A 900156-nucleotide genomic window follows, 5' to 3' on the forward strand; every position below is an offset into this window, starting at 1 on the left:
GACAGAACTCTGCTGCATGCCACTAAAGACCTTAATGCTCCTGCCATCCAAAAATTTCTCAGTAGGCTTCGAATACAGATGGACGACACAACCGAACTGTCTTCTTGGCCCATATTCCTCCACAAAGATGCCAGGAGAACTGGCGAAATGCCTAACTGAAATCCAGATAAAGTCTCCAGGATTCCTAGAAACTATTAGCCATACCCCAAAAGGAAAAAAACGGTTAGTGTGTGACTTACTTCCTTTTCTAAGTTCGTTTGTTTTTGTTTTTGTTTGAGAGGGGGTTTCGCTCTTTTGTCCAGGCTGGAGTAAAGTGGCATGATCTTGGATCGCTGCAACCTCTGCTCCCCGGGTTCAAGCGATTCTCCTCCCTCAGCCTGCTCAGTATCTGGGATTACAGGTGCCCGCCACCACGCCCGGCTAATTTTTGTATTGTTAGTAGAGACGGGGTTTCGCCACATTGGCCAAGCTGGTCTTGAATTCCTGACCTCAAGTAATCCACCTTTCTCAGCCTTCCAAAGTGCTAGGATTACAGGCGTGAGCCACTGTGCCCGGCCTCTAAGTTCTTAAATATATAACATAAATAATAATTCAAGAAGCTTCCTCCAGCTCCTCAATGAATTCTTCTTTCTCTAGCTTATAATTTCTCATCTTTGGCACTATTGACATTTGGGCTGGATAATTCTTGTGGGGACTGTCCTGTGCATCATAGGATGTTTAGGACCATCCCCAGCCTCTACCCACTAGGTGCCAATAGCATCACCCTCCCCAATGTGACAATCAAAAACGTCTCCAGACGTTGCCAAAGCTCATGGGGAGAGATGGGCAAAATCATCTTCAGGTAAGAACTGCAGATCTAGCTGTTCAAAGAAAGGACCCCTTTGGAAAGATAGTATATCTTTATCCATAACTTCTAATCTCTTGGCCCCTGGCAGTTTTTCTTTTCTTTTTTTCTTTTCTTTTTTTTTTTTTTTGAGACGGAGTCTCGCTCTGTTGCCCAGGCTGGAGTGCAGCGGCTCAATCTCGGCTCACTGCAAGCTCCGCCTCCTGGGTTTACGCCATTCTCCTGCCTCAGCCTCCCGAGTAGCTGGGACTACAGTCGCCGCCTCCACGCCCGGCCAGTTTTTTGTATTTTTTTAGTAGAGACGCGGTTTCACCGTGTTAGCCGGATGGTCTTGATCTCCTGACCTCGTGATCCGCCCGTCTCGGCCTCCCAAAGTGCTGGGATTACAGGCTTGAGCCACCGCACCCGGCCGGCAGTTTTTCAAAACAACAAAACACGCACAAAAAGCCTCCACCCAAATGAACCCTCCAAGTACCTAGCCTTGCTTCCTCAGCTGCTTAGATTCCGTTACAGGACCCCACCCTGATAAAATGATTATTACTGTGAGTGTGAGATAGCAGACCAGCTGCTTATCTCAAAATATGTGAAATTCCTTTTTAAAGTGCTATAACAATTCAGAAGGGCATTTTTTCAGGAAAAGAAGTGCTATAAAAATGTTAGTTATGGCCTGGCCTGGTGGCTTACACCTGTAATCCCAGCACATTGGGAGGCCAAGGTGTATGAATCCCTTGAGCCCAGGAGTTCAAGACCAGCCTTGGCAATATGGCAAAAACCCATCTCTACAAAAAATACAATATTAGGTAGGCATGATGGTGTGTGCTTATAGTCCCAGCTACCTGGGAGGCCGAGGCAGGAGGATCATCTAGGCCTGGGAGGCTGAAGCTGCAGTGAGCCGAGATCACACAACTGCACTCCAGCCTGGGCAATAGTGTGAGACCCTGTCTCAAAAACAAAAGTTATTTTACCTCCTAAAGATATTTTCATGTTAAAAGAGGGCAGATCCTACAGCAAATAACAAATCTACTCTCTAGTGGGTCAGGTGCAGTAACTCACACCTGTGATCCCAACAGTTTGGGAGGCCAAAGTGGGAGAATTGCTTGAGCCCAAGAATTCAAAACTAGCCTGGGCAACATAGGGAGACCCATCTCTACAAAAAAATTTAAAAATTAGCTGGGTGTGGTGGTACGCTCCTGTAGTCCTAGCTATTTGGGAAGCTGAGGTGAGAGGATCTCTTGAGCCCGGGAGATCTAGGCTGCAGTGAGCTGTGATTGTGCCACTGCACTCTAGCCTGAGCAACAGAGCAAGACCATGTCTCAAAAAAAAAAAAAAAAAAAGAAAAGAAAAGAAAAAAATAAATATATTTTCTGGTGAATTGAGCCAATCCAGAATCTCTAGGTCATACAAATTACTGGTGTATATGCAAAAACTGAAGGGTAGCTGAAAGAGTGAAAGGTATAGAAACTGGAGTAATTAGATTTGGGTTTTAGCTTTGCTGCTAACTAATTCTGTGATTTAGATGTGTGACAAGCTTCCTGGGCCTAAATTTTCTCATCTATAATGTAAAGGGGTTAACTACTCCTTTTTTCCCCCTAGTTTTAGGATTTTAGTAGCCACTGCATATAGAGTGTAACATGGATAGCATAGGAGGTTAAGAGAATATAATATTCCCCCCATAATGGAATGAAATGGATAATCTGTGGTTTAAACCCCCCTGTCAGAAGGGCTGTTCATGCTTGTCAGAAGGCAGTTCACCTGCTGAGTCACTCTAACAAATTTGTAACTAAATATTATGGGTGAGTAGTGAAAGTCTAACTGTAAAACCAGGAGTAAGGTGGACAGTCACCATAGTAAATACCCTCCCTTCTTCTTCTTCTTGTCATCTGCTTAACTTATTATCTGTCAATATCCCTTATTAAATGTTTATGTAATAAAATATCACACTATTTTATTTCATTAAAAATTTCGAGAAGCCAGTCATGGTGGCGTGTGCCTGTAGATCTAGCTAATCAGGGGACTAAGATGGGAGGATTGTTTGAGCCCAGGAATTCAAGTCCAACCTGAGTAACACAGCAAGACCCCCTTCTCTAAAAATTTAAAAAAAAAAAAGTTTTGGGGGAAACATATTCATGTTGCATTTCAGCCACTTTTAAAAAGGTCTGAAATTTTGATTTTCAAGATTTATTATTCCCTATTATATATCGAATTATGTAGCCTTAACTAAGGCTATTATATCTCCTCTTTGTACTAGTGAAAGCCAGGTTTTCACTAGTATAGTTTTCATAACTTGGCTTTCACTAGTACATCAGTGAATTACTACTTAGAATTTTCATAAGTGAATTAGTAGCCTAATCACATAATTGTATAAACCAGATGATCGGAGATAATGTATAATAAAAGCAGAATACTCACTGACTCAGATAAAAGAGAAGTTATGAAACAAAAATTACCTACGAATAGTAGTACTAGTAAATAAGTATTTTTTTTTTTTTTTAAGACGAAGTCTTGCTCAGTCATCCAGGCTGGAGTGTAGTGGTGTGATCTTGGCTCACTGCAACCTCCGCCTCCCGGGTTCAAGCAGTTCTCCTGCCTCAGCCTCCCAGTAGCTGGGATTACAGGCACCTGCCACCACGCCTGGCTAATTTTTTTTTGAATTTTTAGTAGAGACAGGGTTTCACCATGTTGGCCAGGCTGGTCTCGAACCCCTGACCTAAAATGATTTTCCCACCTCGGCCTCCCAAAGTGCTGGGATTACAGGCATAAGCCACCATGCCTGGTCAAATATCTAAAATAAAATAATAAAATAACAAAAAGCAAACCAACAAACAATGAACTTTTCTAATTTAATTGGGTTATTCTTATTTAGATGTTTTATAGCAGAATTTAAACTTTCATAAATCTAGCTAAATATAGTATATCCCTAAGCTAAGAACATTATACAGTTGTCATATGGAATGGAAGATTCCACTATCTGCATCAGTGTAATTCAGTACAGGTCAGTATTATTCAACTTAATTGGCTTTAACAAATATTCACTCATTTAATGGCTGAAGCATTGTGCTGTAGGCACTGAAATCTGTGTGACAGTCCTTATCATAGAGGAATAGGAAAGGTAGGAAAAAGGACATGATAAGACAAACAAAATACAAGGAAAAGCATGGTGAATGAACGTAAGTGCTCTAGACTCAAAGAAAGAAAAGGTCTTATACCAGTAGGAGCTTTACTATCTAGTGAAGGTGCAGGTGGGAACAGTGAATAAACTGCTCTGAAAGTACTCACAATAATAGGAAAATCAAGATCTTATACATGGCTTTAAAAAAAATAGACATGACTTGGGGAAAGGAGTGGGGAGATGTTGATCAAAGGATAGGAAATTTCAGTTAGGAGGAGTAAGTTCAAGAGCTCTGTTTGTACAACATGGTGAATGTACAGTTAATAACAATGTATAGTATACTTTAGTATACTTAAGAGACTAGATTTTAAATGTTCTCACCACAAAACAAATGGTATGTGAGGTAATGTTAATTAGCTTGATGTAGCCATTCCATAATGTAAATGTATTTCAGAATACTATGTTGTATGTCATAAATATATCTAATTTTTATCAATTTAATTTAAAAATGTTAAAAAGATACACATAAAACTTTTTCTAAATGTGAATGACTGAATGAAATAGAGAAAAGAAGCATGAGCTTAATATGGAAACAAGAGTCAACAAAAACCTCAGGGTAGGATATTCAATATTTAGAATGTCAATCATTTATCATTATTTTATTTGTACCCATCTGGGTGGTCCTATGCCACTCTGGAGAAGTGTCAAGAAATAAAACAGGGTCCGTGAGAATTTTTTTTTGTGTGTGAGATGGAGTCTCACTCTGTGACCCAGGCTGGAGTGCAGTGGCAGCCATCTGACTCACTGCAAGCTCTGCCTCCTGGGTTCACTCCATTCTCCTGCCTCAGTCTCCCGAGTAGGTAGGACTACAGGCGCCTGCCACATTTGCCCGCCTCGGCCTACCAAAGTGCTGGGATTACAAGCTTAAGCCACTGCACCCGGCCCTGAGAAATTTTATTTCCAAGAGAGGAGGTAGGTGAATTTAGGACTTGGGAATATTTCTAATGAAGGAAAGATCAAGACCAAATGTTAAGAAAGAGGAACCGAAGTTTTTTCTGCTTGAAAAGGGCTATAAAATTACCTATATCTTTTCCTCACCAAGCTCCCAATCACACTTTCGTTTTGTGTGAAAAATTTCAGTACTACTTTAATTAATATTTACATGTGGGCTAGGCACGGTGGCTCACGCCTGTAATCACAGCACTTTGGGAGGCCAAGGCGGGCGAATCACGAGGTCAGGAGATGGAGACCATCCTGGCTAACATGGTGAAACCCCATCTCTACTAAAAATATTAAAAAATTAGCCGGGCATGGTGGTGGGCTCCTGTAGTCCCAGCTACTCAGGAGGCTGAGACAGGAGAATGGCGTGAACCCAGGAGGCAGAGCTTGCAGTGAGCTGAGATCACGCCACTGCACTCCAGCCTGGGCAGCAGCTGGAGACTCCATCTCAAAAACAAAAACAAAAACAAAAAGAAAAATTTACATGTGAATACCTGTGAGTGGGTCTGGATGGTATCTGGCCTGAACTTTTTTTTTTTTTTGAGACGGAGTTTTGCTCTTGTCACCCAGGCTGAAATGCAGTGGCACCATCTCAGCTCACTGCAGCCTCTGCCTCCTGGGTTCAAGTGATTCTTCTGCTTCAGCCTCTCGAATAGCTGGGATTACAGGTGAGTGCCACCACGCTCAGCAAATGTTTGTATTTTTAGTAGAGGCAGGGTTTCGCCATGTTGGCCAGGCTGGTCTCTAACTCCTGACCTCAGGTGATCTACACATCTCAGCCTCCTAAAGTACTGGGATTACAGGCATGAGCCACTGCACCCCGCCTGAACTTTGAAGAATGGAACTGTAGGCCGGGTGCGGAGGATCCCGCCTGTAATCCCAGCACTTTAGGAGGCTGAGGCAGGTGGATCACCTGAGGTCAGGAGTTTGAGACCAGCCTGGCCAACATGGCAAAACCCCATCTCTATGAAAAATACAAAAATTAGCTGGGCTTGGTAGCGCAAGCCTATAATCCCAGCTACTAGGGAGACTGAGGCAGGAGAATCGCTTGAACCCAGTGGGTGGAGGTTACAATGAGCTGAGATCACGCCACTGCACTCCAGCCTGGTGGACAGAGTGAGACTCTGTTTCAAAACAAACAAGCAAAAAGTGGAACTCTAATGCCTCTTCTATTCTCTCTTGAACTCACTCCACTTGACATGTAAAGTCACTGATTTCAGCCATTTCGTTAAATGCAAAAGTCAGTTTTCAGTCATCTTATGTGACCTGTCTACAGTATCTGATGCTGATAATTTTCTCCATTTTCTTCTCTGGGCTTCTGAAACACCGCTCTTACTTCCCTTCCCATGTCACTGGAACCTCCTCCTCAGAACCCTTTGCTGCCTCTTATTTATCTCTTTGCTAATATTTGGAGTGTCCCAAAGCTCTAAAATGGAATATTTTACTTTTCTCTTTGCTTGGGTTTGAATCCCAGCTCTGTCACTAGCTAGCTGTCTGATTAGAAGAAAGTCAGTTAATTTCTCTGAAATTCAGCTTCGTTATTTATAAAATGAGTATAATAAAAGTAGTTACCTCCTACAGTGCTTGTGAAGACAAAGTTAATTTATATATGACAGTGCTTAGAACAGTGCTGGAATAGTATGTATTAACTGTTTGTCTTTATTTTTATCATGATGTTCTTTGTCACTCACTCGCTTTCATCTGGTCTCATGGCTTCAAATTTCGTCTATATACTGTTCGCTCCAAATTTATCTTTACTCTGAACTTCTGCCCTAAATTCCAGAATCCTGTATTCATCTATCAGCTGGAATCTTCATTTAAATTTCTGATGAGTATTGCAAATTTTACATGGCAGAACTATTGATTTTGACACAGTTTCCAGTTACTCAGGTGTTCTTTCACATGGCACATTCAACCCATCAGGAAATCCTGTTTATCTACCTTCAAAATATATCCAGAATCTAACCACTTCTCCCCATCCCCACTGCTACCACCCTACTCCAGGCCATCATCATCTTTTGCCTGGATTGTTGCACTAGGTTTCTTCCCACCTGTCATGAGACAGACTGGGAGAAGTCAGCCAGAGGAAGGGAGTTTCAGATGGAAACTACAGATCAGATATAGGAGGTAGTGCTAACTAGAAACTTGTAAAACCTGTCAGTAGAAGCAGATATCTGAGGCTTTGCAAATTTCTTTCTCACAGAAAAGCCCTACCTTCTCATGTGATATACTATGGCAGAATTGGAATAGGTATTGGTCTTCCACCAGATCTCATTTATCTCTAATTCTACTATTAAAAGAGCTTGTCCTTCTGTGTATATTTTAGATGAGAACTTATGAAATGTTGATTAAAGTGCCGAACACCCTTTGAAATCGCTCCATTTTCTTCATTAAAGTGAATTCTCACATTTTACCAAGATCCTAGGTGTATTCATGCCTAGTGCGTTGGGAGGCCAAGGCGGGCGGATTGCCTGAACTCATGAGTTCATGACCAGCCTGGGCAACATGGTAAAACCCCGTCTCTACAAAAAGTACAAAATTTAGCCGGGTGTGGTGGCACACGCCTGTGGTCCCAGCTACTTGGGAGGCTGAGAGAGGAGAATCACTTGAACCTGGGAGGTGGAGATTGCAGGGAGCTGAGACTGCACCACTGCACTCCAACCTGGGTGACAGAGTGAGACTCTGTCTCCAAAAAAATAGAATAAAAATGTGTTGGTGGAATGGGAGACACGGAAACAGCACAGTGGATCCCTTTTAGGGCTCTTGGAGACAATAGGTAACTATTTTCTTTTTTTTCCGGAATAATTTTAGGAGAATTTTAAAAGCCATATTTGGAAATATAAATGGTTTTAAATTTGTAGCTGTGTAAATCTGTAGCTGGTGCCGGGACCTGACTAAGTATTTAGACTGAAAGCTTTCAGGGCCTCATGGCCTCTGGGTAACACTTCAAGCAAATGCAGGAAGGCAGAACAGCAAACAAGTCTCCCAAGCCTTGTTATCTCAGCTCAGGGCACTGGAGAGCGAGAACAATTTGGCAACAGGCATAAAAATGCACTGATTTTTTTCCTTTTAAGTTTAGACTGAATATAGGCTATGAATACACCTAGGATCTTGGTAAAATGTGACAATTCACTTTAATGAAGAAAACGGAGCGATTTCAAAGGGTGTTCAGCACTTTAGTCAACATTTCATAAGTTCTCATCTAAAATATACACAGAATAGTAGAATTAGAGATAAATGAGATTTTGTGATACATAATTACATGCAAATGTAATTTCTCCCTTGCTGCAGGTCAGGAAGCCAGAAGCATCTTAGCTAGGTGGCTCTGACACTAGCTTAGCAGAGTGTCTGCTGGGATTGCAGTCACCTGAAGGCATGACTGGTACTAAAGGAGTCTCACATGTCTGTTAGCTAGTGGTCTCTGTTCCTTGTCATTTGGCCTTGTTCCTTGTCATAAGACTTGGCCTCTGTTTCTTGTCATAAGGAACAGCTAGTTTTCCCCCAGGGCAAATGATCTAAGAATGTGACAGCTGGCTTCCCCCAGGGCAAATGACTTAAGAGAGGGAGGAACAAAGACAGAAACCATAGGGCTGTTTTATGACCTAGTCTCCAAAACCACACATCACCACTGCCACCTTATTGTCTAGAAGCAAGTCCCTAAGTCCAATCTGTACCAAAAGGAAGGGGAATAGGCTCCATCCCTTGAAGGGAGGAGAATAAAGCATTTGTAGACATATATATATATATATATATGTATTTTTTGAGACGGAGTCTTGCTCTGTCCCCCAGGCTGGAGTGCAGTGGCACGATCTTGGCTCACTGCAAGCTCCGCCTCCCGGGTTGACGCCATTCTTCTGCCTCAGCCTCCTGAGTAGCTGGGACTACAGGCGCCTGCCACCATGCCTGGCTAATATTTTTGTATTTTTAGTAGAGACGGGGTTTCACCATGTTAGCCAGGATGGTCTCGATCTCCTGACCTCATGATCTGCCCGCCTCGGCCTCCCAAAGTGCTGGGATTACAGGCATGAGCCACCATGCCTGGCTGTAGACATATTTTTAAAACTACCAAATAATCTAATGTGTGATAAGTACTATAGACATAAATTATCATGTTAAGTTTTTTGTTTTTGTTTTTTTAAAGACACAGTCTCACCTTGTCACCCAGGCTGGAGTACAGTGGCATGATCTCAGCTCAGTGCAACCTCTGCCTCCCAGGTTCAAGCAATTCTCCTACCTCAGCCTCCCTAGTAGCTGGGATTACAGCTGCCGGCCACCAGGCCCGGTTAATTTTTTTGTATTTTTAGTAGAAGCGGGGTTTCACCATGTTGGCCAGGCTGGTCTCTAACTCCGACCTCAAGTGATTCACCCGCCTCAGCCTCTCGAAGTACTGGGATTGCAGGTGCAAGCCACTAAGCTTGGCCTATTGACGTACAATTTATATGCAAATAAAAGGCACCTATTTTAAAGTATTTAGTTGGATAAATGTACACACTAATGTAACCACCGCTGCAATCAGGAGATAGAATATTTACATCAGGCTGGACCCAGTGGCTCAGGCCTGTAATCCCTGAACTTTGAGAGGCTAAGGTGAGAAAATCACTAGAGGACAGGGGGTTGAGACCAGCTCTGGGCAACACAGCAAGACCCTGTCTTTACAGAAAAATTTAAAAATTAGCTGCATATGGTGGCGTATGCCTGTAGTTCAAGCTACTTCGGAGACTGGGGTTGGAAGGTCACTTGAGCCCAAGAGGATGAGGTTACAGTGCCACTACTGCACTTCAGAACAAGATCCTGTCTCAAAAAAAAAAAAGAAAGAAAAAGAAAGAAAAAAAAAGAGGACATTTTCATCACCTTAAAAAGTTTCCTCAAACTACTTTGCAGTCAATATCCTCCTGGCTACCCACAACCCCAGGCAACCACCAATCTGATTTGTCTTTATAAATTAGTTTTGTCTCCTAAATCTTCATATAAATTGAATTATATAGCATGTACCCAACCTGTTTCTAAGGTTCATCCATGTATTGTTGCATCTACAGTAGTCCACCCGCCCCCCATCTTCAGGGGATACCTTCCAAGACCCCTCATGGATGCCTGAAACCTTGGATGATACAGAACCCTGTACATACTGTTTTTCAATCTGATCATCGAGAAGGCTACTGACTAAGGGGCAGGTAACATATACAACCTGGATAGCTGCAAGGGAATGATCCCTGTTGCAGGTGGGATGGTGTGAGATTTCATCATGCTACTTAGAATCACATGTAATTTAAAACCTATGAATTATTTATTTCTGGAACTATTTAATATTTTTTGACCACAGGTAACTAAAACTGTGGAAAGCATGACTGTGGATAAGGGAGAACTTTTGTATTTAATAGTTAAGTTTCTTTTTGTTGCTAAGTAGTATCACTGTATGACCATACAACAATTTGTTTAGTCATTCACCTGTTGATGGGCATTTGGGTGTTTCCAGTTTTTTGCTGTTATGAACAAAACTATGACTATTTGTGTATGAGTCTTATTTTGAATATATGTCTTGTGAATGTGTTTTTAGGTTTTTTTGAAATTTCATCATGTATCTTTTTTTTTTTTTTTTTTTTGAGAGAGGGTCTTGCTCTGTTACCCAGGTTGCAGTATAGTGGCATGATCATGGGTCACTGCAGCCTCGACCTCCCGAGCTCAAGCAGTCTTCCATCCTCAGTCGCCTGAGTAACTGGGACTATAAATATGGGCCATCACACCCGGCTAATTTTTTAGAGATAGGGTCTTACTTCGTTACCCAGGCTGGTCTCAAACTCCTGGGCCCAAGCAATCCTCCTGCCTCAGCCTCCCAAAGTGCTGGGATTATAGGCATGAGCGACCACATCCAGCTGATCATATGTCTTAACTTAATTTTCCAAACTCTTTTCCAAGGTGGTTGTACACCACCTACAGTGTATGTTGCCTTTTGAAGGATTATGTTGCTAGATAGAAAGCTATAACTTATAACTTATAGTTATAGCTTTCTACCTGTAAGAATCAATTTATCAGATAATCTTTTTTCCCCCAAGTGAACAAAAGTAAAAGTTACCGACAATCTGTATAAGAAAACAGTTTCTATGATGATATAGCCATCTCCAAATTAGAAACTGTTGGTTTATGTATATACCTAACTTAAAAATGTTAGTCTCCTCTCGGTTTCGTGGAATCTCTGTTTTCATTCCTGACTGTGAAGGTTGGAAACAAATTTCTGTCTTTGGAACAGCAGGGAGAAGAGGAGGAGGAATTCCCTAGACTGTGGGCCAAGAGACTGGGTAGATGGTTTTTCTCTAGAGCAGTGCTATCTGATGGAAATCTATCATGAGCCACATTTTTTTTTCATATATGTAATTTGTGACACATTGCTTAATAGGCACATCAAAAAAGTAAAAAGAAACAGATGAAAGTAATCCTTAAATATTTTTATTTAATCAATATATTCAAATATTATTTAAACATATAATCAATATAACACGTATTAAATATTTTACATTCTTCTTTTCTCAAAGACTTCCAAATCTGGCATATATTTTACACTTACAGTATATCTCAATTTGGACACTAGATTTTCAACAGTTGAAGTGAAAAATGTAGCCCTACCAAAACAATAAAGTTGCGTTTAATGGAAAAATATTCTACACTGTTCTAGTTTTAAAATTAGAATTTACACTTATTTAAAATAATCTAAAATTCAGTTTCTCAGTCACACTAGCTACACTGCAGGTGCTCAATAGCCATATATGCCTACCGGCCACCGTATGGGACTGCACAGTTCTAGAGGGTTGCCTGTGGGACAGGAAGGGAAAGATGGAGATAAGACATATTCTCAGTTCACAGTAGAAAAACCAGTACTATTTGTGTGAAATTTGAGTTAAATATATTTCTATAGCTTTAAAAAAACCTAACTACCCTTATTCTGAATTTAAAAGCATGAGTTCTAATGTGAATCGCAAATTTGCATTTAGCTTGGCTGTTGGGTTTCTTGGGTTCAGAGGCCATCTCCACCATTTTCTAGCTGTGTGACTTGGACAAGTAACTTTAACCTCTAAGCTTCACTTTTACCACCTGTAAAACAAGGAAAAATAATAGTGTCCCTCATATTACTGTGAAGATTAAGTGAGATAATGGATAAAAAACATGTTGTAGCATGACTGGCAGCTTTTAGAAAATTAGCGATGGCTTTTAAAAAGTCAAACCATTCTCTGGATGGGGACTGTCTGTAGTTTCTTTTTTATTTTTAAAAGTACATGGATTTTTTTTTAACCTGTTTGAAAATGACCCACTGATTCAATAAACACTGCCTCTCAGCACCAGGTACTCAGCTAGAACAACAGATGAAATGAACACTGTCCCCACCTTGAATGACCCCACATTCTCCAATGTTAGAAACAAAACAGTGTTGGACTAATGTACAAATGAGAAAAGTGAAACCAAGAGAATAACACGTTTTTCCATAAATCCCAAAGAAAAGAAACCTCATGGATAAAAACTGAGTTTATGAATTGAAAATCTTATAGTTTTGCATAGTCCTCTAGCTTCCTTTAAAATAGATATCCACAATTAAAATAGTTAAGTTTTAGAAATTAGGTTGACATGGATTTGAATTCTTAATGATTAGTAATAGGCTTTATTTCTGCCACATAGAAGACACTGCTTGGTTTTCCTCTTGCACTGATTGTCTTTTCCTGAGCTGTGTTTGCTTTTTAGTTTAGTAGTTTGTATCTGATTTTTAGAAAAGGTGGAGAAGTCCATTTAATTCAAAAGTCTGAAATACAGAATATTTTTAATGTTATTACTGTTAAGTATAAGACAAGAGAAACTAAATACAGGTAAAACAAATGATTGAAACATATAAAAGTATATTTATACTACAACTTTTCTTGATATAAAAAATAAAGATCCTTTGGATGAATAAGATCTCATTTTTTAAAATCTAGCCATTAAAACATTATTAAACTTAATTTCTTTTTTTTTTTTTTTGAGACAAAGTTTCACTGTCACCCAGGCTAGAGTGTAGTGGCACAATCTCGGCTCACTGAAACCCCTGCCTTCCGGGTTCAAATAATTTTCGTGTCTCATCCTCCCGAGTAGCTGGGATTACAGGCGCCTGCCACCATGCCCAGCTGATTTTTGCCTTTTTAGTAGAGATAAGGTTTCACCATGTTGGTCAGGCTGGTCTCAAACTCCTAACCTCAGGTGATCCACCTGCCTTGGCCTTCCAGCGTGGTGGGATTACAGGCGTGAGCCACCGCACTCGGCCAAGAAACTTAATTTCTTAAAATTGTTGTTTTTAAAAGCTGTTTCTACCCAAGGAAAAACCTATCCTTTCAGGATGTTAAGATTAAGATTATGGGCTTTTACTCTTTTAAATTTCTAGCAAAAATTAAAACAAACAAAAAATAAAATTAAAATTCTATACCCGCTATTGAATTATTTGCAAGTTCTTAATCTGTGCTGTACTGAGTCCTAAGATTTGGTCATAAGACCTACAAACATCATAATATGCTATAGTAAATAAGAGTCCAAATAACTTTCACATTACTTCAGTGGTAATAAGATGAAATCTTTCACATTATTTGTAACAATATGAAGTCTGTATTAGTAACTAACTTTTTGTACCATTAAAAAAAAAATCTGCCTTTTCCCATATATCAGCTATTCAAAATATAAGTATTTGGGAGCAACCTTTTCAATTTAATAAGTCAAAATTTAAGTATGGTATATATAATTTTTTTGTCATTCTTTGCATTTGCAGCTCTGTCTTAATGAGACCCTAATTTTTGAAATTTTGTTGCTGAATATATCCATCAAGGGATTGAAATCATTGTAAAATATTGAGTTATCTTGAAAGAAATTTCCCTGTTTAAATTCTATACTATATTGAAAGATGGCAGGACTTTGGACTCTGTCTAGGTGGATGTAGGAGCCAGCACGTGTCACCCTGTATGCCACCCATCACTGTCTCCACACCATACAGCAAGTTAAGGGGAATATTAGGAGCGTGTTTTGTTTGTTTGTTGGTTTGTTTGTTTGTTTGTTTGTTTGAGATGGAGTCTCACTCTGCTGCCAGGCTGGAGTGCAGTGTCATAATCCCAGCTCACTGCAATCTCCACCTCCCGGGTTCAAGCGATTCTCCTGCCTCAGTCTCCCAAGTAGCTGAGATTACAGGCACGCACCACCACGCCCGGCTAATTTTTGCATTTTTAGTAGAGATGGGGTTTCACCATGTTGGCCAGGATGGTCTCGATCTCTTGACTTTGTGATCCACCCGCCTCGGCCTCCCAAAGTGCTGGGATTACAGGTGTGAGCCACTGTGCCTGGCAGGAGCATTCTTAAGGGGGAAAGAAGTCACAAAAGAACAGGTACAGATCAGGAAATGTATGTGGAGGCCAGGGGATTATTGAGTGTGGACATTTGTTGTTTTTCAGCCACATTGTTCTCCTCTGGTCCATTACCTTTCACCTACAGTGTGTATCTTGGTGGGGTCCTGTTAACAAACAAAATGCTCAGCCAGGTACAGTGGCTTACACCTTTAATCCCAGCACTTTGGGAGGCCAAGGCGGGCAGATCACTTGAGGTCAGGAGTTTGAGACCAGCCTGGCCAACATGGTGAAACCCTGTCTCTACTAAAAATACAAAAGTTAGCCGGGCCTGGTGGTATATGCGTGGAGTCCCAGCTACTCGGGAGGCTAAGGCATGAGAATCACTTGAACCCAGGAGGCAAAGGTTGTAGTGAGCCGAGATTGCACCACTGTACTCCAGCCTGGGCAACAGAGCAAGATTCTGTCTCAAAAAAAAAAAAAAACAGAAAAAATAAACAAGTAAATAAACAAAATGCTCAAGTGCTAAGCTGGCAGAGTGACAGAAGGATGGACAGAAGAGTGGGCACCTTGATTCCATCACTAAGGCTCTGCCAGGATGGGGAAGGGGTTACTGCCCAGGACACTGTGGTCCACCAACCTCCCCCCTTCAATTCTGTGAACTCAGCCCTGGTACACACACACACACACACAGCATTAGCTTTATGAAGGAGGCAACAGAAGACACAATGGCCCTAAAATTGCATTTGCTTCAACTCTTTCTGTGCTACCGGGTATTGTTATTATGGCTGAGAGAAGTTTCATTCTTCAGCAACACACTGCAGAGCTGGTGTTTCAAAGAAACTTAGAATACAGTAGGCCAGGGACACTGCATACAGCTGTGCAGATTATGAATTGCACATAAACTACAACGTGGATGGTGTGTACAAGCTACACAACTGTACATGACAGCCCTGCAGGCACTCTATGAATATCCGTATCCTTTTGCTATGGAAAAAAAGAGGTCTTAATTGTATTGGCTGATCTAAAAAGCAGGTTGGGAAATAGCATGATAAGGTTGCAAAGAAGTACAGAAATGAGAGGAATCACTATGGTAGCACAACACATAATTCTCTTCCAGTGCCTCACCTGAAGCCCCCTCTCCTCTTCCCTGTGCTGATGTTATCTTTTGACCCATGATGGATTATAGAGCAGAAACCACAACAAACCCCTAACATTTCATTCCACTTATATTGTTACTACAGTAGAATAAGATTTAATGTTAAAAGACCCCAGTTATTAACTATTTTGTGTGACAGTGTCATAGCTATCATGTATTCCTATAGAGACTTATAATTAAAAAGTTACCTTTCGGTTGTCTTACATGTTTTTCCACCAACTTTGTCTTTTTCTGTTTTACTTTTCTTTCCTCACATTCATTCCCTTGAGAAAAGGGGAGACAGATGAGGCACAAGTTTGAGGAAATTAGAAGGAGATTTGATATGAGGGGAGAGAACCAGAGGGAAAAAAGAAAAAGAGTAGGGAAAGTAGAGAAGAGATCAATAGAGAGGAAGTGAGAAAGAAAAAAAGTCAAAAGCAGGAAAAAAAAAAAAAGGCACAGAAGGAGAAAGAACTTATTTTGAATATTAAATTCAGATTATGTCCTAACCACCTCATCAAAAATCTTTGCAATGGAGCTTATTGTTGAATTTCACAAGCAGATTCCCTTTTAGAGGGCTCCCTCCTTTTTTATTAAGCCTGGGTTTTATAAACAAAGAATAAACCTGGCTGCTTAGGATTCCAAGGAATTTGGTTTGTAATATTTAAGAGGAACATGGAAAAGAAAGATAGATAAGGGTGGGAAGGAAACTCCCAATATTTAATGTGATTCTCCCTTCTGTTCTTTTCTTGAATCTCTATCCTTTGTCTCTTTGAAAAAATATCAAAGAACCAGAGATAAGCCTATAATTGGGCTCACTATAAAAAAAATTTAAAAAGTAAAGGAAAATTAATCCTAGAAAGGCAAAAACTTAAAGTTCAGAAAGTAGAGAAATGGGGCCGGGCGCAGTGGCTCATGCCTATAATCCCAGCAATTTGGGAGGCTGAGGCGGGCGGATCATGAGGTCAGGAGATTGAGACCATCCTGGCTAACACAGTGAAACCCCATCTCTACTAAAAATACAAAAAAAAAAAAAAATTAGCTGGGCATGGTGGCACGCACCTGTAGTCCCAGCTACTCAGGAGACTGAGGCAGGAGAATCGCTTGAACCTGGGAGGCAGAGGTTGCAGTGAGTTGAGATCGTGCCACTGTACTCCAGCCTGGGCAACAGAGTAAGACTCTGTCTCAAAAAAAAAAAAAAAAGAAGAAGAAGAAAGAGAGAGAGAGAGAGAGAAAGAGAAAGAAAGAGAAATTAACCCAGATCCAGAGAGACAAATTTAATGTGGACCCTATTTCATTCTTAAGCTTGTCATACAAACAGTGCATTTGAAGTGCCACTTTATCCCAAAACGTTATGCAGAAAGGAGAAAAAAATGTAATTTTCGCAAACTGCTGAGAGGTTTGAGAGATGAATTTGAGATCATGGTCCCTAACTAGCACTGCCCAGGAGCTGGGTGAATGTGAATCAGATGAGCTTAATAGTGCCAGAAATTTGTTTTACTACTATGCAGAGCAGTTATTATTCTGATTTCCACCTATAATATAAATTAGAATTACAGACTCATTTTTAATTTGCACTCCAATTACATTTAATAAAATGAGGGATTAAGATTCAGCTAGTCTGCTTTTCTTGGGGTACAGGGTGTTGAGAGTAAAAGTGTATGGAAGGGGAACAGGTGATTTAGAGGAGAGTGAAAATGGGGAAAGAAATGCTAATCAGGGGAAAAACTGAAAAACTATTCAAGCCTAAGTAAGAAAAAAGTGGGAAAACATGGGAGAAAAAGGTGGAAAGAAATAAGAAATACATAAGAAAAAACAGAGAAAATAATTAATACTTTGTGGAAAACTGCATGCCCATTTTGTATGTTGTACCACCCTTGTGATTTAACAAGCCCAGAGTGGAATTTTGCTGCTCATTTGCTGGATCTTTGCTTAGCTCCTGATTTCCAAATCCCCATTGCAAGCTGCCTGCTAGATTGTCAAAGATGAGCCCCAGAACTACAAACATGGCAGCTCATAGACTCTTAACTGCCAAAAGGGTCTTAAGACAACTAATCATGCCCTCCTCCTCCCCTCACCCCAGCCACTTGCACACACTTTTCATAGTTGAGGAAATTGAGGACCAGAGAGATTAATGACCATGTAATACAGGAAGTGTAGTTAGAAACAAAACCTAAGGCATTTGATTCTAACTTCAGTGTTTCAGAGTTGATTTCTTAATTTGTCCCCTCAAAATGTTTCCAATTCCTTCTCCCAGCTTGTTTCATAAGGTTACTATCACCTAGTCATCATGTTGTCTCCCAAACTGACATACCCAGTTTTTTTTCCTCTGGTCCCCACAGGCAGTCAGTCAATAACTCTTGTTGACTATGGATTCATGTCCTTGTTTCCACTGTGACTGCTCCTCACCGGGTTCAGACTTTGGCACACTTCATCTGACTGTTAGAGTAGCTCCCTAACTGGTCTCCCTACCTCTAGCCTCCTCCAGCTTCTCTTAGAGACTGCAGTCAGAGTGATTATCCTAAAACATAACACTAATGTTGTCATTTCTCTGTCTTTCAGTGGCTCCTTTTTAGCTACCTAACTTCTTAGCATGATCCGTTATTTCCGTAATTTGGCTCCTGCCTTGCTTTCCAGCCACATGTCTCACTACTCCTAAATTGGAAATGCCCAACACTTTCCCATTTGTTTGATTTTGCTCACCCTGTTCCCTATATTCAGGATATCCTCATTTTCCCCTTTCCTAACTCAAAGACTGCCTTTTTTTTTTTTTTTTTTGAGACGGAGTCTCGCTCTGTCGCCCAGGCTGGAGCACAGTGGTGCCATCTCTGCTTACTACAAGCTCCGCCTCCCCGGTTCACGGCATTCTCCTGCCTCAGCCTCCCGAGTAGCTGGGACTACAGGTGCCCGCCACCACACCTGGCTAATTTTGTTTTGTATTTTTTAGTAGAGACGGGGTTTCACAGTGTTAGCCAGGATGGCCTCGATCTCCTGACCTCGTGATCCGCCCGCCTCGGCCTCCCAAAGTGCTGGGATTACAGGCATGAGCCACTGCACCCGGCCCTGCCTTTTTCATAGAGTCTCATTATTTCCTTTCCTGAGCCAAAAATAAGTTCTGGACTCTTCTCTTAACGTATACTTAATTAACATACATTCTGGTTTATATTATTTGTGCGCATGTCCTAAAGCCAGGTAACATATTCTGTTATTTTACTATGTTTTGTTTTGTTTTGTTTGAGACAGCATCTCACTGTGTTGCTTAGGCTGGAGTGCAGTGGTGCAATCACGGCTCACTGCAGCCTCAAACTCCCAGGCTCAAGCCATCCTTCTGCCTCAGCATCCCAAGTAGCTGAGACTACAGGCACACACCACTGTGCCCAGCTATGTCCAATTCTTTTTTAATCCCTCCCACAGCCTACACAGTGCTTCATATATGATAGGTAGGAATCAAATTGTTCAATTGGACAAAACTGAGTCTGTGCTAGAAAACAGGTAAAATAATTAGTCACATAGAGAATGAAGACAACAATGTCAATGCTTTACATTAATTTGAAACTTCTATGGCTAAATACATGACTGTCTCAGAATGTACATAGAGTGTACTAACTGCATGTAATATTTTTAATAGTAGTAAGGCTGCTAGTAGATTTACCCTTGCTTTTAGAAACTAAGAGGAAAATATTTGCCTATACTAGATCTCTCTGAAATTTCTACAAATTTAGTTTGATTTCTTTATGAAATACAGTTTAGGGTAGAAATTAATAGATTAAAATTCTGTACTGCAAAGGACATTTTGCGCTTTTCTTGTAAGTTATGATAGCATTTCCCTATAATATTCTCAGGTTCAATAGTATAGATTGGAATATAGGCCAAACCACATTACAGTGAAGTTCATCTGGTACTTTTAGACACTAAAGCCCAATGTGGGCAGGGCACAGTGGCTCACGCCTATAATCCCAGCACTTTGGGAGGCCGAGGCGAGTGGATCACCTGAGGTCAGGAGTTTGAGACCAACCTGGCCAACATGGTGAAACCCCATCTCTACTAAAAATGCAAAAATTAGCCAGGCGTGGTGGCGGGCACTTGTAATCCTAGCTACTTGGGAGGCTAGGGCAGGAGAATCACTTGAACCCAGGAGGAGAAGGTTGTAGTGAGCCAAGGTTGTGCCACTGTACTCTGGCCTAGGTGAAAGAGCGAGATTCTATCTCAGAAAAAAAAAAAAAAAAAAAGCCCAATGGGAAGGTCCAAAGACGAGTCCCATTTGTATAAAATTCTATCCTATAATAATTTGCTTTTTTTGTGGGACTGACTCTTGTACGTGTGACTAAAACTGCCTTCAAGTATTCTTGCTTTTTGAAGTAGTATTTTTTTTTTCTCTTCACTTATGCCAAGTTAAATGTTCCTTCCATAGTGTTCTTTTATGTGCATGACTGAAGCTGAGGCTTGGTCTGTCTCCCAGGTTTGAAAGTAACTTAGAGCTGTTTTAGCACTCAGCAAAGAGAGAGATTTGCCTATAAGACAAACTATAAAAGGTTTTTATAAGACAACCTCCACATTAAAAGTTCATTTCAGGCTAAAGATTCTTAGAACATGGCAATATATAAAGAAAAAACATCACTCCCCACCGCCAAATAAGACCCAAACATTAAATAGGCCCAGAGTGGTGGCTCACTCATATAATCCCAGCACTTTGGAAGGCCCAGGCGGGCAGATCACTGGACATCAGGAGTTTGAGACCAGCCTGGCCAACATGGTGAAAAATACAAAATTTAGTCAGGCGTGGTGGCGAATGTCTGTAATCCCAGCTACTCAGGAGGCTGAGGCAGGAGAATCACTTGAACCCGAAAGGCAGAGTCGTTGCAGTGAGCAAAGATCACACCACTGCACTCCAGCCTGGGTGACAGAGCAAGACTACGCCTCACAAAAAAACAACAAACAAACAAAAACATTAAATAGTATCACCTGGGAAAGGCTAAAGACGTAGGAGGAAAAAAGAGGAGCTGGATAATTTTACATTTACCAAAAATTTAGTTGTGGACCGTTCCCGTTACATATCAGCAAGGATGACAGGTCCTATGATTGCTGTAGTTTGCATTCTGTCTGCAGAACTAGGCTTGGTGTGGTTTATGCCTGATGATTTAGATCCAGGGAACTGGGAAACTAAACCAGTGCAGAAAAAGAAAAGTGAAGTAGTAAAGTACCATAATGTTTTCCACTTGGAAGATAGCCTGAGGATCAGCTTTGAGAAAGAGTTTCTTCAGTGTAGGATTCTCAGAATGGAGCATAGTGAAGAAAGGAAAGGCATGAAAAAGTCTAGCTGAATTCCTTTGCTCTTAACCACCCTACTCTTCGAGGAACCAGAGATGACTACTGGATACCAGGGATCACAATAAAACATGTAGTGGAATTTGTTCCATACCTGAAGTGTTTGATTCAGTTCTCAAGCTCCTGTAAAAATAAATAGCACATTTCAAAAATTTGCCAGCATAACCACAAATATTTAGACAAGATTTACTAGATATAAAATAACCAGTCATTCTGTAAATGCTTTGTGGGGGGTAATGAAACATGTTTAGCAAGCCTAGGCCATTGCTGATTATAGAACATATGAGACTAAAATTACCTAAATTTCTGCAACACGTGGGCTATCCAATCTGTAAAAGCCGTAAAAGTTTATTGTACATAATAATATGTAGTCTATTCTTATTATGTCTATTCCAGTCACTCCATAGGCTGCTGGCATCCCCAACACTGCTGCCTCCTTGTCCTTAACAGGCTGAGAGAAGTTAACTGCTGCTGCTGAGCCGCGTAAATAAGGTCAATTATGTTGGGAATATAGGGTTTCAAAGAGACCTGGGGATAAATTCTGAAATGGATGGTTAGGAGAAATCACCAACTAATGGTAACTTCTTTACCACCAAGTCTGTGGCCTTACTGGGGGTGGGCACGCTTGGGAATCTTGCAGGCAAATAATGTACCTTATTTACATTTAATAACATTTCTTATGGTTTGTTGGATAAAAGAGGAGGCTAGCAGTTTTTTAGAAGATTTCACTTTAAGAAATGTCTTTGGATAAACAAGCTTATTTTCTGTGCTCCTAATTTTTGAAATTGATGATAATTAAAATACTTATTTCCTTAACCTCATTGGCATACTAAAACATAAACTTAAGTCACATAATTTTCACCAAATTCTTATTTCTTGACACATTTTCAATAAATATTTTGGAAGTATTGAATAAAACAAATAGTTTAGGAAGAAAAATTATCTTAGCTATTATCCTATAAAATAAACATGCAAAGACGTAATTGTGATCCATTTTAAGGAGTCTGGCAAATACACCCAGTTCAAGCTCTACAATGGATCTTTCAGAAAGTAAATGTTAAAATAGTAATTTTCTATACAGTTCGCAAATAAATATTCATATCGTCTTTATCAAATAGATCTGGTGACTTAAATGAAGGTTAAGCTTAGTGATAAAAATTTTCAAGAGACTGAGAAATATCAAGTAAATGTACTTTGAAGAATAGATGCAAATTAAAATAAAGCCTGCCACTGTCCTCTTTAAAACAAAGGAAAGAGCCATGGTAGGACTACTGTCAAGATGTGAGAAAAATATAAATACTTTATAAAGTAAATTCTTCATTTCTAAAGGACCTACAGTGACAGTATAGATAAGTTTAAGTCTCCAACATTTTTCACTCATCTAGATTTAAGATGCTCAATTTAAATTTTAAAGACTAGTAAATATGAGGGCAGAATATTCAACAAGATCATTGTTTACTTTTTTTTTTTTTTCCCTGAGACAAAGTCTCCCTCTGGTACCCAGGCTAGAGTACAGTGGCTCTACCATGGCTCTTTGCAGCCTTGACCTCCCAGCTCAAGCAATCCCCTTGCCTCAGCCTCCTGAGTAACTGGGACCTCAGGTGTTCACTACCATGCCCAGAAAATTTTTTCTTTTTTGCAGGGACAGGGTCTTGCCATATTGCCCAGGGTGGTCTTGAGCTCCTGAGCCCAAGCGATCCTCCCGCCTGGGCCTCTCAAAGTATTGGGATTATAGGTATGAGCTGTTGCACCCAGCTTAATTTTTTATCAGTGTTCCAAATCACACAGTTATAAAATGTCACTGAAATCCATGGTTTTGGAAAAGAAAAATAATATATATAACTTATTTTTCAACCTCACTAGCATGATTAAATCCTACTGTGTCTGCAATATAGCAGTAGTGAATTCCATTCTGTTCTTAGAATATTACATCTTTCATTCATAATTAACATTCTCAAATTAGACCCTAGCTAGTAATTATGTTCCTGATGCAAATAGGCAATAAAAAGAAATCCATGCTTTATTAAATTGGGCTTAAGAGGATTACTTGTAACCAAAATTTGTTTTGTTTTGTTTTTATTCATCTATTTATTTCTTTCCAGTAGAGTCAGCTGATAAATGGCGTAGGGAGCTGAGAAGGGAGGGGTGAGACCTTGACTAATTTGAGATTTGTTAATTCTCAACATCTTTTATATCTTTAAAATTCCATGATTTTTGCTATTTAGGGATTCATTTTTTCATCATTTCTAATAGTGATCATAACAGTGAGACTAATGAAACAGTACCTGCTGAGCCTTTTTCATCCTAACAATTAAAGTTATTCTTATAATTTTTAATATTTTAAAAAGCAATTAAGGGGTAGTATAGAAAAATTCTCAGAGAGTGATGTCAGCAAGATTACTGACTAGAGACCCCTGGCATTCATCCTTCCCCCACAAGAAAGGACCAGAGCAATGAATAAACTGCTAAGATGTGACTGGAGTGTCAAAGGAAGGTCACTGGAGGGCAGCTGGGGAACAGAGTCATGTCTGTGGTGATGGAAAGTCCAGGAGGACAGTCCAGGAGGACACTATATCACCCATGTGGCCTAGATATGCCCAGAGTCAGGGGAGACTTCCCATTGCAGGGAAAAGGTAAGCAGAAGAGCCCCACCAGCCCCATTGCTACCAAAAACACCTACAGTCCTTACAACAGGAGAATCCCACAGTCCTCACAAGCCCTGAGCCTAGTTTTGGGAGTTGCTAGGAATTCACACAGCTACATTGCCCCAGGTTAAGAGCACAAGGTATGCACTTCCTACTCCCCAGTCACCACCTGTGAGCCAAGCTGCTGCTTGAGATCAGAGCCACCCCTGGAGAGTAACCTGCTCTGTGGGGCCACTAGCCACTGCATCTCTCCAGCCCTAAGGCTCCAACTCCATTCCACCAAGCCCACAGTGGCAGCTGAACACCACAACACCACCTGTGCAGAACCTGGGCCAGGATCTGCTGTGGCTTTGGTCTCACATAGCAGGGAAACCAACCCTCACTGCTGCACTTCTAGTCAGAGGGAGAGTATGACAGTCTTATCCATGGAAAACTCACCCTTGAGCCAGCCAAACTGCTGCATACATACCCTCAAATGAGAGAGACCCCTGAACCTCTAAACAGCTGATATACCCCTGGGCAAGCAGAACGGCTGTGTGCCTGTGCTTAGGACATGAAGAAATAATTCCACAGTGCCTCCATCCACTACAGATATGTTCCTGGCCTGCCCAATGACCCTGCACCCAAAATCAGGGCCCAAGATACAGTCCTGCAGGTTGCTTCTGACAGGCATGCCCTCAGGCCAGCCAAACAGGCAAGAACCCCTATCCTGGACCAGAGAAACAGCCCCATAAGCCACCCAGGTGGACATGCCCCAGGCTGCCAAGCAGCCCTATATCCACATATCAGGCCTCAGAAACAGCCCACAGACTGTCCCCAGTAGGCATGTCCCTGAGTCAGCCAAGCAGACTTGCACTAGTGCTCCAGATTTGAGAAACGGCTCTGTGGGCCACCCCCCGTAAACATGCCCCCAGATCACCCGCACCCAAGCAGCTGTGCACCCACATCCCTGGTGCATAACTCTGAGAAACACCAGGCCTAAGAAACATCTCCGTAGGCTGCTACTCATAGACAACAACTGTGTGATCATGCTCCTGGCCACATTAACAGCCCATAGCCCCAAACCCAGCAAGCCAGACCCCAGGTTGGCCAACCCACTGTGTGTATGTGCCTGTCTGTCCCTGACCTGAGAAACAGCCTGGTGAGCCCACCCCTGGCAAAACTGCACCACTGATGCCACAAACTCTCTAAGCCCAGGCCACTGAGAAACTTGCAAATGCTGAAGAAACTACATGGAGAGTACACTATTGCATCCACTTAGAACCAAAGCCAACGCAACCCACTGAACTGACATCCCAAGACCCATTCACACAAATAAGTCTCTCCCTGTGACACTACTCCATAAAATTGGAAGAGGCACTTTTTCCATTAGATGCATAGAACTCAACATAGGACCACAGGATACATAATACTTCCAAAGGAAAACAATAATTCTCCAGTAACAAACATCAATAATAAGAAAATATATAAAATGTCAGAAAAAGAATTTAAAATAATAATCTTAAGAAAATTCTTAAGATCAAAATCTTTTCCAGATAAACCAAAACTAAGGAAATTCATCACTAGATTGGCCTTACAAAAAATGCTCAAGGGACTTATATATAGAAATGAAAAGATGATAGCCACCATCATGCAAACATGCAAAACTATAAAACTCCCTGGTAGAGCTGATACACAAAGGAGAAAGAGAAAGCAATAAAATCTTATCACTACAGAAAATCACTCAACTGTAAAAATAAACAATAAGAGAAGAAGTAAGGAGCAAATGATATACAAAACAACCAGAAAACATGTAACAAATTGACAGGAGTAAGTCTTCACCTATCACTAATAACCTTAAATGTAAATAGATTAAATTCCCTACTTAAAAGATATAGACTGGCTGAATGAATTTTTCTTTTAAATGATCCAACTATATGCTGCCTACACGAAATTTACTTCACCTGTAAAGATACGTATAGACTGAAGGTGAAGAAATGAAACAAGATATTCAATGCAAATGGAAACCAAAGTCAGGCAAGATTAGCCATATTTATATCAGATAAACAGACTTTAAGTCAGAAACTGTAAAAAAAAGATGAAGAAAGTCATTCTATAGTTATAAAGGGATCAATTTAACATGAGGATATAACAATTGTAAATATACATGTACACTGGAGGACCCAGATTTATAAAGCAACATTAGATCTAAAGGCAAATATAGATTCCAATACAATAACAGCTGGGGACTTCAACACCCGCTCTTAGCCTAGGACAAATCATCTAAACAGAAAATCATCAAAGAAACATAGAATTTAAACTAGATCACAGACCAAATGACTTAACAGACATTTATAGAACATTTTATCCAACAGCTGCACAGTACACATTCTTGTCATCAGCATATGGAATGTTCTCCAGGATTGACTGACTGTATGTTAGGACACAAAACAAATCTCAAAAAGTTTATCCAAAAATTTTTAAAAATTGAAATCAAGTATTTTGTCTGATCACAATGGAATAAAACTAGAAATCAATAATAATAGGAACATTCAAAAGTACACAATACATAAAAGTTAAACAACATGCTCCTAAATGAAAGGAAGAAATGAAATATGCTATCTAAAAATTTACTGACACAAATGGAAATAGAAATACAATACACCAAAACTTACAGGGGCACAGCAAAAGCAGTATTAAGAGTCAAGTTTATAGTAATAAATACCTACATCAAAAAACTAGGAAGATGTCAAATAAATAATCTAATGATGCACCTTGAGGAACTAGAAAAGCATGAATAATCCAAACTCAAAATTAGTAGATGGAAAGAACTAATAAAAGTCAGAGGAGAAATAAATGAAATGGAGGCTGAAAAAAAACCCAAAATATTAACAAAACATGATCAACTCATTCTATGAGGCCAGCATTGCCCTGATACCAAAACCAGACAAGGACATGACAAAAAAAGAAGACTACAGGTTAGTATCCCAGATGAATATAGATGACAAAATCCTCAACAAAATGAAACCCATAGAACTGTCCAACACAAGGAGTAAACATTAATGTAATGTAAACTATGGACTATAGTTAATAACAATGTATTAATATGTGTTCATTGACCGTAACAAATGTACCACATATAAGACGTTAATAGAAGATACCATGGGGGATTGGTAGGAGGGTGCAGTGGGATGTGTGTGTGGAACTCTATGCACTATTTGCTCAGTTATATTGTACATCTAAAACTGCACACAAAAAATAAAGTTTATTATTTTTCATAATTTTTTTTAAAAGGCATTAAAAGCGAATCTAATGGTTTAGGGCATTTGTTTTGGGCAAGGAAAGAAGTAGCTGAAATGATTCAGTTAACTTTGTGAGATTTTGATTTGTGGTATGTTTTTGAAGGGTTAGACAAGGGTTGGGGGCACTGGATTTGAGACATAAGAATGAAACAAAACATAAGGAAAACATCAGAGTGACCAGACCTGATCAATGATTTAGAACAAATTGCTAAGTTGGATGGATTCATTTAATTTCATTTTTTAAAAGAAATCTTATGCTTTTCTAATAAAGTCATACTCATGTATTGTAGTGAAAGGTACGTTTTCCACTGAGAAGCACCTGCATCTGTCCTTCTGCATCTTATATTCCTGTATCCCTTTCCTATTTCTGACTAATGGTTTCTGTTTTTCTCTTCCTACTTTACTCTCACTCTCTCCTGTTGTTGTTGTTTTTTTAATCCTTGTACTTTCTCTTCTAACACGTCAGACTTACAAGTTACCCTTCTGTCATCGTTTACTTATGCTGAAATAGCTTAGTGGTTATCATAAAAAAAAAAAAAAAAGATCAGTGTTCTGGGGAGAAATTTATTTCAGTGACTTCTGTGCCCTCAGTAAAAGTAGGAAAATGTCTGTGGGTGATAACAGCAGTTCCCACATTGAACCATATTTTTTATCTTTTTGAGCTCCTGGTCCTGGAAGAAAGCTCCCTGGAAGATTCCTGGTGAGCCTATAGTTCTTTCCACAGCTATAAAAGCAGAATCCTTAGTTTGACTGCAGGGCTTCGGGAGAAGCCATTGTGAGAGAGGGAATCCTTGCTTGATAGATACGACTGGTTTCTCCTAAGGAAATGGTTCTCAAACCTGAGTGTGCATTAGAATCACTTGGAAGTCTATTAAAACACAGAATTCTATGCCCCATCCCCAAGCTTATGATTCAGTAAGAAGGGGTGAGGCCTAAGCATTTACTTCTTTAACCAGCTCCCAGGTGATGCTGCTGGTCCGGCGTCCTCATTTTGAGAACAACCAGTAAAGAAACCTTAGATAGTTAATGATGCTTTCCTTGAGCGGTCAAGAGCCAACACTTTGAATGTCTTGGCACTTGTATCTAGAGGCTCTGGGATTGTGAAAAATGCAGTGCTCAAGCAGCTAAAGCAAACTACTCTGATTTCAAGGTTTGTGGCTCTCCTAATGATCACCCATATTCCTTTGTTTCCCTTGGCCTATACTTTGTTAGGAAAGAAGACTTTTTAGAAAAACCAGCTTTGAGTAGTTAATCCTCAGTTGAATAAGATATTTTTGTGTATATATTTATTTATATGTATGTGTGTGTGAAAAAAAAAATATATATATATATATTTTTGTTTTGCAACAGGGTCTTGCTCTGTCACCCAGGCTGGAGTGCAGTAGCTCTTTCATGGCTCACTGCAGCCTCAACCTCCCCAGGGTTAGGTGATCCTTCCACTTCAGCTTCCCTAGTAGCTGGGACTACAGGCGCATGCTGCCATGCTCTTCTAAACTTTTGTATTTTTTTGTAGAGATAGGGTTTTGCCATGTTGCCCAGGCTGGTCTCGAACTCCTTGACTTGAGCGATCTGCCCACTTCAGTCTCTCAAAGTGCTGGGATTACAGGTGTGAGCCACTGTGCTTGGCCCTATGATACATTTTTTGTGAGAGGAGCCATTTTAAAAAAGATACATTTTTTTCCTTTAATCTACACTGTTAAAAATGAATTATTAGTGACAATAATGATCACTAGTGACAAAAATGATCATTTGTTGAGCAACTAATGTGTCCCAAGCCCTCTGTGTACTTTCATCACTATGCTTCTCAGAACCTTACAAAGTACCTAGTGTGTTTACGGTTTTCATTTCATTATACTCTTCTAAGAAACTCCCTAGAGCACACTTATATTTGACTTTAGCATGCATTCTATTATTCATTTTAGCAGATCTTCACAGTGGTTAAGATTACATTATAAGAAACATGAAAGGTCTAGACTCCTGGCAGGAGAATGCTTAAAGTCTATCCAGGACAAAAGATTTAATGTTCGTTTTTGAGAAATTTTGCAAGGACAGACTTCACAATGTACAGAACCTACAGAAACTGGTTCTGTTGTTTATCAATACATGATAAATAAGTATTTTTATTTTTTATTTATTTAAGAGTCAGTGTCTTGCTCCATCACCTGGGCTGGAGTGCAATGGCTTGATCATTCTCACCACAGCTTCAAACTCCTGGGCTCAAGTGACCCTCCCACTTTTGTTTTAGTGACAGGGTTTTGTTAAGTTGCCCAGGATGGTACTCCCATTGTAGCTTCCTCAGATGGGATTACAGGCGTGTGTGCCCAGGTTATTTTTTTAATTGGTTGCTATATTACCTAATAATAAAATTTTCCTCTGTGTTAAAATAATTTTTACTTTAAATCTACTTTTTAAATGTAACTTTCTGTGAACTTCCTCATACATTTGAATATGGTCATTGTCACCTATTAACATTCTCCTATCACCTCCATTTTTTTTACTATACTAAAAATATTTAATCAGTTTTGTGCTCTTTTCCCCATTTCTTCTCTAGGTTCAGTTTATTGGGTAGTATAGTGGAAAGATTACTTTAGACATCTTGTGTGGTACACTTATACTGTATTTAATGTGAATCAAATCTACATTAGGTTTTTTGTTCAGTTTGCTTGAACCTATCCTCCTCCCTCTTTCCTTCCTTCCTCCCACCCTATATTTTATCTATATCTACACCTACATGTATTTTGAACAGTTACCATGTGCTTGGTACTGTGAGGGTTTTAATGTCAGCTATTTAATCCTTACAGCAATTCTACATAGTAGATATTATTCCCATTTTACAAATGAGGAAACAGACCTGAAGAAGTAACTTGCCCAAGATCATAGAGCTAATGAGATAGAGAAGCCAGGATTTGAACCCAGAGGTCTGACTGCAAAGCTTATTCTCTGTTTTTGTTTGTTTGGTTGGTTTTTGAGGCAGGGTGTCACTCTGTCACCCATGCTGGAGTGCAGTGGTGCGATCTCAGCCCACTGCAACCTCCACCTCCCAGGTTCAGGCGATCCACCTCAGCCTCCTGAGTACCTGGGACTACAGACACATGCTGCCACACCCAACTAATTTTTGTAGAGACAGGGTTTCACCATGTGGCCCAGGCTGGTCTCGAACTCCTGGATTTAAGCTATCTGCCTCCCTCGGCCTCCCTAAGTGCTGGGATTATAGGTCTGAGCCACCATGACCTGTGGCAAAGTTCTCTCTACTGGCTGTGTTAAACTGTCTCTCAATGAATGCATCCTAGATTCAATTTACTTTTAAAATTATATGTGTAATCAATTATATAATGAAAGTTTAATAGAAACATCTATCAGTAGCTACAACAAATATTTATTCCTTCTATCATCAACTATGCCCAAACTGTGGTTTCTTCCCAGGCTATAGAAATAAAATACCATTGTATTTACATTTTTTGGAATTTTGCTTTTCCAGCTTGTAATTCCTTATTACTAATGTAGCTCTTTTCTTTTTTCTTTCTTCTTCATTTTTTTTTTTTTTAAATAGAGACAAGGTCTCCCTATGTTGCCCAGGTGGGTTTCGAACTCCTGGGCTCAAGCAATCCTCCTGACTCAGCCTCCCAAAATGCTGGGATTATAGGCAGGAGCCACCATGCCAGCCATAGCTCTTTTCATTGAAATTCTGCCTACGGCTTTTTCTAATGGGGCTCTGTTGTTTCACGAAATTGACATACGATTTCCTGGTTAGCCATTTTCTCACTAGTGAGCATTTGGAGGATTACTTACAGGTTTTCAATATGAAATGCTATGTTCAGATAAGTTATTTTCCCCTTTGAATTATTTCTTTGACATGTTACCATAAGTAAAGGAGTACAAACATTTGGGGTGTGAATTGAATTGACAATCATTTATAGTGACACCGAGAGTGTTGTTGACACCTAATGAAAAGCTAACTGGTAATTGCTTAACTAGTATTTCTTTAATTATTCGTGAGGTTGATTCCTTCTCAAGTAATTGTCTTCTGGAGTAAATTTTCTATTTATGTTCTTAAATCGTTGTTAATTGAATCCCTTACAAATTCCTACCAACTACTTATATATAAAGGTAATCTATTATCCTTTTTTCGTTTTTTTTTTTTTTTTCTTTCTTTTCGAGACAGAGTCTTGCTTTGTTACCCAGGCTAGAGTGCAATGGCGCGATCTCGGCTCACTGCAACCTTACTCTCCTGGGTTCAAGCAATTCTCCTGCCTCAGCCTCCCGAGTAGCTGGGATTACAGGCACCAGCCACCACACCCAGCTAATTTTTGTATTTTTAGTAGAGACAGGGTTTCACCATGTTGGCCAGGCTGATCTCAAACTCCTGACACCGTGATCCACCCGCCTTGGCCTCCCAAAGTGCTGGGACTATAGGCATGAGCCACCACACCCAGTCTATTATGCTTTCCCCGCAACTCTGTTGTCATACATTTATGAATGTATTTTTTTAAATGATTTATTTGGCAGAGATTTGTAATTGTTATGCAATCAATCAACTTGGAACTCTATTCCCCAGAGGTTCACACTTGCTCAGGTCTCTGCTCAAATGGCCTTGACCACCTATATAAAATATCTCTCCACCCTCTTCTAATCACTCTCACTCTCTATTCTCTCTCTCTCTTTTTATTTTCATCACAGCACATTCTAGCTGGCATAACATATTGTATTGGTTTATTATCTGTGTCCCCCACTAGAATAAAACACTTTATGAGATAGGGACTTGATCATTTCTGCTGCTGTATCCCCAGTGCCTAGTGCATAGGAAGTCCTCATAAATATTTTTGAGTGAATGATGCAAACTCTGCCATTGAATTACTTTTATTGCATCAGTGGGCAATAAATGATCTTTCATCTGTAAATGAGGCAATGATACCATTCCGTTTTCTTCTGGCTCATTATAGTTTTAAAATAATTTACTCTTTTGCGATCTGAAATTTTTTTATGGTACATCATATATCTTTGACCAACATTTTCCTAGAATTTTGCTTTTTCCATGCTTTTTTTTTTTTTTTTTTTGAGACGGAGTTTCACTGTCACCCAGGCTGGAATGCAGTAGCATGATCTTGGCTCACTGCAACCTCTGCCTTCTGGGCCGAGTAACTGGGATTACAGGTGCCCGCCACCACGCCTAGCTAATTTTTGTAGTTTTTTTTTTTTTTAAGTGTTTTTTTTTTTTTATTATTATACTTTAAGTTCTAGGGTACATGTGCATGACGTTTATATCATGTATAACTCCCCAATGCAATCCCTCCCTCCTCCCCCCTCCCCATGATAGGCCCCAGTGTGTGATGTTCCCCTTCCCGAGTCCAAGTGATCTCATTGTTCAGTTCCCACCTATGAGTGAGAACATGCGGTGTTTGGTTTCTCTTCTTGTGATAGTTTGCTAAGAATGATGGATTCCAGCTGCATCCATGTCCCTACAAAGGACGCAAACTCATCCTTTTTTATGGCTGCATAGTATTCCATGGTGTATATGTGCCACATTTTCTTAATCCAGTCTGTCACAGATGGACATTTGGGTTGATTCCAAGTCTTTGCTATTGTGAATAGTGCCGCAATAAACATACGTGTGCATGTGTCTTTGTAGTAGAGTAATTTATAATCCTTTGGGTATATACCCAGTAGTGGGATGGCTGGGTCATATGGTACATCTAGTTCTAGATCCTTGAGGAATCGCCATACTGTTTTCCATAATGGTTGAACTAGTTTACAATCCCACCAACAGTGTAAAAGTGTTCCTATTTCTCCACATCCTCTCCAACACCTGTTGTTTCCTGACTTCTTAATGATTGCCATTCTAACTGGTGTGAGATGGTATCTCATTGTGGTTTTGATTTGCATTTCTCTGATGGCGAGTGATGATGAGCATTTTTTCATGTGTCTGTTGGCTGTATGGATGTCTTCTTTTGAGAAATGTCTGTTCATATCCTTTGCCCACTTTTTGATGGGGTTGTTTGTTTTTTTCTTGTATATTTGTTTGAGTTCTTTGTAGATTCTAGATATTAGCCCTTTGTCAGATGAGTAGGTTGCAAAAATTTTCTCCCATTCTGTAGGTTGCCTGTTCACTCTGATGGTAGTTTCTTTTGCTGTGCAAAAGCTCTTTAGTTTAATTAGATCCCATGTGTCAATTTTTGCTTTTGCTGCCGTTGCTTTTGGTGTTTTAGACATGAAGACCTTGCCCATGCCTATGTCCTGAATGGTACTACCTAGATTTTCTTCTAGGGTTTTTATGGTATTAGGTCTGACATTTAAGTCTCTGATCCATCTTGAATTAATTTTCGTATAAGGGGTAAGGAAAGGATCCAGTTTCAGCTTTCTACTTATGGCTAGCCAATTTTCCCAGCACCATTTATTAAATAGGGAATCCTTTCCCCATTTCTTGTTTCTCTCAGGTTTGTCAAAGATCAGATGGCTGTAGATGTGTGGTATTATTTCTGAGGACTCTGTTCTGTTCCATTGGTCTATATCTCTGTTGTGGTACCAGTACCATGCTGTTTTGGTTACTGTAGCCTTGTAGTATAGTTTGAAGTCAGGTAGCGTGACGCCTCCAGCTTTGTCCTTTTGACTTAGGATTGTCTTGGCAATGCGGGCTCTTTTTTGGTTCCATATGAACTTTAAAGCCGTTTTTTCCAATTCTGTGAAGAAACTCATTGGTAGCTTGATGGGGATGGCATTGAATCTATAAATAACCTTGGGCAGTATGGCCATTTTCACGATATTGATTCTTCCTATCCATGAGCATGGTATGTTCTTCCATTTGTTTGTGTCCTCTTTGATTTCACTGAGCAATGGTTTGTAGTTCTCCTTGAAGAGGTCCTTTACATCCCTTGTAAGCTGGATTCCTAGGTATTTTATTCTCTTTGAAGCAATTGTGAATGGAAGTTCATTCCTGATTTGCTCTCTGCTTGTCTGTTACTGGTGTATAAGAATGCTTGTGATTTTTGCACATTAATTTTGTATCCTGAGACTTTGCTGAAGTTGCTTATCAGCTTAAGGAGATTTTGGGCTGAGACAATGGGGTTTTCTAAATATACAATCATGTCATCTGCAAACAGGGACAATTTGACTTCTTCTTTTCCTAACTGGATACCCTTGATTTCTTTCTCTTGCCTGATTGCCCTAGCCAGAACTTCCAACACGATGTTGAATAGGAGTGGTGAGAGAGGGCATCCCTGTCTTGTGCCAGTTTTCAAAGGGAATTTTTCCAGTTTTTGCCCATTCAGTATGATATTAGCTGTGGGTTTGTCATAAATAGCTCTTATTATTTTGAGGTACGTTCCATCAATACCGAATTTATTGAGCGTTTTTAGCATAAAGGGCTGTTGAATTTTGTCAAAAGCCTTTTCTGCATCTATTGAGATAATCATGTGGTTCTTGTCTTTGGTTCTGTTTATATGCTGGATTACGTTTATTGATTTGCGAATGTTGAACCAGCCTTGCATCCCAGGGATGAAGCCCACTTGATCATGGTGGATAAGCTTTTTGATGTGCTGCTGAATCCGGTTTGCCAGTATTTTATTGAGAATTTTTGCATCGATGTTCATCAGGGATATTGGTCTAAAATTCTCTTTTTTGTTGTGTCTCTGCCAGGCTTTGGTATCAGGATGATGTTGGCCTCATAAAAAGAGTTGGGGAGGATTCCCTCTTTTTCTATTGATTGAAATAGTTTCAGAAGGAATGGTACCAGCTCCTCCTTGTACCTCTGGTAGAATTCAGCTGTGAATCCATCTGGTCCTGGACTTTTTTGGTGGGTAGGCTATTAATTGTTGCCTCAATTTCAGAGCCTGCTATTGGTCTATTCAGGGATTCAACTTCTTCCTGGTTTAGTCTTGGGAGAGTGTAAGTGTCCAGGAAATTATCCATTTCTTCTAGATTTTCTAGTTGATTTGCGTAGAGGCATTTATAGTATTCTCTGATGGTTGTTTGTATTTCTGTGGGGTCGGTGGTGATATCCCCTTTATCATTTTTTATTGCGACTATTTGATTCCTCTCTCTTTTCTTCTTTATTAGTCTTGCTAGCGGTCTGTCAATTTGTTGATCTTTTCAAAAAACCAACTCCTGGATTCATTGATTTTTTGGAGGGTTTTTTGTGTCTCTATCTCCTTCAGTTCTGCTCTGATCTTAGTTATTTCTTGCCTTCTGCTAGCTTTTGAATGTGTTTGCTCTTGCCTCTCTAGTTCTTTTAATTGTGATGTTAGAGTGTCAATTTTAGATCTCTCCTGCTTTCTCTTGTGGGCATTTAGTGCTATAAATTTCCCTCTACACACTGCTTTAAATGTGTCCCAGAGATTCTGGTATGTTGTATCTTTGTTCTCATTGGTTTCGAAGAACATCTTTATTTCTGCTTTCATTTCGTTATGTACCCAGTAGTCATTCAGGAGCAGGTTGTTCAGTTTCCATGTAGTTGAGCGGTTTTGATTGAGTTTCTTAGTCCTGAGTTCTAGTTTGATTGCACTGTGGTCTGAGAGACAGTTTGTTATAATTTCTGTTCTTGTACATTTGCTGAGGAGTGCTTTACTTCCAATTATGTGGTCAATTTTGGAATAAGTGCGATGTGGTGCTGAGAAGAATGTATATTCTGTTGATTTGGGGTGGAGAGTTCTATAGATGTCTATTAGGTCCGCTTGGTGCAGAGATGAGTTCAATTCCTGGATATCTTGTAACTTTCTGTCTCGTTGATCTGTCTAATATTGACAGTGGAGTGTTGAAGTCTCCCATTATTATTGTATGGGAGTCTAAGTCTCTTTGTAGGTCTCTAAGGACTTGCTTTATGAATCTGGGTGCTCCTGTATTGGGTGCATAGATATTTAGGAGAGTTAGCTCTTCCTGTTGAATTGATCCCTTTACCATGATGTAATGGCCTTCTTTGTCTCTTTTGATCTTTGATGGTTTAAAGTCTGTTTTATCAGAGACTAGGATTGCAACCCCTGCTTTTTTGTGTTCTCCATTTGCTTGGTAGATCTTCCTCCATCCCTTTATTTTGAGCCTATGTATGTCTCTGCATGTGAGATGGGTCTCCTGAATACAGCAGACTGATGGGTCTTGACTCTTGATCCAGTTTGCCAGTCTGTGTCTTTTAATTGGAGCATTTAGTCCATTGACATTTAAGGTTAATATTGTTATGTGTGAACTTGATCCTGTCATTATGATATTAACTGGTTATTTTGCTCGTTAGTTGATGCAATTTCTTCCTAGCCTCGATGTTCTTTACATTTTGGCATGTTTTTGCAATGGCTGGTACCGGTTGTTCCTTTCCATGTTTAGGGCTTCCTTCAGGGTCTCTTGTAAGGCAGGCCTGGTGGTGACAAAATCTCTAAGCATTTGCTTATCTGTAAAGGATTTTATTTCTCCTTCACTGATGAAGCTTAGTTTGGCTGGATATGAAATTCTGGGTTGAAAATTCTTTTCTTTAAGAACGTTGAATATTGGCCCCCACTCTCTTCTGGCTTGTAGAGTTTCTGCCGAGAGGTCTGCTGTTATTCTGATGGGCTTCCCTTTGTGGGTAACCCGACCTTTCTCTCTGGCTGCCCTTAAGATTTTTTCTTCATTTCAACTTTGGTGAATCTGGCAATTATGTGTCTTGGAGTTGCTCTTCTGGAGGAGTATCTTTGTGGAGTTCTCTGTATTTCCTGAATTTGAATGTTGGCCTGCCCTACTAGGTTGGGGAAGTTCTCCTGGATGATCTCCTGAAGAGTGTTTTCCAACTTGGTTCCATTTTCCCCCTCATTTTCAGGCACCCCAATCAGACGTAGATTTGGTCTTTTACATAATCCCATACTTCTTGCAGGCTTTGTTCATTTCTTTTTCTTCTTTTTTCTTTTGGTTTCTCTTCTCGCTTCATTTCATTCATTTGATCCTCAATCGCTGATACTCTTTCTTCCAGTTGATCGAGTCGGTTACTGAAGCTTGTGCATTTGTCACGTATTTCTCGTGTCATGGTTTTCATCTCTGTCATTTCGTTTATGATCTTCTCTGCATTAATTAGTCTAGCTGTCAATTCTTCCACTTTTTTTTCAAGATTTTTAGTTTCTTTGCGCTGGGTACGTAATTCCTCCTTTAGCTCTGAGAGGTTTGATGGACTGAAGCCTTCTTCTCTCATCTCGTCAAAGTCATTCTCTGACCAGCTTTGATCCGTTGCTGGCGATGGGCTGCGCTCCTTTGCAGGAGGAGATGCGCTCTTATTTTTTGAATTTCCAGCTTTTCTGCCCTGCTTTTTCCCCATCTTTGTGGTTTTATCTGTCTCTGGTCTTTGATGATGGTGACGTACTGATGGGGTTTTGGTATAGGTGTCCTTCCTGTTTGATAGTTTTCCTTCTGACAGTCAGAAGGACTGTCTGTTGGTCTGTTGGAGATTGCTTGAGGTCCACTCCAGACCCTGTTTGCCTGGGTGTCAGCAGCAGAGGTTGCCGAAGATAGAATATTGCTGAACAGCGAGTGTACCTGTCTGATTCTTTCTTTGGAAGTTTCCTCTCAGGGGTGACTCCACCCTGTGAGGTGTGGGGTGTCAGACTGCCCCTAGTGGGGGATGTCTCCCAGCTAGGCTACTCAGGGGTCAGCGACCCACCTGAGCAGGCAGTCTGTCCGTTCTCAGATCTCAACCTCCGCGTTAGGAGATCCACGGCTCTCCCCAAAGCTGTCAGACAGAGTCGTTCGCGTCTGCCACGGCCCCGCTCTTTCCCCTAATGGACTGCAGCTGTGCGCTGTCCGCAGAGGTAGAGTCTACAGAAACAGGCAGGCTTCCTTGAGCTGCTGTGAGCTCCACCCAGTTCGAGCTTCCCAGCGTCTTTGTTTACCTACTTAAGCCTCAGCAATGGCGGGCGCCCCTCCCCCAGCCTCGCTGCTGCCTTGGGGATAGATCGCCGCAGACGGCTGTGTTAGCAGTGAGGGAGGCTCCGTGGGCGTGGGACCCTCCTGGCCAGGTATGGGATATATTCTCCAGGTGTGCCTGTTTCCTTGAAGCGCAGTATTGGGGTGGGAGTTACCCGATTTTCCAGGTGTTGTGTGTCTCAGTTCCCCTCGCTAGGAAAAGGGATTTCCTTCCCCCTTGCGCTTCCAGGTGAGGCGATGCCTCGCCCTGCTTCAGCTCACGCTGGTCAGGCTGCAGCAGCTGACCAGCACCGATTGTCCGGCACTCCCTAGAGAGATGACCCCAGTACCTCAGTTGAAAATGCAGAAATCACCGGTCTTCTGTGTCGCTCGCGCTGGGAGTTGAAGACTGGAGCTGTTCCTATTCGGCCATCTTGCTCCGCCCCCCAATTTTTGTAGTTTTTAGTAGAGACAGGGTTTCACCATCTTGGCTAGGCTGGTCTTGAACTCCTGACCTCGTGATCTACCCGCCTCAGCCTCCCAAATGCTGGGATTACAGGTGTGAGCCACTGCACCCGGCCTCTTTACATGCTTCTTTTGAATTCATATCAGTTTGGATCTATTTTTGTATCTTTTTTTTTTTTGAGACAGGCTAGAGTGCAGTGACGTGTTCATAGCTTACTGTAACCTTGAACTCCTGGGCTCAAGAGATCCTCCTGCCTCAGCCTCCCCCATAGCTAAGACTATAGTCATGTGCCATCACACCTGGCTACTTCTAAATATTTTTTGTAGAGACATGGTCTCGGTAAGTTGCCCAGGATCGTCCTCCCACCTCAGGCTCCCAAAGTGCTAGCATTACAAGCATGAGCCACTGTGCCTGGTTATGTTTTTATTTCTATATTCGAAACTTTGCACTGGTAGTTCTGATGGCCATTTAATTATAACATGGCTTAAGATTTTATAGGACTGAGTAGCCCTTAGACATTTTTCATCCCATTGTTTCCTTGAGATTTTTTTCTTTTCTTTTCTTTTTTTTTTTTTTTTTTTTTTTGAGACGGAGTCTCGCTCTTTCGCCCAGGCTGGAGTGCAGTGGCTGGATCTCAGCTCACTGCAAGCTCCGCCTCCCGGGTTCACGCTATTCTCCTGCCTCAGCCTCCGGAGTAGCTGGGACTACAGGCGCCCACCACCTCGCCCGGCTAGTTTTTTTGTATTTTTTTACTAGAGACGGGGTTTCACCGTGTTAGCCAGGATGGTCTCGATCTCCTGACCTAGTGATCCGCCCGTCTCGGCCTTCCAAAGTGCTGGGATTACAGGCTTGAGCCACCGCGCCCGGCCGAGATTTTTTTCTTTAACTTTTTACTATGGAAAATCAAATATGCTAAATTAGAGAGAATAAATAGTATAGGAACTGGAAAACTTTTTTTTGAATGCATAATAGAATATTTTTTAACAATGCAAACAATGATCCTAGCATTTCTGCTTTCCTTTATATTAGGCAGTCTTTGGAAGTCTCAAGTTTATAATGAAAATATTTTCACCATGTACAAAATAGTTCCTAAAATTATAGTAACATATTACCACTGTTCTTTTAATTCACCAAGCCAGTTTTGAGCCCTTCTCTGTGTCCAGCATGTGTTCTAAGAGGTGTGAAGGATACCATACCAAGAAGAGGCTCCCTGCCTGCAAGGTGCTTATTGTCCAGTTGGGTAGATAGAAACTTTAAGTGAAAGAACTGGAGACTATCCTGCTATCATCTTAGCTTTATCCTCTGTACAAGCCAATGATAGACAGCTTATAAGATTAAATACATAACAAATGAAACAGAGAAAGCAGCTAAGAGCCTGCAATAGGTGAGCCAGAAACAACAGTCTCCAAATGCATGATTAAGTATCTGTCAGCACTGGCACAGAACAGGGAGACTGACATTTATCCTCAACCAAGCCAGGGAGGTGGTCATACCTAGTGCAATGCTAAGCACTCAACTGGTCAGTGAATTTTTAAAAACAGTTTTAAATGTGAACCTAACGGTCCAGTTTCTGATTTTTGTTGTTGTTGTTACATTAATAAGTTCTTTAGTGGTGATTTTTGAGATTTTGGTGCACCCATCACCCAAGCACTGTACGCTGTAGTCAATGTGTAGTGTTTCACCCCTTACTCCCCTCCTACCCTGTTTCCTTGAGATGTTTACCCCTATCTTTTCCACATCCTTTTTTTTTGTACAATTTTATGATTTCTATGAGATATCCTATTGAGATGTTAATTGGTATTGTATTTATATCTACTTACGCAGAAGAAGAATCTAGTTTTCCTTATTCAAATTGTCTTTTATTTCTGCCATTAAAGTTTTGTAATTCCGTTTATATAGATAAGAGTATCAGCCTCACTAAATATTTGGTTTTGTTGTTGATGTTGAAAAATACACCCTTTTTTCAGTATATTTTTGGCATGTAAATTAAAAACTATTTTTTTGTGTTTATCTTATAATCTGTAGCCTTCCAAAAGAAACTAAATTTTTGTTGATTCTCAAATTTTCTAAATATGAATTGCCATTTGCAAAGAGTGATTTTAAAAATTCATAATTTTCTTTGTATTTCTGAGTCCTATCAGATTGCTAGAAACTTTTATATCACATAGAAATGTTAATGGGAACACTCCTAATTTGTTCTAAGTTTTGTTTTTGTTTGAGACAGGGTCTCACTCTGTCACCCAGGCTGGAGTGCAGTGGCACAATCGTGGCTCACTGCAGCCTTGAGCTCTTGGGTTCAAGCCATCCTCCCACCTCAGCCTCCCGAGAAGCTGGGACTACAGGAATGCACCACCACTCCTGACTAATTTTTGTAGTTTTTGTAGAGATGGGCTTTTCAGCATGTTGTGTTCTAAGTTCTAAATAGAACAATTATAAATTTCTTCATTAAAAATACTAGAGGCGGCCGGGCACGGTGGCTCATACCTGTAATCCCAGCACTTTGGGAGGCCGAGGCAGGCAGATCACGAGGTCAGGAGATTGAGACCATCCTGGCTAACACAGTGAAACCCCATCTCTACTAAAAATACAAAAAAATTAGCCGGGCGTGGTGGCGGGCGCCTGTAGTCCTAGCTACTCAGGAGACTGAGGCAGGAGAACGGCGTGAACCTGGGAGGCGGAACTTGCAGTGAGCCGAGATTGTGCCACTGCACTCCAGCCTGGGTGACAGAGCAAGACTCCGTCTCAAAAAAAAAAATAGTATAGGCTGTGGTTTGTGGTAAATATTCTTTATTGTGCTAAAGGAAAACTCGCTACTATGTGGATCTTTTCTGTGATCAAGAATATCAAACTTTATCAATGTATTTATAGTATCATGGCTTTTCTACTCTTCTATATTTTAATAATGATTAATATTAACCGTTCCCTTAATTTTATAGTAAGCTTGCTGTATTTTCCCTGCTAAGATTGTAAGATTTTAGCATTTATTGTCACAAGTAGAATTAACTTTTTCCTTTTCTCATTACTGCACTTGACTAGTCTTTAAAAAAGAAAAAAGCAAAAAAGTTATTAGTTGGAAGTGTAGAGAAGGATAAGGGATACATAGAGAATATGTATAGAGGAAAATATAGAGAAGTATAGAGACGTACCTTTAATAAAATTAAAAGTACCCGTAATCACTATCGAAGTCAATATGACTCCAACTCCTAAATATGTGAACACTGTGATTCTATTTTCTTTCCTTTTTTTCTTTGAGACAGAGTGTTGCTCTGTCGCCCAGGCTGGAGTGCAGTGGCACGATCTCAGCTCACTGCAACCTCCACCTCCAGGGTTCAAGCAATTCTCGTGCCTCAGCCTCCCTAGTAGCTGGGATTACAGATGCCCGCTACCACGCCGGGCTAATTTTTTTAGTAGAGACGGGGTTTTGCCATGTTGGCCAGGCTGGTCTTGAACTCCTGACCTCAGGTGATCCACCTGCCTCGGCCTCCCAAAGTGCTGGGATTACAGGTGTGAGCCACCGCACCCGGCCTCTGTTATATTTCCTGAAGCACATACAACAATTGACATCAGGTAGACAGCCCAGAATGCCAATTGAGAAACATGAGAAGGTGGAAAATAAAAATTAGCCAAGGTTGAACCAAATGTGGGTCATTCAGAGCTGACTATATCATCATTCAGTTACACTACATCTGTCTCTGAGAATCTTCGGTGGCAGATGCCTGAGTTAAGAGACTAAAGCACACACTTCTTTATTAATATTTCATGTCTTAGAATTCCTTTGGCATGTTCCTGCCTCTCATACCTGGATTCTTCAGCCTGGAGAGCCGTGCTCTGAAAATCAGGTGTCTTTTCTTCAGAGGTCTTATTCTCCATCTCCTTGGATGTATTTGCCTCACTTTCTACTGGAGTCAAGGTAGTTTGAAAATATCTTTTACCTTCAAAAGTCAGTGTTATGTTTGAGATGGTGACATGTTTTGAGGATTCTTTCAACTCACTCTTACTTTTTGTATCTTGTAGACACCCAGGCTTCAGTATGTTTTTCAATTTTTCCTTTAAAAATAAAAAGCAGCAGCAAATCAGGTAACAGAAGAGCATCAGGTAATAGGTGTTTGTGGAGCAGTATCTAATACAGGCGGCATTTCATTCATCGTCACTTAACACCTGTGAGTAGTAGTAAGGAGGGAGAGAGGTTTAGAGTGGCACGACCATGGGGAGAGCCCCAGGTGTGCTGGCGGCAGGCTGTGTGGGAGCCAGGGCCTGCCCCGCTGCAGCCTGACACAACATGTTCCCAAGCTCGTGTTGTCACCTCACAGAAGACGCTTGGCATCTCATTACAGCACAAGAAAGGTTTCCCAGAAATGCCACTGATTCCCCAGTCTGAGTTTGGTCTTAATTAGAGCATCTGATAGGTTACAGGGGCCAGGGACTCATAATATAAAAGAGATTTTTTTTTTTTGTCAGAAGACTTAGAACCTGTATCTAAAACTTAATACCCTAAAATCCCCCCCTCCTCCTAATTTCCCAGTTTCTGCTAATGTATCACCTCTCCTAGCCGCTCTCTGATTTGCTCAGAATCACTCAGGACTCAAGGCAGTTGGTCAGCAGGCCCTAAAGCTGGCTTTTTAATGTCCTTCCTGTCCGCACCTTCTTCTTTCCACTGCCACTGCCTAGTCCATTACTTCTTGATATGGTTTGGATGTTTTGTCACTTGAAAATCTCATGTTGAAATGTGACCTCCAATGTTGGAAGTGAGCCTAGTGGGTGGTGTTTAGGTCTTGGGGGCAGATCCCTTGTGAATGGCTTGGTGCTGTCCTCACCGTAATGAGTGAGTTCTCACTCTGAGTTGATGCGAGATTTGGTTGTTTAAAAGAGCCTGGCACCTCCTTCCTCTCTCTTTTGCTCTCTCTCTGGCCATGTGATGTGCTGGCTCTCCTTCTCTTCTGCACAACTGTAAGTTCCCTGAGGCCCTCACCTGAAGCAGATGCCAGCATTGTGCTTCCTTTACCACCTACAGACCCATGAGCCAATTAACTCTCTTTTCTTTATTAATTGCCCAGTCTCAGATATTTCTTTATAGCGATGCAAGAATGGCCTAATATACCTCTACTGCATTTCCTTTAAAATGATGTAATAATTTTCTTCCTTAAAGATAAAACTTTTCCCTGACAATGAAAAACTTTCCCTGTCATACATATTTATTATAGCATATTTGGAAAATCCTATAATGAATAAAGCTAAAGGTAGAATATTATTGCTTGCCAAGGCGGGCAGATCACTTGAGGCCAGGAGTTTGAGACCAGCTTGGGCAACATGGAGAAACCCCATCTCTACTAAAAATACAAAAATTAACTGGGCATGTGGTGGGCACCTGTAATCCCAGCTACTTGGAAGGCTGAGGCATAAGAATCGCTTGAACCTAAGAGGTGGAGGTTGCAGTGAGCTGAGATCATGCCACTGCACTCCAGCCTGGGCAATGGAGTGAGACTGTCTCAAAATAATAATAATAATAGTAATAAATTAATTGGCCGGGTGCGGTGGCTCAAGCCTGTAATCCCAGCACTTTGGGAGGCCGAGACGGGCAGATCACGAGGTCAGGAGTTTGAGACCATCCTGGCTAACACGGTGAAACCCCATCTCTACTAAAAAATACAAAAAGCTAGCTGGGCGAGGTGGCGGGCGCCTGTAGTCCCAGCTACTTGGGAGGCTGAGGCAGGAGAATGGCATAAACTCGGGAGGTGGAGCTTGCAGTGAGCTGAGATCCGGCCACTGCACTCCAGCCCAGGTGACAGAGCGAGACTCCGTCTAAAAAAATAATAATAATAATAATAAATTATTGCTTGTATGATGCCACTGCCCAGAAACAACTACTCCTGTGCACATTTCACTCTGATCTTTCTATTTATTTTGTTTATGTCTACTTAGATCATCTTGAAGTTCTGTCTCCTACCTTTTTCACTTAACATTTTATTATAAGCATTTTCCTCCTGTCATTAAAAATTGTGTAGAATTATTTGAATTTTTCCTAATTAAAAATTAGGTTTTTTTTTTGTTTGTTTGTTTTTTGAGACAGGGTCTTACTCTGTCGCCCAGGCTGGAGTGCAATGGCGTGATCTCAGCTCACTGCAACCTCCACCTCCCAGGTTCAAGCAATTCTCCTGCCTCAGCCTCTCAGGTAGCTGGGATTACAGGTGCCCACTACCACACTAATTTTTTATTTTCTAGTAGAGATAGGGTTTTGCCATGTTGGCCAGACTGGTCTCAAACTCCTGATCTCAGGTGATCCACCCGCCTTGGTCTCCCAAAGTGCTGGGATTATAGACATGAGCCACTGTGCCCAGCCCTACCATTTTTCTTTTCTTTTGTGTGTGTGTGTGTGTGTGTGTGTGTGTTTTGAGACAGGGTGTGACTCTGTCACCCAGGCTGGAGAGCAGTGGCACAATCTTGGCTTATTGCACCCTCTACCTCCAAGGGTCAAGTAATCCTCCCACCTCAGCCTCCCTAGTAGCTGGGACTACAGGCATACACCACCATGCCCAGCTAATTTTTGTATTTTTAGTAGAGATGGGGTTTCGCCATGTTTCCTAGGCTGGTCTCGAACTCCCAAGCTCAAGCAATCCACCTGTCTTGGCCTCCCAAAGTGCCGAGGTTACAGGTGTGAGCCACTGCACCGGCCTTTTTTCTATTGTGGACCTAGAGGAAGTTTTTCAACAGTAGTCTTCAAACAGATCTCTTTACCTATAATCCATCCTGCCATTAGATTAATCTTTTAAAAACACAGCTCCTTCATTCCCTTACACAGAAGACTGTGGTCACTAAGGTTTGCCCAAAGAGTGAAGTTCTCACTTTAAATTTGGCTCTCAAGGTTGTTAAGCAACTTTCCAGTCCTATTTTCTACTATTCTCCATATATATTATCCTCTAGCCCAACTGAACGGAACATTTTTGGACATGACTCTGTTTTTCCACTCTCTGGCCTTTTCTAAAGCCACTCATTTTGTTTTGTTTTTTATTATCCTATTTCCATCCTCATGTTTACCCATAGAAATTCCATCCCATCCTTTAAGGTAGTGGCTACTGCTATATATTTTTAAACCAGAAAATAACCCTTACATTATATTAATATCCTTATTTTAGAAGTGAGGAAACTGAGGCTCATGCGGATTATGTGATTTGGGCGAAGTCACACAAGTAATATGCCGCAGGTTGAGAGTCTAACTTGGTTCTGATTCTGATTCCGAGGTTCTTTCCATTTCTGATGCTGGGCTAAGATTTATGTTAACGGTTGTCACTGCCTATTTCAGGAGACATCTTACAACTCCTTTACACCAGGGTTCAGAGATCGAATCTCACTATTAAAATTAGGTTACTCAGAGTAGGTAGGTTCCATAGCATTTTGACAATCAATGTCAGCTAACCAAGAAGTGTGATCTTGGTAATCACTCTAGTTCTCAATTATTAAAACATGATAGCCTTCAGTGACACGTACCTTCTCCTCTTGCTTGGCCCTGATTAAATCATTGTTTTCAAACACCACTGTGACTCCCGAGCAGTTTGTAATATCAGAGCTGTCTGTGACTTCTGTGGCTTCTCTGACTTCTATGACTTCTGTAACAATTCTTATATCTGGGACCTCTGGGACCTCATTTTCTGGAAGGTCTGTGACATCTGTGATGTCGGTGATGTCTGTGAATTCTGAGAAATCTATGCTGTCCCTGACATGTTCAGGGCCTGTACGTGTGTACATGTACGGGGTCAGGATGGCTGTGAACGCTGTGATATCCATCACATCCGTGGAGCCTGTGACGTCTGTGCTATTCGTAATTCCTGAGAGACTTGAAACCTCTGACACTTTGGAAACTTTGGCTTTTTCCTGATTCAAGAGGGAGATGAGGGCCACCCATTGAGAAAACAAGGTGTCCTGTTTACATGCAGAAGTGCAGAGCTGTAAGTAGTAGGCTCGACCACTCACCAGCTTTACTTTTAGGCGCATGTTTTCCGCGTCATGCACAGAAAGAGTCACAAACTGCAGAGGGAGAAACCTGCAAACAAGCACACAGTAACATCATCTGGAAACCTGATTGGAGGCTTATAAAAAGGCCTTTCTTATATATATAGTTGTTTGTTTGTTTGCTTGTTGGTTTGTTTTGAGATAAGGTCTCACTCTGTTGCCCAGGCTGGAGTGCAGTTGTGGTGTGATCATGGCTCACTGCAGCCTTAACATCCTATGCCTAAGTGATACTCCCACCTCATCTTCCCAAGTAGCTGGCACAACAGGTATGTACCACCAACGCCTGGCTAATTTTTGTATTTTTTTGTAGAGACAAGGTTTCACTATGTTGCCCAGGCTGGTCTTGAATGCCTGGGCTCAAGCAATTCACCTGCCTTGGCCTCCAAAAGTACTGGGATTACAGGTGTGAGCTACCATGCCCAGCCTCTTTCTTATATTTTATAGTAGTTTGAAGAGTGAGACTCAAGACACCAGACTTGTCTCCCAGATAGATCTGGGTAAGGGCTCCTGAGGACCATCTCATCTTAATCATATACCTAAGGCTCTGATGTATAAAAACGTCAGAATAGGCTGGGTGCAGTGGCTCACACCTGCAATCCCAGCACTTTGGGACGCCAAGGTGGGTGGATCACCTGAGGTCAGCAGTTCAATACCAGCCTGACCAATATGGTGAAACCCTGTCTCTACTAAAAATACAAAAATTAGCTGAGCGTGGTGGTGTATGCCTGTAGTCCCAGCCACTCGGGAGGCTGAGACAGGAGAATCGCTTGAACTGGGAGGTTGTAGTGAGCCAAGATCGTGCCACTGCACTCCAGCCTGGGTGACAGTGCAAGACTCCGTCTCAAAAACAAAACACATCAGAATGTCAACTATTTATCATGAGAAAGTCTCCTTTAAATTAATCCTTCAAAGTTAACTTAAAGTCAAGCAATTTGCTCACGATCATAGACCAAGTTAGAGGCTGAGACAAGACCAGAGCTAATTCTGTTGGAAGCTGGGATGCTGTGGAAGAGGAGGCATGTTCTAGAAAGGCAGTTTATTATGAGTCTTCAGTTCCTGTTAATTAGGTTTAGTTTTTTAAAAATTAACTGCCTGCTTGATATCCACTGTCATACATTATTTCACCCATCTTTAAGGATGCTCCTCTTCGTCATTTGCAGCAGGGAATGCCAGCGAGATGCTCCTTTGGTGCAATTGTCATCAGTGTTTCCAATTTCAGATCCACAGGGGTAATGCACATATTCTGAGAGATCTTTAACCTCTTCTCTTTGTAACTCACCTGGTGAGCACCAGTTTCTCTGCAGGAGGAGATGTCAGGAGACTTTTAAACAGGGGTTCTGTATCTTTCCGGGCACCAGGTGTCAGATGTGCCAGTAGCATCACATTGGGGATCTTGTGGGTGGAACTGGAAGAACAGATGCCTACGGTCACCCAGTTGGCTCGGTTATGAAGGTAAATGGATTCACCTCTCCTGTTAACCTGAGTGCAGAAAACAGGAAAAGGCATTATATGATGAAATGTGTGGCTTTGACAACCTTGCTTGCCTGAGAAGTGGAAGATGGCAGGAAATAAGGGAGAAATGAACCATAATGTATTTGTTCCTTCACTTGCTCATGCTAATTCTTGGAGACACCACAGGGAACAGACACAGTCTCTGACCCGTGGGGGTCTACCAGGAAAGGCAAACATTAAACAATTTAAGTATGTGACTAATTATTACTGTAAGAAGTATTGGCCGGGCGCGGTGGCTCAAGCCTGTAATCCCAGCACTTTGGGAGGCCGAGACGGGCGGATCACGAGGTCAGGAGATGGAGACCATCCTGGCTAACACGGTGAAACCCCGTCTCTACTAAAAATACAAAAACTAGCCGGGCGAGGTGGCGAGCGCCTGTAGTCCCAGCTACTCGGGAGGCTGAGGCAGGAGAATGGTGTAAACCCGGGAGGCAGAGCTTGCAGTGAGCTGAGATCCGGCCACTGCACTCCAGTCCGGGCGACAGAGCGAGACTCCGCCTCAAAAAAAAAAAAAAAAAAAAAAAGTGTTACCAAGTACAAGTTCAGGATGTTACAGGAGCACATAACAGAGGACTTGACTTAGCTTAGAGTGGGGAGATAGGCAGTGATATTCTGGCAACAGCTAGGTCTTGGAAGGTACACACATTTACACATAAGTTTAAAATGTTACTGACATAAAAGACAAGTAGCACACACATTTACAAATAATATGCAATATTCTTTAGTCTTTAGTTTAAATTACATAGAGCCAATTGATAAATTCCACAAACTCTTGCCAAACTCTTATATTTATAACCTTAGAAGTATAGACAATAGTAAAATGTAGTAAAAGAATAGGAATGATGAGTCTTGAATATTTGTTGCCTTTATTTTAGATATGTTTATAAAATTTAATTTTTAAGAATTTAATTTTTTTTTTAGATGGAGTCTTGTGCTGCCCAGGCTGGAGTGCCGTGGCGTGATCTCAGCTCACTGCAACCTCTGCCTCACGGGTTCAAGTGATTCTCCTGTCTCAGCCTCCTGAGTAGCTGGGATTACAGGCACGTGCCACCAAGCCTGGCTAATTTTTGTATTTTTAGGAGAGATGGGGTGTCATCATGTTGATGGGGCTGATCTCAAACTCCTGACCTCAGGTGATCCACCCACCTCGGCCTACCAAAGTGCTGGGATTACAGGCGTAAGCCACCGCACTTGGTCTATAATTTATTTTTTAAAAAGGCTGTGTTTAACAACTGACTTGCAAATTTCCTGAACACTTACCAATCGACCAATGCCAGCACACCCCTGGATATGGGGTCATGAAAGTCTCCCCAGAGGAAGAGACGTCTAGCTGATACCTGAACCATGTGGGAGATAAACTGGCTGGGTGGAGAGGAGAGGTTTCCAGGCAGAGGAAGAGCATGCATAAAAACCCCAGAGTCCAAGAAACTTGGCCAATAAAATCTCTGCCACTTGGTAGAAGAAGAGACTGGAGGATGGGCAGACAGGGAAATGAAGGAAGGCAGAGAGGAGCTACACTGTGGTTTCTCAGCTGTATAATAATTGGTTCAATTAAAAAATACATCATTGAAAGAAAGAGGATGTAGCTCACACTATTGATAACCTACCCAAACTGTGCCCCTCTTCTTCCGGATTAACAGAATCCTGGTTTTGTCCAATATCATGGCTCAGGGATAATGACCCGGCTCAGGGATTAAATCCTGACTAACTTAAATGGGTAGTGGTGGTTCCACTCCACCCCTTGCCAGTGACTGGTTTCAGCAGTGGCATGTGACCAGCAAGACATAGAGAGGTCTCCTCCAATCCTGGAAAACCTTTCTCAGAGCCACCAGGAGACAGAGCCACCAGGATGAGATGAATATCTTCTACTGCTGGCAGCTGTCATTGTCCTGTTTGGATGTGATGCCCTGAGGGGAACTGGCTTGAAGGTGACAGAACGAAAAAAGAGAACCTGAGTCTTCTACCAGGAGTGAGCTGATGCCCTGGGGCTCTTTCACTCTATTTGAGATAATTGCTTTCTTTTTAATTAAAAAAAAAAAATTTGTTTGTTTTTAGAGACAAAGTCTTGTCTTGTCATCCAGGCTGGAGTGCAGTAGTGCCATCCTAGCTCACTGCAGCCTGGAGCTCCTGGGCTTAAGCAATCCTCCCTCCTTAGCCTCCCGAGTAGCTAGGAATATAGGTGTGCAGCATTGCACCCTGCTAATTTTTAAAAATGTTTTTAGAGGTGGGATCTCCCTTGTTGCCCAGGCCAATCTTGAACTCCTGGCCTCAAGCGATCCTCCCGCCTTGTCCTTCCAAAGGGCTGGGATTACAGCATGAGCCACTGTACCCAGCCTAATTGTTTTTCTTTTTTCATTTAAACCTGTTCAGTCAGGAATCTTGGTAACTTACTGCCAAAGACATGCTAACCAGGTGGGGTTGTGCAACTTGAAGGATACGACTTATCAAATTATGATGGGGGCTACGTCTGACCTATAGACTGCTAACTACCCCCAGTGTTGGACAAGTACTATGTAATTTTGTTAGAGTGTGCAAAAGTTAACTAACTTGGAAAGGGCACAGGATGAAAGGTGGAAAAATAAAAGCATGATTAGTAGGAAAGAAGTATGTAGAAGGTAAAGTACATCAAATCACAACTTGTCACACGTGTTCTAGGGACATCACTAAAACATTTGGTATTTTGGGAGGCTTCACCTCCTGCCTGTGGCATACTGGAGGTGGGTAGCTCACATTAGTACTCAAGTATGAGTGCAGAGAATGTGTTTATGGAAGATGAAGTCTCCTTACCTTTTTTTTTTTTTTTAGAATAAGGAGTTTAGCTTTATTTTCTCTGTGCATTTGCAAAATACTCAGGACCAACATAAAAAAGAAATACCTCCTGTGGAAAAAGTTACATTAAAAAGGGGAATGGGGTGGGGGTGCTGAAAGGGATTAGTGCCTTAGCCCCAAGGAGCTACAGCATCTCTGATTGTTCCAAGGAATCGAAAAGATATTGGGAAGATGTAACAGGAGGAAGGAAAATTCGAATTTACTGAGGGAGAGGGCTCCAAAGTAAAGGAGCCAGTTCAAGGGGCAACTGGTGGCTGGGGAGTGGGTCTGGGTGGAGGGAGAGGCTGGTAGCCATAGGGTGTGGGTCATGGAGGGCCAGTGTACACATGGAGGGGGGCATCAGTGGAGGAGGTCCACGCACACCATGTGAAGGCATAGGACCTGGGTGACCCATGGGAGATCCGAATGGAGACCCTTGGGGGGCATGCCCATCGGAGGAGGTCCAGGATGAGGTATTCCAGGTGGTGGTCGGGGTGGTGGCTGTTCCCCAGAGCCTGGGGGTCCAGAATGGGGATGTCCTAAGCCATGAGGTCCATGGTGTGCCAGCTGCATCTGAGACATCCCTGGATAGGGCACCCCTCCTGGTGGGAATGGGTGAGCTTGTGAGTGTCCATAATCAGGATGTCCTGCCTCTGGGGTTCCTGCTGATGGGGGACCATGTCCTGCAGCCCCAGGAGGCATAGGTGGTGGGGCATGGTGGTGGGTATCCCAGGTGGGAGGGCTCCAGGAGGCAGCACTGGGAGTGGGAAGGAGCCAGGAGGAGGCATGCCTGGTGGAGGAAGTCCAGACCCCAATGATGATACCATAGGATTGGGGGCAGAGGGTGGAGGAGGTGCATCTGCAAATAGCTGATGAGGGCGGTCAGGCTGGGAGAGCGGGTTCTGAGCTGCCAGAAGTCGTCCAGCTGCTAAGCCATGGAGCTCACCCTTGGAGTCCTTCTTGAAGGCATAAGATATGGTGATAGGGCAGTTACAGGTACTGCCCATTCATGGCTTCAATTGCTGCATCCGAAACATCAAATGAAGTAAAATTAATGAACGCATAAACTTTGGAGTTGCCTGTGTCAGGGTCCCACTTAATCTTGGGGATTTGTAAGATGACCCCAAAGGTGCTGAAAGTATCATAAAGCAACTCTCATCAATCTCAGGGTCCAGGTTCCGAATGAAAATGTTGGTCCCTACACCCATGTTTTTGTGGTGAACTGATGTCTTGTTCACCTGTATCGGCTTCCCATAGAGTTTGATCATGTTCATGATCTTAATGGCATAGTCAGCATCATCCTCACTCAAGAATTCACAAAGTCATAGCCTTGGTGCTGGCCAGACTCTATCCTTTGGCATGTGGTGTTGACTGCTGGTCCAGCCTGGAGAAACAGTTCCCACAGCAGAGGTTCACTAACCTTCTCATCCAGGCCCCCCACGTACACAGTGGCATCCTGGTTCTACTCGGAGATTGGCCTGGCAGCCATGGCAAAAGAGGTCCTGCCATCCTCTCCTTACCTTTTGAAGTGTCTGTTGTCTTCCCTTGTCACCCCTCTGTGAAATCAGCTAAGCAGCTGCTCGAATGTGTTAAGAGTTAGAGGTAATAGCTCAGTGTTTAGTGTTAAGACTTTATTAAGGAATTTCTAGGAACTTTAGAGGTATGACCCCTATCATTGAACTCATTTCACCATTTCTTTGTCAGAACATTTTAATGTTGAATGTTTAGAAAAAAGTTAGCGTTGCTCCCACATGCACAGAAATGCAGTTTCATTCATAATGTAGGGACATTCTTATGAGAAGGAAGTTTTTCTCCCTGATACTATCTGACAATTATATTTTACCTTCAGAACTAAGAGTTAAGATTCATTGTAATCCCTAGTTGTGTCATAGATGTTCTTTAGAATGTCTTCGACGCCTAAGAAAGAAGTTATCTGTATGTTTCCCTGTGGTGGGAAATGCCAAAAACGGCTTCATGTAATTTTGGGAAGATTATGATGGAATGGCAATTACGGTAGAGTTAAGACAGAAGTCCTTCACAAGAGTTTTGGGGACATTTGAAGTAAATGTCCTTTAACGCCGTAATTATTTCAGGTTTTTTAAAGTTCCCAAACTGTTCTCTTTAGTAATATCACATATTCCCTTGGCACATTTAAAACAATTCTCCTACCATCCTTTTCAGTTTTCTTTGAGAAAATTACTGAAGTTTTTGGAGCTTAACTCAGGCCTTGAATATGATTTACCTGGATAAAATTGCTCTCTAACATGGGAGGAGATACAAAAGGGGCATACTCTCCTCCATCCAACATACTTTGAAGATCTCTCGGATCATGGGAATGTGGTGTGCAGAGAGCATCTTGCTCATTGATCCTCGTGGTAGACTTGCTGGTCTTCTTCATCATTGCACTTGCATATAAACATAAAAAACTGAGGGAATGGAAACACAATTAATGGGTACAGAGAGAATTTAATATCATAATTAAATTGCTTCATTTATTTATTAATTCAGCAAATTTTATCAATATCTGTGATATGCTTGGCATTGCACCAAGCACTTGTATTAATACATACATCTAAACAGGACTAATAAGATCCCTGCCCTCATTCAGCTTACACTCTATGGGGAGACAGGTAGTAAGCAAGCCAAAAGAAACTCAAACAAGATGTTGGATGATAGGGACTATCAGGACTTGAAAATAGATACATATAATAAACAATGACTGGGGTATAGGGCTTTAAGACACTTATTAGGGTATTAGGAAAGGCTTCTCTAGGAGGTCTCTCAATATATTCCCCCACAGACCATTATTTTCTATCTTCCAAAGTAATGGTACCCTCTTCATCATGCAGGGTTCTCCAATCCCTTTTTTGTAAGTAGGGTATCAAAGCTATACTAAACTGAGAACACTTTTTCCAGACTATTCACCCATAACTGAGGCATAGCTCTTGGTTGCATGCTCCTTATGAGACTCTAAGTCAGTGGAAAAATTGTCTTCCACAAAACTGGTCCCTGCTTCCAAGGGGACCACTGCTATAGGCAGCATCTTCAGTACATCGAGTCTCCAGGAGACAGAAAGAAGAAAATAATCTTGGAAAGTAAAGTAAGTAGAAGAGGAAGGAAGAGGGAAAGGAAGGAAGAGAGAAAAGGGCAGGAGAGGATGTGGCCATGCAGCCCACATGGTTTATCTGTAAGAACTGTCAAATCTCACCTCAACTCAGGCTGAGCCACAATCTTCTCTAGGAGATGAAGTTTTTAACTCACTTCAGTTTGAGCTTCCTCCTTTTCATGATGAAATCTTTTGTAAAAGAAACAACAAAAAGAAAATCAAATGTATACAGGCCAGGCACAATGGCTCACACCTATAATCCCAGCACTTTGGGAAGTCAAGGCAGGCCAATCACTCGAGCCTAGGAGTTTGAGAACAGCCTGGGCAACATAGCAAGATCTTGTCTCTACAAAAAATACAGACATTAGCCGGGTGTGGTGGTGCATGCCTATAGTTCCAGCTACTTGGGAGGTTGAGGTGGGAGGATCACCTGAGCCTGGGAGGTTGAGGCTACAATGAGCTATGATCTTGTCACTGCACTCCAGCCTGGGCAACAGAGCGAGACCCTGTCTCAAAAAAAAAAAAAAAAAAAAAAGGCACTAATTTGTATACAAAAGAAACTAATTTCAATTCTAACCTTACTGTTATTTCAAGTGTGAGGTCAAGGCCTTAGAAAGAGTTAGAGTTCTTCTAAGTATACTGGGTAGGTGAAGCAGAGTCCAAGGCTGCTGTTTATGTCGGAGCTAAGCTGTTGTTGATGATCCTCACCATGGTCTTTTGGTGAGTGCAACCAGAGTCATGAATCCATAGCTCATAATTGGCTTGAAACTGCCAAACAGTGGAATCCTGAGCTCTTATGACCAATGAGGATATTTGATAATGTGGCAAAGGAAGCAGTACAGATTGTATTACCTGGGTTGCATTTAATTGCTCTTTAAAATGTGCTCCTTACGATTACCTGAAAACCTTTTGTTGACATCTTCTAGTAAGATTAGGAAAGCTCCTGGCCAGGCGCGGTGGCTCACGCCTATAATCCCAGCACTTTAAGAGGCCAAGGCAGGCAGATCACTTTAGTTCAGGAGTTCAAAACCAGCCTGGCCAATGTCATGAAACCCTGTCTCTACTGAAAATATAAAAATTAGCCTGGTGTGGTGACAGGTGCCTGTAATCCCAGCTACTCAGGAGACTGAGGCAGGAGAATCACTTTAACATGGGAGGTGGAGGTTGCAGTGAGCCAAGACTGTGCCATTGTGCTCCAGTCTGGGTGACAAGAGCAAAACTCCACCAAAAAAAAAAAAAAAAAAAAAAAAAAAAAAAAAAAAAAAAAAAGAAAAGAAAGAAAGGAAGGAAAAGAAAAGAAATTAAAAAAGAAAAAAAGAAAAGAAGAAAGCTCCAGCATGAAACTTGTCAGAGGCTTAGAAGAAGGTCCTAAAGACTAGAGTGGAGCCCTTTAAGAAATGCACAGAGGATGATGGCACAGGAGCAAGAGCTAGATATTGTGTGGGAAAATTCCCATAAGAAAGCATTATTTAGGAGGCCAAGGTGGGTGGATCACCTGAGGTCAGGAGTTTGAGAACAGCCTGGCCAACATGGCAAAACCCCATCTCTACTAAAAAATACAAAAATTACCCAGGCGTGGTGGCATGCACCTGTAGTCCTAGCTACTCCTAAAGGCCTCTCTAGGAGGTCTCTCAGTATATGCCTACTTGGGAGGCTGAGGCAGGAGAATTGCTTGAACCCAGAAGGCGGAGATTGCAGTGAGCTGGGATCGTGCCACTGCACTCCAACCTGGGTGACAGAGCAAGACTCTGTCTCAAAACACACAGACACACATACACACACACAAAACCAAAAACAAAGCATTAAGTTCTATAATTAGCAGCATGTTTTCCTTCTTAGTGGCACATAAAATAATGATATATGTTATAATTTCTGGATCTTAGATTTGAGGAGATGCAGCAGTCAACTCTTGTTTATACAGAGTTAAGTGAAAGAGTGCACATTTTGGAAAAACAGTGTACTCTGAGAAAATGAAAACTGCACACTGGAGGGTGTGTCTACTGTTGACAGACACTTGCTAATCAGGAGATGCCACATGGCTGCTGGGATAGGGAAAGGCCCTTTCCACTGCTGTCATTTATGAGATCTCCAGAATCCCTTGCATCTGAGAATTCCCCTTCCAGAGAGCAAACAGTGGATGATCTCCCAGGCGAATAGGTGTAGCTGTGGATTCAGGACACAGAGAGGGAGGAGGAAGTGAGAGGAAAGGAAGGAATTCAGGGATATTTGCAACCACGACTGGGTCTCACCCCTTTTGTCCTTTTTGAACAAAGTTGAGTTTAGCTAAGGAGTGGAAAGTGTTAACAGGCTCTTTTATCAACTTTGCTGTGATGTTCTAAATATTTGTTCTGGAATTATTTTTACACTTTTGGATTATGTGTATAGCTGATAAGTGTGTGCTAAATTTTGACTGGTTTTGTTGTAATTGTGATTTGAGATATCTGTACACTACACCCTTCACCTCACCAACATCTCCAATTATCCTAGTTAATTAGTCCAGGCTTGGGCGTGGTGGCTCACGCCTGTAATCCTAGCACTTTGAGGCTGAGGGGGGCGGATTACCAGGTCAGGAGATCGAGACCAGCCTGACCAACGTGGTGAAACCCCATCTCTACTAAAAATACAATTAACTGGGTGTGGTGGCATGTGCCTATAATCCCAGCTACTTGGGAGGCTGAGGCAGGAGAATTGCTTGAACCTGGGAGGCGGAGGTTGCGGTGAGCCAAGATTATGCCACTGTACTCTAGCCTGTGTGACAGAGCAAGACTCTGTCTTGGGGGAAAAAATAGTTTAGGCTCTTAAAACAGAGAGATGGTTCTGTGAAGTCATCATTTTGGCTCGACACACACACACACACACACACACACGCACACACATACCTCGTCATCATATATTTTACCAATGGTAAAGTAAATTAACTATTTACTAGGTTCACTCTTTTTTTTTTTTCTACAGGGTCTTGCTCTGTCACCCAAGCTGGAGTGCAGTGGAGTAATCTTGGCTCACTGCAGCCTTGCCTTCCTGGGCTCAAGTGATCCTCCCACCTCAGCCTCCCGAGTAGTTGGGACCACAGGCCTGCGCCATCCTGCCTGGGTAATTTTTGTATTTTTTGTAGAGACGGGATTTCACCATGTTACACAGGCTGGTCTCAAACTCCTGAGCTCAAGCAGTCTGCCCACCTTGGCCTCCCAAAGTGCTAGGATTACAGGTGTGAGTCACTGTGCCTGGCCTTAGGTTCACTCGGAATATCTGGAGATAGTATTCAAGTTTTGGTATATGTCTTTCCAGTTTTACAAATAGATTTTTCACTTAATTTCTTTCTCTCTGTTTTTCATTTGCTTGTTTTGTTTCAGTTTTTTTGGTTTGTTTGTTTGTTTTTTTGAGACAGGGTCTTGCTCTGTCACACAGGCTGGAGTGCAGTGATGTGATCATGGCTCACTGCAGCCTCAACCTCCCTAGCACAAGTGATCCTCCCACCTCAGCCTCCTGAGGTATTTGGTATTACAGGTACATGTAACCGTCCAGTTAATTTTTAAAATTTTTTGTAGAAATTGGGTCTTCCTGTGTTGCTCAGGCTGGTCTCAAACTCCTGGGCTCAAGTGATCCACCCACTTTGGCCTCCCAAAGTGCTGGGATTATAGGCATGAGCCACTGTGCTTGGCCTACTTAATTTCTTTATATATATATACACATATATGTAAGTAATATATGTTAAAATATATGTAATATATATTAATGTATCCCCGTAACATTAACTATTTTTTTTTAAAACAGCAGTTATCAATCATGGTGTCAAGCTATTTGGAACATGACAATCTCTTGTAAAGAGTTGCAAAAGTAATTGTGGCCAGTGGTTAAACTGATGCTTAAGAAATGATTTTCTTTTACAAAGAAACAGATGGTTTCTGGGTTCTCTCCTGATAAGCTCCTTGCACTCTGCTTTGCCTTCTTGGTGTGCGGGCACAGTAGAGACAGGCAATCAAGCCTGACAATCAGTTCAGACTCCACCCTCTGATCCAATCACCTTACTAAGATATCATTATTAACTTTGGTGACTCAAAAATACATGTTGATTATTCAAGGTGTTAGCTAGGGAAAAAAAAGAAAGAAAGAAACAAAACTGCCTGTTGAATGAGTCAGAATTAAAGCAGGGTTGTTATGGGCTATCATGGAAACACAGAGCTAGCTCCATGGCACAGACACATGGAATGTTTTGTCATAATTTATTCTATCAGGATTGTGTATCAGTTTTCACAGTCATAGCTTATATTTTTCCAATAATATTTGCCTTTTGCTGGGCCCATTCAATGTCCTATTCATCTAACTAAGCAGGCAGGATGCAGAGCCATGTTGCAGGGAAGGGCTTTTGCTGCACCGCAGAGCAAGGATGGCACAAAGAATGGAGTTTTATTTGAGATGGATGAGCTCGTCCTATCACTAGCTGATCCCTTATGGTCTTTGTTACTTCTTTTAATCAGTACTTTTTCTCCCTCTCAATCCTTTCTCTGTTTTTCAAGTTCCAATTGAATGGTGATTCATTCAGCAGATAGCTACATTAGGTTGTACTTTTCTGCAGAATTACAGTATAATTTTCATTTGACAAAGTGTAGTTGGCTACTTTTAGCAAAAGAAAAGTTAGAGAGATTCCTTATTAAATCAGATTATAGATCAGAAACCAATGCTAGTTGTTCTATAGGAAAACCAAGCACAGAGAGGCAATGTGCTGTATGTGTTTCAAGAGGGAGTCACTTCAGCTGCTCTTCAGACATTCCATGGTGTCGTCAGGGCTTCCCTATCTGTGTATACTGTTTCAAGGATGATCAAGGCTCCATTTGGGCTGAGAACTACTATTCTTAGATATAAATATGGGATGCATTCACCCTGTGGTAGAGGTGGGGTGCCTTTATTTTCCTGGGGATAAATGCAGTCATCTGGAACTTTTTGGAAGTGTGACAGCTTGAGTGTTCACGGTCATTGGGAAGGGGAGAGAGTGGGAATCTGAAGAGCCAGTGTTGCACTGTCTTGATTGGCTTTTCTGACTGCCTAATTCAGAGAGATGTCTGTACATGCCCCTAAAATGTCCTCTACAAATGTTTCCTGTTTACCATTACCATGTGGTATTTTCCCTCCAATATTTTATTATAAAAAGTTTCAAACCTCTGGCAAAGTTGAAAGATTTCTATAGTGAACACTCATAAACCCACTACCTGGATTCTCATGTGGTCTTTTTACTGTGTTATTTGTCTGTAATTACACGATGGCTCTTTTTTTTTTTTTTGAGATGGAGTCTCGCTCTGTCACCCAGGCTGGAGGGCAGTGGTGCGATCTTGGCTCACTGCAACCTCTACCTCCTGGTAGTGATTCTCATTCTCCAGCCTCCTGAGTAGCTGGGATTACAGGTGCCTACCACCATGCCTGGCAAATTGTTGTACTTTTAGTAGAGACAAAGTTTTGCCATGTTGACCATGCTGGTCTCAAACTCCTGACCTCAGGTAATCCACCTGCCTCAGCCTCCCCAAGTGCTGGGATTACAGGTGTGAGTCACCACACCTGGCTACATGATAGCTCTTAAATGACAGCATTTACCTGTCACTCGTTAAAGTTGTTCTCTGTGGTCCTTGGAGCTTTGAGGTTAATTATTCCCAGCACTTTGAAGTGTGGCATTTACCTATGTGATTTTTCCCAACATTCTTACTATACTAATAAACATATTTTTAGGCTAGGTCCAGCACAATTCTAGGTTGCAGTTCTGGTTGCACCTTTGCAGGAGGCTAGCTGTTGTGACCCCTATCTCTTGAAAATGATATCCCCATGCCCAACCTTTCAGCTTTGAAGAGAAAGCCTTGTGTTCTGAATCTTGAAACATCTGAGTAATTAAAAAGGGCTGTTTCCCCCCAAATTTATTCAATTCTCAGTCTTTGAGAATTTTTTCTTATGGACGAAAAAATTGGGATAACAGTCTGAAAAATCAAAATTTAAAAACAGGCCGGGCACAGTGGCTCACGCCTGTAATCCCAGAACTTTGGGAGGCCAAGGCAGGCGGATCTCTTGAGTTCAGGAGTTCGAGACCAGCCTGGCCAACATGACGAAACCCCATCTCTACTAATATCACAAAAATTATCCAGGCATGGTGGTGTGTGCCTGTAGTCCCAGCTACTTGGGAGGCTGAGGCACGAGTATGGCTTGAACCCGGGAGGTGGAGGTTGCAGTGAGTCGAGATCACACCACTACACTCCAGCCTAGGCAGCAGAGTGAAGCTATGTCTCAAAAAAAAAAAAAAAAAAAAAAGGCTGGGCACAGTGGCTCACGCCTATAATCCCGGCATTTTGGGAGGTTGAGGCAGGTAGATCACCTGAGGTCAGGAGTTCAAGACCAGCCTGGCCAACATGACGAAACCCCATCTCTACTAATATCACAAAAATTATCCAGGCATGGTGGTGTGTGCCTGTAGTCCCAGCTACTTGGGAGGCTGAGGCACGAGTATGGCTTGAACCCGGGAGGTGGAGGTTGCAGTGAGTCGAGATCACACCACTACACTCCAGCCTAGGCAGCAGAGTGAAGCTATGTCTCAAAAAAAAAAAAAAAAAAAAAGGCTGGGCACAGTGGCTCACGCCTATAATCCCGGCATTTTGGGAGGTTGAGGCAGGTAGATCACCTGAGGTCAGGAGTTCAAGACCAGCCTGGCCAACATGGTAAAACCCCGCCTCTACAAAAATACAAAAAAAAAAAAAAAAATTAGCTGGGCATGATGGCCAGTGCCTGTAACCCTGTCTCTACTTCAAAAAACAAAACAAAACAAAAAACAAAATTAGCTGGGCATGATGGCACACCTGTAATCCCAGCTACTTGGGAGGCTGAGATAGGAGAATCGCTTAAACCTGGGAGGTTGCGGTGAGCCGAGATCGTGCCATTGCACTCCAGCCTGGGTGGCAAAGCGAGACTGTCTCAAGAAAACATGCTTTCATTTCAAACTCAAACTCTCAATGAAATTATTTCTAAGAAAAAGAAAAGCGGTCACCAGGTGTTCAGTCTCTCAGCTTTTCTGCTTGTTCTGGTTGAGGTAGAAGAAATAAAACTAAAAGAAGAGGAAGATGGAAAAAAAAAATAGACATTCTGCCCTCGAATTACCAGAATTAATTGAACTATTCATTTCCTTCTCCGTCAGTTTCAAACCCAAGTTGCAGTAATGAGACAGTCACTTACCAACAGGTGGGGCTGAAATAGATCTCTGGAGATCTCCTGGATGTCGACTAGGAAAATAATCTCCAAACAGCACGTTTCCACTCTTTCCACATTTCTTTAGCAGGTGTTTATGTCTACCCAGCAGGCAAATAACCACTTAGTAAAAGAAGCGCAGTCCAGGCTGCTCTGGGCATTGTTATATTGCTGCTGCATCATAATCATAATGTGCTGACATAGTCTCACAGTAAGAGAAGAAGGGCACTGGGGAGGAGCAGCCCTGCAGGTCTGCCCCTGAGAGGAAGTGTGGTCAGCATTCCCGTGGAGTGGTGGTGTGAAGTTTTCAGAAGATTTCTTGGAGAGAAAAGTCAATTTAGCAATAGTATAACCACGGAAAAAATATCATATTTTACATCATTGATCATTCAATTGATAATTTATTATTCAATTTCCCTGTATCTTAAGTTCCAGAGACTTAAACATATTTAAGGCACTTTGAGCCTCTGTGAAGAAAAGCATCAAAAGAATATAGCATTTTTAGAGGGAAACTGCTTAGAAACAGAGCTGAGGCCGGGCACAGTGACTCACGCCTGCAATCCCAGCACTTTGGGAGGTCAAGGCAGGAGGATTGCTTGAGCCCAGGATTTTGAGACCAACCTGGGCAACACAGTGAGACCCCATCTCTATTGAAAGAAAGAAATGCTTTTAAAGATGCATAAAATATAAAACTGTATGTATAACTTCATTTGGAGATTGTAAGTCTGAATTTGTGGCACTTTGTCAAATTGAGGTCTGTGAGCAATTAGCCCTCTTTGTCCCTCAGGAGATGGGCCTGCCTGTTCACACTGCATGGGATCTTCTTAGCTGCATGTCCTAAGCTTGGGATATGAAGGTTTCCTGCCACATTCAGTCCCTGGTGAGTGCAATGCAAGGTACATTCTTTCAGTAGGCTCAGTAATGAGTACTTACTATTTCCTGGGCATCATGCCATGCTGGACCACAAAGATGAACAGTCTCTGCACTCAAGAAGTTTACCATCAAGTGGAGAAGGGGTCATGTAAACAGAATATTTCAGTGTTATGTAGCGATAAGATGGAGGGGTGACAGGGGATTCTGGGAGCACAGATGAAGGGCACTTAGTCCAATTGGGGGATTTAGGGACAGTTTCACGGAGGAGCTAATATCCAAGCTAAATCCTGAAAGGTTGGTCAGCCTGAGCAAAGGCACAGAGGCATGAAATGACAGGGTTTGAGGGCTAACTACAAATGGTCTGGTGTTACATAAAGTTGAAGAGGAGAAAAAAAATGAAGTTCATGGAAGAAGGGCCTAGATTGTGGAGGGCTTTGAAAGCCATAACTAGGTGCTGAGACTTCATCTGCTCCAGTAGTTCTAATAAATAGTGTTACATGGAGAGATTTATGTTCTGAATTGATTATTCTGAGAGCAGAGTGGAGGATAGATTTGGGAAGGGCAATTCTGGAGATACTGAAGCCATGGTAGTGGCAGTGGCAGTGTCAATGGAAAGGAAGGGGTTAACTTGGGAACTATTAGTAGAGTCCATAGAATTTGGTGACTCACTGATGTGGGGAGGGAAAAGGTGACTCAGAGTTTTGGGAAGCTGGGTGAATGACGGTGCCATCAACTAGGAAACAAACTACAGGCAGAGGAACAGGTGTAGGAGGCAGAAAGAATGAGGTGCTTGTTTGCAGGAACCCTTAGTTAGCATGGTGCCTCGTATTAAACTGTTTAGTAAATGATTTATTTCTCCTTTAAATGTTCAGTACCTTCCTAATGTTTTTAGAATATGTGACATGGATCATAAGGTATGTGTATATATTTAGCATTAAACTCAAGAGCCTATATATTTGTGAGCATGATCTGGCTCCATCCTGGCTTCAGTTCTTTCCAACTATATTTCAGACAACTTACACCACTCCCTCATCATACTTCTGTCTCTTTCCTGATGTTACATTCTTTGAGCCATTTCCTGTCTGAAAAGCTCATCTCCCAGCTCTTCACATATGGGCTTATTTTCGTTTTTCAGAACCCAGCTCAGATGTCACCTGTTTAGAGAGCTGTTTCTCAATCACTTGGTCATTGACTATCTCTCAGCTGCAAATGCACCACAGCATACTCTGCATTGAATTGCTGGAGCTCTGCAAACTACATTTCTCTCTCCAGCTGGCTTTCTGTTAGGTTCAATAATAGGTTGCATTAGACCAGAGGAGGCTAGAAAATAGGAGGGAAGAAGAGACTTGTGTTCCCTCTAGTTGACCTGCTGTTTCTCTCAGTGTCACCTGGGCAACAGCAACTGGTTCTAGCCTGCATTTTGGTTGTTTTGTTTTTGTTTTTGACATTCTCAGAATCAGCAATTGGGCAGCGCCCTCTCCTTAGAGGGCTGAGTCCTGGCTCCAATGGGTCCGGCCTCTGAGCTTCCAGGCTGTGATTCCCCTAACCTATCCCTCCCAACTCCCCAGCCCTAGTTGTGGGAGTTGCTTCTTCTAGTTGTCTCTGATATCTGTGTTTCCTTTGTGCTTTTTTTCTAGGCCTCCAACACCTATTTAGCATATTCCTGCATTGAAGTCTCTCTGTTGAAACACTTAGTGTGATTTCTACTTCTTCTAAAATGGCTGGATCTTGACACAACCACTGAATGTGATTGAGGCCTCCATCCAGTCACTGTCTAACATGTCATTGAATGTTCTTCATATACTTTTCCTAACCTGCATTTAAATTGTTTTCCTTTCTCATAATCTCTCTTCTTCACTTAGATATCTGAGACTGTCTCATTCATCATTGTATTCTCAGTGCCTAACATGGAGCCTGGCATACTGTAGGAGCTTAAGAAATGCTTGTTAATTAAAATGAATTATTTCAAAAGACTGCAGGAGAAATACTGGTAGCTGACCATACAAAATGGACAGGATTGAGCAAGTCTTTAACTTTTTGGTTCTAGGCCAATTCTTGATGAATTCTGTAGCAACATAACACAGAGAGTCAAGCATAATGCTTCTTATAAACACGTCAGAATGCAATGCATTATTTAATATAGACCCATCCTCATTGGAATAACAAGACATACAGTTTATTTACTTTGAATTCTGTACTTACATAACCCCCTACCCCACTTTCTATAATTGGGAAAGATAATGACTTACCTTGTTAGGGTTTCATGAAGATCAAGAATTGCTAACAGGTTAGATCTACAACATTTTTTAATTAGCAAATAATTTTAAATATGAAAGCCATCCAAAAGAATCCACCTGCTGTAACATGCAACATCACCAAGCATTTACTTGATAAACATTGCCGGCTTATGTTCTTTTTTTCATTCTGGTATGATTTGAAACAACCAAAACACAGAACCAAAAAATCTGGTTAAAAAGGAACTGCTTAACTTTTACACAGCTATAATCAAAACCTGAAAACATCTTCTATAGCCTTTTATGTAAGTATCAACTACTAAGACAAAAAAGACTTATAATATGCTTCTTATATAATTTTAGTCAAATAAATGCAAATAGATTAGATAAAATTGATGTCCACGGTGCCAAGTAGAAATATTTTGTTCAACTTTAACAATTAAATGACATTTCCCCTGTTTCCACTTCAAGTGTGTTCATATCTTCTCCTTTTTCTAACTCAGAAGGAAAAAATGTTCCTTTTATTTTCCAGCCGAATTGGGGCACCAGGGTCCTTAAATCCAGCCCTTCTTTCCTCTTCTTTCTCCTTTTAGGATACTACTCTTGCATTGTTAACATGCCCACCACTGTTGTTTCTTTTTCAAAACCCACAAACCCCAAATCTTCCCTCCACTTTCTTACCAGTTCATGCTACTATTTTGTCTTTCTTTTTTCACACACAAATTCAGAAGAATTCATGTTCACAGTTTCTAGATTGTAATCTGACTTTTGCTCTTAACCCACTACTAAAATTGCACTATTAAGAGTTCACAAATAATTGCCTAATCAATAAGGCTTTTTGGGCCTTCATTCTTCTTGGTATTTCTTTTGCATTCACAGTTGATCCTTCTTGAGACTCTCCTCCTTGGTTTGTGGGACCCTGCACTCCTTCTCGTCTCTTCTACAAACTGTTTTACCCCTGATGCCATTCATGGCTTTTTCCTCCAACACCCCAAGGCCTGTCCTCTTCTCTTGGCAAGGCTTTTCTTGATAATCGTTTCCATCCACCCTTGCATTTCAGATGCCACCTTATGTGAATGATTCCCAAGGTTGTATCCAGTCAGTAACTCTTCTGTGAACCCCAACCTGTACTTTCAAATGCCAATGGGACATGTCTATCTTAGCACTCCTGGCATCTCAAACATATGCCCAAACTCAATTCCTCCATAAAACTCATTTTTTCTTTCTTTTTGTTAACGTTTAACATTTTCTCAGCCAAGAGGGGAGACTTTGAATCATCTCTCCCTTCTTTAACTTCCTTTCCAAAACTTGAAATCAGCCATAAAATTCTTTCCATTCTTTTCTCTCCAGAGATGTATCCATCTGTCCGGACCTTCCCATCACCATCACCATCACCTCTACCCCCTCACCTGCACAATTGCTATAACTTAACTGGTGCCTTTCACTTATTTCTCTCCATTCTAGTCTATCTGCCTGAAGCCTGCCAAAACATTTTCCCTAAAAGGATATCTCTGATCATGATACATCCCTGATCAAGAATCCCTAATGGTTTTATTTTCTCTAGAATAAATCTAGACTCTTAATTTGGTACTTAAGAACTTTAATACCAAATAACTTTAATAACTTTTGGGCCTTAAATCAGTACTTTTTCAGTCTCACAAACATCTTATACCTATTTTGTTTCTGTAACTTAAGAGTTTAAGAAGATAGACTGTAGGCTGAGTGTGGTGACTCATACCTGTAACTCCAGCACTGTGGGAGGCTGAGATGGGCGATCACTTGAGCCTAGGAGTTCAAGACCAGCCTGTCTCTGCAAAATACAGAAAAAATTAGCCAGGTGTGATGGGTAGTCCTAGCTACTCAGGAGGCTGAGATGGAAGGATCACTTGAGCCCATGGAGGTCAAGCCTGCAGTGAGTTGAGATCATGCCACTGCACTCCAGGCTGGGCGACAGAGTGAAACCCTATTTCAAAACAAAAAACAAAACAAAACAAAACAAAACAACAAAAGAAAAACAGAATATAGGTGGGGCACGGTGGCTCTTGCCTGTAATCCCAGCGGATCACCTGAGGTCAGGAGTTTGACACCAGCCTGGCCAACATGGTGAAACTCCGTCTCTACTAAAAATAGAAAAATTAGCTGGGCATGGCAGTGCATGTCTGTAATCCTATCTGCTTGGGAGGCTGAGGCAGGAGAATCGCTTGAACCCAGGAGGTGGAGGTTGTAGTGAGCTGAGATCGCGCCACTGCACTCCGGCCTGGGTGACAAGAACAAGACTCCATCTCAAAAAAAAAAAAAAAAAAAAAGAGTACAGACTGTAGAGTCAGATTGCTAAATTTGAATCCTTGCTCTCTCTCCTATCTATGTGACCATGGACAAGTTTCTTTTTTTTTTTTGAGACGGAGTCTCACTCTGTCGCCCAGGCTGGAGTGCAGTGGCCGGATCTCAGCTCACTGCAAGCTCCACCTCCCGGGTTTACGGCATTCTCCTGCCTCAGCCTCCCGAGTAGCTGGGACTACAGGTGCCCACCACCTCGCCCGGCTAATTTTTTGTATTTTTTAGTAGAGACGGGGTTTCACCGTGTTAGCCAGGATGGTCTCGATCTTCTGACCTTGTGATCCGCCCGTCTCGGCCTCCCAAAGTGCTGGGATTACAGGCTTGAGCCACCGCGCCCAGCCAAGTTTCTTAGTCTCTGTTCCTCAGTATCCTCATCTGTAATACAGGAAAACCAATGCTTATAGGGTTGTGAAAATTAAACATATGGAAAGTATTTAGGATAATGCCTGGCCTACAGTAAGTTCTACATAATGTGTTTTATTGAGAAAATATTTACTGATGCTTGCATATATGCACATATGCCAGAGACTCTTCTAGGAATTTGGGGATAACAGGAATGAACAAAATAAACAAAAATCTCTACCTTTGTGGAGCTTAATATATGACAAGCACTGCTCTCAGCACATTTCATATGTTTAATTTCCACGACAACCCTATAATTGTTGTTCTTCCTATATTACAGGTATAGAAATTATTCTATAATAATTATCATTAATTACCTGTCATTCTCTGTTTTTGGATACCCTTTTTCCTGTGCTACCATCTTCAGAATTCTACCATCCTTCAAGACCCAATAACATCAGCTGGGCATGGTGGCTCACAACTGTAATTCCAGCACTTTGGGAGTCTGATGCAGGAGGATCACTTGAGGCCAGGAGTTCGAGGCTGTAGTGCACTATGACCATGCTACTGCACTCCAGCCTGAGCAGTAGAGCAAGACTGTGCCTCTAAAAAAAAAAAAAAGACCCACTAACATGCCATCTTACTCCTTGAAATCTCATCTGAATTCTTCCAGCCCTTAGAATCTGTATTATGGCATTTATCACATTCTATACACTCTACTATATATTATCAAATATATTAAATATTGTGGTTATTTGCATGCATTTTTGTTATCTCCCTAATGAAGTACAATGTCAGGTGCTCTGCCCTATTCATGTTTGTAAATAGTAGCATGATGTACTTTGTACTTAAAAACATAGTAGCTGCTTAACAAATACTTCTTGAATGAATGTACATAAAAGGATTCTTTGCATACTCTTTCATTTGACCTCTATTAACTAACCTTATCTTCTTCAACTGTAAATATGAAATGAAAATATCACATATCAGTATCAAATATTTGTTTACTATTTGGCCTTTACTTACCATCCCTTGACATTTTGTTTACTAGTAGGCCAATTTTTGTAGTTTGCTTTCCTGAGCACATTTTACAGTATATTTAACATCTTTCTGTTACCACCATTTGAAAAGTGCCCCTAAGTTTTTATTAAAGGAGTCATTACGGATAGAATATATTTTACCTATTGTGTTTTCAATGGTCAGCACATATATTTTTTCCCATTTCCTTACTAACACACTTAAAACATTTCAAGGTGCTCATCTGTAATTTTTTGGTTCATTGCTTATTTTTTTCTCCATTTCCAAGAACTGTAGATGTTTGAAATTGACTTTTGTGGCATCTAAAATACGAAATTTTTTTTCCAAGTCATTAATACCCTTCCTCTAAATTTGCTTGCTATTCTCCAGCTATGACTGGAAAGACCAGACCAACTACAGGTTCTCCTACTTCTCATCTGTATTTTCACATGCTACAGATCATAATGCTATGATCACATTTTTTCCCAAACATTGTAGTAAGATACAGAGTTACAATATACCATATTTTAAATCTTCTTGGTAGGCCATCTTAACTATTCCTTTTATTAGGCAGAACCCTATCAGAATGGCATGACATTCTTCTCTTTTTTAATGACGAGGCCAACACATTACATTTTTAAATAATGATCAAGGAATTTTTTTTATTCATTAAGTTTCAGTATCATTACAGAAAATGTTATGGTACAGAGTTGTTTAACATTATTTTGTCTTTGCTCTTGATTTCCACATGAATGCTGGTAACACTAATATCTGTACAAGATCAGTCTTTGATTTTATTGTTTTGTTCTGTACAATTTTAAATGTATTGGTTAAAAAGGCTGTCAGCACTTAAGGAAGCATTTTTTCTTCAGTTTGTTTGTTCAAATAAAAGGTGTCCAGTTACTGCCCAAGAGTACTGTGCCATGAGGCTATTGGGGAGAGAAACCTCCCTGGATGCTCTGCAGGGGATGGTTCTTGAGGCAAGGCAGAGCCTCCCTCCACCCAGTTAGTCTTCTTTTGGCACTGTGCACATAAACACGAGATACATGAGAAAGAACAAGCAAAAGCTCTCTGTAAAGCAGTTATGAAGCATACTAAGAAGGGAAATCCAAGTATTGCCTACGCTAGTATAAATAAGCAGACAGCCTTGATTTAAGAGCATAAGTAGTTGTATTTTAAAGATGAGAAAAACACAAGTTCTGCAGGCACCTACAGCTGTCTACTAAAAGCTATCGCTATCAGACCTAGCATTGAACACACAAAGCAATTTGCAAGAAAGGAAAAATTTGCCTTGATATAATCAGAATAGAATTGTCTGTTAAGATTTATTTTTAGGTGTTTTTTTCTTTAAAAGATATTTAAATTCATTTGAAATATAGTTCAAGATGTTGACTATACAGATCAACTTTTATCCAAATCGGGAAAACTAGCTGTGCCGTTGCATATTACAGGATACAGTCAATGATATGTGGACATGCATCAAAGCTTTCTCCTGCTGGTGACCATCATAGCCGTCCAATGACCATGACATCCACCACCTCGCCTTTGTGGAGCTCCACATACTGTTCTGTCTTTGGAGGTAGCATCAACAATCCATTGGCACTGCGCATGCTCATCAGACGGCTGCTCATTTGATTACCTAGAAAGAAATACTCTTATTACAGCAGCACAAGCATCATGGCATACACATTTGGGCCCTTGTAGACCTTTTCAAAATGTAAACAGACAGAAACGCAGGTCTTCAAGAGGAGAAGGGATGATCAAACTTTCCAGTACCTTTTTCAGGTGGCCATGATACTATATCCTACCACCAGCTCATTCAAACTTTAAAAATAAACATTAGAAATTCTTGCTTGAAAGAGTAAAACCAGGATTTTATAGCATTATGCAAAACGCCACAGAATTTCTCAATTCAGGCTGAAATGTTATGCGTGTCTGAAAAGGGTGGCTTCATAAAAACCTATTAAAATAATAATGACAATAATGGTAGCAGCTACCATTTCTTTACTAAGTGCCAAAGTACTAGGCACTTTACTTAAACACCTTATTTGATTCTCACAAGACTCAAAAAATTCTTAGGTAACTTGCCTAGGATCCTGCTAACTAGGTTAGTGGCCAATTTGAATGCAGCTTTCTCTGATGGCAAAGCTCATAAACTTGGTCACTGTTAGCTGATGTTTTCACTTAGTCCTACAATTTTTCTGGAGTCACATCAAAAGTTAGGCAAAATATGGCTAGGGAAGTTGGAAATAACAGTTTAAAGTCCAGTGGAGGTCACTATAGAACTCTGAATTATCAATTTTGATTTCTCTGCCCTTCAAATTTACCAATAAGCAGGGTATGGTAGAGGCAACAGAGAACCACATTATAAATTGGGCTTTCATCTCACATTTCAAGATGGTATAGCTAGAATCTCCTCCTTTTCCTACAAAGTTATACTCAGAACTTATTGGTTGAACAAACATATCAAATCTGTAATTCCAGATTTATTACAGGATATTAGTCAGTGATATGTGGACATTCTAAATGTTTATCTAGAAAATATGGCTCAATAAAATAAGTAAACTTCTAATAGTTATTTTTTAACTTTTGCTATACTGTTTAGGAATAATTTGACTCATCTAACTTTTCAAAAAGGAAAATGTATAATAATTATAAAATCAGTTATAACCAAGGAAGATTATATATAAATTTGTGTTTTAACAGGATAGGTGCCTAGGCATATCTGTAGATGTGAATGACTAACCTGTACTCTGTGCCCAAGGTAGTGGTTCTTGGTGATGCCAAGTTAGTATACACCGATGGTATTCTGGACGAGGATCGAGTTTTACATCACATGATAACTACAGAATAAAGAAGAAAAGAAAACAAACTTGGTCACCTGATCATGTGACAAAACTGCAAGATGGTAGGGGTTGTGCAAAGAATATAGTGGACATGGAGACTATCCTTGGTATTCTGTTGTTGCTATCACTACCACCTTATGTTCTTTTTCTTTTTAAATAACATTCAATTAAAATGTATTTTTTCTTTTGACACAAGGTCTCACTCTGTTACCTAGGCTGGAGTGCAGTGGCACAATTATGGCTCACTGCAGCATTGACCTCCTGGGCTCAAGTGATCTTCCTGCCTTGGCCTCCTGAGTAGCTGGGACCACATGCATGTGCCACCACACTTGACTAATTTTTATTTTTTTTGTAGAGATGGCATGTTGCTATGTTGATCAGGCTGGTCTTGAACTCCTGAGCTCAAGCAATCCTCCCATCTGGGCCTCCCAGAGTACTGGATTCATAGGCATTAGCCACCATGCCTGGCCACCTTATATTCTTAATACACGAAGTCCAGGGGTTGGGTTGCTGGTGAAACGAGAAAAGAAGGTTAAGAAGATGGTGTTCAGCTTTGGTTTGTCTGGGAAAGGCTTTATTTCTCCCTTGTTCCTGAAGGATAGCTTTGCTGCATGTAGTATTTCTGGCTGGCATTTTTTTTTATCAGCACTTTAAATATATCATTCCCTTCCCTTCTGGCCTGTAAGATTTCTGCAGATACATCTACTGTTAGTCTAATATGGACTTCCTTGTATGTATGTAATTCTTTGTCTTCAACTTTTGACAAATTGGGAAGGATCTTTTGGGTTGAATATATTTGGAGACCATTGAACTTCCTGGATCTGGATGTCTATATCTCTCAACACATTTGGGATGTTTTTCAGCTATTATTTCATTAAATAAGTTTCCTATCCTCTTTCCCTTCTCTTCTTCTTCTGGACTCTGATGATAAAAATATTTGTTGATTTAAATTCAGGAAGTACAGAGAACACTACAAGGAAATATCCTCGAGAAGAGTAACCCCAAGGCACATAATCGTTCACCAAGATTCACCAAGGTTGAAATAAAGGAAAAAATGTTAAGGGCAGCCAGAGAGAAAGGTCTGGTTACCCACAAAGGGAAGCACATCAAAATAACAGCAGATCTCTCAGCAGAAACCCTACAAGCCAGAAGAGGGTGGGGACCAATACTCAACATTCTTAAAGAAAAGAATTTTCAACCCAGAATTTCATATCCAGCCAAACTAAGCTTCTTAAGTGAAGAATAAAATCCTTTACAGACAAGCAAATGCTGGGAGATTTGTCACCACCAGGCCTGCCTTACAAGAGCTCCTAAAGGAAGCACTGAACATGGAAAGGAATAACTGGTACCTGTCACTGCAAAAATACGCCAAATTGTAAAGACCATCGATGCTATAAAGAAACTGCATCAACTAATGGGCAAAATAACCAGCTAGCATCATAATGACAGGATCAAATTCACACATAACAATATTAACCTTAAATATAAATGGGCTAAATGCCCCAGTTAAAAGACATAGACTGGCAAATTGGATAAAGAGTCAAGACCCATCAGTATGCTGTATTCAGGAGACCCACCTCACGTGCAAAAACACAAATAGGCTCAAAATAAAGGGATGGAGGAAGATCTACCAAGCAAATGGAAAGCAAAAACAGCAGGGGTCGCAATCTTATCCTAGTCTCTGATAAAATTGACTTTAAATCAACAAAGATCAAAAGAGACAAAGACAGCCATTACTTAATGGTAAAGGGATCAATTCAACAAGAAGAGCTAACTATCCTAAATATATATGCACCCATACAGGAGCACCCAGATTCATCAAGCAAGATCTTAGAGACCTACAAAGAGACCTAGACTCCCACACAATAATAATGGGAGACTTCAACACCCCACTGTCAATATTAGACAGATCAACAAGACAGAATATTAACAAGGATATCCAGGACTTGAATTCAGCTTTGGATCAAATGGACCTAATAGATATCTACACAACTCTCCACCCCAAATCAACAGAATACACATTCTTCTCAGCACCACATTGCACTGATTCTAAAATTGACCACATAATTGGAAGTAAAACACTCCTCAGCAAATGTAAAAGAACAGAAATCACAACAAACTGTCTTTCAGATCACAGTGCAATCAAATTAGAACTCAGGATTAAGAAACTCACTCAAAACCGCACAACTATATGGAAACTGAACAACCTGCTCCTGAATGACTACTGGGTAAATAATGAAATGAAGGCAGAAATAAAGACGTTCTTTGAAACCAATGAGAACAAAGACACAACCCGAATCTCTGGAACATGTTTAAAGCAGTGTGTAGAGGGAAATTTATAGCACTAAATGTCCACAAGAGAAAGCAGGAAAGATGTAAAATAGACACCCTGACATCACAGTTAAAAGAACTAGAGAAGCAAGAGGAAACAAATTCAAAAGCTAGCAGAAGACAAGAAATAACTAAGATCAGAACAGAACTGAAGGAGACAGAGACACAAAAAAACCCTTCAAAAAAATCAATGAATCCAGGAGCTGGTTTTTTGAAAACATCAACAAAATAGATAGACTGTTAGCAAGACTAATAAAGAGGAAAAGAGAGAAGAGTCAAATAGACGCAAAAAAAAAAAAAGGATAAAGGGGATATCACCACTAATCCCACAGAAATACAACCACCATCACAGAATACTATAAATACCTCTATGCAAATACACTATAAAATCTAGAAGAAATGGATAAATTCCTGTACACATACACCCTCCCAAGACTAAACTAGGAAGAAGTAGAATCTCTGAATAGACAAGTAACAGGCTCTGAAATTGAGGCAATAATAAATAGCCTACCAACCAAAAAAGGTCCAGGACCAGATGGATTCACAGCCAAATTCTACCAGAAGTACAAAGAGGAGCTGGTACCATTCCTTTTGAAACTATTCCAAGCAATAGAAAAAGAGGGAATCCTCCCTAACTCATTTCATGAGGAGAGCATCATCCTGATACCAAAGCCTGGCAGAGACACAACAAAAAAAGAGAATTTTAGGCCAATATGCCGGATGAACATCAATGCGAAAATCCTCAGTAAAATACTGGCAAACCGAATCCAGCAGCACATTGAAAAGCTTATCCATCATGATCAAGTTAGCGTCATCCTTGGGATGCAAGGCTGGTTCAACACATGCAAATCAATGAACATAATCCATCACATAAACAGAACCAACGACAAAAGCCACCTGATTATCTCAACAGATACAGAAAAGGTCTTTGACAGAACTTAACAGCCCTTCATGCTAAAAAATCTCAATAAACTAGGTATTGATGGAACATATCTCAAAATAATAAGAGCTATTTATTATAAACCCATAGCCAATATCATACTGAATGGGCAAAAACTGGAAGCATTCCCTTTGAAAACTGGTGCAAGACAAGGATGCCCTCTCTCACCTCTCCTATTCATCATAGTATTGGAAGTTTTGGTCAGGGCAATCAGGCAAAAGAAAGCAATAAAGGTATTCAAATAGGAAGAGAGGAAGTCAAATTGTCTCTGTTTGCAGATGACATGATAGTATGTTTAGAAAACCCCATCGTCTCAGCCCAACATCTCCTTAAGCTGAGAAGCAACTTCAGCAAAGTCTCAGCATACAAAATCAATGTGCAAAAATCACAAGCATTCCCATACACCAATAACACACAACCAGAGAGCCAAATCATGAATGAACTCCCATTCACAATTGATACAAATAGAATAAAATACCTAGGAATCCAACTTACAAAGGATGTGAAGGACCTCTGCAAGGAGAACTACAAACCACTGCTCAACAAAATAAAAGAGGACACAAACAAATGGAAGAACATTCCATGCTCATGGATAGGAAGAATCAATATCATGAAAAAGTAATTTATAGACTCAATGCTATCCCCATAAAGCTACCACTGATTTTCTTCACAGAATTGGAAAAAACTGTTTTAAAGTTCATATGGAACCAAAAAAGAGCCCACATTGCCAAGAAGATCCTAAGCCAAAAGAACAAAGCTGGAGGCATCACACTACCTGACTTCAAACTATATTACAAGGCTACAGTAACCAAAACAGCATGGTACTGGTACCAAAACAGACATACAGACCAATGGAACAGAACGGAGGCCTCAGAAATAACACCACACATCTACAACCATCTGATCTTTCACAAACCTGACAAAAACAAGCAATGGGGAAAGGATTCCCTGTTTATTAAATGGTGCTGGGAAAACTGGCTAGCCATATGTAGAAAGCTGAAACTAGATCCCTTCCTTTTTTTTTTTCTTTTTTTGAGACGGAGTCTTGCTCTGTCGCCCAAGCTGGAGTGCAGTGGCCAGATCTCTGCTCACTGCAAGCTCCGCCTCCCGGGTTCACGCCATTCTCCTGCCTCAGCCTCCCGAGTAGCTGGGACTACAGGCGCCCGCCACTTCGCCCGGCTAGTTTTTTGTACTTTTTAGTAGAGACGGGGTTTCACTGTGTTAGCCAGGATGGTCTCGATCTCCTGACCTTGTGATCCGCCCGCCTCGGCCTCCCAAAGTGCTGGGATTACAGGCTTGAGCCACCGCACCCGGCCTGGATCCCTTCCTTACACCTTATACAAAAATTAACTCAAGAGTGATTAATTACTTACATGTCAGACCTAAAACCATAAAAACCCTAGAAGAAAACCTAGGCAATACCATTCAGGACATAGGCATGGACAAAGACTTCATGACTAAAACACAAAAAGCAATGGCAACAAAAGCCAAAATTGATAAATGGGATCTAATTAAACTGAAGAGCTTCTGCACAGCAAAAGAAACTATCAGCAGTGTGAACAGGCAACCTACAGAATGGGAGAAAATTTTTGCAATCTATCATTCTGATGAAAGGTTAATATCCAGAATCTACAAAGAATTCAAACAAATTTACAAGAAAAAAAACAACCCCATCAAAAAGTGGGCAAAGGATATGAACAGACACTTCTCAAAAGAAGACATTTATTACGGCCAACAGACATATGAAGAAATGCTCATCATCACTGGTCATTAGAGAAATGTAAATCAAAACCACAATGAGACACCATCCCATGGCAGTTAGAATGGCGATCATTAAAAAGTCAGAAAACGACAGATGCTGGAGAGAATGTGGAGAAATAGGAACGCTTTTACACTGTTGGTGGGAGTGTAAATTAGTTCAACCATTGTGGAAGACCGTGTGGCGATTCTTCAAGGATCTAGAACTAGAAATACCATTTGACCCAGCAATTCCATTACTGGGTATATACCCAAAGGATCATAAATTATTTTACTATAAAGACACATGCACATGTATATTTATTGCGGCATCATTCACAATAGCAAAGACTTGGAACCAACCCAAATATCCATCAATAATAGACTGGATAAAGAAAATGTGGCATATATACACCATGGAATACTATGCAGCCTTAAAAAAGATGAGTTCATGTCCTTTGCAGGGACATGGATGAAGCTGGAAACCATCATTCTCAGCAAACCATCACAAGGACAGAAAACCAAACACCACATGTTCTCACTCATAGGTGGGAATTGAACAATGAGAACACATTGACACAAGGAGGGGAACATCACACACTAGGGCCTGTTGGGGGTTGGGGCGGTGGGGTTCTGGGGGAGAAATAGCATTAGGAGAAGTACATAATGCAAATGACAAGTTGATGGGTGCAGGAAACCAACATGGCACATGTATACATATGTAACAAACCCACATGTTGTGCACATGTACCCCAGAACCTAAAGTATAATAAAAAAAAATTTGTTGACTTAATGATGGCCCATAAGTCTTATAGGCTTTCTTCATTCTTTTTCATTGTTATTTCTTTTTTTCCCCTTTAGAGTGAGTAATTTCAAATGACCTGTCTTCAAGTTCAGAAAGTCTTTGGCTTGATAAAGTCTGTTGTTGAAGCTCTCTATTGTATTTTTTATTTCATGTATTGAATTCTTCAGCTGCAGGATTTTTTTTTATGATTCCTATCTCTGTTGAATTTCTCATTTATATCATAAATTGTTTTCCTGATTCTGTTGATTTGTCTCTCTATATTTTTTCTTATATCTATTGAGTTTCCTTCAGATAATTATTTTGCATTTATTTTCTAGCAGGTCATTGATTTTCTTTTCATTTGGGTCTGTTACTAGAGACCCATTATGTTCCTTTGGTGTTATCATATCTGCTTGCTTTTTTGTGTTTCTTGTGAGCCTGCATTAATCTGTGCACCTGGTGGAACTATTCTTTCTTCCAGTCTTTCTTGTTTCCATAGAAAAAGACTTTCATTTGCAGTTGGGTTTTAGTGTGCCAGTTGGGGTGTGGTGACTTTTTCAATAGGTATAGTGGTATAGTTTCCATGCAGCATCTTCAGGTGCATTCACGGCGAGCAGTAACTGTGGGTGCCTCAGTTACCTAGTCCATGGAAGTTTGTGGAAGTGGTGGTGGTGGTGGCATAGGTTGCTAATATTCAGTGTTAAGGGCTTTTAGTATCTTCCTTATTCTTATTTTCTCCACAATGGGAAGATATAGCCTAGGGAGATCCCTCTTTGTGTCAAATCTGACATGGCCTACAGGAAGGCCTACTGGAGCACTGGGTTCCTGGTACCGGTGCTTAGAGTGGATGTGGGGCCAGGGTCCTAGGTTCAGGGTCTTGTGAACCTATTGTGGCACCTGGGTCTGGGGGTGCTTGCTTTCTTTCTCTGGTAGGCTTGGGTGTAGGTTGTCCACAGAGCCAGGGTCTGTGACTTTGGGTACCCCTTAGCAGTTTGGGTTCAGGTGGCTGAGTTGTAGCTATGATTCTGTCCCTGGGGGGCAGGGCCCAGTTGCCCCTGGACGTTTTGGCCTAGGGAGCAGGCTATCGTTGCTATCTAGGAACCTGAGTCAAGAGGGCTTAGTGGTAACCTAGGTCCCAGGGGATAAGGCGGTGTGTAGTAGTGACCCTAGACCCTGTGCTGGTGGGGCTTGGTAGAATCCCAGACTTTGTGCAGCCAGGTGCAGCAGCAGTAAGTAATCCAGACTAGTGGGGCACAGCTGTCATTTGGGCCCTGGGGTGGGGGCAGTAAACAGCATAGCAATGACTGTACTTGCTAGGAAGAGGTGTTTCTCAGCTGCTCAGACACTAGGGGGCTAGTCTAGCTTCAGGAAAGGAGAGTAGGAAGTTGTTTGACCTGTAGGATGAGGTGTCTCAGCTCAGCCACTGCTCCGTTTCCCTGGGTTGTGGGTACTACCTTGGCATAGTTCCAGATGCCCAGCTGCTCAGTTCAGCCAGGGCACCAGTTTCCTGGGGGTGATGTGCTGCTTCAGCTCAGGCCTTGGGGACATGACTGTACTGGGTGGCTCTGGCACCTTTTCTCTGGGATAGACGGTGCTGCTTTAGCTTAGGTACTAGACTGCATGATTACTTTGGACAGCAAAAGCACCATTTCCTGGGATGCTGGGTGCTGCTTCAACTTAGGCTAGTATACGACTGAACTTAGGGAGGCATGATTGCTCTGAGCAGCCAAGATACTGTTTTCCTAGGAGGCAGTATATGGCTTTAGCTCTGGCTGAGGGGGATGTGAGGGGTGCTAGGTGGAGTAGCTCCACCTCTATTTGCCTCCACTGGGAAAGTTGTAACAGCTGCTTGCATCTCAGCCTGTGGATGTCAGGCCGCAGTGTTGGGGTAGCACTGGGAATGAAGGGGTGCTGTGACTACTTGCTCCCAGAGCAAGAAAACTCTAGCCACAGTTCCAATTCCAACATGGTGTAAGTGCAGTAGTTGCATAGGCCACATAGGTTGGAGCACAGCATTGGCTCCTTTACTGGGGGGAACATAGCTCTGTGGACTCCAGGAAGTTCCTTCAGCTGGGCTTCATGCTTGTGAGGACCGCAGGGTATCCCCCTGTCAGGTCTGTAGGTGTCCAAAGTGTTGATGGGGGTTGCTGGGATCCTCTGCTTAACTCCTTGCCAAGGGAGTTCTTCGTGGTTCCCAGCTGATCCAGCTGGCGGATGTGATGGTGGAGGCCTGGTGTTTCCTTCTGTTCTCTATGTGACCATCCTGAGTTTCTGTGCTCACCAGGGTTTCTGTTACTCCACTGATACACTCTGTTGCTCTTCTTCAGTTTTTTCCATTAAAATGCAGTTATTTATTCATTGTTCTGGCTGTGTTTGTGAGGGGGATGGGCATGAGGGACTTATAGTTGGCTATCTTCTAGAACATGCTTTCCCCCTTTCCTGTCTCTTAATCACTGCCTGTTAATATTAATGGAAGTTACTCCAGGTATGTTTCTAGCAAAGAAAGTTGATAACAAGGGCGGTATAGAGTGCTTTAATGGGATATTAAGGAAACACATGATAGAATGTCCTTGCATGGAAACACGGGGTCAGTAATCCTATTTGATGAATTGCTAGGATTGTGCTCCTTCCTTTTTTTGTTTTTTACCAGATGCTTTGGAAGTGTTTCTTATTGTGTACTGAAAATGAGAAGATTTTCACCTCCAACCTAAGTGACCAAGGAAATAAGGGAAATGTTTGTTCTAAACCGATGCTCTTCTGAATGCTTTGATATAAAAGGATGACATTTTATTTTCGTTAATTTTTTTACATTTTATTTTTGTTACTTGTTTTAGAGGCAGGGTGTTGCTATGTTGCCCAGGCTGGTCTCAAACACTTGGCCTCATGCAATCCTCCTGCCTGAGCCTCCTGAGTAGCAGGGATTACAGGCGAGTGCCACTGTGCCTAGCAAGGATGACATAATCTGCACTGACACATAGAATGGCCACATCAGAGTCCAACAGTATGATTTACCAACAGCAGCCTTTAACACTGACTCCCACTTCCTGAAAGCAGCAAGCAATGGTAAAGGCAATGGCTGTGGCATCTATTCTGAAGAACAGTAATAAGTGGTATGGGTAAGCTGCATCTTTTATGGTCTGAAAAGAGAGATAAGACCACGTTTCAAGGAAGTATATGTTTATGTTTTAAAGTGTCTGTTGTGTCAGTACTGATGTGGGGGTGATCTGGAAAGCTAAGAAACAAAAGAAACAAATAGCCGAGCATACTGATGACCCATACTGGCAGTCCCAATGACACTGCTATGAGAGAAAGGCAGTTGACTGATTTTTTGACCACTTCTCAATATCCTTTGCTGACAGGAAATGGGCAACATTAGGAACAACATATCAAGTATCAGTCTGATTATAGAGTACCATCTCATCTTTGTTGTCAGAACAGATGGTTGCCACAATGTCTGTTTTAAAGAAGAGATAGTGGATGTTACAATAAGAAATAAATGAAAGGATTCATAAGAGATCTGCAAAGTCAAAGGGAAGCCTTCTTTCTCTCTCTAATAATGTGAATTTTTATTTCCTTAATTAAATAAATATGAAGATAGTAAATTCAGTATTACTGGTTTGACTGTCTAAATCTAAGCTTTATGACTCTGACTTCTGACTTGATCAGAATACTTTTTGTTCATGGATGGTTTTTCTTTCTTTTTCCACTTAATTTCAAATTTGATTACCACTGCGATTATTGAAAAAAAATCTAGTTAAATTTTTCATGAAATTTTAAGGAGACTGTTTCATATCCTAGTCCACAAAGTTCTTAGCATTTAAACAGTCAATGTTCAGAATATTGAAAGCCTAGATTTTCTTAATGTTTTTATCCTATGTATTCTCAGAGTAATATTTTTTTAACATTTTATGTTTTTATTTTTATTTTGAGATGAAGTTTTGCTCGTTTTCCAGGCTGGAGTGCTATGGCACGATCTTGGCTCACTGCAACCTCCACCTCCCGGGTTCAAGCGATTCTCCTGCCTCAGCCTCCTGAATAGCCGGGATTACAGGCACCCACTACCACGCCAAGCTAATTTTTTCTACTTTTAGTAGAGACGGGGTTTCACCATGTTGGCCAGGCTGGTCTCAAATTCCTGACTTCAGGTGATCCACCAGCTTTGGCCTCCCAAAGTGCTGGGATTACAGGCGGGAGCCATTGAGATTGGCCTAATATTTTATCTGTTATGTTTTTTGTTCTTTCTGTCCACTAATCATGGCATTCTGCCATATTTGAATTTACGTTGGAACTCTTGGAAAGTAATGGTTTGGTACTGTAGTTTATATTGCTAAGAACATTATTCATCAGTCACACAGAAAGTGTATAACATAATTAGTTGAGTAGTAGTAAATCACATTGAAGTTAGTGTTGGTGGAGAAGGAGACCGAATTTCCAAGTGACTTTTACCATGGCATATTTCTCAGCCTTAGCAGTTCTCTTCCAAACAATATGGTTATCCTTTCCCTGCTGAATTACCAGGATCTCTTTCCAGTCCTTTGTCTTCTTCTGAATTGTTTAAAATTTATTGTTGAAGTCACCGAAAAAGTGAGCAGGTTAATTGCTGTCCCTGTGAGTTTGCGTGGGGAAAAGAAAATTCTCCCTTGTTCCAGACAGGTCTAGTGTTAGGGTGGAGCCAGATATATCCTATTAACCGTGTTGTCCTTAAGCATCACTCAAGTTTTTAAGCCGTGCTCTCTGGACTCGTATATGGACTTCTATCTGGAGAAAATGATTCACTTTAGAAGTCATGAAGGAAGAGAATAAAAGGGATCCTTTTCCCTACACTTTCTAGTACACAGGGGAGAATATAATCACATTTTCCATCAAAACAAATAGAAAACTCTAGATGTTTATTTTGGACAGTTAGGAAATCATATTGCTGTTACCAGGCTTCCATTTTGGTTTCTGGTCATTAGAAAGCATTACCCTTGCTTTGATGATGGTTGGCCGAGGATCCAAGATGCCCTGCATTTTCCTCAGTGCAGGCACAACAAAGAGATTGCAGGTGACGACAGCCGATACAGGATTCCCTGAAAGTCAACCAAGGAGTTATTAATAATACACTGTGTAACAATTTGCCAAATAGTTATGTCTGTCTATATCTTCGGGTATCAGAATGTGACAGAAGTGACTAGGCACGATTTTTCCTCTTCTGAATCACCTTGAATCCAACCAGAACAGAGGTATAGTCAACTAAATGCCACAGGGGGTATAAACATTTGCATCTTTCAGTAAAATGGAGAATTCTGCTGCCCAGAAGCTGTTTAACACCATTTGTTTCTGCTTTCCTGAGCCAGTTGAAAGCCATTACTAATCTTATTATCAAGATTACTCATTACTAATCTTGTTTTAAAGCCATTTACAAGTTTTATATATCTATTTGCTATTTTTTAAGCATTTAAAAATTACTATAGTATTACAAACTTGGTACCCAAACTGAGAAAATATAAACATAAGGAAACTTATTTATAACCTTCACTACCTAGATATTCCTTTAATTACAAAAAACAAACAAACAAACAAACAAACAAATGATTTAAGATGTGTCTTAAGGACCTGAAGATGAATACTGTTATGGATTGAATTCATATGATAAAGCTATAACTCCAATATGATTGACTGTATTTGGAGATAGGGCCTTTAAGGAGGTAATTAAGGTAAATGAGGTCATAAAGGTGTGGTTGTAATCCAATAGGACTGATGTCCTTATAGAAAGAGGAAGAGACACCAGGAGTCTATACACATACAGGAAAGATCATGTGAAGACACAGTGAAAAGGTTGCTGTCTACAAGCCAGGAAGAGAAGCCTCACCAGAAGCCAACCTTGCTGGCACCTTGATTTTGGACTTCCAGCCTCCAGAACTGTAATAAAATACATTTCTGTTGTTTAAGCTACCCAGTCTGGGCCAGGCGCAGTGGCTCATGCCTGTAATCTCAGCACTTTGGGAGGCCACGGCGGTTGGATCACAAGGTCAGGAGACCGAGACCATCCTGGCTAACACTGTGAAACCCCGTTTCCAATAAAAATACAAAAAATTAGCCGGGCGTGGTGGCGGGCACCTATAGTTCCAGCTACTCGGGAGGCTGAGGCAGGAGAATGGCGTGAACCTGGGAGGTGGAGCTTGCAGTGAGCTGAGATCGCGCCACTGCACTCCAGCCTGGGCGACAGAGCGAGACCCTGTCTCAAAAAAATAAGCTACCCAGTCTGTGGTATTCTGTCATGGCAGCCTGAGCAGACTAATAGAAATACCAAATTCTTTTAAAGTTATGAGAGGAATTTGAGGAACTCCACTATATCTCTCCAAGAAGAAATCTAGGTGTGTCATACACTTCAAAGGAGGAAGGGTGGGCTGTGAAGAAGCAAACAACCACCTGGGCTGTAAATAACAGATTTGATTTCTTGTGTGGCATTATTATCTAACCAAGCTGTGAGATCTTGGCAAGTTTCAAAGTTTTTTGAGTCTGACTTTACTCATCTATGAAATGAAAGGTTTGCACTACACGATTCTCAACATCTCTTCTGGTTCTAAAATTCCAATTGTTTTAATACTTTTATACAGTTCTATGTAAGTATGAATGTATCACCTGGAGTGGGGAATGTGCTACTAGATTTTTAGGTTCCGTTGGCCTGGCTAAACACTGCTTATTGCATCATCAAGTCAAAAGGCAATAGTCAGTTTAGCCTATTATTAGCTATAATCATACCTCCAATTCTCTTCTACCTACAAAAGTGCTTAAGAATAAATTTTTTAAGGTGCAAAAAGTGACAAGTGACACTAATAATTTCAATGGAAAAATGACTTGTCCACAGAACAGCAGACTCTTAAAAAGATTCAATTACTTTCCCTTGCCTCAAAATATAAGCAGATAGAATATTTTTTCTGGAAAAGCAAAACAAAAACTCAAACAAATAAAAAAGCCATTGTTCATCAAGGATTATAAAATCCTTATAATACTACTACTTTATAACATTACTGTATAAAAAATGAAGTGCTCCAATTATTTTAGAGGCGGGGTCTTGCTATGTATGAAAAAGGATTGGAAGGACTGATATAAAAAACTTGTAATAGTGGTTTATCTATATGTGTGTGTTGGAGGATTATGGTTAACACTTTTTTATGCTTATCTGTATTTTCTGATTTTTACAACAGTGAGCATCACTCTAGCAACGTTAAAAATGTCAAATAAAGCAAGTAAATACACAAAACTTTGATTTAAAACTTGTCAAGATTAGGGATGGCTTTAATGCACGGCCTGCAAGAAAGCAGAGATACAGTTTTGAAATGGAAAATCCTTGTAAAGCTGCGCATGGTGGCTCATGCCTGTAATCCCAAAACGTTGGGAGGCTGAGGCAGGTGGATGGCTTGAGCTCAGAAGTTGAGACCAGCCTGGGTGACATGGCGAAACCCCGTCTCTACAAAAAATACAAAAATTAGCCAGGGGTGATAGCAAGCACCTATAGTCCCAGCTACCTGGGAGGCTGAGGTGGGAGAATGGCTTGAGCCTAGGAGGCAGAGGTTGTAGTGAGCTGAGATCACGCTGCTGCACTCTAGCCTGGGCGACAGAGCCAGACCTCGTCTCAAAAAATCCCGCAAAAAACAAACAAACAACAACAACAACAAAAACATCAAGAGAGGCAAGAAAATCCTTGTAAATGGAACCACTTTGCACATTCTACAATCTGAACATGTGAGTTTCCACTGCCCTCTGTTGGTTCACTCAGGCTGAACAGATAAGGTTTCAAATTAAAAGTAGGAATTTGAAAATAGGTTTTAATTTTATAACATCTTTGGCATAATGGTGAAATAGGCTCCCACAGTAACATTCTTTGTTAAATATCACTGATGGTCTGTAGGTTAAGTCATATCTTCTGTAGACAAAAGAGGCTCTTCCAGGCCAAATGAAGCTAGGAAAAGGAGCACATTTCTTTATACAATGGCTATCAGAACATCCAAGGAATTATGAAAGGTCCTAAGGAGTTTCATGTTACAGATACATTCTGAAGACTATTTTACTTAAATGTCCTCTCTCTGAAAATTTTCTATATGATAGAAATCTAATCTCTTTAATGCTTATAGATAGGGGCTTAAAATGTTTTTAAAGTTTAACATTTTTCTGCCTGCTTCCATTTCTTTACATTTCCATTTTGAGATTTACTTGACATAAAAAACAAATAAATATCCCACAGTCATGAGATTTGTAAATCTCAAAGAAATAAGTTATTTTCTAAAAAAGTCTGTGCCAAAAAATAGAGAACTGAACAGAATGATCAGAGGATAATTTTAAAGTTAAAAAAAAAACAAATAGATGCATAAAACTTTTAGACTGTTTTAAAATTTATCAAGATTCATCATGACTTTAAATATATAACCCCAAATCACTAAAAATTTGAATTTGAAAATCCTTGTGAACTGAATCCACTTTGCTCTTTCTATAATCTGAACACGTAAGTTTCTGCTCACATTGGGGCAAGCATGGGAATGGAGAAGTTGTAGACTGATGATGAGTGGGATTTGGCTGAGAAGCACTAGTACCAGTAGTAGCCTGACCTTTCCTCTTCCCCCTCCCCTCAACCAGCCCAAATCTGGTAGGGACCAGAGGCAGCTTTGTATTTTCTGATTTGGTATTTGCATGGGTGACTCAAGGCACTTTGGCCTCTAGAGCACAATACTTCTGGTTATGAGAGGTATTAGGCTGCTAACTTCGACCAGTTTCCTACAACAAAAAAGCAGGTGCCCCAGAAAGATCCAGTGACAGCTAACACTTGATTATCATCTCAGGATTTGGAATGTGCTTTGATATATATTATCTAATCTGATTTTACACCAACCCTATGAAGTAGATATTAGTCTTCTTTTACAGGTGAAGAAACTTCCTAGAGAGGTTAAGTGATTGGTCATTTAGAAAAGCTGAGACTTGAGCCCAAGTCTTTCAGATTTCAAACTAGGTGGTCTAATAGGGTACTGGTCACAAGAGAAGTCCAAAAATTTTTGGATATTTTTCCAGAAAAAGCAAACGAAACAATTTTTTATTCTTACCAGGTAGTGCAAAGATTATTTTTCTTACACCATCAATATCCAAAGTTGCAAATGTTGTTGGCAAGCTAGAAGAAAAAGTCACTTGTTAGTGATTGCTAAGCAATATGATGAATACATTAAGTACTCCAGTGTTTTTGTAATCCATACACTTATCATATAGAAAACACTTTTCTGTTGACTCGCCTTTACATCTTTATACTCTGAAGTATTCCATACACACTTAAATAAGTTTGTTTTCAGTATTTCCTGTTTTCAAGTAACCACACTTTCTGGTTTACAAAAAATTACTTACTTTTTTTTTTTGTTTCTTGCCAGTGCCATAGAAATGGACTCCAAATCTTGGAGTTTCCAAGTTTTCACACCCCTCTAGTTAATAATGTTTATACTACTTTTGCTGGCAATTAACAATAATCATTCCTAAAAGCAGAAGACTGGTCGGGCGTGGTGGCTCACACCTGTAATCCCAACACTTTGGGAGGCTGAGGCGGGTGGATCACTTGAGGTCAGGAGTTTGAGACGAGTTTGGCCAACATGGTGAAACCCCATCTCCACTAAAAATACAAAAATTAGCCAGGCCTAGTGGTGTGTACCTGTAATCCCAGCTACTTGGGAGGCTGAGGCAGGAGAATCGCTTGAACCTGGGAGGCAGAGGTTGCAGAGAGCTGAGATGGCCACTGCATGCCAGCCTGGGCAACAGAGCAAGACTCCATCTCAAAAAAAAAAAAAACAAAGCAGAAGACCAGAAGACTACCTGATAATATGTCTATCAGATAGTTGCCTATTGTTCAAAATGAGTATTTTTTAACCTTTTTCTTTCAATCGTGCTTCTTCTGTATTAGCCTTTTAAAACTATCCTTAGCATAGACATAAACACTTCCCTATTATCAAGACATTATTTTTGAAATATCAAAATAAAATATCATGACTAGAACAAAATTAATAGTAATTTTTTTTTGGAGATAGAGTTTCACTGGAGTGAAATGGCACGATCTCGGCTCACTGCAACCTCCGCCTCCCGGGTTCAAGTGATTCTCCCGCCTCAGCCTCCTGAGCAGCTGGGATCATAGGCATGTGCCACCACCTCGCCCAGCTAATTTTATATTTTTAATGGAGACGAGGTTTCTCCATGTTGGTCAGGCTGGTCTTGAACCCATGACCTCAGGTGATCCAACCGCCTCGGCCTCCCAAAGTGCTGGGATTACAGGTGTGAGCCACTGCGCCCGGCCAAAATTATTAGTAATTTAAAAATATTCTCAAATTATACTTCCTCAAGATTTTGACATGAACTCTTATCATGGGAGGTTGGGTGGAAGGAGTGAGTGGCATATGGGAATAGTGTTTTTTTCCTATTAATTACCTTTTATATAGAATTTTAGCTAAAAATCTTATTATATTAATTAAATCTCATTATATTAAATAAGCAATGCAGAATTCTGATGAAATATTACCCTTTTCAGCACTCAAATTGTTTTATTTTTACTATTTTTGGAGGTTGATCTTTTAAAAATAGATCCCTCACTCATTACCTTTGGCAATAATACAGTAACACTGATTTTTTTTTGATGATTTATAGTCATCATTATTAATGTGTTCTACTCTGCTGTAATACAGTGATGTTAGGTCACCAGAGAACTATGGGTTGTTTTCACCCCAACCATAACCCCACATTGCTATGTTTCTATAGTTCTTGTTTCTTGTTTTTTTTTTTTTATTTTTATTTTTATTTTTTGAGGCGGAGTCTCGCTCTGTCGCCCGGACTGGAGTGCAGTGGCCAGATCTCAGCTCACTGCAAGCTCCGCCTCCCGGGTTTACGCCATTCTCCTGCCTCAGCCTCCCCAGTAGCTGGGACTACAGGCGCCCGCCACCTCGCCCGGCTAGTTTTTGTATTTTTAGTAGAGACGGGGTTTCACTGTGTTAGCCAGGATGGTCTCGATCTCCTGACCACGTGATCCGCCCGTCTCGGCCTCCCAAAGTGCTGGGATTACAGGCTTGAGCCACCGCGCCCGGCCGTTTCTTGTTTTTTTATTCCTTCCCAATTTTGTTTTTTTTCCCTGTGGCACCTTGTAACGTGACACTGTTATCATCTTGACCATTAAGCTGGTTTTAGGTTTGAGAACCAGAGAAATATAGCAATAGTTATATTGTTAGAATGAAAATAATAACAGTAATAATAAAAATAACCATTTTTATTTATTTATTTTTTGAGACAAGGTCTTGATCTGTCACCCATGCTGGAGTGCAGTGGCTCAATCATGGCTCACTGCAGTCTCCATATCCTGGGCTGAAGCAATCCTCCAGCCTCAGTCTTCCAAGTAGGTAGGACTACAGGCATGCACCACCACGTCCAGCTAATTTTTAAATTTTTAATACTGATGAGGTCTCGCTATGTGCCCAGGCTGGTCTTGAACTCCTGAGCTCAAGCGATCCACAGGTGTGGGCCACTGGGCCTGGCTAAAATATCTGTTTTTTAAGTAACATCTATGCATCACATTCATTATTTCATTTAAGTCTTACAACAAGCTTATGAGGTAACAATTATTATCCCATTTTATATGGAAACTGAGATTCAGAGAGATTAGGCAATGTGGTCCAAGTCACTCAGCTACTAAGTGGGGGAATACAGATTTGAACCAAGGTTTTTCTAACTTTAGCTTATATGTGGATAAAGATCTCACAGGATGGTTATGTAGTGTTAGTACATGATCTCTGGACATCTATTTTGGGAGGCTTTTTTTTTTTAGACGGAGTCTTGCTCTGTTGCCCAGGCTGGAATGCAGTGGTGTGATCTGGCTCACTGCAAGCTCTACCTCCCGGGTTCACACCATTCTCCTGGCCCAGCCTCCTGGGTAGCTGGGACTACAGGCGCCCACCACCACACCCGGCTAGTTTTTTGTATTTTTAGTAGAGACGGGGTTTCACTGTATTAGCCGGGATGGTCTTGATCTCCTGACCTCGTGATCTGCCTGCCTCCGCCTCCCAAAGCACTGGGATTACAGGCATGAGCCACTGCGCCCGGCCCACTCTGAGGCTTTTCTTTTGCATACTTTCTGATTCTTTGCTGTGTTTTAGAAAACTGAGATTAGATTTTGATACTGATTTATGGATAGGTTATTTGGCAATGATTATTGTGTGATGCAAATAATTTCAAAGATTTGTTCTTAATAACAGCTATGCTCATTGTAGATGACCCAATAAAAACAGTGGTAGATCTGGTTGCTAATACTCCGAATGCTTTTCTGAGTATCTTTGTCTTTAAAATGAAAGAGCTTAATTGCATTCTGAAAGCACTGTTAGGTGGAAATAGCAAAGCCAAATTGTATTTGTATGTTTTACATTTCTTCTGTTCTAATATTAAGTAGCAATTACCTTTAAGTTCTTATTACCTTTAGAAAAGCATAAAATTCTGGTGAACTAAAAGAAGCCCATTTAAACTTCGAAACTCCTTTATTTTAGCAAACCCACAGATAATAAGAATGAGGAGAGAATGTATTAACACCTTCTTTCTTCCACTGTATTTAAAGCCCATTTACATTACAGGGCCAATTTAAGCAATCTTTTGCATCTTGCAGGTAGGTAATGTAATTTCTATAAAGGTACTCATTAAAAAAGGATTCCATTACAAAAATATTTTGTTATTATGCATTGCTATCATAAATGTCCTACTGCTAAACTGTGAATTTTTTTTAAGCTCTGGAAGCCATTTCCTTGGAACTCAAAACCTATTACTCAGTTCTCCTCTTGAGATCAGACTATAAGAGCATTTACGCGATGGTTGAGGTCACAGAGTGTTATGATTTTAAGGGAGGAAATTAAACATTAGGAATTGATGAACTGCTAAAGTTGAAGTGAGTGGTAAATAACAGATTAAAAAAAGAGTACAAAAGTTATCACAGGCACTGAGAATATTTTAAACAATAGATATTATACAAACAACTCTTCTCTGGGACAAGAGAGGTGAGGGCAAGTAGTGTTTGCTTCTTTCCCTCTGCAAATGGAACAATCAATTAATTAAATCTTTTTTTTTTTTTTTTTTTGAGGCAGGGTCTTACTCTGCTGCCCAGGTCAGAGTGCAGTGGCACTATCATGGCTCATTGCCACCTCTGCCTCCTGGGCTCAAGTGATCCTCTCACCTTAGCCTCCCAAGTACCTGGGACTACAGGCATGTGCCACCACACCCGACTAATTTTTGTGTTTTTTGTAGAGACAGGGTTTTGCCATGTTGCCCAGGTTGGTCTCCAACTTCTGGGCTCAAGCGAGCCACCCCCACGGCCTCCCAAAATGCTAGGGTCATAGGCGTGAGCCACTGCACTCGGCCCAATTCAGTTTTTGAGATTTTGAGAAGCACAGTGATATGCTTTTGGGATATTCTCTGTATTCTAATCAGATTAGTACTGCCCATGGGCTCAGAAAAAAACAAAAAAAAAAGAAAGGAAGTATACCCAATAGCATAACAGTATTTGCGTAAGACAAAATGATCCAAATCCAATAGTTTCTTTCTTTTTTTTTTGAGACAAGGTCTCACTCTGTTACACAGGCTGGACTGCAGTGGCATGATCTTGGCTCACTGCAACCTCTGCTTCCCAGCTCAAGTGATTCTCCAGCCTCAGCCTCCCGTGTAGATGGGACTATAGGTACAAGCAACTGACGCCCGACTAATTTTTGTATTTTTTATAGAGACTGGGTTTCTCAATGTTGCCAAGGCTGGTCTGGAACTCCTGAGTTCAAAGCAATCCGCACGCCTCAGCATCCCAAAGTGCTGGGGATTACAGGTGTGAGCCACCATGCCCAGCCCCAATTCAACAGTTTCAATGATAAAAAGGCCCTATCAGCAGCAGCCATATTGGGGCACGCTCAACAGGCAACTACAGAAATATAAAGCCAAGAATTCTATCTAATTGTGGACAAAGCTTTAGGGATAATCTTAATTCTATACTAAAAATGGCCAAATTGTGTAGGTAAAGCCAGATCTCTATCCTAGAACTGACATGAGACACTTATTAGGAGGGCTAGCTTGATACTTTAAAGGCTTTTGAAATTTGTTGATGGTACCCATAGCTCACTCATAACAACTGAGAAGCCTATCGGCTTCCCTCCTAGGGTTCATTAACAGTAAAGAATCATTACTGTTGTCCCTAAGAGCATGGAGATGTGCTGGAACTCTCAGCCATACAGTTGAGGTCTTTGAACAGGAAATCGTAGGTTCATAGAGTAGCAAAGGTCTAAACAGATAGGCTATTTCTTAAAGATATGGCCATATCTTTCACTAACACCAACGTTTGGCAACCTTTGAGGATTTATAACTGACTTCAGGACCTCCATCAGCCCTTCTTTAGGTGTTATTAATTTTTAAGAGATGTGCAAATTCATGGTTATTTTTCTTAGTTATTTTTCTTTCCTCCTGGGGACCAGAAGGAAGCAGTGTGACAGTCAACTTAACAAAACATTCTTGCAAAGGAAAAAAAGAATTAAACCTGAATTTAATCAAGCCTTTGTATCTTTTAGTCTATAGCATACATCAGAGACAGAGGAACATAACCTAAGGAAGTAATCAGCCAAATCCATTCATCAGGACACATGATCCATTTTCTCTAGCAAGTCAATGGCACAACAACAACAAAAAGGGTGGGGGCAGAAAATGTTCTCATTTATTAGAGATGTAAACAAATACATTGAGTGGACCTTAACGCAATCCTTATCAAACAAAACAATTATAAAAAGGCATTCTTTTTCTTGATATATGGGAGAAATTTGAATATGATCAGGGCATTAGATGACATTAAAGTATGATTTATTTTGTTAGATGAGATAATACCATTGTGATTAGGTAAGAGAATACTGTTGTTAGTATTATTATTTCAAATAATCCAGCCCTCTCTCCCCACTAAAAGGCAGAGTGGGGTGGGGGTATTGACAAAACAATTACAGAAAACTGTTGATAGTTACTGAAGCTGGGTGATGGGTACATGGGGTGGGGGTTCCTTCCCTACTTTTGGGTATATTTGAGAGTTCTCATATTAATTCTTTTTAAAAAGAGAGAAAGAAGCAGTTTGGGGAAAAAGAGAAAAAGAGGAAGAAGGAACTAGGGATGAGAATTAAAAAGGAGAAAAAGTTTGGAAAGTTGCTGTGTTTTGTTCATACCAAACTCATTGACTCATAAGGAAGATGAATTCCTATTTCATTAGGACCTGCACTTGTGCAAAGGATCCTAATACTGTATTTCTTTTTTTTTTTGGAATAGTTAATTCATAATAGGAAATGTAAAAATAAGGCATTTAAAAGTTTGTTAGTTAAAGCAAGCCAAACCAACCCCATATATGAGATAACAAGATTATTTTCATACCCTGGTTTCATAAAAACCCTGCCAAAATGGATCTGAGCATGAAGATCAATGTCCAGCACCTGCTTGAGATAGTCCTGCAAACATTAAAAATAATCACTTTACTTTCAAACATTTTAATATTAGACTTTCAACACTTTAAATGAACATTAACTTAATTTATCAGATTGAAATGAAAAGAAACATCTTTCTTATTTTAATGAAGTTGATTTGCATAACACAATATTCCTTCATTCCTCATTTATCCATTTATTCATTCAATAAATAGTCGCTTAACACTTGGTGTATGATGAGTACCAATCTATGTGCAGAGGGATACAGCCTTGAACAAAAGAGACAATGTCCCTGTCCTCATAGAAAGTACATTCTAGTAGGAAAAGTTAGATAAAAACAAAACAACTACATTAATGTATAACATCACTAGCTGGTGGGTTATTGTTTCTCTTCTAAGATAGAATTTTATGTCTGAGGAAGGATGTTAACAAATACGTCTTCAGTTGTGCCTGGGCAAGCAACCTACATGTATGTATCCTACACCATTCTGCTTAATGATCTTAAAGCCATATATATTCCTTGAAGAGAGACTTGAAGATATGCCCACAGACTTGAACATATGCCCATAGATTATTTACATTTGTTAAATCTAAATGACTCAACTAAAATGAAAAACAGGAAGGGAACTCTAAAACAGAAAGTCAACGGAGTTTAACTACTCCAACTTTATATTCTAGTGTTAAAAACAAAACTAACCTGTGGCTATGACCAACCCACGGATTCCAAAATCTGATCTTTGGAAATTATATATAACACCGCTCTGCAGCTGGTGTTGTAGACAGAAAGAAAAAAAATTGCAGTCCTTAACATTTCTCTTAAATAATACAAACCTAGCTAGGTCTATTACTAAATTTTTTGGTTTACTAATCTAAAAGTGAGTCCAGTAACCTGCCTACATTTTAAATATTTCACAAGCTATGAGGTACTTTTATTTGTAAACATGTGTTCCCTTCTATCTCCACAGCCTCAACCAACATCATCTCACTCCTTGCCAATAGTGCCACTCTCCTCCTGTGGGGAGAATGAATTACAGGCATGCACCACCAAGCCCAACTAATTTTTGTATTTTTAGGTTTCACCAAGTTGGCCAGGCCTGTGTCAAACTCCTGACCTCAGGTGATCCACCTGTCTCGGCCTCCCAAAGTGCTGGGATTATAGGCATGAACCACTGTACCCCGCCATATCATCTTTTAAATATCAAAGATTCCTATATTTTCTAGTCCCCCAGTCATTGTTCTCATCCATCTCACCCAGCCACATTCCTCTTTATCAATCTTTCTCTGTGTCTACATTCTAGCAAGACTCCTTCCTTCCTTCCTTCTCCCCTGCCCCGTCCCCCCGCCGCCACTCTCTCTCTCTTTTTCTCTCTTCTTCTTGAGACAGGGTCTCACTCTGTCACCCAGGCTGGAGTGCAGTGGCATGATCTCGGCTCACTGCGACCTTCGCCTCCCGGGTTCAGGCAATTCTTGTCCCTCAGCCTCCCAAGTAGCTGCGTGGGATTATAGGTACATGCCACCATGCCTGGCTAATTTTTGTATTTTTAGGAGAGACAGCATTTCACCATGTTGGCTAGCCTGGTGTTGAACTCCTGGCCTCAAGAGATCCACCCGCCTTGGCCTCCCAAAGTGTTGGAATTACAGACATGAACAAACACATCTGGCCGGTTTTTCAAGCTCTTGCCTCCAGTCTTTGAAAATGTTCTTCTTTCTGCCTTGAATATTCTTTCTACCCCACTGTCTATCCCACCTTCATCTTAGTCTCAGTCATCTTTTCAGCTTCCTCTGAACTCCAAAGACTGGGGGACTAGATGAAATATTGATTATTAATTAATTAACTAACAAATTTTTCATTTTGAGGTTATATTATTAGATATAATAAATTTGTAAATGTTACTTACATATTCTTGATGAATTAACTCATTTAAAATAATAAAATGTCCCTCCTAATATCTAGTAATCCTTTTTACCTTAATTTTCTCTATTTGCTCTACATAAAAATGTATTTTAAGAAAAGAAAAAGAATTCTCTCTGTTATCAATATAACTACACTATAACTTTTTCAAATCTTTTACTTTCAGTTTTCTGTGTCTTTATATTTCAGATGTGTCTCTTATAAGCAGCATATGATTAGCTATTTTTTAAAAAATCCAGAATGACCATTTTTAACTGAAGGATTCAGTCTATTTACATTTAGTATAATTTTTCTTTTCTTTTTTCTTTTCTTTGTTTTCTTTTTTTGAGACAGAGTCTTGCTCTGTCACCCAGGCTGGAGTGCAGTGGCGCCATCTCGGTTCACTGCAACCTCCATCTCCTGGGTTCAAACGATTGCATGCCTCAGCCTCCTGAGTAGCTGGGACTACAGGCACATTCTACCACATCCAACTAATTTTTGTATAGAGACGAGGTTTCATCACATTGGTCAGGCTGGTCTCAAACTCCTGGCCTCACATGATCAGTCTAACTCAGCCTCCTGAAGTGCTGGGATTACAGGCATGAGCCACCACACCTGGCCTACATGTAGTATGATTACTGCTATATTTGGGTATAAAACTATCACTGTACCATTTGTCACTTCTGCTTTTGTTTCCTTTTTTCTTCTATACATCCCTTAGGATTCATACAATTTTTTTTTTTTTTAGACGGAGTCTCGCTCTGTCTCCCGGGCTGGAATGCAGTGGCCGAATCTCAGCTCACTGCAAGCTCCGCCTCCTGGGTTTACGCCATTCTCCTGCCTCAGCCTCCCGAGTAGCTGGGACTACAGGCGCCCGCCACCTCGCCCGGCTAGTTTTTTGTATTTTTTAGTAGAGACGGGGTTTCACCAGGTTAGCCAGGATGGTCTCGATCTCCTGACCTCGTGATCCGCCCGTCTTGGCCTCCCAAAGTGCTGAGATTACAGGCTTGAGCCACCGCGCCCGGCCTCATACAATATATTTTATTTAATTTCTTTCCCCTCTATTAGCTTGTTAGTTACATATATTATTATTTTAGTAGTTGTTTTAGAGATTATAATATGCATCCTTGACTTATTACAGTCTACTCATAATTGGGTTTTTATTTTTATTTTTTTGTTTTGAGACGGAGTCTCGCACTGCTACCCAGGCTGGAGTGCTGTGGCCGGATTTCAGCTCACTGCAAGCTCCGCCTCCCGGGTTCACGCCATTCTCCTGCCTCCGCCTCCCGAGTAGCTGGGACTACAGGCGACCGCCACCTCACCCGGCTAATTTTTTTTTTTTTTTTGGTACTTTTTAGTAGAGACGGGGTTTCACCATGTTAGCCAGGATGGTCTCAATCTCCTGACCTCGTGATCCGCCCGTCTCGGCCTCCCAAAGTGCTGGGATTACAGGCTTGAGCCACCGTGCCCGACCATAATTGGGTTTTTAAAAATCACTTCCCAGACAATACAAGAACCTTAAAACATATCAACTCAATTTATGCCTTTCTACCTTTTATGCTATTGTGTGTATATATTTTACATGCATTTTAAGCATATACATATGTGCATGTATATGTTTATATTTTCAGTATATGTATTTTATTTACTGTATATATTTTCTACATATACTATGTTGTATCTTTTCTACATATACTATGTTGACAATATATACTTGATATTTATATATTCACTATATAGTATTTATTTATATTTTAAGCCTCACAAGGCATTATTATTTTACACGATCAACACTTATTTACATTTGCTGACATGTTAACCCTCTTTAGTCCTTTCTGCATTTCCATGCTTCCATAATCCTTCTACCTTAAAAACTCTATTTAGTCTAGGTCCGTACCGTTTCTGTTTGGCTGAAACTGTCTTTATTCCACCTTCATTTTTGAAATAAATTTTTGATGACTACAGAGTTCCCTATTGGCAGTATTTTTTTCCTGCACTTTACAAATTCCAGTCTATTGTTTTCTGGGTTGCATCATTTCCATTTCAATCATTTGTTAGTTTTATTGTTGCTCCGTTGAAGGCAATGCGTTCTTCTGGTAAACTTTTCTCTGTCTTTGGTTTTCAGTAGTTTTGCTGATTACCTAGGTATGGTTTCTTTCATTTATCTGGCTCGAGATTAGTAGAGCTCCTAGAATTTCTGGCTTGATGTATTTTATTGATTTTGGAAAACTCTCTGCCAATATTTTAAATATTGTTTTTGCTCACTGTCTCCCCTCTCCTTCTTAGACTTCATCTACATATATGTTTGACCTTTCACCATATCCCATGTGTCTTTTATGCTCATTTCTAAATTTTCTATCCCTTTTTTAAAATTTCTATTTGATTCTTATGAATAGATTCCAGTTTTCTAGTGAAATTTCCCATTTTGTCATCACGTTTTCTTAAACATATAATGGTTATTTAAAGTCCATGTGAGACAATATAAATATCAGCATCATTTTTAGGTCTACTTTATCAGTTGTTTCCTATCTTAATTTTTAGTCATTTTGCTCTATCTCTGGCATGTCTGGTAACTTTTCAAATGGAAGCCCAAATACTAGGTATGAAAAAGATGAAAAGGCTTTGGACAATGATATATTCCTCCAAAAAGAATTTCAGGTCTTCTGGCAGTTAAGGAAAACTTGAATTGTCTTCATCTAATCAGGGATTGAGATAGTTTGATGCTGGATTTCAGTCCCTGTGATGGCTAGTTTATCTCCAGTTTGTCTTTATTCCTAAAACATAGCCCTTCAAGGGTTTAAACTGAAAGCCTGAGATGAGATATTTACCAGGGCTCCTTCTCTATAACAGGTCCTGAACTCATAAGACTGATTAAAATCCTGCTTATTTCTTTTTTTTTTTTTTTTTTTGTTGAGACGGAGTCTCACTCTGTCGCCCAGGCTGGAGTGCAGTGGCCGGATCTCAGCTCACTGCAAGCTCCGCCTCCTGGGTTTACGCCATTCTCCTGCCTCAGCCTCCCGAGTAGCTGGGACTACAGGCGACCGCCACCTCGCCCGGCTAGTTTTTTGTATTTTTAGTAGAGACGGGGTTTCACCGTGTTAGCCAGGATGGTCTCGATCTCCTGACCTCGTGATCCGCCCATCTCGGCTTATTTCATTAGTTTCCTTGCTATTTTTTTTAATGCTTGGCTTCTTTGCCTCCTGTACTATTAGAGCTCTCATCCCACCCCACTCCTGGCTTAGGAATTACTAAATGCTTTGAGAAAAATATGGTGAAGAATTCCAGTTTTACTTCTCTGTGGTTCACTTTTCTCTGGGATCTTAGTGCCCGGAATCCTGGCTGTCTTGGTTATTCTCTTCAGACATCTGCTTTTTCTTTTCTTTAAAAAAATTTATATAGTTTTTATAGATGTTCTTGGTGGGAGGATTGGTCCAAATATGCTATTCTATCATAACAGAAGCAGAAATCTTCAGATCTTTCTTATATGCTCTTATAGCACTAAATGCTTCTAACATTATGCACTTAGGTTATAGAGCAACTGCTTTGATAGCTGATACATATCCTTTGTTAAACTATAAAGTTCTTGAGAACAGGAACCTTGTCTTTTATATCTATATCTATATCACGAATCCTTAATGAATAGCATACACCTTTCACTCATTCATTTGTTAGTGCACCAGACATTTCTGAGTGCCTATTATGTATTATGAATTCCATATGTGCTAGGCATTTAATGGTAAAGAAGAAAGACATAGTCCCTGACATGAAGATATCCTGTTATATTTTAATGGAGAGAAATAGCCAAGAACAAGTAAACCAACAAATAAAATAATTACAATTTGTGGTACATGCTATGAAGGAAATAAGCAGGTGCTGGGATAGAAAATAATGAGGGTGTGGAGAACAGGAAAGTTCATTTTAGAAGAGGTAGTGATATATTAGCTAAGCCTTGAAGGATAAGAAGGATTCAAGCATGTGAATTGTGGAGGGAAGAGAATTCCAGAGAAAGGGACATACAAATGAAAGCTTCCAAAGTGGCAAAGCGTGCACAGAACTGAAAAGGCAATGGATGGTAGTGAATGAGTAGGAGAGAGGTATAAGCTGAGTTTGAAGAGATAGGCAGAAGCCAGAGTTGCAGGGCCTTGAAGGTTATGATGCAGAGTTTGGAAAGCTAATGCTTATATGTTTGCTAAATGAATGAAAGTATTTTATTTTTCTTGCAAAAATTGCTTTTAAAAATAGCCCTTTTCATTCTTTTTGAACATGAAGGAGGGCTTCATGCTCCTGTGACAGACAGAAAACTTGTACCAGACATAGTGATAAAGGCTGAGAATAATCATTTTTTTGTTTATATTTTTGTTTACCTATTGAAGCAGCAAGGATCTTTGTCTGATATTCTGAACCCCAGAGTCAGATGAGAAGAAGAAAAATGAATGGATGAAGGAATAAGTCTCTTCCTCAACTGAGGTAAGGAGAAACACTGGTGATCAGAAAAATTGTGCAAGACTTTGAAATGGGCAGAAAAGAATACTGGGTGTCCAGTGCAACACACACTTTCTGGTTGTGTTTTTCAGCTATTTTACAGCAGTGAAATGGAGTAAAACTGATAGTAAATGCAATGGACTGAATATGTCTCTCCCCACCCTCAAATTTGATGTTGAAACTCCAATCCCAATGTGATGGTGGGGGCTCTGGGAAGTAATTAGGTAATGAGGGTGGAGTTCTCATGAGTAGAATTAATACCATTATAAGAAGAGGCCAAAGAGTTGCTAGCTTTCTTTCTGCCATGTGAAGGTAAAAGGAGAAGTCAGCTATCTGCAGCCTGGAAGAGGGCCCTCACCAGAACCCATCCATGCTGTCACCCTGATCTTGGATTTCCCGACCTTCAGAGCTATGATAAATAAATGTTTAAGCCACCCATTTTATGGTATTTTTCTGTTATTTTGAGACAGGGTCTCATTTTGTTGCCTAGGCTGGAGTGCAGTGGTGTGAACACAGCTCACTGCAGCCTTGACCTCCCACCTCAGATTCCTGACTAGCTGGGACTATAGGCAAGCATCACTATGCCTGGCTAATTTTTATAGTTTTTGTAGAGAGGGGGTTTTGCCATGTTGCTTGGGCTGGTCTAGAACTCCTGAGCTTAAGTGATCTGCCCACCTTGGTCTCTCAAAGTACTGGGATTACAGGCATGAGCCACTACACCTGGCCTTTGGTATTTTCTAAATAGCAGCCTAAGCTAAGACAGTGAACACTTTTTTTTTTTTTTTTTTTGACACGGAGTCTCGCTCTGTCACCGGGCTGGAGTGCAGTGGCACAATCTAGGCTCAGTGCAACCTCTGACTCCCTGATTCTCCTGCCTCAGCCTCTTGAGTAGCTGGGATGACACGCACACACCACCACACCCAGCTAATTTTTGTATTTTTAGTAGAGATGGGGTTTCCCCATGTTGGCCAGGCTGGTCTTGATCTCCTGACCTCGTGATCCACCCACCTCGGCCTACCAAAGTGCTGGGATTATAGGTGTGAGCCACTGTGCCCTGTCAGTGAACATAATTTTTACCCAAAGAAATGTAAATGAATTCTGCCCAGTGGAGATGTAATTGATTATTCTGTGGTGGGTATAGATCAGTTTTGCATCTATTAGCAAATTATTTCAGCATTCTTGATGACCTGATTATCTGGGTAATCAAGAATGCTGAAATGGGTGTGTTCTTTGAATTCTCCTTTGAATAGGTCATAACATCTTACTTATTTGCTCGTTGTTGAGTTAAAGAAAATCTTGGAAACATGTTCATTTTATATATTTATGAGATTCATAATTTTTTTACATAGGCAAACATGTAAGATTTTAAAATATCATATAACATTTGCTAAAAGCAATTGATCATTTAAAGAAAAATCATAATGATATAGTGAAGGTTCAATAATATATGTAAATATGACATTTATGGCAAGTGTAGCACAGATGTTGAGAGGGGAAAAATGAAGTACATCATTGTAAGATTCTTATACTATATCTGAAGTGGTAATAATATCACTTCTAGGTAGAATATAAAAGTTGTACATACTATGAACACTTATGAAACAACTGAATTTATTTACAAAAAGGAGGTACGGTGAGTAAGCCAAGAAAGGAGACAAAATCAAGATTAATGATTTTATCTATAAAAAGTTAAACTTTAACAATTCCAGAGGCTCCACTGAGATGCTCCATTGATTCATTGGACACAGCCAGTTAAACTTCATTGGCAGAGAAGTACACTTTATGAGTGGCTTAAACCTGGGTACAGGCCAGGCGTGGTGGCTCAAGTCTGAAATCCCAGCACTCTGGGAGGCTGAGGCGGGCAGATCACTTGAGGTCAGGAGTTCAAGACCAGTTTGGCCCACATGGTGAAACAGCATCTCTACTAAAAATACAAAAATTAGCCAGGCGTGATGGCGTGCGCCTGTAATCCCAGTTACTTGGGAGGCTGAGGCATAAGAATTGCTTGAACCCGGGAGGCGGAGGTTGCAGTGAACCAAAATCATGCCACTGTGCTCCAGCCTGGGAGACAGCGCGAGACAATGTCTCAAAAAACCAAAAACAAAACCAAAAACAAATGAAGGGTACATCTTTCCTTGGTCCCTGGAGTGAATTCCAAGCACCAATAAAACTGTAACATTGGTAACTTTTGGTTTCTCTATTTTGGTCTCCATATTCATTTCAGTTCTGTTTTTGTTTCTGCACACAGCCAATAAGGTATTGCCCCTTGTGGCAGGAATGATTAGGGATTTGGTTTTACGGTCTAATCATTTGGTGATCTCTGTAAAAGGATGATACACCTCTGTTTTTTTTTTTTGGGTAAGAGAAGACAGAGAATCTGACTTATTAGTCTTTCTTGTTTATTTCTCTTATTGTCAATTCTGAGACCCAATCAATTAAGATTTTTGTGCCCTCCAGGAAAGAAAATAGTTCTTTATTACTGGACTGATGAATTTTTATGGTTCTGTGTTCACTCTTATAGCTCAAATTATAAGTAGAACTTGTAAGTAGAATTGAAGCTATTGTGTTTCTTATCTGTCTGTGTGTTCATGTGTCTGTAATACAGAAAAGCATTTATCTCATTTTGTGAGTATGAAGTGTCTTCCTTCCTATTTCTGTAAGGTATTCATAAATTATATTATCTCTCAAAGGTGCCCTGTTCTAATTAGCTTAGAGAGACAATAAGTGCTTATATAAAATATTTCTAAAATTCCTAGATAATAAATAATTTTAACTTATAATATTTTAAATATGCTACACTGAAAATATTCTACTTATAATTTTGAGAATGTGAGTTCATATAATTAGGATAAATCTTTAGCAAATGAGACTAACTCAATAATTCCAGTTATTAAGAAAACCCAAAAGCCAGGTATGATGATGTGTACCTATAATGCTAGCTACTTGGGAGGCTGAGGCAGGAGGATTATCGCTTAAGCCCAGAAGTTAGAGACCAGCTTGAGCAAAATATTGAGACCCTGTCTCAAAACATACATATAAACAAAGAAAAAATAAACAAACCCCAAACTTAAATAACAATAATAAAAAAACCCCAGCCATGTTCTTTCTCTTATTTACATCAATCTTAAGTATAACACAAGTATACATTTTATTTCACTTGGGTTTTTCCTAAACTTCTATAGGCTTATTTATCAAATAAGCTCACATTCTTCCTTTATAATATTTAAGATTATAAAAAAGTATAAAACTGTGATCAACAAAATCAAATAATTATTCTGAAAACCTTACAATGTTAATAGTTATTATGTTTTATAGTATGTCAGTTTCAAAATAATTTAAGATTTTTATTTACTTAAAATCTTGAGCTGATATTAAATTTAATAATAAATCATCATCAGATACCTAATTTCCAAGATAGGATATTAGAGCATTTATTATTAAGCATCATTTTAAGTTATTAACTTTTTAAAAAGAATATAGTTATTAACCATATAGAAATTAAAACTATATAGTTAATAACTATGTACTTTTTAAGGTGAACATACTTTGCTGGAGAGGTTGTATCTTTGGGTCATGTTAATGAATGTGTTGATTCATCTTTGCTACGCTAAGGTGTAAAAGGGATGTGTCTGGCAGTAGAAAGTTGTGTTCTTTGTGTTTATGAGCTTTGCTAGTCTGCTAAAATGGTTACATATTATTTCTCAACTATCCAAGCTCCTTAGTTTTCTCTATGACATAGATATTATTTTCCTAAACATCATAATCAATATGGGTAGATGCAATTATATAAGAAGCAATAATGACGGAGAAGTATATGTGTTCTTTTGTTTTTCAAGGAAAAATAATATTTTTTTCTTAAAGCTCAGTTCTCAGAATTTTTGGTCTCAAGACCCCTTTACATATTCTTAAATGAAAATTCATTAAGGATCCCTAAGAGTTTTTGTTTATGCGAGCTACAGCTATGGATATTTACTATATTAGAAATTAAAACTAAGAAATAAAAAAAAATTGGTTCATTTGAAAATAGCAACAATAATGCCATTTCATGTTAACATAAGTAACTTCTTTTCGTTTTTTTTTTTTTGAGATGGAGTCTCGCTCTCTCTCGCCCAGGCTGGAGTGCAGTGACGCGATCTCGGCTCACTGCAAGCTCCGCCTCCCAGGTTCACGCCATTCTCCTGCCTCAGCCTCCCAAGTAGCTGGGACTACAGGCACTGCCACCGCGCCTGGCTAATTTTTTTGTATTTTTAGTAGAGACGGGGTTTCACTGTGTTAGCCAGGATGGTCTCGATTTCCTGACCTCGTGATCCACCCGCCTCGGCCTCCCATAGTGCTTGGATTACAGGCGTGAGCCACCGCGCCCGGCCCTTTTCGTTTTTTTTTAAGACAGAGGCTCGCTCTTGTTGCCCAGGCTGGAGCGCAATGGCATGATCTCAGGTCACCACAACCTGTCTCCTGGATTCAAGTGGTTCTCCTGCCTCAGCCTCCCGGGTAGTTGGGATTAGAGGCGCCTGCCACCACGCCCAGCTAATTTTTGTACTTTTAGTAGAGACGCGGTTTCACCATGTTGGCCAGGCTGATCTTGAACTCCTAACTTCAGGTGATCCGGCCGCCTCAGCCTCCCAAAGTGCTGGGATTACAGGCGTGAGCCACACGCCCAACCTAGTAACTTATTTTCAATGCATTGTTTCATAATTTTGAAAATCTCTTTAACCTCTGGGTTACCAGAAGTCAGATTCTCACATCTGGTTCATTCAATCTGATGAGATATCTATCACACATAATTTAGCTGCTGGAAGAACTCAAGCATACACTCATGAGAAAAGGAAAGAGAATGAGAGAGGTGGAATAAAACACGCAAACTGGGCGGGCGCGGTGGCCCACGCCTGTAATCCCAGCACTTTGGGAGGCCGAGGTAGGCGGGTCATAAGGTCAGGAGATCGAGACCATCCTGGCTAACATGGTAAAACCCTGTCTTTACTAAAAATACAAAAACAAAAAATCAGCCGGGCGTGGTGGTGGGCGCCTGTAGTCCCAGCTACTCGGGAGGCTGAGGCAGGAGAATGGCGGGAACCCGGGAGGCGGAGTTTGCAGTGAGCCGAGATCGCACCACTGCACTCCAGCCTGGGTGACAGAGAGAGACTCTGTCTCAAAAAAAAAAAAAAAAAAAAAAAAGCAAATACAGTCTTAATATTATTATGAAAATAGTGTTGACCTTGCACGTCTTCTTAAAAGGTCTCAAGGACCCTTACGGGTTTGAAGACTACTCTTTGTTCTAAAGTGTCAGTTTGTTCCAGAATATAAAAGAGCGTAATAAAGGACAAACTTTCATTAGATTGTATTTGCCTTGGTTTCTAGTAATTGTGTTTGAAATGAAGCTGAGAAACATATTAAAATTTTAGTGAGTTTGCTAAGTTTTGATGTGCTTATTTCTTTGGTACTGATTAATGCCTGTCCTATGATAAGAAAGGTTATTCTTTTTGTGTAATTTGCCTTTTTGTGCTTTCTGTTTATCTTTATTTAAAGAAATAAAAAAGTGAAGAACAAAGTTTCCTCATTTATAAACTGAGCCAAGGTTATTTGCAATCATGTTACCTTCTATGTTCATTTTCAAATCTTTTATTGTTGTTTTGAAACATTAGGTAACCAAGTATGGTTTCTCAGGTCTTCATCAAGTGCCCCATCCGTTTTTAATAACTCTTTTGATTTTGCCTTTTAAAGATCAGACAAAAATTTAGGAAAAAATGTTCTTTTCTTACCAAAACTCATCTTAAAAATTTCCTAGAGGGCCTCTAGAAAATCCCAGATTTGTTTTCATCTTATACAAAGAAATGCTGGGAATAATTAGATTTGTTTGAAGTTTCATGAGAGGAGCTGCCATATCTGAGAAGAGATACTCAGTCTGTCCTAGGTTAGATTCTTATAGGTAAACTGTTATTAATATAAATATTTCAGAAATTGTTTGCTTTACGGGAAGTTCCTGGTAATTTGACAATGCCCTTGCTGTTTTACCCTCAGAGGAAACACTGATCAAAAACTTCTAGGCTGGCGTGGTGGTTCACGCCTATCATCCCAGCATTTTGGGAGGCCGAGGCAAGAGGACTGCTTGAGCCCAGGAATTAAAGGCTGCAGTGAACTATGATGGCACTACTGCACTGTCCCGTGGGTGACAGAGTGAGACTCTGTCTCAAAAAACAAAACAAAAACCTCAAAACAGAAAAAAACCATACTATGAAATACTTACATATGTACCTCAAAAGAGAATGTTACTTATCCTCTATTCTGATATTATTGGTTATAGAAGTAAATTAAGCATAGCTCTCAAGTATTTGCCATCCACAGAGAATTTCTGTTTCACTCTGATGCTTGCCTGAAGGCTCTGCTACAAGCTATAGTCAATAGTTTATGCCCGAAACAGAGACAGATTCAGAACATTAGGGAAAAGGAGTGTAACAGGCACTTTAACATTGATATTGAGATATCAAACAATAACCTCTTGAGTACAGGCTTTTGAGGTGATATAGCTTAGGTAACTTTTATATAGTACTGAAGCAGATGGCTTCAGGAAAGCAGACTGCAAACTCAACATTTAGCAGGACAAGAATGATGTAGGACTAAGTGAAATATTAACAGAAATTTTTTTTGTTTGTTTGTTTGGAATATTGTTGATTAGTTTTTTTGTTTGTTTGTTTGGTTTGGTTTTTTGAGATAGAGTCTTTCTCTGTCACCCATGCTGGAGTGCAGTGGTGCGATCTTGGCTCACTGCAACCTCCACCTCCCAGGTTCAAGCAGCTCTTGTCCCTCAGCCTCCCACGAAGCTGGGATTACAGGCATGTGTTACTATGCCCAGCTAATTTTTGTATTTTTAGTAGAGATGGGGTTTTGCCATGTTGGCCAGGCTGGTCTTGAACTCCTGGCCTCAAGCAATCTGCCCACCTTGGGCTCCCAAAGTGCTGGGATTACAGGCATGAGCCAATGTCCCCAGCCAATTACTTTTAACTATTCTAAGGCTGCATGGCTCTAGACTTACAAAACAAATCAAGGAGCCTACATGGTTAATTAACACTTTTATTGCTAAATAATTGGGCAAATCTCGTGAAACCGGCCTTTTTTGTGATCAGTTATCATCTCTGTGATTACTTTGACCATAGGCGGTGGTGGAGACACTACTAGCAAAAATTAAGAGACTCAGAAACGAACGAAAAAGGTCACTGGTGTCCAGTTTAGTGCATCCTTCTGGGTTATTGCCACCTTTCATTATCTTTGAGTTATTTCATAATTCTGTAGGTCAAGGAAAACTTATAGTAATGCATATGATTCTTGAGTTTTCATGGCAAAGGCAGATACTGTTTATTGAACAAACTTTCAGTGTTTTGTAAAATTGAAACTCTTTGAAAAAGGTATGTAGGGCAGGGTGAGGTGAAGGAGGGGAGAGATATTTAGGGAAGTAACTGCAGAAAAATCATTTCTCCTTGGTTGGGAAGAAGGTACTGGTCTATGAGTCCAATAAGCAGCAGGGTCCCCCCCTCACTGTTCAGCAGGCAGTATGGTGGGGAAGTGGTCAGACTTTAGAAGGGATGGCTGTGAAATACACCCAAGGAGGCTAGCTGCCCTGAGGTTTCCAGCCTCTACTTGACCTTAGTGCTCCTAGCATGGCCCAAAGGAGCAAAGACTTGAGACCCAATGGTACTACAAGAATACTCTAGATGTATTCAGTGCAGACCAGTGACCAGGTGTGTCTCCCTGATGCTTTGGTGCTGCTTAAGTACCTTCAGGTTCCTTGGCATAATTCTTGGAGATAGTAAGCTCCAGTTGTGGCTTAATAAAATTTCCCACCAGTCCTGTAACACAGGCACTTAAAGTACAATTTAAATGGAAGTAAATACTTTTCTTGCATTCCTGAGGTTTTGCACTTAATATTCATGCCTGCTACATAATGCTTCTGAATTTTTCCTTGATTTCCCTGTCTTTTTAGTAACTGGTTTTCAGGCTTAGCTCTTGGGCTGAAGCAGATGTTCTATCTTTTATTATTTTCTTTCTGCTATGGAGGTACCCTAAATTCTTTTTGGAATTACAACTTGTTGGCTGGCAGGAATTTGCTGCATTTATGTTTTATCTCTTTCTTCCTGGTTCCTCTATCATCTCATTCCCACTCAAGGAGGTAGGAAGGGACAATTAGCAGCTCCTAAGGAACACTGGGGGATGCCCAGTTCCTAAAATTTCTTTCCTAGTAAATTAAAGGTTTAGTGTAAGTATCTTATTACACAGAGAGTAAAATAAATAAAACCAATATGCTTAACTATATTGGCTTTGTTTACTGGTGAGCAGACCCCTGGCATAACTGACATCTTTGTTAGCACTAACAAAGAAGGTTAGGTTGAGAAGTGTTCTGTCCTTACCACAACTGAGCCACAGTTGCCAAGCCTATATATGCTATAAGCTTGTTACTTCTCCAGAAGTACTAGAAAAGATAAACGTTAGTTCTGCCAAATAGGTATTATCGCACAATTAGGTTAATCAGAAACTAAGAGAAATTATACAAGACACAAGCCCTGGAAATAACAAATTTAACATTTAAATAGACCTGACTTCATGGTTTGCTCTTGTAATATTGAAAGTACCACAGGCAGTTTGACGGTAATGAAAACGGACATGCTGAAAATTATTTCTTTCAGCTGTGCTACAGTGCAGATCTCAGCCCCTAGCCTTTGTCAGGAGAGCTCTGCGGCAATTTGCTCTACCTGGGGCTAAAGACTCTGGGAGACTTTGAGGGAACACTAATCCAGCAATTTGTCTGCTATAAGAACACCTACCCACACTTCAACACTTTCACTCCTGGATGTAATGTCAGATTTTTTTCTTCCAAACTTTTTAGCATCTGCAGTGCTATTCTGAAAGGCTCTAATACTAAAGTTTGTGAATGGAAGGCAGGCATTCTTCTGTTCAGGTTGCTAAGTTCTGACATTTGTTCTCTGAGCCAACAGAGTTCACTGTCCAAAGAGTCAGTTTATAAATTTAGGCAGTTTTATAGCTACAAGAGGACAGAGATCAAGAACAATCATATATATAAGATCTAATTTAAAATAAATCAAACTCTTAGGAAATAGGAATTTTAGTAAAAATTGCTATGACGGTATTTTTGTAATTTTCCAGTTCAGTCATTAATGTGAGAGAAAACATGGAAAAGGATTACCAGCTGGCAAAACATTTTATGCTGAAATATCTTTGAGCCAAAAATTAAGGTTGGTTATTTCGTAAAGAATATTTTACTTTTCTAACATTATTCAGTGGACCCAATAGTCATTGTAAACTAACACATTTCATTAAGAAATGTAAACTTAGTGTTACTGAAATATTCAAATTGTAGTTTTTACAGGAACAAGTATATACCATCTACAAATAAACTTAGTGCTATAAAATAATATATATGTGTGTGTGTGTGTGTATATATATATATATATATAAAATTTTATTTATTATTATTTTTTAAGACAGGGTCTCGCTGTGTTGCCCAGGCTGGAGTGCAGTGGTGTGATCTCGGCTCACTGCAGCCCTGACCACCCAGGCTCAAGTGATCCTCCCACTTCAGCACCCAAGTAGCTGGAACTGCAGGCGCGTGCCACCATGCCCAGTTAATTTTTGTATTTTTTTTGTAGAGATGGGGTTTCACCATGTTGCCCAGGTGGTCCTGAACTCCTGGGCTCAAGCAACCTACCCACCTCAGCCTCCCAAAGTATTGGAATTACAGGCTTGAGCCACTGTGCCTTGCCATATTTTCATTATTATTATTATTATTATTATTATTTTGTAAAGAGGAGCCAAAGGAATGCCTAATCCTCCCTTTCTTCCTTGTGGGGAAGGGGAACTAAGCATTCTTGGTAGATTTGGAATATATGGTGGGTGAATTGGTTGGCTCCTGGGCAGTCATGTTTAAATTTGAGTAGAAAGAATGATCTTAGAGCTTTACCCTAGTGGTAAATATGTATAAAGGATGTCCTAATGTAGTATAATAGAGTGAGAAACAAGTCAGAAGTTTCCAGGGGAATAGCAAAACCATTCTGCAAGTTGTGGGATTCTCCAGGTTGCTTCTGAGGGTAAGCTCCCTAACCTACCCACATTGTATCCCTTTTAGAGAGACCAGTAATTTCTGAAGCCCCATGGATTTTCAGCTTTGTGGGAGCCTAGTTATGAATATCAGATGCCTACCAGACCACAGTTAGTCGACCATATGCAAGAACATTACAGCAGATACATTTTTACAGGCCCTATCTTTCATACCTTTTCCCCCATGGATACACCCCCTGATGTGATGATGACATCAGCACGACTGATACCCTCATTCAAGGCATTGAGTAAGTCATCTGGGCTGGAAAAAAATAAAGACAAAGAAATTAACACACGAGGAAAAGATTTTAGATATAGTGCCAACTTAAAACTATACCGCCTTATTCACTAATAGGCATTAACATGAGTACAGCACTATATTCTGTACGAAGTGGGAATCAAAAGGGTCTCTGCCTAACAGGAGCATTAAGTCTTATTATGGAGAAAGGACCTTGTACATGCTGAAGTAGTGGCTACTGGCGATTTCACAGGGCTTTTTGTTCTAACAAGACACTATAATGAAAGGAGACAATGAGATGTTGGAGGATGTCTAACTATCCTGGTTTGCCTAGGAATATTCCTGTTTTAGTACTAAAGTCAGATGTCCTAGGAATCCAAGGCAAGCCAGGACAATTGGTTACCCGAGGTATTGGAAAGATCCCACAGGACTCTTTAGAGGGAATGTCTTAAGTGAGACCCTGAGAAATGAGTTGGATTCTGAGAAGTGGAAAGGAAAGGAATGAGAAAGAGCTTCGTAAGCAAGAGGATCTGTACTAGCAAAGGCTTGGAATAATGGTTAAACCTGTGCTGTTTCTAGGACACTGTGGAAAATAGCCTGCTTAGAGTGAAGGACTTGAGTGGGAATGACTGGGATAGGTAGGATGGGACATGATTTTGAAGAACCCTCAAGCTGATGAATTTAGAGTTTATCTAATAGGATATGGAGGAGGGATGATCCCTAGAAATAGGAAAAGCCAGTAGGTACTCATAACGTTGGGAAGAGAAAAGGTAGGGGAAAAAGGACAAGGAAAGCAGAGATGGGATGAACTACTTATATGGGGTATGAATACAGATGAATATTAGGAATGGAAGCGAGGCAGGTTCCTGACTGTCACTTGAAAAGGCAAGTACAACAGCCTCTTTGATGGTGCAGGTCGAAGGTCTGGGGAGAAGAGATGAAAACAGGGGTCTTATCTTTGGATATCAGAACAGTTGAAAAGTCCTAACTGGAGATTGATTAAGTGAGAATAAACAAAATGCCAAGAATCAAGACTTATGGAGGGACAGGATAATTGGGAGTAGTTGAAAGGGATTGTTTAGTTACTACTTTAAATCCATACAAATCTACAGGGCAATGTGATCTGTGATTGGCATTTCCCTTCAATTGATGCAGTACAGAAAAGATACTTTTTGAGGAGTATATCTCTAGCCATATCCTTGTTTTCTGAAAAATTCTTACCTATTTATACCGCCTGACTCTTCCTTTCCCTTTCTTCCCAATGGACATCTAATGAGAACAACTAAAAAGGGAGTGACTCTGGCTTCTGATTTTCTGCTTCCTGCCTTTCGTCCTCCTTGAGGCCCAGCTGTATTCTTGCTCTTGGGTTCTATGAGACAACCTTGTATCCTTACATAAATATCTCCTTTGCTTGAGCTGGCTTCAGCAGGTTTTTGTTAACTTCAAACCAAATTATTTCTCAACGAGACAGCATATGTTCTCACAAATATCTCATGATAGTGAAGTTTATTCATGCCCCCTTACCTTAATTTGATGAGAGAGGAAGAAGGAAAGTTAGTGGCTCAAGAGAGCATGATTTGTAACTAGGATATAATTTCTATTTTTATCCAGGTGTAACAGAGGTAGGGAGAACCTGAGATCTACCAGAGACACAACCTTCACAGACTATATAAGAGATAAGCTAGTCAGGAGGTGGCATAGCACAGAGATTAAGAATGTGAACTCTGGAGTCAGATTGCCTGAGTGGAAATCCTAGCACCACTACTTGCTAGATGTTTAACCATGTACAAGTTGCTTAACTTCTCTTTGCCTTAGTTTTTCATCTGTAAAGTAACCATAATAGGGTTGTTACGAGGATTAAAAGATATCCTATTAAAACATATAAAACACTTGGAATAGTACCTGGAACAAACTAGGTTTTCAAGGAAGTCATCTGTCATTCTACTGCTGCTATGCTAACAAGTTAGTCACACAAACATACCTAACAAACTAGCAAAGTTCAACTACAGTATGCTTGGGATTTTTATTCTGGAAAATACTCATGAGTAACACACGAGAAAATCATAGACTGGGACTTAAATACATTTACAGAACTAAACATGAAAGGTCCAAATGGCAAGGTAGGCCTGGTTCCAACCTGAATAGCTTCATTTACTATGAGGTTCTCTTACAGGGTCTGGGTAAAATTCTCCTTTTCCTCTAGCACTGGCCTGTCCACAAGCTCTGGCTCTGGGAAGCAAGCTCCCAAGGAGAAGGGCCAAAAGTAAAAGTTTGAAAAATGGCTCATATAAGGTTCAGCCTACCAATATAGAGACCCTTTAAAGTCATCGGTCAGTCATTGCATATGCAGCCAAAAAAGTGCCCAGGTACTAACTGAAGGTAGAATCTATGTGTAAAACATGAAAGACTTGGCCGGGCGCGGTGGCTCAAGCCTGTAATCCCAGCACTTTGGGAGGCCGAGACGGGCGGATCACGAGGTCAGGAGATCGAGACCATCCTGGCTAATACGGCGAAACCCCGTCTCTACTAAAAAATACAAAAAACTAGCCGGGCGACGAGGCGGGCGCCTGTAGTCCCAGCTACTCGGGAGGCTGAGACAGGAGAATGGCGTGAATCCGGGAGGCGGAGCTTGCAGTGAGCTGAGAGCCGGCCACTGCACTCCAGCCTGGGCGGCAGAGCAAGACTCCGTCTCAAAAAAAAAAAAAAAACATGAAAGACTTAAAAAAAAAATCCCCGACATAAATTTTAAACTTAACTAGTTGGGCAAACATCTCAGAATTATTTTGAATAATGCATGTACTTAAAGTATTCTTGACCTATGTATTTTGAACACATTTCTCATCAGTCCTTTTCATTTTGATTTAGGAAAAAAGACAGCAAATTATTCTGTTGTATTGAAATACTATACAATATGCATGTGATGGGTTCCTGATGCCCAGAGTTCTGGGCTCCTTGCCTTGCTGGATCATATTATCACTATGCTAAGCCAATGGTTTCTCATTTACTATGGAATAAATGGAAAAAACATCCCAAACACAGCATCACATGGAATGTGGTTCAACATACTGACTGGGTAATGAATACTATCAACAAATACAATTTTATGTTAGTAGAAAAAAATATTTGCTAATTTTACAAAACTTGTAATATATAACTTACAACATGTGGATTCTATAGAATTATTGTAAAGCACTGTAAACAAAGCAGCAGTGAGATGTACATTGTCATGGTATTAATCTTTGTAGGGGATAAAAGTTCTGGGACAGCCTAGCTGATTATTACAAAAAAGCACTTTTCAATGCTTTTTCGTACCTTATTTTTTATTTTTATTTTTTGAGATGGAGTCTTGCTCTTGTCGCCCAGACTGGAGTACGATGGCATGATCTCGGCTCACTGCAACCTCCGCCTCCTGGGTTCAAGCAATTCTCCTGCCTCAGCCTCCCAAGGAGCTGGGAATACAGGCGCCTGCCACTATGCCTGGCTAATTTTTGTATTTTTAGTAGAGACAGGGTTTCACCATATTGGCCAGGCTGGTCTTGAACTCCTGACCTCAGGTGATCGGCTTGCCTTGGCCTCCCAAAGTGCTGGGATTACAGGTGTGAGCCACCGTGCCAGCCTTACTCATTATTTTTGTATTATCTGGGAAACATGTTTTTTTCCTATTTTGTAAAACCTCAGAGACATCAACTCTCCACATGAAATTTTCTAATTTGCAGAAATCAACTAAAAGGGATTTTGTTCCAAATCCTAACTGAAATTTATCATGTTTCAAAGAATATGCTCAATGATACTTTGTACTCTGTGGGTAGTACATTCACAAAATCATTGACTCTCAAAGTTGTAAATGTCACCTTGTCCATTATCACTGCTGGGCCAGTTATTTGGGTCCTGCCATACTCTATCCCCCTCTGTCACTCTCTCTTACTCTCCTTTCTGTTGTACGCTTCTGGTGTCTGGAGATTTGGTCAGATACCCTGCCTTACTAGAGAGACAGGTACCAATGTGTGACAACAGCCAGGGGATCTATAACTTCATTTATGTGGCATGCTATAATCTCTCAACAAATCTGTATGCTAGACTGAATAGGTATTACTATGCTCATTTTAAGAAAAGGCAAGTGATATTCAGAGAGGCAAAGTGTAGATAGAGTGGTTAAGTGGCAGAGCCAGGACTACAAACTCTGGCTTATTAAATGCTTGTTCCACTCCCTGCCCAATCAGAAGTGATTGTGTAGTTTTTTAAAGGCATGTAATATACCATAAAAGGAAGAGTCTAATGAGAATGGACTCTTGTCCAAAAGCATCAGAAAGAGAGGATGCTGATTAAGTGCAGTGGCACACCTGTAGTCTCAGCTACCTGGGAGGCTGAGGTGAGAGGACTGCTTGAGCCCTGCAGTTCAAGACTGCAGTGAGCTATTATCATGTCTGTGAATAGCCACTGCGTTCTAGCCTGGGTGATGTAGTGAGACCTAGTCTCTCTCTCTCTCTCTCTTTTTTTTTTTTTTTTTGAGATGGAGGAGTCTTGCTTTGTTGACCAGGCTGGAGTGGAGTGGCACGATCTTGGCTCACTGCAACCTCTGCCTCCTGAGTTCAAGCAATTCTCCTGTCTCAGCTTCTCAAGCAGCTGGGATTACAGATGCCTGCCACCATGCCTGGCTAATGTTTTGTAGTTTTAGTAGAGATGGGTTTCACCATGCTCGCCAGGCTAGTCTTGAACTCCTGACCTCAAGTGATTCGCCCACCTTGGCCTCCCAAAGTGCTGGGATTACAGGTGTGAGCCACCGTGCCCGGCCCTAGACCTAGTCTCCTAAAAAACAAAAAACAAACAAACAGAAAAGGGACAGGATGCTATGGCATGAGGTATGGATTTGTCTGGGGTAACCAGCAGAAAACTGCATGTGTGAACATTTTACTATCGCTCTGTGGAATGAAATGAACATGATTCAGAATCCCATGTTCAGATGTTTATTTTGGTTAACCATAGCTTAAGGGCCTATTAACATCATAAATTTGCTTTCTTTTTTGTGATTCATGCTATATTTTAAATTATAAAACATTTCCAACGTAATAGTATAACCAATACCCATGTCTCCATCGCTCAGATTTGACAAATGCTAATATTTTCCAATATTTACTTCATATTCCTTCCCCCAGACTCTATTTTTAACAAATAAAAACTGAGTTTGCTTTCTAAAACTCAAAGATTACTCTGAAGAGTGATAAGAGGAAATAGGTAACAAGGGTTATAATCATGAATAATATAATAGAGAGAAAACAGTTCATGATTTTCTCAGTTTTCTTACATAAAGCAAGCAGGATGTCTTAATTTTCTCAAGGATAGGAGGCTAAAACTACAAAACATTATAATCTGACCTTATATTTTAAGACAGAACTTCCTACATTTAATATCAATTAATATCCAAGAAATAAAATTAATGACAATACTAATGTTTTTAAAAAATAATACATTTTCACACCTACGTGTTAATCTCACAACTCTGTGAGGAAGGCAGGACAAAAGAGGGCACTGAGGTTCACATAGGCAGTGTTAGGTTCAAAGTCATCCTGTGTTTTTTCTACTCTTCTTCTAAATATAGTAATATTTGCATTATGAAAGACACTTTGTTACACATAAAACACCTTCAGATAAAAGCTATTTATCAGCATTTATCTAAATATATAAATCTTATTTGTTTATACCAAATACTGATAGAAACAAAATTTGTACTTCTAAAATCTGGCTTATTCTCACCACTGCCACTAGAGGGGCTATTGGATTAAGCAGATTAAGTTTTCTAGGTATATATCAGTAGTTTCCCTTTTCTCAAAGAATGGCATACCTTGAAGGGATATCATGATATCACTTAAATCTGTCTTCATTAACAACTGCAGTTTTAACTTAATTTGGATGGTGCTTAGCCATTCCTTTAAAGATAAATCTTTTTTTTTTTTTTTTTCTTTTTTTGAGACAGGGTCTCACTCTATCACCCAGGCTGGAGTGCAGTGGTGTGATCATGGCTCACTGCAGCCTCCACATACCAGGCTCAAGTGATCCTCCCACCTCAGCCTCCTGAGTAGCTGGGACCACAAGAGTGCGCCACCACACCTGGATAATATTTTTTGTGTATTTTGTAGACAGGGTTTCACCATGTTGCCCAGGCTGGTCTTGAACTCCTGGGCTTAAGAGATCTGCCTGCCTCAGTCTCCAAAAGTGCTGGGATTACAGCCACTGCACCTGGCCTAAAAAAAATTATTATTATTATTATTTTTTAAGACAGAGTCAGCCAGGTGCAGTGGCTCACGCCTGTAATCCTAGCACTTTGGGAGGCCGAGGCAAGTGGATCACGAGGTCAGGAGATTGGGACCATCCTGGCTAACACAGTAAAACCCTGTCTCTACTAAAAATACAAAAAATTAGTTGGGCATGGTGGTGGGCACCTGTCGTCCCAGCTACTTGGGAGGCTGAGACAGGAGAATGGCGTGAACCCGGGAGGTGGAGCTTGTAGTGAGCAGAGATGGTGCTACTGCACTCTAGCTTGGGCAACAGTATGGGACTCCTAATAACAACAACACCACCACCACCACCACCACCACAACAACAACAAAAAGACAGAGTCTCGCTCTGTCACTCAGGCTGGAGTGCATGGCGCTATCTCTGCTCACTGCAACCTCCGCCTCCCAGCTTTAAGTGATTCCTGTGCCTCAGTCACCCAAGTAGCTGGGATTACAAGTGTGTGCCACCATGCTTGGCAAATTTTTGTATTTTTACTAGAGTTTCGCCATGTTGGCCAGGCTAGTCTTGAATTCCTGGCCTCCCAAAGTGCTGGGATTACAGGCATGAGCCACTGCGCCTAGCCAAAAATAATTCTAATACTAACATGAATGTTGATTTACTAACACTTCCCATTCATTTTCATTTGAATTATTAAGTACCTAACCATTGTTCTCTTACAGTACCAGTATGACATGAAAGCATTCTACAAGACAATTGTTTTAATGCTAAGAATGTATGTACTAGGCAACAGAAGATAAAGCCATTAATTGAAGGCCTGAGTGTCACAAAGTCTAGAATCCTGTTTTAGCTCTACTGCTAACTCCTTAGATGATCCTGAAAAACTAGTATCATTTTCTGGGGGAAGGGGGTATTATTCTCCTTATCTATAAAATAAGGACATTTGGAGTATGTCTTTTTCATCTTTAACATTCACTGATTCTAAGAATTTGTGGTTGGTTGGGATCCAGATCAAGGGCAAACCTATAACTTTTTTTTATGTTGACCCAGAAGTCTGGATTCTACTTTAAAACATATTAAGACTGCCCTATCCTTTAAAGGCTGGGAAAGTCCAGCCTTCACAACAAAATTGTCCAGGAAGCACAGAGGCTTGGACTGTTTATTTATTGTACTTTAATAGAACACTAGCAGCTTGCCATTTAGTACTTTGTTAATTCAGGAATTGACACCTTTCTTCCTTTTGCCACTCATGATCCTCTTTTCCAATGTAACTCCATTCTCACCAGGCCCAAAGTACCGTAGCAGCTTCCAGAACCCTTAGGGTGAATAGCACTTTCAGTAGGGAGAAGAAAATACCAGCAACATAAGTAACGACCAGCTGGAAAGTGGAAGAATGAGCATAATATTTAGGATATCCCCTCGAGAAATAAAACTTCTGGGGCAAGAGATAATTTTAATAACAATAATAAGTAAGTAAAACACTAATACAGATTCAATTATGACATTAAAACTGTGTTCTGGAACAAAATATGTGATTTTCAAATTTTAAGATTTAGTAGATGAAGGTAAGTACAGTCCTTGTCAAAAATTCAGTTAGTTGCTTGGAAGATCAAGTGGTAGAAATATCTCCAAGGACTGTGCAAAAGTACAAAAGATAGAAATCATGCAGAAAATAAGAAGACAGAGCAAGAGACTGACATATTACCAATAGGAATTCCATAAGGAAATAAAAGAAGAGATGGGGGGAAAAGAGGAAAGTTTCATTTATTTGAGAAGAGTTTGACTTGGAAATTGAAAAGGTTCACTAAGTTCCAGGCAAGATTGATTAAAAAAAAAAAAAAAAAAAAAAAAGCAAAACAAAAACATAAACCTAAATATGTCCTGGTACAATTTTGGAATTTCAAAGGTAAACAGAAAAGCTTACAAGTTGCCAAATATTTAATAGGAAGATTGGGTTACTAACAAAGGAAAAAGTAATACTGGCTTTGGACTTCTTACCTACAATACCCAAAACTAGCAAATAGTAAATTAACACCAACATACCTCTTCAAGGCATACAACCCTCAAATCCTACATCCAGTCATTCACCAATCAAAATGGAAGAATGACACTTGTTAAAATGCAAAGATTCAGATGACAAATCACCAAGTAATGTTCTGGAAAAATGACTGCAAATGAAAAAATGATTCAGAACATAGGCTTCAAGGCAGGGGAAGTTGGAGGAGAGGAAACAGTAGTGAAACACACAAACATACACACTCTTTTATATAAAATAGAGCCGGGCGTGGTGTCTCACATCTGAAATTCCAGCACTTTGGGAGGCTCAGGCAGGTGGATCGCTTGAAGTCAGGAGTTCGAGACCAGCCTGCCCAACATGGTGAAACCCTGTCTCTACTAAAAATATAAAAATTAGCTGAGCATAGTGGCAGGTGCCTGTAATCCTAGTTACTCAGGACGCTGATGCAGGAGGATCACTTGAATCCAGGAGGTGGAGGTTGCAGGGAGCTGAGATTACACCATTGCAGTCCAGCCTGGGTGACAGAGTAAGACTCTGTCAAAAAAAAAAAAAAAAAAAAAAAAGAAAGAGAAAGGAAAGATAAAGAGGAAAAAAGAAAGAGAAAGAAAAGAAGAAGAAAGAAAGAGAAGGAAAGAGAAAAAAGGAAAAAGAAAGAAAGAAAAAGAAAGAAAAGAAAAAGAAAGAAAAGAAAATAACAGCTAGGGCAAAAAGTCACCAGGCAAATGTAAATAAGCAAAAAAGCAGGAGTAGTAATATTAATGTCAAAACGGGATTTGATGTTAAAAAAACTTAAAAGGATAAAGAGAGGCAACAAATTGTGATAAAAGAAACTTTGTAAACATGACATAGCGGTATACAACTCTCTCACAAAACAGGGTCTCATTTCATCCAGGCTTCCTGATTGCCCCACCAAATAGGAATTTGTAGGCACTCAGTAAATGAGCTGAACCTGATTTCAAGTCAGTCTATCTACAGTAGCTTTGGGAGTAAATATTGTTTAGTTACTCAATTATAATGATATCATAGGCTAATAATATTGTCTGGGGATGAAAGAAAAGATACTGCTAAACATATAATCATAAATAGTACTTTGAGAAGGGATTAAGGTGAAACAATTGTGTATTCAAATATCACGTAAAAAAAGAAGCCAACTTATTTGGCATTGCTTGGAGGGCAGAATTAGGGCTAACAGATGAAAGAAACAGGAAGAAAGACTGGCTCAGTGTAATGGGAAAACATCCTTATTTTAACATAACCGCCATCGAACAATAGAACGTGCTCTCATGAGGCAGTAGAGATCTTTCTCACTAAAAGAATTCAAACAAAAATCTAATGGCTAAGTTGTTGCAGATTTTCCTCAACACCTCCACTGGGTGAAAGTTTGGACTAGCTAACATCAGAATAAGATATTATGATTCTATGGAAATATTGAAAGTTACATAAACACAATGACTATTTTCTTTTCACATATAAACTGAAAGCATAGAGGGAAACACCGACCTGAGTGTTGCAATTTGATACTCGTCTTGTAGATAATACTCTTCTCCCTTTCATTTTTGAACATAAGAAACATTTGCCTATTTGACTTGAGTGAAATGAATAACAGTGTGTTTTCTTCCTAAAGCCATGACATTCATCTTCTACTTGGAAGATGGCTACCAATGTTAATAGCACTCTCTGTAGAGTTCTAACTTGATCACATGTCAAAGAACCACATACTTAATAGAAAGGTAGAAAAAGAGAAAGGAGAAGCATGTTTCAAAATAAATCTGTCAGAGAATGAATGTAGCTTTCTCAAAACTGGAGGTACTCATCAGTTTCTGTGAAGAAAGAACATATTCAGAGGGTATGACATCTTTTGAACACTTTATCTTTTCAGATTTCAATCTGATTGCTTTGGGAGCTCAATTCCAAAGCAACTTAAAAAGGTTAAGACTTTTTTGCTTTTTAAAATTTATATCTGCCTCAAATTACTATAATCCTGATTCTGACATAAAATTATTTTTCCTTTATCATGAAGATACATGGTAAAGGCTCTGTCTTGGTTTAGAATTTTATAGCATTTACCCAAGTTCAGGATTTATGAATTTCAGAAAGAGTATTCAGAATGCAAATACATTTCTATTTAAAAATATTTAATATAAACACACAGATGGACAACAGCTGCTAATTAGTTTCCTGTTTCATCTGTTACACCAACTGCAAGCTGCATGATTTTAAGATGAGTGAAGATGACACAGAGAAAAAGTTCTAGGATGTATAGATTAAAGAATGTTGGCAGTTAATCATACCAAGGTAACAAAAAATAGCTGAGGACATCTATTAATCATATCATAGTTTCTTCAGAGGTTGAAGATAAATTCATTAACTACAAATCTTTTCTGGGTGTCTACTTCACGTATGGAATCAAACTACATACTACACATATAGCCATCATTTCATTCTTTTCCAGTCTCACTGGGTGTTCTGGGACCATGGAGTCATGTAAAGAAAGAAGAAAGCATGGTTCTTGCCTTTAAATTTATAAGCTAGTGCAGAAAACTCATCAGTGAAAGAAGTTAGAAAAATGAGTGAAATAAGCAATGACATTAATGTCATCTGTTGAATTCAAATACATGAATTAAAATGAAAAATATATATCATATATTTATATGTAATATAAAGAAATGATAAAAAGGGTGAATGGGATAGAATGATCAGAACTGGATTGAGATAATTAGGATGGGCTTTCTGGAAGACATTACTTTTTATGAGTTTGGGGTAGGAAAACAATGCCTAAAGCTACAGTAATACCTAGAGGTTATTCATACAAGAAACAGAAATGTCAATAGCAATAGCAATGCTTAAAGATAAAGGAGGGCAACTCTAACAGCTACATAAAAAGTCTGTCACTGAGATCGGAAAGAATCTCTCGTCATTAAACACGTTTGTTAGGGTAGAATGTTCTTTGTTAACCAACAGAAAATGAGAAACCTCTGCTGAAAAATGATCAGAAAATAAATATATCCCAGCTTGCCAGGAGTAAAAGAAAAAAAAAAAAGAAAATAAATCTATTATGTTGACTCAAAAATGAAAACTTTGCATTTTAAGCAGAAAAGGAAATTCATGCCATAAGGAAAGCAGTTTATAAAAATGACAAGAACCAATTACATTCAGATCTAAATTATCATTGATGATTAGAAAACTCCTACTTTAAGAACATTAGGTAAGCAATGAAAAATTAGGATATGTTTGGTTCACAAATTGGAAGTTGTAAGGCACTGGGCTTTGCCCAAATAATCACTGTGCTGTTAAGTCTATCTTGATAATTTCTGCTAAATGTGCCAGTTTTATAAGAACCCAGTTTTCTATCTCAGTACCTGTCCTTCTTCTGCTTCTTGCTTTAATATAAAGAGGTAGCTTCACAAATTTGCAGCAGCAAGAGGAGGCAGTTCTTATACAAAACAGCAATCCATGATATAGTCAAGTAAGCCCAGGATTGGAGTGGGGCAGGCTTCTGTGATGGCAGTTTTCCAGAAGGGGGAACTCTTTTTAATGATGGGAATTTCCCAGCCCTTCCTTAGGCCTTGAAAGGCCAGAAAGTCCAAGTTGGCAGTTCAGAAGCTATATTGCTGAGCTGTCATAAAGTTGAATACTTATTCAATAGTTAAAATCAGTTTGAGGAATTAAACTCAATTAATGCTGAAATTTATTTAAAAAAATTTCCCCAAGTGGATTCTACCTATTTGGATAATGATTACCACTTGTTATATTCAAGAAGTAAATTTGTAAGACCTTTTCAAGCCTGAGAGAGCTGCTCCTCAATTTTTTAAATTAAAAGCCTGCTAAATCTATTTGGAATTTCTCCTGAGATGCTTTTCTTCAGAAATAAAAAATGAACCACCCAGCCACAAAGCTTTACACTGTACATTTTTGGGGGATGTGTCTTAGGAATGCAACTCTACTGTCAGTACCATACTTTCTGGCCTGCTCCTATGGCCAAGGCTTTTGGACTTACTTTGAAGGGGCCCTGTTAGATTCTTTTGGACTGCTGTATAATTGAAAGTTTCTAGGTTTCATGGAAAGAGAGAATGGTATAGGAAAAGATGGCAGGGCTATTTAATGTATCCCTACTAAGTGCCGTGGATATAGTGTTTACCAACATACACTTTATCCTAGTATTCATGGAGCTTATCTGGTGGGAAAGAAAACAACTCTGGCCCAATCCTCACAAATCCTTTTGCCGCCCTGTTTAAGCCATACAAGATATCAACTTCTCAAAGCAAATTTATCAGGAAACTGAGAAAAAAAGAAAAAAAAAAAAGGAGTAACAGAGAAGAATATATGTGCTCAAATGACCAATATCTTAGTAACTAAGTTCTGGCCACAGCTGCTTGGCTAGCACATACAGCATTCAGTACTTGTTTACCTATCTACATTTCTCTGTCTTCAACTCTTCCCCTACAGTAGCTCACGCTGTCTAGGAGGACTAAAGGAGGCTAATAGGTTATTGAACCAGCCTTGGGGAAAAGAAAACTAGGACATCTGCTGTCCCATATTTAAGGCAGATCCAGTAAAAAATAGGCAAAAAACCTGAACAGACACTTCTCAAAAGGACATACAAACAGCCAACAAACATATGAACATATGATTAGGGATATGATCATTTAACATATTCCTAATCACAAAGAAATAAAAATCAAAACCACAATGACACCAGCTCACACCAGTCCAAATGGCTATTATTAAAAAGTAAATAAATAATAGATCTTGGTGAGGCTGCACAGAAAAGAGCACACTTACACACTGTTGGTGGGAGTGTAGATTGGTTCAGCCACTGTGGAAAGAGGTTTGGAGATTTCTCAAAGAACTGAGAACTACCATTCAACCCTGCAATCTCATCACTGGGTATATATCCAGAAGAAAACAAATCATCCTACTAAAAAGACACATGCACTCTTATGTTCACTGCAGCATTATTCACAACACCAGAGACAAAGAATGCTCTTCAGTGGTGGACTGGATAAAGAAAATGTGGTGCATATACACCATGGAATAGTACACAGCCATGGAAAAGAATGAAATCATGTCCTTTGCAGCAACACGGATACAGCTGGAGGCCATTATCCTGAGTGAATTAATGCAGGAACAGAAAACCAAATACCACATGTTCTTACTTATAAGTGGGAGCTAAACACTGGGTACTCTTGAACATAATGATGGCAACAATAGACACTGGGAACTACTAGAGGGAAGGAGGGAGAGGGATAAGGGGCCTAAAACCTAACTATTGGGTACTATGCTCACTACCTGGGTGATGTGATCATTGGTTCTCAAAACCTCAGCATCACCCAATATACCCATGTAACAAACCTGCACATTAGCCCCTGCATCTAAAATTTACAAAGTTGAAAATATATAAATAGATAAAGAATGCAATTGAGTGAAAAGAATGCAAAGAATAGAAAGGCACTGTGACATCAAGAGAAGAAGGAAAAACATGAAAATGAGGAAAAAGAGTTTATAATGAGAGGTTGAAAATTCAAAGCCAATATATTACATTATTATTTTGTAGAAGTCTAGATGAGGTAAAGTTGATATTTTGTCAAGGGTAACATTAAAGACTTCCTCCCTCTCTCCCTCCCTTCCTTCTTTCTTTCTTTTTATTCGATGATGCTGCCAACACTCCCTCCCTCCCTCCCTCATTCCCTCCCTCCCTTCCTTGCTTCCCTCCTTCCTTCTTTCTTTTTATTCAATGATGCTGCCAACCTATCATCTATTGGGGAAAATATCTACTATGAACAGTTTATCACCATGGGTTCTGGAAAACAAAACATAGCTATGAAATACTTTTTATGCTTGTAGAAAACAAAATGTAGGTAGGCCAAGGTTTCTATTATATTAGTTATCTGTCACGTTCTACAAATATATACTATGGCTAAATTTTCAAGTCTTATTATTTGAGCAATTGCAAAATAGTATGAGTAACACAATTCGAAGTCAATATAGACATTAAGATTTTGCATTTAAGTATGTTTTGATTAAAAAGTTTTGATTTAAACTTTTGTTGTATTACAAAATATGATTTTACTTAAAACGCAGCAAGACTTTGGCTTCTGTTTTAATTTGCCTACTTATCACTATGTTTATGACATTATACACTTAATAGTATTAATAGCTCTTACTTAGATTCAGATTACTTAGATAAGCTGCTTGCCTCTTTTGTCTGTTTTGTAAAGTTTGATTAAACTTGTCAATACTGGTCCACCAAATTTTTAATGATGCATAAGTGGAATTTTTAGGAGTTTCTTTTATTATAAAAGAAATGCACTACATCCTCAAGGTAAAAATATTCAAGTATTTCAGAAATACTAAAAAAAAAAGTAGAAGTGGCTGGGCATGGTGGCTCACACCTGTAATCTCAGTACTTTGGGAGGCCGAGGCAGGTGGATCACCTGAGGTCGGAAGTTTGAGACCAGCCTGTCCAACATGGAGAAACCCCGTCTTTTTTTTTTTTTTTTTTTTTTTGAGACGGAGTCTCGCTCTGTGGCCCAGGCTGGAGTGCAGTGGCCGGATCTCAGCTCACTGCAAGCTCCGCCTCCCGGGTTTACGCCATTCTCCTGCCTCAGCCTCCCGAGTAGCTGGGACTACAGGCGCCCGCCACCTCGCCCAGCTAGTTTTTTGTATTTTTAGTAGAGACGGGGTTTCACCATGTTAGCCAGGATGGTCTCGATCTTCTGACCTCGTGATCCGCCCGTCTCGGCCTCCCAAAGTGCTGGGATTACAGGCTTGAGCCACCGCGCCCGGCCGAGAAACCCCGTCTTTACCAAAAATACGAAATTAGCTGGGTGTGGTGGTGCATGCCTGTAATCCCAGCTACTCAGGAGGCTGAGTCAGGGGAATTGCTTGAACCCGCGAGGTGCAAGTTTCGGTGAGCTGAGATCGTGCCATTGCACTCCAGCTTGGGCAACAACAGCGAAACTCTGTCTCTAAAAATAAATTAGAAGCGCCCACCACCATGCATGGCTAATTTTTGTATTTTTAGTAGAGACGGGGTTTCACCATATTGGCCAGGCTAATCTCAAACTCCTGAACTTGTGATCCGCCCGCCTTGGCCTCCCAAAGTGCTGGGATTAGAGGCGTAAGCCACTGTGCCTGGCCCTCACCATCACTTTTAATTCTCTAACTTCTACCCCATATGTAAACTCTTACTACTAGAAATAACAGTTGGGTGTATAGGGTATTTCTACATATAAATATCTTCCAATGCATATACCATGTTTATAAATACATGTTTGTTCAGTTGCTATTCAATGTGAGATAAAATTAAACTCATTCTGCAACTTGCTTTTTTCAAATAAAATATATCTTGGGAAAAAAGTAGAAACAGGGGCCAGACGCGGTGGTGGGTGCCTGTAGTCTCAACTACTCAGGAGGCTGAGACAGGAGAATCACTTGAACCCGGGAGGTGGATGTTGCAGTGAGCCCAGATTGCGCCACTGTACTCCAGCCTGGGCGGCAGAGTGAGACTCCATCTCAAAAAAAAAAAAAAAAAAAAAAAAAATAGAAATAGGGTTGGGTTTAAAAGTATATAAACTCACATAAATTTGTGCCAATTCAGAATATCTAGGCTTTACTAGTTTCATATTTGGGCTGGGGATATTAGATTTGGTAGTCAGTCATTAGCATACAGAATGAAAAGGACAGAAAGCCAAGGGTAAGCCACAGGGAGACCTAAGTTTAGGGGAATGAGCATAGTAAAAAGAGCTATAAAAGCCAAGAAATAATAGATTTTGAGCGGAGAATGAAGATATGAAATAATATGTTGCTACACAGGAATATAAAATTGTGGTAAAGAGGCCTAACAGCTTGCTTTTCCAGGCATTTTGTGTTTACCTACACATACCATTTTGAGGCTTTGTAATCCAGACAAAGATAATTCAACTGTGATACTGCTCTCTTCTAAATAATCTTCACTATTTCTCTTTATTTAATCTCTTTCTTCTTAGTTATAGTTCCAAATTTGAGTTTAAGTTCTGGAACCTTCTAAAATATTTTTACTGCTAGGAATTTGTACTTCTTCAAAAGCAAGATCAATATCTGTTTCAATTTTGTATCTTCAATAGCCTTTGGCTTAAAATTCATAGCAGACGCATGACTGATCTTACTATATTCTTGATACTTCCTGTGATCCACAGACTTGCAGTTTGGCATAATTTCCGAGCTTGTTAGAGATGCAAAATCTCAGCCCACCCCAGATTTGTTAAAGTATAATTAAATTTTCAATAAGATCTCCAGATGATTCACCGGTACACAATCAATACTTCCTGGTGACTGAATAAACAATGAGTAAACAAACTGTATTGTTCTCCTTATTTCCAGTCTCCATCATTAGCTTATATGATAAATCTAGGTCAACTGATCTTTTTAAAATAATAGTTTTTTATGTCTATTCTGCAAAAAACAAAACAAAACAAAACAAAAACAAAAACCCCAATAAAAAAATACCCAAACTTCAAATTTAACTGAATTGGGTAGTTCTGCCTAAATTGCAAAGCCTTTCAAAATCTGGCTCAAATTTCTACTCAATTTACCTGTCTTATCCTTCTACCTGAACCTCTTGTTCATTTCTAATTCTCTAGACCGTATTTGTTTCTACTTCTCTACTTTTGTGCATTCTGTTTCCTACTTGGATTAACACTCTCTCTTTTCCTATCTAAATCCTACTCATTCTTTAAGTTCTAGCTTGAAACTAGAGATTTATAAAACTCTGACCAATCCAGCCCACAGTAGTACACAGGTATATAATATCTTGTCTTTATAATGATAGTAGAGAAGTATGGATTGTCAATCTCAGGAAATTTAGATTCCATTTTTATCTCTGTCACTAACTAGTAGTATAATGCTGGGCAAGTTACTTAACATCTCTTGGTTTCAAAATGTGTCTCTTTAAAGAAAAAGACTGTAGGAACTCCAACAGTACTGTGTGCCAAACAGTGTGAGAAAACAAGAAATGTATTTTAATATATACATAATATTTATAAATGAACGATTTTCAAATATAGTTGTTAATTCTCAGGTATTTGAAGCATCCCTCCAGTAATCTTCATAGTACTATTAAATCAACCTCTTTTTTTTCTTTTTTTTTTTTTTTGAGGCGGAGTCTTGCTCTGTCGCCCAGGCTGGAGTGCGGTGGTGCGAGCTCGGCTCACTGCAAGCTCCGCCACCCCCGCCCCCCACCACCACCGGGTTCACGCCATTCTCCTGCCTCAGCCTCCCGAGTAGCTGGGACTACCAGCGCCCACCACCATGCCCAGCTAATTTTTTGCATTTTTAGTAGAGACGGGGTTTCACCGTGTTAGCCAGGATGGCTTCGATCTCCTGACCTCGTGATCCGCCTGCCTCGGCCTCCCAAAGTGCTGGGATTACAGGCGTCAGCCACCGTGCCCAGCTGCAAATTAACCTCTTTTTAAATAAAAGGTATAGTAAGCAAAGGCCATTTAGTCCAACTCACTTCAAAGAGTTACAAAGTCTTACCTTCTATTTTACATTGATTGTCAAAATTATGACGGGGATAAGAATAAGAGCTGAGAAATAGAATCATATAGAATTTAAAAACCAGACTCAAACCTTTTTTAATGACACAAATAGAGCTGTCACTCTCTATCCTTATCTGTCAGAGCTGAATAAGGTTCTGTGCTTATTGACTTTTTTTTTTTTTTTTTTTTTTTTTTTTTGAGACGGAGTCTCGCTCTGCCGCCCAGGCTGGAGTGCAGTGGCCAGGTCTCAGCTCACTGCACGCTCCGCCTCCTGGGCTTACGCCATTCTCCTGCCTCAGCCTCCCAAGCAGCTGGGACTACAGGCGCCCGCCATGTCGCCCGGCTAGTTTTTTGTATTTTTTAGTAGAGACGGGGTTTCACCATGTTAGCCAGGATGGTCTCGATCTCCTGACCTCGTGATCCGCCCGTCTCGGCCTCCCAAAGTGCTGGGATTACAGGCTTGAGCCACCGCGCCCGGCTTTTTTTTTTTTTTTGGAGACAGAGTCTCGTTCTGTCACCCAGGCTGGAGTGCAGTGGCGCGATCTTGGCTCACTGCAATCTCTGCCTCCCAGGTTCAAGCAATTCCCCTGCCTCAGCCTCCCAAGTAGCTGGGATTCTAGGCATGCACCACCACGCCTAGATAATTTTTATATTTTTAGTAGAGATGGGTGTTCACCATGCTGGCCAGGCTGGTCTCCAACTCTTGATCTCAGGTGATCCGCCTGCCTTGGGCTCCCAAAGTGCTGGGATTATAAGCGTGAGCCACTGCACCTGGCCCTTATTGACATTCTTGAGCTATTTCTCTCCCTGCTTTAAACCTAAGGTACAGTTTCTCCCATGACTCTGCTTGTTTCCCTGGAGAGCTTTACTCAGATGCTTCTGTGTAACAATATTTGCTTTCCTTAGCAAATGGCTAAATAGGAAGAAGAAGAATGAAGGAGGGCAGGCTTCACAGAATATCAATAGGCTGCAGATTAAATATCTTGTTTTTTTTGCTAAACTCCCACCACAGATTTCCATTAGAACAATTATAAATTATTTCCTCCCACATCCCACCTCTGCATTCTACACCATTCACTCTGGACCCCTTCAATATAGCACTCTAAGACTAAGAAAGCCTAGATTTGCAACAGGTTTTTTTTTTTTTTTTTTTTAATTGTTCTCAGTTTGATATAAGGTATTACTATTCAAGAAAAGGGTATACACTAGAGATTTGTACATTCACTGAATTGCCTTAACCTGTTTATAGTTTTGTTGTTCTTTATTCTGTTTTCAAAGTATATTTTGGAGTTAAATACAATGTCACCATTATTAGGAAATGACCACCACAAATTAACAGCGTGGATCCCAGAAAAATATCAGCATACCAACATGTTGACCTTTCAATGATGTTTCGGCCTTTAGAGTACTTCAAGATAATGGCAGTATATATAGTATATTAAGTAACCTCTTTTTAAAAAAGTATAAAAGTATAACAGTAAGAGGGAGAATGGACAGAATTACAGTCCAGAACAAATTAGGGTAAAAACAATTTAAAAGCTCCCTTTCCCCTTATAATATTTCTTAGAGCTCATTAATGTACTTAGAGGTAGGGCCAGAGCCATTGGTAGGAGGGTAATAACCCTAAGAATCTGGTGTTTGTTCCATGAAGTTTCAAGCCTGCTTGCCTTATCTTTGTGTTTTCAAACTCTTGGATTTATTCCTTCTCTTCTCAGAAGTTGGTTTTGGTCTTGGAAAAAGGTGTATCTGGATAGGATAGTTTTTAGGTACCTGTACCTGAAAGGACAGGTTACTGCTAAGGCCCAAATTCAAATAACTGGCTTTCCCCCCCCTTTCCTTCCTGTACACTGCCTTTACTTTCCCTTCCTAGGACGAGGGGTCCTGGGCAGGGTGATGCTAGGTAACCTGTACACTGGCTTTATTTGCATGGGCTCTAACTTGGCTGGTTACTTAATGATAAACTTCTTCTTTCTTTCTTTCTCTTTCTTTCCTTCCCTTCCTTCTTTTCTTTTCTTTCTTTCTTTCTTTTTTTTTTTTGAAATGGAGTCTCACTTTGTTGCCCAGGCTGGAGTGCAATGGTGCGATCTCAGCTCACTGCAACCTCCACCTCCCGGGTTTAAGTGATTCTCCTGTGTTAGCCTTCCTAGTAGCTGGGATTACAGGTGCGCACCACTATACCCACTTAATTTTTGTATTTTTAGTAGAGATGGGGTTTCACCATGTTGGCCAGGCTGGTCTCAAACTCCTGATCTCAGGTGATTCACCTGCCTTAGCCTCTCTAAGTGCTGGGATTATAGGCATTAACCACCACTCCCAGCCAAACTTCTTTAGAACTAAACATCCATGTAAATACAAATGGTGAAGATTTTAAAAAGAATGACATTTGAAAACACACCAGCTTCTACTCCAGTCTTCTCAGAGAAAGAAAAAAAAATTGGGCCGGGCGCGGTGGCTCAAGCCTGTAATCCCAGCACTTTGGAAGGCCGAGATGGGCGGATCACGAGGTCAGGAGATCGAGACCATCCTGGCGAACATGGTGAAACCCCGTCTCTACTAAAAAATACAAAAACTAGCTGGACGAGGTGGCAGGCGCCTGTAGTCCCAGCTACTTGGGAGGCTGAGGCAGGAGAATGGCGTAAACCCGGGAGGTAGAGCTTGCAGTGAGCTGAGATCCGGCCACTGCACTCCAGCCTGGGCGACAGAGCGAGACTCCGTCTCAAAAAAAAAAAAAAAAAGAAAAAAAAATCAGGAGGAAAGAAGAGAACTTCAAAAGGTTAGATCACATAAAAGCTACTACCTTTCAGGTTACTGGCAAGGTGCTTGTGTCCAAGGTTTACACCAGGGGTGTTCAATCTTTTGGCTTCCCTGGGCCACATCAGAAGAAGAAGAATTGTCTTGGGCCACATATAAAATACACTAATGATAGCTAAGGAGCTAAGAAAAAAAAATCTCAAAAGAAACTCATAATGTTTTAAGAAAGTTTACAAATTTGTGTTGGGCTACATTCAAAGCTGTCCTGGGTTGTACGTGGTTCATGGGCCAAGGGTTGGAGAAGCTTAGTTTGTTTGTTTATTTATTTTTTGAGACAGAGTCTCGCTCTGTTTCACAGCCTGGGGTGCAGTGTTGTGATCTCAGCTCACTTCAACCTCCGCCCCCCAGGCTCAAATGATTCTCATGCCTCAGCTTCCCGAGTAGCTGGGATTACAGGTGTGCACCACCACACCCAGGCAATTTTTGTATTTTTTTAGTAGAGATGGGGTTTCTCCATGTTAGGCTGGTCTCGAACTCTTGGCCTCAAGTGATCCACCCACCTTGGCCTTCCAAAGTGCTGGGATTACAGGCGTGAACCACTGCGCCTGGCCTGGACAAGCTTAGGTTAGACTGTGTCCAGTTTGAGCCTAAGATAAAGTTCATAGCATGCCTTGTCAGAGCCTACCTTGTGAATGGTAGGTCAGAACCTCTTCAAAAGCACCTTTGAGTTTTGGGAAGGTACTCAACATAAGGGAAGAAGGATCCATGCTTAATGAGGTCTACTCAGTGATGAGGTAGTGATAAAAGAGAAAGGGGATTATGCGTGATACATACATCATGGGTATTTATCACTCAGATCTGTCTCTGAGCCTTGTCTCCATTGGGTTGATATTTGAGTATTACTAAAAGCAGGTGTAGCTCTAGTGAACTGGAAAGAGTGCCTTTTGAAAGACAGCGAGGCAGCAGTGTTGCATGATGCTGGGATGTTTAGAAAGTGTAGACTTGCTTTTGATCACACATGAGACAGAACTGGAGATTCATAGAAATACTTAGAAAACTTAGCAGAGGGCTGAGTTAATTCAGTAGATGGGAGTAATAGGCTCTTAAAAATTGAGTAATTATAGTCAATGTGCTTCCCTTTGTACTTTCAGGTAGGTAAAGCCTGGAGAAATGGGTTACATAAAGATATAAAAATCAATACAGAAGTTCTAGAAAAAAATTGTACTTAAACTTCAAAGAATTAGGTAGTGCTAATTTTGACAATCTCTCTTTTCTTACCTATGTTTTTCTTGTCTTTCTTGAAGGACGTAAAAATGTGAATCAGAATAATGCCATCACTGTTGGTTCCATTGGGATAAAACCAAATCTATCACAAAAATATCCTTTGAAACCTAACACACCTACAGGAAAGTAAAGTATTTCTCTTGTTTTCAGAGACATTCTAAGAAATCTTTATCTCTAAAGGACATAGATACCTCTATAATTTTTTGGCTTCTGAAGAATGAGATAAGTGAAAATTACGACATTAAATTACTGTCTCTTTAGGAGCAACTCCACCTACTGAGTACTCCAAAAACTCACATTTGTACAAATACAAACTTTTCAGAATAACATCAAATACTTACTTGTCTCCTACAATACCCAAGTTGATTGTGGGGTAACCATGTTCCTGAATTGTTGCTAGAAGAGTTGAACGATTGCTATCTCGAATCTTCCCTGGTAAGAGGTCATCTTCAGGATTTAGCAGCTACAAAGCCAAAAAACCACCACAAATTATTCTATTAAGATAATGTTGTATATTTCTAATGAAAAAAAGAATCTACTAAACTGAGTTTAACATATCTAGCACCTACAACGGTATCTGGCATTTTGAAGGTGAATGCCCAAAAGATCTTTAAATAAATATTGAAAGTATAGGAGGATGAGAAAATGTTCCTATGGAAGTCAGAAAACACTCAGACATTTACCAGGTTGGGCTCCAATTTGATAATAATGCTCTGGAGATACTGGCCAAACTAAATAAAACAATTACCTTTTTTTCTCCCAATATTATTTTCCAATTTATCTTTCATTGGGAATATTTGAGGTACAGATTGTGTGACACGATATCCTTAAGTCTGAACAGAATAATAGTTTATCTTTCAAACTTTTTGGTCTCTTTTCTGAAGTGGGGTCAACAGTATCAAAGAAGTTAAGCTTATGTGAAGGAGAGAAGACATGTTTTGTCTCTGATACTAGCAAACTTAAGTAATACTTAGCTACATGTATGCACCATTCCATTATTCTGAACTGAATTAACCTTCAGAGATTTAATATCTACTATGTCTATGAAGAAAATTAAAGAAGCTTATTATATCTTAGGATGTTCCAATGAGGTAGTCAGATTGTATAGTAGGAAGAGCTTTGGATTCCTATAGGGGTCAAATTCAAGTTGACAAAATTCTTTGTCTTAATTTCCTCATTTATAAAATATAATAATAATAACTACCTTGCAAGGTAATTGTTAGGAGTGAGATAATGAACATTCAGTTTCTGCAGATAAATGTACAATAAATGTGATTCTCTTTCCTTTCTTGATGACATATGACATCAAAAGATCACCTACTTTCCTCCCAATTTTTCTTATATTGTTACCCCTAGATGCTAGTACAGATGAAATCAGTTTATAATGTGAACACAGACTATTAGATTATAAAATACCTAAGAGTAGTGGGTTCTTAACACACACAGATACATTCTTACAACAATTTATGTACAAGTTTTAAGATATGCTTTGATTTCAGAAATTATAAAGTAAAAAAAGTACTTATTTGAAGTGAGAAAACCTGGACTATTATTTTAGGAGATTAAAGGCAAGCCTGCAGATTTAAGATGTTATAGCTACTAATATGGCCAACACCAGAGCTTAATATATGAATTCTCCCAGACAATAACCGCAAGCCCCAATCTTCCTTCAGACTCATTAGTGATACTATGTGGCCAGATTTTTGACTTTATATTGGAACAGTAGTAGCTTTGCAACCAACTGTCCCCTTACAATAGGCTAGAGGAAAACTCTGACCATCTTATTCAGTGTCACCAGGGAGTCTTTCCTTTGAATACTGTACTAATTTTACTTAATCAGATGCCATGTGATATTGTAACTCACTTTCATTCATACTCACTGGCAGTGCTTGGAAAATTGCTATTGCAATGCTAACATAGATTAATTTTCTGATCTTAATTAACATACAGTTATTAAAGTGATTATAATTTTATAAGGGGCAAGACTTGCAGCTCTTTAACTCCGTTAATCAAACCAGTTGCTTTAGAAAGAAAATTGTGTGATTATGTCATTTTTTTTCAAAGCAGCATGCTGACCACCAAGTAAATAAGATTCCTCTGTTATCAGGGTGTTTTCTTTGCTATTTATGTTCCTCTCTGTTATTTTGCTGCAAACAGTTCCAGAAATAATGGAAAATTAGAGGTCACTGGAGAACCAGTTATTTGTCTGTAAAACTGACATAATGAAAAAATAGCTAGTTACATGAGGGTGTGGGATTTACAGTGCATTTTAAATAATTTCAAAGACAACAATACAGAATTAAATGTCAGAGTATAAGGCTAAATATACTAGAATAAACTCACAATTTTTCCTTTTAAAACTGAATCTTATTTTCTGTTATACTTGGTCATCTTGGGAATGATGTCTGAAATTTATTATAGTTTCAATAGAAAAAAAATACAAGGTAAAACAAAACATAACCCATCATCTCCATATCAAGTCACCAATTTCAATTTCTCAGTTTTGGCATTATCAATGGTGCTACTATCTTCCCACATTTTTTTTTTTCAGATGGAGTCTTATTCTGTTGCACAGGCTGGAGTGCAGTGGTACAATCTCAGCTCATTGCAACGTTCGCCCCCTGGGTTCAAGCAATCCTCCTACCACAGCTTCCTGCGTATCTGGGACTACATGCACACACTACCATGCCTGGCTAATTTTTGCATTTTTAGTAGAGATGGGGGTTTGCCATGTTGGCCAGACTGGTCTTGAACTCCTGACCTCGGGTGATCTGCCTGCTTCGGCCTCCCAAAGTGCTGGGATTACAGGTGTGAGCCACCGCGCCTGGCCTAAACATTTAACTTTGTTTTCCCCTTTGTAGCCCACTCTTCCCAAAAACCTCAATCATTAAGAATATTTGAATCCATCTCTTCCTTGACTCTACATTTTCATTCACTCTTTTACTACTTCCCAAAACATTTCTAAGCATTCAGTGTATTATGTCAGAATTTCTGTGAAAGCTTTATACTTGGCTGCCTTGCCTACAAACGATTTTCTTCTGAGAAATAAAACAGAAACATCAACTTGCAAAACTATACCATTATTTGCATAACAGCTAAACTGTACCAAACCAGGACATGTAACTTGAACTAAATTGTTTTTAACACAAGCTTGTTCACATCCATATACTTTAAGATAAGATCATGGACAACTTGTTTTAACAGTAATTCCACATGGATTCATATGCTCTGAAGATAAGACTGTGATCCATCAATTCAGCTATTTTACAAATTCCGACCAATCTTTGTTCGGACCTTGCTTAATAACTTCTACCTTAAAACTACCCCATGGCCAACCCTAGTCCTCAAAATCCTATAAATACCCTCATAAAAATCTTATGACTTCCCAGTTGTGAAACACTACTGAGACTCTGTTGAGGGGTAGCAGAATATACCACCCCAAAATATGCCAGCATAACAAATATTTTTGAGCTGAAGACACTTGAGAAGAAAAATGTAAGAAACGCTCTCTGCCTTTCTGCTGTTTGCCTAAAAGTAGGACATAAATTAACAAAAGTAACTCCCCCAACCCCCAGAGGGATACATTTTTTTTTTTTTTTTGAGACGGAGTCTCGCTCTGTAGCCCAGGCTGGAGTGCAGTGACAGGATCTCCGCTCACTGCAAGCTCCGCCTCCTGGGCTCACGCCACTCTCCTGCCTCAGCCTCCCGAGTAGCGGAGACTACAGGCGCCCACCACCACACCCGGCTACTTTTTTTGTATTTTCAGCAGAGACGGGGTTTCACCGTGTGTTAGCCAAGATGGTCTTGACTTCCTGAACTCGTGATCCACCCGCCTCGGCCTCCCAAAGTGCTGGGATTACAGGCGTGAGCCACCGCGCTCGGCTCGAGGGATAAATCTTTGGACACTTATCAGCCTGCAGATGGCGCCAGAGGAATTTATAGATCAAACTTTATTAACTAGCCTTTAATCTATTATTAGTTTCCCATATATTTGCCTTCCCACAAATTGCCGGCCCTAGAGACTCAAGGTCCTTTTATTTTGTCTCATCACTTCTCTAAGAATGTATCGTTCTTTGCTGAAGATGCTATTTAAGCCAGACTTCTCAGCCAACACTTCAGGAGTTACTAATTTTCCCTTGGGTATCTCCCATATATACATGAGGTATACATGTTAACTAACTTCTGTTTTTTTCTTGTTAATCTATCTTTTATAGAGGTCCCAGGTAAGAACTCATAAGGGTTGAGGAAAAATTATTTTTCCCTCCCCAGCATTGTCAAGGTGATGTTTTCTTTTGCTCAGAAACTTTAATATAACCATTTTGTATGATCAACAAGTTTCCCTGGTGGTCTTTGTATTAGGATTTTGGTATTATGAAAATCCTACCAAGACTTAGGCGGGAGCCCTTGCCACCACTTATATTATTGGTTATACTGTATTTCAGTGAGGTCTCTTCTGCCTTTTTGTTGGGGGGATTCCTTGTCTATGATGCTTAGATTAACTCCAGCCCTTGTTTTGAGGTCTGATCCTCTTTTTTGTTGAACTCCCAAAGATAGCTGATATTGATTTTGTTATAAGGTTTCCAGAATTGTTTGGTTATGATTGGATTTATATTAATTTTTGTTTTTCTTAGTAAAGATTTGAAACTGGCCATCCTGTCTGTCAATTGGCCACACTGTTGTGTGCCTATAAGAACTTTTCTTAGTTTTGTTTTGTCTATGAGAAACTGGCTTTGGGAAAGATTTCCTCTCTACCCATTCTAGCTTGTTGGGTTTTAGGGTTAGCTGTCAGGGGTTCAACCTTTACTGTTGAGGACTTTAGATACAATATTTAAGTGCTGTTTTTCCCTTCTGAATGACCAGTAGCTAATGAATTCATGGGTTCATTTAATAACAAACTTGCACTATCTCCAGGCACAACTCTGGCTTCTGTTTTCTCTTTCACACATTTATCTTTCTAAAAAGCATAATTTCATCAAAGACAACTTGGAATTGCAGTGGTCATTTTGAAGTACTTTTGATATGACTACGATTATTCACTATGAAGTATTTTTAGAGACTTAATTAATGCTATAGTCTTGATGGAATCATCAAGGGCCTAAGACACTATTTGAACTGGTTGTAATGACTTCCTTTCTTTCTCACGTATTGAAATGGGTTTGCTTGCTTTTAAGGCTCTCCCACTGTTTGTAAAGAGAAGATGATTAGACTTTTATAGTGGTCAGTAATTCTTTACATATTTGTGGTAATCATCTCACTTTCTTTCTCTGTCTTCTAGAAAACTTAATTTATCAATCGATCAAAACGCCATTCTGGTTATTATGGACACACCCAGATAGTTCAGATAAATAGGTCTAACAGAAAAAGAGGGAGAAAAGTCAATGAGCTCTCATGAAGCATGTTCCTGTTCCAAATAGCTTTTAACAAAACTCTGGGGAAAAAAAGGTTTAACTGATAGTTAAGCTAATTGCCTGGCTTACTAGGTTGCAAGATAAGAAGGGAAGAGAAACATTTAGAGCTTTTAAACATAATTTAAGGAGTCTTTAAGAATTTGGTTTAGAAATACAGAGTTTTACAAATTGTATTAGAAAATAATTAATATAATATTTCCATTAAGCTGACTCTGGACAGATTTGATTGGTTTAATAATTTTGGCTTAAAAACTGTCCTGTGAAGTGGCTATGGTAGCATAAGCCTGTAGTCTCAGCTACTTGGGAAGCTGAGGTGGGAGGATCACTTGAGCTTAGGAGTTTAAGGCCAGCCTGGGCAAAATGGCAAGACTCTTTTTCCTTATTTCTTTCTTTTTTGGATTCTGAATGATTTTTCTTTTTCTGTCTTTTTAAAATTTTTAATTCAATAGGTTTTTGGGGAATAGGTGGTATCTGGTTACATGAATAATTTCTTCAGCGGTGATAGTGAGATTTTGGTGCACCCTTCTCCTAAGCAGCTCTGCTCTGCCCTCCCCTCCCCTCCCTTCCTTTCCTTGTTTCTTTTCTTTTCTCTCCCTTCCCTTCCCTTCCCTCCCCTCCCCTCCTTCCCTCCCTTCTTTCTTCCTTCCTCCCTCCCTCCTTCCCTCCCTTCCTTCCCTCTCTCTGTTTTTTTTTTTAATTTTTTTTTTTCAAGGTATCACTCTGTTTCCCAGGTGTAGTGCAGTGGAATGGTCATTGCTCACTGTAACCTTTGCCTCAGCCTCCTGAGTAGCAGAGACTACAGGGGCATAGCATCATGCCTGGCTAATTTTTGTATTTTTGTGTAGAGTTAGGGTTTTGCCATGTTGCTCAGGCTGGTCTCAAACTCCTAGCCTCAAGTGATCTACCCATCTCAGCCTCCCAAATTGCTGGGATTACAGGCATGAGCCACCACAGGTTGCATATCTAAATTTTAATACGCACAGTTTGTTGAAATCAACAAATATCGAAATCAGCTATTCCATGTTAGCTATAGTTGATAACTCTATATCCCCAATTTTGAAATAATTTGCTGGTCCTTAACAAGCTCATACACAGTAACAAAATACTGGGTAGGTTTTAAAGAGTATACATAGACATCTTGTATGACATTCTTTGGGTTGTCAAGGCAACTGTCCTGCTTACCAATATGTCACATGAAATTCAAGAAGTGGACATATGTGAAACCATATATATCTTTTATTTATTTATTTATTTTGAGATGGAGTCTCTCTCTGTCACCTAGACTAGAGTGCAGTGGTGTGATCTCAGCTCACTGCAACCTCCGCCTCCCGGGTTCAAGCAATTCTCCTGCCTCAGCCTCCCAAGTAGTTGTCACTACAGGCATGTGCCATCACACCCAGCTAATTTTTTTGTATTTTTTTTTTTTTTTTTTTTTTTTTTGAGGCGGAGTCTCGCTCTGTCACCCGGACTGGAGTGCAGTGGCCAGATCTCAGCTCACTGCAAGCTCCGCCTCCCGGGTTTACGCCATTCTCCTGCCTCAGCCTCCCGAGTAGCTGGGACTACAGGCGCCCGCCACCTCGCCCGGCTAGTTTTTGTATTTTTAGTAGAGACGGGGTTTCACCGTGTTAGCCAGGATGGTCTTGTTCTCCTGACCTCGTGATCCGCCCATCTCGGCCTCCCAAAGTGCTGGGATTACAGGCTTGAGCCACCGCGCCCGGCCTTTTTTGTATTTTTAATACAGACAGGGTTTTGCCATGTTGGTCAGTCTGGTCTCGAACTCCTGACCTCAAGTGATCCTCCTGCCTCAGCCTCCCAAAATGCTGGGATTACAGGCGTGAGCAACCATGCCCAGTATTGGTTTTGGAAACTAAAACCCATACTTAAGGAAGTTTGTACTGTGACTGGGTAAATTATGGCCTTGCCACATTACGTGCAATTTCTTTTGCCCTTTCTGAAAATAGGTAATTTTTTTTTGCTATTGTTTTCTGGGTATCTGAGAATTTCAAGCCTTCAGGAGAGATAATATGCTTTATCTCTTTTATCACCAATTTCCAGTAAAGTGCCTGGCACAGAGGTACCCAATTATCTGCTGAACAAAACTAAACTATATGATCACAGAGTCATAATAAAAACTAACTTGAATAAGAGAAAGGGAGGAATGTTGAGCTATATGGAACCCAAGATTATATAATTTAGAAGCATTATTCTCTTGGAAAACTGTGGTATAGTTTAGTATAGCAGGCCTATTAAAGTAGGGGAATGAGTCATGTAGAATTAGTCAAAGCTTCTTCAAGAATAATACGCTCTATGGGGGCAGGGAACTAAGACTACAAATTCTTCCCTAGATTTCATGATATAATACCATCTCTATTTTCACCCCATTACCTTAGCCTACTTCCAGTAATTAGTTTTAACTGAGTGTAAAAGGTAGCTTAAACAAAACACTAACAATATACTCTGGATAATTGAGAGGCTGAGTCCAGACCTACAAAAGCATGAGAGAGAAATATAAGCAATATCGCTTAAACAGAGTTTCCTATTAACTAAATAGTTATTTATGAGTGTGTTAATTCTTATTTTACTTTATTTTGTGATAGGGTCTCACTCTGTCACCCAGGCTAAAGTGCAGTGGTGCTATCGTAGCTCACTGCAGCCTTGAATTCCTGGGCTCAAGTGATCCTCCCATCTCAGCCTCCCCAGTAGCTAGGACTATAGGCATGTGCTACCAAGCATAGCTATTTTTAATTTTTTAGTAGAGGCAGGGTCCCACTATGTTGCCCAGGCTGGTTTTGAACTCCTAGCCTCAACTGATCCCCCTGCTTCAGCCTCCCTAAATGCTGGGATTACAGGTATAAGCTATCATGCCTGGTCCATGAGTGTGCTACTGTGTAGCTTTCTCAAACTCCGTGAACTTACTTGATGCACAAAGCATGTTAAGTAAATCATAAAAAAGAATAGTTCATTGAGTCAACCAGTTTAACAAAAATTTATTTCTGATGCTATATATAGTGTTATTTGGTCCTAAGGATATTAAAATCATTACTGTGTAGATCAAATTGAAAAGAATGTTTGTTTTCTGTCAAGCAATGGTTTTTGGAAATGACTAGTGCATATATACTGGGAAGTAAGTACATCTGGAATGTTGATTTAGCTATCCATTCACAAAATAAAACAGTCTATTCTTTTGCTTTAACCAAAAGGACTATAAGGTCATAAAAAGACCTTTGAAAATTTTCATTTCCAAGACTTCAAGAAATTAAAAATAATGATGAGTTTATTTTCAGAACAAAGAGATTAAAAAAAAATCCCGTTAATCTTTTCTTTAATAGGAATGTCAAAGGAATTATTAATACTTTTAAAAATCTCAATAGTTTCTGATTCTTTTAAAAGGTTTTGAGTTTCCAGCAGATTCACATTTTAGTATTCTCTATTTGACCTTAGAGATTCTGACTGAAGTTTTGCACAACCTAAGCAAAACAGGCAATGGGAAGTTTTTTAATAGTTATCAGAAAGAGATGAACTAAATTCTCTTTTCTAAATCAGGAATGAAATGATGTTTTGACCCATTCTAAATATCATGCCACTAGAGATGCTATCTTTAAGGAGAGAGAGAAAAAAAACCCAGATTATCAAATCCCTCTTGGTGATTAAAGATCAAATGGAACTTTTCGTAAGAAATACTAGCCATGATGTCCTGATTCATTGATACTTTCCACACAGAAGTGGCCCATCATTTCAGCAGCAGGCTGGGCACAATTTATTGTCTAAACAGAAAAAGTACTGAGTTTGCATCGTTTAATGTCTATAGCTAGCAGCTAAAATTCTTTGCTTATGTGTACTGACTTTGTGGAAACGCCATTGGTTATAATATTTCCTTCTAATAGAAGAGAACATTTCATAATACATAATTTTTACTAGTTCTTCCTTGTTCTCATATTCTGAACTTGAAACTATCCTTAGGCCAATTTATTGTTTCCCTGTTATAAGAATGTAGACACACTGGTATGATCTATAATCTACAACATTCTATTTACAACACAGAAAAGATGTCAGAAATATCTTTATCTTACAGGCCTGCTCCCCACTCCCTCCATTTTTATTTTTAATACCTCATTCCCTGTTGACATGACTGCAACCACTGGAAACTTATTAACTTCAACCTCTGTGACACCTACAGTTGCCAGAAGACCAATCTCTGAGGGGCCCATGTGGGTTCCTTTGGCCAAAACACATTCCCCTCTTTTAATGTCATGGCCGATGGGTCTGAAAGTCAAAGCAGAACCATAAGCAGTGTGATTAAGAACAACATTTTCTCAACTCAGAGGGAAACTTTAGTGTCCAAAAAAAGGACATTCAAGAGGATAAAAAAGTTAAGAAATAAAGTAGTAGGAAAATAATGAAATGAAGGGGTTCTAAAAATCCTATGCTTTTTTAATTTTAAAAGTTAAATCACACAACAGAAAACAGAAATAGGATTTGAATATATTACTGCTAAAGAAAAATATGTTACTTCATATTTGAAAATTTTTTCTCCTGAGTACCTGTGAAGAAAATTACTTTACAAATTGTTTTGTGTTACATTATAGTAAAAATACCAATTGTAAACTTTCTTTGATAAGGCAAGAATTCGTATGAAAATATCTAGCGGCATTAATGATAAGAGGTCCACAGCCGGCTAGCTTTGTGGCAAGGAGATTAATGCTAATGAGGTTACAGTTATAGAGATAATTTCCATTTGGACCACTTAGGTTGGTCCTGATCTGTGGCTACCGAGGTATATTCACCTTGGTGTGCTGCCATAGGGATGGGAGAAGTGTAGCTTCGTTACAAAGGGATGTTCAGCAAATTAGTATTAATGGAATCAGGGTAAACATATTCCATTGTAAGAAAAATAATTTAAGGTATATGCACTATTTATTATAGCAAATAGCTTCATCTTTGCATATAAGGAGGAGCAGATTATTCCATTATTATTGGTAGTCACTAGAGCATATGGTATCAGTTAACTGTGTAAATACCCAATTCTGGTATTATCTGAGTTAATACCAAATTCCAGATTTAGGAATGGGATTGGGTAATTCTGGATTATCTAGGAGTAGAATTAACTGTAGAATATGTAGGCTCATGACTTTACCTCTTTCTCATCTTGCTTTTCACTAACTTGCCTTTACTATCTTCATTAAAAAGTAGGCAGGGCAGATATATGATACAGAATTCATAAAATTCATTTTGCTTTTTGTTAAAGCCCTGAAAATTAATGGCTAATTGACATGGCTGCAGATTTATAGCAGCCAGGGTTTCCTGAGTAAATGATCATGTAGAAACAAAAGTAGGTTATATATTCTATGTGTTTCGAAGTTACCTGATATCTTGGCCTGGCCGAGCTTGCACCAAAATTCGCACTTCAAGTTCTTCAGTGCCCTATAATAAGAGCAGGTCATGTAATTTCAAACAGAATTTCTGAGCAGTAGAATTCAGCTACTCTGATACTTTTACCATCAGATAGGCCCAGGATATATACAAATATAGAGAAAAAGACAATTATTTGCTACACCGTTTGAAAACACTGAATTTCTAACACAGATTCCTGAAAAATTAGGTTTGGTGGCAATAAATAAAAAAATTAAAATGTACCAATTCAAATATTAAATCTTGTTTATAATACAGTATAAATTTTTATATATATATACATATATATATAGCTACCCTAAAGTGAATGTGCATGGAGGTAATAGCTTTCTTCTTTTCCCATGAATCATGGGATCAATACCATGCCAAGGTTACCAAATACTTACAGAAATTTCAGTAAAGGACTTATAGTTTGCCTGGTAGATTTCTATACATTAATTGCAATAATCAATTTTACATTTATGGGCTGTGACTAATATTGTGACATTGGAACTGTGTCTTGTCATCCGGCAGAGTCTGTGGATGCATGTGTTCTGGAATTCAGTGCTCTGCTGGCTTCCCTGATGCCAATAAATCTGCTTAGGCAGTTTTAACAGCAAGCCACGTGACCTGTTTGCCAAGAGTTGAATTTTATAAACCTTACATATGGAAAGGTGATTAGAAAGAAAATCTTCAGATCAAGGAAAGTGTCTGTCTCTTGGCATGGCCAATTTTACTACCTACTCAGCTTGGGAGAATATGTTTATTTTCAACCTCAGCTTTACAATATATCTTTACTTTCTTCACAAAACAAGAAACATAGCTGATTATTAAAATCTCAGTTGAATCTATTCTACTTTTATTACTGGCTTATACTCTGGTTTCAATAACCTGCCACTATTTTCAGTGAGATAAAGGCTTGCTTAGATTCCAACATCTTTTACTTGAGGCAATGGAGGGAGAACTGACATACACTTAATACTTGCAGGTTGTCATTTGATGGCACAACTTTTTCCGGACTTACAGAAAACCAGAGGTGAAAGGGTCATTTGGTTCAAGTGCTTGGCTTAGTGTAATATTCAATAACTTGCCCAAGTGGTCTTTGTTAAATGCTTCTCTAGTGAATTCTGATTTCATGAACTCCTTGACATTTTATCAGAAGCTAGTCTGAGTGGCAAATTTTTCAGTTGGAAGGTATGTCAACCATTAATATCTCTGCTCTGGAAGGTATCTCAACGATTAATATCTCTGCTTTTCTTTCTTGAGGTACTTTCTTTCCTTGTTTGCATGTGAAACTGCTTGGGTCAAATATGGTTCAAATTCTGCTATAACAGAAATGATCACAGAAACCCCTCCTATAACAACAGATTTTCAAGCTTAAGGAAATTTCTTATTTACTGGAGACTCATATACGACAATATAAGATACCACCATAAGCAAAAACAAAACAAAACAACCCAAAAAACTGGGTTAATCTCACAAACATTGCAGAAAATGGTTGTGACATAATACTGCCATAGGAACAACAGCGCAGTAAGAGTTGGTGATGACGTACATCATCTGATTCCCTGATAAGTTCAGTATCTTCCACTTGTACTACTGCATCAGCACCGCAGGGTATTGGAGCACCTGTTGTAACCCGCATGACTTGTCCTGGCATTACTGTCTGAGTTGGCTGGAAATAAACATGAAAAAGACAGTTGATGTACTTTGCTGCTGCAAAGGAAAAGTCTGCAGAGGATGTTAATTTTTTTAATATTAAAAAAATTAAAAAAGTCTTACAGTCTTATTCATTTTGGGCTATGTAATAAAAGTTACCCACAAACAGGTGCACTCACACTAAAGAGGCTTTAGGTTCATTTAAGCTGATTTTATATGTACTTTAAGGTAATAACTATTAGGTGTCTTTCTTGGTGCTCTGCTTTACTTTTGAAGAACTGCCATTTACATTTGCCACTTTTGCCTCTCAAATAATGTACATTTTCCTAATATATGTAAAGTGATTTGAGAGTCTGCAAGTAAAAAAATTGCTAGGACATACATTATGAATAACAATTACAAAAAATCACCTTCGTAAATTACTGAAGTTCTGATGTTTGAGAAATGTAGTACTTTATTAACTAAACTTTATGGTTAAATAAAGGCAAGCCAGAAATATTTAAAGTACTGCCTTTGAAAATATTCTAAAACATATTCTCACCTATCAATTAATAATAGAAGTTAAGCAAATATAACCAAATCTTTAAAAATGATTCCAGTGTCTGTAATGACCTAGGTTAAACATTACTTTTGAAAATGAAAAACAAGATTTTCATTGTCTGTGCTCTCATATTGATGGTATAAGAGATAGAACCTTCCCTGCTAACTTCTTACAACATGGGGAAAAGCATTTTTCTGTAAGATTCATCTGATAGATTTGATCAGATAGACAAATGATCTGAAAGTCACTTGTCAGGGGCAATTATTTAGACTGAAGTTTGGAAAAGGAATGCTTCAAATTGTCCCTAAGAAAAAATTCTGAGACAATATTAATCCCCCCCTGCCAAAAGATTACTTTCTAAAGATGTCTGCCTCATAAGTATAGTCATGTGCTGCATAAGGATAGTTTGGTTAATGTTGGACTGCATATATGATGGTGGTCCCATAAGATTACCATATTTTTTACTGTACTTTTTGTTTTGATAAACAAATACTTACCATTATAATTGCATACAGTATTCAGTACAGTAATACGCTGTGCAGGTATGTAGCCTAGGAGCAACAGGTTATACCATGTAGACTAGGTGTGTAGTGGGCTAAACCACCCAGGTTTGTGTAAGTACACTCTATGATGGTTGAACAAGAAAATTGCCCAACAACATATTTCTCAGAACATATCTTCGTTAAGTGACTCATGACTCTATTTAAAATCTTAAGTCCCTACATTGTGAATATATTTACCACTACTGAACTATAAGCTTAAAAACTGTCAAGATGGTATATTTAATGTTATGTGTGTGTGTATGTTTTGTCATTGTTGTTATTTTAACAACCAAAATAAGATAAAGTAACATAAACCACACATATACACACACACCCCTTAGGGAATGGTTAAGAAAAAAAAATACCCTACTACTGAAAGTATAATCAAAGTAAAACAGGAAATTATTAGAAAAGTCTTAAAATTCTTCTCTCCATAATATTATTACTGCAAGCAATACTACCAATAACTAATATTTATTGAACCCACAATCTATGCTAGGTACAATGTTAAGTACATTATATATTCTAGAATATAAGCCTTACAAAGACAAAGATTTGTTTCATTTTCTGTTTGCCTCTCCAGATCACATCATCATTCTCTACTCTGTGCTGTGGTCCAGAAGCTGACCTCTATGGACTATTTTAAACAGGTTCCCATCACTTTGGCATCTGGTGAGACTCAGCCAAAGGGAGGGGTCAGTAAGAGATTAGAGGGTAGGAGGGAGACAGAAAAGTAGAGTTTTCATTCCCCTTGCTCTTTTCCTCCTGGGTTGCAGTTTGGTGATAGTTAGGGCATCTCTACTACTGAGGGCAACAGCTGCTGTTGGGCAATCCTCTCCCATAGCTATGAATCTTCCCAGGTTCAGGTACCGTCATCTTTCTTTGCTCCTTCAGACTAAGAGGTGGTAAGGAAATCTCACGGTTGCTAGCTCCTGGGTGCTGCAGATTCCTTTATTGGTTTCCCTTAACTCCATCCAGACATTGGAGGTAGTTTCCAATCTTTAATCATCCTTTTTCCAGACATATTGCTCTGTTACAGCAAGGCTTAGAAAGTATGTGGCACACACTTTGCCAAGCTGAGCACCTATGCATCCCAGGCTGAGCTGATGTAGTCGCTCATATCCTAGGGAAACAGTGCTGATTGAGCCAAGATACCCTGACCTACAGGTCAAATAACTCTAGTACTCTGCTTCTCTGGAGCTAGACAATAGCCCCTTAGAGTCTGAGCTGCTGAGATACCTCTCTCTCTGGGGAGTTGAGTCATTTCTGTGTTGATCCTTGTCCCCCTGGTGATCAAACCATAGCTGTGCTCTGCCATTCTAAGGTATCTGCTGCTGCTGCACCTGGCCTCAGAGTCTGAGGCAAGGATCTGTGTAGCCCCGCCATCCAGGGGTCTAGAGTCACTACTACACAGTACCTTATCCACTGTGACCTGAGCTGCTGCTGAGCCCTACTGGCTCTGGTTCCTGAGCTGCGGCCATACCCTGCTCCCCTGGCCAAAACCTTTTTCTTTGGAGTTTGGTCAGTACTACACCCTACCCATTAGGTATAAAATCACAGGTACAACCAGGGCACCTGGGTCCAAGCTGCTAGGGGGTGCCTCAGAGTCATAAATCTTGGTTCTTTGGATAACCTACACCCAACTCTGCCACAGAGAATGAACCTGAACCCCGAGAACCAGGTGCCACCATGGATTCACAAGACCCTGAGCCTTGGATCCTGGCTCCACAGTCACTCCAAGCACCATTTTTGAGCCTAGTGCTACTGTAGCTGCTTGGAGGGCATGTCAGACCTAATGCCAAGAGGGATCCCTTTAGCTGATTCTCCCTATTGCGTGGAAAACAAGAAGAGGAGGACTCCAAAAACCCACACCAAGGGTATTAACAGCCTATGACACTACTATCACTGACACAAACTTCTATGGATTAGGCCACTGAAGTACTCACAGTTATTGCTGACATTGAATGCAACTGAAAAAGCTGCATGGAGACTACACCATTGCACCTGTCCAGAAAGTCACCATGCCCTTTGCAACCAACACACTAAAGGCCAACTATAGGCTTCTCTACAAAACCACCTTAGAAAGTCCGAAAGAAGCAATAGTTCCACCAGGCACACAGATCAACATGGGGCCACGAGAAACACAAAAAAGCAAGGAAATATGACACCACTAAAGGAATACATCCCTAGTAACAGACTCCAATGAAAAGGGAATCAGTGAACTCCTGGAAAAGAAATTGCAAAATAATGATCTTAAGGAAACTCAATTAGATACCAAAAAAACACCTAGTTATAATTCAACAAAATCAGCAAAACAATTCATAAGAACAAGAAATTCAACGAAGATATAGAAATCATAAAAAAGAACCAAACAGAAATCCTGCAGCTGAATAATTCAAATAATGAAATAAAAAATTACAATAGAGTGCTTCAATAGCAGTTTTAACAAAGCAGAAGAAAGAATCTTTGAACTTGAAGGTAGGTCATTTGAAATACCCAGCGAGAGAGAGAGAGAGAGAGAGAGAGAGAGAGAGAGAAAGAGAAGAATGAAAAAGAGTAAAGAAAGCTTGTAAGACTTATGGAACGTCATACAAGAACAAATATTCATATTATTGGAGTTTCAGAAAAAAAGAAAGGAAAAGGCATAAGAAACTTATTTAATAAAATAATCGCTGAAAACTTCCCAAGTCTGGGGAAAGGTATGGATATCCAGGTCCAGGAAGTCCAAAGGTCTCCAAATCAAGTCATATATAATGAAATCCACATTAGACTAACAGTAGATTTCTCTGCAGAAAACTTACAGGCCAGGAAGAAAGGAGATAATATCTTCAAAGTGCTGAAATAAAAAAATTTCTAACTCTGAATACTATATGCAGCAAAGCTATCCTTTGGAAATGAGGGAGAAATAAAGTCTTTCCCAGACAAGCAAAAATGGAGAGAATTCATTACTACTACACTGGTCTTACAATAAATTCTCAAGGGAGTAATATATCTGGAAGCAAAAAGACAATAATCACTATCATAAAAACACACACAAGCATAAAACTCACTGGTACAGCAGATTAACAAAGGAGAAAGAGAAAAGAATAAAAGAGTATCAATATAGAAAACAACCCAACTGCAATGATAAACAATAAGAGAAGGAAGAAGCAAGGGGTAAGCAAACCCAGAAAACAATAAAATGACAGGAGTCCTCATCTATCAGTAATAACCTTAAATGTACATAGATTAAATTCCCTAGTTGAAAGATACAGACAAGCTGAACGGATTAAAAAAAAACCACAACTATTTGCTGCCTACATGAGACTCACTTCATCTATACAGATACATATAGACTGAAAGTGAAGAAATCAGTCAAGATATTGGATGCAAATGGAAACCAAAATCAGGTAAGAGTAGTTACATTTATACCAGATAAAACACACTTTAAGTCAGAAACTGTAAAAAGAAATACAAGAGAAGTCATTCTATAATTATAAAGGGATCAATTTACCATAAGGATACAACAATTGTAAACATATAGGCATTGAACATGCGATCACCCACTATAAAGCAGGTATTATTTGTCTAAAAGGAGAGACAGATTCCAATACAATAATATTTGGGGAGTTTGACACCCTACTCGCAGCATTGGACAAGTCATACAGATAGAAAATCAACATAGAAATGCTGGATTTAAACTGCATTTTAGACCAAATAGACGTAACAGATATTTATAGTACATTTCATCCAAGAGCTGTATAATACACATTTTTTTTTCACTAGCACATGGAACATTCTCCAGATAGACCATATTAGGCTACAAAACAAGTCTCAACAAGTTTAAAGGAACTAAAATTATATCAAATTTTTTTCCAACCACAATGGACTGAAAGTATAAATCAACACAAAAGGAACATCCAAACTTGCACAAACATGTAGAAATTACACAACATGCTCATGAGCAACCAATGGATCAATAAATATATTAAGAGATACATAGATTTCCCAAAACAAACAAAAATAGAAACACAGCAGACAAAAACCTACGGGATACAGCAAAAACAGCATTAAGAGGGAAGTTTATAGCAATAAACACCTACACCAACATGGTAGAAAGATTTCAATGAAACAACATAGTAATATATCTCAAGGAATTAGAAAAGCAAGAACAAACCAGATCCAAAATCAGAAGAAGGAAAGAAATAATAAAGATCGGAGAAACAAATGAAATTGAGACTAAAAAACCACAAAAGATAAAGAAATTAAAGTTGACTTTATGAAAATATAAACAAAATTGACAAAGCATTAGGTAGACTAATAAAAAAAGACACAAACAAAATCAGAAATGAAAAAGGAGGCATTACAACTGATACTACAGAAATACAAAGGGTCATTAGAGACAACTAGGAAGAACTACATGCCAAAAAATTAGAAAACCTAGTAGAAATGGGTAAATTCCTCAGTACATACAATCTACCGAGCTTGAGCCAAGAAGAAATAGAAAACCTGAACAGATCAATCATGAGTAATGAGACTGAATCTGTAATAAAGTTTCCCATTGAAGAAAAGCCCAAGATCTGATGACTTCACTGCTTAATCCTACCAAACATTTAAAGAAGAACTCATACTAATTCTTCTCAAACTCTTCTGGAAAACTGAAGAGGAAGGAATTCTTCCAAACTCAATCTATGAGGTCAGCATTATTCTGATACTCAAACCAGAAAAGGACACAACACAAAAAAGGAAAACGATAGGCCAATATCCTTGATGCAAAAATGCTTAATAAAACACTTGCAACTGAATCCAGTAGCACATTAAAAAGATCATTTACCATGATCAAGTGGGATTTACCCTGGGGATGCAAGGGTGGCTCAACATATGCCAGTCAATAAACGTGATACATCACACCAACAGGATGAAGGACAAAAACCATATGATCATCTCAACAGACTTAGGAAAACATTTGATAAAATTCAACAAACTTTCATGATTAAAACTCTCAACAACTTAGGTATAGAAAGAATGAGTGTACACAGTTAAGGCCCTAGATGACAAACCCACAGCCAACAACATACTGAATGGGGAAGATTTGAAAGCTTTTCCTCTGAGATTTACACCAAGACAAGGATGCCCACTTTCAACACTTTTATTCAACACAGTCCTGGAAGTCCCAGACAGAACATTTTAGGCAAGAGAAAGAAATAAAGGGTATCCAAAGGGAAAAAGAGGAAGTCAGATTGTACCTGTTTGCAGATAACATGATCTTATATATAGAAAATCCTAAAAGCTCCACCAAAAACTCTTAAAACTGATAAATATAGTACAGCTGCAGGATACAAAATCAACATACAAAAATGAGTAGCATTTCTATACACCAAGAACAAACTAGCAGAGAAAGAAAATGAGAGAGCAATCCCATGTATAATAACTACAAAAAAATCTAGGAATAGATTTAGCCAAGGAGGTAAAAAATCTCTATAAGGAAAACTATAAAATACTGATGAAGGCCGGGCGCGGTGGCTCAAGCCTGTAATCCCAGCACTTTGGGAGGCCGAGACGGGCGGATCACGAGGTCAGGAGATCGAGACCATCCTGGCTAACACGGTGAAACCCCGTCTCTACTAAAAATACAAAAAACTAGCCGGGCGAGGTGGCGGGCGCCTGTAGTCCCAGCTACTCGGGAGGCTGAGGCAGGAGAATGCCGGAAACCCGGGAGGCGGAGCTTGCAGTGAGCTGAAATCTGGCCACTGCACTCCAGTCCGGGCGACAGAGCGAGACTCCGCCTCAAAAAAAAAAAAAAAAAAAAAAAAAAAAAAAAAAAAAAAAAAAAAAATACTGATGAAAAAGATTGAAGAAGCCACAAAAAAAGAGAGAAAGAAACAACATCCCATGTCGTTGGGTTGGAAGAAATAATATTGTGAAAATGACCATACTACCAAAAAAGCAATCTACAGATTCACTGCAATTCCTATATAAATACCAGGTGACATTCTTCACAGAAATAGAAAATCCTACAATTTGTATGAAACCACAAGAGATCCCAGATAGCCAAAGCTATCCTGAATAAAAAGAAGAAAACTGGAGGCTTCACACTGTCAGAAATCAAAATATACTACAAAGCTATAGTAACTGAAATAGCAAGGTTTGGACAGCAAAACAGACACATTGACCAATGGATCAGAAGAGAGAACCCAGTGAGGTTGGAGCCCCCACACAGAGTCCATACTGGGGTGAAGGTTGCAGTGAGCTGAGATCATGCTGGGCAACAGAGCAAGACTCTGTCTCAAGAAAAAACCCAGAAACCAAAAACCAAGAACAATCTCCCTCCCCCCCAAAAAACCCAAACAAACAAACAAAATAAGACAAGTCATTTATAAAAAAGAATCAAACCTAGCTGTTCTTTTTGTCAGAAAAATGGTCATGGTAATGATCCAGCTTGGTGCAGCATGGACAAGAATATATATCACTATAGTGCCAACTTAGCTTCAGAGAGCTGTACGTGAATCTCCTCAATTTTTGGATGCTAAAATGAGGAAGCTAGGGTTAACACCATTGGTACCATCCTTCTCCTATATATCTCAACTCATTTCTACTGTTAGTCCATGCTAAGCCAAAGAAGAAAGGCATGGAACATAGTGTTTGCCAAACTGCTGCCTTTATTTCAAAAATTATTATTTATTTATTTCTTGCCATTTTTATTTATTTTTATTTTTATTTTTTTGAGACGGAGTTTTGCTCTTGTTGCCCAGGCTGGAGTGCAGTGGTGAGATTTCGGCTCACCGCAACCTCTGCCTCCCGGGTTCAAGCGATTCTCCTGCCTCAGCCTCCAGAGTAGCCGGGATTACAGCTATGTGCCACCATGTCTGGCTCATTTTGTATTTTCAGTAGAGACAGGCTTTCTCCATGTTGGTCAGGCTGGTCTTAAACTCGCAAACTCAGGTGATCTGCCCGCCCTGGCCTCCCAAAGTGCTGGGATTATAGGCGTGAGCCACCGCGCCTGCTGACACTTTTATTTTTATATATTGCGTGGTAGTAGCAGTTGAGTATTCCATCTCAGGAAGAGGAAACTTTAAAGGGGAGCAGAAGGGAAAGGAAAAAAGTTCTTTGGTTTTCTTCTAGTTCCATTCAATAAGGTAGGAGCTCTGTCGATCAACCTTCGCAACTCACCAGATTGACAGATGCTATTTCCTCTTAAACAAAACAATGGCCCCAGCACACTTCAAGTTTGAAGCTGTTAAACTCTTCTCTTGTATACCTGTAAGCTGCCACTCCAAGAATCAATTGAGTTTGTTCCCAAACTTGTTTGTGCCAGTGTGTGGCAATAGTTTTAACTGAAATATGTTGTTTAAATAAATATGGCTGGGTGCGGTGGCTCACGCCTGTAATCCCAGCACTTTGGGAGGCTGAGGCAGGTGGATCACAAGGTCAGGAAATCAAGACCATCTTGGCTAACATGGTGAAACCCCAACTCTACTAAAAACACAAAAACAAAAAAATAGCCCTGCATGGTGGTGGGCACCTGTAGTCCCAGCTACTTGGGAGGCCGAGGTGGGAGAATGGCGTGAACCCAGGAGGCGGAGCTTGCAATGAGCCAAGATCGTGCCACTGCACTCCAGCCTGGGCGACAGAGCAAGACTATGCCTCAAAAAGAAAGAAAAGAAAAGAAAAAAGAAAAGAAGAGAAGAGAAGAGAAGAGAAATAGAAGAGAGAAAGAGAAAGAGAGAAGGAAGGAGAGAAGGAAGGAAAGAAGGAAGGAAAGAAGGAAGGAAAGCAGGAAGGAAAGAAAGAAGGAAAGAAAAGAAAGAAAGAGAGAAAGAAAGAAAGAAAGTAAGATTACATAAACCAATAATATATGAGTGTGAAAGAGTTATTTTTTTTCTATAAAAATTAAGTAAAACCTTTTGGAAACCTCCATTAAAAATGCTGCTAAAAAGAAATGCTATAAAATTAGGTGTGAGTGAGGAAACTAAAAGAATGTAAAATATAATAAAACCCTAAAAGGATTCTGCTCTTCTATGTATTGCAAGTATTGCTCAGTTTTTTCCACTTTAAATAAATCAAAATGGAAATCAGAGACATTGCCTTTTGTGTGCTTTACGTAAGAAAGACCTGATAGAAATTAAAACAGCATACTTATTTAAAAGGAAGACCTTGGCTCTTCATCAAGTTATTGACTAATAAATATTTGTTTAACTTAAATTTATATTTATTTTAAATGTATAAAATAACTTCCCACTTTAACTGATTTTTCAATTAAGTGGCCAATTACTGGGCTCCAAGTGTCAAATGGACTTGTATTTTCATTATGGCCCATTATTGTTTCATTTCTTAATATAAATATATGTATACCTGTTCCCTGGCTAGATCCCAAGTGAGAAAAATTAAATAATTAGATAAAGAGTTTAAATAATCTACTTCTTCTAAGTTTCCCTATTTGTAACACAAGTTGGGGAGAAGTCTGAGAAGACTACCTAGAAATTGTTCTATTCAGAACCTTTTTTTTTTTTTTTTTTCAGGAAAAAAAGAATCACCCAATCACAGGTCTGGAAAATGCTTGTAATGCATGTCTGTGAGACATACTAATAATACTATACCATATATTAACAGATGTAGACTTTTCAATTAAGAAATAATTCTTTTGGTTCTCCTGGGAACTATACTTTCATCCCTTTGATAACTTTCTGACTAATCTCTCTAATTCCCACTACACTGATAGGAGAAATTTAGAATTAGATACCCAAAGTCCATGAAGCTGAAATATTCAGTGCCTTTCAGGCCTACCAATCTCACCTGTTCACCAGCTTGGGATTCCCCAATGATGAAACGATCTCCTGGGCCATCAGCAGCTGTGAGATGGAACAGAGCCAAGAACAAACATCAGTATGGACCTATAGCATGGAACAAGAACCTAAAATTGGAATTCTAAAATTTGACTCAAATTATTTGATAAGACTTAGAGAAGTGGAATATTTTTCTGATCTCCTAGACTTGACAATGACTTTGTTACTCCTGGTTTAATGTTTGGTATCCGCAACTCACATGCACTGATAGAAGTGGTCCTAATTGTACCACTGGTGACTAATTGTGCCACGGTGTCACTGGAGATGGTCTTCCTGTCACTTCGTAATTTCCACACTTGTGCTTTTCTAATGTTATTCTAGCCGATCTTCCTAATACCACCTTATCCATGTGTACGTATGTGTCGTGTGTGTGTACACTCATAAATATATATACACATATATATGTGTGTGTGTATATATATGTGTATATATATCCGTATGTCTCCATTTTTCAATAACAATTTAACTACTTCATACTGTTTTCTTATTTATCTCCCAGTCTGGGCTTCCTGATGTGAAATAGGAAGAACATTCCTTTCTTCATCTGACGGCTGAAGGAAATGAATTATAGAATGAAAGAATTCAGGTAGAAAGAAAAGGTAAAGTACTCTGAACAACTTCTGGTTAATGGTAGAGCTAGGACTAAAATCCAGTCTCATAACTGTAGCACAGTATTTTTAAATAATGTATCAAAATTCTATTTATGAGTTAGAATACATAGGCAGTACTGTATCACATTTTCCACTGGCTATTTATTTTTAAATTGAAAAAAGAAATTCCAGAATTGGGATGAAAAAAGTTTATTAAAAAATATATACAGTATAACAATGGCTAGGCCGGGTGCGGTGGCTCAAGCCTGTAATCCCAGCACTTTGGGAGGCCGAGACGGGCGGATCACGAGGTCAGGAGATGGAGGCCATCCTGGCGAACACGGTGAAACCCCGTTTCTACTAAAAAAAAAAAAAAAAAAAAAAAAAAAAAAAAACAATGGCTAGATGAAGGAACATTCTTGGCGATTTAAAGAGTTTTCTTGACATATGATGTGGCTTTCAGACCAATATGACTGGGCAAAAATGTCTATCTAGTACGTTTTAAAATCATGACCATTACCTTCACGTTATCTGCAAACAGCAGAGTTTTGGGGGCATATCTACAAAAAATATATACATTATATATGAATATTTAACATTTATAATCACAGTGATAAATAATGATATTTTCTCTTTTTAAAAGGACATTAGATTAATTGCTCATTTATGTAGCTATAAAGTGATATTTTTTCTAAAGGCTTATATAAAACACTTTATAATGAAGTCATCCCTTTTTTGCATAAATGGTTTTGGTTAGCATGATATGAAGAGGGACAAAAATTAACACTGGGTCCCTTCTGTCACAAGATGTTGTATTTTATGCTTTATAGATATTATCCAAGTTAATAAACTCTTGTTTTTCTGTTTTTTTTTTCAATCCTGTTATATTGTTCCATTTTTATTTGTAAAAACTATCATAGAACAGTTTTATGGTAATGTTATTTTATTAAGCCATTTTCATGGTTTTTTTTTTTTAAAGTTTAAGAAGTTTTTACAACAGTCTGGGTGTGGTGGCTCACACCTATAATCCCAGCACTTTGGGAGGCTGGGGCAGGCAGATCACCTGAGGTCAGGAGTTTGAGACCAGCCTGACCAACGTGGAGAAACCCTGTCTCTACTAAAAATATAAAATTAGCTGGGTGTGGTGGCACATGCCTGTAATACCAGCTACTCGGGAGGCTGAGGCAGAAGAATCGCTTGAACCTGTGAGGCGGAGGTTGTGGTGAGCTGAAGATTGTGCCACTGCACTCCAGCCTGGGCAACAAGAGTGAAACTCCGTCTCAAAAAAAAAAAAGTTTTTACAACAGACATAGAAGTCATTGCTTCAACAATTATCAACATTTTACCAATCTTGTTTCATCTATTCCCCCAATTATTTTTGCCATCTTTCAGAGCAAATGATAATTTTCTTACTGTAGAAAATTAAAACATCAATTATCTTTCAAAGTTCCACACTAACTGCATCTCAAACGTGAATAAACTTACTTAAAATTGTTTCTCTACTAGATAATTATCAGCTTGCTACCTCCTATGGCAACCTAGATATTTTCTCTCTCTCTTTTTTTTTTTTGAGACGGAGTTTCGTTCTTGCTGCCCAGGCTGGGGTGCAATGGCGCAATCTCGGCTCACTGCAACCTCTGCCTCCCGCGTTCAAGCCAATCTCCTGTCTCAGCCTCCCGAGTAGCTGGGATTACAGGCATACGCCACCACGCCCGGCTAATTTTTGTATTTTATTTTATTTTGTTTTTTTTAGTAGAGATGGGATTTCATCATATTGGTCAGGCTGGTGTCAAACTCCTGACCTCAGGTGATCCACCTGCCTCGGCCTCCCAAAATGCTGGGGTTATAGGCATGAGCCACCGTGCCTGACCCGTTTTCTCTTTTTTTACTTCCTGCACAAGGGGGAAATTAGCATTGTTTTAGAGTAAAAAAACCTGAATCTGAATCCTGGTTCTGTTTATTGTTAGCTTCAGGGACTCTCAACAAAATTACTAAACTTCTCTAACCTTCAGTTTTCTTGTTGGTAAAAATGGGGATAATCACACTTTTAAAACAATATCTTTGAAGCTCTTTATTCCTTTTATTCATTCAGTAAATATCTGCTGAGTGTCTTTTATGCCCCAAGTGTTAAATTAGGGGCTGGAGAGAGAGTAGGGGGTAAACCTAGACACTGCTTCTATTTTAGTGCAGTGCCAACCTGTTACAAGGTTTTTCAAACTCTGGATGACAAATGGAGGTAGGCTGTAAAATCTACTTGTGAAGAATTTTTTAATGGAAAGGATAGAAATATATTTCAACACACATGGTAAGGATGACTCTTGTTTCATAAAACTTATTTTTGTTTATATATGTGTATGTATATATATTTATATGTACTGTATATGTTATATATGTGTGTGTATATCATGGGCTTGTGATGTATAATATATTTAATGTATTTCTTCCCATGGGAGTGGTTAAAATAAAACTCTTAAAGTCACTGATGCATCAGGAGAGGCAGATATTAATCAAATAATCACATTAATGAATACATACATACAAATTAAGAAAACTACTCCAAAGCAAAGAAACATGATTTTATGACAGTATACAATTAAAGTACCTGAGCTACACTAGAGGGTCATGAAAAGCATGATAAAAGGATTTCTGATTTGAATATGAAGAATGAGTAAGAGCTAAGTAGGGGTGTGTGTGTGTGTGTGTGTGTGTGTGTGTGTGTGTATGTAGGTGGGGAGAGAGAAAGGGAGGGAGATAGGGAGGGAAGGGAGGAGAGGGGGAGAGAGGAAAAGATAGACATGAAGTGGAAGTGCTCCATCATTGTATGCAAAGAAAACATATGTGCAGAGGCCTTGGTTCATGTCTTCCTTATACCTTATACTCTAGCTATTATCAACTGCTAGTACTATAGCAGTTGATATACTGAGAGTACCAAGACAATTCATATTTTGGCTCCATGACATATGCTACTTCCACTACTTAAAGTATCCTTTTCTTATTCTTGCCTTCTGATTAAAGATTTTCTAGCTGTTAAGACTCAGCTCAAGTGTCATCTTCTCTATGAAGTCATATCTGACTCCTCTCCCCTCAAGAGTTGTCAGCATCCTCTTTTGTTTCCCCAGTGTAGCCTGAAATCAATTATGGCTTCTAAATGTATTTATAGTATTTGCAAATCCCTGGCACTTGCTGTACAATGGTTGTTAAATAAATGTTCAATATGTTAAGTATTCAAAATGGTTGGTAGATGAATGAATGTGGTTCCAAAAAATGTTCTTAGAAGATTCATGCACAAATGAACAAATAAGTAATATTTTCTAACACAAAGTTCTATATTTGTTATATATACTTTTTGCTGATCCATATATATTGTTTCCTTCAAAATTTGAGTCAGCATCTTAAGAATGTTTAGAAAGATTGCTTTGGCTGGGCAAATCACTTCAGCTCAGGAGTTTGAGACCAACCTGGGCAACATGGCAAAACCTCATCTCTACAAAAGATACAAAAATTAGCCAGGTGTGGTGGTGTGTGCCTGTAGTCCTAGCTACTTGGGAGGCTGAGGCACAAAGATGGCTTGAGAACTGGGTGGTAGGTGGGGAGTGGAGGTTTTAGTGAGCTGAGATTGTACCACTGCACTTCAGCTGGAGCAACATAGTGAGATCCTGTCTCAAAAAAAAAAAGAGACTGCTTTGATTAATTCTGTATAACTTAGATTATGTCATTATTCTGTCTAGCATAGTGCCTAGCTCATTGTTGATAATAAATATTTGTTAAAAGACTAAAGAAATGAAGTTAGCATTCTCATAAAGTTTTAGGTGGGAAGTATTTCTCTTTTCTCCTGTTCCCCCACACATGCACATAAACTCAAAATGCTCATATCAATGTTCTGTATAATCCTCTAAATAAACTGAATAATGAGTAGCTGGAGGTCATCTGGGAGGTCATCTGGGGCAAGCCTAGTATGGAGTTTCAGGGAAGTCCACATGTGAAAGCGCTCTGAAGTGATTCTAAGGAGCAAGGTCTTTGTTATTGGGGAAAGTATACCAATTGTGGAGAGAATATGTGCTTACTTGCACTAAGTTCTCCACCTTACCCTGAACCTTTCCAGTTGGTAAATGTGTCTCTATATTGCTAGCTAAGGAAGAATCAGTCAACCAACTACACAGAAGTTTCTTGGTACCAAGAGAGGAGTCATTTTGATTATTTCTCTTATTTCTCAACATTTAATGTGCATGCAAATCATCTGGAGATCTTGTGAATATACAGATTCTAATTTAGTAGGGCTGGGACAGGGCCTGAGATTCTAAATTCTAACAAGCTGATGCTGAGGCTGGTGGTCCATGGATTACCTTTTTTGAGGAGCAGAGCACTATAAGATCTAACTGAATACAGACAAATTCAGACTAAGAGAACATTTAAGGAATAAAAAATTAGTGAACTACAGGAGTCCAAATTTTACATTAACACTAAGGTTTGTCTTATAAAGACAGAAAAATAATTATCAATCTATCTAACTTCCTGATACAGTCATGAGTCACTTAACAATGGGGATATATTCTAAGAAATGCATTGTTAGGCAATTTTGTTGTGTGAACATCATCACAGAGTGTACTAACACAAACCTAGATGATATAGTCTATTATACAAATAGGCTACGTGGTATTGCTCTTGGGCTACAAACTTGTACAGCATATTACAATACTGAATACTATAGGCAACTGTAACACAGTGCTAAGTATCTGTGTATCTAAACATATCTAACTATAGGAAAGGTAATGTGTTGTACTATGTGACCTTACAATGGCTACAATGTCACTAGGCAATAGGAATTTTTCAGCTCCATTGTAATCTTATGGGACCACCATCATGTAAGGGTCTGTTTTTGACCCAAATGTTAATGTGGTGCATGACTATATTTATTTAAAAATATCTATGAAAGAAATAGGTTAAAAAAAGTTGTAGTTTTTCAAGATGAATTCTACAAGTTTAGGTAGGAGAGGGCAGAAGTGGAGGTATGATAGCACATGAACCTAGAGCTTGGAAAGAAAAAAAGAAAGTAAGCCACAGTACATCATTAGAAAAGATGAATGGATTTGAAGGACTTCAACAGACTTAGAATTGTTTCCCTTGTAATTCTGACATATCTGCTAATGTGTTTTCTTTTCTGCTTTGCAACTGTAGAATTTAATTTGAAAGAAGTGATAAAAGCAATATAAACCCTAATGGCATATGCGTTATGTAAACAATGTTTAATGCAAGACCCTGAAGCTATTCCCTCTTATTCCTTCTTTTTCTAATGTCCAGAAAACACTTTTAGTTCTGTTTACCCATTTGTTTGAAGATTTCTGGTTATATTATTTGATATGAAATTGATACCACTAGATAACTACTCATTGTGTACATAGAAAACAATAATCTTCGAATCATCTGCCATAGAATTATCCTTCATTTTCCTTTTCCAGCCATAGTGATCTTTCAAGTCTCTTGAAATACTGTATAGCTATTCATTTATTTTCAATACTAAAGAGTCTCATCATTTCCACTTTAAGGCTGAACAAATTAGAGCACATAGAGATGGCATAACTTTCAGAGGTCCTAGAAAATAGTTGATAGAGGAATAAGGCAGAAGGAATAGTAATTTGTCTACTCTGCTTATAGAACTACACTGTCTGAGACTGCAAGAAGGGCACAGGGTAATAGTCTTTATATGGATACTAAAGATTATAGGAGGGGTTGGCAGGAAAAGGTAACAAGAGAAGGTGACAAATCTGGAATAACAGGATTCATACTTACTGCAATTACACTCAAGTATTACATTAGGTAAATTGTTTGGAATTTTAAACTGGCTACCTTTTCTTATGGAAAGCAGGGAGGTGGGCACAGGATACATGAGTAAGAAGGCATTGTGTATTCTTTACCATTAACTTCCAGGGAAAATGCTTATTAATTGTTAGTATTTGGAAAGGAGGCATTATTTTCCTAAGTATTTTCTTTTTGGAATTAACTAAACTAAATTATTCCAAATTATCTATCTGTTCACATGAGTATTACTCCCATATCATAAGGCCCTCTTTTTCACTGAAAGTGTCCTATAGTAAAGGGCAAAAATAGGCTGTCAAATGAATTGCAGAACCAGTGGTAGCCAAAGAGGATTCAAATGGATACAACAAAAGCCCTGAAATACGATTACTGTTGAAAGAATAAGAACTAGCTCTAAGTCACAATGGCTGTGGATTGTCTATATTGAATTTTGGTGTATTCTAACCCACTGTATGTGGGGTAAATGCACAAAATGTTAATAATGGCCAGGGGGTAAGTTAATGGGTAATTTTAAAATGTTCTTTTGATTATTTTTGCATTTTCCATAAGTAATTTCAATCAGAATGTAAACAAGAAAAATAAAACTTTTAAAATTCTCTCTACCCAAATGGCAAAGCTTTCTCTTAATATACTTTTTCAGAACGGTATGTTACCCATGGCTCTGAAAATAATTCCTGATTTGTTCAAAATATTCCTTTTTTCCAAATGATCCCAAAATAAGTTCTAAAGGGATAAACCTTTCAAATTGAACTTTTTCAAGAAAGCTGAACTTGGAGTTCTGAGATATTTTTGCCCTTATTAATATCCACAAAGAAAGTGTGAGACAATAAGCAGCCACATCTATATAGGAGGATGTGAATGCATCAAGAGGACAATTAGCTTCATCAGTGTGAAGGGAGAAACAAAATCCAAAAATGTGAAAAATAAAAATACTGTATTGATTCAAATTGTAAATATGCCACTTTCATTTTTATTTTATCTACTTTTATCTTTCAAATTCATTCCCACATGAATGCAGTTTTAGGTTTACAGGTCTTCCTATTATTTTATATTATCATCACTTGATTCCTGCCTTCTTTACATTCTATTTTTTCTTAATGTTTTATTTTGAGCTGTTTCTACTTATTTCCTTAGTCATTTTATTACTGTCTTGATTTTTGAACTCACATACCTTAAAGCAAGTGATCCTCCAACTGGTTTGGAGTTTTATCCCACATGTTTCTGAAGGATACTGGCTAATGCTTAGTGATCCAGAGCAAGTTAGCAACATCTTTACACCTAGAGGGTTAGCAATGCCCACGAGTGCCACTGGTTATTACTGGAAGGCCTAAGGTAAAGGCAGAGGAGAAGAAAATAGGGAGAATCAAGGGAGCAGGGAGAAAGGAACCAGAGTAAAGGAAGACAGGGGTAGAGAGAAGGAGGTACTCAAAGGAGGGTCGTAGAGAGCCACAACAATTGGCCTCAAGGATATTCTTTACCAAAACACTGCCTGGGGTGGTATTTATAATAGAAAAGAGGCTAATGAATATTTACCTTTAAAGAAATGAAAATCATCTTAATTACTAAATATGATAAAAATAACTTTTAGGATTCATAGAGTTTATCTTCCTGAATTACAGACAAAAGTGAGGAGGTAGAAACTGGAAAATTCAGCATAGTTGTAAGACCATGCCACTTTCTACAGAAGACTTTTGCTTCCTTAATTATGATGTTCATATTGTACACACAGACACACTAACCATTCCTACTTTGAGATTTAACCATCTACAGAATGGTTATCACTTATGTCTCTCTTATATGTTACATATCTTGGAGAACTAGCAACTCTTTGCAAGAAAGAAACAATGTGAATCAGCTTCATGGTAGATAATCTCTCTGACTCTTTATAATGTGGGATGCCATTTTAGATTTTTTTTGGTGAAATAATGTAAAAACCCCTCCCAAACAAAAGCATAAATAGGATACTAAACGGTAATTTTACATAAAATTTTTTTGATGAGTTGTACAGTGTCTGAAAAGCTCATAGGGGCTAATTGCTCCCTTGGCAACAAGAAAAGCTAACAGCAACTGTTTTTTTTTTTTTTTTTTTTTAAAAATTGAGGTGCTGCTAGCTCATGTAAAAATCACAGAACAATATTCTGTTTGGGAATAATTCTGCCTCAAATAATTTATTTTCTCACTCTCTCCCACTTTATTTATAAAAAACAGACTTCTTTGTCTCTGGTGTTTCATCTGCTCTAGCTGTTTGCTTTACTCTGGAAGGAAGAATTCTTTGTCATTTTATAGTAATCTTGTATGGCTACAAATTGTAACATCAAAACAGAATTTACTTTTTAGATGGGCAATAAGAAACTATTTCAAGCCAACAATGACGTTGGGAAAAAAAAGAAACTAGAAGAGCCAGTGAAGCTATCACAAGATAAAATAATTTTCTATCTGGACAATATTTATTCTGATCAACACTGTAGAAGGAAGCAATTTGAAAGAAAAAAACATAGGAGCCATTGGGAATTTGGTATTTATGTTTTGGCTTTGCCAATTTCAGAAGTATTCTGATATAGTGAGATCAAGCTGAATGAAGTGAATCCAAGATAATCTTCCTGAGAAAGAATACACTAGTGGAAATGAAAAAACATAAGCTCAATCTCTCTACCATTTTATTTACACAGAAAATGAGAGTAGCAATTCAAATGTTAGCCCTTTTTCAGAGATAGTTTAAGAAAATGTGTTTAAAATAATAATAGTGATAATAATGGTTACTATCATTAAACATTTTAAAATACAATTATCAAGTGCTCTTTTTTTTTTTTTTTTTAATGTGTGTCAGGTAGTTTATTAAGGTTTTCTACAACCTCATCTAATCCTTACAACAACCTGCTGGGGTAAGTATTGTTGTAATTATTGTAATTTTAGAGATGAGAAAACTGAAACTAAAAAAATTTAAGTGATTTGCTCAAAATTACACAGATGGAACTGGTACTAAAACCCATATCACTCGAGCTTTGCTCAACGCTTGTAGCCTTAACCATTTGCTATGTTATCTCCAACATAAAAAGATAACTACTAAGAGATGATGGAACACAGAGGAGATTAATGAAGTATTTAATTACAAGAAAAAGGAAATTATAGGTTGATCATCTTTTATATGAAATGCTTGGGACCAGAAGTATTTTGGATTTTGATATTTTTCAGATTTTGGAATATCTGCATATACATAATGAGATATCTTGCGGATGGGACCGAAGTCTAAACACAAAATTAATTTATGTTTCATATATATCCTATACACATAGCCACAAGGTAGGTAATTTTAAACAATGTTTCAAATAATTTTTCTTTTTTTTTTTTTTTTTTTTTTTTTTTTGAGACGGAGTCTTGCTCTGCCGCCCAGGCTGGAGTGCAGTGGCCGGGTCTCAGCTCACTGCAAGCTCCGCCTCCTGGGTTTACGCCATTCTCCTGCCTCAGCCTCCCAAGCAGCTGGGACTACAGGCGCCTGCCATGTCGCCCGGCTAGTTTTTTTGTATTTTTTAGTAGAGACGGGGTTTCACCATGTTAGCCAGGATGGTCTCGATCTCCTGACCTCGTGATCCGCCCGTCTCGGCCTCCCAAAGTGCTGGGATTACAGGCTTGAGCCACCGCGCCCGGCCTCAAATAATTTTTCTAAACAAAGTTTTGAGTGTGTTTTTACTGTGACCCTTCACATGAGGTCAGGTATAAAATTTTCTACTTGTGGTGCCATGTCAACACGCAAAAAATTTCAGATTTTGGAGTACTTCAAATCCTAGATTTTTGAATTAGGGATGCCCAACCTGTATTTTCATGGCTAAATGTAGCTAAAAAAACCAAAACCAAAACCAAGTAAGAGACTCCATAACTCCATATCTCATGTACCCCATTAAAAAGGGATTGGCATGCTTAACAGCTCTGATAAACTCAAAAATTTTTTTAACATGTTTCTTCAATGATATCAAGCTTGTATTAATAACCAATAACATAATAACAATGTATCATAGTTTGAAAATCACTAAGAGAGCAGATTTTAAGTCTCACCACAAAAATGATAAGGATGTGAGGTAATGCATGTGTTAATTAGCTCAGCTAAGCCATTCTACAATGTATACTACATATTTTAAAATATCATGTTGTATATGGAAAAACAAAAACAAAACCAAAAAAATCAACAACAGTTTCTAAGCAATTCAGAATTTACATTTGGGGTTCTTAGATTGGAATTTAGGCAGAAAAATGCTATTTAGTATTTGCTTTTAAGCTTTATGCAATCTCAGGCAACTTTGCGTTAGCTGTTGGGGCTCCAGAATTTTGAAATATGGCATCTTCTACAGAATTAGAGGTTTCCCTCATGTCTGCTTTTTATGAAGCCCTTTACTGATGTTTGAGTTGAAAGCGTAACAGACCACCTCAACTTTACCCTTGTGTTGGGAGTCTGCTCTTTTTTCTTAGACCATATAGATGTTTTCAACTAGAAAACATTTGGAAAACTTCCACACCAAGAATGTATGCTGTCTGGCATGTGTAGGAACAGAAAGAATAAATTGAAGTACAGTGTTTTAATTTTATTGCTATATATTTATTTGTAAGCAAGAATTTTAGTAACATAAAGGATAAACACTTGATGTGACAGATTCCACATTTACCCTGATGTGATTTTTATGCATTGCATGCCTGTATTTAAACATCTCATGTACCCCATAAATATATATACCTACCATGTATCCACAAATATTAAAAATAAAAAATTTAAAAAAGAGAATTTTCATATAACTTTTCTTTATCTGAAAAGTTTTAATCAAGATTGTGCCAGAAAATATACAGGTGCAGATTAACATGGTTATCTGTGAATTTTGACAATCATGGGGAAACAAACCTAACAGCTACTGGGTGCTTGGGCTAAGCCAACAATCTGAAAAAAAAAAAATACAGTGTAAGTCTGATTATGTTTAAGAGAACCAAAATATTCACCTCGGACAGCATAGCCATCTTTTACTGATGCTGGGAAGGGCGGTAAATTGTCTTTTGCATATACATCTTGAGCAAGGACTCGCCCCATTCCATCTGAAGGAAGAGAAAAGAAGGAAAATGTAAATATCGAGAGCAACGGGTAAGCAGGCAATCATAAACAAGATGGGCACGTGTGCTTGTCTGTCACAGCTTGTAAATGGGTTCAGTCATACCTCCTGATTTCTGTCCCAAGAAATAGGGGGCAGAAAGAAGAGATGCATTCTGGTGCCTGAAATAACAGATTATTTTCAGTCAATTCATGGCAATGTTTGTAGAGATTATCTGAATATGAGGTGCTATACAGTAATCAAAGATGTGTTCAGTTGATGTGTCAGTAATCCTTTAAAAACCCAAATATGATTTTCTTTAAAAGGAAAGCCATCTTTACACATTTTCATACCCATTGACCTAGTAGTTTGACTTCTAGAAATCTATCCTAGGAAAAATGGATAAATGTTTCTGTATATGTTTATTTCAGAGTTGCTTACAATAGAAAAAATGGAAAGAAACCAAACTATCAACAATATAGGTATTTAAATAAGAAATGATATATTCTTAAGATAAAATATTATGGAGGCTAAAGTAATATTATGAAGAATATTCATTGACATAGGAAAATTCCTATGATATATATTTTTACCACATGCAAAGTCAAATCTGCAGCATATAGTCTTTTTTTTTTTTTTTTTTTTTTTTTTATTATACTTTAAGTTCTAGGGTACATGTGCATGACTTTTATATCATGTATAACTCCCCAATGCAATCCCTCCCTCCTCCCCCCTCCCCATGATAGGCCCCAGTGTGTGATGTTCCCCTTCCCGAGTCCAAGTGATCTCATTGTTCAGTTCCCACCTATGAGTGAGAACATGCGGTGTTTGGTTTTCTCTTCTTGTGATAGTTTGCTAAGAATGATGGTTTCCAGCTGCATCCATGTCCCTACAAAGGATGCAAACTCATCCTTTTTGATGGCTGCATAGTATTCCATGGTGTATATGTGCCACATTTTCTTAATCCAGTCTGTCACAGATGGACATTTGGGTTGATTCCAAGTCTTTGCTATTGTGAATAGTGCCGCAATAAACATACGTGTGCATGTGTCTTTGTAGTAGAGTAATTTATAATCCTTTGGGTATATACCCAGTAGTGGGATGGCTGGGTCATATGGTACATCTAGTTCTAGATCCTTGAGGAATCGCCATACTGTTTTCCATTGCAGCATATAGTCTTAACTGTATTAAGATATAAGTGTACATATCAATAGAAAAAGAAGGAAAAACCATACATGACAATATAAAGCATTTACTACTTCAGAATGTTAGATTTATGGTTTTTATTCCCTTTGCTCTACTTTTCCAAAAATTTCCACATTTTCTACAATGAATGCATCATTTTTTAATCCTAAAGTTGTTTTTTTCTTAAGAAGATGAAGTTTTTTAAAAAAAGGAATGTCCCAGTCATTCCATTTGAGTTTTAGCCTTTGATTTGGGCTTCATTAATTGAAATAATTTAGTGCCTATAAGAAGAGCACCAGTAACCTTTTGTGTGAAGTAAGTATTCAGACTACTCTCGATGAAAATCACTTTTGGCTCAGAAATTCGAATTAGTGCCAACAAGAATAAAAGTTTCAGGAGTCATAACCAATTCCTTAAATCCTCTAGTCAGAAACTGTCTTTATTGCTAATTTCAAAAAAGGAAAGCAAAAATAAATAAGGTTAAAAAAAGAGGAAGAGGAAGGAAGAAAAGAAACCAAGACAAGTAATACAGGACTTGATTTACATGAAGTATTTGTATAATTTATAAAATTTCATTGATCCAGAGCTGGATAAGTGAGTCTGTATTTTTTATCTTTGACCTTAGCCACCTAGGGTCTCTGATTTCCAGATCCTAGGACTTACAAGTAAGTGCAGAGAGATTTTTAAATTTATATTCTGACCATCTGATTTTCAAATTTCTATTCTGAATATCATCACTATATTCTATAGTGATATTGACTCTTCCCTTTTGGCACTTGAATTGGAAGGAAGAACTTAGCAGATTCTAGCTTCAGATACTCCTAGGATGTTGAAGCTATTCTGGAGCTATACTGGAGGTCTGGGCCATACTATGTAAGACACGGGAAGTGGTGGGACCATAGGGTCTAGTTTGTATTCACATATATAACATTAACTCCCAAATGAACCTGAAGCTATATAGTCCCTAGTAGCGGGCCCAGTGGTGCTTGTCCAGGATCACAATAAACCTCACGGGATGCTTCCTTATTTGGAAGTAGTTTGTCCTGGCACTGGGGGGTGTAGGTCAAAATGTAAGCTCTACACCAGCTCAGAACCTACACGAATGACTTTGCTGGAATTTTGAATAGTGCACTAATAGTGGTTATTAATCAGAGATAGCACTAGGGCTGAGTTTTTCTGGTGGCTAGCCCCATTGACATAGTAAATGTCTATTAACCTTGTATGATTACATATATAATCTCCCTTAATCCCATGAAAATCTAGTAGAGCACTGTTAGGTTCATTTTACAGATGAAGGAAGAGAGTGTTTTTTGTTTTTGTTTTTTTTTTGAGACGGAGTCTCGCTCTGTCGCCCAGGCTGGAGTGCAGTGGCACGATCTCGGCTCACTGCAAGCTCCGCCTCCTGGGTTCACGCCATTCTCCTGCCTCAGCCTCCCAAGTAGCGGGAGCTACAGGCACCTGCCACCAGGCCCGGCTAATTTTTTTTTGTATTTTTAGTAGAGACGGGGTTTCACCGTGTTAGCCAGGATGATCTCGATCTCCTGACCTCGTGATCCACCCGCCTCGGTCTCCCAAAGTGCTGGGATTACAGGCGTGAGCCACTGCACCCGGCCATAAGAGAGGTTTAAATAGAGTAAGTCCTTACCTACAGCAATATATTTCATAGGTGGCTAAGGTAAGATGGAAAAACTAGATTTTAGAACTTTTCATCCATACTATCACCATAGTAATAACTACTACAACTCATGTTCCCCTACCCACTGCTCTTCCTTTATGTCCCTCACATTTAAAAAGTTGCAAGTTAAAAAATTAAACATAATTACTATATAAACCAGCAATTCCATTTCTAGGTATACATCCAAAACATTAAAGCTGGGACTTGAACACATATTTGTATACCCATATTCACAACATTATCCACAACAGTCAATGGTGGAAGCAACTCAAGTATCTATTGACAGATGAATGGATAAGCAAAGTATGGTATATACATACAGAAATATTATTTAGCCTTAAAAAGGAAGGAAATTCTGACTATGTTACAACATGGATGAATCTTGAGGACATTCTGCTAAGTGAAATAAGCTGACCACAAAAAGACAAATATTTTATGATTCCACTTACATGAGGTACATAGAGTAGTCAAATCACAGAGATAGAAAGTAGAATGGTGGTGGCAGGTGCTGGGATGAGGAGGGAAAGGAGAGTTAGTGTTTAATGGGTATAGAGTTTCAGTTTGGGAAGACCAAAAAGTTTTAGACATGGCTGGTGGTGATGGTTACAGAACAATGTGAATGTACTTAATGCTATTGAACCATGTGCTTAAAAATGGTTAAAATAGTAAGTTTTATGTTACATATATGTTATCACTATAGACACCATCACCAACAACAAAAAACTACAAATTTGTTGGCCATAAGAATCAACAGTTAGTATAGTCACTTTTCCACCCTAAGTTCTTGCCAGTAGCCCCAAAGAAACAGGCTCAGCATGGCTCTCTTTCTTCCGATATTCTAAGACAGGGGCTTTATATTTAATATGCTAAGTTTGAAAGACAACTGATACTGACAGCTTTATTATAGATCTCACAGTGTCTTGAAATGCACATGAATGAATTATTTTAATACTCTGAGGAAAGGAATAATGATTATCCTCTGCTTTTGCAAGATTTAGATACATGGAAGTGGAAGAAAGTTGAGTAAGGTATCACTGACAATTTGGATAAAAGAATATCAGCACACTTGATTTCTGTCTTGAATGCCTGAGTTGTTCATACATCTTATTGTGTAATTCCATTCTGGAAGGCTCCTATGGTATAGAATCTACTCAATCATAATTTGATAACATTTGATTCTGGAATCTAAAAACTTTGTTCTGGTAGTTTGCAATAATATTTACTCCCCATTCTAACATACATACAAATCCTAAAAAATATCCCTTGAATTTCTGAGGAGGCTCAAATGAGAAAAACGTATGTATGACAAGGAATTATGTAGTTATTTAAATGCTGCAACCCACCCAAACTTTAGTAGGTTAAAAATTAATAAACATATCCATTATAATAATTCTGCAGTGCTAGTTTAAGAATCGCTTAGCACAATGTGGGAAATATTTATACTGTGATTGACCTTTATTTCTAACAAATGTCCAGTTTCTGATACAAAGTATGATTTGTCACATCTTTTTTTTTCTTTTTTTTTTTTTTTTTTTATTATACTTTAAGTTCTAGGGTACATGTGCATGACGTTTATATCATGTATAACTCCCCAATGCAATCCCTCCTCCTCCCCCCTCCCCATGATAGGCCCCAGTGTGTGATGTTCCCCTTCCCCAGTCCAAGTGATCTCATTGTTCAGTTCCCACCTATGAGTGAGAACATGCGGTGTTTGGTTTCTCTTCTTGTGATAGTTTGCTAAGAATGATGGTTTCCAGCTGCATCCATGTCCCTACGAAGGATGCAAACTCATCCTTTTTGATGGCTGCATAGTATTCCATGGTGTATATGTGCCACATTTTCTTAATCCAGTCTGTCACAGATGGACATTTGGGTTGATTCCAAGTCTTTGCTATTGTGAATAGTGCCGCAATAAACATACGTGTGCATGTGTCTTTGTAGTAGAGTAATTTATAATCCTTTGGGTATATACCCAGTAGTGGGATGGCTGGGTCATATGGTACATCTAGTTCTAGATCCTTGAGGAATCGCCATACTGTTTTCCATAATGGTTGAACTAGTTTACAATCCCACCAACAGTGTAAAAGTGTTCCTATTTCTCCACATCCTCTCCAACACCTGTTGTTTCCTGACTTCTTAATGATTGCCATTCTAACTGGTGTGAGATGGTATCTCATTGTGGTTTTGATTTGCATTTCTCTGATGGCGAGTGATGATGAGCATTTTTTCATGTGTCTGTTGGCTGTATGGATGTCTTCTTTTGAGAAATGTCTGTTCATATCCTTTGCCCACTTTTTGATGGGGTTGTTTGTTTTTTTCTTGTATATTTGTTTGAGTTCTTTGTAGATTCTGGATATTAGCCCTTTGTCAGATGAGTAGGTTGCAAAAATTTTTTCCCATTCTGTAGGTTGCCTGTTCACTCTGATGGTAGTTTCTTTAGCTGTGCAAAAGCTCTTTAGTTTAATTAGATCCCATGTGTCAATTTTTGCTTTTGCTGCCATTGCTTTTGGTGTTTTAGACATGAAGTCCTTGCCCATGCCTATGTCCTGAATGGTACTACCTAGATTTTCTTCTAGGGTTTTTATGGTATTAGGTCTAACATTTAAGTCTCTAATCCATCTTGAATTAATTTTCGTATAAGGGGTAAGGAAAGGATCCAGTTTCAGCTTTCTACTTGTGGCTAGCCAATTTTCCCAGCACCATTTATTAAATAGGGAATCCTTTCCCCATTTCTTGTTTCTCTCAGGTTTGTCAAAGATCAGATGGCTGTAGATGTGTGGTATTATTTCTGAGGACTCTGTTCTGTTCCATTGGTCTATATCTCTGTTGTGGTACCAGTACCATGCTGTTTTGGTTACTGTAGCCTTGTAGTATAGTTTGAAGTCAGGTAGCGTGACGCCTCCAGCTTTGTCCTTTTGACTTAGGATTGTCTTGGCAATGCGGGCTCTTTTTTGGTTCCATATGAACTTTAAAGCAGTTTTTTCCAATTCTGTGAAGAAAGTCATTGGTAGCTTGATGGGGATGGCATTGAATCTATAAATCACCTTGGGCAGTATGGCCATTTTCATGATATTGATTCTTCCTATCCATGAGCATGGTATGTTCTTCCATTTGTTTGTGTCCTCTTTGATTTCACTGAGCAGTGGTTTGTAGTTCTCCTTGAAGAGGTCCTTTACATCCCTTGTAAGCTGGATTCCTAGGTATTTTATTCTCTTTGAAGCAATTGTGAATGGAAGTTCATTCCTGATTTGGCTCTCTGCTTCTCTGTTACTGGTGTATAAGAATGCTTGTGATTTTTGCACATTAATTTTGTATCCTGAGACTTTGCTGAAGTTGCTTATCAGCTTAAGGAGATTTTGGGCTGAGATGATGGGGTTTTCTAAATATACAATCATGTCATCTGCAAACAGGGACAATTTGACCTCTTCTTTTCCTAACTGGATACCCTTGATTTCTTTCTCTTGCCTGATTGCCCTAGCCAGAACTTCCAACACTATGTTGAATAGGAGTGGTGAGAGAGGGCATCCCTGTCTTGTGCCAGTTTTCAAAGGGAATTTTTCCAGTTTTTGCCCATTCAGTATGATATTAGCTGTGGGTTTGTCATAAATAGCTCTTATTATTTTGAGGTACGTTCCATCAATACCAAATTTATTGAGCGTTTTTAGCATAAAGGGCTGTTGAATTTTGTCAAAAGCCTTTTCTGCATCTATTGAGATAATTATGTGGTTCTTGTCTTTGGTTCTGTTATATGCTGGATTACGTTTATTGATTTGCGAATGTTGAACCAGCCTTGCATCCCAGGGATGAAGCCCACTTGATCATGGTGGATAAGCTTTTTGATGTGCTGCTGAATCCGGTTTGCCAGTATTTTATTGAGGATCTTTGCATCGATGTTCATCAGGGATATTGGTCTAAAATTCTCTTTTTTTGTTGTGTCTCTGCCAGGCTTTGGTATCAGGATGATGTTGGCCTCATAAAAAGAGTTAGGGAGGATTCCCTCTTTTTCTATTGATTGAAATAGTTTCAGAAGGAATGGTACCAGCTCCTCCTTGTACCTCTGGTAGAATTCAGCTGTGAATCCATCTGGTCCTGGACTTTTTTTGGTGGGTAGGCTATTAATTGTTGCCTCAATTTCAGAGCCTGCTATTGGTCTATTCAGGGATTCAACTTCTTCCTGGTTTAGTCTTGGGAGAGTGTAAGTGTCCAGGAATTATCCATTTCTTCTAGATTTTCTAGTTGATTTGCGTAGAGGCATTTATAGTATTCTCTGATGGTTGTTTGTATTTCTGTGGGGTCGGTGGTGATATCCCCTTTATCATTTTTTATTGCGTCTATTTGATTCTTCTCTCTTTTCTTCTTTATTAGTCTAGCTAGCGGTCTGTCAATTTTGTTGATCTTTTCAAAAAACCAACTCCTGGATTCATTGATTTTTTGGAGGGTTTTTTGTGTCTCTATCTCCTTCAGTTCTGCTCTGATCTTAGTTATTTCTTGCCTTCTGCTAGCTTTTGAATGTGTTTGCTCTTGCCTCTCTAGTTCTTTTAATTGTGATGTTAGAGTGTCAATTTTAGATCTCTCCTGCTTTCTCTTGTGGGCATTTAGTGCTATAAATTTCCCTCTACACACTGCTTTAAATGTGTCCCAGAGATTCTGGTATGTTGTATCTTTGTTCTCATTGGTTTCAAAGAACATCTTTATTTCTGCTTTCATTTCGTTATGTACCCAGTAGTCATTCAGGAGCAGGTTGTTCAGTTTCCATGTAGTTGAGCGGTTTTGATTGAGTTTCTTAGTCCTGAGTTCTAGTTTGATTGCACTGTGGTCTGAGAGACAGTTTGTTATAATTTCAGTTCTTGTACATTTGCTGAGGAGTGCTTTACTTCCAATTATGTGGTCAATTTTGGAATAAGTGCGATGTGGTGCTGAGAAGAATGTATATTCTGTTGATTTGGGGTGGAGAGTTCTATAGATGTCTATTAGGTCCGCTTGGTGCAGAGATGAGTTCAATTCCTGGATATCCTTGTTAACTTTCTGTCTCGTTGATCTGTCTAATGTTGACAGTGGAGTGTTGAAGTCTCCCATTATTATTGTATGGGAGTCTAAGTCTCTTTGTAGGTCTCTAAGGACTTGCTTTATGAATCTGGGTGCTCCTGTATTGGGTGCATAGATATTTAGGAGAGTTAGCTCTTCCTGTTGAATTGATCCCTTTACCATTATGTAATGGCCTTCTTTGTCTCTTTTGATCTTTGATGGTTTAAAGTCTGTTTTATCAGAGACTAGGATTGCAACCCCTGCTTTTTTTTGTTCTCCATTTGCTTGGTAGATCTTCCTCCATCCCTTTATTTTGAGCCTATGTATGTCTCTGCATGTGAGATGGGTCTCCTGAATACAGCAGACTGATGGGTCTTGACTCTTGATCCAGTTTGCCAGTCTGTGTCTTTTAATTGGAGCATTTAGTCCATTGACATTTAAGGTTAATATTGTTATGTGTGAACTTGATCCTGTCATTATGATATTAACTGGTTATTTTGCTCGTTAGTTGATGCAGTTTCTTCCTAGCTTCGATGGTCTTTACATTTTGGCATGTTTTTGCAATGGCTGGTACCGGTTGTTCCTTTCCATGTTTAGGGCTTCCTTCAGGGTCTCTTGTAAGGCAGGCCTGGTGGTGACAAAATCTCTAAGCATTTGCTTATCTGTAAAGAATTTTATTTCTCCTTCACTGATGAAGCTTAGTTTGGCTGGATATGAAATTCTGGGTTGAAAATTCTTTTCTTTAAGAACGTTGAATATTGGCCCCCACTCTCTTCTGGCTTGTAGAGTTTCTGCCGAGAGGTCTGCTGTTATTCTGATGGGCTTCCCTTTGTGGGTAACCGACCTTTCTCTCTGGCTGCCCTTAAGATTTTTTCTTTCATTTCAACTTTGGTGAATCTGGCAATTATGTGTCTTGGAGTTGCTCTTCTGGAGGAGTATCTTCGTGGCGTTCTCTGTATTTCCTGAATTTGAATGTTGGCCTGCCCTACTAGGTTGGGGAAGTTCTCCTGGATGATATCCTGAAGAGTGTTTTCCAACTTGGTTCCATTTTCCCCCTCACTTTCAGGCACCCCAATCAGACGTAGATTTGGTCTTTTTACATAATCCCATACTTCTTGCAGGCTTTGTTCATTTCTTTTTCTTCTTTTTTCTTTTGGTTTCTCTTCTCGCTTCATTTCATTCATTTGATCCTCAATCGCTGATACTCTTTCTTCCAGTTGATCGAGTCGGTTACCGAAGCTTGTGCATTTGTCACGTATTTCTCGTGTCATGGTTTTCATCTCTGTCATTTCGTTTATGATCTTCTCTGCATTAATTAGTCTAGCTGTCAATTCTTCCACTTTTTTTTCAAGATTTTTAGTTTCTTTGCGCTGGGTACGTAATTCCTCCTTTAGCTCTGAGAGGTTTGATGGACTGAAGCCTTCTCTCTCATCTCGTGAAAGTCATTCTCTGACCAGCTTTGATCCGTTGCTGGCGATGGGCTGCGCTCCTTTGCAGGGGGAGATGCGCTCTTATTTTTTGAATTTCCAGCTTTTCTGCCCTGCTTCTTCCCCATCTTTGTGGTTTTATCTGTCTCTGGACTTTGATGATGGTGACGTACTGATGGGGTTTTGGTATAGGTGTCCTTCCTGTTTGATAGTTTTCCGTCTGACAGTCAGAAGGAGTGTCTGTTGGTCTGTTAGAGATTGCTTGAGGTCCACTCCAGACCCTGTTTGCCTGGGTATCAGCAGCAGAGGTTGCCGAAGATAGAATATTGCTGAACAGCGAGTGTACCTGTCTGATTCTTTCTTTGGAAGTTTCCTCTCAGGGGTGATGCCACCCTGTGAGGTGTGGGGTATCAGACTGCCCCTAGTGGGGGATGTCTCCCAGCTAGGCTACTCAGGGGTCAGGGACCCACCTGAGCAGGCAGTCTGTCCGTTCTCAGATCTCAACCTCTGCGTTAGGAGATCCACGGCTCTCCCCAAAGCTGTCAGACAGAGTCGTTCGGGTCTGCAGCGGCCCCGCTCTTTCCCCTAATGGACTGCAGCTGTGCGCTGTCCGCAGAGGTAGAGTCTACAGAGACAGGCAGGCTTCCTTGAGCTGCTGTGAGCTCCACCCAGTTCGAGCTTCCCAGCGGCTTTGTTTACCTACTTAAGCCTCAGCAATGGCGGGCGCCCATCCCCCAGCCTCGCTGCTGCCTTGCGGATAGATCGCCGCAGACGGCTGTGTTAGCAGTGAGGGAGGCTCCGTGGGCGTGGGACCCTCCCGGCCAGGTGTGGGATATATTCTCCTGGTGTGCCTGTTTCCTTAAAGCGCAGTATTGGGGTGGGAGTTACCCGATTTTCCAGGTGTTGTGTGTCTCAGTTCCCCTGGCTAGGAAAAGGGATTTCCTTCTCCCTTGCGCTTCCAGGTGAGGCGATGCCTCGCCCTGCTTCAGCTCACGCTGGTCAGGCTGCAGCAGCTGACCAGCACCGATTGTCCGGCACTCCCTAGAGAGATGACCCCAGTACCTCAGTTGAAAATGCAGAAATCACCGGTCTTCTGTGTCGCTCGCGCTGGGAGTTGGAGACTGGAGCTGTTCCTATTCGGCCATCTTGCTCCGCCCCCCGCTAAAGCCAATTTGTCACATCTTAAACATTCTGGGCTTTTTCTAGTCTGTGCTTTTGCAGATCATCTTGCATTGGACAGGAATGCTTTTTTTCTTTCCTTTTTTCTCCTCCTAGTAAATATCATGCATTCTTCAAGGTTCAGCTCAGATGTTACCTCTTTGGTCTTCTGTCTCTTACCAAGGCCAACAAGTTCACTGACTGATTTATTCATCCATTCATCAAACACTGGGAACCTAATATATGCTAGACACTGGAGACAAAAATACCCGTAAGGCCTGGTTGATGTCCTCAAGGAATTCACAAGTACAGTGCATGAGAGAAAGAGAAAGATAGAGAAATAGAGATGATTACAAGGTAGTATGACATAGACAGCAGCAGGAAAATGTACAGGGTGATATGGGAGACATACAGAAAATCACCTAACCAAAAACTTGTGGAACATCTAAAAAATCTTCCTAGAAGAGGTAAACACCTGAGCTGAGTTTTAAAGGGTAACTCAAAACCAGCGTAGGAGACGGGGGGCATTTTAGACAAATGAAACAGGATCAAGGGAGTTTAAACCTAATTTTGTAAAAATGGGAATCCAATGAGGGATTTTTAAGCAGACTAATGACTTCAAATTAATTCACTAGCATAATTTAAGTCTCTTGAAAGGTAATGAGATTTGTCTTTTAGGAACTTCTTTGGTGATTTAAGAGAGAATCGGTTGGAGGGACTACCTTTACTCTTAATATTTGCATAAGATTTGTAACCATCTATTTTTGCATGGTTTTCACATTGTATTATGGCTGTTTCTGAAACTGTCTTGACTTCTGCATCAGGCTTTGAATTCTTTGTTGTCACAGTATATATCATTCATCTTTGTAATCCTAGTATCAAGCACAGTGTTTGGTATGTAAGGCACTCAGTAACTATTTGAATGACTGAGTCAATGAATGAGTGCATTAATTATTATGACTATGAGAAAATATCAGATAAGTAGAGAAAAATGTCATATCAATCAAATACAACCAGCTTCGATCAAAGAGGATATAAAATAGAGAAGGATATTTTGATAACCTCTAATCTCATTTCCTTGAAGCTGTACCCCTCTCTCTAGCCAAGTCATGTTTCTGTATATACGTGATCACCTCCATGCATGTGGTCAAGGCTTCCCTAAGCCCAGACTGTTATTTACCTTTTTGCTGCCAGTCTATGTCCATTATCTATTTCAAGACTTCATTCAAGATAGTAAGTTCTCCTTGATCATTGCCACTCTGAATACTACTCATGTATATATTTTTTGTCAACTATATATTCAATTTGTAATATATCATTGTATTAGTCTGTTCTTGCACTGCTATAAAGAAATACTGAGACTGGGTAATTTATAAAGATAAGAGGTTTAATTGGCTCACAGTTCTATAGGCTGTATAGGAAGCGTAGTGGCTTCTTCTGGGGAAGCCTCAGGAAACTTACAATCATGGCAGAAGACAAAGGGAGAGTGGCACCTCACATGGCCAGAGAAGGAGCAAGAGAGAGAGGGGGCGGGTGACACACACTTTTAAACAACCAGATCTCAAGAGAACCCACTCTCATGATGACAGCACACATTGAGGATGGTGTTAAACCTTGAGAAATCACCCCCATGCTCCAGTAACCTCCCACCAGGCCTCACCTCCAGCACTGGGAGCTACATATCAATGTGAGATTTGGAGGGGGTGTGGCATAGATCCAAATACTATCAGTCAGTTAGCAACTATTTGCAAAATTGACATGTAAGAGGTCTCATGTTGGTGTGTGTGGTTCCTCAAGCTTTTGAAAAGAACTGCAATTTTTATTTCCTTTGTGTCTACTCAAAGCAGCAAATATAGGTCTTACTCAAAATGTCTTTTTCTATCTTGGACTTCCAGAGCAGTCTTTACCTTTATTTAAGTTCAATTCTTCTTAAAAACCAAGGGCAAACTGAAAAGAAGTGAAAACAAATGCCACACAAAAACTTGAGCATAATTATTTTTAACAGCATTTTTCATAATAGCCAAAAGATGGAAACCTAAATATCCATCAACTGATGAATGAACAAACTGTGGTATATCTATACAATGAAACATTACATAGCCATAAAAATAAATGATGTATTACTGAAAATTACTAAACATTGCTGAAAGAAATAACAGAGACAAGTAAATGGAAAGACAGCCTGTGTTCATGTTGGTAATGTTCATACTACCCATAGCAATCTACAAATTAAGTGCAATACTATCAAAATCCCAAGGACATTTTTAATAAAAATAGAAAAGCTCATCCTAAAATTTATCTGGAATCTCAAGGGACTCCAAATAGCCAAAACAATTGTGAAAAAGAACAAAGTTGGAGGAATCATATTTCCTGATTTCAAAACATTATGAAGCCACAGTAATCAAAATGGTATGGTACTGGCATAAACAGACATATAGATAAATGGAACAGAATAGAGAACTTAGAAATAAACCCTCATGTGTATAGTCAAATAGTCTGATAAGAGTGCCAAGACCACTCAATGGGGAAAGGACAGTCTCTTCAACAAATGGTGCTAGGAAAATCAGATACCCAAATGCAAAAGAATAAAATTGGAGTCTTACAATTACACTATATACCTCTACAAGGAAAACTACAAAACACTGCTGAAAGAAATAATAGATGACACAAACAAATGGAAACACATCCCATGCTCATGGATGGGTAGAATCAATATTGTGAAAATGACCACACTGCCAAAAGCAACGTACAGATTTAATGTAATCTGCATCAAAATACCACTATCATTCTTAACAGAACTAGAAAAGACAATCCTTAAATTCATATAAAACCAAAAAAGAAGCCCACACAGCCAAAGCAAGACTAAGCAAAAAGAACAAATCTGGAGACATTACACTACCTGACTTCAAACTATACTGTAAGGCCATAGTCACTAAAACAGCATGGTACTGGTATAAAAATAGGCACACAGACCAATGAAAGAGAATAGAGAACCCAGAAATAAACCCAATACTTATAGCCAACTGATCTTTGACAAGGCAAACAAAAACATGAAGTGGGGAAAGGACATCCTATTCAATAAATGGTGCTGGGATAATTGACAAGTCACATGTAGAAGAATGAAACTGGATCCTCCTCTCTCACCTTATACGAAAATCAACTCAAGCTGGATCAAGAACTTAAGCCTAAGAGTTGAAACTATAAAAATTCTAGAAGATAACATCAGAAAAACCATTCTAGACATTGGCTTAGGCAAAGACTTCATGACCAAGAATCCAAAAGCAAACACAAGAAAAACAATGATAAATATGTGGTACTTAATTAATCTAAAAAGTTTCTGCACAGCAAAAGAAACAATCAGTAAAGTAAACAGACAACCTACAGAGTGGGAGAAAATCTTCAGAATTTACACATCTGACAAAGGACTAATATCTAGAATCTACAAGGAACTTAAGCAAATTAGCATGAGAAAACAATTCCGTCAAAAAATGGGCTAAGGACACGAATACATAATTCTCAAAAGAAGATATACAAATGGCCAAAAAACATATAAAAAAAAGCTCAACATTGCCAATGATCAGGAAAATGCAAATCAAAACCACAATGTGATACCACCTTACTCTTGCAAGAATGGCCATAATGAAAAAAAAATAATAAAAAAAAAGATGTTGACAGGGATGTGGTGAAAAGGGGACACTTTTACACTGCTGGTAGAAATGTAAACTTGTACAACCACTATGGAAAACAGTGTGGAGATTCCGTAAAGAACTAAAAGTAGAACTACCATTTGATCCAGCAATCCCACTACTGGGTATCTACCCAGAGGAAAAGAAGTAATTATCCATAAAAGATACTTGCACATGCATGTTTATAGCAGCACAATTTGCGATTGCAAAAATATGGAACCAGCCCAAATGCCCAGCAATCCATGAGTGGACAAAGAAATTGTGGTATATGTATACCATGGAATACTATTTATCCATAAAAGGAATGAAATAATGGCATTCACAGCAACCTGGATGGAACTGGAGACCATTATTCCAAGTGAACTACCTCAGTAAAGAAAAACCAACATTGTACATTCTCACTTATAAGTGGGAGCTAAACCATGAAGATGCAGAGGCATAAGAATGATACAGTGGACTTTGGGGACTTGGGGGAAAGGGTCAGATGCAGGTGAGGGATACAAGAATACAAATTGGGTACAGTGTATACTGTTTGGATGATGGGTGCACCAGAATCTCACAAATCACCACTAAAGAACTTACCCATGTAAACAAACACTACCTGTTCCCTAATAACCTATAGAAATTAATAATAAGACAGTGAAAATAAACAACAACAAAGAAAATTAACTCAACCTGAATGAAAGACCTAAATGTAAGACCTAAAACTATAAAACTAGAAGAAAACAGGAAGTAGTTCATGACATTCAACGTGACAATGATTTTTTTTTTTGGATATGATACCAAAAACATAGGCAACTAAAGTAAAATAGACAAATGGGACTACATTTAACAGAAATATTTTGTGCATCAAAGAATGTAATCAACAGAGTAAAAAGGCAACCTATGAAATGAGAGAAAATAATTGCAAATCATATATCTAGTACGAGTTAATATCCAGAATACATAAAGAGCTCTTACAACTCAACAACAAAAAACAAATCACATGAATTTAAAATGAAAAAAAGACTTGAATAGACATTTTCCCAAAGATGCTATACAAATAGCCAATGAGAATATAAAAAGATGCTCAACATCAATAATTGTCAGAAAAATGAAAGTCAAAATCACAATGAGAACATCACCTTATACTTATTAGGATAGCTACCATCAAAACACCCAGAAAAGTTTTGGTATGAATAAGGGAAACTGAAACCCTTGTGCACTGCTGGTGGGGTTATAAAGTGGTGCAACCATTTGTAAAATAGCATGGAAGTTCCTTAAAATTTAAAAAGAGAACTATCAGATGATCCAGCAACCCCACTTCTGGGTATGTATTCAAAAGAATTAAAAGCAGGGTCCTGAAGAGATATTTGCACACCCATGTTCATAGAAACCATATGCACAATAGCCAAGAGGTGGAAGCAACTCAAATGTTCATTAATAGGTGAATGAATAAACAATGAAATAGTCAAATTAACAGAAAAAAAGTAGAATGATAGTTATCAGATGCTAGAGAGAGATGTAAGAGAAGAGTTATTTAATGGATATAGAGTTTTGAATTTGTGAGTTGAAAAAATTCTGAAGATCTGTTTCACAAAAATATGAATATACTTAACATTACTGAACTTCAAAATGGTTAAGATGATAAATTTTGTGTTGTGTTTTTACCACCACAACAAAAAAGGAATGAATTACTGATACATGCTATAACATGGATAAATCTTGAAAATATTAAAGCTAAGTGCAAGAAGCCAGTTACAAAAGAACATGTATTATATGATCCTACTTATATGAAATGTCCCAGATAGGCAAATTTATAGAAACAGAAAGTAGACTAGTGGTTTATTAAGGGCTGGATGTGAAGATGAGGGGATAGGAGGATGATTGCTAAAAGGGACAGGCATTCTTTTTGAAATAATGAAAATGTTCTAAAATTGTGGTGATGGCTACACGTCTGAGTATACTAAAAACACTGAATACTTCGAATTGTATAGTATATGAATTGTATCTTCTAAAATTGTGGTGATGGCTACAGATGCCTGAATATACTAAAAACACTGAATACTTTGAATTAAATCTTGATAAGTTTTTTTTTTTAAAGGCAAGTACAAGAGTTGCTTTAAAGAAGAATATTTCATTTCTATATGTGATATTTAGAAAAGTCATATTTATAGCATACATATACCATCTGGTCTTTTGTTAATATTATTAATATAAAATATACTATATATATAACCAACCAGCTTTTTATTTTGCACTCACGCTATATATAGTGGTTGCTATATTTAAGGTAAATTAGATCCCTAGTGGATTAGTCCTGATTTTGGAGTTGGTATAAAGTCAACTTGTCAGCAAAGATTTAAGTCTCCTCAAAGAGAAAAGCATGTATGACCTCAAGCTTCGGTCTGAGAGCTTAAGGGAAGGGAAAAAATCTGGAGAGAAATAGGCAATCAAGTGGAAAATGGTAAGGGCTCCCAGTAGGCAGCAGATAGAAAAGGAATCTTGAAGGAATAAATGCCAGATATACCTCTCTGCAAGCAGCTATATCCACATCTCTCATTAAAGTTTAGGACTAAACAATTTTCTAGCTTTTCCAACCAGTCAATATTAGACTTCATTCAATGTCAGACCAGATGATGCATTCGGAATGTAAAGAGAACATAATAGTGCTGCAAATTACTTCACCACATGGGACTGCCTCTCTTGCATATGAATACTTACATAGATGTGAAGCCATCCCTTCCCTTTGCCCATAGGTAGAACCTAAGCAGTAGTGCTGGATAAAGCTTGTGCTTGTGATTTTAGAAAGGTATCCTAAGCCTTCAAACGTAAATGGGAACCAGGGAGCAGTAACTTCTCACCTGGATATTATGTTTTAAGTTTAGCATTTGGTAGAGAAACAGCAGTGAGCAGCTGAAGCAGTGGGAGCCTTACTGAAAAATGTAATTTCAGAAAAACATAAGCAAAATTTCCTTTTACCAGTTGCCCCATTCCAGGAAGAGCCCGGTTTATGATAAGCAAAAGTTGGCTTTCCCAATAGGTGATTAATATAACTAATACGCTTGCTTAGGAACATCTGATGTTGGGAGTTTGCAGCTTTTCACAGACTGCTGTGAGCATTTCATTTTGCTGAAGGTTAGGCTATGTTCCAGGAAGCTATGGTCCTGCTTTCATGGTCTGAGTAGATAATGTTCATTCTGTTCTACTTTCTTCCACACACTGTACTGCATAAATTCTGTAAAATAATGTCTTCAATTTGATGAAGTTGAAGACCATAAACACATATGCATATTTCTGGATTCTACAGAGTGTCAGAAATCTTTTTTTTTTTTTTTTTGAGACGGAGTCTCGCTCTGTCGCCCGGGCTGGAGTGCAGTGGCTGGATCTCAGCTCACTGCAAGCTCCGCCTCCTGGGTTTACGCCATTCTCCTGCCTCAGCCTCCCGAGTAGCTGGGACTACAGGCGCCCACCACCTCCCCCGGCTAGTTTTTTGTATTTTTTAGTAGAGACGGGGTTTCACCGGGTTAGCCAGGATGGTCTCGATCTCCTGACCTCGTGATCCGCCCATCTCGGCCTCCCAAAGTGCTGGGATTACAGGCTTGAGCCACCGCGTCCGGCCCAGAGTGTCAGAAATCTTAAAGGAAAGGCTATGTAACACTGGGCACCCTGGGCCATATAATTAAGTGATCTCAGGCGGTAGACAAGAAGAAGGAGTGGAAAAAGACTGGTTGATACATTGTTTTGTGTGCCATGCTTACTTGTGCTGCAAGAAAACAGTGGCAGTCTGGTTGGATCAGAAAGGGTAGTCTTTTTATGTTGTTAGTAGTATACATATAAAATTCAGTTTCCCATACGGTAACAGTGATTAATGAATTCTCCACTAGCTGGAGTACTGCTTTTTAAAACAAGATGACTGACCTAAGGTATCTTTACCAATTCAAATGGCTGACAATGGACATACACACAAGAAAAATAAAGACACAGAACTATGTCTAAAGTTAAGGATGATTTGTAAGCATTGAGCTCAAACATATTCTCTAAAGGGGAAAAGTTAATAGTTAATCTGTTTGGTTGGGTATTTATTCTGACACAGATAATACAGATGTTTCTTGATTTACAATGAGGTTACATCCTGATAAACCCAGTATTGCAGTACAGTGATTCACACAATTTTTTTGGTTACCCAGTGCATATTTACACTATTCTGTAGTTTATTAAGTGTGAAATAGTATTATGTGAAGTAATAATGCACATACCTTAATTTAAAAAACACTTTATCGCTAAAAAATGCTAACAATTATCTGCATCTTCAGTGAGTTGTAACGTTTTTGCTGGTGGAGAGTCTTGCCTCCATGTTGATGGCTGCTGACTGATCTGGGTGGTGGTTGCTTGTGGCTGGGGTGGCTGTGGCAATTTCTCAAAATAAGACAATAATGAAGTTTGCTATACTGATTGACTCTTTCCTTCATGAAAAATATCTCTGTAGCATACAATGCTGTTTGAGAGCATTTAATCCACAGTAGAACTTCTTGCAAATTGGAGTCAATCCTCTTAAATCCTGCTGCTACTTTACCAACTAAGATTATGTAATATTCTAAATCCTTGGTTGTCATTCCAACAGTGTCCACAGCACTTTTATCAGTAGATTCCATCTTAAGAAACCCCCTTCTTTACTCATCCATAGGAAGTAACTCCTTATCTGTTCAAGTTTCATAATGAGATTGCAGCAAGTCAGTCACATCTTCAGGCTTCATCTCTAATTCTAGTCCTCTTGCTATTTTGATGACATCTGTAGTTACCTCCTCCACTGAAGCGTTGAACTACTTAAAGTCATCCATGAAAGTTGGAATCAACTTCTATTCAACTCCTGTCAATGTTGATATTTTGACCTCCTCCCGTGAGTCATAAATGCTCTTAATGACATCTAGAATGGTGAATCATTTCCAGAAAGTTTTCAATTTACTTTGCCCAGATCCATTATAGGAATCACTATCTACGGCAAGTATAGCCTTATTAAATGTATGTCTTAAATAATAACACTTGAATGTTGAAATTACTCCTTGATCTATGGACTACAGGGTGGATGTTGTATTAGCAGGCATGAAAACACCATTAATCTTGCACATCCCCATCAGTTCTCGGATGACTAGGTGCAATATCAATAATAGTTATATTCTGAAAGAAATCTTTTTGTCTGAATAATAGGCCTCAAGAAAAGACTCAACATATTCAGTAAACCATGCTGCAAAAAGATGTGCTATCATCCAAGCTTTGTCATTTATAGAGCACAGGCAGGGAAGATTTAGCATAGTTCTTAAAGCTACTAGGATTTTTAGAATGGCCAATGCGTATTGGCTTCAACTTAAAGTCACCGGCTACATTAGCCCCTATCAAGAGAATCAGCCTGTCCTATAAAGCTTTCAAGATAGGAATTAATTTTTCCTCTCTAGCAATGAAAGTCCTAGAAGGTATCTTCTTCCAATATATAAGACTGTTTCATCTACATTGAAAACCTGTTGCTTAGCATAGTCACCTTCATCAATGATCTTAGATAGATCTTCTGACTAACTTGCTGTTGCTTCCACATCAGCATTTGCTGCTTCACCTTGCATTTTTATATTATGGAGATATATTCTTTCCTTAAACCTCATAAGCCAATCTCTGCTGGCTTCAAACTTTTCTTCTATACCTTTTTCACCTCTCAACCTTCATAGAATTAAAGTGAGTTAGGGCCTTGCTCTGGATTAGGCTTTGGCTTAAGGGAATGTTGGTCTACTGCACTTTTAATTTCCTTAAAGAACTTTTCCTTTGCATTCACAACTTGGCTGTAGCACCAGTGGCCTAGGTTTCTGGCTCTTTTGGCTTTTGATATGCCTTCCTCACTAAGCTTAATCACTTCCAGCTTTTGATTTAAAGTGAGAGACATGCAATTTTTCCTTTCACCTGAATACTTAGAAGCCATTGTAGAGTTATTAAATGGCCTACTTTCAATATTGTTGTGTCTCAGAGAATAGGGAGGCCCAAGGAGAGGGAAAAAGGGGAACAGCCAATTGACGGAACAGTCAGAATTCACAGGTTTATCGATAAAGTCTGCCATCTTATATGGGTGCAATTTGTGGTGCCCCCGAATGATGACAGTAGTAAAAACAAAGATCACTGACTACAGATCACCGTAAGAGATACAAAAATAACAAACCGTGAAATATTGTAAGAATTACCAAAATGTGACACAGAGACATAAAGGAACACATGCTGTTGGAAAATGGTGCCAAGAGACTTGCTCAATGTAGGATTGCCACAAACCTTCAATTTGTTTAAAAAAAAAAAAAAGGAATATCTGCAAAGTCAATAAAGTGAGGTATGCATGTATAACATTCATAAAGAAAGTTTCATGGCTATTTATGAGATACTAAAATAAACATTTAACATAGTGGATGCCCTCAAATCTATTCCAGTATAATTTATTCCTCACATCTTTATCTGAAAGACCAACCAGACAAAACTTTGGTGTACTGCAATTCTTGCTTATGTATTACAGGCTTTATATATATACCTGTAGAGTGAAAAAGAATGAATCATTTAGGAGTTAGAATCTCCTTTGTTGAAGACCAGTACATTCATTGATCTAGTTACTCCAGAAGTTGTGTTAATGGAATAATAAAATTCCTATGCTTATAAAATACATAGCTTTCTCAAAGCGCTATAGTGTTGTGCACTTTGAAAAGTGTTGTGCACTTTTTCCCATCTAAGGATGCTCATTATCTGGCAATGTGATGAGTAAGGGAAACCATTACAGTTCTTATGTCATAAAATAAGCTTTATGTAAGGTTACAGAGTTTGGAATAAATACAAATGTTATGATTACCAGAAATGATTAAGCCATGATTTAGTGGTACAAAAAGATGCAATGGAATTGGTAATGAATTAGTTATTAAGTTGGGTTGGTGTTTCATGTTTATTTTATCACTACAACTTCCATCTGTGTTACATATATTCATTTCTATGTATAAAACATTAAGCTTTTAAAATAACTGTATAAATATAAAAAGCATTTAATCTAATTAACATGAAAGGGATACTTTCTTAGTAAAAATAATTTTAAATAATATCTAAAATGTACTTGAGGTCACAGAAAATGCTTCAATTGAGAGCAAATGCCTACACTTTTCAGTACTTAATGATGAAAACCTTGCCACATCCTGGTCAAACGAGTAGGATATCACTGATAAATGGGTAGCTCCTCTTATGTTCAATGGGTGAATTTGTTGGTCAGGATTTTGTGCAAACAAACAAAGAAAATGTTCACTCTGTAGTCTGAATAATTTAAATTCTTCTTTAATGGTAATTTCTCAGTCACTGCCCTATTAGCCACAGGCTCCACAGGAAAAAAAAAATTATTGCTATAGTTTCTATAATTTTGAACCATGTACCTCTCTTTTGGAACCCTGAATCTTAGTATTGTAAAAATAATTGCTAAGTTTTCCAACAATGACTTGTCCTGTGTTAGGATATTACTGTGGCCATTAATTAAAAAAACAAAGTTTATATGCAGGAAATATTTTATAAAATAAAAAATAAAATAAAATGTATGATGAAACAAAGCTCCTAGATGGGATGTAAGAAGATATACATACCAATATGCCAACTATGATACTGACTTGGAAGAAATACTGGTGGCTTATTTCCATATTGCTAAAATCAAAGGAAGGAAATTAGTAAGGCTTTATAGTCACAGGGTTGCAACAGTATTACCAAATCATTCACCGCTATATCCAAATGATAAGATATTAATGGTTCGTATTTTTTTTTTTTTTTAGGAAGTTAACCAACGAGACTGAGATTCTGCAGAAGAGGAGTTTATAGAAACTGAAAACGAGATTTTAGACACTAGGCAATAAATTCCATTTTTGGAAACCTGAGTTAAAGTATTAAAGATTATTGCAAATAAGTTACATTCTTATACACATTCAGACACATAAGAAACAGTATTGTTGATTAGAATCTTTGTGTCTCTGATTTTCTTCTTCTGCTTTTGCTTCACAATTAAATAAAAGGAAGAACTGGGTTTCCCTGATACTTTCCCCCTGCAGCTCGGGATGAGCTAATGGCCTGCTAGGAGTTGCAAAGTCTTTACTTGAGAAAACAGTCAAAAAGGTAATTGTTGCAGCACTAGGTGCTCTAATGGGAAAGTGAATCACTCAAACTTGAAAAAATAACCCCGGGGGGCGGAGCAAGATGGCCGAATAGGAACAGCTCCAGTCTCCAACTCCCAGCGCGAGCGACACAGAAGACGGGTGATTTCTGCATTTTCAACTGAGGTACTTGGGTTCATCTCACTAGGGAGTGCTGGACAATCGGTGCTGGTCAGCCGCTGCAGCCTGACCAATGAGAGCTGAAGCAGGGCGAGGCATTGCCTCACCTGGGAAGCACAAGGGGGAAGGGAATCCCTTTTCCTAGCCAGGGGAACTGAGACACACAACACCTGGAAAATCGGGTAACTCCCATCCCAATACTGCGCTTTTAGTAAACGGGCACACCAGGAGATTATATCCCACACCTGGCCAGGAGGGTCCCACGTCCACGGAGCCTCCCTCATTGCTAGCACAGCAGTCTGTGATCTAACTGAAAGGCAGCAGCGAGGCTGGGGGAGGGGCGCCCGCCATTGCTGAGGCTTAAGTAGGTAAACAAAGCCGATGGGAAGCTCGAACTGGATGGAGCTCACAGCAGCTCAAGGAAGCCTGCCTGTCTCGGTAGACTCCACCTCTGGGAACAGGGCACAGCTAAACAACAACAACAACAACAAAAGCAGCAGAAACCTCTGCAGACGCAAATGACTCTGTCTGACAGCTTTGAAGAGAGCAGTGGTTCTCCCAGCATGAAGGTTGAGATCTGAGAACAGACAGACTGCCTGCTCAAGTGGGTCCCTGACCCCTGAGTAGCCTAACTGGGAGACATCCCCCACTAGGGGCAGACTGACACCCCACACCTCACACGGTGGAGTACACCCCTGAGAGGAAGCTTACAAAGTAAGAATCAGACAGGTACACTCGCTGTTCAGCAATATTCTATCTTCTGCAGCCTCTGCTGCTGATACCCAAGCAAACAGGGTCTGGAGGGGACCTCAAGCAATCTCCAACAGCCCTACAGCTGAGGGTCTTGACTGTTAGAAGGAAAACTATCAAACAGGAAGGACACCTACACCAAAACCCCATCAGTACATCACCATCATCAAAGACCAGAGGCAGATGAAACCACAAAGATGGGGAAAAAGCAGGGCAGAAAAGCTGGAAATTCAAAAAATAAGAGCGCATCTCCCCCTCCAAAGGAGCGCAGCTCATCGCCAGCAACGGATCAAAGCTGGACGGAGAATGACTTTGACGAGATGAGAGAAGAAGGCTTCAGTCCATCAAACTTCTCAGAGCTAAAGGAGAATTACGTACCCAGCGCAAAGAAACTAAAATCTTGAAAAAAGAGTGGAAGAATTGATAGCTAGAATAATTAATGCAGAGAAGGTCATAACGAAATGACAGAGATGAAAACCATGACACGAGAAATACATGACAAATCCACAAGCTTCAGTAACTGACTCGATCAACTGGAAGAAAGAGTATCAGCGATTGAGGATCAAATGAATGAAATGAAGCGAGAAGAAACCAAAAGAAAAAAGAAGAAAAAGAAATGAACAAAGCCTGCAAGAAGTATGGGATTATGTAAAAAGACCAAATCTACGTCTGATTGGGGTGCCTGAAAGTGAGGGGGAAAATGGAACCAAGTTGGAAAACACTCTTCAGGATATCATCCAGGAGAACTTCCCCAACCTAGTAGGGCAGGCCAACATTCAAATTCAGGAAATACAGAGAATGCCACAAAGATACTCCTTGAGAAGAGCAACTCCAAGACACATAATTGCCAGATTCACCAAAGTTGAAATGAAGGAAAAAATCTTAAGGGCAGCCAGAGAGAAAGGTCGGGTTACCCACAAAGGGAAGCCCATCAGACTAACAGCAGATCTCTCGGCAGAAACTCTATAAGCCAGAAGAGAGTGGGGGCCAATATTCAACATTCTTAAAGAAAAGAATTTTCAACCCAGAATTTCATATCCAGCCAAACTAAGTTTCATAAGTGAAGGAGAAATAAAATCCTTTACAGATAAGCAAATGCTTAGAGATTTTGTCACCACCAGGCCTGCCTTACAAGAGACCCTGAAGGAAGCACTAACCATGGAAAGGAACAACCAGTACCAGCCACTGCAAAAACATGCCAAAATGTAAAGACCATCGAGGCTAGGAAGAAACTGCAGCAACTAATGAGCAAAATAACCAGTTAATATAATAATGGCAGGATCAAGTTCACACATGACAGTATTAACCTTAAATGTAAAGGGACTAAATGCTCCAATTAAAAGACACAGACTGGCAAACTGGATAAAGAGTCAAGACCCATCAGTCTGCTGTATTCAGGAGACCCATCTCACATGCAGAGACATACACAGGCTCAAAATAAAGGGATGGAGAAAGATCTACCAAGCAAATGGAGAACAAAAAAAAGCAGGGGTTGCAATCCTAGTCTCTGATAAAACAGACATTAAACCATCAAAGATCAAAAGAGACAAAGAAGGCCATTACATAATGGTAAAGGGATCAATTCAACAGAAAGAGCTAACTATCCTAAATATATATGCACACAATACAAGAGCACCCAGATTCATAAAGCAAGTCCTTAGAGACTTACAAATAAACTTAGACTCCCATACAATAATAATGGGAGACTTCAACACCCCACTGTCAACATTAGACAGATCAACGAGACAGAAAGTTAACAAGGATATCCAGGAATTGAACTCATCTCTGCAGCAAGCAGACCTAATAGACATCTATAGAACTCTCCACCCCAAATCAACAGGATATACATTCTTCTCAGCACCACATCACACTTATTCGAAAATTGACCACATAATTGGAAGTAAAGCACTCCTCAGCAAATGTACAAGAACAGAAATTATAATAAACTGTCTCTCAGAACACAGTACAATCAAACTAGAACTCAGGACTAAGAAACTCAATCAAAACTGCTCAACTACATGGAAACAGAACAATCTGCTCCTGAATGACTACTGGGTACATAAAGAAATGAAGGCAGAAATAAAGATGTTCTTTGAAACCAATGAGAACAAAGATACAACATACCAGAAATCTCTGGGACACATTTAAAGCAGTGTGTAGAGGGAAATTTATAGCACTAAATGCCCACAAGAGAAAGCAGGAGAGATCTAAAATTGACATCCTAACATCACAATTAAAAGAACTAGAGAAGCAAGAGCAAATACATTCAAAAGCTACCAGAAGGCAAGAAATAACTAAGATCAGAGCAGAACTGAAGGAGATAGAGACACAAAAAAACCTCCAAAAAATCAATGAATCCAGGAGTTGGTTTTTTGAAAAGATCAACAAAATTGACAGACCGCTAGCAAGACTAATAAAGAAGAGAAGAGAGAAGAATCAAATAGACGCAATAAAAAATGATAAAGGGGATATCACCACCGACCCCACAGAAATACAAACTACCATCAGAGAATACTATAAACACCTCTACACAAATAAACTAGAAAATCTAGAAGAAATGGATAATTTTCTGGACACTTACACTCTTCCAAGACTAAACCAGGAAGAAATGGAATCCCTGAATAGACCAATAGCAGGCTCTGAAATTGAGGCAATAATTAATAGCCTACCAACCAAAAAAAGTCCAGGACCAGATGGATTCACAGCCGAATTCTACCAGAGGTACAAGGAGGAGCTGGTACCATTCCTTCTGAAACTATTCCAATCAATAGAAAAAGAGGGAATCCCCCCTACCTCATTTTATGAGGCCAACATCATCCTGATACCAAAGCTTGGCAGAGACACAACAAAAAAAGAGAATTTTAGACCAATATCCCTGATGAACATCGATGCAAAAATCCTCAGTAAAATACTGGCAAACTGGATTCAGCAGCACATCAAAAAGCTTATCCACCATGATCAAGTGGGCTTCATCCCTGGGATGGAAGGCTGGTTCAACATTCGCAAATCAATAAACGTAATCTAGCATATAAACAACCAAAGACAAGAACCACATGATTATCTCAATAGATGCAGAAAAGGCTCTGACAAAATTCAACAGCCCTTCATGCTAAAAACGCTCAATAAATTCGGTATTGATGGAACGTACTTCAAAATAATAAGAGCTATTTATGACAAACCCACAGCCAATATCATACTGAATGGGCAAAAACTGGAAGCATTCCCTTTGAAAACTGGCACAAGACAGGGATGCCCTCTCTCACCACTCCTATTCAACATAGTGTTGGAAGTTCTGGCTAGGGCAATCAGGCAACAGAAAGAAATCAAGGGTATTCCGTTAGGAAAAGAAGAAGTCAAATTGTCCCTGTTTGCAGATGACATGATTGTATATTTAGAAAACCCCATTGTCTCAGCCCAAAATCTCCTTAAGCTGATAAGCAACTTCAGCAAAGTCTCAGGATACAAAATTAATGTGCAAAAATCACAAGCATTCTTATACACCAGTTAACAAACAGAGAGCCAAATCAGGAATGAACTTCCATTCACAATTGCTTCAAAGAGAATAAAATACCTAGGAATCCAACTTACAAGGGATGTAAAGGACCTCTTCAAGGAGAACTACAAACCACTGCTCAGTGAAATCAAAGAGGACACAAACAAATGGAAGAACATACCATGCTCATGGATAGGAAGAATCAATATCGTGAAAATGGCCATACTGCCCAAGGTTATTTATAGATTCAATGCCATCCCCATCAAGCTACCAATGACTTTCTTCACAGAATTGGAAAAAACTGCTTTAAAGTTCATATGGAACCAAAAAAGAGCCCGCATTGCCAAGACAATCCTAAGCCAAAAGAACAAAGCTGGAGGCATCACGCTACCTGACTTCAAACTATACTACAAGGCTACAGTAACCAAAACAGCATGGTACTGGTACCAAACAGAGATATAGACCAATGGAACAGAACAGAGCCCTCCGAAATAATACCACACATCTACAGCCATCTGATCTTTGACAAACCTGAGAGAAACAAGAAATGGGGAAAGGATTCCCTATTTAATAAATGGTGCTGGGAAAATTGGCTAGCCATAAGTAGAAAGCTGAAACTAGATTCTTTCCTTACTCCTTATACAAAAATTAATTCAAGATGGATTAGAGACTTAAATGTTAGACCTAATACCATAAAAACCCTAGAAGAAAACCTAGGTAGTACCATTCAGAACATAGGCATGGTCAAGGACTTCATGTCTAAAACACCAAAAGCAATGGCAACAAAAGCCAAAATTGACAAATGGGATCTAATTAAACTAAAGAGCTTCTGCACAGCAAAAGAAACTACCATCAGAGTGAACAGGCAACCTACAGAATGGGAGAAAATTTTTGCAATCTACTCATCTGACAAAGGGCTAATATCCAGAACCTATAAAGAACTCAAACAAATTTACAAGAAAAAAAAACAAACCCTTCAAAAAGTGGGCAAAGGATATGAACAGACATTTCTCAAAAGAAGACATTCATACAGCCAACAGACACATGAAAAAATGCTCATCATCACTGGCCATCAGAGAAATGCAAATCAAAACCACAATGAGATACCATCTCACACCAGTTAGAATGGTAATCATTAAAAAGTCAGGAAACAATAGGTGATGGAGAGAATGTGGAGAAATAGGAACACTTTTACACTGTTGGTGGGATTGTAAACTAGTTCAACCATTATGGAAAACAGTATGGCGATTCCTCAAGGATCTAGAACTAGATGTACCATATGACCCAGCCATCCCATTACTGGGTATATATCCAAAGGATCATAAATCATGCTGCTATAAAGACACATGCACACGTATGTTTGTTGCGGCACTATTCACAATAGCAAAGACTTGGAATCAACCCAAATGTCCATCAGTGACAGACTGGATTAAGAAAATGTGGCACATATACACCATGGAATACTATGCAGCCATAAAAAAGGATGAGTTTGTGTCCTTTGTAGGGACATGGATGCAGCTGGAAACCATCATTCTCAGCAAACTATCACAAGAACAGAAAACCAAACACCGCATGTTCTCACTCATAGGTGGGAACTGAACAATGAGATCACTTGGACTCGGGAAGGGGAACATCACACACTGGGGCCTATCATGGGGAGGGGGGAGGGGGGAGGGATTGCATTGGGAGTTATACCTGATGTAAATGATGAGTTGATGGGTGGTGATGAGTTGATGGGTGCAGCACACCAACATGGCACAGGTATACATATGTAACAAACCTGCACGTTATGCACATGTACCCTAGAACTTAAAGTATAATAATAATAAAATAAAATAAAAAAAGAAAAAAAAAGAAAAAATAACCCTGCTGGTACTGGCAAATCCTTTACTGTCACCTAAGGTTTTCTCTTTTCATTTTCACTAATTTTCATAATTCCACCAATAAAACATTAGGAATAGACAGGGATGAGTTGTAATTTCTAAAAATATTGGAGACCCTTCTTTACTGGAATAAGGTATTTTTATGCTATTACTTCTGAGAAAATTTCTATCTTTTTTCCATTTTAACTAAAACATTTTTTTCCACTGCATACCTTCTGAATCCTCATGTAATTCTATAGACTAAGGAACTTCAAAATAAATATAGAATTTAAAAATTGCAAGATAAACTACAGCAAATAAGACGTGTATACAGAAAATGTGAAAATATAATGAGGTACGTATAAATAATGGAAATACTAAGAATCATATCTAAAGACTGTACCTTATTTTAACCACAAGCATAGTCAATAAAACCTGTGTAAATTAACTTTAAAAATCCTATTGAAAAATTAACCCCCCCTTACTTTTTGGATTAAGTATTATTTTCTACTAAAGTTGCTTGAAGAGATACATTTGTAATATGCTTTTTTCTATTTTCTGTTTTATTTTCCTACTTTACTTTTTTTTTATAATATACTTTATTTTTTTAAAAGAGAGAATATGTATAGGAACATATAGAATGGTATGCATAGAAGGAAGTGTGAAAAAGGAAGATTAGTCTACCTGATTGGGAGTATTAGGTCAAGGTTATAGGCCTAAATTAGGCCTATATAAATAGGGAAATTAGGCCAAGGTTATAGGCCTGATTCTTTTTCTTTTTATTTTTTATTATTATAATTTAAGTTCTAGGGTACATGTGCTCAACGTGCAGGTTTGGTACATATGTATACATGTGCCATGTTGGTTTGCTGCACCCGTTAACTCTCATTTACATTAGGTATATTTCCTAATGCTATCACTCCCCACTCCCCCTTCCCCACAACAGGCCCCGGTGTGTGATGTTCCCCTTCCTGTGTCCAAGTGTTCTCATTGTTCACTTCCCACCTATGAGTGAGAATATGCAGTGTTGGGTTTTCAGTCCTTGCGATAATTTGCTGAGAATGATGTTTTCCAGCTTCATCCATGTGCCTACAAAGGACATGAACTCATCCATTTTTATGGCTGCATAGTATTCCATGGTGTATATGTGCCACATTTTCTTAATCCAGTCTATCATTGATGGACATTTGGGTTGGTTCCAAGTCTTTGCTATTGTGAATAGTGCCACAAAAAACATACATGTGCATGTGTCTTTATAGCAGCATGATTTATAATCCTTTGGGTATATACCCAGTAATGGGATGGCTGGGTCAAAAGGTATTTCTAGTTCTAGATCCTTGAGCAATTGCCACACTGTCTTCTACAATAGTGGAACTAGTTTACAGTTCCAACAGTGTAAAAGTGTTCCTATTCCTTCACATCCTCTACAGCACCTGTTGTTTCCTGACTTTTTAATGATCACCATTCTAACTGGTGTGAGATGGTATCTCACGGTGGTTTTGATTTGCATTTCTCTGATGGTATAGGCCTGATTTCTGTGTGAATAAGTAATTTTATTCAATTACATAGCTATAAAAATAACCCCCCTAAACAAGAAGACTTAATAAGTACTGTGGTAAAAGCAAACAAGTGGGACCAACAATACTGGGGAAAAAAGCACCTGAAAGCACATATACAGAATGCTGAGTGGCTATATATATACATATGTATATAGCCAAAAATATATATATTATATATATAAATATACATGTATATATGTATGTATATATGTGTAGATACACATGTATATATATATGTGTATATATATGTGTGTGTGTGTATATATATATATATTTTTTGTTGTTGAGATGGAATCTCACTGTTGCCAGGCTGGAGTACAATGGCACGATCTCAGCTAACTGCAACCTCCACCTCCCGGGTTCAAGCAATTCTTCTGCCCCAGCCACCCAAGTACCTGGGATTACAGGCATGCATCACCATGCCCGGCTAATTTTTGTATTTTTAGTAGAGATAGGGTTTCATCACATTGGTCAGGCTGGCCTCGAACTCCTGACCTCACGACCCACCTGCCTCGGCCTCCGAAAGTGATGGGATCGCAGGCGTGAGCCACTGCGCCCGGCTGTAACATAATTTTTGAATATGAGGATACCATGATTAGTTACAAGTTGTGATTTTATATATATATATATATACACACACACACATATATACACACATATATGTCACAAAGATACATTGAGGGATAAGATATACATTTTGAAGAATGCAGGGAGTACAAAGGTAATGATATAATAAGATGCAGAAGTAGAAGGATATAATGAGATGTGCATATTTTAGTGGTGTAATGAAGTTCATGGAATGACGAGTCTAAAGAGATATGAATACCTGAAGGGAAATATGAATGAGTTTAAGAGGCCACATTCATGGAAAAAATTAAAAAATAGACAGCAAATGCCAGCACAGACCAACATCTCTTTGCAAGTAGAATCATTCTAAGTGAAGACCTTACTAGACTGAAGGTAGAAACTGAAGGCAGTAATTTGGATAATAAAAATATATGCTTTCTCACTGGAAATATTTGAATAGCTATCTCAATTCTTTGTTTCAATTTTGTGCAGCTCAATCAGAGAAGAGCAAAACTTAAAAAAAAATAACATAAAAACTGCTGCTTAATTAAATTTTCGAATGAGACAGAGATATAATCGTGAATGACCTGGGTGGAATTAAAATCTGATTACATCAAAATGCATACAGGATCCAAACGTAGGCCAACAAATGGAGCTGAGCCAATTTTAGCTTTGACTCTGTAATTTACAAGCGTTTATCTCAGGGTTATGACCTTAGAATTCCCATGTTAGGAGAGTAGAGGAAAGGGAAGCAGTTGCTAAATTCCAAATAGAGCAAGTTAGTGAAAATAAAATTATTTATACAATATTATCTCCTTTAATAGTATCCTACAATAACCCTATATTGGGTAGACATTATTTCCATTTTGCGTAGGAGGGAGATAAGACCCAGAAAGGTTAAGTAGCTTGTCCGGGGTCACTTGGCTAGTAAAAGGTAGAGCAAGTAAAAGATAGAGCCAAAGAGTGTCTGATGAAAACTATTTCTGAGTGTACCTTATATCCCTTTTCCTTATTCTCTGACAGCCCCTCAACCATCCGGAACAGTTAATGCACCCCCAGTGACCCTGGTGAGGACTTCCTACTACTTAGAATCAAGAGCTTCAGAATTTCTTCTAAAGGGAAGCCAATCTCAGCTTAAGGTAACTACCTATGCTCAAACAGCTACCTAGCTAGAAGTCAGAGATGGGAACATGGGCCTTTGTGCTGTGGTCAGTATTCTAAAAGAGATACTTCACTGCTCCAAACTTAGTTCCAACAGCAAAACTTAAAGGTTCCTTGACTAGAACTGCTAAAGCAGAAAAACAAAGAACCTAGGTCAGAGACACTGAAGTCTTTAATCATGTAATCTTAAAAAAGCTTAGAGCTTATAATCTAAAATAAAATTCCCAAGACAGCAAAATCCTTTCTATTAAAAACAAGCTCATAGTTTTTTCCCCTGTATATAGAAAAAGATCGGGAATTTCAGGGAATGGTGCCAGAATATTTTAATCTGCCTTACAGAAGTTGGTACTGTACCAAGTGTGAAGTTGTAATTTATTCATGTCATGCATTTTACAAATAAAGAAAATGAATCATAAATGGTAGTCTTACAAATGTTATCATCCATGGTTATGCCAGGAATGTCTACCAGTGGAATACTTGTTGCTTAAAATCCCTGCTTTCAGATAGGAGCTGAAAATAGTAATATGCTAAAAGACAGACCAGAGACAATAGAAAATTCATTGGTAGTCAAAATAGAAAAACAGAAAACACCTTATACATGGAAACACATCTAGGCACTTGCTGTATAAGAATAATTTTTTTTTTTTTTTTTTTTTTTTGAGACGGAGTCTCGCTCTGTCGCCCAGGCTGGGGTGCAGTGGCCGGATCTCAGCTCACTGCAAGCTCCGCCTCCCGGGTTTACACCATTCTCCTGCCTCAGCCTCCCGAGTAGCTGGGACCATAGGCGCCCGCCACCTCGCCCGGCTAGTTTTTTGTATTTTTTAGTAGAGACGGGGTTTCACCGCGTTAGCCAGGATGGTCTCGATCTCCTGACCTCGTTATCCGCCTGTCTCAGCCTCTCAAAGTGCTGGGATTACAGGCTTGAGCCACCGCGCCCGGCCAAGAATAATTTTTATATTGATTTGAGATGCAGTATGCTATAGTGAAATGAACACCAGACTGGGATTCTGGGTTCTAGTTGTAACCATAACTATCTGTCTAACTTTAAGAATATTACTGTGACTCTGTTCCAAAATGGCCAAATAGGAACAGCTCTGTTCTGCAGCTCCCAGCATGATCGATGCAGAAGATGGGTGATGTCTACATTTCCAAATGAGGTACTTGGTTCATCTCATTGAGACAGGTTGGACAGTGGGTGTGGCGCATGGAGGGTGAGTTGAAGCAGGGCAGGGCGTCGCCTCACCCGGGAAGTGCAAGGGGTCGGGGGATTTCCCTTTCCTAGCCAAGGGAAGCCGTGACAGACTGTACCTCGAAAAATGGGACATTTCCGCCCAAATACTTTGCTTTGCCCATGGTCTTAGCAACTGGCAGACCAGGATATTCTCTCCCGTGTCTGGCTTGGCAGGTCCCAAACCCACGGAGCCTTGCTCACTGCTACAGCAGCAGTCTGAGATCGACCTGTCAGGCTGCAGCCTTGTCGGGGGAGGGGCGTCCACCATTGCTGAGGCTTGAGTAGGTAAACAAAGTGGCCAGGAAGCTTGAACTGGGTGGAGCTCAACACAGCTCAGCAAGGCCTACTGCCTCTATAGACTCCACCTCTGTGGGCAGGGCATAGCTGAACAAAAGGCAGGATAAACTTCCGCAGACTTAAACGTCCCTGTCTGACAGCTCTGAGAGAGCAGTGGTTCTCCCAGCATGGCGTTTGAGCTCTGAGAACAGACAGACTGCCTCATCAAGTGGGTCCCTGAACACTGTGTAGCCTAACTGAAAGACACGTCCTAGTAGGGGCCAACAGACACCTCATACAGGCAGGTGCCCCTCTGGGATGAAGCTTCCAGAGAAAGGATCAGGCAGCAATATTTGCTGTTCTGCAACATTTGCTGTTCTGCATCCTCTGCTGGTGATACCCAGGGAAACAGGGTCTGGAGTGGACCTCCAGTAAACTCCAACAGATCTGCAGCTGAGAGACCTGACTGCTGGAAGGAAAACTAACAAACAGAAAAGAACAGCATCAACATCAACAAAAAGGACAGCCACACCAAAACCCCATCTGTAGGTCAGCAACGTCAAAGACCAAAGGTAGATAAAACCACAAAGATGGTGAGAAACCAGAGCAGAAAAGCTGAAAATTCTAAAAACCAGAGCGCCTCTTCTCCTCCAAAGTATCGCAGCTCCTCACCAGCAATAGAACAAAGCTGGATGGAGAATGCCTTTGATGAGTTGACAGAAGTAGGCTTCAGGGGCCGGGCACGGTGGCTCAAGCCTGTAATCCCAGCACTTTGGGAGGCCAAGACGGGCGGATCATGAGGTCAGGAGATCGAGACCATCCTGGCTAACACAGTGAAACCCCGTCTCTACTAAAAAATACAAAAAACTAGCTGGGCGAGGTGGCGGGCGCCTGTAGTCCCAGCTACTCGGGAGGCTGAGGCAGGAGAATGGCGCAAACCCAGGAGGCGGAGCTTGCAGTGAGCCGAGATCCAGCCACTGCACTCCAGCCTGGGTGACACAGCGAGACTCTGTCTCAAAAAAAAAAGAAAATAATTTTCAACCCAGAATTTCATATCCAGCCAAACTAAGCTTCATAAGTGAAGCAGAAATAAAATCCTTTACAGACAAGCAAATGCTTAGAGATTTTGTCACCACCAGGCCTGTGTTACAAGAGTTCCTGAAGGAAGCACTAAACATGGAAAGAAACGACTGGTACCAGCCACTGCAAAAACACGCCAAATTGTAAAGACCATCAATGCTATGAAGAAACTGCATCAATTAATGGGCAAAATAACCAGGTAACATCATAATGACAGGATCAAATCCACACATAACAATATTAACCTTAAATGTAAATGGACTAAATGGTCCAATTAAAAGACACAGACTGGCAAGTTGGATAAAGAGTCAAGACCTATCAGTGTGCTATATTCAAGAGACCCATCTCATGTGCAGAGACACACATAGGTTCAAAATAAAAGGATGGAGGAAGATCTAACAAGCAAATGGAAAGCAAAGAAAAAAAAAAAAAAAGCAGGGGTTGCAATCCTAATCTCTGATAAAACAGACTTTAAACCAACAAAGATCAAAAGAGACAAAGAAGGCCATTACATAATGGTAAAGGATCCATGCAGCAAGAAGAGCTAACTATCCTATATGCACCCAATATAAGAGCACCCAGACTGATAAAGCAAGCCCTTAGAAACCTACAAAGAGACTTAGACTCCCACACAATAATAATGGGAGATGTTAACACCCCACTCAAGACAGAAGGTTAACAAGGATATCCAGGACTCGAACTCAGCTCTGGACCAAGCAGAACTAATAGATATCTACAGAACCAAGAGCAAACAAATTCAAAAGTGAGCAGAAGGCAAGAAATAACTAAGATGAGAGGAGAACTGAAGGAGATAGAGACATGAAAAACCCTTCAAAAAAAATCAATGAATCCAGGAGCTGGTTTTTTTGAAAGGATCAACAAAATTCGACCGCTAGCAAAAAAGAAGAAAAGAGAGAAGAATCAATAATAAAGAGGAAAAGAGACAAGAATCAAATAGATGCGATAAAAAATGATAAAGTGGATATCACCACCAATCCCACAGAAATACAAACTACCATCAGAGAACACTATAAACACCTCTGTGCAAATAAACTAAAAAACCTAGAAGAAATGGATACATTCCTGGACACATACACCCTCCCAAGACTAAAGCAGGAAGAAGGTGAATCCCTGAATAGATCAATAGCAGGCTCTGAAATTGAGGCAATAATAGCCTATCAACCAAAAAAATTCCAGGCACAGACAGGCCTTCAGTCGATCAAACTTCTCAGAGCTAAAGGAGGAACTATGTAACCAGTGCAAAGAAACTAAAAACCTTGAAAAAAGAAAGAATGAATGGATAACTAGAATAATAAATGCAGAGAAGACCTTAAAAGAACTGACAGAGATGAAAACCATGACACGAGAAATACATGACAAATGCACAAGCTTCAGTAACTGACTCGATCAACTGGAAGAAAGAGTATTAGTGACTGAAGTACAAATGAATGAAATGAAGCCAGAAGACAAGTGTAGAGAAAAAACAATAACAAGAAATGAACAAAGCCTCCAAGAAGTATGGGATTATGTGAAAAGACCACATCTACGTCTGATTGGTGTGCCTGAAAGTGACGGGGAAAATGGAACCAAGTTGGAAAACACTCTGGAGGATATCCAGGAGAACTTCCCCAACCTAGTAAGGCAGGCCAACATTCAAATTCAGGAAATACAGAGATGCCACAAAGATACTTCTCGAGAAGAGCAACTCCAAGACACAGAACTGTCAGATTCACCAAAGTTGAAACGAAGGAAAAAATGTTAAGGGCAGCCAGAGAGAAAGGTCGGGTTACCCACAAAGGGAAGCCAATCAGACTAACGGTAGCTCTCTTGGCACAAACTCTACAAGCCAGAAGAGAGTGGGGGCCAATATTCAACATTCTTAAAGGAAAGAATTTTCAACCCAGAATTTCATATCCAGTGAAACTAAGTTTCACAAGTGAAGGAGAAATAAAATCCTTTACAGATAAGCAAATGCTTAGAGATTTTGTCACCACCAGGCCTGCCCTACAAGAGATCCTGAAGGAAGCACTAAACATGGAAAGGAACAACTGGTACCAATCATTGCAAAAACATGCCAAAATGTAAAGTCCATCGATGCTAGGAAGAAACTGCATCAACTAACGAGCAAAATAACCAGCTAATATAATAATGACAGGATCAAGTTCACATATAACAATAATAAAATTAAATGTAAAGGGACTAAATGGTCCAATTAAAAGACACAGACTGGCAAACTGGATAAAGAGTCAAGACCCATCAGTTTGCTGTATTCAGGAGACCCATCACACATGCAGAGACACACATAAGCTCAAAATAAAGAGGTGGAGGAAGATCTAACAAGCAAACGGAAAACAACAAAAAAAGCAGGGGTTGCAATCCTAGTCTCTGATAAAACAGATTTTAAACTATCAAAGATCAAAAGAGACAAAGAAGGCCATTACATAATGGTAAAGGGATCAATTAAACAAGAAAAGCTAACTATCTTAAATATATATGCCCCCAATACAGGAGCACCCAGATTCATAAAGCAAGTCCTTAGAGACTTACAAAGAGACTTAGACTCTCACACAATAATAATGGGAGACTTTAACACCCCACTGTCAACATTAGACAGATCAATGAGACAGAAAGTTAACAAGGATATCCAGGAATTGAATTCAGCTCTGCACCATGCAGATCTAATAGACATCTACATAACTCTCCACCCCAAATCAACAGAATATACATTCGTCACAGCACCACAGTGCACTTATTCCAAAACTGACCACATAGTTCGAAGTAAAGCACTCCTCAGCAAATATAAAAGAACAGAAATTATAACAAGCTGTCTCTCAGACCACAGTGCAATCAAATTAGAACTCAGGACTAAGAAACTCAATCAAAACCACTCAACTACATGGAAACTGAACAACCTGCTCCTGAATGACTACTAGGTAAATAATGAAATGAAGGCAAAAATAAAGATGTTCTTTGAAACCAATGAGAACAAAGATACAACATATCAGAATCTCTGGGACACATTTAAAGCAGTGTGTAGAGGGAAATTTATAGCACTAAATGCCCACAAGAGAAAGCAGGAAAGATCTAAAATTGACACCCCAACATCACCATTAAAAGAACTAGAGAAGCCAGAGCAAACACATTCAAAAGCTAGCAGAAGGCAAGAAATAACTGAGATCAGAGCAGAACTAAAGGAGATACAGACACAAAAAACCCTCCAAAAAAAAAATCAATGAATCCAGGAGCTCGTTTTTTAAAAAGATCAACAAAATTGATAGACTGCTAACAAGACTAATGAAGAAAAGAGAGAAGAATCAAATAGACACAATAAAAAATGATAAAGGAGATATCACCACCGACCCCACAGAAATACAAACTACCATCAGAGAATACTATAAACACCTCTACACAAATAAACTAGAAAACCTAGAAGAAATGGATAATTTTCTGGACACTTACACTCTCCCAAGACTAAACCAGGAAGAAGTTGAATCCCTGAATAGACCAATAACAGGCTCTGAAATGGAGGCAATAATTAATAGCCTACCAACCAAAAAAAGTCCAGAACCAGAGGGATTCACAACAGAATTCTACCAGAGGTACAAGGAGGAGCTGGTACCATTCCTTCTGAAACTATTCCAATCAATAGAAAAAGAGGGAAACCTCCCTAACTCATTTTATGAGGCCAACATCATCCTGATACCAAAGCCTGGCAGAGACACAACAAAAAAAGAGAATTTTAGACCAATATCCCTGATGAACATCGATGCAAAAATCCTCAATAAAATACTGGCAAACTGAATCCAGCAGCACATCAAAAAGTTTATCCAGCACGATCCAATGGGCTTCATCCCTGGGATGCAAGGCTGGTTCAACATACGCAAATCATTAAATGTAATCCAGCATATAAACAGATCCAATGACAAAAACCACATGATTATCTCAATAGATGCAGAAAAGGCCTCTGACAAAATTCAACAGCCCTTCATGCTAAAAACGCTCAATAAATTCGGTATTGATGGAACGTACTTCAAAATAATAAGAGCTATTTATGACAAACCCACAGCCAATATCATACTGAATGGGCAAAAACTGGAAGCATTCCCTTTGAAAACTGGCACAAGACAGGGATGCCCTCTCTCACCACTCCTATTCAACATAGTGTTGGAAGTTCTGGCTAGGGCAATCAGGCAACAGAAAGAAATCAAGGGTATTCCGTTAGGAAAAGAAGAAGTCAAATTGTCCCTGTTTGCAGATGACATGATTGTATATTTAGAAAACCCCATTGTCTCAGCCCAAAATCTCCTTAAGCTGATAAGCAACTTCAGCAAAGTCTCAGGATACAAAATTAATGTGCAAAAATCACAAGCATTCTTATACACCAGTAACAGACAGAGAGCCGAATCAGGAATGAACTCCCATTCACAATAGCTTCAAACAGAATAAAATACCTAGGAATCCAACTTACAAGGGATGTAAAGGACCTCTTCAAGGAGAACTACAAACCACTGCTCAGTGAAATAAAAGAGGACACAAATGGAAGTACACACCATGTTCATGGATAGGAAGAATCAATATCGTGAAAATGGCATACTGCCCAAGGTTATTTATAGGTTCAATGCCATCCCCATCAAGCTACCAATGACTTTCTTCACAGAATTGGAAAAAACTGCTTTAAAGTTCATATGGAACCAAAAAAGAGCCCGCATTGCCAAGATAATCCTAAGCCAAAAGAACAAAGCTGGAGGCATCACGCTACCTGACTTCAAACTATACTACAAGGATACAGTAACCAAAACAGCATGGTACTGGTGCCAAAACAGAGATATAGACCAATGGAACAGAACAGAGCCCTCCGAAATAATACCACACATCTACAGCCATCTAATCTTTGACAAACCTGACAAAAACAAGAAATGGGGAAAAGATTCCCTATTTGATAAATGGTGCTGGGAAAATTGGCTAGCCATAAGTAGAAAGCTGAAACTGGATCCTTTTCTTACTCCTTATGCGAAAATTAATTCAAGATGGATTACAGACTTAAACGTTAGACCTAAAACCATAAAAACCCTAGAAGAAAACCTAGGTAATACCACTCAGGACATAGGCATGTTGGGCAAGGACTTCATGTCTAAAACACCAAAAGCAATGGCAACAAAAGCCAAAATTGACAAATGGGATCTAATTAAACTAAAGAGCTTCTGCACAGCAAAAGAAACTACCATCAGAGTGAACAGGCAACCTACAGAATGGGAGAAAATTTTTGCAATCTACTCATCTGACAAAGGGCTAATATCCAGAACCTACAAAGAACTCAAACAAATCTACAAGAAAAAAAAAAAAAACCCCATCAAAAAGTGGGCACAGGATATAAACAGACACTTCTCAAAAGAAGACATTCATACAGCCAACAGACACATGAAAATGGGCCCATCATCACTCGCCATCAGAGAAATGCAAATCAAAACCACAATGAGATACCATCTCACACCAACTAGTTCAGCCATTGCGGAAAACAATGTGGCGATTCCTCAAGGATCTAGAACTAGAAATACCATTTGATCTAGCCATCCTGTTACTGGGTATATACCCAAAGGATTATAAAACATGCTGCTATAAAGACACATGCACACATATGTTTACTGCAGCACTATTCACAATAGCAAAGACTTGGAGTCAACCCAAATGTCTATCAGTGACAGACTGGATTAAGAAAATGTGGCACATACATACCATGGAATACTATGCAGCCATAAAAAAGGATGAGTTCGTGTCCTTTGTAGGGACACGGATGCAGCTGGAAGCCATCATTCTCAGCAAACTCTCGCAAGAACAGAAAACCAAACACCGCATGTTCTCACTCATAGGTGGGAATTGAACCAAGAGATCACTTGGACACAGGAAGGGGAGCATCACACACCAGGGCCTATTGTGGGGAAGGGGGAGGGAGGAGGGATAGCATTAGGAGATATACCTAATGTAAATGACGAGTTAATGGGTGCAGCACACCAATATGGCACATGTATACATATGCAACAAACCTGCACGTTGTGCACATGTACCCTAGAATGTAAAGTATAAAAAAAAAAAAAAAAGATATGTGGTAGTTACACAGTAGTTAATATGTAGAGAAGTAAGATAAAGTTTTTCCAAGAGAAAACTATATAAGCAAAGGGGCCAGGCTTGGTGGCTTATGCCTGTAATACTAGTACTTTGGGAGGCTGAGGCGAGAGGATTGCTTGAGGCCAAGAGTTCAAGGCCAGCCTGGGAAACATAGTAAGACCTAGTCTCTTAAAAAAAAAAAGATATATAAATAAAGGCTTAGACGTAAGAGAGAATAAGAAGTAAGAATTATCACGTCAGGTTTAGGGAGAAGCAAGGTCTCTTGATAAGGAGGTAAGAGAAGAAACAAAAAAAAAAATTAGAAGAAATCAGGTTATAAAAGGCCTTTCATGACATGTCAAGGAGTTTGAATTTTATCTTGAGGTTATAGAAAAACAGCTGAAGAGCTGCGTGTAGGGAGTGTGAATAACAAATTAGCAAATTTGAACAGATTACTTTGGCATCAAATTGGAGAATGGATTGGGACAAACTTAATTTGGGGGAGGGGAGTCTGTTACAATTGTCTAGAAAGTTAATAATAAAGACCTAAACTGGGCCAGGCGCAGTGGCTCACTCCTGTAATCCCAGCATTCTGGGAGGCCGAGGTGGGCGGATCACCTGAGATCGGGAGTTTGAGACCAGCCTGACCAACATGGAGAAACCCTGTCTCTACTAAAAATACAAAATTAGCTGGGCATGGTGGTGCACGCCTGTAATCCCAGGTACTCAGGAGGCTGAGGCAGGAGAATCACTTGAACCCAGGAGGTGGAGTTTGCCATGAAACGAGATTGTGCCATTGCACTCCACTCTGGGCAACAAGAATGAAACTCCATTTCAGAAAAAAAAAAAAAAAAAAAAAAAAAAAACCTAAAATAAAACAATAACAGAGGGAATGTAGAACAAGGGACAGTTTTAAGAGGACGCAGAAACACAAGTATTTCTACACAAGTAGAAGTAGAGAAAATAAATTTAGTATTTGTCATGTTATATTTACTAGCAGCAGATATGTAATACATTTAGAATATGAGTTTGAAGCTTGGACAAGCTCTGGGCAATGGTATTGATTTAAAATTCACCTTATAAATGGTATCTGAAACTACTAGCCTGCATGAGGCCATCTGAAGTCAACGGACAAGATGTGAAAAGGGCCAAAGAAAAAAAACTGTAAAGAAACCTTTTCAAGGAATTGACAAAGGAAGGCAAGCCTGTAAAGGAGCCAATTAGAGGAGACAAGTACTACATTAATTTACCAATCTCTTCTGCACTAGCCTATGAAATCCACGGGGCAGGAGTTTTATTTCTATTATCTTTGCAAATACAGGACTTAACATAGTATCTGACATTTACTTGATGTTTATTAAATATTTGTTGAATAAAGTAAATTATGTTTCTATATATAATGTTTTCTAAACACCTAATCAAAGTGCCTAGGGGGTCTAATTACAATACCCTTTTACACAAAAAAATGAGTTTGATCCAACTCAAAGGTTCAATGCAAACCTCATTATTATTTTTCATCATCATAGGTGGAAACACTTGACAAAAAGTTATCCATCTGTGAAGAGTCTGCTCACGTATAAGTGACAACCGATTTGACGAATAAATGAATGGGAAAGAAGCACATGAAGGGAAAAGAGAATACATCTGACAGCATTTTTCTCTAGAGGAAAAATGAAATGGCAATTTCCAACCTTTTTAAAACAAACAAACAAACAAACCAGAATGTCTCTTTAAATGTGACCTGGAATACATGGTGAGATTTTTCTAAGGACTGATGTTAAGGGAAACTCCTCTGAAATTATAAAAAAAAACAAAAAAAAACAAAAAAAACAGGGATGGTTTATTTATTTTTATAACAGGTAAAGTAGTATTAATTTTTTTATAACTTAAGTTTACATTCACATTTTCTGAAAATGTCTTGGTTTCTACTGATATCAATAAATATCTCAACATTCCACATTTGATAATAAAGAAAACTATTCCATTAAAATTGTTTTGAAATCACACAGTTAATTCCTGACTAATCCCTACTCTAGTCAGTTTTCTAATCTTTCCTTTATTGGGGAGTAAAAGAAAAACAAATGGTTTAAGCCTAATGATATGCATATCTAAAAGAATGTGAACCAAAGATGTAGGATAAGGGCAAACTATAATAACGATTCTTGTCTAAGTAGGGACACAGAGAAAAGAGCTAAAATCTGGCACCATTATGTTAGCTGCATTATTTTTTATAATTTAATGGTGGAAGAAGAGAGCACAATTATGTAGTAAAAGGAAGAATGTAAATCTTGAGACCTTAATCCTATTCCTTTTCTGCTATTCTGAGTTTGAGTTTCCTTGCAAAAAAAATTAGGGTGTTGGCCGGGCGCGGTGGCTCAAGCCTGTAATCCCAGCACTTTGGGAGGCCGAGACGGGCGGATCACGAGGTCAGGAGATCGAGACCATCCTGGCTAACACGGTGAAACCCCATCTCTACTAAAAAAATACAAAAAAAAAAAAAAAAAAAATCTTAGACAACTTAAAAAAAAATTAGGGTGTTTGTGCTCCCTACTGTTCATTGTAGTTTGAATATTTTATGATTCTATAAAGTTTTTTATTTATAAAATTAATTCTGTTGTGTTCTTTCTGCATAACAAATTAAGAAACTATATTTTATTCAGATTGCACTAAACACAACTCCTCTTTTTGGTGTTGGGAAGAAACCACAAGCTTCATTGGCTGGAAGTTCTCCTCAGGAGTCTGGTCTTCTGGAACTGGATGCCTGAATACAACTCCTATGCTGAATTTTTAGAAATGGAAGTTGTTAATTAAAAACAAAATACTGGGGAATGCTACCTTTCCATTGTCTTAGTTATCCATGGATATATTAACATTTTTTAATATTTATTTACAATGTATGTAAATACATTGTATTTACATTTAAATACAGGTTTTCCAAACAGAAAAAGATGATTACAAGACATATTAGTTGTCTCCCATTTCTGACAGAAAAGACATCACATAGACTCAGAGTTTACTTTCCTCATTCAGTGCTGACAGCCCTTTCTTTAGTTTGCAGTATTGGTATTTTGATGGACAGCAGAAACACAGCTGATTTTCTTCCTTTTTTTTTTTTTTTTTTAATGAAAAGGCAGTTTCATGGATTTTACTCTGTATACTGTTAAGGCTGAACCCTTAGCCTTTTTCTTATTGAGTAGAAATAAGAAAAAAAAAAAAAGAATGATGATAATTGTAATAATAGTTAATAATCTTTCTTTTTCAGGAAAACTGTGCATTAATGTTACATGAATCTTATTTGGTAAAAAATGAAGAAAAGTAAGGGAAATGGTCAAATATAACAGTACCTCGGTAATTGATGATTTCTGTCCCAAGCACCGGAGTCATCTCCAGGACTGTGATAAAGGCTTTGTCCATAGATGTCAGAGGAAAAGGAGACATACGGTGTCTTCTGGCCACCTTGGTGATATCGACAGCACTGTGACCTGAACAGTAAGATAATTAAGAATATGATACTGTAACACTGATTAAAAAGTGGCAATGACTTATAATATCACAACTCCCAATTTCAAATGTCCCCAAATGAAGATTAGCAGGTGAGAAACTGTTTCTCCTGCCTGCAAAATATAGGGAACATTAAATCAAGTTAGCAGTGTTACATCATGTGTCAAAACTTAGCGAAATTCAATGATGACATTGACTAATCCTTTTTGAGCTCTTTCTATGTGTCAAGGCAGTGTACTAAATTAACTCATTAATCCTCCCAACAACTTTATGGTGAGGCACCACAATTATCCTTATTTATAGGTGAGGAAAGAGAAGCTTAGAGAAATTATGTATCATTTCCTAAATCACAGAGCTAGTAACAGAAGAGCTAAGATTCAAAACTAGGTAATTTTGGCTTCAGAGTTCATGTACTCAACTACTACACAAAATTTTGAATACTTAATGCACTAGTTAGTAAAATGAAGTCCCCAAACTTCAATTTATTTAGGATATCATAGGAAATTTTCTCTCCTCTGAAAAAAGTTATGAAGAAATATTATTATTTAGCTATCGACTCCACAGGTAACCATATTTAGTCCCAAAGCATTCGTATCATCCATACATTAAAACTACTAATTTTATATCTCCAATCTCAACCTCTACCCTGAATTCTACATTTTTACATCGTCCAACATGCATTTGGATGTGCAACCAGCAACTCAAACCTAAAATGTCCCAAAACAAACTCTTAATTCCCCATCCTCCTATTCCACCCATACAATGACTTATTCTCTTGCAGTTCCCATTTCAGTAAATAGCAACTCCATTCTTCCAGTTATTAAGCCAGAACCTTGCAAGGTACTTGATTCTTATATATTTAAACTATCTTTAAAATATATCTGGAATCTGATAATTACTCACCACTTCGATGACTACTATAATAGTTGAGACCATCACTGATTTCCTGGGAAATTGAAGAGCATCCTAACTGGTCTCTCTGCTTCTATCCTTGTCATACTACAATTTATTCTCCACACAGCAGTTAGTGATTCTTTGAATCACTGGATTGTGCTAATCTCTGCTCATAGTTCTCTAATGACTTTCCATGTCCCTTACAATAAAATCTCTGCTATGGCCTATAAGCTCAAAGTATTATGGCTCCCATTGTCCTCCTAACATTCCCTCTTTGTTTACTGTGCTCTAGTCATACTGATTCCTTTTTTTTACTTGATCATGCCAAATTCATCTCTCCTCAGGGTCTTTTTACTTTCTGTTTCCTCTGCTTGAACCATTCTTCCCCAGATAGTCTCTCATTTCCCCATCTATCCATCACTTCTTTCAGGTCTCTGTTCAAATATCACTTCATCAGAGAGAAATTTATTGAACACTCTCTATGGAATACCCACCATCACTCTTTATTTCCCTTACCCTACTTTTCTTTTCTTCATAGCTATATATATACCCATGTACATACATAATATGGATATTCATAACCAATATATAAAATATGTAAATATAAATGTATATTGATATTTGTTTATAGTCTTCCTCTTCTCAACAGAACATAAAGTTCCATGAGAGCAGCAACTTTGTCTTGTTTACTGTTTTTGTCCGCAGTACTTAGAACAGCATCTGGCATATATTAGCAAACAAAAAATAGTATTTGTTGAATTAATAAATGCATAATTTAATGACAAGAAGGAACTTCTTGGAGTATTATATCTTCATATATAAATAACTTGACCTTTTCCTTGGAGCCATATAAGCCTACATGACAAAGAGTTAACAAAAAGTAGCAACTGCAAATACTGCTGCTTAGCTCTCCTACCTGCTATCCACAATCCCCTTCGTAAGCAGCTAGGAGTGGCCGTATGATATAATTCTGGCCAATCAGGGGTAGGAATAAGTCCCCGGGGCAGGCTTCCTCTTAACAAATAAAAAGATGAAGATATGAAGCTTTAAGAGGAGAAAGCTTTTGCCCATCTACCGTTTTTTCTACCTGGAACATGGCTGGAACTGGGAGCTGGGCTGACATTGGGGACTGGAAGGTGCTGTAGCCACTTCTGAACTACGAAGATGCAAGCCCATGCAGTAAGTATAGAAAGGTGAAAAGAAAAAAGAATCCAAGTCCCTCATTACAATGTAGAGCTGCTGTAAAAACCCTAGACTGGGCCAGGCGCAGTGGCTCAAGCTTGTAATCCCAACACTTTGGGAGGCTGAGACGGGCGGATCACGAGGTCAGGAGATCGAGACCATTCTGGCTAACGCGGTGAAACCCCGTCTCTACTAAAAAATACAAAAAAACTAGCTGGGCGAGGTGGCGGGCGCCTGTAGTCCCAGCTACTCGGGAGGCTGAGGCAGGAGAATGGCGTAAACTCGGGAGGCGGAGCTTGCAGTGAGCTGAGATCCGGCACTGCACTCCAGCCTGGGTGACAGAGCGAGACTCCATCTCAAACAACAACAACAACAACAACAACAAAAAACCCTAGACTGCGTGGCTCCAGACTTAGATATGTGAAATACATAAGCTCCCATCTCTTTAAACCACTTTATAATGATTATATGTATCCTTCATAAGATTATGAGTTTCTTGTCATTGCAATTTATTAAATTTAGCACTCCTACTCCAATCCCAGTGGCTGTTCCAGACATGTTCAATGAATTGACTTAAAGGCACTACCCCAAAGGGTTTTCATTCTAAGACTAATGACATTGTCATAGGCACCTAAGAAAAATATATACAAAGTTGCTTATACTATTAATATGTGATTTCTTCTCATATTAATTCAAAATCGCAAAATTTTCAAAGTTTGAAAAACCTTAGAGATTATTTAGTGCTACATAGAATCTTCTATTCAAATTGTGGGTGAACACTTCAAAAAGGATTATATGTGATTCACCAATCACTTACAACTGAAATATAAATTTATTTGTAACTCATTTTCATTGAGGTCTTGACCTACTCATTCAAATATAAAAAAATCATTGTCACAACCAGTGTAACTAGGCAGAATGATAGAGATTGCTGCTTCTGCTTTTTATTCAGCTTTATAGGTCTCAGATTAGATCTTTTTTTTGTGATAGGCTGCACTGTATGGTGCAAATTGGATATAATCTTACAAAAGTTGTCTTTTAAAAATATGTTTAGTTTCTGGGAAGAAAATTCTACTTCTTAGTTATATAGGTTTTATCTGTTGAATATGCTTTGTAATAGGCATTTTCTTATTAAACAGCAAGTCTGATGATACACATATCCATTCAACAAATATTGACTGAGTGCACTTTATGAACCAGGAACAGTTAGGGACTTGGGATACTGAGAGTAAAATATACCCTATATATCCTGCCATGAAGAATATATAACAGCCCAGCAGAAAGGAAAGAAAAACAAAGAGAAAGAGACCAAGAAAGAGAAAGAGAAAGAGGAAGGAAGGAAGCAAGAAAGGAAGGAAGGAAGAAAGAGAGAGTAGTAAACCACCTGATGGTTCTGTAAGTTTTATTTTTTTACTTTATTTTATTTATGTTCCAGGATACATGTGCAGGATGTGCAGGTTTGTTACACAGGTAAACTTGTGCCATGGTGGTTTGCTGCACAGATCAACCCATCACCTAGGTATTAGGCCCAGCTATTCTTTCTGATGCTCTCCTTCCCTGCAACCCCCTGACAGGACCCAGTGTGTGTTGTTGCCCCGCCATGTGCCCATGTGTCCTCATTATTCAACTCCCACTTTAAGTGAGAACATGCAGTGTTTGGTTTTCTGTTCCTGTGTTAGTTTACTGAGGATAATGGCTTCCAGCTCCCTCCCTGTCCCTGCAAAGCACATGATCTCATTCCTTTTTTTTTTTGATCTCATTCCTTTTTATGGCTGCATAGCATTGCATGGTGTATAGGTACCACATTTTCTTTATCCAGTCTATCATTGATAGGTGTTTGGGTTGATTCCACGTCTTTGCTATTGTGAATAAGTGCTGCAATGAGCATACACATGCATGTATCTTTATAAGGAAATGATTTATATTCCTTTGGGTATATACCCAGTGATGGGATTGCTGGATCAAATGGTATCTCTGGTTCTAGGTCTTTGAGGAATCACCATACTGTCTTCCACAATGATTGAACTACCAACAGTGTAAAAGAGTTCCCATTTCTCCACACCTTGCCAGCATCTGTTCTTTCTTGACTTTTTAATAACTGCCATTCTGACTGGCATGAGATGGTATCTCACTGTGTTTTTGATTTGCTTTTCTCTAATGATCAGTGATGTTGAGCTTTTTTCCACGTTTGTTGGCTGCATGTATATCTTCTTTTGAGAAGTGTCTTCATATTCTTTGCCCACTTTTAAATGGGATTATTTTTTTCTTGTAGTTTCTGGATATTACACCTTTGTCTGATGGATAGACTGCAATAATTTCCTCCCATTCTGTAGTTTGTCCCTTCACTCTGATGACAGTTTCTTTTGCTGCACAGAAGCTCTTTAATTAGATCCCATTTGAAAATTTTTGCTTTTGTTGCAATTGCTTTTGATGTTTTTGTCATGAAATCTTTGTCCGTGTCTATGTCCTGAATGGTATTGCCTAGATTTTCTTCTAGGGTTTTCATAGTTTTGGGTTTTACATTTAAATGTTTAATCCATCTCGAGAACTTTTGTACAAGGTGTAAGGAAAGGGTCTAGTTTCAATTTTCTGCATATACCTAGCCAGTTCTCCCAGCACCATTTATTAAAAAGCAAATCCTTTCCCCATTGCTTTTGTCAGGTTTGTTGAAGATCACATGGCTGTAGATGTGCAGTCTTAGTTTTGAGTTCTATATTCTGTTTCACTATGTGTTTGTTTTTGTACTAATACCATGCTATTTTGTTTACTATAGCCTTGTAGTTGAGTTTGAAGTCAGATACACGATGCCTTCAGTTTTGTTCTTTTTGCTTAGGATTGTCTTCGTTATACAGGCTCTTTTTTGGTTCCATATGAACTTTAAAGTAGTTTTTTCTAATTCTGTGAAGAATGTCAAGGGTAGTTTAATGGGAATATCATTGAATCTATAAATTACTCTGGGCAGTATGGCCATTTTCATGATATTGATTCTTCCCATCCATGAGTGTGGAATGTTTTTCCATTTGTTTGTGTGCTTTCTGATTTCCTTGAGCAGCAGTTTGTAGTTCTCCTTAAAGAGGTCCTTCACCTCCCTTGTTAGCTGTGTTCCTAGGTATTTTATTCTCTTTGTAGCAATTGCAAAAGGGAATTCATTCATGATTTGGCTTTCTGCTTGTCTACTGCTGGTGTATAGAAATGCTTGTGATTTTTGCACATTGATTTTGTACTTTGCTGAAGGTGCTTATCAGCTTAAGAAGCTTTCGGGCTGAGATGATGGGGTTTTCAGATATAGCAGTATATCATCTGCAAACAGAGATAGCTTGACTTCCTCTCTTCCTATCTGAATACGCTTTCTTTCTTTCTCTTGCCTGATTGCCCTGGCCAAAACTTCCAATTCTACGTTGAATAGGAGTGGTGAGAGAAGGCATCCTTGTCTTGAGCTGATTTTCAAGGGGAATACTTTGAGCTTTTTCCCATTCAGTATGATATTGCCGGTGGGTTTGTCATAAATGGCTCTTATATTTTGAGGTATGTTCCATCAAAACCTAGTTTATTGAAAGTTTTTAACATTAAGGGAATTTTAATTTTATCGAAGGCCTTTTCTGCATCTATTGAGATAATCATGTGGTTTTTGTCTTTAGTTTTGTTTATGTGATAAATCACGTTTATTGATTTGCATATGTTGAACCAGTCTTGCCTCTTGGGGATGAAGCTGTCTTGATCATGGTGGATAAGTTTTTTGATGTGCTGCTGGATTCGGGTTGTCAGTATTTTATTGAGGATTTTTGCATCGATGTTCATCAGGGACATTGGCTTTAAGTTTTCTTTTTTCATTGTATCTCTGCCAGGTTTGGACATCAGGATGATGCTGGCCTCATAAAATGAGTCAGGGAGGAGTCCCTCCTTTTCAGTTGTTTGGAATAGTTTCAGAAGAAATGGTACCAGCTCCTCTTTGTACCTCTGGTAGAATTCGGCTGTGAATCCATCTGGTCCTGGGCTTTTTTTGGTTGGTAGGCTATTAATTATTGCCTCAATTTCAGAACTTGTTATTGTCTATTCAGAGATTCAACTTCTTCCTGGTTCAGTCTTGGGAGGGTATGTGCATCCAGGAATTTATCCATTTCTTCTAGATTTTCTAGTTGATTTGCATAGATATTCTCTGATGGTTGTTCATATTTCTGTGGGGTCAGTGGTGATATCCCCTTTATAATTTTTTATTGTGTCTATTTGATTCTCCCCTCTTTCCTTCTTTATTAATCTAGCTAGTGGTCTACTTTATTATTATTTTTTTCATAAAAACAGCTCCTAGATTCACTGATTTTTTTAAAAGGTTTTTCTCATTTCTATCTCTTTCAGTTCTGCTCTGATCTTGGTTAGTTCTTGTCTTCTGCTAGCTTTGGCCTTTTTTTTGCTCTTGATTCTCTAGTTCTTTTAGTTTTGATATTAGGATGTCAATTTGAGATCTTTTAACTTTCTGATGTGGGCATTTAGTGCTATAACTTTCCCTCTTTAACACTGCTTTGGCTGTGTCCCAGAGATTCTGGCACGATGTCTCTTTATTCTCATTGGTTTCAAAGAACTTCTTGATTTCTGCCTTGGTTTTGTTATTTACCCAGGAGTCATTCAGGGGCAAGTTGTTTAATTTCCATGTAGTTGTGTGGTTTTGAGTGAGTTTCTTAACCTTCAGTTCTAATTTTATTGCACTGTGCTCTGAGAAACTGTTTCTTATGATTTCAGTTGTTTGGCATTTGCTAGGAGTGTTTTACTTCCAATCATGCAATCTTTTTAGGAGTAAATGCCATGTGGCACAAAGAAGAATATATATTCTGTTGTTTTTGGGTGGAGAGTTCTGTAGGTATCTGTCAGGTCCACTTGATCCAGAGTTGAGTTTGGGTCCTGAATATCTTTGTTAATTTTCCGTCTCAGTGATCTAATATCGACAGTGCAGTGCTAAACCCTCCCACTATTATTGTATGGGAGTCTAAGTCTCTTTGTAGGTCTCTTAAGAACTTGTTTTATGAATCTGCATCCTCCTGTATATTTAGGATAGTTAGCACTTCTTGTTGAATTGAGTCCTTTACCATTATGTAATGCCCTTGTCTTTTTTGATCTTTCTTTTTGGTTTAATGTCTGTTTTGTAAGACTTTAACACTAGGATTGTTAGAAAAACAAACACTAGGATTGTTAGAGAAAACCTCTGGTTTTCTCTGCTTTCTATTTGCCTGGTAAATTTTCCTCCATCCCTTTATTTTGAGCCTATGTGTGTCTTTGCACATGAGATGGGTCTCTTGAATACAGCACACTGATGGGTCTTGACTCTTTATCCAGCTTGCCATTCTGTGTCTTTCAATTGGGGGCATTTAGCTCATTTACATTTAAGGTTAATATATGTATGAATTTGATCCTGTCATCATGATGCTAGCTGGTTATTTTGCAGACTGGCTGATGTAGTTGCTTCGAAATGTCATTGGTCTGTGTACTTTAATGTGTGTAGTGGCTGGTATTGGTTTTTTCTTTCCATATTTAGTGCTTCTCTCAGGAGCTCTTGCAAGGCAGGCCTGGTGGTGACGAATTCTCTCAGCATTTGCTTTTCTGAAAAGGATTTTATTTCTCTTTCACTTTAAGAAGTTTAGTTTGGCTGGTTATGAAATTTTGAGTTGGAAATTCTTTTCTTTAAGAATACTGAATCCTGGCCCCCAATCTCTTCTGGCTTGTAGGGTTTCTGCTGAGAGGTCCACTGTTAGTCTGATGGGCTTCCCTTTATAGGTGACCTGGCCTTTTTCTCTGGCTTTTCTTTTCTTTCATTTCTGACTTTAATTTTTTAATTTAATTTAATTTAATTTTTAATTTAATTTCATCTCTGGCTTTAATACTTTTCTTTCATTTGCTTTGGAGAATCTGATGATTACGTGTCTTGGGATGATCTTTCTTCTCATGGAGTATCTTAATGTGGTTCTCTGGATTTCCTGAATTTGAATGTTGGCCTATCTTGCTGGGTTGGAGAAGTTCTGGATGATATCCTGATGCATGTTTTCCAACTTTGTTCCATTCTTCCATCTTTCAGGTACCCCAATCAGTTGTAGGTTTGGTCTTTTTACATAATCCCATAGTTCTTAGAGGTTTTGTTCATTCCTTTTCATTCTTTATTCTCTAATCTTGTCTGCCTGTCTTATTTCAGCAAGATAGTCTTCAAGCTCTGAAATTCTTTCCTTTCCTTGGTCTATCCAGCTATTGATACTGATAGTTGTATTATGAAGTTCTTGTGTTGTGTTTCTCAGCTCCATCAGGCCATTTATTTTCCTGTCTAAAATGGCAGACTGGAGCTGCAGTGATGGCAGCCATCTCTTCCTGCAGGGACTCAGTTGTCTTAGGCAGCAGGCAGTTGCAGTGATGGCAGCTGCTCCTCCCACTGGGAGCTCAGTCATCTTTGGCAGCAGGCAGCTGCAGTGATGGCAGCCGCCCCTTCCCCTAGGAACTTGGTAGTCTGAGGCAGTCTCCCGTTGAGCAGCTGCCAAGAATCTGCATAGTTCTGTGCTTGGGAACCAAGGCCCGGGTGGTGTGGGCTTATGAGGGGATCTCCTGATCTGTGGGTTGCACAGATCCATGGAAAAAGCATGGTTCCCCAGGCAGGGTAGCACACTCACTACCTCCCTTGGCTGGGAGTGGCAGTTCCCCTTCCCCTGTGTGGATCCTGGGTTGGCTGTCACTCCACTCTACTTTTCCTCACTCACCATTGGTTGCACCAACTGCCTAGTCAGTCCCAGTGAGAGAACCTGGATACCTCAGTTGCTAGTGTAGGATTTACTCGCTGTTTTCATTCTTCTATGTGGGAGCCTCCAACCGTAGCTGTTTTTAGTTGGCCATCTTGGCCCCTTCTTGTTTTCTTTTTTTTTTCTTCTTGTTTGGAAATTGCAGCATGGTTATCTACTGGCAGGAATAATCTCTTCCATCTCTAAAGTAATGTTATACCTTGTTTATATTTGTCTTCTGGTATCTATCACTCTCTATCTTATGCTATAGATATTTAAATATTTGCTTACCTCTGCTAGTAGATGGCAATAATCTCTTCTATCTCTAAAGTAATGTTCTACCTTGTTTATACTTGTCTTTTGGTATCTATCACTCTCCATCTTATGCTATAGATATTTAAATATTTGCCTTACCTCTGCTAGTAGATGGTAAACTCATTGAAGGCAGAGCCTACGTCTTATTAATCTTTGTATTCTCTGCCACTTTTAGAACAGTGCCTTCCTTACACTTATAGTAGATATTCAGTAAATACTTGGAGTATTTAATGAATGGCAAATCTTTTTTTTTTTTTTTTGAGACGGAGTCTCCCTCTGTCACCCAAGCTGGAGTGCACTGGCCAGATCTCAGCTCACTGCAAGCTCCACCTCCCGGGTTCACACCATTCTCCTGCCTCAGCCTCCCGAGTAGCTGGGACTACAGGCGCCCGCCACCTCGCCCGGCTAGTTTTTGTATTTTTTAGTAGAGACGGGGTTTCACCGTGTTAGCCAGGATGGTCTCGATCTCCTGACCTTGTGATCCGCCTGCCTCGGCCTCCCAAAGTGCTGGGATTACAGGCTTGAGCCACCGCGCCCGGCTGAATGGCAAATCTTTTAAACACAGTCCAAAGTTGGGAAGCAAAAAGTAAAGCAGTGCTTTCTGCTGTTGTTTTACTTCTCTAAGCCACTGAATATTTATAAAGTCTTTGTCACAAAGTGATTACCTCACTGGAAAAATAATTTGTACTTTTTTTATAGACCTATAGTATAAACATTTTATTTAAAGTTTATTTTTAATTGGCAGCAATTTTATATATGCATGGTGTATACCATGATGTTTTGAGATATGTATGCATTGTGGAATAACTTAATTGAAGAAATTAACATACTTTGGTGCTATTGGATTAATACTGGTCCTTAGTTAAACTACTTGCAAGTTAACACAGGGGCCTTTGGAGATATAACAAATTAACTAAAAGGAATGTCTCAAAGGAGGAGTGTTGTAATTCTCTGGCACATCAGCAGGTAGGGTTGTGTGTGCATGCATGTTTGTGCGTGCGTGCATGTGTTTCCCACAAATATTAATCGAGCACCATTTTATGTGCCATGAGGCTTTTCCCACTCAAGACTCACCCCAAATTATACAGTACCTAGCTACTCTACCAATAAAAAGCCTACTTCAGCCGGGTGTGGTGGCTCACACCTGTAATCCCAGCACTTTGGGAGGCTGCGGAGGGTGGATCATGAGGTCAAGAGATCGAGACCATCCTGGCCAACATGGTAAAACCCTGCTTCTACCAAAAATACAAAAATTAGCTGGGCATGGTGGCGCATGCCTGTAGTCCCAGCTACTCGGGAGGCTGAGGCAGGAGAATCGCTTGAACCCAGGAGGTGGAGGTTGCAGTGAGCTGAGATCATGCCACTGCACTCCAGCCTGGCAACAGAGCAAGACTCTGTCTAAAAAAAAAAAAAAAAAGTTGTCACGGACTTGTCTTATTTTGTAAATTACAAACCCAAAGCACTTCTTACTGTCTTGGACCATTAGAAAACATCCTGGCTAACACAGTGAAACCCCGTCTCTACTAAAAATACAAAAAAATTAGCCAGGTGTGGTGGCGGGCGCCTGTAGGTCCCAGCTACTCGGGAGGCTGAGGCAGGAGAATGGTGTGAACCCAGGAGGTGGAGCTTGCAATGAGCCAAGATGGTGCCACTGTACTCCAGCCTGAGTGACAGAGGGAGACTCCGTCTCAAAAAAACAAAAAGAAAGAAAACTTAATCAGTAGGAAAAAGGACCAAAAAATGTTGTTTCTCTTGTTGATTGTGACTGTAGAACAGAAGTTTGATAGAAGAGAAAAAAAAATTGAGAAAAAAATATGCACCTTTTCCTCTTGAAGGACCCTGTGAGTTATCACCTAGCAGCCAGTAGCCCATAAAATCCATTTAGACAGAAATAGGAAAGGAAGGAATGAAACATTTTTAAAAAGGTAAGAAGGTTATAATGAAAAAAAAAGATTTTATTTTTGAATAGAAAAAATAGTTTCCTATACAGCAAAACTATTTCATGGCCACAAATATATTCTGATAGCTACCTTACAAATGATTACTAATGGTCACAAAGAATCTGCAAGGACATTAGCTTTATTAAACTCTTATGTGTTACAATGCATGTGAAAATACATGTCCCACCGAGAAGATCATAGCATTCGAGGGAATACTCACTTTAATTTACAATAGTAAAATTACCTGGTGATATCACTGTTACTGTTAATTTGCAGGTAGACTAGCTTGTTTGATAAAAATAAACTACAAGGTACTTTAGGATATAGGATTTTTATTTGAGAGTTGGGGCAGAGGTAGGGGAGGGAGTCTAGACATTTTCCCTACTATAGCTGTCTGAACTGAGCTACGTGGCTAAGAGTGACAGACTGAATTATTATAACATCTAAACTGACAGCATTCCTCTGCAATGGGTTTACTTTTCTTTTTTTTTTTTTTTTTTTGTTGAGACGGAGTTTCACTCTGTCGCCCAGGCTGGAGTGCAGTGGCCGGATCTCAGCTCACTGCAAGCTCCGCCTCCCGGTTTACGCCATTCTCCTGCCTCAGCCTCCCGAGTAGCTGGGACTACAGGCGCCCGCCACCTCGCCCGGCTAGTTTTCTGTATTTTTTTTTAGTAGAGACGGGGTTTCACCGTGTTAGCCAGGGTGGTCTTGATCTCCTGACCTCGTGATCCGCCCGTCTCGGCCTCCCAAAGTGCTGGGATTACAGGCTTGAGCCACCGCGCCCGGCCTACTTTTCTTAAGTAGATTTGTAGGATTAAAGCTATTCTAAAGTGGGCACAAATTGATGCTACAGGTTTCTCTAATGAACCTACAGTTCCCTCTAATGAGCCTACAGTTCCATAAGTACAACTTAACTTGTCTCTTATATTTTCTAGTTTAGTCCAGAGATGAGGTTGACTACGTTTTAGTTCAGAATTTTTGCAGGGAAAGTAATAAAAATGTTACTGAGATTTCCTATCTTCCATGATGCAGTTATAATCACTGAAAAGACTATATAAGAACTCAGCACAAAATGAATAGGGGTTCACTCAGGATTGTCATCATCAAAGACACGGTTAAATACTAATGACACTATCTATGATGCAGAAAGCCTCCAAAGGGTCACACAAAGTACAGATGCATTCCTTTCTACTGAGCAGAGTAACAATATGGATCTTTGTTATATAGCAGTAACCTTTTTTTGTGGCGTGGCCATCTTGAAATGGAGCTATTTATACCAATGAAATTATTTTTTCTCAGTTAAAATGCATCCTCTTAAACCAGTCAGTTCTTAATATACAATGTTTCATCTTGGTTTTGAGACAGAGTCTGGCTTTGTTGCTCAGACTGGAGTGCAGTTGCGTGATCATGGCTCACTGCAACTTTGACCTGCTGGCTCAAATGATCCTCCTGTCTCACCCTATCGAGTAGCTGGGACCACAGGTGCATACCACCATACCTGGCTAATTTTTTGATGTTTTTGCACAGATCGGGTTTCCCTATGTTGCTCAGGCTGGTCTCAAACCCCCGGCCTCCCAAAGTGTTAGGATTACAGGCGTGAGCTACCATGCCCGGCCTTCCCTGAAAATCCATTTTTAAAACGAAAAGTAAATGGGCTGGGTGCAATGGCTCATGCCTGTAATCCTAACACTGGGAGGCTGAGACAGGTGGACTGCATGAACTCAGGCGTTCGAGACCACTCTGGGCAACATGGTGAAACTGCATCACTATTGTATTAAAATACAAAAAATTGGCCATGCATGGTGTCAGGAGCCTGTAGTCCCAGCTACTCGAAAGGCCGAGGCACGAGAATTCCTTGGATCCGGGATGCAGAGGTTGCAGTGAGCTGAGATTGCACCACTGCACTCCAGCCTGGGCAACAGAGTGAAACTCTGTCTCAAAAAAACAGAAAAAAAAGTAAATGAGGAAAAGATGCCTTTGATCATAGGAGAGAACATAGCAGAAACAAAATGTTCTAATATTCATGCAGTTCTTCTTGATTAAATTGAGAACCTCAAGAAACTTCATTTTTCAAAACAAGCAGTAGAAAAGCTCCCTAAACTACCTAAAGTGGAAATCATTATTCATTCTTTGGATATACTGCAAATATCAGGAGACTTGTTCTGTTCCTATTAATATTACTGCCTCTATTTCACATAGCATTTGCAGCATGAATTCCTTGTATTTCTATTTCCTGGATCTTTCTGAAGAGCAAACCACCTAAGATAATGAATAGCTTTCCTAGGAAACTTAAAGAGCAAAGATAGATGACAGTAATATGGTCAACTTAAATAGTTAGGTCCCTTGGTAATTCAAAGAATGTGTGGTTCAGATATACCAAGCATTTAGACTTTCATATAAATCTCTCCAATTAGGAGAAAGTGATTCCAAAGCTCTAGGGAAACACTGGCAATGGTAGAGTTTGTAGACTCAGGACTACATGGCACTTTGTACATCTGAAAATAATTTTCATATTGTCTTCAATCTAATAGTTTTATACCTTTTTCTACTTGCTTATTCAAGACAATGAGCCTCACAGCATTTCTGACAAAACCAAAAAGGCATAGCTGAAAGAAGTATTATTTACTAGGGCTGAATAAAAAACATGGAAGTTCTCTTGGGATTTCTGTACATAAAGATGATAAAATAGGCATTGCTGTCACAAAATGTTAGCTTTATAATTTATATCAATAGTTGATTATCACTCACAGGATAAAATTTCAGTTCCTTAGAATAGTATATAAAACCCTTCTTTGCTTTATTTTTAGCCCCATCTCCTCATTATTCCATTACTCAGAAACTTGATAATATTGTAGATATCAGAATACACTATACTATTTCATAGTTTTCTGCTATAGCATATGATACTCTTTCTGCCTAGAATACTTTTTCCCTCATCCTTTTATTGTCCTGGGAAATTACAACTCTTCCTTCACAACTTTTTTCAGTAAAAAAGTGCTCAAATAATGACAGGAACACATCAAAAGATTTTGGAACAAGGCTGAGGAGCTCCCTTTGGCTAATCTGATATAAATTTATCATCAAAATAAATCATAATAGTAGCAGATTTTTAATGTATTTAATAAAATAAAATAAGAATTTATGAATATATACCAAATATAAAAATGATTTAAATAAATTCTTCCTTTAAAAAAAAAAAATCGAGACAGTAAGTCTCGGTCACAGCCGAGTCAAGGGAGAAGGAAACTCAGATTTCAGGGTTGGGTCTCTATTAATATGTAATATCTATGAGGTATCCAAGTCCAGAAACCAACTTGCCAGTTCTGTACAGGACTCCATATGTATTTCAAATCTGGGGTTTCTAAAGTTAAGAATTCAGGCCTTGAAAATGAATTAGATCTACCTGAGCTTATTTTAAAAAGAAAGAGAGGAAGGGAGAGAGAGACACAGACACAGACACAGACACACACACACACACACACACACAGACACACAGATGCACAGAGAGAGAGATAGAGAGACAGAGAGACAGAGAGACAGAGAGAGATGGACAGAGACAGAGACACTGAGATAGAGGGAGAGACAGAGAGAGAGACACACAGAGAGGGAGAGACAAAGACAGAGAGAGACAGACACACAGAGAGAGACACAGAAACAGAGACAGAGAGAGACAGAGACAGAAAGACAGAGACAGAGACAAAGAGAGACAGAGAGAGAAGGAGATGGAGAGAGAGAGACAGACAGAGTGGGGCTTAGGCCTCAGGCTTAGGCCTCATAGCGAAAAGCTGAAACAACTTCTGGGATGTTTTTCAAAGAGCCAGTTGTTCCACAAGGGGCTGTGGGTAGTTGTGGAAATTGAGAGGTGTTTAAAGATACATATTTGAGACAGAACGGACAGGGCTTGGTCATGGGTCCTTTAGGACATGGGGAAATACAGATTGGGAAAACCCTCCCAGAATCCTAGGTGAACAGTGGTACGATTTATTGAGACAGTAAGTCTGGGTCACAGGCAAGTCAAGGGAGAAGCAAACCCAGATTTTAGGGTTGGGTCTTTATTAATATGTAATATCTATTGAGCATCCAAGTCCAGAAATCAACTCACCAGTTCTATACAGGATTCTGTATGGAGTGAAATCTGGGGTTTCTAAAGTTAAGAATTAAGGCCTTGGAAATGGATTAGATCTACCTGAGTTTATTTTAAAAAGAAAGAGAGGGAGAGAGAGAGAGACAGGCAGAGAAAAAGACAGAGGGAGAGACACACAGAGAGAGAGACACACTGACAGAGAGACAGAGACAAGAGAAAGACAGAGAGAGAGAGAGAGAGAGAGAGACAGACACAGAGAGACAGAGAGAGGAGGAGGAAGGGCGTGCTGAAGAAATAATTAGACATATTTTATAATGCTTTTGATCCCCTAAACGGTGGCCGGGGTATGCTTTGAAAACAACAACAGCAACAAAAACAGCAACAAGAGCAGCAGCAGCAGGAGCAGCAGGAGCATCCGCTTAGGGATTTCTAGAAAATAAGATGTTATGAAGTATAGTACACATCAACCGGCTCTCACGACACGTTGAGAGAGTCACAAAAGCACTGGTTAACAACAGGAGAAAACAGCAGATAACACGTCTTGGGGAAAACACACGTCTTCCTGAAAATTGGGGATTGCTACTGCACCTGAAAAGAAATAAGAAAAAGAAAAATTACAAACAAAACAAAACAAACACGGGCCAAGGCATCGTTTCTGGAAATATTAAGTAAGCAAATTATTATTACTGTTGTTTTTTTTTTTTCTTTTTTTTTTTTGAGACGGAGTCTTGTCTCTGTCACCCAGGCTCAAGTGCAGTGGTGCGATCTTGGCTCACTGCAACCTCCACCTCCCAGGTTCAAGCAATTCTCCTGTCTCAGCCTCCTAAGTAGCTGGGATTACAAGTATGTGCCACCATGCCTGGCTAATTTTTGTATTTTTAGTAGAGACAGGGTTTCACAATGTTGGCCAGGCTGGTTTTCAACTCCCGACCTCAGGTTATCCACCCGCCTTGGCCTCCCAAAGTGCTAGGATTACAGGCATGAGCCACTGCCTCCGGCCAAATTACCATTTTTTAGAAAGTGTTTCTATTGGGGGAGGATTCATGATGGCCGAAGAGGAACAGCACTGGTCTGCAGTTCCCAGTGAAATTGACACAGAAGGCGAGTGATTTCTGCATTTCCAATTGAGGTACCCGGTTCATCTCATTGGGACTGGTTTGACAGTGGGTGCAGCCCACGGAGGGCGAGCTGAAGCAGTGCAGGGCATCGCCTCACCCGGGAAGCACAAGGGGTCGGGTAATTTTCTCCCCTACCCAAGGGAAGCTGTGAGAGTCTGAGCCTGAGGATCTCCGGCACAGATACTGTGCTTGTCCCATGGTCTTTGCAACCTGCAAACCAGGAGAGCCCCTCCTGTGCCTACCCCACCAGAGCCCTGGGTTTCAAGCACAAAACTGGGCAGCCAAGGGGGCAGACACTGAACTAGCTGCAGGAGCTCTTTTTTTCCCATACCTTAGTTGCACCTGGAACTCCAGCAAGACAGAACTGTTCACTCCTGTAGAAAGGGGTGCTGAAGCAAGGGAAGCAAGTGGCCTGGCTCTGCGGGTCTCACCCCCACAGGGCCCAGGAAACTGAGATCCACTGGCTTGAAATTCTCGCTGCCAGCACAGCAGCAATCTGAGATCCACCTGGGAGGTTCGAGCTTGGTGGGGGAGGGATGTATGCCATTGCTGAGGCTTGAGTAGGTAGTTTTACGGTCACAGTGTAAACAAAGCCGCTGGGAAGTCTGAATGGGGCAGAGCCCACTGCAGATCAGCAAGGCAGCTGTGGCCAGACTGCCAGATTTCTCCTCTCTGGACAGGGCGTCTCTGTAAAAAAGGCAGCAGCCCCAGTCAGGGGCTTATAGCAGACTTAAACATCCCTGCCTGATGGCTCTGAAGAGAGCAGTGGACCTACCAGCACAGCATTCGAGCTCGGCTAAGGGTCAGACTGCCTCCTCAAGTTGATCTCTGACCCCAATGTATACTGACTGGGAGACATTTCCCAATGAGGGCCGACAGACACTTCATACAGGAGACCTCTGGCTGGCATCTGGCAGGTGCCCCTCTGGGTCAAAGCTTCCAGAGGAAAGAGCAGGCAGCAATCTTTGCTGCTTTGCAGCCTCCACTGGTAATACCCAGGCAAATAGGGTTGGGAGTGGACCTTCGGCAAACTCCAGCAGACTGGCAGCAGTGGGGCCTGACTGTTAGAAGGAAAAGAAACAAACAGAAAGGATTAGCACGTCCACTCAAAGACCCCATCCGAAGGTCACCAACATCAAAGACCAAAGGTAGAGAAATCCACAAAGATGGGGAAAAACCAGCGCAAAAAGGCTGAAAATCCCAAAAACCAAAACGTCTCTCTTTCTCCAAAGGATCACGACTCCTTCGTCAGCAAGGGAACAAAACTAGACGGAGAATGAGTTTGATGAACTGACAGAAGTAGGCTTCAGAAGGTGGGTAATAACAAACTCCTCTGAGTTAAAGGAGCATGTTCCAACCCAATGAATGGAAGTTAAGAACCTTGAAAAAAGGATAGTCGAATTGCTAACTAGAATAACCAATGTAAAGAACATAAATGACTGGACGGAGCTACAAAACACAGCACAAGAACTTTGTGAAGAATACACAGGTATCAAAAACCAAATCAATCAAGCGGAAGAAAGCATAGCAGTGATTGAAGATCAACTTAATAAAATAAAGATAGAAGACAAGATTAGAGTAAAAAGAATAAAAAGGAATGAACAAAACCTCCAAGAAATACGGGACTATGTGAAAAGACAAAATCTGTTTGATTTGTGTATCTGGAAGTGATGGGAGAATGGAACCAAGTTGGAAAACACCCTTCAGGATATTATCCGGAAGAACTTCCCCAACCTAGCAAGACAGGCCAACATTCAAATTCAGTAAATACAGAGAATACAACAAAGATACTCCTCGAGAAGAGCAACCCCAAGATACATAATCGTCAGATTCACCAAGGTTGAAATAAAGGAAAAAATGTTAAGGGCAGCCAGAGAGAAAGGTCGGGTTACCCACAAAGGGAAGCCCATCAGACTAACAGCGGATCTCTCTACAAGCCAGAAGAGAGTGGGGGCCAATATTTGACATTCTCAAAGAAAATAATTTTCAACCCAGAATTTCATATCCAGCCAAACTAAGCTTCATAAGAAAAGGGGAAATAAAATCATTTACAGACAAGCAAATGCTGCGGGATTTTGTCACCACCAGATCTGCCTTACAAGAGGTCCTGAAGGAAGCACTAAACATGGAAAGGAACAACCAGTATCAGCCATTGCAAAAACATACCAAATTGTATAGAACATCGACACTATGAAGAAACTTCATCAACTAATGGGCAAAATAACCAGCTAGCATCATAATGACAAGATCAAATTCACATATAACAATATGGACCTTAAATGTAAATGGGTTAAATACCCCAATTAAAAGACACAGACTGGCAAATTGGATAAAGAGTCAAGATCCATCAGTGTGTTGTATTCAGGAGACCCATCTTATGTGCAAAGACATACATAGGCTCAAAATAAAGGGATGGAGGAAGATCTAACAAGCAAATGGAAAGAAAAAAAAAAAAAAGAAGGAGCTGCAAGGAGTTGGTCTTCATCTCTGATAAAACAGTCTTTAAACCAACAAAGATCAAAAGAGACAAAGAAGGCCATTACATAATGGTAAAGGGATCAATGCAGCAAGAAGAGCTAACTATCCTAAATATATATGCACCCAATACAGGAGCACCCAGATTCATAAAGCGTGTTCTTAGAGACCTACAAAGAGACTTAGACTCCCACACAGTAATAGTGGGAGACTTTAACACATCATTGTCAATATTAGACAGATCAACAAGACAGAAAATTAACAAGAATATTCAGGACTTGAATTCAGCTCTGGACCAAGCAGACCTACAGAAATCTACGGAACTCTCCACCCCTAATCAACAGAATATACATTCTTCTCAGCAACTCATTGCACTTATTCTAAAACTGACCACATAATTGGAAGTAAAACACTCCTCAGCAAATGCAAAAGAACGGAAATTATAACAAACAGTCTCTCAGACCACAGTGCAATCAAATTAGAACTCAGAGTTGAGAAACTCACTCAAAACCACACAACTACATGGAGACTGAACAACCTGCTCCTGAATGACTACAAGGTCAATAACGAAATGAAGGCAGAAATAAAGATATTCTCTGAAACCAATGAGAATGAAGACACAATGTACCAGAATCCCTGGGACACATTTTAAGCAGTGTTTAGAGAGAAATTTATAGCACTAAATGCCTACAAGAGAAAGCAGGAAAGATCTAAAATTGACACCCTAACATCAAAATTAAAAGAACTAGAGAAGCAAGAGCAAACAAATTCAAAAGCTAGCAGAAGGCAAGAAATAACTAATAGCAGAACTGGAGGAGATAGAGACACAAAAAACCCTTCAAAAAAAATCAGTGAATCCATGAGCTGTTTTTTGGGGAAAAAAAAAAAAAAATCAATAAAATAGACAGACCTCTAGCCAGACTAATAAAGAAGAAAAGAGAGAAGAATCAAATAGATGCAAAAAGAAATGATATAGGGGATATCACCACTAATCTCACAGAAACATAAACTACCATCAGAGAATACTATAAACACCTCTGTGCAAATAAACGAGAAAATCTAGAAGAAATGAATAAATTCCTGGACACATAAACCCTCCCAAGCTAAGCCAGGAAGAAGTTGAATCCCTGATTAAAACAATAATAAACTCTGAAATTGAGGCAGTAATTAATAGCCTACCACCCAAAAAAAGTCCAGGACCAGATGGATTAATAGCCGAATTCTACCAGAGATACAAAGAGTAGCTGTACGGTACCATTCCTTCTGAAACTATTCTAAACAACAGAAAAAGAGGGAATCCTCCTTAACTCATTTTATGAGGCCAGCATCATCCTGATACCAAAACCTGGCAGAGACACAACAAAAAAGTAAAATTTCAAGCCAATATCCCTGATGAACATCTATGCAAAAATCCTCAATAAAATACTGGCAAATCAAATCCAGCAGCATATCAAAAAGCTTATCCACCATGATGAAGTCGGCTTCATCCCTGAGATGAAAGGCTGGTTCAACATATGCAAATCAATATATGTAATCCATCACATAAACCAAACCAATGACAAGAAACACATGATTATCTCAATCGATGAAGAAAAGGCCTTCGACAAAGTTCAACACCCCCTCCTGCTAAAAACTCTCAATAAACTAGGTATTGATGGAATGCATCTCAAAATAATAAGAGCTATTTATGACAAACCCACAGCCAATATCATACTGAATGGGCAAAAACTGGAAGCATTCCCTTTGAAAACCAGCATAAGAGGATGCCCTCTCTCACCACTCCTATTCAACATAATATTGGAAGTTCTGGCCAGGGCAATCAGGCAAGAGAAAGCAATAAAGGGTATTCAAATAATAAGAGAGAAATCAAATTGTCTCTGTTTGCAGATGACATGATTGTATATTTAGAAAACCCCATCATCTCAGCCCAAAATATACTTAAGCTGATAAGCAACTTCAGCAAAGTCTCAGGATACAAAATCAATGTGGAAAAATCATAAGCATTCTATACCCTGACAACAGACAAACAGAGAGTCAAATCATGAGAGAACTCCCATTCACAATTGCTACAAAGAGAATAAAATACCTAGGAATATGACTTACAAGGGATGTGAAGGACCTCTTCAAGGAGAACTACAAACCACTGCTCAAGCAAATAAAAGAGGACACAAAAAATGGAAAAAACATTCCATGCTCATGGATAGGAAGAACCAATATCGTGAAAATGGCCATACTGCCCAAAGTAATTTACAGATTAAATGCTATCCCCATCAAGCTATCACTGACTTTCTTCACAGAATTGGAAAAAAATAATTTAAACTTCATATGGAACCAAAAAAGAGCTCATATAGCCAACACAATTCTGGGCAAGAAGAACAAAGCTGGAGGCATCATGCTACCTGACGTCAAACTATATTACAAGTCTACAGTAACCAAAACAGCATGGTACTGGTCCAAAACAGACATATAGACCAATGGGACAGAACGAAGGGCTGAGAAATAACACCACACATCTACAACCATCTGATCTTTGACAAACCTGACACACAAAAGCAATGGGGAAAATATTCCCTATTTAATAAACACTGTTGGGAAAACTGGCTAGCCCTATGCAAAAAACTGAAACTGGACCCCTTCCTTACACCTTATATAAAATCAACTGAAGATGGATCAAAGACTTAAACATAAGACCTAGGACCATAAAAACCCTACAAGAAAACCTGGGCAATTCCATTCAGGACATAGGCATGGCCAAAGACTTCATATCTAAAACAGTAAAATAAGTGGCAACAAAAGCCAAAATTGACGAATGGGATCCAATTAAACTAAAGAGCTTCTACACAGCAAAAGAAATTATCATCAGAGTGAACAGGCAACTTACAGAATGGGAGAAAATTTTTGTAATCTATCCATCTGACAAAGGGGTAATATCCAGAATCTATAAAGAAGTTAAACAAATTCAAAACAAAAAAAACAAATAATCCTATCAAAAAATGGGCAAAGTATATGAACAGACATTTCTCAAAAGAAGACATTTATGCAGCCAACAGACATATGAAAATAGGTTCATCATCACTGGTCATTAGAGAAATGCAAATCAAAACCACAATGAGATACTATCTCATGTGAGTTAGAATGGAGATCATTATAAAGTCAGAAAACAGCAGATGCTGGAGAGGTTGTGGAAAAATAGGAACATATTCACACTGCTGGTGGGAGTGTAAATTAGTTCAACCATTGTGGATGACAGTGTGGCGATTCATCAAAGATCTAGAACTAGAAATACCATTTGACCCAGCAATCCCATTTCTGGGCATATACCCAAAGATTGTAAATCATTCTATGATAAAGATACATGCACACGTATGTTTATTGTGGTGCTATTCACACTAGCAAAGACTTGGAACCAACCCATCAATGATAGACTGGATTAAGAAAATGTGGTGCATAGACACCATGGAATACTATACAGCCATAAAAAAGGATGACTTCATGTCCTTTGCAGGGACACGGATGAAGCTGGAGACCATCATTCTCAGCAAAGTATCACAATATCTGAAAACTAAACAGCACATGTTCTCACTCATGAGTAGGAGTTGAACAACCAGAACACATGGACACAGGGACAGGAACATCACACACTGGGGCCTGTTGCTGGGTGGGGGGCTAGTGGAGGGATAACGTTAGGAGAAATACTTAATGTAGGTGACGGGTCGATGGGTGCAACAAACAACCATGGCACGTGTATACCTATGTAACAAAACTGCAGCTTCTACACACGTACCCCAGAACTTAAAGTATAATAAAAAAAAAAAAAAAAGAAAGTGTTTGTATTTTGGGCAAATACCAATAAGGCCCAAAGTAGAGCTATGATGCCTTTCTCATTTTGAAAATATGCTGGTCTGAGAATAAATTCTTCCTTATAACAGGAGGTCAACTGTTACATGAAGAAATATGGGAATTAGAAAATCGCCACTTGGCAACCTTCTAGTCATAATTGGTTTAGGGAAAAATCGTCAGTTAATGCTAAGACTAGAAGGTAAAAGCCTCAAGAAAAACAAAATATATTTGTTTGGTCTCAAACTATATCCCTACAAGATATTTATTAACTGTATTCATTAACTACAGTGGAGAAATCTGGCAGACACCCTTTTAGCCAAGTGATCAAAGTTAGTATCACCAGTAATGGGATAAACTGACATCATGAGCCCCCTGATGAGATGCACTGAGAAAGATAAAACATCACATTTGAGATTTCCTGATCAAATGTATAATCAGAATTACACCATTAGGAAACCTGAGAAAAATATAAATTTGAGAGACATTGTACAAAATAACTGACTTGTATGCTTCAAAAATATAAAGGCAATGAAATACAAAGACAAACTTGAAGACTTGTTCCATATTAAAAGAGTCTAAAGAGACAGGATAACTAAATGTAATGCATGATTCTGGATTGAATCCTAGATCAGAAGAAAAGAATGTTGTCTCCTTTGTTATAAAGAACATTATTAGAAAAACTGTCAAAACGTAACTTGAATAAGATTACAAAATAGTATTGTGGCAATGTTCATTTCCTAATTTTCATAATTGTACTGTGGTTATGTAAGAGAAAGTCTTTTTTATTCGCCACCCTACCAGATTTTTTTGGAAGGAAATACACATTAAATTATTTAGGGTTAAAGAGGCATCATGTCTGCAATTTACTCACAAGTAGTTTAGGATAATATGTAGATTAATATATATAGAGAAATGATAAAGGAAATGTGACAAAATGTTAACATTTGGGGGAGTCTGGATAAAAGATATACAGGAATTCTCTATACTATTCTTGTAACATTTCTGAAGTTTGAAATTATTTCAAAATTTCAAAAATCACTTTCATTAATAGTCTCTCCTTTCTGAAACAATGTATGTATGACTATTTTTGCACTGAGGTACTACAAAATACTCAATTTTTAGGATTTTAATTGCATATTATATTAACCACATATTTCACTGTAATTATACTTATTTATATACATGTCTGTTTTCTTAACTAGATTATCACCTCTTTGACGAAGAAAAAAAGGCCTTAACATTAAGGTCCAAAGATGTTATGTACACAGTACAGTCTAGATTATACAGACTGACAAAGCAGAAGGGTTGTATAGATAAGCAAACACTACTTACAACTTCAAACTTTATTCTAGTCAATATAGGGCACTTTATTAAGCACAGTGAGTGAGGTTTTGTTTTGTTTTGAGACAGGGTCTTGCTCTGTTGCCCAGGCTGGAGTGCAGTGGATTGATCTCAGCTCACTGTAACCTCCACCTCCCGGGCTCAAGGAATCTTCCCACCACAGCCTCCTGAGTAGCTGAGACTACAGCATGTGCCACTACATCCAACTAATTTTTAAATTTTTGGTAGATAAGATCTCACTATATTGCCCAGACTGGTCTTGAACTCCTGGGCTCAAGTGATCCTCCTTCCTTGGCCTCCCAAAGTGCTGGGATTACAGGCATGAGCCACTGCACCTGGCCTGGGAGTACGTTGAAATAAACAAGATGAGATTCCTATCTTACACAGTCTTTCAAGGAACACATAAATCAGGCTGTGTTTTAAGGAAAAAAATAACAGACTATGTGTATGCTTATGTTTTAAAGTACAAACAAAATACTCTGCAAGATAACAAAGAAAAAGGAACAACTAATTCTGATGGGACAAACTGCAAGGCTTTACAGAGGGGGAGACAATTAAGAGGGGCTTTAAACAATGAGAAAAAGGGGAAGAACATATGAAACTGGAGAAAATATGAACAAAATTACAGAGATCTGAAAGTACTTTTAGAGAATGCAAAATTGCCCAATGAGGCTGGAGGTTGGAGGTGAAGAGGATGAAATATAAGGTATAAGTCTGGTCAATTCAGTTCAGTACAAATTTTGGAGGCTTAGTACCATGGAAAATGGAGAACCATTCAAGATTTTCAGTAGAAAAGGAGTATGTACTTTATAATGTAATACTTGACTGATGGAAGACTGTCAGGGAGCAAGACACTGAAGATAGGAAGAGCAATTATTATGCTACTGCAATCCTAAAGGAGAATGATGAAGAAGGCCTGAACTATTACAACAGGAATGGGAAAAAGGATATTTAGAAGAGCTGCAGCAGAGGGTTCTATGACTGACTATGTTTTGAGAAGGAGATGGTAAATATCATGAGGAGACTTCAAATTTAGTTATTAGAGTAAGTGGGAGTGTAACTGTATAAAAGAAAAATACAGGAATAATTTGGAGGAAAGGATTCTAAATCTGGTTTCTGATGAAAGAAATGTGAGATGCCAGCAGGACATCAAAGGGTGATTCCAGTAGGCAACAGCAAGGAGAGTCTAGAGCTTGGAAGAGAAGTCAGGCTTAAAATAGAAAGCCATTGGTATGTAGGTGGTGAATCTAATAATGAGAATCAGTAATTCATTTGTTACACATAGAATGGTAACATATACATATCATAAAAAAGAGACACTGAAGGACAATATATGTCCATTCCAGGATAATTCTTTTTTTTTTTTTTTTTTTTTGAGGCGGAGTCTTGCTCTGTCGCCCGGACTGGAGTGCAGTGGCCAGATCTCAGCTCACTGCAAGCTCCGCCTCCCGGGTTTACGCCATTCTCCTGCCTCAGCCTCCCGAGTAGCTGGGACTACAGGCGCCCGCCACCTCGCCCAGCTCGTTTTTGTATTTTTAGTAGAGACGGGGTTTCACCGTGTTAGCCAGGATGGTCTCGATCTCCTGACCTCGTGATCCGCCCGTCTCGGCCTCCCAAAGTGCTGGGATTACAGGCATGAGCCACTGCACCTGGCCTGGGAGTACGTTGAAATAAACAAGATGAGATTCCTATCTTACACAGTCTTTCAAGGAACACATAAATCAGGCTGTGTTTTAAGGAAAAAAATAACAGACTATGTGTATGCTTATGTTTTAAAGTACAAACAAAATACTCTGCAAGATAACAAAGAAAAAGGAACAACTAATTCTGATGGGACAAACTGCAAGGCTTTACAGAGGGGGAGACAATTAAGAGGGGCTTTAAACAATGAGAAAAAGGGGAAGAACATATGAAACTGGAGAAAATATGAACAAAATTACAGAGATCTGAAAGTACTTTTAGAGAATGCAAAATTGCCCAATGAGGCTGGAGGTTGGAGGTGAAGAGGATGAAATATAAGGTATAAGTCTGGTCAATTCAGTTCAGTACAAATTTTGGAGGCTTAGTACCATGGAAAATGGAGAACCATTCAAGATTTTCAGTAGAAAAGGAGTATGTACTTTATAATGTAATACTTGACTGATGGAAGACTGTCAGGGAGCAAGACACTGAAGATAGGAAGAGCAATTATTATGCTACTGCAATCCTAAAGGAGAATGATGAAGAAGGCCTGAACTATTACAACAGGAATGGGAAAAAGGATATTTAGAAGAGCTGCAGCAGAGGGTTCTATGACTGACTATGTTTTGAGAAGGAGATGGTAAATATCATGAGGAGACTTCAAATTTAGTTATTAGAGTAAGTGGGAGTGTAACTGTATAAAAGAAAAATACAGGAATAATTTGGAGGAAAGGATTCTAAATCTGGTTTCTGATGAAAGAAATGTGAGATGCCAGCAGGACATCAAAGGGTGATTCCAGTAGGCAACAGCAAGGAGAGTCTAGAGCTTGGAAGAGAAGTCAGGCTTAAAATAGAAAGCCATTGGTATGTAGGTGGTGAATCTAATAATGAGAATCAGTAATTCATTTGTTACACATAGAATGGTAACATATACATATCATAAAAAAGAGACACTGAAGGACAATATATGTCCATTCCAGGATAATTCTTTTTTTTTTTTTTTTTTTTTTGAGGCGGAGTCTTGCTCTGTCGCCCGGACTGGAGTGCAGTGGCCAGATCTCAGCTCACTGCAAGCTCCGCCTCCCGGGTTTACGCCATTCTCCTGCCTCAGCCTCCCGAGTAGCTGGGACTACAGGCGCCCGCCACCTCGCCCAGCTCGTTTTTGTATTTTTAGTAGAGACGGGGTTTCACCGTGTTAGCCAGGATGGTCTCGATCTCCTGACCTCGTGATCCGCCCGTCTCGGCCTCCCAAAGTGCTGGGATTACAGCATTCCAGGATAATTCTATGATCAATGATTAACTTAACTTTTTAATACATTTTCCAGATGCTTAATCTATATACATTTTGTAACCCTGTTAAACAATTTTTAAGTATTTATATTATGTTAAAAAGTTTAACAGAATTAACAATATGTGCCTATTGTTGTACAACAGATCGCTGTACAACAATGAGAGGTTTCTCATTTTGTGTGAATGAAGCTCTGTATCCATTGGACAATTTCCTATTTCCCTCTCCTCCCAGCCCCTGGCAACCACCATTCTACTTTCTATGAGTTCAATTACTTTAGATGTCTCATATAAGTAGAACCATGAAGTATTAGTTTTGTTTTGGTGATTGGCTTATTTCACTTAGCATTATGTCCTGAAGGTTCATCCATGTTGTAGCATATGACAGGATTTCCTTATTTTTTTTGAAGGCTCAATAACATTCCATCGTATAAATAGGCCATATTTTGCCTATCCACTCATCTGTTAATGAACATTTAGATTACTTTCATATCTTTGCTATTGTAGATAATGCTATAATGAACACAGGTGTGTAAGTATCTTTTTGAGATTCTATTTTCAATTCTTTTTGATATATACCCAGAAGTGGCATTGACAGATCATATGAAAGTTCTATTTTTTAATTTTTTGAAGAAATGCCATACTATTTTCTGTAGCAGTTGCAACATTTCACAAACCTACCAATAGGGCACAAGTGTTTCAATAGCTCCCTATTATCACCAATACTTGTTATTTTCTTTTCTTTTTTTTTTTGTAGTCATCCTAATGGGTGTTAGGTGGTATCTCATTGTGATTTTAATTTGTATTTCCCTGATGATTAGTGATATCGAGCAGCTTTTCATATGTGTATTGGCCATTTGTGTATCTTCTTTGAGAAATGTCTATGCAAGTCCTTTCCCCATTTTTAAATTGGAATATTTGATTTTTTTGTTGCTGAGTTGTAGGGATTCTTTATATATTCTGGATATTAACCCCTTATCAGATATATGATTTGCAATTATTTTTTCCCATTCTGTTGTTGCCATTTCATTCTGTGGATCGTGACCTTTGATGCACAAAATATTTAAATGTGAGGTAGTCTCATTTGTTTACATTTGTATAAGTTGTCTGTACTTTTTGGTATCATATCCAAGAGATCATTTCCCATTCCAATGTCATAAAGATTTTCTGCATATTTCCTTCTGTGAGTTTCATAGTTTCAGACTTATAAGACTTAACTATTAGATATTTAATCCATTTTGAGGTAGTTTTTGTGCATGGTATAAGATAAGGGTTATCTTCGTTCTTTTGTAAAGAGAACAGCTGTTTTCCCAACAACATTTATTGAAGAGACTGTCCTTTCCCCATTGAATGGTCTTGGCACCATCTTCAAAGATCATTTGACCATATACATGAACATGTATTTCTGGGCTCTATATTCTGTTACATTAGCTTATATGTCTGTCTTTATGCCAGTACCAAACTTTTTGATTACTGTAACTTTATAATATGTTTTGAAATCAAGAGATGTAAGACTTCCAGCTTTGTTCTTCTTTTTCAAGATTGTTTTGGTTGTTCCAAGACCTCTGAAATTCCATATGAATTTTAGGGTGGTACTTTCTATTTCTATAAAAAATGTCAGTGGGATTTTGATAGGGATTGCATTGAATTTGTAGATTCCTTTGGGTAGTATGGATATCTTAACAATATTGTGTCTTTCCATCCATGAATCCAGATATCTTTCCATTTACTGTGACTTTAACTTTATTCAGCAAAGATTTGTGGTTTTCACTGCAGAAGTCTTTCATTTTCTTAGTTAAGTTTATTCCTAAGTATTTTATTCTTTCTGATGCTATTGTAAATGGGATTTTCTTAATTTCTTTTTCAGATTGCTAATTGTTCACTGTTAGTGTATAAAATTCAACTGATTTTTTATTGTTGACTTCGTACTTTGCAATTTTACTGGCTTCTTGTATTAGCTTTAACAGTTAGTGTTTCTCTCTCTCTTTGTGTGTGTGTGTGTGTGTGTGTGTGTGTATGTATGTATATGAGTGGAATCTTCAGAGTTTTCTACATAAGATCATGTCATCTGGAAACAGAATCTTACTTCTTTCTTTCCATTTGGGATGCATTTTCTTTCTTTTTATTGCATAACTGCTTTGGTTAGAACTTCCAGGATTATACTGAAGAGAAGTGGCAAAAATGAGCATCTTTGCTTTTTACTTGATCTTAAAAAAAAAAAGTTTCCAGTTTTTTACCATTTAGTATGTTAGTTATGAGATTTTCAGAAATGACCTTTATTATATTGAGGTAATTTCCTTCCATTTCTAGTTTGCTGATTGTTATATCATGAAAGGTTGCTGAATTTTCTAAAATGCATTTTCTGCATCATTTGAGATGATCATGTGATTTTCATTCCATGTTCTGTTAATGTGGTATATTACATTTATTGATTTTCATGCATTGAACGATCCTTGCATTCCAGGGATAAATCCCACATGGTTGAAGTATATAATCCAATCTGGTTTGCTAGTATTTTGTTGAGGATTTTTGCATCAATTTTTTTATCAGCTATCTTTTTTATGGTTGTATCTTTTTCTATTTGTATCAGGGTAATGTTACCTAATAAAATTATTTTGGAAGCATTCCTTCTTCTTCAAGGTTTTGGAAGATTTTGAGAAGAACTGGTACCAATTCTTTAAATGCTTGGTAGAATTCTCTAGTGAAGCCATCTGGTCACGGGTTTTACTTTATTAGGAAGTTTTCTTTATTGGGAGGATTTTGATTACTGATTCAATATCCTTAATGATTATAGATATGTTTAGATTTTCTATTTCTCCATAATTCAGTCACCAAGACTGTGACTGAACACCAAGGTTGTGTTTCTAGGAATTTATCCACTTCTTCTAGGTGATTCAATTTGTCGGCATATAATTGTATAGAGTAGTCTCTTACCATCTGTATTTCCGAAGCATCAGTTGCAATGTCTCCTCTTTTATTTTATTTTTGATTTTAGTTATTTTGAGTCTTCTCTTTTTTTTGTCTAGCTAAGAGTTTGTCAATTTTGTTGGCATTTTAGAAAACCCAACTCTTACTTTCATTTTTTTTTCCTAGTATTTTTATTCTCTATTTTGTTTATTTCTGCTCTGATCTTTATTATTTCCTTCTTTCTGCTACCTTTGGATTTAGTTTATTCTTTTTTTCATTCCTTGAGGTAAAAAGTTAGGTTGCTGATTTGAGGTCTTTCCTCCTCATTAAAGTACATGCCACTAATATAAACTTCTCTCTTAGCATTGCTTTCACTGCAATTCATAAGTTTTGGTGTGTTATGTTTTTGCCTCAAGATATTTCTAATTTCTCCCATGATTTTTTTCTTTGATCTACTGGTTGTTCAAGAGTGTCTCATTCAATTTTCAAATATTTGTGTATTTTCCAGTTTTCCTACTGCTATTGATGTCTAGTTTCAGTCCACTAAGACTGTAAAAGATATCTCACAGATTTCAATCTTCTTAACTTTGTTAAGACTTGTTTTTTAGCCTAATATGTGGTCTATCCTACAGAACACTCCATGTATGTTGGGTGGAATATTCTGTTAGATCTAATTGGTCGACAGCATTCAAATTCTCTGTTTCCTTATTAATCCTTCTGGTTGTTCTATCCATTATCCAAAGTAGAATATTGAAATCTCCTACCATTATTGTGTTATTGTCTGTTCTCCCTCCAATCCTGTCAATGTTTACTTCTTATATTTGGGTGCTGTAATGTTAGCTGGATTTTAATTTATAATTGTCATATATTTCTGTTCTATCATTGTAATATTCTTCTTTGTCTCTTGTGACAGTGTTTAACCTTTGTCTAATATAAGTATGGGCCACCCCTGCTTTCTTTTGGTTATAATTTGCATGAAGTAATATCTTTTTCTGTCCTTTCATTTTCAGCCTATATGTGTCTTTACATCAAGGATGAGTCTCTTGTAGGCATAATATAATTGCATGCTGTTTCTTTAATCCATTCATTCACTTTGTCTTTTTAATGGGGAGTTTAATCCAATTACATTTAAAGGCCTTATTATTGGCACATGTTTTCTGTCTGTCTTGTAGCTATTTAGTCCCTCTTTTTCTCTCTTGCTGTCTTCCTTTGCATTATTAATATGCTTTCATTACTTTCTCATTTTCTTTTCTGTATCTTCTATAAGTATTTTCTTTGTAATTACCATGAGACTTACAGGAAACATAGTTAGAACAATCTATCAATCATACATGAAAGTCTACTCTTTTACATTCCTATCCCCACTGTGTTTTTGACATCACAAATTACATCTTTAGATATAATTTATCCATTAACAGTCATTTTTAGTTATACTTTAGGTTTCTGTCTATTAAATTCTATCCAGAATTACATGTGCTTTACATGTAATTCTACTTTGGATAACCATTATAGTAATATAGTATTATGAATTCATATATATATATTTTTTCCTTTACCAGTGAGCTTTGTATTTTTCATAAACTTTCATGTTGCTGTCTAGGGTCCTTTCATGTCAACTTGCAGGACTCTCCTTAGCATTTCTTGTAAGCCAGGTGTAGTTGTGATGAACTCCCTTAGGTTTTGTTTGCCTGAGAAAGTCTTTATTTTCTCATTTTTGAAAGGACAGTTTTGCTGGGTGCAGTATTCCTCACTGGCAGATTTTGTTCCTTTAGCACTATGAATATAACATACTGCTCCCTTCTGACCGGTAAAATTTATCCAATGACATTCTTATGGGAACTTCATTGTACATGATGAGTCACTTTTCTCTTGCTCCTTTCAGATTTTCTCTTTGCCCTTGATTTTTGACAGTTTGATTATAACATGTCTTAGTGTGGGTATCTTTAGATTCACCTTAGTTATATCCTTTGAACTTCAAGTGTCTGGATGTACATTTCTTTCATCAAATTTGGGAAGTTTTTGACCATTATTTCTTCAAATAAGTTCTGTGTTCCTTTTCTCCTGGAACTCTCATAATGTATACACTGGTCCACATAATGGCATTCTATAAATCTCTTTGGCATTCTCTTTTTTTTTTTTTTTTGAGTTGGGGTCTCCCTCTGTTGCCCACGATGGAGTGCAGTGGTGTGATCTTGGCTCACTGAAACTTCCACCTCCTGGGTTCAAGCAATTCTTTTGGCTCAGCCTCCTGAGTAGCTGGGATTACAGGTGTGCACCACCAGGCCTGGCTAATTTTTGTATTTTTAGTAGAGATAGGGTTTCACCATGATGGCCAGGCTAGTCTTGAACCCCTGGACTCAAGTGATCCGCCCACCTTGGCCTCCCAAAGTGCTGGGATTACAGGTGTGAACCACCACTCCTGGCCTCTTTGGCTTTCTTTACTTTACTTTTCTGTTCTGTTTTTTTCTCTTTGCTCCTCTGACAATAATTTCAAATGACCTGTCTTCCAATTTTGCTGTTTTTGTCTTCTGATTGCTCCAGTAATTGTTGAACCCCTCTAGTGAATTTTTCAATTCCGTTATTGTATCCTTTGGCTCTAGAATCTCTCTTTGGTTCTTTTTTAATAGTTTCTTTTTGTTGAAATCTTCATTTTGTACATTCATTGGTTTCCTGATTTTGTTTAGTTGTCCATTTGTGTTCTCTTTTAGATCAGTGACCTTTTTAAAGGTAATCATTTTGAATTATTTGCCAGGTAATCATAAATCTCTGTTTCTTTCAAGTTGGTTTCTAGATAATTACTTTGATCTTTTGATATTTTGCTGAGTTTTAGTCATTTGAAAAACAACCATGTCTCCCAGTCTTTACAGACGGGCCTCATATAGGGGACATTCTCACCAATCAACCTGGCTAGAAATTCTGAGGGGGCCTCTGAAACCTCCCGCTTTTTGAAAGCGGGGGAGTGTGACTTCTCTGGGTCTGTGTATGTAATTTCCCAATTAGAGAGGTTTGCAGGTTTCTCTGTCAGGAGCTTGCAATCTCTTGCTCTCAATAGTGTTTGTCTGCAGCATTGTAGGCTCCGTGGTGCTGCTGTAGCCAGCCATCACTGCTCCTTATTCTCAGTGGTGCGCAGACATCCAAAGTATGCCAGCTCTCTGTTACCACCCCAGTGAGGCAAGAGAGAAACCATTCCCTTGGTAGTCCTCCAAAAATTCAGAACACCTAATGCATGATCCACTCCAATCTCCCTCCTGGGTGAAAACTCAAGAATTGGGCACTTTCTCCAGATTGCACTGATTGGTGCTGGTACCTGTGTTGGCACTGTAGGCCCTGTGGTACTACAGCAAGCTGCCTCCACTCTCCCTGGCTTTCAGCAGCCCTCAGGCATTCAAACTGTGGTAGTTCCGTCAATGCAGTGAGACAGAAAGCAGTTCTTTGGGCAGCTTTCTGAAAAGCTAGAATATTGCATGTATGTTTCACTCTTCCCCCACCGAAAGAAGCCATGAGTAGGGTGTTTTCTCTTGATTATGCTAAGCTATGCTGACTTGGAGGAGGGACTATCACAGGTAAAGTAAAACAGTTCTTACCCAATTCACTGTGGCTATTCCTGACTTTGTGCCAGCTTGGGGGTATTGCAACTACCTGTTTTCTGGAGTTCTCATGAAGCTATTATGACCATATATTGATGTTAAGTTGGTGTCTCTGTGAGGATATGATGGTTGGGGTGTCCTATCTATTAACTTAATGTTTCTTAGCAGTACCAGCTACAATGCTGACAATGAGGAAGGTAAAAAGCCTAACTCAAAGTAATGAATGATGCAACTTTTCATATAAAATAAAAAGGTGATAACCGAGAAAAATGAGAGAAATAAGACAAAATTTAAACTGAATAGCGAATACTACTTTGGGAATTTAGGTTTCACAAGTAAAAAAATTATATTTGAGAGCCAGGCATGATGGCTACTCAGGAGATTGAGGCAGGAGGATTGTTTGAGCCCAGGAGTTCAAATCCAGTCTGGGCAACATAGATCCAATCCCTAAAAAATTTTTTCTTTTTAAATTTTGAGAACCGAGTAAATAAACTACATGAGGATATAGTAAAGAAAACTGAATAAAGTTGGTTTACTTAGATTAGATAAAAAAGTTGAGATAGTGCTTATAAACAGTACCTCAATTAATATTATGGAAGTCAATTGCTAATTATCCTTAGTTATAAAAAGAAAGATAATCTAAATGATGGTAAGCAGCTATTATCAGATCCCGTGAATGCCAATCAAGATGACAAGGGATTAGGTTGTAGCAAGAGATAAGAATTTTTTTTTCTAAAAATAGGAGGCACAAGAAATTAACGTACTTCTCCAAGGATTATTTCAAAATCCTCTTTCCTGGGAATAATAAAAAACATAAAAATTAATGTTTCTTAATAGTAAGATGCAAGAAAATTAACCAGAAGACCTATCCATCTATGACAAATTAAGGGGTATAAGACTGAAAAGTTTGATTTATACTCCAGGCAAGAGGTAGTAATAAGTCCAGAACCTGGGTGGCAGTAGTGAGAATGAATGAAGGGATAGGGGCCAGAGTGAATACATGAGATAATTTGAAGAGAAGGAGCAGTTAAAAAAACAAACAAACAAAAAAAACCCCAGTATTTTCAATAAATTAACATTAGAGTTTTTGCTAATGTTCATTGTTTTCCTTCTCTGTTCCCATACGGGTTTCTTATTTAGCATATTCTGCTGTCTTTTGCTTGCTCTGTCTGCTCAAGGTCTTTCTCTCATTTATTTATGCAGTCATCCAATCAACTTTTATTGAGAGAGTCATGGTGATAGATTCTGGTAATAGTATCAGGGAACAAGATAGACGAGGTCTTGCAAGATGCTTAGGGTAGAGTAGAGGGGACAGTGGAGAAGACAGAAAAGCACTACACTGTAAATAGGCTTGCAATAAAGTAGGGAAACTATAGTATACTAGAAAAGAACTTGGGAGGGGCACTTTGCTCAGATTTGGGAGGTGACAGAAGGCTTCCTGAAAGAACTGTAGGATAGGTAGGAGTCCAGGTTTCGGAAGAAATGAGAAATCAACATTTTGGGAAAGAGGGAACTATCTGCAAATTGAAATGTCCATATGGCTGGTGCACTGCATTCCAGGTAAACCTAGAGATAAGCAGAAGCCATTGGTAAGCAATTTTAAGGAGTTGGGCCTTTAAGCAAGAACAACAAGGAGCCATTAAAGGGTTAAAGTTATTAAAGGAGTATGACAGGTTTAGATTTGTATTTTAGAATGATAAAAATGCTTGTAGGATGAGGAATAAAAAACACTAAAGATTTCTGCTTTGGACAAATCAGTGGCTAGTGATGTTAGTCCTTGAAATATGGAAGGAGAATAGATTAAGATTATAAATTTAGTTTTAGTCATGTGGAGTATGAGATAATTGTGTAATATTCAAGAAAAGATCTACAACAGACAATTGGAAAAAAAATCTGAAGTTTAGGAAGAAGATATGGATTGGAGTTACAGATTTGGTTTATTTGAAAGCCTTGTTAATAGATGGCTTTGTTCATGCATAATATAGAGTGTGAATGGAAGATCTATGGGAGAAGTCTGAATAATACTGATATTTAATGACTGGGCAAAAAAACACAAAAAAAAACAAAAAAAAAAACACGAAAGCTACCAAAGAAGCTGGAGAAAATGTAAACAGATAGTTTAAAAGCAACACTAGAGGACAGAAGTGCCAAGAAAGATAATTACTTCATTAAGGAGGGAGGGATTTATAAAGGTACCCAAGCTTTACCTGCCTTCTTTTTAGGCTTTCCCTTTCTCTTATACCCTAATCGTAGTCCTAAATGCACCCATTTGCTTAAAACTCTGCTCTCAGAGGTGGCAGTCAAATTATCTGATAAATTTATGTAAGACTAGTGTATTTTAAAGCATAATTTCTTACTCCAACCTGTTAATGTATCTTCATTAAAAGAGTAGATATTTTAAGACAATGTCTTTACTCTAAAGAATAATGATAAGGCTGGGTGCAGTGGCTCATGTCTGTAATCCCAGCATTTTGGGAGGCTGAGGCGGGTGGATCACCTGAGGTCAGGAGTTCAAGACCAGCCTGGCCAACATGGTGAAATCCCATCTCTACTAAAAATATAAAATTAGCAGGGTGTGGTGGCACATGCCTGTAATCCCAGCTACTTGGGAGGCTGAGGCAGGAGAATCACTTGAATCCGGGAAGTGGAGGTTGCAGTGAGCCAAGATCGTGTGATTGCACCCCAGCCTGGACAACAAGAGCAAAACTCCGTCTCAAAAACAAAGAACAATGATAATACCAGAAGTAACAATAGTATACTAATAATAGTAATACTAGTAGTACTAGTAGTAACCATAACAATAGCAGCTACAAAGCTGTAGTACACAAAAAAGCATGGTATTTGTATAAAGCCAGACATATAGATCAATGAAACAGAATAGGGAACCAACTAACTTTTGACAAAGGCATCAGGAACATGCACCAGAGAAAAGGTATCTTCCTCAGTAAACGGTGCTGGGAAAACTGGATAGCCATATGCAGAAAAATGAAACTAGATGCCTGTCTTTTATTATATACAAAAATCACCTGAAAATGGATTAAAGACTTAAACATAAGAACAAAAACTATAAAACTGCTAGAAGAAAACACAGAAGAAACACACTTTGGGACATTGGTATAGGCAAATATTTTTTGGCTAAGACTTCAAAAGTACAGACAACAAAACAAAAACAGACAAATGAGACTATATCAAATTAAAAAGCTTCCACACAGCAAAAGAAACAATCAACAGAGTAGAGTTAACCTGCAACATGGGAGAAAATACTTGCAAACTGTTCATCTGACAAGGGACTAATATCCACAACATACAAGGAATTCAAACAACTCAGCAGAAAAAACCCAAATAATTCCATTAAAAAGGAATCAAATTAGCTGAATAGACATCTCTCAAAAGAGGACATACCTATGGCCAATAGATATATGAAAAAATGCCCAACATCACTAATCATCAGAGAAATGCAAATCAAAACTATAATGAAATATAATCCAGCTCCAGTTAGAATGGCTAACTATAAAAACCAAAAAACAAAAAACAAAAAGTAACGAATACTGGTGAGGATGTGGAGAATAGGGAACTCTTACACACTGTTGGTGGGAATGTAAATTAGTAAGACATTATAAAAAATACTATGGACTCCCTCAAAAAAGTACAACTAGAACTACTATATAACTCAGCAATTCTACAATTGGGTATATATCCAAAGGAAAGGAAATCAGCATCTCAAAGAGATTCCTGTACCCCCATGTTTACTGAAGCACTGTCCACCATAGCCAAGATATAGAATTAAACTGTGTCCATCAATAAATAACTGGATAAAGAAAATGTGGTATATATACACAATGGACTACTATTTAAAATAGTAGAAATTCTGTCATTTGCAGCAACACAGATGGAACTGGAAGGCATGTTAAGTGAAGGTAAGATAGGCACAGAATGACAGATACTGTAACCTTTCATTAAACTGTGGGAGCTACAAAAGTTGACCTCATTGGCCGGGCGCGGTGGCTCAAGCCTGTAATCCCAGCACTTTGGGAGGCCGAGATGGGCGGATCACGAGGTCAGGAGATCAAGACCATCCTGGCTAACATGGTGAAACCCCGTCTCTACTAAAAAATACAAAAACTAGCCGGGCGAGGTGGCGGGCGCCTGTAGTCCCAGCTACTCGGGAGGCTGAGGCAGGAGAATGGCGTAAACCCGGGAGGCGGAGCTTGCAGTGAGCTGAGATCCGGCCACTGCACTCCAGTCCGGGCGACAGAGCGAGACTCCGCCTCAAAAAAAAAAAAAAAAAAAAAAAAAAAAAAAAAGTTGACCTCATTGAGGCAATGAGTGGAGTGATATTATCAGAGGCTGGGAAGGATGGGGTGGGGGATAAAGAGAAGTTGGCTAAAAGGTACAAACATATAGTTATATAGAATGAATAAGTTCTAATGTTTTATAGTACAGTAGGGTGACTATAGCTAACATCAATGTATTGTATATTTCAAAATAACTAGAATATAGGATTTGAAATGTTCCCAACAGGAAGAAATGGTAAATGCTCAAGAGGTGATGGATATCCCAAATACCCTGAATTGATCATTACAAATTCTATGCATGTATCAAGATATCATATGTACTCCATAAATAGGTACAAATATATATCAATAAAAATTCTAAATTCCATTAAAATAGACTAAAAAAATCTATAAAAGTCAATCCCAGGAAAATGTACCACTTGTCCTATAAAACACAGGCTGAACAAAGTACCTTAAGAAAACAATTAAGGCTGGGCACAGTGGCTCACGCCTGTAATCTTAGCACTTTGGGAGGCTGAGGCAGGCTGATCACGAGGTCAGGAGTTCAAGACCAGTCTGGGCAACATAGTGAAACCCTGTCTGTATTAAAAATACAAAAATTAGCTGGGCATGGTGGCACACGCCTGTAGTCCCAGCTACTCGGGAGGCTGAGGCAGAAGAATCACTTGAACCTGGGAGGTGGAGGTTGCAGTGAACTGAGCTCATGCCTCTGCATTCCAGCCTGGGTGACAGAGCAAGACTCTGTCTTGGGGTGGGGGAGAAAGAAAGCAATTAAAACACTGTACTGAAGTGCTGAAATATAAGTTCACATATGGCATTCCTCACTGTAACATTTTTTAGTTTACTTGATTTCTTGCATAAAACCAGTTATTCATAAAAATAACAAAATTTTGCTTTATTAAAAATAAAGTGGTTGACAGAAGGAAATGAATTACAGGTGGAAAGATGACATAAGACAATAACTAGTATCATATCATCTTTATAGCATATGTGGTAATAAAATGATTTTGGCACCGATAATCAGATATTTGTTTATAAGTACCCATGGATATACCAGATATCAATTTCTATTCTTATCTATTGCTTATTTTGCATAACATTGAATTGGGTTTTGAAGGCCTTATTGAAATTAAGTAAGTAACACAGCATGTTCATTAAAAATGTGGGCTATAGGCTGGGCGCGGTGGCTCAAGCCTGTAATCCCAGCACTTTGGGAGGCCGAGACGGGCGGATCATGAGGTCAGGAGATCGAGACCATCCTGGCTAACACGGTGAAACCCCGTCTCTACTAAAAAATGCAAAAAAATTAGCCGGGCATGGTGGCGGGCGCCTGTAGTCCCAGCTGCTCGGGAGGCTGAGGCAGGAGAATGGCGTGAACCTGGGAGGCGGAGCTTGCAGTGAGCTGAGATCCGGCCATTGCACTCCAGCCTGGGCAACAGAGCAAGACTCCGTCTCAAAAAAAAAAAAAAAAAAAATGTGGGCTATAAAATCAAGGTCTGAAATACTGGCTTCAACTCATATACCATTTACTTACACAAGCAACCTATTTAACTCTGGAATCTTTAATTTCCTTATTTATTTAATGTAGAAATTAATAGAATTTTACTCACAGGATTTGTTGTTGTATGTGAGGATTAAGTAGGATGAAACATGTAGACAAGTATTTGATACACAGTAACATTCAATAAAAAGTAACCTTGTTATTACCATCATTATCAAGAAAATAATGGTAATTGGTAGCATCAGTAGTAATAGTAACAATAATATCAGTTAACATTTACTGAGTGATTATGTACCTAGCAAAAATATACTAATTAATCCTTGTAACAATCTATAAGGTAGATCATCTTATTACCACATTTTAAAAGTTATTTATTTTATTCTTTACCATTTCTGCCCTTTGTGAACAAGTTATTACCACATTTTACAGATCAGGAAAGTGAGGCATAGAGATACTAAGCACTTGTTCAAGTTCACACAGCTAATAAGTAGAGAAATCAAGATTTTAACATAGGGAGTTTGACTCTAGAAAGGAAAAATGCCACTTCAACAAAGACTTAGTCTTAGAGTCAGAGTCACAGAAAGGAAAGTCAGGATATTTATAAGATTTTGAAGTTTGGTCCAAAGTAGATCTTTTAATATAGGTGCTTCATTAAGAATGGATAAAGATCATGATACAATCATTTAGGATTGATGGATATAACAAGGCAAGGGGTTGTAAGAGCTTGTTCACATTTGGTGCCCACGAAAGAGGTTCAGTTTCTAAGGACTTGGTTAAGTCATATAATGACACGGCAATTTCAGAAAAGCTGGGAACTCATTGTCTGCAATAGCCAGTGAGACCCAGGTATCTTCTTAATTAGGGCCAAGATTTGGTTTTCAGGGATGTAAAAGAGGCATTAAGTTTATTACATTTTATTTTGCCTTGGCTAAGGAATTTTTTATGGAAGTACTTTTGCAATCTGATTTTATTTGGGATATTTCTTCAAACCAATACAAAACTCTAGCTCATTAATTGTTTGCAATTTTGTTTCCTTTTTATTCTCAGGCTCCTTTTAAATAAACAATTTTGTTCATAGCAAAAATTCCTTAGGGTGCTTATTATAATTCTTCCATAGCAAGACTCTCACTAACAAAACAGAAAGAGAACAAGGAAGGTTCTCATAGGTTGATCAATGACCCAGGGCAAAGTTTATCTAAAGGACACCAGTCTTACAAGAAATCTGAAACTTGGTTTTCAGGGCCAGCTTGCAAAATACTTACTGAGGCCTATGTCTATGTTTTTCCTTATGAACTTACCCCTTACAGAGATATAACAGAAAATGACAAGGATAGACAGAGATAAATAGTAGTATTATTGGTAATAAGACAGATTTTCACCAAGAATAAATGCATTTCCAAATTTAGATTATCAAAGGTGTCCTAAAAAGGATTCCTTACTCCTAGGAGACAAAATACAGTTGGCAACTGGAGAGCTCAAAGAAAATAAATCAAAGTTCTATCTAATGTGAGACTTATCTCACTGCAACAACTGGAAACACTCTCCATGCCCTAAATTGGAGGTTCAAAGGGACTCAGAGGAATTTATTTCTTTGAGGTGTGAGCCACTGTGCCTGGCCAATATAATGATCTTGGGAGAGCAATAATTGTGCTTGCCCAAGGGTTTGGAGCTAAGATAACAGATTTACAAAACAAAAATGGAAAAATTTACACAAAAAAACCCCAAGAATTTTTACCTTTGTGAAGGTCTCTATTTTTTTTACTGTGAAATAAAGATCAGTCACATGAGCACTCCATGGCCATGTGACCCAACCCCAATAAAAACCCTGAACATTAAGGCTCAGTGAGCTTCCTTGCTTGGCAATATTTGATGCATTCTGTCATACATTGTTGCTGGGAGAAATAAGCAATGTCCATATGGCTCCACTGGGAGAGGGCAACTGGGAAGCTTGCACCTGGTTTCTCCTGGACTCTGCCCTATGTATCTTTTTGCCTTTGCTGATGTTAATCTGTATCCTTTCAGTGTAATAAACCATAACCAGGAGTATAACACAAAAATAATGTGATATCCTGCTAGAAATAGAAATCATTCAATTTGCTAAAACTCCCAGTGGCATGAGTATCAGTAGACCTATTTCAGTATGACTCCCCTGTACTTCTCTTGATAAAGATCAGGAAGAAGATGGGGTGATGTAATTAAGCTATTAAGTTATAAAGAACAATAATAAAACAATTAGAATTTATACAGCACTTTTTTCTTAGGATCCTAAATCTTTTAAGACACAATTTTCAATGACATCATTTCAAGGATACAGATAAGGAAAACCTATTATAGTTCCTTTTTATAAGATAGAAAAATGAATGATATACAAAGTTAAATGACTTCTGAGTTAATGCTATTAGTGATCAAACCAATAATAAAATAGAGGATAGAGGATTCTTTACTCTTGGTTTAGGGTTCTATGTTCTAAAACATGCAGCCTGTGAAGTTATGATATGTCAGGAATTCATATTCACAAAGTGATTATGATCTACTCTTTTGGGAGCCACATATTCTTTTTTTAGAATTAGCTTCTCTTCAGGAATTTACATTATTATTATTATTATTATTTTCAGTTAACTTTTGTTAACTTTGTTTTCAAATAACTTTTGGCAGTGAAACAATTAAAGAGATTCAGCATCACAGAGGAGCTCATTCCTACCCTCCTAGGAGTGTATCAAAGTTCTGGTGTCAGCTTGCAAAAACAATTAGATTAAGGAAATATTTATTAATATATTGATACTGGTAATATTTTTAGAAGGTAAAAGCCCTAATATTCATATTAGTCACATAAATGTTCCCCATTGCTTTTCTTCTTTTTTTCACCAAAATATCATTTTTAGCTTTATAAGCTCTAGTTCAGCAGCCCACCAGAAATGGTAAAATACTTACTGGCTCTGAGAATGTTCTCCTTGCTGCTGCACCTGGACTGGACCTGTAGAAAGAGCATAAACTCAGTAATTTAGGGCGTATAGCATGAATAGGCAGATATACATATTTAAAGGGCAAGCTCCTGAGGTCTAGGAGCAAAGGCTTTACATATTAGTATTTCAGATGTCATAACATGTTAGTAAAAATTTTATACTTGTTTCATCTTTTTTATTTATCTTTTCCTTATTTTAAAGAAAGAACTGACTTCTAGAAAAAAATTTGGGGTATAATATTGCAAATTACACAGAGATAAACCAAAGGTGATTTTTTATTCATTTGTATTTAAAATCGGTATATGGAAATTTGTTACTGTATATTTAGTTGTAAATATTGGCCCTTAATATTAAGGCATTTAGTATATCTCTTGACTAGAATAATAATAAAATTCAAGTAATAAAGTTGTAACTAAGTATTCCATTACAGTAATTTTTTAGTATGTATACATATTAATGGGAAGAAAATAGAGAAATCCTTATATAACATTTACATTTGTTTCTGATAACCTTTGTTAATTATTGATTATCATAATTTATCATAGTTGTAATATTATGAAATATGCTTCTGTTGAAAATCAATGAAATTGAACAAAATTTATTTACCAGTTCTTAGGTGATATATAATTTATCAATCAGAAACCCTTATGCTTTTACTCCAATGTTTAGGTCAATGTGAAACATTCTTGTCTTTTCTTTTTTTTTTGAGACGGAGTTTCGCTCTTTTTGCCCAGGCTGGAGTGCAATGGTGCGATCTCAGCTCACCGTAATCTCCACCTCCTGGGTTCAAGTGATTCTCCTGCCTCAGCCTCTGGAGTAGCTGGGATTACAGGCATGCACCACCATGTCTGGCTAATTTTGTTTCTGTATTTTTAGTAGAAACGGGGTTTCTCCATGTTGGTCAGGCTGGTCTTGAACTCCCGACCTCAGGTGATCCACCCGCCTCGGCCTCCCAAAGTGCTGGGATTACAGGCGTGAACCACCGCACCCGGCCTGAAACATTCTTTTAAATGTGACAAAACTTATATTCAAGGAGCATGGTACATGTCATTAACATGTTAATTTCAAAGGAAACTGTATTTAAGCTCCACACCTCTGCTTCCCATTCCACAGCAGCTTGCCCCAGATGGATATATACACAACAAAGTAATTTCTATAGTTCAACACAATCTACTATCATAATGAAACAACTTATGAAAGGAATGTTGCAACTTAGGGTGGGTTATGGTTGTCCTTCCCTGAAAAAAACAAGTGTTAATGTTAAAAAAAAAAAAAAAGTCACAAACATACATACAAGAAAAAAAATACACACACACACACACACACACACACACACACACAGACACACCAAAAAAAAAAAAAAAAAAAGGAAAAAATATTCCAAATGTTACTTGTTCTCTTTTGGCCCAGATTGTTCAACTAGTTTTAAACATACTAGAAGGAAAAAGCTAATCTGAAGATAATATTCTTATATTCTTTTACGCAGAGGTCTTATTTAAGAACAATTCTGGACCAAATGGGAAAGAAGTCAATGACTGCTTAAAGAAAATAACACAGGGAAGAAGACGCAAGAATGAGGAAAAGAAAAGTAAGAGTGGTTTGAGGGTGTAAATATAGACAATGGAAAATAAAGTATGGATTTACAGAAGGAGACAATATGTAAACGCAGAATGTTCTGCTATTACTCATTAAAAATTCATACCAAGAGGGTAAGAATGACAAATGAACTTACTGCAAAATAAATAAGCAAATTGCTATACTATGGAATGAACGTAAGTGTAACTATACCACTACAGCCTTAAAGAAGAAAAGAAACACACACTAACAGACAATAGACAAGCTTAATAAAGAGAGAAACTACATTTTAAAAAGTGACTCAAAGAACACAAGAGAAAGCTAGAAGAGTGAGAGAAAAATCTGGTAGAGAGAAGGAAAAGAAAGGGGGAAATGTTAAAAGACAAAAACAGAGTTCAAAGAAGTCAAATGGAAGTCAAGAAAGTCTTCAACAAGATGTAGAAACAGAAGGAGCCCAAATCCATAGCGCAAAGCAATGTTTGCGAATGGAAAGTGGCTCCTTTGATCAAGTAATAGTTACTCTTAAGTCGTAGCCTCTATTCCTCCAGAGTTCATCTTTAAGCCCTTCCAATCTAGAGTGGAGCTAGTGTATGGATAGAAACAAGAGATTTACAATGAACAGAGCAGTTCAGATGAGTAGTTCAAATTGTCTCATAAAATGTTCCAACAGATTTATATAATGCCTCTTATATACATTTTCTAATGTATATAATGAAAATGGTGAAGAACTAGTTGGTTTTACCAAAAAAACCCAAACCAAACCAAAACAACAACAAAATACCCTCTCCCATTCCCTAGGTAACTTAAAAAATTAATAACAAAAATCATTCATAACATGAATTGAATAAAGAAACCCAAGTGTTGCTTTGTGGCACCTCAGTTTAGAACTATATATTTCAAACAGCTTTGGTGGAAAAATTTGGATGACGAAAACAATTCAATTCCCTGACTCTGAGCGTTTATCAAGGTTCATAAATTGCCAACATCAGTATAATAAATACTTTCCCATTTATATTACATTGGCTATTTGAACCAGATTTGGGGAGAATCACTTTAATATCAATGATAATAAGAATTTCTTTAGTGATCTTGAGTATGTGTGTGTGTATAAATCAATCAGTCAATCAACCTATACACCACTGAAGAAAACAAAAATTTAAAAATGTTGTTTATTACTTATGCATGGAGCAAATAACTTTTTCTCTTGCACCATGAAACTAGTCCTCTTTATAATATGTACTTAATTTTATACAATTTCAAAAATGAAAATTTTACTTAACTCACAATGTAATGGCATACACTTGAAACGATAAACTTGAGAAACAACTATTGTTCTTATACATATGGACTATAAAGAAGGTAACACAGATCTGTCTCAAGTTTTATGGCTTCTTGTTTTTTTCTTCATGTTACTCTGGCTTTATTCAATGGGAAAAAAAGGAAAGCCTGGAAAGCAAAATAAAACAGATCTTGGCCTAACATTAAATTTGTCAGGGATTAGAAATAAAAGGTAAGGCATCTGATTACCTTCTACTTTATTCTATTGGATCATGTTATTTTACTTTAGTTAACATCTGACTTTACAGTATTGACAATTCCCCTTTCAACTGGAATCAAAACTAAAATAACATGTAGAAACAGCATATTATATTAAAATCAATGGAGAAAATGAAAAACATGAGGGACTGAATGAAAACATACGGTATTCATTTACTAATCAAGATTGTTTGAGACATCAAATAACTCATTTCAACATGTGTTTACATGTGTAATATAATTTTTGCTGAAGATCACATCATTCATTAGGAAATCTTAAAATATGAAACAGAAAAACAGAAGGGAGAGCACATAATAAATGTAAGGAACAAAAGTGAAAATGCCTTAAAAAAAGCTGAGGAAATTTTAACAAACAACAAGAATCTTTAGATACAGTTAGAGAAATCACTTACCTTATGCTTAGGTCATAACAAGAATAGCACAGTGTTTAAAGTCAGCTCTTCATTATGGGAGGTACAATTGAAAGCCATAGGTTATAATAACATGAATTGCTACACAGAAATGAAGACTTTTTCAGCCCAACATGAAAAGCTAACTCTTATGGGAGAACATTTCAACTTACGTTAAATGCAACATGAAGAACAATTGAGGGTGTAAACATCAAAACACACCCAAACACATGAATCTCACGCCAAAAAGAGAGAGATGGCCCAATCTCTCAGGACACAGAAGATTTAATCTGTGACCATAATTTGTGACATATAAGGGAAGGCACATTGCTTTAACAGTGAAAGATGCATGCATAATATATAACCATCCATTTACCTCCCCACCCTCCACCCAACTTGTACACACACAGGCCCACTAAGATACAGGGGAAAGAATGTAGTGCCAAGCTGTTATGAAGAAAGCAGGACACACGAAAGCATAGCAGTGGTCATATGATTTGAGAGGTGTTCTTCCCTTAGACCATCCCATCACCATGCTTATTTTAAAGAAGCCAGGAAAAGATTCCCTTTCAATGCTGCGGTAGCTACGAGCCCCCAGCTTGAAGCTAGTGTGTGGAATTTTGATCACCGTTCCCTGCGATGTCAGGGGCTCTCCAGTGGAAGCCAGATGTACTGTAACACTAGTTAGTAGGGGTACAAATGTGTGAATAACAAATATCCTTTCCCTTCTGCATTTCACAGAAGTGAGGGAGGAGAGAAACAAAGAAAATAAAACCCGTGTTAAGAATAGGTTCGTAACAATATAAGAATGTATAAGTATTAAAATGGAAATTACATTTGATTGCAGGTTAACACAAATCAGATTTCAAAAAGATTGCCTATTTTGCTGCTCACCAGGCTAATTTGTATTCCTTTTTCTTGTAAATGGTATACAGTATGGCTCATATTGAAAAATTCTGAGCACTTGGTCAGATGGGGTCAAAGTGAAGAACAAAATAAGTCATCTTCTTTGACGGACATTAGGAAAACTACCTTTCCATTTTAAACATGACTTTACTGGCCACTAACCACATTTTAAATTAGAAATTAAGTTTCTGTTTAGCTGCTTACTTACATAATCTGAGAAGTCCTCTGTTTTGGAAAGACACAATTTAAATTTTAATCTTTTTACATTGTTAAAAAAGCAAACAACAAAAAAGCTATTTAGAAACTGTTTCCTAAGCACTCTTCTCTATTATCAATACAAGGTATTTAACAAGGGCTATTCCTGTCAATAATAGGGTTATTTCAGCTCTTCAGAAAAAAATTCAATTTTGCTTTCATATTATTATCCATTTTATTCTTTTTGTGTGAGATGAACTTTGATTTATGTGTACATCCCAATTTAGTTACCAGATGTCTAAACTGTTCAATGATCACGTACTCATTTTCTCTCCCTCCTTTTATTCTTAGCAGGCCAGAATATCTTGACTTTCCCTTTAATGTGGCTTTGGTATTTTAGGCTCTGGGCCCTCCCATAATCTCAGTTTCCTCACATGAAAAATAAAGACTGTGGCTCAAAGGAGATAATGCATTTATCAGTGATTTTAAGCTATAAAAATGAAAATAAATATCAGTAGTTGTTATGATCAGTGGTGCCACTGACAGCTATAAAATAAATCTGTGATTACACACCCTCCTCATTATAATGTAGGCAAGCTCTTGTTTCTAACCCAAAGAGAGGGAGAAAATTCTATGTACAGTTATATGTTTCTCAGTAGGGATAGGCCAGAAAATTTTGGAAATGTCATAGCCATATGTCCATATGCACGGTAGGCATGCAAGTCATATAATCTACGGCATGGAGCAAAGTCTCAACCAGCTCCTCTAGAAACTACCTTGTATTCTTTAGCTTTTAGATTTGAGACAAGCTGTTGCCTTTCTCTGGAATACACTGTTGCTTATTTTCTGATGCAGATACTACTTGTCCTTTAAGATCCAGCTTAGATTACACCAGCCATTAAGAAAAAATTCCCAAGTTCCTCAATCAGAAATAATTTCTTCTTTCTCTAAACTCTTTTAGCAGTGTTGAGATATAATTTACCTACCATAAAACTCATTCATATTAAGTATAAAAGTATTAAAAGTTTGATGACTTTTAATAAAGTTATATGGCTGTGCAACCAACACTACAATCTAGGTTGAGATTTGCCTAGATTCTCAAGGCATCTTATATGAACTTCTAATATAGGACTTATAGAAGTTTATAATATAGAATATGGGTTAATAGTTACTCATATTCCAATTACTGATATGAGTCCCCAAGTAGACTGTAGGTTCTTAGATGAAAAGGATCATGACTTTATCTTCTTTCTATTTCCCACTACATTAAATACACGGCTTTGTACAGAGGAAACATTTGCTAAATCTGAATGTTTATTTTGTAGTAATTATTTTTCTTTTCAATCTTAGCAGACTAAAATTTATTTTTAATAGTGTAAGTATGATCACAGCCATTCCTGTACCTGTTTTATCAGCTTACAAAGAATTTTTACTTATTTGGGCCTGATAGTATTGACAGATAATATGAGAAGTATGTGGATTATAGTTAAGAGATATCCAGGTATCCTACAGAATGATCTCAAGAATTTAGAAATTAATATTATTTAAGGTTAATAACATAGTGACATTTGGAGTCCAGTAAAAGTTTTCTATACCAAGGGTTTCAGGTTAGGTTAAGAAGATTTCTTATTTCCTAAGAGAGCAGGATGTTTAATATCTTACATGGTCTGGTCACTATAATGACAGAGATTATAGAAATTTTTGATGCATCATGGCTTATTCTGACTTTAGTTTTTCTACCATATTAAATTTATTTAAGAGTAATGAGTCTCTGAAATAATGAACTTCTTTGAGTATCATCTACTCATAAGATTAAGAGGAGGGAGAAAAAGGGACCCATTTACTCAGATTACTTGCCTCTTTAGCCTACCCTGAAACAGAAGCAAAAGTTTGATTTAAATAACATTAAGCCAATAACTCTACAATCTTAGACTCTTATATTCTATTTCTTTCTCTTATTCTTAAACACAAGTGGATAATTGTTCTAGAAAAGTTTTCTTCCATGGTTCCATTCATGCATCACTTTATTGGAATAAATTAGGATACAAGTATTTGGCTCACTTGAGTTTAATAATAGCTCTTATGTGTTTAATTAGATTTATAATATCGCAGCACATATTCAACTGAAGAACTCAAAGAGTTCTGGCTTATTTATGGCACGAAAGGCAGCATGATAAAGAGGATGTCCTTTGGAGTCCCATGGTATGATTTCCAGTACTGGATTTTCCTCTTCCTAGCTGTGTAACCTTGGATGTGACATTTAACATTTAGAGCTTTAATTTCCTTATCCATAATACGGGGAAAATTAAGTAGGATAGTGTAAGTGAAAGTGAAAACTACTGTAAGTAAAAATAAAATAGAAATTGAAGCTGTTACTGTCTTTATGAATATTTCAAGTCACATATATTTTATATAGGTAGAATCTGAGGCACGATAAGAAAAAAGAATTTGCTACAAATCATGCTAGGAATCAGTGACAAATAATAGACGAATTGCCAACTTCCAGACTAAAGCTACAGAAAAAGTCTGAGTAAAGGTATGAGATTAGCTCTGCTAGGATTAATCTAATTCTGTGTTGTATGATTTTAGTAAAGTTGTCTCCTCTCTATGGGTCTTAGTTTTCTGATCTGCAAAATATGGATGTTTCCAGGGGTTTTAACTCAGGTCAATGGGTCCCTTGAGAGAATCTTGTGGGTAAAAGGTCCATTCACTGGGACAGAGAAATGAAATTACAATCTTTATATTTAAAAATCTAATTAATATTTATTATCTTCTTTCATTATGAGCACAGGCAACAAATCACAGTAATATTAACAGAACCTCTTACTTCAATGGTTGTAAATATCTTTTTACGTTTATCATGATTTCAAATTATAGTAGTCATTAGACCTGCTCCTAGTTTGTTAATACATTTAAAAACAGGCATTTATTATTATATCACAGTTTGTTTTAAGAGTTATTTTGACCATGATTTGAATTCGTTTTCTAATGTTATATATTTTATTTTATACACTTAAAAACATTTTTATGAAAAAAGTATCTGTAGCCTTTGACCAACTACCACATGGATCCATGGCAGAAAAAAGGTTAAAAGCCTCTGAGCCAGATAATTTCCAACCCTCCTTTTATCTGCAGAATATTATAGCTATATGAAATCTTTCCCACCTCTATTTGCTGTCTTTTATCAAATCATATATAAAAGGTATCCTTTTTTTTAAGAAAATTATATAAAATTGGTCACTGAATTAAACAAATGCCCATTTAATAGACCAAAACAAGAAACAAAAAAGGAACACTGTTGCTTAAAAAAGTTATTAAATCCTCAGGGTTAAAAAAAATTCTGCTTCAGCTGCGCCTTTCCCATTAGTTCAGATGAACTAATCATTTAACAGTAATCACATTTAAAAACCTCTAATCAAAGGTAAACTTCCATACACGCACACATACACACATAAAAACAGACACACGTGTGTATGTAACCATAACCATTTATTCTTTGAATTTTCAGTCATTTATTGCTCACTGATAGAGAGTAGCAATGTTATTTTTTATTTTTATTTTTTTCCCAGAGATGGAGTCTTGCTCTGTCACCCAGGCTCGAGTGGAGTGGCATGATCTTGGCTCACTGCAACCTCCACTTCCTGGGTTCAAGCAACTCTCCTACCTCAGCCTCCCGAGTAGCTGGGACTACAGGCGTGCACCACCACACCCGGCTAATTTTTGTATTTTCAGTAGAGATGGTGTATCACCATGTTAGCTAGGCTGGTCTTGAACTCCTGACCTCATGATCTGCCTGCCTCAGCCTCCCAAAGTGCTGGGATTACAGGCTTGAGCCACAGGGTCCAGCCTGCTATTTTTAAAAATCTACATATAACATAAGAGTATGCCGGCAAACAGACAATATTTATAAGCAAAACAATTTTATAAATCTTTTCCAGGGGAACATTCTTAAATGTTTTCCCACTGTTATATAAATTTTCATTGTTAAATTCCACTGAACTTTCCTAAGTTCCAGGTTAATGTGAAAAATACTTCCTTTCCAGTATTGATCCATTCTTAAGTTGGAAGTGTGTCAGGTTATATAGCTGGTGATGTTAATTATAATTACCACTGAAAATCAAAGCTTGTTTACACTTCTTTATAGGTAACTTGGTGAGTTCCTTATTTGTTCTTAAAGAAAATATTAAAATATGTAGAACACACTTTCTATTCTTTAGAACTGGTTATCACCATGACTCAAGAAAATATGAATTTAATCATCAATGTTAAATGTTCTTAATGTATATCCTATATAAAGCTTTAATTCCAAGTTGAACCATGCTCAGTGACCTCTGGAAACTTTGCAAATCCCAGGCTGGTCTCCTCTTGGTACCAACAATAATTTTGGTTTGGTGCTTGTTCTGAAAATTTTAATGTTGATCATAAATATGAAGAAAAATTACTACCCAAATTATATAATGTATTACAAAGCTAAATGAAGTATTTTTGGCTAAGAGGAATTTCAGATTATTCATTATTTCCCAATCTTAAGATGAATAACTGAATATTTTACAGAGTAATTACTCTTCATTCTAAAGGTTAGAAGGCCGGAATTATTGCTGGTTTTAGGTCATACAGCAAAGTAGTAATAGAACTTGGTTCTCTTGACGTCCAAACTTAAATATTTGTACACTATCAATCACTCTACCTTTCTAAGCTAACAATCACAATCATTGCATTCCTAATCACACCTTGCATTTTCATGGCCTCTTTGCTCTTGACTATTTCTCTTAGCGATGAGAACCACTGAGAATAGGGATTTGAACGTAGGAGTGACGGAGAATGGTATCACAAAAGAAACTTTGGGGAGTAGCATTCTGGAAACAAACTGTCTAGATTTGAATTTTGGCTCTATCATTATTAGCTGTATAACACTGTATAAGTCATAACCTCACATATAAAATGAAGATAATAATAACATCTATCTCATAGAATATTTGTAAAGAAAATAAGAATACATGTAAAGTCCTTGCTTAGAGATATATGTAAAGTGCTTGCATAGAGAGTGTTTAGCTCAGAGTTAACAGTATATATTGTTAGCTATTACTAGATCGTTGTTCCTACTATCATCCTTTTGTTTGGATGATATACTAGACCTGTAATAAGAAATGTTGATTTTTTTTTGTTTTGCACTTGTGTGATTTTGACAGTTCTCAAAAGTAAGATCAAGTAAGATTAATTCAGGTAAGTATGTGAACAGGAAGTTTTCAGAAAATATTAATGATAAAAAATAGAGGCCAAGGAATAGATACAGTCAATAATATAAAAACTTGAATTATTGAGCATGTGTAATTATTACGCACTTTCTGGCACTTCTGGAAGAAAGTTACATTTGTTTTCATTAAGCATGAAGTTTGAAATGCTGAATTTTTAATTAGATTTAATATTCTTAGTTTTCATTCTTAAATGCTGTGTCCTATCACCTATTTGTTCATTAAAAAAAACCCTAATGTTTTACTCATTTCAGTGTGGCTGTATTGTTTTCCTTTCTAAATCATATTTTAGTATTGATTGAAAAAGTTGTGACTTTATTTTTCTAAATGCTTAACTAGCATGCATAAGGCACACGAAAGATGTACAAATATATGTCTATACTGCATTAGTAAAGTGGCAACAGCTTAGAAAGTGTGTAGAAAAGTTTCTTCAAGAAATAGATAAGAACTAGGCATTCTGATGCCTAGTATTACAGCTATGTATGGCATGCATTATATTGCTTATCAAGCTTCTCATGATCTAACCAAGTAATAGTTAACAAATACAGTTTAATAATATATAACTCATTTTCAGGATGAGCAATATAGGTAGGATTATTTCAGATGTATATAAAGTTTTTTCTTAACATAAGCCCTACACCTGCAGGTCCAGAGACATGCACTAATTAGATCGGCTAAAGCTAGAGACTTGTGTATGTAGCGAATCCTCTTTTCCACAGACAAAACATAGGAAGTTAGGCTAGCTAAATAACCTTGACTAAATTATTTCAAGTCTTAGTTTACACATCTACAAAAATCAAGATAATACTATTCATTTATTGAACAAATATGTGGAAAAAAGAAATGAACAACAACAATAATAATAAAGAATATGTGTTGAGCTAAGCTCAGTTGCCCAGAGCCAATGCCAGGCTCTTGTCTAGGTGCTGGAGGTAAAACATGAACAAAATTGACAAAGACCTTGCTATCTTGGAATTTACATTCTAATAGTAGTAGACAGATGATAAGCACCTAAACTAATAAGTACATAAATAAGATAGTTTCAGAAAGCAGTTACTGCTATAAAGAAAATAAAATATAGTAATGGAATAAAAAAATAAGTAGTGATAAGGTATAGCTATTTTAGACAGAGTAAGCAAGGAAGACTTCTCCAAGTAAGTATCATTTTAGTTAAGATTTGAGACAGCCAGATGAAGATCATGGGGAAGAACTTTCCAGGCTGAGGAAACAGCTAGAGGTGTGCAAAAGCTCAAATGTTTTGTTGAGTTTCCACCTCATAGGATTATTGTGAGACTAAAATAAGCTAATGCATGTAGAGCATTTGTTACTATACCCAACATTGTATAAAGGACAAATATATGTTATTCTGATAATAATGAAAGTGACAATAATAATGGCTATAATGACTATGATACAGACTGAAATTACTCTCCTCAATCCCTCCTAGCCTGGAACTATTTGTAACCTCTTCCATATCAAAGAAGACTGTTGTAATTGGTCAGAAGGGCCAAAGATGAGTAATAAAAAGACACACAGGTGTTCAGACTTAGGGTTCCAGCAACGTGGGATACAAAAGTGCCTTTTGGGAAAAAAATCTGCTATTTCATAAAAGTCAATGAAGGCACCTCTTAAAAGACAGAATACAATTTTTGTTGTTTATTGACGTTTTAGCATAAATAAACTTATGCATTAAAGCTATGATATCATTATGTTATTGATCCACGATAGCTACTACACTTGTTAGCATTCTCTTCACAGTTAGATTTGTATCTATAAGTGTTGAGGCATTCTCAAAATTTATGGAAAGATGCATCACATGGAATATAATAACCATCAAACTAGAGAAAACTTAACTATAAAGTTTTTTTTTTTTAAGCAATCATTAACCTCCATGTCCAAAGCACATGAAGTTTCATTTGGGACAGAACAATGTTATTGATAATGCCAGGAGGTGCTTTCGTTCAGTGTTAGTGATTTTTGTTTCATTTGCATTCCAGTTTGGTTCCTTTTGATTTCCTATATATTTCTAGTATAGATGTACACAGCGGTTTAGTTAGGATTAGCCAGAGTAGTTCTGAGACATCTTGCCTGTTTCTGACCAGTTTATTTTATTGTAATCTGAGCACAACAAACAGAAATGATCAAATATATATTATATAATCTGTGTATTTATATACACTACACACACATACACACTTATTTAGTGGGTCCATGTATTCTATCTTTGCAGCACGTACTGAAAATCATTAAAGTTATACTACAAACCAGTAGGTTACTTAAAAATAAATATAAGCAGAAAGAGAGAAATAGGAGTACAAAGGATCCTGGGAAATACAGCATTATTCAAATGCCAGGCCAACATATGCCACATATGTGGAAAGAATGCAATCCTAATTTCCCCCCCCCTTTTTTTTTTTTTCTGAGACAGGGTTTCACTCTATTGTCCAGGCTATGGTGCAGTGGTGCCATCATAGCTCACTGCAGCCTCAACCGCCTGGACTCAAGTGATCCTCCCACCTCAGCCTCCCAAGTAGCTTGGTACCACAGGCGTGTGACATCACCCCAAGATAATTTTTTTTTTTTTTTTTTTGTAGAGGAGGGGTCTCCCTATGTTGTCCAGGCTGGTCTCAAACTCTTGGGCTCAAGTGATCCTTCTGCCTTGGCCCACCAAAGTGTTGCGATTACAGGCATAAGCCACTGTGCCAGGCCCTTAATATTCTATCTATTTTGTTCTTATATGAGAATTCTATGCAAAGGAAATTTGAACTTTGTCACAGTTGTTCAGTGTCCTAAAAATATATCAAAAGATCTGAATACATCATAGTAAAACATTAAAATTCGCTAAATCTAAATGGTTACCAGATGGGTGTTTGTTATATTATCTGTTGTTTACTATATACAATATTTGAAACATTTCATTAAATAATGGGAACTATAAAAAAAAAACCAACTAATTTTCCAAAGGACATTTACATTAGGCTTTCAATACCCCAAAATGCTTTAGCTTGGATTTCTCAAATTTAGAATTTGACATCATCTAAATACCCGTTTTCACTCTTTATCCTAAGAACAAACAATGCCAATGTTTTCAACCCATATATATTTTTCATTATTTTTTTCCTTCATAAGTATTTATTGAACTGAGAATGCTATTAAATTCTAACCACCGTCCTAGACAGTTTCACCATTGACGAATTTGCTTCCTTCCTGGGGTTGCTTCAGGTGGCTTTGTTGTGCCTTGCATTGCTCAGTTATCACATGGGCAATATAATTGTATCAAACTCTGCAGAAACTCATCCATCAGAGCTTTCCAACTCTTACATTCCACATGTTTTAAAAAATTCCTACTTGGAAAAATTTAAAAAACTTTTCCATGTAGGAAATTTTTATATGGTATTTCTTTGTTTTACATATGTTTCTTTATTCTCTCTTTCTCTCTCTCTCTCTTTTTTTTTTTTTGTTGAGACGGAGTCTTGCTCTGTCGCCCAGGCTGGAGTGCAGTGGCCGGATCTCAGCTCACTGCAAGCTCCGCCTCCCGGGTTCCCACCATTCTCCAGCCTCAGCCTCCCGAGTAGCTGGAACCACAGGCGCCCGCCACCTCGCCCGGCTAGTTTTTTGTATATTTTTGTAGAGACAGGGTTTCACCGTGTTAGCCAGGATGGTCTGGATCTCGTGACCTCGTGATCCACCCGTCTCGGCCTCCCAAAGTGCTGGGATTACAGGCTTGAGCCACCGCGCTGGCCTTTCTTTCTTTTTTGAGGCAGTCTTGCTCTGTTGCCCAGGCTGGAGTGCGGTGGCGCCTTCTCGGCTCGCTGCAAGCTCCACCTCCCGGGTTCACGCCATTCTTCTGCCTCACCCTCCCGCGTAGCTGGGACTACAGGAGCCAGCCACCACGCCCGGCTAATTTTTTGTATTTTTTTTTAGTAGAGATTGGGTTTCACCGTCTTAGCCAGGATGGTCTCTATCTCCTGACCTCGTAATCTGCCCGCCTCGGCCTCCCAAAGTGCTGGGATTACAGTAGTGAGCCAGCGCGCCCGGCCTATTCTTAACTTACTCTATATTATCTGTAGAACTCCCTACTTTCTCTTCTCTTCTCTCTTCTTCAATTCACCATTCCTATTATTTCTTTCTGATAAAAGTTAATAGCAGTTAACATGGGAGGAGCTCAAGGGTAATTTTAATTTTATCTTTGCTTATCTATATTCTTTACTGAATGTATGAAAAACAATACAAAAGTTATCTAAAAGAAAAACACGGCTGGGTGTGGTGGCTCATGCCTGTAATCCCAGCACTTTGGGAGGCCGAGGCAGGCAAGTCACCCGAGGTCAGGAGTTCGAGACCAGGCTGGCCAACATGGTGAAACCCCATCTCTATCAAAAATACAAAAATCAGCAAGGCGCAGTTGTGTGCGCCTATAATCTCAGCTACTTGGGAGGCTGAGGCAGGAGAACTGCTTGAACCTGGGAGGTGGAGGTTGCAGTGAGCTGAGATCATACCACTGCACTCCAACCTGGGCGTCTAAAAAAACAAAAACAAAAATGAAACAAACAAAACCCCCCTGAAACTCTAATTGAAAATGCCATTTGATTAAAAAATTGTAGAATTCAAACCTTTTAGTATAATATAGACAGACCATTTTGCTATTTGTTCAAACCAGTTTTATTCAATTGTTTATAGATTTATTTTGAGCCATCAATGCATTGTTCCTCAGTCCTTCCCCATGCATACACATCTACAATAAGACATTTGGGATCAGTTTACAGTCTATCATAGAACAGCTGTGAAGCTAACTAGATTCACAAGTCTGTAACCCTAGACCCATTAACGTTATGTTTTAACTCAAGCTGAAAAAGGCATATTCTGTTTATAAATAGTCTTTTGACAGGGTCATTATAGGATGCATAGAATTTTTACAGTTAGAAATATTGTATCTAATTTATTTATGTTAGTTTCACCCAGGTTACCTTTCCTATATTCCTGTGAGCTACTTCCCTAGAATTTAGGCTCAGTGTACCAGAACATAAAAGCAGCTATGCCACGCCCATTTTGTTCCTTTGAAGCACACTGAAACACAGTAATTAATAACAATTATTAAGGTTCATACTCTTTCTCAGTGGCTAAAATGGGTTATTATTCATTGAAAAAGGAAAGGAAAAGAAATAGCTAGAAATGAAGAGACAGGTGATTTCTAACAAAAAAGACAAACACACAAGGAAAGAAAAAAGAAGCACAAGAAAAAATAAAGTGTAAGAAACTGCAGTGAGAAAGTGCATTAATGTAAATGAGGTAATAAGTAATGGGACAGGGATTCTTAGATTATTCTTCTCTTCACATTTTTTTCTCTTCATATTTTTTACTTCAACCTTCAAAACATAAAGCAGACTGTAAAAGCACAAACATAACCCCTGATCTGGAATTGTCTTTTAAGTTAATAGGCAGTAATCAAAAGGCATAGCTTATAAAATTTAAAAAGGGCTGGGTGCAGTAGCTAACACCTGTAATCCCAGCACTTTGGGAGGCTGAGGTGAGAGGATTGCTTAAGCCCAAAAACCCTGTCTCTACTAAAAACACAAAAATTAGCTGGGCATAGGGGCATGCACTTGTAGTCCCAGCTACCTGGGAAGCTGAGGTGGGAGGATCGCTTGAACCCAGAAGGCGGAGGTTGCAGTGAGCCAAGACTGCGTCACTGTACTCCAGGCTGGGTGACAGAAAGAAATCCTGTCTTAAATAAATAAATAAATAAATAAATAAAGATGTGTAAGAGAAAAGACAGGTATTTTGACCCACATCATGACTAATCTTCTTTTTTTTTAAGACGGTGTCTCACTCTTTTGCCCAGGCTGGAGTGCAGTGGAGTGATCCTGGCTCACTGCAACCTCCGCCTCCCGCGTTCAAGCAATTCTCTTGCCTCAGCCTCCTGAGTAGCTGGGATTACAGGCATGCACCACCACACCCAGCTAATTTTTTTGTGTATATTTTTAGTAGAGGTGGGGTTTCACCATGTTGGTCAGGCTGGTCTTCAACTCCTGACCTCGTGATCCACCCACCTCGGCCTCCCAAAGTGCTGGTATTACATGAGCCACCATGCCTGGTAGACTAATCTTAAGAGCAGTTGCAAATATTTCCTCCTTGCAGGTGGGATGTTTAAAAGGAAGCCAAAGTGATTTCAGACACAGCTTTTAAAGCAAATGACATAGTATGACTCCCTCTAGCACATACATAGTATGACTGCCTTTACTACCTCACCTTTGTTCTATAAACTGCTGCTTATGCTCTGCAACTACTTAAAATGGGAAAGTTAGAACAAGTGACCTATCCTTTAAATGCTGAAGTAAAAAAGGAATGAAAAATGATGTCTAGTTTCCCTCCTCCCTTTTTTATTTTCTCCATCCCTCCCTTCTCTCTCTTCCATCACCCCTCCCTCTTTTCCATTCATCATTAATTTGCAGCTACCAGGACATACGACTCTATAAAGCAAAAGCCAGGTAGATAACTCTAGCTGGGGAACATTTCAGATCAGAAATAGAGATCAGTTATGTCCGAAAGTTAGGTAATTGCAAGTGAAAGCAGTGCATGACATAGGTTGACTGAAAGAGTGTTACTTAACATGCACAAGAGCGCTTTAGAAATGCTACTGTCACTGATCTGTAATAGTAAGAATGGCTAATGACAGAGACCTTTGCCATATGGTAGCAGTTGAAGTTGAATGAATAACATTTTGATTTTCCCTTTGAACTCTTGAATTGTGCTGCATGGCTCTAAAACTAATACATTGGTGAAGTTATAGATAAACTTGGTATGTGGAAAGGGAAATGAACTAAAGGATGTCATTTAGATGATCCAGAGCTGCTGGTCACACAACATTTTTTGTTTATTTATATTTCATCAGCCCACATATCAAAGGTTGGAGGAACTGACAGTTGTCTGGTTCAATTAGTGTATTTACATTAATAAATTAAGCAAAACTTAGTAACTCATAGCCCAGAAACATGATTTAGAAAAATAAATGCCAAATTTTGGGATCATTTATTTACTTCCTATATTTTCAAGGTGAAACTGTAATGTAAAAGGAAAAAAAGATTTGTTTCCACTTGGAAAAATAACATCTGGTTTATTTTCTACCAAGTAAAAATTGTATACATTAAAGTAAGATGAATGCTTAATGGAATTAATGAAGGATGCTGATTATTTAAACATCAAACCAGTGTTCCTAATAAACATAAAATTTTGGAGGCAATTATAAAGTTTATTAAAAACAGTTTGGAATTGTCATGGATACGAGGGAGTTAAGTCATTTTTGATATATTTTATGCTGGATGATTAGGCTGTGAAATTGTATAGTAAGACAATTAAAATCAGTCTTAATTTGACCCAAAATATTTCAGACTCTGAGCCAAATATTTGAGACAGCACACACATGAAGACTGACTCAACATTTCCTCATATAATCTCTTTCAGGTCTCAATGGCAACCTTTTTTCTCTTTCCTACTCTTCCACCCAAGTGCATTCTTTGAAGGGACTCCTAACCTCCACAATTGATGATTACTAGTGATTAATTTAGCAGCATCTGACTGAAGACCATTTTTACCTCAGTTCACCCTTTCATTTCTAGGGACTTCCCTTCTTTGTCAAGCATTACACAGAAGTTCACCATTAATCTAAAGCTTCAATATTAAATCCAAAGGGGCTAGATTGCTATGGAATTTTTTCTTCAGTGCAGACGGACACAGCAGCCTTTTCAGAGTCATGCATTAGTTCATGCCACGCTTCTCAACAAGAACATTTAAGCATGGTAGCCCAAACAGAATTAGATTTAATTGCTGTGTGCTGGTATAGCAGCAAGTTGACAAAGAGAAAAAATAGCAGCAAGCTGGGTTTTCATGACTCCAGGCAATACTAGGTGCAGAATGGTATGAACAAAATTTCGAAAATAGATCCTTTTTTTCGTATCCTGAGGCAGACAGAAATAGGACAAGGAAAATTGCTAATATAATTGAAAACTATGGCTACAAAAAGACCACATGAATCTGAATTCCATTCACGGTTTCATGAAACATTAATCCAAAAATATGTTTAAAGTCTTTCTGAATTCACCTTTGTTCTGTAAGTTGCTGCTTATGCTCTGCAACTATGTAAAATGGGAAAGTTAGAACAAGTGACCTATTGTTTAAATACTGATGTCAAAAAAGAAATGAAAAACTACGGTAGTTTTCTTTCTTCCTTTTTTATTTTCTCCTTCCTTCCCTTCTCTTTTTTCCACTGCCTCTTTTTTACTCTTCTTTTCCTCTTAAAATACAAAACACTTGAGTACCAATATACCTACTTTTTCTCCCTTGTCAATTCCAAGGGAGAAATATAATACACATATTATATATATAATATTAGTCTTTCTAGGTAAAATCCATATCCAACTGTTTTGTTGTAAAATAAAATTATTTTAGAGAATAACCCTTACTGTGTTTCATAATTATTTGCTTTCTCTAGTAATAAAAGTCACATGGAAATTAAGTCAAATTCACTTTAAAAGGTAGATTTGAAAGTGATGCAAGCACATATATTCAAAGGGTATAGGTGACTTCAACTTATCAACCAATGCATTGACATTTATTCATGGACATAAAATAAGTCATCGAAAAATGAAACACGAGTCTGTGTTCCCAAGATATTTAAGTTAAAAAGAAGCAAGTCAGTATGATAAATCAGGCATACTTATAAAACACTCTGACATCATATACATGTGACTAGACAAGTTGAATTTTTCAAAGCTAATGGAAAGGATATCACCATATATTCTCCATTTCTATTTCTAATTTAGCCTATTTCTGATTATGGAATACATTGTAGAAAAAGCGCTCAAGTTCTCTATAAATCTTAGCTGTATAATTCTTGTTAAAAATGAGAATGAAAATGTAAATCCTTTCACAGGGAGGTGCTGCCTGAAGGTGAAAGAATACTATTAAAAAATCTTAAATAAATATAATAGATTTAGGAGTTAAGACTGTAAATATTGTGGATGAATCTACTTTGGAGAATGACAGCTGCAACTGTAAAGGGTAGCAAGCACTTATTCATATGATTAAGTGGCTAAAAGTGCAAGGGAAATGCTATCACGATGTTTAAAATGGATTCCATAAGACTCAAAATATGCCCTTAAATTCAACTTAGTGAATGAAAAAAAAAAAAAAGACCAAATTCCCTTTCACAAACTACTTTTGCTGTGCATATGCTAATCATTCTGTCCTATAATGCATCCTGAGCTCCTCTTTCTTTCAGTCTCCTATATCACCCAAATATATCAGATAACTCAATAAAGCTGATTAAAGGATTTAAAGGATGAAAATTTGCATTCTCTTCCAGTAAGTCATGTTTATAAAGAGTAATGTCATGCCTTGCCTTTATCTCTCCTTTCCAAGATGTCTGAACTTAGCAAATTAATTAAATAAGCCTTACTACCAACCTGACACCATCTCTGATAGATAAAAATGTGGCCTAAAGAAATAGATACTATGGCATTTTAAAGTTATGTAATAAGACTCCAAAAACTCAAGTCTATTCTAGGAAAATCTGCCTTTACCAAATTCTTTCTTTGTGACTTAACAATAATTTGGTGAAATTTAAAATAACTCCCTCATGACTATTCTGTGAACACAGGACTCAAGAATGTTGATTTTCCTACAGACTTTTTTGAACCAATTAGTAAAGACGTTTAGTTTTCAAAGCCAAAGACATTTCCTCTAGTCATATTTTAGAACAACATAGCCTGAATTCATAGATTATGATTTTTAAAAAATGGACAATATTTCAATTTGTAAAATCATTAAGGCCCCATATTTAATTTCTGCAACATTCTCTATAGGCATAATATGGCAATATCTACTCTGTAGCATGTATAGATGTTAAATAAATGCTTGCTGACTTATTATGACCTACTGGTAGTTTCAGCAAAACTGAAAGTATAAACAACCAAGGAAAAAATAACAAAACAAGATCAATTACAAGTTTTACATTCACACAGCACATTCCAACCATTATGGTCTTTTAAGCTCAGAGTATGTTTTCTATACATATTTGGCTCTCTGACTGAATTTTCATGTAAAAAATAAAATGCACACAGGATAACAAGATATAATCCCTTTCATATTGTACCTGAAAAATTCTGTTTTTACATTCATTATGAATTAGCTTTGTCATGACTCCCTTCCAGTTTCTGAAATTTCATCAGAATATCCCTTCCGAGGAACATAGAGGTATAGTTTATTCAAATTTTAGAGATGGGTAAACTGTGGCAAAGAGAAATGCAATTATAGCTCACCACGTCTGATTAAATCAGACACAGACCTGGCAGTAGAAATCATTACTTCTTTTAACTCACAGTCAGTCATATATCTGTTTAACTTTGCTCTGCTGACTCAAAGATCTATATCTTGTTTATAAGATATGAAGGATACAGGGGGTATTTAATAAGTAGCACTTAATAAATGATTAAAGAATCATTCAGAAAAATCATCATTTACTAGGAAGAGGCAGCAAGAAGTAGTCTAGGACTAATAATATCACACTTTAGAAAATTTACTGAAATTTAATGATACTGGCATAAATCTTTAATATAAACATTCAATTCATATACTCCTTCAACAAACATTGACTGATGATGCTGTGGGGAAGTCCTTGTCCCAATTTCTATAGTTTCCTCTTCCCTTTACCTTCCACTATAATGAGTACTGTAAGGAAGATTGAGCTGTCAAAGGAAGAAAACAGGATGTAGATCCCATTGCCACTCAGAATTGGTCAGGTAAAATGCCTTGAAGTAGGCTGGATTCTGTTAGAAGTTAGAGTTCATTTTCCTAAGAAATAATGTTATAATTAGTAGACAGATTCCTACATTAATCCATATATGTCAATTTAAATCTCAATTCAGTTACTAATAGTATACCAGCTAATTAAGAGTTATATGAACACTAGTCTAGAAATCTAGTCACTACTTATAAAGTTACTTTTTGTGAGGAAGTGCTTTGACGACTTACAAACTGGTGATTGCTTGTAGCATATGACATATAATAGAATAGAAGGACAATATAATACTGATAATAAAAAACCACTATTCCTACTAGTCATCTTCGGGGTGTGTTTATGTGCATAACTAATCCAGACACTAAATGGGAAAGTTATTTTGGAGAAAAAGACAATTGAAAAACTGGAGAAGATAGTCACCTGGCAGAACGAAAAGAAAGACATTAAATGTTCACGTATTTCATATTCTATATGCTTTACAATGACTAGGAAACAGAAATAAGGCAGGAATGGTACAAGTGCTGATGTCAGGTTAAGTTGATAGTGGAGCTAATACTTGTTTCAATCAGGCTGTGGCTAATCACTAGATGTAAAACATATTCTACTCTGTGACAAATATAGCAGATAATATATCTGAAAGAGTTAGTTGAAACAAAAAATAACTTTACCTTTAATATAACGATAAATATTGATAATAATATAGTCAATATTTATTGAGTACTTACACATATCAGGCACTGCACCAAGTACTATTAAGCTGTTAAATCCTTAAGATACCCCAAAAGGTGGTATCATTCCTATTTTACGGAATATGAGGTGTAGAGAAGTTAACTTGCTTAAGGTCACAAAGTTAATAAGGGACAGGGTTGGGTTTCAAATCCAGGGTTAGGATTCAAATCTAGCCCCAGACTTTCAACAGTATGTTAAATTGATCTTCAGTAAGTCTACTTCAACAGTACAAGAAAGCCAACAAAATATTAATAACTGCCAAGCATGAACATTTTTAGAATATGGTGAGAAGCTGATTAAACCTGATTCTTTCAGAAAAATAAAGAGGTTATTTAAAAAAAAGTATGTCTCATGATCTCAAGCCCTAAAACCATATGGTAAGCACAGGCTATTTAGGACTCTAGGTATCCAAAAAAAAAAAAAAAAAAAAAAAAGAGAAAAGAAAGAAAAGAAAAGGCAACATGAAGAATTTCCAAACATTAAATTTCAAGTGGGTCTTTAATTAACAAATGACTTCAGAAAGTACTGAGCTACTTAAAAGACAGGATTACTATATCTTTCTCAATTCTGGGAGAGAATTAAGCCTTAATGCATTTATATTCATTGTGTGTAATGAATAAACTTCTGTTTTTTGAATATAGAATGGCAAACTCTTTACAGGATCTTAAGAAAACAGCTACACATATTACTTCCTGTGTTCTATAGCTTAGCTGAAGAACACTGGTTGAGAAGGAAATGCTTTGAAAGAGAAAAATGGTGACTGGGGAAAATTGATAATTCTACTTGCTGAATTCAAGGCTATACATTTCACCTTGTATAGCCTTGTTTGGGAGTAAAACCCAAAGGAGCAAAAGAAAATTTACCTTGTTGCTGGTCTAAAAGATACTTATCTGAGTCTTTAAAAATTACACTAGGATTGGTGGTAAACCAAATCTGTGTAAATCCATGGAGATGAACCACAGCAATATATGACCATGAGCTGCTTCACATTTCTTAAACCTCTGTAATGTATGGAAAGCTGCCACTTTCATTTTTTTTTTTTGGCCAAATCCAGGATTTTAAAGTAGATGTGGCTACAAAGCTCATTTATGTATCAGAAGTAAGGATTAGGAGACAATTCAAAAGCTGAAATAACAAAAATGACAACATTTAATGACACACTAAATGTCAAAGATGAAAAACAAGAACGAGTAAAAGACAACTAGAAGATTTCTACGCAGGGACACTTTAAGAACATTACCATTGACAGAAGTATTAAGAAAGCAGAGCTGGACATATTGAGTTTGAGATCACAAAAAGACATTCAAACAGCAGCTGGAACTGTAAGTATAAATGCAGGTGAGCTATGTCATTTTCATGCTATCACATTATAATATGACATTATAACATATAATGTGCCATCATTTGGGCTCTAGCTATATCTCTAATTAATCTATTTCATTTGTAAATTCTCTAGAACATAGGAAAGAAAATTTAGAACATCATGATGGTAAGCTAATCTGTATATATATAAAGCTGGACTTCACTTAAGTACTTTATGGACTCTCTTCATTCCTACTTTCATGAAGGAGAGGATATACATATTTCCTTTCTCTCTCAAAGATACATATAGTTTATATATTAGTTTTAAGGCAGCTCAAGAACTTTCTAAACTTGTTACACATCCATTAATATTCCCTCATCTTAAACTTTAAATTTTTCTTGCCCTGTTTTCACTGATGGCCTCTTTTATATTGTAAATGATAATTATACGAGGCAATATACAAGGATAAGCAGAAATTCGCTAGTGCCAACTACAATAGTGTGTTTTGAAAATATTTTTATTATGGAAATTTAAAAACATATGCCCAAGTAGACAGAATTCTTCTCAATTCTTTTTAAAGAATGCTTTAATTAGATGGATTTATCAAATATCCCTGTTAAAGAGAAAGTCATGTGTTTTCCCATTATCTCTATGGCTTGGCTACTAATTTGTATGTCAGAGAGACAGATATATACTAATTTTATTTTTAACAACACAATTTATATACTCTAGTTCATTTCTACAAATTTGAAAGTGAGGTAGGAATCAATACATTTTAATAGCAGCAGCTGTAGTGTTTTCAAAAGACACAATTCTAAGATTTCTTCACGCTATCTCCAGTTTTCTAACTATAGTATACAAATGGCATAAAAATAATACATGTGAATAAAAGGGTGGAACATTGTAGATAAACATATTGAAATAAGTAATAAACCATTATTAAAGATTTTCTAATTGAGATTTTATATAGTAGAACATCTTAGGTGGTTATCTCACAGTATAGAATCTTTACTTTTTGGCTACTGTTTCTTCCTTTGTAAACAGTATGTGGTTCTGGGGTGTTTAAAAAATGTTCCCATTTTTTCTTTTGAAGTAGAAAATGGTATGGTGTTTAAAGTCCATTTACCTTTCTTCCCTTCCTTTTTTTCTCTCTGCCTTCCTTTCTTGAATATGTAGACCTACTCACTGCAATTCAACTGAAACTTCTGTTTGCAAAAGCTCCAAAACTGTTAGGCAGTCCAAGTTTGTTTAGATCAGAATTGGTATCCTAAGAGTGTCTAAGAGTTCAAAGGACAACTATTTTGCATGTTACAACTTTAAAACCATCTTTCCTTTAGGTAGCTGGAAGTTCTTAAGCATTAAATAAAAACACAATTTTCAGTCCCTGTCTACTCAACAGGAAATAAACTATTTAGCTTCTAAATGTCAAATTATTTAAATCAACCTTGCTACTGGGAAATCTAAGACATTAAAGATAAGGCTCTAAAGGGTTCAATTTGGACCAGTAAAAGCATGACAACTTGGATGTTTATTAATTTTCTTTGGTTTAGATACTGTTACAAATTAATAAATTCATATCTAGTATATATTTCAGCTTCTCAAATAAGCAGAAGGAATTCAATTTCTATCAGAAGAAAGTATTAATTCTGACTTTGGTTTATACTAAGGGAATTCTGAAGCAGTCTTTTCAAAGGATTTGAAAAAGGAGCTCTGCTAGAACACTGCTGGAACAAAGTTGAAAATCAGTTAGAAACGTGAAAGATGAGTTCTTTTTTTTCCATTTTGCTTGAAGGGATGAAAGACTGTACAATATGAGACACTATCTCACTCCATTAATAATATTTTATGTATTCTAAATGTAAAGCCAATTCCAAAGGCCAAGAAATAGCTGGCAGATTATGATTATATTTAAATAAGGCATAGTAGGTAGCTCAGTATTTATCAAATGACTAAATAAGAGAAAAATAACAATAAATTACATAACAATAAATTATATTACCATAAATGTTAGATGTCTTTCTAACATTTCCTTGAATTAAAGTTTTGTGTCTTATAGGTGCATCTTCTCATAGTATATACCCCAAACTATATAAACAACCTGAACAAAGTAAATGGATGAAGTGAAAATACAAGACTACTACATGCTAGTCACAGAGCTAATGCCTTTTAACAACTTCTTAACAGGAGAAAGCATGGTATTTAAGAAAAGACAATTTTCTATCACTCACTTGCTAGCTTTATGATCGGCCTCTTTGTGTCTCAATTTCCTCATCTTTAAAATGAGGATGACATTAATATCTACCCAAAATAAGGCTGTTACAAAGATTAATTGAAAATGAGATATCAAAAACAAAGCTTATCACAAGTAAAATAATATATATATATATATATGTACACACACATTTTTTTTTTTTTTTTTTTTACAAAGGGACCATAACTACATGGAGAAACGTTTGCTAAATAGTATCAGCCAGCTGAGGTTATAAATCTTGTTCCTATACAACTCATGGATAGGTTCATTTTTGAGCAAGGCTTATTTTTTTCATTTAATGAATGACACAGAAAATAGTGATATGCAATTGGTAAACCAACGTGCTACATTAGGGATTGAAGACTTTATTTCTTCAATAGTGAAGGTAAATGAAGATGATGATGTAAATGTAAGGGAAAGAAGAGATAGAGCCATGGAAGGTTTGGCTACCTCCATAGTGATGCTATAAAATAAATACTGTACTTTGTACCAATGATCTTGTCAAGAGGTTTCCAAATGAAAAATCTAAAACTAAGAAGAATATTCCTTGAAATTTTAATTATTAGGGTTTACAGTCTAAAATTCTGTGAAATATTTACCAATTTAAGACTAAAAAGAAATAATTATTTCTAGAAAGAAGATTATCATGAATATTAGATTCCTTAAGGAGTTCTTCATTTTATTGGCCTTTATAGCATCATAAATTAACCATAAACAGCACCTATGGAGACTACAGAGATGTGGCATTGAGTGAAAGAGAGAAACCCTACCACAAATGACAGAAAGAGAAACATACTTCATGACAAATAAAGAAAGCCCATATGTCACAATGAAAAAAACAAACCTAGATGAAGCCAGAGTTAAGAGCTGAGTGCCATGGTGCGAATGCCACAGCATACATAATCCCCCCAAGAAGCCAGTTCCACATTCCAACGTTAGAGCCCTCCTGCACACATGCTGTCATAGAGAAAGTAATACCCTGATGGATGCTGTAGGCTGTGATTGGAGATGATGCCAATGGTAGACTTCTTACACACTCTCATGGGAAATGGAGAATTGCCTGGATGAAGTGGCAAAAAGAAATGTGTTATATATTTTTTACACTAGCACTCATAATCTTTGGGAATTAAGAAAAGACCTATAGAAAATGTAGTGATGAGATGATACCAACCTTCTCTTTCAAATGTCTTTGTTGGTACTACAAATAGCTCATTTGGCTTTTGTTTGCTTCTCCTTTGTGATATGTTTCAAGAAGTTAACTCCCCAGGAAATCAGTTTTAAGAGAAAAAAATCTCACAGTTATAACTTGCAAAGTTAATTGAAGAAGATAGCTGCAATTCTATTGTTGAATTCTAAATTCAACTTTGTGAGGCTATGGGTTTGTCATGCCATTTCTTTCAAAGTTTTTTCTTAAAATTTGAGATCTGCAGATGGTATTCTGCCTCTGGTTCTGCATATACTACCTGGTATTTTAAATAGTCCTATCTTTCAAGGGTTTTATTTGGGATGACATTCTGAGATAATATTTTTGTAATCAGAATTAAGCTGATAATACTGGTCTTAATATGGTAGCTATAGTGGCCTGTACAAAGTAAATACATGTAGAAATTATATTGTAAAGAAAAGAACAAAGGTCTTAAAATTCATAAAGTCCTTTTTTTTTTTTTTTCCAGATGAAGTCTCACTCTATCACCCAGGCTGCAGTACAATTGCATGATCTTCGCTCACTGCAACCTCCACCTCCCGGGTTCAAGTGATTCTCCTGCCTTAGCCTCCCGAGTAGCTGGGATTACAGGTGTGTGTCACCACGCCTGGCTAATTTTTTTGTATTTTTAGTAGAGGTAGGGTTTCACCATGTTGGCCAGGCTGGTCTCAAACTCCTGACCTCAAGCTATCCACCCATCTCGGCCTCACAAAGTGCTGGGATTACAGGTGTGAGCCACTGCACCTGGCCTGAAGTTCTTTTATTTACCTGTCATATTTTGAGGTACATATACTCTTTCTTCTTAGCTACTCAAACAGTGCCCCTGCTTTGAAAGGAGACTTAATGGATATTCAAAGTCTATTAATAATATTTCAATAAATCTGCTTTTTGAAAACAAGAAAACCCATTTATTCTATAGTTTAACACAATACGAATACAAAATTAAACCTCCTAAAAGACAAGGAACATAGGACAAATTTCATGTAAAATATTTTACTAAAAGAACATGAATCTCTTTACTGTTAATCTCTTCCAGATTACAAGAATCTTAGGAAAATATAAGTAGCAAAAAATTATTAAAGCAACCTGATGAGATTTAAAAAAAGGAATAAATCTTTTATTTTATATAAAACAGATGCATATTTATTTTCTATTTAATAAACAATTTTGGATGTTTTCCTATGTCTGTGGTTAATGAGACACAATAATCAGTAATTGAATACAAATCTTCAGCTATCAGACACAGACATATATAGATATACAAACTGGAATCTCGCCTTTAGCCAATATGAGTAATAATAAGTTACCTAATTCAAAAGAGTCATTATGGAATTAAGGTAGTCAGAGCAATCAAGTTGGCTATCTGGGCTTTAGCTATTTCAATATGATGTAGTGACTGCCAAAAAAAGTTATTCAGACAAGAGTGCATCATTCATAAAAATACAGAAATTTCCCCCTAAAACAGGTGAATTTTCCCCCTTTGGTATCCTCATCCCTTTCAGGCAAGTGCAAAGTGCAAGGCAAAATAAATTAAGGCAAAAGGAAAATAAAATGAGAAAAATGGTGAGGGCGAGCATGTTGTTGACCATGTAAGAAAACACGTGCAAAATATACCTCAGATACACTATAGGTAGATGAGCACGAGGGAAGCCGAGCCTGGTTTTGCAGTGGGGAAAAGAAAACACTGTTAAAGAGGAAAGGATAGCATAGTAAGGGTCACAGAGGGTTTAGATGGCTCCATCACCAACACACTTGGCCAGATAATAAAACAGCTATATAAGCAGACACTTGAGTTTGAAAACATGTCAAGACTCAAGTTATTTGAAAGAAAACTTTGTGACAAAAAAATACCTTGCTAAAAAAAATCCATGATGGAGATGACGCCCTCTGCTCAGAATCTGGTATGATCTTTTTGAGAAGATCCTCATTTAAAAGAGAAAGCAGAACGCTGGACAATTTTTCTTATGATACTGCACTGATCTTCACTGGCTTAACACTAGTGAACTACATGGGAGGTTGTTTATAGAATAACTCTACCATACATGTTCACAGTATTCATTAAAGAGGGCACCAAAGCCAGTATTCTGATTCTGATTTCCTGTTTCGACTATTCCACTTTTGATATTACTGAACCTCTCTTTCTCCACTGAAGAAAGATGACAATAGAAGAATCAGAAATGCGCTTACTATCAGATTTGTTCTTTAATTGTATTTCCAGTGTCAAGCACAGCAGAATGTAGTAGGTGCTCAATAAATGCTTATTTGAATGAATGAAAATACAAATCCCTTTTCTTCTATTCGTAGAAAACTGAACTTATGAAATAACATTCAGGAATTTTAAAGCTTACAATCACAAAGAGTTGTGCAAAAAAGTATCATTGCCACTTACTGCTTTGAGGCACTTTCTAAAATATAATGGCAATAGCAACGCTATAAAAATATAAAACCTTAAACACACAACTCTTCAACAGACTTAACCTTTATCAGAATGATTCACAGAATTTTTTGAACAGCTATTTCATCACTGATTTTTAAAAATACCTATTTTGTACTCACAGTCATGTTTAACCTTTATGATGTTAAATTGATAATGTTCTTCCCTGTTCTTATTTTCTACGTTGTCACACTGCCATGTTCAATTCCGTGTACTCTTTCCTTGTTAGGTTGTCTCACAATGCCATGTAAGATGAAGTTGTTAAGTATGTATTCTCTATTTACAAATACTGCAGGAAGTATCAAAAGGTAGGATGGGGAAATGAAGGTACTGGAGAAGGTGACAGTAGAAGAATCAGAAATGCACTTATTATCTAAGATTTGTTCTTTAACTGTATGTCCAGCATCAAGCACAGCAGAATGTAGTAGGTGCTCAATATATGTTCATTTAATAAATGAATATACAGACCCTTTTTCTTCTATCTTAAAAAACTGAACTGGTGAAATAATGCTCAGAATTTTTAAAGCTTACTATTACAAAGACTTGTGCTAAAAAGTATCATAGCCACTTATCGCTTTGAGGTACTTTTGAAAATATGGTAAATTCTATGCATATTCAGAAATTACACATTTTCAACCATATACATATCAGAATTTCTTTAGCAAAATGCTAGTTCTAAGAAAATCTTGCTGTGTATGTGTTCTGTGTCTATATCTATGCCCATAAAACTGAAATACTTCATATTTCAAAACAGTTTGAAAGTCTTGTCATTGTTAAAATTTACTCAGTTCTCTATTTTCTACTGCTGGGAAAACTTACTTGAGATATTTTATTAGTACTTTATCTTTGAACTAAAGTCAGTTCCGAGGAGGGCAATTCTATGGTGCACATTAAACATCTCAGAAACGTGTCACTTTCATGCTAAATGATGTCTTAGGCCACTGCAGGTGATTTTATTAACATCATGAGATTTTTTTTTGTTGTTGTTCAAAGTACAGGATAAGATAGATTTTTCTTTTTCTTTTTTTTGAGACAGTGTTTCACTCAGTTGCCCAGGCTAGAGTGCAATGGCGTGATCTCTGCTAACTGCAACTTCCACCTCCCAAGTTCAAGCGATTCTCCCGCCTCAGCCTCCCGGGTAAGTGGGAATACCGGCACCTGCCATCATGCCTGGCTAATTTTTGTATTTTTAGTAGAGGCGGGGTTTCACCATCTTGGCCAGGCTGGTCTTGAACTCCTGACCTCAGGTGATCCACCCGCCTTGGCCTCCCAAAGTGCTGGAATTACAGGTGTGAGCCACTGTGCCTGCCCGTTTTTTCTTATTTTTATAATTGAAACCTTAGAATTGAATTAACTACATTAAGAGAATAATAATAAAGTGAAAAGTAGCAAAATTACTCAAAATTAGTCCAAAGACATAATCCTACAATTGAATTACTGTTATCTTCATCATTATTGTAGTCTGGTCATATTTATAATACATCATCTACCAAGACACTCAGGATGTTACCTAATTATTATAAATGAAATAGTAAATCAATGAATATTATTAATATAAATAAATGCCAAAATGTCAAACAAGGAAGGCTCAAATAATGTTCTACATAAAAGAACCAAAAGACACTCAAATTTGCTTAAAGTAAGTAGAGTTTACAAAGTGTTTGCTCACCTAAGTACTATTAAATACTTACTTATCTAGGGACTAAAGTTCCAGCTTTTCTTCCCCACTCAAAGTCAGCTGATTCAATGCGAATACCATTTAGATTTTTAAGGTATGAGACTTGATCACATCAGTGTATCTTTTCCAGTTGTATAAAATTTCCCATAGAAGGTATATGATTTTAGGTGAGGCCAAACAGGGCATTTAGCAAAAATCAAAAGTTCATCATGTTCTTCAGGGGAAATATCTTTAAGATGTAATGAAGTAATAAATAGAAAATTGCAATGTGTGAAATGAAAGTACTCTAAAAACATATTTTATATAACGTTTAAGACAGCAATAATGAGATTTATCTTTGTACTCTGAAAACTCAGAAAGGAGCCTCCAATAAAAGAGCAATTTATAATCTATATTCTATCCACATTAGAGTTCCATATTTGAAGACTTTGTGTGTATGTGTGTGTGCAGAGGGGGAAATCTATGTGAAGAGAGAGAGTAGCTAGAGAAGACAATAGAAAAGAAGAGAATAAAAATGTAAAGGTAGACAATTTGAGGAGATCAGTCCTTCCAAACATATGCTTCCTTGTAGAATAATCTGAAACCATCCTCAGAAAAATGAGCAGGCTTCTTTTCTTAAGCTCTAAAATGAAGATAATTTCACAAACTCCATTATAACGCTTCCTATGTCGACGTTATTTTGACACACTAACCAGTTACAGCAGGACTCAGCAAACATTTCTGTTTAAATAGAGAGTAAATATTTTAGACTGCATGAGACATATAATCTGTGTTTCAACTATTCAACTCTGCTGTTGTGTAAGTAACTATAGGTTATGTGCAAATGAGCATGGCTATAATTCAATAAACCATTATTTTTAAACACTGAAATTTGAATCTCGTATAATTTTCACATGCCATAAAATGTTCTTCTTTTGATGTTTTCCCACAATTTATAAATGCAGAACTCATTCTTAGCTTGTGGGCCTATAAAAAAACAGGATTTGCTGATCTCTGAGTTATCACATTAACTTGATAAAAATAAGAGTGCAAAACCCCCCTAAAGACAATGGGTAGATCTATTTATCAAAAATAATTTATATTAGCCCTATTTCGTACTACGCCATTTTGGCATTCAGGAAATTAATTGTTAAACATTTAAAAATCATGATTCCAAACATACTTTCTGACTTGATTCAGGTATTTTTCTTAACACTTAATAAAAATGTAGTCTTATTTTGGGTGATAACTCCTCCCTTGACTAACTTTTTTCACTTTAAATACCATCCTTTAATTTGTGTTAGTATAGTTACATACTTATAGATAATTGTCATATTCCTTCCATTTCATTCCTTTCTATCTTAGTTTCACTTACATACCAATAATCTGTCTTCATGAACCATATTTCTTTTTGTTTATCAAAGCCCTTAAAAAAATCACACTTGGTCAGCCAAAACCTATCTACACATATTTGTAGCTGAATAGAAATTTAATATAATAATACATAAACTGAGTATTTAGATGAAAATACAACATTGTAGCATATGAGCATTTTCATTCCTTTCCTTTCTTTTCTTCTACCTATCTTTATTTCATGAACATTTATCTACTTTTTTCCTGAATATCTTAATATTTACGCTCTCCTTGGCCCCACTGCTCCTCAACTAATCAAATTCTTTGTAGATTTACCTTGATTTATATTCTGTAAAGAAAGTATTCGTTTGGATTATCTTATTCTATGTTTTTATTTTCTCTCTCTCTTCTTTTTTTTTTTTGAGACAGGGTCTCACTCTGTTGCCCAGGCTGGAGTGCAGTAGAGCGATCTTGGCTCATTGCAACCTCCACTTCCTGGGTTCAAATCATTCTTGTGCCTCAGCCTCCTAAGTAGCTGGGATTATAGGCATATGCCACCATGCCTGACTAATTTTTTATATTTTTAGTACAGAGGAGGTTTTTTCCCTTGGACTCAAGTGATCAGCCTGCAAGTAGGGAGGATACTACTTGCCTTTTAAATTTTTTTTGCTATACTGGACAGTTAATAGGATCCTTAGACTGATATACTTATATTTAATATTTTTAGAAACAAGGTAATCAGAACAAAGTGTTTCTCAGTGAGGCTTCCCAAAGTGCTGGGATTACAGGCATGAGCCACCATGTCCTGCCTTATCCTGTGTTTTTCAATTCTCAACACTGTCTTCACTGGCCTTTAATCCTGTGCATTACTTTTAATATTCTTCTTATTAGATTCATCCATTTGATTAAATGGAAAATTAATTTTTCCTCTATGTGGTTTTATTCTTCAGTCATTATTATCAGCACATCACCAATCTAAGGATTTGTAGTAATTTTTGTAGTCATTAAGGCAGAAAAATTCTGCTTAGGTACAAGACGATGATTTTATTATTACTAAAATTACTAAAAACCCACTTAAAGTTCAGAATACTTCTGCTTTGAATGGCATAGAGAAAAAGATGATGTATTTTAAGTTAGAAATCAATAATCTAATACATCCTGTTTTATACTATGAGTCAATGTTGAATAAATAATGCATTTTAATATGAGAAATAAATAATATTATTCAAAACATTGTATCTTAGAATATTCTATTTTATACTGTTGATTACATTATCCTTAATGAATAATGGTACCAGGCTCTTCCTTTTCTAAAAAATAACATATTGTCTACATCATCCAATTCAAGCATTAATGATTTAATTAAATCCTTATCTCACACTTCTGAATGATGTCATACCTTCTATATTAAATATTTAATTTTAAAATATTTTAATTTTTATTTATTAGCAAATTAAACTATTAGCAAACTAAATCTTCATCCTGCACTTCTGAATGATATCTAACATTCTCCATTAAATAAAATATTTAATTGAATTTTTTAAATTTTAATTTTTATTTAACTATTAAATAAAATAATAGACTTTATGGGCCACATAATCTGTGTTTCATCTATTCAACTCTCCTGTTATGTAAAAAGTAACTGTAGGTTATGTATATAAGAGTCTGAGTTAAGTCTGTTAACTCAGAACAAGTTGCCAGATTACCTATGATGATACTCTAATAGTAATTATTTTCCTTGAAAATTGAAATTGAATAATCAAGGCTATAACCCTCACATCTAGCTCATAATTTGTAATCATGCTGATATAACTAACAAATGGTAGAAGACACGATCAATAAAAAAATCTCCAAATGAAGTCTCATGAGAAGATCCTCAGAAAATTATACAATTGTATAAGGCACATGGTTCTGACCCTATCATCTAATTGAAATCTTCATCAGCATTTCAATAAAGTAAAAGACACTTCATATATTTGTTGATATGGTTTGACTCTGTGTCTCCACCCAAATCTCATCTCGAATTGTAATTTCCACATGTCAAGGGAGGAACCTGGTGGAAGGTAATAGGATCATGGGGGTGGTTTTCTCCATGCTGCTCTTGTAAATAGCGAGGGCGTTCTCAATATATGTGATGGTTTTAAAAGTGGCAGTTTTCCCTGTGCTCTCTCCCCTCCTGCCGCCATATACAACATACCTTGCTTTCCCCTTCCCCTTCCGCCATGATTGTTAAGTTTTCTGAGGCCTCTCAAACCATGTGGAACTGTGGTTTGGACCTTTTATCTTTATAAATTACCCAGTCTCAGGTAGCATCTTTATGGCAATGTAGAAATAGACTAATACACTTATTCTTGTGTGTGTACACCTACAATAAATTTTCATGAAACAAAATCATTACCAAATGCCAATTTACTTCATTTTATAAACAAAACCTATCTAATATAGTCTATGGTTCTGAGAATAACTTTCTTTTTAGCATCACTTTTTAATATTCAAGGCATTTTAAGGTATACTTGGGTAGCAGGAATTAAAGGGTAAGGAGAGAAACTGAAAATTCAGCTAAGCAATTGATTTGCATGTTTCCTTAGCTGAACTCTCTAGAGAGGATACTACTTGCCTTTTGATAGTTTTTTTTTCTATATCAGACAGTTAACAGGATCCTTACATTAATATACCTTATATTTAATATTTTTAGAAACAAGGTAATCAGAACAAAGTGTTTCTCAGTGAAATAAAACAAAAGATGAAGATGTTGAGATTAATCATTATATAGTAGCACAGGTGTTGAAAAAAGAAAGAATGGCATGAGATAACCTAATTTTTAAGGCATCAAATTTTTAATTTGATGTTGGTCTCTTACTAACTCATTGCCATATAGACATCAGCAAGTCTCAACTTTTTGGTCTCAGTTTCATTGAAAAAAAAATTACTTCTCATGATTGGTTAGGAAAGAGCACAAGTCTAAAATACATATATTAAAATATTTTTATGGGTTTCTAGAATAATTAGGTATGTTCAGACTGATTTAATAATAAAATCCATACTAATCTTTTTTTAAAAACAATAAAATAGATTTTGGGGAGTGATTATGGATAGTTTTAAAAATTCCGTAAGAATATGTGCAGAAAACAAAGAATAGCTCAAAGGGAGAAGTAGAGATATGAGATACGTGTATTAATTCCTTCTCTATTTAATTATTAGAATTTAATAACTTATTAATACAAATCACTTTATATTTCAATAATCAGAAATTTAATGTAGAGATATACATGACTATATGTAGTATACAATTAAAAACAAGCTAAGAAATAAGATAATTATCATATCCCTAACTTTTATTCTAGTTTATACAACAAAATTATTATAGCTGTATGAATTAAATGAATGGTAATAACCTTGGGAGAAGTAAATCAGACGCCAGGATTCACAGGAAGTTTTTTAGAAACCCCAGGAATGAAAGGATACAGCCATAAATTACAGTAGTAATTTAGTTTTTCTTCTGCTACATTTCTACTATACATCAATTTAGAGATTTTTCTTGAAAATCTTGACAGTCTGAACAATCTGTCACAAAAAATATTACCATGAATTCTGACTATATGACGTACGTACAGGATTGAGTGGATACAAGGTACTGTCCTCTTTCAGTAGTTGTCTTGGGTATATTAGTCTTTAGCTCCAGTATTTGTAAGATGCTATGTGAAGATGTTCCTGGTGAAGGTACTTACTGCTAATTTTCTTATTTTTAAACAAAATGACATACATTTTTCCTAAGAGTCTGAGTTAAGTCTATTAACTCAGAACAAATGTGTCTACTTGCCAGATTATCTATGATACTCTAACACTGATTATTTTCCTTGAAAATTGAAATTGTACCATCAAGGATATACCCCTCACATCCAGCTCATAATTTATTACTCTGCTGACATAACTAACAAGGGGTAGAAGACATGACCAATGGAAAAATCTCCAAATGAAGTTTCACAGCAAGATCCTCAAAAAATTATACAATTGTATAAGAAATAGTGATTTTTGAAAAGAAAGATTTTATTTTGCACTGGGGCCAAAATATTATTCGGTCAACAGCAATGTTAGGCAGTGAGGCTTTAGGGTCTTCTTCCCTGCTAATTTAATCTTTATTTCATAAATGTGAGCATGAAGCCGCGGCTAGAAAAGAAAGGGGGAAAAGAGACAGAAAGGAAAAAGATGGAGATGAGAGGACAAACCAATCAAATTTGGAGTTACCAGTCAGCAGAAGTTTAGGGAAAAAAAAAATCACCAAGTGAAATCGTACATTTACTCTGAGAGAGTATCCTTTCACATTGCCTTCTAGGTGATCTCTGAGCTCCTCCAGCTTTCGATGGAGCTACATGTAAACATCAGAAAATGAATTGAAAAAGCAACTTGTTCTCTTTTCAGTTTTCCTTTTAAAAATAAGATCATAGCATTACACATTTCTCACTGCCTTTGGCAAACATTTCAAAAACATTAAAGGTCTTTCTACAACGTAAGACTGCATGCTCAACAAACCCGTGACTAGGAAGTCAACATTTTATTTTGATTAATTACAGCATCTTTTCTCCCCAAAGCATTGGAGAAAATAAATATTATAACCATCTTTATAAATCCCCTGGAGATTCACTTTGACATTTTCTATCTTGTAGAAACATAAAGATATTTAAATATTATGAAATTTGACTTTCTTTCCCAAACACACTTTTTGATTTAAGACTGCATCCATATTAATATAAACTGATTTAATTATAAAATGTATCTTTTGTTCTTGAATATATATATGCGTATAAACATACTCATATTGTATATACACTTAAAAACAATAAACACACATATATAACTTGAAGTTTTATACATCCAGAAGCTGAACTTGGAGATAACTGCACGCACACGCACTCGCACATACAATCCAGTTTACAGAACATGGTGCTGCAGTTATGGATGCTATTTTTATCTTTATTTCACCTTCAGTAATTTTCAAAAAGTCATGTCGTTCTGTACATTCTCACCTGAATGAGTCATAATCCACAGTTTAAACCAGTAATGGATTTATTTTCCTTTAAAGATAAAGGTAAAATATGATACCTCACAGATAGACAGTGAGGAATGCTACTGATATATCATCAGGATACATAAACTCATTTTTCTGATTGAATAATCTTAAATTGCCTAGTTTTTGAAATAGGCATACTGTTAACACTTCCCATCCCCTCTGCTTATCCTTGGTGAAATAACATTCTAATAAAATAGCTATCCACTATAAAGCAGTGTTAGAGAACAGAGAGGATGGCTTTTCTGGAATAAAGGACACAAACGTACAAATACACCTTCATCCATGTGCACTCATATGCATGCACACACACAAATAAATAAACAATAACAAAAAAGTAAAGCTAAGAAGGCAGAAGAGGCAAGGAGAGGAAAGAGTGCAGAAATTAGTCTTTCATAAATTGTTAAATGGAAATAAATTGGAGGTGTGCAAAATTTTGAAATGATTCAATATTAGGCCTCAAGATAGTCATTAAATTTTAGGACATCCCAGTGCACTGAATTTTCTAGAATCTTGATTAATTTAACAGTTACTATTGCTGTAAGGGCAAATGGGATTGAGATATAAGAAAATAATTAATTTTGTGAGGTAATTCTTCTGCATATTTTTAGAATTCAGCAATTTTTGTAACTTGCATTTAAGGTGGCAGCATTAAAAGTGATCAGTCTGTGTTTCTTAAGAGTGATAACTTATTTACCTTTCATCATTATGATTAAATGTTTAAGTACTGAGTGCCCAAGGCATATTGAGCAAATAAATATTTAGCAACTAGCAGACAAGATGATCAAATTAGAAATCTTTCAATTGTATATTAACAGATTATATACACAAATGGACAAACATTTAGGTATCTATCTGGTTCTGTTGATTGTTGTATTGGTTTTTTGGACTTTAAAAAAATAAAACAAAGGGGATTAAGAGGGCGTAACTACTATCAGCTATATGTGGGCCCATTATACTACATGACATAAAATTTCTTTCTAATTCTTAAGATTATGTGTATTGAATACATATTGTTAATTCATAATAACTTTTCTCTGAAATGAACTATAAATGGTGATGATACCAAAGTAACATTTAAATTATTTTTTATAAAAAAAAGTTAAAAGGGGAGATAATATTCTGAAAATAAATGTTAGTTCTCTGTGTAACAGGAACTTAACACACAGTGACATCAATCAGAGGAACGGTTTATTCTAGAACCCCAAATTATAGGCACCTGTAATGAGGCAGTTGCCCTTTCTGTTGTTTGTGGTGCCATTCAAAGCTAGTTATTTGGCAGCTTGCCTTCAGCTGGTTGCTCTATGTGTAGCTGAAACAAAAAAAAAAAAAATGACCCAACAGCCAATAAAAATATTAAAATAAAAAAATGGGATGGTGAAAAATGGAAAAAGCCCCCTTCCTCCCACCACCCTCCAAAAAGGAAGAAGTGTAGGCTACAGACGAAATCTTGCCAAAAAATGTTAGAAACATATTTACTTTGAGGGATCCAACTCTACTAGCAACTCCTTTGCTTTCATCCGGCCGTCTAATTTGCTACAATGAGGGAAGATGGGTAAAAAAGACAGAATAAAGAAAAAGTGAACTTAAAAATTTTTCTATACATTAGTAAGTAATACATGCAAAAACATCAATTGACTCTCTGTGGTAGCTCTTAGGAGGCCAAGGAGTTAACTAACCCAGAGGCTGTATGACATGCTCTGCAAATAGGCTGGTCCCTAGAATTCAGTCTTTATTATGGCACTATCCCTGAGATGAGGAAATTGGCACTTACTTTTGGTTATCTTGGGGACTTCTGATGAAGCAGTATCTGGAGTAGTGTTACATTTGCATTTGGCTTACAAAAAACAAAGAATTACAAATATACCTATGTACTTTTCTCTCTCAGTGTTTTAGTGTCTATTCCGTTGTAATATTAGAAAACATAAATGGCATGACTAGAAACATTAATGTTCTGTAGGTGGAAAGATCAGTCCTGACAAGCATCATTCTTGATAGGTGACAGAGTGAAGCTCCTCTGCTTGCTGACCCAAGCATTGAGGGTGTTCAGCTGTCACTGAGATTCCCAATTTAACAATTGTGCTGCCCAACCAGAAAATTTTAATGCCAGACCAATGTTAGATATATTTACTACCTCAAAGCTTTCTGCTATTTTATTTGAATTTTCCACTTGGAAAATTTGCTATCTTGGGTAAGACAGGGGAAATGAAAAGTAAAACTGTTTTTTAAAATAACTCATTTCACATTACTGCTTAAATGAGCAAGGGAAGTTTCTCAACACAAAGTGTTTTATTAGAGGAGGTACTTTTAAAATAGAGCTCTAATGAGAACTAATGTTTTGGATAAAGAGGGAGGCAATAAAAAAAAGGGCAGAGTGAAGAGCAAAGGGGACAGGAAGCTTCAGACTAAGTGGTTTTACACTATGGATTCCAGAATGAGGTCTCAATTCAGACCAGCATAGGTCAAGTTAGGAGTGATGTTCCTGCTTTTATTAGTAGATAGTAGAAATATCAGTGTGATGCCAAAAGTTCCCAGTTAGAGTCTTCAAGAAATAATAGAAACCTGAACATCCTATAAAACTTTATTTCCTGGAAGCAGGATATATATTGTCTTACCCTTTTAGAAGATTTCTGATAGTATATGGAAATTGCTGAGGAATAATCATATTGAATTTCACTGAATAATCAAAATTGAATTTTCATTTTGAATAAAAGCATATTGGTATATAAGAGTTGCATCAACTTTTGGCTCTACTTGATATAAACAGGTTTTACCAATTCTTCAGCATTAACTAAATGTTATGGCCAAAAGATAATCACCAATTCTAACTCTTCTTAGTGGAACAGAATTGTCAAATTTAGAAAAAATGGATACTAATTAGAACATCAGCACCTATAAGAGAGGGGCTCCCTATGCAATGAATTCAGAGTGAGTTCATAATATCTGCTCATCCTCTTGTGCTGTTTTCTTTGATTTCTGATGTCTTTATATCAAAAGCTGTTTTCCAACTTAAATGCAGATTCACAATATCTAGATTATAAAGGTAGAGTTGGTAGATTCCTATAAAAATATAGAAGTCTGATGCCTCATGATGCTTCTGAAAATTTTCAGAAAATGTGAAGATGTTCTGAACTTACACAGTAACAAGTGAACACCATTTTCTACATTGTCTTTTATTTCTAGAAGGCTTAAAATTACATTAAGCCCAGCAACATTAGGTATCTTTTTCAAGGTTACATTGGAAGTTGATGACAAATCTAGGAACAAAATCAACAGTCCCTAATTTCTAGTTTAAAGTAGCATTCCCTCAGCAGGCCTGAAAATATACGGGATGGAAAAAAATTGATGCTTATAAGAGAACGTATATGTATATGTAACTATGTCTGTCTCCATCTGTGGAAGAAATTTTACATTACTATATATATGGAAGACATTTTTCCTGTACCATTTCAGTTCCAAATGCAAGTATAGAAACTTAAAGAATGAATTATAAGAAGAAAAAAAGACAGTTACCACTAAACTGAAAAATAGATTAAAAGACTGATTTAAATACAGACTTTGGGAGCAAACAGCTCATCAATGCTTGATTTCAAATTTCTAGAAACAAGCCTGTCTTTGAAACCATCATAAGAGGAAAACCTTAGAAAGCCAAGGTGTTTTTCAAAGGCAGAAATGGCTACAATTCCAGTTTCACGTGATTTTTTTGCAGCTTCTGAAACAGGTAACAATAATACCTAATACTGAAAAACTTCAGAAAGCATTTGAAAAGGATGTCTATATAAACTAGAATTTGAGAAATAAAGAAAAGTGAAATCAGTAGATTTAAAATGTAATGTCCTTATTTATTTTAGTCCTCCAGTAATCATCAGTTATAGTGGGGCAGCATACATGAAAGAAATTCACAGCTAATCCAAATGCTTGATTATTATTATTATTTTTTTGAGACTGAGTCTGGCTCTGTCATCCAGGCTGGAGTGCAGTGGCACGATCTCGGCTCACCACAACCTCTGCCTTCCAGGTTCAAGCAATTCTCCTGCCTCAGCCTCCTGAGTAGCTGAGATTACAGGCGCACACCACTGCGCCTGGCTAATTTTTATAATTTTAGTAGAGATGGGGTTTCACCATGTTGGCCAGCCTGGTCTTGAACTCCTGACCTTAGGTGATCTGCCTGCCTCAGCCTCCCAAAGTGCCAGGATTACAGGCGTGAGCCACCGCACCCGGCCAAATGCTTATTATATTTTAGATAAGAATTTAAAATAAATCACAAAAGATTAGCATTCAGATAAGATTAATGACTTTACTCTTCTTGATAATAAGAGCCTCACATCATTAGCTATTTTTATTTATGCTTTTCTAAAGTCGAAACACTATTGGTAGCTAAGAGAGGTTACACTGTAAATGTTTACATTGTACTATCATGGCATTATAAACAAAGTCTGACAATTGAATGTAAATAATTGTGAGGATTATGGAGTAAATTGAGATTATTAGTTTACTTACATATGTTGATAATTAAAATTTAGTAGCAAAAGAAAAATTTCATCATTAATCTTGAGGAAATCTTTTGACAAGTATTTTATCAAGATTTTAAAAGATATTATCCATGGGATCCAAAACACTTCAATCTTCTATTCAGTCTCTCAACTAGAATATATTTAACAAAGTATTCCTTAGAAATAGTCTGAAAATGTTGCACTGTTATTACCTCTTTTGCAACATTCTGGGAATCTTTCCTCAGGGATTAATTACTAGGGAAACTATCCTCAGGGATTAATTACCAGGATTTGGCCTGTAGTAAAATGACTTTGACATTTGTATTTACTTTTTTTCCAAGAATTTGGATTCTAGTAACATTATGCAACAGAAGAAATTGCCTGGATCCTAAACTAAGATGTGCACATGTTGATTCCCTTTGATTTAGCTCAGTTTTCCAAAACTGAGCTCACTATAAAACGATTTCTACCATTAACAAGGTAGAAAACTCTCTAGCCCCACCCTTACTTCTCTTGCCTAAAATAGGTAATTGTAAATGTAGTATTTGAATTAAACCAAATATATATTTCATAGTTTAAAAACCAACTTGGTATTAATTTTTAAAATAAAATACAGAAATTTCAGGCTTATGATAACTTGCATTAAGGTAGACTCACATATCACTGGGTGTATATATTCATATTTCTCTTTAGTTACAAAATGTTTGGTGAAAATGTTTTAGAAAATGTTATATATTTTGTGTGTTTCCTTTACTGATAAGGGAAACAAGGTCTGGAGAAGTTCAGTGGCCTTCTGAATGCATCAATAAATAATATGAAAAGTACAGCTGATATTATGTTCTGACTCTCAGGTTGTTTAATTAAATTTAGTCTCTTACCTATGGAATAAAGAATGTAGACATTCTCCCCTTGTCTCCATAATATATTTTGTATCAGTTTAGAATAAAATTACATAGATTAAACCAACATTTCTGTTTGTGCTAAGGAGTTGGCCATTTTATTTTTAGATCTAGTTTACCTTAAGAACTATTCTGAGACTAATATTTTTAACCTTATTATACCATATCATGGCTTTTAAAAAAAATTATGATTATCAAAGAAAAGAAATATAACTTTTTTCTTAGAAATTATTTTCTAACCAGTATCACTCAGCATATATTGGTGCAGCTATAGATTGTTTTTGGTAGCTATGATTTGGAGAAAGGGATTTTTTAAAAAAGTTTTGCTTAAGAGCTCAACATTTAAATTCCTATAAATAACAAAGTAGTTTTGTAATTAAGTTAATATTTCACCTCGCTATAATATTATATTATTCAGCCCTTTCAATAAAGCTGGTGCGGCCGGGCGCGGTGGCTCAAGCCTGTAATCCCAGCACTTTGGGAGGCCGAGACGGGCGGATCACGAGGTCAGCAGATCGAGACCATCCTGGCCTACATGGTGAAACCCCGTCTCTACTAAAAAACACAAAAAACTAGCCGGGCGAGATGGCGGGCGCCTGTAGTCCCAGCTACTCGGGAGGCTGAGACAGGAGAATGGCGTAAATCCGGGAGGCGGAGCTTGCAGTGAGCTGAGATCCAGCCACTGCACTCCAGCCTGGGCGACAAAGAAAGACTCTGTCTCAAAAAAAAAAAAAAAAAAAAAAAAAAAAAAAATATATATATATATATATATTATATATATATATATATATATAAAGCTGGTGCCTCATCATAGAACATTTTGTTTAATTTGTGATTTATTAAGATAAGTACAAAGGAAGGAATAAAGCAATGAAAGAGAGTGGATTAACATACAAATGTGTCAAGGAAAAATAATTACTGATGTGTTTCTGGAGGAAAGGAAATACAATTATAAAACTAAACTAATAAAAGGATAAAAAAGGTCAAGGAAAGTTGCAAAGAGTAAGAAGTGAGAAGTCAAAAATTAGAATCATGGTGGCAAGTAACAGATCCTCTAAATCCCTCTGCCGTATTTTTATCCTTAGGAAATCATCTTTTTTTTTTTTTTTGAGATGGAGTTTCACTCTTGTTGCCCAGGCTGGAATGTAATGGCGTGATCCCGGCTCATCGCAACCTCTGCCTCCTGGGTTCAAGTGATTCTCCTGCCTCAGCCTCCTGAGTAGCTGGGATCACAGGCATGTGCCACACGCCCAGCTAATTTTGTGATTTTAGTAGAGACGAGGTTTCTCCATGTTGGTCAAGCTGATCTCGAACTCCTGACCTTAGATGATACTCCTGCCTCGGCCTCCCCAAGTGCTGAGATCACCGGCGTGAGCCACCGTACCCGGCCAGGAAATCATCTTTTTTAAAGGTTCTGATTTCTAATGATATATTAACATTTGCATTTATTTATTTATATTTTATTATACATTTATAATTTTGATCTTAGAGTTCTATATAGTTTTGATTCCAAGACAGTATAATCTATACTAAATTAGACCTTTATATAAATCTAATCTATATAAAATTGACCTTTATATAAATTATTTCCTGTTCACTAACTAAAGAATAATTCAACTGAAATTATTTTTTCCAAATTTCTTATCTGTCTAAAAAGAAATTATAAAACCCATCTTTAATAAAAGAGTTATTATGTGGGTTAAAATAAATAATATTTAAGCAGCACATTATATGTTCTTAATTTTTTTTATTATTTGTAAATGAGACCAAAAAAAAAGTTTATCTTTGAACTTCCATTGAAATATGATATAATTTTCTATCCAGCAGGATTAAGAAGAGACTGGCTTAGCCTGGATGTAAAAATGCTGTGGCATATAGGCATACCTCGTATTACTGTGCTTCATGGATAATTGCTTTTTTTTTTTTACAAGTTCAAGGTTTGTTTGTGGCTACCCTGTGTCAAGCAAGTCGATCCTCACCAATTTTCCAACAGCAAGTGCTCACTTCCTGTCTCTGTGTCACATTTTGATAATTCTTACAATATTTCAAACTTTTTACTATGATTATATCTGTTATAGTTGTCTATGATCAGTCATCTTTGATGCTACTTTTGCAATTGTTTTGAGGTACCACAAATGGTGCCCACGTAAGATAGTGAACTGAACTGATAAATGCTGTGTGTGTCCTGACTGCTACACAGACTGACCATTCCTTGTCTTTCTTTCTTTCTGTGGCTGGCCTCTCTGTTCCCTTAGACAGAACAATATTGATATTAGGCCAATTAATAAACCTACAGTGGCTTCTAAGTGTTCAAGTAGAAGGAATAGTTGCACGTCTCCCACTTTAAATCAAAAGCTAGAAATGACTAAGCATAGTGAGGAAGGCATGCTGAATGCTGACACAGCCAGAAAGCTAGGCTACTTGTGTCAAACAGCTGAGTTGTAAATGCAAAGGAAAAGTTCTGGAAGGAAATTTAAAGTGGTATGCCAGTGAACATATGAATGAGGAGAAAGTGAAACGGCCTTATTGCTAGTATGGAGAAAGCCTGAGTGGTCTGGATAGAAGAATAAGCCAGCCACAACAGTCCTTAAAGCCAAAGCCAAATCCAGACCAAGGCTGTAACTTTCTTCAATTCTATGACGGCTGAGTGAGGTCAGGAAACTGCAGAAGAAAAGCTGAAAACTAGCTGAGGTTGGCTCATGAGGTCTAAGGAAAGGGGATGTCTCTATAACATAAGAGCAACGTGAAGCAGCAAGTGCTGATGTAGAAGCTGCAGCGAGTTACCCAGAAAATCTAGCTAAAATCCTTGATGATGGCAGCTACACTAAACAACAGATTTTCAGTGTAGATAAAACAGCCTTATATAATGGAAGCAGATGCCATCTAGGACTTTCATTGCTAGAGAGGTGAAGTTAACGCCTGGCTTTAAAGCTTCAAAGGACTGGCTGACTATCTTGGTAGGGAATAATGCAGCTACTGACTTTAAGTGGAAGCTGATGGTTATTGACCATTCTGGAAGTCCTATGGCCTTTAAGAATTATGCAAAATCTACCCTGCCTGTGCTCTACAAATGGAACAAGAAAGCCTAGATGACAGCACATCTTTTTGCAGCATGGTTTACTAAATATGTTAAATCCAGTGCTTAGACAAAAAGATTCCTTTCAAAACGTAAGTATTCACTGCTATTGTACCTAGTCATCCAAGAGCTCTGATTGGGATATACAAGGGCATAATGTTTTCATGCTTGCTAATACAACATCCACTCTGCAGCCTATAGATCAAGGAGTAATTTCAACATTCAAATTGAAATTTAATTATTTGTTATTATAGTTATTATTTAAAAAATAGATTTCATGAGGCTATACAGTTGCCATATAGTAATTCCTATAATTGATCTGGGCAAAGTAAATTGAAAACTGTCCAGAAATAATTCATCATTCTAGATGCTATTCAGAACATTTTTGATTCATGGGAGCCCAGAATATCAATATTAATAGGAGTTGGAAGAAGTTGATTCCAACCATATGGATGTTTAGGAGTTGAAGACTTTGGTGGAGGAGAAAGAACTGCAGATGCGGTAGGAATAGCAAAAGAACTAGAATTAGAAAGGGAACCTGAAGTTGCGACTGAATTATTGTGATATTCATGATAAAACTTCCACAGATGGTAAGTTGCTTCTTATGAATGAGCAAAGAAAGGAGTTCCCTGAGATGAAATCTACTCCTGATAAAGATGCTATGAACACTGTTGGAATTACAACAAACGATTTAGAATATTGCATAAATAAACTTGATTAAGCAGCAGCAGGGTTTGAGAGGATTGACTCCAATGTTGAAGGAAGTTCCACTGTAGAAAAAAATGCATTCAAACAGCATTGCATTCTACAGCAAAATCTTTTGTGAAAGGAAGGGTCAATCAATGTGGCAAACTTGTCTGATTTTAAGAAATTGCTACAGCCACACCAGCCTTCAGCAGCCACTACCCTGATCAGTCAGCAGCCATCAGCATTGAGGCAAGACCCTCTACCAGCAAAAAGATTACGACCTGCTGACGGCTCAGATGATTGTAATAACTGTTTAGGACTAATGTATTTTTAAATTAAGGTTTGTACAGTGTTTTTTTTTTAGACATAATCCTTTTCACGCTTAATAGACTACAGGAGAGTATAAACATAATTTTTACACGTACTGGGATACCGAAAAATTTGTGTGACTCACTTTATTGCAATTTTTCTTTTATTGCAGTGGTCTGGATCTGAACCTACAATATCTCCAAGGTATGCCTGTAAATATAGGTATAAATAACTCCAGTTGGCTTTATTAAGTTTGGCTACGAATCTGAAAAATAGGCCAAAGGACATCTGTGTAATTACCAGATCCTATCTAAAAAAATACACAAACAAAATCCAAACAGATATGTGTATTTTCCTGGTTTAAAAAATAATGTATATTGTGAAATAACTTGCAATTCTATTCCTACACAGTTTTGTTTACTAATTTTTTAAACTATACATTGTAGTTTTAGCATTTTCTCATGTCATTAAATATTCTTAATGAGATGATTTTTAAGGTTATAGTATAACTTCTATATGTATGTACTATTAATACAAGTTATTTTCCATAATGCTGTGATAAAAATTCCTATACATAGTTTGAGATGGCCTCTTTAATAATTTACTTTGGATACATTTCTAGAGACAAAATGATTGATTAAAACGTAACTTTTTTTTTTTTTTTGAGACAGAGTCTTGCTCTGTCACCCAGGCTGGAGTGCAATGGCATGATCTTGGCTCACTGCAACCTTCGCCTCCCAGGTTGAAGTGATTCTCCTGCCTCAGTCTCCCAAGTAGCTGGGATTACAGGCACCTGCCACCACGTCCAGCTAATTTTTGTATTTTTAGTAGAGACAGGGTTTTACCAGGTTGGTTGGGCTGGTCTCAGACTCCTGACCTCAGGTGAGCCACCTGCCTTGGCCTCCCAAAATGCTGGGATTATAGGAATGAGCCGCCATGCCCGGCCAACACATAACATTTTAAGATCCTGCCTCTCTCTCTCTATATGTATGCTATACAGTACATACGTTTCTGTATATACTTTTTAAGCAAACAACACATGTATACAACACATGTGTATGAAAGGTTATACAAATTTATTGCTTGAAAGGTTATATTCCTATTAGTGTTAATAGAAATACTCATGTCATTGCTCATTATAGTACGGATGATTATAGTTTTAAAATAAGTATCAATTTGATTGCAAAATTTGTGTTGTTTTAAATTTTTAGTAGATTTCTAATGAGAGTGTACTCCCCCCCACATATATCTGGGCTGCATGTATTTATTTTATTAAATAACTATGCTTACCTTTTACTCATCCTTTTTTTTCTTTCCTACTGGATTAGAAGAGCTCTTTGAGGTTGTCAACCCTGTATCTGGTAGATTTCTTATAAATATTTTATTTTCACATAATCCACTGTAAGTTCCTTAAGAACAGGGTTAAAAAGTCTATTAATTGCTGTATCCCCAATAGCTAATACAGTATTTGACATATAATATGCATTAAAAATATTCACTGACATATTCAATGAATTTCTGAATTACTCTGTGTTTTCTCTTTAACAAAAGTAGAATAAGTAGGGAGATACTCCTGAAATTTTGGGTCAGAAAATACCTAATTTTAGAATACGTATCAGTTTAAGATATGAAGATCCAGAGGATAGTTTAATATGGGATGTACTCTATATTAAAGTCAAAATGGGATATTAAATAGATCGAAATCATGCCTGTATCTAATAAATTCTGTTGCTGAAATAATGATGGGACCGCTTATATTTGTTGGGCTGTTTTACACAAAATATGTCCCAAACAATTAAAAACAGTTGAAATGGATCAAAGCTATTTATACTGAAAGCTAGTATTCTTAATTTCACAGTGTCTTGTATTTCAACAGTTCACTTCCTTGTCTTCCTATAACTTGAACAAAACTAGAGTGGATCTCAAGAGAAATCAGTATTCCATTTAACAGAGACAAGCTTTACCTAAATGTAAAAGATCTTAAGTGAAGTTAGAACATTTTCAGGCCGGGCGCGGTGGCTCAAGCCTGTAATCCCAGCACTTTGGGAGGCCGAGACGGGCGGATCACGAGGTCAGGAGATCGAGACCATCCTGGCTAACACGGTGAAACCCCATCTCCACTAAAAAAAATTAAAAAAAACTAGCCGGGCGAGGTGGCGGGCGCCTGTAGTCCCAGCTACTCGGGAGGCTGAGGCAGGAGAATGGCGTCAACCCGGGAGGCGGAGCTTGCAGTGAGCTAAGATCTGGCCACTGCACTCCAGCCTGGGCGGCAGAGCAAGACTCCGTCTAAAAAAAAAAAAAAAAAAATTTCAGTTAATAATCTCACTTTATGTACTAGAACAGAATGCAAAATATAAAATAAGTAAATGTAAATTATTCTGCATTAACTGGAGATTAATAAAATATCAGAGAGAGAAGGGCTTTAAGAATATTTTCTAGTTGATACTGGAACTATTTCAAAAGAACAGAATTATAAGCCTACAAGAGACTTTATAGTTTGTTTAGTATCTTGATGTTACAAATAACAGAAACTGAGGTCAACTAGTCCTCATAGTTTTATTTATTTATTATTTTTTGAGACAGAGCCTTGTTTTGTCACCCAGGCTGGGAGTGAAGTGGCATCATCACAGCTCACTGCAGCCTTAACTGCCTGGGTTCAAGTGATTCTCCTGAGTAGCTGGCACTATAGGCACATACCACCATGCTCAGCTAATTAATTTTTTTTTTTTGTAGAGACAGGGTCTCACTATGTTGCCCAGGCTAGTCCTGAACTTCTGGGCTTAAGTGATCCTCCCTCCTTGGTCTCCCAAAGTACTGGGATTATAGGCATGAGCCACTGTGCCTGGCCCTCATAAAGTTGTAATATGGCAGACTAGGGCTGGTACTCAATACGTTGTGCCTCACAGTGTAATACTTTTACACACTCAAGCTTGTTAGCTTTTCAAATGACTTTGGGTTTATAGTTTTTAAATGTCTACCAGTAAATCAGTCAAATGCAAATGCTAAAAACTGCTTCTTCCAATATATCATTAAATTCATGAAGACACAAAAATGATCAATTCCTGCTATCTATGTAAAATACAGAAAACATAGACCTAAAAGTTCTGCATATCCTTTCAATAATAGTAGAAATAACAGAAGTTACTGGGTTTGATTAAGAGATGACTCCAAAACCTTTAACTTCTGAAAGATTATCTACAGCGTTGCTTTTAAAACTAGAAAATAAGAAACAACAAAAATATCCAAAATACGGGTTGGTGAACAAACTATGTCACATCTGTCAGTCAGAATATCAAACAATCCAAATAATGTTGTAGAAGATAATTTACAACATAAAAGATGTTCATGACATAGAAAGATGCTCATATTACTAAGTAAACAAGATAGGTTAAAAGCTATAGACAATTTAATAATAATAGCTAATGTCAAATGAGTACTTATATGTCAATCATTGTGCTAAGTGATTTATATACATTTTTTAACTTAAATTCTTAAGACAACCCTATGAAACAAATAGTATCATGCTTTTTCATCTTGCAGATGAGATAATTAAAGTTACAGAGGTGAAGTAACTTTTTGAAAGCAACACATCTAGTAAGTGATTCATCACAGGCCTGTCAGACTCCAGAAACTGAGCCCTTAATCACTGCCTTCTTGTTATATGATATTTAAATGCATAGAAAAACATAAGAGAATGATATATAGCAAAATTTTAACAGTGGTTATTTATGAAGGGTATTTTATAAGAACTTTTTTATGTGAGTTTTAAAATGTTTTTCCAAATGAGTATGTACATTTTTTTAAACAATAAAAAAACTATACTGAAACTATACCACTTACAGTCTATCTTAGCTATAAAATGTTAATTCTACAGCTAGCAACTTTTGGTTTGCATATCTTCTCAGATACCAAATTTCATTTGCAACTTTAGACTTCAGAGTGGCAATTATACATTTCATAGTTGTTACATTTAGCTTCAGTAGTAAACATAGTTCTGTGACCACTAAATAATTAGAAAGAGATGGGGAAATTTAGTTTCAATTATCATTATAATGATAATGATAATGAAAAACAAAGGGAACACTTGCATGAATGAAAAAAGAAAAATCAATGTAAAATTCTATATACCCAGCAGAACATCATAAGAAAACTACTGAAAATAAGTTATAGACTAAAAATAGTTAAAATGCTTTATTATTTAATTTTAGTTTCACCAAAATATTAAATCTTTCCCATACTGGGTGGTGCCTTTCTCATTAGAAGAGGGTTAAAGGGAATCATCTTTTATTTTAAGTCTCAAAATTCTGCTTTGCTAACAAATGAGAATAAATCCCCAAACAAACATGTTATAAAGGAGGAGAAATTAGATAACAGTGAATTAGGGCAGAAATCAGTTACTCAAATGTCCATAGGAGTCAGGCATTTAATGTAAGTGAGTAAAATAGTCTGGAGGGTCTAAAGAATATTAGCTGAGTATTGATACAGTGTATTATATCAGTGGTGGGCCAGCAATGTCGATTTGACTTTTTTAAATGTTCTAAACTGATTTTGAAAATGAGCTATCCCCAATTGTATACTCAACAGAATTATCTGCCAACAACTAGGTTATTTCTTTTCTTCTTTCTTTCTTTTTTTTTTTTGAGACAGAGTCTTGCTCTGTCGCCAGGCTAGAGTGCAGTGGCGTGATCTCTGCTCACTGCAACCTCTACCTCTCAGGTTCAAGCGATTCTCCTGCCTCAGCCTCCTGAGTAGCTGGGATTACAGGCGCCCGCCACCATGCCCAGCTAACTTTTTGTATTTTTAGTAGAGACAGGGTTTCACCATGTTGACCAGGCTGGTCTTGAAATCCTCACCTCAGCTGATTCGCCCACCTTGGCCTTCCAAAGTGCTGGAATTACAGGTGTGAGCCACTGTACCCGGACTATTTCTTAAAAGAGGGCTTTGTATGTTATCTATTAGTAGACAGAATATCCTGGGGAAAATTAGTTGTTATCCAAGTGCAGAAGTAATACCACACTGAAAATGAATGGAGTTAGCTGGGAATTATAACTTCTGGTCTCAAACCTTCAAAAGGTTTCATGAAGTCTCTTATTTGGAATCAGAGAGGTGTAGGTGTTCCCTGCCCTAGGATTAATCTGGATGACAGGGGACGGGTGAACTATTTATAATGCTTAACCATGGTACCGGTAGTCATTTACATAAAGGATCAGATCTCTTGGACTGAGTATACCATTGTAATACTGCTTTTATGGAAAATATATATATATAAAGGATGCAATAGCCATCATTTTGACCAGAATATTTTCAAGAAACATAGGCCAGTTTGCTCATTTGATTTTATCAATGGTTCTTTAAGTTGATCCACAAACCCATGAGGGTCCTGGAGACCCTTTCAGGGCTTGACAAAGTCAGAATTATTTTAGTAATAGCACGAAGACATTATTTGCCTTTTTTGCTGCATTGACATTTGCACTGATGGGGTACAAAATCAATGGTGGACTGACATCCTAGTATAAATCAAGGAGTAGATCCAAGTAGTAGGAACAATCACTGTTCTATTCATTGCCATCTTCTGTTTTTCTTTTTTAAAAAACTAGTTTCATATACTGTCCTCAATGACATAGTAAATTTAATATTTACTATATCCTCAATGTAATATTTACATTTACATGATTAATTACAATATTATATGACAATATTAATACATATTAAATTTACTATTTAATATTAATTAAATTTAATTAATTAAAATTAATTAAAACTTGGGCCTTGAATGTGACAAAATGGGAAAATTAAATTAATTAAAACTTGGGCCTTGAATGTGACAAAATGGGAAGTATGAATAAAATACTTCTGCATACCAAAGGATGGTGCTTGTCTGAAGTAAAATCACTTATTTATGCAGTTGAGTTGCAAGCTGAATAGCTAGTTTTAAACAAAGAAAACCATTTTTACTTGAAAGAATGAAATAACTAATAAATTATTATTATTCAGACTTAGATGTTTGGTATACATTTTCTCAAAAATAAACAAAGTCTGTCAATTCAAGAAAAAACTATTTGTTGCTTTTTTTTGCCAGTGATACTATTTCTAGCTTTTTTCTTTTTGAGACAGACTTGCTCTGTTGCCCAGGCTGGAGTGCAATGGTGCAATCTCGGCTCAGTGCAGCCTCCACCTCTCGGGTTCAAGTGATTCTCCTGCCTCAGCCTCCCAAGTAGCTGGGACTACAGGCATGTACCACCACACCTGGCTAATTTTTGTGTTTTTAGTATAGACGGGGTTTTACCATGTTGGCCAGGCTGGTCTCAAACTTCTGACCTCAAATAACCCGCCTGCCTCAGCCTCCCAAAGTGCTACAATTATAGGTGTGAGCCACCATGCCCGACCAAATTTCTAGCTTCAAAGCATAAATTAGAACTTAGAAAATGTCTATGTGCCACTATGAGCTTAAGAACTTCCAATATATCCCAGACTTTTTAGATGAGCTTGGTCATTATATCAATGAAGGTGATTTTTTGATATAATATAACAAAATATGTCAACTTTTGGAAGAATTTATACTTTCCAAATGACCAATATATCTGTTCCAAAATCATGCCTGGGTAAAAGATCCATTCAAAGTGCAAGACAGACCAATGGATTTTAAGGTATGAGCATGGAATGGTCCCAGCCAGGGTTTTAGATTCAACATTTCAACTAACCTTTACTTAACTAACAATTGTAAATTTTTGGTATGGTATCAAAGAATATCTGCAACTATAAAAAAATGTGAATTCTTTTTTTTTTTGAGATGGAGTCTTGCTCTGTCGCCCAGGCTGGAGTGCAGTGGCACGATCTCGGCTCACTGCAAGTCCTTCCTTTTCTAACTATATCTGTATGAGGTTCAATTTGTTTATTCATATTCTTCAACCAAAACAACGTATTACAACAGACTTAATACAGAAACAAATGTGAGAATCCAGTTATTTTCTATTAAGCGAGATATTAACATATATTTGAAAAAATGTAAAACAATGCTGTTATTTTAAGATTTTTTTTGGTTTGGAAAATATACTTATTTTTTCATAAATAATATGTTGTTTATGTTAACATGTAAAGGCTTTACTATTTTTATTTTAAACAAATAAGTACATATTTAAAAACTTCTCAGTCTTTTTTTTTGAGACGGAGTTTCGCTCTCGTTGCCCAGGCTGGAGCTTAATGGCGCGATCTCGGCTCACTGCAACCTCTGCCTCCCGGGTTCAAGCGATTCTCCTGCCTCAGCCTCCCGAGTAGCTGGGATTACAGGCATGTGCCACCACGCCCGGTTAATTCTGTATTTTTAGTAGAGACAGGGTTTTTCCACCTTGGTCAGGCTGGTCTTGAACTCCCTACCTCAGGTGATCCACCCACCTCAGCCTCCCAAAGTGCTGGGATTACAGCCACCACGCCCAGCCTTCAGTTTTAATTCCTAGTACAACAAACATTGTTAGATATAACCCACATAAACAGATGTAATTTGGGGTCCTTAATAATTGTTAAAAGGATGAATGGGTCCGGAGACCAGTATGTTTGAGAACTGCTGGATCTAACCAATAATGCAGAGAATATCATTGCTCAACACCCCCCAGATGAGGTAAACGTTCACAAAAGAAAACATATATTTTGTTCAGAGAATGTATTTTTGATCTCACTAATTCACTGGTTTCCAACCTTTTTGTTGTGTGTTGATGGTATGTGTAGAATCTATTTCTATAATGTCGTTAACAGCTGAACATATTGTTGTACCAATGTTGATACAATTTCAGCAAAAGCAAAGAAACTTGATGTCTAGTATAGTCTTACTGATTTTGGTTAGGCTCTTTAAAATAGGAGAAAAATAATTTGCTGTCACCAGTTAGTGACATGATTTAGGCTGGAAGTATGGCCATTTTATGAGCTTCTCCAGAGACTTGGGAACCCAGGTTTAGTCAATGACCTAGCCACATCACATAATCACCCTGGTGTTCACAAAGGAAAATAGTGACAATATGTAATAGTTTGTAAAAACTAACATTACTAGGAAAACATCCCAGAGAAAATATATGCTGATATAGAATCAACAGTGTCATTTTTATAGGTAAAGGAACTCACACTGCCTTTCAGACTCACACATTAAAAACTTTGAGTTAAGAATATAGCTTAACCAGAGCAATCTAAATTCTTTCGCTCAAAGGACAGTAAGAGAAACCTACAAAGAAGTAATAATTACATATTTTGTTTGAATATAGTATTAGACATTAGTGGATTAAAGGTATATACCCCTCATATAAAGATATTTCAATAAATATACATTTTAATTGTTGTATAATCTTTAGTTCAATTAGATATTGATAGTATTTATGTTTTCTTCCTAAGAGCAAAAAAAAAAAAAAAAAAAAAAACACATAACTTGCTGGTTAGTCTAAGAACAAAATTCTTCGCTAATTTTTAAGGTACAGGAAAATATGTGACTATAAACTCTATTTACTTACTCAAAATCAAACCTCAGATGTTTAGGGAATAAAAGGATAATAAAATTAGTCTCTAAAAATATTCTCTATTTTAATAAAATCTAAAAGGAATGGTAAATTGAAAGTTTGAAACATTTTTATTTTTTGCTCTAATCATTATTTTCTACCTTAAGCTTCTTGATTTCTTTCTTTCTTTCTTTCTTTCTTTCTTTTTTTTTTTTTTTTTTTTCCTAGAGACAGAGTTTTTTGTTCTGTTGCCCAGGCTGGACTGCAGTGGCTTGATCTCAGTTCACTGCAACCTCTGCCTCCCAGGTTCAAGCAATTCTCGCACCTCAGCCTCCCAAGAAGGTGGGATTACAGGCATGAGTCACCACGCCTGGCTAATTTTTTGTATTTTTAATAGAGATGGGGTTTTGCCATGATGGCCAGGCAGGTCTCGAACTCCTGTCCTCAAGCAATCCACTGGCCTTAGCCTCCCAAAGTGCTGGGATTACAGGTGTGAGCCACTGCACCCGGTCTTGATTTTATTTCTAAATAGAGATGCTGCTGTCCTTCATAACTGAAAATTGGCACTCATCTAAGCTATGAATCATGCTTACTTTAAAAGAGAATTTATCAATTACAGAATTATTCTTTCAGTGAATTGTTTTTAGAAGACTATCCTTATTTTAGAACTTGAGTCTAGATATTGTCTATACTTCTTTAAATAGAATTTACATACTATTTGACTTAGGCACTATTTTACTTAGGACAATGAAAGTCAAATATCCCAACTTTGTTCTTGAAAGATACTTCACTGTCATAAAGCAAGAGGAGTGAAAATCATTCCTCATTTCAGTCAGATTTCATTAAAAGAAAATATATGATATAAAAGAGAAATGACTTTTCCCTATATACAATATCATTTCAGCAAACAAATTTGCTGGAGAAAATGTAATCTATGAAGTATTGTTTAGAAAAGATAATACACAGTTATCTTCATTAGGTTGTAATGAGGGTACCAAAAAAACAAAAAGAAATCAAGACCTGGTATATTTTTATAGATTTTATTCTCACTATAGCTAGAGAATCTGAAACGATCAATGCATAATTTAGGATGTTATATTGCAATATAACTATACTGAAATATTTATTATAATATCATACTATTATAGTTGTTGACCTAAATAAATAGATTAATACATGCGGATGGACAGGAAGTGTTTCAGCTTACAAATGGCCCAGTGATAAACAGCTACAGAGGGAGACGTTGGAACTGTTAGTTTTGAATCATAACTTGGTTATTTAGCCCTTTGCATTTTCACAAAGACTTGGTTAAGTGCTTCTGATAGCTATTTCCATAATATTATGTATTCTTGATAATCAATCCTAGCATTTATTATACTTTAATTTTTAGTTGTCTGATCTATCTATTTGTAGAAGTTGGAACAATGTCTACTTGCTCACTGTTGCTATTCCACTACCAGGCAAAAACTTATTTAATGATTAATAAACACTGTTGTAGAGATAAGGATGGTGAGTCAAATAACAGACACAAAACTCAGTAAAGTTAAGTAACTTGCTAAATTTAGTGTGGTTATGAGTAGAGAAGAAAGCATTTCCATCCAGATTTTCTATTATCAAGTCAAGTGCTCTTTCTAGTACTGATCATTCAAAACTATATTGTATTTCTGATGTAGACAAAATACGTTTGCACATACATTTCTGTGCATGCCTAATCTGAAATGTAGAAAGGATTTCTACAGGATTTGGCTAACACTAATATGTACTAAGCTATCAATATCATAACCAAGATGCAGTAAAAATAAGAATTTCAAACTCAAATTGTATTTCCAATTTTGTGCTGGATATCACTCTTTGGATATCATTGTTTCACATATGCCTCAGATTAAACACATTCCCAATCAAGATGCATTACATTCTTTTCTTTTACCCTCAAGACTTGGTACTTATCTTTTATTCCTTAGTATAGTTAATAACAGTATCGTCTACCTGGTACCTCAGATTTGAAACCCCAAAACTGCTTTTGGACTTCTCGGCCTCAAATTTTTATGCTAAAAAATTAAAATAAAGAATTCACCTAGAACAGAGCTCAGTGCTAAAATCTATGGTCTTGATATTTGACTCAGTGGGAAAAGGCAAAAAGATTCATTAATTTAAATAAAAAAGAATAGATATTTGAAATTGGCTGTTGACATCACTGAATTAGACTATTCACATACTAATAAAGTTTTAGTGTAAGAGTTCTTGATTGGTGACACCTGCCTTTAAAGTGGTCATTATTGATCAATATAATTCCTAAAACCTTCACACAGCACAAAAACTCATATTTGGTTTTCAATCATTCTTCATGCCCCTGGTGAAATGTTAGGTCTTCTCTACTCACCCTATCTAAATGAAGTTCCCCTGCTATTATTTTCTAACACCATAACATTTTCATTACTTCTTAGCATGTATTGTATTTCAATTATAATTATTAAATTAATGTGAAATTGTAATTATTAAAGTGATTATCTACCTGTTTATTTTACATGTTGGGCATCCCTGTCTGAAAATATGAAATCTGAGATTTTTTGAGCACAAAGGAAACGCTCATTGGAGTATTCTGGATTTCTGATTAGGGATGTTCAACCGGTTTAAGTATCTGCAAATATTCCAAAATCCGAAAAAATCTGAAATCTGAAATCTGGTCCCAAGCATTTGGATTAGGGATACTCAACCTGTAATATACGACTAAATTGTAAACTCCATGAAGACAAGTAGTATATCTGTCACTGATATTAAAGCACTTATAAGAGCACCTAGTTTAGATTCTCTTAAGCAGTCTCATGACTTATGAGACTTTTCTTATTAGAAAGATAAATTTCACTTCCTTCTGTCCTTTAGTTTATTTTTTAAACATTATTCCCAGATGCCTAATTAGAATAGATTAATTCCTTTTAAAATATCATATTCAAATTAGTTTCTTTTATTATATTAATATTCTAATTCAGCATTTAAAGTTTATATTAAAAATTATACCGAAGTGATAATTTTATCTTTGAGGTATACATTCTAGTGCTGATAAAAATTATCCAAAAGAAGGCCGGGCGTGGTGGCTCACGCCTGTAATCCCAGTACTTAAGAGAGGCCGAGGTGGGCGGATCAGGAGGTCAGGAGATTGAGACCATCCTGGCTAACATGGTGAAACCCTGTCTCTACTAAAAATACAAAAAAATTAGCCCCACGTGGTGGCGGGCGCCTGTAGTCCCAGCTACTCAGGAGGCTGAGGCAAGAGAATGGTGTGAACCCAGGAGGCGGAGCTTGCAGTGAGCTGAGATCATGCCACTGGACTCCAGCCTCGGCAACAGAACGAGGCTCTGTCTCAAAAAAAAAAAAAAATTATCCAAAAGAAATATAATCTTATTCCTAGACAAAGATATAATGCTTTCTTGAATTCACTGTCAATTTGAACACCTAAGTGTTAACTAAGGAAAAAATATCAAGACAAGCCACTTGCTCTCCTAAAGTTCTGCAATAAGCAAATTAATTTAATGAATATTAATATTATTATTTTTCAGAATTTTACTTTGGTGAATTTGGAAGTACCAAGTGATTTTTCAAATTTTATTTACTATCCTCTTTGTAACTAAAATATAATTGCAAAGTTTTAAAAATACTCAAGAACTATGTATAATTAAATTTAGCATAAAATATTTTCAAAAAATATTTATGATTTCAGCATATTATTAAGGAAAAAAGAGACTATACCTTGAACACTTCTGTATTCCCAGCTTTTAGGTCTTAGTATTCAGTGAACAAAACATCTTAAAGTGAACTTAACTTTTAGTTTTAAATATTTTCCAGACTTTACAAGTGAGTTTAGCTGGTACAACTGGATTTTAATGCAGTCAAGCTGTAAGTTACTTTGTTTTAATAATATAAAAGACATAGATGAGATTTTTTCCATCTAATTCAGGTTTTAAGAATTCATTTGAAAATGTAGCTTACTAGCACCCAAATGGCATTGGCATACATTTAATGTCTACAGTGTTCTTACAGTTTAATCTTTATTGAAGATTTAGGACCTCAGTTTTTTAAATGATAAAATTAGTATCAGTTATTTTTGACATATATCTAAAAATAATGATATACAATGGTAACACTGGAAACATTGCTGAGAAGATTGTAACATGTAATGTAAAACAAATTGCACTATTCACATCAGAAACTGAGATCCCTTCTAGTCAAATTAAATTAGAACATTCACAAAACTGATAGAAAGGATGGAATTGAGGAAGACAGCTATACGGTCCTTAAATTTGATGACAGAGAAAAAAACTATAATTTGAAAAATTAACTGTCAGAATCCTAGAACAAATTTAGTGTCTAACATCATGTCTTATTAAATAATAAGGAATGTTACTGTTAATCTTTGGTACCAATATTGCATCCATCACATAGAGAACTTGAAAGCACAAATGACTAACTTAATCAGGAAAGGAGCATTCCAGGAGAAAGTAGTCACAGCAGTAATAATGTCTGCTAGTTAATTTATCATATACACAAAGATGTGAGCAGCATAGAAGTGTCTCATCCTTTCCCCACCCTATACAACTCAGTGACAGATTACATAAAAAAAAAGACTAAGAAACTTCTTCCCTCTCCCAAAGGTTGGCATTAAAACTTTCTTTCTAATAAATTTAGATTTGTTTGCAAATATTAGGCAGCAACATTCCAAGATGAATATGTTTGAAAAAATCTGGAATGATACTAGAGCAGGGAGCTATCCCAGCCTGGACAAGTTTAAAGAAATCCCTTTGGTGACACAATTTTGTTAATCTTGCTGTTTATTGGCCAAAAGTACATTCATCCTCAGCATAAACAAATAAATTTACATCTATAATGATAAGTATACTAAAAAATAACAAATCTACAACAAAGAAACAGGAGCTACAGAAAGCAATACCCTTAGCTATGATGTAGGAGTAAGACATTTTGAATGAAATCTGTATTGTCCTACTATTGGCCTAATACGACAATTTGTGACACAATGGGTGGGAACTATCTCACACTTTTTCATTTTTCATAGTGTAAACTTGCATGCAATCCAACCTTGACAAGCAGAAGGAAATACTGGTTAGTTTTCCCAGATTACTATGGAAGAGTAAGTGTAAGGTGTGAAGCAACTGTACTTACTTTTGGTGTTGGGCACGAAGCTGTAGAGAGGCGAGATGTAGCCTGAGCACGAGGCGATTCTGAAGGAGTAGTGCTGAGGGAGGCTGTGTCTCGTGGGAGCACCTGAACACCACGAGAAATGATGGAGTCTGGAATCTGAACAAGGGAACAACTATGGTTTAATATTCTGAAAATGCCAATAGCATATAGAATCAAGATCCCCCCCACTTTTTTTTTTTTTAGCATTCTTTGCTGCTCAGCTCTGACATATTTGGTGTCACTTACTGTTAGGTATAAATGCATCCAACAACTTGAGATAGAATAGAAACTTTCAGATTTAAAGTATTTTCCCTGGCAAGTACCATTTCCTAAAATATTTTAATATGAGAGGCAGTATAGTATTGTGGTTAGGAATAAAGGATTTGTCATTCATATACTTGCTATGCCATTTAATAGTTTGAAATCTTGAGCAAGCTATTTAATTCCTAGATATTTTCCATTTCCTTTTCAGATCAGTCTCCAACCATTTTCACTCTCTCTGCTCTAAGCTGACCTGTATGGACACCATCAACAAATTATTTTCTGCCCTGGCTTCCAGCTGAGTTCAGTCAGTGGAAGGTACTGGCAGAAGACTGTGACTTGGGATAGGGTAAGGTCTGGCATTTATTCTCCTAGCTCCCTCTCCACCAGGTCATCATAGGTTGGCTGTGTCACTCAACTCAAGATCACAGCTTGTGTCAGACTGCCCTTCTTGCTTACAGCTCTTTTTCTAGATTCTAATAGCACTCCTTCCCTTTGCCCCACTAGGTAGGGGCATTAATGGTTCCCACTGTTACTAGTCCCAGGCATTCCATGATGTCTTGTACTTTTCCCTAAATTCTTTTCAAACCTTTGTACATTCTATAGGTTCTTATTGAACTCTCCTCAGTTACCTATTTAAGCATGCTATCTGACTTCTGCTAGGAGCCTGATGGATATACCTTTTGAATTGCCACTTCCTTTATCTGAAAATTGAGGATAACAATAGAATCTGCCTCACTGGAATCCTGCAGGGGTTAAGTAAAATAATGTGTGTAAATTATTTAGCACTTTCAAGTGGTAAATATTTAATCAGTGTTGGTTATTATTACTGTTATTATTATACCTATCATCATAGTAAAGACTGATGTAATTGTCACTATTCTAAAAATATACAAACATAAAGACTAATACTGTAGATTATTATTATTATTATTATTTTTTGAGACGGAGTCTGGCGCTCTGTCGCCCAGGCTGGAGTGCAGTGGCCGGATCTCAGCTCACTGCAAGCTCCGCCTCCCGGGTTTATGCCACTCTCCTGCCTCAGCCTCCCGAGTAGCTGGGACTACAGGCGCCCACCACCTCGCCCGGCTAGTTTTTTGTATTTTTTAGTAGAGACGGGGTTTCACCGTGTTAGCCAGGATGGTCTCGATCTCCTGACCTCGTGATCCACCCGTCTCGGCTTCCCAAAGTGCTGGGATTACAGGCTTGAGCCACCGCACCCGGCCTACTGTAGATTATTTTTAACATTATTAATATATGTTGATTATAAATTTATTACTTTAGGATTTGCATAATTTAGTTCATGTTCTGGGCTACCAGTAATGGGCATAAGTGTTCTAAGAATGGGAACATGAGGACTTTCAGATTTTGTGCACAAGACTTGAAACATATGATAAAAAACAAGCAATTAACATTTAATCAACAAATATCACTTACTATGTGAAAAGAAGAGAGAAACAGCCAGACTTCGTGACTAAAAGGTATTCCTAATATTATGCATAATTTCTGTCTCACAAAACTAATGCTATTTCTATAGAATCTCCTTTATTTAGTTTCTATACCAACATCCTTAATTCCAAAGATACTGCTACCATTTCAGTGTTTGAAATTTTATGTGGTTTATAAACAATATAGCCATAAGTAGTAGGAATTTTGAGAAGCAAGACGACTCCATTTGCTAACGTATTTGAGCACTGAATTGTGACAAATATTTCCAAAAAATAAAGAAAGTCTAATTTTGAAGAGCTATTTGTTGCCACTTATCTAATTAAAAAGGCCATGTATTTAAAAGAAGGTAAAATATCCATATTATACCTTACATGACATCACATCCCTCTCCTTCACAGCAATGACCATACTTACAGAAAGTATCACAACATTTATGTGTGTCATACTTTGATCAATGTCTGTCTCCCAAATTACAAAGCACTGTCATGATGGAACTGTGTTTTGCTACTATTGTATGTCTAGTATCTAATGAAGCAACTGCAAAAATAATGTCTCTCTGTGTGTGATACATATCTCCAGACTTATACACATAACTGCATATATACACTACATATCTCTGTGTGTATATATGCCTCAATGTAAATTTAAAATCAGGATATTTGAGGGAGAAGATAAGTTTAGATTTTGTAGCTAGGTACTTTTGGGCTACTAGTCTGGAGCTATTTGATGAGGTATATGGGTCTGGAAGTCAGGAAAAAGGACATGTAATTTGGGAATTATCAATGGAGGTAGTAATTTGAGTCATTCAAATGTGTCAGATCACCTGCAGAGAATATGTGAAAGAACAAAAGACAATGGTTGAAAATTTGAGGTAACATTCATATTAAGAGTTAAGAAAACAAACTGCAGGAAGGTAAGATCTCTAAGATAAGGATGTATAGGGTAACCATACATCTGATTTTTCCTTGAACAATCTGGGTTTATACCTATTATGCTGGCTTAATTATTAAACAGCATTCATTTTCAAAAGCATTCTAGTTCGGAAGATAAATTATTTGGTGTTCCTATCATAAGAAACTATTAGAGAAAAAAGAGGCAAGTCGAGATGGGTGAGTATCAAGGGAATGAAAAAAAGAAGAAAGTTGCAAGATTAAAAAAAAAAACAAATATGGGAGAAAATAGGAATAGAGAGAGAGAGCTGAAAAGAAGCCATTACATCCAGTTATTAAAGAAATTACCAGTAAAGTTAAAAAGAATAGATACAAATTGAGGAATTGAGTAGGCATGATAAAGCAAAGTAAATTGTGGGTAAAAGAGACAGACATTTATTACTACTATTTTTTTTGGTACTTGCAGGAGAGGCCTTATTGATGAGAATAAGGGGAAGTAAAAGTGGTAAAGATAACTTTAGGAGAGCAGTAAAATTCTCAAAAAATGCACTGATGAATGAAAATGAAGGACAAAGCAAAATTTTCAATTACCATTGTGGATCCAGTTAATATCAGTAAACATAAATTTACAATTTCATTACATAGTCTGGAACAAATCTTCACCCCAATGTTAAAAAAAAAAACTGCCTATGCTGGAGATACTGACTTAGAAATTATTGCAGATATACAGTTGTTGAAGTTACAGAAATAAATAAGATCCTAAAGATCAAGAACATATAAGAAGAATATGTCAAGACAGATACTAGAAAAACGGGCAAGAATTAGACAATGAAGAACACGATGGTAGTAATTAGTTATCTGAGAGAAAATTTCATTATTTGATGAAGATAGAACCTGATTACAAGGGGTCAAGAAAAAAACTGGAGGTAAGGAGAAGGAGTCAGTGAACATAGATTACTCTGTTGATAGACAATTGTATTGTTTTCATTTTGAGGACATTACGAAAAATGCCACTATGAACCCATGGGTGTTATGATACCCATGTGAGTAAATTTCTGGGAGATATGTATATACACATGCACATTCAGGGATAGAATGGTTGGTTATAGGGTATGAATACCTGCTTTAAGAAATTTGTAAGTTGGTTAAGCCAATCCATACATCTGTCCACAAAGAACAGTTTCTCTTATTCTACGACTCAGTTCTTCTACCCAGCATTGTTGGTATTATTCATTTTAAAAAATTTGGTGGGAGTGTAACAATATTGCATTATGGTTTTATCTTCCCTTTCTCTGATTCTTAGTGAGAGTGAGCACCTTTTCATACATTTATCAGTCATTCAGGTTTTCTCTCTTGTGAAGTCCCCATTCAAATCTTTGCCCATTTTTTCCCCTTATTTGGTTGTTCCTTTCTTACTAAATTGTTAGATTTTAGTATTTATTCTGGATAACTAGTCTTTTATCAGTTGTATATAGTGTGAATATCTATTCCTACTCTGTAGCTTGTCTTTTACCTTACTTTATCATGTCTATTGATGAATGAAATCTTTTAATTTTAATGTTGCTAAATATATCAATATTTTTCTTTATGTTTAGTGGTTTTTGTGTCTTAAAAGGAATCCTTCCTGAGTGACATCAGTGAAAATAGCAGAATAGAGAAATCCAAAATTCCATCACTCTACTAAAGCAGAAAATAAATTGGCAAAAACAGCCAGAATGAACTTTAGCAGAACTCTGAAAATGAATAAAATGTTTACAACCAGGTGAAAGGTTAATCAAGAAAAATAGACAAAAAAGATGGCCCTGAAGACAACAGTCCACATTTCCAATACAGGTCTGTAGTACCAGAGGGAAAACAAACCTTATTCTGAAAGAACTGTGGTTTTTTTGTTTTGAAATATCTTATGGCTTATTGAAGGACACACTCAAAGGGCTTGCCTTTATTTCACTTAACTCAGAATACTCCCAGGGTTGAGGCAGCTATTCCTTGGGGAGTGTCTGTTCAAATATTTAAAGGCAAATGTATTAGCCACTGTCATCTGGGCATGGAAAAACAGGACAAAAAATAGATAAAGTGAAAAACCTGGGAGTGAGGGCTATGGAATGAGGTACTTTAAGGCATAAGGACTCTGAAAAGCTCCCACGTATCCTTTGGACTCTAAAAGGTCAGGTTTATGTCCCGGGCTGGACACATCCTCAGAAAAGACCTGAGAAGGTTCTATTCTCTCACTTGCGCATAAACTTGAGGCTCTATACAAGCAGGAAGTGAAAGCTAATGAAAAGTTGTAAATTGCGTGGCTGAGTGTTGAAGTGTGACCTAATATATACAAAGAGCTCATCTGCAAAAACTGGGGGATTTTCTCTGATTTTTTTGTTTTGTTTTTATTATTATTATTCATATTTTGGTTCCAGGCATTTAAGGAAATACCTGTCAAATAGCAAGCTGACCACTAAGCAAACAATAGAAACTTCAGAGGTTATGCACAACAAAGAAACAAAAGCTAGAAAAAAGTATTTCAAAAAACAAACTAAACAAACAAATAACTACTACTGCTGAACAAGCAGCAACAAAAAGCCCCAGGGAGAGGGGAGAATCTAATTTCCAGAGTTGCTATTTATAATATTTAAATGTCAAGTTTTCAACAAAAAATTATGAAGTATGCAAAGAGATAAGAAAGTGTAACCTGTACAAAGGAGAAAAAAAGAAAAGAAAAAAGAAAGAAACAGAAACTGTCTCTGAGAAAGTTCAGACACTGAGCTGACTAGACAAAGATTTTAAATTAATTATTTTAATAAAGTTTAGCTCAAAGAGCTAAAGGAAACTATAAACAAAGAACTAAAGGCAAGCACAAGAATGATGTCTCACCAACAGGGAATCTCAATAAAAAGACGAATATCATAAAAAGAAACCAAATACAAATTTTAACACTGAAAATTACAACAGAAATGAAAAATTCACTAGTGGGACTCAACAGCAGATTTGAGCTGAAAATAAGGTGATTAACATGATCTAGTCTGAGGATCAGAAAGAAAAAAAATAAAGGAAAATAACAACATGGATTAAATAAAGAAAAATAACAACATGGCTTAAGCAACCTGTGGAATACCATCAAGCGTACTGAGATATGATTAATGATGGTCCCAGAAGGAAAGGGAGAAAGAAGCAAAGAGATTATTTGAGGAAACAATGCCTAAAACTTTCCAAATTTGATGAAAGACAAGAATGCACACAAGAAATTCAACAATCCCAATCTGGATAAACTAAAAAAGACTGACACCAAGATACATTATAATCAAACTGTTGAAAGTGACAAAGACGAAGAGAGAATTCTGATCCTCAGTAAGATTTACAGCTGATTTCTCAAGAGAAACCATGACAGTCAGAAAGCAGTGGAATGATATGATCAAAATGTTGAAAGATGAAAAAATCTGTCAACCAAGAATTCTATATCTGATAAAACTAAATTTCAAAAACAAAGAAAAATTATAATATTCCCACATAAACAAAAACTGAGTGAGTTCATTGCTCATAAATCTGCCTTACAAAAAATTTCTAAAGGGAGGCCTTCAGGCTGAAATAAAAAGAAACTAGACAGTAATTGTAATTGACATGAAGAAGTACAGAACTCTACATAGGTAAACACAAAGGTCAGTATCTTATGTATATTTTTGTTTGTGAATCCTCTTTTCTGCCCCATATAATTTTGAAAAACTACATTAAGCAATAACTATAGATCTATGTGATGGGCATACAATATATTAATTGATAATTTATGATAATAACGTAAGTAGGGGACAAGGTATGAAGCTGTTGTATAATATTGAAACTAAGTTGGTATTAATTCAAACTAGATTGTTATGAGCTAAGATGATAATTGTAATTCCCTGGGAAAACACTAGCACAATAACTAAATAATAGTTAATATCTCAAGGAGAGTCAAAATGGTACACCAGAAAATATCTATACAGAAAAAAAGGAAGTAACAGAGAAGATAAAAAACAAAAATGATATAATATATATAAAAATAGCAAAATGGAAGAAATCCTTCTTTATAGTAATTGCATTAAATATACATAAACTATCCAAATCAAAGATGGAAACTGGCAGAATGAATTAAAAAATACTATAATCCAACTAGAATCATGCATTGCATAATGATAATTTGATAGACAACAGATGACATATACAACAGTGGTCCTATAATATTATAATACTATATTTTTCCTGTACCTTTTCTATGTTTAGATATGTTTCAAAACACAAATACTTACCATTATGCTACATTGTTTATGGTATTCATTACAGTAACATGCTATACAGTTTTGCAGCCTAGGACTAGGAACAACAGGTTATACCATTTGGCCTAGGTATGTAGTAGGTTATACCATCTAGGTTTGTGTAATTATATTCACTATTTGCATAAAAACAAAATCACTGAACAATACATTTCTCAGAACATATCTCTGTTGTTAAGTGGAGTATGATTGTCTATGCTGTCTATAAGAGATTCAAATTAGATCCAAAGACACAAATAAGTTGAAGGTGAAGGAATGGAAAAAGATATTCTATGGGAGCTGTAGCCAAAAGAGAGCTAGAGAAGCTACAGTAGTATCAGACAAAATCAACTTTAAAACCAAAACTGTTAGACAAAAAAGACGTTACATAATGATAAAAAGGTCAGTTCATCAAGAAGACATAACAATTATTTAAAAAATACATAAAGCAAAAACTGATAATAATGAAGAGAGAAAAACTTCAAAAATAAGAGTTGGATACTGCAATATTCCACTTTTAATAACAGTTAGAATAACTAGTTAGATCAACAAGTACAAGAGAACAGCAGTCCTCAATGTTTTGGGCACCAAGTACTGTTTTCATGAAAGACAATTTTTCCACAGACGGGGTCGGTGGGGATGGTTTGGATAAAACTGTTTCACCTCAGATCATCAGGGATTAGTTCCTAGATCCCTTGCATTCACACTCCTATGAGAATCTAATGTTGTCGCTGATCTGAGAGGAGGTAGAGCTCAGCAGTAATGCTTGCTTGCCCACTGTGCTCACCTCCCACTGTGCAGATCAGTTCCTAACAGGTCATGGACTGGTATCGGTCCTTGGCCTGTGGCTTGGGGACCCCTTCAATAGAAGACCTGAACAACACTATAAACCAACTAGACCTAACAGCCATATAGGAACACTGTCTGATACCAGCAGAATACATATTTTTTTCAAGTGAACATGAGGATATACCATATACATTAGGCCACAAAATAGGTCTCACAAAATTTAAAAAGATTGAAACCTTACACTGTATTTTTTCTGACCATAATGGAAGGAAATTAAAAATCAATAACAGAAAGAAATTTGGGACCAGGTGCGGTGGCTCATGCCTGTAATCCCAACAATTTGGGAGGCCTAGGTGGGTGGATCACCTGAGGTCAGCAGTTCGAGACCAGCCTGGCCAACATGGCAAAACCCCACCTCTACTAAAAATACAAAAATTAGCTGGGTGTGGTGACACATGCCTGTAATCCCAGCTACCTGTGAGGCTGAGGTAGGAGAATCGCTTGAACCCAGGAGGTGGAGGTTTCAGTGAGCCGAGATTGCGCCACTGCACTCCAGCCTAGGAGACAGAGCAAGACTCCATTAAAAAAAAAAAAAAAAAAAAAAAAAAAAAAAGAAAGAAGAAAGAAAGAAAAATTTGGGAAATTTACAAGTATGTAGAAATTAAACACATTTTAAAATAACCAGTGAGTCAAAGAGGAAATCACAAGGGAAATAAGAGAATAATTTGCGACAAAAATGAAAACATAACATATGAAAATTCAAGGGATGCAGAGAAACAGTGTTCAGAGGGAAACTTGTAGCTGTACACATCTACTTTTAAAAAGAAAGATTTCATATCAATACACTAATCTTCCACCCTATGAAACTATAAAATAAAGTGTAAACTAAACCCAAAGAAAACAAGAGAAAATAATAAGAATTATAGTGGAGAGAAATGAAATAGAGAACACAAAAACATTGAAAGAATCAACAAAACCACAGTTGGTCCTTTAAAAGTATCAGCAAAATTAACAAATCTTTAAGTAGGCTGACAAAAAGAGGAAAAGATTCAAATTACTAAAATCAAGAATGAAAGTAGGAACATTGCAATTGAACTTACCAAAGTGAAATGACTACCAGATGATTATTTCATAATCATTAAATACTAGGAACAACTGTATGCCAACAAATTGCATGACCGAGATAAAACAGACAAATATTTAGAAACACAGACACTACCAAAACCAACTCAAGAAGAAATAGAAAATCTGAATAGAAATACTAAAAAGGTTGAATCAGTACATAAAAATACTTTCAACAAGGAAAAGCCCAGGACCAGATGGCCTCATTAATGAATTCTATTAAATGTTTAAAGAAGAATTAACAAAACTGATGTACCAACTCTTGTACAAAATATGAGGAGGGAACATTTCCTGGCTTATTTTAAGTGGCCAGTATTACCCTGACACTAAAGACAATGACATCATAAGAACAAAAAAACTACAGGCTAATATCCTTTATGAATACAGATGCAAGTATCCTTAACAACATACTAGGAAACAAAAACAAATAGTATACTAAAATGATTATACATCAAGATCAAGTGAGATTTATTATAAAAATGTAAGAATGGCTCAACATAAGATAATAAGTCAATGGAATACATCATGTTAACAGAATGAAGGGGAAAAAAACTTCACAAATGATCATCTCTGTTAATGTAGAACAAGCATTTGATGCAATACCCTTTCAGGATAAAACACTCAGAAAACTAGGAATATAAGGCAACTTCCTGAATTTGATAGAGGCATCTATACAAAACCCACAGCCAACATCTTCCTTAATAATGAGACTGAAAACTTCCCCTAAGTTCAGGAAAAAGGATGTCTGCTCAGGCCAATTCTACTTAACATTGTACTCAAAGTTCTAGCCAGGGAAATTAGGCAAGAAACAGAAATAAAAGCCTTCAAATTGGAAAGGAAGTAGAACTATAGTCACAGATGACATGGTTTTATATATATTTATATATATACACACACACACATACATATATATACACACACACACACATATATTCCTAAAACATCCATAAAAAGAACAAGTAGAGCTAATAATCAAATTTAGCAAAGTTGTAGAATACATGAAGAACACACAAAAATCAGTTGTATTTTTATATACCAATACTGAAACATTCAAAAATAAAATTAAGAAAACAATTCCATTTACAATAGCATCAAAGAGAATAAAATATGCAGAGTAAATTTAACCAAAAAATTATAAAACCTGTATATCAAAAATTACAAAACATTGCTGAAAGAAATTAAAGGCAAATAAATGGAAAGACATATGTGTTAATGGAATGCAATACTTAATATTGTTAAGATGGCAATACTGCCCAAAGCTGTCTACAGATTCAATGCAATCACTGTCAAATCCCGCTGGTGTGTTTTGTAGAAATAGAAAAACCTATCCTGAAATTCATATGGAATATCTCAAGGGAACCTAATAGCTAAAACAATCTTGAAAAAGACAAAGAAAGTTGGAGGATTCATAATTCCTGCTTTCTTTCTTTCTTTTCTTTTTTTATTTTTAAGACGAAGTTTTGCTCTTGTTGCCCAGGCTTGTGTGCAATGGCACCGTCTTGGCTCATTGCAACCTCCGCCTCCTGGGTTCAAGCAATTCTCCTGTCTCAGCCTCCCAAGTAGCTGAGATTACAGGCACCCGCCACCATTCCCAGCTAATTTTTTTTTGTATTTTTAGTAGACACGGGGTTTCACCATTTTGGCCAGAGTGGTCTCAAACGCCTGACCTCAAGTGATCTGCCTACCTCAGCCCTCCCAAAATGCTGGGATTACAGGTGTGTGCCACCGTGCCAGGCTAATTCCTGCTTTTTAAACTTACTTAAAAGCTATGTAATCAAAACAGCATGGTACTGGGATAAGGCAAACATAGGTTAATGGAATAGAATTGAGGGTCCAGAAATAAGCACTCTTAACTTCATACTTAATTGATTTGAGACAAGAGTGCCAAGGCAATTAATTGGGAAGAACAGTCTTTCAATAAATTATGCTAGAACAACTGCATATCCATATGCAAAAGAACGAAGTTGAAGCCTTGCCTTACACCATACACAAAAATTAAGTCAAAATGGATTAAATACCTAATTGTATTATAAGAGCTCAACTACAAAATTCTAAGAAGAAAACATAAAGGTAAATCTTCATGACTTTGGTGATGGATTTTTAGATATGACACCAAAAGTACAAGCAACAACAGAAAAATTAGATTAACTGGACTTCATCAAACTTAAAAACTTTTGTGCAAAGAACATTATCAAGACAGTGAAAAGACAAAATACAGAAAGGAAGGAAATATTTGCAAATCCTATCTCTGATAGAGTCCAGTATCCAGCACATATATAAAGAACTCTTACAACTCAATAATGAAAAGACCAACAACCTGCTTGAAAATGGGCAAAAGGCGTGAATAAACATTTTTCCAAAGAAGCTACACAAATCATCAACAAGTATATGAAAAGATGTTCAGCATCCTTAGTTATTAGGGAAATGCAAATCAAAACCACAATGAGATGCCATTTCACACCCATTCAGATGATAAGAATTAAGAAAAAAAGAAGGTCCGGTACAGTGGCTCACACCTGTAATCCCAGCACTTTGGGGGGCCGAGGCTGGAAGATTACGAGGTCACAGGAGTTCGAGACCGGCCTGGTCAACATAGTGAAACTCCTTCTCTGCTACAAATACAAAATTAGTCAGGCGTGGTGCCGGGCACCTGTAATCCTAGCTACTTGAGAGGCTGAGGCAGGAGAATTACTTGAACCTGGGAAACTGAGGTTGCAGTGAGCCAAGATTGGGCCACTGCACACCAGCCAGGGCGACAGTGAGAGATTCCATCTCAAAAAAAAAAAAAAAAAAAGAAAGAAAAAAGCAAATGCTGGCAGGGATATACAGAAACTGTAACCCTCATACATTGCTGTTGGGTATATAAAATGATGCAGCTCTATGGATAATAGTTTGGCACCTCCTTTAAAGTTAACATAGAATTATCATGACAACGAATTCCACTCCTAGGTGTATATTCAAGAGAACTGAAAACAAGTGTTCAAATAAAAACATACATGAAAGTGCCTAACACTGTTATTTTAATAATCACAAAGTACACACAACCCAAATGACCATCAGCTAATAAATGGATAAACTAAATGTGGTATATCTTACAATGGAATATTGTACAGCCACAAAAAGGAGTACTGATACATGCTACCACCTGGATAACCTTGAAAACATTGTTTATTCAGTGATAGAAACTAGACATAAAGAGTTACATATTGTATGATTACATTTATATGTTATGTCCAAAATAAGTAAACCTACAGAGACAGCCAATTAATGGTTGTCAGGGGCTGGGGGCAGAGGGAATGGAGAACAGACTGCTTAATGAGCAAGGTGTTTTTTTTGGGGGGGTAGTGATAAAATGTCCTGGAATTGGATAAAAGTAATAGTTGTGCAACACTGTGAATATAGTAAAAGTCACTGAATCACACACTTTAAAATTAGAATGGTGAATTTTATGTTATGTGAATTTTACTTCAATTCAATTAAAAAAGAAATTATTTCTTAATCAAGCATAATAAAAACATTGTTCTATAAAAATCTATAAAAGCTTTATAGTTTCCTCTTCCCTGTTTGGGTCTCTAATACACCTGGAGTTGATTTTTGTATACTGTGAGATAGGGGGACCAATTTCATTTATTTTCATATAAATAGCCTGTTGTCCCAGCATCATTTATTGAAAAAATAACTTCTCTATAATTCCGCACTATAAATTATCGTACACTAAGTGACCATATGTGTGTCGATGTGTTTTGGGCTTTAAATTCTGTTCCATTGGTCTAAATATTAATTCTGGCACGATTAAGAAGTTACTTTAACCATATCATTATACTAAATCTTGATATTTGGTAGAGCAGGTCTTTCCACTTTGCTCTTATTCTTGTTCAATACTGTCTTTGTTGTTGTTTTTTTTTTGCCCTGTGCAGTTCTATCTATATAAATTTTAGAAGTAGCTTGCAAGTTTCTTTACCCCTTCCTTTTTTTTTTTTTTTTGAGACGGAGTTTTGCTCTGTTACCAGGCTCGAGTGCAGTGGCGTGATCTTCGCTTACTGCAACTTACGCCTCCCAGGTTCAAGCGATTCCCCTGCTTCAGCCTCCTGAGTAGCTGGGACTATAGGCATGAGCCATCATGCCTGGCTAATTTTTGTATTTTAGTAGAGACAGGGTTTCCCCATGTTGGCCAGGATGGTCTGGATGTCCTGACCTTGTAATCCACCTGCCTTTGCCCCCAAAGTGCTGGGTTTCCAGGTGTGAGCCACTGTGCCTGGCCCTTTGTCCCTTTCTTAATTAAACACATGTACACCAGTCAAAAACTGTACTTTGGGAGGCCAAGGTGGGTGGATCACCTGAGGTCAGGAATTCGAGACCAGCCTGACCAACATGATGAAATCCCGTTTCTACTAAAAATACAAAAAATTAGCTGGGCGTGGTGGCGGGCACCTGTGATCCCGGGAGGGGGAGGTTTCAGTTAGCCGAGACTGTGCCATTGCACTCTAGCAACAAGAGTAAAACTCCATCTCAAAACAAACAAACAAAAAACAAACAAAAACCTTCGGATTTTATTTCCTATGTTTGTACAGAAAAGTACAGAAAACTTTTGAAGGATACCCTTCAAAATGATAAAAATGTTTACTTTGGGGGGGAGTGTGAGGGTAAATAAAAATGAATGAGAGGGTGGTTCAAAAAGGGTATTAATCTTATCTATGTTTCGTTTTCTTTTTTTACTGAGTGTGTGCTCATGTGTTACTTGCCTGATTAAAACATTTCAGTAATGAAAACCATAGTGGGGGACTGTTTCAGAAAATAAGTGGCCAACATACTCAACAACTAGGGAGAAATAAGGAATGAATAGGGTCTCGTACATAGATGATATCTAATAATAAGGAAGTAGAAGCAGCCACTAACTGAGAATTACAAGCAGTTTTTGAGATAGAAGGAATGGAGCAAAGTATTAATTCAGGAAAATTGTTTTAAATAGAAAGAACAAATAATTTAGCCCTGATGACCTTTATTTTAGTATAACAAGAAGAGGAGAATATAGGGGAAACTGAGTCAAGGGCAAAGGTCTGAAAATTGCAATTTGGCAATGTATATAAGGTTGTCAATAAGAGAGATGAACCAAAGGCTTGCCATGGAGTAGTGAGGATCTACCTAGAGTAAGTAGAATTTGTAGTGAGTTAAATCAGAACAAATGAGAAGGAAAAATGCCAAATCACTCACAAAAGAAATAACATTCCTACTTTTAGAGAAGTAATCTGTATTTCTACTATCTTATGCAACTCATAGCATGGAGGAAACAATTTGTCCCAGATGATCTCAAACTTTCTTTAGATATGCAATGTTATTTTGACTGTGAATTATTAAGCAATAGAATTTTCCTCATTAAGGAAAACTGTAATGGGAACAAATAATTTTCCTAGGAACTGTGCTGATTCTTTATCTATATTTTTTTGTTTTGTTTTGTTTTGTTTTTTTCTGTCTTAAAGCTAATTTCACTGGTTGGGCAGACACTTTTAAAAGAAGAAATGGAGAGTTATATTATAAAAATCAGAATACATAGTCAAAATATCTTTTCCCCTTTTGAATGTTGTAGTCCTTTGAAATGGCAGTATGAATGCCAATAAAGTAAACATACAAATTTATATTTGATGCCAAGAAAATTCATAAATGAGCACGTATTTTCTCTTCTAATAATTATTTTTGCCACTTAAAGTTTTAAAGAAAAGTTTAAACTTAAAGTCGCAAGGCTGTACAATAGAAATTCTCTGTTATTTGAATTAAATGTTGGGTAGCTAGTGAGCAAATTTACAATAATCAGAGTGAGTTTCCCAAAGCAACCATGTACAAAGAAGTACAGCTTCAACAGCTACAACTTGTCAGTCTCTATGATGGAGGTTTTTGGATCCCTTGAGCAGCTTGGTGGTCAGCTCCAAAATGTGTACCCTTTCCTTCCAACTTCTCTTTTTAGAGATCATTAAGGTAGGCTGCATTTTCTATAAATCCTATTTGACATCCCGGTGTGTGATACAGCACCTGAACTAACAATAATGATTGATTACAGGCTGGGCGTGGTGACTCACACCTGTAATCCCAGTACTTTTGGGAGGCCAAGGCAGGTGGATCATGAGGTCAGGAGTTTGAGATCAGCCAGTTCGAGACCAGCCTGGCTAACATGGTGAAGTCCTATCTCTACTAAAAATACAAAAATTAGCTGGGTGTGGTTGCACATGACTGTAATCCCAGCTACTCGGGAGGCTGAGGCAAGAGAATCGCTTGAACCCAGGAGGTGAAGGTCGCATGAGCTGAGATTGTGCCGCTTCACTCCAGCCTGAGCCAGAGAAAAACTCTGTCTTAGAAAGAAAAACAAAAACAAAACAGATTGATTACATGTGAATACCTAAATGGGTTATTTCAGAAAATATACAATCATGTGTCTTCTCAGAGCTTCTAATACTAATCTTTCAGAGGTTATAATTAAATGTTACAAAGTTTTATTAAAGAAAAAACTGTCCCTGTGGTCCCAGCTACTTGGGACGCTGAGGTGGGAGGATTGCTCGAGCCCAGGAGGTGGAGGATACAGTGAGTGTGCCGTTGCACTCCTGCCTGAGCAATAGAGTGCGACCCTATCTAAACAAACAACCTCCCAAAACTTGTCAATCCAATGTATCTTGAGTTCATGTAGGTATTTGAAAAATAGCTCATAAATACCTTGTCAATAGAGAAAGGTCTGTAGGTTTTGATGCGCTGAAATAGAAATATGTTAGTTAGTTAAGCAATTACAACCAGCAGGGCTTCTGGTAGTATGTGAAATGGCCTAGCCTAAAAAACAGTTTTATCAGTGACTTGAATGAAAGCATGCTTAACATATTTGCTGGTGACAGAAGCTACAAAAGACAAGTAATATACTAGATAGCTGATATAAATTTTAAAAAGACCTCTTAGTAGACTGACGGGCTGAATCCAACAAAATGAAATTTAACAAAAAATGTGAATACCTAAATTTAGATAAAAATTCATAATACAAAAATCTACAAAAATTCATGATTCATATTTACAATGAAAAACCTCTTAGATGGCAAACATACGAAGTATGACTATAAAGAGATCTTTTTTATAAACTTAAAAATTTAAATATTCATATAAGCTTGTTTTTTTACAAGGAAAATTTACACTTACTAAAATTATTCTCTCATTGCTTTAAAAATTTCAGAATTTTTGTTGCTCTCAATGGTAGTAATCCATCCTTATTATTATTTGGTTTCCCGTGTAATTGCCTTTTGGGAAAATAAAAAGGTATAATCTTGCTGAAACCTGCATTCCAGGATTAATTTCTTATGGCGCTTATAGAATGCATAGAAGAATGTTTGTTTTATGGTTAGCATTCAAAAATGATTCTCTATTATCATTACTATAGTCACTTAATATATTTACTTACTATAGGAACAGAATATGGTGACTACTTGTCTATTTCATGAAAGTTTCTTTTTTCCTTTCTGAGAGATGAGCCTTGCTCTGTCATCCAGGTTGGAGTGCAGTGGTGTGCTCACAGCTCACTGCAGTCTCAAACTCCTGGGCTCACAGAATTCTCCCACCTCAGCCTCCCAAATAGCTAGGACAACAGGTGCACACCACCACACTCAGCTAAATTTACTTTTTGTAGAGACAGGGGTTTCACTATGTTGCCCAGGCTGGTCTTGAACTCTTGGCCTCAAGCAATCCCCCCACCTCAGCCATCCAGGTGGCTGAGATTACACGTGTAAGCCACTGTTTACATGGAATGATTCTTATACATCATAGGCATGGCAAAATATATCTCTCTTTAAAATCTCAGTCTTAATAACTTAGTTAACAGACATCAATTCCATCAAGATGAATGATGCATCGTATCTTTTCATGGGATATATTTACCAAAATTTATACAGTCTACACTATGTGCCAACTTGTGCTGGGTGCTGGATAGACCATATAAATAAAAGAGATGTGACTTGTATCCTCCTGGATCTTCCCACCTACAGTTCTACAGATAAATTAAGTAAACACATGAACAAGTATATAATTGTAACTATAAGTGCTATAAAGAAAAATAACAAGGTGCAATGATAGAGAATAGTTGCAGGCATAATTTAGGTGGGCAGTGTGGATTAGAGAATTCCTTCTGTGAGAAAGAGATAAACCAGAACAGAAAGAATGCGTAGGAGTTAGCCAGGCAAAAAGTGGGTTTAAGAACATTTTAAGTAGTGGGGACAGCATATTCCCTGAAGAAAGAAAAAGTTATATGGAGCTTAGTAATCAATAAAGCACAAGAGAGAAATAGTAAGAGAAGAACCTAGAAAGCAGGGAGGAGTCAGATTATACAGAATTTAGCAGAACATTTCAAGGAGTTTTGGTAACGATAAATGTGATGAGAATCCATTGAAGGGTTCAAGTAGAGAAGTGACATGATTTACTTTATTTTAAAAAGTTGACTAAGGCTGTGAGTTGAAGACTGAATTGAAGGGAGCCAGGGTGGAACTGATGAGACCAGTCACTGAAATAATTAAGGTGAAAGATGAAAGATGATAGCTGATTAGACCAAGTTGTCCTTGGGAATTTATAATGCCAAGTGAATCTAGAAGAGTCACCAGTAAGTCTCACAGAATTTCCTAAAATGGCATTCAGAGTAGCAGACTAGTTTTTTAATCTATGAAAATACTAACAGTCATAATATACTTATAAAACTGGTTCATTTGAGAATGTATTTTCTCAGCCAGGCACAGTAGCTCACGTCTGTAATCCCAGCATTCTGGGAGGCTGAGGCGGTCAGATCATGAGGTCAGGAGTTCGAGACCAGCCTGGTCAACATAGTGAAACCCTGTCTCTACTAAAAATACAAAAAATTGCTGGGTGTGGTGGCAGGTACCTGTAATCCCAGTTACTTGGGAGGCTGAGGCAGGAGAATTGCTTGAACCCAGGAGGCAGAGGTTGCCGTGAGCCAAGGTCACGCCATTGCACTCTAGCCTGGGCGATAGTGTAAGACTCTGTCTCAAAAAAAAAAAAAAAAAGAATATATTTTCTCTTATATTACATTGTGACTTCCTTAAAGGCAGGGCCTAGGTCATATCTAATCACTTAAAAACACACAGCATCTAGCAGAATGGTATATACATATTAGTGCCAGAAAAAAAATATTTGGTGAGTCAATGTAAAACATACATTACGTCATAATATTATCATAAAGATAGTTTCATCTCATGGACTGCTTGAGAAAAAACTGCAGTCCTAAAATTATGTGTCAGTTTGTTCCAGAATATTTGAAAGAACATTGTGAGGAATAAAACTTGGAAAGTGAAGTTTATTTCTATTGACTTACAATACTAGATTCTGAAGATAAGTTACTGAATTAGTCCATTTTCACAAGGCTATAAAGAAATACCCCAGACTGGGTAATTTATTAAGAAAAGACGTTTGATTGACTCACAGTTCAGCATGGCTGGGGAGGCCTCAGAAAACACAGAATCATGGCAGAAGGCAAAAGGGTAGTAAGGGACCTTTTTCACAAGGTGGTGGTAGGAAGGTGAAATGCCAAGCGAAGAGGGAAGAGCCCGTTATAAAATCATCAGATCTCGTGAAAGTTCACTCACTATCACGAAACAGCATGGGGGAAACTGCCCCTGTGAGTTCAATTATCTCCACCTGGAGTCTCCCTTGACGAGTGGTGATTATGGGAATTATGGAGATTACAATTCAAGATGAGATTTGGGTGGAGACACAAAGCCTAACCATACCAGTTATAACATGTGTTAAGAGGCCAGGCATGGTGGCTCATGCCTGTAATCCCAGCACTTGGGGAGGCCGAGTTGAGCAGATCACTTGACGTCAGAAGTTTGAGACCATCCTGGCCAACATGATGAAACCCCGTCTCTACTAATAACACAAAAATTTGCCAGGTGTGTTAGTGCGTGCTTGTAATCCCAGCTACTCAGGAGGCTGAGGCAGGAGAATCGCTTGAACCCCAGAGGTGGAGGTTGCATTGAGCCGAGATTGTGTACCGCACTACAGACTGGGCAAAAAGAGTGAGACTCTGTGTCAAAAAAAGAAAAAAACAAATGCGTTAACATATCAACAAAGTTAACTTAATTTTGATGGCTTTCTTGGCTGCTTTGGTGATTAATGCCTTTACCTATGATCTACATCATCTGCCTAGATAGCAGAGATTCTGTGTCTTACCAGAATAATTTTCTCTCCTATATGTTAACTTTATTATGTATTTGGTATTTAAGGAAAAAACCCCAAAGAACAAAAGTTCCACACTTCTTAACAACTGTATTACCTTTCATGCTTTTAAAAAAAAATTTCATTATCATTTTGATTAGACAATCAAAAATTGTTTCTCAAGTATCCATGGTCCTATTTAAATCACATGTCTAAGTTTCCTCTGATAACTCAAAATTTGATCCCAAACATACAATAAATTAAAAAAAATTTCAGGGAATGTAAAACTGTTTTGTACTTATCTACAAAGTCCACAGGCCCAGAAAAAAAGAAAAAGAAATAAAACTATCTTTGACATTTCCCAGAAAGCCACTAGAAATCACAAAAGTTTGCTCTTTAAGCACAGATAAAGAGTGGTGATATCAAAAAAGAAGCCCAGTCTTCCCTAGGTTATATTTCCATAGGGAAAATTTTATTAATGTAAACATATTAAAAATTGTATGCTTTGTGTAAAGTCCCTGGAGAACTGTTAATGCTCTCCCTGTTTACATTGCTTTCTTTTTCCTTTTTAAAATTGTGGTATTCAAGATTTGCCATTTGCAAATCTTCCTTGAGAAATGTCTGAGTATTTTGCTCACTTTTGTTTTTATTTATTTATTTTTAATTTCAATAGGATTTTTGGGGGAAACAGGTGGTGTTTGATTACATGAATACGTTATTTGGTAGTGATTTCTGAGATTCTGGTGCACCCATCACCTGAGCAGTGTACACCGTACACGGTGTGTAGTCTTTTATCACTCAACCCCCTCTGATACTTTCCCCCGGAGGCCCCAAATTCTTATGCCTTTGCATCCTCATACTGATAGATGCAGGAGGTAGATAAGGTGGAGGATCCCTGGAGAATCTCCAACCCCCTGTGCACTGGAAGGATGGGGTGGAGCCATGGAAAGCTTGGAAGTCGCATGTGTGGTGGCCTGCAATTCAATCTGTGAGGCAGGAAACCTGCTAGCAGGACTCTCTCACTTTGCTGAGGGTTCCTGTTTCTCCCCCGCTTTTTTTTTCACACAATAAACCCTGTTCTACTCATCCTATAATGCGTCCATGCAACTAAATTATCCTGGTTGTGTAACAAGAACCCGTTTTTTATTTCTACAACATTTTTGGTGCCCAACATGGGGCTTGAGAAAAGATAAGTACCAAGCAGATCTAAAAATCTTTTTTCCTTTCGCTTCTCTCTTTCTCCTCAGACCTCTTCAGAGGGTAGAGGAAACTGTGCACCACCCCATCCCAACAGCTGCAGGCATGTGCAAGATGGATCAGAGAATGGCAGCTCCTCCACTCCTCTCCCTGCCAGGGCTGGGAAGCATGCCCAAGGGTGCCCAATGGCAGGCTGGCCAATGTACTCTGCCTTGCATTCATAGAGCCTTCCCCTCCCCAGGAAAAGGGTTTCCACTCTGTAGGAAAACAATTAAGTTTTTCTCACTGGTGGAAGAACCTATTTGCATAAGAATAAGAAGTTCTTCCCCAGGCATCTTTTTCTTTTCTCCACCCTATTAGCATTTAACACAGCTCTGCAGTTAAGCTGTCTTTCCCTTTTCTCCACTGAGTCAGGAGTTCATTTTTAAGTTAGGGTTTTTTTTTTTTTTTCCTTTTGGAAGACATTTTGCTGGACCAGGAATAACGGGGATCACTGTTTATATTCTCTGTAGAGTTTTAATTGTGAAAAAGGATTTGTTAGTTTGGTCTTAAGCTGTAACCAATCTGATGTGATTTGCATGACTTTCCTATGGTCAGTAGCAAACTTTGTTGCAGGCCTCCATCTTGCTTTATGTCCTTGGGAGCAAAGCCTGTAACCATGTGGCAATGTTTTGTTCTAGCATCTACCATTTTACAACGGTGGCCTGGGGTTCAATGAGTCCTTTCCAGTTTAACATCTCTGTGATCTTTGCTATTTATTGATTCTCTTCCCCTCCATGAACTGCCTTGGATTTTCCTTTCTCTGAGCCTTTAGTAAAGTTTGAAAGCCAGAAATATTGGCCACTTTGCATGACTAAAGTCAGGTAGTAAGGGAGTTAAAAAGTACCTTCTTAAAGAGTGCTCAGCTTAATTAAAAGTGGGTATTCAAATTATAGGTATATTTAAAAGGTCTTTATGTTTTTCTTTTCTTGGATCTTGTTTTGCTGGAAAAAGGTTTTTTTCTCAGTTGACCGAATTATTTTTCTCCATTTGTCTTGCTACCCTTAATGCACGCATGAGCGGGAGAGACCTCTATTTTCTTCAAGGAACTCTAGGAATTAAAAGTGGATAGATCTCTCTCAGAATCTGTTTTTGCCCCATCTATGCCTGTTTATTAGGCTTTAGAAGCTGCATGTTTTCCTAGCCCTATCTCTTAAAGGGCTATATCCAATAATTCAATTAGGAGATTGGTAAGCAAAAGATCTTACGGTGACTGGGTTTTGTTTTGCCTGTCTGTGTAGTTATAAATGTGTTGTATGTGGGATGCGTGTAAAAAGAGCTCTAATTAATTGGCCTCAAGGAAGGTAAGTGCTTGGATCAAAAATTTTTTTAAAGGGAGGATAAAAGGTATGGTACCTTTCAGTTCATGTGACTTTAATCTTTGAGAAATAAAAACAACCCTTAAAGAATATTGGTAAAAAGCAAATGTTATCAAAATATAAACAGGCAGACTAAATTATGCAGGTCAGGTGCTAGGTTTGCTAAATGTTTTAAGTTTATAACTGCTTTTTGGGTTTTAATAACTATTTGACTTGTCTGCTCCATAATTGGTAAGGCTGGGGACATGTAGAAGTAACCACATCTTTAATTATGCTGGAAGGCGTTAAACCTTGGCAGCACCTAGCACATAATGAAAACAACTTACCAGGTTTTACATTAAAGTAAAAAATTGCAATGAATTTACCATTATAACATATAACTCAAACTACTGGAAATAAATTTACATGTGAGGTATGTAAAACTAATAAAATGCGTTTTTAGTAAAAGATTATAAAAAGGCATAAAAATGTAAATTCTTGTCTAGGGTTAAAGGGTTGTTTTGAATTAGATAAACTAAAGCTCAAAGTTCAAACAAGTGGTAGAAGGACTGTAAAAATCAATCTTGAAAAAAATTCCATGTGTAAACATATTGACTTAATTCAAAAAGGCATTATATGGTTTTTCAGTGAATTGATCATTGAAATAAAAGCACAACAAGATACACTGAAGGCACTAATCTGCTCTTTTGCAAAATTTATAAAGGGTCATAATAGGGTTTTGCTTTTTTAAAGTATCTGAGTCATCATTTTGGCAAAATAAATAATTCATGGTAATCTGGAATTTTATTTCATACAGTTGTTTTAATCCTCTGATATATTCAATAGGCTTCCCAAAATCAAACTTCAGTTTCAAAATTGTTTTTCCTGATACCTGGCTTTTTGAACGCTACGGAGGTCCCCTGGGGCATCCAGAAAAGAAGTAAGCAGGATTATTTGGCATATTTAGTTACATGGGATTGCCAAATGGTGTTTCATCTTCTTTAAGGTTATATTTTGGGGAATAATACTAATATATGCCCCAAAATTGTATGAAATTTCCAAAATTCTAATGTCTAAAGTATATGCTATCAATCATAATTAAGGTTGTTATGTCAAGTTATTATAAACCACAGGGATAACCAAACTCCTTTGTCAATGGTGATTCTAACTGTAACTACCCTGGACATTTTGTTATTCAGAAAATTTTTGTCTTGTTTTGATCCCTTTCAAAAGATGGTTTATAATCACCTATAGGACTTTAACAGGTGCTCTCAAATGCAGGTTTCTAATAACTTTGGAGATTGTGACATTGGAACAAAGGAAAAATGTACAGGACTCATAAAGAAATAAAATATTCATGAATATTAAGCAACACAAGAGTTAAGTAAATGGGGCCAGGTGCAGTGGCTCATGCCTGTAATCCCAGCACTTTGGGAGGCTGGGGCGTGTGGATCACCTGAGGTAAGGAGTTTGAGACCAGCCTGACCAACCTGGTGAAACGCTGTCTCTACTAAAAATACAAAAATTAGCCGGGTGTGGTGGCAGGCGCCTGTAATCTCAGGTACTTGGGAGGCTGAGGCAGGACAATCGCTTGAACTTGGGAGGTGGAGGTTGCAGTGAGTTGAGATCATGTCATTGCACTCCAGCATGGGTGACAAGAGCAAAACTGTCTCAGAACAAACAACAACACAAAGAATTAACTAAATGGACTAAATGTAGAAAACTGAAGCAATCTTTTTGAGTTTTTTGGAATATTGCTGATCCTTGTTTTATTTTTCAGATTCATGGAAACTGATTTTGAACTATTTACAGTTCTTAGTCAAGTAAGGAATACTGTGAACAAAATTTGGAGAATGTTTGTTTCTCTCTGCCTTGTTCCTCTAGAATTTAGAAAGTATCTGTGAGTATTCCTAACTTATGGCAATACAGTTGTTTGGATCAGTGCACTAAAAGTCCATTTTCTTTTGCAATTGGATAAACTAGTTGTTTTACCAAGGCTTTGACTAGAAGGGTGTGTTTCCCTTTCAGGAATCAAGCTTGACTTGCAGAGCTGATAAAAGCCAAGTGAGAAAACTGGCCTCATACCCTTGTCTACCCAGTCTCTGTACAGGGTTCCTGACCCCAAGTTTATCCTCGGACCTTAAGAGGAGAGGATCACCTTAACTCACAGGTATTTGAGGATACAAACCCATGGGCTTTGCTTTAAAAGGTCATATCTGAGATTCCTTGTGGAACAGAGTTCCATCAAAGCCAGTCTAAAAGGCCTATTAAGAAATAGTTATTCTTGCTATACTTTACACAAATAATCAGGCCATATATAAGACTATTTTGCAAATAACTCAGTCCTATCATGATTTTTTTTTTTTTTAACAAAAATATGAACTGGAGAGAGAGAAATTATGTTTCACAATTTATACATTTGTCACTGCATTCTAAACTCCTAGTTGTTTTTAAGTTTTAACATACATTTTAGACTAATCCTGCGTGTTCCAGCATTCTCCAGCTGTAGCTCAGAAGGAACAAAGGGATGGGTAATATAGAAATCTGGATCGATATTCTAGTTCTGAGCAACTAGGCTGCAAATCCTGCCAGGTGATGGGAATAAATAGGATGCCCATCACCTGGAGGTTTCCTTTTTGGGAAAGTAAGACCAAGGGAGCTAACCAATGCCAAGCACCATGCACCCAAATCCTAGCAAGCATAAATATAGTCACCAGTTATTTGGGCGTGTCATGAGACATCCTTTTCTCTCCCTTGTTGGAGGACTGAATTCCACAGCTTCACCTTAGCTTTCAGCTTATGATAAGGAGTCCATGCAACCCCTCCCCACCCTGAGACACATTTTTGTCTCAAACTCAACTCCAAGCTATGGGTCAAAGCCCTTGGAAAGAACACTAGATCCGAGGGATCCAGAGGTCGACGGTAATGGAAGTTAAAAGGCACAATGCAGGTAAGCATGACTGATTTCTGCTGGTTAAGCCAAGCTTCTTGTTTCATGGATAAAGGTCATGCTAGTATCTGTCACATAAATGAGGTCTAGGGAATTCAAGGCTACTGACAGCAGGGGAGATAGTGTGTACGTAGTTAACAGCAGATACTCCCACCCTTGAGGCCCCCCTGTTAACATGGGTGAAAGCCAGTTTAAAACCTATGGGTGACACCCTGTTGCAGTCACTGGGATACAAGGATGGTGGAAAGAAAGAGGAACACCTCGCTTTCCCTCCCTCACACACCCTGGGTATATGCTAGGAAGAAAAAGGAACTAGGGACACCTGCTCCCCTCTTTCTAGATGAGTAGTCATTCATCTTCAGTCTGTATCCCTTTCACTTGCATCCTGAACCACTGGGACTCCTCTGAAAAAACAAAACAAAACACCTTTTTTTTTTCTTTTCCTTTTTCCTCCTCTGTCCTCTCTTCGCAGATAGGTAACTGTGTCTCCATACTATGGGACACTCCCACTGGATACATCTTCCAAACTGAGAAGAGTTAATTTCCCAAACCTTAAACTGATTGGCTTAGGATTGAGCTCAGGGGACAGGAACCCAGCAGCCTGACATGGTAGCAAAAGGGTAAAAGTTTTTCTTACCAGTCAAGCTTTTGGTCCCTCTCTCCCTGTACAGACTGGTCAAAGGACACGAGATTTTTGAGCTCTCCTCACCTGCTCCTTGTTTCATTTTGATACAAGTTTTCCAATAACCTGGTTTGTCTCTTGTCACCTTCAGGCCATCAACCTCCAAACAGTCATGCAACTGGAGGCTTGGCCGATGGTCCCTTTTACTGGGGACCCTTAGATATGCCTCTGAGGGAGATCTGACTGCTGTTTACCAAAACATTGCCCCTTACCAGCAGGGCGCACTTCAGACTGGTCTTCATCCCTATCCTTATTTTAACGGCAGTTAAATGTACGTCTTCAGTGGGCGAATGACAGATGCAGGAGGCAGATAAGGTGGGGGATCCCTGGAGAATCTCTGATTGGCCTGCGCACTGGGAGGATGGGGTGGAGCTACGGGAAGATGGGAAGCTCGCACCATTTGTGGAGGGGAGGAGCCTGGGGTCTTCAACTTGCCTGTGGGGTGGCCTGCAATTAAATCTGTGGGGCAGGAAACCTGCTAGCAGGACACTCTCTGGCTTTGCCAAGTGTTTCCATTTCCCTTTTTCCTTTTCACCCAATAAATCCTGCCCTACTCACCCTACAATGTGTCCACGTGCCTAAATTATTCTGGTCTTGTGACAAGAACCTGTTTGTTTTTTCTACAATAATACCCTTGCTCATTTTTGAATCAGGTTGGTTTTCTGTTGAGTTTTAGGAGTTCTCTATATATTCTGGATATTAATCCCTTACCAGGTATATAATTTGCAAATATTTTCTCCCATTCTGTGGGCTGCCTTTTTCTCTGTTCATAGAATCTTTGGATGTGCAAAGATTTTAAATTTCCATGCAGTCTAATTTGCGTACTTTTTGCTGTTGTTGCCAGTGCCTTTGGTGTCATGTCCAAGAAAATCATTGCCAAGTCCAATGTCATAAAGTTTTGACTCATGTTTTCTTCCAAGAGTTGTATTGTGGGTCTTAGCTTTAGGTCTCTGATCCATTTTGAATTAATTTTTGTATATGGTGTTAGATACAAGTCCAAGTTAATTCTTTTGCAAGTGAATATCCAGTTTTCCCAGGACCATTTTTTGAAAAGACTGTCTTCCCCACTGAATGGCCTTGGTACCCTGGTCAAAAATCATTTGACCATATTTGCAAGAATTTTGTCTATAATGTTTTTACTTTAAGGGGATACTGATCAAAACTCTTTAGAAATAGTTATTCCCCAGTGGAGAGAATTTTAACCTCTTGCATTTTGATATTATTGGTTACAATTAACATAGTCTGTCACCTATGAACAAATTTTGATGCTTACCTGAAGATGATGCTTATTAAGCTACAGGCCAGAGTTTGTGTATTCAACAGAGATAGTTTCAAAAGCCTCATGGAAAGAATTGTACCCAATATTTCAAAGTACTAATACTTGAAAGAATAGACTCATGAGTAGACTTCTGCTTAGACAACTTTTAGACCTAAACATTGGACTGAATTAGAATTTCTAAAAGTCTTTCAGGCCAGAAACAGAAAGTTTCATGAAAGCAGACTGCTAAGTCAAAGCTTATTTGAACAATAATTAGTTATCATAGGACTGAATCAACACAGAATGGAAAAAGGAATACAGAAGGAAATTTCTTTTCCTATTTGTTTGGAATATTATTGACATTGGTTTTTTTTAAATGTTCTGTTTTCTGAATATATGAGGAAGCTCTTTTTCTTTCTTTTTAAGCTATATGTAACCCACACAATTTAGTAGACTCTCATTTCTTAAACTAATATGAAACATTTCAAAATAATATTTGATTCTGACTTCCTCAGAATTCAGAAACTCTTAGTAATTTCCTAAATTTTCTTGACAGTATAGTTATTTGTATTCCAAATAAGAATGTATTCCTTTTAAACAGGATATAATCGTACAAACTGATTGTGCAACCAAGGCCTTACCTGGAGGTATATTTGAAAATGATGTTCATCTAATAAAATATCACTACCACTTTGAAGAAAAAAATATCGGCTGTACTCCTGAAGCCAATGCTTACAAAGCCCTCCCAGAAAAACTAACCTAGTACCTAAAGCAGAAGGTTTCAGCCTTTTATGTGGTAAGATAACTTATATGTCGGAATACAATTTTGGTGACCTGGAGAAGGAGGAACTTACCAAAATGATGATGATGGTGAAGTTTCTTGGGCATCGCTTAGTAATCTTGGGTTGGCAAAAATAGAGACCTTTAAAAGTATTAAGTAATGGCAAAACCTGCAATTACTTTTGAAACAATCTAATAGAATCTGAGATTCCCTAAGAAAATTTCCAGACAAAAAATAATTTTGTGGTCTTCGTAAAACAAACTTAAGGAGGATATCTGGTTAATTAATAATGTTGCGGCCGGGCGTGGTGGCTCACGCCTGTAATCCAGCACTTCGGGAGGCCAAAGCAGCCGGATCACGAGGTCAAGAGATAGAGACCATCCTGGCCAACATGGTGAAACCCTGTCTGTACTAAAAATACAAAAATTAGCTGGGTGTGGTGGCACACACCTGTAATCCCACTACTTGGAGGCTGAGGCAGGGGAATCGCTTGAATCCAGGAGGCGGAGGTTGCAGTGAGCTGAGATCGTGCCACTGCACTCCAGCCTGGCGACAGAGTGAGACTCAGTCTCAAAAAAAAAAAAAAAATTGCTCCAGTTATGTAATGAATCATTCCAAACCTAATGAGATCAAAGACATTTTTTGTGGTAAATAAAAATTATCTTTGAGGCCAGACTCTGGCTCATGCCTGGAATGCTAACACTTTGGGAGGTGGACGAGGGCAGACTTGCTTGAACCCAGGAGTTTGAGACTAGCCTGGGCAACATGATGAAACCCTGTCTTTACAAAAAATACAAAAATTAGGTGGGCATGGTGCTGTGTGCCTGTAGTTCCCAGCTACTTGGGCAGCTGAACCAGCATAATTGCTTGAGCCTGGTAGGTAGAGGCTGCAGTAAGCTGTGATTGTGCCATTGCACTCCAACATAAGTGACAGCAAGATCCTGTCTTGAAAAAAAAATTATCTTCAAGATTACGAAGATTACTAGAATGCCCTGACTTGTATATCCTTCTGAGTTATCTGCACTTTTCATTGTTTTACACGATTTTACAACTTTGCAAGTTGAAGAAAACTAATAATAATGTAAGTAATGATTCCTGCCCATAGAAATGCAAATAAGTTTAGTCCTGATCAAGAGCAACTAATCATTGACCTGTATATCTCACACAACTTTTCTATTTATAAATTCATTCCAGCCTTCATGACTGTTGACATATGTCTGTGTCCCTTCCATTCTTGTTTGAATTGTTATAACAGCTTATTAGTTCTCTCATTAATTAAAAAGTTGAATAAAATCTTTGGCACATATTTATTTTATATTTCTAAATGTTATAACCCAACCTTTATAAAACTATCTTTTAACATGTATCACACTGTTTTCTCCAAAGAATTTCATTACATTAATTTATCTTTCTTACTCCACAGATGCTTATAGCTTAAGGCTCTTTTGCTTCAATCAGTAAACTTCCAGAGTAAACACATTCTATTGTTTACAATTCTTAGATTGGGCAGTGCACCTTATCACTTAAGTATTTCAAACCATGGTACGAAAATCCCATTCCTTCCTTCCTTCCTTCCTTCCTTCCTTCCTTCCTTCCTTCCTTCCTTCCTTCCTTCCCTCCCTCCCTCCCTCCCTCCCTTCCCTGCCTTCCCTGCCTTCCCTTCCTCTTTTTTTTGAGATGGAGTTTCTCGTCACCCAGGCTAGAGTGCAATGGTACAATCTCTGCTCACGATAACCTCTGCCTCCGGGGTTTAAGTGATTCTCCTGCCTCAGCCTCCCGAGTATCTGGGATTACAGGTGCCCACCACCACGCCCGGTTAATTTTGGTACTTTTAGTAGAGACGAGATTTCACTATGTTGGCTAGGCTGGTCTAAAACTCCTGACCTCAGGTGATCCAACCCCTCAGCCTTCCGAAGTGCTGGGATTACAGGCGTGAGCCACCACACCTGGACCCCAATTCTCATTTTTGAGGAGAGTTTGTAATTTGTTTGTCACCTCCCAAAACGTCTTCTTTTACTTTTTCTTTTGTGAAAGGTGCTATAGCAGAGTAGTCAAGAATTCCCATCTTAGAATCAGACTGCCTAGACTTGAATACCAGTTCAGCCACTAAGTAGTTCCACGTTCTTAACTACTATGAGCTTCAGATTTCTTACAAGCAAAATACGGATTTATGTAAAGAGTTGATATATATAAAATGCTTAGAAGAATGATTGCTATTCAATTAATAATTATTTTAATATATCAAAATCCTCATGGATAAAAAGAAACAATAAAACTGTATATATACAGTTTTAATATACATGTATATGTATACATAAACACATGTATACACATGTATACATATACACATTATGCGATTCTCCTGCCTCAGCTTCCCAAGTAGCTGGGATTACAGGTGCCTGCCACCATGCGGTGGTATACACATGTATATGTATATGTTTAATAAACATAACATATAGCATGTTTGTTTTATATATATAAAACACACGTATACATATATATACATATACACATATATATTCACACACACATACATATATATATATATATATATACATATGTGATATGGATAAAAATATTGTTTTTTCCATATCATTTACCAAGAGGAAATCACCAACTCTTCTTCTTCCCAGGGCAATCAGTAGAAATTCTTTCATACAATACAGCTTAGGGAGCATCATTATTGTTTTGGTTTTCTCTAGAAGATTTAATTTCTGTCAGTGACATGAGATTCCCTATTACAAACCTCCAAGGGTATCTTCCCTCTTTGTCTTAAATTCTTTGCCTATTGTTAATATTATTACTTTGAGTTTTGAACCTATCAGTTGCCTTGAGGCTGCAAAGCATAAGTTGTCACCTTCAGATTTGGATACAGTCTTTCTGAAAATATCTTCATTTATTTTATAAATACAGAAGAGCAGGATTTATTTTCATTCTCTTCCAACTTTAAGTCACATTTTCCAACCCTCTATCCTCTTGAATCAGGTTTTTTACCCAAATATGAAACTTCAGGATTCCTATTTGATACATTTTAGTCTTTATTAGGAAGATGTCTTATTTCTTTGATGATACAGTACATATTGAGGTATATTATAATAGTTAAGATGCTTTTTAGTTATAGACAACAGTAATCTCTATTAGTTTATTGGCTCATGTAACCAAAAAGTGAAGCAGTCTGTATAGTTCAAGAAAGGCTTGAATGAGTGGTTCACAAAACATTACTGGGACCCAGTATCTCTTTTAAACTTCCAGTTCTCAGGATTGTTTCTTATTGCCAGTTCCATCATGGGAGGCATTCCATTCACGGTCCCAAGATATAATTCTTGGGGTTGTATATTTCCTCATTCATGTTCAGCAGGAAACAGAGAATCTGTGTCCCCTAGTAGTTCAATGAAAATCTAAGAGATGAAATCCACTGGCTCTGACTGCTTTGAATTACATGATCCTTGAACTAATGACTGCGGCTAGGTGAAATGGATATGCTGATTATACAGTATTAAGCCAACCTACCTTGGAGGTTTAGTCAATTCCACTCAAACTACATGACTGGGAAATGTGGTATAGTGCTAGGAAGAGGGAATGGAAAATGACTGCTGGAGAGACAACGAACAAATGTCAATTACAAGAGGCATTTCTCAAGTCTCCATCTCCTGAAATAGCATGCTGATTAATTTTGCAATAAGTAGCAATGAGCTCATTAGTAATTACTGAACAGTCAGTACCTTGACCAGGTTTCACTTTTTGATTACTAGAAGTAGATAACTGAGTTAGGAAGGTAAAGACGTAATTTTAAAAAAGCAACTCTTCAGTTAGGCTGTGAACTCTTTTATTTTTTTTTTGAGACAGAGTCTCGATCTGTCACCTAGGCTGAAGTGCAGTAGTACAATCACCGCTCACTGCAACCTCGACCTCCTGGACTTAAGTGATTCTTCCACCTCAGCCTCCCAAGTAGCTGGGACTACAGGCATGTGCCACAACATCTGGCTAATTTTTGTATTTTTCAGTAGAGATGGGGTTTTGTCATGTTGCCCGGGCTGGTCTCAAACTCCTGGGTTCAAGACATCTGCCCACCTCAGCCTCCCAAAGTGCTGGTATTACAGGCATGAGCCACTGCACCCAAGCCCTAGACTGTGAACTTTTTATGGGGGAACAACCTGTTCGTATGCGTATTCTGAGCACTGAGCATACTGTTTGGTACCTTGGAAGAATTCTACAAATATTTAATTCGTGGCCGGGCGCGGTGGCTCAAGCCTGTAATCCCAGCACTTTGTGAGGCCGAGATGGGCGGATCACGAGGTCAGGAGATCGAGACCATCCTGGCTAACACGGTGAAACCCCGTCTCTACTAACAATACAAAAAACTAGCCGGGCGAGGTGGTGGGCGCCTGTAGTCCCAGCTACTCGGGAGGCTGAGGCAGGAGAATGGCGAGAACCCGGGAGGCGGAGCTTGCAGTGAGCTGAGATCCGGCCAATGCACTCCAGCCTGGGCGACAGAGCGAGACTCCGTCTCAAAAAAAAAAAAAAAAATATATATATATATATATATATTTAATTCGTAATTTATAAAGTTTATAAAAATTTCCTCATATATGTCATCTGCTGTACTAAAAATAATACTCTGTTGTGAGATACAGGATAATTATTATTTCCATTTTATAGCTGAGAACTGAAGCTTAAATTTTAAGTAACTTGTCCAAATTATTAAGTGGTAAGGTAAGGGCTTATATCCCGGTTTTCTGTCTTTAAGTTACAAGATTTTAACATTATCCCACATTGCTTCACATGCCTCAGATTGTGACCAGCTGAGGGAAACTAATTTTTCTTTTTAATAGGTAATAAGGTGCTCCCTTTTGATATTAATTTTACATAGGTAAAACTTGCAAAAGTAAGCCAAATAATATATACAGATATTCCAAATGACTGTTATTACATAGAGGTCTTCTGACACACTGACAACACACCAGGTCATTCAGAACCAGTGGGACTCATTAATAAAGTTAGTGTTAGAGAAGTATTCAAAGTTAACATAACTTCTTTAGAAGCAACAAGGCCTTTCTTTTCATGACTTTCTGTTACCTATTTCTTCCTTTTCATTCTACTGTATAGATACATGCACAGTCTGAAGAACAACATTATACTCTTTGATATATTGCTAATTGTCATTTGTCACAGGAAACATAAACATGTGAGCCTACTTACAAAACTGAACATCTGTCAAAAAACCAATTACTATTTACAAAGGACTGTTAAATACCAGCTAATAGTTAATCAGTGGGAAAGTCTTCACTGATGCTATATGAGAACATCCAGTTAGAACAGTTTTACAATCATTCTCAACTAGTTCCTCCAAAGAATTAAGCCCTAATAATTAATAACGTATCTCCTATGCATCTAGAATGGTATTAGTTATGTACAATCCTTGGGAGAACTGAAAAATGGGTCACTCAAATAATTTTTGATGTACTAATATTAACCTTAGCTCCTGGAGGCATGTCTAGACTTGCCTTGTGCCAGAAAGGCATTCATTGTCCTGAAGGGAGAGATCCAGGCCTGGCAGGACTAACCAGTGCTGACTAAAAAGCCCTTGGGCCTTGAATAAACATCAGTGGCAGCCAAGCAGTAGCTGCCATGAGCCTAGAGTGATAATGGCCATAGGGAGAGACTTCTTCTGCTTGAGGAAAAGAGAAGGAAAAGTAAAGAGGACTTTGTCTTGCAACCTGGTACTATAAACACCAAGAAGACTCCTAAAGCCTCCCATCCCAGGCTCTAGCTCTTGGACAGCATTTCTAAACCCACCTTGGGCCAGAAGGGGACCTGCTACACTGAAAAAAAAAAAAAGACCTGGTCTCGGCAGGATTCCTTACCTGCTGACTAAAGATCCCTTGGTCTTTCAGTAAACAGCAGCAACAGCCAGAAAATAGCTGCCACAGGCCTTGGGCAAGTACTGTACTGGTTTTAGGAGTGACCCAACACAGTACCAGTGGTCGTGGTCACAAATCTGCTTACATTAACCCTTCCCCAACTCCAGGCAGTTCAGTGCGAAGAGGGAGACTCAGCTTGTTTGGGGGAAAATAAGGGAAAAGAATAAGACTCTGCCTGGTAATCTAGGGAATTCTCCTGGATATTATTTAAGACCACCACGGCAGTACCTCTATAAGAGTCAGAGCACCTCTGCAAGAGTCACAACATTACTAGGCTTGGGGTGCCCCCTAATGCACATATGGCCTCAGTGACCAGATTTAGATCACAGCATTTAATTCCCTTTGAGTATCTGGAAAGCCTTCCCAAGAAGAATGGGTACAAATAAGCCCAGACTTCAAAGATTAGAATAAATATTCAGATATTGATGAATAGCCACTAGCATGAAAACCATCCACAAAAGCATGGCTTTGCTAAATGAACTAAATAAGTAAGGCACCAGTGACCAAGTCTGTAGTGACAGAGATATGTGACCTTTTAGACAGAGATTAGAAATAGCTGTTTTGAGGAAGCTCAACAAAATGAAAGATAACAGAGAATGAATTCTGAATCATATCAGATAAATTTAACAAAAAGACTGAAATAATTAAAAATAATCAAGCAGAAATTCTGGAGCTGAAAATTGAACTGACAAACTGAAGAATACACCAGAGTCTTTCAACAGCATAACTGATTAAGCAGAAAAAAATTAGTAAGCTTGAAGATAGGTTATTTGAAAATACAGTCAGAATAGTCAAAAGAAAAAAGAATAAAAAATAATGAAGCACGCCTATAGGATCTAGAAAATAGCCTCAAAGGGCAATAAGAGTTATTGGTCTTAAAGAAAAGGTAGAGAGAGAGAGAGAGAGAGGTGAGAGAGAGAGAGAGAGAGAGAGAGAGAGAGAGAGAGATATCAGGGTAAAAAGGTTATTCAAAGAGATATTAACAAAGATCTTTCAAAACACAGAGAAAGACATCAATATTCAAGTACACGAAGGCTATAGAACACTAAGCAGATTTAACCCAAAGAAGACCACCTCAAGACATTTAATAATCAAGCTCCCAAAGACCAAGGATAAAGAAAGGATCCTAAAAGCATCAAGAGAAAAATAACAGATAACATATAAAGGAGCTCCAATATGTCTGGCAGCAGATTTCTCAGTGGAAACCTTACAGGCTAGGAGAGAGTGGCATGGTAAATTTTAAACTGCTGAAGGAAAAAACCTTTTATCCTACAAAATTATATCCCGTGAAAATATCCTTCAAACATGAAGGAGAAATAAAGACTTTCCCAGATAAACAAAAGCTGAGGGGTTTCATCAACAGCAGACCTATTTTACATGAAATGCTAAAGGGAGTTCTTCAATCTGAAAGAAAAGAATATTAAAGAGAAATAAGAAATCATCTGAAGGTCCCAAACTCTCTGGTAACAGTAAATACACAGACCAAATACAGAATATTATAACACTGTTAAGTGTGATGTATAAATTACTCATTTCATATCTTGAGTAGGATGACTAAGAGATGATCTAAAAAATAGTAACTACAGGCATGGTGGCTCATGACTGTGATCTAGCACCTAGACAGGGCAAGGTGGGTGGATTGCTTGAGCCCAGCAGTTTGAGACAAGCCTGGGCAAAATAGTGAAACCCTGTCTTTACAAAAAATACAAAAATTAGTTGGTCATGGTGTTGTGTGCCTGTAGTCCCAGCTACTTGGGAGACTGGGATGTGAGGATTGATTTAGCCCAAGAGGCCGAGGCTGCACTTAGCCGTGATTATACCATCACTCTCCAGCCTGGGCAATACAGTGAGATCCTGTCTCAACAACAACAACAAAAAACCTACAACTTTTTGAGACACAGTATTATAAAATATAGATAGAAAAAATAAAAAGTTTAAAAGTGGGGGGATGAATTTAAAGTGTAGAGTTTTTATCAGTTGTCTCTTTGCTCTTAACTCCTAGCAATCAGAGTTAAGTTGTCATTGGTTTAAAATAATGGGTTATAAGATAGTATTTGCAAGGCTCATGGTAACCTCAAGCCAAAAAATCGACAATAGTTCCACAAAAAATAAAAAGCAAGAAATTAAAACATCCCACCAGAGAAAATCACTTTCACAAAAACAAAGACAGGAAGGAAGGAAGAAAGAGAAGAGCACAAAGAACCAGAAAAAAACAAAACAAAACAAATAATAAAATGGCAGTAGTAAGTCCCTACTTACCAATAATAACACTGAATGTAAATGAACTTAACTTTCCAATCAAAAGACACAGAATGGCTGAATGGATTGGAAAACAAGACCTAACAATCTGTTGTTTACAAGAAATACACTTCACTTATAAAAATACACACAGACTAAATAAAGGGATGGAAAAAGATACTCCATGCAAGTGGAAACCCAAAAAGAGTAGCAGTAGCTATACGTATATCAGAAAAAATAGATTTTAAGACAAACACTATAAAAAGGGACAAGGAAGGTCATTTTATAATGACAAAGGGATCAATTCAGCAAGAGCATATGACAATTGTAAACATATATGCAACCAACACTAGAGCATCCAGACATATAAAACAAATATTAGAACTAAAGAGAGAGACAGACCCTAATATACCAATAGCTGGAGATTTCAACACCCCACTTTAAACATTGAACAGATTCTCCAGACAGAAAATTAATAAAGAAACATTGAGGCTGGGTGTGGTGGCTCAGGCCTATAATTCCAGCACTTTGGGAGGCCGAGACAGGTGGATTGCTTGAGGTCCAGAAGTTTGAGACTAGCCTGGCCAACATGGTGAAACCCCGTCTCTACTAAATATACAAAAATTAGCTGGGCATGGTGGTGTGTGCCTGTAATCCCAGCTACTCGGGAGGCTGAGGCAGGAGAATCGCTTGAACCTTGGAGGTAGAGGTTGCAGTGAGCCAAGAATGCCCTACTGCACTCTAGCTTGGGCAACAAAGCAAGACTCTGTCTTTAAAAAAAAAAAAAAAAAAAGAAAAAAAGAAACACTGGACTTAATCTCTATTACAGATCAAATAAATCTAATAGATACTTATAGAATATTTCATCCAAAGGCTGTAGAATACGCATTCTTCTCCTCAGAACATGAATTATTCTCAAGGACAGACGATATGTTAGGCCACAAAACAAGTCTTTACAATTTCAAAAAACTGAAATAATATATATCTTATCTAACCCACAACAGAATAAAACCAGAAATCAATAAAAAAAAAACTTTGGAAATGATATAAACATATGGAAAATAAACAATATGCTCTTGAATGACCAGTGGGTTACTGAAGACATTAAGAAGCAAATTAAAAATTTCTTGAAGCAAATGAATATGGAAAGACAAAACACCAAAACCTATGGGATAGGCAAAACAGTACTAAGTGGAAAGTTTATACTAATAAGCACCTACATCAAAAAAGTAGAAAAACTACAAATAAACAACCTAATGACACATGATAAAGAACTAGAAAAGCTAGAGAAAATCAAGCCTAAAATTAGTACAAGAAAAGAAATAAAGATCAGAGTAGCAATAAATGAAATTAAAACAAACAAAAAACAGTACGAAAGATCAACAAAATGAAGTTTTTTTTTTAAAGAAAGATAAACAAAATTGCCAAACCTTTAGCCAGACAAAGAAAAGAGAGAATACCCAAATAAATGAAATCAGAGATGAAAAAGGAGGCATCACAATTATACCACAAAAATTCAAAGAATCATTACAGACTACTATGAGCAACTATATGCCAATAAGTTGGAAAACCTAGAAGTAATGGATAAATTCCTAGATGCATACAACCTACCAAGATTGAACCATGAAGAAATCCAAAACCTGAATACAGCAATAAGTAATGAGATTGAAGCCATAATAAGTCTCCCAGCAAAGAAAAGAACCAATAGTTTCACTGCTGAAGTCTACAAAATGTTTAAAGAAGAACCGATACCAATCCTACTCAAACTATTCTGAAAAACAGAGAAGGAAGGAATACTTCTATACTGATTCTACAAGGTCGGTATTACCCTGCTACTAAAATCAGACAAAGACACATCAAAAAAAGAAAACTATAGGCCAATATCTGATTAACATTGATGTAAAAATCCTCAACAAAATGCTAGTACACCAAATTCAGCAACATATTAAAAACATCATACATCATGACCAAGTGGGATTCATCCCAGGGATGGCAGGATGGTTCAACATATGCAAATCAATCAATGTGATACATCATATCTGCAGAATGAATGACAAAAGCCATATGATCATTTCACTTGATGCTGAAAAAGCATTTGATGAAATTCAATTGCTTCATGATAAAAACCCTAAAAAAACTGGGTATGGAAGGAACATTCCTCAACATGATAAAAGCTATATGCAACAGACCCACATCTAGTATCATACTGAATGCGGAAAAACTGAAAGCCTTTTCTCTAAGATCTGGAACATGACAAAGATGCTCACTTTTACCACTGTTATTCAACATAGCATTGGAAGTGCTAGCTAGAGCAGTCAGACAAGAGAAAGATATAAAAAGCACCCAAATTGGAAAGGAAGAGATCAAATTATCCTCCCTTGCAGATGATACAATATTTGGAAAAACCTAAAGACTCCAACAAAAAACCATTAGAATTGATAAGCAAATTCAGTAAAGTGGCAGGATATAAAATCAACATACAAAAATTAGTAGCATATCTTTTTTTATTTTTTAGATGGAGTCTTGCTCCACCACTCAGGCTGAAGTGCAGTGGCAAGATCTTAGCTCACTGCAACCTCCGCCTCCCAGGTTCAAGCAATTGTCCTGTCTCAGCCTCCTGAGTAGATGGGACTATAGGGGTCTGCCACCACACCAGGCTAATTTTTATATTTTTAGTAGAGATGGGGTTTCATCTTGTTGGTTGGGCTGGTCTCGAACTCTTGACCTTAGGTGATCCAACCTCCTAGGCCTCCCAAAGTGCTGGGATTACATGCGTGATGCACCACGCCTGGCCAATTAGTAGCATTTCTATATGCCAACAGTGAACAATATGAAAAAGAAATTAAGAAGGTAATCCCATTTATAATAGCTACAAAGAAAACACATAGGAATAAATTTAACCAAAGAAGTAAAAGATTTCTATGATGAAGTATAAAACATTTTTGCAAGAAATTGAAGTGGACACACAAAAAGGAAAGACATTCCTTGTTCATGGATTGGAAGAATCAATATTGTTAAAATGACCATATTTCCCAAAGCAATCTATGAACTCAATGCAATCCCTATCAAAATACCTTCATAGAAACAGAAAAAATAATCATAACATTTATACAGAACCACAAAAGACCCAGAATAACCAAAGCTATCCTGAACAAAAATAAAAACAAAACTAGAGGAACCATGCTACCTGACTTAAAATTATACTACAGAGCTATAGTAGCTAATACATCATGGAACTAAAAACAGACACATAGACCAATGGAATAGAATAGAGAACCTAGAAACAAATCCATATATGGACAGTGAGCTCCTTTTGACAAAGGGGTCAAGAACATACACTGGGGAAAGGACAGTCTCTTCAATAAACAGTGCTGGGAAAACTGGATATCCTTATGCAGATGATTAAAACTAGACACCTATCTCTTGCCATATATAAGAATCAAATCAAAATGGATTAAAGACTTACATACTTAAATCTATGACTTGAAACTATGAAACTACTAAAAGAAAACATTGGGAAACTCACCAGGACATTGGACTAGGCAAAGGTTTCTTCAGTAATACCCCATAAACACAGGCAACCAATGAAAAAATAAACAAATGGGATCATATCAAGTTAAAAAGTTTCTGCATAGCAAAGGAAACAATCAAGAAAGTGAAAAGAACGCAAGGAATGGGAGAAAATATTTGCAAACTACGCATCTGAGAAGGAATTAGTAACCAGACTGTATAAACAACTCTATAGGGGAAAACATACAACAATCCAATTTAAAAATGGGTAAAAGATCTGAATAGATGTTTCTCGAAGGAAGACATACAAATGGTAAAAAAGTATATGAAAAGGTGCTCATTATTATTGATCATCAGATAAATGCAAATCAAAACTATAATGAGATATAATCTCTTCCCAGTTAATATGGCTTTTATCCAAAAGACAGGCAATAATGAATGCTGGTGAGGATGTGGAGAAAGGGGAACACTTGTACGCTATTGGTGGGAATGTAAATTGGTACAGCCACTAAGCAGACTAGTATGGAGGTTCTTCAAAAAACTAAAGACAGAACTACATATGATCCAGCAATGCCTCTAGTAGGTATATATCCAAAAGAAAGGAAATCGGTATATTGAAGAGATATCTGCACTTCTATGTGTACTGCAGCGTTATCAACCTGAGTGTCCATCACCAGATGAATAAACAAAATGTGGTACATACATACAATGGAGTACTGATTAGCTATAAAAAAGAATGAGATCCTGTCATTTGCAACAACATGGATGGAACTGTAGGACACTGTTAAATGAAATAAGCCAGGCACAGAAAGACAAACTTTGCATGTTCTCACTTATTTGAGGGAGCTAAAAACTAAAACAATTGAACTCACGGAGATAAAGATGGTAGAATGATGGTTACCAGAGGGTGGAGAGGGTGGGGAGGGGGAGTGGGAAATGGGGATGATTAATGGGTACCTCAAAATATAGTTAGATACAATGGATAAGTTCTGATATCACAACAGGGTGATTACAATCAGCAATAATTTGTTGTACATTTTAGAATAAATTAGGGAATACAATTGGAATGTTTGTAACAGAAAGAAATGATGAATGCTTGAAGTGATGGATACCCATTTACCCTGATGTGATTATTATGCATTGTATGCCTGTATCAAAATGTCTCACATGCCCCATAAATATATTCACTACTATGTACCCCACAAAATTAAAATTTTTAAAATGTCTTCATTTGGTAGTATTTTCTAAGAGACTATGGATGCTAAGTTGTTGGTTTTTTTCTCTCCAAATTTTGGGTGTTTTGCTTCCTAAGTATTTAAAAGCCTTTATTATTTCTTTTTCTTCTCTGTCCCTCTCATTTTATATCCATATTAGGGACTTAGATCAGTTTTTTTTTTTTTACATCCAATGTCTAAATTATCAGTGTTTGATGATTTTTATGTATCAGTTTAATCTTTTACAACCTGGCATTTTTTGCAAGTTATCATTGAGCCAGTGACTGAATAAACAAATATGCACCTAAAAAGTTTACTTATGATGAGGAATCACAGAATTTATATCAAAATTCAACTCTGCAAATGGTTGTAATGAGAGCTCAGTGAATGAAGAAAAAAAAAGAGATGCAAAATCATGAGAAAAAATAGGAAGGTTAATACAAATCAACTATTTGCTTGACCAATCTGTGTAGATTGTAAGACTCAAAGTGATTCTCTTAAGAGGCAATTTTAAGCCAGGCAATTTATTTAAAGCTATCTGATGAAATTGGTAAGACAAAAATAACTTCTGAGCAATGAATTTCTTGCAAGTCATTTGAGAAAAGTGCATTGTCACAAATGATAGAATCTTAATGATAGCAGAATACTTTAGTCACAGGAGAAACTCTATTAAATTCCTTGATGGATATACTCAATGGCACTTACACTTTCACAAGAAAGCAATGCTGAAAATCCATCAGAATAAAACAACACATCTTCCATATGTTACAGCCTATCTCCAAGGAGAGGAAGTAGAATACATATTTGGAAAATCATTAATGCAAAAGCCTCTTGTCTTACCCGTTCATCTGTTGAATGATGGGAATAATTGATGAGACCAGGGATGGGCTGTTCACCGTGTGCCATGACAACAGCAGGACTGGTGTAGAATGGATGCTTCTAATGCACAACACATAACAACTATGAATATAGTGACAGGAAAACATGAAACTATACAAACAAAATGACTAAAAAGGAAAAAAGGTAAAAACAAATGGAAAAATGAAATGCTAACATTTTCCAAATGTAGAATGACAGAATCAGCTTAGATTTTAAATGCCATAAGCTTCTCTCCTAAGATTGAAACTTATGGCACTTCTTACTCTTTTAATTCAGAGTAAAGGAAAAAGAATATATAATGATTTAAAAATGCACCTATTTCACCAATTAGTTTCATTAAAAAAACACACAAAACTTAAATACTTACTAGCCTTAATTACTGGGTCACTGAATGGATACTTCAAAAGGATTTCTCGATGATTCTAATCTATATGTTGTTAAAAAAATACCTCACTATGCTCATAGCCAAAATAACTGGATAATCCATAAAACTCTGAGAATTACTTCATATAGCAATTAAATTTTCAATCTTTATGCTCTTAATGAAAAATCATAATCTCCAGAATTGATATGTTACTTTCTGAAGATATTAAGGCATACTAGCTGGATTTTAGTAGGTATGAAGAATAAACTATGTTCTATAACTTTAAGACAGTTAAATTTACTCAAGTAACTCAAGGTAGTATATTTACCCATGGAGTTGCCCAAAGAGAATTTGTAATACTTTGGTATTGTCCTAATAATATTTATTACTTTATTAAATTAAACATGCAAATATATCCATTTCCTATCTTTGCCACTAGGGTCATTTGTGTCAAGCAATATTTGAATAAGTTATTAGTTAAGAAAAATTCAACAATTGCTGAAAAGCTTTGTCCCTTTAAAAATCTTTATTAATCTTTCCCAACTCATTTCTTGAATCATCTAAGGTCTTTTACCTTCAGTTTGCTGTTCCTTCAAGAATATGTGAAATTTTGATATTTTGAATATATAATTATATATTTAATATGTCCACAAAAACGACATCTCCAAAGAGTTCTAAAATGTCACATTGTATATCATTGTAGCTATTACTTCAATAGGCAACAGCTCATCAGTAATGCCTCAGAACTCAGAATAAACTTCAGTGCCTTCAAGGAATCTCTATCAAGAAGGAAACATAGTAGTGAAGTGTCATGGACATCCCAGTTATTTTTTTTAGGGTTGTCTGAAGAAGTATTAAATGTAGGGAGGGATGTGATGGAAAACAGATGAAACCAGTACATTTACCTGTGGGTCCTTTAGGCCTCTTGAGTATCTCTCATCAGGCTTACCTTGGCAGCAATGGCTGCTGCAGTTATATGTGATGAGGAACTATCTTCTGTTGAAGCAACACCACTGTCTTTCTTCTCTTCTTCCTCTTCCTCACATTGAACCCCTTTGTCTTCTGTCTGTTTATGGGGGCTGGTAGTAGGAGGAGGGGAAAGAGGGGGTGGTGGGGAAGGCAAATCTTCAAGTTCATCATGCACCTCCTTTACTTTTACAATAGCATCACGTAAAAGGTCAATGGCATGAGGTAGAGCTGGCAGTATGAATTGAAAGCATTCCTGTATGCAAGAGAAAGAAAAAAAATTAAGATGAAGCACTTTTGTAATTATATAAGATGGTGGCAATCAAATTGTTTTGTGATTTTGGATCTGCATTTCCCTCCATCAATCTCAAGAATGAATCATATGTAAAACATTGTCTTAGCAATATGCCATGAAGTAAGCATAACATATATTACAGTATTCTCTATAAGCTAAGGAACTACAGTGCTACAGAAACATACACTCTGCTGACTGTTCCTTTTGCCATGCAAAAGCTCCTTAGTTTAATTAGGTCCTAGCTATTTATCTTTGTTTTTATTGCGATTGCTTTTGGGTTTTTGATCATGAACCCTTGTTTTTTTTTTTTTTTTTTTTTTTTGAGGCGGAGTCTCGCTCTGTTGCCCGGACTGGAGTGCAGTGGCCGGATCTCAGCTCACTGCAAGCTCTGCCTCCCGGGTTTGCGCCATTCTCCCGCCTCAGCCTCCCGAGTAGCTGGGACTACAGACGCCCGCCACCTCGCCCGGCTAGTTTTTGTATTTTTAGTAGAGACGGGGTTTCACCGTGTTAGCCAGGATGGTCTCGATCTCCTGACCTCGTGATCCGCCCGTCTCGGCCTCCCAAAGTGCTGGGATTACAGGCTTGAGCCACCGCGCCCGGCATGAACCCTTGTTTAAGCCAATGTCTAGAAGTGTTTTTCCAATGTTATCTTCTACAGTTCTTATAGTTTCAGGTCTTAGGTTTAAGTCCTTAATCCATCTTGAGTTGATTTTTGCATAAGGTGAGAGTTGAGGATCAAGTTCATTCTCCTACATAGGGCCAGCCAATTATCCCAGCACCACTTGTTGAAAAGGGTGTCCTTTCCCTACTTTATGTTTTTGTTTGCTTTGTTGAAGATCAGTTGGCTGTAAGTTTTTGATTTTGCTTCTGGGTTCTCTATTCTGTTCCACTCATCTATGTGCCTATTTTTACACCAGTACCATGCTGTTTTGGTGACTGTGGCCTTATAGTGTAGTTTGAAATCAGGTAACGTGATGCCTCCAGATTTGTTCTTTTTGCTTAGTCTTGCTTTGGCTATGTGGGCTCTTTCTTGGTGCCACATGAATTTTAGAATTGTTTTTCCTAACTCTGTGAAGGATGATGGTGGTATTTTGATGGGAAGTGCATTGAATTTGAAAATTGCATTTGGCAGTACGGTCATTTTCACAATCTTGATCTTGCTAATCCATGAGCATGGCATCTGTTTACATTTGTTTGTGTCGTCTATGATTTCTTTCAGCAGTGTTTTGTAATCTTCACAATCTACACATCTGACAAAGGACTAAATTCCAGAATCTACAACGAACTCAAACAAATCAGCAAGAAAAAACAAACAAACAGTCCCATCAAAAAGTGGGCTAATGACATGAACAGACAATTCTCAAAAGAAGATATACAAATGGCCAACAAACATATGAAAAAATGTTCAACATCACTAATGATCAGGGAAATGCAAATCAAAACTGCAATGCAATACCACCTTACTCCTGCAAGAATGGCCATAATCAAATAATCAAAAAACAGTAGATGTTGGCATGGATGTGGTAAACAGGGAACACTTCTACACTGTTGGTGGGAATGTAAACTAGTGAAACAGCTATGGAAAACTGCAGAGATTCCTCAAAGAACTAAAAGTAGAACTACCATTTGATCCAGCAATCCCACTACTGGGTATCTACCCAGAGGAAAAGAAGTCATTATTCAAAAAACACACTTGCACACACGTTTATAGCAGCGTAATTCACAATCGCAAAATCGTGATCAAATGCCCATCAATCAATGAGTGGATAAACTATGATACATCATAGTATACTACTCAGTCATAAAAAGGAATGAATTAACAGCATTTGCAATGACCTGGATGAGATTACAGACTATTATTCTAAGTGAAGTAACTCAGAAATGGAAAACCAAACATCATATGTTTTCACTGACATGTAGGAGCTAAGCTATGAGGATGCAAAGGCATAGGAATGACACAATGAACTTTGGGGACTTATGGGAAAGAGTGTGGGGGGCGAGGGATAAGACAACAAATACGGTGCAATGTACACTTCTCGGGTGATGGGTGCACCAGGATCTCACAAATCACCACTAAGGAACTTACTTATGTAACCAAATACTACCTGTACCCCAATAACTTATGGAAAAATAATAAAAAAAAGATTGAGGACAGGCATGGATGGTCAGATTCAGATTCTCTTAAAAAAAGAGAAAAGCATGCACTGCATTTTTTAAAAAGTAAAATTTCAATATACAACTTGGTAGTTTAAAGATGCATTATGAGAAAGACAGAAAAGGTAGGAAAGAAGCCCAAGAGTTTGAGACTGCAGTGAGCTATGATTGTATAACTGCATTTCAGCCAGGGTGACACAGTGAGACTCTGTCTCTAAAAATAAATAAATAAATATATTCTAAAAACTTGTATACTACCCTCTTTTCCATCCCTTCCTCCCCAAGAGAAAACCTACATACTCACACACATACACATTTACTTCTTGGGTTATTTCTACAACTCTTAAATGATTTATGCAAAAATCCTGAGGAAACTAGGAGCCCTCCATTCCTTGTTCCCAACCTCCTGAGTCAAGACCATTTCTTGATGTGATTCATGCCAAACACTGAAGACAATGTTGTATTTTGGATGGGTCAAATCTACTTAATCTTTTTTTTTTTGAGACGGAGTCTCACTCTGTCGCCCAGGCTGGAGTGCAATGGCGCCATCTCGGCTCACTGCAACCTCCATCTCCCAGGTTCAAGCAATTCTCTGCCTCAGCACCCTGAGTAGCTGGGATTTCAGGTGCCCACCACCACGCCCGGCTAAATTTTTTGTATTTTGAATAGAGATGGGGTTTCAACATCTTGGCCAGGCTGGTCTTGAACTTCTGACCTTGTGATTGGCCCGTCTCGGCCTCCCAAAGTGCTGGGATTACAGACGTGAGCCCCAACGCCTGGCCAAATCTACTTAATCTTTAATCCAAAAGTAGAGAGAAGCAACTGGAGCCTTCAATGCAGAAAGTGGGCTCAGGAGGCTAAGTAAAGGAATATGAATGTTGATATCCAAGGCATTCAGGAACTTTTACACAGGTGCAAGAAACTTACATCAAAGTGGCCACAAGGTTGTTTAATAGGAGACAGACAAATGAAACTCTATGTTTACTGCTAGATACCAAATCTTTGTGCGAAATCTTGAATTTATGGGGAGGGAGGGTAGCCTGTACCTGTCTGTCATTTTTCCTAATCCCGACCCCTCATTCTTGAACTGCAGGAGACTGAGCCCCTTTGGGCTTCAGTGACCCCACCACTGGGGAATGTTTATTTGAAGGTTGATGTTGTATACTGTCTACTTCTTTTCCCATCTTCTAATCATTTTTTTTTTTAAACACACATGCTGACTCTTTTCCTATCCCTTCTCCTTTTCTGGGGAAAATACAATGAATAAATAAAGATTTATTGGTACTGAAGTTGTTTAAAAAAAGGCAGGAAATCATATTTTTAGTTAGAGCAGGGCAGTAGAACTAACAACCCATGTGAGAACCAGATTATTTTGTCCAGAGAGCTAAAGTTCTAACTACCATCATAAAGTGTAGCTAGGTAACATCGTACAGCATGCAAAATATAAAATAAGCTTGTAAAGAGTACTACATAAAGTTAATATAATCTGCTGCTGAGGTGCTCACTATTATCTATAATATATCACCAAAAGAGAATAGGTGAGAACCTAAAAACCAGAACATAAGGCCAGATATATTTGCAGAATAGGTGGAGGTCTTTCTCTTTCACATTTGAAGTAACAGCTTAAAATCTAAGATGTAAAAAAAAAAATCTTAAAAATTTTTGGAGGGTCACATAATATCGGGAAAGATGCCTAATCTTTTGGCCTATCTTTGTATGGCTCAATCAGTTTACTCGTTAAAGATTGTATAGTAAAGAATTTAACCTTGACCGAGGAGAGGTCTGGTCTTTACACTCAGCTTCTGGGAGTGACCTCTAGGTCCTTGGAATTTCATGCCTAATAGGAATGTCTTTGTTGCCTATGGACTTTGGGCACCAGAGACAGTCTAACAATGTTAGACTGCAGTTCAGGAATGAGGGGAAGGGATCAGGAAAAGAATAGACAGGTATAGGATACCCTTCCTCTTTCCCCATTAATTCAAGATTTCACACAAAGCTTTGGTGTTCAGCAGTAAACATGGAGTTTCATTCATCTGTCTATTAAACAATCTTGTGACTACTTTGACATAAGTTTTTGCCCCTGCATAAAAGTTCTTAAGTGAATTGGATATATATTCATATTCCCTTTCTTGGCCTTCTGACCCTACTTTCTTTTTTTTTTTGCGGGGTAGGGGGCAGGGGATGGAGTCTCGCTCTGTCGCCCAGGCTGGAGTGCAGTGGCATGATCTCGGCTTGCCCGAGTAGTTGGGACTACATGCGCCCACCACCATGCCCGGCTAATTTTTTGTATTTTTAGTAGAGACGGGGTTTCACCGTGTTAGCCAGGGTGGTCTCGATCTCCTGACCTCGTGATCCGCCCGCCTCGGCCTCCCAAAGTGCTGGGATTACAGGCATGAGCCACTGCGCTCAGCCTTCTGACCCTACTTTCTACATGGAAGACCCCCAAGTGCTTCTCTCTACTTTAGGATTAAAGATTCCAGGTCAGCCACACTGGCAGTAAGTGTTTGAGTCCCAGTAAAAGCTCTGGATACCAAAGACTCAGGTAAGCATCCCCAGCTGGCATTACTCCATGTGTGGTATCACAAACTGATGCCAGAAGGGTGATATGTCCATTTCTCCAAAGAGAGAACAACAGAAGTTCCTCATTTGTTACTTCTGTTAGACTCTGCCCTATGCACTTCCTCCCTTGGCTGACTTTAATCCGTATTCTTTCCTTGCGTGAACAATCATGAGTATAACAGCCTTCAGTGAGTTCCACGAATGCTAGTAAATTACTAAACCTGAAGGTCATTTTAGGATCTCCTGAATTTGCAATTAGGGTTAGAAGTGAGGGCAATTTTGTAGAGTACTTGACATTTGTAGGTTGCTATTTTTTGCAGTTGGCTAAAACTCCTTACAGTTGGTGTCAAAAATAAGATTTTCTAGGAAGACCCTAACTCACTGAAATAAATGGCTTAGGAAGTGAAGAGAGGGTGTGGGATGACGAACCTTTGATCACTAAGTGAAGACAGTGTCAACCACAGTATGAAATTGCTTCTGTACTGTGATTAGTTAATGGAGATAATTCCCAAAAAGTTGTCTCATTGGATGCATAAGGAGATGAAAAATATAAAGAAAGAAGCTAAACACACAATCTCTTGGTTATTGTTATCTGTGCTAGCTAAAATGAAAGTAAAGGATACAATCCTACTCTATATGAATGGGAATAGACTGTGCAGGAGGAACTTGCTAAACTAGTATCACCAATGGCAATCTGAATTAGCACAGTGGCCAAACCTTACAACTCTTTAAAAGGTGGAAAAGTTTGGGCATAAATAGAGAGAAGGAGGAATGGTAGCTGAGGGTAAAGGAATGAATGGATAGGTTATGCAGCAAGGGAAATAATACTGCATTGGTATTTCCAACGAGGTTCAGAACAAGAGATGATATTGTTTCTTAGCTCAACTGTAACAGATGCTTGAAAGAGTGGTCATATGTTGCTGAGACTACTCCTATTTTTGGAATCCAACAAGCCTGCAAACCTGATTAGCATCATTCTGGGAGACATTCTGGTCTGTTAATGTCTGAGAAGGACTCTAAGAATGTGCCAGTATCTTTTGACTTTTATTTTTTAGGTTATGGCTAAGTGTATTGGGAAATTCAATTTAAGCCTCCTCAGGATATAATGTCAATAGAAAATGACTGGCCTGAGGAAGAACTGCACTTAGGTAACCATCAGCTAATTTCTATGATATACAGTTCTGTACAAACATATCAATAGTATTTTTGGTAGTAGATTAAGGTGAGAAATTATTAAATTTATACAAAATTATGAAAATGTATGTAATGGCTTTAGTGGATGGATTAGCTATTTCTCTAAATCTATCCATACCCTACACTGCCTCAGCCAAATCTTAGGCATATTCACACTGATACTACTGCTGTGTCTGTCACATAAATGCCATAGTAAATATAGATACCCAGACAAACATGACTGTGTTGCTGTACAATAAAAAAAGCCTTGGCCAAAGGCCAGGGGGTAGCTTGTAGAGTGAAGAATTAACAGTACCCTAAGAGAGTCTGAGGGTAAAAGTAGTTGCCCTTAACTAGTTGGAGGAGATCTCTAGGTCCTCAGAATGTCATGTGTGACAGCAGTGTCTTTGTTTACCTGATGGCTTTGGTCATCATACAATCTAACAGTATGACTTATGATGGGGACTTTGGGCCACACGGTGTCAGTTCTGGAACATACTGGAGACTAATGCTATCAATCCAATCTCTGGGAAGCGCTAAAGACTAAAGGTCATTCACATGGGCAAAATATGATTAACTGCAACAACAACAACAACAACAACAACAAACCCAAACAACAACAACAACAACAACAAAAACCTCTGGACATCAAAAACTCAGGTGAGCTTCTCTGATTGGCAATATTAAAAGTATATTATCATACACGAATGCCAGGAAAGTAAAGCATTCATGACTCTACAGGGAGTGGACAAGGGAAGCTCTGTGTTTGGTAGTATTCCTGGACATTGTCTTATGCACTTCTTCTCTTGGCTGATTTTAATCTGTATCCTTTCCCCATAATAAACCATAACTGTAAGTGTAACAGTTTTTAGTGAGTTCTATGTCTTTCCATGGAATTACTGAACCCAAGAGTGACTTTGGAAATCCTGCAACTGGTATCAGAAGTGAGGGCAGTCTTGTGGAGTGCTCCAACTTTTTGGCTGGCTAACTTTCACAGCTGGTCAAAATCTCTTACACTAAAACATTAACATGTCCAGGTGATTTACCTGAGATCCTTTCTTGCTACCTGGCAGGTTAATTATGAGCGTTTTCCCTCTGATTCCACATACAGGCCTGAAACAAAAGAGAAAGTAGATGAATACTAAATTGCAATGAATGCCCAGTTTAAATACATTAACAACAAAGAACAATCATTTTACTTTACATATGAACAACTGTTTTAGGAATAAAATTGTTATCTTAAGACATTCACTGCTTGCTATACAAATTAGGCATTCTGGTTGAAGTTTTTACATTATGGTCAGTATGGCAAATTGGAAAAACTGTACTGAATGTGGAATCAGAATAATTTACCTACTTTTAAGTAATCTGACCAAGTCTAATTGCCTATTTTGTCTAACTTCAGCTTCTTCATATTTTATACAATTGTTTAAGAGTTTGAGATAGTGCATTAAAAATGCTTAGTGCTATTTATGTTCAAAAGTCTAACACAAAAAGCACTTAAGATTTAGATTCGAGCTCTTGCTTCTCAGGAAGTCTATAAGTTTTAAAGTAAAACAAGGTTTTTCACAAGTGAATGGCAGAAGGGAAGAGGTTGGAGAGCTCATTCATTAATAGACCCATTGATAATCGCAGGCATTTTAAGTTAGAAAGGTCTTTCAGAGATAATTGTCAATTTCCAGGCCACATTTAAACTAACTGGTTAAGAAACATAAAAAATGGAAAAGCAGTGGAAGACTGGAGTCAAGGATCAAAGGCCTAGATTTCATATGAGAGCTGGAATTATGCTGTCATTGACTGGCTGTGTTACTTTGATCTGGTAACATTATCTCATTTTCATAATTTGAAAACAAAGAGATTATGCTATTTTTAAAATGTTACAGTATTTTTAAAGTAATGTAAGAATACTCTTCCCCAAGCATCTTGAGTTTTTCTTTAACCACTCTTCTTCTCCGAAATAACCTAAAACTGTCTGTCCTATATTTTGTTACTTTTTCTTCTTGTCCTATTTATGATCTGAAAGAGAAGATTGCCATTTATTTACAACTTGCCATATATACAAAACTGTTTACTGCTGGCCTTCTTCTTACTAGAAAAACTATTCATTGTTTCATTAAAAACTTTAAGGCTATTTTCTGACCTTTAATCTTAATGATATTTCTTCAAAATCTGTTTTAGTTCTGGCAGTCAGAATTGGATAAAGTACTTTAGTGACAAAATGGCACTGGGTAATTATATAGTTCTTAATATGTTCCTGTTTACTTGGGAATTTTGTTTTTCTTTCCAAACTAAAATGCTACATTGTACTTTTTTGTCAATATGATAGCTAATTGATTATATCACCAGTAATATGATTGGAATGTCATCAATATTAAGTTCTCTATTTTCATGTAAGCAAAACTAGCAATTTATTGAATAAATCTAGAATTTTAACTAAGAGCACAATAATCCCTTGTAGAATACAGTATTAGCTACATCCAGAAGTTTGTAGCACCTTTCCTTCTAAAAACTAGAAATATTATCATAACAATTACTGCATATTATTCTCCCAGCATTTCTATGAAGGAAAGACAAATATAGTTACCTACAAAATATGGAAAAATAATTTGGGGTACAAAGAATTTGATTAATACATGGCTCTGGGATCTTTGTAATTTTATACAGTAAGTTCATCCCATCCTGTGTTTACTAATGTCCATGAACTCATCCTTACTGACATCACTGTGACAATTTTATCACATATTATGAAATGTGTTGGATTTTATTTTCCAAGAAAGTTGTAACTCCCTCCATTAGAAGGCTAGGGGCAAGTGAAAACTTAGTTCATTCTTTTTATTCCAATTTTTGGTAATCAAATCCAGGCTTTTTATGTCTCCAATAATCCTTCACTTGCTCTAGGTTGACATGCTAGTAGCAGTGCTAATATAACCAAAAGTTACATCCAAACCACTATGTTTCTGTGTGTTTATGTATGCATATGTGATATAATTAAAGGTTTTGCTATATAGCCAGGAGATTACATTTGTTACTTCCCATCCATTTTTTTTGCCTTTTATTTTGGCAAAACATGAGATCAGAGATTTATTTATTCTTTCTCATTTCCCTGAGCTCTTTGAAGTGTTTAAAAATTAATTTAGAGATATACTTTTTCACCTACAGAATGTCCAGAGTCACTGCAAGGAGAAAGTACTTCTCTTCTATATAATGCTTTAGGATTAATAAAGTATTTTCACAAACATTATATCATTCAATAATTTAAAACCTATAAGCTCCAAAGTTTTAGCATATTCCAATATTCATCAAATAGCTAAAGATCTGTACTAAGTATTATGGAATACATGCAACCCAAATGCTTAAGAAGTTTATAATTGTAAAATGTAGAACATTAAAGCATATAAACAACTACAACACAAGATAGTAAGTAGTAATACAAATTGGTATAAAGTACCATGGGTTAAAAAAAAAAAGTAGGCCAGTGTGGTGGCTCACACCTGTAATCCCAGCACTTTGGGAGGCCGAGGCAGGAGGATCACAAGGTCAGGAGTTTGAGACCAGCCTGGACAATATGGTGAAACCCTGTCTCTTCTGAAAATACAAAAAATTAGCTGGGTGTGGTAGCTGGTGCCTGTAATTCTAGCTACTCTGGAAGCTGAGGCAGGAGAATTGCTTGAATCTGGGAGGTGGAGGTTGCAATGAGCCAAGATTATGCCATTGAACTGCAGCCTGGGTGACAAGAGTGTGACTTCGTCTCAAAAAAACAAAACAAAACAAAAACCAAAAAGAAGGGCAGTTTAGGAGGAGGGAAACAATAATGCAAAAGCACAGAGTTAAAAAAAGTACCAAGTGCATTTTGAGTGTATTGTCTCTCATCAGCAAGCATCCATTTGCTTACTTATAGAGGAGTAATGTGAGGTAAGAAGGACTAGCGGAAAGATGTTGCTGTCTGATAGATTAGTATTTTTCAATTTGTGGTCTCTGGACCAGAAACATATAAATCATACAGGAATTTGTTGGAAAGGCAAAATTTCCCATACTACCCCTACCCCCTCCTCTCCGTTGCTGATATATTGGATAAAAAACTGTGAGGGTGGGGTCCAGTAATCTGTATTTTAACAAGTTCTCTAGTTGACTCTAATCCATGGAAAAGTTTGAGAACTGCTGTGATAAACTGTGCTTGAATTTTGGTACTACTATTTACTATTAGTGTAATCCTGTCTTCATCACTAAAATTCTTTAATCCTTAGTTTCCAGAATCTGAGTTGTTAAAAGGATTAACATAATCTTTGAAATACAATGTACAGTATACTCTAGTACATAATAGGCATTAAATAAATACTTGGTCCATCTTTCCTTAAAAAGTACATTAGAATTAGACAGTAGAAGTCATGAATTCACTGTAAAGAGCTAGAATGTATTCTTAAGGCATTGGGGATGATTAATGGATTCTATTACTAACATTACAAAGCACTATTTCAGGAATAATAGTCTAAGATGAACTGAAAAGGGATGACAGAAGATATAAAGAAAAGAAAGTCTGATAATAACAAACACTAAATACAAGTTGACTGATTCTTCGTTTATTTTCTCTCATGTATCTGATTCAGCATGTTACATAGCGCCTTGTTTTTGTTTATGTATATAAAATATAAAACATATTTTAAATAAATGTAAATGTATATGAAGCAAAAGTCCTTCAGGAACAATAGGAAGGGCATTTTAGTCTTAGGTAAGGGAGGACAGGAGTAGTTAAGAGAAGGCTTCTGTAAGGAAGGAAAAATCTAAGCTTCTGTCTGAATAACTGGTAGGTGTTACAGAGGTAAAGAGGGAAGGAAGAACATTCAAGGCAGAGAAAACGGCATGTACAAAGTACTTAGAATCTAACAATAGAACCTGATATGTGTGGTAACAACAACGAGTGTGTGTGGAAGCTGATGCAAAAAGCAGCAGTGACAAATTATACAGGCCCTGGAAAGTAATCTTAAGGAATTCAGTCTTTATCCATAGACTTTTTCTACAGTGGAGAGAGAGATTTTGCTAAAAAATTTTGAGCAGAGAAATAACATACTAATATGTGTACTTGCAACAGATATTTCTGGCTGCAAAGTAGAAAATTGTTTGGAGAGGTGCAAGACAAGAAGCAAGGAATACAGTTAAGATAATGTCAAAAAATGTAACAGGTGAATTAGGGTGGTTGCAAAGGTGATGAAGAAAAGCGTACAGGTTATAGCTAAGTGTATCCTGACCCACAGACTATATAATGGGATAGTTACCTTTTTATTCTATTTTTTTTTGGAAATTTTAATACAAAAAGAGTAAGTTTTAAAAACAGGACATATTTGGATGAAAACTGGTCCTAATTTAGATTTACACTAGAAGTTCAATATTCTATGTTAAACTTGATCACAATAGGCATGAGAATAGAAGAATATGAAAAATAGTGCTTCTCTTAAAATTTCTGTTAAATATTAAATATACAACAAGGTAGTATGACGTGTATAAAACAGACAATAACAATAAAAATCCCACTGATGTGCCTACTACCTAGGTGAAGAAATACACTATCACTGATACCTTCAAAGAGTACTGTGTGCCTTGCCCTGATCTCAAGTCCCTTCTTCTCCAAATAACTATCATCCTGAATTTTCAAACATTCTCTTACTTTTTTTTGCAAAACAGCTCTATCAATATAAAATTCAAATACCATACAATTTATCCATTTAAAAGATACAGTTAAATAGTTTTAAAAGTATACTCTCAGAGTTGTACAATCATCCCAGCAATCCATTTTATAACATTTTCATCACCCTCCAAAAAAAAAATCCCATACCCATTAGCAGTCACTCCACATTTTCTTGCAACTCCCAGCCCTAGGCATTCACTAAGCTGTTTTCTGTCCATACAGATTTGCCTTTTCTAGACATTTCATATAAAGGGAAACATATAATATGTCGCCTTTTGTGACTTGCTTCTTTTACTTAACATAATGTTTTCAAGGTTCATCCATGTGGTGCTTATATAAGTCATTTACTTAAAAAAAAAAAAACTTTTCCACATATGTTTAAGTAGATTTTCATTTTAGCATGCTTTTGAAATTTATATACAAATGAAATCACACTGTGTATATTCTTATACAACTTGGTTTTCTCACTCAACATTGTGTTTGTGAGATTCCTCCAGGCTGATATGCATAGCTATAGTTCATTTTCAATGTTGTACAATATTACATATGTGCAAAGCTTTCTCTAGTACAGTGTTCTTCAAATTGTAGGTCACGACCAATTAATAGGGCAGTAAAAACTGACTTCAGTTGCCACATTTTTTAAAAAAGAACAGAACAGAAAATATCAGAATGCTTTCCTGGTAGTTAGGATAAATACTGACACAGAAAAGTTTGTGCCTTTTGTGTATGTGTGTGCATATTGTTTATGTACAAATATATGCATATATACATACCCACATACATAGAGACATATACATATATATATACACATACATGTGTGGGTATTGAATTACAATGTTAAGTACATTTCTTACTGTGGCTTATGGTCAAAAACATTTGAAAGCTAATGTTCTAGGGTATATAGCTAGAAGCAGATTTTATGAGTCACAGGAATAAGCAGATGTGCAGTTTTACTGTATAAAAGTAATTTTCCATAGTGTTTGTACCAATTTACATTCCCATCAACACACTGTTGCTGCTTCTCCTGACAATGCTAGATGTTGGCAGTGTTTTTCTTTTTTAACTTCTTTTGGCCAAATAGATGACAGATAAGTGATAAAGCAACTACAATAAAATGTTAACAGTAGAATCTTAAAGTATTCACTGTAAAATTCTTTCAATTTGGCATATGTTTTAAAGTTTTCATAATAAAAAGGTTGAGATAAAGTTGTCTCTTTCTTTGTAATTTTAAACTTAAATCTAAACACTTTACTGTTCATATATGTATTGGCTTATTATTTCTGTTCCGCAGTTAGCGTATTTCCATCTGCTAGTGTAGGGTGCCCCAAAATTATAAACATCTAGAGGGTCGATTCTGTATAGAACCTATTGTATAGCACCTAATACAGTATCTTCACCATTTGGACATTTATTACATCCATTTTGATGAAATGAGGAATGCTCAGAAACTATGCTACAGTTACAATCTCTACATCATGAAATAAACAGTAAACATGAAATTTGGTCCCTTTAAAAAATACGCCTTGGATTTATAGGACAGCAACTGATGTATCCTGATCTTCTATCCAACAAAGCTGATGAACTCTTCCATTACTTCTAAAAGACTACTGATTTTTAAATAATTTCCATGTAGTAATCAAGGGAGATTACTTGTCCTTTTCAATGCTTGTATCATTTATTTCTTTAACTTTGTACAATATTAGACAGAAATACACTTGGACTCTGTCTTATTCCTAACTTTAAAGAGAATACTAACAATATCTAATTATTAACTATATTTGCTTTGTCAAATTAAGGAAGTTCCCTTCTAATTATTGCTTGCTAAGAGTCATTATTCATAAACAGGTGTGGAATTTTAACAAATGCTTTTTCTGCATCAATTGAGGTCATATGACTTTTCTCCCTTAATCTGTTAATGTGGTGATTCATGTTGATCAGTTAACCATCTTTGTGTCCTTGAAATAAATCCATGTTTATCCTGATGTATCTTTTAAAAATATACTTATAGATTTGATATGTTAGTATCTTATTTTTGAAGTTTTCACATCCATGTTCATAATGAATATTAACCTACATCTTCCCTTTTTTCTACTACCATTTTCTAGTTTTGTAATAAGATTATCCCAGACTCATGAATTGAGAAATGTTTACGTTTTACTGCTCTCAGGAACAATTTAAATAATATTGAAATCATTTGTTCCTTGGTAGTTGTATAGAATATCTCATTATTATTTGATTAAATAGACTTCATTTTTAAGAACAATTTTGGATTTACAGAAAAATGCAGAAGATAGTATAGGGAGTTCCCATATTCTCTGTACCATGTTTCCCCTACATTTAACATCTTGTATTATTATGGAACCTTTGTGGCAATTAGTGAGCCAATATTGACATATTATTATTAACTAAAGCTCACAGTTTATTCATGCTTCTTACTTTGTACTTAACACCCTCTTTCTGTTTCAGGATCTCATTCAGATTACCAAGTTACATTTAGCTGTCATGTCTCCTTATGCTTTTCTTGGCAGTGATAGATGCTCAGGCTTTCCTTGTTTTTGATGACCTTGATAGCTTTGGTAAGCGCTGGTCATTTTTTTTTTTTTTTTGCAGAATGTCCACTTATGGTGTCTGTCTGATATTTTCTGAAGATAAGACTAGGGTTATGGGATTTTTGGAAGAAGACTATAGAGGTATAGAGTCATTTTTATTATATCATATCACCAGTATATGCTATCAATCTAACTAATGAATGTTGATATTGTTTTTGATCTCTTAGTTGAGGTATTTGTCAGGTGCCCCCCACAGCAAAGTTACTTTTCCCCAACTGCCCCCAATTCTGTACTCTTTGGAAGGAAGTCACTGTGTGTCGCCCATGCCTAAGCAGTAAGGAGTCATGTGCCCCTTCCTTGAGGGTGGAGCATCTATATAAATTATTTGGAAATCTTATGCACAGGACATTTGTCTCTTCTCCCTCATGAATTAATTTATGCAAAAAGTTATTTGTATAAGCATGGACTCATGGATATTTATGTTATACTTTGGATTATAATAAAATACTGCTTATTTTGTTGCTCACGTTTTTACGTCTTTGGTCACTGGGAGATGTCAACTGACTCCTATGCCCCTTTAATATATACCCGCCAATGTGTGTTTTTGTTGTAGTTTGTTTTCTTGAGCTCTTCCTTACTCTGGATTTACAGGCTCATCTTGTATATTTCCTGCCTTGGTCTCAGAATCAGCCATTTCTCCAAGGAATCCAGGCTCCTTTTATTGCCAAAAGGTAATACAAACTAAGATTTCAGCATTAATTATGTCATTTCATACTGGTATATCATTTCTTTTGGACCCTCTCTGCTGACAGAGCAAAGGAATATGTGTGTAAACTAACCTGTGTACATATATATTACACATATTTCTGTACGTAACCATTTGTATCTATGTTAAAGCTAGATATGAATTCATACTGATGTCTCTAACTCTAATACATTACCTAGGATCACCTGGATCATTCTAGCCTCTTCCCCTTGCTTGTACATATGTAATTTCCCACTTCAACAGTGAGAAACTTGTCTCTCACTACCTGCCATCCATTTATTAACTATTCAATTCTAGTATACATATATATTAAAATTAGAATTGTTAGCCCATACCTCCATGGGATACAACTTTATCAACTAAAGTGCTTATGTGCAGTTGCTTTTACCTTTAGTCTTACAGACTCCACTCATATCCAGAGTTATTTAGGTCAGTACCTTTCCCCTCCACCCCCTTCCATGAGGTTGTTTCATTTATTTTGTAATGCACATAAATTATCTTGGCAGAGTCCTCATTGCTTTCTGGGATCCATCAAATGCAATTTACATATATTAAGCCTTCTTTGTGATAAAGTTCTATGAGTTTTGACAAATGTATGATGTCGTGTTTCCGTATTTCTACTTCATACCAAATAGTGTTACTGCTATCATATCAAATAGTGTTACTGCCCTAAAAAATCTGTTGGGCTTTATCCATTCACCTATATCTTTCTTTTCAAAAACTCTGGGCAACCACTGATCATTTTACTGTTCTTATAATTTTACTTTTACTACAATATCATAAAGTTAGAAACACATAATATGTATTCTTTTCACACTGGCTTGTTTTATTTAGCAATATGCATGTAAGGATGTCTTTTTTAGTGGCTTGATGGCTCATTTTCATTTTATTACTGAATAAGAGTCCATTGTATGGATGCAGCACAATTTGCTTATCCATTTACCTATTGAAGTAAATCTTGGTTGATTCCAACTTTTGGCAATTATGAATAAGGCTGTTATAAACATTTGCATGTAGATTTTTGTGTGAATGTAAGTTTTCACATAAATTGGGTAAATATCTGGAAGTTCTCTGTATATGTTGGATATGAGTCACTTTTATGGTATATGATAGAATGACTAGACAGAAAACCAGCAAGCATATAGAAGAACTCAGCAACACAAATCAACAGGATTGAATTGATAGAACACTCCACCTGACAGAATAATACACATTTTGTTTACCAATATATGGTCACAATATATATCTGTGACCATAAAAATAAACCTAAACAAATTTAAAATAACTGAAATTACAGAGTATCTTCTCTGACCACAATGGAATCAAAGTTGAAATCAATAACAGAAAGATAATAGGAAAATTCCCATACACTTGGAAACTAAATCATAAACTTCTGAAAAATCTATGGATCAAGGAGGAAATCTCAAGAAACCAGAGACTTCTGGTTTCAAAATGGCAATGTACAAGCAGGCTGGTTTCACTCCTCTCAACAGGAAACCAAAAGCAAACGAACAGCACAGAGATTATCACTAGAAATATCCCAGAACTCAAATATGAGGATGAGATGTGGTCCTGGGGCCAGAAAGAAGTAAAAAAACTCCGAACAGATAGTAAGACTATCAGACTTCCACATCCATGATGTTCCTCCTCCCCATCCTGCCTTGCACCAAACAGGAAGAAAATTTTCCTCCAACTTACTGTTTTAACATTGGAAAAGTGAGATCAAGGTGAACAGCCAGCTTCCCATCATTTTGCATTCTCTGGCAGGAGACCTGTCCCTTAACCCATGGGAAGCATCACAAGTGTCTGAAGAAACAAATGTATCTGAGGATAGGCAGAGACAAAGGGAGGAGGTGGGATTATAGTCTCTGACCCTGGAAACTGCTCATAAACTCAGCCAAAGGAGATGCTAAATTGTGATGGCTGTTCAGCAGCACCATTCTGTAGAAGGTGCATCCCACAGGCTCCCTGGGCATGAAACACTGGCCCAGCTTTCCTTCACTGGAAGGATATACCATATTTCACCTTCCTTATCCAAGAAGGGTAACATTCTAATCATTTACTAGAGCTTAGGTGAACCTGGAGATAATGTGTCACCTAGGACTGAAAATAGGGAAGTGGTAAAAAAAAAAAAAAAAAAAAAGCCTCGAATCAAATATATCCTGAATTGAATAAAGAAAATATGATACATACACACTGTGGAATACTATACAGCCATAAACAAGAATTAAATCACGTCCTCTGCAGCAACATGGATGTACCTGGAGGCCATTATCATAAGCAAATTAGTGCAGGGACAGAAAACCACATACTGCATGTTCTCACTTATAAGTGGGAGCTAAACATTTGGTACACATGGACATAAAGATGGGAACAATAGACACTGCAGACTACCAAGGTACAAGAGAGAGGGAGGGGGTCAAGGGCTGAAAAACAACCTTTTGTGTACTATGCTCATTACCTGGGTGATGGGATCATTTGTACCACAAACCTCAGCATTATGTGATATACCCATGTAACAAACCTGTACATGTACCCCTGAATCTAAAAGTTAAGATGATAAAAAACAAACACAAAAAAAGCAAAACAAGCCAGACAGAACACTGGAGTAAATATAACTAATCCTCCAGTGCAAAGACATGTACATATATCCAAAAGAAACAATAGTAAACAGGAAACTATGATCTTCCCAAGTGGACAAAGCAATGAAACAGTAACTGGCTCTAATGAAACAGCAATATGTGAGCTCCCTAACCAAGAACTCAAAATAGTAGTTTTAAGAAAACTCAGTGATCTCCAAGATAACACAGAAAAGCAATTCAAAAATTTATCACAGAAATTTAAGGAACAGATTGAAATAATTAAAAACCAAACATTAACCTTGGAACTGAGATATATATTTGCTCAACTGAAAAGTTCATTAGAAGCTCTCAACAGTAGAATGGATCAAGCAGAGAAAAGAGTCAGTGAGCTCAAAGATAGGCTATCTGAAAAGACACAGAGAAGAAAAAAGCAAAAATCATAAAGAGCAATGAAGATCACCTGTAAGATACAGAAAATTACCTCAAAACAACAAATCTAGAAATTATTTTATGGATGTTCAAGAGGGAGTTGAGGAAGAGCAAGGGGTAGAAAGCTTATTCAAAGAAATAATAATAAAACTTTCCAAATCTTGAGAAGGATATAAATATCCAGGTATAGGAAGGTCAGAGAACACCAAACGGATAGGACCCACATAAGACTACTCCTAGGCATATAATAATCAATCAAAGGTCATGAATAAAGAGAGAATCCTAAAAGCAGTAGGAGAAAAGAAGCAAGCAACATATAAAGGAGCTCCGACTTGTTTGGCAACAGACTTCTCCACGGAAATCATATAGACCAGGAGGGAGTAAAACAATGTTTTCAAAGTGCTCAAAACAAAACAACAACAAAATGACCATGCAAGAATACTGTATTCAGCAAAGTTATCTTTCAAATATAAAAGAGAGATAAAATGTTTCCCAGATGAACATAAGCTAAGAGAACTGATCACAACCAGACCCATCTTGAAATGCTCAACAGAGTTCTTCAATCTGAATGAACAACATTTACAAGCAAAAAAAAAAAAAAAAAAAAAAAAAAAAAAAGGAAGGTATAAAACCCACATCCAAATTAAGTACATGGACAGACAAACCCAGAATACTCTAATACTATAATGTGGTGTGGTGCTCTCTAATTGAAAGGTGAAGCCAGCTGGACTTCCTGGGTTGACTGGGGACTTGGAGAATTTTTCAGTCTTACAAGAGGATTGTAAAATGGACCAATCAGCATTCTGTAAAATGGACCAATCAGTGCTCTGTAAAACGGACCAATCAGCGCTCTGTAAAATGGACAATCAGCAGGAGATGGGAGTGACAAATAAGGGACTAAAAGCTGGTCACCTCCGGCCAGCAGCAGCAACTCGCTTGGGTCCCCTTCCACACTGTGGAAGATTTGTTCTTTTGCTCTTCACAACAAATCTTGCTGCTGCTCACTCTTTGGGTCTGTGCCACCTTTAAGAGCTATAACACTCACTGCAAAGATCCGTGGCTTCATTCTTGAAGTCAGCGAGACCACGAACCCACCTGAAGGAACCAACTCTGGACACATCTTGGCGACCATAAAGGGACTATCGCCAAGCAGTGAGTAGCATTGGACCCCTTTTGCTTGCTATTCTGTCCTATTTTTCCTTAGAATTCAGGCGCTAAATACTGGGCACCTGTCGGCCAGATAAAAGCGACCAGTAAGGCCGCCAGACTAAAGACACGGGTGTCAGGCTTTCTGGGAAAGGACTAACAACCCCCGACTCTTCGGAGTTGAGAGTGTTGGTTTGCCTGGAACCAGCTTCCGCTTTTCCTGGACTTCCGGGCTGGGCTGAAGATCAACGGAGAGGAAAGCCATTCAGCTCTGGGGTCCCGACAAAAAGTTGGTTGACCCTACAGCTATGAGTGAACTCTCAAAGTCATGCCACCGAAGCAAGACTCGCCCATCTATCCTATCTATCCTGACCCTTGCCTACTGGATCGTACAAACTTCCTCCCACCTCTCTTCTCCAAGGCTAGTCCCTCTTCTAAAAACCACTCCCTGTTTCTGGTGCTTTTCTAGTTTCTCCTATAAGAATGATTTCTAGTATAAATTTTGGGACTCTGTTTCTTTCTTTAGGCAGTCAGTCTCACCAATCAGAAAGATATAATTTTTGCTCAAAGCCTCGTCATGGGGGGGACTATCTGGAATTTTAGGATCCCTCCTCAGATTAGCAGGCCTAACAAAGGCTATTCCCGAAGCTAGGATATGGGGAGCCTCAGAAATGATATCCTTCCTATCCATATGATGAGAAGTGAGGACAAAAGGCATCACTCTTCCAACCCTGGAAATCCCTTTCTCCCTCAGGGTATGGCCCTCCACTCCATTTTTGGGGCATATCATCATTATAGGACAAGGGTAAGGTCCCAGTACGAACAGGAGAATGCTTAGGACTCTAACAGGTTTTCGAGAATGCATCAGTAAGGGCCACTAAATCTGATTTTTCTTGGTCCTCTTTGTGGTCTAAGAGGAAAGGCACGGGTGCAGGTTTTCAAGAATGTGTCAGTAAGGGCCACTAAATCTGACCTTCCTTAGTCCTCTTTTTGGTCTAGGAGGAAAATGAGTGTTTCTGCTGCTGCTTTGGTGAGTGCAACTATTCCAGTTAGCAGGGTCCAGGGACCATTGCGGGTTCTTGGGCAAGAGGGGGATCTGCTGTTGCGCTGGTGAGCACAACTATTCTGATCAACAGGGTCCAGGGACCATTGTGGGTTCTTGGGCGGGCAGGGCGGGGGGGGGGGGGGCGCAAACAAACTGAAACCGTGGGCGGTTTTTTCTTTGACACAAAAAACACTCAGGCATCAACAGGCTCATGCTTGAAATACATCCTAAGCCACTGGGACCAATTTGACATGCAAACTCTGAAAAAGAAGTGGCTTATTTTTTTCTGGACTATGGCCTGGCCCTAATATTCTCTCTCGGATGGGGAAAATGGCTACCTGAGGGAAGTATAAATTACAGTAGTATCCTGCAGCTTGACCTTTTCTGTAAGAGGGAAGGCAAATGGTGTGAAATACCTTATGTCCAAGCTTTCTTTTCAATGAAGGAGAATCCACAACTACGCAAAGCTTGCAATTTACATCCCACAGGAGGACTTCTCAGCTTATCTCCATATCCTAGACTCCCTACAGCTCCCCTTCCTATTAATGATAAGCATCTTCTAATCTCCCCCACCCAGAAGGAAACAAGCAAAGAAATCTCCAAAGGACCACAAAACCCCCCCCACCCGGCTATTGGTTATGTCCCTCCAAGTTGTAGAGGGAAGGGAATTTGGCCCAACCCGGGTACATGTTTGCGTTTCCCTCTCTGATTCAAAGTAGATCAAGGTAAATGTGGGAAAGTTTTCAGATGATCCTGATAGGTATATAGATGTCCTACAGGGTCTAGGGCAAACCTTCAATCTCACTTGGAGAGATGCCACGCTATTGTTAAATCAAATCCTGGCCTTTAATGAAATGAATGCGGCTTTAGCTGCAGCCTGAGAGTTTGGAGATACCTGGAAAGGGCCAAATTCCCTACTGGTCAGCAAGCCGTCCCCAGTATGGATCCCCACTGGGACTTTGACTCAGACCATGGGGACTGGAGCCACAAACATCTGCTGACCTGTGTTCTAGAAGGACTAAGGAGAATTAGGAAAAAGTTCATGAATTATTCAATGATGTCCACCATAACGCAGGGAAAGGAAGAAAATCCTTTCGCCTTCCTCTAGCGGCTACAGAAGGCCTTAATAAAATATACTCCCCTGTCACCCGAATCCCTTAAAGGTCAATTGATCCTAAAAGATAAGTTTATTACCCAATCAGCTGCAGATATCAGGAGAAAGCTCCAAAAATAAGCCCTGGGCCCTGAACAAAATCTGGAGGCATTATTAAACCTGGCAACCTCAGTGTTCTATAATAGGGACCAAGAGGAATAGGTTGAAAAGGAAAAGTGAGATCAGAGAAAGGCTGCAGCCTTAGTCATGACCCTCAGACAAACAAATCTTAGTGGTTCAGAAAGGACAGAAAATGGAGCAGGCCAATCACCCAGTAGGGCTTGTTATCAGTGTGGTTTGCAAGGACACTTTAAAAGATTGTCCAATGAGAAACAAGCCGCCCCCTTGCCCATGTCCACTATGCCAAGGCAATCACTGGAAGTCGTACTGCCCCAGAGGGAAAAGGTTCTCTGGGCCAGAAGCCTCAAGCCAGATGACCCAACAACAGGACTGAGAGTGTCTGGGGCAAGCGCCAGCTCATGTCATCACCCTCACTGAGTACCAGGTATGTACAACCATTGAGGGCCAGGAAATTGACTTCCTCCTGGACACTGGTGTGGCCTTCTCAGTGTTAATCTCCTGTCCCGGACAGCTGTCCTCAAGGTCCGTTATCATCCAAGGAATCCTGACACAGACTGTAACCAGGTATTTCTCCAACTTCCTCAGTTGTAATTGGGAGACATTGTTTTTTTCACATGCCTTTCTTGTTATGCCTGAAAGTTCCACACCCTTATTAGGGAGGGACATATTAGCACAAAGGTACCAAAAACACAAAATGGGGAAAGGCCTGTCTCTTCAATTAATGATGCGGGGAAAACTGGATATCCACTTGCACAGGAATGAAATTAGACCCCTATCTTTTACCATACACAAAAATCAAATCAAAATAAAGACAAAATAAATCCAAGACCTGAAACATGAAACTACTAAAAGAAAACACTGAGGAAATGCTCCAGGACATCTGTCCAGGCAAAGATTTTTGTCTAAGACTTCAAAACCACAAGCAACAAAAGCAAAAATAGACAAATGGGGTTATATAAAACTAAAAAGCTTCTGCACAGCAAAGGACACAATCAGGAAAGCAAAGAGACAACCCACAGAATGGAAGAAAATATATTCAAACTACCTATCTGACAAAGGATTAATAACCAGAATATCTAAGGAGCTCAGATAGCTTGACAGAAAAAAAACAACAACAAAGCAACAAATAATGCTATTAAAAATGAGTAAAATATATGAATAGACATTTCTCAAAAAAAGACATTCAAGTGGCCAACACCACTAATCATCAGATAGATGCAAACCAAAACTACAATTAGATATCATTTTACTCCAGTTAAAATGGCTTTTTATCAAAAAGACAGGCAGTAACACATGCTGGCAAGGATTTGGAAAGCAGGAAACGTTTGTACGTTGTTGGTGGAAATGTAAATTAGTAGAGCCACTATGGAGAGCAGTATGGAATTTCCTCATAAAACTAGAAATAGAATTACCATATGATCCAGCAATTGCACTGCTGGATATATATCCAAAAGGAAGGAAATCAATATATTGAAAAGACATCTGCACTCCCACATTTACTGCAGCACTATTCATAATGGCCAAAATATGGATTCAACCTAAGGACCAGTGAACATTCAAATGGATAAAGAAAATGCAGTATCCATATACAATGGAACATTATTCAGTGATTAAAAAATGAAATCCTATCATTTGCAGGAACATGAATGGAACAAAAAGTCATGTTAAATGAAATAAGGCAAGCACAGAAGGAAGAATGTCGCACGTTTTCCCTCATAGTGTGGGGACTAAAAAAGTGAATCTCATGAGGATAGGTAGTAGATTGGTTGTTACCAGGGGCCAGGAAGGGTAGTGGGGAGGAGGGAAAGATAAGAAGTTGATTAATGGGCACATATGAAGTTTGATAAAAGAAATAAGACCTAGTGTTAGATAGATTTAAAAAAAAAAAGAAAGAAAGAAATCTCAAAAAATAAAAAGATACATTAAGATGAATAAAAGTGCAAATACAACATATCAAATTCATGGAATGCACCTAAATCAGTGCTCCTAAAGTTGACATTAGAAGTCTCAAATCAATAACAAGCTCCCAACTCAAGAACTAGATAAAGAGCAAAATGAACCCCAAACAAGCAGAAGGAATGAAATAACAAAGAGCAGATAACAGTGAAATTTCAAACAGAAAAATAGAGAAATTCAATGAAACAAAAAGCTCGTTCTTTGAAAAGCTAAATAAAATGGAAATATCTTAAGCAAGACTGGAAAAAGATGGAAATTACCAATATCAGGAATGAACCAGACATATTACTACAGACTCTCAAGACAAGAAAATAACAGTAAGAGAATACTACGAGCAACTCTCTCTATATAAATTAGACAACTCAGATGAGATGGACAAATTTCTCAAAAAGCATAAAATACCACATTAAACATACATAAAATAGCCCTGTAACTTTTAAGAAAATTCAATTTATAGTAAAAAAAAAAAAAAAAAACTCTAGAAAAATAAAGCTCTAGGACACATGGTTCCACTAGTAAATTCTCTGAAATATTCAAAGAAAAATTAATATATATTTTACATAAACTCTTTCAGAGAGTAAAAGTGGAGGGAATATCATAACTCATTTTATGAAGCCAGTATTAACTTGATATCAAAATCAGGTGAAGATAGTATAAAAAAGAAAAATATAGACCAGTATCTCTTATGAATATAGATATAAAAATCCTTACCAAAATATTAGCAAATCGAAGTTAGGAATAAGTAAAAAGAACTATATACTAGGACCAAGTGGGTTTACTCCAAGAATTCAAGACTGGTGCAATATTTGAAAATAAATCGACATATCCATCATATTAACAATCTAAGAAGAAAAAGTAGATCATGCAATCATATCAATTAACATAGAAAATTTATTGGACAAAAGTAAACACTGATCCATGATAAAAACTCTCAAAAAAGGTAGAAATTAGAGAATGGACTTCTTTAGTTTGAAAAGAGCTTTTATAAAAAATGTACAACTAACATACTTAATAGTGAAACACTGAGTGCTTTCTCCCCAAGATCAGGAAAAAAGCAAGGATATCCATTTTCATCATAGCTATTCAAAATAGCACTGGAAGTTTTAGCTAGGGCAACAGGCAGAAAAAGAATAAAAGGCATATAAATCACAAAGAAAGAAGTAAAACTACCCCTATTTGCAGATTATGTGATTGTCTATACAGAAAATCCCAAAGAATAAAACAAAACCAACAAACAAACAAAAAGCAAAAAATAGAAAAAGCCTTCCTAGAATTAATAGTACTAGTAATTAAGCAAGGTTGTAGAATGTAAAATCAACATCCAAGAATTAATTGTATTTCTATATATATTAGCAATGAACATGAGGTGGACACCTAAATTAATAATGAAATACCATTTACAATAACTGAAAACACAATAAATACTTAAGTGTAAATCTAACAAAACATTCAGAGTTTATATACTGAAAACTGCAATAAAAGAAATCAAAGGCAATCTAAAGGAAGAGATATAATGTGTTCATGGAGGCTCAACATGGAAAAATGTCAATTCTACCCACATTTACATCCAGATTTAATGTAATTCCTATAAAAATCCAAGCAATTTTTTGTAGATATAGACAAACTTATTCTAAAATTTACATGGAAAACAAAAGGGACCAAAATAGCTAAAAATTTTGAAAACGACAACTGAAGTGGGAGGAATCTGTGTATGCAATTTCAAGACTTATTGTTTAGCTACAATAATAAAGATTATGTGGTACTGACGGAGGGACAGACATATAGAACAGAACAGAGAAACCAGAAATAGAACTAAACAAATAGACCAGATTAATTTTCAAAAAAGGTGCAAAAACCACTCAACGGAGGAAAGGTAGCTTTTTTTTTTTTTTTTTTAAGTAGCACTGGAGCAAGAGGTCATTCATATGCAAAAACCAACCAACCAAACAAACAAAAAAAACACCTCAACCTAAACTCACACCTTAAAAAAAATCTAATCAAATGGATTTAAAGGCAAAATGTAAAACTATAAAAGTTTTAGAAAAAAAACACAGGAGAAAGTCTTTGCACCTTTGCCTAGGTGAAGGGTGCTTAGCCTTTACATCAAAAAAAAAAAACACAACTGCTAAAAGAAAAAGACGATAAATTGGACTTCATGGAAATTAAGCAGTTTTGCTCTGTGAATGACACTGTGAAGAGGAAAAAAGACAATGTATTGACGAGGAGAAAACAATTGCAATCAACATATCTGATGAAGGACAAGTTTTCTAGAACACATAAAAACTCAAAAATCAGTGATAAAAAAATCTAAAAAACACAGTCAGACAACAGGCAAAAGACCTGAACAGATGCTCAAAATTATTAGTCATTAGGGAAATACAAATTAAAACTATTTACAAAACTATCAAAATGGCTAAAATAAAAATAGTGACAACTCCAAATACTGGCAAGGTGTGGAGACACACTCATATATTGTTGGTGTGATTGTAAAATGATACAGTTGCTCTGGATAATAATTTGACAGTTTATTTAAACAGAAAACCTGCAACTGCCATAGAACCTAGATACCGCATCCTTTGGTGTAATGCTCATCATAATTACAAACTGTAAACAACCCAACAGAAAATGGTTGAACAAACTGTAGTGCATATATAGTATGGAATACTACTCAACAATAAAATGTAATGAATTATTGATCCATGTAACAATTTAGTTTAATCTCCAGGAAATTATGCTTAATGGAAAAAACCAATCCCAAAAGGCTACATATTGTATGGTTCTAATTATACTCATTCTTGAAATGGCAAAATATCGAAATAGAAAATAAATTAGTGGTTGCCAGAGTTTAGGAAAGGGGCTGGGTCACAGAGAGGTGGTGTGGCAATAAAAGGCAATGACAATAAATAAGCAATAGTACAGCCACTATGGAGAGCAGTATAAAATTTCCTCATAAAACTAGAAATAGAATTACCATATGATCCAGCTATTGCACTACTGGGTATATATCTAAAAGAAGGGAAATCAATATATAAAAAACACATCTGCACTCCCACATTTAGTGCAGCACTATTCACAACAGGCAAAATATGGAGTCAACCTAAGTACCCATGAACAAATCAAAGAATGAACAAATTGTTGTGTCATGATAGTATCAATGTCAACATCTGATTGCAATTTTGTACTATAATTTTGTAAGATGTTACCACTGGAAAAAACTGGTAAAGGGTACATAGGACTTCTCTGTTTCATTTCTTATAACTACATGGCAACCTACAATTAAATTACAATCTTAAAAGTTTAATAAAATTTTCTGAAAATGTATTGAATTTTTCAGATATAAATATAAAAATTTTATATGTATCAGCTGAAGCTGTTTTTGAGATAAACATGAAGGTATATATGTTTATCAAGTTTGAATATGAGAAACTAAGGAGTGTTCTATGGGAAAATTTTAAGTGGAAGATGTTCTGGGAACTTGTAGTATAACTTTTTTAAACCAATATATATATGCCTTCTACTTGTCTTTTTTTGTTGTTGTTTCTTATTTTCTCCCTTTCTTGCCTTACTTTAAGTATTTTCCTCATTAATTTCTTCCCTCTATTTCTAGAAGTTGTATACTCTGTCCATCCTTTTAGTGATTACCCTATAAGTTTAATATGCACACTTAATTTTAAAAAACTATAATCAATATTTAATATCTTCGTAGAAAACAGGACTTTTAGAATTTTTTTTTTTAGAGAGGGTCTCATGCTATCCCCCAGGCGAGTGCAGTGGCACAATCATGGCTCACTGCAGCTGTGACCTCCTAGGCTCAGGTGATTCTTTCACTTCAGTTTCCTGAGTAGCTACAGGCACGTGCCACCATGCTGGTCTAACTTTTGCATCTTTTTGTAGAGAGAAAGTTTTGCCATATTGCTCAGGCTTGTCTCGAACTTCTGGACTCAAGTGATCAGCCCAACTTAGCCTCCCAAAGTGCTGGGATTACAGGGGTGAGCCACAGTGCCTGGTCCGTTATAATACTTAACTATAATCACAATATCTCAAATTACATGCTGTTGTTTTCAGGAATTCTAGCATATTTTTTTTCCCCCATAATTGAGACATTATTTTTATTGTTTTATATAGTTACCATTGTCTAAATGTTTTTGTTTACCACAAATTCATATGCTGATATCTAATCCCCAGTGCAACAGTATAAAGTGTTGAGCCCTTTGGGAAGTGATTAACTCTGTCCTCATGAATGGTATTAGTGCCCTTATAAAAGAGGCCTTCAGGAGCTAGTTTGCTCCTACTACCACATGAAGATGCAGCAAGAAAGGGCCATCTTTGAAGCAGAAAGCAAGCATTCACCAGACACTGAATCTGTAGGCACCTTGACTGTGAACTTCCCAGCCTCCAGAACTGTAAGCAATAAATTTCTGTTGTTTATAAATTACCAGTCTAATGTATTTTGTTATAGCAGCAGAATGGACCAGGACAATAGTCAATTTTCTTAAAAAGATTTGTTCAGATGTTTACCATTATCTTTGCTTTTTCCTCTTGTATTCTCAAACCTCCATCTGAGATAATTTTTCTTCTGCCAGAGTATATCTTTAAAATTCCTTACGTGAGGTTCTTTTAGTGATAAAATGTTCCCATGTTTGTTTGTAGGAAAATGACATTTCATCCTCCCCCATTCTTGAATGGTAACTTTGCTGAGTGTAAAATTCTTGATTAAATGTTATTTTCTTTCAGCACATTGAAAGTATTATTTCAGTGTCTTCTGTTTCAAGTATTTTTACTGAGAGTTTACTAATCAGTCAAATTGTTGTTTAACTAGGTATTCTGTGATTTCTCTCCCTCCAATATTTTAAGATTTATCTTCATAAAATTGTAAAATTTACATTTGTCAAATACTGTAAATAAAATAAAAGGCATATAACTAATTATAACACCACAAGTTTAAAATCTTAAAATCAATAAGCATGCCAATTTAAATATTCATAAAGATATGAATATTCAACTTACAAAAGAAAAAAGCAGAAACAGCCAAAAACATTTAAAAGGTTAGTCTTGTTATTAAGCAAAGAACACATGTAAATAATAATATAAAATCTATTTCTTATAAACTAGGAAAAATATCAAAATTATAACATCAAGATATAAGGAATCATCTTTGTCTTCAAAGTTTATTGAAGTATACTTAACATAATCATATAATTTATTTTCTGGTAGTTTGTAAGACTATTTTTCTCTATTTTATACTGTTACTACTGTATCATGTGACTAGGTATACATTTCTTTTTATTTATCTTCCTAGGGATTTGTTTGGATTCATGAATCTGAAGATTGATGTCTTTGGAGAATTGAGAGATTTTTTTTGGTCATTCTATCTTCAAACATTTCTTTTTCCTCATTCTGTATTAATTCCTTCTAAACTCCAATTTGAATATATTTTATATTTTCTCACTCTATACTCCCTGCTTTTTTTTTTTTTATTATACTTTAAGTTCTAGGATACATATGCACAACGTACAGGTTTGTTACATAAGTATACATGTGCCATGTTGGTGTGCTGCACCCATCAACTCGTCAGCACCCATCAACTTGTCATTTACATCAGGTATAATTCCCAAAGCCATCCCTTCCCCCTGCCCACAATAGGCCCTGATGTGTGATGTTCCCCTTCCTTTGCCCAAGTGATCTCGTTGTTCAATTCCCACCTATGAGTGAGAACATGCGGTGTTTGGTTTTCTGTTTTTGCGATAGTTTGCTGAGAATGATGGTTTCCAGCTGCATCCATGTCCCTAAAAAGGACACGAACTCATCCTTTTTTATGGCTGCATAGTATTCCATGGTGTATATGTGCCACGTTTTCTTAATCCAGTCTGTCACTGATGGACACTTGGGTTGATTCCAAGTCTTTGCTATTGTGAATAGTGCCGCAATAAACATACGTGTGCATGTGTCTTTATAGCAGCATGATTTATAATCCTTTGGGTATATACCCAGTAATGGGATGGCTGGGTCATATGGTATTTCTAGTTTTAGATCCTTGAGGAATTGCCATACTGTTTTCTACAATGGTTGAACTAGTTTACAATCCCACCAACAGTGTAAAAGTGTTCTGATTTCTCCACATCCTCTCCAGCACCTGTTGTTTCCTGACTTCTTAATGATTGCCATTCTAACTGGTGTGAGATGGTATCTCATTGTGGTTTTGATTTGCATTTCTCTGATGGCCAGTGATGATGAGCATTTTTTCATGTGTCTGTTGGCTGTATGAATGTCTTCTTTTGAGAAATGTCTGTTCATATCCTTTGAGCACTTTTTGATGGGGCTGTTTGTTTTTTTCTTGTAAATTTGTTTGAGTTCTTTGTAGGTTCTGGATATCAGCCCTTTGTCAGATGAGTAGATTGCAAAATTTTTCTCTCATTCTGTAGGTTGCCTGTTCACTCTGATGGTAGTTTCTTTTGCTGTGCAGAAGCTCTTTAGTTTAATTAGGTCCAATTTGTCAATTTTGGCTTTTGTTGCCGTTGCTTTTGGTGTTTTAGACATGAAGTCCTTGCTCATGCCTATGTCCTGAATGGCATTACCTAGGTTTTCTACTAGGGTTTTTATGATTTTAGGTCTAACATTTAAGACTCTAATCCATCTTGAATTAATTTTCGTATAAGGAGTAAGGAAGGGATCCAGTGTCAGCATTCTACTTATGGCTAGCCAATTTTCCGAGTACCATTTATTAAATAGGGAATCCTTTCCCCATTTCTTGTTTTTGTCAAGTTTATCAAAGATCAGATGGCTGTAGATATTGTGGTATTTTTTCTGAGGGTTCTGTTCTGTTCCACTGGTCTATACCTCTGTTTTGGTACCAGTACCATGCAGTTTTGGTTACTGTAGCCTTGTAGTATAGTTTGAAGTCAGGTAGCGTGATGCCTCCAGTTTTGTTATTTTGAATTAGGATTGTCTTGGCAATGTGAGCTCTTTTTTTCTTCCATATGAACCTGAAAGTGGTTTTTTTCCAATTCTGTGAAGAAAGTCATTGGTAGCTTGATGGGGATGGCATTCAATCTATAAATTACCTTGGGCAGTATGGCCATTTTCACAGTATTGATTATTCCTATCCATGAGCATGGTATGTTCTTCCATTTGTTTGTGTCCTCTTTTATTTCACTGAGCAATGGTTTGTAGTTCTCCTTGAACAGGTCCTTTACATCCCTTGTAAGTTGGATTCCTAGGTATTTTATTGTCTTTGAAGCTATTGTGAATGGGAGATCATTCATGATTTGGCTCTCTGTCTATTACTGGTGTATAAGAATGCTTGTGATTTTTGCACATTGATTTTGTATCCTGAGACTTTGCTGAAGTTGCTTATCAGCTTAAGGAGATTTTGGGCTGAGATGATGGGGTTTTCTAAATATACAAGCATGTCATCCGCAAACAGGGACAATTTGACTTCTTTTCTTACCTGAATACCTTGATTTCTTTCTCTTGCCTGATTGCCCTAGCCAGAACTTCCAACACTATGTTGAATAGGAGTGGTGAGAGAGGGCATCCCTGTCTTGTGCCAGTTTTCAAAGGGGATTTTTCCAGTTTTTGCCCGTTCAGTATGATATTGGCTGTGGGTTTGTCATAAATAGCTCTTATTATTTTGAGGTACGTTCCATCAATACCGAATTTATTGAGCGTTTTTAGCATAAAGGGCTGTTGAATTTTGTCAAAAGCCTTTTCTGCATCTATTGAGATAATCATGTGGTTCTTGTCTTTGGTTCTGTTTATATGCTGGATTACGTTTATCGATTTGTGAATGTTGAACCAGCCTTGCGTCCCAGGGATGAAGCCCACTTGATCATGGTGGATAAGCTTTTTGATGTGCTGCTGAATCCGGTTTGCCAGTATTTTATTGAGGATTTTTGCATCGATGTTCATCAGGGATATTGGTCTAAAATTTTCTTTTTTTGTTGTGTCTCTGCCAGGCTTTGGTATCAGGATGATGTTGGCCTCATAAAATGAGTTAGGGAGGATTCCCTCTTTTTCTATTGATTGGAATCATTTCAGAAGGAATGGTACCAGCTCCTCCTTGTACCTCTGGTAGAATTCAGCTGTGAATCCATCTGGTCCTGGACTTTTTTTGGTTGGTAGGCTATTAATTATTGCCTCAATTTCAGAGCCTGCCATTGGTCTATTTAGGGATTCAACTTCTTCCTGCTTTAGTCTTGGAAGAGTGTAAGTGTACAGAAAATTATCCATTTCTTCTAGATTTTCTAGTTTATTTGCATTGAAGTGTTTATAGTATTCTCTGATGGTAGTTTGTATTTCTGTGGGGTCGGTGGTGATATCACCTTTATCATTTTTTATTGCGTCTATTTGATTCTTCTCTCTTTTCTTCTTTATTAATCTTGCTAGCAGTCTGTCAATTTTGTTGATGTTTTCAAAAAACCAATTCCCGGATTCATTGATTTTTTGGAGGGTTTTTTGTGTCTCTATCTCCTTCAGTTCTGCTGATCTTAGTTATTTCTTGCCTTCTGCTAGCTTTGCAATGTGTTTGCTCTTGCTTCTCCAGTTCTTTTAATTGTGATGTTAGAGTGTCCATTTTAGATCTTTCCAGCTTTCTCTTGTGGGCATTTAGTGCTATAAATTTCCCTCTACACACTGCTTTAAATGTGTCCCAGAGATTGTGGTATGTTGTATCTTTGCTCTCATTGGTTTCAAAGAACATCTTTATTTCTGCTTTCATTTCGTTATGTACCCAGTAGTCATTCAGGAGCAGGTTGTTCAGTTTCCATGTAGTTGAGCGGTTTTGGTTGAGTTTCTTAGTCCTGAGTTCTAGTTTGATTGCACTGTGGTCTGAGAGACAGTTTGTTATAATTTCTGTTCTTGTACATTTGCTGAGGAGTGCTTTACTTCCAGTTATGTGGTCAATTTTGGAATAAGTGTGATGTGGTGCTGAGAAGAATATATTCTGTTGATTTGGGGTGGAGAGTTCTATAGATGTCTATTAGGTCCGCTTGGTGCAGAGATGAGTTCAATTCCTGGATATCCTTGTTTACTTTCTGTCTCGTTGATCTGTCTAATATTGACAGTGGAGTGTTGAAGTCTCCCATTATTATTGTATGGGAGTCTAAGTCTCTTTGTAAGTCTCTAAGGACTTGCTTTATGAATCTGGGTGCTTCTGTATTGGGTGCATATATATTTAGGAGAGTTAGCTCTTCCTGTTGAATTGATCCCTTTACCATTATGTAATGGCCTTCTTTGTCTCTTTTGATCTTTGATGGTTTAAAGTCTGTTTTATCAGAGACTACGATTGCAACCCCTGCTTTTTTTTGTTCTCCATTTGCTTGGTAGATCTTCCTCCATCCCTTTATTTTGAGCCTATGTATGTCTCTGCATGTGAGATGGGTCTCCTGAATACAGCAGACTGATGGGTCTTGACTCTTTATCCAGTTTGCCAGTCTGTGTCTTTTAATTGGAGCATTTAGTCCATTTACATTTAAGGTTAATATTGTTATGTGTGAACTTGATCCTGCCATTATGATATTAACTGGTTATTTTGCTCATTAGTTGATGCAGTTTCTTCCTAGCCTCGATGGTCTTTACATTTTGGCATGTTTTTGCAATGGCTGGTACCAGTTGTTCCTTTCCATGTTTAGGGCTTCCTTCAGGGTCTCTTGTAAGGTAGGCCTGGTGGTGACAAAATCTCTAAGCATTTGCTTATCTGTAAAGGATTTTATTTCTCCTTCACTGATGAAACTTAGTTTGGCTGGATATGAAATTCTGGGTTGAAAATTCTTTTCTTTAAGAACGTTGAATATTGGCCCCCACTCTCTTCTGGCTTGTAGAGTTTCTGCCGAGAGGTCTGCTGTTATGCTGATTGGCTTCCCTTTGTGGGTAACCCGACCTTTCTCTCTGGCTGCCCTTAAGATTTTTTCCTTCATTTCAACTTTGGTGAATCTGGCAATTATGTGTCTTGGAGTTGCTCTTCTGGAGGAGTATCTTTGTGGAGTTCTCTGTATTTCCTGAATTTGAATGTTGGCCTGCCCTACTAGGTTGGGGAAGTTCTCCTGGATGATATCCTGAAGAGTGTTTTCCAACTTGCTTCCATTTTCCCCCTCACTTTCAGGCACCCCAATCAGACGTAGATTTGGTCTTTTTACATAATCCCATACTTCTTGCAGGCTTTGTTCATTTCTTTTTCTTCTTTTTTCTTTTGGTTTCTCTTCTCGCTTCATTTCATTCATTTGATCCTCAATCGCTGATACTCTTTCTTCCAGTTGATTGAGTCAGTTAATGAAGCTTGTGGATTTGTCACGTATTTCTCATGTCATGGTTTTCATCTCTGTCATTTCGTTTATGACCTTCTCTGCATTAATTAATCTAGTTGTCAATTCTTCCATTCTTTTTTCAAGATTTTTAGTTTCTTTGCGCTGGGTATGTAATTCCTCCTTTAGCTCTGCGAAGTTTGATGGACTGAAGCCTTCTTCTCTCATCTCGTCAAAGTCATTCTCTGACCAGCTTCGATCTGTTGCTGGCGATGGGCTGCGCTCCTTTGCAGGGGGAGATGCGCTCTTATTTTTTGAATTTCCAGTTTTTCTGCCCTGCTTTTTCCCCATCTTTGTGGTTTTATCTGCCTCTGGTCTTTGATGATGGTGACGTACTGATGGGGTTTTGGTATAGGTGTCCTTCCTGTTTGATAGTTTTCCTTCTGACAGTCAGGACCCTCAGCTATAGGTCTGCTGGAGATTGCTTGAGGTCCACTCCTGACCCTGTTTGCCTGGGTATCAGCAGCAGAGGTTGCAGAAGATAGAATATTGCTGAACAGCGAGTGTACCTGTCTGATTCTTCCTTTGGAAGCTTCCACTCAGGGGTGTACTCCACCCTGTGAGGTGTGGGGTGTCAGACTGCCCCTAGTGGAGGATGTCTCCCAGGTAGGCTACTCAGGGGTCAGGGACCCACTTGAGCAGGCAGTCTGTCCGTTCTCAGATTTCAATCTCCGTGTTGGGAGATCCACTGCTCTCTTCAAACCTGTCAGACAGAGTTGTTTGTGTCTGGGCAGGTTTGTGCTGCTTTTTTTGTTGTTGTTGTTTAGCTGTGCCCTGTCCCCAGAGGTGGAGTCTACAGAGACAGGCGGGTTTCCCTGAGCTGCTGTGAGATCCACCCAGTTCGAGCTTCCCAGCAGCTTTGTTTACCTACTTAAGCCTCAGCAATGGCGGGCGCCCCTCCCCCAGCCTCGCTGCTGCCTTGTGGTTAGATCGCAGACTGCTGTGCCAGTAATGAGGGAGGCTCAGTGGCCGTGGGACCCTCCCAGCCAGGGGTGGGTATAATCTCCTGGTGTGCCCATTTGCTTAAAGCACAGTATTGGGGTCGGAGTTACCCGATTTTCCAGGTGTTGTGTGTCTCAGTTCCCCTGGCTTGGAAAAGGGATTCCCTTCCCCCTTGCGCTTCCCAGGTGAGGCGATGCCTCGCCCTGCTTCAGCTCTCGCTGGTCGGGCTGCAGCGGCTGACCAGCACTGATTGTTCGGCACTCCCTAGTGAGATGACCCCAGTACCTCAGTTGAAAATGCAGAAATCACCGGCCTTCTGTGTCGCTCGCGCTGAGAGTTGGAGACTGGAGCTGTTCCTATTTGGCCATCTTGCTCCGCCCCAGGCCCCGAAGTTTTTAACTCTCATAGTAGTCTGCACTGAACCTCTAGCAATTTGTCAATTATAGTTTAGGTCTGCCTATCTGACAGTTTCCCACGCTTATTAGTGTTCATGAGTCTGTTCTGTTAAGCCCCTTTCTCCCTCACTCATCCATCTTGAATTCCCATGTGTATGCTGGTCTGCTTAATGGTGTTCCATAGGTCTATTAGGCTCTGTTCAGTTTTCTTCCATCTTTTTTGTTTCTGTTCCTCAGATTTGTTAATTTCAAGTGTTATGTCTTTAAGTTTGCTGATTCTTTTTTCTGCCTGCTGAAAACTGCTTTTGAATCCCTCTAATGATTTTTTGTCAGCAATTGTACTTGTCAACTCATTTCTTCATTATTCTTTTTTATCTTCTTTATTTTGTCTCTGTTGCAGGATGCTCATCATGACTTAGAACTCCTGAGTACATTGTCATGAAGAACACGTGCAGAGAGATTTACTAGCATACCATATGAATCTTCACACTCATGGGGAAAAAGTATTTTCTAGCCTGGACTGAATATATATATAAGTGTTTTTATAGCTGTCCTCTGTAAATAATCTCAGGGTGGCCTGTTGCTGTCTAACGCTACAAAAGGGAGGGCTGTTAATAGTGGCCACTTCCTCCTGCATACAGTGGAGAGAAGCCTCATTATAGATGGTGCCATCATCGCCTTAAAAGATGATATTAAACTGAGAAGTCATTTTAGCTGCCTGATTGACTATTTTTTTTTTTTTTTTTTTTTTTTTTGAGACGGAGTCTCGCTCTGTCACCCAAGCTGGAGTGCACTGGCCAGATCTCAGCTCACTGCAAGCTCCGCCTCCTGGGTTCACGCCATTCTCCTGCCTCAGCCTCCCGAGTAGCTGGGACTACAGGCGCCCGCCACCTCACCCGGCTAGTTTTTTGTATTTTTTAGTAGAGACGGGGTTTCACCGTGTTAGCCAGGATGGTCTCGATCTCCTGACCTTGTGATCCGCCCGCCTCGGCCTCCCAAAGTGCTGGGATTACAGGCTTGAGCCACCGCGCCCGGCCCTGATTGACTATTTTTTATGTTTAAATACATTTATTGATATTTACTTTTGCTCACACATCATTATCTTGGCATTGTCAATATCTTCCTTTCGTTCTGTGAGAATCTTTAAGACAGTTGTTTTAAAGCCTTTGTCTAGTAAGTTCACCATTTCATCTTCCTCATGGATTTTTGTCAATTTATGTTTTCATTTGAATCGATCATACTTTTTCTTTGCTTTGTCAATTTTTTTTGAACTCTGAATATTTCAATCTTGTAATACAGTATTCTGGAAAGCAGTTTATCTCCCTTCCCTACGGTTTGCTTTTTTTTTTTTTAATTGTTATAAGGTGTTCTGTGTAAGAGAGAAGCCTGAGGTATAAACTTAAGGCCTTTCTCTTTTTCTCAGCCTGCCTTTTCCTCTGGGCATGCATAGTGACTTTCCAAATTCCCCTATATATGTAGCTGCTTTTGAATGTTTAAATCCTATAATTTCTGGGTCCCAAAAGAGAAGAAGAAAAATGTAGGGGAAAATGTAGGTCCTGTCCTTATAAATCCCTTGAAGATACTTCAGCCAGTGTGGGTTGCAACAATGGCATCCTGTCTTTGCCTCTGCACTTCTACAACCCAAAGCAGTAATCCACAAACAGAAGCTGGATCCCCAATATTTGGAGGATAAGGTCCTTAATTGCCCATTCTGTCTTCCACAAGCTGTCCTATGAACTCTAGTACGTGCTAGCTGGAGCACTGGAAAATGGTTGGGTAGTAGCACACTAGGTTAAAACTGACCCAGATTAACCACAATCTACTAGTCAAGCCTTTTCCAGTAAGCTGTAAGCCTTTGAATAGATTATAAAGTTCCAAAATAGTTATATCAGAGAGATCCTGCCAGTTCAATGGTTGTCCAGATGGAGAAACAGATTCCTGATATATACTACTCTGCCATCTTCTGCTCCCCTATAGACTTTTATAAGCTAAGTATATTTGGTGTGGGTTAAAAAAATAGAAACTCTTCAAGATGATTGTACTGTTACTTTAAATGACCCATGTTACTTTCATATTATCTAAATAATACTAAGAATAATTTGATTCATGTCTATAAAAAATAAGTGCTGTGTTTTTATTTCCTGAAATTTTTCTTTTAACCAATATTAGTTATAGAACCATTTTTGGCAGCAAATGGAAAATGTTATCTCCTCCCTAAAATCTGTGCATGTGTTTATTACAGTTACAGAATTGAAAGATGAGTCATTGAAGATTACAATGGTAAATCTCTTTATACTAAAATGGAAAACTGGTAATCAATTTCTCTTTCTATGAATTAGATATTTCTTATTTTACACACACACACACGTGTGAGTAAATCTTTAAAGGACCTCATAACATTTCTATGAGCTATGTATTATCCCTATAAAACTAAGTAGAGATCATAAATCAAATTAATGACAAAACTGAGAATGAAATTCATGACAAATCATTCTTCAGTGTGTAACCACAGTGGTTGATCTGTTATTTTTAATGAAATTTAGGGGGAAAAAAGAGTATTTGATCTTTTAAAAAAAAACAAGTAGGGAATAAATTATAAATTTAGGGAGATTAAATGCTACTATTTTGTGGGTACTTAACTACTGGAACAAGATGTGCTAAACCTTGTAAAGTAACAAGGTAACACTACTAGTAAATGCTAGTAAATATGAAGTCAGAGATCTGATATTAAAGTTACAACACTTGTTCTTTGGTGTCAGCCAAGATGGAGAAAGTAACCATAGCTTCTCTCTCCTACTGATTGTTTACAGAGTACACAGTGATTACCTGATGACACTGAATGTAAAATAATAGCAGGCACATTTGGGACTGAAGTCAGAGCTTGAATAACAGCTCTTAATGGGGCTAGGCCTAATTGTGGAGCTGCAATACTATAATGATGACAGTGTTAGCACCCGAAGCCCAGAGAGAAGACCTACCTACCTCTTTGGTTAATGGAAACAAAAAAAAAAAAGAGCCGATATTGTCTAAAGAACTGAGGTAAGAGGAATCTCTTTCTCTCTTTTTTTCTTTTCTTTTGTTCTTTGTCCCAAAGGTCAGTTGTGTACAACTATATAATTGCAAAGGGAGTTAATACTCTATAAGAAACCTCTTCTGGTCAGAGTAACTGGAAATGGGGTCCCCTGGAAGCTGGAGAGTGGGTGGGGGGGAATTCTTGGAAAGAAGAGAGCTAAAGAAGGTGGATTCTCTAATTTTGTATGTGAACTGACCCAAGTTCCAGGGTCACCCCTGAGCTGTGAATACTTGGGACAGTATAAAAGAAGTACAAGAAAAGCTTTTAAAACATAAACATAGTATATACTGCTGCCCAAGTCTCAAACTAACTCGTAAATGGTTCATGTACTGGGCAGACACTAACAGTATAGCAAAGGCTGAGCCACTACCCACAGAAAGTGAGACAGAATTTACAATCTGAATCCAATCAGATAAATTGCTAAAACTAACTAATTAAAATTCCCCAGAGGATTTTAACAGGAGTTAAATAATTTACTTACAATGTAGTGTTCAGAATGTCCAGGATACAATCCAAAATTTCTCAACATAGAACAAGGAAAATTTGACCAGTTCTCATTGGAAAAGATATCAACCAATGTCAACTCCAAGGTAAGCCAGATATTGAAATTGTCAGAAGAATAGTTTTAAGCAGTTATTATAACTATTCTCCATGACATAAAGGGCAATAATTTTGAAATAAATGTAAAAATACAAGTTCTTAGCAGAGAAATTGGAAACCATTAACAAAAAAACCAAATGGAGAATTTAGAACTGAAAATATATCTGAAATGAAAGCCACTAGATATGTTCAAAGGCAGAATGAAGATGAAAGAGGGCAAAAGTCAGCGAATTTGAAGATAGATCATAGAAATAACCTAAAATTAATACAGAGTAAAAAAGATTTTAGGCCGGGCGCGGTGGCTCAAGCCTGTAATCCCAGCACTTTGGGAGGCCGAGACGGGCGGATCACGAGGTCAGGAGATCGAGACCATCCTGGCGAACACGGTGAAACCCCGTCTCTACTAAAAAATACAAAAAAACTAGCCAGGCGAGGTGGCGGGCGCCTGTAGTCCCAGCTACTCGGGAGGCTGAGGCAGGAGAATGGCGTAAACCCGGGAGGTGGAGCTTGCAGTGAGCTGAGATCTGGCCACTGCACTCCAGCCTGGGCAACAAAGCGAGACTCCGTCTCAAAAAAAAAAAAAAAAAAAAAAAAAAAAGATTTTAAAAATTAACAGAGTCTCAGGGATTTGTGAGACATTACCAAAAATTCTAAAATTCATGTTATAGAAGCAGCAAAAAAAAAAGAAAAAAAAAAGTAAATATCCCAAATTTGGTAAAAGACATAAATTTACAGAATCATAAAGTTCACTGGACCCAGAAGGATAATCTAAAAGAAAACTACACCCAGATACATCATAATCAAATTGCTGAAACTAAAGCTGAAGAAAAAATATTTTCCAAGCAGCCAGAGAATTTTGCCATTACACATAAGGAAATAGCAATTTGAATTGATTGCTCATTTCTTTTCAGGAACCATGGAGCAAAAGATAGTGGAATAATATTTTATTTTATTTTTTTTTAAATGCTGAAATAAAAGAACATTCAACCCAGATTTCTGTATCTAGTGAAAATATCCTTCAGGAGTAATATGGAGATAAAGACATTTCCTAATGAAGAAAAGCTAAGAAAAGGTTTCACCAACAGACCTACTCTAAAAACAAAAACTCAAACAACAACAACCATGATCATCACTTAACAGTTACTATGAGTCAGTTTTCTAAGTGCTTTACATAGATTAATTCACTTTATCCGAGAAATATGGTACTATTAACATCCTTATTATATAGATGAGAAAACGAAAACAAAAAAGGCATTAACATAGTAGAACACAAGCAATCTGTCTTCAGAGATGATGCTCTTAACCATTACTTCGTAATATCTCCCAACTTACTTATATAAAAAATTTGGAGGATATTAAGATGTCCAAATAGTAGGAAACCATTTCAAACATATGCAATGATTTAAACATTTATTTTTATTTAATGCTGCTCTCTAGACATAAAAATAGGAAAGTAAGGCACCAACTTGATGCGTTAATTTACCTGAAAAAAACATGCTATAGAACTATGGTAAAACACTGATTTATCCATAGTAACCACAACAATAAACATTTTCCCAGTACTTACTATGTGTCAGAATTTGTTTTAGGTAAAAAAGAATAAGATAAAGCTCCTGTCTTTAAGAAGTTTCTACTAACTAGGTGATACAGACAAGCAAATAATTAATTACAATATACTATGACATGTTCCATAGCAGAAACATGTACAAAGCCAAAAGTGCATACAGAATAGAAAGGCTGTAGAAAGGAAGCACCAATCTAATCATGGCTATTATAAAAATAATGATTTTAAAAATGGCTTTGAGAAGCACAAAAAATGAACATTCAGGGAAATATCCTCTTTTCTATAACTAATGTAAACTACTATGTCTGTTTCAAAGTTTGTAAATATATTCTCAGTTAAATCAGCAATGCACAGACAGAAAAGTCAGAAGGTGCGCCCATGCTGTTTATATGTATTAATTTTCAAAGCTTTCAGGATAAAGATGAACAACTTATTCCAAAGTAATTAGAATCAGCTCCTGCTAATTAATTTTCCACTCACTCAGCAGTCCAGTGCTTGGTAATTATGAGGATACAAAAGGGAGAAAAAAAATTAATCAGAAAAACCTTTCAATATAACAAAAAGTGGTATTTCTATACTGGATCAAGAAAGCTATATTTAATTTGAAGAATTATCTTAACAGTTGCAAAGAATAATTTCTCCATTTAAACAGTGGGATCCTTAAGGGGAAGACCATTTCTTATTTTTCTTTCTAATCTTAGAATCCCTAATGCTTAATATGGGACTTGGCAAATAAGCATATTACTATGTTTACCGAATTAAAATTTTATTACAAAAGAATTAGCAAGAGAATGAAGTTTAATTCTTTCTTGATGTTATTGCTTGTATAAAGAAAGAGTTCTTTTATGTTTGAAAACCACTTAATTCCACAGGAAAAACAGGATCCCCTGAACTCATTGGTGTAGGTAATATAAGTAATGGTTAAAAAAGGAACACTATGAAAGAATCAACTGGTGTTCCTTAAAGGCCAGCACAAACTTTAGCTTTAGTCTCTATCATGGTACCTTAATTCTTTATTTGCTTTTACTAAAATTAAATGTTATAGTACACGTGACAGCAAAGAGAATATAGTAACTAATGACCCATTCATAATCTCCTGTATCTGTGCTTCAAGTGGCTGCCACTGATGGGATATAAACTGTCGATGTAACAGAAAGAACATTACAACTCATATTCCATACTAGTCAATGGACACATTTAATTTTATATTCATACTGCACACAGGATACATAAATGGCTATCAATTATGAAACCCTGAAACTATACAGTTGCTATATATTTTTAGGTTGCTCTGAGATCAACTATTAATTAATGCTCATTAAATCAACAGATTCTAAGTTGACACTTCTAACTTAAGTGATGTAATTGTCCTCATTTAGGGGATTTAAACCTAAGAGTTGCTAAAATAGTGGCAAATAATTACCATTAAATTGAGGATGGATATCAACATCTGTGTCAACAAAGGCATAGTTTTAGGTAGACTAATTTAATATAATAATAGTATATCATTAATGTAATATAATAATTTAAATATACCCAGTTGCCAAGTGTTAAAAGATTAACAATATGAATTGAGCTTTTTTTTCACAACAACACATCAACATTCCTATTTAATAAATTGGAATATAAGCTCCTAACTTGTGAAAACAAGTTACTTTAATAAACTTGGCAGTTTAGTTTTATTAAATTAGTATTTACCTACAATTAATGGATATCAACTGATGATTATAAACAATCACAGAAAACAGTAACTTTACATAGTAATAAACTGGATTCTCTGGGTTAGGAATTGATAACTTCTACCAGTAGTAATATAACAGTCTCTGAAAGTTTAACTTAACAGGCAGAAAAAAAACAAAACAAAACCAAAAAACAAAACAACAACAACAACAAAAAGAAGTGAAGTGGGAAAATTGTGGCTACAGAATACTAAAGCTCTTAACCCTGGAAAAAAAAAGGGGCAAACTTAAGTGTTAAGACTAAAGTTTCTTAGGTTTATCAATATAGTGTATTGATTAGTGGTATGGAATTAACTTTCTCTGCAACATGTTGGTGACTTTCTTACCTAGAGAGCATGCCCAGAGGTGTAACATTAAGTGATCCCATCAGCATTGCCAGGGCCATCCCTGGTGCTTCCCGTTCTATTACTTCTTTTGTGGCCTGTAATTAAAGATTAAATAGCAGACTGAGTGAAATAAGCCAAAAAAGAATGAAGTCAGACTAGTAAAACCCACTTAAAAATGAGTATAAACCAGGCTTTCAATAACCATACTTTTAGTTTCTGAAACATTTATCTTTCTGAGGCATCCAGACTCAATTCGCAAGGACCACTGAATAAAAGCTGAGGATCAAGAAAATAAAGAAGATTTTTATATTAGCAGTCTTTTCATATTGCTTATAGCTCAGAAGTATTTGATAGAAATCTCATCTCACTAATAACTTAAATTCTAAAAATGAAGCTTCAGATGGCTATAACAAATTAGTAGGTTTTTCACTGGGTAAGTAATCTGGGTATTTTCCTTTGTCTATTACTCTTGAAATACTTAGTCCCTGAAAACCTGAGATAATCCATATCTCTCCTAGCTCTATGCTTTTATAATATGATTAAAAAGATCTCAAGAAGTCATCATGTCAACCTTCCCCATGTACTGGCTAGAGGAAAAATTCTACATTTACATCTTCCAAATCTTTAATATAAATTAACTGTCTTTTTTTTTTTTTTTCAGGTTTCTCCACTTTTTAAAAAAAATTATACTTTAAGCTCTGGGGTACATGTGCAGAATGTGCAGGTTTGTTAACCTAGGTATACACGTGGCATGGTGGTTTGCTGCACCCATCAATTCGTCTGTATTAGGTATTTCTCCTAATGCCATCTCTCCCTTAACCCTCCACCCCCTGATGTGTGATGTTCCCCTCCGTGTGTCCATGTGTTCTCATTATTCAAATCCCACTTATGAGTGAGAACACGTGGTGTTTTGCTTTCTGTTCCTGTGTTCGTTTGCTGAGAATCATGGTTTCCAGCTTCATCTATGTCCCCGCGAAAGACATAAACTCATCCTTTTTTATGACTGCATAGCATTCCATGGCATATATGTGCCAAATTTTCTTTAGTCTATAATGATGGGCATTTGGGTTGGTTCCAAGTCTTCACTATTGTGAATATTGCTGCAATAAACATACGTGTGCATGTGTCTTTAGAGTAGAATGACATATAATCTTTTGGGTACATACCCAGTAATGGTTCAAGTGGTATTTCTGGTTCTAGATCATTGAGAAATTGCCACACTATCTTCCACAAAAGTTTCCATAAAAGTATAAAAACAGTATAAAAGCATTCCTATTTTTCCACATCCTATCCAGCATCTATTGTTCCCTGACATTTTAATGATCGTCATTCGAACTGGCATGAGATGGTATCTCATTGTGGTTTTTGACTTGCATTTTTCTAACGACCAGTGACCATTAGCTTTTTTATATACGTTTGTTGGCTGCACAAATATCTTTGTTTTGAGAAGTGTCTGTTCATATCCTTTGCCCACTTTTTGATGGTGTTGTTTTTTTCTTGTAAATTTGTTTAAGTTCTTTGTAGATTCTGGATATTAGCCCTTTGTCAGATAGACAGATTGCAAAATTTTTCTCCCATTCTGTAGGTTGTCTGTTGACTCTGATGATGGTTTCTTTTGCTGTGCAGAAGCTCTTTAGTTTAATTAGATCCCGTTTGTCAATTTTGGCTTTTGTTGTGATTGTTTTTTGTGTTCTAGTCATGAAATTTTTGCCCATGCCTATGTCTTGAATGATATTGCCTATGTTTTCTTCTAGGGTTTTTATGGTTTTAGGTCTTATATGTAAGTCTTTAATCCATCTTGAGTTAAATTTTGTATAATGTGTAAGGAAGGGATCCAGTTTCAGTTTTCTGCATGTGGCTAGCCAGTATTCCCAACACCATTTATTAAATAGAAAATTCTTTCCCCATTGCTTGTTTTTATCAGGTTTATCAAAGATAAAATGGTTGTAAATGTGTGGCGTTATTTCTGAGGCCTCTGTTCTGTTCCTTGGTCTATGTATCTGTTTTGGTACAAGTACCATGCTGTTTTGGTTACTGTAGTCTTGTAGTCTTGGTACTAGTACCATGCTGTGTTGGTTACTGTAGTCTTGTAGTATAGTTTGAAGTCAGGTAGCGTGATGCCTCCAGCTTTGTTCTTTTTGCTTCGGATTGTCTTGGGTATACGAGCTCTTTTTGGTTCCATAGTAAAGTAGTTTTTTCTAATTCTGGGAAGAAAATCAGTGGTAACTTGATGGGGATAGCATTGAATCTATAAATTCCTTTGGGCAGTATGGACATTTTCACAATATTGATTCTTCCTATCCATGAGCATGGAATGTTTTTCCATTTGTTTGTGTCCTTTCTTATTTCCTTGAGCAGTCGTTTGTACTTCTCCTTGAAGAGGTCCTTCACATCCCTTGTTAGTTGTCTTCCTAGGTATTTTACTCTCTTTGTAGTAATTGTGAATGGGAGTTCACTCATGATTTGGCTCTCTGTTGCTCTGTTATTGGTGTATAAGATTTCTTGTGATTTTTGTGCACTGATTTTGTAGCCTGAGACTGGTGAAATTTCTTATCAGCTTAAGGAGATTTTGGGCTGAGACAATGGGGTTTTCTAAATATACAATCATGTCATCTGCAAACAGAGACAATTTGACGTCCTCTCTTCTTATTTGATTGCCCTTTATTTCTTTCACTTGCCTGACTGCCCTGGCCAGAACTTCCAATACTATGTTGAATAGGAGTGGTGAGAGAGGGCATCCTTGTCTAGTGCCAGTTTTCAAAGAGAATACTTCCAGCTTTTGCCCATTCAGTATGATATTGGCTGTGGGCTTGTCATAAATGGCTCTTATTATTTTGAGATACATTCCATCAATACCTAGTTTATTGAGAGTTTTAGCATGAAGGGCTGTTGAATTTTATCGAGGACTTTCCTATATCTGTGGAGATAATTATGTGGTTTTTGTCATTGGTTCAGTTTATGTGATGGATTACATGTACTGATTTGCATATGTAAACCAGCTTTGCATCTCAGGGATGAAGCCAACTTGATTGTGGTGGATAAGCTTTTTGATGTGCTGCTGGATTCGGTTTGCCAGTATTTTATTGAGGATTTATGCATCAATGTTCATTGGGGATATTGGCCTGAAATTTTCTTTTTTTGTTGTGTCTCTGTCAGGTTTTGATATCAGGATGATGCTGGCCTCACAGAATAAGTTAAGGAGGATTCCCTCTTTTTCTATTGTTTGGAATAGTTTCAGAAGGAATGGCATCAGCTTCTCTTTGTACTTCTGGTAGAATTCAGCTGTGAATCTGTCTGGTTCTGGGCTTTTTTGGTGGGTACCCTATTAATTACTGCCTCAATTTCAGAACTTATTTTTGGTCTATTCAGGGATTTATTTCTTCCTGGTTTAGTCTTGGGAGGGTGTATGTGTCCAGGAATTTATCAATTTCTTCTAGATTTTCTAGTTTATTTGCATAGAGGTATTTATAGTATTCACTGATGGTAGTTTATATTTTGGTGTGATCAGTGTGATATCCTGTTCATCATTTTATATTGTGTCTATTCAATTCTTTTCTCTTTTCTTCTTTGTTATTCTGTCTCGTGTTCTATCTCTTTTGATAATTTTTCAAAAAACCAGCTCCTGGATTCATTGATTTTTTGAAGGTTTTTTGTGTCTCCATCTCCTTCATTTCTACTCTGATTTTAGATATTTCTTGTCTTCTGCTACCTTTTGAATTTGTATGCTCTTGCTTCTCTAGTTCTTTTAATTGTGATATTAGGGTGTTGTTTTTAGATCTTTCCCGCCTTCCCCTGTGGGCATTTAGTACTATAAATATTCCTCTAAACAGTGCTTTAGCGGTGTCCCAGAGATTCTGGTATGTTGTGTCTTTGTTCTCATTGGTTTCAAAGAACATCTTTATTTCTGTTTTCATTTTGTTATCTACCCAGTAGTCATTCAGGAGCAGGTTTTTCAGTTTCCATGTAATTGTGCGGTTTTGAGTGAGTTTCTTAATCTTGAGTTCTAATTTGATTGCACTGTGGTCTGAGAGACTGTTTTGATTTCAGTTCTTTTGCATTTGCTTAAGAATGTTTTACTTCCAACTATGTTGTCAATTTTAGAATAAGTGCAACGTGGTGCTGAGAAGAATGTATATTCTGTTGATTTGGGTGGAGAGTTCTGTAGATGTCTATTAGGTCTGCTTGGTCCAGAGCTGAGTTTAAGTCCTAAATATCCTTGTTAATTTTCTGTCTCAATGATCTGTCTAATATTGACAGTGGGGTGTTAAAGTCTCCCACTATTATTGTGTGGGAGTCTAAGTCTCTTTGTAGGTCTCTAAGAACTTGATTTATGAATCTGGGTGCTCCTGTATTAGGTGCATATATATTTAGGTTAGCTCTTCTTGTTGCGTTGATCCCTTTACCATTATGTAATGCCCTTCTTCGTCTTTTCTGATCTTTGTTAGTTTATAGTCTGTTTTATCAGAGACTAGGATTGCAACCCATGCTTTTTTTTGCTTTCCATTTGCTTGCTAAATATTCCTCCATCCCTTTATTTTGAGCCTATGTGTGTCTTTGCATGTGAGATTGGTCTCCTGAATACAGCACACCCATGGGTCTTGACTCTTTATCCAATTTGCCAGTCTGTCTTTCAATTGGGGGCATTTAGCCCATTTACATTTAAGGTTAACATTGTTATGTGTAAATTTGATCCTGTCATTATGATGCTAGCTGGTTATTCTGTCCCTTAGTTGACGCAGTTTCTTCATAGTTTCATAGTCTTTACAATTTGGTATGTTTTTGCAGTGGCTGGTACCAGTTGTTCCTTCCCATATTTAGTGCTTCCTTCAGGAGCTCTTGTAAGGCAGGCCTGGTGGTGACAAACTGTCTCAACATTTGCTTGTCTGTAAAGGATTTTATTTCTCCTTTGCTTATGAAGCTTAGTTTGGCCAGATATGAAATTCTCAGTTGAAAATTCTTTTCCTTAAGAATGCTGAACATTGGCCCCCACTCTCTTTTGGCTTGTAGGGTTTCTGCCAAGAGATCCACTGTTAGTTTGATGGGCTTCCCTTTGTGGGTAACCCAACCTTTCTCTCTGGCTGCCCTTACCATATTTTCCTTCATTTCAACCTTGGTGAATCTGATGATTATGTGTCTTGGGGTTGCTCTCCTCAAAGAGTATCTTTGTGGTGTTCTTTGTATTTCCTGAATTTGAACGATGGCCTGTCTTGCTAGGTTGGGGAAGTTCTCTTTGATAATATCCTGAAGAGTGTTTTCCAACTTGGTTCCATTCTCCCTGTCACTTTCAAGTACACCAATCAAAAGTAGGTTTGGTCTTTTCACACAGTCCCAAACTTCTTGGAGGCTTTGTTTATTCCTTTTCATGTTTTTTCTCTCATCTTGTCTTCACGCTTTATTTCATTAAGCTGATCTTCAATCTCTGAAATTCTTTCTTCAGCTTGATCGATTTGGCTATTGATACTTGTGTATGCTTCATGAAGTTTTCGTGTTGTGTTTCTCAGCTACATCAGGTCATTTATGTTCTCCTCTAAACTGGTTATTGTAGTTACCAATTACTCTAACCTTTTTTTCAAGGTTCTTAGCTTCCTTTCATTGGGTTAGAACATGCTTCTTTAGCTCGGAGGAGTTTTTTATTACCCACCTTCTGAAGTCTACTTCTGTCAATTTGTCAAACTCATTCTCCCTCCAGTTTTGTTCCCTTGCTGGCAAGGAGTTGTGATCCTTTGGAAGAGAAGGCGTGTTCTGGTTTTTGGAATTTTCAGCCTTCTTGTGCTGGTTTTTTGTCATCTTCATGGATTTATCTACCTTTGGTCTTTGATGTTGGTGACCTTCAGATGGGGTTTTTGTGTGTATGTCCTTTTTGTTCATGATGTTGATGCTATTCCTTTCTGTTCATTAAGTTTTCCTTCTAACAGGCCCCTCTGCTGCAGGTCTGCTGGAGTTTGCTGGAGGTTCACTCTAGACCCTGTTTGCGTGGGTATCACCAGCAAAGGCTGCAGAATAGCAAAAATTGCTGCCATTTCTTCCTCTAGAAGCTTCATCCCAGAGTGGCACCCGCCAGATGCCAGCCAGAGCTCTCCTGTATGACATGTCTGTCAACCCCTGCTGGGAGGTGTCTCCTAGTCAGGAGGCATGGGGGTCAGGGACCCACTTGGGGAGGCAATCTGTCCCTTAGCAGAGCTCGAGCCTGTGCTGGGAGATCTGCTGCTCTCTTAGGAGCTGGCAGGAAGGAACTAAGTTTAAGTCTGTTGAAGCTGCACCCACATTCGCCCCTTCCCGCAGGTGCCTTGTCCCAGGGAGATGGGAGTTTTATCTATAAGCTCCTGCCTGGGGCTCTTTGTCTTTCAGAGATGTCCTGCCCAGAGAGGAGGAATCTAGAGAGGCAGTCTGGCTACAGCAGCTTTGCTATGCTGTGGTGGGCTCTGTCCAGTCCGAATTTCCAGTGGCTTTGTTTACACTGTGAGGGGAAAACTGCCCACTCAAACCTCAGTAATGGTAGACGCCCGTCCCTGCACCAAGCTGGAGTGTCCCAGTTCGACTTCAGACTGCTGTACTGGCAGTGAGAATTTCAAACCAGTGAATCTTAGCTTGCTGGGTTCTGTGGGGGTGGAATCTGCTGTGTTAGACCACTTGGCTCCCTGGCTTCAGCCCCCTTTCCAGAGGAGTTAACAATTTGTCTCACTGGCATTCCAGGCGCCACTGGGGTATGAAAAAACACTCTTGCAGCTAGCTTGGTGTCTGCCCAAACGGCCACCCAGTTTTGTGCTTGAAACCCAGGGTTCTGGTGGTATAGGCACCCGAGGGAATCTCCTGGTCTGTGATTTGTGAAGACTGGGAAAAGCATAGTATCTGGGCCGGAATGCACAGTTCCTCATGGCTTCCCTTGGCAAGGGGAGGGAGTTCCCTGATCCCTAGTACTTCCTGTGTGAGGCAACGCCCCACCCTGCTTCAGCTCGTCCTCCATGGGCTGCACCCACTGTCTAACCAGCCCTAACGGTATGAGCCGGATACCTAGTTGGAAATGCAGAAATCACCTGCCTTCTGCATTGATCTTGCTGGGCGTTGCAGACCAGAGCTGTTCCTATCTGGCCATCTTGTCCAACTATCTTTTTTAAATAAAAATGTAACAAAGTGAAGGGGTTTGCCTATATACTAGGAGTTTTAGGATAGGGCATTCTTTTTTTTTTTTTTTTTTTTGAGGCAAAGTTTTGCTCTTTTTGCCTGGACTGCAGTGACACGATCTTGGCTTACTGCAAACTCTGCCTCCTGGGTTCAAGTGATTCTCCTACCTCAGCCTCCCGAGTAGCTGGGATTACAGGCATGCACCACCATGCCAGGCTAATTTTGTACTTTTAGTAGAGATGGGATTTCACCATGTTGGCCAAGCTGGTCTCAAACTCCTGACTTCAGGTGATCCACCCACCTCATCTTCCCAAAGTACTGGGATTACAGGCATGAGCCACCGTGCCTGGAGGATAGGGCATTCTTAAGATAAGTATAATTAAATCTGGAATATGCTTCAGAAAGGAAAATTTCATTTTCCTACTGACAGGAAAATTTCCTAAAGTTTCCTAAATTTTCCTAAAGACAGGAAAATTTCATTTTTGAAGGGTCAATCAAAATAGGTATATATTTTATTGTATAATGGTAAAGATACATTTTAGGCTAAAAGTTGGGAGTGAAATATATGACTTAATCCATTTTCAGTTCTCTGTTTCCAAAAATTAAGCAAGTTACAGTATTTGAAAGCAATACAAAAATAAAGTTTGGAAAACGAAGTATTACAGTAAATAAGTAGAAAGGCAAACAAAAAGTAAATTATGAAGGTATACAGGGAAAGGTTTATATTTCAATATTCCTTTGAAAGTAGAATGATATTCTTCAATAAGATTGTAGCTCTGGGCAAAAGCAGTTAAAATGCATCAGGCATGTATTAGATGCTAATTGATGTTATAAATAAAGTTTAGAATGCATATAAATTAGTTAATCCCTTCCAATTATATAGAATACAGGATTACCATAATTGATGCAATATACTGGTACAGTGAATTCTAGCATAATGTGATATTTAACAATGGGAGACATTTTAAAGAAAAACTAACAAAAATATAAGGATTTTTCTAGCATTATCCAGTCTTTTTGTACACATTTAAATTTTTTCTTAATTTTACTTTAAGCTCTGGTATACATGTGCAGAATGTGCAGATTTGTTACATAGTATGTGCAATGGTGGTTTGCTGCACCTGTCAACCCATCATCTAGGTTTGAAGCTCTGCATGCATTAGGAATTTGTCCTAATACTCTCCCTCCCCTTCCGCCTCACTGCACGACAGGCCTCAGTGTGTGTTGTTTTCCTCCCTGTGTCCATGTGTTCTTATTGTTCAACTCCCACTTACGAGTGAGAACATGCAATATTTGATTTTCTGTTCCTGTGTTAGTTTGCTGAGAACGATGGCTTCCAGCTTCATCCATGTCATTATCCAATCTTTATTACTTATTTTCTAAATCCAATCTATCTGTTATGATTTTGACACTTACCAAGATGAAACACTAGTTCTATGTTATAAATTGCTTTATGGAGGTTTACAACTTCTCAGGGATGTTAAAATTAGAGCCCTCAACATCAAGCAAGGGGATTTTCTTGATAACAATATTAAAGAAACTTCTTGGATAGCATTAATATTTATTTCATTACTTGCTTGAAAAAGTTATATAAGCAATGGTTGACATTTAATGAAATTCGGGGCTTCACATAAAGAAGATATATTCCAAAGTATAGTAGCACACTTTATTTAGGGACATGAAGGGAAATATCAACAGATAGCTGAGAGGGAGTATTTCACTTAAAATTGATACTTCAAAGCACAACATTTATCCATTTAAATAATAAATATTGGCCGGGCGCGGTGGCTCAAGCCTGTAATCCCAGCACTTTGGGAGGCCGAGACGGGCGGATCACGAGGTCAGGAGATCGAGACCATCCTGGCTAACATGGTGAAACCCCGTCTCTACTAAAAAATACAAAAAACTAGCCGGGCGACATGGCGGGCGCCTGTAGTCCCAGCTGCTTGGGAGGCTGAGGCAGGAGAATGGCGTGAACCCAGGAGGCGGAGCTTGCAGTGAGCTGAGACCGGCCACTGCACTCCAGCCTGGGCGGCAGAGCGAGACTCCGTCTCAAAAAAAAAAAAAAAAAAAAAAAAAAAATTTATTAAGCATCTACTATGTACTAGGTAGTATCTGAGGTAATGCTGTTATAGTAGTGAATAAAACAAACCTCAGAAAGTGTGTAAGCTCACTGTCACCCAGCACATGAAAAACTCAATTGACAAATGATACGTGAGAATTGCCTAAAAGAGATGCGGTTCATTAATTTTTCTAAATCCTCTAAAACATACCACCGGATTTCGCCAGACCACTGGAGAGTGATCTACTCTGAATGCCTTATTTCACTTTTTATAGAATTGTTTTATTGGGCTTTGCTTTTGTGGTATGATATCAGAATCAATAAAATGGCTCAAACTTTTATTTACATTAGGAAGCATCTGAATTGTTCATCACATTACATTCTGGTCTTTAGGAGAACCTACAGCAGAAATTTCCTCTCAAGTATCATAACTAGGAATGGGTACTCTTTATGTTACCAGTTTGTTTTTAAATTACAATGCTTGTGAATCAAGTTATCCTTGAGAACAGAGACAAATTTGTGGACACCTTTCAGTAGGCTTACTGAACACAACTTTAGTTTCATCTGATTTTTCTCTGTCCTACTCTTCACATTTATATTTTTAAAAATTCTGTTGTATTTAGTATTTGGGTAAGCCATAATATTTTTCAGAGTATAAAAATATATAGATGGATGGATCAGTGTAGGTACTCCATATTGCTGGTTCAACATCTGTGGATTCAATCAACTGAGGATCGAAAATACAGTATTTAGGGGTTCTGCAGGGCTGACTGTATTCTTTACAAAGTTCTTCATCTTTCTCTAAATATGATTCAGGCAGGAGAGTTAATTCTTTCTGAAGATCTTCTAAAGAATTTGGGCATATAGACAGACACAAACCTTATATGTTTTAGAACATAAAAGAAAAAATATATCATGGTGATACAGGCATGAAAGGCATTGATGCTGATAGTGGTGAGTTGGTTGGGGTAGGTGGATGGATGTCAGACTCTACTAGATACAAACTGATCTTTTCAATAGATCAGTTTGTATACAATAATATACAAACTGATATTATACTCCTAATATTATACTCCTAAATAATATACAAATACACTCTTGCTCACATTTGTATCAAACATTTTACATAAAACATTAGAACCCTTCTATTTTCATTTTCTCTTCTTCTTAAGCTGTTTGGTGTAGTAAAAGATCATCAACTATGACGTCAGACAACGACACTACACAGTTAAGGTCAATAACAATAGGAGCTGGATCTATTTCAGCATCTAGTTAAGAGCCCAACATATAGTATGTGCTCAACAAATATTTGTTGAATAAAGAAGTGAAGGAATAAATGAACCAATCTATATGTGAAACTTGGCTTTACTACGTAGTTGCTATGTGAATTAGAAGAAAATATTTAACCTATTTCCAGAGTACTTATGAATATAATGGAGGCAATAATAAAACATACCTACATCTTATATGAGGGCTCTGACAACTAAATGATAAATCACTTAGCATAGAGTAGGTATTCAATACATGTTAGTTCTTCCTATGCTTCTACTTTCCAATTCTTCTTACATCCTTGCAGTTCTGCACATATCAGTTAGAGAATAGAAATAATACAAAAATCCAGAAACTACCTGCAAACAGTAGTAGAGGACCAAAGACCAGGAAAAAGAGAATGGAGAGCAAGAACCCAGATGCAAGAGCATTGGCAAATGCCAGGTAGGAAGTAGAATACTGAAATTAGGGATCTAAACTAGGGAGCAGGCAGCTGAATGAGATGGGGACTGGAAGATAGACAAGAGAGCAAGAGCTGAGTACAAAGACCTGTAAACCATAAATGGGGAGATGCAACTAGAAAACAAAGAATAAGAGAATAAAACTTAATTACAAATATAACAAGAGAAAGATACCTGTTTATTAGAAAATCTGAACAGAAGAATGGTTTGAAGAATGTAGCTTTATCACTTTCAATCACATATGCTAGTACAATATAGACAAATAAAGGTTATCTGTATCTGTTAATGAATAGATAACACAAGTATTCATTATCAACAGACTGTTCATTATCAATGGCAAAAAAGATGCCATTAAAAGCCTGAAACCATTTTTTCCTTAACTAGCTTAAAGTTCTCTTTCCCTCTTATACATTATTAACTTGGTTACCAAATTCTTTTATTCCTTGAAAGATGGTAGAAATTTATAGTCTTACTTCAGGTATCAGTATTTCTGAACTAGTAGGTCTAAAATATAAAAGTTTAATTGGATTTAGTTATTCTTTTTAAACAAAATATTTATCTTTGACGTCTAAATATTTCTCCAATATGAAAGTTGCAACCTTCTGTGAAAAATCACATAATTGTGATCTTTTTTTTTCTTGCTACTTTGAGGATAACATTAAAGTCAGAAAGATGCTTAAAAGACTGCTAAGTTGTAAAAACAGTGTCAAAAACAATGATTCAGTAATTCAGGTACCTTGTTGATGAAATTGTTCATATTTTAACTTCATAGGAAAAATGACCTTAAAAAAGACATTGCTAACAAACAATGATGTTTAAAAATGTACAGAACATATGGTTCGGCATGGTGGCTCATGCCTGTAATTCCAACACCTTGGGCAGCCAAGGTGGGTGGATCACTTGAGGTCAGGAGTTTGAGACCAGCCTGGCCAACATGGTGAAACGTCATCTCTACTAAAAAATACAAAAATTAGCCAGCCGTGGTGGCACGCGCCTGCAGTTCTAGCTACTCGAGAGCCTGAGGTAGGAGAAATGCTTGAACCCAGGAGGCAGAGGCTGCAGTGAGCCGAAATTGTGCCATTGCACTCCAGTCTGGGCAACAGAGCGAGACTCTGTTTTAAAAAAAACCGTAAAGAATATATAATAGATAAATCTAAATGTGAAGAAATACTTTACGTGCATAGTGACTCTGTGAAAAATCACTTAGTATAGTGCTTTCACTTATTTTTATAGACAATATTTTACTAACAGAGCAGACAAATTTATGCACTAGTACTCACGTGCTTGTAACCTGAGTAGGTAGATTTCCTAAAATTTCCTCCTCACAATTACTGCAGTGCCCTCTGCTGATTAAATAATCTTAAATAACAAAGACTATCTTTGAAATACCAGCTAATGACTACTGTTAATAACTTTGTTAAGTTATCAAGGTGAGATGTAGTTAGAGCAGGGTTTCTCAAACTTTAGTGTGCATCAGAATCTTCTAGAGGCCTTGTTAAAATACAGATTGCTGGGCCCCACTTCCAGAGATTCTGATTCAGAATTTCTAGGTGCCTCAAAATTTACATTTCTAACAAGTTTTCAGGTGACGTTTCTGATGCCGGTCAGAAGACCACACTCTGAAAAACTTACTGCTGATGGAAGGAATGATGTAGATTAATGACAATATGTACCATTTGGTCTTATCTTTATAATCACTTTATGTTCAACTTTGTAGATTGATGTAAATGTGACAATCCTTCATCAGAACAGAATATAGATTTAGTGAGGAGATAAATTAGGTAAAAATAGGCAGTTTAATGCCAGCCACTTACATTTTCCTGACTTCTGCTTATTAAAGGACACATTAATTTCAGTTTACATTTTTAAAAAGAGTTATAATAAACTAACAATTCTGACACTGCTCCTATGAGAACAGAATTTAGTGAGGAGATAAATTAGGTAAAAATAGCCAGTTTAATGCCAGCCAGTTACATTTTCCTGACTTTTGCTTATTAAAGGACAAACACATTAATTTCATTTTACATTTTTAAAAAGGGTTATAATAAACTAACAATTCTGAGGCTGCTCCTATAAGTATTCTATGGTACAGAGTAGGTATCCTTAAAATATTTTTCTTGGGACATCATGTAGTAGATAAAAGTTACATCCATGACAAACTCCCAAAGATGTTCAAGGAATACTTGTTATAAATCTACTTTTTTCTCATTCAAGAAACAGAGCAGAATGGAAGAGTCACATTATTGTAAGAGCAGTCTCGAATTTAGTCTAATTAATTAAAATCATTCATTTACAGATTTTATTTTTATTTTAGTTACAAACAATTTTCAACCAATCATAACCACATCAACTTATAATAATATGACCAAATGGTCAAAGACTACTGCTACAAAGACAGAGAAGATGCAATCTGGAAATCAAGGTAATTGTAAAAGGCATCTCACTTTTACTTGGGAGATATTATCTTATTGCTAATGAACATCTTTTCTTGGGGTTTTAATCTTCTTAAATGTTTACATCTTCTTCAATTCCTGGAAGAAGCAGATAACTTTTCATGTGAAGAGAATAAGACCTATTTTTTTTTCCGTTCAAATTGTACAATATTTAAATAAGATCTGGTTGTGATGAAAGGTCAAAGGAGACAGTACCATGGTAGGAAGCACACAGGAAGAAAAGAGTAAAAATTTACATACTGCAGGTATTTTGTTTTCCATTCCATTCAATGAACATATACTTTGCAGTGAGCATGAAATGGTGTCTGAGTTGGTAGTTTTCAGTTTAATTCAGTTCCAATGGTTAATGAATTGCTGTGCCAGGTAAGGTTCTAATGTTTAAAGGTAATTATTTCTCTTTATAAAGCATGCCAACCAATTTACCTAATTCAACCAAAGAATTTATTTCAACGCTGGGGTAAAAAGTGGTTGTTGGGCTTACTGAGATTAATATGTCTTTGAAAGATTTTCAAGTTTTTCTCACTTTAACTATGAAAAATCTCACTGTATTTGCTAACATTCAGATCCCAACCCTTGTTCAAGAACCAACTCAAGTACATAGCAGTGAACACTCCTTAGCATCACAACTTTTCTCTTTACACGTTATTTTCCAATAATTTTTATCTAAACCTTAATTTGATAAATTATCAAACCATAAAACTTGGGAACGCATGTGAACAAATCACTTTTTATAAGAGATTTTCATGGGAATACTTATCTTCATATTCCACTTATATAAACAGTACTACTTTGTATCTCATTCCAGGAAAAGATGAGAGAATATTGATATTCCTATGGATTGTCGGCATTTTTATATATGGAATATGTATGTATTCATTAATGGTAGAATGTTGGCTACATATGTCTTTCAACCTACGTTAAAAAAAAAAGTTACTCATTCCCGTTCTTCAAAAGTTGATATGTAGATATGGGGGGAAAAAGTTCAGGAAATCTAATACACAACATGGTGACTATAGTTAATAATACTATACACCCTAGGATTGGGATTGTTTTTCAGGTTTGGACAACAGGCAACTGAAAAGTGACTTTATTAGGGCAGCTGGTGGGAGTGGGGTAGAAGAAACTGGTTGTATCTACTGGCACCAACCACATTTAATTACCTGGTCAGAATCGGTGGAAATAAATACCCCCACTAACACACACACATATGTAAAAACACTACTGAGACTGCACATTTATAGCATTTCCTCCTTTGATGTTACCTTGATGTTCATTTTAACCCAATGTTATGCTTTCAAAGTTATACACTTAAGAGTGTCTCAGGTTATAAAAGAGCCAAACCAAACTTAAGAATTAATCAACAAAAAATATTTAAAAATTTAGGCTTACAAAATAAACTTGAAAGATTTTGTAAGCAGGCAATACTATTTTATATTGAGATGATTATGAATAGCCTAAACTCAGATCCTCTCTTCCATTTCTTTTCACATAATAAAAATTAAGTATACAAGAGAAGAGGGTATCCAAAGGAGGAACAATAAGTGGGACAGATGGAAACTGACATTTTACTCAACACTGTAATAAGAAGGACATATATAGGCTTCTTCTATACCTAATCAGGTTTGTTTCTAAGAAAGCACAGAAAACAAAGAAATGCTTCATATCCCTATGAAGAGTATGTTATGTCCTGATCTCTCAGGGTTTTCTTTCCTGGTTTTTATTTTTTTGTATTAACACAAATTGCCCAGAGACTATCAGACTTTTTGTAATCTTCTTGAATAATTTAGCTTGAAAATTTAGAAAAAGTTTCAATTTTCCTGGGTATGCAGTAGGTACATACATTTGGGGGGTACATGAGACACTCTGATAAAGAAAGGCATGCAGTGCATAATAATCACTTCATGGTATATGGAGTATCCATCCCCTCAAGCATTTATCCTTTGTGTTACAAGCAAGCCAATTATATTTTTTATTTAAAATACACAATTAAATTATTATTGACTACAGTCACCCTGTTGTGCTATCTAACTCCAGGTTTTTTCATTTTTTTCTAACTACTTTTTATATTTAGTCCCCTTGCTTCTTCACTACCATCCTCAGCTGGAAATCATCTTTCTACTATGTATCTCCATTAGCTCAGTTGTTTTCATTTTTAGCTCACACAAATGAGTAAGAAAATGTAAAGTTTGTCTTTCTGTGCGTGGCTTCACAAACATAATGACCTCCAGTTTCATCTATGTTGGAAATAACAGGTTCTCATTCTTTTTTATGGCCAAATAGAACTCCATTGTGTAGATGTATGACATTTTCTTTATTCATTCATCTGCTGATGGACACTTCGGTTGATTTTACATCTTGGCTATTGAGAACAGGGATGCCAGAAACATGAGCGTGCAGATATTCCTTGGAAATATGATTTCCACTTTTTTTTGTTTTTTTGAGACAGAGTCTCACTCTGTTGCCCAGAATGGAGTGCAGTGGCACAATCTCGGCTCACTGCAATCTCTACCTCCTGGGTTCCAGCGATTCTCCTGTCTCAGCCTCCCGAGTGGCTGGGATTCCAAGCATGTGCCACCATGCCTGGTTAATTTTTATATTCTTAGTAGAGACAGGGTTTCACCATGTTGATCAGGATGGTCTCGAATTCCTGAACTCAGGTGATCTGCCCGTCTTGGCTTCCCAAAGTGCTGGGATGACGGGCGTGAGCCACCACACCCGGCCCTGATTTTCATTCTTTTGGGTACATACCCAGCAGGGTAATTGCTGGAACATATGGTAGCTCCATTTTTAGTTTTCTGAGAAACCTCCAAACTGTTCTCCATGGTGGTTGTACTAACTTAACATTCCTACCAACAGTGTACGAGGGTTCCCTTTTCTCGAATCCTCACCAATATTTGTTATGCCCTGTCTTTTGGATAAAAGCCATTTAAATGGGGTGAAATCATATCTCATTGTGGTTTTGATTTGCAGTTCTCTGATAATCAATGATGCTGAGTATCTTTTCATAGTCCTGTTTGCCATTTGTACATCTTCTTTTGAGAAACATCTATGCAGACCTTTTGCCCATTTTTAATTGGATTATTAGATCTTTTTCGTATAGAGTTGTTTGAGTCTCTTATATATTCTGGTTATTAATCCCTCATCAGGTGGCTAGTTTGCAAATATTTTCTCCTATTCTGTGGGTTCTCTCTTCACTTTGTTGATTGTTCCTTTGCTGTGCAGAAGCTTTTAAATTTGTAATCCCATTTTTCCATTTTTGCTTTGTTTACTTGTGCTTATGAGATATTACTCAAGAATTTTTTGCATAGACCAATGTCCGGGAGAGTTTCCTCAATGTTTTCATGTAACGGTTTCACAGTTTTGAGGTCTTAGATTTAAGTTTTTAATCCATTGTGATTTGTATGGCAAGAGATAGGGGTCTAGTTTCATTCTTCTGCATATACATACTCAGTTTTCCCAGCACCATTCATTGAAGAGACTGTCTTTTCCTGGGTGCATGTTGTTGACATCTTTGTCAAAAACAAGTTCACTGTAGGTGTACAGATTTATTTCTAGATTCTCTCTTCTGTTCCATTGGTTTATGTGTCTGTTTTTATGTCAGTACCATGCTGTATTAGCTACTATAGCTCTATAATATACTTTGAAGTCAGGTAATATGATTCCTCCAGTTTTGTTATTTTTGCTTAGGATAGCTTTGGTTATTCTGGGTCTTTCGTGGTTCCAGATAAATTTTATGATTATTTTTTCTATTTCTGTGAAGAATATCATTGGTGTTTTGATAGGGATTGCATTGAATCTATAGATTGCTTTGGGTAGTATGAACATTTTAACAATATTGATTTTTCCAACCCATGGACATGGAATAACTTTCCAGTTTTTGGTGTCCTCTGCAATTTCTTTCATCAGTTTTACAGTTTTCATTACAGAGATCTTTTACTTAAGTTAATTCCTAGGTATTTAATTTTCTCTCTGGCTATTGTAAATTGGACTACTTGTTTTTTTCTTTTTCAGATTGTTCACTGTTGGCATATAGAAATGCTACTGATTTTTGTATGTTGATTTTGTATCCTGCCACTTCACTGAATTTGCTTCTCAGTTCTAATAGTTGTTTGGTGGAGTCTTTAGTTTTTTTCCAGATGTAATATCATATCATGTGAAAACAAGGATAATTTGACTTCTTCCTTTCCAATGTGGATGTCCTTTATATCTTTGTCTTGTCTGACTGCTCTAGCTGGAACTTCCAGTAGTATGTTGAATAATCGTGGTGACAGTAGGCATCTTTGTCATGTTGCAGATCTTAGAGGAAATGCTTTCAGTTTTTCACCTTTCACTATGATACTAGATGTGGGTCTGTTGCATATAGCTTTTATTATATTGAGGGATGTTCCTTCTATATCTAGTTTTTTTGAGGATTTTTATCATGCAGCGAGTCTGAATTTTAGCAAATGATTTTTCAGCATCAAGTAAAATGACCATATAGTTTTTGTCCTTCATTCTGTTGGTATGATGTATCATGTAGGTTGAACCAGCCTTGCATGCTTGCCATAAATCCTTTTTGGTTATGAGAATGATCTTAACATATTGTTGAATTTGGTTTGCTAGTATTTTGTTGAGGATTTTTGCATCAATATTCAATATTCATCAGAGATATTGGCCTGTAATTTTCTTTTCTTTTCTCTCTCTCTCTCTCCCTCCCTCCCTCCCTCCCTCTCTCTCTCTCTCTCTTTTTTTTTCCATGTCTTGGCCTGGTTTTGGTATCAGGGTAACACTGGTCTCATATAATGAGTTTGGAAGTATTCCCTCCTCCTTGATATTTTGGAATAGTTTGAGTAAGATTGGAATTAGGTCTTTCTTAAATGTTTTGTAGAATTCAGCAGGGAATTGGATCTCAGTGGGATACCTTTTTTACAGCTTTAATCTTGATACCTGTTATTGCTCTATTCAGGTTTTGGATTTCTTCATGGTTAAGCCTTGATAGGTTGTGTCTAGAAACTTGTCCATTTCTTACAGATTTTCTAACTTTTTGATATATAGTTGCTCATAGTAGCCACTAATGATTCTTTGACTTTATGCAGTATCAATTGTAATGACTCCTTTTTCATTTTTGATTTTGTTTATTTGTATCTTCTCTCCTTTTTTCTGAGTTATTCTGGTTAAAGGTTTGTCAGTCTTGCTTAACTATCCAAAAAACAAGCTTTCCAGTTTGTTGTTCTTTTTGTATTTTCTTCGTTTCAAATTCATTTATCTCTGTTCTGATCTTTATTCTTTCTTCTCCTCTACTACTTTTTTGGGTTTTGTTTGCTCTTACTTTTCTAGTTCTCTGAGATGCATCATTAGGTTATTTATTTGAATTTCTTCATCTTTTTTGATATAGGCACTTATAGCTATAAAATTCCCTCAATACTGCTTTTGCTGTGTCCCATATGTTTTGGTATGTTGTGTTTCCATTGTAATTTGTTTCAAGAAAATTTTTAGTTTCCTTCTTAATTCCTTCATTGACTCATTGATCATTCAGGAGCATCTTGTTTAATTTCCATGTGTTTGTATAGTTTCCAACATTCCTCATTATTGATTTCCAGTTTTAATCCATTGTGGTCAGAAAAGATTCTTGATATCATTTCAGTTTTTTGAATGTTTTGAGGCCTGTTTTGTGACCCAACATATGGTCTATCCTTTAGAATTATCTCTGTTCTGAGGAGAATAATGTGTATTCTGCCACCATTGGATAAAATGTTCTGTAAATATCTATTAGGTCCATTTGTTCTATAGAGCAGATTAGTCTGATGTTTCCTTGTTGATTTTCTGTCTGCATGATCTGCCTAATGCTGAAAGTAGGGTGTTGAAGTCTCCAGCTATTATTGTATTGGAATCTCTCTCTCTCTTTAGCACTGATAATATTTTCTTTATATATCTGTACGCTCCAGCATTGGGTCCATTGATGAATTCACCCTTTTATCATTATATAATGACTTTGTCTCTTCTTACAGTTATTGTTTAGAAAACTATTTTGTCTAAGTATAGCTACTCCTGCTCTTTTTTGGTTTCCACTGGAATGGAATATCTCTTTCCATCTCTTTGTTTTCAGTCTATGTTTGTCTTTACAGGTGAACTGTGTTTCTCACAGGCAACAGATCATTGAGTCTTGTTTTTTTCATTCATTCAGCCACTCTATCTTTTGAGAGTTTAGTCCATTTATAATTCAATGTTATTATTAAGTAAGGGCTTACACCTGCCATTTTGTTTCTTGTTTTCTGGTTGTTTTGAGGTCTTCTCTTTCTTCTTTTCTTCCTTCCTGTATTCCTTTTTGTGGAAGTGATTTTCTCTGGTGGTATGTTTTAATTTCTTGCTTTATGTATTTTTTGTAGCTATTGTAGGTTTTTTTGATTGGAAGTTACCACAAGGCTTGCAAATACTATCTTATAACACATTATTTTAAACTGATGACAACATCGATTGCATATAGAAACAAATAAGCAAAAAGAAAACTCATAAAAACGCTACACTTTAATTGTGTCCCTCTGCTTTTTAACTTTTTGTTGTGTCTCTTTACGTCTTATTATGTCTTGAATAGTTGTTGCATTTATTATCTTTGATTGGTTTATTGTTTAGTCTTCCTGCTTGAGATAAGAGTAGTTTACATACCACAATTGCAGTCTTAAAATATTCTGTGTTTTTCTGGGTGCTTACTACTACCACTGAGTTTTGCACCGTCAGATGCTTTTTTTTTTTATTGCTCATTAGCATCCTTTTCTTTAAGACTGAAGAACTCCCTTTAGTATTTCTTGAAGGATAGGTCTGGTATTGATGAAATCTCTTAGCTTCTGTTTGTCTGAGAGTCTTTATTTCTCCTTCATGCCTGAAGGATATTTTCACCAGATATACTATTCTAGAGCAAAAGTTTTTTTCCTTCAGCACTTTAAATATGTCATGCCACTCTCTTCTGGCCTGTAAGTTTTCCACTGAAACCTCTTTTGCCAGATGTAGTAGAGCTCCGTTGTATGTCATTTGCTTCTTTTCTCTTGGTGCTATTAGGATTCTTTCTTTATCCTTGACTTTTGGGAGTTTATTTACATGCCTTGAGGTAGTCTTCGAGTTAACTCTGCTTAGTGTTATCTATAACCTTCTTGCACAGTGTTGATACTTTTCTTGAGGTTTGGGAAGTTCTCTCATATTATCCCTTTGAATAAAGTTTCTACTCCTATCTCTTTCTTTACCTCCTCTTTAAGGCCAATAACTCAGGTTTACCCTTTTGAGGCTATTTTCTAGATCTTGTAGGCGTACCTCATCCTTTTTTATTTTCTTGTCTCCTCTAACTGTGTATTTTCAATTAGTCTTTCTTAAAGCTCACTAATTCTTTCTTCTGACTGACCGATTCTGCTATTAAGAGACTGATGCATTCTTGGGTGTGTCAGTTGCATTTTCCATGTCTAGAATTTCTGCTTGTTTCTTTTAAAATATTATTTCAATCTCTTTGCTAAGTTTATCTGACAGAATTCTGAATTCTTTCTCTGTGTTATCTTGAATTTCTTTGAGTTTCCTCAAAATATCTATTATGAATTCTCTGTCTAAAAGATCACATATCTCTGTTTCTTCAGGCTTATTCCCTAGTGGCTTATTTAGTTTGTTGCATGAGGTCATGTTTTCCTGGGTGATCTTGATACTTGTAGATGTTTGTCAGTGTTTCTGGCACTGAAGAGTTAGGTATTTATTAGCCTTTGCAATCTGAGCTTGTTGGTGCCTGTCTCTCTCAGAAAGGCTTTCCAGGTATTTGAAGGGACTTGGGCCCCAAGCCCAGTAATGCTATAGTTCTTGTAGATTTGCAGAGATACCACTTTGGTGGTCTTGGTTATGGTCCAGAAAAATTCTCTGTATTATCAGACAGAGACTCTTGTTCTCTTCTCTTTTTTTGTCCCAAACAAATGGAGTTTCTCTCTGTGCTGTGCTTCTGGAGCTGGGGATGGTGGGTTGATACAAACACCCCAGTGGCCATCACCAATAGGACAGTGCTGGATTAGACCTGAAGCCAGCACAGCACTAGGTCTTACTCAAGGCCCACTATAACCACTATCTGGCTGCTGTCTATGTTCAATTAAGGCATTAGGGCTGTATGATCAACAGGTGTGAAATCAGACAGGCTCTTTTGTCCTTCCCTTTAGGGTGTTGAGTTATCACGGCCCAGGGTAGGTCCAGAGATGCTATCTGGGAGCGAGGGACTGGAACTAAAAAAAACCTTAGAAATTTACCTCGTGTTCTATTTTACTGAAGCCGAGTTGGCACTCAAATCATGAGACACAGTCCTTCCCACTCTTTCTTCTATTTTCCACAGGCAGAGGAGCCTCACCTTATGGCCACCACCACAACAGACCCAAGGGGAGTATTGTCAGGCTACCACTGATGTTCCCTTTAGGCCCAAGGGCTCTGCAGTCAGTCTGTGGTGAATGCTGCCAGGCATGGGACTCACTCTTCAGGACAGTGGACTACCCTGTGGCCCAGGGCGGGTTCAGAAATGCTCTCCAAGGTTCAAGGCCTAGAATCAGGTCCCCAAGAGCCCACTTGGTGCTTTACTCCCCTAAGGTGCAAGACAAAGTCTCCTTTACTTTTTCGCTGCTTTTCTCAAGCAGAAAGAGTCTCTCATTGTAGCTATCACAGCTAGGAATGTGCTGGACCTCACCTGAAGCCAGCATGTCTCAGAGGCTCACCTAAGGCACATGGTATACTATATGGATATCACTGCTGGACCTTGGAGGGTTCAAGGTCTCTTCAGTCAAAAGTTGATGCATCTTGCCAGGACTGAGTCCTTCCCTTCAAGGCAACAGGTTCCCTTCTGGCCCAGGGTGTGTTTAGAAATGTTGTCCAGGAGCTAAGGCCTGGAAAGGGGGCCTCAGGACTCTGCTTGGTGTCCTATCCTTCTGTGGCTGAGCTGGTTTCCAAATGCAAGACAAAGTCCCTTTCACTGTTCCCTCTCCTCAAGCAGAAGCATGGGATCTCTTTTGGAGCTGTGAGCTATGTGGCATGGGGCTGGGGAAGGGATGGTGCAAGCACTCCTTTAGCTGCCCTGGCTGGTGTCTCAGTAGGTCATGTGCCCCCATCTCCCACTGGATCTGAGCCCACATCAGCACTAGGACTTGCCCAAGAATTGTAGTTCTTGTGGCCCAGACTGCCTTTCAAATTTATTTTGGGCTGCAAAGGACTTCAGCCAAGCCAAAACTCATGTTCAATTCAATTGCAGGGATGAGTGGTTCCCCTCTGTGTAGGGCTGGTCCAAATGGTCCCTCTATGGGCAGCATTCAGTTGAATTAAGCCTGGTGTTGCTTTCTGCTGCGACAGGGCAGCACTGTGTTCAATGCTATGTCTCACAATCACTGTGCTCTTCCTCTCCCAAATGCACAGATTCTCTCTCCATGCCACACAGCCAGTTGCTGCCGTGGTATGATTGGGGAGGGGTGGCGCTAGTAATTCTAGACTGTGTTTCCTATCCCTTTCAGTGTCTCTTTCAGCAACATGAAGTTAAAACCAGGTACTATAACTGCTCATCTGTTTTTTGGTTTTGATAAAGATGCTTTTCTTCTGTGGATAGTTGTGTTCCTATTTAGGGTATAACTGGGGGAGCCTTTTATTTGGCCAACTTGCTTTACTCCCTCTTTATCTCTATTCTTGAAAGATATTTTGCTTAATATACAATTCTCATTATTTTCTTCAATGCTTTATATATTCTATTGTCTGTTTTATTCCAATGTTGTTGAAAAGTCTGCTGTCATTTCTATGTAAGTGATCTGCTGTTTCTCTCTGGTTACTTTCAATAGTTCCCCTACTTTAGTTCTGACATTTCATTCCCATGTGTTCAGAAATAGATTTATTTCTCCTTCTTGAGATACACTGTACTGTTAGGATTTCTGGATTTGTGTTTTTTTCATTAGTTCTGTAAACTTTATAGTTATTATCTCTTTGATCATTGCCTTTTCTCTATTCTTTCTATTTCCTCCTTTTGGGGCTCTGATATAATGTACTTTGGACCTTCTCATTTCATTCTTCATATCTTTTCTCGTATTTCCGTCATATAATCTCTCTGTATCTAACTGTATCATTACATTCAACTTTTTGACACATATTACTGACTGCCCAAACTGTTTGTGCTGGTTGGACTTTCTCAAACATGATTTCTCAAACAAATAATGGTGACTGTGACTATCTTTCTCTTTTTTCTGACTTTAGTAAGAATTTCTCCAGTGTTTCAGCTTTATTGTATTTGTTGGCTTTTGTGATAAACACATTTTATCACGTTTAAAATTTTTCTTTAATTCTAGTTTACTATGTAACCTTAACAGGAAAAAAATACACTGAATTTTACATCTTTTTGACCTACATCAAGATGACCATATAATCTTTTGTGATTTACCTAATAATGATAAAAATGAAATTAAAGGATGTCTAAAATTTACTGTTCTTGAATTCTTAAAATCAATTTCGCCTAGGAAGAAGTGTACATTTAGAAAAAACTTGATGCTGTATCAAGTTTGTGCATATTAATATTTCTACATATATTTTCACATATGATTAGGTCTATAGTCTCCTTATTTTTATTTCACTTTGGTATGAAGGTTCTGTTATCTTTATAGATTGAGTTCAGATGTTTTCTTCATCCTGCGTTTAGATACAATTTAAATAATGAGGAAAAAAGACAGGAAATATCTGTTCTTTAAAGTTTTAATTGAACCCATAAACCCTACTCTTCTTTCTACTATCTCACTCTTCCTTCTCTCTTTTATAGAATTCTGCAATGGCTACTTTATCAACTGACAGATATGGGGAATCAAGGTGTTTCTCTACTGAATTACTTTTCACTTTAATTTGGAGACAAACAATAATTTCAGGATGCAACACTGGCATATGCATTTTCTACAAATTCTAAAGTCTATTTTTAGCTGGAAATATAAATTGCTTGAATTAGCACAGAGTTGAGATCACCTCCAATATACATGAATAGCACAAAATCAAACCCATGTTCCCGTATCTTAACTTCCATAAGGCAAGTTATTTTTTTAAACCAAAGTTACTCATCAGCAAAGAAAAGTTAGTTACCTTATATTTGAATTCTTATAAGGCCTTGCATATTATACTGAGTTCACTTTTTTTAGTCAAAAAGTACTGTTTGATGAAGGCCCACAAGCCTAACAGATCTCCTCATCAATACTAGTGTTGTCTGGACATAAAAGATGCCTGTCAGAAATAATTAATAAAAAGCAATATTGTATGTGGTTATATTGTGAATGTTAGGATATCTTTACAGGATAAAAGAAAATGGTAAGTGTACTAATGTTAGGCAAATGGGTACTTGAGGCTTGGAATAACATTTCCAGTAATATCTTTAAATAGAAAAATTTTAAATTCCACATATTCATCATTAAGCAGTAAGAATGAACTTGTACCTCATACCACATACAAAAATTAACTCAAAATAGATCTACAGTATAAAGAACTATAGTTCTTTATCTATAGTATAAGAACTAAAACTATAAAACTCTTAAACAGTTTAATTTCTTAAGATGTGAAACACAGAATTACCATATGATCCCACACTTCCATTCCCAAGTTCTTAACCAATGGAAATGAAAGCAAGAACTTGAAAATATACTTGGTTGCCAATGTTCACAACAACACTCTCCCCATAGCCAAAAGATGAAAACAACCCAGGTGTCCATCAAAAGATGAATGGATAAATGAATTGTGGTATTACATACAATGGAATATTATTCAGGCATAAAAAGGAATAAAGTCCTAATATATACTACAACATGCATGAACTAAGAAGACATTAGGCAAAATTTAAAAAGCCATGCACAAAAGGAGAATTATTGTGTGGTTGTACTTACATGAAATATTTATAATAGGAAAATTTGTAAAGATAGAAAGTAGATTAAAGGTTACCAGGGATTATGGGAAGGAAGAAATGGGGAGTTATTGCTTAAAGGTTACAGAGTTTCTGGGGTGATGAAAAAGTTTTAAAAATAGGTAGTGGTGATAATTGTACAACATTGTGAATATAATTAATACCAATAAACTGTACACTTAAAAATGGCTAAAGTAGGGCCAGGCACAGTGGCTCAAGCCTGTAATCTCAGCACTTTGGGAGGCTGAGGCGGGCGGATCACCTAAGGTCAGGAGTTTGAGGCCAGCTTGGCTAACATGGTGAAACCCCATCTCTATTATAATACAAAAATTAGCTGGGCATGGTGGCATGCACTTGTAATCCCAGCTACTCAGGAGGCTGAGGCAGGAGGGTGAATCTGGGGGGTGGAGGTTGCAGTGAGCTGAGAACCTGCCACTGTGCTCCAGTCTGGGCAACAAAGTGAGACTATGTCTCACACACACACACACACACACACACACACACACAAAGCTAAAATAGCAAGTTTTGTGCTATATATATTTTGCCAAAATTAAAAAATAAATGTAATATACCAAAAACCATTGAATTACATACTTTCAATGAATGAATTGTATGATATGCAAATTATGTCTCAATAAAGCTGTTAAACAAAGGATGATATGGCATGGAAAACTTTTAAATTACTTAGACTCTGGCAATGGTAATAAGGACATTGATGTTAATGGCGTATGTTGAGACTTTGCATAAAATCTTTCAAAAACTTGCCATGAAAAAGAATCAGTTGTCCTAAATAATATACTATTTTCAATGTGACTTTAAATTTATATTTGTGTTTTAAATTAGTGAACCTAAGTGTTTCACTATTTTATCTAAATTGCTAAAAGTATGTACATTTAAGATGGATAATCCTCCCATTTATGGATCTTCTCACTGGGAAAATAGGTGTCTCATATTATAGTTGCTGTCATCTTCCATTCAGGCATATGCAGTTAATAGCTTAGACAGAAAAGAAAGGGTACTATTCTTCCCATTTTTCCATTATTTGGGAAAAAAGGGATGTGAACTTGAAATAAGGTTCAAGTTACTGGACTCATGACTGAAGTGTATTGAGACTGAAGATTACACTAATAATATCTGGCTATTCCTGTGATGGCAACATTTAGATAAGAATGATTTGCAATGATTAGACAGGTTATATTGTTCTTTGATTTTAACAAATATTTGGATTAAGGGACTCAATCTTTGCTGCAACTAATACATTTTAATTCTTTCTCACTTAAAACTAGTAAAGTGTCGATATTTTCTTGATTGAATACAAGATGATATCAAAGTACTTTTAGAAGTTTCTCAGTTGTTGATTTTAGGACTTCATTTGGTGATAAAATGATATGATAAGGAACATGACAGATAAACTAATGGCAAAATCGTAAAAGAACTCTTGCTTCTAGCTAATTGCCATGCTTTTAATACTCTCAAGGATCCTTGAGTAAAAACTCAAATTACGGAGGTAAAAATATAGTGCCAAAATCTGTTTTTGATAAAACTGATGAAAAAAAGTAGAAGCAAATACAAAGCAAGGTAGCTCCTTGATTCTTTAAATTTTTGATGCCCTGGGCGGGACCAGGTGGAGATAACTGAATCATGGGGGTGCTTCCCTCATTGGTTCTTGTGGTATTGAATAAGTCTCACGAGATCTGATGGGTTTTATAAATTGGAGTTCCCCTGCACAAGCTCTCTTGCCTGCTGCCACGTATGACGTGGCTCCTCATTCGCCTTCAGCCACGATTGTGAGGTCTCCCCAGTCATGTGGAACTGTGTGTTAAACATCTTTCCTTTATAAGTTACCTAGTCTCAGTTATGTCTCTTTTTAGCAGCATAACAGACCAATACATAGTATTCTCATCTTTGAATCTGTGTTGAAGATTAACAGGCATACTTTTATTTTTTTTTAAGTAATAAATGCTACAAGAAAAGGAATCCATATTTCTTCCTAAAAATTAAAAATGCAGATGTGCTTTACTCGGTGTTACATTGGTCTGTTGTTTTCAAAATCTGACATTTTCAAAGTAAATTAGCATAAAGATTACCCTTTACTTAATTTTTAAAAATCTACAATAAATTCATTAATTAAAAGCATAAAATTTAGAATTTTTTGAAATTTGGACCTAATACAGTTGCTCCCCAAATGCAACAGAAACAAACAAAAAAAAATCAAGTGCCTGTGGTTCTTCATTTGTGGAGGACAGACCCTGAGGTATATCAGAGCAATTAGAAGCCTTTCTCCAATTAATGCAAAAAGCACTGATTATACAATGAATAAATTACTCTCATTTATGTGTATTAGAGCTTTTGATGAATATAGATGTTATAATAAGATACAAATTCATCTAAAAGTCTTTCAGAATTGATCATAATTTTAAAAAGCATTATATATTTGATTTAGTGAATAGACAATAGGTATAATTACTATCTAATGAGAGTTCACTAATTTTTTTTATGTCAGAATTCTTCATCTTTGAAAACATTGATAGGCACTATTCTTTTTATCAGAAGCTAATTGCTGTCATTCTGTAGGTCATAAAGAGACAACTAGCTTGACTACTGTCTCAGACAGAAAACGATACATCTTTGAAATGAAGCTATCACCTAGTGACTATGGGGGAACTTTCTGACTTACTGCCTTTATTCTCCTTAGGATGCATGCACAAACAAAATAAAAAGAGAGAGCAATTTCCTCACCCAGAAATAATAACAGGGAACTAAGTTCATTCTACTTAAAAATTTTTCTTCCTTTTCATCCATATGTAATATTTTAACTCCCCTTTTCCTTTCTTCTCTCAACTTCTGCATTTAGTGTGTCAATGTGTGCGCAGGCGAACATGCATGCGTGCGCGCGCACACACACACACAATTTTTTCCCCTCCTTAACTGAAAACTACCTTAATAGTGCCAAAATGTGCCAAGAGTGAAATCCTGAAACAACAAAAAAGAAAGCCATACTTTAAAAATTGAAATGAAAACAAACAAGTGGCCAGTATTATTAATCTTTAGTCTAGACCATTATCAAGTTTCCTTCAGATTCTCTGTAAAGATTTTTATTAGTTTACGTATTCTCAGCAAATGATAGATGTTTTTCTGTAAGTTCAAACACTAAAGATGCATTTGAAAATTATTTTGAATTAAACTTGAAATTCTAACATTAAATTCTATTATTTTTCTTTATTGCACACATTTTGCATTTTAGTAACACCCACAGGCTTTGAAGGTTGGCTCAGAAAACTAGTCTTTGCAACCCTTATTCTCAGTTATTCCAAAAGTGCTATTAATTCTATCCAGAGAAAATCGTATGTCCCTTTCTATCCTCACCTGCACTGTCTACATTTAGGTTCTCAGCATCTTTTATCTGAACTATTCCAATGACTTCCTGATTGATATTATAGCTAAGCTTGCTTCCACTCAAGCCATTCTATTTTGCTGTCAAAATGATCTTTCTAAAATGCAAGTCTCATTATATTTTACTCTTGATTAATATCTTTTGAAAAATCTCATTTCCTACTAGAAAAAAAATCCAAATGCCTTTAATATGACAAAGGTATCTTCCATCATCTGACCCTACCTATTTTCCCCAGCTGTCTCTTGTCACTCCCTCAAAACTACCTATTGGTAATTTAGAACTAAATTAGTTTAATTTAGTTCTAAATTAAATTAGTTTAATTAGGTAATTTAGTTCTAAATTACTGCAGCCAAACTGACCTATTGGTCAACTTATGGTTTCAGCCATTGTGCCTTTACAGTAGAATGAGTTAATAAATATAACTGTATTATACAATATAGTTATGAGAATGAACAACATGAAATATTATGAATCAATTTTACATAAATGACACTAAACAAAAGAATCTAGACACAAAAGATTACATATTATATGATTCCACTTATACAAAGTTCGGTAAAACACAAAAGTAATTCTAACTTCAGCCTGGGTGACAGAGGGAGATCCTGTCTTTGAAAAAAAAAAAGTAATCTGGCCCGGCGCGGTGGCTCTAGCCTGAAATCCCAGCACTTTGGGAGGCCGAGACGGGCGGATCACGAGGTCAGGAGATCGAGACCATCCTGGCTAACACGGTGAAACCCCGTCTCTACTAAAAATACAAAAACTAGCCGGCGAGGTGGCGGGCGCCTGTAGTCCCAGCTACTTGGGAGGCTGAGGCAGGAGAATGGCGTAAACCCGGGAGGCGGAACTTGCAGTGAGCTGAGATCCGGCCACTGCACTCCAGCCCCGGCGACAGAGTGAGACTCTGCCTCAAAAAAAAAAAAAAAAAAGAAGTAATCTATAGTGCTAAAAGTCAAAATTGTAGTTACACTTGAGGATTGAGCTGTGACTATAAAGGGGAACAAGGACCGTTTGCTGGGACACTGATAATATTCTGGTTTATTGATCTGGATGGTTATATGGATATGTTCAGCTTTTGAAAATCCATTATGCTGTAACTATACTATTTGTGGTTTTTTTTTTTTTTTGAGACGGAGTCTCGCTCTGTCGCCTGGGCTGGAGTGCAGTGGCCGGATCTCAGCTCACTGCAAGCTCCGCCTCCCAGGTTTAAGCCATTCTCCTGCCTCAGCCTCCCGAGTAGCTGGGACTACAGGTGCCTGCCACCTCGCCCCGCTAGTTTTTTGTATTTTTTAGTAGATATGGGGTTTCACCGCGTTAGCCAGGATGGTCTCGATCTCCTGACCTCATGATCCGCCCGTCTCGGCCTCCCAAAGTGCTGGGATTACAGGCTTGAGCCACCGCGCCTGGTTTTTTTTTTTTTTTTGTAAATTAAATAAAAGGTAAGGAATAACAACAACAACAGCAAAAACAATGCCAATATCACTTGCCACTTCTTTGAAAGTTTCCCAAAACTAAGTAAGTCCCTCAGGTAGAATTTTTGTTCCTAAATATGTCATATACTTATCACACATAAAATTACCACAGCACAATAATTATATATTCTTATAACAATATGTTATTATATTAACATAACAATTATATAACATTATTATATGTTAATATAATAACATTTTTAAAATCTCATTATCATTTAAATTATCATTTAAAAAATCTAGATCTTTCTGTTTCACAATGAAATGTAACTTTCCTAACCGGTAAGATCATAATTTTCTACCCATGTACCCGCAGCCTCCAGCACAACCTGGCAGTTAGTGCGTACTCAATGATACTATGTCATGAGGGTTTTTCCAATCTCTGCATTAACATTTTGGGACAGATAATTCTTTGTTGTAGGGACTGTCCCATGCACTACAGGATGTTTAGCAGTATCCCTGGGCTCTACCCACCCGATATCACTAGGTAACCTCCAACTGTAACAACCAAAAATGTCACCAGGCATTGCAAATGTCCCCTGGGGAACCAAAATTTACCCTGGTTGAAAACCATTTATACATACAGTTTCCATGTACAAATACAAACCACATGTTAATTCACTTACCAAAAATCTCTGGGTTCTGAAATGGTTTGCATATTATAGGCAACTAAAAAAAAAATAGTTTGTCTTGAACACTTAAGAGGAAGTTGAGCTCTACATGTCAGAGAAGTTTATAAAATGGTTTCAATATCTAGATAATCAGAAATAATTCATATTAATTGCACGCTAGAATAAGGTCTCCTTTGGAATTCCTATATAGAAAAATGAGTTTGCCAAGCAAAATAATTGTGTAAAAGTTTATATTTGGTATTTTTTAAAATGACTGCTAATAGTAGCTCAGTGTATTAAATGTCCTAATTATACATTATTTTCCAGGGCTTATATCTATGAATAGACCCTTAGTTCTAAATTACTGAAGTTCAGTAAGTTTCTATCTGTAAATTGTTTAACAGTGAACATTACATAAGAAAAGGATAGCTAGAACATAAACTATCATGCATCAGCTATGAAAAAAATCTCACAAAGGGAAAAACTAACTTATTAGAAAGAAACGTGTTTGTATTTTATTAACTTCATGCCTTTGATTCAGGATATAGTTTTTGGCTTGATCTGTGTTGTTAAGAGCATGAGTGATAAAATAATTGAGTACTAGTATGTCACTGGAATTTGAGAAATGAGAAAATGAATGGTTTATGTGTCAAAATGATACAGCCAAAACATAAATTTGACCTTACCAAAATTATTTCTTGACAACCAATTCTTTACACTCCTCTTTGTGGTTAGAATCAGTATTTAAGAACAGCTACTGAGCCAAAAACAAAACAAAACAAAAAACCCAGGCAGTTTATAAAAGGAGAAACAAAACTGAATAAATTCAAGAACAGCGTTTAATCTAACTATTCTATAAATGCCAATAAAAATACAATTTTTCATCTACCAGATTGGTAAGATTAAAAATTAATATTCTACAGCATGCCAATAAAAATACAATTTTTCACCTACCAGATTCATAAGATTAATAATGATTAATGGAAATACAATCTCATAAACTGATAGTACAAATATATAAATTTGTACATATTCTAAGAGGGTAATTTAGTGATATGTAATACGAGACTTCACAATTTTGAGTGAGTTATTCTATTTTATGGAAATATTTCTAAAGTGATCATCAGAAGTATACATAATAATTTATACAAAGGAGAATGTGATAGAAAATAGGAAATAACCTAAATGTTTAATGATAGGGAAATTAAATTACTCATAGGTTTTTAATATTTTTCAGTGATTGACAAATCCCAATTTTTTGTAGAACAGTTATTAAATGAAGAAAAAGCTTACATTATCTGAAAAGGAGAGTGGCTAAGACCAAGGGATCTGGAGTAAAGACTACCTAGTTCAAATTCTAGTTCTATCATCTTTTGCTACATCTAGGTCAATTTATTCAATCATTTAATCTTTCTAAATGTAATTTTCTTATCAATAAGTGGTACCTACCTATTCTGTAGGCTTGTTGTGTAGATTAAATATACAAATAAATATTGTAGATATAATATACAAAGTACTTATAAAAATACATGGCATACAGTAAGTGTACTATACATTTTAGTAATTATTATAATAATTGGGATGATATTACTAAGAAAACCAAGATATAAACCAGTATATATGATGTGCTCCCAGTTGGACAAATTAATGAATTAGTCTTAGGTAATAATTGTGGATTCAGATTATTAGTGTTTTTATTAGCTTCATTTTACTTTGCTATATTTTCCCCAAATTCTTTTTTTTTTTTTTGCAAAAAACACGTATTATTTCCATGTTCAGTAAAAAAGGAGTTATTTTAAAACTCTATTATTAAAAAGATGAACGTCATCTTTTCCTTTTCCTAAATGACCATATATTTTTCTATTAAAATATGGTTTGAATACCCATTTCACAATAAAAAGGTCATTTTATGCTATGGTTGAACACATATAATATGCAAAATGGTGTGCTCCTAATACTTTAACACTAACTGGAAAGTATGGAAATTTGAAAACCAGTTTTCTTGTTGGTAAAAGAGAAGCTTTTTACAGATGGTCTTTAGCCTTACCATGTAGTTACTAACCTTCATGAGAAGCGGGATATCTAAACAGACTTCATATTTTATCCCTCTCACAGAGTCTATCTTAATTTTGATAAGAAAGCATTGGATGAGAAATAATTTAACTTATAAGAGATATAGTATTTTCTTTGAGGACCTCTGCTTAAGATCTCTGTAAGGCAATTACTGCCTTTGATTGCAAAGTAAATATACATGTACTACTATGGCTATGAATAAACCAAAGAAAAATTGATTCCTGAACATGTAAGGAATCAAATTTGAGCAGTTTTTATGTTGCTGATATAAGTAAAAAACACTAAATTTCTTCATAATTACTAAATATTATAAGAAATCTAAAAAGCATTCTAAGTCAAATACAAAAAATCTGGTGGTGGCTTGTATTTTAAAAACTTCCAAATATCTAACTAGTGAACTTTTCAGGTATTGATTTTGATGTTCATAAAATTAAAGACTGTTACATGTGAATAAAGGATCTTTGTACCAAAAAGTCTGTCTTTCTGGGGCAATTTACTTTCCCCCAGTGATCTCTTTCTCACCTACCTGACTTCTTGTGCCAGGAGTTAGTTTCTGCAGCAACATTGAAGTATTTGATGGTAGGAGGGCAAATGGGGGGAAAAGAAATTAAGAAACTAGGAGACTGATTATTAGTGCCTTAGTTATTATCCATATTATCCATATTCAAAATCAAAAAAGTGAAACTTCACAAAAGTTTCACTTCATTTTATGGACACCTTCACAAAATGTTTATATAAGGAAGCTACATCTTCAACCATATCCTTTGCAAGGTCTTGAATACATTCTGCTGTCATTCAGTGGAGAAAATAAAAAAGTAAAAGAAAAAATAGATGATTTGTTAGACAGTAGTTGCCTAATTCAGATAATTTTCTTGTTATTAGATATAAAGGACTTGAAGCCTAGTAAGAATGAGATAGACGTATTGTCTTCTCAGATTAACTTTCACACAAAGGAAACACATTATAGCACTCCATTTTAAATTCAGTTTCCTCAAAATAAAATAGGAGTTCAGAGATCATAAGACAAGAAAAAGTATATTTATTATTAATAAAATGAGTTTAATAAAATTATGTTACTCATATTTTCCTTTATTCCACATTATTAAAATATCTGCATAATCTGCTTTTTCTGCTTTGAAATGTTTTTCAGAATGAATGCAGGCAAAGCAAAACCTTTTAAAATTGTTCATTATTGCTAAGAAAACAAGCTAATCTGGTCGTAATTTCTATTGTAGTGCTTTTCTGTTGACATGACAACCTTGACCTTCCCATAGCTGTGCTGTTAAAATAAAGTTTGGTAAGAAATTGGAAGGAAGAAGGAAAAATGTGTTAGTAAAGTTTATCGTAAAGGAATCAGTGTGAAGTACTCAGTAATAGGAATGAAAGCTAACTGCTCTCAAGTTTAAATACATACATCAGTATAGGGAGGACAAATAAATTTATAGTTCAGAAATAATCAAATCCAAAAGAAAAACTAATGAATATGACTGAACCTTCTGACACCAGGAATTTTAGTGAGTTTTAATTGATAGTGAGAATTAATTAAATTCCTGAACATTTTCATTATTGGTATAAGAGTTGTACTTCGGGGGCAAAAATCTCTCACTGTGCTTTCAATTACATTCAAGAACAGCCTATTGGACATTAGTTATCTACTTACCTATAGCCATTTTCTACTCTTTACTATGAAACTAATAAACCTGGTTTTAGTTACTGTTGTTTATTAATAGCTACCAATGAAATCACTAACCTGCCACTGAATGCTTTAGGCTTTAAAATTAAAGAGATTCCTATTGACATTTAAGTTACTGCCAGCATCCTTCAGCTGTGAAAAGTTGTAATACAGAATTTATCATTCTTATTACATTCTTCTTCCTGAATCAATAATGCTTAGAAGAGGTGAAAGGATTTCCTTATATACAGCCACTCTGACTTTGAACATTTCCCTCAGACCATTAGATGAAAAGAACAAAATTGTGCGGTTGATATTAGAAATGCATTTTTTGTTAAATGTCTTTTCCCCTCTCCTGGAATGTGAGCCCCTTAAGAGCAAGATTTTACGTCTTTGTGTCACATATTCCTAGCAGACTACAGATTACCCAACCTTTCTTAAAAGGTTCTGAGAGAATTTTTGTATCTAGTGAATTAACTTCTCTTTCACACATATAGAATGGTACTAGCTGGTGTGCCACCCTTAGGATAACTGAGAAGATAGTCAAACAATATTCTGTGTTTGATAGTTTAGATGAGGAACCTCAGTTGATAGAGTGTATAAAAATCACCACCCTAAAATTGTTGAATTAACAAATGAGAACTTATCACCTAACAGATTGAAAGCCTTCTTTCCTAAGTCCATCATTATTTTAACTACTGCAGTTTTAAACTGCTTGAAGACAAGGGCCAATTCTCTTTAACTTATTTAATTCTTATAAGGTCTAGGACGCTATGGTACAGAGTACAGTTTAACTCACATTGTGTTTCATCAGTGGATTAAAACACACACAGAGATACATATGCATACACACACACACACACACACACACACACAGGCATGTATTTGCACATTACCTAAACCAAATTCCAAACCTACTGAATTGGAATCTCGGGTTTGAGCCCAGGAATCTTTTTAGAAAAATGTCTATGAGTGGTAGAAGGCTGAGTATACAGGATGAAGGATCTCTGGATTGAAATGAATTCCTGTTCCCATTTCTGGTTCCTCTAAACATGACCTGGTTCCCTCATCTTAGTCATCTTCATTTAAATTCTGCCTTTCAAATGCCTACCTCTCTCCTCTATAAAAGCCCACATTATTCCATTTCAAAGATGTGCCATCATACTGTCCTTAAGTTGTTTTTTTTTTTAAATTTAACTTTCTTCAGAATCATTTTTGTTATCTTACAATCATCCAAGATCTGTGTTATTTTAACTTCATTCTCCCTTTTATTCATAGAATACAGTCTTCTAAATTTTATCATTTGGCCTTCTGTAGCCTTTCTAAAAGTTTATAATTTCTTCTGTTCCTAATATAATATCTTGGATTTATTAATCTTTTATATTAATTATGTAGTTTCTCCCTGCTCTCTTTGCTATTAATTTAATTTCTTCGTGGACAAAAGTATTAAATGCTATTGAATTCATTTCTAGTTATATAACCAAAAGAAAAACAGATACTTGCACACCAATGTTTGTAGGAGCATTATTTATAAAAGTTAAAAGCTGAAAACAACCCAGTGTCCACCAACAGGTGAACTGATAAGCAAGTTGTGGTATATACATACAATGGAATATTAATCAGAGTTAAAAAAGGATGAAATTCTAATACATAAGCTCGACACTGAAAGACAAAACTTGTATGATTCCACTTATATGAGGTATCTAGAATAGGCAAATTTATAAAGACAGAAAATAGAATAGAATTTACCAGAGGTTGGGGGAGAGAGGAATGGGGAATTTTTGTTTAATGGGTACAGAGTTTCTATGTGGAATGATAAAAAAAAGTTCTAGAAACAGTGGTGATGGTTGCACAAAACTGTGAATGTGCTAATATCACTGAATTGTACACTTAAAATTGGTTAAAATGGTAAATTTTACGTTTATATTTTACCAAAATTTTAAAAAACTACTGAAATGATTTTCTTAACTTTCCTAGAGCATCCTTTTCTTCACACTGACAAATTTTATCTATATTATTAAAAGAAAATAAAAACCCATCCATACTTTTTCCATATCCCTAAATCTATCACCTCTTTAGATTTTTTGTAAAAATAAAATGTAATATGGATACTCAGCATTTTCCACACTTCGAGCACAATGATGTTGTAGATACACACATAAAACACTTCAAATTTCTATATATACATGTGCAGGCACACATACACACTCCACTTTATATCTTCTCCTTAGATGCTTGCAAATTTCACCAAAATTATTCTTTGGTTCTTGTATTTGAGCTTTCATTTAGATAAAAGCTATTAAGACTATAAGGTTTACAGTGCAGATAATGTTATGTTGCAAGTTATTTTTAGATGCCAAGTACTTTGCAAATACAATAATGAGAAAATATCAATTTCAAAGGTTTACCCAACATACAAGAAAAGAGTTTAAAAGGAAGGAAGATAAATACATCTACAGGATCTCTAAAGAACTGGTATTACGTAAACTATGAGGAAGCTGAGAAATGATATTCTCAAAGGAAAAAATAGGGCAGAGCAGAAAGCTACTTTAATCTGAACTACAAAGAATTATAAGATAATTAAATTTATTATTTTTAGAGATGATACTTTTAAAGTTGCAAAAAAATCTTCTGGTCTTATTAAAAAGAATAAAATTAATAGGAGTAACTTGTCCTTATAAAACCCTGGAAAATTTAGGAAAAATAAATTAAGAAATAATTTTAGGATATGGAAAATCATTGAAAGATCCCATACATGAGAAATAAATGTACATAATATATGATGTGAAAAGAAAACTTAAGCAAAGATGATGATTTTTAAAAATATATATTCTTATGTAAAGAGAAGAATGTGGAGTTGTACAAAAAAGCAGAAAAGACAGGTGGTAGTGAGTTTAAAAAGTCAGTTTAGGAGCAAACTGGACTGGGCTGTTAAATAGCAAAGCATTTTCCTATTTCTAAGATGTTTGGACAATATGTAAGTAAAACTTTTATTGGAAATAAAGTATGATCAGGGTTAGAAGACAACAGAGGAGCAATGCCAGTGATTTTTTAAATGCAGCAAACTATAAAGGAGGCAACACAGGCCAATCAGCAAGTTGCAAGTACATAGGAGATGATTGCAATGTCTCAAATAAATTAATGGGGCAGCCACAGGCAGCAAATAGGAAGAGGAGGCAACAGTCGAGCAAACTCAGTCAGCAGTCTAACTCAGTGGCACAAGGCAAGTGTAGATGATAGCAGAAATGCTAAACAATCTCACCTACTTACAGTGTTACAGGTATAGATTGGGCAGGGCAAGATCAGGCAGGCAGATGGCGTAGCACTTGTTAGGCCATAGTATAGGGGAATTGTAGGGCAGCAGACAGATAATGCTGGGCAGTCTAAAATGCTAAAATGGCAGATGGATACGGCAGTACCAGGCCATTTGCTGATGGACAAAATACCAGTGAGTGAAGAATGCAAATCATTCAGCAGATGAGTGAAGTGAGGCAAAAAGGAGAGACAAAAACCAAAGGCAATCAAGCAGGAAGACAGAATGGTAGAGAAACAATGACAGATCATCAGAAGCAGTTGTATAGGGTAATAACAAGCTTTCAGCAGAGGAATAAAACACCATTCAGGAAAAGATGAGATTGAGAGTGAGGCAGTCCCCTGAATTGGGTGTCTTCCATCTAGGATACAGTAATCAATAAACTGCAAATGAGAATCCACAAGAGAACAGCACACAAATGGAAATAGCAGATGGATCTGAACTCTATTGCCCAGGGATACAGAATGACCCTAGAACACAGATACATAGCAATCCACAAAGAAATTAAACAGATGTGAAAAATGGGTCCAAGCATTTTTTATGATAAAAGAAACCAAAACACTAAAAATTATTAATCTGAAAATGATTGGCTGGGATTGAAGTCTTCGCTTACCCCTTTCTGGAGCCCACAAAATGGGAATGTTGGGAATTTCTGCAGCAGAAAAACAGAAGAGAAAAGGGATTTCTGACTCCCAGTTTGAGGAAAGCAGGTCAAATTTAGGGCTGTATGAACTGGTTCAGGGAAGTAAGAACCAGCCTGAACCTTCTCCCTTCCTCAGAATGAAACCATTTCTGAGTTATGGGAAAGGTTTAGGAAGCCCTCACCCCATCATTCCCCACAACCTCCCCTTTCACACTTACCTCCAGTGCAAACAGTTTCCAGCAAGGAGGTACTTGGAAAAATTCACTCTTATGTTTACACCATGGCAAAATGGGAAGATGGTCAACTAATGGTACTTCCTGTGTAGATCGGGTTTCTAATTCAGTGGGATCCCTTCCACTCTTTGTGAATGAGCAGAGGGGACAGATTACTAGAAACTACCTACCTCTTTGAAAGTGGATGAGAAAGAATCAGGGGCAGTAATGTCAATCAACAAATAGTAATACCAGTAAATATCTTTGTGATCTCATCAATTGTCATGGATTTTAATTCCATTTATATGTTGATGACTCCAAAAATAATATTTCTAGCCCAGATTTTCCTACTGAAGTCTAGATACATATACCTAATATCTACTTTTTTGGGGGGCAGGGGGAAGAAGTCTCACTCTGTCGCCCAGGCTGGAGTGCAGTGGTGCAATCTCAGCTCACTGCAAACCTCTGCCTCCTGGGTTCAAGCAATTCTCCTGCCTCAGCCTCCTGAGTAGCTGGGATTACAGGCGTGCACCACCACGTCTGGCTTTTTTCTTTTCTTTTCTTTTTTTTTAGTAGAGACAGGGTTTCACCTGGTTGTCTAGGCTGGTCTTGAACTCCTTACCTCATGTGATCCACCCACCTAAACCTCCCAAAGTGCTAGGATTACTGGTGTGAGCCACTGTGTTCAGCCTCATATACCTAATATCTAATTGCAATTCAATATCTCCACTTGAATACCTAAAGGAAGTTCACGTTTCCATAACCAAAGTAAAATTCTTGATCTTCCCCCTCAAACCTACTTTTCCCATAGTCTTCTCCATTTCATTAAATGGAAACTACATCCTTCTAATTCCCAAGTCAGGTCTTATACCTGACTTCTCTCTTTATCTTATTCCATCTGTTTACCTCTCCCTTCAAAATATATCAATAATCTACTTCTCACTACCTCCATCTCTATCATTGGTCTAAGCCACTGTCATTTTCCACCTGGATTATTTTAATAGTCTCCTAACTTGTTTCTACATTAAAATATGTCAGTTCATGCCTTGCCTCTACTCTATTACACTAAGGGTGGCATTCAGGTTCCAGATGATCCATGGCTTCCTCTTTCTCCTCCTTTAGGTCTTTGTTCAAATGTCATCTTATCAATGAGGCCCTCCTTAATGGATGACCCTATTTAAAATTATAACCCTCTTTCCTGCCTGGGCTACTATCCTCCCTCCCTGGTTAATTTTTACACATAGCACTTACCATCTCCAGTACTATAGTTTACTTGTTTTTTAATACTTTGTCTTCTCTCACTAAAATGTAAATTCCATAAAGGTAAGAACTTTTGACTTATTAGCTCATTGCTCTAACTCAACATCTGAAACAGTGCCTGGCATGTATATATCTATATCTATATCTATACCTGTATCTTGTAGGCTTTAAGTACATATTTGAGTCCATGAAGCATTAACTTCTTATGGGGCTTCCTCTCTCAGTCTCAAATTTTCAGAGTATTCTTCTGAAAGCTCACATACTATGAGCTTTTAGATTAACAGAGCAGATGCTAGTGCACTATAGAACAGGAATGTTCTAAAACAGGGTTGGTAAACTATAGCCTCAGGGCCAAATCCTGCCCATTTCCTGTTTTTTTTTTTTTTTTTTTTTTTTGTATGGCCTGCAATCTACAAGTGATCTTTGTATTTTTAATGATTCAAGAGATAATCAAAAGAAGAACAGTATTTCATGACACATGGAAATATATGAAATCCAAATTCAGTGCCCATAATAAAGTTTTATTAGAGCACAGCCAGGCTCATTTATTTATATCATCTGTGGCTGCCTTTGTTCTACAGGTCTGGAAGAGTTGGGTAATTTTGACAGAGACCATGTGCCTACAAAATCTAAAAAATTTACCATCTGGCCCTTTTAAATAAGTTTGCTGACCCCTGTCCTATAGTATTTTATATTTAGAAGGCAAAGAGTAATAACTAAACTTTGAGCAATGATACACTAGAATTTACTGTTAATATTGTTGCGACTATTGCCCATGGTAAATGTTTGGGGGAATGTATACTTATACTAGGATTTGCTTTCAATATTATGATTATTATTAATTTTATTTTTTATTTTATTTTTGAGATGGTGTCTTGCTCTGTTACCCAGGCTGGAGTACAGTGGTGCGATCTTGGCTCACTGCAATCTCCATCTCCTGGGTACAAATGATTCCCCTCCCTCAGCCTCCTGAGTAGACGGGATTACAGGGGCATATAATCATGCCTGGCTAATTTTTCTATTTTTAGTGAAGATGGGGTTTCACCATGTTGGCCAGGCTGGTCTCAAACTCCTGACCTCAGGTGATCTGCCCACCTCGACCTCCCAAGGTGCTGGGATTACAGGTATGAGCCATCGCACCTGGCCTGCTTTCAATATTATATACAAATAGCCACTCATTCCTCTAAATATTATTTATTAAAGAGGGTGATATTCATTCATCTATCTGCCCCAGAGAGCAGCCCCATCTTGAAGGACAAAGTACAATACCAGTAAGTCTTGAAAATGGCAAAATGGGAGAGAATGAAAGAGGAAGTAAATAGGGCCCATAAAGGGAACTTATATCAAAGTATCACACAATACTTCTAAATACATACCCTAACAATAGTTGGAAATTAGCATGATATGAATTTCTTTTGAATCTCATCAATGGGGTTATTAAAGTGACCTATTCATTATAATGGGTTTGCCTATACAATGTAATCTTGAATCATAGCAGACAATTGACACATTATAATAAGACTCCATTATAGTTATACAATAGTCAAAACTAACAATTATATTCTCTCTGGTTTAAATACCTCCATTTTGTAAAAAAGAGTATTTAAAAAATTTTGTGAAACTGCATTCAGAAGCACCTCCTAATCAAAACTGACCTAGCTTTTCTTTCCATAAATGTTTAGCCTGAGGATTATTCCACGCAAGGACATTATGTTATTTGCTGCAATACAACTTATAGAAAGGAGTGAAGAAGCTGAGGGGGAAGATACTTAAATCATCCCAGTGGCACTCATGGCTATAATGTTATCTTCATTCTTCACAGAGAGGTATACTTTATTTCTTTGTATATCAATTAGTCCTTCCAGCATGATGGACTGCTTCTTCCACACTGTTGCCTTTGGCTTTTGGTCTTGCTCATTCAGTGACACTGACAACCATCATGTTCAAACTGTACACACAAGAGAGGTTTACTGCTTCTTTCTTTTCAGCATCTTTTGAAGGAACTTGGATCCTTTCTGCTATTTCTCATCTGTGTTCCATTAATAATTATCTAAAATGGTTACTACCTCCAGTGGACATTTGTCCTTCATATTTTAGTGGCAGTTCCAAGTTCCAATACTGGTAATATTATTAGAATAATTCAAATTGTTTACTTTGTTGCCTGAATCTACTTTCTGAGTCCCTATCAGATGCCTTTTATGGCAGGCAGTAACAACAAAGTTACGAATATTCTTCCCTTCTAATTCAGTGATATTATTCTGAGAAGTTCATAGCACTTGACAGATATAAAGTATTCAAAAGCAACAGTAAGTCCATTTCATAGATGGGCACCTAATATACAGAGATAGAAATCCATATTCCTGATTCCAGAGAGCAGTAAAGAAAGGAATATCCTGAAATCTTCCATCCGTAGACTATGTCTCTAGATAAATATACTTTTAGCATTTTACTAATATATCTGCAAAATATTTATTTATATTTTAATTGTTAATTTCTTAGCACATATTTTGCAAAACCAAGGTATTCTGGTATGCTAGCCTCTTTTTATTTCACAAGAGTAGATTTGGAAGGGTGAACTAGAAAGGTGATTTCAAGATATTATCACCGATAAATTCAAGCTAAAATAAGGATTTAACAAGTCCTCTTTGGTATTTCTTTTCCCTTTTCCACAACTATACTATTGTGTACTTTAGGTCCTACCCTGTTTGATTTTTTCTTACAGAGAATAATTCTTACAGTATTTATTCAACCATAATTTACTTATTTTTAAAGCTAAAGCTCTTTCTAAATATATTGTAGATAACAATAGCAAAGATTTATGTCGCAAGGAAATATTGTTTTTAGTGCCTTGCTTCTATTATTTACATAATATAACTACTCTATGAGGCAAGTACTCTTACTATCTTCATCTTACACATAAGAAAACAGGTTTTTAAAGTTAAGTAAATTATATGGGGTTGCACACTAATAACAGGTGGATCTAAGATTCAAACCCAAATAGTCTGTGCTCTTAACCACCATATTATTTTTATTATTTTAATGCCCATTACAGAGCAGAATTAACCAGTCTGTTATGCTACTCCATAAAAGGTTATATGGGCAACAATATTTTTCTAGTTAGAACGGTAATTAGAAACAGAACTTACCATCACTTGCATGTACACTTGCTTATATGTTTATTTAACATATGATCTCTCTTATCCATAGGGTCCCATAAAAGCTGAGTGCATACTCTGAGATAGAGTAGGTATACAATTAGGACATATATTTAAAGGCAACTGAATATATAATTTTTATTTGTGGGTTCTTCACATAGGAAATTTTTGTTTTTGCCTTATTCTCAAAATTGCAAAAATTCTGACCTCAAGGAACAATGTACTCTTCCCTCTTTAGTGCTACTATGTGGAATAGGACCCTTTCAACTTAAGTCTTAAATGCAAAGTCAATTATTGCTCTAATTATTTATCTAGATGGTCTAATTTTGTACCTATAATTTTTATACTGGTACCATTTTACTATGGAGCTTTTCTTTTTTCATGCATAAAAAATAGAGAATGTATGTTTTGGGTAAGTCTGTGCCTGGTGGAAAAATTAAATGCAAAAATAATCCAAAAGTAAGTAGACTTAAGGAGAAATGTAACATTTCTTTTCAAATACCAGAAATGTCATGTAAAGGAGGAATTAACCTTCTTTTGAGCATAGCCAAGAGCAGAATTAGGACAAGTGGGTAGAAATTATAAGGTGACAGATTTCAGTTTGATATATTTAGACTTTCAAACAACTACAGTTGTCTAAACAATGAACTCTTCGATAGAAGAAGTGATGATTGAAATGTTCAGGCTGGAATGATGAAAAGGGCATGCTAGGGCTTTGAACATGATGGTCTTTGTTCTCTTCAAATTCTGAGATACTATGATTTCTCTACTATTATAAAGTTTGTAATTTTATACAAATGCTAAGCTAACTAGAGATATAGCACTGACAAAATCTATGATAACATATTCCTTGATTGTCTTGATTCTTGATTCTAAGGGAAATATTGATTGAAAAGGTTTCCAAACAGCAAATCAACAAAATTGGAATTTGGTGCCTTTCAGTAATTTAAATTCAATAAATAAATAAATAGATAGATAGTTACTATGTTCGCAGATTAAGTCAAAACTTTTTTTTTTTTTTTAACCAGGGCATAAAAACAAACTCCAAAAAGAATAAAGTTAGTCCTACTGAGGAATGTATTCATATGCATTTGAATAAATGCTGATTCAAAAAAGAGTCTAAGAAAGTCCTGAAAGCATGATTTTACTGTCTATACTGATAGTAGACTTATGAGTTCTGGTTTCCAAGGAATCTTTGAATAAGGACAGTGATATGGTTTGGCTGTGTCCCCACCCAAATCTGGTCTTGAATTGTAATTCCCATAATCCCTATGTATGAGAGGGACTCAGCGGGAGGTATTAATAATTTAATCATGGGGCAATTACCCTCATACTTTTTTCATGGTTCTCATGATAGTGAGTTCTCTTGAGATCTGATGGTTTTATAAGGGGCCTTTCCCACTGTGGCTCTGCACTTCTACTTGCTGCCGCCATGTGAAGAAGGACGTGTTTGCTTCAACTTCCACCATGACTGTAAGCTTCCTAAGGCCTACCATACCCTGCTGAATTGTGAGTCAATTAAGCCTTTCTTTTACAAATTATCCAGTCTTGGGTATGTCTTTATTAGTGATGTGAGAACAGACTAATACAGTAAATCTCTCATTTCTATATTTGGTCCCTCCCTAGCCAGTCTGAAAGAAATAAAATAATGTAGGTCTAGTGTATCCATCCTCCTATGTAAAGTGAATTCTCTGTTTTAGCCAGAAAGATTTTATGTTTATATTTCTCTGTGCCTTGCTCAATATTTTCCTTCTTCTTTACTCCTAATATAATGTCTTCCTCTTTCAAAACCTGAATCCCACTCAAGTTTAGCTTAAATTTTATAAAAATTTCACTGATTACTCAAACTCGCTTTTAATCTTTCTCTTTGAATAAATCTTTTTGCCTGAATTGGCTGAATATTTCTGGTACCAGGTTTATACTGTCTTGAATTGTCATGTGACTATTTTAGGAGTATATGTACTTCAGCTTTAAGTTGGATAAAGTCCAAGGTGCTTCATAAATATTTGTTACATTGAACAAAGACAATGAATGCTGTTCTTACCAAACAGGAAGGTACTAAGTGTGACTATGATCTGAAAAAAAATTTCTGCTTTCAGTGGACAATATAAAAATAATTACAAACCCCAGATATACAGTGGGCTATTATTAAAAAGCTATTTTTTCACATATCTGGCTGTTTCAAGACAAGTCCTTATTTTTAAGACATATCTACCAGTTAGGTTTGTAGTTAACAATAGCTCTCAGAAACACAATGGTTAGTAGCAAAAGTATTTGGGGCCACCATATCTAACTAGAGATAATAGGTAGTACTGTTAATTAAATGAGGAAGAAAAAGAACGAATACTGAGCATCTACAAAGATGTTAGATCCTTTTACACGCATTTATTGCCATTTACTACTTGAAAAATCTTGGGCAAGTCAATGAATCAATCTGTGTCACAGTTTCTGCATCTTTAAGGCAGAGCTAACAATAAATAGTACCTGCCTTATACATATTTTATTATTTATTTATTTTTTAAGACAGGGTATCACTCTGTCACCCAGGTAGCCCCATCTTTGCTCACTGCAACTTCCACCTCCTGGGTTCAAGTAATTCTCGTGATTCGGCCTCCTGTGTAGCTGGGACCACAGGCACGCAACAACATGCCTGGCTAATTTTTTTGTATTTTAGTAGACACGAGTTTCACCATGTTGGCCAGGCTGGTCTCAAAATCCTGACCTCAAGTGATCCACTGCCTCGGCCTCCCAAAGGGCTGGGATTATAGGCATGAGCCACCACACCCGGCCTTGTATGGTTGCTTTGAAGACTAAATGAGTTAACATATGCTTAAAAGAGTTCCTTGCACATAGTAATTGCTATATGTGTTAGTTTTTATTATTGACTGTTTATTATTAGAATCAACAATTTTGAGAGGTAGGTAGGCATCAGCTAATTTAGCAGATGAGAAAACAGATTTGAACAGGTCAACTTGCCTTAAGTTTCATAGTTAGTAAGTAGTAGCACTAATATTTAAATTTAGGAATCTGACTCTGTAGTGTAAGCCTTTTCCACTATACCATATTGCATGCCAACATGTTTATACGAAGATATGACATGGGACCTATTTCATAAAATTAGGATGAGCTCCTTAAAATGGGATCAAATATAACCATCAAAGCTGACCATAGAGGAATGGAACATTTAAATAAATTCAGTTTTAAATACTTCAAGTATAAGGGTTTCTAGTATTCTGCTTTGTAAGCGGCACAGAACAATTTTAAGATAGTCAAAATCCTAGTTCAATATGATTAATTTTAGCCTTACCATGTATAACAGATATTTTATTTTACTCAAAACAAAATCAAATTTTCTATCAAAAACAAATGATTAAATATGGTGTTTTTCGCTATGCTTCTGTAGGAGAGTGTTTTCTGACTGTTAAAATGGCCAATATTAACTTTTAGGTGAGTTATTAAATGTAAAATCTCACTATCTTTCACAGGAGTAACAAACTGAAAATCATTAACATGTTGTTAGTAACTTAGCTCAATTTTTTCTTCTTCCCAGTGCTTATACAGTGTTCTTATTTTTGAAGCATTACAATATAAGAAAAATGACTAATGACTGCATAAAATAATACCTGTCTTATAGTAAGCAAACACTCAAAATTATGACACACATACGTTTCAACAAATTGATTATAAAACAATTTTTATAACTTTCTTTAATTTGTATTAGAAAACTGACATTTTCATGAAAAAAATCTAATAACCTAAGTGAAAAAAATTTGTAGAAAAGCTTAGTTATTTATCTGCCCCAAAGAAACCTAAAAGTAGTCTATAAACAGAATATGCCTTCTAAAATTCAGAGTCTTTTCCTAGGTCAGGTTTATTTGGTACCATTTTGTAGTATTTTCCCTCTTTCAGCATTGGTCACTTTGTCTGATGCCTCTTCACTTCCATAATGAAACAGTTATAAGAACCCTTTTAAATAAATATTCCTTATGTCAAATTTATAGTTTCCTGGTATTTTTGCTATTTCTTCTTTTGTTTGATTATTTCATAATCATCAATTATATCAGCATACTTTTTTATGAGGCATTTCTAAGAATGTCAGTTTAAAACTATTTTTTGTCAGTTTAAAATTATTTTTAAGAGTGAGATTTTACTTAATGTATAACAAATTCATTTTATTAATTTTTAAAGTACAGAATTCTATATATTACTTAGAATAAGGGATATTTTATTTTTGTTATACTATATTGTCTGTTGAGACAATGGGGCAATACACTTCAATATGGCAGAAAAGCATTTTTTCTTTGCTCCACCTAAAATTAAAAATATAAGGAAGGAAACCTAACATTATTCGGATTACTAAAGAACCAAAGGTAAAAGTCAGAAAATTAAAAAATGTGAGTAAAGATGACTTATTGTCATCCAACAGGCCAGGGGTGGACAGGCTTTTCTGCAAAGCATCAGATGATAAATATGTCAGGCTTTACAGGCTATATGATCTTGTTTACAACTTCTCAACTCTGCTATTTTAGCCATAGACAATACATAAATAAGTATAGCTTTGTTCCAATAAATCTTCATTTATAGACCCTAAAATTCAAATTCCAAATAATTTTTCACCTCACAAATATTACTCTCCTTTTGATTTTTTCACCCATTGAAAAATGTAAAATCTATTCTTAGCTTCCTGGACATGCAAAAAAGCAGGTGACAGGCTGGATTTGGCTTGTGGGCCACATTGCTTACTCCTGTGAAAGTCTCACCCATTTATTAACTTCAGTACCAAGCATGGCACTGAACACATATTGAGGATTAAAAACAAAAGCTTCACGAATGAGCAAGTGGACGAGACTTTCATGTATGCTAGGCTTTTATTTAACTCTTTTACCTATGATCAAAATCATATATTAGCATACAACTCTTAATTCAATACAGCTTAGTGCTCTAAAAGTACTGAAAGTTATTTTGTGCCTTTTAAATATTTAACAGTTTAACATTTTCTAATTTACTATATTATCAAACACTTTTAAAATAAGTATAGAGATATTCTTCTGTTAATATTTCTTAATCTTTTAGCTCTTCTAGAATTTATGCATTTATGTCTAAAGGGCCCTCACTTCACCTTGCTTATATGTCTATAACTAAACTTTTATTTTTTAAGAATGATAAAAGATCCTTTATGTAATAATACCTTTTTTGGACATACATTGCTTTGAAGTAATAATGGGACATAAAGGGATAATACTTTGTATAGAAATGAGTTTTACGATCTGTGGAACTTTATAATTACTAATATTTCACTAGTCACAATGAATTATCCAACCTTTATCAGATCAGAAAAAAATGCAATCTGGCCAGGCACGGTGGTTCATGCCTGTAATCTCAGCAATTGGGGAGGCTCAAGTGGGCAGACCACTTGAGGTCAGCAGTTTGAGACCATCCTGGCCAATGTGGTGAAACCCTGTCTCTACTAAAAATATAAAAATTAGCTGGGCTTGGTGGTGCATGTCTGTAATTCCAGCTACTCAGGAGGCGGAGACACGAGAATTGCTTGAACCTGGAAGGTGGAGGTTGCAGTGAGCTGAGATCATGCCACTGCACTCCAGCCTGGGTGACAGAGTGAGACTCTGTCTCAGAAAAAAAAAAAAGAAAAGAAAAAAAGCAAGCAATCTATTATTAAAAACCATTTTTTATTATCAAAACACAATTCTAAAAAGTTGATGAGTGAGAACTGTCATGATTTTTATATGTAAGTTTTGATAGCATCTCATATTTAGAGGCAGGCAGAAGGCTAGAAGGCATGCAAGTATCAGATGAACCATATTCTATGACGCAGGGCCTAAAAATATTAACAAATTCATAATTTAGGAAAATCAATTCTGATAGCCCTATTCCTATAAAATATATAATAAAGAAGATAAATTTTAGTATACTTGATATTCTACTCTCATTTTTAATAGACCTAGAGGGAAATCTGTTGATTAAATTTTTCATTTTGTCTAGAGTTCATACCCATTGACAAAATCTTTGGATTTCTTTTTTCATTCATCGTATTCATCATTTTCATCCTTCATTTTTTTTTCTTACAACACACACATCCCACAAACAATTTTCCTTTGTGCTTTACAGATTAAGCTAATTACTGACAATTATCGACTATAAAACATTAGGATTTTAAGGGAGAAGTTTTACATTGTTTTACTTTTATCAAATTAGTATTTGTGCTTTCTACCAATAACTTCTGACCTCATTAAAAAATATTTGCAATCCTGATGTATATAATATAGGTAAATGTGTCTAGAAACAGCTTCTTCTTTTTAGATACAACTATCAAAACAGACAAACTACTATATAATTCAGGTACAGAATTATACTTCTAAATTCCTATCTGATACGTCAATATTGTATGTTAGATATTATAAGAACTGCAACTACTCTAGGGTGTAAAGTAAAAGGGAAATTAGTAGAATTACTTTTTAGTAGGCCTATATTGATTTTATGTTTGCTTATTTATTATTTATTTTATTGGTATTATTTAATAGCTTATGAGTGCTACAAACTTTTGCCATATTCATATGTATTTATATATACATATAAAATACGAAGTGAACCTATTAAAGATCAAGTTATTCACAATCAGGTAAATTGGTTCTTTTCAAAAATAGATATTAGAGACGACATATTTATGTATATTTTAAATCCATTTAAGAAACCCCTAATATAATTTTATCTATGTAGCTGCTATAGGTATATATGAATATAAGAGCACCTCAATAGTTTTCAAATAACTGAAAAACTTTAAGAATAAAATACTGCTCAATTTCTGAATAATGAAATATACAATACCATGGAAACCGACACTTGTCAACTAGTAGTACCAAAAAAGAAAAGAGAGAAAACCCAGATACTAGAACAGCAGAAATTCAAGATTTGTGATTTATATAATATAGAGATGGAAGAGATCAAATATGAAGCTTACCCTATCAAAATTAAGACATAAGTTAATAAGATTCTAAAGATTTCATGGACATACCTTAAATCAAGTAAAAGGCTATAGTTGCCTATTTGGTATTACATACAAAAAAGAAAAACTATCAAATGTGTCCATTTGGTAGTTACATAAGTTACATAGCAACGAATAAAAAAATTTAACTCTTATAAATTAACTCTTACATAAAATACCAGGAATAGTTCTCACTGAACAGTCACAGCCACCTTGATAAATAGGTGCTTTTATTTCCCTTGCTTTATAAAAAACTAAGGCAAAGAGTGGTTAAATGACTAGTCTCAATAGAGGTATAGGAGAAAAATACATTTGGTCTTTGTTCTTGATTCCTGACTTATTATAGAACTCATAAAACCCTTGGGAATTTCCTGAGTGATAGGAGTAGAGAGCGCCTTTTGTTATTCCTAACAAACCCTCTGCACCCCCCTCCCGCCCCCCCTCCCTTTTTTGAGACAGGATCTCCCTCTGTCACCCAGGCTGGAGTGCAATAGTGTGACCTCTGCTCGCCACAACCTCTACTCTCAGGTTCAAGTGATTCTCATGCCTCAGCTACCGGAGTAGCTGGGATTACAGGCATGTGCCACCACACCCGGCTAATTCTTTGTGTTTTTAGTAAAGACGTGGTCTCCACTTTGTTGGCCAGGCTTGTCTTGAACTCCTGGCCTGAACTGATCCACCCGCCTGGGCCTCTCAAAGTGCTGGGATTACAGGCGTGAGCCCCTGTGCCAGGACCAAACCTCTTCAGATCACACCTGAGTTTATGCTAATGAGATTACTTAGGGTGCCTGCCTAGATAGCCTCAGGATGGGGCTGGTCTGGTCATTGGACAGTCTAAGTTGTTAGAGCATTGGAATTTTCAGTTCCACCCACTGAGGATGGGGTTAGAGATTGAGCTCCATAAAATCACTTGAACAATGGGATTCAGAGAGCTTCCAGAGTGATGAACTCATCAAGGTGCTGGAGGGGTGCTAAATACTGAGAGGGGGTGGAACCTCCTTGCCCCTATACATTGCCCTGTGCATCTCTTGCATTTGGCTATTCGTAAATTGTATCCTTTATAGTAAACTGGTAAGCATAAGTAAAGTGTTTCCAGGAGTTTTTGGACCTATTCTAGCAAATTAGTGAATCTGAAAATGGGGGGTTATGGGAACCAGCTGACTTTGTAGTCAAGTAGGACAGAATTTTGAGTAGCCTGGGGATCTGGTACTTGCCACTGGCATGTGACGTGAAGGCAATCTTGTGGACTGAGCCCTTAAATCTGCGGAGTCTAGTACTAATTCCTGGTAGGTAGTGTCAGAACATAATTGAAATAAAAAGAAGGACATCTGATATCTATTGAAGTTGAAGAATTGGCTGGTTCAAGTAAAAAAAACCCACATGGCATCAGAAGTGTGAGTAAAAACACTCCATCTATGGTCACCTTGTTGATAAGTAGCAGAGCCAGAATTCAAAGGTTTGAATTTTCAGCCTAGCATTTTGTATTAACTGGAAGCCCCATAGGATACAAAACATTTTGTGATGTAAATTATTTCCCCACAATGAATTATCCAAGGAATTAAAAATAATACTGTTATTTGGTTATGAATGAATTTTCTGGTGAAATTTTTTCTATTTTTCTGTTATGAAAAAATATGAAAATATCAAACCATCACACAAAAAATAGGCATATGTAAATCCAAAGTGATTTACTAAAACACTTAAGACAGCACCCAAACTCCAAAAATCCATATCTTAACGTAAGTAGTCAATGTTCTTACAAAGAAACAAAACATAAGCACACCTCTGCAGGAGATGGCTTCCTTCCCAATTGTACTTTTTCAGTTAGTCATAGCATAAAAGAAATGTAAAACTTGGCCAAAGAACCATTAACTATAGAAGCCAGAAGCTAAATAAATTGTGTAAGGATGACTTCATTTATGCAGTTGAAGTTAACCTCTCAATACAACTTGATTTTGATTGTTTTGAAAGCCAAAACTATTTTATTTAAAACCCTAATTATAATAATATCAAAAGTTTATGTACCATGGTTTTTATATAGAGGAATAGAAAAAAAATACTTCTTAAAATTGCATTTTCATATAGTAGAGCAGCAGTTCTCAAAGTCTGAAAGTATGGTCTATGGTCCAACAACAACAACATCTACATCACCTGGGGCCTTGTTAGAAATACAGATTCTCAAGACCCATTGCAGCTTTACTGAATCAGAAACTCTAGGGGTGGGGGGTCAAGCAATTTGTGTTTTAATAAGTCCTCTAGTTGATTTTGATGCAGGCTAAAGTTTGAAAACCACTGTACTATTATAAGAAGGCCAGTAATTATTTAATAGACACAGAGCAAAAGTATTTTGTGGTATGTTAATAAGGTAATAGATACAATAGTGTACTGATTTGAAATAGAAAGACATAGTAAATATTAAGTTGAAATTGATCCAAGAAACACATTTGGTTGGGGGTTTGAGGACGTAAAGGAAACTGTCACAAGTGGTAATGTAATTTTATGCATGGCTCTGAGGTGACAACTGTGGTTTATGGTTTCCTTAAAGAAAAAATACACCCCCCTCCCATATTAGTTAATAGTGCTTATCTTCATTCTTTCCCTAATTTTTATTTCCATATATAAACAAGTTGAAGATGATTCTTGTGTTCTTAAGCCTAGATATTAATTCTACTTTTGGGCTCATTAAATTCTGCATTTAAATGCTGTTCACATTTAGAACTGTGGAAAATATATCCCTTTTCAACAAAAGTATTGTAAAATCAGTATATTCTATTGCAGTCATCTTAGTGTAATTTTAGACAAATGACAAGGGTACCTAAAGAAAAGAATTATATTGACAAAGCACATCAGACCAGATGCCATGCTAACCATCAGAATTCTGCTATCACTTCCTTTGAAAATGTGCCTAAAATTAGGCTGACATCAAGCAAATGACAGATTACCTCTGGATCACTTTAATCTTCCTCATATTGTATCATTTCTAGTTTAAGCCCAAAGAAAAAAAGTCAAGAAACATTTTTCACAATTCATCCACAGCAAAATTTTCACATTATTAGAACTACAAGTTATTTGTTATGCCTAGCAAAGTTATAAAAATAATATAAATATAGTAAAAAGGATTAAAAAAAACATGATTAGTTTAATCCTTGAACATGAAAAGGCATGTACATCTCACCTCTGGAGTGACATCTCGTGGTGCAAACCCTGTTCCTCCAGTTGTTAATATCAAATTAAGTTCCTTTTCATCACACCAATCTATCAGGGTTTCCTGAAAGAAAACAATAGTATAGTCATGTGCAGAAGAACTTGCCCGCTTGCTCAAAACATCCCAGTCCTCGGACACTTTATATTCAGTGAGGAAACACAGATTCTTTTCAACAGTCAGTAAGAAAATTTTTAAGCACAATTCATGGAACAGTTTCACTCTTGATCAAAAGGCACTGAAATTTTGAGTACTTATTTTATTAATTATAGAAAATGAGGATGCAAGTATCACATTCTTGAAAGTAAATAAAACATAAGAAAAACCATAAATAAAGAGCTTATAATTAATGGCATCTGAAGTTCTTTTTAGCCATTCAAAAGACACTACTATGACAGTTATAGAGATTAGAATTACATGTCATAAAATTCTGGAGCTGGCAGGCTCTTTAGCAGATGTGCCTCTTTATTTTCTAATGAGCAACTGAAGTACAATGTGCTTAAATAATTTACAAAGTTACACACCTAGTTTGTAACAAAGTGAACTAGGATCTCTATCTGCTGACTTCTCCTATTCTTGCTAATTCTATCAACCCATCCTACATTTTAGCCATTTGCTAAAAAGGGCAATTAAGTGCTCATTAAATTATAATCATATACTTGCATTGGTATTATATTGTTTCATCACGTTTTTACAATTCAGAGTCAAAATTTAAAAATATAATTCATCATTTAATTGCCAATAACTCGTGTGAAATACAAATAGCAGGCTGATACTGAGATGTACAATACAGTGCCCTCAGTTCTCAAATTCATCAGTGACACTAAATGTAGGATGATTATTTAGAATAAATCCAAGACCTAAAAAATGATTTTTTTCCCTTTCTTTGCAGATTTGTGTTTTATTCTGGTATCATAGAAATGCAGAGCTCAGAGCTCCAAATAAAGGAAACTTTTCTGTGCAATGATTAATGAATGGCAACAAACTATTTTTTAAAAACATAAATTGTAGATAACTGAGAGCCCATCTAAAGAATTTTGATCCCTGATATAGTTATAATTTTGTTCTGAGAAAGCCCCTCAAAAATCAATGATTATTGTAATAAAGGTGCTTATAAAGTGGTTTCATAAACCAAAGTTAAAACTTCAATTGTCTGTGCTTCATTTTAAAAAGTAGAAAAGCTTAAATACTCACTCTTGTAAATAGCTCTCTATTCTTTCCGGTATATTAAAAAAAAAAAAAAAAAAAAAAAAAACAGCTGGGAGCAGTGACTCATGCCTGTAATCCCAGCACTTTGGGAGGCCGAGGCGGCTGGATCACGTAAGGTCAGGAGTTCGAGATCAGCCTGGCCAACATGGCGAAAACCCGTCTCTACTAAAAACACAAAAATTGGCCAGGCATGGTGGAGCACGCCTGTACTTCCAGCTACTCAGGAGATTGAGGCAAGAGAATCACTTGAATCTGGGAGGCAGAGGTTGCAGTAAGCTGAGATCGCGTCACTGAACTCCAGCCTGAGTGACAGAGTGAGACTCTCTCTCAGGAAAACAATAAACAAAAAACAAAACCACGGTTGATACCACAACTCAGCAATGTGTAGATTAACCGTCTTTGTTTTCCAACTGATGTACCCTAGAACACCTTAGATCTCTTTGTAACATTCCTAAGTACTTCCATTATGGAAGTGAAATGCCTGTGCCACAGTTTTCTCACCTCTGATCGCAATCCATTTATATCAGATCTTGATAAAAAGTGATATGAAATCCAAGTTGCATCAACAAAATATCTAAACACCAAAATGTTTATATCAAATACCAACTTTCAGTATTAATATTAAGAGGGTATTCAAACTTTCAAATTTTAAGATGCTAATAAAGATAGTAAAAATGGTCCCTTTATACTGAAGAATGCTCCTGTTTTGCCTCAGATAATACTTCCTTATAAGATAATTCATCTGTTGACTAAGTAAAAATTTATGAAGTATCTACCATGTATTAAGTGTTAAAAGTTAAAAATAAGAGGAACACTGACTCAGATTTCAAAGAGCCAATAGTCAAGTAATGGTTCTCAACCTTGAGTGCACAACGGAATTAACTGCGGAAATTAAAAAATACTTGAGTCTCACCTCTTTGGTATAGCTTAGGCACTGGGATATTTAAAAGCTTCCCAGGTAATTCTAAAATGTAGCCAGCAACTGAAAACTACTAGTCTAAGAAGACAATCTGTTCAATTACTCAAGGGTAAATTTCACAGATAGTTGGGTAGGCCCACAAAGAATTCACACAGTTTGGCCGGGCACGGTGGCTCAAGCCTGTAATCCCAGCACTTTGGGAGGCCGAGACGGGCGGATCCCGAGGTCAGGAGATCGAGACCATCCTGGCGAACACTGTGAAACCCCGTCTCTACTAAAAAATACAAAAAACTAGCCGGGCGAGGTGGCGGGCGTCTGTAGTCCCAGCTACTCGGGAGGCTGAGGCAGGAGAATGGCGTGAACCCGGGAGGCGGAGCTTGCAGTGAGCTGAGATCCGGCCACTGCACTCCAGCCCCGGCGACAGAGCAAGACTCCGTCTCAAAAAAAAAAAAAAAAAAAGAATTCACACAGTTTAAAATCAGTTTTTGGCCGGGCGCGGTGGCTCACGCCTGTAATCCCAGCACTTTGGGAGGCCGAGGTGGGTGGATCACAAGGTCAGGAGGTGGAGGCTAGCCAGGCCAAGATGGTGAAACCCTGTCTCTACTAAAAATACAAAAATTAGCCAGGCACGGTGGCAGGTGCCTGTAATCCCAGCTACTTGGGAGGCTGAGGCAAGAGAATCGCTTGAACAAGGGAGGCAAAGGTTGTAGTGAGCTGAGAATGTGCCACTGTACTCTAGCCTGGGTGACAAAGCAAGACTCCATCTCAAAACAAACAAACAAAAATCAGTTTTACCACAGTAATATTACTAAAGTTTTTCTATTTCCAGGATGGATAACCGGTAACACTTAATGTATAGATTTGTTTCACTTGAATAACATTTGTTATCTTGAGAGCAGTTAAGAATCTATTCAAGCATTTGGGAGGTAATATTTTGTTGGCCAAAGTAGCTAATGTTATGTATGGCAGATTTCATGTGAGCAAAAGTTTTAGTAAGGCTTTTAGATTTTAAGACAAAATAGAAATCCTATCATTCAGTCACTTGTTTTTCAAAACAAAAGAATTCTTCCTCACCCACCAGTATAGAATTCCAGTTTTCCAGGGCCGTAGCTGTCATGCATCTGATTCATTAATTCATTTAACAAGAAAATATTTCAGGGCAAACTTTTATTCAGGTACTTCCTTAGAGAACAGCAATGCAAAGATAAATAAGGCAGTGTTTCTAGTCTCAAGGATTCAGTCAAGTAGAGGAGCTCTTTGTCTATAGTTTTCTAGAATCTTGTTACTAAAAGTATGATCTGAGAACTGACACCAGTGGTGTTATGGAATTAGAAATACACAATTTGAAGTTCCATCCAAGATCTACTGAATCAGAAGCTGCATTTTAAGAAAGATACCTCAAGGTGATGTATGTATACATATTAAACTGAACTATGTGCCACATTAGATACTGAGTGTTTTTTCTATCATGTTAAAAAAGCAGTTTATCTTAGCTATTTACTGTACCAATTTATTAAATTTATCTCAGTAATTTATCTTAGCTTACTTAGAAAGCAATTTATCTTGCCATATTTGTTTCTGTACCTGTTAGATCCACTGTATTCTGAGAAAACTTTAATATTCAGCTGCCTATATCAAATGAGGGGTCATTGAAGATTTTTTTCATGAAAGCAACTTATGAAAAATCCCTCTGCATCTGTTGCAAAAGTGAGGCTGAGGACATTGTTTATTTTAGTGATTAACTTTTCCTTATGTGGAGAATATTTCTTTAAAAAATTATTGCCTTGCATTTCTAGTATTCCATTCCATTCATCTTCAGTAGAACAAAGGTGTATCACAAAAATCCCCCTCTTAATATCTCACAAAATCAACATAAAAGAGGAAAAACCTCCACAAGCAACAATCAAATAAGCAAATGACAGAGCTTCATAAGTCTCAAAAGTTGGATGGTTAAGGACAGAAACAAAAGATCTTTGAGACTCATAATTCATCATTGTGAGGCTCCTAATGCTACTCTGGACTCCACAGAGGTCATAATGGTGAATTCTCGAAATCTTACAAATTCTCATGAATACCTCTAAATTTACAGAGATACAAACTAAAAGAGACTCCATATCTTTTTCTTATTTAAGCAGCTTCTATAAGAAACATGCAATGGAGGGCTGATCACATTCAAGATGAAGGTTCTAGAAACGAATGCACACTGAATTGAAAAACTAATCTTAAACTTGATGACACTCCCCACATAATCATGAGCTAAACCCTTATCTAGGAAGAAAAATTCTAGCACTGGACATTAATAAAATTTCAGAAGAGCAGAGTATTCCAACAAAGACTATATGTTGTCTCTGGTCTTGCTTCACCTATTTTTTTTTCTGTACAAGTTCCAGATCTGATACAGTCTGGGCTTTTTGTTTTTCTTCCTACATCTCTGCAATAAGTTTGAAATAAGCACTAATTTGAGGACGGGATATTGTTTTATCAGTTTTTTTTTTTCTGAAAAATCATATAATAAACAGAAATTTGAAGGAGAGGGTAGGTGGGAAGAAAGGTAATAGTGCAAATATCCTTATCTTTCATAGCAAGATTCAACCAATCGTGTCTAAGGTTTAAAATACAGTTAACATTTGACTGTAACCTATTAATGATTTTCCTATTTTTTAAAATTTAGAGGGATTTCAGCATATATCTCATAATAAAAAAGTTATTTCAAAGTCAATAGGCTCTTTTACTCAGTTCCCTTTTCTTCTGTTTAAGTGCAAATAAATGCTACTATATATTAGCTTCAGAAAATTATCCTAATTGTTTATATAGCTATGTCTTTCACTCATTTAAACATCCATACATTCTTCTAGCTACATAATAGTCATTGAAGGATGATGGAATGTTTTATAAACAATGTTAATATTGACTACTCTTGGGTAGTTAAATTTGAAGTATATTTTATTTTTTTACTCCTTTTTTACATTTTTGCCTTGTTTGAATTCTTTGTCATTTGTATGCTCATTCAAAAATAAAGGGATTTCAATAGCCAACGTGGTCCTAAGGAAAAAAACAAAGGTGGAGGTATCCTGCTACTTGACTTCAAACTATACTATAGGGCTACAGTAACCAAAACAGCATGGTATTGGTACAAAAAGACACTGGACCAATGGAACAGAATAGAGAACCCTGAAATAAGACCACATACCTACAACTGTCTGATCTTTGACAAACCTGACAAAAACAAGCAATAGGGACAGAATAGAGAACCCAGAAATAAGACGACACACCTACAACTCTCTGATCTTTGACAAATGTGACAAAAACAAGCAACAACCTATTCAATAAAAGGTTCTGGGAGAACTGGTTAGCCATATGCAGAAAATTGAAACTGGACCCCTTCCTTACATCATATACAAAAATTAACTTAAAATGGATTAAAGACTTAAATATAAAACCCAAAACTATAAACACCCTGGAAGACAACCTAGGCAATACCATTTAGGACATAGGCATGGGCAAAGAATTCATGACAAAGACACTAAAAGCAATTGCAACAAAAGCAAAAATTGTCAAGTGGGATTTAATTAAACTAAAGAACTTCTGTACAGCAAAAGAAACTATCGAAAAAGTAAACAGACAACCTACAAAATGGGAAATAATTTTTTGCCCACTATGCATCTGACAAAGGTCTGATATCCAGCATTTGCAAGGAACTTAAATAAATTTACAAGAAAAAAATCATAAAAAAGTGGGGAAAGGACATGAACAGACACTTCTCAAAAGAAGGTATACATGTGTCCCATAAGAATATGAACAAAAGCTCAACATCATTGATTAGCAAAATGCAAATCAAAACAACAATGAGATATCATCTCATGCAAGTCAGAATGACTATTACTAAAAAGTCAAATAATAACAGATGCTGGTAAGGTTGTGGAGAAAAAGGGACACTTTTACACTGTTGGTGGGAGTGTAAATTAGTTCAACTATTATGGAAGACAGTGTCGCGATTCCTCAAAGACCTACACACAGAAATACCATTCGACTCAGAAATCCCATTACTGAGTATATACCCAAATGATTATAAATCATTATATTATAAAGACTCATGCATATGTACATTCATTTCAGCACTATTCACAATAGCAAAGACATGGAAACAACCAAAATGCCCATCAATGACAGACTGGATAAAGAAAATGTGGTACCCATATACCATGCAATACTATGCAGCCACAGAAAACAATGAGATCATGTTCTTTGCAGGGACACGGATGGAGCTGCATCCCATTATCCTTAGCAAACTAATGCAGGAACAGAAAACCAAATACCACATGTTCTGACTTAGAAGTGAAAGCTAAATGATGAGAACACATGGGGGAACAATACACACTGGGACACGTTGAAGAGTGGAGGGTGAGAGGAGGGAAAGAAGCAGGAAATATAACTAATGGGTACTAGGCTTAATACCTGGTGATGAAATAATCTGTACAACCAACCCTCATGACATATGTTTACCTATGTAACAAACTTACACATTCTACACATGTACCCCTAAACTTCAATTTAAAGTTAAAAAAATAGAGGGATTATAAACATTTATTCATTCTTCATTCTGATACTTAGTGCTCATGGTCAGTAAGTTTAGAGACAAATTTTATACTTAATAATTACACTTATACTACTGTGGTAAATTAAATACGGTTATACAGTCATTGTAGATCCTCCTGTCAGGAGGTGGGGTCTATTTCCACAACCCTTGCCAACTGGGCTGGATTTCTGACTTGATTTGATCAATGGAATGGGGCAATAAGTTATGGTGTGGCAGTTCTGAAGCCTAGGTCTCAAAAGGTTTTCATTCTTCTGTCTTCACTCTTTGGTAAACTTCTACTACCATGTCAGGAAGGCTGGGCTGGAAAATGGAATGATGGGTGACCATTTGGAGAGAAGGGTCTAGTGGAATAGCCAGCACCAAGGTCCCACGCATCTGAGTGAGGCTTAGATTCTTCAGACCCAACTGAGCTGACATTATGTCAGCTACATGAGTGACCTTAGACTCATGTGGCTGAAATAATGAGACCAGAAGAAGATATTCCCACTCAAAAAGCCCAGACTTGTGAAAAATAACAAATCACTATATGTGTTAAAGCCACCAAATTTTGTGATGGTTTTTAATGTAACAATACACTATAAAAACAACTACTTTCACAGTTAACATTTTGGCATCCTCTTCTTTTTCTGACTATTTCCAATTTGTATTTCATTAATGATAACTTTATCTTTTATAAAAAGCTTCAGAATAGTTCTAAAGGTAAGCTTGATGTGTTATATTTAAATAAATTGGCAGAAAGTCTTAAGAATATGATTATATGTTAATTTTCAGTTTAAGAAACATGCAAATACCTAGTATGTGCAATGAATATGCCTAGAATGTGCCATAAATATATATATATACACACATACAAACATACATATGTATTATTTTAAAAACCATGACAAATGTGCTTGATGTTACAGACGTCAGAGATATGAACAAATTAATATAACATAATAGATTAGTGTATTATGGTGTTATTAGAGATGGTATACTTAAGAAAACTGTTTCAGAAATACATGTATTTATAAACAGATAATGTTTTCTTTACATTTATTTAACAATAATAAAAAACATCATTATAGAAATTTTTAGCAAAATTACTTTTGCCAAAGAGTAAACAACTCATCAAAGAGAAAGACAGGGACAGTAATAGAGCTAAGAGAGAGTAAGTTTACTAAGTCATCATTCTTTGTATCTATCTGGAGCCTTATACTCATCCATTATAATAGACATTTTTTTTTTGTCTCAATCTCTTTGAGTTCAGCTTTGATTTTGGTTATTTCTTGTCTTCTGCTAGCTTTGGGATTTGTTTGGTCTTGGTTCTCTAGTTCTTTTAGTTGTGATGTTAGATTGTTAACTGGAGATCTTTCTAACTTTTTGATGTGGGCATTTAGTTCTATAAATTTCCCTCTTTTTTTTTTTTTTTTATTTTGAGACAGAGTCTTGCTCTGTCACCCACACTGGAGTGCAGTGGTGCGATCTTGGCTCACTGCAAGCTCTGCCTCCCAGGTTCACGCCATTCTCCTGCCTCATCCTCCCGAGTAGCTGGGACTACAGGCACCTGCCACCACGTCTGCCTAATTTTTGTTGTATTTTTAGTAGACACAGGGTTTCACCATCTTAGCCAGGATGGTCTCGATCTCCTGACCTGTGATCGCCTGCCTCGGCCTCCCAAAGTGCTGGGATTACAGGCGTGAGCCACCGTGCCTGGCCTAAATTTCCCTCTTAACACTGCCTTATCTGTGTCTCAGAGATTCTGGTATGTTGTATTTTTGTTCTCATTAGTTTCAAAGAACTTAGTGATTTTTGCCTTAATTTCATTATTTACCAAACAGTCATTCAGGAGCAGGTTATTCAGTTTCCACACAATTGTACGGTTGTGAGTAAATTTCTCCGTCTTGATTTCTAATTTGATTGCACTATGGTCCTAGAGATTGTTTGTTATGATTTCAGTTCTTTTGTATTTCCTCAAGAGTGTTTTACTTCTGATGATGTGATCAATGTTAGGGTATATGCCATGTGACAATAACAAGAACACTGCTGTGTGGAGAGTTCTTTAGATATCTATCAGGTCCATTTGACTCAGGGCTGAGTTCAGGACCTGAATATTTGTTAATTTTCTTTCTCTGTGATCTGTCTAATATTGTCAGTGGGGTGTTAAAGACTTCCACTATTAATGTGTGGGAGTCTAAGTGTTTTTGAAGGTCCCTAAGAACCTGCTTTATGAATGTGGGTGCTCCTGTGTTGGTGCATATATATTTAGGAGACTTAGATCTTCTTGTTGATTTGAACCTTTTACCATTACGTAATGCCCTTCTTTGTCTTTTATAACCTTTGTTGGTTTAAAGTCTCTTTTGTCAGAAAGGAGAACTGCAACCCTTATCTTTTTCTGTTTTCCATTTGCTTGGTAGATTTGTTTCCATCCCTTTATTTTGAACCAATGTGTGCCATTGTATGTGAGATGGGTCTCTTGAAGACAGCGTATCAATGGGTCTTGGTTCTTTATCCAGCTTGCCACTCTGTGTTTTTAATTGGGGCATTTAGCCCATTTACATTTAAGGTTAGTATTGATATGTGTGGATTTGATCCTGTCATCATGATGTTAGCTGGTTACTTTGCAGACATATGTGGTTGCTTTGTAGTGTCACTGATCTGTGCACTTCAATGTGTTTTTGGAGTGGCTGTTAATGGTCTTTCCTTTCCACATTTAGTGCTTCCTTCAGGAACTCTTATAAGGTAGGTCTGGTAGTAACAAATTTCCTTAGCATTTGCTTGTCTGAAAAGGATCTTGTTTCTCCTTTGCTTATAAAGTTTAGTTTGGGCAGATATGAAATTCTGGGTTGGAATTCCTTTTAAAAATACTGAATACTGGGCCCCAGTCTTTTCTAGCTTGTAGGGTTTCAGCTGAGACGTCTGCTGTTAGTTGGATGGGCTTCACTTTGGAGGTGACCTGACCTTTCACTCTAGCTGCCTTTAACATGTTTTCTTTCATTTTTACTTGGGAGAATCTGATGGTTACCTGTCTTGGGGATGATCTTCATGTGAAGTATCTTACTGGAGTTCTCTGCATTTCCTGAATTTGAATGTTGGCCTCTCTAGCTAGGCTGGGGAAGTTCTCATGGATGATACCTGAAACATGTTTTCCAAGTTGGTTTCATTATCCCCATCTCTTTCAGAGACACCAATCAGTTGCAGATTCAATCTCTTTACATAATCCTATATTTCTTGGAAGTTTTGTTCATTCCTTTTCATGCCTTTTTTTTCCTTTCTATCCTTGTCTGCCTGTTTTATTTCTGAAAGCCAGCCTTTAAGCTCTGAGATTCTTTTCTCAGCTTGGTCTATTCTGCTATTAATAATTGTGATTGCATTATGAACTTCCTGCAGTGTGTTTTTCAGCTCTATCAGGTTGGTTATGTTCTTTTCCGTACTGGCTATTTTGTCTGTCAACTCCCGCCATGTTTTATCATGATTTTTACCTTCTTTACACTGGGTTTCAACATACTCCTGTAGCTCAATGATCTTCATTTCTACCCATATTCTGAATTGTATTTCTATCATTTCAGCCATCTGAGCCTTGTTCTGAACCCTTGCTGGAGAGATGGTGTGGTCATCTGGAAGAAAGAAGGCACTCTAGCTTTTTGAGTTTTCAGCATTCTTGCACTGATTCTTTCTCACTTTTGTGGGCTTATTTATCTTCAATCTTTGAGGTTGCTGACCTTTGGATATTTTTTCTTTTATCCTATTTGATAACCTTGAGGGTTTGATTATGGTATAAGATGGATTCATCTGACTGGAAGAATCCAATCTTGTTTTTGGAATATTTTTGGAGGCCAATGCTCAGCTCCCAACTCCTGGACTGTGTGCTTTAACTCTGGGATATTTGCATTGGGCCCCAATTTTGACCTCTTTGAGGTAGAGTCCATTGTGCTGGGGGTTCTGAGGTGCAGCATCTGCAGAAGAGTGCTAACAGATGCAGGGGTGCCTGCCTCCCTACAGGTGTTCACCATAGTGGTGGAGGTCACACAGCTGTTGGGGGATAGGGGGCCCCTACTGGAGACTGTGCTGTTGCAATGGAGGTGGTGTTGGCTTGAGGGCGGGGTGCTGGCCAGCACCGATCTGGGTGCCTTCTCTGTGCCCCTCAAATGAGTGACTGTTCAGGGTGTGGGATGATCCACAGTTCTTTGTGCAATGTTAGTACAAGGGCTGGGTGCTGACAGGAGTGAGACTTGCCAGCTCTGTGCTTGCCAAGGGTGTCTGCAATGATGGTCAGTAAGGGAAGGGGGCAGACTGTGCTCCTCTGTGCTGGCTGGGCAGGTAAAGCAAAAGCCACCTGTGCAGACATGCATCAGCAAACTGATGTGGGGAGTACCATGGGTCTGAGAAAGCTGCACAGGCTGGGGAGGGAGTATGCAGGCTGGTGCGTGGCCATAGGCATGCCTCGTTGAAGCTCTCTACCAGTCAGGCATGGTCCATCAGTGCTGAAGTTATGGCGTGGGCACCCAGGGACCTCAACACTACCCTGCCAGCAGGCATGGCCAGGCTAGGGCCCCAGGATATGGCAGCAGACCAAGGGGTGCTCAGGTCAGACCAGCCCTGTCTGCTGTGCAAGACTGCCCTTGACAGATAAGGTCCAACAGTTCCCCTAGGACTAAAGTTACTTAGGGGAGCAAGCCAAGTCTAGGGGGATGGCTGTCCCTGGCCATGCTCCACTACAGTTACTTCTGCACCAAACCCTCTGGGCTCCACATCAGCTGGCTTGCTGCCCTTAAGATTTCTCTAAGTAACTCTCCCTGCCACCTCATGTGTCTGTGGTGGTTGAGGGGTCCCCTCTTGCTGGGGTTCCAGAGGCCCATGGTGAGAGTGGGTTGCTCCTTGCCAGTTCAACTCACCCATGCTTCTGGAGTTGTTGTGGTTCAAAAATGAGTCCTGGTGCACAGAAGCCCATGCAGCATTCCCAGCTTTCTCTTCCTTTAGCCCAGCTTCTGTGTCTTCTCTCAGTCCACTCTTGATGCCTTCCCTGTAAAGATCTGTTAAAAGCATGCCTGTTGTCTCAGTACATCCATGGGAGCTGTTCCACTTGTCTGTGTCTAGTCGGCCATCTTGCCCTTGCCCCTGCAAACCATTCTTTTAGTGTTTTTTGTTGTCATTTGTTTGAATTCAATTATAAAATAATTATAAAAGATATTGAGTTTATAATAGGCACTATTAGCAAAACATACACAAAAAATTAAATGTTGTATAAATACTTGATTAGAAATGGTACTTTTCTCTAACATTATAACTTTGACTTCAGTAAAAAAAATTATATAAAGGAATCAGACTGTCAGTAAGGGTAGTTTATAGAACTCTTAAACTAGCTATACTACTGTCTACTACTAAATTGATACTGTATAGCCTATAAAAAATGCTAAGCTAAAATACTGAATTATCTTTAGTGCAGTTTCTCTCCTGTAGTCAAAAATAATTTTCCAGAGTAAAATCTGGAATATTTTCTAATTTTCCTTTTATTCTACATATAATTTCAACATGCACGGATACATTAATATGTTCCAACAGTAAACAATGGTTGAGGTGTTCCCTCAACACTCCCTCCCCAGCCTGTGCAGTTTTCCCAGACCTGTGGCACTCCCCACATCACTTTGCTGATGCATCTCTGCACAGGTGGCTTTTGCTTTACTTGCCCAGCCAGCACACAGGAGCACAGTAGGTCCCCCTCCCTTGCTGACCACCATACACAAATAAGTAGGAATAAATTTTGTTGGTCTGAAAGCAGTTCAAACTGCTTTATAGAGCTGGATTAGATAGTTTTATTTCATGATGCTATATGTTTACTAAATGATTTCACTGGCTCAGGTGGCGCCTTAGATTTAAAGAAGATACCCTTAAACACTTTTCAGCTACTTTATTTTTCACTTCTTAGATTCCTATTTGGTTCTTTTTCATAGTTTCTATTTTTTTTTTCTGCTAAGATTTCCTATCTCTTAATTCATTACAGGCCTATGTTCCTTTACTACTGGATTATGATTATAGAAGCTGCTTTAGAATTTTTGTCTGTTAATTCCAATAGGTAGGTCATCTTGGGGTTAGTCTCAATTGATTATCTTTTCTCTCAAGAATAGGTCATGTTTACTTGTTTCTTTGTAAAATAATTTCAGACTATATGCTGGACACTGAATGATATGTTAAATAGACACTGGATTTTGTTATATTATTGATTTTTTAAAATTTTAGTAAGCAATGATTTAGGCAGATCTAACTGCAAACTCTGCTAAGCAGGGGATGGCAATTCAAATTTCAGTTCAATCGCTTTAGCCCTAGTTGTGCTGTTTGTAGTCCACCCAGCTCATTCATGGCTCAGAGGTCAGCCAGAAATATAGGGAGTTTATATACAGAATTTCAGGCTCCCCTCTTTGGCTCTCTCCTTTCTAGGATTTCCCTTTTTACTTTAATGCAGCTATAGTTTCCCCAAACTGTTCTTGTAGCCAATAAGTCAGCAGGTTTTAGCTGCCAATTAGACCAGACTGGGGCCTACTCTCAGGCTAAAAGTTATAAGTATGGGATAATCAACCAGTGCCTTCTTCCAAATGGTAGAATCTGCCTACTTTATAGATCACTCTCCAGTGCTTTCAGATAGTTATTGTTTGTTTGTTTGGTTTAGAGTTTATATTAGTTATTTGTGATACAGATAGGAGCTCTAATAGGAGCCATTCAACTATACTGGAATGAAGCTTACTCTCAAAGTAGCTTAAACACCTATTATTTTATTTGTCAATAAAATGTAGTATCAACTCCATGAGTTTGGCATTTCAAGCCATTTTACTCACTGTTCTAGAATATGCAATATGCAAAAAATGGATGACTATGTGTAAGAGATTTAATTAAATGTATCATCTGTTATACAATTGTAAACTAGGTTATAGAAATGACAGTTGGTAAAAAATAGATTTTCTATATTTTAAACTGTTCATATATATATATATATATATAATTTTTTTTTTTTTTTTGCTGAATGTAAGGGTAGTCTTAAGTGATTTTTATGATTCTTAAAATACATGCTTACTAAAAAGACCAAAAATAATTCAATTGACAAAAAAGTATAAGGAAATTTAAAAATCACAAACATTTTCTTAGATAACCAATTTAAAACCTTTGTTGACCATACTTCACAAATATTCTCACACACAAAAAAATACACACACATGAATTTTTTCTGTCCTTCCAAGAATGACAAATCCTTTGTTTTTACATTTTATTTTATTTTTAGATTCAGGAGTGCATGTGCAGATTTGTTACACGGGTATATTGCATGATGCTGAGGTTTGGGCTTCTAATGATCTCACTGCCCAAGTAGTGAACATAGTACCCAATAGGTAGTTTTTCAACCCTTGCCCCCACTCTGCTCCTCCCTGCTTTTGAAATCCCCAGGGTTTATTGTTTCCACACATGGATGTTTTAATTTGCATTTTCAATTTGACAATATGTCATAAATAATCAATTTGTATTAACAAATTTAGTTCACTATAATTATTTTAAGTCTGCACAATATTCTATCTACTTTAAAAACTACTTTTAGTTTTTCACATTGACAAACAACACTTTACCTTTATCAATTTTCTGACTGTGAGGCAGGGAAGTAGAAGCAGAGGTAATAGAAAAGGAATAGGTTTGAGGGTAAGACAGACTTGGGTACCCATTCCAGTTTTAGTCTACTTACTAGCTTTGTGCTCATAGGCAAGTTATTGAAACTTGGACCACCATTAGGAGAATGAAAGGAAATGAGAACAGAAAGCATCTGATATAAATCTGGGTATATAACAGGAACTAAAAAATTAAGTGCCTCTTTGTATGTACACATACACACACAAAGATTATAAAACTATTATGAAAGCAAAAGTACTTGGCCAAATCATATTACTACTGACTTCTGTATATACCAAAATTTGATGTGAGAATACATCTTCATATTATTATATATTAGTAAGAAAAAGAAGAATTTCTGTGATAGTTTCATTACCTTGTCTCAAACATCAATGACATATTTTGGTCAAAGTTTCATACATAATGTCACTTTTCCTTTGAACATTTTATTCCATGATGAATATAGTTAAGACAAACAATTAGGCATGGATAATATATATTATGTAATTAACTAAACTATATTAATATTTTAAAAAATCATTTTTTTGAGACGGAGTCTCGCTCTGTCACCCAGGCTGGAGTGCAGTGGCCGGATCTCAGCTCACTGCAAGCTCCGCCTCCCGGGTTTACGCCATTCTCCTGCGTGAGTCTCCAGAGTAGCCCCGTCTCTACTAAAAAATACAAAAAACTAGCCGGACTTTAAAAAATCTTTAACAAAAGACATCTGGAAACAGTTTTATTATTTAGTTCACTAATATTTAGCCCTATGGAGAATATAGAGGTCTGGCTTTCAAATAATTTTTAGTAATTGGCACTATGGTTTAGTTTTCCAGTAGTAAAGAAACACTGATACTACAGATGTTACTACAGACTTTATATGTCTATATAAATACATGTATTTATATGTAAAGAGTAGTGGAGGAAATTCATTTTAGTAAGGTTAAAGAAGTATAATAATCTGATGGAATTTTAGCCAAGACTTCTGTGTAAAGATATTATATAATAGTAAGAGGAACAATAGAACACTGATCTATCTATAGGCAGCAAAAAATAGCAAAAAGACAGGTAGGTTTAATCTATCTTTTCAAAGAGAGCCAAGAACTATTCTCTTTACCAGATCAGAATGTTCTGATTTGAGAGGAAAATTACCTACTCCACATTATACAATGATAATACTACATTCTGCTTTAAAAAAATAAGGGACTAGGTGATCAAATACAGTAGAGATAAAACCTGACTATTTGATATTTTATACTTGAAAGTGTTGCATTTCTTCTACCAATCCTCTGGGATGCTCTTACTCTGAGAATAACATAGTAAAGCGTACTCTCAGTTAAGTGAATAGTACCAGAAGAGAAAACAAAAGGGGTGAAAATCGTTAACACTGAACAAATAAGAAATAAGGACTACACTATTTAATTGGAGGAGCAAATAGATTTCCACTTGTATGGTGTTACTTGTATACCCTAAAGACTCCTAATAGTCATTATTCCCCCAAACTATGCTGCTTCTTTTGAATTCCTTAACTCAGGGACTGGGACTCTTATGAAATTGTCTAAGTGAAAACACTGAATTAACCTTTAATTGTATTTCTTGTTTCTGAAGTCTATTTGAATCACATCACATAGTTTTCCTTTACTATGTAAGTACTTTGCTAAGTACTTTACAAATATTTAATATTCATAATGACAACAGTAGGTTTTATTATTATTTTTTAGGAAAACTCAGAATGGTTAAGATAAAGACAAGGTCACCATCCTATTAAGGTGCAGAGCTTGCTTTATTAACCACTGTGATATACCCCCAATACTTTCCATTCCTGTTGCCACAGGCATTAGCCTTATTTTTATCATCATTCACCTAGATTGCTATTAAGCACACTAAGTGGTCTGTCTCTGTCTCTTTCCAATCCATTTTCATAAAAACAGCATATCCCCTGAAACAAATCTGAAAATGTCTTTCCTCTGCTTCAAAATCTTTAGAAACTACGCCCCCGACCAAAACATACAGTTCCTTTAAAATGTGACTCCAGCCTAACTTACCTTCTTATTTCCTGCAAATAGAATTAATAATCCCTTGACTTTAGACACACTTGAACTTCCGAAAACCACAGTGCTTATTTACATTTAGTATATTTGTTCGTATTTCTTTTGCTTTAGAAGTCGTTCCCATCATGTTCTCCATGAAGAATTCCTTGACTCTATGGTTGGAATTAGTCACTGTTTCCTCTGTGTTCCAAAATATTTTATACATATCTAAAATATATGCATATTTTTTGAGACGAAGTCTCATCATGTTGCCCAGACTGGAGTGCAGTGGTGCGATCTTGGCTCACTGCAACCTCTGCCTTCCGGTTTCAAGCGATTCTTCTGCCTCAGCCTCCTGAGAAGCTGTGATTACAGGCTCAGGCCACCATGCCCGGCTAATTTTTATATTTTTATTAGAGACGAGGTTTTACCATGTTGGTCAGGCTGGTCTAAAACTCCTGACCTCATGATCTGCCTGCCTCAGCCTCCCAAAGTGCTGGGATTACAGGTGTGAGCCACTGCGCCTGGCCTAAAATATTTTATACATAAATTTGATATAGAATTTGTTTTACAATGACTATCTCTTGCAGCTGCCACTGAATTCCTTCAAGATCACTCACTTAACAAATATTTACTATAACTGAAAGATAGTCAAGCCAATGCATTAGAATTAGGAATTTCTGTTCAGCAAAGACACTTTTAAGTGAGTAAAAAGGCAAACAACCGAGGAGGAGAATAAATTCATATCTAAAATTTATAAGATTCATATCTAAAATTTATAAGAAATACCTACTAATAAGAAAAAGATAAGTAACCTAATTCTTAAAAAGTAGAAAAGACTTAGACACTTCACAAAAGAAGAGATCCCAATGGCCAATAAAGACATGAAAATATGTTTAATAACACCTATCATCAGTGAAAAAAATTAAAAACATATTTTGCTGTCACTATTTACATTCCAAAATGACTAAAATGGAAAAAGACTGATAATACTGTTAGTAAGAATGTGAAGCAAAACAGAGTTCTCATAAAATGTTGAAGAGAATATAAACTGGTATATCTATTTGAGAAAGGTGCAGATTCTAGTATGCAGAATTCATTTGCATACTCCACGACTCGGTAGTTCTAAGTCATGTCTATCCTGTCCATTAGGTGGAAATCTAGGAATGCATACATATGTGCATTAAAAGACATGTACAAGTCTGCTCATTGCAGGATTATTGATAATACCCTGCAAATGGAAACAACTTAAATGTCCTTCAACAAAAGAATGGATAACTCAATTCCTGTATATTTAATAAAACATAAGACACCAAAATGCTTCCGTTGATATAAAGCTCAAAAGAGGTAAAGATAACTCATTTGCTAGAAATCAGGACAGTGATTACCTTTGGGAGAAGGGAAGGTATAGTAATTGAGAAGTTTAGAAACAACATTCTAATGAAGAGAAAAGGAGTATTGGAAAGTAACACATAATGATGTAAATGATTCTGAAGTGAGTTTATAGCATTCATGTGGAACGATCTACTGAATGATGTTTTGTATTTATTCTACTATTAACTCTATTATAGAAGAACCCAGACTGTAGGTTTGAATATGCTACACAACTGCTTGCTGTGTGACCTTTAACAAGTCATTTAACTGTCTGTGTCTCATTTTTCTCACTTATGAAATACAGACAATAATTATACCCACTGCATATGTTTGTTATGAGGATGATATGGTTTGGCTGTGTCCCCACCCAAATCTCATCTTAAATTCCCTCATGTTGTAGGGGGTACCTGGTGGGAGGTAACTGAATCATGGGGGCAGGATTTTCCTGTGCTGTTCTTGTGATAGTGAGTAAGTCCCATGAGATCTGATGGTTTTAAAAAGGGAATCTTCCCTGCACAAACTTTCTCTGCCTGCTGCCTTCTACGTAAGATGTGACTTGCTCTTCCTTGCCTTCCACCATGATTGTGAGGCCTCCCAGCCGTGTGAAACTGTAAGTCCAATAAACATCTTTTTTTTTTAACAAATTGCCCAGTCTTGGGTATGTCTTTATCAATAGTGTGAAAACAGACTAATTCAGTAAATTGGTACCAGTAGAGTGGGGTGCTGCTGTAGATACCCAAAAATGTGAAAGCAACTTTGGAACTGGGTAACAGTTTGAGGTTGGAACAGTTTGGAGGGCTCAGAAGAGGACAGGAAAATGTGGGAAAGTTTGGAACTTCCTACAAACTTGTGGAATGGCTTTGCCCAAAATGCTGATAGCAATATGGACAATAAAGTCCAGGATGAGGCAGTCTCAGATGGAGATGAGGAACTTCTTAGGAACTGGAGCAAAGGTGACTCTTGTTATGTTTTTGCAAAGAGACTGGCATTTTGCCCCTGCCCTAGAGATTTCTAGAACTTTCAACTTGAGAGAGATGATTTAGCATATCTGGTGGAAGAAATGTCTAAGCAATAAAGCATTCAATAGGTGACGTGGGTGCTGATAAAGGCATTCGGTTTTATAAGGGAAGCAGAGTGTAAAAGTGTGGAAAATCTGCAGCCTGACAATGCAATAGAAAAGAAAATCCCATTTTCTGAGGAGAAATTCAAGCTGGCTGCAGAAATTTGCATGAGTAACAAGGAGCCGAATGTTAATCTCCAAGAAAATGGGGAAAATGTCTCCACAGAATGTCAGAGACCTTTGCAGCAGCCCCTCCCATGACAGGTCTGGAGGACTAAGAGGAAAAAGTGGTTTTATGGGCCGGGCCCAGGGTCCTTGTGCTATATGTAGCCTAGGGACTTGATGCCCTGCATCTTAGCTGCTCCAGCACTGGCTGAAAGGGGACAACATAGAGCTCAAGCTGTGGCTTCAGAGGGTGCAAGTCCCAAGCTTTGGCAGCTTCCACGTGGTACTGAGCCTGCAAGTGAATAGAAATCAAGGATTGAGGTTTGGGAACCGCCGTCTAGATTTCAGACATATGAACACGCCTGGATGCCCAGGCAGAAGTTTGCTGTAGGGGTGGGGACCTCATGGAGAACCTCTGCTAGGGCAGTGCAGAAGAGAAATGTGGGGTTGGAGTCCCCACAGGGTCCCTACTGGGGCAGTGCCTAGTGGAGTTGTGAAGAGGGCCACCGTCCTCCAGACCGCAGAAGGACAGATCCACCGAAATCTTGTACCATGTGCCTGAAAAAGCCACAGACACTCAATGCCAGCCCATGAAAGTAGCCGGGGAGGCTATATCCTGCAAAGCCACAGGAGTGGAGCTGCCCAAGACCATGGGAACCCACCTCTTAAATCAGTGTGGCCTGGTTGTGAGATATAGAGTCAAAGGAGTTCATTCTGCAGCTTAAAGATTTGACTGCCTTGCTGGATTTCAGACTTGCATGGAGCCTGTAGTCCCTTTGTTTTGGCCAATTTCCCCCATTTGGAATGTGTATACCTGTACCTCCATTATACCTAGGAAGTAACTAAGTTGCTTCTGATTTTACAGGCTCATAGGCAGAAGGGACTTGCCTTGTCTTGGATGAGACTTTGGACTGTGGATTTTTGACTTAATGCTGAAACATGTTAAGACTTTGGGGGACTGTTGGGAAGGCATGATTGGGTATGAAATGTGAGGGCATGAGATTTGGGAGGGGCCGGGGTGGAATTACATGGTTTGATTGTATCCCCACCCAAATTTCATCTTGAATTCCCCCATGTTGTGGGAGGGAACTGGTGGGAAGTAACTGAATCATGGGGGCAGGTTTTTCCATGCTATTCTAGCAATAATGAATAAGTCTCATGAGATCTGATGGTTTTAAAAAGGGGAATTTCCCTGCATACGCTCTCTCTTTGCCTGCTGCCATCCATGTAGATGTGACTTGCTCCTCCTTGCCTTCAACCATGATTGTGAAGTCTCCCCAGCCATGTGGAACTGTAAGTCCAATAAACTTATTTCTTTTGTAAATTTCCCAGTCTGAAGTATGTCTTTATCAGCAACATGAAACAGACTAATACAGAGAATTAAAATGAGTTAGTATTTTTAAAGCAATTACAACAGTGCCTGACACACACAGCATTATACAAACCAGAATCAAAGAGATTTAAACAGAAGTATCTTTTATTTTAATCCTAGCAATAATCAATTAAAAAATATAATACAGGAGTTTCGTTTCTGGGTAGGATGCAAAATGTCACAGCAGTGGAAAACATCACATAATTATAAAAATGCTGCTTTTAAAGACATCAGAGAATTGCAGAAATAATAATGATTAAGTGAAATAAAATTCCAAACAGGAGGAAACTTTCCAGAGTAAAACTGATAATGTCCAGCTTTTCCTACCAAGCCACCTCACTGTGTGTGTTTGTTGATTTTGGGCATAGGCTGAGTATTAACTTTACTAGGTAGACAACCTCTGCTAAGGAAGAATTAGCCAGAAACCTCTTAAAACATTTAAACTTAAAATTTTGAATAAACTCAAGCTCATGGATGTTTTCCTCCTTGGAGCAATTGTAGGTTCTCGTGGTATAAGAAGCCTGCAAAGCTAGACAAAAAGCTTATGAAAGGCAAAATGAAATCTTTTGCATTCTTCATAGTACTTGAAAAACAAAGATATGCTAGGGAAAGAAGTCTGACCAAAGTACAGTGCCTATTTCCCGTCAAAGTATTTGCTAGTTTTTGAGGCTATATTGGTTAGGCTGGAGACAAGAGAGCTGGGCTGCAGCCTATGAATATTAGAGCTAAACCTCCTAGTGTCTTCCATGACTGAGGGGATGGAAAACCCACCATGTTCTTAGCCCAGCTGTAATCCAGCTCAATTCCTGATAGGACTGTAGTAATTGATTTCTCACACTTTCTGCCTACAGTAGAAAGAGGAATGTTCTATGATGAAGTCATCTGTGGCCAATATGAGTCTTTTACATGTAACATAAAATTATTAAAAATTACTTGATTTGCCAGAAAGTAGAACCCAAAATTGAGAGGAAAAAACAGACCAAAAAGCCCCAAAAGAGATGCATTGAAAGTTGACAGCCAAGAACTTTCAAGTAAACTATGATTAATATGTTCAAGAAAATAGAAAAAAATAAACAAAATGGATGAAATGCTACAGAATATCACCAGAGCACTGGAATCTAAAAAAGTTTAATGGACATAATAGAAGGAAAACTACAAAGTTCATCAGGGTTAAATAATGCAAACATAGGTAAAAGGGAAAAACACTACAGAACACAGGAATACTAAACTCTAAGATAGATCAACAACAATAAAAAAAACCTTCACAAACGGATGCAGAGAAAGTAAACAACAAGAAAAAAGAAAAGAAGAAAAATATAAAAAGCCACCAAACATGTGGGACACACTCAAAAGTATAGTATAATTGGATTCCAGAAAGAGAAGATAGAATAGGAAGAAGCAGTAACCAAAAATAATGTCTAACAATTTCCTCAAATTAATGAAAGATATGAATAAAAAGGCAATTACTGAAGAGAGGGGTGGAGTGAGATGGTGGAACAAAAAGCTCCACCAATTGTTGCCTCCGCCACCCTCTGCAAATACACCAATTTAACATCTACACTAAAAAAACACCTTCGTAAAACCCAAAACGCAGGTGAGCACTTACAGTACCTGGTTTTAACTTCATATTGCTAAAAGAGGCACTGAAGACACAGAAAAAGTTTTGAATAGTCAACAGGACCCTGGTCCTATCCTGTGGCAGTGGAGGTGTGGTGCAGAGTGTTTCTGTGCCCTGAGGAGGAGAGCAGGCAATTATGAGGCATTGAACTCAGGTCTGCCCTTGTTATAGCAGAAAGCAAAACTGGATAAAACTCAGCTGATCATCCCTAGGCGTAGGGGAATTGCTGATCCCAGCAATCAGAACTTGAGTTCCTGCAAGCCTCACCAGCTGGCACTAAAATGCTCTGGGGCAGCAAATAAACTTCAAAAGCAACTGAGGCCACAAGGACTGCAACAATTAGGTGAGTCCTAGGGCTGAACAGGGTCCACTGACAGTGGACTGGGGGTGGGGAGGGATTCGATCTACTGAGACACCATCTAAGGGAGTACTGACATCACCCCTCCCCTAACCCCAGGATGTACAGTTTGTGGCTCCAAAAGAGACCCTTCCTTCCACTTGAGGAGAGGAGACAAAGAGTGAGGAGGACTTTGTCTTGCAGTTGGGATACCAGCTCAGCCACAGCAGGATAGGGCACTGGTCAGAGTCATGAGGTCCCTGTTCTAGGCTCTAGCTCCTGGACATTTCTAGATACACCCTGGGCCAGAAGGGAACCCGCAGCCTTGTAGTGAAGGACCCAGTCCTAGTAGGATTCATCAACTGCAAACTAAAGAGCCCTTGGGCCCTAAATAATAAGCAGCGATACACAGGTATCAAGGGCTTGGGTGAGATGGTGAGACTTGCTGGCCTCAGGTGAGATTCTGCACATTCCCAGCTGTAGTGGCTATGAGGCAAAACTTCTGCTTGAGAAAAGCAGAAGGAAAAGTGAAAGGTACTTTGTCTTGCACCTCGGGTACCAGCTTGGCCACAGGGGATTGAGCATCAAGTGGGCTCGGGATTTTCAGGAACTGCCTCTTGGATGACATTCTGGGACACACCCTGGGCCAGAGTATAATACTCCCCTGAAGGGTGAGTTCAAGACCAGGCAGCATTCACCACAGACTTACAGAAGAGCCTTTGGGCCTTAAGGAAATATCTGAGGTAGAATGGCAGTACTCCCCGTACACCTGAGATGGTGGTGGCCATGGGGTTAGGTTCCTCTGCTTTTGGAAAGTGAAGGGAAGAGTGCAAAGGACTATGTCATGTGGTTTGAGGGCAAGCTCGGCCATACCACAACAGAACACTAGGTGGACATCTAAGGATTTTACTTTGGTCCCTGGCTCCTGGATGGTACCCATGGACTCACCTAGGGCCTAGGGGAACTTGCTGCCCTGACGGGGAAAACAGGCCCTGCTGGCTGTGTAACTGGCTGATTGTAGAGTTGCAGGGCTTTGGGAGAACATAGATGGTAGCCAGAAAGTGGTTACAGCAGGACTTGAGCAAGACCCAATGTGCTGGCTTCAGGCCTGATCCAGTGCAGTCCTAGAGGTGGTAGCCACAAGAGTGCTTGTGTTATACCACCACCAGCTCCAGGTAGCTCAAGGAGAGAGAGGGAGAGGGAGACGGAGAGGGAGAGAACATAGAAGGTAACCAGTAAGTGGTTACAGCAGGACTCGAGCAAGACCCAACGCTGTGCTGGCTTTAGGCCTGATCCAGTGCAGTCCTAGAGGTGGTGGCCTCAAGGGTGCTTGTGCTACACCACCACCAGCTTCAGGTAGCTCAAGGAAAGGGAGGGAGGGAGGGAGGGAGGGAGGGAGAGAGAGAGAGGAGACTCCTTTTGTTTGGGAGAAAGGAAGGGAAGACTACAATAGTCTGCTTGATAATCCAGAGAATTCTTTAGGATCTTGTATAAGATTATCAAGGTGGTACCTTTACAAGTCTGTAAGAACCTCAGTGTTACTGGGCTTGGGATGCCCCCTAAAGCTTATAACATCCATGTCCTTTCACAATACTTGGAAAGCCTTCCCAAGAAGGACGAGTACAAATGAGCACAGACTGCAAAGACTATAGTAAATACCTAACTCTTTAATGCCCTGACACAGATGAACATCTGCAAGTATCAAGACAACCCAGGAAAACATGACCTCACCACATGAACTAAATGAGGCACCAGGGTCCAAACCTGGAAAAACAGAGATTTGTGGCCACTGAGACAGAGAATACAAAATAGCTGTGTTGAAGAAACTCAATGAAATTCAAGACAAGACAGAGAAGAAATTCAGACTTCTATCAGATAAATTTAACAAAGAGAATTAAGCAACTAAAATGAAGCAACAAGAAATTCTAAAGCTTAAAAATGTATTTGGCATACTGAAGAGTACATCAACGTCCTTTAACAGCAGAACTGATTAAGCAGAAGAAAAAATTAGTGAGCTTGAATACAGGCTGTTTGAAACTACACAGAGGAGACAAACGAAAAAAGAATAAGAAACATGCCTATACGATCAAGAGAATAGTCTCAAAAGGGCAAATCCAAGAGTTACAGGCCTTAAAAAGAGGAGATACAGAAAGAGATAGGGGTAGAAAGTTTATTTAAAGGGAAAATAACAGAGACCTTCCCAAACCTAGAGAAAGATATCAATATCCATTGTAGAAGAATGGTATAGAACACCAAGCAGATTTAACCCAAAGATTATTTAATATCTCATGGTATTTAGTATTCAAACTCCCAATAGTCAAGGATAAAGAAAGGATCCTAAAAGCAGCATGAGGAAAAAAAAAAACACACACACAAATAACATACAATATAGCGCCAATACTTTTGGCAGCAGATTTTTCAGTGGAAACCTTATAGACCAAGAAAGAGTGGCATGACATATTTATAGAGCTGAAAGAAGAAATCTTTCATCCTAGAATAGTATATATTTCAAACACGAACAAGAAATAAAGACTTTCCCAACAAAAGCTGAGGGATTTTATCAACACCAGATCTGTCCTACAAGACATGCTAAATAAAGTACTTCGATCAGAAAAAAAGCAGTAAGTAAACACCTGAAGGTACAAAACTCACTGGTAATAGTAAGTACACAGAAAAATACAGAATATTACAACACTGTAACTGTGGTGTGCAGACTATTCTTATCTTAAGTAGAAAGACTAATAAACCAATTAAAAATAATAATTATAAAAATTTTTGAAGACATAGTCTATATAATAAGATATAAATAGAAAAAGCAAAAAGCTAAACAGTGGAGGGACAATGTTAAAGTGTAAACTTTTATTAGTTTGTGGCTTGCTTGCTTGTTTATGCAAAAAGTGTTAAGCTGTTATCAGGTTAAAATAATATGTTATAAGATAGTATTTGCAAGCCTCATGGTAATATCAAACGAAAACACATACAATGGAGAGAAAAAAATAAAAAGCAAGAAACTAAGTCATATCACCAGAGAAAATCATCTTCACTAAAGAAAGACAGGATGAAAAGACCACAAAACCATCAGAGAACAAATAATAAAATGACAGGAGAAAATCCTTACTTATCAATAATAACATTGAATGTAATTACACTAAATGCTTCCATTAAAAAACACAGACTGGCAGAATGGATGAAAAAACAAGACCCATTGATCTGTTGCCTACAAGAAGAAAAAACAAGACCCATTGATCTGTTGCCTACAAGAAGAACACTTCACCTACAAAGACACCATAGACTGAAAATAAAGGAATGGAAAAAGATATTTCATGCCAATAAAAACAAAAAAAGAGCGGGAATTGATATACTTATATCAGATAAAATAGATTTCAAGGCCAAACTATTAGAAGAGACAAAGAAGTTCACTATATAATGATAAACAAGTCAATTCAGCAAGAGGATATAAAAATTTTAAATATGTATGCACCCAATACTGGAGCACTCACATAAATAATGCAAATATTACTACAGCTAAAGAGAGACAGGCCCCAACACAATAGTAGTTGGAGACTTCAACACCCACTTTAAGCATTGGAAAGATATTCCAGAAACAAAATCAACAAAGAAACATCAGATTTAGTCTGCAGTATAGACCAAATGGATCTAACAGATATTTACAAGTCATTTTACACAATTGCTGTAGAGTACACATTCCTCTCCTTAGCACATGGAACAGTCTCTAGATTAGACCATATGTTAGCTCACAAAATATGTCTTAAAATATTTTTAAAAAACTGAAATAATATCAAGCATCTTCTCTGACCACAATGAAATAAAACTAGAAATCAATAACAAGAGGAATTTTGGAAACTATACAAATATATAGAAATCAAACAATATGTTCCTGAATGGCAGTGGGTCAATGAAGAAATTAAGAAGAAAACGGAAAAATTTCTTGAAACAAATGTTAACAGAAACAATACATACCAAAACCTATGGGATACAGCAAAAGCAGCACTGAGAGGGAAGTTTATAGCCATAAGGGCCTACATCAAAAAAGGAGAAAAACTTCAAACAAGCAATCTAATAATGCATCTTAAAGAATCAGAAAAGCAAGGGCAAACCACACCCAAGAGTAGCAGCAGAAAAGAAATAAAGAGCAGAGGAGAAATAAATAAAATTGCAGTGAAGAAAAAAATATCAAAGATCAATGAAACAAATATTTATGGTTTTTTCTTGAAAAATCAAACAAGATTGACAAACCTTTAGCCACATTAACTAGAAAAAAGAGAGAAGATCCAAATAAATACAATAAAAAATAAAAAAGATGACATTACAATTGATACTGCAGAAATTCAAAGGATCATTAGTGGCTACTATTAGCAACTATACCCAGTAAATAGGAAATTCTAGTAGAAATGGACAAATTCCTAGATATGTGCAACCTAATAAGGTTGAAACATGAAGAAATCTAAAACCTGAATAGAGTAATAACAAGTAATGAGATCGAAGCTGTAATAAAATATCTCCCAGTAAAGAGAAGTCCAAGACCTGATGGCTTCCCCGCTTTCTACCAAACGTTTTAAGAAGAATTAATACCAATTCTATTCACACTATTCTGAAAAACAGAGGAGGAGGGAATACTTCCAAATTCATTGTATGAGGCTAATATTACCCTGATACTAAGACCAACCACACATAAAAAAGAAAACTATAGGCCAATATCTCTTATGAATATTGATGCAAAACTCCTCAATGAAATATTAGTAAAATGAATTCAGCAATACATTAGAAAGATCATTCACCGTGACCAAGTGGGATTTATTCCTGGTATTCAAGGAATGTTCAACATATGCAAATCAGTCAATGTAATACATCATATCAACAGGATGATGGGGAAAACCATACGATCATTTCAATTGATGCTAACAAAGCATTTGATAAAATTCAACATCCATTTGTGATAAAAGCCATAAAAAAATTGGGGAGAGAATGAATATAAATGAGCATAATAAAAACCATACATGACAGACCCACAGCTAGTATCATAATGAATAGGGAAAAACTGATAGCCCTTCTTCTAAGATCTGGTAGAAGACCAGTATGCCCACTGTCATCAGTGTTACTCAACATAGTAATGGATGTTCTAGACAGAACAATCAGACAAGAGAAATATATAAAGAAAATCCAAACTGAAAGGGAAGAAGTAAAATTTTCCTCGTTTGCAGATGATATGACATTATATCTGGAAAAACCTAAAGACTCCACAAGAAAACTATTAGAACTGATAAATTCAGTCAAGTTACAGGATACAAAATCAACACACAAAAATCAGTAGTATTTTTATTTGCCAACAGTGAACAATCTGAAAAATAAATAAAAATAATCCCATTTACAATAGCCACACATAAAAATAAATACCTAGGAATTAATTTAACCAAAGAGCAAAAGATCTTAATGAAAGATTAAGGAAAACCATGATACACTGATCAAATAAAGAGATAAAAAAAAAATATTCCATGTTCATGGATTAGAAGAGTAACTATTGTTAAAATGTTCATAGTACCCAAAGCAATCTACAGATTTAAAACAATCCCTATCAAAATACCAATGCTACTCTACACAGAAATGGAAAAAACTATCCTAAAATTTATATGGAACCACGAAAGACCCAGAATAGCCAAAACTATCCTAAGGAAAAAGACCAAAACTGGAAGGAATCATATTACCTGACTTCAAATTATATTACAAAGCTATAATAACCCAAACATCATGGTACTGGCATAAAAACAGACACACAGATTAATGGAACAGAATAGAGAACCCAGAAACAAATCCACATACTTACAGTGAACTTATTTTCAACAAATATGCCAAGAGCATACACTGGGAAAAAGTCTCTCTTCAATGAATGGTGCTGGGAAAACTGAATACACACACACACACACACACACACACACACACACACACACAGAAACTAGATACCTATCTCTCACCATATACAAAAATCAAATAAAAATGCATTAAAGAATTAAATGTAAGACTCTGAACTATGAAACTACAAGAAAACATAAGGAAAACTCTCCAGGACAGTGATCTGCGCAAAGATTTCTTAACACTCCACAAGCATGGGTAACCAAAGCAAAAATGGACAAATGGGAGTATATCACATTAAAAGTCTTTTGCACAGCAAAGGTCAATCAATAGAGTGAAGAGACAACCCACAGAATGGAGAAAATATTTGCAAGCTACCTATCTGACAAGGGATTAATGACCAGAATATATAAGGAGCTCAATAACTCTATAGGAAAAAAAATCTATTCAATTTAAAAATAGGCAAAAGATTTGATATAAATGGCAAATAGGCATATGAAAAGGTGCTCAACATAATTAACCATCAGAGAAATGAAAATCAAAACTACAATATAATCTTACCCCAAGTAAAATGGCTTTTATCCAAAAGACAGGAAATAAGAAATGCTGGTGAGAATGTGAAGAAAAGGGAACCCTTGTACACCACTGGTGGGAATGTAAATTATTACAACCACTATGAAGAATAGTTTGGAGGTTTCTTTAAAAACTAAAAATTAAGCTAGCATATGTTCCAGAAATCCTACTGTAGCATTAGTTGTAGCATTAGTATACTGGTGGGTATATACTGGGGAAAAAAAAAGGAAACAATATATCGAATAGATATTTGCACTCCCGTGTTTGTTGCAGCTGTGTTCACAACAGCTAAGATTTGGAAGCAACTTGTGTCCATCAATAGATTAACAGATAATATGGTTCTTATACACAGTGGACTATAACTCAGCCATAAAGAAGAATAAGATTCAGTCATTTGCAACAACATCAGTGGAACTGGATGTCATTATGTTAAGTGAAATAAGCAAGGCAAACTTAAAACAATGCAACGCATGGAATTAGAGGGTAGAAAGATGGTTACCAGAGGCTAGAAAGGGTAGAGGGGGAGAGGGTAAGGTGGAGGTAGGGATGGTTAGTAGGTACAAAAAACAGAATGAATGACTAAATCCTAGTATTTGATAGTAAAACAAGGTGAGTATATACAATAACTTAATTATCTATTTAAAAACAACTAAAAGAGTACAATTGGATTGTTTATAACAGCAAGGATTAATGCTTGAGGGGATGGATACCCCATTTCCATGATGCGACTATTATTCATTGTATGCCTGTATCAAATATCTCATATACCCTATAAATATATACATTTATTATGTACCCACAAAAATTAAAAATTAAAATTAAAAAAGCAATTATTCATATCATAAATGGTAAAAGTGATTATTATTAGTAGAAACTATAATGGATGGATGACGAAATATACCCTTGGGTAGTCCTTAAAAAAACCCAAACCCCTAAAACACATTCAAAGAATATGTAACAAGTTAATTGAAGAAAAAAACTGAATAATAAAAGCTACTCTACTAATCTAAATTAAGGCAAGGAAGTAAGAGAAAAGGGAAACCAGTGGGCTAAATAGAAAGCAAACATTGAGTTATTAATAATTATAACAAATGAAAACTGTCTAAATATACTGAGTGCAAAACAAGTTTCAGGAAAGAAGTACAAAAATGTCTACAAGAGTCATTTATATTTTAAATTTGATGACAAGGGTGAAATCAGAATGATGAAAATAGATTATTGTGAAAGCACCAAGCAAAATAGACTGGTTGTAGCATTAGTATACCCAAAAAGTAGCTTATAAGGCAACAAATACTATTAGAGATAAAAAACATTTCAGAATGATAAAAGTGTCAATTCAAATACACAGATATAAAAATATTGTCAATACCCAATAAGATAGTGCGCCTCTCTATCTATCTATATTTTTATTTTATTTAATTTTTTGAGATGGGGTGTTTCACTACGATGCCCAGGCTGGACTCAAACTATTCACTCAAGTGATCCTCCTGCCTCAGCCTCCAGAGAAGCTGGGATTATAGCATGTGCTACTGTACCTGGCAAAAAACATACGAAGTAGAAGTTGACTGAATTCAAAGAAAAAATAGACAAATCCACCTAAACAGTGGTTAGATATTTTTGTATACCTCTCTTAGTAACTGATAAATTGATAAAATTAATAAAAATGTAAAATGTCTGAAAACCATAAGAAATAAATTTGTCCTAATGTACATATATGCAACAGTAAACCAACCATTGCCAAATGTCATAGACCTCTTCAAGAGCAAATGTTAACAATTACCAAAGTAGACAATCTACTGGGCCATAAAGGAAGTTTCAGAAATGTTAATGAACTCAAATCACACAAAGAAAAAGTATTAAGCACTTCTTCTGTTTTTTTCTACATTAACTGTATCAATTCATAACTAAATAATAGTTAAAGGGAAGCACCTTTAATAGAAGTATACAAACTGATAAACAATTTCAATTATATATTTTATTTTTCTTTTGTTTGTTGTTTCCATGTGTGTTAGTCCATTCTTATATTGCTGTAAAGAAATACCTGAGACTGGGTCATTTATAGAGAAAACAGGTTTAATTGGCTCACAGTTCTGCAGGCTGTACAGGAAACAAGATGATGGCATCGACTAGGCATCTGGGGAGGCCTCAGGAAACTTAACATCATGGCAGAAGGCACATCTTACATGGCCAGAGCAGTAGTATGAGAGAGCAAGTGGGAAGGGGCTACACACTTTTAGACAACCAGATCTCTCAAGAACTCACTCAATATCACAAGAACAGCACCAAGGGGATGGTACTAAACCATTCATGAGAAGCTGACCTCATGATCCAATCACCTCCCACCAGGCCCCACCTCCAACACTGAACATGAAATTTAGGTGTGGACACAGATCCAGACTATATCAGCATAATATATACTCTTTTTATCCTTTTAATTTCAATCCATATGTATCTTATCCATGTGTATCTTTGAATACACAATATATCCACTGCAGACAGCAGGCAGATGGGTCTTTAAAAATATTTGTTATTCAGTCTGACAACGTATGCCTTATTGAATTGTTAAATCCATTCACATTTAATGATATTAATGATATACCTGGATTTACATTTGCCATTTTTATCTATGTTTTCTATACGTCTCTTACTGGTTCCTTTATTCCCCCTTAATGTTTTCTTTTACATGAAGTGAATATTTTCTAGTGTAATATTTTAATACCCTTTTTTTTTACCATATTTTTGGAGTTATATTCTTAGCTAGAGTTTTACCATGAATACCTTATCGGAATCTACTTCAACTATATATGAACTTAATTCCATGAAATATAGAAATGTTACTACTAAATAGTTCTATTCTCTCTTCTTTTTGTGTCATTACTACACATACAACATATGTACTACACATTACTACACATACAACATATGTACTACACATACTACATACATACTACTTATATATACATACTACTTATGTATATATATTATGTAAAGGTGCTTCCCTTTATTATTTAGTTATGAATTGATACAGTTAATGTAGAAAAAAACAGAAGAAGTGCTTAATACTTTTTCTTTGTGTGATTTGAGTTCATTAACATTTCTGAAACTTCCTTTATGCCCAGTAGATTGTCTACTTTGGTAATTGTTAACATTTGCTCTTGAAGAGGTCTATAACATTTGGCAATGGTTGGTTTACTGTTGCATATATGTACATTAGGACAAATTTATTTCTTATGGTTTTCAGACATTTTACATTTTTATTAATTTTATCAATTTATCAGTTACTAAGAGAGGTATACAAAAATATCTAACCACTGTGTATATATAAGTATACACACACAATCACACACAGATATATACATATATGTATACGCACATATGTGTATATACACAGATATATAATTGAGTATGCACATACTCAAAACCCAAGAAAAAACTGCTACAATTATTACTTTATATAATTTATGTCTATTAAAGAAACTGAAAGGAAAGGACAAGAATATATTTATATAGCTTATTATATTAACTATCTTATTTACCATTTCTAGCTTTATTATTTGTTCCTGTGGATTTGACATACCATCTGGTGTTATGTACTTACTCAAATTCAGCTTTGCTGCTACCCGTCTTCTTTGTGCTGTCCCTGTCAAATACATTACATGTCTATATGCTATAGGTTCAACCAATATACATGTATTGTTTAAATTGTTTTTTAAATTAATTGGGAGAAAAAAGACAAGAAATATGCACTTATACTGTCTTCTATAATTGTACAATTAGCTTTACTAGTGTTCCTTGTTTTTGTGTGTATGCATTTGATTCACTATCTCTGGTCAACTTCTTTTAAAGAATTTTTTTAATTTTATTTTTTGTATGGTGAGTCTGCTGACAACAAACTCTGTTTTATTTATTTGGAAATGTCTTTATTTCATCTTCATTTTTTAAAAATAGGATTCCTTGGCTGACTGACAGTTTTTTTTTCTTTTCTTTTTCTGTGCAGTGGTGTGATCATAGCTCACTGAAGCTTCTGCTTCCTGGGCTTAAGTGATCCTCCCACCTCAGCCTCTTGAGTAGCTAGAACTACAGTTGTGCACTAACATACCCAGCTAATTTATATTATTTTGTTTATTTTTTTGTAGAGATGGGGTCTCATTTTGTTACCCAGCCTGGTCTTGAACTCCTGGTCTCAAGTGGTCCTCCTGTCAAAGGTGTTTGAACCTATGTGACTCCATCTTAAACAGGGGCTAGGTAAAACAAGGCTGAGACATATTTGGCTGCATTCCCAGGAGTTACGGCATTCTTACTGATGGAGTTTAGAAATCTCACATTGAATTATAATAATTCCCAAGTGTCATGGGCGGGGCCAGGTGGAGATAATTGAATCAGGGGCAATTTCCCCCATACTGTTCTCATGGTAGTGAATAAATCTCACAAGACATGATGGTTTTATAAATGGGAGTTCCCTTGCACAAGCTCTCTTGCCTGTCACCATGTAAGATGTGACTTTTCTCTTCCTTCTCCTTCTGCCATGATTGTAAGGCCTCCCCAGTCATGTGGAACTGTGAGTCAACTAAACCTCTTTCCTTTACACATTACACAGTCTCTGGTATGTCTTTATTAAGAGCACAAGAATGGACTAATACACTTACTCATAGGATGAGCTAAGGGGTCAGCATAAGGTACAGGTCATAAAGACCTTGCTGGTAAAACAGGCTGTGGTAAAGAAGCCAGCCAAAACCCAGTAAAACCAACATGGCAATGACAGTGACCTCTAGTCGGCCTCACTACTTGTTATACGCGAATTGTAATGCATTAACATGCTAAAAGACCCTCTCACCAATGCCATGACACTTTACAAATGCCATGGCAATGTCAGAAATTACCCTATATGGTCTAAAAAAATGAGGAACTCTCAGTTCCAGGAATTGCCTCCCCCTTTTTTGTAAAACTCATGAATAATGTACCCCTTGTTTAGCACATAATCAACAAATAACCATAAAAGTGGCCAACCAGCAGCTTATGCTGCTGCTCTGCCCATGGGGTAGCGATTCTTTTGTTTATTTACTTCTCTAATAAACTTGCTCTCAATTTATGGATTTTGTCTTAAATTCTTTCTTGTGTGAGATTCAAGAACCCTCTCTTGGGGGCGGGATCGGGACCCTGTTCAGGCAGCATCTCCCTGATAACTCCCAAAGGGACAATACTGAGGAAACCCCTAACCCAAAGGAAACAGACTACAGCACTGATTGACTGACTTTCAGTAAGTGGTGGAGTGCCCGGATAAAGGATGGGATTGGGTTTGAGGCCCAACATGGGAGAGTTAGAGTCTCTTCTAAGACAGAGTGGGTTAAAGGCCCCTCTTGATAAAAGACAAGGATGCTTGACCGAACTTGGGTTCGAGGCCCAACATAGGAAGGTTAGAGTTCCTCCTAAGATTGAGGAGGTTAGAGGCCCCTCTTCGTAAAGTCCATGTGGTTAAAAATGTATTTAGCAATAAAGAATTTTAATTATTATTCTCTTTGGATTAATCTGCCTTACAATCTTTGCTGATGGCTGTTGGTGACAGAATTAGGCATGTACAAAATTATGGGACATGGGGAGGTTTTTTCCTCAACAAAGGGGGAAACTTGAGAGCTGATGAGTCTGGTGAAAAAAAAAAAACCCTTCGCTACTGACAAGTGGCTGCCTGAACTTTTCTTTCAGTATCACTGCAATAGGTGGGCCTTTCTCTGGCTTCCCTCAGCTCCTGAATTCCCTGACCTTCCCTGCCCTGTCACAGGCAGTGCAAACCCTTTCTCTCCTTTCCCTTTCCTATCTTTTCTGTTACACAGGGCAACCATCTTGCCCAGAGACCACATGTTGAAAAGTGTCCTTGGGAGCTTGACCTTGTAATCATGTGGCAGTACCTTCTCTTGGTCTCTACATCCAGGGAATAGGAATTTTGGGGTTCATGTCCTAGTTAGCTCTAAGAATTATCTTGAGCAGTTAAAAGCCATTTGAAACTCAAAATTTACTGCTCTAGGCTTTTTCTGGGAAGGGCAACAGAAACTGCCCAATGCTGTAGCTTAGCAGTTAGAGCTTTGTTTTTTCCCAATAGTGGTCCTGGATTCAGGTTCAATTTTCAGCCTAGGTAATGAGTACTTTCTGGCTAATATTTGGGTGACCTTTGCCATTTGTTGATTCACCTCTCCTCCATGAACCGTCTTAAATTTTCCTTTCTCTGAGCACCTGGAAGGTTACATTTAGTAAAGTTCAAAAGCCAGAAATATTGGCAGTTTGGTGTGGCTAAAGCTGGGTAATAATAGATTTTTAAAAAAACTTTTTAAAAAGAGTGCTATATGGTTAAAAGCTTAATTAAAAGTAAATAATCAAGCTAACAGCCTAGGGAAAAACAGAAGAGGCGCCACAGACCCCATTTGGGGAAAAACCTCTGTTTTCCTCATGAAACCCCAGGAAGTGAAAGTAAACAGATCCCTCTCAAAATCTAAGGTTCTGTTCTGTCTTGAATTACGTTATCTTATGTTTTTGATTTTTCGGGATATCAGAAATTACTTCACATTATGAGAGAACTTTGGTGTGTAATAACTGGGTAGGAAATATACCTTTGGGGATAGCTAATGGCAGTTACGGAAAGATACTCAGCTCTCTGCATGTTTGGATTACAGAAGCATGCTCCTGGCCACTTGGAAGGTATGGTGATGTCCCCACTCCCCACTGAGAGAGAAGATTCTCATGGGGATGGGCTAATCACAGAATGGGCTAATTGGCTTCAGATTGCTTTGCAACGAAATGCACAGTAAAATCATCACACAGTCTTGTTCCATAGCATTTCTCTTTTGGGGATCCAGGATTCAGTATAAAACGAGACCCTTAATTCTGGGGACCTGTTTTTGCCTTCCAGCTGAGCCTGGTTATTAGGCCACAGAAACTGCATGCTTTCCTGGCCCTGTTCCTCCAAGGGATCAGCCCTAAAGCCAGTAACTGAATTAAGAAACTGGCAAGTGAAAAACCTTACAACTACTGGATCTTATGTCTGTGTGTGTATTTATATGTGTTGTGTGTATGATGTTTACATATAAAAGAGCTCTAATTAATTGGCTTAAAAATAAATATTGCCAAGAGTTAACATTGTAACGTGTAATTGAGACTACTGAAGAAATAGTTTTACATGCAAAGTGTGTAAGGAAAGTAAGATGTGTTTTTGGTAACAGATTATAAGAAGGCATGGAAATGTGGAATTTTTTGGCTAGATTAAATATTAAAGGATTGTTTTAAGTTAGGATAAAGATGAAGGTTTGAACAAATTGTGGAAGGTTTGTGAAAAATTAATTGTGAAAGAGATTCTGTGTGCGAACATACTGGATAAAGTTAAAGGGGTATTATTCAGTTTTTCTGTAAATTGAACATTGGAATAAAAGCACAACAGGGTTTCTCTCAGAACACTGATCTGCTCTTTAACAAAAACTGTAAAGGGTTATAAAAGATTTAGAAAAATCTTACCTTATGGTAAAACTGATTAAAACTAGATAGGTTTTATTAAGAAGTAGGTTTATTTGGGACGCCAAGGTGGGTGGATCACCTGAGGTCAGGAGTTTGAGACCAGCCTGGCCAACATGGCGAAACCTCCAAAATACAAAAAATTAGCCAGGCCTGGTGGTGGGTGCCTGTAATTACAGCTACTTGGGAGGCTGCTGTAGCACAGTCACTTGAACCCAGGGGCAGAGGTTACAGTGAGCTGAGATCGCACCATTTCACTCCAGCCTGGGCAAAAGGGCGAAACTACATCTCAAAAAAACATAAACAAAAACAAACAAACAAACAAAAAGGAGTGGGTTTAACATTAATAGCACATCAATGCAAAGATACAATGTGGTTTATTTGGTATAAAAATCATACAGGATGCGCTGTCAAATGTGAAATGGTGTTAACTTTCTTTGAGCTGTATTTGTATAAATATGTTACTGGTATGTGTTTCAAAATAATGAGAAACTCCCATAATTCTGATATGATTTAGTGTATGTTGTTAATAATTATAATTATTACATAAAATCATCATATGTCATTGTGTGTTTTAGGGCAATCACAGTCAAAAACACAATTTGTCAATATTTTGTCATTCATAGATTAACTGTTGTCTTGTTTTGATCCTCTTCAAAAGGTGGCTTGTAATCAGCTATAGGACTCTGACAGGTGTTCTTGAATGTAGGTTTCTGATAAGTTTGGAGATTGTGACATTAGAACAGAGGAAAAAACATTCAGTACTCACTGAGAGCTGAAATGTTTGTGAATGTCAAGCACTGCAGGAGTTGACTGAATTGACTAAACTAACAGAAGATTGAAGTAGTCTTTTTTGACTTTTCTTAAAACATTGCTGATCCTTTGTTTTGTTTTTTAGTCAAGGAAACAGTTCTTTTGAGCTACTGACAGCTGTTAACAATTGAGTAAAGTATACTGCTGTGAACAAAATTTGGAGCATACCTGTTTGTCTCTACCTGATTTCTCCAGAAACTGGAAACCATTTGTGAATATTCGTCATTTATGGCAATATAGTTGTTTGCAAAAGTGCAATAAGAATCCTTTTTACTTGTATCAGGACACAGTTGGAGAAACTGGTTCTTTTACCAAAGCTTTGACTGGAATGGCATGCTTTCTTTTAAGGAATCAAATGACATACAGAGCCAATAAAACCCCCCTGGGAAAACTTGTCTCATACTTTGTTTGCACAGTCCCTGTACAGTGTTCCTGACCTGTGGTAATTAAAGAATGTCACTTTCTGACAGGTCCAGTAATTCTGAGTTATCTTGGGACCTCAAGAGGACAGGAACTTACCCAACTCATTGGTATCTGAGGGTAGAAACACATTGCTGGGCTCAGCTTTAAGAAAGTCTTGTCTGAGATTCTTTATCAAACAGAGTTCCATCAAAGCCAATTTTAAAGCCTACGTGAAAAATAATTATTCTTGCTGCACTTTACACAAATAATTAGGCCAAGTATAATAAAGTAGATCATTTTCACCATGATTTGTCTTTAGTAAAAATAGGAGACTGGAGAGAGAAAAATTATGTTTCAAGAACTATGGGACATCTGTTATTAAATTCTAGTCTCATTAGTTGTTTTTGAGTTTTTTTCCTGCAATTTAGAGTATCGCTGCTTATTCCTGTGAACCAATCAGTTATCTCTGGCTGTAGATCAGAAGAAACAAGAGTAATGGGTAATGCAAAAATCTGAATCAGTATCCTAATTCTGGGCATGTATTGGAATCAACCACTAACTTCAGAATATCAGCTTGGTTCCAACAACTGTCCAATTCATGGAAAGCCTTCTTATTTAGTTTACTTGGGATAATTTTGCTTATTTAGCTTAACTCTTGTGGAATATATTACTGTCGTACACTATGTGTAGGAATGCAGAATAAGCTTACTTAATGTTCTCTTATATTGAACACTTGTGTATTTTCCAGTTATCACCTTTTGTTGGCCCTTGACATACTGATGCTTTCTGACATCACTCCTCTTTACCCTGAATACAAGAGACCCTAATAGTCAGGCAGGAATATCATTGCCGCTCTCCAGCCTGAAGAAGTTTGTGCCTCTACAACCCTTAGGATTAAGGGTTGTCTTATAAAAGGGAGGGGGAAAATATATCACAGGCGTTTGAACCAGAATGACTCCATATTGAATAGGAAAGGTAAAATAAGGCCAAGACCTAGTGGGCTGCACTCCCAGGAGTTGAGGCACTCCTACAGGATGAGCTAGGAGGTTGGCAGAAGATACACTGTATATGTACTACTATTTCATGTACTTACTATTCTCTGCATGTCTCATAATTTTAGTTGAAAACTAGACCTGTTATGTAATATACTATAGCAACTCTGGATGCTGATTCCCCTCCTCCTCACCAGGGCTTTTTGTTGTTGTTTGCTTGTTTATTTGTTTACTGAATTGGTGATGCTATTTTAGTTAAGTCTGTTTGTACCCACTGTGAAGTTTCTGATATCATTTCTCAGAGAGCTCAGTCTAGGCACTCACACAGTTACTTGGGGATGACTGTCTGTTTTAGCAGGGCTCTCTTTATCTTTTTCTTTCCTTGATCTCTCTGTTAAGCAATCTGCCTTTTTTTGTTTTTCTACCACACTGGTTTGCTAGACTCCACTACTTTTTGGCTGACTTTTTGCACTATTGTTTTAAACAATGCCCTGGGACATAAACTGCTCCACAGTTGAATCCAATTTAACTCAAAAGAGATAGTTTTTCCGTTCAAATTTTGAGGTTGTTCTGACCCCAAGAGGACTCTTTTCAGTCAACTCTTTCTCAGACTCTTTCTGGTCAACTAGCTGGTTTAGCCTCATTTATAGACTAGTTATATACTTCCTCAGAATTGCTCATCTACCATCAAAATCTCCATTGTGTTAGAGGGTGTCCTTAGCCTTGAACTCCCCAACATTCTCTTTCAAATAAGGTCAGTTCCTTTGGGAAGATAATTGGAACAAACTGTTCTTACGAACTGCCTCTCTTTCTGAACAAAATCTCTGGGCCACTGTTCAAAGTGCTGTGTAGGTATGATAGACTATAGTCTTCTACACTCAACTCTCCTGTTGTGGATGTTCTGTTCTATGAGAAAACTGAATTAAGGGTGACTGGGGCTCCAGTATTCTAATACGGTTGAATCTGGGCTATAGCTTCCATCCTATGGAGAAGGGGTGCTGAGTAGAGCAAGGAAGTCCTGACCTTTTGGCTCCACCCATCAGAAATATAGCCACTGCAAATCAGAACTGAAGTGATGAGAAATGACAAAGGCCTGTTCACCTTAGCGACATATCATATCCCTTACTCGGGTGCTTAGGGGAGAGAAAGCCTCATACTTTAGGTCACACCGGCCCCATGAAGCTTCCATCAAGCTGAATATGAAGAAGGAATGGATCAGGTTGTGGCTAAAGTGCCACAGACTCCGTTTTACCTGATGTTTAGTGGATTTACTTTAATACACTTTTTTTTTCTCATTTGCTGTTGGCCCTTGAAACAATATACAGATACTTTAAGTAGATGTTTCTTTATAATTTTCGTCAGTAATGCTGTTTCATTGGAGAATGGGTTCCTAGAGTTTCTCATGCACAATTTGTAGAAGTGGATCCAGTGACAACCTAATTTTTTTTTTTTTTTTTTTTTTTTTTTTTTTTTGTTGAGACGGAGTCTCGCTCTGTCGCCCAGGCTGGAGTGCAGTGGCCGGATCTCAGCTCACTGCAAGCTCCGCCTCCCGGGTTTACGCCATTCTCTCGCCTCAGCCTCCCGAGTAGCTGGGACTACAGGCGCCCGCCATCTTGCCCGGCTAATTTTTTGTATTTTTTTAGTAGAGACGGGGTTTCACCGTGTTAGCCAGGATGGTCTCGATCTCCTGACCTCGTGATCCGCCCGTCTCGGCCTCCCAAAGTGCTGGGATTACAGGCTTGAGCCACCGCGCCCGGCCAACCTAATTTTTAAAAGTATCTTATATATCAATTATGTTAAAAATATAGAGAGAATTTAAAAGTAAAAATGTATAGAACAATAGAGAAAATATTTATGGTAAAATAAAAATATATAAAGAAAATGTACCATTTAATAGAACAAAACAAAAATAGGATGACTAAAAATAATTTTAAAAGAAAGCTGGACATGGTGGCTCATGCCTGTAATCCCAGCACTTTTGGAAGGCAAGGCAGAAGTTTGAGTGCAGGAGTTTGAGACCAGCCTGGGCAATACAGTGAGACCCTCTGTCTATAAAAAACAAATAACTTTTTATTTTGATATAATTATGGATTCTCATCTAGATAGAAAAGCCCTTCAACATCTTTTCTCCAAATGTAACAACTGCAGTACAATATCACAAACAAGAAAGAGTATAATGCAATCCACCAATTGTATTTAGATTACACCAATTTACATTTATTCATTTGTGTGTATTTACTTCTATGCAATTTTATTATGTAAATATGTACATATGTGTGACCAACACCACAGTAAGACACAGAACACTTCCATCATACATATCCCTTGTAAAACACTTTTATATGCATAACAACCTCTCTTCCTATTTCTCCTCCCTAAACCTCTGACACTATTTTCCATGTGCAGAATTTTGGCATTTCAAAAACATGAGATATAAATGCAGTAATACAATATACAACTTTTTTTTTTTTTTTGAGACAGAGTCTTACTCTGTCACCCAGGCTGGAGCACAGTGGTGCAGTCCTAGCTCACTGCAACCTCAACCTCTGCCTTCCAGGTTCAAGTGACTCTCCTGCCTCAGCTTCCCAAGTAGCTGGGACTACTGGGGTGCACCACCATGCCCAGCTAATTTTTATATTTTTAGTAGAGACGAAGTTTCACCATGTTGGCCAGGCTGGTCTCAAACTCCTGACATCAAGTGGTCCGCCCACCTTGTCCTCTCAAATTGTTGGGATTTCAGGCATGAGATAGGCTTTTTCATCTAGCATGTCCCTGAGATTCAACAATAGTTCATTCTTTTTCCTTTTGATCACACAATAGTATTCCACAGTATGATATAATGACAGTCTGTTTAATTATTCACCCACAAAAAGACATTTTAGTATTAATAGTTTCTTGGTTTTGCTTACCTACCACCAAAATCTCCAGTGTGTTAGAGGGTGCCCTCAGGCTTGAGCTCCCCCACATTCTCTTTCAAATAAGGCAAATTCCTTTGACAATATCATTGGAACAAACCAATGGCTAATGGTCATTGGAACAAACCAATGCCTAATGATATTGAAGAACTTTTCATGTTCTTATTTGCTATCTGTATATCCTCTTCAATGAAATGTCTCTTCATGTATTTTGCCCATATTCTAATTAAATATATTGGTACTGCTAAGTTTGAGAGTTCTTTATAAATCATAGTTAGAAGCCTTTTGTTGGATATGCAGTTTGCAAATAATTTCTCCCAGTGTGTAGTTTTTTTTTTTTTTTTTTTTTTTTTTGAGAAGGAGTCTCATTCTGTTGCCCAGGCTGGAGTGCAGTGTTGCCATTTTGGCTCACTGCAACCTCTGCCATCCGGGTTCAAGCAATTCTCCTGCTTCAGCCTCCTGCGTAGCTGGGATTACAGGCATCCACCACCATGACTGGGTAGTTTTTGTATTTTTAGTAGAGAAAAGGTTACACCATGTTGGCCAGGCTGGTCTCGAACTCCTGACCTCAGGCAATCCACCTGCCTCGGCCTTCCAAAGTGTTGGGATTACAGGAGTGTGCCACTGCACCCGGCCTGTAGTTTTTGTTTTCATTCTTTCACAGAACAAAATTTTTATATGTTGATGAGCTCCAGTTTGTGAAACTTATATTGTATGAACTGTGCTTTTTGTGTTGAGTCTAAGGCCTCTTCGTCTAGCCCCAGGTCCTAAAGATTTTTGCTTTTTTTTTCTTCTGACAATTTTACAGTTTTATATTAAAGTCTACCATGTATTTTGAATTAATTTTGTAAAAAAGCATGAGGCGTAGACTGAGATTCTTCTTTTTTTCCTTGTCTGTTGATTTCCAATTGTTCCAGCACCATTTGTTGAAGTCTATTCTCCACTGAACTGCTTTTGCATCTTTATTAAAAACAAATTGAATATATTTGTATAAGCCTACTATAGGTTCTCTATTCTGTTTCATTGATTTATGTCTTTATTTCTCTGCCAATACTATACCATCTTGAATATTGTAGATATAGAATGAAACTTTCATTGGCTAGAGTTATTCTTTCCACTTTATTCTTTCTAAAAATTGTCTTGGCTGTGCTAGGTTTTGTGTTTTTCCATATACTTTTAGAATAAATTTATACAATTTTATAGCCACAAAACACTTGCTGGGATTTTGATAGGTATAGCATTAAATTTACAGTTCAATTAGGGGAGAAATGACATCATTACTATGTTGAATTTTTCAATGTGTGAACACAGAACGTGTCTTTACTCAAGTGTCCTTTTATTTCTTTATTGTTTGCCAGTTTTTGCATAAGGATAACATATGTGTGCTTGTAAGTTTGTATCTAGATATTTTCTTTTCTTTTGAACAATTGTAAATGGTGTTATTTTAAATTTCAGTTTCCAAATGTTTGTTTATAATATATAGAAATCTAATTGAGTTATTTTCCTTTTTGTGTTTATCTTATATGCCACAAAGCAACTAAAATTACTTATTCTTATAGTAACATTTTCCTATGCAGATAATTGAGTGGTTTGCAAACAAGGAGTTTTATTTCTCACTTTCTAATCTATGTGCTTTTAGCACATATTCTTGCCTTATTGTGCTACCTAGCATTTCTATACTATGTTGAATAAAAGTAGTGAGAGAAGATATTATTGCTTTGTTTCCAATTTTTGAAGGAAAACATTCTTTCACCATCAAGTATGCTGTTACCTATAGGTTTTCTCTAGATGCTCTTAATCAAGTTAAGGTCCCATCTAGTCCTAGTTTGCTGAGAATTCTTATTATGAATGGGTTTTGAATTTTGTCAAAAGCTACTTTTGCATCAATTAATATGATCATTTGATTTTTCATCTTTAGCTCGTTGACATGGTAGATTAGATTTATTGTTTTTCTACTACTGAAGTAGTTTTCTGTATATTTCAACTAAATCTCAAATGGTCACGGCACTTAATTCTTTTTATACATTGTTGGATTTAATTGATAATACTTTATTGAGGATTTTAGTTTGTAAGAGATATTGGTTTTCCACTTTCTTTGTTTGCACTGTCTTTCTCTGTTTTTGGTAGCGATGTTATACTAGACTAATGAAAAGTATTTCCTCATCTTTTATCTTTTGGAGGAGATTGAGTAAAATTGATGATAATTCTTTCTTAAATATTTGGTAGAATTCTCCAGCGAAACCAAAAAGAAAGTCCTGAGGCTTTCTTTTTCAGGAACTTTTTCATTATGAATTTAAGTTATTTAATGACTTTCATACCATGTAGATTATCTATTTCATTTTGGTTTTAGAAGTTTGTGATTTTCGAAGAATTGGTCCATTTCTGCTAAGTTGTACAATTTATGGTCATGAAGTTTTTAACATTACCTAATTATTCTTTTAATGAATAGAAGATCTGTAGTAATACTCCTTGTTTCATTCATGACATTGGTGATTGGGCCCTTTCTCCTTTATCTTTGCAATTTAGCAAGAGGTTTACCAATTTCTTTGAGCTTTATAAACAAGGAGATTTTATTTCACTGATTATTGTTTTCCTGTTTTCAATTTTATTTATTTCAATACTTAAATACATTTTGCTCTTCTTTTCTCCTAGTTTCTGGAGGAAAAAACTTAGATTACTGATTTGAGAACTTTCCTCTTCTCTTAATGTCTGCATTGCATATAATTTTTCCTCTCAGCCTTGCTTTCACTGCTGTCCAGACTTTTTGATGTGTTATATTTTCATTTTCCATTTGATTGTGCAAATTTTTAAAATTTCATTTGAGACATCTTATTTGATTATTTACTAGAGTATATTTTAATTTCCTCTTGCATATATTAAAGCTTTTCCTGATATTTTTCTGTTTTTTTTTTTTTTTTTTTTTCTGGTTTGGTTCTATTATGGTCAGAGGACATACTCTGCACAATTGCAATTTTTAAATACTGTTTTGGTTTATGACTAAGGATATGGTTTTCCAAGGTAAATGTTTCATGTGTCCTTGAAAAAAATGTGTGTTGTTTAACTTTAGGTGGAGCATTCTGTATATTTCAGTTTTTGGCACACATACTTTTAAGATTGCTGCTTTCCTGGTAGATTGAGCCTTTCACAGTATGGGATATCCTCTCTGTCTCAAGAATTTTTCTTGTTGCGAAGTCTACTTGGTCTGATATTAATATAATCACTAATGCTTTTTAAATTTTATTTATTTACTTATTTTTGAAATGGAGTCTCACTCTGTCACTTAGGCTGGCGTGCAGTGGTACGATCTTGGCTCACCGCAACCTCCACCTCCTGGGTTCAAGCAATTCTCCCGTCTCAGCCTCCCGAGTCGTGGGGACCACAGGCATGCGCCACCATGCCCAGCTAATTTCTGAACTTTTAGTAAGGACAGGTTTCACCATGTTGGCCAGGCTGGTCTAGAACTCCCAACCTCAGGTGGTGATCCACCCGCCTCGACCTCCGCAAAGGCTGGGATTACAGGTGTAAGCCACTGTGCCCAGTCCACTCCTGCTTTTTTTTGTTGTTGTTGTTGTTCCCCAACTCTTTTCTTTTATTTATTTATTTTTTTATTATACTTTAAGTTCTAGGGTACATGTGCATAACGTTTATATCATGTATAACTCCCCAATGCAATCCCTCCCTCCTCCCCCCTCCCCATGATAGGCCCCAGTGTGTGATGTTCCCCTTCCCGAGTCCAAGTGATCTCATTGTTCAGTTCCCACCTATGAGTGAGAACATGCGGTGTTTGGTTTCTCTTCTTGTGATAGTTTGCTAAGAATGATGGTTTCCAGCTGCATCCATGTCCCTACAAAGGACGCAAACTCATCCTTTTTTATGGCTGCATAGTATTCCATGGTGTATATGTGCCACATTTTCTTAATCCAGTCTGTCACAGATGGACATTTGGGTTGATTCCAAGTCTTTGCTATTGTGAATAGTGCCGCAATAAACATACGTGTGCATGTGTCTTTGTAGTAGAGTAATTTATAATCCTTTGGGTATATACCCAGTAGTGGGATGGCTGGGTCATATGGTACATCTAGTTCTAGATCCTTGAGGAATCGCCATACTGTTTTCTACAATGGTTGAACTAGTTTACAATCCCACCAACAGTGTAAAAGTGTTCCTATTTCTCCACATCCTCTCCAACACCTGTTGTTTCCTGACTTCTTAATGATTGCCATTCTAACTGGTGTGAGATGGTATCTCATTGTGGTTTTGATTTGCATTTCTCTGATGGCGAGTGATGATGAGCATTTTTTCATGTGTCTGTTGGCTGTATGGATGTCTTCTTTTGAGAAATGTCTGTTCATATCCTTTCCCCACTTTTTGATGGGGTTGTTTGTTTTTTTCTTGTATATTTGTTTGAGTTCTTTGTAGATTCTGGATATTAGCCCTTTGTCAGATGAGTAGGTTGCAAAAATTTTCTCCCATTCTGTAGGTTGCCTGTTCACTCTGATGGTAGTTTCTTTTGCTGTGCAAAAGCTCTTTAGTTTAATTAGATCCCATGTGTCAATTTTGGCTTTTGCTGCCGTTGCTTTTGGTGTTTTAGACACGAAGTCCTTGCCCATGCCTATGTCCTGAATGGTACTACCTAGATTTTCTTCTAGGGTTTTTATGGTATTAGGTCTAACATTTAAGTCTCTAATCCATCTTGAATTAATTTTTGTATAAGGGGTAAGGAAAGGATCCAGTTTCAGCTTTCTACTTATGGCTAGCCAATTTTCCCAGCACCATTTATTAAATAGGGAATCCTTTCCCCATTTCTTGTTTCTCTCAGGTTTGTCAAAGATCAGATGGCTGTAGATGTGTGGTATTATTTCTGAGGACTCTGTTCTGTTCCATTGGTCTATATCTCTGTTGTGGTACCAGTACCATGCTGTTTTGGTTACTGTAGCCTTGTAGTATAGTTTGAAGTCAGGTAGCGTGACGCCTCCAGCTTTGTCCTTTTGACTTAGGATTGTCTTGGCAATGCGGGCTCTTTTTTGGTTCCATATGAACTTTAAAGCCGTTTTTTCCAATTCTGTGAAGAAAGTCATTGGTAGCTTGATGGGGATGGCATTGAATCTATAAATAACCTTGGGCAGTATGGCCATTTTCACGATATTGATTCTTCCTATCCATGAGCATGGTATGTTCTTCCATTTGTTTGTGTCCTCTTTGATTTCACTGAGCAGTGGTTTGTAGTTCTCCTTGAAGAGGTCCTTTACATCCCTTGTAAGCTGGATTCCTAGGTATTTGATTCTCTTTGAAGCAATTGTGAATGGAAGTTCATTCCTGATTTGGCTCTCTGCTTGTCTGTTACTGGTGTATAAGAATGCTTGTGATTTTTGCACATTAATTTTGTATCCTGAGACTTTGCTGAAGTTGCTTATCAGCTTAAGGAGATTTTGGGCTGAGACGATGGGGTTTTCTAAATATACAATCATGTCATCTGCAAACAGGGACAATTTGACTTCTTCTTTTCCTAACTGGATACCCTTGATTTCTTTCTCTTGCCTGATTGCCCTAGCCAGAACTTCCAACACTATGTTGAATAGGAGTGGTGAGAGAGGGCATCCCTGTCTTGTGCCAGTTTTCAAAGGGAATTTTTCCAGTTTTTGCCCATTCAGTATGATATTAGCTGTGGGTTTGTCATAAATAGCTCTTATTATTTTGAGGTACGTTCCATCAATACCGAATTTATTGAGCGTTTTTAGCATAAAGGGCTGTTGAATTTTGTCAAAAGCCTTTTCTGCATCTATTGAGATAATCATGTGGTTCTTGTCTTTGGTTCTGTTTATATGCTGGATTACGTTTATTGATTTGCGAATGTTGAACCAGCCTTGCATCCCAGGGATGAAGCCCACTTGATCATGGTGGATAAGCTTTTTGATGTGCTGCTGAATCCGGTTTGCCAGTATTTTATTGAGGATTTTTGCATCGATGTTCATCAGGGATATTGGTCTAAAATTCTCTTTTTTTGTTGTGTCTCTGCCAGGCTTTGGTATCAGGATGATGTTGGCCTCATAAAATGAGTTAGGGAGGATTCCCTCTTTTTCTATTGATTGAAATAGTTTCAGAAGGAATGGTACCAGCTCCTCCTTGTACCTCTGGTAGAATTCAGCTGTGAATCCATCTGGTCCTGGACTTTTTTTGGTGGGTAGGCTATTAATTGTTGCCTCAATTTCAGAGCCTGCTATTGGTCTATTCAGGGATTCAACTTCTTCCTGGTTTAGTCTTGGGAGAGTGTAAGTGTCCAGGAAATTATCCATTTCTTCTAGATTTTCTAGTTGATTTGCGTAGAGGCATTTATAGTATTCTCTGATGGTTGTTTGTATTTCTGTGGGGTCGGTGGTGATATCCCCTTTATCATTTTTTATTGCGTCTATTTGATTCCTCTCTCTTTTCTTCTTTATTAGTCTAGCTAGCGGTCTGTCAATTTTGTTGATCTTTTCAAAAAACCAACTCCTGGATTCATTGATTTTTTGGAGGGTTTTTTGTGTCTCTATCTCCTTCAGTTCTGCTCTGATCTTAGTTATTTCTTGCCTTCTGCTAGCTTTTGAATGTGTTTGCTCTTGCCTCTCTAGTTCTTTTAATTGTGATGTTAGAGTGTCAATTTTAGATCTCTCCTGCTTTCTCTTGTGGGCATTTAGTGCTATAAATTTCCCTCTACACACTGCTTTAAATGTGTCCCAGAGATTCTGGTATGTTGTATCTTTGTTCTCATTGGTTTCAAAGAACATCTTTATTTCTGCTTTCATTTCGTTATGTACCCAGTAGTCATTCAGGAGCAGGTTGTTCAGTTTCCATGTAGTTGAGCGTTTTTGATTGAGTTTCTTAGTCCTGAGTTCTAGTTTGATTGCACTGTGGTCTGAGAGACAGTTTGTTATAATTTCTGTTCTTGTACATTTGCTGAGGAGTGCTTTACTTCCAATTATGTGGTCAATTTTGGAATAAGTGCGATGTGGTGCTGAGAAGAATGTATATTCTGTTGATTTGGGGTGGAGAGTTCTATAGATGTCTATTAGGTCCGCTTGGTGCAGAGATGAGTTCAATTCCTGGATATCCTTGTTAACTTTCTGTCTCGTTGATCTGTCTAATGTTGACAGTGGAGTGTTGAAGTCTCCCATTATTATTGTATGGGAGTCTAAGTCTCTTTGTAGGTCTCTAAGGACTTGCTTTATGAATCTGGGTGCTCCTGTATTGGGTGCATATATATTTAGGAGAGTTAGCTCTTCCTGTTGAATTGATCCCTTTACCATGATGTAATGGCCTTCTTTGTCTCTTTTGATCTTTGATGGTTTAAAGTCTGTTTTATCAGAGACTAGGATTGCAACCCCTGCTTTTTTTTGTTCTCCATTTGCTTGGTAGATCTTCCTCCATCCCTTTATTTTGAGCCTATGTATGTCTCTGCATGTGAGATGGGTCTCCTGAATACAGCAGACTGATGGGTCTTGACTCTTGATCCAGTTTGCCAGTCTGTGTCTTTTAATTGGAGCATTTAGTCCATTGACATTTAAGGTTAATATTGTTATGTGTGAACTTGATCCTGTCATTATGATATTAACTGGTTATTTTGCTCGTTAGTTGATGCAGTTTCTTCCTAGCCTCGATGGTCTTTACATTTTGGCATGTTTTTGCAATGGCTGGTACCGCTTGTTCCTTTCCATGTTTAGGGCTTCCTTCAGGGTCTCTTGTAAGGCAGGCCTGGTGGTGACAAAATCTCTAAGCATTTGCTTATCTGTAAAGGATTTTATTTCTCCTTCACTGATGAAGCTTAGTTTGGCTGGATATGAAATTCTGGGTTGAAAATTCTTTTCTTTAAGAACGTTGAATATTGGCCCCCACTCTCTTCTGGCTTGTAGAGTTTCTGCCGAGAGGTCTGCTGTTATTCTGATGGGCTCCCTTTGTGGGTAACCCGACCTTTCTCTCTGGCTGCCCTTAAGATTTTTTCCTTCATTTCAACTTTGGTGAATCTGGCAATTATGTGTCTTGGAGTTGCTCTTCTGGAGGAGTATCTTTGTGGCGTTCTCTGTATTTCCTGAATTTGAATGTTGGCCTGCCCTACTAGGTTGGGGAAGTTCTCCTGGATGATATCCTGAAGAGTGTTTTCCAACTTGGTTCCATTTTCCCCCTCACTTTCAGGCACCCCAATCAGACGTAGATTTGGTCTTTTTACATAATCCCATACTTCTTGCAGGCTTTGTTCATTTCTTTTTCTTCTTTTTCTTTTGGTTTCTCTTCTCGCTTCATTTCATTCATTTGATCCTCAATCGCTGATACTCTTTCTTCCAGTTGATCGAGTCGGTTACTGAAGCTTGTGCATTTGTCACGTATTTCTCGTGTCATGGTTTTCATCTCTGTCATTTCGTTTATGACCTTCTCTGCATTAATTAGTCTAGCTGTCAATTCTTCCACTTTTTTTTCAAGATTTTCAGTTTCTTTGCGCTGGGTACGTAATTCCTCCTTTAGCTCTGAGAGGTTTGATGGACTGAAGCCTTCTTCTCTCATCTCGTCAAAGTCATTCTCTGACCAGCTTTGATCCGTTGCTGGCGATGGGCTGCGCTCCTTTGCAGGGGGAGATGCGCTCTTATTTTTTGAATTTCCAGCTTTTCTGCCCTGCTTCTTCCCCATCTTTGTGGTTTTATCTGTCTCTGGTCTTTGATGATGGTGACGTACTGATGGGGTTTTGGTATAGGTGTCCTTCCTGTTTGATAGTTTTCCGTCTGACAGTCAGAAGGACTGTCTGTTGGTCTGTTGGAGATTGCTTGAGGTCCACTCCAGACCCTGTTTGCCTGGGTATCAGCAGCAGAGGTTGCCGAAGATAGAATATTGCTGAACAGCGAGTGTACCTGTCTGATTCTTTCTTTGGAAGTTTCCTCTCAGGGGTGACTCCACCCTGTGAGGTGTGGGGAGTCAGACTGCCCCTAGTGGGGGATGTCTCCCAGCAGGCTACTCAGGGGTCAGGGACCCACCTGAGCAGGCAGTCTGTCCGTTCTCAGATCTCAACCTCCGCGTTAGGAGATCCACGGCTCTCCCCAAAGCTGTCAGACAGAGTCCTTCGCGTCTGCACCGGCCCCCGCTCTTTCCCCTATTGAACTGCAGCTGTGCGCTGTCCGCAGAGGTAGAGTCTACAGAGACAGGCAGGCTTCCTTGAGCTGCTGTGAGCTCCACCCAGTTCGAGCTTCCCAGCGGCTTTGTTTACCTACTTAAGCCTCAGCAATGGCGGGCGCCCCTCCCCCAGCCTCGCTGCTGCCTTGCGGATAGATCGCCGCAGACGGCTGTGTTAGCAGTGAGGGAGGCTCTGTGGGCGTGGGACCCTCCCGGCCAGGTGTGGGATATATTCTCCTGGTGTGCCTGTTTCCTTAAAGCGCAGTATTGGGGTGGGAGTTACCCGATTTTCCAGGTGTTGTGTGTCTCAGTTCCCCTGGCTAGGAAAAGGGATTCCCTTCCCCCTTGCGCTTCCAGGTGAGGCGATGCCTCGTCCTGCTTCAGCTCACGCTGGTCAGGCTGCAGCAGCTGACCAGCACCGATTGTCCGGCACTCCCTAGAGAGATGACCCCAGTACCTCAGTTGAAAATGCAGAAATCACCGGTCTTCTGTGTCGCTCGCGCTGTGAGTTGGAGACTGGAGCTGTTCCTATTCGGCCATCTTGCTCCGCCCTCCGCTTTTTTTTTTTTTTTAATTTATTTTCACACATACATCTTTTGCCATCCTTCTGTATCCTATTGCTTACTACCTACTTATGTCATTGTTTTTGAAATTAGTTTCTTTAGAATGGCATTTATTGGATCATTTTTTAAAAATCCATTCTGTCAAAATCTGTCTTTTAATTGGCATATTTAGGTTATTTATATTTAAGGTATTGAGACCATAGGCCTTAAGTCTGCATTTTATTATCTATTTTCTGTTTTTGTCCTGTTTCTTTTTCCTGTTTTTATCTGCTTTCTTACTGTGAATCACGTAAATACTTTTTAGAATTCTACCTTTATTTATAGCATTTTGCGTATATTGCTTTGTATACTTAGTGGTTGTTCTGAGTATTACAATATACACATATAACTTACCACAATCTATCAGTATTGATATTTTATCATTCCAAGTAAAATATAGAAATCTTACCTCCATTTAGGCAACTTTACCCTTCCACATTTTAAATATGATTGTGTTAAGTATGTAGATATGTGGAGTACCATATTATACAGTATTATAATTGTGATTTTAAAAATTATAAGAAAATACAATCTATTGTATTGACCCATTCTGCTGTTCTCCCCTTTCTGAAGTTTCAGGCCTTTTTCTATTACTTCCTTACTGTTTAAAGAATTTATTTATCCATTCTTTCAGAGTGGCTTTCTAGTGACAAATTCTTTTAGTTTTCTCGTTTGTGTATGTCCTTACTCATTCTTGAAGAATAACTTCATTGAATATGGCACTTGTAGTTGACAGTTCTTTTTTCCAGCACTTCAAAAATGTTGTGCCACTTCGGTCTGTCGCCCACTGTGAGTTTTCTATATTGGTGAAGGTATTTCTCAGTTCCATAATTTTCATTTGGTTCCTTTTATAATTTTTATTTATTTGGCAAGATTTTCTATTTTTTCATTTTTAAAGAGAATTCATAGTTGCTTGTTGAAGCATTTTTATAATAGGTGCTTTAAAATCTTTGTCAGATAATTTCAACACCTGAATCTTCTTTGTGTCAGTGTCAGTAGACTGTTCTTTTCTCACTCATGCTGTGATTTTCCTTGTTCTTGGTCTGATGACTGATATTTTTATTGTCACCTAGGACATCTGGTGTTTTATATTTGAGATTATGTAATCATTTTTAGCAGATGTCTCCCATCTTGCAATGTAACATGAGGGCCTTATGGACATGTATGTTCAGCTTCTGCAAGGTCTCACTGACACCACTCTGGCAAAAGTGAAGCACTGATTCACACTGTTTAATTGAGGACTGTAAGGTAGAAGTACAGCTCCCCTCTTGGCTCTGCTGAGACCTTTCTGGTGAAAGTTGACATTACCTTGCTCCGCTGTTGATACCAAGTAGGGGCGCATGCTAATACCAAGGGTGGGGGAGAGTAGATGGTTGACTCATATTGTGAGCAGAAGTACCAATAGCCCCACCTTGCTTAGTCTTGTTGATACAGCTGGGGGTAGAGGTTTGCCTGTCTGCCAGGCCTTCCCCTTACATGGGAAAGGAAAGGTGAAACAGTGGTGACTAGCTCTACTCTGTGCTGCCTTGTTAAGTTTCACTGCTATTGAATGGGGATGGCAGCTCAGCTCATCACTGGACTCCATTGATACTACCCTGCTGGGAAAATTGGAGCACAGCTTGTTTCCACTGGGCTGGTGACAGACCAACTTCTGCTTGGTTTCAACTTTAATATCATATCCAGGAAATCAGAGTGACATCTGCTCTGCCAGGTCAAAGATGGAAGAATAGCTCCCTACTCAGCCCTGCTGCCACCACCAGGTGAGGGATTCAGAACTATGCCACTTACTTCTGTGGGATGGCAGGGGGTGATGTGGAGTATCAGCTGCCGGCTTGACTCAACTGAAACTATAAGGGAACTGAATAGTTTTCCCATTGATGCTTAGCTGTAGTAGGGCAAATATTGCTGAAAAGCCATTCTTGCCTCTTAGGTGAGCCTTGTCCTGGTCTGTTGGCTAAACAGATAGGCTTTTGTAGGGGCATTTTTTGTTTATGCCAACCATTGGTGGCTCCATGTTGAAGGCTTTCTTCAGTATCCTCTCCAGAATATACAGGAGATAATAAAGAAACCCAAATAACTCACTGCATGTCATTTCTTAATTCCTGAGGTTCCCAGGTAGTCTGCCTTCTTCTTTCTATCTTTCAGAATCTTTCTTTCTTTCTTTTTTTTTTTTTTTTTGAGACATAGTCTCACTTTGTCACCCAGGCTGGAGTGCAGTGGCCCCATCTTGGCTCACTGCAAGCTCTGCCTCCCAGGTTCATGCCATTCTCCTGCCTCAGCCTCCCAAGTAGCTGGGACTACAGGTGCCCGCCACCATGCCCGGCTAATTTTTTTGTATTTTTAGTAGAGACAGGGTTTCACCGTGTTAGCCAGGGTGGTCTTGATCTCCTGACCTCGTGATCCGCCCGCCTCAGCCTCCCAAAGTGCTGGGATTACAAGCGTGAGCCACTGCGCCTGGCCCAGAATCTTTCTATGTTTATTTTATAATGCCTAGGCATTTTTAGTAGTAACCGGAAGGATCTGGAAGGAATGAAGCTACTCCATCTCGGCTGGAACTGGAAGTCTCTTCAGCAGGAATACTTTTGAAAAATGACAGAGATATTATGATGTTATCTGGAGCAATCAATACATGACCCAATAAAACAAAAAAGAAAAACACAGGACCTTTCCTACTATGCTAAAAAAGCACTATAATCAAAACCATACAGGCTGAGAAAAGAATAAATCGATTAATGGAACAGAAGTTCAGGAAAAGACAGACTTATGTATGTTTGCGTCCTAAATTGGAAAATTTAGTATATGATACATGAGGCAATTCAAACCAGTGGGGAAAAAATGGGATTTTTCATTAACAATTATCCCTCAGGACTTTTCCCATGGGCTGGAAAAACAAAGACACATTTAAAAAATATTATATCAATTTAGTCATCTCACATATAAATCAAATCTATACTAATATATGTTGCAGATAGATTAAAGAATATTTAAATATATCTATTTAAAATAAATGCATTCAAGATGGTAGTGTAAATTGGCATAACTACTTTAAAAAAGTGAGATTTCATTCAGGAAAGTTGAAGATACATGTTTCTAATACCCAGGAATTCCACTCTTCAGTATACACTTCAGAGAAACTTATACATGAGTACCAGGATGCTCTTACAATAATGTTTATAGCATCACTTTTCATAATTGTCACAAATGGAAACAAGCTAAATATTCACCAGTAGGATGTCTCAGTGATCTGTGGTACATGGTGTATTTTACAATTAAACAAAGACGTTAGTTACAGTCAATAACATGAATGAATCCTACAAAAAGGGATAAAAAAGCAAGGCACAAAAAAACTGCATACAATATGATTTCAATTCATATGAAGTTCAAAGACAGCAAACATAAATTGTAATGTTTAGGGATGTGTATATAGGTGGTAAAACGGAACAAAAGCAAGGAATTGATAATGATAAAAATCATAATGTAGGCCAGGCGTGGTGGTTCACGCCTGTAATCCCAGCACTTTGGGAGGCCGAGACGGGTGGATCACTTGAGGTCAGGAGGTTCGAGACCAGCCTGGCCAACATAGTGAAACCCTGTCTCTACTAAAAATACAAAAATTAGCTGGGTGTGGTGGTGCATACCTGTAGTTCCAGTTACTCGGGAAGCTGAGACAGGAGAATTGCTTGAACCTGGGAGGCAGAGGTTGCAGTGCACTGAGATTACGCCACTGCACTCAAGCCCGGTTGACAGAGACTCCGTATCAAAAAAAAAAAAAATCAGAATAGTGGTTACATCTAGGGTGAAAAAGGGACTTCTGATTGGGCCAGGAATTTATTCACTCTTTATATGGCTAAGGGCTAAGAATCCATTCACTGTTTTGAAGTGATTTACTACAATCAATAAATATATGTTTAATTAAAAAAATTTATGAACTAGATAATTTCTGGTGCTAAAAAATTGTGAAAGATTCCCACATCTGCCAAAATGTGATTTATGTTTAATCAGTCATATTATTTTAATAGCAAAAATATATATGCATATTTATTTTATACATGGTATATACATACTATAGATAGTGTATCAAATTCAAACTCAATTGTTCTGTTTAGACAATTTAAGATTACTCAGATACTACACAACTGAATGAACATTACATCCGTATGCTTCACATTCCTTTCCGTCAAAACAAAAATGATTATAACTGATTTTAGCTGAAAATGCTAATGTGCCATCAAATATTGGTGAAATGTTTTAGAACAGTTTTTCTTTGAGTACTCTGAAAGCAAGATGAATTCTTCATTTTTTTTTTTATGCCTCAAGCCTCAAACTCTCTGAAGTTATTTTAGATAAAATACCAGTAATCGATGGAAAAATTATGTTACCTATCATCCATGAATCCTGCTTTTTTTAATAAAGGAATCTCCTGAGGGATAACTCTTATAACTCTAAAATAAAACAAGCATGCACAATGAAAAAAACTGATTCCTTTAGGAAAAAAATCACTATTTAAAAATAGGCAACATTCCTGTTAATTAATTAAACTAATTAAAGAATATATTAATACTCTGCCTTTAGGGTAAGTCTTCCTTAAGGCTGCATTTTCAGTCCAATTTTAATACCTCATATAACTTTTCTGTGAGATTCCATTCACTGACTAGCATGGCCTCAATTAACTCTCTTGTATAGGACAAACCTTAATACCAATTACTAGATTGTATTTCTCTTCTGAGTTCCAGGCTGATTTATCCAATGACTTATTGGATATTTGGTAATCTGAGAGGGACCTCAAACTCAGTAAGTACAAAACATCCTTTTTCCTATTAATAATATTCTGTCTCCAAAACATCCTTTTTAAGTTAACAGCAACACCATCTACTCAATTTCCCAAGCCAGAAATCTGAGTCAATCTTTCCATTTTCCCCTAAACATCCAGTAAATTATCAAGTAGTTGATTCTACTTTCTTAAGTAATATTTTTCAAATCTTATTTTCTTCTCTAGCCTCACTGTCAGTGCTTAAGTTCAGGTTCTAATCATTTTGTGCCTACATTCCTGCAAGCTGGTCTCCTTCCATCTAGGTAAAACCTCTTCTCTGCTGAAATCATTTTTCTCACTCATCATAGTAAGGCTTTAAAAAAGTACCAAAATGATTGTTACTTTCTTCCTTAAAAATCACATAAAGGAATCCCATAATTTTCAGGATCAAAACCAAACTTCTTAACATGGGATAAAGGCCTGCTTCCAGCCCTTTATCTTACCAGTCTTTATTTATACCCTATAATCTGGTATCCTATTATTTCATGTTTATGCTTCTGTATAAAACTCCAATTTCCTGGGGGTTACCTCTTGGAAAGACTTTGCTGATTTACTTTTTCCAATGTCCAGGTGTCCCTCCTATGTATTTCCATAAAACTCTTGGTTTACCTTCATCAGTTAACACATATTTTAATTGTATTATCAGAGAGGGTGCCTTTATAATATGTAATTTCATTTCAATATTCTTTACACAAATGTAGCTTAATTATTTAGATATTTATTAATTGCTTAAAGTTTCTAAAGTTCAATTTTTGAGTCATTATGTAATGTATTTCAAGAAGTAATATCCTCATGCTTTTCCAACCCTTTAACAACACTTGATGATATTTTTAGAAGTCATTACTGAATGTCAAAAAAAATCTTTATTCATTTCAATTTCCTCATATGAAAAATGAGAGACCTGGATTAGACCTAAAGTTCCTCCTAGCTAAAATATTTTATGAGTTCACACAAAGTTGGAATAAATTTCTTGAAAAAATTTTTAAAGCTAGAATATTAATTACCACATTAATTTCTGATGTTGATCATACGTTAGAACACTTGGCATATTGAAGCCAATAGTGTATCATATAATGGATCAATGGGCTTACTCCATTTAAAAATAATGCAAACAAATTACAAGATTTTTTTCTTTTTTTTTTTTTGAGACAGAGTCTCGCTCTGTCACCCAGGCTGGAGTGCTGTGGCCGGATCTCAGCTCACTGCAAGCTCCGCCTCCTGGGTTTATGCCATTCTCCTGTCTCAGCCTCCCAGGTAGCTGGGACTATAGGCGCCGCCACGTCGCCCGGCTAGTTTTTTGTAGTTTTTAGTAGAGACACGGTTTCACCGTGTTAGCCAGGATGGTCTCGATCTCCTGACCTTGTGATCCGCCCGTCTCGGCCTCCCAAAGTGCTGGGATTACAGGCTTGAGCCACCGTGCCCGGCCAAGATTTTTTTCTTTTTAAAAATGTCCCTTGAGGCCAGGTGCAGTGGCTCACGCCTTAATCCCAGCACTTTGGGAGGCCGAGGTGGGTGGATCACCTGAGGTCAGGGGTTCAAGACAATCCTGGCCAACTTGGCGAAAACCTGTCTCTACTAAAATAAAATTTAAAAAAAATATTAGCCAGGTGTGATGGCACGTGCCTATAATCCAAGCTACTTGGGAGGCTGAGGCAGGATAATCACTTTAACCTGGGAGGTTGGAGGTTGCAGTGAGCTGAGATCATGCCACTGCACTGCAGCCTGGATGACAGAGCGAGACTCTTGTCTCAAAAAAAAAAAAAAAAGCCCCTTGAGTCATAGAATAATTATTTTGAATTGAATTTGAATTTACTGAAAGATTTGAATTTATTGAACTTGACATTGAAAAGTTTAATCAAATCAAGCTTAATGATTTGTTGAGATCTTTACATGTCATTGTTAACATTTAACCAGTATTGTTTATCCTTCATTATTACTATCCAATTATTCAATCTTGCTTTTGAAAAAAACAATATATTATGTTAGGAGATTAATATTCCATAAGACTTAGTAAAATGTTACAGACAGAAGAATGTCATAATGCTCTAATTTTTAAAGAGTAAGTTAATTTTTCATTACTGTAATGTAAATTTTCAACTGAAATTGGCATACTGTGTTTTCAAAGGAACCCAGAAAAATATGTACTAAAAGATATTATTTAAAAGTTGTGAAGGCTTATAGGGAAAAGACATTGCAACAAGATAAAAAGATAATCCATTATGCACACCAATGCTTATATACAGTGTTTTCATATGTAGATTTTTAATGAACTGCACAGGAAAGGGTTCCTTTATGATTCTCCTAATATTTTAGTCACAAATTCATTGCAAATAGCAGATAAGTCTGATGGTGATTATCTGATACATAGAAATTTTTAATTCAACTATGATAACTTAGAATTAAATAATATTCTAACATAGCCAAAGATCAATGGCATAAAGAAAAAGCAATTCTTCCCCACCCCTCACCAAGATGCTAAGTCTTTGTAGAGGTGAAAAACGCCATACTATACCTTGATTTCTTCTATTTCGTCTGGTACTATCTTGTATGCTGATATAGTCCCACCCAACCTGAAATTAGGAGAAGAAAATATTCTCAAAACCAGCAATAGTGTTTTAAAAGTATAAAAGATTTCTGCCATTACCATCAGAATGCTACCAATAATTCCCAGTATTCACCCCAACAACCATGGAGGAAAAACAAACATTTTGTGCATACATTTTCCATGTGTTAGTTTAAAAGAGGTAGATAATGAATGACTACTGAAAGAGAAAACATTGTTTATTTTTACCCATAACTGAACACCTCTTATTGATGACTTTAATAATGCTGAAACTGTCACTTTTACTGCTGTATTCTGTCACAGCTAACATGCATCAGGAACTGACAGCAAACATGTTTGACTTTTTAAAGAAAGAAATCATAGCTTTTTACTTTGTATAGTAGCTTTAGGTTTACAGAAAAATAGAGCAGAAGAGCATTTACATATTCCCGCCCTCCCTTCTCCATGACTTTGTTTCCCTTGTTATTAACATCTTGCATTAGTGTGTGTGGTACATGTGCTACAACTGGTGAACGAACATTGATTTTGCTCCTTTTTTCAAGTAATTTGAACCGGGAGTCAGAGAGATGTGTGTGCCCAGCACTGTCCAAGGGGAAGAGATGAGAATTTGGGAGTTACAGATAATTTAATCCTTAAAGACAGTGATGCCATTATATGTCATATTCACCTGTTTGAAATATTTTTTAGAAAGCAACTAAGCTTCATATAAGATCATGTGCTAGGTATGTATCATATATTATCTAATTTAATCCTTGCAATTCTCTCTATTATAAAAATGGGGAAATTGAGAAAGGAACATTCAGTAATTTTTCTTAAGCAACTGAAGGAACTAGCAAATGAATGAGTTGAGATGTACAAAAGTGTAAACTATACACCAGATTTTGAATACTTAGTATGAAAAACAGAATAATTTTAATATATTGATTACATGTTAAAATAACATTTTAGACATATTGGGTTAAATATATTATTAACGTTAATTTCATCTGTTTCTTTTCACTTTTTAAAATGTGGCTACTTAGAAACTTTAAAATTACATACAGGGTTGTGGTCCCCATTACATCTCTATCAGGTACTCTAGGCTAAAACACTCCAAATTACCTAACTGCCTTTGTTTTAATTCAGTGCTTACCAAGGAACCTTCTGATTACTTATCTAAGCTTGTAAGCACCTCAGTAACAAAAAAAGGAGTATCATATGTAAGAGACTTATGTATTCTGGACCCTTTAGGATATCTCCTCTCCCAGATGTAAAATAATAAATACCATTCTGGTTTCCATTAAAAAAAAAAAAATCCAACCAAATGATTTGTATTAAATATGCATTAAAACTCTTTCATATTTATTACCATTTATTCTTACTAAAGAAACCGATGTTCAAATCTTTTTTTTTTTTTTTTGAGACAGAGTCTCACTATGTCACCAGGCTGGAGTGCAGCGGCGTGATCTTGGCTCACTGCAACCCCGCCTCCCAGGTTCAAGCGATTCTCCTGCCTCAGCCTCCCGAGTAGCCGGGATTACAGGCACGCACCACCACGTCAGCTAATTTTTGTATTTTTAGTAGAGACAGGGTTTCACCATGTTGGCCAGGATGGTCTTGATCTCCTGCCCCTGCCTCAGCCTCCCAAAGTGCGTATCCAAATCTTGATTTGAGAATTATTTCTTACACTTAAAATACCATAATTAAATGGTGGAAACACAAATGAATTTTAACTTAATTCACTTCATATGAGGTATAGCAGTAATGTAACAAACAAGATCATAGTAAGATAGTGATATGATCAAGTGGCTAAATAAATGGAGGAAACTTGGAAGAATTCCATATTATGCTGAACATAGAAATGAGAAAGAAGATGAAAACTGAGGTAAAAACCAGAAAAAAATCCCAGAATATAGAAACAATCTAGAAAAAAACTAATAGAAACAAGTGAGACATACACATTATTAAAAACACCTGTTCACTAAACCTACTTCAGCCCATCATTTCTTTCCATTACCTGACTATAACCAAAATAAGGATAACTTTACCAACTAGTAGTTTTTACCTTTGAACTGATTTCTGAAAATGACATTTCTATTTTCATGACTTCATTAAACACAGATAGTTTAATATGCTATCAGTATTGCACAGTTACTGCACTGAGGCCTAGATAATAACTCACTCCAAATTTCATGTTCTTTCTATTACATTACACTGTCCTTCTCATTGTTGAAGAAAGAATTCACTCTGGCGTAAAATATAGTTCTATTTTACTCTAGTCAATATATAAAAATAGTATTACATTGGCAGTGATAGTGGTAGTAATAGTTGAAATACTACACGTAAAAAAAAAAATCTATATATATATTTTTTTGAGACAGAGTCTTGCTCTGTTGCCCAGGGTGGAGTGCAGTGGTGTGATCTCAGCTCACTGCAACCTCCGCCTTCTGGGTTCAAGCGATTCTCCTGCCTCAGTCTCCTGAGTAGCTGGGACTACAGGCACATGCCACCACACCTGACTAATTTTTATATTTTTAGTAGAGACGAGGTTTCACCATGTTGGCCAAGATGGTCTCATCTCCTGACCTCGTGACCCACCTGCCTTGGCCTTCCAAAGTGCTGGGATTACAGGCAGGAGCCATCACATCTGGCTGCATTTTGACCATTTTAAAGTGTGCAATTCAGTGGCATTAAATACATTCACAGTATTGTATATCATTACTATTTCCAAACGTTTGCATCATTCAAAACAGAAACTGTAAACATTAAGCAGTAATTCTTCATTTACCTCTTACCCCAGCTCCTGGTAACCTCTAATCTACTTTCTGTTCCTGCGAATTTGCCTGTTCTAGACACGTCACATAAGTGGAATCATACAACATTTGTCCTATTGTGTCTGGCTTATATCATTAAGCATAATGTTTTCAAAATTATTTCATGTTGTAACATGTAGCAGAACTTTATTCCCTTTTATGGCTGAGTAATACTTCGTTACATATGCATACTACAATTTATTTATCCATTCAGCTGTTAACGGATGCTTGGATTGTTTCCATCTTTTGGCTATTGTGAATGATGTTATGATGAACACGGGCATGTAAGTGTCTGTTTGAGTCCCTCTTTTTAATTTTTTGGGGAATATACCTAGGAGGTAGAGTTGCTTCATCATTCTATGTCTAGCTTTCTGAGAAACCACCAAGTTGTTTTTCACAGTGGCTGTATTATATATTCCTATGAGCAATATATGAGGGTCCAATTTCCACATCCTTGTCAAAGTTGTTATTTTCATTATTTTGTAATGGCCATCCTAGTGGGTGTGAAGTAGCCTCTCATTGTGGCTTGAATTTGCATTTCTCTAATGACTAGTGATGCTGAGGATCTTTTTATCTTTTACTGGCCATTTGTGTTATCTTTGGAGAAATTCAAGTCCTCTACCCATTTAAAATTTTTTTTTTTTGTAGTTGTTGAGTTGTTCGAGTTCTTTATATATTTTGAATTTTAAACCCTTATCAGATACATGGTTTTAAAATATTTCTCCCATTCTATAGGTTGTCTTTTCACTTTCTTGATAATGTTTGATGCACAAAACTTAAATTCTGACGAAGTCTACTTCATCTATTTTTTTCTTTTGTTGCTCATGTTATTGGTGTCATATATACAAATCCACTGCCAAACCCAAGGCAATAAAAATTTATCCGTTTTCTTCAAAGAGTTTTATGGTTTTAGCTCTTGTATTTAGGTCATTAATCCATTTAGAGTTCATTTTTCTATATGGTGTGAGGTATGGTTTCAAGTTATTTATTTTCCATGTTAAAATCTGATTGTCGAGGAAATTTCCTTTCTTAAAGCTATGGTCAAGCTTTGACTTGGCACCCTTGTCAAAATTCAATTGGCCACAGATGCATGGGTTCATTTCTATATCTTCAGTTGTATTCCATTGGTCTATAGGTCTTTATGTCAATACCACGCTGTCTTGATTATTCTAAGCTTTGTAGTAAGTTTTGAAGTTGGGAGGTGTGAGTCTGCCAATATTTTCCTTTTTCAAAACTGTCTTGACTACTTGGGACTCCTTGAAATTTTAGGGACCTCATAGAAATTTTAGGTTTGGCTTTTCCATTTCTGAAAAAGAAATGACTACTAGAATATTGATAGGAACTATATTGAGTCTGTAGATAACTTTGGGTAGTACTGACATTTTAAAAATATTAACTTGGTCAGGCATAGTGGCTCATGCCTGTAATCCCAGCACTTTGGGAGGTCGAGGCGGACAGATCACGAGGTCAGGAGATAGAGACCATCCTGGCTAACACGGTGAAAACTCTGTCTCTACTAAAAATACAAAAAATTAGCTGGGCATGGTGGTGGGTGCCTGTAGTCCCAGCTACTGGGGAGGCTGAGGCAGGAGAATGGCGTGAACCCGGGAGGCGGAGCTTGCAGTGAGCCAAGACGGCGCCACTGCACTCCAGCCTGGGCAACAGAGCGAGACTCCATCTCAAAAAACAAACAAAAAAATTAACTCTTTCATTCCATAAACATGAGATACTTTTCCACTTATTTAGGTCTTCTTTAATTTCCTTCAGCAATATTTTGTAATTTTCAATGTCTTTCATCTCCTTGGTTAAATTTATTTCAAGGGATTTTCAGATGCTATTTTAAATGGAATAGTTTTTATTTCCAGTTTGGATTTATTGCTGGCATATAGAAACACAAATGATTTTTGTGTACTCAGCTTGTATCCTGCAACCTTGCTGAACTCATTTATTGGCTCTAGTAGCTTTCTTGTGATAAAAAACGTTTTATATGTAGCAGCATGTTATCTGTGAACAGACATAGTTTTACTTCCTCCTTTTCAATGCAGATGCCTTTTTTTCTTTGTCTGCCTGTTCTGACTAGAACCTGCAGTACAATGGTGAACAGCAGTAGTGAAAACAGGAATATCTGCCTTGTTCCTGATACAAGAAGAAAACCTATTTCTCATCACTGAGTATAATGATGTTAGCTGTGGGCTTTTCATAGATGCCTACTTACCATGTTAAGGAAATTCCCTTCTTTTCTTGGTGTTCTGCATGTTTTTACCATAGAAATGTGTTGTTGGATTTTTGTTAAGTTTTTTGTCAAATAAGATGATCATGTTTTTTGTTTTCATTCATTCTATTAACATAGTATATTACAGTAATTGATTTTCTTATGTTGAACCACTCTTGCATTCCTGGTATATTCCTAATTGGTCATAGTATATAATCCTTTTAATATGCTGTTGCATTCCGTTTGCTAGTGTTTTCGCATCTATATTCACAAGGGATACTGATATGTAATTTTCCTTTCTTGTGATGTGTTAATCTGGCTTTGGTAGCAAAGTAATGCTGGCCTCACAGAATAAGAAAGCATTCTCTCCTCTTAAATGTTTCAGAAGAGTTTAGGACAGACTGGTGTTAATTCTTTTGGGTAATTAATTGGTTTCTAAGAATTTGTCCATTTCATCTAAATTATCTAATTTGTTGGCATACAGTTGTACACAGTATTCTCTTATAATCCTTTTTATTTCTGTAAGGTCAGTAGTAATGTTCCCACTTTAATTTCTGATTTTAGTGTTTGATCTTCTCAATTTTTCCCTAAGTCAACCTGGCTAACAGTTTGTCAATTTTGACGATCTTTTCTTTTTTTTTTTTCTGAGAGGAGTCTCGCTCTGTTGCCCAGGGTGGAGGGCAGTGGTATGATGTCAGCACTGTAACCACCGCCTCCTAGGTTCAAGAGATTCTCCTACCTCAGCCTCCCGAGTAGCTGGGATTACAGGTGCCTGCCACCGTGCCTGGCTAATTTTTGCAGTTTTAGTGGAGATGGGGTTTCACCATGTGGCCAGGTTGGTCTCGAACTCCTGACCTCAGGTGATCCACCAACCTTGGCCTCCCAAAGTGCTGGGGTTACAGGCATGAGCCACAGTGCCTGGCTGGTGATATTTTCAAAGAAACAAGTTTTGATTTCTGTTACTCCTTGTTTTTTGATTATTTCAACTCTAATCTTTATTGCCTTCTTTTGTTTCATTACGGCCTTCTAATGTGTTTAGCTATTTTCTTTTATGTTTTCTTCTAGTGAATCATTTTGACTCCCTTTTAATTTCCTTTTGTCTATATCTTTTAGATATTTTCTTTGTGATTATCATGGGGAAGAAATATATTTAACACTGTAAATTTATAACAATCTAGTTTGAGTTGATACTAACTTAACTTCAATATCATACAACATCCCTGCTCCTACATAGCTCCATCTGCTAGTTTGGGTTTGTTTTCTCTTCTTTTTCTAGTTCATCAAGGTATAAGGTTAAGGTAATTTAAGATGCTTCTACCTTTTTAATGTAATTTTCCCCTGAGCACTGCTTTCACCACATTCCGTAAGTTCTCACATGTTGTGTTTTTGTTTTCATTTGCCTCAAGGTATTTTTGAATTATACTTGTGGTTTCTTCTTTAAACCACTGGTTATTTAAGAGTTTAATTTCTCCATATTGTAAATTTTCTAATTTCTAATTCCTTTTTTTTGTTTTGGTTGAGTTTTAGATTTATTCTTTTGTGGTCAGAGACTATACTTTGTAAGATTTCAATCTTTTTAAATGTATTGAAAAGTTTTTTTTTTGTGTGTGGGGGGGGGCTAATATTACCATTTATCCTGTAGAATGTTCTATGCCTTCTTTTGTGTATTATCAGCAATTGCAAAATAAAACATGAATACATGTGGCTCTCCTTACTCTATTAAATGTCATAATACATTTATTACCTTAATATAAGTTCCTTTAATATATTTCCAATTTTACTACTTTTCTGAATGACATATCATTATAATTAAAATTAATAAATATGTACATAGTGATTACTGCCATTAAGAAACTATTCCAGAAAAAATGCTTGGTCCATGTTCATTTAAGAATAGTAAATGTTGGTTGGGCATGGTGGCTCACGCCTGTAATCCCAGAATTTTGGGAGGCCAAGGCGGGCAGATCACAAGGTCAGGAGACAGAGACCATCTTGGCCAACATGGTGAAACCCTGTCTCTACTAAAATACAAAAAAATTAGCCAGATGTAGTGACATGTGCCTGTAATCCCAGCTACTTGGGAAGCTGAGGCAGGGGAATCACTTCAAACCAGGCGAGGTTGCAATGAGTTGAGATTGCGCCACTGCCCTCCAGCCTGGTGACAGAGCAAGACTCTGTCTCAAAAAAAAAAAAAAAAACCCAAAAAGTAATATTTAAAGGTAATTCAGGGTAGCTCAGAAATATTGTCATTTTCTGCCCCCATTGAAATCTGCTTTTCTTCTAGTTTACCCCCATTTTTTATGGTAAATAATTAATCATGTCAAAAATATGGAAATATTGGATGCATTCTTTTTTCTCAGTTCCTACAGCAATTAGTGACTAAGTCACTTATCTGGAAACACATTTTAATAATATCCTCATCACAGATGTTCAAGTCTAATCCTTGTAAAATATAATTTTTCAACATACCACACCTTTAAGTAATGTATAATACCTTAACAAGTTAAATTTCCCTTATAAACCTCATTCCTGGTTCCATCTCTTATCTCATTATTTCACAGTCCTTCTATGTTCTAGCAATGATCAATTAGTAGTTTCATAAATGTATCCATTTCTTAAACATATGTCTTCATATTACCTTTGTCCTGAATGTTCTTCTCCAGCCCATAAACTCCTAACCATCTTTGAGGATTCAATAAAACTTTCAGAAGACTTATCTGAGCTCTAGAAGCAGAGATAAGCACTTTCTCTGCTGATTGAGTAGTGCCTCACTCATATCTAAATTACAGTGTTTGTCCCATTATTGTAATATTTCCTTAGAGATCTACATCCTCCATTAGATTATAAAGGTACATATAATATTTTAGTTACCTTTGCATTTCTGGCATATAGTGCGTACTCAAAGCTTCGCAAATTAACAAATGTTTGGTGTATTAATGAATCATGCCAAAGGAGTTAAACATGAGAATTTTCACCAAGATTTCAGCAAATCCTTTGCCTAAAAGCAGTATGTTTAATAATCTTCATCCTAAATTTTTGTCATATACCACATGATATACACTGATTTCTTCTGTAAAATAATTCATAGATGTCTTTTTTTGGGCAGTGTTTTACTCTTAAAGCTTTCACTTTGACTGAAGAAGCAAGCATGTGTTTAGTGATTTCCATAAGAAGCCAAAATATTGATTTACACATTAAAGTTTAATGAATTAGTCTTGCTTAGAACAGAATGTTCTAAAAATATCACTGTATTTGGCTTAATTCCTGCCAGAAATCATTTTAACTAAGAATAACTAACATTATCTTATATTTTTCCCCCAGGAAGATCCTGTTGTCTGAATGATGCCAAGGATTTCTTTTTTTTTTTTTTTTTTTTTTTTTTTTATTATACTTTAAGTTTTAGGGTACATGTGCATGACGTTTATATCATGTATAACTCCCCAATGCAATCCCTCCCTCCTCCCCCCTCCCCATGATAGGCCCCAGTGTGTGATGTTCCCCTTCCCGAGTCCAAGTGATCTCATTGTTCAGTTCCCACCTATGAGTGAGAACATGCGGTGTTTGGTTTCTCTTCTTGTGATAGTTTGCTAAGAATGATGGTTTCCAGCTGCATCCATGTCCCTACAAAGGACGCAAACTCATCCTTTTTGATGGCTGCATAGTATTCCATGGTGTATATGTGCCACATTTTCTTAATCCAGTCTGTCACAGATGGACATTTGGGTTGATTCCAAGTCTTTGCTATTGTGAATAGTGCTGCAATAAACAAACGTGTGCATGTGTCTTTGTAGTAGAGTAATTTATAATCCTTTGGGTATATACCCAGTAGTGGGATGGCTGGGTCATATGGTACATCTAGTTCTAGATCCTTGAGGAATCGCCATACTGTTTTCCATAATGGTTGAACTAGTTTACAATCCCACCAACAGTGTAAAAGTGTTCCTATTTCTCCACATCCTCTCCAACACCTGTTGTTTCCTGACTTCTTAATGATTGCCATTCTAACTGGTGTGAGATGGTATCTCATTGTGGTTTTGATTTGCATTTCTCTGATGGCCAGTGATGATGAGCATTTTTTCATGTGTCTGTTGGCTGTATGGATGTCTTCTTTTGAGAAATGTCTGTTCATATCCTTTCCCCACTTTTTGATGGGGTTGTTTGCTTTTTTCTTGTATATTTGTTTGAGTTCTTGGTAGATTCTGGATATTAGCCCTTTGTCAGATGAGTAGGTTGCAAAAATTTTTTCCCATTCTGTAGGTTGCCTGTTCACTCTGATGGTAGTTTCTTTGGCTGTGCAAAAGCTCTTTAGTTTAATTAGATCCCATGTGTCAATTTTGGCTTTTGCTGCCGTTGCTTTTGGTGTTTTAGACATGAAGTCCTTGCCCATGCCTATGTCCTGAATGGTACTACCTAGATTTTCTTCTAGGGTTTTTATGGTATTAGGTCTAACATTTAAGTCTCTAATCCATCTTGAATTAATTTTCGTATAAGGGGTAAGGAAAGGATCCAGTTTCAGCTTTCTACTTATGGCTAGCCAATTTTCCCAGCACCATTTATTAAATAGGGAATCCTTTCCCCATTTCTTGTTTCTCTCAGGTTTGTCAAAGATCAGATGGCTGTAGATGTGTGGTATTATTTCTGAGGACTCTGTTCTGTTCCATTGGTCTATATCTGTGTTGTGGTACCAGTACCATGCTGTTTTGGTTACTGTAGCCTTGTAGTATAGTTTGAAGTCAGGTAGCGTGACGCCTCCAGCTTTGTCCTTTTGACTTAGGATTGTCTTGGCAATGCGGGCTCTTTTTTGGTTCCATATGAACTTTAAAGCCGTTTTTTCCAATTCTGTGAAGAAAGTCATTGGTAGCTTGATGGGGATGGCATTGAATCTATAAATCACCTTGGGCAGTATGGCCATTTTCACGATATTGATTCTTCCTATCCATGAGCATGGTATGTTCTTCCATTTGTTTGTGTCCTCTTTGATTTCACTGAGCAGTGGTTTGTAGTTCTCCTTGAAGAGGTCCTTTACATCCCTTGTAAGCTGGATTCCTAGGTATTTGATTCTCTTTGAAGCAATTGTGAATGGAAGTTCATGCCTGATTTGGCTCTCTGCTTGTCTGTTACTGGTGTATAAGAATGCTTGTGATTTTTGCACATTAATTTTGTATCCTGAGACTTTGCTGAAGTTGCTTATCAGCTTAAGCAGATTTTGGGCTGAGACAATGGGGTTTTCTAAATATACAATCATGTCATCTGCAAACAGGGACAATTTGACTTCTTCTTTTCCTAACTGGATACCCTTGATTTCTTTCTCTTGCCTGATTGCCCTAGCCAGAACTTCCAACACTATGTTGAATAGGAGTGGTGAGAGAGGGCATCCCTGTCTTGTGCCAGTTTTCAAAGGGAATTTTTCCAGTTTTTGCCCATTCAGTATGATATTAGCTGTGGGTTTGTCATAAATAGCTCTTCTTATTTTGAGGTACGTTCCATCAATACCGAATTTATTGAGCGTTTTTAGCATAAAGGGCTGTTGAATTTTGTCAAAAGCCTTTTCTGCATCTATTGAGATAATCATGTGGTTCTTGTCTTTGGTTCTGTTTATATGCTGGATTACGTTTATTGATTTGCGAATGTTGAACCAGCCTTGCATCCCAGGGATGAAGCCCACTTGATCATGGTGGATAAGCTTTTTGATGTGCTGCTGAATCCGGTTTGCCAGTATTTTATTGAGGATTTTTGCATCGATGTTCATCAGGGATATTGGTCTAAAATTCTCTCTTTTTGTTGTGTCTCTGCCAGGCTTTGGTATCAGGATGATGTTGGCCTCATAAAAAGAGTTAGGGAGGATTCCCTCTTTTTCTATTGATTGAAATAGTTTCAGAAGGAATGGTACCAGCTCCACCTTGTACCTCTGGTAGAATTCAGCTGTGAATCCATCTGGTCCTGGACTTTTTTTGGTGGGTAGGCTATTAATTGTTGCCTCAATTTCAGAGCCTGCTATTGGTCTATTCAGGGATTCAACTTCTTCCTGGTTTAGTCTTGGGAGAGTGTAAGTGTCCAGGAAATTATCCATTTCTTCTAGATTTTCTAGTTGATTTGCGTAGAGGTGTTTATAGTATTCTCTGATGGTAGTTTGTATTTCTGTGGGGTCGGTGGTGATATCCCCTTTATCATTTTTTATTGCGTCTATTTGATTCCTCTCTCTTTTCTTCTTTATTAGTCTAGCTAGTGGTCTGTCAATTTTGTTGATCTTTTCAAAAAACCAACTCCTGGATTCATTGATTTTTTGGAGGGTTTTTTGTGTCTCTATCTCCTTCAGTTCTGCTCTGATCTTAGTTATTTCTTGCCTTCTGCTAGCTTTTGAATGTGTTTGCTCTTGCCTCTCTAGATCTTTTAATTGTGATGTTAGAGTGTCAATTTTAGATCTCTCCTGCTTTCTCTTGTGGGCATTTAGTGCTATAAATTTCCCTCTACACACTGCTTTAAATGTGTCCCAGAGATTCTGGTATGTTGTATCTTTGTTCTCATTGGTTTCAAAGAACATCTTTATTTCTGCTTTCATTTCGTTATGTACCCAGTAGTCATTCAGGAGCAGGTTGTTCAGTTTCCATGTAGTTGAGCGTTTTTGATTGAGTTTCTTAGTCCTGAGTTCTAGTTTGATTGCACTGTGGTCTGAGAGACAGTTTGTTATAATTTCTGTTCTTGTACATTTGCTGAGGAGTGCTTTACTTCCAATTATGTGGTCAATTTTGGAATAAGTGCGATGTGGTGCTGAGAAGAATGTATATTCTGTTGATTTGGGGTGGAGAGTTCTATAGATGTCTATTAGGTCCGCTTGGTGCAGAGATGAGTTCAATTCCTGGATATCCTTGTTAACTTTCTGTCTCGTTGATCTGTCTAATGTTGACAGTGGAGTGTTGAAGTCTCCCATTATTATTGTATGGGAGTCTAAGTCTCTTTGTAGGTCTCTAAGGACTTGCTTTATGAATCTGGGTGCTCCTGTATTGGGTGCATATATATTTAGGAGAGTTAGCTCTTCCTGTTGAATTGATCCCTTTACCATGATGTAATGGCCTTCTTTGTCTCTTTTGATCTTTGATGGTTTAAAGTCTGTTTTATCAGAGACTAGGATTGCAACCCCTGCTTTTTTTTGTTCTCCATTTGCTTGGTAGATCTTCCTCCATCCCTTTATTTTGAGCCTATGTATGTCTCTGCATGTGAGATGGGTCTCCTGAATACAGCAGACTGATGGGTCTTGACTCTTGATCCAGTTTGCCAGTCTGTGTCTTTTAATTGGAGCATTTAGTCCATTTACATTTAAGGTTAATATTGTTATGTGTGAACTTGATCCTGTCATTATGATATTAACTGGTTATTTTGCTCGTTAGTTGATGCAGTTTCTTCCTAGCCTCGATGGTCTTTACATTTTGGCATGTTTTTGCAATGGCTGGTACCGCTTGTTCCTTTCCATGTTTAGGGCTTCCTTCAGGGTCTCTTGTAAGGCAGGCCTGGTGGTGACAAAATCTCTAAGCATTTGCTTGTCTGTAAAGGATTTTATTTCTCCTTCACTGATGAAGCTTAGTTTGGCTGGATATGAAATTCTGGGTTGAAAATTCTTTTCTTTCAGAATGTTGAATATTGGCCCCCACTCTCTTCTGGCTTGTAGAGTTTCTGCCGAGAGGTCTGCTGTTATTCTGATGGGCTTCCCTTTGTGGGTAACCCGCCCTTTCTCTCTGGCTGCCCTTAAGATTTTTTCCTTCATTTCAACTTTGGTGAATCTGGCAATTATGTGTCTTGGAGTTGCTCTTCTGGAGGAGTATCTTTGTGGCGTTCTCTGTATTTCCTGAATTTGAATGTTGGCCTGCCCTACTAGGTTGGGGAAGTTCTCCTGGATGATCTCCTGAAGAGTGTTTTCCAACTTGGTTCCATTTTCCCCCTCACTTTCAGGCACCCCAATCAGACGTAGATTTGGTCTTTTGACATAATCCCATACTTCTTGCAGGCTTTGTTCATTTCTTTTTCTTCTTTTTTCTTTTGGTTTCTCTTCTCGCTTCATTTCATTCATTTGATCCTCAATCGCTGATACTCTTTCTTCCAGTTGATCGAGTCGGTTACTGAAGCTTGTGCATTGTCACGTATTTCTCGTGTCATGGTTTTCATCTCTGTCATTTCGTTTATGATCTTCTCTGCATTAATTAATCTAGCTGTCAATTCTTCCACTTTTTTTTCAAGATTTTTAGTTTCTTTGCGCTGGTACGTAATTCCTCCTTTAGCTCTGAGAGGTTTGATGGACTGAAGCCTTCTTCTCTCATCTCGTCAAAGTCATTCTCTGACCAGCTTTGATCCGTTGCTGGCGATGGGCTGCGCTCCTTTGCAGGGGGAGATGCGCTCTTATTTTTTGAATTTCCAGCTTTTCTGCCCTGCTTCTTCCCCATCTTTGTGGTTTTATCTGTCTCTGGACTTTGATGATGGTGACGTACTGATGGGGTTTTGGTATAGGTGTCCTTCCTGTTTGATAGTTTTCCGTCTGACAGTCAGAAGGACTGTCTGTTGGTCTGTTGGAGATTGCTTGAGGTCCACTCCAGACCCTGTTTGCCTGGGTATCAGCAGCAGAGGTTGCCGAAGATAGAATATTGCTGAACAGCGAGTGTACCTGTCTGATTCTTTCTTTGGAAGTTTCCTCTCAGGGGTGACGCCACCCTGTGAGGTGTGGGGTGTCAGACTGCCCCTAGTGGGGGATGTCTCCCAGCTAGGCTACTCAGGGGTCAGGGACCCACCTGAGCAGGCAGTCTGTCCGTTCTCAGATCTCAACCTCCGCGTTAGGAGATCCACGGCTCTCCCCAAAGCTGTCAGACAGAGTCCTTCGCGTCTGCATCGCCCCCGCTCTTTCCCCTAATGGGCTGCAGCTGTGCGCTGTCCGCAGAGGTAGCGTCTACAGAGACAGGCAGGCTTCCTTGAGCTGCTGTGAGCTCCACCCAGTTCGAGCTTCCCAGCGGCTTTGTTTACCTACTTAAGCCTCAGCAATGGCGGGCGCCCCTCCCCCAGCCTCGCTGCTGCCTTGCGGATAGATCGCGGCAGAAGGCTGTGTTAGCAGTGAAGGAGGCTCCGTGGGCATGGGACCCTCCCGGCCAGGTGTGGGATATATTCTCCTGGTGTGCCTGTTTCCTTAAAGCGCAGTATTGGGGTGGGAGTTACCCGATTTTCCAGGTGTTGTGTGTCTCAGTTCCTCTGGCTAGGAAAAAGGGATTCCTTTCCCCCTTGCGCTTCCAGGTGAGGCGATGCCTCGCCCTGCTTCAGCTCACGCTGTTCAGGCTGCGGCAGCTGACCAGCACCGATTGTCCGGCACTCCCTAGCGAGATGACCCCAGTACCTCAGTTGAAAACGCAGAAATCACCGGTCTTCTGTGTCGCTCGCGCTGGGAGTTGGAGACTGGAGCTGCTCCTATTCGGCCATCTTGCTCCGCCCCCTTTGATGCCAAGGATTTCAACCTCATTAACATGTTTCTATTAAACATAAAGCCAAAACTTCTAGCCTTACTTAACATACACGTACAATCTATTAATTCTATAAATGATTATTTGTAGTGCTTTCTATGCTTAAAGTCCCGTGGTAGAACATAAAGCCCTAGCTTCCAGTTCTAATTTTTAAAATCTAACATTGTTATAAGAAATTATATATCCTAGCAATACGGTTTATCACTGGTTTATTTTAAAATATGCAATATTAACAAACAATAAAGTTATAAAATCAAGAAATGGAGAACATCTAATTCAATGATATGTCTGTTATTATTTTAATAATTCAGCAATTATTTCTTTCTCACAGTACTTTTTGACTGAGTTACTTATTTATTTATTTTAAATTTATTTTTATTTATTTGTTTTTTGAGACGGAGTCTCGCTTTGTCACTCAGTCCTGAGTGCAGTGGTGCGATCTCGGCTCACTGCAAGATCCACCTCCCGGGTTCACGCCATTCTCCTGCCTCAGCATCCTCAGTATCTGGGAATACAGACGCCCACCAGCACGCCCGGGTAATTTTTTTATTTTTTGTAGAGACGAGGTTTCACCATGTTAGCCAGGATGTTCTCGATCAAAAAATAACAGATGCTGGTGAGGTTTCAGAGAAAAAGGAACACTTATACACTGTTGGTGGGAGTATAAACTAATTCAAGCATTGCGGAAAGCAGCGTGGCAATTCCTCGAAGAGTTGAAACAGAACTCTCATTTGATCTAGCAATCCCACTACTGGGTATATACCCAAAGAAATATAAATCGTTATATCATAAAGACACATGCAATGTATATGTTCATCACAGCACTATCCACAATAGCAAAGACATGGAATCAACCTAAATGCTCATCAATGGTAGACTAAAGAAAATGTGCATATACATACACACCATGAAATACTACGCAGCCACAAAAAAAGAACAAGATAATGTCCTTTGCAGGGACTTGGATGGAGCTGGAGGCCACTATCCTAAGTGAACTAATGCAAGAACAGAAAATACCACATGTTCTAATTTATAAGCAGGAGCTAAATGATGAGAACACATGAACACATAGAGGGGAACAACACACACCGGGGTCTATTGGAGGGTGGAGCACGGGAGAAGGGAGAGGATCAGGAAAAATAACTAATGAGTACTAGGCTTAATACCTGGGTAACAACATAATCTGTACAACAAACCCCTAAGACATGAGTTTACCTATACAACAAACATGCACATGTACCCTTGAACATAAAATAAAAGTTAAAAAAGGTAACAAAATTTTTAAAAATGCTACATAGGATCAAATATTTAAAAATATTTTTTAAAACTATACCAGATGAGATCCTGACTAACATACACTTTAAGAAGTGAAAGAATAATTAGAATTAACATTTGCTATATTTCATAGATGATTGGTAATTATTGTAAGTACTCTAGCATTATCTATATGCTTCACTGTCTTGAGACAGAATCACACCTCTTCAGCCTCATGTCCCAGTATTACAATCGTCCCTTATTCCACTTCAGTATACTTACCAAAGTTTCAACAATTCAAAGTCACAAATAGCTGACCAAAGATGCAAACTTTTACACATACTCACATTTTTCTACACAGTCTAAAATGCTCTTCTCTAATGATCCTAGCAGACAAATATATATATATATACACACACACTTGTATATTATATATCTTTTAAAATCTAGATGACTAGTCAATTACCTTGAGGAGTTGTTTCAGACGTTCATCTTCTATTCCCTTAATGAATCCTTCACCCATCAATGCTTAGAAATAAACTCGTATATTCTACCTTTATTGTGTACCTATTTCTATGATTGTAATGTATAACTCTGGACTATAATGTCTTGTTCTTCTGCAAAGTTGTTCTATCCATTATTGAAAGTGGGGTACTGAAGCCCCCAACTATTATTGTTCAATTGTCTGTTTCTCCCTTTAATTCTGCCAGGTTTTGCTTAATATATTTTGAAACTCTATTTTTGGGTACATGTATGTTTGTAATTGTCATGTATCCCTAATGGACTGATCCTTTTATCATTATAAAAAGTCCCGCTTTCAAACTCACTGCTCATGTAGCTCTTTTCCTACAGAATATTGAAAAGTCTGGAATAGTGTCAGCTACTCATATCTGTGTTCCAAAACTTGGCCTAGTATTTAGAATAAAGTAGGTACAAAATAAAATTTTTAAAAATCAGTTTTAGTTTTCAGTAACTTAGAAGAGAGATTATCTTCTCTATAATTTTCTAGTAATCTATTCTAATTTCTCATGCTATATACTTTTTTTCCATTAGGATATAATTTTAAAAATCCTTCATTTTGCAATTTATATTGATGTTATTTTGCTCTGTCTTGCATGTATATACCAAACAGATGCCCACACTCCTCTCCATATATACCAACTCTGTATACTAGTTGGTTAGATCATTACTCAGTTTTACCTTTAGTAACTTAAAAATTCCCAGTTACTGTAATCTTTCTCATAAATTTGATTTTCTAAATCTTTGTATATTTTTGTAGTTTTCCTCTGAGTTAACTCCAAATTCCTCAGATTCATATATTTATGAATAGTTTTCATTTGTGTACTCTTATTTATATTTTTTAAACTTTTATTGGCAATTTGTAAAACACTATTCATTATGACTATTAGATCTTTTCCTGATATGTGCAAGTATTCTCTTCTTTAGTCTGTTTAGTCAGTCCCACACACACTACTGATAACTGCAATTATTTAACAATCCTTTGAGCACCCACTACATACAAACATTGTTATATGTTGCTGAGAATCAGTGATATAATTTATTATAAATGTATGCTATTTAACTGTAGTTTGAATATGATTGATAATTGACAACTCTTCTGATTATCTCTGAAGTTGGCTCACACATCTTCTGGCATGAGTAGCAACTATTCTGTTTATTCTGAAAGCAATTATTCTATGTATTCTGATAGCAATTCCAAATTTCCATATTCCCCCCAAGCTTATAACACATACCTATATCAGATAAATTTGCTCTCTGTCTTACTAAGAAGACAGAAGTTACTGATAAAACACTTTCTACTTCTCTAGGCTCAATCTCAGAATTTTTCACTATTTTCACTTTATTTTCCCTCATTTTCTTTTTTTTTTTTTTCTCTGTTCAAAAAGTGAGTCTGCAATAGAACAAATAGAAAGGATGATACTCTCTTAGAAATTGAAAAAGTATGAGGGAAATATATAAAGGGCTAGTGACTAGCAATTTAAAAATTAAAGAAATTCAGGGGAAGGACAGCCCATTGTCCTTCCTTAGAAGTCCTAGGGAGCCTCTTCCCATTAGAAGTCTGAGGGGACTATCTAAGGGAATTATAGATTCAAGTCTTTAGTCTTATACACTTACTACAGAGAGTGAATAAGATGAGTAGAAATGTGTAATAGGCATCTTGAGAGATTATAAATAAATCTTTCATATTACTTTTCTTTTTGAACACATAGTTTGAAAAATTAAAAGCTTATATGAAGTCACTGTACTTATAAAGACAAAGGTGGAATTTGAGGAGAGGATTAGGACCAAGGAAGTGGAGAAGCTAACTATATTGAAAGCCATCAACAGGGATGCTAAGTTTTTTGTTTGTTTGTTTTTGTTTTTTATTTTTTTATTTTTTAATGGGGGGAAATAATGGACTTAGGAAAGAAAACTAGTTGCTAAAATCTCTGCTCTAAAAAGACTGGAAGCAGTGGCAAGATTAATGAAATGTTTTCTTTGTTTTGTAGCAGCTTGATTATAGTATGCCTTGCTTTGTGTGTGTTTGCACATAAGTGTGTGTATATATACATATACAAACACATGTGCATATAAAATTTATCTTGCTTCCTAAATTTTTGCTTTGATGTCTTCAATTTTACAAAATTCTCAATCAGTATTTTTTCAAATATTGTTTCTATATCATTCTGTCTATCCATACTCCTTTTGGGAATATTGCACAAATGTCAGTCATTTTTACCATGTGCCATAAGTATGTTAGGTTCCTTTGGTTCTACCTTTCATTTTTCTGTGGGCATTTCAATGTGGCTGTTTTCTAATGAACTGTCTGTTCATTTACTCTGTTTTTCTGAGTCTAGTGTTTCATTTGACATGTCTTAATGCAATGAGTAACTAGTAAGTATCTAAAACTATAGTTTTTCTCTTTTATTTCAGTATTTTGCCTTCACTCCTAAAGTGCAGTCCTTCTAGTGTTCCAACTAAGTTTATCAAGGCCCTTCTGCCTTGGCAGGGCTTAAAATTCAGCCTTTTTTCTCAGTTGCATGCAGCTGCTGAAATCTCTGCTAACTTGTTCAGACACTCAAATTCTGTTTATTGATGAACTTCCTGGAATTTCAACTTGTACATATAGATATGCATCTTAAGAGTTGGCTAAACTTGGCTAATGACAGAAAGATTGTCATTTTCCACATGGACTCCAGTCTTCCATACTAGGAACTGAAAAATGCTTTCTGGGAAAAAGATAGGGTAAATGTGGAGTTAACTTCCAGTGCTTCTATTCTGTTCTCTCAAGAACCATTATCCCTTAAGTACTGCTTAAAATGGTTGTTCTCCAATTCCTTCAAACAATTGTTTTATCTATTCTAGCTAGTTTTCATAGAAGCTACTCCACCACAGGTGGAAATGGAGTCTCTATTTAATCAATTCCTGAATGAGAAAGATTGAAATGAAGAACTAGTATGTACCAGCTGAAGTTAATTATCTAGATATATATTTCATTCTAAATAGATGACTGTATGTAGATAATAAATTATACAGCTTTTCCATCATAGTGTACATTCAGTCATTCTTTTCTGTTTCAGGAGTACATGTACAGGTTTGTCATATAGGAAAATTGTGTGTCATGGGAGTTTGGTGTACTGATTAGTTTGTCACCCAGGTAATACACAGAGTACCCAACAGGTAGATTTTCTTTCCACTCCCTCCTCCCACCCTCTACCCTCAAGTAGCCCCACTGTCTGTTGCTCCCGTCTTTGTATCCATGTGTACTCCATGTTTTCCGCTTATAAGTGAGAACATATGGCATATGGTTTTCTGTTCCTGCATTAGCTCACTTAAGATAATACCCTCTGGCTCTAATGGCTGCTGCAAAAGACATGCTCTCATTCCTTTATCCAGTCTACCACTGATGGGCATTTAGGTTGATTCCATGTCTTTGTTATTGTGAAAAGTACTGAAATGAACATACATATACATGTGTGTTTATGGCAGAAGAATTTATATTCCTTTGGTTATATATCCAATAATGGGATTGCTGGGTCAAATGGTAATTCTGTTTTCTTTCAAAAATTGCCACACTGCTTTCCAAACTGGGCAAATTAATTTACACTACCATCAGCAGTGGATAACTGTTCGCTTTTCTGTGCAACCTTGTCAGAACCTGTTCTTTTTTGATTTGACATACCCTCTCACATCAGAAAGAATGGGAGGTGGTCAATCAAGGTTCACCCCTCTGTTCTTTTTTTCTCAAGGATAACCAACAGATTTCTAAAAGATTAACAGTGGTTCTGACATCACATGTTAATTTTCATTTTTCTATTTTTTCACTATCTGGATATATAGTAGTTCAGGTTGATAGTATTTTTTAACTCATTTAAAGCACCTAAGTGCATACATGCTCAACTATTAAACACGATTATCTTATTTTTTTAAATAATAATGACTGTACTCACAGGAGGGCAAAAGAAAAAAGCTTTTAAAAAGTCAAGTAATTCTTTAATTTTCATTATATTTTAAACTTAGGATACCAATGTCCAATAAGTAATTATATTATCTTTATATTTTAAACGTGTACTATTATTTCTATAAAAGTGATGTATTGATTTTTCTTGATGCTATATAGCTACAGAAGTTACTGTCTATATTTTTCCTTCAGCTTTTTAAAGGTCTCAATCTATTCTGTGCTTAACTTTTTAGACCTGTTTCAAGTTTGCACCACTTCTCTGGATTTATCTCAGAATACTGTGTGAAAGTTAAAAGCATAGAATCTGGAGTCAGTTTACCTTTTTCAGAATCTCAGCCCTGACCTGGCACTTATTTTTGTGTAAGTTTAGGCAAGTTTTCATAATTCCTCTTGCATCAGTTTCCTGATCAGTAAAGTGATTAAAAAAAAACCTGGTGGGGGTGGGGTGGGGCGCCCAAGATGGCCAAATAGGAACAGCTCCAGCCTCCAGCTCCCAGCATTTCCAACTGATGTACCAGGTTCATCTCACTGGGGAATGTTGGACAGTGGGTGCAGGACAGTGGTTGCAGCCCAATGAGCCAGAGCCCAAGCAGGGCAAGGCATCACCTCACCCAGGAAGCAAAGGGGGAAGGGAATTCCTTTTCCTAGCCAAGGGAAAGCGTGACACACAACACCTGGAAAACTGGGTCACTCCCACCCTAATACTGCGCTTTACCAAGGGTCTTAGCAAAACGCACACCAGGAGATTATATCCCGTGCCTGGCTCGGAGGGTCCCATGCTCATGGAGCCTCCCTCATTGCTAGCACAGCAGTCTGAGATCTAACTGCAGGGAGTTAGATCTTGCAGCTGGGGGAAGGGCGCCCACCATTGCTGAGGCTTAAGTAGGTAAACAAAGTTGCCTGGAAGCTCGAACTGGGTGGAGCCCACCACAGCTCAAGGAGGCCTGCCTGCCTCTCTAGACTCCACCTCTGGGCACAGGGCATAGCTAAACAAAAAGCAGCAGAAACCTCTGCAGATGTAAATATCCCTGTCTAATACTTTGAAGAGAGCAGTGGTTCTCCGAGCATGGAGGTTGAGATCTGAAAACGGACAGACTGCCTGCTCAAATGGGTCCCTTACCCCTGAGTAGCCTAATTGGGAGACATCCCCCACTAGGTGCAGACTAACACCTGACACCTCCCACAGCTGGCTACACCTCTGAGACAAAGCTTCCAGAGCAAGAATCTGACAGCAACACTTGCTGTTCAGCAATATTCTATCTTGTGCAGGCTTCACTGCTCATACCCTGGCAAACAGCGTCTGGAGTGGACCTCAAGCAAACCTCAACAGACCTGCAGCTGAGGGTCCTAACTGTTACAAGGAAAACTAACAAACAGAAAGGATACCCACACAAAAACCCCATCAGTACATCACCATCATCAAAGACCAAGGTACATAAAACCACAAAGATGGGGGAAAAGCAGTGCAGAAAAGCTCGATATTAAAAAAATCAGAGTGCATCTCCCCCTCCAAAGGAATGCAGCTCATTGCTAGCAACGGAATCAAGCTGGACAGAGAAACAACTTTGACGAGTTGAGAGAAGAAGGCTTCAGTTGATCAAACTTCTCACAGCTAAACGAGGAACTACGTACTCAGCGCAAAGAAATTAAAAACCTTGAAAAAAAGAATGGAAGAATGGATAACTAGAATAACCAATGCAGAGAAGCCCATAAACGAACTGATAGAGATGAAAACCATGACACGAGAACTACGTGACAAATGCACAAGATTCAGCACTGACTCAATCAACTGGAAGAAAGAGTATCAGTGATTGAAGATCAAATGAATGAAAGGAAAAGAGAAGAGAAGTATAGAGAAAAAAGAGTAAAAAGAAATGAACAAAGCCTCCAAGAAATATGGGATTATGTCAAAAGACAAAATCTACGTCTGATCGGTGTGCCTGAAAGTGACAGGGAGAATGGAACCAAGTTGGAAACCACTCTGCAGGGTATTATCCAGGAGCACTTCCCCAACCTAACAAGGCAGGTCAATATTCCAATTCAGGAAATACAGATAATGCCACAAAGATACTCCTCGAGAAGAGCAACTCCAAGACATATAATTGTCAGACTCACCAAAGCTGAAATGAAGGAAAAAATGTTAATTAAGGGCAGCTAGAGAGAAACATCGGGTTACCCACAAAGGGAAGCCCATGAGACTAAGAGCAGATCTCTCAGCAGAAACTCTACAAGCCAGGAAAGTGGGGGCCAATATTCAACATTCTTAAAGATTTTTCGACCCAGAATTTCATATGCAACCAAACTAAGTTTCATTAGTGAAGAAGAAATAAAATCCTTACAGAGAAGCAAATGCTGAGAGATTTTGTCACCACTAGGCCTGCCCTACAAGAGATCCTGAAGGAAGCACTAAACATGAAAAGGAAAAACTGGTACCAGTCATTGCAAAAACATGCCAAAATATAAAGACCATCGAAGCTAGGAAGAAACTGCATCAACTAACGAGCAAAATAATCAGCTAATATCATAATGACAGGATCAAATTCACACATAACAATATTACCCTTAAATGTAAATGGACTAAATGCTCCAATTAAAAGACACAGACTGGCAAATTTGATAAAGAGCCTAGAGCCATCAGTTTGCTGTATTCAGGAGACCCATCTCACATGCAGAGACACACACAGGCTCAAAATAAATGGATGGAGGAAGATCTACCAAAACAATGGAAAACAAAAAAAGGCAGGGGTTGCAATCCTAGTCTCTGAAAAAACAGACTTTAAATCAACAAAGATCAAAAGAGACAAAGAAGGCCATTACATAATGGTAAAGGGATCAATTCAACAAGAAGAGCTAACTATCCTAAATATATATGCACGCAATACAGGAGCACCCAGATTCATAAAGCAAGTCCTTACAGACTTACAAAGAGACTTACACTCCCATACAATAATAATGGGAGACTTCAACACCCCACTCTCAACATTAGACAGATCAATGAGACAGAAAGTTAACAAGGATATGCAGGAATTGAACTCAACTCTACACCAAGCAGACTTAACAGACATCTACAGAACTCTCCACCCCAAATCAACAGAATACACATTCTTCTCAGCACCATATCGCACTTAGTCTAAAATTGACCACATAGTTGGAAGTAAAGCACTCCTCAGCAAATATACAAGAACAGAAATTATAACAAACTGTCTCTCAGACCACAGTGCAATCAAACTAGAACTCAGGACTAAGGAACCCAATCAAAACTGCTCAACTACATGGAAAATGAATTTGTTCCTGAATGACTACTGGGTACATAATGAAATGAAGGCAGAAATAAAGATGTTCTTTGAAACCAATCAGAACAAAGATACAACATACCAGAATCTCTGGGACACATTTAAAGCAGTGTGTAGAGGGAAATTTATAGCACTAAATGCCCACAAGAGAAAGCAGAAAGATCTAAAATTGACATCCTAACATCACCATTAAAAGAACTATTTAGAAGCAAGACCAAATACATTCAAAAGCTAGCAGAAGGCAAGAAATAACTAAGAGCAAAACTGAAGGAGATAAAGACACAAAAAAACCCTTCAAAAACTCAATGAATCCAGGAGCTTGTTTTTTGGGAAGATCAACAAAATTGATAGACTGCTAGCAAGACTAATAAAGAAGAAAAGAGAGAAGAATCAAATAGACACAGTAAAAAATGATAAAGGGGGGCGGAGCAAGATGGCCAAATAGGAACAGCTCCAGTCTCCAACTCCCAGCACGAGCGACACAGAAGACTGGTGATTTCTGCATTTTCAACTGAGGTACTGGGGTCATCTCTCTAGGGAGTGCCGGACAATCGGTGCTGGTCAGCTGCTGCAGCCTGACCAGCGTGAGCTGAAGCAGGGCGAGGCATCCCCTCACCTGGAAGCGCAAGGGGGAAGGGAATCCCTTTTCCTAGTCAGGGGAACTGAGACACACAACACCAGGAAAATCGGGTAACTCCCACCCCAATACTGCGCTTTAAGGAAACAGGCACACCAGGAGAATATATCCCACACCTGGCCGGGAGGGTCCCACGCCCACAGAGCCTCCCTCACTGCTAACACAGCCGTCTGCGGCGATCTATCCTCAAGGCAGCAGCGAGGCTGGGGGAGGGGCGCCCGCCATTGCTGAGGCTTAAGTAGGTAAACAAAGCCGATGGGAAGCTCGAACTGGGTGGAGCTCACAGCAGCTCAAGGAAGCCTGCCTGTCTCTGTAGACTCTACCTCTGCGGACAGCGCACAGCTGCAGTTCAATAGGGGAAAGAGCGGGGGCCGGTGCAGACGCGAAGGACTCTGTCTGACAGCTTTGGGGAGAGCCGTGGATCTCCTAACGCGGAGGTTGAGATCTGAGAACGGACAGACTGCCTGCTCAGGTGGGTCCCTGACCCCTGAGTAGCCTACCTGGGAGACATCCCCCACTAGGGGCAGTCTGACACCCCACACCTCACAGGGTGGAGTCACCCCTGAGAGGAAATTTCCAAAGAAAGAATCAGACAGGTACACTCGCTGTTCAGCAATATTCTATCTTCGGCAACCTCTGCTGCTGATACCCAGGCAAACAGGGTCTGGAGTGGACCTCAAGCAATCTCCAACAGACCAACAGACAGTCCTTCTGACTGTCAGACGGAAAACTATCAAACAGGAAGGACACCTATACCAAAACCCCATCAGTACGTCACCATCATCAAAGACCAGAGACAGATAAAACCACAAAGATGGGGAAGAAGCAAGGCAGAAAAGCTGGAAATTCAAAAAATAAGAGCGCATCTCCCCCTGCAAAGGAGCGCAGCCCATCGCCAGCAACGGATCAAAGCTGGTCAGAGAATGACTTTGACGAGATGAGAGAAGAAGGCTTCAGTCCATCAAACCTCTCAGAGCTAAAGGAGGAATTACGTACCCAGCGCAAAGAAACTGAAAATCTTGAAAAAAAAGTGGAAGAATTGACAGCTAGACTAATTAATGCAGAGAAGGTCATAAACGAAATGACAGAGATGAAAACCATGACACGAGAAATACGTGACAAATCCACAAGCTTCAGTAACCGACTCGATCAACTGGAAGAAAGAGTATCAGCGATTGAGGATCAAATGAATGAAATGAAGCGAGAAGAGAAAACCAAAAGAAAAAAGAAGAAAAAGAAATGAACAAAGCCTGCAAGAAGTATGGGATTATGTAAAAAGACCAAATCTACGTCTGATTGGGGTGCCTGAAAGTGAGGGGGAAAATGGAAGCAAGTTGGAAAACACTCTTCAGGATATCATCCAGGAGAACTTCCCCAACCTAGTAGGGCAGGCCAACATTCAAATTCAGGAAATACAGAGAACGCCACAAAGATACTCCTCCAGAAGAGCAACTCCAAGACACATAATTGCCAGATTCACCAAAGTTGAAATGAAGGAAAAAATCTTAAGGGCAGCCAGAGAGAAAGGTCGGGTTACCCACAAAGGGAGGCCCATCAGAATAACAGCAGACCTCTCGGCAGAAACTCTACAAGCCAGAAGAGAGTGGGGGCCAATATTCAACGTTCTTAAAGAAAAGAATTTTCAACCCAGAATTTCATATCCAGCCAAACTAAGCTTCATCAGTGAAGGAGAAATAAAATCCTTTACAGATAAGCAAATGCTTAGAGATTTTGTCACCACCAGGCCTGCCTTACAAGAGACCCTGAAGGAAGCCCTAAACATGGAAAGGAACAAGCGGTACCAGCCATTGCAAAAACATGCCAAAATGGAAAGACCATCGAGGCTAGGAAGAAACTGCATCAACTAACGAGCAAAATAACCAGTTAATATCATAATGACAGGATCAAGTTCACACATAACAATATTAACCTTAATGTCAATGGACTAAATGCTCTAATTAAAAGACACAGACTGGCAAACTGGATCAAGAGTCAAGACCCATCAGTCTGCTGTATTCAGGAGACCCATCTCACATGCAGAGACATACATAGGCTCAAAATAAAGGGATGGAGGAAGATCTACCAAGCAAATGGAGAACAAAGAAAAGCAGGGGTTGCAATCCTAGTCTCTGATAAAACAGACTTTAAACCATCAAAGATCAAAAGAGACAAAGAAGGCCATTACATCATGGTAAAGGGATCAATTCAACAGGAAGAGCTAACTCTCCTAAATATATATGCACCCAATACAGGAGCACCCAGATTCATAAAGCAAGTCCTTAGAGACCTACAAAGAGACTTAGACTCCCATACAATAATAATGGGAGACTTCAACACTCCACTGTCAACATTAGACAGATCAACGAGACAGAAAGTTAACAAGGATATCCAGGAATTGAACTCATCTCTGCACCAAGCGGACCTAATAGACATCTATAGAACTCTCCACCCCAAATCAACAGAATATACATTCTTCTCAGCACCACATCGCACTTATTCCAAAATTGACCACATAATTGGAAGTAAAGCACTCCTCAGCAAATGTACAAGAACAGAAATTATAACAAACTGTCTCTCAGACCACAGTGCAATCAAACTAGAACTCAGGACTAAGAAACTCAATCAAAAACGCTCAACTACATGGAAACTGAACAACCTGCTCCTGAATGACTACTGGGTACACAACGAAATGAAAGCAGAAATAAAGATGTTCTTTGAAACCAATGAGAACAAAGATACAACATACCAGAATCTCTGGGACACATTTAAAGCAGTGTGTAGAGGGAAATTTATAGCACTAAATGCCCACAAGAGAAAGCAGGAGAGATCTAAAATTGACACTCTAACATCACAATTAAAAGAACTAGAGAGGCAAGAGCAAACACATTCAAAAGCTAGCAGAAGGCAAGAAATAACTAAGATCAGAGCAGAACTGAAGGAGATAGAGACACAAAAAACCCTCCAAAAAATCAATTAATCCAGGAGTTGGTTTTTTGAAAACATCAACAAAATTGACAGACCGCTAGCTAGACTAATAAAGAAGAAAAGAGAGAGGAATCAAATAGACGCAATAAAAAATGATAAAGGGGATATCACCACCGACCCCACAGAAATACAAACAACCATCAGAGAATACTATAAATGCCTCTACGCAAATCAACTAGAAAATCTAGAAGAAATGGATAATTTCCTGGACACTTACACTCTCCCAAGACTAAACCAGGAAGAAGTTGAATCCCTGAATAGACCAATAGCAGGCTCTGAAATTGAGGCAACAATTAATAGCCTACCCACCAAAAAAAGTCCAGGACCAGATGGATTCACAGCTGAATTCTACCAGAGGTACAAGGAGGAGCTGGTACCATTCCTTCTGAAACTATTTCAATCAATAGAAAAAGAGGGAATCCTCCCTAACTCATTTTATGAGGCCAACATCATCCTGATACCAAAGCCTGGCAGAGACACAAGAAAAAAAGAGAATTTTAGACCAATATCCCTGATGAACATCGATGCAAAAATCCTCAATAAAATACTGGCAAACCGGATTCAGCAGCACATCAAAAAGCTTATCCACCATGATCAAGTGGGCTTCATCCCTGGGATGCAAGGCTGGTTCAACATTCGCAAATCAATAAACGTAATCCAGCATATAAACAGAACCAAAGACAAGAACCACATGATTATCTCAATAGATGCAGAAAAGGCTTCTGACAAAATTCAACAGCCCTTTATGCTAAAAACGCTCAATAAATTCGGTATTGATGGAACGTACCTCAAAATAAGAAGAGCTATTTATGACAAACCCACAGCTAATATCATACTGAATGGGCAAAAACTGGAAAAATTCCCTTTGAAAACTGGCACAAGACAGGGATGCCCTCTCTCACCACTCCTATTCAACATAGTGTTGGAAGTTCTGGCTAGGGCAATCAGGCAAGAGAAAGAAATCAAGGGTATCCAGTTAGGAAAAGAAGAAGTCAAATTGTCCTGTTTGCAGATGACATGATTGTATATTAGAAAACCCCATCGTCTCAGCCCAAAATCTCCTTAAGCTGATAAGCAACTTCAGCAAAGTCTCAGGATACAAAATTAATGTGCAAAAATCACGAGCATTCTTATACACCAGTAACAGACAAGCAGAGAGCCAAATCAGGAATGAACTTCCATTCACAATTGCTTCAAAGAGAATCAAATACCTAGGAATCCAGCTTACAAGGGATGTAAAGGACCTCTTCAAGGAGAACTACAAACCACTGCTCAGTGAAATCAAAGAGGACACAAACAAATGGAAGAACATACCATGCTCATGGATAGGAAGAATCAATATCGTGAAAATGGCCATACTGCCCAAGGTTATTTACAGATTCAATGCCATCCCCATCAAGCTACCAATGACTTTCTTCACAGAATTGGAAAAAACGGCTTTAAAGTTCATATGGAACCAAAAAAGAGCCCGCATTGCCAAGACAATCCTAAGTCAAAAGGACAAAGCTGGAGGCGTCACGCTACCTGACTTCAAACTATACTACAAGGCTACAGTAACCAAAACAGCATGGTACTGGTACCACAACAGAGATATAGACCAATGGAACAGAACAGAGTCCTCAGAAATAATACCACACATCTACAGCCATCTGATCTTTGACAAACCTGAGAGAAACAAGAAATGGGGAAAGGATTCCCTATTTAATAAATGGTGCTGGGAAAATTGGCTAGCCATAAGTAGAAAGCTGAAACTGGATCCTTTCCTTACCCCTTATACAAAAATTAATTCAAGATGGATTAGAGACTTAAATGTTAGACCTAATACCATAAAAACCCTAGAAGAAAATCTAGGTAGTACCATTCAGGACATAGGCATGGGCAAGGTCTTCATGTCTAAAACACCAAAAGCAACGGCAGCAAAAGCCAAAATTGACACATGGGATCTAATTAAACTAAAGAGCTTTTGCACAGCAAAAGAAACTACCATCAGAGTGAACAGGCAACCTACAGAATGGGAGAAAATTTTTGCAACCTACTCATCTGACAAAGGGCTAATATCCAGAATCTACAAAGAACTCAAACAAATATACAAGAAAAAAGCAAACAACCCCATCAAAAAGTGGGGAAAGGATATGAACAGACATTTCTCAAAAGAAGACATCCATACAGCCAACAGACACATGAAAAAATGCTCATCATCACTCGCCATCAGAGAAATGCAAATCAAAACCACAATGAGATACCATCTCACACCAGTTAGAATGGCAATCATTAAGAAGTCAGGAAACAACAGGTGTTGGAGAGGATGTGGAGAAATAGGAACACTTTTACACTGTTGGTGGGATTGTAAACTAGTTCAACCATTGTAGAAAACAGTATGGCGATTCCTCAAGGATCTAGAACTAGATGTACCATATGACCCAGCCATCCCACTACTGGGTATATACCCAAAGGATTATAAATTACTCTACTACAAAGACACATGCACACGTATGTTTATTGCGGCACTATTCACAATAGCAAAGACTTGGAATCAACCCAAATGTCCATCTGTGACAGACTGGATTAAGAAAATGTGGCACATATACACCATGGAATACTATGCAGCCATCAAAAAGGATGAGTTTGCGTCCTTTGTAGGGACATGGATGCAGCTGGAAACCATCATTCTTAGCAAACTATCACAAGAAGAGAAAACCAAACACCGCATGTTCTCACTCATAGGTGGGAACTGAACAATGAGATCACTTGGACTCGGGAAGGGGAACATCACACATTGGGGCCTATCATGGGGGGGGGAGGGAGGGAATGCATTGGGGAGTTATACATGATATAAACGTCATGCACAGGTACCCTAGAACTTAAAGTATAATAAAAAAAAAAATGATAAAGGCGGTATCATCACCGACCCCACAGAAATACAAACTACCATCAGAGAATACTATAAACACCTCTACTCAAATAAACTAGAAAACCTAGAAGAAATGGATAAATTCCTGGACACATACACTCTTCCAAGACTAAACCAGGAAGAAGTTAATCCCTGAATAGATCAATAGCAGGCTCTGAAATTGAGGCAATAATAACCTATCAACCAAAAAAATTCCAGGACCAGACAGATTAACAGTTGAATTCTATCAGAGGTACAAGGAGGAGCTGTTACCATTCCTTCTGAAACTATTCCAATCAACAGAAAAAGAAGGAAGCCTCCCTAACTCATTTTATGAGGCCAACATCATCCTGATACCAAAGCCTGACAGAGACATAACATAAAAAGAGAATTTTAGACCAATATCTCTGATGAACATCGATGCAAAAATCCTCAATTAAATACTGGCAAACTGAATCCAGCAGCATATCAAAAAGCTTATCCACCATGATTAAGTGGGCTTCATCCCTGGGATGCAAGGCTGGTTCAACATATGCAAATCAATAAATGTAATCCAGCATATAAGCAGAACCAAAGACAAAAACCACATGATTATCCCAATAGATGCAGAAAAGGCCTTTGACAAATCGACAGCCCTTCATGCTAAAAACTCTCAATAAATTTGGTATTGATGGAATGTATCTCAAATTAATAAGAGCTATTTATGACAAACCCACAGCCAATATCATACTGAATGGGCAAAAACTGGAAGCATTCCCTTTGAAAACTGGCACAAGACAGGGATGCCCTCTCTCACCACTCCTATTTAACATAGTGTAGGAAGTTCTGGGCAGGGCAATCAGCCGAGAAAAAGAAATAAAGGGTATTCAATTAGGAAAAGAAGAAGTCAAATTGTCCCTGTTTGCAGATGACATGACTGTATATTTAGAAAACCCCATCGTCTCAGCCCAAAATCTCCTTAAGCTGATAAGCAACTTCAGCAAAGTCTCAGGATACAAAATTAATGTGCAAAAATCACAAGCATTCTTATATACCAATAACAGACAAACAGAGAGCCAAATCATGAATGAACTCCCATGCACAATTGCTTCAAAGAGAATAAAATATCTAGGAATCCAACTTACAAGGGATGTGAAGGACCTCTTCCAGGAGAACTACAAACCACTGCTCAGTGAAATAAAAGAGGACACAAACAAATGGAAGAACATACCATGCTCATGGATAGGAAGAATCAATATCATGAAAATGGCCATACTGCCCAAGGTAATTTATAGATTCAATGTCATTCCCATTAAGCTACCAATCACTTTCTTCACAGCATTGGAAAAAACTGCTTTAAAGTTCATATGGAACCTAAAAAGCCCACATTCCCAAGACAACCCTAAGTCAAAAGAACAAAGCTGGAGGCATCATGCTACCTGACTTCAAACTATACTACGAGGCTACAGTAACCAAAACAGCATGGTACTGGTACCAAAACAGAGATATAGACCAATGGAACATAACAGAGCCCTTAGAAATAATACCACACATCTACAGCTATCTGATCTTTGACATAGCTGACAAAAACAAGAAATGGGGAAAGGAATCCCTATTTAATAAATCGTGTTGGGAAAACTGGCTAGTCATAAGTAGAAAGCTGAAACTGGATCCTTTCCTTATGCCTTATAGGAAAATTAATTCAAGATGGATTAGAGACTTAAATGTTAGACCTAAAATCATAAAAACCCTAGAAGAAAACCCAGGTAATACCATTCAGGACATAGGCATGGGCAAGGACTTCATGTCTAAAACACCAAAAGCAATGGCAACAAAAGCCAAAATTGACAAATGGGATCCAATTAAACTAAAGAGCTTCTGCACAGCAAAAGAAACTACCATCAGAGTGAACAGGCAACCTACAGAATGGGAGAATATTTTCGCAATCTACTCATCTGACAAAGGGCTAATATTCAGAACCTACAGAGAACTCAAACAAATTTACAAGAAAAAAAACAAACAACTCTATCAAAAAGTGGGCAAAGGATATGAACAGACACTTCTCAAAAGAAGACATTTATGCAGCCAACAGACACATGAAAAAATGCTCATCATCACTCGCCCTCAGAGAAATGCAAATCAAAACCACAATGAGATACCATCTCACACCAGTTAGAACAGCAACCATCAAAAAGTCAGGAAACAACAGGTGCTGGAGAGGATGTGGAGTAATAGGAACACTTTTACACTGTTGGTGGGACTGTAAACTGATTCATCCATTGTGGAAAACAGTGTGGCGATTCCTCAAGGATCTAGAACCAGAAATACCATTTGACCCACCCATCCTATTACTGGGGATATACCCAAAGGATTTTAAATCATGCTGCTATAAAGACACATGCACACGTATGTTTATTGCGGCACTATTCACAATAGCAAAGACTTGGAATCAACCCAAATGTCCATCAGTGACAGACTGGATTAAGAAAATGTGGCACATATACACCATGGAATACTATGCAGCCATAAAAAAGGATGAGTTTGTGTCCTTTGTAGGGACATGGATGCAGCTGGAAACCATTATTCTCAGCAAACTATCGCAAGAACAGAAAACCAAACACCACATGTTCTCACTCATAGGGGGGATCTGAACAAGAGATAGATCTCTTGGACACAGGAAGGGGAACATCACACATTGGGGCCTATTGTGGGGAAGGGGTGGGGGGAGGGATAGCGTTAGGAGATACACCTAATGCAAATGACGAGTTAATGGGTGCAGCACACCAACATGGCACATGTATACATATGTAACAAAGCTGCACGTTGTGCACATGTACCCTAGAACTTAAATTTAAAAAAAAAAAAAAACCCTGCCATATAGGAATAACTACATGAGTTAATCCAGGCCAAGTTTACAGAATAGTACTTGGGTACAGTTCTCCCTGGGCATCCTCGAGGGACTGGTTTCAGAATACCTTCCCTCCCCCTGCAGATGACAAAATACACTGATGCTCATGTTCCTTATATAAAAAGACACAGTATTTGTGGGTGACCCACGAACATCCTCCCATATACTCTAAATCATTGGTTCCCAAACTTTTTGGCACCAGGAACTGGTTTCACAGAAGACAATTTTTCCACGGATTGGAGGGCTGGGGGGATGGTTCTGTGATGATTCAAATGCATTACATTTATTGTGCACTTTATTTCTATTATTATTACATTGTAATATATAATGCAGTAATTATACATGTCATCACAATGTACCCTGAGCTTTTTTTCCTGCAACTAGACAGTCCCATCTGGGGGTGATGGGAGACAGTGGCAGATCACCAGGCATTCGATTCTCATAAGGCGCACACAACGTAGGTCCCTCACATGTGCAGTTAACAATAGGGTTTGTGCTTCTGTGAGAATCTAACGCTTCCACTGATCTCACAAAAGGTGGAGCTCAGGCGGTAATGGGAGTAGCTGTAAATACAGATGAAGCTTTGCTCACATGTCTGCCCCTCACGTCCTGCTGTGTGACCTGGTTCCTAAACGGCCATGGACCACTACCGTTCAATGGCCCAGGAGTTGGGGAACCCTGCTTTAAATCATCTCTAGATTACTTATGATACCTAATACAATATGAATGTTATATAAATAGCTGTTATATGGTATTTATTTGTATTACTTTTATTGTCTTTCTCTAAATATTTTTGATCTGCAGTTGGTTGAATTCATACATTTGGAGCCCACAGATGTGGAAGAACCCACAGATGTGGATGACTGACAGTATACAGTATGCATGTAAATAAGTGTTAGGTACTATTATTTGCCTTTAGCCAAAATTGAAGATAGAAGACATTCTGATTCATGTTATCATATAATCTATGACTTAAAGACCAAAATAATTTTGGAAAATAAATGTAGCTGTTGTTTTAAAATATGGTCAAAATTGATTCCTAAAAGGCTTTGATTAGAAACTCCCCTCCCTAACACTGGTAAATACAGTCATCCTTACTGCAGTTAAATGGGTATCTTTTTACCTCACCATTCTTTTTTCTAGTATTTTGGTAAATGTGGCCATCATACTTTTGAGAAGAGTCTTTGCTTCCACTTTATTCAGGAAGAAAAGAGAATTAGAATCTATTGAGCATTTCTAATAAGCATTGTGTTAGGCATTTTTACATATATTGTTTCAGCACTATACCTGAGGTTCAGAAAAGTTAACTTGCTCCAGGCTATGAACAGTTAATAAACAGAAAACAGTCTGCTACTTAGAACAATGTCATCCCAGAGCCCAGACTTTTTTTTTTTTTTTAACTATGTGACACTTCTCTGCAAATCCATACTTTTCTTAGAATTAAGTTTTCATATATAAATGCTGTTGTAAAGACAAGATTCTTCTTCAGATTTTATACTATGAAAAGCTAATTATCACTAGAGATATTGACCGTAATATATTCCTGATTTTAAAGAACTTTCACATAGGTTGGCTGCTGGAATAGAATCAGTGTGTACTATTATGCCTTACATAATTCTTAAAGAGAAAGGAGTTTACAAAGAAGTAAATTAGGAAAACTTTCAAGAGCTTTAACATTCTGACATGAACCACTGGTAATTAGTATATTAATTAGAAGCCTTTATTTAGAAATATGCCAATTCTCTTATTTGCAGTTTTATTTAGTAGTCATATTTTTAATGAACACTAGTAAAATTCCATTGTAATTCTTTCTTTTTTTTTTTTATCTTTCAAAAGGTTTTATTTTATGTGCAAATAATGAACAGATGTTGTACCATAAATTCTACTTTCCAAAAACAGGAGCTTTTTAAAAGAAAACCACATAATAACTTTTAAAAGGCACTGGGATTCCTCTGCTTCTAGATCATTGCTAGGCTAGAAAAATAAAGTTTGTTCTACCAGTAATCACAAGTTAGAACTGAGTATTCTCCCCAGCACTTTGGGAGGCCAAGACGGGCGGATCACGAGGTCAGGAGATCGAGACCATCCTGGCTAACACGGTGAAACCCAGTCTCTACTAAAAACACAAAAAAATTAGCCAGGTGTGGTGGTGGGCGCCTGTAGTCCCAGCTACTCGGGAGGCTGAGGCAGGAGAATGGTGTGAACCCGGGAGGCGGAGCTTGCAGTGAGCTGAGATCGCACCACTGCACTCCAACCTGGGCAACAGAGCAAGACTCTATCTCAAAAAAAAAAAAAAAAAGAACTGAGTATTCTCCAAAGTGTAAATTCTAGAGTGTAGTGCCACTGCAGGCAAAGATTATTCAGTTCTCATCCCCAACATCCACAACTACCTATCAAAAGGGTTAAACCAGGTCAAAGCAATCCAGCATAATTAAGCTTCATCAAACAATGTCATTATGCTCTTCTAAGATGCAAATAAACCAAAACAGGAACTACTAAAATCAAAATAATATTTGACACTGTCATACAAATTGTTAGTTCCTTGTTGTATCCCCTTCTATAACATTAATAAAGGGAATATTTTCCTGTAAATAATATTTTATTTTATACATCACTAGCCATGAATTTTTGCCATTAGTTATTATACAAATGCTGCCTAGTGCCATTATCTGAATGGCATAACCAATTTACGTCCACAATTCACTTCTATAGTTATAAGTAGAATTTTCCTGATTTACATAAGTACATTTATCAGTGAAAATTTAGCACTGAGATGCAATCTAACATCCGTGATATCTGATGTTTTGTAGATAGCAATGTAGGAAAGATATATTTTAATTACTTTTCATTTAAGTGACCTATGTAAAAAAAAAAACTAATAATGAACAGTTTCAAGTCTCCAAAGGGCATCTTCAAATGTACATAAAAGAAATGGTTACAGAGATTTTTAAGAAGCACCTTCCATGTCCACATCCTCTTGTAACTGCTATACCATTTTCTCTTCCAACTGCTTCCCTTTGCCTGCAAGAGGGGCTTGGATAAGATGGATGTTTTGCTTGACTTCTTTGATATCCTGAACTTTCTGTTGCTCTTTATTTTTCTTCAATCTGTTCATTATAAATTTAGCTTGGCATTTCTGCTTGATCTCTTCAACTCCCTTCATTGCATCAATAGTTTTATTCCATAGCGCTCTCTGTATTTGATAGGTTCATTTCTACATTTTTCAAATTCAAATGAATTATCCACTGTAAGCTCTTTACCAGCTGCTTTATGGAATGCTTTGGTTCACCTAACTTTGCGAGGATTGTGCTTCTTTTTAAAGTTTTTATGACATTTAGATGTACAAAATCTGAACATCTTGCAATCATTGTGGATGAACATCATGCTGTGGCCAGGGTAGATGGGCCCCGAACAGAAATAACACTTTTCGATACGCATGTTGAACCTGCGTGGGCCTCCACCAACCCACTGTAATTATTTCATATAATATGGATACAACAAACATTCATTAACAACTTATAGATTATATGACAATTTGACAAATCTTATATAAATTAACCTCCTACGATACACAAAGAGTGCAAAACATAAATAAATGAGATTACAGAGTAATTTTTAAACTACACAAGAAACATTGTGGCTCTCTAAAGATTTATAAAGACTCTTGATATGCTCTAAAATTTTATCTATTTATTAAAATAATACTTCTAAACACTTTCGTCCTTTCACTGAATATTTACTGAGAACTTATTATGCGCTAGGCAGTATTTCATGTGCTAGATAGAAAGCAGTGAACAAAACAAATATAGTAATTGTATTTGTCGATCTTACATTCTACCGGGGGAAATGGGTAGTAAACGAATAAGTTAGAAAATTTCAAATGTTGTAAGTGCTGTAAAGAAAACATTATAATGAGGATGATGTGATATAATGCATGAAAACTACTTTAGATTGGGTGGTGCTATTTAACCTCTGAGAAAGCAATAATTTAAACAGATTACGTTAGTAATTGTATACATGTAAAATAATAAATCTATTCTAAAATATGCAAAAACTGTAATTCAGAAGTTTCTCTAAATTTCAATTTTCAACATTTGATTTTAATTAGTGATATTACATATTTCACTTACGTATACAGTGCACAGACCCTATAAAGCAGTCACACAACGGAAACTACAAAACAACCAGGTAACAACTTTACCATATGATCAAAGCAGCCTCATATATCAATATTAACCTCGAACATTAACAGTCTAAATGTTGCACTTAAAAGTAACAGAGTCGCAAGTTGGATGATAAAACCAGATTCATCCCTCTGCTATCTTCAAGAGACCCATTTCATGCTACACCAACAGGCTTAAAGTAAAGAGCTGGAGAAATACTACGCAAATGGAAAACAAAAAAGAGCAGGGGTTGCTATTCTTACCTCAGATAAAAAAGACTTTAAACCAACAACAGTAAGTATTTTTAACTTATGGTAATATTGTTATTTGCATCAGTGCAATAAGAATCCATTTTCTTTTGCAACAGGACACAATTGGAGAAACTGGTTGTTTTACCAAGGCTTTGAGTAGAAGGTTATGCTTTCCTTTATGGAATCAAGCTTGACTTGCAGAGCCAGTTAAAGCCCCTTGGGAAAACTGGCCTCATACCTTTACTACACAGTCCCTGTACAGGGTTCCTAACCTGTGGTGAGTAAAGAATGTCATTTTCTAATAGACCCAGGAACCCCAAGTTATCTTGGGATCTCAAGAGTGGAATTTACCCAACTCATAGGCATTTGAGGGTAGAAACCCATGGCTGTATATGTGCCACATTTTCTTTTTTTTTTTTTGAGACAGAGTCTCGCTCTGTCGCCCAGGCTGGAGTGCAGTGGCCAGATCTCAGCTCACTGCAAGCTCCGCCTCCCGGGTTCATGCCATTCTCCTGCCTCAGCCTCCCGAGTAGCTGGGACCACAGGCGCCCGCCACCTCGCCCGGCTAGTTTTTTTGTATTTTTTAGTAGAGACGGGGTTTCACCGTGTTAGCCAGGATGGTCTCGATCTCCTGACCTAGTGATCCGCCCGTCTCGGCCTCCCAAAGTGCTGGGATTAAAGGCTTGAGCCACCGCGCCCGGCCAACCTGTGCCACATTTTCTTAATCCAGTCTGTCACAGATGGACATTTGGGTTGATTCCAAGTCTTTGCTATTGTGAATAGTGCCGCAATAAACATACGTGTGCATGTGTCTTTATAGCAGCATGATTTATAATCCTTTGGGTATATACCCAGTAGTGGGAATATTATGCAGCCATAAAAAAGGATGAGTATGCGTCCTTTGTAGGGACATGGACGCAGCTGGAAACCATCATTCTTAGCAAACTATCACAAGAACAGAAAACCAAACACCGCATGTTCTCACTCATAGGTGGGAACTGAACAATGACATCACTTGGACTCGGGAAGGGGAACATCACACATCGGGGCCTATCATGGGGAGGGGGGAGGGGGGAGGGATTGCATTGGGAGTTATACCTGATATAAATGATGAATTGATGGGTGCTGACAAGTTGATGGGTGCAGCACACCAACATGGCACAAGTATACATATGTAACAAACCTGCACGTTATGCACATGTACCCTAGAACTTAAAGTATAAAAAAAAAAAAAACCCATGGCTGGGCTCGGCTTTAAGAAAGTCTTATATGAGATTCCTTAAGGAACAGGGTTCCATCAAACTCAATTTAAAAAACCTACGTGAAAAATAATTATTCTTGCTGTACTTTATGCAAATATTCAAGCCAAGTATAAGATTAAAGTTTATTTTGCAAACAACTCAATCCTATCATGATTTGTTTTTGACAAAAATGAGGACTGCAGAGAGAAAATTTATGTTTCAAAACTTATCATACACTTGCCATTAAATTCTAATCTCATTATTTGTTTTTAAGTTTTTGCCTACATTTTAGACTAACCCTGTGAACCAACCAGTGGTCTCTGGCTGCAGCTCAGAAGAAACAGGGATGGGTAAAGTAAAAATCTGGATCAATATTCTAGTTCTGGGCAATTATCCTGCAAATCCTGCCACGTGATAGAAATAAACAGGGTGCCCATAACCTGGAGGTTTCTTTGGGAAAATAAGACCAAGGGAGCTAACCAAAGCCAAGCCCCATGCACCCAGACCTTACCAGGTACAACTATAGCCACCAGTTATCCTGGCATGGTGGCAGCCTCAGGATTTCTAAGCTGTCCTTACCCCCCTTTTTCATTTTGATACATATCTTCTAATAACCCAGTTTCTCTCTTCTCGCCTTCAGGACATCAAACTCAAAATGGTCATGCAACTGGAGCTTCAAATGATGGCTCCCTTTTACTAGGGATCCTCAGACAAGACTCTGAGGGAGATCTGACTGCTATTTTCCCAAAGCAGCGCCCTCTGTCAGCAGAAAGCAGTTAAGATCATCTTCATTCCTATTCTAATGGCAATTAGATGTACCTTTTCAGAGGGGGAAAATGAGAGTGACAGCAGGCAGCCAAATGCCTAGGCAGATAGTGGGTGGGTTCCCTGTGAAATCCCACCTTCAAGCCAAAGATAGTTTAAAGCCTGAAAGCCAAGCTACAAGTTAAATCTTTGGACTTGATTGATAACTTGTCTTCCTGTTTGGCAGCCTTTCCTCTGATTGATCCCCACCTTCACCTATTTAACATGTACCTACCCTTTCCTAATTGGTTTTCTACACTGTCGTGCCCACCTTTGAGTGGTGTCCCCTCTTCACTTTAACTTTTTTTGCATAATCACAAACCAATCAGCATATACTTCCCACTCTAAGTTCATAAAAGGCCCAGGACCCAGCCAAATGGGGAGTTTTCCCACCTTTGGGTGGGGAAAACACCCCTCCCCACCACATCCCCTGTTGGCTGAGAATTTTTCCTTTCACTTAATAAATTCTACTCCACTCACTGTCCAGTGTCCACATGCCTGCCTAATTCTTCCTGGTTGTGAGAAAAGAACTCAGACCTAGCTGAGTTAAGGAGCAGAAAGACCACAACACATTCACATGGTAAAAATAACTACAATGTTAGGGAAGGGCATACAGTAAAAAGTTTTCCTCCCTACCCTGCCGTACCAGATTTTTATGTATCCCTCTATGCATATAAAAGCAATTGCAGCCAGGCGTGGTGGCTCACGCCTGTAATCCCAACATTCTGGGAGGCCAAGATGGGAAGATTACCTGAGGCCAGGAGTTCGAGACCAGCCTGGCCAACATGGTGAAACGCTGTCTCTACTAAAAATACAAAAATTAGCTGGGCATGGTGGTACGTGCCTGTTATCCCAGCTACTCGGGAGGCTGAGGCAGGAGAATCGCTTGAACCTGGGAGGTGGAGGCTGCACTGAGCTAAGATCGCACCACAGCACTCCAGCCTGGGTAACAGAGTAAGAATTGGTCTCAATCAATCAATCAATGCAATTGCACTTATATATCCCATTTATATTTGTGTATGTGTGTGTGTGCGTGTATGTATATATATATCCCTTTTTAATGCAAGTATATACACTATTATGCATGTTTTTCTGACAGCAATTAAGGTTTACATATACTTTTGAAAAAGATGCTCTTATGTAATAAATACTTCTAGTTCTTGGAGATTTTATCAATTTTAGTTCAAATAAAATATACCAATGAGTTTTAATTTTTTCATAACTCCACGGTTTTCCTGGATTCCCCACCTCCACCTCATACATGCCCACTCTCAAATAAAATACCTTGCTCTAGACAATTTCCTTCTCCTTTCACTCCCCTATTACTGCTAACTGCATTGGTTTTAATGAAATTATAGAAAATTTAATGAGTTGAACTCAAGTATCTGTAGGATATGTAAGAAAATAACTAATTTAGGTAATTCAAACACCACTATGTGCTACTTCATTAATTGTTGGGGATTTCTTTTTCTGTCTAACAGAATTAGTTTAGAAGTATGCCTGTTCTGTTTTACATGATTCAGATTTAAATAAACATCATAACCTAGATTATACTTCATTCTCATTATCAAAGGTGACTACTATTCTCAGCACATGTAAAATAGCCAAAAGTATTCATTTATTTATTTGAGGATCTTATGACAATTATATATACCTTAATTTTGTAACCATCTCTTAATTAATGAAGAACTAGGTATATGGTACAAAGTTAATGTTGCCATCCAAAAGACAGTAAAAACAAATGATTCAAGTCCAGGACTGATCACTTAAAAACTTATGTGTTCTTGAAGCAAATAATTTCTTTAATCTAAACTCCATATTGCTTGCCTATAAAATGGAAATGCAGATTACTCTCCATATCCATGGAGGATTGGTTCCAGGACCCCCGTGGATACAAAATGCAGAGTATGCTTGAAGTTCTGTTGGCCCTCCGCATCTGTGGATTCCACATCTGTGGATGCAAAGCACAGTTGCACCACTGCCTACACAACCACGAGTTTAGATAAGAAACCTGTGGATATGGAGGAACAATGGTAATATCATCATACGCCTCACAGGATTACTGTGAGCAACAAACATTAAAAAAAATATGTTAGGGCACTTTGTAAAGTTGAAAAAAAGTATTAAATAAATAAATGATAGCTGTTAAATATTGACTGTACACCTGCAATGAATATTCATATTTATTATATGTACATTAAATCAGCAAGTACTTCATAAGTACTTTTAAAGTTAATTTGTAGGGCAAAGCATTCAAATTCATGAACATATTCAACAAATACTTTTTTGAGCAACTTCTACCATGTGCCACACAATATCCTGGGGTTAGAGGTAAAGGAGAGAAAAAGATAGACAATCTTTGTATTTATACAACTTATAATAAATTGAAAGGAAGACATTAAGCAGATAAATGCACAAATATTAATTAATTACAAATGTGATAAGTTGGCAGGGAGAAACTGTTGAAAGTCAGGAAAAGTGGATTATCCCGTACTTCTCTTGCTCATTCATGAGCCCAAATGTTTATTTGGTACCATGCTAGAAAGCTCCCTTATTAACTATTATTTTCTTTTTGTCCACTTTAGAGACTAACAGCACAATGCATTTAAATCAGTACCTTTCCAATTCTGACTCTTGCTTGAAACATATGAAAGAAAAGCATTCTAATTTGGGAAGGGAAGTATTTTATCTCGTAATACTGGTTGATGATGTTCATGGGTCACAGGAATTTTTAAGAAATTTTAAAATTATTTAAAAATATGTGACTAAATAATTCTAGCTACACACTGATGTAAGATTTTACAGAACCATAAATCATAAAGAAAGGTACCTGAAAAAAATCACCAGAAAATAATGGTAGTTAAATACCTCTATAAAGTCTACAACTCAAAGTGCCAAAGAACATATGGAAATTTTGCCGATAAAAGGAGTACACTTTAAATGACTTCTGAGGAACTGTCTATTATTTATGAGTTACTTGCTCATTTTTATAAGGCTTAAAGCACTGAGAGAAACTTGAAAAATTTCCCAGAGCCAGATTTGTGACATAAATTTAGAATAATAGTAAGCTTCATTTAAAACCCATGTTATGCAGTTATGCTCTAATAGATTAATATTAAGCAAACATAGTAAAGTCAACATAATAAATACATTTAATTCCTACTAGAAAATACCATTGAATATTTAAAAATATTTGGCTTGCATGAACTTTATCTGACATCTCTATATAACCAATACTCTCTATACCTCTATAAATCCATGTTCTTAGACAGTGAAGTCACCAGCCAATAGCATTGTTTTGCACAAAATCAGAGACAAAGATTTATTAGAAATTTAATTTCTAAGAAAGTAGGAAGACTACAAAATTAACAATCATATATTTTTATTTAAGTTCTGCTGATGAATGTTTTATTTGAGTGCAGGATTTCATCATACAGCATTGTAAGATAAAATACTGTCTAAATAAGACCAAATAGTTCAATGTTAACATATTTTACAGGTTTCCATAAAAGTGCAGGAAAAACAAATATAAAACACCAACTTAGGCTATATAATTGATTCTTAGTAAAGTTCACATTCCATAGCACTTGAGATATAATGACAACTTCTCTGAAGCCTACAAACGTCAAAGGCTATTTTAATTTTTTTAATGGAGAAAAAAATTAGTGTAATTTCTGTATAGGCACAAAAGTACAAAGTGAGCTTGGTATAACAAGATTACTATAGAAATAAAATTTATTTAATAATTTTACAGAATAGTAGAAAATAAGTAGATCTTATTTCTATTATTGCATTATTTATATTACTCTAGAAAACCTTAATAAGATTTAAGATTGTGTTTTAAAAGGCCTATCTTACACATTCCTTCACCTGTTGCATAACTTACATATATGATTCACTATAGAGAAAAGTACATTTCACAGTTTTATCTTATCATTATCAGATTATCTGATTATCTTTTATATATACTTATTATCATTCTATATTATGATACTAAAGTCCCTAATAGTATAAATTGAATATTCAGTATAATTAAATTACTATCAGTGTTCCCTCCTAAATTTCTGGTGGGAGTGTAAAATGGTACAGTCACTTTGGAAAACTTTAAGTTTCTCAGAATGCTGAAGACAGAGTTACCATATGACCCAGAAATTCTACTACTACTAAGTACTTATCTAAGAGAAATAAAAACATAATATTTGTACAAACACTTGTAAATGAATGTTCATACCATTATTGATAATAGACAAAAAGTAGAGATCTCAAATATCCATTAACTGATGAATAAATAAACAAAATGTGATAAAATCAAATAATGGAACTACTAAAACATGCTTCAATATAGAAACACTTTAAAAAATGTTCAGTGAAAAAACCTAAACACAAAAATCCCTATATGTTGTATAATTCTATTGCTATGAAAAGTCTAGAATAGGCAAATCTATAGTGATAGGAAGTAGATTTGTGGTTACATAGTCTTAAGCTGGAGGTGGGAGAGGAAAAAAAGTAACTGGTAATGGGCACAAAGATTTCTTTTGGGATGATGGAAATGTTTGAAATTACATTGTGATGACAGTGGCAAAAATAAGTATCCTAAAAATCACTGAATTGTGCACTTAAAATAAGTAAATTTTATGGTATATAAGGTATATCTCAATAAAGCTATTTTTATAAATTATATTAGTTTTACCTTTCCCTTTCCAGCTGTGTGATTGCTTCATTAAGGCAGTCTAATAAATAGAACCAATAATGCAAGCAGTTTTCCTGTTGAATCAGTAGATTATCTTTTGTTTTTACATCAACTGATGTGTGAAAAGATAATAGAATATAACTTCTTTAAAAACTTTTTTTTTGGCAGAATAGAAACTTTATATCAGTTAGCTACGGCTGCCACACTAAAACTCAGAGGCTTAAAACAATCATAACTTATTATTTTTCCTAAATCTGTGCACTGCTTAAAAAATGGCTGCTCCAGGCTGGGCTCAACTGGGTTCATTCATGAGTACATGGCTAACTGAAGAATCATCTGATCCAGGCCTGGGGGTAGCTCTTCCCCATGTATCTCTCATCCTTCTCCTGAGACCAAAAAACTGTCACACATATTCTTATTGCATGGTAGATGTACAAGAGACCAAGTATATACTCAGGGGCTCTATCCATTGGTAATAACAAGTTAAGTGGTCAAATACAAATTCATAAGGCAAGGAAGTCCACTCCACCCCCAACAGGAGGTTCCTAAAAAATTATATGGCAAAGGGCTTTGATGGACGTGGTTGAAAATCGGGACCAATAATAGAATCTACCATAAATTTTCATTATTTAAACACGTTTGTATATATTTTCTGTGGGTGTATCAGGATTCAATGTTACTAATTATATCTTACAATTATTTATTTAATTAATCTCTCTCTCTCTCTTTTTTTTTTTTTAAACCACTGCTACTGCTTCACTTTAGGGATTCCTGACTTAGATTAACATGTTGGTTTCCTGTCTCCAGTCCCAGCTCTTTCTTGTCCATTATAGTCTTGTGGTTTAAGAAATACATTTTTTTGTTGTGCTTCGCTTTATTGTGCTTTTCACAACCTGAAGGTTTCTGGCAACCCCACGTCAAGGAAGTCTGCTGGGGCCATTTTTCCAAGTGCATGTGCTCACTTCATGTCTGTGTCACATTTTAGTAATTCTTGCAGTATTTAAAACTTTTCATTAATAGTATGTCTGTTATGGTAAACTGTAATAAATAGTCTTTGATATTACTCTTATAATTGTTTGGGGTCAACATGAATTGAGCCCATATAAGACAGGGAACTTAATCAGTAAATGTTGTGTATGTTCTGACTGCTCCACCAGCTGGTCATTTTCCTGTCTCTCTGCCTCTACTTGGGCCTTCTTATTCCTTGAGACACAACAACATCAACGTTAGGCTAATTAATAATCCTATAGTGGTCTCTAAATATTCAAGTGAAAGGAAGAGTCACATATCTCTAACTTTAAATCAAAAGCTAGAAATGAATAAGCTAGAGAAGAAAGCATGTCAAAAGTTGAGATAACCAGTCCTTATGGCGAAAAGCCAAGTAGTGCATACAAAGGGAAAGTTTTCGAAAAAAATTTAAAGTGCTACTCCAGTGAATACACACATGATAAGAAAGAGAAAGCCTTACTGATGATATGGAGAAAGTCTGAGTGGTCTAGATAGAAGATTAAACCAGCCACAACATTTCCTTAAGCCAAAGCCTAATCCAAGGCCCTAATTCTCTTCAATTCTGTGAAGGCTGAGAGAGGTGAGGAAACTGCAGAAGACAAGTTGGAAGCTAGCAGAAGTTGCTTCATGAGGTTTAAGAAGCTATATCTGTAACAAAAACATACAAGGTAAAGCAGCAAATGCTAGTGTAGAAGCTGCAGTAAGCTATCCAGAACATCTAGCTAAGATCATTGATGCAGGTGGTTATTCTAAATAACAGCGTTTCAATGTAGATAAAACAACCGTAAATACTGGAAGAAGATGCCATCTAGGACTTTCATGTCTAGAGAGGCAAAGTCAATGCCTGGCTTCAAAGCTTCACAGGACAGGTTGACTCTCTTGGTAGGGACTAGTGGAGCTAGTGACTGTAAGTTGAAGCCAATGCTCACTGACCATTCTGAAAATACTAGGGTCTTCAAGAATTATGCTAACTCTATCCTGCAGGGCTTTACAAATGGAGAGTTTCTGCACAGCAAAAGAAACTATCAACAGAGTAAACAGACAACCTACAGAATGGGAGAAAGTTTTTGCAAACTATGCATCTGACAAAAGTGTAGTATCCAGCATCTAGAAGGAACTTAAACACATTTACAAGAAAAATCCAAACAAACCCATTAGTAAGTGGGCAAACGAAATGAACAGACACTTCTCAAAAGAAGACATACATGTGGTCAATAAGCATATAAATAAAAGCTCAACATCACTGATCATTAGAGAAATGCAAATAAAAACCACAATGAAATATCATCTCACAGCCATCAGAATGGCTATTTAAAAGTCCAGAAATAACACATGCTGGTGAGGTTGCAGAGAAAACAGAATGCTTATAGACTGTCGGTGGGAGTATAATTAGTTCAACCATTGTGAAAGACAGTGTGGTGATTCCACAAAGACATAGAGACAGAAATACCATTCAACCCAGCAATCCCATTATTGAGTATATACCCAAAGTAATATAAATCATTCTATTATAAAGACACATGAATGTGTAGGTTCACTGCAGCACTATTCACAAAAGCAATGTTTCTTTTAGGAGGCTTTAGAAGATCATGACCAAAATGTAAGTGCTAAAATTTTTTCAATATCATTTACTATTTTTCTGCTACTTTTTAAAATTCTGTGACGTCTAAAAAAAAAAGAATACTATAAATACAGACTTGATATTGATATGAAAATAACACATAATTAATTCTGATCCAAGCCCTACAAAATTAGAAAATCAGCCAAATGATATCCCAGCAGTACAAAAACTTTATTTTGAGGTCAATTGTCCCAACTTACCTCGTTTGCTGGAATCCAAACGAAAGCAACCTAGTACAATTAGGAGTAATAGTAATATGAGGCAATAAGTCAGAAGTAGCAAAGTAATGAAGTCCTAGAACTGGTTTAATCAAACCTTAATTTCATTTGTTTTTGGATTCAAGCATCACATTTTCGGCATTGATAAAATATAAGAGGGCCAGTGATATATAGAATTTTACAAAACATTGGTAAGCTTTAATTTACCTTTTACCTGATACCAAAAAATTAAAGAAGTACACGTTGACATTATTATGAATCAGCTTTACCTGTGCTTAAAAAGGGTAGGGGGCACCAAGGTCATCCTCCTCCCTCACCTCCACTAAGTTAATGTATTTATAGATTTTCCTCTCTACATCTTTTTGGAGCCTTAAGACCATGGCTGCTACTGGTGTCCTAGTCCTTTCCTTATTTCCTGACTTAGAAAACAGAGCACTACAATTATAAGTCTGATTTTAGTATCAGAGTAGGTAGTGGTATGTCTTTGCAGAGCCAAAATTGGAATCCCAGCCAAGGAATGTCTTCTGAAAGAACTCGGAATCTTAAGAGATGATGTGCAAAAAAATGAATCTAAACACAGACCTGACACCCTTCACAAAAATTAATTCAAAATGAATCAGACCTGAATGTAAAACATAAAAATATAAAACTCCTAGAAGATAATAGAAGAATATTTAGATGACCTTGGGTTGGTAATAACTTTTTAGATATGACAGCAAAGGCAACATCCTTGGAAGAAAGAAACAATAGGTTGGATTTCATTAAAATTAAGAACTCTGTTGACAGCATAACTGGGAGTATAGTAAACAATAATTTATTCCACATATAAAAATAACTGAAAGAGTATAAATGGATTGTTTGTAACACAAAGAAAGGATAAATGCATGAGGTGATGGATACTCCATTTACCCTGATGTGATAATTATGCATTGTATATCTATATCAAAATATCTCATGAATCCTACAAATACACAGACCTACTATATGCCCACAAAAATTAAAAATTAAAACAACCCCTGCTTTGTAAAAGGCACTGCTAAGGGAATGAAAAGACAAGCCACAGACTGGAAGAAAATATTTTCAAAAGGCAAATCTGATAAAGAATTGTTATACAAAATATTCAAAGAGATTTTAAAACTCAACAATAAGAAAATGAACAACCCTATTGAAAAATGAGCCAAGGACCTTAACAAACACATCACCAAAGAAGATACACAGATGGCAAATAATAATATGAGAAGATATTCCACATCATATATCACCAGTAAAATGCAAATTAATAAAACAAGGAGATATGACTATAAGTCTATTAGAATGTTCAATATTCAGAACACTGATAATACCAAAGGCTGGCAAGGATGTGAAGCAACAGGAAGTCTCATTTATTGCTGGTGAGAATGCAAAATGGTATAGCTACTTTGGAAGACAGTCTGGTGGTTTCTTACAAAACTGAACATACTGTACCACATAATGCAGCAATCACAATCCATGGTATTTACTCAAAGGAATTGAAAACTATGTCCACACAAAAGCCTGTATGTGGATATTTATACAGGCTTTATTCATAATGGTCAAAACTTGTAAACAACCGAGATGTCCTTCAGTAGATGAGTGGATAATAACTCATTTATTTTTGCTAACTGGTAAAAAGAAATAAGCTATCAAACCATGAAAAGACATGAAGGAAACTTAAACACATATTACTAAGTAAAAGAAGCCAATCTGAAAAGGATAAACACTATAAGAATCCAACTCTATGACATTTTGGAAAAGGTAAAACTATAGAGACATTAAAAATATCAGTGATTGCCGGTGGCTTCTGGGAAGAAAGGGATGAATAGGTAGAATACAGAGGATTTTTAGGGCAGTGGAACTAGTCTACATTATACTACAGTTTGAGTACTCTGAAGCTGAAAATCTGAAATCTGAAATGCTCCAAATCCTGAAAAACTTTACGCACCAACATGACACTACAAGGGGAAAATTCTACACTGGACATCTTTGCTTTCTTATAGTTCATTTTAGGCAAACTTTGCTTCACGCATAAAATTATTTAAAATATTGGATAAAATTACCTTGAGGCCATGTGTAGATGAAGCATAAATAAATTTAACGCTTACCGGGGCGGAGCAAGATGGCCGAATAGGAACAGCTCCAGTCTCCAACTCCCAGCGCGAGTAACACAGAAGACCGGTGATTTCTGCATTTTCAACTGAGGTACTGGGGTCATCTCTCTAGGGAGTGCCGGACAATTGGTGCTGGTCAGCTGCTGCAGCCTGACCAGCGTGAGCTGAAGCAGGGCGAGGCATCGCCTCACCTGGAAGCGCAAGGGGGAAGGAAATCCGTTTTCCTAGCCAGGGGAACTGAGACACATAACACCTGGAAAATCGCGTAACTCCCACCCCAATACTGCGCTTTAAGGAAACAGGCACACCAGGAGAATATATCCCACACCTGGCCGGGAGGGTCCCACGCCCACGGAGCCTCCCTCACTGCTAACACAGCAGTCTGCGGCGATCTATCCGCAAGGCAGCAGCGAGGCTGGGGGAGGGGCGCCCGCCATTGCTGAGGCTTAAGTAGGTAAACAAAGCGGCTGGGAAGCTCGAACTGGGTGGAGCTCACAGCAGCTCAAGGAAACCTGCCTGTCTCTGTAGACTCCACCTCTGGGGACAGCCCACAGCTGAGGTCCAATAGGGAAAGCAGCGGGGGCGGTGCAGAGGCCAACGACTCTGTCTGACAGCTTTGGGGAGAGCCGTGGATCTCCCAACGCGGAGGTTGAGATCCGAGAACGGACAGACTGCCTGCTCAGGTGGTCCCTGACCCCTGAGTAGCCTAGCTGGGAGACATCCCCCACTAGGGGCAGTCTGACACCCCACACCTCACAGGGTGGAGTCATCCCTGAGAGGAAACATCCAAAGGAAGAATCAGACAGGTACACTCGCTGCTCAGCAATATTCTATCTTTGGCAACCTCTGCTGCTGATACCCAGGCAAACAGGGTCTGGAGTGGACCTCAAGCAATCTCCAACAGACCAACAGACAGTCCTTCTGACTGTCAGACGGAAAACTATCAAACAGGAAGGACACCTATACCAAAACCCCATCAGTACGTCACCATCATCAAAGACCAGAGACAGATAAAACCACAAAGATGGGGAAAAAGCAGGGCAGAAAAGCTGGAAATTCAAAAAATAAGAGCGCATCTCCCCCTGCAAAGGAGCGCAGCCCATCGCCAGCAACGGATCAAAGCTGGTCAGAGAATGACTTTGACGAGATGAGAGAAGAAGGCTTCAGTCCATCAAACTTCTCAGAGCTAAAGGAGGAATTACGTACCCAGCGCAAAGAAACTAAAAATCTTGAAAAAAAAGTGGAAGAATTGACAGCTAGACTAATTAATGCAGAGAAGATCATAAACGAAATGACAGAGATGAAAACCATGACACGAGAAATACGTGACAAATGCACAAGCTTCAGTAACCGACTCGATCAACTGGAAGAAAGAGTATCAGCGATTGAGGATCAAATGAATGAAATGAAGCGAGAAGAGAAACCAAAAGAAAAAAGAAGAAAAAGAAATGAACAAAGCCTGCAAGAAGTATGGGATTATGTCAAAAGACCAAATCTACGTCTGATTGGGGTGCCTGAAAGTGAGGGGGAAAATGGAACCAAGTTGGAAAACACTCTTCAGGATATCATCCAGGAGAACTTCCCCAACCTAGTAGGGCAGGCCAACATTCAAATTCAGGAAATACAGAGAACGCCACAAAGATACTCCTCCAGAAGAGCAACTCCAAGACACATAATTGCCAGATTCACCAAAGTTGAAATGAAGGAAAAAATCTTAAGGGCAGCCAGAGAGAAAGGCGGGTTACCCACAAAGGGAAGCCCATCAGACTAACAGCAGATCTCTCGGCAGAAACTCTACAAGCCAGAAGAGAGTGGGGGCCAATATTCAACGTTCTTAAAGAAAAGAATTTTCAACCCAGAATTTCATATCCAGCCAAACTAAGTTTCATCAGTGAAGGAGAAATAAAATCCTTTACAGATAAGCAAATGCTTAGAGATTTTGTCACCACCAGGCCTGCCTTACAAGAGACCCTGAAGGAAGCCCTAAACATGGAAAGGAACAACCGCTACCAGCCATTGCAAAAACATGCCAAAATGGAAAGACCATCGAGGCTAGGAAGAAACTGCATCAACTAATGAGCAAAATAACCAGTTAATATCATAATGACAGGATCAAGTTCACACATAACAATATTAACCTTAAATGTAAATGGACTAAATGCTCCAATTAAAAGACACAGACTGGCAAACTGGATCAAGAGTCAAGACCCATCAGTCTGCTGTATTCAGGAGACCCATCTCACATGCAGAGACATACATAGGCTCAAAATAAAGGGATGGAGAAAGATCTACCAAGCAAATGGAGAACAAAAAAAAGCAGGGGTTGCAATCCTAGTCTCTGATAAAACAGACTTTAAACCATCAAAGATCAAAAGAGACAAAGAAGGCCATTACATAATGGTAAAGGGATCAATTCAACAGGAAGAGCTAACTCTCCTAAATATATATGCACCCAATACAGGAGCACCCAGATTCATAAAGCAAGTCCTTAGAGACCTACAAAGAGACTTAGACTCCCATACAATAATAATGGGAGATTTCAACACTCCACTGTCAACATTAGACAGATCAACGAGACAGAAAGTTAACAAGGATATCCAGGAATTGAACTCATCTCTGCACCAAGCGGACCTAATAGACATCTATAGAACTCTCCACCCCAAATCAACAGAATATACATTCTTCTCAGCACCACATCGCACTTATTCCAAAATTGACCACATAATTGGAAGTAAAGCACTCCTCAGCAAATGTACAAGAACAGAATTATAACAAACTGTCTCTCAGACCACAGTGCAATCAAACTAGAACTCAGGACTAAGAAACTCAATCAAAACCGCTCATCTACATGGAAACTGAATAACCTGCTCCTGAATGACTACTGGGTACATAACGAAATGAAAGCAGAAATAAAGATGTTCTTTGAAACCAATGAGAACAAAGATACAACATACCAGAATCTCTGGGACACATTTAAAGCAGTGTGTAGAGGGAAATTTATAGCACTAAATGCCCACAAGAGAAAGCAGGAAAGATCTAAAATTGACACTCTAACATCACAATTAAAAGAACTAGAGAGGCAAGAGCAAACACATTCAAAAGCTAGCAGAAGGCAAGAAATAACTAAGATCAGAGCAGAACTGAAGGAGATAGAGTCACAAAAAACCCTCCAAAAAATCAATGAATCCAGGAGTTGGTTTTTTGAAAAGATCAACAAAATTGACAGACCGCTAGCAAGACTAATAAAGAAGAAAAGAGAGAGGAATCAAATAGACGCAATAAAAAATGATAAAGGGGATATCACCACCGACCCCACAGAAATACAAACAACCATCAGAGAATACTATAAATGCCTCTACGCAAATCGACTAGAAAATCTAGAAGAAATGGATAATTTCCTGGACACTTACACTCTCCCAAGACTGAACCAGGAAGAAGTTGAATCCCTGAATAGACCAATAACAGGCTCTGAAATTGAGGCAACAATTAATAGCCTACCCACCAAAAAAAGTCCAGGACCAGATGGATTCACAGCTGAATTCTACCAGAGGTACAAGGAGGAGCTGCTACCATTCCTTCTGAAACTATTCCAATCAATAGAAAAAGAGGGAATCCTCCCTAACTCATTTTATGAGGCCAACATCATCCTGATACCAAAGCCTGGCAGAGACACAACAAAAAAAGAGAATTTTAGACCAATATCCCTGATGAACATCGATGCAAAAATTCTCAATAAAATACTGGCAAACCGGATTCAGCAGCACATCAAAAAGCTTATCCACCATGATCAAGTGGGCTTCATCCCTGGGATGCAAGGCTGGTTCAACATTCGCAAATCAATAAACGTAATCCAGCATATAAACAGAACCAAAGACAAGAACCACATGATTATCTCAATAGATGCAGAAAAGGCTTTTGACAAAATTCAACAGCCCTTTATGCTAAAAACGCTCAATAAATTCGGTATTGATGGAACGTACCTCAAAATAATAAGAGCTATTTACGACAAACCCACAGCTAATATCATACTGAATGGGCAAAAACTGGAAAAATTCCCTTTGAAAACTGGCACAAGACAGGGATGCCCTCTCTCACCACTCCTATTCAACATAGTGTTGGAAGTTCTGGCTAGGGCAATCAGGCAAGAGAAAGAAATCAAGGGCATCCAGTTAGGAAAAGAAGAAGTCAAATTGTCCCTGTTTGCAGATGACATGATTGTATATTTAGAAAAACCCATCGTCTCAGCCCAAAATCTCCTTAAGCTGATAAGCAACTTCAGCAAAGTCTCAGGATACAAAATAATGTGCAAAAATCACAAGCATTCTTATACACCAGTAACAGACAAGCAGAGAGCCAAGTCAGGAATGAACTTCCATTCACAATTGCTTCAAAGAGAATCAAATACCTAGGAATCCAGCTTACAAGGGATGTAAAGGACCTCTTCAAGGAGAACTACAAACCACTGCTCAGTGAAATCAAAGAGGACACAAACAAATGGAAGAACATACCATGCTCATGGATAGGAAGAATCAATATCGTGAAAATGGCCATACTGCCCAAGGTGATTTATAGATTCAATGCCATCCCCATCAAGCTACCAATGAGTTTCTTCACAGAATTGGAAAAAACTGCTTTAAAGTTCATATGGAACCAAAAAAGAGCCCGCATTGCCAAGACAATCCTAGGTCAAAAGGACAAAGCTGGAGGCGTCACGCTACCTGACTTCAAACTATACTACAAGGCTACAGTAACCAAAACAGCATGGTACTGGTACCACAACAGAGAAATAGACCAGTGGAACAGAACAGAGTCCTCAGAAATAATACCACACATCTACAGCCATCTGATCTTTGACAAACCTGACAAAAACAAGAAATGGGGAAAGGATTCCCTATTTAATAAATGGTGCTGGGAAAATTGGCTAGCCACAAGTAGAAAGCTGAAACTGGATCCTTTCCTTACCCCTTATACGAAAATTAATTCAAGATGGATTAGAGACTTAAATGTTAGACCTAATACCATAAAAACCCTAGAAGAAAATCTAGGTAGTACCATTCAGGACATAGGCATGGGCAAGGACTTCATGTCTAAAACACCAAAAGCAACGGCAGCAAAAGCCAAAATTGACAAATGGGATCTCATTAAACTAAAGAGCTTTTGCACAGCAAAAGAAACTACCATCAGAGTGAACAGGCAACCTACAGAATGGGAGAAAATTTTTGCAACCTACTCATCTGACAAAGGGCTAATATCCAGAATCTACAAAGAACTCAAACAAATATACAAGAAAAAAACAAACAACCCCATCAAAAAGTGGGGAAAGGATATGAACAGACATTTCTCAAAAGAAGACATCCATACAGCCAACAGACACATGAAAAAATGCTCGTCATCACTCGCCATCAGAGAAATGCAAATCAAAACCACAATGAGATACCATCTCACACCAGTTAGAATGGCAATCATTAAGAAGTCAGGAAACAATAGATGTTGGAGAGGATGTGGAGAAATAGGAACACTTTTACACTGTTGGTGGGATTGTAAACTAGTTCAACCATTATGGAAAACAGTATGGCGATTCCTCAAGGATCTAGAACTAGATGTACCATATGACCCAGCCATCCCACTACTGGGTATATACCCAAAGGATTATAAATTACTCTACTACGAAGACACATGCACACGTATGTTTATTGCGGCACTATTCACAATAGCAAAGACTTGGAATCAACCCAAATGTCCATCTGTGACAGACTGGATTAAGAAAATGTGGCACATATACACCATGGAATACTATGCAGCCATCAAAAAGGATGAGTTTGCGTCCTTTGTAGGGACATGGATGCAGCTGGAAACCATCATTCTTAGCAAACTATCACAAGAAGAGAAAACCAAACACCGCATGTTCTCACTCATAGGTGGGAACTGAACAATGAGATCACTTGGACTCGGGAAGGGGAACATCACACACTGGGGCCTATCATGGGGAGGGGGGAGGAGGGAGGGATTGCATTGGGGAGTTATACATGATATAACATTATGCACATGTACCCTAGAACTTAAAGTATAATAAAAAAAAAAAAAAATAAAAAAAATAAAAAAAAAAAAAAATAAATAAATAAATTTAACGCTTAGATTTGGGTTCCATCTCTAATATCTCTCACTACATATATACAAATAATCCAAAATCCAAAATCAGAAACAATTTGGTCTCAAAGATTTTGGATAAGGGATATTCAACCTGTATAATGGTGTCATAATACATTTGTCTACACCCATGGAATATAAAACACCAAACATGAATCCTACTATAAAGTATGGACCGGGTGATAATGATACGTCAATGTAGGTTCAATGGCAACAAATATACCACTCTGGTAAGAAATGTTGATAATGGGGCAGGCTATGCATGTAAGGGCATGGGGGTACATGGGAAAATCTCTGAGCTGTCTGCTCAATTTTGCTATCAACCTAAAACTACCAAAAAATAAAGTCTATTTAAAAAGTCTATAAATGTTGTGAATTCCAACAAACATCAATTAAAAGTATGATATTACAATTCCATATACCATAGAAAGCCTGTGAAAGCTTTTGCAATTTAAATTTAAAAATAAGTTTATTATATTAAGTACTATAGTAAAAGTATTTTTTTTTTTTTTGCATTATCAAGTAATGAGGGAATTAACCTATGGTTTGCTTGACTTTAAAATTATTTGTTGCGTAATTAGTGTAAACTATTGTTGAATCAGTATTTCTCAAACATGATAGCTTGAACAGTGATATTAAGTAATTAATATTATTGGCTAAATGAATGACAGAATAAGCTTTAGGATGTACCACATTCCATTATTTCAAGTCCTAATGGTACAAGACCGTACTGATTGATACATCACCACAATTTATTAATACAGAAATAGGAGTAGATGTGGATATCTTTTTATTTAATGTTAACATTATAGTTCACTGCCTAAGTAAATAGTTTGGCGTTTAAAATCTTAAGGAAGGGGGGTGACCAAGATGGCTGAATAGGAACAGCTCCAGCCTCCAGTTCCCAGCATAAGCGACACAGAACGGGTGATTTCTGCATTTCCAACTGAGGTACCAGGATCATCTCACTGGGGTGTGTTGGACAGTGGGTGCAGGACAGGGGGTGCAGACCAACGAGCCAGACCCCAAGCAGGGCAAGACATCACCTCACCCTGGAAGCACAAGAGGGAAGGGAATTCCTTTTCCTAGCCAAGGGAAAGCATGACACACAACACCTGGAAAATCGGGTCACTCATACACACCCTAATACTGCGCTTTACCAAGGGTCTTAGCAAACGGCAAACCAGGAGATTATATTCCGCACCTGGCTCGGAGAGTCACATGCTCACGGAGCTTCCCTCATTGCTAGCACAGCAGTCTGAGATCAAACTGCAAGGCGGCAGGGAGGCTGGGGGAAGGGCAGCCGCTATTGCTGAGGCTTCAGTAGGTAAACAAAGTCACCTGGAAGCTCGAACTGGGTGGAGTCCACCGCAGGTCAAGGACGCCTGCCTGCCTCTGTGGACTCCACCTCTGGGGACGGGGCATAGCTAAATAAAAAACTGCAGAAACCTCTGCAGATGTAAATGTCCCAGTTCAACAGCTTTGAAGACAGTAGCGATTCTCCCAGCACGGAGGCTGAGATCTGAAAACGGACAGACTGCCTGCTCAAGTGGGTACCTGATCCCCGAGTAGCCTAACAGGGAGACATCCCACACTAGGTGCAGGCTGACACCTCACACCTCAAATGACCAGGTACATCTCTGAGTTGAAGCTTTCAGAGCAACAATCAGACAGCAACGCTTGCTGTTCAGCAATATTCTCTCTTCTGCAGCCTCCATTGCTGATACCCAGGCAAGCAGGGTCTGAAGTGGACCTCAACAAACTCCAACAGACCTGCAGCTGAGGGTCCTGACTGTTAGAAGGAAAACTAACAAACAGAAAGGACATCCACACCAAAACCCCATCAGTACGTCACCACCATCAAAGATCAAAGGTACATAAAAACGACGAAGATGGGGAAAAAGCAGTGGAGAAAAGCTCAATATTCAAAAAATCAGAACGCATCTCCCCCTCCAAAGGAACGCAGCTCCTCACCAGCAACAGAACAAAGCTGGACGGAGAATGACTTTGACAAACTGAGAGAAGAAGGCTTCAGTCGATCAAACTTCTCAGAGCTAAAGGAGGAACTTTAAACCCAGTGCAAAGAAACTAAAAACCTTGAAAAAACATTTGACGAATGGATAACTAGAATAACCAATGCAGAGAAGTCCATAAACGAACTGATAGAGATGAAAACCATGACACGAGAACTACGTGACAAATGCACAAGCTTCAGTAACCGACTCGGTCAACTGGAAGAAAATCAGTGATTGAAGATCAAATGAATGAAATGAAGAGAGAAGAGAAGTGTAGAGAAAAAAGAGTAAAAAGAAATGAACAAAGCCTCCAAGAAACATAGGATTATGTGAAAAGACGAAATCTACATCTGACTGGTGTACCTGAAAGAGATGCGGAGAATGGAACCAAGTTGGAAACCACTCTGCAGGATATTAACCAGGATAACTTCCCCAACCTAGCAAGCCAGACGAACATTCAAATTCAGGAAACACAGAGAATGCCACAAAGACACTCCTTGAGAAGAGCAACTCCAAGTCATATAATTATCAGATTCAACAAAGGTGAAATGAAGGAAAAAATGTTAATTAAGGGCAGCCAGAGAGAAAGGTCAGGTTACCAACAAAGGGAAGCCCATCAGACTAACAGCAAATCTCTTGACAGAAACTCTACAAGCCAGAAGAGAGTGGGGACCAAAATTCAAATTTATTCAACAAAAGAATTTTCAACCCAGAATTTCATATCTAGCCAAACTAAGTTTCATATGTGAAGGAGAAATAAAATCCTTTACAGACAAGCAAATGCTGAGAGATTCTGTCACCACCAGGCCTGCCCTACAAGAGATCCTCAAGGAAGCAGTAAACATGGACAGGAACAACCGGTACCAGCCACTGCAAAAACATGACAAAATGTAAAGATCATCGATGCTAGGAAAAAACTGCATCAACAATTGAGCAAAATAACCAGCTAATATAATGACAGGATCAAGTTCACACATAACAATATTAACCTTAAATGTAAATGGGCTAATGGTCCAATGAAAAGACACAGACTGGCAAATTGGATAAAGACTCAAGACCCATCAGTTTGCTGTATTCAGGAGACCCATCTCACATGCAGAGACACACATAGGCTCAAAATAAACAGATGGAGGAAGATCTACCAAGCAAATGGAAAACAAAAAGAGGCAGGGGTTGTAATCCTAGTCTCTGATAAAACAGACTTTAAACCAACAAAGATCAAAAGAGACAAAGAAGGCCATTAAATAATGTTAAAGGGATCAATTCAACAAGAAGAGCTAACTATCCTAAATATATATGCACGCAATACAGGAGAACCCAGATTCATAAAGCAAGTCCTTACAGACTTACAAAGAGACTTAGGTTCCCATACAATAAAAATGGGAAACTTTAACACCCCACTATAAACATTAGATAGATAAACAAAACAGAAAGTTAACAGTGATAATCAGGAATTGAACCCAACTCTGCATGAAGCCGACCTAATAGACGTCTACAGGACTCTCCACTCCAAATCAACAGAATATACATTATTCTCAGCACCACATCGCACTTATTCTAAAATTGACCACATAGTTGGAAATAAAGTACTCCTCAGCAAATGTAAAAGAACAGAAATTATAACAAACTGTCTCTCAGACCACAGTGCAATCAAACTAGAACTCAGGACTAAGAAACTCACTGAAAACCGCTCATCTACATGGAAACCGAACAACCTGCTCCTGAATGACTACTGGGTACCTAACGAAATGAAGGCAGAAATAAAGATGTTCTTTGAAACCAATGAGATCAAAGACACAACATACCAGAATCTCTGGGACACATTTAAAGCAGTGTCCCAGAGTGAAATTCATAGCACTAAATGCCCACAAGAGAAAGCAGGAAAGATCTAAAATTGACACCCCAACATCACCATTAGAAGAACTAGAGAAGTAAGACCAAATACATTCAAAAGCTAGCAGAAGGCAAGAAATAACTAAGATCAGAGCAGAACCGAAGGAGATAAAGACACAAAAAAACCCTTCAAAAAAATCAATGAATCCAGGAGCTGGTTTTTTGAAAAGATCAACAAAATTGATAGACTGCTAGCAAGACTAATAAAGAAGAAAAGAGAGAAGAATCAAACAGATGCAATAAAAAATGATAAAGGGGATATCACCACTGACGCCACAGAAATACAAACTACCATCAGAGAATAATATAAACACCTCTACACAAATAAACTAGAAAACCTAGAAGAAATGGATAAATTCCTGGATATTTACACTCTCCCAAGACTAAACCAGGAAGAAGTTGAATCCCTGAATAGATCAATAGCAGGCTCTGAAATTGAGGTAATAATAACCTATCAACCAAAAAAATTCCAGGACCAGACAGATTAACAGTTGAATTCTATCAGAGGTACAAGGAGGAGCTGGTACCATTCCTTCTGAAACTATTCCAATCAACAGAAAAAGAAGGAAGCCTCCCTAACTCATTTTATGAGGCCAACATCATCCTGATACCAAAGCCTGGCAGAGACACTACAAAAAAAGAGAATTTTAGACTAATATCCCTGATGAACATCGATGAAAAATCCTCAATAAAGTACTGACAAACCGAATCCAGCAGCACATCAAAAAGCTTATCCACCATGATCAAGTGGGCTTCATCCCTGGGATGCAAGGCTGGTTCAACATATGCAAATCAATAAATGTAATCCAGCATATAAACATAATCAAAGACAAAAACCACATGATTATCCCAATAGATGCAGAAAAGGCCTTTGACAAAATTTAACAGCCCTTCATGCTAAAAACGCTCAATAAATTTGGTATTGATGGAACGTATCTCAAAATAAGTGCTATTTATGACAAACCCACAGCCAGTATCATACTGAATGGGCAAAAACTGGAAGCACTCCCTTTGAAAACTGGCACAAGACAGGGATGCCCTCTCTCATCACTCCTATTCAACATAGTGTAGGAAGTTCTGGCCAGGGCAATCAGCCAAGAAAAAGAAATAAAGGGTATTCAATTAGGAAAAGAAGTCAAATTGTCCCTGTTTGCAGATGACATGATTGTATATTTAGAAAACTCCATCGTCTCAGCCCAAAATCTCCGTAAGCTGATAAGCAACTTCAGCAAAGTCTCAGGATACAAAATTAATGTGAAAAAATCACAAGCATTCTTATACACCAATAACAGACAAACAGAGAAACAAATAATGAACGAATTCCCATTCACAATTGCTTCAAAGAGAATAAAATACCTAGGAATCCAACTTACAAGGGATGTAAAGGACCTCTTCAAGGAGAACTACAAACCACCGCTCAATGAAATAAGAGGACACAAATGGAAGAACATACCATGCTCATGGATAGGAAGAATCAATATCGTGAAAATGGCCATAATGCCCAAGGTGATTTATAGATTGAATGCCATCCCCATTAAGCTACCAATCATTTTCTTCACAGAATTGGGAAAAACTGCTTTAAAGTTCATATGGAACCAAAAAAGAGCCCGCATTGCCAAAACAATCCTAAGCCAAAAGAACAAAGCTGGAGGCATCACGCTACCTGACTTCAAACTATACTACAAGGCTACAGTAACCAAAACAGCATGGTACTGGTACCAAAACAGAGCTATAGACCAATGGAACAGAACAGAGCCCTCAGAAATAATACCACATATCTACAGTCATCTGATCTTTGATAAACCTGACAAAAACAAGAAACGGGGAAATGATTCCCTATTTAATAAATCGTGTTGGGAAAACTGGCTAGTCATAAGTAGAAAGCTGAAACTGGATCCTTTCCTTACTCCTTATACAAAAATTAATTCAAAATGGATTAGAGACTTAAATGTTAGACCTAAAAGTATAAAAACCCTGGAAGAAAACCTAGGCAATACCATTCAGAACGTAGGCATGGGCAAGGACTTCATGTCTAAAACACCAAAACAACGGCAACAAAAGCCAAAATTGACAAATGGGATCCAATTAAACTAAAGAGCTTCTGCACAGCAAAAGAAACTACCATCAGAGTGAACAGGCAACCTACAGAATGGGAGAAAATTTTTGCAATCTACTCATCTGACAAAGGGCTAATATTCAGAACCTACAGAGAACTCAAACAAATTTACAAGAAAAAAAACAAACAACTCTATCAAAAAGTGGGCAAAGGATATGAACAGACATTTCTCAAAAGAAGACATTTATGCAGCCAATAGACACATGAAAAAATGCTCATCATCACTCGCCCTCAGAGAAATGCAAATCAAAACCACAATGAGATATCATCTCACACCAGTTAGAACGCAATCACTAAAAAGTGAGGAAATAACAGGTGCTGGAGAGGATGTGGAGTAATAGGAATACTTTTACACTGTTGGTGGTACTGTAAACTGATTCATCCATTGTGGAAAACAGTGTGGCGACTCCTCAAGGATCTAGAATCAGAAATACCATTTGACCCAGCCATCCTATTACTGGGGATATACCCAAAGGATTTTAAATCATGCTGCTATAAAGACACATGCACATGTATGTTTGTTTACACGTATGCACTATTTACAATAGCAAAGACTTGGAATCAACCCAAATGTCCATCAGTGACAGACTGGATTAAGAAAATGTGGCACATATACACCATGGAATACTATGCAGCCATAAAAAAGGATGAGTCCGTGTCCTTTGTAGGGACATGGATGCAGCTGGAAACCATCATTCTCAGCAAACTATTGCAAGAACAGAAAACCAATGTACTATAAATGACTGTCTCAAATCTATTACCCCATCCTGAGAAGGAGCTCTGCCTATCTTGTTCATTGTCATATGCAATCTCAGGCCAAGAGTCAGTACTTGTTAAATTTCTGTGGAGTGAATAAATTAATGAATTATGATCTAATTTATCATCAACTTCTTATGATGTTCTCGTTAAATCTTCCACAAACTTTATCTCATGTCAAACATACAAATAACAAGCATAAAAATACCGGATATTTATTTTATATTCACTTTTTTCACAGTTTAGAAGTTACTTAGTGAAATACTGAAATAAATGGCCTGACAATTATATCACCAATTTAAAAATCAATTAGGGATCCTGATTCCAGTAAGATGAAATAAGACCAGACTCTCTTTATCTCATGCTAATTCAACTATAAAACCTGAATAGAGACTTATTTGAAAACTCTGAAAAGTAAACACTATTAGACAGATGAGGGAAGAATACCAACGGTGAATTTAACATTTATTTTCCTCTACTACCTCTGAAGCCAGAAACCCAGAAGTGAGCACTATGTGGTTTGAGTGAGGTCCAGGAGAAATTTTCTGAACACTTACAGTGCAGAGAGAAAAAGAGTAGGAGAAATCTCCAGGTTATTCTGTTTCCGCCTCTCCTCTTCCTCATTTTTCTATGCCTCAAACCCTGAACAGTCCCATGGCAGCTAAGATAAAAGAAGACAGACATGAGAGACTGCAGGAGTCAAAACTCTTATGGAGGTGAACCTACCTTTCAGAGAAGCAGCAATGCCAAAAGGGCAGGACCAAACTCTGTAGAATTTTTTTCCCTATGTCCCTGTCTTCCCACCATGTAGCCTTGGTGGCATCTTTATCACCAGCGCTAAATGGTGGTAGGATGTAGTAAAACTGCGGTCGACAGAGTGAGACTCCGTCTCAAAAAAAAAAAAAATTTTTTTTTTGAAGAACAACAACAAAAAAACAGCCCCCAGGGAAGTAGAAAGTACTTAGGATATAACTGGGAAGGGAGATCACGAAAGCAACTCCATAAAGTTGTTTTGAACTTTTACTCACCCTGGATCTGCCCATTTATGGATGTGATACTAATTAGCATATCAAAGATGTAAAGGCCTTAGCTAAGAATAGATCTACAGGCTGGTCCCAGAGTGACCACTAGGGGGTACACATTCAGACAGATCCAAATAGCACACCCAAGTCTGGTAAAACAGAGCTAAGGTTAGAACCACACAATCCACAGAAGGCCAAAACAAAAATATCAATCTTTTCCACAGGCTCTAAATAAGACTCAGAGTCTTATAAAGTAATACAGGATACAAATTCACACGAGATAAGGCAATTGACGGAGCCTAATATTGAAATGATGCAAATGTTGGAAAACAGTTTGACGGGTTTGTATAATGTTAAATATACATTTATCATATGAACTAGAAACTGTACATCTGGGTATTCATAGAGAAATGAAAACTTATGTTCATACCAAAATTTATATACAAATATTTAACAGTAGATTTATTTGTGACAGCCAAAGGTGGAAGCAACCCAAATGTCTTTCAATGGGTTAGTAGATAAACAAACAATGGTATATATGTACAATGGACTATTATTTACCAGTAAAAATGAACAAATTATTGACATACACAACTTGGATATATCTCAGAGACTCTACTCTGAGAGAAGCTGATCATACTTTCTGATTCTATTTATTTGACATTCTTAAAAACCCAAAGTATAATGATGGAAAACAGATCTGTGATAGGCAGGGTAGAATGATGATGGGAGGATGTGACTATCAAGAAAGATCACAAAGGGCATGTTTTTACTATATTATTATTATTTTTAAAAATTAAATTTTAAAAAGAAAATTTCAATTAGGGCATCATAAACACTCATTATACATAAGTAAGCTGTCAAGGAATTCAAGTTACTTTAATAAAATCAACTATGTAATAACAGTCTTAGTGGACTATTTCTGAATTATCTAAATTTACATTTTTTTTCTTTTTTTTTTTTTTTTTTTTTTTTTTTTTATTTTTTTATTTTTTATTATACTTTAAGTTCTAGGGTACATGTGCATAACGTTTATATCATGTATAACTCCCCAATGCAATCCCTCCCTCCTCCCCCCTCCCCATGATAGGCCCAGTGTGTGATGTTCCCCTTCCCGAGTCCAAGTGATCTCATTGTTCAGTTCCCACCTATGAGTGAGAACATGCGGTGTTTGGTTTTCTCTTCTTGTGATAGTTTGCTAAGAATGATGGTTTCCAGCTGCATCCATGTCCCTACAAAGGACGCAAACTCATCCTTTTTGATGGCTGCATAGTATTCCATGGTGTATATGTGCCACATTTTCTTAATCCAGTCTGTCACAGATGGACATTTGGGTTGATTCCAAGTCTTTGCTATTGTGAATAGTGCCGCAATAAACATACGTGTGCATGTGTCTTTGTAGTAGAGTAATTTATAATCCTTGGGTATATACCCAGTAGTGGATGGCTGGGTCATATGGTACATCTAGTTCTAGATCCTTGAGGAATCGCCATACTGTTTTCCATAATGGTTGAACTAGTTTACAATCCCACCAACAGTGTAAAAGTGTTCCTATTTCTCCACATCCTCTCCAACATCTATTGTTTCCTGACTTCTTAATGATTGCCATTCTAACTGGTGTGAGATGGTATCTCATTGTGGTTTTGATTTGCATTTCTCTGATGGCGAGTGATGATGAGCATTTTTTCATGTGTCTGTTGGCTGTATGGATGTCTTCTTTTGAGAAATGTCTGTTCATATCCTTTCCCCACTTTTGATGGGGTTGTTTGTTTTTTTCTTGTATATTTGTTTGAGTTCTTTGTAGATTCTGGATATTAGCCCTTTGTCAGATGAGTAGGTTGCAAAAATTTTCTCCCATTCTGTAGGTTGCCTGTTCACTCTGATGGTAGTTTCTTTTGCTGTGCAAAAGCTCTTTAGTTTAATGAGATCCCATTTGTCAATTTTGGCTTTTGCTGCCGTTGCTTTTGGTGTTTTAGACATGAAGTCCTTGCCCATGCCTATGTCCTGAATGGTACTACCTAGATTTTCTTCTAGGGTTTTTATGGTATTAGGTCTAACATTTAAGTCTCTAATCCATCTTGAATTAATTTTCGTATAAGGGGTAAGGAAAGGATCCAGTTTCAGCTTTCTACTTGTGGCTAGCCAATTTTCCCAGCACCATTTATTAAATAGGGAATCCTTTCCCCATTTCTTGTTTTTGTCAGGTTTGTCAAAGATCAGATGGCTGTAGATGTGTGGTATTATTTCTGAGGACTCTGTTCTGTTCCACTGGTCTATTTCTCTGTTGTGGTACCAGTACCATGCTGTTTTGGTTACTGTAGCCTTGTAGTATAGTTTGAAGTCAGGTAGCGTGACGCCTCCAGCTTTGTCCTTTTGACCTAGGATTGTCTTGGCAATGCGGGCTCTTTTTTGGTTCCATATGAACTTTAAAGCAGTTTTTTCCAATTCTGTGAAGAAACTCATTGGTAGCTTGATGGGGATGGCATTGAATCTATAAATAACCTTGGGCAGTATGGCCATTTTCACGATATTGATTCTTCCTATCCATGAGCATGGTATGTTCTTCCATTTGTTTGTGTCCTCTTTGATTTCACTGAGCAGTGGTTGTAGTTCTCCTTGAAGAGGTCCTTTACATCCCTTGTAAGCTGGATTCCTAGGTATTTTATTCTCTTTGAAGCAATTGTGAATGGAAGTTCATTCCTGACTTGGCTCTCTGCTTGTCTGTTACTGGTGTATAAGAATGCTTGTGATTTTTGCACATTAATTTTGTATCCTGAGACTTTGCTGAAGTTGCTTATCAGCTTAAGGAGATTTTGGGCTGAGACGATGGGTTTTTCTAAATATACAATCATGTCATCTGCAAACAGGGACAATTTGACTTCTTCTTTTCCTAACTGGATACCCTTGATTTCTTTCTCTTGCCTGATTGCCCTAGCCAGAACTTCCAACACTATGTTGAATAGGAGTGGTGAGAGAGGGCATCCCTGTCTTGTGCCAGTTTTCAAAGGGAATTTTTCCAGTTTTTGCCCATTCAGTATGATATTAGCTGTGGGTTTGTCGTAAATAGCTCTTATTATTTTGAGGTACGTTCCATCAATACCGAATTTATTGAGCGTTTTTAGCATAAAGGGCTGTTGAATTTTGTCAAAAGCCTTTTCTGCATCTATTGAGATAATCATGTGGTTCTTGTCTTTGGTTCTGTTTATATGCTGGATTACGTTTATTGATTTGCGAATGTTGAACCAGCCTTGCATCCCAGGGATGAAGCCCACTTGATCATGGTGGATAAGCTTTTTGATGTGCTGCTGAATCCGGTTTGCCAGTATTTTATTGAGAATTTTTGCATCGATGTTCATCAGGGATATTGGTCTAAAATTCTCTTTTTTTGTTGGTCTCTGCCAGGCTTTGGTATCAGGATGATGTTGGCCTCATAAAATGAGTTAGGGAGGATTCCCTCTTTTTCTATTGATTGGAATAGTTTCAGAAGGAATGGTACCAGCTCCTCCTTGTACCTCTGGTAGAATTCAGCTGTGAATCCATCTGGTCCTGGACTTTTTTTCGTGGGTAGGCTATTAATGTTGCCTCAATTTCAGAGCCTGTTATTGGTCTATTCAGGGATTCAACTTCTTCCTGGTTCAGTCTTGGGAGAGTGTAAGTGTCCAGGAAATTATCCATTTCTTCTAGATTTTCTAGTCGATTTGCGTAGAGGCATTTATAGTATTCTCTGATGGTTGTTTGTATTTCTGTGGGGTCGGTGGTGATATCCCCTTTATCATTTTTTATTGCGTCTATTTGATTCCTCTCTCTTTTCTTCTTTATTAGTCTTGCTAGCGGTCTGTCAATTTTGTTGATCTTTTCAAAAAACCAACTCCTGGATTCATTGATTTTTTGGAGGGTTTTTTGTGACTCTATCTCCTTCAGTTCTGCTCTGATCTTAGTTATTTCTTGCCTTCTGCTAGCTTTTGAATGTGTTTGCTCTTGCCTCTCTAGTTCTTTTAATTGTGATGTTAAAGTGTCAATTTTAGATCTTTCCTGCTTTCTCTTGTGGGCATTTAGTGCTATAATTTCCCTCTACACACTGCTTTAAATGTGTCCCAGAGATTCTGGTATGTTGTATCTTTGTTCTCATTGGTTTCAAAGAACATCTTTATTTCTGCTTTCATTTCGTTATGTACCCAGTAGTCATTCAGGAGCAGGTTATTCAGTTTCCATGTAGATGAGCGGTTTTGATTGAGTTTCTTAGTCCTGAGTTCTAGTTTGATTGCACTGTGGTCTGAGAGACAGTTTGTTATAATTTCTGTTCTTGTACATTTGCTGAGGAGTGCTTTACTTCCAATTATGTGGTCAATTTTGAATAAGTGCGATGTGGTGCTGAGAAGAATGTATATTCTGTTGATTTGGGGTGGAGAGTTCTATAGATGTCTATTAGGTCCGCTTGGTGCAGAGATGAGTTCAATTCCTGGATATCCTTGTTAACTTTCTGTCTCGTTGATCTGTCTAAGTTGACAGTGGAGTGTTGAAATCTCCCATTATTATTGTATGGGAGTCTAAGTCTCTTTGTAGGTCTCTAAGGACTTGCTTTATGAATCTGGGTGCTCCTGTATTGGGTGCATATATATTTAGGAGAGTTAGCTCTTCCTGTTGAATTGATCCCTTCACCATTATGTAATGGCCTTCTTTGTCTCTTTTGATCTTTGATGGTTTAAAGTCTGTTTTATCAGAGACTAGGATTGCAACCCCTGCTTTTTTTTGTTCTCCATTTGCTTGGTAGATCTTCCTCCATCCCTTTATTTTGAGCCTATGTATGTCTCTGCATGTGAGATGGGTCTCCTGAATACAGCAGACTGATGGGTCTTGACTCTTTATCCAGTTTGCCAGTCTGTGTCTTTTAATTGGAGCATTTAGTCCATTTACATTTAGGTTAATATTGTTATGTGTGAACTTGATCCTGTCATTATGATATTAACTGGTTATTTTGCTCATTAGTTGATGCAGTTTCTTCCTAGCCTCGATGGTCTTTACATTTTGGCATGTTTTTGCAATGGCTGGTACCGGTTGTTCCTTTCCATGTTTAGGGCTTCCTTCAGGGTCTCTTGTAAGGCAGGCCTGGTGGTGACAAAATCTCTAAGCATTTGCTTATCTGTAAAGGATTTTATTTCTCCTTCACTGATGAAACTTAGTTTGGCTGGATATGAAATTCTGGGTTGAAAATTCTTTTCTTTAAGAACGTTGAATATTGGCCCCCACTCTCTTCTGGCTTGTAGAGTTTCTGCCGAGAGATCTGCTGTTAGTCTGATGGGCTTCCCTTTGTGGGTAACCCGACCTTTCTCTCTGGCTGCCCTTAAGATTTTTTCCTTCATTTCAACTTTGGTGAATCTGGCAATTATGTGTCTTGGAGTTGCTCTTCTGGAGGAGTATCTTTGTGGCGTTCTCTGTATTTCCTGAATTTGAATGTTGGCCTGCCCTACTAGGTTGGGGAAGTTCTCCTGGATGATATCCTGAAGAGTGTTTTCCAACTTGCTTCCATTTTCCCCCTCACTTTCAGGCACCCCAATCAGACGTAGATTTGGTCTTTTTACATAATCCCATACTTCTTGCAGGCTTTGTTCATTTCTTTTTCTTCTTTTTTCTTTTGGTTTCTCTTCTCGCTTCATTTCATTCATTTGATCCTCAATCGCTGATACTCTTTCTTCCAGTTGATCGAGTCGGTTACTGAAGCTTGTGCATTTGTCACGTATTTCTCGTGTCATGGTTTTCATCTCTGTCATTTCGTTTATGATCTTCTCTGCATTAATTAGTCTAGCTGTCAATTCTTCCACTTTTTTTTCAAGATTTTTAGTTTCTTTGCGCTGGGTACGTAATTCCTCCTTTAGCTCTGAGAAGTTTGATGGACTGAAGCCTTCTTCTCTCATCTCGTCAAAGTCATTCTCTGACCAGCTTTGATCCGTTGCTGGCGATGGGCTGCGCTCCTTTGCAGGGGGAGATGCGCTCTTATTTTTTGAATTTCCAGCTTTTCTGCCCTGCTTTTTCCCCATCTTTGTGGTTTTATCTGTCTCTGGTCTTTGATGATGGTGACGTACTGATGGGGTTTTGGTATAGGTGTCCTTCCTGTTTGATAGTTTTCCGTCTGACAGTCAGAAGGACTGTCTGTTGGTCTGTTGGAGATTGCTTGAGGTCCACTCCAGACCCTGTTTGCCTGGGTATCAGCAGCAGAGGTTGCCAAAGATAGAATATTGCTGAGCAGCGAGTGTACCTGTCTGATTCTTCCTTTGGAAGTTTCCTCTCAGGGATGACTCCACCCTGTGAGGTGTGGGGTGTCAGACTGCCCCTAGTGGGGGATGTCTCCCAGCTAGGCTACTCAGGGGTCAGGGACCCACCTGAGCAGGCAGTCTGTCCGTTCTCGGATCTCAACCTCCGCGTTGGGAGATCCACGGCTCTCCCCAAAGCTGTCAGACAGAGTCGTTCGCCTCTGCACCGCCCCCGCTGCTTTCCCTATTGGACCTCAGCTGTGGCTGTCCCCAGAGGTGGAGTCTACAGAGACAGGCAGGTTTCCTTGAGCTGCTGTGAGCTCCACCCAGTTCGAGCTTCCCAGAGGCTTTGTTTACCTACTTAAGCCTCAGCAATGGCGGGCGCCCCTCCCCCAGCCTCGTTGCTGCCTTGCGGATAGATCGCCACAGACGGCTGTGTTAGCAGTGAGGGAGGCTCCGTGGGCGTGGGACCCTCCCGGCCAGGTGTGGGATATATTCTCCTGGTGTGCCTGTTTCCTTAAAGCGCAGTATTGGGGTGGGAGTTACGCGATTTTCCAGGTGTTATGTGTCTCAGTTCCCCTGGCTAGGAAAACGGATTTCCTTCCCCCTTGCGCTTCCAGGTGAGGCGATGCCTCGCCCTGCTTCAGCTCACGCTGGTCAGGCTGCAGCAGCTGACCAGCACCGATTGTCCGGCACTCCCTAGAGAGATGACCCCAGTACCTCAGTTGAAAATGCAGAAATCACCGGTCTTCTGTGTTACTCGCGCTGGGAGTGGAGACTGGAGCTGTTCCTATTCGGCCATCTTGCTCCGCCCCCCCATTTTTTTCATAATTGGCAACACTTTTGACAGTTGCTAATATATGGAATTATTCTACACCAAATTTCTGACAATATATAACAAAATGGTGAAGACATATCACTATCAAATTGCCATTCATAATCCCTCACAGAATAGTGAATCAAAAAATCCATAAATAATATTTTGAGATAATTGGAGAAAGCTAAAAATAGATTTATATGTTATATTTCATGATATTATTGTCTCAATGTTACATTTCCAGTATATGATAAGAGTATAACAAGGTCCTTATTTTTAGGGAAACATGCTGAAGTATTCAGGGGTAAAGTGTCATTCTGTCTTTAACTTTATTATTTTTATTTTTTATTATTATACTTTAAGTTCTAGGGTACATGTGCATAACGTGCAGGTTTGTTACATATGTATACTTGTGCCATGTTGGTGTGCTGCACCCATCAACTCGTCAGCACCCATCAATTCGTCATTTATATCAGGTATAACTCCCAATGCAATCCCTCCCACATCCCCCCTCCTCATGATAGACCCCTGTGTGTTGTTCCCCTTCCTGAGTCCAAGTGATCTCATTGTTCAGTTCCCACCTATGAGTGAGAACATGCGGTGTTTGGTTTTCTCTTCTTGTGATAGTTTGCTAAGAATGATGGTTTCCAGCTGCATCCATGTCCCTACAAAGGACACAAACTCATCCTTTTTTACGGCTGCATAGTATTCCATGGTGTATATGTGCCACATTTTCTTAATCCAGTCTGTCACAGATGGAAATTTGGGTTTATTCCAAGTCTTTGCTATTGTGAATAGTGCCGCAATAAACATACATGTGCATGTGTCTTTATAGCAGCATGATTTATAATCCTTTGGGTATATACCCACTAGTGGGATGGCTGAGTCATATGGTACATCTAGTTCTAGATCCTTGAGGAATTGCCATACTGTGTTCCATAACGGTTGAACTAGTTTACAATCCCACCAACAGTGTAAAAGTATTCCAATTTCTCCACATCCTCTCCAGCACCTGTTGTTTCCTGACTTTTTAATGACTGCCATTCTAACTGGTGTGAGATGGTATCTCATTGTGGTTTTGATTTGCATTTCTCTGATGGCCAGTGATGATGAGCATTTTTTCATGTGTCTGTTGGCTGTTTGAATGTCTTCTTTTGAGAAATGTCTGTTCATATCCTTTGCCCACTTTTTGATGGGGTTGTTTGTTTTTTTCTTGTAAATTTGTTTGAGTTCTTTGTAGGTTCTGGATATCAGCCGTTTGTCAAGATGAGTAGATTGCAAAAATTTTCTCCCATTCTGTAGGTTGCCTGTTCACTCTGATGGTAGTTTCTTTTGCTGTGCAGAAGCTCTTTAGTTTAATTGGATCCCATTTGTCAATTTTGGCTTTTGTTGCCATTGCTTTTGGTGTTTTAGACATGAAGTCCTTGCCCATGCCTATGTCCTGAATGGTACTACCTAGGTTTTCTTCTAGGGTTTTTATGGTATTAGGTCTAACATTTAAGTCTCTAATCCATCTTGAATTAATTTTCGTATAAGGACTAAGGAAAGGATCCAGTTTCAGCTTTCTACTTATGGCTAGCCAATTTTCCCAGCACCATTTATTAAATAGGGAATCCTTTCCCCATTTCTTGTTTCTCTCAGGTTTGTCAAAGATCAGATGGCTGTAGATGTGTGGTATTATTTCTGAGGACTCTGTTCTGTTCCATTGGTCTATATCTCTGTTTTGGTACTAGTACCATGCTGTTTTGGTTACTGTAGCCTTGTAGTATAGTTTGAAGTCAGGTAGCGTGACGCCTCCAGCTTTGTCCTTTTGACTTAGGATTGTCTTGGCAATGCGGGCTCTTTTTTGGTTCCATATGAACTTGAAAGCAGTTTTTTCCAATTCTGTGAAGAAACTCATTGGTAGCTTGATAGGGATGGCAATGAATCTATAAATAACCTTGGGCAGTATGGCCATTTTCATGATATTGATTCTTCCTATCCATGAGCATGGTATGTTCTTCCATTTGTTTGTGTCCTCTTTGATTTCACTGAGCAGTGGTTTGTAGTTCTCCTTGAAGAGGTCCTTTACATCCCTTGTAAGTTGGATTCCTAGGTATTTTATTCTCTTTGAAGCAATTGTGAATGTAAGTTCATTCCTGATTTGGCTCTGTTTGTCTGTTAGTGGTGTATAAGAATGCTTGTGATTTTTTCACATTAATTTTGTATCCTGAGACTTTGCTGAAGTTGCTTATCAGCTTACGGAGATTTTGGGCTGAGACAATGGGGTTTTCTAAATATACAATCATGTCATCTGCAAACAGGGACAATTTGACATCTTCTTTTCCTAACTGAATACCCTTGATTTCTTTCTCTTGCCTGATTGCCCTAGCCAGAACTTCCAACACTATGTTGAATAGGAGTGGTGAGAGAGGGCATCCCTGTCTTGTGCCAGTTTTCAAAGGGAATGCTTCCAGTTTTTGCCCATTCAGTATGACATTGGCTGTGGGTTTGTCATAAACAGCTCTTATTATTTTGAGGTATGTTCCATCAATACCGAATTTATTGAGCGTTTTCAGCATGAAGGGCTGTTGAATTTTGTCAAAAGCCTTTTGTGCATCTATTGAGATAATCATGTGGTTCTTGTCTTTGGTTCTGTTTATATGCTGGATTACGTTTATCGATTTGTGAATGTTGAACCAGCCTTGCGTCCCAGGGATGAAGCCCACTTGATCATGGTGGATAAGCTTTTTGATGTGCTGCTGAATCCGGTTTGCCAGTATTTTATTGAGGATTTTTGCATCGATGTTCATCAGGGATATTGGTCTAAAATTGTCTTTTTTTGTAGTGTCTCTGCCAGGCTTTGGTATCAGGATGATGTTGGCCTCATAAAATGAGTTAGGGAGGATTCCCTCTTCTTCTATTGATTGGAATAGTTTCAGAAGGAATAATGTCAGTTCCTCCTTGTACCTCTGGTAGAATTCGGCTCTGAATTTGTCTGGTCCTGGACTCTTTTTGATTGATAGGCTATTAATTATTGCCTCAATTTCAGAGCCTGCTATTGGTCTATTCAGGGATTCAACTTCTTCCTGGTTTAGTCTTGGGAGAGTGTAAGTGTCCAGGAAATTATCCATTTCTTCTAGATTTTCTAGTTGATTTGCATAGAGGTGTTTATAGTATTCTGTGATGGTAGTTTGTATTTCTGTGGGGTTGGTGGTGATATCCCCTTTATCATTTTTTATTGCGTCTAGTTGATTCTTCTCTCTTTTCTTATTAATCTTGCTAGCGGTCTGTCAATTTTGTTGATGTTTTCAAAAAAGCCACTCCTGGATTCATTGATTTTTTTCGAGGGTTTTTGTGTCTCTATCTCCTTCAGTTCTGCTCTGATCTTAGTTATTTCTTGCCTTCTGCTAGCTTTTGAATGTGTTTGCTCTTGCTTCTCCAGTTCTTTTAATTGTGATGTTAGAGTGTCAATTTTAGATCTTTCCAGCTTTCTCTGTGGGCATTTAGTGCTATAAATTTCCCTCTACACACTGCTTTAAATGTGTCCCAGAGATTCTGGTATGTTGTATCTTTGCTCTCATTGGTTTCAAAGAACATCTTTATTTCTGCCTTCAGTCTGTTATGTACCCAGTAGTCATTCAGGAGCAGGTTGTTCAGTTTCCATGTAGTTGAGTGGTTTTGATTGAGTTTCTTAGTCCTGAGATCTAGTTTGATTGCACTGTGGTCTGAGAGACAGTTTGTTATAATTTCTGTTCTTTTACATTTGCTAAGGAGTGCTTTACGTCCAATTATGTGGTCAATTTTGGAATAAGTGTGATGTGGTGCTGAGAAGAATGTATATTCTGTTGATTTGGGGTGGAGAGTTCTATAGATGTCTATTAGGCCCGTTTGGTGCAGAGATGACTTCAATTCCTGGATATCCTTGTTAACTTTCTGTCTCGTTGATCTGTCTAATATCGACAGTGGAGTGTTGAAGTCTCCCATTATTATTGTATGGGAGTCTAAGTCTCTTTGTAAGTCTCTAAGGACTTGCTTTATGAATCTGGGTGCTCCTGTATTGGGTGCCTATATATTTAGGAGAGTTAGCTCTTCCTGTTGAATTGATCCCTTTACCATTATGTAATAGCCTTCTCTGTGTCTTTTGATCTTTGATGGTTTAAAGTCTATTTTATCAGAGACTAGGATTGCAACCCCTGCTTTTCTTTGTTCTCCATTTGCTTGGTAGATCTTCCTCCATCCCTTTATTTTGAGCCTATGTATGTCTCTGCATGTGAGATGGGTCTCCTGAATATAGCAGACTGATGGGTCTTGACTCTTGATCCAGTTTGCCAGTCTGTGTCTTTTAATTGGAGCATTTAGTCCATTTACATTTAAGGTTAATATTGTTATGTGTGAACTTGATCCTGCCATTATGATATTAACTGGTTATTTTGCTCGTTCCTAGCCTCGATGGTCTTTCCATTTTGGCATGTTTTTGCAATGGCTGGTACCGCTTGTTCCTTTCCATGTTTAGGGCTTCCTTCAGGGTCTCTTGTAAGGCAGGCCTGGTGGTGACAAAATCTCTAAGCATTTGCTTATCTGTAAAGGATTTTATTTCTCCTTCACTTATGAAACTTAGTTTGGCTGGATATGAAATTCTGGGTTGAAAATTCTTTTCTTTCAGAATGTTGAATATTGGCCCCCACTCTCTTCTGGCTTGTAGAGTTTCTGCCAAGAGATCTGCTGTTAGATTGATGGGCTTCCCTTTGTGGGTAACCCGACCTTTCTCTCTGGCTGCCCTTAAGATTTTTTCCTTCATTTCAACTTTGGTGAATCTGGAAATTATGTGTCTTGGAGTTGCTCTTCTGGAGGAGTATCTTTGTGGCGTTCTCTGTATTTCCTGAATTTGAATGTTGGCCTGCCCTACTAGGTTGGGGAAGTTCTCCTGGATGATATCCTGAAGAGTGTTTTCCAACTTGGTTCCATTTTCCCCCTCACTTTCAGGCACCCTAATCAGACGTAGATTTGGTCTTTTTACATAATCCCATACTTCTTGCAGGCTTTGTTCATTTCTTTTTCTTCTTTTTTCTTTTGGTTTCTCTTCTCGCTTCATTTCATTCATTTGATCCTCAATCGCTGATACTCTTTCTTCCAGTTGATCGAGTCGGTTACTGAAGCTTATGCATTTGTCACGTATTTTCGTGTCATGGTTTTCATGTCTGTCATTTCATTTATGACCTTCTCTGCATTAATTATTCTTGCTGTCAATTCTTCCACTTTTTTTTCAAGATTTTTAGTTTCTTTGCGCTGGGTACGTAATTCCTCCTTTAGCTCTGAGAAGTTTGATGGACTGAAGCCTTCTTCTCTCATCTCATCAAAGTCATTCTCTGACCAGCTTCAAACCATTGCTGGCGATGAGCTGCGCTCCTTTGCAGGGGGAGATGCGCTCTTATTTTTTGAATTTCCAACTTTTCTGCCCTCCTTTTTCCCCATCTTTGTGGTTTTATCTGCCTCTGGTCTTTCATGATGGTGACGTACTGATGGGGTTTTGGTATCGGTGTTCTTCCTGTTTGATAGTTTTCCTTCTAACAGTCAGGACCCTCAGCTGCAGGTCTGTTGGAGATTGCTTGAGGTCCACTCCAGACCCTGTTTGCCTGGGTATCAGCAGCAGGGGTTGCAGAAGATAGAATATTGCTGAACAGCGAGTGTACCTGTCTGATTCTTACTTTGGAAGCTTTCTCTCAGGGGTGTACTCCACCCTGTGAGGTGTGGGGTGTCAGACTGCCCCTAGTGGGGGATGTCTCCTAGGTAGGCTACTCGGGTCAGGGACCCGCTTGAGCAGGCAGTCTGTCCGTTCTCAGATCTCAACCTCCGTGTGGGGAGATCCACTGCTCTCTTCAAAGCTGTCAGAGAGTTGTTTGTGTCTGCAGAGGTTCCTGCTGTTTTTGTTGTTGTTGTTTAGCTGTGCCCTATCCCCAGAGGTGGAGTCTACCTAGACAGGCAGGTTTCCTTGAGCTGCTGTGAGTTCCACCCAGTTCGAGCTTCCCAGTGGCTTTGTTTACCTACTTAAGCCTCAGCAATGGCGGGCGCCCCTCCCCCAGCCTCGCTGCTGCCTTGAGGTTAGATCGCAGACTGCTGTGCTAGCAATGAGGGAGGCTCCGTGGCCATGGCACCCTCCCGGCCAGGTGTGGGATACAATCTCCTGGTGTGCCCGTTTGCTCAAAGCACAGTATTGGGGTGGGAGTCACCCGATTTTCCGGGTGTTGTGTGTCTCAGTTCCCCTGGCTAGGAAAAGGGACTCCCTTCCCCCTTGGGCTTCCCAGGTGAGGCGATGCCTCGCCCTGCTTCAGCTCTCGCTGGTCGGGCTGCAGCAGCTGACCAGCACTGAATGTCCAGCACTCCCTAGTGAGATGACCCCAGTACCTCAGTTGAAAATACAGAAATCACCGGTGTTCTGTGTCACTCGCGCTGGGAGTTGGAGACTGGAGCTGTTCCTATTCGGCCATCTTGCTCCGCCCCCCACTGTTTTTAAGTTATATAGAAAAAGAGAGAGAGAAGGCAAGCCAGAGATATGAATAGATATAGCATGTATTCTCAATCATAAGAATGTAGGTGTGCAGAGTGCAGCTGTTCATTATACTGTTCTCCCAACATTTTTTTCAAGTTTGAAAGTTTTCAAAATAAAAAGTTGTAAAAATAAGAGAGTTGAAGTATAGCAACAGCAGCAGCAAAAGGTGAAAATAATGAATTCATAACCAAATGAACTTAATGTAGTATTCATAACCTATATTGAGATGTAGAAGTTTTACACTGAAAAACTTGATCTTTTAAGGCACCTTTGCCTTAATTGGCCTTCTAACTAAAGTGTAAGTAGAATTCATTTGACTTAAGGCTTTATAAACTTCTACCACAGGGATGAATCTTCCTTACCCCTCAGGATTTAATCCAAATGTCAAATGCAACTTGGTATCATAAATCCTTATAAGTAAATTTTTAAAAATTTCATTGCAATATTGAATCTCTAACAAGTAATAGTGACTAAAATATCTCCTGTCAAAGATGAGGCACCTTTTATAGATGGAATCAATCTACATAGAGTCCAATCCAGAGAGCCAGAATTTTTTTGTATTTGTCTGTAATAACATCTTAACAAAATGTTCAGTTAACCACATTCCTCATCTTTTAGTATTCTGAAAATGTAGTCAATTAATCAATAAAGCTGAGTATTCACTATTTGTCTAACATCAGACTAGGTTTCTCATATAAGGAAATTTATGAACATTGTTTCAAGGTGTAAGAAATGCAAAATGTGTTTGATAATGCATTGTTTATTCTAAACATCAGACTTACAAGTAGGTAGTCTTTTGTGACTGAATGGGTGCTATAAAGAACTCATTTTCATATACAAACACACATTGTGCCTCAGCAAAGCCAACACAACTTAATTCCTTGTTTAAATTACATGTAATACTGAAGAGGAACCTATTTCCAACCACTAGTCACTTAAAACTTGGAGTGAATTGGCTGATCAGATATTCTTTCCCTGAGAGAAGGTTTAATAAGGGAGATCAAGGAGGCAATGAATTAGAAGAGGATAGGAAGAAAATAATATGGAAAAGAAACTAGAGTAATAAAATTAAATTTTGTGTAATAGAGTAACTCAGAATAGACAATAACTTACTTTAGTTAAAGCAATTTTATAATAGGCAGAAGGCTACAGAACATACACAGTTGGTCTACCTATTATATATAGCTACTCTAATTAAAATTGGAAGTTATGTTTTTATTGAGATACATGAAAGATGAAAAAGGAGAGAGCTGGGAGCCTATTAGAAGAAAGGATGAGTAGTAGTACTGTAAATAACACGTTTAATTCTGAGGGTAATGTTGAAATGTAGTCGTTTGATTTGAAGTAACATAATATGGATATAGTTTATTCTTCACTAGTGGTGGTTTATCCACATGGTGACTTGGCAAACATTAAATAACCAAATTTTTCATTTTGCCAAGATAATATAAGAAAATACAAGAAGATAAAGGAATTAAGTCCTTGTTAGCTGTTTTAAAGTAATTAAAGAGCCTTTTTTTATTATTATTTTTATTTTTTGAGACACAGTCTTGCTCTGTCACCCAGGCTGGAGTGCAGTGGTGCGATCTTGGCTCAGTGCAAGCTCCGCCTCCCAGGTTCACGCCATTCTCCTGCCTCAGCCTCCCAAGTAGCTGGGACTGCAGGCGCAAGCCACCACACCCGGCTAATTTTTTTTTGCATTTTTTTAGTAGAGACGGGGTTTCGCTGTGTTAGCCAGGATGGTCTCGATTTCCTTACCTCGTGATCCACCCACCTCGGCCTTCCAAAATAAGAGGTTTTATATGGAAAGGCAAGTAAGCTTTTCTGGATGTTCTAGTGAAGAAAATTAGAACAGGCAACAAAACCAGTTTGGGCTCAGTTTAAGAGAGTTTGCTGGATATACTGGAGTGATCTAAGAAAAGCAGAAAATAAAATTGAATATGTTACCTTGAAAAGTAATTAATTTTCTTTAAGTTTGTAGACAGAGACTAGAACACAATCAATGCTGTATATGGTTTCACAAGTCATCTCCAAAATCTAGTGCAATGTGTAGCACACAAAAGACATTCAATAAATATTTATCATATGAATAAATTAAAACAAAATTATTTGCATATATTTGTCTCATAAATATTGCTAGATCTTACACATATTGAATAAGCAGATAAAGAACATCTTAAAAGTTGCTTACTGCTCTAGTTTGAATGTGTTCCCCAAAAAGCATGTGTTGGAAACTGAATCCCTAATGTTGGGAGCTGGGACCTGGTGGGATGTGTTTAGGACATGAGGACCCCACCCTCATGAATGGATTAATGTCAATTATAAAAGGGCTTGAAGCTGCAAGTTTAATTTCTTCCTCTCACACACATGCTCTCTTGCCCTTCTTCCTTCTGCCATGAGATGCCACAAGAAGGCCCTCACCAGATGCTGGCACTTTGATACTGAACTTCCCGGCTTTCCAGAACTGTAAGAAATAAATTTTTTCTTTATAAATTACCTAATCTCTGCTATTCTGTTATAGCAGCACAAAAGGAACTAAGACACTTACTAAATTGCACCTAAATGAAGACTCTCAGCTTAAATCCCCCAGTAATCAAGAGTTCAGTGTGCTGCAAATATTCAGGGCCTTACTCTTTATAAATTTTCCACTAACTTTTATTATTCATCCACTTCATTTAAATATACATTAAGAATGTATAAGAGCCAAATATCAGTCATTTAAAAAGTATGATAAGCACCTACCACAGGAAAAGCACAGATATAGCACAGAAAAGTTCTAGAATATATCACAATGTACCACTTTTTAATACTTATTAGCAGCTTTCCGGCTTTATTATTTATTTTTTTAAAAGCACGAAATGTTCAGTTTTAAACAACTGGGAAATACAAAAAGCTTACCAAGAAAATTTTAAAGTACCTGTATCCCTAGTATTCAGAAGTAAGCTCTACTAGTAAATAAGATATTCTCTTTCTTTTTATATATATCATTAAATAAAAAAAAATCTTACTATTCTTTGATTTTGAGATCAATATATAAATGTAATACTCAAGGTAAATATTTCTCTCATGATATTAAGTATTTATAGTAACATAATTTGTAATGGATGAACCATTAACTCTCTGATCCTGCTCCTACTGTTGGACATAATGTTTTTCCCTTTGTTTTTTTCTTATAGAAAGCTCTGGCCGGGCGCAGTGGCTCAAGCCTGTAATCCTAGCACTTTGGGAGGCCGAGACGGGCGGATCATGAGGTCAGGAGATCGAGACCATCCTGGCTAACACGGTGAAACTCCATCTCTACTAAAAAATACAAAAAAACTAGCCGGGTGAGGTGGCAGGCGCCTGTACTCCCAGCTACTCAGGAGGCTGAGGCAGGAGAATGGCATGAACCCAAAAGGCGGAGCTTGCAGTGAGCTGAGATCCGGCCACTGCACTCCAGTTTGGGCGACAGAGCAAGACTCCGTCTCAAAAAAAAAATAAATAAATAAAAAGAAAGCTCTAAAGAAGAATGAGCATATTTGACCATATATTTGATTATATTTTAGACATTTTTTGTAAGATATATCGTAAATACACCAGTGTGCATAAAACATTGTAGTTTCTCAACCTCTGTCTTTTTTTGAATTTTTTCTCTTTGTGATAAATTCTCAATAATTTATTTTAGCCTATTATTCACTTTGCTATTTCTCTCTTCAATTGTATCTGTTCTGCTGTTATACTCCATGCGATTTTAAATTTATATTATTTGTTTTCAATTCTAGAATTTCTAATTGGTTATTTTGCAAATCTGCTAGGACATTTTTATAGTTTGCTGTTCCCTACTGATGTTTTTCAGGCTTTTGCTTTTTAGTTTTATTTTGTTTAATATATTAAGTAAGCATAGTTGTTTTTTACTCTATATCCAGTCATTCCAATATTTAATGTCTATGTAGGGTTGATTCTGCTGTCTAGTGTTTCTGATGATTCTTATTCATAGTACCTTATTTCCTTGTAGCTTTTCATGTTCAGTGGTAAATAATGTATGGTATTTCTTTGAATTTTAGGACAAAGTGAATTCACCAGAGAATTTGCAATTGTTTTAGTCAGTTGTCCAAATGCACTATCCATCATAGACTACTTTAAACTAAATTCATACACTTAAAGTGTTTTTCCTTCCATTGATGATTTTGTTTAAAAGAAAAAGCAGTGGCCAGGAGCGGTGGCTCACGCCTGTAATCCCAGCACTTTGGGAGGCCGAGATGGGCGGATCACGAGGTCAGGAGATCGAGACCATCCTGGCTAACACGGTGAAACCCCATCTATACTAAAAATACAAAAAATTAGCCGGGCGTGGTGGCGGGCGCCTGTAGTCCCAGCTACTCGGGAGGCTGAGGCAGAAGAATGGCGTGAACCCAGGAGGCAGAGCTTGCAGTAAGCAGAGATTGTGCCAGTGCACTCCAGCCTGGGCGACAGAGCAAGACTCGTCTCAAAAAAAAAAAAAAAAAAAAAAAGTATGAAAAAATGTAAATTTTTTGACTATGTGATTTTGAATTGCAAATTCATTATAGGCTCAGTTTTTGGTTACAATTTCTCAGGTACTTTTCTTAAGCCCCTGTCATGTTCAGCCCTGAAGTCTTCTTTCCAGTTTCCAGTCCTCTGGAAATGGGGGTTTATTTGGAGATGGGGGTAAGTAGAGTAGACAAGTTACTAATATTTTCTCACATGTTTCAATAGAATTCCACCCAAAAAGGAAATATGAAATAAGCATTCAATAAAATATATACTTATAATAATAGTTGATTAATGACATTAATCAATTTCCTGGTATTATAAAGACAGTATTAAAATGATTTCACGAGGAGAAAGTGGGCAGCAAACATTCTCAACAGAAACTTTCTTGGTTAACTAAGGTAATATTTACAATAATAAAGTAAATTCATCTAGTAGAACTCTAAATTTATGAAATTAACATATTTATTACGGGAATAAATATATTGAGTAAATAATTTTTATATAAGTTTATTTACTTAGATTCTAAATTGGATATTTTAATGAAATTACTTCATCTAAAGATGCCCCTTTCCATCAGACGGTTTAAAACTATTTTTTTAAATGACAGTAACATCATGTAAAACAAGTAAGCTTTCTGCATCAATCTATTTCTGCTCAAAGCAAGACACATGCTATAAAAAAAATCAAGAATCAACAATGCAAAGGTTTTAAAGTATTTATTTCCATTTTTCAGATCTTAGTCTAAAATACTTATGAGTATTTAGCAGTACAGATGGCTCAAAAGGATAAATATTTGTAGCTTAACATTTTAAATAGAGACTATACCCTTTATAATAAAGTAACTTTATAATAGAATGAATTCTGTGACAACAGACTGTTCTGATGTAACTATTTTGGGGTAGGAAGAAAGTCTGTTTTGGTTTAACATTTTAAACTAAAACAGAAAAGACAGTTTTAAATTAACAGTGTTTTAATTTCTAACTTGAATTTTAGGATACTCTTTTGGGGTAACATTCAAGAATGAATATAGAAAACCTAACAATTGGTTTCCTATCGCCACTACTGCTCCAATGTACCTTTCAAAATTTGCTGTAGTCTTATGAGAGTCAACTCTAATTTTTAGGCAAATTTTATCATTTTACATGTTCCCATGTTCCCTGGAGGATTAAGAGTCACTTGGCTATGGTGAGGGCAGTCAAAGAGTTCTAATTCTACTTTTGGGTAAAGTGACAGCAAATTCAGAGGAGAGTTCTAAAGTGTGTAAATTGATCTAACTTGAGTCAGCACAGAATCCTGGGCTGTCATTCAAAATATTTAATCATTTGCTTTTTTTGTACTATAGCAGACCAACATATTCAGTTAAGGTCACTTCTAGCATACCACATCTAAAAAGTCTGAATATAATATACATTTTTAAAGACATTTAAGCACAGGGTTGGCTGGCTGGAAACTAAAAGAATTTATAAAGGCTGTAAGGAAAAAAAGAATCATAAATCCAGAAAAGGAAAGTTATGGGGCCAGTATTTGCTGGACTCTGGTGGTATCTGCTGATGTATGGCCTACAGCCTTGGTATTAAAGAGCTCAGTGCTTTAAAGCCAGGAATTCAGAGTTCAATCTGGATGTGAAGTCATATCACATAAAATTCAGATACAGTCAATAACACTGAAAAGGATAAACTAAGAAAAACAATCAAAACTCCAAAAAGGGAGTTGAAAGAGATACATGCCTGTCTACCTTGGATTGGGTAGAATATGAAAAGAAAAAAAAAAAAAAAAAAGAAAAAGGGGCTTCCCTGAGAATTAATAACCACAAACCCACACTTGTGCAGGGTTATGGCCTGAATCCACACCACCCCAAAATTCAAAGTGGTTTCACACTGACAGTATCCTATGTGCATGGGAGAATCAAATTTCTCCGTGAAGGAATGAACTCCATTCATTCAAAAGCCCGGAAGAGAGGAAGGGGAAGGGGAAAAAGAGGAAGGGAGAAAGGGAAAAGCAAGGGGAAGGGAAAGGGGATACTACCACAAAAAGTATATATAGAAACGATGAACTACAGAACCAAACCCAAAAATCCTGTATTAGAATTATTAGAAAACATTAATATGTTTAATATGCCTAGAAAAGTACAAAATATAAGAAAACTTACTAGGCAGATTTGAAAATAATCAACCAGGGTTCCCATGAATGAAACATATAATAATTTTAGGACTGGGGAAACAAACTCAGAAGACTATAGGAGATCAGATACAGATGAAAGGGAAATTCATAAACTGGAAGACAGGTCTCAAGAAGTGATACAGAATTCAGCAAAGAGAGATAAAAAGAAAGAAAATAAGAAATAGAGGTTAAGAGATGTGGAGAATGGTTGAGATAATTCAGAACACTGTAGAAGTTTCAGAAGAGGCTAACACAGAAAATGAAATGCAAATAGAAAATACCTTTGTATGGGTTCCAGAAATTTCTGTATAATTAGAAAGTACACAGGCAAGAAAACAGTCAAAATAGGTCAGGCACAGTGGCTCACATATGTAATCTCTGCACTTTAGGAGGCCGAGGTGGGTGGATAACCTGAGGTCAGGAGTTCAAGACCAGCCTGGACAACGTGATGAAACCGTCTCTACTACAAATACAAAAAATTAGCTGGGTGTGGTGGCACGCACCTGTAATCCCAGCTACTCAGGAGGCTGAGGCAGGAGAATCACCTGAACCTAGGAGGTGGAAGCTGCAGTGAGCCGAGATTGCACTACTGCACTCCAGCCCAGGCAACAACAGTAAAACTCTGTCTCAAAAGAAAAAAAGAAAAAGAAAAGAAAAGAAAGAAAATAAAAAATTCACAATGAAAATCTAACTCGGTAGTACTTAACTTCTATAGATTATCAAGTTGTAGGTGACCAAAATACAATTTTAACTATGTGAAACACTAAAACAATCTTCACTGATTCTCTATTATGGAAATAAGGCTACCAAATATACTCAAATTTAATGATCCAGCAAATGACATGAAAAACTTGCATGAACAACAGGGACTAAGAATTTAAAAAAAAAATGTATCTCCAGTGTTTATTTACAGTAATAAAATTCACAATATAGTAGATCTTTGTTCCTTTGATACCCCATCCAACTAACTTTCTTAAGTTGAAAATGATACATTAAACATTGCCATAAAAAGCCTTTAGCTACTTCAGGCACCATCCAGTTAGCTGTGTAACCTAGCAAAATATCTAATTTTTTTGACCTTTGATTCCTTGTCTATAAAATGGGAAGATCATCATCATATATCTTAAGATTGCTATAATTATTAAACAATACATAAAAATAATGTCTATAACATAGTTGGTACCCAGTAAATATTACATCTTTTTCTCTGTGCTTCTATAGTACACTCTCTCCCACTTATCATAAACATAAATTTCTTCTAGAGAGTTTGTTGAAGACCAGATCTCCAGAAAAATGCTATAACAATAAAATCATATTTGAATCATAAAAATAAAATAAAATAAAATAAAATTTGGCTATATCAAAGGTTCTTAAACTTTCTCAGTTCAAGGTGCTCTGAGTGTCTGAATAATTTTTTCATGGCACCCAGTAAAAGAAGTATCTAATAGTTCTGTTTATTAAGTAGTAAGGGCCAAACAACTTAAGTTTTATATCCTAACAAATTAGTAGCTGTTAAATAATAGATACAAATTGAAAGTATAAATGTTTTAATTTTAAATAACTGTTAATAGTAACTACAATTACTTACTAATGGGATGGGTGCAACTATTGGGCCCTGTACATATCCTAAACCTTTGAATCATATTGGATACTGTTGCCCTCCTTTCCTCTTCCACAGTAATTTTCCTGTAGTACTTACTTTTTCTCACAGTTAACTGCACAAAACCCAGCTTCATAAAGATGTGACATCATCAAAGGTATAATCTAACATTGAAACTGTGAACTACCTTGAGATAGTACTTCATATAGTATCTGACAGATGTTGTTGCTTTCCCTCAAAATTTTTAAAAAACCTATGGTATCCCTAAGAGTTTTCTACGACAGTCTGGGGCACCCTGGTGCACAGTTTGGAAAGTATGGGTCTTAATTATGGCTTTTGTAGAGAATAACTACTAAGACTTGTTGGTTTTCATGGATTTTAATAATGCATTTCACTCTTTCTATACCAGATCTCCAATTACTTGCCACATTTAGAATTTATGTTGAACATTAGTGTCCTTTAAGCTAGACAGCTTGCCTAACACAATACTGAACATAATAGTGAATTTCAGTATTAAATATAAATTATCTGTTGAACTGAATTAACCACTTTAGACTTTATAAGTGTATATGAGTCTTTATCTTTTATACCTTGAAAAGTAAGCTATTTTCAGGTATAATATAAAATATTCACTTACTGAGTCAATATGGATTATGGTTTTCAGAAATCATCAACTGTCAATTATTAACTTATATGGAGGCTATGTAAATGTTTGCTATGATTATGATCCTTCATTATAGTTCAGACTTTACTCAGAAGACTGGGGAAATATTTACATAAAAAATATTTTTACTGAGCACCTAAGTGCCAACAAAGATAGCTACAACAAAGATAAATGGAATGAATTCATAGCTTTCACAGAACTTAGGGAGATAAAGTTAAATAAGGGAGAAAATAAGTTAATACAATAACTTGAGGTCAACAAGGTAGTGATAGAGGCCACTTTAGACAAGGTTATTGGAGAAGGTCTATCTGAGGAGGTGATGGGATCTTAACATCGATAGAGAAAAACATTCTAGGTACAGGACAGCAATAACTGAAAGGCACCAAAATAGTATGGAGCTTGGATTATTCTTGCAATGAAAAGGCAGCCAGCATAGCTTGTAGGAACAGAGTGAGGAGAAAAATAAATAAATAAATAAAAAATAAAATGGTGATGAGATGAGACTGGAGAGAAGGCCAGGAACCAGGGTCTAGTAGTCCATCCTGAATAAACTGGATTTCATTCTGAATGTTATACAGAGCCACTAAGGTTTTAAGAAGAAAAATGTCATGGTCTGATTTAAGGTTAATAAAAGGTTTCTCTGGCCTCTATATAGAGAATGGATTAAAGGATGACAGGAATGGAAACAGATATTTAGAAATACTGCAAGTTCAAGTTAGAGATTATGTTGGCTTAAACTAGGGTGATGGTACAATAGATAATATAGTTGAATTTGATGTTATTTTGGAGGAGGAGCTAATGGGATTTGGTAATGGACTAGACTGAAGAGGGATGGTGGCAATGGTGGTGGTGGTGAAGGAAAAAAGACTAAAAAACCAAGAATATTTCCCAGGTTTGGGATTCAGCTACTCTACCTTTGGTAATTTTCATCTAAAATAGCTCCTAAACTATGTCTCTTCTGTGCATGAGACTTAATAGATTATTTCAATCTTTACAAAACTTTACCCTTAATTCTGGTATAGTTACTTCAGCTTTAATTATATACAAATTAGAGTGCTTATTTGATAGATATGTGCCTTCCCCACTTAACTGTAAGCCCCAAGAGATCAGGAATTATGTTAGTCTTTGATAAGTAAAGTAATTGCTCAAAAATTTTAATATATCAGTAAATAAAGGAATATTTAGAAAGACATAAAGTGGATAATCAGTACATCTATAGCAACATAATGAAGAGAAACTAGCATAAGAAATAGAAACTTAAAACTGAGTGAAAATTAGCATTTGTAATCAACATTCACATATTTTATTGGATTTGTATAAATAGACATTAGTTCTCATCTTACCTGAAAATGGCTCTTATGCTCAGGGAAGGAATAAATATTATGAATTCTAATAAGAAATGCCAGGTGTCTGTATTAGCTCATTTTCACAGTGCTATAAGGATATACTCGAGACAGGGTAATTTATAAAAATAAATTTAAAAAAAGATGTTCAATTAACTCACATTTCTGCATGGCTGGGGAAGCCTCTGGAAACTTACAATCTGGTGGAGGGGGAGGCAGGCACGTCTTATGTGGCGACAAGCAAGAGAAACCTAGCACAAGCACGGAAAGCTGCCTTAAACCATCCTATCTCATGAGAACTCACTGATTATCACAGAATAGCATGAGAGAAACTGCCCCCATGATCCAATCATCTCCCTCCCTGGACATGTGGAGATTACAACTCTCTCCCTTGATTCATGGGGATCACAATTCAAGATGTGATTTGGGTGGGGAGACAGAGCCAAACCATATCATTCCGACCCTGGCCTCACCCAAATCTCATCTATTTTCACATTTCAAAACCAATCATACCTTCCCAACAGTCCCCCAAAGTCTTAACTCATTTCAGCATTAATTCAAAAGTATACAGTCTAACGTGTCATCTGAGACAGGCAAGTCTCTTCTGTAAAATAAAACACAAGGCCAGATGCGGTGGCTCATGCCTGTAATCTCAGCACTTTGGGAGGCCGAGGGGGGTGGATCACAAGGTCAGGAGTTCAAGAGCAGCCTGGCCAATATGGTGAATCACCATTTTTACTAAAAATACAAAATTAGCCAGGTGTGGTGGTGCACGCCTGTAGTCCCAGTTACTTGGGAGGCTGAGGCGGAAGAATCACTTGGGAGGCGGAGGTTGCAGTGAGCCGAGATCGTGCCATTGTACTCCAGCCTGGGTGAAAGAGCAACACTCCATCTCAAAAAGGACCCAAGTTAGTTGCTTTTAAGCTACAATGGGGGTAGAGGCGTTGGGTAACTACACCAATTCTAAATGTGAGAAAGTGGCCAAAACAAAGGGGCTACAGGCCCCATGCAAGTTCTAAATCCACTGGGGCATTCATTCAATTTGAAAGCTCCAAAATGATCTCCTTGGACTCCAAGTCTCACATCCAGGGCACACTGACGCAAGGCGTGGGCTCCCACAGCTTTGGACAGCTTTGGTAAATGGGCTGGCATTGAGTACCTGTGGCTTTTCTAGGCTATGGTGCTAGTTGTCAGTGTTCTACCATTCTGGGGTCTGGAGGATGGTGGCCCTCTTCTCACATAGCTCCAGTAGGCAGTACCTCAGTGGGGACTCTGTGTGGGGGCTCCAAAGCTACATTTCCCTCTGCACTGCTCTTGTAGAAGTTCTCTGTGAGGGCTCTGCCCCTAAAGCAGACTTCCGCCTGGACATCCAGGTGTTTCCATACATCCTCTGAAATCTAGGCAGAGGTTCCTAAAACTCAATTCTTTTTTTTTTTTTTTTTTTTGAGACAGAGAAAACTCAATTCTTGACTTCTGTGTACCCGCAGGCCCAACACTACATGGAAGCCACTGAGGCCTGGGGCTTGCACTCTCTGAAGCAATGAACCAAACTGTACTGTGGCCCCTTTTAGCCATGGTTGGAGCTAAAGCAGCTAGAACACTGGGCACCATGTCCCAAGGCTGCATAGAGCAGAGGGACTCAGGGCCCAGCCCGCAAAAACATTTTTGTTTCCTAGGCCACTGGGCCTGTGATGGAAGGGGTCGCCACCAAGATCTCTGACATTCCCTGGTGACATTTTCCCCATTGTCTTGGCTGTTCACATTCAGCTCCCCATTACTTTTGAAAATTTCTGCAATAGGCTTCAATTTCTCCCCATAAAATTGGTTTTTCTTTTCTATCACATTGTCAGGCTGCAAATCTTCCAAACTTTTATGCTCTGCTTCCCTTTTAAACATAAGTTCTAATTTCAGATCGTCTCTCTCAAGTTCAAAGTTCCACAGATTTCTAGGGCAGAGGCAAAATGTCACTAGTCTCTTTGCTAAATCAAGGCAAGAGTGACCTTTGCTCCAGTTATCAAGAAGTTCCTCATCTCCATCTGAGATTACCTCAGCCTGGACTTCACTGTCCACGTCACTGTCAGCATTTTAGTAAAAACCATTAAACAAATCTCCAAGAAGTTCCAAACTTTCCCACATTTTGCTGTCTTCTTTTGAGGCCTACAAATATTCCAATCCCTGTCTGTTGCCCAGTTCCAAAGTCACAACCGCCTTTTTGGGTATCTTTATAGTAGTACTTCACTCTCAACTTTACCAGTTTACTGTATTAGTCCGTTCTCACACTGCTATAAAGAACTACCGGAGACTGGGTAATTTATAAAGAAAAGAGGTTTAATTGACTCACATGTCCATGTGGCTGGGGAGGCCTCAAGAAAATTAAAATCATGGCAGAAGGGGAAGCAGGTATGTCTTACATGGCAGCAGGCAAGAGAGCCAGCAACAACAGGGAAAACTGTCTTATCAAACCATCAGATCTTGTGAGAACTCACTCACTATCATGAGAACAGCATGGGGAAACCACCCCCATTATCCAATCACCTCCATCCCTTGACACATGAAGATTACAGGTCCCTCCCTTGACACATGGGGATTACAATTTGAGGTAAGATTTAGGTAGGGGCACAGAGCCAAACCATATCGGTGTCTGATCCAGAAAACATGTATTCCACATATATTTGCTGAACATTTGATACTTAAAAGAAAATATGTAGTGTGTTCAAAATTAAACCATTAGATATTCCTCTCAAGGAGCTTTCAATTAGCTGATAAGTATCATGATTTGTATATTTGAATCAGTACTATTTAGTACAACTTAGCTAAAATATATCATTCCACAGATCAAGATGCCTTGAAAATAGTTTTTTAAAAACTATTTATAACTATTTTAATATTAGTTTTCTTCATTTAAACTTTGTGGCCTTTCATGTCTTACAAATAAGCACTGGCATATTAACTTTTTTGTCTATCCACATATCACCCTACCCCAACATTTTATTTAAAAAACAATACCAGAACTTTTATTTCTGACCAAGATGAAATAAAGATACTGGATTTTCCCTATTTTCTAAAACACCTAAAAAAGTCAGGAGATATATACATCAACAGTTTGGAATTCAAATGATTAAACTCAAGAGTAAAGATAGTGATTCCAGAGAGACAGAAAACAAATAGGTGAGCCTGATTTTCAAAGGCTTGAGTGAGTTTCCTGGAGGCTGACACAAAAGGAAGAACCCACATGGAACCTAGCAGACTCTAAGGACACTGAGTCCACGGAAACCACATTTAAGCACAACCCTGAATCCTATGATAAATTCCTAGTAATTTCTTGTACCAAAACGTCTTAGCTCCTTGCACAGCCTCCCTATGCATTGCAGCAAGCTAAATGAATCTAACTTTGACAACCACAATACAGTATATTGTCACCATATTATATAAAGTTGTTTGTTGTTGTTTCCATTAATTTAATCAAGAGTAGAGAAAGCATATGGCTATCTTGATTATCACTGCCTTGATAATGAAAGTCCTGGAAGAATATTAAATGAGTTTTCACTGCTTTATACAATCTTGGTGGGAGATCAGACCAGAACTAGTGTATTTGAAAAATATTTTGAAATTTCAAAAAATTTCAAAAAAATTTGAAAAAATTTTCTACCAGGATCCATGGTTCCACACAAAAAATGGGAATTACTACTCTTCTTTCTGACAACCCATTGACTATTAGTGCCCACAAAAGTCATAACCTTTATTTTCAAAGTATTCCACCTTCACTGTTGCTACTGTTGCTAAATTAATCTATTTTAAATTAAATGCAAATTGAATCATATTAAACCACATTCAAATTTTCATATGAAGTTAATATATATACAAAAAATAATGATCTCTGATGTTATGTTTGATGGATTTGGACAATTTATATAATTTTGAAATTGCCACCCAAGCAACATACAGACTATTTCCATTATCCCAGAAAGATCTCACATTCCCCTTTCTAGTAAATTCCCTCTACCGCAGGCAACTACTTGTAGATTGCTATAATCAAAATTTTGATTATATAATCTTTGAATTATATGACTTATCCAGCTTGTTTTGCTTTTTAGGGTGAAACTGCAACTTGCTACACACAAACTAGATCTTCGTTCATGATTTTTGGACAGACAGAGGGTGAGCATCCCTTATCTGAAATACTTTGGACTAGAAGTGTTTCCAAATTCCAACTTTTTTTGGATTCTGGAATATATGCATACACATATAATGAGATATCTTGGGGATATGTTTTAGTCCATTTTTATGCTGCTGATAAAGACATACCAGAGACAGGGAAATTTACAAAATAAAGAGGTTTAATGGACTTACAGTTTGATGTGGCTGGGGAGGCCTCACAATCATGGTGGAAGGCAAGGAGGAGCAAGCCATGTCTTGTATATGGATGGGAGCAGGCCAAGAGAGAGCCTGTGCAGGGAAACTCCTGTTTTTAAAACCATCAGATCAGCTGAGACTTATTCATTATCATGAGAACAGCATTGGAAAGACTTGCCCCCATTATTCCATTACCTCCCACCAGGTTCCTCCCACAATATGTGGGAATTGAGGGAGTTAAAATTCAAGATGAGATTTGGGTGGGGACACAGCCAAACCATATCATTCCACCCCTGGCCCCTCCTAAATCTCATGTCCTCACATTTCAAAACCAATCATTCCTTCCCAAAAGTCCCCCAAAGTCTTAACTCACTTCAGCATTAACTCAAAAGTTCACAGCCCAAAGTCTCCTCTGAGATAAGGCAAGTCCCTGTCACCTATGAGCCAGTAAAATCAAAAGCAATTTAGTTAGTTCCTAGATACAATGAGGGTACAGGCATTGGGTAAATACAGCCATTCCAAATGGGAGAAATTGGCCAAAACAAAGGGGCTAAAGCCCCCATGCAAGTCTGAAAGCCAGCAGGGCATTCAAATCTTAAAGCTCCCAAATGATCTCCTTTGACTCCAGGTCTCACATTCAGGTAATGCTGATGCAAAGGGTGGGTTCCTATGGTCTCAGGCAGCTCCAACCCTGTGGCTTTGCAGGGTACAGACTCCCTCCGGGCTGCTGTCATGGGCCGGCTTTGAGTGTGCACGGCTTTTCCAGGTGCACAGTACAAGCTATCAGTGGATCTACCATTCTGAAGTCTGGAGTACAATGGTCCTCTTCTCACAGCTCCACTAGGCCATGTCCCAGTAGGGACTCTGTGTGCGGCCTCCAACCCTTTATTTCCCTTCTGCACTACCCTAGCAGAGATTCTGCATGAGAGCCTCACCGCTGAAGCAAATTTCTGCCTGGACATCCAGGCATTTCTATCCATCCTCTGAAAGCTAGGCAGAAGTTCTCAAACCCCAATTCTTGATGTGTGTGCACTCACAGGCTCAATATCATGTAGAAGTTGCCAAGGCTTGGGGCTTGCACCCTCTGAAGCCACAGCCCAAGCTTTACCTTGGCCCCTGTTAGCCATGGCTAAAGCGGTTGGAACACAGGGCACCAAGTCCCTTGACTGCACACAGTACGGGAACCATGGGCCCAGCCCGTGAAACCATTTTTCCTCCTGTGCCTCCAGGTCTGTGATGGAAGGGGCTGCATTGAAGACCTCCTACATGCCCTGGTGACATTTTCCCCGTTGTATTGGGGATTAACATTTGGCTCCTTGTTATTTATGCAAATATCTGCAGCCAGTTTGAATTTCTCCTCAGAAAATGGGATTTTCTTTTCTATCGCATTGTCAGGCTACTAATTTTCCAAACTTGTATGTTCTGTTTCCCTTTTAAAACTGAATGCCTTTAACAGCACCCAAGTCACCTCTTGAATGCTTTACTGTTTAGAAATCTCTTCTGCCAGATACCCTAAATCATCTTCTCAAGTTCAAAGTTCCACAAATCTCTAGGGCAGGGGCAAAATGCCAGGAGTCTCTCTGCTAAAACATAACAAGTGTCACCTTTTCTCCAGTTCCCAACAAGTACTTCATCTCCATCTGAGACCAATTCAGTCTGGATTTCATTTTCCATATCATTATCACCATTTTGGTGAAAGCCACTCACCAAGTCTCTAGAGACTCCCACATTTTCCTGTCTTCTTCTGAGCCCTCCAAACTGTTCCAACTTCTGCCTGTTAACCAGTTCCAAAGTTGCTTCCACATTTTTGGGTATCTTTTCAGTAGCACCCCACATTACTGGTACCAATTTACTGCATTAGTCCATTTTCATGCTGTTGATACATACTTGAGACTGGGCAATTTACAAAATAAAGAAGTTTAATGGACTTAAGAGTTCCACGTGGTTGGGGAGGTCTCACAATCATGGTGGAAGGCATGGAGGAGCAAGTCACGTCTTATTAAGATGGCAGCAGACAAAGAGCGAGCTTGTGCAGGGAAATTCCCATTTAAAAAACCATCAGATCTTGTGAGATTTAGAAACTTATTCACTATCACTAGAACAGCATGGGAAAGACCAGCCACCATGATCCAATTATGTCTCACCAGGTTCCTCCCATGACATGTGGGAACTGTGGGGGTTACAATTCAAGATGAGATTTGAGGGGGTACGCAGCCAAACCATATAAGACCCAAGTCTAAACACAAAATTCATTTATGTTTCACATATACCTTATATACATAGCATAAAGATGATTTTTATACAATATTTTAAAATAATTTTGTGCTTGAAATAAAGTTTTGACTGCAATCCACTGCATGAGGTCAGGTGTGGAATTTTTCACCTGTGGCATCATGGCAGCACTCATAAAATTTCAGATTTTAGAGAATTTCAGATTTCAGATTTTCAGATGAGGGATGCTCAACATGTGTATCCTTAAATTGTTTGTAATACTTGTGAGCAAATACAGACTTTCTATTATTCTGATAAATGCTTTTATGAAATATTTGACCACATATGAGGCAATATGCTATATAAATGCAAAATAATAATAGTCTAAAATCATCATATCATCAATCAGCACTCTGATTATCCATTTTCTAGCTAGTAATAGTAAAGGGATCTCATAACATCCCCAGAAGACTGCTCTAGCAAATGCAATTAAATACAGAAAAGTAGTAAAAGGATTCATAAGTGGGTTGATTTTTCTCAAAGCAGTAAAATATACTAGATTTTTATCAGAACACATCTTTATGATGCCACCATATTTTAACTTGAATTTGCTTTAAATTTAATTAAGTTCTGCCTTTTTTAAATTTCAAAATGCTTCTACTTTTGCTATTATGCTACTGCTGACAGCATCCTGAGAGGTGGAAGTGTAAATTATTCCACATTTTTCTGAAATAAAGCTAAAAGGAAAGTACAGTAGTACATGTTTATAAATAGTGTATTTTTATTAATTTAAAAGGGAGTCGATAAGGCATATGATTTGCTTTGCAAAAAAGTGTTTACTTTGTGGCACTATTTGTTAATTTATGCATTCTAATTTTAAAATGTGTTAACAGTAGCTGTTACTTATATTTATTTCAGCCTACAATTAGTCTTTGTTTCATCTTTTTGGATCTCAGAACCCAGAAGAAACTGATTTAAAGATTATGATAGATTGCATTGGGGAGTTATACATGATATAAACGTTATGCACATGTACCCTAGAACTTAAAGTATAATAAAAAATAAAAAATAAAAAAAAATAAATAAAGATTATGATAATAACAATTACTATGCTAACGACCAGATTTATCATCATGGTACATTATAAGTACCAAAGTATAGTAACAATTTGGATAGTCAGTAAGTTGTCAGTTTTTTACTGATTTCTTCAATACCAGGCATGCATACATGACCATCTTGTGATTCTGTTAAACATTAAAAATAGAAATATTTTCTTCATAAAAAAGCTGAAGCATTAGTGGAGTTTTAATTGAATACATAAAAACTGGATTCAGTATTCCGTATTTTCATAGGAAGGGGGCAACTAAAACTATCTGTCCCAGCTTGGCCAAAATGGTGAAACCCTGTCTCTACAAAAAACACAAAAATTAGTCGGGTGTTGTGGCATGCACCTGTAATCATAGCTACTCGGGAGGCTAAGGCAGGAGAATTGTTTGAACCCAGGAGGTGGAGGTTTCAGTGAGCCGAGATCTTGCCACTGCACTCCAGTCTGGGCGACAAAGCAAGACACTGTCAAAAAACAAACAAGCAAACAAAAACATTATCTGTCCTGTCCTCACTTAAAAAACATTATTTACAAGGCTCTTACTGCTACGTAAAGCATACTGTTTTCCAGTGAGGTTAACAAATATGAGGAAAAAAAGATTAGAACTAAATAAAGACTTATTTAAATCAAGACTGAAGAAAGCAATTACATACACCTTAAACCTGACAGGTGTACAAAATTTCAGCTTGGCAGATGTGTTAATCAGGTAGAGCTGCTGTAATAAAATACGTACACTGGGTAGATTAAGTAACAAAAGTCCAATATCAGGGTGCCAGCATGGCCAGGTTTCGATGAGGGCTTTCTTCCTGGCTCAAAGACAGCCATTTTCTTGCAGTGTTGTCATGAGGAAGAGAAGGAGGTGAGTTTGTATTCTTGTTAAAAGGCCACAGTCCTATTACATTAAGACGGTGGCCCTCTAAGAAGAGCCACACCTTTATGATCTCATGTAACCTTAATTAACTCCTAAAGACCAGATACAGTCACATTGGCAATCAGTGCATCAACATATAAATTTGGAGGAGATACAATTCAGTTCAAGGTACCAATATCAGGTACCCTGGTATTATTTTAGTTCTAGGCCCAGCTTTTTCTCTACACTCAGGGGATTCAAATACAATTTTTAATATGGTAGGGTAAGAATTAAATGCTCTCTTCCTTAAACTTTAGCAACTTTTCACTAATGAAGAGTTCAGTACATGCTATCACAAAGTATGGCAGGTTGGTATACTGAATATTCTAAGCTGAAGGCATGTGAGAAATGACATGTGTAAGAAGGACTTAATGATATTCCTCTGAAGCAGATTTTAAAACTCTCATGTAAGAGGTACCCTACCTACACCTGAAGGAAAGGCGCATCCCTTGAATCCTTGATATTCCTCTCTTCGAGCCCCTACTTCCTCCATTCCCCTATCTACCCCGTTAGACATTTTCCCTTCCCACTCCAGCCCCTCAGTAACTTGAACTTTAGGAATCTCTGTTCTCAAGGGCTTCAGGGGGTCTGCTGTAAAATAAAACAGGCTAATTGGAAACAGATTGGGTATTGTATTTTCTCAGAGTTTGGAGAAAACTGAACAGCTGTAAGATGTCTCCTTAGTCACTTGCCTAAAGTTTTGTCCACAGTTGCCATTATATTACTTACGATTGGAAGATCTAAATTGTTGCGGAAAAAGAAAAATAAAGTTAAAAAAAGATTACTTATCAGAAGGGCAATTAAAATCTTAAAAAAAAAAGCCCTCCCCAAATATTGGTGAAAAGCATTGGTCCTCATATTGAGTAGCTAACCTCGATTTGTCCCATAAGCCAGAATCACAAATCAAATAAAAGTATAAGGTGGAGAAAAGACAAGGACTATTCTATATAAACCAATGAGTTCATATTACTATGTTTTATTGACTCATTGCAGAAATTTTCAAATGAAACCTGTAAGATCTTTATTTGAATCTGTTTATGTATATGTGTGTGTGTGTGTGTGTGTGTGTGTGTATACACATGACATAGCTTTGTGATATTTTTCTGTCTCCAGATGGAATTACCAAATTAATATACAAAATCCCTTAAAAGGGTTCCATTTAATTGATGTAAAGAAAAATAAGTGCTTGTATAAACTAGGTATTCCTAAAACTCTCAAAAATATGAAAACTAACCTAATTATTTTAGGTTCATATGATCTGGGATAATCTTTGGTAAAAAAAAAACTGGTTTAAAGGTTGTTGGTAAAATAAAAATGAGAATGTTGTCTGAGTTGTCAGCATTAAATATAATATGACATATAATTGTTTTTCACTTAGGTTAACTCATCAAACAAACTTACGCTATCTCTACTAGATATTTATGAGACTAAAACTATAAATGCAACCTAAGAACCAAATGTACAATAAAAATGAATTCATGTATATACTTTAAAAAGGCAAAAACCAGGTTTTTGTTTATTAGGATTTTTGCTTCTGTGATATTTTAGATACTTGCCTGATTTGTCAACAACAAAATTTAAGAGAGTATCTACCTTTGAGTAGTGTCTCATTAAATTTTCTTGAGCAATCCAAGCACAATTATTAAAAGCAAGTGATTTAAATAGATGAAAGCAGGTTAAAAGTTATAAACTTTTATAAATTATTTCATAAAAAGTTATAAACATGTTATAAATAAACTTTTTAACAATAACTATGTTTTATAATATATCTACTTAAAAGTAGCTTCTCAAATCTCTTTGGTAATATATACCTTTGAAATTATATAAGTTGAATTGAATGATGAACTTTCATTGACTAGATCATTTCCGATTAAAATAAAATACCAAAACATTAATTGCTGAACATAAATTTAAGTTTATCTATTTCTGACTTATTACAGAGGAACTAAAGATATTTGAGTATGTAAGTAAACATGTCTTATGTCACATTAATGAATTGTACTAAGAGAAAACATATGTTCCCCAAAATTATGAAATGGTACATTCATAAATTTGACAATCTACAGAGTGTTGGTATGTGACAGCTTACAATGACTTAATTCCTAGTTTTCACTAAAATTAAGGCTACTAAATGTTAAGAATTCTAATTATTATATTTAAGTAAAACTACTAAAACTAGGGCTAGGCACAATGATTCACACCTGTAATCCCAGCAACTTGGGAGGCTGAGGCTGGAGGATTCTTTGAGGCCAGGAGTTAAAGATCAGTTTGGGCAACATACAGAGAACTCATTTTTACAAAAAAAAAAAAAAAAAAATTCGTTGGTTGTGGAGGTGTGCTTAAGCCCAGGAGCGCAAGGTTACAGTGATCTACGATTGTGCCACTGCAATCAAGCCTCAGCGACAGGACCCTGTCACACAAAAATCTAATCAGGAAAAAACGCTATATGCAAAGTATTCAAGGGAAGTAGAATGTGTTTTCTGATGACGAAAAGAATGAAGGATGTGGGTTTGTTAAGGGAAAAAGAATGTCATTTTGTCCTAAAGAAAGAATGACCGGTTGTTCCAAAGAGACAGAGAAAAAAGAACAGGACAAAAACTGAATATATTTTTTAAAACAACAGGTTTGTGGAAAAGCAATCTTGGAAACAGAATCTTATTTTGTGTGGTAGAGTTAGCTAAGATTGGATAGATTTAGTAAAAAGTATTTTGTTGTTGTTGTTTTTTAACAAGCTTTAGTGGCCAGGGATAGTGACTCACTCCTGTAATCCCAGCAATGTGAGCATCCGAGGTGCGAAGATCACTTGAAGCCAGGAGTTCAAGCCAGGCTGGGCAACACAGTGAGACCCCATCTCCACAAAAAATAGGCAAATTAGCTGTGCATGGCGGCATATCCCTGTAGTCCTAGCTATTTAAAAGAATGAGGTGGGAGGATAACTTGAGCCCAGGAGTTTGAGGCTGCAGTGAGCTATGATAGCTCCGCTGCACTCCAAGCTGGACAAAAGAGTGAGAGTGAGACCTTGTCTCTTAAAAAGAAAAAACAAACAAAAAAAGCTTTAATATAAATAGAACATATGCCATACTAGAATTCTGTGTTCTCTGTTAAAATGACAAACTTTTCTTGGATTACCTGTCTGCTCTTGATATCGTGAAAGGTTTTCCCCCAGTTTTAAGTAATCTGCCTAGAAAATCAAGATTTTATGTGTTAGAACAATTTCATGTTACATTTAACAGTTATTTGGATTACTTAAAAAAGTGGAATCCTCTCAATGTTGAAAGTACTGTTTTATTTACAACTATGTAACTTCTATATGTGGTTATAAAATATTTTATTACTTTGTTTAAATAGATAACTAAGTATTGTTTTATAATGATGTGTTATCCTAGTGTTTAAAACCTTTTGACATTTTTGACAAACTTTCCCAAATCAAATAAAAAAATTTTTTTTTTTTTTTGAGACAGAGTTTCGCTCTTACTGCCCAGGCTGGAGTGCAATGGCATAATCTCAGCTCACTGCAAGATCCGCCTCCTGGGTTCAAGCAATTCTCCTGCCTCAGCCTCCTGAGTAGCTGGGATTACAGGCAGGCACTACCATGCCCAGCTAATTTTTGTATTTTTGATAGAAACGAAGTTTCACCATGTTGGCCAGACTGGTCTCGAACTCCTGATCTCAGGTGATCCACCTGTCTCGGCCTTCCAAAGTGCTGAGATTACAGGCATGAGGCACTGTGCCTGACCCAAACTAAATTCTACGTAAGGTAATTTTGACTTTAAATTAACACTGAGAGTTCCCAGAGGGTTCCTGGAAAATACCAAAGGATTTGTCTCTTGCCTTGTAAAAGAGAGATGTTATATTAATTAGCTTGATTTGTTAAATTACAGAGGAAGTACTGTCAAATAAGAATTGATGCTATATCTTCTTTAGGTTATATGTATATAGATATATGTTATTAATATAAGTATTTCAGGACTTACATAAAATTGATAGAAATTTGTCAATATGTTTGTTATTCATGATACATTTGGCATAATGTTATCAGCCACAATTCCAATTATTATGTTAAAATATCATTAGCCACAGCAATAAATAAATTTCCTTAGCAAATAAACTATCGTTAAATCTTTATGATGATTTTAAGCCTTTTGTCATTCTCAATTTATTGTTTTACTTTGATTCTTCTCTGAAATCATTTACAATCTGATATAGGCCAAAGTGCCTAATGGAAAAGGCTCTGAAAAGTGCTATAGAATAAAGGTTTCTGATAAGTTTAAGATCATACCATCGAACTGGGTAAAAATTTCCAGAACTCTAAGGAAGCAACTGATGAGCTCATAAAATTGCCAGTCAAGATATAGCAGAATAAGACTTAATTACATAAGACTAAATAAACTGAAAAGGGTGATTATAATTATTTAATAACCTTTTCTTTGAAATTTTGCTGGCTCTTTTGTGCTTTGGCTTCCAGATTTAAGAAAAGCATTTTCTCTTAAGCTATTTATAGTTCACAGCAATGTGGTAGGTTATACTTTTTCTTTTCCCTAAAGAGACAGCATCTCTCTCCGTCAATAAGGCAGGAGTGCAGCGGTGTGATCATAGCTCACTGCAGCCTTGAAACTCTTAGGCTCAAGCTATCCACTTGCCTTGGACTCCCAAAATGCTGAGATTACAGGCATGAGCCACCATCCCTGACCTAGACTATACTTTTATAAATAAAACTGAAATAATTACTTTTTCTCTCTACTTGATCCCTCCAGAATCTGGAAACCATCAATGAGTATTTTTATGGAAATGATGTGTAAAATTAGATATGACGGTCAGCTTTAAGAAACCAAGGCTGACTTTAACGAATGAATGCTAATAAGGCCCCCTTGGAAAAACTAGTCTGATACTTGGCTTTGACTCTTGGCTTAGAGTCCAGGAATGACTTCTTTACTCAAGAAGTAGGCCCAGGAACCTCAAGATAACCTGCAGAGCTCAAGATGAAAGAAATCAGTTGGATCTATAGGTACTGAACATAAAAGCTGATGGTGAGTTCTCAGTTTAACTTCCTTAAAGCCTTAAGAGGCTTTTAAAAGTCTAATCTGAGATTCCTTAAGAAAAGTTCCAGCAAAGCAAACTAAAAAACAGCTTACATAGTCAATCACTATTTTTTCTGCACTTATGTAATTTAGAAAATTACTAATTTTCTAAACTAATTAGTCTTATTTTGATTATCATTAAAATACGGGTGATTGTAGAGTAAAAAAATTGTGTTTCAATGGAAAACTACAGCACACCCTGTGTGCATTAAATTGTATTTGTTTTCATTTTCTTTAGCGTTTTGTCATCTGATTGCTTTACCATTTGCCATCATAACTATCATTTAATTAATTGGTTATTCATCTATTAAAAGATATTAGCAAGAGATAAGAGTACCCAATTTACAACTACTGGCTGTTGTTTGCTTTATGGTGCATATATATAAAGTTTCCTATCCTTAAGTAATATCTATCAGTTCTTTTTATATACCAGCAGATGACTAGACAGCCATCATTAACTCTTACTGCAAAGCTCTAGAACTGTGCTGACAATTAATGCAGTTTCTCTATCTTTAAGGGTCAGAAGGGTCCCCGAAGTCAGGGCTGTAATCAATTAATGGAATAGGGAGGACTCAGTTCCTCTGACTTTATAGAAAGTGGTTTGTAAAAAGATGTGCAAAGTTTTGTTCTATTTTGAGAGATACTATATAATACAAAGAAAGCTGAGTCTAAAAGGATGTTTCATTGAATTTAATATTGTGCAAACAGTTTATAGTATTTTCATGTTACATTTTTCCTCCTTTAAGCCTAGATCAACCACTTTATTTTTATTTTTGAGACAAACTGTTACTCTGTCACCCAGCTGGAGTGCAGTGGCACAATCTCAGCTCACTGCAAACTCCGCCTCCCATGTTCAAGTGATTAGCCTCCCAAGTAGCTGAAATGTTAGATGTGCACCACCACCCCCAGCAAATTTTTGTATTTTCAGTAGAGACGGGGTTTCATCGTGTTGGCCAGGCTGGTCTTGAACTCTTGGTCTCATGTGATCTGCCCATCTCAGCCTCCAATAGTGCTGGGATTACAGGAGTGAGCTGCCACACTTGGCCAAAACCAACTACTTTAAATTTGAACATATTCCTTTACTCTTTATTTTTAGGCAGTTTTTAGACAATTGCAAATGTACTGTACAAATAAATATGAATTATGCTTTTTATCTACCTTTGTATTTCCCTGATATTGCAGTATTCATAATTATAAAATTTAATGGTTACATAATGATCCATTGAGCAGATAAACAATAATTTAGATTTGATGTCACTTTTAATAACAAAATTTTGGAAATAATGTATAAATTAAAATAACCTTTTAGATTACTTCCTTACGAAAAACAATGAAAAATAAGATAATTGAATCAAATTATATAACATTTTAATAACTTTAAAAATTGCCAAATTTCTTTCCAAAGTTTTACGATTTACATGGTCACTAGTAGTACCTGAATGTATCAGTTATTACCACCATAGAGCAACTATTACCCTTTTTGAAACCCATAGAAAATTTCTGAAAATATGTTATTGATCAGGTTATCTAGGATGTTTCCTAAAAACATCAATTTCTGGGTCTTGTCCCTATGTTAATGAATCAGAATCTCTTCACCATGACATGGGAATATACATTTTTAACAAATTTGTGCAGCAGGGAGATTGGCCATTATGGTGGATGGGAGGCAGGACTACATGGCAACTCTCACTGGGAGGAACAGAGCAGCATGTGGAGGCTCACGTGGTGAATAGCTACAGAACGACTGCAGGAATTAATCAGGAAACCCAAGAGGACCCATAGACCCTCTGAAGAAAGAGGACTGCTCCTGCAGGACCCAGGAGACACCTGAAATAATGTGAGTGCCCAAACTGAGGAAGTGAGAAAGGGAGATCCTCAGCCCCCGAACACACATCCCTACTTGGGAAACTTAAGGTCTAGTTTACGGGAAAATATTCCGACCTTACCTGGAGCTGAGTCAATTTAGACAGCCAAGTGAAATGTAGGGATAGAGGAATCAGAGGAAAAGGCCCTGTGAGCTTGCTGGGTCCACAAGCAAGCCATTCCTGTCTGGCATAACAGGGATCTTTCCGGAGGGCAGCCAGAGACACGGTGGAAAACGCCACAGGGAGAAGGGTATCTCCAGCTAATCTTTGTAACAATTTGAACTGGTCAAGAAGCCTCCTGCTGTCAACAGAACTCAGGGGAGCGGAGGGAACAAATCCGGTGTGCAGATTCCACAGGAGGGGGAAAACTAAAGCCCTATTTTCTTTCACAGATGGGAGGCAGGTAGCCTGGTGCAAGTTCTCAGCCCTGCTTGTCCACCGCCTGGAAATAGACTTGGTGCTGCTAGTGGGGACATGGTGGGAGAGACCACCCCTGTGGATTGTGTGGGAGCTGGGTGAGGCCTGTGACTGCCAGCTTTCCCCCACTTCCCTGACAACCTGCAGGACACAGGAGAGGCAGCCATAATCCTCCTAGGTACAAAACTCCATTGACCTGGGTGCCTCACCCCCATCCCCCAGAGCAGCTGCAGCAAGACCTGCCCAAAAAGAGTCTGAGCTCAGACATCCTGGGCCCTGCCCCTGCCTGATAGTCCTTCTGAGAGGTGAAGTCAGCTGGACTTCCTGGGTGGAGTAGGGACTTGGAGAACTTTTTTGTCTAGCTAGAGGATTGTAAGTGCACCAATCAGCACTCTGTGTCTAGCTAAAGGATTGCAAATGTACCAGTCGGCACTCTGTAAAAACACACCAATCAGCACTCTGTGTCTAGCTAAAGGATTGTAAACGCACCAATCAGTGCTCTGTAAAATGGACCAATCAGTGCTCTGCAAAATGGACCAATCAGTGCTCTGTAAAATGGACCAATCAGCAGGATGTGGGCGGGGCCAAATAAGGAATAAAAGCTGGCCTCCCAAGCCAGCAGCAGCAACCTGCTGGGGTCCCCTTCTACGCTGTGGAAGCTTTGTTCTTTCACTCTTCACAATAAATCTTGCTGCTGCTCACTCTTTGGGTCTGCACTATCTTTATGAGCTGTAACACTCACTGTGAAGGTCTGCAGCTTCACTCCTGAAGTCAGAGAGACCACAAACCCATTGAAAGGAAGAAACCCCAGACACATCTGAACATCTAAAGGAACAAACACCGGTCACACCATCTTTAAGAACTGTAACACTCACCATGAGGGTCCACGGCTTCATTCCTGAAGTCAGCGAGACCAAGAACCCACCGGAAGGAACCAATTCCAGACATACTTCCCTGCCCACCCTGGTAGCTGAACACAAAGGGTGTACACTTGGGAGTTCTAGGGCCCCATCCACCTCTGCTTCCTCTCCATACTACCACAGCTGATACTCTCTGAAAAGCACCACCGCCTGGCAGGGAGCCAACCAGCACAAAAATAGAGCATTAAACCACCAAAGCTAAGACCCCTCACAGAGTTCATTTTACCCTCTTGTCACCTCCACTGGAACAGGTGCTGGTATCCACGGCTGAGAGACCCATAGACGGTTCACATCACAGGACTCTGTGCAGACAACCCCTAGTACCAGCCCAGAGCTGGGTAGGCTCAGTGGGTGGCTAGACCAAGAAGAGAGATAACAATCACTACAGCTCGGCTCTCAGGAAGCCACATCCATTGGAAAAGGGGAAGAGTACTAGGGAAATGCCTGTGGGCCAAAAGAATCTAAATAACAGCTTTCGGCCCTAGACCTTCCCTCTGACAGAGCCTACCCAAATAAGAAGGAACCAGAAAACCAACCCTGGGACTATGACAAGACAAGCTTATTTAACATCCCCCAAAAATCACACTAGCTCATCACCAATTGATCCAAACCAATAAAAAAAATCCCTGATTTACCTGAAAAAGAATTCTGAAGATTAGTTATTGATTAGTTATTAAGTTAATCAGGGAAGCACCAGAGAAAGGCAAAGCCCAATGCAAGGAAATCAAAAAACTGATATAAGAAGTGAAGGAAGAAATATTCAATGAAATAGCATAAACAAACAAACAAAAAAATCAAAACTTCAGGAAACACTGGACACACTAATAGAAATGCAATGCTCCTGAAAGTCTCAGCATTAGAATGGAATAAGTAGAAGAAAGAAATTCAGGGCTCGAAGACAAGGTCTTCAAATAAACTCAATCCTACAAAGAAAAAATAAGACAATAGGAACAAAGCCTCAAAGAAGTCTGGGATTATGCTAAACGACCAAACCTAAGAATAATCGGTGTTCCTGAGGAAGAAGAAAATTCTAAAAGCTTGGAAAACATATTTTGGGGAATAATCAAGGAAAACTTCCCCAGCTTTGCTAGAGACCTAGGCACAAAGAACACCTGGAAAATTCATCAGAAAAAGATCATTGCCTAGGCATATTGTCACCAGGTTAGCCAAAGTTAAGACAAAGGAAAGACTCTTAAGAGCTGTGAGACAAAAGCACCAGGTAACCTATAAAGGGAAATCTATCATATTAACCACAGATTTCTCAGCAGAAACCTTACAAGTTAGAAGGGATTGGGGTCCTAGCTTCAGCCTCCTCAAACAAAACAATTATCAGCCAAGAATTTTGTATCCGCTGAAACTAAGCATCATATATGAAGGAAAGATACAGTATTTTTCAGACAAACAACTGCTGAGAGAATTCATCACTACCAAGCCACCATTACAATAAGAACTGCTAAAAGAAGTCCTAAATCTTGAAACAATTCCTGGAAAAATATCAAAACAGAACCTATTTAAAACATAAATCTCACAGGACCTATAAAAAATACAATTTAAAAAACAAAAACAAAAAACAAAAAACCAAGGTACACAGGCAACAAATAGAATGATGAATCAAATGGTACCTCACATCTCAGTACTAACACTGAATGTAAATAGCTTAAATGTTCCACCTAAAAGACAGAACTGCAGAATGGATAAGAATTCACCAACCATATGCTGCCTTCCAGAGACTCATCTAACACTTAAGGACTCACATAAAGTAAAAGGGTGGAAAAGGGCATTTCATGCAAATGGACACCAAAAGCCAGCAGGAGTAGCTATTCTTATATCAGACAAAACAAACTTTAAAGCAACAGCAATTTAAAAAGACAAACAGGGACATTATATAATGGGAAAAGGCCTTGTCCAACAGGAAAATATCACAATCCTAAACATATATGCACCTAACACTGGAGGTTCCAAATTTATAAAACAATTACTAATAGACCTAAGAAATGAAATATACAGCAACACAATAATAGTGGGGAACTTCAACACTCCACTGACAGCACTAGACAAGTCATCAAGACAGACAGTCAACAAAGAAACAATGAATTTAAACTATACCTTAGAACAAATAGACTTAACAGATACATCTATATATATATATAGATGTGTGTGTGTGTATATATATATATAGAACATTGCATCCTACAACTGCAGAATACACATTCTATTCAACAGCACATGGAACTTTCTCCAAGATACACCATATGATATGCCACAAAACAACAAGCCTCAATAAATTTAAGAAAAGTGAAATTATTTCAAGCACTCTCTCAGACCACAGTGGAATAAAACTGGAAATCAACTCCAAAAGAAACATTCAAAACCATGCAAATCCATGGAAATTAAATAACCTGCTCCTGAATGATCATTGGGTCAAAAATATAATTAAACTTAATTAAAGTAAAGAGCTTTTGCATGGCAAAAGGAATAGTCAGCAGAGTAAACAGATAACCCACAGAGTGGGAGAAAATCTTCACAATCTATACATCTGACAAAGAACTAATATATATCCAAAATATACAACAAATTCAAACAAATCAGCAAAAAAAAAAAAAATTCCCATCTAAAAATGGGCTAAGGGCATAAATAGACAATTCGCAAAAGAAGATATACCAATGGGCAACAACACATGAAAAAATGCTCAACATCACCAATGATCAGGGAAATGTAAATCAAAACCACAATGTGATACCACCTCATTCCTGAAAGAATGGCCATAATCAAAAAATCAAAAACCAGTAGATGTTGGTGTGGATGCAGTGATCAGAGAACACTTCTACAATGCTGGTGGGAGTGCAAACTAGTAGAACCACTATGGAAAACAGTGTGGAGATTCCTTAAAGAACTAAAAGTAGAACTACCATTTGGCAACAAAAGTCAAAATAGACAAATGGGATCTAATTAAACTAAAGAGCTTCTGCATGGCAAAAGAAACTACCATCAAAGTGAGCAGGCAACCTACAGAATGGGAGAAAATTTTTGCAATCTACCCATCTGACAAAGGGCTAATATCTCCAGAACGGGAGAAAATTTTGGCACTCTACTTATCTGACAAAGGGCTAATATCCAGAATCTACAAAGAGCTTCAACAAATTTACAAGAAAAAAGCAACCCTATCAACAAGTGGGCAAAGGATATGAACAGACACTTCTCAAAAGAAGACATTTATGCAGCCAACAGACATATGAAAAAATGCTCATCATCACTGGTCATCAGAGAAATGCAAATCAAAACCACAATGAGATACCATCTCACGCCAGTTAAAACGGTGATCATTAAAAAGTCAGGCAACAACAGATGCTGGAGAGGATGTGGAGAAATAGGAACGTTTTTACACTGTTGGTGGGAGTGTAAATTAGTTCAATCATTGTGGAAGACAGTGTGGCGATTCCTCAAGGATCTAGAACTAGAAATACCATTTGACCCAGCCATCCCATTACTGGGTATATACCCAAAGGATTATAAATCATGCTACTATAAAGACACATGCACATGTATGTTTATTGTGGCACTATTCACAACAGCAAAGACTTGGAACCAACCCAAATGTCCATCAATGATAGACTGGATTAAGAAAATGTGGCACATATACACCATGGAATACTATGCAGTCTTAAAAAAGATGAGTTCATGTCCTTTGCAGGGACATGGATGAAGCTGGAAACCATCATTCTCAGCAAACCATCACAAGGACAGAAAACCAAACACCACATGTTCTCACTCATAGGTAGGAATTGAACAACAAGTACACATGGACACAGGGTGGGGAACGTCACACACTGGGTGGGGCCTGTCAGGGGGTAGGGGCTGGGGGATGGATAGCATCAGGAGAAATACTTAATGTAAATGACGAGTTGATGTAGCAAACCATCAGGGCACATATATACCTATGTAACAAACCCGCACATTGTGCACATGTACCCTAGAACTTAAAGTATAATTTAAAAAAAACCAAAAAACTACCATTTGATTCAGCAATCCCACTACTGCATATCTACCCAGAGGAAAAGAAGTCATTATATGAAAAAGACACTTGCACACGCATGTTTATAGCACAATTCACAATTGCAAAATCATGGAACCAACCCAAATGCCCATCAACCAATGAGTAGATAAAGAAACTGTAGCATATATATATAATGGAATACTACTCAGCCATAAGAAAGTATGAATTAACACCATTCATAGTGACCTGGATGAGATTAGAGACTATTATTCTAAGTGAAGTAACTCAAGAATGGAAAACCAAACACTGTATATTCTCACTGATATGTGGGGGCTAAGCTATGAGGACACAAAGGCATAAGAATGATACAACAGACTTTAAGGACTTGGGAGGAAGGGTAGAGGGGGAGGGTTAAGACTACAAATAGGGTGCAGTGTATACTGCTCAGGTGATGGGTGCACCAAAATCTCACAAATCAACACTAAAGAACTTACTCATGTAACCAAACACCACCTGTACCTCCAATAACCTATGGAAAAACAAACAAAATACATAAAAAAAATTTGTACAGTAAAATTTGCATAATAAAGTTTGATAACTATTCTAGTAAGGTATATGTGGACCTTTCTTAGGATATGTAACTCAAATTATGAAAATAATGACTTATAGCTAACATCTATTAATCCTTTCCACTTAAACTATGTTCTATGAGCTTTTACATGTATTACCTAATTTAAGCCTCATGATAATCCTAAGAAGTAGGTAGCATCTTGAATTACTCTCCCAAGTTTACTGATGTAGAAAGTGAGGCACATAGGTTTAAAAGCCCTATTTAGTGGAAAATCTAATATTTCATTCCAGATTGTCAACCAAATCTGAAGCTCTTAACTTTTGTACAATACTGCTTCTTTTATCTGAATTATTTCCCTAGATTCTACTCAATCATCAATCATTTATTCCCTTAACAGATGTTCCACCTGAGGGCAAACAAGCAGATCTAACTGAGTTGGCTACAGAAAGAATAAAACAGTATAAAATAAACAAAGGGAGAAATAATATTTGTGAGGTTCCAAAAAAGAAATTTTATACATATAGTTCTATTTTCATATTCACATGTACATGAAAAAAGACATATCACGACCTGGGTAACAGCTTCTGAAATGTGGTGACGCATAGACTAAGATTAGATTCACTTTAACACAGCTCATATAGTATGTACAATGTTTTGGAAAAGACATTTCTCAGATTCCACACTTTGGAACATATTTTGAAATTTATAAACAGAGGAGTAAATTACCAAATGATTGATAACTGGAATCTATTTGGCATATATTTGTATTTGCAAAAGCAATTCTAGTATTTTAGCATCTTAATATAAAGTTGTCAATGAACTTTTAAAATATGAATAACTGAGAACCCAGGGTAATATAGTGAAATAGTATGTAAAGCATTTACAGTTATATTAAGGATCTCTGATTTTTTAAGTCCATTTTATGAGCACTACTGTCAGTTAATAATCCTTATAACTCCATATTTGCAGTACAACTCCAAATATGCTTTTCTGGCTAAAAAATTCCCTTCCCGGCCGGGCGCGGTGGCTCAAGCCTGTAATCCCAGCACTTTGGGAGGCCGAGACGGGCGGATCACGAGGTCAGGAGATCAAGACCATCCTGCCTAACACGGTGAAACCCCGTCTCTACTAAAAATACAAAAACTAGCCGGGTGAGGTGGCGGGCGCCTGTAGTCCCAGCTACTCGGGAGGCTGAGGCAGGAGAATGGCGTAAACCCGGGAGGCGGAGCTTGCAGTGAGCTGAGATCCGGCCACTGCACTCCAGCCCGGGCGACAGAGCGAGACTCCGCCTCAAAAAAAAAAAAAAAAAAAAAATTCCCTTCCCTCCAACATAGCTTTCCATGACCTTCCTTTATATACCTAATGCAGTGGACACTCATTATTTCACAAACAACTTTTTTTTTTTTAATAGCAATAACTTTGTTCCTGCAATCTAGCTTCTCTCATGACATTGATAACTCAAATAATATCTTCTCCTTACTAAGCATTCCCTGACTTGACAAGAAGATACACTTCCCCTTTGCAGTGTTTTGTACTTTTTTTGGATATACATCTTATAAGTGGAAGGGCTAAAACAAAATTAGGTCTGTGACTTCATTAAGGAAAGACATCACTTACTAAGTATGAAGGACTTTGCCAGGCAATGAGAACACAGTTGTCTCCCCTTATCTGCAGTTTTGCTTTCCAAGGTCAACCGTGGTCTGAAATATTAAATAAAGACTTCCAGAAATAAACAATACTTAAGTTTTAAATGATGTGCCATTCTGAGGAGTATAATGAAATTTTACACCTTCCCACTCCATTCCACTGGGACATGAATCATCCCTTTGTCCAGTGAATTCATATTGTATAGGCTACCCGCTTGTTATTCACTTACCAGCCGTCTGGGTTATCAGATCAGCTATTGTGGTATCACAGTACTTGGGTTCAGTAGTATCTGTGGTTTCAGCCATTCACTGGCAGTTTTGGAATTTATCGCCTGTGGATAAAAGGGGACTACAGTACAGGCTTAATGTGATAGATGGGGCTCTTCATTTCAGGGTGCTTTCAATCTAATACGGAGTTCTAATCCTGTTTAATAATGCTATTTTATGTCTAAAAGAATGGTTGTTTAGAAAAGGCTACTAATCTTTTAGTTATTGAAAGCTGTAGGAACACTGTTCATATAAAGGCCCCAACAAAAACATTGTCATTAGAAAGAGGCATTATATTAATATCATTGACAAATTATCTAAGATATAGTTATTTTAACCTGAATATCTCCTGAAACATTATAGTACTGTATTCTCTTCTTTTTAATATCTTTGGATCAATTTTTTAAATTACTCATTTTTGTAAATACCCAGACTGGTCTGAACTCTTACGTTTTAATACCTATGTATAATACTTAAGAGTTCTTCATATGTTGTTTAATAATTTAAAAGCTTAATATTCTACTCAAATTAGGAAGAGTTTTACAATATAAAATATTGATGATAGGGACTTTGTAGCTCCATACTTCCTGCTAAATGCAAGTTCAGTGGAAGAAAACCAGGCTACCATATAATCTACAGTCTAGCGTGTTATGTGAAAACTATGTAATTAGAAATACTTATTTTATATTTAAAAATATAAAATATTCACATTTTGGCATACATCTAAAACAGGATCTGGCAAATCCAAGCAAATCTGGCAATCTCTCAGACTCAGTAAATTACTGCTCTAGATTGAAATCTTTTTATATTCTTTCCTTATCAGATTGTGTTAAATACAGAAATGCTTAAAATATATAAATATTTAATTTCCCTAAAGGGGAGTTATTTATCTTGTAAATTAATGTCCAGAAAATGGTTGGTGGCTGCCTCTAAATTTGGCTCAGTTCTTGTGAAATACAGGAAGAAAGTGTTATACTGATAACAGGATTTCCAGCTACAGCACATAATGAGATAACATTTAACTAATACATAACCGTCTCCAAATATTTCCAAAACATTTGTGGAAGCATGAAGACTGAATACCTTATGAAATTTTCTCTCATTTGTCTCTTTCTAGTCCTATTATTGACAATTGTTGGAAGGCAAAGAAAGATGTAAGAAGACAGGCAGAAAGGGATTTAAAAGTTTGTTAAGCTCACCATTTTTTTCTATGAAGTTTTGAGATGTCTGTAAACTAAAATGAGCAAAATAGCTTGAGCCTTTGAAGAACTATTTTTTAAATCAACGTAAGTACCCTGCAATGATACTGAGCACTTTTATAAACAAATCATCTAAACTTGGGTGCATGTTTTAAAAATTCACTTGGAAATCTTTAATCAAACTGTTCCATCAATTGAGCACCAAAACCTGCAGCTTCTGAAACTTTTTATGGTGACTATAGCTAATAAGATTGCAGTGTATATTTCAAGATAGGCAGAAGAGAGGATTTTGAATATTATCACCACACAGAAATGATAAATGTTTAAACTGTTAGATATAGTAACTGCCTGATTTGACTATTATACAATGTATACCTGCATTGAAACATCACCTTGTATCCATTAAATGTACAGGGTTTTTTTGACCTTTAAAATTACATTAATTAATTAATTATTTTATGTTCTGGGATACATGTACAAAACGTGCAGATTTGTTACATAGGTATACATGTGCCATAGTGGTTTACTGCACCTATTGACCCATCCTCTAAGTTCCCTAACCTCGCCCCTACTGCCCAACAGAACCTGGTGTGTGTTGTTCTCCTCCCTGTGTCCATGTGTTCTCATTGTTCAACTCCCACTTCAGAGTGAGAACATACGGTGTTTGGTTTTCTGTTCCCATGTTAGTTTGCTGAGGATAACTTCCAGTTTCATCCATGTCCCTTCAAAGGACATGATCTCGTTCTCTGTTTTTGACTGTATAGTGTTCCATGGTGCATATGGACCACATTTTCTTTATTCAGTCTATCACGGATGGGCATTTGGGTTGGTTCTCTGTCTTCTCTATTGTCAAGAGTGCTGCAATAAACATACATGTGCACGTGTCTTTATAGTAGAATGATTTATATTCCTCTGGGTATATACCCAGTAATGGAACTGCTGTGTCAAATGGTATTTCTGGTTCTAGATCCTTGAGAAATCTACATACTGTCTTTCATAATGGTTGAACTAATTAACATTCCCACCAACAGTGTAAAACCATTTCTATTTCTCCACAGCCTCACCAGCATCTATTGTTTATTGGCTTTTTAATAATCGCCATTCTGACTGGTGTGAGATGGAATCTCATTGTGGTTTTGATTTGCATTTCTCTCATGATAAGTGATGTTGAGCTTTTTTTTTCATATGTTTGTTGGCTGCATGTATGTCTTCTTTTAAGAAGTGTCTGTTCATATCCTTTGCCCACTTTTTGATGGGATTGTATGTTTCTGGTAAATCTGTTTAAATTCCTTATGAATTCTGGATATTAGACCTTTGTCAGACGTGTAGACTGCAAAATTTTCTCCCATTCTATAGGCTGCCTGCTCACTCTGAGGATAGTTTCTTTTGCTGTGCAGAAGCTCTTTAGTTTAACAAGATCCCATTTGTCAATTTTGGGTTTTGTTGCAATTGCTTTTGGCAATTTTGTCAAGAAGTCTTTGCCCATGCCTGTGTCCTGAATGGTACTACCTAGGTTTTCTTCTAGGGTTTTTATGGTTTTGGGTTTTACATTTAAGTCTTTAATACATCTTGAGTTAATTTTTGAATAAGGTATAAGGAAGGGGTCAAGTTTCAGTTTTCTGCATGTGGCTGCCCAGTTTTCCTAGCACCATTTATTAAATAGGGAGTCCTTTTCCCATTGCTTGTTTTTTTCAGGTTTGTCGAACATCAGATGGTTGTAGATGTGTGGTGTTATTTCTGAGATCTCTGTTCTATTCCAATGGCCTATATGCCTTTTTTGGTACCATGCTGTTTTGATTATTGTAGCCTTATAGTATAGTTTGAAGTCAGGTAGCATGATACCTCCAGCTTTATTCTTTTTGCTTAGGACTGTCTTGGCTATATGGGATCTTCCTTGATTCCATATGAAGTTTAAAGTAGTTTTTTCTAATTCTGTGAAGAATGTCAATGGTAGTTTGATGAGTATAGCACTGAATCTATACATTACTTTGGGCAGTATGACCATTTTCATGACACTGATTCTTTCTATCCATGAGCATGGAATGTTTTTCCATTTCTTTGTGTCCTCTCTTACTTCCTTGAGCAGTAGTTTGTAGTTCTCCTTGAAGAGATCCTTCACATCCCTTGTTAACTGTATTCCTAGGTATTTTATTCTCTTTGTAGCAATTACGAATGGGAGTTTATTCATAATTTGGCTCTTTGCTTATATATTGATGGTGTATAAAAAAGCTTGTGATTTTTGCACATTGATTTGTATCCTGAGACTCTGCTGAAGTTGCTTAATAGTTTGAAGAGTTTTTGGGCTGAGATGATGAGAACTTCTAAACACAAAATCATGTCGTCTGCAAACAGAGACAATTTGACTTTCTCTCTTCCTATGTGATTACCCTTTATTTTTCTCTTGCCTGATTGCCCTGGCCAGAACTTACAATACTATGTTGGATAGAAGTGGTGAGAGAGGGCATCCTTGTCTTGTACCAGTTTTCAAAACGAATGCTTCAAGCTTTTGTCCATTCAGTATGATACTGGCTGTGGGTCTGTCATAAATAGCTCTTATTATTTTAAGATACGTTCCATCAACACATAGTTTATTAAAGAGTTTTTAACATGAAGGGATGTTGACTTTTACCAAAGGCCTTTCCTGCATCCATTCAGATAATCATGTGAATCTTGTCTTTGGTTCTGTTTATGTGATAGGTTACATTTATTGATTTGGGTATGTTGAACCAGCCTTGCGTCCCAGGGATCAAGCCGACTTAATCATGGTGGCTAAGATTTTTGATATGCTGCCGGATTTGGTTTGCCAGTATTTTATCAATGATTTTTGCATCAATGTTCAACAGGGATATTGGCCTGAAGTTTTCTTTTTTTGTTGTGTATCTTCCCAGTTTTTGTATCAGGATGCTGCTGCATTTGTCTCTCCTTTTCAATTGTTTGGAATAGTTTCGGAAGGAATAGTACCATCTCCTCTTGTACTTCTGGTAGAATTCCGCTGTGAATTCGTCTGGTCCTGGGCTTTTTTGGTTGGTACGCTATTAATTGCTGCCTCAATTTCAGAACTTGTTATTGGTCAATTCAGGGATTCAACTTCTTCCTGGTTTAGTCTTGGAAGGGTGTAAGTGTCCAGGAATGTATCCATTTCTTCTAGATTTTCTAGTTTATTTGCCTAGAGGTGTTTATAGTATTCTCTGATGGTAGTTTGTATCTCTGTTGGATCAGTGGTGATACCCCTTTATCATTTTTTATTGTGTCTATTTGATTCTTCTCTCTTTTCTTCTTTATTAGTCTGGCTAGCAGTCTATCTATTTTGTTAATCTTTTCAAATGACCAGCTCCTGGATTAATGGATTTTGGTGGGGGAGGGAGGTGTGTCTCTATCTCCTTCAATTCTGCTCTGATCTTAGTTATTTCTTGTCTTCCACTAGCTTTTGGATTAGTTTGCTCTTGCATCTCTAGCTCTTTTAGTTGTGATGATAGGGTCTTGATCTGAGATTTTTCTAGCTTTCTGATGTGGGCATTTAGTGCTGTAAGTTTCTCTTTCACACGCTGCTTTAGCTGTGTACCAAAGATTCCGGTATGTTGTGTCTTTGTTCTCACTGGATTCAAAGAACATCTTGAATTCTGCTTTAATTTCATTATTTACCCAAGAGTCATTCTGGAGCAGGTTGTTCAACCTCCATGTAATTGTGTGGTTTTGAGTGAGTTTCTTAATCCTGAGTTCTAATTTGATTACCTTGCGGTGTGAGAGACTGTTATGATTTCAGCTCTTTTGCATTTGCTGAGGAGTGTTTTACTTCCAATTATGTGGTTGATTTTAGAGTAAGTGCTACGTGGCACCGAGATGAATGTATATTCTGTTGATTTGGAGTGGAGAGTTCTATAGATGTCTATAAAGTCCATTTGATCCAGAGCTGAGTTCAAGTCCTGAATATCCTTGTTAATTTTCTCTCTTGTTGATCTAATATTGACAGTGGGGTGTTAAAGTCTCCCACTATTATTGTGCGTGAGTCTAAAAGTTTCTTCAGGTTTCTAGCAACTTGTTTAATAAATCTAGGTGCACCTGTATGGGGTACATATATATTTAGAATAGTCAGCTCTTCTTGTTGAATTGGTCCCTTTACCATTATGTAATGGCCTTCTTTGTCTTTTTTTGATCTTTGTTGGTTTAAGCTCTGTTTTGTCAGAGACTAGCATTGCAACCCCTGCTTTTTTTTTTTTTTTTTTCTTTCCATTGGCTTGGTATATTTTCCTCCATCCTTTTATTTTGAGCCTATGTGTGTCTTTGCATGTGAGATGGGCCTCCTGAATACTGCACACCAATAGGTATTGACAATTTATTCCATTTGCCAATCTGTGGTTTTAATTGGGGGCATTTAGCCCATTTACATTTAAGGTCAGTATTATGATGTGTGAATTTGATCCTGTCATCATGATGCTATCTGGTTATTTTGCACACTAGTTGATGCAGTTTCTACATAGTGTCATTGGGCCTTATATTTTGGAGTGTTTGTGCAGTGGCTGGTACCGGTTTTTCCTTTTCATATTTAGTGCTTTTTCCAGGAGTTCTTGCAAGGCAGGCCTGGTGGTAACAAAATCCCTCAGTTTTTGCTTGTCTAGAAAGGATTTTATTTCTCCTTTGCTTATGAAGCCTAGTTTGGCTAGATATGAAATTCTGGGTTTAAAATTATTTTCCTTAAGAATGTTGAATACTGGCCCCCAATCTCTTCTGGCTTGTAGGGTTTCTGCTGAGAGTTACGCTATTATTCCAATGGGCTTCCTTTGTAGGTGACCTGGCCTTTCTCTTTGGCTGCCCTTAATACTTTTTCCTTCATTTTGTCCTTGGAGAATCTGATGATTATGTGTCTTTGGGTTGATCTTGTGGAGTATCTTAGCAGTGTTCTCTGTATTTTCTGAATTTGCATGCTGGCCTGTCTTGCTAAGTTGGGGAGGTTCTCCTGGATATTATCCTTAAGTGTGTTTTCCAACTTCTTTCTGTTCTCCTCATCTCCTTCAGATACTCCCGTTAATCATAGGTTCGGTCTTTTTAAGAAGTCCCATATTTCTTAGAGGTTTTGTTCATTCCTTTTCATCCTTTTTTCTCTAGTCTTGTTTGCATGCCTTATTTCAGCAATGTGGTCTTCAAACTCTGATATCCTTTCTTCCACTTGGTCGATTCGGCTGTTGATTCTTGTGTAGGTTCACGAAGTTCTCATGCTCTGCTTTTTTAGCTCCATCGAGTCATTTATGCTCCTCTCTAAATTGGTTATTCTAGTTGGCAGCTCCTCTAACCTTTTATCAAGGTTCTTAGCTTTGTTGCATTGGGTTACAGCATGCTCCTTTAGCTCCGTGTAGTTTTTTATTACTCATCGTCTGAAGCCTACTCCTGTCAGTTTGTCCATCTCATCCTCAGTGCAGTTCCTTGCTATTGTTATGATCGTTTGGAGGAGAAGATGGACTCTGGCCTTTTGGGTTTTCAGCATTTTTTCATTGATTCTTTCTCATTTTCATGATTTTGTCTAGTTTCAGTCTTTGAGGCTGCTGATCCTTGGACGGGGTTTTCATGAGGGCTTTTTGTTGTTGTTGTTGTTGTTGTTGATGCTGTTGTTGCTTTCTCTTTGATTGTTTTTCAATGGTCAGGTCCCTCTTCTAGATGGCTGCTGTGGTTTGCTGGGGGTTCAATTCAGGCCCTATTCATCTGGTTCGCTCCCACATCTGGAGATGTCACTCAAGGAGGCTGGAAAACAGCAAAGATGGGTGACTGCTCCTTCTTCTGGGATCTCTGATCTCAAGGGACACCAATCTGACGCCAGTAGGATCGCTCCTGTATAGGGTTTTTGACAATCCCTGTTGGAGGGTCTCAACCAGCTGGATGGCATAGGGAACAGGACTTGTTTAACGAAGTACTTTTGATTGTCCCTTGGGGGAAGGGAACAATTTTCGCTGGGGGAAAACCCACTCGTCTGGGCTGCCTGAATTCCCCAAAACTACCAGAAGGAAAGGCAAAGTCTGCTGGTCCACATAGACTGTGGCCACCCCTTCCCCTAGTGGTTCAAGTCCAGGGAGATCTGGGTTCTGCCCCTGAGCCTCTGGCTGGAGTTTTGGAAGTTCCTGCAGGGAAGCCCCACCCAGTGAGGAAGGATGAGTCATGGCTATGCCTGAAGAGGCACTGTGGCCATAGTCTGCCACAGTTGGTGTGTTGGGCTGTGGAGGACACGTCTTGGGACCAAGCTGTCCAGCCTCCCTGGCTCCAAAAGGGGAAAAGTGCAGACTGCAGCTACAGAGATGGATGCCACCCTTCCCCCACCCAGGGAGCTTAGCATGCTAGGCAGTTGTGAGTCCCAGTGCTGACTGCTGCCCCTACCCCAAGGATCTCAAATGGCTTAGACAGTAGGCAGCCATAGCTGTGATGCTGGTCGCCCCTCCCCCCAGGAGCTTAAGTAGATTCCAGCTGAGAGGCTGCTGAGAATCTGCATGGCTCCAGGGTTGAAATGTTAGGCCTTGGTGGTGTGGGTTCACGAGCATGATCTCCTGATCCATGGATGGCACAGTTCCATGGCACAGTTTCCCTGGCTGGTTAGCAGGCTCACTCACTGCCTTCCCTTGGCTAGGAGGTAGGGTCTACCCTGCCCTGTGTGGCTCTCAAGTGGGCTGCTACACCACACTGCTCTTCCTTCCTCTCAGTGGATCACGCCAGCCACCTAGTCATTTCTGATTAGAGAGCCTGGATACCTTGGTTGCTGGTGAAGGTTTCACACACTTATTATGGTTCTTTTCGATGGGAGATGGAAATATCCAATTGCCACTGTTTCTAGTCAGCCATCATGGCCATGCCCAAATGTAGTTATTATGTATCAGTTATAAATAAACAAGATGCTATGCAGCTATTAAAAAGTGATGTCTGTTTAGATATGAAACATACCTGAGATATTGTAAATAAGGAGAAAAATATACACAACAGCATACATTTTTGTAAGATGTATTTTTATTCAAATGTGTAGTATGTATATATTGCACTTACATGCATATGTAATATATGCATATATACATATGTATATATGTATCTGTACATTCACATTTGTGTGTGTGTGCATGCGCGTATGTGTGCACACACAGATAACCTGTGTAACAGAGGTTGCTTTTAGGGAAGGAAAACGATGGCAGGGCAGGGCAAGTATAAGGTTTCCTTTTTGTGCATGTACCCTTTGGTAGCTTCGTGAGCAAATTTCAAATAGTTGTGATATAACTGAAATAAAAATATTTGAGAAATAATAAAGTTTTTTTTTTTGTTTGTTTGTTTTTTGTTTTTTGAGACAGTCTTGCTCTGTTGTCAGGCTGGAGTGCGGTGGTGCAATCTCGGCTCACTGCAACCCCAGCCTCCCGGGTTCAAGCAATTCTTCTGCCTCAGCTTCCCAAGTAGCTGGGACTAGAGGTGCGCGCCACCATGCCCAGCTAATGTTTGTATTTTTAGTGGAGACGGGGTTTCACCATGTTGGCCAGGATGGTCTCGATCTCTTGACCTTGTGATCTACCCGCCTCAGTCCCCAAAGTGCTGGGATTACAGGACTGAGCCACTGCGTCCGGTCATAATAAAGATTTTTAATTGGACATTTGTTCTATTATAGCATGAATAATAAATGCAAAGACAACTGCAGAAGTGCTCATTTAGAAAAATCAAGTAAAATTCTTCATCCACGAGTTGTCCCAAACCAATAATTTACTAAGTAAAAAAAATACAAATTTAAATTAGAATATAAGGGAGAAATAAATTCCAAACAGCAACAGCCAACACGCCTACATGTATTACTGTTAGGTTTTCCCTCTAAATCTAAACCACAAATCTACTTCTTTCATATAATTTTAACTGTAAAATTATTTTACTTCTCTCACACAGTTTAGACATTCCAGTATTTGTGGCAAAAATAAAACATTAAGTAAATTTCTAGTATTTAAGTGCCTTTCTCTTTGAAAATGTAGAGTCCCAACTCAATCTCTCACCTCCTCCCCTAAAATCAAATAGGGTTTTATGCAGTTGTCCATTTTACTGATACCAATTTTTCTTTGAATATACTCTACAGAAATAGAAAATATTTAATACTATAACCTCAGGAATTTTTCTCCAAGTAGATTTTCTACATTTATATCATGCTGAATAGCCCATATAAGACACACAATTTTAATTTTTTCCAAAAGGAAAAGTTCCTATATGTAATCTCTCTCCTTTTATAGTCTCTGAAATTAAGATTAATTTTTTAAAAAGTAGCTATACAGTCATAAAAAAACAGGTTCTTATAAAGTTGTTTTTTCAAATTTTAAACATCCTTCAGCATAGCTTCTTCATTATTTAATTTCATATTTAGTTTTTGTTGCCCTGTTTCTGTAAACAACCAGATTGTAAAAACAAATCATGGCAAACACAGCCATAGTTTACTTCTGTCTGGCATAGATGTTTTTTCCACTCCTATTATCTTAGCTTTTCCCTCTCTAATTCCATCATTTATACAAATAGTATAAAGACAGCAAATAGTGAGAGGTGAGGTTGAAGAGCCAGGAAGTAATCAGATCATTACTGGTCTTGCATGCTCTATTAAAAAGCTTGATTTTGTTCTAAAACAGAATACTTTAAAATACCAGACATTTTCTTCCACGCTGACCTGAAATTATTCAACAACAACTTCTTATAACAATTCTAATGAACTATATACTCACAAAGACATAATGAAAAGCTTGTGGAATTATCAACATTAATAGTCACTATCCTTTTAGCATTCCCTGATTAAATTATTCAGCAATTCTATCACCATATTTAATATATTATCATGACTTACATTTTATTATTTTGAAATTATTTTCTTTTAACACTGTGAAGTGAGTACAACAGTATCAGTATGTTCATTTAACAATTGAGAAAACTAAGATTCTGAAAGGTCAAGTAATTTAGTTATCATGCTACACTGCTGGTAACTGGAATATGCTAGACTTCTCTGCAGAAAGTTTAAATCATAGCTCAGTACTCTTTTAATTACCTTGAAGGAGTTACGTTGACTACCTAATATGCTTACTCCAGGTCACAATGATTTCTTGTCTACACCATGGGTCAGTAAACTTTTTCTGTAAAGAGTCAGAGTCAAAATGCAGTTGACCTTTGAACAATACAAGTTTGAACTCCTTGGTTCCACTTATCTGCAGATTTTTTCTTCAGACCAAATGAACCTAACAAACATTTACAGAAAATATCACCCAAATGGAGCAGAATTCACATACTTTTCATCAGCACATGCAGTAGTCTCCAGAACAGACCACATATTAGGTCACAAAACAAGGCTCAACAAATCTAAAAGAACTGAAGTCCTATTAAGTATCTTTTCCAGCCAAAATGAAATAAAACTAGAAATCAACAAAAGGAACTGTTGAAACTCTGCAAATATAAGGAAGTTGAAGAACATGCTCCACAATGAACATGGGTGAATAAAAAATTAAGAAAAAAATTCAAATTTCTTGAAACAAATGAAAAGAGAAACACAACATACCAAAAAATGAGATACATCACAAACTGTAGTAAGGGAGTTTATAGCAATAAACATCAAGTAAAGAATTTTCAAATAGCCTAACAAGCTAACTTAAGGAACAAGAAAATCAAGAACAAACCATAAAAATTAGTACAAAAAATAAATCAGAGCTGTAAGTAAAATTAAGGAAAAAAACACATCAAAAAAAATCTCAAAAAGTTGGTTTTATGAAAAAAATCAATCAAACTGCCAAACTACTAGCTAGACCAACCAAGACAAAAAGAGAAAAGACCCAAATAAACCGAGATAAAAAGAGAAAAGACCCAAATAAATAAAATCAGAAACAAAAAATAAGACAAAAAACTGATAACACATAAATAAAAATAATTAAAGACTATTATGAACAACTATACGCCAACAAATTAGAAAACATAGCAGAAATGGTCCTGGACACAAAAATCCTACCACAACTGAGCCAAGAAGAAATGAAAATCCCCAACAAACCAATTGAAAAGTAATGTGATTAAATTTGTAATTTTAAAAAAGCCTGGGACCTTATGGTTTCACTGCCGAATTCTATCAAACATTTAAAGCAGAATTAAAATCACTATTTCCAAAACTCTTCCAGAAAATTAAGAAGGAGGCAATTCCTCAAAAATCATTCTAAGAGGCCAGCATTACCCTGATACCAAAACTAGACCAAAGACTCAATAACAACAACAGAGAAACTACAGACCAACATCCCTGATGAACACAGAAGCAAAAATTATCAACAAAATACTAGCAAACAGAATCCAGCAGCATATTAAAAAGATAATCCACAATCATCAAGTAGGATTTATCCCAGGCATAAATGGGTGAGATAAATGAGATGGTTTAGCATATGCAAATCAACAAATATGACACATCACATCAATAGAATGAAGGACAAAAACAATATAATCATTTCAATAAACACAGAAAAAGCATGTAATAAAATTCAGCATCCCTTCCTGATAAAAACTCTCACCAAGTTAGATATAGAAGGAAGGAACTTCAACACAATAAAAGCCATATATAGCAAACCCACAGTCAACATCATACTGACTTGGGAAAAGTTCAAAGCTTCTCCTCCAAGATCTGGAACAAAAAAAAGATGCTCACTTTCATCATTTTCTTTTTCTTTTCTTTAAAACTTATACTTTAAGTTCTAGGGTACATGTGCATAATGTGCAGGTTTGTTACATAGGTATACACGTGCCATGTTGGTTTGCTGCACCCATCAACTTTTCATTTACATTAGGTACTTATCCTAACACTATCCCTCCCCCAATCCCCCACACGCCGACAGGCCCTGGTGTGTGATGTTCCACTTCCTGTGTCCATGTGTTCTCACTGTTAAACTCTCACTTCTGAGTGAGAACATGCAGTGTTTGGTTTTCTGTCCTTGTGATATTTTGCTGATAAAGATGGTTTCCAGCTTCATCCATGTCCCTGCAAAGGACTTTCACAACTTTCATTCAACACAGTACTGGAAGTCCTAGTCACAGCAATTAGGCAAGAGAAAGAATCAAAGGGCATCCAAATTGGAAAGGACTATTAAAATTTGTTCCTGTTCATCTCCCATACTGCAGACGACACATAGAAAACACTAAAGACTCCCCTCAAAAACTCTTAGAACTGATAAACAACTTCAGTACTTCTGCAGGACAGAAAATCAACATAAAAAATAAGTACCATTTCTAAACATCAGCAATAAACTAGTGGGAAAAGAAACTGAAAAAGCAATCCATTTTATGGCAGCTACATATAAAAATAAAATTCAGCTGGACCTTTGAATGATACAGACTTGAACTGCATGGGTCTGCTTACATGCATGCAGACTTTTTTCAATAAATGTTACACTGAGTGTGCCTGCATCTCCTACCTCCCTTACAACTCTTCTGCCTCTGCCACTCCTGAGAGCAAAACCAACCCCTTTTCCTCTTCCTCCTCCTCCTCCTCATCAGCCTATTCAATGTGAAGATGAAAAGCATAAAGACCTATATGTTGATCTACTTTGACTTAGTGAATAGTAAATATTTTTTCTTTTTCTTAATTTTGTTATTAATTTTCTTAATAATACTTTCTTTTCTCTAGCTTACTTTATTTCAAGAATATTGTATGTAATACGTATATAAAATATGTTAGTCAACCGTTTTATGTCATTGTTAAGGCTTCCAGTCAACAGTAGCTTATTAGTTAGTAATTAAGTTTTTGGCAAGTCAAAAGTTACACCTAAATTTTCAACTGCATGCAGAAGCAATACACCAAATACTCATACTGTTCAAGGATCAACTTTACCTAGAAATAAATTTAACCAAGAGGGTGAAAGATCACTATAAAAAACAAAAACAAAAACAAAAACAAAAAAAACTAAAAAACTGATAAAGAAATCGAAAAGGACACAAACAAATGGAAACACATCCTATGTCTATGAATTGAAAGAAATAATATTGGCCAGGCGCAGTGACTCATGCCTGTAATCCCAGCACTTTGGGAGGCTGAGGTGGGTGGAGCACCTGAGGTCAGGAGTTCGAGACCAGCCTGACCAACATGGAGAAACCCCGCCTCTACTAAAAACACAAAATTAGCCGGGCATGGTGGCACATGCCTGTAATCCCAGCTACTCAAGAGGCTGAGGCAGGAGAATCGCTTGAACCTGGGAGGCGGGAGGTTGCGGTGAGCCGAGATTGCGTCATTGCACTTCAGCCTGAGCAACAAGAATGAAATTCTGTCTCAAAAAAATAAATAATTAAAAAGAAAGAAAAAGAACTAATATTGTAAAAATGAACATGCTACTAACAGTGATCTATAGATTCAACGTGATCTCATCAAAATACCAGTGACATTCTTCACAGAAATAGAAAAAATAATCCTAAAATTGGTATGAAACCATAAAAAATCCTGAATAGTCAAAGCAATCCTGAGCAAAAAGAACAAAGCTGGAGGTGTCATACCTTAAAATATACTACAAGGTCATAGTAAACAAAGCAGCATGTTACAGACATAAAAACAGACAAACGGAATAGAATAGAAAATCCATAAATAAACCAATCTATTTACAGCCACTGATTTTTGATAATGGTGCCAAGAACATTCACTGGGGAAGGAACAGTCTCTTCAATAAATGGTGCTGGATATCCATATGCAGAAAATTGATATTAGATCCCTATCACCATATATAAAAATCAACTCAAAATGTATTAAAGACTTAAACATAAGACCAAAACCATTAAACTAGTGAAACAGAACATAGAGGAAATGCTTCAGACATTGGTGTGGAAAAAGATTTTATGAAGAAGACTTCAAAAGCATACGCAACAAAAGCTTGTGCACAGCAAAGGAAATAATCAACAGAGTAAAGAGACAATCTACAAAACGGGAGAAAATATTCTAAATGATTCATCTGACAAGGAATTAATATATGTAATATACAAGGAACTCAACAACTACACAGCAAAAAAGCAAATAATCCAATTAAAAAATGGTAAAATGAGTTGAAGACATCTCTCATAAGAAGACATGAAAATGCAAGTATATGAAAAAATGCTCAACATCACTAATCAGGGAAATGCAAATCAAAACCACAAAGAGATATTATTCTCACCCTAATTAGAATGGCTATTATCAAAAAGACAAAAAATAACAAATGTTGGTGAGGATGTGTAGAAAGGGAACTCTCTTTTTTTTTTTTTTTTGAGATGGAGTCTTGCTCTGTTGCCCAGGCTGGAGTGCAGTGGCACAATCTCGGCTCACTGCAACCTGTCTCCCGGATTCACGCCATTCTCCTGCCTCAGCTTCCCAAGTAGCGGGGACTATAGGTGCCCGCCACCACGCCCGGCTAATTTCTGTATTTTTAGTAGAGATGGGGTTTCACCGTGTTAACCAGGATGGTCTTGATCTCCTGACCTCATGATCCACCCACCTCGTCCTCCCAAGGTGCTGGGATTACAGGCGTGAGCCACCACGCCCAGCCAGAAAGGGAACTCTTAAACACTGTTGATGGGATGTAAATTAGTACAGCCAATATGGAAAACATTACACATATTCCTCAAAAACCTAAAAGTAGACTACCACACGATCCAGAAATCACACTATGCTGTATACATCCAAAGGAAAGGAAATCAATATGTTGAAGTGATATCTGCACTCCCATGTTTATTACAACACTACTCACAATGGCCAAGATATGGAATCAACCTGTGTCCATAAACAATTGAATGCATAAAGAAAATGTGGTATATATAAACAAAGGAATATTAGTCATGAAAAAAAAAAATTCTGCCAATAGCAGCAACAAAAATGACTTTGGAGGACATATGTTATATGAAATAAGCCAGGCACAGAGAGATACTTATTTCACATTCTCACTCATATATGAAAGTGAAAGAAGTTGATCTCATAGAAGGAGAGAACAGAATAGTGGTTAGTAGAGGCAAGGAAGGGTAGGGGGCATAGAGGATTGCCAATTGTTGGTTAACAGATAAAACATTACAGTTACAGAGGAAGAAGAAGTTCTAATGTTCTACAGCACTATACGGTGATTACAATTAAAAACCATGTGTTGTATATTTTCAAATAGCTACAGAAGTGGACTTTCTCAACACAAATAAATGAAAAATGCTTTAGGTAACAGATATGCTAATAACCCTGATTTGATCATTACACATTGTATATATGTATTTAAATATCACCCCATACTTGATAAATGTGCGCAACTATTACGTATTAATTAAAAACAACAACAAATTAAATTAAAAGGAGAAGGGATTAGGACATAGAGATAAATAGACATGTATATTCACAGAGAGATGATCTTGTGAACTCACAGCAAGGAGGAAGTCATCTGCAACCCAATAGTAGAGGCCTGAAAAGAAACCAAACCTGCTGACACTTTGATCTTAGACTTCTAGCCTCCACAACTGTGTTTCTGTTGTGTAAGCTACCCACTCTGTGGTATTTTGTTATGGTAGCCCTACCAAACTAAGGAATCCATAGACTACATAAACACAGGACTGTTTAGACTATAAAATTTGCATTCCCAATTCAAATCAGAGATCTGAATTTTATATATTGATGAGAAAAATGGAATACTAGGAATTTATGGGTTAAACTATTTCTTTTTTATTCTAGAAAACAAATGTTATTTAAAACATCCTAGAATCACTTTTCTTTTCAATTTACAGTTGCTATGATGGACATACTTCAAAATATCTCAATACTGATTATTTGAACACTGATAATATTTTTCTTTTATTAAAAGAGAATTCAGGGGTCTTAGATATGTATTTTATATATTTTCTGGAAAACAATGAAAATAATTTAGAATAATATTTGTAAAACAGGATTGCAAAAAAAAAAAAAATCCTGGATAATAATATTGTGTTTGATAACTGGAAATTTTAAAGCATAGGGTCTTTAATTAAAAGGCCCTCTACGCCTTTCCAGAGACCTCATTCAAAGATTGTAATATCCGTTTTGGAATGAAGAGGTGAGAAAGTAGCTGCTTTATTTCAAAGTAATTTTCTATGAACCTCCATTCCAATGTAAGGAGATAGCTTAAAATTAACTCATCATGGAAATAGGGGAAAGTCTTCCTGAACAAGAGAGAGATGACAGCTGTGAAATTATGTCCTCTTATAAAGAGATAGTATAAAATTCACAAAACAATAAATACCAAGTCAAAGCCAAATATTTTAAAAATTATTTTAAAACCAGTATATTCCACAGACCAAAATATATACTCAAAAACCTCAATTCTAGTAAATATACTATTTGTATGCAAGAACTGCTGTACTAGGCGGAACCACTTGGCCTTCCTCTGTTCACTATCAAACTTATTCCTCTGCCTTACTTCACTGTAATTCACCTAAATACATTTACCAATAAATTTGGTTTATTAAATATACTGAACACTTTTCAGTGTTTATTTCATCTGTCTAAACTGTCTGGGACTAGTTGGTCATTTTCTCATTCCCATGATTATTTTTGTTTTGGTGAAATTATAAAAATAACATTTTATTGGGAAAATATATAATATATAAATAAGATTTTTAAACAAATTTTGACTGGAAAACATCTAGAAAAGAATAAATACTGTTTAAATATATTGCTGAAATTGCAAAAAAATTAAGAGAAATGTTCAAAGGCAAGAACAAATAAAGCCAAAAGCTAGAAACCAGAGTGGTAGGCAAGCTCTGAAGACTGGACTTTCCTAAGGGTATTTATCTCATATACCTAAAGCTTTGGAGTCTATGATGTGAAAACAAGGATGAAAAATCGGGCCTTGAGTGGGACTCCATTCCTCTTACAGAAAGCAACAACTTTGATGGGTTTACAAATTTGGTTAAAAGGAGATAGTACTAATTTCTATGTGGTTCTTCTCCTGAGAAGAGCCCAACTTTCTTCATACAAGTTTAGTGCACACATATAGTCTGGAAGCACTCCAAGATGAATGGCATAAGCAAAAGCAAGTCTTCTCTGAACAAATGTTTTCTTAATCCTGAAACCTCACAATTCCAAGAGTGAAAGACAATGTATATAACATACAATCAAAAATAACAAACACACAATGAACAAACCACACAGGCAGGATTCAACAGAAACACTGTAAAAGCTGACTTCCCCAACAGTAACCATACAGATAAGAAATAAAAACATTCCTTAGGGCTAGACGTGGTAGCTCATGCCTGTAATCCCAGGCTGGGAGGCTAGGCCAGTATCTCTTTTCATATTTTTCTGGCTGCTTATATTTTAGCTGCACTGGCAGCTGATTAGGTTGTGCTATAATTCTCTCCTAAGAACATCTCCTGAGATCATACATAATCTTCAAATAAAGACAAGAATAAGGTCATAATTATGCCTAACATAATACAACTATCCGTCGTACAACTGGAAACTCACCGATCCCCAACCCAAATACTATTACATAAAGTTTACTACTTAAATGCTGATGTGAAGTCAATAAATCTTATGTCACATGATAAAGGAAAAAGGAAAGAAAATGAAGACATTTTCTTAGTACAAGTGTACACACTCACAGACATGTTTTCAACAAAAGAAGTAGGAAATACTTGACAATTACAGTCCTCATTTCTATAGCTGATCACGTGGTCGTAGGTGGTACTGATGACTACCTTCTTATACTACCCATTCTGTACTCCCTTTGCCTTCAGCAAGCACCTCAGCAGGTCGTGGGTTTTTTCCTGGTGGAGTGATCCAAACCTTCATTCCTGAAGGGTCTAGGTCATTTGTAGTCCTGCATGGATTGGGCTGCTGTAGTTTCCCATTGATCTTAATCACAGGGCATGGTAATACTAAGAGACACCCTAATGGATCTCCTGTATTCCATGCATACTCTTCCTTACCTCCGTTGTGTAGTAGTAGACTGATTTCATCTTGATAGGCTGAGTCAATCACCCCACCCAACACTGTAACTCCCTTCTCAGCCTGTTGACTTACAGGCAGGAAGAGGCCAAAGTGTCCAGGTGGCGATCTTAATTTCCAGTTTAATAGAATAGGTGTTGTGTCTCCTGATGGCAGTGTTCCTCCCTCTGGAACTAAGACCTCTAGGCCAGCAGAACGTAATGTCACGGGAACAGGAAGCAAACATTTTTCTAGTGGATCACTGGGGTGATGGTGAGTGATGCCACTTTCATTTCCACCCCTTGATTACTGGACTCGTGAATCCCAGCTATGAGAGAAACAGTACCATATAGTAGACACTGACTCAGAGCATACACAGCCTTCTGGAGAACTTTGCCCCAGCCCTGCAGAGTATTGTAGCTTCGTTGGCATTGTAATTGTGATTTCAAAAGGCCATTCAACAGTTCTACCAATCCAGCTGTTTCAGGATGATGGGGAACATGGTAAGAGCAGTGAGTTGCATAAGCATGAGCCCACTGCTGCGCTTCTTTAGCTGTAAAGTGAGTGCCTTGGCCAGAGGCAAGGCTGTGTGGAATACCATGATAGTGGATAAGGCATTCCATGAGAACACAGATTATAGTTTTGGCAGAAGCACTGTGTGCAGGATAGGCAAACCCGTATCTGGAGAAAGTGTCTATTCCATTGAGGACAAACCTCTGCCCTTTCCATGATGGAGGGGGTCCAATATAATAAACATGCCACCAGGTAGCTGGCTGATCACCCCAAGGAATGGTGCCATATCAAGGGCTCAGTGTTGGTCTCTGGTGCTGGCAAACTGGGCACTCAGCAGTGGCCATAACCAGGTCAGCCTTGGTGAGTGGACGTCCATGTTGCTGAGCCCATGCGTGGCCTCCATCCCTGCCACCATGGCCCCTTTGTTCATGGGCCCACTGGGCAACGACAGGGGGCTGGGGAAAGAGGCTGAGTAGTGTCCACAGAAGGGGTCATCCTATCCACTTGATTATTAAATTCCTCCTCTGCTGAGGTCCCCCGTTGGTGAGCACTTACATGGGATACAAATATCTTCACAGTTTTTGACCACTCAAAGAGGTCCATCCACATACCTCTTCTCCAAATTTTTTTTTGTCACCAGTTTCCCAATCATGCTTCTTTCAAATACCTGACCATCCAGCCAAACCACTGGCTACAGCCCATGAAATGGTATGTAATCACACATCTGGCCATTTCTCCTCCCATGCAAAGTACACAACCAGGTGCACTGCTTAAAGTTCTGCCCACTGGGAAAATTTCCGTTCACTGCTCTCCATCAGGGATGTCCTAGAAAGGGGCTGTAGTGCTGCAGTGGTTCACTTTCAGGTGGTGCCTGCATATTGTGCAGAACCATCTGTGAATCAGGCCCTAGTCTTCTCTTCCTCTGTCAACTGATCATAGGGAACTCCCCATGAGGCCATTGGGGCAGGCTAGGGGAGAGACGGCAGGGTGGCAGGAGTGGAGACTATCGGCTTTTGAGCCACTTCCTCATGTAACTTACTTGTGCCTTCAGTACCTGCTCGAGCCCGATCACATATATACCACTTCCATTTGATGATGGAATGCAGCTGTCCATGACCCACTTTATGGCCAGATGGGTCAGAAAGCACCCAGTTCATGATAGGCAATTCAGGCTGCACGGTAACTTGATGACCCATAGTCAAACGTTCAGTTTCCACCAAAGTCCAGTCTGTCTCTCAAAAGGAGAGCAGTTATCTGCAGAAGATGGCACGGCCTTCCTCTAAAATCCTAGAGGTCTCCACTGTGAGTCACCTATGGGGGCCTGCCAAAGGCTCCAAAAAGCATCTCTATCTGCCACAGACACTTCAGCACCATTGGATCTGATGGATCATATGGCTCAAATGGTAGATCAATTTACACAGCCTTGTCCTGTTCTGGACCCCACTCAAAACCGGCAGCCTTTCAGGTCACCTGATAAATGGGCCAGAGTAACACATTCAAATGAGGAAGGTGTTGCCTCCAAAATCCAAGTAGGCCCACTAGGCATTGTGCCTTTTTCTTGGTTATAAGAGGGGCCAAGTGCAGCAACTTAACCTTCCCCTTAGAAGGAGTATCTCAACAGGCCCCACACCACTGGACCCCTAGAAATTTAGTGAGATAGAAGGTCCCTGAATTTTAATTGGATTTATTTCCCATCCTCTGGCATGCAAATGTCTCACCAATAAGTCGAGTGTTTGCAACTTCTGGCTCATTGGATCCAATTGGCATAATGTCATCAATGTAATGGACCAGTGTGATATCTCACAGAAGTGAAAAGCCATAAGGTCTCTCTGAATAAGATTATGACACAAAGCCAGAGAGTTGAAATACCCCTGAGGTAGGACAGTAAAGGTATATTGCTGGCCTTGCCTGCTGAAGGCAAATTGTTTCTGGTGGACCTTATGGACAGGAATGGAGAAAAAGGCATTTGTCAAGTCAATAGCTGCATACCAGGTACCAGGAGATGTGTTAATTTGCTCAAGCAATGAAACCACATCTGGTACAGCAGCTGCAATTGCAGTAATTACTTGGTTAAGCTTATGATAATCCACTGTCATTCTCCAAGATCCATCTGTCTTCTGCATAGGCTAAATGGGAGAATCAAATGGGGATGTGATGGGAATCACCACCCCTGCATCTTTCAAATCCTTAATGGTGGCACTAATCTCTGGAATCCCTTCAGGGATACAATATTGTTTTTCATGTACTACTTTTCTAGGTAGAGGCAGCTCTAATGGCTTCCATTTGGCCTTTCCCACCATAATAGCCCTCACCCTACCAGTCAGGGAGCCAATGTGGGGGTTCTGCCAGCTGCTAAGTATGTCTATGCCAATTATGCATTCTGGCAATGGGGAAATGACCACAGTGACCCACTGGACCCACTATATGTCAGATCTGAGCTAAAACTCCATTAAATTACCTGACCTTAAGCCCCTACTTTAACTGGAGAATCACAATGATGTTTTGGTTCCCCTGGAATCAATGTCAGCTCAGAGCTAGTGTCCAGTAGTCCCTGAAATGTTTGATCATTTCCGTTTTCCCAATGCACAGTTACCCTAGTAAAAGGCCGGAGGTCTACTTGAAGGATGAGGGAAAGATTCACTGCATAAATTGTTGGTAATGTAGAGTCTTTCCTCAAGGGGATCCAGCCTTCCCTTCATTCAACAGGTTCTGGGTCTGTAAACTAGCTCAAGTCTGGAAATTGTTTGAGGGGCCATGATTCTCTGTTTTATAATTCATATTAGTCTTTTGTCTATTTGACCTATAAGTTTTCTGCTTGTATAAACTAAGTAGGAATGCAGTAGGTTTCCTCTCGATTTCACTTCTAGGAACACCATGATTAATTAGCCGATGCCAGAGCTCCATGGGAGTCAGACTATTCTGATTGCTGCTTTGCCTCTGCTGTCCATTACGGTAGGTACGCCCACTTTGCCTTTGATGGCTGAGTGCCACCATTTGGCCCCTGCCACCTCAGGATCCAATTATCCCCAATGTATTTAAATGTTGTAGTTGAGTGACTGCGGTTTCCACTGTTAGATCTGACATACAAAGAAGAGCAATTACAGGGCTCTTGAAAGATGCAGGTGCTGCCCTCACAAATCTATTTCACAAGGCACTGGTCAAGTGGTATATCTTCTAGACCCTCCCAGCTGGTATGAGTAGGTCTAAAGTGACTAATCAACTCCACCATCCCAATCTCTCTAAGCCTGATCCCTCCCTCTCCATTAAATCAAGAAAGATCAGGCATTTCCAGCTTACTCACAGTGGGCCATCTTTTAATCCATATTTCAGCTAACCAAGCAAATAAACTATTAGAATCCTTTTTAACTCCCTGAGTTGCAACATTAAAAGCAGAGTCTCTACTTAGTGGGCCCAAATTGATAAATTCAGCCTGATCCAAATCTATGTTCCTTCCACCATTATCCCACACCCTTAATATCCATTCCCTGCCTGTTTTCCAGATTTCTCTGTATATAAATTAGAAATCTCAAGCAGTTCTTTTCGAGTGTAGTGCACCTCCTCATGGGTCACACTCTCAACTTCACCTCTACGGGCCTGCCAGGACTTTAGTTACAGGTCTAGAAGCAAAAAGGGATGTTGTGGGTGGCTCCTGAGGAAAAACAAACATTATCTTGCCTGGAAACTGCCTCAGTGGAGGCCATCAGGGTTGCCTCGGGGAGCTCAGGGTTTATCTCCTCAGACAAAGCTAGAAAGGCTGATGGCAGCATGGGTCGAGGAGGGGATGTTGCCACTACTGGGGATGGGGAAGCTGTTTCTTCTGGCAAAAAAAAGGTTCTTCAGAGTTTACAAACTCAGGGTCCTCGGCTTCATTAGGGTCTTCCCACACATCATCCCCATTCCAAGCTGCAGGATCCCATTATTTTCCAATTCATGCCTTTACTTTAATAGTAGACAACTGGCAAGGCTGTGGACACATCTTCCAGTGCACATCAGTCACTTGCATGATAAGAGCTTGTGTCTGTTTTCCACAATTTCAGCCCTTTCTCTACAGGAGATAAGATTCTCACTCAGGGCAATCTTAGCAGATTTGAGGCTCAGTATCTGCTTCTGAAGCTGGGAGATAGAATCCCTGACTTCATCATTTTCTTTCATCACTTTGTTCACTGAATTTAGAAGCAACCCACCAGCTTCATTATGTTCCTTGGTTCTCCACATATGGTCAAAGGTATTATATACAGAGTCACTAAACTCCTTGCCCCTCATGAGCGATGAATCAGGAGTGACAAATGTCTTTATTTTGCACAACGCTCTAAATAGTTCATGTCAAATGCATTTATTTTGCATAACTCTCTAAACAGTTCATGGAAAGGACTATCAGTGTTCTCCATACTATTAGAAGTAGAATCCTTAGCATTTTTTGGATCTAATCATATTAAGCAGCCAACTGCAGAAACCCGAAGGTGATGCAGAGGGAGTGAGGGAGAGGAAGAGTGAGAGAGAGGGAGAGGGAAGGAGGAAAGGTGAAGGAAAAGGAGAGGGGGAGAGGGAGAGACTGACTTCAGGAATGTGGCATGAGAAGCTCCACAAATTCTTTCTCTAACCATAAGTGGTGCAAATTACTTACAAAAAGAAAAAACAGCCATTTAAATTCACTGAAAATTATACTAAGCAAAAACAACAATTAGAAAAGCATTTATTGAAGAAAACCTAAATCTCCACAAGAAGAGTGACAGTTTGTGACACTTGAGCCAAGATCAACTTCTCCAAATTGTCTTCTGCCCCAAACTCAGAGTGATGGAAGCTCTACTCCTGGTGGATACAGCTAAGAATATGGGGCTTTCTTGTCCCCCATATATCCCAGTCTAGGGCTATAGTATAGCCCTGGGAGGGACAGGCCACCATCATTTCTATTTCCCTCAGCTCCGTAGAGAAGTATGAGAACAGACGAGATGTGGGCTCCCTTTTATCATTCATACTCCATTCACAGAAACAAGTCTCTATCCAATGTGGAACAGACCCAAATATCAGGTCCCTATTCCCCTCATCCCTGTTAAATCAAAGGGCGCAGGTTCAAAGCGAGGAGAGGTATGCTGAGAACACAAGGGACTACCACTTTCTCCCAGTGCCCTGTTCATAAAGCAAGGATGTCACTTCCAAAAAAAAAAGTGAGCAACTGTACTTGCTACCAGCTCTAAAGCAGACATTTTGATCAGAGAGAGGGACAAGCCATGAGAAAAAAAGAACTCAGTAGTTCTCCCTAAGAAGACTGACTTGATTTGGAAGAGAGCGTGTGGGAGTTGAAGTCTAACACTGTTGTATGAAACAATGCACACTCTAATAGTACACAATTAAGAGGGGGCTAGGAGCTCCAGAACAGTAACATACTGAACCTTAGGTGACCTAGAAATTGGACAGAAACAACCGGGAAAAATATGGTTAAGAACAGATCTCCTAAGTCAAAAGAGGACTCATAGATCCATATCAAAAACAATTTCTGCAGATAGACTTAAATTTAATTGTCTCAGACTGTGGACCAATTGACATCCCTTGGCATTGCTAAGAATAATAGAGCAATCAGGCAACAACCAATAACTAGTGAGGGCAATCCCAATAAAGGATGACCAAGTATATGTTTAGCAGATTAGGGAAAGAGACAATCAAAGTAAGCTTGATAAAACCACTGTTATCCCAGGGTGACTGTGCATATACCTCTAAGGAACAACAGAAGCCACATACACATTTCTGGGGAAATAGATTCACTGAAATAGCACAGCTGTCACTAAAGAAATATAAAAAAACACTAACTACTACTGCTGCAGGGCAGGGGAGAGAATCTGTATCCAAAACTGTTAAAATTGTAACAACTGTTACAGTCCTAGTTTCAACAAAAAATTTTGAGACACGCAAAGAAACAGGAAAGTGGGAGAGCCATAAATAAGAAAATGAACAAGCAACAGAAATTGCCTATGAAAGGTCCCATAAGTCAGATGTAGCAGACAGATTTCAAATATTTATAAATATATTCAGAGAATTGAAACCATACTTGAAGATGTTAAGTATGATAATTTCTCATGAAAAAGAGAATAACAATAAAAATATAAATTATAATATAGAAACCAAATAAAAATTTTGGTGATAGAAAACATAAAACTAAAACAAAAAATTAACTAGAAGAATGCAACAGTAAATTGAATTGGCAGAAGAAAGAATAAGTGAATTTGAAGATAGAATGATGGACATTACATAAACCACAGAACAAAGGGAAAGAGAATGGAAAAAAATGGACAGAACTTCAGAGAAATGTGGAATACCATAAGTGCACCAACATATGCATTATAGAAACATCAGATAGAAAGGGTGAAAGGTGCAATGAAAAGTACCAAAAAACAAGCCAAAACTTCCTAAAATTTGATTTTAAAAAATTGGCCTACATATCCAAAATTCTCAACCAACTCCAATTAAATAAACATAAAGAGACCCACGCATACACACATCATAGTAAAAATGCTGAAAGACAAAGACAATGAAAAAATCTCAAAAGCAAGAAAAGAAAAACAACTTATCACACACAAATGAAACTCTAAAAAGATTAACATCTGACTCTTCATCAGAAACAATGGAAGCTAGAAGGCAGTAGGTGAAATGACATACTCAAAACGCAGAAAGAAAAAAAAGCCTGTCAAACAAGAATCTTATATCCAGCAAAACAATATTTCAAAATGAAAACAAAGATATTCACAGACACATAAAAACTGGCAGATTTTGTTGCTAGCAGATACACCCTTACAAGATATACTAAGGTTTTCAAGGTTGAGAGAAGTGACATTAGACAGTAATTCAAATTCAAATACATACACACATACAATGAAAAACAAAAGTAATTATTTGAGTAATTATTAAAGATAGTATAATTGCATCTTTCTGTTTCTCTCTTTTCTTTTTGATTTAAAAAGAAAATGTACTCATGTGGGGTGTGTGTGTGTGGGTGTGTGTATAACATTGTTGGGCCTATAACACATAAAAGTGAAATGTATTTGAAAACAGCACAAAGAAGGTGGGAAGAAGAAAGCTGTATTGGATTAGGAAATGACACTAGATGATAACTAGAATCCATAGAAATAAATGAAGAAACCAAAATGTATATATACACTGAAATATATAAAGTAATACTTATTGTATTAATCTTATTTACCATTTCTAAGAATGTGTATACATTGTATATTTATACACAATACATATTTATATACAGTATGTATAAATAAGCATATACATATACTGATGTATACACATACTTTTTTCTTTTAGCTTCTTGAAAAGAAATAAAATCATATAACCTAGTAATTATAACAATGTACGTATTGTTGGATTTGCAACAAACATAGAAGTAATATGTATAATAATAATTGCACAAAAAGAAAGGCAAGGGAATAGCACTAAATAGGAGTTGTATTTCTATATCTCTAGAGCAATCAGTAAGAAAACACTCGAAAATAGAAAGAAAAAATGTCAAAGGAATTAAAATGTTACACTACTGGGAAAACTGAATATCAGCATGTAAAAGAATGATTTAGACCCTTTCCTTACAACTTACACAAAAAATAACTCAAAATGCGTAAAAAAAAAAAAAAAAGATCTAAAACTATAAAACTCTTAGAAGAAAACATAGGTGAAAAGCTTCATGAAATTGGATATGGCAATGATTTCTTGGATATGACAACAAAATTATAAGCAACAAAAGAAAAAAATAATAAATTGGACTGCATCTGAAGTAAAAACATTTGCTGCATCAAAGGACACTATCAACAGAGTAAAAGGTAACTCACAGAATGAGAGTAAATATTTACAAATCATATATCGGATAAGGGGTTGATTTGCACAATATTTATCAAGAATTCCTATAACTCAAAAACAAAAAACAATCTGAATAAAAATAGGTAAAAGATGTGAACGAACTCCAAAGAAGATATACTAATGGTCAACAAGCACATGACAAGATGCTCAACATCACCAGTCATTAGGTAAATGCAAATCAAAAGAGCAATAAGATACCACTTCACTTCAATTTGGATGGCAAAAGGAAGAAAGGATGGAAGAACGGAGGAAAGGAGGGAGGGATGGAAAGAAAATAACAAGTGTTGGTGAGGATGAGGAGAAACTAGAACCCCCATATATTCCTGGTGGAAGTGTAAAATGGTGTAGCTACTATAGGAAATGGTATGGTAATTTCTTTAAAAATTAAAGATGGGGCCGGATGTGGTAGCTCACACCTGTAATCCCAGAACTTTGAGAGGCTGAGGCTAGCGGATCACTTGAGGTCAGGAGTTTGAAACCAGTTTAGCCAAGATGGTGAGAGTTTCAAACCAGTTTAGCCAACATGGTGAGACCCCATCTCTACTAAAAATACAAAAATTAGCTGGGTGTGGTGGCACACAACTATAATCCTAGCTACTCAGGTGACTGAGGCATAAGAATCACTTGAATCTGGGAGGAGAAGGTTGCAGTCAGCCAGGATCACTCCACTGCACTCCAGTCTGGGCAACAGAGTAAGACTCTGTTTCAAAAAAATAAAAATAAATAAATAAATAAGAATGGAATCCTATGATCCAGCAATACTATGTCTCAGTATATAACCAAAACAAGTGAAAGTAGGAAATCTAACAATAGTTGTATACCCATGTTCACAGCAACATTATTCACAATAGCCAAAAGGTGAAACCAACCTAGGTGTCCATTAACGGATGAATGGATAAACAAAAATGTGGTGTATCTACACAATGGAATCTTATGCAGCCTTTAAAAGGAAAAAAAAATGACACATGTGACAACACATATGAATGCTGAACCTTTGAAGATATTATGTTAAGTGAAATAAGTCCATCACAAAAGGAGAGATACTGTATGATTTCACTTATATGAGATTCCTAGAGGAGTCAAATTCATAGAGCTAGAAAGCAGAATGGTAGTTGCCAGGGGCTTGGGGAGGGAGATGGAATTTAACGCACAGAGTTTCAGTTTGTAAAGATGGCAAAATTCTGGAAATAGATGGTGATGATGGTTGCATAACAATATGAATGTACCTAATACTACTGAACTGTACACTTCGAAATGGCTAAGATGGTAAAACTTAAGTATGTATATTTTATCATAGGAGGAAAAAAACACTAGAAAAGAAAGGATCAGCTTCTTTGGAAAACATTAGCACTTTCTCAACATGTTAAACATGAAGTTACCGTATGCCAAGCAATTCCACTAACAGATATTGTGGTCATGATATATATTGGTTTTTGTGTATGATTCCTGGTTCATAACTCCCCTAGCCCTAGTTACTGCCTTTTGTTATAATGTTGAGTGTGTTAGGCCATAGGAAACAGAATCTCTCTCCCAGCTTCCTTTAGGCAGGGCATTAATCTTCCCGACCTTTCTGACTGTGGGTACTACCCTATACCTTGAGGGAAGGAATGCTGGCACCATGAAACTTCCATAAAAACCTAAGAGGACTGGGTTCAAGGAACATTCCTTCAGACAGCTAAACAGGTAAAGGTTCCTGGGGAGTGGCACCCAGGGAGGCATGGAAGCTCCATACCCTTTTGCCACACCTTGCCTGATGTGTAATATTCTTTATAATAAACTGGTAAATGTAAGTTAAGTGTTTCCCTGAGTTCCCTGAGCTTCTCCTGATAATTAATTGAACTTAAAGAGGGGTCTGTGGGAACTCCAACTTGAAGGCAATCTGTCAGAAGTCCAGAGGCTCAGACTTGTGACTGGTGTGTGGGGGCAGTCTTGGGGACTGAACCCCCAACCTGTGGGATCTGACACTATCTCCAAATAGATAATGTCATAATTGAATCAGAGGATACCTAGTTGGTGTCCACTGCTTGGTATGTGGGGGAAAACCCTACCACATAATTGGCCACGGAAGTCTTCTGTATTCATGATGGTTGGGGACGCATGAGAGCAGACGAAAAACATGGTCTGAAGAGTTTTTACCAACATATAGGTATATATACACAATAAAACATACTTCTGCATTAAAAACAGGGACACAAATGTTCATAGCATCATTAGTCATAATAGCCACAAAGTAAAAAAAAAAAAAAAAAAAAAATCCATCAACGGATGAATAAACAAAATGTATTATATCCATACAATGGAATACTATTCAGCAATAAAAATAAATGAAGCACTCCTATGTGCTACAACATGGATGGCTCTTGAAATTATTATGCTAGTGAAAGAAGCCAGCCCCCAGGTACCACATTTCTGTGATTTATGCAAAATGCCCAAAATAAGTGAATATACAGAGATAGAGAGTAATTTAACGGCTGCCTACGGGAAGGAGGTTGGGGAAAAATAGGAAGTGACTACTAATGGCTTAGAGTTTCCTTTTAGAGAGATGAAAATATTTTAAAATTGATAGTGGTGATGGTTGCACAACTCTCTGAATATACTAAAAACCACCTAAGTGTAAACTCTAAATGGAAAGAAAGGTAGTATAGCTGACCAGGCTCTCCATATACGAAAAAAAAAGTGAATTCACAAATAATTAGAAGCAGTACAACAAACATAATTTCAGCAAAAGTCTCCATCCGCTCAGTGACTGCCAGGTCATACCCAAAACACTGTTCAGCTCTTGCTATTGTATTTTAAGAACTGATGAATTACAACTTACTTTGGGAAGCTTTCTTGAATCCAATTATCTTTACCGAGTCATTGATCTGAATAAATCACAGAAATAACTAAATTTAAGGTATAGATAATGTATATAAGAAATTATTTAACCATTTTGAGATGTAATATACTTTACCAGAATGTACAGCTGATTGTTGGATTATATCTTATTATAAATATCTACCACTTTTACAAGCTATTGTTCTTCACAGAGCTATCCTGGAAGCAAAAACAGTATTCGGTATTCCATTTTACTCACCTAGACCTCAAATTACGGCAGGGACAATGCCTACATTATTCACCACTATTTTACAGGCCCTACCATATTAAGTGACACACAGTAAGTACTCAATAAATATTCCGACTTTTTAAAGCACTCCTAAATTCATGACTTAGTGACAGAAGAGATAAAAGAAAACCTTTAAATTAGATATTTTAAAATTGTGTTTCATCCATTTGTGTCAAAAAAATGTTAACTTAATAATGTTACTTCCAGTCTAATTGGACTATAAAAATTTGCACTCCATCCCAGATGAATAAGTGAAACTCTCACCATAATACAAAGGTCAATTCATACCACACTCTGCAATATATTTTCTCAAGTTAATCCACAAAAAATGGAAAGATAAAACTTTAAAGAAAGAAAAGAAAAATACCATATTCAAAACCTACTTTTAAAATTACTGTCATGAACCATACAAAGTTTTGGACAACAATAGGCTGCATTTATAACAGTGGTCTCATAAGATTATAACGGAGCTGAAAAATTCCTATCGTCTAGTGACACCACAGCTGTCCTAACACTGTGCACAATTACTTTATTTTTTTATAAATCTAGTGTAAGCCAAGTGTACAGTGTTTAATGTCTATAGTAGCATACAGTAATATCCTGAGCCTTCACATTCACTGACTACTCACTCACTGCTCACCCAGAGCAACTTACTGTTCTATAAGCTCCATTCATAATAAGTGACCTATAAAGGTGTACCATTTTTTATTTTTGATACTGTATCTTTTCTATATTTAGATATACAAATACTTACCATTGTGTTACAACTACCATATTTAGTACAGTAACATTCTACACAGATTTGTAGCCTAAGAGCAATAGAGAGTTTAAAATTAAAAAAATACTACCCTTTGAGAGATTATAAAGAAGTAAATTACCTCTATTCAACTGGGAAAATTTCCATATTAGATTACTGGGCAGCAGCTTCAAGGGGACCAGCCCCTGCTGTTACCTACACAGTACACTAAATGATAATTACTAATACTTTTTTCTGTGTGACATAAATTAAATATGAATTAAGTTTAGAAGGGAGCCTGATTTTTAAATTTAAGGCAATCCATCAGGAAAGACTGGTTGAGCTGACTGAGCTTGGATTTTTCCCAAGGATCTCCCAAGTGCTCCTCGTATGTGTTTTCTAAGCACACATCATAGCTTTTCACAGTATAATATAATTGTCTATGTACTGTCTGTATTTCTCAATAGATTATAACCACCACAAGGACAAAGACTGTGTTCATGTTTACTGTTCTATCACTACCACTTACCACAGCGTTTAAGCCCATCAAAAATATTCCTTAACTAGATGGAGGAATGAACATACGAATAAATAATTTCATGACTAAATGAAAGAATGGGTAATGGAGAGAGTAAGGGAGTAACAGACTCTATGTATAGGGAATATATATTGGCAAAATCTGCCTTTTCCCTATTCTTCAGGCAATTTTGTTCTACTATTGAGCACTTTGTTGGTGCTCAATACAAAAAGGTATTCCTTGGCAACCTAATGGCTGCATTTAAATTTGATCAACACTGATTCCCTCTGCCTGCTTAAGTATAATATCTTTGTAAGTGCATATGAAATAACGAGAACCCTAACTCCAGTAGTAAAAGAAAATGATAGCCTCATTCATCCCTATTTTTTAAAAATCTATTAACACTTGCTCCTCAGAACACGCAAAAGAGATACAGCCTGTATTTTCTGAAGAGCTGACATTGAGAATAACCTTCGTAAGCATAATTTTGGTAGAGTTAAAATATTTTGGCCAGGCATGCTGTGTCTCATGCCTGTAATCCCAACACTTTGAGAGGCTGAGATGGGAGGATCATTTGAGGTCAGGAGTTCAAGACCAGCCTGGGCAAAAAAGTGAGACCCCCATCTTTACCTACATATAGATACAGATTGTATATTTGAGTAGTATAGGCCTAAATTATCTTGTTTCTTAAAAGGCAATACAGTTACACGTTGCTTAACAACAGTGATACATTCTGAAAAATGCATCCTTGGCAATTTTCTCATTGTGCAAACATCATAGAGTATACTTATGCAAACCTAGGTGGTATAGCCACCATGCATCTTTGGAAGCTCACTGAAGAAGCATACTTATGCAGACTTTTTATCAGCAAACTTCTTTGCCTGCCTGTTTGATTTCTTCCCAACCCACAGTCAATAATCTTCCAATGAAAATTCCATACAGGAGTTCACATCCAGAACTCAACTGCCATTATTCTATTGAGGTTTTTCATTTGCAGCTATTAAATCTCACTTTCAGTCTCACAGTCTCTTTAGTCTCATTCTTCAGATTATCAATAAGAACCAAAACTAAAGGAAACCGAAAAGTTTATTCCTCCTCCTATATACAAAAATTAATAAAATATTTTAAGTATATCATGAGAGAACAATGAATAAAAAATCATACTTATTGGCAATACAGAAAAAATGTTTTCAAACATTTTAATGCCAGTGCCTAGGAGACCAGTGCTTAGATATATTCAGCATATTTTCAATAAAATTAACAACAAAAATTAAAATCAATGTGGTAACAAAAACAATGAAGTCAAAACTAAGACTGGGGTGGAAACAGCACAATGCCTGGTTGTCAGGTGGCCCATTACTATGTGGTTTTATAACTTTGGATAAATCACAACTTAGTGGAGCTTTAATTTTTTACAACTCTAAATTGGAAAGAGTTAAATCAATTGAAATGACTCCTGTATAGAAAAGAAAATTTCAAAAGTGGTGTGGCAGAAAGACCCTAAGGTGACCCTCAATGAGTCCACCTCCTCTTATTCACACTTTTGTGTAATTCCAGCCCCTGAGTATAGATAAAATGTATGACTTGCGTTTAACCAACAGAATGTCCAAAGGTGATGGTATGCATTTCCATGGTTAGGTAACATTATGTAGCAAAGGTGATAGGAGCTGTGGACAGTAACTAGCCAAAGGTCAGTGTTTTAGTGATAATGGCATTAATTCATTCATCAGGGCAGAGCTGTCATGATCCAACTGCCTCTTAAAGGTTACATCTCTTAACACTGTTGCACTGGGGATTAAGTTTCCAATGCATGAACTTTGGGGAACACATTCAAAATAGAGTAGGCAGCAAAAAGTCCTCAGAGTCAAACAACCACAAAGATATGAATTTTATCAACAATATGAATAAGTTTAGATACAATTCTTCCCCAGACAAGCCTACAGATGAAAATGCAACCCAACCAAAACCTTGATTCCATTCTTGGGAGATACTGAGAAGAGCATCCAGTTCAGTTTTGCCCCAAATCCGGACTCATGGAAACTCTGAGATAATAAATGTGTGGTGTTTTCAGCCACTAAGTTTATAATAATTTGTTACACAGCAATATAAAATACAAGTAGACAATGCAATCACAGATATCAAAACTTTGTTTTATACATTCATATTAACCTCCCACACTCTCGTGCACTGGGTTTCAAGCAGCATGACATATTCGTGGAGTACATTCTTTCTTATAATGAGCTTTTCTTTCTACCCCCTGCTCCTTCTTTCTTTCCTTCCTTTCTTCCTCACACTTTCTTTTCTTCTATTTATTTTTTAAACAAAAGCTTCATTTTAAGGACTTCATCCTCTTGGAACACTTCAATAGTGCGCTCATTAAACTTTGGTATGTCTCTAAAATAATACTCCTCAGTTAAGATATAATGAAATGAGGAGAATGTTTGACTTCTTTTTCCTTTTTAGTTTATAGTGGCGAAGTTCCTCTTTTAAAATAGAAAGTATAGAGAAACAGAAATAACCTGTTTTTATTCTATCTGCTGTCTAACAAGTTGTAATTAAAGTAATAAATTCATCTGAGTTACTTCATATGTGTGTGTGTATTATTATATAGTCAATAATATCAGCAAATAGCAAACTATTATCAATTAACTGACATATCTAGTCCTTTAAAACTATTACAGATAATATTACCAACATCTATCTGAGATACCATGTGAAAGCAAACGTAGTAAAAATTCCTGTCAATGCATAAGATCTTCCTTAAATTAACAACAAAGAATCAATACAGTGGACATTTCTTAATTTCTATCACTCTTTCCTTTGAGGATCACCTTCTCCCCCAGTTACTTATAGTATTCCAGCATTTTGACAACAGGCACATCTGTTCCATGACTAGTCAATCAAAATAGCCTATGCTGTGGCCAGAGTGATTGGCTGAGGCGTGGGCACATGAAAAGATTAATGAAATTATTACTTTTCCATGGTAATTTACATTTCATGCAGTCAGAAGGAAGGAAATTAGAGTAAGTTAGCAGCCATCTTCCTGGTTTAATGAAGAAAGCCTGACTACCATAAATGAGACTAAGACCAAAAAGATAAGAATAAGTGATGGTATAGGGTAAGAGAAATAGGACCACTTGTACAAAACTCTTAATTCTATTCCTTGAAGTTCCCACAACTGACCTAAATCTGAAGTTTTTTTCCTTATTCTGTGAGAAGTATTCCTAAATTTCATAAGCCAATCACTACTGATTTGCTTTTTAAGCTAGTTTGAATTAGGTTTCTGTACCCTGAAAATGAAAGAATCAACTAAAATGATACATTATTTCATTAAAAAATTTTTAAATACTAGATTGGTTATTTATATGCTTTAAGCAGAAAACCTGGATATTATCCGTCTTTAATCATAAGTTTGCTGATTATAGGAACTATGTCTGTTAAACCTGATTGCTAAAGAACATAAGAATCGGCCGGGCGCGGTGGCTCAAGCCTGTAATCCCAGCACTTTGGGAGGCTGAGACGGGCGGATCACGAGGTCAGGAGATCGAGACCATCCTGACTAACACAGTGAAACCCCGTCTCTACTAAAAAATACAAAAAAAAAAAACTAGCCGGGCGAGGTGGCGGGCGCCTGTAGTCCCAGCTACTCGGGAGGCTGAGGCAGGAGAATGACGTGAACCCGGGAGGCGGAGCTTGCAGTGAGCTGAGATCCGGCCACTGCACTCCAGCCTGGGCGACACAGCGAGACTCCGTCTCAAAAAAAAAAAAAAAAAAACATAAGAATCTACTAATGCTTTTAAATAAATTATAAAATGAGCAAACTCATTAAATGTTAAACATATATCCCAAGAACAGAGGAAAATGAAGAAATGTCCTCTTAAAAGCAAAGTATATCTTTGGATTTACAGTCCTGATATAGAACAGTACCATAACTCCATAGTACCAGCCCAGACTAAACTGTATTGTCCCAATATATACCTCATAGACCAATAAATACATAACCTAGGTAGCACCAAAAAAAAAACTGATTAAATGTAATAAAAAACTTACAGTTAGAGCTATTATTATTACAAACAAGACAGCTTTGGTAGCTGTCTTAGATTTGGAAGAACTATTGGTAGCAGAGCAAAATGAAAAATCAGTAATGACCTGCCATTAAAAAATGCATTTTTATATCAAATAAAATTTATCTACAGGGAAACGAAGAATAACAATATAAAAACTCTCCTATTTTGTTTAATAAAGGTTAAAATTCTCAAAGATACCTTAATATGGAAACTTTATAAATAGTCCATAAAAAGCAATAACTACATTCATCTATCTGAAAATGCAATATGAAAATGTACATCCCTACAGAAAATAACCACTTCAGAAACCACTGTTTATCATCTGCTGACTGGCATATTAAAGAAACTCAATTCACCATAGCAACCTATCTTAACACCAGAAGATAAATATACGCTAAATTTAGAGATGACTGCTTTCCAGACAGCAATCCCAACTTTCCTTCATATTTAATGGCATGATCCAAGGGCCCAAAATATCATTTAATCAGACTGCAGTGTGAAGATAAGTGCACTCAGAGAGATGAGCCTCTGTTTCAGGACCAACAAAATAGTAAAGATTCTATTACAGGTGGTAAAATAAGTAAAGAAATACATAAAGGTAAATAAAATTTTTGTGTCTACAAAATTTACAATTAGATACAACAACTTTGTCCAATTTTATCTTTGTTCTTAAACATAAAATGCCATAATTAAGTATAAATGATGTATAGTAACAAAATAACGTTTCAGCTACAAGGTGGTGGTGGTTTTTAAATCAGTGAGCTATACTTTCAAGCTGATAATTTCCAAGGACAAAAAATTTCTTTTTCCGAAAAGCAATCCTTTACAATGAGGTATAACAAGAATAACAGAAATACAAGTCAAACAATACAAACAGGAAAGATGAACTAATTAAAATTCTATGGTTACAAAATTACAATGGACTTATTCGTGCTTTATAGTCTTTGTAATCACAGTGAAGATAATTTCTAGTTTACGTAAACACAGTTACTATAAGTAACACAGTTTTATACAGTTTACTGCACAATATACAACATTATCAAAACAGTCAAATATATAAAACACCTTTTTTTCTTTACTCTCTTGATTACTTGCATGAAAGTCTTTTTTTTTTTGGAGATGGAGTTTCAGTCTTGTTGCTCAGGATGGATGGAGTGCAGTGGTGTGATCTCAGCTCACTGCAACCTCTGCCTCTCAGATTCACGCAATTCTCCTGCCTCAGCCTCCCAAGTAGCTGGGATTACAGGCATCTGCCACCACGCCCAGTTAATTTTTTGTAGTTTCAGTAGAGACAGAGTTTCACCATGTTGGCCTTGCTGGCTCAACATTAGGTGATCCACCCACCTTGGCCTCCCAAAGTGCTGGGATTACAGGCATGAGTCACCATGCCTGGCAATGAAAGTCATTATTAAAGACAAGATGTGAAGAAGCAAGTAAAGTTCATTTAAAAACATCAAGAACATATCACTTCATGCCCATTAGGATAATTAGAATTTTAAAAAATAAGTGTTGGTGAGGACGTTGAGAAATTAGAAGCCTGATAGACATTGCCAGTGGAGCTGTATAATGTTGCAGCTGCTACAGAAAATAATATGGCAGTCCTTCCAAAAAAAAAAATGAATATAGAATTACCATATGATCCAGTAATTCCACTTCTGGGTATATATCCAAAAGAATTGAAATCAGGATCCAAAAAGATATTCATACACTCATGTTCATAAGAACACTGCTCACAGCAATAAAAAGGGGAAAGCAACCCAAGTGTTCACTGATGGATGAATGGATATGCGAAATTTCGTATATACCTACAATGGAAAATGTGTCCTATTTGACTCTAAGAAATATCCTTATAGTCAAATAATATCCTGCATTCTGAATGATAACATTCAGAGATGGCCAATTCTTCCATGAAGAATTCATTAAAAAAAATTCTTTCTCTAGCCATCTTACACAGTACACATCTAAAATGGTCCTAAATTTGTAAGAGCCTTTGCAAATTAAATAAAGTGAGACACATTCCACATGTACACAATCAGCATCATCATCATAAATGTACAAACACATTTCTCTAGTTGTCATTCTTATGCTTTCTTTTTCTTTTGATTTCTAACTTTTTTCTTTTTTGTGATTCCTAACTTTTAATAATATTTATAAATGAGTCTGAGTTCAAATAATTATGCTAGCTTATAAATAAGCAATAAGAAATCTAAAGCATAAATATGGTAATATGTTATATCTCTTATCTGCAGCACATAGTAGATGGAGATTTGGAAGTATGATTAAGAATTACTTCTATAGAGAATACAACTGAATACAATTCAAAATAATGTACTTTATATAGAGTATCTCTTTTGCACATAATATTATCTCTCCAGAAGAAACACAAATGATTTAATAACTTCCATAGTATGTATTTCTCCACTTGAAAAATAATCTCCCACTAAGAATAACTTATATGCAAGAAAATTATGTAGCACATTAGATAAGTTTCTAATATAGAGATAACATCAAGTTACACTTGATAACACTTTCAATGCGCTACTGAGACCACAACTATAGCAAGAGTTCTTATAACACAACTCAAATTGATAAATGATACACACAGCAGAGGAAATCAACATCAAAATATTTATAACCATAAATAGAAGATGAGCTACTAAAACAGTCACATTGTTACACTGTTTATTTCGAAATTAAGCATGCATGAAAATTACTAATTCAAACAAATCCTTAGGCACATTGATCAGCAAAAAGTGAATGTCAAGTTCCTCTGCTTGCTCTTACACTCAACACCTACAGGACTGTGATAGAAACAAGTATTCTTAGAGTAACTACCCAAATAAAAGAGTTTGTCAGGTATTCCCTTAACCTCAATCTTGCCACAAATCACATTCTCCTCCTATGATTACAACAGTTGAACAGTTAGTAGCTAGACCAGAAAGTCTTGCTTAGAGATTCATAACTTTCTCATATTTTTTTCTCCCATGGCATCTCTCTGTCATGTTCACACAATAGCTCACTCAGTTCATTCAAGCCCAGTAACAAGTTTTACTACAATGGCAGTAAAATCTTGGAGTTTGTACCATACAGTTTAAGAAAATTACAGAGTACCTATCATTGTTCCATTAGCCTGACACCGATTTAGAGTATGAATTAGTCAGTTTAGGTTCTGCACTTTCAATCTCTGACATAGTAAGCCACTCATCTAGCTCTGACTACTCTTGGTTTAAACACTGTTTTATATCGTATATTCTTAATAAAACTCATTACAGTTTTATTTCTTTACTTTGTCTACAGAAATTCTGTATCAGCTCATTTATCTAATTAAGACATATAATACACTTCTCTGAGTATCAATATTGACTAGATAAGCCTAGGTTTTCCTTAGCCTAATTTTTCTTGCTCTATTATTCTGTCTTCCTTTCTAACAGTATTGGGGCTAAAATTCTTAATTCTTATTTACCATCAACTCCTTTCAGTATCAGCAGCTCAAATGGGTGAATCATAATATGAATCTACCAGGCACATTAACATACAAAGCATTCACTAAACACACATCTTATTCTAATAATTTTTATATGGAACATGTATTAAAACAACATGTATACAATTTTAATAACCATCAGACTAGTCTGGAGTAGTTATCAAATGACAGTGATATTTTGAGGAGGATTTTTTTTTTTTTTTTGAGACGGAGTCTCGCTCTGTCATCTAGGTTGGAGTGCTGCTGGGCGATCTCGGCTCACTGCAAACTCTGTCTCCCAGGTTCATGCCATTCTCCTGCCTCAGCCTCCCAAGTAGCTGGGACTACAGGCACCTGCTACCACACCTGGCTAATTTTTTTTGTAATTTTAGTGGAGACGGGGTTTCACTGTGTTAGCCAGGATGGTCTCGATCTCCTGACCTTATGATCCGCCCACCTTGGCCTCCCAAAGTGCTGGGATTACAGGCGTGAGCCACCGTGCCCGGTCGAATAGGAGATTTTTGTAAAAACAAAACAAAAGTATTTCTGATATACTTCCTATTCAATGTTTCAACATAAACAATCCAACTCCATGTAGCACCATCTAGTATACCTGAATCAATGAAATGTAGTGAACATTTACGTCAAGAGTCTGAGACAGAAAAGAGACATCTAGCTTTAAAAAAAAAAATCCTCACCTACAGTGTACATACTAAATGAATACTGCAATCAGACAGGAACTCAGAATAAAATATTTCCCATCATAACAACACATGAATATTAATATATACATATATATATATATTTCCACATTGGGCATTTTTTTCTCTAGAAGATTTTACCTAATGAGGAATATATCTTTAAAATACGAATTCAAGTCATCAATAGTATATAATGACAGTTCTTAATAAAGAAAAAATTCCTTAGAAAGTCAAGCAGGCAGGAGCAAAAACAAACTCTTTCTCCATGAATGTTGACATTCTTACATACTAGACTAATCCAAGAGGATAATGGCGGGTTAAGAGAATGATGCTATATTAAGATATTTCCGGCTGTTTTAATAAAGGTACACTGAGAATTATTTTGTCCTTCCAATGAAGTGGTCTGAGATGAATTTTTTTTTAGAATACTAAAATTAAATATAGAATTTAGTGGTAGGTTGAATGATGAATGTTATTCTACATTCCAGGAAGAAGCAACAAGTTTTCTCAAAACAAGACAATTGATTATTATAATCCATTATTCAAGTGTAATTCTTCAAATCTTTTATATAATTAGAGTTCATATGAGCAAAGTTTTTTCATCATATTGCTGCATTAAACAGATATACAGTCTTATTTTACTAAAATATATCTTACAAATAATACAATAATAATTTTTTTTTTTTTGAGATGGAGCCTCGCTCTGTCGCCCAGGCTGGAGTGCAGTGGCGCAAACTCGCCTCACTGCAACCTCTGCCTACTGAGTTCAAGAGATTCTCCTGCCTCAGCCTCCCAAGTAGCTGGGACAACAGGCGCACGCCACCACGCCCAGCTAATTTTTGTATTTTTTGTAGAGACGGGATTTCACCATGTTGGCCAGGATGGTCTCAATCTCCTGACGTCGTGATCCACCCACCTCGGCCTCCTAAAGTTCTGGGATTACAGGCATGAGTCACCGTGCCCAGCCAATAATTTATTTTATTCATTCAAATAAGCTAAGTCTTTTGAGGAAACTGTAAAGTTTCCACCCATATCCATAATGAAAGTAGAACTCTTAATGCAATTAAATGTTATTCACTAGGTATATTTACATCCAAACTGAATCATTACATTGTTGGTTAAATTTTCACAGGACTCAAAGGACAACTGTTTATCTTCATAGGGATAAAAATCAATGAGGAGGAATATTCGCAATCCTTTTGAGTTAGAAAAAGAAAGATTGAGAAAAGAAAAAAATGGAGAGAGATAGACTTGGAAATGCATTCTGAACTCATGACATTACATATAAACTTCGATATTCAATACATTTTCAGCACTCTCATTATATTTTTTAACATGACTAGTCAATCATTAAAAAATCAATAATCTTCAAGATATTCTTGTGTTTATTCCTCACAAAATTCTCAATGACTTATTAGTGAATCCTGTGGGAGGGTAGATTACATGTGATCTGGGAGATGGATTTCCTATTAGGACACATTTAATTGTATGCATTATATGTGTCATTAAAGAAGGCACCTGGCAGCATTCAATTTTCTTTACTCTGCTTCACAGGCTTAACTAGTTTTAATAATTTTTTTAATAAACAGTGATATTATTGGGAAGGTATGTTCATAGATAGTACGCATATTTACCAGTAAATATAAAACTGTAAAAAAATTCATGAAATAGAAAGTGACATTATTGTAGAATATATGTATTAGAAAGATATGCTAATAAAGAATGAGACTGACTGATGAGCAAAAAAATTAAAAACTGAAACCTATAAAACTCCTTAAATTCCTGTGCCATATGTAAAACATTAGAAATATATCTAACATATTCAAATGTATATTGTTATTACAAGTAACTACTTTATATTTCTAATTATAATTACAAATAATTGCTATAAATAATATATTCAAAAAACTTCAAATTGTTGTAAACAAATTCAATCTGTCTTTCCCAAGCAAATCAACTACTAATCATCTTCCTTGGCTAGCAGCTACTGCCACATTGGCTAGATATCATCAGCCATCAGCATTCTTCCTTGAAAATCGATCATTAATCATGACATCATTCCTTCTAAAATCTATTTCTAAAAAGAAACTGTTCTGTCAGACTTCAATACGTGTAAAACACAGTATTAGAAAAGAAAAAATTGTTGTACCTTAAATAAGTTTTCAGATAAAACTCTTTTGAGAGAAGGAACACTAATAATTTATACTTAATACTGAAAGCAAAATACTCACAAAGAAGGATCTTGTACGAGATCTTTGAGATTTATCCCACTGCGATCTTCTGCAAGATTCCTGAAGCAACTATCACTCACTAAATAAGAACGGGGAAAAGAAAAAACAATTAATTTTTGTTTACATTTCATTTAAGCTATTGCTGACCAAAAGACATTTTGAAATGAAAAATGGCTTTTTTAAAAAAAAATTTCCCCAAATATTAATATTGGTTTATTTACAGGCCTGGTGCATTTAGCAACAAATGTTAATATTCTAAACCAGCCAACACTTCAATAACAATCCACTACTTTAAGCCCACCAACTCTATATAAATACATTATATAAAATAATAAACATATCGGTCTAAATTTTGTTCTTACTATTACAAGATTAATTTACTAGTACACAGCAGCAAGTCACTGCCCCACAACAACTAGGAAAAAAAGAGACAAACTACAAAATCATATTTTTAAAAATATTGGTGAGCAATGGAAATAAAAAGGATAAACTAAATTTGCAGGATGATTGATGATTAATATCTCTTAAGTCAGTTAATCCTCCTTATTATTTTAATTTCTGGAAGGATTTGCCATTTAGACACAGGCTAGATAAGAAAGAAGGACATTACTAAGGAAAAGAAAAACCAGCACAGCTCTTGATAATTTGTAAGCTGGCATGAAAAACTGGAATCTGATGAAGCCCAAAATTACAGACAGTTTTCTCCCTGAAAAATTTGCTGAGTACCAGAATTACCTAAGAAGATTTGGGACAGCAATTGGGAGGATAGGCCATGGGGCAAATAATAATCCCTGTAATGTTGTGGTGATTAGAAGTCAAAGTCACACTAGAACAGATGGAGCCTAAAATTTTAATAGGTCTTCCCACAAGATATTTGCTCTCAACCAAAAGCATCCCCTTAGTGGGTGGGGAGCAGGAGGAAATGAGTAAAGGGAGCAGGACCAGAAAGGCAGAGTAAAATCTCCAACAATTTTACAGTATATAAATACAAAGTCACCAGACAGAATAGTCGGCAACACAACAGTTCCTGTCATTAGGACATTTAAAATCAAAGGCATTCTAAGTGTATCAAAAGCTGCTACCCAAACTTGATGCAGTAAGATTCATAATTGAGTTGAGGTGACTAGCACTTGATCTTATCTTTCTAATACGGAATTGAAGAAAAATAATATTTCGTTCAATTTCTGCTGCTCTATTTTAATCAATATTTGGTATATGATAAAACTTACAAGGTATGGAAAGGGGCACAAATGTGACTAACAATCAAGGGAAAAGAGAATAAATATAAGCAGACCCACAGATGATACAGAGTATCAGAAGACAAGGACTTTAAGAAAGATCTTCAGAGTAGATGAAAAAAGGAAAACTTCAACCAAGAATGAAAATCTATTTTAAAAATTAAATAATGATTTTATATCTGAAAAACACTATCTGCAATAAAGCAGTTGGTGGGTGGGTTTTATAACTGACTGAATACAGCAAAGCACAGATTAGTGAATTTGAATATTGGTCAGCAGAAAATATCCACACTGAAGCAGAGCATCAAAAAAATGAAATGAACAGAGCATAAGGGATATGTGGGAATTAAACACTTTAACGCAAATACAATTCCAGTTAGAATAAAGTAGACAGAAAATGAGGAGAAACAATACTTTCAGAAAAAGTTAAAAATTGCTGAGACTAGCCTAAAACTGATACAATATAGTAACATTCTGACTTAGGAAGTATGGCAAACACCACACTGGCAAAGGTGAAAAAAACCACAACCAACACTCAAAATGCTGAAAATCAAAGATAACAAGAACACTTTAATAACAGAGGGAGAAAAAAGACATATCACATTCAAAAGAAAAACAAGAAAACCTAAAGCTGAGTTTTTAACAGAAACTATCAAATCCAGAAGACAATGGGACAATATGTTTAAAATACTTAAGAAAAATTATGAATCCAAGTTTGTACCTTGATAAAATATCCATCTAAAAACGAAGACACCCATGTGTGCCACCTGTGAACTCAAAGATTGGCTCAACCAAGGCCTGCTACAACTACAGTCGGTGCGCAAACAGGGAGTCTGAGGGCCTGAGGGCTGGCCCACCCAGTGCGCACCACAAATGATGACCTCATGAACTCCAGTGGTAAGGCCACCATGTACCTCCAATCACCACCCAGAAGCCCAAGAACCAACCCACTGCTAACACTGCCAGCGACTGTGCACAATCCTTAGGAGCCAAAGAACAAGCCCACCAAATATCCCTGTCCCCAGACAAGTCTTGTCACTGACTCCATGAACAACCTCACCTGAACCCTCTTGGGAAACTGCAGACACTGCTAACATTATTTACAGCCAAAGTAATCATACAGAGACTACACTAATGCAACCACCTGAACCAAAGCCAAAACACTTTACCCAAATGACACTATAGATATGTCTACAGAAAAAAGTTTACCTAAAAAAGCGAATCCAGAAAACTGAAAGAAGAAATTGTTAAACATATACACAGTTATCAATGTAGGGATGCAAGACACACAAAAAAGGAAATATGACACTGCCATAGAAACACAATAATTCTCCAATAACAGAGCCCCTAAAAGAAAATCTATGAAATACCTGAAAAAAATTTAAATAATAATCTTTTAAAACTCAGTAGATACAAAAAAAACACAGATAGAAAATATACATAAATCAGAAAAAAAACCTGGTGATCTAAATGAGAAATTAAATAGAATGTCATAAAAAACAACAACTAAACAGAAATCCTGGAACTGAAGAATTCAACAATTAAAATTTAAAAATACAATCGAAAGCTTCAATAATAGAATAGATCAAGCAGAAAATAATTTTAGTACTTGAAGCTGGGTTTTTAAAAATAACCCAGTCAGACAAAAGGAAAAAAAAGATTTTTTAAAAAATAATGAATAAACCTTTATGACATGGGAAACCATCAAGTAAATATTCACATTTTGTGAATTATAGAAGGAAATGAGCGTAGAAAAGGCATAGAAAACTTATTTGGTAAAATAATAGCTGACAACTTCCCAAATCTTGAGAGAAAGACATCAAGATCTAGAAAGGTCAAATATCCCCAAAATACTCAACCTGAAAATGTCATCTCTGAGACACATCTCTCTCAAACTGCCAAGAGTCAAAGACAAAGAAATAATTCTAAAAACAGCAAAAAGCATCAAGTTACATATAAGGGAACCCCCTTCAGACTAACAGCAGATTTCTCAGCAGGACGATTATAAGCCAAGAGAGAAAAAAAATGGTTTAAGCAAAGTACTGGAACAAAAAAACCTACTGATTAATAATACTATACCCAACAAAGTTACCTTTAAAAATGTGCATCCAAATGGATCTAAAGATGGCTTACAGAATATATTTGGTCCAACTGCAGCTGTTGGACCAAATATGGTCTGTAAACCATTTTAGATCCATTTTTTGACATCAGCACAACAGAACATTCTACAAGATAGACCATATGCTAGGCCACAAGACTGGCCTTAAGAAATTTTCAAAAATCAGTAACATATCAAGTGTCTTCTCAAACTATAATAGAGTAAAATCAGAAATCAGTAACAAAAGGAACTTTTGAAATTCTACAAATACATGAAAATCAAACCATTAATAAGAATAATAAAGAAAAAAAGAGAAAAGACCCTGAGAAACTTATGGTTCAATGAAGAAATTTAAAAAGACCAAAAAATTTCTTGAAACAAATTAATATAGAAACAGTATGCCAAAAACTTATAGTGTACTGAAAAATAGTACTAAAAGGGAAGTTTACAGCAATAAACACTTAAACAATTTGAACAATTTCACTTTATCAATCTGACAAAGCATCTCAAGAAACCAGACAAGGAAGAATAAGCCAAACCTAAAGTAAGAAGAAGGAAAGATTAGAGCAGAAGTAAATAGAGACAAAAACCCACAAAGGATCACAAGAAACATTGGTTTCATGAAAAGATAAACTATGTTTACAAACCAGTAGCTAGACAATCAAGAAAAAAGGAAGACCCAAATAAGTAAAATCAGAAATAAAAAATGAGACATTACAACTGATACAACAGAAATACAAAGGATCACTAGAAATTATTATGAACAACTACACACTAAGAAATTAGAAAACATATTAAATGGATACATTCCTGGATACATATAACCTCACAAATTAAATCAAGAAGAAATAGAAAACCTGAGCAGATCAATAATGAGTAACGAGATTAAATCGGCAATAAAAAAGTCCCCCAACAAAAAGCCCAGGACCACAAAGCTTTAAAAGAACACCTATTTTGCTGAAACTCTTCCAAAAAATTAAAAAGGTGGAAACTCTTCCTAATTCATTCTATGAGGTCAGCAGTACCCAGATACCAAAACCAAACAAGGATGCAACAACAATCACAAAGAAAACTAGAGGTCAATATCCATGACTAGCATAGATGCAAAAATCCTCAACAAAATACTAGGAATCTGAATCCAACGGCACATCAGAAAAAAAAAAATACACTATGATTGAGTGGAATTTATCCCAGGTATGCAAGGATGGTTCAATATATGAAAATCAATAGATGTGCTACATCACATCAACAGAATGATAGACGGAAAACAAACCATATGATCATCTCAAATCCAAAGAACGCATCTGATAAAATTCAACTCCCTTGATAATAAACACTCTAAAAAATTAAGTATAGAAAGATTATACCTAAACACAATAAAGGTCAAATATGAAAAAAACCCAGCCAATATCACACTGGAGAAAAGCTAAAAGCCTTTCTTTTAAGAACCAGAACAAGAAAAGAATATATACTTTTACAACTTGTATTTAAGATAGAACTTAATTACTTATAAGTAAAATCAGGCCACAAAAGGAAATAAAGTTCATCTAAATTAGAAAAGAGGAAGGCAAATTTTCCCTTTTTGCAGATGACTTAATCTTACATGTAAAAAATTCTAAAGACTCCTCAAAAAACTCTAGGAAGAAAAATAATAGAAACTGGGGATTCCAAAAGGGGGAGGTTGGGGTTGAAAAACTACCTATTGGGTATAATATTCATTAGTCAGATGATGGGTAAACTAGAAACCCAAATCCCACCACTATACAATATATATATGTAACAAACCTGCACATATCCCTCCTGAATCTAGAAAAGGATAAAATATCTTAGAACTGCTAAACAAATTTGGTAAAGTTGCAGGATACAAAATCAACATACAAAAATCAGTGATGTTTTTATAGAATAATGAACCAGCTGAAAAAAAAAGAGGAAAGCAATCCCATTTGCAATCAATACCTGCTAAAAAGAATAAAATACTTAAATGGTGTTGGAAAATTGGATATTTATATGCAGAAGAATGAAAGTAGATCCTTCTCATCACAAAAAAATCAACTCAAAGTGGATTAAAGATTTAAACCTGAGACCTGAAATTACAAAGTAACTACAAGAAAGCATATTAAGAAATGCTTCAGGACATCTGTCTAGGCAAAGATTTTAAAGATTTCAAAGGCACAGGCAATTTAAAAAATAGAAAAATGGAACTATACCAAATTAAAAAGCTTCTGTAGAGCAAAATAAGATCAACAGAGTAAAGAAATATAGTCTGTTGAATGAAAGAAAATATTTGCAAATTACTTACCTGACAAGGGAATAATGTCCAGAATATATATGGAATTCCCACAACCCAACATCAAAAAATCTGATTAAAAACTGGAAAAAGAGGCCAGGAGCAGTGGTTCACGCCTGCAATCTCAGCACTTTAGGAGGTCAAGGCAGGCAGATCATGAGGTCAAGAGACTGAGATCATCCTGGCCAACGTGGTGAAACCCTGTCTCTACCTAAAATACAAAAATTAGCCGGGCATGGTGGTGCGTGCCTATAGTCCCCAGCTACTCAGGAGGCTGGGGCAGGAGAATCGTTTGAACTCAGGAGGCAGAGGTTGCAGCGAGCTGAGATCGAGCCATTCGACTCCAGCACGGGCAACAAGAGTAAAAATCCGTCGCAAAAACAAAAAAAACAAAAAAAACAAAAAGAAACTGGGAAAAGAATCTGAATAGACATTGCAGAAGAAGACATACAAATAGCCAACAAATATATGAATGAATGCTCAACATCCCTAGTCATCAGGGCAACATAAATCAAAACTGCAATGAGATATCATCTCACCCCAGTCAGAATGGCTATTATAAAAGACCAAAGATAACATATGCTGGTGACGATGAAGAGAAACAAGAACTTATGCATTGTTTGTGGGTATGTAAATTAGTACAGCCATTATGAAAAACAGTATGGAGGTTCCTCAAAAAGTAAAAATTTAATTACCATATGATCCAGCAATCACACTAATAGGCATTTATCAAAAAGCAAGGAAATCACGTATGTCAAAGGGATACTTATACTCCCGTGTTTACTATAGCATGATTCACAATATCCAAGACATAGAATCAAACTAAACATACATCAACAGATGAATGGATAAAGAGAATGATGTGGCATATATACAAAATTGATTGCTATTCAATCATAAAAATAACAGAGAGAGAGAGAGAATTAAATCCAGTCATAGGCAGCAACATGGATCAGCCTAGAGGACATTATGTTATGTCAAATAAGTCAGAAAGATAAATACTGCAATGTTCTCAGGCATATGTAGTATCCATTAAAAAGAAAAAGAGGTTATAGAAGTAGAGAGTAGAATTATGGTTGCGAGGCTTAGAAGGGGAGTGGGTAGGAAAGGATGGGAAGAGGCTGGTTAATGAACATAAACTTAAAGCTAGATAAGAGTAAAGACCGGGCGCAGTGACTCACACCTGTAATCCCAGCACTTTGGGAGGCCGAGGCAGGCGGATCACGACGTCAGGAGATAGAGACCATCCTGGCTAACGTGGTGAAACCCTGTCTCTACTAAAAATACAAAAAATTAGCCGGGCGTGGTGGGCACCTATAGTCTGAGGCAAGAGAATGGCATGAACCTGGGAGGTGGAGCTTGTAGTGAGCCGAGATCGTGCCACTGCACTCCAGCCTGGGCAACAGAGCAAGACACCCTCTCAAAAAAAAAAAAAAAAAAAGAAAAAAAGAAAAAAAAAGGAGTAAGTTCTAGCCTTTATAGCACTGTAGTATAAATATGGTTGACTAGAATTTATTGTATATTTTCAAAAAACCAGAAGAGAAGGTTTTGAATGTTCACAGTAAAAAGAAATGATAAGTGTTTGAGATTATGGATATGCTAAATACCCTGGTTTTATAATTACACACTGTGTAAATGTATTGAAATATCACTCTGTAGACCATAAATATGTACAATTACTATATGTCAGCTAAAATTAAAGGCAAAATGTGAAGGTGAAATAAAGACTTTCTAGGAGAGTAAAAAAATTGGCTAATTTGCTGCCAGGAGCCCTGACATACAAGAAATGTTAAAAGAAGTTCTTCAGAAAGAAGAAAAATGATTATCAGTCAGAAACTAAGATATTCTTAAATAAAAAGAAGTTCTTCAGAAAGAAGAAAAATGATTACCAGTCAGAAACTAAGATATTCTTAAATAAAAAGAAGTTCTTCAGAAAGAAGAAAAATGATTATCAGTCAGAAACTAAGATATTCTTAAAATAAAGTGCATTAGAGAACAAATAAATGAAGGTAAAGTAAAAACTTTTCTTTTTCCTAATTTATCTAACATAATAGTTTGTTTAAAATAGTAATAGCAACAATGTATATGATTATGTAGGCTTATATATACACACATTCTTCTGCATGTTTTATAAAGTTAAATGAATTTCAGTAAGGATACACTGGGTGGAAAAAAGGAATTAGGATTATTTTCTCACACTACTTGTGAATATAGTGTTATCGGACTTGGTTTAGTTGAAATGTATATTAAAAACTCTAGGATGACCATTAAAAAATAAAAACAGGCAGGGCGTGGTGGCTCATGCCTGTATTTCCAGCACTTTGGGAGGCCGAGGTGGGCAGATCATGAGGTCAGGAAATCAAGACCATCCTGGTTAACACAGTGAAACCCCGTTTCTACTAAAAATACAAAAAGTTACCTGGGCGTAGTGGCACGCACCAGTAGTCCCAGCTACTAAGGAAGCTGAGGCAGAAGAATCGCTTGAACCCAGGAGGTGGAGGTTGCAGTGAGCCGAGATCGCGCCACTGTACTCCAGCCTGGGCGACAGAGCCAGACTCCGTCTCAAAAAAATAGTAAAAATAAAAAAATAAAAACAGAGGCATAACTGATATGCTATGACAAAAGAGAAATTCAAATTATATAAAACGTTTAATTAGAAACACAAAAGGTAGAAGAGTGGGAGACAAAACAAGAACAAAGGTCAAAGGCAACAAATAAAAAAGTTTAAAATATGGTAGATATTAATTCACCTACATCAATAATGATGTTGAATGTCAATGGTCCGAATGCAACAATTAAAAAACAGAGACTGTCAGGGTACATTAAAAAAATAAGGTCCAACTATATGTTTGGTACCAAAAAATCCACTTCAAATATAAAAATACTTACAGATAAAAGTGAAAGGATAGAGAAAGAAATGCCATGCTACCACTAATCAAAAGGAAGTGAGAATAGCTGTATTAATTGCAGACAGCAGATTTCAAAGCAAGAAAAGTTTTGAGGCATAAAGAGTGGCAATATATTACAATAAAGGGATGAATTTTCCAAGAATAAATAACAGTCTTTAGCATACATACACCTAACAACAGAACATTAAAATACATGAGGAAAAAACTGATAGAAGTGCAAGGAGTAATAGATGAAACCCCTATTATAGTTGGAGACTAACAATCCTCTATCATAAACGAACAAATCCCACAAGAAAAAAATCAATAAGGATATAGCTGAACTCAACAGCACTAATAATCAATTTGATATACTCTCATCTATTGATGACTTCATCCAATAAGAGCAAAATACACATTATTCTCAAACTAACATGGAGTATTCAACAAAACCGACCACATTCACATCTTCCCACAAAATTATAGTGTTGGCTCTCAGACCATAATGGAATTAAACTAGAAATCAATAACAGGAGAATAAAAGAAGTATCCCTGAATACCTATAGATTAAACAAAACACTTCTAAAGAATTTCAAAAATAAATCTCAAAATATATTTAGAAATATTTTTATTTCAATAATTATACCATAATTTATCAAAATGTAAAGGAGGCAGTAAAAGCAGTGCTTAGAGGGAAATTTATAACATTGAATGCACATATTAGAAAAGAAGAAATATTTAAAATTAATAATCTAAGCCTCCACTTTAGCAAACTAGAAATATGAGAGCAAATTAAATCCAAATTAAGCAGAAGCAAAGAACAAAAATTTGAGCAGAAATCAATGCAACTGAAAATGGGAAATCTAAAGAGAAAAATGAATGAAACCAAAAGGTGATTCTTTGATAAAATCAATACACCTCTCGACAAGTTCACTGAAAGCACAAATCATGAATATCAGAAACAAAGAGGAAATATCACTGCAGATGTCACAGACATTAAAGGGATAATAAAAGAATATTATGAACAAGACATGAATCAAGAATTTGATAATCTTGATGGAATAAACCAATTCTTTAAAGACACAATCTATTAAAGTTCACAAAAGAAGAAACAGTTTGAATCAATAATTAATAAAGTCTTTAAATATATTTAAATTTTCAAAAAGAGAAACTGATGTAAAGAATTCATGTTATTAATGTAATCCATCTAAAATTATAAGCCAAAACAATGATTATATGCAAAACTTATGATAGTCATTTAACAACTGCAAACACTGTTTGAATTCTAAGTACTTTCAAGCTGTTTTATGCTGTTGAAAGTTAACACATTCTAATTCTGACAAAAGGTAAAGAAGCAAAATCTCCTTTCCTGACAAACGGGCAGCAGATAAATTTTCTAGGCTCAAGTTACATTTCCAGCCAAATTTTTTGGACCCAACGCAAACTGAAAGGAAACTTCCATTTAATTTTACAACTGAGAACTTTCTACTTCTTATCTTCATTAAGTGATTAATCTGCAATGTAATGATATGCTCAAAGGCAAGAAAACCTAACAGAATTCTAAAAATGTATCCCAAATGGTTAACATGCCAAGTTAAATCAAGATAATGGATCAAGATTAGTATGTGCCAATAACAATTTCCATGAAAAGACATTTGCAAGGATAAAACACTCCATACAGATTAGCATTAACAGATGAACATGTGCAACTGATTTTGATGATGGAACACAAACTATAAACCCTACTAACTATAAACTCTAAACTGTTATCATCTCCACCATCTTTCATTCTTCATATTAGTAAACACAAATTATAAACATCGTACTCCATTACTACTAGTAAATTTTGATTTCATAAATCAAAAAAATCTGAGAAAATTTGTTTTCTGTCTTGTAAGTACCTAGGTACAATTCTCAATTTTGTCTCTTGGCCCACAAAACCTAAAATATTTAACATATGGCTTTTTTTTTTTTTTTGAGATGGGGTCTTGCTCTGTTGCCCAGGCTACAGTGCAGTGGTGTGATCTCGGGTCACTGCAACCTCCATCTCCTAGGCTCAAGTGATCCTTATGCCTCAGCGTCCCAAGTAGCTGGGACCACAGACGTTGTCACCACCATGCCCAGCTAAATTTTTTTGTATTTTTGTTAAGACCGGGTTTCACTGTTGCTCAGGCTGGTTTGAACTTCTAAGCTCAAGCAATCCACCCACCTCGGCCTCCCAAAGTGCTGGGATTACAGGTGTGAGCCACTGTACCTGGCAGAAAAAGTTTACTAACCACTTTTTGACAAGAACCAGTAAAATTATGAGGCATTTTGAGAGCCAGTTAATACTGTAATTTCTGATACATGCATGAATTTAGCATATGCCTACGACTTTCCAGAGAGGATGCAAATTGATTTATGATCTCCTCCACTGCTTTATGTTTCTGGTGAAAGCATATTAAAACTCAAGCTCTACATGAAATCTTCCAAACATCTTCAACCGACCCCAAAAAGATTATCCTACCAATCCTCGCCAAAAGGGGTTCACTGGAGACCTACTAGGGAGCCAAAACTAAGATGCCTACAAAGCAGTAACAAGGAAAACCTTCCTCCTCACCTACCAAGGAGGCCAAGTAAAAAACCCGACTTCTACCTCGACCTTGGAGCAAAGAAGTAGAGGAACTACTCTCAGATGAAGTGTCAGAATGAGACAGCTACATCAAATAATTTAAATAAAGACTACATTCTCATAAGACCCAAAATGTTCAGGTTTTATTTAAAAAGTAAGTTGTCATACAAAGAATCAGAAAGATCTCAAACTGAATGAAAAAAGGCTAATGGCAGGTGCCAAGACCAAGGCAGCAGAGATGCTAGAGTTGCCTGAAAAAATGTTAGTCTTGTCATGATAAAAATTATTCAAAAAGGAATTATAAAAACACATGAAACAAATTTTATGAGCAAAAAGTCACAGCGAAGAAAAAGACTTTTACTCAAGAAGTAGAAGATACACAGGAAGACCAAACAGAAATTTTATACCTGAAAAAAACAATAACTGAAATACAAAACTTAATGGATGTGCTCAATACTAGAATGGAAGATATATGCGAAAACAATCAGTAAGCTAGGAGATAAAACACTAAAAATCATCCAATCAGGAAAAGAAAAAATTAGTTTGGAAAAATAAATAAAGTCCCCAAGAACTGTGAAACAATAACAGAAGAACTAAAGTTAATATTATCTGAGTGTCAAAGAAGAGGAATAAAAGGATAGGCTACATATTAAAAAAAAAATAACAACTCAACATAGAGATTCAAGAGTTTAACAAACCTGAAAGAGGGTATAGTTTTTTTTTTTTTTTTGAGACGGAGTCTCGCTGTGTCGCCCAGGCTGGAGTGCAGTGGCCGGATCTCAGCTCACTGCAAGCTCTGCCTCCCGGGTTCACGCCATTCTCCTGCCTCAGCCTCCCGAGTAGCTGGGACTACAGGCGCCCGCCACCTCGCCCGGCTAGTTTTTTGTATTTTTTAGTAGAGACGGGGTTTCACTGTGTTAGCCAGGATGGTCTCGATCTCCTGACCTCGTGATCCGCCCGTCTCGGCCTCCCAAAGTGTTGGGATTACAGGCTTGATCCACCACGCCCGGCCGAAAGAGGGTATAGTTAATGAAATCCACACCGAGATTTATGATGGCCAAATATTCAAAAACTAAAGACAAAAGAATTTATTTTCTCTATTCTATTCTATTCTATTTTTGAGACAGAGTTTCACTCGTTGCCCAGGCTGGAGTACAATGGCGCGATCTCTGCTCACCGCAACCTCCGCTTCCTGGGTTCAAGCAATTCTCCCGCCTCAGCCTCCTGAGTAGGTGGGATTACAGGCATGTGCCACTACTCCCAGCTAATTTTTGTGTTTTTAGTAGAGATGGGGTTTCTCCATGTTGGCCAGGCTGGCCTCGAACTCCTGACCTCAGCTGATCCACCCTTCTTGGCCTCCCAAAGTGCTGCAATTACAGGCGTGGGCCATCATACCCGGCCAGAAATACCTTAAAAACAGCAGGAAAGGACCAGCCTGGCTAACATAGTCAAACCCTGTCTGTAATCCCATCTACTCAGGAGGCTGAGTCAGGAGAATCACTTGAACCTGGAGGCAGAGGTTGCAGTGAGCCGAGATAATGCCATTGCACTCCAGCCTGGGTGACAGCGCCAGACTGTCTCAAAAAAAAAAAAAAAAAAAAAAAAAAAACAGCAGGAGAGTGGGAAAGGCAATACAAATGACAATTGATTTCTTACCACAAACCAGAAAGGCTAGAAGGAAGCACTTTTTCTAAGTTCAGAGGTACATGTGCAGGATGTGCAGGTTTGTTACACAGGTAAACATGTGTCATGGGGGTTTGTTGTAACAATTATTTCATTACCCAGGTATTAAGACTAGTTATTTTTCCTGATACTGTCCCTCCTCCCACCTTCTACCTTCAAGTAGGCCCTGTTGTGTTTTCTTCCTCTATATGTGTCCATGTGTTCTCACCATTCAGTTCCATTTCTAAGTAAGAATATGTAGTATTTGGTTTTCTGCTCCTGTATTAGTTTGTTAAGGATAATGACTTCTGGCTTCATCCATGTCCCTGCAAAGGACATATCTTCATTCTCTTTTGTGGCTGCCTTATATTCCATGGTGTATGTGTACCACATTTTCTTTATCCAGTCTATCACTGATGGGCACTTGGGTTGATTTCATATGTTTGCTATTGTCATAAGTACTGCAATGAACATATGGGTGCATGTGTCATTATAACAGAATGACTTGCATTGCTTTGGGTATATACCCAGTAATGGGATTGCTGGGTCGAATGGTATTTCTGATTTTAGGTCTTTGAGGAATTGCCACACTGTCGTCCACAATGACTGAACTAATTTACACTCCCACCAAGAGTGTATAAGCCTTTCTTTTTGTCCACAACCTCACAAGAGTCTTGTTATTTTTCAGCTTTTTAATAATTGCCATTCTGATTAGTAGGATATGATAGCTCATTGTGGTTTTGATTTGCATTTCTCTAATGATCACTGATGTTGAGCTTTTTAAAATATGTTTGTTGGCTGCATGTACATCTTCTTTTGAGAAGTATCCATGTCCTTTGCACATGTCTTAATGGGGTGGTTTTTCTTCTAAATGTATTTAAGTTCCTTATAGATGCTAGATATTAGACCTTTGTCAGATGCATAGTTTGCAAAAATTTTCTGCCATTGTGTAGGTTGTCTATTTACTCTGTTGATAGTTTCTTTTGCTGTGCAGAAGCTCTTCAGTTTACCTAGACCCCATTTGTCAATTTTTGGTTTGGCTGTAATTGCTTTCGACACCTTTGTCATTAAATCTTTGCCAGTACCTATGTTCTAAATGCAGCTGCCTAAGGCTGTCTTCCAGGGTTTTTATAGTTTTGGGTTTTATACTTAATTCCTTAATCCACCTTGAATTAATTTTTGTATATGGTGTCAGGAAGGGTCCAGTTTCAATTTTCGACCTATGGCTAGCCAGTTATCCGAGCACCATTTATTGAATAGGGAATCCTTTCACCATTGCCTGTTTTTGTCAGGTTTCTTGAAGAACAGATAGTTGTACATGTGTGGTCTTCTTTTGGATTCTCTATTCTGTTCCTTTGGTTATGTGTCTATTCTTGTACCATTACCATGCTGTTTTGGTCACTGTAGCCCCATAGTATAGTTTGAAGTTTGGTAGTGTTATACTTCCAGCTTTGTTCTTTTGGCTTAGGATTGCTTAGGCTATTCGGGCTCTGTTTCGGTTCGGTACAAATTTTAAAATAGTTTTCTCCAGTTCTGTGAATGGTAGTTTACAGAACTAGATGTCAACAGTAGTTTAACGAGAACAGCAGTGAATTTATAAATTGCTTTGGGCATTTTGACCATTTTATCAATATTGATTCTTCCTATCCATGAGCATGGAATGTTTTTCCATTCGTTTGTGTAATTTCTGATTTCTTTGAGCAGTGATTTGCAGCTCTCCTTGCAGAGATCTTTCACTTTGTTGTTAGTTATATTCCTAAGTATTTTAATCTTTTTCTGGCAAGTGGAAAGGGGAGTACATTCATGATCTGGCTCTCATCTTCTACTGTTGTTCATGTATAGTAATGCCAGTGATTTTTGCACATTGATTTTGTATCCTGAGACTTTACTAAAGCTGCTTATCACCTTAAGAAGCTTTTGGGCTGAGATGACTGGGGTTTTCTAGATACAGAATCATGTCATCTGGAAACAGGGATAGGTTGACTTCCTCTTTTCCTATTTGAATGCCCTTTATTACTGTCTCTTGCCTGATTGTTCAGGCCAGAAATTCCAATACTATGTTGAAAAGGAGTGGTGAGAGGGGGCATCCTTGTCTTGTGCCGGTTCTCAAGGAGAATGCTGCTAGATTTTACCCATTCAGTATGATGTTGGCTGCGAGTTTGTCATATATGGCTCTTATTAGTTTGAGGTATATTCCTTCAATACCTAGTTTAGTCAGAGTTTTTAAAGTAAAGGGATGTTGAATTTTATCGAAAATCTTTTCTGAATTTACTGAGATAATCAAGTGGTTTTGGTCTTTAGTTCTGTTTATGTGATAAATCACATTTATTGACTTGCAATGATGAACCAAGCTTGCATACCAGGGATAAAGCCTATTTAATTGTGGTGGATAAGCTTTTTGAGATGAAGCTGGATTATCTTTCTGGATAAGCTGGATTCAGTTTGCTAGCATTTTGCAGAGGATTTTTGCATCAATGTTCATCAAGGATATTGGCCTGAAGTTTTCTTTTGTTTCTGTATCTCTGTCAAGTTTTGGTGTCAGGATGATATTGGCTTATAGAATGAGTTAGGGAGGAGTTCCTCCTCCTCAATTTGTTGGAATAGTTTCAGTAGGAATGATACCAGTTCTTCCTTGTACACTGGTAGAATTCAGCTGTGAAGCTGTCTGGTCCTGGGATTTTTTTTCTTTTTTTTTTTACTTGGTAGGCTATTTATTGCTGCCTCAATTTCAGAACTCGTTACTGCTCTGTTGAGGGATTCAATTTCTTCCTGGTTCACTTTTGACAGGGTGTATGTGTCCAGGAATTTATCCATTTATTCTAGATATTCTAGTTGATACAGATAGGGGTGTTTACAATATTCTCTGATGGTTGCTTGTATTTCTCTAGGGACAATGGTAATGTCCACCTTATCATTTCTGATTATGTTTATTTGACTCTTCTCTCTTTTCTTCTTCATTAGTCTATCTAGTGGCCTATTTGATTAATGTTTTCAAACAACCAACTCCTGGATTCACTGGTGATTTTAATGGCTTTTCTTGTCTCCATCTCCTTCAGCTCAGCCCTGATTCTGGTTATTTCTTGTCTTCTTCTCGCTTTGCGATTTGTTTGCTTTTGGTTCTCTAATTCTTTTCATTGTGACATTAGGTTGCTAACTTGAGATCTTGCTAGCTTTCTGATGTGAGCATTGACTGCTATAAATTTCCTTCTTAACACCACTTTAACTGTGTCCCAGAGAATCTGGTACGTTGTATCTTTGTTCTTATTAGTTTGAAAGAACTTGATTTCCATCTTAATTTCATTATTTACCCAAAAGTAATTCAGGGGCAGGTTATTTAATTTCCATGTAATCATATGGTTTTGAGTGAATTTCTTCACACTTTAGTTCTAATTTGATTGTGCTCTGGTCCAAGTGACTATTTGTTAGGATTTCAGTTCTTTTGTCTTTGCTGAGCAGTGCTTTACTTCCGATTATGTGATCTTTTTTATAGTAAGTGCCACGTGGTGATGAGAAGAACATATAGTCTGCTGTTTTTTGAGTGGAGAGTTCTGTAGATATCTATCAGGTCCATTTAATCCAGATCTGAGTTGAGATCTTTATATCTTTGTTAATTTTCAGTCTCAATCTGTCTAATATTGTCAGTAGGGTGTTAAAGTCTCCTACTATTACTGAGTGAGAGTCAAAGTCTCTTACAAGGTCTCTAATAACTTGGTTTATGAATCTGGGTGCTCCAGTGTTGGGTGCCTATATAGTTGAGACAGTTAATTCTTCTTGTTGAATTGAACCCTTTACCATTATGCAATGCCCTTCCTTATCTTTTCTGATCTTTGTTGGTTAAAGTCTGCTTTGTCAGAAACCAGGAATGCAACCCCTGCTTTGTTCTGTTTTCCATTTGCTTTGTAAATTTTCCTCCATCCCTTTTTGAGCCTATGTGTGTCACTACATGTGAGACAGGTCTCTTGAAGACATCAGACAATTGGGTCTTGTTTCTTTATTCAGCTGGCCTCTCTGGGTCTTTTAAGTGGGTTATTTATACCATTTTCATTTAAGGTTAGTATTGCTTTGTACAGATTTGATCCTGTCATTATGATGCTGGCTGGTTATTTTGCAGACTTGTTCAAAATAACTTGTGGTTACTATATTTTTTTTTTATTTTTTCTTATTTTTACTTCTTTATTATTATACTTTAAGTTCTAGGGTACATGTGCACTACATGCAGATTTACATATGTATACATGTGCATGTTGGTTTGCTGTAACCATTAATTCGTCACTTACATTAGGTATATCTCCTAATGCTATCCCTCCCCCCGTCCCCTCCCCACAATAGGCCCTGGTGTGTGATGTTTCCTGTCCTGCGTTCAAGTGATCTCATTGTTCAAATCCCACATGAGTGAGAACATGCAGTGTTTGGTTTTCTGCTCTTGCAAGAGTTTGCTAAGAATGATGGTTTCCAGCTGCATCCATGTCCCTATAAAGGACACAAACTCATCCTTTTTTATGGCTGCATAGTATTCCATGGTGTATATGTGCCACATTATCTTAATCCAGTCTGTCACTGTCAGACATTTGGATTGATTCCAAGTCTTTGCTATTGTGAATAGTGCCGCAATAAACGTACGTGTGCATGTGTCTCTACAGTAGCATGATTTATAATCCTTTGGGTATATACCCAGTAATGGGATGGCTGGGTCAAATGGTATTTCTGGTTCTAGATCCTTCCGAAATTGCCACACAGTTTTCCACAATGATAGAACTAGTTTACAGTCCCACCAACACTGTAAAAGTGTTCCTATTTCTCCACATCCTCTCCAGCATCTGTTGTTGCTTGACTTTTTTTTTTTTTTTGAGGGGGAGTCTCGCTCTGTCGCCCGGGCTGGAGTGCAGTGGCTGGATCTCACCTCACTGCAAGCTCTGCCTCCGGGGTTCATGCCATTCTCCTGCCTCAGCCTCCCGAGTAGCTGGGACTATAGGAGCCCGCCATCTCGCCCGGCTGTTTTTTTTTTTTTTTTTTTTGTATTTTTTTTTTAGTAGAGACGGAGTTTCACTGTGTTAGCCAGGATGGTCTCGATCTGCTGACCTCGTGATCTGCCCGTCTGGGCCTCCCAAAGTGCTGGGATTACAGGCTTCAGCCACCGCACCCAGCCTGTTGCTTGACTTTTTAATGATCACCATTTTAACTGACGTGAGATGGTATCTCATTGTGGTTTTGATTTGCATTTCTCTGATGGCGAGTGATGATGAGCATTTTTCTAAGTGTCTGTTGGCTGTATCAATGTCTTCTTTTGAGAAGTGTCTGTTCATATCCTTTGCCCACTTTTTGATGGGGTTTTTTTTTGTTGTTGTAAATTTGTTTGAGTTCTTTGTAGGTTCTCGATATTAGCCCTTTGTCAGATAAGTAGAATGAAAAATTTTCTTCCATTCTGTAGGTTGCCTGTTCACTCTGATGGTAGTTTCTTTTGCTGTGCAGGAGCTCTTTAGTTTAATTAGATCCCATTTGTCAATTTTGGCCTTTGTTGCCGTAGCTTTTGGTGTTTTAGACATGAAGTCCTTGCCCATGCCTATGTCCTCAATGGTATTATCTAGGTTTTCTTCTAGGGTTTTTATGGTATTAGGTTTAACATTTAAGACTCTAATCCATCTTGAATTAATTTTCGTATAAGGAGTAAGGAAGGATCCAGTTTCAGCTTTCCACTTATGGCAAGCCAATTTTCCCAGCACCATTTATTAAATAGGGAATCCTTTCCCCATTTCCTGTTTTTCTCAGGTTTGTCAAAGACCAGATGGTTGTAGATGTGTGGTATTATTTATGAGGGCTCTGTTCTGTTCCATTGGTCTATATCTCTGTTTTGGTAAGAGTACCATGCTGTTTTGGTTACTGTAGCCTTGAAGCATAGCTTGAAGTTAGGTAGCATGATGCCTCCAGCTTTGTTCTTTTGGCTTAGGATTGTCTTGGCAATGTGGGGTCCTTTTTGGTTCCATATGAACTTTAAAGCAGTTTTTTCCAATTCTGTGAAGAAACTCATTGGTAGCTTCAAGGACATGGCATTAAATCTATAAATGACCTTGGGCAGTATGGACATTTTCACAATATTGATTCTTCCTATCCATGAGCATACTATGTTGTTCCATTTGTTTGTGTCCTCTTTTATTTCACTGAGCAGTAGTTTTCAGTTCTCCTTGAAGAGGTCCTTTACATCCCTTATAAGTTGGATTCCTAGGTATTTTATTCTCTTTGAAGCAATTGTGAATGGGAGTTCATTCATGATTTGGCTCTCTGTTTGTTGTCACTGGTGCATAAGAATGCTTGTGATTTTTGCACATTGATTTTGGATCCTGAGACTTTGCTGAAGTTGCTTATCAGCTTAAGGAGATTTTGGGCTGAGACAATGGGGTTCTCTAAATATACAATCATGTCATCTGCAAACAGGGACAATTTGACTTCTTCTTTTCCTAACTGAATACCCTTGATTTCTTTATCTTGCCTGATTGCCCTAGCCAGAACTTCCAACACTATGTTGAATAGGAGTGGTGAGAGAGGGCATCCCTGTCTTGTGCCAGTTTCAAAGGGAATGCTTCCAGTTTTTGCCCATTCAGTATGATATTGGCTGTGGGTCTGTCATAAATAGCTCTTATTATTTTGAGATACGTTCCATCAATACTGAATACTGAACTTCTTTAGAGTTTTTAGCATGAAGGGCTGTTGAATTTTGTCAACGGCCTTTTCTGCATCTATTGAGATAATCATGTCTTTGGTTCAGTTTATATGCTGGATTACGTTTATCGATCTGCATATGTTGAACCAGCCTTGCATCCCAGGGATGAAGCCCACTTGATCATGGTGGATAAGCTTTTTGATGTGCTGCTGGATTCGGTTTGCCAGTATTTTACTGAGGATTTTTGCATCGATGTTCATCAGGGATATTAGTCTAAAATTCTCTTTTTTTGTTGTGTCTCTGTCAGACTTTGGTATCAGGATCATACTGGCCTCATAAAATGAGTTAGGGAGCATTCCCTCTTTTTCTATTGATTGGAATAGTTTCGGAAGGAATGGTACCAGCTCCTCCTTGTACCTCTGGTAGAATTCGGCTGTGAATCCTTCTGGTCCTGGACTTTTTTTGGTTGGTAGGCTATTAATTCTTGTCTCAATTTCAGAGCCTGCTATTGGTCTATTCAGGGATTCAACTTCTTCCTGGTTTAGTCTTGGGAGAGTGTAAGTGTCCATGAAACTATCCATTTCTTCTAGATTTTCTAGTTCATTTGCATAGAGGTGATTATAGTATTCTCTGATGGTAGTTTGTATTTCTGTGGGGTCGGTGGTGATATCCCCTTTATCATTTTTTATTGCATCTATTTGATTCTTCTCTCTTTTCTTCTTTATTAGTCTTGCTAGTGGTCTATCAATTTTGTTGATCTTTTCAAAAAACAAGCTCCTGGATTCATTGATTTTTTTTGAGGGTTTTTTGTGTCTCTATCTCCTTCAGTTCTGCTCTGATCTTAGTTATTTCTTGCCTTCTGCTAGCTTTGGAATGTGTTTGCTCTTGCTTCTCTAGTTCTTTTAATTGTGATGTTAGAGTGTCCATTTTAGATCTTTCCAGCTTTCTCTTGTGGGCATTTAGTGCTATAAATTTCCCTCTACACACTGCTTTAAATGTGTCCCAGAGATTCTGGTATGTTGTGTCTTTGTTCTCATTGGTTTCAAAGAACATCTTTATTTCTGCCTTCATTTCGTTATGTACCCAGTAGTCATTCAGTAGCAGGTTGTTCAGTTTCCATGTAGTTGAGCGGTTTTGATTGAGTTTCTTAGTCCTGAGATCTAGTTTGATTGCACTGTGGTCTGAGAGACAGTTTGTTATAATTTCTGTTCTTGTACATATGCTGAGGAGTGCTTTACTTCTAACTATGTGGTCAATTTTGGAATAAGTGCGATGTGGTGCTGAGAAGAATGTATATTCTGTTGATTTGGGGTGGAGAGTTCTGTAGATGTCTATTAGGTCTGCTTGGTGCAGAGATGAGTTCAATTCCTGGATATCCTTGTTAACTTTTTTGTCTCGTTGATCTGTCTAATGCTGACGGTGGGGTGTTAAAGTCTCCCATTATTGTTGTGTGGTAGTCTAAATCTCTTTGTAAGTCTCTAAGGACTTGCTTTATGAATCTGGGTGTTCCTGTATGGGATGCATATATATTTAGGATAATTAGCTATTCCTGATTAATTGATCCCTTTACCATTATGTAATGGCCTTCTTTGTCTCTTTTGATTTTTCATGGTTTAAAGTCTGTTTTATCAGAGACTAGGATTGCAACCCCTGCTTTTTTTTTGTTTTCCATTTGCTTGGTAGATCTTCCTCCATCCCTTTATTTTGAGCCTATGTGTTTCTCTGTATGTGAGATGGGTCTCCTGAATACAGCAAACTGATGGGTCTAGACTCTTTATCCAATTTGCCAGTCTGTGTCTTTTTATTGGACCACTTAGTCCATTTACATTTAAGGTTAATATTGTTATATGTGAACTTGATCCTGTCATTTTGATATTAGCTGGTTATTTTGCTCGTTAGTTGATGCAGTTTCTTCCTAGCCTCGATGGTCTTTACATTTTGGCATGTTTTTGCAATGGCTGGTACCAGTTGTTTCTGTCCATGTTTATTGCTTCCTTCAGGAGCTCTTGTAGGGCAGGGCTGGTGGTGACAAAATCTCTAAGCATTTGCTTGTCTGTAAAGGATTTTATTTCTCCTTCACTTATGAAACTTAGTTTTGCTGTATATGAACTTCTGGGTTTAAAATTCTTTTCTTTCAGAATGTTGAATATTGGCCCCCACTCTCTTCTGGCTTGTAGAGTTTCTGCCGAGAGATCTGTTGTTAGTCTGATGGGCTTCCCTTTGTTGGTAAACCAACCTTTCTCTCTGGCTGCCCTTAACATTTTTCTTCATTTCAACTTTGGTGAATCTGACAATTATGTGTCTTGGAGTTGCTCTTCTCAAGGAGTATCTTTGTGGCATTCTCTGTATTTCTTGAATTTGAATATTGACCTGCCTTACTAGGTTGGGGAAATTCTCCTGGATGATATCCTGCAGAGTGTTTTCCAACATGGTTCCATTTTCCCCGTCACTTTCAGGCACACCAATTAGACGTAGATTTGATCTTTTCACATAATCCCATATTTCTTGGAGGCTTTGTTCATTTCTTTTTAGTCTTTTTTCTCTACACTTCTCTTCTCGCTTCCTTTCATTCATTTGATCTTCAATCACTGATACTCTTTCTTCCAGTTGATCGAGTCAGTTACCGAAGCTTGTGAATTTGTCACATAGTTCTCGTGTCATGGTTTTCATCTCTATCAGTTCTTTTAACGTCTTCTCTGCATTGATTATTCTAGTTATCCATTCATTCTTTCTTTTTTCAAGGTTTTTCGTTTCTTTGCGCTGGGTACGTAATTCCTCCTTTAGCTCTGAGAAGGTTGATCGACTGAAACCTTCTTTTCTCAACTCGTCAAAGTCATTCTCCATCCAGCTTTGTTCCGTTGCTGGTGATGAGCTGCGTTCCTTTGGCGGGGGAGATGCACTCTGCTTTTTGAGTTTCCAGCTTTTCTGCCCTGCTTTTTCCCCATCTTTGTGGTTTTATCTGCCTTTGGTCTTTGATCATGGTGACGTACTGATGGGATTTAGGTGTGGGTGTCCTTTCTGTTTGTTAGTTTTCCTTCTAATAGTCAGGACCCTCAGCTGTAGGTCTGTTGGAGTTTGCTTGAGATCCACTCCACAACCTGTTTGCCTAGGTATCAGCAGCGGAGGCTGCAGAAGATAGAATATTGCTGAATAGCGAGTGTTGCTGTTTGATTCTTGCTCTGGAAGCTTCATCTCAGGGTGTACCCAGCCGTGTGAAGTGTGATGTGTCAGTCTGCAACTAGTGGGGGATGTCTCCCAGTTAGGCTACTCAGGGGTCAGGGACCCACTTGAGCAGGCAGTCTGTCTGTTCTCAGATCTCAACCTTCATGCTGGGAGAACCACTGCTCTCTTCAAAGCTGTGAGACAGGCACTTTTACATTTGCAGAGGTTTCTGCTGCTCTTTGTTTAGCTATGCCCCGTCCCCAGAGGTGGAGTCTACAGAGGCAGGCAGGCCTCCTTGAGCTATGGTGGGCTCCACCCAATTCCAGCTTCCTGGCAGCTCTGTTTATCTACTTAAGCCTCAGCAATGGCGGGCACCCCTCCCCCAGCCTCGCTGACACCTTGCAGTTAGATCTCCGACTACTGTGTTAGCTATGAGGGAGGCTTCATGGGCATGGGATCCTCCAGGCCAGGTGTGGGATATAATCTCCTGGTGTGCCGTTTACTAAGACCCTCGGTAAAGCACAGTATTAGGGTGGGAGTTACCCGATTTTCCAGGTGTTGTGTGTCTCAATTTCCCTTGGCTAGGAAGAGGAATTCCCTTCCCCCTTTTGCTTCCCAGGTGAGGCGATGCCTCGCCCAGCTTCAGCTCTCTCTGGTCAGGCTGCACCCACGGACCAGTATCAACTGTCCGACACGCCCCAGTGAGATGAACCCAGTACCTCAGTTGAAAATGCAGAAATTGCCCGTCTTCTGTGTTGCTCATGCTGGGTGCTGGAGACTGAAGCTGCTCCTTTTCGGCCATCTTGGGCGCCACCACTGTAATTACTTAATAGTGTCATTGGTGTGTGTACTCCAGTGTGCTTTTGTAGTACCTGGTAACGATTTTTACTTTTCATATTTAATGCTTCTTTCGGAAGCAGGTATGGTGGTAACAAATTTCCTTCTCATTTCCTTGTCTGGAACGTATCTTATTTCTCCTTTGCTTATGAAGCTTAGATTGGCCAGATATGAAGTTCTGGGTCGGAATTTCTTTTTTCAACATGTTGAATATTGGTCCCCAATCTCTTCTGACATGTAGGGTTTCCACTGAGAGGTCTGCTGTTAGACAGATGGTCTTCCCTTTGTAGGTTGCCTGGCCTTTCTCTCTGGCTGTCCTTAACGTTTTTTCTTTCATTTTCACCTTGGAGAATCTGATGATTACGTGTCTTGGGGATGATCTTCTTGTGGAATATTTACAGGAGTTGTCCCATTTCCTGAAATTGAATGTTGGTCTGTCTAGCTAGGTTGGGGAAGTCCTCATGGAAGATATCCTGAAATATATTTTCCAAGTTGGTTCCATTTTTCTCATCTCTTTCAGGTATACCAATCCGTCACATATTCAGTCTCTTTACATAATCTCATATTTCTCAGAGGTTTTGTCCATTCTTTTTCATTTTTTTCTCTATTCCTGTATGCCTGTCTTATTTCAGAAAGACAGTCTTCAAGCTCTGGGATTCTTTCCTCCACTTGGTCTATTCTGCTATTAATACTTGGAATTACATTATGAACTTCTTCTATTGTTTTTTTCAGATCTATCAGGTTGGTTATGTTATTCTCCATACTGGCTATTTTACCTTGTCAGTTGCTGAAATGTTTTATCATGATTTTTAGCTTCCTGCATTGAGTTAGAAGGTGCACCTGTAGCAAAATGAACATCAATTTTATCTATATTCCAAAGTCTACTTCCGTCATTTCGGCCATCTCAGCCTCTGCCCAGTTCCAAACCATTGCTGGAGAGATGATGTGGTCATTTGGACAGAAGAGGGTACTGTGGCTTTTTAAGTTTTCAGCATTCTTGTGCAGATTCTTTCTTATCTTTGTGGGCTCATCTACCTTCATTCTTTGAGGCTAATCTTTGGATTTTTTTTTTCTTTTTACAGTCTGGCCACTTTTCCATAGGGCTGCTGTGGTTTGCTGGGCATCTGCTCCAGTCCCTAGTTGCCTTAGGTGTTCCAATACCTGAGGGTATCACCAGTGAAGGCTGCAAAACTGAAAAGATGGCAGCCTGCCCCTTCCTCTGGGAGCTCTGTCCCAGAGGGGTACAGACCTGGTTGCTGACCCAAACACACCTGTAGGTGGTGACTGAAGACACTCGTTGGGAGGTCTCACCCAGTCAGGAAGAATGGGATCAGGGATCTGCTTAAATAAGCAGTCTAGTCACACTTTTACAAAGTAGCTGTGCTGTGTGGGTGTACCACTTCTGTCCCTAGTTAGCTTGGGCTCTCCAAAGTCTGTAAGTTAGGGAAGTTGCTGAGATAGCAAAAATGACAGCTCACTCCTCCCTCTAGGAGCTCTGTCCCAGGAAGTTTTCAAACCTCTTAGCCACAGAACATCCATGGGAGTGACTGGAGGCCACAGTTGGGAAGTTCTGCCCTGTAAGGAAGAACAGATCAGGGACTGCTTAAGGAAGCAGGATGGCCACGGTTTCATAGAGCAGCTGTGCTGTGCTGGGGTACTGCTTCTGCCCTGGTGGGCTTGGGCTCTCCAAAGCCCACAGGATAGAATGCTGAGTTGCCCAAACAGCAACAATGGTGGCCCCCACCCGCCCCCTGGGAACTCAGTCCCAGGGTGAAATCAAAACACTGTGAGCCAGAGAATACAAATGAGGGTGGCTGGAGGGTCCAGTCGGGAGGTCCTGCCCAGATATGAAGAACGGATCAGGGTCCTGCTTAAAGAAGTAGTTGGCCATGTTGTGTTAGAGCAGCTGTGTTGTGTTGGGGGATCCCTTCTGCCCTGGTCGGTTTGGACTCTCCAAAGCCCACAGGCTGGAAAGGTTGAGCTGTCCATACAGCAGAGATGGTAGCCTGTTCCTCCCCCTGGTCACTCAGTCCCAAGAAGAAATCGAAACTGTCAGTTGGGAGGTCCCACCGAAGATGAGGATTCGGATTGAGAGTTCCTCTTAAAGCAGCAGTCTGGCCACATTTTAGTAGAGCGGCTTTGCTGTGCTAGGGGATCCCTTCCATGCCCGGTCGGTTTGGACTTGCCTAATCCTACAGGCTGGAATGGCTGAGTTATCCAAGCAGCAAAGACGGCAGTCTGCCCCTCCCCACAGGAACTCTGTTTTGTCCCAGGTAGGTGCGACTCTGTTGCTGGGGGCTGGCTGAAATTCCAAGCCAGTGGGTCTTATCCTGTAAGGAGCTGTGGAAATGGGGCCTACACACCAATGCTGCTTAGCCCCCTGGATTCAGATCCCTGCCTAGGGGTAAATATGGACGTCCAAGCTCCCTCCCTTCCTGAGCTGCAATCACCTTTGTCAGGGATACTAGAGCCAGAGTATGTAAAGTCCTGGGTCTCCATGCATGTGTGAGCAGTTTTTCTGTTGATACTATACACAATTCTGCGTGTCAGACCGAAGGCCCGGGTGGAATGGATTCACAAGAGGATCTCCTGACCAGACTTGCAAAGATCCATGGGAGGGGTATGGTATCCCAGGGTCACGTATTCACTCACGCTTCCCTGGGCAGGGGTAGGTTCTCTTGCATCCATGTTGTTCCCAGGTAAGTTGTTGCCCTACCCTGCCCTTCTCCATTCTCTGTGGGTTGAGTTGTTTACCTGATCAGTCCCAGTACAAGTACCTGGATGTTTCAGTTAAAGGTGCTGCATTTACTAGTCCCTTTCGTTCCTCTCTGTGAGAGTCACACACCATAGCTCCTTTTAGTTGGCCATCTTGGTGCCCCATTGGAAGTAGTTTCTGAAGTGCTTAAATAAAAAAACTGTGAACCCACATCCTATATCCAGTAAAAATACTCTTCAGACATGAAGAAAAAATTAAGACATTCTTTGAAGAAGAAAAAGTAAGAAAACTTTTTGCCAGCATACCTACCCTAATATAATGGTTAATGAAAGATCTCTAAACATAAAGTAAACAAAAAAATAAGAACTCTTGGAACATTAGGAAGAAAAAACTATAATGGTAGGCAAATACATGGGCAAATACAACAGACAAAATTCTCATCTTGGGTTTTTATGTTTGAATGCTGAAGCAAAAATTGTGACACTAATGTGAGTCTATATGTATGTACAAAAATATTTCAGGCAATTGTATTATACACTCTCACAGACTCACTATGTAATGTGAGTCTATATGTACGTACAAGAAATATTTCAGGCAATTGTATTGAGAGGGTAATGAGATACCAATTTTAAGTTTCCTACACTTCACATGAATTGATAAAGTTGATAAAATTTTATATACACACACACACATACACTAGACTAACCATTAAACAACCACTAGAAAAGAGATATCATTAAAAATATTTATAAATAAAAATGAAACTCCTAAAAAGATTCAAATAACTCCCAAGAAGAAAGGAAAAAGGAAAAAGAAAAATAAGTGAGAACAAACAAAATACAAGAAATAAAGTGGGAGACTTAAGCTCCTACAGATAATTAATTATATAAATGTAAATGGTATAAATACACCAACTAAAAGACAGAGATTAGCAGAGTGAATTTAAAGGCAGACCCAAAAATATGCTCTCCATCTGAAACTTACTAAAAATATAAAGATACAAGAATGTTGACTATAAAAAGATGGAAAAAGATCTACCAAGTAGACATAAGAAAGCAGGAGCGGCTGTGTTAATATCAGGTAAAGTAGGCTTCAAAAGAAAAGAAATTACCAGAGACAGAGAGGCACAATACATAATGATAAAAAAATTAATCCATCAAGAAGACAAAACAATCATAAAGGTATATATACCAAACAAGAAAGCTGCAAAATATGTGATGCAAAACTGATATAACTGAAAAAATGAAAGAAAGGCCATAAACATAGTTGGAGACATCAACAAGCCTCACAAAATTAGAAAGAACTAGACATATAATCAACAAAGATACAAAAGAACTCAACAATATCAACCACCAGGACATAGCTGACATTTAAAGAACACTCCAGCCAAAACCAGCAAATACATGCCTGCACAACTTATTCCAAGATAGACCATGTTCTATACCTTAAAAGAAAAATCAATGATTTTAAAATAATTGAAATAATACTCCATATATTATTTGACCAGAATGGAAACAACAGAAACATACCAGACAAGGCAAAGATTTGAAATCTAAACAAGAGACTTCTAAATAATCCATGAAACAAAAAGGACATGCAAACACACACACTCTCTAAACTGAAAAACATATGAAAATAAGACATATCAAAATTTTTGGAATAGAGGAAAAGTAGTGCTATACGGACAATATAGCAAATAAGTGCATTTTCTTGAAAATAGTAAAAGTCTCAAATCAATAATATACGCACAAAACCTAGAAATTGACAAGCATAATAAAACTAAATAAAGCAGAAAGAAGGAAATAATATAGAGTGCAAATCATAACATTAAAAACAGCAAAATAATAAAACAATGAAATAAAGATCTGGATCTTAAAAAAACAAACAAACAAACAAACAAAAAAACCTGCTTCTAACAAGCCTGACAAAGAGAAAAATAGAAAGAAACAAATTACAGGTACACCTTGGAGATACTGCAGGTTCAGTACTAGGCCACCACAATACAGTGAATATTGCAACAAAATAAGTCACACAACTTTCCAGTTTTCCAGTGCATATATAAAGTTATGTTTATGCTATACTACAGCCTATTAAACATGCAATAGAATTATGTTTTTAAAATGTACATACCTTAACTTTAAAAGATCTTATTGTGAAAACTGCTAATGACCATGTAAACCTTCATTGAGATGTACAGTTTTTGTTAGTGGAGGGTCCTACTTTGATGCTTATAGCTGCTGACTCATCATGGTGGTGGTTGCAACAGAAAGACAACAATGAAGTTGCCCCACAGGTTGACTCTTCCTTTGACAAAATATTTCTCTATAGCATGCAGTTCTATTTAATAGCATTTTATTCAGAGTAGAACTTTTTCAAAATTGGAAGAGTCAATCCTCACAGATCCTGCCACTGTTTTATCAAGTAAGTTTGTGTCATATTCTAAATCCTTTGTTGTCATTCTAATAATGTTTACAGCATCTTCACCAGGAGTAGATTCCACCTCAAGAAACCCCTTTCTTTGATTATTCATAAGAAAAACCTCCTCATCTGTGAACACTTACTTTATCATGAGATTGCAGCAGTTCAGTCACATCTTCAGGCTCTCCTTCTAATTCTAGTTCTCTTGCTATTGTTACCACATCTGCCACTACTTTCCACCACTGAAGTCATAAACCCCTCAAACTGATCCATAAAGGGTCAAATCAACTTCTAAAGTTTTATTAATGCTGATATTTTGAACTCCCTCCATGAATCATGAATGTTCTGAATGGCATCTAGAATGGTGAGTCCTTTCCAAATGTTTTTAAATTACTTTGCCCAGGTCTATCACAGCAATCCCTATCTATGGCAGCTACAGCCTGACAAAATGTATTTCTTAAACAGTAAGACTTGAAACTCAAAATTAGTCCTTAATCCATAGGCTGCAGAATGGATGCTGTGTTAGTAGCCATGATAACAACATTATTCTATTTGTACATTTTCATCAGAGCTCTTGGCTGACAAGGGGCACTATCAGTGAGCAGTATTATTTTTTTAATCTATTTTTCTCAGCAGTAGGTCTCAACAGTGGACTTAAAGTATTTAGTAAATCATGTTGTAAACAGATGTACTGTGATTTAGCTTTGCTGTTTCATTTATAGAGCATCGGAAGAGTAAATTGAGCATAATTCTTATGGGACCTGTGATTTACAAAATGGTAAATGAGCAATGGCTTCAATTTAAAGTTACCAGCTGCATTAGCCACTAACTCATGAGTCAGCCTGCCCTTTGAAGCCAGGCATTGACATCTTATCTCTAGCTATGAAAGTCCTAGATGGCATCTTCTTCCAACAGAAGGTTATTTCATCTATACTGATAACCTGTTGTTGAGTGTAGCCACTGAAGATTCATCAGTGATTTTAGCTAGATTATGGATGGCTTGCTGCAACTTTTAAATCACCACTTACAGCTTTACCTTGTACTTTTATGTTATAGAGAGCACTTATGTTCTCAAACCTCAGGAAGCAACCTGTGCTAATTTCCAACTTTTCTTGTGCAACTTCTGCACCTCATTTAGCCTTTGTAGGACTGAAGAGAATTCAGGCCTTGCTCTGGATTAGGTTTTGACTTAAGAAAATTTTGTGGCTAGTCTAATCTAGCCAGACTGCGAAAAATTATCTCTTTATTAGCAATTAAGCTGTTTTTTTTTTTTTTTTTTTTATCATTCATGTGTTATCTGAAACAGTACTTTTACCTGTTTTCAAAAACTTTTAGTTTCCATTCACACCTTGGCTGTTTGGTGCAAGAGGCCTAGCTTTTGACCTATTTTGGCTTGTGACATGCCTTTCTCAGTAAATTTGCTCATTTCTAGCTTTTCACTTAAAGTGAGAGATACGCATCTCTTCCTTTCACTTGAACACTTAGAGGACACTGTAGGGCAATTATTTGGCCTAATTTCAGTATTGATGTGTCTCAGTGAAAAAGAAAACTCATAGAGAGAGAAAGAGATGGGAAATGGTCATTAAGTGGAACAAACAGAACACACACAACATGTATTGATTAAGTTCAACATATTCTATGGATGTGGTTCATGGTAGGCCAAAACAATTGTATGAGTAACATCAAACATCACTGATCAGAGATCACCATCACAGACACAGTAATTATTAAAAAGTTTAAAACATTGTAAGAATTACCAAAATGTGACACAGAGACAAAATGAAAACATGCTGTTAAAAAAAAATAGCACTGACAGACTTGCTTGATGCAGGATTGTCATAAACTTTTGACATGTAAAAAACACAATCTTTGAGTAGAGTCAAAATGTAAAGCCCAATAAAATAAAGTACACCTGTTCCAACATCAGGAAAGAAACAGGAGAGAGATCACTACAGACTCTGTAGGAATCAAAAGCATAATAAGGAAATACTACAAACCACTCTACACACATCAGTTTGTTAACCTAAGAGGCATAGGCAATTCCTAAAAAGAAAAACAGACTACCAAAACTCACCAATGTGAAATTGGTAATTTGAACAGACCTACAACTATTAAGATAATTGAATTTGTAATTTTAAAACTCCTCCAAAAACTGTCTAGGCAAAAATTCTTTCATTGGAAAATCCCAACAAATACTTACAAAATTTACACCAATTCTAAACCATCTCTATCAGAAAATAAAAGGAGAGAATATCCAAATGGATATTATGAAGGGAATGTTACCCAGATGCAAAAAGCAAACAAAGAAAGTATAATAAAACAAAACCCACAGACAAATATTTCTTATGTGAATATATATCCAAAAGATCCTTAACAAAATATTGGTAAAAGAACTCAGAATTACATATAAAAATAACTATATATCATGACTAAATGGTGCTTATTTATGCAAGGATGCAAGTATGCAAGGATGGATACATATTTATGCAAGTATGCAAGGATGGTTCAATGTTCGAAAATCAATCAATGTAAAACACCACTTTAACAGCTTGAAGAAACACAATCACATGATTATAGAATCAAAGCAGGAAAGCATTTCACAAAATTCAACCAACTCATGATAAAAAAAGATGAGAAGAAAAAGGAAATTCCTCTACTTGGTAAAAAAATAGCATTGTTTAAAAATCTACTAACATAATTCTTAATGGTAAAAAGACTGAAAGCTTTCCCCAAAGACCAGGAACAAAAAAAAGATATATGCTCTCACTACTATTATTCAATGAAGTAAATAATATTTAGCAAATGCAGTAAGACAATAAAAGGAAATAGAAAGCATACAGACTGGAAAGAAGGAGATAAACGGTCCCTATTTGCAATGGCACATTTGTCAACATAGAAAATCCCAAGGAACCTAGAAAAAACTCTTTAGAACTAATAAGGGAGTTCTTCAAGGCCACAGGATACAAGATTGATATATGAAAATCAATTGTATTTTTACATATCAGCCATAGACACATGAATCTTTCAATTAAAATATAACGCCACTTATTATTACTCAAAAGAAAATGAAATAGGTAGGTGTACATCTACAAAACATGTGTGGGGCTTGGATGCTGAAAACTACAAAATGTCAGTGAAAGGTATCAAAGATCTAATAAATAAACATACAGAATTAACAGATTGTTAGACTCAACATTGTAAATATATTAATTCTCCCCAAATTAATAACAAACGCTTAGCTGGTTACCCATCAAAATCACAGTAAGTATTTTTAGTATACGTAGACAATATTATTCTACAACTTATGTGGAAAGGCAAAGGAATTACAATATCTAAAATGATTTTGAAAAAGAATTAAGTGTGAGGCATCAGTCTTCTCAATTTCAAGACATATACAGGTATAATTATTAAGACTGTGTGGTATTAGCCAGAAAGATAAATATATAAATCAGTGAAACAGAATAGAGAAGCCAGGAATAGACCCCACACAAATATGCCCAACCGATTTTACACATAAGTAAAAAAGCAACTCAATAAATGATGCTGGAGCAAGTGCATATCCATAGGCAAAAAAAAATTAACTTCGACCTATTTCATGCCTTACATAAAAAATAACTCAAAATGGACACTGGACTTAAATATGAAGTGTACAACTATAAAAGTTTTAGGAAAAATAGGAGAAAATCTTCTGGAGTAGCACTAGACAAGGAATTTTTACACTTGACACAAAAAGCACCATCCATAAAAGGAAGTATAGATAAACTGTATTTTATCAAAATTTAAAACTTTCACTGTGTGAAAAACCCTGGTAAGAAAGTGAAAGAGGCTATGCAACAAGAACATTTTGTAAACAATATATCCAAGAAAATACTGGCATGCAGAAAATATAAAAACCCTGGAACTCAACAACAACAAAAAAAGAAGAAAATGAGAAAAAGGCATAAAGAGAGATTTCATTCAACAGGATTTGCAGATGGAAAATACATTCAACATCTTAGGCATTAGGAAAATGTAAAGTAAAACCATAATAAGAACAGGCGCGGTGGCTCACACCTGTAATTCCAGCACTTTGGGAGGCGGAGGCAGGTGGATCACTTGAGGCCAGGGGTTCGAGACCACAGATGCTGAAACCTCACCTCTACTAAAAACATAAAATGTAGCTGTGCATGGTGGTGCACATCTATAATCCCAGTTACTTGGGAGGCTGAGTCACACGCGTCATTGCACTCCAGCCTGGGTGACAGAGCAAGACTGCCTCAAAAAAACAAAAACAAACAAAAAAATGTAATGAGATATCATCACACATGTGTAACAATAGCTACATTTCTTTTAAATAGTGACTAAAAATGCTGGTGAAGATGGAAAGAATTGGATCACTCATAGTTCGCTGGTTGGAATGCACAATTTTATAGTCATTCTGCATCGTTATTTTAAAAATTAAATAGGCAATTACCATGCCAACTCTGCTATTGCACCCCTGGACATTTATCCCAGAGAAAAGAAAACTGTGTTAATAACCAAAACCTGTATAGGGGTTACAGTAGTTTTGTATTTACCCACAATTGGAAGCAACCTAGATTTCCCTTAATCAGTGAATGTTAAACAGACTGTGGCATAACCATACCATGGAATACTTCTCTGTCATACAATGTGGCCAACACCTGATATACAATATGGATAAATGTCTAGATAATTATGCTAACAGAAAAAAGACAACCCCAAAAGATTACATGTGGTGTGATTCCACTTACATAAGTTTCTTGATATAACAACATAACAGAAATGGAGAACAAATTCGTGTTTACAAGGAGTTCAGGTGGGAGATGGGGAAAGGGAAGTATTTTACAAATAGGCAAAATGAGGGATCCTTGTGTTTATGAAAATGTCCTATATCTTCACTGGGTCAATGTCAAACTCCTGAGTGTGACACTATACTGTTTTGCGAGATATTATCATTTGATGAAACTGGATAGAGGGTACAGAGGATCTCTCTTTAGAAAATCTTTTAACTACATGTAATTCTACAACTATCTAAAAATAAAAAGTTTAATTAAAAAATCAATTATAATTTTATATACCAGGAACAAACATTCAGAAAATAAAATTTAGAAAGATAATTCCAATGACTATGGAACAAGATGGCTGACTAAATGCAGCCAGAAAGTGCCTCTCCCACTTCACTGAACCCAAAATATCCAGTAAACCATCACACTTTCTTTTTAAAGAAAACACTGAAAGTTGATAGAAAAGTACCACTGACACTGAGATAGAAGAGGGAGGATGCTGGGAACCCTGCATAACATTGCCGAGTACCAGGACCAGCTCCCAGCCCTAAACAGTTCCTAAGAAAGGTGTGAGTGAAGGAAATGCAGAGAAACACACTGGCATCCTAGCTACCTCTGGGATCCCATGACCCCCACAGACAGCTGAATTGACAGGGAGAACTGCCCAGAGAATAGGCAGAGGCAGAGGTAAAGCCTGCATGGAATGCAGGAGGTTGTGAGTATAGGGCAGGTGTAGCAAAACATAACCACAGGCATCCATTCCCAAAGGCTCTTCATATAGCTCTGAGTGGCTCTACCTCCTACTGACTGCTGGGATGGGAGAAAGGAGGGCTGCCTTTCCTGCATTACAACAGGAGTCTGTCTGATCTGTATGCTCCTCTGTCTGCTAACTGCTCACAAGGCCCCTGCATGACCACAATTGCCCCACCTAATTGCTTTGCTGGCAGCCTGGGAAATGCAGAGTGTTAGGCCAAGAACATTACACTATGAAGGATTCAATAGCTCTCAGTCAATATGTGGCAAATAATATTAAGGTATAGCTTTAGAATATTAAAACAAAATTCATAATTTGCAGGATAACCAAATCCCTAGTTTAAAAACAGAAAAAAACCCACAAAAAACAAAAGAAACATAAGCATTTAATGTTTCTTTGTTGTGTCACAGAAAAAATCTCTGCAGCAGATTCTGAACATGTGGTAGGTTACATAGAATGATATTTTATACATATATGGCATATCAAATATATATGTAACATACACATTTATTTGTACACATGCATTTGCTTAAATTGCATTAAGTTCTATAATATTACTGAATAATAATTTTCCTCCTTTTCTATATTGACACAGGATACATAAATGCTTATCAATAGAAGAATGAAGTGGATATTTTGCAAATGTCTATATTGTTTATCACTCTCTCTCCCTGGTATCAACCACAATGTCTGGCATATGATAGGTGTTTAATAAATATTTGCTGAGCGAGTTAATGAATACATCCCATTATAGGCCCCCCTCTATATTCTGAAAGATTCATTCTTTTGAAAGAATGCAAAGAAAGATGGGTTTCATTTTTCAGCATTCCCCAACCTTTGGGGCACCAGGGACTAGTTTCATGGAAGACAATGTTTCCATGAACCGGGGTGGGGGAGTGGTTTCAGGATGATTCAAGCACATTGTATTTATTATGTACTTTATTTCTATTATTACATTGTAATATATTATGAGATAATTATACAACTCACCATAATGTTGAATCAGTGAGAGCCCTGAGCTTGTTTTCCTACAACTAGATAGTCACATCTCGGGGTGATGGGAGATAGTGACGCCCAAAGTGTGTTGCTTATATTCAGTCTGCTCCATAATCTCATTTTGGTTGCAGTCACTGCAGGAAACCCTGCTTCACAAAGACAGGATGTTGGAAATGGAAGCAGGCTTTTTAGTGCTTTTGTGGCAATCTCAGGATATTCGACCTTGACTTTAATCTAGAACATACGGAGATTTGAAGTTGTCTCAAACATACTTTTAAGGCCACCATAATTTGTGAAGTCAAGCAGTGGAGCCTCTTCTAGAAAGGACAAAGGCAATTCACCTGACTTATTCAGGAATGGGTCACAAATTCATTCCTTCCAGTTTGGGAGTCTTTTCTGGTTTGGAGGTCATACTCAACTCTTCTGAAAGCCAGGACAGGTGATCATACACTAGCTGGGAGAAAGGCAGCCCTGGCTCAGTCTCTCAAAATCTCCGCTAATGTTTGAAACATGTCAGAAATACCAATGTTCCTTCATCACCCCCACAATTCCAGTTTGGTTTTGAATGGAGCCATTTTATCTGCCGACGTGAACACAGTTGCTGTTCTCCCCTGAAGTGACAGATCGAATTCTCTGAGCAGGGTGAATAGGTCACACAAGTAAGCAAGTTTTGGGACCCATTCTGCGTCACTGAAATGTGCTGTCAGTGATGATTGTTTTTCTAAAAGAAAAGAACTGTTGTCCTAAAAGAAATCTCTGAAATGGCTCTTGTAACTCAAACTCTGGCCAGTGATCTACCTTTAGAAAACCATCTCACTCCTGTGTATAAGAGAAGATGCTCTGTGTCCATCTCCTCACAGAGCTGCGTGAACAGATGTGAGTTAAGGGCATGTATTTTAATGTGGCTGATAATTTTAATCACATCCTGTAAAATGCTGTTAAGTTCAGGTGACATTTTTTGGCTAGCCAGCATTTCTCTATAGATAACAGGATGTGCAGACTCACATTCAGAAGCAACCTCTTTGACCCGAGTAGTGAAACCAAAAAGCTGTCAAGTAATAGTAGCTGCTCCATCTGTGCATATGCTGACAGAAAATGACCAATTCACTTTTCCTGATATGTAATCATTTAAAGATTTGAATAGTTCTGCAGTTGTGGTGTTGGTTGGAAACAAAAGCACACATAACATTTCCTCATGTACATCTTCCTGAAAAATATATCACAGAAAAACAAGTATTGTTCCCTTGTTGTCAACACTGGTAGACCCATCAACCTGGATTGCATACCATCGTGATTCATTAATCCTCTCTAACAGTTGTGCCTCCATGTACTCTCCTATTTCACTGATTCATCTAGTTACGGTGCTAGCTGAAAGGGGAACATACGCCATCTTTTGAATTGCAGCCTCTCCTAAAAGTTCATGAAATATGTCCTTAGCAGCAGGCAGGATCAACTCTTCATGTAAAGGGCTTCTTAGCTTTAGCAATGTGGTTAGCCAGTGGGCATGACAGTCTCAGTGGAAACACATTTGATGAAACAGTAGCCCTTAGTAATTGCTTCTTTTCTTCATGTTCATGTTCTTTTCTTTTGAAAAACTCCAAAGGCTTGTCTTTTAATGCAGGGCATGCAGTCTCCATGTGGTGAAGCAGTCTTGAAGGTTTCATGGCTTTGGACAGCCAGTCACTACATATTACAGAAAGAAGGTTCAGAGAATGTGAATCACGTATTGCAATGAACCCATAACTTACGTAGGACTCTTGGTATTTTCTTTTAAATGCAGCTTTCTGAGGAGGGCAGAGCAAGATGGCCGAATAGGAACAGCTTCAGTCTCCAGCTCCCAGCGTGAGCTACAGAGAAGACGGGTGATTTCTGCATTTTCAACTGAGGTACCAGGTTCATCTCACTAGGGACTGCCGGACAATCGGTGCTGGTCAGCTGCTGCAGCCCGACCAGTGAGAGCTGAAGCAGGGCGAGGCATCGCCTCACCTGGGAAGTGCAAGGGGGAAGGGAATCCCTTTTCCTAACCAGGGGAACTGAGACACACAACACCTGGAAAATCGGGTAACTCACACCCCAGTACTGCACTTTACCAAGGGTCTTAGCAAACGGCACACCAGGAGATTGTATCCTACACCTGGCCTGGAGGGTCCCACACCCACAAAGCCTCCATCATTGCTAGCACAGCAGTCTGTGACCTAACTGCAAGGCAGCAGCAAGGCTGGGGGGGGGGGGGGGGGCGCCCGCCATTGCTGAGGCTTAAGTAGGTAAACAAAACCACTGGGCAGCTCGAACTGGGTGGAGCCCACAGCAGCTCAAGGAGGCCTGCCTGCCTCTGTAGACTCCACCTCTGGTGACAGGGCACAGCTAAATAAAAAGCAGAAGAAACCTCTGCAGATGCCAACGACCCTGTCTGACAGCTTTGAAGAGAGCGGTGGTTCTCCCAGCATGGAGGTTGAGATCTGAGAACAGACAGACTGCCTGCTCAAGTGGGTTCCTGACTGCTGAGTAGCCTAACTGGGAGACATCTCCCACTAGGTGCAGACTGACACCCCACACCTAACACGGCGGGGTACACCCCTGAGACGAAGCTTCCAAAGCAAAAATCAGACAGGTACACTTGCTGTTCACCAATATTCTATCTTCTGCAGCCTCTGCTGCTGATATCCAGGCAAACAGGGTATGGAGTGGACCTCAAGCAATCTCCAACAGACCTACAGCTGAGGGTCCTGACTGTTAGAAGGAAAACTAACAAACAGGAAGGACACCCACACCAAAACCCCATCAATACGTCACCATCATCAAAGACCAAAGGCAGATAAAAACCACAAAGATGGGGAAAAAGCAGGGCAGAAAAGCTGGGAATTCAAAAAATAAGAGCACATCTCCCCTTTCAAAGGAACGCAGCTCATCGCCAGCAACGGATCAAAGCTGGACAGAGAATGACTTTGACAAGTTGAGAGAAGGAGCCTTCAGTCCACTAAACTTCTCAGAGCTAAAGGAGGAATTACGTACCCAGCGCAAAGAAACTAAAAATCTTGAAAAAAGAATGGAAGAATGGATAACTACAATAATCAATGCAGGGAAGGCCATAAACGAAATGACAGAGATAAAAACCATGACACCAGAAATATGTGACAAATGCACAAGCTTTAGTAACCGAATCGATCAACTGGAAGAAAAAGTATCAGCGATTGAGGATCAAATGAATGAAAAGAAGCGAGAAGAGAAGTCTAAAGAAAAAAGAGGAAAAACAAATGAACAAAGCCTTCAAGAAGTATGGGATTATGTGAAAAGACCAAATCTACGTCTGATTGGGGTGCCTGAAAGTGAGGGGGAAAATGGAACCAAGTTGGAAAACACTCTTCAGGATATCATCCAGGAGAACTTCCCCAACCTAGCAAGGCAGGCCAACATTCAAATTCAGTAAATACAGAGAACGCCACAAAGATACTCGTCGAGAAGAGCAACTCCAAGAAATATAATTGTCAGATTCACCAAAGTTGAAATGAAACAAAAAATCTTAAGGGCAGCCAGAGAGAAAGGTCGGGTTACCCAGAAAGGGAAGCCCATCAGACTAACAGCAGATCTCTCGGCAGAAACTCTACAAGCCAGAAGAGAGTGGGGGCCAATATTCAACATTCTGAAAGAAAAGAATTGTCAAACAAGAATTTCATATCCAGCCAAACTAAGTTTCATAAGTGAAGGAGAACAAAAATCCTTTACACACAAGCAAATGCTTAGATTTTGTCACCACCAGGCCTGCCCTACAAGAGCAAATGAAGGAAGCACTCACTAAACATGGAAAGGAACAACCGGTACCAGCCATTGCAAAAACATGCCAAAATGTAAAGACCATCAATGCTACGAAGAAACTGCATCAACTAACGAGCAAAATATCCAGCTAATATCAAAATGACAGGATCAAGTTCACACATAGCAATATTAACCTTAAATGTAAATGGACTAAATGGTCCAATTAAAAGACACAGGCTGGCAAACTGGATAAAGAGTCTAGACCCATCAGTTTGCTGTATTCAGGAGACCCATCTCACATACAAAGACACACATAGGCTCAAAATAAAGGGATGGAGGAAGATCTACCAAGAAAATGAAGAACAAAAAAAAGCAGGGGTTGCAATCCTAGTCTGTGACAAAACAGACTTTAAACTATCAAAGATCAAAAGAGACAAAGAAGGCCATTATATGATGGTAAAGGGATCAATTCAACAGGAAGAGTGAACTATCCTAAATATATATGCAACCAAAACAGGAGCACCCAGATTCATAAAGCAAGTCCTTAGAGACTTACAAAGTCACTTAGACTCCCATACAATAATAACGGGAGACTTCAACATGCCACTGTCAACATTAGACAGATCGAGACAGAAAGTTAACAAGGATATTCAAGAATTGAATTCATCTCTGCATCAAGCGGAACTAATAGACATCTACAGAACTCTCCACCCCAAATCAACAGAATATACATTCTTCTCAGCACCACATCGCACTTATTCCAAAATTGACCACATAGTTAGAAGTAAAGCACTCCTCAGTAAATGTAAAAGAACAGAAATTATAACAAACTGTCTCTCAGACCACAGTGCAATCAAACTAGATCTCAGGACTAAGAAACTCAATCAAAAACGCTCAACTACATGGAAACTGAACAACCTGCTCCTGAATGACTACTGGGTACATAATGAAAGGAAGGCAGAAATAAAGATGTTCTTTGAAACCAATGAGAACAAAGACACAACATACCAGAATCTCTGGGACACATTTAAAGCAGTGTGTAGAGGGAAATTTATAGCACTAAATGCCCACAAGAGAAAGCTGGAAAGATCTAAAATTGACACTCTAACATCACAATTAAAAGAACTAGAGAAGCAAGAGCAAACACATTCCAAAGCTAGCAGAAGGCAAGAAATAACTAAGATCAGAGCAGAACTGAAGGAGATGGAGACACAAAAACCCTAAAAAAAAAAATCAATGAATCCAGGAGCTTGTTTTTTGAAAAGATCAACAAAATTGATAGACCACTAGCAAGACTAATAAAGAAAAGAGAGAAGAATCAAATAGATGCAATAAAAAATGATAAAGGGGATATCACCACCGACCCCACAGAAATACAAACTACCATCAGAGAATACTATAAACACCTCTACGCAAATGAACTAGAAAATCTAGAAGAAATGGATAGTTTCCTGGACACTTACACTCTTCCAAGACTAAACCAGGAAGAAGTTGAATCCCTGAATAGACCAATAGCAGGCTCTGAAATTGAGACTAATTAATAGCCTACCAACCAAAAAAAGTCCAGGACCAGAAGGATTCACAGCCGAATTCTACCAGAGGTACAAGGAGGAGCTGGTACCATTCCTTCTGAAACTATTCCAATCAATAGAAAAAGAGGGAATCCTCCCTAACTCATTTTATGAGGCCAATATCATCCTGTTACCAAAGCCTGGCAGAGACACAACAAAAAAAAGAGAATTTTAGACCAATATTCCTGATGAACATTGAGGCAAAAATCCTCAATAAAATACTGGCAAACCGAATCCCGTGGCACATCAAAAAGCTTATCCACCATGATCAAGTGGGCTTCATCCCTGGGATGCAAGGCTGGTTCAACATATGCAAATCAATAAATGTAATCCAGCATATAAACTGAACCAAAGACAAAAACCACATGATTATCTCAATAGATGCAGAAAGGGCCGTTGACAAAATTCAACAGCCCTTCATGCTAAAAACTCTCAATAAACTAGGTATTGATGGAACGTATCTCAAAATAGTAAGTGCTATTTATGACAAACCCACAGCCAATATCATACTGAGTGGGCAAAAACTGGAAAAATTCCCTTTGAAAACTGGCACAAGACAGGGATGCCCTCTCTCATCACTCCTATTCAACATAGTGTTGGAAGTTCTGGCTAGGGCAATCAAGCAAGAGAAAGAAATCAAGGGTATTCAGTTAGGAAAAGAAGAAGTCAAACTGTCCCTGTTTGCAGATGACATGACTGTATATTTAGAAAACCCCATCGTCTCAGCCCAAAATCTCCGTAAGCTGATAAGCAACTTCAGCAAAGTCTCAGGATACAAAATCAATGTGCAAAAATCACAAGCATTCTTATACACCAATAACAGACAAACAGAGAGACAAATCATGAATGAACTTCCATTCACAATTGCTTCAAAGAGAATAAAATACCTAGGAATCCAACTTACAAGGAATCCAACTCCTCTTCAAGGAGAACTACAAACCACTGCTCAGTGAAATGAAAGAGGACACAAACAAATGGAACAACATACCATGCTCATGGATAGGTAGAATCAATATCAATATCGTGAAAATGGCCATACTGCCCAAGGTAATTTACAGATTCAATGCCATCCCCATCAAGCTACCAGTGACTTTCTTCACAGAATTGGAAAAAACTGCTTTCAAGTTCATATGGAACCAAAAAAGACCCCACATTGCCAAGACAATCCTAAGTCAAAAGAACAAAGCTGGAGGCGTCATGCTACCTGACTTCAAACTATACTACAAGGCTACAGTAACCAAAACAGCATGGTACTGCTACCAAAACAGAGGTATAGACCAATGGAACAGAACAGAGTCCTCAGAAATAATACCACACATCTACAGCCATCTGATCTTTGACAAACCTGAGAGAAACAAGAAATGGGGAAAGGATTCCCTATTTAATAAATGGTGCTGGGAAAATTGGCTAGTCATAAGTAGAAAGCTGAAACTGGATCCTTTTCTTACTCCTTATACGAAAATTAATTCAAGATGGATTAGAGACTTAAATGTTAAACCTAATACCATAAAAACCCTAGGAGAAAACCTAGGTAATAGCACTCAGGACATAGGCATGGGCAAGTACTTGATGTCTAAAACACCAAAAGCAACGGCAACAAAGGCCAAAATTGACAAATGGGATCTAATTAAACTAAAGAGCTTCTGCACAGCAAAAGAAACTACCATCAGAGTGAACAGGCAACCTACAGAATGGGAGAAAAGTTTTTCAATCTACTCATCTCACAAAGGGCTAATATTCAGAACCTACAAAGAACTCAAACAGATTTACAAGAAAAAAACAACTCCATCAGAAAGTGGGCAAAGGATATGAACAGACATTTCTCAAAAGAAGACATTCATACAGCCAACAGACACATGAAAAAATGCTCATCATCACTGGCCATCAGGGAAATGCAAATCAAAACCACAATGAGATACCATCTCACACCAGTTAGAATGGCAATCATTAAGAAGTCAGGAAACAACAGATGTTGGAGAGGATGTGGAGAAATAGGAACACTTTTACACTGTTGTTGCGATTGTAAAATGGTTCAACCATTATGGAAAACAGTATGGCGATTCCTCAAGGATCTAGAACTAGAAGTACCATATGACGCAGCCATCCCATTACTGGGTATATATTCAAAGGATTATAAATCATGCTGCTATAAAGACACACGCACACGTATGTTTACTACGGCACTATTCACAATAGCAAAGACTTGGAATCAACGCAAATGTCCATCAGTGACAGACTAGATTAAGAAAATGTGGCACATATACACCATGGAATACTATGCAGCCATAAAAAAGGATGAGTTTGTGTCCTTTGTAGGGTCATGAATGCAGCTAGAAACCATCATTCTCAACAAAGTATTGCAAGAGCAGAACCCCAAACACCGCACATTCTCACTCATAGGTGGAAACTGAACAATGAGATCACTTGGACTTGGGAAGGGGAACATCACACACTGGGGCCTATTATGAGGAGGGGGGAGGGGGGAGAGATGGCATTGGGAGTTATATCTGATGTAAATGACGAGTTGATGGATGCTGACGAGTTGACGGGTGCAGCACACCAACATGGCACAAGTATACATATGTAACAAACCTGCACGTTGTGCACATGTATGCTAGAACTTAAAGTATAATAAAAAAAAAAAAAGCAAAAAAGAGAATAATAAATAAATAAATAAATAAATAAATGCAGCTTTTTGTTGTTGTTGTTGGCAGTCTTAGAGCCTTCTGCTATCTCATCATTGGGTCTTTCTCCCTTCAAATAAGCTCTCTAGTGATGTTTGGCTTTTACTTGTTTTGGGTAGGGTTAGCTTGTGGGTTTACCAAAACTGTGAGTGAGACAAGTGTGTAATGCAGGAAAGAGGAGCAGATGAAAGTGGTAAATAAAATAACAAGCAGGCCATGCGTGAACTAAAATAAGTGTTGGATTCTGACTTAAAGTGTACCACCAGATGCAGCTGTACAATTGAAATATATCACCTCAGTTGCCACTATAAAGCCTGACGTCAGATGCAGCCTGTCACCTGTTACTCACTGATTGGGTTTTGAAATGAGTCTGCAAGTAATTGATTTATTATGGTCTCTGTGCAGCCAAACCTCTCTGCTAATGTTAATCTTATTTGCAGCTGCTCCCCAGCGCTAGCATCATTGCCTCAGCTCCACTTCAGATCATCAGGCATTATATTCTCAAAAGGAGTGCTCAACCTAGATCTCTCACATGTACAGTTCACGATAGGGTTCATGCCCCAATGAGAATCTAATGCTGCTGCTGATCTAACAGAAGGCAGGGCTCAGGTGCTAATGTGAGCAATGGGGAGCGGCTGTAAATACAGAGGAAGTTTCACTTGCTCATCTGCCACTCACCTCTTGCTGTGCAGCCAGTTCTCAACAGGTCACAGACTGCTACTGGTCCATGGTCTAGGGGTCGGGGATCCCTGCCTTTTTTTTTTTTTTTTTTTTGAGAGACGGAGTCTCACTCTGTTGCCCAGGCTGGGGTACAGTGGCGCAATCTCGGCTCACTGCAACCTCCACCTCCCGGGTTCAAGCGATTCTCCTGCCTCAGCCTCCCGAGTAGCTGGGACTACAGACTCACGCTGCCATGCCCCACTAATTTCTTTTGTATTTTAGTAGAGAAAAGGGTTCACCATGTTGCCCAGGCTGGTCTCGAACTCCTGAGCTCAGGTAATCCACCGGCCTCGGCCTCCCAAAGTAATAGAATTACAGGCGTGAGCCACCACACCCAGCCAACCCTGATTTTTATATTAACTGTATTACCAAATATATTTTCATGGTAAAGTTTAGGGATAAGATCAAACAAAATCCTCCGAATTAGAACAGTTATCCCTCAATCTCTGGGTTTGTCTCAGTATTGGGGATTTCTCCTGGGTCTCCTCAGGTGAACATTAACTTATCTGTTAGGGAACAGGCAACAACTAAAGCATTTGTATGTAATGAGTAACTAAAATTATGATACTTTGTTTTGAAGCTCACTTTAATGGTTTTCATTTATTTTGATATTTAATCACCTTCTACCATGTACTATTTATTGAGTGTTTCTTATACAGTCATGCATTGCTTAACAACAGGAATATGTTCTCAAAAATACAACATTAGGTGATTTCATCATTGTGCAAACATCACAGTCTATTCTTACACAAATCTGAATAGTATAGACTACTACACACCTAGGCTATACAGTAGCCTAGTGATCCAAGGCTACAAACCTATAGAAGATGTTACTGTAGGCAACTGTAACACAGTGCTAAATACCTATCTAAATATAGAAGACACAGTAAATATACTGTATTATAATCTTCTACAACTACCTTTGTATATGTGGTCCATCACTGATTGAAATATGCAGCATCTGACTGTAAATTACCACTGGTGGTATTTTCTTATAGCAGCACAGACATTATATAAATAAAATGTATAATTATATTTTTACTAGTGCAAAGAAATCCATAAGGACTAATACATTTACAATGATTTACAGTAATATTCAGGGCTTTTTTGTCTAACATTATTTCATATTTTCAAGAGCAAATATTGTAAACTTTATAAATAAAATTCGTTCCTGAATATGTGTCTTTTTTAAAAAAATCTACTCCACTGGGCATAGTAGTAAACCAGAGTTAAAGCACTACAGAAAATCTCCGAGCGAATTGAACATAGTTAAAAACTTTGCTCCACAAAATTCGGTCATTTCCAATTCCAATCATAAAACTTACCTCCAAAACACACTTTAGTTATTTGAGTCAAAAATCAACTGATTTATATACATAATATCCAACTGTGATTCCTAGCTTTCTGATACCACATTATGAATAGCTCCACTGTGGTATAACTGAGACAATACAGGTAATAGCAACTTCCTTTGAATTTGCAAGTTGATTGCCTTTGCGAGTGGATCTTTAAACGAGTCCAGCAATCTGTTTTAATATTTGAATATTTTAAAAACATTTATTTTCCGTTTAATATGCACATACATATTTCATAAAATACAGTAGTCTCCCTTATCTGTGGTTTCTCTTTACAGAGTTTCAGTTACTTATGGTCAACTGAGGTCCAAAACTAGGTGAGTACAGTACAATAGAATGTTATGAAAGAGGGTGACAGAGAACACATTCACATAACTTATATTGTTATAATTATTCTATTTTATTATTAGTTATTGTTAATCTCATACTATGCCTAACTTATAAGTTAAACTTTATCATAGGTAGGTATATAAATGAAAAAACAAGATATATACAGGGTTCAGTAACATCTGTGATTTCAGGGATTGACTAGGGTTCTTGGAACGTATCCCTTGCAGAAAAGAGGGACTACTGTATTTTAAGTTGCTATATATTCGATAATAAACATCTCGCTGATATTTAGTCTTATAAAATTTATATGTCCTTAATACAATGAAAGAAGCATACCTAACTGTGAGAATCATGTGGGCATTTAATGTACATTTTTAAATCTTTTTTTTTAAAGGATTTTAAATTTTATCTTAAGCACACTAGATGGCTTTAAAGGGTTGGCATGATCTGATTTATGTATTCTTAATTCTACCTATACAATTTATTTTATTTTTAAAATTAGAAAACATTTGGCTGGGTGTGGTTGGCTTATGCCTGTAATCCCAGAACTTTGGGGGGCCAAGGCAGGAAGATGACTGAGACCAAGAATTCAAGACCAGCCTGGGCAACATACTGAGACCCTGATTTTAAAGAAAATACTAAAAAAAAAAAAAAAAAAAAAAAAAAAAGCCAGGTATGGTGGCATGTGCCTGTGGTCCCAGTTGCTTGGGAGGCTGAGGAAGGAGGATTACTTCAGCCTGGGAGGTCAAGGCTACAGTGAGCCATGATAGAGTCACTGCACTCCAGCCTGGGTGACAGAGTGAGACTGTGTCTCTGTAAAACTAAAATTTAAAAAATAATTGTGGTAAAACACGCACAAAATAAGATTCACCACCTTAATCCCTCTTAAGAATACAGTTTGGTACTGTTAAATACAATTACCCTGTTGTGCGACCAAACACCATGTTGTAAAACTGAAACTCTGTACCCATTAAACAACAACTCCCCATTTCCTCCTCTGCTGAACTCCTGGCAACTACCATTCTACTTCCTGTTTTTATGAACTGATAACAATAAATATTTCATGTAAGTGGAATTATACAATATTTGTCTTCTTCTGGCTGGTTTATTTCATTTAGAATAAGGCCCTCAAGATATATATTATCTATTAATATATATCTTATCTAAGATATATATTATCAAGATATTATATATTATCTATTAATATATTGTTTTATCTATTTTATATATATATTGTTTTATTTATTCATTCTTTCCACCTTTTGGCTATTCTGAATAATGCTGCTATGAACATGGGCCTATCAGTATCTCTTTGAGACCCTACCTTCAATTCTTGGAATTGTACAATCATAAATTCTATTTTTAACTTTTTGAGGAACCATTATACTATTTTTCATAATGGATGTACCATTTTACATCCCCACCAACAATACCCAAAGTTCCAATTTCTGTATATCCTCACAAACATTTGTTATTTCAGGATTCTTCTTGTTTACTTTTTTTACAGCAGCCATTCTCATGTGTGTGAGGTAATATCTCACTGTGGTTTTGATTTGCATTTGCCTAATGATTAGAGATGCTGAGCATCTTTTCAAATACTTGTTGGCCATTGTGTATCTTCTCTGCATAATATAAATGTGTATTCAAGTCCTTGCCCAATTTTAATCTAGTTTTTTTTTGTTGTTGTTGTTGCTGTTGAATTCTTTTTAATCTTTTGTGACTAAATTATAACTCTTTAAATGATGGGGTTCTAATCATAGGTAAAGTTGTTATTGGTTGGTTGGTTTTCAAATCATATGAGAAGTAACCTGGAGCAATGGGAAAAGCATTGTATCAGAGAACAGAAGATATGGTTTCAAATGATAATTATATGACATATTTGTAGAGTGATTGTGTAGACACATTTTAACCTCTGGTCATCAGGCCCCTCGTAAAAACAATGGGACAATTATATCTCCCCTATGAGATCACAGGGTTAGTCTGAGTATCTAATGAGAGATATAATTGTAAAACATTACAAAATTGTTATAAATAAATGATGCATATAAAATCAATTTAAATAACTTTCAAAAAAAAATTTTTTTTTTTTTGAAATGGAGTCTCGCTCTGTCGCCCAGGCTGGAGTGTAATGGCATGATCTTGGCTCATTGCAACCTCTGCCTCTCAGGTTCAAGCAATTCTTGTGCCTCAGCCTCCCAAATAGCTGGGATTACAGGTGCCCACCACCATGGCCAGCTAATTTTTTGTATTTTTAGTAGAGATGGGATTTCGCCTTGTTGGTCAGGCTGGTCTTCCTAAATATTCAGGAATTTCCAATGAGCAATTAAAAATTACGAGTACAATTTAAAAATGCACTTCATTACATACAAATATACTACTGCAAAAAGCTATAGAACAACCTACCACACTCCCTTAGGATGGCCCATGAATTACCTTTTCCTACATATTGAGAAAGAAAAGAAAACATAAACAGACTTCCAAACATGAAATAGTATGGTAAACAACATTTACATGCCTTACTATAAAATTTAAATTAGTATTTTAAATACACAATTATAAAATAATTTACCTAAAAATTATTACTATTTAAATATACTCATTAGCTTATTTAAAACTTTGAAAAACTTGTAAAAAATCCCAGATTTGTTTACTTAGTGACTGAGTTTTAACTTTGAAAATCTCCTTATCAGTCTTTTACTGGCACAGTGGTTAAGGACAAAGACTAGGTAATCTGGATTTAATTCTGGCACATACATTTAATAGATGTGTGACCTTCAGCAAGTTAGTTAACCTCTGGTCTGAGACTTTCTTTCTCATGTTTAAAATTAAGCTAACAATCACACCTCTCTCAGAGTTGTTTCATACATTAAATAAGTCAACAAAGTGCTTAAAATACTGATTGACATGTTGTAACCATTTGCTGTTATTATTTATATAACTATGTTTATTACTATTTTTCCTGCTTTGACGTTGTGATAAATTCCCTTAAAAGGATAGAAGGAAAAGTGAAACATCTTTCGTGGTGGGTGGCACAGTTAAAGGTTTATCTAATTTCATCAAGGCAATCAGAGAAGACACTAATGTGGGTAGAGAATAAAATTAGTCTTACAAAGCATCATCAGTCTCTAAGAAAGTATACTAAACCACTGGTTTACGTTGTAATTTAGACATACTTAAAGAGAAATTTGAGAAGAATGTCTGCAGTATACAGATCATTTACAGTCTTAATATAACTTGTAATTACTTGTTCCCAAACTCAAGTTTAACACAAGGTGTTCTGTGAATTTTACAGAACTAATCCCAAATCTAAATAATTAAATAGAGAAATCCAAATGTTAACAAAGGACAGGCAGCTTTAGAAGTAAACTCCAATTAACAGACAAGAAAGCAAAAAACTGATTAATTGAAAAAAGTAATGTAAAGCCCCCAAAGAATTAAGCTATCACTTGTAAATAAATCTCAGTTGGCTGCCTTTGATTATGTATATACTTTTCCTATCTACCTGGTTGGCACAGGTACAAGACTCAAGTAAAGGTGTACATAATCAATATTATTAAGCTGATCGAAGTAAAACAGAGAATAAACTATAGTTATTATCTACATAAAAAGAAGAAAAAGAATAAAAAGAGTGAAAACACCAATTCCTCAAATACAAATAGAACTTGAAAGCAGTCAGTGTCTAAATCTTTGATTTAAAAAAATAAAATAAAACTCCCCTCATACTTTCTCCCAGTCATTGTTCTACCCACAACAGAAGGAAATACTGACTTCTAACACTATATATTAATTTTGTCTGTTTCTGAACTTCATAAAAATGAATCATACCATAGGCATTCCTTTTGTATATGATGCCTTTGCAGAACATTAAGTTTATGAGATTCATCTATGTTTAAATTTAATTGTATGCTGTTCATTCTCATTGTACAGTATACCATGATATGAATGTACCATGATGTAGCTATCCATTCTACTATAAGTAGACATTTGGATTGTTTCCAACTTAGGCCATTACAAATAGTCCTACTATCAACATTCCTGCACATGTCCTTTGGTAAACTTAAGCAAACTTTCCTGTTAGATATATACCTACAACTAAAATTCCTGGGTAACAGATAACATATATGTTCAGGCTTAGTAAACACTCCCAGCTTCCCAAAGTGGTAGTACCAATTTGTAGATCAGATATCCAACTACACAACTTCCTTACAAACACTTCGAAATGGCATCTTTTTTACTTAGCCACTCTGGTGGGTGTCTAGAAATATTTTGCTGTGGTTTTAGTTTGCATTTCCCTAATGATTTTTTATGTTGAGCACCTTTTCATGTTCATATTGACCATATACTATTTGTGAAGTGCCTTTTCAAGTTTTTTATTCATTTTTAAAATTGGGTTATTGAATATGAGTCCTTTGTTGGATATATGTATTACAAGTATCTTCTTTCATTCTATGATTTACCTTTCAGTTTTTAGATTATTTCTAAAATTCTTATTTTTAATGTGATCCAATGTATCAATTTTTCCTATTATTATTTAAGAAATCCTTGCCTAACCCAAGATCACGAAGATATTCTCCCATGTTTCCATCTAAAAGCTTTATTTTTTAAATCTTTCATATTTGGATCTATGATGTACCTAAAATGGATTTTTATGTATGTCAGTAATCATATTTTCTATAAGGATATTGAATTGAAAAAAAATTCTTTTCTCCATTATACCTAAAAAAATCAGTCATAAACCAGGTAGTAGCATATATGCAGATCTGTTCCTGGAAGTAATAGTTTTCTTTTACTTCTGTAACAAATTAGCACAAACTTTGCAGCTCAAAACAACACACCTTTACTATTCACAATTTATTTACAAGTCAAAAGTCCAGGTTAGCTCAGCTAATTTTTCTATTCCCAGTTTCAAAAAAAAAAAAAAAAATCAAAATGTCTGCCTTCTGAGCTCTTACTCCGAAGGCTCAGTGAAGATTCTACTTCACAGAGTCCAGTTTCTTCATTTCCTTTGGTTATAGGATTGAGGTCCCTATTTCCTTGCTGACTTAAGCTAGAGGCTATGTTCAGCAACCAGAGGCCTCTCTCCAGTCTTTTACATAGGCCCTTAAATCTCACCAATAATAGTGCATAGAATCTTTCTCATGCTTGGAATCAATGATTCCCACTCTGCTGCATCTCTATTCTGCTTTCAGCTAGAAAAACTTCTCTGCTCTTAAGGGTTCATGTGATTAGACTAGGCCCACCCAGATAACCCAAGATAATTTCTCTATCTTAACTGTTTGTAACCTTAACTGTATTTGCAAAGTTCCTTTTGCCTTATAATGTGACATATTCACAGGTACCACGAACTAGGGCTGGATATCTTTGAAGGCCATTATTCTGCCTACCACACTGGATACTCTCTCCTGTTAAACTAGCCTATTCTTGCACCAATGCCATTGTTTTTAGTAACTCTACTATTGTGTTACAGAAAATGATGGCAATTGGTACTCTTACAGTTACTTTGTTACTCCTTAAGATTGCCTTGACTATCCATGATCCTTTGAATTTCTAAACAAATTTCAGAAGATAGTCATTTTTTTTACTTAAAAAAAACCCAAAACCTATTTGACATTTTGATTGCACTGAATCTTTATACCTATAGATCTATATCCCCTATTTGGCCAATTTTGGTTAATCTTCCATCTGAACTTCAAAAGAATGTATACTCTCATATTTTCCAATGAAATGTTATATAGTTGTAAATTAAGTCACTTATTACTCTTGCTGTAAAAACGTGCTCTACCTCTCTTTTTTTTTGTCGTCTACTTGTTCTATCAGCTATTGATGGCTGGTACTACTGACAGCATCATAAATTCTCCCAGTATGTTTGGGGATTTGTCCAGTTCTTTTGCTTCTATCAATTTTTGCTTTATATACACTATCTCACTATGTGCATGCACATTTAGGATTGTGAAAACTTCCTGATACAATTACCCTTTTATTATTATAAAACATCCATCTTTTATACAAATTCTCCTAACTTTACGATGAGGCTATATCCTGAGAAACCCACTGTAAGTGAAAAATGTTGTTAAGTCAAAAATACATTTCATATACTGTAGCATATTGGTTATTTACCCTCATGACTGCTTGGCTGAGTGGAAGATGCAGCTTGCTGCTACTGCCCAACACTGCAAGAGAGTATTCTATTACATTCACTAACCTAGAGACAGATCAAAATTCAAAGCATGGCTTCTACTGAATGTGTGTCATTTTTGCACCACTGTAAGGTTAAACAACTGTAAGTTGAACCATCATATGTTATGGACCACCTATATTTAGTCTTTATCTTATATTCTACTTTATTGGATATAGTAGCTACACCAGTTTGCCTTTCAGTGTTAGCATACAGTGTATCTGTTCATCCTTTTAGCTTCATCCTCCCTTTTAATTTAAGATGTAGCTCTTGAATGCAGTACATAATTGGGTTTTACTTGTTTTATATAGCCTGACAAGCTTAGTGATTCAATTGCAATAATTAGTCCATTTATTTTGAATGTGATTACCAATATAATTAGGACAAAACAGAGGAAAAATAAGCTTTACTACAGATGCAATTGAGACTTGAAATACATCCCCAAGGTCAACTCTGCTACAGAATAGTGACGTGTATATTTTATCTTCATTTTCTCATTGCTCTAAGCAGAAGTACTAATTTGCTCCGAGTTACTCCATTCTACTTGGAAGGAAAATCTCAACCCATAGGTTTTCCTAAAATCAAATATTTACTTGAAAGCCTGTATCAAATCCAAGGTGACGTTCAAGGTCAAACTTACTCTCTGAATAATCTTTGCCTCAAACAAAAGTACAAGTAGCACTTTGGACATTTCACAGTATAATAAGATAGTGGTACATTTAAAAAACCCCAAAGATAAAAACACTGTTAAGTAATTCATATCATTTCATATTCATTTTAATGTGACCTAGGAAATAAACTATTGTAAATGTCTTCCAAAACCATTTCATTTTTGTTGTTGTTGTTGTTTTGTTGAGACAGAGTCTCGTTCTCTTGCCTGGGCTGGAGTGCAATAGCGCAATCTCGGCTCACTGCAACCTTCACCTTCCAGGTTCAAGCGATTCTCCTGCCTCAGCCTCCCGAATAGCAGGGATTACAGGCACGTGCCATCATGCCCAGCTAATTTTTTGTATTTTTAGTAGGAATGGAGTTTCATCATGTTGGCCAGGCTGGTCTCAAACTCCTCTCCTCAAGTGATCCGCCTGTCTCAGCCTCCCGAAGTGCTGGGATTACAGGCATGAGCCACCACGCTCAGCCCAAAACCATTTCTTAGGCCACAAAAAATTATCACACATCAATTCAGGAATGAACAAAAGAATATGATCCATTGTACCTAGGTGTTTCAGCTTCTTTATTACAAATGCCTTACTCCAGTCTATGTCATCTGTGATCCTTCATTAAATCCCTACATTTAATATTTTCTCTAACCTAACCTCCAATGAATACCCAGAGTTACTTTCTAAACACAAATATGATGAGCACTACTTACATTTATATATAAAATCTCCCAATGGCAAGCTTTAGTTTCAGATAAAATTTCATATGTATATATCTGTTAAAATTTGTAAATGTATAAACTTATAAATCAATTTAGATATATAAATTTTATAAACTATAATATATAATTTATATATTATATATGTGGGGGGGGATACACACATACATATTTCCAGCTATTCTCTTACCTCTGCCTTTTATTTGCCAAACTTTAATATACGTTTCAAAGTCTAGCTTAACTTTCCAAACAACAGAAAAAATAGCCATCACCATTCACCAGCTGGGTGAGATGGACTACGTAATTTTATTTTTATGTTCAAGTCATTTTATATTGTAGAAGTAAAAATAAAGGTGCAGTGAAATTTCATCAGAAAGTTTTGGTTTTGAATGTATATGTATTCAATGTCTCCCAAACGCAACTAACGCTTCATCAATTGTCATGTATGAACCAGAGATACATCCATCTTGTAAATATTGATTCCAGATGTCAAATACATCCCTAATTGGATCTAATTTATCATTATTCTGGTTCTTCTTGAACTGACATCATCAAAATACAGCACACCTGATGAATTTTTTAAAACCTTTAGCTTATAGTCTTGATGAAGAGAAATGGCCATCTTCTTTGTTCGATAATTGCAAAACAGTTTCATTTTTACACTTATAACACCACTTATAATTACCAATTAACACTTTTTTCATTTCTACATTATCTGTTTCCTTCTAGTCACCTATGCATATATATATATATTTACCTTCAGTATTTGTCCACTTAGGAACCACATATAATAAACCTAAGCACAAAATCAAAAAAGATTAAAGAATATGTTACCTATTCTTTTAGCAAAATGGGATGGTCCAGGTTCTTGCTGCAAGCTATTGTGTGAGCAGGTCCTTCTCATTCTTCACTAACTGAATGTGAATATTATTATCTGCTTTTTGTTTTGAGAAATACATTATTCACACATTGATAGTTGTCTGAAGAAATGCATCTTGGGTAGTATCATCTGATGACTCACTATGAGAATCTGCTTCTAACCTGATGTCTGATTTGACTAGTAAATATTAAAGTCTTTTGTCAATTTTCATATCTTTGTCATTATGGAAAAGAAGAATTAAAGGGAAAATTTACCCCCCACCAAAAAAAAAGTATAAAAAAAAAAAAGAAAATTAAACATTCTGAATTCTCAACTGTGTTCAATGAAAGGTAAAAGGAGACCACAAAGATGGAGTCTCTCATCTTCTTTTATTTATATACTCATGAAAGAGCATGCAATATTTTGGGCAACTTGATAAAACTAAAGGATAAAACAATAGTGGCCATTTATTCAACTACTGCATTACCGTTCTAGATTATTTCATCATTCTCCCATTTTCCTATTATTTTATTTCATTGTCTGTTGTTGTTGTTGTTCTTGTTTTGAGATGGAGTTTCCCTCTTATCCCCCAGGCTAGATTGCAATGGTGCGATCTCCGCTCACTGCAACATCTGCCTCCCTGGTTCAAGCAATTCTTCTGCCTCAGTCTCCTGAATAGCTAGGATTACAGGCATGTGCCACCATGCCCAGCTAATTTTTGTATTTTTAGTAGAGATAGGGTTCCACTATGTTGGCCTGGCTGGTCTCAAACTCCTGACCTCAAGTGATCCACCTGCCTCAGCCTCCCATTTAAGGACAGTTGAAGATAGCTGATAAGTAATGATGAAATAATTCTAATGATAATAAAACAGCAAAATGTTTCAAGATAGAGGAAATACAGGAACACTATGATACAAAAATATATCACAGATTTATAAAGAGGCCCAATAGATCTAGGTGGTAAATATAAAATTTAAAAATACATATATATATACAGAAATAAACAATTTTTCTATTTGCTCTTTGGAAGAGCCCTAGAAAATAATAAAAGTCATAAAATATCAATCCTTATAAATTCTCAGAATTGCTCAGAAACAGAAACTCAAAAGTAAGTCAGAATCCAATGGACCTTGGTGTTGTACTGAGGGTTGAAGGCCACTAACTTTCTAAGATTTCTGTCAGAGAGCAGCAAACAAAATTAACCTCATACTTACCAGTTTCCCCACTGTATTTTATGCATGCCTCCATTATTCTACCCATTACACTGTATTATACATATTCATAATATACAATATACATTATGATTTTGATTTTTCAGCTAGACTATATTTCTGGAACTTAGGAAAATGCCTTAAACATGGTAGTCCTTTTAAGTGTTTGTTAAATTAGAACTTTCTCACAAACTATAATACTATCTTATGAGATACAGGAACTAATTTAACTTCCTGAAACTCAAAGAATAAAAAAAGTCTCTAGTATGTGTTAGACTTAATAAAGCAGGTAAAGCTTATCTATAGGTTGTCTCATTCCTTATCTATATTTTACTGGCTAGTACCCTAAAATTATATTTTCTGATGAGATAAAATTTTAATCTTATCTTCTTGGTTTTTTTTTAGACAGAGTCTCGCTCTGTTGCCCAGGCTGGAGTGCAGTGGCCCGATCTCAGCTCACTGCAAGCTCTGCCTCCCGGGTTCACGCCATTCTCCTGCCTCAGCCTCCCGAGTAGCTGGGACTACAGGCACCCACCACCATGCCTGGCTAATTTTTGCATTTTTAGTAGAGACGGGGTTTCGCCTTGTTAGCCAGGATGATCTCGATCTCCTGACCTCGTGATCCGCCCGCCTCGGCCTCCCAAAGTGCTGGGATTACAGGCGTGAGCCACCGCGCCCGGTCTTATCTTCTTAAGAGAAAGATTTAATTCCCTGAATCTATTAATGTTTCATGTTTATTATAAGGTGGAAAGATATAAAAATTTGTAAAGATAACTAACTTGAAATTTAAAAATCCGGGTTACATAACTGCAAAGATTTTGTATTTTATCCAAAGTGCAAAGGCATATCATTAGAGATTTAAGTATGTCCATGTATAACCTATTAACTATAAGTCAAACTATAAGTCACACCCTATATTCTAAAGACCAAAATCTTAATATCAATATCCAATGAAATGAAGAACCAAGCTAAATAAAGTGACAAGATTATTAAACTTATTCTTCAATTCCTTGGAAACCATACATACCAAGGACTGTAGCATCAAAGTAACCAAGGCAAATACTTACAATTACAGTTAGATCTGACAAAGGAGTCCAGGCATTAACTGAGGAAATTCCTATATCCTGTTCTAAGAGTAGTGTTGTGAAATTTTAATTTGCCAAAAATTTCATTACAAAGAAATACCTGAATCAAAATAGTTAAAAATCAAGATAATAGAAAATCCAGATTATTTACTATTTGGCAATTTATCAACTGGCCATGTTAAAACCGAATTGTGTTTTTAGAGCCTTATTATATATTCTACAAACCAGCTTGTTTGTTAATTATTTCAGAAACTTTGCTGAAATCGATGTTGCAAGCATCCTGATTTCTACAGGGTCCTTACCAATCTGACTTTTTAATACAATATTGTGTATGTGTGTGTGTCATTTGGGATCCTCTGAAATCCACATTGAACACTTATCACGGAGTCATCTATAGAGCATAATATAAAGATGTACTGATATAAATTGTGTAATTTTTTTAAAGCTTGGCTGAAGTTAAATGTCAGTCAGTAAAATATTATAACTCAACTATAGTTTTTTATTTTACTATTTTATTTTTATCTTGGAGACACAGCCAAATAAAGGAATCTGCTGACTGAGTATAAATTTAGCTATCTTTGTAATCACATTAACTTTTTTAGGTCATACGGTATATTTATGTGATAAATTTAAGAAAATTCAATCTGTTCTATATTGTCAGTATTTTTTACGGCTACCAATAATAGATACTAGAGCTGGCAGGTAAGATAGGGAATCCAAAGATACAAAAAAAAATCATGGCAGGCTTCTTACTGGCAGCTAAAATAAAGAAATCCTATAAACAGCCACCTGTTTATATGATTTATATAAGCCAATAAGGGGTCCCAATATTGTACTTAATATTTATTAAATGAAACTGTAATGGGGTTTTGTACTTTGCAAAATAATGAACAAATATCCAGGGAGCAATTTATATTTTAAGGAAAATTTACCAGTTAGAAATTACATTTAAAAATTAAAATATGAACAAATACACATTAGACAAATCTTTGAAAAGATCTAAAATCACTTTTTCTTTTTTTTTTTTTTTTTTTTTAGTAGAGATGGGGTTTCACCGTGTTAGCCAGGATGGTATCGATCTCCTGACCTCGTGATCTGCCCACTTCGGCCTCCCAAAGTGCTGGGATTACAAGTTTGAGCCACCGCGCCTGGCCTAAAGTCACTTTTTCTTAAGAATGTAAGTAAACAGCCTGAAAACTCACATAAATTTTTTCTTTGAGTGTTTCCCTAAAACACAAAAGCCTTAAAAACTGACATTTTGAGTATCACAATGCTAGGAATACCAGTATGCCTCATTCCTTTCTTTCACTGGTAAGAAATAAGAAGAAATATTTGCTTTTTTGTTGTTGTTTCTGTAATGGCAGATATCAGAATTACACCCACTTAAAACATTTCCTTACCGAGTCTGTCTTCTGCTAGAGAGACAGTAGTGTAGATTATCAATCACGCAGGATCACTCAGAGGGCCAGTTAAACAATGGTATATAAACTCATCACTTAAATCTGGGATTTCCCTTTGTATACTGGCTTCTGTGAAGTTTGAATACGGTTAATAATGAAGTTAAACTATTTGGAAAATTGCTAACAATCTTTCAAAGTTTCAAAGTAAGTTTCAAAATTTCACAGGGAATTTCAAATTAAGTAAATTAATATTTCTTAAAAGGGCCACAATATTATCTCATCCCACGTGTTCTTTTTCAGCATGACTTTCCCACACCTGTTAAATCTGAATTGGCTCTATGACCTCTTTTGACCAATGGAATGTGGCAGTGTAACATCTAAGGATTTGTCTTAAGAAAACTGCAGCTACCAATTGGTCACCCATAATACTTCTGTTTAGAATCTAGGTCCCATGTAATGAGACAGCCCAAACAATCATATAAAGAGCCCATGTTCAAGAGAACATGTGAACATTGTCAACAGCTCCAGCTGAGTTCTAGCTGGCAACAAGCACCAACTGCTAACCATGTGAGTAAGGCCATTTTAGATGCCCCAGCTATCTAGCAGACACCACATGAGAGACAGATACAAATCTATCAGCCTACATCCAGTCCACCTATTTAACTGAAAGAGATAATAAACTATTGCTGTTTTAAGCCACCATTGTTACACAGCAATATACAGTAAAAATGGGTACATATCTAATAGTCGTTAGTGAGCTTGTCACAATCTAATAAACAATGGTGGCAAATCAGCAACAGGAGTGAAGAAGGCCACACCACACAGCTTAAGACAGGCTCTTAATATTTAATAGAAAAAACAGCAATCTTATAGCTGGCTCCTGTACACCTCACCCAGGAGCCTGGGGACCAGCTAGACTGGCCAGTCACCAACACATACCGATGCCTGGGCACCTGAAGACCGACCCACCAGTACCACTACCAGAATCTGTGTAGCCCGGCCCAGGGATGCGAGGGCCAATTAGGAAGGGCCTGTCACTGCTACCAGTGGCTCCCCACCTAGGATCTGAAGACTGGCTCACCCAGGACACACAACCACTAGTGCTGGTGCCCGCATGTGACACCTAGAGGCCTGAGGATCAGTCTGCCTGATGACCCCTTCCCCACCAAAGTCTCACCACAATGTCCACAAACAACTGCAGGCTAAGCCCCTAAGGACATCACAGACACTGCAGTTGTTGATTCCAGTTGAAGTAATCATACAAAAACTACACCACTGCAATCACCTAGAACCAATATGAAAACATTCTACCCAACAAACATTATAGCTACATCTACAGGAAAAAGTCTTTCCTTACAGAAGCTACTCCATAAAATTAGAAGAAGTGACAGTTACACCAGATGTGCAAATATCAATGTAAGGGAACAAGAAATATGAAAAGGCAGGGAAACATGACACCTCCAAAGAACACAGTAAGTATCCAGTAACAGACTCCAAAGAAAAGAAAATATGTCAAATACCTGCAAATGAGTTTATAATAATGATCTATACAAGATACAAAAGAACACATATAAATAATTTTAAAATCAGGAAAACATTTCATGACCTGAATGTGAAATTAAACAGAGATAGATATCATTAAAAAAAAAAAGAAAGAAAACCCAGAAACTAAATATTTTCCCAGACCAATGTATTAAAGCATCCTGCAATGTTTTCTTTTAGTAGTCTGATGGTCTCAAGTCTTACATTTAAATTTTTAAACATCATTAGTAATGACAGAAACCCAAAATAATAAGCAATCTGATGGGATACAATGGGAAGAGTACAGCATCACCTTTGTGACAGTCTGGACAAAGATGTTTAACTTACCATATAATCCAGCAAGTCACACTTAAGTATTTACTCAAAAGAAATGAAAACGTAGCTACCCAAAAATATCTGTACAGGAATATTCACTGCAACCCTATTAATAACAGCAAAAAATCATTAAAAATCCAGCTGCCCCTTCAACTGAGAATGTATAAAATTGCAAAATCCACATACACTGGACTACTATTCAGCAATGAAAAAGAATGCAGTACTTACTATATACAGCACAACATAGATAAATCTCAAAAAAGCTAAAATGAAGCAAAACACAAAGGGTACACAGTAAAATGCAAAATTCCATTTATGTAAGGTTAAAGATTGGTAAAACTAATTTATGGAAATAGGAAAGAAACAGTTTGCCTACCAGTTAAATAAAACACTTTTTGTTGAATCTTTAATAAAGTACTATGTTCATTAATTATAATTTTAAAAGTAAATTTCAAACTCAAATTGTGCTATTTTTCTGATAAGAAATTGAAGTACATATGTAGAATGACAAAATGAATTCAAAGAAGATAAGAAGTATAAGAGAATTTACACCTTAGAAAAGAAAATGGCCTAATTGGGAAGTTAAATTACAATAGAAAATAAAACAAAACTATGATGTGACGGTGTATGATTCAATTTAATATTGACAGAAAACAGTAATGTAAGAACTACACAAGGCAGTACACAATTAAATTGGAAATAAGTACAAGAAACATCATAAATTTTGAATGACGTTGTGATGAAGGCCTGGCCTAAGCAAGGGCCCAGAAAGAAGAATGGTAATAGCCTTTGAGTAAGTAGACCAAACTGGATGGAATGAATGGTTCCATTAAGCGAAATAACACAATAAGGAACAATTCCTTTTTTGTTGTTGTTGTTCTTTCTTAGCAGATACATGGAATAACAAACGTGGAATATTAGAAAAAGTTATGACTGGAATACACAGAATGTATCATAAAGGGCCAGGCACAGTGGCTCACGCCTGTAATCCCAGCACTTTGGGAGGTCCAGGCAGGCGGATCACGAAGTCAGAAGTTCAAGACCAGCCTGGCCAACATGGTGAAACCCCATCTCTACTAAAAACACAAAAATTAGCTGGGTGTGGTGGCGCACACCTGTAGTCCCAGCACTCGGGAGGCTGAGGCAGAAGAATCATTTCAATCCAGGAGGAGGAGGTTGCAGTGAGCCACTGCACTCTGCCTGGGCGACAGGGCAAAACTCCATCTCAAAAAAGAAAATATATATATATTATAAGGAAGGAAAGTACAAAGACAAATCTGTAAGGAAGTCAACTTTTACATTAATGTACTGCAAATATGCGCCTGTCAAGATTTCAGCTAAGAGAATACAATAAAATCAAATATATGTGAATATTATAAAGCTGAGATTATCAAAATTTGATGAAAAATGCAATACAGAGGGTTTAGAGAAGAAAGGTATCAAAAACAACTATGAGCTTTTGATTCCAAATACCTACAGGGCAACTATCGTTTGCTGAGACAGGCACTGTTCCAAGTGCATCACTTACATTATCTCATTTAATCTAATCATTTTGCCAATCTCATGTCATGAAACATTGCTCTCCCCTCTTTATAGACAAGATAATGAAACTTGAAGACATTAACTTAATTTCCCAAAGATCTCAGAGTTAGCAGGATTAAAATCTAACATTTTAATTAATTCAACAAACATTTATTTTAATGATCAGAAAAATAATAATACCAATGATATAAATAGGAAATTAGGTGGGGTAGCTGGATTGGGAACAAGGTAGCAGAAAAGAAAGATAATAAAGAGCTCAAACAACCTGAATTTGAAGCAATAGCAAGATTTAAAATGAAAAAAATGAATGTTTAGAAGTCAATAAGAGATAAGAAACTGTTCAGGGTTAGAAACAGATTCAGAAATCACTTGCAGAAAAATGTTAATGATGATTCTTTAGTGGGAAGTTTCTCTAATATAGAAAATACATAAAGTAGAAATACAAATAAAAATTAATTTATAACAATTCACCAAAAAATAAAAAATATTATACTTAGCACAGTATTAGCCTTAATACAATAAGAAATCCTCCTACACACCTAGTCTAGTTGCTGTCAATTTTTACTTTAAAATTACTTCACTATGGCAATATTGTCTTCTGCAAACACAAGCTAGCTTTGCATCTATGAAATAGAATTATTTATATACTCAAAATAAAGGTGCTATCTTGTTTTAATTATACGTAGAAAGAGCTTTTTAAGACTCATACAAACTTATCTAAAAGTATCATTTGCAAATAAAGACCTAGTGAGGAAAAAACAAAAATTACATGAAGTTATTCAGTAATAATAAAGAAAATCAAGAATAATAAATACATTTGTTTTGAGCTAAAATAAACACTGTTAAAAAAGAACAACTGCAATTAAAGAAAAACCATAGCCAAAATGGGTATGGGACAATAATCCTGACAGTCCACTAAAGTTAAGCAAGAGGGGATCATGTAAACACTCCATAAAATATAAGAAAAAAAAATTAACACATTAAATAGGTTGAAGATAAAAGTATTTGTTAGTGACAGCTATGATCAAGTCAATATAGGAAATACCAGAAACAGACTATGTAATTAACTGGCATGACAAGAAAATCTACAAATATAAGTTAAAATAGTATTCTGATGGCTGGGCGCGGTGGCTCATGTCTGTAATCCCAGCACTTTGGGAGACCAAGGCAGGCGGATCACAAGGTCAGGAGATCGAGATCATCCTGGCTAACAGGATGAAACCTCATCTCCACTAAAAAATACAAAAAAAAAATAGCCAGGCATGGTGACAGGCACCTGTAGTCCCCGCTACTCAGGAGACTGAGGAAGGAGAACAGCGTGAACCAGGGAGGTGGATCACGCCACTGCACTCCAGCCTGGGCAACAAAGCGAGACTCCGTCTCAAAAAATAAATAAATAAAAATAACAACAATAGGATTCTGATGACCAATCGCCAACATTAAACTTGCATTTTTTTATTTTTTCCAATTTCTGCTTCTGACATTTATTTCTATCGCCCTTAGTGTTTTTATATTTTAAGTTACTAAGGAAATGTGTTCAGATTCTTTTTATTTCAGGATAGATCTGACCCTACACATCTCAACAACATTACCTGCCTTTCTTCTACTAAATTCTCTACTTATAAAATTTTCTACTTCTAATGAGCCAGTGAAAATTATAGAAAAGAGTATAACCCAAGTAAAATACTTAAGTCTATTAAGAATAGCTTTCAGCATCTCTTATCTTGTCCCTTTCTTCTCTTCCTCATTCCTTACATCTTCATATTGTCATCTAGCTGTCCAATAAGTTCCAGTAGAACCATCCCTCCTCTGGATGTAATACAGACTACTCCCTTCCCCCATCAATATTTAACTATGTCATTATATTTAATAAACCAATTTAATTAAAATAACATGCTAATGTTACAGTTAATATCCAGGAAAAAGTCCTTACTCTTACTTAATCTTCTTAGGAAGCAATTCAGATAGTAACAGAGAGAGGCAGAAAAAATGATTTCAAATTACCTTAAAAATCAGGACCCAGAAGGGAGATAATAGAGTATAATTGTAGTCATGCACTGCATAATGATGTTTCAGTCAATAATAAAATGCATATATGATGGTGAGTCTATAAAATTATAATGGAGCTGAAAAATTCCTATCAACTAGCGATGTCATAGCCATCATAAAGTAACAGTAAAAGGCATTGCTACAAGACTGTGGTGATGCTGGGATAAAGAAACCTACCGCAGTGGCAATCATATACAAAAAACTATAGCGCAATTATGTACATGACATAATACCTGATAATGGTAATAAATGATTATGTTACTGGTTTTTGCATTTACTATACTATGTTTTCCATCATTATTTTAGGGTGTACCCCTACTTATTAAAAAAAAAAAAAAGTTGACACTAAAACAGCTTCAGGCAGTTCCTTCAGGCAGTATTTCAGAAAAAGGTGGTGTTATTATAGAAAATGACAGCTCCATGTGTGTTATTAAGACAAGGTAAGGAGGTGGAAGACAGTGATACTGATGATCCTGACCCTGTGTAGGCCTAGACTAATGATTGTTTGTGTCTTAATTTTTAACAAGGAAGTTTACAAAGTAAAAAGATAAAATAGAAAAAAAACCTTATAGACTGAAGATATAAAACACACACGTGTGTGTATATACATACACACATATATGTGTATATTGTGTATATATTTATATACGTGTGTATATGTATAGATATACTTTATATATATTATATATAATATATATTTAATTATATATATATATATATATTTTTGTTTGTTTGTTTTTGAGATGGGGTCTTACTCTGTCTCCAAGGCTGGATGGAGTGCAGTGGTGAGATCAGAGTTCACTGCAACCTGAAACTCCTGGGCTCAAGCAATCTTTCCTCCTTAGCCTCCAGAGTGGCTGGGACTATAGGGTTGCACAACACACCTGGCTCATTTTTTAAATTATTATTTTGTATAGCTAAGGTGTCATTATGTTGCCCATGCTGGTTTTAAACTCCTAGGATTAAGCAATCCTCCTACTTCAGCCTCCCAAAGCAATGAGGTTATAGATGTGAGCCACATGCCTACCAGAAGTAAAACATTTTTGTACAGTGTGTTTATGTTTTAAGCTAAGCATTATTACAAAAGAGTCAAGAAGTTTATAAACTAAAATCGTTAAAGTAAGCTAAGGTAAATTTATTACTGAAGAAAGAAAAATATCTTTTAATACATTTAGTGTAGTTAAGTATATACTGTTGAAAAAATCTACAGTGGTGTACAGTCAAGTCCTAGGCCTTCACCATTCACTCACTTACCCAAAGCAACCTCCAGTCCTGCAAGCTCCATTCATGGTTAAGTGTCCTATATCACTTTTTATCTTTCATACCACATATTTACTGCATTTTTCTATGTTTAGATATACAAATGCTTGCCATTGTGTTATAACTGCCTATAATATTCATTCAGTACAGTAACATGCTGTATAGTTTGTAGCCTGACAGCATAGGTGGGTAGTAGGCTATACCACCTAGGTTTGTGTAAGCATATTTTATTATGTTTGCAAATGACAAAATTGCCTAACAAGGCATTTTTCAGAACACATCCCCATCATTAAGCAATGAATGACTGTATTCTATAAGGATAATATAATCAAAGTAGTGGTGTTTTTCATAACTTTGCATTTTCTTTCTTCAGTTAATTGCTGTTACTAACTGAATTTTAACCTACAACTTAGATCCCTTTCACTCCCTCACTGTATTATTCTACTGTTATCACCTAGACACCAAGCTCAATTCTTTCCTCTACCAAGAGCTGACTGACTCTTTTTAGGACACAAAAAGACAACAAAAACATTCCATTTTTTATTTAGTTGCTTAGCACAAAACAAACCTAACCAGATGAACTTTATATAATGGGGTGGTGTATCTAACGGTAGGTAGAAGAGAGATTCTTTAATAAAACTATGAACTAATGGGAAAACAGACTAGGTTATTAGAAGCACACCATTATTAGTGAAAACAGACAAAGAGAGAACAAATAATTTGCTCTTCATTTTTAAAATTTCTTAATACAAAAAATGCAAAATAATTCAATGTCATATAATCTAGACACATCAGATTATCAGTACTTTAAGTCTAACAATATCAAGTCTTTGTGAAACCTCATATATTTCTCACGAGAGAGTAAACTGATGGGACTACTTTAAAGAACAATTCAAAAAAATTGGTAAAATCTTTAAAAGTTTATATACTATATGCTGGCCATTCTATACCTAGATAAATACCTCAAGGAAATTTTCACCTATTCATGATTCTTTGAAGCACTGTTCACAAGAGTAAAAATTATGAAACAAGCAATAGAGAATTAATAATAAATTATGATACATTCATGCAATGAAATACTCGTCAGCAGTTGAAATAAAGAACTAGATCCATCAATGAATGTATCTCAGAAACAATGTTGAGGGGACAAAAACAGCATATTCCAGTTTGATACTATTCAAATATAGTTTCAGATACGCAAAACAAGACTACATTTATTCTGGATGTGAGAAAAAGAATAAAATTGTGAAACAAGCAGGGAATATAAAACAACAAATTCAGAATAAGGGTTACTACTGGGAAGAGAATGATAAAGGTAAATGGTATAGGTAAGAGATTCACAGATGACTTCCATTTTATCTGCAATGTTTTATTTCTTAAGTTCGGTGGTAATTATATGGGTATTAATTAGATTTATACCAATTTTAAGAGTCATACATTGCTATATATCTTCTATTCCCCCAATGAGAATATTTTATATAAAAGATCTATAGTCAATTATAATAATCCTAACAGTGAAATATAGGCATTCCCAATAAAGCAAATGTCTGGCAGTCAAAACCTAAAATCTAAATGATAACTGCACTGTTTTTATAATTTGTGGGATCACAAAGTTCTTCATTTACATTATCAGTTGTTGATTTTCCATGAGAATCTCATCTCCAATAGACATGAATCCAACTCAGTTACAAGTAACTCAAATTGAATTAGCTATCATTCAATTCATATGCTATTCTCTTAACTACAAAAATATCCTGAAAAATCTTATGACATGGCGTTCACAGAAAGACGAATATACTACATCCATCCTCATTACCTAGCTGTGAGGTCCAGTGTTAAGCCAAAAAGACATTAGAAATTATTAAATACATCCGAAAAACAATAACTAGAACCACAGCATTCAATTTAATACATTGGTTCTTGCTGTTTTTATTTAAATGGAAAATATCCTCAAAATATTAAGTTATCTTCTTTCTAACATGTGACCTAAAAATCAACTCAAATATATTACTATTAGCACTTCTGTTAAATCTTCATCCTTCAGTGAAAATCTTGATCAGAATGAGAATGTCTCATAAAATAAAACCAATTACTTAAATGAATCCAAATGCCTTAGAACAAAGTTTATTATGGCTTCAAATAAAACATCAAAATTTGGAAAAACATCATATTTAATATAGAGAAAAGAATTAACAGAATAACTTTTATGCACTTATATCTGCATTTTAGGCTCCATTCACTTTTCCTATCTATAAGATAGAACATAAATTTCAACCCTTGCTAAACAGATTCTGGTTCTCTGTAATTATGTAAGCATAATAGATGGTACAGGAGAGGCACCTTATGAAAAACAGGGGTATTAATTGAAAGTTAACATACTAAATGGTGAGAATCCCAGGCTTTTCCATCACATGGCTAAAAGAACACTGCCAGACAAGTTTATACTATTCAGGTAGAAAGTTAAAAGTTTCTCTCCGAAAGAACTAACAGCCCAAGAGAAAATACCCTATGTTAGTGACATTTATGAGTACCTCTGGATACCTACGTAACAATCCTACAATGAAGTCCACTGGGTTACAAGGCCTGTCTTATTACATAGAAAAGTCCTATTACATACAAGTCATGTTTATTGCCTCCCTATTAAATATAAATCTGCATATAAGAATCACAAGATATGTGAAGAAAGCTTGCATCACAAATAACATAGATTAAACTAAATGCAGTAACAAACAAAAAGGATTTTGGAATAAACAATGAAAAAACAGAAGAGTCTTTTATTTTTTTATTTTTTATTTTTTATTTTTATTTTTTATTATACTTTAAGTTCTAGGGTACATGTGCATGACGTTTATATCATGTATAACTCCCCAATGCAATCCCTCCCTCCTCCCCTCTCCCCATGATAGGCCCCAGTGTGTGATGTTCCCTTTCCCGAGTCCAAGTGATCTCATTGTTCAGTTCCCACCTATGAGTGAGAACATGCGGTGTTTGGTTTTCTGTTCTTGTGATAGTTTGCTAAGAATGATGGTTTCCAGCTGCATCCATGTCCCTACAAAGGACGCAAACTCATCCTTTTTGATGGCTGCATAGTATTCCATGGTGTATATGTGCCACATTTTCTTAATCCGGTCTGTCACAGATGGACATTTGGGTTGATTCCAAGTCTTTGCTATTGTGAATAGTGCCGCAATAAACATACGTGTGCATGTGTCTTTGTAGTAGAGTAATTTATAATCCTTTGGGTATATACCCAGTAGTGGGATGGCTGGGTCATATGGTACATCTAGTTCTAGATCCTTGAGGAATCGCCATACTGTTTTCCATAATGGTTGAACTAGTTTACAATCCCACCAACAGTGTAAAAGTGTTCCTATTTCTCCACATCCTCTCCAACACCTGTTGTTTCCTGACTTCTTGATGATTGCCATTCTAACTGGTGTGAGATGGTATCTCATTGTGGTTTTGATTTGCATTTCTCTGATGGCGAGTGATGATGAGCATTTTTTCATGTGTCTGTTGGCTGTATGGATGTCTTCTTTTGAGAAATGTCTGTTCATATCCTTTCCCCACTTTTTGATGGGGTTGTTTGTTTTTTTCTTGTATATTTGTTTGAGTTCTTTGTAGATTCTGGATATTAGCCCTTTGTCAGATGAGTAGGTTGCAAAAATTTTTTCCCATTCTGTAGGTTGCCTGTTCACTCTGATGGTAGTTTCTTTAGCTGTGCAAAAGCTCTTTAGTTTAATTAGATCCCATGTGTCAATTTTGGCTTTTGCTGCCGTTGCTTTTGGTGTTTTAGACATGAAGTCCTTGCCCATGCCTATGTCCTGAATGATACTACCTAGATTTTCCTCTAGGGTTTTTATGGTATTAGGTCTAACATTTAAGTCTCTAATCCATCTTGAATTAATTTTCGTATAAGGGGTAAGGAAAGGATCCAGTTTCAGCTTTCTACTTATGGCTAGCCAATTTTCCCAGCACCATTTATTAAATAGGGAATCCTTTCCCCATTTCTTGTTTCTCTCAGGTTTGTCAAAGATCAGATGGCTGTAGATGTGTGGTATTATTTCTGAGGACTCTGTTCTGTTCCATTGGTCTATATCTCTGTTGTGGTACCAGTACCATGCTGTTTTGGTTACTGTAGCCTTGTAGTATAGTTTGAAGTCAGGTAGCGTGACGCCTCCAGCTTTGTCCTTTTGACTTAGGATTGTCTTGGCAATGCGGGCTCTTTTTTGGTTCCATATGAACTTTAAAGCCGTTTTTTCCAATTCTGTGAAGAAAGTCATTGGTAGCTTGATGGGGATGGCATTGAATCTATAAATCACCTTGGGCAGTATGGCCATTTTCACGATATTGATTCTTCCTATCCATGAGCATGGTATGTTCTTCCATTTGTTTGTGTCCTCTTTGATTTCACTGAGCAATGGTTTGTAGTTCTCCTTGAAGAGGTCCTTTACATCCCTTGTAAGCTGGATTCCTAGGTATTTGATTCTCTTTGAAGCAATTGTGAATGGAAGTTCATGCCTGATTTGGCTCTCTGCTTGTCTGTTACTGGTGTATAAGAACGCTTGTGATTTTTGCACATTAATTTTGTATCCTGAGACTTTGCTGAAGTTGCTTATCAGCTTAAGGAGATTTTGGGCTGCGACAATGGGGTTTTCTAAATATACAATCATGTCATCTGCAAACAGGGACAATTTGACTTCTTCTTTTCCTAACTGGATACCCTTGATTTCTTTCTCTTGCCTGATTGCCCTAGCCAGAACTTCCAACACTATGTTGAATAGGAGTGGTGAGAGAGGGCATCCCTGTCTTGTGCCAGTTTTCAAAGGGAATTTTTCCAGTTTTTGCCCATTCAGTATGATATTAGCTGTAGGTTTGTCATAAATAGCTCTTATTATTTTGAGGTACGTTCCATCAATACCGAATTTATTGAGCGTTTTTAGCATAAAGGGCTGTTGAATTTTGTCAAAAGCCTTTTCTGCATCTATTGAGATAATTATGTGGTTCTTGTCTTTGGTTCTGTTTATATGCTGGATTACGTTTATTGATTTGCGAATGTTGAACCAGCCTTGCATCCCAGGGATGAAGCCCACTTGATCATGGTGGATAAGCTTTTTGATGTGCTGCTGAATCCGGTTTGCCAGTATTTTATTGAGGATTTTTGCATCGATGTTCATCAGGGATATTGGTCTAAAATTCTCTCTTTTTGTTGTGTCGCTGCCAGGCTTTGGTATCAGGATGATGTTGGCCTCATAAAATGAGTTAGGGAGGATTCCCTCTTTTTCTATTGATTGAAATAGTTTCAGAAGGAATGGTACCAGCTCCTCCTTGTACCTCTGGTAGAATTCAGCTGTGAATCCATCTGGTCCTGGACTTTTTTTGGTGGGTAGGCTATTAATTGTTGCCTCAATTTCAGAGCCTGCTATTGGTCTATTCAGGGATTCAACTTCTTCCTGGTTTAGTCTTGGGAGAGTGTAAGTGTCCAGGAAATTATCCATTTCTTCTAGATTTTCTAGTTGATTTGCGTAGAGGCATTTATAGTATTCTCTGATGGTTGTTTGTATTTCTGTGGGGTCGGTGGTGATATCCCCTTTATCATTTTTTATTGCGTCTATTTGATTCCTCTCTCTTTCTTCTTTATTAGTCTAGCTAGCGGTCTGTCAATTTTGTTGATGTTTTCAAAAAACCAACTCCTGGATTCATTGATTTTTTGGAGGGTTTTTTGTGTCTCTATCTCCTTCAGTTCTGCTCTGATCTTAGTTATTTCTTGCCTTCTGCTAGCTTTGGAATGTGTTTGCTCTTGCCTCTCTAGTTCTTTTAATTGTGATGTTAGAGTGTCCATTTTAGATCTTTCCTGCTTTCTCTTGTGGGCATTTAGTGCTATAAATTTCCCTCTACACACTGCTTTAAATGTGTCCCAGAGATTCTGGTATGTTGTATCTTTGTTCTCATTGGTTTCAAAGAACATCTTTATTTCTGCTTTCATTTCGTTATGTACCCAGTAGTCATTCAGGAGCAGGTTGTTCAGTTTCCATGTAGTTGAGCGTTTTGATTGAGTTTCTTAGTCCTGAGTTCTAGTTTGATTGCACTGTGGTCTGAGAGACAGTTTGTTATAATTTCTGTTCTTGTACATTTGCTGAGGAGTGCTTTACTTCCAATTATGTGGTCAATTTTGGAATAAGTGCGATGTGGTGCTGAGAAGAATGTATATTCTGTTGATTTGGGGTGGAGAGTTCTATAGATGTCTATTAGGTCCGCTTGGTGCAGAGATGAGTTCAATTCCTGGATATCCTTGTTAACTTTCTGTCTCGTTGATCTGTCTAATGTTGACAGTGGAGTGTTGAAGTCTCCCATTATTATTGTAGGGGAGTCTAAGTCTCTTTGTAGGTCTCTAAGGACTTGCTTTATGAATCTGGGTGCTCCTGTATTGGGTGCATATATATTTAGGAGAGTTAGCTCTTCCTGTTGAATTGATCCCTTTACCATTATGTAATGGCCTTCTTTGTCTCTTTTGATCTTTGATGGTTTAAAGTCTGTTTTATCAGAGACTAGGATTGCAACCCCTGCTTTTTTTTGTTCTCCATTTGCTTGGTAGATCTTCCTCCATCCCTTTATTTTGAGCCTATGTATGTCTCTGCATGTGAGATGGGTCTCCTGAATACAGCAGACTGATGGGTCTTGACTCTTGATCCAGTTTGCCAGTCTGTGTCTTTTAATTGGGGCATTTAGTCCATTGACATTTAAGGTTAATATTGTTATGTGTGAACTTGATCCTGTCATTATGATATTAACTGGTTATTTTGCTCGTTAGTTGATGCAGTTTCTTCCTAGCCTCGATGGTCTTTACATTTTGGCATGTTTTTGCAATGGCTGGTACCGGTTGTTCCTTTCCATGTTTAGGGCTTCCTTCAGGGTCTCTTGTAAGGCAGGCCTGGTGGTGACAAAATCTCTAAGCATTTGCTTATCTGTAAAGGATTTTATTTCTCCTTCACTGATGAAGCTTAGTTTGGCTGGATATGAAATTCTGGGTTGAAAATTCTTTTCTTTTTTTTTTTTTGTTTTGAGACGGAGTCTCGCTCTGTCGCCCGGCCTGGAGTGCAGTGGCCGGATCTCAGCTCACTGCAAGCTCCGCCTCCTGGGTTTACCGCCATTCTCCTGCCTCAGCCTCCCGAGTAGCTGGGACTACAGGCGCCCGCCACCTCGCCCGGCTATTTTTTTCTATTTTTTAGTAGAGACGGGGTTTCACAGTGTTAGCCAGGATGGTCTCGATCTCCTGACCTCGTGATCCGCCCGTCTCGGCCTCCCAAAGTGCTGGGATTACAGGCTTGAGCCACCGCGCCCGGCCGAAAATTCTTTTCTTTAAGAACGTTGAATATTGGCCCCCACTCTCTTCTGGCTTGTAGAGTTTCTGCCGAGAGGCCTGCTGTTATTCTGATGGGCTTCCCTTTGTGGGTAACCCGACCTTTCTCTCTGGCTGCCCTTAAGATTTTTTCCTTCATTTCAACTTTGGTGAATCTGGCAATTATGTGTCTTGGAGTTGCTCTTCTGGAGGAGTATCTTTGTGGCGTTCTCTGTATTTCCTGAATTTGAATGTTGGCCTGCCCTACTAGGTTGGGGAAGTTCTCCTGGATGATCTCCTGAAGAGTGTTTTCCAACTTGGTTCCATTTTCCCCCTCACTTTCAGGCACCCCAATCAGACGTAGATTTGGTCTTTTGACATAATCCCATACTTCTTGCAGGCTTTGTTCATTTCTTTTTCTTCTTTTTCTTTTGGTTTCTCTTCTCGCTTCATTTCATTCATTTGATCCTCAATCGCTGATACTCTTTCTTCCAGTTGATCGAGTCGGTTACTGAAGCTTGTGCATTTGTCACGTATTTCTCGTGTCATGGTTTTCATCTCTGTCATTTCGTTTATGATCTTCTCTGCATTAATTAGTCTAACTGTCAATTCTTCCACTTTGTTTTCAAGATTTTTAGTTTCTTTGCGCTGGGTACGTAATTCCTCCTTTAGCTCTGAGAGGTTTGATGGACTGAAGCCTTCTTCTCTCATCTCGTCAAAGTCATTCTCTGACCAGCTTTGATCCGTTGCTGGCGATGGGCTGCGCTCCTTTGCAGGGGGAGATGCGCTCTTATTTTTTGAATTTCCAGCTTTTCTGCCCTGCTTCTTCCCCATCTTTGTGGTTTTATCTGTCTCTGGACTTTGATGATGGTGACGTACTGATGGGGTTTTGGTATAGGTGTCCTTCCTGTTTGATAGTTTTCCGTCTGACAGTCAGAAGGACTGTCTGTTGGTCTGTTGGAGATTGCTTGAGGTCCACTCCAGACCTGTTTGCCTGGGTATCAGCAGCAGAGGTTGCCGAAGATAGAATATTGCTGAACAGCGAGTGTACCTGTCTGATTCTTTCTTTGGAAGTTTCCTCTCAGGGGTGATGCCACCCTGTGAGGTGTGGGGTGTCAGACTGCCCCTAGTGGGGGATGTCTCCCAGCTAGGCTACTCAGGGGTCAGGGACCCACCTGAGCAGGCAGTCTGTCCGTTCTCAGATCTCAACCTCCGCGTTAGGAGATCCACGGCTCTCCCCAAAGCTGTCAGACAGAGTCGTTCGCGTCTGCACCGCCCCGCTCTTTCCCCTAATGGACTGCAGCTGTGCGCTGTCTGAAGAGGTAGAGTCTACAGAGACAGGCAGACTTCCTTGAGCTGCTGTGAGCTCCACCCAGTTCGAGCTTCCCAGCGGCTTTGTTTACCTACTTAAGCCTCACCAATGGCGGGCGCACCTCCCCCAGCCTCGCTGCTGCCTTGCGGATAGATCGCCGCAGACGGCTGTGTTAGCAGTGAGGGAGGCTCCGTGGGCGTGGGACCCTCCCGGCCAGGTGTGGGATATATTCTCCTGGTGTGCCTGTTTCCTTAAAGCGCAGTATTGGGGTGGGAGTTACCCGATTTTCCAGGTGTTGTGTGTCTCAGTTCCCCTGGCTAGGAAAAGGGATTCCCTTCCCCCTTGCGCTTCCAGGTGAGGCGATGCCTCGCCCTGCTTCAGCTCACGCTGGTCAGGCTGCAGCAGCTGACCAGCACCGATTGTCCGGCACTCCCTAGAGAGATGACCCCAGTACCTCAGTTGAAAATGCAGAAATCACCGGTCTTCTGTGTCGTTCGCGCTGGGAGTTGGAGACTGGAGCTGTTCCTATTCGGCCATCTTCAGAAGAGTCTTTTAAAAACCACACTGTAATTTTATTAGATGGAGACTGACACATTGTGTACTTGACATAAGAACAGGGTATTATTAAAAACAGACAATGGAGGAAGAATTCTTGGAATTTAAAAATGTAAACGAAACATAAAACGCATTAGAAGATTTGAAAACAAAGGTAGGGAAAAGAAACTACCAAGAAGTAGCACAAAACGCAGACAATAGGAAAGAAAAGTTAAGAATATTGGAGGTGAAATTGAGAAACTCTAACATCCAAACAGAAAATCCAGAAAAAGAAAACAAGAAAAAAGGAGGGAGGGGCTGATTAAGTAAATAATACATGAAAATTTTCCAAAAATGAAAGACAATGGCTGGGCATGGTGGCCCATGTGTGTAATCCTAGCGCTTTTGGAGATCAAGGCAGAAGGATCACTTGAGCCCAGGAGTTCGAGCCCCTTGGCAACAGAGTGAGACCCCATCTCTACAAAAAAATTATAAAATGAGTGAGGTGTGGTGGTGTGTGTCTGTAGTTCCAGTTACATGGGAGGCTAAGGAGAGAGGATTGCTTGAGCCGGGGAGGTCAAGGTTACAGTGACCAGCTCGTACCACGGCACTCCAACCTGGTGACAGAGCAAGACCCTGCCTCAAAAAGAAGAAAAAAGTAAAAGACAAGTTTCCAGATTGAAAGGCGCCAACAAGTGCAGGCTGGACCAGCAGCTTGATTCCAGTCAGACTAATTATAAAACAGGCACTTACTCTAGGCATCAACATGAGTGACCCAGCCCGTCCAACTGGCAGTTCTTAGCTTATCTCTCCATAGAGGGGTGGGTGTGTCTGTAATATACTATTATTACCCTAGCGAAGTAACTGGCAACAGCCCAACACACAGGAAAAAGATATCATAACTTAATCCTTAGGAATACTGTCTAAGGTAGGAGTTAGAAAACTTTTTTTCTGAAAAGAGTAGATAGTAAATACTTTGGGCTTTGCAAGCCCCACACAATCTCGAGTGTGTTTTCTTTTTTTCCCCCAATGCTTTAAAAAATATAAAAATCCTCCCAAACTAAGAGCAGTACAAAAACAGGCTGTAGCCAAATTTGGCACACAGACTGAAGTCTCTCAACCCCTGGTCCAAGAAAATGGCTTTTAATTCAGCCCATTGTGCTGGATCAGCCCTTACCAGTTAATCTTTTAGACTGTCCTTGGAGCTGGAGGGTGGCTGCCACCCAGTGGACACCATTAGCTTTTCACTTAAGCTATCAGTGAACCAGACCAAATCATTTATTTAATAAACTCTGTACCACAAATCAGTCCAAGGGCTTTACCCACAAGGTCAATTTAACATCATTTCCCACGGTAAACTTTCTTCAAATCTAGCAGTTGAATTCAGATACGTCTTCCCATACTAAACCATGGGCCAAGGTGTCTCATAGGCACATGTCAAGGGCTATGGTAATTTAGCTCTTATTATGGAGGAAATAAAGATATTTGAGTCTGCCAGTAAACATGTCTTATGCCACATTAATGAACTGTACTGAGAGAAAACAAATGTTTCCAGAAATTATGAAATGGTACATTCATAAATTTGACAATCTACAGAGTGTTGGTATGTGACAGCTTACAATGGCCACAAAATGCCTGTAATATCTCCAGGTTGAAAATGTGGGGAGCAGAGAGTACTGGGAATGGAAAAGGATGATAAGGATACGAGGAGCACTGTGTAGGCTTTTTTTCTCCTTTGGCTGCTCGCTCCAGGGTTGGTGTCCAAACCCTGCAGTTGTTTCCTCCCTCATGTAGCTTCTGATATTTGGAAAGCAACCTCACTCAAGGAGGTGAAATATTACTGTAGCTCTTCCCCTTCGTCTTCAGCCCCTTTGGCAAGCCCTGTGTTCAGCTTTCCCTTCCCACATGGGACCAACGATGGTGACCTGGTAACCTGTATCCAACAAAGCCATGAAAGTTTGGGTCCCTCCTCATTTTTTTTTTTTTTAGATGGAGTCTCGCTCTGCCGCCCAGGCTGGAGTGCAGTGGCCGGATCTCAGCTCACTGCAAGCTCCGCCTCCTGGGTTTACGCCATTCTCCTGTCTCAGCCTCCCGAGTAGCTGGGACCACAGGCGCCCGCCACCTCGCCCGGCTAGTTTTTTGTATTTTTTAGTAGAGACGGGGTTTCACCATGTTAGCCAGGATGGTCTCGATCTCCTGACCTCGTGATCCGCCCATCTCGGCCTCCCAAAGTGCTGGGATTACAGGCTTGAGCCACCGCGCCCGGCCCCCTCCTCATTTTTAAAATTTCCCCAGGGCACTTAGTTTTCTCCTTGAGGCAGCTAATGTCAGGGTAAAGGGGGGTATGGCAGGATTAGAGGACACAAACTGAGAAAGTGGCACATATACCAATAAACATGGTTTTGCCTTTTGGTTTTCGTTTTTGTTTTGTTTTGTTTTGTTTTGTTTTTGAGACAGAGTCTCACTCCATCACACAGGCTGGAGTGCAGTGGCACGATTTCAAGTTACTGCAACCTCTGTCTCCCAGGTTCAAGTGATTCTTGTGCCTCAGCCTCCCAAGTAACTGTGACTACAGGCACGCATCACCACACCCAGTCAATTTTTGTATTTTCAGTAGGCTTTGTACTTGCTTTCACCTTTGAGCAACCAGTCACGTGATCAAGCAAACTAACTTACAAGGTTGCTAGTTGATATGGTTTGGCTGTGTTCCCACCCAGATCTCATCCTGAATTGTAACTCCACAATTCCCACATGTCCTGGGAGGAACCTGGTTGGAGGTGATTGAATTATGGGGGCAGGTCTTTCCTGTGCTGTTCTCATGATAGTGAATGAGTCTCATGAAATCTGGTGGTTTTAAAAATGGGAGTTTCCCTAAACAAGTTCTCTCTTTGCTGCCATCCAAGAGGTGACTTGCTCCTCTTTGCCTTCTGCCATGATTGTGACGCCTCCCCAGTCATGAGGAACTGTAAGTCCATTAAACCTTTCTTTTATAAACTGCCCAGTCACGGGTATGTCTTTATCAGCAGCGTGAAAATGGATTAATACAGTAAACTGGTACCAGTAAAATGGGCACTGCTGAAAAGATACCTGAAAATGTGGAAGTGACTTTGGAACTGGGTAACAGGCAGAGACTGGGAAAGTTTGGAGGGCTCAGAAGAAGACAGGAAAATCTGGGAAAATTTGGAACTTTCTAGAGACTTGTTGAATGGCTTTTACAAAAATACTGATAGTGATATGAACAAAAAGGTCCAGGCTGAGGTGGTCTCACATGGAGATGGGGAACTTGTTGGAAACTGGAACAAAGGTGACTCTTGTACGTTTTAACAAAGAGACTGGCAGCATTTTGCCCCTGCCCTAGAGATCTGTGGAACTTTGAACTTGAGAGAGATAATTTAGGGTATCTGGCGGAAGCAATTTCTAAGCAGTAAAGCATTCAAGAAGTGACTTGGGTGCTGTTAAAGGCACCCACTTTTAAAAGGGAAACGGAGCACAAAAGTTTGGAAAACTTGTAGCTTGACAATGCGAAAGAAAAGAAAATCCCATTTTCTGAGGAGAAATTCAAGCCAGATGCAGAAATTTGCAAAAATAATGAGGAGCTGAATGTTAATCCCCAAGACAATGGGGAAAATGTCTCCAGGACATATCACAGGTCTTCACGGCAGCCCCTCCCATCACAGGCTCAAAGGGCTAGGAGGAAAATATGGTTTTGTGGACCAGGTCAAGGGTCCCCAGGCTGCATGCAGTCCAGAAAGGTGGTGCCCTGCATCCCAGCTGCTCCAGCCATGACTGAAAGGGGCCAGCATAAGCTCAGGCCATGCGTTCAGAGGGTTCAAGCCCCAGGTCTTGGCAGCTCTCATGTGGTGCTGAGCCTGCGAGTGCATAGAAGTCAAGAACTGAGGTTTGGGAACCTCCACCTGGATTTCACAGGATGTATGTAAACACCTGCATGTCCAGGCAGAAGTTTGCTGCAGGGGTGGGCTGCTCATGAAGAACCTCTGTTATTGCAGTGCAGTAGAGAAACGTGGGGTTGGAGCACCCACACAGAGTCCCTACTGGGGCTCCAACCTAGTAGAACTGTGAGAAAGGGCCACCATGCTCCAGACCCCATAATGGTAGATCCACCGACAGCACTGTGTGCCTGGAAAAGCCACAGACACTCAATACCAGCCCAAGACACCAGCTGGGATAGAGGCTGTATCCTGCAGAGACACAGGGGTGGAGCTGCCCAAGACCATGAGAACCCACCTCTTGCATCAGCATGATCCGGATATGAGACATGGAGTCAAAGGAGATCATTTTGGAGCTTTAAGATTTGACAGCCCTGGCCGGGTGTGGTGGCTCACGCCTGTAATCCTAGCACTTTGGGAGGCCGAGGTGGTCGTATCACGAGGTCAGGAGATCAAGACCATCCTGGATAACACAATGAAACCCTGTCTCTATTAAAAAACAAAAAACAAAAAAAAAAAGTTGGCTGGGCGTGGTGGTGGGCACCTGTAGTCCCAGCAGCTCAGGAGGCTGAGGTAGCAGAATGGTGTGAACCCGGGAGGCGGAGCTTGCAGTTAGCCGAGATTGTGCCACTGCACGCACTCCAGTCTGGGCAACAGAGCAAGACTCTGTCTCAAAAAAAAAAAAAAAAAAAAGATTTGACAGCCCTGCTGGATTTGGGACTGGCATGGGGACTGTAGCCCCTTTGTTTTGACCAGTTTCTCCCATTTGGAACAGCTGTATTTATCCAATGCCTGTACCTTCATTGCATCTAAGAAGTAACTAATTGCTTTTGATTTTATGGGCTTATAGGCAGAAGGGATTTGCCTTGTCTCAGGTGAGACTTTGGACTGTGGACTTTTGAGTTAAAGCTGAAATAAGTTAAAACTTTGGGGGACTGTTGGGAAGGCATGACTGGTTTTGAAATGTGAGAACATTTGAGATTTGAGAGCGGTCAGAGGCAGAATGATATGGTTTGGCTGTGTCCCCTCCACCAAATCTCATCTTGAATTTTAACTCCTACAATTCCCACAACCCAGTGGGAGACGACTAAATTATTGGGAAGGAGGGTATTTCCCACACTGTTCTCATGATAGTGAATGAGTTCTCATGAGGTCTCATGGTTTTAAAAATGGGAGTTTCCCTGCACAAGTTCGCTCTTTGCCTGCCTCAATCCATGTAAGACATGTGACTTGCTCTTCACCTTCTGCCATCATTGTGAGGCCGCTCCAGCCACATCAAATTGTAAGCCCATTAACCTCTTTCTTTTGTAAATTGCCCAGTCTCAGATATGTCTTTATCAGCAGTGTGAAAATGGACTAATACATTAGTTTACCTAAAGGTCTATATTCTCATTGCTGACATATATTACTTCAGCCTCAGGGATCCTTTATGCAGCCATAGCAATACTGCCTGTTGACTAGAGGCACAGGACTTACTACCACATTGTCAAGATAACCTTTCCTTTTTCTATCACATGGGTGAGTGTGAACAACAACCAAAGAACCATTTAGGCAGCTTGTCTGAACCCTCTGCTTAAACTCTAAACATTCATTAACAGGTAGGGCAGTGGGGTGATTCTCTTCACACCCACTCCTTATATCCAACACTTGGACAAAAACACTGAGTATCAAGTCCTGGGGAATCTCCTTACATCTCCTAACCTGGCCCATAAGGGTCCTTGTACTCCTTCCAAAAAGCCATCTCTCTATTAGGACCCTATTTGCTCCGAAAACTACACAAACGCTGCTAGAGCTATAAGTATGTTTAGCATAGTTGCAGAATACCAGGTGGACATACAAAAATCAATTGTATTTCTACACACTACCAACGAACAAATGGAAATAAATGAAAATTTTAAAAATGCCACTTAAAATAACATGCAAAATATAAAAATGCTTAGGAATAAGTCTCAAGATAGATGTGAAAGACATTGTTATGAGAATGAAAAGATGTCAAAGACTGTGTGTAAATATTTACAAGCATATGTCTTACTTGCATTCTGAATATATAAAGAACTCTCAAATCTCAACAATAAGGAAAAAACTCAATTTTATAAAAGGATAAAAGGTTAGAATAGATGGTTCACCAAAAAAAGATATACATATGGTACCAAAAAAAAAAAAAACCTCACAATATGTTCAACATTATTATTGGTCAACAGGAAAATGCAAATTAAAAATATAATAAGATACAACTAGACACCTTTTACAGTGGCTAAAATTTAAAAGACCAAACATAACAAATTGGGGTGAGGATCTGAAAAAACTGAACCTTCATACACTGTTAATGAGAACAACCACTTTGGAAAACAATTTATCAGTTTCTTAAAAAGTTAAACATACAGCTACCCAATGATCTAGCCACTTCATTCACAGGTAGTGACTGAAATGAATAAAAAAGTAAATGTCTATACAAAGATTTATACATGTACATTTATGGTCATTTTATTTGTAACAGCCAAAAGCTAGAAACAATCAAATGTCTATGATCAAGTGAATATATTCATATAATGGAATATGAATGAACAACAAAAAAGAATAAACTTTGTATGAAAAACCTCCAAATACGCCGAGTGAAAGAAGCCAGAAAAAAATGACTTTCTCTTGTAAGATTCTATTTACATAAAGCTCTAGAAAATGCAAACTGATCATCATGGGAAAAAGAAAATACCAGTTTGGTGATAGATGGAGATAAGGGAGAACAAAAGGGAAAGATTACCCAGAATCACAAAAAAAATTGAGGGGAAACTTGTAGAGTGTGATGGATAGGTTCACCATCTTCCATGTAGTTACAATTTCACAATGAATAATATACAAAACTATAAATTTAAAACGTGCAGTTTATTGCATGTCATGTCTACCCTCCTACCACCAATAGAAACATAAACAAAATCCTACAACCCAGGATTCTAGCCACAGATAATATGACTGGTAAACTCTGTCAGCTATTTAAATTCTCAACTTATTTTATGAAGCCAGTATAATCCTGAAACCAAATGACCAAAGACATTAAATGAAAACAAAAGTATAGACCCTGACCAGTATCTTCCATGAGTAGAGATGCAAAAATCCTTTTAAAAACAGAAAATGAATACAGCAGTATACAGAAAGGATACTATCCCTCAAATGCAATATTGGATTAACATTTTACCATCTTTACACAGATTGATGGATAAAATTATATAACCTTCTCAATAGATAAATTTGCTTCAAAAATTCACCACAAGGCTAGGCACGGTGGCTCACGCCCGTAATCCCAGCACTTTGGGAGGCCGAGACGGGTGGATCACGAGGTCAGGAGATCAAGACCATCCTGGCTAACACGGTGAAACCCTATTTCTACTAAAAATACAAAAAATTAGCCGAGCGTGGTGGCGGGCGCCTGTAGTCCCAGCTACTCGGGAGGCTGAGGCAGGGGAATGGCGTGAACCCGAGAGGCGGACCTTGCAGTGAGCCGAGATCGCACCACTGCACTCCAGCCTGGGTGACAGAGCGAGACTACGTTTCAAAAATAAATAAATAAATAAATAAATAAATAAATTCAACACAAATGTATGATTAAAAAATAAACTCGGCCAGGTACAGTAGCTCACACCAGTAATCCTAGCACTCTGGGAGGTAGACACGGGTGGATCACCAGAAGTCAGGAGTTTGAGACCAGCCTGGACAACATGGTGAAACCCCGTCTCTACTAAAAATACAAAAACATTAGCTGGGCATGGTGGCAGTTGCCTGTAAACCCAGCTTCTCGGGAGGGTGAGGCAGGAGAATTGCTTGAACCCAGGAGGCAGAGGTTGCAGTGAGCCAAGACTGTGCCACTGCACTCCAGCCTGGGCAACAGAGCATGACTCCATCTCCAAAAGAAAAAAAATTAACTCATGTGGAAATTTTATGAATAAAAGTAGCCAATAAATAACACCTAGCACTTAAAATGCTTACAACATTACAGCATTGAAGGCTATCATCCTGATAATTCTCAACTAACCAAGGATATTCACTCAAACCACTTCCATTCAATATTGTACTAGAGATCCTAGCCACTACAATAACACAAGAAAAAAATGTAATAAAGATTGAAAATTTTTAAAAACCACCAGTTATATATACTGAAGAAATAAAACCAAGCTTTTAGAAACTCTACCAGAAAACAGAAAAATGTTAGCTCTCCCAAAATAACCTTGATATCAACACAAGCCAAAAACAAAATTAGAAGATAAGCTCTCTTATAATCACTTATGCAAAAGTCCCAAGCACAGTATTAGCACATTAAAGCCAGTTATTACAAAATGTATCTCAGCTAACTGATTGAAATGAATACATGGAAGGTTTAATATTTCAAAAATGCAATCAATGTAATTCATTACATATGTATTTCTCTTTCAAAGAAGAAAAAAATACTATAATTTCAATAATTAAAAAATAATAAAATTCAATCTCCATTTATGAAAAAAAAAAAAAAACTTTCAGTGACCTAGGAAAAAGGGGAAATTCCTTAATCTGATTAAGACTATCTAGATGGCAGAGTAGAAACAGCCACGTTCGGAGGCTCCCATCAAAAAGAACCATAATAAAACTGAATCCCTCACCAGCCATTAAGGTATCCAGGTCATGTCATCAGAACTGTGACCAGAAAGCTCATGTGATCCATGAAGAGAAAGGAAGAACAGGGTGGTATGGCAGCCCACCTAAGAGCCACAGGGGGGCCGGAGAACAACCTCCCCATAGCCAAGGGAGGCAGTGAGTGGGCATTCCACACAGCTGGGGAAACTGTGGTTTTTCCACAGAACTGCGCAACTCATGGATCAAAAGATCCGACTTGCGAACCCATGCCACCGGGCCCTAGGGGGTCCCAACCCCGGAGCTGTGCAGATTCTCAATAGCCTTTCAGGTGGAATCTGCTGAAGCCTACTGAGCTCCCCAGAGGAGGGGCAAACAGCACCACAGCTGCAGCTGTCTGCTGTCTAAGCCATTTTAGCTCCTTGGGGTAGGGGCAGCAGCCAGCACTGTGACTCACAACTGCCTAACATTCTAAGCTCCCTGGGTGGGGGAAGGGCAGCATCCATCTCTATAGCCAGGTTGTGCTTTTCCCCTGCTGGAAACAGGGAGGCTGCATGGCTTGGTCCCAAGACATGCCCCCCACTGGCTGTGGCAAATTGGGGCCAGAGCGGCCTCTTCAGGCGTGACCCTAATCCATTCTTCCTCAATGGGAGGGGCTTCACTGCAGGAACTCTAATAATTTCAGGCAGAGGTTCAAGGACAGAACCTGGATCTCCTGTACCTGAGCCCCTAGAGAAAAGGGTGGCAGTAGTCTCTGCAGACCAGCAAACTTAGCCTTTCCTCCTCGGGGTTCTGAGGAATCCAGGAAGCCCAGAACGCAGTTCCCCCAAGTAAAGCATAACCCCTCCACCAATGGACAAAGTGCTTTGTTAAATAGGTCCTGTTTGGCAGGGCGCGGATGGTGACTCATGCTTGTAATCCCAGCACTTTTGGAGGGTGAGGCGGGTGGATCAAGGGGTCAGGAGATCGAGACCATCCTGGCCGACATGATGAAACCCCGTCTCTACTAAAAATACAAAAATTAGCTGGGCGTGATGACACACGCTTGTAATTCCAGCTACTTGGGAGGCTGTGGCAGGAGAATCGCTTGAACCTGGGAGGCAGAGGTTGCAGTGAGCTGAGATGGTGCCACTGCACTCCAGCCTGGCAACAACATAGTGAGACTCTCTTTAAAAAAAAAAAAAAGGGGGGGGGGCCGAGCAAGATGAACGAATAGGAACAGCTGCAGTCTCCAACTCCCAGCGCGAGCCACACAGAAGACCGGTGATTTCTGCATTTTCAACTGAGGTACTGGGGTCATCTCTCTAGGGAGTGCCGGACAATCGGTGCTGGTCAGCTGCTGCAGCCTGACCAGCGTGAGCTGAAGCAGGGCGAGGCATCGCCTCACCTGGAAGCGCAAGGGGGAAGGGAATCCCTTTTCCTAGCCAGGGGAACTGAGACACACAACACCTGGAAAATCGGGTAACTCCCACCCCAATACTGCGCTTTAAGGAAACAGGCACACCAGGAGAATATATCCCACACCTGGCCGGGAGGGTCCCACGCCCACGGAGCCTCCCTCACTGCTAACACAGCCGTCTGCGGCGATCTATCCGCAAGGCAGCAGCGAGGCTGGGGGAGGGGCGCCCGCCATTGCTGAGGCTTAAGTAGGTAAACAAAGCCGCTGGGAAGCTCGAACTGGGTGGAGCTCACAGCAGCTCAAGGAAGTCTGCCTGTCTCTGTAGACTCTACCTCTTCAGACAGCGCACAGCTGCAGTCCGTTAGGGGAAAGAGCGGGGGCTGGTGCAGACGCGAACGACTCTGTCTGACAGCTTTGGGAAGAGCCGTGGATCTCCTAACGCGGAGGTTGAGATGGGAGAACGGACAGACTGCCTGCTCAGGTGGGTCCCTGACCCCTGAGTAGCCTAGCTGGGAGACATCCCCCACTAGGGGCAGTCTGACACCCCACACCTCACAGGGTGGCGTCACCCCTGAGAGGAAACTTCCAAAGAAAGAATCAGACAGGTACACTCGCTGTTCAGCAATATTCTATCTTCGGCAACCTCTGCTGCTGATACCCAGGCAAACAGGGTCTGGAGTGGACCTCAAGCAATCTCCAACAGACCAACAGACAGTCCTTCTGACTGTCAGACGGAAAACTATCAAACAGGAAGGACACCTATACCAAAACCCCATCAGTACGTCACCATCATCAAAGTCCAGAGACAGATAAAACACAAAGATGGGGAAGAAGCAGGGCAGAAAAGCTGGAAATTCAAAAATAAGAGCGCATCTCCCCTGCAAAGGAGCGCAGCCCATCGCCAGCAACGGATCAAAGCTGGTCAGAGAATGACTTTGACGAGATGAGAGAAGAAGGCTTCAGTCCATCAAACCTCTCAGAGCTAAAGGAGGAATTACGTACCCAGCGCAAAGAAACTAAAATCTTGAAAACAAAGTGGAAGAATTGACAGTTAGACTAATTAATGCAGAGAAGATCATAAACGAAATGACAGAGATGAAAACATGACACGAGAAATACGTGACAAATGCACAAGCTTCAGTAACCGACTCGATCAACTGGAAGAAAGAGTATCAGCGATTGAGGATCAAATGATGAAATGAAGCGAGAAGAGAAACCAAAAGAAAAAAGAAGAAAAAGAAATGAACAAAGCCTGCAAGAAGTATGGGATATGTAAAAAGACCAAATCTACGTCTGATTGGGGTGCCTGAAAGTGAGGGGGGAAAATGGAACCAAGTTGGAAAACACTCTTCAGGAGATCATCCAGGAGAACTTCCGCAACCTAGTAGGGCAGGCCAACATTCAAATTCAGGAAATACAGAGAACGCCACAAAGATACTCCTCCAGAAGAGCAACTCCAAGACACATAATTGCCAGATTCACCAAAGTTGAAATGAAGGAAAAAATCTTAAGGGCAGCCAGAGAGAAAGGTCGGGTTACCACAAAGGGAAGCCCATCAGAATAACAGCAGCCTCTCGGCAGAACTCTACAAGCAGAAGAGAGTGGGGGCCAATATTCACGTTCTAAAGAAAGAATTTTCGGCCGGCGCGGTGGCTCAAGCCTGTAATCCCAGCATTGGGAGGCCGAGAGATCACGAGGTCAGGAGATCGAGACCTCCGGCAACACTGTGAAACCCGTCTCTACTAAAAAATAGAAAAAAATAGCCGGGCGAGGTGGCGGGGCTGTAGTCCCAGCTACTCGAGGCTGAGGCAGGAGAATGGCGGTAAACCCAGGAGCGGAGCTTGCAGTGAGCTGAGATCCGGCCACTGCACTCCAGGCCGGGCGACAGAGCGAGACTCCGTCTCAAAACAAAAAAAAAAAAAGAAAAGAATTTTCAACCAGAATTTCATATCCAGCCCACTAAGCTTCATCAGTGAAGGAGAAATAAAATCCTTTACAGATAAGCAAATGCTTAGAGATTTTGTCACCACCAGGCCTGCCTTACAAGAGACCCTGAAGGAAGCCCTAAACATGGAAAGGAACAACCGGTACCAGCCATTGCAAAAACATGCCAAAATGTAAAGACCATCGAGGCTAGGAAGAAACTGCATCAACTAACGAGCAAAATAACCAGTTAATATCATAATGACAGGATCAAGTTCACACATAACAATATTAACCTTAAATGTCAATGGACTAAATGCCCCAATTAAAAGACACAGACTGGCAAACTGGATCAAGAGTCAAGACCCATCAGTCTGCTGTATTCAGGAGACCCATCTCACATGCAGAGACATACATAGGCTCAAAATAAAGGGATGGAGGAGATCTACCAAGCAAATGGAGAACAAAAAAAAGCAGGGGTTGCAATCCTAGTCTCTGATAAAACAGACTTTAAACCATCAAAGATCAAAAGAGACAAAGAAGGCCATTACATAATGGTAAAGGGATCAATTCAACAGGAAGAGCTAACTCTCCTAAATATATATGCACCCAATACAGGAGCACCAAGATTCATAAAGCAAGTCCTTAGAGACTACAAAGAGACTTAGACTCCCCTACAATAATAATGGGAGACTTCAACACTCCACTGTCAACATTAGACAGATCAACGAGACAGAAAGTTAACAGGATATCCAGGAATTGAACTCATCTCTGCACCAAGCGGACCTAATAGACATCTATAGAACTCTCCACCCCAAATCAACAGAATATACATTCTTCTCAGCACCACATCGCACTTATTCCAAATTGACCACATAATGGAAGTAAAGCACTCCTCAGCAAATGTACAAGAACAGAATTATAACAAACTGTCTCTCAGACCACAGTGCAATCAAACTAGAACTCAGGACTAAGAAACTCAATCAAAAACGCTCAACTACATGGAAACTGAACAACCTGCTCCTGAATGATTACTGGTACATAACGAAATGAAAGCAGAAATAAAGATGTTCTTTGAAACCAATGAGAACAAAGATACAACATACCAGAATCTCTGGGACACATTTAAAGCAGTGTGTAGAGGGAAATTTATAGCACTAAATGCCCACAAGAGAAAGCAGGAAAGATCTAAAATGGACACTCTAACATCACAATTAAAAGAACTAGAGAGGCAAGAGCAAACACATTCAAAAGCTAGCAGAGGCAAGAAATAACTAAGATCAGAGCAGAACTGAAGGAGATAGAGACACAAAAAACCCTCCAAAAAATCAATGAATCCAGGAGTTGGTTTTTTGAAAACATCAACAAAATTGACAGACCGCTAGCTAGACTAATAAAGAAGAAAGAGAGAGGAATCAAATAGACGCAATAAAAAATGATAAAGGGGATATCACCACCGACCCCACAGAAATACAAACAACCATCAGAGAATACTATAAATGCCTCTACGCAAATCAACTAGAAAATCTAGAAGAAATGGATAATTTCCTGGACACTTACACTCTCCAAGACTAACAACCAGGAAGAAGTTGAATCCCTGAATAGACCAATAGCAGGCTCTGAAATTGAGGCAACAATTAATAGCCTACCCACCAAAAAAGTCCAGGACCAGATGGATTCACAGCTGAATTCTACCAGAGGTACAAGGAGGAGCTGGTACCATTCCTTCTGAAACTATTTCAATCAATAGAAAAAGAGGGAATCCTCCCTAACTCATTTTATGAGGCCAACATCATCCTGATACCAAAGCCTGGCAGCGACACAACAAAAAGAGAGAATTTTAGACCAATATCCCTGATGAACATCGATGCAAAAATCCTCAATAAAATACTGGCAAACCGGATTCAGCAGCACATCAAAAAGCTTATCCACCATGATCAAGTGGGCTTCATCCCTGGGATGCAAGGCTGGTTCAACATTCGCAAATCAATAAACGTAATCCAGCATATAAACAGAACCAAAGACAAGAACCACATAATTATCTCAATAGATGCAGAAAAGGCTTTTGACAAAATTCAACAGCCCTTTATGCTAAAAACGCTCAATAAATTCGGTATTGATGGAACGTACCTCAAAATAATAAGAGCTATTTATGACAACCCTACAGCTAATATCATACTGAATGGGCAAAAACTGGAAAAATTCCCTTTGAAAACTGGCACAAGACAGGGATGCCCTCTCTCACCACTCCTATTCAACATAGTGTTGGAAGTTCTGGCTAGGGCAATCAGGCAAGAGAAAGAAATCAAGGGTATCCAGTTAGGAAAAGAAGAAGTCAAATTGTCCCTGTTTGCAGATGACATGATTGTATATTTAGAAACCCCATTGTCGCAGCCCAAAATCTCCTTAAGCTGATAAGCAACTTCAGCAAAGTCTCAGGATACAAAATTAATGTGCAAAAAATCAAGCATTCTTTACACCAGTAACAGACAAGCAGAGAGCCAAATCAGGATGAACTTCCATTCACAATTGCTTCAAAGAGAATCAAATACCTAGGAATCCAGCTTACAAGGGATGTAAAGGACCTCTTCAAGGAGAACTACAAACCATTGCTCAGTGAAATCAAAGAGGACACAAACAAATGGAAGAACATACCATGCTCATGGATAGGAAGAATCAATATCGTGAAAATGGCCATACTGCCCAAGGTGATTTATAGATTCAATGCCATCCCCATCAAGCTACCAATGACTTTCTTCACAGAATTGGAAAAAACGGCTTTAAAGTTCATATGGAACCAAAAAAGAGCCCGCATTGCCAAGACAATCCTAAGTCAAAAGGACAAAGCTGGAGGCGTCACGCTACCTGACTTCAAACTATACTACAAGGCTACAATAACCAAACAGCATGGTACTGGTACCACAACAGAGATATAGACCAATGGAACAGAACAGAGTCCTCAGAAATAATACCACACATCTACAGCCATCTGATCTTTGACAAACCTGAGAGAAACAAGAAATGGGAAAGGATTCCCTATTTAATAAATGGTGCTGGGAAAATTGGCTAGCCATAAGTAGAAAGCTGAAACTGGATCCTTTCCTTACCCCTTATACGAAAATTAATTCAAGATGGATTAGAGACTTAAATGTTAGACCTAATACCATAAAAACCCTAGAAGAAAATCTAGGTAGTACCATTCAGGACATAGGCATGGGCAAGGACTTCATGTCTAAAACACCAAAAGCAACGGCAGCAAAAGCCAAAATTGACACATGGATCTAATTAAACTAAAGAGCTTTTGCACAGCTAAAGAAACTACCATCAGAGTGAACAGGCAACCTACAGAATGGGAAAAAATTTTTGCAACCTACTCATCTGACAAAGGGCTAATATCCAGAATCTACAAAGAACTCAAACAAATTACAAGAAAAAAACAACTCCATCAAAAGTGGGGAAAGGATATGAACAGACATTTCTCAAAAGAAGACATCCATACAGCCAACAGACACATGAAAAAATGCTCATCATCACTCGCCATCAGAGAAATGCAAATCAAAACCACAATGAGATACCATCTCACACCAGTTAGAATGGCAATCATTAAGAAGTCAGGAAACAACAGGTGTTGGAGAGGATGTGGAGAAATAGGAACACTTTTACACTGTTGGTGGATTGTAAACTAGTTCAACCATTATGGAAAACAGTATGGCGATTCCTCAAGGATCTAGGACTAGATGACCATATGACCCAGCCATCCCACTACTGGGTATATACCCAAAGATTATAAATTACTCTACTACAAAGACACATGCACACGTATGTTTATTGCGGCACTATTCACAATAGCAAAGACTTGGAATCAACCCAAATGTCCATCTGTGACAGACTGGATTAAGAAAAATGTGGCACATATACACCATGGAATACTATGCAGCCATAAAAAAGGATGAGTTTGCGTCCTTTGTAGGGACATGGATGCAGCTGGAAACCATCATTCTTAGCAAACTATCACAAGAACAGAAAACCAAACACCGCATGTTCTCACTCATAGGTGGGAATTGAACAATGAGATCACTTGGACTCGGGAAGGGGAACATCACACACTGGGGCCTATCATGGGGAGGGGGGAGGAGGGAGGGATTGCATTGGGGAGTTATACATGATATAAACATCATGCACATGTACCCTAGAACTTAAAGTATAATAAATTAAAAAAAAAAAAAAAAAAAAAAAACAGGTCCTGTTCCCCATACCCCTAACTGGGTGAGACCCTCCAACAGGGGTTGTCAGACACCCTATACAGGAGCAATCCTACTGGCATAGGCTGCTGCCCCTCAAGGTCAGAGATACCAGAAGAAGGAGCAGGCACCCATCTTTGCAGTTCTGCAGCCTCCTTGAGTGATATCTCCAGGCACAGGAACAAACCACATGTATAGGGCCTGAAGTGAACCCCCAGCAAACTGGAGCAGCCCTACAGAAGAGGGACCTGACAATTGAAAAAACAACAACAAAACACAAAGAAACAGAAAGCAACAACAACACCATCAACAACAGCTGACCCATCCATGGGTCAACAGCCTCAAAGATCAAACTGGACAAACTCACAAAGATGAGAAAAAATGCTGAAAACCTGCAAGGACAAACTGCCACTTCTCCAAATAATCACAATGTCTCTCCAGCAAGGGCGCAGAACAAGACACAGGATGAGACAGATGAAGTGATAGAAATAGGTTTCAGAAAATGGGTAATAAAAAACTATGCTGAGCTAAAGGACTATGTTTTAACTCAAGGCAAAGAGCTAAGAACCTTGATAAAAGGTTAAAGGAGCTGCTAACCAGAATAACCACTTTAAAGAGGAACATAAATGACTTGATGGAGAGAAAAAACACCACTTGAGAACTTCGTGAAGCATACACAACTATCAATAGCCAAATCGACAAAGCAGAAGAAAGGATATCAGAGTTTGAAGCCCACCTTGCAGAAATAAGGCATGCAGACAAGACTACTGAAAAAAGAATGAAAAGGAATGAACAAAGCCTCTAAGAAATATGGGGCTTCATGAAAAGACCGAATCTACAATTGACTGGAGTACCTGAAGGAGATGGGGAGAACAGAAACAAGCTACAAAACACGCTTCAGGATATTATCCAGGAGAACTTCCCCAACATAGCAAAACAGGCCAACATTGAAATTCAGGAAATACAGAAAACACTACTAAGATACTCCATGAGATCAACCCAAAGACACTTGATCATCAGATACTCCAAGGTCAAAATAAAGGAAAAAATGTTAAGAGCAGGCAGAAAGAAAGCCCAGGTCACCTACTAAGGAAGCCAATCAGATGAACAGCATAACTCTCAGCAGAAACGATAAGCCAGAAGAGACTAGGGGCCAATATTCAACATTCTTAAAGAAAAGAATTTTCAACCCAGAATTGCATATCCAGTCAAACTAAGCTTCATAAGCAAAGGAGAAATAAAGTCCTTTCCAGACAAGTAAACGCTGAGGGATTTTGTTACCACTAGGCCTGCCTTGCAAGAGCTGCTGAAAGAAGCACTAAATATGCAAAGGATAAACCAGCACCAGACATTGCAAAAATACACCAAAATATAAAGACCAATGACACTATGAAGAAACTGCATCAACTAGTGTGCAAAATAACCAGATACCATCATGATGACAGGATCAAATTCACACATAACAATATTAACTTTAAATGTAAATGGGGTAAACGTCCCAATTAAGACACAGACTGGCAAACTGGAAAGAGTGAAGCTCCTTCAGTGTGTGGTATTCAGGAGACCGATCTCACGTGCAAAGACACACACAGGCTCAAAATAAAGGGATGGAGGAAAATTTACCAAGTAAATGGAAAGCAAGATAAAGCAGGGGTTGCAATCCTAGTCTCTGACAAAACAGAATTTAAACCAACAAAGATCAGAAAAAACAAAAGAAGAGCATTACATAATGGTAAAGGGAACAATTCAAAAAGAAAACTTCACTATTCGAAATACATATGCACGCAATACAGGACAACCAAATTCACAATACAAGTTCTTAGGGACCTACAAAGACTCTTAGACTTCCACACAATAATAGTGAGAGACTTCACCACCTCACTCTAAATATCGGACAAATCAACGAGAGAGAAAATTAGTAATGATAGAGAGAAATTAGTAACGATAGAGACTTGAACTCAGCTCTGGATCAAGTGGACCCAAGAGACATCTACAGAACTCTCCACCCCAAATCAACAGAATATACATTCATCTCAGTGCCACATGGTACTTATTCTAAAATCGACCACATAATTGAAGTAAAATACTCCTTACCAAATGCAAAAGAACAGAAATCATTAACAGTCTCTCAGACCACAGTGCAATCAAATTAGAACGCGGGATTAAGAAACTCACTCAAAACCATACAATTATATGGAAATTGAACAGCCTGCTCCTGAATGACTACGGGTAAATAATGAAATTAAGGAAGAGACCAAGTTCTTTGAATCCAGTGAGAACAAAGAGACAACATAGCAGAATCTCTGGGACACAGATAAAGCAGTGTTAAGAGTGAACTTCACAGCACTAAATGCTGACATCAGAAAGCTAGAAAGATCTCAAACTGACACCCTAAAATCACAATTTAAAGAGCTAGAGAGGCAAGAGCAAACTAAGAGCAGACCTCTTTGAAGTACAAAGAGGAGCTGGTATCATTCCTTCTGAAAGTATTCCAAACAACTGAAAAGGAGGGACTCCTCCCTAACTCATATTTGGAAGCCAGCATCATCCTGACACCAAAACCGGGAAGAGACACAACAACAACAAAAAAACTTCAGGCCAATATCCTTGATGAACATCGACGTGAAAATCCTCAGTAAAATGCCACCAAACCGAATCCAACAGCACATCAAAAAACCTACCCAACACAATCAAGCAGGCTTCATCCCTGGGATGCAAGGCTGATTCAAAATATGCAAATTAATAAACGTAATCCATCACATAAACAGAACCAAAGACAGAAACCAAGTGATTATCTGAATAGAAACAGAAAAGCTCCTGGATAATATTCAATATCCCTTCAGGTTAAAAACGCTCAATAGGGGTGGTTCCAAGATGGCCAAATAGGAACAGCTGCAGGTTACAGCTCCCAGCATGAGCGACACAGAAGACAGGTGATGTCTGCATTTCCAACTGAGACACCTGGTTCATCTCACTGGGACGTGTTGGACAGTGGGTGCAGGACAGTGGAGGCAGCCCACAGAGCGAGAGTCGAAGCAGGGCGAGGCATCACCTCACCTGGGAAGTGCAAGGTGGAAGGGAATTTCCTTTCCTAGCCAAGGGGAACCATGACACACAGCACCGGGAAAATCGGGTCACTCCCACCCTAATACTGTGCTTTTCCAAGGGTCTTAGCAAACGGCACACCAGGAGATTATATCCTGCGTGTGGCTTGGAGGGTCCCACGCCCACGGGGCCTCCCTCATTGCTAGCACAGCAGTCTGAGATCTAACTGCAAGGTGGCAGTGAGACTGGGGTAGGGGCGACCACCATTGCTGAGGCTGGAGTAGGTAAACAAAGCAGCCAGGAAGCTCCCGAAGCTCGAACTGGGTGGAGCCCACCGCAGTTCAAAGAGGCCTGCCTGCCTCTGTAGACTGTACCTCTGGAGACAGGGCATAGCCAAACAAAAGGCAACAGAAATCACTGCGGATTTAAATATCACTGACAGCTTTGAAGGGAGTAGTGGTTCTCCCAGCATGGAGTTTGAGATCTGAGAACAGACAGACTGCCTCCTCAAGTGGGTCCCTAACCCCCGAGTAGCCTAACCAGGAGGTACTCCCACAGTAGGGGCAGACTGACACCTCACAAGACCAGGTACCCCTCTGAGACAAAGCTTCCAGAGGAACGATCAGGCAGCAACATTTGCTGTTCAGCAATATTCCCTCTTCTGCAGCCTCCACTGCTGATACCCAGGCAAACGGTCTGGAGTGGACCTCTAGCAAACTCCAACAGAGCTGCAGCTGACAGTCCTGACTGTTACAAGGAAAACTAACAAACAAAAAGGACATTCACACCAAAATCCCATCTGTACGTCACCATCATCAAAGACCAACAGTAGATAAAACCACAAAGATGGGGAAAAAACAGAGCAGAAAAGCTGAAAATTCTAAAAATTAGAGCACCTCTCCCCCTCCAAAGGAACATAGCTCCTCACCAGCAATGGAACATAGCTGGATGAAGAATGACTTTGTAGAGTTGAGAGAAGGCTTCAGACGATCAAACTTCTCCGAGCTAAAGGAGGAAGTTCAAACCCAACGCAAAGAAACTAAAAACCTTGAAAGAAGATTAGACGAATGGCTAACCAGAATAAACAATGTAGAGAAGTCCTTAAATGATCTGATGGAGCTGAACATCATAGCACTAGAACTACATGACAAATGCAAAAGCTTCAGTAACCGATTCGATCAACTGGAAGAAAGAGTATCAGTGATTGAAGATCAAATGAATAAAACGAAGGGAGAAGAGAAGTTTAGAGAAAAAAGAGTAAAAAAGAAACGAACAAAGCCTCCAAGAAACATGGGACAATGTGAAAAGACCAAATCTATGTCTGATTGGTGTGCCTGAAAGTGACGGGGAGAATGGAACCAAGTTGGAAAACACTCTTCAGGATATTATCCAGAAGAACTTCCCCAACCTACCAAGGCAGACCAACATTCAAATTCAGGAATTACAGAGAACGCCACAAAGATACTCCTGGAGAAGAGCAACTCCGGACACATAATTGTCAGATTCACCAAAGGTGAAATGAAGGAAAAAATATTAAAGGCAGCCAGAGAGAAAGGTTGGGTTACCCTCAAAGGAAAGTCCACCAGACAAACAGTGGATCTCTCCATAGAAACTCTACAAGCCAGAAGAGAGTGGGGGCCAATATTCAACATTCTGAAAGAAAAAAATTTTCAACCCAGAATTTCATATCCAGTCAAACTAAGTTTCCTAAGTGACGGAGAAATAAAATCCTTCACAGACAAGCAAATGCTGAGATATTCTGTCACCATCAGGCCTGCCCTTCAACAGCTCCTGAAGGAAGCACTAAACATGGAAAGGAGTAACTGGTAACAGCCACTGCAAAAATATGCCAAGATGTAAAGACCATCGATGCTAGGAAGAAACGGCATCAACTAACGAGCAAAATAACGAGCTAACATCATAATGACAGGATCAAACTCACACATAACAATATTAACCTTAAATGTAAATGGGCTAAATGCTCCAAATAAAAGACACAGGCTGGCAAACTGGATATAGACTCAAGACCCATCAGTTTGCTGCATTCAGGAGACCCATCTCACGTGCAAAGACACACACAAGCTCAAAACAAAGGGATGGAGGAAGATCTACCAAGCAAATGGAAAACAAAAAGTGGCAGGGGTTGCAATCCTAGTCTCTGATAAAACAGACTTTAAACTATCAAAGATCAAAAGAGAAAAAGAAGGCCAATACATAATGGTAAAGGGAACAATTCAACAAGAAGAGCTAACTATCCTAAATATATATGCATCCAATACAGGAACACCCAGATTCATAAAGCAAGTCCTTAGAGGCTTACAAAGCAATTTAGACTACCACACAACAATAATGGGAGACTTTAACACCCCACCGTCAGCATTAGACAGATCAACGAGACAAAAAGTTAACAAGGATATCCAGGAATTGAACTCATCTCTGCACCAAGCAGACCTAATAGACATCTACAGAACTCTCCACACCAAATCAACAGAATATACATTCTTTTCAGCACCACATCACACTTATTCCAAAACTGACCACATAGCAGGAAGTAAAGCATTCCTCAGCAAATGTAAAAGAACAGAAATTACAACGATCTCTCAGACCACAATGCAATCAAACTAGTACTCACGATTAACAAACTCACTCAAAACCGCTCAACTACATGGAAACTGAACAACCTGCTCCTGAATAACTACGAGGTACATAACGAAATGAAGGCAGAAATAAAGATGTTCTTTGAAACCAATCAGAACAAAGATACAACATACCAGAATCTCTGGGACACATTTGAAGCAGTGTATAGAGGGAAATTTATAGCACTAAATGCCCACAACAGAAAGCAGGAAAATTGACACCCTAACATCACCATTAAAAGAACTAGAGAAGAAAGAGCAAACATATTCAAAAGCTGGCATAATGCAAGAAATGATGAAGATCAGAGCAGAACTGAAGGAGATAGAGACACAAAAAGCCTTCCAAAAAATCCATGAATGCAGGAGCTGGTTTTCTGAAAAGATCAACAAAATTGACAGACTGCTAGCAAGACTAATAAACAAGACAGAGAGACGAATCAAATAGACGCAATAAAAAATGATAAAGGGGATATCACCACCAATCCTACAGAAATAGAAACTACCATCACAGAATACTATAAACACCCCTATGGAAATAAACTAGAAAACCTAGAAGAAATGGATAAATTCCTGGACACATACACTCTCCCAAGACTAAACCAGGAAAAAGGTGAATCGCTGAACAGATCAATAACAGGCTCTGAAATGAAGGCAATAATTAATATCCTACCAACCAAAAAAAGTCCAGGACCAGACAGATTCACAGCAGAATTCTACCAGAGGTACAAGGAGGAGCTGGTACCATTCCTTCTGAAACTATTCCAATCAATAGAAAAAGAGGGAATCCTCCCTAACTCATTCTGTGAGGTCAACATCAACCTGATACCAAAGCCTGGCAGAGACACAACAAAAAAAGAGAATTTTAGACCAATATCCCTGATGAACATTGATGCAAAAATCCCCAATAAAATACTGGCAAACTGAATCCAGCAGCACATCAAAAAGCTTATCCACTATGGTCAAGTGAGCTTCATCACTGGGATGCAAGGCTGGTTCAACATACGCAAATCAATAAACATAATCCAGCATATAAACGGAACCAAAGACAAAAACCACACGATTATCTCAATAGATGCAGAAAAGGCCTTCCACAAAATTCAACGGCCCTTCACGCCAAAAACTCTCATTAAGTTCGGTATTGATGGATCGTATCTTAAAATAATAAGAGCTATTTATGACAAACCCACAGCCAATATCATACTGAATGGGCAAAAACTGGAAGCAATCCCTTTGAAAAGTGGCACAAGACAGGGATGCCCTCTCTCACCACTCCTATTCAACACAGTGTTGGAAGTTCTGGCCAGGGCAATCAGGCAGGAGAAAGAAATAAAGGGTACTCAATTAGGAAAAGAGGAAGTCAAATTGTCCCCATTTGCAGATAACATGATTGTATATTTAGAAAACCCCATAATCTCAGTCCAAAATCTCCTTAAGCTGATAAGCAACTTCAGCAAAGTCTCAGGATACAAAATCAATGTGCAAAAATCACAAGCATTCTTATACACCAGTAACAGACAAACAGAGAGCCAAACCATGAGTGAACTCCCATTCACAATTGCTTCAAAGAGAATAAAATACCTAGGGATCCAACTTACAAGGGATGTGAAGAACCTCTTCAAGGAGAACTACAAACCACTGCTCAATGAAATAAAAGAGGACACCAACAAATGGAAGAACATTCCATGCTCATGGATAGGAAGAATCAATGTCGTGAAAATGGCCATACTGCCCAAGGTAATTTATAGATTCAATGCCATTCCCATTAAGCTACCAATGACTTTCTTCACAGAATTGGAAAAAACGGCTTTAAAGTTCATATGGAACCAAAAAATAGCCCGCATTGCCAAGATGATCCTAACCCAAAAGAACAAAGCTGGAGGCATCACACTACCTGACTTCAAACTATACTACAAGGTTACAGTATCTAAAACAGCATGGTACTGGTACCAAAACAGATATAGACCAATGGAACAGAACAGAGCCCTTAGAAATAATACCACACATCTACAACCATCTGATCTTTGACAAACCTGAGAAAAACAAGAAATAGGGAAAGGATTCCCTATTTAATAAATGGTCCTGGGAAAACTGGCTAGCCATATGTAGAAAGCTGAAACTGGATCCTGTCCTTACTCCTTATACAAAAATTCATTAGAGACTTACATGTTAGACCTAAAACCATAAAAACCCTAGAAGAAAACCTAGGCAATACCATTCAGGACACAGGCATGGGCAAAAACTTCATGTCTAAAACACCAAAAGCAACGGCAACAAAAGCCAAAATTGACAAATGGGATCCAATTAAACTAAAGAGCTTCTGCACAGCAAGAGAAACTACCATCAGAGTGAACAGACAATCTACAGAATGGGAGAAAATTTTTGCAATCTACTCATCTGAGAAAGGGCTAATATTCAGAACCTACAAAGAACTCAAACAAATTTACAAGAAAAAAAACAAACACCCTATCAAAATGTGGGCAAAGGATATGAACAGACACTTCTCAAAAGAAGACATTTTTTTTTTTTTTTTTTTTTTTTTTTTTGAGACGGAGTCTTGCTCTGTCGCCGGGGCTGGAGTGCAGTGGCCGGATCTCAGCTCACTGCAAGCTCCGACTCCCGGGTTCACGCCATTCTCCTGCCTCAGCCTCCTGAGTAGCTGGGACTACAGACGCCCGCCACCTCGCCCGGCTAGTTTTTTGTATTTTTTAGTAGAGACGGGGTTTCACAGTGTTCGCCAGGATGGTCTCGATCTCCTGACCTCGTGATCCGCCCGTCTCGGCCTCCCAAAGTGCTGGGATTACAGGCTTGAGCCACCGTGCCCGGCCAAAAGAAGACATTTATACAGTCAACAGACACACGAAAAAATGCTCATCATCACTCGCCATCAGAGAAATGCAAATCAAAACCACAATGAGATACCATCTCACATCAGTTAGAATGGTGATCATTAAAAAGTCAGGAAACAATAGGTGCTGGAGAAGATATGGAGAAATAGGAACACTTTTACACTGTTGGTGGGATTGTAAACTAGTTCAACCATTGTGAAAGATAACGTGGTGATTCCTCAAGGAACTATAACTAGAAATACCATTTGACCCAGCCATCCCATTACTGGGTATATACCCAAAGGATTATAAATCATGCTGCTATAAAGACACATGCACACATACGTTGACTGCGGCCCTATTCACAATAGCAAAGACTTGGAACCAACCCAAATGTCCATCAATGATAGACTGGATGAAGAAAATGTAGCACATGTACACCATGGAATACTATGCAGCCATAAAAAAGGATGAGTTCATGTCCTTTGTAGGCACATCGATGAAGCTGGAAATCATCATTCTGAGCAAACTATCACAAGGATAGAAAACCAAACACTGCACGGTCTCACTCATAGGTGGGAATTGAACAATAAGAACACTTGGACACAGGGTGGGGAACATCACACACTGGGGTCTGTCATGGGGTGGAGGAAGAGGGGAGTGGGTAGGGATAGCATTAGGAGATATACCTAATGTAAATGACGAGTTAATGGGTACAGCACATCAACGTGCCACATGTATACATATGTAACCTGCACATTGTGCACATATGCCCTAGCACTTAAAGTATAATAAATAAATAAATACAAAAGAAAAGGAAAAAGGAAAAAAAAACTCTATAAACTAGGTATTGCTTGAACATATCTCAAAATAATAAGAGCTACTTATGACAAACCCACAGCCAATATCATACTAAATGGGCAAAAGCTGGAAGCAGAAAACCAGTACAAGACAAAGATGCCCTCTCTCACCAATCCTAAAAAACATAGTATTGGAAGTTCTGGCCAGGACAATCAGACAAGAGAAAGAAATAAAAGGTATTCAAAAAAGAAAAGAGGAAGTCAAACTGTCTCTGTTCGAAGATAGCATTATATCATATTTAGAAAACTCCATCATCTCAGTGCAAAAACTTCATAAACTGATAAGCCACTTCAGCAAAGTCTCAGGATACAAAATCAATGTGCAAAAACCACAAGCATTCCTCTACACCAACAATATACAAGCAGAGAGCCAAATCATGAAAGAACTCCCATTCACAGTTGCTACAAAGAGAATAAAATACCTAGGAATACAGGTAACAAGGGATGTGAAGGACCTCTTCAAGCAGAACTACAAACCACTGCTCAAGGAAATAAGAGAGGACACAAGCAAATGGAAAAACATTCCATCCTCATGGACAGTAAGAATCAAAATCGTGAAAATGGCCATACTGCCCAAAGTAATTTATAGATTCAATGTTATTCCCATCAAACTATCATTGACATTCTTCATAGAATTAGAAAATCTTTAAATTTCATATGGAATCAAAGAAGAATCCATATAGCCAAGACAATCATGAGCAAAAAGAACAAAGTTGGAGGCATCACACTACTGGACTTCAAGCTATACTACGAGGCTACAATAATCAAAACAGCATGGTACTGATACCAAAACAGGCATATATGGAACAGAACAGAGATCTCAGAAATAACACCACACATCTACAATCATCTGATTTTCAACAAACCTGACAAAAACAAGAAATGGGGAAAGGATTCCCTATTCAATAAATGGTCCTGGGAAAACTGGCTAGCCATATGCAGAAAACTGAAACTGGATCCTTCCTTACACCTTATACAAAAATTAACTCAAGATGGATTAAAGACTTAAATGTAAAACCCAAAACCATAAAAAAAACCTAGAAGAAAACCTAGGCAATATCATTCAGGACATAGGCATGGGCAAAGACTTCATGATGAAAATGCCAAAAACAATTGCAACAAAACCCAAAATTGACAAATGGAATCTAATTAAACTAAAGAGCTTCTGCACAGCAAAAGAAACTATTATCAGAATGAATAGGCAACCTATAGAAAGGGAGAAAATTTTTGCAATCTACACACTGTGCAAAGGTCTAATATCCAGAATCTACAAGGAACTTATACCAATTTACATGAAAAAAATAACCCCATCAAAAAGTAGGCAAAAGATTTGAATGGACACTTCTCAAATGAAGACATTCACATGGCCAACAAACATACAAAAAAAAAAAAAAACTCAACATCACTGACCATCAGAGAAATGCAAATCAAAACCACAATGAGATACCATCTCATGCCAGTCAGAATGGCAATTATTAAAAAGTCAAGAAACAATAGATACTGGCGAGGCTGTGGGGAAACAGGAATGCTTTTACACTGTTGGTGGGAATGTAAATTAGTTCAACAATTGTGGAAGGCAGTATGGCCATTTTTCAAGGATCTAGAACCAGAAATACCATTTGGGTATATACCCAGCAATCCCATCACTGGGTATATACCCAAAGGATTATAAATCATTCTGCTATAAAGACACATGCACATGTATGTTTACTGCAGCACTATCTACAATAGCAAAAACGTGGAACTAACCCAAATGCCAATGACAGACTGGATAAAGAAAATGTGGTACATATATACCATGGAACAGTATGCAGCCATAAAAAAGAATGAGATCATGTCCTTTGCAGGGACATGAATGAAGCTGGAAGCCACAATCATCAGCAAACTAACACAGGAACAGAAACCAAACACTGTACGTTCTCACTCATAAGTGGGAGTTGAACAGTGAGAACACATGGACCCAGAGAGGAGAACAACAAACACCAGGGCCTGTTGGGTGATGCTGGTTTAGGGGAAGGAACTTAGAGGATGGGTCAATAGGTGCAGCAAACCACCATGGCACATGTACACCTATATAACAAATCTGCAGGTTCTGCATATGTATCCCGTTTTTTTTTTTTACAAGAAATAAAGAAAAAAGTCATAAAAAAGAATATATAAAACATCTTGAAGCTTAATCATGAAACATTAAAAACTTTCCCTTTTAAATTGAAACTGAGACAAAAATATGCACTATTATCATTTCTATTCAAATTTGAACTGGTGGTGCTTGACATCACAATAGGCAAAAAATAAAATAAAAGCTAAAGTTTTGGAATGAAAGAATTTAACTACTACTAATATCAAATAACATCACTTTGCATGTAAAAAAGCAGAAAGTATATAAATTATTACAATAAGTGATTAAGTTTTAAATTAATTCAGTATCATTTACATCTTAATAGAGGATGTTGAGCATTAATTTAATGACATATGGTAGGTTTTAAAGTGGGATTTAGGCCGGGAGCGGTGGCTCAAGCCTGTAATCCCAGCACTTTGGGAGGCCGAGACGGGCGGATCACGAGGTCAGGAGATCGAGACCATCCTGACTAACATGGTGAAACCCCGTCTCTACTAAAAAATACAAAAAACTAGCCAGGCGAGGTGGCGGGCGCCTGTAGTCCCAGCTACTCGGGAGGCTGAGGCAGGAGAATGGCATAAACCCGGGAGACAGAGCTTGCAGTGAGCTGAGATCCGGCCACTGCACTCCAGCCTGGGCGACAGAGCAAGACTCCGTCTCAAAAAATAAATAAATAAATAAATAAAGTGGGATTTAGGCGGCAATACTATATTGTGCAGTAGTTAAGAGCACTGGCTTTGGAGTAAGTTAGACCTGAATTTGAAATCTTGTTCTGGTATCTCTTACTCATTTGATCTGGGACAAGCTATCTAACCTCAAAAAGGCTTGATTTCCAAACTATTAATAATAATTGTTTGTTGAGAGACCAAATTAATATAGTTATAAAAAGTTATTTCACTGTTATGTTATTTTCATTGTCTGTGGCCTCAAAATTTGTAAGTGGGAGAGTTGTGCTTTGACCACAGGCATTCTAGCTCCAAAGTTTGCACACGTAATAAAGGCATAGTGTCTCTCCAAAATATTAGTTTGGCAAATACAAATACAAATTATATACTGCCATCAAAAAATTTCCAGCTGGGAAAGATAAAGAGATAAACACATAACTACAGCAAGGAAAAATCAAATGAGTGCTACAATGAGTAAAATGAAAGACTAATAATATCAAACGTTGATGATTATATGAAACTAGAACTCTTATGCATTGATAATAGAATTTAAAATGGTGCAACTACAATTGGAAAAAGACTTGGCAGTATCTTATAAAGTATGGATGCCATTTAAACCATCAATTATACTAATATCCAAGAAAAATAAGAACATATACAATCTTCATTATTCAGATTCCACATTTGTGAATTTACCTTCTAACTAAAATTTGTTGGTAACCCCAAAATCAATACTTGAAGCTCTTTCACAATAATTTGTAGATGTGTACAGAGCAGCAAAAATTGGACTCAGCAGACAGATACATTCTCAGCTGATGTGGAACATATCAATACTCTCTCTTGTTTTGGCAATCATACTGTAAACAAGCGTCCTTTTCATGGTCTATTTTATGCCATGTTTTTCAACTGGTGAAGTTTTTTGTTGGCAATTTTGCTGTGTAGAATGGTATCATGAAGAGTACTGAAGTGCTGTGTAGTATTCCTGGGTGCAAGAAGGCTGTGGAGGGCCTTAAGGAGAAAATATATTTTAGATAAAGTTTATTCAGACATCAGTTCTAGTGCTGTTGTCTGTGAATTCAATGTTAATGAAGCAACAATATACAGTAAATAAGGTGGCTTTGAACAGAAACACGCATAAAACAAAATTATATGTAAAATGTTGTGACCAAAGGATCACAAGAACCTAACCCTGTATTTCCCCTAGAAGCAATGGTTTAGTATTCAATAATTCAGTGTCCATGGTGACTTTACAGAACATAACTAGAGTAAATAATGAGAATCAGTAATATCCACAAAAAGGCTTACATGTACATATTCACAGCAGCTCTACTCACAATAGCCAAAAACTTAAAATAATCAAAAAGTCCATAAACCAAATGGATACATAAATTATAAAACAGCCACAGAATGGAATAGTACTAAGCAATAAAATGGAATGGACTATTGTTCCAAGCAATAATAAGAGAATAAATCTCAGAAACATGTTAAGCAAAAGAAGACTTACACAAAGAGTGTAATTCCATTTACACGGAAAGAACAAGAAAGGTAAAACAAATAAAAGGTGAAAAAAAGCTAAAGCAGTCTTCATAAGGGTGGGAACACTGACTGGAAAGAGGCAATAGAAAGTTTCTGGAGAGACAGAAACATTCTATCTATACTTTGAAAGGGGATTGGGTTTTGTGTGCATACTTAATTGTCAAAATTGTCCAGCTCAGATTTGTGAATTTGAATTATGTAAATTTTATCTTAAAGAATTACCAGTAACTGAGTGGATGGTGAAAAGCGGCGGAAGGCAAAAACTAAACGAGAATGTCATAAGGATAACTTGTATCTGAGTGATGGGTACACGGTGATACATCATACTGTAAACTTCATTGTGTTTATTTTGCATAGTCCCTAAATTTTCCAAAACAAAAAATTAAATAAGAAGAGTAGCAAGTATGAAGAGCAACCATGTGGGAGGGAAGGAGAGATGAGTTTTATGAAAGAAAAATAATTGGAGAGGAGAATGTTTGAGGGCAATAAATAAATAAATACAAAAAAATTTTTTAAAAGTTAGAAGAAAACATTTTTAAAAGTTAAAAAAATAATAAAAGCAAAGAAAAACAAGTGATAACTTGGTTTGAAGGCCTTCATGGAAAAGTCATTACAACTGGGCTTATTTGGTAGAGTCTGGGCATGCAAAACTGAAGAAAGGCCATTTCAGAGAAATAAAACAATGTAAAGAAAATGATAAATACACATATTGGTGTTGGGCTATTTAGAGAACAGTTAGTTTTAAGTATTAGGTGAAGAAAAAAGAACGATGGAATATAAAACTAACAAAGTAGATGGGGGATGAGATCACACAAAAAGAATAGAAATGTTAGGCCACAGAAAACATATTAGTCAATGGGGAATTATTCTACATATTCAAGTTTAGAATGACAGGATAAGAGCTAAACTTTAGAAACTTTCATCTAGCAGTGAAGAATATATGGAAGCAATACAAGTCTCTCTAACTGATAATGATGCCCTAATAGGGCAATGATAGGGAGAATGGAGAGCCAAGGACACAGTCAGTACAGCTAGTATTTGATGGCTAAGATTTTAAAAGAGCAAATATCAAGTTACATAGCTTTGAAAAGGTTTAAAACACAGAGATTCTCCTCCGTAGCACAAAATAATGCTGAGAAAACTAACCTACTGAAAACAGCATATCATCAGGTCTGATGCCAATTTCCTCAAGATTTATGACTGGAAGTGTTGATTTACAACTAGAAGTGTCAATCCAATTAACATTGAAATTTCAGTTTGGGGTGGTGTTTTAAAAATAACCTTGTTATGGAACTACTGTAAAAGCAAAAACACGGATTCCAGATTTACCACAAAGTACTCCAAACAGCAATGAGTATATTTTCTATGCTTTTTTGTCTCTACAGAAATGCTGTTAAAACAAAATGGACCTATATCAGTGTTAAGGGTATCTTATCTAATAAATTTATTTGTTCCAGCTCCTACCACCACTACCAATGGCCTTGGCCATGAAAATAATGCTTTGTATGTATTCAACGGAATTAACCTTAGTGAACATAAGTCATAACTGCCCTCATGTAACTTTTTTTTTTTTTTTTTTTTTTGAGACAGAGTCTCACTCTGTTGCCCAGGCTGGAGTGCAGTGGCCGGATCTCAGCTCACTGCAAGCTCCGCCTCCCGGGTTTACGCCATTCTCCTGCCTCAGCCTCCCGTGTAGCTGGGACTACAGGCGCCCGCCACCTCGCCCGGCTAGTTTTTCTTCGTTTTAGTAGAGACGGGGTTTCACCGCGTTAGCCAGGATGGTCTCGATCTCCTGACCTCATGATCCGCCCGTCTCGGCCTCCCAAAGTGCTGGGATTACAGGCTTGAGCCACCGCGCCCGGCCTCTCATGTAACTTCTAACAAACAAAAAGAGGGAAACATGTAACTAAATTACTAGTAAAAAATATCCCCTGCATATTCTTGAAGTATATTAGTTTCTTATTTGAAAAATTTCTATGCAAGGTTAAATTCACAATTATTAAAGCCGCTTTTATTACGTGAAGGGCTTCATAACTGATCAAGATTTTTTGCTTGACCAAATGTTAATAACGTTCCTAATACTTCTCCTAGGTCCATCTGTGCACTTTCTTGTAAAATTCAGTTTTAGCAAAAAACTCTGCTAAGTCACTATAGCAAAAACATCGATAACTGATCACCCTGGATATTTAATGGAATTCTTCATTCTCCACCATCCCCAGGATATGTCTGATTATCTTGGCCTGTCTTCAGAAAAAAATCCTTCTAGGTGAGTTTAGCCAGAATCACCTTTTAACTCTGATATTTCCTTTTAGTAATTTTCTATCCACTAACTCTTCAACCTCCTCACTGGCTACAAATTCTCACTTGCCCATGCTGTATGCTCTCCCTCACTGTAAAACCCCTTGTTAGTGGTCCTCACATCTATCGCAATGACCCTAAATAAAGTCTTCCTTAATGTACTTTAACAACTATCATTGAATAAATTTTTCCTTAACATTAGGAAAATTATTGTCTATTTCAATGGCAATAACAAAAATAATGGCTTGAAGAAGGATTTGAGAGGGCAAAGAGGACAAGATGGCTGACTAGACACAGCCAGGAAGTGCCTATGCCACCAAGAGAGACCAAAAAGCAAGTAAACAAACTAACTTCGAACAAATCTTCAGAGAGGAAACACCAAGAGTTGAAAGGCAACACAGACATCGAGACTGAAGAGAGGAAACTAGGAACCCTGTGTGGGGTTTCCGAATATGAGAACTAGTTCCCGCCACTGAATGGCTCCTAAGGAAGACAGCAGTGCTCTAAACTTGCTGAAATACAAAAGCGACGTGTCAGAGCCAAAGCCTATCTATCAGCCATTATACTTAAGAACCATCTATTGGTTGGCAGACCAAATTACAACACCAAAAATATTCTGCCAATATACATCACCTGTGAAACCCAGGGCAAGAATCCACTCACAAATAAAAATCCTGTACAGAGCCTTGGCCCTCTGAAAACACTTAGAAAAGAAGCCAATTGAGTATACTCAACTTAAACCACAGTTAAAGGAACACGAGCCCACTCAGATGAAAAAGAATCAGCAAAAGAACTCTGACAATTCAAAAAGTCACTGTCCTCTTATTTCCAAAAGAGTACACAAGCTCCTCAGCAATAGATCTTAACCAGATTGAAATGACTGAAATGACAGACAATTCAGAATCTAGATAACAAGGAAGTTCAATGGCTTTAGGAGAAAGGTGAAACCCAATTCAAGGAATCAAAGGAATCTAGTAAAACTATGCAAGAGCTGAAAGACAAAATAGCCATTTTCAAAAAGAACCAAATTGAACTTCTAAAATTGAAAAATTCACTACAAGAACTTCATAGTACAATCAGAAGCATTTACAGCAGAATAGACTAAGCTGAGAAAAGAAGCTCAGAGCTTGAAGACCAGTTTAGTTTTTTCAATTCAACTTAGACAAAAATAAGGAAAAAAGAATATTTAAAAAATGAAAAAAACTTCTGAAAAATATGGGATTATACGGACAACAAACCTAGGACTCATTGGCATTCCTGAGGCATTCCTGAGAGAGATAACAACTTAGGAAACATATTTGAAGACACAGTTCATGAAAAATACCCCAATCTCACTAGAGATATCAACATGCAAATTCAAGAAATACAGAAAACTCTTGTGAGATATCATACAAGATGACCATCCCCAAGACACACAGACATCAGATTCACCAAGGCCGATGTTAAAGAAAAAATCTTAAAGGCAGCTAGAGAGATGAGTCAGGTCACTTACAAAGAAAACCCCATCAAGATAGTAGCAGGCTACTCAGCAGAAACTTACAAGCCAGAAGAGATTGGAAACCAATTTTCAGCAGTCTTAAAAAGAATAAATTCCAATGAAGAATTTCATATCCCACCAAACTAAGCTTCAAATGCTAAAAAATTGTAACCACTAGACCAGCCTTATAAAAAGTCCATAAGGGAGTGCTAAACATGAAAGCTAAACAACAGTATTTGATACCACAAAAACACAATTAAGCATATAGCCCACAGACACTATAAAGAAGCTACACAAACAACTCTACAAAACAATCAGCTAAAAACACAATTTCAGGATCAAAACTTTACATATCAATGCCAACCTAGAATGTGAATGGAATAAAGACCCACTTAAAAGGCATAGGATGGCAAACTGAACAAAAAGACAAGATCCAACTGTCTGCTGTCTTCAAGAAGATGCATCTTACACGTAACAACACCCACAGCCTCAAATTAAAGGGAAAAAGAACTGCTATACAAATGGAAAATAATAAAGAGCAGGAGTTTTAATTCTAATATCAGATAAACCAGACTTTAAACTGAAAAGAATTAAGAAGGGCAAACAAGGGTATTACTTAGTGGCAAAGGGTTCAATTCAACAAGAAGACTTAACTACTTTAAGTCTATACACACCCAACAATGGAGCACCCAGACTCATAAAACAAGTTCTTCTTGACCTAAACAAAGACCTCAACAGCCACATAATAATACTGGGAGATGTCAACTCCCCAGTGACAGGACTAGGCAGATCATTGAGGGAGAAAACTACAAAGAAATTCCAGACTTAATCTCGACAGTCGACCAATGGGACCTAATAGACATCTATAGAATATTCCACCCAAAATCACAGAATATATATTTTTCTCATCTGCACAAGAAACATATTCTAAGATCAAACAAATGTTTTGGTCATAAAGCAGGTCTCAATAAATTCAAAAAAATCAAAATTATATTGAGCATGTTCTCACATCACAGTGCAATAAAAACAAAAACCAACACCAAGAAGATCTCTCAAAACTACACAAATACATGAAAATGAAGGAACTTGCTCCTGAATAAGTTTTGTGGAAACAATGAAATGAAGGCAGAAACCAAAAAACTATTCGAAATTTGCAAAAATGGAACCATATATTAACAAAATCTTTGGGATGGAACTAAAGCATGTTAAGAGGAAAGTTTACAGTGCCAAATGCATTCATAAAAAAATTAGAAAGATCTCAAATTAACAATCTAACTTTGTACCTAGAGGAACTAGAAAAAAAAAAGAAAAGCTAACAAAAGAAAAGAAATAACTAAGATCAGAACTGAATTAAATTAAGACTCAAAAATCCATACAAAAGATCAATGGAAAGAAGAGTAGGTTTATCAGAAGAATAAAAAAGATTGACAGGCTTTTCATTAGATTAACAAAGGAGAAAAAGGGAAGATCCAAATAAGCACAAATAGAAATGACGAAGATGACATTACAACTGATCCCACAGAAATACAAAAGATCCTCAGAGACTATCATGAACATCTCTATGAACACAAATTAGAAATCTAAAGGAAATAAATTTATGGGAACACACAATCTGAACCAGGAAGAAAGTGAAAACCTGAACAGACCAATAACAACTTCCAAATTTGAGTCAGTAATTAAAACCTACCAACAACAACAAAAAAAGCCATGGACTAGAAGGATTCACAGCTGAATTCTACCACACATACAAATAAGAACTGGCACCAATCCTACCGAAAATATTTCCAAAAAAAATTGAGGAGGAGGGACTCCCCCTGCTCCCTAACTCATTCTACAAGACCAGAATTATCCTGATACCAAAATCTGGCAAAGACACAACAAAAAAGAAAACTTCAGGCCAATATCCCAAATGAACACAAACATAAAACCCGAAAAAAAAAAAAAAAAAAACTAGCGAAATGAATCCAGCAGCACATTAAAAAGTTAATTCACCATGATCGAGTAGGCTTTATTCCTGGATGCAGGGTTGGTTCAACATATGCACATCAATAAATGTGATTCACCACATACATAGAATCAAAAACAAAAAGCATATGATCATCTCAATAGACAGAAAAAGCTTTCTACAAAATCTAACACCTATTTATGATAAAAACCCTCAATAAACAAGGCTTTGAAGGAACATACCTCACAATAATAAGAGCTATCGATGACAAACCCACAGCCAACATCATACTGAATGAGTAAAAGATGGAGTCATTATCCTTGAGAACTAGAATGAGACAAGGCTGCACACTCTCAGCACTCCTATTCAACACAGTACTAAAAGTGCTAGTCAGAATAATCAGACAAAAGAAAGAAATAAAATACATTCAAATAGGAAAGGAAGTCAGTCATATTATCTCTCTTCACTGATGATATGATTCCATACCTAGAAAACACTAAAGATGCTGCCAAAAGGCTCCTGGAACTAATAACTTAAGTTTCAGGATATAAAATCAATGTACAAAAATCAATAGCACTTCTACACACCAAAAACATTCTACCTGAGAGCCAAATCAAGAACACACACCAATTTCCAACAGCAAAAACCTATGCATACATCTAACCAAGGAGGTGAAAGATCTCTACAAGAACTACAAAACACTGCTGAAATAAATGAAAGACAAGACAAATAAATGAAAATAGATTCCATGCCCATGAACTGGAAGAATCAATATTGTTAAAATGGCTATACTGGCCAAAGCAATTTATAAATTCAATGCTATTTCTATAAAACTACCAACATCATTTTTTGCAAAATTAGAAAAACCTATTCTAATATTCACATGGAACAAAGGCAGAACCCAAATCACCAAAGCAATACTAAGCAAAAAGAACATTACCTGATTTCAAACTATACTATAAGGCTATAGTAACCAAAATAGCATGGGACTGGTACAAAAACAGACACGTAGACCAATGGAACAGAATAAAGAACCCAGAAATAAAGCCGTATACCCAGAACCATCTGATTTGCAACAAAGTCAACAAAAGGAAGCAGTGAGGAAAGGACTCCCTGTTCAAAAGAAGAATGAGGCTAGTCTCTACTTTCACCATATACAAAAATTAACTCAAGATGGATTAAAGATGTAAATATAAGACCTCCAACTACAAAAATCCTACAAGAAAACCGAGGAAATGCACTTCTTGACATCAGGTTTGGCAAAGAATTTATGACTAAGTACCCAAAAGCAATTATAACAAAAATGAAAATTGACAAATGGGACCTAATTAAACTAAAGAGCTCTGCACAGCAAAATAAATTATCAACAGTAAACAGCCTAGAGAATGGGAGAAAATATTCACAAACTATGCATCCGACAAAGGTCTAATATCCAGAATCTATAAGAAACTTAAATCAAAAAATTTTTTTAACCAAATTTTTTTTGATTCAAAAAAAACTCCTTTAAAAAATGGGGCCAGGAGCGGTGGCTCACACCTGTAATCCTAGCACTTTGGGAGGCCGAGGCAGGCGGATCACGAGGTCAGCAGATCGAGACCATCCTGGCTAACACGGTGAAACCCCGTCTCCACTAAAAATATAAAAACTTAGCTGGGTGTGGTGGTGGGCATCTGTAGTCCCAGCTACTGGGGAGGCTGAGGCAGGAGAATGGCGTGAACCCGGGAGGTGGAGCTTGCAGTGAGCAGATCATGCCATTGCACTCCAGCCTGGGCGACAGAGCGAGACTCCATCTCAAAAAAAAAAAAAAATCGGCAAAGGATATGAATAGACACTTATCAAAAGAAGACATTACAAGTGGCCAAGAAACAAATGAAAAACTGTTCATCATCACTAATCATCAGAGAAACGCAAATCAAAACTACAACAATATACCATCTTACACCAGTCAGAATGGTGATTATTAAAAAGTCAAAAAATAATAAATGCTGATAAGTCTGGGGAGAAAAGAGAACACATACACACTCTTGGTGGGAATGCAAGTTAGTTCAGCCACTGTGGAAAGCAGTTGAGAGATTTCTCAAAAACTTATAACAGGACTACTGTTTGACCCAGCTATCCCATTACTGGGTATATACCCAAAGGCAAATAAATAATCCTACAAAAAAGACATATGCACTCATATGTTCATTGCATCACTATTCACAATTGCAAAGATATAGAACCAACCTAGGTGCCCATCAGTGGGAGAGTCGATACAGCAAATGTGGCACATATACACCATGGAATACTACGCAGTCATAAAAAGACTGAAATGTGTCCTTTGCAGCAACATGGATGTAGCTGGAGGCCATTATCCTAATTAACACAGGAACAGAAAACCAAATATCATATGTTCTCACTTATAAGCGTGACCTAAATAATGGAATACATATGGACAGAAAGATGAGAACAATAGACACTTAGAGATGTCTAAAGAAGGGAGAGGGAAGGGAAGGGAAAATGGGCTGAAGAACTACCTATCAGGTATTATGCTCAGTACCTGGGTGACAGGATCATCTATATTCCAAACCTCAGCATCATGCAATATACCCATGTAACAAATTTGCTCAGGTACCCCCGAATCTAAAATAAGAAATTATTTTAAAAATATATATATAGGTTTAAAACTAAAGAATAAATCATTTTAAATCAGAGATATGCATGTCTGAGTATATATACAGTTACATATTGGAATATTTTTCTAACGAAAAGAGTAAAATCTGTTTTTCCAAAATATCTTTTTAAAAAGAGGAACTTACAAGTTTATATTTTAATTATACTCAAATTATAGCCAGAAAAAATATTTCAGTCAGTGAATAGTGTTCCATAACCTAGTGTCTGCAAAGCAACTATTTTAATATTTCTAGTATTAAAATTCTAATATTCAGTTAGGTTTGTGGGTATCTATTCACATCTGAATGCATACATATACATATGCATACAAATATCTGTATACATATTCTATATAGTATGTTTTTCAATTTTTGTTAAGAGAATAACTTTGGAAAATAATCTTCAATTAGAGTAGAATAAAAAAAAAGCATTAAATGGCATATACATTCCTGCTGTAGATGTTTACAAATGCAGGTGCCAGTACCAGAGTTCCTACAAACCAATCATGATACTACCACCTATATTACTGCCTATACTTTGTAGCCCTACAAAGGACTCTGACACATGAGGACTCTATGAGTCAGAATTCCTCATGTATAAAATAGGATAAAATGCTACCTATAGTTCATGCAATGTTATGAGAATTAAATGAGCTAATCCAATTAAAGTGCTTACTCTGATAGGTTAATATTAAAAACAAGTGTTCATTCCCCAAGACCTAAATTAAGAGACATATTTTGTCATAGTGGACAATATACATAAAGAAGTGCACATAAAGGACAGTGAAATATGTCTCATATAATATTAACATTAATCATGAGATGTATAATCAAACTGTTAGATGTGAAGAAATAGCAGTTTCCATCTTTATAATTTTTAGATTTGAGGAAATATGATTCCTTCATTACAACTACAACTGACCTATATAGAAATAGAATAAAAATTTAAAAATTTTGTTTGTTACTAAAATGACCTAATTTATCAAGTATTTATTTACCAAGATAAATATTTAAATATATCATTTGATAATATCTAAGACAAAACAGAAATATAGTTACAAGGTACAATCAATATAAGGTTTAAAATTCCATTCCCTTCATCATACAAAAATAGGAATTGTGTATAAAACGCTACATAAAAATACTTAGCATAGCACTGTTCATAATCGAAAACTGGATATATCTATATATCTAATGTCCTACTGCTGAAGATCACTTATGATACAGGCATTCAGTGGAAAATTATATAACCATTTTAAACGACTTTGAATTAAATTTTTGGTGGCAAAGGAAAATGTTCATAAAGTTGAAAAAAGCAAGGAACAAAAGTGTTCCTACAGTATGATTCAAAGTTTATAAAATAGTATAAATGTGTGTGCATACACACACAAAATAAAAACCCTGAAAATGTATATATCAAAATATTACTATTTCTGGATAGAGGGATTACAGGGATTTTATAACTTTCTTCTTGTGTGTATTTCCCATACTCTTTTTTGTAATCTAAAAGTTAAAAGATTTCAAATTCCTGTTTTAGTTTTTACCCATATATAAACTTTGTAGCAGGAGGATTTCATAGACACTAAGAATCCAAATATGATCCCATGTTTAAGAATACAATTTTTTCGACGCTAGCATCCCCGGAACCTGTGGCGGGTGGCTGTGACGACCCCAGCGCTGACGGCGGCTGGGGCATCACTGCAGGCCTCGACCCCGAAATGGCGCTGCTGGCTGAACACTTGCTGAAGCCGCTGCCCGCGGACAATCAGATCGAGACTAGGCACTTCCTCGAGGCGGTGTCCCACCTGCCGCCCTTCTTCGATTGCCTTGGGTCCCCATTGTTTACTCCCATCAAGGCAGACATAAGCGGCAACATCACGAAAATCAAAGCCGTGTACGAAACCAACCCAGCCAAGTTCCGGACCCTGCAGAACATCCTGGAGGTGGAGAAAGAAATGTATGGAGCAGAGTGGCCCAAAGTAGAGGCCACACTGGCGCTGGTGTGGCGGAAAAGAGGCCTCCGCTTCATCCAGGTCTTCCTCCAGAGCACCTGTGACGGGGAGCAGGACGAGAACCACCCCAACCTCATCTGCGTCAATGCCACCAAGGCCTACGAGATGGCCCCCAAGAAGTACCATGGCTGGATCATGCAGATCTTCCAGGCAGCACTGTACGCAGCCCCCTATAAAACGGACTTCCTGAAAGCACTCTCCAAGGGGCAAAATGTGACAGAGGAGGAGTGCCTGCAGAAGCTCCGCCTCTTCCTAGTCAACCGTCGATGACTACACGGCCACCATCGATGTCATCTATGAGATGTACACCCAGATGATGGCCGAGCTTAAGTATAAGGTGTAGGCCTTCTCACCGCTGGACACGCCCCCGACTCGTGGCCACACGGAGAAACAGGCAAACCAGAATCACTGTGAATCAAGTCTGTGAGCTGCCCCTGGCTTGCGTCCCCCAGAGCGGCCCAGAGTCCTGCCAGAGTCTGCAGGGGACAGCCCTTGTTTTTTAAGTCTTTTTTTTTTTCTTTTTTTGGCCTATTCTAAAGGACCAATAAATAATGATCTTACTTCCAAATCTTGGAATTTCACAACAGCACAGACTGAGTTTATAGCTTCATTTCAGGGTGGTAAAAATCGATTAACACTTCTGATGAGTCAAGTCCCAGGGATTTTTGGTTTTGTTTTGTCGCCAACGAGGAACACAGCTCTGGGGGAATGGTGTCATCCACCTCATTTTAAAAATAAGCACATAATGGCCGGACGCCGTGGCTCACGCCTGTAATCCCAGCACTTTGGTGGAAGCCAAGGTGGGCGGATCACCTGAGGTCGGGAGTTTGAGACCAGCCTGGCCAACATGGTGAAACCCCAACTCTACTAAAAATATAAAAAATTAGTCAGGCGTGGTGTGCACGCCTGCAGTTCCAGCTACTCAGGAGGCTGAGGCAGGAGAATCGCTTGAACCCGGGAGGTAGAGGTTGCAGTGAGCTGAGATCGCACCATTGCATTCCAGCCTGGGCAACAAGAGACTGGTCTCAAAAAAGGGTGGGGGGGGGGGTGGACCAATTGAGGTCAGAGTTTGAGACCAGTCTGACCAACATGGTGAAGTCTCTACTAAAAATATAAAATTAGCCAGGCACGGTAGCACAAGCCTGTAATCCCATCTTCTTGGGAGGGTGAGGCAGGAGAATCGCGGGAGGGTGAGGCAGGAGAATCGCTAGAAACCTTAGGTGGAAGTTACAGTAGCCAAGATCGCACCACTGCATTCCAGTCTGGGCAACAAGAGCGAAACTCCGTCTCAAAAAAATAAAAAGCACGTGACCTTATGAGCCTCTTGCTGTATTGCTATTTTGGTTATTTTAAGGACTACAAAGAGTTTGACTTGAAATGATGCAGGGCCTCTATGTGGGATTTTTTTTTTTTTTTAAAGCAAACTGATGTGTATTCTCATGTGGTCTGCATAGTCCCGTCTCACAGCACTATTGTAAACCCTGCTCTTTCTGTCTCGCTAGACAGGTTTGTTTGTTTTCTTTTTTGTGTTTTCATTGTTGTTGTTGTTGTTGTTGTTTTACAGCTGAAACCAACCAGCAAGCCCTTGATGACCAAGAGGAGTTTCTTTCAAAGCTATAGGGCACAAACAAATTGACCACAGATGACTCTGTTTTCATTCTTCTGCAGAATTATTTCCTTCAGGGACAGATATTTCAACCTAAGAAACTACCTACTGTTTGTATTCTCTTGACAGGGAGAGATGAACCCTTCAGCTGCTAAGATTCAAGAAAACGCCTCACTGCCTTAACCTTAACTGTTCTTCCTGGAGCTAAAAAAAGCTGTATTTTTTAAAGTGCTGGGGCAAACAAAGCAACCCCAAAAGAACTGATGTGTGTTTTAAAAGAAAAAACCCAATGAGGAACAACTGATGATTTTTATGCATAAACTAAATAACCCTTAATAAATAAATCTCTATTTTGGAATAAAAAAATATAATTTTTTCAATTTTTTTTAAAAAATACATTCTCAGTGACACCTATCTTAGCCTTGTAAGCTTGATATGTTTAACAGAGAGAACCAAAATTGAACACTGGATCAAAAAACAATTTCTTCTTGGGAGAGGAGGGGAACTAGACCAAGAGCAAATATCGATAATATTGAAATATATGAATTAATCTGTAACTCTTATTTCAAAATGTTCAATAACTCTTGGCACAGAGATGACTTTTTATTGGCTTTTTATTGAACACTATGTGATTCTTAACACTGTCATCTTCCACCCCCCTCCTTAATATATATGAATCCAAGAAGCTTGCAAGTCATATTAAAATATTCTTTCTTTCGTTTGGCAGAAATTTGTACTTTTGACCTTGAATTTTCCCTACTACCTAATCAAACAGTTTTATCATAAATAAACATTTACTACTGCAGGCATTAAAATGGAATAGGACTTAATAACTAGTAAAATTCCTTCCTAACTTCAGGTTTTATGAAGATCTAAGTAACTGATGAAAAATTGAATAACATGAAAAAACAAAATTCATATTCACATTTCAAGTTGTATGTGTCAAAGCACTGGTGCTGAAACAGAATAGATTATCTTCTAATTTCACATCACTGAGTTATTCACTGCAGTAATGAGGAAACATATTATTGAGAAAGTTATACTGGAAAATTACCTAACATTCTCTGACAAGAAAAAAAAACTAACAATAAAAAGAAAAGCAGGCAAATGGGATGAAAAAATTATGAATTAGTATGGTGGTTTTTTATTACAAAGCTAAATATAGGGACAGATGTTTTTCACTTTGATCACTCTCACACTGTTGCACTGAAAATAAAGAAAACAATAATACATAGAACGCAAGAACACTGATCAACACAATCTACAATATTTACATAGAAATTATTAGTCACAAAGGATTTTGGAGTATTCATTTAGTTAAGCAGTAACATTTCCTGAGGGCTTTCTATGTGGTAGGAACTTTGCTGGTTATCAGAAATGGAAAAAATGAAAAGCCACAATTCTTGCCCTCAACAAGATCATACACAGGGAGGTTTACACATCTACCACCTGTGATAAATCAGCCCAATTACATGGGCACCAAATCTAAAATGATAATCACTATGTTGCCTAGTAAAGTTAGATTATTTGGTTTAAAAATTCCCTCTTAATTTTTTGGTTTTACAATGCAGTTAAGATGTATGATTAATGAGATGCATTGAAAAACAAGATGAGAGGCCGGGCGCGGTGGCTCAAGCCTGTAATCCCAGCACTTTGGGAGGCCGAGACGGGCGGATCACGAGGTCAGAAGATCAAGGCCATCCTGGCTAACACGGTGAAACCCCGTCTCTACTAAAAAATACAAAAAAACTAGCCGGGCGAGGTGGTGGGCGCCTGTAGTCCCAGCTACTCGGGAGACTGAGGCAGGAGAATGGCGTGAACCCGGGAGGCGGAGCTTGCAGTGAGCCGAGATCCAGCCACTGCACTCCAGCCTGGGCGACAGCGCGAGACTCCGTCTCAAAAAAAAAAAAAAAAAAAAGAAAAAGAGAAACAAGATGAGTACATTACAAAAGTATTGTATATGGGGAAAATCTTTGTATTTCAGCAATTTTTAATATTTACTTGAATTTTTCACTCTCCCACAAAACACCCACTACTTGGAGTCCTATTGCACAAATGTCAATCTATTGTTGGTTTTTCTTATTCCATAATAAGAAATTCATATATTTACATTAAAACACTACCATGTTCCATCTTTATGACTTCCAATTAATGGTGCTATGCTTTAGTTCCCAGTATTACAAAGGCAGAATAAATTTTTAAATAGTACTGGAAAAAACGGTCATATGAATGAGTGAGTATATGAATCCTGAAAACTAAAGAGGTTGCCCCTTCACCACCACTTTCCTATTCCAAAAAGACTAGAATCACTGAAGGTATTTGATGTAAAAAATGAGTACCTTTGAAATAGTTCATCTCCTACATCCTCATAAGCCAACTTGATGAAATCTTACTGATTCTAAAAGCCTCCATTTAGAAACCATCACCTAACGCCCTTCTGTGGTCTCCAAAATAATCTTCCCTCTGAATATCCATTACATCTGGGTGGCACTACCCTTACGCTACTTATCTCAAACTACTTTAAATTTAGTTATTTGAGCAAAACACCTTTAACCCTTTTAGATGGAAATAGCTCCTAAGGGCAAACGACATGTCTTGATATCAGTTACACTACTTTAGTGTTGTCCTCAAACACTCATTGACTGTGTAACACTGTGCAAGGAACTTAACCTCTTTATCATATAGTATGTGTTATAATACCTACCTCACAGGATTGCTGTGACCAATAAATGAACACATATTAAATACACAGAAATACAATCAATCCTCATCCACAGATTCCACATTTGTGAATTTGCCTACTCAATAAAATTTATGTGTAATCCAACATCAATATTCGTAGCACTCTGGCAATAATTTGTGGAAATGTGCAGAGGGGGAGAATTTTGAGTCACCTGATTTGCATCCTGTCAGCTGAAACTGAACAAAGTAATGCTCTGCTTTGTTTCTGCTCCCATACTATAAAGGAGTATTCTTTTCACAGTCTATTAAGTGCAACAATGTTCTCATTTTTGTGCTTTTTGTTGATGATGTGGCTATTTAGAATGCCCAAGTGCTGTCTAGTGTTCCTAAGCACAAGATGCCTGTGATAGGCCTTAGGGAGGAAATATGTGTGTTACAAAAGCTTCCTTCAGGCATGAGTCATACTGCTGTGGGACATGAGTCCAATATTAATGAATCAACAATATATATATATTAAATAAGGTATCTTTAAATAGAAACACACATTTTAGTGATGTATTGATACATGGACAAAAATATTGTGACCGGAGGCTTATAGGAACCTAACATTGTAATTCCAGTAAGAGCTAATTTATTATTCACTGCTACTTCACAGAACAAATCTACTTCAAGTAGTGAGAAGCAACTGTACTTAGAGTACTGACAAATACATAGCAAGCTAAGGAACTATCAACTACCATCACAATTGTATTGTTAATAGCACATGGTAGGTACTTGAACATCTGTTAAAACAGTGCCTGAATAAAATAAAAATAAGGACTAGATTTTAAAAAGGAAGAAAATTTCCAAATTATTTTTATATGACAGTTATATAACATTGGCCCCAAAACTTCACAAAACTGCACAGTAGACTGCACAAATAAAACACACTAAAGAATAACAATGCAAAAACTTTAAATGAGATAATATGCAAAAGAATCCAAAACACTAAAAAAATTTAAAAGAGGGGTACATTCCAGAAGTTCAAAGGTTTTTCATATTACAAATGCATTAATAAAATCCATTATATTAATGGAAGATTATATGTTTATTTTCATAACTGCTGAAAACTCAAGTGACATAAGTCAACATCATTCATAATTACCAAAATAAAAATTGTTAAGTTTACATAGAAATTAAGAGGTATTTGTTAGCCTGAATATATATAGATACAGATATAAAGATATACACATGTGTCTGTACTTGCCCAATTAGCCAGCAACTTACTTAACTGGAAATATTAGATACTTTCTCATTAAAATAAGGAATAAGACAAGGATGTCCACTATCTCTTCTATTATTTAATATCTTTTGGTGTTATTAAACAACACAATTAGAGAAAACATTAGAGGCCAAAAATGGAAGAAAAAGGAGGAAAGCAATCTTTATTTGCAAACAATATAATTTTTCTATCAGGAAGACAAAAACAAAAACAACCAATGAAAACCCTAAAATAATTCACAAGAGAATTATAAGCAATATGTAAAATAAATAAGCAGACAAATTAATGTTTTCTCCTCCAACCACCCAAAAAAACCTACTTAGTTAAAGTAATTAAGAAGACCCTATGACTATAATGAAAAGTAAAATAAAATACCTAGGCCTGTATCTAGAAAAAAAAAAAGCAAAAAACAAAATGTAAAATCAGAGAACAGAGGTAAAAGGATAATAAAAGAAGAAGATATACAAAAAAGAAGAAGATATACAAAAAAGGGTAAGACCAAAGTGGTGAATAAAATCCATCAAAATCTTTATCTTAAACTGGAAAGAGGATACATTTGGGATTCATGTTTTTCTCTCCAAAAATGTGTATTTCCTACTCTTAACCATGGAAAAAGCTTAAAAACAATAAAACGGTAGTAATGAACACTCCTACCAGATTATGCTCCATTAATACTATTTTTTAATAAAAAGTTTCTTTCAAGTATGAAAAAAATGCATAAAATTTGTCTAGGATATATTATTACTGAAAGTAAAAAAATTCCCAAGGATACGTTACTACTGAAAGTAAAGAAATTATCAAAGATCCATGACTCAAAAGCCTCTTAAGCACAATGTATTAAAAAATTGTACTAAAGGCCTTCCCTCCCAAACTACAGCCTTCCCTCCCAAACTATCCCAGTGTTTAGCTAAAGACTGCATCAACTGCAAGGCTTAATTAAATGGCTACTGAATTTCTTTCCACTTCTTTTTTTTCTTTTCTTTTTTTTTTTTTTTTTGAGACAGAGTCTTGCTCTGTCGCCCAGGCTGGAGTGCAGTGGCACTGATCTCAGCTCACTGCAACCTCCGCCTCCCGGGTTCAAGCAGTTCTCCTGCCTCAGCCTCCTGAGTAGCTGGGATTATATGCATGCACCACCACGCCTGGTTAATTTTTGCATTTTTAGTAGATATGGGGTTTCATCATGTTGGTCAGGGTAGTCTCAAACTCCTGACCTCATGATCAGCTTCGGCCTCCCAAAGTGCTGGGATTGCAGGTGGCAGTCACCGCGCCTGGCCTCTTTCTACTTCTTTATTTTGCTTTTCCGTTTTTAAGGATAAAAGTGGAGGGGAAAGTAAGTGCATCTTTTGGTTAAGAGCACACATCTGAAGTAAGACCACTGGATTCACCAACTATATAACCATGGGCAAATTAACTAATGCCTTCCTCAGAGTCTCAGTACTTTATTTTTAACTGATTAAAATTATAAATATATTTATAATATAAATATATAATATTATATATTAAATATATTTATAATATACAAATATAAAAGATGCTTTGATATCTGTAGAATGGCTAAATCAAGCTATTTAACATATGCATTGCCTCACATACTTATCATTTCTTCTGGTAAGAACACTTAAAATCTACTGTCTTAGCAATTTTCAAATATGCAACATACTGTTATTAACTGCAGTCACCATGATTTTCAATAGTCTTTGAACTTATTCCTCCACTTTAAATAAATTTTTCTGTCTTTTAACCAACATCTCCCTAATTCCGCCCACACCCTAGCCTCTGACAATCAACACTTTACTGTTTCTACGAGGTCAACATTTTTGCACTACACATGTAATAAGTAAGATCATGAGTATTTGTCTTTCTGTGCCTTACTTATTTTCACTTAACATAATGTCCTACAGGTTGATCCATGATGTTGAGAATGACAGGATTTCCTTCTTTTGTTAAGGCTGAATGATATTTCACTGTGTATATATAACATGTTTTCTTCATCCATTCACCCATTAATGGACACTTAGATTGATTCCACATCTTGGCTATTGGAAATAATGCCACAATGAACATGGAAGTGATGGCAGTAGCAGGCCATCTGGAACGGACACTGCCATGATGCCAGCTGCAGTGTGGGAGGTAAGACTGGAGCTTGTGGACTCCACAAAGCTGCAGGAGCCAGGAACAGGTAGAAGCCCTGCCCACTTCCAAGTTGAAGGGGCAGGAGCCCTGCCCTCCTGGGTGCAGTTGCAGCCACCCAGCCACAGCTGAAGACCCAGGCATTTCTGCACTCTCAGGGGCCTGTGAAGACACTCCTGCAGTCTTGGAAGAGTCTGCTCCCGCTGCCTGGCCTCTCTCTCCCCACTCCTGGCACCCGCTCCAATTTTGGAGCAATGGTGTGGCCAAGCCTGTCACGACATAGCTGGGTATGCACAGACTTGGGGCAGTGCTGACAAGCCAGCCCCCAAGCTGCCTCAGCCCCCTCCGGACTGTGTTTTTAACTTTTGGTCTGCATTTTAGACTAACCCTACTTGCTCCTGTGAACCAACCAGTGATTTCTGACTGCAGCTCAGAGAGACAAAAGGGACGGGTAATGTAAACATCTGGATCAATATTCCAATTTTGAGCATGTCAGCAGCCTCACGGTTTTTGAGCTGTCCTTACCCCTTTGTTTCATTTTGATCCATGTCTTCTAATAACCCGGTTTGTCTCTTCTCGCCTTTGGGCCATCAAACTTCAAATGGTCATGCAAATGGAAACTTGGCTGATGGCTCCCTTTTACTAGGGACCCTTAGATAGGGCCTCTAAGAAGATATAACTGCCATTTTCCCCATAAACAACGCTCCCTGTCAGCATGAAGCAGTTAAGAGCAGTCATTGTCCCTATCCTAATGGCAGAGACATACCTCTTCAGAAAAGGGATTGACAGCAGTAGTAGCCTGTCTGGAGCAGTGTCAATCAATCCCTGGCATCATCAATGATGCCAGATGCAGTAGGGCAGGCACAGCTGGGGCTGTGCACTTCACAGAGCTGACAAGAACCAGGAATAGGTGGAAGCCCCCAGCCCATTCCAAGCTAAAGAGGTGGGAGCCCCGCCCCCCAGGCGCAGTTGTAGCCGTGGAACCATGGCTGCAGACCCAGGCATCTCTGTACTCTTGCGGACCCAGGAAGCCCTGCTGACCCACAAGCTTGGAAGTGACTGCTCCCGCTGCCTAGCCTCTCCCCACTCCAAGCACCCACTCCAAGAACCTGCTCCGATTTTGGAGCAAAGTTGTGGCCAAGCTCAGGCACTGTCATGAATCAGCCAAGTGTGAACATACTCAGGGCAGCTATGACACACCAGCCCCTTCATGCCTTGGCACCCTCCAGACTTTGGGTACCAATGAGCATGGGAGACAGGCTGACAGGGGTCTAAGGGTGGCTTGACACGGGCCTGCAGGCAACATTCAGCACAAAAAACCTGGGCACCATGGGCACCGTGGATGGCAGGTTCATGACAGCAGGAGGCAGACACGCCTAGACGGAAAGGGGCAGGTAGCTAGTAAAACCTCATCTTCAGGTCAGACACAGCCTGAGGCCTGGGGGCCGGACTGCTAGTGCTATGGACTGGAGGGAGAACTTCTGGTGATTTTTTTGGGCCTGCCCATGGCTTTCCATGGACCAATCAGCATGTACTTCTTCCCCTCTGAAGCCCATAGAAACCCTGGACTCAGCCAAACTCAAACAGACGACAGGACAACCTGCCTGCAGAAAAGAGCTACCCACTGTGGGTCTCCTCTCTCCTAAGAGCTGAGCAGATGATGGGACAACCTGCCTGTGGAGAGGAGCTACCCACTATGGGTCTCCTCTCTGCTGAGAGCTGAACACTTGTCGGGATGCCCTGCCTGCAGAGAGGAGTTACCCACTGTGGGTCTCCTTTAAGCTGTTCTGTCACTCATTAAAGGATCTCTTCACCTTGTTCACCCTCCACTTGTCCACATAACTCATTCTTTCTGGGCACAGGACAAGAACTCGGGACCTGCTGAATGGCACGACTGAAAGAGCAGTAACACAAACAGGGCTGAAACACGCCCCTTTCTTGCCACGTTGCAGGTGACAAGAAGCAGAGAAGAGCTGTAGCACTTCAGGGAGCCCAAACTTAAGAGCTCCCCAAGCTACAGCTGTGACACCCTCAATGGGGCTCTGCAGTTCCTGAAGTCTCCAAGCTTCCAGGCACCAGTGCTTACCCCAGTGGCAGCCGTGGAAGCTGCTCGTGGTATGCCTCATTGAGCCACAGCCTTGCACGGTGCCAGCACCTGTGCCGGCACCTAGAGGTGTCCACCACACCACTAGTGTGCTTGGCTGTGCACAGTGGCTGGATCACATGCTAACTCACACACCCCTCACCACTCCGTACCTGGCTTGCCCTTGACAGGTATAGGATACAGGCTGTTAGCGCAAGCAGAGTGTATAATGTCAGGCAGAGTGGGCAGAACAAGCCAAGCAGGCCCAAGTAAAATTCGGGCAAAGGCAATACCAGCCACAGAGGTTCCCGGCTAGAAAAGTGACACTCCAAGGATGCTGTGACAGAAGTACAGGTATCTCTTTGACACAGATATGATTTCCTTTGGACATACACCAAATAGTAAGTAAAACTGTTGGATGACATGATAGTTCTACTTTTAATTTTTGAGATACCTCCATACTGTTTTCGATTATGGCTGTAATACTAACTTACAACCCAACCAACAGTCTTCAAGGGTTCTCTTTTCTCCACAACCTTGCAAATATTCGTCTTCGGTCTTTGCTTTTTTTTTTTTTTTTTTTTTTAAGAGACGGAGTCTCGTTCTGTTGCCCAGGCAGGAATGCAGTGGAGCAATCTCGGCTCACTGCAAGCTCCGCCTCCCAGGTTCATGCCATTCTCCTGCCTCAGCCTCCCAAGTTGCTGGGACTACAGGCACCCGCCACCACGCCCAGTTAATTTTTTTGTATTTTTAGTGGAGACAGGGTTTCACCATATTAGCCAGGATGGTCTCAATCTCCTGACCTTGTGATTTGCCCGCCTCAGCCTCCCAAAGTGCTGGGATTACAGGCGTGAGCCACCGCGCCCAGCCAGTCTTTTTTAAAGTAGCCATTCTAACAGCTATAAGATAGTATCTCATTAGAGTTATAATCTCCTTTTTCCTGATGATTAGTAATGTTCATCACTTTTTCATAAACCTGTTGGCCAATTATATGTCTTGTTTTCAAAAATGTTTATATAGGTCCTTTGCACATTTTTATATCAGATTGTTTTCTTACTTTCAAGTTCCTCATATATTCTGGATATTAATCCCTTATCAAATATATGGTCTCACGTATTTCCTCCTATTCCACAGGTTTTCTCTTCATTCTGTTTCCTTTGCTGTGCAGAAGCTTTTTAGATTGATGTCATCCCATTTGTCTATTTGTACTTTGTGGTCTGTGCTTTGGGGGTTATATCCAAAGTATGTGTGATCATACCAATGACAGAGAGCTTTTCTCCTATGATTTATTTACTACTTTTACAGTTTTAGGTCTTACATTTAAGTATTTAATCCATTTTGAGATGATTTTTTTATATGATGTGAGGTGGGAGTCTAATATTCTTCTGCAAGTGAATATCCAGTTTCCCCATGACCGTTTATTGATGAGACCTCCCTTCCCCCATTGTGTGATCTTGGCATTTTCATCAACAATCAATTGACCATAGATATGTGGATTTTTTTTCTGGCTTTTCCATTCTATCCTGTAGAATCTGAGTGTCTGCTTTTATGCCAGCACCATGCTGATTTGATTAACACAGCTTTGTAGTAGATTTTCAAATCAGGTACTATGAGGCCTTCAGCTTTGACCTTTTTACTCAACATTGTTCTAGCTATTTTGAAGTGTTTGTGATTTCATTAGAATTTTAGGATTTTTTTTTTCTTCAATTTCTGGGGAATATGTCACTGGAGTTTTTGATGGGATTTGCATAGAATCTGTAGATAACTTTGGGCAGTAGAGACACTTTAATAATGTTAATCCTTTCAATTCATGAACATGAGATATCTTTCCCTTTATTTTATCTTCCTAAATTTCTTACATACATGGTTTACAGTTTTCTGCTTACAGAGTTTTTACCTCTTTGGGTAAATTTATACCTAATTTATTTTTGTAGCTACTGTAAATAGGGTTGTGTTTTTAATTTCCTTTTGAGGTAATTTGTTGTTATTGTATAGAAATGCTACTAACAATTATATGTTGATTTTGTAATCTACAACTTTATGGAATTTATTAATCAATTCTTACAGGTTTTTGGTGGAGCCTTTAAGCTTTTCTATATATAAGGTTATGTCATCTATATGGAAAAACAATTTAACTTCTTCCTTTCCTATTAGAATCCTTTTTATTTATTTGACTTGCCTAACTGTTCTGGTTAGTACTTTCAGTACTGTGTTGAACAAAAGTGGTAAGCGTGAGTGCCCATGTATTGTTCCTCATCTTAGGAAAAAGGCCTTCAACTTTTCAGTGCTGTGTATAATATTCACTATGGGCTTGTGGTATATTGTCTTTACTATGTTTAGAGGTAAGTCTTTGATATTCCACGGTGTATAAGCGCCAAATTTTCTTTATCCAGTCTATCATTGATGGGCATTTGGGTTGGTTCCAAGTCTTTGCTATTGTGAATACTGCTGCAATAAACATATATGTACATGTGTCTTTATAGTAGAATGATTTTATAATCCTTTGGGTATATACCCAGTAATGAGATTGCTGGGTTAAGTGGTATTTCTGGTTCTAGATCCTTGAGGAATCGCCAGTGTCTTCCATAATGGTTGAACTAATTTACACTCTGACCAACAGTGTAAAAGCGATCCTATTTCTCCACATCCACTAAAGCATCTGTAGTTTTCTAACTGTTTAATGATAGCCATTTTAACTGGCATGAGATGGTATCACATTGTGGTTTTGATTTGCATTTCTCTAGTGATGAATGATGATGAGCTGATGAGCTTCTTTTCATATGTTTGTTGGCCACATAAATGTCTTCTTTTGGGAAATATCTGTTCCTATCCTTTGCTCACTTCTTGATGGGTATTTGTTGTTGTCGTTGTTGTTGTATATTTGTTTAAGTTCCTTCTAGATTCTGGATATTTGCCTTTTGTCAGATGGATGGATTGTAAAAATTTTCTCCCGTTCTGTAGGGTGCCTGTTCACTCTGATGGTAGTTACTTTTGCTGTGCAGAAATTCTTTAGTTTAATTAGATCCCATTTATCAATTTTGGTTTTTGTTGCCATTGCTTTTGGTGTTTTAGGCATGAAGTCTTTGCCCACGCCTATGTCCTCAATGGTATTGCCTAGGTTTTCTTCTAGGGTTTTTATGGTTTCAGGTCTTAGGTTTAAGTCTTTAATCTATCTTGAGTTAATTTTTGTATAAGGTGTAAGGAAGGAGTCTAGTTTCACTTTCATGCATATGGCTAGCCAGTTTTCCCAACACCACTTATTAAATAGGGAATCCTTTCCCCATTGCTTTTGTCATGTTCCCCAAAAATAAGATGGCTGTAGATGTGTGGCGATACTTGTGAGGACTCCATTCTGTCCCACTGGCCTATATATCTGTTTTTGTATCAGTAACATGCCATTTTGGTTACTGTAGCCTTTGTGATACAGTTTGAATTCAGGTAGCGTGATGCCTCCAGCTTTCTTCTTTTTTGCTTAGGATTGTCTTGGCTATACAGCCTCTATTTTGGTTCCATAAGAAATTTAAAGTAGTTTTTTCTAATTCTGTGAAGAAAGTGAATGGTAGCTTGATTGGGATAGCACTGAATCTACAAATTACTTTGGGCAGTATGCTCATTTTCATGGTATTGATTCTTCCTATCCATGAGCATGGAATGTTTTTCCATTTCCTTGTGTCCTCTCTTATTTCCACTTGAGCAGTGGTTTGTAGTTCTACTTGAAGAGTTCCTTCACATCCCTTGTTGTAAGTTGTATTCTTAGTATTTTATTCTCTTTATAGCAATTGTGAATGGGAGTTCACTCAAGATTTCACTCTCTGTTTCTCTATTACTGATGTATAGAAATTTGTGTGATTTTTGCACATAGATTTTGTATCCTGAGAGTTTGCTGACATTGCTTATCAGCTTAAGGAGATTTTGGGCTGAGACGAGGGGGTTTTCAAAATGCACAATCACGTTATCTGCAAAGAGAGACAATCTGACGTCCCCTTTTCCTATTTGAATACCCTTTATTTCCTTCTCTTGCCTGATTGCCCTGGCCAGAACTTCCAATACTATGTTGAATAGGAGTGGTGAGAGAGGGCATCTTTGTCTTGTGACAGTTTTCAAAGGGAATGCTTCCAACTTTTGCCCATGGCGGCATGGGGACCCACTTGAAGAGGCAGTCTGTCCCTTAGCAGAGCTTGAGAGCTGTGCTCGGGGATCTGCTGCTCTCTTCAGAGCTGGCAGGCAGGAACGTTTAAGTCTGCTGAAGCTGCACCCAGAGCCGCCCCTTCCCCCAGGTACTTTGTCCCAAGGAGATGGGAGTTTTGTCTATAAGCCCCTGACTGGGACTGCTGTCGGGCAGTTCTTTATAGTAATGTGAGAATGGACTAATACAATCTTCTATACTTAATATTCTAGATTTTGTCAAATGCCTCTTCTGCATCTATTGAGATAGCCATATTTGTGTCCTTCTTTTTGTTAATGTAGTGCATGACCTCTACTGATGTGTATGAGTTGAACCAACCTTGCATCCCAGAAATAAATCCAACTTGATCATGATAACAGATCCTTATAATGTGCTACTGATTTTAATTTGCTAGTATTTTATTGAGAATGTCTGCATCTATGTTCATCAGGAATACTGGCCTGTAATGTCTTCTTATAATGTACTTGCTTGTCTATGGTATCAGGGTAATACAGGCCTCTTAAAATGAGTTTGAAAGTTTTATCTACTCCTCAATTTTTTTGGAAGAATTTCAGAAGGATTGGTATTACTTCTTCTTTAAATGTTTGTAAAGTTCAGATGTGAAACCATCAAGTCCTGAACTTTTTCAGATAAGAGCTATTTTTTATTATTAACTTAATCTCCTTACTGGTTATTGTTATGTTAAGCTTTTCTATTTTTTCATGATTCAGTCTTGGTAGGTTGTACATTTCAGGATCTTACCCATGTCTTTTAGATTATCTAATTTGTTTGTATATACTTTTTCACAGTAGTCTCTTGTCATCTGTATTTCTGTGGTATCTCCTGTACTGCCTACTCTCATTTTCAATTTTATGTATTTCAGTCTTGTGTCATTTTTCTTAAAGTTTGTCAACTGTTTATCTTTTGAAAAAAATCAATTCTGTTTTGTTCATCCTTTCTACTGTTTTACAGTCTCTATTTCATTTATTTCTGTCCTGACCTTTATTTTTTTCTTTGCTACTGTAAACTAGGGATTTATATTGTTCTTTTTTCTAGTCATTTGAGGTACAGCATTAGACTGTTTTAGTGGATTTTTCTTATTTTTGATCTGTGTGTTTATTGCTATAAACTTCTCCTAGAAATGCTTTTGTTGCATCCCGTAAGTTTTGTTATGTAGTATTTTCATCTGTCTCAAGATATTTTTAATTTCCCTTTAACTTCCCATTTCAGTTTTACTCTTGGTTGTTTAGGGTCATGTAAATTTGTGCAAATTTCTAAATGTTGCAATATTTCTTCTGTTATGAATTCTATTTTCATACCATTGTGACTGGAGATGATATCTGGAATAATTTCAGTCTTCTTAAATTTGTTAAGATCTTCTGGTCTGACATATGCTCTATCCTGCAGAAGTTTCCCAAAGTGCTCGAGAAAAATGTGGATTCTGCTACTGTTGGATAGAAGGCTGAAATGCTCTATGTATATTTGTTACATTTGGTCTAAGATGTAGTTAAAGTTCTATATCATTTTCTGTCTGGATGATCTGTTCATTATTTAAAGAGGAATACTAAAGTCTTTACTACTACTATATTATAGTCCATCTCATTCTTCAGATTTATTAATATTTACTTTACATATGTAGGTACTCTGATGTTGGGTGCAGATATATTTACAATTGTTATACCTTCTTCATAAATTGATACTTTTACATTATATAATGACCTTTTCTTTGTCTCTTTTTATAATTTTTATTTAAATTCTATTTCATCTGATACAAGTACAGCTACTCCTGCTTTCCTTTGGTTTCCATCAGCATGGATTATCTATTTCCATCCTGTCATATTCAATCTGTATGTGCCCTTAAAGGTGAGAGTGATTCTCTTGTAGGCAGAACATACTTGGGTCTTGTTTTCTGATTGATTCAGTCACCCTCTATCTTATTTTTGAAAAATTTAATCTATTAGCATTCAAGGTAATTTTTTATAGGTAATGATTTACTATTGCTATTTTGTTCACTGTTTTCCGGTTGTTTTGTAATTCTTTCTTCCTTTCTTGATGTCTTCCTTTATGGTTAGATGATTTTCTCTAGTGCTATGCTCTGATTCCTACTTTTTATCTTAAGTGTATCTAGCATAGATTTTTTCCTTTATAGTGACCAAGAGGTTTACATGAAACATCTTACAGTTGGACTATTTTAAGCTGATAACAACTTTGGTTTGATTGCATAAAGTAACTCTACACTGTTATTCCATCCTCCAACAATATTTTATGATGTCATGTAGTAATTTACATCCTTTTTTTTTTTTTAATACATCTTCACCTTCCCACTGTTGAGTATGATGTTAATTGTGGGCCTATCATATACAACCTTTATTGTGTTCAGGTACATTCCTCTATACCTAACTTGCTGAGGGTTTTTATCATAAAAAATGTTAAAGTTTCTCTAATGCTTTTTCTGCATTTATTGAGATAATCACATGGTTTTTGTAATTTCTTCTATTAATGTATGACATTTATCAACTTGTAAATGTTGAACCACAGACATAAATGCATCCTAGGAATAAATCCTGCTTGATCATGGTGTATGATGTTTTTCACATACTGGTTTGCTAGTATTTTATTGAGAATTTCTGCATCTGTCTTCATCAACAATATTGGCCTGCTTTTTTTTTTTTTTTTTTTTTTTTCCTTGTAATGTCTTTAACTTTGGTATCATGGTAATAATGGCCTCTTAAAATGAGTTTGGCCATTTTCTCTCATAAATTTTCAATTTTTTGAGACAGCTTGAGAAACACTGGTGTTTATTCTTTAAATATTTGATAGAATTCACTAGTAAAGGCATCAGGTCCTGGGTTGCTTTTTGGGTGGTTTATGATTGTTGATTCAACCTCCTTACTTATTATTAGTTTATACAGATTTTCAACTTCTTCATGACCAGTCTTGGTAAGATGTATGTTTCCAGGAATTTAGGTTCTCTAATTTGTTGGCATATTATTGCTGTAGTTGTCTCTTATGATCCTTCCTATTCCAGTGATATAAGATGTAATGTCTCCTCTTTCATTTCTGATTTTATTTCTTTAACTCTTCACTATTTTTTCAGTCTAGACAAAGGTTTGTCAATTTTATCTTTTAAAAAAAAACAACTCTTAGTTTTGTTGATCTCTTCTATTGGTTTTATAATTTCTATTTCATTTATTTCTGCTCTGATTTTTAATATTTCATCCATTCAACTAACTTTGCGCTTACTCTGTTATTTTTCTAGTTCCTTGAAGTGTAACACTAGATGGTTTGAGATTTTTCTTGTTTTATGTGTAGGCATCTACCGCTATAAACTTCTCTCTTATGGTTTGCTGTATCCGATACAAAATAATATGTTCAGTGTCCACTTTCATTAGTCTCAAGGTATTGTTTTATTGTCCTTTTAATTTCTTCTTTGACCCACTGATTATTGAGAAGCATGTTTAATTTCTATATATTTGTAATTTTTTGAAATTCTTTCTATTAATGATTTCTAATTTCATACCATTGTGGTTAAAAAAGATACTTGATATCATTTAAATACTCTTAAATGTATTACGATTTGTTTTCTAGACCAACATATGGTATATCCTGGAGAAAGTTTAGCATATGCTTAAGAAGGATGTGTGTTCCAGTGTTGCTGGATGAACTATTCTGATATATGCTTGTTAGGTACAGTTGCTTTACTGTGATTGAAGTCCACACATCAAATTATATATCAAGTTCCATATTAATTTTCTAAGTGGATGATCTATATTTTGATAAGTGTGAAATATTGAAGTCCTATACTATTATTGTCTTGTAGTCTTGTCTCTCCCTTCAGATCTATTAATATTTGCTTTATGTATTTAGGTGTTCTGATATTGGGTGCATATCTGTTTACAATTGTTGTATCTTCTTGATTAACTGACACTTTTATCATTATATAATCTTCTGTGCCTCTTTTCACAATTTTTTATTTAATGTCTATTTCATCTAAGTATAGCAACCTCTGTTCTCTTTTGATTTCCATTTTCATAGACTATCTTTTCCCATTTCTTCACTTTCAGTCTATTTGTGTCCTTAAAGATGAAATGAGTCTCTTACTAACAGCATATAGATTGGACTTTTTTTTTTAATCCTTTCAGCCGCTCTGTGTCTTTTGATGGGAGAATTTAATCCACTGACATTTAAACTACTTGTTTGATAGATAAAGACATACTACTGCCATTTTGTTCATTGTTTTCTGGTAGCTTTGCAGATTCTTTGTTCCTTTCTTCTACTCTACCTGTCTTCCTTTGTAATTTAATGATTCTCTGTTGTGGTATGCTTTGATTTCTTACTTATCTCCTATGTATCTATTATAGCTCTTTCATTTGTGGTTACCACGAGGCTTACATAAAACATATTACGGCTGTAACAGGCTATTTTTAGGCTGATAACTTCAATAACATATAAAAACTCTACAATTTTATTACCCACCAATATATTATTATTGAGGTCAAAATTTACATATTTTATATATTGTATATCACTTAATTATTATAAATATACCTATTTTAACAGCTTTATATTTAAACTTCTTACTAAAGATAAATTGATTTACACACCATCATTATAGAATTACATACAGCATTCTGAATCTGACTACATACTTTCACCAGTGAATTTTATACATTTATATGTTTTCATATTACCAAGTACCATCCTTTTCTTTCAGCTTAAAGAATTTCCTTTTGCATTTCTTATACGGCAAGTCTAGTAAATTTCCTCAGTTCTTATTAGTCTGGGAAAGTCTTTATCTCTCCTTCATTTCTGAGGGACAACTTTATGGTTCCTAGTTTGTTTTTTTTCCTTTGAGCAAGACATTTTTGTTTGCTTTTTTTTTTCCACTCTATCCTGACCTGCAAGGTTTCTGCTGAGAAATCTAATGATAGCCATATTGGAAAGAGTTCTCTCTTACGAGATTTGCTTCTTTTCTCTTGCTGCTTTCAGGATCCTCTCTTTGTCTTAACACTTCTGAGAGTTTTACTATGTCTTACTGTAGCATTGTTTCAACTGAGCATAACTGGAGACCTTTGAGCTTCCTATGTGTGGATTATCTATATCTGTACCTAGTTTATGAAAGTTTTCAGTCCTTATAAATACATTCACTACTCCTTTCTCTCTGTGTGTTCCTTCTGGAACTCCTATAATGCAAAGATTGGTTTGCTTCATTGCCCCATAATTCTCATAGACTTTCTCACTCTTTTTCATTCTTTTTTCGTTTTGTTCCTCTGACTGGGTAATTTCTAATAACCAGTCTGTGAGCTTACTGATCCTTTCTTCTGCTTGATCAAATCTTATGTTGAAGCTCTCTATAGAAATCTTCGGTTCAGTCATATCTATAAATTTTTGTTTAAAAATTGAGTTGATTAAAAATGGCTAACATTGGAGAGCTGGTATGCAATTTAAGATCGTCCAAAACTAATCATATATCAAATGCAATGTCCTACCAATATTTACATTTACTACTTTCAGTCCTCTGTCTAAATTAGGATTCTTGTCCAAGTGTCTTGGTTCCAGATATGATACTGGGAAACAGAAGAGTACAGAGAGATTGTATATAACCTTGACTGGGTCAGACATTAAAGGCCATATGGTGAAATATAGCCACAATTCTGTCCATAGTGAAATCTCATTCATCCTCTCCTCATGCAAAATTCCTTTAGTTCTTTCTTTGCTTTATTTATTAATCAAACTGAAAAATCAGTCTCTAAAACACAACTTTAGAAGGGATCTGTCAAAACAGTAAAGATCAGGATTCCTAAAATTCTGACAGCGGATTGCGTATGTATTCATTTTACTTTAATGTATGTGTACAGATATCACAGAGACTTTGGTTGACAAACCTTGCCATAATTTAATAATATCTTCAATTACTTGAAGAAGGAATAACTGTAACATAGCACATTCCAGGGATTTCAGCTTCCCTGTAGAGATTTACCTAGGAACCTACATAATATATGTAAATAACTGAAAATTAAGAAGCACTGGTGTGGTACAAAGCACACAGAAACTATTGAATGAATCGAATTTCTTACGGTTCTGCTAGCTATCGCAACCTGATCCCAAGACCCTCAGATTCTCTAAGTTTTAGTGTCCTCACCCTGAAAGCAGGACTGTATGAGTGTTTTTAAGAATCATCAACTTTGTACAGTTCCTTCCACCTTTAAAATTTTGTGATAATCTACCCTATTTTAAGTCCCATGCCACTTTTAAGTGTGGTCTATAGACTAGTAACAGCAGCATCTGGGAGTTAGTCAGAAATGCAGACTCTCAGGTCCCACCTTTAGACCTACTAAATCAGAATCATCAGTCAACAAGATTCCTAGGCAATTAAACTGAAATGAAAATTAGAGATGCGCTGCTATAGACTATTTTTTTCAGTTATGACGTCAATGTCCAATTGCTTATCAAAAGGAAAGTGTATTAAATGACACAGACACTGATTTAAGAAAAGGAAAACATGGCAATTCAAGACCCTTAAATATCAGAATAACAGAAGAACAAATTGAATAATGTTATTTCAAATTATGAATTATTTAAATGGTTGGAATTCATTCTAAAGAAAAAGAGGATTTTAAAACAGTTCATCTCTTTCAGTAATTAAATATAGAAGACAGTATTCATTAAAAATATACTACTCTTAATTATAATAGTCTTAATTACATAAATACATTATTCTGCTGGCAGCACTAAGGGATTGACGTGAAGGTATTTTCTTCCTATTATTTCCACCAAAATTTCCTATCCCACCAAATTCCCCAAATAAACCTAGATTGTGCATAGAAAATATGCTTGCCATAAATTTTTAAGATAAGTTTTTAGCCTCCTACTCTTCTAAGCAGATTGCAATCCTGAAGCTCCTCTTATTATAGATATTATTGGCATTATTATACACATTTCCAAGATTTAAAAAAAAAAAAAAACGGTGCAGAGAGGGTTAGTAAATAGATGAAGACCTTTCAACTAATAAGTGGCTCAGACATGATTAATATCGGGCTGACTCCGAGTCCCTTTCTCCTTCCATTATGCCATACTGTTTCCCTCTTGAAAAACAAAATCCAGATTTATTTTTAAAGAGCTAAAAGAGCTAAACATTTATGCTATAAAAGAATTACACTTCCTTTAAAAAGTACCACAAGACCAGTACTACGCCAGCCCCTGTGGCCCCAGCCTCCATGCTAGCCAGCACAGATGCAGAATCCACGCCCATGCCCATGGAATGAGACTCCAAACTGGCCCATACAACCCAAGGCACCAGGCCAGCATTCACAGCTCCAGGCTCCAAACTGGCCCCTGCAGCCCCGGGCTCCAGGATAACCCCAGCACCAGGTAGCATCCAGCAGACCCACCACCTAGGCCTGGTAGTAGATCCCAGTGCTGGGACTACTCCAACAAGCCAAGGCTCCAAGACCACGCATGTGGACCCATGCTTCAGTCTGTCTCCCACAGATCAAAATCCCAGACCCACTCCTCCAGATTAAAGTTCCAGGCCTGCCCCAGTGTCCTGCCAGTTCCCATGGATTCAGACTCTAGACCCATCCCAGGGATGCAGCCTGTAGGACCACCCCAGTAGATCCCAGACACCCAGACACCAGGCCTACCCCAGTAGATCCCAGTGACAGGTCAGCCCCCATGGACACAGGTTCCATGCCCCTATAAATTCAGTTAGTAGGCCCATTTGACTGGACTCTGATGCCAAGCCAGCCCCCATGCACCCAGGTTCCAGGCCTGCCCCAAGCAGACATAACCTGGTTAAGTCTGGGCACCCGGCAGGCTCCTATGAGCTCAGGCACCAGGCCTGACAAACTGCTGACATGGGCACTAAGCCAGCCTGCCCAAGAATTCTAGTAGCAAGCCCACCCAGAAACACCAGACAGGCTGATTGGTAAAGAGCTGCTTCTGTCAAAGCTAGTCTGTAAAAACTGGCAAAATAACATACTACTGAATGACTCTAAAGAAATTTATATTTACAAACCACCTGACAATTCAAAATAATTGAGACACATTAAAAATAAATTCTCAAATGGCAAAGACAAAAAGAAAGTTTTTACGCTGCAAGAAAAAAAAATGCCTACCACATACAAGGGGAAACATTTTAAGACGATCAGTGGATTTCTCAGCAGAAACCTCACAGGCTAGGAGAGCATGAGAGAATATTCAAAATGCTGAAAGGGAGAGAAAACAAACAAACAAATCTGTCAACCAAGAATACTATACTCAGCAAGGCTGTCCTTCAGAAATAAAGGAGAGCTAAAGACCTTCTCAGACAAACAAAAGCTTTGAGAGTTTATAATTACCAGACTCACTGTATTAGTCAAGGTTCTCTACAGAGACAGAATCAATAGGATATACATAGATAGATATAAATATAGATATATGAGAGGAGATTTATTAAGGCAATTGGCTCATGTAATTATGGAGCCTGAAAAATCCTACAACAGGTCATCTGCAAGCTACAGACTCTGTATGCCAGTAACACGGCTGACTCCTAAGTCCAACAGCCTGCAAACCTAGGACGGGGAGAGGTGTAACTCTTGAAGTACAAAGGTCAGAGAGCCTGGAGTACTAATGTTCAAGAACAGGAGAGTATATCCCACATCCAGGACAGAGACAGAGACCAACTTGTCTTTCTCTTATTTTTGTTCTCTACCAGCCCATGGCCGATAGGATGATGCCTGCCCACACTGACGGCAGACCTTTCCCACTTAGTCCACTGAGACTCACAAACAAATCTCCTCTAGAACATCCTCAGAACATCCTCATGGATATGCCCCAAAGCAATGCTTTACCAATTCCCTATGTGTTCCTCATCCAGTCGATAAGACACCTAAAATTATCCACCATACCTACCTTACAAGAAATGCTAAAGAGAAATCTAGTTGAAAGTAAAGGATGCTATCTAGCAACATGTAAACATATGAAAGTATAAAACTCACTGTAAGCTAAGAATATACTCAAATAGAGAACACTCTAATACTATAATGGTGGTACATAAATCACTTTTAACTACAGTATGAAAGTTATAAGAAAAGCATTAACCATAGATACAATAATTTGTAAATGGATACACACTATATAAAAGATGTAAATTGTGACATTAATAACAGAAAATGTGGGAGGCAAGAGAAGTTAGCATATAGTTTTAGTAAAAGATTAAAGTTAAATCAATTATCAGCTTAAAATAATCTGTTAGAGTGACAAGATGTTTTATGTAGGCCTCATAGTAACCACAAAGAAAAACGCTGTAGAAGATACCAGAGAATAAAGAGAAAGGAACCGAAGCATACTACTACAGAAAAATAATCAAATCAAAAAGAAAGCCAATCAGAATATAAGAAACAAAGAATCTACAAACTACCAGAAAATGCAAAATTAGTAGTAGCATATCTTTACCTATCAATACATACCTTGATTGTAAATGGACTGATTCCTGAATCAAAAGACAGAGTGGCTGATTGGATATTTTTTAAAAAAAATTAAAAACAAGACTCAACTATATGCTGCCTACAAGGGATTCATTTCATCTGTAAGGACACAAATAGGCTGAATGTGAAAGGATAGAAAAAGGTACCCCAGGGAAATGGAAACCAAAAGAGGGGCAGGAGTAGCTGTATTCATAACAAATTAGACTTTAAGTCACAAGAGATTAAAAAAAAAAAGGCATTATATAGTGCATGGTGGCTCATGCCTGCAATCCCAGCACTTACGGAGAGTGAGGCAGGTGGATGATGAGGTCAAGAGATTGAGACCATCCTGGCCAACATGGTGAAACCCCATCTCTCCTAAAAATACAAAAATTAGCCAGGTGTGGTGGCAGGCGCCTATAATCCCAGCTACTCAGGAGGATGAGGCAGGAGAATCGCTTGAACCCAAGAGGCAGAGGTTGCAGTGAGCTGAGATCGCGCCACTGCAGTCCAGCCTGGGCAACAGAGCAAGACTTCATCTCAGAAAAAAAAAAAAAAGAAAAAAGAAAAAAAGGTCATTATATAACTAGAAAGTGGTCAATTCATCAAGAAAATATAACAATTTTAAGTTTATATGCACCCAACATCAGACCACCTAAATATGTAAACAAATACTACCAGAACTGATGGAGAAATAGACAGCAAAACAATAACGATAGAAAACATCAATATCCCAGCTTCAGCAATAAAGAGAATATCCAGTAAGAAAATGAATAATGAAACAACAGAATCAAACAGCACTATGGACCAAATGGACCTCACAGATATACACAGCATATTCCTTCCAACAGCAGCAGTATCCACATTCAAGTGCATACCAAACATTCCATAATAGATCATATGTTAGCCCACAAAATAAGTTTCAATAAATTTAAGAAGATCCAAACGGTATAACTTATTATTTCCAACCACAATGGTGCGCAATGTGGTAGGAAACCACAACTATGTGGAAATTAAGCAACAGGTTATTCAATAACCAGTGTGTCAAAGAAGGCAAAGGGAAAATAAAACAATGCATTATAAAAGGATGCACCACAACACAATAAAGACCATATATGAAAAGTCCACAGCTAACATCATACACAACAGTAGAAAGTTCAAAATTTTTCTTCTACGATCAGGAACTAGACAAGCATACCCACTCTCATGACTTCTATTCAATGTAGTTAATGGAAGTCTTTGTTAGAGAAATTAGGCAAAAAAAGAAATAAAAACATCAAAATTGGAAAGGAAGAAGTTATACTGTCTTTGCTGATAGCATCATATGTATAGAAAATCCTAGACTCCACAAAAAAAAAAAAAAAAAAACAAGAACTGTTAAAACTAACCAAAGAATTCAGTAAAGTTTTAAGATCCAAAACCACGTACAAATATCAGTAGCATTTCTATATACTAACAAAATATCTGAAAAAAATCAAAAACCAATACCATTTACCATAGCTACAAACACAGACGTATACACACACACACACACACACACACAGAGAGAGAGAGAGAGAGAGAGGAATAAATTTAACCAAGGAATTGAAAAATCTGCACACTGACAAGTATGAAACATGCACACAAAAAAATTTAAGACACAGAAAAACGGAAATATACCCAGAATTGTAAAAATTTTGGTAAAATGCCCATACTACCCAAAGTGATCTACAAATTCATGTAACCACTGTCGAAATTCCAATGCCATTTTTCACAGATTTAGAAAAATCCTAAAATTCAAATGGAACGACAAAAGACCTTAAATAGGAAAACAATCTTGAGCAAAAAGCACAAAGCTAGATGCATCATATTGCCTGATTTGAAAATCTCCTACAAGGCTACAGTAATCAAAACAGCATGGTACTGGCACAAAAACAGGCACACAGACCAACAGAACAGAATAGAGACCAGAAATAAGTCAACCAATTTTTGACAAAGATGTCAAGAATGCACAATGGAGAAAGAACAGTCCCTTCAACAAATGATATTGGGAAAACTGGATATCCACATGCAGTAGAATAAATGTGGACTTTTACCTCACATCATATACAAATCAACTCAAAATGGCTTAAGGACTCAAATATACAACCTGAAACTGTGAAACCACTGGAAGAAATCTTACAGGAAAAGCTTATTGGCATTGGTCCAGGGAATGGTATTTTTGTTTGTTTTTTGTTTTTGTTTTTGAGACGGAGTCTTGCTCTGTCGCCCAGACTAAAATGCAGTAGTGCGATCTTGGCTCACTGTAACCTCCAACTCCCAGGTTCAAGCGATTCTCCTGCCTCAGCCTCCCAAGTAGCTGAAATTAGAGGAGCCTGCCACCACGCCTGGCTAATTTTTATATTTTTAGTAGAGACGGGGTTTCACCATGTTGACCAGGCTGGTCTCAAACTCTTGACTTCAAGTGATCCACCTAACTCGGCCTCCCAAAATAGGGAATGGTATTTTGAATATGACCCCAAAAGCACAGGAAACAAAAGCAAAAATAGACAAATGGGATTCTAGCAAACTAAAAGTTTTTTGCCCAGCAAAGTACACGATCAACAGAGTGAAGAGACAGCCTACATAATGAGAGAAAATATTTGCAAACTATATGATAATGGCTTAGCTCTGTGTCCCCACCCAAATCTCATTTTGAATTGTAATTCCCCATGTGTCAAGGGAGGGATCTGATAGGACGTGACTGGATCATGAGGGCAGTTCCCCTATGTTGTTCTCATGATAGTGAGTGAGTTCTCATAAGGCCTGATAGTTTTCTAAGGGGCTCTTCCCACTTTGCTTTCTCTTCTCTCTCCTGCCACCAAGTGAAGAAGGTCCTTGCTTCCCCTTTACCTTCTGCCATGATTGTAAGTTTCCTGAGGCCTCCCTAGCCATGTGAAACTGTGAGGCAATTAAACCTCTTTCCTTTATAAATTACCTAGTCTTGGGTATTTCTTTATAGCAGTGTGAAAACAGACTAATATACCATACATTTGATAAGAGCTTAATACCCAGAATATATAAGGAACTCAAACTACTAAATAGCAAGAAAACAACCAGGTTAAAAAGCAGGCTAAAGACCTGAAAAAGACATTTCTCAAAAAAGGACATAGAAATGGCCAACAGGTATATGAAAAAATGTTCAACATCACTAATCATCAGGCAAATGCAAATTATAACCACAATAAGATATCACTTCACACCTGTTAGAATGGCTTTTATCAAAAAGATGAAAAATAAGTGTAAATGAGGAGGAGAAGAAAATGAAATCCTTTCACACTGTTGGTGGGAATGTAAATTACTACAGCCATAATGGAAAACAGTAAGGGGGTTCCTCAAAAAATTAAAAATAAAACAACCCTTCGAGTCAATATCCCACTTCAGGGTATATATCAAAAGTATATGAAATAGGGCCAGGCGCGGTGGCTCACGCCTGTAATCTCAGCAATTTGGGATACCGAGGCAGGTGGATCACCTGAGATCAGGAGCTCAAGACCAGCCTGGCCAACATAGTGAAACCCTATCTCTACCAAAAATACAAAAAATTAGCTGGACATGGTGGCAGGCGCCTGTAATCCCAGCTACTTGGGAGGCTGAAGCATGATAATCACTTGAACCGAGGAGGTGGAGGTTGCAGTGAGCGGAGACTGCGCCACTGCACTCCAGCCTGGGCAACAAGAGCAAAGCAAAACTCTATCTCAAAAAAAAAAAGTATATGAAATCAGTATGTCAAACAGATATCTGCATTCCCATGCTTTATTTCAGCATTATTCACAATAGCCAAGATATGGAATCAACCTAATTGTCCATCAATGGGTGAATGGATAAAGAAAATGTGCTATATACATATACACTGGAAGACTATTCAACCTTAAAAAAAAAAAAGACAGACATCTTGTCTTTCACAACATAGTACCCTCAAGGTTCATCCATGTTGCCAAATGAAATAATACAAGCACACAAAAAAAACGAATACCATATGATTTCACTCATGGGGAATCTAAAAAAGTGAAACTCAAATAAGCAGAGAATACAATAGTGGTTCTCAAGGGCTAGGAATGGAGGATGACATTGAGGAGATGTTGGTCATCAGATATAAAATTTCTGCTAAAAGGAAGAATAAACCCAAGAGATCAATTATATATCATGGTGACTATAGTTAATAACAATATATTGTACGCTTCAAATTGCTAACTGATTTTTTAACTGTTTTCACAACAAATAAATAAGTATATGAGGTAATGCATATATTAATTAGCTCCATTTAGACATTCCACTATCTATATGTAACAAAACATGTTATATACCATAAATATACACTATTTTGTCAAACAAAAATTTAATATTTTTTTTTTTTGAGATAGAGTCTTGATCTGTCACCTAGGCTGGTGTGTGATGGCATGATCTTGGCTCACTGCAATCTCCACCTCCTGGGTTCAAGCGATTCTCCTGCCTCAGTCTCCTGAGTAGCTAGGATTACAGGGGCCTACCACCACACCCAGCTGATTTTTATATATTTAGTAGAGATGGGGTTTCACCATGTTGGCCAGGCTGGTCTCGAACTCCTGACCTCAAGTGATTCACCGTCCTCAGCCTCCCAAAGTGCTGGGATTACAGGCGTTAGCCACTGCCCCTGCCCTAATTTTTTAAGAAAGCACAAAAGTATGTGTGTTAAAGAGGAAGGGTATCTGTTAACAAACAGGAAAAGCTGCTGAACTACAAAAAAAAATATTAACTATATTTTCATTCAGTTTCACAATTATAGTGACAGTTTTCCCTTTCAGTTGTATATAGTCCAGTCCCTAGAACACTAACAGATTTATGGTTGCATGGAAAACAGATTTGGTAACTTCTTAAGGGAGAATAGTTCTTTCATCAGTGAAGGTCTGTAACTATAAACGGAGGTATTTAAACACAGGCAATGTCTCAGTAGTAATAAACTAAGAACAACAAATATAAAAATATATACTATTTCATGTGCTGAATATGATTTAAATTTAGTTACAGTATACAATACAATACATTTTACTCAAGTTTACTCATTCTTGGAAATATATCTTTTCTATAACATCTTTTCAGGGGAAAATCTAGTCATACCTTTATAAACATGCTTATGAACTTAAGAAATGATGAAGTGTTAAAATAATTTTCATAATTAATTATCCCACTGAGTTGAAAATATAAAAATTCAATATATTATTTATTATTTAATCTATTTAAAATGCTCTGACCTAGGAAGCAGAAATATGCTTGAGGAATGGAGAATATAAAAAGTAGGAAAACATGGGATTACGATGCATAAAGTGAGATATACTATAAGTAGTTCAAGTAGGCTTTTGATAGAATTCAATCTGTTTAATGTACTAGAAAGAGAATGTATTTAAAGTTCAATTGCTATTTCCAACCAAGGAAATTTTTAGAATCAAGACACCTGCTTACTCATACTTTTTCATTAAAATTTCTTTTGAGACTGAATAAAGCAGCAATCAAATTTAAAAATAAAATAAAAAACAAAAATAAGTGAATAATCATATATTTTCTCCTCTTTTTTCCTCTGGAAATGTAGATGGTATATCATGCTGATGACTCAGTAGATGGCACTGCTACCATTAAATCAAAATATATCTAATAATCTGGCCTAAAATGCCATAACAGGAAACAAGGCACACAGGCCTAACCAAGAACACTAATGTGCTTTTACCAAAAATATAAAACAATATTCTGAACATTTGTATTAATGTTCTAAACCAATCAAATATCAAATATGGTGAACGATTATTTAGAACATTTATCTCTTTCCTACTGTAGCTTCATTAGCATTCTACAAATTTTCTTTTGGAAAATTAATGATCTAATAACACCACTAATGAAAAATAAATGGGTTATTCTTATCTAATTAAAATGTGAAATAACAGTACTTCCTATTTTTTAACAGTGCCTTATTAAAAATTGAATATTTGAGAATGTTTTCAAAATACCAGGCTGACATCAACCAGTTTTGAATGTGCACTTATAAATATTTTCTTCTTAACTATCATTCATCACACTCTTCATTTACTGACTGGAATAGTTACCTACCTTTCTACGAGTTAGGTACACTAACTTAAGCTCCTTAACGGCAGGGAATACATCTTATATATTCATTCTTTATAGATCTTGCAGCACTTGGTACATGAGTATACCCATAATATACTCAAAAAACACATAGTTAATAAAGGTACAAAATAAAGTTAATCACTAAACATAATATTCTACGACAAAATGTGTTAAACAATTATTTACTGAGTGGAGCATATATCGGTAAACAAAAGCAACAAAAGTAATACCAATAAAACCTACAATCCAGACTGGCAATTTAACCTGTAGATTTTATATATGAGTGCTGAAGTTATGAGATTATCATTCCCAAAGGAAATAATTCACAAATAAATCAGGTTGCATTACTGGCCATAAGAGATCCAAGTGGCTATTTTCATTTATTCATTCACTCAAAGGATTTACCGAGAACCCACAATGTACTCTATGGCTTTACAATCCTAGATCCAAACAAATCCCTAGGGAATTTTAAAAAGAATCATGACAATCCTAGATCTATCATTTTCTTGTTCCACATCTGGACAGAATGGTCAGAACCCTGGAAGACTTCAGATGAAAGTAATTCAGTATTAAATAGTCTTATCTACTAGTAGGGCCTAGCATTAGAGCTACGCTGCCAAAACTACGCCACGATCCAAGGTCCTCTATGCTGCTAAAAAGACCTAAGACTGATAATACCTCTAGGTTCTATTGTTGCTCTGGAGTCTCCACTTTCTCCAACCCTATATGCTCAAAATTCTAGGGATGGATTTGGCTCTGGTACCTGCTTCTGTTTTCTTACTCATCCTTTATCTGGGGGCTGGAAGCCATCCATGCCCCAAAAATATGTTAAATGACAGAACTCTGCTCCAAGATGATAATTCCTTCTCTTCATGAATTTCCTGGTACTCCCTGCCTACCTGAGTGGTATTAGTTCCATTTTAAAACGTAGTGCCAACAACACTGTTTTAAAGACAACCTAACCTACCATTTCTTTTGGTTACTCTCTTACATTTTCAGCTTAATTTCCACAGTCAGCATCTACAACCAAATCTGTATTCCAAAGTTCCAAAGAACTCTAAAGAAGCTAACTCTCTGATAAGTCCCAAGCTCCATAATAAATGTCAACAGCCTTGGGTTGGCAAGAGAAACCTAGTCATTTGCCCCAAACTGTGATGTTCTCTGCTCTATTCTGCAAAATATTTAGGTGTATATAAACACTCTTAAGTCACTAAAATGCAAAACAACTCCAGTTCAGAAAACAAACCAACAAACAAAAATTAAGTAATTACCTCCCAGTGGTAGGTATAATTAAAGAACAGATGAAGAAGATAAAATTCTGTCCCTGAAGGAGCCTCAAGTCTAGTGGGGTTAAAACACTTACAGTAAGTCAATATGGTATAGGGAAAGCATACAACTCAGACTACAAAAAATGTAGACAATAAGAAAGTATTTACCAACTGCCTTTGTGTTAGAGACCCTGTCAATACAATTCCTTAGTATTTTACTCCTTCATAAAACAGCACAGCTGCCCCCTCATGTCAGCTACAAAATTAAAAAAAAAAAAAAAAAAACCTCAGAGCCTAGAATTTATGTTTCTTGTAAACCTATTTGATTAAATGGAAACATCTCTTCAATTAGGGCTGTTAAACACCTGAATGGATTACAGCAAAATGGTGGCATTTCTTCCTTTAGGCTTTTTTTAAGTAGGCTATAGATACTCACACATCAAAGATGCTTTAAGTTTAAGGTTCTCCAAGGCAATAAGATGAATTAACTAAATTCCTAGTAATATAAAAGGTAATAGTAGGGGGATGGAAGGAGACTTTTTGAAAAATGACATGAAATGATGAGTTCAGTAAGTGCTAAAATTATTACCACTCTTGATGAAGGTAAGAAGAATCTTTAGGATTGATAAACTGATAGTATAAGAAAGAAACAGAAGATCTTAAAATGAATAGATAGAAAGCAAAAAAAACAAGAAAGAATTTTCTTTTTACTTTTGGTTTTGCTCTTATATTGCTTCTTTTTCCTGAAAGTCTTAAAAGGATTTTTCAAATCTGAAAGTCTGTCTCCAGTACATACTTACCTATTTTAAATTATCAGATTATTTATGTTAAGTGTGGTGAAATGACAAAGATAAAATTAAAATTGCAAAAAGTAAGTTAATATCTGTTAGTGCACACATATATCACGATATCTTTTGCTACTGCTATCTTGATTTTTAAAAATTGGAACCATAATAACTGTGATTAGGAGAATAATAATCATTAACACTTTATAATATAATCCTTTTACACTGATTATTTTAGTCCTAACAATCACATGTGGTCAATAAATTTGTAATCAAATTATATATAAAGGCCAGGCACGGTGGCTCACACCCATAATTCCAGTACTTTAAGAGGCCAAGGCAGGAGGATCACTTGAGCCCAAGAGTTCAAGATCAGCTTGGGCAACAAAGCGAGACCCTGTCTCTACAAAAAAATTATAAAATTAGCTGGGTGTAGTGGTGCATGTCTGTAATCCTGGCTACTCGGGAGGCTGAGATGAGAGAATCACCTGAGCCTAGGAGGTCGAAGCTGCCATAAACTGTGATCCAGCCATACACTGCAGCCTGGGCGACAGAGTCAGACCCTGCCTCAACACACACACACACACACACACACGGAAGATAGGGGAGAATTCTGAGCAAGCTCCTCACTGCTGGCTAAAGGAGACTAGTAGTCACTGTTGAAAAGCCACTCAGAACCATCTAGCCTACCTCTCCTACAAAACAAAATCCTTAACTTGCAAACCTGTATCTGAGGGCACTGGTGAAATCTCATTGAAACTAGGTGAGAAATGCTGCCAAGACCCATCTGGCCTATGTCCTCTAAGCAACAAAATCCTTTATTTTTAAGGGGAAGTGCATCAGTATCATAGCTTGGTGGAAACTCACTGAACCTAAGAGAGAAAAACACGGGGAAAGAGGTAACTCTGCTTCTCAGGGAGGAACACAAATACATGCTAGTCCCAGCATCACAACTGGAAGAAGGACAAGAACACTAGTAAAGACCATATTCCCAAGATCCAGGTTCATAGTGGCTACCTAAAATTGAGGTTTAATGATAATATTATTTGATAGTAGAGTGTGTACAACACACTGAAGTATGCACGCACACATTTTTTTATGCATACCATTAAACACGTGAACACATGCATGCGCACACACACACACAAGCACAAAATCTTACTATCCCTACCTCACAGTGACCTGGAACCACTGATATTTTTGTAGGAAATGGAAAACAAAGGAGGCAGAAATGATAAATCTCTATTTGCTACTGTAAAGGTAAACTGAGGCTGAAGCCGAACCGGGAACGAAGACACAAGGCAAATGGCAGTGAGAATAGCCTTTTATTAGGGCTTGCGGGTGAGGTTCCTCGATCCAAAGGCGTGGGCCGAGGAAGTTGCGCTGAGGGAGGAGGGTAGGGGCTTCTTATAGCCTGAGAGGTGGGAAGCCGGTTGTGCAAACAGGGCCTGGGGGGTCTTGAAACTACTAGGGCAGGAGTTGAGTAAGGGTCACGGGGAAGGGGTCTTTGGAAACTGTTAACTGAAACTGCTGTTTACAAACTTGTGGAATGCAGGTGAGCTGCAGGTCATGGGGGAGTGTGGCTGCCCAGCTGGAACCTCTGATGTATGTAAGTCTGAGGGTGTGTACAAGGGTGAAGGGAGTCTTTAACAAAAGGCCTGCTATGCCGGGTAACAAACACCGCCATGTTGGGTCTAGATTCCTGCCTAACAGCTACATATATCAAAATGTTGGATTTGTGTTCAAAGGGAACCATCCTAAGCAAAAGACTATACTTTAAATACCTTCTACTCCTTGCTTTCAATCACTGGCTAGTTTTAGGATTTAGGAAAGTCTCAGGCCCTACTTAAATACAAGGGATGACTATATTAGCATTACCCAAGACATATTTTTTAAAACAAGTTTTAGTCCTCCTAAGTAAACACAGAAAAGTAAAAGATAATAGATTGAGTTTTTGTATAAAGCTAAATTTATTGTATAAAATTTTTATTCAGTGACTTCGTCTTTCCAACTTTTTTGATATTCAAATGTTCCTTTATAATATCATGATGAGGTGATTACAGTTTAATTTTATTATGCTCTTATTTAGAAAAATAAAAAGTTATACTTCTTTGTACATACTTCAAATGTTTAAATACATTTTACTAGTCCATAAAATCCAAAAATCTAAGAACCACCAGAGTAGGTAAGGACAGTTATTTTTTTGAACCCAATCTCCCTATAATTTAATAAGGAATCACATTTACATAGGGATAGCTATCAATTCCCCAGATGTATGAAGATGAATAGGAACTTCAGAAATCATTAGGAAGTCATATATGTTCATGCCCTCTGGATGTTTCAAATGAAACATGCAAGTATTCACCAAACACTTACTGTGTACTTACCATAATAGTAATGCAAAACACTAAGATAAAACTTGCTATGGTCTATTAAACTCTGCATATCAGAACCAGGTTTTGTCAGTAAGCAAGAAAAGCCAGACTAGAAATTACCATCACTTAAGAGAATGATAAGCACCCAGTGAATGGAAATGCAAGCAATCTGAATTAACAAGAATAAGTCGGCCAAGAAAAAAAAAAAAGGCAAAAACCAGCCATGAGGCCTAAGTTTTAAGAGAAGTTTTTTCTGCACAAAGATATAGTAGTAAATCAGACAGGATACAGAAAATGAACTACTAGGAAAAGGTTTGGTCATAAGAAATAAAGAAAGACATTAGAATTGGAATGTAAAATGAGACTATAACAACCAGCTTAGTTAGTAGTTTAGGATTGCTTACATTTCCTTTAGAGAAAGGATTGGTCCTAAATTAAGCTCTGGCTGAATGTACATGCGAATGCTCAAACAAGCATAAAACCAGCCCCACGAGAAAAATTTAGAGAGCTAAAAGGAAAAGGAGTGAAGTCATTAAGATAAAATCTAGCATTCAAAAATAATACAAAAAGAATTATTCATTCTTGCCTTTGGAACAGTAGACCTATCAAAAAAGAATCAGGTACATATATAGTAAATCCATCATGTAGCAACCCCTACACGTGTGGTATAAAGCTTAAATTACATCTTAATACACTGTGTAAAAACTTAGTTACATTAGATGTTGTACCCCACATTATTCTTGAAAATCATATTTCTAGCATTCAAGAAACTACATTAGTCTAATAATTAAAAGTTATTATTTGAGAGGTCTAGAGCCTTAAAACTTATTTCATAAGTTCTTCATATATTATATATTTATATCAATAACATCTCTTAAAGGAGAAAATGGATTTTAAATGCATAGTTTGTAGGCAGACTATCTCCCCACGAAAGCTGTTGACGTCCTGATCTCTAGAACTTGTGAATATATCTTACACATCAAGGAATGCAGAGTACGCCACCCCAAAATATGCCACTTTGGCATAAGGATTATTTTGAGCTAAGGTCAATTGAGAAAAGGCAAGTGTGCACACACACACACATACACACAATCCTCTGCCCTCCTCCTCTCTACTAGAAAGGGCAGGACTATTCGATTCTTAGTTGATTCTTTATCACCAAAGACAATTCCAGACCCTTATCAGCCAAAAGACAGCACTAGAAGAATCTACTTAGCAAAACACACTATCCCTTATCTTCCATTGAGTTCCCCCATGTATTTATTATCCTATAATTTGCTGTTCTTAGTAGCTCAAAGTCCCTTTCCTTTGTCCTGTCATCCCTCTACAAAATTATTCTTTGGTTAAAATGATATGTAAGCCCAAATTCCAAAGATCCCTTTGAGTTACTAATCATTGAGTACTTTCCTGTATATAAACAATCCACATGTTAATAAACTTGTTTCATTTTCTCTTACCTGTCCCCTCCACCCCAAATTTTATTAAGGTATAATTGACAAATAAAAATTGGATACATTTACAGTGCACAATGTGATGTTTTGATATATGTATATATTGTAAAAATGATTAAATCAAGCTAATGAACATATCCATCACCTCACAAACTTATTTTTTGTGGTAAGCACATTTAAGATCTACTGTCTGAACAATTTTCAAGTATAAAATACTAGAATCATCACGCTGAAATAGATCCGCAGAATTTATTCATCTAACTGAAACTTAATCTGTCTCTTACCAGTCTAATTTACAGGATCCCAGAGACAGAACTTAGGAGGGTAGAGCTGGGGGGAAAAAATGACATTTTTTCCTTCCCTTCATGTAGCAAATACAATTAATATTAAGGATTTTGAAATGGGGAGATTATCCTGGATTATCTATGTGGGCCCAATCTCATCGTATGAGTCCTTAAAAGAGAGATCCTTTCCCAATTGTTTTCAAAGAAAGAGAATAGAGCAAATGGCAGTGTGAGAAGGACTCAACCCATCATTGTTGGCTTTGAAGAAGGAAGAAAGAGGCCATGAGCTAAGGTATGCAGGCAGCCTCTAGAAGGTGGAAATGGCAAGGAAATGGATTCTCCCTGAGAGCCTCCAGAAAGAAATGCAACCCTACTGACACCTTGATTTTAGCCATGAGACCTGTACTGGACCTCTGATCTTCAGAACTACATAATAACAAATTTTTATTGTTTAAGGCACAACATTTATCGTAATTTTGTTATAACAATAGAAAACTGAGAGTATAGTAACTTTTGTTTTTTAAATTAATGTCAATTTACTCAGCCTAATTCTAGAAATAATACATGTATATAGATTAAAACTAGATATAAGATAAACCATATTCTAGTTACAGTCTGATAGCTAAATATTTGTGTAAACTTGCATATCCTATTTCTTTACCATCTGGGCACCAATTTACTATCATGATGCTATAATTCCTCAGGAAGCTATAAACTTACACAGTATCTTACTTATACACTGATGCTTACTAGCCTACTGTGGTAAAGACTACCAACTCTTCAATTGGAGACCCATCCCACTTTGGTTTGGGAGTTTTGTTTTGGGAAAAAAATCATTTTCTCAGGTTTTTAAAGAGAAAATATTTTCATTGAGAAGGTTTTTGTAACCTTTCAAAAGAGTGAACTACTCCTAAAACTGAACTACTCCTAAAATACTAATTATACACTTAAGAATATCAAATGTTGTCTCAAGTGAATAATAATTAGCAACATATTATAAATTGCAGGCAGGTCAAAGAAACATTCTCAAACAAAAATGAGAATCAAGGGCAAGAAGGTTATCACAATTTAGAATTCTACAACTACTAGGTTGTATTAATAACTCACATAATAAGTGATAAATAACTGTTTTAAGAAACTTATTCCATGCATGATTCTGAAGTCAGACACACTTTTAAAAATCAAGGTGATTTCTGATGGCACCCTTTATTTAACCACATTTAAGCAGAATCCAGAGGGGAACATACAGATAATTTGATAGCCCACAATTACCTTTCTTGTAACTTAACACTTTGGTCTTATTCATGAGAAAAGACGAAGACTCTAAGAAAAAAAGTTATATATACCTTTAATAATTATGTAGCATGTTCTAACTTATGATTTAATGCAAAAAAGGTAACTTATTTTCCTTTAAAAGGGAATATTTCTTAAAATCATCAGAATTCTGCCAATATAACTAAAGACAAATTCTTAAAGATATGATTTCTAAAGGCAATTCAAATAAGCATTCTACTTATAAGTACAAAGTATCTCAATGAATTTCACTTAAATTTGTAATGATTGGTCTTTCATTTAAATTATAAGTTCCCCTGCATTAAACCCTCATTTTATTATTATATTCTCAACAAAATTTGGGAAAATACTCTTTCATATCTTAGCACTCATTAAATTAATTTCATCTATCTATCTATTTATCTATCTATCTATCTATCTATCTATCAATCAATCATCTCAGACAGGTCATGTTTTGTTGCCCAGGGTGGAGTACAGTGGCCACATCTTAGCTTACTACCACCTCAAACTCCTGGGCTCCAGGAATCCTCCAGCCTCAGCCTCCTGAGTAACTGGGACTACATGCACATGTCACCACACCCAGCTAATTTTATTTTTTATTTTTTATTTTGTACAGAAATGGTCTTGTCATCTTGGCCAGGCTGGTCTCAAACTCCTGGGCTCAGCAATCCTCCCGTCTTGGCTCCCAAAGTTCAAGAATTACAGGCATGAGCAACCGCACTCAGCCTATCAGTTTTTTTGTTGTTGTTGTTGTTTTAAATTAGTATGTGTAGCAAATGCTTGAAGTAGAAGCCTTTGTGTATTCTAGGACCCCAAGATACTATAACAGTTGCCATGAAGAAACATCAATTTAAAATCATAACGAAATAAGTCAATATAAAGTAATTCTGTAAATCCTCAATTAATTCAATGATATATATTTAATATAAAATTATATAAACATATTTTTAAAACTGGTTCTTAAATGCAAGCATAAATAATTATGAGACCAAAAGTTTTGGCTCTATCACTTACGCTAATTTCTCAAAATTCATTGATATGAATATAAACAATTTCATTTTATAGATCAGAATGTGTACCTAAAACTAAATATCTAGCAGGAATATTTGGATATTCCTAGTTATTTCCATTTCCATTTCCATTTCCCTATTTTTCTGGGCATATCTCTTGGGCAGGAACCAAGAGTACGGAAGTTGTTTCCCTTAGAAAGAGAACTGGAGGGAAAAACCATTAATGACACCTCTTTAGAGTCAAAGCTTAAAGATCAACAGAGTTTCAAGGATAACAGTTGTGTTCTGCAACCACCTTTTAAATCATATGATGTACTGACCATCAACTACATGAATAATACTATGCTATATGGCAAACAATTGTGTAAAAGAGAGTCTTTATACTTAAGAAGTATGCAATCTAGTTGAATAATATTCATACACAGTCATGTACCACAAAATGACATACTGGTCATTGATGGACCACATATATGATGGTGGTCTCATACGATTATAACACCATATTTTTACTGTTCCTTATTTATGTTTAGAAATCTTTAGATACACAAATGCCACTGTGTTGCAACTGCCTACAGTATTCAGTACAGTAACATCTATGCAGGTTTGCAGCCTAAGAGCAATAGGCTATAGCATATAGCCTAGGTGTGTAGTAGGCTATACCATCTAGGTTTGTGTAAGTACATTCTATGATGTTCAAACAATAATGAAATTGCCAAATTATGTATTTCTCAGAATACATCCCCATTGCTAAGCAAAGACTGCACATGAAACAAATAATAAACAACATAAGGTAGAAAGTGATTACCAAAATAAATGAAAACTATTAAAGTGGGGGGGGGGGTTACAAGTCTCATAATTTTAGTTACTGATCACATAAAAATGCTTCAGTTATTACTTGTTCACTAACAGATAAGTTAGTATTCATCTAAGATGACTCAGGAGAAATCCCAAACACTAAGACAAGCCCAAAGGTTAGGGGGTAACAGTTCTATTTCACAGGATTTTTCTTTTGTTGTTTTATCACTAAACATTACAATGATCATGTATTTGGTAGTACAATCAGTATAAAAATAAAATCCATCTTTCTACATATTCTTTCGAAACAATGAGTCAAAAGGCACAGTGGGTGTGTGGGGGGGCTATCAAAGGACACATTCATTAACTCATTCAACAAATATTTATTAAGCACCTACCATATGCCACACATTGTGACAGATGTGAGGGAGATAGAGTGATACACTGTAGACATTTGCAAAATATTCACTTCATTTGCCTACTGATAAGCATTTACAGATTCTGTATCAATACAGAAAAGGAAGAAAATTATTACTCAGTAATATTATAGAACTTAATGCAATTTAGGCAAATATGTGTGCATAAGTAAATGTGTATGTTTTATATATATATATACCATATGCATAATATACCATCTATGTAACCTACCATATGTTCATAATCTGCTACAGACAGATTTCTGTGACACAATGAAGAAACATTAAGTACTTATGCTTCTTTTGTTTTTTTGTGGGGATTTTTTTCTGTTTTTAAACTGGTGATCTGTTTATCCTGCAAATTATGAATCTACTTTAGTTCCAATATTCGAAAGCTATACATTAATATTATCTGCCATACATTGGATGAGAGCTTTATAAGGTTCCTTCATGGCAACTGTAATAGTATCTTTGAGTACTAGAATATATGAAGGCTTCTACTTCAAGGCATTTGCTTCATATCCTAATTTAAAATGTCCTTCATAATGTAACATTCTTGGCCTAACAGTCTGCATTGGAGGTACCTATCACCTACCCATTCAACCCAGCATGTATGAAATCCTAGTACACACATTTTAATAGAATGAAAATGAGCTTGTTCGAGGATAATTTCTAAAGTTTATACAAGTACTAAAAGTCTATGATTCCCTGACTATATAACTGACAGTTGACACGGTTTAGCTTTGTATCCAAGTCTCATCTTGAACTGTAATCCCCAGGTATTAAGGAGGAAACGGTTGGGAAGTGATTGATTGGAATATGAGGGTGGTTCCTCCACGCTGTTCTTGTGATAGTGAATGAATTCTTATGAGATCTGATGGTTTTATAAATGACAGTTTTTCCGGTGCTCTCACTCCACTCTCTCCTGCTGCCATGTGAAGAAGGTCCCTGCTACTCCTTTGCCTTCCACCATGATTATAAGTTTCCTGAGGCCTCCCCAGCCATCTGCAACTGGGAGTCAATTAAATCTCTTTCCTTTATAAATTACTCAGTCTCAGGTAGTATCCTTTATAGCAGTGTGAGAATGGACTAATACAACAATATAAAAGCAAAATGTAGGTGAAATCCAATAATCTACTGCCACTTATACTCAATTTAAGACTTTATTGAAGCCACAGTGCCACTTGTCGCATTGACTGTTGTTCTATAGAATCTAACCTTAATTTTATTTCTAACCCCATGTCTGCCCTTGATCACATATCCATCCTGGCATAAATAAGTCCATGCTATTTTCAAGCATAAAAACTCACAGAAGGTTCAGAAAAGTAAAAAAATTCCAAAACATAAACTTTCAGCAGCCAAATATTGTTAATTTATATTAAATTTTGTCTAGAATAATTTCATAATAAGATGAAATAAGAGGATTTTTGATGAAATTAAACAAAGAGAAGGTAAAGAGCCAAACTATCACATATTAAAAATCAATAATTTAGATTAACTGAGAAATTAACAAAATGGAAACCATAAAGCGGAACTAAATGAACATTCCAGAGCTTAAGAGTACAATAACTGGGGCTGGGTGCAGTGGCTCATGCCTGTAATCCCAGCAGATTGGGAAACCGAGGCAGGAGGACCATGAGGTCAAGAGATTGAGACCATCCTGGCCAACATGGTGAAACCCCGTCTCTACTAAAAATTCAAAAATCAGCCAGGCGTGGTGGCCCATGCCTGTAGTCCCAGCTACTCGGGAGACTGCGGCAGGAGAATTGCTTGTACCCGGGAGGCAGAAGTTGCAGTGAAAAGAGATCGTGCCACTGCACTCCAGCCTGGCGACAGAGCGAGACTCTGTCTCAAAAAAAAAAAAAAAAAGGTACAATAATTGAAATTAAAATCTTATTGGAGAGGATTAACAATATATTGACATTGGCAGGAAAAGTGAAGTTGAAGACCAATCAATCAAAATTCTTTAACCTGACAGACAGATAAAAGGCTGAAGAGAAATAAATGAAGCTTCAGAGGCTGTTGAGACAATTTCAGATTGTCTGAAATATATGTAATTGTGATCCTAGAGGAGAAAAGAGTGAGACTGGGGCAGAATATTTTTAAAACAGTGACCAGAAAGTTCTCAAATACGACGAAAAACACCAACTTTTAAGAAGTTTAGGGCTGGGTGCGGTAGCTCATGCCTATAATCCTAGCACTTTGAGAGGCCAAGGCAGGCAGATCACCTGAGGTCAAGAGTTCGAGACCAGCCTGGCCAATGTGGCAAAACTGTGTCTCTACTAAACATAGAAAAAATTAGCCAGGCATAGTAGCGGGCACCTGTAATCCCAGCTACTTGAAAGGCTGAGACAGGGAATTGCTTGAACCTGGGAGGCGGAGGTTTCAGAGAGCCGAGATCGTGCCACTGTACTCCAGCCTGGGCAACAACAACAAAACTCTGTCTCAAAAAAAAAGAAAAGAAAAGAAAAGAAAAAAAGAAGTTTAGCCAATCCCAAACAGGATAAATATAAAGAGAACCACACTGAGATATATTATAGTCAATACAATTTTAATCAATTGATTAAAAACAAAAGAAAGAAAAACTCGGCCGGGCGCGGTGGCTCAAGCCTGTAATCCCAGCACTTTGGGAGGCCGAGACGGGCGGATCACGAGGTCAGGAGATCGAGACCATCCTGGCTAACACGGTGAAACCCCGTCTCTACTAAAAATACAAAAACTAGCCGGGCGAGGTGGCGGGCGCCTGTAGTCCCAGCTACTCGGGAGGCTGAGGCAGGAGAATGGCGTAAACCTGGGAGGCGGAGCTTGCAGTGAGCTGAGATCCGGCCACTGCACTCCAGTCCGGGCGACAGAGCGAGACTCCGCCTCAAAAAAAAAAAAAAAGAAAGAAAAACTCATGAAAGCAGCCAGAAAAGGAACAAAAAGAAAGGGAGATGGGGAGACATCATGTATGGGAGAAATAAGAATTATTCCCAGCCTTTCATTGGAGGTCAGAAAACAGTAAAATGGTATCTTTAAAGTATTTGGGGGGTGAAGGCTACCGACCTAGAATTTTGTATTCATCAATAATATCCTTCAGAAATGAGGGTGGAGTAAAGACATGTTCAGCTAAACAAAAGCTGAGAGAATGCTTGCCAACCTACACTGTAAGAAATGCTAAAGAGTGCTCTTCAGACCAAAGATAAATTCTATCAAATGGATATGTAGCCTTACAGAAAGGAAAAAAGAGCTTCAGAAATGGTAAATAAATTAGCAAACAAAAAAATTGTTTTCTTTCTCACAATTCACTTAAAAATCAAATAACTGTTTAAAGCAAAATAAGACACTGTAAAATAGGGTTTATAATGTATATAAAAGTTTAAAATATGATGTAAAAATCACACTAGGTGAGTAAACGCAATTATTTAGTTGTAAGGTCTTACACTGGAAATTGGAAGATGGAGGCAGGATGAGATAGAAAATGAGATGGAAACAGTGAAGTAGAAAGTGTCAGGTGTGGGAGGGCGGAGCAAGATGGCCGAATAGGAACAGCTCCAGTCTCCAACTCCCAGCGCGAGCGACACAGAAGACCGGTGATTTCTGCATTTTCAACTGAGGTACTGGGGTCATCTCTCTAGGGAGTGCCGGACAATCGGTGCGGGTCAGCTGCTGCAGCCTGACCAGCGTGAGCTGAAGCAGGGCGAGGCATCGCCTCACCTGGAAGCGCAAGGGGGAAGGAAATCCCTTTTCCTAGCCAGGGGAACTGAGACACACAACACCTGGAAAATCGGGTAACTCCCACCCCAATACTGCGCTTTAAGGAAACAGGCACACCAGGAGAATATATCCCACACCTGGCCGGGAGGGTCCCACGCCCACGGAGCCTCCCTCACTGCTAACACAGCCGTCTGCGGCGATCTATCCGCAAGGCAGCAGCAAGGCTGGGGGAGGGGCGCCCGCCACTGCTGAGGCTTAAGTAGGTAAACAAAGCCGCTGGGAAGCTCAAACTGGGTGGAGTTCACAGCAGCTCAAGGAAGCCTGCCTGTCTCTGCAGACTCTACCGCTGCGGACAGCGCACAGCTGCAGTCCATTAGGGGAAAGAGCGGGGCCGCTGCAGACCCGAACGACTCTGTCTGACAGCTTTGGGGAGAGCCGTGGATCTCCTAACGCGGAGGTTGAGATCTGAGAACGGACAGACTACCTGCTCAGGTGGGTCCCTGACCCCTGAGTAGCCTAGCTGGGAGACATCCCCCACTAGGGGCAGTCTGATACCCAACACCTCACAGGGTGGCGTCACCCCTGAGAGGAAACTTCCAAAGAAAGAATCAGACAGGTACACTCGCTGTTCAGCAATATTCTATCTTCGGCAACCTCTGCTGCTGATACCCAGGCAAACAGGGTCTGGAGTGGACCTCAAGCAATCTCTAACAGACCAACAGACAGTCCTTCTGACTGTCAGACGGAAAACTATCAAACAGGAAGGACACCTATACCAAAACCCCATCAGTACGTCACCATCATCAAAGTCCAGAGACAGATAAAACGACAAAGATGGGGAAGAAGCAGGGCAGAAAAGCTGGAAATTCAAAAAATAAGAGCGCATCTCCCCCTGCAAAGGAGCGCAGCCCATCGCCAGCAACGGATCAAAGCTGGTCAGAGAATGACTTTGACGAGATGAGAGAAGAAGGCTTCAGTCCATCAAACCTCTCAGAGCTAAAGGAGGAATTACGTACCCAGCGCAAAGAAACTAAAAATCTTGAAAAAAAAGTGGAAGAATTGACAGCTAGACTAATTAATGCAGAGAAGATCATAAACGAAATGACAGAGATGAAAACCATGACACGAGAAATACGTGACAAATGCACAAGCTTCAGTAACCGACTCGATCAACTGGAGGAAAGAGTATCAGCGATTGAGGATCAAATGAATGAAATGAAGCGAGAAGAGAAACCAAAAGAAAAAAAGAAAAAGAAATGAACAAAGCCTGCAAGAAGTATGGGATTATGTAAAAAGACCAAATCTACGTCTGATTGGGGTGCCTGAAAGTGAGGGGGAAAATGGAACCAAGTTGGAAAACACTCTTCAGGATATCATCCAGGAGAACTTCCCCAACCTAGTAGGGCAGGCCAACATTCAAATTCAGGAAATACAGAGAACGCCACAAAGATACTCCTCCAGAAGAGCAACTCCAAGACACATAATTGCCAGATTCACCAAAGTTGAAATGAAGGAAAAAATCTTAAGGGCAGCCAGAGAGAAAGGTCGGGTTACCCACAAAGGGAAGCCCAACAGAATAACAGCAGACCTCTCGGCAGAAACTCTACAAGCCAGAAGAGAGTGGGGGCCAATATTCAACGTTCTTAAAGACAAGAATTTTCAACCCAGAATTTCATATCCAGCCAAACTAAGCTTCATCAGTGAAGGAGAAATAAAATCCTTTACAGATAAGCAAATGCTTAGAGATTTTGTCACCACCAGGCCTGCCTTACAAGAGACCCTGAAGGAAGCCCTAAACATGGAAAGGAACAACCGGTACCAGCCATTGCAAAAACATGCCAAAATGTAAAGACCATCGAGGCTAGGAAGAAACTGCATCAACTAACGAGCAAAATAACCAGTTAATATCATAATGACAGGATCAAGTTCACACATAACAATATTAACCTTAAATGTCAATGGACTAAATGCTCCAATTAAAAGACACAGACTGGCAAACTGGATCAAGAGTCAAGACCCATCAGTCTGCTGTATTCAGGAGACCCATCTCACATGCAGAGACATACATAGGCTCAAAATAAAGGGATGGAGGAAGATCTACCAAGCAAATGGAGAACAAAGAAAAGCAGGGGTTGCAATCCTAGTCTCTGATAAAACAGACTTTAAACCATCAAAGATCAAAAGAGACAAAGAAGGCCATTACATAATGGTAAAGGGATCAATTCAACAGGAAGAGCTAACTCTCCTAAATATATATGCACCCAATACAGGAGCACCCAGATTCATAAAGCAAGTCCTTAGAGACCTACAAAGAGACTTAGACTCCCATACAATAATAATGGGAGACTTCAACACTCCACTGTCAACATTAGACAGATCAACCAGACAGAAAGTTAACAAGGATATCCAGGAATTGAACTCATCTCTGCACCAAGCGGACCTAATAGACATCTATAGAACTCTCCACCCCAAATCAACAGAATATACATTCTTCTCAGCACCACATCGCACTTATTCCAAAATTGACCACATAATTGGAAGTAAAGCACTCCTCAGCAAATGTACAAGAACTGAAATTATAACAAACTGTCTCTCAGACCACAGTGCAATCAAACTAGAACTCAGGACTAAGAAACTCAATCAAAACCGCTCAACTACATGGAAACTGAACAACCTGCTCCTGAATGACTACTGGGTACATAACGAAATGAAAGCAGAAATAAAGATGTTCTTTGAAACCAATGAGAACAAAGATACAACATACCAGAATCTCTGGGACACATTTAAAGTAGTGTGTAGAGGGAAATTTATAGCACTAAATGCCCACAAGAGAAAGCAGGAGAGATCTAAAATTGACACTCTAACATCACAATTAAAAGAACTAGAGAGGCAAGAGCAAACACATTCAAAAGCTAGCAGAAGGCAAGAAATAACTAAGATCAGAGCAGAACTGAAGGAGATAGAGACACAAAAAACCCTCCAAAAAATCAATGAATCCAGGAGTTGGTTTTTTGAAAAGATCAACAAAATTGACAGACCGCTAGCTAGACTAATAAAGAAGAAAAGAGAGAAGAATCAAATAGACGCAATAAAAAATGATAAAGGGGATATCACCACCGACCCCACAGAAATACAAACAACCATCAGAGAATACTATAAATGCCTCTACGCAAATCAACTAGAAAATCTAGAAGAAATGGATAATTTCCTGGACACTTACACTCTCCCAAGACTAAACCAGGAAGAAGTTGAATCCCTGAATAGACCAATAGCAGGCTCTGAAATTGAGGCAACAATTAATAGCCTACCCACCAAAAAAAGTCCAGGACCAGATGGATTCACAGCTGAATTCTACCAGAGGTACAAGGAGGAGCTGGTACCATTCCTTCTGAAACTATTTCAATCAATAGAAAAAGAGGGAATCCTCCCTAACTCTTTTTATGAGGCCAACATCATCCTGATACCAAAGCCTGGCAGAGACACAACAAAAAAAGAGAATTTTAGACCAATATCCCTGATGAACATCGATGCAAAAATCCTCAATAAAATACTGGCAAACCGGATTCAGCAGCACATCAAAAAGCTTATCCACCATGATCAAGTGGGCTTCATCCCTGGGATGCAAGGCTGGTTCAACATTCGCAAATCAATAAACGTAATCCAGCATATAAACAGAACCAAAGACAAGAACCACATAATTATCTCAATAGATGCAGAAAAGGCTTTTGACAAAATTCAACAGCCCTTTATGCTAAAAACGCTCAATAAATTTGGTATTGATGGAACGTACCTCAAAATAATAAGAGCTATTTATGACAAACCCACAGCTAATATCATACTGAATGGGCAAAAACTGGAAAAATTCCCTTTGAAAACTGGCACAAGACAGGGATGCCCTCTCTCACCACTCCTATTCAACATAGTGTTGGAAGTTCTGGCTAGGGCAATCAGGCAAGAGAAAGAAATCAAGGGTATCCAGTTAGGAAAAGAAGAAGTCAAATTGTCCCTGTTTGCAGATGACATGATTGTATATTTAGAAAACCCCATCGTCTCAGCCCAAAATCTCCTTAAGCTGATAAGCAACTTCAGCAAAGTCTCAGGATACAAAATTAATGTGCAAAAATCACAAGCATTCTTATACACCAGTAACAGACAAGCAGAGAGCCAAATCAGGCATGAACTTCCATTCACAATTGCTTCAAAGAGAATCAAATACCTAGGAATCCAGCTTACAAGGGATGTAAAGGACCTCTTCAAGGAGAACTACAAACCACTGCTCAGTGAAATCAAAGAGGACACAAACAAATGGAAGAACATACCATGCTCATGGATAGGAAGAATCAATATCGTGAAAATGGCCATACTGCCCAGGTTATTTATAGATTCAATGCCATCCCCATCAAGCTACCAATGAGTTTCTTCACAGAATTGGAAAAAACTGCTTTAAAGTTCATATGGAACCAAAAAAGAGCCCGCATTGCCAAGACAATCCTAAGTCAAAAGGACAAAGCTGGAGGCGTCACGCTACCTGACTTCAAACTATACTACAAGGCTACAGTAACCAAAACAGCATGGTACTGGTACCACAACAGAGATATAGACCAATGGAACAGAACAGAGTCCTCAGAAATAATACCACACATCTACAGCCATCTGATCTTTGACAAACCTGAGAGAAACAAGAAATGGGGAAAGGATTCCCTATTTCATAAATGGTGCTGGGAAAATTGGCTAGCCATAAGTAGAAAGCTGAAACTGGATCCTTTCCTTACCCCTTATACGAAAATTAATTCAAGATGGATTAGAGACTTAAATGTTAGACCTAATACCATAAAAACCCTAGAAGAAAATCTAGGTAGTACCATTCAGGACATAGGCATGGGCAAGGACTTCATGTCTAAAACACCAAAAGCAACGGCAGCAAAAGCAAAAATTGACACATGGGATCTAATTAAACTAAAGAGCTTTTGCACAGCTAAAGAAACTACCATCAGAGTGAACAGGCAACCTACAGAATGGGAAAAAATTTTTGCAACCTACTCATCTGACAAAGGGCTAATATCCAGAATCTACAAAGAACTCAAACAAATATACAAGAAAAAAACAAACAACCCCATCAAAAAGTGGGGAAAGGATATGAACAGACATTTCTCAAAAGAAGACATCCATACAGCCAACAGACACATGAAAAAATGCTCGTCATCACTCGCCATCAGAGAAATGCAAATCAAAACCACAATGAGATACCATCTCACACCAGTTAGAATGGCAATCATCAAGAAGTCAGGAAACAACAGGTGTTGGAGAGGATGTGGAGAAATAGGAACACTTTTACACTGTTGGTGGGATTGTAAACTAGTTCAACCATTATGGAAAACAGTATGGCGTTTCCTCAAGGATCTAGAACTAGATGTACCATATGACCCAGCCATCCCACTACTGGGTATATACCCAAAGGATTATAAATTACTCTACTACAAAGACACATGCACACGTATGTTTATTGCGGCACTATTCACAATAGCAAAGACTTGGAATCAACCCAAATGTCCAACTGTGACAGACTGGATTAAGAAAATGTGGCACATATACACCATGGAATACTATGCAGCCATAAAAAAGGATGAGTTTGCATCCTTTGTAGGGACATGGATGCAGCTGGAAACCATCATTCTTAGCAAACTATCACAAGAAGAGAAAACCAAACACCACATGTTCTCACTCATAGGTGGGAACTGAACAATGAGATCACTTGGACTCGGGAAGGGGAACATCACACACTGGGGCCTATCATGGGGAGGGGGGAGGAGGGAGGGATTGCATGGGGGAGTTATACATGATATAAACGTCATGCACATGTACCCTAGAACTTAAAGTATAATAAAAAAAAAAAAAAAAAGAAAGTGTCAGGTGTGAAATAACTTTCTGATGAGATGGAAATGTTCTTATTTTGCTCATGATAGCGGTTATACAGAACAAAAAACAGGAAAGTAAACAGATTTCCAGGCATACTAGGGAGCCAGACATTAATGAGTAAGTAGATGTGGGGAAAAATGAAAGGGAGGTGTCTAAGATGACTTCATGTTTTTTAGATTATAGAATTAGAAGTCGCTATTACCCAGGCTGGGAACTTTAGTGACAAGGTTTCAAACATAAAGATTGGTTTCTGTTTGAGGCATGAAGGGGTACTGATATGGTTTTGATTTGTATCCCTGCCGAAATTTCATGCAGAATTGTAATTCCCAATGTTGGAAGAGTGGCCTGGTGGGAGGTGACTGAATCATGCAGATGGATTCCCCCTTGCTGTTCTAGTGACACTTAGTGAGTTCTCACAAGATCTGGTTGTTTAAAACTGTGTAGCATCTCCTTCTCTCTCTTCCTCCTGCTCTGGCCATGTAAGACATGCCTGCTTCCCCTTCACCTTCCGCCATGACTGAAAGTTTCCTGAAACCTCACCAGCCATGCTTCCTGTACAGCCTGTGGAGCAGTGAGCCAATTAAACCTCTTTTCTTTATCAATTATCCAGTCCCAAGTATTTATTTACAGCAGGGCAAGAATGGACTAATACAGGTATCTAGAGGATAACCAAGTCAAAAAGTGAATGGGGAACACAATATGAATATCTAAAGGGTAACAAACTTTCTAGATCAAGACTTAGATATAGTAGGCGGTAACAAGTATAGGAAAGATTACCTCAAAAAGACATCTAGAGTAAAATGGGCTACGGACCAGGATGAACTACAAAAAACACAGATATTTAAGACCACTCAGAGGAAGAAAAATTCTGTAGAGAATGAGTGGCCACAAAGATCAGTGATAAACAAGGAAAGAGTAGTGTTACTGAAAGACAGGGTAAAGGAATTTTAAAGACCAACTGGCCGCTTTTCCAGTGCATATAAATGTTTGTTTACACAACACTTTATTCTGTTAAGAGTGCAAAAGCATTATATCTAAAAATACAATGCACATACCTTAATTTAAAAATACCTTACTGCTAAAAAAATTCTAATCATCCTCCAAGCCATTAGTGAATCATAATCTTTTTACTGGTGGAGGGTCTTGCCTCAATGTAGATAGCTGCTGACTGATCAGGGTGATGGTTGCTAAAGGTTGGGGTGGCTGTGGCAATTTCTTAAAATAAAACCACAATGAAGTTGCTGCACCAGTTGACTCTTCTTTTTACAAAACATTTATCTGTAGCATGCAATGCTGTTTGATAGAATTTTATCCACAGAAGAACTTCTTTCAAAATTGCTGTCAATCCTCTCCAAACCCTACTACTGCTTTATCAACTAAGTTCACGTAATAATTTAAACTCTTTGTTGTCATTTCAACAATGTTTATAGCATTATCACCAGGAGTAGATTCCATCTCAAGAAACCACTTTCTTTACTCATTCATAAGAAGCAACTCCTCGTCCATTCCAGTTTTATCATGAGATTGCAGCAATTCAGTCACATCTTCAGGCTCCATCTCTAATTCTACTTCTCTTGCTATTTCCAAGACATCCATCAGTGAAGTCTTGATGGGTGGAATCAACTTCTTCCATATTACTGTTAATGTTGACATTTTGACCTCCTCGCATGAATCATGATTGTTCTGAATGTTATCAAGAATGGTGAATTCCTTCCAGAAGGCTTTTCACTTACTTTGCTTGGATCCATCAAAGGAATTACTATCTATGGTAGCTACATAGCTTTTCAAAATGTATTTCTTAATATGAATTCAAAGTTGAAATTACTCCTTGATCCATGGGCTGCAAAATGGATGTTGGGTTAGCAGGCATGAAAACGTTCATCTCTTGTATATCTCTATCTGAGTTCTTGGGTGACCAGGTACATTATCAATAAGTAGTAATACTTTGAAATACAGCTTTCTTTCTGAGCAGTAGGTATCAATAGTAGGCTTAAAATATTTAGTAAACTATGCTGTAAACAAATGCACCATCATTCAGGCTTTCTTGTTCCATTTATACAGCACAGGCAGAATAGATTTAGCATCATTTTTAAGGGCACAGGATTTCAGAATAGGAAATAAGCGCTGGCTTCAACTTAAAGTCTCTAGCTCCATTAACCCCTAATGAGAGACTCAGTATGTCCTTTGAAGCTTTTTTTTTTCCTGTCTAGCTATGAAGGCACTAGACGGCATCTTCTTGCAATATATAAGGCTGCTTTATCTACACTGAAAATCTGCAGTTTCGTGGCCACCTTAATCAATGATCTTAACTAGATCTTCTATATAATTTGCTGCAGGTACCACATCAACACTTTGTTTCACTTCGCATTTTCATGTAATGGAAATGGCTTCTTTTCTTATACCTCATGAATCAACCTCTAGCCAGCTTCCAATGTTTCTCCTGTAATTTCCATACTACTCTTGGCCTTCATAGAATTGAAGAGAGTTCGCACCTTGCTCTGGATTAAGTTTTGGCTTAACAAAATGTTGTGGCTTGTTTGATCTCCTATCCAGGCTACTCAAACTTTCTTCATATCAGCAATATGGCTGTTTTGCTTTCTTATCATTTGTGTGTTCACTGGAGTAGCACTTTGTATTTCCTTCAATAATTTTTCCGGGTGACAAAATAATCTGTTCACCAAACTCTTGTGACACACAACTTACCTATATGATGAATCTGCACTAAAATAAAAGTTAAGAAAAAAACTTTAGATACATTCTAACGTAAAAATTTTTCTCTATAATCATACCATTGGAAATACATGATAACCTTTATATATAAATTAACACATAATACATATATTTAGATACATTATCCTTAGAGATATAGTATAAAAAGTGAAACCAATAAAAAGAGAACATGTAAAAAGTCAGAAATGGTAGGAATACAGATGCTACCATTTGTATTTCCATAAATTTAACTGAAATATGAAAATTTGTTATTTTCTCTTAGATCCTCAGAAGTATAATATACAAATCTCCCAGAATAAATGTTCTCTGCTATTTTTTAAAAATAATTTTTCCTTTGTATTCACAACTTGGCTATTTGGCACAAAAGGCTTACTTTTCCACCTGTCTCGGTTTTTAGCATTCCTTCCTCACTAAGCTTAACCTTTTCTAGCTTTTGATTTAACATGAGGGATGTGTCTCACTTTAAATCAGGATCTCTAGATCTTGAAGGCACATGAACAAATGCTCAACATCACTAGTTAGCAGGAAAATACAAATTAAAACAATTACACATCCACAGAGTAGCTAAAATTAAACTACCTGTGACACCAAATGTTGATGAGGATGTAGGGCAACTGGAATGGTCATAGACCACTTTGAAAAGCATTTTGGGGCCGGGCACGGTGGCTCACGCCTGTAATCCCAGCACTTTGGGAGGCCAAGGCGGGCGGATCACAAGGTCAGGAGATCGAGACCACAGTGAAACCCCGTCTCTACTAAAAATACAAAAAAAAATTAGCCGGGCACGGTGGCGGGTGCCTGTAGTCCCAGCTACTCAGGAAGCTGAGGCAGGAGAATGGCATGAACCCGGAAGGCGGAGCTTGCAGTGAGCTGAGATCCGGCCACTGCACTCCAGCCTGGGCGACAGAGCGAGACTCCGTCTCAAAAAAAAAGACTCACTTGATACTTGGTATTTGTGACCATGAATTTAAGAAAAACTAGTCAGCATGATTCTGCATTTTTCTCTAGACATATATAGCTGCTAACTTAGATACTAACAGATACTAACTTAAAGTTTAAAAATGGCTGGATTTAAGCTGGACTTAAGTGACACTGAGACAAGAAAGCTGAGAGTATATGCAAGGAAGTTGAGAATGCAAATCACAGATAACAAAATACTACAAAATTTAAGTTAAGTAAAAGAGAAAGTGATGACTCAAGGAACAAAGGAACACTTAAAGATGCTAAGATCAATAAGTTAATTATTATCTCTGTGTCATAAACAAGACTTAATTAAGTTGCCCAAATCATAAAGCGTTTGAATGACACAAATGGAACAGAATCTAAATCCAGATGTGTCTCATTCACATCATTCTGTCCATGGTATTGACAGCACCAAGCTGCCCTGCAAATTTTTCATTGGCATACTAACCTCCAAAAGGATGAACCTAATGCAAAACTAAAAGTTAGACTATTTTACCAGGCCTCGTGTACCTCCCTCTCTCTCAGAGTCCAATGCTCAGAGCCTGTCAGTGTCCAAACTTCAAAATGATACTGAATCTTGCCATATCCCACCACATGTACAAAATTACTTTCACATTTATCTACAGATCGATCTCCTTCATAAAAATCTGAACCACTAAGAATTGCTCTGAATAGAAAAATATTTATACAGATAAATGACTATATAAACTTAACCTTCTTCATGGGTAATTTTCTTCTAATAGGGAGTCTAGTTAACCCACTTGAACCTCTATTGTGAAATATATTCAGGTCAAAATAATTGACCTAAGAACTTTTGGTTCTTGACTTTTATTATTTCTAGCACCCTCTCCTTTAAAAACACATATCCTTTACAAAATCTTAGAATTCTGATTTTCTTATCTTTCTCTCAGAGAATGAAACAGTGATGACACTAACAGGCCATGGATCAGACCCAAACTTGTGTTAAAGATATTTTAGGCTGGGTGCAGTGGCTCACAGCTGCAATCCAGGACTTTGGGAAGCCAAGGTGGGTGGATCACTTGAAGCCAGGAATTTGAGACCAGTCTAGCCAACATGGAGAAACCCCATCTCTATTAAAAGTACAAAAATTAGCCAGGCTTGGGGGCTTACACCTGTAATCCCAGCTACTCAGGAGGCTGAGGCATGAGAATCACTTGAACCCGGGAGGCAGCGGTTGCAGTGAGTCGAGATCGTGCCACTGCACTCCAGTCTGGGTGACAGTGGGAAACTCCATCTCAGAGAAGAGGAAAAAAAAAAAAAAAAAAAATTAGCCAGGCACCATGGCTCACACTTGTAATCCCAGCTACTCAGGAGGTTGAGGCATGAGTGTCACTTGAACCCAGGAGGCAGAGGCTGCAGTGAGCTGAGATCACACCACTGAACTCCAGCCTAAGCAACAGAGCAAGATTCTGTCACAAAAATAAATAAGTAAAAATATTTTATACTTAGAACTCTAAATTGAACATTATAGTAAGCGTGGGACTACCTGGCAAAGCAAGAACTAAGTGTAGCCAGTTGGAGAACCTTAGTGTTCTTCTGAGTAAATGGCTAAAAAAAAAGTCTTATTCATAATTTATGTCAAGACTATTATTTTTAAAGAAACCATCAAGTTAGCACAATAAGGTTTCAATCCTGAACATATACCAAAGTATCATCACTGATTATCATGGAAGACAAGGAGGAATTCTACTATAAACATTATACATTTCTGCTTAATTTATTTTCAATTAGCATGTGTGGTGGATTCTATTACAATTTGTAAATATTCACTCCACCTTCCTTCAAAAGGAGTATCATCCACACCTGTTCCTATATAACTGACAGTACTCCCATAAGAGTAACATCCCTACTCCATTGACTTTGGCCTTGGCCACTGGTTTGCTTTGGCCAATGGTATATAAACAAACATCCAAGCAGAAGTTTTAAGAGCCACTGTGCATTCCTGCCAAATCATTTTCTTTTTTCCCTCTGTTACAAGAACAGCATGGCCCAAATAGGAGTTGTTCTCCAGCCTGCATCTCAGAATTAGAAGATATGTGGAGCACGAGCAGAGCCACTGCCAACCTTCAGCCAACATGAAGCAAGAGCAAAAATAAGCAACTGTTGTGAGCTGCTGAAATAGAGGTCATTTGTTATGCAGCATAACTTAGCAAAAGTTAATACACTGAGTATTACTTTCATAATCAGAAAAACAAATAGATTTTGCTGTTTCAAACTTTAAGGACAGCAGTTATTTTAATGCTTCAACAACTAGAAAAAGATAAATTTCAATCCAATTTTTAAGACACCAGAGTGCTTATGAAAGAGCAAGAAGTAGATGAACTGAAATTCTAGAAAGAGAAGAACCCTTCCAAAGTGTGCAGATAACCATCTGCCATTTTATTTCCTGTGAGCATTTAAAAATTCTGGACAGAGATTGAGAACTGAGATTGGCCCAGACAGAAAGACTCTAATGGTGAAAGTAGAAAGCAGGCCGGGCGTGGCAGCTGACACCTGTAATCCCAGCACTTTGGGAGGCCGAGGTGAGCGGATCACCTGAGGTCAGGAGTTCAAGACCAGCCTGACCAACATGAAGAAATCCCGTCTCTACCAAAAAAACAAAATTAGCCGGCCATGGTGGCATATGCCTGTAATCCCAGTTACTTGGGAGGCTGAGGCAGGAGAACTGCTTGAACCCGGGAGGCAGAGGTTACGGTGAGCTGAGATCACGCCATTGCACTTCAGCCTGGGCAACAAGAGCAAAACTCTGTCTCAAAAAAAAAAAAAAGAAAGTAGAAAGCAGCTGAGTTTTTTCATGCAGTACTCTGAAAACCAGAAAGCCCCAAATGCAAGGCTGAAAGGAACATTTGCTGAATTCTAAGTAATGAAGGAGGCTGGGAGATGTGCTAGAAGGGCAGAGTGAATCTCCCTCAGTATTATAGTGCTTCCTCAATATTACAGAACAAAAAGCCTTCCTAGAAATAGGAGACTAACCACAAAACGCACATGACAGACCTCCCACATTTGCATGAAGTTAAAGCACTGTAAATAAAGCAAGAGATTATCGGGCTAATCTCAAAACCTCTAAAGAACAGAATCAGATCTCCTGCAGTCTTTCAGGGCTGTGCAGAAGAAATCTGGCAGTCTCTCAATCAAAAATCTAAGTATGTCAATGGAGACAAACCAGAGACAGACTAAATCTTACTAAAACTGCAATCCAGACTGACCCTAATAAAACCCTAATTAAACTGGCCTAACAATTAAAAAGGGGAATCATCTCTGGTGGAAGATATCACCTCCAGCCTCTACATATATTATTACAAGTTTCAGCATATAATAAAAAATTACAATATATGTGAAAAAAACACAAGAAAAAAATGACCCGTAATCAAGACTACAAAAGCAAAGTTAGAGATGACACTGATAGTGGAGTTAGGAGACAATGGCTTTAAAATAGCCATTATCAATAGGGTAATGAAAGGGAAGAAAAAAACGAACAAAATTTATAAAAGGATGGAGATAATCAATAAAAAAGGAAACCTATTTAAAAATAATAAAACTTCCTAGAGCTGAGAAAATAAGCTATTAAAACGTATTGAATAGGTTATTAAACCTGGCACAGAAGAGGAGAGAAATTGTAAGTTATAAAAAGTAGCTCAACAAAAAATACACGATTGAACCACAGAGAGAAAAGACAGAACAACCATATGACACATGTGGGACAGTCAAAACGTCTAACACACTTTAGAGGAGAGAGAGACTGGGGTAGAAGCAAAATATAAAGACATAAAATACAATTTTTTCCAAAGCTGATAAAAAAAAAAACATTAACCCAACAAACCCCAAACATGTAGAGATGGGGGTCTCACTATGTTGACCAGGCTGGTCTCAAATTCCTGGCCTCAAGCTATCCTCCTGCCTCGGCCTAAGAAACCCATGCCTAGACACCACACAAACTATTAATGAACTAAAGACAAAAATAAAAATCTTAAAAGCTACCAAAAATGTACACTCCTTTAAAGAAGCATCAATAAGGAAAAACAAAGGAATTACATATCTGAAGTGCTATAAGAATAAAAGATTCAGGCTGGACATGGTGGCTCACTGTTGGGGTCCGCGTGTTTCCTAAACAAAGGAATGAACACACAAGACAACACAGGACAAGACAGGACAATACATGGCGGCCGCGCCGAACGGCATACACTGCTTTATTTTATCCAGCCGTTTAAGGAATGTTGCCAAGTCTCAGGGCATGTGTTGCTTCTCTGACCTTTCCTTGACTCACAAGATCAGTAAACATTGACCAGTTCCCAGAGCCCACTGTTTACTGCTGGCTCCTTTGCCCTTCCTGTTTGCAGAGAAGGACCATCCTGCTTTGTCTGCAAGAGCAGGGCTTATCGGGAATGTCTCGTTTGCGAGCACGCAGTCCTCTACAGCTCACACCTGTAATCCCAACACTTTGGGAGGCCGAGGCAGGAGGATAGCTTGAGGCCAGGAGATTGAGACCAGCCTGGTCAACATAGTGAGACCCCCATCTCTACAAAACCTAAACAAAAAAATTAGCTGAGCACGGCGGTGCCACCTGTACTCCCAGCTACTTGAGAGGACCAGGTAGGAGGATTGCTTGAGCCTCGGAGTTAGAGGTTGCAGTGAGCTATGATCACATCACTGCACTCCAGCCTCAGTAACAGAGCGAGACCCTGTCTCAAAACAGCAACACATGCCAGCCCAGAATTCTGTACCAATAAGTTTTTCCTTCAAAAAAGAAGTCAAAATAAACGCATTTCAGACAAACAAAAGCTGAGAAAATCTGCCTCCAATAGATTGGCACTACAAGAAATATTAAAGGAATTTTTTCAGGCTAAAGGAAAATCATCCCGGATGGTAGCAAAGAACTGTAAAAATGAATGATGAGCATTAGAAAGGGTACACATGAGGATAAATATAAAAGAATATTAACTGTTTACAAAAAAAGTATGTGGTTTATATCATATTTTGAAATGCAATACGAAAAAAATAGCACAAAAGGCAGGAGGGAGTAAACAAAGTTAAACTGTCCTAAGTTTTGCAGTGTTTGGGAAGTGCAAAGTAACATTAAGATACACTAAAAAAAATCAAGAAGGTTCATTAAAATCTCTAAGATAACTAAAAAATAACCATAGAAGAATGTATAACTGAAAAGCTAATGAGCCAAAATGGAGTTTAGAAAATTTGACAAATAATACAGGCAGGAAAGAAATGTAAACACCCAAAGAACGGATGGGACAACTAGAAAAGAAATAGTAAGATAAAAGATATATGCCCAACTATACTAGTAACCACATGAAATGTAAATAGAATAAATATTACGATTAAAGCACAAAGATTGCCAAACTAGATAAAACAAACATGACCTGACTATATGACATTTCCAAGAGATATACCGTAAATACAAGAACACAGATTGGCTGAACTAAAAAGAAGAAAAAATCATACCATGGAAATATTGATGAAAAGAAAGAGACTATATTAATAGAAGGTTAAAGTAGACTTGAAGGCAAGAAATATTACCAGAGATAAAGAAGGTCATTTCATAATGACAAAAAGGTCATTTCAACCATAGAATAACAATGCCAAGTTTTAATTCACCTAATAAGAGCTTCCAACTACATGAGGGGAAAACTGAAAGAACTAGAAGACAACAAAACTACAATCATAGTTGATATTTTAGGACACTACTCTCAAAACTGAGAAAACAGAAAAAAAGAAATCAGTCATTTGAAGATTTGAACAACATGATTCACCAGTGTGACCTTACTGACAAAGAACATTAACACCAGTGACTGCAGAATAAACATTCAAATACACATGAGGTGTATCAATCTATCACAAAAGGTTTCAGAGAATAAAAAAGAGAGAGACTTCCCAATTCAAGTACACGTGAAATGTATCGATCTATCACAAACGCTTTCAGAGAATAAAACAGAGAGACTTCCCAATTCTTTTTATGAGGCTACAAACATTGATAACAAAATCTGACAAAAATATTATAAGAAAGGGCTATTACAGGCCAGTATCTTTCATGAATAGATGTAAAAATTCTAAAGAGAATATTAACAAATTGAATCTAATGGTACATAAAAGGGACAATACATCATGACAAAGTAAGGTTTATCCTAGGAGTGTAATTAAAAATCAATCAGTGTAATTCATCACAGCACAGAATTAAGGATACAACCATATGATTTATCTCAACAAAAGCAAAAAACTTGACAAAGTTTACCACCTGTTCATGATTTAGAAAATTCTCAGACTGGGCACAGTGGCTCACACCTGTAATCCCAGCACTTTGGGAGGCCGAGGTGGGAATATCATTTGAGCCAGGAGTTCAAGGCCAGTCTGGGCAACAGAGCAAGGCCCTCTCTCTATAAAAATATTTTTAAAAAAGAAAAGAAAACTAGGAATAGGTAAGAACTTCTTTAATCTGATAAAGGTTACCTACAAAACCTACAACTAACATCATAATTGGTAAATATTGAACATTTTCCCCTAAGTTTAGGAGTGAGACTATTTCAATTAAACATTGTTCTAGAAGCCTTGGCCACTGCAATAAGGGAAAACAAAGAAACAATTATAAAGACTGGAAAGAAATAAGTAAAATAATTATTATTCTCAGATGATTTGGTTGTCTGCATAGGAAATACAAAAAAATCTATAAAATACTAAATATTAAAAATAAGCAAATTTAGCAGGGTTGCGGCTTATAAGATAAAAATACAAGAACTATGTATTTCTATGTATTAGTATAAAACAATTCAAAAATGAAACTTAAATAACCAATATCATTTACAATAGCACTTTCAAAACATTAAAATACCTAGCGATAACTCTAACAAATGATATGCAAAACCTCTACATTGTAAACCATAAAATACTGCTGAAAGAACTTAAAGACCCAAGTAAATTGATAGATAATCCATGTTAATGGACTGAACAACTCTATATTGTTAAGATGCCAATTCTCCCCACATTGATTTACAGTCTCAATGCAATCCCAATCATAATATTAACAGTTTTGTTTTCACTGAAATATGATTCTAAATGTATATGGAAACACAAAAGAGAGAGTATACCCACCCCCCAAAAAAATGTTGAAGAAGAAAAAAAATTGAAGGAACCTATACTACAGATATCAAGATTTAGTATAGAGCTATAGTAATTAAGACAGGGTAGTATTTGTACATAAATAGACCAGTGGAAGAGCATATACACTCTAGTAAGACTCACCCGATTTATATCAAAAGTGTTCTATATTCCAATTGGGTAAGGGCAATTTTTTTTTTCCAAAAAATGGGGCTGAATCAATTGAACATCCTACGTTTTATAAAAAAAAAATTTCTGATTTTTACCTCACATCATTCATTATAAGATAATTTGAAATGCATCATAGAGCTTCGACTAAAAGAGAAAGTAATACAATTTCTAAAAGAAAACTTTGGCAAATATTTTCATGATCCTGTAACAGGCAAAGATTTCTTAAACAAAACATTAACAAACCAACTAAACCATAAAAAGCAAACTTGTTGAGGTTCATTAGAATTGAAAACTTTTATTTATTATAATACACTATTAAAAGAGTGAAAAGACTAGCTTCAGACTGAGAGAAGAAATTTGCCATGCAAAGGTCTCATATTCAGAATACATAAGGAATTCCTATAAATCCATTAAGACAAAGACAGCATAACTTTAAAATATATCAAAAATTAATATATTAAAAGGTGATCACCATCATTATTTACGTGGGAAATGAAAAGGAGAAGTCAGCGCACACTGACCAGAATGACTAAAAGTAAAAAGACTGACAATACACAATATTGACAAAAATGTAGAATTGCTCAAACCCTCCTACAATGCTGGTGGGGATGTAAAATGGCATAACTACTTTGGAAGACAACCATCCAGCAAATATACTCTTAAAAATGAAACAATATACTCATAAAAAGACATATATAAGAATATTCATAGCAGCTTTTCTAAGTCAAAAATTAGAAACAATTTAAATGTCCATTAACAGAAGAACAAACAATGATCCATTCATTCAATGAAACACTACATAGCAATAAAAAGAACCAAGGTATACCAACATCATGAATGAATATCATAACCACAATAAATGAAAGAAGTCATTCCTTTTACATGAAGTGCAAAAACAGGCAAGACTAATCTATGATGATAAAAATCAGAATAATAATTACTTGGGAGTGACAGGAGAAGTGGATATTAATTAACCTGTGAAAAACATGAAGGGGAGGCTTCTGGAGTGCTGGAGATGTTCTACATTGTGACCTGAGCGTTACTTGTAAGAGACTGTACACATAAAAAACTCAACATGCTATACAATTAACACTTGTACATTTTACTGTATGCGTATCTCAAATTTAAAAATTGCTAGTACAGCCAGCAATTCATATGGATGCATAGTTTGAGAAAATCTTCTTACAATTAAGGATACACTGGATAATTCTTCAAAAATACCCAAGACCAGGAGAAAAGTATTTTAGCCCCAACTCAGTCATTTAGATATGTAACCTTAAATAAATCATCTAACTGGGTCTTAGTTTCTTTACCTACTAGAGTGTGTTAGTATAGATAATCCTTAAAGTTCTTCCTATATCCAAAAATCTGAGTATTTGAAATAAACTCCTTAATTTTAAAAACTAAATTCTCAAATTTCAAATTACCAGATAGTCACCAAAGGCATAACTGTAACAAAACTGTGTTCACTCCTGTAATTCTAATTTAAGATGATTAAAATCAGATAACTGCATACTGCTATTTATCCTGAATGTCCAATACCCATATATAAGTTCATCTACTTTAGCCTAGACACTCCGGTACCATCGTTTGAGCAGACAAGAAACTTGACAGCCGGATTACTTTTCTTTTCTTTTCCTTTCTTTTCTTTTCTAAGGATGAGTTATTCATTCTTCCAGGCCTCACTGAAACACTACCTGCTTTAAAATGCCATCCCTCCTACAGCCATTCAGTCAAAATTAATTGTTCCTTCCTCTGTGCACCCACGGCATATTGCTTGCACTTCTATTACAGTTTTTATTTCATTCTGTATTTTAGCTACTTGCTTTCATGTATGCACATGGGCCCTTTCCAAAGGAAGGATATACCCATTCAGCCAACCAGATCAGCTAAGTCAACCCTGGAAATCAATGGTGACAACATAGTAAGATCATCTTTACATACTACTCTGTTGATGGTGGCAAAGTAAGATAGTAGATACTAAAAGCTGCTGTCCTCTACTCAAAGCAGGAAGAGATTAGAATAAATATTCAAGATACTGAACTAATTTCAGTCCTTACTTTAGCTTACACACCAGTAGAACAATGAAATAGCCATAAGCAGACAGCTGAATAAGGAAGTAAATTAGGCCTGTAATGGGGTAAAAAAACATTTATTAAATTGATTAACAAATTATTAACTTGTTAATAAATAGATGGCTAGGGAGAAGGCAAGTGGACTATTCAGGGACTACACACTCAGCATCCCTTTGATGTTAACTGATCCTGTTCCTGTCAACATGGTTTGTAGAACCTAAGCTCTATCCTCTGATCACATATGACTGATCTAGGACAATCAGCGTTCTTCCTCCAACATATTAGAAACACTGCAAAAATAGTCAGTCCTCTGAATGGCTGAAATGGTAATAAGTAAACAATTAGGGAAGTGTTGACACTGTTTTTCCCAAAGTGGAAAAGGGAAATCTGTGATAAGAGAAAATGAAGACTACTTATAAGGTGGAGCAAAGATGAGAAACAGTCCTCGGGAATCTTCAATCCTGGGTCCAGTGTTCCTTGGACCCAATCTTGTGTTTGGGTTTTGTGAGACAGACATCCCAATATTCTTATAATAATTGTTCCCTTTTACTAAAGCTAGTTCAATTTGAGTTGTCACTTGCTACCAAAACAATCTCATGATATTCTGAGGATACTTTGAATATCCTCAATTAACCATGCTTCCTAGCATTTACACCCTTGAGTAATCCTTCCCACAAAGACTCTGGGCTGAGCCTGTGACTATCTGACAAACAGTAACAGCAGAAGTGACGCTGTGAAAGTTTCAGGCCTATCCCTTGGCCTGGCATCTTCTGCTTCCTCTATCTCACAATGCTTGCTCTTAGAATACTTCTTATAACCCAGCTATCACACCATGAGCCTAAGGAATCAGCCATACAGAAAGAGCCATATGTAGGAGAACCAAAGCCCTGGCCAACAATCCCAGTTGAGCCTCCAGATATCACAGTTCTATCAGAACTCCAACAAACGTCACCTGAAGCAGAATCAAGTTAGTGCACAGAAATGTGAAAAATACTAAATCGTAGTTTCAAGTAACTAAGTTTTGAGATGTTTTGTAACGCAAATTTTAACTAATATAAAAGTTCGATTCACGTGCAGGTAACCTAGAATTATATTTTCCTTACAACAGACTACGTCTTCAGCAGGAGTTGGCAAACTACAGCCCTTAGACCAATTCTGGCCTGCCATTTCTTTTCATAACTAAAGTTTTGGTGGGACACTATAATGCTCACTCATTTATACACTGTCTACAGCTGCTTTCATGCTACAAGGGCAGAGCTAAATAGTTGTGAGAGAAATCATATACAGCTCACAAAGCCTAAAAATTCACCATCTAGTCTTTTACTAAAAAAGTTTTGCAAACCCTGTCATACAGTACTTGGCAAGTGTTTTAATATAAAAATACCTTAAAATTTAAGCCATTTTACAATCAATTAATCACACTTAAAGCATAACATTATGAATACTTAGTAATTTTAGCCTAACACCATGCAAAGTACATGATACACTACATGTTGAGTTGAGCTGTATTGTTTGTTAACAAGTCAGGCTACAGTCAGACCAATATATTACTCGTAGACAGAATAACAATAAAATAACAAAATTAGATCCATTACTATTCAGCTGCTTAAAAAAGTTTCTACTATTTGGGCAGTCTGCATTATTCATCTTTGAGTTTGTCATGTATTATATGACCTACTCCTGAATTGCGCTAAAAATCAGAAATGAATGTTTCATTGTGATGCATACTTGACAATTTTGTTTGTTTGTTTTGGGATGGAGTTTCGCTCTTAAGTAGCCCAGGCTGGAGTGCAATGGCGCAATCTTGGCTCACTGCAATCTCTGCCTCCCAGGTTCAAGCGATTCTCCTGCCTCAGCCTCCTGACAATTTTTTTTTAATTAACACTTCACAAACCCACCTGCAAAAGAAAATTTGAAAATCCAAGTCCAGTATATATCTAAATTCGGCCAAGCATGGTGGCTCATGCCTGTAATCCCAGCACTTTGGGAGGCCAAGGGGGGTGGATCACCTGAGGTCAGGAATTAAAGACCAGCCTGGCCAACATAATGAAGCCCCTTCTCTACTAAAAGTACAAAACTTAGCCAGGTGGGGTGGCAGATGCCTGTAATCCCAGCTATTTGGGAGGCTGAGGCAGGAGAATTACTTGAACCTGGGAGGTGCGCGGAGGCTGCAGAGAGCTGAGATAGCACCACTGCACTCCAGTCTGGGGAACAGTGAGAAACTCCATAAAAAAAAAAAAAATCAAACAACAAACAAGAAAACAGTGGGCTGAGTTAATGGCAAGATGGCTGAACACGAACAGCTTCCATCTGCAGCTCCCAGTGAGATCAACGCAGACGGCAGATGATTTCTGCATTTCCAACTGAGGTACCCAGCTCATTTCACTGGGACTGGTTAGACAGTGGCTGCAGCCCACAGAGGGCGAGCAGAAGCAGGGTGGGGCATTGCCTCGCCCATGAAGCACAAGGGGTCAGGAAACTCCCTCCCTAGTCAAGGGAAGCCCTGAGGGACTGTGCCTGAGGAAGGGTGCACTGCGGCTCAGGTATTACGCTTTTCCGACGGTCTTCAAAACCCACGGTCTTCACAAATCAGAGGAGAGTCCCTCTGGTGCCTATGCCACCAGGGCCCTAGGTTTCAAGCACAAAACTGGGCGGCCATTTGGACAGACAGCGAGCTAGCTGCGGAGGCTGGTTTTTGTTTTCTGGGTTTTTTTTTTCATACCCCAGTGGTACCTGGAACACCGGCGAAACAGGGCCATTCACTCCCCCAGAAAGGGAACTTATGCCAGGGACCCAAGTGGTCTAGCTCAGGGGAAACCATCCCCACGGAGACCAGCAAGCTAAGATCGACTGGTTTTAAATTCTCCCTGCCAGCAAAGCAGTCTGAAGTGGACCTGGGGCTCCAGCTTGGGGCAAGGAGGGGCGTCCGCCATTACTGACGCTTGAGTAGGCAGTTTTCCCCTCACAGTGTAAACAAAGCCGGGGGAGGTTCCAACCCGACGGAACCCTCCATAGCTCAGCCAAGTCACTGTAGCCAGACTGCCTCTCTAGAATCCTCCTCCCTGGCAGGGCATCTGTGGAAAAAAGGCAGGCGCCCCAGTCGGGGGCTTATAGATAAAACCTCCATCACCCTGAGACAGAGTACCTAGGAGAAGGGGTGGCTGTGGGCACAGCTTCAGCAGACTTCAACGTTCCTGCCTGCCAGCTCTAAAGAGAGCAGCAGATCCCCGAGCATAGTACTCAAGCTCTGCTAAGGGACAGACTGCCTCCTCAAGTGGGTCCCTGACCCCCATGCCTCCTGATTGGGAGACACCTCCCAGCAGGGGTCCACAGACACCTGATACAGGAGAGCCCCGGCTGGCATCTGGCAGGTGCCCCTCTGGAACAAAGCTTCCAGAGGAAGGAAGAGGCAGCAATCTCTACTGTTCTGCAGCTTCCATTGGTGATACCTAGGCAAACAGGGTCTGAAGTGGACCTCCAGCAAACTAGAGCAGACCTGCAGCAGAGGGGCCTGTTAGAAGGAAAACTAACAAACAGAAGGGAATAGAACCAACATTAACAAAAAGGACGTCCACTCAGAGACCCCTTCCAAAAGTCACCAGCATCAAAGAACAAAGGTAGATAAATCCACGAAGATAGGGAGAAAGCAGCACAAAAATGCTGAAAATTCCAAAAACCAGAATGTCTCTTCTCCTCCAAAGGATCACAACTCCTGGCAAGCAAGGGAACAAAACTTGACAGAGAATGAGTCTGATGAATTGACAAAAGTAGGCTTCAGAAGGTGGGTAATAACAAACTCCTCCAAGCTGAAGGAGCATGTTCTAATCCAATGCAAGGAAGCTAAGAACCTTAAAAAAAGGATAGATGAATTGCTAACTAGAATAACCAGTTTAGAGAAGAACATAAATGACCTGATGGAGCAGGAAAACACAGCACAAGAACTTCGTAAAGCATACACAAGTATCAACAGCTGAATTGATCAAGCGGAAGAAATGATATCAGAGATTGAAGATCAACTTAATGAAATAAAGCATGAAGACAAGATTAGAAAAAAAATGAAAAGGAACAAACAAAGCCTCCAAGAAATATGGGACTATGTGAACAAAGACCAAACCTACATTTGATTGGTGTATATGAAAGTGACGGAGAGAATGGAACAAAGTTGGAAAATATTCTTCAGGATATTATCCAGGAGAACTTCCTCAACCTAGCAAGACAGGCCAACATTCAAATTCAGGAAATACAGAGAACACCATAAACAGACTACTAGAAAAGAGCAACCCCAAGACACATAATCGACAGATTCACCAAGGCTGAAATGAAGGAAAAATGTTAAGGGCAGCCAGAGAGAAAGGTCCAGTTATCCACAAAGGAAGGCCATCAGCGGATCTCTCAGTAGAAATCGTACAAGCCAAAAGACAGTGGGGGCCAATAGTCAACATTCTTACAGAAAAGAATTTTAAACCCAGAATTACATATGTGGCCAAACTAAGCTTCATAAGCGAAGGAGAAATAAAATCCTTTACAGACACGCAAATGCTGAGAGATTTTGTCACCACGAGGCCTGCCTTACTAGAGCTCCTGAAGGAAGTACTAAACATGGAAAGGAACAACCAGTACCAGCCACTGCAAAAACACACCAAATTGTAAAAACCATTGACACTATGAAGAAACTGCATCAACTAATGGGCAAAATAACCAGCTAGCATCATAATGACAGGATCAGATTCACACATAACAATATTTACCTTAAAGGTAAATGGGCTAAATGCCCCCATTAAAAGACACAGACTGCCAAATTGGATAGAGTCAAGACCCACCGGTGTGCTGTATTCAGGAGACCCATCTCACATGCAAAGACATACATAGACTAAAAATAAAGGGATAAAGGAATATTTACCAAGCAAATGGAAAGCAAAAAAAAAGCATGAGTGGCAATCCTAGTCTTTGATAAAATAGACTTTAAACCAACACAGATCAAAAGAGACAAAGCAAGACATTACATAATGGTAAAGGGATCAATACAAAAGAAAAACTAACTATCCTAAATATATATGCACCCAATACAGGCGCACCCAGATTCATAATGCAAGTTCATAGAGACCTACAAAGAGACTTACACTCCCACACAATAATAGTGGGAGACTTTAACACCCCACTGTCAATATCAGACAGATCAACCAGACAGAAAATTAACAAGGTTATTCAGGACTTGAACTCAGCTCTGGATCAAGCAGACCTAATAGACATCTACAGAACTCTCCACCCCAAACCAACAGAATATACATTGTTCTCAGGACCACATCACATTTATTCTAAAATTGAGCATATAAATTGGAAGTAAAACACTGCTCAGCAAATGCAAAAAAATAGAAATCATAACAAACAGTCTTCAGACCAAAGTGCAATCAAATTAGAACTCAGAATTAAGAAATTCACTCAAAACCACACAACTACATGGAAACTGAACAACCTGCTCCTGAGTGACTACTGGGTAAATAATGAAATTAAGGCAGAAATAAATAAGTTATTTGAAACCAATGAGAACAAAGACACAATGTACCAGAATCTCTGGGACACAGCTAAAGCATTGTTCAGAGTGAAATTTATAGGCCGGGCGCGGTGGCTCAAGCCTGTAATCCCAGCACTTTGGGAGGCCGAGACGGGCGGATCACGAGGTCAGGAGATCGAGACCATCCTGGCTAACATGGTGAAACCCCGTCTCTACTAAAAAATACAAAAAACTAGCCGGGCGAGGTGGCGGGCGCCTGTAATCCCAGCTACTCGGGAGGCTGAGGCAGGAGAATGGCGTAAACCCGGGAGGCGGAGCTTGCAGTGAGCTGAGATCTGGCCACTGCACTCCAGCCTGGGCGACAGAGCGACACTCCGTCTCAAAAAAAAAAAAAAGAAATTTATAGCACTAAATGTCCACAAAAGAAAGCAGGAAAGATCTAAAATCGACACCCTAACATCACAATTAAAAGAACTACAGAAGCAAGAGCAAACAAATTTAAAAGCTAGCAGAAAACAAGAAATAACTAAGCTCAGAGCAGAAGTGAAGGAGATACATACACGAAAATCCCTTCAAAAAAATCAATGAATCCAGAAGCTGTTTTTGTGTGTGTTTTTTTTTTTTTGAAAGATCAACAAAATAGATAAAACACTAGCCAGACTAATAAAGAAGAAAAGAAAGAAGAATCAAATAGGGGATAAAGGGGATATCACCACTGATCCCATAGAAATACAACCTACCATCAGAGAATACTATAAACACCTCTACACAAACTAGAAAATCTAGAAGAAATGGATAAATTCCTGGATACATATACCTTCCCAAGTCTAAGCCAAGAAGAAGTGGAATCCCTGAATAGACCAGTAACAAGTTCTGAAATTGAGGCAGTAATTAATAGCCTACTAACCAAAAAAAGTCCAGGACCAGAAGGATTCACAGCTGAATTCTACCAGAGTACGAAGAGGAGCTGGTATCATTCCTTTTGAAACTATTCCAAACAACAGAAAAAGAGGGAATCCTCCCTAACTCATTTTATGAGGACAGCATCATCCTGATACCAAAACCTGGCAGAGACACAACAAAAAAAGAAAATTTCAGGCCAATATCCCTGATGAACATCAATGCAAAAATCCTCGATAAAATACTGGCAAACCAAATCCAGCAGCACATCAGAAAGCTTTTCCACCACCATCAAGTCAGCTTCATCCCTGGGATGCAACACTGGTTCAACACATGCAAATCAATAAATGTAATCTATCACATAAACCGGAGCAATGACGAAAACCACATGATTATCTCAGTAGATGCAGAAAAGGCCTTCAACAAAATTCAACACCCCTTCATGCCAAAAACTCTCAATAAACTAGATATTGATGAAACGTATCTCTAAGTAATAAGAGCTATTTATGACAAACCCACAGCCAGTATCATACAGAATGGGCAAAAACTGGCAGCATTCCCTTTGAAAACCGGCACAAGACATGGATGCCCTCTCTCACCACTCCTATTCAACATAGTATTGGAACTTCTGGCCAGGGCAATCAGGCAAGAGAAAGAAATAAAGGTATTCAAATAGGAAGAGGAAGTCAAATTGTCTCCGTTTGCAGATAGCATGATTGTATATTTAGAAAACCCCATCGTCTCAGCCCAAAATCTCCTTAAGCTGATAAGCAACTTCAGCAAACTCTCAGGATACAAAATCAATGTGCAAAAATCACAAACATTCCTATACAACAATAACAGACAACCAACCAAATCATGAGTGAACTCCCATTCACAACTGATACAAAGAGAATAAAATACCTAGGAATACAACTTACAAGGGACATGAAGGATCTCTTTAAGGAGAACTGCAAACCACTGCTTAAGTAAATAAGAGAGGACACAATGAAATGGAAAAACATTCCATGTTCATGGATAGGAAGAATCAATATTGTGAAAATGGCCATGCTGCCCGAAGTAATTTATACATTCAATGCTAGCCCTATCAAGCTACCATTGACTTTCTTCACAGAATTTAAAAAAAAAAAAAAAAACTGCTTTAAATTTCATATGGAACCAAAGAGCCCACATAGCCAAGACATCCTAAGCAAAAAGAACAAAGCTGGAGGCATCATACTACCTGACTTCAAACTATACTACAAGGCTACATTAACCAAAACAGCATGGTACTGGTACCAAAACAGATATATAAACCAATGGAACAGAACAGAGGCCTCAGAAATAACATCACACATCTACAACCATCTTATTTTTGACAAACCTGACAAAAACAAGAAATGGGGAAAGGATTCCCTATTTAATAAATGGTGTTGGGAAAACTGGCTATCCGTATGCATGAAAGTGAAACGGGGCCCCTTCCTTACACCTTATACAAAAATTAACTCAAGATGGATTAAATACTTAAATGTAAGACCTAATACCATAAAAACCGTAGAAGAAAACCTAGGCAATACCATTCAGGACACAGGCATGGGCAAAAACTTCATGACTAAAACACCAAAAGCAATGGCAACAAAAACCAAAATTGACAAATTAGATCTAATTAAACTAAAGAGCTTCTGCACAGCAAAAGAAACTATCATCAGAGTGATCAGACAACCTACAGAATGGGAGAAAATTTTTGCAATCTATCCATCTGACAAAGGGCTAATAATCCAGAATCTACAAAGAACTTAAATAAATTTACAAGAAAAAAACAAACAACCCCATCAAAAAGTGGGTGAAGGATATGAACAGACACTTCTCAAAAGAAGACATTTATGCAGCCAACACACATATGAAAAAAAGCTCATCATCACTGGTCATTAGAGAAATGCAAATAAAAACCACAATGTGATACCGTCTCACGCCAGTTAGAATGGAGATCATTAAGTCAGGAAACAACAGATGCTGGAGAGGATGTAGAGAATTATAGGAACACTTTTACATTCTTGGTGGGTGTGTAAATTAGTTCAACCATTGTAGAAGACACTGTGGCAATTCCTCAAGGATCTAGAACCAGAAATACCACGTGACCCAGCAATCCTATTACTGGATATATACCCAAAGGATTATAAATCATGCTACTATAAAGACACACGCACAGGTATGTTTACTGCGGCATTGTTCACAATAGCAAAGACTTGGAACCAACCCAAATGCCCATCAATGATAGACTGGATAAAGAGAAGTTGGCACATATACACAGTGGAATACGATGCAGCCATAAAAAAAGGATGAGTTCATGTCCTTTCCAGGGACATGGATGAAGCTGGAAACTGTCATTCTCAGCAAACTAACACAAGTACAGAAAACCAAACACCGTATGTTCTCACTCATAAGTGGGAGTTGAAGAATGAGAACACATGGACACAAGGAGGGGAACATCATACACTGGAGCCTGTCGGGGGCTGAGGAGCTAGGGGAGGGATAGCATTAGGAGAAATACCTAATGTAGATGACAGGTTGATGGGTACAGCAAACCACCATGGCACGTGTATATCTATGTAACAAACCTGCATGTTCTGCACAGGTACTCCAGAACTTAAAGTATAACAATAATTTTTTTTAAAAAATGTAAATTAATGATTCCCAAACTTTTCTACCAAAACTTATCGTTGGCAATGATCTAAATTTGATTGATTCTCTCTTTTGGCATCTGATAGTTCTAAAAGTATCTTTTCCCTTTTATACATAATATTTATTTCCCTTATGCCCCAAATCATTGTCTATTTAACCTCAAACACATAAGGTTCTCATCTACCAATTTAAAGTTCCTCTACTACAAATCAACAATCATCTATGTAAATACTTTATTTTATTATCACTTTACCACCCTGCATTACTGCCCAATTTGCATAACATTTCAAACTTTCAAAACACCTTTTTAACTAGAGTACTTTAACTTTTTAACTATGGTTATAGTATCCCATAACCATATGGTTATAGTATCCCATAACCATATGGTTATAGTATCCCATAACCATATGGTTATAGTAACTATAGTTATAGTAACTATAGTAAAAAGTTAAGAACTTTTTTACTTTTTAACTATGGTTATAGTATTCCATAACCATAGTACCCACATATATGTATGTGAATTTTCTCCACAGGTCTTAACAAGCCTTAGAGACTATCAGAGGCAGTTTTCTGTACATACTTTACTTTAAACCTATATCTTAAAAATCTCAAATTCTTGCTGTTAGTTACCACACTACAAATAGCTTCTTCTAACTGCCCAAAACTTAAGCTGGAAAACAAGAATTTAGATCAAGCAGAACCCCAGTTCAGTATTGAACTTTAATTATGTTCCTAAAATAAGATAAAATAGTGGGAAAAGGGCATGGGGATACACCAAGATTGAGGTCAGATACCCAAAAGTCGTACAGGTTGCTTCTGTTGCCGTGTTTATTAAGATAATTATATTCAAATTTATTATAATACACAATAAACATTTCATGAATATTTAGTATGTGGACACACTCATTAAAAGTTTACTTCATTGTCTCACTTATCACAACCATCCTCTAAGGCAGGCATATCAGTATTATTTTCCATTTTACAGGTGAAAAAAACTAAAGCTTAGAGAAGTAACTCTAAAAACTTCACTTAGGTATAAACCCAGGTGGTCTAATCCAGAGCCCACCTACTATTCTGAGTATCTGTATGAACTTAAAACATAATATTGTTCATCAAAGGTATTGTGTCTTATTTTACAACAGCTTTATTTTAAATATATAATAGCAAAATAATAACTATTTTGGAGGGAGTGTTAAGTTGTTGTTTTTCAGATCTCTAGTGTAGCAACACATTTTAAATTCAAAAAGAAAAAGGTAATACCTCAAATACCCCTAAGTCACAATTATTCTTCTAAGCTTGATTGTGGGAATGTGTCATTACACTTAAGTTCATAGAATTTTTTCTAAGGTCTATATATTTAGCAATTTGAACCTCTGTAGCATGTGATATTGAATGAAATAAAATTGCACATACTGTGCAGTGGAAGTAACAGACATTTTCATTTACACTTGTTATGAATGTCTGTGTCTTTTTCTAATAATTTTTCCTGTTTGAAGGAAAACACTTCAGATCAATAATTTTGCTGTCACTAATAGATTTCAGCAATGATGGAATGGTAAACATGAGGCATGTTCCTCAGATTTGGGATTAATAAAATTTTAGAGGTGAAGGGGATTTTAGAGATCATCTACTCAACTTTCCATTTTACAAAAAATGATACTGAACTCCCACTGAAAAAAATCCAAAATAGAATTTCATCCAGTGTTCTTTCCCCACATAGTGGTAACAGAATCAAGACTGGTCAGTTTCTAGTCTCTGCTATCATAAATTTTTAGAATCAAATAAGAATATATTCAGTCAACATTTTAACATGAAAAAAAGGACAAAGAAAAAAAGAGGTGGTGATTAGGAAAAAAATAAATATATGTACATATATTATAAAGGTAAATCCAGGGTAAAATAATTTTCACAATAGAGATAACTGTAGAAAAGCCATTATTTCTACAGCAAAAAAAGTAAAAGAATAAATATAAAAATCATACACAGATTTCCAAGAGATCATCTGCAGAGGAGAGACTACCATTTCCTAAAAAGGTGTTGAACAGAACTCAGGTGTATCTTGAAAAATTGTTCAGTTTTCAAACAAATTTGGAAGCACTAGACTAAACAAAGGTTAAGAGGTTCCACAATTATTACTCACATCTTCAATATGTCTTCATATACTGTGAATCTCCAAATGGAGGGATACATTATGTAGCCCTTTCCACATTTATTTAATCATGTAAAAGCATTTTCATATAATACATACTATAACATCTCCCAGAACAGAATAGGAAAGTGTTGCCAGAACAAAATTTAGGAAACACTGGGAGGCAACATTTGTAGAAAAAAAGACTAAGACCCATAGATGATCATAAATTCAAAATAAAGCAACATAAAGGGCTCTTTTAAAAAATGGGTAAAATATTTCAATTATGTGTGTATTACTACTCTAAAATGTCCTTAGAGAACCATTCTGATATAGAGTACAAAAAAGTGGAGGTCAATCATTGTGAGTTCTCCTGATACATAAATTAACCACCCTTGACATCATAGGGGCCTGGGTTTAAGCCACTGATTGTCACACCCTAACTTATTCCAATTCTAATTTGAAACTATCTGCCAGAGGAGCATTTTCATGGCAGAAGCAGGAAAAAGAAGAAACAGTGACTGATATAATGAATTATATTCTTAGGGAAAAAAAGAATGAAGCAAAAAGACATCAAGACTTCAGTGAACCTCTACAAAAGAAGTTGTCTGCTTGCTCAGCACACTTTTCCCCTTTTAGTGACAGAAACTCCTCTCCTTTTAAAGACTTCCCTTGTTCCCTCTGCTGTGGTGTGCATGTGTGTGTCCCCCTCCAAAATTCACATGTTGAAACCTGACCCTCTACCCCACCCCACCCTGTGATAGTCTTAAAGAAGTAGAACCTTTGGAGGAGATTAGGTCCAAAAGGGTCCACCCTCATAAATGGGATTAGTGCCCTCATAAAAGAGGCTTCAGGGAGCCCTCTTGCCCTTCCAACATATATGGACATAGCTAGAAGCCACAGTTAAGAAGGCATTGTCCCTGAGGAACACGCCCCCACCAGACCAGATCTGCTAGTGCCTTGATCTTTGACTTCCCGACCTCTAGAATTGTAAGAAATAAATTTCTGTTATTTATAAATTACCCAGTCTAAGGTATTTTGTTATAGCAGCCCACACTAAGACATCCTCTCTATGTGATTCTGGTGAGGTTACCTATTTCGTATCCCACTCCCAAGGATGGACATGTGATACAGACCTGGCCAATGAGGCCTCAACCTCCTGGTTACGATGAGCTCCAAAATTGACATGTGAGTCATGCCAGGTGAAGGAGCATCCCGGAAGTTTATATACAAATGTCAGGAGAAAAAAAAATTTCCTCTGACTACCGTTTAACCAGCAATTCCATTACTGGGTATATACCCAGAGAAATAGAAATCATTCTACCATAAAGACACATACACATGAATGTTCACTGCACCACTATTCACAATAGCATGGAATCAACCTAAATGCCCTTCAATGGCAAATTGGATAAAGGAAATGTGGTTTGTATACATACACCATGGAATACTATTCAGTCATAAAAAAAAAAAATGAGATCATGTCTTCTGTGGGAACATGGATGGAACTGGAGGCCATTATCCTCAACAAACTAATGTAGGAACAGAAAATCAAATACCAGATGTTCTCACTTATAAGTGGGAGCTAAAAGAACTCATGGACACAAAGAAGGGAAGGACAGACACTGGGGCCTACTTGAGGGTAGGGGGTGGAAAGAGTTATCGGATAAGCAGGAAAAATAACTATTGGGTACCAGGCTTTGTACCTAGGTGATGAAATAATCTGTACAACAACCCCTTTGACACGAGTTTACCTATATAACAAACCTGCACATGTACCCTTGAACCTAAAATAAAAGTTAAAAAAAAAAGGAAATATTTCCTCTGGACTCACTAATTGGGAAGGGGAAAACATGAAATTGTCTATTACTATAACTTCTCAATCTAATCCTCCTCTATAACCTCACAATTCTGACTATAAGAAGAAAGCCAGCCTGCAACATACTCAGAAAACAGGGCACTGAAATGGAGAGTAAGAGTCCATGATTACATTGCTTCCCGATCGCATTATTTGAGTCCCTTAGATCTGCTCCTCCTCTGTAATCTACAGCTATGTAAGTTTCCCTCTTCACTTAAGCTAATTTTGATCTCAGTAACTATCATTTGCAATAAAGAATCCTAATAAAAGGCTCCTGTGTAACTCAAGAGATACATTCAAAAGAACTTGTAAAGCTAAAAAGCTAATACCCAATGAAGGTGGGAATATTAATTAATACATCTTTATTGGCAAGTAAATTATCTATTAAAATTTTTAAGTTAATACACCCTTGATCCCAAAATTTTACATATAGTAATCTTACATTATAAAAAACTTATAAACATGTAATGATAAATGTATAATATTATTATCTACAACATTTGTCTCAGTGAAAAATTAGAAACCTCGATGTCCATCAATTAAGGACTAATTAAATATAGCATAACCTACAATGCAATAAGATAGACCCATTAAAGTGGAAGATATATATAAACATCTTTGAAGATCTCTATGAAATAATTCTGACATGCCAAGGAGTACAATGTAGTAAAGAGCTTACATTCTACAGACAGATTACATAGATTCAATTTGCAGCCTGTTCGTTTACTGCACTAACTTGAGCAAGTTACTTAATCTCTCTCTGCGACAATTTCCTCAACTGTAAAATGGTGATAACACTAACATATTATTATGAGGATTAAATGAATTAACAGGTTCTGTAACAGGCTCTAGAAGGTATTTTACACTTCATAGGCTCTCAATAAAGTTAACTACTATTATTTTCACTAGTATGAAAAGATGTCCAAAATATGCTACAGAGTTAGGGAGTGAAGGAAGAAAGTGCAAAATACTATGTATGAGCAAGAACCACAATCTAAAATGCCTACCAAGGTCAGGCAGCCAACACATATTAAACAGAAACTGTGGGAACCTGGAGAACGCATGTCCTATCTTATGCGGACAGGAACTCTAAACAACTATTATCTGAGAAACATGTTGTGTGTTGCTGAATCTTAAGAAGCAAAAAAAAAACAGGGATTTTATATGAAATATCTTTTTTCAAGTGTTAGAAACAAATACTTTTTCTAAAATACAATAGGGGGCCAATGAAACATTGGTCAAATAGGGCCAGTGGTCCATCAGTTTGCAAACTCTGATGTATTGTATGACACACATACACATATTCAAATACATCAAATATATGACTGTACACAAAAGAATAAACAAAAAGATTTTTTAAGTGGTTAACACTAGAGAGAAACTAGAGAAGTAATGTGATGAGGCTTAATTTCCCATTTTACCTTTCTATGTTTTTACCTTCTTTATAACACATAAATACACTTTAATAAATTTTTTAAACTAATTAAAAGAATGACATAAGAATTTAGGAGCTTTCTTATTTGCAATTTTTAAAATGTTCTTTTATATTTTATATTGACATACAATAATTCTACATATTTATGAGGTACACAGTGATGTCTCAATACATATAATGTATGGTGATCAGATTAGAATAATTAATATATCCATCATCTCGAATATTTATCATTTCTTTGTGTTGGGAACATTCAACATCCTCCTTCTAGCTATTTGAAACTGTATATTACTGTTAACTATAGTCACCCTACAATGCTATACAAGACAAGAATTTATTTCTCCAATCTAGCTGTAATTTTGTATCCCATAACAAATCTCTCCCTGTATCCCTTTCACCTGACTCTTCCCAGTCTCTAGTATCCTCTGTTCTACTTTACTTCTATGAAACCAACTTTTATTAATTTCCACACAATAGTGAGGACATGCAGTGTTTAACTTTCCATTCCTGGCTTATTTCCCTTAATATAACATCCTCCAGTTCCATCCATGTTGCCATAAATGACAGGATTTCATTCTTTATGGCTGAACAGTATTCCATTATGTATATATATCACATTTTCTTTGTCCATTCATCTGCTGTTGGACACCTAGACTGAGTCTTTATCTTAGCTATTGTGAATAGTGCTGCAATAAATATGGTACACATGTCTCTTCCATATACTGATTTCCTTTTCCTTGGGTAAATGCCGAGTAGCAAAACTGATGGATCATATGGTAGTTCTATCTGTAGTCCTTTAAAGAACCTCTATACCATTCTCCATAGTGGCTGTACTTGTTTGCATTCTTATCAACAGTATATAAGAGGTCCTTTTCTCTACATCCTTGGCAGCATTTGTCATTCTTTGCCTTTTTTATAATAGTGATCCTAATTGGGGTAAGATAATACCTCACTGTGGTTTTGATTAGCATTTTCCTGATGATTAATGATGCTGAACATTGTTTAATATATTTTTTGGCCATTTGTATGTCTTCTTTTGAGAAATATCCCACCTTTTTTTAAATCAGATTGGGTTTTTTGTGGGTTTTTTGTTTTTTCTGGGTTTTTTAATTTTTTATTTTTTGGCTGTTAAGATGTTTGAGTTCCTTGTATATCCTAGATATTAATCCCCTGTCAGATGAACAGTTTGCAAATATTTTCTCCCATTCTGTAGGCTGTCTTTCACTTTGTTGGTTATTTCCTTTGCTGTACAAAAGCTTTTTAGGTTGCTATAATCCACTTATTTTTGCTTTTTTTGCCTGTGCTTTTGAGGTCTTATTTATAATATTTTTTCCCAGACCAATGTCCTGAAACATTTCCCCTATGTTTTCTTCTAGCAGTTCCATAGTTTCCTGTCTTACATGTAGGTCTTTGATTTATTTTGGGTTAATTTTTATACAGAATAAGAGGTGCAGCTCTAGTTTCATTCTTCTGCATACAGATATCCTTTTTCCCAGAAACAATTCTTAAAGATATTGTCCTTTGATCAGCAAGTGTTCCTGGGACCTTTCTCAAAACTCAGTTGGCTGTAGATATCAGGATTAATTTCTGGGTTCTTACTCTGTTCCTTTGGTCTATTTGTCTGCTTTTACACCAGTACCATGCTGTTCTGGTTACTATCACTTTGTAGTATATTTTAAAGTCTGATAGTATGATGTCTCCAGCTCTGTTCTTTTTGTTCAGGATTGCTTTGGCTATTCCAGGTCATTTATGGTTCCATACATATTTTAACTTTTTTTTTCCTATTTCTGTGAAGAATGTCATTGGTACAGAATGTCACTGATAGGACTGCATTGAATCTGTAGATTGCTTTGGGTAGTGCCCACTTGCAGTTTAATTCAAATGTAACTTCTACAATGTGGACATTAATTTTATGAAAGCATAATCGTTTCAGTTTAGACTATAATCAAAATGTTCTCTATAGACTCTTAGGTGAAAGTGAAGAGGGGGTGGGCACCACCCTGTAAATGTTTCTTCATCTTTATACGTCTGAAAATAGTATTTTTACTCTATTCAGTTTCTTCTTCTTTTTTTTTTTTTTTTGTTTTTTGTTTGTTTGTTTGTTTTTGTTTTATTTTGTTTTTGAGACGGAGTCTTACTCTGTCACCAGGCTAGAGTGCAGTGGCACAATCTCGGCTCACTACAATCTCTGCCTCACGGGTTCAAGTGATTCTCCTGCCTCAGCCTCCCAAGTAGCTGGGATTACAGGTGCACACCACCACACCTGCCTAAAGTTTGTATTTTTACTAGAGACGGGGTTTCACCATGTTGGCCAGGATGGTCTCGATCTCCTGACCTCGTGATCCGCCCACCTCGGCCTCCCAAAGTGCTGGAATTACAGGTGTGAGCCACCGCACCCGGCTCAGTTTCTTATTTATAAGATATCCAACAGTTCTTAACCACTAATTAGACTTTAAAGATTATTAATTTTGAGTGCACATTAATGTGTTTTTTAAAAGAACAAGAAATAATTAAAGGAAACATTTCATTTTTACTTAGCATTCAAACTGCACTTAATCTGTTTCACTCATAAATTTCTGGATTTTTATTAACATTTGGAGCATCAGGCAGACACATTTAGCCATGATCCTGAAATCGTGAAGCACTATACAAAGAAATAAATAAAGCTATTTATTATAGTAATACCCACTCATTTTCTGATGCCCTGAACCCAAAAGTGAAAATACATGCTTTTAGACCCTTACTTCAAATCTAACCGGATGTAATATCACAAATAATTCTTGGCAAGTTTATGTGGTTCCCAAGGATATAGTAGATTCAAAACCGGAAGAGGAAGGTGAAGTGGGTAAAACCTGAAAAGCACATACGTTATGGAAACATACTATCACGTCACAGTAACAGATATTCAGAAGAGAATACAGAAATATAATTGCTGACCAGGCACGGTGGCTCACACCTGTAATCCCAGCACTTTGGGAGGCCGAGGCAGGCAGATCACTTGAGCTCAGGAGTTCAAAACCAGCCTGGCCAACATGGTAAAACTCTGTCTCTACTAAAAATACCAAAAAAAAAATAGCCAGACATGGTGGCAGGCGCCTGTAATCCCAGCTACTTGGGAGGCTGAGGCGGGAGAATCGCTTGAACCTGGGAGGCAGAGGTTGCAGCAAGCTGAGATCGCACCACTATTGCCAGCCTGGGTGACAGAGTGAGTCGGTCTCAAAAAAAAAAAACAAAAATTTTGTATCAAAAAAATGGCTTGACATAAAAACAGTTTTGGTGCTTGTACTTGTTATCTATTTTAAAAATAAAATATAAAAGCACTTTATTCCTTGAAATGAAACATAAATGAAGCATTAATGTGTCAATACCCAACTTGACCGAATAATGTTTTCATGGTAGTGCTACAATATATGCTTCAAGACAAGAAAGATTGAACTGTCTTAATCACTATTGTATCCCTCACTTACCACAGGGCCTTGGTACATAGTAGGTGTTGAATACTGAATACATTATGTTTACCTTGATGGGTTCATCAAGGTAAACATACTTACCCCCATTTAAAGGTAAGGAAACTGTGGTAAAATGTGCTTATCTTGAAAGTGGGAGAAGAGGCATAACTTTTGACTTCTGTGTCATTTTGATCACCAGAATCGACATAACAGCATTTTCAGAATTTTTTTTACCTATAATTTCCAATTTTTAGTTTTTAAGACATCAAATTTCATTACTCTAAAATAATCCTCCCACAAATGATACCCAATTAAAGCAATATACAAAATTAAATACTCTAAAACATCTCAAACACACATCATTATAAATATCATCCTGTTACCATAAAAACATACCTTTTAAAAACTATTCAACCTCACTCCACCTACCCTAAACTATCCTTTTAGTAATAATAGCCAAGTTCTGGTTTACTTAAATGTTTCCTAAGGTACTATATAAATTTCATACCACCCAGTTTTTTATTAAACACCTTCTAGCCAGTTACTTCATTAATAGATGCTATGATAAAAGGGCACAAAAGAAGTAAAGAACATAACCACATGTCTCAAGAACTTTAAAATCTACTTTGAATAAGACATGTATACAAGAAACTGTGGCAAGTTGCTCCCAAAGCAACATACAAAGAGGAAGGAACCAAAAATGACTGAGTATCTCATCTGAAAATGCTAGGCATTTTCATATGTGTTACCTCTATTAGTTCTGAAAACTGTGTAAAGTAGGTATTGTCATCTTTATTTTGGAGGAGAAAACTGAAATTCAGAGAGGTTAAATGACTTCCCAAAATAAAGGGCTAATGAGGGTCTGAAATCCAAGTCTATCTGACTCCAAAGTTCTATCCTTTTTAAGCTACACCATGCAGCCTCCCACATATAGATGATTACAGGGTATAGACAACATTTATAAACACGGTAAGGAAAACAAAGATATCATTGAAGAGAATAATTCCTAGGAAATATTTTATTGACAAAGTGAGTCCTGAGCTGTGTCTGAAACCTAAGTATAAGACTGCTAATAACAGAAAGATTGTCACAAAAATTTCTAAATAAAAAATTAAGTATTTTCCTTCTTTGATCATTCTTCTATTTCTTATTCTCTTGCATTTTTACATATAACCTACCCTCCCCTATAATCGTTCCCATTACAAAGACAGAAAAAAATTAATTAGGTCTAATATCCTATATTTCTCCTTCCTGCTGGTCAGAATGCTAAAAGATAGAAACATATATTGCCATGAGAGCCTTGAAGTGATCTTAGAAACCAATTTCTTCATTTTAGTGGTAAGAAAAGCTGAGAGAGGGTTACATAACACACTGAAGGTTACAAAACTTTACTAGCCAAAATAGTATGAGAACATAGTTCTTACAGTGTTCTTTCTATGATCCAGTGCTCCTTAAATTTTTTGCCACAAAGTGCCAATAATACAGAAGAATGATGAGATCTGGAGCTCACTTGAAATATAATGGGTTCGCTTGAAATTTCTTTGAAGTTTCTAATTTCATCTTAAAGCCTCACATAAATTCTATACTTTGTGCCTAATTTACTCATGATTATCTTCTCATTAAAGTTATTTAAATTAATACCATCAAGTAAAATTGGTACTTAAAAAATTATTATGTTTGTTTCCATGGCTTAGATTCTAAGCCTTATAGTATCCCTTGACACAATGTCATGTACTTCAGTTTGAGAAGAATGCCCCAATTATGGTGACAATTCCTTCATCATATTTCATTCCCTTGCTGCTTTATTTTCCAAATTAAGAATTCTTTTTAAACCCAATTACACTCTTTCAAAATGTATAAATACTGACAAAGCTACTGTTAAAATTGTTGGGTGTGTTTAAACACAAAATTTTCAAGAAGCTCTACTTAGTTAAAATTAATTGATGAAATACCATTTAGTTTATAAATTCATTAAAGAACCTGGATAGAACTTCTACTTAGCAATACTTCATTAAACATTTCCTTTTTGAGAGATCACTCAAAAAAAATTTTTAATGAAAGTAAGATTACATGCCATTCATATTAACTACAGTACCAATTACTTTTAAGTAGGTTAAACAATCTTTTCTTCTTCCTTGGTATTTATCTTCTCTGCCCAGATGTGAAGGAAGAAATCCTTTGTGGTTTCACTACTTTCTTTTTCAGGTTTTTTTTTTTTATACATTTCAAATTCCAAATATGCTTCATTATTCTTCAATCCTATTTACAGAAACAGTAATAGATTTTATCTATTTTACTGATTGTTTTTAAAAACACTCTGTTCAACTTACGAATCTATCACCAGTAAGAGTAAAAATAGACTCTTATTCATCACTTCCTCCCTAAAAACATACTATTGATTTTCCACCAAATGCCTGTTTGAAGTCAAATAGTCTTATGTGTTTTTAATATATTTAAAACTCTAATTGTATAGCAACTAAGACTTTTTCAAATCTTTGGTCAGTGATGATAGTATTAAGTATATTCACTTTGAAGTCAAATCGTCACATGTGTTTTTAATATAGCTAAAATTCTTCTTGTATAGTAACTAATACTTTTTCAAGTCTTTGACCAATGATAATAGTACTAAGTACATTCATTAGAATTTAATTTAACATTTTCCTACTTTGACTAAACATTTAATTCTCTAATACATTGCTTCCAACAAAAAATTCACAAAATAACAATCTAGTTCAAGAAATAGGATTCCTTTCAAGTTGTATAGATCTATATTAAAAACACATCTGGAAAAAAACAGCTAAGTTTGCCAGAACACACAATTCCACTTAGTAGGCTTTAATAGTAATTTGCCTACTTAATGACATCTATTCTCAAAACAGATATATGTATATATCCTTATCAATAAATGGGCTTTTCAGGAAATAATACTGACACATAATATACCTGAATAGGTTTCAAGAACGTAAAAATGTAAATGTTTCAACAATTACAGAGTTATAAGGGTAGCATCTGCTTGGCTTAAACTTTTTTTTGAATATTCTGAATGACTTCATTTATGAATAACTGAAATACTCCCTACATGCTACTGTAATATTTTGATGTTCTAATTTACAATTAGTCTTTTAACTAATCTCTAGTACCTAGTCTATTTGTTCCAATATCTCTTACTGAGTTCAAATCAACACGTTAGTGCAATTAAAATGTATATTACTACAGCAAAAATATGATTTTTAAAAATGCTCTTTCCCAAAAATTTGTACCTTTTTCTCATTCATGCCACTATTAGTGACAATTTAGGTAATGGATTATCATCTTTGGCTAAGTGCCTTGGTATCAAACATTAGCTGTAGCTAACTAATATGATATCAAGCAGCCAATGGGATAATCTACATGATTCTACATGATATACATACATGTAGTCATTATTTTCCTGGTAACGTTTCTGTAGAGCTTTTCACAGTGGTAAAACTAATATGCTGCTCTGACAAACAGCTTCTTTCAAAATAGAAAAAAAGTATATGAAGAGTGACACATTCCAGATATAGTAAGTCTGCTGTGTAGCTAGTAAGATTGACTTTAAGTATAATTACTACTAAAGCTGTTAGAAAAAAATTCTACATCTGCACCACATCTTGTTTCTAGTTTTGTAGTAGTAGATACTTGTTCATTTGCTTCATGTTACTCATTACCACATTACCTTTAGTCTCTTCTATAAATAGTAATAGAAATAGAGAACATTAGACACAGAAATATTTCAAACTAGACCTTAGGTCACCAAATACCATGTGACTTTCATTTCTGTCAAGTCAACATAAGACAGTTTTGAACAAAGATATTGTTCTTAGAGATGGACAGTAACATTCAACATAAAATGTTTCCACATACAGCCTATTTTACATACATACATGTTCTCATTTTCCTGATTTAAAAAAATTAGTATAACTAGAATATCCGTGTTACATTAATTATCATAATCTCATTTTCAAGTGCTTAATAATTCAAAATAATGAAGCAAAAAATGCTTCTGCTAAATATTTCCCTTTCTACCATTATTCTTTCATAAACCTAATACAATTAATTTATTTGATGAGAAGTCTCAACAGACTATGTATTAAATTTGCCAAATTCATAACTGAAATGAAGATAACAAAAACATCTAATGGATGAAAAGTTTCAGAGAACAAGTATCTTTCAACAAGTAATAAAAAATGTCACAAAGAAGTCAATTAAAAACTTTAGAAATGACAATATGATTTCACAAAATACTAAGTAACATATTGTAAAATGTGTGTGTGGGTAGATCACACTTTCCACTATATTTGTAAAACAGATGTAGATAAAATACTTAAAATTAGTATTATGAAGCATGCCAAGGAGATTTTCTAAAAGAGGCCCTCCACCTTTTAAGAGAGCCACAAATTATAATTTACAAAAACTACAGTTCAACTCAACTTTCTTAAGTATGAAATCACAATACTTGAGTTCAGTAAAGAATAATTCTACATAGTAAACTGCAAAACCTGAAGTTCTAGAATACACAAATTTGCATAGCACAGCTTCATTTTTCTAAGTTCTTTCCTCAAAATCATATATCAGGCAAGACCACAGAAATTAAGCTGTTGATAATGAAACCCACTAGTTACAGACTTGAGAAAAATCAGTTTTCTTTCCTCTCTATCACAGTAGACAATATCTGTATCAATAACTTTTCAAGAAAAAGCCTGTTATTTCTGACTTCAAATATACATGTTATCATCAAAACCTACTTTCCTCTATTATCACTTTTTCCAAATTTGTAGTTGCCTTTTCATTCCTTCAGCTACATCCTTGTTCCTGGCCCTAGACTTTTCCCCCTAGACTACTGTACCTCATTCTCATGATAGCTTCCCCTGATTGTCTTTAATTCCACTGTCAATGTTAATGTTATCTTCTCTCTGACATTTTACCTATGCCACCTACCTATTCCACTTGAGCTTTTCAAGGCCTTTATATTACATTTTTATTCTGCTCAGGAGCCTCATCATCAACTACATATTTATTTATAAAGTGGCAGCTGACTTTCAACTCCCCTTAAAATTGCCAGTTTCTTCTTGACTCTAGCAAATGTATTAAATTCTCCCTTCAGGTAGTCATATTTGCTCCTAATCCATCTGAATATGGAATTTCTTTTGCAGTTAACCCCAAACTCATAGGAAATGTATTTAGAAAAGTTTTGCACAATAATTACAAGCAATGTTTCTTGAGTTGTTTGCCTATCAATGTTATCCATATCAGACTGTAGGGACACGAGATGAGGGCTGCATCTTTCAAAGCAGTCTGTACAACACCTACCTGCTATGTCACTTCACAAAGCTAAGATGATTCGTTAAATGAAACGATTATTTAATGGAAAGCTTAAGCAGAAATGTTTATTTTAAAAATATCTCTACGGTTTAACTTTTAAACATCTACGGCCTTTTTTATTTCCACAGACAACTGACATATTTTGGTTTCTCACTACTCTATTAATTGTTAAAGAATGGCTAGAATTTAAAGTGCAAGTTGAGGGTAGATAAAGGACATACACTTTCATATCCCATCATTAGATTATTCGAAAATTGGCAATGTCAGCTCCAGGAATTCTGAAATACAACTGAATCTTCACATAACCAAACAGTTTCAGGACCAAAAGAACAGAACAGCGTACCTTTCTGATTTGGGGGTTCCCTTTTCTGCAATTGGTTTAGACTAGTTTCACTACCAAAGGGTCTTTTGATTAGGAAAATTCAATTAATCACCATCGATATACGGAAAGAATACCAGGGAAAGGTAATCCTTTACTTAAAAGAGAGAAAAGGGGGCTTTGGATATCACCTTTTCATAAAATTCAGCAACTAAATTAAGCTTTGCACTCAGTATCTGCCGGCAGCCTCAGACCTTTTTTTCCTACCTAATAATAAAAGCAAGTCTTACTCAATTTAGTCCCTTCTCGAGCACCGTCTCGACCTGTCAGAATTTGGCAGTTAAAAAAAATTTTTTTAAAAAGAAGTAAGGGAAACACTAGGATTCCCGTCCACATTGCTTCTTTTTCCGAAATCACATCACTGAGTCTTGGACTTCCTTCACTCTAAACTAAGCCCTCAGATTCCAAATATAGTTCTTTAACCCCCGCCACGCCACTCAATTACACATAAACCTTGCCAACTACAGAACCACAGCAGAAACCCCTACAAATCGGCTAGCCGTTCATCTTGGAAGTCATGCCCTGCAGCCACTGCCGATCGCCGAACTGACGGATATTAACCAAATTCAGCGCAACGGAATCAGACATGCAGAGCACACACGGCTTTCGCGACGGAGGGAAACGCGACCCGGGAAAAGTGCGCTCCTCACCAGCCTCGGGACGCTCCACCGGGGTGGGGGTTCCCAGAAAGGAGGGGGAGAGGAGCCCGAGTAGGGGAATCCTGCCCTCTCAAGTAAAAAGAGCTGGATCCCCCGGCCGCAGGCTGCAGCCAGTCCTCGCTAAGGCAACGACGAGGCAGAGGGCCCTTTGCTCGGAAAGGCAGAAGGCAGACACTTTCTGAGGTCCGGATCAAGCCGATCCCCCATCCCCCGAAGGAGGCGAAGGGTGCCCCATGGGTGGCTGAGGGGATGCCCGGCCCGCGAGGGACAACCCGAGGAGAAGCAGTTTCATCTGATTAACACCTGAGTCGCGTCCGGGCAACCACAGCTACTGGCGTGGGGCCGCCCGGGTGGGGGAAGGGATGGGGAGGAAGGGGGTGGAGATGGGATTCCCCCCTCTCTCAGAAGAGCACTAACGGAGGATGCGTCCGGGCCAGCGGAGAGCGGCATGCTTCAGACTGCGGAGCCGGGATCCCGCCGCCTGCACCGACAGCGCGGATCCCGCAGCGCCCTCCGCACCGGCCCCTCGGTCCCCGGGGGCCCAGGACTTTGTCTCCGAAGGCGCTGGGGCCTGACATCCCACGGGGTCGACCACGGCTCTGGGGGACTGGGTAAAGGGACCCGCGGGAACACCCCCAATCTCCGGCGGTTCTCAGCGGTTGTAAAATGCACCCCCGCGGTTCCCTTCTTCAGCTTTCCCTCCTCCCGAGGCCGCAGAGAAGGGCCATCACAGGCTAAAAGCCTAAGGCAAGTCAGGGACTGCAGCCTCATAGGTCCCGTACCTCCTCCCCCGGTTACCTGTAAGGACTCCGACACGGATTTGATGGTCGTGGTTAGTAAGGATCATTCCCTCGGTCGCCATGTTTCCCAGCGCAGTCACCGCACTGACAGGAGCCGGGAGAAATTGGAGCCCGGAGCGCGCGGGCCGGGAGCGCGCTCGCCGAGGAGAGCGCGAGAGCTAGAGAGCCAGGGAAGCGCGAGGAGAGCGGGGAAGGAGTGGGAGGCCGTAGAGTGCTCGGTGGCCTGCGTGGGGGAGAGGCCGCGCTGGGAGTGCGCGGGTCCGCGGGAGGGGGCGGAGTCAGGGCGCGCGACCCCAAGTCCAGCAAGAAGGAGGAGAGCTGGGGGGGTCGGTGGCCGCACGGGGAGAGCGCGCGGAGGCGGCGGAACGAGGCTGGAGAGGTCCGGCCGCTCTGCGGAGCGCGAGACCCAAGGCAGCTAGATGGCAGGACTGAGAGGAAAGGAGAGCACACGCTCTGGAGGTTGCGGGGGCGGACTCGGGGACAGGGGCGGAGCTACACCCTGAGGCGTGGAACTCGTGGAGAGTGAGGGGAGGAGTGAGGGCTCGGGTGCTGAGTACCGGGAGCGGGAAGGAGCGGGCCCAGCCTGAGTAGGACCGCGGATCGCTCCTGGGCGCGCTAGTAGCCCGGGATTGGCTGAGTGAACGCGGAGCGTGTGCGCGCGAGGCACGAACGCAACCTCGGCCGGGCTCCAGACAGAAGCAATCCCCTGCCGAGCCTGATACCTCGTCGGTTGTCCGCGCCTTCGGTAGGCTGTGGCCGGCGGGCCGGCCTTCTAAGGGGACCGCGGGAGGAGCGACACTGGCTCAGCACGCCGGGCCCCGTCTTGCAGCCTTCGGGAGCGGCCGGCCGCCCCACTGAAGGCGCTGGGGAACCTAGAGGTGCCGTAGAAAGCTGCGTGAGTGGCAGAACGGCGGCCACTATGATAGAGAGCCCGCCGTGGGCGAAGAGGGAGGTATCCCGTCCCGCCCAGTGTTAGCCGCTGGCTTCCTCAGTTGGCTCTCCCTTAAGGAAGATTTCCGCTTCACCTGTGCTTTAGGATTCCATCTCCCGTCAGTGCCTACAAGACGATCCTCACAGGCGAAGCTTAGGAGTCTGAGGCAGGGCAACTGGAGTGGAGACACCTGGCTTCTCTTCCTCCTGCTGTCCCACGGTTTTATGGCCTTAAGCCTCTTCGCCATGAGCGCTGCTTTTAGGTGTAAAGCATCTATCTCCTTAGCGAACGAGAACGTGTTCCACCTGAATCACAGTCCATTGCCGCAGAGATTCTCATTTCAGTATTCGTGGAATGTGAGATTACCATGAAAATAGCTTTTGTTGCCATTAATTTCCATGTGCCTTTCATGAAACGTGTTATAATCACCTGTAGCTATTCTGCGTTAGTTTCTTACTATCTTTCTGGACCTTTCAGCTTCTGAATTTTAAAAAGTTATATGCGTGTGTGTGTATACACACACTCATATGTATATATTTTTTCTTCTTAGCTGTAGTAAACCTGGAGGCATAAAAGTGAAAAGCAAAGTGAAACATGTATAATATCAGTGTTTATACACAAATTTCAAAGTCACTTTGATTGTTTTGTTTTGTTTTTTGATCCGGAGTCTCGCTCTGTCGCCAGGCTCGAGTGCAGTGGCATGATCTCGGCTCACTGCAACCTCCGCTTCCCGGGTTCAAGCAATTCTCCTGCCTCAGCCTCCCCAGTAGCTGGAACTACAGGCACGCGCCACCACGCCCAGCTAATTTTTGTGTTGTTAGTAGAGACGGGGTTTCACCATGTTGGCCAGGATGGTCTAGATCAAGATCTTGACCTCGTGATCCACCCGCCTCGGCCTCCCAAAGTGCCGGGATTACAGGCGTGAGCCACCATGGCTGGCCAATTATGAGAATTTTGTTGTTCCGTTGGAACATGAAATTACTCATCCTCTGAAGATTCACGTGCTTATGTATTTCATTTTAAATAATGGGGCCTACAAAGTAGATGGTGGATGGAATTGAAGTGGGTAAAATAAATTAATGGTTTTTTTGCTTTTGTTTTTAGTATGTGTATTGCTAGTATTTTTGACAGTGATTGAAAATTTAAGCCAGGTCATGAACTCATTTCCTCATTGTCACCTTAGATCCTGGTGGCCAACGGGTTGTTAACTAGTTTTAAATGAGAGATAAAGATGAGAAAGTATGTCCAAGAGAATGATTTCCTTTATCTCAAGCTAAACATGAAAAGCAAATAGTTGGTTATATTGTTATCTTTCTAACCTATCTTTATTCTCTGCAACACACTCTAAATGATTAGAAAATACCTTGAGCTTATCATCTATCTTACGTCTATCTTATACGTAAGGTCTAAACCTGCCCATTAACAGGTTGTGACCTTAAACAAATTTGGGCCTTTTCCTTCATCCTTTAAATAAGGTGGTAGACTAAGTAAGTACCTTTTAAGTATAGTGGTAGACTAAATAAGCACTCCTTTAATTAGAATATTCTATAATTATTCATGGAAGAAAACTGGCACTTTATTTCACAAATCAATAATAAGAGGACAGGAGACTAACTTTCTGCATTCATAAAAGGGATGATGGTTAAATTGATTAAAATTTAAGTGGGGAAGTGTAGATATGGATTAAACTTTCTAAAGCAGCAGTCCCCAACGTTTTTGGCACCCGGGACCTGTTTTGTGGAAGACAATTTTTCCATGGATGGGGATGGGGAGGGGTGATGGTTTCCGGATGAAACTGTTCTAGAACACCTCAGATCATAAGGTGTTAGATTCTGATAAGAAGCCACAACCTAAATCCCACGCATCCGCAGTTCCCACGCATCTGCAGTTCACAATAGGGTTCGTTGTTCTATGACAATCTAATGCAGCCACTGATCTGACAGGAGGTGGAGCTCAGGCAGTAAGGGTTACTGGCTGCTGTGTGGCCTGGTTCCTAATAGGGCACGGACGGGTACCTGTCCGCGGCCCGGGGTTTGGGGACCCCTTTTCTAAAGTATATGGAAGTTTATTAACATTCATTATATTTTTACTGACTGTAAGTATTAAAATTCCTTTAAAAAAATAGAACTAAATTATAATGCTTGTCTTTCAACAGTTTTTCTTAAGTGTATTCATCTTTCTCAAATTCAGCAACCTTTTACAAACAAAACTTATAAAGGAAAGACACAATGACCTCACTGTCTAGAGTGAACTTTTACAGATGAATGAATATTATAATATGTACATACCATTACTCTTTTTACAGTGCGACATTTCTTCAGAATTCATCCTGGAATCAAATGTTATGCCAAAGAAAATTTTCTGAAAGGTAGGAGAGAGTGTCATTTTCCAAATATTGATAAACGTCTCAGGAAACATGGGGCATGGGGTGTGGTGTGGGTTGGGGTGGGAGTTTGTATGTAAATAATTAGAAGTGCCCAGGAAGTTATTCTTTACATTCTTAGGGTTTTCATCATGAAAACTACAAGAGTTTCCATTAACCATCTAAGACAACATAAAAAAATAGGTTAACGTGGCTTTCATTACAATTATCATGGAGATGAAACTTTATATTTCAATAGGAATGAAGTTACTTTATTTATTTTTGAGACAGTCTTGCTCTGTCAGCCAGGCTGGAGTGCAGTAGCACCTTCTCAGCTGACTGCAACCTCTGTCTCCTGGGCTCAAGCAATTCTCCTGCCTCAGCCTCCTGAGTAGCTGGGATTACAGGCGTGTGCCACCATGCCTTGCTAATTTTTGTATTTTTAGTAGAGACAAGGTTTCACCATGTTGACCAGGCTGGTCTTGAGCTCCTGACCTCAGGTAATCCTCCTGCTTCGGCTTCCCAAAGTGCTGGGATTACAGGCGTGAGCCACCGTGACCGGCCTAAAGTTAGTTTTTTCCTAGTATTGGTATATTTACACTTAGCCCACCAGTTAACCCTTAGTTTTTCTGTAGTTAATCACAATTTCAATATAAGCAAGGCCAAATCTCATTGGGCTTTTCTGGGTCCAGACTCTCCTCTGTTTTTTCCACATGTGCATACCTATGATAGTTTAATTTATATAGTAGTCACAGTAAGAGATTGACAGCAATAACTGATAATAAAATAGTACAATTATAACAATTTACTGTAATAAAAGTTATGTTAATGTGGTCTCTCTGTCTCTCAGAATATCTTATTGTATTGTACTCAACTATTTTCAGACCAGAATTAGTTACAGCAGTCCTAGGGGAAAAAATACAATGCCTAATTCAGCTAGTTTAAAGGTCATCTTGACCATAATCTTTCTTTCTTTAGGGAAAAAAATACATTTAAAGCAACCAAAGCTTCACCCTCACCATTTTTTAAATGGTAAAACACACATACATAAAATTTGCCATTTTAACCATTAAAATGTATATAATTCAGTAGCATGTAGTATACAGTAGTCCTCCCTTATCTGCAGTTTTGCTTTTCTTGGTTTCAGTTACTCTGTTTGCCTGAAGTCCACAATTGGAAACCCAGATGTCTGATGACATACTTGGTTGCAAGCAACTGATCCTAGTTGAAGCCAAAAGAAATTCATTGGCTCATGCAACTGACAAGTCTGGACTTGCATAGCTTCAGAGTTGGCTAGATTCAGGGCCTGAAACTATGTTATCAGGATGTCACTTTGAGCTATGTTTTCTTCTTTGTTAACTTCATTTTCACCTTGGCTCTTCCTACATTGCAACAAAGATGGCACTGGCTTCGCTAGGCTGTGTGTGTGTGTGTGTGTGTGTGTGTGTGTATACACACACAAATATATATACATATTTTTTTTAAGAGAGACAGGGTCTCTCTGTGTTGCCCAGGCTGGTCTCAAGCTCCTCACCTCAAGATATCCTCCTGCTTCAGCCTCCCAGGTAGCTGTGATTACAGATGCGAGCCACAGCATCTGGCTCTAGGGTATTATTTAGATCAGTACCCCATTATAGTAAATATTTAGTATATTTAAAATTTTTATTCTGGAAATTTGAATGTATGTAACCTACTATATTAGTCCGTTTTCATGCTGCTGATAAAGAGATACCTGAGACTGGGCAATTTACAAAGGAAGGAAGTTTAATAGAGAACTCACAGTTCCACGTGGCTAGGGAAGCCTCACAATCATGGTGGAAGGCGAGGAGGAGCAAGTCACATCTTACGTGGATGGCAGCAGGCAAAGAGAGAATGAGGAAGACACAAAAGCAGAAGCCCCTGTTAAAACCATCAGATCTCATGAGACTTATTCACTACCACGAGAACAGTATGAGGGAAACTACCCTCATGATTCAACTATCTCCCCCGGGTCCCTCCCACAACACCTTGGAATTATGGGAGTACAATTCAAGATGAGATTTGGGTGGGGATACAACACAGAGCCAAACTATATCACCTGTATATGCAAAAGCTCCATAAAGTCCTCAATTTTTAAGAATGTAAAAGATCCCAGGAACCAAAACTGAGAATCATAGATTTACGTCATGTGCCAATCCACAAAGCACATATAAAGCAAATTCCAAACTCCTCTCTCTCCCTTATATCATAGAGGTTATTCTTTCCTGCGCACTCCAGTTTATATACCTTTAAATCTGCCTACATAGTCACATATTAATATTCAGAAGGTAGAGAAATTCTTCCTAGGTATGTACTGACAATTTACAAATGTACAATGTTTCCACTTATTTATGTGGCTGTGTATCTGATAAGAAAACCAGGAAGGAAAAAATTTGATTTCTAAAGAAAGCACTTATTTTTCTCCCTCCTGAAAAAAACAAAAACAAAAAAAAAGGTACACCATAGAAGAGAAGGGCAGTATTTTCTAGAGGAGGGAAAGATATTTAGATATAGGAAAAGAAAATGAGATTTGCTAAATCGGAAAGTAATATTAATTGCCCCAGAAGCTATTTGATTTCTTAAAAGGGCTCTGTCTGCAATGCCTTCAGTTTTTAGGATTCAGTATATATGTCAAGAAAAGATAGGTTCAAGCTTAAAAACTGACATGGATTGACTTCAAATGGACCTTTTGAAAAATCAAAAGCATCGTGCTTTTCTACCGTTGTTCATTGGTTTCCATTTAACTAAAATTTATCTTAAAACTCAGTGTCCCCAGAAAAATATTTTTCCTTCAAATGTACAAAATAAAATTATTTTGTTAACCTAAGTAATCTCATTTTCCCCAGGTTGACTATTAATTGGGGGAAATACAGTTTCTAGGAATGTTTATATCATGTTTTATACTTAAAATGAACCTTAAGTAAGTTTTCATGTTAGGAATCATAAGTGAATTTGTGAAAGAAGTAGAGAAGATGGATTTTTTAGTTGGCCTGAAAATTCTCAATTTTACCATGTAATAATTATATGTCATATGTATCTGCCTATGCATCTCCTGCCATGAATTGATTGGTTGCAGAGCAAGCCTCCCTTTCCAGCACGGGACCTTGTTCTCTTCCCATTTCCTAATATTTGTTGACTAAATACAGAACATATGAAGCAATAGGGACTTTGAATTGGTAGCAATGCAGGCTCCTTCCAAGGTGCCAGAGGGACCAATAGAGATTTTACTTGGTGCACAACAGATTACAGAAGCCTCTACCAATAAAAAGATAGACATCTAAGGTGGTCATTGTTCGCATAAACAACACTAAAACTAGATTTTCTGGCTGGATCTATGAGTATAAGGCAAAATGTTGTGCATTGTCGCTTCCCCTCTTTGATTATTGTAATTCTAGACTAAAGATGAAAATATCAAGCTGTTGTTGGCCTTATTTCATTTAGGAAAGAAGTGTGACAAACATTACTAATCACTTTCTGGCAATGCAGAAAGGCAACTTTTTGGGGGGTAGAATGTTAGCCAATATCCTCTGCATAGCTAGAAAATCAAGATAAAATAAATGAGATAAGCTACAAAAATAGTCTACCCAAAGTTTTGATTTGTAAATGTATTGCTGGTGATACAGGTTTTTCCTCAATTGACCTTGAACTTGAAAAGTATTGCCCATATGGGGTTAAGATTATCAGAGATTTTATTCTCAGAGGAATATAATTAGAATATTATGAGTATAAATAAAACTATAATAATGATGTTTCAATCCCAAGTACTTTTTGATTACTAGTTCAGTTTACTATAACTTGATTTAGAGATCAGAATACCCTAAATATAGACCTATTCCCACCAAATTGTAAGGTATAGCCCTCTCTGTAATTTAATATTGGATGTATCAGTTAATCTCTAGGGAGTTTAAGTTGCTTGAATAACTCTCTGACCTTTTGAATAAGTTGACCATATGAATTTGTCTGTACTTAACAAAACTGAGATCCATTTCCTGGATTCACTGAAATGCAGACACTCATGAGGAGTCACCCAATCTAACTGATAACTTTATGTTGCCCTTATGAAAGTCAGAATCCAATATGAAGTCCTAAAGACAAAGTAGGATAACAGGCTATCCCAGTTTTGTGTTTTGAAAAAATTGAAAGGTTTGGAACATTTGAGGGAAAGATGTTAAGCCTGACTAATAATGAACATAGAATGTAAATACTTTGACAATGGCAAATAATTCAGTTTTTAAGAAGTTACAACCTCAGCTACCAAGTAAACTATTTTATTCCATGCATTAGTTAAAAAAAAAAAAAAGGAGGGGGAAGGTCATATACTAATCCAAACTCATTGTAGTGGTTAAAAAAAAAAAAAAAAACATAATTTTAAAACATTCAAATGATGCTCTTTTAATTTAATTTTAAAATTGGGAATCTAAAGCCCTAAGGTTAAATGACTAGTTCAAGGTAATCAGTAGTACATTCAGATTTTATATTTTTATCTTTTGTTCTCATTGCTCTGTCTAATCCAATTGACTTGGAAAATCTCTCAGGACTGCCAGAATCTCCCAGGGACTAAATAAGTACAGTGATGGCTTTCTTGAAACAATATAAGTTACATACTCTACTAACTCAGTTGGTAGAATATGAAACTAATCACCTCAGTGTTAAAGAGCCCATTATTTTTGTGGTTAGGAGAGGAAAGATACAAGTTAGATTGGAATATGAACTGGCAGTATTAATACCTGGGCTCCGGTAACCAGCTCTGGCCCCAATTAACTGAAGGAATTTAGACACCTTTTCAATGTATCTGAACTCCAGTTTCCTTTTTTGGAAAGCGAAGGCAACTTTATAGTTATTTAAAGTTCCTTCTAATGCCAAAATTCTGTGATTTCTTGTAAACCTTTTCCAGTGCAAAAGTACATTTAAAAAATTCATCTTTAAAATGCGTCTTTAAAGATTTAAATTGACTTTGAGAAAAAGAAGATTTTGAATTGGCTGGCTCACTTTGCTTATTACCAGAAAGTATGAGGGATTCCTACAGATTATGAAGTGTTTTGTGACAAATCAACTCTTCTATACCGACATGAGATAGGAAATTAATGACAACTTAGAGGAGAAGAAAATATCTGAAGATCTCAGGAACTATGATATAATCCAGTGGTAATTTACACAAGGCAGGACATCAAGAGACCTGGGACTTGGAAATTAACTTTCTGTGGCCTTCTACATGTCATTTACTGAGCCTCTTTAAAATGCTAGGCACTGTGTTAGGCAGTCAAATGAAAAGATAACAAGATAGAATCCCGGATTTCAAAGAGCTCACGACCTGATGAGGAAGGTAGCTGGATAAACCAATAATTGCAATAGAATTCATTTAGTGCTATGACAAAAGAGAGCCTAGCAACAAGTCTCAAACCTGATTGTACATTAGAATTTCCTGAGAAGCTTTTAAAGCATACGGATGCTTTTGCCCTATCGCTCAGTTACCTTAATTTAAATTATCTGGGATGGGACCCAGTAGAATGCTATTTTTCAAAGCTCTTAAGGGATTCCAGTACACAGCTAGGATTGAGAATTAGTGGGATAAAAGGGCAGCACATTCAGTCCTTAAGACAAACAGGCAATGGTCATAGCTACAGGAGAGAAGTATCTTTCCACTTTGTGCATGGAGCTAATAGAACTCATGATACATGGGGAAAGAACTGTAAATATTAACAGTAATGTGGAGCTCAATGTGGAATGTATGAGAGAAGGGGTACATAGTGAAAAATGAGACGGAGAAGGTAGACAGGAGGCAGATCATTTATGGTCTGTGAAGGACCTTGGACTTCAGCAAGAAACCAGTTAGGGGAGTGACATGATCTCATTTATGTTTTATAAAAGATAGCTTCAGTGGTACTGTGGAAGACGAATTAGAGGGATTGGAAGCAGGGAAACCAATTAAGAGGCTATGGTAATCCAGGCAGGAAGGAGGGCCTGGGGGAAAAAAAACAAACAAGGAAAAAACCACAGTGGTACTAGGAAGGTGGATGATACTCAAGGAATAGATAACAAGGAGGCAGAATCAACAGGGCATTTTGATGTTTTTGGTGAGAGAGTGAAAGAAGTCTGTGGTATGTAATTTTACTTATTTTGTGCCTACTTTTGCTCATTTCCCGGTGGTGGATCTGTCCACAATTACATACTTCAGAAGTGGAGGGGAGTTCCTTTTTATGGACTTAGTAAAAACATATTGTATAATGTGGTTGAAATGTGGTCACTTCAAATCCAAAAGCTATCAAAATAATCAGAGGCTGTTTACAATCCCTAAATGACTACATTCCATACACGTTTAAGGCCAAACGTCCAACATTTCCACCCAGATTGGTGGGGGGAGAGAGGGAAAACACCACTAAAACAAAGGTTTGAGAGATTTTAATTAACACAAATGGCTGTGCCTAGTCTTTAAATCTGTCCAAAGCAAATGGAGTGAAAGCCTGCTAATTCTTCAGTGCTTCATCTGGCAGTGACCTCAGAAAAAAGAGCCTCCCTCCTGCATCATCAGGCTGACTTCCTTTAGTTCCTTGTTGTTCTGTGTAGATCTTTGCTCCCAGAATTCTCTAAGACAGGAAAAAACAGAGGAAAAAGGACAGCTAAAATATTGAGTACCCTAGCACCCACTTTGCAAATCTCCTAAAATATTAAATTAGAATATATGTTAAGCAATGCATTCCAAAAATCTATACCCACTCTCTACTCAAGCCCTTAAGATGATTTTTTGTTTGTTTAAAGAAAGTAGTTCTCACCATTTGGTGTTCATTTCTGCCAGTAGTCACTCTGTCCATAGTTGTAGTGCCCATAGTACCTAAGGGAAAACATTAGGAAAATAAGAGCTTCTTTTGAGGAGGGGAAAAAAAAAAAGCAAAAAACTAGTTTTGTTTTGTTTTGTATCACTGTGGGTATTAGCATTGATGTGAATTTTCTGATTTTTTTTTTTTTGAAAATAACTTTGTCAAACAATATTTAAGAAGTTAGAGGGGCAGACTATTTTTCTGTTTAGAGCTCATGTCCCACAGGGGGAAAATTCATTTAAGAATTATATGCAAGTAAATGAAAAAGTGGAATAATAAGTTGTGTGTATATATACATACCCTCAGATAAACCAGATAGATGTATTTCACAAAAATGGTCAATTGTAGATAGTGGAGAGTCAACAAAAGATAAAGATGGGGGAAGAGAAAGAGGAAGCAGAGAGAATGGCGGGCATAGGGTGAGAAGGGGAAGGGAGGCAATGAAAAGGAGAAAAAGGGAGAATTATAGGGTGCTCAATAGGACCCATAGTGAGTCTGTTCTAAATTAGAGTTGCCAGACTTAAATATGGGACTCCCAGTTAAATTTGAATTTTAATATAAACACCAAATAATGTTTCATATATCTCATGAAATATTTGGGACACACTACAAATTATTTGGTGAAATTCAAATTTAATAGGGTATCCTTTTTTTATTTGCTAAATATGATAACACTTTCCTAGACATACTGCTGCACTCCTGAGTGGGTGATGCCCACAAATTATGGCATTTGTTGTCACCCATTAAAATAATATTAATAAGGGTACAGTTTATTTTGTCAAGCTTCAAAATTTATATTTAGGGGAAAAAAAAAGAATTTTTTCTCCCCCTGAATTTCTGTGAGGTCTTAAAGAAGTAAAAGAATGACTTAGTTTAGAAATTAACTTTATAACCTATTAATACCATAAACCTAACTTTGACATTCAAAAGGTTAATGTTGCCTCAAAGCTTAAAAAAGCCTGTACTTGAAAGCAACGGTACCACTTATCAAGGACCCGGATTTGAGCTAGCTGTGGTTTTCCGCCCCTGCCTTTCAGCATTTTAGCTTAACACTACTATTTTCCCTTCAGCAGCACCTGCTGAAGTGTAGTTCAACCATCAGGAAGAAAAATACTAAAGTGAAGTAAAGGTTAAAGCCAGGAATAATGACTTGCTTTCAGAACAGAAGGAGTTAGAGAGTAAATAAGGTTTCAAGAGTATTCATTTCCCACCTCGCTGGGCTTTCATCTGAATTTATAAGTGTAGCATAATACTCACATCCAACCTTCAGGTTTTTCTCAGAAGACCTCAAGGAAATGCTAAGAGTTGGTGGGGATTGAGGGGAGGAGAGAAAAGCAAAGCTGTCAGAATCAAATGTCTTAACACAAGTTATATCATTGCTGAAGATAAACCTCTTCTTTAAACACCAGGAGATATGATGGGAAATTCAGTTGAATTTAGAGATTTGTTAGCGCCTGTGCTCTCTAAGATAGGTGACTGCCAAAGTCCACAAACTTGCTTTCTGGACTCTGTAGAAGTTAGGGAGGGCCTACAATACACCCTGAGTCAAATTATAATTTTACAGTGGTGGGAAAGTAAATCCTTTCAAATGTCACCTGTCTCCAGAAAGATCAAAAGTAAAGACTTCACCGTAGGTGTAAACAGACTAAGTGATGCAGCATGCCAAAGAGATAACATGGATGATGGTAATGCCACATCCTGGGCATCAAGGGAATTCAAAAGTAGGGATTTGTTGATGTGTAACAAAATCAGTAATATTAGCACAGGATTGTATTTTGCCAGCTACACAGATCATACCACTGCAACTCAGCCAACCAGCACATAGGACAGTGGGAGGAGGAATTCTTGGCTAAGGGTACTGAGGTAAACCCTTCCTCTACTTGGAAATGCTTAGAACAGAAGAGCCTGTACCCTGGTTTACTGAGAGGTGTGTCCAAAATTATATTCTGCCCTTTCTCTAAGACAGGTTTGCACAATTCAATTCTTTTGAAACTAGAGAAGAAGGAACACTGTCCTATAACACTATTAAGTATACAAACTTCAAATAAACACTATCTTTTATTTTTCATTTTAGTGCCCCAATCACGTGATTTATCTGTGGTAGAAGGGAACACTATTCTACAAGGATTGTGGAGGAAGTGGGCAGTGACTTTTTTGAAATGGAGAGAACTGGAGTACAGGGAGTAAAATACTAGGTAAAAATTATGCAACAGAACACTGAGTTTAACATGGTCTAATCAAGGCTGCCAGTAATATACCTTGCTGCCAAAAGACTGTGTGATAAAACATCAAGAAATTTTTTCCTTTTTTCGTTTGATACATAAATGTGGCACCTTTTGTCCTGAGAGTAATAGAAGACGGATCTCTCCCGCAGCATTTCATGGTTCCTGAATTACCACTCTGTGGACTTGAAGCCTGGATGTGGTTGGTGCCACCTACTGGGCTAAATACAGAATTACCAATCTCCTGCTCAACAAATTAACCTTAGGGAGTATGATTCTTCACTGGGAAGATTATACATTATAAACAGATAATAAATTTGGATTCAAATTACAGCGTTTAGATCTAGAAGAGGCATGAAGAGTCACATACTTCTACACATCCATTTTGTAGCATAATCTAGGGAATAAGGATTGAATATGGTGCCAGAAGCCTGGCTTCTCTGAGCTTGTTTCTTATTCTATAATACCTTTCATAGAGTCACTGTGAGGGTTACACAAGATATTAAGTTGTCAACATACTCCATATTAGTGTTGTTTGTATTTTTAAAAACTGAAATTAAATGACTTTCCCAAGTCATATAACTGGTGAGCCTCAGAGGAAGGCCTGCAACTCCTGTATCTCAGTCTAAATTCAGTGCTTTTTTCCTTAAATTACAATTTGCCAAAATTTGATGATGAGATGATTTTAGGTGGCAATTGGGATAAGTTTCAGTGTTGGAATGTGGCATTAAATACTATAAATCACAGTGAGAAAATTATTGCCTTTTCAATTATTTCAAACTTGATGGCATCAAGGAGAAAGTTGCAGTTTGGTGCTGGCTTTCTTTAAAATTCTCTATGTCTTTTTTTTTTTTTTTTTTGATACAAAGTCTTGCTCTGTCACCCAGGCTGGAGTGCAGTGGTGCGATCTCAGTTCACTGCAACCTCTGCCTCCCAGGTTCAAGCGATTCTCCTGCCTCAGCCTCCTGAGTATCTGGGACTACAGGCGTTTGCCACCACACCTGGCTAATTTTTTGTATTTTCTTGTAGAGATGGGGTTTCACCATGTTAACCAGGATGATCTCGATCTCCTGACCTCATGATCCACCTGCCTCGGCCTCCCAAAGTGCTAGGATTACAGGCATGAGCCACCGTGCCTGGCCAAAATTCTCTATGTCTTTCTAATCTCACTTCCTAATGGAGATAAAATAGATCTCAGGCTTATGAATTTTTCTAGAACATTAAAATCTTGTTTTTTGTGTGTATTTAGTATGAAGTTTGCCTTCTATTATGGAAAACTATATTGATTCTTCATTTAAAATAGTAATAAAAATTTTACTTTCAAGGAATGCATTTAGGAAACTAAATAAATCAATGTAAACAGCAAATAATAAATAATAGCCCCAGTGATACATAAAGTTGGAAAATACTACAACACCTACCATTAAGAAATTATTACTGTTGGTATTAACTTCTTTACATAATTACTTTTAAAATCCTTTATGAAGAGAATATTTGTCTTCTTTTCAATAATCAAATACTAGAGGTGAAAAAATAGGCCACCTAACCAAAATATAGGACTCCATTAGATTTCAAATCCACTTGGGCTCAAACAAACCTATAGAGTTTGAATACGTGTGTTAGAAAATGAAACTGGCCCATAATTAGTGCTAAATGAATGCAGAATCAATATAACACACTGATCCATTGCCTGTGGCTACATTACTCTGTGGTAACTAAGCAGTATGGTACCCTATCATTTAATTCTCCAGGAACATAAAAGAAAAGCAGAGAAAAGAAGGTGTGAATCTGTGACTGTTCCAATTCAAAGTTGATTCAATGTTTTACATGCAAGGGGAAAAAATATCTCCTGAAACAATCAAGTTGAATGGAACCCTTATTTACTAATTTAGACATAATTTGATTCTACAGCTAAAAAGCTTTTGGCTCTTTCCCCTATAGATCCCTTGAGATGACCTTCAGCTAATTTTGAATGAAGTAAAACAGGGACCTATCTGTCTTCCTCATAACCCTCTTCTCCTCTATCTTTTAAATTTGTATCTTAATGATTTAATACTGCTTCTGGTTGCATTCCAGGTTTCTTTCCAATTTTATGCTGTCCAATTCTTATTAGAACATAAGTTGAAAGAAAAATATGCATGGAATACTGCCTGAAGGATAGTCCAGTCTTCTAGTTTTCTAAAATTTACCTGTGGATCAAGCCAGACCAGAGAGTCTTATGTACCTGAATCAAATCATCTTCAGTCAATTCATCACTTAAAAAAAAAATTCAGATTAATATGTTTGTATCAGATTATGCCAAAGAACAGAGGAGAAACAACCTAGGAAATTTGGATTCTGAATTTATTTTGAAATATTGTTGAAGACATTGGCAACTATCATCACACAAACAATGTCCTGCCACCATTATATGGAACTGGAGGAGAAATTTCTCTCAGATTCAACACCAGGAAAAACTGTTTCTCCTGAGCAATTAATTGGTTTGTTGTTATTTCATGAGTTTTGCAAATCCATGTTTCTTTTTACTGGAAAATTCAGAACCAAATTTGTAGCCTACCTCTGCCAGCTGTACAGTACTCCCATTATGCATTCTTGTGTGTTTGCCCAGCTTCAACTTATTTTCCCTTTTCTTTGATTTACTCATATATTTATTTAACCCTATGTGTTGACTGTGATTTTTATAAGCTGTTTAAGCCCTTTACAGAAAAAGACTAAGAAATTAGAAACATACATACTGATACTAATAGAACATTGTCATCCCTTGGCCATGACTTCCCATTGCATATCCCTTTTAAAAAATGGAGTTCATATTCATAGATACTTGAAAATTTAAGAACCTTTTCCCTGTCCTCAGAGCCATCCCTATATTCTATTTTTTAATGAACTCTATTATTTTCTCTAATATTGCCATAAATTCTGTGGGGAAATCACTGAAACTCTCAGAGGGACAACTGGATGAAATTCACAACCATTGTCAGATGTCTGTCCCCTTGGCCTTCTGCTTTGAAGTAGCAGAGTCCATTCCAGCCAGATTAATAAGATCAAACAATTCTAATTCCTAGAAAAGGGGATGAGGTGGAAACATTTTATTGAGTGCTAACTATGTATCAGCTACATATGCTAAGTATGTAATATATTACTTTATCTTTACAAAGGAAAACAATTCTCCTAGAGAGAATATTTCGCCTTAGTACATAAGCTTCTGAGTCATAAAAATCATGATAGGCCGGGCGCACTGGCTCACACCTGTAATCCCAGCACTTTGGGAGGTCGAATGTGGGTGGATCACGAGGTCAGGAGTTCAAGACCAGCCTGGCCAACATGGTGAAACCCCGTCTTTACTAAAAATACAAAAATTAGTTGGGCATGGTGTTGTATGCCTGTAACCCCAGCTACTCGGGAGACTGAGGCAGGAGAATTGCTTGAACTGGGACCCAGGAGGCAGAGGTAGCAGTGAGCTGAGGTCGTGCCACTGCACTCCAGCCTGGGTAACAGAGCAAGACCCTGTCTCAAAATAAATAAAGAAATAAAAATAATGAAAAAATTGGTACTGTACTACTAACATTTAACTTACTATGTGCCAGGCACTATGTTGCTCACTTTACAAGTAAAGGTCTCCAATATAAAACAAACAAAACAAAACCTCAAACTGTGTACCTGGGATATTCTACCTACCTTGGGACCCAGGAAGATTTAAAAATGCTTGCATTGGCTCAAAATTCTGCTGCAAATACAGTGATAATTTCAGGTCATTGGCCTTCTGGTAGTTCTTCAAGGCTTCAATTCTCAGCTGAATCACTTTGCCATTAAAATCATTATGAAAAGAACATTTTCCAAAACTGCACGTATAAGATTGGCTTCTCTGAATCCATTGTTACCTGAATCCTCTTTACTCAGAAGTTAAAAAGTAATTCCATCATGCTCAGTCTTTAACAGTTGGGTAGAAAGTATTTGTGATTTTTCCCCGTTTAGAATAGAACAAAATCAAGAACATAGGAAGAAATACCATTTATTCCAATTTCAGAGATAGGTACCTTCAGCTATCTTTCTATGACACATTTGTTTTAGCAGGGCAATTGGTAATCTAGGATGTGGGGACTGGGCTTCACAATATGCAGCTAAAAGCCTTTGTATTATATGAATGAAATTGCATCCTATATCCAGCTTTGGAAGACCTTAGTACCTGAAGGATGTTGTTTTGTTCCTGATACTTGACCCATTCCATTTTCCTCTGTTGCTTTTCCTGGTGGAAGAAAGAGCCCCTGGGTGACAAAGTAAATTGAGATCAGAAATCAGTTTTCTCAATATGCTGCAAAAGCCTTATAGCAAAATTATAGTGTCACAGATTTACTATTAAATTGACTTTAACTGCACGATTCTCTTAATTGACCTCAACTGTACAAGCCACCCTCTAAAAGCCAAATGAATAGAGTTATTTTCTGTTGGTGAGTTGGTTATGGGAAGATGAGATACAAACATAATACCTGAAAAACTGAATACATTTTCAAAGACAAATGAACAGGAGTTCTGACATCATTTAGCTGTTGCAGAGTTATCATTGTTGTTATAGCTTCCCTCACTTTTTCCTAATGTGATTTCCCAGAAACTTGTGATATCACTCTGACTCAAATGTAGTAACACAGGGGAACCAAATCTATAAAAATTGGTCCAAGAGCACACCATAGCTTAGGCAAATTACTGCAACATTAAAGTTTTCTTATTTACTAGTTCTAAAAGCCACTACCATTCAGAATGGCTGTACCACCTTCCTTATATCCTTCACTTTCTCTGAAAATGATTTCTCCAGTTCACTGTCAGTCTTCCTAGGTGATGAGGGGGATTTGGGAGCCTGGGATGAAAGAAGAGAGCTAAAGGAATAAGAGGTTCCAGGAAAGAAGTGCAATGTCTCAGCAGGTCATAAATCTAATTAACCCTAAAAACCCAGGTCCTACCTTTCTGCCTACCCAAATTAGCCCTGATTGTCAGCAGGCTGTTTCCAGCTGTGTGACATTGACAATCTTGAAATTTTAAGTACATGCAGTCCACTTGCCTTTCCATCCTGCAAGTCTGCCTTGTTTTTTATCTGTGGTGCTTTTTGTTGATCACTGAGTTCTTCTGCCTCGAATGTCTGTGGAAAGACATTTTGGCAAAGCTTTAAAGTAGTGGAAATTAAAGAGGGAAGTGGAAAACCAGTATGGGTCAAGGCTTTGGTTCCTGCCTGTCAGCAGCTTTTCAGGGCCTGGCATGAAAAGTGTACTACCAAAGGGAGGTCAGAATGTAGTGAGCCCTTCTTTCATTCGGTCCCTTGAGTGTACCTTATAGGAATGAAAACTATTAGCTGGACCCTTAGCCAGTCACTACTCTAAGCTACTTACTGCATTACTCTACTTGTTTTCCTTACTGTACTACATTACAGACATTCTCATTTAATCTTCACAGTTCTTTGAGGAGCATTTTTGTTTCCATATTATAGATGAGAAAACTGAGACTTGGAGAGGTTATTTGTTTAGGGTCACACAGCTAGGAAAGTACAGAGTTGGAGTTTGAACCAGATCTTTCTGATTCTGAAGCCTGTATTCTTGACCACTAGGCTTGCTGCTCTTCTCCATGTCTTCTTACTAAAATACGAGTAGCTAAAGTTGATCACGGGTTAAGTGTATGGATGTCCCTTTTGAGAGCTCTGTAGAAGCTGGATTTAGATAGAGGAATTGTGCTGGCACATTTCCTATTACAAGGACTCGAGAACCCAAGAACTAAAACTTCTGACAATTCATAGAACTAATTTGTAACTGCCCACAAGAACCTGGACCAGATCTCAATACGAGATGCAGGGCTTGGAGATATTCTGATTATTTGTGGAAAAGTGAGATGAAAAAAAAAAAGACAGAGATCACACTATATACCTGTTTATATCACAAGACACAATCTACTCTTCTAGTTGCATAGTCTGTGAAGAAGCACTTGGGTCCCAAGGGATTAGTCTTGGACAAAGTCTTAGACAAGGAACAAAGGAATTCCCTGTCCCCTTCCCCCTACTCCCTGGCTCTGGTTTCCCAGCAAAAGGCCCTAATATTTTTATCTTAAACAATGCAGTGATTGTTGTAAAATTATAGGAGCATTAGAATTAGGTATTCATTTGTTTATTCATTCAACTTACATTTATCGATTCTCTACTATGTTCCAAGCATTGTGCTAGGAGCTATAGATTCGGACAAAGCAATCAAGATACCGAAGGAGCTTGAGAAGATACAGAGGAGGCAGGGAAACAAGAAACAATTAAAAAAGTAATACTACAATAATAATAATAATGTTATATTATAAACAGTGCTATTGAGCACATGAGCAGAGTTATATAATAGAAAAGTGGAGAAAGATGCCCTACTTTACATGGAGAAACAAGGATGGCCTCTCTAAGGAGATGACATTTAAGCTGAGACCTGAAGGATGAGAATGAGCCAACTATGAGAAAATAGCATTACAGGCAGTAGGGAAGACGAGCAAAATCCTTGAGATAGGAAAAGGCTTGGCATAGAAAGTTGCATAGAAAGCAAAGGAAGGACATCTATGAGAGGAAACTGAAGAGTGGGCAAGAGCCAGATTATGCCACAATTAGTGACTGTAAAGGTTTTTCATAAGAAGAGTAACATGCTTTGTTTTAAAAAGTTCACCTTGTCTAATGTGTAGAGAATGGATTGGAATGAGGCATGGTGGAAGCAAGGACATGAAACAATGAGGATGGGGGCCAGAGGAAAGGGAGGTTCTTTGCATTGTGATCTGTAGGGCAATACTTTCAATAGATCTTTAGAGGCACACCTTGTTCCATAGCATCTCCATTTCCTTCTGAAGCATCTTGTTTTTCCTTTCCTGTTGGAGGGGGAAGAACCAAACAAACAGAAGCATGTATTTGTCCAGCCATTGAAGTGGGTTTGGAAGAAGTTACTAGATAATGGTGGGAAAGGGTCCAGGGACATAGTAAACCACAGAGGAAGGCAATGAATGGGTCTAACCCCAAATCCAGGAGCATAAGAGATGTTGATGATGATGATGATGATGATGATTTTTTTAAAAATCCAAGTTATTTTTTAAGTAATAACTTTAATTGTAATAATTGTGAGATAATATCTATAGAAATGAGTTCCTAACACTTAAGATGTTCTTATATGACCATTTCTTGGGGGCTTAGACCACTAATTTTTAATTTTTAAGATCCTTTACATTGCTGATTAAAAGAAAATCTTACAAGAATCCCATAGAGCAAACTAGTTATTTTCTTTTACTTTGATAGGTATTTTTCTATTCTTTATAGCAGATATTTTGCTATTCTTTCTGAAACACGAAGAGTTAATATGGTCATATTCACTAACTCCCTAGATAAAAAGTTTTTTAAAAGTCAAAGAATAGAATTTTTGCTAGCTAGTCCTGTTCTTCCCAACATTCCATCTGACTCCCTTTGGGTCACCCTGGACTTTCTAGATCAAGGAGATATGTGTGTTGGAGCATCAGATGCCAGAGATGAGTACTCTGTCTTTCTCTCCACATCTGACACTGCAATGGAATTGATCCCTATTCAGGAGGCTGTTGCTGGAGTACCTCCAACTTCTTACCAGGTTCTGTTTCATCTCCTCTGCTTCCTTAAGGAGCTCCATGACCGAGGATTCCTCACACCCCTTCCCTGCCATGATCTGCCTCATGATCTGAAGACTAGAAGAAAGAAAGACATCATAAAACATACATACCTCCTTAAGGATAATACAACCAGTCAGAAAGTACTCTACCATGAAAGTTAGATGGGGACTGAAATCTCAGAAGTTATGGAAGCCCTTCTGGTAATAGAAGATCTCTATAACTAAGATGTTTCCATTTCTAATTGACATTTGCCTATCTATGTGCTCTAGAATGAATTCTGTGCTCTTTAATGCTTAAAACTTAGGTCTCCAGCAGCCAGGGAGAGTCCTTTCCACCCCCTCGGAAGAATGTTGCAGTGTGTGACTTTTGGGAGAAGAAGGGGTAATTCTACCCCCCTTTTAAGAAGAGGTTGAAGAACCTACTGTCTTCTAGGATAAATCCCAGAGTTATTTCCTAACCCATCTCTATCCTCTGTCCACTTTCTCCCACCTCCATGCTTATTCATATAAGGACATTTAAGTCTATTGGGGAAGTCACTGATATCCTTTCGCAGCCCCAGAGAATGCAAGCCATTCAACTAGAACAAAGTCTGAATCAAAATCAAGTCTTTGTGAGAGAGAATATTCCTTAAAGGCGTAAATTATTTTATGTTTGTGTTCTTGTACTTTTTTCTCCCCAGTTCTAAGGAGAGAACACAATTCTAAGCCTTTGTGTTTCTTGCTCTGAGAGAAGTCTGTATTGCTGAGTTGTAAGCAGCTGGTGCTTGACCACAACTTTCTGCCTGGGTTTTGTTCTCCAAAAATATGAGTCCTTTAAGATGCTTATGATAAGGATGTAGAATAAAGGTAGACTCACTGAGGTGAGATGTTCTGAGACTAGAAAGGAAACAAGAGTTTGTGGGTCTCAAGTACAGTGAGTGCTCTGGTAAAGAATTAAGACTTCAGCTGCCTAGTATATTTAGAGAGGCCGTGCCTTAATTCAGAGGGCTCCTAGGCTTAGAAAATACTGCCATTCCACTGCTTGGCATAGAAAAAGCAGAGTTATTTATTCTAAAGTGATCATGCACAAGAAAGCATCTTTGTAACCATGGTAAACTAATGCTATTAAAGGCCTTTCACTCCTTCTTGGATGGGTAGCCTGGGGAGGAAGAGTTATAACTAGCCCCATGAAATAAGGGCTGAGTCATGTTTAATTTACTAAAAGAAAATAAAGGATTTGTTGTCACCCTAACTTGGTAGTTACAAATTCTTTGCCTACTACAGCTGAATTTCCAAACCTTTTAGTAATTGACAAAACAACATTTGTAAGTAATTATTCCCAGTCCTATGGAGATTAAGTTCTCCAGCCTTTTTACCTCTAGGAATCCAGAGTAAGAGCCCATACCTCCTTTGTTTTTCCTCCAAGTTAGACATTAACTTTTGAAATAAGAGGTTGTTTTTATCTTCTAGAGGTTTGAGCATCTCTAGCAGTTCCTGCTTCCTTAGCATTAAGTCCTCATTTAATTCCTTCAAGTAGTTGTCATGTATTTTAGAACTTCTGTGGGAAGAGGCACAATAATATCTGCCTTTAGCCTGGGTTGAGAGAGAGAAAGAGAGAGACCCTCTTTTCTATTTAGCATCTTCCATCAAAGACTCACCTTATTTTTGAGGGCAGGTAAGATCCTGGAGAGTTTGCACCACTTGTCATCTTGAAGGGTAACTTCTAAGAATAAAGAGGCCTTCCTGAAAATATGTGCCTGTTTTCCTATCCAGTTAAGTCATCATTTTTGTGCTGCTGTTCTTGAAACTCCTGCTGCAGTGGACTGATCTTAGCTACAGCGAGGTCACAATGGCCCAAATACCACATAATCAGCAGGTCTTTAAAGTAATTTCAACATCAGTGGCAATTTGTTGACTGGAAATACTAACTACATCTGATCAGTTCTTGCCTTAGATCTAGGCAAATGACAAAGTTCTATTCTGAAGTCTTTGAATGAATAGGATGGAATCACATCATATCTACATTATGGAATTCCTTTTGTGTTAGAAAATGTTGGATTGTCAAAAACAACTCATCAACACTAGTTGTTTGTAACACTACATTTACTACAAAATGTAAACTAGATTGTAACACTAGTGTTACAATCTAGTTGATTGTAAACAACTAATCAACATGTTCTTTCATGGCAACAAACCTCTGTGAAATGCCACTATCTGTAAAGCACAGTGACGGATTCTGCAAGTAAAGAAAAGATAAAGACACAGCATCTACCTTTTGGGGGCCTCAGGAGGAAGAAGGAATACTTCTAAGAGACTTTTTTTTAAAAAAGAGGTCAAACTGGCAAATACAAGGTATGGATATAATAGAATAATATAATATATGAGCCACTGTCATTATTTTTCAATCTCTAAAACTTGATATTACATAATGGCAGGTAAAAGAATATTGGACATGTAGCAAGAGGATTTAATTTGTGAAAGATTCATATAATCAGTATGTCCTTCCGTAACCACACGCTTTCCTGAAAGATTGTATAATAATTCTAGCCTCCCTTCAGGATTTTCTGGTTCTGCTTCTATTTTTTTCTTTATTATAATCACATTTCTTTTGGACCTTAAGATATCTTGTCTTCATCTATGTCACTTATTGGAGATAATCCAGTTATACATTTGTGTTTTTCATGCCCTTTAAACACAGTTTTAGAGCAGAATTTTTAGTGAAGGTCTCAAAGTGAGTTAAGTCATGTCAATGTCAAGTATTAACTGAACACTTCCAGCCATTTTCTAGGGGTATTCTCCAAAGTAACTTAAACCCTTTGTCTTGTGGGAAACATTAAAGGGAGAGTATTGTAATGGAAATAACACAAGATTTAGTTTGTCAGACTTTGGTTTGGATCTCAGCTTCACTGTGCGTAGTGAGCTGCTTGTGAGCAAGTTACTAAATTTTCTGAGTCTTAGTTTCTGCTTTTGTAAAATTGAGAATGGTAATATTGACCTGAGAGGTTCGTTGTGAGTATGAAATGTAATATATACAGAGCTTGGTTCATGTTAGGTGTTCCCATTTTAGTGAGTTTGTGTTTATTTGGTTTGGGTTTAGGATTGCTTAATGCCTCAATTAAGTGGTCAGATACAGAAAGGGTGATTTATATGAGGCTAATGAAACTTAAACTTTAGAGCCCTTTATTTTCACAGACCTCTTCCAAAGGCCCTGAACCTCATTTTGTATTCATAATTTTGTATTCTCTTTTGGAAAGAGAGATCTTTTGGAACACAGATCTCTCCAAATTATGTGTTTTAGGGGCCCACAAAACAAAGATCTGCTTCTGGTTAGATGGGATACATAGCTCTCCTAAGTATCCTCTACATCAAAACTTCTTTGGTAGTCTCTACACATACTTCTCTTTTGTTTTTGAGACAGAGTATTGCTCTGTTAGTGCACTGGCACAGTCTCAGCTCACTTCTACCTCCACCTCCCGAGTTCAAGCAATTCTTATGCCTCAGCCTCCCAAGTAGCTGGGATTACAGGTGTGCACCATCACACCCAGCTAATAATAATGTATTTTTAATAGAAATGGGGTTTCACCTTGTTAGCCAGGCTGGTCTTGAACTCCTGACCTCAAATGATCCACCTACTTCGGCCTCCCAAAATACTTGGATTATAGGTGTGAGCCACCATGCCTGGCCTACAAATACCTTTACAACATATATATGTCACTTGTAAGTTTTGTATGATACGTGGTGTAATATGATGTTAAATTAGGACAGCCATATCAAATCATACATAATTCACATTGGTTGCCCTGGGAATTTCCATGAAAAGTTTGGATTGAATGAGGGTGAGAAAACTCCTCACAGTTAAAAAAAAGAAACTGGCTGGATGAATTATCATTAGTAGCATTAGTAGCATCTTTGACTGCATATGTGACAGGTGGCAGCAAATAGTAGAGGACAAAAATGGCATTGATCGCTAAAGTATTGCCTCTAAATTTCATGTTGTGACACTTGGTTGGCAGAACTATAATAGAATTTTGAAACATTTAATGGGCAGGTAGCATCCCAACTTACCTTCATTTCTGTTCTTGATTATGAATGATTATGAATGATTCAAAGAGGAAGAGCACTTTTTTTTTTTTTTTTTTTTTTTGAGACAGAGTTTTGTTCTTGTTGCCCAGGCTTGAGGGCAATGGTAAGATCTCGGCTCACTGCAACCTCTGCCTCCCAGTTTCAAGCGATTCTCCTGCCTCAGCCTCCCAAGTAGCTGGGGTTTCAGGCATGAGCCCCTATACCAGGCCAACACTTGCTATTTTGATGTGCTGTTTTCTATAGCCAGTCAGCACCTGTTATTTCCTGACATTCCAAAGCCCATTTGTTAACTTGCAATATTAATTCCTAGGAGAATATTTGCCTTGTAATAATGTATATAGAGTTTGTAGTGAATAGCTTAGAAACCAATGAACAGTATTAGGGGATAATTGATGCATGATAATGATCCCCTGGAACAGGGGGAAGGGCACATTAAAATGTAGATGACCATTAGATGTGGGAGGAAGGGGAATTGAATACAAATTTTTTCTGATGTAGGAAGTTAGGTCATCTCTTGATTGAGGAGGTATAGCAGGAAACCTCAGAAGAGTAATGACATGAGATTTGGAAGAGCACCTGAGCACTGGAAAAGGAAGCCAACCAGGCAAGAGTAAAAGGATTGCCAAGTAGTGCAAAGGGTCAAGGTGAATTTGGAAATTGCAGATTTGGCATGGCATGAATCAGCAATTACACAATTTTCTCCAGCAGTACTTGGCAAACTAGAAGCAATAGTAGAGAGAACCAGATGGTTGTTTGATTCTGAGCTGGGACTTGGCAGAATAGATAAGCAGAAGTTCAAGGGAGCACTGAGAGTACTGGTGAGAGTATCCATCAAAAGGTTGATCATAGTGTTCAAGCTGAGCAGGGAAGAAAAGGAAGGGGGTGGCTAAGAGAGGGAAAAGCAGACCAGGGTCTGATATTGTGGCCTGTGGGGGTGAAAGAACAAAGGTTGCGGTCAAGTAATATAGTTCTTATGAAATAACTCATGGAAACTCATCACTGTTTAGGTAAATTATAGGAACACTTCATAATTTTTTTCTGCAGTGAATTTTCTATCTGTTGCTTCCCGTCACAGCATAATATTCACTGAAATTCATGTGGTCTCTTAAAATAGGCCTTATAACAAACTAGTCACAATGACCTCATCCAACATTATAGCATTTGACTTTAGTATCTGTTGAGAAAACGTGTGGTTGCTCTACAATTAGAGAACTTGGAGCAATACCATTTTAGTGTTAGTTTTGCCAGTGGAAAATCAGATTAGTCTAATTAAGCCAGGTCTCCAAGAGTAGAGGCAATTATTTTCATATTAAACAAAATACAACAAAAAAGGAGATGCTTTCTTATCCTCAGCTTTGTTTGTGGCAACAAAATTACGGAATTCCTCAGGGAGAAAACATGAGGACCGTCTGGTCCTGTCTGACCCAGAGCCAGTTCAACCCTTCGGGGAATGATAAGAATTTCATTAAAATAAGGAGAGAAGGACTGGCAAAATCCTAACAGCAAGCCTTGTTGGCTCTTAAAGATCTCCCACATCTTTCTGTGCTGTTTGTTATGAACACCTTGTTGGCTCCTTCTCCTTAACTCTTGCTATAGCTATCTCAAGTCAGGCTATACCTGCATTTAGATTAAATCCAGGGAGTTGAGAAGATTGAGATAAATGTTGGGACACTTTAATTTTCTGTAATATTATTGAAGTATTTTTGAAAGTAATTAATTCTCTCACTGTGTTCAGATACATTGAACAGTGGTCTTCAAACAGGTTTGTGAACTTTCCTCAAGACCTTTTGAGAAATGTGGAAGCAAGAATAGTTTTTATTTTTTTATTTTTTATTTTTTATTTTTTTTGAGACGGAGTCTTGCTCTGCCGCCCAGGCTGGAGTGCAGTGGCCGGATCTCAGCTCACTGCAAGCTCCGCCTCCCGGGTTCACGCCATTCCCCTGTCTCAGCCTCCAGAGTAGCTGGGACTACAGGCGCCCGCCTTGTCGCCCGGCTAGTTTTTTGTATTTTTTAGTAGAGACGGGGTTTCACCGTAAGAATAGTTTTTAGAAAAGCTTTTCTGAGATCCTCAATTTCCACAAATATTCTTTACTAAAGTGAATCTGCCTGAGAATGTCCCTTGGCCTCTTTTCCCACCTCCCATTTTCCAATCACGCTTCATCCACTTGTTAAAAGAATGGAATACCTTTCAACCATCTGGAATCTTACTTGGGGTTAGTTTAATGCCCTAGAGGCTTTTACACATCCCTTTTACACATCTAGAGCATTAAACTAATCATATTTCAAAATGTTGATGCTGGGGTTAAAGACAGTAAATGGCTATTAATGACTGGATTACAAATTATTTTGCAGGTTAGGTGATTTCCAATTCTTTGCTATTAACAAAATTGAAGGAAGACCTAATAAAATTGTCAGCTTCAACTTAATAAAATTAAATTTTGATGATAAATTGTCTATGATTTTGGGTTTATAATTCAGAAGAAGTTCAAAGATTTGAGTGACATTGCTATAACAAAACACTTTCCATTCCCATCTCCTTATTTATGTAAACACTCAGTGAGTATTATATGTAAAGCAAAGCATATGAACAAAATTGATGCTTAAGCTTGTCTTATTCTAGTAATAAATAATATTCACCAGTGAATACGTGAACTAACCAGGGGACAAACCAGCCTATCCATCAAATTAATAGAAGCACTTTCCAAAAATTGTTATAATTAAAAATTAGTTATGAAATATATATAATATGTATGTTTTTGTTAATTGTATACTAATAACAATTATAATGCTAACTTAGTTCTGAAGAAATGTTAATACAGTCTTAATGTCACAAGAACTAAAACAACAAAATTTCAATGTACTTATTTTGCAGAGAACCATGATGGGATGTTAAAAAAGACTTTAAAGCTTAAAATACATTGCATTAGAATAAATTTCTGTGGGGAGAGTGTAATGGAAACATAAGTTCAAGGAGAAAATGTAAAATTTTTGACTGTTGTAGAAGAGTTTTTCATATATTTACATTTCATTGAGTATGAGTATTTAAGACTCATTGGATACATTTTAAGGTGATAAATAAGACTTATTTGAAAATATCAATATTACAATAAACCAGAAATTATATGTTTTGCAACTGTATAAAATTAGAATTAAAAAATTGAGATGGCAACTTAAATGTGACACCGTACTTAGTTTTTCAAAATTATTTTATAGCACACAAACAAAAAAAGTCTGAAGACCACTGCTCTGGGACAGAGGTTTTGTCTCTGATGGGATTTAAGAATCACGTGGGAAGCCTGGAAAAGCTGCATCTCTTCTGGGTTATCCCCCAGAGATTCCTACTCTGTGGCTATGGAGAATGTGAGGTTTTAACAAGCATTCCCTAATCCCTGCTGGTTCTGATGCAGGATCTGTGGAGCTATGACTGAGAATTACTGCTTCAAGGTTTCTTCTCTGATCACAGTGTATCAGCAAAAAACTGCTTACTTGAATTGTTTTTATTTTTATTTTTTGAGTCGGAGTGGGGGCATCTGTAGAACTTACCTCCTCTGAGTCACATTTTGTGTCACACCTTTACCTTTCATTTGGGATACCCTGAGTAAGTTTTATGAAGTCATTCCTGCATTTGTAAAGAAAATTATTTAAGATGTCTTTCCATGACCAGCTCTCCCCAGCTGCCACTAGTGTCCACATATCATAAATTTCTTTCAGAATTAGATACTAAAGAAAATGTTGCTTCTTTGGGAAAATATTGGCATGTGTTTTTCCTTAGGGACAAATCAGTAAACTGGTTTTGTTTTTATTTTCTTTTGGTATGCAGGGGATCTCAGAGCAACTTCGTGACTGGACATGTGAGTCCCAACCCATTTATGACTTTCTAATCTAATTAATATTTTTCTTGTGCCTGATTTTTTAATCAGTTTTTTCTTATTTTCATAAACCTCCTCAATCCTTTGTAGAGAAGTATAAATAAGGAAACAAATGAGCAGAAATAATTCTCTGTATATATTTTTAAGACGTATGGAATACAATAGATTGGAACGAAAAATATATTCTACTTTACGTGTGTGTGTGTGTGTGTGTGTGTGTAAAGAAAGTTTACTTTGCTTCTGGAAGTACAGTAGAGTAGATTTTTGAGATTTACTATTATATTTTGGGTGCACTCAGCTAATAAGGTATATTGGGGTTTTAGGTACACATCTGGGTAAGGGGATGTGGGACAGACTAGATAGGCTTGGGGAATAGCTGGATGCCCAGGCTTCAGTTCCATCAGGGAAGAGTAGCACATAGCAAATAAGAAAAGGAAGTAGAATCTATTAATGTGAAGCAATCGAAGTCAATAGGGCTTCCTAGCCCACAGAATTCCTTTTAAGAGAGGTCCAGATCCCATAGGCTGTTGGCCGTGAAGTTGCCAATATTCCTTCAAATATTCCTTAAATCTTTTAAGAGCTTTTCAAAATAATTTTTGGTAGAGAGTAGAAGCTGAATCATTTACTTGTCCTACATTTTTCGAATCCTATTATGTGTTCTAGACCTGCCTAGCCCCAAGATTACAAAGTCAAATGAGACAAACAAGACATAATTCTTGCTCTTAGGACTTTTTAGGCTTAGATCAGAATCCTGTGAGGGCTGCTAGTCTTCTTTTGTAAATTAGAAAAAGATATCCCCTCTAGGCAAATCCCCTCTAAGCAAAATTAGGCAATGATTTCCCCTCTAAGGCTCCTCCTGAGGGAGCTTAGAGGAGATATCTTCCTTCCTTGATGAAGGAAGCCCCCACTTCCTTCTTAGTGAGAGTGTCCTTATCAGGTAACCACTTGCACAGCCACATGCCTGCTAGATGCCTTAAATGAGAGAAGCTGGCGAAGTGGGAGTGCTAAGTGCAAGCTCGGAGCCCATTGCAACAGGGACTGTGCAGTGCTAGAGGAGGGCAGAGGCCTTGTCTACAGTGAGATGTGGGGATGGGGAATCAGCTCCAGCTGAAACTGTAGAGATGTAATACTGACAGCTCCTGATGATTTTCAAGAGAAGCTGGAAATGTGAATTTTTTGTGACTTTTAACTTTTAAATATTGTGTAGAGTAAATACATGCTTGGAGGCTGCACCTGGCCTTCAGGCTGTCATTTTGGACACTCAAGTCAAGGTAAATCTATCAGTTTTTTCTGTGCTAAGTTTTTCTTTCTTTGCAATGAAATAATTATTTTTAAAGAAGGCATTTAAATCCAGATAATTCAAGGAGTGTTTTGCTTAAATTATATGAAATGCCAATTTGATCTTATTACCTAATTTGATAGAATTAGATTCAGTATGTCAGAGAGTGAATGACAGAAGTAACACTTTTAAAATAAAATGAGAAAACCCAAAAGAACAAATATTCTTGACACCTATGATTAGGCATTATAGGGGACATAGAAAAGTACTAAATAGATAAAATATAAAATTTGTAAAGGGCTGGGTTATATAATACATCTCAAATTAGATAATCTAGTCATATTCCACAGCCAAAATAAAAAGTAGTCTCCATAGTCTAAACTGAGCAAAAATTCTCTCATTCTGCATTAGCTATTCATACAGGCTCATCTGCCACCTCTACTGAAATGATTGAACAACCTAAAGTATGCCACTGGTATAATTTTCTTAATTTAACAATAACCATTTATAATATTAGGCACTACAAAATAAAAATGACCAAAGTATGTACCCTTGCCCCATATGCTGCTTCAATAATGACATTTGTCATATTAGGCCTTTTTTCTGTATAGCAGCACTTTTCCATTTTTTATTTGCAAATAAAAAAGATATATAAATAAATGATAATTAGGAAAATATAAAGAAGCAGAGTCTGAACAGGTACTGTATATTTTTTAAAGGCTGTGTAAGCCCTAGGTGACAACTCTGAGAATCTTCTGGCTTTATAAGCTAGTCTTTTTCCATGTAAAAAATTTTTATTCTGAGACTTTTTTAATATACCAAATCAGACTTCCTTTCCAATTTCAGTTTGGATGCACTGTGGCAAACTTTCTGAATGTTATAAAATGAGATATCAAATGAAATACTATTTATGAGCCACAAAATCATTTTAAATAAATGAAATTTTATTACTTGAGTACACATGTATTATAAACTGATCTATAACCCAAGCAGCATTTACTAAAAATTAAATGAAGGCCATTACATTTAGTAATATATCATGACAATAAAGTCCTGAATTAGTATACTAACTCTAAATTTTTAAATTAAATCAGGACTAGTTACTCCTTTGTCCAAATGGTCAAAAAGCTTGCTCTAAGGTGTTCACATTAATTAAAATTTTTTGAAAGTTAAATTATGATATTGATTGACATTTTAAAATATAACTGTTCCAATTTCATGAAGAAGTTTTAAAAGGTTAAATGTCTTAATGACTATGCTGGGACTTCCTTTATAAATCCACTCTTGGGCGTGTGATTGATTATGACATGCCCGAGAGAGGTAGATACATTCTTTTGTCTTGCCTATTGAATAGACTCATAATTAACAAATTGGATTGGAGTTGGTAGTTGCAAGTATCAGCATTTTTCAGCTTGAAACTTTTTTTACATGTAGCCGACACTGTTATTTGCCTACATCAATGTTACTTCCTCTTTTGTCCATATGTCCAGTCCCAGGGTTAAAATCACAACTGATCTGAACCAGTTGTGGCAATTCACATCCTCTTTGCCAGTGACAGGTCTGACAGTGGACATGGGATTCAGTCCTGGCTAGTGAAACATGAGGGGAAGCCTTCTGGGGTTTCTGGGCAAATTTTTTCATTCTCTTTAATAAAAGGAGGAAAACAATGACAAGTAAAAAGTATATTTTCTCTACAATTTCTTTTCTACTTTGGATATGGTACTAAAAGGAGAGGCAGCTTGGAGCTACTCTAGCTGATTCATAACAATAAGGTATAAGGTCAAGATAATTATGAAGAAACTTACCCAGTACCCTGAGATGGTGGAACTGCTGAAACAACCTTTGAACCACTAATTCCAGACTTCTTTTACACAGAAAAAAAAAATACATTCCTTTATTGTTTAAGCCACTGGTAGCTAGATTGTTTGTTAGTTGCAGCTGAATGTATTTTTCCTGGAATACCATATAAATGCAAGTCCAGTATTGTGCCAGAGCCAGCTTACACTGGCTTGTGAAATGGTTGTGCCTATCTATTTCCAATTCCACATTCAGTGACTTTAAATCATCTGTGGTGAATAGTCACACTCTGGAACTAAGCCAAAGATACATATCCAAGCTGGTTTCATCAGAGAGCTTGTTGTTAGAAACATTTATCAGCATCACACCACTAGGTGACTTACATTAACTTCTACAGATAATGTCATAGCAACTGCTATGCTAGCTATCATCTTTTTTTTTTTTTTTTTTTGAGACGGAGTCTTGCTCTGTCGCCCAGGCTGGAGTGCAGTGGCCAGATCTCAGCTCACTGCAAACTCCGCCTCCTGGGTTCACGCCATTCTCCTGCCTCAGCCTCCGGAGTAGCTGGGACTACAGGCGCCCGCCACCTCGCCCGGCTAGTTTTTTGTATTTTTTTTTTTAGTAGAGACGGGGTTTCACCGTGTTAGCCAGGATGGTCTCGATCTCCTGACCTCGTGATCCACCCGTCTCGGCCTCCCAAAGTGCTGGGGCTATCATCTTTTAAAGTGCATTTTTAATGTTAAATGGGTAATAAGTTATATCAAGATATTTTTAATTTGTGGAATTTTAGAACCAGAGGACACTTTAGTAAATTTAAAAACCAAAATTAAATACTGGGTGATTTTAAAACTAATCTAACATTATATAACTAGTGAATAGCAGAGTTGAGTCTAGAATTTGACTCTTTATTCCCATTTTGGTGATTTTTCCAGTATACCATATAGTCATTGTATTATTTATACAATAATAATAATAATTCTTTGAGTGCCAACATCTATCTTCAAACCAAAGTTGTAAGTTAGCGAGATACTAAATTTTCATATAAATAGACTAGCCTAGTTTTGATGATGCATATAACATTTAATTATATATTGTAAGTTTTGGTCTATTCCGCAAAGATACAGACCTTGAGGAAGGCTGACATATGGAAACTTAGCATGAGATTACAAACTGCCAAGAACCTTCAATTATCATTACTCACAGTGCATCCCAATAAGTAACTGGATGATTAGAATTGAGCTTGGATTCCCCAAGTACACCAGAGATACTCATACAGAGGGGAAACTGCTGCCCACATCAATTTTCCAAAGGCTGAAGGACTGTCAGTTGAAGTCTGAGCTCCTCTGCTGAAGTGAAGATAGACAATCTTGAAAGATAGAAACTGCATTGTGAGATGAAATTAGTTTTTAAAGGATCTAGACTAGACTCTTAGGACAATGTGAGGCAAGATTCTGACAACTTTGGTTTGAAATAGCTAACCATATTTGCCAACAATGATCAGATATTAGAGACACTCAATACGAGTTAGAGTTCTCGTGGGAGTTTCACAATGATAGTGAGAATAAAAATTGGTCAATTTCTGGAACACAATCAGACAATGTATTGCATATCAGGAACCTTAAAAATAAAGATTTTGTAAAATTTTGTTATGTTGATTGTGGGATGATTTGTATAAGGGAGTTCATTATATTAGTCTCTATTTTGGAGAACAGTTAAATCTTTCACAAAATTTAAAGAAATATTGATAATATTTGGCTCAGGAATTCTAAGTTTTTTGTGATTCATTTTAACAAAAGAGTATAGATGAAAAGATTAGTGAACATTATAGAGTGGTGAAAATTGGAAACAATCTAAATTTCTAACAACAGAGAGATGGATGAATAAATTATGATATATCCATACAATGAAATGCAGCAGAGTCATTAAAATAATATTCAGAAGGCTACTTAATAAAAAGAGAAAATAAAGTACGTCAAGTAAACAATACAGAACAGTATAGTCTGTATGTGTGTATATATGTGCATGTGTAGTAGATAAAGAAAATGCATTAAAATTGAAATGTTCTTCATGATTATATTGTTCCTCTATTTCTGAGTTTTCCAAGTTTTTTATAATGAGCATATATAAGCTTTTTAAGTTAAAAATAACTATTTTCTTATTATAAAGTCAATACATGCTAATTTTAAAAGTAGAAAGTACAGGAAAAAAGGAAGAATGTATTTAAACACCTATATTTCAAAAAATATATAAAATTAAAACACAGGAACAAAAATCCTTCAAGTCACTTGGAGGTAATTCTGACAATAAAGGGCGTCTGTCTCCATCAGCACCGAAGTCTAGAAAGGAAAACCATGCTCCTAAAGTACATACTCTCTGAATAAAGAACAAAGTGGACTGAATAACAATGATGTCAAGGAGGTGGGTGAGAAGAGAGATTCATTGACTGGATATTGGTTAGAGTATTGAAGGAATTGAGAAATGAGAGTGAATGTTTTCAGGAGCAGCTGCCATCTGTGTGAAGCCTACTGAGAGGGACAGTAATGGGAAAAGGACTTAAACAATTCTTGCTGTGTACAGAATGTACTCTTCTCTTTGGAGTTGTCGAGAAACGAAGTCAAAATACAAAAGTGAGAACCGGTTGTACTAATAAATACTCTGTGACTCCTCAGATTTGTGTCTTTGAGTATGAGAGTATACTGAGAGTGAGTTAAGTGAAGCTCAACCCAGTTTACTTGAGTTATACCATGATCCCCAAACTTAATACCTTGGTTGTCCCATATATGTAGTTACGTGGCTCTAGAAATCTGACCAACTTTCTCACATGATCTGAAAAGCCCTAGTTAGAGCAGTGGTTGTCAACTTTTTTTTCCCTTTAGCAACATGTAGGACAGATGACACTGTCATATTGAACACATACCCATGGTACACTGAGGGTTCTGAGGGTTGAGACTTATCTCTAACTCCAGTGCTTTCTCTCCAAATTAAGAAAGCGACTCTAATGAGTGTAGTGTTATCATAAAGAAACCCTTGACTATACTTTGATCTAGAAAAAACTTTGACTTAGAAAAAACTATTTTAAAATTTATGTGAAACCAAGAAAGAGCACATATAGCCAAGACAATGATAAACAAAAAGAACAAAGCTGGAGGCATCACACTACCTGACTTCAAACTGTACTACAAAGGTAGACCACATACTTGCAGCCATCAGATCTTCAACAAACCTGCTTGCTTTGAAGGGCAGATGGGGTCCTGGGTCAAAACTGAGTGAGTGTTCCAAGGTGAGTGGAATGATTTCCAAGGTGGGTGGAATGATTTGGGAAAGATGCTAATGCTTCTTTGTATTTGTAGTACCTAGTAGAGTTCTTGGCATTTGCGGATAATTAAATTTGTTTGTTAAAAGCATGTGCGATTATCTGAGGATATTAGGAGTGAGAATGCAAGCCAGGTGTTTTGCATGTTTTGCATGTTAAAGCAGTTTCTGGGGTTTATAATATGGTTTGATTATCCTGGCTGAATGAAAATGTAAGAGAAAATGTGATTCAGAATATAAATTACTCAGTTCTTTCTTATCCCTGGTGGCAAGGCATATCCCCCGAGTTTGCTGATTTGGAAAATCCTTAATTTTGCAAGGACTGAATTCCCTTGCTTGCTATTTACCAGCATTCTGCTGACAACTCTTGTTCCTTCTCTGTCCTTAGCCCCTTTTTTGTTTTTCTTGTTAAAAGATCTATTTAAAATATCAGTTCAGTAGCCCAACTATTTCAAAATCTCATTTCATCTCATTTGTCATTTATTACTGGGCCTATTTTCTCTTCAGTGTTTCTTATCCCCCAGATATATTTGAGGAAACTCTTTTAAATCCCTGGGACTATTGCATCACTAGTTCCTTTTACTGAAAAAAATCAGACTCAAACTTTAATCACTATATATTACCCCCACTTTTCAATTTCAAGTATTTTTTTTTCTTATAAATCTGGAACTTTGAAAAATTCCTAGTGAGTCCAGGCTGAATAAAACACACAGTTTGAGAAATTTATCAGATGAATTATAACATATTACTATTTACCTCTAGGTTATTTGAGGATACTCTGGTCTTTTTTTAATCTAACAATTTTCCATACCTTCTATTATTAGAGTACACAAAGATGCAGGTTGTTTTGTAGATATTTCATATTTTCCCCTAATTTTGATTTGCTTTTGGTTTCTTAATTTTTAAAAATAGGCTTATCTGGATCCTGGTTTTAATAAATCTTGCCTTCTAAACATGTCTCTTGCTAGTGTTCAATTTCAAGGGCCATTCTCCTTTTGCTTTTCAATATTCATTAGGTGCTATTAAATAGCAGACCCAAGAAAAGAAAAAGAAGCATTTGCGTTCAGAAGAATAGTAGAAAGAACATTAGGTTCAGAGTCAGGAGTCCACTCTTAAGCTTTTTGCCTCACACTTTATTTTTTTGGATTCAGGCTTTGCCTATCCCTCTTTCCCCATCTAAAATCAATCATCTCTCTTCTCTTTTTATCTAATACTGAGAAAATGCATAGGAAATTTTGCAAAGCACTATGAATGCCTGTGAGAAAGGGCATTATGTAAATGTCCAGTATTATTATGCTGGAATTTTGCCATTACTCTGTATGCAAAAGGATAAGATTTAGAATAATATTAGCTCCTTTCAATCTCCAGTCCAAGGATGTTCAGTTACCAAATACTAGGAGAATTATATTTTGATTCTTATTTGGTAGGCCACAGCAAAGCTCCAAGACACACTAGATTTATGCTATGATTTTTTAATGATGATTAGTGTCATTATTATGTTTACCCTCTTGGGAGAGGGATGGCAAGGGAGGGAATTGAGGGCAGGATGTTCTGTTTTTGCTTATTTTGCTTTGGTGAGGGAAAAGGCAGTGCAAGAGAGGGTCCTGACTGAGGTCTAAATGGTCCAAATAGCTCAGTTTCTATGTGAAAGGGGGAAAAAGGTGGCAAAGATGTTGCATAATACAAATGAAATTTGTATAAATACTGACACTATTGTGAAGCCCCAAAATTTGAGACAGGTCTCAGTTAATTTAGAAAGTTTATTTTGTCAAAGTTGAGGACACGTGCTCGTTACACAGCCTCAGGAGGTCCTGACTACGTGTGCCCAAGGTGATCAGAGCACAGTTTGGTTTATACATTTTAGGGAGACATGAGATGTCAATCAACATATATAAAATAAACATTGGTTCAATCTGGAAAGGCAGGATAACTTGAAGCAGGCAGGTGGCTTCTGGGTCATAAGTAGAAAAGAGATAAATTGTTGTATTCTTTGGAGTTTCTGATTAGCCTCTTCAAAGGAGGCAATCAGATATGCATTTATCTCAGTGACAGAGGGGTGACTTTGAATAGAATGGGAGGCAGGATTGCTCTAAGCAGTCCCAGCTTGACTTTTCCCTTTAGCTTAGTGATTTTGGGGGCCCAAGATATTTTCCTTTCAAATTTCTCTCCCCGTTTTTTTGTAAAATCTTTTGGAGAAAGCATTTTAGAAGCAAATGAGCCCCTGGTCCCACATTTTGTCTGATCTCTCATGGCTAGGATGATTTGTTCCTAGACAGGTAAGTCCCAAGTTACTAGGAAAGTTTTGTTAGAAGGTTGTAAACTCTCATGTCCTATGAAGAGAAAATAGGGGGAGGAAGGGAGATAAACAGGAACCACAAAAAGAACAATTCTGGAAAATCTATATAGGCCACATTACTCTGAAATCCAAACATTGGCAGGCAAGCATGAAAGTGGTTTATGGATGTAAATAGATTGCTGTTATTTTCTTCTGAAGAGGGAAAACAATTGAAAACATTATTTTGAAAGCTTGTAGCCAAGAAAAATTAGAATTCAGTCCAAACTGTAGAAAATAATAAAATTAAAAAACATTAGGCAAGACTAGAATCTAACAAGTGTATCTTAGTTTTGAAACATAAATTTTCTCTCTCCAGTTTCCCATTTTTACTAATGACAAATCATGATAGGACTGGTATGCTATATTTTACTTGGCCTAATTCTTTGCATACAGTACAGCAAGAATAAATATTTTTTACTTAGTCTTTTAAATTGGCTTTGAGGGAACTGTTCCATAGAAGGAATCTCAGATAAGACTTTTTTAAAGCTGAGACCAGCCATGGATTTGTGCCATCAAATACCTATGAGTTGGGTGATCCTTTCCTCTTGAGGTCCCAAGATAAACTTGGAGCTCCTGGGCCTGCCAGAAAGTGACATTATTTACTTACCACAGGTCAGGAACCCTGTACAGTGAAGTTATGAGGCCAGTTTCCCCAAGGGGCTTTATTGGCTCCATAAGTCAAGTTTGATTCCTTAAAGGAAAGCACACCATTCCAATCAAAACCTCGGTAAAATAACCAGTTTCTCCAGTTGTGTCCTGTTGCAAAATGAAAACAGATTCTTTTTGCACTTATGCAAATAACCGTATTGCATAAGTTAAGAATACTCACAAATAGTTTCCAAATTCTGGAGAAATCAAGTAGAGAGAAACAAATATGCTACAAATTTTGTTCATATGAGTATACAAAATTGTTAAAAGCTGTCAGTAGTTCAAAAGAAGTTTCCTTGACTCTGAAAAAAGAAAAGATCAGCAATGTTTAAAGCAAAAAGTCAAAAATAACCTTAATTTTAAAAAAAGTAATCTGATTTTTTTCCTAAGCAAACAAAACTTAAATAATAATAATATGACAACTTGATCATATAAAAGATTTTTTAAATAAATCCTCTTGTTGTGACTTACACAGACCATTCATGATATTCTTGGACATTCTGGTTTGTCCTGAACATCCCTCTTTCTTAAACAACCAGTCACTTTACTCTAGGACTAAATTTATGATACAAGATTCTTTCTCATGAAATTATTTCCCTTTAAGCTTTCTTACCAAAAAAGAACTCTTTATTTTTATAACTTTCTTTAGTAATCTCTTTTTCTTCTTGGTTCCTTTTACCTTGTTTTATACATGACCTTCAAGCTTTAAATTAGACAAAAATTGTTCACCATTTTTTAAAAGGATATACTTTTTTAATGTTTTCCTACAAATATATTTTTATTGGAAAATATCCAAATAATGAAATATCTATTATTGAATTTAATATAACCTTAGTTTCTAAGCTATGATGAGTTTACAAGTATATTTATCCTATTACATTTACCTAATTATTTATTTTAATAGTTTACCTAGATTATTTATAAAAACTGCAGTTGTCATTATTTAAAGTTATAGAGCTGCCATTTTAAAATTATAACTGAGACAGTGAAAAAGATTTGACCTAACTGACTCCATCTTGCTTCTATCCTCCAAGCTGTCCTTGTTCATTCCTGGGCATAGGCCAAACTAACTTCGGGAGGAACTTAGTTTATAGTTTAGCTTTGAAACAAAGACAATAACCGTCCTTTCCCAAAACAGACCTTACTGCCTATGGACTAGACCACCTAAAGCCACAAGATGAGAAGTTATGGTAATCTCACTAAATTCAAGATGTAACTATTTTTACTAAACCAATATCAATGTCTTATTTATTAAAGATTACACAAGCAAAGATTATTCTGTCTTGGGCTGGATTTATAGTTTTGTAACCCCTATGCCAAATTTTTACAACTTATAGTATTTGGCAGGGATAAGTATGAAATTGTTTGATTAATAATTGCGAACAAAAATGTATGCTGGCAATTCTTAAGACATTTCTAATATTATTTTATCAATAATTTTACAGCTAACTTATTTATTAAAAATTTTACTTAAGTTATATAAACTTGAAAACCCATTTGGCTAGTCTTTTGGTTTTTTTCTGATAAGGCATTTGATTCAAGCACTTTGATTTTCTTAAGCCAATTAATTAGAGCTCTTTTGTTTATTTTTGGTGGTGAAATATTGTGTACACAATATATAGACATATTAGGCATGCCAATATAAGTACATCTTAGAGATTTAGAAAATTCTTTTTTCTCTTATCTTAGACTTTCAGATTCTTAATAACCTGTTTCACAACTCTAAGCAGTTGTCAGCTAAATAGCCTTAAATTTGCATAGTAAAGGAAACCACTCAGATGAAAATCAAATAACAAAATTTACATCATAAAGTACATAGAGAAAAAGTCTAGTGGTGCTAGAGGGAGATTAAAGATGGACACCAAATCAAACATAAAATTGTGAAAATCGATCATAGGATTGTATAAGGAGACCAATTTTATTTAGATAGGGACTACCTACCTTTTAACTGGATCTCTGAGCTCTGGGAAGAGCCCACACTGAATCCTGGGTCTCCACAAAGTGAGAATTATGAGATTGGACCATGTGATGCTTTTACAGTACACTTAATTTTTTTAAAACAAAGACATTTCTAAGTGTCTAAACCACACTCTCCCTTAAAAACCCAAGAGTAATCTCTGTTGCAATAACTATTTTAGTCAAAATTTAAAAAGATAACACAATACAAAAGTAAGTAATTTAAGAGCTGAGATGAACTTGTCTGTTCGCATTCTTGGGGTTCCATAAGGAAAAAAAATGTTTCTCCCCCAAAGAGAGTCTGGTGCCTTCTTCATTTTCTTTAAGGAACCCTAGGTTATTATAATCTATTTTAGGTTCTCCATGCAGCAGAGGGTACAAGAGAAGGAAGAGACAGCAGAAGTAAAGGAAGAAAACAGAATTCAGTCAACTGAGAAAAAAAATACTTTTGCTCAAGGCAAAAAAAAAAAAAAGACAAGGTCCTAGAATAAAACCAAAAACAAAACCATGAAAGCCTGTTAAACACACACACATATGCACACAAACACACACATATGCACACATACACACACACATCTTGGATGTTAGCTTTTAATTAAGTTGACTTTTAACCACTGAGCTCCTTTAAAAAAAATCTTTTAAAATCTCATTACCATATTCCAGCTAGGAAAAATTGCTGCTATTTCAAAGGTATAGCCATTGCTCTTTCAGTTTGGTCTGGCTAGCAAAAAGGTGGCCTTGTTATGTAAATAAAGACCCTTAGTAGTCAAAATTAAAAATCTTTTCTCTTTTTCTTTTTCCTTTTGCTGGCTATTTTTCTCCCCCTACCACACCATCTTTGTGTGTGTGTGTATGTGTGTGGAAAGTTAGCGACTTCAGAAGCCTTGTTCCTCATAATTTGGAACTTCCTTTGGAGTTAGTCAGATAGAGTTGATCAAACCCAATGGGAAAAAGACCGAAACAACAACAAAAACAGAAACAACAAAAAACAGTTAAGCAAAACAAAAGATCGCACAACTTATATGATTACTGAGCGCTCTAATGGTAAGGAGAAATTAAGACCAGCTGATTGTTAACTTTAGCCAAGACAAAACCCCAATTCAGCTACTTACCTAGAGATGGGTCTCAGGCTGAAGATGGCTCTCTACCATCCTAGAAGCAGGAAAAATCCTCTCATCTTCCCTGTTGGAAGTGAGCTCAAACTCCGTGAAGGAGTTACCTGCCTTCCATCATCATGGAAGCAGGAAAACTTGTCTTCCTTGTTGGAAGCAAGTAGAACTTAAAAAAAAAAAAAACAAGGTGGGGGGAAGTTGTACAGCAAAATAAACTTTAGATCTCAACCATATTTTGGGAGATCAAGGATTCTCTGGAGGGGGTGCTCCCATACCTCAGCAAATTGTGCTGTTGGTTTGAGCCATAAAGTTAGCTCATGCTGGTACCAAGCACCAATAGGAGATTTGCCAAAGGTCAGGGGCACTTCCACTCAGAATCCCTACATGGTTACCAAAATGTAAACTCCCAAAATCTGAGACAGGTCTCAGTTAATTTAGAAAGTTTATTGTGCCAAGGTTGAGGATGCATGCCCATGGCACATCCTCAGGAGGGCCTGATGACATGTGCCCAAGGTGGTCAGAGCACAGGTTGGATTTACACATTTTAGGGATACATGAGACATCAATCAACATATGTAAGATGAACATTGGTTCAATCTGGAAAAACAGGACAACTCCAAGTGGGGAGGGAACTTCCAGGTCATAGGTGGATAAGAGACAAATGATTGCATTCTTTTGAGTTTCTGATTAGCCTCTCCAAAGGAGGCAGTCAGATGTGCATTTATCTCAGTGAGCAGAGGGGTGACTTTGAATAGAATAGGAGGCAGGTTTGCCCTAAGCAGTTCCCAGCTTGGCTTTTCCCTTTAGCTTAGTGATTTTGGGGGCCCAAGATATTTTCCTTTCACACTATGTAGAATATAAGGATATATACTGCCTCCAGAGTCACTAGAAGGTACAAGGCAGTACTAAACATAAAAGAGTCAGCATCCTTCACTGAGCAATTTAAGGGTACATGAAAGCCCAGTCAGCCTCAACACACCTCCTGCTTCCTCAATGCCATAATCTGCTATCTCCACCATCAGACCCACTCCATTAAATTGCATTTGCAGTTAATTTTTCTATTCAGAGCCCCTGCATAAGACTAGGAGCTCCTGCATAAGAGCTAGATGCTTATGATTAATGCAACCAGCAACTAACTTGCTGTAAGTATTGATTGATTCTCACACCTTGTAGAAAAGATGACTTTTAGATGAGATCTTGAAGGATGAGCAGAGGTCAAAAAGTCAAGTACCCTGTGCAATTAACATAAACATATGAAGTAGACTAGATACAACGCAATAGGAGCCTAGCTGCTTTTGTTAACTGGCTAAGAGTAATATCTACCTCATTACTTGCTACAGGCCCAATATAATGGCCAAACA

At 37.7% G+C, this 900156-nt stretch overlaps 4 protein-coding genes, 1 long non-coding RNA gene and 2 pseudogenes across 21 annotated transcripts; 2 read left to right on the forward strand and 5 right to left on the reverse strand.

The window, feature by feature from the left end:
- Positions 1-12237: 12237 nt before the first annotated feature.
- Positions 12238-60781, reverse strand: FAM71D (family with sequence similarity 71 member D). 4 transcript variants are annotated; one of them, XM_033187680.1, is made up of 9 exons: positions 60624-60781; positions 53523-53609; positions 52557-52740; positions 47274-47473; positions 45473-46025; positions 41790-42037; positions 20848-20876; positions 15638-15712; positions 12238-12735 (listed from the first exon to the last, which is right to left on the reverse strand). In XM_033187680.1, the coding sequence occupies exons 3-9, from the start codon at positions 52713-52715 to the stop codon at positions 12728-12730; spliced, it is 1272 nt and encodes a 423-aa protein (XP_033043571.1). In that variant the 5' UTR covers positions 52716-52740; positions 53523-53609; positions 60624-60781; the 3' UTR covers positions 12238-12727. The 4 variants fall into 4 exon arrangements, with proteins under 4 accessions (XP_033043571.1, XP_033043572.1, XP_033043570.1 ...); XM_033187681.1 differs by lacking the exons at positions 12238-12735; positions 15638-15712 and adding an exon at positions 16874-17174; XM_033187679.1 differs by lacking the exons at positions 12238-12735; positions 15638-15712 and adding an exon at positions 20411-20588.
- Positions 50295-51803, reverse strand: LOC117069447 (annotated as a pseudogene).
- Positions 60782-68067: 7286 nt separating the features above from the next.
- On the reverse strand, positions 68068-859753 carry GPHN (gephyrin). Of its 14 annotated transcripts, XM_033187683.1 has the most exons (26): positions 858451-859753; positions 657803-657881; positions 506314-506371; positions 447873-447965; positions 433041-433079; positions 394639-394733; positions 359361-359427; positions 352117-352389; positions 350765-350863; positions 309852-309986; positions 288218-288274; positions 252172-252234; positions 250045-250087; positions 207765-207902; positions 163804-163896; positions 152370-152425; positions 142411-142530; positions 140830-140888; positions 139577-139730; positions 130401-130522; positions 108195-108282; positions 91494-91567; positions 85154-85218; positions 81042-81145; positions 70185-70281; positions 68068-69077 (listed from the first exon to the last, which is right to left on the reverse strand). In XM_033187683.1, exons 1-26 carry the CDS (start codon positions 858512-858514, stop codon positions 68944-68946), a joined length of 2469 nt encoding a protein of 822 aa, XP_033043574.1. In that variant the 5' UTR covers positions 858515-859753; the 3' UTR covers positions 68068-68943. The 14 variants fall into 14 exon arrangements, with proteins under 14 accessions (XP_033043574.1, XP_033043589.1, XP_033043588.1 ...); XM_033187687.1 differs by lacking the exon at positions 350765-350863 and having other exon boundaries at positions 68753-69077; positions 858451-858893; XM_033187684.1 differs by lacking the exon at positions 433041-433079 and having other exon boundaries at positions 68944-69077.
- On the reverse strand, positions 542215-542764 carry LOC117069452 (annotated as a pseudogene).
- LOC117069451 (glycolipid transfer protein-like) lies at positions 771143-771761 on the forward strand. The gene has a single exon (XM_033187700.1). It carries the CDS (start codon positions 771198-771200, stop codon positions 771759-771761), a length of 564 nt encoding a protein of 187 aa, XP_033043591.1. The 5' UTR covers positions 771143-771197.
- Positions 859754-868227: 8474 nt separating the features above from the next.
- On the reverse strand, positions 868228-880241 carry CCDC196 (coiled-coil domain containing 196). The gene is made up of 10 exons (XM_033187699.1): positions 880063-880241; positions 879810-879962; positions 878405-878501; positions 877614-877664; positions 875851-875928; positions 875566-875649; positions 874984-875043; positions 874476-874617; positions 868534-868592; positions 868228-868347 (listed from the first exon to the last, which is right to left on the reverse strand). Exons 1-10 carry the CDS (start codon positions 880110-880112, stop codon positions 868228-868230), a joined length of 894 nt encoding a protein of 297 aa, XP_033043590.1. The 5' UTR covers positions 880113-880241.
- Positions 880242-880246: 5 nt separating this feature from the next.
- On the forward strand, positions 880247-892062 carry LOC117069453. Its single transcript, XR_004431549.1, has 3 exons — positions 880247-880756; positions 886308-886338; positions 891760-892062. It is a non-coding gene; the product is annotated as an uncharacterized LOC117069453 (long non-coding RNA).
- Positions 892063-900156: the final 8094 nt, after the last annotated feature.

The sequence above is a fragment of the Trachypithecus francoisi genome, unplaced genomic scaffold (assembly GCF_009764315.1).
Source record: "Trachypithecus francoisi isolate TF-2019V2 unplaced genomic scaffold, Tfra_2.0 Lachesis_group3, whole genome shotgun sequence".
Lineage (NCBI taxonomy): Eukaryota > Metazoa > Chordata > Mammalia > Primates > Cercopithecidae > Trachypithecus > Trachypithecus francoisi.

Bases quoted from the DNA above. Each gene is read 5' to 3' on its own strand.
- FAM71D (XM_033187679.1), bottom strand. From the start codon at position 52,715: ATGATGAAGAAGACCAGCAAGTCTACCACGAGGATCAATGAGCAAGAT. The intron at 47,474-52,556 runs GTAAATCATATT...TTCTGCACTCAG, and splicing joins TAGAGAGCAATTTTATCCAG to GTTAACAGGAGAGGTGAATC. The intron at 46,026-47,273 runs GTGAGTTACAAA...GCTTGTTTGCAG, and splicing joins GAGAAACTGGTGCTCACCAG to GTTTCTCCCTCTGCAGTTTG.
- LOC117069451 (XM_033187700.1), top strand. From the start codon at position 771,198: ATGGCGCTGCTGGCTGAACACTTGCTGAAGCCGCTGCCCGCGGACAAT.
- GPHN (XM_033187683.1), bottom strand. From the start codon at position 858,514: ATGGCGACCGAGGGAATGATCCTTACTAACCACGACCATCAAATCCGT. The intron at 350,864-352,116 runs GTAAGCCTGATG...GTTGTGCATTAG, and splicing joins CAGCAGCCATTGCTGCCAAG to AAGCATCCATTCTACACCAG. The intron at 81,146-85,153 runs GTAAGAATAAAA...GTTGACTTTCAG, and splicing joins AATAATCTTTGCACTACCTG to GGAATCCTGTATCGGCTGTC.
- CCDC196 (XM_033187699.1), bottom strand. From the start codon at position 880,112: ATGACAAGTGGTGCAAACTCTCCAGGATCTTACCTGCCCTCAAAAATA. The intron at 874,618-874,983 runs GTACTAAGGTCT...TGTTCTTTTCAT, and splicing joins AACAAAACAACATCCTTCAG to AATGATTTTAATGGCAAAGT. The intron at 868,348-868,533 runs GTGAGAACTACT...TTCCTGTCTTAG, and splicing joins GCAGAAATGAACACCAAATG to AGAATTCTGGGAGCAAAGAT.